This window comes from Saccopteryx bilineata, chromosome 1 (genome assembly GCF_036850765.1).
Source record: "Saccopteryx bilineata isolate mSacBil1 chromosome 1, mSacBil1_pri_phased_curated, whole genome shotgun sequence".
Classification (NCBI taxonomy): domain Eukaryota; kingdom Metazoa; phylum Chordata; class Mammalia; order Chiroptera; family Emballonuridae; genus Saccopteryx; species Saccopteryx bilineata.
The window spans coordinates 342,231,372-343,384,804 of record NC_089490.1 but is presented as its reverse complement, the minus strand read 5'-3'; the positions used below and the strand labels follow the sequence as shown (position 1 = coordinate 343,384,804).

Sequence of the window (1,153,433 nt, the reverse complement as noted above, 5' to 3'; positions counted from 1 at the left end):
TGGGTGCATCCAGTTGGGGTGCATGCAAGAGTCTGTCTATCTCCCTTCCTCTCATTTAAAAAAGGAAGAAAGAAAGAAAGAAAGAAAGAAAGAAAGAAAGAAAGAAAGAAAGAAAGAAAGAAAGAAAGAAAGAAAGGAGAAAACTTTTCAAGCTCATCTTACAGCTATGTGAACAAGGTGCAAAGATGTGACCAATGCCACATTTTTAATTTTTAAAAACTGGGTCAGTCACAGATCTAAATAACACTGAAACAGCTGCTTTCAAGTTGTGTTTTTCCCTGACAACAAGGTCTAATTCTAAGCTGCAAGAACAACTAAAAGAAACGTGTTCATTTGATTACAATATTTAGTAATTGTAATTAGTAATTTACCGGGTGGATTTTGCATTGACTGTATGATCCCAGATCAGAGTGGGGTAGTCTCCAGTTAATTGAGGATAGAAACACAGGGCCTTACATCCATAGAGTTTGCAATCTGTAACAGGTATTGTATAAAATGTGGGGTGTTTCACTTCACTCCAATGTGAAGGCAAGGTCAAACTTGTTCTGGCCAGCCTCACTTTGACAAGGGGGTAAGGGTTTCCCTTTAGAGCACCATAACCCCTCCAGGAGGCCACATCCCTTTACCCATGTTCTGGGGTTTATGAGAATTAGTGTTGCTAACATGTAAAGAGTCAGATGAGAAAGGAAAACTTACCCAGGCTTCCTGAGCAAAAGAGTTCATTCTATATCAGATGCTCAGGAGCAGTCCCATTCTGCAGGCAGTGGATGGTCCACTCCAGACAGCAGAATGAGGGACAGCTGGTCACCAAAGCAGCTCCTACTTCATGGTTCCTTTTCCCTTCAAACCACCCTCTCCCCCATTTCAGATTTCTCCACATCTTCCTCTTCTGTGGTCCGTGGTCAGTGACACCCCCACTCCCTTCTCCTCCTACCAAAGTCTGTGGTCATTCATCTGGTCTCTGAAAGCAGGAAAACCTGCAAGGTTGCATACCAAACTCTACGTCCGGAGCACGATTTCTAGCCTCCGTAGGTGGATGACTCATGTCAATCATAAAGATCGTGAGTGGGGAGGGGAGCTGCCGTTAGGGATGACACAAACAGATTTGATGATCTCAGTGGTGCTGATAGTCTATGGTGAGGAAGGAACAATGTGATCTTTTTTTTCTTTAAGATTCCCCACTTTAATCAACTTTATCAATCAATTGGCCAACTTTTAGCTCAGATGAAAGGCCTCCTACTCTACTATTATTAGTACCTGCGAGTGTCAGTACTGTCTTTGGGCTTTTCATTATTTCTTTTCCTTTCATCGTTCCTGCAAGGTGGACACTTGTATCTGTGTGTTATAAATAAAGAAATGGAGGCTTCCAGAGGGTGATTACCTCACTCAAGACAGCCCGCCAAGTTACATAATGAAGTAAGAATTGGCTCATTCATCATTTCTACTGAAAGACTAGGAAGAGACAGTGGACAGTGTGCAGGGTCAGACCAATGGGCTAGCCAGACTAGAGTCTTTGTGATGATGGCACAAAGAAAGCATTGAAGGAAGGCCTGCTTGCAATTATTCCTTAGCTCATAGGTTAGGTTAGGCACACTACATTTCTACCAACTTATATCCACCTGTTAGGAAACTAACATTTATTAGGTATTGACTGTATGTCAAATATGGTGCTGGACACCTGACACTTCATCTCATCAGTTTCTTGTTTCCCTCCTATGAAATGAGAATTATTACTCCCACCTTTCTGTTGAGAAAATTGATACCCAGCATCATTATGTAACTTCCCTGAGGTCAATGAGCCAACAGATGGTAGAACCATGATTTTGAACCCAGTCTGGAGAGATTCTGGAGTCTGCTCCATGTGGCCTCCATGAAGCGAGAACCTGCTCCTCTTGAAGCAATTCTTATGGTCTCTTTAGGCCTCAGAACAAATCATTCTGTGACAAAGTGTGAGAAAGTTGTATCTAGCAAGGCTCTGTGCTGATGCACTCCAGGTCTTCGGGATAAATTATTCAAATGCTGAGAACTTGGATGACATAATGGTGTCAGTGTCTAAAAACATCTAGAAAAGTTTTCATTTACATTTGTGAAAATCTGCTTTAGCTCACTACAAGGCAAGCAGAGCCAGAAGCAGGCAGTCATGTGCTAGTCTGCGGCTGCTTGAGGCAGTGGCTATCTCATTCATCTGTTGCCATGGCTCCCTGCTTAGGACCAAGCACACTGTAATTATTGCCATTTGTTGAATACATACTATGGGCTAGATAATCTTACAAGCATCATTGCAATCTCCACAACAATCCTGCTGAGTAGAATACTATGTCTATTTCATAGTTACAGATTCTAAGACTCAGAGATTAAGCAATTTTCCACCAGAGAAGATGTCTTAGACGAGGTCATCCTGGAGGAGACTTTTTTTTTAATAGAGACAGAGAGGGATAGAAAGACAGGAACGGAGAGATATCAGAAGCATCAATCATTAGTTTTTCATTGTGGTGCCTTAGTTGTTCATTGATTGCTTTCTCATATGTGTCTTTTTTTTTTTTTTTTTTTTTTTTTACAGAGACAGAGAGAGAGAGTCAAAGAGAAGGATAGATAGGGACAGACAGACAGGAACACAGAGAGATGAGAAGCATCAATTATCAGTTTTTCGTTGCGACACCTCAGTTGTTCATTGATTGCTTTCTCATATGTGTCTTGACTGTGGGGCTACAGCAGACCGAGTAACCCCTTGCTCGAGCCAGCAACCTTGGGTCCAAGCTGGTGAGCTTTTGCTCAAACCAGATGAACCCGCGCTCAAGCTGGTGACCTTGGGGTCTTGAACCTGGGTCCTCCGCATCCCAGTCCGACGCTCTATCTACTGTGCCACCACCTGGTCAGACTTGGAGGAGACATTTGAACAATGAAAAATATAAGAAAAGTCCTTCTACTTGGCAGCAACAGATACAGTTATAGAAACAGGGGAGAACATAGTCTTACTCAAACCTAACTCAATAGCATTATTTCTTTTTGAGAAACTCACCTTTCTCAAGTCTTCCCAAAATATTCAACTTAGTCTTCATAGAAATAATAGCTTAACTTTTTATGCTCATATTTCACAGATTTACACTTTAACTAAATTATACCACGTGGACCTGGCAAAATAATGGGTTTGTTAGCCAATATCATTGACTTCTTTGAAGCACCTAATTCAATGGGTGCTAAATTGACTTCCTTGTGTCACATTTTTCTCACTTGTAAAATGGTGTTGCTGTATGGATTTAATGAGTTCATTTATCTAAAAAGCTTTGTCAGCACTTCGTAAATGGTTAGGCGCCTTTACTGATAAGTCAACCTTCGTTGACAGGTGTGCCTTTGTTGATAAGTTTTCCAGAAGGAACGGAGAGCATTCATTAATCCTGGGAGTTGGCTACATGGAGCTACTTTAAGAGCTTCTTCTGTTTTGGAGGTGGTTTTATTAGCCAAGTATGCCTGTTATGGATCACAAAAAATCTTCCAACCCAAATACTGCCTTCTGTTGCCTGGTTTTCTGACTAAATGTGCACTTTGTCCTCAAGATACCCAGCATAAACTTTATCCAAGAGACTTTTTAAAGAAATTGATTGATTGATTTGAGAGAAAGAGAAGGGGAGAGGAAGAGAAAGAAACCTCGATTTGCCATTGCACCCATTCCTGCATTCACTGGTTGACCCCTGCATGGCACCCTGACCAGACATTGAACTCCCAACCCCTGAGCATCGGGATGATGCTCCAACCAACTGAGCCATCCAGCCAGGGCTCCAAGAGACTTCTTATTTACCAGCCTGGACTAAAAGCAGGAAGCAGAATAAAAAGCAAGTTTCTCCTTCAACATTTGAATGGCTGCCTCAAAAATAAATAAATAACAACCTTTTTATTCTCCCAAAGGGACACTTACAATGAGTTTTCTTAATCTCTCCCCCACTATGGCAGACACGTTCTCAGGAGGATCGGGTTGCCAGGTATACACAAATTCCAAGAGCACTGCTGTGAGCAGAACACACCATCCTCTCTGGTGTGAGAGGACTCCTAGAGCTGACTCCATTCCCCAGGCGCTGGCAGCCAGTCCTCAGCATCCTGGACATGCTACACTTCCAGTGGAAAGCTGGACCTTAGCATCCTCGAGGGAAATAGGACAGAAAGAACAAAGTCCTTGGAGGCAGACATGACTGGATCCAAATTCACACTCTGCCACTTGTGACCTGTGTGATCTGGGCAAGTCACTTAACCTCTCGGAGCCTCAGTTCCCTTAGCTACACAATATATAAGCTTTGCTAAATTAAAACCTTGAAAGGATTTAATGTGTTAAGGCAGAAATGCACCTGACACAGATGTGGGTGCATAGTAAGCATTCAATGAATGGTAGCCATTATTATTGATTATTCTCAGGATATCTCCAACACTGACCCTTAGGTAAAAATGAAGTTCTAGAATTTGATGGTAAAACCCAGGCTGCATGAGTTTGAATCCCATGGCTTCTAGTTCTGAACTGGGTAAACCTGGGAAATTTCCTTAATGCCTCATTTTCCCTACTTCTAAAATATAAAAAGAAACATAAACTATCTCAAATGGTTGTTGTAAGGATTAAATAACTTAGTACCATATTTCCCCATGTACAAGACTGTAAAGCCAGGAGCCACGGCCAGGGCCACCATCAGAGCAGCCCAGCCCATGCAGGTTCGCATTGGATTCGGACAGTCGGTAAAGAAACAATGGAGCCAAAAACTGATAGGCCATTTTCTTTAATTCTAGCTTGCACCCGGCGGGCAAGTAAAAACATACACTGGGCTCCAAAACCCACTCACATTCAGTGCTCACAAAGCTACTGACTTATCCGAGTTTCCTAGAATCAAAGGTTTCTAGCTCACCAGACTTATTCACCTCTGTTCCCCATCTCCTTCCTTCTCCAGCGTCAAACTGCACAAACTGGCCTCTCACTCAATACTCCGCCATCTTGGCTGCTTCTCCTGGCCACATGGCCTCTTTCTGCTTTCTGCTCTGCTCCCTCTGCTCTCTCATGCTAATCATCCCAGGAACCAAGATAGCAAGCTCCCGCTCCATCCCCATTTTATAGTGTAGAAATCCAAACTCTTAATCCAATATACAAAATAGGGAAGTCTCTAATACAAAGTCACTTCTCTGAGGCATGATTGGATTGTACCGCCCCTACATCAAAAAGGGTAGGAAAGGCTTAATCCCAAAACCAAGCCCCAGGCTACAACGATCCTGCCTGCCCACAGAGACACACGTTAATATCACCTGGGCAATGGCCTCCACGTGGGCAGCAGCGCCATCTTTAACAAAGTGAGCATAATACATTTTATCTGCCCAACAAAGACGCACACTTGTTCCAAAAAATTGGGGGTCTAAAAACTGTGTGTGTCTTATACTGTGGTTGTGGCATTTCAAATGCCATAGATGGAACTGAGGATGAAGCAATATATGAAGACAGTGATTCGTCATCAGACACAGATGAGGACAAGCTAATGGATGGGAGTTTTGACAGTGATGAGGAGTTGTATGAATTTTGTGATGAATAAAACTTGAGTTCCATAACTTTATGTAATACATTTTTTTTCAAATTTTGGGCCCCAAAATTAAGGTACATCTTATATATGGGGAAATACGGTATATATAAAATGTTTAGAATAGTGCTTGGAACATATTTAGCACTATATGTGTCATCTATTATATTATTCCTGCATCAGAACTGTCTCTTTAACTATGAACACCTTGGAAAAAGGATTGTCTTTGCTTCCTATATCTGCAGTGTGGCTAAGTGACTGCAGCAGCCTACTAAATGTTAATGGAATGAATGATGCCATGCTAATCAAGATCTTGTGTTGGAAATAACACTAACCCAATTCAAACTAAGTAAGGGAAGTGAGGGGAAACGCAATTTATTGTTGCTCACATTTAAATTATCCAATCTTGCTTCAGGCACAGCTAGAACCAAACCAATAATTTAAGAAGGGCTTAGTGCTCCATTGTCTCCCACATTTCTGTTTTGTTGGCTCTCTGCATGAAGGGCATTATAGCCACCAGCCGCCCAAGCCTCATAGCCAGACACTTTATCAACTCAATGGATACAGAGTTTTTTCTCCAAAAGATCTGGCTGAAAAAAAAATGGCGGGGGGGTGATTTAATGTGTCAACCCAGAACCAATATGCCTGCCTATGTATTCACTTCTGTAGTCAAGTAAATGGGGTAATCTGATTGGCTAGGTCTGCCCACCGAGAGAAGGGAAGGAGCAGCCCTATGCAAATATATGGGTTTCCCCAAAGGAAAGAAAGGTGTCCCCAAACTATGTGGCCCCCTGAGACCATTTATCCAGCCCCCCCGCCGCACTTCCAGAAGGGGCACCTCTTTCATTGGTGGTCAGTGAGAGGAGCACTGTATGTGGCGGCCCTCCAACGGTCTGAGGGACAGTGAACTGGCCCCCTGTGTAAAAAGTTTGGAGACCCTATAGTTGCTAACCTCATTATTCCTAGATGATTTCAGACAGTAAGAATCTGAGGCTCAGCCTCAGATATTAATAGGTCTTTTAAGAAAAATATCTTAATCTTTCTAAATAATTATTCCAGATTTCAATCCTTTCACATAAGGCTCTTCCTCAAATCCAATCTAATCTAAACACACACCCGAGCAGGCAGGGAGGAAGTGTCAGGAGACATGGGATTGATACTGTCTGCGGCAGAACAGCTGCAATTGATAAAAGTTACAGCACCTGTCTGACCAGGCGGTGGCACAGTGGATGGAGCGTTGGACTGGGATGCGGAAGGACCCAGGTTCGAGACCCCAAGGTCGCCAGCTTGAGCATGGGTTCATCCGGCTTGAGCAAAAAAAAAAGCTCGCCGGCTTGGACCCAAGGTCACTGGCTCCAGCAAGGAGTTACTGGAGGCCCCCGGTCAAGGCACATGAGAAAGCAATCAGTGAACAACTAAGGTGTCGCAACAAAAGACTGATGATTGATGCTTCTCATCTCTCTCCATTCCTGTCTGTCTGTCCCTAACTATCTAACTATCCCTCTCTCTGATGCTCTCTCTGTCCCTGTAAAAAAAAAAAAAAAAAAAGTTACAGCACCTGTAAATCTGTACATAAGAAGGAAGAAGGGCTCTGGCCCATTAGCTCAGTTTGAGCATCATGTGGAAACACCAGGTTGTGGGGTTCGATCCTGGGTCAGGACACATACAGAAGTGATCAATGAATGCAGAACTAAGTGGAACAATAAATGAATGCTTCCTTCTCACTCTCCCTTCCTCCCTCTGTCTCTATAAAATCCATCAATAAAAAAGAAGAAACACCATCCCCCACCAGATTTATGGCTTAAAACTGGCAGAGACCAGTTCATCCAACTTGGCAACTAATTTTACCTAGGGGTAACCCCTAGCCTCGTTATATGTATATGCGCATTGCTATACATCAGCAAAGCTAAATGGCACACCGCTCTCCACCGTGGTTGAAATGGACAGCCTCAATATTCCTTCCCTTTGTTAAATACCTTACCCCCCTGATTAAATGACCTTCAATAAAAGAAAAAAATTCCAGTAAAGGGAGGCTGCTCTGTCTGTTGAGTAGCCAATTCTCTGTCCCACTGCTTCACTAATAAACTCACTTTCACTTTAAACTCTATTCTGTCTCATGTTGAATTTTTTCTTGCGTGAAGCCAAGAACCCACAGTGGGTCGTAGACCCTCGGGTCCCTAGACCCCCAGAACACCTCCATCAGGAGAAGGGGTGATCTGTACAGAACAAATATGTTTTTTAAATTCTTCCAAGTTCCCTTTAAATCTTGAGATCAAGAGATCAATTTTTCCCCAGTGAATCAACAAAGACACTGAGAGTGATTAGCAGTTTTTAGATGCAAAAAAAAAAAAAGGCATTGCAAACTGTTCTGTACCCTGCTTGGGTTTGCTGAGGTGCCATCTCAGGCGTTAGCAAAAGAGAGTAGTGAGAAAGAAGTGCTACACCACCAACAACCCTTCCTTCCACCCTGATCACACCTGGGAAGGTGTGATCACTGACATCAGATGTGCCTTTACCTCACAGTGAGAGCTGGGAACTAAAGAACAGCAAGTTAGACTGTTTTGCAATAACATTTTTCACTTTTTTTATTCCATTGCTATACAAAGATCAGGCTGATTTGTCCAGAAGAACTCTATTTTGCTTGTCTCCACCATCTTTTTCACTATGAAAAATATCAAATAAACAAAATTAGAAAAAATAGCATAAAAAATACCCATCGCTCAGATTCAACAACTATCAGGATTTGGCACACTTGCTTCACTAGCCCTCTCCTTTTTCTGTGCAAGTATTTTAAAGCAACGCCCAGACCTCTTATTATGTCTTCTCTAGATCCCTCATTCTGCATCTCTAAACTATACAAATACAGACATAGCTCAGAGAGCCCGTGGGTTTGCTTCCAGGCCGCTGCAGGAAAGCGAGTATCACAGTAAAGGGAGCCATCAATTGCTTTCAATTTGTAAAAAACACAACACCTGTGAAGTACAACAAAGCAAAGTGCAGTGAAACAAAGTCTGACTATATTTCCTTACATAACCAGTAACACATCTAACAGAAATAACAATTCCCTAAAATCTGCTAAGTCTCGGACCATTTTCCTAGCTCCCTGATAGCTAAAGAAATACCTTTTTTTAAATCATTGATTCATTAGACTCAAGATCCATATGATCCAAATCCATACACACTGCATTTGATGATTATGTTTTTTGAGCCTTTAAAAATTTAGAACAATGTCTCCCCATCTTGGCCCACCAATACCATTGACTTGTTGATTAAACTAGTTCAGTTGTTCAATAGAATATTTCATATTCTGGATTTATCCGTTTATGTCCTTGTGGAATCACTTAAACTTAAGCCTCTATCACCTATATATCATGTAAACTGGAGGTTAGTTCTAGAAGCTTTATTAGATTGAGGTTCTTTTTTTTTTCCATAAGGGGCATCTCAATAACACAGTTGGCCATTTCACTCTTCGAAATGTTAAGATTGATCAGCAGATTCAGGTGGTGTCAGCTAGACTGCTCCATTGTAAAGTTCCCCATAAGCCTTCATCTAATGTATTTCCGCCTTATTGATCTTTGCCCTCATCAATTATTAGGATTGCAAAATGATTTTTCTAATTCTGTCATTCCTTCCACATTTATTAACTGGGAATCATTTGTAAAGAACTTTTCCTCATCGGGGCCCTGGCCGGTTGGCTCAGCGGTAGAGCGTCGGCCTAGCATGCGGAGGACCCGGGTTCGATTCCCGGCCAGGGCACATAGGAGAAGCGCCCATTTGCTTCTCCACCCCTCCGCCGCGCCTTCCTCTCTGTCTCTCTCTTCCCCTCCCGCAGCCAAGGCTCCATTGGAGCAAAGATGGCCCGGGCGCTGGGGATGGCTCTGTGGCCTCTGCCTCAGGCCCTAGAGCGGCTCTGGTCGCAACATGGCAACGCCCAGGATGGGCAGAGCATCGCCCCCTGGTGGGCAGAGCATCGCCCCTGGTGGGCACGCCGGGTGGATCCCGGTCGGGCGCATGCGGGAGTCTGTCTGACTGTCTCTCCCTGTTTCTAGCTTCAGAAAAATGCAAAAAAAAAAAAAAAAAGAAAGAACTTTTCCTCATTAATTAGGGTTATTTGTTCACCCTGAAATGTAGATTGAATTGGAAAGGCAGAATAATACTTACTTACTTGCCATATAGTTAGGCTCATTGTTTTTACTTTATATTAAAATCTTAGGAATTTTAAATTAAATTTAATTTTTTAATGTGTAACATACATTTATATGATTCCAATGTCAAAAATACATAATAAATGTATTCAGAGAATTCTCTTTTCCATCCTTGTTTCCTCTACCCTATGGAGGAAATTGTGTGAAATTGCCAATATTTAGCCATTTTTCCAGCAAAAATATCAATTTCTGAAGTTGAACCATACATATATACATCCCCACACTTTATTACAAAAAGTTAGGTACTATAGATATCATTCTCCACTTTGCTCTTTTCACTTATATCTATTCTAGAGTTTGTTCTTCCTCCATTTTCAAGTACACTGTCTGCCAAGAATGTATTGATGCACCATGATTTTTATTCAACCAAACCTCTATTACTGGGCATTTAGTTTCCAATCTTTTGCTATTAAAATAATGCCTCCATGAATAGTCCTGTGGGCATATCATTTCATAATTTATATTTTATGTAATCATTAGTTATAATGACACTCTATCTAAAAGAAACCACCTGCCATACACACTCATTCATTCTGGTGAACATTTGTCCTGATTTTGGCGTACCCAGTTCCTTTTGAACACCCTTCTGAGGTTAGGAGAATTTTCCCTTTCTGAGTCCCACGAAGTTAAAAGGTAGATTATACATTCCCCCCTCCCTCCTTTACAACTAGGACACAGGGATGTGACTTGCACTCTTTCAATCAGATGCATTTGAGTGAGAGTCCAGTGAAGAAGGCCATTCTGTTTAAGAGTCCACAGTTAAATAAACAGCAAATAAGGCAAGGGGAGAAAGAGGGGCACCAACTGATTAAAAGAGACATAGGAAACATCAACCCAGTACAAATGTGGACTCTGTTTACATTATGATTCAAAGAAGCCAACTTTAAAAAATGAGACAATTGGCCTGACTTGTGGTGGCGCAGTGGATAAAGCGTTGACCTGGAAATGCTGAGGTCGCCGGTTCGAAACCCTGGGCTTGCCTGGTCAAGGCACATATGGGAGTTGATGCTTCCAGCTCCTCCCCCCTTCTCTCTCTCTGTCTCTCTCCTCTCTCTTTCTCTGTCTCTGTCTCTCCCTCTCCTCTAAAAAAAAAAATGAGATAATTGGAATTTGAACACTGAGACTTGGGAACAGTAAAGAATAATTATTTTGCCTGACCAGGCAGTGGTGCAGTGGATAGAGCGTTGGACTGGGATGCAGAGGACCCAAGTTTGAAATCCCGAGGTCACCAGTTTGAGCACGGGCTCATCTGGTTTGACAGGGCTTACCAGCTTGAGCCCAAGGTCACTGGCTTAAGCAAGGGGTCACTTGCTCTGCCATAGTCCCCCGGTCAAGGCACATATGAGAAAGCAATCAATGAACAACTAAGGTGCCACAGCGAAAAATTGATGCTTCTCATCTCTCTCCCTTCCTGTCTGTCTGTCCCTTTCTCTCTCTCTCTCTCTCTCTCTCTCTCTGTTTCTGTCAAAAGAAAGAATAATTATTTTGTTAGGGGTAATATTATGAATATGTTTTTAAACAAGTTCTTATCTCTGAGAGATACAAAAAATAGCTGTCTGGGATTCACCTCAAAATAAAGTAGTGGTGGGGGAGAGTGTCAGCTATAAATGAGACAAGATTGGCTGTGAATTGTTAATTGTTGAATTTGGGTGATGGGTATTGAAAGTTTATTATACCATACTTTCTACTTTTACATACATTAATATTAGAATTTTTTCATGATAAAAAGTAAAAAAAAAAGAGAGAGAGAGAGATGTAAAAAGTATAGTGGCAATGACATGGCAGTGAGAATTGTTAAATATTCCCAGTTAGGCGGCAGAGCTCCCATTTCTCAGAGTGGCATATTTGGGCTAGATCACAGCCTCGCCTAAGGTGGCCGCACCTTGCCAGTTCCATGGAATTTCAGCAACAGCAAATCTTTTTTTTTTTTTTTTTTTTTTTTTTTGTATTTTTCTGAAGCTGGAAACGGGGAGAGACAGTCAGACAAACTCCCGCATGCGCCCTACTGGGATCCACCCGGCACGCCCACCAGGGGCAACGCTCTGCCCACCAGGGGGCGATGCTCTGCCCCTGCAGGGTGTCACTGTGCCGCAACCAGAGCCACTCTAGCGCCTGGGGCAGAGGCCAAGGAACCATCCCCAGCGCCCGGGCCATCTTTGCTCCAATGGAGCCTTGGCTGCAGGAGGGGAAGAGAGAGACAGAGAGGAAGGAGGGGGGGTGGAGAAGCAAATGGGCGCTTCTCCTATGTGCCCTGCCGGGAATCGAACCCGGGTCCCCCGCACGCCAGGCCGACGCTCTACCGCTGAGCCAACCGGCCAGGGCTCAGCAACAGCAAATCTTTACTGAGAGTCTTTTGTGTGTCAGGTGCAGTGAGACAGAAATGTTCCTCCACTGTGATGCGGAAAGGGTGAGCAATTTACTAGCTACAGAAATAGTATAATGAAATTACAGCTCCTACAAAAAGTTTCTAAAGAGTCATCTAAAATAAATATATTTCATTTGTGTAATTTTAAAAATATACTTTTATTAAGAAAAGAATAAAACATAATCTGACCATGTCTCATTGCTGTGTAAAGCGAGCCACACATTTTCTAACTGCCATCAGGACAAAGCTCCTTCCCCAGGCCTACCTCACATGCAGACCCTGCCTCCTTCCCCAGCCCCATCTCCTGCCCCTCATCCCCATACACTTTCAGCTCCAGCCACAGCAAAGGACTTGCAGTTCCCAGAACATAGCTCATGGAGTTGATGCCTCCTAGGGAAGTTTCATTCATTCATTGAATAGCATCTCTTGAACCAGACCTTATGCCAGGGGTCCCCAAACTTTTTACACAGGGGGCCAGTTCACTGTCCCTCAGACCGTTGGAGGGCCGGACTATAAAAAAACTATGAACAAATCCCTATGCACACTACACATATCTTATTTTAAAGTAAAAAAAACAAAATGAGAACGAATACAATATTTAAAATAGAGAACAAGTAAATTTAAATCAACAAACTGACTAGTATTTCAATGGGAACTATGCTCCTCTCACTGACCATCAATGAAAGAGGTGCTCCTTCCAGGTGTGCGGCGGGGGGCCGGATAAATGGCCTCAGGGGGCCGCATGCGGCCCGCGGGCCGTAGTTTGGGGACCCCTGCCTTATGCCATGCTCTGTCTCATCACTACCTGGACTGCCTTTCTCCCTCATCAGTTCATTCTTCCACCCCCACCTTTCTTGTCATCTTCTCTCAGAAACCTTCTTTGAACCACTCAAGCTGAATGTGGTGCCCTCTTTTATATTCTCTACATGGGGAACAACACGGGATGAAAAGGGACATATCTTGCTTCTCCCACTAGACCCTGAGGGCAGAGATAAAATCCTATTTAGGCACAGTGAGTGACTTAAGGCCTGAGTCATAGTAGCAGGTAAATGCTAGTTGAATAAATTGGTGAATGAATGAATGAAGTTTCCCCACTAGCACATAAATCCACAAAGGCAAGGATTTTTGTTGTTTGGTTCTGCTTTACCCTTAGCCTCTAGAACAGTATCTGGCACATTAAATATTTGTGGAAACAAAGTTACTGCCAAAGAAAATTCAAGATGTCATCTATGTTAAGACATCTACAAACTGGCCATTTGTTGTCAAGCTGTCTGTGGATTGGCAGAAGACTTTGATCCGAGGCTTAAAAAAAAAAAGACAAATAGCCTGACCAGATGGTGGCACAGTGGAGAGAGCATCGGACTGGGATGCGGAGGACCCAGGTTCGAGACCCCGAGGTCACAGCTTGAGCGCGAGCTCATCTGGTTTGAGCAAGGCTCACCAGCTTGAGCAAGGGGTCACTTTGTCTGCGGTAGTCCCCGGGTGAAGGCATATATGGGAAAGCAGTCAATGAACAACTAAGTTGCCCCAACGAAGAATTGATGCTTCTTATCTCTTTCCCTTCCTGTCTGTCTGTCCCTAACTGTCCCTCTCTCTGTCTCTCTCACACACAAAAAAAAGAAAAATACAAATAGTATTTTAAGGGTCAAATACAATGAATTTTTTCCATATTTTATTGTTAGTTACCTAGATTTTTTATAAATAAATTTTTATTAATTTTAATAGGGTGACATCAATAAATCAGGGTACATATATTCAAAGAAAACATGTCCAGGTTATCTTGTCCTTCAGTTATGTTGTATACCCATCACCCAAAGTCAGATTGTCCTCCATCACCTTCTATCTAGTTTTCTTTGTGCCCTACCCCCCTTCCTCTCTCCCTCCTTCCCTCCCCCCCCCGTAACTACCACACTCTTGTCCATTTCTCTCAGTCTCGTTTTTATGTCCCACCAATGTATGGAATCATGTAGCTCTTGGTTTTTTCTGATTTACTTAGTTCACTCCGTATAATGTTATCAAGATCCCACCCTTTTGTTGTAAATGATCCGATGTCATCATTTCCCATGGCTGAATAGTGTATCACGGTGTATATGTGCCACATCTTCTCCATCCAGTCCTCTATTTTTTTTTTTACAAAAAAAAAATTTGATTAAAGCCTTTAAGCAAACTCTTGGCCAATACAGCAACAATCCATAAAAGAGTAGTGTCCTTAACATGTTCACCAAGTCCAAGTTGGCACCAACAACATTCCAGATCCCTGCAAGTTACCTAGATTTAATTGAAACCTATCCCTAAGTCCAAGAGAAACCAGAATGTTTTTATTTAATTTTTTTACATGCATTGTTTCAGAAATCACTAAACAAAATGTTGATTTTACTTCACCTAAAAAAAAAAAAAAGTCAAGATTTTTGGAACTTCAGTAGATTCTCACTTGACCCGGGTCATTTTCTGTGAGCCATGCTGCCTATGGCTCTAAAGAAATACACACAGCCATGGGGCAGCACATGACTTCCCAGGCCTGGAAGAGCCAGGACCCAGGGAAAGCCACTCGTCATGAATGACGTCACCCTCATTGATCTAATTTCTAAAAGACAATGGGGTGATTTCTTCTTGTCCAAACCTTACTACAGTGGTTTGGACCAGCTACTCCACTACAGGACAATGGGAGGGCTGCATGGACAAAGGACAATTGTTGACCTACCCCAGCGGAAGGATGGTTTACAAAGTGATCCTTCTTAGGAGTTCTGCCTGGGGCTATTGTATACCCCATGAGAGGTGCTCTTACATAAGAAGGATGAACTGGATTCCATCTGGATTTCTTTTTTTGAAACCATCCTCCTCTGGAATTGTCCTCGTTAAAAGTCACTAGAACAGCAGGAGGGGAAAAAGAGATCTTGAGCTCCCCAGGGAATTGAAGCTGCATTTCCTTTCCCTTGTTTTACCCATGCACCTTTTCACAACTGCCATCCTCCGGGACCTCTCATTTTGAGAGGTTTTATTCCTCTGCTTCCGTTCAGGATCCTGCCTCACATAATCTTCACTGGTTTTTCACAAAGAAAACTAGGACTCCCATTTATTTTATCCAATCCACCGCTACAGGCAGCCTTGAAAACAGCGGGCAGCGCATTATCCTCTGACAGGAACAAACAGCAGAATGGAGCCTAACTATTTTCCATGAGACTGATTTTTGCTAATCAAAAACATTTATTCTCTGAAACCCTGTCAGTGCCCGTTGAGAAATAAGTGGTACCAGGAAAGTCAGTCTCTCAGCATGCAACTTAGAAATGTATAGAAAACAGATCATATTGAGTTCTGAATGTGAAAATAACTCAAAAACTGATGGAGGGACTAGTGTATATATCTTGATAGTACTAAGTATCAAGATATATACACTAGTCCTGGCTGGGTAGCTCAGTTGGTTGGAGTGTTATCCTGATACACCAAAGTTGAGGGTTTGATCCCCAGTCAGGGCATATATAAGAATGAACCAATGAATGCATAAATAAGTGGAACAACAAATTGATGTTTCTCTCTCTTCTTCCCTCTCTCTCTCTCTCTTAAAAATAAAAATGCTATATACACTACATGTACCCTTTGACCTAACAACTCTGCTGTAGGATTCTAGCTCACAGAAAGGCTCACACCTGGGAGCAAAGGCACATAAATGGCATCGTGTATTGAATTACACGTATAAAGCCACATGAACTGACAAAAAGAGAAACACTATAGAGTGTAATGTAGAAAAAGTAAGTTGCAGAACAATATGCAATATATGATCCCATTTTTGTTAAAAAAAACAACAACCCATATTGTAAGGTATTTTTCCCTGCCAAGAAGGAAGGAAGGGGCCGGAGCCACAAAATGTAGAATAGTAAAGGCTTTATTGAGTACAGCGTGCATCCCGTCCTACGAGGTTCCCTAGCCCCGGGGACAGAGGCCAGGCAAGTTGCAAGGATTAAACCGCGTGAGGGATATTTAAAGGGTCCCTAGGGTGGACGAGCTAATATGGCATAGTGAAATCTCACTGGCTGACGGACAGTTGCTCTTTTCCAAAGGGCTCCTGGGAAGTTTCTTTTGGTGCGCTTGGTTGTGGGCGGTCCTAGCCAAAGTTTCAGGGTCTGAGTTCCTCACATGACCATCCCCCATTATCTACCGACCTTACACATATAATATGTATGTGGAAGCATATATCTGTATATATTCATAGATATAAAGAAAAAGGCTGGAAAATTTTGCAACACTGTAATCAAGTTACAGCTCAAACGACTCACCACATGACAACCAGTAAGTTGTCAACCCTGAGTGACAGGGTGTTGGGACAAAGAAAGTGACTTTATTTGGAAAGCGAGTAAGCCCAGAAGACCGTGGACTAGCATCTTAAAGAACCACCTTGAGAAAGTACAGAATGCAGCCTTCCCTTATGTTAGGGGAAAGGAGGGAGAGGGAGAGGTTTGAGTCACAAGGTGAGTGATGACCTCTGACATCTGGACATCAGTAAGGCTCCAAAGGGGATGGTGAAACCTCTTTGCTTTTGGTCAACTAACTCCAGCTGCCATGATCTCAGTCACAAGGTTCCTATAAATCTTTTGATAAACATACCTTCCTTATCTCCTTGGGAGGTAGTTTCAAGTCAGGAGGCTATCTCAGTAATTCTTAGACTACAGGTTAGACTCCTTTGATGATTAGCATATCCGTGTCAGGAGCAAGGAGAATTTGCTGACCTATCTGTTATGGGAACTGGGGGAGCCAGAACGACTGATTATTGTGTTCTATTACAACACCACATGTTAACAGCGTTTCCTTCCTCTGGAGGATGAAATCAGGGTAATTTCATTTTCTTACTTCATAAACTTTGGTATTATCTAAATTTATTTTTTTAAATAAAAGAAATAAATAACTGGATTAGAATAAGGTAGTTAACTTTTATAGAGTATTTATTCTTTGCTGGGCATGTGATGGATGCTTTGTATATTATCTCACTTGTTTCTCCAAACTTCTAAAGACGGTAAATATTATTCCTGTTTACCAATGAGATAACAGATTTCAAAAAGTCAGTAACTTGCCCAAAGTAACAGGGCTGGTCAGTAGCAGATCTGGGATTCAAACTCAGGCCTTTTTGACTCCAAGGCCCAAGATCTTCCCACTGGCCCAACCATGCCATCTCCTGTGATATAGTCCTGGCTTAGAGAGGGACTTATTTAACAAAGAATGTAAAGGACCTATATAACAAAAACTACAAGGCATTGTTAAGAGAAATAGAAAAAGACACAATGAGATGGAAAAATATTCCTTGTTCTTGGATAGGAAGAATAAATATAATTAAAATGGCCATATTACCCAAAGCAATATATAAATTTAATGCAATTCCCATCAAAATTCCTATGACATTTTTCAAAGAAATGGAACAAAAAATCATCAGATTTATATGGAACTATAAAAAACCCTGAATAGCCAAAGCAATCCTAAAGAAAAAGAATGAAGCTGGGGACATTGCAATACCTGACTTTAAACTATATTATAGGGCCACGATAATCAAAACAGCATGGTATTGGCAGAAAAATAGACACTCAGACCAATGGAACAGAATAGAAAGCCCAGAAATAAAACCACATATATATGGTCAAATAATCTTTGATAAAGGGGCCAACAACACACAATGGAGAAAAGAAAGCCTCTTCAACAAATGGTGTTGGGAAAACTGGAAAGCCACATGCAAAAGAATGAAACTCGACTACAGCCTGTCCCCGTGTACTAAAATTAATTCAAAATGGATCAAAGACCTAAATATAAGACCTGAAACAATAAAGTACATAGAAGAAGACATAGGTACTAAACTCATGGACCTGGGTTTTAAAGAGCATTTTATGAATTTGACTCCAAAGGCAAGAGAAGTGAAGGCAAAGATAAATGAATGGGACTACATCAGAATAAAAAGTTTTTGCTCAGCAAGAGAAACTGATATCAAAATAAACAGACAGCCAACTAAATGGGAAATGATATTTTCAAACAACAGCTCAGATAAGGGCCTAATATCCAAAATTTACAAAGAACTCATAAAACTCAACAACAAACAATCCAATAAAAAAATGGGAAGAGGACATGAACAGACACTTCTCCCAGGAAGAAATACAAATGGCCAACAGATATATGAAAAGATGCTCAGCTTCATTAGTTATTAGAGAAATGCAAATCAAAACTACAATGAGATACCACCTCACCCCTGTTAGATTAGCTATTATCAACAAGACGGGTAATAGCAAATGTTGGAGAGGCTGCGGAGAAAAGGGAACTCTCATCCACTGTTGGTGGAACTGTAAAGTAGTACAACCATTATGGAGGAAAGTATGGTGGTTCCTCAAAAAACTGAAAATAGAACTACCTTATGACCCAGCAATCCCTCTACTGGGTATATACCCCAAAAACTCAGAAACATTGATACGTAAAGACACATGTAGCCCCATGTTCATTGCAGCACTGTTCACAGTGGCCAAGACATGGAAACAACCAAAAAGCCCTTCAATAGAAGACTGGATAAAGAAGATGTGGCACATACACACTATGGAATACTACTCAGCCATAAGAAATGATGACATCAGACCATTTACAGCAAAATGGTGGGATCTTGATAACATTATACGGAGTGAAATAAGTAAATCAGAAAAAAACAAGAACTACATGATTCCATACATTGGTGAAACATAAAAACGAGACTAAGAGACATGGACAAGAGTGTGGTGGTTACCAGGGGTGGGGGGAGGGAGGATGCAGGAGGGAGGGAGGGAGAGAGTTAGGGGGAGGGGGAGGGGCACAGAGAAAACTAGATAGAGGGTGACAGAGGACAATCTGTCTCTGGGCGAGGGGTATGCAACATAAATTAATGACAAGATAACCTGGACATGTTTTCTTTGAATATATGTACCCTGATTTATTAATGTCATCCCATTAACATTAATAAAAATTTATTTTAAAAAAAAAGAGAGAGGGACTTATTAACACTGGAACATGGCTGCTGAAAGTTAGCTTTCTTCTTTAAAACATTTTATTATGGAAGTTTTCAAACATACACAAAAGAGAAAGAAATAACGTAGTGAATCCATGTGTCCATTATCATCCAGAGTCAATTATTAGCAATATTCTGTGCTATTGTTTCATCTACCTCCAACACATACTTTTTTAAAAAGCATTTTAATGCAAATTCAAGATATATCATTTCATTATAAATATTTCAACCTCTAAAAATAAAGACTTTTAAAAAAACATAAGGGTGTGATAAATACCGTTATCATACATAATAAAGTTAACAATTTCTTAATATTATTAATATCTAATCCATGTAAATTTTTCCAGATTGTCTCAAATATATTGTTTCTTCAAATTTATATCTCTTAAATCTTTATTTCCTTCTATCTATAATTTCCACCTCTCTTTTTCTTCATATGACTTATTATTAAAGAAATTTAGGTCTTGCTGGGTGTCTCAGTGGATAAAATGTTGACTAAGGGCCAGAGGTCATGGATTAGATCCTCAGTCAGGGCACAAACAAGAAGCAATTACAGTAGAAGCAATCAATGAGTATGCAACTAAATGGAACAACTAAGTGAAACAATGAGTTGGTGCTTCTATCTATCTATCTATCTATCTATCTATCTCTCAAATCAATTTAAATTTTTTTTAACTGAGTCATGCCTGACCAGGAGGTGGAGCAGTGGCTAGAGTGTCAATCTGGGATGCTGAGGACCCAGGTTTGAAACACCAAGGTCACCAACTTGAGCATGGGCTCAACAGCACAGGGTCGCTGGCTTAAGCATGGGGTCATAGACATGACCCCATGGTTGTTAGCTTGAGCCCAGAGGTCACTGGCTTGAGCAAGAGGTCACTGGCTTGAGCATGGGGTTGCTGGCTCAGCTGCCCCCCACCCCTGTCCTCTGGTCAAGGCACAGATGAGAAAGTAATCAATGAACAACTAAGGTGCCACAACAAGTTGATGCTTCTCATCTCTCTCCCTTCTTGTTTGTCCATCTCTGTCTGTCTCTCTGTATCTCTCTCTCTCTCCCAATTAAAAAAAAATTGACTCATGCCCTGGCTGGATGCTCGGTTGGTAGAGCATTGTCCTGAAGCACAGAGGTTGCTGATTCGATCCCCAGTCAGGGCACATACAGAGACAGATCAATGTTCCTGTCTCTGCCTCTCTCTCTCTCTCTCTCTCTCTCCTTTCTCTCTCTAAAATCAATAAAATAGGGTGACGTCCGAGAAATGGCGCTGTGAGGAGCACGACCGACAAATCTCCCCAAAATTTCAACAAGTTCATCAACCAGAGACAGAAAAATCTATCCTTGGAGCATATGGGAGTTCCACACACTGAAGGCGAAAGGTAGGATAGAGCAAAAAATTGACTAAATATATAATCAACCCTGAAGGAAATAAGTTGGACAAAGAAATACTCTGCCTTCCTCACTAATCTGAGCAAAGGCTGCTTTCACTTGGAACTGAGAGTCAGGGGGAACTAAGGGTGTGGAGGTAGCTACGCTGCGGCATGGACATTCATTCAAGCCGAGGAAAGAGTGTGCTTGTGGTGAATCAGCCCACAGGAGCAAACGCCTGCATGCCGCGCCGCACCCAGCCGCCCACGTGAGCAAACCTGCCGCCCGCATGCGCGCACCAAGGGCAACCACCCGCGCCACGAGCAGCAGCTGCCAGCAGTGTGCGGGGAGTGCGCCAAAGCGAACTTCCCTATGCCTGAGCTTCTCTAGGTTGGCGGGGCGCCTCACCCAGCCATTCAAGCTAACAATCAAGCGTCCAGGGAGGGGCGCACGGGCAGCTTGCAATCCTTTCTGGATTCGGCAGATCCAATTGCTGAAATTAGCTTAAGCCACAGGCTACTCACCTCCCAACTGACCTACACAGCTCTAATTGACAAGATCTCTCTCAGTTCAGCCATCCAAGACAAGAGGCGTGATATTTTTTAGTGCCTCTTGCTAAAGGGGTGGGGGCAACTTCTGATTGGCAGAGCTTTCATACTTAGGGATATATGCTAAAAAGAGGGACATGGCAGATGTTAAGACCTCCTGTACTGCAGGTAGTGACTAGGGCATCTTCTTCCCAGCCAAAACAGATTACAAAGTGCAGAAAGCCTGGGGAGAGTGGTCCCACAGAGTGCTAGGCATGCTGAACAGGCCTGGAGGCTCAGAGAAAGTCACCTTGAGAGCAATTGGCTCCCAGCCCCACCTGATTACGTGGTGGCTCTGACCGCCAGAGCCTTACCTAGAACCCTACATTGAGTGGGGATTTGCCAGCTCTTTGAGCCTCTTACTCCCCAGGCAGAGGCAGCGGCAGCCTAATAGCTGGATCACCAGGCTGATAATTCAGGAAAGAGAGACTAGGAGAGAGGCTCCAGGAAAACAGACTCTCTCATTGTTGGAGCCTGCAAACGCTAACAAGCTTTGACTACCAACGAGACTGAAGCCAAATATATGACATTGTCATAGAATCTCATCAACTGCAAATCCCTACCTAAGCGTGCCACAGGGGCAGAGCCTGAGTTACAAAGTCACTGACCAGGAAGAGGAAGAGGAAAGAAAAAGGAAGAAGAAGTTAACCTCTCAAAATCATAAAAATCCACAGACTTTATAATTGGTTCCACAATCTTTTTGTTTCTTTCATCTTCTTGCCTTTATTATTATTATTTCTATTTCCTCCACGTTGGTCCTTTTATTCTCTGCCTGTCTTACTCTTTCCTTTTCTTGAAGTACACTACCCACAAGTGTTACATTTTATGTCTTTTCTTCTTCCTTACTCTCCATGAGGGTTACACTCCAAAATGCTTAACTCTCACTCTCTCTCTCTCTTTTTGTTTTTTTTTCCTTTTTCTTCCTGTCCTTTTCTCCTTTTTCTTATTTCTCCCTTTCTATTAGTTTCTTCTTTTCTCCTTTTACTTTTCCTCTCATTCAGTCCTCAATCACGAACAATTTATTTAATTTGGGACTCAAGGGGATTTTTTTGGTTTTTTGTGTGTATCTGTGTGGCATTTTGGGTGCTTTTTACTTCACTTTTTAACTCATTAGCATTCCTCCCAACCCAGGATCTCCATTCTATTCAGTCTTTGCTCCACTTAATAAAATAGGGTTTTTTTCCTGTTTCCCTCTTATCCGTCTCATTATATCTCTTAGTCAACCATCATTTACAAGCAAATCATTTTATACTTGACCCAAATTTTTTCCTTTTTTGCATTTTTTGGGTCCCTACTTCCTTCTTTGCCCCTTGAACACTTCCCCCCAACTCAGGCCCTCTCGTATAGGCAGTTTTTGTTCCATTTAGCATAATATAATTCACAGTTCATCACGATATTTTCCTAAGGAGGAAGGGAGAGGAGAGGAAGAGAAGAAAGAAAAGGGGAGGGAAATAATAAATTATTATTTTTTGTGTGTGTTTTATTTTTCAAAAATTTTTTTACTTTTTATTCTTTATTAATTCTCATTAGTGCTATCAACAAGACCACCCTCAGATGCCATTAAGAAAAAGGAAATCAAATATCATGGATACAAAAGATAGAGAAGTAACACAGATAGATGTGGAAAAATCTATGGAGAAAGAATTTAATATATTGGAAACCTTGGAGCTAAATGACAGAGAATTTAAAATAGAAATTCTAAAAATACTCAGAGATATACAAGAAAACACAGAAAGGCAATTTAGGGAGCTCAGAAAACAACTCAATGAACACAAAGAATATATTACCAAGGAAATTGAAACTATAAAAACAAATCAAACAGAGATGAAAAGTTCAATTCATGAACTGAAAAATGAGGTAACAAGCTTAGCTAATAGAACAGGCCAGATAGAAGGTAGGATTAGTGACATAGAAGACAAGCAACTTCAGGCACAACAGAGAGAAGAAGAGAGAGACTCAAAAATTAAATAAAATGAAAAAGCCCTACAGGAATTGTCTGACTCCATCAGAAAGAATAACATAAGAATAATAGGTATATCAGAGGAAGAAGAGGGAGAAAATGGAATGGAGAATATATTCAAACAAATAATAGACGAGAACTTCCCAAGCCTGTGGAAAGAACTAAAGCCTCCAATTCAAGAAGCAAACAGAACACCGAGTTTTCTTAACCACAACAAACCTACTCCAAGGCACATCATAATGAAAATGGCACAAACCAACAACAAAGAAAAACTTCTCAAGGCAGCCAGGGAAAAGAAGAGTACAACATATAAAGGAAGGCCTATTAGATTATCATCAGATTTTTCAGCAGAAACTCTACAAGCTAGAAGAGAGTGGACCCCAATATTTAAAGCCCTGAAAGAGAGGAACTTTCAGCCAAGAATACTATACCCATCAAAGCTATCCTTCAAGTACAAAGGAGAAATAAAAACATTCACAAATACAGAAAAAATGAGGGAATTTATCATCAGAAAACCCCCACTCCAGGAAATACTAAAGGAGGTTTTCCAACCAGATTCAAAGAACAAAACAAAACAAAACCACAAGTAAAAGCTCCACCAAGAACACAATAAAACCAAATTTAACCTGTGACAACAAAAGCAAAAAAAAAAAATGGGGAGAGGACAGAGACTAACAGTAGCAAAGGACAATGAAGTGCAGAAACACTCATAAGATAGAGTACTACAATGAATATGGTAGGTACCCTTTTCATTACTTAATGGTAACCACCCTTGAAAAAACTATCACAGAAGCACATGACTTTAAAAAGGTAGCAACAGAGGAAAGAAGTATGGAATACAAACAAACAAAAACAAATGATAGAAAACAAAAGAGAAGAATCAAACAAGACACAAAACTAACAGAAAGCAATTTATAAAATGGCAATAGGGAACTCACAAGTGTCAATAATTACACTAAATGTAAACGGATTAAACTCACCAATAAAAAGACACAGAGTAGCAGAATGGATTAAAAAAGAAAATCCAACTGTATGCTGCCTATAAGAAACACATATAAGCAACAAGGACAAAAACAAATTCAAAGTGAAAGGCTGGAAAACAATATTCCAAGCAAATAACATCCAAAAAAAAGCAGGCGTAGCAATCCTCATAACTAATAATGCTGACTACAAGACAGCAAAAGCACTCAGAGACAAAAATGGTCATTTCATAATGATTAAGGGGACACTGAATCAAGAAGACATAACAATCCTTAATATATATGCGCCAAACAAAGGAGCACCAAAATATATAAGACAGCTACTTATTGACTTAAAAACAAAAACTGACAAAAATACAATCATACTTGGAGACCTCAATACACTGCTGACAGCTCTAGATCGGTCATCCAAACAGAGAATCAATAAAGATATAGTGGCCTTAAACGAAACACTAGAGCACCTGGATATGATAGACATCTACAGGACATTTCATCCAAAAGCAACAGAGTATACATTTTTCTCTAGTGTACATGGAACATTCTCAAGAATTGACCATATGTTGGGCCACAAAAATAACATCAGTTTTTCAAAAAAATTGAAATTTTACCAAGCATATTTTCTTTTCTTTTCTTTTTTTTGTATTTTTCTGAAGCTGGAAACGGGGAGAGACAGTCAGACAGACTCCCGCATGCACCTGCCCGGGATCCACCCGGCACACCCACCAGGGGTGACGCTCTGCCCCTCCGGGGGGTCGCTCTGCCGCAACCAGAGCCACTCTAGTGCCGGGGCAGAGGCCAAGGAGCCATCCCCAGCGCCCAGGCCATCTTTGCTCCAATGGAGCCTTGGCTGCAGGAGGGGAAGAGAGAGACAGAGAGGAAGGAGGGGGGGTGGAGAAGCAAATGGGCGCTTCTCCTATGTGCCCTGGCCGGGAATCAAACCCGGGTCCCCCGCACGCCAGTCCGACGCTCTACCGCTGAGCCAACCGGCCAGGGCCTTACCAAGCATATTTTCTGATCATAAAGCCTTGAAACTAGAATTCAACTGCAAAAAAGAGGGGAAAAACCCCACAAAAATGTGGAAACTAAACAATATACTTTTTAAAAATGAATGGGTCAAAGAAGAAATAAGCACAGAGATCAAAAGATATATACAGACAAATGAAAATGACAATACGACATATCAGAATCTCTGGGATGCAGCAAAAGGAGTAATAAGAGGAAAGTTCATATCACTTTAGGCCTATATAAACAAACAAGAGAGAGCCCAAGTGAACCACTTAACTTCACACCTTAAGGAACTAGAAAAAGAAGAACAAAGACAACCCAAAACCAGCCGAAGAAAGGAAATAATAAAAATCAGAGCAGAAATAAGTGAAATAGAGAACAGAAAAACTATAGAAAAAATTAATAAAACAAGGAGCTGGTTCTTTGAAAAGATCAACAAAGTTGACAAACCCTTGGCAAGACTCACCAAGGAAAAAAGAGAAAGGACTCATATAAACAAAATCCAAAATGAAAGAGGAGAAATCACCACAGACATCATAGATATACAAAGAATTATTGTAGAATACTACAAAAAACTATATGCCACCAAATTCAACAATCTAGAAGAAATAGATAAATTCCTAGAACAATACAACCTTCCTAGACTGAGTCATGAAGAAGCAGAAAGCCTAAACAGACCAATTAAATTGCAGGGAAGAAATAGAAAAAACTATTAAAAACCTCCCCAAAAATAAAAGTCCAGGCCCAGACGGTTACACTAGTGAATTCTATCAAACATTCAAAGAAGACTTGGTTCCTATTCTACTCAAAGTCTTCCAAAAAATTGAAGAAGAAGCAATACTTCCAAACACATTTTATGAGGCCAACATAACCCTCAAACCAAAACCTGGCAAGGACAGCACAAAAAAAGAAAACTACAGACCAATATCTCTAATGAATACAGATGCTAAAATACTAAACAAAATACTGGCAAATCAAATACAACAACATATTAAAAAAATAATACATCATGATCAAGTCGGATTCATCCCAGAATCTCAAGGATGGTTCAACATACGTAAAACAATTAATGTAATATATCATTTTAACAAAACAAAGAACAAAAACCACATGATCTTATCAATAGATGCAGAAAAGGCATTCAATAAAATACAACACAACTTTATGTTTAAGACACTCAACAAAAGGGGTATAGAAGAAAAATATCTCAACATGATAAAGGCCATACATGATAAACCATCAGCCAACATCATATTAAATGGCATAAAACTGAGGACTTTCCACCTTAAATCAGGAACAAGACAGGGTTGTCCACTCTCTCCACTCTTATTTAATGTGGTGCTAGAAGTTCTGACCAGAGCAATCAGACAAGAGAAAGAAAAGGCATCCATATAGGAAAAGAAGAAGTAAAGGTATCACTTTTTGCAGATGACATGATCCTATACATTGAAAACCCCAAAGACTCCACAAAAAGATTACTAGAAACAATAAACCAATATAGTAAGGTCACAGGATACAAAATTAACATACAAAAGTCCATAGCCTTTCTATATGCCAACAATGAAATACTAGAAAACGAACTCAAAAAAATAATCCCCTTCACGATTGCAACAAAAAAATAAAATACCTAGGAATAAACATAACAAAAAATGTAAAGGACCTATATAACGAAAACTACAAAGCATTGTTAAGGGAAATCGAAAAAGATACAATGAGATGGAAGAATATTCCTTGTTTGTGGATAGGAAGAATAAATATAATTAAAATGGCCATATTACCCAAAGCAATTTTTAAATTTAATGCAATTCCCATTAAAATTCCTATGACATTTTTTAAAGAAATGGAACAAAAAATCATCAGATTTATATGGAACTATAAAAAACCTCAAATAGCCAAAGCAATCCTAAAGAAAAAGAATGAAGCTGGGGGCATTACTAATACCTGACTTCAAACTATATTATAGGGCCACGACAATCAAAACAGCATGGTATTGGCAGAAAAATAGACACTCAGACCAATGGAACAGAATAGAAAGTCCAGAAATAAAACCATATATATATGGTCAAATAATTTTTGATAAAGAGGCCAACAACACACAATGGAGAAAAGAAAGCCTCTTCAACAAATGGTGCTGGGAAAACTGGAAAGCCACGTGCAAAAGAATGAAACTCGACTACAGCTTGTCCCCTTGTACTAAAATTAATTCAAAATGGATCAAAGACCTAAATATAAGACCTGAAACAATAAAGTACATAGAAGAAGACATAGGTACTAAACTCATGGACCTGGGTTTTAAAGAGCATTTTATGAATTTGACTCCAAAGGCAAGAGAAGTGAAGGCAAAGATAAATAAATGGGACTACATCAGACTAAAAAGTTTTTGCTCAGCAAGAGAAACTGACAACAAAATAAACAGACAGCCAACTAAATGGGAAATGATATTTTCAAACAGCAGCTCAGATAAGGGCTTAATATCCAAAATTTACAAAGAACTCATAAAACTCAACAACAAACAAACAAACAATACAATTAAAAAAATGGGAGGAGGACACGAACAGACACTTCTCCCAGGAAGAAATACAAATGGCCAACAGATATATGAAAAGATCCTCATCTTCATTAGTTATTAGAGAAATGCAAATCAAAACTACAATGAGATACCAGCTCACACCTGTTAGATTAGCTATTATCAACAAGACAGGTAATAGCAAATGCTGGAGAGGCTCTGGAGAAAAAGGAACCCTCATTCACTGTTGGTGGAACTGTAAAGTAGTACAACCATTATGGAAGAAAGTATGGTGGTTCCTCAAAAAACTGAAAATAGAACTACCTTATGACCCAGCAATCCCTCTACTGAGTATATACCCCAAAAACTCAGAAACATTGATACGTAAAGACACATGTAGCCCCTTGTTTATTGCAGCATTGTGCACAGTGGCCAAGACATGCAAACAACCAAAAAGCCCTTCAATAGAAGACTGGTTAAAGAAGATGTGGCACATATACACTATGGAATACTACTCAGCCATAAGAAATGATGACATTGGATCATTTACAACAAAATGGTGGGATCTTGATAACATTATACGGAGTGAAATAAGTAAATCAGAAAAAAACAAGAACTACATGATTCCATACATTGGTGGGACATAAAAACGAGATGAAGAGACATGGACAAGAGTGTGGTGGTTACTGGGGGTGGGGGGAGGGGGGGTGTAGGAAGGAAGGAGGGAGAGGGGAAGGGGGAAGGGGAGGAGCACAAAGAAAACTAGATAGAGGGTGACGGAGGACAATCTGATTTGGGGTGATGGATATGCAACATAATTGAATGACAAGATATCCTGGATATGTTTTCTTTGAATATATGTACCCTGATTTGTTGATGTCACCCCATTAACATTAATAAAAATTTATTTTAAAAAATCAATAAAATAAACATTTTTAAAAACTGAGTCATTTCTCATATTCATCTTTAAAACTCAAGAAGTTTTCATCTTCTTGACTTGATTTCTTCTATCCTTACATTTTCATTTAACATGCTTCTCTATCCTTTGTATTACTTACAGTCTGATGATTGGGGATTTGTTAATTTTGGGTTCAATTTTTTTGGCAAGACTATTTCTTTTTTATTTTAATTTTTAAATTTATTGTTTTAACATGGATTCAAGTGTCCCATTCAGTATAATACCCTCACCCTCCAACAACATGCCTCCATTGAACCCCTTTTGTCTCCCTGTTCCTGACTTCCTTCCCCCCTTCCCTGAGATTTGCAGTCCTGTTATCTGTATCTCTGTGTTCTGTATATATAATTTCATTAATTCCTTCACTTTCTCTGATCCTATCCCCTTATCCCCCTTTCCTCTGACAGCTGTCCCTCTGCTCCCTATGACCTTGCCTCTACCTCTATTCTGTTCCTCAGTGCTCCATGTTCATTAGATTCCACATATTAAGTGAGATCATATGATATTAGTCTTTCTCTGCCTGGCTTATTTCACTTAGCATAATAATCTCCAGGTCCATCCATGCCATTGCAAAAGGTAAGATTTCCTTCTTTTCATAGCTGTGTAGTATTCCATTGTGTAAATGTACCACAGCTTTTTTATCTACTCATCCACTGATGGACTCTTGGGCTGTTTCCAGATCTTGACTATTGTAAACAATGCTGCAGTAAACATAAGGGTGCATATCTTCTTTTGAATTAGAGTTTTGGGATTCTTAGAATATATTCCTAAAAGTGGAATAGCTGGGTCAAAGGCACTTCCATTTTTAATATTTTGAGGAAACACAATACTATTTTCCACAGTGGCTGCACCAGTCTGCATTCCCACCAGCAGTGCAGGAGGGTTCCCATTTCTCCACACCCTCGTCAGCACTTGTGTGTTGATTTGTTAATGAGCGCCATTCTGACAGGTACGAGGTGGTATCTCATGTGGTTTCAATTTGCATTTCTCTGATAATTGGTGACATTGAACATTTTTTCATATACCTATTGGCCATCTGTATGCTCTGTTTGGAGATATGTCTGTTCAGGTCCTTTTGGCAAGACTGTTTCTTGACTGGTGACGTTTACTTCCTACTGCATCTTCTCAGGAAGCAGTTAATGCCTGGCTGTCCCATTTTTAATAATGCTAAGGTTGAACCTTCAGTTCGGGGTTTCTCATCAACGTTTCACCTAACAGTTTTGGCAGCCACTGATGAATTTTGCATCAATTCATTATTTCATTAGGGACTTGGATTCATTTAAAGTCCTGTAAGACAGGATTTTCACTACCTCTGTCTAGTTTCTAAAACAGTTTCTGAAAACAGGATTTCCAACACCATTTTAAGATTAAATACTATATCTTAATTTTGAAACAAGGTACCAGAAAATAACTTATTTATTACCCATCATAATTTTTTCTGCAAGAATAATTGAGGTTTTAGCCTTATTTTATTTTTATTATTAACTGAGAGGCAGGGAGGCAGAGAGACAAACTCCCACATGCACCCCAACCAGGATCCACCCAAAAAGTTCCTTATGGGGTGATGCTCTGCCTGTCTGGGGCTGCTTCTCCATTGCTTGGCAACCAAGCTATTTTAGCACCTGAGGCAGAGGCTATGGAGCCAATCTCAGTGCCTAGAGCCAATTCAAGTCATGGCTGCAGGAGGGGAAGAGAGAGAGGAAGAGAGAGAAGGGGGAGGGGTGGAGAAGTAGATGGTTGGTTCTCCTGTGTGCCCTGACTGGGAATCAAACCTGGGACTATCACACGCTGGGCTGACAGTACCACTGAGCCAATTGGTCAGAGCCAGCCATATTTTCTAAGACCATCTCTGCAACCATTTAAGTCCTATGTGGCACTATTTTGTATTTAGATGGACATTTTTATTAACCTGTTGTTTGGAATTTTTATTTTTGTTTCCATTCCTAAATAAAAGTAAGAAGAATAAAGAAAATATTGCCCATTTCTCCATGACAAATGCCATAGTAAGACAGTTGAACATCTCTGAATTATTTTTTATTTCATGCCCAGGGTAACTACCTTTTACATTAGAAAAGGTTGTTACTTTCAGTGATTCTAAGTCTATTCCTACTCATTTCACATTCATTATGTCTTCTATCCTGGACCATATGCTGAGGCTAAAGAGAGGGAAAAGGACGGCCCTGTCCTTCAGTGGTTCAAAACCACCATCCTATCCTAATAAAAGAGAGAGATAATGGTTCTTGGAGTACAGGAAGGAGGTACCCCAGACAGGGCAATCAGGAAAAGCTGCTCAAAGAGGAGCTGTTTAGCTGAGTTTTGAAAGACAAGTGGAAAGGAACTATGGGAAGGGCATTCTGGGTAAAGAAAACTCAGACAAAGGCCTGGAGGCAGGAAAGGGTAGGCCCTTTCAGAGTACTGCACATGGCTTTGTAAGGCTGGAGAGGAGGTTTACGGGGACGGGATGGGGCATCGGGGGCAGGGGCTGCGGTGGAGCAGAGGCAGGGCCAGGACAGGAACCTGGTCTGTTGGGCTAAAGAGTTAGGATGTTCCTAAAGGATTTTAAGCAGAAGAGTGAAAGAATCTAATGTTTTTTAAATACTTATTTATTTATTTATTTTTACAGACAGAGGGCTAGATAGGGACAGACAGACAGGAACAGAGAGAGATGAGAAGCATCAATCATCAGTTTTTCGTTGCCTTAGTTGTTCATTGATTACTTTCTCATATGTGCCTTGACCACAGGCCTTCAGCAGACCGAGTAACCCCTTGCTTGAGCCAGTGACCTTGGGTCCAAGCTGGTGAGCTTTGCTCAAACCAGATGAGCCCATGCTCAAGCTGGCGACCTCGGGGTCTTGAACCTGGGTCCGCATCCCTGCTCGATGCTCTATCCACTGCGCCATCGCCTGGTCAGGCACGACAGAATCTAATTTATGTTGTATATTTTTTTCCTCAGTAGACTTTTTTTTCCTTTTTAATCTGTTGAGGTGAAACACACATAACATGAAATAAATTATTTTAATGTGAACAACTCAGTGACATTTAATACATTCACAATGTTGTACAACCACTACCTCTGTCTAATTCTAAAACAGTTTCATCATCCCAAAAGGAAACCCATGCTGGTTAAGGAGCCACTTCCCATCCACCCTCCCCCAAACCCTGGCCACCAGCAATCAGCTTTCTGCCTGTGGATTACCTATTCCTGTAGTATACTTTTCTCTATTACACAAGTAATATGGATTCACTACAGAAGAATTATAATACAGAGGACCAAGAGAGGAAAATAAATATTGCTCATGAACTTAGCATCATAAATAACTTTTGGATGTTGTATATCCTTCTGAACAGTCCTGAGTTTCCCAACTCCTATCTCTTGAGTACTTTACAGGGTCCTCCAACTTTCTGGAGTCTCCCCAACTTTTGATATATACAAGAATTCTGACCTGACCAGGTAGTGGCACAATGGATAGAGTGTTGGCCTGGGATGCCGAGGACCCAGATTCAAATCCTTGAAGTAACCAGCTTGAGTGCAGGCTCATCTGGCTTAAGTGCAAGGTTGTCGGCTTGAGCATGGGACCATAGACATGACTCCATAGTCACTGGCTTGAGCTCAAAGGTCACTGGTTTGAAGCCCAACGTTGCTGACTTGAGCCCAAGGTTGCTGGCTTGAGTAAGGGATCACTGGCTTGACTTGAGCCCTCTGGTCAAGGCACATATGAAAAGCAATCAATGAACAACTAAGGTGCCACAACTATGAATTGATGATTCTCATCTCTCTTCCTTCCTGTCTGTCTGTTTTCACCACCTGCTTCTCTCCCACTCCCTGTCTCTCTTCTCTCTCTCTTCCCCTCCCACAGCTAGTGATTCAGTTGGTTCGAGCGTCACCAGGTGCTGAGGAAAGCTCGGTTGGTCTGAGCGCATCAGCCTCAGGTGCTAAAAATAGCTCAGTTTATTAGAGCATCAGCTCAAGATGGGGGTAGCCAGGTGAATCCCAGTTGGGTCGCATGCGGGAGTCTTGCTATCTCCCCTCCTCTCACTTAAAAAAAAGAAACAAAGCTGAGGGTGTTAGCTGATTATGCTGTGTATGCACATGGCCTTATTCCCCTCTACTACTCCCTTTTTTCCAAAGGCTCCACTCACCTCCTGGACAGCTGCTGCCTCTGCTGAGTTCCCTGGAGTCAGAACTGAAGCCCCAGACCAGCATGGCCTGCACATTCTCCTGTCTGCACTGCTTTGCTCCTTCGCTCTCAGACAGGATGAAATGCCATATCACAAGGCATCGCATCTTCCTTCTGGAGTAGTAGACGCTGCACAGAAGTACAGGACAATTATCTTCTTGCGGTGCAAACCCTGACAAAGGGGAACTGGGAGATGAAATGAGATAAACCTACGCATTTTCCTCATTTTCCCCTTCCACAGACTATTTCAAGGTTGGGATTCCTCCCTGCGGCCATGACAGAGGCCCCTGTGGCTCAAGGAATCTACCTGCTAAGTCACCCGCTGTTTCTCCTCATGGCTTGTTGGCAGCCGTGCCAGCATGATAGTGCATCATACTGCATGGCTTCATTTGCCTTTTTCTCCATGTTTACCTCCCTAAACATGTGCCTCCCTTTACAAAGAAAGGATCAGTACTCTAATCTTGACACCAGGCTTTAAAATCTAGAGAACTGGGGTTAAAATACAGTTACTAAATGGGTAAGTTGAATAGGAAAAAGACTATTCAATCTCCATTTGCACTATTTGAGCTAATAGGATCTCTAGAGCATCTGTTCTCTTTTTCAGAGACTGCAACACAATGAAACGAGAATAAAAAAGAGAGTACTTTAATAGCATGACTAGAGATTAGATTTGAGAAAGGTAGAACTGGACCACGTAGGGAATTGTCAAATTAGAAAATGAAAAGGATATTAACCATTAGTATTAGAGCAGCTGTTGAGCTGACATATTTTTCCAGGTCAGATTATCCAAACAACAATCTGGTTTTATTTATAAGTGACCATCAAAAATACTGGTAACATCCAGCAAAAACTACCGTCCTTAAGATAGCTATATATTTAGTTTACTAGAACAGAACCAGCCTTTAACCCAATTCAGCTCAACAAATGTCTATTGGCCCCTGTCACATAGAGGGCAATGTCCTCGGCTTTGTTCCACAAAGCTGGTAGGGAGGAGTCTTCTCAATGAAAAAGACCCAGATGCACCCTGAAGATGTTATCATTTATGAGGCAGATATACAATCACAGATCATTATCGTATTATACAAGATCATATAAAATTCAAAAAGGACAAATTCTATTTGTACCCAGAAAAGGTACAACTAAAATTCTAAAGTCAAAGCAAGGAGAAATTATGGTAGTAGAAGATAATCAGGAAAAACTATCCAGAGAAATGATACAGCTCATAAACATAATTTTAATAGTTGGCTATGGGGGAAGGAGAGGCAGATTATAAGAGTAAAACCAAAGACACAGAGGCAGGAAATAAATGAGACTAACTGTAGCATGATAAACCTTGATAGTTTTGAGAGATATGGTCAGAAACTTTGAGAACCTCGAAATAGTCATGTACCACTATATCATATATTGTCCTCATAAAGTGCAGATGTAATGCTGATAGATACAAAGCTGATGGTCCATCTTTCACACCACTTGTAAACTTAAATTTTTTAAAAAAAGAGGAAATGAGGGGTTTAGGTATGAACGCTTGAGAAGAAAACTTAAATACTATTCATTTCAGACCCATCACATGAAGGAACCATGATGTTCCTCTAGCGGTTCTAGGGATTCCCACATGAGGCCCGTAGAGTGCTGGTTTTGCATTTGGGGAGCTCTGTATCTGGACTCCAGCTCCACCACTTACTAAGTGTGGGTCTTTTTTGTTTTAAAGCTTGCTGATTTTTTTAAAATTCATCATTCTTAGAGAGAGAGGAGAGAGAGAGAGAAGGGGGGAGGAGCAGGAAGCATCAACTCCTATATGTGTCTTGACCAGGGAAGCCCGGAGTTTCGAACTGGTGACTTCAGCATTCCAGGTCGATTCTTTATCCACGGCGCCACCACAGGTCAGGCCTAAGTGTGGGTCTTAGGTTATTTAAGTTCTCTAAGCCTCAGCTCCCTCCTTTTTAAAAAGCAGATGTAGATAACCTACTTCATAAGATGGTGGTCAGGCATAAACAATTCAAGGCCTGTAAAACAAGCACCTAACACCTTGCCCGATCGACAGTTGTATCAGTAAGTACTAGTTCCCTTATCCCTCCATTCCCTACCTGGGACAGACTTATGAGGTTGTTAATAACACCATTTGCCGCTCCTTGACTGCCTACTAGGAAACTCAGTGCCTGGCATATAATGGGCACCCAGTTAAGATATGTTTAATGGGTGGATAATTGGATGGACGGATGGCTTAATCTCTGTCTTCAGATTCCTAACAGAAGAGACATTGGGTTTGTTCAACATTGTTCTAAAGAATACAACTGGTACCAGAAAGTGCAGTGGTAATCCCTCTACAGGTTTTGAGCAGAGAAGATGAGTTTGGCTAAGCAAAGAATGGATAATAAGTTATTGGAGAGGAGCCCTTGGGAAGAACAGATGTGAAAAAGAGGCTTCTTGTGTCACATGTGGTGGCACTGGGGATAGAGCATCAACCTGGGACACTGAGGTCCCAGTTTCAAAACCCCAAGGTCGCCATCTTGAGTATGGGCTAACCAGCTTGAGCATGGGGTTGCTGGCTTGAGTGTGGGATCATAGACATGACCCTATGGCTGCTGGCTTGAGCCCAAGGTCATTGGCTCAGCTGGAGCCCCCCCCCCCATCAAGGCACAAATGAAAGCAATCAATGAACAACTTAAGTGATGCAACTATGAGTTGATGCTTCTCATCTTTCTCCCTTTCTGCCTCCCCCCCCCCTTCCAAAAAAAGGAGGCGTCTCTGAGCAAGACACAGACAATCCAGGTATTTGGATTCTACTGGAGGGAATCACTCTCCCAATCCCTGGTTCTGAGAGGACAGCATTCTGCCAGAGGAATATTACTTGCTTCTTTCCTTCCCTGACGCTTTAAAGGTGGACAATGCTTAGGCCAGAAGGGAGGACAGCCCAGAGCAGTGGGCCCTCACGGGTGTCAGCAACATCCTAGAGTAACCCATCTTGTGTGGAAGGCCTTACTCAGAGGTAATAGGCCTCTTACAAGCCTAGGCCCAGATGGAGACCATGGGCTGCTTTCTTTTAATTGCCTTATAGAATAGGTGGAAGCTACAGGAGGCAGAGTAAAATAAAAAACAGCCTTCTAAAGGGATTAAGCCAGGGGTCCCCAAACTTTTTACACAGGGGGCCAGTTCACTGTCCCTCAGACCGTTGGAGGGCCGGACTATAAAAAAAAACTATAAACAAATCCCTATGCACACTGCACATATCTTATTTTAAAGTAAAAAACCAAAACGGGAACAAATACAATATTTAAAATAAAAGAACAAGTAAATTTCAATCAACAAACTGACCAATATTTCAATGGGAACTATGCTCCTCTCACTGACCACCAATGAAAGAGGTGCCCCTTCCGGAAGTGCGGCGGGGGCCGGATAAATGGCCTCAGGGAGCCACATGTGGCCCACGGGCCGTAGTTTGGGGACCCCTGGATTAAGCAAAGGGGAAAAAGAGATCACAGACAACAGTGTGGTGATTACAGAAGGGAGAGGAGGCGGGAACAAACAGAAGAGGGTAAAAGGGAGTAAATGGTAATGGAAGGAGACTGATGGGGTGGTGAGCGTGTGGTGTGGTGTGCAGACGAGGTGTGATGGAATGGCACACCTGAAACCTATGTAATGTTATTAACCAATGTCACCCCAATAAAGTCAATTTTTTTAAAAAAAAAGCATTCTAATTAAGCTATGCAAAAATAGAAGATACTGCCTAAGAAACTGCGGGCTCCTCCTGCCAGACTCTGGGCTGGGAGGAATGTTTCTATGGTTGGTGTTATGTTGGAGAGGTCATTTTAGATTTAGGTTGACAGCTAAGATGAGAAAATCTCCTTCCAGCCTGAGATTTTGATTTCATTTGAGGCCCTCACACTCTCAAAACAAGGCTTCCTACTGACACCTACAGGCTCACTTGTAAACAGTACCACACATCCCAGGCCGAAGAAAGCTCCATTCCTACCCAGCTCAAATTTTCAACTTTACTTGGGCCGATAGGTCTTCTCTTCTCCAGATATTCCCAAGAGAGAAGTCTCATCAAAGACTAAGTATAATGATCTTGCAATCTCACCATATCTTGAAAGAGCTACAGGGCCAGGACAAAAACATAGCGAGGGGAAGGTTCTCCTTCCCAGACTCATGGAGAAGGAAACAGGTCATATACAGCAGTGGTCCCTAACCTTTTTTGGGCCATGGACCAGTTTAATGTCAAAAAATATTTTCACGGTCTGGCCTTTAGGGTGGGACGAATAAATGTATCACATGACCAAGACAAGCGTCAAGAGTGAGTCTTAGATGGATGTAACAGAGAAAATCTGGTCATTTAAAAAAAAGTAACACATCGTTCAGACTTAAATAAAATGGAAATAATGTAAGTTATTTATTCTTTCTCTGCGGACCGGTACCAAATAGTCCACAGACAGGTACTGGTCCGCGGCCCTGGGGATTGGGAACCACTGATATACAGGACAAAATAAATGACCATATAAGGTAGACCCTGCCAAACCGCTAATGTGGGTGATTAGGGCCGTGAATTTTCAGTAAATAAAAAGATCCCTGTGGTATGGGATGGGGGGTGGGGAAGGAAGGGCTTTAGGGAAGGGAGTGAAACTAGAGCTAGTTTTTTTTTGTTTTTTTTTTTTTTTTTTTTTTCTGAAGCTGGAAATGGGGAGAGACAGTCAGACAGACTCCCGCATGCACCCGACCGGGATCCACCCGGCACGCCCACCAGGGGCGATGCTCTGCCCACCAGGGGGCGATGATCTGCCCCTCCGGGGCGTCGCTCTGCCACGACCAGAGCCACTCCAGCGCCTGGGGCAGAGGCCAAAGAGCCATCCCCAGCGCCCGGGCCATCTTTGCTCCAATGGAGCCTTGGCTGTGGGAGGGGAAGAGAGAGACAGAGAGGAAGGAGGGGGTGGGGGTGGAGAAGCAAATGGGCACTTCTCCTATGTGCCCTGGCCGGGAATCGAACCCGGGTCCCCCGCACGCCAGGCCGACGCTCTACCGCTGAGCCAACCGGCCAGGGCTTAGAGCTAGTTCTTTTTTTTTTTTTTTTTTTTTTTACAGAGGCAGAGATAGACAGGGACAGACAGACAGGAACGGAGAGAGATGAGAAGCATCAATCATCAGTTTCTCATTGCGCTTTCTCATTGCGCGTTGCGACTTCTTAGTTGTTCATTGATTGTGTTCTCACATGTGCCTTGACCGCGGGCCTTCAGCAGACCGAGTAACCCCCTGCTGGAGCCAGCGACCTTGGGTCCAAGCTGGTGATCTCTTTGCTCAAGCCAGATGAGCCCGCGCTCAAGCTGGCGACCTCGGGGTCTCGAACCTGGGTCCTTCCGCATCCCAGTCCGACGCTCCATCCACTGCGCCACTGCCTGGTCAGGCAGAGCTAGTTCTTGATGAAGACATAACCCCAGAAGGTAAGATGGGGTAGGATGAGATAGCAGTAAGTGTAGCAGAAGAGCTTGGGCTTTGGAGTTCAACACATCTACGTCAAATTCTAGCTTCTCCTCACTAGCTGTGACTCCAGCCATCTCTTAAAGTCTCTGAACATCAGCTTCCCCCTCTTACAGTGGAAATACTCAGGCCTTCCGTGAAAGCTTGCATGGATTAGAGACAGAGACATAATTTGGTCTGCTCGGTGTTTGGCACATGATGAGCACTCCAGTGGCAGCTTGTATTGCTGTGGATTTGATTGAATGCAGGGTGACCCTGGTGTGTTCAGGGAGTATAAGATAATTTGAGTGGAGTAGAGTGTGTGGAAGCATAGGAGTAAGCCTGAGGCAGTGTTGTGTGCTAGAGAGAACCCAGGACTAGGAGTCAGGAGACCTCGGTTTGAGTTGTTTTTTGTTGTTGTTTTTAGAGAGAGGGACAGACAGGAAGAGAGAGAGATGATAAGCATCAATTCTTCATTGTGGTACCTTAGTTGTTCATTGATTGCTTTCTCATATGTGCCTTGATGGGGGAGGGGAGACTCGAGCCGAGCCAGTGACCCCTTGCTCAAGCCAGCAACCTTGGGCTCAAGCCAGCAACTGTGGGGTCATGTCTATGATCCCACACTCAAGCCTGTGACCTCAGGGTTTTGAACCTGGGTCCTCAGCATCCCAGACCAACAACGCTCTATCCACTGCGCCACTGCCTAGTCAAGAAATAAAGTATTAAAAAAATTAAATAAAAAAAGAAGAATCAACCAATGAATACATAAATAATTGGGAAAAAAACCTAATATTTCTATCTCCCCTCTCAAAAATAAAGTAATAATAATAAGATCAGTTGACCATGCATGCATTGGTTTTCTCCTCTGTTCTCTATTCTGTTTCACTGGTCTCTATGTCTGTTTCTAGTATCATACCATTTTAATTACTATAGGTTTGTAGTATGTTTTGAAATCAGGAAATGTAATGCTTCCACCTTATAGACAGCAGATTTTTTTTTAAAGCTCCCCAGGTGATTCCGAAGTGCATCTAAGATTGAGGATCCTTCCTTAGACTAAATAATTTCTAAGGTGTCTGTCTTATAGTTCTCACATTAGGAAAATAGATGAAAACTGCAAAAAATAATTATATAATGGCTAGTATTTATTGATTTGTGACAGGCACTTCACTAAGAGATCCTTGTGTGTTACTTAATACTATAAACCTAATGAGTCGGAATTTTACAGATGAATAAATGAGTCTAGAAAGATTTTCATTTGCCCAATATCATGCAGCTGAGTTTCAGAGCTATGGGTTTTACTCTTGTTTCTCAACAAGTATTTCTTGTTAAGATCAGTCAGTTTTGCCTGACCAGACAGTGGTACAGTGGATAGAATGTTGGCCTGGGACACAGAGGACCCAGGTTTGAAACCACAAGGTTGCCGGCTTGAGTGCATCAGCTTGAGTGTAGGCTCACCAGCTTGAGTGCAGGGTCACTGGCTTGAGCATGGGATCATAGATATGACCCATGGCCACTGGCTTGAGCCTGAAGGTCACCAGCTTGAAGCCCAAGGACACCGGCATGAGTAAGGGGTCATTGGCTCTAATGCAGCCAAGGCACATATGGGAAAGCAATCAATGAACAATGAAGGTACTGCAATGAAGAATTGATGTTCATCTCTCCCTTCCTGTCTGTCCCTATCTGTCCCTCTTTCTTGCTAAAAAAAAAGATTGGTCAGTTTCTAAATATGGACTGTAATGGACACTTTTTTTATTCAATATTTTTGTACTGCAACAGTTAGCCATGGAGCATGAGTCCCCTACCTTCTCCCCAACAAATGGATGAGATGCTGCCATCTTGTGACATTTTTTTGTAAGGCCAGGTGGGTAATTCAACAGTGAGGAGAGCCCAGGATTCAAAATTTCTAACCAGCCTTCCACTTTGCTGTCCTTTTATTGTCTTCCTACCTGTAAAATCATATTGTTTTCCCATATGTAGTGTTATGAATAAATTAATACAGCAGCATAAAAAAAACAGGTAAGAACTAAAGACAAAACAATGAAGCTGCCCTCTTCTACTCGTTACTAGTAATGATCACCTGTGTCAACTTATTTTTTTATCTGTGCAATGAGGACAAGTAACACCCATCTCTTAGTATAACTTTAAAACCAAATTAAAAAATATATGTAAACATCTGGGCTAATAGTGGCCATTTAACAAACAGTTCCTCACTCCCCCTCTTCCCTGATCCTTGGCCCTTTCTAAGCTCTTCCCGCATAAACTAACCTAGATAAGCGTTCTATTTTCTGTCACTTTCCCCATTGTTTTTTCAGTTTTCTGGCTCCACCCTATCCCCACCACACACACACACACACACACACACACACACACACACACACACACATGGGTGTCCATGGTTACACATTCACCACATTACCCAATCTAGGCTAATTATCAGTCCTCTGAAGAATTTGTGCTGTGGTGGATATAACAATGCAGAACACCTTCCCCTGGGCTTCACTGGGCAGTTCCCCATTACTAACAGCATTCGATAATCCTGTCAGGGTCTGGTACCCTCAAACTCTGCTCATCCCTGACCCTGACCCTGGCAGACCTGACACACAGGCCTCACTGCCTCTTCTACCATCATTCCGCAGCTCTCTCCCACCTCACTCACTCTGCTCCGTTCACTGGCCTCCTTCCTTTTCCGCTCTCTCAGCCTAAAACGCTCCCCCAGATATCCACATGGTTTGCTTCCTTATTTCTACAGATTTTCACTCAAATACAAAAGGCTTCCCTGTCATTCTCTACAACTATATAAAATAGCACAAACAAAAGGTCCCAGTAACCTTCTACCACCTTTCCCCTACTTAATGTTTTGTTTTATTTTTTTTTTTTGTTTTTTGGGTTTTTTCTTAGTGAGAGAGGGACAGATAGGGACAGATAGACAGTAAGGGAGAGAGATGAGAAGCATCAATTCTTCATTACGGTACCTTAGTTGTTCATTGATTGCTTTCTCATATGTGCCTTGACCTGGGGGCTACAGCAGACTAAGTGACCCCTTGCTCAAGCCAGGGAACCATGCTCAAGCTAGATGAGCCCGCACTCAAGGTGGCAACCTTGGGGTTTCAAACCTGGGTCCTCCACACCCAGGCTGACCCTCTATTTACTGCACCGCCACCTGACCAGGCTTCCCTGCTTAGTTTTAATGTATAGCACCTCTTACCACACATCATATTGGCACTGCACTTGAGCAAAGGTGAATGAGTTGGTAGCTTTTTAAAGTGTTCTCCAGGGGAGGACAAAGTTCACCTGGCGGGGCACTGGGTCCTCAGTAGTGGACTATTCCTGGAAACAATTATTATGCACATTACCTGGTGATAACATATGTAAGGTAAAGAAATAGAAACTTAGTTTTTCATTCTTGCTGCTGTCACACTCAGCACTGAGTCCACCTTCCCCTCCACGTACCTTAGAATTTCTGCTTCTTCAGGTTTCCCTTAATTTTGGTGTTTACTATTTAGGGTAGGAATTCTAAAGCCACAGTTCATTGAAAGGCTTGAAATTATTTTGGGGGGGGTATTTTTTTTTCTAAGATAAGGTCCATGACATTGATCAAATTTAAGAGATCTATGAGTATCCCATTGTTGGACAGATAAAATGTATTATGCTCACTTTGTTAAAGATTACGCTGCCCACGAGGAGGCCGTAGCCCAGGTGATATTAATGTGTGTTGAGAATCGTTGTAGCCTGAGGCTTGGTTTTGGGATTGAGCCTTTCCCACCCTTTTTTGATGTGGGGCGGTTCAATCCAATCATGCCTCAGAGAAGTGACTTTGTATTAGAGACTTCCTTATTATGTATATTGGATTAGAGGTTGTGAAGCTACAATATAAAATGGGGGCAAAATGGGAGTTTGGGCTCTTGGTTCCTGAGACTATCATTAGAAAAGAGCAGAGGAGAGCAGAGAAGGAGGCCACGTGGAGGAGGCCAGGAGAAGCAGCCAAGATGGTGGAGTGCTGAGTGAGATGCCAGATTGTGTAGAGTTTGTATCTGGGATAAGGAAGGAGATGGGGAACTGAGGAGAATAAGGCTGGTGAGCTAGAAACCTTTGATTCTAGGAAACTCGGATAAATCAGTAGCTTTGTGAGCACTGAATGTGACTGGGTTTTGGAGCCCAGTGTGTGTTTTTACTTGCCCGCCGAGTGCAAACTAGGATTAAAGACTATGGCCCAACAGTTTGTGGCTCCGTTGTTTCTTTACCGACTGTCCGAATCCAATGCGAACCTGTATGGGCTGGGCTGCTCTGATGGTGGCCCTGGCCCTGGCTGCTGGATTTACAATCCCCCAAATTAAAAACTGTAGTTTTAAGGGCGACAGCACAATATTCCCTTATTTTAATATGTATAGTACACATGATCTTAGCTGAAAGGTCGAGAAGTGATTAATATGCATAATACATAATCATTGTTTAATATTATCCTGTCCTTCTCAATAGCTTAAGCACCAAGAACAAAGGGATTGGTATTTATTCACTGCTGTGTTACAGTGTCTAGTACACTGGCTGGCACTTAACTAATTTTCAGTAGATATTTGTTGAATGAATGAAGACTTGTGGTGATAAGAGCCTATTAATTAGTCATTCTGTCCATGATCTTCATTGAAAAAGCCTTGTTCTAGGGTAAGGTTGTGTCTTGACAGATTCTGTTCACTGTCTAGAGTTAAGGGAATAATTAATCCTACTAAAAAAGCAGAAATACCACTATTGGGCAGATAAAATATATTATGCTCATTTTGTTAAAGATGGCGCTGCCCACGTGGAAGGCCGTCGCCCAGGTGATTGCTTGGGATGGGCATGATTGTATTAATGTGTGTTGGGGGTGGACTGTGGGCAGGCAGGATCCTTGTAGCCTGGGGCTTGGTTTTAGGACTAAGCCTTTCCCACCCTTTTTGATGTGGGGTGGTGCATTCTCATGAGGAATCCCATCGTGCCTCAGATAAGTGACTTTGTATTAGAGACTTCCTTGTTTGTATATTGGATTAAAGGTTTTGACTTCTACACTATAAAGTGGGGGCAGACCAGGAGCTTGCTCTCTGTTGTTCCTGAGATTAGCATTAGAGGAGAGAACAGAGAGGAGAGCAGAGAGAGGCCAGGAGAAGCAGCCAAGATGGCAGAGTGTTGAAGGAGAAGCCAGTTTGTGCAGAGAGAAGGAGATGGGGAACAGAGGTGAATAAGGCTGGTGAGGTAGAAACCTTTGATTCTAGGAAACTCGGATAAGTCAGTAGTTTTGTGAGCGCTGAATGAGTGGATTTTGGAGCCCAGTGTGTGTTTTTACTTGCCTGCCGGGTGCAAGCTAGGATTAAAGATAATGGCCCACCAGTTCATGGTTCCATTGTTTCATTACCATCTGTCCGAATCTAATGTGAACCTGCATGGGCCAGGCAGCTGTGATGGTGGCCCTGGCTACTGGCTTTATATTTGGCATAGTCGGCAGGATTTAATACAGATTGGCAAAGAGCCACCACCACCTTTGAGTGGTGGAGTAGAGGACTGGCTGCTGTTATGGTTCCCCATGGCTGTCCTTTTGGGGGCCATAGGCTGGCTGACTTTTACAGCCATGCGTGAGGAAACTGAGAGTTCTGTAGAAGAGGCTGCCCGGGACCTGCAAACTGAGTAGTGGAAGGAGCTGGAGCAAACGTGGGAGAAACAGATATTGACCTGGAGCTGGAGGAAGCCCTGGAGGAGGAGGCTGGCCAGTTTTGCAAGATTTGCCTGGAAATGGAGCAGCTACTGGAGGAGGAATCACAGATTTGTGAGTTGCAGATTGCGCTGGATGTCATGGAGAGCCAGCAGCTGCGGGAGGCTGGGGCAATCAGACCAGAGCTAGGGCTGCAGAGCCAGCTGCGGCGGCCTGTGGCTCAAGCCTGGCAGTGGGAGCTGGCATTTCCAGTTCCTCTTTGGATGAGGAGAATCGGGCTGGAGTTGTGATCCGCAGTCTCCAGAAGGTGAGAGCCCAGCAGCAAGGAATACCTATGTTTCTGGTAGGTCTGCGATTTTGGAACATAGGGGTGGACGCCATCATGCTCTCCAGAGCAGAGATGGAAATGCTGACTGCCATTGTCATGTGCTCCTCTTTTGGACAGTGTAAGACCTGCCAGGACAGCAAGGATGAGGGTGGAAGTTGAAGCACCATATGCATGGACTGATTTTCTGGACTACAACCGGAGTGGGCACTGGCTCCTTTGTTGGATGGACTTACAGATTTTGAACAATGTGAAATACCCTGATGGGGGTGGGGGGTGATGTGAAGCCAGTAGCCAGGGCCACCATCACAGCTGCCTGGCCCATGCAGGTTCACATTGGATTCAGACAGATGGTAATGAAACAACAGGGCCACAAACTGGTGGGCCATTATCTTTAATCCTAGCTTGAATCTGACGGGCAAGTAAAAACACACACTGGGCTCCAAAACTCACTCTTTCAATGCTCACAAAGCTACTGACTTATCTGAGTTTCCTAGAATCAAAGGTTTCTACCTCACTAGTCTCATTCACCTTTGTTCCCCATCTTCTTCTCTCTACACAAACTCTGTAATAACTGGCTTCTCTTTCAGCACTCTGCCATCTTGGCTGCCTCTCCTCTCCTCCATGTGGCCTTACTCTGCTCTCCTCTCTAATGCTAATCTCAGGAACCAAGAGAGCAAGCTCCCGGTCTGCCCCCATTTTATAGTGCAGAAATCAAAACCTTTAAAATCCAATACACAAAATTGGGAAGTCTCTGATACAAAGTTCACCACACATCAAAAAGGGTGGGAAAGGCTTAGTCCCAAAACCAAGCCTCAGGCTACAAGGATTCTGCCTGCAACACAGCCCTCCTCCAACACACATTAATATAATCATGCCCATCCCAAGCAAGAAGGGCAACCAATACCATCACCTGGGCGACGGGCTTCCACGTGGACAGCGCCATCTTTAACAAAGTGAGCATAATATATTTTATCTGCCCGACAGGTGGCTTTGCTGGAAGCACTCCCCTGCCCCGGGAAGCTTTTCCCATGGCTGGAAAGAAGGCTGAGGACATTTTGCACTTTTGGCAAAGTGCTCAGAGACTGGGAAATGTACCTTTGTAATTGTTGAAATTTTATGATTTGTCACATATTTGTAATTTGTGTAATGTGCCTAATTTCCTTGCACAGGGATGCCGGTGGTGTAGATTGTGGGTAGTAAAGTAAGCACAGAGGCGGATTGTTGAGCAGATAAAATAGATTATGCTCAGTTTGTTAAAGATGGTGCTGCCCATGTGAAAGCCCGTTGCCTAGGTGATTGCTTGGGATGGGCGTGATTGTATTAATGTATGATGAAGGTGGGCTGTGGGCAGACAGGATCCTTGTAACCTGGGGCTTGGTTTTAGGGCTAAGCCTTTCCCACCCTTTTTTTTTTTTCTTTTATAAATTTTTTTTTTCTAAGTTAGAAGCAGGGAGGCAGTCATAGAGACTCCCGCATACCCCCTACTGGGATCCACCCAGCATGCCCACCAGGGGGCGATGCTCTGCCCCTCTGGGGTGTTGCTCCTTGCAGCTGGAGCCATTCTAGCATCTGAGGTGGAGGCCATGGAGCCATCCTCAGTGCCCGGGACAACTTTGCTCCAATGGAGCCTTGGCTGCAGGAGGGGAAGAGACAGACAGAGAGGAAGGAGAGGGGGAGGGGTGGAGAAGCAGATGGGCACTTCTCCTGAGTGTCCTGACCAGGAATCGAACCCGGGACTTCCACACGCCAGGCCGATGCTCTACCGCTGAGCCAACTGGCCAGGGCTGATTCCACCCTTTTTGATGTGGGGTGGTACACTCTCATGAGGAATCTCATCATGCCTCAGATAAGTGACTTTGTATTAGAGACTTCCCTATTTGTATATTGGATTAAAGGTTTTGATTTCTACACTATAAAGTGGGGCAGACTGGGAGCTTGCTCTCTCGGTTCCTGAGAATAGCATTAGAGGAGAGAGCAGAGAGAGGCCATGTGGAGGAGGCCAGGAGAAGCAGCTAAGATGGTGGAGTGCTGAAGGAGAAGCCAGTTTGTGCAGAGTTTGTGCAGAGAGAAGGAGATGGGGAACAGAGGTGAATAAGGCTGGTGAGGTAGAAACCTTTGATTCTAGGAAACTCGGATAAGTCAGTAGCTTGCCCACCGGTTGCAAGCTAGGATTAAAGATAATGGCACACCAGTTCGTGACTCCATTGTTTCATTACTATCTGTCCGAATCTGATGTGAACCTACATGGGCCAGGCGGCTGTGATGGTGGCCGCGGCAACTGGCTTTACAACCACTTTTAATATAGAAAAGCTAGTCATAATATACACTGTAACAGAAGCTGAGCAAAGATGAAATAGCAAGTTGAACATCAGAAAAGGAACAGTGAACAGGAAGTTAGGTGGAGTGAAATTCAGGAGGTGGTGGCTCCCCAAAATAAAATTCAAACAGTTGATAATCCTGGCAGGAATCAGGTTTGTCTAGTTAACAAAGCTTGACCTTTAGGCATATGTTCAAACCACTAGTCCCATCATTAGAGACAAAAGGAAGTTGAAAAAACAGTTGGTTGAGATTTGTATTTCTAACAGATTAAGAATAGTAAAAGGGATTTCTGGCATGTGTGTATTTTGTTTTAACCTTTACTTAAAAATAATACTCAGGTCATTAAATTGCATTGGGGGGTGTTTTACAGATTTTTATACTTTACATTTTATATATAACAGATTTTAAAGAGAGGTATAGCTATCTTAACACTAAGTCCCCTTATTTAGTAGATTCATTTTTCAGGCAGCAGCATCCTTCACAGTAAATAAAGAACTGCAACAATAGTTACAAAACAGTAATTCATTGGCTCTGCTTCCATTCCTTCTGCAGGAAAGCCAGACTTCCTTATTTTTGCCCAAATGGTTTTGTGAAACCCCAAGTGCACCTGCAGAGCAGTTATCTTCACCACTATACCCTTCCAGCCTGCTCCAGTGAGATGGGCCTGTCCTGCAGGTGCTGGTGTCCACAGGTGCCTGCTGCCCCACAGCTACTGAGGTCCTATAGTGTGGTCTTCACCATCTTGTCATTGCCAAAATCACCATTGCCAAGTTAAGTTCTGATAAAACCACAAGGTGGTCCAAACTCTACTTAAAGTTAAGAGCCATTTGCCTGACCAGGCAGTGGCACAGTGGCTGGAGCGTCGGACTGGGACGCAGAGGACCCAGGTTTGAGACCCTGAGGTCTCTGGCTTGAGTGCGGGCTTATCGGGTTTGGGCAAGGTTCACCAGCTTAAGCCCAAGGTCGCTGGCTCGAGCAGGGGGTTACTCGGTCTGCTGTAGCCTCCCAGTCAAGGCACATATAGGAAATCAATCAATGAACAACTAAGGAACCAGAGCGAAGAATTAATGTTTCTCATCTCTCTCTTTTCCTGTCTTTCTGTCCCTCTCTGGCCCTCTCTCTGACTCTCTCTGTCTCAAATTAATAAATTATATTTAAAAAAAGAGCCATTTTTATTTTGTGTGATATTACTTTAATAACCGTTTTATTTTTATTTTATTTATTCATTTTTCAAAGATTTTATTTATTGATTTTAGAGAAAGGAGACAGAAAAAGAGAGGAGTGAGAAGCATCAACTAGTAGTACAATAGTTGCTTCTCATATGTGCCTTGACTGGGCAAGCCTAGGGTTTTGAACCAAGAACCTCAACATTCCAGGTCAATGCTTTATCCACTGGGCCACTACAGGTCAGGCAACTTTTTATTTAAAATACTTGTAGACTGACCAGGTGGTGACGCAGTGAATAGGGCGTTGGACTGGGATGCGGAGGACCCAGGTTCAAGACCCCGAGGTCACCAGCTTGAGCGTGGGCTCATCTGGTTTGAGCAAGGCTCCCCAGCTTGAGCTCAAGGTCGCTGGCTTGAGCAAGGGGTTACTCAGTCTGCTGAAGGCCCACAGTCAAGGCACATATGGGAAATCAATCAATGAACAACTAAGGAGCCGCAACGAAGAATTGATGTTTACCATCTCTCTGCTGTCTGTCTATCCCTATCTATCCCTCTCTCTAACTCTGTCTCTGCCCCCCCAAAAAAAATTAAATTAAAAAAATAAAATAAAATACTCGTAGATTAAAATAAAAAGTTATAGACTTACAGAAAAATTGCAAATATAGTATAGAAAGTATTTATGTATCCTATACCCAGTTTTCCCTCATTTTTACTACCCTTATATTAACATCTTACACATTAATGAACCAATGTTAATATTACTAACTAAAGTCCATATTTTATTCAGATTTCCTTAATATTTACCTAATACTCTTTAGCTGTCCCAGGATCCCATCCAAGATTCTACATCACATGTAGTCATCATATCTCCTTAGGCTCCCCTTGGCTATGGCAAGTTCTCAGACTTCCCTTTTTTTCTGACTGTGATGATTTTGAGTACTGGTGAGACCTTTTATAAAATGTCCCTCGATTTGGATTTGTCTGATGTTTTCCTCATAATTAGATTGAAGTTGCATGTTTTGGGAAGGAAGACCACAGAAGTAAACTGCCATTTCGTTACATCATATCAAGGGTACATACCACCAACAGGCTATCGCTGTTGATCTTGCCCTAGATCACCTGGGTGATGTAATGTTCGTCAGTTTCTCCACTGCAAAGTTACTCTTTCCTGCCAACACTCCCTTTTCCATATTGCTTTCTTTGAAAGGAGTTAATATGCACAAACCACACTTAACAAGTGAAGAGCTAGCTCAGCCTCCTTGAAAACAGAGTTTTCACATAAATTATTTAAAATTCTTCTGCACGGGAGAATTTTGTATTTTCTCCCATTTATTTATTCATCCTATTGTTTTTGTGTATCAGTATGCTTCAAGGATTTTTAATTTATACTTTGAATTACTACTGCTTTATTTAGTACTACTTTATTAATTAGTACTTTATTTTGTTGCTCAAATTGTCTAGCTTTGGCCAGTTTTTTTAGTTGACTCCAGTGTCCCTTTGGCATACCTACCTCTTTTAAATTTTATTTATTTTTTTACTTTCTGGCACTAAGGATGATCCAGGTTCACCTTGTAAATTTCCTGTCCCAGTCCTAGAAGCAGCCATTTCTCCAAAAATCTCTAGCTCCTTTTATTGGAGAATGGTATTAGAAACCAAGATCTGGGCACTAGGTGAGTTCACTGTGATAGGGGCCTAGTGTTGTGTATGGGACCTCAGTATTGTGCATAGAGAGTTGGACATAAAAAGGAATTTTATACTTGCTTTTGGTAGCTTAGAGTGGAAAGTCCCCAGTAGTCTGTACAAGGAAGTTAAGCATTGACAGGAGCTTGCCTGTGGCAGTAGCTCAGAGTAGAAAATTTTTACAAGCCCAACTAGTTAGATATCTTGAGTTACATCTTGCCTACAGAAGCAGGATGTAGTTTTTTTTTATTTTAATTTTTATTTATTTATTTATTTTTTACAGAGACAGAGAGCGAGTCAGAGAGAGGGATAGACAGGGACGAAGAGATGAGAAGCATCAATCATTAGTTTTTCATTGCGCGCTGCAACACCTTAGTTGTTCATTGATTGCTTTCTCATATGTGTCTTGACCACAGGCCTTCAGCAGACTGAGTAACCCCTTGCTCAAGCCAGCGACCTTGGGTTCAAGCTGGTAGGCTTTTGCTCAAACCAGATGAGCCCACGCTCAAGCTGGTGACTTCGGGGTCTCGAACCTAGGTCCTCTGCATCCCAGTTCAACGCTCTATCCACTGCGCCACCGTCTGGTCAGGGACCTTAGCTGCTTTTAAGTGTACAGTTTAGTGGTATTAAGTACATTTGTAAGAGGGAAATGCCCTCTCTCTCTGTCAAGGACTTCAGGTTAATAACTCCTGCCTCAGCTTTGCTAATTAACTAGAGGAATTCTGCTCGAGGCTTGAGTTTTTACAAGAGCAGCCCTTTGCAGAAGGCGCTTTTCTGGAAGAGGTGGGGAAATAAGCATAAATAATGACTTTATCAGAGATTTACAGGAGTCTCCAGAACCACTCAGATTAGAGGGGGTCAAGCATAGACCAAGAACAAAGGCATTTAGAAATGTCAACGTTTCCTTGGATTTCTTTTTGGCGCCTAGCTGTCCAGCTGTCTGCGAGAGGTGGGAGAAAGGGACCCACTGCTTGCCTCGCCCCTTCTGCTTTCCCTTGCCAGGTAAAATGTATTTGAGGATTAGTTCTCCCATCTTCTTGGTTGGAGCCTTCTTGATCAATAAACCTTTCCTTACTCTAAACTCTGACATTTTGAAGCAGCGGGCACATGAACTTTGCACCGGTAACATCTGTGACACATTTACATTATTGTGCAACCATCACTGCCATATATCTCCAAAACTCTTTTCCTCTTGCAAAACTGAAAGCAGACCTGGGGGCAGTCAGACCTGCTCTTTCACCTTTAGGCTAGCACGTATCGGTCACTAACTGTGTGCCAGGCTGTGTGCTGCAAACAAATCGATCAGGTGGGTCCTAAGACCCACAACTCTGAGTTAAGTGAAGAAAACTACCTTGATGATCAAGGAGACCCAGTTGCATGCTCTTCTTCACAGGTCAAATCCTAGTTCGCTCTTCTCAGAAGTCTACTCCCCCTAAACCACATCCCCCCACCCCCACCCGCCGCCTCTCTGCACCTGTGTCACCTCCTGTTGTCCCAGCAGCTCCATTAAAAAACAGAAAACTAAGTGGTTCGCCAAGATAATCTTTAGGTGTTTTTCCAGCCTGACGGTCTTACACTTTTAGGAGCGGGTAGGAAAATCCTCAGGCTCCTTCCGCCAAAGCGCAGTGGTCCTCCACCTTCCCACTCGGCACCGGCCGACCCTGCACACAGCCTAGCCCTAAGTCCCGGGGTCCTAGATCAAGCGCCGAAAGGGCATTCGCGTCGCCACGCGCATGCGTAATAGCCACCGGGCGCGCGGGTCTCTCCGCTCCCTTCCCAACTCGCGCCTGCTTCCAGTCCCCGAGCGAGGGGCCGAAGGTGTGCGTGTGTCAATCCCGACTGACCGTCGGACCCTCCGCCAGGGCCCTCGCAGTTTCCCGCGCCGCTCCCCACTCCCCTCCACCCCGGCTCCAGTCCCGACACCTTAGCGTGGAGCCGGGGAGTGGGGGAGGAGCCCTCCAACGTGACGCCCAGGGCCCCAGCTCCTGCCCGCCCCGAGGGCCCTGAGGAGGGGGCGGGGCCGCGGACTTCGGACTCCAGCTCCGAGACCGTCTCCTGCCTAGAGGACCAGGCAGCCTAATCTGGAGCGGAGCGAGCCATGACCGCGCTGCAGGAGCTCTGGCCTGAGGTGCAGGACACCTGCACCTCGCTGGGGTTGATGCTGTCGATCGTGTTGTTCACGGCGCTGGCCCGCGTGGTCCTCCAGCGCCAGATGCACAGGCCCATGGCCCACACCTTCGTCTTGGAGTTTCTGGCCACCTTCCAGCTCTGCTGCTGCACCCATGAGCTGCAAGTGCTGAGCGAGCAGGAACCCGCGCACCCCACCTGGCCGCTGACGCTAATCTACTTCTTCTCATTGGTGCATGGCCTGACTCTGGTGGGCACCTCCAGCAACCCATGCGGTGTGATGATGCAGATGATGCTGGGGGGAATGTCCCCCGAGATAGGGGCGACGAGGCTGATGGCTCAGCTGATCGGTGCCCTGTGCAGCAGGTACTGTATAGGCGTCCTGTGGAGCCTGGGACTGACCAGGTATCACGTCAGCGACAGGAGCTTCGTTTGCAGGAATCCCATCCACGTCGACTTGCCGAAAGCCATCGTCATAGAGGCCATCTGCTCCTTTATCTTCCACAGTGCTCTGCTGCACTTCCAGGAGGTCCGAACCAAGCTTCGTATCCACCTGCTGGCAGCACTCATCACCTTTTTGGTCTATGCAGGTTTGTTATTCTCACAAAACACTTGGTACGTCCGCCCGGAGCCTCTATGACCTGAAGCTCTAAGTTCTTTACCAAGACATATTTGAAACGCCTAAACCTCTGTGATATCAGTATTAGTATCCCCGTTATTCTAACCTTTTGCATCCCATTCTTTACGGATAGGGCAGACATGTAGATCCTCCATTCAGTACTTTTTTGAACAGCCAGAAAAAGGAGCCACTTACGTGCTGAAACTGAGATGTTATGAGATATTGCCAAGGGCTCAAATGTCCTACAAAGGCATTGTTTTAATGGTAGAGAGGAAGATGTCGTATCAGCTACCTCTCTCCTCAAGCCAACCTGGTATAAATTCTGACCCTCGCTGAAAAATGATCCTGGGCTTAAAAAGTTCCTTCCAATTTAAAGCTACATAATTGGTAAGAGTGGCGAGTAGAAATTATGCAGTTCTATTTCTTAGTTCTTTTCCTGAACAACTAGAGTCATTTTTATTTCCTTAATAATTCATCTTGAGTAATAAATGAACTTTTACCTATCAATAAAGTTTTAAAATTAAAACTTGCATGAAATTAAAAATGCTTTTAAAAAACAACTCGAGAAATCTGTTGATTTCTTGTAAACTGTTTTACCTCAACAGATCTCAGATAACAAAAAATTTAATGATGTGTTATTTTTTAAAAATTACAAAACATCTTCAGTGGGGCTATATCTGAATTATAAAATAATGGTTTGGAGGCAAGGAAATTTGGGGTAAGAGTTTATCTTCTTTCTGCCCATTAAAAAAACTATGAATAGAAGCAAACCTTAAGATAAGGACTCCTACTAAACATATGCTTGCCTTCCTAGGGTAAAAATTGAAGACAGTCCAATCCATTTCCCTTTCTTTAGATCTAGTACCATCCTTTCTGTAGGCATAGATGAAAATAAATGGTATAGGCAAGAGGGCCGGATATATACATATTTGAGGGATTAGTGAATCATTGCTTATTAAAGTTTTAGGTTTGGGCTAAAGCAGAAACATCTCCCATACATGAGCAGGATCATCCCTTTGCAAGAAGTTAGGTCACAGTTGGAGCACAGTTTGAGGGCACTCAGAAGTCACCAATATGGTCACTTCAAAATAACTGATTATGTATTTTAGGATTATAGAACATAACTGTGCAACCAGACCCAGGCTCCTTGGATAGCCAGTGACCAAGTGTCTGTGTACTTATTGATTTAGCACCCTGCATGCACTTGATGTGCAAATGTCATTACCACTTATGTATCATATTTATTGGCTCCCCCCCACAAAAAAAGCGGCTGTGTGATTTATTAACATATTAGAGCTCTATAATTACTAGTGCAGATGTCAAGCACATCTTCGTTAATTTAGGTATGGAATAATTTAGCTCAATGAACAGGGTAAGAGAGAACTGCATTCATTTTTAAATTAATTTGATATTGAAAAAATTGTTATTTTACACATCTTTGTTACATCACCCTGTTTGTTTCCTTTGTAGAATTCTTATACACTTGTTTTCTGATGTAATGCCTTTCTTTTATCAGACAGTAAGCTTTCTGAGTAGAGAGACTAAAATTGTTTTATTCATTATAACATATAACAACGATTTAGTATAGTGTCACCTGGTAGAAAATAAATACTCCCTAAGGATTTTTAGAATGAGTGAATAGCAAATACTCTATTCACTTTTAAAAAACCACACAGAAATAATACATGTCTGGGCATTCTATATTTAATGTTTGAGGACTTTAAAAATAAGCATAACAAATGAATAAAGCAAATTCATTATTGCTTTATTTTTTTTTTGCATCCTAAATCATGAAAAATATAGGTAAGATTATTTGTCAAAGGAGGAGATTAAGTCCTTTATGTTTTCCTTTTTAATACAGTAACCATATGAAATAAGTGCCAATTTAAAGCTGAAAAACAGATTCAAAGGTCCAAAACATTTTTATTATGCCAGTTATAAAAGAATGGTTAAGAGCAGAGGTTTGTAGTTGTACCCACGTTCTTAGGAGAGATAACTTAATTTGGGCTTAGGTTTCCTCATCTTTAAAATGAATGCTATCTATATCTATTGTGAGGAATAGAGGAATGTGTTCAAGTTCTTAGCATAGTACCTGGCACAAATAATCTGGTCCCTGGAAAGGACTAGCTTCCACTGTAAATTAGTTACATTCTGGCTTATATATGAGTCTTATGTGATTTTAAGTCATTCTGTCAGAGAATTTGAATACCTTTAGGAATACTGAGAAACATTAGTGCCTTGAATTGCCAGATTTGAGACTTTAGTCTTTCACTTGGTGTTTCACTCAATTCCTGCTGTCCTTTAAGACTCCTCGCAGCCAGCTGGCTGGATCTCCCATTGATACCCATTTGTTAAGATGTATAAAACACTCTCCCCTTCAAATGTCAATAAATAGTAACTTATTTTTCAAAGCCATTTTCTGTTAATTCCGTGCTTGGTGCATGAGTCTCACCTTTTAAATAATTCATGTTTAATTACACAATAACACCTGAATACGTTCTTTTTGTAAAAAATCAAAACACTAGCAGTAAGACTAAAAAAGTGACTTTTGACTGCCATCCTCCATGCCTATCCCCTCTCCTTCCCTGCCCACTCTTCCTCCAGGGAGTCCTCCATGCATATGTGCATGTCTTTTCAAACTTTTATGTGCATTTATTATACAAACAGTTAAGACCCTATAGAAACCATTATGTGTGTTTATGTTAACATAAACTTTCATACCTGACTTTCTGCGGTTTGGTTTTTTTTGGTGGTGGTTCTTTAATGCTATATCTTGGAGATCTAAAGAGATTTCTCTCATTATTTCAAAAAATTGAATGGTATTTCAAATTAATAATAAACTAACTTACTTAGCTATTTTCCTATAAATGGGCATGTGGGTTTTCCCGTTCTTTGGTACTATAAACAAACAACCATGTATACAGGTATGTCTACTTGTGCACAACTGTTTCTCTAGAACAGTGGGTTTTGTTTGATTTCACTGATTTTATTGAGGGGGGACACTTGTTAACATAATTATACAGGTTTTAGGTTAGGACAGAGTGGTTTTCAATAGGGAACAGTATTGCCCCCAGGGAACACTGGCAATGTCTGGAGACATTTTGGGTTGTTACAGTGGGGGTGGCGGTTGGGAGTAGAGGGATGTGCTACTGGCATCTAGTGCGTGAAGGCCCAGGATGCTGGTAAACATTCTACAATGCATAGGACAGCCCCCACAACAAAGAATCATCCAGTCTAAAATGTCAAAGCCAATGCCAATGGCAAATGTTTGGGGCTTCATTAACATAGAAGCCACTCCTGGTAGGGATTTCCACATTGGTTAACTATTGGTATGTTAACAAACCACCCCAATCTTTATTCTTTTTTTCTATTCTGTAGATTAGATGGGAAATTCCTCTGAGATCATATAGCTGGTCAGGTGGTAGGGCTGGAAGGGCCAAGGTAGCCTCACTCATGTGTCTGGCAGTTGGTACCACCATCAGCCAATGTGCCTTAGTTGTCATTCATGTGGCCTCTCATCTTCCAGCAGCATCAGCTTACGTACATGGGTAGGGCACTGTTCCAAGAGCAAAAAGTGGAGGTTGATGGGTTTATTGAGACCTGAACCTAGATTCACACAGTGCCACTCATATTCAGAATTCACATAACATCACTTCTGATGCATTCTGTCTATGCAAGGCACAAAGCCAGTCTATATTCAAGACAAGAGTAACAGACTCTTACCTCTCGGTAGAAGGGGCAGCTTCCACCAAGTCACAGTGAGCAGAATTGGTGATGTGAGGATTACAAGATAAAGCTAGTGAAGTGGTTTAAGTTTTAGGACGACATAAGACAGGATTCTTAGACATAGTGGAAAGTCTTTGGCTTCAGAATACCATAGTAAACTAATTATGAGGGCAACAGTTCAGTCTACTGTTAAAGATAAATGCAAAAAAAAAATGTATCAGAGGTCACTTATTATATTCTCATAGCACATCTTACATTGTATTGTAAAGAGTTCTGTGAGTCCTTTTGCCTATGGTGTCTAGTACACAGGAACTCAATTTTGGGGAAGAATTGAACTGAAATGACCACCTACCAACCAAACAATTCTGTTGGCCCTTGGCAGTTGCAGATGTAACATCTAGGATTTGATTGTTTGAGGATGATTCTGAAGGTCCAAGATAATGTAATTTTTAACTGCTGAGGCATGAATATGAATCATGCTATGCAGCTAGTGTACTAAAAGGAAACTCTAAGCTAGGGAGTGGACTTGGTTCACTGCTCAATATCTCCATCTCAACACAGATTCAATGTTTTTGGCCTATCAAGTGTGAAATCTTATGAATGGGTCACTTAATTTCCAATTTTAGTTTGCTGCATTTTATGAAGACAATTAACATGCTATAATGATGTATGCCAATATAATTTCTACGAAGATCTTAGGCTCTATCTCTGTGGCTGAAGCAGCGGCAGATCTGTGTGCCCAAGCTTCCCCATGGAAGAATCACCAGAGATGTCACTGTCACAGGATAATCGTAGGGTGTTTTGAAAAGCTGAGCCTCAGCTCAGGTGAGTACTATTGGACAGGCAGCCCATCCTTTGCCTTTCCTTTCTTGCTGTGTAGCCAGACTGTTAACTCCTAGGTCCCATGTCAGAGATTACCTTGGGTGCAGAGCTAGAACATGAAGCCTGAAGAGTAGGCAACAATTAGAATTTGTGCTTCTTGTTCATGACTATTCAGGCATTTCTTTGTAAAAAAAAATTAGGAACCACTTTACTGAGGTATAATTTACATACCATTCAATTACTTCCTTGGGGCTCTCCTGTCAAAATTGGAGTCAATAATGCCTTAGTCCATTTAATTTTTTGTTTTCAACACAAAGTATGCCTAAGAGAGACCTGGTGTACTGCATCCATTTTTAAATGTATTTTCATTTTATTTTTGTTATTCATTCATTTAACTTGATCAGTGTTAAGGGCCGACAAAACTCCTGTTTTATAAAACCTTAGAAGAATAACAATAAAGCAAATTCATTCTGAATGTGCCTTTCACAATAATATATAGGAAAAGCACCGGATTAACTCCCTTAATGTCCTTTGCCTTTTTTTTTTTTTTTTTTTGCACCTGGCATATTATAATCTGTAATCTATTTTTATATTCTATGATATGCCAGGTGATTTTGCAAAGAAAGATCATATAATAAAAATACAATTGGCCCCTGTATTTGGAACCCCACAGGTTTTGAATCCATAGATTCAACCAACCATGGATCAAAAATATTATGCCCAGCGGTTGGCTCAATGGTACAGCATCAATGTGTAGAAGTCTACTGGTCAGGGTACACAGGAAAAGCAACTATCTGCTTCTCCAACCCTCTCCTTTCTCTCTCTCTCTCCACACCCCTCTCATAGCCATGGCTCAAACGGTTTGAGCAAGTTGGCCCCAGCACCAAGGATGGCTCCCTGGCCTCACCTCAGGTGCTAAAAATAGCTTGGTTGCCAAGCAATGGAGCAGCAGGCCCAGATGTGCTGTGCATCACCTGGTAGGGACTTGCCAGGTGGATCACAGTAGTGGTGCAGGCCAGAATCTATCTGCCTCCCCGCCTCTCACTTGATTAAAAATATATTCTAAAAAAAAAAAAATGTTCTGATGTTGCTGACAATGTACTATGTAGCCAGATCTATGACAGCTGTGTCTGTACTGAATATGTACATTTTTTCTTGTCATTATTCTCTAAACAATAAACAACTATTTACAAAGCATTTACATTATATTAGGTATTATAAGTAGTTTTGAGATGATTTACAGTATACAGGAGTGGCCCTGGCCATTTGGCTCAATGGTAGAGCATCAGCCTGGATGTGGAAGTCCCAGGTTTGATTCCCAGCCAGGGCACACAGGAGAAGCGCCCATCTGCTTCTCCACCCCTCCCCCTCTCCTTCCTCTCTGTCTCTCTCTTCCCCTCCTGCAGCCAAGGCTCCATTGGAGCAAAGTTGTCCCAGGTGCTGAGGATGGCTCCATGGCCTCCGCCTCAGGTGCTAGAATGGCTCTGATTGCAGCGGAGCAATGCCCCCTGGTGAGCATACCGGGTAGATCCCCATTGGGCACATGCAGGAGTCTGTCTGTCTGCCTCTCCCCCACTTCTCACTTTGGAAAAATACAAAAAAAAAGTGTACAGGAGGTTGTGCATATATATACATATATATGTTATATGTTATATGCAACTACTATGCTATTTTATATAAGTGACTTAAAGAACTGTGGATTTTGGTATCTGCAGGGGGTCCTGGAACCAATCCCCACAGATACCGAGGGATGACTACACTTAAGTACATAAAACAAAATAGTCACATTTAGTAATCCTTTATTTTCAGTTGTAAGAAAATGTAAGATGCATGGTTTGGTATCACTCTGTTTAAAATGTATTACAGGAGGAAGTCTAACAGGAGCTATATTTAATCCAGCTTTGGCACTTTCACTACATTTCAAGTGTTTTGATGAAGCATTCCTTCAATTTTTTATAGTATATTGGATTGCTCCTTCTTTAGGTAAGCATATTTTTATTTAATATGATTGAAAAGATCAGTTTATCTTAAAATATGATATGGAATGTCACTGTAACATGTCCCTTTCCAAAGCCAAAGTAGGCACAAAAAAAAAAAAATGAAAAAGAAGTTAACATGCCTGAAATAATAGCTTATCTTGTGGAGCATCCTTTAGAACTGTTTTTATCTTCAGGAAACAAAATTATCTAGTTAAGGGTAGTCAGTTTCAAGTATAATATGTGTGTGTGTGATAGAGACAAAGAGGGACAGATAGGGACAGACAGAGAGGAAGGGAAAGAGATGAGAAGCATCAACTTATGGTTGTGGCACCTTAATTATTCATTGATTGCTTTCTCATATGTGCCTTGACCAGGGGGGGCTACAGCAGAGCGAGTGACCACTTGCTCAAGCCAGGGACCTTGGGCTTCAAGCCAGCGACAATAGGGTCATGTCTATGATCCAACGTTCAAGCCAGCAACCCTGCGCTCAAGCTGATGAGCCTGCAATCTTGGGGTTTTGAACTTGGGTCCTCTACAACCCAGTCTAATACTCTATCTACTGAGCCACTGCCAGGTCAGGCTCAAGTATAATACGACTTTTAAAAACCTGAAGGCCTTGGCTGGTTGGCTCAGTGGTAGAGCGTCAGCCCAGTATATAGATGTCCTGGGTTCGATTCCTGGTCAGAGCACACAGGAGAAGTGACCATCTGCTTCTCCACGCCTCCCTCTTCTCTCTTTCTTCTCCTCCTGCAGCCATGGCTCAGTAGACTTGAGCGAGTTGGCCCTGGGCACTGAGGATGGCTCCATAGCCTCTGCCTCAGCTGCTAAAAAATGGCTCCTGTTTCAACAGAGCAATGGCCCCAGATGGGCAGAGCATTTCCCGAGTGGGTTTGCTGGGTGGATCCCAGTCCGGGCACATGCAGGAGTCTGTCTCTCTGCCTCTCCTCCTCTCACTTAAAAACAAACCAAAAACCCCCTTGAGATATGAGGGCAAAAAAATGAGTTTCAGTAAAAAATAATCTTTTTTCCTAAAAGAATTCATTTTTTCTAATTTGTGAGCTCCAGATAAAATACTCTTTTAGTCCATTTGACTAATTTTGCAGAAAATATCATCTGTAATTAGCGTAATTTTAAAATCTACAAGATTCATTCCTGTTACTACTATTTAGATCAGAAGATATATAATACTCCTCCATACAGATGGGTCAAATATTGTAACACAAAAAAGTTAAAAAAGAACTGTAGTCATAATATGCACTTCTTTATATAAATTATTAACATTTCTTGATTCTAATTAGTCATTTGTTTTATGCCTGATTATAACTCATAACTATAAATGAGTATGAGAATGCCTGGCTTTCTATTAGTTCACCCTTCTTTTTATTCAGAGGTAGCATTTTGTTTTTTGTTGCTCTTACAGCCATCACACTTTACACTGCTATTTCCCTATCATTATTTTATGTAGTATCTATTGTGCTCAATAGTAATATATGTGGGTATAACATGAAGAATATCAGAGAAAATACACATTTTAAAATGCTAATAATGGTGCCTTTTTTTTAGTTCAACAGATTGCTAGTGTTTTCCAATAATTGCTTTAAAGATAACTTTTCTCTATTTTTGATTTTTAAGAAGTTTAAAATGTCACTGAAGTTAATAAAATTAAAAAGGCCACTAAATGTGAAGGTCTAGTGACAGTTTTCATGTGGAAAATCTCTAATATGTCTTATTTGAAATCAATATATATTATTAACATTATATATATATTTGCTAATGTGTTCCAACTACAATTTTAACAAAAGGCCCATAATACTAAGGAATTATTTCACCCATTACTTGAAACAAACACTAAAAAGTAGGCCTTTTCAGAAGAATTTTATAAGAAAAGAAATCAGAAATAATGACATTCTCTGTAAAAGGACTCTGACATTTTACTTTAAACTCGTTTTCAAGCCCAAATCACTCAATAACTTCTTCTGGAAGAACACAATGGAAAAAAACCTCATGATAGATAAAAAGGAAACAATCATCTCTGCTCCTTTAGGCAGTGTACAGACCAGCGAGGAACAGGGAGTGAAAACAGACTCTGTTCTCTTCAGGTTAGTGTAGTCCAAACAAGGAGGTAATAGCATTTATGGCCATTACCAAAACATTTTAAAGAGCCCCACTTATCAAAAAAACAACCCAAACCAAAAAACAAATATACTTTTATCCATTTCTTTGCTTCCTATTAAGGAATCTTTTAAAACTGGAATTGTGACCAACTTTTTTGTTATTATGTATGGCTTTACTTAGCTTGTTGAAAATAAGCATTCAAAGATTCTTAGTTGGACTCAAGAGTTCTTATCTTTTTTTCTAAACAGACCCATCATAAAATTCCTGTTGTTGATTCTGCTTTAAAGGGCATACTCCTATATGTCTTTAGGAGATTTATGAGTGAGAAACAATACAGGAATCCTTCAATATATGTGGATAAAAGACGTGAATAAACAGTTTTTAGAATACCGAATTCCAGCTTACAATCAATTTTGTGATACATTGAAGTTACATTTCTACTGGGGAAAAATGGCCTCAAATGAAATAAGATCACAATTAAACTCTAAGAAGTATGGGAAATATAAAGAAGTTATATTTTTACAAGAGTCATTCAAAGCTCTAAGAGATGAGGGGTCAGAACAAACAAAAACCCAGTTAAAGCTACATCAGGCAATGCCACAGAGATAGACAGCAATCCCTAGACAGCTAGCTTCTTTGCCTTTTTGACCAAACAGGGAACAAACTATTTTTGGAAACCACAGACCTTGTTCTTTTTTTGTTTCTCTTCATAGCAGATATTGTAATTCCTATAATGCACCTTGCCATCTCCCAAAAATTAATTTAAAATGTTATGTGACTGTAAGACTGTATATAAAATTAATTATCTAATTTACACATTTTATAGAATGAAGATTAGCAAATTACAAGTGCTTATAAAAAATGGACATTCCATTTTAGGAAAAATTTTAGAAGTAGTATCTTATTTTCTAGCTCTGACTTTATAAAGAAAATGCAAATTTGATGGATCAGTTAACATAGGGATTGTATCTGAGATTTTTTCTTTTCATTTCAAGCCTTTGGTTGTAAAACAGACTCATCTTTTTAAAATGTTATGTTATTCAAATGCTAAACCTTGAGGTTTCTTGTTGTTACAAAGTAAGAGTAAAATAATATAAAATCTGCCTGTGACAAAAACTCATTCTTAATCCTAGTTCAACTAACCTAGAGCTTTAAAACTAAGTAGGTTAATAAGCACATTCACTACTGGGGATTTCTCTTTCAAGACAGTAATTTGAGCCCCTGGCTTAATCTGCTCCATCCGTTTCCCACTGAAAAATCAACCAGTACCACCTAATCTGGTGGTATAGCGGATAAAGCGTCAACCTGGAACACCAAGGTCACCGGTTTGAATCCCTTGGTTTGCCCAGTTCAGGCACATACAGGAAGCTACTACAAGTAGATGCTTCTATTTCTCCCCTCTTTTCCTCACTCTCTCCCCTCTCCAAAAAGCAATAAATAAAATTAAAAAAAAAAAAAAAAAAAAGAATCAACCAGTACCTATACGCTAGATTTGTCTGGTATGACCTCAAAGTGAAGTGATTCTTTTTACATATTTAAGATTTAAAATTTCAGCACTAACCAAAACTTTTAGACATTTTGCTTGATTCAGCTTTAAAAGCTATTAATGGTTAAGACTGGTGGGAAAAAAAAGGAAGAGATAAAATAATCTAACATATTGTTCTTTATTTGAGCATTCCAAATGAAAACTCAAGAGTACTTTCAGTTGTCCCAGGCCCAGTAGTTCCATAGGGCATGGGGGACAGTGTTGCCATTATATTTATTTATTTTTTATTTTTATTTATTTATTTCTTAAAAACGATTTTATTGATTTTACAGAAATAGGAGAGAGAGGGATGGGAAGTGAGAAGTATCAACTCATGGTTGCTTCATTTTAGTTGTTCATTGATTGTCGTATGTGCCTTGACCAGGTAGCCCAGGGTTTTGAACCGGTGGCCTCAGCAATTCCATGTCGATGCTTTTAAAGAAGAGCAAATGAAGACCCAAGTCCAGAGTTTCTCACTCAGCAAGTCAGTAATGGAGCCAGAACTAGAACTCCAAATATTTTAGTTTTGTTTATCCTTTAAATACATGTTTAGATCTTACTGGTTTTTACCAAGTACATACTGTTTTTAAGGATTCATGGTTAAAGAAAAATAATGTGAGAATATTAGATTTAGAAAATATCTACATTTCATGTAGGATTGATGTAACTAATTTTTTTTTAACATAGCTTTCCAAATCTCTAAGTATATAATTGTATATAATCTTAAATTATACCCACTTGGTGATTATGAACTTCTTTAGAGATGGTTTTGTTTTTATTTTATTGTATTTTATCTTCCAGGTATATTGTCAATGATTCTGATGTTCAGCTTTTTCCTTCCATGGCTGTATAACAACCATACAACTAATAAAAAGGAATAACTACTCCAAAGGACTCAGACTGAGTGGCAGGACAGTCAAGTTGGGTGTGATAAAGATTTTATCACCCCATACTCAACACACTGGCCGCACTGGATTCATCGATGTTAGCTTCCTTTGAGGAAGCTGCCTTAGTTTCATCACTGGGACTTAAAAAAAGTGCTGTGAAAATAAGGTATCCTGTGTTTCTCAGCTAAGTCTTGTTTTGCGTGCGTATTAAATGCTGCTAGGGAAGACTCATTACATTAACTATAAATCTCATGCCTGACCTGTGGTGGCGCAGTGGATAAACATTGACCTGGAAATGCTGAGGTTGCCGGTTCAAATCCCTGGGCTTGCCTGGTCAAGGTACAAACAGGAAGCAACTACCTTGTTTTCCTGAAAAAAAGACCTAGTGCAATTTTTTCATGCTTAGAAATATAAGGCCTCCCCTGAAAATAAGACCTAGTGTGTCTTTAGGAGCAAAAATTAATATAAGACACTGTCTTATTTTGGGGGAAATGGTAGATTGTTGTATGTGGAAATAGAGTCAAAAGAAATTCTTGAGGGAATTCAGAGTTTGGCTGGTTATGCTGATGTTTGTGATGACATGACTACAGTATATTAATAAATGTTGATTTTTTGTTCAACAATAAATGTGAATTCTTGTTCATGGAAAAAATAAGACATCCCCTGAAAATAAGACCTAGTGTGTATTTAGGAGCAAAAATTAATATAAGAATTATTTTTGGGGAAACATGGAACTACCTGTAGATGCTTCCTACTTCTCCCCCATCTTTCTCTCTCTCCAAAAATCAATTAATAAAATCTAAAAAAAAAGATTAAAAAAAAATATATAAATCTCGTGATAATTGTTAATTCTGATGATGAAAAAAAAGTGAGTACAGGGTGTAAGGGAAAGGAAGGTGATGGCTGATCCAAAGAAAGAGTGTGTATATCAAGTGTCTCCTGAACGAACAGGATTTTTAACCAAAGTACAACCAGTCATGCTTATAGAACTGGAGAGAGGATACCTTTCAGCCAATACCTCACACAGTGATACCCAGTGTCATCTTTCCATAGGAAAGTTGCTTTTGGAAGTAGTTTATATATCCTCTCATACTCAACGGCTTTCCTAAATTTTTTGAATATTCTAGTCTAAAATATTTTCTCTAAATAGAGTGACCCACTAGCTTTAGGCAAGTTGTTATTCCTTAACAGGATACAATAAAAGTGCCCATACAAAGTCAAGGTGTAAGCTTTTCACTCTTACTTGATCCTAATCAAAGTAGGTAGGGCATGTATTTTTAATGTTTTACAGATAAGGAAACTAAGCCTAAGGGGGTTTGCTGCCCTGCCCAAGGTCAAATACAACAAAACACCGTCTTTAGGACTTCTACTTCAACATAAAAAGAATCTTAATCATCGATATGACTAAAGGAAAACTGAGTATTTTAAAGAAATGCCTGACCAGGCTGTGGCGCAGTGCTTAGAGCACTGGCCTGGGACTCTGAAAACCCAGGTTCAAAACCCCAAGGTCGCCATGACCCCATGGTCGCTGGCTTAAGCAAGGGGTCACACTGGCTTTGCTGGAGTCCCCAGGTCAAGGCACAAATGAGAAACTAATCAATGAACTAAGGTGTCGCAAGTATGAGTTGATGCTTCTCATCTCTCTTCCTTCCTGTCTGTCCCTGTCTCTCTCTCTTTAGCTAAAAAAAAAAAATGTTTAAAGAAACATTAAATATTTTATAATATTAAAATTTGGGAATTAGGCCTGACCTGTGGTGGCGCAGTGGATAAAGCGTCCCTGGGCTTGCCTGGTCAAGGCACATATGGGAGTTCATACTTTCTGCTCCTCCCCCTGTTCTCTCTCTCTCCCCTCTCTAATGAAAATGAATAAATAAAAAAAAATCTAAAAAAAAATTGGGAATTAACTAGTTTTTTTTAAGGCTTTACCTTCAAGCTACTCTGTCTGTGAAGTAGTTACTGTGTCTAACTACTTCACAAAAAGAAAAAAGAGAACCTTTGAATCTTCCTTTATTGTATTAAGGTCTACTTTATTAAAAGTTCAGGCCATAAAAGGTTAGGCACGTTTCTCTTCAAAGGCAATTTCATTATCAGAGTTAGAACTGAAGTAAAAAAAATGTGGGGTGAGCCTGACCTTGGTGGCACAGTGGGTAAAACTATCAACCTGGAACGCTGAGGTCACCGGTTCAAAACCCCAGTCTTGCCTGGTCAAGGCACATGTGGGAGTTGGTGCTTAGTGGTCCTGCTCCCATTTCTCTGTCTCTTTCCTTTCTAAGCAATAAATAAATAAAAATCTTTAAAAAGGGTGAAACAAAATCTGTTTGAGCAATAATCAATTAAGCAAGTGATAAATGACCAGGTAATTTAAGTGCTGCTTGGTGATCAGCTTGTAGATAGTCCCTCTCTTTACACCTACAGACCAAACTGCCTGGCTGCAGGCTACCCAACAAGGCCGCCAGCCAGTCTGAGGATCATGGCACTTACATAGTAGTTTCTGTTTTAAAATCAGAGTTCATAAAATCGTGACAATGGCTAAATGCAGTCTCTGACATGTTTTACTTGGCTGGCACAAAATTTAAAAAAAATTAAAAAGTAGTATTTTAAGTCTTTTTCAAATAAAAATCCAAAAGAACTGGCAAAATATCAAAGGGTCTGGCAATACTAGGCCAGAATCCTGCCATGGAAACCACACAAAATGGCTATTCCCTTTAAAATGGTCCCTGTGCCACTCTGTCTTCCAAACATGAAGCCGAGTTTCACTTGTATCATAGCTGTTATTCTTAGACTGGTTTTTATTCATGTATCATGAGGACTCTGTGGTTTAAGGAAAATAAGTATTAATTTATGAAAACACCCAACCCTCTTCACTTGTCAGAATGTGAGTTTGTGACTTCTGATGACACTACTTCTGAATCTCTCTCAAGTGGTCGCTATTTTCTCTACCAAACCATTTCTGATACCATTGGGCATGGAGGAGGAACAGTTCCTTTCTCCTCATTGCTGCTTCCCATCTATTCTCTTCTGTTCCCTATTAAAACATGTCATCAGCCATAGCATCTACCTGGGTACTTCTTACTGCAGTTATCTACTATAGTGCCCTCAATTCCCCCTTGTTCCTTTAAGAACTGAACTGTCTTATTCTTACTCTCTACAATACAAGTTATAGTTCTTTGTGATTTCAGTATCCATACAGATGATACTTCCTTCCAGTGTCTTGGCCTCTCAGTACATTGGCTGAACTGGAAGGCTCAATAATTTTTCCTATCTCTCAGCTGCAACTTTGCTTATAACCTTGAACTTGTCATTACCAATAACTCAGGCTCTTCTATGAACTAAACACCCCACTCGCCAACACTAACCTCTCTTTCCAGGTGAAAGACCCTATCTCCAGTGATTCCGTGACCCCCACAGGAAGCTTTTGTACCACCCCCTTTTCATACCTCTCAAGTATTCCCTTCTCCTTACACACCTTAAATTACACACTTGCATACCATCTTAACTTCCTTGTTCCTCTGTCTCTTCATCATACTCACTTGGCTTAACCACAACTTGATTAAATCCAACTGTCTGCTTAGTACATGCCTGACCCGAACATGAAATACTGGAAACATCAGGTGGACAGTTTTCAAAGAGTTTTGCTGTAAAAGGAAGAAAATGTAAGCAAGTAGCTAAAGGAGAAAATTGAGTCAAGAAAGGAATTTTTTTTAAATGGGAGAGATATCAGAATGTTTACATGCTGACGGGAATGACACAGTAGAGAAAATAACTGATGAGCCTGACCTGCGGTGGTGCAGCGGATAAGGTGTCAACCTGCAACGCTGAGGTTGCCTGTTTGAAACTCCAGGCTTGCCTAGTCAAGGCACATACAAGAACCAACTACTACGAGTTAATGTTTCTTGCTCCTCCCCCCTTCTCTCTCGCTCTCTCCTCTCTCTAAAAATCAATAAAACTTAAAAAAAAAAACACCTCTTCACCTTTCTTTTTTTTTTTCCTAAAGCTGGAAACAGGGAGAGACAGACAGACTCCCGCATGCGCCCGACCGGGATCCACCCGGCACGCCCACCAGGGGCGATGCTCTGCCCACCAGGGGGCGATGCTCTGCCCATCTGGGGCGTCGCTCTGCCGCAACCAGAGCCACTCTAGCGCCTGGGGCAGAGGCCAAGGAGCCATCCCCAGCGCCCGGGCCATCTTTGCTCCAATGGAGCCTCGGCTGCGGGAGGGGAAGAGAGAGACAGAGAGGAAGCAGGGAGGGGCAGGGGGAGAAGCAAATGGGCGCTTCTCCTGTGTGCCCTGGCCAGGAATCGAACCCAGGTCCCCCGCACGCCAGGCCGACGCTCTACCACTGAGCGAACCGGCCAGGGCCCCTCTTCACCTTTCTTTTTTTTTTTTTTTTTTTTGTATTTTTCTGAAGCTGGAAACGGGGAGAGACAGTCAGACAGACTCCCACATGCGCCCGACCGGGATCCACCCAGCACGCCCACCAGGGGCGATGCTCTGCCCACCAGGAGGCGATGCTCTGCCCCTTCGGGGCGTCGCTCTGCCGCGACCAGAGCCACTCTAGCGCCTGGGGCAGAGGCCAAGGAGCCATCCCCAGCGCCCGGGCCATCTTTGCTCCAATGGAGCCTTGGCTGCGGGAGGGGAAGAGAGAGACAGAGAGGAAGGAGGGGGGGTGGAGAAGCAAATGGGCGCTTCTCCTATGTGCCCTGGCTGGGAATCGAACCCGGGTCCCCCGCACGCCAGGCCGACGCTCTACCGCTGAGCCAACAGGCCAGGGCCCCTCTTCACCTTTCTTTAAAAATAAAATAACCTGATGATATAGGTGATGGAGGGGAGATTTTCCAGGTCTGTATCTCATAGGTTAGTGAAGACAGAATCAAGTGCACAACTGAAAGCATTGGCCTTGACCAAAGGCATAGATCATTCACTGTAATAGAAGGAAAGGTAATATTCTGGCACAAGAAGTTAGGTAAGTAGATAGGGTAATGGGAAGAAGTTCTTTAATTTTTCTCTTCCAAATTTCTCTCAAACCATTCTAATAAGGCCTTCAATTCCAAAATTCCCGTGAAATTCTTGCCAAGGATTTCCATGTTGTTAAATCAAGCTCTCATCCTTCCTATCAGCAGTATTTGATATAATTGCTGGCTCCTAAAAACACTTGTTTCCAGAAAATCATTTTCTCAAGTTTCTTTAGTTATTTCTTCCTCTTTTCTCCAAACAACAAGATAGTTTCCTAGGGCTCAGTCCTCTGAGCTCTTTTCTATTTATACTTACTCCCTTGGTAATTTTATCCAGTCCTGTGGCTTTATAGCAGCAACTATATCCTATTAACTGCCAAATTTATATCTCTAGCTTATACAACAGTTCTGGCTCTAGACTTATATGTATCAAATGTCATATATCTGACATTTCTCCTTGGTTGTCTAATAATTCAAGTTGACACATGAAGTTCTACTTAATTCAAATGGCATAATTTATCCATTCTACTGATGGGTGTTCTAGTTATTTACTATTAAAGCAATGTTTCAATAAACATTCTTGTGCATGTCTCCTTGTGTACATGTGTTTCTCCAGGGAGGCAGGCTTTCATACTTTTCATTATGGCCTATTAGCATAATTTGGGCTAAGACTTCAACTACTTACTCTTACCCGGATTACTGCAATAACTTCCTGATTTACTGCCTGAGTGATCCTATTAAATCATGCCAAGGTTTCCTATTTCAGGCAGAAAGACATGTATTCTTCTAGTTATTATAAAACTGTAGGTTACTGGTGGTACAAAATGTTAATGTGTTTGGAAAGACTATATACTTATGACCAGTGGGACTTCTGGGTTATACTGCTATTACTGCCCTGTTTAGCAGCTGTTTGTGAGTTAGTTCACATTATTTAAAAGCATGCTGTAGCAAAACTACTTGAATGCTAGGGATAGAAGAATACACTAAAATCATCCTACATAATGAATAATTTTCCTTGCTTCTAAAAGCATAGAAGATCCCAAAACTTCTTGTGGAAATATTTTTCACCTCCAGCACACATTCAGATAATTATTCTGTAGCTTTACAACATAAGTCCTTTACTCTAGGCCTTTTTTTTTTTTTTTTTTTTTTTGTATTTTTCTGAAGTTGGAAACGGGGAGGCAGTCAGACAGACTCCCGCATGCACCTGACCGGGATCCACCCAGCATGCCCACCAGGGGGCGATGCTCTGCCCATCTGGGGCATCGCTCTGTTGCAACCAGAGCCATTCTAGCGCCTGAGGCAGAGGCCACAGAACCATCCTCAGCACTCGGGCCAACATTGCTCCAATGAAGCCTTGGCTGCGAGAGGGGAAGAGAGAGAGAGAGAGGAAGGAGAAGGGAAGGGGTGGAGAAGCAGATGGGCGCTTCTCCTGTGTGCCCTGGCCAGGAATCGAACCTGGGACTCCTGCACGCCAGGCCGATGCTCTACCACTGAGCCAACCGGCCAGGGCCTTAGGCTTCTTTTATTTGCTGTAGTAACCTCTAACTAGTCTCTTTGCCTTTAGTCTTTCTCCTTGACATTCTACACATTCAAGTTGACCAGACTTGTTTCAGTCCCCTACACAAGAACCTCACCACCCCTATATCCCTCAATTAGAACACTTAATACTCTAAAATTGACTGTTTCCTAGTTTGAACACTTTCAAGCAAGCACTGAATCCTTTTCATCTGTATATCCACCAGCAAGTAACAGGCACTCAAAATGTATTATATCTTCTGTTTTAAAGTTCCCTATCAATCCAAAATACTTCCCATTCCTTCACAATTTCCTCCCAACGTAGCCAATTTTCTCAATATATACTTGCTACCCCAGTCCTGGTTGTCTAAAGACCTTGTTTACTCTATAGCCTCTGAGCCATTCTTTTACCGTCAAAGGTGACAAATTGCAAAATCTTACTTCAGGAAAGAATTAAAAAAAAAGGAAATTTCAAATGCCCAAACATTAATCCCCTTACTTAAAAGAAATTAGTTAACAGAAATGTATACATATTAACAGTTCAAAAATAAGTCTCTCCTCTTGAAGCCAACTGGAATCATGAAATGATTTCTGAACAAAACAGAAAAAGACAGATTAACAAATGATTATACTATTAAACTTCATATTATTATTATTTTTTTTTTGTATTTTTCTGAAGCTGGAAACGGGGAGGCAGTCAGACAGACTCCTGCATGCGCCGACCGGGATCCACCTGGCACGCCCACCAGGGGGCGATGCTCTGCCCATCTGGGGCGTCGCTCTGTCATGGCCAGAGCCACTCTAGCGCCTGGGGCAGAGGCCAAGGAGCCATCCCCAGCGCCTGGGCCATCTTTTGCTCCAATGGAGCCTCGGCTGTGGGAGGGGAAGAGAGAGAGAGAGAGGAAGGAGAGGGGGAGGGGTGGAGAAGCAGATAGGCGCTTCTCCTGTGTGCCCTGGCCGGGAATCGAACTCAGGACTTCTGCATGCCAGGCCGACGCTCTACCACTGAGCCAACCAGCCAGGGCCTTATTAAACTTTTAATATATATATTTTTTATTTATTCATTTTAGAGGGGGGGGGTGGAGGAGCAGGAAGCATCAACTCCCATGTGTGCCTTGACCAGGCAAGTGCAGGTTTTGAACCAGTGACGTCAGCGCTCTAGGTCAACACTCCATCCACTGTGCCACCACAGGTCAGGCCCATATTATTAAACCTTTAAAAGATATCATAAACAAAATGAAGATAGTTCACAGACTAGGATATTAAAGGACAGATCAATCAGAAAAAAGATTACTAAAAAAGTCAACTGTGCCTGACCTGTGGTGGCGCAGTGGGATAAAGCATCGACCTGGAACACTGAGGTCGCCGGTTCGAAATCCCGGGCTTGCCTGGTCAAGGCACATATGGGAGTTGATGCTTCCTGCTCCTCCCCCCTTCTTTCTCTCTCTCTCTCTCTCTCTGTCTTTCTAAAAATCAATAAATAAAATATTAAAAAAAAAAGTTAAAAAAAAAAAAAAAGTCAACTGTACAAAGCAGAAAGGTGTTTAATCTCACCAGGAACATGGAAACTAATCATAATTACTCTTTATATTCATCAGATTGGCAGAAATTAAGAAGTCTGGGGCTCTGGCCGGTTGACTCAGTAGAACATAGGTCTGGCGTATGGATGTCCCAGGTTCAATTCCCAGTCATGGCACACAGAAGAGACCATCTGCTTCTCTACCACTTCCCCTCCCCCTTCCCTTTCTCTCTCTTCCCCTCCCACAGCCCTGATTCGATTGATTTGAGCCCATTGGTCCTGGGGGTTCAGGACCTAAAAACAGCACTAAAAATAGCTTGGTTGTGAGCATGGCCCCAGATGGAGGCTGCCAGGTAGATACGGGTTGGGGCACATGCAGTAGTCAGGCTCCCTCCTCTCACTTGGAAAAGATGGGGGAAAAAAAGTTTGGAAATATCTAAACTTGCTGAGGATATAGAGAAGCAGTAAATCTTACTTCCTAATAGTGGAAGTGTAAATTGCCACAATCCTTTCAGAGAACACTTGAGCAAAATTTAGCAAAGTTAAAGATTTACATAAGTTTTTTTTTGTTATTTTGTTTCTAGGATTAGCAGAAATAAATGTTTGTGGGTCCTAATGGGATACATACTATCGTGGGCATAATTAAAAGAATGTAAGCTGCTGCGATAGAGAAACACAAATGTGCACAAGAATATTCTTGCTGAATTGCTTTAATAATGAAAAACTGGCCTGACCAGGCAGTGGCACAGTGAATAGAGCGACGGACTGGGATGCAGAAGACTCAGGTTCGAAACCCCAAGGTTGCCAGCTTGAGCGCGGGCTCATCTGGTTTGAGCAAAGCTCACCAGCTTGGACCCAAGGTCGATGGCTCGAGAAAGGGGTTACTCGGTCTGCTGTAGCCCCCCCCCGGATCAAGGCACATGAGAAAACAATCAATGAACAATTAAAGTGCCACAATGAAAAACAGATGATTGATGCTTCTCATCTCTCTCCATTCCTGTCTGTCTATTCCTCTGTCTCTGTAAAAAAATAAATAAATAAAACCCTGGAACCTTAAAATGCCCATCAAGAGGATGGATGAACCCTGCTACAGCTTCCTATATCAACTTGGATAAAACTCTGATACATAGTAAAAGCAACAGAAGGAGTCAACCAGTATGTTTAAAATCATGGAACCCAATCCCATATAGTGTTTACAGGCTACACACATAGTGGCAAAAACAGTTATGATGAATACCAAATTTGGGATATGGTGATCTCAGCCAAGAGGAAGGGATACAAAGGAAGCTTCCATTGTATTTGTAAAAAATTCTTTTTAAGATTTTATTTATTTATTTTAGAGAAGAGAGATAGAGAGAAGGGGGAGGAACAGGAAGTATCAACTCCCATATGTGCCTTGATCAGGCAAGCTTGGAGTTTCAAACCGATGACCTCAGTGTTCCAGGTCAACGCTTTATCCACTGCGCCACCACAGGTCAGGCCTAAAACTTTTAAGATTTTATTTATTTGTTTATTTACTTATTTAGAGAGGAGAGAAAGAGAGACTAGGGAAAGAACAGGAAGTATCAAGTCCCGTATTATATCTTGACCAGGCAAGCCCAGGGTTTCAAACCAGAGACTTACGCATTCTAGGTCGACGCTTTATCCACTGTGCCACCACAGGTCAGGCAGTATTTGTATAATTTTATTTCCTGATTGTATGTGAATATATGGGCATGTGTTTCATTTAATATGCCAAAAATATTTCTGAATTATAAAAACAGCTAATAAATTGTACCTGATTTAGTTGCAGTTTTGCATATAAACAAGGATGTTTTTTAATTTTTTGAAACTTGAAGATATACATACAGCCCAGTTTCCTATTCCTGAAGTAAAAGAAGAAAAGAGGGGGAACAAAGTACCACAAACTAGGTGGTTTAGAATAGCAGAAATTAATATCTTCCTACAGTTGTAGAAGGCAGAAGTCCAAGATCAAGGTGTCAGTAAGCCCAGGCTCCCTCAAAGGGACTAGATCTGTTCCAGGCCTCTTTCCTAGCTTCTTGTAGCCCAGACGTTCTTTGGCTTATAGATCCATTACTACAGTCTGCCATCTTCACATGGTCTTCCCTCTGTTCATACCTGCCTGTTTCCAAATTCTCCCTTCTTATAAGGACGCCAGCCATACTGGATTACGGATCATCCTAATCATTTCATTTCATTAACTTGACTATCTCTGTAAAGACCTCATTTCCAAATAAGGTCACATTCTGAGGTGCTGGGGTTAACACTTCCAATATATCTTTTTCCTGGGGTGGGGGAAGTCAACTCATAAACAGAAAAAGAATACTCAGTCTCCCTCCTTCCCATCTCCCACTTCTCCCAGAAACAACCATAACCATTTTATGTTCTTCCAGAGATATTTTATGTATTCACAAGCACGATACAAATAATACCCACTGTAACCTCCAGCCCCCATGTCTTCTATATAAATATCTTTGCATTTGATTTTTTTTTTTTTTTTGGTTTACTATATTTTAAAGCTTATTCAGTATCAGTACATAAGTATTACCTAATTCTTTTTAAGGGACAGTTTTCCATTGTACAAACATACTGTAAACTGACCCATGCCTAATTGTAAAAATTGAGGTTTTTTCATCTTTTGCTTTTACAAATAAAATTGCAATAAATATCCTTGCATATATAACTTTTCCTAACGTACAAATTTATCTATAGGATGAAATCCTTTAAGTGGACTTTCTGGGTCAAAGAAAATGTGAATTTTAAAATATTTATTTATAGATTTTACAGAAGGGAGAGGGAGAGAGACACATCAGTCCATTGCTCCACCCTCCACCCTATGCACTCACTGCTTGATTCCTGTCTGTGTCCTGGGGATAGAAGCCACAACCCTGGCCATGCGGAGGATACTACAACCAACTGAGCCACCCAGCCAGAGGACATGTGCATTTTTAATTTTCACAAATAGTGTGTCCCCTCCGTTTTTTATAAAAATCTTCCTTAACTTTAATTATATACAATCTCAATTTTATTATTTTTTTAAGATTTGGGGTTGCAGTAGACATTTATAAATCCTTTGCAAACCGACACCCAAGCATCCTCCTATTTGGGGTAATCTTCCACTGTGAGAATGTGGGAGGGGCAGTTCCTTCTCACTACAGAAGCTGACAGGGCCAGACTCACGTCTTCTGACCCTGGCAACACACATAGTGCCAGCCAGGACTTGGTGGTGACTCAGAGACTTGGGGTCAATTAAGAAATCAGTCTAGCCTGACCTGTGGTGGCGCAGTGGATAAAGCATCAACCTGGAAATGCTGAGGTCGCCGGTTCAAAACCCTGGGCTTGCCTGGTCAAGGCACATATGGGAGTTGATGCTTCCAGCTCCTCCCCCCTTCTCTCTCTCTGTTTCTCTCTCTCCCTCTCTCTCTCCTCTCCAAAAATGAATAAATAAAATTAAAAAAAAAAAGAAAAAAAAAATCAGTCTAACAGCAACAGAGGAATCATAACGTCTTATGTAAAGCACTCCTAGTTGCCAACCTTTTTATGAGCCTAGTTTATTTCAGCTTTCCTGTCTACTTGTGAATTACCAGACAGCCAGATTTGGATATATTTACAATCAAACTCTGGGCTGATAATTTTGGTCATACTTTTATAAGCGTAAGTTGTTGCACTGTGCTCGTATTCGCCCTGTACCCCATACAGGCCTACGTTGCTGTATTTTGGGGTAATATATATTTGCTTTTCTTCATAATTCTATCAGCTATTTATTGTTGCTATTGAGATATGTGTGACACAATCATTCCTTTCTCCTTTTCTAACCTGCTGCATGCCTAGAAACTAGGTGCTCAGGCACATGGGACCTGTCTGTAGAGCAGACCTGCAGGGAAGGTTTGAAGGTCCTACAAGAAAATGCAGATTTCATTATATCTATTTTAATTGCTCCGTGGATTTTTAAATTTCAGGCTTCTCAGATATGTTCTAAGGGTGAGCTGTTACATTTGTAGCTTCTTTCTGTTATAAGAAGAATTACTACTATTGGTAATAACGAACATTTACCGAGCCATTTTCTAGACACTCTTGTTCTGAGTATATATATTAGTGACTCATATAATCTTTAAAATATTCTGCCCCCCAATAAAAGAATTAGTTAGCTTGTATACACTTTTTATTTAGCCTTCTTATCCCAAGGTTATATATTTCTATATTCTTTACCTTCTTTAAATTATGTTAAAAATAAACCAAAAAAATTTTAAGAAAGTGACTAAAACTAGGTTCACTGCTCTCTCAAAACGTTTTCTGACTTTTCATCTGAAATTATGAACATCCCCACATTGTGTACTAGTTTTATTTATGTGTATATGAGCAGAGAGATGCTGACAAAAATGTTTGTTTTAGCTTCTTTGGCAAGGGATGGTTGTATCAGTAATTGTATTAGAATTCTTGTAAGGGATTTGCTTAGAATTCAATTACTATATACAACTATATCAGCCACAGAAGATGGGTACCAGATGTGACTCATCCATTCTGGAAATACTTTTTATGTGGGATTTGCATGCGTATTAGCTATATACGAGTAATACAATCTGAAATCCTGCAGATAAACCAGATGCTATTGAAACATCTCTGAACAATGAGTAATCCCACTTGTCTTTTTCTAAAAGTAAAGCACTAGATATTATGATTATCTGTGTATAATCTCTCTTTACTATAGTGGCACTACAAAGAGTTAAACAAAAAACCCACAAAGATTTAAAGAAGCTTATTTGAAAAGTATCAATATCTGACACTGATCTGAGGGAGAAGGAAACCCACTGGGATCATATTTTAATGAATACTTTTTTTAAAAATGACAGAATCTAGAACAGATGACCACTAACTTTAGCCTTTAGAGATATTTTAGATGGATCATATTATGGGCAGAAAATGTCTATGCCTTTAAATTTTTTTGACAAGAAATAAAACAATTCTAGCAACCCTAAAATTAAGCTCAAATAGAATCAAGATATGTTGGCTTGCTGATCATTATGAATTTCACTTTTTAAAAGACCTAATCCCTTTTCCCCACCTTCTCCTATTTTCTCAGAGCTATGGGTACAACTGACTGGTATTACAGAACGTTACAGTTCAATCTTCACAAGTCATTTATTCTTAGTGCCCTTTCTTGACAGTAGCTAAGTATCTTGTCTGCCAAGCCAGAAGAAAATCCTCGGCTCTCTGCGTTTTAGTTGAGTACGTTATCCACAATGCCAGCCTGACCACAGCAGTGCCTACAGGGAACGGTGCACACAGTCTTCTCACATTTTGTTGATATGTTACCAGAGCACTTTAAGTTTCACTGAAGGTTAGGATTACAAGTCTGTAAGTATGACTTTAAAAAGGAACTCAAGTAGAATTTCTAAAATCAGCCCATGAGAATCCCTGCCTGCTAACTAGAATGGATGAGTGTCTAGGACAGAATGAGGGCTAGAGATTTATAGCAGAGTAATTTGGGAACTTACTGTGCTGTTCACTGAAATTTTAATATTGAAAATCCTGTAGTGGCATTGTTTGTTCTATTAAATACAATATAATTCACAGTTCACCACAAGATTTTCTCAAGAAAGAGGGGAGAGGAGAGGAGAGAAAAAAAGGAGGGGGGGAATAATTTCCTTTTTTAAAATTTTTACTTTATTTTATTTTTCTTTATTTCATTATTAATTTAAAAAAAACAAAACAACTTTTTTCAATTTTTTATTTTTTTAACTTTTTATTTTTTATTAAATCTCATTAATACTATCAACAAAACTACCCTCAGATGCATTAAGAAAGAGAAAATCGAATATCATGAATACAAAAGAAAGAGAGGTAACACAGATAGAAGAGGAAAAATCTATGGAGAAAAAATTTAATATATTGGAAACCTTGGAGTTAAATGACAGAGAATTCAAGATAGAAATCCTAAAAATACTCAGAGATATACAAGAAAACACAGAAAGGCAATTTAGGGAGGTCAGAAAACAACTCAATGAACACAAAGAATATATGTCCAAGGAAACTGAAACTATAAAAACAAATCAAACAGAGATGAAAAACTCAATTCACGAGCTGAAAATCGAGGTAACAAGCTTGGCTAATAGAACAGGCCAGATAGAAGAGAGGATTAGTGAAATAGAAGACAAGCAACTTGAGGCACAACAGAGAGAGGAAGAAAGAGACTCAAAAATTAAAAAAAATGAGATAGCCCTACAAGAATTATCTGACTCCATCAGAAAGAATAACATAAGAATAATAGGTATATCAGAGGGAGAAGAGAGAGAAAATGGAATGGAGAACATACTCAAACAAATAATAGATGAGAACTTCCCAAGCCTGTGGAAAGAACTAAAGCCTCAAATTTATGAAGCAAACAGAACTCTGAGTTTTCTTAACCCCAACAAACCTACTCCAAGGCACATCATAATGAAATTGGCACAAACCAATGGCAAAGAAAAAATTCTCAAGGCAGCCAGGGAAAAGAAGAATACAACATATAAAGGAAGGCCCATTAGACTATCATCAGATTTCTCAGCAGAAACCCTACAAGCTAGAAGAGAGTGGACCCCAATATTTAAAGTACTGAAAGAGAGGAACTTTCAGCCACGAATACTATACCCATCAAAGCTATCCTTCAAATATGAAGGAGAAATAAAAACATTCACAGATACAGAAAAGATGAGGGAATTTATCATCAGAAAACCCCCACTCCAGGAATTACTAAAGGGGGTTCTCCAATCAGATACAAAGAACAAAAAAAAAATAAAGCCACAAGTAAAAGCTCCAAGAAGAACACAATAAAACCAAATTTAAACTGTGACAACAACAAAAAGAAAGGGGGGAGAGGATGGAGATTAACAGTAGCAAAGGACGATGGAGTGCAAAAGTACTCACAAAATAGTGCGCTAAAATGAACAGGGTAGGAACCCTTTTCATTACCTAAAGGTAACCACCATTGAAAAAACCACCACATGGCGCAGTGGATAGAGCGTCGGACTGGGATGCGGAAGTACCCAGGTTCGAGACCCCAGAGGTCGCGCAAGGGCTCATCTGGCTTGAGCAAAGAGCTCGCCAGCTTGGACCCAAGGTCGCTGGCTCCAGCAGGGGGTTACTCGGTCTGCTGAAGGCCCGTGGTCAAGGCACGTGTGAGAAAGCAATCAATGAACAACTAAGAAGTCGCAAGGCGCAACGAGAAACTGATGACTGATGCTTCTCATCTCTCTCTGTTCCTGTCTGTCTGTCCCTGTCTATCTCTGCCTCTAAAAAAAAAAAAAAAAAAAAAAGAAAAGAAAAAACCACCACAGAAGCACGAGATAAAAAAGATAGCAACAGTAGAAAGATGTATGGAATACAACCAAATAAAAACAAAAGATAAAAAACCGAAAGAGAAGGATCAAACAAGACACAAAACTAACAGAAAGCAATCTATAAAATGGCAATAGGGAACTCACAAGTGTCAATAATTACACTAAATGTAAACGGATTAAACTCACCAATAAAAAGACACAGAGTAGCAGAATGGATTAAAAAAGAAAATCCAACTGTATGCTGCCTACAGGAAACGCATCTAAATAACAAGGATAAAAACAAACTCAAAGTGAAAGGCTGGAAAACAATACTCCAAGCAAATAACATCCAAAAAAAAGCAGGCGTAGCAATACTCATATCTGATAATGCTGACTACAAGACAACAAAAGTACTCAGAGACAAAAATGGCCATTTCATAATGGCTAAGGGGACACTGAATCAAGAAGACATAACAATTCTTAATATATATGCACCAAACCAAGGAGCACCAAAATATATTAGACAGCTACTTATTGACCTTAAAACAAAAACTGACAAAAATACAATCATACTTGGAGACCTCAATACACCGCTGACGGCTCTAGATCGGTCATCCAAACAGAGAATCAACAAAGATATAGTGGCCTTAAACAAAACACTAGAGCACCTGGATATGATAGACATCTACAGGACATTTCATTCCAAAGTGACTGAGTATACATTTTTCTCCAGTGTACATGGATCATTCTCAAGAATTGACCATATGTTGGGCCACAAAAACAACATCAGCAAATTCAGAAAAATCGAAGTTGTACCAAGCATATTTTCTGATCATAAAGCCTTGAAACTAGAATTCAACTGCAAAAAGGAGGAAAAAAATCCCACAAAAATGTGGAAACTAAACAACATACTTTTAAAAAATGAATGGGTCAAAGAGGAAATAAGTGCAGAGATCAAAAGTTATATACAGACTAATGAAAATGACAATACGACATATCAGAATCTCTGGGATGCAGCAAAAGCAGTGATAAGAGGGAAGTTCATATCACTTCAGGCATATATGAACAAACAAGAGACAGCCCAAGTGAACCACTTAACTTCACACCTTAAGGAACTAGAAAAAGAAGAACAGAAACAACCCAAAACTAGCCGAAGAAAGGAGATAATAAAAATCAGAGCAGAAATAAATGAAATAGAGAACAGTAAAACTATAGAAAAAATTAATAGAACAAAGAGCTGGTTCTTTGAAAAGATCAATAAAATTGACAAACCCTTGGCAAGACTTACCAAGGAAAAAAGAGAAAGAATTCATATAAACAAAATCCAAAATGAAAGAGGAGAAATCACCACGGACACTGTAGATATACAAAGAATTATTGTAGAATATTATGAAAAACTTTATGCCATTAAATTTAACAATCTAGAAGAAATGGATTAATTCCTAGAACAATACAACCTTCCTAGACTGAGTCAAGAAGAAGCAGAAAGCCTAAACAGACCTATCAGTAGAGAAATAGAAAAAACCATTAAAAACCTCCCCAAAAATAAAAGTCCAGGACCTGACGGCTATACCAGCGAATTTTATCAAACATTCAAAGAAGACTTGGTTCCTATTCTACTGAAAGTCTTCCAAAAAATTGAAGAAGAAGCAATACTTCCAAACACATTTTATGAGGCCAACATAACCCTCATTACCAAAACCAGGCAAGGATGGCACAAAAAAAGAAAACTACAGACCAATATCTCTAATGAATACAGATGCTAAAATACTAAACAAAATACTAGCAAATCGAATACAACAACATATTAAAAAAACAATACATCACGATCAAGTGGGATTCATCCCAGAATCTCAAGGATGGTTCAACATACGTAAAACGGTTAACATAATACATCATATCAACAAAACAAAGAACAAAAACCACATGATCTTATCAATAGACGCAGAAAAGGCTTTTGATAAAATACAACACAATTTTATGTTTAAGACTCTCAACAAAATGGGTATAGAAGGAAAATATCTCAACATGATAAAGGCCATATATGATAAACCATCAGCTAACATCATATTAAATGGCACAAAACTGAAGGCTTTCCCCCTTAAATCAGGAACAAGACAGGGTTGTCCACTCTCTCCACTCTTATTTAATGTGGTACTAGAGGTTCTAGCCAGAGCAATCAGACAAGACAAAGAAATAAAAGGCATCCATATTGGAAAAGAAGAAGTAAAGGTATCACTTTTTGCAGATGATATGATCCTATACATCGAAAAACCCAAAGAATCCACAAAAAGACTACTAGAAACAATAAGCCAATACAGTAAGGTCGCAGGATACAAAATTAACATACAGAAGTCAATAGCCTTTCTATATGCCAACAATGAAACAATTGAGAATGAACTCAAAAGAATAATCCCCTTCACAATTGCAACAAAAAAAAATAAAATACTTAGGAATAAACATAACAAAGAATGTAAAGGACTTATATAATGAAAACTATAAACCATTGTTAAGAGAAATTGAGAAAGATATAATGAGATGGAAGAATATTCCTTGTTCTTGGTTAGGAAGAATAAATATAATCAAGATGGCTATATTACCCAAAGCCATATACAAATTTAATGCAATTCCCATCAAAATTCCAATGACGTTTTTTAAAGAAATAGAGCAAAAAATCACCAGATTTATATGGAACTATAAAAAACCCCAAATAGCCAAAGCAATCCTAAAGAAAAAGAATGAAGCTGGGGGCATTACAATACCTGACTTCAAACTCTATTATAGGGCCACGACAATCAAAACAGCACACGCAGACCAATGGAACAGAATAGAAAGTCCAGAAATAAAACCACATATATATGGTCAAATAATTTTTGATAAAGGGGCCAAGAACATACAATGGAGAAAAGAAAGCCTCTTCAATAAATGGTGCTGGGAAAACTGGAAAGCCACATGCAAAAGAATGAAACTGGACTACAGTTTGTCCCCCTGTACTAAAATTAACTCAAAATGGATCAAAGATCTAAACATAAGACCTGAAACAATAAAGTACATAGAAGAAGACACAGGTACTCAACTCATGGACCTGGGTTTTAAAGAGCATTTTATGAATTTGACTCCAATGGCAAGAGAAGTGAAGGCAAAAATTAATGAATGGGACTACATCAGACTAAGAAGTTTTTGCTCAGCAAGAGAAACTGATAACAAAATAAACAGAAAGCCAACTAAATGGGAAATGATATTTTCAAACAACAGCTCAGATAAGGGCCTAATATCCAAAATTTACAAAGAACTCATAAAACTCAACAACAAACAAACAAACAATCCCATAAAAAAATGGGAAGAGGACATGAACAGACACTTCTCCCAGGAGGAAGTACAAATGGCCAACAGATATATGAAAAGATGCTCATCTTCTTTAGTTATTAGAGAAATGGAAATCAAAACTGCAATGAGATACCACCTCACACCTGTTAGATTAGCTATTATTAACAAGACAGGTAATAGCAAATGTTGGAGAGGCTGTGGAGAAAAAGGAACCCTCATACACTGTTGGTGGGAATGTAAAGTAGTACAACCATTATGGAAGAAAGTATGGTGGTTCCTCAAAAAACTGAAAATAGAACTACCTTATGACCCAGCAATCCCTCCACTGGGTATATACCCCAAAAACTCAGAAACATTGATATGTAAAGACACATGCAGCCCCATGTTCATTGCAGCATTGTTCACAGTGGCCAGGACATGGAAACAACCAAAAAGCCCGTCAATAGAAGACTGGATAAAGAAGATGTGGCACATATACACTATGGAATACTACTCAGCCATAAGAAATGATGACATCGGATCATTTACAGCAAAATGGTGGGATCTTGATAACATTATACGAAGTGAAATAAGTAAATCAGAAAAAAACAGGAACTGCATTATTCCATACGTAGGTGGGACATAAAAGTGAAACTAAGAGACATTGATAAGAGTGTGGTGGTTACCGGGGGAGGGGGGAAAGGGAGAGGGAAAGGGGGAGGGGCACAAAGAAAACTAGATAGAAGGTGACAGAGGACAATCTGACTTTGGGTGATGGGTATGCAACATAATTGAAAGACAAGATAACCTGGACTTGTTGATCTTTGAATATATGTAACCTGATTTATTGATGTCGCCCCATTAAAAAAATAAAATTATAATTAAAAAAAAAAAAGAAAAAAAAAAAAAAGAGAGAGAAAAAAAAAAGAAAATCCTGTAGTAAAGAGAATTTGCTTCCTTTCAGCTGCTAATAGATAGTAAGGCTTAAAATCACAGCTCACTATCTCTATGATATTAAGCATTACTTTACCTCTTTTTGTAACTACTTCCTCATCTCTAAAGATAGGATAATAAAAACACCTATACCGGCCCTGGCCGGTTGGCTCAGCGTTAGAGAGTCGGCCTGGCTTGCAGGGAGCCCGGGTTCAATTCCCGGCCAGGGCACACAGGAGAAGCGCCCATTTGCTTCTCCACCCACCCCCCTTCCTCTCGGTCTCTCTCTTCCCCTCCCACAGCCAAGGCTCCATTCGAGCAAAGATGGCCCGGGCTGGCCCGGGCGCTGGGGATGGCTCCTTGGCCTCTGCCCCAGGCGCTAGAGTGGCTCTGGTCGTGGCAGAGCGATGCCCCGGAGGGGCAGAGCATCGCCCCCTGGTGGGCGTGCCGGGTGGATCCCGGTCAGGCACATGTGGGAGTCTGTCTGACTGTCTCTCCCCGTTTCCAGCTTCAGAAAAATACAAAAAACAAAACAAAACAAAAAAACCACCTATACCTTGTATGTAGTTATGCATATTATATGCATAATGTATATAAAGAATCCAGGATAGTAGCTGGTACAAAGGTCTCAATAAATTTCAATGTCCATGTGAAGTGGCCCTTTTACTTGTCTATTGTAACAAATTCAGTATTTCTGAGAGGGTCAGAAAAAGAAAAATGACTTTTTCTTCAGTCTGCCATGCAGGATGAGGAAAACCAAGTGAAAGTGCTGAAAAGAACACTGGGCTCAGTGGTAACAAACTCAAGTTTAGTCACTAATTAGCCAAGTGATTCTAAAAAGCTTTTCTAACCTTATTTATTTATTTGTTTATTTATTTTACAGGGACAGATAGTGAGTCAGAGAGAGGGATAGATAGGGACAGAAAGACAGGAACGGAGAGATGAGAAGCATCAATTATCAGTTTTTCATTGGGACACCTTAGTTGTTCATTGATTGCTTTCTCATATGTGCCTTGACTGCGGGCCTTCAGCAGACCGAGTAACCCTTTGCTCAAGCCAGCAACCTTGGGTCCAAGCTGGTGAGCGTTTTGCTCAAACCAGATGAGCCTGCGCTCAAGCTGGCAACCTCGGGGTCTTGAACCTGGGTCCTCGGCATCCCAGTCCGACGCTCTATCCACTGCGCCACCATAGGTCAGGCCATACTCATTTTATGTTCATGTTTCAACAAAATTCAAACAAAAATAAGACCAACAAGATTCTCATTTTATGTCAACATTAATTTTTTAAAAAACATTTCTCATTAACAGTTTTAGTCAAGAATGAGAGTACAATAATATAGAAAACCTAGATTTATTTGTTAAGCTATTACAAAGACAAAACAATTATCTGTACTACTCTGAGGACTTGAACCCAATTTCATGTGTTCTATTACAGAAACTGAAATAAGAGGCTGGAAATTAAAGGATATAACCTAAGTGGTTATAACAGAACAGACTGGTAAAATACGGTAAAAGGAGCAAAAGCTAGTCAGAAGCATTTGTGTTAGTATGTCTGGCTGGGATGTTTCCAAAGAGGTTCCCTAGAGACGCCTGAATGAATTAGTCTGGGTCCCAAATTAGTAAAAAGATCCTTACCCCTGTGAAGAATAAGCAGAGACCAGTCTTCCCGAGGTCTTCGTCTTTCTTTTCTAAGGGTAAGGATATCCTTAGGCCCTAAAGAGTTGTATCCTTGATTCAGCCTCTCTCCCATCCAGTCTACTAACATCTTCAAGTGCTTATGTATTTTCACCACATAGCCCTGCGAAGTTCCTGAAGATGCATACACTGAAGGCAAGAATTACAGGCCTACTCAGAGGGTATCTAGACACAGAGAGTTTGGGGATAAATGATAAACTACAAATATCCTCTTGGTTAATTCACCTTTGTTAATAATAAAGGTCATAGTTTCTTCTGCTGGTGACAAGTTGTCTCAGTACAGTCTGTCTCAAGGAAGAACCGGTTCAGGTAAGTTTTGGAGAAGAAAAAATACTTTCATCATCACCCACTCCACAGAGGAAAAGGCACCAGGTTCTCTCCTAAAGTTGTGAGCTGAATCTGAAAAACAAAGGTTTACAGTGTTTGTAATAATAATAGCTATTATTTATTGAATGCCTAGTCAAGAGTGCCACGAAACTTAGATATTATTACATCTCAGTCTTCACAACAATCCTGCCAGGTAGTTATCATCATCTCCATTTTTCAGATTAGAAAAGATTAGAGAAAGTATATGCCTTGTCCAAAGATGCACAGCTGATACATGGTAGAGCTGTGATTTCACTATTAATGTGCCTTTCCCTCCACCCCATCTCATGTGTTGAGAGGTTGTAGCTCTATTATCTTGAAATTTTTATTTTAAAAAATTTACTTTTTCTTGTGGGAGAGACAGAGAGAGTCAGAGAGAGGGAAAGATAGGGGCAGACAGACAGGAAGGGAGAGAGATGAGAAACATCAATTCTTCATTGCAGTTCCTCAGTTGTTCATTGATTGATTTCTCATATGTGCTTTGACCGGGGGCTACAGCAGACCGAGTGACCCCTTGCTCAAGCCAGCAACCTTGGGATCAAGCTGGTGAGCCTTGCTCAAACCAGATGAGCTTGCGCTTAGCTGGCAACCTCGGTGTCTCAAACCTGGGTCCTCCACATCCCAGTCCGACGCTCTATCCACTACGCCACCACTTGGTCAGGCTTAAAATTTCTTATTTATTTTTAAGTGAGAAAAGGGGAGATAGTGAGAGACTCCTGCATGTACCCTGACCAGGATCCACCCAGCAACCCCCACCTGGGGCCAATGCTTGAGTCAACCATGCTATTTTTAGTGCCTGAGGCCGATACTTGGACATATCCAGCTATCCTCAGCACCTGGGGCTGACACTAGGACTGTGATGGCGAACCTTTTTACAAAAACCGCCCACTTTTGCAGTGCTGGTCAACCTGGTCCCTCCTGCCCACTAGTGGGCATTCCAGCTTTCATGGTAGGCGGGTAGTGGAGCAACGAAACAGTGCCACGATTGCCCCACCATGAAAGCTCGAACGCCCACTAGTGGGTGGGAGGGACCAGGTTGACCAGCACTGCAAAAGTGGGCGGTTTTTATAAAAAGGTTTGCCATCACGGCACTAAGACTAACCAAACTATCCTCCGTACCTACAGCCAATGCTCAAACCAATCAAGCAACTGGGTACAGAAGGGGAAGAGGAAGAAGAAGAGAAGCAGATGATCACTTCTCATATGTGTCCCAACTGGGAATCAAACCCAGGACATCTGCATGCTGGGCTGACGATCCTCACTGAGCAACCAGCCAGGGCCCATTATCTTGAAAATTTTGGGGTTTTTTTATTGTTTGTTTGTTTGTTTTTTACAGAGACAGAGAGAGAGTCAGAGTGAGGGATAGACAGGGACAGACAGACAGACAGGAATGGAGAGATGAGAAGCATCAATCATTAGATTTTCGTTGCACATTGCAACACTTTAGTTGTTCATTGATTGCTTTCTCATGTGCCTTGACCGCGGGCCTTCAGCAGACCGAGTAACCCCTTGCTTGAGCCAGCGACCTTGGGTCCAAGCTGGTGAATTTTTGCTCAAACCAGATGAGCCCACACTCAAGCTGGCGACCTCGGGGTCTCAAACCTGGGTCTTCCACATCCCAGTCCGACGCTCTATCCACTGCGCCACCGCCTGGTCAGGCTATCTTGAAATTTTTAATCGTTATATAAATGCTCTAATTATTCCTTGTCCATTCCTTAAAAGTAAATACAATTCTAAGTGATTAAAAATTTACAGACATTGTTTGGAATTCAGGTCAATTTTCCAGATGAAGAACCTGTATAAACCTTATGAATAAAATATCTGCCCCAGCTGAAACATAAAATGAATAGAAAACAAATCATCACCTCATTAGAAAGCTTGTGGCTATTTTATGGTTATTTCACCATAAAATGACATTACAAAAGAATCCTAACATTTCTCACCAGGAATCTGCAGTAATGTCCCATTTGTGTAACCATTAGTGAGAGACCAAATGAGTTTCTCATAATTGTTATTAACAGAGTGGTGGTGTTCTCTGAACAGTCTATTTTTCAAAATATATGTGAAAGCCAAAGATAAAAAAAAATCTGTTTCCCATTTTCAATAAAAGATACAAAATAAGTATTACTGAACTGAAAAACCAACATGCTATAAAGAACAGGTAAGAAAAGACTTAAGTTTGTCCCAAAAGATTTTCCATGAAATAAAATACAGAAGTATTAACATCTAAAACTATAAAATCTGAAAATTAAAGTTAACAGAGCTCCAGAGACAGAAATAGAATTTTTTAGCTAACTGCAAAGGAGATGTTGCTAATTTTAGACTGTATGGTTACCAATGACAGAAGTAAATGTGTGGAAATAAAAATTAAATACAATATTTAAAGAAAGAGATATAAATCGCAGAACCTTAAGAGATTATTTTCTGATAGCTTAACTAGCAGCATCCGAGATGAAAGCAGAGATCCATTATTAAATTAATTTACTGTTAGGATAAGAAGCAATGTTATATTCATAACAGTGATAATTTGGAAGGTAAATGAAACTTGGAAATAATGAATTTAACAACCTAATTAGAAGAGTCAAACCAAAATATATAAATCTTGCCATAATATAACCTGCTTTTAATAAATTAAAGGATCTGGATGTAAGTAGCATCTCAAAGTCTAGAACAGGGGTCCCCAAACTACGAGGCCATTTATCCGGCCCCTGCTGCACTTCTGGAAGGGGCACCTCTTTCATTGGTGGTCAGTGAGAGGAGTACATTGACCATCTCATTAGCCAAAAGCAGGCCCATAGTTCCCATTGAAATACTGGTCAGTTTGTTGATTTAAATTTACTTGTTCTTTATTTTAAATATTGTATTTGTTCCCGTTTTGTTTTTTACTTTAAAATAAGATATGTGCAGTGTGCATAGGGATTTGTTCATAGTTTTTTTTTATAGTCCGGCCCTCCAATGATCTGAGGGACAGTAAACTGGCCCCCTGTGTAAAAAGTTTGGGGACCCCTGGTCTAGAAGAAAGTTAGTATTCAAGAAAATGCCATTAGGTCAGAGGTAGGAAGACATTAGAGAGGAGAAAGAGGGATAGAAATTTATCAGTGTGCATGTACAGGAACACATCAATATTCCTGTCTCTCTCTCAAATAAATAAGTAAAACCTTATCAGTGTGAAAACCTTACAGCTTCTAAAGAAGGGCTGCTAGGATTATTAGTCTTAGTTTTGTATGATATGAACTATGGTACAAAGTTACATGACCTTTAGTTATTATCTAACACACAGTTGAGATCTCAAGCTGGCAAAAGACAATTGATTTTTCAGAACATGTTGCAAATTAAATAGGCACAAACTGCAGGCGAAACCCAGGAGAAGGTCAGAGGAGAGAAAATTGAAAATTCGCTCTTCTATCAGGAAAAGCAGGTATGAAGCAATTTGGGAAATGATAGCTTTTGGACAACTGTATACGGACTTGTTATGGTTTGGAAAATCTGCCTTGAACAGCAAGGTGCTGGGACCTTGGCTCGCCATTATTTTCAGAAGTAGAGAAGACAATAGAAGAATATGATTAAGGCTTAAACTAAGTTGGGAATTACTTCTATTAATACTTCCTCCCTACTTTGAATACCAGAGAGTTGCAGCAAATCTGTTTTCTTTTTCTTTTTCACAGAGCGAAACTTTATTCATTTGGGATTTGAAAGATTTATACATTATATTATTCTATTGCAGGAAACCATAATTTTATAATGATACCAAGAACATACAATAACTGATATTAGGTTAATAAAATGTTGCTGGTTGAAGACAGTAAATACATGTGTCTATTTGCTGCTTATGTATTTAAATTTATTATGTTGACATGGTTTCAAGTGTCCCACTCAACAGAGTACCCTCTACATTGCATTGTGCCCCCCAAGCCCGATGCAAAGTCTCTTTCCACCCCCTTCTACCCCCCTTTGTCCCCTTCCCTCTACTCCACCCTTCACTCTGGCCATTGCTCCCTTTCTGTATGTTATGTGTATGATTTTTTTTTATGTGTATGATTTTGACTAATCCCTTCACCTTCTTTGATCCTGTCTCTCTTCCCCCTTCCCTCTGACAGCTGTCCATCTGTTCCCTGTGACCCTGCCTGTTTCTATTTTGTTCCTCATTTTATTGTGCTCATTAGATTCCACATATAAGCGAGATCATATGGTGTTTGTCTTTCTCTCACTGACTTATTTTACTTTGCATAATAATCTCCAGATCCATTCATGCTGTCTTGGTAAGTATCTCCTTTCATTCATTTCATTCATTCATTCATTCATTCATTCATTTCTTTCCTTCCTTCATTCATTTCATTCATTCCAGTTGAGTAGTATTCCACTATGTAAATGTACTACAGCTTTTTTATTCACTTGTCCACTGATGGACACTTGGGCTATTTCCAGATCTTGGCTATTGTAAACAACACTGCAATGAACATGAAGGTGCATAACTTCTTTTAAATTAGTGTTTTAGGATTTTTAGGATATAGTCCTAGAAGTGGAAGCCCTGGCCTGTTGGCGCAGTGGTAGAACATTGGCCAGGCATGTGGAAGTCCTGGGTTCGATTCCTGGCTAGGACACATAGGAAAAGCGCCCATCTGCATCCCCCTTCCCCCTCTCCTTCCTCTCTAGCTCTCTCTTCCCCTCCCGCAGCCAAGGCTCCATTGGAGCAGTTGGCCCGGGTGCTGAGGATGGCTCCGTGGCCTCCACCTCAAGCACTAGGATGGCTCCGGTAGCAAAAGAGCAACGTCCCAGATGGGCAGAACATTGCCCCCTAGCAGGCTTGCTGGGTGGATCCTGGTCAGGCGCATGTGGGAATCTGCCTCTCTGCCTTCCTGCTTCTCACTTCAGAAAAATACAAAAAACAAACAACAAAAAAAAGAAGTGGGATAGCTGGGTCATAAGGTAGTTCTATTTTTAATTTATTGAGGAACCACCATACTGTATTCCACAGTTGCTGCACAAATCTGCTTTCCCACCAATAGTGTAGCAGGGTTCCCTTTTCTCCACACCCTCACTAGCACTTGTTTGATGATTTGTTAATGAGCCCACTAGTGGGCATGCCGGGTGGATCCCTGTCGGGCGAATGCGGGAGTCTGTCTGTCTCTCCCTGTTTCTAGCTTCAGAAAAAATACCAAAAAAAAAAAAAAGAAAAAAAAGAAAAAGCTTTTAAGTTGATATGGTCCCATGTTTATTTTGTCCTTCATTTCCCTCGGCTGTGGAGATATATTGGCAAAAGTATTGCTACGAGAGATGTCTGAGAGTCTACTGCCTATGTTTTTTTCTTCTAGGATTTTCATGGTTTCATGACTTACATTTAAGTCTTTTATCTATTTTGAGTTTATCTGTGAATGGTGTAAGTTGGTGGTCTAGTTTCATTTATTTGCATGTACCTGTCCAATTTTCCCAATGCCATTTATTAAAGAGACTGTCTTTACTGCATTGTATACTCTTGCCTCATTTGTCAAATATTAATTGACCATAAATGCATGGGTTTATTTCTGGGTTCTCTGCTCTGTTCCATTGATCTGTATGCCTGTTCTTATGCCAGTACCAGGCTATTTTGTCTACAATGGCCTTGCAGTATAGCTTGGCTGTATCAGAAAGTCTGGTATCTCCCACTTTGTTCTTCATTTTCAAGGTTGCTAAGGCTATTTGGGTTCTTTTGTTGGTTCCATATAAATTTTTGGAATATTAGTTCAAGATCTGTAAAGTATATGACATTGATACTCTAATAAAATTTGCTTTGAATCTCTAGATTGCTTTGGGTAGTATGGACATGTTAATTCTTCCTATCCATGAACACAGTATATGCTTCCACTTGTTTGTATCTTCCTTGATTTCTTATCTGCTCATTTTGTCTATTAGGTAACTCTGCTCTGAATCTCAAATTTGTTGTGATGTCTTTATGATGAAAGTGGGCTCAGTGTTATTAACCTCCAGGCTACCTGAGCTTTTTGCTCTAGGACTGTTTCTCTTTTTTCTTTTTTTTTTACAGAGACAGAGAGAGAGTCAGAGAGAGGGATAGACAGGGACAGACAGACAGGAACGGAGAGATGAGAAGCATCAATCATTAGTTTTTCACTGCGTATTGCAACACCTTAATTATTCATTGATTGCCTTCTCGTACATGCCTTGACCACAGGCCTTCAGCAGACCAAGTAGCCCCTAGCTTGAGCCAGCGACCTTGGGCTCAAGCTGGTGAGCTTTTGCTCAAACCAGATAAACCCTCGCTCAAGCTGGCGACCTTGAGGTTTCAAACCTGGGTCTTCCGCATCCCAGTCCAACGCTCTATCGACTGCGCCACCGCCCGGTCAGGCTAGGACTGTTTCTTGAGAGTTGTATTTACCGTCCCATTATATATGATCTTGAATGCTGTTGATCCTTTCATAGGTGGAGTTCACCTTCAGGCTCACTGGCTGGCTCTGAGGATCAACCTTGATCACATGTATTAGATGCTGTGCAGCGTTTGAACTCGGAGGCGTAGCAGCAGGGTCTGGTGCCTGCAGGACTCCTCCTTTGGGCATGTTGCTTGTGTGGCTAGTTCAGTCTAGCATTGGTGTGGTCTGTCACTCACTACTGGTTGTTTTGGTTCTGGACCCTCCTGGGCTGGTTTTAGATACAGGTTGATGACACACATTGTTTATAACCCACCATGGGCTACCTGTCTAGAGCTACCACTCTGTTTATTGTTTATGTCTGCATTTTCTGTGCCAGGGTGTGTGAGGGTGGGGCCAACCTGTATATAAGGATTGACTTTGTCCTGCTTAAAGATGACAACAACTCCATAAAAGTACCCAGTTCCTTAAGAGTTGCCTTTATTTTCCGCTGCTCCATCCCCTCTTGCAGTTGCCTGGTCTTCCCACAGTGTTCTGCAGAATGGGCTCAGACTGCCCTCACCCTACCAACCCCTGCACAGGTTGCAAGCTTGGTGGGTTAGGGCAAATGAGGTTGGGGAGACAACATTAGTGGGACCCTCCCTACTTGGGAGGTCTCTTAGTCAGGAGCTCAGTATGGGGAAGGGGGCCTCTACTCCAGAACTAGTCCCTCAGCCACTGCTGGATACTCCAATTCTATATCTCACCAGAGAGGTGAGCAGCAGGTTCAGGTTAGACAGAGCCAACTGTCACCTCCGTATTAAGTTCTTTTAGCTGAGGAGTCCCTGGTCTCAGGGAGGACGACTGCAAAAGTCTTCTACTGGGACTGATTGTGACCCTTCACCCAGTACTGGAGAATGACTCAACAGAGGGGTTCCAGTGGCTGTCCCCCACAGTGTCTTTCCCTGGGCCACCAATTTCACATTCTCCTCATGCAACTCTTGTCCTTGTAGCCCTCCCTCCACCAGAGCCCCGGGTAAGTAGCTGTGAGATTTTCTGCATTGGCCCTTTAAGACGGTGCCTATGTCTCTGAGAACTCCTGTCTCTATCTCACAGGTAGAAACCTTGCCTCTCTTCACTGTCAAATGCAATTTGGGCACCCCTTCTAGGCTCTGGTGCTCTAGGCTGGGGCACCCAGCCTGGGGGTTAGGACCGTCACTCACCTCTAAGGGCAAACCTCCCTGCAGCTGAGATGTCCCTCTGGACTCTCAGCTGCCACTCACTCCTGGAAGCAGGAACAGTCCTTTCCATGTCTCCGCCCTTCCTATCAGTCTGGATGTGGCTTCCTCTGTGAATCTGTGGTTACAGGCCAGGCTCCTCTTCATCTAGTCCGAGGTGGCTTTTCAGGATGACTGTTCTTAAATTTAGTTATAACTACAGTTTGGTCTTGGGTGAAGGAATGTGGAATATCTGTCCACCTACTCCATTGTCATCTATCTCTGTGTTTTCTGATGAACATGTTAAAGTTTCAAACATCACAAATGGCAAAAAGTGACTCAAGAGCAGAGCAGAACATAAGCCTCAGGCTCTGCAGCCCCCACCCCACCTGAGCAACCCGAGTACGCTCCAGTTCTGAGTCAAGGGATGTCATTCTCCTCAGTTCACTGAAGATGGCTGGATCTTGTTCTTCCATATACTCTCAGTGCCTGGCGTGGGTTCAAGTACTCAGTAAAAACCCACATAATTTTCAATAATTTCAGAAATGAATAACTAACATTTTTCCAAACTGTTAATTTTATAAAGTTTTCCTGAAGTATGAAAATAAAAATTATTTGACAGAATTTTCATGTTCAGTGAAAAAAGAACAAAAGAAATTACTTACCCCAAAACACCATAAAATAATTTTCAGTGATCAACATCTGCATCCTCAAACTGTCCAGCAACTGTGGGTGTAGTATCTACCTCCATCCCATCTGAAAAAAAAATTAACTGCTGAGCAACAGCCTCCCAAGCATTTCAGACAGGTAAGGGTTCAGCTTATATTTCAACCAGAAGGAAGCTAGTGCCCTCTGCTGGTAAGAGTTCCTATTTCTTTCTCTTTTGAAAATTCAAGTATCAAGGAACTAATTGAGATATAAAAATGCAACCTGTGGATTTAAGCCAACATAAAATGAGTCTAAACACTTAACATTTACTTCATACATTTTCAATCTCAACAATAAATAATGCTACGTAGGAACTTGCAAACACAGTAAGCACCAACTGCTCACTCTTGACAGAACTGTACTAAAGATTTCTGTGCAACTTTTTTTTTTAAGGTATGAAGTCCTATCCTCACAAAGCTTATGACATAATTGAGGAGAAAAGACAAAGTAAACCAAGCTTCCTGTTCATCTTACCTCATTTAAAAAAGGAGGGGGGCTGACCAGGTGGCAGTGCAATGGATAGAGTGTCAGCTTGGGGTGCTAAGGACCCAGGTTCAAAACCCTGAGGTCACCAGCTTGAGTGTGGGGTCACAGACATGACCCCACGGTCGCTGGCTCGGCTGGAGCCCTGGAGCTTCTCATCCCTTTCCTTCCTGTCCCCCCCAACTGGCCCTTGCTTAAAAAAGGGGGGAGGAAAAAAGGGGGGGAGGAAAAAGGGGGGGGGAGGAAATTAGGACAAGAAAAGGAAAGCCGTCTAGAAAGAACTGTTTATGCCTGCTTTCTCCATATCCTCAGTTCCCATTTACCCCTCAATTCCTCAGTCCACCACAGACTGGCTTCTGCCTGCAGCCCCCCTACAACGCACCAACTGGACATCCATCCAGCAGGCCCCCAAACTGTAACACGAATCTACAAGTAACTCATCATCTTCCACACAGAAAATGTTCCTACTTCCTGTCTTGCTAAAGGATACCTCTTAACCTGCCCCATCCAGAAACCCCCACCACATCTCTAACTTCTGTTGCTGCTACCTCTTAAATATCTCCCAAATCTGTTAAGTCTTTTGACATCCACCACCACTACCTAATTTAGGCCTTACTTAACAGGGCTTCTCTTCTTTCCTCCAGTATTTCCCTCTGCAATTAATTTTCCATTTCACAGCTTCAGAAACACGAATCAAACTAAAATTTTTTCATGGCTTCCCACTGACCTAAGTATAAAGTTGAAATTCTTTAACTCAGCTTCAAGTTCCTTTACGATACAGCCCAGTTCACTATCCACTTTATCTGTTGCTATAACTACTCTTCACACTCAGAGTTTCAGACATAATGAACTACTTTCAGTTCCCAAAGCTGAATGGTCTCTTGCACCTTTACACATGGCTAATCCCTTTACCTGCCTCTCTCCCCAACCTATATATCTCTTCACCAGGGTGACTTTTATTCATCTTTCAAACCTTGGCTTAGATGTCACTTACTTCATGAACCTTGATTCTCTAAGCCTGACTATCCAGGCCAGGTGAAGGGCCCCTGTATCTCAATGCTGGACTACACTATACTACCCAATAAATTAATTTATTTTTCGCTCCACTAAAACTGGTAAGATGATAGTAACCTCATCTCTCGAAAACTGCTGTATTCTCTGTATCCCGTCCAGTAGCTCAATAAACACCTCAACATAAATAAGCACATGAAGCACTGAAATGCCACTAGTGGACAGCACATGTACTTAACGGCAAAGACTGAAATTTACTAAAACAGATCTCAGGTGTTCTCTCCACACAAACACAAGGTAACTAGGTACAGAAATGGAATTTAATTAACTTGACTATAGTAGTCATTTCACTATGTATATGTATATCAAAACATCAAGTTATACACCTTAAATATACACAATTTTTATTTTAAAGTTCTAAAAATAAACCACTTTTTAAAAAAGAAAATGTACAAGTGAAATTAAATAAATAAGTGGCAAAAAGAATGAAGTGGGTACTCAGGAGTCAGAAGATGGGCAATGGTATATACCGAAGAAGCTGATATGCTAATGAGGCTTAGGAATAAAAGTCCAAAGAAAAATCTCTTTACAAAGTGTTTGCAACCTTAAAATTGTTTGTTACAAAGCATTAAATAAAGAATTTTACATTGAAAAAACAACGCTTCAATGACGATAGGCTCTTTGATGGTCAAGAGCCCTCTCCAGTCAATCACTGTAATAAAAAAAAAGATTACATCTTGCATGCTTTCAGCTAAGAGTTTGGTAGAGAACTAGAAATTATTTGAGGTATCTCCTTTTAAATATACCAATAAAAGAAAAAGACAGTAAATAAGTATTTTGTGTCACTAAATAGTAAAAGTGTTAAAATTCTGTAGCCACACAAAATATTAACATATATTAAATACAGTACATATAAGATGCAAAAAAAATGCTTATAACAGTGCCTTGTACGTTAGCTCACTTAATCCTCTCACCACTTATTAGCTATTTGGCATAAAGCAAGTATGTGACCTTTCTATGCCTTAGTTTCTTCATCTGTAAAATGGGGATAATAACATCTGCCACAGAGGGTTCTTGGAAGGATTAAATGGGTAAATATTTGTCATATGCTTAATCAGGGGCTGGTACAAAAGAGCACTACCTAAATGTCTTACTGAGGATAGTAGGAACAAGACTGAAGACATTTGGGGCAAAGACAGGGTTGTCTCTTCAGAGTGAAGACTTTGAACTTTATATGTTGAGTATCACTGGACCACTGGAGAAGAAATCCTTATAGAGGAGTGATATACAGTGTTCTCAGAAGATTAATATGGTAGGAAGGGATGATAGCGGCAAAAAGTTTACTACTCTAAATACTGTATGAGAAAAAAGAGCCTAGGTTTGGAGAATAGTAGGAATAATAACAAGGAGATCTAAAAGTCATTTCAAGGAAAATCCATGGAACTCAGTATTGGAATGAATAAGAGAATGAAAGGTAAAGGATAAATCAAAAAAATACTTTAAGAATCTAATTAAATTAGGATACTTAGAAAAGAAAACCAGTCTAATAGAGAAAATACTTACAAAGCAGCTTACAAATATAACTAAAGCATAAACATTTAAAACCACTTAAGGTCCAGATATTTGTCACAAAAAGAGAATCCAAGTTTTCTGAATGCTGCCTAGCCCTTTAAATCAACTATCCTACTTTTGCATATAACGATGTAAAAATTCATTTTAAATTCATTTTAAAAATAAAAATGGCAGCATTGCCTGACCAGGCACTGGCACAGCGGACAGAGTGTGGACTAGGACACAGAGAACCTAGGTTCGAAATCCTGAGGTTTCTGGCTTGAGCGCGGGCTCATCTGGCTTGAGCATGGGATCGTAGACATTGCCTCATGGTCGCTAGCTTGAGTCCAAAAGTTGCTGGCTTGAAGCCCACGGTCACTGGCTTGAGCAAGGGGTTACTCGCACTACTGTAGCCCCCTGGTCAAGGCACATATGAGAAAGCAATCAATGAACTATTAAGGTACCACAATGAAGAACTGATGCTTATCTCTTACCCTTCCAGTCTGTCTGTCCCTGTCTGTCCTTCTCTCTCTGTCACAAAATGTTTCTCTCCCTCTCCCTTCCTTTCTCTCTCTAAAATCAATTAAAAATATTTTTTAATTGACTGTGAACATAGACTATTTTGTAGTTAAAAGTGAGAGCAGTGGAGGAAGAGAGACAGACTCCCACATGCACCCCAACCAGGATCCACTCAGCAAGCCCCCTATGGGGTGATGCTCCTCCCATCTGGGGCGTTGCTCTGCTGCTCAGCAACTGAGGTGTTTTAGCGCCAGAGGCAGAGGCCACAGAGCCATCCTCAGTGCCTGGGTTCAACTCACTTGAGCCAATCAAGCCATGGCTATGGAACAGTGGGGAGGGAGGAAATGAGGGAGAGAGAAAGAGGGGAAGGGTGGAGAAGCAGATGGTCACTTCTGTGTGCCCTGACCAGGTTTTGAAACCAGGACATCCATATGCGGGGCCGATGTTCTACCACTGAGCCAACCAGCTGGGGCCAGGAAAAAAGTTTTAAAAAATTTATAGAAGCACTCCCATTCTGTTTTCTGTTTTTATAAACCACACTATAAAGAGTTAATTCTGAGACTTCTCTTAAGTTTCTTTCTTTTTTTTATTATGTGGAAGGCAGAAAGGCAGAGAGACTCCCACATGCACCCCAACCAGGATCCATCCAGCAAACCTTCTATGGGGCAATGCTCTGCCCATCTGGGGCTTGCTCTGTTGCTTGGCAAGTGAGCTATTTTAGCACCTGAGGCAAGGCCATAGAGCCATCCTCAGCTACCAGGGCCAACCTGCTCTAGCCATTCAAGCCATGGCTATGGGAGGGGGGAGAGAGAGAGAGAGAGGTGGGGAAGGGGTAGAGAAGCAGATGGTGGCTTCTCTGTGGTGTACCCTGACCGGGAATCAAACTGAGACTTCCACAGGCTAGGCCAACACTCTATCACTGAGCCAATTGGCCAGGGCATCTCTTAATTTCCGAAAGAACCTATACCCATTTCTTCACAGCTTCCCTTGTTGCGTAAGTGATTATCTAAATGTTCGCACCGAGGAAAAAAGATACTTACCTTCATAATCTCTTACTGAATCTTCTGTCCGGACTCCAGCCATGTTATACTGGCTGCTCACTGACTGAGAAAGCATTCCTTCTAATCTCTCCAATGTGGCCTGGCCTTCGGCTGTTAAATGGGATAATCCTTCTTCATAGGTGTAAAATGTAGGGATGTCCCCCTGCCCTTGTTCTGAACAAATAAAAAACTTTTAAGCTATTATAACACAATGAGAAAAAAAATACTTAATAACACATTTACTGAAGGTAAGGTATGGTGCAAAAAGGTGTTTCAACATCCATTTAACACATATAGGCCACTGTTGAAGAGAGAAAAAAGAATGTCCCTACCCTCTAGGATGAGAAGAGATCCCAAGAGATAGTCAATAAACAGCAATTCCCTAAGATCAAATGTCCAGGGACCAGAAGGAAAAGAGGGTGTTCCTGAGGCCAGGGAGTCTTATATTATTCTAAGATGGGAAATTTACAGATGAGTGCAAATTGATTTGTTATTGTCATTAAAGGTTTTTTCCTTATTAAAAAACATGTTCCTTTTAAAAATAAGAAATTCTGGAAAATCCAGAGGATTAAAAAAAAAAAAAGAATCATCCATAAATCTCCGCTGAGAATGTATTTAGCTATACAAAGGAGAATGCCAGAAATAAGTCTGTCTCAGGTGAAGAAGCAGATACTCATGGAGGAAAGGGCTTGGACAGCCAGACTGGTGACAGGACACCATGGGGAAGGGAAAGAGAATAGCAGGCACCTCGACCTACAAGACTCGACCAAGTCACTGACTGCATTCTGGTCTGGGGGAAGTAAGGGGAAGTACTCTTAGATAAACAAGGTCTAGTTCTAGAAAAAAGAAATAATTGGCAATGAGTTGTCTAAAGAAATATGCTAAAGATGTAGGTGACACAGACTTTAAGTGATAAAGAGAAGGCTTGTTCCCTTGTAGCAGCTGCCTCAACTTAAAAGACACTCTCCTGACCACCCACTTTCCTAACTACAATTTTCTTTCCTTCCACTTATCTCTATCCATTTTCTCCCCATCACCCCAATAATATCTATTTTTTACCATCAAACTTGGAAAACCCATAAATTTTTCCAATTTGGCTTACACATGAATTATGCTATTCACTTTCATTCATTATATTATATGGTCACTTGAGATATAAAGATCTATAATCTCATCCCCTTAGTACAAATAAATACTTAAAATGAAACACACACTTTAAAAAAATCCATTTCACTAACCATGTGCTTCCACATCATATTCTTCTCCATCGTAATCATCTGAATCTTCATCCTCAGGATCTGGATGCAAAGCCTGGCATTCACACATTGCAGTGAACATGGCCTCCACTGAACAAGGAAATTAAATTATAATTAATATTTCTTTCTGGCCAACGCGTAATAACATTTAATTAAATAACAACCAGTGCAGGCCCTGGCCGGTTGGCTCAGTGGTAGAGCGTCGGCCTGACGTGCGTTAGTCCCGGGTTCGATTCTCGGCCAGGGTACACAGGAGAAGCGCCCATCTGCTTCTTCACCCCTCCCCCTCTCCTTCCTCTCTGTCTCTCTCTCTCTTCCCCTCCAGCAGCGAGGCTCCATTGGAGCAGAGATGGCCCGGGTGCTGGGGATGGCTCCTTGGCCTCTGCCCCAGGCGCTGAAGTGGCTCTGGTTGCGACAGAGCGATGCCCCGGAGGGGCAGAGCGTCGCCCCCTGGTGGGCGTGCCGGGTGGATCCTGGTCGGGCGCATGCAGGTGTCTGTCTGACTGTCTCTCCCGGTTTCCAGCTTCAGAAAAAATACAAAAAAAAAAAAAAAAAAAAAAAATAACAACCAGTGCAAATAAATATGAGTGAACAAGAGGTACATTAGGGTCCCAATATTCACAAAAACCTGCCATGCCAAGGAGAATCAATCTTGAAAAGTACTGGATAGCAATGAAAAAGTCACAAAATAATAAGAGTTCATTTCAAGATACTGCGATCTCTTCATGCCTGGTGGGATTTTCTAAGAAAAAGAATCAGAGTCCTGATCAGACTGCTAGGATCTGAGGGAAGCCCCTCAGAGCTGAAAGGGCTCTTTCCAGTTATCTTGACATCTTCTACTTTGGAACTGCCATGACGCCTCTGCCCTCTATCTGGTGAGATTCAACCAGATAAAAACAACCAGATCCTTCCATTACAAAGCACAGCAAGGAACACAATGCCTACGATATACAGTTACAATCTTTGCTATCCATAGGCCTGGTCCCAGAAATACTACAGATGCTGAAATTAAGAAAAAGCAGAGTGGAGGTAATGAGGATAAAAGTAAAGGTCAGTGTGTCAACAGGGCAAAGACCTGGTACATAAGGGGGAATCAATTTGGTAGAACACTCACATGCTGATTTGTCACTAGGCACAAATCTAAATTCAGCAATAGGTTCAATATCATCATCACTGTCTTCCTCTTCTTCATCAGCATCAGATTCTTTTGATTCTTCTAGAAAGGGAGTAAAAATAACTTTTTAATGATATTATTTGTTTTGAAAAAGAGCCTAAATAAATTTCTTAAAGGAAGCTTATTGATGTATCTAAATAATGCAATTCAGTTTTTACTTCAAATGACAAGAATAAGGTTATTTTATTTTTTAGAGGGGGGAAGAAGGGGAGAGAAAGAGAGATAGAAAGGGAGAGATGAGAAGCTTCACTTCGGTTGAAGAACAAGGTTTTTGGAACTAAAAAAGACTCTGGATAGACTCTCTGGTCTAGTTATACTTCACTGAGCCCTAGTGGTTTCAAGCCCACTCAGGGTCATAGCGAGGATGAAGAAACCCAAACAGGCCTCTAACAAATATAGTTCCAATGTCACCGGCTTCTTTTACCTTTCACTTTGAAACAAAGGATAGAGCAGCAGCTTATAAACCATTGATGTGATTCATTACCAACAACTTACAGATGAAAGCCCTTAAAAGTTAAGTGACCCAACAGATAAATTAACAAAGTCTGTAAGCAAGAGAAAATACAAATTTTTGTATTTTTTTTCCACTGCTGGTGGAAGTGGAAATTGCTACAGCCACTCTGGAGATGTTACTATCCTGCAATTCCTCATGTAAGTACATGTTATGTACACAGTGAGTTTGTATGTAAATGTTTATTGAAGTTTATTTGTACTAATGAAAGTATAAAAAATGTTGATTAAAAAAAGGAAATAGATGAATTATAATCTGAGCATATTACGTTTTATAAATAGATATAGCAGTTAAAAATGAACAGATGTGTGAGCCCTGGCCATGTAGTTCAGTTGGTTAGCGTTGTCCTGACACACCAAGTTGCATGCAGGTTCAATCTCAGGTTAGAGCACATGCAAGAATCAACCAAATGCATAAATAAGTGTAACAACAAATTGATGTTTGTCTCTCTCCTCACCCTTCCTCTAAAATTAATTATTAAAAACAAAAAACTAAACAAATGTGATTTATATGTGGCAATATTTTAAAATATAATTGTCCAACCACTATGCTATACACCTGAAACTAATACAAAATAATGATAAATGTAAATTGTAATTGAAAAATAAAAATTTTAGGCCCTGGCCAGTTGGCTCAGCAGTAGAGCATTGACCCTGCCTGTGGAAGTCCTGGGCTCAATTCCCAGTCATGGTACACAGGAGAAACAACCATCTGCTTCCCTCCCTATCCCCTCTCATCCCCTCCCACAGCAGACGGCTTGATTGATTCAATCACCCTGGGCCCTGGCTGCTGAGGATGGTTTTGTCAAGCCTCTGCCTCAGGCGCTAAATATAGCTCAGTTGCAAATGGCCCCAGATGGGCAGAGCATTGGCCCCACACAGGGTTGCCAACTAGATCCTGATCAGAGTACATGCAGGAGTATCTCCCCTCTTCTTACTTAAAAAAAAAAAAAAAAATTTAAATAAAGAAAACATATATATAATTGAGTGAAAAAGGTAGTTAGCAGAATATATACAATATCACTTACATTAAAACTTTAAACATAAAACCAAACCATTATACAGCTTACATAGATATTGAGTACAAATCTAAAAGATAGACATGAAGGACGTATGTCATCTTTAAGATCAAGTTTAACACCAGAGACAAAGAGTATGAAATAAAATGGGAAGAAATAAAAAAAGGATTTCAACAATATTGATGTACTTTTATTTCTTTAAAAGACTAGAGTAATTATGAAAAATGTTTTATTTTATGCTGAGTATTAAATAATGAAAAATACTTATTCCTCTCTGCACTTTTCAATGTTTGAAGTACTTCACAAAGGGAAAAAAGTCAACAAAATACTTAAGATACCAAAAACTTTAAAACTAATAATCTTCTCCATGCAGATGAAGATAAGGTGAAAAGGAATTCTTATATACTATTATTCAAAGTATAAACTGATATAAACTCTTTGGAAAGCAATTTTACAATATATGTTAAAAGTTTTAAAATGTTTCTTTTAATGCAACAATTCTACTCATAGGAATCAATTATAGGAAGATACCCACACTAAATCTTTTTTACTTTTATTTTTATAAGTCTTATAAACTCACCCTAGAATGAAAAAAATAGATAATAAGCAGATAGGGACAAGTTTTATTATTTTAAAAAAATTTTATGGCTTTGGCCAGCTGGGTCAGTGGATGGAGTATAGGCCCAGCGTGCAGATGTCCAGTCAGGGAACACATGAGAAAGGACCATCTGCTTCTCTTTGACTCCCTCTCCCCTTTCTCTTTCTGTTCCGGAACCTCACAGCCAGTGGCTCAAGTGGTTCAAGCCTTGGCCCTGGGTGTTGAGGATAACTTGGCTGATTTGAGCATTGGCCCCAGATGAGGGCTGCTGGGTGGATCCCGGTCGGGTCACATACAGGAGTCTATCTCCCCTCTTCTCACTTAAAAAAAAAAAAGGTTTTATTTATTGATTTTACAAAGAGAGGAGATAGACCAGGAGGAGCGAGAAGTATCACCTCATAGTTGTTTCACTTTAGTTGTTCATTGCTTGCTTGTTGCTTGTCATGTGCCATTATGTGCCTTGACTAGGCAAGCCCAGGGTTTGGAACTGGCAACCTCAGTGTTCCAAGTAGACACTCTCTCCACTGCGCCACCACAGTGGTAAAGTTTTAAATAACTAATAGGACTTTTTCTGTCCTGTTTATGTTATGATACTATTAAATATAATATACATGTCCTCTGTAAACAAGTTAAAACAATACAAAATATTGGAGAATTTTAGATAAATCTGAATAGTGGAATATATTTAGTACTACAAAAACATTTGCAATGCATTTAAAAAACCAACTATCACACTGCATTATTCTATAATTGAATGAACACCACCTCTTATCTTATACACCTAGATGAACTCAAAGGAAAGAGTAAGTCCCTACCACTCCAGTTCTCTCCCTAGAAATAACCACTATTTACAGCTACTTTTATACAGGAATGGGCAAAAGTAGGTTTAAAGTTGTAATACAAATAAGAACAATAATTAATAAATAATAATAGAAGAATAAACTCCTCATACTCATAACGGTATATCTACACTTTCTGCCCAACCCTGTATCCTTAGGAATTTATCTTAGGGCAATAAATAGAAATAGTATTTTTACAATTAAGAAAAATGACCATAAACAACACTTAGCATCTCATTCTAGATCACAGTAGTGGCTGCCATATTCTGTCTTTTTAAACATATCTAAATTCTGAACAATGAGAATGAATTTTTAGTTATTTAAAAAATAATATAATGTCCTCAACAATAAGCTGATGCCTCATTTTAAAGAGGTTTATGGAGATAAGCCAAAAAGAAAAAAGTCTGGAGTTTGGAGAATCAGGATGAAAGGAACAAAATTTGGGAAAGTAGGATCAAAGCATGTGTAACTGCCTGACCAGGCGGTGGCGCAGTGGATGGAGTGTCGGACTGGGATGCGGAGGACTCAGGTTCGAGACCCTGAGGTCGCCAGCTTGAGTGCGGGCTCATCTGGCTTGAGCAAAAAGCTCACCAGCTTGGACCCAAGGTCGCTGGCTCGAGCAAGGGGTTACTCTGTCTGCTGAAGGCCCACGGTCAAGGCACATATGAGAAGGCAGTCAATGAACAACTAAGGTGTCACAACGAAAAACTGATGATTGATGCTTCTCATCTCTCTCTGTTCCTGTCTCTCTGTCCCTCTCTCTCTCTCTCTCTCTGACTCTCCCTCTGTCCTTGTAAAAAATTTTAAAAAAATAATAAAAAAAAAGGCATGTGTAACTTATGAGAAGAGTAGAGTTTCAGAAAAAAAGAACTGGAATTATTGAAATAAATGTAATCAAATTAAGATAGAAAAGTCCTACTTATTTTAACCCTGACCAATGGTGGCAGAGTGGACAGTGTGTCAACCTGACACAGAGGTCCCAGGTTTGAAACCTGAGGTCGCTGGCTTGAGCAAGGGGTCACTGGCCTAGTGGAGCTCCGCCCTCACCTCCAGACAAGTCATGGTGAGAAAGTAATCAATAAACAACTAAAGAGTGCCACAACTACAAGTTGATGCTTCTCATCTCTCTCCACTTCCTATCTGTATGCCTGTCTCGCAAAAAAAAAAAAAAAAAAAGTCCTACTTATTCTAGTTAGAAAGAATTAACCAATTTCAAGAAAATAATCATACATTTAAAATACGTACCCCAAATTTACTGAATCCTTGATTCCTAGTTTGAGACTCCTAGCATTTGATTTTTAACAAGTGTTCCACATGTTTCTAATGTGCAGCTAGGTTTAAGAACTAAGGACTAAAAATTAAAACAAAACAAGAAAACTAACAACTATTATAATCCCTTAATTTTTCTGGATAAAACTGGGGTGCACAGAGATGAGAATGACTTGGCTACCAAGTTAATGACAGTCTTCTTATTCAGCGTGCTTTTCTGTTTATCCAAGCTAGGTTTATTCAACCCTACCTCTCTAACCTTATTTTTTACCTTTATCCAAAGATAGCGCTCTACACATTTATAAGAACTTCACATCAGCATTTGGAATTGACTGACAAGGATGCTTCTAAGAAGGTTTTGTTTGCATTCCTATGAATGAATAAATACTTTAAAACAGTGGTATTCAACCACTAGTCAGCCAGAAATTTTGTGCCAGTCCACAAGAGTTAACCAACCTAATGTTGTATGAAGATTATAGACCCAATGCTCTTATTGAATTCGCTTATGTGCAGGGTAATTTCTGCTTTAGCGGTCCCGAAATAACTCTATTTTCACCAGTTAACAAGTGTACAAGGTTGAAAACCACCACTTTAAACTAAACATGATATATAATACTCTTAGTTATGAAAATATAGTTGCATTTACTTAGATAGAAAGTAAACTTTGTGTCCAATACCTCATCTGGAAGTTTTACTACAACCCAAGGTCAAAGATTTTTACTTTACCTTACCCTCTCAAACTTTATTAAAGTTTATCTATCTTTGGATTCTTTCCAATGGCAAGAGTTTGAAATCTTATAACAAAAATATTCAGAGAGCCAAATCAGTCATTACCACTTAATGAGACAAAACCCTAAATATTACTAAATAACTATTGTCACACTGAATATACACAGTCATCTTATATATGAAATTACATTAAAACCCCAAATTGGAGGAGCAATAACTCAACAGGAAAACTTATTGGATTGTATCTTATACACTATTTCAAAGAAAAGCAACCCACTATTTAAAAACAAGTTTACTAAATTTAACAAATGTCCTTCAATCCCAAAGTTCTGTACTTCCATAAAAGATGATCGGAGTAAATTAACACAATATAGTACATCCACTTCTCAGTTTCTGCCTTGTGCCTAAGTTGTTTCCTAGTCAGAATTCTTACAACCCAAAGTCAACAGCCTAAAAATTGGCTATCTTTTTTTTTTTTTTTTTTTTTTTAACAGAGGCAGAGATAGACAGGGACAGACAGACAGGAACGGAGAGAGATGAGAAGCATCAATCATCAGTTTCTCATTGCGCGTTGCGACTTCTTAGTTGTTCATTGATTGCTTTTTCACATGTGCCTTGACTACGGGCCTTCAGCAGACTGAGTAACCCCCTGCTGGAGCCAGCGACCTAGGGTCTAAGCTGGTGAGCTCTTTGCTCAAGCCAGATGAGCCCACACTCAAGCTGGCGACCTCGGGGTCTCGAACCTGGGTCCTTCCGCATCCCAGTCCGACGCTCTATCCACTGCGCCACCACCTGGTCAGGCTATTTTATCTTTCTGACTCCATCTTTCTTCAACCTCACTAGATTTTTATGAACTTTGGTGGTTATCTCCAACAGCAGAACCTGGGAATCTTGTATCCCAAGGTTTCTCAACCTCACCACTACTGACATTTGAACTGGAGAATTCTTTGTTGTGGAAAGCTATCCTTTGCACTCTGCAATGTTTAGGAGCATCCCTGGCCTCTAACTCCAGGATGCCCGCAGCACTCCTCCCCACTCCAGCCTTGACAAGCAAATGTGACTGGCAAGTGTAGGTGGGGGAAACATCCCTCCTTGATAACAGAACAAAACAAAACATATCAGGTTCTATCCTAAACTCCTGGAAGCACAAAATACACTGAACTAAGTTTGTAAGGGTGCCAAATAAAAATGCCTTTACAAAGAGAAAGAAACAAACTCAAGAGGAAAAATCAGAAATATAAATCCATGATAACTGAACAATTCTAAGTGCAAATATATGTTAAACAAAAGGCAGTGTCCAAATTATTTTACTGCATTAAATTTTGCTTAATTATCCAAAAATAGGTCAATGGTTTGAACATTACATTGATTCTGATCAAAGAATGCTTTTAAAAATATAATTACATGCTACCAATGGCAGCTCAAGATTAAATTACCATACATACCTCCAAATTTGGCATTCACCATAACATACAAATGCTCTTGTGGATAGGCAGTTAGGTCCCTGGACACCGCATGCAGACTAATAGTGGGGTATTCCAGAGAGAATCCCAATCCAGAGCCATCTAACCAAGACAGGCGGCTGAAAAACATGTTTGAAGTAGATTATTTCAAGCAATTAAATCCTAATGTAACTTCCTAAAGTTTATAAAGGTTCAGCCTGGATACTTTCATGCATAATTATGAATAATCTCAATCTTACTATAATATTTAGAAATATTTCCACAAAAAGAAAATTCAGCAGCAGAAATTAAATTTCTTTAAGACCAATGCTGTTATGGTCTCTTTTTCTCCAGATAAAAGTTCAAATAGATTTGAAATGTAATTTTTCTTAATTTACACGTGTGTTTCTATACCCTTTATGCTTGCTCTTATTTGGCAAGTCTTAAAGGAGCCTTCTTTGCTTTTGCAAAGCCTCATCATCTGCTTAAGTCCAAAATGATTTCTTCTTTTCTTTTAAACGGCACTTATGCTTAGTAATATTCCATATAACACTTAACTTTATGATAATGAATCTAATATGTACCCTGACAGAAAGCGAACTACCTGGCAGGAGACACTGTCATATTCTTTATTTAACATTCTTCAAAACCACTAACATAGTGCTCAGCATGTAAGTATGCAATAAATACTTGGGAATCATTCATTTCTCCACTAATCCTACATTAAATGACATACACATGAAATAGCTATAATCATACTTACCACATTATAAAATAATTATCACACTGGAAGACGACTTTATGAAGACTTTCTTTTATTATGCATTTTTAAGAGAAAGCCACAGATATACAAGGTGTAGTTTGAAGCAAGTTCAAAACTGGTCAAATGCAAATATTTTACAGTTGTAGAAAGGAAACATATCACCAAAATCAGTATATTGAGTTTTGAGTATGGCCAGCTAATTTTTTGGTAATACTTCACTCATCTGGAAATGGACCACTTTAGCAAGAAAAAGGACTAGCAAAAATGTCTTTAAGAAACAGCAAAAAAAGTTAATGCAATATAATGGCTACAGAGAGCTTGAAGGAAATAGAGACTGACTGCTAATGGGAGCTGGTTTCTTTTGAGGGCAATGAAAATATTCTAAAATTGATTGTGATAATGGTTGCCCAACTCTATAAATAGACTACAAACCGCTGAATTGTCTCCCTTCCTATCTATTTCTCTTGCTCACTAAAAAAAACCTCTAAATTTTTAAATTGTGTACACTTTAAATGAGTGACTTGTATGTTACATGAATTACATACAGTATCTCAATAGAACTGTTATTTTAAAAAGTTAATACATCCTCTATCATTTGATTTTCTATACAATCTAAAAATTTTTAAATTCAATTTCTTTACTGATTTAAGAAAGGACGGAAGGGAGGGGGGAGAGAGAGAAAGAAATCAATTTGTTGTTCCATTTATCGGTCAGGGCAGATATAATCTGTCTATGCAACTTTAACAAGTCTGATTGTCTAATTTGTAACCAAGGAGAAACAAATATAAGGCAGTGGGTAGAGCATCAGCCTGGGATGCTAACCCCAGGTTCAAAACCCTGAGGTCATTGGCACGAGCGCAGGATCATCTGGTTTGAGCATGAGATTATCAGTGGTTTTTTACTTTTTTTTTTTTTTTTTTTAACAGAGAGTCAGAGAGAGGGATAGACAGGGACAGACAGGAACGGAGAGATGAGAAGCATCAATTATTAGTTTTTTGTTGCACATTGCGACACCTTAGTTGTTCATTGATTGCTTTCTCTTATGTGCCTTGACCGCGGGCCTTCAGCAGACCAAGTAACCCCTTGCTGGAGCCAGCGCCCTTGGGTCCAAGCTAGTGAGCTTTTTGCTCAAACCAGATGAGCCCGCAATCAAGCTGGCAACCTCGGAGTCTCGAAGCTGGGTCCTCAGCATCCCAGTCCAACGCTCTCTGCACTGCGCCACTGCCTGGTCAGGAGAGCATGAGATTATCAACATGATCCCAAGGTCACTGGCTTGAGCAAGGGGTCACTGGCTCACTTGGAGCCTCCTGGTCAAGACATGTATGAGAAGCAATCAAAGAACAACTAAAGTGACGCAACTACAAGTTGATGCTTCTCATCTCTCTTCCTCTCCCTCCTACTCCCCACTTCTCTCTAAAAAAAGAAAAAGAGATTCTTACATATCAAAAACTAAGGCAGAATTAGACTGTGTGAAAATTGTACTACTCTGTAATATACTAAAATGTAATAAATAGTACACTTAAAAAAGTAAAAGCACGCCCTGGCTGAGTAGATCAGTTGGTTAGAGCGTTGTCCCAACAAACTAAAATTGCAGGTTCAATCCCTGGTCAGGACATATATAAGAATTAACCAATTGGCCTGGCGGTGGTGCAGTGGACAGAGTGTTGGACTGGGATGCAGAGGACCCAGGTTCAAGACCCTGAGGTCGCCAGCTTGAGCCAGGCTCATCTGGTTTGAGCAAAAAGCCCACCAGCTTGAACCCAAGGTCACTGGCTCCAGCAAGGGGTTACTCGATCTGCTGAAGGCCCGCGGTCAAGGCACATATGAGAAAGCAATCAATGAACAACTAAGATGTTGCAACACGCAACAAAAAACAAATGATCGATGCTTCTCATCTCTCTCCGTTCCTGTCTGTCTGTTCCTGTCTATCCCTCTCTCTGACTGTCTCTGTAAAATATAAATAAATAAAGTTAAAAAAAAATTAACCAATTGTGTATGAATGCATAAATAAATGGAACAAATAGATGTTTCTCTTTCTCTCTCCCCTCTTCCTAAAATTAATTTTTTAAAAGAGCAAAAAATCCTCTCTCAAAAAGAAACACATAAATAAATAAATACATAGCCCTGGCCGGTTGGCTCAGCGGTAGAGCGTCGGCCTAGCGTGCGGAGGACCCGGGTTCGATTCCCGGCCAGGGCACACAGGAGAAGCGCCCATTTGCTTCTCCACCCCTCCACCGCGCTTTCCTCTCTGTCTCTCTCTTCCCCTCCCGCAGCCGAGGCTCCCTTGGAGCAAAGATGGCCCGAGCGCTGGGGATGGCTCTGTGGCCTCTGCCTCAGGCGCTAGAGTGGCTCTGGTCGCAACATGGCGACGCCCAGGATGGGCAGAGCATCGCCCCCTGGTGGGCAGAGCATCGCCCCTGGTGGGCGTGCCGGGTGGATCCCGGTCGGGCGCATGCGGGAGTCTGTCTGACTGTCTCTCCCTGTTTCCAGCTTCAGAAAAATGAAAAAAATAAATAAATAAATAAGTACATAAATAAGCAAAAAACAAACATACTATCATTTGGAAAAATTTTCATTCAACATGCTTATTTAAAAAAGAAAACCTGGGAGGAGCTTAAAGTGGTAAAAGCTCTAGAAATAATTTTCCAGAATGACTCATCCCATTAATCCCAAGGAAATAGATTTTATTATTATAATTAGATTGTGCATACTTTATGTGCCTTTGCTGTCCACTGCTTCTGTCAATGTGGAGATGAAATAGTGGTCATGTGTCACGTAAGTCTAGCCAGTCTCTTACTAAAAGTATTATTTTAAGGAAATAAACTCCTTTTTCTCAACCCAAAACTCCCCTGGCATATCACAATTCAGAAAGGCATATTCCAAATTTGGGTATTCAGAATTTAAAATACCCAGGCCTGGCCAGGCGGTGGCGCAGTGGATAGAGCGTTGGACTGGGATGTGGAGGACCCAGGTTCGAGACCCTGAGGTCGCCAACTTGAGCACGAGTTTATCTGGTTTGAGCAAAGATCACCAGGTTGAGCCCAAGGTCGCTGGCTTGAGCAAAGGGTCATTCGGTCTGCTATAGCCCAACACCCCCGTCAAGGAACCTATGAGAAATCAATCAATGAACAACTAAGGATCTGCAACAAAGAATTGATGTTTCTCATCTCTCTCCCTTCCTGTCTGTCTGTCTGTCCCTATCTGTCCCTCTCTGTCTCTGCCACCAAAAAAAAAAAAAAAAAAAAAAAAAATCAAATACCCAGAGCCACAAAACATTCTTTAATAACTCAATTAGGAGATGAAACATTGAAATATAAACACAGACTCAGTGGCTATTATGAACTTTACTTTAAAAAGCATATCATAACTGCTCTGTAGTTCCCTACTGACGGCAGGACACAAATGCTGCCTCAGAACAGCATTGCCTACAAAGCTCTCATAATCTTTTTTTTTTTTTTAAGATTTTATTTATTCAATTTTCAGAGAGGGGAGGGAGAGAGAGAGAGAGAGAGAGAGAGGAGGAGCAGGAAACATCAACTCCCATATGTGCCTTGACCAGGCAAGCCCAGGGTATCGAACAGGCAACTTTAGCATTCCAAGTCGATGCTTTATCCCACTGCGCCACCACAGGTCAGGCTATAATCTTATATATGGACATGGATTATACACGCTATAGAACAGAAGCAAGTTCCACTAAAAAGCAACACATTCTTTCATTAAGTTCTGATTTTCATTTATTCTTTCTATATATATTTTCTTTCTATATATTCTAGAAGAAATGCCCTCCAAAACCAAGAAATCAAATTAGTTATACCCAGTCCCAAAGAAGCTATCAGTCACAAAAGAAAAAAAACCAAGAATTTGAAAGCCAGTAAACTTGCATCATTTTGCTGATTTCCAAGGGTTTTACACAGTATGATCAGTATCCCTTATTCCTGGCATGAAGTGAAAAACAAGACAGGAAGAGAAGAGAAACCTTGAATTTGGGTTGGTTTAATTATTTGGTTTTCAATTTATTTTAGAATAAAACATAAAAAATATTACTTCTAAGTTTAAATTACCTATTTTTAACTTAATTATCTGCTTTACCTGTTTCAAATGATCTATTATGAATAATTCAAAACTGTTTCCTTTCTTATTTGGATAAAAAGTCAACTTCTTATGCAATCTAAGCTTTGAAAATAAGTCTGAGAGTCTGACCAGGAAATGGCACAGCAGATAGAACATCAGACTGGGGCACAGAGAATCCAGGTTCGAACTGGGGTCGGCCCTGGCCGGTTGGCTCAGTGGTAGAGCATCGGCCTGGCATATGGGTTCAATTCCCGGCCAGGGCACAAAGGAGAAGCACCCATCTGCTTCTCCACCTCTGTCTCTCTCTTCCCCTCCCACAGCCAAGGCTCTATTGGAGCAAAGTTTGCCCGGGCGCTGAGGATGGCTCTGTGGCCTCTGCCTCAGGCGCTAGAATGGCTCTGATTGTGGCAGAGCATCGCAACGCCCCAGATGGGCAGAGCATCGTCCCCTGGTGGGCATGCCAGGTGGATCCCGGTCGGGCGCATGCGGGAGTCTGTCAGACTGCCTCCCTGTTTCCAGCTTCAGAAAAATACAAAAAATAAAAAGAAAAAACAGAAAAAAGAAACCTGGGGTCGCTGGCTTGAATGCGGGCTCACCTGGCTTGAGCGTAGGATCATAGACATGACTCTATGGTCCCTGGCTTGACCCCAAAGGCCTCTGGCTTGATGCCCAAGGTCGCTGGCTTGAGCATGGGGTCACTCGCTCTACTAGAGCCCCCCAGTCAAGGCACATAGGAGAAAACAATCAATGAACAAATAAGGCAGTGGTTCTCAAACTTTTTGAAGTCAGGGCGCATTTAAAATCCTACAAATAACTGTAGGCAAACTATATACAAATTTCTGAGAAATTTGTTATAATAATTAAGTCAAATATTAAAGAATAAAAAATAAAGTCCAAGCATGCTTTTATGGTAATTAAATAAAATAAATATGACAAAATTAAATTTATTCTGACATTAAAAATTTTGTTAATCATTTTTGTTAATTTTGAATTATGCTTTTTAGAATTTGTAAAAAAGGGGTTAAAAAATTAAAAAACGACAAAAAGTTATCTTTTTATATATATAGATACATTCTTAGTAAGATTTAGTAAATTCAGCAGGTCCCAGCACAAATATGTTAAGTTTTCTCATTCTTGTGTTTATGAGAAACATGAGCCTGATGTATCCTAGGGATTTCTTCAATGTCTGGGCATATATCTGAAAGGCAAACTCTCATTTCCTCCTCAATACGTTGAATAATTCCTCTCTTTTTACTTGTAATTCTGTTGAGTGCAGAAAACCCCCACCATACATATCATCTTACCTTTACACCAAACAAAGGATACAAGAAATTTGCCTCCAGTCTTTCCCGGGAACATGGGGGGGTAGAGTAAACAATCCAGCACCACAGCTTAACAGCCTTTTGCAACCTAATCAGGCAAGTGAGGTGGGGGGGTTGGGCAGATTGTCAGTTTACAGCCAATTCCCCACACCTCTGTCTCCCAAAAATCTAAACTGCAAAACCTTGTTGGTTTTTTGGTCCCCAACAGGCACATATTTCTCTGGAATACCATAGGGCGCACCAGGAAATCTTCTAGGGCACACCAGTGCACTCTGGTGCACACTTTGAGAACTACTGAACTAAGGAGCTGCAACAAAGAATCGATGCTTCTTATCTCTCTTCCTTCCTGTCTGTCTGTGCCTCTCTGTCCCCTCTCTCTGTTACAAAAAAACAAACAAACAAAAAACTCTGAGAATTGTAAATCTCTCAATATACATCTGAGAAACAATGCACCTAAAACCAAATCAGACCTTGTCTCTGTTTACCTAAAATTCTAAAACGGGCCAAAGTCCTAAAACAAGCCCTGGCTGGTTGGCTCAGTGATAGAGCATCAGTTCAGCCTATGGATAGATTTGATTTCCAGTCAGGACATAGAGGAGAAGCAACCATCTGCTTCTCTCCTCCCCCCACTCCCCTCCTCCCCCTCACTCTCCCCCTTCTTTTTCTCTTTCCCTTCCGCAGCCAGTGGCTCCACTGATTGGTTACACTGTGAGCCCCAGGTGCTGAGAATAGCTCAGTTGGCCCAGGTCAGCCTCAGGCACTAAAAATAGCTGGGTACTGGAGCATGGACCCCAGACAGGGTTTTTGAGTGGATCCCAGTTGGGATGCATGTGGCAGTATGTCTCACTATTTCCTCTCCAAGAAAAAGAAAAGGAAAAAGAAAAGCAAAGGAAGAGCTGAAATATATATATTTTTAAACAAATAAGAATTTAGGAGCTTGTACTTCCTAAGTGTGATAACTATATTATGGTTATACAGCAGAATGTCCTTGTTCTTGGGAGATAATGCTCAAGTATTCACAGGTAAAGTATTAATATGTCTGCAACTCTCAAATAGCTCAAAAACAAGAGATAAACATGGCAAAATGTTAACAGCTGATAAATCTTTGTGAAGGGTCTACAGATATTAACAACATTTATAAGTTTTCTTTAGGTTTGAAATTTTTTAAAATGAAAAACAAGTATAGAACCTTCCCCCAAAGGGGTTATATTATAGAAACAGACAGTGCAGTATACAGAGAAACCACAGGAAAACAATTGTGTAGGCAATAGGAATATATCTTGCTCCACTTTCCACCAATTAAAAGAAACTGCTCTCTCAAGATCACTAAAGATCTCCTTGTCAATACCCAACAGATGCTTTTCAGATTTAACTTTGTTCCTCTTCTCAAGGTTTCATCTTCCATGACCTACATCTTAATGTAGATGTGTCACCAAAGTTTTATCCCTGGACCTCTCTACTCTTCTGGGGTATCTGACCTAGTCCCATGAGCATACGCTAACACTTATACTAATGATTTCCAAATCTCTATCTTTAACACCACTCTCCCAAAATACACACACATCCAACCGGTCCCCACTATCTAAACCAAATTTATTACTGTCAGCTCAGCCGGAACTTGCTTTTCTTCTTCCTGTTTTCTATCTCAGCAACTGGCCAAAAGCCTAACCATTCATTTCCCTCTAAACCAGCGATTCTTCAACCCTTTTCATTTCATGGCACACACAAACTAATTTCTAAAATTTTGCAGCACACAAAAAATGTTTTATTTTGCCAATTTTTTTTTCTTTTTTTTTTTTAATTTTTTTTATTATTATTCATTTTTAGAGAGGAGAGGGAGAGACAGAGAGGAGAGACAGAGAGAGAGAAAGGGGGAGGAGCTGGAAGCATCAACTCCCATATGTGCCTTGACCAGGCAAGCCCAGGGTTTCGAACCGGCGACCTCAGCATTTCCAGGTCGACGCTTTATCCACTGTGCCACCACAGGTCAGGCAATTTTTTGCCAATTTGACTTAAGAAAAAAAAGATATAATTTTGACACATTCACTCCAGACAGCTATTGTTATGTTGGCTGTGGTCTTTTTTTTTTTTTTTTTATTTGACAATCTAAGAGAAAGAGGTCAGTGCCGCTGACTAAAACAGTCAGATATTTTTAAAATTCTTGGCAGCACACGGGTTGAAAGTCGCTGCTTTAAACCAAGGATTCTTTACATTTTTTGTGTCCTCTCTGGTAGGCAGAATTTTGGCCCCCAAGACCTTCATTCATCTCTGGCAGTCAAGACTGTGTATATGTTATCTAACAAAAAGGAGTCTGTAGATGTAATTAAGGTTACTAATCTATCTTAGATGATCTGTGTGGGTCCAATGAAATCTGGCTGTAGCCCTAAGTGATGCAGCAGGAGAGAAAGTCAGAGATTTGAAGGACAGTAAGGATTCCATGTGTCACTGTTGGCTTGAAGATGAAGCGGCAAAATTTAGGGAGTCTAATAAAAGAGAATGGAAATGAGAGTCAGAAATGGAAAATGAGTAGTCAGGTCTTTCTGGATAGGACCCCAACCTGCGCGAGGTTGAGGGTGTTCCTCTGCCCACTATACCTACAGGGAAAAATCTAACTTCCAAAACCCTCCACGACCAGCTCTAAATTTACATATCCCGCCCACGGCAACATCTCCCGCACGGTTCATCGGGAAAACAAAACAGGCAAACACGTCAACGAAACTCTGGGTCTGAAAACTCAAAACCTTTAGTCAAGGGAAACGCAGGCGCCAGACTCCCGGTAAACAGGAGGATAAAAAGCCTAACTAATGAAGAAGCATAATTAACGTCAAGAACTCCGTCTAGAGTAGAGAGGAAAGCTCCGGAGGAGAGGGCAGGAGCACAATCGAGACAATCGCGTCTCCCCCAACAGACGCATCCCCCGAGCGACACACAGCACGCGACCCCGCTCCCAGCAGCCCCCGAGGTCGCGGTCTCGCCCGACTCCTCCGCACCAGGCGGCGCCCAGGGGCAGCCCCTGAGCACAAGGACCCTACCTCTCAGCGATGTAAAGAGTGCCGGTGCCGAGGCCCTTCCCGTTCAGCACAGCCTCGGTATCTGGCTGCTGCTGCCGGAGACCCTCAGCCGACCCGGGTGGTGGGAAACTTTTGAGGAAGCTCATGCCTAGTTCACTAGACGCAGACCCAGGAGCAGAAGCACATCAAAAACCTGCTTGCCGCGTCCCACTCCGGAAGCGATAGCACTTACCCCGGAAGAGCAACTTGGTCTGCACCGGATGTGAGAGCAGTGCACCATAGAGACGAGACGTCGTAGAACTAGCTTTCGGAGGCCTGGGAAGAGCGCGCCGAGTTTGTCACGTGGCCTTCCTCCCTTTCCCTCTCGCCATTTCTAAGGCTTCGTGCCCATTGGAAGGACTGTTTCCCCACATTCTACTTTGGGGTTGTCACAGCACCTTGTGAGAGAGGAAGCAGAAGGAATAATAAATTCCTTTTTCTACAAACGGAGGCGAGACGTGGAGCCTCTTGCCTGAGAATGCACAGGTATAGAGGCCACACTGATCTAGAGGTCCAGAGCTCTCCTGAGTGCAAGGCTCTTCCCACCTGAACCCGCCTGCGCTGGACCTAGTCACATCTCAACCGCCAGGCCCCAGACATCAGTCCTGACACCACCCTCGTGCACGAGCCATGTACTGTATCCCCATGTCTCAAGCAGGCACACGAGCCCAAAGAGGTAATGAACACTGAGTGAAGAGCTGGATATGTCTGTATGGAGGTGGGGTACTGAACGGAAAGAAGCCACCACATTTGGAACTCTTACTTTACTTCTTTGTTTGGCACTGAAGAGCAAAGTAATAAAAGCAATAAGAACTTAAGTGGTCATAATAGTAACTAAAGGTAACCAAATAATATATGCTGGGCACCATCTAGGCTCTCCACTCACATTATTTCTTGAGGGCTTTTTGGACATTCTAGCAGGGGAGCGCCACTACCCGTAAACCCTTGACCGAGGTCGTTTCCTCTAGTGGGGAAGGTTGTATTCGAGGGAGGGCGCAGCTTCGGGAGGGATGCACATGGAGCAGTGAGGGAGGAAGGGGATCCCTCCTAGCCAGCCAGATCAGCCCAATCAACCCTGGCGATCAATGGGGTGACATGTCACAGCCAGATCGCCCTTACATCCATCCTTATTTTTTCACGTCCTCTTTATAACAACCATATGTGAAAGTTGTTATTTGTCCAATTTTACAGAGAGGCCTGAGGCATTAAATTCAAGAGCAAGAGTTAAGCCATGAGAGATGTAGTGGAATTCAAGTAAGTCAGCCTCTTTAGGCATCACTTTCTTACCTGTAAAATCAGTCTGATCATACCTGTGGTTGGACTGTTGTGTCTGCAGTTTTATTTCTATCTTCTGAATAGAGAAATGTTAGATTTTTGAATGGGGATTATTAGTGTGAGACTGGAAGAGGTACACTGAGCAGGAAGAGTATTAGGAAATTATTGCCGTAGTATCCAGGTGACAGAGTGGCAGCAAAGATGGAAACGGACAGATTCTAGAACTATTCCAAAAGTAAAATCCTCAGAACCTGCAGATAGATTGGGGGTGGGAGGGAATGGTGGTGAAGGTGATGTAGAAGAAAGAGAAGTCAGATTATTCCTTAATTTCCAACCTAAGTGATTCAGTAAATGCTGACTCATTTCTCCAAAATGGAGAATTCAGGGGAGGAGTAGGCTTTTAAAGTAGCCAACAAATCAAATATGGGAAATGATTAGTTTTCAGGTTCCCATAGGACATCCATATGTGCTTGGTTATTTAGTAAAACAGCCAATGTCTTGCTCATAAACGGAATCTCAATACAGAGAAAATTGGCTAAAACCTATATAACAGATAAAAGAAGCCAGTACTACAGTTTTCACTCATGTTATTGTATAAAGTCTTATTGATAATTTTGCTGTAAGGCCAATGGGATGGATTGTGCAGAAAAGAGTTACCATAGCAGGCCTTAGAATGCTTATCCTTAGGTCTGCTGGTAAAGTTGGCCCTTCACTACTGCCTGGGAACTTTGATTTTGAGAGAGTTCCCACCACCCTAACTGAGTGAATCATTGTACCTGAATTGTTTGGGCAAACAATGTGGTTTGTGCTAAACACCTGCTTTCCTTCTGGGGGTCTGGAATTTTGGTATGTCCTAGGCAAGATGGCTCCTATTTGATCAGCTCCCTGTACCATCCTGGGCACTGAGTCTGTAATGGGTTTCCAAAGTAGGTAACATTCACAGGTGTTGTCTCAACTCATTGCTGGAAGCCTGTGCCTGGTTACCTGTGGATTTTGCCCATGTGCCATAACCCTTTGCTGATTTTGCTTTAGATCCTTCACTGTAAAAAATCATCACTGTGAGTGCAACTATATGCTGAGTCTTCAGATCATCCTAATGAATCATTGATCCTGGGGGTGGCCTTGGGGATCCCTAACACAGTGACCAAGTGGGATTTATCCCTGGAATGGAAGTTTGTTCAACATGATAATCAGTCAACATAATACACCATACTAATATAATAAAGCAAGAAAACCACATGATCATCTCAGTGGATATAGAAGAAGCATGACAAAATCCAACTCCCTTGAATGATAAAAACACTCACAAACTAAAAAATTAGGAGTGGAAAGGAGTTTTCCCCAGTCTGATAAAGGACATCTATGAAATACTGTAAGCTAACATCACACTTAATCACAAGACTGCTTTCCTGTTAAGATTAGGAAAAAGACAAAATTTTTTTTTTTTAATTTAGTGAAAGGAGAAAATATTTGTTTTTCTACTTATGCATTCACTGGTTGTTTCTTGAATGTGCCCTGACCAGGGATTGAACCCGCAACCTTTGGTATAGCAAGATGATGCTCTAACCAACTAAGGTAAGCTACCTGGTTGGGACCATGTCCACTCTTGATACTTATATTAAACCTTGCATTGGAGCTTATAGCCAGGCAATTAGGCAAGAAATAAAAGGAATCCAACTATGTCTATTCACAGATGACATCATCTTGTATCTATAAAATCCTAAGTAATCCCAAGCATCTCTTTGACATTGTGCTTTCAGTTATTTTGGGTATAGAGCCAGAATTGAAGTTGCTGAATCTTATGAATCAAATGGTAATTCAATTTTTAATTTTTTGAGGAACTACCGTACTGTTCCATAGTGACTACACTGTTTTACATCCTCAACAACACTTATTATTTTGTTGTTTTTATTGATTTGAGAGAGAAGTCAACAGGAACGTCCATCTGTTCCTGTATATGTGCTGACCAGGGATCAAACCGGCAACCTCTGGACTTCTGGACAATGCTCTAACCAACTGAACTATCTGAGCAGGGCCTGTTATTGTTTTTCTATGTTTGTTTTTATAGTATTCATCTTAATGGGTGTGAAGTGATATTTGATTTTGGTTTCTCTAATGATTAGTGATATTAAGCATTTTTTCATTTGCTTATTGGACATTTGTGTATCATTTTAGAAATGTCTGTTCCAGTCTTTTGCCCATTTTTAAATTAGGTTGTTTTATTGTTCAGTTGTACAAGTTCTTTATATATTCTGGACATTAACTGCTTATTGGCTAAACAGTTTGCAAATATTTTCTCCCATCCCATGAATTGCCTTTTCACTCTGTTGATTGTGTCTTCGATGCACCTAAGTTTCTCATTTTATTTTGATGTAGTAAAATTTACCTGCTTTTTTTGTTGCCTGTGCTTTTGGTGTCACATCTAAGGAATCATTGCCAAATCTAATGTCATGCAGCCTTTTTTTTGTTTTCTAATAAAATTTTTATAGTTTTAAGTCTTTCATTAGGTCTTTGATCCATTTGTGTTAATTTTTGCATTTGGTACTAGGTAAGGGTCCAATGTCATTTTTCTTTTTGGCTTGTTGCTATCTAGTTTTCCTAGTATCATTTGTTGAAAAGACTCCTTTGCCCCACTGAATGGCCTTGGTATCCTTGTCAAAAATCAGTTGACTAGCCTGAGCAGGTGGTAGTGCAGTAGACAAGAGTGTCAGTCTGGGGCGCTAAGGACCCAGGTTCAAAACCTGAGGGTAGGCAGCTTGAGCATGGGCTCATCCAGCTTGAGCACGGGCTCTTCAGCTTGAGCATGGGATCATAGACATGAGCCCAAAGTCGCTGGCTTGAGCAAGGGGTCACTGGCTCAGCTGCAGCCCCCTGGTCAAGGCACATATGAGAAAGCAATCAATGAACTACTAAGGTGCCACAACTGAGTTGATGCCTCTCATCTCCCTTCCTGTCTCTCTGTCCCTGTCTGTCCCTTTCTCTCTCTCTCTCTCACACACAAAGAAAAAAAAATCAAATGACTATATATGCGAGGGTTTATTTTTTGGCTGTGTACTTCATCCCATTGTATGCCATGTCTTTTTACTACATTGTTTTGACTACTATAGTTTTGTAGTAAGTTTTGAAATCAGAAAGTATAAGTCCTCCAATTTTATTCGTTTTCAAGTGTGTTTTGGCTATTTCAGTTCCCTTGAGATTCCATATGAATATTAAGATTAGTTTTTCAATTTCTGAAAAACACATTTTAGTATTGACATTTTAACAATATTAAGTCTTCAGATCCATTAACATGAAATGTCTTTCCATTTTTTTTTAAATTAATTCCAGTAACACTTTGTAGTTTTCAGTGTATATGTCTTTCATGTCTTTGGTTAAGTTTTATTCCTAAGTGAAAAAATCAGTTTTATGTCTGTACACTAGCAGTGAGCAACCTAAAAATAAAATTAAGAAAAACAATCCATTTATACCATCAAACTACATAAGAATCTATTTACCAAAAGAAAACTATATAACATTCTTGAAAAAATTAAATACCTAGAATCCAAAATTCCCCCAAATGTCTACATATTAAGTGTAATACTTATCAGAATTTCAATTGCCTTGTTCATGAAATTGAGAAACTGAACCTAAATTAATATGAAAATTCAAGGTATCCAGAATAGTCCAAGTAATCTTTTTTTCTTTCTTTTTTTTTTTTATTTGAGAGAGAACCCCATTAGAGAACTCATTTCCTGATTTCAAAACTTACTACAAGGCTATAGTAATGAAGACTGTAGTGCTGGCATAAAGGTAGATATAAACTGCTGGAATCAAATTGAGTGTAGAGAAGTAAACCACTACATTTTTAGTTAATTGAGTTTTGACAAGGAGGCCAAGATAATTCAATGGGGGCAAGAATAGTCTTTTCAAGAAATTGTGCTGGAATACCTGGATAGCCACATGCAAAAGAATGAATTTGGGTCTCTACCTCACACCACATACAAAAATAACTCAGAATGGGTCAAAGACTTACATTTAAGAACTAACCCTATATAAAACATAAATTTTTGTGACTGCCCTGGCAGGGTATCTTAGTTGGTTAGAGCATCATCCAGATATACCAAATTTGTGGGTTTGATCTCTGGTTAGGACAAATATAAGAATCAACCAGTGAATACATAAATAAGGGGAACAACAATTGGTGTTTTTCTTTTTCCTTTCCTCTTTCTAAAATCAATAAATAAATTTAAAACAATTTTTGTGACAATGAATCAGGCAGTGGTTCCCTAGATATGACAGCTAAAGCATGGCAAACAGAAAAACAGAAACAGAAATTAGACATCATCAAAATTAACAACTTTGGTGTTTCAAAGAATACCATCAAGAAAGTAAAAAGACAACCTGCAGAATCAGAGAAAATATTTGCAAATTATTATTCGTTAAGGGCATGGTATCCAGAAAATATAAAGATTCTTACAACTTAACAATAAAAAGACAGATAATGCCTGACCTGTGGTGGCGCAGTGGATAAAGCATCGACCTGGAAATGCTGAGGTCGCCGGTTCATAAACCCTGGGCTTGCCTGGTCAAGGCACATATGGGAGTTGATGCTTCCAGCTCCTCCCCCCCTTCTCTCTGTCTCTCCTCTCTCTCTCTCTCTCTCCCTCTCCTCTCTAAAATGAATAAATAAAATAAATAAATAAAAAGACAGATAACACAATTTATGATGGGCAAAGGATTTTAAAGATGTTTCTTTAAAGAAGATATACAACTGGCTAAAAAGCACATGAAAAGATGGTCAACATCATTAATTATCAGGTAAAGGCAATTAAAACCAGAAAAAAAACTACTTCATAACCATTAGGATAGTTTTAATAAAAAGGACTGATAACAGTGTTATTGATGTGGAGAAATTGGAACTGTCATGGATTCCATAATTTTGCTATGGAAATGTAGAGATTTAGATGCTGTGTAAAACAGTTCAGCAGCAGTTCTTTGAAACACAGAGGTACCATATAATCTAGCAATTCCATTCCTAGGTATATACCTAAGAGAACTGAAGACATAGGGTTCACAAAAAACTTGTATATGAATGTTCATTATTCATAATAGCCCAAGAGTGGGAACAGTTCAAATATCCATCAGCTGAATGGATAAACAAGACGTTTATCCATATAGAACATGATTCATCCATGAAAATGAAGTAGATTCATTCTAAAACATGGATAAAATCATGAAAACATGCTGAATGAAAAGTCAGACACAAAAGGCTACATATTGTCTGATTCCATATATCTGAAATGTCCAGTATAGGCAAATCCTTATAGACAGAAAATATATAAGTAGTTCCGAGGGGCTGGCGGGAGTGAGGGAATGATGAATGCTAGCTAGTCAGATGGGGTTTCTTTGGGGGGTGATGACAACTTTATGAATGTACTGAAGACTACTGTACTTTTAGAATGGTATGTGAATTATATCTCAATTTTAAAAATCAAGAAAAAAGGCTTTTAAATAAAATTTACTAGTACTTTTGTTTTGAAAACCATTGCACAAGCACATCCAGATTATGAAAAGTGGCTGTGTCACAGAGGATAATCATCCGAAAGACTTTCCAGTCTCCACTCTTCTCCTCATATGCTCTTCCTGGTTGTGGGCCTTTACTTTTCATCCTTGCCTCTTTGGCACTCCACTGACTCCTTATAGCATCTCCCAGTGAAATTCCAGCCCTGCCTTCTGATCAGCTTGACTCTGAAGCTGGTCATTTCTTGCCAGCATAGATCAACTTTCATTCCATTAAGCAAAAGTCTTACTCAAAAAGTTCTTTACCTGGTTAATATATTAAGTCAGAATTGCAAATAGAGATGAATTCCACTAGTTTGTTGGTAAAAAATGACTTTGCTGTGAACTCACTGTATTCTGAGAGTAAGGAAAATCTATTAAACCAACATCTGTAGCTGAGAATCATATTCAGGTTGGTAGGGCCCTTTAGCTGGCCTGACCATTTTTTGAATGTGTTGATCAATCATACTCCTAACAAATGGCACTTCAGCCTAAACCCAAACATCCCCTATTGGTAAGAATTCACTCCTAAGTTATTATTAGAAAACTAAAAAAAGTTTTTCTAGAAAGAGAAAGCTTTTGCCTTAAGGCTTCTGCCCTCTGATCTAGTTCTGTGCTTCCACAGGGTCAACCAGAACAAACCCAAGGTCTCTTTAATGTGTCAGTTCTCCAGAGGCTAAAGATAGAAATTAGGGAGAGCTTTCTAATATCTATAATTCACCTACTTGGCAAACAGCCTTAAAAATTATTTTGGGGAAACTGATGCATTTGCACATTTTCAACCCTCATTAACTGTTATTGAAAATTTTTAGTTTTCCATATGCTACAAAGTTTAAAGTAAACTAAGTTTGCAGACACATCATGCCAAATACATCAAATTATTTAAAATTTTTATTATGACAATTGACATATATTAAGTGAAATAAATGACAGAAGTATTATAATAAAACATTTTGAAAGAAAAAGTTACACAATTAGGCCAATTGCTATAAAATAGCTTAGGCCCAGCTATAAACACCAAGAGTTCTGATCAGACTGTAGTGAGACATTGAACATTTCATTAACAAAAATATTGGCACCAGCCACAACATATTTTGGTTGTCACAAGGATTATTATATTTAAACAACTATGCACTGCAATTCTAACACACTAGGTGTTCATACACACTGCAGTTAGCCCCTGAAGCTTTAAGCTACCAGGAATTCCCATATTTCCCATGCACAAAATTTACTTTGTGCCTTATTGGAATCACATTTCCAGTTTTCAGACCTTTCCCTCCCACCCCCACACACATGCAGTACAATATGTGGTAGAGAGCACTCCAGCTTCCTCTATTTGATTAATAGCACGTTCCTGATTACTTCAACAGTTTTATGTTAATCTTGGAGCTTCTGCTTTAGCTCTCATTTCCTAGAAACAAAATAAAGCATTCTCAGAACCTATCCCAGAAATAATTTGTTTTATGCATAGGAAAATAAAGCATTTCATATAAGCGTGTCTGGAAATCCAAGAGGCATTCTGATCAAATACTCCTAGAATTCCAGCTATTAATTTAAAATAAAAATGAAAGTCTAACATATACCATTTACAAATTCTTATCTGGAATTTGTATCCTTTACCTGGAAATTCATGATTCCCAGGCTTCACAACTCTATTCAAATGAGGAGAGCTAAGAAACTGACAATCCCACATTAGCTGACAATAAAGGTAGTTTGAATAGAAATTATGACATACTTAGATGAATTTAATTCTTTACAAGAATACACTTGTGCTACAAAGGTGAGAAATTAGAATGGTAAAATCATCAGATGGTAAAAAGCACTAGAATTTAAACAAAAGTGTCTTAATGTAACTTATAGGAAAATGTGCCATTAAGACTGCTATAACTGTCAGCATTATAACACGTCAAAATATTTTTTATCAAATGAGGGAATTGAAATTTGAAGTGAATATCCCTTCCTGCCATGATTCCAGCAAGTATTCCTGTGGAATTAAGCCTAATGAATAACAAGAACCAAACAGAGCAATTCTAGTTTTTCCTTCTTGTATAAATTGAAAAGAAAGAAAACTCTGCCCCACCCATGCCCAACCCCAGCACTGGACACTCCCCTTTCAAGATGTATACAAAACTTCCAGGCAGTCTGGGCAAGCTATAATTCAGACACCATTATCAAGAAGCTGCTTTGGTAAGAGAACAAAACACCAAACCAACATTGAGAATACCCTAGTCAGGCATCACAAAAATCACACACTGTAAGAATATGCTCTTAACTGCCAAAATTTGAGCTATTATAGTTGTTCCAAAGCTGAAAAATCCATTTAACATTAACATAAAGTAAACCTCTGTTTGTCTATGTGTGTGTATAATTTTCATGCAATGATCTTAAAGCTTTGGAGACAAAGATTATTTGCCTAATTTCAAAGCTTATCCATATAGCAGTATTGATAGGCACCAACTCTGCTAAAGGGCAGGAGAATGAAAAAGACCATGGCACAAAATTTTTTTAAAACAATTTTAGGTTTAATTACATAATGCACCTGTAGATGTTCTAGCATAAACACAGTTGTAAAAATCTACATCCTATTTTAGGGTATTATTTCCACTTCTCCCCCCTTAAAAGCTGTACAGTTATAAAAAATGTGACTCTCAAGCAAAATAAACTTTTTCTTTTGCAACATACAAAATAAGTTAAACGATTCAGAAGGTCTTGAGCCATTATGTTTTCCAATGACTGTGTTCTGGCTACCCATAGCATGACATGTGGCTCCTGGTCTAGGACCAGAACTCAATAAATACAGGTCAAACAAAACCCCAAACACTTAAATTAGATTTCTTTAGAAACTGATGAAAGTTAAGAAAACATAATAGTTAGGGTTAACAATTCCATTCTTAACTTACATTATCCAGTGGCAAAATGAACAAGACAGGTCACTCAGTCCTTAGTGCATTTCCTAGCTTGTACCGGTTTGGCAAAAACAAAACAAAACATAAATGTAGTTCCTTTAAAAATGTTTTCTTATTCAGAATGTCTAAAGAGCTTAATTAAGAAATCTCTATACATCTAATAATTTGTTAAGCCCTCTCATATGACTTATGCATAGGATAGACATCTTAAAGTTATTAAAATACACTTGATCTTAGCCAAAAGGCTGAGAAGCGATTAAAGTTATTAAAATAAAAATAGCATCTTCATTAACTGAAATCACTACAATGTGCCAGAAATGGGTTTGCAGCATTTCCCAGAGCAAAATGGTATAAATATAAAATGCAAAACAAACAAACAGAGCTTACTTGACCAAAATGAGGGGGAAAATCCACTAATGGAATCTTATTCTAATCAATTTCTGAGAGGGCTTATATGAACAAAGTGTGACATGTACAATCTAAAGTGGTTATATACCAAGCACACTACAACTTGGCTTTTAACTGTTTGCTTGCTGGGGAATAACCCTGTCTTCAACATGTTACACAGTTACTTAGCAATTCTTGGCACTCAGAAAATGTCAAATGATAATTTAAGTTGGAGTGAAATATTTTGAAAACTAACTTGTACACATATAACACAATAAGCCAGTTTCAATACACTGATATCAAAAGGCTTTATCTTTCAGGATTGGTATAAATCAGTGAGGAAAATCAGCAGTCAGTTTGCCACTTCCAAGGTAGGTTTATAGGTATACACTGGGAATGGTGGATGAAATAGGAATGGATTTTATTCTAAGTTTAATAACAGGTATTAAGCAGAGGTCCTGGCAGTTTTGGCATTCTCACTTCTTGGAAGAATTAGGAATATTTAGAATGTCAAACCAAGAAGAGGACCTTCACTATATTTCTCTAGACTTTATATATCAGTTACAACTATTTATGATTTTTTTAAATTAGTGATTTCAAATAATTCATTTTTATTCCAGCATCTAAAGTATGTATACGTTTATATATATATATGTTCATTCCAATAAAAAAGAAAATAACGATCTAGCTGTGAGGCAACGTCATGAATCAAAGACCTGTTCTATTGTGTTGGTGAAGGGCAGAGTTCACAACTTTTTCTGTGGATCAAGCTTGTAGATTCATTAGGTTCCTTTCAGTTGTATGGTAGTACAAAGTGGCGAATGGTGAACATCTCTCAGCCCCACAAACTAAAAAGGCATTCCTTGTAATGAAGGAAATTCCATCAGTTGCACTTAACTACAGCTAACATTTTCCCATTTTATTTCTAAACAACAAATAATCATCTACAGTTTTCTTAATATATGCATATTATGGGATGGGTTCTATCACCTGAAAAAGGAAAACTGGAATTTATATCCTTTTAAAATTAGTAAAAATCTTTTTTCAACAACTTCCTCAGCATTTGAACTCCGTGGTTCTTTGGCAGGTCACACTTATAGAAGATGTGTCAGAGAAACCCATCCTCAGTATATCAGGTGTGTTCTTGAAAATATCTCTGCTGTCATTCTCTAGTAATGTACCAACAGTAGAAAATGTTTTACCCTGAACACTATTTCATTAGCACAAGTCTACAAAACCAAAATGCATATTTTTGATCTGAGTCTTTTCACATAATTCAGAGCTTCTGCTTTGTGATAATTTGGCTCATTTTCAGAACTTTACAGAAATTGCAAACTAAATATTCTGAGTACTAAACTATACCTCCCCTTAGTACATTTGCTGTATGCTGTGATTATATTGGGAACCCAAATTGTATTTCAAAATAGGTGATTTAAAGTATTAAGTGCTCTATTATATTATAGCAGCTACTGTGAACCAAAATCCATGGTTAGTTCTCTAGTAACAAAGAGTCAAGATGTTTTAAACTCTAGATGAATTGCTGCTTTCCTATGCACTCTATACCATTCCTAATGATTAAATTATGTCTGAATATAAAATATTTACTTTTTCCTGGTTTCTTAAAACTTCTTCAAAGTATTCTCAGAGTTATTAGTTCAGTGAACAGACTCTTTCAGGGGCTGAATCTAAACACCATGTAGCAGAGTTATTTTTGAACTGTTCAACATCTAACCACCCATAATTAATCTAGCTACATAATAATAATTTATAAGTATCAGCTGCTGGATTACAGTCATTGTAGATGAAACATAGTTAATTGATTTAATCAGAATGTAAGGATAGAAGGGATACACTCACTACTAACTTCACAAACACTTCATTCAAGTTTGGTAAATAACAGGCAGCATAAGTGGTATCGTAACCCATATCAATGGGACATTTGCTAAATGGAATACTCAGTCTTCACAATGATAAAAATTACCTTTTTCCTCTGTAGCGGAAAAGTAAAAAGAACTCTTTATTTCACATTAGGCATCCTGTAAAAGAAATAATCTACCCATTTAATAGTTCTTATCTCTTGCTTAACTGAACAGAATGGGTGGAAGCAGGAGCTGGTGTGTCTAGAGGTAGAAACAAGGTTCATGGGAGTTTCCACACAGTAGTGGCTTTACCAGCTGCAGGACTAAAATAGTAGAGGGAGACTGGGAGCAGGATAGGCTGCTGGCACTTTCTAACCACTTACCCTGCACTAGTAGGAATCCACCTATTGCCTGCCTGTTATAGTTAATCAAGGCTAACATTCTTAACAGACTTTCAAATAAATGAAAAAACCTAGCTAGAAGGAGGTCTGTAAAATGAATGTGGCTCTATACATAGCCCTCTGTTCTAATGTCTGTGAATGTAAGCCCTTCCCTCCCTTCCAGTGGAACATAGTCTCAAAATAAAAATCACAACTTACTTGGAACCACATGCTATTTGCGCACCCTATTTTTAGGCTGCTTTCATTATTTTATTTTGTATACAGATACATATACATTGCTAGAATCAAAGCAAAAATATTAACGGGCCGGTACTACAGAACTAACGTGAAACAAAACAAACAAAAGAACCAATAACTGAAAAACAACAGCTATAAACTTTCAAGGCCAAAAAGATAAGATTTAAGGGCAACACCAGTTGAGGAAGGAAAAGGAGTATAAAGTTTCTGGAGAGGTATTTATAATATGCAAGTCTAATGCCAGCTTTTTAATAATAAAAAAGAGAAGTGCTTTACTATACACTGACTAGCACACATAATGCTTAATTTGGAAAGAAAAAATAATGAAGTTCCTTGGGCCAGCAGCAGATATGCCGTGTCCATTGCCGGCAACAGACACAACACTAGAACAGAAAAACCCAAATCCCAGGGCAAAAGTATTCACAGAAGTAAGTAATGGCTGAAGGTTTCAGAATTTGACAAGCAAGGTTTAATCACAAGTGCTACACTTTGTACAATGTTATTTATGGCTCTGCCTGAAATTTTACAGCTGTAACAGAAACTAAGACAAAGTTCATCTTTTAGTGTCAATTACATGTTAAACATTTAATTATCAACCCCTTTTCTTGAAACAAAGGGCTTATCTTTTTTTAAGTGTTGAGATGTTTGAAATGGATGTCATGCCTATTAAGTATCAATATATTGTCCGTTCTCAATCAAGTCTATGTTGGTCATGTGACTATTAATGAATTTTAATAGAAGTCTAATGGCCGAAGGCCAAAACTACATTCAAAACCTGCTAATATATCCAGGCAGATAAGAAACTGCAACACACACACACACACACACACACACGCACGCACACACACACACACACACACGGTAAAACTCAAACTAAAAACCTCCCAAAGGAACTGCTTTGTTTGTAGACTTCAATTTGAAGTAGATACTAAGGGCAAGAATAGACCAGTTAAAATTCACTTGAAAATCCTTCCCCCTTCCTCTAATGTGCTAAAATACCACTGTCAGCTTAGCATCTCTTCATGTATGTTATGTATAAATGTATTTGTTCCAAAATGATATTATGAACATAAATGTGGCCAAAAGACAAGAGTTACACTATCTGCAAAGGTTACAGTCCACCTGGGCCTTAAAAAAAGACCACACTCAGTTCACTAATAAATTTCCATGACAGTATATTAGAGGCCACCTCATCACCACTGCATAAAGCTGTTTTAAAAAATTTCTTGCCAGCACAATCTGGTTGTCAAAGCTTCATTATACATTTTACTGTACAAATGCTTTTCAGATGATTTTCTTTTAAATAAGAAATTCTGCTATAACAAACTTAGGTTAGGGTTTTTTTACGATGGTACTTTCTTGGTCTCTTCTTTATTAAGTGTGGTTATCTCCAATAGTAAACAAGTTGATTTCATGAATGCTGTTACTAAAATGATTTATGTGTGATGTTGTCTACAATTCTCAAACTGCAATACAGACTTGAACTTTTAAGCAGTCTGTTATCATCATCTATGCCATGAATGTTTAAATATAATATATATTTAATATGAAAAAGCTAAAGCACAAGTGCTTTCTCCCACCCCTAATTCCGTTTGGGCCCTCGCATATTTGGAATGCATTCTTATCCACCCTTTTTCACAAAGTCAGGAGAGCTCAGGAAATATAAAGTCAAAAATATACAAATCTTTGTTGTTATTATAAGATTTTTTTTTTCATGAGTGAAATTACCAAGGACCATGAACTTGGAAAAAGAAAATCAAAAAGAATTTACAGCAATTATTTATCTTCAAAATTCAAAACTGGTCACTTCACAGAAAGAATTCAGGTTTTGTTGAAATTTTTCTTCTAAAAAGTCATTCTGTAGTGGAGTTTTCTAGGAAAAATAAAACTGCTTTTAATAACTGGCCCGCTGGTGTGAGAGCTACCGTGGAATAAATTAGCACAAAAATGGAAAAAAAGTCTTATAACTGTTCACTGTTACAGACGTAATCAACAAGGTCAGTCACTCTCAAAAGCTCATCTTCTTCCTCTTCTGGTGCCCCTGCCTCCTGCCCACCACTTGTCCCATTGGGGGCCAGGCTTGCACTGGCTGTGCTGTTGTCCTTGGGGGTCTGAGGCTTCTCAACTGGCTTGCCAATCAAGTTCTCAATGGCTTTGCCAGGACTCTGTCCATTAGTGGAAGGTAAGTCCACTAAGCTATAGTCCAGTGGGCTCCCCACCTTGCCTACATTTTCAAAGTCCTCTTCCTCATCACTGTCTATCCGATAGGGCTTTTTGGTGCTCTCTTGTTCAGAGGCCAGGACCCTGGACTGGCTGTCATGGACAGGCTGATCTGCATCTCCACGAACATTGTCACAACTCTCCTCATCTGTCTCAATCCGGTGTAGCCGTTTTCGGGATGGTTTGCCTTCTTCTTCCTGCTCATCTGCTTCTGAATACTCATCTGTGCTTCGACCCCGCTTTCGAACTGACCGCTTTGATTCTTTAGCTAGCTCCTCATCTTCAGAGTTCTTGGACATATAGCTCTCTAGAATAAACAGCACATTGAACAATAAACAAATTTAAGTAATTCTCCTTTTCCTCCCCATATTCCCCACACATCCTGCTTTCAGACTTGCTTGTACACAAATATTTCCCTTCAATAACTGGCCTGACTATTGATGCCCAATATGCTCATGGTGTGCCTCTGATTTTAGGAAAAAGCAGAATCAGATTTTGTGGAGAAATCTTGCCCAACTCTGGACATCCTAAACACTGTGCTAACTCTTATCCTATGTTATTGAATGTCCTTCTAGTCTTTAAGTCTCTTCTTTGTTGATACTTACACCTAAGTGACCACACTTAGTCTCATGGGTTGGCATAACATCTTTGTGCTGAGAATTCTCACATTTATTTTAGGCAATGTCTAAATTCCAGACACATGTATCAAAATGCTTACTCAACATTTATGCTTGGCTTTCTAAACAGACATCTCAAATCTAATGTGTTAACTGAGTTCCTAAACCCCCTCTTCAAACTTGTACTGCTCTGGTTTCCACCATCTTAGTTACTGGAAACTCTACTGATCCCCTTTACTAAGTCGTCCTTGATTCCTTTTTCTCCCATCTAACCCAACAGTAAATCTTTGAGTCCACCTTCAAAATGTTCCATATTTAACTTTTTCATCCCTTTACTACTACTGCCCTAGTCTTACCCATGATCATCTCTTACCTGGCCTTTTTCAGTGGCCTCCCACCTGGTCTCCTAGATTCTGACCTTGTCTCCTTCACTTTATGCATTAACAAAGTGACCATTAGCAAACAAAAACATAAGTCAGATCATATCACTCCTTTGCTCAAAATTCTCCAATGAGTTCTCATTTTGTATAAAATAAAATCCAAAGTTTGTACACAATGGCCTACTATACTATCCAATATAGTAGCCACTAATCACATGAAGCTATTTTAAATTTAAATTAAAATAAAATTTTCAGTTCCTGTTATATTTAGACAAATTTCAAATGCTCAACAGTGCCATAATACTAGTGGCTACCATTTTGAACAGCATAGATACTGAACATTTTTTTTCTTTTAGTGAGAGAGAGCACGTGTGTGAGAGAGAGAGAGGGAGAGGGACATACAGGATGAAACAGAAAGGAAGGGAGAGAGATAAAAAGCATCAACTCATAGTTGCAGCACCTTTGTTATTCACTGATTGCTTTCTCATATGTGCCTTGACTGGGGGAGGGGGCTCCAGCTGAGCCAGCAACTCCTTGCTTAAGACAACAACCATGGGGTCATGTCTGTGATACCATGCTCAATCCAGTGACCTCACACTCAAGCCAGATGAGCCTGTACTCAAGCCGGTGACCTTGGGGTTTTGAACCGGGGTCCTCAGCATCCCAGGCCAACGCTCTATCGACTGCACCACCACCTGGTCAGGCTGAACATTTCTATCATTGCAGGAAGTTCAACTGGATAGTGCTGTTCCTCATCAGTAGTTGGCAAAATAAATTGTGCAGTTCCTATTACAACTATTTAACTTTGTGGGAAGGCAGTATAAACTATATGTGAAAAAATGGACATGATAATGTTCCAATATAACTTGATTTACAAAATCATTACTTACACAAACAGGTGGGCTCTAGTTTGTCGACTACTGCTCTACACATGATCTGGCCCCTGTTGATCTCCTGCTTCATCTCATTCTATTCCTCCCCTCACTCATTCTCCTCTGTCTTGGCCTCCCTACTATTTTCTGAACATGCCAGGCATAAACTTGCCTCAAGACCCTCACACTGCGGTTTCATTGGCCTGTATCACTCTTCTTTTAGATAACTGCATGACATACACCCAACATTTCTTTCAGGTCTTTACTCAAATGTTTTGTTGTTGCTGAGTTATTTCAGTAGTACCCAATCTGAAACTACAATTACTCTCCCAACCTAACATTCTCCTTTACCTTTCTCTACAGTGTTTAGCTTCACCTAATTTATCATACATTCTACTTATTTATTTTATATATTGTCTTTCTCTCTCCCCAACTAAGAGGTACATGTTTTTGGCTCTTTTGTTCATTTTTCTATTCCCAGTGCCTTAGAATAGTCAATAATTCAATTAAGTATTTGTTTTTAATAGTTGAATAAAATTGTTTTTATGACACATGAAGATAACACATACTCAACTACATGTTCACCTTCCTTCTTGAGCGTCACCTATCCAAACATGGACTCATGGACTTTCTCTCCTGGCATGGACTCAAACTTAATTGACAAGGATCTGTAAAAGCAATCTTCAAGACAGATAATAAACAATGGAAAATTAAATATATAAAAATATAAAGAGGGAAAGGTAAGGATTAGAATCATTTAAATGAACTTAGGAAGAATTTTGGAACAACTGCAAAGAATAAATGGATATCACAAATTCATATTTTAGAGCTTTTCCTGAACTTTAGGTATGGGGCACAGCTATAACTATGAAGAAATAAAAGTTAGTGTCTGACTAGGCAGTGGCTCAGTGGATAAAGCATTGGCCTAGGATGCTGGGGACCCAGGTTTGAAACCCCAAGGTTGCCGGCTTGAGTGCAGCCTCACCAGCTTGAAAGCAGGATCATAAATAGGACCCTATGGTCACCGGCTTGAAACCCAAGGTTGCTGGCTTGAGCAAGGGGTCACTGGTTCAGCTGGAGCCCCCGGTCAAGACATATGAGAAAGCAATCAGTGAAAAACTAAGGTGCCATAACTATAAGTTGATACTTTTTTGTCTCTCTCTACTATCCTGTCTCTGTCTGTCCCTGTCTGTCTCTCTCGCTTAAAATAAAATAAAATAAAATAAATAAAACAAAACTATCAACTGAAGCTCATTGTCAGGGTGGAGAGAAATAATAATAACTACCTTGGTTTGAAAATATTTCAGCTATTCAGGTGATCAAATCAAAGGAGATTATTTCAAAATGAAAGCCATAAACAGAAAAAATCTTGCTCAGATCACAATTTTCTGACTCTTTTAGTTTCAATAAAGAGCTTATTATAATGGCAACCTTAAAAAGTAGTACCTTCTTTCAAGTATCATTTATTTAAACTATAAAGAGTGACCAAGGCATATAATAATGGGTTTTGTCTCAAAGATAGTATTGGTTATATAGATTTTCTTAGAAATGGTATAGAACCACAATCCTAAACTCACTTTATTTCTGCCTTGTCCAAACTTCTGTAATATAGAGATTTATTCCTTACCTTCACTCTCTGAGCTGGAAAGCCTGCGTTTGTGAACTCGTCTGATTTCTTTACCACGTCGTAAGCTCTTCTGGGAACCATCACTCTCTGAATCTTCTTTGTAGTTAATCTGTCTTTTCTGGTTCCTCCTTGACCGCCTTCGCCGAGTTTCTACATAATCATCACTAAAGTCATCGCTAAAATCACTTTCTATTTTAAAAAAATGAAGAAAAAAGTCACATACAAAATTTAAGTTCATTAACTAGAATTGTAGTTAGCTTAGGTTCAAAAAAAACCTAAGCAGAGTTAATTTATAACAATTTTTAAATAATAACTTTAAGTCACTTATTTTCCTTTTAATAATATTAGCAAATCTTTGGGGCTTTTATGCCAAACATCACAAATGTATCTTTTTTTTTTTTTTAGTGAGAGGAGGGGAGGCAGAGACAGACTTCTGCATGCATCTCAACCAGGACCCACTGGGCAAGCCCACTAGGGGGAGATGCTCTGCCCATTTGGGGGACCTTGCTCTGTTGCAACTGGAGCCATTTTTTAGCACATGAGGCAGAGGCTGTGGAGCCATCCTTAGCGCCTGGGGCCACCTTGCTCCAATCAAGCCATGGCTGCAAGAGGGGAGGAGAAAAGATAGACAAGTGAGAGGTGGAGGGGTAGGGAAGCAGATGGGAGCTTCTCCTACTTGACAAATGTATCTTATTACCAGTTAACCCTCAAGATGAAAAGGTGTTTTATAGAACCTGTATCTCATTCAACTGAGAGCTACCCAGTTAGCTGGACATCAGCCACAACTGGTCTTCTGGTGGATAGTTACCATTCTGCCTCATGATAATCTGCGGTTCCTATGTATGTAGCTGAATGGCTACAGTCGCAACTTCACAATGTGCCACAAGATTAAGTTCTCTAACCATAGAAAAGTGATAAGCGAAAATTGGCATTCTATTTTTTGCTTTTTTCCACATGGAATTAAAATCTGCTAAACATACAGGGCTACTAAAAACTCTGAAAGCACTGCTAAATAGCACTATTCTTTGTTACTTCTAATCAATAAACCAGAGTCTTACTATGACACTGGATCAACAGTGTTGGAAGAATGCTAACAAATACCACTGAACTGTGGCATCCAACCTTGTTCCCTAATGGACTTTAAGCATTTCAAAATCGCTAGTCTGAAGACAAACTGAGTGATGGTAACATGTTTTGTCTACTAACTAAAATAAGAATCCACGGCCCTGTCCGGTTGGCTCAGTGGTAGAGCATCGGCCTGGCATGCAGAAGTCCGGGGTTTGATTCCCGGCCAGGGCACACAGGAGAAGCGTCCATCTGCTTCTCCACCCCTCCCCCTCTCCTTCCTCTCTGTCTCTCTCTTCCCCTCCCGCAGCCGAGGCTCCACTAGAGCAAAGATGGCCCAGGCGCTGGGGGTGGCTCCTCGGCCTCTGCCTCAGGCGCTAGAGTGGCTCTGGTCGCAACAGAGCGACGCCCCCTGGTGGGCGTGCCGGGTGGATCCCGGTCGGGCGCATGCGGGAGTCTGTCTGACTGTCTCTCCCCGTTTCCGGCTTTAGAAAAATACAGAAAAAAAAAAAATTAAAAAAAAATAAAAATAAAATAAGAATCCACAATTACATTATGATATAAAGAAATAAACAAACAAGGGAGAAGAGAAAATGCTTCCTAACAGAACACCAAGTAATAAATATAGTAGGGATAATGAAATTAGAGAACTAGCAACAAATGTTAAAATTAGTAGGTGAAACATCTGATAAAGAACAGGGTATTTGGCCCTGGCCGGTTGGCTCAGTGGTAGAGCATCGGCCTGGCGTGCAGGAGTCCCGGGTTCGATTCCCGGCCAGGGCACACAGGAGAAGCGCCCATCTGCTTCTCCACCCCTCCCCCTCTCCTTCCTCTCTGTCTCTCTCTTCCCCTCCCGCAGCCAAGGCTCCATTGGAGCAAAGTTGGCACGGTCGCTGAGAATGGCTCTGGTTGCAGCAGAGCGACGCCTCAGATGGGCAGAGCATCGCCCCCTGGTGGGCATGCCGGGTGGATCCTGGTTGGGCGCATGCGGGAGTCTGTCTGACTGCCTCCCCGTTTCCAGCTTCAGAAAAATATACACACACACACAAAAAGAACAGGATATTTAGGCCCTAGCCCGTTTGCTGAGTGGATAGAGTGTCCGCCACACAAATGGATGTCCTGGGTTCTATTCCCAGTCAGGGCACACAGGAGAGGCAAACATCTGCTTCTCTCCCCATCCCTCTCCCCCCTTCTTTCTCTTCTTCCCCTCTAGCAGATAGTGGCTCAGTTGATTCAAATGGTGGCCCCAGTTGCTGAGGATAGCTCAGTTGATTTGAGCATTGGACCCAGATGGGGGTTACAGGGTGGATCCCAATCAGGGAGCCTATTGGAGTTTGTCTCTCTATACCCCCTCCTCTCACTTAAGAAAAAAAGAAAAATAAATAACTAGAGTTTTGTAATCTTCAAAAATGTCAAGGTCAATAAACACAAAGTTTGAAGAATATTCCAGATGAAAGAAGATTAAAGAGACATGACTACATACAATGAGTATTCCTGGATTGGATCCTGGACTAGGAAAAAATACTGACATAATGGACAATATTGGGGGTAAAGATAGTATATTCAATAAATGGTGTTGGGAATACTGGACAGAAATATGCAAAAAATTGAAACGAGATCACCTTCTTATACCATACACAAGAATAAACCCAAACTGGATTAAAGACTTAAATGTTAGACTTTAAACCATAAAACTCCTAGAAGAAAACAGGTAGTAAAATCTTGAACATTTCTCCTAATATTTTTTCTGACACACACACACACACTAGGCAAGGGAAACAAAAGAAAATGTAAACAAATGGGACTACATCAGACTAGAAAGTTTCTGCACAGCAAAGGAAACCATCAACAAAATGAAACAACAACCCACTGAATGGCAGAAAATATCCGGCAATGATACATCTGATAAAGAGTTAACATCCAAAATTGATCAAGAACTTATAAAACTAAACATAATAAAAAACAAACAGTTGGAACTAAATAGTTCTCAGTAGAGGACATACAGATGGCCAACAGACATATAAAAAAATGCTTAACTTCAATAATCATCACAGAAATGCAAATTAAAACCACAATGAGTATTACCTCACACCTGTAAGAATGCCTATCACCAATAAAACAACAAATAAGTATTGATGAGGATGTAGAGAAAAGGGAACCCTTGTGCACTGTAGGTGGGAATGCAGATTGCTGCAGCCACTGTGGAAACCAGTTTCAAAAAATTAAAAATGGAACTGCCTCACAACCCAGCGATTCCACGACTGGGGATATAGCTGAAGAAACCTGAAACACTAATTCAGAAGAATATATGCACCACTATGTTCAATGCAGCATTATTTACAATAGACAAGATCTGGAAGCAGCTCAACAGTGCATCGGTAAATGAGTGGATAAAAAAGTATTTACAGGATGGAATACTATTCAGCTGGAAAAAAGGAAACCTTACCCTTTGCGACAGCATGGGTGAACTTGGAGAGTGTTATGCTAAATGAATTTAGTCAGTCAGAGCAAGGTAAGTACCATACAATTTCACTCATATGTGGAATCTAATGAACAAAATGAACTAACAAACAAACTAGAGACAGACTCAGAGAGCAGGGTAACAGTTGTGTGTAGGGGTGGGGACATATATTGAAGGGATTGAGCAAAAACAAGAGAAAAAAGAACTGGACCCAGACAAGAGTGTGGTGACTACTCAGGGAAAGAGAGGTATGGGGAGGTGGAGGATGGTACAGGGGGATAAATGGTGATGGATGAGCACTTAACTTGGGGTAATGAACACAAAATACAGTGTACAGAGTTGTGTTATAGAACTGTGCACCTGAAACCTGTAAAATTTTGTTAACCAGTGTCACCCTAATGAATTCAATAAAAAGGAAACAAAAAAAAAATTAAATAAAAATGGATGTTTGGCTCAAAGGCAAAAAAAAAAAAGACAGTATTTATAGACACCTATGAAATTTTTTTATTTTTATTTTTTATTTTTCTGAAGTTGGAAACGGGGAGGCAATCAGACAGACTCCTGCATGTGCCCAACCGAGATCCACCTGGCACGCTCACCAGGGGGCGATGCTCTGCCCATCTGGAGCGTTGCTCTGCTGCAACCAGAGCCATTCTAGCGCCTGAGGCAGAGGCCATAGAGCCATCCTCAGCGCCTGGGCCATCTTTGCTCCAATGGATCCTTGGCTGCGGGAGGGGAAGAGAGAGAGAGAGGAAGGAGAGGGGGAGAGGTGGAGAAGCAGATGGGCGCTTCTCTTGTGTGCCCTGGCCGGGAATTGAACCCGGGACTCCTGCATGCCAGGCCAACGCTCTACTGAGCCAACCGGCCAGGGCAGACACCTATGAAATTTGAATGCATACTATTGATAGATAATATATAGCATTGTATCAACTTAAAATTTCTGATTTTAGCTCAGTTGATTTGAGCACTAGCCCCAGACGATGGTTGCCTTGTGGAAACTGGTCAGAGCACATGTGGGAGTGTGTCTCTCTATCTCCCTTCCTCTCACTTAAAAAAGTATTATATAAACAAACAAATTCTGATTTTGATCATTGTACCATGGTTATTGAAGAAAATATCCTATTCTTAAGAAATAATCACTGATAAAGAGTCATGATAGGCCCTGGCTCGTTGGCTCAGTGGTGGAGCATTGGCCAGGTATGTGGATGTCCCAGGTTCGATTCCCAGCCAGGGCACACAGCAGAAGCACTCATCTACTTCTCCACCCCTCCCACTCCCACTTCCCTCTCTCTCTTTCTTCCCTTCCTGCAGTCATGGCTCGAATGGTTGGAGCAAGTAGGCCCCAGGTGCTGTGGATGGCTCTATGGCCTCTGCCTCAGGCACTAGGAAGAAATCAGTCGATGAGCAATGGAGCAGAGGCCCCAAATGGGCAGACCATCACCCCATAAGGTCTTGCCAGGTGGATCCTGGCCAGGGTGCATGTGGGAGTCTGTCTCTCTGCCTCCCCACCTCAAACTTAATTAAAATAATAGTAATAAAAAAGAAGCTTATATTAAAATTGAATGGAGCCAGACCAGGCAATGGCACAGTGGATAGAACATCAGACCAGAATGCAGAGGACCCAGGTTTGAAACCCTGAGGTTGCCAGCTTGAGCCCGGGCTCATCTGGTTTGAGCAAGGCTCACCAGCTTGAGCAAGGCATCACTCGGTCTGCCGTAGCCCCCCCCCCCCCCGCATCAAGGCACATATGAGAAAGTAATCACTGAACAACTAAGGTGCCACAACAAAGAATTGATGCTTCTCATCTCTCTCTCTTCCAGTCTCTCCCTATCATTGTCTCTATCACCAAAAAAAAAAAAATAATAACAATTGAATAGAATTTTATTTTAAGAACTCTTAGCTCCAGAAATCACCAAAATTTATTAATACAAATTATTTTTACCAGAGTCTCTACTATTCTCTTCAGACTCTTCCTCTTCATCATCATCAGAATACTTTTTCTTTGGGGTTTTTCTCCGTAAACGCCTGCTTTGCCTCATGGGCCGAGAGGGATGTCGCCTCAGCCTTCGGCTACAGAAATCAGTGTCACTGTCATCATTAGATGGTGGGTCTTCTTCACTTTCATCTGGGTTTTCATCAGATACAACAAACTCATCTTGAGATCTGTTCAAGAGAAATCACATGAATTTTGATAGTACAGTACACTTAAAACTGTGAACCTGTTTCTGACAGTTCTTGAGTTGAAGTTCTAGCAAGTCCAATGTGAATCATTAAATAATGGTTAATATCATATCTGAATAATTGTATCAATTTCCCTATAATGAAAAAATTGCTACTTGTTCCTTTCTTAGGAGTTATGAAGCTGAACTGATGCTAATTTTTGTACATAAATTGCTTGGCTTCCCCCCTGTACCTTAAAGTCAACATGTCCAAAGGCAAACTCACTATTTCCTTACCTACTCTTCCTCTTTCTGTTTCCTAGCCTGGTATTTGATAATATCAACCATCCAGTAACTCATACCAGAAATCTGGTACTTATTCTAATTTCTCCCTTTTTATTTCTCACCTCTAATCATTTACTAATTCCTCTTCAGTCCACCTCTTAAAGATATTATCTCAAAACCAGGTGAAGACGCTACAAAGAAAGAAAACTAGAGACCAGTATCCCTGATTAACATAGATGCTAAAATCCTCAACATAATATTAGCAAACCAGATCTAGCAATGCATTAGAAAGAACATACATCATGACCAAGTGGGATTTATTCCAGGGAGGCAAGGCTGGTACAATATTCGCAAATCAATATGATTCATCACATAAACAAAAGAAGACTAAAACTCACATGATTATATCAACAGATGCAGAAAATTCATTTGATAAAATCCAGCACCCATTTATGAACAAAACTCTGAGCAAAGTAGGAATACAGGAAACATACCTCAACATGATAAAAGCCATCTATGACAAACCCACAGCCAACATAATACTCAATGAACAAAAATTAAAAGCAATTCCCCTTAAGATCAGGAACAAGTCAGGGGTACCCCTTTCACCACTCTTATTCAACACAGTTCTAGAAGTCCGAGCCACAGCAATCAGACAAGAATAAGAAATAAAAGGTATCCAAACTGGAAAAGAAGTAACACTATCACTATTTGCTGATGACATGATACTATACATAGGAATCCCTAAAGTCTCAGTCAGAAAACTACTAGACCTGATAAATGAATTCAGCAAAGATATAAAATTAATGTTCAGAAATCAGTGGCATTTTTATATATCAGCAATAAAGTGTCAGAAAGAGAAATTAAGGAAACAATCCCCTTCACTATTGCAACAAAAAAATAAAGTACTGAGGAGTAAATTTAACCAAGGAGGTAAAAGACTTGTACTCGGAAAATTATAAGGCATTAAAAAAAGAAATCAAGGGAGATACAAACAAATGGAAGCATATACCGTGTTCATGGATAGAAAGAATAAATATCATTAAAATGTCTACACTACTCAAAGCAATCTATAAATTCAATGCAATTCCAATTAAAATACCAATGGCATACTTCAAAGATATAGAACAAATACTCCAAAAATTTATATGGAACCAAAAAAGAACAGAAATAGCCTCAGCAATCTTGAAAATAAAGAATGAAGTGGGAGGTATCACACTTCCTGATATCAGGTTATACTACAAGGCCATTGTAATGAAAACAGCTTGGTACTGACATAAGAGCAGGCATACAGGGCCCTGGCCGGTTGGCTCAGTGGTAGAGCGTCGGCCTAGCATGCGGAGGACCCAGGTTCGATTCCCGACCAGGGCACACAGGAGAAGCGCCCATTTGCTTCTCCACCCCTCCGCCGCGCCTTCCTCTCTGTCTCTCTCTTCCCCTCCCGCAGCTAAGGCTCCATTGGAGCAAAGATGGCCCGGGCGCTGGGGATGGCTCTGTGGCCTCTGCCTCAGGCGCTAGAGTGGCTCTGGTCGCAACATGGCGACGCCCAGGATAGGCAGAGCATCTCCCCATGGTGGACGTGCCGGGTGGATCCCAGTCGGGCGCATGCGGTAGTCTGTCTGACTGTCTCTCCCTGTTTCCAGCTTCAGAAAAATGCAAAAAAAACAAAAAAAAAACCCAAAAAAAAAACAACAAAAAAAAAACAGGCATACAGATCAATGGAACAGAACAGAGAACTCAGAAATAAATCCACACCTTTATGGTCAACTGATACTCGACAAAGAAGAAAGAGCATACAATGGAGTAAAGACAATTTCTTTAATAAATGGTGTTAGGAAAATTGGATAGGTACATGCAAATAAATGAAACTAGACCACCAACTTACACCATTCACAAATAAACTCAAAATGGATAAAAGACTTAAATGTAAGTCGCGAAACCTTAAAAAGCCTAGAAGCAAAAAACATAGGCAGAAGACTCTCAGACATCTCTCGTAGCAATACTTTTGCCAATATATCTCCTCAGGCAAGGGAAATGAAGGACAAAATAAACACGAGGCCATATCAAACTAAAAAGCTTTTGCACAGCAAAAGACATCATTAACAAAATTAAAAGACATACCACTCAATGGGTGAACATATTTACCAATAAGTCTGATAAGGGGTTAATAACCAAAATTTATAAAGAACTTCTAAAACTCTATAACAGGAAGGTAAACAATCCAATTATAAAACAGGGAAAGGAACTGCAGAGACACTTCTCCAAAGAGGACATACAGATGGTCAACAGGCATATAAAAAAATGCTCAACATCACTAAGCATCAGAGAAATGCAAATTAAAATAACAATGAAATATCATCCCACACCTGTCAGAATGGTGCTCATTAACAAATCAACACACAATAAGTGCTGAAGAGGGTGTGGAGAAAAGGGAACCCTCCTGCACTGCTGGTGGGAATGCAGACTTGTGCACTGCAGAAAACAGTATGGCGTTTTCTCAAAAAATTAAAAATGAAACTCCCTTTGGACCCAGCTATCTTACTTTTAGGAATATATCCTAAGAATAGCAAATCACTGCTGCAAAAGAAGATATGCCTCCCCATGCTTATTGCATCGTTTACAGTAGCCAAGATCTGGAAATAGCCTAAATGTCTGTCAGTGGACGAGTAGATTAAAAAGCAGTGGTACAATGAAATACTACACAGCTATGAAAAAGGAAATCTTACCTTTTGCAATGGCATGGATAGACCTGAAGATTATTATGCTAAGTGAAATAAGCCAAGCAGAGAAAGACAAATATCATATGATCTCACTTATATGTGGAATCTAATGAACAAAGTGAACTGAAGAACAAAATAGAGGCAGAGGCGGAGTCACAGGAAGCAGAGGAGCAGCTGTCAGAGGGAAGGGGGATGAGGGGCAGGATCAGAGAAGGTAAAGGGATTAGTGAAATTATATATATATATATAATTTATATATATAACACATAAATACAGATAACAGGACAGCAAATCCTAGAGGGAAGGGAGGAGGGAGTTAGAGTGAAGGGAATAAAGGGGGTGTAATGGGGGACACATGGTTGGGGGTGAGGGTGTTATATTGAAAGGGACATTTGAATCCATGTTAACACAATAAATTAAAATTAATAAAATAATGAAGAAAGAAAAAAAAAGATACTATCTCTAATCATCTCCCTCCTAACTACTATAGCAATTCTCCAAGTAGCCTCTGTAATCTCTAGGTCATTTCCCTTCAATATATCCTCCAAATGAGTATAGTAGCAGTGTAATCCCAAATCTCTCTAAAATGTAAACCTGACATCAGTCTGGTGTTTAAACCCTTCTGTGGGGGCCTGACCTGTGGTAGTGCAATGGATAAAGCATTGACCTGGAACAGTGAGGTCACTGGTTCGAAACCCTGCGCTTGTCAGATCCAGGCACATACGGGAGTTAATGCTTCCTGCTCCTCCCACCATTCTCTCTCTGTCTCTATTTCTTCTTTCTAAAATGAATTAAGTCTTTAAAAATGTTATATTAAAAATAAATTTTAAAAAGCCACAAAGCCCTTCAATGGGATTTCATCACCTTCAGGCCAGAGTCTGTCAAACAAAACACTCCATCATGCTTCCTTTTTATCTCTTGGCGGCATCTCAGCAAGAACACTCTCTAGTTCTTTCCCATATTTTTGCTGCGCATACACAGCAGGAGATTCCTAAATAGTCCATGGCATTTTATGCCTTGGACATGTGACTTGCGTTAAGTTCCTCATCCTGCTTTTAATCCCAAAACTCATTTATTCATTCTTCAAATTTCTTTTCCTCCCTTCCTCCCTTCCTTCCCCTCTTCTCCTCTCTCTTTCCTCCCTTCCTTCCCTTTCTTTATTGGGGAGAGAGAGAGAGAGTGAGAGTAAGAGAGAGACAGAAAGGGGGAGAGGAAGGGAGATGAAAAGTATCAATGCATAATTGTGGCACTTTAGTTGTTCACTGACTGCTTCTCATATGTACTTTAACTGGGGGGCTCCAGCTAAGCCAGTGACCCCTTGGTCAAACCAGCGACCTTGGGCTCAGGCCTGAGACCTTTGGACCTCAAACAACCTTGGAATCTTATGCTGATGATTTCACGCTCAATCCAGTGACCCCACACTCAAACCAGCAACCTGGAAGGTTCTGAACCTGGGACCTTGATGCCTGAGTCTATGGTCTATCCACTGTGCCACCACTGGCCATTCTTCAAATTTCATCAACCTTAATTTCCACTTTGACCTCCCTGAATTAATCTGAGAATCCTTTGTACCCTAACTATGCCTTATCTGTATTTTAGCAGCAATCACGCAAGTGACAGTTTTTGTGGTTTATATGCTTGTTTCTTCCACTAACAATCTGAGAGGAGAACTCTGCATTACTGTTTCATTATCTACTCGACAGGGAAGACTTCCCTGATATTCCATACTGTATTGCTTACCTCAACCCAAACTTCTAAGGGTCCTTGGAGAATAGTATCTAATTACTTGTACTTGTCTATTTCTTCCTTTTTTTTTTTTTTGCATTTTTCTGAAGCTGGAAACAGGGAGAGACAGTCAGACAGACTCCCGCATGCGCCCGACCGGGATCCACCCGGCACGCCCACCAGGGGGCGACGCTCTGCCCACCAGGGGGCGATGCTCTGCCCATCCTGGGCGTCGCCATGTTGCGACCCTCCTGAGTGTCGCCATGTTGCGACCAGAGCCACTCTAGCGCCTGGGGCAGAGGCCACAGAGCCATCCCCAGCGCCGGGCCATCTTTGCTCCAATGGAGCCTTGGCTGCGGGAGGGGAAGAGAGAGACAGAGAGGAAGGCGCGGCGGAGGGGTGGAGAAGCAAATGGGCGCTTCTCCTATGTGCCCTGGCCGGGAATCGAACCCGGGTCCTCCGCACGCTAGGCCGACGCTCTACCGCTGAGCCAACCGGCCAGGGCCTGTCTATTTCTTATATTTGACTTCTTGTTGATTTGGTAGCATAAGATTTCACATAAAAAGAATGCTTGCCTGACCAGGCAGTGGTGCAGTGGATAGAGCGTCAGACTGGGATGCGGAAGACCCAGGTTTGAGACCCTGAGGTCACCAGCTTGAGCAAGAAAAAAAAAAAAAAAAAGAGCTCACCAGCTTGGACCCAAAGTTGTTGGCTCGAGCAAGGGGTCGCTCGGTCTGCTAAGGCCGGCAGTCAAGGCACAGATGAGAAAGCAATCAATGAACAACTAAGGTGTTGCAACGAGAAACTGATGATTGATGCTTCTCATCTCTCTCCATTCCTGTCTGTCTGTCCCTATCTATCCCTTTCTCGGACTCTCTCTCTCTCTGTCCCTGTAAAAAAAAAAAAAAATGCTCAATGCAGTTAATGAAATATAAATACAATTTTGAATAGTAACCAAACAACCACAAACCTACTTTGTTTTAACATAAAAAGAATCAAGATCAGCCTGACCAGGCGGTGGCGCAGTGGATGGAGCGTCGGACTGGGATGCGGAGGACCCGGCTTCGAGATCCCGAGGTTGCCAGTTTGAGCGTGGGCTCATCTGGCTTGAGCAAAAAGCTCGCTAGCTTGGACCCAGGATCGCTGGCTCGAGCAAGGGGTTATTCGGTCTGCTGAAGGCCCACGGTCAAGGCACATATGAGAAAGCAATCAATGAACAACTAAGGTGTCGCAATGCGCAACGAAAAACTAATGATTGATGCTTCTCATCTCTCCATTCCTGTCTGTCTGTCCCTGTCTATCCCTCACTCTGACTCTCTGTCTCTGTAAAAAAATAAAAAAAATAAAAAATAAAAAGAATCAAGATCAGTATTCTTAAATCTGTTTTAAATATCTTGAAAATAAAGAGATGTCTAAGTGCATGAAAAACAAAAGCCCCATCACAGCAGGACCAGCTTCTTTGCTAGTACTGTTTAAGCACGCACCCATCACTGATCTTGAATTCATCCTCACTCTCTTCTTCATCCAGGTTGCTATCACTGTCCAGGTCGTTTAATCGCCGGCGTTTCTTTCGGCGAGCAGCAGCAGCCCTCTGAGGTCGTTTATTTTCTTTTCTTTCTTCATCCAAAATGGTAGAGATGTCTTTCCCACGGTGACCCGTGATGGTAGAGATATCCTTTCCGCGGCCAACCCCTGAATTCAGAAGAGGAAGGTTGAGGAGAAGAGAGACAACTGTATGTTTGTTTTAATATCTAACGACTATCCTTATTTGTACTTAGTAGCTCTTCACTGGTTTTCTTCTATAACATGTGGTATTCTGATGACTATAGATAATAGAGCTCTTATCAAGAGTTCTGACATTCGTTTGTCCTACCAAGTACAAGTTTACTTTGCAGAGAACATCATTTTTTGTTTTACATTTTGATATAATTCATATATTATAATATTCAACCTTTTTACGTGTATAATTCGGAAGTTTTTTTAACTTAGTCATAAAGTTGTGCAACCATCACCACTAATTTGAAAACATTTTCATCACCCCAAAAAGAAACCTCATACCTATAGTTACTCAAGAATCTCTTCTTAAAAGCTGTCTTTTGAAAATGGCTTTAGAAAGAGGCCAATCCATTTTTTAAATAAAACTATGTTTACAGGACTGAAAAAGTGAGAATTCAAGCAGCAAAGATATAAGGTATACATCTTTGGAAAAGTCAGTGACTTCTTTAGTTCCACTACATACAGACTACTTATGATGAATTCTTTGCAGAGTTTTCATAGTAACTAAATGGAAACCATAGTGCTCTATACTAGAACACTGGTAATCTGCTATGTAGCTCTTAAATTACCCTCAAATTATTCTATATTACTGTCAGATATTAAAGACTATGAAATTAATAAAAGAAATCATTTAGAGTCAGATTGCCCATAATTTTTGGTATTTTATAGCAGTACTGATCTAAAAATAGACAAGAAAGTTTCACTGGGTTTTCCATTTAGAAACCAAAGTAAAATTTTAATCTATTGAGGAACATTTACATTTTATATCAGACCATAAAACAAAACTCTTTTAAAATAATTAGCAAGATCTAAGTCTACACACTGATACTGTACCCACAGATTATTTTGAATCTTAGACTGTTAACATCAATAGTGATCATGATACATACTGGGGAGGAAAAAAAAAAAGCTCACTGCTCTAATCAGGGCATTCCAGTTATTTTCCTGGCTGAAGTTACAAGAAAAAGGGAGAATGATAAACACATACCTCCTCCATCAGCCTCTTTGATGTCATCTTCTATAGCTTCATCAATTGCTTCGTCAAACTCATCAAATCTAAAATATATACAACAATCACATTATAGCTTTCCTGACACATGGGTCAGGAGAGTTGCCTTTATTTATTTATTTATTTATTTATTTATTTATTTATTTATTTATTTTTACAGAGACAGAGAGTGAGCCAGAGAGAGGGATAGACAGACAGGAACGGAGAGATGAGAAGCATCAATCATTAGTTTTTCATTGCGCATTGCAACACCTTAGTTGTTCATTGATTGCTTTCTCATATGTGCCTTGACCACGGGCCTTCAGCAGACCAAATAACCCCTTGCTGGAGCCACCGACCTTGGGTTCAAGCTGGTGGGCTTTTGCTCAAACCAGATGAGCCCGCACTCAAGCTGGCGACCTCGGGGATCTCAAACCTGGGTCCTCAGCATCCCAGTCTGATGCTCTATCCACTGCGCCATGGCCTGGTCAGGCAGGAGAGTTGCCTTTAAACTGAAAAAGGCCTGAATATGAAACTATGAAACTGCTCTCTTCTACTTTGGGACTGTGTGACTTAGACTACATACCTTAGCTCATATTAGCCCATGTCTTTTGTAAAACTGGATTTTGTTAATCAATATCTAATACATAAATTGTTGTTTTTCATTTTCAAAGATCATCTATACCAGGCATCAGTAAATATTTTTGTAAAAAGCCAGACAGTAAGTATTCTAGACTTTGTAGACCATACAGTCCCTGTTCTAACTATTCAAGTCTGCCAGTGTAGCACAAAAGCAGCCAGACAATATAAGTAAATGAATGTGACTGTGTTCCGAAATAACTTTATGGACACTGTGATTTGAATTTCATGTCATTTTCATAGAATTTTCTTCTATTGGATCTTTATTCAATCATTTATAAATGTAAAAACCACTCCTAGGTCATGGGCTATACAAAAACTGGTAGTTAGCTGGATTTGGCCCCATGGGTTTGCCAATCCCTAATTATACAAATCACATGGCAAAGTAAGGTAAACAAAATTAGTGTCCCAGAAATAATACTAAGTGTGAGAACCATATTATTATTATTATTTTTTTAAACAAGTGGCATTTGAGAATTGTTTTTTTGTTGTTTTTTTTAAATTTTATTTATTCATTTTAGAGAGGAGAGAGAGACAGAGAGAGAAGGTGGGGAGGAGCTGGAAGCATCAACTCCCATATGTGCCTTGACCAGGCAAGCCCAGGGTTTTGAACCGGCGACCTCAGCATTTCCAGGTCGACGCTTTATCCACTGTGCCACCACAGGTCAGGCCCATATTATTATTTTTATTGAAGGTTATATTATTATTACTAAAATTCATATACAGATGGTCAGAATTTTAGAACTAGGTAAATGTACTTTATCTTATAAGGGCTGTCTCCCTTGATTTCATAATACTATATACAAAACACTGACATTAGAAGTGAGTAACCACAAAGATAAAGTGACTTGCCTAAAACTATGCTAAGTATGGTAATTATTAGCCATAGGTGGCTCTTTATTTTGCCTTCTGAGTTTAAAAACTCATTATGCCTATAAATTTCCTCACTAGGAAAATTTATATACCAACACAAACACAAAATTTTATATAATTTCAGAAGATTCACAAGTTTCAGGTTAAGAACTCTTCTTCTACAACATAGTTTTTATTGGCTGTGTAGTATCTTATCTTACAGTATATCAATTTATTTCAAATGGCTTACTTCCAATTTTTTCACAATTTTGCAATACTACAGCCTGACCAGGCGGTGGCACAGTGGACAGAGAGTTGAGCTGAGACTTGGAAGACCCAGGTTCAAAATCTGAAGGTCACTGGCTTGAGTGCAGGCTCATCCAGCTTGAGCATGGGCTCACCAGCTTGAGCGCAAGGTCGTGGCTTGAGCATGGGATCATAGACATGATCTCATGGTTGCTAGCATGAGCCCAAAGGTTGCTGGCTTGAAGCCCAAGGTTGCTGGCTTGAGCCCTAGGTTACTGCCTGGAGCAAGAGGTCACTCACTCTGCTTTAGCTCCCCCAGCCAAGGCACATATGAGAAAGCAATCAGTGAACAACTAAGGTGCTGCAACAAAAAATTGATGCTTCTCGTCTCTCTCCCTTCCTGTCTGTCTGTCCCTATCTGTTCCCCTCTGTTTCTGTCAAGAAAATAATTTTTTTTGCAATGCTACAAAAAACATTCTTGTTGCTATAGCTTAGCTTTTCCTTAGGATAAACTCTGAGAGCCTTGGATCCACTCTGGCGCAGTGAATCGAGCATTGGACTGGGACGCAAAGGACCCAGGTTCGAAAATCCAAGGTCACCAGCTTGAGTGTGGGCTCATCCGGTTTGAGTGTGGTATCATAGACATGACCCCAAGGTTGCTGGCTTGAGCAAGGGGTCACTTGCTCTGCTGGAGCCCCCAGTCAAGGCACACATGAGAAAGCAATCAATGAACAAATAAGGTGCTGCAAAGAAGAATTGATGCTCCTCATCTCTCTCCCTTCCTGCCTGCCTGTCCCTATATATCCCTCTCTCTGTCACAAAAAAAAAAAGATAAATTCTGAAAAAATAAAAACCTGTGCATCTATTCATCAGGCTAGAATAACAGAAACAGATAAAGCCAGATGCAAAGTTAATATAAAACAGTATTTCTCCCAAGGACATGCTGCAGCTGTATCATGGCTTATCAACTTATTTCTTTGTTTGACTACTACATTCTTACTGAGAATATCTGTTTTCTAATATCAGAAACCATCAAAACCTTCAGATATATTGTTATATCAGTAACACTGTACATCCCACCTTTGCCCAGAGGATCTAAGTCAGGGGTTCCAAAACTGCGGCCCCCTGAGGCCATTTAACCGGCCCCCACTGCACTTCCGGAAAGGGCACCTCTTTCATTGGTGGTCAGTGCGAGGAGCATAGTTCCCATTGAAATACTGGTCAGTTTGTTGATTTAAATTTACTTGTTCTTTATTTTAAATACTGTATTTGTTCCCATTTTGTTTTTTTTATTTTAAAATAAGATATGTGCAGTGTGCATAGGGATTTGTTCATAGATTTTTTTATAGTCCGGCCCTCCAATGGTCTGAGGGACAGAGAACTGGCCCCCTGTGTAAAAAGTTTGGGGACCCCTGATCTAAGTCACTGTTAACACAAAAAAGCAGTCTTTATTTATATCCCAAATGCAGAGCTTTGGATAAGAGATTGGACACAACATCCTACACATCTACTTAACTCCATTGTTTGCAAGGACACAGGACCCTGTGTGTACTATGCAGTTCAGATGTGGTACTAACCCCTTTACCAAGCCCTCCTTAGCTTTGAGCCTTACTTATCATTTGCTTCATTTAAATTTCATCTACACTCTAAAAATTTCATCAGGATCTTATCAAAACTTTCTTTTTCTTTGTTGAGACACCTCATGGTTCCACTATGAGATTCTGTTGGTTTACTCCCGGTATTCTTGCTATGGATACAATTGTTGGCTTAAAGGGCACACCAATTGTTCTGTTCAAAGGTTATTGCAATTTATAGCACAACCATGAAGTGAACTGTTATTTGGAAAAACAAAATTATTTTCTTGTTCTTTTAATTCTAATTTGAATAAGGAGTAAGGCCAAATATTATTTTCATGTTTACTGGTTATTTTTACTTTTTCTTTTTCCAATACACGTTTTTTCCTTGGCCAATTTTACCAGCCAGTGTGTTCACCTTTTCTTATTAATTTGTAAGAGCTTTTAATTTATTACAGATTTTAACCTCTTAGATATGTTGCAATTATGTCTATACAAAGTGTATTTCCTCTTTAACCTTTGCTTTCTTTTAAATTTTACTTGGAAAATTAACTTTAACAGGGTGACACTGATCAGTAAGAGTACAAAAGTTTCAGGTAAACATTTCTCTAGCATTTGAACTATTGATTATGTTGTATACTCATCACCCAAAGTCAAATCATTTTCCGTCAGCATATATTTGTCCCTCTCTGTACCCTTCCCCCCACCCCCACCCCTTATTATTATTTTTTCTTTTATTTTTCTGAAGTGAGAAGTGGGGAGGCAGAACAGACTCCTGCATGCTCCCAACCAGGATCCACCCACATGCCCACTAGGAGGCAATGCTCTGCCCATCTGGGGCGTTGCTCTGTTGTAACCAGAGCCATTCTAGCGCCTGAGGTGGAGGCCATGGAGCCATCCTCAGCACCTGGGCCAACTTTGCCCCAATAAAGCTTTGGCTGCAGGAGGTGTAGACAGAGATAGTGAGAAGGCAGAGGGGTAGAGGTGGAGAAACAGCTGGGTGCTTCTCCTGTGTGCCCTGGCCAGGAATCGAATCCAGGACTTCCACATGCTGGGCCGACACTCTACCACTGAACTAACTGGCCAGGGCTATTTTTTTTTTTTAATTTTGAGAAAGAAAAATTGTCTCACCCTGCTACCAGCGTAATAATGAGTGCTAATCATATTTCAGGTCAGTCACCTCCCAAATAAATAAACAAAATAAACAAAAATTAGTCACCGCGTCTAGTTCTAGATTCCCAGATAAATGAAACCTTTATTTTCCTAAAAACTGACACCCTAACAAAATGGCTTTCTACTTGACTTCAGCAATATTAATGTCTAAAGATATGCAATAACCTTAACAGATACCATCTAAAAAATGACTATTTCCACGATGAAAAAAAGTATACTAATTGTTTATTTTTTTTAAAAAAAAATTCTTTTAAAGTAAGAGTAGGGGAGATACAGATAGACTCCTGCATGTGCCTTGACCGTGATCTACCCTGCAACCCTGTCTTGGGCCAATGCTCAAATCAAAGGATGGCCACCCTCAGCACCTGAGGCCAACACGGGACCAACCAAGTTACCCTAAGTACCTAGGGCCGATGCTCAACAACCAGTGGCTGAAGACACTGGTTACGAGAGGGAAAAAGAAAGAGAAGGGAAAGAGAGAGGGGAAGAGAAGCAGATGGTTGCTTCTCATGTGTGCCCTGACTGGGTATTGAACCCAGGACGTCCACACACTGGGCTGATGCTCTATCCACCAAGCTAACTGGCCAGAGCCATATATTTAAATTTTATAACCCTTTCCTTTTGAATTATAACTTGTTTACAAAATTTCTTTGCAAATCTCTTCTTTTGTAAATGCTAGCATTGAGTCTTTCCATTATTGTGTATGTGTTTAGTATTATGCTTAAAAAGTTGCTCCTTGGACTAAGATTATATGCCTTCCTTAAATCCTTTTGGAAACTAGGTAGGGTATAAATGAATGAATTGCACAATACATTTTATGCTAAAAATAAATAGTTTATCAAAGGTTCCTAATAGTATCATTATAAAATTTAGAGCTGAAGGGATCATCTAAGTTAATCTACCATCAGAGTCATGGCAACCAAGACCCACAGAAATGGACCACTCAGAGATACCTGGACAGTAAGTGGCATGATAAGAACTATAAACTTCTAGTCTTCAGATCCCCAATCTAATGCCTGCTCTAGTCAACTATGGTGTCACATTCTTGGTTATGAGCAGTAAGAATCCAATAAATAATTAGTAAATGACAGTAGTGATGAAATTCTATTTTGGGGGTCCTTTTTTTGTGCTGATACTTTATAAAGTGCTTTACATTTTATACTTGCAACAGTTCTATTGTACCCTATGTAAAAAAGTAAATTCTAGGTGTATTTAAGAGTTTAAATATACTGCTCACAAAAATTAAGGGATATTTCAAAATGAATATGAAGCTATAAAATATCCCCTAACTTTTGTGAGCACTGTATAAAGAGTGAAACAGAGAAAACATATGAAAGACTATTAACTTATCTCAGGTAAATTTCTCTAAAATGTTACTAAGATGCAGAAATAATAATAAAAATCAATGATAAGAACCTGACCAGGTGGTGGCGCAGTGGATAGAGCGTTGGACTGGAACTCAGAGGACCCAGGTTCAAAACCCCGAGGTTGCCAGCTTGGGCATAGCCTCATCTGGTTTGAGCAAAGCTCACCAGCTTGAGCCCAAAGTTGCTAGCTTGAGCAAGGGGTCACTTGGTCTGCTATATTTCCCAGTCAAGGCACATATGAGAAAGCAATCAATGAGCAGCTAAGGTGCTGCAACAAAGAATTGATGCTTCTCATCTCTCTCCCATACAAAAAAGAAAAAAAGTGACAAGAGACATTCAAATGCCCAATAAGCACATGAGAAGATGCTCAACATGACCATCAGGGAAATGCACATAAAATCCAGGATATATTTAATATCACCTTGCATCTGGTGGGATGGCCAGTATAAAAAAAAACCAAAAGCAAACAGAATTGCAAAGATGTGGAGAACCTGGACACCTGGAAACCCTGTGCACTGCTTGGTGAGAATGCAAAAAAAACGCCACAAAACAAAACAAAAAAACACCACAAAATCCTGCAAGCCCACTTTTGGATATGTATCCAAGATGAAATGTTAATAAAACAAATCTGTTTCTTTTAACAACCACAATTATATCAGCATTGACAGACAATAGGGTCTCATATAATGCTTGTTATGAAAATTTAAACTTGTTCCAATGTGATGATATGCTGTATTATAAAAAAAATTCAAGCACAATGTATATTTCATTCTTGCTTATAAGTAATTTGTGAGAGATACTAGGTTGATGTGGAAAACTGCACCTAACTGTATTGGAATAACCAAACATACAACTCAAACATCTAGCAGTTACCTCAGTTTGTAATGTGTATTATAAGCTATAGCCATCTGCATCTGTTGTTACAACTTTCTGGCTGATTTTAAATCACCGTTGATTACCACCACACAATAATTTAAAAACTGCAATTTTCCTCACTTCTGTAGACAAATTTTGGGGCTTTTTTCAACATAAATGTCACAGGTATTACAGTGTATTTTATTTCTTAATCATTTAATATGTGGCAATAATATCACTATTTTTATTAGATTCCTATCTTTTTTTTAATGTGTCACTAATGAAGTTTTTGAGTGAGGCCATACTTCCCATAATCCCCTTGGTTTTTATTGTGTGATTTTGCACAGTATGGTGATTTTTAGAAATGTCTATGTTATAGCACAACTGACTTTACACTTGCACGTTTCATCAATAATCTTATGGTACTTTTATTAATTTTTCAGTATTTTTTTCTATTTATTCATTTTAGAGAGGAGAGAGAGAGGGAGAGAGGGAGAGAGGAAAAGAGGAAGAGAGAGAAGTGGGTAGGAGCAGGAAGCATCAACTCCAACATGAGCCTTGACCAGGCAAGCCCAGGGTTTCGAACCAGAGACCTCAGGCTTTCCAGGTTGACGCTTTATCCACTGCGCCACCACAGGTCAGGCCCTCAAAGTTTTTTTTTTAAAGAATAAGATCAACCCTGTTGCCTGATCAGGAAGTGGCACAGTGAATAGGGAGTAGACCTGGGATGTTGAGGACCCAGGTTCAAAACCTCAAGGTTGCTGGCTTGAGCGTGGGCTCACCAGCTTGAGCGTAGGATCATAGACACGAGCCCATAGTCACTGGCTTGAGCAAGAGGTCACTGGCTCAGCTGAAGCCCCCCCCCCCGGTCAAGGCACATATGAGAAAGTAATCAATGAACAAAAGTGCTACAACAATAAGTTGATGTTTCCAATCTCTCCCCACTTCCTGTTTGTCCTTTTCAGTCCTGTTTCTTTCTTTCCTTTCTCTCTTGCTGAAAGAAAAAAAAAAAGATAGACTCCATTCCAGTTTATTTTAAAGATTTTCCTCTTAATGGCTCTATTGCACTTTATAAAGTTTTAACAATAAAAAGCAGCAAACTATAAACGGGGAACTCTTCCATGATCACTGATGAAGTTTATAAACAAGCAAGCTCAAAGTTCAATACGATCAACTTTGTTATTCATATCCAGTTACTCAAGTTAAAAAACTGTTTTGATGTTGTCTAAGTAGACTACAGGTCAAAAAAGAAGGTCAAATTAAAAGCAATCCCCTTAAGATCAGGAACAAGGCAGGAGTGTCCCCTTTCACCACTTTTATTCAACATAGTTCTGGAAGTCCTAGCCACAGCAATCAGACAAGAAAAAGAAATAAAAGGCATCCAAATTGGAAAAGAAGAAGTAAAACTATCATTATTTGCAGATGATATGATATTGTATGATATATAGAAAACCCTAAAGTCTCAGTCAAAAAACTACTGGACCTGATAAATGAATTCAGCAAGGTGGCAGGATATAAAATTAATATACTCAGAAATCAGAGGCATTTTTATACACGAACAATGAACTGTCAGAAAGAGAAATTAAGGAAGCAGTCCCCTTCACCATTGCAACCAGAAAGATAAAGTACCTAGGAGTAAATTTAACCAGGAAGATTAAAGACTTGTACTCGGAAAATTATAAAACATTGATAAAAAGAAATCAGGGAAGATACAAATAAGTGGAAGCATATACCGTGCTCATGGTTAGGAAGAATAAACATCATTAAAATGTCTGTATTACCCAAAGCAATTAATAAATTCAGTGCAATGCCAATTAAAATACCAATGACATACTTCAAAGATATAATAGATATATTCCAAAAATTTATATGGAATCAAAAGAGAACACGAATAGCCTCAGCAATCTTGAAAAGGAAGAATAAAGTGGAAGGTATCACACTTCCAGATATCAAGTTATACTACAAGGCCATTGTACTCAAAACAGCCTGGTACTGGCATAAGAACAGGCATATAGATCAATGGAACAGAACAGAGAACCCAGAAATAAACCCACACCTTTATGGACAACTGATATTTGACAAAGGAGGTAAGGGCATACAATGGAGTAAAGACAGCCTCTTTAACAAATGATGTTGGGAAAATTGGACAGCTACCTGCAAGAAAATGAAACTAGACCACCAACTTACACTATTCACAAAAATAAATTCAAAATGGATGGAAGACTTAAATGTAAGCTGTAAAACCATAAGCATCTTAGAAGAAAACATAGGCAGTAAGCTCTCTGACATCTCCACAGGCAAGTGAAATAAAAGACAGGATAAACAAATGGGACTATATCAAACTAAAAAGCTTTTGTGCAGCTAAAGACAATAAGAACAGAATAAAAAGACAAACTACACAATGCAAGAATATATTTGACAATACGTCTGATAAAGGGTTAATAACCAAAATTTATAAAGAACCTGTAAAACTCAACACAAGAAAGACAAACAATCCAATCAAAAAATGGGCGAAAGAAATGAATAGACACTTCTCCAAAGAGGACATACAGATGGCCAATAGGCATATGAAAAAATGGTCAACATCACAAATCATTAGAGAAATGCAAATTAAACCCACAATGAGATATCACCTCACACCAGTCAGAATGGCGCTCATCAACAAAACAACACAGAATAAGTGCTGGCGAGGATGTGGAGAAAAGGGAGCCCTCCTGTACTGCTGGTGAGAATGCAGACTGGTGCAGCCACTGTGGAAAACAATATGGAGATTCCTCAAAAAATTAAAAATCGAACTGCCTTTTGACCCAGCTATCCCACTTTTAGGAATATACCCCAAGAACACCATAGAACTGTTTCAAAAGGAGAAATGCACCCCCATGTTTATGGCAGCATTGTTCACAATAGCGAAGGATCTGGAAACAGCCCAAGTGTCCATCAGTGGACGAGTGGAATAAAAAGCTTTGGTACATATATACTATGGAATACTACTCAGCCATAAGAAATGATGACATCGGATCATTTACAATAACATGGATGGACCTTGATAACATTATACCGAGCGAAATAAGTAAATCAGAAAAAACTAAAAACTATATGATTCCATACATAGGTGAGACACAAGAATGAGACTCAGAGACATGGACAAGAGTGTGGTGGTTATGAGGTGGGGGGGAGGAGAGGGAAGGGGTTGGGGAGGGGAGGGGCACAAAGAAATCCAGTTAGAAGGTGATGGAAGACAATTGGACTTTGGGTGATGGGAATGCAGCATAACAAATGTCAAAATAACCTAGAGATGTTTTCTCTGAACATATGTATCCTGATTTATCAATGTCACTCAATAAAAATTAAAAAAAAGATAATAAAAAGGTCAAAAATAAATAAAATATAATTTATATATTATTTGACTGAGACAGGGAGTTTTAGTGGAAAGGATAATAGACTAGTAAACAATCAGATGACAAAGTTTTAGTATAGATTTAGTTACTAAAAGCATGATCATGAAAAAAAATCAATTCAAGTCTCAGTATCTCCCCTTCTCCCTTTCTGATAGTAGACCATTACCCATATTATAGTTATTGACTCCTTCAATAGGCATTCATGGAACATTTACTATTTGTAGCACAGTGCTCACTGTAAAGGACAAAGGATGCATAAAACAGACATGCCTTACCTTCGTGCTAACAGTCCAGTGGGAGAGAAATATTAACCAAATAACTAAAATCACAACCATTTCAACTATGGTAGGTGCTTTCAAGGAGAACTGGTTGCTATGAGGGCATATAATAGAGATAGTTGATGAAGAGAATGTTAACGAGGTTAAAACAGGAAGGAAATTCTGGGCAGAGTAAACTGTAAGTGTAAAGGAACTGATGCTGAGGAATAGGGAAAATGTGATAAGGGAGCTGGAAAGCTAAGCACACAGCAGACCATGCAGTGCTTCCTGGGCCTCGTTAGAGGCATCAATCATTATCCCAAGAGGTAAAGAAATCTGACAAAGTATGTTAACCAGGAAAGAACAACATGGACAAATTTATATTTGGAAAAGATCAGGCTGGTTGCTCTCAAATTCTGATTCTAAAGCTAGGAGGTGAGAAATATATATATAACTGCTAATGATCACTGGGATGGGAAAAGCTTATACTCTGGAACATGTGTGATTTAAAAGACATTTTACACTCTTTCATTTCCAATTATTTCATACCTATAACTTATACATTTCCGTGTTCTTGTGGATCTTCTTTCAAGCAAGGTTACTTTGGATTTTTTTGAATCTTTTTTCTTTTCTTCATGATCCTCAGAAAAATCTGGCTCCTGGTTTTAAAATATAATAATTACATGTTATTACTCAGGACAGAACAAAGTTCTGGAATTAATAGTTTCTAATGTTCCTCTAAGAGTACCTGTAAAAGGTTTGAAAAAGATGACCACTCCCCAAACTGAAGAAACATGGAGATACTATATACAGATTTTTAAAAATATTGATCAAAAGAAACACTTCTGTATTAAAATTTTTGCTTTTGTGTTTATAATGACCTCTATTAAAAACAATCATGATGAAGGTTTTCACATCAATAAATACTTTAACAAATAATTAAATTTAGTACATAAAATTAAGATATTCAGCCCTGGCTGGATAGCTCTGTTGGCTGGAGTGTCGTTCTGAAGTGCAGAGGTTGCTGGTTCAATCCCCAGTCATGGCACATACAGGAACAGATCGATGTTCCTGTCTCTCTAGCTCTCTCTCCCTTCCTCTCTCTCTAAAATCAATCAATTTTTTTAAAAAAGTTAAGATACTCAATACATAAGCTAAAAGAAATGAAATAATGTATTTCAAAGAAAGGGGAATGATATGGAAGAAAAATAATAATACAGGTTATTTAAGCATGTGATTTAACTAAAACTGAATGATACTGTATATGGAACTAAGAAAATTTCTTCACTTCAAATAAAAAACCTTTACTACTCATGAGCTATCCTTATTTATAAATAGGCTAATAAATGTAAAGCAGTAAAATCCCTTCAAAGAAACCAAACTGTAAAAACAGAAATGGAAGATTCTGATAACCAAAAAAGAATAGAATTTAAAATCAGATGATTCTCCCTGAACTATTCTTGAGACAATTGACATAAATAGCAGATAAAGAAGCTAAAAACAAATCACCCAATTTAGGACTTAAAAAAAGAAAACAAACAAACAAAAAATGCCATAGGGGTGACCTATAAATTTAGTTTGGATGTAATATTACATTCAGGGACTAATTTTACATAATTTTAATCATGAGAGATCTGGGTGATTTATGATCCTAAATTTTCATTTTTAATAAAATAGGTATACTATGTATTTAAAACTATTCATCACACATAAAGTGGTATAAATTTTTGAACAATTATGGCAATCTCTTCTTTAAAACTACTATAAATCAGAAACTTACTTGTGGAGGAATGATGTTTTCAATGCTGATGCCCACATACACCAAGCGCTCTTTCCTTTAAAAAGTAAAAAAGCACACAAAATAAAATTTGCTAAAAATAAAACTGTTATAAAAACATTACTGAAACACACAATACTAAAATTACGGTTTCGTGGTAGCAGAGGCTAGGTTACAAATACATTAGCTATTATCTATAAAACTTATAGTACTGGTATCGGTGGGAGGCACAAAATTTCTTAAAGGCATAAAAATTGTAGCTTTAGGAGGGGTTGGCAAGCTGGGAGGCAAGGGGAAGGGGATTAAGAAGTACAAACTTTCAGTTATCAAACAAGTCAAGGGATGTAATGTACAGCATAGGGAAAAGAGTCAGTAATGTAATAACTATGATTGGTGATTAATAATTAATTAGATTCATATTAGACATTGTGGTGATCACTTTGTAAGGGATATAAATGTTGATTCACTATCTTGTACACTCAATATTGTATGTCAACCATAGTTATAATTTTTTTTGAAAACTGACTTATACCAACGAAATAAAACCTGTAACTGAAATAGACAAGGAAACTTCATGAAGAGTAATAGTGTGACTGACTGATAAAGTGATTAGACACAAAGCCAACTTTGATTGAATAAACTAGATCTTTGTCATGCTGGAAGTTTTTAGTAATACTGTATGGGTATATACACAGCTATAATTTAATTAATAATAAATATCACTATAAAATAATTCTTTATAACAGAACCATATCAAGGTCCCAATAAATGATGCTAAGACCATTCAGTTCTTGTTCACAGAGAAGACAAAAGCAATGCAGCCACATGGCTCTGTACTCTAGGATGGTACAACGAAAATATCTTCATGTGGATGTAGAACATTAATGACATCTTCATAGTTTCAATGCTAAGAGAGAAAGTTCTGTTGATTTAAATTCAACAAATTTTACATAACACCATACAACTGGTGCTTTCCATTTCTCCCCAAGTTAATTTGATTCACCAAGGACAGCTGAGCCCCTACATACATACCAGTGTATTGTGAACTGAATAGAAATAAAAGAGGCAAGAACAGTACTAGCTGAAATTAATAAGGAAGGCTTCATGGATAAATCAGAACTAGAGCTCTGAGTTATTAAATATGTTTGACACACCTGTCCTTATACTACTATCCAAGTTTACTGTGATACCAATTTCCTCATTTATACCCCCCAAATCTCTACTTTCACATGACCATTATTTTTCTTAACTCAACTGAAAAAAATAGTCATATTCATACTGGGTCATGATTTGTGTCAGGCCAGGAAATCTAAAGATAAATAACACATGGTTCTTGCCCTCACAATTATTAACTGACTGTTGTCCATTTTGAACAAGGGAAACATGAAAAAGAGATTTTATCCGAAGAACTAAGAAATTTGGGAAGGCTTTAAATGCTTGAGTAGAATCTTGAAGGTAGGTATGATTCCTCATCAAAGCATTCTCTCAGTAATCTTATGGAAAGATACATCTACCACTCTATCTCACCACCACCTGCTCAATGTTCATATTGGGCCCAGACTCTATCATTACCTATAACTACACCCCTTCTAAAATTTCCATTCCAGGGATCCTATTCTCTGATTTCTACTGGCTCAGTTTCTAGCTCAGTCCCTCTGGTACACTGATTTCAACAATTGCCTTCAAAAAGACTCCAGTAGGATCTCTATGCACTGACCCTACCCTCTTTTCACTGTCCATCATTCCCTTCATATCCTTACTTTCCCCCTTACCTGGCTTAGACTCCACGGTCCATCATTATAAATACTCCTTTGTATACACTTTCAATTCCTTGTCTCTTTCTCTCCTTCCCTCTGATATATTACCTGGAAAATTCCAACCCTGATTAAATCCAACTCTCTGCTAGCAAAGCACTAGAAATAGTACTCTGGAAGTATTGAACTATTTGAATTCCCAAATAATTTCTGGCACCAAGTTATGAAAGGGATGTTTACGAATCAGTGGAATGGACTTCTGAAACATCAGATTTCAGAGCATCACAGCTCTATCTCTGTAGATAGTCGCTCACTAGTCACTAATTATTCATTAACACATCGTTTTTTTCACCATATTATACAGAGCCCTTTAAGGTATAGACCACATAATGTACTTCATGTTGATTACATTGCCTGGTATAAAGTAGGTGCTCAATAAATACTGATTAAGTGTTTAATAAATGCATGAATAGGTAAGATGACCTTATACAATGACACAGAGTAAGCAAGACTCTAAGTTACTAGGATGAGTGCTACAGAAATTATCTCATAGTTAAAAAAAGGTGAATAAAACTGCCCACTTTAAAAAATAGATGAAGCAACCTAGAATTTACAGTTGATATATTACTTATTTTAGAAACACATATTTTGCTATGTAGAGCTCCTAAGATTCATACATATACATGTACAGTAGGAGCTATAAATAATAAAAGTTTTGTTAACCAGATTACTGAGGAGAATTAACAAACAGGAACAATTCAGTTAACTGGCATTGTGACAGATTGGTCTCTTGTAACAATAACTTTCCTCTCTTTTCTGTGATCCAATTCATATAGGATTTAGTGTGTGATCTAAAGCCACAATTACAGAGTCCTCTTAAAAAATGACAAATAAAGGTGATTACCAAGAGTAAAAGAGAAAGCAAATGAACTAGCAAATGGGAGAACAATAGTGTAAACAAATGCTGTGGCACATTTTAACAAATTTCTAAAATACATATTTCTTAATTGCAGCTGCATGGCCTACAGTGTGTGAGGAAATAGTCCAAAAAATTATCACACTTTCTACATATAAAAAGGTATAGCACCACAGACTTCCAAAAAACAAGCAGATAACAATGAATAGACAAATTCTTAGTGTTTGACATTATCGCTTTTAGAGAGAATACATTTCCTTCCAAGCTCTTGAAGGGTAAGACTATTTGCTATCAACATTGCTGAGACAGATCAGCTTCAGAACATGAGAACACTGCTCATTTCTCAGGACAGGCAGATTTTCGAAAGACTGAAGCAAAGGGACAATCTGATTTTCAATTACGATTTAATTTGAAGCATCTTTAGGTAGATATTTTCCGGTGTCAAAAATAAAATCAGGAGCAATTCTGCACATCACAATAGCCCTAATAATTTTATACAGGACTATTTTAATTTCTAAATACAAAAGTATTTAGAAAACCAATTTTTAATTGGTTTTAACTTTGATTTCCTAGTCAACTCTAGAGATTAACTTTGCCTTTAAATTAAGTACTGTCCATTATAAACCACACAGTTCAAACTGAGTAGTAAAGAAAAAAAAACACAACAGGATTTGGAGGCTGAACCTCTTTTTAAGGTTCACCTTTGTATAGAGTCAGTGAAATTATGGAATGACCTTACTACCTCAAGGCAAGCTAAATTTGTCGGGTGGGTGAATTATGTGACAGCAGGTAAAAGTTCAAGTAGTAGCAAATGAAGGTTATAATACCAATCAGGAAACATTGCTTAGATTATCTCATACTTTGTACAAATGGGCATCAAGTGCTGATTAATCCTCCAAAAAGTCTCTTCCACATCTCTACTTTATTACGACTGCCCTAGTTCAGGCCTTACTGGCTCTCACAACTGTACTGCAACAGCCTCAACTCTAATTCCTTCTTTTTACTGTTACCAGGGTATCTTTCCCAAAATAAAAACCTGATTATGTGGATCCCTCCTTTGACGTCTATAGAAAATAACTCAAATTCCATAACCAGCTCTGCAAAGCTGTTCACAATTTGGCCTCATCTCCTTTTATAGCTTGATCCCCTAGCACTCTCCTACTGTCCGTCACTTTTATACTTTGTTTTTGCTCACATTTGTGCTCTTTGCCTAAAATGTTCTTTCTCTGCATACCCACCTTTATAACCCCAACTTATCTTCCAAGGACATCTCTGATAAGCCCAAGCCCTAGAACTAAAATCCCCTTCACAATATTCTTGTATTGCTCTGAACAGACCTCCACTTGTCACTTAAAATTAACTGTATCACTGGCTCATACATCTGTATTCTGACAGAGGATGAGTTCCATGTAAGTGGGAGCTTTGTTTCACTCACCTTTTCTCTTCAATTTGTACATAGTAGGTATAAATCTATGTTTAGCAACAGACTAAACAAATGAGGTACAAATGAATATAAACATGCTATCTTGATTCTGAGACCCGTTTTAAAGATTAGGCTTAATTCTAGTTTTATCACCTTCAAGAAGCCTTCTCAACTTCTTTAGACCATGCTGCAGAGGCACATTAAAGAGAGAGGCATCTTTTATGTCAGTGGGACACACTTCTGCATTTAAATGCTCTTTATTTCACTTGTGTGATTTCTGCCCACACACAGACATGACACGGGTAACTAAACCACACACCAGTGCTGACAGTTTTCTTGTAGTCACTACATACTTAGGTATATATCGTCCACAATACTTGGACCAGTATTTATTCAGAGAAGGTTCTGATAAATATTTTAGATCAGGGATTGGAAAACTCTTCCTGTAAAAGGACAGATAATAAATTAGGCTAGGTGGTTCATAAGGTCTCTGTAGTAACTACTAAAATCTGCTGCTATAGTACACAAGCAACCACAGACAATATTTAACAAATGGGTGTGTTCCAATAAAACTTTATTTAAGTACAATGAAACCTGAATATATAGGTTTCATGTGTCATAAAATGATTGTTGTTTTGATCTTATTTACAATCATTTAAAACCAATAAAGATATCCTTACATAGCAGGAAAAACAAGAAGCAGGCCAGATCTGGTGCACAGGTTAGTCTGCCTATCCCCGCCTAAACAGATACATCAATCTATACTGAAAGACAATTCTACCATCAAATTCTCAAATAAAAGAGTAACACACATATCACAATACCTCCGTTCAGCACGCTCCTTCTTCTTTAAGGCAACATCCAAATCTTGCAATTGTTCCTCTAATTTCTCACACAGTAGTTTCTGAAACAGCCACAGATGAATTATCATTTTAACACATTCCCACAATCGTCTGTCACTTGCATGTCTGCTCATGGATACTGTGCTATGAAAGCGGATAGGGGCCACACAGTGAGAGAACACCGAAATGCCCCTTATGTTTAAATAAAGTGGTGCCACAACATCCAATGAACTGAAGACAAACAGAGTATCTTTAAAGTAAAGCACATAGTACAGAACCTCAACCTTGCTACAATACATTCTATACTTTCTATGCCTATCTTGCTGGCAGAAATCAATGTTTAAAATAGCATTTGGTTCAATGTGTATACAAGACAGTGATTAATTTTTTTTTAAATGCCAAGACATTTTTAAGGGAGAGAGTTATATGTTCAATAAAATATAATGGTGCCAACCACTAGTTTTAAAAAAGAGAAAGAGCCTGATCAGTGGTGGTGCAGTGGATCAAGCATCGACCTGGGACGCAGAGGTCCCAGGTTTGAAACCCTGAGGCTGCCAGCTTGAGCATGGGCTCGTCGTGTTTGAGCGCAGAGTTACCAACTTGAGCATGGGGTCGCCAGCTTGAGCAAGGCTCGAGCAAGGGGTCACTGGCTTGACTTGAGTTGATGCTTTCCATTTCTCTCCCTTCCTTTTCTCTTCATTCCCTTCTCTGTCTCCCTCATTAAAAACAAACAAACAAAAACAAAAAACAAAAAAAAAGAGAGAAAGAAAAAAAGTATACAACCATGCCACATGGTTACTGAATCAAAACGAAGCTGAAGAATGTAATGGATAAAGCTATGCTAAGCCACAGAAATCCACTGAGAAATGCAATAAAGCCCATCATTTCTAACCAAAATGAGACCAGGCTTGTGAGAGAAAGGACCCCTTGGGTGTAGTGGCACAAAACTATTCCTGTTCTTCAACTCACAGAAGTAATCACCTGAATCCAGATAAGAGATAAATAGGGTCCATGTTTCTATTCATGGTACCATCCTAATGGTACATAATTCATAAAACCATCTATAAAACTACTAATAAAGGAAGATAGGCAGAAATGGAAAAAAAAGGATGATACAAAAGGATAAATACCAGGAAGTAACTATCTTTTGCTTTGTATCTTAATTTGGGGCTCTTTGTGCCTTTAATGAATGTGAGGGGGGAAAATCAGAGACTGTAATTTTACAAAAATTGAAGGTCTTCTGGGACTTGCTTTGGAAAAAAATTAAGGGAAGACCTAAGAGATAAAAATGAAGGGTAGCCTTTTCAATAGTCTCTAATTTCACAGAAATTTAAACAAGAGGTAGACCAAATTTACAAATTGCTTTGAAGATTTAAAATGTTTTGTGGCTGTCAAGAAGTATTACTACTTTGAATAGAACACCAAAGGCTAGAAAAGCAGAGGTGTGCTGGGTCGTACATGTTGGCAAGGGGGGCAGAACCACTCTCCATCGGGGATGATCATCAGAGGAGGGCGAAGGCAGGCAGTGTGGTATCCACTGTCACAAGAGTCACACAGAAGAATCTGAAATAAACCAGATATTAATATCAACCTAACTTGATGACTAAACTTCCATGATTCAAGTTAAAATAAAGCCATTTATCTTAAGATTAATTTACTAAAATCTTTGTTTGCATAAGCATAATAAAAAAAGCTCTTAATAATTAGGGATCGAACATGCCATTTTTTTAAGTTAAAAAATAAAAAATCTAAGAAAATGTTAAACTACAAAATTAAGTGAAAAATAGCCTTTCTTAACTAATTATAATCCTCTTCTAGTGTGCCACAGGGCTATTACAATAAATTTTTTATAACAGAGTTTTATAGATGAAGTATTACAAACTGCCCTTGTACACACAATTTTCCCTTTAAAAAGCATTTCAATTACCAATCTGTAGAGTCATTCATGGTTCCTTTCATCATATAAATTGAAATATGAAAGGAACTGTGGAAAGTGGGGAAGAAAACTATACTTAGGACCACCATGTTCAAATATGAAGTCTTAAATTGATATTTTTTGTTATTTGATTTAAGATGACCAAGTTTCTAAAAATTAAAATGGTACATTTATGAATGTTTGAATTAAAAAAACAAACACTTTTATTTAAAAAACTTTTTAAGTTTACAGAAGAGTTGCAACGACAGTACAGAGGTCCCATAAACTCTTTAATCAGCTGCCACTAAAGTTAACATCTTACATAACCATGGTACATTTACTAAAACTAAGAAATTAACATCAATACTATACTATTATTTAACAACAGACTTTATTTAGATTTCACCAGTTTTTCCGCTGTCTTTTTTCTGATTCCAGGATCTAGTTCATGCAGTTAATCAAGTCTCCTTTTGCTCCTCTAATCTGTAACATGTTCTTGGTCTTTGTTTTCCATGACTTTTGACTGTTTTGAAGTCAGATACTCTGTAGACTGCCCCTGAACTTGAATTTATCTGATGTCATCTCTTGATTAGACTGAAGGTTATGGATTTTGGAGAAGACTCCCACAAAGGTGAAGTGCCATGCTCACTGTGTCATATTTGGGGGGTACTTGATAGCAATATGACTTATTACTGGTGACAGTAACCTTAATCACTTGATTCTGGTAGTGTCTGGTTTTCATCACTTGAAAGTCACTAATTTTTCCTTTCTATACTCTAGAAGTGATAAATCCAGCTTACGCTCAAGGCGGGCAGGGGCAGGGAGTACACTCTACTCTCTGGAGGTAGGAGTGTCAAAGAATTTATGGATTTAAGATAAAATAGCCATAGCAATTAATACTTATGGGAAAATACTTTGAAGCTATGCAAATATTCTTAAAGTTTCACCCACTAGTTTTAGCACTTATCAGTAGTGATCACTGTAGTATTCTAATGGCGATTTTCTAGTTCCCTCATGCCTTCTATATTTGTTTTTTGGAATTCTTCTGTAAAGAAAATATGTCCCTTTCCCCATATGTATTCATTTAGTCAATTACTTATTTATATCAGGATGAACTAATGAATATATTATTCTTTGGGTTAAAATATAAAACTATTACTTGTCAAATTCAAATTGGTCTAACTATAGATATACTGGGAGGTCTTCCAGGTTTGGCTGTGTCTACAGATTTTAATTGCATCTTTTTTTAAGCATTTGCTTACTTTCTGGCACTACAGGATACTCCAGGCATATTATTTTCTCTGCCCGAGCCTAATCAGCCATTTCTCCCAGAAGCGTTGGTTCCCTTAATGGAGAATGGTATTTAGAAACCAAGATTTGAATGCTGAATGCTCTCTGCTAATGGGTATCACTGCTCCAATCTGTCACACGATAGAGCTCGGAAATATGTTTCTGTATAGCAAGCCATGTATGTGCACATATGTCTATTCTAAAGTAAGTATGAGTTCATACTAATATCTCCAGCTTTAACCCAGCACCACAGGGCTCGTTCTAGCCTTCAGCCTTGCTTATTTATAACTTTTTTCTCTGACAGTGAGAAAGCTGGCTTCTCTTATTCACACATTCACTTGATCAAACCTAATATATATGTAATTTCTAAATTCTAACACATACCATGGTGGGTGAAGGGAGGTACAGAGATTTAAAAGTGAAATGTACCCCCCCCCCTTTTCATACAATGAATCACCATTTACTGCCAAAACCCAGATTTCAATGCTTCACTTATATGACTGATTGATTGATTATATAGACATATATAGATGAACCTGGACACCTGATTTCATTTATCACATTGTTTCTATGGTAAAGCATAATCTACATTTCAATCAACAAAATTAAAAGTAAATTTTTAGGAATCAATTCATCTCTATCACAGTAATTATCTCTATTCCTCAATAAAAGTAAAAGTTCCATTAGAATAAATATTGCTATGTAGGATTTCCAAGCCTCAGGCAGTGAACCATTTATTTCAACTCTGGTTAACCCAGGAGTTCTATATTCATCTATGAATTTAGTGTTTTTCTGCTGTGAAATCAATGAGGAAATGACCATGTCTTTTTAATTTAGAACCATTTCCCTACCACTCAACACATAATAGTTGCTTGACATTTTGATTTGAAGATTATCCTTAAACACATGGCATAAGAAATCTACTATTCAGGATCTTCAGTTTCTAACGACACTTCTCTTTGGCCATTAACCAGCAATGGGATTTTTAGAGCAGTTATTAAGGTAACTAAATAAATAAAAATTCTGTTTGTGTCCCAAGAAAGGTACAATTTTTATCTCCTCAATGTCTCTTCTGCTCACCTCATTTTACTTCTCATTTTCTCACATCCCTTTGTCACTGATATCTACTGCTGCCTCAGTTAAAGAAATTTGGAAATGGCAGGGAAAGATGACAAGTGCTGATTTTTACTAGAGTTATAGGGCAGGAAAGACCGCTATCTCATATCTCCTTCTGGCCTTTCTCCATACAAAAATTTTGACCTACCCTCCACAGCCTGATGATCACAAAAATGTTTGGAAGGGTCTTCTCTTTAATTAAAAAAAAAGAAAGAAAGGGGGTCTTCTCAGCATAATTTCAGCATCTACTCAGTGCTAAATCATTACCTAGTTCCAAGTTTATCTTTTACTTGAACCTTCCGAAACTAATGAGATTTGATAAACTTCACTGATTAATTTAGTTTCCAGATAGGAGTTTAACATTAAGAATAAAGCAAGTAACCACAAAAAACTTTAACCCAGCAGATAATAGATAAGCTAGGCAACATTACATAACATTAAAAGCAACCCTCAGATGATGTATGTAGTATTATTCCCATTTTACAACGAAGATATCAAGATACAGAGAAGAGAGCACCTGATAAGTGGTGGAAGCAGGATCTGCTGCCAAGTCTGTCTGGTCCATGCTTTTCCCATCACACCACACTGCTTTCTAGGAGAAAAGAGCCTTGGAGAACCACTTCATATGAATTTTCCAAACTTTAAAGGATCTCAAACTTTTCTGATCCACATAATTCTAGCCATTTGAAAGGATATTTCTTTACATTTCTTTCTACTTAATAGTTGGAGCTTGCCTTTTAAAGTAACATGAATTCAAAAGAACAGAGTAGTTGCATAGAATTGGGCCTAACAAGAGTGTTTCTTCAATAGGCTCTTTAGAAAGCACTTAACTGCAGAAATATAGATATAGGTTAGGAATTGGTTTTCCTGATTTAGGTTACCTTTGAAGACCTTACTTCCTAAGCAAGAAAGTTCCATGTAAATCTGTCACTATTTCCAAATATATCTAGTTTTAATTTATCCTATTAAATTTTTTTTAGAACTACCCATTTCCTAAAATTTAAAGTCCTATTAGGTTAACTACTTGATTAATATGTTGTTACAGAAAGGCAAGAAGGCCGTCAGGCCTTACTTATTTAAAACTGCCACTTAAAAAATACCATTATAAAGTAACTTAAAGGGAAAGATGAAAATTTTAAAGAAAAAGAACAGAACAGAAACATTTGAATAATTTCATAGATTTGTAAGAAGAGATAAGAAGTGTATCCTTATGAAGAAGAAATATCAATACCGCGCTATAGAATGGAAGAAGGATCCTGACCTCTCTAGAAGTGGGTTATTTGAGAAATAGACATAAAGGTTATTTTTTGTATACACAAGCTCTGCAGCATTAAAAATTGCAAATTATGATCAAACCCAAAAGAGTTAGGCATCTTTGGAAAGCATAGCATGCCTTAATAGGAGCATTACATACTAGTTCAGGATGGTTTGGAAGGCCACATTTTTTGCATGGTTCGTCATCATCTGCTAGGACGGCTTCCTCACTCTCCTTTTCTTCCTCCTCTTCAGAAGCTGCAGACGATTTGTCACTGTCAGACCCTTCACTTTCATCATTGCTGGAATATTTCCACCTGCCACGTGTTCGAGAACCAGTCCATCGAACTTTGCCTTTGGTTTTTACCTTATATAAAATAAAAAATTGGGATAATCTGGTATAAAAATGTAAAAAGAAAAATTTCTATTATGTGTCTCTTATAAAATATTTAGTCACTGCATAAAGAAAAGGAAAATTATTGTAGCTTCTTCAACAGATATACCTACTCTTTAATTTTGGTATATATTTATATTTCCACTATTTTTTCTATTTTGGAGGGTATTATAATAAATACTATCTTATACATATTTTCCCTAGTAATAAAATGTTCTGCTAACATCACTGTAAATGACTATATATAATATGCTGTCACATAGTTTTATTTATCTAATCTTCTACTTGACAGACATTTAGGTAGTTTCTAATTTTTTTCACTTTCATGAACAACTGTATCCTTGTAAATATACTTTTACACACACCTCTGTGGTTAAGATAAATTCCTCAAAGAGAATTCTGGGTCAAAGAGCATGCACATTATACAGACTATAATAGACGACTGACGATGTTCTTACATTTTGTTACACAAAATTTTAAATTCCCATATTAGAGATGAATTCTTAAAAATTTAATGGGTCAGCCTGACCAGGCGGTGGCGCAGTGGATAGAGCGTCGAACTGGGATGCAAAAGGACCCAGGTTCGAGACCCCGAGATTGCCAGCTTGAGTGTGGGCTCATCTGGTTTGAGCAAAAAGCTCACCAGCTTGGACCCAAGGTCACTGGCTCGAGTGGGGGGTTACTCAGTCTGCTGAAGGTCCGCGGTCATGGCACATATGAGAAAGCAATCAATGAACAACTATGGTGTCACAACGAAAAACTGATGATTGATGCTTCTCATCTCTCTCCCTTCCTGTCTGTCTGTCCCTGTCTATCCCTCTATCTGACTCTCTCTCTGTTCCTATACAAAAAAAAAAAAAAAAAATTTAATGGGTCAGAAATGCATATAAAAATCCCGACAAACTTAAAATATATTTATTATTCAGAGTAATTTATAATGTTGTAAACTAATTTTTATTGCCTACTTGCACAATTTTTAAATTCATATTTTAATTAATTTCTGCAGCTTAAGTCCCCATCAAAGACCAAAATAATTCTAATAGAAGGGGAAATATTTTTACAGTAAAGAATTAAAAATTCAGTGTTCCAGGGAATAAAATATTAGTTACAATGAATAACAATTGGATCACTTATGTAATTAAAAACAAAAATAGCACTTTTAATTATAACAAACTCCCATAGACTAGCCAAAGATTTGCGCCAGACTTTTCTTAAAATATGAGGGTCATCAGAAAAAAATTCTGGTTTCTAAAACTCATGTTTAAAATAGAAGAATATAGGCACTGTCGTACACACAATGAGAGAGTACATAATGGCCATTTTTGGAAATCTGTCAATAGCTACCAAAATTTAAACTACACATGCTCCTTGACCCAGCAATTTCAATTCTAGGAGTCTATTCTAAAGAAATACTGACTCATGTCCAAAATGATCTCTAAAGCAGCACTGCCTGTAATAGTGAAAAATTGGAAACCTAAATGTCAATCAATAAGGGAGTAGTTAAATAAACTGAGGTACATCCACACTGGAATCCTACGAGGTCATTAGTAATCAAAAGATAGATTATATCTTACTGCAATGGAAAGATTTCAAAAACACACTCTTAAGTGGAAAACTCAATAAAAAATGAACATATTTGAATTCATTTTTTAACTTAATGGATAAATATTTATGAACATACATATGTATGTATGGAAAAAGAATTGGAAACAAACTGTTAGTAGTGTTTATGGAAAATTTTCACTTTTCAATCCTATAGGTTGAATATTATTTCAATAGTTTGCAAAGAGAATATATTCCTTCATTGCCTGTAACAGAGAAAAAGTTTAATAAAAGATGATGGGATTATACAGTCTGAAATAAAATGTCTGGGATAACTACTGAGAAAAGACAGCTCCCAAATATAGAAAGATAGTGTTGGGTTTTTTTAGTTATCTTTGAATGACTTGTTTCAGCTAAAAGCAAAAGCTACAAAACGCCTAGAGCCAAATATTTCTAATAAAAAGTAAAACTCGGAGTAGGAGAAATTTTACCTTGCTTACTTTAGAATTTGTATCTTTCTCCACTTTTTTCAAATTTTCCTTTTTGTCTGTTTTTTGCAAAGTTGTTGACTCTTCTTCCACCTCATCTTCTCCTTCCCCCCTTTTTTTATCAGCTTTCTGATCTCTGATCTCAGCCACTTTCGCTGTGGGTCTAGATATTCTTGGAGACCTCCTTAAAGTACGACCCATATTTGTTTTCTCTTCTTCTTTTTCTGACTTCTCTTGCTTCATTTCTGGTTCTAAAATTTTGGGAGGAGAATCTGGCTTCTTTTTCCGACTGGATATCCTAATTGTTAATTTGATGCCTTCTTTTTGCCTTTCAGAGGTTATCTCTGTGTTTTCTGGGACAGTGGTTTCTTCTTCAGAAATCAATTTATATTTAAATTTGCTTTTTTGCACAGAACCTTTTGTCTCAGAAGGGTCCTCTGCACTAGAGGTCTGGACACTGTCCAAGTTATCCATTTCTACCCTCATGGATTCAGAATCCTCTTTCAGAATTTCTGGGTCTGTTTTTTCCAGGGACTGACCTTCAGTGCTCTGACACTCTGCCACTTCTTTTTCTGAGGCTGGTTTCTCACAATGGCCAGCTGTGTCAGACAGCAAAGAAGTTTCAGCTGCCTCGGGAGAGCCTAGCTTTACTGATTCTAGAGTACTCTTTGGAACCTCTTCTGGTATTGGACTCAATCTTTGTGTGTCTTTATCAAAAAAAGTCTTTTTGGGCTTCTCTAACTTTTCAAGACTTTCTAGGACTGGTGAGCACTTATCCTTCTTATTTTTGGGACACTTCTCTTCAACTTTGATGGTATGGGATTCAGCAGTTGATAAAGCAGTTTTTAAAGAGAGATCTTTTGCTATCTCAGAAGCCTCGAGAGAGGCTTCCATTTCTGGAGTGCCAGTTTCCTCTATCTGCTCTTTTTGACTCTGGGTCTCTAAATCTGATATTGAACTTTCAGCATCCTTCTCTAATGGGACCACTTCTTTCTCAAGATCACCTGTTTTTATACTTGTTATGACAGAATTTAAGGACTCTGCTCCATTTCCCTCCATGATGACACTTTTATCCTTAGAGGGGCTACAGCTATCATCCTTTGTATCATAAAGCTTTGTCTCCATTTGTTCTGTCTTAAAATTTGGAGTTACCTTTTCTTCACTAACTTCTCCGTTTACCAGCTGTTTTCCATCATGGCCCAAAGCAGTGATTGTAGAGATCCTTTTACAAGTCTCTTCCTCTTGTTTTATTTCATCTTTCAAAAATTCTTTTGTTGGAGTAACTGATTTACACAGAGGTCCTTTGATTGAACTGTCAAAATCATCACTCAGTTTAATTTCTCGTTTTTTTAGTGGTATCTTGGCCTGCTGGTCATTTTTAAGTTTCTCAGTTTCTTCAGTAGACTTCTCAGTAATTTCTTGAGAAGATTTAACATTGCCACCAAACTCCAGCCTCTCGGGCTCTAGCTTCTCCACACAAGCTTTGATATCTTTAGGGTCTGCTCTACATTCCTTCACTTCAACCTTGATGGGTTTGACATTTTCCTTGAAGGAATCACTTTCTTCTTTGATAATCTTTTTGTCCTCACTTTCCAGCAAAGGTTTTTCTAGCTTTACTATGACTGGCAGTTTCACAAGCTCCTTTTCATCTTCTTTTTCTATTTTCACGGTAGTTTCTCCCAGATCATTGGGTATAGAATGCTTTTCTGAATCGATTAGCTGCTCTTCACTTTTCCTCTTTTCATTTTCCTTTTGTTCCTCTAAAAATCAGAAAAAGTTTACATGAATCTAAGTACTGAAGATACATAAATTTAAAGGCTTAACATAACATATATTTTCATTTGAAGTTTCTCTCTTAAAAGAGGTGACTTTGGTCACTGGACACTTAACAATAAAAAACAAAATATGCCAGTGAAAAAAAATTACCAGACTCTGAAGCATAACTTCTAGATATTAAAAACTATTATTTAGAAAGACTCAAGTTTCTGCTTTATACTTTTAATTTCAGTGTTCTCAATGCAATGAAAATATTTATAAACCTCAAATAATTTATTATGGCTCAAAAATATGAAACTAAAAATACTACATAAAAGATTTCCAAAGGACCATATTTGTTTGAAGAACTGACAACTGTTCTTTGTAAGTCACTGATCACTTCATTTTCCTATGGCAACATGAGTATGGTAGTGGGAAAATGTTTGCTTTACATTTTATTCAGATTATAAAAGTACCACAATTCTGTACAGATAATGAAAAATAGAAAAAAACACCCAAAACTCTAATATCCAGAAACAATCTTAATGAATATTTTAGGTTACTTCCTTCTAGTCTTGTATAATTTTGACAAAGTTGTGATCACATTGACATTTTTTTCATTAAAATATTAGGACTTTATGATATTATATACTTTCGTGAAAAAATTGACCTTAATTACACAACACTCCCCAATATGGTTATGCTACATTTTACTTTATCAAATGCTATTATTAACATTTCAGCAGTTTCTATTTTACAAATAAACTATTAGGTTTATCTGTCAATTCTTTTTACCTTATTGGCTACAAATGCCAAACTTTTAAAAAGTTCCTAAAAGTGCAAATTTAAACAAAAGCCATACTTAGTAAATGGCAATATATAAAAGGGACTGCAAAATTGCATATATGCTTGTGCTCAGATGACCAGAACAGTGTTTTCAGAATTAATTTAATTACTAATTTTACTTACATTTCCATCATCTCGCCCTATCCTGCCAACTGAAAAACCTCAATTCTAAATGAAGTTTTACCAAGATAGTAAGTTTTACAAAAAATTTGAACAGCATTTTGCTAAGCTGATAAACCAGTTATAATGTATTTCACTGAAATAAAATGAAATGGATAGAAGTGAGATGAATTAGGACATGTTTTATACAATGAGAATCCACTATTTCTTTAAAGAGTGAAATTTTTACTATAAACCACCATTTCTTTTCTTTTTTTTTAAAGTGAGAGAAGGGGAAATAGTGAGACAGACTCCTGCATGTGCCCCAACCAGATTCCACCTGGCAACCCCATCTGGGGCTGATGCTTGAACCAACCAAGCCACTGGCTGCGAGAGGGGGAGAGAGAAAGAAGGAGAGGGAGGGCAAAAAGAGTGGATGGTTGCTTCTCCTATGTGTCCTGACTTTGTATTGAACCCGGGACATCTGTATGCCAGGCCAATGCTCTATCCCTGAGCCAGCCACCATTTCTTTTCATGTTCAATCATGTTGCAAATAAAAAATTCAAAAACCAGGCCCTGGCCGGTTGGCTCAGTGATAGAGCGTCGGCCTGGCGTGCAGGAGTCCCAGGTTCGATTCCCCGCCAGGGCACACAGGAGAGGCGCCCATCTGCTCCTCTACCCCTCCCTGTCTCCTTCCTCTCTGTCTCTCTCTTCCCCTCCTGCAGCCAAGGCTCCATTGGAGCAAAGTTGGCCTAGGCGCTGAGGATGGCTCTGTGGCCTCTGCCTCAGGTGCTAGAATGGCTCTGGTTGCAACAGAGTGACGCCCCAGATAGGCAGAGCATCGTCCCCTGGTAGGTGTGCCGGGTGGATCCCGGTCGGGTGCATGTGGGAGTCTGTCTGACTGCCTCCCCGTTTCCAACTTCAGAAAAATACAAAAAAAAAAAAAAAAAAAATCAAAAACCACTGAGAACCATTCTGAACATGAGATTAGCGTTTAAGTATTGCTTTTCCATCTTTACACTGTCAGTGTGATTTAATTTATACATACAGCTAATAAAAGTAAAGACATCACAGTGATCTCATTTGTATGTCTTCCCTTTCCCACTGATAAAGTTGGTTTAGTAAATTCCTGTTCAATGAGACTGTTTAGCATATCAACAGATCTAATTAAATGAACATCATACTTAATTAAAAAATACATTACAATCTCTAAAAATAACTTCAGCCTAATACTAAGAGTTTATGGAACATAATTTAGTATTTCTTCTAGATATTTCATTTCAGAAAACAACTCAAGACTTCATTCTGACTCTGACCCAAGGTAAAATCGCACTATGACAATACTGTACTATAAATATGTAATGTGAAAAATATCTTTACAATGGCAACCATATTATTAAATGTATGTGTGTAAGTAACATTTACAGCTGAAATCTACAAACTGTTACATGTCAGATTGATAAAAAAAAAAAAAGCCCCAAAACAAAAATGACACCTATGTTTTTATTTGCAGGTGGTGAATAAGAAAGCCCTCTTCAGTTATTTGAACTGATTTTGAGTTAGAACGTATCAAAATAAAATGAGAAGTAACATTAGATTCAAGATTCCTAGGTTCACTAAACTTAATTCAGCCAGCAGTTTATCTTTGGGCATGTCACAGACTCTCTGAAACTCATTTCTTCATCCACAAGTAAAGTAGATGGACTAAGTGACCTTCACTAACTTATATTTCTGTTAATCAGTTATTTTCTATTAATTGAATTTATTGGGGTGACATTGGTTCACAAAACCATACAGGTTTCAAGTGTGTATTTCAATAAAAGACCATCTGCACCTAAACCATGTGCCTTCTGCCCCAGTCAGTCTCTTTAGGTCCCCGTTTCCCCCCACCCTTTGCCCACCTACACCTTACACCGCACCTCCCTTACCCTCTGGCTATTGCCTCACTGTTGTCTGTGTCTATGTGTTATGTATTATGTGTTTTTGGCTAATCACTTCACTTTCTTTCATCCAATCCTCTCTTCCTCTTCCCCTTGACAGCTGTAAGTCTGTTCCCTGTGCCTATGTTTCTGTTTCTATTTTGTTCATCAGTTTATCTTGTTCATCAGATTTCACAAATGAGACCACATGATATTTGTCTTTCTCTGAATGGATTATTTCACTTGGCTCAATTTTTTTTTTTGTATTTTTCTGAAGTGAAAAGCAGGGGGGGTTTTGGCAGACAGGCAGACTTTTGCATGTGCCCGACCAGGATCCACCCAGCATGCCCACCAGGGAGTGACGGTTGGCCCATCTGGGGCATTGCTCTGCTACAACTGGAGCCATTTAGCGCCTGAGGATGAGGCTATGGAGCCCTCCTCAGCGCCCGGGCCAACTTTGCTCCCATGGAGCCTTGGCTGAGGGAGGGGAAAAGAGAGATAGAGAGAGAGGGGAGGGGGAAGGATGAAGAAGCAGATGGGCCCTTCTCCTGTGTGCCCTGGCTGGAATTCGAACCTAGGACTTCCACATGCCTGGCCGTTGCTCCACCGCTGAGCAAACTAACCAGGGCCTCACTTGGATCAATTCTTTTAAGAGAAAACAAAAGCCATCCTTAGTAAATGACATAGTCTGTAAATGGGACTACAAGATTGATTACAAGAAAAACTAACAACTACTACTGTATTACTATATTTACTACATAGATGTGTCCCTAAAACTGTATAAAGAACAAAAGAACCATAACAGAAAAGGAATCTTTAAGCGCAATCACAACTGGTAAAAAGGTCATTCGGTTATACAAGCATTTCTCCAAAGTTTGTCAAAAGAAAATTATAAAAGAGGATGCAAATTAGTTTGAGACATGAAATTTTGAAATGATAAAACTAAAGGAAAAATAAACTTCAAAAAATCACAATGCAGCAATAACAGTGCTTGCCAAACCTGAGGTGATTCAAGAGAAGTGTTATCTATTACACGTTTTTAAAACCAATTCATTTATTTACTCAACAAATATTTACTGATCACCTATTATATGTACTTTCCCAACCATCACAACCAGAATCATCCTATGTAAGTTAACAGTAAAGGACAGTTACTATCCAGTTACTAAAACAGCCAGTTACTATCCAATGTCCATCCCCCCACTTCTTTCTTACTAACAGAACTCTGATTTTGTTTAGGAAAGTACCTGCTCTAAAACTTTTTATTAGGAATTACAAAATGGTGATATTCCCATTATATCATTCCTACATTAGTGATTTGCTGATTTTTTTTTTTTTTTTTTTGTATTTTTCTGAAGTTGGAAACAGGGAGGCAGTCAGACAGACTCCCATATGCACCTGACTGGGATCTACCTGGCACGCCCACCAGGGGGCGATGCTCTGACATCTGGGGCGTCACTCTGTTGCAACCAGAGCCATTCTAGCGCCTGAGGCAGAGGCCACAGAGCCATCCCCAGCGCCCGGGCCAACTTTGCTCCAATGGAGCCTTGGCTGCAGGAGGGGAAGAGAGAGACAGAGAGGAAAGAGAGGGAGAGGGGTGGAGAAGCAGATGGGCACCTCTCCTGTGTGCCCTGGCCGGGAATCGAACCTGGGACTCCTGCCCACCAGGCCGACGTTCTACCACTAAGCCAACCAGCCAGGGCCTGCTAAAATTCTATAAAAATACACTTTTACCAATTTATTATTTTGTTACACAGCAGTAGTACATTTCATATAGAAAAGGGATTAATATTTAATTGTTTTCATTAATTTAACAGTTTTCAAAATAATTAATTTAGTCCCCACTGGTATCATCCAAATGAAACCAGTTTTCTTTTAAGTACCATGGGCTTAATATACAATCAATGTGCTTTAATCCATGGTAGTTACTGTCCTAGTCAACGCTTCCTTTGTCCTATCTTTGGCAATGGAAACCTCTGTTAGTTGGCTTCTGAGTCTTTTTCATGTGACTCTGGTAGCATCCACACCCCCTGAAAGACAACATGTTCCTTGGTTCATTATGCCCCAGAAATGGAATCCGCCACTTACTTTTCTAAGAAGACTTGGTTTGGTTTAATTTAGTGGGAACTGTATTTCAAGGTCACAACCTGGGCATGAAGGATACTCACTGCTACTGAGCTGATCACGGTTTCTAAGTATTTTCAGTGGACAGAGCTAGAAAATATATGTATATATTTTTAAATAAAAGTAACTCATGCCTGACCAGGCGGTGGCGCAGTGGATAGAGCGTCAGACTAGGATGCAGAGGACCCGGGTTCAAGACCCCAAGGTCGCCAGCTTGAGTGTGGGCTCATCTGGTTTGAGCAAAAGCCTACTAGCTTGAACCCAAGGTCGCTGGCTCCAGCAAGGGGGTTACTCAGTCTGCTGAAGGCCCGTGGTCAAGGCACATATGAGAAAGCAGTCAATGAACAACTAAGGTGTTGCAACGCGCAATGAAAAACTAATGATTGATGCTTCTCATCTCTCTCCGTTCCTGTCTGTCTGTCCCTGTCTATCCCTCTCTCTGACTCACTCTGTCTCTGTAAAAAATAAATAAATAAATAAATAAATAAATTTAAAAAAAAAGGAACTCATGAGGTCAGAATACTAGTTCTGTGTTTCTTTAAGCTTTTCTGTAAGACATCTTATTTCTTTTTCTCACACTGAGAATCTTGGTTTTCAAGGGCATCATAGATGCTATAATTAGAGTATGTTATTTCCTCTCATACTATACAGAAAATATTTTCAGAATAACAATGCTGACATAATTGCTAAAGTGATTTAATAAAAAGTAAAAAAATTTGCCTGACCAGGTGTGTTGTAGTGGATAGAGTGTTGACCTGGGACACTGAGAACTCAGGTATGAAACCCCAAGGTCACTGGCTTGATCATGGGATCATTGACATGATCCCATGGTTGCTGGCTTGAGCAAGGGGTCACTGGATCAACTGGAGCCCCTAGTCAAGGTACATATGAGAAAACAATCAATGAACAACTAAAGTGCTGCAACTATGAGCTGATACTTCTCATCCCTCTCCCTTCCTGTCTGTCCCGGTCTGTCTCTCTCTCTTTAAACCATAATGTATGGTTTAAAATATATATATATATATATATATATATATATATATATATATATATATGTATTTTATGTATCCTTCCCATTCTTTCTCCATTTTAGTTTTATTAGATTTCCAGTGTCAAAGAACATAGCCATTAAAGACTCTATGTTCCCTTACATCCATCATTAGATTTAGTTTTATGTAACTTCAAGTTGAATGCTTCCCCAATATTGTTTTATAAATTTCTATTTTGAAATAATTTTAAACATACAGATAAATTACAAAAATTGTTCAAATACACCGTCACCTTGTTTTCCTAAAGTTAACTTACATAATCAGTACAAGGATCAAAACCAGGAAATTAACATTAGTAAAATATTACTACCTAAACAGATTTCATTTAAATTTCACCATTTTCACCAACGTCCACTCTGAGAATCCATGTCTCATTTTTTTTTCCTTGTTTCTTCTAATCTGTGACCATTCCTCATTCTTTCCTTGTCAGTTCTGATCCTGACAATTATTTTGTGGAATACTTCTTAATTTGGGCTTCTTTGATGCTTTCTCAAGATTAGATTTTTGACAAAAATTCCACAAAAGAGATGCTGTCAAAGGGTACATGATGTCAAAACTATGATCACTTGGTTAAGGCAGCATCAGCTGGTTACTCTGCTATAAAGATACCATTTCTCCATTTCTAACACATAATACCTTGGGGGAGATTATACTAATATCCTGTTTCTCTACAAACATTCACTCAATTTTAGCGTCTCTAAGAGATCTTGCCCACAACAACTGTTACTGTAATATTTCTCTATGGTGATTTTTTATTTCCTTCATTCCTTCTATATTATCAACTGATATTCGCCTAAACTGAAGAACTGTTGCTTCACCTTCATGTATTTACTCGGTTATGTATGTATGTAAGTAGGAACTCAGGGATGTTTACTGTATGGTTTAAAATCTATCATATAAATTTCTCACTAAAAGTTTCTGCTTTTAAGACTGGGAGCTTTTTTTGGTTGGCACTTGTGTCCTCCTAATTGCCCAAATTCTTTTTTGGGCACATTAGTAGTTTCTGGCAATCTAAGACGTTCCAGGCTCACCCTGTATTTTCCCTGCCATCCCTCTTTATTGGAGAATGATATTTTGAAATAAAAATCTAGAGGTTAAGAGTGCTTATTGCTCCTGAGATATCATCATTTTTAGATTCCTGTCATAAGTAGAGGTAGAAAATATATCTAGGCCTGACCTGTGGTGGCGCAGTGGATAAAGCGTCGACCTGGAAATGCTGAGGTTGCCGGTTCGAAACCCTGGGCTTGTCTGGTCAAGGCACATATGGGAGTTGATGCTTCCTGCTCCTCCCTCCCTCCTCTCTCTATCTCTCTCCCTCTCTCTCTCCTTTCTAAAATAAATAAATAAAATAAAATAAAAATATATCTATGTATCATATATCAAACCACACAAATACAAATTAATACAGTTGTATTTATTTCTATATCACCTACCATTGATGTTTTAAGTCACTTTGGCTCTCTGAAGTTCATTGATTAGAAGATTTCTATAGAAAAACTCATGGGAGCCTGACCTGTGGTGGCACAGTGGATAAAGTGTCGACGTGGAATGCTGAGGTCGCCAGTTCAAAGCCCTGGGCTTGCCCGGTCAAGGCACACATGGGAGTTGATGTTTCCTGCTCCTCACCACTTTCTCTCTCTCCCTCTCTCTCTCTCTCTCTGCTCCCCCATTCTCTAAAATGAATAAGTATTTTAAAAATAAATATATAAATAAATAGAAAGACTCATGGGAAAGTAGATATTGTTAACAGTTTATAGAGCCTTTATCTGAAAGTCAGTTTGGCTGGACATAAAACCTCTGTCTTACATTTTCCCCCTTACACACATTCTGGCATTTTCTTCTTGCATAGAGCATTCTTTTAAAAAATACAAATGATGGCACTCTGGTTTTCTTTCCCTTAAATCACTTGATCTCATTGTTTGGATAACTAAAGTCTTTTTTTCTTCAAAGCCCAATAATTTTACTAGAATATGTCTTGATTTTAGTTGTTCTGGGTTCATTTTCCATGGTATACAGTTCAACTGCAGTCTCACACCTTTATTTCAGGAAGTTTTGTTAAACATAGCTTTAGTATTTTTATCTGTTCCCTTGCTTTGGCTTTCTTTTTTTGTCGACTCCTGTTGCATTCTCTTTGCCTTTCTATAAATCTTTATCTCTTTCTCTCAAATCTCTCTTTCTTCATTCCTTTATGACTAAAAAAAATATATAGACCTTTCCATTTGCTATTTTTTAAAGACACTAATTCTTGTATTTGTTAATGTAGATGTTTCTTCTGCATTTTATAAAATCTTAACTCTTTACTGGGGGCTACACCCTATAAAGTTACAGTTTTCTTATGTTTTGCAAGGTCTTTAAGGTAAATTTTCATTCCCCGAACTGAGGTGATTCTGCTTCTTACTCTCTTTTGTTCTTGTAATCCCTATGGGATTTGACCTTGATACTTTTTAGCTGATTATTTTTGTCCAGTAGTTATTCTAATTTGATAGCTCTTGAGCTCCTCATCTGTTATTTTTTTTATTTATTCATTTTTAGAGAGGACAGAGAGAGGGAGAGAGAGAGAGACTGAGAGAGAGAGAAGAGGGGAGGAGCTGGAAGCATCAACTCCCATATGTGCCTTGACCAGGCAAGCCCAGGGTTTCGAACCGGCGACCTCAACATTTCCAGGTCGACGTTTTATCCACTGCGCCACCACAGGTCAGGCCTCATCTGTTATTTTTGTGCAATATTCAAAATTAAAGCGATTCACACTATGAGATCACCTAACTCTATTCTCTTACCATACTTTTATTTGAATCTTCTTTTATTCTTGTTAATATTTCCTCCATCCTACTTAATTTGGATTCTATTATCAGCAGTTTGGACCAAGGTCAGTGCGGAGTTTTGTCTTGGAAGAGAGCTTTGGAGAAGTATGAGAATTCATAAGGCCCAGAGCACCCTAGCTCTTTTAAGACCTTAGTTTCAGATACTGTCTATAATTTCGGGGTTTTTTTTGGGGGGGGGGTTTCTGAAGCTGGAAATGGGGAGGCAGTCAGACAGACTCCCACATGCGCCCAACCAGGATCCACCCAGCATGCCCACCAGGGGGCGATGCTCTGCCCATCTGGGGCGTCACTCTGTTGTGACCAGAGCCACTCTAGCGCCTGAGGCAGAGGCCACAGGGCCATCCTCAGTGCCCAGGCCATCTTTGCTCCAATGGAGCCCCAGCTGCAGGAGGGGAAGAGAGAGACAGAGAGGAAGGAGGGGGAGGGGAGGAGAAGGAGATGGGCGCTTCTGCTGTGTGCCCTGGTCGGGAATCGAACCCGGGACTTCTGCACACCAGGCCAATGCTCTACCACTGAGCCAACCGGCCAGAGCCTGGGTTTTTTTTTTAAGGTTTTATTTATTGATTTTACAGAGACAGGAAAGAGAGGGGGCCATAGAGAGAGAACTCTCAACTCATAGCTGCTTCACTTTAGTTGTTCATTACCTGCTTGTCATATGTGCCTTGACCCGGCAAGCCCAGGTATTTAAACAGACCTCAGTATTCCAGGTCGACGCTTTATCCACTGTGCAATCACAAGCCAGGCTAGTTTTAAATTTTGCCATCAGTATGTTCCTTTTATAGGGGATGTGCAGATTCAAAAGCCATGCCCTTCCACTTCTCCAAAATCATTAATGATAACTTAAATTTTCACCTTCTGATTCAAGCTACAACAAACTCAGTCAGAAAAAATAACTTAAGTTTCTCTAACCATCAAATTTCTTTTGCTTTTCTCCATCCCTCTTTCCTTTCTTCCTTTCCTTCCTCCATCCCTCCCCAATCAGCACAAATCTTTCACATAAGAAGCACTGTGGCCTGACCCGGCGGTGGTGTAGTGGATAGAGCAAAGGACTGGGATGCGGAAGACCCAGGTTTGAGACCCCGAAGTCACCAGCTTGAGCACGAGTTCATCTGGGTTGAGCAAAAAAAGCTCACCAGCTCGGACCTAGGGTCCCTGAGCAAGGGGTCACTCGGTCTGCTGAAGGCCCAAGGGCAAGGCACAATTGAGAAAGCAATCAGAACTAAGGTGTCACAACAAGAAACTGATGATTGATGCTTCTCATCTCTCTCCATTCCTGTCTATCTGTCCTTGTCTATCCCTCTCTCTGACTCTCTCTGTCCCTGTAAAAAAATTAATTAATTAATTAAAAAAAAAGAAGAAGCACTGTGGCCTGACCTATAGTGGCGCAGTGGATAAAGTGTTGACCTGGAACACTGAGGTCACTGGTTCAAAGCCCTGCACTTGCCTGGTCAAGGCACATATGGAAGTTGATGCTTCCTGCTCCTTCTCCCTTCTCTCTCTCTCTAAAAATGAATAAACAAAATCTAAGAATAAAAGTAAAATAAAAAGGAAGCACTGTGATCTGGGCCCCATTGTTAATGACATAAAAATAAAAGAAATGAAAACTTCAATGTATTTTTTGTCATTTTCCCTTGCTATGTAAGTCAGGACTGATGTAGAAAAGGAGTGATGGGAATTTTAAAAAGAGTAGATCCTCTTTTATTCCTATAAAGGAAACTATTTGAGATATCATAACAAGGTAACAATAACACCTGTATATGTATCCAGTCTCTATATTTGTTTGAAGTAAAGCACTATTTAGCATGGTAATAAAAATAGTGGATTATTTTGTACCCCTACAAGAACATTTTGAAACCTACTCATCAATCTCTAAATTATACCCCCATATCATATCAAAATATTTCTTTGTGCTTGGCATGTGGTGGTGCAGTGGATAAAGCTTCAACCTGGAATGCTGAGGTTGCAGGTTTGAAATCCTGCGTTCATCCGGCCAAGGCACATATGACAAGCAAGCCATGAACAACTAAAGTGAAGCAACTATAAGTTGGTACTTCTCTTCCACCACCCTTCTCTCTCCTCTCTCTATAAAATCAATAAATAAAATCTTTAAAACTTAACTAAATTTTATTTTTACAGAATATAATACAAATAATGTTGGTGATTATATTTCAAATTTTAAAAGCCTACCTTTTATATTGTTTCATGATAATTCATTATTCCTTTGACTTGGAATCAGAAACAGTTTGGGTTTTTTTTTAGGTCAAAATCATGATATTGGATCTAGTACTTAGCACTGCTATATACAATACAAAATTTAGCCTTGAATCATGTAATAGAAAACAATGTTTATACTATACATTTATAGTAGAGAGAGCTGTTCATGATGCAGGTAGTCTCAAACACTGATAGAATTTTGAAAAATGATTTTGTATACAGGGCATCTACTGTATACAATTGTTACGCAATTTTTATAATTGAATGTCATCATTATTTAGTTTTCAGTAGTATATTAGTAAAGTTTAATTTAGCAATTTATCCTATAGTTCTTCATTCTACTTTATCAATATTACTTTAAAAAGGCAAACTAAACAACATTAATTTTTTAGTCTTAAGTTTGAAGTCCGAGAACCTATTTCAGAATTCAGGCCATCACATCCATTTCTGGATCCCAACTGCTGTGTAGGAGGGAAGTGGGCCAAATTATTCCTTGTCTACTTTGTTTCCTATTAAACCAATTCCATAAAAACAAAAAAATCTGCTCATAATATTGCAATGTACAGTGTTTCAATTTATATTGCCAACCTAAAAAACTGAGTCCTTGGGAAAAGATTTATCGATGAGGTATGAATTTTTTCCTGAATGACATTAAAAAGCTGTAATTCACCATCCCCAAACCTCCCACCCCCCAGCTTCCTGGCACTAAACCATGACTAAGCCACCTATGGGCCATGGACTAAGAACAGTTTTTCTCCCCCTGAGAACTTGACTATTGATTATGTTTGCTCACCTGGTGAAAGAAAAAAAAAAAAAGAAATGTCAACTATGTCACTAGGAAACAGTGCTCATGACATCAGTGCAAATTATCAAGATTTATATCTTGATAATTTATAGTCAAGATATAAATTATCACTTAATTGATAATTTATATCTTGACTATAAAAAATATATAAATACATGAGGGGGTGCCATACTTTGGGGTCTCCTGAATAGAGTGATTCTTTGACCATGAGGACCTTGAATGTATGCCGATAGTTTGTTAGAAGAGATAATGGCTTATGCGGAATATAAGACTTTTAAGACAAAATTTCTGTACCTGCTCAATGAGAATCCCATACAGTTGCTCCTGAAATTGTTACCTGGGAGAAGAGTTTCCCTATATGAGATCGATTAGCCCTATGAACTACTGCATAAACTGCAACGAAGATGACTCCTGCTGGCAAGCTCTGACTCCTACCCTACACTTATAGTAGACTGACACTAATGTGGTATGCAAGTCTCGTGAGTCTGAATGTTTGGTTAAACCCAAGAAGATGCCTGATGCCTGATGTGCACTGAAGATCATCAAAACTCACAGTTCAAAAAATATTGTATTGTGCAGTTTATTCATTAGGCAAAACATTGATTCACCTATGAGTCAAGCATTGAGAGCTTATCCAGTTCAAAGGTTAATTACCATGAATATGAAATGTTTTAACTTCTAACTTTATTTATTTATTTATTTTTTTAAAGATTTTATTTATTCATTTTAGAGAGGAAAGAGAGAAGGGAGGGAGAAGCAGGAAGCATCAACTCCCATATGTGCCTTGACCAGGAAAGCCCAGGGTTTCGAACTGGTGACCTCAGCATTCCAGATTGACACTTTAGCCACTGCGCCACCACAGGTCAGGCTAACGTCTAACTTTTTTTTTCTTTTTCTGAAGCTGGAAACGGGGAGAGACAGTCAGACAGACTCCTGCATGCGCCCGACCGGGATCCACCCGGCACGCCCACCAGGGGCGAAGCTCTGCCCACCAGGGGGCGATGCTCTGCCCCTCTGGGGCGTTGCTCTGCCGCGACCAGAGCCACTCTAGCGCCTGGGGCAGTGGCCAAGGAGCCATCCCCAGCGCCCGGGCCATCTTTGCTCCAATGGAGCCTTGGCTGCGGGAGGGGAAGAGAGAGACAGAGAGGAAGGAGGAGGTGGGGGTGGAGAAGCAAATGGGCGCTTCTCCTATGTGCCTGGCCGGGAATCGAACCTGGGTCCCCCGCACGCCAGGCCGATGCTCTACCGCTGAGCCAACCGGCCAGGGCCTAACGTCTAAACTTTTTTAAACAAATAATACCTACATACTGACACAGTGAAGTAACTTAAATTCTTTTGTCTTTAAACAAGTAATCACCTCAAGTTTAAGCTTTTTATTAGATATTATGTTTACAAATAGCCAAAGGAAGATCATATGAAGGTTACTTTTGCTAAGTATGATCTACCTACATTTATATTTAAGACTTGTTCCTCAGCCCTGGCTGGAGAGTTCAGTTGCTTAAAGCATTATCCTTAAGTACAAAAGTTGTCAGTTCAATCCCCGGTCAGGGCACATACAAGAACAGATTGATGTTCCTGTCTGTCTGTCTCTCCCTCTCTTCTTCTCTCACTAAAATCAATAAATTAAAAAAAAAAAAAAAAAGACTTCTGTCTCAATATGCCAAGAAGTATTTCCTAACATTTGGCTCACGAAGAATCTATATCCAGCCTGATGAGGCAGTGGCACAGTGGATGGAGCGTTGGACTGGGAAGCAGATGACACAGCCTTGAAACCCCAAGGTCGCCAGCTTGAGTGCAGGCTCATCGGCTTGTGCATAGCTCATTCAGGTTGGGCGTGGGCTCACCAGCTTGAGCACAGGGTCACTGGTTTGAGTGTGGGATCATAGACATGACCCCATAGTCACTAGCTTGAGCCCAAAGATTGCTGGCTTGAGCAAGGGGTCACTCACTCAGCTGGAGCACCCCGGTCAAGGCACATATGAGAAAGCAATCAACGAGCAACTGAGGCGCTGTAACAAAGAACTGATGTTTTTTATCTCTCTCTCTCTCTCTCTCTCACACACACACACACACAAAGAATCTCTATCCAAATTAACTTTCACCATTAAAATATTCTCAATCTATAAATATTGTACTCACATATGCAAATGCTCATTCTAGTTTAATAAATTATTTTGCAGCACTTAGCCTCAACATCAAAGAAAAGGTTTTAATACACATGGAATATTTTTTTTCTTAAGAATATATAACTGGCCTGACCAGGCAGTGGCGCAGTGGATAGAGCATTGGACTAGGATGCGGAGGACCCAGGTTTGAGACCCCAAGGGTGCCAGCTTGAGTGCAGGCTCATCTGGTTTGAGCAAAGCTCACCATCTTGGACCCAAGGTCGCTGGCTTGAGCCAGGGGTTACTCGGTCTGCTGAAGGCCCACAGTCAAGGCACATATGAGAAATCAATCAATGAACAACTAAGGAGTCGCAATGAAGAATTGATGTTTCTCATCTCTCTCCCTTCCTGTCTGTCTGTCCCTATCTATCCCTCTCTCTGAGTCTCTCTCTGTCTCTGGAAAAAAAAAAATATATTAAACTGTTCAACATAGCATTCAGAAACAAATTTCCTTGAAATTTCAGTTTTTCCCCTGTCCCTCCCAATCTCTCCATCAGGTATCTTTTTATATTACCCATCATAGTTCTTACTATGGGCTATTTCATAATACAAGTATGGTCTGAATTATGTCCCATCCCCAAATTCCTATGTTAAAGCCTCAATTCCAAATGTGACTGTATTTGGAATATTGGGTCTTTACAGTTAAATGAGGTAAATCTAACACAGCTGGTACCCTTATAAGAAGAGGAAGAAACACCAGATTACTCTTTGCACACACACAAAAAGAGGAGGCCATGCGAGGACACAGAAAGAAGGTGATCATCTGAGAGTCAGAAATAAAGTCCTCACCAGAAACTGAGCCTACAGGCACCTCAACCTGGAAATTCTAGCCTTTAGAATTGCAAGAAAATAAATTTGTTCTCTAAGCTCCCAAATCTGGTATTTTGTTATGACAGACAGAGCAGACCAATAATATACTACATTAAGTCATATTATTTTGCCATGTTGAATTTAAGGTTTACATCAGATATCATGCTAATAACAGCCACAAGAATATCATCTGTATGTTACTTTACTTATAACTGTAGAAATATTGTTCACTTCTACAAAAATTAGCCCCCCTCCAGTTTTTGTGGTCTACTTTTGTTTTTTTAATATTTGATTAAGACATGAATATAATGAATTTTTTCCACTTTTACTATACTATGAAAACAACAAAATGTAAGTACTAAGCCAAACACTTGAGGACTAAGGTCAATTTTAGAGGACCACAGTAAACAAGAGAGTATGAGTTAACCAAAGAAGGTTAACCATTACTCAGGTACAGCCTATTGTTAACACATAGAAATGATGGTCCATAGTTACCAACTCTCCTAATTTTTTATTTAAAAATTTAAAAATACACAGGTGAAAACATATGTTCCTTTTTTTTTTCTTAAGTGAGAAGCAGGGAAGCAGAGATACAAACTCCTGCCTGGGCCCCAACCAGGATCCACCCAGCAAGCCCCCTGTGCAGCCTTTGCTCCATTGCTAAGCAACCGAGCTATTGTAGCACCTAAGGAAAGGCTATGGAGTCATCCTCAGTGCTCTGGGGCCAACTGGCTCCAACCGAGCCATGGCTGCAGGAGGAGAAGAGATATAGAGAGAAATGGGTGGAGAAGCAGATGGTTGCTTCTCCTGTGTATCCTGACCAGGAATCAAACCCAGAACATCCACAAGCTGGACAGACAACTCTACTGCTGAGCCAACTGGCCAGGGCCATATATTCTCACAAAAATTTGTGTATGAATGTTCACGAAGGCATTATTCCTAACAGCCAAAAAGTGGAAACAAATAAAATGTTTATCAATTCATAAATGGATAAACAAAATAATGGAATATTATTCAATCATAAAAATAAATGAAGTACTGATACATGCTACAATATGGCTAAACATTGAAAACATTACGCCAAGTAAAAGGAGCCAGACACAAAAGGCCACATATTGTATAATTCCATTTAGATGAAATGTTCAAAATTGGCAAATTTACAAAGAAAAAAAGCAGATTAGGGGCTTCCTGAGTTATGGGTAGGGAAATATGGCAAATGACAGCATTTCTTTGTGGGGTTATAAATATGGTATGCAATTAGATAGTGGTTATGGTTGCACCATACTGTGAATATACTGAAAAGCCCTGAATGAAAATACAAAATTTTATCGCAGTTAAAAAAAAAGAAAGGCAGTACTATACAGACCAAAATAAACATGTTTTTAGGCCAAATTAAGTTTTCAAGCTGCCAGTATATAATTTTCATTCTCTGCTAGAGATTCTAAATGATACTCTTTTCTCATTCGCATGTAGAAGTATGTGATAGTAAAAATTAACAAAAAAAAAGTCTTTTTCTAATTAGCAGGAAAAAAACCTAAAGGATAGAATTTTCCTCAACTTCATTTTCCCCCATAAAAGTTCCTCTTAAGTTAAAAGCCCCTTCAAATTGGAATACATTATCTAATGTGGAGTGAAAATATAAAGTTTCATGGTGTTCCATAATTTCCAGGTAGTACAGTATACCACTTACAATGATATACTGGGTCTTAGACAGAGAAGGGCTTACATGACATCTAACACTGCTTTGAAATCTACCATAGTTTGAGAATAACAATTCAATAAGTATTCAAGAGCTTCCAGCTTGGAAGTATAACTGGCCCTAATATAAATGGAATAAAATTAGTCTTTAATTGTTAGTGCAGCTTGGAAAAGGGATCGAGACGGTGGGTCTCCGATGGCCCTGAAGTATAACTAGAATTCCCACAGCAGAGGAACAGTACCTCAGGGACATAAGAGCTTGATAAAGACACAAAATGAATGCACAAGTCAAATGGAGTAAACAGAGGTGGCGCAGTGGACAGTGTCAACCTGGGAAACCGAGGACCTAGATTTGAAACCCTGAGGTCAATGGCTTGAGCATAGGCTCATTTGGCTTGACCACAGGCTCACTAGCTTGAACATGGGGTGGCTGGCTTGATCTCAAGGTCACTGACTTAAGCAAAGGGTCACTGGCTCAACTTCAGCTTCCTGGTCAAGGCACGTAAGAGAAGCAATCAATGAACAACTAAAGTGACGCAACTACAAGTTGATACTTCTGATCTCTCTCCCTCCTGTGTGCCTGCCTGTTTGTCTCTGTCTCTCATAGCTAAAAGAAAGGGGGGTGGGGACACTTCTAGATCTAGATAATCTGGAACCAGTGATCATTAAGGAAATAATAGGAGGTAACCCTGAACAGATAGGTTGAGGGCCAGTACACGATATTCTGATGCCAGTTTAAGAAATTCAGACGTTCCAGAAGGCAATTCTGTCTTTGAAACCAAAAGTCAATTTAATTATTCAGTTAGTGAACTTTTTAGGACATATCAGTGGTTGGCAAACCGCGGCTCGTGAGCCACATGCGGCTCAATCAGATTGAGGATGTTTTTAGCAAAGGCCAACTTACGAGTACACTAATTAAGTTAATAACAATGTACCTACCTATATAGTTTAAGTTTAAAAAATTTGGTTCTCAAAAGAAATCTCAATTGTTGTACTATTGATATTTGGCTCTGTTGACTAACTGGGTCAGATGATGCTGTTTTGGGGGGTGCCTCCTTTAGAGATAATACATTTCTCCTTGATACCAATACAAAATAAATTTTTTTTGTATTATGGGTTGAGCCCCTGTTTATATATATCTCTTAAGGTTAGATATAAAGCATGAAGATTTAACTAATCATTAAAAAAAAAATCTACTTTAGGTCCTGGCCAATTAGCTCAGTTGGTTGCAGCACCATCCTGATACACCAAGACTGCGCGGGTCTGATCCCCAGTCAGGGTACATACAAGAATCGACCAATGAATACATAAATAAGTAGAACAACAACTTGATGTCTGTCTCTCTCAAATCAATTTTTAAAAATTCATTTTAGTTTCAAGAATAACAGTGGCTATTTTATTCTTTCTCCAGTTCCCATTTATTCTTCCTTGTCTGATTTATCCAACAACATTAGATGTTCTCTAAGACTGTTTGCAGCTTTCCAGCTCCCCACCAAAGGGCAATACTTGTTTACATCCAAGAGGAATAAAAATGACAAAGAGAATCACATTTATTTGGTCTTGTTATGAAACACAACACAATAACTATACCTGAGAGTATGCAGTAAAGGATAGAGCTTTGGAGGCTAAATAAAAATGTCTATTCCTCCAAATAACATGTAAGAACAGCATCAAAAGTGCATAGACTCTAGAGACAAAGGCGAGACTGCCCAGCTTTGCATGTGCCACTTACAGGCTGTGACCCTGGAAAAGCTACTTAATCATCTCGTTTCACTTCTCTCATCCGGAAAAAAAAAGGAAACAGTAACATATTACCTGATAAAAGATTGCAAAGATTATGGGACAATGTATGTAAAGCACTGAGAACAGTTCTTGGCACATGGTAAATGGTAATGTGTATACCATTTTTAACGTGTATAGCTTTTTTAAACACTATGCTGTAGGTTTCAGAAAAGCAAGGATTTTAATCTGCCCTGTTTACAGAACTCACATGCCTAAAATTGTATTTGGCTCATAGTAGGTGCATAATAAGTATTTGTTGAATGAATGAATGAATAAGAAATATTTTGCTTTTAGAGTTAAGAGAAACAAAAGAAACACTATTTAAAGGAAAAGAGTAAAATAAAGATGATTAAATGTCTTGCTCCTCCTCCTCTACTTTTTTTAATTAATTAATTAATTTATTTATTTTTTACAGAGACAGAGAGTGAGTCAGAGAGAGGGATAGACAGGGACAGACAGACAGGAACAGAGAGAGATGAGAAGCATCAATCATTAGTTTTTCATTGTGCGTTGCAACACCTTAGTTGTTCATTGATTGCTTTCTCATATGTGCCTTGACTGTGGGCCTTCAGCAGACTGAGTAACCCCTTGCTGGAGCCAGCGACCTTGGGTTCAAGTTGGTGGGCTTTTGCTCAAACCAGATGAGCTCAAGCTGGCGACCTCGGGGTCTTGAACCTGGGTGCTCTGCATCCCAGTCCAACACTCTATCCACTGCACCACCACCTGGTCAGGATCCTCCTCTACTTTTTCAAGAGATGTCTACCCTCACAGACTTTCTCTTATTTGTGTTTATTGTAACATCAGCATTTATTGATGAATACTTTCAGGAAATGCTGTATGAAAGCCTTTGCTATATTTGTTTCCAAGCTTAGGAGAAGACGGCCTCTTAAAAACCTTGCTACCCAAAGTATGCTCCTCTGACAAGCATCATCATCATCTAGGTCAGGGGTCCCCAAACTTTTTACATAGGGGGCCAGTTCACTGTCCCTCAGACCATTGGAGGGCCGGACTATAAAAAAAACTATGAACAAATTCCTATGCACACTGCACATCTCTTATTTTAAAGTAAAAAAACAAAACGGGAACAAATACAATATTTAAAATAAAGAACAAGTAAATTTAAATCAACAAACTGACCAATATTTCAATGGGAACTATGCTCCTCTCACTGACCACCAATGAAAGAGGTACCCTTCCAGAAGTGCGGCGGGGGCCGGATAAATGGCCTCAGGGGGCCGCATGTGGCCCGCGGGCCGTAGTTTGGGGACCCCTGATCTAGGTCCTTGTTAAATTGGCAAATCAGCCCTACACATAACAAAGTGCATATTAACTCTCTGAGTAGAGAGTTTTTTTCATGCTTGCTGACCCCAAGAAGTGAGGTTTCTTTTTTTTCAAAAACTAAAATTAGCTCCAGTTTCAGTTTTATTAACTTAAAATCATGTTTCTTTGATAACCAATTTATGGAATCAAGAAGAACATATATTTGCCTTTTTAAAAAACATTTTATTTATTCATTTTAAAGAGGAAAGACAGAGAGAGAGAGAAGAGGGCAGAGGAGCAGGAAGCATCAACTCCCACATGTGCCCTGACTGGGTAAGCCCAGGGTGTTGAACCAGAGACCTCAGTATTCCAGGTCAACACTTTATCCACTGCGCCACCACAGGACAGGCTACATTTGCCTTTTTTTTTTTTTTTTTTGTATTTTTCTGAAGCTGGAAACGGGGAGAGACAGACAGACTCCAGCATGCGCCCGACCGGGATCCACCCGGCACGCCCACCAGGGGCGAAGCTCTGCCCACCAGGGGGCGATGCTCTGCCTGGGGCAGAGGCCAAGGAGCCATCCCCAGTGCCCAGGCCATCTTTGCTCCAATGGAGCCTTGGCTGCGGGAGGGGAAGAGAGAGACAGAGAGGAAGGAGGGGGGGGGGGTAGAGAAGCAAATGGGCGCTTCTCCTATGTGCCCTGGCCGGGAATCGAACCCAGGTCCCCCGCACGCCAGGCCGACGCTCTACCGCTAAGCCAACCGGCCAGGGCCCATTTGCCTTTTTTTTAATGCTGCTTTACACATTTTTAAAATAAAAATTTTTGTTATACGGTTGTACTCTGGATGGTCAGGAGGCACAAGGATGTACATGAATGTTTGTACTACTCAAAGGGTTAATATTAGAGAAGTACAGTTCTAGATCACTCAAGATAAAGAGCACAGCCTTTACAAGGATCAAGATTCAAATCTAGGCTCTCACACTTTATTATCAATAAGACTAGGTAAGCTTATAAACTTCCCAATTTCTTCATATGTAAAATTGAAATAGTAGTAGTAGTTGCCTCCAAGAGCTGCTACAAGGATTAAGTGAAAATGCACATGCAACATTGGCAGGCTTCAAAGAAACAGTATTTGCCCAATAAACATTAGCTGCTTGTATTGTTGAAATCCCCCTTCGTCTACTATAATACTCTACAGCAATTTTTTATACTTAAATACTAGGAAGAGCTTTACAGAGAAAATTTTTTATTTGCTTTTCTTTCTAATTTGAATTACACAGTGAGTCTTCCTTCAGGATCAGCATGAAATTTAAGTTCATCTAATAGGAATAACTGCCTCTTAAATTTCTATTATCTTGTCCTCTTTTTCCATTTCTCTTCTCTTTGGTCTTAATTTTAATTGTGTATGAGAATAAATAAATAAATAACCAAACTGAATGACCAAATGAACAAATATTAAGTCTGAACTGAGAACTAATTCTTAGAAAGTGCTACTTAAAAAGTCTGGAAATTCAGCCTGACCAGGTGCTGGTACAGTGGTAGAGCCCTGGACTGGGATGCAGAGGACCCAGGTTTGAAACTCCGAGGTCACTGGCTTGAGCATGGGCTCATCTGGTTTGAGCAAGGGTCACCAGCTTGAGCCCAAAGTCGCTGGCTTAAGCCCAAGGTCACTAGCTTGAGCAAGGGGTCACTCGGTTGGCTGTAGCCCCCCAGTCAAGGCACATATGAGATAGCAATCAATGAACAACTAAAATGTTGCAATGAAGAATTGATGCTTCTCATCTCTCTCCCTTTCTGCCTGTCTGTCCCTATCTGTTCCTCTCTGACTCTCTCTCTCTCTCTCTCTCTCTCTCTCTCTGACTCTTTCATGCATGCACGCGCAAGCGCACACATACACACACAGATCTGGATATTCAATAGCGAATTTAGACTACTTTAAAATTATTAAACTTTACGGAAGTAGGCTACAAATTGAATTTTAACATACAGAAAAGAATTTTTCAAATCAGAAATATAGCTTACAAATAAAACTATCAAAGATATTTGAAATCTTATAAACACTGCCCAAAGGAGAACAACAATTTGGATTTTTGGTGAAAGCAATGCTTAATATATAGAAATATTATATCCAACATTAAAGGGCACTTGTTTTCAAGTAATGCTGGTAGCTAGTGTTTCATTTTATGAAGTTTTCTTAAAGGAGCAAAGAAGGTAAGAGCATACTGATTTCAAGTTCTCACTGAAAACAGTAGGAGAAAACTAAAAGCAAAGGAAGAAACCATGATAAGGAGAGCAACAACCTCCCACTGCCATTAAAATGTATGTTAGCCACAAAAAGTGTTAATACAAGATGTTAGACAAAATTTCAGTTGGTTTTTATACTTCTGGAAAGGTAAGGACTCAGTTCTGTCCTTCAAGAAAGGTTAGGATTTGATCTGCTTGGTGCAGCAAATTTGAAAACACAGTCAGAAAACCAGGCGTAATAATTATAAGTATTGTAGACTTAAGAGTTTGCTAAGTGCAATGAAACAAACAAACAAAAATCACAAAAGAAGCCCATCTGAAAAAACCCAATACCACTTCACATCCATTAGAATGGCTATTATGAATAATAAAAAAACAAGAGATGGGTAGGAATATAAAACTGCAGAGGTGAGGGAAATGGTATGGTGGATTCTCAAAAAATTAAAACTAGAACTACCAAATGATCCAGCAATTCTACTTCTAGTTAGATAACACACAGAAGTGAAAGCAGTGATTCAAACAGGTATTTGTATACCCAGGTTCATAGCAGCATTATTCAAAAAATAGCCAAAAGGTGGAAGAAAAAAAGTGCCCACTGACAGATGAATAAACAAAATGCAGTGTGTGTGTGTGTATGTGTACACACTGGAATGTTATTCAGCCTTAAAGAGGAAGGGAATTCTGATACATGCTTCAACATGGATGAACATTGAAGAGATTATTATGCTAAGTGAAATAAGCCAGTAACAAACAGACAAATATTGTATGATTTCAGAAAGTAGAATAAGTGCTTATACGGGCTGGGGAAGAAAGGAAAATAAGTTAGTATTCAATAGGTTTCAGTTGAAAGAAATGACTTGAAACTGATGGTGATGATGGTTGCAAAACAATGCAATTTTACTTAATGCGTCAAAACTATACCCTTAAAAATGGTTAAAATTAATACATTTTTAAGATGTATAATTACTTTACACAATTAAAAAACAAGTTCGCTATCTCCATATGGGAGTCCTCTGGTTATGACATGGTTCCGTTCCTATGACAGTGACGTAACCTAAATTTTGGTATGAGTTACAACACACTCTAGCCTAAGTCACTTATCTATCCTAACAGAGTTGTAAAATCATAATCTAGAACATAAAGACACAACTAAGCCACAGAAAAAGGAAAAGAATATATCTGTATTGTAATAACAGAAGAAATTACAAAAATAAAATGAGTGTACAAAAAAGTATGACGCTAACGGCGTAAGCCAAAATACTCACACCTCAAATTTTAAAGTTTTTATGGGAGTGAGCATCATAAACTCGAACTGCTGTTGAGACTGTCATAACCTGAGGACCCCTGTATTCTTAAAACAGGAAAAGATATCGTTTTGTTGTTTTTTTTTTGTATTTTTCTGGAAAAGATATCGTTTTGATGATTTGAACATTTTCATTTAAAAATTTTAAATGTCCAATATAAAAGAGCCAAGTACTCAATTTTCTTTTTGCTTTTTTTCCCCATTCACTAAAAGAAAGATCAACTTCCTTTTAGAGGAAGCCTAACAGTTTTTCAAATTGAGAGAATTCCAATTTAAACAGTTGTTAGGCAGAGGAGTGAAAGAAGAGAGAAGAAATTACAAAACAAAGCAAAACAAAACACACAAAAAAAACCTTGTTTAGGTGTTTCTTCCTCCTTTTTAGTCTCCTCATCCTCTAAGCTGGGACTTTCCCGGGAAGAGTTGTCCTGTTGGCTAGAATTTTTCAATAGTACTGGATCAATTTGTGCTTTCAGGAGTGCAAGAGTCTCAGCCAACTCATTTCGATTTCTAAACAAGGGAAAAAATAAGACAACATAAAAATCTTTCTTCCATTCTAAAGAGCTTTCAGAATAATATGTATTAGAAATTTAAAAAAAGAAAAATACCTTAAAAATAAACAAATTACTGGTACAGCTAAATTGAAATAACCATTTAAATTTTAAAATTAAGTATCAGAAATGAAAACATTAAAATATACTGTTTTCCAAGAGGAATCTTAGTTTACTTATTCTTTGTATTGATTAGAATGGCATTGCAAATCTCTGGCAGAAAAAAATCAGTTAGGAACAAAATCAAAGTTTGATAATTTTTTTGAAGTACTGTATAATCTCTAGGTAGTACAAAATCAATGTAAACTTGCTTGAAGAAACATTTCTTTTTAACATAATGATTCAAGTTCTTGATTCATTGGAAATAAGCCTCTTTTCCACCTACAGAGAAATAACATTTGATACTGTTACAAAATTATGATCTGGGTCTTTCTAAGTAATGATGGCAAAAAGTCAACTGTAATTACACAGTTCAAAACCTGAGAATTTAGGTTACTGATGTTTGGTCAATTGTAATTTACAACTACAGAAAGGAAATTCATTTTGAATTAAAAATATAAGAAAATCCTAAATAAATAAGATCCTAATCTATATATTCTCTTTACTACCACAACCAAAGGTGTGATATGCTCAATTTAAATGCTACTTACAAACAAGAAAACTCAGTTGGATATTTTTCCTGCTCAGATAAAACAGTGTGTAACAGTGGGGGGAAAAAAAGCCTGGACCAAGAGTTGGAAAACAGAGTTCTGTTTCTGCCACTAATTAATCAACACTAGGAGCTTCCTATTTGTGTTCTCAAAGGATTCTGTATGCATCTCTAATTCTATGAAATTAGTATTAAAATAAAATTACTTAGTTTCTTATATGTCATGACATATATGCCCCTCTATCCTCCTACCCCTTTCTACCTCCATTTCAGCTGAACTCTACTGCGTGAGAACAGACAATGCCTCAAGAAGTAGGCTCTTAATATTTTTTTAAATAAATGAATAAAATCCCTGTTCCTAAACTAGATGGCTATGAGCCCACAGAGAGGTCATACATCTTCTACTGGGCCTCACCTTCCTTGTCTGTAAAATAAAAGACTAAATTCTCTTAGGTATTATTAAAGTGGCCTCCTAAGAAAAAGTAATAAAACTGCACTGATGGATATGTCCCAGAAATTAAAAAAGCAACCATTTGGTCATTGTGTATAGGAATGAATAAATATGTTTATACATAAGTATACCAAATAAAATGAAGAGTTAGAATTTTAATTCTCTAAGAGTAGAAAGTCAGAGTAGATGCTCTTCAAAGATCCTATCTGGTACTGCCTCCAATTCACAAAAAGAAAAACTAAGACCTAAAGATACTAAGTAAATTTATTTTTGGCAAAGTTCCTATCTCTTTTTTTTTTTTTAACTTTTTTTCTTTTAATTAATTAATTTATTTATTTATTCATTTTAGAAAGGAGAGAGAGGGAGAGAGAGAAAGAGAGGAGAGAAACAGAGAGAGAAGGGGGGAGGAGCAGGAAGCATCAACTCCCATATGTGCCTTGACCAGGCAAGCCCAGGGTTTTGAACCAGCGACCTCAGCATTTCCAGGTCGACGCTTTACCCACTGCGCCACCACAGGTCAGGCAAGTTCCTATCTCTTAACTTCATTACACCAACCTGCTCCTAAGGCTCTATCCATTTAATGTTACTACTTCTCATACTTCATAGAGAATTCCATATGTAATAAGTGCCTCAACTTATTTTATTTTATTTACAGAGTCAGAGAGAGGGACAGATAGGGACAGACAGACAGGAACGGAGAGAGATGAGAAGCATCAATCATCCGTTTTTCATTGCAACACCTTAATTGTTCATTGATTGCTTTCTCATATGTGCCTTGACCATGGGCCTTCAGCAGACAGAGTAACCCCTTGCTCAAGCTAGCAACCTTGGGTCCAAGCTGATGAACTTGGCTCAAACCAGATAAGTCCACGCTCAAACTGGCAACCTCAGGGTCTTGAACCTGGGTCCTAGGCATCCCAGTCCAATGCTCTATCCACTGTGCCACCACCTGGTCAGGCCTCAACCTATTATTTTTTGAGGTCATGCTGGGAACTGAAGAATATATTGAAGTTTTTCACCATACCTACTTTGAAAAGCTTCCAAACATTAGAAGAAAGTCAATATTGCTAGAAAATCTGTCAATTTAGCCTGACCAGGTGGTGGCACAGTGGATAGAGCGTCGGACTGGGATACGAAAGGACCCAGGTTCGAGACCCCGAGGTCGCCAGCTTGAGCGTGGGCTCATCTGGTTTGAGCAAAGAGCTCACCAGCTTCGACCCACGGTCGCTGGCTCCAGCAGGGGGTTACTCGGTCTGCTGAAGGCCCACGGTCAAGGCACATGTGAGAAAGCAATCAATGAACAACTAAGAAGTCGCAACACGCAACGAGAAACTGATGATTGATGCTTCTCATCTCTCTCCGTTCCTGTCTGTCTGCCCCTGTCTATCTCTGCCTCTGTAAAAAAAAAAAAAAAATCTGTCAATTTATTTCTAATACTCTAAGCAACAAAGGAATTTAGCAGAAAAATTATGGAAAAACTCTCTAAAAGGCTTATAACCTCATCACAGTGTTAAAATGAAAGCCTAATGTAATTATTATATGAAAACAAGAAAGCTACCCTTCTGGATTTTGCCTACTTTAATCTAACAATTATATTTAGTATGCAGAATAATTATTTAATTTTTAAATTTTTTCTCAGGAGAGAGTGCAAGTGCAGTCCCACACCACCACATATTATGCAGTTGAGTTACCCACATTTGGAAAATCACAGATATCAGCACTTTCGGTGTGCAATGGGTAAGTCTCACTCTGGGAAAACCACCTTCATGATCATGGTATCTCCCCTGCCAGGAAGTATGCTTGCTTGCTTGCTTGCTTGCTTGCTTGTTTATTTATTTATTTATTTATTTATTTATTTATTTATTTATTTATGACAGATAGACAGAGAGAGGGACAGATAGGGACAGACAGGCAAGATGGGAGAGAGATGAAAAGCATCAATTCTTTGTTGCAGCTCCTTAGTCTCCTTAGTTGTTCATTGATTGCTTTCTCATATGTGCCTTGATCAGAGGACTACAGCAGAGCAAGTGACCCCTTGCTCAAGCCAGTGACCTTAGGCTTCAAGCCAGGGACCTTTGGACTCCAGACCAGCAACCTTGGGCTCAAGCCAGAGACCCCGTGCTCAAGTCGACAACCTTGGGGTTTCAAACCTGGGTCCTCCACCTGCCAGTCCAATGCTCTGTCCACTGCGCCACCACCTGATCAGGCCTGAATAATTTTTTTTAAATCCTAAATTTCAAATTAGAGGGGATTTTTATAAAAACACATACAATACAGTATATTCAAATTATATTAATAATATTTTACCATTATCTATAGCAGGGGTCCCCAAACTACGGCCTGCGGGCCACATGCGGCCCCCTGAGGCCATTTATCTGGCCCCCACTGCACTTCCGGAAGGGGCACCTCTTTCATTGGTGGTCAGTGAGAGGAGCACATTGACCATCCCATTAGCCAAAAGCAGGCCCATAGTTCCCACTGAAATACTGGTCAGTTTGTTGATTTAAATTTACTTGTTCTTTTTTTTAAATATTGTATTTGTTCCCGTTTTGTTTTTTTACTTTAAAATAAGATATGTGCAGTGTGCATAGGGATTTGTTCATAGTTTTTTTTATAGTCCGGCCCTCCAACAGTCTGAGGGACAGTGAACTGGCCCCCTGTGTAAAAAGTTTGGGGACCCCTGATCTATAGGACCTTTAAGAGTAGATTATGGACTCCAAAAACAATTAAGTTGTTTTTTTCTCCCTTCTTCCAATGTGTTCTTTTCTCTAAAACATTTTTTCACTCAGGCATATTAAATCAGTTATGTCCCTCCAAAAGACCCTGCTCTCCTATAATGTCAGGTCTTTGTACTTCTGTTCTCTTAGCCTAGAATGTGATCCCCATGGCTAATGCCAATTCCTCTTTCCAAGGATAGAATGGAGAAATAAAAGTGGAATAGCCATACAAGGGACTATTATTTAGCCATACAAAGGAATGAAGTACAGATTCTTATTAAATAGATGAACCTTGAAAACACTAGGCTATCTGAAAAAAGCCAGACACAAAGACCACATGTTGAATGATTCATATATGAAATGTCTGGAATAGGCCAATTACAGAAACAGAAAGTAGACAGTGGCTGCCATGGGCTAGAAAAGGGAGAATGGTGAGCAACTGCTAGTGTATGGGGTACAGGGTTTCTTTGTGGGGTGTGAAAAACGTCCTGGAATTACAGAGGTTATGGCTGCACAACTTTGTGAATACAGTAAAAATTACGGAACTATATATATTTAAAAATATATGGTGGCTTGGACAGGAATGTAGCTGTGAAGGGGATGAGAAATGATCAAACACTACAAATATTTTGCATAGAAAGCTGACTGGATTTGCTAACAGGGTGGATATGAAGTGAAAGAAAAAGAAAGTCAAGAATGTACCTCTAAGACCATGGTTCCAAAAATTGAAAGGATGAGGTTGTTAGTAATAGAGATGGGAAAAACATGTTAAGGTGGGAAAAACAGTTTGGGGCAGATTGACTGATTTTAATTTAAATTTTTTTTAAGTGACAGGTGGGAGGCAGGGAGGCAGAGACAGACTCCCACATGTGCCCTGACCAGGATCCACCCAGCAAGCCCCCTACAGGGCGATGCTCTGCCCTTCCGGGTCCTATGCTCTGTTGCTTGGCAACCAGGCTATTTCAGCACCTGAGCCAGGCCATGGAGCCATCTTCAGCACCTGCCCAGGGCCAAATTGCTTGAACCATTTGAGACATGGCTGAAGGAGGGGAAGAGAGAGAGAGAGAGAGAGAGAGAGAGAGAAGGGGATTGGGGAAGGGTGAAAACGCAGATGGTCACTTCTCCTGTGTATCTTGACGAAGAATCAAACCCGAACCTCCACATACCGGGCCAACACTCTACTGCTGAGCCAGCCAGCCAGGGCCTGACTTAACAATTCTTAACACATTCTACATACTTTCTGTCTGTACATGGAGTTAATACAGATGTTGGTGAAATGGAACATACCACACTAATTATTATATAGTGGAATATAATTCTTCCTCAAGGTTCCTAACAAATCTAAGGGATGTTCGGAATTTAAGTTAGTGGTAGGGATTAAACCTTTCAGAGGCAACTGAATTGATAGTTCCATTCAACTAAAACATAAACAAACAAAAGCAAAACCAAGCAGAGGCATCATTTTCCTCCAAATATAGGTTAAGTATTTGGTTCTTCCATAGCATACTGAGATAATCACCATCAGAAATGACATTTATGACACTATATTATCATGTACCATTTCCCTATATCTTTCTTCTATAATATGGAGAGCTCCTGAAAGAATGGCATCATGTCTCTGCATCTCCAGAACACATACACTGTGAATACAGCAACTCTTTAGTAAATATTTGTAATATAAGCTTCCAGAGTCCACCAACAATTGTCCATCTTTTTCATATAGTTCCAAAATACTGAGTAGACATAAAAAAAAAAAGAAGATAACAACGTGGGGGCCAAGAAACTGAAGGAAGGCATTAATAAGTAACATCAAAAGCAGCAGTAGTATTAATAGAAGTTAATATTAGTGAGTGATTACTGTTTCAGGCACTACAAGAGTTTTCAAGAATTTTATATAAATTGGTTCATATAATTCCAGTGTAACCTGATTCAAAAGGTACTATTATTACCCCCATTTTATAAATGAGGAAAGTGAGGATACACAGAGAGGTACAGTATTCGCCTAAGGACACAACCGAAGTACAGTCTGACTTCAGAAACCATCTTCTTGATCACTGTGATACATTAGCAACATATGGTTTAGAATGTCTTGAAAGCATTTATAAGCATGTGAAAACTGCACATATGAATTCAGCTTTTTGAAAATGTCAATAAAAAATTTTAAAAATATTTTTGAAGTATAATTTACATACTTTGAAATGAACAGATCTTCATCAGCTTTGACAAACGCATACACCTGTGTCATCCACACCTCTATCAAAATAAGGAATATTGGCCCTGGCAGGTTGGCTCAGTGGTAGAGCATTGGCACAGTGTGTGAATGTACCAGGTTTAATTCCTGCTCGAGGCATATAGGAGAAGTACCCATCTATTTCTCCACGCTCCCCCCTTACCCTCCTGCAGCCTTTGCTCCATTGGAGCGAGATGGCCCCAGACACTGAGGATGGCTCATTTGGCCTACCTCTCAGGCACTAAGAAGAGCTTGGCTGCTGAGCAATGAAGCAATGCCCCAGATGGGCAGAGCATATCCCCCTAGTGGGCTTGCCGGGTGGATCCTGGTAGGGGCGCAGGTAAAAGTCAGTTTCTCTGCCTTCCCTCATCTCACTGAATAAAGAAAAAAAATACGGACTATCACTATCACCAGAGAAAATTCCCTCCTGCCCTGTCCTACTCAATCCCTCTCCTCTACCAAAAGGTAGAAGAAATCAGAGTTTTGATGTCCACAGGTCAATTAAGTTAATTCCAGAACTTATAATAAGTGGAATAAAACAAAATGTACTTTTTGGCTTATTTTTCATGACTCTTAACAGCTTTGAGACAAATACATACAGTTGCTGGCATCATAGGTCTTTTCTATTTATTGCTTATTAGTAATCCATGTATCAAAGCTATTATAAATAAAGAAGCTTATAGACATTATCATACAAGGCTGTTTGTAAACATGTTTCCATTTCTCGAAGAAAGGTAACTAGGAGCCCTGGCCGGTGACTCAGTAGATAGAGCACTGGCCTGCTGTATGGACATCCTGGGTTCTATTCCCAGTAAGGGCACATAGGAGAAACAACCATCTGCTTCTCTCCTTTCCCTCCCACAGCCAGTGGCTCAATTTGAGCATAGCCCCTGGTGCTGAGGATAGCTCAGGTGATTCTAGCATTAACTCCTGACAGGGGTTGCCAGGTAGATCCTGGTCAGGCCAAATGTGGGAGTCTGTCTCCCTATCACCTCTCCTCTCACTAGATAGATAGATAGATAGATAGATAGATAGATAGATAGATAGATAGATAGATAGATAGATAGACAGATAGATGATAGATAGATAAGATAGATAGATAGATAGGAATAAATATTAGATAATCCTAATAGAAAACTATACGTAATTAAGAACCAAATACTTTTCTTGTATTTTTGTCTAAAAATGGTTTTTGGGGATGCATATTAACAATGTATTATTATGGCTTCCTGAAGTACAAGATATATGTCCTGATATGGACCACATTGTTAAATATATTTACTTTTTGACAAATAATGAATTAAGTGCCTACTATGGGTACTGTACTAGATACTAGGCTATGTCCTGGAAATTCTCCAACCACACAAAGAAAGAATCACACCATCTTCAAAGATTATATTTGAGTAGAGAAGATATCAAGTAAGGAAAATACAATTAAATGTTAAAGATTCCATTAAAAAATACCTGACAATGCATTTCCATGATGAGCCATCTTGATCATCTTGCTCTTCTATGTACATTCTGACATTGTGATCTTGATCCAACTGGTACCAGTACATGAGGCCATCTTTGTCTCGACCAATTGGCTGGAGACGCATGGTATCAGCATCCTCCTCATTGATAATATTCTTGAATTTGAGATTGTCATCAAACTGACACTCGCAGAGATACTGGAAAATAGTCAGAACACAGCTTACAACACCCCACATAAATGTTTCTCCATTACAGTAATTGTAGTAAGTTCAACCACAGAACTGATTCAGGTACAGAACCAGAAAGAGCATGTTCAGCTTATTAATCCTTTACCATCCTCTCCTCTCATTTTTAAACCTGCTTAGATCAACTAAAAAAAGATAAATTTTTTTATTTTATTTTAGTATTAACATAAATTTATAGGTTTAAACAACCAATGACACAAAAAAACAAGTTACATTTCAAAAGTACTGAATCTGTTTGCCTTAAGTCATGCAAACTGTCTCATGGTATAAATTTTCAATGATTCCTTTTCCCTCAAAGCTTTTAAATGAACATTATTCTATTTATGGCTATCTGTTTTTGAAAGCCTGAGAGATATGCAGTTTTTAAGAAAGGTAGCCTCATTGATAGCTTCCTATAAAAAGATATCTACATGACTAAAAGAGGAACATTTTGTTGTATATTATTGACTGCTGACTAAATTTTTATATATGATTAGGGTATAAAGTCAGATTTTACCCCCGAGCCTCTCTGCCCAGACAGATAATTCATGAAGTTCCTATCCCCGTCTCCCCGTTTCTGCCTGTCTCATCTGCTCAGTAGTCTCTCTTCTGTGGAAAATATAAAGTCTACTGGAAAGTTCTGTCCATTTTTGGAATAAAACAAAATACAAATTTTTCTTACCTAACTTTATTAAATAATATAATTGCCATTATTATTAATGATTTCTTGCCAGCATGACGGTAATTTGTTTATCCCATTTTTGAAAAATATTTTATCTTTTGATGTGAAAAATTGAACCAGTGCTTGTTTGATATCTTCTTCATTTTTGAATTTTTTGCCCTTCAAAAAATTTTGTAAGGCCTGACCAGGCAGTGGCGCAGTGGATAGAGCGTCGGACTGGGATGCGGAAGGACCCAGGTTCGAGACCCCAGGATAGCCAGCTTGAGCGTGGGCTCATCTGGCTTGAGCAAAAAAACTCACCAGCTTGGACCCAAGGTCACTGGCTCGAGCGGGGTTTACTCAATCTGCTGAAGGCCCGTGGTCATAGCACATATGAGAAAGTAATAAATGAACAACTACGGTGTTGCAACGAAAAACTGATGATTGATGCTTCTCATCTCTCTCCGTTCCTGCCTGTCTGTCCCTATCTATCCCTCTATCTGACTCTCTCTCTGTTCCTGTAAAAAAGAAAAAATTTAAAAGTTAAAAAAAATTTTTTTGTAAGGACAAAAACAAGTGATAGTCAGAGGGTGCTAAGTCCGGGGAATATGGTGGGTGCGACAGACAAGCTTCTGTAGCATTTCTTCTTTGTTGAAATTCGTAAAAATTATAGTGGCGTAAATGAACTTTATCAGTAGCCGTGGGTACACTATCGCTTCACACATAAAACTAATGTGAATCAACTTTTAGTTAATTTGCTATGTCAGTATGTATACATTAAGTGATAAAAATAGAGAGGCACACATGTGCCAAATAAACATGTGCTTACGTGTCGAAACTTGTGATAGAAAAGGACAGAACTTTCTAGTAGACCTTACACTTTATCCCTTCATTATGCTAGCATCCTACTAATAATTAGGGCCAATACTCTGAAATGGGTTCAGAAGAGAAAGGGAAACTCAAACTTGAAAATAAATCTACTCTGAGGAGACCTATTTTAATCTAGTTGATTTGGTTATGTGGCATACCCCTAGTAATCTGAAAAACTATTAAATTACTAATTTAGTAAATCAGTAAAAGATTAACCACAGTTTACAGTATGTGTTAGCAATGATTGTGAAGGCTGAAAATAATGAATAAAATTAATCTAGGGCAACTGCTTGTCCATTCTACTATACTCCTACAAGCACAGATCATTAAACCCAGATATTACTTGTGCATTGAAACATAACCAAAAACGGTAATTTAAAGAATAGACTGTAGTAACACCAAAAAATAAATAAGAGGAGAAAAATCTATTGTCCTCTTACAATTAACAATAGAAATGTCTCTTTTCCAGTTATTTTTCCAATTCAACCAGGAGTCAAACTGAATTTTTAAATTAAAATAATTGTAACACATAGTAAACTTATTACCTTTAGGAGTGCTAGTTTGCATTCAACACTCATTTCACGATAGCCTTTCTTCTCCATCTCCCACGCCCAAGTGCTATTAAACTCTTGGCATATCTGTCAGACAAAGTTAATATCTTAATACATAAAAGTTTTATTTATATAGATGTTTTGTTGTATAATTATATTAACTGTTCTTGATAATATGTATTTATAAAAGACAAAATTGGTAACAATCTAATCCAATACTACCCTATAATGCATACTACTTAAATACACCAGAAATGTTTATTATTGACTGCTGACTAAATTTAAGGTTAAGTACAGATCTCTGCAGCTCTCTCCTCTGCTCTCAGATGTTTTATATACACTTTTGTGGCACATTTTTCCAAATGCAAGTAATTGTCTGATTCCATCTCTCCATATGGCCTGGAAGTTCCTGGAGGGCAAGCACAATAGTTTATTGATCTCTATGCCTAGAACCAAAGTAGGTTCAAAAAACATGCCAAACTGCAGGCATATTTTAAATCAAGCTACCCTCCAACTCAATGTTTTATTTAAGGGTAAAGATTCCACTACTGGGCATTTGAGACCTTCTATGATATGGCATAAACAAAAATTTGTAGACTTCTCTCCATAGTCAAGCATTCCAGGCAAACCAGAGCCACCTAACAAGCTGAGGAAAGAAGATTTGAATAACCATTCTTCTCAGTAACAGGGAGAAATGCCAGAGGTTCCATGACCTCTGTGAGCCAGTTTCTTCAGCAATAAAAGGGGAGCAAGAATAACACTGATCTTGCCTGACCAGCCGGTGGCACAGTGGATAAAGCGTTGGACTGGGACGCAGAGGACCCAGGTTTGTAAACCCCAAGGTCGCCAGCTTGAGCGCGGGCTCATCTGGTTTGAGCAAGGCTCACTAGCTTGAGCCCAAGGTCACCAGCTTTAGCAAGGGGTCACTCGCTCTGCTGTAGCCCCCCCTCACCAGTCAAGGCACATATGAGAAAGCAATCAATGAACAACTAAAGTGCCACAACAAAGAACTGATGCTTCTCATTTTTCTTCCTTCCTGCCTGTCCCTCTCTCTCTCTGTCTCTGACACACACACACACACACACACACACACACACACACACGAAGAATAACACTGATCTTAAAGGTTATGAAACAGTAATGGAAAATAATATAAAGTACCTAGCAACTTCAATAAAACCTGTCTTTATTGCCTTTAGTAGCTGGCTTTATCTTTGACATGGGGAATCCTTGGATATCATTCAGATTGAAAATTTTATTTCACACCTGTGAAACGTGAAATCGGGAGAGATTCATTTATCCAGTAAGTCCATAAATATTTACTGAGTACCTACTCTATGACAGGAACTAGTCAAGGAGCTGGGAAAGACAAACTGCCATCACGGAGGCAACATTCTGGAAGGTTGCTGAACAGGTGAAATTTTTAAAAATTCAATTAAAGACAAATGCTATATTGAAAATAAGATAATGTGATAGTTTGAATGCTACTTTGCATTAGGTGCTGAGGGAGAAACCTCATAAAAAGTTGGAATCTGACACAAAAAGTTGAGACATAACAGAGAAATGAGCCACAGCAGATCTGGAATAGTGATGTTCCAGCCAGAAGAAAGAAGCCTGCAGAGAGGCCTTAAAGTTTGGCATATCTGAAAAAAAAGAAAAGATCAGTCAGTGTAAATGAAGTAGAATAAGGGGGAAAGGAGCAGAAGATACAGTTAAAGAGGTAACCAAGGGCCAAATTATACAGGCCAGGGTAAGAAATTAAGATTTTATTTCAAAATTTGTTTCAAAAATGGCTGCTGTGTGAAAAAATGGACAGCAGAGGGGAAAGAATGGAAACTAAGAAACCAATTTTAAGAGATAATGATGACACAAACTATGGAGGCAGCAGTGAGAACAGAAAGATGTAGACAGCTGTATTTTGGAGGCAGAACCATCAGGACTTTTGATACAACAGATGTGGATGAAGGGTGACTGGAAAGAAAACCCAAAGGTGACATCTAGATTCCTTGGCTTAAACAAATGGAAAAATAAAAGTAATTTTTACTTAGATAGTAGAATACCTGAGAGAAGAAAGTTAAAAAGAGATCTTCTTTGTACCAAATAAGATTGAGGCATATATAAGATCTAAGAAGCATCTTGCTCAAAGTTACTGAGCCGAAACTTCTGGTTCATAGATCTTTCCACTGGATCTTTTCAAACCTGAATCAAGAAGAATTTTATGTCTGAGAACTTACAAGTCCTCTCATCTTCATATCCTTAATCTGTAACAATGCATGAGACATACAGAAAGCATGAAACAAATATATGATGAATAAACAGGATCTTTTCAAACCTGAATCAAGAAGAATTTTATGTCTGAGAACTTACAAGTCCTCTCATCTTCATATCCCTAATCTGTAACAATGCATGAGACATACAGAAAGCATGAAACAAATATATGATGAATAAACAAAAGACACACAAAAATAATTTTTATCTTATTTTTAAAGTCTTTTGACCCTGGCCAGTTGGCTAAGTAGTTAAGTGTGGCTCAGTGTGTGTATGTACTGGGTTCGATTCCCAGTCAGGGCACACAGGAGAAGCAACCATCTACTTCTCTACCCCTTGCCCTCTCCCCGGTCTCACTCTCTTCCTCTTCCACAACCATGGCTCAGTTGGTTTAAGTGCATCGCCCCCAGCGCTGAGGATGGTTCTGTGGAGCCTCTGCTTCAGATGCTAAAAATAGCTCGTTTGCAAGCATGGCCCAAGATGGGTAGAGCATCAGCCCCCTGATGGGGGTTGCCAGGTGGATCCTGGTCAGGACACATGCAGGAATCTGTCCTTCTATCTCCCCTCCTCTCACTTGGAAAAGGAAGAAAAAAATAAGTCTTTAAAGCTTAACCACTAATAATTTCTATAGTCAAGAAAACACACCTCAAAGTATATTAAAATTCTTACTAGAATAATAACAGTTAGCATTTATTGCAGGTTTACTATGTGCTTTAAAATATTAACCCAGTCAATTCTCACAAGCGTTAGATCGCTGCACTGCTGTCCTCAGGATAGTATGTGCTTTATCCAAAAAAATGAAATAGGGCGCTGGCCAGCTGTCTAAGTGGTGGAGCGTTGGCCCAGCATGTGGATGTCCTGGGTTCGATACCCGGTCAGGGCACACAGGAGAAGCACCAATCTGCTTCTCCACCCCTCCACTGCTTACTTCTCTCTCTCTCCTCCTCCTCTCCTGCAGCCATGGCTTGATTAGAGCGAGTTGGCCCTGGGCACTAAAGATGGCCCCATGGCCTCAGGCGCTAAAAAAAATGGCCCCAGTTGCAACAGAGCCATGGCCCCAGATAGACAGAACACCACCCCCTAATGGGCTTGACAGGTGGGGCATGTGCAGGAATCTGTCTCTGCCTCCTTCCTCTCACTAAAATTAAATTTAAAAAAAAAAGGAATTACTATCTTTAGTCATTTGCAGTGAAATCAGTATATATTTAAGATATCAAGTCAGTTGTCACCAACAGAGCTGTAGACAAAGGCTAGACTGAGAATTATAAATCATCTAGCTCCCTTTTTTTTTAATTTTTATTTTTAATCTTTAATTTTTTTTTTGCATTTTTTTTTTTTTGCCATTTTCTGAAGCTGGAAACAGGGAGAGACAGTCCGACAGACTCTCACATGCGCCCGACCGGGATCCACCCGGCACGCCCACCATGGGGCGACGCTCTGCCCACCAGGGGGCGATGCTCTGCCCATCCTGGGCGTTGCCATGTTGCGACCAGAGCCACTCTAGCGCCTGAGGCAGAGGCCACAGAGCCATCCCCAGCACCCGGGCCATCTTTGCTCCAATGGAGCCTTGGCTGCGGGAGGGGAAGAGAGAGACAGAGAGGAAGGCACGGCGGAGGGGTGGAGAAGCAAATGGGCGCTTCTCCTGTGTGCCCTCGCCGGGAATCGAACCCGGGTCCTCTGCACGCTAGGCCGATGCTCTACCGCTGAGCCAGCCGGCCAGGGCAATTTTTAAATTTTTTACAGGAACAGAGAGAGAGTCAGATAGAGGCATAGATAGGGACAGACAGACAAGAACGGAGAGAGATGAGAAGCATCAATCATCAGTTTTTCGTTGCAACACCGTAGTTGTTCATTGATTGCTTTCTCATATGTGCAATGACCGCGGGCCTTCAGCAGACTGAGTAACCCCCTGCTCGAGCCAGTGACCTTGGGTCCATACTAGTGAGCTCTCAAGTCAGATGAGCCCACGCTCAAGCTGGCAACCCTGGGGGTCTCGAACCTGGGTCCTTCCGCATCCCAGTCCGACGTTCTATCCACTGCGCCACTGCCTGGTCAGGCTAGCTCCCTTATTTATACTCATTTTACACCTCACCAAGTCTCCCTGATCTAATATTTAAATATGTCCAACTGTTTTATATATAATATTCTTTCTAGAGAACTAGAACAGAAAATTAACTAGCATATTAAGTACTGGGAGGGCAAAGATGAATCAACTAATAGTCTCAACTCTAAGAAAGTCAGAATTAAGAGACAGAGACAAAGTCATGTAAACAAGTAGTTAGTGAGTTATCTACAAACTAAGTAGCTGACATAATTATAAACTACTATGAAAATACAGAGGAGAGAAACACTAATTCAGCTTATAGCTGAGGGAAATTAAAGGAGGTTTTACTCAATTGGTGACATTTATGCCTACGACCTGAAGGATGAATGAAATTTTACCAAACAAGGAGGTAAAGAGCATTTCGGGAAGGAAGAAAACAGAATCTGCAAAGCACTGAGAATGTGAGTGATGATGTGCGTGGCAATGTGAAGGTGAATAGAGGAGCTCTGGATCTTGAGTGCTTGGTGCTGGGAGTGGGCAGAGACAAGGCTGCAAAGGAAAGCAGTGAACAAGACTATGAAAAAGTAGGTCATGGCCTATAAATATGAGGACTCAACATGCATTTGCAAGTACTGATGGAAAATAGTTTTGCTGCACTGTGCAAGACAGAGGAGGATAAATTTTGAGGCTGACACCAACTAAAGCCTGTTTTGCAACAATTCAAGAGAAAGTTGATGAAGCGTAAGCTAGCCTTGGCAGAGGATACTCAAGAAAAGGGGAGATTCTGATTGTCAGTATACTTATCTTACAAAGGCCGTAACAAGTTTTATGTTTAATATATGGTTTTACTATTTACAATAGAACAGCGGTTCTCAACCTGTGGGTCGCGACCCTGGTGGGGGTCGAACGACCAAAACACAGGGGTCGCAACCCACAGGTTGAGAACCGCTGCAATAGAACTTTCTCATATGTTATTTCATTAGAGGTGGATAGCCTATAAAACTACAAGAGTTTTTAAAGCAAAAGAAAGTTTGATTCATCTTTCCATTTTCTACAGTACCTACAGAGTACAGGGCCTTGCTGATAGTGGCTACTCACTAATATTGACTATATCTATGTTCTCTGGTATAACTACAGAAAAAATTTACTATTATGATGGGATATAGAAGAAAATATAAGAATATATTTGCCCTGGCCAGGTAGCACAAGTGGTAGAGCATCGTCCTGATATGTCCAGTTTGTGAGTTCAATCCCCAGTCAGGGTACATATAAGAATCAACCAATAAATACGTAAATAAATAGAACAAATCACTGTTTCTCTATCTCTATTCCTCTCTCTAAAACAATTTTTTAAAAAAGCCTTCCAGGCTATAGAGAAAAGATGTTTCTTTAATTCCTTAACAAATAACATACAGGAAATATTTCCATAGTAAGTTTTCTCAAGCGACATGGTTTTGAAAATCAAAAGAACACCAAAATCCCAACAACCAACCAGAACACAGGCAAGAATTAATTAATCAGTCCACTACACAAACTGTTATCAGGAACTTACTGTGCGCCAGACACTGTGCCTGATACCAGGATAAGTAAGATACTATAATTCCTGCTAAAGGAACTCAGGATTAGTGGGATAGGCAGCTGAAATCTCAGTTAACCTATAAATTGGGCACATTTATACATGTCAAAAATTTGAAAAACTATTCTCAAAAGTAGTGTGTGCTGAAGTCTTAGTCAAGGAAAAGGTTCCCTGAAAGTATCTGACCCTAAAGACCTAAGTCTAGCAAGAAAAATAAAATCTCTATCATAGCTGCTCTATATTTACAGGTACGATTAACCATATACCTAAAATACATCTAAATGGAAAGAAATGTAAGTACCTCCTTCCAAGTAATCTGCTTTACATCACTCATCTAGATATAAAGGGCAATAAAGCTTTAGTATCAAATGAGTTGAGAGTCAATTCCTGGCTCTCCCTACCATCAGTGTGATCTTAAGTTGTCAATTATCTCTCTGAATTTCAGGGTCTTCATCTGTGAAACGGAGGTTTTGTTACTAGTGAACGAGACAAGATAAAGAAGATGCCTATCAGATACTCCCTGTGCCATAGCTCCTTTATATAAATGTAAAGCTGAAAATGGTTCTAGAAAACTTACCACAAGAACTGACTGGAACATGAGGAGAGAGAGAAGAAATTAAGAGTAGCAGGAAGTAGATCACTGTTCTTGAAACATGTATATAAACATTGTTTCATGACACTTTTGTTTCAAATATATATAAATATAATAAACATGTCTAAGATTTCAATAAAATCACTCATGATTGATTTTAATAAAATCATTAGTGATTGATTTAATTCCCTACTTCCATTTTCTGGGTGATAACCATATGTTACACTAAATGGCTTGCCTTGTAATAATGCTCTGTATTCAATATTATAGTGATTATATTGAAGTTAAGATTACTGCTAGAGAAAATTCCCTGTTGTGTTTTTATAAATGTTATTGTGGAAATATATATACATGATAAAAATATAATTTGCCATTTAACCATAAAGTGTATAATTCAGTGGCATTAATGACATTCACAATTTGGATAACCGTTACCACTTATTTCCAAAACTTTTTGATCACCCAAACATAAACTCTAACCATTAAGCATTAGTAACTACTCATTGTCTTCCTACCCTGCAGCACCTGATAATCTATAATCTACTTTTCTATCTCAGTGTATTTGCCTATTTTAGATAATTCATGTAAGTGGACTAATTCTAATTGTAGTTTTGTGTCTGCCTTCCTTCACTTAATGTTTTCAAGGTTTACCCATGTTGTAGCACATATAGGAACTTCACTCTCTTTTAGGAATGAAAAGTATTGTATTTTAAGAATATACTACATTTTGTTTTGTCCACTTAACTGTCAATGGACACCTTGGTTTTTTTTCAACCTTTTGGCTATTATAAATTATGTTGCAATAAACATTTGGCATACAAATAACTGTTTTCAATTCTTTTGAATACATAGTTAGGTGTGGAACTCTGAGTTCTACAGCAATTCTATGTTTAGCTTTTTGAAAAACTGCCAAACTTTTTCAAAGTAGCTGCACCATTTTGCATTCCCATCAGGAATATATGAGGCCTTTGAATGTATCTACAACCATACCAACACTAATTATTTTCCTTTTTTTAAGATTATAGTCATCCTAGCCTGATCAGGTGGCAGCGCAGTGAATAGAGTGTTGGCCTGGGATGTTGAGGACCCAGGTTTGAAACCCCAAGGTCTCCAGCTTGAGTGCAGGCTCATCCAGCTTGAGCATGGGTTGACCAGCTTAAGCGTGGGGTCACTGGCTTGAGCATGGGATCAGAGACATAACCCCATGGTTGCTGGTTTGAAGCCCAAGGTCACTGGCTTGAGAAAGGGGTCATCACTGGCTCAGCTGGAGCATCCCCTCCCCCAGTCAAGGCATATGTGAGAAAGCAATCAATAAACTAAGGTGCTGCTGAAAGCAATCAATAAACTAATGAGTTGATGCTGATGCTTCTCATCTCTCCCCCTTCCTGTCTGTCTGTCCCTGTCTATGCACCCCACTCTCTCTCACACTATTTAAAACAAAAACAACAAAGGCTATCCTAGCCCTGGCCGGTAGCACAGTGGACAGAATGTCGTCCCAAGCACCAAGATCATGGGCTTGATTCTGGGGTCACCAGCTCACGTCCCAGTTAGGGCTTCTACGGGAAGCAACCAATGGATACACAACTCAGTGGGAAAAGCGGATGCTTTTCTTTCTCTTAAATCTCCCCATCTTCCTTCTCTCCTCTCTCCTCTCTCTCAAAATCAATGGGGAAATAAATAGCCATCCTATTAGGTATAAAGTGATATCTCACTGTAGTTTTCATTTGCATTTCCCCAATGACTAGTGATGCTAAGCATCTTTTTATGTGCTAATTTTTTTTTCTTTTTTAAAGATTTTATTTATTCATTTTACTGAGGGGAAAGAGAGAGAAAAAGAGAGAAAGAAGAGAAGCAGGAAGCATCAACTCTCATATGTGCCTGACACGCAAGCCCAGAGTTTTGAACTGGCAACCTAAGCATTCTAGGTCGACGCTTAATTCACTGCGCCACCACAGGCCAGGCATGTGCTAATTTATTAATCTTTGTATATAATTGGAGAAATGTCTACTTAAAACTTTTGCTCATTTTTAAATTGGGTTTCCTTCCTATTGTTGGCCTTTAGGAGTTCCTTATATAGTCTGGATATTATATTTTTGTTATATGACATAAATATTTTCTCCCATTCTCTAGTCTTTTCTCTTTCTTCATAATGTCCTTTGATGCACAAGTTTTTAATTTTATAAAGTCCAATTTATCATTTTTTCTCTTGTTGCTCACATGTTTGATGTCAAATCTAAAAATCTATTGCCAAATCCAAGGTCAAGAAGATTTATTCTAAGAGGTTTTAGCACTTTTACTTTGGCTGTTGATTTAATTTTTGCATATGGTATGAGGTAGAGTGCTGATTTTGCAAGTTGTTACATTTCAACAAATGTATTTTCTTTTTTTGTGTGTGATAGAAAGAGAGAGAGAGTTAGAGAGAGGGACAGATAGGGACAGACAGGAAGGGAGAGAGATGAAAAGCAGCAATTCTTTGTTACGGTTCCTTAGTTGTTCATTGATTGATTTCTCATATGCGCCTTGACCAGGGGACTACAGCAGAGCGAGTGACCCCTTGCTTGAACCAGCGACATTGGGCTTCAAGCCAGCAACCTTTGGACTCAAGCCAGTGACCATGGGGTCATGTCTATGATCACACACTCAAGCCAGCAACCCCACGCTGAAGCAGGATGAGCCCATGCTCAAGCCAGCGACTCGGGGTTTTGAACCTGGGTCCTCCAAGTCCCAGTCTGACACACTATCCACTGCACCACTGTCTGGTATTTTTACACTATAAGCAACAGTCAAAATAAGTCTTAAAAATACTACAATAAGTACTCAATAAATCATTTTCTTCCAACTAATGAATGAGGAACGGGGTGTCCTGAGCCAGAGAAAAGATGTGAGGTGGGGCTGGATTTGAGGCAACTGCAGCATGGGACTGAGATGAGACGAGGGGCCAGGATGAGTCTCCACCACACATAAGGCGAGCATTGAGGCAAATACAGAGTGAGAGGCAAGCAGCAATCGGTGGTGAGGTCGTGGGGTCTAGGGCAAGGCAAACACAAGTGGCAGGGCTGGGGGAAATTGGGTTAGTGATGGGGGGGGCATGCATGAGATGAGATGGGGGAAGGAGCAGCTACAGCCAGCCTGTGAGAAGCAGAAAAGGGTGCCAGGAATGTTCTGGGGTACATGTCTCAGGTGTCAATATAAGTGAGCAATTCCTGTGGGGTCACTTTTGGGAGCTGAACCTCCAGATGGAGCCTGGGATTTGGGAGTGCACTACTTCTGGTCCCAGTTTATTAGAGCATTGCAGGGTCCAACCTCACAGGCTCTAAGGAGGTGAACCCAAGGCTTGAGCTTAGATCTTTCAGCAATATATGTTCTAAGCTATAAAGATGAGAAATTTTATAAGTGACAAAACTAAGACCGTGAAAGATTACCAGAAAGGGGACCTGGCCCTCAGCACGTTTGCCTTGGGCTGGCCAGTAGTGTGTTCTTGACTTCATGCAGGAAAGATTTCACGACACAAATCCAAGTGAATCTGGGAGTATGCTTATTAAAGCTAGGGACAGTGAAACAAGGAAGGGCTTAGGATAGAAGCAATAGGAAAGAGCTTAGGGGGGGCTGTTTTGGCTCACTAAGAAGTCAGAGAAAAGGGGGCCTTGGAGACAGATTCAGAGAAGTAGTCCGGACAAGCTGCTGCCCATTGCTCCCCCGGTTTCAAGTCTTGCAGGGACCCTTAGAGCTTAGAAGATGCACGTCTGTGGGGTAAGAGAGGGAAAGGAAAGGCTCAGGAGTGCTCCTGGGAGAAAAAGCACATGCCTCAATATATCTTATATGCTCTGTCCTCTCATTTTTAAGTCAGACAAGAATCAAGACATGTATATACACCATCAACATAATACTTTTTAATGTGTTCCTAAAGTTTTTATTACATAGGGACTTTTAGTTATTAGGAGGTTCTATTTTTATTTCCCAGGCTTATCTGCTTAGCTCAAGCAATGAGAAATAACTTTAAATTGCTATTTTTATGTAATTTCTTTCAAAACACACTAATAACACTGGGAACAATTATTTTTAATTTTCTGTTGCATGAGGTTTTAGAACTTTTTCTATATATTTCTGCATCGCTGATTCCAAATCTGAAATCCATTTTTTGGTGCATGCTCTAGTTTTTATGGAATTTTAATTTCCTTTTGTTACAGTTAATGGCATGCACTGGTTTAAAGGGCAACGACTCTTGGATTCAACATAACCACAGGCAATTCATATTTTACAAACACCACTTTTACATAATTGTAGTTGTTTTTAAATGTAAAAAATTATTATCTGATAAAAAACACCCTCTTATTTTGTTTTCAGGTTGAATCATGGCTTCTTGGAGTAGGCGTAAATGTAAGAATAGTCCTGACACTTTCGGTTATGTATGTGGCTGTTATACACTTCAACGTCAAAGGCTCAATATTTCATCATTTGTGACACATGCATATATTGCCTATTTTCAAGTTCCCCTTGGCAATCAATACAAGAATTGGGCTCCTCATATTGTGTGTCATAATTGTGAGGAAATGCTTTGTGATTGGACAAAAGGAAAACATAAAGGAATGCCTTTTGATATTCCTATGGTTTGGCGCGAACCTAAGGACCACAGCAGTGACTGTTATTTCTGTCTGATCCATACAAAGGGCATCGGCAAGAAAAAACAGCGTATGATCACATATCCTAATATTCCTTCAGCAATACGACCTATCCCACACTCTGAGACACTCCCGGTTCCAGTTTTCAATGGTTTTATTTCTTTCTTTTTTTTTTTTTTTTTTTCCTTCATTTTTCTGAAGCTGGAAATAGGGAGAGACAGTCAGACAGACTCCCGCATGCGCCCGACCGGGATCCACCCGGCACGCCCACCAGGGGCGAGGCTCTGCCCACCAGGGGGCGATGCTCTGCCCATCCTGGGCATCACCATGTTGCGACCAGAGCCACTCCAGCGCCTGGGGCAGAGGCCACAGAGCCATCCCCAGCGCCCGGGCCATCTTTGCTCCAATGGAGCCTCGGCTGCGGGAGGGGAAGAGAGAGACAGAGAGGGAAAGCGCGGCAGAGGAGTGGAGAAGCAAATGGGCGCTTCTCCTGTGTGCCCTGGCCGGGAATCGAACCCGGGTCCTCCGCACGCTAGGCCGATGCTCTACCGCTGAGCCAACCGGCCAGGGCCGGTTTTATTTCTTCTAAGGATCAAGAAAGTGAAAATGGTGATCAAGAGTATTTTGATAAGATGCATGAGGAAATGGTTGTAGAATCTGAAGAGTCTTCTTCTGATGCCAAGTAGTCATTAACCCCTTAGCAGTTTAGTCAACCCGAAATAAATGACTTAGTAAGAGATTTGGGCCTATCAAAGAAAGCAGCTGAGTTATTAGCCTCCAGGCTTCAAGAAAAGAATGTACTTCACCAGTCAGCTAAAGTATCCCATTTCAGGAAGCGTGAAGATTTTTTTGTGGACTTTTTTCCAAAGACAAATACTTTGTTTACTGTCATGATATCAATAGTCTTCTCAGCCAGCTAGGTGTTACCACTTACAGTCCAACAGAATGGCAGCTATTTCTTGACAGCTCTAAACGGAGTCTGAAATGTGTTCTCCTACACAACAGTAATGTTTATGCAGCGGTTCCAATTGGTTATTCAACTCCTCTGTGAGAAGATTATAATGACATAAAAATTGTCCTTGACTTACTGAAGTATGAGGAGCTTAACTGGATCACTTGTGTGGATCTTAAAATGGTAAATTTCCTGCTAGGACAACAGAGAGGTTTCACGAAGTATCCTTGCTTTCTGTGTTTGTGGGACAGCCGAGTTTGGGAGAAACACTGGACACAGAAGGACTGGCCGAAACATGAAGCTCTGGAAATAGGGATGCAAAATATTGTGAATGAACCTGTATTTAATCGAGACAGGATCATTTTTCTCCCACTTCACATCAAACTTGGCTTAATGAAGCAGTTTGTTCAGGCTTTGAATAGTGAAAGTGAATGCTTTCAACATATTATTTCTGCTTTTCCTGTCTTGTCTTTCGAAAAGATAAAAGCAGGTGTATTCGATGGACCTCAATTCAAACCCATACATGATGAAGAATTTGCCAGGAAGATGAATAAGGAGGAGAAAGCAGCATGGCAGTCTTTTGTGGCAGTTACAAAGAATTTCCTTGGCAACAAAAAAGCAGAAAACTATGAACTTTGGGTTCAAAGGATGCTGTTGGCTTTCCATGACATTAGATGTAACATGAGCGTTAAGATTCACTTCCTGAACAGTCACCTTGATAAGTTTCCCAAAAATCTTGGAGCTGTTAGTGATGAGCAGGGAGAATGCTTTCATAAAGATCTGAAGACAACGGAAGAGCGTTATCAGGAGCAATGGGACAGAAATATGATGGCAGACTACTGCTAGAGCATCCAACAAGATTATACTCAACAAGTACACATATGCAAGAGCTACAAACGCAAATTTTTGCCTGAATAGAATTTAAAAAAGTTTTGTGCAAGTTTTATGATTAAAATAAGTGTTTTAATATGTTCTATCTCAAAACTATAGACAAATTCTGATGCAATCATATCTTTTAGTGTATTAGTGTATTTATTGCATTATATAAATTATTATAATTCACAAAGATGATGCCCAAGAAGACATTCTACTTCATTATGTTAAACTAAATGTTAAAAATTTTACAATAAGATGAAAACCTAATATCTTTTTTTTATTTTATTTATTTATTTTTAGAGAGGAGAGAGAGAGACAGAGAGGGAGAGAGAGGAGAGAGAGACAGAGAGAGAGAGAAGGGGGGAGGAGCTGGAAGCATCAACTCCCATATGTGCCTTGACCAGGCAAGCCCAGGGTTTTGAACCAGCGACCTCAGCATTTCCAGGTCAACGTTTTATCCACTGTGCCACCACAAGTCAGGCCCTAATATCTTGAATTACAAAAAAAACTGTAGCTTACAGAGAAAAACTAATGTCAGATTTGAGATCAGCACACTCTAATTAGGTAAGAGCAAGTGTTTTTGTGGATGCAACAAGAATTTTGTTCCCCAGTGTAACAGTTATAGATATGTTTACTAGATAACTGTAGCTATGAAGGAACAGTACTTCTGAGTATATAATTGAAAGGTCATGACCAGTGCAACTGTATACACTTGAAAAAACCTCTGGAGGGAAGAAGCAGGTTCCTGAAGTCTGCTCAAGGACACTTTTGCAACAGGTTTCCCAAACATAATTAAGGAAATTACTGCTTGTTTCTCTTTGGAAATGCCTTCAGGTGTATTATTATATATATAAAAAAATTCATTGGACCACCTGAAGTCACATAGGAATTCAACAGAAAACTAAAGACACATATGAATAATTCGGCTCATGACGCTGTCAATTTCCAAAGGAACACCAGCCAAAGAAAAAAAAAGTTCTTTAAAATTGCTCTGTACAGAGGAGGGATCAAAGGGACCAGAGGAAAAGAAGACAGAGGGAAAGGGGATGATAGGATGGGATAAACCTGAAGGGAAGGGGGCAAGGGAGATTTAGAGGGGAATACGGGGGAGGGGCAATGCAATTGGGGTGACACTAGAATCTATGTAAATACAATACAATAAATTAAATATATATATACACCACAAAAACAAGTTGCTCTGCTGTTTCTCTGATAGTTATTAATATTTAAACAACAGTTGCTGGGTTCCAACTATTTGACATACTCTGCTGAGAGTATTCAGATATACTTTTTTTTTAAGGTGCGAGGAAGGGAGATAGAGACTCCCTCAAACACCCCAACCGGGATCCACCTGGTAAACCCCGTCAAGGGCCAATGCTCGAATCAACTACGCTATTCTCTTTGCCCAAGCCCCACACTCAAACCAATAGAGCCACTGGCTGCAAGAGAGGAAGAGGGAGAAAAGGAGAAAAGGGAGGGGAAGAGAAGGAGATGGTCACTTCTCATCTGTGACCTGACTGGGGATCAGACCTGGGACTTCTGCAAACCAGGCTGATGCTCTATCTGATGAGCCAACTGGCCAGGGCTGTCTTCACATATACTTTCATGAGAAAACAGAGGGTCAAAGAACCCAAGTAACTAAATTAAACTTGAAACCTAGTAATTAGCAGATTTCAGGTTTTTCCCCATTACAAATCCAGTGCTCTTTCTATACCACCACATGCAATTTATTTATGATTGTAAATTATGGCTGCTAGCATGCTACTAAAGAGTAAATGATACTCTTTAAAGAACAGTTTACAAAGTTAAAATTATGTGAAAATGCTTTCCAACATATAAAGCGTTAGGTATTCATTCTGTGATGTTAGACAAACCTGCATTCAATCCTTGCTTCAGCATCTACTTATCGAAGATCTGTTATGCATTGAATGATAATATATGCAAAATAGCACAGAACATAGTACACAGTAAGCTCACAAATATTAGCTCTTACCATTATTATTTTTTTTTTTTTATTTTTTTTTAGGCCACAGTGCCTCTATTATTCTGGTATATTTGTGTGTCCTAGAATTTTCATTTGGCAACAAGTGGCTTTTTTTTTTTTTTTTTTTTTTCTGAAGCTGGAAACGGGGAGAGACAGTCAGACAGACTCCCGCATGCGCCCAACCGGGATCCACCCAGCATGCCCACCAGGGGCCACGCTCTGCCCACCAGGGGGCAATGCTCTGCCCCTCCGGGGCGTCGCTCTGCCACGACCAGAGCCACTCTAGCGCCTGGGGCAGAGGCCAAGGAGCCATCCCCAGCGCCTGGGCCATCTTTGCTCCAATGGAGGCTTGGCTGCGGGAGGGGAAGAGAGAGACAGAGAGGAAGGAGGGGCGGGGTGGAGAAGCAAATAGGCGCTTCTCCTATGTGCCCTGGCCGGGAATCGAACCCGGGTACCCCGCACGCCAGGCCCACGCTCTACTGCTGAGCCAACCGGCCAGAGCCAGCTCTTACCATTATTAAGGTTTGGCGAAACTGAAACCTTCATAAATTGCTAATGGGAACATAAAATGGTACAGTGTTTATGGAAAAGTCTGGAAATACCTCAAAAGGGTAAACATAAAATTATCATATGACTCAGTGATTACTTTTTAAGGTATATACAGAAGTAAAAATACATGGCCTCACAAACAATGTGTACATGAACAGTCATAGCAGCACTATTCCTAATAGCCAAAAAGTGACAAACATTCCAGTAATTATCAACTAATGAATAAATAAAATGTGGTTTAACTCATACAATGGAATAGTATTTGGCAGGAAGAAGGAATGAAATACTGATACATGTTACAGTATGGATAAACCCTGAAATCACTAGGCTAAGAAATCTGACACAAAGGCCACATATTTTATGATTCCATGTATTAAAAATGTCTAAAATAGGCAAACCCCTAGAGATAGAAAGTAGATCAGTGGTTGCCAAGGGAATCGGGAGGGGAGTTGTGATTAGCACTGATTGTTAATGGGTACTCAATTTCTTTTGGGGGTGATGAAATGTTCTGGAACTCATGGTCACAGTTGCACAACATAGTGAATATACTAAAAATCAATGAATATATGGCAAATTTAATGTTCTGTCAATTCAACAAAGCCAATAAATATTAAAGATTAAATCTTTAGTTTATTTTTGAAAAATAAATAGAGCAGGAGAAAAATATCTAATCCTGTCAATCCTTGACCAAATTAAATGATAAAAGATGGCCCTTATGACTTCCTAAGGAGTAAAAGCAATGGGTCTTTTTGAAATTGCCATTTAGTTTGAGACCATCTGTTGCCAAACATACTTACTTTCAAAAGATTTTTAAGCACGTTACTAGAGACCAAGAGACAAAGATTACTCCTATCTTTCCTTTACTTTTGAGGGGAAAATGAATAAGGTCATTTTCTATTGAGGGGCATGGAAACACCCTAGAAGAGACACATTAGGTTATGTTTTACTGAAGGTCATTATCACTCAAGTATTGAGCCCTAGAAAATACTCTTTGCTTATTTTCTTTTTTTGTATTTTTCTGAAGCTGGAAACGGGGAGAGAGAGTCAGACAGACTCCCGCATGCGCCCAACCGGGATCCACCTGGCATGCCCACCAGGGGCGATGCTCTGCCCCTCCGGGGCGTCGCTCTGCCGCGACCAGAGCCACTCCAGCGCCTGGAGCAGAGGCCAAGGAGCCATCCCCAGCGCCCGGGCCATCTTTGCTCCAATGGAGCCTTGGCTGCGGGAGGGGAAGAGAGAGACAGAGAGGAAGAAGGGGGTGGTGGAGAAGCAAATGGGCGCTTCTCCTATGTGCCCTGGCCGGGAATCGAACCCGGGTCCTCCGCACGCCAGGCCGACACTCTACCGCTGAGCCAACTGGCCAGGGCCCTCTTTGCTTATTTTAAGAAACATTTATTTTTATATTTTAACATTTCTTAAAATTAAGAGTCTTTTGAAATCAATGATTATATTCAACATGAGGGTATTTCTTTTTCTTTGAAAAACTGTCTCTTAATAATTATGTGGCCTGCAGTGAAGAAATCACACAAAGAAAAACAGCAATAATGAATTACCATCTATGTGTTAGAAATTTATTATTTATAATTTATTAAAAACTGGCTTCCCATTACTTTTCAAGGCCTTAATATGGGCAGGAGCAAGGCAGCAGAAAAGCAGGGGCACAGGTACTGAATTTGTTGAAGGCAGAAATCTGTTTATTCACAAGGGTATTCATTATCCATAGCTAAGGTATCTGAAATTGCTCATGTGGTATCTAAAATCATTAACAACCACAGGAAATAGAGGAGTTTTATGGAAATATGAGTTTATTGGCAGAGAAATTTCTTTGCGACTCACCAAGTAAAAGGGATACGAAGCTTGATTAAGGCTAGGGCCTGTCTGACTAGGCAAAGAGTTAACAGGTCCTAGCAGAACTGCTAGTTGAAATTTCCACTCACTGGGTTTTTGGTTTGTTTTTTTTAGGAGGGTAATTCTGCCTTAGAAATAAAGTCACCAGCTAGATTTTCAGGTCCCTTTACATTTTGGGTAATACTGGAAAATATATGTTGACAAATGCAGGATACAGCACAATAAATGCCCTTGGTTGAGTTGCTAGATCCCTCTTTCTTTCCCTCTCTTATCAGTTACTAAGACTTATTTGATTATAACTTTCTAATAGGTCTCATATCTACTCTCTCCTTTCCATCCCTATTACCAAAACCGTAACTCAAGTGTCTTTATTGCTCAGAGTTTATCACAGTAACCTGCTTTCAGATGACCCGAGGCCTCCACTCACTGGCACTCTCACTAGGTACTTCATATTACAGTGAAGCTAAGCTATTATTGCCTATCAAATTTCTACTCATTCCATAGGTCTTAGTTCAACTGTTTTAGGGAGACACTAACCAAAGATGACAGATGCCAACGCTAACTGATTTGTGGCAGCAGTGTAGTCTGCTAAGTCTACGCTTAGCAGGAAAAGCTTAGACTGGTAACAACTGCTATGAGCCAAGGAAAAATACTCAACAGATGCCAGCTATCTACTCTGGATTTAAACAGAATTTTATATTAAGTATTTTCCACTGACTTCAAACAAAAAGAAAAAAAAGAAACAGCTCTCTGCAACATACACACAAAGGTGCCACAAAGAGAAAGATAAAAGATCAAGAGCCATGTATCAGGAAGGTAAAAATTTCCACCAGAAAACTACCTATGTAGCTAATGAGTACAACAGAGAAATACAGAGTTAAGCTTATTAACAACCAAGTGAAAGAAAACTCAAATTGTGTAAATGATTTATTAATTTATCTGATATCAATACATTAAAGATGAAAAAAAGCATTCAAGATGCTTACAATCTATAAGAAAGGAAAACGTGAGAAGCAAATCACAAAGTCCTGGGCTTGAATGCTAGCAGCTATTTCTAGCACTGTGAGACCGACCACCGTATTTCCACATGAATAAGACGCACCTTAATTTTGGGGCCCAAAATTTAAAAAGAAATTATTACATAAAGTTATTGAACTCAAGTTTTATTCATCATAAAATTCATACTACTCCTCATCACTGTCAAAACTCCCATCCATTAGCTTGATCTTATCTGCATCTGATGACAAATCACTGTCTTCATATATTGCTTCGTCCTCAGTTCCATCTATTGCATTTGAAATGCCACACTTCTTCAATGACTTGACAATGATCTCAATCTTGATATTATCCCACAATCTTTTCACCCAAGTACAAACTTCTCCTATAGTTGGTTTCTTCACTCTTCTTGCTGATATCAAATTGCCCCCAGAAGACTTCATCCATTGGTTCCATTCATTTCTCATGGCAGCTTTGAAGAGTTTGTTAATGGTGACATCAAGTGGTTGGAGCTGGGATGTCAAGCCTCCAGATATGATAGCAAGTTTTGTTTGTTTGCTCTGCAGCAATCTTCTTTGTGTCTTTTGTTATGTGTGCCCTGAACTGATCAAGCACCAATAGGGCAGGTTTGTATAAGAGCCCACCTGGTCTCCTTCTCCAAACTTTCTCAAACCAGATCTTCATCCCATCCTGATCCATCCAACTCTTGTTCTGAACATGGACAATCACTCCTTGAGGAATGTCTTCTTTTGGCATTGTTTTGCATTTGAAAATCAGCATTGGAGGCAGCCTGGTTCCATCAACACAACAAGTTAGAACAACTGTATAATGGCTCTTTTCATGTCCACTTGTCTTCACAGTTAGTTTTTACCTCCTTCTTATCAACAGTTGTTACCTGGGACATCAAATTGAAGGGGGGCTTTGCCCATATTTGGGATCTGTCCCAACTCAAACTGATGTGTCCTCCAAAATTGAATGACAAAACGATGAGGCATCTTTTGGGCAAGTCTGGTGCCTGTATGTTCCATTTCATGAATCTGAAGCATCAATTGTGTCCTCTTTTGAATTTAGTAACTTCTTTTTCATCAACAATTCTTCTTGCCTCATGCCGAACCATCTTTGTGGACACAGGAATTCCAATTGCCCTTTGCTCCTCAATCCACATCTTCAATTCCCTCTCTAAATCAGGCCATTTGGCTGACTTGCCTTTTATGGCCTTCTTCAGTAGGATTTCTTCTTCCCCTAGCCAGTTTCAGATTGATTTCTCAGTTGGAGGAGGACCAAACATACCTTCAGCAGCACAATTTCCATTCACTTGTGCAAACTGGATCACTTTTAACTTGAATTCAGCACTGTACGAAAATATTTTCTGGGTGGAATGTGGCAAAATGTAACCTACTGTAATATACCGGTAACAAGTGTGGAAACAATGAACGCAAAGACAAGCACAGAAAATTAGGAAATTCAAGTTAAAAAAAAACTACAACCAGTGTATGAGATGCACCCAGTTTTTAGACCCACAAATTGGGGGGGGGTCTTATACATGGGGAAATATGGTAGTTTGTCAAAATCGACTTCGTTGTGCATAAAATGAGGATAAAACTATTTCAAAGAGGAGCTATATAAAGAAAGAAATACAGTGCCTGGTACATAAGTTAACATTCAATATAAAAACCGTTAACAGTTTCTTTAATGGAGTTATACATAAATCCATGAAGGAACACCTTTCTAAGAAAAGGCCTCAGTCTTCAAAGAAAGTAACCTTCAGCTGAGATCTAAAGGATAAGTTTTCCAGGAAAAACAAGTTGGTAGAAAGGCATCCAGGCAGAAGATAACACTATGTGCAAAAACTCTTGAGGAATGAAAAAGACAGCATGTTCTGTGAATGGAACAGAATATTATTAGCAGTATACACAGGAGAGAATGTCATTAGATGCGGCCTAACAGAAGTAGCTCAACTATGAAGAGCACTGAATATTATGACAGAGTTTTTGGATTTTTAAGTCTTTGTTTTTTATTTATTTATTACAGAGACAGAGAGTGAGTCAGAGCGAGGGATAGACAGGGACAGAGAGACAGGAACGGAGAGAGATGAGAAGCATCAATCATTAGTTTTTCATTGCGCTTGCAACACCTTAGTTGTTCATTGATTGCTTTCTCATATGTGCCTTGACCACAGGCCTTCAGCAGACCGAGTAACCCCTTGTTGGACCCAGCGACCTTGGGTTCAAGCTGGTAGACTTTTGCTCAAACCAGATGAGCCCATGCTCAAGCTGGCGACCTTGGGGTCTCAAACCTGGGTCCTCTGCATCCCAGTCCGACGCTCTATCCACTGCGCCACTGCCTGGTCAGGCGAGTTTTTGGATTTTTAAGTAAAAGAGAGCCACCAAGTAATTCTGAAAGTGATATGAATTACTTTAAATTTTTAAAATTGATTTTTAGAGAGAGAGGAAGGGAGAAATAAAGAGAAGGGAAGAGGAGGAGGTGGAAGGTGAAGGAGGGAGGGAGAGGGAGGGAGAAAGGGAGGGAAAGGGGGGGAGAGAGAGAGAGAGAGGGAGAGAGAGAGAGAGAGAGATGGATATTGATTTGTTGTTTCATCCACTTATGCATTCATTGTTTGAATTTTGTATGTGCCCTGACCAGGAATTGAACCTGCAACCTTGGTGTACTGGGATGGCACTAACCAACTGAGATATCTGGCCAGGACTTTTAAAACTGTGTTTTAAAAGGTCACTCCTGTAGCAGAGAGTAGTGGAAGGGTGTAACCTAAAAGCTGGAAGACCAATTAGAAGGTGAATGTTCAGACAAGAGATGATAAAGTCCTATAGTGTGGTTGCTGCTATTAAATAAATTGTATTATTAGCCTGTACAGGCAGTGATGCTGTGGATAGAGTATCAGTCTGGGATGCTGAAGACCCAATTTTGAGACCCCGAGGTCGCCGACTTGACCACAGGCTCACAAGCTTGAGTGTGGGGTCACTGGCTTAAGTGTGGGATCATAAACATGACCCCATGGTTACTGGCTTGAGCCCAAAGCCGTTGGCTTGAGCAAGGGGTCACTGGCTCAGCTGGAGCACCCCTGATCAAGGTACACATGAGAAAACAATCAATGAACAACTAAGGTGCCACAATTATGAGCTGATGATTCTCATCATTAGCCCTTTCTGTCTGTCCCTCTCTCTCAAAAAAAAAACACACCCCAATTAATTAGTTTAATAAATCATATTATTAGTATCTTTTATGTACCTTAAAAATTAGGTAATAATGTAAGCTTTAAAAGTATCTTCAAGGTCCTGGCTGGTTGTCTCAGTGGATAGAGCATTGGCCCACTGTGCGGAAGTCCCAGATTCGATCCCCAGTCAGGGCACACCTAAGAAGCAACCATTGGCTTCTCTCCCCCACAGTCAGTGAGGATCGAACCCCCTCCCACAGTCAGTGGCTCTACTGGTTTGAGCATCAACTCCAGGCGCAGAGGATAGCTCGGTTGATTTGGTTGATTTAAGCAAAGGCCCCAGACAGGAGTTACTGGGTGGATCCAGTTGGGCACATGTGGTGTCTGTCTAATTTCCCTCATCTCACTTAAAAAAATAAAAAGGGTATACTCAATATTATATATCTTCAATAATACTTTTACTCTCAAAGCCAATATGTCAAACATCATTTGGAGTGCATTTCATACATTACTTCATTAAATTCTCATAATTCTGCAAGATAAAATGTTATTTTCTCCATTTGCTATCACTGCATTTTGTCAGTTTTACAGATGAATCAACTTTGGTTCAAACAAGTGAGATAAAGTTTCCTAAGATTAACATAACAGGGCTAAGGAGTCAAGAAATGTATCCAAATTTTCTAACACCAAAACTCTAACTCATTCCAGCTTACAAACCTCATTTTGTACCAATAAGTACATCAGTGTAATGTTTAACATTAGGTTTAGAATAAATAATTAAATGCAGTAATCTTAAGTTCAATGATTCTATGTTTCTTACAAAAAAGAATATTTTTATGAGAACGGCAAGAAATTTTTGGAAACTGACAATCATTGGGAGTTGTTTCATCAAATTATAAATCCCTTATTAATTGAATAAATTTGTACTAGTTTTTTACTGCTGTGTAATAAAATACTAAAAATTTAGCATCTTAAAACAATACCCATTTATCATCCCAAAGTTTCTGTAGGTCAGAAGTCCTGTATAGCCCAGCTAGGCCGGGTTCTCTCTCTATAGTCTTGCAAAGGTGCTACCAAGGTTCTGTCAGAGCCGTGTTCCTCTCCAGAGGCTCTGGGCAAAAACCAACTTCCAAGCTCATTCAGATTGTTGGCAGAATTCATTTCTATTTCATGTTTTCTATGTGACCCTCAACTTTCAAGCAGGCAAACGTGGTGAGTACTTCTAATAGTTCAAGTATCTCTGACTTCGGCCTACCTCTTCTGCTTTTAAGGACTCATGTAATTTATACTGGGCCCATATGGACAATGCAGAATCATCTCTCTATCTGAAGGTTGACTGATTAGTAAGTTATTTACATCTATAAAGCTCCTTTTGCCATATAATATATTCATGAATGTAACAACAAGGAGCAAAGACCATAAGGGTCAAACTTTTGCCTACTCATGTAACCCATTATCAACTATTCTAAATGCCTTCCATAAAAAAATCACTGAGCCTGACCTGTGGTGGCACAGTGGATAAAGCGTCGACCTGGAAATGCTGAGGTCGCCGGTTCGAAACCCTGGGCTTGCCTGGTCAAGGCACATATGGGAGTTGATGCTTCCTGCTCCTCCCCCTTCTCTCTCTCTCTGTTTCTCTCTCTCTCTCCCTCTCTCTCTCTCCCTTCTAAAAATGAATAAATAAAAAATTAAAATAAATATTTTTAAAAAAAATCACTGAGCCTGACCTGTGGTGGCGCAGTGGGATAAAGCATCGACCTGGAACGCTGAGGTCGACGGTTTGAAACCTTGGGCTTGCCTGGTCAAGGCACATATGGGAGTTGATGCTTCCTGCTCCTCCCCCTTCTCTCTCTCTCTGTCTCTCTCTCACTCCTCTCTCTCTAAAAAAATCAATAAATAAAAAAAATCACTGAGACCATTTCTCTAAGTAAGCTTTAATGTCAAATTCTTCCTACGTTATCATTATGGTCTACTTATATCTTTCACATTCTCTTTCTAAGTATTATTCTTTAAAAGGTAAGAGATCAATGCTTATCTACTTTTTACAAGTCATATTCTTTATCACAAACACTGAAAAATGAGAAAAATTTAAAGTATATTTGCATAACCCAAAACTGCTTTATCCTGATACCACACTGCACTAAAAGCACTGACATTTTGCCTGGCATTATCTTTACTTGTATGCCTACTTTAGTCTTCTTTCTTTACTGAACTTGAGAACCATAAACATCAGTGTCTCATATATCTCCTGCAGTACCTTACCAACTCCCTTACAGAATAGGCCATCAAAAAATGTTTACCAAACAGGTGGATAAAAATCTGCTAACTTTAGCAACTATGGATTTAGTTAATCATATTTATGGTCAGAGCCTGCGTTAAATGAGTTATGTACAGCATCATCCAGCTTTTCTGCTAGATAACTCCACAATACATACTAAAATGTTTCAGGGGTTGAAGAAAAGAGCCACAAAAGAAAACCCAAAAGCAAACTAGAGGTAGATGAAACCAAGAAAAGAGATTTTAAAGATTCATCTGTAGATGTAGTTTAGTAAACAAAAAACAAAGACTGCCCACTGAATCTGACAACATGGCAAAGGCTCATTTTTTAGTGGCCCAGTGGGGGCAGAAACCAGATGGGAAAGATCACGAAGACAGTAAAAAAGCAAATACAGCACATGTTGACAATTCTTGAGAAACTTGACAATAATATAATGAAGTTATATTCTTGATTCGCTATTACTATTTTTAAATGAAATGTCATTCAAAAATTTTCAAATAGACATTTTATAAGAATTAACAAATTTCAAAGAATAGTATAGGAAGTACAATGTTATTATTACCACAACAACCAACAACCATGATGGGGTGAAATTCCACATTACGTTTGAATCTAAGTAATCCCACCAATTAGAAAGTAAGAGAAAGTTTACAGTACAGTTTCTCCCTCTAACATTTTTTATTTGGGAGCCAACCACTTACCAAATCTAGGCAATAACACGAGTAAATAGGGTCACTTTTAAGTTCCAAGGGAGGTGTAGCACACATTCAAAATAAAATACGTTGTTTATTTTGAGAAATTCAAGCAAATTACTGGTGAAACTGACAGAAATTTCCATAAATTTTATTTTCCAAGGTGTCTTTCACAACCATCGTTACTACAGGATGATTCATAAAACTCAGATTCAGGACACCCTTCTTTCTCAATATTCTTTTCTTTTTTTTTTACTTTTATTAATTTTTAGAGAGGAGAGAGAGAGAGAGAGAAGGGGGAGGGAGGAGCAGGAAGCATCAACTCCCATATGTGCCTTGACCAGGCAAGCCCAGGGTTTTGAACCGGCGACCTCAGCATTCCAGGTCGACGCTTTATCCACTGCGCCACCACAGGTCAGGCATCAATATTCTTTTATGTTCTAACTGGAAAGATGTGCCAAGTCACAGAATTACACAACTTATTTTTCAGGATCAAAATCTTATCACTTTTATTCCTTAGTCTAGAAATCACTACAATCACATTCCATAATAATTTACAGAGGCATATAATAATAAAACCAAATTTTTAATAATTCCAAAATATCCTTATGTCAATAATACCTGAGTGTTTGTATCACTTAAAATTCTATCAATCTGAGTTACTAAGAATTTAAGAAAGATCTAGAATCCCAGAAATGATAGGGTGTTTTTTTTCCTTTTTTTTTTAGCAAGGAGGGGAGATAAACCCAGAAACAGATAGATAGAAAGGGAGAGATGAGAAGCATTGCTTCTTCATTGTGACACTTTAGTTGTTCATTGATTGCTTTCTCATATGTGCCTTGACCAGAGGGCTCCAGCAGAGCGAGAGACCCCTTACTCAAGCCAGCGACCTTGGGCTTCAAGCCAGCAACCTTTGGGCTCAAGCTTATAAACCCACACTCAAGATGGATGAGCTCAAGCTCAAGCCAGGAACCTCGGGGTTTTGAAACTGGGTCCTCAACATCCCAGGTCGACACTCTATCCACTGTGCCACCACCTGGTCAGGCTAGAAATAATGGTTTATCTCTCCATTTTACTAAACAAGTGAGCTCATAAAACGCTGCATGTCAACCAATTTTAATAAATTCTTATGTTGACAACTGCAAACTTTATAAAAGTAATAGTTTTCAACCTCTCTACCCCCTTTTTATTAATTAGCAATCACTTTCCTTCAACAAATAATTTCACAGGTTGTTATAAACTGAACTGTATCTCCTCAAAATTCATATGTTTAAACCTTAATACCCAATGAATGTATCTGAAGATGGGGTCTTTAAGGAGATAAGCTTAAGTGAGGCCATATAGTAAATCCCTAATCCTAAAAGACTGGTGTCTGAGACCAGAGATCTATTTCACATACTCTAACCAGGAACTATATACGAAGAAAGAAATGACATGTGAAGGATACTACAGAATAATATGAAAACACTGAATATCAGTGACGAGATTGAGGGGGTGAGATAAGCATGCACACATACACACTACATACAATTTCTGTGAGAAAAGTGTTCATTCATTCATTCATTTCATCCATTTATTGATTCAACAAATACTTAGTGAGCACCACCTATGGGTAAGACACTGATTCAGGTGTTAAAAAGGTAATAAAGAATGACAAAAATCCTTGCCCTAACAGAGTTTTTATTCTTGTAGAAGAGCAGACTTAAAAAGCAAACCAACATAGCCTGACCAGGCGGTGGCAGTGGATAGAGCATCGAACTGGGATGTGGAAGGACCCAGGTTCGAGACCCCGAGGTTGCCAGCTTGAGCGTGGGCTCATCTGGTGTGAGCAAAAAGCTCACCAGCTTGGACCGAAGGTCGCTGACTCGAGCAAGGGGTTACTCGGTCTGCTGAAGGCCCACGGTCAAGGCACATATGAGAAAGCAATCAGTGAATAACTAAGGCGTTGCAACGAAAAACTGACGATTGATGCTTCTCATCTCTTTCCATTCCTGTCTTTCCCTGTCTATCCCTCTCTCTGACTCTCGCTCTGTCTCTGAAATAAATAAATAAATAAATAAATAAATGCAAACCAACATAGTGATTTTAGAGAATGATACATACTATGAAGAAAATAAAACAAAGTGATATATTAAAATAGTGGTGGGCCCTGGCTAGATGGCTTAGCAGATAAAGCATCCTCCTGGCACACCAAGGTCGCACACGGTTCAATCCCTGATCAGGCCACGTACTAGAAACAATCAATGAGTACACAACTAAGAGGAAGAACTAAGTAGAAGAGCCAGTTGATGCCTTTCTCTCTCTCCCCCCATGCCCTTCTTTCTCTCTCTGATCAATGGATAAATTAAACAAACAGATAAAAAAAATGAGTGAGTGAGTGAGTGAGAGTGAGTGAGTGAGTGATGGAAGACAGGAAAAGGTATACTTTAATCATATACAAAGAACCAAAGAGCCAGAAACAGCATGACCTTTCTAGAAACCAAAAATAGTTCCGTATCGTAGAATATAGTGCATATTGATGAGGCAAACAGAATAGCAAGAAAAGAATGCAGAGAAAATAAATCAGGGACCATCCAATTACCAACTTTGTTGTCCCATAAGAAATTAATTTCCCAATCAGAAGACAAGGACTAATACATTAAGAGCTTAAAGCAAAAGAAACAGACCTTTCTAATTTTCACTTTATCATTGTAACTGTTTCAAACAGACTGGGAGCAGGGAAACCCACCTAGAGGTTCCGACAATAATCCAAGTGAGAGATAATGACCACAGCTAGGAGAGAGGCAGTAAGGATTGAGTACACTGAGTTGAGAGAGATTAAGGAGGCTAAATCAATCAGGGATTGGTAATATACTAGACGTGAAGGACAAAGAGAAGTCCAGAATGACCAGCAGGTTTCTGTTTTAATGACTGAATAGATACTAGTACCATTATCAAGACAATAAACTCTAGATTACTAAAAAAAAAAACTATAAAAGTAATGATAGTTCTTTCCAAATTCTGGTTATCTTTTACTAACTTGGACACATGATCAAGAATAAGTATTTATTTCTCTTTAGATCTTAGTATCTTCATTTGTTAAATGAGAATCTCAGAGGGAAATGTAGGTCAAGATTTAGTTTGGAAAATGAAAAAGGACTCACCAGACCAGTGGTGGCTCAGTGGATAGAGCATCAACCTGGAACACTGAGGTCCCAGGATTAAACCCTGAGGCTGCCAGCTTGAGCATGGTCTCATCCAGCTTAAGCACAGGCTCACTGGCTCAGCTGGAGCCCCTCCCCCCCAGTCAAGGCACATATGAGAAGCAATCAATGAACAAGTAAAGTGACGTAACTATAGGTAATGCTTCTCATCCCTCTCCCTTCCTGTCTTTCTCACACACAAAAAAAAAGAATTAAAGAAACAAAAAAATTGAAAGAGAAAGAGAGAGACAGAAAGAAAGAAGGAAAGAAAAGGAAATGAAGAAAAGAAAGAGGAAAGAAGGAAAGAAAGGAGAAAGAAAAGAAAATGATTCAATAATTGTTTTTCTTTTTATAAATTCATTGATTTGAGAGAGAAAAAGAGAGAAGGGGGAGTAAAGAATGAGAGGCATCAATTCATAGTATTTGCTTCTGAGGGTACCTTGACAGGGCAAGCCCAGAGTTTCAAACCTGCCGAACTCAGCATTCCAGGTCAACATTTTATCCACTGCGCCACCACAGGTTAAGCTCAAGAATGATTTTTTTTCAAAGAAAACTAGATAGAAGGTGACGGAGGACCATCTGACTCTGGGCGATGGGTATGCAACATAACTGAATGACAAGATAACCTGGACATGTTTTCTTTGAATATATGTACCCTGATTTATTAATGTCACCCCATTAACATTAATAAAAATTTATTTTAAAAAAAAGAATGATTTTTTTTTTTTTTAAGAAACAGTAAGAGGAACAGATAGGAACAGACAAACAGGCACCTTAGTTGCTCATTGACTGCTTTCTCATATGTGCCTTGGGGGGACAGGGGGCTCCAGCCGAGCCAGTGACCCCTTGCTCAAGCCAATGGCCTTAGGTTCAAGTCAGCAACCTTGGGCTTCAAGCCAGCAACCATGGGGTCATGTCTATGATCCCACACTCAAGCCAGCAACCCTGCACTCAAGCCGGCAACCTAGGGGTTTTGAACCTAGGTCCTCAGCATCCCAGGCTAGTGCTCCATCCACTGTGCCACTGCTTGGTCTGGCTCAAGATTGATTTTTGACCCTGGCTAGGTAGCTCAGTTGGTTAGAGCGTCATCTCAATATCCCAAAGTTGTGGGTTCAATCCCTGGTCAGGGCACATAAAAAGTCAACCAATGAATGAATAAATAAGTGGAACAACAAATCAATATCTCTCTTGTGCACATAAGCTCTCAAATCAATTTTTAAAAAAAGAATGATATTTGAAGTTTTTGATTTGGGAAAGTAAGTTGGGGTGTTGATGCTATTTAACAAATGGTATCAGTCAGGGCACTCCAGGTTATGCTGCAGTAACGAATTCCCAAATCTCTATGGATTACAGTATTTGTTAGTAAACTATTACCCACAGACTGAATGCTTAGTTTTATAAACAAAGTTGATTGGAACACCAGAATTATTCATTCACTTAGAAATTGTCTGTAGCAGTGAGAGGCTATAAGAACCACTACCCTAAAATATTTAATATCTAACTCTCTAAGAAATAGTTTGCCAACCCCTACATTTACAGCAACAAAAGTTTATTCCTGGGCTATATTATATGTTAATGACAGTTTGGCAGTGGATCTTCTACCTAACCTTTTCCTCCCAAAATGAGTAACATTACCTAAAAACTAACAGGCATCACAGCAAAGGGAATAGAGAATATGCACTGTTCTTAAAGTTTCTGCCCGAAAGTGTTACCACATCTCTTTTCCTTGCATTTCACTGAACAAAGTTACATGGCCATGCCTGACTTCACCAACACGGGGATATATACTCTTCCCAATGGGAGGGGAGCCAAACCTTTTGCAGTTGTCCCACTCAAATCTGCAAACTTCCCCACTTTCCTGAATTTATGACCACTCAGGAAGAGTTCTTATTTTCTAACCTCTTCTACACAGTGTGATCATGGGACTGTGCTCTTCCCAACTGAACAGAAGTAATGTGTACAACTTCTGCCTCCTTTCTTAAAAGAAAGCTGCTTACTTGGATTTTTTTTTCTTTCCCTGTCCTGCAGCTGAAGTACTTTCCACAACACAGAAAAGCAAAATGCCCTAGGGTGAAACAATGAGATAGAAGAATCTGGATCCCTAAATAATCTCATGGAACACAGCTGCCCCAAGAGTCTAGAGCAGTCAGATTGTTATGACAACGATATAAATGTATTTCTCATATATATGCCATTGTATTTGGAGTAATTTTTACAATTGTTTAGTCTCTACCCTAATATCGACGCACTCTGGAGTAAAGATGTTTTAATACGTAATTGAGTAAACTGGTGTTGGAACTAAGAAGATTGAAAATAAAAATGAGTCATTAGCATATAGAGTAAGTCACAGGAATAGATAAGATCATCAGGAAGAAGATACAAAATGAGAATAGAGGAGGGTCTAGAACAAAGTTCTGCAGTACAAAACTTAGGAGCTTAGACAAGAAGATCTGGTAAAAGAGACTACTAGGGGTAGAAGGAGAATCAATATTGCAGTAAAGAAGCCAAAAGAAGAGAAAGTTTCAAGGAAAGAACAACCAGATAAACAGAAGATAGGAAATAAAAAGTATCATTTGAATTTAACAATAAGTACCTGCTCAAACCCTTGAACTATTAAAAAAAATTTTGGAATGAAATGGTGCAGAAAGAAGGGGGGAAAAAAATCAATGAACTGAGGAGTGAATGAGAAGTAAAGAAACAGAGCAGCAAATAAAATTATTTCAAGAGGTTCTGGCTCCTCCCCTACCCCTTTTCTCTCTCCTTAAAAATCAATAAATAAAATCTTTCAAAAAAAAAAAAGGCCCTGGCCAGTGGCTCAGTGGATAGAGCATCAGTCTGGTGTATGGATGTCTCAGGTTCAATCCTCCAGTCAGAGCACACAGAAAAGGCGACCATCTGCTCCTCCCCTCTTTGCGCTCCCCCTTCTCTCCCTCTTCCCCTCCTGCAGCCAGTGGGTCAGCCTCAGATGCTAAAAATAGATTGGTAATCGAGCATCAGCCCCAGATGGGGCTGACAGGTGGATCCTGGTTGGGGCACATACATACAGGAGTCTGCCTCACTATCTTCTCTCCTCTCACCTAAAAAATAAATAGACAAAAAGAAAGAATGAATGAATGAATGATGAATGAATGAATAATAAATAAATAAATAAATAACGGGCAGAGGGCCCTGGCCAGATAGCTTGGTTGGTTGGAGTGTTGTCCCCAAGCACAGAAGTTGCCAGTTCAATCCTTGTTCAGGATACATACAGGAACACACTGATGTTCCTGTCTCTCTCTCTCTCTCTTTCCCTTCCTCTCTCTCTAAAAATCAATAAAATAAACATTTAAAAGAAAAAGTGGGCAGAGGACCTGAACAGACACTTCTCCCAAGAAGACTTACAAATGGCCAATAGATATCTGAAAAGATGCTCAACTTCACTAGCAATTAAGGAAATGCAAATCAAAACCATAATGAGATTCTACCCAACAGCCGTTAAAATAGCTATTATCAACAATACAGGTAATAAGTGTTGGAGAGGTTCTAGAGAAAAAGAAAACCTCATTCACTACTGGTGAGAATGTAAAGTAGTATAGCCACTTTGGAAAACAGTATGGAGGTTCCTCAAAATATTAAGACTAGAGTTACCATATAACCCAGCATACCTCTCCTGGGCACCTGAAACAACTCCAAAACATTTATTCACAAAGATATATGGCCTGACCATGTGGTGGTGCAGTGGATAGAGCGTCGGACTGGGATGCGGACCCAAGGTCACTGGCTTGGACCCAAGGCGCTGGCTCGAGCAAGGGGTTACTCGGTCTGCTGAAGGCCCACGGTCAAGGCACATATGAGAAAGCAATCAATGAACAACTAAGGTGTTGCAACGAAAAACTGATGACTGATGCTTCTCATCTCTCTCCGTTCCTATCTGTCTGTCCCTATCTATCCCTCTCTCTGACTCTGTAAAAAAATTAAAATAAAAATAAATATATATATATATATATATATATGGATACCCATGTTCAATGCAGCATTATTCATGCTAGCCAAGACTTGAAGACACCGAAGTGTCCTTTGATAGAGGACTGCATAAAGAAGGTGTGGTACATACATACTATAGACTACTACTCAGCCATAAGAAAAGATGAAATACTGCCATTTGTGACAACATGTATGACCTTGAGATTACCATGCTAAGCAAAACGAGTCAGAAAAAGCTAAAAACCATATGATTTCACCCATATGTGGTATATGAAATTGTAAGTCATAGACAGAGACAACAGTTTGATGGTTACTAGAGGGAAGGGGATGAGGGGTAGTAAAAGATAAAGAGAGTCAAATATATGGTGTTGAAAGAAAATTTGATTTTGGGTGATGGGCACACAATGCAATATACAGGTCATGTATCATAGCACTGTAGACTTGAACCTATATAATTTTTATTAACCAATGTCACCCCAATAAATTTAATCAAAAGAAAAAAAAGAAAAGCCCAAGCCCATTTGACTTCACTGCTAAATTAATTTTTTTCTTTTTAAAAAATTATATTTAGCCTGACCAGGTGGTGGCACAGTGCATAGAGTGTCGGACTGGGACATGGAGGACCCAGGTTCGAGACCCTGAGGTTGCCGGCTTGAACAAGGGGTCACTCAGTCTACTGTAGTCCCCGGATCAAGGCACATATGAGAAAGCAATCAACGAACAACCAAAGTGCCGCAACAAAAAATTGATGCTTCTCATCTCTCTCCCTTTCTGTCTGTCCCTATCTATCCTGTTGTCTCTGCCACAAAAAAATAAATAAATAAAATTATATTTATTGATTGATTTTGTGAGACAAAGGGAGAGAAAGACAGAAACATCCATTTGTTGTTCCATATACACATTCATTTATTGGTTGATTCTTGTATGTGCCCGGACTGGGAATCGAACCTGCAACCTTGGTATATCAGGACAATGCACTAACCAACGTAGCTACCTGGCCAGTGTCCCACTGCTTAACTGTAATAAGTGGTTAATGAATTAACACTAATACCTCATAAACCCTTGCAAAAAAATAAAAGAGGAAACATTTCTCAACTCATTCTATGAGGCCAGTTTTATTACCCAGACACCAGTACCCGACAAGGACATCTCAGAAAAAGAAAACAAATATCTCATATGATATTTCTCAAAAAAAACCAACAAACCAAATCTGGCAACATATAAAAAAGATTATGGCCCATGACCAAGAAGGATTCATTGCAGGACTGCAAAGTTGCAACATATAAAAATTAATCAATGTAATATACCATAATAATAAAAAACAAAATCCACAGGGTTATCTCAATAGATGCAGATAAAAACATCTGACAAAATCCAACACCTATCATGACAAAAATACTCAATAAACTAGGAAAAGAAAATTTTGATAACGTGTATGTGTCTATGAAAACCCCTGGCTAATACCACACTAAATGCTAAAGACTAAAAAATTCCCTTCTAGGATCAGGAACACGACAGGATGTCTGCTCTCACCGTTTCTATTCAACATTATACCAAGGTGCTAGTGAGGGAAATTATGCAAGAAAAGAAATGAGGACATCCAGCTTGCAAAGTGGGAAGTAAAAATAGGTTTGCAGACGATATAATCTTGTATACACAAAGTCTTAAAAATCCACACACAAAAAAACCATTTGGACAAATAGATGAGTTTGGCAAAGTGCAAGATATAAGATCAATATACAAAATTAAGTGGCATTTCTATACGCTAGAATGATCTGAAAATGAATTAAGAAAATTCCATTAACAACAGCGCCAAAACAACAAAATATTAAGGAATTAATTGAACAAAATAAGTGTATGACTGGACTCAGAAAACTACAAACATTTCTGAAAGGTATTAAAGACCTAACTATTTTAAAAGACATCCTGTTTTCATGCATCAGAAAACTCCCTTTTGTTAAGAAGCCAATATTCCCCAACTTTATCTACTGATTATACATAATCTCTACCCCAATCCAAGCTGGAATTTCTGCCAAAATTGACAAACTGATCCTCAAATGCATAAGGAAATGCAAGTAATGCAAAATAACAAAAACAAACTTGAAAAAGACAAACAATTTCAAAATTTGCCACAAAGCTACAGTAATCAAGGTAACAGAGTACTAACATAAAGAATGACACACTGTATAAGCCAACAGAATAAAGACTTCAGAAATAATTTTTATTTTATTTATTCATTTTAGAGAGGACAGAGAGAGAGAGAGACAGAGACAGAGAGAGAAGTGAGAGACAGGGGGGAGGAGCTGGAAGCATCAACTCCCATATGTGCCTTGACCAGGCAAGCCCAGGGTTTTGAACCGGCGACCTCAGCATTTCCAGGTCGACGCTTTATCCACTGCGCCACCACAGGTCAAGACTTCAGAAATAAACCCTCATATTTATAGTCAACTGACTTTCTACAGAGATGTCAAGGCAATACAATGGGGAAGAGAGAAGAATCCTACCAACAAATGGCAATGGAACAACTGCATAACCACATGCAAAAGAATATATATATTTGGACCACAACCTCACACATAAACAAAAATTAACTTAAAATGCATCATAGATCTCAATGTAAGAGCTAAAACTGCAAAACTCTTAGAAAAAAATAGAGGATTAAATCTTCATGATCTTGGGTTGAGCAATGTTTTCTTATATATGATGCCAAAGCACTACCCACAAAAGGAAAAATAAATTGGACTTCATCAAAATTAAAACTTTCATGAATCAAAGGATATTACATAGAAAGTAAAGAGACAACTCAGAAAATGGGAAAAATTGCTTCCAAATCATATATCTGTTAAGAATCTAGTATACATTCAAGGGTCCAGAATACATTTTTTAAAAACTCTCAAAACTCAATAACCAAAAATCCCAACCAATAAATAATGAAAAAGAGAATATTTTTCCAAAGATTTACAACAGCTAAAAAGCACATGGAAAAAAATGCTCGTAAGGGAAATGCAAATCAAAACCACAATTAGATAACACTTCACACCCACCAACATGGTTAAAATAAATCAATTAGTAACCCATAATAAATGCTGATGAGGAGGGATGTGGATAAGTTGGAATTCTCATATATTCCTAATGGAAATTTAAAATGTTGCAGCTGCTTTGAAAAACAGTCTGGCAGTTTCTCAAAAAAGTTAAACAAACTCTAGCTACATGCTCAAAAGAAACGAAACCACATGCCTACCCAAACACCTGTACATAAATGTTCACAGCAATACTATTCACAATAGCTAAAAGATGGAAACAAGCCAAATATCATTAACTGTTAAGTGGATAAATAAATATGGTATTATCCATGCATACAGTGGAATATTATTCAGGCATAAAAAGAAACAAAATTCTGATACATGCTACAACACAAATAAACCCTGAAAGCGTGCTCACTGAAAGAAGCCAGACACAAGGGGCACATATTACGATTCTGTTTATATAAAACATCTGAAAGAGGCAAATCCATAGTCAAAAATAGATTAGTGGTTGCTAAGGACTCAGGGAAGGGAGAGCAATTACTAATGACTTTGGAGTTTCTTTCTGGAGTAATAAAAATATTCTGGGTTAGGTAGTGATGACTGTCCAAACTTGTGAATATATAACTGCTCACAAAATTAGGGGATATTTTATAGCTTCATATTTATTTTGAAATATCACCTAATTTTTGTGAGCACTATATTTTTTAAGAAGCAAAAGGATTGTACACAGTCAAAGAGCAAATTTTGTTATGTAATTATATCGCAATTAAAAAAAAAGAAAGAAAAGAACCAGAATGTTTGGTTACAACCATAAAACAGAAGGGATTTACAAAATCATCTCATCCATATCTCACATTTTACAAAGAAACTAAGACACAAGGGGCAAAGCAAATTATCCATGGTTCTGAGGTTCGTTAACAGTAGAGCTGGAATTTGTATACAAAATATTTTCTACCTTAGTTCTAAGAAAATGGAAGCAAACAGATCTACTTTAATAAAAAGATCTATTTACAAAGGGCTGTACGCTTTAAACATATGTTAAAATCTGTGTCCTGATATTCTACCACCACTTTTTAAGATCCGGGACCTTGATTCCTAATCATTAATAAGTATTTTGTTAAAGGCAAAACAGCAACTTCACTGGTATTTTAAAAAGCACTTTGAATAGCTAAAATCTTGCTCAACTATCATTCAAAGTTTAACATATTTCAGATATTTAAACACTAGTTAACCAGGGTTTTAGAAAATCCCATAGCACTAAACTTTAAAAATATAGATACATTGAGTTTTTCAAAAGATGCAACCATCTTTGAGAGTTTGGGGTATTTCCTCTCATTGAATCTAAGGAGAATTTTGGTTGCTTCAATCAACAGTGTAGTGAAAGTGACCTTTCCAAATTCCTGACCCAAAGAATCAGTGAGCTGACTAAAATGATTATTGTTTTATGTAACTTAATTTGGAGTGGTGTGTTATACAGCAAAGATAATTGGAACAGCACATGTGACTTTTATAATAAAAATAAGCAACCTGTTTCCTTTTTTCATAGCACTCTATAATCATATATATTCCCATATAAAAAATAAATAAAACCAGATATGAAAATAATGTGTGTGTATGCATACATACACACACAAGAAGACAAGAAGATTACATGGACTTTTAATCACCTAAAAATATAACCTAATATTCTGGTATGTTACAGAATTCAAAACACTCACAGAAGACATCATGAAAGTAGGTATATACATCAGCTTAACCTTCCAAAAACTGTGTGGTTCTTAAAAGTTTAGATGCAAGTCAAGGTAATTTTTTCTAAATGGTCTTGCCTTTAATAGGATTTTTCCTAAACACACTGTTTTCTGATTACCTAAGTTGTTCTCATTAAGGATAGAATTGGCCTTGTAGGTAACTAAGAAGTCTCTCATACTGACCTAAAGTCCTTTGGACATTTTCCCTTTTGAGGAAGCAACAAATTCTGGCTCTGACTATGCATACTGTGTTGATTTCAAGGAAATTACTTTCTTGGGTCTTATCTGTATCTTACTTGAATTGATCAGGATAATTTTAAGGATTAAATGGAAGCAGATGTGAAAGTCCTAAGCACAGTATTAGGCACAAAAGAGAGAATAATATCTCTGAAATCTAACTTTAGGACTCAAGACTATTGCTTAGTAGCAGCGAAAAAGAATCACATACTAATAGTAATCATGGGAATGTCTAAGTCAGGGGTCAGGAACCTATGGCTCACGAGCCAGATGTGGCTCTTTTGATGGCTGCATCTGGCTCGCAGACAAATCTTTAATAAAAAAATAATAATGTTAAAAATATAAAACAGTCTCATGTATTACAATCCATTCATTTCCTACCAGTCATGTTCATTGTTGCGGGTGGCTGGAGCCAATCACAGCTGTTCTCCCAGACAACACCAAATTTTTATTGGATAATGCATAACATACATGGGTCATTGTATGGCTGTCACGGAATTACATTTTAAAATATGTGGTGTTCATGGCTCTCTCAGCCAAAAAGGTTCCTGACCCCTGGTCTAAGTCATTCTTTGCAACTTCTAATAGACTATTTTAAGAGTTAAGTTTCTTATGAAACAAACTTATGCTAGGTAGATTAATATTTCAGTGAAGAGGAGGCAATTTACAAATATTTACCTTGATCAAATACTTCTCCCATCTGTCTGCTGTAACAGATTTGCCAATCTTCCTCATCAACTTCAAATGAAGCTCTACCAATTCTTTTGGTACTTAAAAGGAAGAAAAAAAATACTGTTAGCAAAATTAAAAATTTATAGACATTTAAATTACTGAAAAAGAACTTTCCCCCACACTGAATAATTTTTCAAAAGATGTTGATTTTAACTACCTTTTAGAATTTTGATTCAGAAAAGACTAAACTAGGGCAAGAAACAACCAACAGAGAAGTAGGTATACTCACATTTTCTTTAAAGAATCATCAAGCAAGAGTAAACCCTCATGTAAACTATGGACTTTGGGGTGATCCTGATGTGTCATGTAGGGTCATTAGTTTTTTTGTTTTGTTTTGTTTTTTACAGAGACAGAGAGTGAGTCAGAGAGAGGGATAGACAGGAACAGACAGGAACGGAGAGAGATGAGAAGCATCAATCATTAGTTTTTCATTGCGTGTTGCAACACCTTAGTTGTTCATTGATTGCTTTCTCATATGTGCCTTGACCATGGGCCTTCAGCAGACCGAGTAACCCCTTGCTGGAGCCAGCGGCCTTGGGTTCAAGCTGGTGGGCTTTTGCTCAAACCTGATGAGCCCACGCTCAAGTTGGCGACCTTGGGGTCTCGAACCTGGGTCCTCCACATCCCAGTCCGACGCTCTATCCACTGCGCCACCGCCTGGTCAGGCGGTTCATCAGTTTTAACAAATGTACCACTGGGGTACAGGATGGGAACAGTGGAGGGAGTTGTGGGGGGGAGAAAAGGGCATATGGGAAATCTCTGGGTTCAATTTTTCTGCACATCTAAAACTGCTCTAAAAAATAAAGTCTATTAAAAAAACCCTGCAAGTAAAAGTACTTAACTATATACACCTAAAACTTCTACCGTTTCTCATAACATGTATTTGGTTTATTCACTGAAAACTCTAAACCTACATAGATTTACACAAGCAAGGAAAATATATTTCAAGTTAGTAGATATCTCAAAAATAGTTTCATAATTTTCAAACTTTACAGAAAACTATTCTTCCAACCTATTCCTTATCTATTATGCTAACCTTATCTATAGCATCTTTATAGATGGATGCTTGACAACCTTCAGGAGTAGAAATTTTACTTACCTCCCAAAGTTCTAATTATCAGAAAGTTGGCCTCACACATAATCAACATCTGCCTTCTTCCCTGGTTCTTGCTCTTATTCTCTTATACATTTCATTCCTCTTCCATTGGAAACTTCAAATATTTGAAGATTGCTGTCTCTTCCTCAGATTCCCTCTTCTAACTGTAAACAACTGAAGTTCCTCCAAATATCCCTCGGGCATAAACTAATTATAGTTTAATTATATTAATTAGACCTAAGGGAAGTGAAGGACACACACACACACACACACACAGACACACACACACACACCAGTCAAGTTTAGCATTTCCCAAATAACATTAGTAACCTAAGAGAAATTACAAGTGTACTCTCTACAGTGGTTCCATAATCAAATATTTTAAGGAAAATGCTAGATTAAAAAAAATGTTTTCTGACCACAAGACTTCTTAAAGCTTTTACTGATTATTCCTGTGTGCAATGTGAATATCAAGACACTTGATATTCAGCACTTCCTAATGTATTTTGTTCATAGGACCTTTTTTGTGCAACACACAATATCTTGCAGGCTACAAGCTCTGAAGTACAGTTTAGGAAATGATGGACCAAATTTTTTCAGTTACCAGTACTTTTTCAGATTCTTTATTCTCCAGTAAAGCTACTTCCAACTTGAAATGACCTTTAAGTATTGTATAAAAACATTCAGCCATTCAACAAATGTTTGTGGGTCCATTATTAGTAAGCAAGAAATAGTCACTACACTTAATGAGCCTACTTAAAGTTAGTCTTCTTATGGGGGTAGGACCATGGGTGAGTTGGCAGTAAGGGGAGAAGCTGGGAAGGGTGGTTATAAACAAGTAAACAATTAAACTAAACCAAGGCCTGAAATATAAGATTTAGGGTAGAGTGAAGAAAGAGGGGGTGTGGTGGGGTGGGGAGGGAAGGACACAGCTTACAGAATTAACTGCAGATGCAAAAAAGCTGGAAAACAAAGTGATCATGAACTGGAGGTATGAGCACAGAACAAGGGCACGATCATTAACAGCCTTAAAGCCAGGCTAAGACATTTACATTTTAGTTAGAAATTTAGGCAATAGCGTGCTCTGTGATTTAGAAAGACCTTGATCGCATTTTAGGAAAACATTGCTTTTATTTGCTTGTTTGTTTTAGGAAGTGAGGTACAGGGCAGAGATTAGCTATAAATTCAGGAAAATATCAATCCAGATAAATTAAAATCACCTGAACTAAGGTAGACGTGGTTCAGAAAGAAGTGGGCAGATATGAGAAATGTTTAGGAAACAATTAGTGATTGACTGGGTTGTGCAAAGTGATAAAGAGAGGAGAAAACCTGAGGCATTGACCTAGGGAATGAAATAGATGCCAAAGATAATACATTAGAAAGAAAAAGACTTGGGGGCTCAATTCTGGCTCCACCACTTAACACAGGGGTCCCCAAACTACGGCCCCCTAAGGCCATTTATCCAGCCCTCCCCGCACTTCCAGAAGGAGCACCTCTTTCATTGGTGGTCAGTGAAAGGAGCATGGTTCCCATTAAAATACTGGTCAGTTTGTTGATTTAAATTTACTTGTTCTTTATTTTAAATATTGTATTTGTTTCTGCTTTGTTTTTTTACTTTAAAATAAGGTATGTGCAGTGTGCATAGGGATTTGTTCATAGTTTTTTTTATAGTCCAGCCCTCCAACGGTCTGAGGGACAGTGAACTGGCCCCCTGTGTAAAAAGTTTGGGGACCTCTGACTTAACACAAGGAGACTGGGATTCTAGACAAATTCTTTAAACACTCCCTAGATGAGGAATTTGAGATGAGTAATAAAGGACTTCATTGGCTATCTTACAGTTTCAAAACTGCCAAGCATTATAGACAGCTAAACACTTTTATTTTTATTTTTGTTATTGATATTTAGGGAACCAAAGTCAGTTTCAATTTTTCGGTTTCACTTTTCCCCAAACAGTTAAGTCTTAATGATTCTGCCTTCTGACATTTTAAACCTGTCCCTTATTTCCCCCAATTTCTCTAGGATATTACTGTACCTTCTCCCTTCACAAAAATAGCTACGGATAATCTCCTATAACCAAACCAATCCTCTAAAAATACTGCTTTAATGTTACTTCCCAGTCCATAAATATCTCTTATGCCCCCCTAAATACCTACATATAAACTCATCCCAATTTCTTTCCATAGCCTCAGAGTCCCAATATTCAGTGTCAACTTAACATTCCAATCCTTCTCTCTCGTTTCTACACTGAAATCGTGATTCAAATCATTCTGGCCTGTTCACTAGTCACTAAGCATACCGAATCCACTCCCTATCTGGGCCTCAGTCAAGTCCTCCAGCTTACTGTTTTCTGCCCACCTGAAATATATTAACCTTTCAATTTCTGATAAATAAAAATCCCCAAAGTCTCTGAGAATTTTCAATGATTCCAGCAACAGTTTTATCCCTGGAATGCCCACAATGTTAATACTGTCTGTTATCACTCATTTAGAAGCTGGCTGAAACCTTTGCATTGTTTATGCATGTCCTCCACATCATACAGATATATGAAGTCACAAAAAATTTTTTAATACAATTGCAACTATTTTTAAAAATACAAGGTCAAAATAATATATAAAAAAATGTTTTTCGTCTCACTTTACAAGTGTAGTCACTGTTGATTTGGCATGAAGAAATAGATAATACTCTACTTTTCTGCCTTGGTTCTTGGTGGTTGGCTCAGTGAATGAAGCATGGGTCCAGCAGGTGGAAGTCCCAGGTTTGATCCCCCGGGCAGGGCACACATGAAAATCAGTCAGGGCACACATGGGAATCGACCATCTGCTAATCTCACCCTCCCTCTCCCCCTTTTCTCTCTCTTCCCCTCCTGCTGCCAGAGGCTCAATTAGTTCAAGCGTCAGCCCTATGCGCTGTGGATAGCTCATTTGATTGATGCATCGGCCCCAGACCCCAAGACGGGTCTTGCTGAGTAGCTCCCAGTTGAGGCACATGCGGGAGTCTCTCTATCTCCTCTCCTCTCACTTAAAAAAAAGCACTGGATCCTGCAAAGCACTGTCCAATAGAAAATAAGATGAGTCACATGACTTCAAATTTTCTAGCAGTTCACTCAAAAGTAAAAGAGATCACCACCTGACAAGGCAGTGGCGCAGTGGATAGAGCATCAGCCTGGGACACTGAAGACCCAGGTTCAAAACACTAAGGGCACACCGGCCTTGAGTGTGGGATCATAGACATGGCCTTACAGTCACTGGCTTGAGCCCAAAGGTTGTTGGCTTGAAGCCCATGGTTACTGGCTTTGAGCAAGGGGTCACTGGCTCAGCTGAAGCCTCCAATCAAGGCACATATGAGAAAGCAATCAATGAACTGAAGTTCAGCAACAAGTTGATGCTTCTCATCTCTCTCCCTATCTCTGTCTCTATCTCTCCAAAAACAAAAATGTAAAAGAAGTCAAAATTAATTTTTTTTTAAGCCAGAGAGAGAGAGAAGAGACAGACAGGGACAGACAGGAAAGGAAGAGATGAGAACCATCAACTCATAGTTGTTGCACCTTAGTTGTTCATTGATTGTTTTCTCATATGTGCCTTGACCGGGGGAGACTTCAGCCGAGCCAGTAACCTCCTGTTCAAACCAGCAACCTTGGACTTCAAGCAAACAACCTTTGGGCTCAAGCCAGTGACCATGGGGTAATGTCTGTGATCCCACACTCAAGCCAGCGACCTTGGAGTTTAGAACCCTGGGTCCTCAGTGTCCTACGCTGACACTCTATCCACTGCACCATCGCCTTGGCAGGCCAAAATTAATTTTAACAATGTACTTTATTTAATATTATGTATTCCAATGTCATTTCAACATATCCATATTTAAAATCACAGATACTTTATATTTTTTACTTGATTTAAAAAAATTTTTAATTGAGGTATAACTGACCTCAATTTTAATTGAGGTATATATATAACATTATATTAGTTTCAGGTGTGCAAAATCATTATGAAATGATCACCATAGTAAGTCATAAAATAATCACTAGTTAACACATCACCTTACATAGTTACAAAATTTATTTTTCTTGTGATGAGAGCTTTTAAGCTCTATTCTCTTAGCAACTTTCAAATACGCAATATAATAATAACTATCATCACCGTTCTATGTATTTAATCACCAGGACTTATTTATAACTGTGAATTTGTACCTTTGGCCCCCTTTCACACATGCTTTTTTTATATACTAAGCTTAAAGACATTGTGTATTTTACACCTAGAGCACATCTCGGGTCACACTAGCCATATTTCAAGGAATCAAGAGTCATATATGGCTAGGTGGCTACTGTACTGGATCATACAGTTAGACTATTTAAAACTAAAATTTATAATCCACAATTTAGTAACAATTTACTTAAATATTTTTGAGGTGTAATTAATATGTAACATTATATTAGTTTCAGGTGTACACATAGTAATTCAATATTTGCATATACTGTGAAATAATTACCATAATAAATCTAGTTAAAATTCAATTTAATTATACTTGTTACAAATAGAACTGGCAAGCTGATAACCTTTATAGACACTACTAGTACTCTCAATATTCTGTCAATCAACAATGGGCAAAAATGTCAACAGAAAAATTAATCAACATTATATAGTTAAATTGAAAATATTAAAATTCCCATACTTTGTATGGTCATTCCTCGATATCCACCAGGGATTGAGTCCAGGACACCCTGGATACCAAAATCCACAGATGTTAAAAGTCCCTTATATAAAGTGGCATATTTGCATATAACCCATGCATACTCTTCCCTATACTTTAAGTCATCTTTAGATCACTTACAATACCTAATCCAATGTAAACGCTATAAGTATTGTTTACTGAATAACGACAACAAAAAGTCTGTACATGTTCAGTACAGACCCAACCACTGTAAGTCTAATTATATAGTACAGTCAGAAACAATGTAACATTTTTAAAAATATTTTTGATCAGCCTGACCAGGCTGTGGCACAGTGGATAGTGTGTCGGACTGGGATGCGGAGGATCCAGGTTTGAGACCCCGAGGCTGCCAGCTTGAGTGCAGGCTCATCTGGTTTGAGCAGAGCTCACCAGCTTGGACCCAAGGTCGCTGGCTCCAGCAAGGGGTTACTCGGTCTGCTGAAGGCCCACAGTCAAGCCACATATGAGAAAGCAATCAATGAACAACTAAGGTGTTGCAACGAAAAACTGGTGATTGATGCTTCTCATCTCTCTCCATTCCTGTCTGTCTGTCCCTATCTATCCCTCTCTCTGACTCTCTGTCTCTGTAAAAAATAAAAAAAAAAAATATTTTTGATCAGCAGTTGATTGAATCCCCAGATGCAGAACCTATGGATATGCAGGGCTGACTGTACTCTATAAAAACAATGCTGTATACCCAATAGACCATCCTATAATAATGGAAATATTCTATCCCAACACAGTAGCCATTTTAGTACTTACTACATGTGACTACTGAGCACATAACATGTAGCTAATAAAACTGAGGAACTAAACTTATTTATTTTTAATTAATATAGATTTAAATAGCCACATACAGCAAGTAGCTATGGTTTTGGACACTGTAGCTGAATTATCAATCACATTCTTAAAACACATAATCATTTCCTAAAATACAGAGAGTCTACGAATTCACTTACCACCTGAAACATTTCCTAAATGATCTCATTTCCAGAACATTAGGTAATTATTAACATCCTTCTAAAAAATTATTTACCAACTTCATGTCATTCTGAAAAACATAGGTTTTATCCCAGCTGAACCAAGATCTTCACTTTTTCACATGGTAAATTTGATATATAACCTTTAACAGACCTGTTTCCTGAGGCCTCAGCAGGTGAAAGATTCTGAAGCAGAAGAAAAAATCGGGGCTGTGTGAATTCATGAAGAGCCTGGCAAATGATGTAGGTATGAGGCAGAAGAGGTGGAATACCAGACTGAATTACTGATCTAAATCACCCAAAGATGTTCTGTATTCCGACATTTTTTAAGCATCCTTCTAGCACCAAACCTTAAGAATGCTGCTACTTCTGCAATTTTAGCCTTGTTTTTAAACAGTAGAAATTTACCACAGCTAATAAATGACTTAATTCTTCTTTTCCTTTTTTTAAATTTAATGAGAAGGGAGGCAGAGGCAGACTCTCACATGCACCAACCAAGATCAACCCGGCAAGCCCACTAGGGGGTGACACTCTGCCCACCTGGGGTCCTTAATCCCCTGGAACAGAAACCATTTTTTAGCACCTGAGGCAGAGGCCATGGAGCCATTCTCAGTGCCCGGGCCAACTCGCTGTAATCGAGCCTTGGCTGCGGGAGGGGAGGATGAGAGAGAAAAGGGGGAGGGGGGAGAAGCAGATGAGTGCTTCTCCTGTGCACCCTGACCGGGAATTGAACCCGGGACATCCACACACTGGGCCGACACTAAACCACTGAGCCACCCGGCCAGGGCTATAACCTAATCCTTCTCATTTCTCAATAAAGTCTCTTATTTAAACTTCCTCAATGTTTATAAGCGAGATATACTTCAAGTCACAAAACCAGTTGATTTTATGTAGGCCATTGATAAAAGAGCATTGATTTTAGATACAGTGATTGGAAGATAACCTTACAATAAGCTTTTACTTACTGCCTAGTTTTTACAATGTTAGGATGTAACAATGCAATGTACAGTTTACAATGTACAGTTTTAGCACTAATGAGACTGGGTCCACAAACCACTTGATTCTTAAAATAACTGTTATGTATTTATATACCTTATCTTCAAAGAGTTCATTTACTCAATCATCCTAAAGTTTTATGACAAGCAAAGAAATGGCTTAAAACTAATGCTCTGTAGGGGAGGAAAAATAATTTCCTTTCTACTCTTTTGGGTTCTTGGTTGGAACATCCTTGTAATAAAAGACACATTAACAGGAGAGAAAAAAGCACAAGTTTAATAACATGTATACCTCATGCATACATGGGAAACCCATGAAAATGGGAGTAACTTGCCAAAATGGCTAAAGCCACCACCTTTAAATACCATCTTCAGCTGACAGCAAAAGACATTGAGGGCAATGGAGTCAGTTAAGGGAGGCTACCTGGAAAAGCATGGTAAACAAGAAAAGGTTGTTATGAAGATTTAAGTTGTGATTTATGTATTGATAAGACTTTGCAGAGATAGGGTCATCCCCTCTTTCAGGTATAGTAAGGGAAATACCTCTACAAATGGAGATTTGCCTTATAAATGTAAATGTATTTTACAAAGGGTTACTTCTACTTGATTTTCAGGATGTCCCTCATGTCTATGGTCTCTTAAAATTAACCAGCCTAAATAATCCTTTTGCCAAATATACATATTTTGAACAAATTCTTTTCCTATATAGCTCCTAAGTAACACACCTATACAGCATGTTACTGTACTAAATACCATGGACAACTGTAACACAGTGATATCTGTGTAATACATTGCACTATGTCATGATAGCTATGAAATCACTGGGCAATACAAATTTTTCAGCTTCATTAAAATCTTAAGGGAACACTGTCATACCTTGAGCCCAAAGGTTGCTGGCTTAAGCAAGGGATCATTCGCTCAGCTATGAGCACCCCCACCCCCACCCCGTGAAGGCACATATGAGAAGCAATCAGTGAACAACTAAGGTGCCACAACAAAGAACTGATGTTTCTCCGCTCTCTCCCTTCCTGTTTCTCTGTTCTTATCTGTCCATCTCTGACTCTGTCAAAAAAAAAATTAAAAACCATTTAAGTTTATATTTCAGTGGCATTAATTACATTCACAACATTGTATTACCATCAGTACTATTTTCCAATCCATTCTCATAGTTAAAACTTGTGAAAAAGCCACTTCACTTCCAAATTGCTCTGGAAATTTTATAATTAGAAAAGCAAAGCCCACTATAGTATATATTCTCAGTGGGGGCAATAAAGCCCCAAGGAGGCAAAAACTGTTCCTTAGGGAAGCAAAAAAACTCAAGATAATGGTTTATGGTTTTCCAGTTTAACGCTTTCTAAATAAATCTTCTTCCTTAGTATTTAAATTCGCTTGTTACAGAGAAAATCAAAATTTTTTCTCTTTAGGGGTATGATCGAGACAAAAATGTTGAGAAATCCTGTGCTTTAGAATTCAAAAGCAAGCACCATTACAATATGAAGCACTACCTTAGACAACGGTCAGACTGCAAAAAAGGCTGTATCCCACTGAAACCCATGCCAAGTTGTAAATTGTCTAGCTGCCCCAGAGGAACTGATTTTATCCATGTTAAACAAAATAATGAAAAAATTTATCTTACAATTTTAATATTTAAATAAAGCAGAAAATCAAGCATACTAGCTGAAATACAGGTATTAAGAGAAAAAAAACTAAGTACAAGTGGGGGGGAGAAAAAAATAAGGCTATGCTCTTTGATGTCAGAAAGTTTTTGTTTTTGTTTTTTTTTCTTTTGTCAGACAAACACAGACAGGAAGGGAGGGAAATGAGAAGCATCAACTCCTAGTTGCAGCACTTTAGATGTTCACTGATTGCTTCTCATATGTGCCTTGATGGGGGAGGGGAGGCTTTAGCCAAGCCAGTGACCCCTTGCTCAAGCCATCAACCTTGGGCTTCAAGCCAGTGATCATGGGGTCATATCCGTTGATCCTGAGCTCAAGCTGGTGACCTTAGGATTTCGAACCTGGGTACTCAGCATCCCAGGTCGACACTCTATCCACTGCACCACCACCTGGTCAGACTAGTCTTAATTATCTTCATAGTCTCATTCTGTAAATATCTTTCATCTCTCTCTTCTTCCTTCTCTCTCCATGATGATTAGGGCCAGATCCATCTGTCTTTTTCATCACTGGAGTCACAGCACCAAGCACAGTTCCTGGTTCATTCAACTATTTGATGAACTAGTACAGGGACAAGAAAATAAAGGAGAAAAAAAGAAACAAGAAGAGGAAAGTAAGGAAAGTTCTGTAGGTAACTAGAAAATAGAGTTCTGGTAGCTATGAAAGGGAAATTATCTGAACTAAGAGTGCGCAGGAAAGTGGTGAGGAACATGAGATGAAAAAGATGGCAAAAGGGGCTTTGGGTTCAGCTCACTGAGAGCCATCAGGTAAAATCACAACTTATTTGCAGGTCCCCCCCCTTCCCTTCTCTTCCTTTTTAGGGTAGAGACGGAAGAGGTGAACGCTCCATGGATATCTGTATAAGCAGCAAATAATGAAGCCATATATTAACTGAAAAAATACCCATTTATTGTGACATCCTAACGCCAGAGCTCTATAAAGTGCCAGGCTTCTATTCTCTCCTCATCATGTATGATCCCTATATTCGAATAGGTTCTCCCCCACTTATCTGCAGTTTTGCTTTCTACAGTTTGTTATTCTAGGTCAACAGCAGTAAAAAAAATAATAGAGAATTCCAGAAATATATACAATGAAAAAGTTTTAAATTGTGTGTCATTCTAAGGAGCATGATGAAATCTCTCATCTCTTATTCCATCCTGCCTGGACATGCCATCCCTTTGTCCAGTGTATCTGCCTCACTTCATTTCACCACACAGCCACTGCACCACCTCACATCATCACAAGAAGAAGGGTGAGTATAACACAGTAAGATATTTTGAGAGGCTACATTCACATAACTTTTATTATAACTTTTGTTGTAATTGTTCTATTTTATTCTTAGTTATTGTTAATCGCTTACAGTGCTTAACTTACAAATTAAACTTTATCAGAGGTATGTAAGTATAGAAAAAAATATAGTACATATAGGGTGTGGTACTATCAAAAGTTTCAAGCACTCATTGGGGGTTTTGGAACATGTCCCTTATAGATAAGAGGGACACTACTGTGTTTTAAAACTTGCACGGTACATTAGAACATGCCTTTATCATTCAAAACCATGATTTAGGTGTTATATCAGTTTGGTGTTTCTTTTAAAGGCAATTCTGCAGAATTGTGAAGTTAAATTAAAAGAACTCCATTTCCTTATGAAATTTATAGTCTTTATAACCCAGTAAGAAATAATCAGTTTATTTTCTTTCAATCAACATTCATTTGACAAGTAAACAATAACTAGATGAGTAACATTATGTCACCTTATAGTTTCCCAAAATTTTGACACAAATTATAACAGAATGGGTTCATTATAATTTCTAGTTATTTCAACAAATGACAAAACATATATGAAAACTCTTTATAAACCATAAAGCAATACATAAATCGAAGTTACTATTTGTTGTTCAACACCAGGTGGTGATTGTACCTTATTTAAATCAAAATGCTGACACTTTACTTGGGGGCCAGCCAGCTGACTTCTAAAAATGAATCATAAGCAAACCAGTGTGTCTAAATAAAATGTCAGTGATTTTTAAAGTTTGTTCAATTGAAACATCAGCAAAACACAAGCAACTAAAAGGTCTGTTGAAGTCTACAGGCTAAAGACTTCAATAGATTTGTTCACATGAACATTTGCTAACTCTGGAATTTAAGGCAAAAGTCACGTGTTTCTCGCATTCTTATGTTGGTTATTTTCCTATTCATACCACCCTGAACTTCTTTAACTGCAGACAGAATGGTAATACTAAACATTTCAGAAAAAAACAAAAACAAAATACTTTATCATAAAAACATTGACGGGTTCGATTCCCGGCCAGGGCACACAGGAGAAGCGCCCATTTGCTTCTCCACCCCTCCGCCGCGCTTTCCTCTCTGTCTCTCTCTTCCCCTCCCGCAGCCAAGGCTCCACTGGAGCAAAGATGGCCCGGGCGCTGGGGATGGCTCTGTGGCCTCTGCCCCAGGCGCTAGAGTGGCTCTGGTTGCAATATGGCGACGCCCAGGATGGGCAGAGCATCGCTCCCTGGTGGACAGAGCGTCGCCCCTGGTGGGCGTGCCGGGTGGATCCCGGTCGGGCGCATGCGGGAGTCTGTCTGACTGTCTCTCCCTGTTTCCAGCTTCAGAAAAATGGAAAGGAAAAAAAAAAAAACATTGAAGAAAAAAACCCAGGCAGAGACTGGTATAATAAAACCCCCATGAACTCATCATCCCACTTCAACAATGATCAATATAGGGGGTCCTCAGGTTACGACACAATTCTGTTCCTAAGACAGTGACGTAACCCAAATTTTGATGTAAGCCGAAACACACACCTAGCCCGATACAAATGGAACACTTGTGTTTTCAACAGTCCAAAATGGTGTAAACTCCTTCATTCATACGCTGCATTACTGCATCTTCTTCCACCACGTGCAACCAGCCTAGTTCACCCACGTAGTCTGTAAGTACGATTCTAACAGCATAGGCGGAAATACGTTTAAATTTTTTTTAAGTATTTATGGAAGTATCATAAACTCAAAAGATCATATGTCGAAACTGTCATAACCCGACGACCCCCTGTATATGACCATGAGACTGTCCACTCCAGTGTTTTGGGGTTTTTTTTAGAGAGACAGGAAGGGAGAGAGATGAAAAGCACCAATTCTTCATTGTGGCACCTTAGTTTTTCATTAATTGCTTTCTGTTACAGTAATATAATACTATAGTAATTAAATATATATAGAAATAAAGAAAAATACAGACTATATATAGAAATAAGTACAGATATAATATTAAAAACCATTAAGACAAGTGAATAAGGCTATGTATGCCCTCTGGGTGGGAGCTAATCTAGTGTGTAGGGATATGATAGGTAAGATGCCCTCTGCACAGGGCTCAGTGTGTGTGTGAAATAATACATAGGTAAAGAGTTCCCTGTGAGGAACTCCCTAAAATCATAAATTCAGAATCGGCTTGATGTGACAATTCCGTACACTAACAAAAAAAAAATTTATATAGATTAACATAAAAGGGAGCTCCCTGCAAGGAACTCTCCAAAAGTGGCTTGATGTAATAATCCGTAGATTAACGCCTGTTAGAAGGCGAAGGCCAGAAAGGGTACTTAAGCCAAGGGGGCCCCAGCTGCAGTCAGTCATCCAGACTTCAACGCTGAATGTGGACCGTCTCCGCGCCACTCTGACCAAGGACAGCCAAGAAGAACACGCTGACAGGGCCCCACTAAGCTGTACCCAGGCACTCCATAGGATTGTGAGTAATTGTGATTCTTGCAACTAACTTATGTGTCAGTCGTGTCCTTCCCCTGGTGGCAACTGGTCTCGGTACCAATAAGTAGAATTCTCATAGCTGCCTCAAGAGTAGACTCAAAGAGGCCCTGGCCGGTTGGCTCAGCGGTAGAGCGTCGGCCTGGCGTGCAGGGAGACCCGGGTTCGATTCCCGGCCAGGGCACATAGGAGAAGCGCCCATTTGCTTCTCCACCCCCAACCCCTCCTTCCTCTCTGTCTCTCTCTTCCCCTCCCGCAGCCAAGGCTCCATTGGAGCAAAGATGGCCCGGGCGCTGGGGATGGCTCCTTGGCCTCTGCCCCAGGCACTAGAGTGGCTCTGGTCTCAGCAGAGCGACGCCCGGGAGGAGCAGAGCTGTCTCTCCCCATTTCCAGCTTCAGAAAAAAAAAGAAAAAAAAGAGTAGACTCAAAGAAGCCACCACCCCTGTTTTTAAGCAGGAGTGTCATACCACTGTGAGGGGAAGTCAAATCAGAAGACACTTGATCAATGTAGAGCTCAGGCTCTACTGGAACAATTTCTCATATGTGCCTTGGCGGCGGGGGGGGGGGGGGGGGGATGCCTCCCACAAAGCCAGTAACCCCTTGCTCAAGCCAATGACCTTGGGCTCAAGCCAGTGATCTTGGGCTTCAAGCCAGCGACCTTTGGGCTCAAGTCAGCAACCATGGGGTTATGTCTATGATCCCATGCTGAAGCTGGCAACCACATACTCAAGCTGGTGAACCCACGCTCAAACCAGCAACCTTGGGGTTTCAAACCTCGGTCCTCAGCATCCAGTCCGATGCTCTATCCACTGTGCTACTGCCTGGTCAGTCTACTCCAATGCTATTTTTAAAGCAAATTCAGATATCATGCTTTCATTATTGAATCTTTTACTGTGTATCTCTAAGGGATAAGGACTCTTAAAAATAACCATATTATTATCTCCTAAAAATTAATAATTCTTCAATGTCATCAAATATCTAGTGAAATTTTTAAGTTTCTTTAATTAACCAAAAAATAAAAGTTATATATTTTTTTATTTTTTTATTTATTCATTTTAGAAAGGGGAGAGAGAGAGAAGAGAGAGAGACAGAGAGAGAGAAGGGGGGAGAAGCTGGAAGCATCAACTCCCATATGTGCCTTGACCAGGTAAGCCCAGGGTTTCGAACCAGCGACCTCAGCATTCCAGGTTGACGCTTCATCCACTGCGCCACCACAGGTCAGGCTAAAAGTTATATTTTATTGTTACCTCTGTAGCAGTGTTGTAAGGTACCAAAAAGCTGAAAAATTAATATTGATATTCTGGGAAGAAAGGTCAGGCTTTCCTGTCCCGTCCCTCCTTTGGGGAGGGGAGGGAGAAGAATATAGAAGTTTCTAGCTTGCAAGAACAATGGATCATTTAGTTTTAAATCTAAAATAAAGGTTAACCGAGAAACTTCTTCTTTCAATGGGAGACATAATTTACATACCACCTTACATAGATTGTAGTTGCTCCCCTATCCTGGAATCTTGAGAGTAAAATACCCCTAGGCTAGTGAGGGAAGATGAACCCTAAAAGATTTGTAAACATATTTGATTGTGTTACCTTGAAAGTCTTAATGTTTCTGTACAGCCTCTAAACAAATGTCAGCTTGTGTCATGATGTCATGCTCTGCCCCGCCCGTGTGTGATCAAGGGTATATAAGCAGCCCCTGAAATATTTTTGGAGTGCACACGATTTGGGTCTGTGGCCCCGTGTCAGCCATATGCGGCCGGCATATTTAATAAATCTCCTCCTTTAATAAAACTCTTCAAAATTCATCTGGACTGAGTGTCTCTACGTGAACCCAATGGAGTGAGGTACGGTGCCTTTCAGAAACTGGGGTACCGTACTTTATAACAGCAGATGCTGGCAGCAGCTCACCTTGATCCCCTCAGCACTTAAGATTCCAGTGTAGGCCAACCTGCAAGTGTGTGCAAGTCTTTGTGGGAGAATTTTTTCGACTAAAGCAGCCTTCAACCAATAACTGACAAAAGCTCCTTTGCCCCTTGGCTGGGATAAATGTGAGCTGTGATCTACACTGTCTCCGAGTTCAACAGGACAATTCAGCCCTAGCTGCCTATAAAGTAACTTCCTTGATAACACATCCTTCTCTTGGCTTTTCCCCTTTACAGGTCTCACTTCCTCCTCTTTCATCACCATTTCTGGCATCACTTTTTAAGTAAATAACTTCCACTCACATTTTTGTCTCAGGGTCTGCTTCTTGGGGATTCAACCATTAGACAACCTGTTAGTCTTTAAATTAAAGCTATGGATATCCTAAGAAAAAGTCAACATAAAAATTTCTGCAAAGCCCTGGCCGGTTGGCTCAGCGGTAAAGTGTCGGCCTAGCGTGTGGAGGACCCGGGTTCGATTCCCGGCCAGGGCACACAGGAGAAGCGCCCATTTGCTTCTCCACCCCTCCGCTGCGCTTTCCTCTGTCTCTCTCTTCCCCTCCCGCAGCCAAGGCTCCATTGGAGCAAAGATGGCCCAGGCGCTGCGGATGGCTCTGTGGCCTCTGCCTCAGGCGCTAGAGTGGCTCTGGTCGCAACATGGCGATGCCCAGGATGGGCAGAGCATCGCCCCTGGTGGGCGTGCCGGGTGGATCCCGGTCAGGCAAATGCGGGAGTCTGTCTGACTGTCTCTCCCTGTTTCCAGCTTCAGGAAAAAAAAAAAAAAAAAAAAAATTTCTACAAATATTTTCAGAGTTACAGACAACCCAAAAGATATACAAACACCCCAGTTTAAAAAGTCCTTCTTCCTCCATACCAGTTCAGTATAGCTGAGATCTTAATTATTTGATTAATTGTTCAAAGTGTCGCACTGAGATTGTTCAAGTTATGTTGAAAATCTTACCCATCCCTTCCTGCTACATTTTTGGAAAAGCATCATTAATCTCACCACTTACGGCCTATGTGCATAAAATCTAATCAAACTGAAAATAAGACAACTGTTGGCTCAAGCTTCCACATGTTAAAGAAAAACAAATGTTCCTAGAAGTGGTTTGCTAAAACTGGGTCCCTAGAAAAGCCACAAATGTGAAATTTACAAGTATTTTCATTTACATATGACTTGCAATAAATTTTTTTTTTACAATGACAGAGAGAGTCAAAGAGAGGGATAGATAGGAACAGACAGACAGGAACGGAGAGAGATGAGAAGCATCAATCTTTAGTTTTTCATTGTGATATCTTAGTTCAGAGGTCGGGAACCTATGGCTTGCGAGCCAGATGTGGCTCTTTTGATGGCTGCATCTGGCTCGCAGACAGATCTTTAATAAAAAAATAACGTTAAAAATATAAAACATTCTGCTTGACCAGGTGGTGGCGCAGTAGATAGAGCATCGGAGTGGGATGCAGAGAACCCGAGTTCGAGATCCTGAGCTTGCCAGCTTGAGCGTGGGCTTATCTGGTTTGAGCAAAAGCTCACCAGCTTGAACCCAAGGTCGCTGGCTCCAGCAAGGGGTTCCTCGGTCTGCTGAGGGCCCGCGGTCAAGGCACATATGAGAAAGCAATCAATGAACAACTAAGGTGTTGCAACACACAATGAAAAACTAATGATTGATACTTCTCATCTCTCTCCATTCCTGTCTGTCCCTGTCTAGCCCTCTCTCTGACTCACTCTCTGTCTCTGTAAAACATAAATAAAAATTTAAAAAAATATATAAAACAAACTCATGTATTACAATCCATTCATTTCCTACCGCTCATGTTCATGGTTGCGGGTGGCTGGAGCCAATCACAGCTGTCCTCCGGGACAACACCAAATTTCTATTGGATAATGTGTAAGGTACACGGGTCGTTGTATGGCACTCACGGACTTACATTTTAAAATATGTGCCATTCATGGCTCTCTCAGCCAAAAAGATTCCCTACCCCTGCCTTAGTTGTTCATTGATTGCTCTCTCATATGTGCCTTGACCGTGGGGCTGCAGCAAACTGAGTAACCCCTTGCTCGAGCCAGCGACCTTGGGTCCAAGCTGGTGAGCTTTGCTCAAACCAGATGAGCCCGCACTCAAGCTGGCGACCTTGGGGTCTCAAACCTGGGTCCTCCACATCCCAGTCTGATGCTCTACCCACTGAGCCACTGCCCTGTCAGGCTTGCAATAAATTTTTTAACTGCTGCTGGCCTCAAACAACAATACAAGTAAAGGTAGGTACAAGTGGCAATTTCTTTTGAAAATCAACTTGAGGCTATCATGCTAAAAGTCCCCTCCAGCTAATACATAGTCTTTCCCTCCCCTTCTGAAAAAAGATCTATGTACTCAGACACTATTTTGTCACCTATTTGTTCCAGAAATCAGACTTCCATTAATTATATTAAATGGATGCTGTTGTCTTCGTCTTAATCTGCCAGCTTGTGACAATATCGACCACTTCTTCCTTTAAACCTAACCATTCTGTGACATGACTTTTCTGATTTCTCCTATTTCTTTGTCCCTTTTAAAATTCCTTTGCTGACCCTACACTTACGCCTTCTCTTAGAAAGATGGTTCTATTTTAGGACTTCCCTTTCTTTTTTCCTAAATTATCTCATCCATCCCTTCTCTTCAATTTAATTATGTTGTCTCATTGTGCTGGTTCTAGATATGTTCAAGTAACAGAAAACCTAACCAGAACACCTTCGCAAATACAGGGTTACTTTTTATCACATAATAAGTTCAGAGCAATGAGTTTCTTGTTTTGGTTTAATGGCTCAACAAATCCACCATACTGAACTTCTTGAAATTTCCAAACATTCTGTGATGTTTATTTATAGCCTCCAGATCTTAGTATGTGCAGTTCCCTCTATCCTCAACCCACCTCTTCTACTCCTCCTAAATAGTATTGTGTGCTGCTTCTTAGGAAACCAGTCTTTTATAACATTACGCAAACAAGTATGTTAGGCTTGCTTGCTTGTACTTTGCCTGATTGGTGCATGAGTACAGGCAGCACAACCTGTGTATAGTCCAGGGGTCGGGAACCTATGGTTCACGAGCCAGATGTGGCTTTTTTGATGGCTGTATCTGGCTCACAGACAAATCTTTAATTAAAAAAGTAATAACGTTAAAAATATAAAACATTCTCATGTATTACAATCCATTCATTTACTACCACTCATGTTCATAGTTGTGGGTGGCTGCAGCCAATCACAGCTGTTCTTCGGGACACCAAATTTTTATTGGATAATGCATAATGTACACGAGTCATTGTATGGCTCTCACGGAATTACATATTAAAATATGTGGCGTTCATGGCTCTCTCAGCCAAAAAGGTTCCCAACCCCTGGTATAGTCTATGTAAGGCTGCAGGTGCTTGCCCTCAGGGTCACAGATTGCAGATTGGGATTGCCTGCCACCATTGGGAGGAGACATTTTTTTAAATTGTTTGCAGGAAAAAGGGTTCCTCCTCCACTCCCACCCCCTACCCCTGTCCTGTTTGCTCATCAGCCCTGAGAGAAGTGGTTTTCCCCTGTCTGCTAGCTCCTCCACTTTTTCAAAACTAAAAAACAAAATAGCCCACCATTTCCTGGCTCCAGTATTCCTTTACCGTCTGCCGGAATCCAATGTGAACCTGCATGGCCACAGTCACCAACTAGCCTTACACACACATACACACACACACATATATCTTTGTACTTTTCTGAAGTTGGAAACAGGGAGGCAGTCAGACAGACTCCCGCATGCGTCCGACCGGGATCCACCCGGCACACCCACCAGGGGGCAATGCTCTGCCCATCTGGGGCGTCGCTCTGTCGCAACCAGAGCCATTCTAGCACCTGAGGCAGAGGCCACAGAGCCATCCTCAGTGTCCGGGCCAACTTTGCTCCAATGGAGCCTTGGCTGCGGGAGGGGAAGAGAGAGACAGAGGAAGGAGAGGGGGAGGGGCGGAGAAGCAGATGGGCACTTCTCCTGTGTGCCCTGGCCGGGAATCAAACCCGGGACTCCTGCACGCCAGGCCAACGCTCTACCACTAAGCCAACCGGCCAGGGCATTTTTTTAAGTGAGATAGAAAGAGGGAGACAGAAAGGGACAGACAGGAAGGGAGAGAGATGAGAAGCATCAACTTGTTCTTGTGGCACTTGAGTTGTTCATTAATTGCTTTCTTCTATATGACTTGACCAGGGAGCTCCAGCTGAAGCCAGTGACCCCTTGCTCAAGCCAGCAACTTCGTGCTTCAAGCCAGCAACCTTTGAGTTCAAGCTGGCAACCCCACTCTCAAGCCAACCCTGGGCTCAAGCCTGCAACCTCGGGGTTTCAAATCTGTGTCCTCAGCATCTCAGGTTGACACTCTATCCACTGAGCCACTGCCTGGTCAGGCTTTTATATCATTCTTTAATCTTAACAGGCTTAAGAACCTCTGCTGGGTTTCCCAGAATGATTTTACTTATGTGTCACACTATACCATATGTCTATTTGATCACCTCTATCCCACATTAAACAGGCCTGTGTCTTCAGCACCAAGGACAGTGCCTATAATGTATACATTTGAGAAAGACTTGTTCAAAAAATGATTTAGCCTTAAAAAAAAACTTTTTCATAAACACAAATTTCTCCTAACCCATAAAAAATAACACATATAGAAACACTTTGAACAAATTTCTATAACCATTAAAGGAAACATGTAAAATAGAGTATCCATTCTGGCAATGTGCATTTATACCACCAAACTAACTATACCCATGTTATCAACTTACAAGTGGCCAACCATAAACCGGCTTTTATGAGTGAGTAAGCTTCCTAACATTACAAGGGAAAAGATTAATATAAGCAAAAAAATAAGCAAAACAGAAGAAACCATGATTTGTAACTCCCTTCTCAGTCAGTCATCCCACTCCCAGCCTCAAGCAACCACTAATTGGCTTTCTGTCCCTATACTTGTTTTTTCTAGAATTCTCATATAAATGGGATCATACAATACATAGTCATTTTGTCTGTTTTTTACTCAACATGTTTTGCATTTACCAGCAGTCCACTCCTTTTTAATGTGACTAGTATTCCATTGTATAAATGTATTTGGTTCATTCATCTAATCATCTAATGAATGTTTGGGTTATTTCCAGTTAAATAAAGCTGCTATGAACATGTATGAACAAGTCTGTGTGGACATACATTTTTTGTTTCTTTTGGGTAGATAGTAGTGGGAACTGATGAGTTGTATGGTAGATGTAGGTTACTTCAGTAAGAAATTTCTAAATGTTCTGCCAAGTCAGTTGCACTATTTAATCTTCCCACCATTATTGTATCCAGTTGAATTATATCCTCACCAATATCTGAGGTATTGTCAATCATTTTTAAAAGAATGTTTTCCACTTTGTTGGGTAGAATGTTCAAGAAATGTCAACATCATGCAGTTTGTTGATAACACTGTTCGTGTCATTTATATTGTTTTTCTGTCCAGTTGTACTATCAATTGCTGAGAGGAGTGTTAGTTTCCAGTTACACCTTTAGATTGAATTTTTTTTCCCTGTTTGCTCAATTTTTACTTTACATATTTTGAAGGTCTGTCTTAAGGTAAAACCACTGTCAGAATTATTGTATCTTCCTGATAATTTAACCCCTTCACCATTATGAAATATCCCTTTCCATTTCTGCTAATATTCTTGTTCTGAAGTCTTCTTTTTCTGATATTAGTATAGCTATTACTTTTTTTTTTATTCAGGCTTTCTTATGATTAGTATTAAGAGGTTTTCATTTTTTATCTATTTATTATTTTTAACATACAGGTGTCTCAAACTCGCGGCCCGCCGAACAATTTTGTGCGGCCCGCAGACTAATCCACGAAGTTCAAAATATTTTGGATAAAATTAAGTAAGCCTGTGGATTAGTCTGCGGGCTGCACAAAATTGTTCAGTGGGCCGCGAGTTTGAGACCCCTGCCTTAGTATTTAAAGTGGATTTTTGTAGCACATGGTTGGGTCTAGCTTTTTTTCTTTAATCTACACTGACAATATCTGTTGTTTAGTTTCGGTTTTTTGTATTTTTCTGAATTAAGAAGCAGGGAGGCAGACAGACAGACACCCACATGTGCCGGACCAGGACCCATCCGGCATACCCACCAGAGGGCGATGCTCTGCCCATCTGGGTCATTGCTCCAATGCAACCGGAGCCATTCTAGCACCAGAGGCGGAGGCCATGGAGCCATCCTCAGTGCCTGGGCCAACTTTGCTCCAATGGAGCCTTGGCTGCAGAAGGGGAAGAAAGAGATAGAGAGAAAGGAGGGGGGAAGGGTGGAGAAGCAGATGGGTGCTTCTCCTGTGTGCCTGCCGGTAATCGAACCCAGGACTTCCATACATTGGGCCGACACTCTACTGCTACTCTACTGAGCCAACCGGCCAGGGTGCAATATTTGTTTTTTTACTGAATTTTAATTAATTTGAATTTAAATACAGGTGGCTAGTGGTGACCAGACCAGAGAGAGCAGGTTTAGGCAAAGAGCAAACTATGACCCACAAGGTAAATGCAGACTGTCACTTCTTTTTGTATAGCCCACTAATTAAGAATGTAAAGTGTCAGGGGGAAAGAAATCAAAAGAAAATTAGTATTTTGTAACATATTACAATTAAATGAAATTAAAACTTCAGAGTAACACAAAGTTTTATTGGCACACAGCCGTGTTTATTCACTTATATGTTTTTAGCTATTTTCATGCTACACTGGCAGAAGTGGCAGATCTGTTGAAAATTTCAACAGACATTACACAGACCAATAAGCCGATAATATTCTTTTTTTTTTTTTTTTTTTTTTTTTTGCTGGTCATAAAATATTTATTAAGGTACACTTTAGGGAGTATAGTGAATATAAAATTTAGGATCACAATATGAAGCAATTTCAGCCCTCTCAAAAGTCAGCCCAGTTCTCAGTGCTCTGCAGATGTAAGCCGATAATATTCTTTAATATCTAGCTCCTTATAGAAAAAGTTTGAGCCCTGGCCGGTTGGCTCAGCGGTAGAGCGTCGGCCTGGCGTGCGGGGGACCCAGGTTCGATTCCTGGCCAGGGCACGTAGGAGAGGCGCCCATTTGCTTCTCCACCCCGCCCCCTCCTCTGGCCTGGGCACTGGGGATGGCTCCTTGGCCTCTGCCCCAGGCGCTAGAGTGGCTCTGGTCGCGGCACAGCGATGCCCCGGAGGGGCAGAGCATCGCCCCTGGTGGGCGTGCCGGGTGGATCCCGGTCGGGCGCATGTGGGAGTCTGTCTGACTGTCTCTCACCGTTTCCAGCTTCAGAAAAATACAAAAAAAACAAAAAAAAAACTTATACTAAGATCTTTGTTTCATCAATTATCTTCTTAAAGACATAACAATAAGGAAAATGTATTTTATATGTATTCAAATATTTATCATTTCTTGTAGTCTTCATCTCTTTGTCTAGATCCAAGCCATCATCTGATCCATTTTCCTTTCATCTGAATATGTCTCTTATGGTACATGCAAGCTAGTTAGTAATACATTCTCTGGTATTATTTGTCTAAAAAGGTTTTTATTTCACCCACATTTTCAAATAATTCCCTAGATACATATGTTGACAGTTCTTTTCACTCAGTACTTTAAAAATGCTTCATTATCTCCTAGTTTGCACAGTTTCTGACAAGAAGTCTTCATTGTTTCTCTGTATGTAACATCTTTTTCTTTGATTGCCTTCAAAGTTCTCTCTTTAATGCAAGTTTTTAGAACCTGCTTACGTCTTGGTATGTGTATGTGTGTGTGTGTGTGTGTGTGTGTGTGTGTGTCCTTCTTTGGGTTTGTTGAGATTATTGAGTCTGAGTTGATCTTTTTCATCAAATTTGGAAACTTAAGTCATGGTTTTTTACATTATTTTTGGCTATATCCTCTTTCTTGGATGTCAACTACACTTTATTAAACCTACTTGGTATTGTTCCACAGACCAATGAATCATTTGGTTGTTTTCAATTCTGTTCTCTGCTTCATTTTAAGACATAGGCTACTGATATAACTTCAAGTTCACTGGTCTGTTCTTTTGCATTGTCCAATCTGTTGCTAAATCCTTTCTGTTACTTTTTAATTTTTACTTCAGACACTTATTTTTCATCTACAAAAGTTCTATTTGGTTCTTCCTTCTATCTTCCAGTTGTAAGCCCATTGGGTTTGTATACATATTTTTTAAACATTTATTAGATATAATAGTTATGTTAACATCTTTGTCTGTTAGCTCCACCACCTCTGTCATTTCTCAATCTGATTCTTTGGACTGATTTTCTTCCTGATTATGGGTTATACTGGACCTGCTTCTTGGCATGTCTAGAAATTTCTGGTTGGATGCTGAAAAATATCAATGTACACTATGGTTGTTGACTGGGAGTTGAGCTTTGTTTTGGTAGGCAGTTATACAGATCTATTTGATCCCTCTGAGGACTTTTCTGTCTTTAGTAAACAAATCCACTTGGTTCTTCACTGAATGCCTTGGGTGCTCCAAAGGACCCTTCATTCACTCTGTCTGGTCAGAGTTAAATATCTCCTATATAAACACTCAGGAAATAGTCTGCTAATAATTCCCTGATGTTCACTGCCTAGCTTTATGGAGTTTTATTTTATGCATCCATGACCTGGTATTCAGCAAATACAGTAGTACCTTGATACGAACAGACCAACATATGAATTTTTTAAGATATGACCTGCGACTCGGTCCATATATTTGTTTGAGATCCGAGCAAAATTCCAAGATATAAGTCATGCTTCAAGAAGCTGCCGCTAGTTGGCGAGTTGGCGCATGGGTCCAGTACTGGCAGCACACCACCAGCATCTCGTTCTTTCTCATGTGTTACCCGCAGAATCAAGTCGAATCTCGTGTGCTGTACTTGTTCTTGCATCATTTTTGCATTTTTTACTAACTTTTTTTATATGCTATCATGGGGCCGAAGAAAGTGAGCGTAAAGGACAGTGGTGAGAAAAAGAAGAAAATGATGTCGACAGAAGTAAAGCAAGAAATAATAGAAAAACACGAGCGTGGTGTACGAGTAAATGAACTGGCAAGGCTGTACACCCGCAATACTTCTATAATTTGTACCATCCTTAAACAAAAGGATGCCATCAAAAGCACAAATCCAGCAAAAGGAATTCTGTCCCAATTAAGGACAAATATCCATGAAGAAATGGAGAAGCTTCTGCTGGTGTGGGTGAAAGAGAAAGAGCTGGCAGGAGATACAGTGACGGAGACTGTAATATGCGAAAAGGCACATATTATTTACAACAACTTGAAGAAAAAAGAACCATCAACCTCAAAAGAGGCAGCAGAAGATACGTTTAAGGCAAGTCACAGCTGGTTTGAAAATTTCAAGATGAAATCCAGCATCCACTTGGTGGTGAGGCATGGTGAAGCTGCGAGTGCTGACGTTAAGGCAGCTGAGGTACATCGCACACTGTGCTGTGCTTATTACAAAGGAAGGCTACATTCCCCCAACAAGTAAGTGTTCAACTGTGACGAAACAGGATTGTTTTGGAAAAAAATGCCCCGGAGGACTTTCATCACAGCAGAGAAGAAGCTGCCAGACCATAAACCCATGAAAGACCGTCTGAACCTTGCATTGTGTGCAAATGCTAGCGGTGACTGTAAAATAAAGCCACTGCTAGTGTATCATTCCAAAAATCCTCAAGCTTTTAAGTCTCACAAGATTCTTAAAGAAAAACTACAGGTTATGTGGTGCACCAATGCTAGGGCATGGGTTATGCAGCAGTTTTTATTGAATGGGTAAATCCCGTCTTTGGTCCTGCAGTGAAGAAATATCTTCAAGAAAATAAACTCCCGATGAAAATATTACTAATCCTTAATAATGCTCCAGCCCACCCACCTGATCTTGAAGATGACATTCTCAATGATTTCAAATTCGTGAAAGTCCTCTACCTCCCATCCAACACAACTTCAATCTTGCAACGTACGGGTCAGCAGGTCATTTCCAACTTTAAAAAGCTTTACACAGAGCACTTGTTCCACTGCTGCTTTAAGGTAACTGAGAATACAAGTCTAACCCTTCGAGAGTTTTGGAAAGATCACTACAACACTGTGATATGTATACGCATTATTGACTTGGCATGGCAAGAGGTTAGAAGAACCTTGAACTCGGGAACTCAGCATGGGAAAAGTTATGGCCTGATGTTGTTGCAGACAGGAACTTCGAAGGATTTGAACCAGAGACCCAGACCGAGATAGAAGCGTTGGAGGAGACTGTGTCCCTCAGAAAGTCAATGGAACATGAAGAGGAACTCTCAACTGAGGAGTTGAAGGAGCTACAGATGATGCAACATATGGAGCTTCTGCAAGAGATTAGTAGTGAGGAGAAGGTAGAGTTGGAGGAAATGATTTCTACAAGTGAAATTAAAGACATGCTGGCGAGTGACGTCACGGAAATGGTGCCGTGAGCAGCGCGTCCGACAGCTCTCCCCTAAATCACAACAAATTTATCAACTAGAAACAGAAAAATTTATCCTCGGAGCATTCCGGAGTTCCACACAAAATGATAGCGAAAGGACTGTTATCACTTGAATCTGAGAGACGAGGGTGTGGAGGAATCGACCACAGGGACGTTCTTTCAAACCGCAAGGAAGTGCGCCTGTGGTGAGTCAGCCCATATACTTGGGAACCGCGAGCCATCGCGAGCGGCCGACGCGAGCTGCCACCGCGAGCCGCCACGAGCCGCCGCCGCGAGCCGAGCCGACGCAAGCAGCCGCGCGGGCCCGGTCCGGTTGAGCACCGCTGACGTTCCCAGCGGCCCACACACTGCGAGTGGGGGTCGCCGGCCACCGGTGCCCAGAGCGCCCCATTCGCACGCGTGCCTTGGGCATTCCACGCGCCCAGGGCGCCCTGCTGGCGCGCACACCCAGGGGGCTCCATTATCCTGCGCCTGGTGCTGTCCAGCCGCCAGCGGCCGGGTGAGCGGGAGAGGCTTGGGAGATTCTCTCCGTGGGCGGGGCACCTCACCCAGCCATTCAAGCTAACAATCAAGCGTTGGGGGAGGGGCGCGCGCAGGCAGCCTAAAATACCTTCGGAAGCACAGATGCGACCCAATCACTGAAATTAGCTTAACCCATAAAATCTGCGCACCCTCAGTTCTATTTGTTAAGATCTCTCTCAGTTCAGCGATCCAAGACAAGAGGCGTGATATTTTTTAGTGCCTCTCGCTAAAGGGGCGGGGGCAACTTCTGATTGATAGAGCCTCCATATTCAGGGATAAACGCTAACAAGAAGGACTTGGCAGATAATAAGGTCTATACTACACTAGTCGTAAGCAGAGACTAGTGCCTCTTCTTCCCTGCAAAAACAGGCTACAAAGTGTGGAAAGCCTGGGTTGAGAGGTCCAACTAAATGATAGGCGCTGAACAGTCACCTTGACAACAATTGACTCCCACCCCCGCCTGATTACACTGGAGACCCTGACTGTCAGAGCCTTTCCCAAAGCCTTGCACTGAGTGGGGATAGAGTGGGGATTTCCCAGCTCTTTGAGCCTCTTACTCCCCAGGCAGAAGCAGTTGCAGCCTTATAGCTGGATCACCAGGCTGCTAATTCAGAAAGGGGGGACTAGGAGAGACAATCCAGGAAAGCAAACTCTCTCATCGTTGGACCCTGCAAACGCCAACAAGCCTTTACTTCCAGCAAGACTAAAGCCAATTATATGACATTGCCATAGAATCCCATCAACTGCAAATCCCTACCTAAGAGTGACACAGGGGCAGAGCCTGGGGTACAGAGTCACCGACCAGGAAGAGGGAGAGAAAAGAAAAAGGAAGAAGTTAACCTCTTAAAATCAAGAAAAACCCACAGACTTTACAACTTGATCCACTAATTTTTTTTTGTTGTTGTTGTTGTTTGTTTCTTCTATCTTTTTGCCTTTATTTCCTTCACCTCGGTCCTTCTATTCTCTGCCCATCTTATGCTTCCCCTTTCTTGAACTACACTACCCATGAGTGTTGCATTTTATTTTTCTTCTTTATCCTCACCCTCCTTTAAGGTTATACTCCAAAACACTTAACTCTCACTCTCTCCTCTTTTGTTTTTTGTTTTTTTGTCTTGCTTTATTTTGTTTTTTTCTCTTCCTATTTTATTTCTTCCTTCGTTTTTCTCTTTTTCTTATTTTTTCCTTTCTATTCGTTTTTTCTTTTCTCATTTTACTTTCCTCCCATATAATCCTCAATCACGAAAAAATTAGTTAATTTGGGACTCAAGGCTTTTTTTGGCTTTATTTCTCTTTTTTGCTTTTGTTTTTATTTTTTTTTCTTGTTTGTTTATTTTTGTGGCATTTTGGGTCCTCCCAACCCAAGGTCTCCATTGTATTTAGTCTTCGCTCCACTTAATACAACAGATTTTTACTTATTATTTTTATTTTTTCTTCTTTATTATTCTTTTTTGGTCCTTTGTTCTGGTTCCCTCTTATCCCTCTCATTATATCTCTTAGTTGACCATCACTTACAAGCAAATCATCTTATGCTTGTCTAAGATTTTCTTCCTTTTTTTTTTTTTTGCATTTAGTAGGTCCCTATTCCCTTTTTTTTTGCCCCTTGAACTCTTCACCCCAAATCAGGCCCTCCATTATAGGCACGATATTTCCCTGAGGAGGGGAGAGGAGGGAAAGAGAAGAGAGAAAAAAAGGGGGAAATAATAAATTATTACTGGTTTTTTTTTGTGGGGTGTTATACCTTTTTTTTTTTTTTACTTTTTACTCTTTATTAATTCTAATTAGTGCTATCAATAAGACCACCCTCAGATGCCAATAAGAAAGAGGAAATCGAATATTATGGATACAAAAGAAAGAGAGGTAACACAAATAGATGTGGAAAAATCTATGGAGAAAAGACTTAACATATTGGAAGCCTTGGAGCTAAATGACAGAGAATTTAAAATAGAAATCTTAAAAATACTCAAAGATATACAAGAAAACACAGAAAGGCAATATAGGGAGATCAGAAAACAACTCAATGAACACAAAGAATATATTACCAAGGAAATTGAAACTATAAAAACAAATCAAACAGAAATGAAAAACTCAATTCACGAGCTGAAAAACAAGGTAACAAGCTTAGCTAACAGAACAGCCCAGATTGAAGATAGGATTAGTGAAATAGAAGACAAACAACTTGAGGCACAACAGAGAGAAGAAGAAAGAGACTCAAAAATAATAAAAAACGAGAAAGCCCTACAGGAATTGTCTGACTCCATCAGAAAGAATAACATAAGAATAATAGGTATATCAGAGGGAGAAGAGAAAGAAAATGGAATGGAGAATATACTCAAACAAATAATAGACGAGAACTTCCCAAGCCTGTGGAAGGAACTAAAGCCTCAAATTCAAGAAGCAAACAGAACACCAAGTTTTCTTAACCCCAACAAACCCACTCCAAGGCACATCATAATAAAGATGGCACAAACCAATGACAAAGAAAAAATTCTCAAGGCAGCCAGGGAAAAGAAGAGTACAACATATAAAGGAAGGCCTATTAGATTATCATCAGATTTCTCAGCAGAAACTCTACAAGCTAGAAGAGAGTGGACCCCAATATTTAAAGCCCTGAAAGAGAGGAACTTTCAGCCAAGAATACTATACCCATCAAAGATATCCTTCAAGTATGAAGGAGATATAAAAACATTCACAAATACAGAAAAGATGAGAGAATTTATCAACAGAAAGCCCCCACTCCAGGAAATACTAAAGGGGGTTTTCCAACCAGATTCAAAGAACAAAAGAAAACAACACCACAAGTAACAGCTCCACCAAGAACACAATAAAACCAAACTTAAACTGTGACAACAAAGGAAAAAAAGGGGGGAGAGGATGGAGATTTACAGCAGCAAAGGATGATGAAGTGCAGAAATACTTATAAGATAGGGTACTACAATGAATATGGTAGGTACCCTTTTCATTACTTAATGGTAACCACCCTTAAAAAAACCACCACAAAAACACTTGACTTAAAAAAGGTAGCAACAGAGGAAAGAAGTATGGAACACAAACAAACAAAAACAAATGATAGAAAAACAAAAGAGAAGAATCAAACTAGATACAAAACTAACAGAAAGCAATTTATAAAATGGCAGTAGGGAACCCACAAGTGTCAATAATTATACTAAATGTAAATGGATTAAACTTACCAATAAAAAGACACAGAGTAGCAGAATGGATTAAAAAAGAAAATCCAACTATATGCTGCCTACAAGAAACACATCTAAGCAACAAGGATAAAAACAAATTCAAAGTGAAAGGCTGGAAAACAATACTCCAAGCAAACAACACCCCAAAAAAAGCAGGCGTAGCAATACTCATATCTAATAATGCTGACTACAAGACAGAAAAAGTACTCAGAGACAAAAATGGTCATTTCATAATGATTAAGGGGAAGTTGAATCAAGAAGACATAACAATCCTTAATATATATGCACCAAACCAAGGAGCACCAAAATATATAAGACAGCTACTTATTGACCTTAAAACAAAAACTAACAAAAATACAATCATACTTGGAGACCTCAATACACCGCTGATGGCTCTAGATCGGTCATCCAAACAGAGAATCAATAAAGATATAGTGGCCTTAAACGAAATACAACAACACCTGGATATGATAGACATCTACAGGACACTTCATCCCAAAGCGACAGAGTATACATTTTTCTCTAGTGTACATGGAACATTCTCAAGAATTGACCATATGTTGGGCCACAAAGACAATATCAGCAAATTTAGAAAAATTGAAATTGTACCAAGCATATTTTCTGATCATAAAGCCTTGAAACTAGAATTCAACTGCAAAAAAGAAGGGGAAAAACCCACAAAAATGTGGAAACTAAACAACATACTTCTAAAAAATGAATGGGTCAAAGAAGAAATAAGCACAGAAATCAAAAGATATATACAGACAAATGAAAATGAAAATACGACATATCACAGAATCTCTGGGATGCAGCAAAAGCAGTAATAAGAGGAAAGTTCATATCACTTCAGGCCTATATGAACAAACAAGAGAGAGCCGAAGTAAACCACTTAACTTCACACCTTAAGGAACTAGAAAAAGAAGAACAAAGACAACCCAAAACCAGCCGAAGAAAGGAGATAATAAAAATCAGAGCAGAAATAAATGAAATAGAGAACAGAAAAACTATAGATAAAATCAATAAAACAAGGAGCTGGTTCTTTGAAAAGATCAACAAAATTGACAAACCCTTGGCAAGACTCACCAAGGAAAAAAGACACAGGACTCAAATAAATAAAATCCAAAATGAAAGAGGAGAGATCACCACAGACATCATAGATATACCAAGAATTATTGTAGAATACTATGAAAAATTATATGCCACCAAATACAACAATCTAGAAGAAATGGATAAATTCCTAGAACAATACAACCTTCCTAGACTGAGTCATGAAGAAGCAGAAAGCCTAAACAGACCAATCAGCAGGGAGGAAATAGAAAAAACTATTAAAAATCTCCCCAAAAATAAAAGTCCAGGCCCAGACGGTTATACTAGTGAATTCTATCAAACATTCAAAGAAGACTTGGTTCCTATTCTACTCAAAGTCTTCCAAAAAATTGAAGAAGAAGCAATACTTCCAAACACATTTTATGAGGCCAACATAACCCTCATACCAAAACCTGACAAGGATGGCACAAAGAAAGAAAACTACAGACCAATATCTCTAATGAATACAGATGCCAAAATACTAAACAAAATACTGGCAAACCGAATACAACAACATATTAAAAAAATAATACATCATGATCAAGTGGGATTCATCCCAGAATCTCAAGGATGGTTCAACATACGCAAAACGGTTAACGTAATACACCATATCAACAAAACAAAGAACAAAAACCACATGATTTTATCAATAGATGCAGAAAAGGCTTTTGATAAAATACAACACAATTTTATATTTAAGACTCTCAACAAAATGGGTATAGAAGGAAAATATCTCAACATGATAAAGGCCATATATGATAAACCATCAACCAACATCCTATTAAACGGCATAAAACTGAGGACTTTCTACCTTAAATCAGGAACAAGACAGGGGTGTCCACTCTCTCCACTCTTATTCAACGTGGTGCTAGAAGTTCTGGCCAGAGCAATCAGACAAGACAAAGAAATAAAAGGCATCCATATCGGAAAAGAAGAAGTAAAGCTATCACTTTTTGCTGATGATATGATCCTATACATCGAAAACCCGAAGGACTCCACAAAAAGATTATTAGAAACAATAAACCAATACAGTAAGGTCGCAGGATACAAAATTAACATACAAAAGTCCATAGCCTTTCTATATGCCAACAATGAAATATTAGAAAACGAACTCAAAAAAATAATCCCCTTCACGATTGCAACAAAAAAAATAAAATACCTAGGAATAAACATAACAAAGAACGTAAAGGACCTATATAATGAAAATTACAAAGCATTGTTAAGGGAAATCGAAAAAGATACAATGAGATGGAAAAATATTCCTTGTTCCTGGATAGGAAGAATAAATATAATCAAAATGGCCATATTACCCAAAGCAATATACAAATTTAATGCAATTCCCATCAAAATCCCTATGAGATTTTTTAAAGAAATGGAACAAAAAATCATCAGATTTATATGGAACTATAAAAAACCCCGAATAGCCAAAACAATCCTAAGGAAAAAGAATGAAGCTGGGGGCATTACAATACCTGACTTTAAACTATATTATAGGGCCACAATAATCAAAAAAGCATGGTATTGGCAAAAAAATAGACACTCAGACCAATGGAACAGAATAGAAAGCCCAGAAATAAAACCACATATATATGGTCAAATAATCTTTGATAAAGGGGCCAACAACACACAATGGAGAAAAGAGAGCCTCTTCAACAAATGGTGTTGGGAAAACTGGAAAGCCACATGCAAAAGAATGAAACTCGACTACAGCCTGTCCCCGTGTACTAAAATTAATTCAAAATGGATCAAAGACCTAAATATAAGACCTGAAACAATAAAGTACATAGAAGAAGACATAGGTACTAAAATCATGGACCTGGGTTTTAAAGAACATTTTATGAACTTGACTCCAATGGCAAGAGAAGTGAAGGCAAAGATAAATGAATGGGACTACATCAGAATTAAAAGTTTTTGCTCAGCAAGAGAAACTGATATCAAAATAAACAGACAGCCAACTATATGGGAACTGATATTTTCAAACGACAGCTCAGATAAGGGCCTAATATCCAAAATTTACAAAGAACTCATAAAACTCAACAACAAACAAACAAACAATCCAATAAAAAAATGGGAAGAGGACATGAACAGACACTTCTCCCAGGAAGAGATACAAATGGCCAACAGATATATGAAGAGATGCTCAGCTTCATTAGTTATTGGAGAAATGCAAATCAAAACTACAATGAGATACCACCTCACTCCTGTTAGATTAGCTATTATCAACAAGACGGGTAATATCAAATGTTGGAGAGGCTGTGGAGAAAAGGGAACCCTCATTCACTGTTGGTGGGACTGTAAAGTAGTACAACCATTATGGAGGAAAGTATGGTGGTTCCTCAAAAAACTGCAAATAGAACTACCTTATGACCCAGCAATCCCTCTACTGGGTATATACCCCGAAACCTCAGAAACATTGATACGTGAAGACACATGTAGCCCCATGTTCATTGCAGCACTGTTCACAGTGGCCAAGACATGGAAACAACCAAAAAGCCCTTCAATAGAAGACTGGATAAAGAAGATGTGGCACATATACACTATGGAATACTACTCAGCCATAAGAAATGATGACATCAGATCATTTACAGCAAAATGGTGGGATCTTGATAACACTATAAAGAGTGAAATAAGTAAATCAGAAAAAAACAAGAACTACATGATTCCATACATTGGTGCAACATAAAAATGAGACTAAGAGACATGGACAAGAGTGTGGTGGTTACCAAGGGTGGGGGGGGAGGGAGGACATGGGAGGGAGGGAGAGAGTTAGGGGGAGGGGGAGGGGCACAGAGAACTAGATAGAGGGTGACGGAGGACAATCTGACTTTGGGCGAGGGGTTTGCAACATAATTTGATGACAAAATAACCTAAACATGTTTTCTTTGAATATATGTACCCTGATTTATTAATGTCATCCCATTACCATTAATAAAAATTTATTAAAAAAAAAAAAAAAAAAGACATGCTGGCAATGTGGGAGAAGCTTTCAAGTTTCATTGAAAAGAAACATCAAGAAAAAGTTTCAACTTATCATGCTTCAGCACTTTTTAATGACACTTGTTTGTCACATTTCCGAAACATTTTAAAAGGCAGGCAAAAGCAAACCTCTTTGGATAGATTTTTATTCAGAAGTCCTGCAAGTGAAAGTGCCGAAAGCGCAGCCAAAAAGGCAAAAACAGGTGATGATTAAATGAAAAATATGTAATGTTAAGCTTAAGTTAAGTTTAAAGTTAAGAAAGTACATTTTTTACAATTGTTTTTGTGGTTTCATTTTAAGTAAAGAAAGTGCAGTTTTAGTTTAGTTTAAAGTAAAGAAAATACAATTTTAGTTTACATCAAGTGTTAAGAAAGTGCAGTTTTAGCCTGGCCAGGCGGTGGCGCAGTGCACGGAGTATCAGACTTGGATGCGGAGGACCCAGGTTCGAGACCCTGAGATCTCCGGCTTGAGCGCGGGCTCATCTGGTTTGAGCAAAGCTACCAGCTTGGACCCAAGGTCGCTGGCTTGAGCAAGGGGTTACTCGGTCTGCTGAAGGCCCACGGTCAAGGCACATGTGAGAGGGCAGTCAATGAACAAGTAAGGTGTCTCAATGAACAACTAAGGTGTCGCAATGAAAACTGATGATTGATGCTTCTCATCTCTCTCCGTTCCTGTCTGTCTGTCCCTGTCTATCCCTCTCTCTGACTCTCTGTCTCTGGGAAAAAAAAAACAAGTGCAGTTTTTAGTTTACGTGTCTACAGTGCCTGCATCCCTTCCTCCCTCCCTCCCTCCTCTGCTATTCACCTCCATTAGCCACACTCGTCTGTCTCCAAGGTAAGAATACAGTACTAAATAACATTTTTCCTTTTATTTTATATATTTTGTTATGCATTGGTAAAGTATACATGTGTGCTTCTTAATTAAAAACATGTCTTTTTCATAATTTAGGATGGTTTGGGGATGTTTCACAGGGCTGGAACGGATTAAATATATTTCAGTTATTTTAAATGGGAAAAAAATGTTTGATATGCGAGTTGACTGACTTACGAGCTCGGTTACAGAACGAATTAAACTTGATTCTCAAGGTACCACTGTACTGAAAGTGGCCCCCTATACAGATTAGTAGAGTTGTTTTGTCTACATAGGTCTTTTCTATTCAGAACCTATCCTGCAATTTCTTGCTACCTAACCTCCAAAATCCAATCTTTGCCTCCTCCAGGCTCTCATTAGGTTCTTTCCTTCCTCCCATGGTACCAAAGTTGTTTCCACAGTAGTTATGCTCATCTCCTTGATTTTTCCTCTCCAGGAGCATAATCCCTTTCCTACTCTACTTATGGTAAAATATCTAAAAAGAGACGGTTTGTATATTTTAGTCCAGTTCTCTAGCTGCTTTTATTTTTATTGATTTGAGAGAGGGAGACAGGAAAGGGGAGAGAGAGCAAGGAGAGGGATGAGAAGCCTCAATTTGTAGTTGTGTTACTTTAGTTATTCACTCACTGCTACTGCTACTCACACATGACTTGACCAGGGGGCTCAAGCCAAGTTAGTGACCCCTTGCTCAAGCCAACAACCCTGGGATCATGTCAATGATCCCATGATCAAGCCGGTAACCTCAGGGTTTTGAACCAGGTACCTCAGCATTCTGGGTCTACGCTCTATCCACTGTACCACAAATGGTCAGGTCAAGTTTACCAGCTGTTTATAACAACAGGGTAAAGACTCCTTATTACTTCACCATAACCAGAGATGAAATTACTAATTTTTTTTTTCCGTATTTTTCTGAAGCTGGAAATGGGGAGAGGCAGTCAGACAGACTCCCGCATGCGCCTGACCGGGATCCACCCGGCACGCCTACCAGGGGCCACGCTCTGCCCACCAGGGGGCGATGCTCTGCCCCTCCGGGGCGTCGCTGTGCCGCGACCAGAGCCACTCCAGCGCCTGGGGCAGAGGCCAAGGAGCCATCCCCAGTGCCCGGGCCATCTTTGCTCCAATGGAGCCTCAGCTGCGGGAGGGGAAGAGAGAGACAGAGAGGAAGGGGGGGGGGGGGATTGAGAAGCAAATGGGCACTTCTCCTGTATGCCCTGGCCGGGAATCGAACCTCGGTCCCCCGCACACCAGGCCGATGCTCTACCGCTGAGCCAACCGGCCAGGGCCGAAATTACTAATTTTTAAAACAAAATTAAAGACATGTATTTTAGCTGATCGTGTGAATTTAAAGAATAAATAAGTGCATCTACCACTTATTTATACATTAATAAATACATTAACTACCCAAAAAGAAACAATAAGCATATCATATACTGGTTTTTAACATTTCCAAAAGAGAAAAAGGGAACTAATATTAGATCCTTAAAACAACTTTAGATGAATATTATTGTCTCCATTATGATGAGGCTCAAAAGTTAATACCTTGCCCAGGTGACAAAGATATCAAGTGGAAAGTTTAATATTTTAACCCAGTTAACAATAAAAAACATTTTTAAAGATCTATTACCACACTGTATCCCATTATTTCTCACCACAGATACCACATGAGATTTAGCTTACCAAACTGAATTTATGAAAATATCATGTGTTTTACTAAAGCCAGGTTATTATTAACAATCAATCTGGTCAGCGTGGGTCAAATACTTACCACAATGAGTTGAGATTATTTCATACAAATGTAATGATACAACGTCATTATTAGCTTATATGGCATTTTGACAAATAGATGTGTATTTATTTAAATATAAAATCGGCATTTTAACATATTTTAAACAGCTTGTGGATCTCTGGTTTTAATTCTTTCAAGCCAGTGAACCCCTAAGAAAAACATATTTCCTATTTCTTGTAAGTAGACATTACATTCACCATATAATGTTGGACATCACAAGAATGTAAGTTCCATCAATGTTTTAACCATAAGCCTGACCAGGCAGTGGCATAGTAGAAGGAGTATCGGACTGGGATGCAGAGGACCCAGGTTCGAGCCTTGAGGTCACCGGTTTGAGTGCGGGCTAATCGACTTGAGTGTGGGATCATAGACATGACCTCATGGTCGCTGGCTTGAGCCCAAGGGTCTGGGTTTCTGGCCTGACTGGAGCACCCCCCCCCCCATAAAGACACATATGAGAAAGCACATGAACAACTAAGGTGCTGCAACTACAGGTTGATAATCTCATCTCTTTCCCTTCCTGTCTGTCCCTGTCTATCTGTCTCACTTAAAAAAAAAAAAAAAAAAGACAAACATCTGTCTGAGTGTCATTTAACAGGTAAATGTACCTGTTCCAACTTACATACAAATTCAATTTAAGAACAAGCCTACAGAACCTCTCTCATTCAGGGCCTGCCTGTATACTGATGTGCTGTGAGAATGATTCGTGCTGATTCCACATGGAAAGGGCATGGAAGTTCTACATTGGGATCCTCCCAGGTTTTGTCCTATATGTCTCTTTATCTGGCTGGTTCTGAATTGTAACCTTTAAAATAAAACCATAATAGTAAATATAGCACTTTCCTGAGTTCTGTGAGTCATTCTAGCAAATTATCAAACCTTGAGTAGATCATGGGAACTTGTAGCTGGCATCTGACATGGGGGCTGTCTTACTAGCGACTGTGCCCTTCAACCTGTGGAAGCTGACAATAGCTCCAGGTGGCTGGAGTCAAAATTGAATGATATTGCAGTCAGTGTCAGAATAAAAGCCAACCAAGGATTTCTGTAATTTTTTTTAAGTGAGAACAGGGGAGAGAGAAAGACAGACTAACGCATCCAGTGGACCCAACCAGTATCCACCTGGAAACCACCCCTCATCCCCCCACCCTGTCTTGGGCCAATGCTCTGCCCATCTGAACCATGCTTGCAACCAAGCTATTTTTAGTGCCTGAGGTAGAGGCTGCACAGAGCCATCCTCAGCACCTGGGGTGACATGCGCTAATCAATCGAGCCATAACTACAGGAAGAGAAGTAACAATAAGTGAGAGAAGGAGGAGGCAGAGAGGAGAGAAGCAGATGGTGGCCTCTCCTGTGTGCCCTGACCAGAAATCGAACCCAGGACTTCCACAAGCTGGGTCAACATTCTACTGCTGACCAAACCAGCCTGGGCCGATTTTTGTAAAATTTGACATGCTGGTTCTAAAATTCTAATGAGACTATAAAGGGAAGGAAATAACAAATAGCTTTTCAATAGCCTTATTACACAGGACTTACTTTAAAGCTAAAGTAAATAAAACTATGTGGTGAAGGAAACACCAGTATAACAAACAGAACCTAGAAACTGACCCACACAGACACAGAAACTGGTATATGAGAGGTGGCATTACAAATTAGTGAAGGTAAAAACACCTCATACATTACACAAAATTAAATTCCAGCAGGTTTAAGATTATAATGTGACAAACAAAACTTTTAGACAGAAATATAGGTGACTTCGAACCTCAGAATCATAAAAAGGGGTTTTTGAACAAGATATAGAAAGTGTAACTGTAAAAAAGAAATTCGACGTCTACCATATTTCCCCATGTATAAGATGCATACTTCTTTGAAAAATGTGGGGTCTAAAAACTGGGTGTGTCTTACACAGTGGTTGTAGTTTTTTACTTGCATTTCCTGGTTTTTTTCGCACTTGTTTTTGCGCTCATTGTTGAAGACAGTAATTCATCATCAGACATAGATGAGGACAAGCTAATGGATGGGAGTTTTCATAGTAATAAGGAGTTGTATGCATTTTATGAATAAAACTTGAGTTCAGCCTGACCAGGTGGTGGCGCAATGGATAAAGCATCGGATTGGGATGTGGAGGACTCAGTTCGAGACCCCAAAATCGCCAGCTTGATCATGGGCTCATTTGGTTTGAGCAAAGCTCACCAGCTTGGACCCAAGGTCGCTGGCTTGAGCAAGAGGTTACTTGGTCTGCTGTAGCCCCACGGTCAAGGCACATATGAATGAGAAAGCAATCAATGAATAACTAAGGTGTCACAACGAAAGACTAATGATTGATACTTCTCATCTCTCTCCGTTCCTGTCTGTCTGTCCCTATCTAACCCCCCCTCTCTCTGTCTCTGTAAAAAAAAACAAAAAAAAAAAACACTTGAGTTCAATAACTTTATGTAATACATTATTTTTTTCAAATTTCGGGCCCCAAAATCAAGGTGCGCCTTATACATGGGAGCATCTTATACATGGGGGAAAACAGTATACTAACACTGAAATGTGAGTTTGGATTAACAAGAGATACTCTAAAAATAGTAGGCCAGCCCTGGCCGGTTGGCTCAGTGGTAGAGCGTCGGCCTGGCGTGCAGAAGTCCCGGGTTCGATTCTTGGCCAGGGCACACAGGAGAAGCGCCCATCTGCTTCTCCACCCCTCCCCCTCTCCTTCCTCTCTGTCTCTCTCTTCCCCTCCCGCAGCGAGGCTCCATTGGAGCAAAGATGGCCCGGGCGCTGGGGATGGCTCCTTGGCCTTTGCCTCAGGCTCTGGAGTGGCTCTGGTCGCAACAGAGTGACGCCCCGGAGGGGCAGAGCATCGCCCCCTGGTGGGCAGAGCGTCACCCCCTGGTAGGCGTGCCAGGTGGATCCCGGTCAGGCGCATGCGGGAGTCTGTCTGACTGTCTCTCCCGGTTTCCAGCTTCAGAAAAATACAAAAAAAAAAAAAAAAAAAGAAAAAAAAAAAAATAGTAGGCCAGGCCAGATAGCTTAGCATTGTCCCAAAATGCAAAAGTTGCAGGTTTGATTTCCAGTCAGGGCACATATTAGAATCAACCAATGAGCCTGACCAGGTGGTGGCACAGTGAATAAAGCGTCAGACTGGGATGCAGAGGACCTAGGTTTGAAACCCCGAGGTTGCTGGCTTGAGCAAGGGGTTACTCGCTCTGGTCAATGCACATGAGAAAGCAATCAGTGAACAACTAAGGAGTTGCAATGAAGTGTTGATGCTTCTCATCTCTCTCCCTTCCTGCCTGTCTGTATCTGTCCCTCTGTCTCTTTCTCTCTCAAAAAAAAAAAAAAAAAGAATCAACCAATGAATGTAACTGGAACAACAAATTTATGTTTCTTTCTATCTCTCTGTAAAATCAATAAAAAACTAAAAATAATAAAATAAAAATAGTAAAAAAGGTAAGTGTATTATGATATTTACAATGCAAATAAAAATGACAAATTGACATTAAAATACAGAATTGCCACAAATCAGTAAAAACAGACAACCACAAAGAAAATGAGGAAGGCTATTATAGAATGACAAGTTACAGAGGGGAAAACTGAATAACTGAAAAACATGAAAAAATGTTCTACCTTATCAGACTAACAATAAAAAACTAATTCACAACCACATCAAAAACTTGAAAGTCTGACAATACCAAGTGTTGATTATCAAGGTAAATGGGAACCTGCATACAGTACTAACAGTGTATAAATTGATAAAGCCTACAGTAATCTGGCTATACCAACGCTAAAACAAAAACTTATATACCTTTCAGCCCAGCAATTCCACCTCTTAGGCAAAGCCACTAGAAAGTTCATTACAGTATTCCTTTTTTTTCTTTTTCTAGATTTTATTTATTCATTTTTAGAGCAAGAGGGGAGAGAGAGGGAGAGAGGGAGGAAGGGAGGAAGGGAAAAAGAGAGAAAGAGAGAGAGAGAGAGAGAGAGAGAGAGAGAGAGACAGGAAGCATCAACTCCCATATGTGCCTTGAGTATGCAAGCACAGGGTTTCAAATCAGCGACCTCAGTGGTCCAGGTTGACGCTTTATCCACTGTGCCACCACAGGTCAGGTCCACAAAATTACTCTTAATAGCACAAAAATAAACCTAAATATCCGTTTTTTTTAAATTACAGTATTCTCATGTAACAAGATAATATTTTTATTCTTATTTTTTTTCTTACCACTCAGACTGCATTCTCTCCCTCTTACTCTCCCAAAGGAAGAGAAGAACGATCATTAATGGCAAAAGGCTGTTGCACAAGCAACACCAAGAGCCGGCTTCACACTCAGGAGAGAACACTGCAACTCCTCCTCGTGGTTTCGGGTACTCTACACAAGCAGAGAAACTTCTCTAGTAACAAACTATAGAAATGATCCCTGAAAGTACAGTCTTGTAACAAGATAATATTGTAGCAATTAAATAACTATAGTAACATTCACCAACTGTGTTGAGGGGAGGAAGCTGTAGAAGAATGAGTGCAGTATTATACCGTTTACATATAAAGTTGTAAAGCATATAAATCATACCATATATTGTTTATGGATACATAAAATAAATACTCTTAATATAAAACTGTTTGTGGGAATAATAAAATCCAAAATTCAGGACAGTGGTTACCTGTGGGAATGGAGGAAAGAAGATCAGAACAGGAGTAACACACAGAGGGCTTTAAATAAATCTGTTAATATCTTAAAAAATAAAAGCAAAAGTAAAGATACTGAAAGAAAAAGGCACATCCTAGAAAAGTTCAGAACCCGGGAGATTTTATAAAATTCATAAAATTCTTTCAGGGAAGAAAAGAAACTCACTTACAAAGGAACAAGAATCAGATTGACAGATTTCTCATCAGCAACAGTGGATGCTAGAAGATAAAAGAGCAACATTGTCAAAGTTCTAGGGGGGAGTTGTTTGAACACTCAGAACAGGGGCAAAAATAAATATATATTTGGACATGTAAGAACTCAAAGTTCACCACTTAGAAATCCTGTTTGAAAAAGAGTACAATACAACAAAAGACTTCATCTAAGACGAAAAATACAGAAATCAAACACAGTGATGAACAAGTAAACTACTAAGACATACAGTTTAGTTTAGTTTAAATAACTGAGAAACATAAAAATAAATGGACAATATGGAACTAAAATCCCAGGTAGTTAAAACATGGAGGTTGGGTGTGGGACTGAGAGGCAGGATCAGGGAGGGAGTCCATTAAGATTCTTATAGCCCTGGCCACATAACTCAGTTAGAGCATGGACTGGATACACCAAGGTTGCGGGTTTGCTCTCTAGTTTGGGCACATTCAAGGCGCAACCAATGAGTGCACAAATGAATAAAATAATAAGATGATGTTTTTTTTGCTCTCTCTAACTAAAAAAAAACTAAAATATAACATAAATCAATAAAAAAAAGATTCTTACATTGCTTTGTATATATTATAGTTATTAAAGCAATTTATTGTGCTATAGTGTATCAACCTTAGAAAAGACAAAGAAAATGTCCCAATATTAATTTCCTTGTGTATAGTTTGCATTATTGATAATTCTAGCTTAAGAAATATGTATAATTTCTTTAAGTGCTAACTTTGTCTTTCAAGACAATGGAACTGCCCTTCATTAATTAAATGGCCTGAGACCAGACTTTAATTGTAACTCAAGTTACATTACAGGTTTCAGTTACTCACAGTGTCTAAAAGCATGTATAATGGTTAGAGAAACAATTGCTCCTAACATGGAATTCAACTCACTTATTTCTGCTACAGAATCTTTCAAATTAATCAAGAATTACTTAGCAACTATCAACCCACACAAACAACACACATTTACTCAGGTACTTCCTATCTATCTAATGCACTCAATACACACAATACACATGTTTTACATATCTGTTTCTCAATTTAGAATGGTATTTCAGTTTATTTGAAGTTCCATTTCTTTCTTTGTAGGGAGGGGGGAAACCAAAGGAAAATCCAACAATTAAATCTTTACCCAGAAGAACATAGCAATCTCTAAAATTACAACAAAACTTTTTTTGCAAATGACAATGAGAGACTACCTCAGTTAAAAAAGCTTTACAGGCCCTGGCCGGTTGGCTCAGTGATAGAGCGTCGGCCTGGCATACAGGAGTCCCGGGTTCGATTCCCGGCCAGGGCACACAGGAGAAGCGCCCATCTGCTTCTCCACCCCTCCCTCTCTCCTTCCTCTCTGTCTCTCTCTTCCCCTCCCGCAGCGAGGCTCCATTGGAGCAAAGATGGCCCGGGCGCTGGGGATGGCTCCCTGGCCTCTGCCCCAGGCGCTGGAGTGGCTCTGGTCCCAACAGAGCGCACCCCCCCCGTGGGCGTGCCGGGTGGATCCCGGTCCGGCGCACAAGGGAGTCTGTCTGACTCTCTCCCGTTTCCAGCTTCGGAAAAATACAAAAAATAAAAATAAAAAATAAAAATAAATTAAAAGGCTTTACATGTGAAAGAATACAATTGAATATCAATGCCAAGAAAGTTTAATATAAAGTTACTTTTACCATATTTCCACATATAAGATGCTCCCATGTATAAGATGTACCTTAAATTTGGGGCCTGAAATTTGAAAAAAGTATATTACATAAAGTTATTGAACTCAAGTTTTATTCATCATAAAATTCACACAACTCATCACTGTCAAAAACTCCCATCCATTCATTTGCTTGTCCTCATTTGTGTCTGATGACGAATCACTGTCTTCAACAATGAACACAAAAACAAGTGTAAAAAAGCTGGAAATGCAAGTAAAAAAAACCTTACAACCAACCGCTGTATAAGACGCACCCAATTTTTAGACCTCACATTTTTTTAAAAGGGTGTGTCTTACACATGGGGAAATATGGTAATTATCTTAACAACATAAATAAGATACTCCAAAAAACTTCCCTTAACAAAATGTTAAGTATCTATTTAACATACAACTCAAAAATTCACAAAAACCATAAAAGCTGTAAAATAAGATATATCACCATAATCTATTTATTCAGAGTAAGCTTTTAGTAAACTATACAATTAACACAGCTAGTTCTTCAAATAGAGCTTGTATATGTTTATCAGAATTCTGAATTTTAAAAAATAGGGAATCACACCCTTCCCCCATTAACCCTGGGCTTTTTTGGACAATTTTTCCACAAGAAATGGAACTGTTAACTACCCACTCTACTCCAGAAACCTGGGAATCATGTTAAACTCTTCTCACTCAAAGACCTTCTCATATTAATTCTACCTACAAAATATCAGATCTAAGGCCCTGGCCGGTTGGCTCAGCAGTAGAGCATTGGCCTGGCGTGTGGAAGTCCAGGGTTCAATTCCCTGGTCAGGGCACACAGGAGGCACCCATCTGCCTCTCCACACTCCCTCCCCCCCTTTCTCTTTATCTCTCTCTTCCTGTCCTGCAGCCAAGGCTCCACTGGAGCAAAGTTGGTCCCGTTAGGATGGCTCCATGGCCTCCGCCTCAGGCGCTAGAATGGCTCTGGTTGCAACAGAGCAACGCCCCAGAAGGGCTGCGCATCACCCCCTGGTGGGCTTGCAGGGTGGATCCCAGTTGTGCGCATGCAGGAGTCTATCTTTCTTCCTCCCCACTTCTCACTTCAGAAAAATACAAAAATAAAAAAATCAGATCTAGCCTTTCTTCTAACTCCCCACAGGGACTGCCCCAATTCATATCTCACCAATAATATTATAACAACCTCTAACTGATTTCCCTACCCTCAAGCTGCCCACTCTGCTCTTCAACAACTCAAAAAATTTTAGCTTTCAGAAATAAAAATTTCAGGTCACAGCTAGTGGAGACAATATAAAACGTCTCAGAGAAATTGAACTGGGTTTTGTTTTGTTTTGTTTTGTTTTTAAAGGTAAAATAGGGAAGTAATATTGACTTTTCCCTGAGATGTCTTGGAAAAGATAAAACATTTTAAAACTATATTTTTAGGCCTGACCAGGTGGTAGCACAGTAAGTAGACAGAGCATCAGTCTCAGATGCAGAGGACCCAGGTTTGAAACCCATGGTCACCAGCTTAAGCCCAATGGTCACTGGCTTGAGCAAGGAGTCACTGGTTGGGTTGGAGCTCCCAGGTCAAGGCACGTATGAGAAAGCAATCAATGAACAACTAAGGTGCTGCAACTAAGTTGATGCTTCTCATCTCTCTCCCTTTCTGTCTGTCTCTGTCTGTCTCTCTCAGAAAATCTGTATTTTTAGGATTCCTATAAAAAGTAAAAAACTTACTGCACATCAAAAGGTCCCCGGTTCAGAGCCCTGGCCGGTTGGCTCAGTGGTAGAGCGTCAGCCTGACATGCAGAAGTCCTGGGTTCGATTCCCGGCCAGGGCACACAGGAGAGGCACCCATTTGCTTCTCCACCCCTCCCCCTCTCCTTCCTCTCTGTCTCTCTCTTCCCCTCCCGCAGCGAGGCTCCATTGGAGCAAAGATGGCCCAGGCGCTGGGGATAGCTCCTCGGCCTCTGCCCCAGGCGCTAGAGTGGCTCTGGTCGCGACAGAGACGCCCCGGAGGGGCAGAACATCACCCCCTGGTGGGCGTGCCGGGTGGATCCCGGTTGGGCGCATGCGGGAGTCTGTCTGTCTCTCCCCGTTTCCGGCTTCAGAAAAATACAGAAAAAAAAAAAAAAAGGTCCCCGGTTCAGATCCAGGTGCCCCCTCCAAAAAAAAACTAAAAAACTTAGAAGACAGTGGTTAACACATATGATTTCGCATACAGTTAAGACATTGTATAACCATATAATTCAAGAAAGGAATTGAAAGATTGCACAAAAATATTCTGTCTTGAACTTCTAAGGTACTATTATAACACCCAAGATGGAGAGGACCTGCGAGGAAACACCTGAGGAAAAGAGGGAGGTTGGAGGAGAGGAAGGTAAGAGGGGAGAAGAGGGGAGGGGAGGGGAGGGGAGGGGGGGGAGGGGAGGGGGGAGGGGAGGGGAGAGGAGGTGCAGAAGAAGGAAGAAAAACAAGTGGAGGGAGACAAATTCAGTAGTATAATCTTTTTGTTTGTTTGTTTTTGTTTTTTTTACAGAGACAGAGAGAGTCAGAGAAAGGGATAGATAGGAACAGACAGACAGGAACGGAGAGATGAGAAGCATCAATCATTACTTTTTCATTGCAACACCTTAGTTGTTCATTGATTGCTTTCTCATATGTGCCTTGACCACGGGCCTTCAGCAGACCGAGTAACCTCTTGCTTGAGCCAGCAACCTTGGCTCCAAGCTGGTGAGCTTTTGCTCAAACCAGATGAGCCCGCACTCAAGCTGGCGACCTCGGGGTCTCGAACCTGGGTCCTCGGCATCCCAGTCTGACACTCTACCCACTGCGCAAACACCTGGTCAGGCAATAGTAGTATAATCTTTATAAGCAATATCTAAAAGGAAAAGGAGAGTTAAACCCAGACAAACTTCTAGCAAATAAAGAAAAAGAAAAAATACTGATCAGGCAGTGGCGCAGTGAATAGAGCGTTGGACTGGGATGCGGAACGATCCAGGTTCGAGACCCCATGGTCGCCAGCTTGAGCGCGGGCTCATCTGGTTTGAGCAAAAAGCTCACCGGCTTGGACCCAAGGTCTCTGGCTCCAGCAAGGGGTTACCCGGTCTGCTGAAGGCCCACGGTCAAGGCACATATGAGAAAGCAATCAATGAACAACTAAGAAGTCGCAATGCACAACGAGAAACTAATGATTGATGCTTCTCATCTCTCTCCGTTCCTGTCTGTCCCTGTCTATCTCTGCCTCTGAAAAAGAAAAAATATATCAAATATTCATTATTACTAATTTGAAATGTGACATTTATTCATTCAACTAACATTTGAGTACCTACCATATGCTAAGTAGTATACTAGAAATAATGTAAAAAAAGGCAAAATGAATTCTTTATGGAACTTACAATCGGTCACCGACATGTTGTCTTCGTTTAATTTAACATATTTATTTATTTTTAATTTTAAAGAAAATACTACAAGGCATTTATAACTCATGTGTCCCAATTTCATTTTCTCATGTGGTCTGAAGTTCCTCAGCCACAAATCTTTTAGATAAGCTAATGCCTAAAGTTAACAACTGCCTGTACACTCCAGAATGTTTCACACTTTTATGCCTTTTCCCATGCTGTTCCTTACCTAGAATGCTTTTCCATCTCCGACTCAACCATTCAAATTTACATAATGACTATAGTGATGCATGATATACCCTGGGGAAAGTTATGTACTTGCTTTTTTATATTCCCAAAGCAATTATACTTCTATATAATTGTTTGCATAACTAGATTCATGGAAACATGACCATGTAGACATAATTCAAATATAAGCTGTCTGCAAAACATACACTCTGGAATCAAAGTTACAAGGAGGTTAAAAGGATGGAAAAAGATATACCATGAAAAACAGTAACCAAAAGACAGCTGGAGTGGCTATGCTAATGCTGAAACAAATGACCTTTCGACAAAAGTGTAAGCAAAGTACCAGGACAAATAGGTGGGAACAGACATTCCTGACTACACATCATAAATGGCTGTTGCCCTTTTTCCCCCCTAGTGCTTGGCGCTGACTGGCTGCACTCTTCTATCCTCTACTGCCACTCCTCCTCCTGGAACAGCCAACACCATGGGTTTTGCAGACCTGAAAAGTCCCACCAGCCTCCAGGTACTCAAGACTATCTGGGAGACAAGAGCCACACCAAGGGGTATGTGCCATCAAAAGCAGATGTGGCAGTAGTTGAAACAGCCCACCACCTGCCAACTTGCATCATCCCTCACGTTGGTATAATCATCACATCAAGTCTTACGAAAGGAAAAGGCCAGCCTGCTAGGAATGAAAAAGCTTTGGACAAGTATGGCCCTGCTAATGTGGAAGACACCACAGGAAGTGGAGCTACAGATAGTGAAAATAATGGTGACATTGATCTCCTAGGATCTGATAAGGAGGAAGAAAGCAAAGAGGCTAAGTAAGAGAAGAACCCAAGTGAAGAACACTGGCACAGTATGAGTCAAAGAAAGCTAAAACCTGCACTTGTTACCAGTCTTCCATCTTACTAGGTGTGAAACCTTGGGCTAATGAGTTGGATATGGCAAAATTAGTGAAGTGTGTCAGGAGCATTCAAACAGATGGTTCTGTTTGGGACTCTTCTAAACTGATTCCAGTTGAGTATGGAATTTAAAAAAACTTCAAATATACACTCTGATCAGGTAGCTCAGTTGGTTAGAGCATCATCCGAATACAGCAAGGTTGCAGGTTTGATTCCTGGTCAGAGAGCACTTGCAGGAATCAACCACTGAGTGTGTAAATAAGTGGAACAACAAGTCATTTCTCTCACTTTCTCTCCCTTCCTCTCCAAAGTCAATAAAAAAACAAAAAAATCTGCCTAACCAGTGTGGCAGTGGATAGATGTTGACTTAAGGCACTGAGGACCCAGGTTTGAAACCCCGAGGTCGCCGTCTTGAGTGTGGGCTCACCAGCTTTAGCGTGGGATTGCTAGCTTGAGCAAGGGGTCACTGGCTCGGTTGGAGACCCCAGATCAAGGCATGTATGAGAAAGCAATCAACAAATAACTAAACTGCTGCAGCTACAAGCTGATGCTTCTCATCTCCCTCCCTATCTGTCTGTCTGTCTCTCTCTCACTTAAAACAAAAAAATAAAAAGAATTCCTATGGGAGATACTAATGTGTAGCAAGAAATAGGTAATTAAATCACCTGATTATAATAAAGGTTGAAAACCACTTGAAGAAAAAACAAGACCACTTCTTCACTTAGGGTAAGTGGAATTTGTAACAGTAAGGGAACAAACCCTGTGTTGTTTTTTTGTTTTTTTTTAGTCTTTTTTTAAATTTAATTTAATTTTTTATTTATTTTTAGAGAGGAGAGAGAGAGGGAGAGAGAGGAGAGAGAGACAGAGAGAGAGAAGGGGGGGAGGAGCTGGAAGCATCAACTCCCATATGTGCCTTGACCAGGCAAGCCCAGGGTTTCGAACTGGCGACCTCAGCATTTCCAGGTCAACGCTTTATCCACTGTGCCACCACAGGTCAGGCAACCCTGTGTTTTTGATGACAGTGAACAAAACATTACAACTATAGGAGATGGAGTCTTCAAAAACATTCAAAAAGAAAATTATTTCCAAGTCGGAGGAAGATTAAGGTTGTCCTAAGTAAAGATGAACAGGAAAAGATCCATGTTCAAGGCATTCAATTGTACCTATGAACTTGTATGTCTTTACTTTTAATATATACATATCTCAGTACCCCATTATAATAGTATACTGTTAACACTCACACTGAGCCTGACCAGGCGGTGGCGCAGTAGATAGAGCATCGGACTGGGATGCGGAAGGACCCAGGTTCGAGACCCCGAGGTTGCCAGCTTGAGCGAGGACTCATCTGGCTTCAGCAGCAAAAAAAAAAAAAGAAAAAAGCTCACCAGCCAAGGGGTTACTGGATCTGCTGAAGGCCCTAGGTCAAGGCACATATGAGAAAGCAATCAATGAACAACTAAGGTGTCGCAACGAAAAACTGATGATTGATGCTTCTTATCTCTCTCTGTTCCTGTCTGTCTGTCCCTATCTATCCCCCTCTCTGACTCTCTCTGTCCCTGTAAAAAAAAAAAATTTTTTTTAATTAATTAATTTTAAAAAATACTGGCCCTGGCCGGCTGGCTCAGTGGTAGAGCGTTGGCCTGGCGTGCGGGAGTCCCGGGTTAGATTCCTGGCCAGGGCACACAGGAGAGGCGCCCGTCTGTTTCTCCACCCCTCCCCCTCTCCTTCCTCTCTGTCTCTCTCTTCCCATCCCGCAGCCAGAGCTCCATTGGAGCAAAAGATGGCCCGGGCGCTGGGGATGGCTCCTTGGCCTCTGCCCCAGGCGCTAGAGTGGCTCTGGTCTCGACAGAGCAATGCCCCGGATGGACAGAGCATCGCCCCCTGCTGGGCGTGCCAGGTGGATCCCGGTCGGGCGCATGCGGGAGTCTGTCTGCCTCCCCGTTTCCAGCTTCAGAAAAATACAAAAAAAAAAAAAAAAAAAATACTCATACTGATACCATAAGAACTTTTTAAAGTAAAAAAGCATAAATGAATAGAAAGCATGACATAATGTGACTCAGAAGCCTCGATCATTGTTCAGTGTTCAGACCAAGACCATGGTACTGAAGATCACATTACAATCTTAAGTTCATAGTTGAGGGGACAGTACAGTGTTTAAGAGCTAGTCTCAAAGCCAAATTTACCCAGTTTAAAATTCCCACAGCACTATAAACTATCTTTGTACTATCAAATTTTCCTCCAATTCCTTAATGCTATGTAACTTGAGGCAAGTTACTTTACCTCTCTTAATAAATGAAAATAGTAACAGTAATAGAATGATTGTAAGGATTAAACACTCTACAGGGGTCCCCAAACTACGGCCCGCGGGCCACATGCGGCCCCCTGAGGACATTTATCCGGCAGTTTGTTGATTTAAATTTACTTGTTCTTTATTTTAAATATTATATTTCTTCCTGCTTTGTTTTTTTTACTTTAAAATAAGATATGTGCAATGTGCACAGGGATTTGTTCATAGTTTTTTTTTTATAGTCCAGCCCTCCAACAGTCTGAGGGACAGTGAACTGGCCCCCTGTGTAAAAAGTTTGGGGACCCCTGCTCTAGGTAGAAGACTTCAGTATATAGCCTGGCTCACAGTAAGCTCTAATAACTGTAACATTATCATTTATGGCATTCAACCTACAAAATTATGGTAAAGCGTGTATACTCCAAAGCCCCTCATTTTTGCATTTTTATAACTTATTTTTGTTTCTATCCAAGATGGGAATGGAGACGATAAAATTTAAAAGATAATTAAGGTAAAAAGGTCCAAAATATGGGAAAATAGGAAAGAAAAAGGATGAGACATAATTATCATGGTGAATCAAACCAGATAAGCTAGAAGAGAAATAGGCTATAAAATGAAAAGGCCATGAAGATAAAAAGTAAGACAAGGACAAACCACAAACCAGTTGATCAGTCAGAATTTACCATATAGGACAAAAATCTCTAAAATGAGGCATGTTATAGAATGCCTGGGTTCAGATGCCAGCCCACGTTAGCACTATTGGAGATCACTCCTTTACGGTTCTAATAAAGTAAAACTTTGCAAGACTTTAATGGGAATATAAATTAAGCTCCATTATATTTCTGATTAAACAAAGTTCTTTAAAATGTCCTGGTATATCCAAAACTCCAGACACCAAAAACAAGTTACAATTTGAAATAACTCATTCTATTTTTTCCCCTAAAACTGTTTTAACATTGAAACACTGAGGAAATGGCAATTACGTTTATTTGCAAAGCCAACTGTGAGGATGCTCAGGAGAAAAGAACAGAGTATCAAAGTAAATTCCCTGAAATATGCAGCATTCCAAGTCCCAAAGTTTCCTAACCAACATTATACTTTCCCTAAAAACAATGGCTGATGTTCAAAGTACATAACACTACCCATTTGTAAATAGGCTATTCTCCCCCAACCTTCTGTCCCATAACCAAAGTAAATCTTTTAAGTTCTATCTTTAATAAACACATCCTTTTCCATCTGAGTACAAGGTATCACCATTCACCCACTTATCTTCAACAAGACCTGGGACTCGATCTCCAAATCATTCATATATTTTGTGTGTGTGTGTGTGAGAGAGAGAGAGAGAGACAGAGAGACAGAGAGACAGACAGACAGACAGACAGACAGTGAGAGAGATGAGAAGCATCAACTCATAGTTGTGGCACCTTAGTTATACATTGATTGCTTTCTCATATGTGCCTTGACCCGGAAGTCTCCAGCAGAGTAAGTGACCTCTTGCTAATGCCAGCGACCTTTGACCTCAAGCCAGCAACCTTTGGCCTCAAGCCAGCAACCATGGGGTCAAGTCTATGATTCTATACTCAAGCCAGTGACCCTGTGCTCAAGGCTGATGATCCCACACTCAAACAGGTGACCTAGAGGTTTCGAACCTGGGTCTTCAGGATCCCAAGCCAATGGTCTATCCATTGTGCCACCACCTGGTCAGCCTCAAATTAGATCTTTAATCAGTACATTTGGATGAGACTTTGACACTAGTACAAGTCTTACCCTACTGCCAATTACTACCTCACTTGGCCCGCTATCTCAATCTTGCCTTACGACAATTAGGCAAAAGCCATGGGTATCCTTGAGTGAAAGAAATTATTTCAATACAAAGTCATCACCCTATTAACAGAAAAGCTTTCAGATTCACCTAAATTGAAAAAGAGGAGTAATAGTAAAAGAGTTGTGTGTAAAATTAGATAAATACTGAGGAAGCTGCAGTTCTATAATTTTCATTCACAGGATACTCTAGGCATTTAATTTGTATATTCTGGTTCTAAATGTGTTCTCAAACACAAAGACAGCCATCTGATAAATACCTCTCCACTACAAGAGGAATCAGTAAAAATATTTTCTGTAGTACAGGGCCAGAGGGTAATTACTTTAGGCTGTACAGGCTATAGTTCTTTGTCACACTCACTCAAACCTGCCTCTTTAGGGTAAAAGCAAACCATAGAAAATATGTAAACAAATGAACATGACTGTACCAATAACACTTTATTCAAAAAAAGCCAGTCAATGGGCCAGATATAGCTCACAAGCTGTAATCTGCCCACCCCTGCCTTAGACTATCACAGACTCCATTTTAACTTCCAATTACATGCATTCATTTTAATTTATTTTATTTTTATTTATTTATTTTTTACAGAGACAATGAGTCAGAGAGAGGGACAGACAGGGACGGAGAGAGATGAGAAGCATCAATTATTAGTTTTACATTGCCGTTGCAACACCTTAGTTGTTCATTGATTGCTTTCTCATATGTGCCTTGACCGCGGGCCTTCAGCAGACGGAGCAACCCCTTGCTGGAGCCAGTAACCTTGGGTTCAAGCTGGTGGGCTTTTGCTCAAACCAGATGAGCCACGCTCAAGCTGGAGACCTCGGGGTCTCGAACCTGGGTCCTCTGCATCCCAGTCCGAGGCTCTATCCATTGCGCCACCGCCTGGTCAGGCCATGCATTCATTTTAAATACAGTAATAGTTCTAATGAAATAGGACACAAAATCTGTTAATTCCAGTGCTAACATTGACTAACATGTCAATTACTTCCAATCAACAATGAAAAGTTTTGTTCTCTTACATTGGGTAAATCTTTTATATTTAAAAGTTTGTAAGATTTGCCTGACCAAGGCGGTAACGCAGTGGACAGAGCATCAGACTGGGACGCAGAAGACCCAGGTTTGAACCCCAAGATACCTGGCTTGAGTGTGGGTTCATCCAGCTTGAGTGTAGGATCATAGACATGATCCTATGGCAACTCACTTGAAGCCTAAGGTCGCTGGCTCAAGCAAGAGGTCACTCACTCTGCTGTAGCCCCCAGTCAAGGCACATATGAGAAAGCAATAAATGAACAGCTAAGGTGCCACAACGAAGAATTGATGCTTCTCATCTCTCTCCCTCTCTTTCTGGCTGTTCCTATCTGTTCCTCTCTCTATCTCTGCCACCAAAAAAAAAAAAAGGCCCTGGCCAGTTTGCTCAGTGGTGGAGCGTCCGCCTGGCATGCAGAGGTCCTGGGTTCGATTCCTGACCAGGGCACACAGGAGAAGCGCCCATCTGCTTCTCCACCCCTCCCCCTCTCCTTCCTCTCTGTCTCTCTCTTCCCCTCCCGCAGCCGAGACTCCATTGGAGCAAAGATGGCCCGGGCACTGGGGATGGCTCCTTGGCCTCTGCCCCAGGCGCTGGAGTGGCTCTGGTTGCGGCAGGGCTATGCCCCAGAGGGGCGGAGCGTCACCCCATGGTGGGCAGAGCTTCGCCCAGGGGCATGCCAGGTGGATCCCTGTCGGGCGCATGCGGGAGTCTGTCCGGCTGTCTCTCCCCGTTTCCGGCTTCGGAAAAAGACTAAATAAATAAATTAATAAATAAATAAAAAGAATACAAATCTAAATAAATTATAAAACAATACAGAGCTAAGGAAATTATAAAACAAAGTTCACTAAAATATTTACCATTAAAAAGTACACTCTATACTTGCTCATATATTAAAACAAACAAAAAAACTACCTTACTGCTTCATTGTCTATCTGTGGGGCAGCTGTGTTAGGCCTGCTCGCTGGTTTACCAGCTGCAAGCCCTTTGCTTGATTAGTATTTGAGCATGTAGCAGTACCTCGTGTGTATGGTCTTTATAAGGCTATGGGTGCTTCCCGTGGACAGGGATTCTCCCAGATCGCTCTCCCACCACCTTGAAGTGCAGTTTTCCTTGCTCCCTTGCCCTTACTGCAAATAGCATATTTTCCTTTATTAGCTCTTTCCCTTTGCGAGCTGCCAATATATGAATATGGCTCGACACTTTCCAGCTCCACAGTTTCTCTACCGCAGGGGTCCCCAAACTTTTTACACAGGGGGCCAGTTCACTGTCCCTCAGATCGTTGGAGGGCCGGACTATAAAAAAAACTATGAACAAATTCCTATGCACACTGCACATATCTTATTTTAAGGTAAAAAAAAAAAATGGGAACAAATACAATATTTAAAATAAAGAACAAGTAAATTTAAATCAACAAACTGACCAGTATTTCAATGGGAACTATGCTCCTCTCACTGACCACCAATGAAAGAGGTGCCCCTTCCGGAAGTGCGGTGGGGGCCGGATAAATGGCCTCAGGGGGCCACAGGCAGCCCGTGGGCTGTAGTTTGGGGACCCCTGCTCTACCGTCTGCCCGAATCCAATGTGAACGTGCCTGGCCTCGGCCACCAGCATTACACTATCTTTGCTGCTAAACTATAAGCTCCATAAGGACTAGGATCTTATCTTGCTCAATGAATCTGTAGAATATAAGCATGCCACATAGTAGGTAATCAATTTAACATTTCTTGAAAGAAATCTTTTTTTAAATAAAACCCCAGAAACTTCCTAAAGCCATATTTAATACTATAAAAAAAAACCTAACATAAAAAGAAAATAGGGGCCCTGGCCGGTTGGCTCGGCGGTAGAGCGTCGGCCTGGCGTGCGGGGGACCCGGGTTCGATTCCCGGCCAGGGCACATAGGAGAAGCCTCCATTTGCTTCTCCACCCCTCCCCCCTCTCCTTCCTCTCTGTCTCTCTCTTCTCCTCCTGCAGCCAAGGCTCCATTGGAGCAAAGATGGCCCGGGCGCTGGGGATGGCTCCTTGGCCTCTGCCCCAGGTACTAGAGTGGCTCTGGTCGCCGCAGAGCGACGCCCCGGAGGGGCAGAGCATCGCCCCTGGTGGGCGTGCCGGGTGGATCCCGGTCGGGCGCATGCGGGAGTCTGTCTGACTGTCTCTCCCCGTTTCCAGCTTCAGAAAAATACAAAAAAAAAAAAAAAAAAAAAAAGAAAGAAAGAAAAGAAAATAGGTAAGACCCTGGCACGCCCCCACCATTTTTTAAGATCTTATTTTTGGATTTTAGAGAGAGGAGAGAGAGAAAGGCAGGGGAGAGGGGGGGAAGAGCTGGAAGCATCAAATCATAGTTGCTTCTAATATGTGCCCTGTCCCTACAAGCCCTGGGTTTCAGTGATCTCAGCGTGCCAGGTGAACACTCTATCCACTGAGCCACCATAGGACCTGATAGCCTTTGTAAAGCGATCTACCACACAATAAAAACAAAACAGCACAGCCTGACCAGGCGGTGGTGCAGTAGATAAAGCGTTGAACTGGGATGCGGAGAACCCAGGTTCAAGACCCTAGGTCGCCCGCCAGCTTGAGCAAAGCTCACCAGCTTGAACCCAAGGTCGCTGGCTCGAGCAAGGGGTCACTCAGTCTGCTGAAGGCCCATGGTCAAGGCCCATATGAGAAATCAATCAATGAACTAAGAAGCCGCAATGAAGAATTGATGTTTCTCATCTCTCTCCCTTCCTGTCCGTCTGTCCCTATCTGTCCCTTTCTCTGACTCTCTGTCTCTGCCACAAAAAATTTAAAAAAAATTAAAAAAAGAAAAAAATCTGAACCAAATGGTGTGTTAAAATATTTAATACAATACTATAAAAAAAAAATCCAGGCTTAATATATTAACACTATATCTATCAGGCAGAGAGCCAAAGAAATTTTCTTAAATTGAGGAACACATATAAATACCTTCCTTGAATATATGATTCAGGTTAAAATGTATTTTGGTTATAAACTGCTCTTGCTGTTCCAAAATGCATGTGATTTCACTTGATAAAGTACCAGAGAAAAATATCCGTCTTTGACTGGGATAGTAACAAGTGCTCAATTTAGCTACTTCACACTAGATTAGAGAATCCTTAAAAGAAGTGCCCATGGTTTAACATTTTTCCAAAAAAAAAAATTCCCCATGTGTTAGGCTTGCTCTCGGGACTACCAGCTGCAGTCACTTTGCCTGATGGGTTCATGAGTGCATGCAGCGCTACGCAGGTGTGTATGGTTTATATAGGGCTACAGGTGCTTGCACTCAAGAGAAATGGGGGGTTTCGGATGTGCACACTGCCTGTCCACCACTGTGAGGGGACATTTTGCTGTTTGTTTGCCTGAGAGGCAGTTTCCCCTGACTGTGTGCTTGTCAGCGTTGTGAGACTATTAAACGGAATGCCCCAACCCTTTCCAGCTCTGCAGTTTTTCTACCAACTGCCCAAGTCCAATGTGGACCTGCAGGGCCTTGGCCACCGGCATTACACCTCATGATGTTTAACTTGCATACAGCAGATACTTAAGACACATATTAAGTAAATAAAACAGTTGATAAATACTCAGCTTTCTTTTTTTTTTCTTTTCTAGTGAGAGGAGGGGAGGCGGAGACAGACTCCTGCATGCACCCAACTGGGCCTACTAGGGGCAACGCTCTGCCCATCTGGGGCCCTTGCTCTGTTGCAACCGGAGCCATTTTTTTAGCACCTGAGGCAGAGGCCATGGAGCCAGTCTCAGTGCCCGGGGCCAACTTGCTCTATTTGAGCCTTGGCTGCAGGAGAGGAGGAGAGGAGATGAGAGAGAGAGAGAGAGAGAGAGAGAGAGAGAGAGAGAAGAAGAGACAAAGAGAAGTAAGAGGGGTAGGGGTGGAGAAGCAGATGGGTACTTCCATGTGTCGACTGGGAATCAAACCTGGGATATCCACACACCAGGCCGACATTCTACAGCCGAGCCAACTGGCCAGGGTCTCACCTTTCTTAACAGCTGAGAATTTAACATAAACTTCTTAGTAATTAAAAATCAAGTTAATCAATTTGCACTAACAGGCCCAATTTAGCCAGAAAAATCTTTCTTTCCCTGTTATCTCCAATTCTGAGACACTGCCAGCAATCTCTCTCCAAACCTCCATAATTCTTGGCTACTTCAATTCTATGATGTTGGGAAAACAGCTGTGTTAGACCTACTAGCTGGTGTACCGGCTGCAAGCCCTTTGTTTGTTTAGTGCATGAGCACACGGCAAAGGCACGTGTGCACAGCCTATATAAGGCTAAATGGGTGCTTGTGCTCAGAGGGATTGTGGATGGCAGATTGTGAATTGCTTGCCCACACAGTGAGGGGCCAGTTATTTGCTGTTTCTTTGCTTGAGAAGAGGTTTTCTCCTGGCTGTGCGCTCATCTGCCGTTAAGAAAATCTACTAGTAATGGCCCAAAACGCTTTTTGACTCTGCAGTTACTCTACCATCCATCTAACAAATGTTTAAAAAATATTATTTTACCAAAGGTGGGAGAGCCAAAACTGCTTTTCCACCCCCACCAAACCAGATTCTGGTTCCAGTAATGCTACCACAATGGTCTACCAGTGTAGACCCACCACACAACTTCCAGCACACGCACCTGGTGAGATCTTAAAGCAACAGATGGTGACTCCAGTTACGACAAAGTCACTTTTCTACATTATCTAATGCACCTAAAAACTATTGTCACACAATTCAATTAGCAGCAGTAAGAGGAAACAGAAATGACAGCCACAACTCCAGTTAAATATAAAAGATGTATATCTTTTATACTTGACATTTTGACTGTAAGAATTAAACCCCAAATTATTAATAAATATGAAAAAGAAATCAAACCTAAAATTGCTCTAAAAAAATAAAATCTTTTTTTTTTTAATCTTTTTCCTTTTTGTGTTTTTCTGAAGCTGGAAACAGGGAGGCAGTCAGACAGACTCCCGCATGCGCCCGACCAGGATCCACCCGGCATGCCCACCAGGGGGCGATGCTGTGCCCATCCGGGGCATTGCTCTGCTGCAACCAGAGCCATTCTAGCTCCTGAGGCAGAGGCCACAGAGCCATCCTCAGCGCTCGGGCCAACTTTGCTCCAATGGAGCCTTGGCTGTGGGAGGGGAAGAGACAGAGAGGAAGGAGAGGGGGAGGGGTGGAGAAGCAGATGGGCGCTTCTCCTGTGTGCCCTGGCCGGGAATCGAACCCAGGACTCCTGCACACCAGGCCGACGCTCTACCACTGATCCAACCGGCCAGGGCCAAAAAAATTAAAAGCTTAAAAAAAAAATGAATGGGACCTGGACAGCTGGCTCAGTGGTAGAGTGTTGGCCTGGCATGTATGGCCTGGCATGTATGTCCCAGGTTTAATTCCTGGTGAAGGCACACAGGAGAAGCAACCATCTGCTTCTCCACCCCTCCCCCTTTCTCTTTCTTTCTCTCTTTCTTCCCCTCTCATGGCTCGATTGCTTCAAGCACATCAGACCCTGGCACTGAGAATGGCTCTGTGGAGCTTCTCTCAGGTGCAAAAATAACTCAGTTGCCAACATGGACCCAGATGGGCAGAGCATCAGCCCCAGATGGGGGCTGCAGGAAGGATCCTGGTCAGGGTGCATACGGGAGTCTATCTACCTTCCTCTTACTTGGAAAAGAAAAAAAATAAATAAATGATTCAACTTCTTTAATACAATACAAATAACTCAGTCAACCACAGAATAAACAATAGGAATTATAACACATTGTACATATTTTAATAGACTGTTATTAGACACATGTAATGCCTTAATACCATAAAAAGACTATCTTTAAAAATTTTAAAGGTATTGGCCCTGGTTGGTTGGCTCAGTGGCAGAGCATCAACCTGGCGTGTGGAAGTCCCAGTTCGATTCCTGGCCAGGGCACACAAGAGAAGTGCTCATATGCTTCTCCATTCTACCCCCTCTCCTTTCTATTTCTCTCTTCTCCTCCCACAGCCAAGGCTCCACTGGAGCAAAGTTAACCCAGGCACTGAGAACGGCTCCATGGCCTCTGCCTTAGGCGCTAGAATGGCTCTGGTTGCAATGGAGCAATGCCCCTGGTGGGCAGAGCATCGCCCCTTAGTGGGCTTGTCGAGTGGATCCCGGTCAGGCACATGTGGGAGTCTGTCTCTCTGCCTCCCTGCTTCTCACTTCAGAAAAATACAAAAAAGAAAGAAGAAAGAAAGGAAAGAAAGGAAGGAAAGGAAGGAAAGGAAGGAAAGGAAGGAAAGGAAGGAAAGGAAGGAAAGGAAGGAAAGGAAGGAAAGGAAGGAAAGGAAGGAAAGGAAGGAAAGGAAGGAAAGGAAGGAAAGGAAGGAAAGGAAGGAAAGGAAGAAAGGAAGAAAGGAAGAAAGAAAGAAAGAAAGAAAGAAAGAAAGAAAGAAAGAAAGAAAGAAAGAAAAGAAAAGGTATTGTAATACCAGTGGCTGAGGACAGGCAGGTCCACATTGGATTTGGTCAGATGGTAGTAAAAAAACTGCGGAGCAGGAAAGGGTTAGGCCATTCCATTTATTTATTTATTTATTTATTTTTTGGTGAGAGACAGATAGGAACAGACAGACCGGAAGGGAGAGAGGTGAGAAGCATCAATTCTTCGTTGTGGGACCTTAGTTTCCCATTGATTGCTTTCTCATATATGCCTTGATGGGGGGGGGGGGGGCGCTACAGCCAACTGAGTGACCCCTTGCTCAAGCCAGTGACCTTGGACTCAAGCTGATGAGCCTTGCTCAAATCAGATGAGCCCACATTCAGACTGGCGACCATGGGGTTTCGAACCTGGGTCCTCTGCGTCCCCATCCGACGCTCTATCCACTGCACCACTGCCTGGTTAGGTTGGGCCATTCCATTGAATAAAGTCTTCTCAGAATGGCAGACAAGCATACAGGCAGGGGAAATTGCCTCTCAAGCAAACAAACAGCAAAATGGCCTCTCACAGTAGTGGCCAGGCAATCCGCACATCTACAATCCCCCATTACTCCTATAACAAGCACCCATATCCCCCATGTGCTCATGCACTAAGCAGGCAAAGGGCTTGCAGCCAGTAAACCAGCGAGCAAGCCTGCCCCACAGGTATATTTTCCTCTTTAAAAAGGTCTTCTACAGGCCCTGGCTGGTTGGCTCAGTGGTAGAGCATAGGCCTGGCGTGCAGGAGTCCCGGGTTCGATTCCCGGCCAGGGCACATAGGAGAAGCACCCATCTGCTTCTCCACCCCTCCCCCTCTCCTTCCTCTCTGTCTCTCTCTTCCCCTCCCACAGCCAGGGCTCCATTGGAGCAAAGTTGGCCCGGGCGCTGAGGATGGCTCTGTGGCCTCTGCCTCAGGCGCTAGAATGGCTCTGGTTGCAACACAGCAATGCCCCAGATGGGCAGAGCATCGCCCCCTGGTGGGCAGAGCATCGCCCCTGGTGGGCGTGCTGGGTGAATCCTGGTCGGGTGCATGCGGGAGTCTGTCTGACTGCCTCCCCATTTCCAACTTCAGAAAAATACAAAAAAACAAAAAACAAAAAAAATAAAAAATAAAAATAAAAAGGTCTTCAACAAAAGAAGAAAGATGCTTGGGAACCTTGAAAGTTGGTAATCCCACAAAGTTAATGTCCATTTTTACTTGTGTCCATTATCCCCTGGTCATACACGTCCAGTCAGAGGGAAGCTGGGGAAGTCCAGACAGAGAGCACAGAACTGGGAGGGCTAAAGTAGATTGTGAGGGAGGGGGGATAAAACAGCACCTTCAGATGGCAAACTATTTTCCTAGTCTAAGGAGTATCAACAAGAAAACTAAATTTTTCTTTGCTGATAATTTCAGCATATAAGTACTTTTCAAATAACAGTCTGAATAACACCAATGGTCAGCTAGCTACTGTATTTCCCCATGTATAAGACTCTCATGTGTAGAAGATGCACCTTAATTTTGGGGCCCAAAATTTGAAGAAGAAAAAAATATATATTTTATATAAAGTTATTGAACTCAAGTTTTATCCATTATAAAATTCATACAATTCCTCATCAGCACAAAAAAGCAGGAAATGCAAGTAAAAAAATCTACAACTACTGTATAAGACGCACCCAGTTTTTAAACCACTAATTTTTCAGAAAAGGATGCGTTGTATGCATGGAGAAATACGGTATATACACTTAAAACCAATCTCTGCATCTTGGTTTTCTTCCCTACAAAATAAAGGCAAAGTAGACAAGAAAATCTTTTCTTTCTAGCCCTAAAGTGCAAAGATAAAAATAGTCTCTATAGTACAGGGTTCCAAGCTTTCTAGGTTCACAATACCCTCAGTATTTCAGTAGTCTTTTCCCCCATAGCAGCTCAAGGCCAAGAAACAAGAACAGTTCCACTTATTAAGTAGTTAGTATAGCCATTTGAAAAACAAATCTAGTTCAGCTGAAGAAAACATTCATTCTTCAATAACCACAATTACTACTTATAGAATATGTATTATGGTTGGGAACTGCACAACTTCTCAAACCTTGGAATCAGATTAGATACTGCTATCCTTATTTCCTGTTCCACAACGATTTTCATGCAGTATTTTCATTTTATCATAGGAATCAAAAGAAATGTAGCACAAACTAATTTTGAAACCATGAGTTCTCTCAAGCTAGTAGTTCACCTGGCAACCAACAGATGTCAACTATTGCTCTATCTCACTTGAAAATTTAAACTACCCAGCAGCACCTCTGAGAGCTGTGGCAATATTCTGGGTTGCCCTGGTGAAGTATGGGAAACATGGCTCTATGGCAAAGTCTTATATAATTTTGTGGCTTGGACTCAGACAAGTTAGAAATCAGCTGCCTGCTAAATAGAAATAATAGCAGCAACTTCAGGTAATAGTTGCAAGAATTAATGAGATGTCTGCACATAGTAAATACTCAAAAAATGGCAGCTCTTATTATATCATTAAAACTGAACAGGCAGCCTGACCAGGCGGTGGCGCAGTGGATAGAGCATCGAACTGGGATGCTGAGGACCCAGGTTCGAGACCCCGAGGTCGCCAGCTTGAGTGCAGGCTCATCTGGTTTGAGCAAGGCTCATCAGCCTGAGCCCAAGGTTGCTGGCTCCAGCAAGGGGTCACTCGGTCTGCTGTAGCGCCCCCCCCCAGCCCCGTCAAGGCACATAAAGAAAGCAATCAGTGAACAACCAAGGTGCCACAACGAAGAATTGATGCATCTCATCTCTCTCCCTTCCTGTCTGTCCCTATCTGTCCCTCTGTCTGACTCTGTCACAAAGAGAAAAAAAAAAGAAAAAAAACTGAACAGGCAGTTTTATAACACTAAATTTAGTTACTGAATCTGTGAGGATGAAGGAAACATTCTAAACTGAAACCACAATTTCAAATTAAAACTTATACACAAATTTTTAAGAGAAAGATCATAAATTGTTTAAATAAGGGCAATACAAAGAACTGAATAGTCTCCAAAGGATATCATACTATTGATACTACATGTATCACAATAAAGGGTTGTGTAAAAAGTATTAAAATGGCAACTCAGAAGAACATATGTTAAAAAGCACCTTTTTGCCTGACCAGATGGTGGCGCTGTGGACACACTATTGGACTGGGACACAGATTGCTCCCTTTCGAAACCCCGAGGTTGCCAGCTTGAGCATGGGCTCACCAGCTTGAACGCGGGGTCACTGGCTTGAGCGTGGGATCATAGACATGAGTCCATGATTACTGGCTTGAGCCCAAAGGTCACTGGCTTGATCCCAAAGGTCGCTGGCTTGAAGCCCAAGGTTGCTGGCAAGAGCCCAACGTGCTGGCTTCAGCAAGGGGTTCCCCCCTCAAGGCCCATATGAGAAAGCAATCAATGAACTACTAGGAGCTGCAACAAAGAGGCTCAACAAAGAATTGATACTTCCCATCTCTCCCTTCCTGTCTGTCCCAATCTGTCCCTTTCTCTGTCTCTGTCACACACACAAAGCACCTTTTACACATTAGAAAAAAGCAAAAGTTTTATGAACTAGAACACTTTTAACAGCATTAAGAACTGCCTTGTCAAAACACTTAAGTTTAGCTTGACCAGGCAGTGGCGCAGTGGATAGAGCAATGGCCTAAGTTTAGCTTGACCAGGCGGTGGTGCAGTAGATAGATGGCCTGGGACACTGATGACCCAGGATCAATACCCCGAGGTCAGTGGCTTCAGTGCTGGCTCATTCAGCTTGAGCGAAGCTCACAACTTGAGCGTGGGTCCCTGGCTTAAGTGATGGGATCACAGACATGACCCCATGGTCATGGGCTTGAGACTGGACTAGAGTGCAACTACCCCCCTTCACCCCCACTGTCAAGACACATATGAGAATCAATGAACAACTAAGGTGCCACAACTATGAGTTGATGTTTCTTGTCTCTCTCCCTTCCTGTGTGTGTGTCTGTCTCGCTCCATCTCTCTCACTAAAAATATAGTAATAATAAAAAATAAAAACACTTAACTTTCGCCCTGGCCGGTTGGCTCAGTGGTAGAGCGTCGGCCTGGCGTGCAGGAGTCCCAGGTTCGATTCCCGGCCAGGGCACACAGGAGAAGCACCCATCTGCTTCTCCACCCCTCCCCCTCTCCTTCCTCTCTTTCTCTTCCCCTCCTGCAGCCCAGGCTCCATTGGAGCAAAGTTGGCCCGGGAGCTGAGGATGGCTCTGTGGCCTCTGCCTCAGGCGCTAGAGTGGCTCTGGATGCAACAGAGCGAGGCCCCAGAGGGGCAGGGCATCGCCCCCTGGTGGGCATGCCGGGTGGATCCCAGTCGGGTGCATGCAGGAGTCTGTCTGACTGCCTCCCTGTTTCCAGCTTCAGAAAAATGAAAAAAAAAAACAAAAACAAAACTTAACTTTCTATATGAGCAAACTAATTTGATCATAACTTTTCATCAAGAACATAACAGCACCTGACCAGGCGGTGGAGCAGTGGATAGAGCGTCAGACTGGGATGCCGAGGTCGCCAGCTTGAGCGCAGGCTCATCTGGTTTGAGCAAAAGTTCACCAGCTTGGACCCAAGGTCACTGGCTCGAGCAAGGGGTTACTAGGTCTGCTGAAGGCCCGCAGTCAAGGCACATATGAGAAAGCAATCAATGAAAAACTAATGGGTCGCAATGCGCAACGAAAAACTAATGATTGATGCTTCTCATCTCTCCGTTCTTGTTTGTCCCTATCTATCCCTCTCTCTGACTCTCTATCTCTGTAAAAAATAAAAATAAGTAAAATAAAAAAAAGTAAAGGGTTATTAAAAAAAAAAAACATAATAGCTCACTATATCTGCTGAAACCCCTTTCTCACAGGCTAAAATTTAATCATTTTAATTCCAAATACATTTGTGTGTCCATCTCACAAATATTTGTAATAAAATGTACTGTATAAGAATACCTTTAAAAAAAAAAAGAATATCTTTAGGTGCTGGGTTTATGAAAGGATTTTTGAAACATTTCATTTGATCCTGATATTATCTCAATTTTCTAAAGAAACTAAGGTCCATAAAAATTAAGTAATTTGCACTACAACCCATATATTACACAGTTCAACACTAAAATTCTTATCTTTTCATTCTGTTTAGTACACAACTCCTTATCAAAAGACTCAGTTCAAATATTGTTAGTTAAATCAGTACTGTTTTATCAACTATTTCAAGTACACTAACCATCATCAACGTCTGGAAAATGAAACTCTTTGCCCTGCACAGTAATGGTATTTCACCTGCAGAGACTTTTCATTTGCCAAGTATCCTGAACTGTGTAATATTAATAATTATTCTCAGGTCACCTTCCGACAAGATATATTATTATACACTAATGGTAATGCAGTGGGCGAAACCACTGGTATAATCTTTCAAGTCATTATTATTTATTTCCCCTTTTTCACTTAGCAGGTGGCCCATTGTCAAAATCCAGATAGGAAGATAACACAAAGTGTTAACCTGACTGATATTTTTACTTGTTATTAATATTAACAAAATGAAGTGGCCAAAATATATATTAAGAAGAATGGGGGGGCAAGCAGTTTTGTAATACCATCCAAAATACAATACTATCACACAAAGTCTGTGTCTTTCAATTTGATCCAAGTCAATTCCAAAAACAATTTATCAGCAATGCCTTTCCCCAAATTCCCACATTTCTTAGATAGATTACTACCATTTCCCAAGATATCCTAAAAGCAACTTAATAAAGGATTCTACTCCAAAATGACCATTTCCTTCAAAATTGAAGGTAAATACAATTTAATAATGAAATTACTATTTGGGGAAACTTCTAAAGAAATTCTGCAGGAGGTCTTTATATAATGTAACCAGTTACCCTCCTATTTTATGATATGTAAAGAATTAGCCTTTTATATGCCAGAGTTTGTTAAAGGTAGTGGAGATTTGGGCAGGTAAGAAGAGATACAGGCCTGCACCATAACTACTGTATTAATTTGAGTCTCTGGTAACCATAACATCATTTTCTCTATAGATAATATTTTAAACAACTTCACACTTGGCCCTTCCTAGCAACTTTCCATGAAGAACTGAAGAGCGAAAAAAAACCCAGCTGTCTTGTACAACACCCAATCCACTCTACCCATGGAATACAGACAAAAAAGGAAGGAGGGAAAAAAGACCTATTTGGAAAACGTTTCTTGCCCAGCCAAGGGCTATTCCCAGATAAAGGCAATGATCGAGTACAACAAAAAAACCTTTTCTAAAGAAAGAAATATGCCAGAAAGGACAGGCATGGCTCAGAAATAAATAGGGGGTGAATATACGCGCTCAGTGTGAGAGCTGGTGGCAGCAGGCGCAGCGCTGAGATGCTCTAGCGAAAAGAACCAACAGCAGCAGGAAGTTTCAATGGGGTCGGGCAGAGCATGCGCTCTGCACCCGCGCGGTGGCCTTATGTGGAAGGAGCACCACTTGCGAACACCAATAATAGACCAGCGGCACCAGAGAGAAACATGAGCAACAAGCACCTCTTCAACTGTTTCCCCCTCCGTCTGAGCCCCTCCTCCAGCCTACATACTAACCACCCCACCCCACCCTACCCTGCAAATGGGAGGGCGACTTCTTCTTCCCCTAAGCCTTGCTGCCAAGATGAAGGGGGAAGGGACTGAAAAAGTGGGGAGATGCTTTTCTATGGGGGTGGGGGTAGGTGGGGGAGAGAGAGAGGAAAACTATGGGGGAGGAGAAATTAACCCCCTACGCTCCAAAGTGTTGGTGAACCGACTTAGTCCCCCAAAGCAAGAATGGAGGAGGACCCCCTCCCACACGGGAGGAGCAAATCTCCCCACTCGGAGGAAGGAGTTTTGGGGGTTAAACTGGCCCTCGAGGAGAAGCGAAGAGGGACGAGAGCTGACTCTCTCGGGGGAGCTCCCACTAGAGGGAGGGAGGAAGGGCTAAAGTGTCCGGGGCCCCCGCCCACCCAGGTGGAGGGAGAGAAAGGGGGCGCCCCGAGAAGATGAGCCCAGCTAGCCTCCCCCGAGATGGTCGAGAGGATGGTGGGAAGAGGGGAGGGAGAGCTAGGAAAGGAGGAGAAAAGCGCAAAGCTGGCCGGAACCTGCGCTCCCCTTCCCCCGCCACCGAGAAGGAGACGGGGTGGGGAACCCGCCTCTGCCGCGGGGCAGCAGTCCCAGGGGCAGCCGATCGGCACAACGACCCCCTCCCCGCCCACACCTAGCCCGCGACGCCCCCACCTCCGTTCGGTGCCGGGGCGAGTGGCCCTAGGGGGCCTCCGCCCCGCCTCCCCACAGCCCAAGACCCCCGGGGGCTGGGCTGAGAAGACAGGCGGGGCGGAGCTGCACCCCAGGGGGAAGCCGGACCCGCGGAGACCTGGGACGTCTACGAAGAGCTGAAAGAAGAAGCGTGCCAGGGCCGCTTCCCGCCGGGCGTTCGGGCCCCTCGCCTACCTTCTCCGTTGCCGACGTCCCGCGGCGGCGCCTGCAGCACTCGCTCCAGCTCGGGGAACGGCAACTCAGGCAGATCGAGCAGCGGCCCGTAACGCTCCAAGAAGGAGCACACCACGGCAAAGTTGGGGCACGAACCCGGGCAGCCCGGAGGAGCCGCCGCCGCCGCCGCTGCCGCCGCCGCCGCCATTTTGAACTGGAGGATGGAGGAGGAGGCGATGGGGGGTGGGAGGGAGCCGGGAAACCGAGGAGTGGCAAAGCAGCTTTTTAGACGACAGGAGGCGCTAGCTACTGACTGCCCTGCAGATCCGAGCTTCTCTGGCACGGCGCCGCGATCCCACAATACAACGGCGGCGGGGAGCAGTCGAGAACCAAGTCAGACAGGGGCAAGAGAGACACTGTGCCTTTCACTTTCCTCCCAGTTCCCGCCCCCTTCTCTCCCCGTACTTCGCCCCTCCCACTTTGGGTTCGCCACAGCCTCGTGTGACAGGGAGAATGAAAACAAGGGTAGCCGGGCAGGGAGGTGGGCTGGAAACTAGAGAGGCGGGATTTTTTTTAGGAACGGTAGCCAATAGGCTCGGGGGGGCGGGGCCTCAGGAGCCCGATGGCGAAAGGCTTGTTCCGGGCGGGGCTAGTCGGAGGTACCACCTCCGCCAGAGGACTAGACCTCATCGAGGTGAGAGGTAAAGCACGGAGCGGTTTGGGATCGCAACTGTAGAGAGGGCTTTGGGTGAGTTTGGCGGGCACTCCGAGAACTGGAAGAGGGTCACGAGATGGTGAAGGCGAGTGAATCAGAAGCTGAAAAAAAGAAGGCTTGGTGGTGAGGGGTGGAAGCACTATTGTGGGAGAAGGTTGGACAGGGGAAAGGTAGAGAGATGGCCCCTAATTAGGGGTTGGGACGGGACCTCAGTTAAGGAGAAGTCGGCCGAAGATTACTGAGGGGTATTGCTGTCTACTGTACCTACAAGACTCGCAGCTTTGCTTTTGGAATACCAGGATTTGAGGGCTCTAGGGGACGAGGGCCGGAAAAAGCAAGACTGCAGAGATCAGCAGTCTGAGTCGGGGCCCTGCCAGGAGATCGGAGAAAGGACCAGCCTCAGCGGAAGGACCGAGGTGTGAGAGGCCTGGGTTCTGCGGTGGTTGCCAGGGTGTGAGGGAGAGGGACTCTGTTGAGGTACTGGGGACCAGGTTCCGCGGGGGCCAGGGTCCGAGGGTGGGCTAGGACTCAGTCATAAGAGGGCGGGCGTGACAGGAGGTGTGGTGGAAGAGCAAAAAGTTGGATAGAGGATCGAGTTCCATTTCGTTGGGGGGCAGCAGTGAGCATTCTCCGATCAAGAATCTCAGAAAACCATCAATAATGCAAAATGGAATGTACAGCTTGAGATGCAATGTGCCTTATGGTTAGGAGCCTAAACTTGAGATTCAGCTAGACTTGAATCCTAACAGAGCCACTTCATAACATTGCAGAAGACTCTTCAGGTCTTTGAACTTCAGTAAAGTGGGGGTGATAAGAGTAGCTAGATCATGGAATTTTCCTAAATAATTCACAATAAATTGATTAGTACAATATGGTGGCACTTTGTAACTTTAAAAAAAAAAGAAGTTACTAAAATTTAGATTGAATTCAGCCATAATTTATACAGTTTAAATTTCCAGTGTGCGTTTAAAACTTACATAGTACCTACTTCCTAAAAAGAATTTGAAGCAAGGTATAATATTGATATATCATGTAAACAGGAAAATTAGTGATTAAGGAAGATAAAGAAATTTATAGACAAATAATTATATTGGGAACAGAATTTTGCTTTGCATTTCTAGGTTAAAAAAACAAACATTGAATTTTGTTCTGCATTTCTAGGTTAAAAGGAAAAATAAAATGAAAACTTAAATGGTCTATATATCATTCTAATTATCTAAAGAAAGAAACAATATTCATTTATTAAGGAAGAAAAATTCTATTGTAAGAGGAGTTTATTTTCTAGGATACCAATTCCTAATACACAAACCTTTTTAAAGGAAAAAAAATGTTCTTTTGAACATATCAAGTATATTTTAAAATTCCAGTTTAAGTAATACTGATGTAAGAAATTAAAGCCAATAAATACAACAATGTAAATGTACTTCATGCCATTGACCTAGCCACTTAAAAATATTTAAAATGGTAAATCTTATGTTATGTATTTTTTACCACAATAAAAAGTTTTTTAAAAAGGGAAAGTAAAGTCTTACTTTAGGAAAATGTTTATTGTTGTGAATTTTCATTGCAGAAGAGACAATTAATGTATGGTAAAATACTGTTTTTAAGCAACACTGAAATGAAGCTCAAACTAAACTAAAAAGTATTGGTAGAACTCTCAGAACTCCCAAGGATGTATCTCTAGACCTGGGGAACTGAAGACCACAGTTTAAGAAAAAGCTGACCCAGAACACTTTTTTTTTTTTTACAGAGGCAGAGATAGACAGGGACAGACAGACAGGAACGGAGAGAGATGAGAAGCATCAATCATCAGTTTCTCGTTGCGCGTTGCGACTTCTTAGTTGTTCATTGATTGCTTTCTCACATGTGCCTTGACCGTGGGCCTTCAGCAGACCGAGTAACCCCCTGCTGGAGCCAGCGACCATGGGTCCAAGTTGGTGAGCTCTTTGCTGAAGCCAGATGAGCCCATGCTCAAGCTGGCAACCTCGAGGTCTCGAACCTGGGTCCTTTTGTATCCCAGTCCGACGCTCTATCCACTGCGCCACCACCTGGTCAGGCTTTTTTTTTTTTTTTGTATTTTTCTGAAGCTGGAAACAGGGAGAGACAGTCAGACAGACTCCCGCATGCGCCCGACCGGGATCCACCCGGCACGCCCACCAGGGGGCGATGCTCTGCCCCTCCGGGGCATCGCTCTGCTGCGACCAGAGCCACTCTAGCGCCTGGGGCAGAGACCAAGGAGACATCCCCAGCGCCCGGGCCATCTTTGCTCCAGTGGAGCTTCGGCTGCAGGAGGGGAAGAGAGAGACAGAGAGGAAGGAGAGGGGGAGGGGTGGAGAAGCAGAGGAGCGCTTCTCCTGTGTGCCCTGGCCGGGAATCGAACCCGGGACCTCTGCACACCAGGCCGACGCTCTACCACTGAGCCAACTGGCCAGGGCCCAGAACACATTTTTAACAACAATTTTTCAGCAAGATACAAAAAAACTTCATAGACTGTTACTTACTTGACTTTAAGTAAAAGGTAGGTACATCATATCTTTTGATGGAAAGAACCTTCAAACCAAAGGAAAGATTTTATTATATCATTATATGAACTTTACCCTCTACCCCCTTCCTTTCTATTTCTTTGGTTTCAGCTTCCCCAGCACCTCACCTCCTGCTCTCCCATGGTTGCAAAATAACATTCTTAAAAAAATAATAATAATAGCTTTCTACTACAGTATTCTTTTCTCTGTGCTCAGAACACTGTTATTCAAAGGGGAACTGATAAGGTTAGAGTTTCTGTTTTTGTTAATCCAGATTGGCATGGGAACAAAGTTCTTGGGCATCAAAAAGTTATATCCACTCGAAAGGTAAGAGATGTTTTACTAACAAAGCAAGGTTTAGATCAGGGGTAGTCAACCTTTTTATACCTACCGCCCATTTTTGTATCTCTGCTAGTAGTAAAATTTTCTAACCACCCACCGGTTCCACAGTAATGGTGATTTATAAAGTAGGGAAGTAACTTTACTATATAAAATTTATAAAGCAGAGTTACAGCAAGTTAAAGCATATAATAATAATTACTTACCAAGTTCTTTATGTCGGATTTTTGCTGTTTGGCAGAATAAATCTTTATAAAACAACTTACTATAGTTAAATCTATCTTTTTATTTATATTTTGGTTGCTCCGCTACCACCCACCATGAACGCTGGAACGCCCACTAGTGGGCAGTGGGGACCAGGTTGACTACCTTCACTGAGATCATACCTTCACTAAGTCTTTTCTTGAAAAGAAATTAAATGACACACACCCATATAAGATCAATTCTTCTGGCATTAAAGAAATGAAACAACTTCTATCATAAATAGCATGATCTTGTATTTAGAAAATTCTAAGGAACCCACCAAAAAACTATTGGAATTAATATACAGGTCAGCCCTTTGCAGTATACAAGATAAATACTCAAAAATCAAGTGTAGCCTGACCAGGCGGTGGCGCAGTGGATAGTGCGTCAGACTGGGATGCCGAGGAACCAGGTTCAAGACCCTGAGGTCACCAGCTTGAGCACCGGTTCATCTGGTTTGAACAAAAGCTCACCAGCTTGGACCCAAGGTTGCTGGCTCGAGCAAGGGGTTCCTCGGTCTGCTGAAGGCCCGTGGTCAAGGCACATATGTGGAAGTCCCTGGTTCTATTCCATGGCCAGAGCACACAGGAGAGGTGCTCATCTACTTCTCCACCTTTCCCCCTCTCCTTTCTCTCTATCTCTCTCTTCCCCTCCCACAGCCAAGGCTCCCATTGGAGCAAACTTGGCCTGAGTGCTGAGGACAGTTCCATAGCCTCCGCCTTAGATGCTAAAATGGCTCCAATTGCAGCAGAGCAACACCCCAGAGGGGCCGAGCATCTCCCCTGGTGGGCATGCTGGGCAGATCCCAGTCAGGCATATATGGGAGTCTGTCTCCCTGCCCCCCACTTCTCACTTCAGAAAAATTAAAAAATTTTTAAAAATGAACAAGGCCCTGGCCGGTTGGCTCAGTGGTAGAGCATTTGCCTGGCATGTGGATATCCTGGGTTTGATTCCAGTCAGGACACACAGGAGAAGCGACCATTCCCCTCCCCCTTCTCTCCCTTCCTCTCCTGCAGCCATGGCTCAATTGGTTCAAGTGCATCAGCCCCAGGCACTGATGATGACTCTGTGGAGCCTCTACTTCAGGTCCTAAAAATAGCTCGGTTGCAAGCATGGCTCCAGATGGGTGGAGCAACAGCCCCAGATGGGGGTTGCTGGGTGGATCCCAGTGGGGGCACATACAGGAGTCTATCTCCCCTTCTCTTACTTGAGAAAGAAAGAAAAAACAAAGATGAACAAATGGCCCTGGCCAGTTGGCTCAGTGGATAGACTATAGAGTATTGGCCAGGAATGTAGACCCAATTAGGGCACACATGAGGCATGACCATCTGCTTCTCTTCCCCTCCCTCTACCCTTTCTCTCTTACCCACCCACACCCAGTGGCTTGATTGGTTCGAGCATTGAACCCTGGCACTGAAGATAGCTCAGTTGGTCTGAGTGCATCAACCTTGGGTGCTAAAAATTGCTTGGTTGATCAAGCATCGACCCCAGACAGGGGTCGCCAGGTGGGCCCCAGTCTGAGTGCATGCAGGAGTCTCTCTCTCTCTCTGTCTCCCCTCTGTTCATTAAAAAGTAGTAATAATTCACACATGAATGAAAATGGAAAAATGGCCAACACCTGATTTCAGTCCCTATTTTCCACCTGCAATACTTAGGTTCATTTTGACCCCATGGGGAAAAACAAATAGTGTTTGACATGCAGAACTACCAGTAAGATGAAGAAGAGGGAAAAAAATTTTTTTTAAAGAATGAAATATTGGCCCTGGCCGGTTGGCACAGTGGTAGAGCGTCGGCCTGGTGTGCAGGAGTCCCGGGTTCGATTCTCGGCCAGGGCACACAGGAGAAGCACCCCTCTGCTTCTCCACCCCTCTCCCTCTCCTTCCTCTCTGTCTCTCTCTTCCCCTCCGCAGCCAAGGCTCCACTGGAGCAAAGTTTGCCCTGGCCCTGAGGATGGCTCCATGGCCTCTGCCTCAGGCGCTAGAATGGCTCTGATTTCGGCAGAGCATCGCCCCCTGGTGGGCATGCTGGGTGGATCCCGGTTGGGTGCATGCGGGAGTCTTTCTGACTGCCTCCCCGTTTCCAACTTTGGAAAAATACAAAAAAAAAAAAAAAAAAAAAAAAGAATGAAATATTGGGCCCTGGTCAGTTGGTTTAGTGTAGGGGTCTCAAACTAATCCACGGGCTTACTTAATTTTATCCAAAATATTTTGAACTTCGTGGATTAGTCTGCGGGCCGCACAAAATTGTTCGGCAGGCCGCGAGTTTGAGACCCCTGGTTTAGTGGTAGAGCATTGGTCTGGCATGTGTATGTTCCAGGTTCGATTCCCAGTCAGGACACAAAAAAAAGGTATCCATCTGCTTCTCTACCCCTTCCCCATCTCACTTCTATCTCTCTTTCCCCCTCCTGCAGCCATGGCTCAAAGGGAGTGAGTTGGCCCCTAGTGCTGAGGATGGCTCCATGGCCTCACCTCAGGCGCTAAAAAATGGCTCTGGTTGCAATGGAGCAGGGGCCCCAGATGGGCGGAGTATCTCCCCCTAATGTGCTTGCCTGGTGGATCCCGATCAGGGCACATGCAGGAGTCTATCTCTGTCTCCCCTCCTCTCACTGAATTAAAAAAAAAAAAAAAAAAAAAAAAAAAAAGAATGAAATGTTTCCTATCACAATGGATTCTTAAGCACATTCTTTATGTATGCAGTGTGCTAGCTGGAGGTCTTTTGTTATAATTGTTTAACATTTGGCATGGGTGGCACACATGTTGGTGTCTTCAAAACGGCTAACGAGATATGCCTCCTGCGAAGCACCATTAGCTGCACTCTGGAAGCACAGACCTGTTTTGAAATCTTGAACAATTTCTCACACCAGACTTTGGAAAGGAAGTTTGTGAATCAGAAGGTCAATGGACTTCTGATAACATCTAATTTCATGGAGTGCCTTGGTACCTGGCCTGTAATGGGGAGGTTTCTTCATTCCTCCAGTAGAGGGCAGACTCTTGTGAGCAGCTTTGGTAGCCAGTTACTGCCTCAGTGCTTTACCATCAGTCAATTGGTGGGCAGTCTGCTTAGTATGAGCCATGCTGGTATAAACCAGCAGTTTTCAACCATTTTCTCCTCATGGCATACATAAGTTGATGACTAAAATTCTGCAGCACAGCAAAAAATACATTTTTGGCAGAACTGACTTAAAAAATAGGTATAATTTTGATTCATTCATACCGGACAGCTATTGTTATCTTGGCTGGTGTCATTTTTTTTTACTTGACAGTCTAAGAGAAAAGAGATCAGTGCCCCTGACTAAATATTCAGGTATTGTATGTTTTTAAAATGCTTGTGGCACACCAGTTGAAAATCGCTGGTTTAGAGACCTCCTTACTTACCCCCTTTCCTCTCGGCTAGAACTCTGCAAGCTAGAGGCAGAACAAGCATTAGAAAGTGACAACCTATAGAATATTTTAAAACATTTTTATATAGCACATGTTTTGCATTTTGGAGCTATTTTATCCTTTATAACTGATTTGGTACTTTTTTTTTTTTCATTTCAGATTTTAGTCAAGTTCCTTATGTCTTCCCCTGAAATTGCTTCCCTCTCATGGGGGCAAATGAAAGTACAAGGCTCTACTAAAACCTATAAGGACTGCAAAGTGTGGCCAGGGGGAAGTCGGGCTTGGGATTGGAGAGAAACAGGAACTGAGGTAAGCTATTAGTGTTTGATTGACACTGAATAAGATTGACCAAGTGATTTTCAATCTCCTAAGCTATAATGACCAGTAGAAAGTAACTCACTTTCTCTCGTTCCCTCACTCCCTTCCTCTCCTTGAGATATAATTGAAGTGTGCAATTCAGTGGAGTCTTTCTTTTTTTTTTTTCCTTTTTATATTTTTCTGAAGCTGGAAACGGGGAGGCAGTCAGACAGACTCCCGCATGCGCCTGACCAGGATCCACCCGGCATGCCCACCAGGGGGCGATGCTCTGCCCATCTGGGGTGTCACTCTGCTGCAACCAGAGCCATTCTAGCACCTGAGGCAGAGGCCATGGAGCCATCCTCAGCGCCCGGGCCAACTTTGCTCCAATGGAGCCTCGGCTGCAGGAGAGGAAGAGAGAGACAGAGAGAAAGGAAAGGGGGAGGGATGGAGAAGCAGATGGGCGCTTCTTCTGTGTGCCCTGGCCGGGAATCGAAACCAGGACTCCTGCACGCCAGGCCGACGCTCTACCATTGAGCCAACCGGCCAGAGCCCTTCAGTGGAGTCTTTATTATCATAAACTTGTGTGACAGTTACCACTTCTAACTCCAGAATATACTATCACCCCAAAAGGAATCCCCATAACCATTAGCAGTAACTGCCTATTCTTCCCCTCTCCCAACTACTAATCTACTTTCTATTGCTGTAGCTGTAGCTGTGTCTATTCTAGACATTCTATATAAATGGAATTATTCAATTCTCTCAATATACCTAGGATTAGAAAGCCTGTTTCATATGATAACTCTATGTTTAACCTTTTGAGGAATTGCCAGACTGCTTTCCACAGCAACTCCACCATTTTATATCTTAGATCTTAGGAATGTTTACCATTTTCAATTTTTCTAAATCTCTCCACACCAACACTTATTATTGTTTGTTTTGTTTTTATTATACCCATCTAGTGGGTGTGAAGTCTCACTGTGGTTTGAATTTGCATTTCCCTTGTACTGCTCTTCCTCCAGTATTCTCAGTGTGGAATGTCCAAGGTAGAGTGTCTGTTCCATGAGGGGAGTTTGGGAGAAACAAGGGAGCCCCTACCTCTCAACCACACTCAGTTGGGACTTAGCCCCACAAAAGACAGCTGGGGGCAGGACATGGAAGAATAAAGTCCTGTTCCTCCCAGGAAGAAATCTTCTCAGCTGGGAGATGAGAAGAGAAATAGCCCTATGTTCTTGGCTATAACAGTCTGGAGGGAAGTCTTCACCTCATTGATCTGGGAGTGGGGAGTGAGGCAGCAGGCTTTCCTTATTTTTTTTTATTTAGAAATTAAATTTAATGGAGTGACATTGATCAATAAGAGTATATAGGTTTCAGGTAAACATTTCTATAACATTTGAACTGTTGATTGTGTTGTGTGCCCATCACCCAAAGTCAAATCATTTTCTATCACTATTTTTGTCCCTCTTTACTCCCTCCCTCCTGTCCCCCGCCCCCAGTAACCACTTCACTTTTATCTATGTCCATGAGTCTGTTTTACAACCTACCCATGTGTGAAATCATATAGTTCTTAGCTTTTTCCGATTTACTTATTTCACTTAGTATAATGTTCTCAAGGTTCATACATATTGTTGTAAATGGCAAGAAAACATCATTTCTTACGGCTGAGTAGTATTCCATTGTATATATGTACTATATCTTCTTTATCCAGTCCCCTTTATCAAGGGACTTTCATTGTTTTCAGTGCCTTGAATACTGCAACGAACATGGGGGTGCATGTGTCTTTGCATACCAATGTTTTCAAGTTTTTAGGTAGATACCTAGTAGATGGGTTGCTGAGTCATATGGTAATTCTGTTATTAATTTTTTGAGGAACCACCATACTTTCTTCCATAATGGCTATACCAGTTTACATTCCCACTGACAATGAATGAGGGTTTCTTTTTCTCCACAGTCTCTCCAACACTTGTTATTTCCTGTCTTGTTGATTAATAGCCAATCTAACAGATGTGAAGTGGTATCTCATTGTAGTTTTGATTTTCATTTCTCTAATAGCTAGTGAAGATGAGTGTCTTTTCATATATCTATTTGTTGTAGTCTTTCTTTAAATAACACTATCTCATCTTTTCTATCAAATATTTATAGATTTTTTTTTGTGAGTGAGAGAGACAGAGAGAGGGACAGACAGACAGGAAGAAGAGATGAGAAGCATCAAAATTTTGTTGCAGCACCTTAGTTGTTCATTGATTGCTTTCTCATTTGTGCCTTGATGGGGGGGGGTTATAGCCAAGACAGTGACCCCTTACTCAAGCCAGCGACCTTGGGCTCAAGCCAGCGACTTTGGGCTTGAAGCCAGTGACCTTTGGGCTCAAGCCAGTAATATGAGGTCGTGTCTATGATCCCATGCTCAATCCAGCAAACACCCACCCCACCCCCACCCCCTGCTCAAGCTGGTGAGCCCACGCTGAAGCCAGTGAACTTGAGGTTTCGAACTTGGATCCTCTGCATCCCAGTCCCACACTCTTTCCACTGTGCCACCTCCTGGTCAGGGTATAGATATTCTTTATTAGATGTTTCCTCAGTTGCTGTTTGCTCTTATGATCATATCCAAAGCCTTTGAATGATGTTCTTTTTTTTTTTCTTCTTTTTATTGTTGTTAACAATTGGTTCGTTTTGGTTTCTTTTAATAATTTTTACCTAAGAGCATCTTCATACTCTAATGACAAAAAGTTGATTCTATCTGGGTCAGGTGTCTCAGTTTGTCAGAGCATTGTCCCAATACACCAAGGTTGCAGGTTCAATCCCCAATCAGGGCACATTCAAGGATCAACCAATAGGTCTGTGGGTGAGTGGATGAGTGGGTCAGGTTTTTTCTCTCTCTCTCTAATCAATAAATAATTTTTTTAAGTGAATCCTTCAGGATTTTTTTATTTTATAGCTATTTTTAAATTTTTTATTCATTAACTTCTAGATAGAGAGGAAGGAAGAGAGAAAGAGAGAGACAGAAACATCAATCTGTTTCTGTATGTACCCTGACCAGGGATTGAACTTGAAACCCTTACATATCAATACAACACTCTAACTAACTGAGCAACCGGCCAGGATGATCCTTCAGTTTTGAAGGCTAGTGTTTATGGATATAGAATTCCTGTTACAGTTATTTTCTTCTTTTCTTTTTTTACAGATTTTTTTTTTTTTTTTTTTTTGTATTTTTCTGAAGCTGGAAACAGGGATAGACAGACAGACTCCCACATGCGCCCGACCGGGATCCACCCGGCACGCCCACCAGGGGGCTATGCTCTGCCCACCAGGGGGTGATGCTCTGCCCCTCCGGGGCGTCGCTCTGTCCCGACCAGAGCCACTCTAACGCCTGGGGCAGAGGCCAAGGAGCCATCCCCAGCGCCCGGGCCATCTTTGCTCCAATGGAGCCTCGCTGTGGGAGGGGAAGAGAGAGACAGAGAGGAAGGAGAGGGGGAGGGGTGGAGAAGCAGATGGGCGCTTCTCCTGTGTGCCCTGGCCGGGAATCGAATCCGGGACTTCTGCACACCAGGCCGACGCTCTACCACTGAGCCAACCGGCCAGGGCTACAGATTTTTATTTATTGATTTTTAGAGAGGAGGGAGAAGGAGAAGGCAAGAAGCATCAACTCATGGTTGCTTCACTTTAGTTGTGCATTGATTGTTTCTGATATGTGCCTTGACTGGGCAGCATTCTAGGTCCATGCCCTATCCGCTGCACCACCACAGGTCAGGTGACTGATTTTTTTATTTTTATTTATTTTTTAGCATGTTGAATATGTTATTCCACTGTTCTTTGGCCTCATTGTTTACGGATTAGACTGATTAGAAATCTAATGTCATTCTCATAAAGGTCCCTTGGAATTAACAAATTGCTTCTCTCTTGCAGATTTCGAAACTCTCTCTTTGTCTTTTACTTTGGACAGTTTGACTGTGATATGTCTATGTGTGGCTTTTTTTGGTTCATCCTATTTGGAATACGTGCATTGAGCTTCATGGATGTGCACATTATTGTTTTGTCATTAAATTTAGGAAGTTTCCAGCCAATATTTCTTCAAATATTTTTCTGCCCCTTTTCTCTCTCTCCTCTCTTTAATTTCCATTATGAGTATAATGATGGGTTTTATGCTGTTCCACAGGTCTCTGAGACTCTGTTAATCATCTTCGTTCTTATTTCTTTCCTTTTTCTCAGGTTAGATCATCTCAATTGACCTATTTTTCAGATTTGCTGGTTATTACTTGCTGTTGAGCCCCTTTAGTAAAATTTTTATTTTAGTTACTGTACTTTTCGACTCCACTTCTATTTGTTTTTTTAAAATAATTTCTATCTCTTCATTGATATTCTTTATTTGGTAAGATACTGCTCTCAGGCCCTGGCCGGTTGGCTCGGCGGTAGAGCGTCGGCCTGGCGTGCGGGGGACCCGGGTTCGATTCCCGGCCAGGGCACATAGGAGAAGCGCCCATTTGCTTCTCCACCCCCCCCCCCTCCTTCCTCTCTGTCTCTCTCTTCCCCTCCCGCAGCCGAGGCTCCATTGGAGCAAAGATGGCCTGGGCACTGGGGATGGCTCCTTGGCCTCTGCCCCAGGCGCTGGAGTGGCTCTGGTCGCGGCAGAGCGGCGCCCCAAAGGGGCAGAGCATCGCCCCCTGGTGGGCAGAGCGTCGCCTCTGGTGGGCGTGCCGGGTGGATCCTGGTCGGGCGCATGCGGGAGTCTGTCTGACTGTCTCTCCCCGTTTCCGGCTTCAGAGAAATACAAAAAAAAAAAAAAAAAAAAAGATACTGCTCTCATATCTTCCTTTAGTTCTTTGGGTATGGTTTTTTAAACAATAATTGGACAGAGGTTTTCTTACCTTCCTGAAATTAATAGGTGGTTTTTGTTTAGGGGTTTTATTTATTTTATTTTTTATTTTTATTTTATTTTTTTACAGAGACAGAGCAACAGTCAGAGAGAGGGATAGATAGGGACAGACAGGAACGCAGAGAGATGAGAAGCATCAATCATCAGATTTTCGTTGTGGCACTTTAGTTGTTCATTGATTGCTTTCTCATATGTGCCTTGACCATGGGGCTACAGTAGACAGAGTGACCCCTTGCTCAAGCCAGCAACCCTGGGTCCAAGCTGGTGAGCTTTGCTCAAACCAGATGAGCCCGCGCTCAAGCTGATGACCTCGGGGTCTTGAACCTGGGTCCTCCACATCCCAGTCTGACGCTCTATCCACTGCGCCACCGCCTGGTCAGGCTTTTTTTTATTTTTTTACAGTGTGGAGTACACAGTCAACACTCAGCCAGGCAGTTTAAAACTGCTGCTTCTTGCTTATGCAAAGCCTCAAGTTTAGCCCGAGTTATGATTTTATGGCTTCCTTATATCATTCCTGAGCTTGTGTACAACCCTAGAGATGCATATAGTACATATGGCTTTTTCAATATCAAGATTCGTAAAAGATCTTTTCAAAGCCCCTATGGTCATATCATTTTCCAGTTTTTCCTTTTAAATTTGTTGTCTAACCCCTGTATGCCTATTTTCCACTATTATCTACTGCTTCAGGCAGCTGTACTGTTAAACAGTTTTCTCTGACTTTTTTCAAACTTCTCTGTGGGTAGAGAGGAGGCAGTTTGCAATGGCAAGCTCCAGGTCAGATAAAATAAAAACAGATTGAGTAGGGTCTTCCAGGTCAAATAATGACAGTTCTCTGGGAATGTGGATTTGAAGGAATTTTAATCCATTATTTACTGTGATTGCAGGTTATTGTTTTTCAAGGCTACCACAGAACTGAGAATGGTGTGGATTGGAATAGGGCAAGTAAAAACTGCATGTAGCCCACATTTTAGTCATTTTTCTTTAATAAACACACCATGAATTTCTGGGAAACTTGGTTAATTTCCATATGCAGAAAAAGTTGATTCTATTTTTGCCAGTATTCTCATTGCTTTTCTGGAGGAGATGATTTACAGATAGTCTTAATAAACATTTTTATTGACATCACTCAGATTCATACTTTTTGAGTGGTGTGCTAGATGTGGCTTTCACTGGCTCATGAGAACTGATCCTTAATTTTTCAGGAATTTTTTTTTCATTGAGAGTAGGGGAGGTAGACAGACTCCCACATATGCTTTAATCGGGATCCACCCAGCAACCCCCGTCTGGGGCCAGTGCTCAAATCAACCGAACTGTCCACTCGGACCAACCGAGTTATCCTCAGCACCCAGGGCTGATAATCAAACCAATCAAGCCACTGGCTGTGAGAGGAGAAGAGAGAGAGAAGGGGAGAGGAAGGGGAAGAGAAGCAAATGGTATGATCACTTCTCATGTATGCCCAGGAATTGAACCCAGGATTTCTGCACGGCTGGTAGACACTCTATCCATTCAGCCAACTGGCCAGGGCCCATCCTCATATAATCTTTTTTTTTCTTACATTATATATTTTTTTCATTATTATTAATTTTAATGGGGTGACATTGATAAATCAGGGTACATATGTTCAGAGAAAACATCTCCAGGTTATTTTGACATTTGATTATGTTGCATACCTCTCACCCAAAGTCAAATTGTCTTCCGTCACCATCACCTTCTATCTGGTTTTCTTTGTGCCCCTCCCCACCCCCAGATCCTCATATAATCTTAACAGAGTCTAAAGTTCTTGTCCTCACCTCAAAAGACTTTTCTCTCATCACTTCCCTTCCATCTTACATGTTATTGTTATCCAATAACTTAGTTTCTTCAAAACTAGATTTTTTTTTTTTTTGTATTTTTCCGAAGCTGGAAACGGGGAGGCAGTCAGACAGACTCCTGCATGCACCCAACCGGGATTCACCCAGTATGCCCACCAGGGGGCGATGCTCTGCCCATCTGGGGCATCACTCTGTTGCAACCAGAGCCATTCTAGTGCCTGAGGCAGAGACCATAGAGCTATCCTCAGTGCCCGGGCCAACTCTGCTCCAATGGAGCCTTGGATGCGGGAGGGGAAGAGAAAGACAGGGAGGAAGGAGAGGGGGAGGGGTGGAGAAGCAGATGGGCACTTCTCTTGTGTGCCCTGGCCGGGAATCAAACCTGGGACTCCTGCACGCCAGGCTGACGCTCTACCACTGAGCCAACCGGCCAGGGCCTAAAACATTTTTTTCTTTTTTTTTTTTTTAGAGAGAAAGAGAAGCATTAGTTCTATTTAGTTATGTCATTTATTGCTTCTTATATGTGCCCTGACCTGGAATCAAACTGGCAACCTTGGGGTCAAACTGGTGCCCTCTGGTCAAGCCAGCGACCCCAGGCTCAAGCCTGTGACCCTGGGATTGAATCAGGGTGGTACTCGAGCCACTATACCAATGGCCAGGGCAGGAACTATTACATTTTAGCTGAGTAACCTTAACTTATTTAGCTTCACTATGCTTCAGTTTAATCATGTATGAAAGGAGAATACTAATGTCTGTTTGTCATGAGTTGATGAAAAACTAACACATGGGTTGGGAAGAATCAATTTTAAAAATGTATGCAACTTGCCTTGCTCATACAAAAATTTATTCTTTTCTTTCTGTCAGTTAGTATTTCTCCGTGTGATTCATGGATCTCTTGCATTGGAATCACCTAAAGTGCTTGTTTAAAATGCAGGTTCTGTGTCTCCCTCACTTTCCCCACCTACTGAATAGACTCCATGGGGTGGGGTTTGGAGAATGATGTACTTCATGAGGTTGCTTTGAATGCCAAATGTGTCCATCTACCACAGTGCCTGTCACATAGTAGATACTTGATTAATTTTCTTCTCTTCCTGAGTTCCCTAGCACAATGCCTAGGACATAATAATGCTCAAGACTGTTAGTCCCCCCCCCCAATATTACTATAGAAATCACAAAATTGCTTCTTTGCTTACTATGAAAAGGACTAAAATTTTTTTTTAATTTTTTATTTAAAATTTTAATTTATTGTTAACATGGATTCAAGTGTCCCACTAAATATAATACCCAAACAGTGTACCCCTCACCAGCGTACAGAGTCCAGTCCCACTGACTTCCTCCCCTGCTTCCTTCTGGGATTTGCTGTCAAAAGGACTGAATCACTTCTTTAAAAAGAGTCTTAGACAAGCTGCGGGCTTCAGTGTAGACATGGCCATGTCCAAAAACCACACCATGCACAATCAGTCCCAAAAATGGTGCAGCAAAATCGCAAGATACAAATCTCTCAAGGAGGTAGACCCCAAGTTCCTGAAGAACATGTACTTTTCCAAAAAACACAACAAGAAGGGCCTGAAGAAGATGCAGACCAACAACGCCAAGGCCATGAGTGCACATGCCAAGGTTATCAAGGCTCGCATAAAGCCTAAGAAGGTCAAGCCCAAGATCACAAAGGGTGACAGCTGCAAGCTCAATCAGTATGCCTACATTGCTCACCCCAAGCTTGGGAAATGTGCTTATTCCTACATCACAAAGGGTCTCGGGCTCTGCTGGCTAAAGTGCAAGGCCAAGGCTCAAACCACACTGTGGTTGCAGCTCAGGCTTAGATTTCCAAAGGTGCCCAGGCCCCCACAAAGGCTCCAGTGTAGAGATCTCTATCTGCCAGGGTGAGGAAAGGACTGGGCTGCAGTCTGCTAAGGGCTGGTGTCCTCCTGTGCTGTTTGTATAAATAAATCTTAGGTAGGAACTGTCAGTCAAAAAAAAAAAAAGCCTTAGAAATTAAACACTCTTTGTAGATCAGTGCTGCTTAATACTCAATCCTTGAAATAAGTGCCTGAGAGTGTTTAGGGAGTTATTTCTTGGGAGTACTTGCCACGAACCAGGGCAGCTAGTAATTTCAGGTCCTGAGTGGGAATGGCGTGGAATTAAGAAAATAGACTTAAAGAGAAATAGGATGGGATCAGGAGGCCTCTGCAAGCTGCTGGCAAGAACAGAGCACATCTCCACGCCTAACCCTACTTTATTTATAGAGCAGAGAGAGTCATTAGCAAATCAATGATACTGAGCATATTTCCAAGGCAACCCAAGAATTCTACCAAGTGCAGAAAACCCCCACCATACATAACATCTTAACTTCACAAAACAAAAAATTGCCTCCAGTCTTTCTAAGGAACAGTGGGGATAGGACGAGTATAAACAATCCAGCACCACAGCTAACATGAAGGTGTGGGGAAAAAAACAGCCTTTAGCAACTTCACTAAGCAAGCTTACTGCCAATTCCCCACACCTCTGTCCGCCAAAAAATATAAGCTGTAAAGGCCCTGTTGGCTTTCGATCCTAACAAGTACTATATTTGTTTATGCCATCAACTAATGGAGATTTTATCTCATTATTCTTTATGCTCTAAATATATAGTAGTATAGTTCAGCTTTTTTTTTTTTTTTTTTTTAGCAACAATTTTTTCATCACGCTCTCAGAGGAAATTCTCAGTGGTCTTAGTGATGTAAACTAATCAGCATTTATTATCAGGCTTGTAGATCCAACTGGAGCAGCTCTACTTCAAGCTGCAGTCGGCAGCTTGGCTGGGTGGGCTCTGCTCTCTCTGCTTCTAATCCTCCTTGGACCACCAAGCTAGCCAGGATCTGTTCTTCTTATGGTGATGTGTGAAGTTCACAAGCATAAGCCTCACTGAACAAGTACATTTCAAGGCTTTGCTCATCCCAGGTTCACCAGCATTAATGGGGCATAGAAGTATATTCTGCCCACAGTAAAATAGCAGGAGGAGTGAATATTTGCTGAACAATCATCCAAACTATCAAAATGGTCAGTTGCATGTTGGACATCTGCATGGAGATGTTCTGTGGGCAACTTAAACTCAACATATCCAAAGCTGACTTTATTTCCTTTCCCTACCTCCCCACCTCCCAGATATCCAGGTACTCTCTTGTGTTCCTTGTCTCCATTAATGGTATCACTATCCACAGTCACAGTCAAGTGAAAGAGAAACCGAAGAGACAATTTTTATTTCTCCATTTTTCTCCCCTGCCACTTCTAATAAAGTACATTTGTTGATTCCTCCTGAGCAAAGCCTTTCAAATTTACTTACTCCTGCTCCTCAGCTCTCTCACCTGGACAATGGCATTGATCTCCTACCTGGTTCTGCTGCCTCTTATTCTACTTGTTTCATATATGTCTTCTGTTATCATTTTTAAAAGATAAAGTGGGTCATGTCTGCTCTGCATAGAAAAACTCAACAGCATTTCATAGACTTCAAAATTAAATGGGGCCCTGGCTGGTTGGTTCTGTGGTAGAGCGTCAGCCTGACTTGTGGAAGTCCTGGGTTCAATTCCCAGCCAGGGCACACAGGAGAAGCGTCCATCTGCTTCTCCACCCTTCCCCCTCTCCTTTCTCTTTATCTCTTTTCCCCTCCCTCAGCCAAGGCTTCATTGGAGCAAAGTTGACCTGGGTGCTGAGGATGGCTCCATGGCCTCCACCTCAGATGCTAGAATGGCTCCAGTTGCAATGGAGCAATGGCCCAGATAGGCAGAGCATCGCTCCCTAGTGGGCATGCCAGCTGGATCCCATTTGGGTGCATGCAGGAGTCTGTCTCTATGCCTCCCTGCTTCTCACTTCATAAAACTACAAAAAAAGCCCCCCAAAATTAAATGGGATGTGCACGTTCTTTTTTTTTTTTTTAATTCATTTTAGAGAGGCGAGGGAGAGACAGAGAGAGAGAGAGAGAGAGAGAGGAGAGACAGAGAGAGAGAAGGGGGAGAGGAGCTGGAAGCATCAACTCCCATATGTGCCTTGACCAGGCAAGCCCAGGGTTTTGAACCGGCGACCTCAGCATTTCCAGGTCGACGCTTTATCCACTGCGCCACCACAGGTCAGGCGCACGTTCTTTTTTTTTATGATACAGTTCCAAATTATCCTTTTATTCTCAGCTCCTATATTTCATAACGTGCATCTGAAGACCTAGCTATTCCATACCAAATAACCAAATACTCACTGCCTTCCAGACTTAGCATGGTCTTTCCTTCAGTACCCTGTCGTTCCTTTGCTAAAACATTTCCTTTACTTGCAATGATATGTTTCCCTTTATACCTATTGAAATCTTATATATCCTTCAGTTCCTAGCTTTTGTATTATCTCCTCTATGAAGCACTTCCTCATAATCCTTGTGAGAATTAGCTGCTTATTCCTTTCTCAGTATTTCTATAATACTTGCTACCTCTATTATAGCACTTAGCACAGATCAACTGTATTATAATGAATGTTTATTGATCTGCTTTCCTCACTAAGTGGTGAACTTCTCAAGGGCAAGGACTTTGCATTTTTTCCAGTGCCTATAAAGTAGGAAGGAGTTCAATGTATTTTTGGTGCATTGAATTTTTCATTGTAAATGTCATTAAACAAACTTTTAAAAGATCTTTTGTGCCCTGGCCGGCTGGCTCAGCGGTAGAGTATCGGCCTGGCGTGTGGAAATCCTGGGTTCGATTCTTGGTTAGGGCACACAGGAAAAGCACCCATCTGCTTCTTTCTTTTTTTTTATTGATTGATTTTTAGATAGAGGGGAGAGAGAGAGAGAAAAAGGAGGGGAAGCAGGAAGCATCAACTTATAGTAGTTGCTTCCCGATGTGCCAGGCAAGCCCAGGGCCCCAAACCGGCAACCTCAGCGTTCCCAGGTGAAGCTTCATCCACTGCGCCACCACAGGTCAGGTCCATCTGCTTCTTTACCCTTCCTCCCTCCTTCCTCTCTGTCTCTCTCTTCCCCTCCAGCTATCAAGGCTCTATTGGAGCAAAGTTGGCCCCAGGCGCTGAGGACCGCACCACGGCCTCCTCCGCCTCAGGTGCTAGAATGGTTTGGGCAGCAATGGAGCAACACCCTAGATGGGCAGAGCACCCCCCTGGGGGGCATGTCGGGTGGATCCCAGTCGGGTGCATGCGGGAGTCTGTCTGGCTGCCTCCCTGCTTTTAACTTTGGAAAAAGATAAAGAAATAAAAAAGAAAAAAAAATCTTTTGTGACAACATTTCTTCTGAGGTAGGTTAATGTTGTGATTTTTTTTTATTAGTTTAAAAGGAGAAAGGGCAGGCTTTATAGTGATTACAGAATGAAAATATCAAGAAAATTTATTGTTGCCTGACCTGTGGTGGCTCAGTAGAAAAAGCGCTGACCTGGAACTCTGAGGTTGCCAGTTTGAGACCCTAGGCTTGCCCAGTCAAGGCACATATGGGAGCTGATGCTTCCTGCCACTCCCGCTTCTCTCTCTCTCTCTCTCTCTCCCTCTCCCCCCCTAAAGTGAATAAAATCTTAAAAAAATAAAAGAAAATTTATTGTCTTTCAATGTCCTTGAAATAATAATTACTACTACCGCCCAAATTTTTACCCATTAATAAACAACTACTCAAAATAGCTGTTCCAGGTCACATAATATTTTTTGGAACCAAGTTTTGAACCTGAGTCTTACTCTAAAACCCATACTTTTCTACTGTTTCATACTGTCTTCACTCATTTCTATCCTAAAGCAATAACTGTCTTATTGGAGAAGGGTCTTCTATGTGGAAACATACATACATCATTCATTTATATATCCTTTTGTTAGGCTGAAAGGGGTCAATATGGAAAATATAAGACGTGTAAAATTAAAAGAAAGTCATACTAGCCCTGGCTGATTAGCTCAGTCGGTTAGAGCATCCTCAAGAAACACCAAGTTTGCAGGTTCAATCCCAGGTTAGAGCACATACAGGAAGTGACCAATGAATGCACAACTAAGTGGAACAACAGATGAATGTTTCTCTCTCTCTCTCTCTTTTGGTCTCTCCTTCTCTGTGTCTCTAAGATCAATCAATAAAACAACAACAAGAAGCCAAACCAATAAGCAACCACCAAAGAGAACTAAAAGGCATGTGAAAACTTTATCCAACTTTTAATTTTGAAAAAAGGTTAAAGTTAAAACACAACTATATGAGTAGTATGGTAAATATCCATATACCCTTTATCTACTTCCTCAAGTTGTTCACATTTTATTATATTTGTTTTCTCTCTCTAGAAAACACACACTCATACTCACACACACATTCACACACTTCTGCCGCAATTGAATAAGAGTAAATGGCAGCCTGACCTGTGGTGGCACAGTGGATAAAGCGTCGACCTGGAATGCTGAGGTCGCCAGTTCAAAACCCTGGGCTTGCCTGGACAAAGTACATATGGGAGTTGATGCTTCCTGCTCCTCCCTCCCCCTTCTCTCTCTCTCTCTCCTCTCTAAAAAAATTAATAAAAGTAAAAAAAAAAAAAAAAAGGAGTAAATGGCAGATCAGATTCCAGCCTTTCTTTCCTAAAGACATAGCCATTCTTATACATACACAGCTACATTATCATTGATACAAAAATATTATCTTATTAATATACAGTCTATCTTCAAATTTCCCCGAAGTTCCAAAACTATCCTAACTTATAACTACTGTTGGTTTTGTGGTTTTATTTTTACATATAACATAGGCAATAGGTTTAAAGAACAGTTCTCACGGAGTTGTACTGTCAATCAGACTAGAGGTTCTTGGGCCCAGACAGTGCTACTTAAGGAAAGATGGATGAGCTGTTTCTAACCCTTTCTGCTTTTGTATTTGTTTGCTTTTGCTTTTGTTTATATTCATTTTCTAAACGTGGTTGATGTGGACAGCCTATATTGAACTCTTCTGTGTTGAACCTCTCACTCTTTTTTTTTTTACTTTTGAAAAATTTTGAACTTATTTAACAGATTGGGGCAAAAACAGAAGAAAATTTTCAGGTGATTGAGTAAGGAAATATATATATGTATACTAACCTCTATCTATTTATCTATCTATTCAATACTTGTGTTCTGTCACCTTTGTTTGTCTCTCTGTGACACTTTCTCTTTCAATAATTATTTTGAGTGAGTCATTTGAAAGTAAATTCTAGACTTATCTACCATGACACTTGAACCGTAAATACTTCAGCATGTATCTACTAAAACAAAGGCATTCTGCTATATATAATCACAATTTTCCACACATGTTGACATGTTAAATAACATTGTAAGAAAGTTGAGATTGAGCCTGACCTGTGGTGACACAGTAGATAAAGCACTGTCCTGGAATGCTGAGGTTGCCGGTTCATTACCCTAGGCTTGCCCAGTCAAGGCACAAATGAGAAGCAACTATGAAGCAACTAGGAGTTGATTCTTTCTGTTCCTCTCTCTCTCTCTTCTCTAAAATAAATAAATAAAATCTTTTTTTTTAAGTCAACATTGAAATAACATTATATAACATCTACTCCATAGTCAAATTACCATTGTTCCATTAAAATAATGTGTTATAGCTGGCTTACCTTTCCGATCCAAGATTCAATCAAGATATATGCATTTTGTTGTCTTTTTTTCCTTTTTTTTTTTTTTCACTTTTCTGAAGCTGGAAACAGGGAGAGACAGTCAGACAGACTCCCGCATGCGCCCGACCGGGATCCACCCGGCACGCCCACCAGGGGGCGACGCTCTGCCCACCAGGGGGCGATGCTCTGCCCATCCTGGGCGTCGCCATGTTGCGACCCTCCTGGGTGTCGCCATGTTGCGACCAGAGCCACTCTAGCGCCTGGGGCAGAGGCCACAGAGCCATCCCCAGCGCCCAGGCCATCTTTGCTCCAATGGAGCCTTGGCTGCGGGAGGGGAAGAGAGAGACAGAGAGGAAGGCGCGTCGGAGGGGTGGAGAAGCAAATGGGCGCTTCTCCTATGTGCCCTGGCCGGGAATTGAACCCGGGTCCTCCGCACGCTAGGCCGACGCTCTACCGCTGAGCCAACCGGCCAGGGCTTTTTCCCTTTTTTTTAATGTTCTATTTATTGATCATAGAGAGAGAAAAGGGAAGGAATGGGAAGTATCAACTCGCAGTAGTTGCTTCTGTTATGTGCCTTGACTGGGCAAGCTGGGGGTTTCAAACTGGCGACCTCAGCAGTCCAGGTCAACTACTGCACCACCACAGGTCAGGCATGTTTCTTTTTCCTTTTCCTTTTTACCTTTTTTTTTTAAGTGAGAGAGAGACAGACCGGCATGGAGAGAGATGAGAAGTGTCAACTTGTAGTTGCAGCACTTTTAATTGTTCATTGATTGCTTCTTATATGTGCCTTGACGGGGGGCGGAGGAGCTCCAGCCGAGTCAGTGACCCCTTGCTCAAGCCAGTGATCTTGGGTTCAAGCCAGCAATCTTTGGGCTCAAGCCAGCAACTGTGGGATCATGCTGATGACCCCACACTCAAGCCAGCGAGCCCGAACTCAAGCTGCTGGGCCTATGCTCAAGCCGGCGACCTCGTGGTTCTGAAACTGGGTCCTCTGTATCCTAGGTCTATACTCTACCTACTGCACCATCACCAGTGAGGCTGTTGTCATGTTTTTTATTTCTTAACCTAAAACTAGTTCTCCCCATTTTTTTCTCTTTTATGACACAGATAATTTTGAAGTGTCTGAACCAATTGTTTTGTCAAATATTCACAATTCAGATTTATTTGATTTTCTTCTATCATGATTAGATTCAAATTCATCTTTTTTGGCAAGAATACGTTTGCCATTGCCAAGACAGGCGATTATGTCTTCAGTGCACTATATGTGGAGGCACATAAAGTCAGTAAGTTTCATCACTTGGTTAAGGTGGTATCCACCAGATTTCTCCATTATGAAGGTACATGTTCCCATTTGTAATCAGTAAGTAATCTCTAGAGTAATAATTTGAAATTTTGTGATTATCTTGTTCCCCAGCAAGCTTTTCATCCAGTGGTTTTAGCATTAACTATTTTGCTTGAATTTATTATTACATTAGTGGTTGCAAAAAGGTGATTTTTATAATTCTATCATTTCTTTTACATTCGTTAGCTAAATTCTTTTTTTTTATTTTCTTTTTTACAGAGACAGAGAGAGAGAATCAGAGAGAGGGATAGACAAGGACAGACAGGAACAGAGAAAGATGAGAAGCATCAATCATCAGTTTTTCGTTGTGACACCTTAATTGTTCATTGATTGCTTTCTCATATGTGTCTTAACCGTGGGCCTTCAGCAGACTAAGTAACCCCTTGCTCGAGCCAGCGACCTTGGGTCCAAGCTGGTGAGCTTTTGCTCAAACCAGATGAGCCCGCGCTCAAACTGGTGACCTCAGGGTCTCGGACTCCGACGCTCTATCCACTGTACCACCGCCTGGTCAAGCCATTAGCTAGATTCTTCTGTGAAGAAGAGCTTTCCTTCTGACACCATTTTTATTATCACTATGGGCCCATGTTTTATTTTGTTATTGTTGTTGTTTATTTTATTGATGAGAGAGAGAGAGAGAGAGAGAGAGAGAGAGAGAGAGAAACATCCATCTGTTCCTGTATGTGCCCCGACTGGGGATTGAACTGGCAACCTTTGTGTTTTGGGAGAAAGCTTTAACCAAGCAAGCTATTCAGCCAGGGCTCATGTTTTCTTTTTTAATTTAATATGTGCTATGTCTGAATGTGTGTGTCTTCCCTCAAAATTCATATGTTGAAATTCTAACACCTAAAGACGATGGTATGAGGAGGCGGGGCCTCTGAGAGGTGCTTAAGGCATGAGGGTGGAGCCCTCATTATGAGCTTAGTGCATTAGAGAAGAGACTTAAAATTTAAGATCCCTTCTACCCTGTGAGGGAACAGTTAAAAGGTGCACGCTATTAACCAGGAAGAGGGCCCTCACCAGACTCGGCCTTCTGGTACCTTGATCTTGGACTTCCAGCCTCTAGAGCTGTGAGAAATAAATTTTTGTTGTTTTATAAGCTACCCAGTTTATGGTAGTTTGTTATAGCAGCCTAAAGAGAATAAGAAAATGTTTTACTCTGTTAACATTATTAATACTTTTTTAGGTTTAAATTGTCCCAAATTTAGCCAGTGTCCTTGTGACATGTTCCCATCAGGTTTTTACCACTGCATTGCTTTATAGCATAGCAAGATATATTTTTCCTGGGTTCAGCCATTTCTTCAAGGAATCCTGGTTCCTTTCAGTGGGAAATGGTATCTAGAAACCAAGAACTGGGTATTAGACGGGCTCGTTACTACTGAGAAGTTACTACATCTAAGCCCTTTCAGTATACAGAGCCAGAAAATGTGTGTGTATAATGAGTTCATAATAATACCTCCACAGCACCAGACTTCTTCCTCTGCTATTCCACCATAAGCATTTGAATGGTGGGAATGGGTTGTAGCCATGCAATAATTCTAACTTGATGGAAGGGAAAAGAAAAGAAAACCTCATGCCCAATTTTCAAGATTCTAACCTAGATGTGGCATCATTTTTTGTGCTGATATTCCATTGAGTTTTTATTGGCGTTGGCATAGTCACATGTTCCACGCTTAGCTGCACGGGAGAATAGAAAATGTAGTCTAGCTGAGTAACCAGAAAAGGGGCAGAATGGATTTTAAAAGAATTAGAAATCTGCCTGACCTATGGTGGCACAGTGGATAAAGTGTCAACCTGGAAACACTGAGGTTGCCAGTTCAAAACCCTAGCTTGTCTGGTCAAGGCACATATGAGAGTTGATGCTTCCTGCTCCTCCCCCTTCTCTCTCTCTCTCTCTCTTTCTCTCTCTCTCCCCCCTAAAATGAATAAATAAATAAATAAAAATTAAAAAAATAAATAAAGTTATAAAAGAATTAAAAATCTGCTAATGGACTTTTGGAAAGGATTTCTACTCTTTTAAACTAATAAAGCAGCACATTACTAGACCACACATCTATTTTTAATAATTTGATAATTTTATTGTATAAAATCTGTTTCCTTTATAATCTTATACATTTTCTTTTAAGCTTTTAAAAACTTTATTTTGAAAAGGGGGTCATAAGCTTCACCAGGCTGATTGCCATAGTGGCCTGTGGCACAGAAAAGAACACCCACCAGATTTCTGCACTGGTAAAGGCGGGAAGATCTTTGAGAGGCTGTTAACTCCGGCAAGGGATAAAGAGAATGTGACTTGGGCAGTGCCCACAAGGGACAGATTCCAGAGGTCCTTTAACCTTCACTCACAATCTGCTTTTATCAGCAACACATCCAGATAACAGTATTGCTGCTAACCATTTATGCTCACTTCTTTTTGGCAGAAGGAAATGCTTCCTTGAAAGTGTAATTTAGGCCTGACCTGTGGTGGTGCAGTGGATAAAGCGTCAACCTGGAAATGCTGTGGTCGCCGGTTCAAAACCCTGGTCAAGCCTGACCTGTGGTGGCGCAGTGGATAAAGCGTCGACCTGGAAATGCTGAGGTCGCCGGTTCAAAACCCTGGGCTTGCCTGGTCAAGGCACATATGGGAGTTGATGCTTCCAGCTTCTCCCCACCTTCTCTCTCTGTCTCTCTCTCTCTCCTCTCTAAAATGAATAAATAAAATTAAAAAAAAAAAAAAGAAAAAGAAAACCCTGGTCAAGGCACATATGGGAGTTGATGCTTCCAGCTCCTCTCTCTCTCTATCTCTCTCCCCCCCCAAAATGAATAAATAAAATAAAATAAAAATTTTTAAAAAAGTGTAATTTAGGAACATTTTCTTTTCAAATTTGATATAAAAGAGTGGGAAATGTTCAAATCATATAAGATGCCACCCTGTTGTTTAGCCGGCATAATAGGTAATAGGTGGACATTTCCCCACAATTAATAACTTTCCCCAAAGCCTGACCTGTGGTGGCGCAGTGGATAAAGCATCCACCTGGAATGCTGAGGTCACCGGTCCGCGCCCTGGTCTTGCCTGGTCAAGGCACATGTGGGAGTTGATGCTTCCTGCTCCTCCCCACTTTCTCTCTTGCTCTTTCTCTCTCTCTCTCCTCTCTAAAATGAGTAAGTAAAAATATTAAAAAAAAAAACTTTCCCCCAAAAAACACAATAAGCTTTTAAAACCTTACATCATGTGATATAAAGCCACTCTCTGTCTCTAAAATCAATAAAAAAAAAAAAAGAGGAATAGAATCAGACCGTAAGAGAAGAGAGTCTTAGTGGTTTGTCCTGAGGGGCTAGAGGAAGCAGAGGAGGAGCTGGTGGCAGGTTGAGGACGCCTCCGTACCAGTCCTCTGCACGGGACTGTGAGTCATCCTCCACTAATGCCGGATCCACAAGCTGAGCAGGTAGTTCATTGCTCTGTGACACCCCAGGCCTACAGCATAGCACACAGCAACCAAATCCATCATCTGAATTCCACTGATCAGTAACTCTGATGGGCTGCTGCTGTCTCCAGTCTCTGCATCTCCAGATGATTATGGTTTTGAACTCTTTTATGACCTTTCACACCCCCCACCCCCCGCTGTGGCCTGCTTCCTTACACTAGAATGTGAACTGTTAGAGTGTGGGCGTCATGGTGCGTCTCAAAGTAGGTGCTGTACTTTGTTAAATCAAGGAATCGTTCAGTAATGGAGGTAAATGCATTTACTTATGGAAGGTGAAGCTCTCTGATCCTAATTTGTAATTCTGTTAACTATTTACCTTAGTCTTACCTCCAGAAAAAAAATTTCAGGTTCTTCATTCATATCCTCACTGTTCAGCACAGGATGGTTCTGGGATTGATCACAGAGCAATAGAAAAAGGATATTTAATCATTATGTAAATTCTTTAAGGACCAATTATTGTTTTGCTTTTAAAAAATTTATGAACCTAAATAACTATATATGGAACAAGTATCCAGCGTCTCCTAATCTCTTCTGATCTTTGCGGAGAGCTGGGAAAGCTGGAGGCAGAGATGCTGTTCAGAGACACCTGGGAGCTGGCTCTGCAGCTCTCACAGGATGAGGCTGTACCCTTGCTGCGCACAGTTTGGTTCACTCTTTGACATACAGGTGTTCTAACTTAGAGCACTCTTTGATATTCCCTAAATCATAAGCTCATCCAATCTTAGTGTAAATTCCTTAGGAAGGTGCTGATGAGGTAGGTCTGAATGTAAGAGTGTAAGTGAGAGCGACTGGCTTTGTTATCCAGCTCCGGAGCACTCACCGTCTCAGTGAGGAATGTCAGCAGCATTGCACACCCTACAGGGAACCGAGGGAACAGAGAGAGCCGCAAAGATGCTGCACCTGCACCTGCTTTGTGCAGGCACCTGCCTTCTGCTAAGTTCTGCTTCCTTGCCTAAATAAATCAGGAAGTATGTGGCTTTATGTGCTCTCTTCCGGCTTCATTTTTTTATTCATTTACTTTAAAAAAAATTTTTTTTGTGTGTATTTTTCTGAAGCTGGAAACGGGGAGGCAGTCAGACAGACTCCCGCATGTGCCCAACCGGGATCAAACCGACATGCCCACCAGGGGGCGATGCTCTGCCAATCTGGGGCGCCGCTCTGTTGCAATCAGAGCCATTCTAGTGCCTGAGGCAGAGGCCATAGAGCCATCCTCAGGGCCAGGGCCAACTTTGCTCCAATGGAGCCTTGGCTGAGGGAGGGGAAGAGAGAGACAGAGAGGAAGGAGAAGGGGAGGGGTAGAGAAGCAGATGGGCACTTCTCCTGTGTGCCCTGGCTGGGAATTGAACCTGGGACTCCTGCACGCCAGGCTGATGCCCTACCACTGAGCCAACTGGCCAGGGCCTATTATTAATTTTAATGGGGTGACATAGATCAATCAGGGTACATAGGTTCAGAGAAAACGTCTTCAGGTTATTTTGACATTTGATTATGTTGCATACCCATCACTCAAAGTCAAATTGTCTTCTGTCACCTTCTATCTGATTTTCTTTGTGCCCCTCCCCTCCCCTTCTTGTCTTTCCTTCCTTCTGCTCTCCGGTAACCACCACACTCTTGTCCATGTCTCTGAGTCTCATTTTTATGTCCCACCTATGTATGGAATCATATAGTTCTTAGTTTTTTCTTTTTTTTTTTTTAAGATTTTATTTATTCATTATAGAGAGGAGAGAGAGAGAGAGAGAGAGAGAGAGAGAAGGGGGGAAGGAGCAGGAAGCATCAACTCCCATATGTGCCTTGACCAGACAAGCCCAGGGTTTTGAACTGGCAACCTCAGCGTTTCCAGGTTGACGCTTTATCCACTGCGCCACCACAGGTCAGGCCAGTTTTTTCTGATTTATTTATTTCACTCCGTATAATGTTATCAAGTTCCATTCATGTTATTGTAAATGATCCGATGTCATCATTTCTAATGGCTCATCACAGCATTGTTCAGTGGCCAAGACAAGGAAACAATCAAAAAGCCCTTCAATAGATGATTGGATAAAGATGTGGTATATATATATATATATTCTATGGAATACTACTCAGCCATTTACTTTTTAATTTACAGCTTTTTAAAAAAATTTACAGCTTATTTTGAAATAACTTCAGACTTACAGAAAAGTCACAAGAATAGTACAAATAATTTTCATTTTTACCCAGATCCAAATGTTAGCACTTTATATTTTCTATATCAATATATATTATTTTTTGAACTATTGCAGATATTATACCCCTTTACTCCTAATACCTGTGTGTATTTTCAACAGACATTCTTTTACATAACCCAATACAATAATCAAAACCAAGAAATTAACATTGATACAATACTATTATCTAATATACAGATTTTTTTTAGTATTTAGCCAAATGACCTAATACAAATGTCACATTTACTTGTCATATTAATGGAATCATGTAGTTTTATTGTTATTATTATTTAGAGACTGTTTCTGTGGGATCATATAGTTTTTTCAACTTAGCATAAAACATTAGAGTCGCCTGACCAGGCAGTGGCACAGTAGATATAGCATCAGCCTGAGACTCAGAGGACAGAGTTTCGAAATGCCAATGTCACCAGCTTGGACATGGGCTCGTCTAGCTTGAGCACGGGCTCACCAACTTGAGCATGGGATCATAGACATGACCCCTCCATGGTCGCTGGCTTGAGCCCAGGGTTGCTAGCTTCAGCAAGGTGTCACTTGCTCTGCTATAGCACCCCCAGTCAAGGCACATATGAGAACACAATCAATGATCAACTAAGGTGTCACAACCACAAGTTGATGCTTCTCATCTCTCTCCCTTCCTGTCTGTCTGTCTCTATCTGTCCCTCTCTCTGTCTCTCTCACACACACAAAAAAAAATTGGAGCCATCCATATTGTCCTGTGTGTCAATAATTTTTTCTTTTTTATTGCTGAGTAGTATTTCATTGTTTGGATTATAACATGATCTATTTATTCATTCATCAGTTAAACTTTTAAATTGCTTCCAGCGTGAGACTGTTACAAATAAAGCTGTTATGAACATTCATGAACAGGTTTTTGTGTGAATGTGAGTTTTCATTTCTCTAGGATACATATCCAGGAGTGTGACTGCTGAGTCACAGTGTTCAACTTTATGAGAAAACGCCAGACTGCTTTCCAACAATAGCTCTACATTTTACACTCCCACCAGCTCTGGATGGGAGATCCAGCTTGTTTCCTCACCAGCATCTCATAGCTCACTGGAATTTTAATACGCATTTTCATAGTGACTTACAATATACAGTGTCTTTGCATGCTCTTCATGACCACCCTTGTATCTTCTTTGGGAAAGGGTCTTTTCAAACACTGTACCCATTTAAAAAAATCATATTATTTTCTTATTGTTGTACTTTTAGAATTCTTTATATATTCTGGATACAAGTCAGGAGGTATATGACATGCAAATATATATTTTTTTACCAACCTGTGGGTTTTCTTTTCTTTAAAGATTTTATTTATTGATTTTTGAGAAGGGGGGGAGGAGCAGGAAGCATCAACTCGCAGTAGTTGCTTCTTGTATGTGCCTTGACAGGGCAAGCCTGGGGTTTCGAATCAGTGACCTTAGCATTCCAGGTCACTGTGGACGCCTTATTCACTGTGCCACCACAGGACAACCTGAATGTTTTCTTTTCTTCTTTCTTCACCGTGGTGAGAGAGAACATGCTATGGTTGAAGAGATGAGAGAAGGCCTTTATTCTCTTCTTCTTTTTTTTTACAGAGACACAGTCAGAGAAAGAGATAGATAGGGACAGACAGGAATGGAGAGAGATGGGAAGCATCAATCATTAGTTTTTTGTTGCAACAACTTAGTTGTTAATTGATTGCTTTCTCATATGTGCTTTGACCGTGGGCCTTCAGCAGACCGAGTAACCCCTTGCTTGAACCAGCGATCGTTGGGTCCAAGCTGGTGAGCTTTGCTCAAACCAGATGAGCCCGCGCTCAAGCTGGTGACCTCAGGGTCTCGAACCTGGGTCCTCCGCATCCCAGTCCAACACTATCCACTGTGCCACCGCCTGGTCAGGCAGAGAGAAGGCCTTTATGACCAGAGTATAGAACATGAAGAAGGTGGTATGCAGTGAGACTGGACAGGCAGCAGGAACCTTACAGACTGTTCAAGAGTTTGGCATCTGTTCTGAAGGCAGTGAGAAGCCACTGAGTACTATTAAGCAGAGTGTGACATGAGTGGATTTGTGTTTTTAAAAGATCCCTCAGCTGCAGATGAAGAACAACTGGAGAGGGCTGAAGCGGTTTTATGGGGACCAGTCCGAAAGTTACTGCAATAGTCCAAGCAAGAAGCCATGGCAGCTTAAAGCAGGTAGCAGCATGCACATGGGGAGGAATGGCCTTGCCCAGGAAATAATAAGGAAGTCAATGTCTAGTTCATACCATATGTCCTGTCCTTGAAGGAAAGTATTTAATATTTCAACATATATTTGATGTTTAGTTGTAGGTTTTTCTTAGCTCTCTTCCATCTAAAGAAGTTTCCCTTCTGGTTTAGCTTGCTTTTTAAAAATCATAACACATGGTGAACTTTGTTAAATGCTTTTTCTGCATCAGTTGAGATGATTACATGCTTTTTCTTCTTTACTCTGGGAAAATACACTGATTTCTTTAATGTTGAATCAGCTTTGGATTTGCTAACATTCTGTTGAAGATTTTCATTAAATGTTCAAAAAAGAATTCATGGCCCTGGCTGGTTGGCTAAGTGGTAGAGCGTCGGCCTGGAGTGCAGGAGTCCCGGGTTCGATTCCCGGCCAGGGCACACAGGAGAAGCGCCCATCTGCTTCTCCACTCCTCCCCCTCTCCTTCCTCTCTGTCTCTCTCTTCCCCTCCCACAGCCGAGGCTCCATTGGAGCATTGTTGGCCCGGGTACTGGGGATGGCTCTGTGGCCTCTGCCTCAGGCGCTTGAATGGCTCTGGTTGCAGCAGAGTGATGCCCCAGATGGGCAGAGCATCGCCCCCTGGTGGGCATGCTGGATGAATCCCAGTCGGGCGCATGCGGGAGTCTGTCTGACTGCCTCCCCGTTTCCAGCTTCGGAAAAATACAAAAAAAAAAAAAAGAATTCACCATGAAGTCATATGTTCTCTTCTCAGCAGCTTTTTCCCTAGACCATGCCTAACTATCATTAGAATGTACCCCTTCCACAACCACTGCAGTAAGGCATACTCTACTCATACTTCAAGACCCAGTTAAAACAGCAAGTCTTGCCCTGGGCCAGTAGCTCAGTTGGTTAGGACATTATCCTGACACACTAAGGTTGCGGGTTCGATCCCTAGTCAGGGCACCATACAATAATCACCCAATGAATGCATGAATAACAACAAATCAATGTTTCTCTCTCTCAAATCAATAAATCAAATTTATTTTTTAAAAACTACCATGTCTTTCATGACAATTTCTCACTCATACTGACTCTAGTTTCTGAGATCCCAACTCCATTTTATCTCATCCTTTTATACCTATCTTGAAACTATTTCCATATGTTCATTAACCTTACCTGACTAACATTCCTCCAAGGACTGTTTAGTTCATCTCAGTTCTTCCCAGCATGCTTGGAACAGGGCCCGTGTAGAGTAAGTGCTCAGTGAATGCTTGCTGTCCGAGTAAAAGAGAGAGACAAATCAGGGAAGGCTGTCTCTCCAAGCTTCAGTGCCGAGTGTCACCCTTGTGTGGACAGGTGGACCCGGTAGTGGGGTTGGCAGGCTCCAAACTCGCAGCCCCCATGTCCCCTTTGCTGAGTGGAAGCAGCTCAGGAGCCACCGCCCTTTAACATTGGACTACTCTTTGTTGGACACCGTACCTTAAATATCCTGGGAGAATCTTGGAAGGCTTTACCGAGTGATAAGTAGGTTTTAAAGTGCCAACAAAATTTTTTCCTGGAGCTAAGTGGTAAGGGGGTTCAGAAAAAGGAAATGGTGTGGGACTCTCCTCTGTCCAAATGTTGGCATAGTGTCCAAGTGCTTTCTTCTCCCAATTCCTATCTTTTTGCTCCCTCACCTGTCAGTTACACTCCAACATTACTCCACCGCCTGAAGTCCACTAGTTTTTTTAAAATTATTTTTTAATTTATTGTGTTAACATGGATTCAAGTGTCCCACTCAGTATAACACCCTCACCCCCAACAACGCACCCCCCATTATAGCCCCTTTGCTTCTCTCCTTGACTCCCTCCCCCTTCCCTCTGGGATTTGCTGTCCTGTTATCTGTATCTCTGTGTTATGTATATGTAATTTCACTAATCCCTTCATCCTCTCTCATCCCATCCCCTCATCCTCCCCTCTGACAGCTGTCCCTCTGCTCCCTGTGACCCCCACCTCTGCCTCTATTCCATTCCTCAGTTCACTGTTGAGTCCACTAGATTTTTCTTTCCTCTGAGCCTTTGTACATGCTATTCCTTGAACTTGGAATGCCTTGTTCCCTGAATTCCTTTGACTTGGCTAATTCCTGTTTGTCCTTTAGGTCTCAGCTTAAATGTTACCTCCGCTAGGGTGCCTTCCCTGACCACCTGCCCAAACCTCCATTAGTACACACAGACCCAGGAAAAAGCCCCGAGACTAAAAATGTACCTCCATAAGCGGAGGGCAGAGAGAGACTGAAGAAAGAGCCTGGCCGTTCAAGTCTGGTAATGAATATAGAGTTTATTAAGGGAAACTTACATACAAGGCATGTCATGGGCAGCTGCAAGATGAAAATGGATCCATGTGCCGCTTGTCAGAGCCAGAGAATTTTCTAGGATATGGGGAGACGGGGGGATAGTCACGGGTAATATATATGAATGCTACCAGGTACCGGAAATTACTTCATATGCTTGACCAGGTCAGGACAACCACCTCTTCCAGGAATCAGCACATAGCAGGAGGCAAGAGAAGGGTGCTGATTTATGTCAGAATATCAGTTATGACCAGTCTCTAAGGGGGGTTGCAGAAAGCAAACTTGGCCTGGGTCCAAATTACAGAACAGAACAGTCTCTCCTCCACACACCCCAGGTCTGAAGTTGGTGCTCTTTCACTATATTCTACAATACCATGAACTTACTTGTAGCACTTGTAAAACTATTTTCATTACAATCTTCTCTATATTTTTCACTAGACTTAGAGCTCCTTATGAGCAGCACTGTATCATCTGTGATTCCCAGTCCTCAGAACAAATATTTCTTCAATGAAATAATGCACAAATGAATGAGTCCCATATACATGCCGATTTCAAAGAAAGACTAAAAGAGCATGTAGCACCTGACCAGGTGGTGGCTCAGTGGATAATCAGCCTGGGATGCTGAGGACCCAGATTTGAAACCTCGAGGGTGCCGACTTGAGCGTGGAATCAGTCATGATCCCATAGGTGCTGGCTTGAGCCAAAAGGTCACTGGCTTGAAGCCCAAGATCTCTCGCTTGAACCCAAGGTCACTGGCTTGAGCAAGGGGTCACTTGCTCTGCTGCAGCCCTTCACCCCCTCCCCCCCGTCAAGGCACATATGAGAAAGCAATCAATGAACAACTAAGGTGTCACACGAAAAACTGATGATTGATGCTTCTCATCTCTCTCCGTTCCTGTCTGTCCCTCTCTCTCTCTCCTGTACGCACTAAAAAAACGAAAAAGAGCGTGTAGCTGGTATACTTTTTCTTTCCATACCCAGCATTCTCCTGGTGTGCAGCCTGCAGATGTGGAAGAAGTAGTCAAGAAAGGTGTACAGACCCTTGTGATTGGCCGAGGGATGAGTGAGGCCTTGAAGGTAGGTACTGCTGAACAGCATCCTGAGGACAGTGGCTGATCTCTTGGACTTTACCTTCAAGATATGTCCTTGTTGGGAGTTCATCTTTATGTATCATGCACCCTCATTTTGCTGATGATCCAATAATGGCTGTGTACCACTCTCCTCATCAGGGTTGCATTGTCTAGTCTCCATCTAACCCTGGGCTTGTATTGTTTCAAGTATTTTTTTTTTATTTTTTTTTATTTTTATTTTTTTATATTTCTGAAGCTGGAAACAGGGAGAGACAGTCAGACAGACTCCCGCATGCGCCCGACCGGGATCCACCCGGCACGCCCACCATGGGGCGACGCTCTGCCCACCAGGGGGCGATGCTCTGCCCATCCTGGGCGTCGCCATGTTGTGACCAGAGCCACTCTAGTGCCTGGGGCGGAGGCCACAGAGCCATCCCCAGCGCCCGGGCCATCTTTGCTCCAATGGAGCCTTGGCTGCGGGAGGGGAAGAGAGAGACAGAGAGGGAAAGCGCGGCGGAGGGGTGGAGAAGCAAATGGGCGCTTCTCCTGTGTGCCCTGGCCGGGAATCGAACCCGGGTCCTCCGCACACTAGGTCAAGTATTTTTTAGAAAGTCCTCAATCCTGGAATTGTTAAAACTCTACAACTATCTACAATTGGTTCTATAGATTCTTTTATATATATATATATATATTTATTTTTTTATTTATTTTAGAGAGGAGAGAGAGAGAAGGGGGAAGGAGCAGGAAGCATCAACTCCCATATGTGCCTTAACCAGGCAGCTCCAGGGTTTCGAACCAGCAACCTCAGTGTTTCCAGGTTGACGCTTTATCCACTGTGCCACCACAGGTCAGGCCTGGTTCTATAGATTCTTACAGTACTTTATATTTTTATAGATTTTAGAATACTTTTTTTCTTAGATGCATTCAAGTTATTTTCCCCTCTTATGAAAAAAGTATTTTAATTTTACTTATAGAAAAGATTCAATGCAAAAATATAGAAAAAGGTGAAAGATTTGTCCTCCCCAGTCTCCCACACTTGTGTACACTGCTCCAGTTCTGCGTCTGAAAATATATACACACCTACACACAAGGTATACATGACTACATTTACAACCATTTTCACATAAATAAAATCACACTATACAAATTGTTCTGCAACTTATTATTCATTTACATTTTTACATTATGAACAGCCTTTCACATATGTGTTAGAGATCTACCTCATCCCTCTCTTTATATAGATGTTCTAAAATCCAGGCCCTGGCCGGTTGGCTCAGTGGTAGAGCATCGGCCTGGTGTGCAGAAGTCCCAGTTCGATTCCCGGCCAGGGCACACAGGAGAAGCGCCCATCTGCTTCTCCTCCCCTCCCCCTCTCCTTCCTCTCTGTCTCTCTTTTCCCCTCCCGCAGCCAAGGCTCCATTGGAGCAAAGATGGCCCGGGCGCTGGGGATGGCTCCTTGGCCTCTGCCCCAGGCGCTAGAGTGGCTCTGGTCGCAACAGAGCGATGCCCCGGAGGGGCAGAGCATCGCCCCCTGGTGGGCAGAGCTTCACCCCTAGTGGGCGTGCCGGGTGGATCCCGGTCGGGCACATGCGGGAGTCTGTCTGTCTCTCCCTGTTTCCAGCTTCAGAAAAATACAAAAAAAAAAAAAAAAAAAGAAATTAAAATCCAGCTCCTTACTGATGAAGGTGCTCTTTATTTACCTATACTTTTTAGTTTAACCTAGATTTTTTCCCCATTAAAATAAATCCTGTCTCCCTGACCAGTCAGTGGCACAGGGGATAGAGCATCAGCCTGGGATGCTGAAGATCCAGGTTCAAAATCCTGAGGTTGCAGGCTTGAGCATGGACTCACCAGCATGAGTATGGGATTGCTGGTTTGAGCATGGGATCATAGACATGATGCCATAGTTGCTGGCTTGAGCCCAAAGGTTGCTGCTGGCTTGAATACCAAGGTCGCTGGCTTGAGCAAGGGGTCAGTGGCTCGGCTGGAGCCCCCCAGTCAAGGCACATATGAGAAAGTAATCAATGAATAACTAAGGTGCCACAACTAGAGTTGATGCTTCTCATCTCTCTCCCTTCCTGTCCCTCCCTCCCTCTCTCTCTAAAAAAAAAAAATCCTATCTATAAAGGTACTGTTGTTATAAAATTGTCCAAACATACAGAAAAGTAATATAGGGCATTAAAAAATATTTCAGAGCCTGACCTGTGGTGGCACAGTGGGTAAAGCAATGACCTGGAACGGTGAGGTCACCAGTTCCGAAACCCCAGGTTTGCCCAGTGAAGGCACACATGAGAGCAACTTCTATGAGTTGATGCTTCCCACTCCTCCCCTTGCCCTTTCTCTCTATATATACTCTCTCAAAAATCAATAAAATCTGCCTAGCCTGCAGTGGCACAGTGGATAAACCATCAACTTGGAATGCTGAGGTCACCGTTCAAAACCCTGGGCTTGCCCAGTCAGGGCACATACACCAAGCAAGCAATAAACAACTAAAGTAAAGCAACTATAAGTTCATACCTCTCTCTCCTCCCACCCTCTTTAAAATCAATAAAAATAAATCTAAATATATATATATACTGTATACAAAATATTTTTAAAAAATATTTCAGAGCTTTTCTGAGCAGGAAAGTCTACTTTTGGGGGGGACACGAGAGAGAAAGAGAGGGACAGACAGACAGGAAGGGAGAGAGATGAGAAGCATCAATTCTTTATTGCGACACCTTAGTTCATTGTTTGCTTTCTCATATGTACCTTGAATGGGAGGCTTCAGCCAAGCCAGTGAACCCTTGCTCAAGCCAACACCTTGGGCTTCAAGCCAATGACATTTGGGTCACATCTACAACCCCACATTCAAGCTGGCGACCCCCTGCCTGCACTCGAGCCAATGAACCATGAGCCCATTCTCAAACCTGAGACCTTAGTGTTTCAAACCTGGGTCCTCAGCATCTCAGGCCAAAGCTCTATCCACTGGGCCACTGCCTAGTCAGGAACAAAGTCTAATTAAAATGTATTTGAAATGGCCCTGGCCGGTTTGCTCAGTGGTAGAGCGTCCGCCTGGCGTGCAGAAGTCCCGGGTTCAATTCCCGGCCAGGGCACACAGGAGAAGCGCCCATCTGCTTCTCCACCCCTCCCCCTCTCCTTCCTCTCTGTCTCTCTCTTCCCCTTCCGCAGCCGAGGCTCCATTGGAGCAAAGATGGCCCGGGTGCTGGGGATGGCTCCTTGGCTTCTGCCCCAGGCACTAGAGTGGCTCAGGTTGCAACACAGTGACGCCCCAGAGGGGCAGAGCATCGCCCCCTGGTGGGCAGAGCATCACCCCTAGTGGGCGTGCCGGGTGGATCCTGGTCAGGTGCATGCGGGAGTCTGTCTGACTGTCTCTCCCCATTTCCAGCTTCAGAAAAATACAAAAAAAAAAAATGTATTTGAAATAACATTCATGACAAGCCAGAGTTGAAAATACCTAGTAACAGCTGCCACTGTTGAGATACTTTTATATACATTTATTTACAAATATTTATGCAGCACCTTCTATAAGCAAGATACTATTTTAGGCACTAGAGATAAGATAAATAAAATTCATGACCCTCATGGATAATAAAAAAGTGGACAATTTCTGATCATAAATTCTGTGAAGATAAAGGTGACTGATGAGGGGCTCCTCTAAATCGGGTGGTCAAGACAGGCCTTTTTGAGAAGACATTAGAGCCGCAGTATACATGCATTGTGTTAATGTCACCCTCATATCAACCCTGTGATGTAAGTATTATTATATCCCATCTTACAGGAGAGGAAATTGGGGTTGAGAGACTTTAGTAGTCTTAAGGTCTCTTGGTTAGTGCATGGCAAAGTTAGAATTTACACTCAGCTTGGACTGATTAAACATTTAACATTTACATGTTTTGGGGCCTGTCCCATGCTACACATTTCACATACCTTAGATAAGTTAGTTCTCATACCAACCCTGTGAGCTAGATATTATTATTCCTATTTCCAGACATGGAAACAAATGCTTAGGAGAACTTACCCTAGGTCACACCATTAGCAAGGACTTAAATCCACGGCTAGCTCCAAAATCCATGCTCTTTCCATTTCTTTTTTTTTTTTCTTTTCTGAAGCTGAAAACGGGGAGGCAGTCAGACAGACTCCCGCATGCACCCGACCGGGATCCACCCGGCACGCCCACCAGGGGGTGATGCTCTGCCCATCCGGGGTGTCGCTCTGTCACGACCAGAGCCACTCTAGTGCCTGGGGCAGAGGCCAAGGAGCCATCCCCAGCACCCGGGCCATCTTTTGCTCCAATGGAGCCTCGGCTGCGGGAGGGGAAGAGAGAGACAGACAGGAAGGAGAGGGGGAGGGGTGGAGAAGCAGATGGGCGCTTCTCCTGTGTGCCCTGGCCGGGAATCGAACCCGGGACTTCCGCACGCCAGGCCGACGCGCTCTTTCCATTTCATCTGAGCTTTATGCATACCTATGATACTTCTGTTAACTTCTTAGGAGCCTTTTTGACTCCTTGTGGCTCACTGCCAAATTTTGGGCTGGTGACACTTTGGGTGATTAAGGAGTGACATTTGTCCCTGTCTAGTTCTGTAGAGTATACTTGCCCCATGACAGAAAGGAAACCCTGGGGGCTTTCCACTCCCTCACTTACCCATCTTTTCCTTCTTGCCAGGTGCCCGCATCAACTCTGGAGTACCTCAAGAAACAAGGCATTGATGTGCGGGTCCTCCAGACGGAGCAGGCAGTGAAGGAATACAACGCCTTGGTTGCCCAAGGTGTCAGGGTGGGAGGGGTCTTCCATTCCACCTGCTGATGGAGCCTCAAGAAAATAAATCACCAAGCAATAATGCCTGTGACTGTCACTCTTACCACTCTCCACACCAGTCTCCCTAAGCATTTTTGAGCAGCTGCTCGTGCCAGGTCCTGAGCTAGGTGGGCTTTGGGATGTATGGATACCAAGGCAAGGTCCCTGAGAGGGGGAGAGGGGCATGCTGAAAATCAAGAGAGGGGATGGACAGTTATCAAAGTTTAATAAAGTAGTGTTTGGCCAGTATGATAAAATAAGGGCAAAAATAAAAATGTTTTCATTTTTGTGTGTGTGACAGAGACAGAGAGACAGAGAGAGGGACAAACAGACAAGAAAGGTGAGAAATGAGAAGCATCAATTTGTTGCAGCACCTTCGTTGTTCATTGATTGCTTTCTCATATGTACCTTGACCGGGGGGCTCCAGCAGAGCGAGTGACCCCTTGCTTGAGCCAGCGACCTTGGGCTTCAAGCCAGCAAACTTTGGGCTCAAGACAGCGATCATGGGGTCATGTCCATGATCCCACACTCAAGCCAGTGACCCCACACACACAAGCTGGTGAGCCAACACTCAAGCCGGCAACCTCAGGGTTTAGAACTTGGGTCCTCTGCATCCCAGTCCAACACTTTTATCCACTGTGCCACTGTCTGGTCAATTTTTTTCTTCAGGACAAAAGCTTCAGTGCATTAAAAATCATATTGTAATTGATTGATGCTTTGGAATGTTTCGCTATCAGGTCAACCAGTATTCATGAAGCATCTTATATACAGGCACTGCTATGGACTCTGGAGAAACATCATTAAAAGTCTTGTCCTTGTGTGGCTTCTATTCTAGGGGGGAAATAAACAAGTAAATGGATAGATACATAATGTAAGTAAACTCTTATGAAGAAAACGCTGAGTACGAAGACAAAGGAGTGACGGGGATAGTTCAGATGTGTGGTCAGGGAGTCTTTCTGTGCTATGCCCTGACACTTGGTTTTAGGCAGCTGTTCTACTAACTAAACCTGAGCTTCTGCGGCCAGTTCTCCCTGGGCCTTAAGTCCTTATTAAATGATGGGGCTGGCTCTGGTCAATGGTTCCACTGATTACAGCATTGTCCCAAAGCACAGAGGTTGACGGTTTGACCCCTGGTCAAGGCACATACATGAACAGGCCCATGTTCCTCTCTCTCTCTTCCTTCCTCTTTCACTAAAATCAATTTTAAAAATTAAAAAAAAAAAATGATGGGGCTGGCATAGATGCCCTTTAATAGTCCCTACTAGCATGAATAGTCTTTATTCCATCAAACGCCAGGTGGTCTTTGTGAAGCCTTAGAATGGACTGATTGAACTAGAGAATCACCTTAATTTTCACTTGTCCTCCCCCCTTTGAGGAGCTAATGAGTATGGGCTTTGGTATCAAATAGACCTGACTCTGAACTGTGGCTTTCTGCCACTCAGTGGTTGGGCACTTATTTAATCCTCAGAATTTCACTGTTCTCATCTGTCAGACAGGGATAATATTATATTAGTACCTGGGGTTACTGTATGTATTAAATGGGGTAATTCATGGACAGTTTTAGCACACTGCTTGGCATGTGGTATGGACTCAATAAATTGAAGCCATTGTTCTCATTATCTTTCTATTAATGGGGCTGCTATGTAAAGCCAGTTAGTTTCCTTTTATGGAACCCAAAGGAACTATCTACTGTCTTTCTTTCATACCCATTTACTGAGAGTCTCTTAAAAGATTTTTTTTGCTTTTTTTCTTTTTTAAAGATTTTATTCATTTTAGAGAGGGGAGAAAGAGAAAGAGAGGGGGTTAAGGGGGAAGGAGCAAGAAGCATCCATCACCTCTCATTTGTGCCTTGACCAGGCAAGCCCAGGGTTTTGAACCAGCAACCCCAGCATTCCAGGTTGATGCTTTATCCACTGCACCACCACAGGTCAGACACAAGTTTTCTTATGACCAATTATTGCTGGGCCCTGGGGGTACAGAAATTACCAAGTTGGTTATAGTTCCTACCCTCAGTAGTAATGTGGAAGATATAGACAACAAAGATACAGTGTGTTAACATAATACAGTGTAGTTACAAGGCCCAGACGTTGCACAAAGGAAAATTAGGGAAGACATCAGTTAAGGACACAATATAAGCTGAGTCTTAAAGATGTTCACTTATTCACCAAAAAAATATTTGGCAACTCATCAACTACTAGACAATTACCAAGCATGATATTTGTCACATCCATAACCAAACAAAATTGCTCCACCCAGCCTTGTTGATTTTAGCTTTCTAGGATCCTATCACTTGATTGGCCCTGTTGCGCTGGACCTAAGGGGAGCCAATCAATAGAGCAGCAACTTTGGCAAGAAAAGATGAGCTGAGGCCCTCAGAATGGAAAGCAAAGGGATTTTTCCAAGCTCACCCAGCAAGTAAGTGGCAGACCCAGTTAGAGAATACTGTCACATATGTATATAAAACTTCTGGCCCTGGCTGGCTGGCTTAGTGGTAGAGCGTTGGCCCAGCGTGTGGAAGTCCTGGGTTCGATTCCTGGCCAAGGCACACAGAAGCACCCATCTGCTTTTCCACCCTTCCCCCTCTCTTCTCTCTAGCTCTGTCTTCCTCTTCCACAGCTGGGGCTCCACTGGAGCAAACTTGGCCCCAGCACTGAGAATGGCTCTGTGGCCTCCACCTCAGGCACTAGAATAACTCCGGTTGCAATGGAGTGATGCCCCAGATGGGCAGAGCATCACCCCTAGTGGGCATGCAGGGTGGATCTCGGTTGGGTGCATATGGGAGTCTGTCTCTCTGCCTCCCAGCTTCTCACTTCAGAAAAATAAAAAAATAAAAAAACCCAAAAAAACAAACAATACAACTTCTTATTGAGGTATAACTCAATTACATTACATTCGTTTCAGGTGTATATCACAATTTAATATTGGTATATACTGCAAAATGATTACCACAAAAAGTCTAGTTAACTTTGTACAGTTAACTAGTCTAGTATTTACCAAGACCATCTGCCAACATTTAAATGAGACAATGTATGTAAAACCCCAGCTCTAAGGTTTGACATTCAGTTCCTTCTTTACATCTTTATTTATTTATTTATTTATTCATTCATTCATTTCTAGAGAGGTGAGAGAGACAGACAGAAGGGGGGAGGAGCTGGAAGCATCAACTCCCATATGTGCCTTGACCAGGCAAGCCCAGGGTTTCGAACCGGCGACCTCAGCATTTCCAGGTCGACACTTTATCCACTGCGCCACCACAGGTCAGGCTCCTTCTTTACATCCTATATCTTTGGAATTAAATAGAATCATTAGCTGAAGACTCAGGAGGAAATACACAGCAAAGGATCACAGGGCAACCCACATCCACAAAGCAGGGGATGAGGGCACAGGGCAAAAACTGGGATTTGTTGAATTTCAAGTCCCACAGCTGGAGCATTACATATGCTATGTTGGCCTAATGGTCCAATAAATTTGTTACTGCCTGCATTGATACTATAATTAACATTTTACCTGTAAAGGAGACTGTTCCCTAAACCTTCTTCATCCTCAGTTTGCTCTGGTTAGTTTCTCTTCATTAAAATACACTTCAGGTATTCTTACCTAAAATTCCATTATTAAAGCTACCCTTTTAGTTTAAGTATATATTCTGCCAAAGTGAGCACACCCTTTTAGTCCGACACTGTCTCTGCAAAAAGTATTCTACTGTACTACTGAAGTGCACATACCCAGGTCAGATGAAACACTAAGACCCAATGCCGTGTGTTAATTTCTACCATACACCTCAGGAGGACTGTGGGAGTAACACCCTCAAAATCCTACTGCCCAGCCTGGAGTGAGGGAGGCCCTGCTCAGTCTTTCTGAAGCCAGGCATTTATAAGATAACAGGAATTTTCTAGAGCTGTTCCCTCAGTCCATAAAGCCAGGCACATATAATGCTAGAAAGTTTGATAAAATTCAGACTTTTTTTTTTTTTTTTTAATTTTAGAGAGAGAGACACACAGAGAGAGACAAGAAGGGAAATGAGAAGCACCAATTTTTTACTGGAGTTACCTTAGTTGCTCATTGATTGCTTTCTCAACTGTACCTTGATGGGGGAGGGCACCAGCCAAGCCAGTGACCTTGGGCTCAAGCCAGCGACCATGGGGTCATGTTTATGAACCCGTGCTCAAACCAGTAACACCATGCTCAAACTAGTGAGCCCACGCTTAAGCCGGCGACCTCAGGGTTTCAAACCTGGGTCCTCTGTGTCCCAGTCTGACACTTTATCCACTGCAGCACTGCCTGGTCAGGCCAGACTGTTTTCCTTTTGATGCAAATATTTCTTTTTTCTTTTTTGTCAAATGTAGGGTGAGACAGTTCCGGTGGGTGTTGAATTAGATGTGGGTGTAATCAGTGTTCCCAAGTGAGTTGTCTCCACATCAGAGAGAACTTAGTACAAATTATTAAGAGACAGAAGTACCTGGAAATGAGGTCATTAAGCCCTTTGTAAACCTGCTAATAAGTAGCTCTTGCTTCTGAATCTGGTCTACATGGTCGCTGGAAATGTGCAGAACCTGGAGAAAAGCTTTTTCCACAAGACACTATCCTCATCTTTATCGTTAAATCCTTCTATTCAATTTGTAGGGTGCACAACCCTTACTTCTCACACTTCCTGTCTTCTTGCTTGAGGAGAAGTCTGCCAACTGCTAGGGCTATCTTTCTTCCCCATAATTCTGTTTGCTGAAGTCAATCATATCAAAGCCAAATATAAAACCCGTTCCTAAATTTGAATCTCAAGGCTGGCTTTTGCAGGCATGCCATGGTACTAAGTTTGCTCTGGATTCTTACACTCATTCATGGTTTCCTTGCCTGGTATGAACCAGGAGCTGTGCTGGGGATACAATGGAGACATCCTTACTGTCCAGGTCCTCACGTGTTCCTTGGAAGAAACAGATATGTAAATATACAATGATGACACAGAAGTTGCCATCTGGCATAAATAAACCTACCTGGAGGTGTGTTTTTGCCTCAGAGTAATTTTAACATTTACTTTAGTAACCAAGATTTTTTAAAATTGTTTTTATTTTACATAAAAATGCAGATTTGACTTTTCTGGAAGAACTGGAAGATTTATCCACCAGGCCCACACTTAACCTTTTGAGTAGACCAATGTTCGTGGACATCCTCGTGCCTCCTGACCGATTTTTTTTTAAAATGTGTAAGGCAACATTATAAAAAGGCAAGTGTATGTTCTTGTTTCCATAAATTGGTTATCAAATAAACATAATTTTAAGTTAATAAAACTGGAACTAATTTCATTAAAAAACAAACAAACAACTCACTCCTGGGGGTCAGTGGATATGAAAAAAACCTCACTACTCAAAGCGTTAATGAACCACCAAGCGGGCTGAATGGCATCTGCCTTCTCACAGAAAACAAGCTCTCAGACTCTTCAGTCTCTATTATCTTCCTCCAAGGCTCTTGACTCTTTTTCCTTACCCCCATCTCCTTCTTTGGGGGTTTGGGTTTGTGAGCCTACAATAAAAATTGTGCCTGAAGAATGTGTAGGTGGGAAGAAAGAAGCAATGCACCCAAACCCACAGGAGACATGACAGGTTCCAGAACGAGGCCCAGTCCTGAGGAATGAGAAGAAAGGAACCACAGGAGACAATCAGCAGAGCACATCCAGGGCTCAGCAGGTCCAAAGGCCTGAGGTGACAGAGCACATGGTGAGTGCTGGGAACAGCGCAGGTGATCCTCTACTGCTGGAGAAGTAGAGAGAAATGTCGGGACAGGGAGTAGGCAGCAGAGATGACAGCAAGCACATAAAGATCCTTCAAGGATAGTAGACTTTATCCTGGGACCAGAAGTGATCCACTTAAAGAGGTTTAAGCAGAGGGATGCTGTGATGAGAGGTGGGTTTTAGAGAGATAGCTCTGACAGCTGTGTGAAGAGTGGACTGAAGGGGGCAAGATTTGAGACAAGAAGTCCTGGCCGGGAAGCTTAGTCTAGAGTTTCGTCCTGATACACCAGGGTAGTCAACCTTTTTATACCTACCGTCCACTTTTGTATCTCTGTTAGTAGTAAAATTTTCTAACCGCCCACTGGTTCCACAGTAATGGTGATTTATAAAGTAGGGAAATAACTTTACTTTATAAAATTTATAAAGCAGAGTTACAGCAAGTTAAAGCATGTAATAATAATTACTTACCAAGTACTTTATGTTGGATTTTTGCTAAGTTTGGCATAATAAATCTTTATAAAACAACTTACTATAGTTAAATCTATCTTTTTATTTATACTTTGGTTGCTCTTCTACCACCCACCATGAAAGCTGGAACGCCCACCAGTGGGCTATAGGGACCAGGTTGACTACCACTGCGATACACCAAAGTTGAAGGTTCAATCCCCGATCAGGGCACATACAAGAATCAACCAATGAATGCACAACTAAGGGAACAACACATCAATGTTTCTCCATCTCTCTAAAATCAATCAATAACATTTCAGAAGATTTGAGACACAGATAGATTAGGAAGCCAATGCCATACTTTAGGATGCTGGTGGCCTGCATCAGAAGGGAACTGACTCAAGAAACATGTCAGGAAGCAGAATCCTAAAGGACTTGACAGTTGTTTCTCTATGAGAGGTGAAGGAGTCCAAAGTGACAGACAGGTGTCCGGCTCTGATGCCGAGTGTATGGCAGACTGCTCGTAAAGACAGATCAAGATTCCTGGCATGAAAACCTTAACGGAGGCCCTGGCCGGTTGGCTCAGCGGTAGAGCGTCGGCCTGGCGTGCGGGGGACCTGGGTTTGACTCCCAGCCAGGGAACACGGGGGAAGTGCCCATTTGCTTCTCCACCCCCCCCTTCCTCTCTCTCTCTTCCCCTCCCGCAGCCAAGGCTCCATTGGAGCGGGGATGGCCCAGGCGCTGGGGATGGCTCTGGTCGCGGCAGAGCGACGCCCTGGAGGGGCAGAGCGTCGCCCCCTGGTGGGCAGAGCGCCGCCCTGGTGGGCGTGCGGGGTGGATCCCGGTCGGGCGCATGCGGGAGTCTGTCTGACTGTCTCTCCCCGTTTCCAGCTTCAAAAAAACAAAACAAAAAACAAAACAGAAAAAAAACCCTTAATGGACAAAAATCAGGGGGTCTGGTTTTCAGCCGTGGCTTCTTCACTTGTAACATGAAGGTGCCGGGCCAGTGATCTTCACGCACCCTTCCCGTCTCTGCAGTACGTCATTCTTTTTTATTTTTAATTTTATTTTTTGTAACAGAGACAGAGAGAGTCACAAATAGGGACAGACAGACAGGGAGAGAGATGAGAAACATCAATTCTTCGTTGTGGTACCTTAGTTGTTCATTGATTGCTTTCTCATATGTGCCTTGACTATGGGGCTACAGCAGACCAAGTGACCCCTTGCTCGAGCCAGCAACCTTGGGCTCAAGCCGGTGAGCCTTGCTCAAACCAGATGAGCCCACGCTCAAACTGGCGACCTTGGGGTCTTGAACCTGGGTCCTCCATGTCCCAGTCCGATGCTCTATCCACTGCGCCACTTCAGTGAGAAAATGTGGAACCAGATGCAAAAATATCAAGATTCTCATATTTCACAGAACCTGAGAATTCAGGGTAAAAGGAATTTAAAAGGTTGGGCCCAACCCTTCATATACTTGAATTCCTTTGCAACAAACTTGTCAGGAGCTTGTTCAACCTCTGCTTGAACACATTCAGTATGGAGAATTCCTTATCTCCTAGTGCAGCCCATTCAATTCTTTATTTTTTAAAATATTTTTCAAGATATAATTTAAATATTTTTATTATTGGTTGATTTGGGGAGGCAGGGCAGCATTCATTTGTTGTTCCACTGAGTTGTGCACTCATTGGTTGCTTTCCGTGTGCGTCCTGACCAGGGATTGAACTGACAACCTTAGTGTTTTGAGATGATGCTCTGAGCTAACAAGCCGGGGCCCACTCAATTCTTTGTGTGTGTGTGTGTGTGTGTGTAGGGGGGTACAGTCTGTGCAGAAGTGTCTGGCCTGCAACCCAGTTCAGGCTGGGCTTTTCCCCATTCAATTATTATACAGTTTTAAAATATCTATCATGATACTAAGCCAAAATCTGCCCCTTTAGGATAGCTTCACCTTTGGTGTAAAAAGGACTATATTCTGTGTTTTAGGACCTAAAATCAAGTCCTGGCTTTGCCCCTTAGGAGAACTACATTACCTCAAAGCCTCATTTTCCCCACCTGTAAAAGGATTTTTATATAACCTTTTCTATAAGGTTACATAAAGGATGTTTTTAAAAGGAGTACTACTGGCCTGACCTGTGGTGGCACAGTAAATAAGTGTCGACCTGGAATGCTGAGGTCACCGGTTTGAAACAGGGGGCTTCCCTGGTCAAAGCACACAAGAGAGTTGATGCTTCCTGCTCCTCTCTCCTTCTCTTTCTCTCTCCCCCCTCCTCTCTAAAATGAATTTAAAAGATCAATAAATAGCCTGACTTGTGGTGGCGCAGTGGATAAAGCGTTGACCTGGAACGCTGAGGTCGCCGGTTTGAAACCCTGGGCTTGCCCAGTCAAGGCACATATGGGAGTTGATGCTTCCTGCTCCTCTCCCTCCTCTCTCTCCCCTCTTCTCTAAAATGAATAAATAAAATCTTTTAATAAAAAAAATCAATAAATAAAAAGGCATAGTATAGCCCTGGCCAGGCGACTCAGTAGAAAGAGGTTGTCCTGGCATGCTGAGGTCAGGCCTTCAATCCCCAGTCAGAGCAGATATGAGAAGCAATCAATGAATGCACAACTAAAGGAAACTACTAAGTGGAACAATGAGTTGATGCTTCTCTCTCCCTGTCCCTCCCCAAATCAATGAAAAAATAAAAGTACTATATCTGAAAAGGATCCAACATATTCTTCCCTTAGAAGGCTGTCTAGCCTGACCAGGGAGCAGTGGTGCAGTGGATAGAGCACCGGCCTGAGATGCTGAGGACCCAGGTTTGAAACCCCGAGGTCGCTGGCTTGAGTGAGGACTCATCTGGCTTAAGTGCAGGGTCACCAGCTTGAGCGTGGGATCATAGACGTGACCCCATGGTCGCTGGCTTAAAGCCTAAAGTTGCTGGCTTGAGCAAGGGGTCATTGGCTCAGTTAGAGCCCCCCCACCCCAGTCAAGGCACATATGGGAAAGCAATCAATGAAGAACTAAGGTGTCGCAACTATGAATTGATGCTTCTCATCTCTCTCCCTTCCTGTCTGTCCCCGTCTGTGTCTCACTAAAAAAAGAAAAAGAAAAAAAAGAATGCCTTCTACAGCTGTGGCACAAGGGGATCAGTCAGCAGCCATATTGCTGTCCATGCTCCAGTCCAGCAATCATCATTGGAGGCTTGTGTCCAGGCCATGGTATTGCTAAGCCGGGCTTCAAGCTTCATGTGATCTCCAAGGAAGGCACTCTTTTCAGTGCCTCTATTGTTGTCCTACAAGAGCCTACTGATGGTACACCGTTGTGACATTCAAAATAGGCAAGCACACTAGAAAGTAAGCTTTCTAGAGATGATCATTCTTCCCTTAGAGCATCTATAATGATGACCTCTTGGAGCCTGGGTTCAAATCCCAGCTCTGTCATTTACTAGTTGTATGACCTGGGCCAAGTTACTTAATTTTCTGAACTTTAACTGTCATTATCAAATGAAGTTAACAGTACCTACTTCACAGGGTGGGTGTTAATTCATGTAACGAGTTAACTCATGTAAAGGGCTTACAACATCGCCAGACAAACATTAAAGTACAATAAACCAAAAGTCAAATGTCTGAATTCAAATTCCACCTCCACCTCTTAGTAACTATGATCTTGCCATTAATTTAATAAGATTTCCAAGTACCAATTATGATTAAGACTGGTTACATATTCAGATTCTACCAAGCATTATTTAATTAAACCTATGCAATAACCCTTAAGATATAATTATCTCTATTTCACAGATTAGAAAACTGAGGCACAGAGGGCTGAAGATTTGAAGGCTCTTTTCAAAATCCTTTGATTCTGGGACAAAATCAAAAGCTCAGACTTTTAGAATCAACCTGGATTTGAATGAATACAAGCCTTACTGGACACTATACAGTTTCCTGCCAGTGACTCAACCTCTAAGTCTCACCTGGCTGTTGTGAGGATTCTATGGACAAAGAACATAGCGCAGGCCCTCACCAGTTTACATCTCTGAAGGATCTTCTTACATCCCAACAGCACCTTTACCTCACATGCGACTCCTACACGGAGTCACAGAGATGTAGTGGGAAGTGGCTTTCTTACATTGGGTCCCTCTTTCCCATAATCCTGGTTTCTATTATGAAACACAGCCATTGTCTTTTGAGTCTAAGGATAATGGCAGGCAAGATCAAGAATCTCCCTCGAATGAAAATGACCCATTGTTCAGCTATTCATCTAGTCCTTGGCCCAGATATTGCCCGAGTTATGGAAGGCGCCTCTCAGCAAGAACATGATGTCTAAGGCCATTCAGGAACTGTCTGGGGGGAGGCACAGCTGTGAAAGCTGCTTTGGGGCTGTCCCTGGCAAACAACTACTTATTGCTTTAGGAATAAAGATTATGACTCGAATAGCTGGTTCTTTAGAAAATTGGATCTTTTGTTTCACACCTGAGGAACAGGAAGGAGTGTGTGGAATAAATGCTGAACCTACAGCCACATAAGTATCTTGAAGGATCAGCTTGGTGTTTTCTCAACTTTATTACAGGGAGGGATGGGGGGAAAGGGATAGACGTTAAGGTTTTTGTAGTCTCAACACAAAATAATTTATCTTGTGTTTGATATCAGACAAACTGTAGAAGTCGCTTGTTTCTCCTCATGCCTCCACGCCATTTCCAGGGGAAGTGCTCCCAGCGTCTGGCTCACTCTGACACCACGAAGGGCCTTCATGGCCACGGCCATAAAGGCTGCCTGTGACTCAGCGCCTCCCGGGTTTGGGCATTATGTAAACCTTCACAGACTTGCTGAAGGGGATGGTGCCCTCGATGCCGGTTTCCACCTGGGGCAATAGCTCGCCCCCCTCGATCCAGGGGCATTTGGGAATGCGTGAATTGGAGTTGTAGGCCAGCAGTAGCCTCACTTCCACCTGGCATGGTTCTGGAAAAAAAAAGACAAAAGAAATCTTCTATGATTGGACATGGCTAAGAACTGGAATGAATGAAATATCACATAAAAGCAACATCCAAGATGAAAGCAGTAGGTTTTTTTTTTTTAAAGTTATACTTTATTTTTATTTATTTATTTTTTTCTTTTTACAGAGACAGAGAGAGAGGGATAGATAGGGACACACAGGAACGAAGAGAGATGAGAAACATCAATCATCAGTTTTTCGTTGCGACACCTTAGTTGTTCATTGATTGCTTTATCATATGTGTCTTGACCGCGGGCCTTCAGCAGATCGAGTAACCCCTTGCTCAAGCCAGCGACCCTGGGTCCAAGCTGGTGAGTTTTGCTCAAACCAGATGAGCCCACGCTCAAGCTGGCAACCTCGGGGTCTTGAACCTGGGTCCTCCGCATCCCAGTCTGATGCTCTATCCACTGTGTCACCGCCTGGTCAGGCTTTTTTTTTTTTTTTTTTTTTTCACAGAGACAGAGAGAGGGGTAGACAGGGACAGACAGACAGGAACGGAGAGAGATGAGAAGCATCAATCACCAGTTTTTCGTTGTGACACCTTTGATTGCTTTCTCATATGTGCCTTGACCATGGGGCTACAGCAGACCGAGTAACCCCTTGCTTGAGCCAGCGACCTTTGGTCCAAGCTGGTGAGCTTTGCTCAAACCAGATGAGCCCGCACTCAAGCTGGCAACCTCGAGGTTTCAAACCTGGGTCCTCAGCATCACAGTCTGATGCTCTATCCACTGCACCACCGCCTGGTCAGGCAGAAGCAGTAGGATTTCAAAAACATTTCTTGATCTGTCTGCATCCCCTCCTCCCCTCCTCCAAAGAAAATCACCTTCCCAGCCTGTATCTGTGAGGCTGACCCAAAGCCTGCTTCTCTGCCACATTCTCCTCAGGTCTGTGTGGACTCCCTGCAGCGCAGAGCCACGGAGCTGAGGGTCAGAGAGCAAGCTAAAAATCTTCCATTGAGGCCTTCCAGCCTCCAGACAGAAGCCCAACAGGTACATGCATGTGGCCGAGCCTTGTGCCCAGATAATGGTGCTGTTCCTGTGTGGCTGATCTTGGGCTGCAAGGCCTACTGTCTTAATGGAGAAGAGCCTTTCCTTCGGAAATAATTGTGACAAAAAGTTCTCCCCAGTGCCTAACCAGGAGGTGGTGCAGTGGATTTGAGCATTGGACTATGACGTAGAGGACCTAGGTTTGAAACCTCGAGGTCACCAGCTTGAGCATGGGACCACAGACATGACCCCGTAGTTGCTGCCTTGAGCCCAAGGTCGCTGGCTTAAGCAGGGCTGTAGCCCCCCAGTCAAGGCACATATGAGAAGGCAGTCAATAAGCAACTAAGGTGCCACTATGAAGAGCTAAGGCTTCTCATCTATCTCTTCCTGTCTGTCTGTCCCTATCTATCCCTCTCTCTGTCTCTATGTCTCTGTCACACACACACAAAAAATCTCCTCAGTGAACAGGTACATATTTCAGGGACCTAAAATTATGTCATTTAATCTTTTGTTCTTTTATGACATGACATTCTGATACTGATCTAGTGTCTGCAGGTGGCAGGCCCCCTGAAAGTAAGACCGCCCTGAAGTCGCTGACCGTTTGGTTGAAGATACAGAGACAGCTGCACGGAGCACAGCACATATTCTGATAGACCCACAGGTTGAGAACCGCTGCTCTAAGGAGTGAAGAGGGAGTCCAGGAAGGCTTTGGAATAGACCATCCGCTCTGTGCTAAGCACGTAATCTTAAGAATTCTTATGCTGCACACCATGAACGAAAGACAATCCCAAAGAGTTCCAAGGCTCTGAGAGGTTCTTAGTGACTGCCCAAATCTAAACCAGTGACAGAATCTGGGCTCAGTCTACAAACGGAAGCAATTACTGTTCTATTAACCATGTTAATAAGATAAATAAGAAGAGGAAGAGGATTTCAGGAAAACCTAAGAGCACATGCAAAGGCCGAGAACAGCATGAGCTTGGAATGTCCTCTTTAATTTTGTGTCTAGAGTAAAAGGTGCAAGTGTAAAGACGAGCCCAAGGCTAAGGCATTCAGTTGGCAGGAATGAGGGCTGGATGGATCTAAATGAACAAGGGCAAGACCTCTCGATGCCTCCCAGACCTCTCCCAACTTCTCCCTAGAGATGAAAGCAGGCTGTCCTCCAGGAAGGGAAAGGCTGGCAGGCAGCCAGGGCAGCCTCACCAACCCCACGTGCAGCCCGAGCTTGACCACTTAACAGGGTCCATGTGGTGCGGACACGCCCACATGGTATGGGGCATCTACCAGCCCTCAGTGCTTCTATGAACCCAGCACTGCTCTCTGCGCCAGACTCAGCACTGGCAATCCCACTGCCTTCCTCTTTGTGCCATGCGGCTGTTGCCGAGCCCTGACCAGATCCAGCCTCAGCTCACAGCACCTTCAGGAGCCAAACCCTGGCAAGGTCAGAGGGTACAATCCTAGCTGGTTGTCATCCCTGCTCACCAGTTGTGGTCACAATGGTGATTAAGTCACTGCCTTCAGAAGAAGGGAGATAGGAGAGAGAAGAAGGAGGAGGAGACTGGGAGAAAGAGACAAAAGATCATCGGGGACAAATATATTGTGGGAGAATATCTCTTATGAGGTAGAATTCTCACTCCCATCTTACAGACAAAGAAAGTAAGAGAGAGGTAAAATAACTTTCTCAGGATCACAGAGCAAGGGAGGCAGAATCTGGAACCTGCAAGACCTGGCGGCACTCTACCTCCTGCTGAGAGGCCGCCAGCCGGAGAGGCCGCCAGCTGGAGAGGCCGCCCGCCAGGGCTGCTGAGGGACTGGTGCAGGCGCACGCTACAACACTGGCGCCATCCCCTGGATCAGAAGAAAGGGCGTGGGCACATTCAGAATGTTTCACTTTAGTGTCCCAGGTCAGGAGCGTGGTGTAATGAAAAATTAATGAGTTTGGGAGTTAGGAAATCTGTCAGTCTCAGCACCACCACAGCTAAATAGGCCTCCGTTTATACATCCATAAAATGAAGAAGAGATGGCCCTGACTGGTTGTTCAGTGGACAGAGTGTCAGCTGGCATGCAGACATCCCAAGTTCAATCCCCAGTCAGGGCACACAGGAGAAGCGACCATCTGCTTCTCCCTCCCCCCACTTTCTCTCCCTCTTCTCCTCTTGCAGCCAGTGGCTCGGCTGGGACGAACATTGGCCCTGGGCACTGAAGATAGCTCAGTTGATTTAAGCATTGGCCCCAGAGGGGGTTGCCAGGTAGATCCCAGTCAGGGTGCAGGGTCTCTCTATCTCCCCTGTTCTCACTTAAAAACAAACAAAACCATTTAAAAACATTTAAAAAATGAAGGATAAAATACTAATCCCTCTCCCAGAAGTTGGCCTAAGGATTAAATGACTTTTAATTAAACATTTAAAATCCTATTCAATTTTCATTATTTGTTGAGCACCTACTACATATCAGGTATCAGGGACACAGGATATAGAGTATTGGTGATACAGAGGTAAAAATGAGAAGTTCTCTGTTCTAAAGGAACCTACATCCTAATCGAAAAGGCAGTAAACAAATGTGAAAACATCTGACGTTAGTTGAGTGCTATGCAGAGAATTATAAAAGAGATTTATAATAGTGATTGGGTAGCAGCCCCTCAGAGGAGGCAGGTGATCTAGATGAATTATAATTCTTCAGGCTCAGGACAGCTTGGATTATGGCCCTAGCTCAGGCAATGACATGCTCTGTGAGCAGGGACAGGTCAGTAGCCCGCCAGGACTTTGAAGCTCTTTTGAGCTCTCTCATGCTGTGATGTAAGACCTGAGCCTTGGCCTTTCCACAACAATGCTGCCCCATCGCTAGAATCTGTTCATCAGAAGAGATGAGAATAAGGACTTCTACCTTCCTGTGGGGATAGGTTTGGCAGATGGTACAGGAACGCAGCCAGCAAGGCTATGGGATGAGGGATCCTTAGGAGGCAGAGCCTGGGTAAAAGCATTGCTGGGTGTGCCCTCAGGCCCAGTGCCAGGCCCAGGGTTACTCGTCCCCTGAGGGGGCTGCCCTAATATTCAACAGCACTTCTTTGTTGAAAACGTTGTAAAGTCATCTATAACTAATACCCATAGCCTAATACCTCTGACAGAGGGAAACCATTAATAATGGCATCCAACAGTTACCCATGTGTTTTAAAACACAGTGAAAAGAAAATTCCAGAAAGCATTTACCTATTTTTAAATAAACCAAATTTGGCTGTTTCTAAACCCTTTCTACAGTAACAGTCACGCTTCTGAATTATCTCGAATGTTCTAGGAAATACCAGAGAGGCCACCTGTCCCCCTACATTTTAGGTTCTGCCATTCAAGTGTCCTTTTAAAGTTTCCAAAGCCATCTTAGGCTTGAAATGTAATGTCTTTGCACTTGTGTTCTCCCATTTTATTCTTTTTTTTTGAGAGGAGAGGAGATAGTGAGACAGTTTTCCTCCCACATGCTCCCTGACTGAGATCCAACCAGCAACCAGTCTAGGGCCCATGCTCAAATCAACTGTGCTATTTTTAGCACCTAAGACTGACTGACACACTTGGACCAACTGAGCTATCCTCAGCACCTGGGGCCAATGCTCAAACTAATCGAACCACTGCATATGGAAGAGGAAGAGGGAGAGAAGGGGGAGAGGGATGGGAAAGGCAGATGGTCATTTCTCATGTGTGCCCTGACTGGGAGTTAAACCTGGGATGCCTGCATGCCAGGCGGACACTATCCACTGAGCCAACTGGCCTGAGCCTGGTCCTTTAAAAAAATTTTTTTTTCTTAAGCAAGAGAGAGAGGGACAGGAATAGACAAACAAGAAGGAAGGGAGATGAAAAGCATCAATTCTTCGTTGAGGCCCTTTAGTTTGTTCATTGATTGCTTTCTCATATGTACCTTGATCGGGGGGCTCCAGCCAAACCAGTGACCCCTTGCTCAAGCCAGTGACTTTTGGGCTCAAGCTCACAACCATGGGGTCATATCTATGATCCCATGCTCAAGCTGGCGACCCTGCACTCAAGCTGGCAATCCCGTGATCAAGCTGGTGACTGTGCTCAAGCTAATGAGCCCATGCTCAAGCTGGTGACTTCGGGGTTTCAAACCTAGGTCCCCAGCGTCCCTGGCCAATGCTCAATCCACTGCACCACCGCCTGGTCTTTTTTTTTTTTAATATCTGGCTCTATACTTGTAGTAGCTTTTTTTTTTTTTACAGAGAGAGAGAGAGTCAGATAGGAACGGAGAGATGAGAAGCATCAATCATTAGTTTTTCGTTGCGTGTTGCAACACGTTAGTTGTACATTGATTGCTTTCTCATATGTGCCTTGACCACGGGCCTTCAGCAGACTGAGTAACCCCTTGTTCGAGCCAGTGACCTTGGGTCCAAGCTGGTGAGCTTTTGCTCAAACCAGATGAGCCCACGCTTAAGCTGGCAAACTCGGGGTCTTGAACCTGGGTCCTCTGCATCCCAGTCTGATGCTTTATCCACTGCACCACCACCTGGTCAGGCTTTTTTTTTTTTTTTAATGTTTATTTTTTATTGACTTAGCGAGAGGAAGGGAGAGAGCAAGAGACACAGGAACATCAACCTGTTCTTCTATGTGCCCTGACCGGGGATCAAACTGGCAACCTCTGCTCTTCAGGATGATGCTCTAAGTCTAACCAACCAAGCTACCCAGCCATGGCCCAGTTTATTCTTATGAATTAAAAGAGAAACTTCAGCAACTTTCCTGTCTTTTCACAACTGTCAAGGCTCTACTCAGCCGCTGTATGGAGGGCAAAGTCAACGAGATCAGATCATCTTGCTTTGTGGTTACCCCACAAACCAGCCCGTGTGGGAGGGGAGGACAGTAACTGTTGTCATTTTACTTGTTTGGGGAAAATGAACTAAGTTGTTCACACACTAAAAGAGAATGATTTAAAATTTTTTGGTAAGAAATACAACTGTTTAATTATTAGAGTTGCCCTGGCCAGTTGGCTCAGTGGTAGAGCATTGGCCTGGCGTGCAGGAGTCCCGGGTTCGATTCCTGGCCAGGGCACACAGGAGAAGCGCCCATCTGCTTCTCCACCCCTCCCCCTCTCCTTCCTCTCTGTCTCTCTCTTCCCCTCCTGCAGCCAAGGCTCCATTGGAGCAAAGTTGGCCCGGGCGCTGAGGATGGCTCCATGGCCTCTGCCTCAGGCGCTAGAGTGGCTCTGGTTGTGACAGAGCAACGCCCCAGATGGGCAGAGCATCGCCCCCTGGTGGGCATGCCGGGTGGATCCCGGTCGGGCACATGCGGGAGTCTGTCTGATTGCCTCCCCGTTTCCAACTTCAGGGAAAAAAGAAAAAAAAAAGAAGGTAATTATCAGAGTAATTCTCAGAACTAACTAGTAGACTGAGAATTATCATCTTCATTTGAAAGGTGAAGAAACAGATTCAGAGGGGAAGGTGGCTTGTCCAAAGTAATGCAGTAAGTCATTGGCAGAGCTAGGACAGAAAAATGAGTCTCCTGGCATCCAGCCCCAGAGTCCTTTCCATGAGTCTCCACACTACTGTAATCCGTGACAAAATCTACTGTAAATCTTCTGACAAAATCTTGTGCCTCTTGCAATCAAAGCAATGCAGCAAATTAGTCTAAATGTACCCAGTCTGAGATTTTAAGCTCCCTAAGAAATCAAGCACAATCCTCAGAAGTCTGATTCAGCCATGCAAAGCACCAAATGCCTAAGGGTGGGTGTGATCCCCAGGACAGATCTTCCTGCCCGCCCTGGGACTGACCCCTTACCTGTCCAGGCAGTGTGGGATAGATACACCTGAGTGATGAGCCGGTGCCGCCCTGGGCCAGGATTCCGGAAGTCTGAAGGCTTGGGGTGGATCATCTGAGCCTGGCCATCTGGATATAAGACCTAAGAAGTGACAGAAATAAGAAAAAGAGGGAGAAAAAGCCATGACCTTTTAACAAATGTGCTGGTAACATCTGTTGTGAATCCCATAACAAAAGAAAAAGAGCCTGACCAGGCAGAGGCGCAGTGGATAGTGTCAGACTGGGATGCAGAGGACCTAGGTTCGAAACCCCGAGGTTGCCGGGTTGAGTGCAAAGTCGCTAGCTTGAGCAAGGGGTCACTCACTCTGCTGTAACCCCCCTGCGTCAAGGCACATATGAGAAAGCAATCAATGAACAACTAAGGTGCTGCAACGAAGAACTGATACTTCTCATCTCTCTCCCTTCCTGTCTGTCTGTCCCTATCTGTCCCTCTCTGTCTCTGTCACCAAAAAAAAAAAAAAAAAGAGAGAGAGAAAAAGAAAGATAACAAGAGCTTTTGCAACAGACTGCTACTTCAGGGGAGGGCCACAGTACTGACATCATTAGAGCCCCCCACTCCAGCACAAAGTAGTGTTTGGCAAATGTTTCCCAAATCCATGGTGAGCAAGGAAGAGGAATAAATTGTCTCTATAGAGTACAAGGAGAGGTAAAAATATTAATCCTGACATGAAAAGCTCCCCAGGCACCCCCATCTGGATGACTCCCTCCCTCCCTGGCTGAACCATATCATGGCCCAGCATCCACCACCATCCATCAAGAACTAAAACTTGTTTCATCATCATTTCTTATGGCTGAGTAGTATTCCATAGTGTATATGTGCCACATCTTCTTTATACAGTCATCTATTGAAGGGCTTTTTGGTTGTTTCCATGTCTTGGCCACTGTGAACAATGCTGCAATGAACATAGAGCTACATGTGTCTTTGCGTGTCAATGTCTCTGAGTTTTGGGGGTACACATCGGATCATTTACAACAAAATGGTTGAATCTTGATAACATTATATGGAGTAAAATAAGTAAATCAGAAAAAACTAAGAACTGCATGATTCCATACATAGGTGAGACATAAAAACAAGACTAAGAGACATGGACAAGAGTGTGGGGGTTACAGGAGGGGGAGGAGGAAGGGGAGGGGGAGGGGCACAAAGAAAACCAGATAGAAGGTGATGGAGGACAATCTGACTTTGGGTGATGGGTATGCAACATAATTGAATGACAAGATAACCTGGAGATGTTTTCTTTGAACATATGTACCCTGATTTATTGATGTCACCCCATTAAAATTAATAAAAATTTATAAAAAAAACACCTTGTTTTGTAACTGCATTCTCTCCTCTAGACTGCAAGCAGTTGGGAATCTGTTTATTTGTCTCTCTACAGAGACAATGCTCAATGAAGGATCTGCTCAAATTGCTGGCCAGTTCTTCAAATCTCACAAACTGCCACAGAGTTCTTTCCTCAGCATGTCAGGGACCTTCACAGCTGTTTCTAGAGAGAGCCTATTACACTGCACAGTGTACAAAGGAACTAAGTGAACAAATGAAGCTTATCTTCAAATCATATAGGACCAGTGCTATTCAAATACAGTGTGTCCGTAAAGTCATGGTGCACTTTTGGTCACAGGAAAGCAACAAAAGATGATAGAAATGTGAAATCTGCATCAAATAAAAGGAAAACCCTCCCAGTTTCTGTAGGATGATGTGGCAGCATGTGCGCATGCGCAGATGATGACATAACACCATGTATACGCGGAGCCCGCGGCCATGCCAGTCAAGATGTGGACGGTACAGAGGAAAGTTCAGTGTGTTCTGTGGCTCGCTAAATTCAAATCCGTGACCAAAGTGCAACGTGAATATTGGCACATTTATAACGAAACGCCACCACATAGGAATAACATTACTCGGTGGGATAAGCAGTTGAAGGAAACCGGCAGTTTGGTGGAGAAACCCCATTCTGGTAGGCCATCAGTCAGTGACGAGTCTGTAGAGGCTATACAGGATAGCTACCTAAGAAGCCGTAAAAAATCTGTGCGTGAGCCCACATCGAACTGCACTGAATAGGTATAAAACTGGGAGAGTTTTCCTTTTATTTGGTGCAGATTTCACATTTCTATCGTCTTTTGCTGCTTTCCTGTGACCGGTCAAAAGTGCACCATGACTTTACAGACACACTGTATACTGACAAGGGCAAAGCAGAGAACTGAACGGGTCTTTCAGTTTGAAATTCTGGCCTTGACCTGTGGTGGCACAGTGGATGAAGCGTCGACCTGGAACACTGAGGCTGAAGGTTCAAAACCCTGGGCTTCCCTGGTCAAGGCACATGTGGGCATTGATGCTTCCTGTTCCTCAGCCCTTCTCTTTCTCTTTCTTTCTCTCCTCCCCCCACCTCTCTAAAATGAATAAATAAAGTCCAAAAAGAAACTCTGGGAGGCATGTCTCAGCCTGCCCATAATCTCACTTCAACTCTCCTGCTCTTAGCCACCTCCTCTTCTACCTCTTTTTTTAAAGCTGCTACTCACTGGCCCTGGCCGGTTGGCTTAGTGGTAGAGCGTTGGCCTGGCGTGCAGAAGTCCCGGGTTCGATTCCCGGCCAGAGCACACAGGAGAAGCACCCATCTACTTCTCCACCCCTTCCCCTCTCCTTCCTCTCTGTCTCTCTCTTCCCCTCCCGCAGCCAAGGCTCCATTGGAGCAAAGATTGCCCGGGCGCTGGGGATGGCTCTGTGGCCTCTGCCTCAGGCGCTACAGTGGCTCTGGTCGCAACATAGCGACGCCCAGGATGGGCAGAGCGTCGCCCCCTGGTGGGCGTGCTGGGTGGGTCCCGGTCGGGCGCATGCGGGAGTCTGTCTGACTGCTCTCCCCGTTTCCAGCTTCAGAAAAAAAAAAAAAAAAAAAAAAAAAAAAAAGCTGCTACTCACTACTCTATCTCCAGGCCCGAAATCTACTACAGCAGGAAGATGCAGGTATCCCAGCTTCCTGATCCTTGTTACATTTAAAGAAAATGCTTGGGCTTCATCAAGAAGGAGGGACGGGATTACTGAAACAGTAATGAGCTCGGAAAAGAAAATGGGTAAGGCAGCAGAATGTCCCAGCGTTCTCAGCACAAGTGCCCACGGTGAAAGGCCCTGCCCCCCTCTGTGAAATGGACACTGGAAGCCTTCCCTCATTCCTACCAAGTGCAACTTAGAAATCTGTGGCCCAAGTAAGTCACAGGAAGAAAATGGCCATTATGAATTATATTCTGAATTTCAGAAATTTTTTAAAAAAATAATCACACTTCTATCATCAGCTAAAATCTAGTAGGACTGCACTGGGACTGAAGTGTACCTGAATTGAGTTCCTGTACATTCTACTTTAACTAGCTGACATACATTATTTTAACAGAGATTATAAGCTTGATGTGACCTCAGCTGGGTTCACTGCTAAATCCCTAGCACCCAAAGGACTGTCTAGAAGAGGGGAGTTGTCCAGGCCTGGTGTCTGGACTAGACAGCACTTTCCAGCCAGCAGAGCTGCCTCAGGACCAGGCAACGAGTTTCTTGCCTCCCTGACTGCACAGGCACCGAACAGTTTGGCCATGTGTGCAGTGGAGCCACTCTGGAGGGGAGTTCTGTCGAGTCCAGCAGATGAACCTTATACAATCATTCTACAATCCCACTGATGCTCAGTTGGTCAGTGAACATTTTTTCAGGAACAGTATGAAACAGCGGTTCTCAGCCATGCTGTATACGAGCTGAACACAAACAAACAATAAAACCTAGCCCTGGCCGGTTGGCTCAGTGGTAGAGCGTCGGCCTGGCGTGCAGAGGTCCCAGGTTCGATTCCCGGCCAGGGCACACAGGAGAAGCGCCCATCTGCTTCTCCACCCCTCCCCCTCTCATTCCTCTCTGTCTCTTTCTTCCCCTCCCGCAGCCGAGGCTCCATTGGAGCAAAGATGGCCCAGGCGCTGGGGATGGCTCCTTGGCCTCTGCCCCAGGCGCTAGAGTGGCTCTGGTCTCAACAGAGCGACACCCCGGAGGGGCAGAGCATCGTCCCCTGGTGGGCAGAGCATCACCCCCTGGTGGGCGTGCCGGGTGGATCCCGGTTGGGCGCATGCGGGAGTCTGTCTGACTGTCTCTCCCCGTTTCCAGCTTCAGAAAAATACGAAAAAAAAAGAAAGAAAACCTAGTACCCATGGCCCTACTCAAGATTTTGGTTTAACTGGTATAAATTCCTGAAGCCTGTACATCAGCACTTTTTAATGCTTTCTGAGTAATTCTAAAGTGTAGTGAGGGTGAAAAACTACTAACGTGTGTTGGGGTGGGAGGTTAGCCATAAGACATAAAACCAACCGCACACAGCACAACTCCACAGCCAGCTCAGGACTAGTTCTCTGCAGGTCTCATGATTATAGTAATTCCTGCGGGGAAGCCAGGAGGCTTTTTCCTCTGCTGTCAGGAAAGGAAACTATTACCATCTTTAAGGCCTGATTCACCCTTACCTCTTCACGGAAGCCTTCCCTGCCGGCGCCAGCCTGCTTTCTGTCCTGATGACAGCGGCTGCCAGTGCTCACGCCCCTATGTCCAGCCGCATCCCTTCTGCCCTTACCCTTTGCTCTGACTCCTCTTTCCAGACCTCCCCCGCACCGGCATCTCCACAGTGCCTTCCTTCCTCAGCCGCCACCACACTCTCCAAATTAAGTGTCCCTCCAGAGTATTTTCAAAAATATTTTTTAAAATTATATTGCAAATTTTTTATACATGTGATAAATTGGAAGCAACTCTGCAGTAATTCTCTCTACACGTCTAGGGTCTCGGCTAGAACCATCTGTCTGTCTCTCCTTGAAACTGAGCATCCCAAGGGCGGGAATTCTGACCTAAGTGCTTCTGCAACACTAGCACTTAGCATGTACAAGAGCAACCATTCCTGCACGGGCAGCAGGAAGGGATGGATGGATAAAGAGCAGTGCTCTCCGTAGGGCTTCACTGCAGACTGTCTAAACGGTTTAGTGTCCCTACTACATCTCTCACGTCTCTGATATCTAACTTGGAAAAAATTCTCCCTAGTGATTGCTTTTCCCCCAACTAGAGATTTTGTTTGCCAAGCTGACTGACCCACAGCCTGAAAAAGACTTGCTTGTTGTAGCCTGCTTGAAGCTCTGAAAAGACCAAGCCTTAACCTCACATAGTAAGAAGAGAAAGGGTGCTGGCACCCAGTGAACCCTTACTGGGTGCACTCATCGCCTCGTTTCAATGGCACCTATTCCTGTTTGTCAGCATCGAGTCTGAGGTTCAGAGCTGAGGTAGCCTGCTCTGGCCCACGTTCAGAAGCTGGGACTCAAGCCCAGGCTCACTTCCAGAAAGAGCCCTCTTTTCTCCCTCCCCAGTTCCACCCCTCAGTAGAGGTGAAAGGAGTGCTGTCGGTAAAGGTGTCACCACGACGTCAGTGTCTGTGGGGCCACTCTGACAGACCTGGACCTTCACAGTGCTCTGAGGGTCCTGCACGTGCTCCAGAGTCGCATCCACGTCCAGGGCCACCACCAACCCAGATGTAAACCGCAAAGGGCTGTCTGACTCGCCCGCCGGCTCAAGGATGGTGGCTGAAGCTTTGTGGATCTGCAAACAAGAAGAAAATAAGATGATTCTAAAGCCAGGGAATCCCTGGGGAGCAAAACAGGACCCTTGTCTTCCTGTCTCATCTAATGGGTTATGTGGGAGCCAATCAGAAGAAAGGCCCTGGCCCAGCTGCTCCAAAACTGAAAGATCATCCAGGTGAACCGCGCGGACTGGCTGGCGGGCTTGGGCTGAAGGGGACGGCGCAGACCCTGACCTGCTCCGGAAGCGGGAGGTGCAGGAAGGCACTCTGCCGCAGCATGGTCTGTAGAATTTTGACCACTTCTGCAGGTTTGGATGTCATAAGTCGGGGCATAAGGTCAAGAAGTTTGTCCACAAAGCTGTCCTGCAGGTGGGGCAAATCAGCAATGAAACACCTGGAGGAACAGAAACAAATTATGCATTCATTTGCCACAGAATGAGCCCCAAACATCTGCCAAACGTCAAGGAAGAAAAAGTACTGACTAGTAGGAGCTCATGGTTCCCGACTGGGACAATTATTCCTTAGTGACACCATCATCATAATAATTGAATACCCATTATGTGCCAGGTATATTCCCAAGTATTTTACATTATCTTATTTAATCTTCCCAGAAATTCTGTGAACTGTTAGGATTATTTTTTTATATTACAGACTCATTAATTAATTTAACAAGGATTTACCGAGTGTCAAGTACTAGTCTAGATACTGGGGACATAACAATGAGCAAAAGAGAAGAAAATGTAGGGTTTTTTTGTATTTTCCTGAAGTTAGAAGCAGGGAGGCAGTCAGACAGACTCCCGCATGTGCCCAACCGGGATCCACCCGGCATGCCCACCAGGGGGCGTTGTTCCGTTGTGGCTGGAGCCATTCTAGCGCCTGAGGCAGAGGCCATGGAGCCGTCCTCAATGCCTGGGCCAACTTTGCTTCAATGGAGCCTTGGCTGTGGGAGGAGAAGAGATAGATAGAGAGAAAGGAGAGGTGGAAGGGTGGAGAAGCAGATGGGCACTTCTCCTGTGTGCCCTGGCCGGGAATCAAATCCAAAACTTCCACACGCCAGGCTGACACTCTACTGCTGAGCCATCCAGCCAGTTTCTTGTTTTGTTTTCATTTTTTGAGAGATAAGAAGTATCAGCTCATAGTTTGGTACTTTAGTTGTTCATTGATTGCTTCTAACACGTGCCTTGACCAGGAAGCTCAAGCCAAGCCAGTGACATTATGCTCAAGCCAGGGATCCTGTGATCACGTCAATGAGCTGATGCTCAAGCCCATGACCTCAGTGCCCCAAGTCAACGCTCTATCCACTGCACTACCACCAGGCAAAAATGCCTCTCTTAATAAAGTTTATATTCAAGTGATAGGAATACTGAGACTCTAAGAGGATGATAGTTCATTCAGGCTTAAAAAAGTAACGTATACCAAGCTCTGACTGACTGAACAGTACTTGTGCCATGTGGAAGGGTTAGTCAAAAAATACTTCATTTAGGACGTGACATCAGTGCAGGGACTCATAGCCTAAATTAAGAAAAACTGTGCAGATTGAGGCCCTGGACGGTTGGCTCAGTGGGCAGAGTGTTGGCCTAGCATATGCTCCAGGTTCGATTTCTGGTCAGATCACACATGAGAAGCGACCATATGCCTTTCTTCCCCTCCGTCGTCCCCTTCTCTCTCTTATCTCCTCACAGCTAGTGGCTCAATTGGGTCAAGCATCAGCACGGGCACTGAGGATAGTTACGTTGGTCTCAGGACATCAGCCTTAGGAGCTAAAAATAGCTCAGTTGATTCAAGCATCGGCCCCATAAGGGGGTTGTTGGATGGATCTTGGTTGGGGCATAAGCGGAAGTCTATCTTCCTATCTCCCCTTTTTTCATTTAAAAAAAAAGAAAGAAAAAATGTGCAGATTGAAAAAGATGAGGAACTTTGGCAATTCAGAGTTATCACCTTTCCAAAAATCTCTTCAATCCAACAGTGCAAAAACAGACTACCTTTAACAATCTAAAACCCAAAGGCATGAACTTTGTTCACGTTTGAAGGTAGTCTTAGAGCCAAGCTAGACTATTTAATTCAGGGGTCCCCAAACTTTTTACACAGGGGGCCAGTTCACTGTCCCTCAGACTGTTGGAGGGCCAGACTATAAAAAAAACTATGAACAAATCCCTATGCACACTGCACATCTTATTTTAAAGTAAAAAAAAAAAAAAAGGGAACAAATACGATATTTAAAATAAAGAACATGTAAATTTAAATCAACAAACTGACCAATATTTCAATGGGAACTATGCTCCTCTCACTGACCACCAATGAAAGAGGTGCCCCTTCCGGAAGTGTGGCGGGGGCGGGATAAATGGCCTCAGGGGGCAGCATGAGCCTGTCGTAGTTTGGGGACTCCTGATTTAATTGCTAGAGAACAGCACCTAGTGGTGAAGGCTGGTATTGCAACCCAGCCCTATAGGAAGCTATTACCACTTAAATGAAAAAGAACTGAGAAGTGCCTGAGCAGTTGTGGCACAGTAGATAGAGCGTCAACCTGACCCAAAGGTCGCCAGCTTGGCTTGAGTGCAGCTCACTAGCTTGAGCGTGGGATCACTGATCCCATGTTTGCTGGCTTGAACAAGGGGTCACTGGTTTCACCTGTGCCCCCTGGTCAAGGCACACAGGAGAAGCAATCAATGAACAACTAAAATGAAACAACTAGGCCTGACCTGTGGTGGCGCAGTGGATAAAGCATCGACCTGGAAATGCTGAGGTCGCCAGTTTGAAACCCTGGGCTTGCCTGGTCAAGGCACATATGGGAGTTGATGCTTCCAGCTCCTCCCTCCCTTTTCTCTTTCTGTCTCTCCTCTCTCTCTCTCTCTCTGTCTCTCCCTCTCCTCTCTAAAATAATAAAAAATAAATAAAAATTAAAAATAAATAAAACGATACAACTATGAGTTGATGTTTCTCATCTCTCTCCTTTCCCACACCCCCCACACTCTCATTCTCTCTCTCTGAAAAATAAAAATAAAAAAATTACTAAGAAGCGTAGTCCTATAACCTCAGGTTTGGTTAAAGTTCATGGTGGTAGGGACAAGGATGGCAGAATGAAATCTCAGATTTAATGGGGTGCTTTAAAATCCTATAAACGCCCCCTCCTGGTATTCTACTGCCAGTACACCACGGGTCTGGTCACTGCCTGGACTCCCACTTCTTCACCAACCCTTCTCGAATCTGTATCATACAGAACTCTGAGAAGACAATTTTTTGTAGATTAGAGAAATATGCAAGTTTAAAATCAGTGATTTAAGAACAGACAAGTTGTGACTTTTCAACAAGAGTTTATGAGGATTCCCACATAATACCTGTCTTTTTATGGTCCAACTGAGTCCATATGATTCCTGATATTTTTATTATCCTGTTGTTGTATGTTTAGGTTCGAAGCTAAGGTTGAAGAGGTTTATACACCATTAAAAAAAATACCCAAATTAGGGCACCCTGCCACAGATAATAGCTTGGCTGAATGGGCTAAACCAAGAATTCTGGCTTATGATGGCTCTTGTCACTCTATGATAGTCTCTGCATAATCAAGATTTAATAAACTAGAAAAATGATCAAATACTTACCTCTGAAAAAAGTCCACTTCATGTAAAAATTTTTCACACATCCCAAATAAGGGGTCAACTCTATAGAAAAAAAAAAAATTATTTGCTTATGAAATCTGTGAACTGAGGAGTGAGGACCAATGTCCCAGAATCCTGAGCTTATATGAAAGGTGAATGAGCATATTACACCATAAAAATAATCTTTAAGAGAAATATAGGACTGCTAATAAACCTTGGGAGATATATTTGCCAGGATCCCAAGATCTGATTAAAACACTACAGTGCCCATCAGGCTCAATGACATTCAAAACCAAAGACAGGCCACACTTGGCACTCGTCACTAAGAATCAGGACAGGAGCACAGCTTGCAGGCAGCGTAATATCACAGTCCTCTGGGGGAGTCCTTGTAGCATAGCAGTCCACTCAGCAGCCCACAGAGCTCCCTACAAGGAATATTCTCAGTTATAAGAATTACTGGCCCTGGCCGGTTGGCTCAGCGGTAGAGCGTCGGCCTAGCGTGCAGAGGACCCGGGTTCGATTCCCGGCCAGGGCACATAGGAGAAGCGCCCATTTGCTTCTCCACCCCTCCGCCGCGCTTTCCTCTCTGTCTCTCTCTTCCCCTCCCGCAGCCAAGGCTCCATTGGAGCAAAGATGGCCTGGGCGCTGGGCATGGCTCTGTGGCCTCTGCCTCAGGCACTAGAGTGGCTCTGGTCGCAATATGGTGACGCCCAGGATGGGCAGAGCACCGCCCCTGGTGGGCGTGCCGGGTGGATCCCGGTCGGGCGCATGCGGGAGTCTGTCTGACTGTCTCTCCCTGTTTCCAGCTTCAGAAAAATGAAAAAATAAATAAATAAATAAATAAATAAATAAATAAAAAGAATTACTGTACTCGGCCCTGGCCGGTTGGCTCAGCGGTAGAGCATCGACCTGGCGTGCGGGGGACCCGGGTTCGATTCCCGGCCAGGGCACATAGAAGAAGCGCCCATTTGCTTCTCCACCCCCTACCCCCCCCCCCTTCCTCTCTGTCTCTCTCTTCCCCTCCCGCAGCCAAGGCTCCATTGGAGCAAAAGATAGCCCGGGCGCTGGGGATGGTTCCTTGGCCTCTGCCCCAGGTGCTAGAGTGGCTCTGGTCACGGCAGAGCGACCCCCCCGGAGGGGCAGAGCATCGCCCCCTGGTGGGCAGAGCGTAGCCCCTGGTAGGCGTGCCGGGTGGATCCCGGTCGGGCGCATGCAGAAGTCTGTCTGACTGTCTCTCCCCGTTTCCAGCTTCAGAAAATAAATAAATAAATAAATAAATAAAATAAAATAAAATAAAATAAAAGAATTGCTGTACTCAATGAAGCCCAAACCTATAAGGTCTGCTAAAGATAATTCGAGTTCCTTGTAGTCTACACATGATTTTCTCAGAGATCATTTTACCATAGCTGTGTTACTTAGTAGTATAGATGACAATACCAGGTTTCCAGAGAACAGACCCAGAAAGTTAGTCAGTCTGCTCTTCCTCTCTGGAGCAAGCTCCTCCCCGCCCATGCATGTTATCTTTGCCCTTCCCTCTCCTAAACTCCAAGGGCCCTTCTTTTGCTTCTGTAACTTGTTTCCTGAGCTTACGCAGCCCAGCTGGCTCCTTTTGACTATCTTTGTAACTTTCTAAATAAACTTTCTCCCATAATTTGAAAAAAAAAAAAAAATTAATCAAAGGCCAAATTCTCATGTGGTAGGGGAAAAGATTTTGTTACTAATTTGCCCACAGACACAGACTATACTCTTTCCTCTTTATCTCTACTGTTTAGGCCTCACAGTACTTAGGGTGTTTCATTTACAGTAAAAACTTACTGGCCCTGGCAGGCTGGCTCAGTGGTAGAGCATCGGCCCGACGTGTGGAAGTCCCAGGTTTGTTTCCCGGTCAGGGCACACAGGAGAAGCGACCATCGGCTTCTCTACCCCTCCCCCTCCCTCTTTTCTCTCTTTTCCCCTTCCACAGCCAGTGTATCAGCCCTGGGCACTGAGGATGGCTCCCAGGAGCCTCTGCCTCAGGTATTAAAAACAGCTCAGATGGCCCTGGCTGGTTGGCTCAGTGGTAGAGCGTCGGCCTGGTGTGCAGAAGTCCCGGGTTTGATTCCTGGCCAGGGCACACAGGAGAAGTGCCCATCTGCTTCTCCACCCTTCCCCCTCTCCTTCCTCTCTGTCTCTCTCTTCCCCTCCCGCAGCGAGGCTCCATTGGAGCAAGGATGGCCCAGGCGCTGGGGATGGCTCCTTGGCCTCTGCCCCAGGGGCTAGAGTGGCTCTGGTCGCAACAGAGCGACGCCCCGGAGGGGCAGAGCGTCGCCCCCTGGTGGGTGTGCCGGGTGGATCCCGGTCGGGCACATGCGGGAGTCTGTCTGACTGTCTCTCCCCGTTTCCAGCTTCAGAAAAATACAAAAAAACAAAACAAACAAACAAAACAGCTCAGTTGCAAGCATGGCTCCAGATGGGGGTTGCCAGGTGGATCCTAGTCAGGGTGCATGCGGGAATCTGTCTATCTCCCTTCCTCTCACTTGGAAAAGAAGGAAAATAAAAAAACAAACAACAAATATCTTACTGCATACATAAATAATCCAGGCAACATGTTAGGCCACTGTAAATTACTAATCACACAGATTTTTCCTTTGGGTTTTTGTGAGGGTTTTTTGTTTTTGTTTTTAGAGAGAAAGACAGGGCGAGAGGAATGTTGATCTGCTCCTGTATGTGCCCTGACTGGAGACCAAACCGGCAGCCTCCGCACTGCAGGATGATGCTCCAACCAACAGAGCTACTGGGCCAGGGCTAGCTTTTGTTTTTTTAAATTATTTATTTATTTATTTATTTAATAATTTTATTTTTTAATGGGGTGACATCAATAAATCAGGATACATATATTCAAAGATAACATGTCCAGGTTATCTTGTCATTCAATTATGTTGCATATCCATCACCCAAAGTCAGATTGTCCTCTGTCACCTTCTATCTAGTTTTCTTTGTGCCCTTCCCCCAGCTTTTGTTTTTTTATTTCTTGTAATTTCTGCATGAAACTTCACATTTATTTTCATCTTATTACATGATATCAATACATTATTCATTGGAGGAGAAAAATTCCAGAGAAGAACAACAAATACTCTTTCCTTTATATAAAACCATGTAAGAGAATGATGTCAAGGTTCCCAAAAACCTACGATTGCTACTAAAATATAAGTTCCGAGAGGGCAGGTAGCCTCTCCTACATGTTATATAAAGCGGGCATCTTCCTCTAAGAACTCCCGTTTTCCAGAAGGAAAGCAGTGGAAGATGAGGCCCATTAGGGGAAATCAAGCATTGACCTACAAGTACTGGGAAAGCCTATACCAATTACCAATGTAAACTAGTCTAAATTTTCATGTGTAAGTATGCAAAGACAAAAGAAAATTACTGGGTGTTATGAGGATAATCGGGAGCTGTAAATGAGATCAAGCAGACCTCAATGAGATAAAGTCAAGGCAAGAAAGCACAGAAATCTTTTTTAAAAATTCAAGTAAGTAACCACCATGAGATTTAAGAGGAGATTTGAAAGAGGAGAGACTGCCTTGATAAAGCAAGAGAAACTGCTACAAAAAAGGCAGAGAATAAGCACACTTGGAAATAACCAGCACAGCAGCCCCTCTTTAACCGTGGTTTCACTTTCTGCAGTTTCAGTTGCCTGCAGTCAACAGCCGGAAAATATTAAATGAAAAATTCCAGAAATAAACAATTCATAAGTGTCAAAATGCACACCATTCTGAGTTGCATGATAAAATCTCACATCATGCCACCAGGGACACGAACCATCCCTTTGTCCAGTGTACTCATGCTGTAGATCAGGGGTCTCAAACTCAACTCAGCATGTGGGCCGCAGAGCAAGATCACAGCTGTCTGGCAGCCGCACTAGGTCTACAAAAGGCAACTGTTACGCAACACTTTTCTCACTGCAGTTGAAAACAAAAAAAAATCAGTACAACAAGCACAATCGTACATGCAGTTTACTCAGTGTCACAAAACGACCAGAAACTGTAGTTCGCATCACAACTGCTGTTGACTAAGCTAATATCTAGCTAGGATGCTAGAGAAATGAAAAATACAAGTAGGCTTAATTTTATCCAAAATATTTTGAACTTCGTGGATTAGTCTGCGGGCCGCACAAAATTGTTTGGCAGGCCGCATGCGGCCCGCGGGTCGCGAGTTTGAGACCCCTGCTGTGGATGCTACGCACCCATCTGTCACTGAAGGGCCATCTCCATTATCAGCTTGTGTTCAGATAATTTCTATTTTACTTAATAGTGGTTCCAAAGCACCAGAGCAGTAATGCTGTTAATCCAAATATGTTAAAAAAAATGCTTCTTCTACGTGAAAAGGAATGTTTGTATAGGAGAACACACAGTACATACAGGGCTCAATACTCTGTGGTTTCAGGCATCCCGAAGGGGTCTTGGAATGTATCCCCTGCAGAAAAGGAGGACTATCATAATAATAAAATCAACAGTCAAAGAATAATAGGAGGAAAAATGATGAAAGCGGAAATGTAAATTAAAAGAGCATATTGAGAAATTTACTCAGAATATAGAGTAGAAAAGCAAAATAAACAACAAACAAACAAAACTATGAAAGAAAGGATACAGAGAAAATAGATCCAGAAGATATAACATCCAGTATGAGAGACTGGACTGGATGGAAGAAGTAGCGATTAAAAAAATAATGGAGAGGGAAAAACAAACAAAACCCTGATAAAAACAGAGTTGAGACTTCAATGTCCCAATCAAGTTCAGGTCAATAAGAATACTGAAAGGAAACACATACCTAGACATATCCTGGTGAAATTTCTGAATTCTAAAAAGAAAAAGAAAAGTTTATAGCTTTGAGCCAGGAAAAACAAGCTGCCTACAAAGGAAAGAGAACCAGAATGACATTAGACCTTCTAACTGTAAAATTAAATACTAAGAGGCAACAAGCAATATTTACCGAGTTCTGAAAGAATTCCATTTATGTATGAGAGCAAAAGAAAGGCAGTTTCAGACATGCAAGGTCTCAGTGCGTGCGCTACATACACACTTAGTCTGAAAACCGTTACTGCAGAATGGGCTCCAGTCAAATAAACAGTGAATGAGAAGAGGAAACTTTAAGTCAAATGTGGTACAAAAAGAACAATGGAAAGCAAAGTGGCGCTAAATAATTTTGATTATGCATAAAAATTAATGCATATTTTAAGAAAGAATCCTTAAAATAAGAAAGGATTCCTAAAACAAGAGCTATATTATGAAAACATAATAAGCTGAAACTAAATTCCAAGTTAAATAGTATGAGATAATTAAATAAAAGCACATTAAGCTTTCATTTATTTTCAGATAGACAGGAGAGAGATGAGAAGCATCAACTCAAAGCTGCAACAGCTTAGTTGTAAATTAATTGCTTTCTCATATGTGCCTTGACCAGGGGACTTCAGCAGGGCCAGTGACCTTGCTCAAGCCAGTGACCTTGGGCTCATGCCAGTGACCTTGGGTTTCAAGCCAGCAACCTTCGGGCTCAAGCGAGCGACCACGGGGCCATGTCTATGATCCTATACTCAAGCCAGTGACCCCACTCAAGCTGGCAACTGCAGGGTTCCTCAGCGAGCCTCTCAGGCCACTGTGTCACCACCTGGTCAGGCTAAAACTTTCATTTTAGGTGACCTTAATAGAGGTGGCCATAAATTCTATTTAATTTTTTTATGCCGAGAAGTATAAATTCAAAATGTTTATTAAAAATATATAAGTGAAAATACTATTTATACAACTAATATGAACTAACTTTTATCAAGTGTTCACTTTGAATGTGCCAGATGGTATTTTAAGGGCTTTAAATATAAAATTCATTAATCCTTACAATAACCCAATAAGGGAGAAGCAGGTACTATTATTATTCCAGTTTAACTTATAAGGAACAAACAGAGACACAGAAGGTTTACATAATTTATCCAAGGTTACTAAATTTGCAAAGGTGGAGTCAATATCTGAACCCATTCAATGAGGCACCATAGCCCTCTGACAACTACGTTCTGCCTCTCACTTGAATGGTTAGAATTGGGGTACAGAACTCTTAAATCCCTGGAAGAAGAAAAAGACAAAAAAAATAATCGATCAACCAAAAATCAAGAAAGAAAAATAGAAGCAGAAATGTATACAAATGGAAAAATATAAAGTATTGAATAATACAGCATGAGTAATAACCAGATACATTAGAATCTTTATATAATGACATAGAAACATGACATATCTTTTTGAATGAAAAGAAAAAAAGGCAGGGCAGCAGGGTATATTATAATTTGATTTATGTTAATACACACACATTAATAACCTACACTTTATCTGGCTTGGAAAAAATCTGTTGACAATTGTTCTAAAAGAGGTAGATTACTAGAGAACCTTCACTTAATCTGCAATATTTAAATTTTTATAATAATCATATATAAACTGAAAAATACATCTGCTTTCTTTTTTTATTTTTACATCTCCTTTCTTTAAATAAAAAGCATAGTTGCTATCACAAGCACCTATCTTTTCTCAACTGTGACTGAGTAGTAGGGATTAAACATCTGATAAATGAATATATGGATAGCTCTATGATAAAATTACCATCTGATTATATCAGAGCACTATCAAGATAAGTGAAGAAATAAAACAATTGTAGGAATATTCCTTCTGCCCTTGTATTTTTCAGTGCTTGCTTAAACACCCATGTTTATTTCTCTATACCACCTTTATAGATTGAAACAATGGCTGAACTAAGCATCAGATGTGCCTTCAATCTGGCAACAAGTTACATAAATACTGTACTGTATCACATATATGCCATCATTTTAAAGATGTATCTTTATTTTATGAAACAAACAAAATAAAACACTTTCAATCAAACAATGGCAGAACATCACAGTATCTGATTTCAGAGAAGTTAAAATATGTGGATTTTTGAGTTGAAGAATATGGCAATTCTCATTATCAGAAAGTCTAATAGCTTGCTATACTGAGGTCTTACTATGTACCAAGTACTATGCTAAGTGCTTTTACATGTATTATCCAGTTCATTCTTCATGAAATCCTGTAAGATAGATGCTCCTTTTACAGAAAGGGAAACAACACAACTGAAAGGTTTAAAAACCTGTCCGTAATCTAACAACTAATAAGTGGAGAGGTCAGGATTTGAACAAGGCAGTCTTACTGTACAGTGTATTCTCTTAATTTGCCTTGGAGGGAGTTTACTAGTCCATTCAGAAAAGAGAAAGTAGTTCCTGGTACTAATTCTTTAAAAAAATCTATCAAGGACCATACAGAATGTCCATGGTCCCAGATGAAGTCCTATGTTGTGCTCTAGGCAATAAAGAACCACAGAGTTTTTCCAGTGATCTAATCTAATCCAAGAACAGAACCTGGAATATCTGAAAGAGTGAATACTAATACGTCTTAGCTAATATTTCCTTAATATCATTTCACTTATCAGTAGCCTTGGTGAGCTCTCTGAATGTCTATAAAAGGACCATGCCACCACTTTGGGCTGCTTGCAGATCTTACCCCCGAGTGGTTCGTGCCGTTACTATAAGTTGCAAGGCTTTGGCCTGCAGCCTCATGTGATGTATAATCACCACCTGCTTATTCTCCACACCACTGTACATGAACTCCATTTTGTACGTCTCTTCCATGATCTACAAAGAAAAGGTAATAATTAACGAGCAATAAAAATATCAAATCTGCCTGACCTGTGGTGGCGCAGTGGATAAAGCGTCGACCTGGAAATGCTGAGGTCGCCGGTTCAAAACCCTGGGCTTGCCTGGTCAAGGCACATATGGGAGTTGATGCCTCCAGCTCCTTCCCCCTGTCTCTCTCTCCTCTCTGCCTCTCTCTGTCTCTCTCTCTCTCTCCTCTCTAAAATGAATAAATAAAAAGAAAAAAAATTTAAAAAATAATCAAATCTATCTAGAAAGCAGCATAGAATTGTAGGTGAAATTCTGAGCTGAGTTTCTTTTTATGCCTATATTTAATTATGAACTGAGACTTTTTGCCCCATTGATTTGATCTGAGGAGAGGGGGGAGAAAGAGAGAGAAAAGCATCAACTCGTTTCACTTAGTTGTGGGCCCACTGATTGCTTCTCAAACATGCACTGACTGGGGCTCAAACCAGCAACCCCGGGAATTGCGTCAATGACCTCAGGATCGGGCCAGTGACCTTGGCACTCTGGGACGATGCTCTATCCGCTGTGCCACTTGCCAGGGCTATGAACTGAGACTTTTAAGTGCCTATGTTGAGAGAAACTAATGTTAAGTGTTGAGGGAAATGTATAGAACTTTTGGTAATGTCTTGCAAAAAATAAAATAGATTACTTTGTCAATTGAAAAAAAAAAGACTTTCTTCTGGTAATAAAATCATCTTCACTGATGTTGTGAAGATATGAAAATTTATATAGAAATGTTTACCTGAAACCTATGTACTCTTATTGATTAATGTCACCCCATTTAATTTCTACATAAAATTATTAAAAGGAAGTTTAATCACCAATAAAACTGTAAAGCACTGCTTGTTACCCTAAAGCAAAGTCACTGTGCTGTGGGAACAAATGAATATATGCTGTATATGGAAACCCAATTCCCAAGAAAAGTCCTCAAGAATGTAGCATCGGGAACCACGAACTGCTCATTCAGACAAACTGTTCTAAGGGGCTGGAGTTTGGAATAAGTGCAGAGAACAATGTCTATGACCTCAGCTCAAGCCCAGTGTATCTTAAACTCTTGCTGTATTCTAGCCAAATCAGCTAATCCTATCCAAAGGATGCTCCCCTTCCGCTTCTGTGCTTGCCTGCCTTTAAAGGCTTTGGGGTCAGAGGAATGACTCCAGGCTCTCCTTACAACTAACTAAGATAAGATACTTAATCACATGGCACTTCAGTTTCCCTATCTGTACATAGGGAGGAAACGGTATCAACATCATAAAATTTAAAGGATTAAATGGGACATGGAAAGAGCTTAACACCATACCAGGCACGCAGCAACTGTCATTTCTTTCCTCTTTTTCTTCCAGACTACTGCTCTCTGGTCCCCTCCCTCCCATTCTGGGACTCCAGTCATTAAGTTCTACTCCCTTACAGTAAGCCCGTAACAAGTCTGAGAAGCAGACTAGACCAAATGAGATACCAAGTAGAGTAGTAGAAAGAAAACAGACTCTGGGAATCAGAGGATCTGGGCTCAAATCGCTGACTCTACTACCTATAGATCTATGAACTTAACCTTGCTGAGCTTTAATTAGTTCACCTCTAAAATGGACTTAATACTTATTTCTACCTAATTGGATTATGGTGAGGGTTAATTAAAATAAACTTGAAATCATTTAGTGAATTCTAATATAGCAATCACAGTTATCATCATTAGCTTCCAACTATCCAAATCCCATTACACGGGTCCTCGGGTTACAACAGTCCTGACATACAACATTTTGAGTTTATGATGCTCATTGCCATAAAAACTTTAAAAGATCGAGACGTGAGTGTTTTGGCTTATGCCATCGGACCTAGTGTGGTTGTGCGCAGCAGAATATACGCAGTGACGCGGCATATGAGTGAGGGGGCTGGCGTCCCCCAGGACGCTGACCTACACCATTCTGGACTGTTAAAAGCACAAGTGTTCCGTTTGTGCTAGGCTAGGGTGGGTTTCAACTTACACCAAAATTTGGGTTACGTCACTGTCGTAGGAGTGGAACTGTGTCGTAACCCGAGGACCCCTGTAAGTAAGAATGAAGGGAAATTGCTCAAAGCTAGAAAGAAAGAAACTCAAAATAAATAAAATGGAATGATAACTGAGAAGAAACAAAAGAACCTTTTAAAATTCAAGAAATGTAGACAAAAATATAAACAATGTGAAAATTAGTTCAGCTACATTTTCAGATAAAAGATTTATGATAGTATTTATTAGATTATAGTATATCTGAAATACAAGCTGATATTTTAGAGCAAAAAGAATCTTAGGAATTGAAATGCCATATTTTACAGAAGAGAAAAAAATCCACGGAGTTTAAGTAGACTGCTCAATATCACCCAGCAAATTAGAGGCATACCTGGGACTAGAACCCAGGTCCCTTGACTCTACAGCCAGCGCTGTGACCCCTAGTTATGCTGTGCCTCATATCACTTACTTCTGTTACCATAGGCTGAAACTGGGCAGGCCAAAGAAGAGCTGTGGAGCCATGTGAATGCCTACGGCTCTGACGCGAATGAGACAATTCCTGGGCAAAGATCTACTGAAGAGAAGGTCTCAGCTAGCTTACCTGTTTTGCTGCTGCTGAGGCTAAATCACTCTGCTTCAAATACAAAGGGGCGGCCACGTTCCACAGCTTTTCCTGTAATGCCTACAGACAAATCAAGAGAGGACAGAACACAGAGGTCACAAAGACCAGCACATGATTTGAGACTTACATGTTTACTTTGCTTTGAAAATCTATGGTGATCAGGACTTTCTTGTCTTATTCTTTTTTTTAATTATTATTACTAATTTTAGCCAGAGAGGAAGGGAGCGAAGGGGAGGGGGGAGGGGAAGGGGGAGAGGGAGAGAGACAGGAACACCAATCCATTCCTGTATGTGCCCTGACTGGGATTTGAACTGGCAACCTCTGTACTTCAAGCCGATGCTCTAACCAACTAGGCAATCTGACCAGGGCTATTCTTTTAAGCCAGTAAGTCCTACTTATTATGAAGAGGGAGAAGACCAATGGTTCGGCCAAACTGAACTCCTCCCCATTCAATCCAATTCCTAGCCCAAAGGCCCTATGTCTGGGACTAGTGTATGCAAGCAGAATACAGGAGCCATGAAGGTGTCACCAGAATGTCTAGGCAAGCCAGCTTCCAAGACTCCGAGCTCTCCTTGTTCCCAGAGCCACTGGACTACCCTGCCTAGACCATCCTTGCTTGATTGTAGTTCTTTCTTCTTTGCCACATGCTCACTATTCTTTGAACAGTCCCATCACCTTACTGGCATAAGCTTTCCTAGATTCCACTCTCTCTTAGGCTTTCCACAGTCAAAACTATCATTTAAAGCCACAGATTTAACCTATCTCTCTTCTATTATCTATATGGCCCCATATCTCACTCTTGTCTAAACTTCTGCTTATAGTTCCTAATTTCCACAGTCTTTCTTTTTCTTCTTCTTCTTTAATAGTGAGAGAGAGAAAGAGATAAAGAGAGAGGGAAAGAGACAGATAGGAAGGAACAGAGATGAAAAGCATCAACTCATAATTGCATCACTTTAGTTGTTCACTGATTGCTTCTCTTATGTGCCTTGACTGGGAGGCTCAGGCTGACCCAATGACCCCTTGCTCAAGCCAACAACCTTGGACTCAAGTCAGCGACCTTGGGCTTCATGCCAGCAACCATGGTATCATTTCAATGATCTCACAATCAAGCTGGTAACCCAATGCTCAAGCTGGTGAGCCTGCACTCAAGCTAGATGAGCCCATGTTCAAGCCAGCAACACTGGGGTTTCGAACCTAGGACCTCAGTGTCCCAGGTCAATGCTCTATTCACTGCACTACCATCAGTCAGGCCACAGTCCTTCTTAATTATAGACATAATCCAATGACATTACAAAAAAACCTAGATAAACACTGTCCAATAGAAACAAAATAAGCCTTGTATGTAATTTTACATTCTCTAGCAGTCACATTTTTAAAAGTAAAAATATGATATTAATTTTAACAATAGTTGCCTGACCAGGTGGTGGCGCAGTGGATAGAGCCTTGGACTGGGATGTGGAAGGACCCAGGTTTGAGACCCTGAGGTTGCCAGCCTGAGTGCGGGTTCATCTGGCTTGAGCAAAATAAAAAATGCTCACCAGCTTAGACCCAAGGTCGCTGGCTCAAGCAAGGGGTTACTCGGTCTGCTGAAGGTCCGCGGTCAAGGCACATATGAGAAAGCAATCAATGAATAACTAAGGTGTCACAATGAAAAACTGATGATTGATGCTTCTCATCTCTCTCCGTTCCTGTCTGTCCCTATCTATCCCTCTTTCTGACTCTCTCTCTCTGTCCCTGTAAAGAAAAAAATAAAATAAAATAAAATTTTAACAATAGTTTATTTAACCCAGTATATCCAAGAGAATACCATTTCACTATGTCATCAATATTTTTAAAATTACTGATGCAGAAAAGGCATTTAATAAGCTAAAACATCCTTTTATGTTTAAAACATGCAATAAAATCAGAATAAAAGTACCACAACATAATAAAGGCCATATATGACAAACCATCAGCTTATATCATACTAAATGGTGAAATAACGAAGGCTTTTCCACTAAAATCAGGAACAAGACAAGGCTGCCCATTTTCTCCACTCTTATTCAACATAGTTCTGGAAGTTTTAGCCAGAGCAATCAGGCAAGGGAAAGAAATAAAAGGCATCCATATGAGGAAAGAAGTAAAGATATCGCTTTTTGCGGATAACACAATCCTATATACAGGAAACTCCAAAGACTCCACCAAAAAACTATTAGAAACAATAAACCAATACAGTAAAGTTGTAGGATACACAATCAGTATACAAAAGCCTATTGCTTTCCCAAATATCAACAACAAAACTTCAGAAAAAGAACTCCAAAGAACAATTCCTTTTACAATTGCAAAAAACCAAAACAAGACCCAAAAAACACCTAGGAATAAACTTAACAAAGGATGTGAAGAAGCTATATATTGGAAACTACAAAACATTATTGAAAAAAATTGAAAAAGACACAATGAAATGGGAAAAGATTCCATGTTCTTGGGTTGCAAAAATCAACATAGTTAAAATGGCCATATTACCCAAAGCAATATACAAATTTAATGCAATCCCCATCAAAATCCCAATTTCAATTTTTAAAGAAATAGAACAAAAAAAATCATCAGGTTGGTATGGAACCATAAAATTCCCCAAATAGCCAAAGCAACCCTGAGGAAAAAGAATGAAACTGGAGGTATCACATTACCTGACTTCAAATTATACTAGAGAACCACGATAATAAAAACAGCATGGTACTGGCAGAAAAACAGACATACAAAACCAATGGTATTCCACTGAGAGCCCACAAATAAAGTCACATATACATGGACAAATCATCTTTGACAAAGGAGCCAAAAACACACAATGGAGAAAAGAAAGCTCTTCATAAATGGTGCTGGGAAAATTGGAAAGCCACATGCAAAAGAATGCAACTTGACTGCAGTTTGTTCCCCTTGCACAAAAATTCAAAATGGATCCAAGACCTAAATATAAGATCTGAAACAATAAATTACATAGAAGAAAACAGGTACTAAACTCATAGACCTTGGCTGAAGAGAACAATTTATAAATTTGACCCCAAAGGCAAGGGAAGTAAAGGCAAAAATAAATGAATGGGATTATATCAAACTAAAAGGCTTCTGCACAGCAAAAGAAATGGACAAAAACATCCAGCCAACTAAATGGGAGATATTTGCAAACAACAGCTCTGATAAGGGATTAATATCCAAAATATATAAAGAACTCACAAAGCTCAGCAACAAACAATACAATTACAAAATGGGAAGAGGGCCTGACCTGTGATGGTGCAGGAATAAAGCGTCAACTTGGAATGTTGAGGTCGCCAGTTCAAAGCCCTGGGCTTGCCTGGTCAAGGCACATATGGGAATTGATGCTTCCTGCTCCTCTCCCTTCTCTCTCTCTCTCTCTCTCTCTCTCTCTAGCTCTCTCTCTTTCTCTCTAAAAATGAATAAATAAAATCTAAAATAAAAGTGAAAAGAGCGAATTAAAAAAAAATCAGTAACATTTAAAAAATAAAAATATGGGAAGAGGACCTGAACAGACACTTCTCCCAAGAGGACATACAAATGGCCAACAAATATATGAAAAGATGCTCATCTCCACTAGCTATCAGAGAAATGCAAATCAAAACTACCAGATACCACCTCACACCTGTTAGATTGGCTATTGTCAACAAGACAGGTAACAACAAGTGTTGGAGAGGCTGTGGAGAAAAAAGAACCCTCATTCACTGCTGGTGGGAATGTAAACTAGTACAGCCATTATGGAAGAAAGTATAGTGATTCCTCAAAAAACTAAGACTAGAACTACCACATGACCCAGCAATTACTCTACTTTGGATGTACCCCCAAGCCCCCAAAACATTAGTACTTAAAGACACATGCACCCCCATGTTCATCACAGCATTATTCAGAGTAGCCAAGACATAGAAAGAAACAATCAAAGTGTCCCTCAACAGAGGATTGGATAAAGAAGATGTGGTGCAGATATACAATGAAATTCTATTCAGCCATAAGAAATGATGACATATTGCCATTTATGACAACATGGATGGACACTGACAACATTATACTGAATGAAATAAGTAAATTAGAAAAAGTACTGTATGATTTCACAAACAGGTGGGATATAAAACTGAGACTCATGGACATAGATAAAAGTGAAGCGGTTACTGGGGGAGGGGAACATGGGGGAAGGGGATATAGAGGAGGGGGTTTTGGGGCAGGGAGTAAAAAGAGACAAATACAAGGTGATGGAGTATGATTTGACTTTGGGTGATGAGTATACAACATAATCAACAGTTCAAATGCTATAGAAATGTTTACCTGAAATCTATGTACTTTTCTTTTTTAAATTTTTTTTTTAACAGAGACAGCGAGAGTCAGAGAGAGGGACAGATAGGGACAGACAGACAGAAACGGAGAGAGATGAGAAGCATCAATCATCAGTTTTTCATTGCGACACCTTTGTTGTTCATTGATTGCTTTCGCATATGCGTCTTGAACATGGGCTTTCAGCAGACTGAGTAACCCCTTGCTGGAGCCAGCGACCTTGGGTCCAAGCTGGTGAGCTTTGCTCAAACCAGATGAGCCCGTGCTCAAGCTGGCGACCTCGGGGTCTTGAACCTGGGCCCTCCGCATCCCAGTCCGACGCTCTATTCTCTGCACCACCACCTGGTCAGGTTCTATGTACTCTTCCTATTGATCAATGTCACCCTGTTAAATTTAATTTTTTAAATAAAATTTAAAAATAAAAAAAAATACTTAAGAAAAAAAATTACTGATGGTTTACATGCTTTTTAAATATGAAGTCTAAGAAATCCAGTGTGTTTTGCACTGACAGCATATCTCAATTTGAACTAACAGCATTCAAGTGCTCAACAGTCACATGTACCTCGTAACTATTATAATAGTTGCAGGTCTGGACTATAGCTATAGAAATCTTTAAATGACCCAAACATAGTATCTTATCAGATGTATTAGAAATTTGCTTCCAATCATTTCTCAACTGCATATTTTTACATAGTTGTAGTCAGAAAACTGAAGTAATTCTGTATGCTTTTTTGGTACATAACATCACATTGTATTTTGAGGCGTTGCAATAGAGTTCTTCCTAAAGACCACCAGTGGTTACAGAGTACACTGAGAGTAGATGTGCCACAACTGACTTCGCTCCGCTCCCACTACCAAACACCTGCTGCCTTAGGTTCTAAGTCTGGGCTCCTTACCTCCCCTGCCAATCCACGACGTTGAGAAAACAACATAGTTCTTTTTAGGAGTAAGCTTTTCTCATTTCCTACTGTGGAAAAGCAGATTCTGTTCAAAGGCACTGTTGTATTCCCATGGAGAAGAGCAAGCCATAGAAGATGGAAAAAGACTGACAGTGGCATGGTGCTCACTACGTATCAGACACTAGGCCAGGGCCATTCACACACACTGCTTGTTATCAATCCTCACCCGGGTAGAGTTATTACTAGTCCTGTTTCACAGAAGCTTGCAAAAGCCAACCAAGTTTGCAAAGGGAAATAGAGGAACTTTAGGGAGTAATAGAAATGTACTATATCTTGACTGTGGGGGTGCATAGGCAAGTATATACATTTGAAAAAAATCTATCTTGCTGAACAAGGGCTCTTTAAATCCCAACCCACTTCAGAGTATACACCCACCTTTATATGAATATACACACTTACAAAATCTTAAGATTGTACCATATGATTCCACTCCTATGTGGAATCTATTGAACAAAATGAACTAACAAGCAAAACAGAGACAGACTCATACATAGAAAGCAGGCTGACAGATGTCAGGGTAGGGGGCAGTGTGTGAGGGAGGTGGAATTTGAGGAAAAAAGGAACTCATGGACAAGGACCACAGTGTGGTGATTGCTGGGGGGTGGAGGAGGGTATGAGGATACATGGTGATGGCTGCAGACTTGACTTGGGGGAGTGAACGCACAATACAGTGTACAGATGTGTTACAGAACTGGGGACTTGAAACCTGTATAGTTATGTTAACTAATGTCACTCCAATAAATTCAATTAAGGAAAAAAGACAAACTGAAAAAGAATTTGCTCACCCCCCCAAAAACCAAAACAAATACCCTAAGCTCATACATCTTATAGTGAGAATATTTTGACTTTGAAGAAATATCATTAATTACTTTGAAAACTAATATTTGGAACTACAGCCAAAATAAAGGCTTATCAAGTAAGAAGGGCTCTCCTAAATCCTAAGCCTATATTCATAGCAGAATTCTGCACTCTGCTGCAGAAGCTGAAAGCCACTGACCTAGATGCATGCACGAGAGAGAGAGACAGAGAGAGACAGAGAGAGACAGGCTGGAAGGAGGAAGAGAGATGAGAACCATCAATTCTTCATTGCAGCATCTTAGTTGTTCATTGACTGCTTTCTCATATGTGCCTTGAGGAGGGGGAGCGGGCTCCAGCAGAACAAGTGACCTCTTGCTCAAGTCAACAACCTTGGGCTTCAAGCCAGCAACCATAGGGTCATGTCTATGATCCCATACTCTAGCTGGCAACCCCGTGCTCAAGCTGATGAGACCATGCTTAAGTCGGATGACCCGTGCTCAAGCTGGCGACCTTGGGGTTTAAAACCTGGGTCCTCAACATCACAGGCTGATGCTCTATCCACTGTGTCACCGGCTAGTCAAGCTAAAACAGCTTTTTTTTTTATTTTTTTTAAAGCTTAGGTTTTTTTTTTGTTTGTTTTTTGTTTTTATTCATTTTAGAGAGGAGAGGGAGAGACAGAGAGAGAGAGAGGAGAGACATAGAGAAGGGGGGAGGAGCTGGAAGCATCAACTCCCATATGTGCCTTGACCAGGCAAGCCCAGGGTTTTGAACCGGCAACCTCAGCATTTCTAGGTCGACGCTTTATCCACTGCGCCACCACAGGTCAGGACTAAAACAGTTTCTTGAGTACCAATTTTATGTGTGTATATATATAAAATGTGAATACCACATATGACATGCCAGCAAGTTGGCCCTTTAAAATGAAATCAACTTCTCACTAACTTTACTTTGACAAAGTGAAATTAGCATTTAAATAAAATAAAAGTTCATATAAGCCTTGGGAGTCTAAAGAAAATAGTTACATATCTGATCTGTTTTAATTATATAATTATGAAAGAAATCTACCAAATTTAAAAAACTCAAATTCCTATATGAGTTAACAATTCTTTTTTTTTTCCTTGTATTTTTCTGAAGTGAGAAGCCAGGAAGCAGAGAGACAGACTCCCGCCTGTGCCTCACCAGGATTCACCCAGCACGCCCCCACTGGGAATGATGCTCTGCCCATCTTGGGCATTGCTCCACTGCAACTGGAGCCATTCTAGTGCCTGGGCCAACTTTGCTCCAATGGAGCCTTGGCTGCAGAAGGGGAAGAGAGAGACAGAGAGAAATGAGAAGGGGAAGAGTAGAGAAGCAGATGGGAGCTTCTCCTGTGTGCTCTGGAGGGGAATAGAACTGGGGACTTCAACACGCCCAGCCGACACTCTACCACTGAGCCAACCGGCCAGGGCCTTTAACAATTCTTTAATTAGAGCCAAATATAATTAAACCATAGAGTACATATTTCTCCATTGCTAAGTGGCTGCAAAAGATCATGTATTTTTTTAATTATGGCCTCAAACACTGCCAGATCTGTTAAAGTGCATTCTTAGCATCACAATCACTAGTATGATGGGTCCAAACCAACCTTGATGAGAAGAAGTTGACACCGAAGATAGGCAGCAGAGAAGTCAGCTACTCCTGCCAATTCAGACTGAAGTTCTCCAAGTCTTTGCAGATCCCTGTAGTAAACAAAACCCCCAGCCCAACACAGGATAAGGATAATGACAGTAATATGAAAATCATGTCAAAGCATTTTACCACTTTACACCTAGTAAACTGATCACACTTTTTGAAACAGTACTCAGTGCTGGAGTGGTTCTAATGAAAGTGACTCACTCACACTTTGATAGCAGTTTAAGCTGGAACAATCCTTCTGGAAAGTAAACCTGCACTATGTTATAAAAGTCACACATATGATCAAATATTTTGATCAGTAGCTTTATGTTGAGAAGTAATTCTAAGGAAAATCTTCAACAGAAATGAAATGCTTGATGCCTCATAATACTCACAGTGTGGACTATTATAGTAAAACCCAGTAAACTACGTAAGTATTCAATGGTAGGGAAATTTAAAACATTAAAACACATCCAGTTAATGGAATATTCTACAGCCATTAAAATATAAAATAGTAGGCCCTGGCCAGTTGGCTCAGCGGTAGAGCGTCGGCCTAGCGTGCGGAGGACCCGGGTTGGATTCCCGGCCAGGGCACACAGGAGAAGCGCCCATTTGCTTCTCCACCCCTCCAGTGCGCCTTCCTCTCTGTCTCTCTCTTCCCCTCCCGCAGCCAAGGCTCCATTGGAGCAAAGATGGCCCGGGCACTGGGGATGGCTCTGTGGCCTCTGCCTCAGGCGCTAGAGTGGCTCTGGTCGCAACATGGCTACGCCCAGGATGGGCAGAGCATCGCCCCCTGGTGGGCAGAGCGTCGCCCCATGGTGGGCTTGCCGGGTGAATCCCGGTCGGGCGCATGCGGGAGTCTGTCTGACTGTCTCTCCCTGTTTCCAGCTTCAGAAAAATGCAAAAAAAAAAAATATATATATATATATGTGTGTGTGTGTATATATATATATATATATAATAGTAATAAGGAATATGATCTTAACCAGGTAAAAACTGTATATAACCCCCCCCCCCCAAAAAAAAACTGTATATAGGAGAAAAAGTGACAAAGTGGTTTTCTGGACTGAGGTGTTCAGGGGCTTTTCAGTGTGTTCTCCCAGTTGTGCTTTATTTTCAAAGTGTTCTATACCATGGACAAGTGTTTTTTGTTTTTGGACAAATGTGTTTTGTATAAATAAAAAATATGCCTGTGAACAAGAAAATAGTGACACACAGATAAAAATAATTGTATTGGGGGCTGAGTTTACTAATTTTTAAAATGATTAATTTTTGAATAGATAATACATGATTATACTTATGATAATATATAGAATTCAAAAGATACTGAAGGATATAATTAAATTAGTTGGCTTTCCTACACCTGTGCACTGCTAACTAGTACACCCTTTCCAGAGGAACCACCATTACCAGTTTCTTTAGAATTCTTCTAGAAATATGCTATATATCTACAAAAAGCATTGTTTTTCTCTTCTTTCTTCTCTTTTGGGGAGGAGTGCATGTGTGTGTGTGTCTGTGTGTGTGTGTGAAAGAGAGAAAGAGAAACTCCTAACAATCCATCTCAGGAAGAATTCAAATATATAGAGCTGCCTTATTTTTTAATGGCAATATCAAAATTTCATATAAGAACGGTAACTGATAGAAATGAAGATCTGGGTCATGAGAGAAGTTAACTGTTTCAGAGCTGGCACTATATGTTAGGTTTCATAGTAGTCTGTACAAAACTCTGTATTGGACTAAGCCTGTCCCTATAATCTCAGGCATCTTTTAGATAGCTAATGCTGTCTCTTAAGAACTTTATAACAGGGAGAAGATACTGTGGAAAAAAGCAAAAGTAAATTATTTCTAAAGTAACTTATCTATAGCTTATATATCAGCACTTGTGAGTGTTGATGGCTTGAGCTGGTCCAAGAGAGCCTGCTTATGTGTGGGAATCCAGAACAATAACAGGCAAGACCCTGTACTAGCTAATCATACCGGTAAAGTGCTATTTTGGTGATCAGCTGCTTTCTCCCTTCCCCATCTCAAATGTCTTACAAAGACAGCCCTGAATCATTCCACTTCTGAACCATTTCCTCTCCACAAAGATTCCGCCTTCTGTTAAAATTACACTGAACACTGACCAGCTGACTGTACATTAGCTGACTGCCACTATTGTTAAGTTATTCTACCACCCTTGCACAGTACCAATTGTTATGAATTGCACAGAACAAGATGCAACCAAACTAGCCATGGGAAACAAATATGGAAACTTGCTAGACCTGGGCAAAATCCTCTATGTCCCAGGGTCTCCTGTCTGGAGCTCTTTAAGCCCACAATCCTCAAGAACCAGTTTTGGTGCTGACCAGCTGGCTCAGTGGTAAAGCGTCAGCCTGGTGTGTGGATGACCCAGGTTTGATTCCTGCAGAAGAAGCAACCATCTGATTCTCCCTCCCTCCCCTTCCTTTCCCTCTCCCTGTCTCTCTCTCTGTCTCTCTATCTCTCCTCCTTCCGCAGTCATGGCTCAATTGGAGGGAGCACATCCCTGGGGGCGCTGAGAAATGGCTCGGAGGAGCCTCAGCCTCAGGCACTAAACTTCTGAGGTATGAGCATGGCCCCAGATGGCCAGAGCATTGGTCTCAGATGGGGGTTGCCAGGTGGATCCTGGCTGGGGCGCATGCGGGAGTCTGTTTGTCTCTCTGTCTCCCCTATCCTCACTTGCAAAAAAACAACAACCAGTTTAGACATTCATCAGGAGACTGTGGACTCCTTACAACGAGCACCTTCTATATTATGTACTGTACTAGTTGTTTCCTTACTTGAGCTCGTGTAATCCTTACAGTGTAAACTGCTATTAATATCATTTAACCAAGGAGGAAACTGAAGATCAGAGTTTAAATGGTTTTCCCCAGGTCACAGAATTAATAAGTGGCAAAAACAGGCCATGAACTCAGGTCTAAGTCTAAAAGTCCTTTTCCAACTGTATCATACTGCATTTCATTTATTTATTTTCTATTAGAAATATTTTCATATACTTATGAACTATATCAAATACAAATGAGATTAAAACTGAATGAAAATCAAATTAATATAAAGCCACATTTCTAAAAATGCAATGTGGTAGAGCAAAAGAGCCCTCCCAAGAACAGACACTTTAGCAATCCTTAGTCCACATGATAGCAAGTAGCATTTTAAAAATATTAAAGAAGTTTACATATATTGCAATTAAAAAAAAGTTTATAAAACAAGCAGAATTAATTCATTTTAAAATAATCGCTTAAAGACAGTCAAGAAGAGCCCTGGCCAGGTAGCTCGGTTGGTTAGAGCATTGCCCCTAATATGTCAAGGCTGTGGGTTTGATCCCTGGTTAGGGCACATGAAGAATCAACCAATGAATGTATAAATAAATAGAACAACAAATTAATGTTTCTTCAACCAAAAAGCCCGTCAATAGATGACTGGATAAAGAAGATGTGGCACATATACACTATGGAATACTACTCAGCCATAAGAAATGATGACATCGGATCATTTACAGCAAAATGGTGGGATCTTGATAACATTATACAAAGTGAAATAAGTAAATCAGAAAAAACCAGGAACTGCATTATTCCATACGTAGGTGGGACATAAAAGTGAAACTAAGAGACATTGATAAGAGTGTGGTGGTTACGGGGGGAGGGGGGAGAGGGAGAAGGAAAAGGGGAGGGGGAGGGGCACAAAGAAAACTAGATAGAAGGTGACAGAGGACAATCTGACTTTGGGTGATGGGTATGCAACATAAGTGAACGACAAGATAACCTGGAGTTGTTATCTTTGAATATATGTATCCTGATTTATTGATGTCGCCCAATTAAAAATAAAATTAAAAAAAAATTAATGTTTCTTTTTCTCCCCACCATCTCTAAAAAATAAAATAAAATAATTTTTTTATTATTATAAACCCTAGATCAGTATAAACTCTGGATGTGTAAATCAAATGTTTATGACTAAACACTTCTTTCAATCTCTTACAATTTCTAATCAAATTTACAATATCTTGGCCCTGGCTGGTTGGCTCAGTGGTAGAGCATCAGCCTGATATATAGATATCCCGGGTTTGATTCCAGGTCAGGGCTCACAGAAGAAGCACCCATCTGCTTCTCCACCTCTCTCCCTCTCGCTTCTCTCTCTCTGTCTCTACCCCTCCTGCAGCCATGGCTCTATTGGAACAAGTTGGTTCTGGGTGCTGAGGATGGCTCAGTTGGAGCAACAGAGCAATGGTCCCAGATGGGCAGAGCATTGCCACCTAGTGGGCTTGCCAGATGGATCTGGTTGGGGCGCATGCAGGAATCTGACTGCCTCCCCTCCTCTCACTGAATTAAAAAAAGAAAAAAATTTACACTATCTCTTACTAGTTTGGCAGGAATGTTAAAAAACGCAAAATCAGTACAAAATCCTAATGACTTTTCAAAAGCTATCTTCATCCTTGTACTCATATGATTACAAATTGCAAACATTTTACTATATTTCCACTTCTAGTTACTGGACTAGTTTCCAAGCTACAAAACAGGCACTACTACTTGGAGACATGAAACAATGCATAGCAAAAAGAGAACTTTTAAAAACCAAGAAATTCCATGTCCTTTAGGGTGTTTTTTAAAATTCCCCTAAAAAGTGTATTTTTCTTTAAAAAAGATAATTTAAAATAATTTGGTACACATACTCTCCTCCCTTCTTCACTTGCCTAATTTCTATTCATTCTTGAGGTCATTAATTAGACCACCCAAGGAAGGATTAGGTACCCACTTCCATTCTCCTAGAAGTGTAAGTTCTGAACCTACTATACCAGGCATGGCCAACATACAGCCCGCCCTGCGTAATGACTTTATGCAGTGTATGATTAAATTTTTTTTAATTCATTTTTAGAGAGGAGAGGGAGAGACAGAGAGAGAGAGAGAGAGAGAGAGAGAAGGGGGGAAGAGCTGGAAGCATCAACTCCCATATGTGCCTTGACCAGGCAAGCCCAGGGTTTCGAACCGGCGACCTCAGCATTTCCAGGTTGACGCTTTACCCACTGCGCCACCACAGGTCAGGCCTATGATTAAATTTTTAACATTGTCTGCTACTTTAAAATCTCAGCTACTCAGAAGTGGAAGCGTCTTTGATTATTGGAAATCGAGATATTTAAGAAGATAGTGATACGCAGAAAAGAATTCTACGTGTGACTGATCTAGGGTTAACTTCCAATAAGTGGTCAAATGAATTCGTGATACTTTTTTTTTTTTTACAGAGACAGGGATAGACAGGGACAGGCAGACAGACAGGAACGAAGAGAAATGAGAAGCATCAATCATCAGTTTTTCGTTGCGACACCTTAGTTGTTCATTGACTGCTCTCTCATGTATGCCTTGACCGTGGGCCTTCAGCAGACCAAGTAACCTCTTGCTTGAGCCAGCGATCTTGGGTCCAAGCTGGTGAGCTTTGCTCAAACCAGATGAGCCGGCGCTCAAGCTGGTGACCTTGGGGGTCTCGAATCTGGGTCCTCCGCATCCCAGACTGATGCTCTATCCACTTCGCCACCGCCTGGTCAGGCGATACTTATTTTTTAAAAAAATTCCATTATAAAGATTTACAACTTTTGTACTCGTCTGTACTCCATATGAACTGTTTGACGTTTAGCGGCGATGTGAAACCCACATTCTTTTAGGCGAAGTTTGCCAGTGTGCACCCAAGGTCAAACAATTTGCTATTTTTGTGGTCAAGTGTGCTGAATCAAGTGGCATTGTAGCATAGACAATAGCTGCAGTTGATAACTGAAAATGTGTCCAGGCTGTTTGTAAAACGAAATAATTGTTTTATCTGCGATATAACTCCTTCAAGCTCATTCTATTAATTAAATATTGTTTGGATCGACTGTGATAGTTTGGATATTTATACGATATGAAATTATATTTTTATTAAAATAATATTGTATATTAATAAATTTTTTTACTCACATTTATTCATAAACAAATTACATAATAAAATTTTGTTTACTTAAACAAATAATTTTTGTATTTAACATTTTTATATTTTAATATTTCATCCAGCCCGTGAAAAAAGTTTTCTTTCTAATCTGGCCTGGGGGCAAAAACTGTTGGCCACGCCTGGACTACACTGCTGCACGGAAAGGACAGCATTACGTTCTTGTTTACCAAGCTAATTCCCCAACCAGCTGTAAACTCCTTGCAGCGGAGATTATGCCTTATTCACTGTCCTGTTCCTTCTGCCTACCACAACACGATGGATACTCAAATATCATAACAAATGAATAAACCTAGCTTCGTCACCCCTTGTAAATATGAGGAAATTCTCATGGGACTATTTTTAAATTAAATGACAATGCACATGAAGCATATAAAAGAGTGGGCACACAGTGGGCATTTAACAGACAGTGACTTTTGTTATGATCAAGCCATCAAATATTAAAATTGTACATCTGGAGGTGAGGTATGGCCAGAAAAAAAAAAATCTACAAAAATCTTAAAAGACTTCACTCCTGGTTAAGCTATCATAACTAGAGTTTTCAGCAAATATTTACTGAGCACCTACAAGGCACCCAAGGGGCAGTGGTGAAGACAAAGTACAATGTCAAGTTCTAGTAACACAAGCAAACAATCACTGCCCTGGGCCCTCACGGAACCACAGGAGACTTTCTGTGGGTGAGATGTTGGTTCAGTAAAAGACTGCTTGGAATATAACAAAGCGCAATGTATACAATGATGAAGTTTGTTCTAAACTAGTATGAACAAGTGAATGACCAGAGTCCTAATAAGAGAAACTTCTGTATGAAACCCTAACATTTTACCTTTCAACAAGTACAGAAAATATAGGGATGGGCAAAGGTTTATAGTTGTTTGTGTGGGAAATAATAAGAATAAATAATATTACAAGAATAAACTCTGTGTTTTGTGTACTCACAATTGTAAACCTTCTTTGGCCACCCTTCTAAGTCCCACTATTGCATGCCACAGACTGATCAAGAGATTTCCACAGGTGCAAAAGAGATAATGGGTTTCTAATACTGATGTTGACACTGAGTTCTGAAAGATCCAGGGTGTGCTAACACTTCCCTAAATGATGTACATGACTAAGACCATTTACTGTTGGCTTGTTTGTTTTTACAGATAAGGTAAATTACACCCCTCAGTGCTTAGACATGCTTGTCATATACAGGAGTGGGCAAAAGTAGGTTTATAGTTGCGAGTACATGAAGTACAGAGCAGCTTCTTCTATAATTATTTATTAGTTACTGTATTATTTATTTGTATTATAACTGTAAACCTACTTTTGCCCATGCCTGTAATTTCTAAAGAACACCTCTAACTGCCATAATGTCTATAAAACATCATAGGTCATCAATAACTATGGCATCTGGCCATCCTCCTCAGAATACACTCAAGTCAGAAACGTAGTTCCCAGGAGTGACCACAGCACTAGAACAGTGGTCTGACCAGCCAGAAGCCTAGCAGGACCTCATAAACCCAGATCATGAGGATCACACAAATCGAAGGCTGTTTCCTGAGCATGTACTTATTGCCAACTGATAACCTAACTGGCTCACTTTTCTGCATTTTGTACTGGCTTTAGAGCTAATAGGATAAAAACAAACAAACAAAAAACTTTCAAGAACAAAAGCTAAATGCTTATTTAGGTGGGGTTGAGTCAAGAAGTAGAGTTTATTTTCCTGGGCTAATGGCCAATAATTTCAGATAGTGGCCTCTAAATCTAATAGTCTATTGAGGGAGAAGAGCAAAACACTATAACCAAGGCATTACTTCAAAGTCAGCAAACTTTTTCTGTAAAGGGTCAGACAGTAAATATTTTGGGCTTTTCAGGTCAGGCAGACTCTGTGACAATTACTCAACTCTGCCATTACAGCATGAGAGCAGCTGTAGTTAGTACCTAAAAGTGTGGTTGTATTTCAATCAAGTCTTATAAATATTGCCTTTATACATAAAGGCATATCGGTTTCAATTCTTTTCATATCATTCAGGACATTCTAATACAATCTGGCAGAGACTGCTAGTTGTTCCAGTACCTTTTCTTTCCTCCTGAGTAAGTCACCAAATATTAACTAAGCACTGGTCACCCAGAAAAAAGACTACATTTCCTGGCTCCCTGCAGCTAGATATGGCCAGGCATCTCAAATTCTAGTCAATGGGATGCACATAAAATAAAAAAATGCAACTCTGGATGTCTTCAAAAAGGGGTGGGCTGAAAATGATGCTGTTCTGCTCTTTCCTTTCTTCCTGCAGGGACACAGAGGAGACGGTTTGGATCTTTAGGTCTAGGCCCCTGATGACTGTATCTCAATTCTTTCCTGCCTATAATAATTAACCTTTTCTCTTGTTTAAACCACTGTTATTTTGCATTTTCTATCACTCATTTTAACTAATATACAAAGGAAGAAAAGTTAAAAACAGCTTCTTTGTAATTCTTTCTAGTTCTGTACTAGTCATCAATCTGGTAATAAACAGGAAGAGTTTTTCTTTGTATATAATATGCTCAAACCACAATCTAATCCAAACATAAACAGATCATAAAACCATGTATGAGTGTAGGCTACAGAGCCAGAAAAACAAGCCCATAACCAAACTGGGAACCAAAACGGTCAAGCTGAGCATAAAACCGTTAACTGTCAAAGGAAAGGGATGATCACCTCACCTGATGGTGAACTCCAGCAGCTCCTGGGTTCCCTGAGGGTCCAGGTGCTGAAGACTGTACACCCTTTCAAGGCTCTGCTGCAGGAACTGATGGGAAGGATCCTCATGAGGCATGATATTGGGGGAAACAGCTGATGACACTAATTTTCTACCTGGTAACTAAGCAAACATAGCGGGGTTATAGTGTCATCAAATTCTGTGGCACAACTTTTTGCAACACAGAGAAACCAGAAAGAAAAATGTGAGCCAAACAAAGTAAAGGGGATAAAAGGTAGGTGATTCTGTAAAGAACCTTTCTCTCCTTCCCCAGCTTCAGTGGGAGAAAGGGAAAGAGAGAGAAAATGAACATGGTCCACCCAACATAGTCACAAGCTACAAGGAGAAAAGGAAGAGTATACTATTATTTTCTATTGCCAAATGAAATAAATGGTCTAACCACAAAAATGGAACTAAACATTAACCTGTTATCACATTTATTTTTAAACTTGACCTTTTACTTCATAGAATGATTCTTTATTCCCAAATTAGTTTACACAGCATATTATATAAAATGTTTTACATGATGATAGTTATAATTCATTTTTATTTAAATATGTTTTTATTATTATTACTTTTTAAGCAAGTGAGAGACAGACAGGGATAGACAGGTAGGGAGATGAGAAGCATCAACTTATTATGGCATTTTATGTAGTTGTTCATTGATTGCTTTTTCCTATGTGCCTTGACCTGGGGGCTCCAGCCAAGCCAGCAGAGCAAGTGACCCCTTACTCAAGCCAGTGACTTTGTGCTTCAAGTCAGAGAACTCTGGGCTCAAGTCGGCGACCTCGGGGTTTTAAACCTGGGTCTTCAGCATCCCAGGCCAATTCTCTAACCACTGCACCACCTCTTGGTCAGGCAAGAGAATTTCACTTTTATTTATTTACTTATTTATTTATTTTGTATTTTTCTGAAGTTGGAAACAGGGAGGCAGTCAGACAGACTCCCGCATGCACCTGACCAGGATCCACCCGGCACGCCCACCAGGGGGCGATGCTCTGCCCATCTGGGACGTTGCTCTGTTGCAACCAGAGCCATTCTAGCGCCTGAGGCAGAGGCCACAGAGCCAACCTCAGCGCCCGGGCCAACTTTGCTCCAATGGAGCCTTGGCTGCGGGAGGGGAAGAGAGAGACAGAGAGGAAGGAGAGGGGGAGGGGTGGAGAAGCAGATGGGCGTGTCTCCTGTGTGCCCTGGCCGGGAATCGAACCCGGGACTCCTGCACGCCAGGCCAATGCTATACCACTGAGCCAACCGGCCAGGGCAAGAGAATTTCACTTTTAATGCTGTATTTTCTATACAGTTTAAGTTTTCTAATGTACATATATAACTCTAGTTTTTTAGAGCAGTGGTTTTCAACCTTTTTATAATTGGGGACTGGTGAAAACAGGAGAATTATTTTGGAAACTGCTAAGGCATAAATCAACCTGAGCATAAGTGAACTAAACTTATTGATCATTGGGTCTATAATTAAGATCATTGGGTCTTAAGATCATTGGGTCTATAATTTTCATACAACATCAGGGTGGTTAAATTTCTGGCAGACTGGTACTGGTCTGTGGACCAGCAGTTGAAAACCACTGATTTAGAGTAACCTAAGCAGAGATGAATTAATACAAATAAAGGGGTTTAAAAAGGTGCCTGCACACAGTTAGCCTTTCTGGGAAAAACGGCTGTGTTATTAGGCTTGCTCGCTGGTTTACCAGCAACAAGCACTCTGTGCAATTAGTGCAGGAGTACAGGACAGCACTGCGGTAAGGATATAAGTGCTTGCCATCAGGGAGATGAGAGCAGATGGGTTCCCACCACCACCAGGTGCAGTTTGTTTCCTGACCCCTTGCCCTCCACTGTGAAAAGCAGGTTTTCCTTTGGTTTTTCTCCTTTCTTCTTCTGCTTTGCCTGTCTTTGCGAGCCTCCAATAAATTGGTATGGCTCAGTTTTCCGGTCCCACAGTTCCTTTACTGTCAGCTTGAATTCAATGCGAATCTGCATGGTCATGGTACCTGGCCTTACAGAATTCAATAAATGTTTACTTTTATTATCATTACAGTTCATTAAAATTTTTTTTCTTTCTATATCTCTAGGTTTTAAAAATAACAAAGGGGCATGAACTGTGGTGGTACAGTGGATAAATTGTTGACCTGGAACACTGAGGTCACCAATTGAAAACCCTGGGCTTGCCCAGTCAAGGTACATATGAGAATTGATGCTTTTTGTTCACACCCCCTTCTCTTTCTCTCTCCTTTCTAAAAATGAAATAAAGTCTTAAAAAAACCCAAAAAACAATCATTTTATTATTAAAAAATAAACTCGTTGAGAATGATGGCTTTATGTAATTGTTAAAATATATCAGAATCTAGCCTGACCAGTGGTGATGCAGTGGATACAGCGTCAACCTAGAATGCTGAGGTCTTAGGTTCCAAACCCAGAGGTCACCGGCTTGAGCACAAGCTCACCAGTTTGAGCACAGGGGCGCTGGCTTGAGCGTGGGATCATCCACATGACTTCATGGTTGCTGGCTTGAGCAAAGGGTCACTGGCTGAGCTTGAGCACCCCTCAACCCTGTCAAGCCACGTATTAGAAGCAATCAATGAACAACTAAAGTGAAGCAACCACAAGTTGATGCTTCCTGTCTCTCTCCTCCCTGTCTCTCCCTTCCTGTTTTTCTCTCTCAAAAAAATAGAAATAAATATATGTCACAATCTAATCTTTGGTCTAAAATAAGTTGTTTTGTTCTGGCCTGACCAGGCAGTGGTGCAATAGACAGAGCATTAACCTTGGATGCTGAGGTCCCAGGATTGAAACCCCTAGGTCAACGGCTTGAACATGAAATCATAAACTTGACCCCATGGTCACTGGCTTGAGGCCAAGGTCGCTGGCTTGAGCAAGGGGTCACTGGCTCAGCTGGAGGCCCTCCACTGTGGTCAACGCACTTTTGAGAAAGCAATGAACAACTAAAGTGCCACAACCACAAGTTGATGCTTCTCATCTCTTTCATTTCCTATCTATCCCTCTCTCTCTAAAAATAATAATAATAAAAATAATAAAATAAAAGATTGTTCTCGATTGCTTTTTCTTGCCTTATGTAACATAATCAAAAATGAATTTTCTTAAAAGGTATGAAGCAAAAGTACAAAACAATGGAAGAGAGCCCAAGAGAGGAAGAGAATGCGTTAATGCATTTTCAGAGTACAGTCTACTTTCTGCTATTTAACAACCACAAAAGACCTAACTCAAAATACAATGACAAAAGAATTTTTTGACATACCCTCAAGGCAGGAACAAGATGAGAAAGACTGTCCCTGAGGTAGGCATAGTGCCTAAAGGTATGATCTGAGAACAATGCCGGCATTGTTGGACAGGATTTAGCAGCATTGAAGATGAGAACCAAAACTGCAATGTCTGATGGATGAGTGAGTTAAGTCAACTTAGAGGTATAAAATATTCCGTTTGGCCAGTCTGGTTTCCCCACTTCCTGTCCCCCAAAGTCCCATAAAATGACTACAGTTTTCTAACAAAGAAATGCAAATTCAGACAGAGACAAATTACCGACTCCAAATTATCCCAATTACCAAGTTTTTAAAATAACGCCTGATGCAGTTGAGAATACTAGTACTGTAAATGGAAACTTTTAGTACATTGGCTACTAAAGTATACACTGGCACAATCCCTTTGGATAATAATTTGGTACTAGATAATAACAGTCTTATGAATGTGGAGAAATCCCACATCTCAAAATCTATTGTAAGTAAATAATCAAATAGCACATAATCATTTATAACAGCAAATAATTATAAACAACCTAAATATCCAAAACCAGGAGAAAAACCATATAACTTGTGCTTCATCTACTTGATGAAGCATTATACAATCATTAAAAATTAAGCATCACAAGCATTTTGTCACATGAAAAAAGCAGGCTCCAAAATACAGAGGGGCCCTGGCCAGTTGGCTCAGTAAACATAGCATCAGCCTGGTGTACGGACATCCCGAGTTCGATCCCCAGTCAGGGCACACATGAAAAGAGACCACCTGCTTTTCCTCCCCCTTCTCTCTCTCTTTGCCAGTGGCTCAATTGGTCTGAGCATAGGCCTCAGGCACCGAGGACAGCTCAGTTGATTTGAGTGTCAGTCCCAGACAGGGGTAACTAGGTGGATCCTGGTTGGGGTGAATGTGGGAGTCTGCTATCTCCCTTCCTTTTACTTAAAAAAAATATATCTATATCTATATATCTATATATCTATATATAAGTGGAGAGAGAGAAAGAGAGGATATGATAGTAGCTATTATCAAATATGTGTTGATAAAATCTGTGTTTAAAAAATAATAAGGCCTGACCAGGTGGTGGCACAGTGGATAGAGCGTCGGACTGGGATGCGGAAGGACCCAGGTTCGAGACCCTGAGGTCGCCAGCTTGAGCGCGGGCTCATCTGGCTTGAGCAAAGAGCTCACCAGCTTAGACCCAAGGTCGCTGGCTCCAGCAGGGGGTTACTCGGTCTGCTGAAGGCCCACGGTCAAGGCACATGTGAGAAAGCAATCAATGAACAACTAAGAAGTCGCAACGTGCAACAAGAAACTGATGATTGATGCTTCTCATCTCTCTCCGTTCCTGTCTGTCTGTCCCTGTCTATCTCTGCCTCTGTAAAAAAAACAAACAAACAAACAAAAAAAACCAAAAAAAAAAAAAAATAGGCCCAAGCTGTGGTGGCTCAGTGGGTAAAGCATTGACCTGGAATGCTGAGGTCACCGGTTAAAAACCCCAAGCTTGCCTGGCCAAGGCACATATGGGACTTGAAGCTTCCTGCTCCTCCCTCCTTCTCTCTAAAAATGAATAAAATAAATAAATAAATAACAGAAAAATCACAACCCCAAGCTTTCTAAAAAGTGAGAAGGAAAAACACCAAAATGTTAAGTTGATGACTTTTGCTAGTAGAACTTTGGGTGCTAAATACAAAGTTTCTTCATCCTATTCCTTTTAGATTTCCTATGTATATTAATTTTATAACAGAGAAAATCAGAAATTTAAAAGTAAAATATAAACATAACCTCTTACCTCCTGTATGTATCTTCTCTATGGCAAAGCCTGCTATTTGCCTACACAATACCCATTTTCCCTTTCTCCTTACCAATATTAATACTGATTTTATTCCCCGTATCCTCTAACTTCCTACCTAGGACCTAAACCTGATGACTGGAGCTCTAGCAAAACAAATAAAAACGACACAACAGAAAAAGAGGAGCCTGGATCACCAAGAATGATGTGGACCCCCTACACCAGTGCCAGACTGCTCATCTCCAACTTCTTTTACATTGCAAACACATAAAAACTGTCATTCTTTCAAGCTACATTAAGGGTAATCACTGTTATGGCCAAACATATTTCCTAAATAACACAATCCTCCCACTATCCAGAAAAGTAACATAAGAGGCTTCAAAAATGTTTTGGCCCTGGCCAGCTGGCTCAGTGGTAGAGCCTCGGCCCGATGTGTGGAAGTCCCAGGTTCAATTCCGGGTCAGGGCACACAGGAGAGGTGCCCATCTCCTTCTCCACCCCTCTCCCTCTCACCTCTCTATCTCTCTTCTCCTCCCCTCCTACAGCCATGGCTCGATTAGAGCGAGTTGGCCCCAGGCACTGAGGATGGCTCCATGGCCTTACCTCAGGTGCTAAAAAATGGCTCCTGTTGCAACAGAGCAAGGGTCCCAGATGGGTAGAGCATCGCCCCCTAGTGGGCTTGCTGGGTGAATCCTGGTAGGGGCATATGAGGGAGTCTGTTTCTGCCTCCCCTCTTCCTCTCACTAAAATTAAAATAAAATTTAAAAAAAGCTTTTTTTTTTTAATGTGAAAGAGCTTTCAGATTTCAGACACTTTCAATATGTCATGTGAAACTGTAGTGACACCTAGCCAAAATCCCTTTCTGATAAGCTGAATTTTAAACTATAGGTATCGTACCTGTGGAGGTAAGGTCTCAGATATGCCTTTCTCAGAAGTAAACAGAGTTGGGCATTGGTTAATACATCAATTACACTAATCATTAAAAAATAATACTCCAAGGCACTGTAAAAATGAAAAGAAATAAGAGAGACTACAATGGTCATCAAACAATGACCAGATATTCAGCTGATGCCTAAGTCTCAATAAATACCCCTAAACTTCACCAAAGATCTTCCACAGAGCGAAAAAACCCATGGGAGAGCATGGATGCACCCATATAAATGTATTCCCACGACTGCAAAACAATCCACTTGCACGGCATGCCATCCACGGCTATCAAAATCCCACTGAACTTATATCACAGGCAGAGTAGCTCAGCGCCCTCCACTCAGTCAGGTTGCAGATCAACTTAAATATGGAATAAGACAAAGGGAAAAGTTGACAAGCTTTAAAACCAAAGATGTCTGGCTATGAATCCCAGATTTGTTGCTTGGAGAGTTATTTAGCCTCTTTGAGCCTCAGTTTTCTCATCTGTAAGGTGGACTAATACCTCCTTCCAGGGTTGTTTGGAAGATCAGTGATAAAATGCATAAAGCACTTAAACAATATACAGAATACAGTAGGTGCTCAATAAATGGTGTAAAAAATTATTAGTATTAAACGGCAAAGATGAATTACTGTGAAAACAAGATAGAAATTGGTGACTAACTACAAAGCTCCCTCAGGATATGGAGATAGATTAAAAAAAAAAAAAAAAAAAAAAAAAAAAAATATATATATATATATATATATATATATATATATGGTCTACCGGAAAGTTCTGTCCATTTTTGGAATAAAACAAAATACAAATTTTTCTTACTGTCAATAAACTTTATTAAATAATATAATTGCCATTATTATTAATGATTTCTTGCCAGCATGAGGGCAATTTGTATATCCCGTTTTTGAAAAATGTTTTATCTTTTGATGTGAAAAATTGAACTAGTGCTTGTTTGATATCTTCTTCATTTTTGAATTTTTTGCCCTTCAAAAAATTTTGTAAGGACAAAAACAAGTGATAGTCGGAGGGTGTTAAGTCCGGGGAATATGGTGGATGCGACAGACATGCTTCTGTAGCATTTCTTCCTTGTTGAAATTCGTAAAAATTACAGTGGTGTAAATGAACTTTATCAGTAGCCATGGGTACACTATCGCTTCACACATAAGACTAACGTGAATCAATTTGTTTTAGTTAATTTGTTACATCAGTATGTATACATTAAGTGATAAAAATAGAGAGGCACACATGCGCCAAATAAACATGTGCTTACATGTTGAAACTTGTTGTGATAGAAACGAACAGAACTTTCCAGTAGACCTTATGTATTTTTCCGAAGTGAGAAGCAGGGGGGAGGAAGACAGACAGACTCCTGCATGCACCCAACCGGGATCCACCCAGCATGCCCACCAGGAGGCGATGCTTGGCCCCTCTGGGACATTGGTCTGTTGCAACCAGAGCCATTCTAGCACCTGAGGCAGAGGCCATGGAGCCATCCTCAGCGCCGGGGTCAACTTTGCTCCAATGGAGCCTTGGCTGTGAGAGGGGAAGAGAGAGATAGAGAGACAGGAGGGGGGAAGTGGAGAAGCAGATGGGGGCTTCTCCTGTGTGCCCTGATCGGGAATCGAACCCAGGACTTTCACATGCCGGGCCGACACTCTACGGCTGAGCCAACCGACCAGGGCCTCCTTCAGGATATATTGTTACCTAAAAGAAATGGAGGAAAAAAAATTATACCACCTAAGCTACCCTACAGAAAAAGATGCCAGAAGTCCCTGCCAAGTCAGCAGGGTCTGTCCTAAGCACAGAGGATACATGCTGGATCGTCCATGTCAGGTTCAGCTGTGTCAAAAAACGGGTGGGTGCTCAGGAGCTCTGGCACCAAGGGAAGCACCAGGGTTGGATGTCGACTCCCCAGAAACTTCAGGCATCTGAAATAAACAAAAGGAGAGTCCATTTTAGTAACTTAATAAATGCTTTTAAAAGTACTAGGATTTCTGATTTAGAATCAGAAATCCCAATTCAGAACCACAAATTCTCAATCATCTATTTCTGTTATCTCTATGACTTCAGATACGTCATCAATTATTTTGAAATTCAATTATAATTCATCTGAAAAGTGGGTTATTATGAAGATAAAAGTGATGGTATGGCAGATATTACTACTGGTTATTTACCCAACAGCCATTTCCCCCATCTTCCTTGCCAAGAGAACCCTGATATTACTCAGGTAACAGGTAGGTAGCAAAGTGCTCAGAAGAAGCTTACCCACAACTGGCCTAGCCCTCATTCCCATTTTCCAGGAACTGGTATACCAGTCATCCAGGAACCCAGTTCTGATCAAGGGAGCAGGGGGGAGTCAGCTGAAGTGCTTCCTACGTATCTGTGGTATAGTTAAAAACTCATTTGGCTACCAGCTATTAATTGGCTATAAGTGAACTATTTTGACTATATTAAGGTCCTTTATAAGCTTTCAAGAATTACATGTGATGGTAGTTATGCATTTTCATTATTTTATTATTTGTTGAGTTCTGATTTAGCAGGTGTACTGAATTAAAAAGAAATATTATATAAATCGTCATTTCTGTTATCAATGAGTTTATAATCCAGCTGAGGTAAAGATGACTAGCACTAGGTAATGAACTATTAAATGAATGCTACTCTGCTTTCTACCTGTCAAAGGTAGAAAGATTACTATGATTAGAGAAAGTTTCACAAAGGATGGACTTCACTAGGGACTAGGGAACAGGCAGATTTGCCAGAGAGAAAACAAATACCATGAACAAATTCATGGATATGTGGGTATGAAAGGCATCACATTTAAAACACTTGTTGTTATTAGGAAATATTCCTCCCAGTCACATTTTTCCTTTTATGAGGAAACAACTTAATTCACTAATTTTCTGACCTTTTACTCAGCGCCTCAGGGGACATTATAAAGGCTGTAGTTTGGCCTCCAGCTGCCACTCCTGTATTTTCTCTCATTCTATCCAGATCTCAGGTGAAGAATACAAGAGCTATTAGTTGGGTCCCCTCAGGCACCCCTAACAATTTGGGCCTCTCTAAAGCTAGACTTCAATTCTATTTTTTACTATCTCATCCACCTCCTAATTTATACATTTCCTTTTTCTCTCCCTTCCAGCTATTGGAGGGCTAGGTCTCTGAGTTGAATCCATTTTTTTAAGTCTCCACAAACACCCAACACAGTGACTAGGTTATAACAAGCCTTCAATAAGCATCTGAATGAACTAAAAGCATATAAACATGACAAACTACTTCCTTCAACACTTTCACTTATGTATCTATCTTAAGCAGTGTAATAAAAACATGCCACCAGGACTATTCGTTCACTCTTTCATCATATTCTTTTTTGATATTTCTAAATAAAGCCATCATTCATGAGAATAGATGAAAAAGTCATATGATAATTAGGTCCTTTCAAAATCTTTTGGGCCTGACCTGTGGTGGTGCAGTGGATAAAGTGTCAACCTGGAATGCTGAGGTCGCCTGTTTAAAACTCCGGGCTTGCCTGGTCAAGATACTTAGGGGAAGTAAGGTGATGCTTCCTGTCCCCCCTATACTTTCTCTCTCTCCTTCCTCTCTCTCTAAAATCATTAAATGATATCTTTAAAAAAAGTCTTTTGGAGTACTATAAGGTGAAGGAGTTTCTGTCTGCAATCGTCCAATAAAGACAGTTGTAATATAAATATTCTTCTGGGTGAACCAAATAACGACAAATCTTATTTTAAGGCAAGAAGAATGTTCTGCTAAACACTAAAACAATCCCTTCCGTCAAGCAGAATTGATTCTTTCTGCATCCCCAAATAAGTACAGATATTGATATATAGGTGTTTCTCCCCAATCCAATTCCCACACACCAATGACTGAGTGATCCTTGAAGATAATCAATAAATATATATATTGATTTGAGCTGACCTGGACTGAAAACACATGAAGAAATAGCAAAAAGAGAACCAGATATCAAAAATGTTACCGAGAGCAAGACTTCCCTGGTATTTTTAGTTTTTAATATATCTTCCAAGTACCTGATTTGACCAAGTTTTTCTACTTTTAGTAACAAATTTTTCTGAAAATCAAGAAACTATACATTGGTGTGCTCTCATCATATAATCTCATTTAAATATGTGGAGGACACGTGTTTTTACACTAAATGTAAGCAAGAAGTTTTTCAAACAGCAATTCACTAACAATGTTAACAGTCTGACTCTAATCAATAAAGCTAGAGATAATTGGGGTGGGGAGAAGTGATTAAGATTTTTAATCTGCAGACCAAATGTTGGCCCTGCCCCTAACCTCTACAACGATGGCTGTGATCCTGTAGAAACTGCAAAGTAGACAAAGCAGTGATTAACACTATATAGGAGAAAAAGGAAATCTAATCAGCTCATCTCTGCACCACCAACACTTACCACAGGGAATGACTCATGGTACAACACAGAGCAGGCACATATTTGCTAGGTGGACGAATGGACAAATTAATAAATAATCTAAAATGCAATATTCCATTTAGGAATCAGACTCCCCAGAGTGTAATTAAGTTGAATAAGGTTTCTAAATTTAAGGCAAAGTGGAGGGCTATATCATCAATCTGTGAAGATCCTGTGAATAATGTCAACACTGTACATTTACCACATTACTTGTTCCAGTGTGCAAATGAGAAAAAAAAAGTTCTTACTTCCATATGGAGTCCCTATCAGTAGGGTACTTGGTTAAATTTTTCAGCAGCTCCACCAGTGCAAGATGAATCCCTTCTTTGGTTGAAACATTAGTGCAGCATAAGAGTTCATGAAGAGCCTCTCTAATATCTCTAGACGAATCCTTTTAAAAAACATAATAACAGTAATAGCAGTCACTATGGATTAGCTATGCCACTATGGAGGAGTGCAGTTACAATGACAATACAGGATAAAATGTCTCAGTTTTCTGGGAGGGGAGGGGCTGGTAGTTGAGAAGATAGAGATAACATATGAACTGAGATTTGAAGAATTCACTCATTTGTACACTGCTGTACACCAGGGGTCCCCAAACTACAGCCCGCGGGCCGCATGCAGCCCCCTGAGGCCATTTATCCGGCCCCCGCTGCACTTCTGGAAGGGGCACCTCCTTCATCGGTGGTCAGTGAGAGGAGCATAGTTCTCATTGAAATACTGGTCAGTTTGTTGATTTAAATTTACTTGTTCTTTATTTTAAATATTGTATTTGTTCCTGTTTTGTTTTTTTACTATAAAATAAGATATGTGCAGTGTGCATAGGGATTTGTTCATAGTTTTTTTATAGTCCGGCCCTCCAACAGTCTGAGGGACAGTGAACTGGCCCCCTGTGTAAAAAGTTTGGGGACCCCTGCTGTACACATTCCATATTTACTGAGCACTTAGTAAACAAACATTTATCAAGCTAAATACCAAGTGCTAGAGATCAAAGCAGTAATTAAAGTAAAATCCCTGTTCTCAGAAACTTTATTCTAGTGCAAAGACAAAAATAAATGACTAAATAAATACATAGGTCAGATAGTGTGAAGTATTAACTAAGAAAGTAGAAAGCAGGGTAAGTAAAATAGTGCTGGGGTAGGTGGGGACACACTACAGACAATGAAAGCAAGTCTGAAACATAGCAAGGAAACCAGTGCAGCTAGAGCAGAGTCAACAGCAGAAACAGGACGTGGTGATGTCAGGGACGTGGCCTCTTCCCTACCCAACATCTCCTACTCAACCGCACTTAAAATGATTAGAAAAGGTCACCAACAACTTCTTACTCCTAAAGAAAATGCACATATCAGCTCTAGTACTTTTATTTGGTATCTCCGTAACACTTTTGCTAGCTCTTTAAAACTTTTAAATATGGACCATTTGAAATATATAAAAACAGGCCTGACCTGTGGTGGCGCTGTGGATAAAGCGTCGACCTGGAAATGCTGAGGTCGCCGGTTCGAAACCCTGGGCTTGCCTGGTCAAGGCACATATGGGAGTTGATGCTTCCAGCTCCTCCCCCTCTTCTCTCTCTCTGTCTCTCCTCTCTCTCTCTCTCCCTCTGTCTCTCCCTCTCCTCTCTAAAATAAATAATAATAAAAAAGAAATATATAAAAACAGAGATAAGAAACCCCCTAGTTTCAACAATTAACTCTAGCCAATTTTGTTTTATTTACACCTTTACCCACTCCACCCAATCAGATTATTTTGAAGCCAGAGAAATCATAGCATTTCATTGGTAAATATTTTCATAAATATGTCTTAAATAATTCTTTAACCCCATAAAACCAGTATCATGCCTAAAATTTATTTATTCTTTTTTTTTTTTTTTTTTTTTACAGGGACAGAGAGAAGGATAGATAGGGACAGACAGACAGGAACGAAGAGAGATGAGAAGCATCAATCATCAGTTTTTCTTTGCGACACCTTAGTTGTTCATTGATTGCTTTCTTCTATGTGCCTTGACTGCGGGCCTTCAGCAGACCAAGTAACTCCTTGCTCAAGCCAGTGACCTTGGGACCAAGCTGGTGAGCTCTTTTTTTTTTTTTTTTTTGCTCAAGCCAGATGAGCCTGCACTCAAGCCGGCACACCTCAGGGTCTCAAACCTGGGTCCTCCGCATCCCAGTCTGACTCTCTATCCACTGCGCCAGGGTAATAATTCCTTAATGTCAAATATCTAGTCAGTACTCAAATCTTTCCAACTGACTTGAAAAGTGTTCTCATCAGGCTCCAACTAAGGTACACACATTAAAATTGGGTAATATGTCCCTTAAGTGTCTTTAAATATGTAAAATCCCTTTTCGTCTTATTTTCTTTCCCCTTGCAATTTCTCCCCTGTAGTTAGGTTTAGAGGCTTGCTCAGATTCAGGTTCAATTTTTTTTTCTTCAATAACATTACTTCATAGATGATATTATGTATTTCCCTTAGGAACTATATGATATCTATTTCTTCTTTGTGATGTTAGTAACCACTGATGATCACTGACTGCCTAAATTTAGTTATTCATTAAAGTTATAAGACAATGAGATAATAACAGAGAACTTCAAAATCAAAATACCCAGTTTTCTAAAGTAGGTAACAAAAATCTGTAACAATTGCTAATGACTAAATATCAAATTGCTATCTCCCTTTTATAATTTCTAAAAAACAGGGGGAAAAAAAGGATAAGAAACCAGAGGCCAAATCTTATTTACTAGCATAAAAAACTTCAGTACTCACAAATAAAATCCAGACATTTTAGAACAGTAATTCAAGAACCACATAGAGTTGTACAGCCTCAGAGGCAAATATATGTTTATATCCTGACACAGGTACTTACTAGCTGAGTATTGTCAAACAAATTTTTTTTTTTCTGTAAAACTCCAGATTGAATTAACTGACCACTAAGATCCCTTTGGCTGTAACATCCTCTGATTTACTAGAATTAAATCAAGGGCTGAAAAGAATTCTTCATTATTTAGCCCCTGACTTATCTACAGCTCTCCTCTCTTCCAGTTCTTCAACTACATGTAATTTCTACTACAATTACATGAATTCCTTTTAATTCCTTGAATATATCACACGCACCCTTACGTCTGGATCCTTAGACATCATTCCTTCTGTTAGGTATTCTTGCACTCTACCATGAGGGCTACTCTTTCCTAAGAAAATGCCTCAGTAAGTTCTACTCCTCCTTCAAGTGCCCACCTACATTCCTTTCTTCCTTATCTCCCCAACCTTACCTTAGACAATACAAGTTACATACTCGTTGTATTCTCAGAGCACCCTGTCCTTTCCTGATCACAGCAACACTAAGCTTTACTTGAATTCCTGTCTAACAGTCAGTCTCCTCCATCTTGGCAAAGCTGTATGACTGGAAGGCAGAACTGCTGCCTATATACTACTATATCACCAAAGCTTAGCACAATGCCCGTTAAAAAAAAAAAGGTGGCCCTGGCCAGTTGGCCAGGCTGCAGTAGAGCGGCAGCCTGGCATGTGGAGGTCTCGGGTTCAATTCCTGGCCAGGGCACATAGGAGAAGCGCTCATCTGCTTCTCCACCCTTCCCCCTCTCCTTTCTCTCTATCTTCTCTCTTCCTCTCTCGCAGCCAAGGCTCCATTGGAGCAAAGTTGGCCCAGGCGCTGAGGACGGCTCCATGGGCTCCACCTCAGGTGCTAGAATGGCTCCGGCTGCAACGGAGCAAAACCCCAGATGGGCAGAGCATTGCCCCCTGGTGGGCATGCCAGGCGGATCCTAGTCGGGCACATGCAGGAGTCTGTCTGACTGCCTTCCCACTTCTAATTTCAGAAAAATACCAAAAAAAAAAAAAAAAAAAAAAAAAAGTGGTGTCCAGGAGGCTTGATGAACGGAGTGAAAAACTGTGAACACTCACCTCTAACACAGCCAGGACAGTGTCTAGCTGATCTTCTCGGAGGGTGATATTGTTAGAGATTTTTCTCATGGTATGTATGGATTGCAGACGTACTTCCTCAATTTCATCATTAAACATATCAACCAGGAAATCAAGGCACTTCTCAGCAAAAGAGGGTGAAGACTGGGCCAGCATGCAGAGAGCCTCCACAGCAGCAATGCGGACCTCTACACAGAAAGACACAAAACTGTGCATCAAGTTAACAACCATGGGAAAAAGTCAAAGCAGGATTCCTTCTCATTCAGGTTTGTCTTTGCTCTCTACTCTTTTCACTTCTACACAGTCTGTCTAGGAGATGCCCTCCATACCCCCAGGTTCAGCTTCCACCATCACTTCAACCTAAGAACAAGAACTATGGTATCCTAAGGACTAAGGTTTAGATCTTGACTCTGCAGACCTGTGAGTCACACATCTGTGTCCATTAACTGAATCTCTTGAAAGCTAAGTTTTTATTTATTTCAGTATTGCAACCACAGTACTTTTTCTTTAAGTGAGAAGAGGGATACAGAGACAGACTCCCACATGTACCCCAATTGGGATCCACCCAGCAACCCCGATCTGGGGCTGATGCTCATAACCAAGCTATTTTTAGCACCTGAGGTGGAGGCTTAATGGAGCCATCCTCAGCAGCCAGGGCCAATGTGATTGAATCAATTGAGCCAGTGGGAGGGAAAAAGAGAAAGAGAGAGAGAAGGCAGGGAGGAGATGGTTGCCTCTCCTGCATGTCCTGCCTGACCAGGTATTGAACCTGGGACTTCCACAAGCTGGGTCGATGCTCTATCACTAAGCCAACCAGCCAGGGCAGCTACAGACACCTTAAAAGCAGAGTTACTACATTAAAGGGAGATGACTCAGATTTTTCTTGCTAGTTATAAATCCTCCTTTTAATCAGAAGGGAAGAAATTGCTTTACTTCACAAAAATGTAATTAAAAAATGAAACTGCTAAATACAAAGCAAGCTAGAAATGAACCCAAATGTGTTAAATGATTCATGTGTAACTCTTGCAACTCTATCAAAGGAATCACAGAGAAACTCCTAACTGTATGACCTTTAGCTGATAAAATGCCAGGTAGAAACAAATAAACTTTGTGTTTTACTTTGCATATTCTGCCTGGCTACCAGCAGGTAAATTAACAATTTCCACTGGACTTTTTGAAATGTTGAAAGTATATTACAGCCTGACCTGTTGTGGCACAATGGATAAAGTATCGACCTGGAACACTGAGGTCACCGGTTTGAAACCCTGCACTTGTCTGGTCAAGGCACATATGGGAGTTGATGTTTCCTGCTTCTCTCTCTCTCTCTCTCTCAAAAAAAAAATAAATAAATAAATAAATAAAAAGAAAGTAAATTACTATCGCCTTGAGGGTCCAGGGAAGAGAAAAGGAATTTGGTATGTTGGGGGGGGGGGGGGCTGTTACTAAGTAAGACACTGTGACTCTGGTGTTTTAACATATGTAATTAGATATTGGCTCTGCTACTTATACCTCTGCATTTACAAAGACCAACAAGAACAAGACTATCTCCCAGAGCCTACAGGAAAGAATAGTTACTGTATTTCCCCATGTATAAGACTTTTTTTTTTTTAATTTTGGGATATAAAAACTGGGTGCATCTTATACAGTGGTTGCAGTTGTGTGTTTTTACTTGCATTTCCCACTTTTTCACATTTGTTTTTGTGTTCATTGCTGAAGACTGTGATTCGTCATCAGACAAAGATGAGAAAAAGATAATGAATGGGAGTTTTGACAGTGATGAGTTTTATGATGAATAAAACTTGAGTTCAGTAGCTTTATGTAATACATTTTATTCAAATTTTGGGCCCCAAAATTAAGGTGCATCTTATATGTGGGAGCGTCTTATACATGGGGATATACGGTAATTGTGCTACAGCATGACGAATAGTAAAATGGAAAAGCACAGGGAGTGCTGAGAAAATGCAGAAGAGGCACAAAGCCCTCTTCATAGGAGCAGAGGCAGTTTTTGAAATAAGTGACTCCTGAAACAATGCCTGAAGGAGTTGCTAGGCCAAAAGGGGGGGAAAAAAAGACCTTTCTAGGCAGAGGAACCAGATGTACAAAACCCCAGAAAGGCGAGAGAAAATGTAACAACTAGGGGTGATATTAGAGACTATAGCCAATGAAATGATCTACTTGCTTTCCAAAGTGAAGTTCCTTTAATTAAACCTTAGTGACAAACTGAAAACTGTAGAAGTAAACCACATAAACATTGATAGTGATGAAGTTCAACTGCAGAAATGAAACAAAACAAAAATGCTAATAGAAACAAAATAGATTCTAGTTACTTGTCTAAGGATCAAACAGGTTTTAATCACTGGACTTCATATTATCTAATACTATTTCAACTATAATTCATTTAACAAGATCATAGAGAACAAAAGAGAAGTAGCTTTAACTAATTTCTACATAAACATAAAACCTTACAGTAAATTGTATAGGGCAACCCAATTCTTATATCTACTAATAGAATATTGTTTTCCAAAAGTAATTTTCTCGCCCTTCCAAGAAGTTCTATTGTGAGGTAATTTTTATAGGCATTTTAAAGACCTAAGTTCTTTTTTTTAATTTTTATTCATTTTAGAGAGGAGAGAGAAAGGGGGAGAGAGAGAGAGAGAGAGAGAGAGAGAGAGGAGAGAGAGACAGAGAGAGAAGGTGAGGAGGAGCTGGAAGCATCAACTCCCATATGTGCTTTGACCAGGCAAGCCCAGGGTTTCGAACCGGCGACCTCAGCATTTCCAGGTCGACGCTTTATCCACTGCGCCACCACAGGTCAGGCAAAGACCTAAGTTCTAATTCTCTAATAAAATTTACTATAAAATTTAGATAATCAACAGTATCTCTCCAGGTCTGTTACCCTCACTGAAAATGAGGAGATTGGAGTAAATCATCTCAAGGCACTGACATTCTGTAATCTATATAAAATAGAGATCAACATATTATAGAAATCACAAGAGCTTTGCAGGACTTCTATTACTGGCTAAGATATAACAAGGGCCAGAATTATCTTTCTAAATGAAACAACTAAAAACAGAGATAAAATATCTGAACAATAGTATTCAACACATTGGACATCAGGCAAAAAAGGGTTGTGATCACTGAGATGGGAAATAAATGAGATGAGTTCTATGATTATATCAGCTTACTGTCTAGAAACAGTTTCCAGGTTGCAGGTTTCCTGAGTTAAGGAGAAAGAGCTGAGAGTCTAGAAAGGCCAATGTTGCTAGAGTTCATAGGGAAAAGCACCACAAAGGAAAGAACTGCACAGAAAGAATGGCTTGAGAGATCTGTAGAGGGTCCTACTCAAGTTGAAAGCTGAGTTCTGATCTGTGAAGAAACTATCCAAGATCTGATGAAGAACCACTAAACAGGAATAGAGGGAATAAACTCCAAAGCTCACACATGATCTACAAGTGTTATTTTTCAAAAGAGTTTGTTTCAATGGTGGAAAAAAATAACTCCTAACTGAATGTTGCTTAGGTCTCATCTAACAAAACTTAAAAATAAGACCTGAAAAAACTGGATCTCAGAACAAAGCTCAAGAATATATATAGGAATATAGTAATGTTCAGCATTGAAAAATTCACACTGGCTAGCATCCTACTGAAAATTAACAGGCATGCACAGAAGCAGTAAAATATATCCACAATCAAGAAAACAAAACCAACCCAGAAATAATAGACGTAGTAGACAAAAATAGGACCCTGGTTGGCAAACTGCGGCTCGTGAGCCACATGTGGCTCCTTGGCCCCTTGAGTGTGGCTCTTCTACACAATACCATGTGAGGGCATTACCTCGATAAGGAATGTACCTACCTGTATAGTTTAAGTTTTAAAAGTTTGGCTCTCAAAAGAAATTTCAATCATTGTACTGTTGATATTTGGCTCTGCAGACTAATGAGTTTGCCAACCACTGTACTAGGACAATTATTGTAAAAGCATTCTCTGTTGACAAAGCTAGAGAAAAGATTAAGCATATTATATACATAGATATGTGGAAGATATTAAACAAATCTAAATTCTAATAGAATTTCTAGGGATGAAAACTACAACATTGGAGATGAAAAACAAATTGAATGGGATTAACAGCAGATTAGACAATGCAGAAAAAAAATTAGTGAACTCCAAGACAAAGCAATAAATGTTAATGAAACAAAGAGAATAAAGAATAGGGATAAAAAAGAAATATTGCACCAGTCAACTACAGGAGTCCCCAAAGGAGCATAGGGGCAGAAAACTATTTAAAGAAATAATGGCTAAAGATTTTCCATAGTTCCAAGAAGCTCAACAAATCTGAAGAATAAGAAAAATAGAGAAGATTACACCAACATACATCAGAATTAAATAATCTGAAACCAGCAATAAAGAGAAAAGAGTATAGAAGAACAAAGATTTTATTTTTAAATGACAGCAGACTTCTCAGCAGAAACAATGCAATCAGAAAACTATGGAACACCTTTAAAAGACTAAAAAAAATCTGTTAATCTAGAATTCAGTTACCAGTAAAAATATACTTCAAAACTGAAAGTGTAGCCCTGGCCAGGTAACTCAACTGGTTAGAGCATCATTCAGATATGCCAAGGTTGCAGATTTTACTCCCAGTTAGGGTGTATACTAGAATCAACCAATGAATGTATAAATAAGTGGAACAACAAATTGATGTTTATCTTTCTCTTTCTCTCCCTCTAAATCAATAATTTTTTTAAAATGGTGTAACAGTCTTTATTAGTAATACTTTGAGGTCAGACCTATCTGAGTTTAAATCTTGCTTCTATCTCTTACTATCAGTATTTGTTATCAGTATCAATAATAACTATTTTTACTACTACTACATTAAGTGGTTATTATAAATAGGTCAAGTATTATGCCAAGTCTTTTATGTATATATAATCTCATTTAATTCTCATTATTCAGAAACACTTAATATTAAACTTTTAAAATAAAAATGTTAAAATTTGGCCCTGGCCGGTTGGCTCAGTGGTAGAGTGTCGGCCTGGCGTGTGGGGGATCCGGGTTCGATTCCCGGCCAGGGCACATGGGAGAAGTGCCCATTTGCTTCTCCACCCCCACCCCCTCCTTCCTCTCTGTCTCTCTCTTCCCCTCCCACAGCCAAGGCTCCATTGGAGCAGAGATGGCCCAGGCGCTGGGGATGGCTCCTTGGCCTCTGCCCCGGGCGCTAGAGTGGCTCTGGTCGCGTCAGAGCGACACCCCGGAGGGGCAGAGCATCGCCCCCTGGTGGGCAGAGTGTGGCCCCTGGTGGGCGTGCCGGGTGGATCCCGGTTGGGCGCATGCGGGAGTCTGTCTGACTGTCTCTCCCTGTTTCCAGCTTCAGAAAAATACAAAAAGGAAAGAAAAAAAAAAAGTTAAAATTTAAACCTAGGCTGACTGAACCCAAAGTCCATGCTCTTAACCACTTTGTCATACCACCTGGACCTCAAACTCATCTGTCTGTAAAATTAAAATAATAGTAGGTACACTTGTGACTGTGAAGACTAAATGAGACACTGTGTATTATCAACCAGTTCGATGCCTTACACATAGCAGTCACTCAGTAAATGAGCTCTGTTACGATGCAGTCATACTTACCATACATCTCATCTTCCAATCCATGGACAAAGGCTCCACAAGCTCCTGACTCGATCAAGTTCACAGCCCCTGTGTCTATTTCTTCCTTGGGAGCATCGTCTCCCCACTTCCTGCCGCTGGAAAACTCCCCTGAACTATAAAGTTCCTTGGCACGCTCATGTGCAGTGCGTTTCCTCTGTAGAGGACAACAACAATTACCACTTTCAACAGGTTCATGATGGAACAATAATATGCACCCTGAGAACATGCAAATGCAAGAAATAAGACTGCTCTTTCACACTTACTGTTGTAAAAATATACTCAGTAGATCAGAACAGAGAAATGCAAATTTAACTTAAAGGCTTGTAGGTTTATCACTGCTGGTAGTAACCTTATTAAAGATAGTAACCATATTAAAGTTAGTGAAAGAGATGTTGATCAGACAGGTATTCATGTTTGCAATGACAGCATAGGAAAGAGAACCAGAAAGGTAAATAACGGCAGTGTCCCTCCAAACACCATCCAGGGTAGATAATAATACACTGGCCCTAAAAAGAATTTTTTTCAGAGCCAGAAGAAGTTAAGTCTATTTGACAACACTGTGCTCCATTTCAGCAACACTGTACTCCCAAGCAACTTTCTAATCAATTCACTTTCTGCACAGAATGCCTAATGAGGAATAAAGTAGTTTGCTAAAGTAAATATCTAGTCCACTTGAGAGTTATGACACATCATAAATGAATACATCATACATCCACCTATTATGATTGTTCTAGGTGTGAATCCACATCCCTATGACTGATCACCTTAAAGGCACTGATGAAATATTGCACCTGAGCCCAAAACAGTGTGGGTCAGACTCAGTAATAAAGCTTGTTATCCCAGGTCAATGCTCCTTTTACTGCACCAACACCTGGTCAGGCTAAAGATAATATTCTTTTTTTGTGTGTGTGTGTGACAGAGAGAGAGAGAGAGAGAGAGAGAGAGAGAGAGAGAGAAGACAGGGACAGACAGACAAGAGAGGGAGATGAGAAGCATCAATTTTTCATTGTGGCACCTTAGTTGTTCATTGATTGCCTTCTAATATGTGCCCTGAAATAGGGGGGAGGGCTCTTGCCGAACTAGTGAACCCTTGTTCAAGCCAGGGTCCTTTGGGCTCAAGCCAGTGACCATGAGGTCAAGTCTAGGAATCCACACTCAAGCCAGTGACCCTGTGCTCAAACTGGTCAGCCCACGCTCAAGCCAGCGACCTCAAGGTTTCAAACCTGGGTCTGCTGCATCACAGTCTGATGCTCTATCCACTGTACTACCACCTGGTCAGGCATGAAGATAATATTCTTTATGTAACTTATTAGAATAGAAAAATCAGGATACTCTACATGTATAATAAAGGGTTAAAAATTATGGTATATCTACTTAACAGAATATTACACAATTGGTAAAAATGTTAAGTATAAAGTTGATAATATGAAAAAAGCAAATGTAAAAGTTTGCTAACCAGGGTCCTATTTTTGTCTACTACGTCTATTATTTCTGGGTTGGTTTTGTTTTCTTGATTGTGGATATATTTTACTGCTTCTGTGCATGCCTGTTAATTTTCAGTTGGATGCTAGTGGCAAATGTAAAAAGTAAACTACAAAACTATTTGCATGCAATATTTAAAACATGTGTAAGGCCCTGGCCGGTTGGCTCAGCGGTAGAGTGTTGGCCTGGCGTGCGGGGGACCCGGGTTCGATTCTGGGCCAGGGCACATAGGAGAAGCGCCCATTTGCTTCTCCACCCCCCCCTTCCTCTCTGTCTCTTCCCCTCCCGCAGCCAAGGCTCCATTGGAGCAAAGATGGCCCGGGCACTGGGGATGGCTCCTTGGCCTCTGTCCCAGGTGCTAGAGTGGCTCTGGTTGCGGCAGAGCAACGCCCCGGAGGGGCAGAGCATCGCCCCCTGGTGGGCAGAGCGTGGCCCCTGGTGGGCGTGCCGGGTGGATCCCGGTTGGGCGCATGTGGGAGTCTGTCTGACTGTCTCTCCCCGCTTCCAGCTTCAGAAAAATACAAAAAAAAAAAAAAATTAAAACATGTGTAAGAGCCTGACCAGATGGTGGAACAGTGGACAGAGTGTCAGTCTGGAATGCTAAGGTCATGGGTTCGAAACACTGTGCCAGGTCAAGGAACATACAACAAACAAGAAGCAAGGAATAAACAACTAAAGTGAAGCAAGTATGAGCTGATACTTCTCATTCACCCAACCCCCATAAAATCAATAAATAAATCTTAAAAAAAAAAAAAAAGAGCTGGGGAGAAATACACCAAAATGACAAGTGTCATTTTGTTATAGTAGTAAAAAAAATGGGTAATTTTTCCCCTTTTCTTTCTATTTATCAAACATACTATAATTCTTTATTTTTTTATAATTTAATAAACAAGATATTGACAATGAATGCACATATCATATCCTCAAACTCATATTTGGCCCTGGCAACTATATCAGAGAACTATCACAGTAAAAGTTTAAAGGCATTTCATAAGAGGCATTTTGTTACATTTCAGAAAAAGAATTTACTCATTCCTCCATGGAAACTGCTGTTGAAAAGGAGTCCTAAGATGTCACAATCTCAAAAATAAGACCAGACCTTTGTAGTTTCTACCAAATAGAAAATTAATACTGGCTCCTCTTTGTGAAACACAACTTGTGCAAAGTATTTTCATTATAATAATTTAAAATTTAATGAAGTAACTTGTAATTTGGTTCAAGTTATTAAGATTTTATTTTAAGTTATTAAGATTTTAAATTAAAATATAATTTAATCACTCTACATTAATTTAACAATGCATGGGCTGCAAAATTAAATCAACATCAACTTGGCATATATTGTTACACTGATGTGGTTACAGAAATCCAGTTTCAACAACAAAGATTTTAAGTTACCCTCAGATCTGACATCAGCTTCTTGTCAAGGGTCTGCTCCAAGAAATGAGAACTGACTTGCTCCATAGAGCCCTATTAAAAAAAAGAAACCAGAACAAATTGAACATCTTTTAAGACCTGAACATTATCTAAATAGTAAAAGTTTGCAGTCAACTCAAATGTGTAAAGATAACATTATTCTGTGTGTGTGTGTGTGTGTGTGTGTGTGTGTGTGTGTGTGTGTATTTTTCCCAAGTTAGAAGCGGGGAGGCAGTTGGACAGACTTCTGCATGCACCCGACCGGGATCCATCTGGCATGCCCACCAGGGGGCGATGCTCTGCCCACCTGGGGTATTGCTTCATTACCACCAGAGCCATTCTAGCATGTGAGCCATCCTCAGCACCCGGGCCAACTTTGCTCCAGTGGAGCCTTGGCTGCGGGAGGGGAAGAGAGAGAGAGAGAGCGAGAGAGAGAGAGAGAGAGAAGGAGAGGGCTAGGGTGGAGACACAGATGGATGCTTCTCCTATGTGCCCTGACTGGGAATTGAACCTGGGACTTCCACATGCCGGGCCAACACTCTACCTCTGAACCAACCGGCCAGAGCCTAAGGTAACATTAATCTTGATACTAAAGATGTCTATGGGTTCTGAATCATGAGGAAAATAATAAAAACATTAGCAGCAGCAGCAGCAGCAGCAGCAGCTAGCACCTAAATACTTACAGCATCATGCACTGCTCTAAGTGCTTTATACATACATTAGCCCATTTACTCTCCTTCTGAAGTAAATACTATTATTAGTCTCGTTTCAATATAGGGGAAAGAAGGCAAAAAAAAGAGATTAAGTAATTCATTCAAGGACATAAACAGTATAAATTACAGGAGTGAGCTATAAACCCAGGTCTAGAATACTTTTCCTTAATCACTACTCTTCACTCCTTCGTTCCTTTTCATTCCATTCTTTCCATTCATCTGTTCATTTATTCACTTTCAATAAAATAAATATTTACCAACAATTCAATTTATGCCTACAGTTACCAGGAATAGGAATACAAAAATAAGAAATCAATTTTACATTTAATGATCTTTGTCTAGTGAGGGAAACTGCCAAGAGATTATTCTATTAAGGTATGAATTGCTATTATACACATTTACAAAGGGCACTATAGGAACGCAGAGAACAAGCAGTAAAGGGAGAAGGCAGGGAGAGATTTATTTGGGGAAACAGAAATCACAAGTGCAAATTCATGAAGTGAGAATGTCATGTGGGAGACATCAAGTGGTTCTAGGAAAGGAGCACAAGAGAAGGTGATGAAAATGAGGCCGGCAGATAGGGATAAGATCATAAGGAGTTTTTTTATTTTAAAGAGAGAGAGACACAAAGAGACAGACAGGAAGGGAGAAAGATGGGATGCATCAACTTGCAGTTGAAGTACTTTAGTTGTTCACTGATTGCCTTCTCATAGGTGCCTTGATGGGGGAAGGGAGCCTCAGCTGAACCAGCAACCTTGGGCTTCAAGCCAGTGACCTCTGAGCTCAAGCCAGTGACCATGGGGTCATGTCTACGATCCCATGCTGAAGCCGGTGACCCCACGCTCAAGCTGGTGAACCCGTGCTCAAGCCAGATGAGCCCATGCTCGAGCTGGCAACCTCAGGGTTTTGAACCTGGGCCCTCAGCATCCCAAGCCGACGCTCGGATCAAATAAAATCACAGAGAGTCTTGTTTGCCACAGTGAGGCATTTGCCTTATGAATAAAAACTTGATAATCTGTTAAATATTTAATGAGCTCGACAATGTACAAAATATTTGCTTATATTTTAAAAATTTATTACCTCCATCATATCCTGAAGAATGTACATGGTCCTCATTTTTTAGATGAGAAATTGAGGCTAAGAGATTTGGTAACTTGGCCCTGGCCGGTTGGCTCAGCGGTAGAGTGTCGGCCTGGCGTGCAGGGGACCCGGGTTCGATTCCCGGCCAGGACACATAGGAGAAGCACCCATTTGCTTCTCCACCCCCCCCCCCCCCCCCCCCCCCCCCCCCCCGTCTCTCTCTTCCGCTCCCGCAGCCGAGGCTCCATTGGAGCAAAGATGGCCCGGGCGCTGGGGATGGCTCCTTGGCCTCTGCCCCAGGCGCTAGAGTAGCTCTGGTCGTGGCAGAGCGACGCCCCGGAGGGGCAGAGCATCGCCCCCTGGTGGGCAGAGCGTCGCCCCTGGCGGGCGTGCCGGGTGGATCCCGGTCGGGCGCATGTGGGAGTCTGTCTGTCTCTCCCCGTTTCCAGCTTCAGAAAAATACAAAAAAAAAAAAAAAAAAGAATAGTGGAGATTTGGTAACTTGCTAATTTCAAATAAGGAAGAAACACAGGTTTATGGGTCATAAACACCACCTTGGCAGCAATGTGGCTAATAGACAAGAAGGAATCAAAATGAAGCAGATAGACCAATTAGGGGGCTATTAAAGCAAGTCCTAGACTTAATTACTTCCCTCCCTCCCTCCCTCCCTCCCTCCCTCCCTCCCTCCCTCCCTCTCTCCCTCCCTCCCTCCCTCCCTCTCTCCTTCCTTTCTTCCTTCCTTTCTTCCTTCATTAAAGCAAGTCTTAGACTGACTGACTGACTTCCTTCCTTCTTTCTTTTTTATAAACTTATCTCTAATCATCTGGGTATTTTATTTATTTCAGTGAGGAGAGAGAGAGAGAATGTGTGTAAGGGGGGGGAGAGAGAGAGAGAGAGAGAGAGAGAGAGAAAGGGGGAGGAGCAGGAAGCATCAACTCCCACATGTGCCTTGACCAGGCAAGCCCAGGGTTTCGAACTGGCAACCTCAGCGTTCCAAGTCGACACTATACACTGCGCCACCACAGGTCAGGCTGAAGTTCTAGACATTCTTAAGGAGTATATTAGAGATCTTTTCTAATTCTCAGGTTAGAAATGTTTACACAGACTCCAGCTTTCTCTGGCACATTTTCCATACACAGTTACATAGTCTTCTGGAATATCCTTACCCAAATTAACACCTTTCCAACAACTCTAGGAGAGCAACTATTGTACTGTTTTGACTTAGGTAGTTTCAAAACCACTGTTTCTTATATCTACACAGTACAGTTAGTGGCCTTGTTTGTTACATGGATCTGAGTCAATACCAAATCCACCATTCATTTTTTAATCAAAAACATCAGTTTTATGAATCAAGAACTATAAATCTTTAGGAGCTTCTACCTTTCTCTAGTTTTACCACCAGCATTAACAGTTGGCTTTTTAAGGGGCACTTCTTTTCCTATAAAAAACGTTTTAATGACTTCACACTAAATTAACCTATAGTCTCAAGGCCCTCCTTTAATGCCTTCAACTAAACTCTCTCCCAACACAGTAGCAAAGAAAGGGTACTATTCAAAGTCTGGCTTTACAAATTACATAACATTATTTTTAACAAATTTCCAGTGTTATCTAAGAATAGAGGAAGCTTTCCATTTTAAATCCACAAATACACCAACAGCCTCACAGAATAGTAACCTACTTGAAAAACGGTCAGACCTGAACTAGCACAGGTACAGCAGAAACAGAGAAGAGATAGACAGATTCAAGGTATGTCAAGAAGGTAGAACTAATAAGAGTTGATAACTCAGAAAATATGAGACACAGAAAAAGAATTCCAAAAGCCTCTGGATTCATGACTGGTAAGATCATTAATCATTCATGATCTCACCAACCATAAAAACAACTAGGGCTCCATCCACCACCTCTGTGGCCAAGCCAGAGCCCACCCCCATGGCCCCCATGCCCACAGTCCCCAACGCCACCTCTGCAGCTGCACTACAGCAATGGCAGAGGGCAGTGAGTATTCAGCCGGCAGCAGAGCCTAAAGCTGGACAACCAGGACACGTACGGGACAGATGAGAGCAAGAGGACAGAGAACATGCCAAAGTCTCAGAGGGGACTTGGGTGACAAAAAAAAAAGAAGAAACAGAAGACTAACTAGGAGAAACCAATTTTATAGGCCCCAAGTCAACTTTGCAGTTAATTTACAGGAAATTAAGAGTTAGCAGCCTTTAAAAAAAAAATCCCACCATTCCAATGAAGGAGTTGCAGGACATCCAGAAAGCAATGGAACTAAATTCCATTTCTCATTAAAATTAGTGGATTCTGACCTGTGGTGGCGCAGTGGATAAAGCGTCGACCTGGAAATGTTGAAGTCACCGGTTCGAAACCCTGGGCTTGCCTGGTCAAGGCACATATGGGAGTTGATGCTTCCAGCTCCTCCCCCCTTCTCTCTCTCTCTCCTCTCTCTCTCCCTCTATCTCTCCCTTTCTCTTTCCTCTCTAAAATGAATAAAAAAAATAAAAAAAAAGAAATCTTAGGAAAAAAAAAATTAGGGGATCACAGAATGTGCAGATAGTCCAGTACTTTCAGCCTTTTGTAAGTGCATTTTCACCAATGAAATAAAAGTTGGTTTTGCATCTCATTTGCATAATCAAACAACCTTCTATGATTTGTTCAATTTTCTGATGTTCTTGTTTAATAAATAAAAACATCAAATGCTTCTTTATTTTATCGCTTGATGTTCATTTTGAAATATCCCCTAATTTTTGTGAGCTGTATATTAACAGCATGCGAGGGCCCTGCCAGGAACATGGACGAGGCTGCCAAACACACAAACCAGTTTTGGGAGACTCAGCCTGCACCCAAACTGAATTAAGTAATAACATCTCATGGTGTAACAGAAGCAGATAAAGACAACATGTGCCAAGAGCCATATTCCTTTCCACAGAGTTCCCCCCCCCTTTTTTTGTATTTTTTTCTGAAGCTGGAAACGGGGAGAGACAGTCAGACAGACTCTCGCATGCGCCCGACCAGGATCCACCCAGCACGCCCACCAGGGGGCGATGCTCTGCCCCTCCGGGGGGTAGCTCTGTTGCAACCAGAGCCACTCTAGCGCCTGGGGCAGAGGCCAAGGAGCCATCCCCAGCGCCTGGGCCATCTTTGCTCCAATGGAGCCTTGGCTGCAGGAGGGGAAGAGAGAGACAGAGAGGAAGGAGAGGGGGAGGGGTGGAGCAGATGGGCGCTTCTCCTGTGTGCCCTGGCAGGAAATCGAACCCGGGACTTCTGCACGCCAGGCCGACGCTCTACCACTGAGCCAACTGGCCAGGGCCTCTACAGAGTTTTATGTGGGACACTTTAGATTTGGGTAATGCTGTATGCTCAAGGAGTTATACACCTTGTTAAATGGGAATTATGTGGAGGATGATGATACGTTCCAGTTTGACTATTTGTCTTGAGTTCCTGCTGAGGGCTCTGCACCTCCCAGGCTGGCTTCTTCAGTGGCACTGCATGGTCAGTGTCTTCAAACAAAAAACCGGTACGCTTCTTAAGAACCATCCCAGAAACCATTTGGATTTACAACAGGATAAATGTGTTGCATTTTTGCTCTGGGTCTGCAGTCTAGAAAGTCAAAGATCCACCTGTAAAAGTCAAAGATCTACGTGTATTAATGTGAAGAAGATGGCCGAGCCCTGGCCGGTTGGCTCAGTAGTAGAGCATGTTGGCCCAGCGTGTGGAAGTCCCGGGTTCGATTCCTGCTCAGGGCACACAGGAGAAGCACTAAATCCCTGAGTAGTAAGAGTGAAATTTTTCTCACTTAAATAGAGACCTGACTTTATAAAAACAATAAGGATATATAGACTTCTGGATGCCACAAAGACTCTGGGCTTGAGATAGATGGAACCAAAAGATATCAAAGCAGTTTGAGAATTAACCAAGTTACCTGAATAAGTTTCGCCCGGCCCCAGTGATGGATGAAGAGAAAGTAGCCCACTGGTTCCTCTCCCATTAGTACATTATTGACATGTTCATAGTGGAGAACTCCAGTGGTAAACTGACCCCAGCTTCTACACACCCCCTCCACAGTCATGCATCCCCCTGCTCCCAAGAGCCTCAAAGTTGCCTATTCCTTCCACAACAGTCCTGCCCGACTTCATGATGCACTCATTATAGATCAACTGAAAGGATTTAATATATCCAATGCATTAGATTTAATGGAAGAACAGATTCTGAAAATGTTGAGTTTGTATTACAATAGATGGATATTTCCATTTCTAGAACGCTAACACCATCATTTATTAATATTCTACTCAAAGATTTCTGGAACTGTCATTCCAAAGAAGGTAAGAGTACAACTTAAGTGAAATCAATGCAATTAGCAACAATCAGAAAAGAAAAAAAAAAATCCACATGAGCAATACTACAAATTTCTAGCTAGAACATTAATATTCTTCTCCAGTTTGTACTCCACAGGATCTGAAACTGACTTATATAAAATAATATAAACATTGAATCACTATGGTAAATTTAAAGAGTTTCTACTTAGATGACTCTTAACTTGAGTCAAGCGCTTTCTGTTATAATTTTAGTAATTTCAAATCTGAACAGCTCCAAATTATGTAAGTAATTCTGTTTGTATTTCAAAAGTAATTAATAAGCTAATCTTGCTAATAATTATTATTACTTTTATAGAATTTCTAGCCAACTAAACTAGGCACTTTTTTCTTTTATTTATTTATTTAAGAGAGGGGGAGGGGGAGGGAGAGGAGGCAAGAGAGAGAGAAAGAAAGAGAGAGAGAGAGAGAGAGAGGGAAGGAGAAAAAGAAGGTGGGATAAGCAGGAAGCATCAACTCCCATATGTGCCTTGACCAGGCAAGCCCAGAGTTTCAAACCACTGACCTCGGCATTCCAGGTTGAAGCCTTATCCACTGCACCACCACAGGTCAGGCTAAGCTAAGCATTTTTTTAATACACACATACACAGAAGACTTCTTGTGGGAAGTGATTTCTGAGCTAAGTGTTAAAGGCTGGGTATGAATTAGCTAGGTAAAGAAATAGGGAAGGACAACACAGGATCAGAGATATAGAACAATATAATATAATCCTAAACTATAATAGCATACTTAATTACTTCTGAAGTACAAACAGAATTACTTACATAATTTGGAATTGTTCAGATTTGAAATTAACATACTAAAATTATTATTTCAGATCTTATGGAGTACAAACTGAAAAATCTGAATGACCCTGCTTTAAGGATTACTTTTCTGAGATATTATAACCCCTTAACAGACAAGGAAACCAAAACTAAGATCAAGTGACATCTCAAAGATAACACAGACATAAAATTAAGCTATTATTAGGTCAACACTCCTTCTATAAGACAGTCCTATCTCTGAAAAGTTGATTTTTTTTTTTTACAAATGTACTATAAGTCCCCAAAGTCAAACAGTAAGAAAATACCATGCTAAAAGTTAGATTAGTATTTGAATCCCATTCCACAACTCTCTATTTGTCTAAGTTGGGTAATTTACTTAATTTTTCAGAGCTTGCTGGGTTACTGTGAAGTATAAATAATATAATGTAAATGGCATCACAGCAAAGTATTTAGGTCATAACAGATGCTTAGTAAATGGCAGCAACTATTTTTATTATTATTTTTCTTTTTCTCCAGGCCTTGGCCATCTCATATGCTAACAGGTGTCAATAGAATTGTTTTTAAATTTCTTTCTAGTTCTAACAGACTACTCCATTGAGAAGTGAGCCATTTCTTTCTATTTTAAGAAATACTAAGATTTTTTTTTAAATTCAGATTTCTTTTTCCACGTGGGAATTAAAAAAATTTTTTTAAGACTTTATTCATTTTCAGAGAGGAGGGAGAGAAAAGGGGGGAGGAGCAGGAAGCATCAACTCCCATACGTGCCTTGACCAGGCAAGCCCAGAATTTTGAACCGGTGACCTCAGCATTCCAGGCTGATGCTTTATCCACTGCACCACCACAGGTCAGACCCTAGGATTATTATTTTCTTTTAAGTGAGAGGCAAAAAGACAGGGACAGACAGACAGGAAGGGAGAGAGATGAGAAGCATCATAGTTTTAGCACCTTAGTTTCATTGATTGCTTTCTCATACGTGCCTTGACAGGGGGGTTCCAGCTGAGCCAGCGACCCCTTGCTCAAGCTAGCGACCTTGAGCTCAAGCAAGGAACCTTGGACTTTAAGCCAGTGACCTCTGGGCTCAAGCCAGCGATTATAGGGTCATGTCTATGATCCTACACTCAAGCTGGTAACCCTGCACTCAAGTTGGTGACCTTGGGGTTTTGAATCTGGGTCCCCAGCCCCCCAGGCTGATGCTTTATCCACTGTGCCACCACCTGGTCAGGCAAGAAATACTAGGATTTCTAATAGTGGGTTACAACTGCCCTTATTGTAATTTGTCAAAAAGGTTGTATACCTGTGACAGGCAACATGTTCATTAAAGAAAGTGTAACTTACCAATAGCTTTGCAGCTTGAACTCGTACTACCCAGGAGCCATCACTGACCATGTGGCAAATTTTTCCAAAAGCATCATCAACTAAGCGAATTTCTTCATTAGAAGAAGGGATTGGGACAATGCTAAATGAAAAGAAAAGGAACCACAAATGACAACATATAAGCCTAAAGCTTCAGGTTCAATAAACTAGGAACAATCTATGAAAACAGGCACAAGTAGAAATGATAACTGAATCATTAAAATCATAGAATGATGAAATACATTTCAGAGTAAACAAATGACTCTAGAAATACAAACTAACCCTTTTAGTTACAGTACAAATTTTTTTTTTTTTGCATTTTTCTGAAGCTGGAAATGGGGAGAGACAGATAGACTCCTGCATGCGCCCAGCCGGGATCCACCTGGCACGCTCACCAGGGGCTGACGCTCTGCCCACCAGGGGGCGATGCTCTGCCCCTCTGGGGCATCGCTCTCCCTCGACCAGAGCCACTCTAGCGCCTGGGGCAGAGGCCAAGGAGCCATCCCCAGCGCCCGGGCCATCCTTGCTCCAATGGAGCCTCGCTGTGGGAGGGGAAGAGAGAGACAGAGAGGAAGGAGAGGGGGAGGAGTGGAGAAGCAGATGGGCGCTTCTCCTGTATGCCCTGGCCGGGAATCGAACCCGGGACCCCTGAACGCCAGGCCGACGCTCTACCACTGAGCCAACCGGCCAGGGCCTACACTACAAATTATTGCTGCCTTGAATAAAAGTGTTTAATTCACCAGAGATACAAAGATTTACAAAGATACCAAAAACTAGCTACCATAGAGTATTTTATATCTGTATGTTTATTCTATATTTGCATTGCTGTCAATATAGTAACTCAGAATAAATCAATATAAAACATTATATTTGCATATCTGGTCCTAAAAGAAGAAACAAATTCTAATTAGTCTTTTTCTTTTATAATATTTGTCTCTCCACCTCAAAGAATTACTGTAAAAATAAGTGATTTAATTACTGAAAAAAAATTTTAACCAGGAAAGCACTACACAAGGGATTATTCTCAAACCATATGGTATCCTTATCTGACATCTGTATTCACTAAAATGGACCCCAAACAATTTTAAAGATTTAAAAAGGGTAGTAGGGGGAGCTGCAAAGCACTAGAAGGACAATCTCATCCCTCTATTTATTCTTCATTTACAGAAGAGGAGCTTAGGACTCAGAGAGTGGAGGTATCTCTTCCAAGTTACACAGAAAGTTCATGGATGGCAGAGCTGAAGAGCAAAGACCAAGGCATCCTGATTTTCAGGGTCTCTGCTTTTCTGCTATTTCACACTGCCTTCCAAAAATCTAACCAACATTCCTTTTCTCGCAGTAGGCTTTTTGCATGGTGAGAGGAGAGAAAGATGGCTTAGCAACGAACAAAAGCTGGCTTACACCCACACTGACCTTTCAGGATAGAGCTGACTGACAACCCAGATAAGCTGGACTGCAGCACTGCGCACTTGTTCGTAGTCATCTGAGAGCAATTTACAGGCCTGCAAACAAGGATTCCAAAAGTCTGTTAGCTTAATGTGCCCCCAGGTGATGTTCAAACTATTTTCACAATGAAGACAGAGTGGCTGGATACGGATGCCAATCAAAATACTTGTGGGTGGTTTTAACTACTTGAGCCTCTGCCCAACAAAGAATTCTTGGCTTCTGTCAGCTGCTCTCAATTCTGACTGTGAACCCTACCACAGCCTGTGCAAGGAGAACCACAGACTGATAGCACAAAAGCCATTAGAACAGCACAATTCTGGCAAATCTGCTGGGAGGTAACACTGCTGCTCTCCCAGGCTCAAACACCGAAGATCGATTTTTTCCCTATCTGTAAAATCAAAGCATAAATTTCTGATTTACAATCTGTCTAGAATATACAATCTTAATGCTAAACTGCCAAGCCAGATTTTTCTGTTTTACTTTGGTCTGAAATGGCATATCCCTACTCCACCTATTGTAATAGCAATACCCTAGATTTTAACAATACCCAGAACTACTCCATGTCTGAGATTTTAAAATCCTACATTCTATGCTCTGACCAGAACATGCTACTCCAACAGATCTTCCATTTCCATGACTTACTCCATCACACCTGCTCTTAATCCCATTTAGCCTACCTATCCATTTAACCAGGGTTTCTCAATCTTGGCACTACTGACATTTTGGACTGAATAATTCTTTGTGAGGGGCTGTCCCGTGCATTCAGATGCTTAGCAGCATCCCTGGCTAAGCAGCATCTACCCACTTGTAACACCACCCCTTCTCCCTCTCCCCATGGGTTGCAACAGTTAAAAATACCTCCTTTCCTGCCTGACCAGGTGGTGGCACAGTGGATAGAGCATTGGACTGGGATGTGGAAGGACCCAGGTTCGAGACTCCGAGGTCGCCAGCTTGAGCGCGGACTCATCTGGCTTGAGCAAAAACTCACCAGCTTGGACCCAGGATCACTGGCTCCAGCAAGGGGTTACTCAGTCTTTTTAAGGCCCGTGGTCAAGGCACATATGAGAAAGCAATCAATGAACAACTAAGAAGTCGCAACGCACAACGAAAAACTAAAGATTGATGCTTCTCATCTCTCTCCGTTCCTGTCTGTCTGTCCCTGTCTATCCCTCTCTCTGACTCTCTGTCTCTGTAAAACAAAACAAAACAAAACAAAACAAAACAAAAAAACCCTCCTTTCCTAACCGACCTTTCACCAGCATCTGACATGATTGACTATGAGAACTCTGTCCTATCTTTTCTGGAATATATTTTTCTTTTTCCTCTATTTTGCTACGCCTCAGTTCCACTCCAGGGCTGCTCTCTTTTTCTTTTTCTTCTTCTTCTTTTTTTTTTTTTTTTTTTTGACAGAGACAGAGAAACAGTCAACAGATGGGGACAGACAGGAAGGGAGAGAGATGAGAAACATCTATTCTTCGTTTCAGCTCCTCAGTTGTTCATTGATTGCTTTCTCATATGTGCCTTGACTGGGGGCTACAGCAGAGCAAGTGAGCCCTTGCTCAAGCCAGCAACCTTTGGCTCAAGGCAGAGACCTTGGGCTTCAAGCCAGTGACCTTTGGGCTCAAGCCAGCGACCACGGGGTCATGTCTATGATCCCACGCTCAAGCCGGTGACCTTGGGATTTCAGATCTGGGCCCTCTGTATCCCAGTCCGATGCTATATCCACTGCACCACCATCTGGTCAGGCAGGGCTGTTCTCTTATGTCTACCTCTTAAATGTTAGACTTTGCCCATAGCTCCATCCTAGGTCTCCTTCCTACTCTCCCAGAGTACCCTCATGCCCTCCCAGATATTGATGGCTCCAAATATCCACCTCCAGCTCTGATCTCTCCCGAGCTCCAGACCTTCACAAATATTTATGGCCTGGAATTCTCATCATGCTTGTTGTCCCATCAACCATTCAAACTCATTAAAGCTGAAACAATTCATTAGGTACCCAATTCTATCTTATATCTCAAATTCTCCACAATCAGTCCATTCTCACTCCTATAAGGCTCTCATCATTGCTTGCCTAGTGTTAAAAAAAACAACAGGCCCAAACTGGAGTCATCTGTGCTGAGCCCCACCAAAACTTAATACCTAACTACAGTGTCAGCTTCTTCCTAAAATGAAATTTTAAACCAATCAGCTGGAATTTCCTGGTTAGTACTATAAGGTAATCTGCCCATAAGACCCCCTATCTTCAGCTAAGGCAGTGGTTCTCAACCTTTCTAATGCCGTGACCCCGCAATACAGTTCCTCATGTTGCGGTGACCCCAAACCAAAAAATAATTTTGGTGGCTACTTCATAACTGTAATTTTGCTACAGTTATGATTTGGAATGTAAATACCTGATATGCATTATGTATTTTCCGATGGCTTTAGGTGACCCCGCTGGGATTGCGACCCACAGGTTGAGAACCGCTGAGCTAAGAGAAAGTAACCTTGCCCAAAATAATCCACTCTTTTCATTTCCTTGCCCCACCTTTTTCTGCCTACAAAAACCTTCCATTTGTATAGCCCCTCAAAACACCTTTCTATTTGCTGTATGGGAAGTTGCCTGATTCATGAATCATTCCATGAAGCCAATTAGATCTTTAAATTTACTTGGTTGAATTTTGTTTTTAAACACTACTTAACTGACATAGTCTTATACCACTTAATATGTGAATCATCTGGTTAACCTTTCTTCCTCTGAGTCCTCAAGTTTCCTTTAATTATTTGGCTTCCCACAGTTTTCCAATAGGAAGAGAGGGGGCTGGTCCCATCAACACAACCATTCTGAATTCATTCTACTTAAATTTCTAAAAGAATAAACTTGGTACACATCAGTCATAGGGGCTTGGCTAATTATCATCTTCCTCTGCAAGATAAAGCCACTTTGACAGGCTAACACAATCTGGTCTCTGTTCATGGACTTAGATTGCCTGACTCCCAGAGCCCAGCAATTACTCTACAAGAGAAATACCACTTTGTAAGGCTTTTTGGTGAGGCAGTCATCGGCTTCTCCTAGTGATACTATATGTTCACTGTGCCTTTTACTACCAATACTACAACAATCATGTGGAAACTTTTCATCTGATCCCAGGGTCTTGCTCATCCAGGTTGTCAAGTGTGGTGCCCAAAACTGACGTCACTGACTTCATGTTTGGCCCAAGCACCAGAGATCAGCAAGACTACCACTCTCCATATTCTGAACACTACACTTATCTCTGTATATTGATATTTATACTGAGCTACCTAAATCCTCCTAAAAGACTTTTCACATATACTAATCTTACTCAATTACATACCCCTCATTCTCTTCTTAGAATGTATTGTTTGAATACAACCTCACATTCATCTCAATTAACAGTTACCACTATAAGCTAGCTGACAATCAATGTGTCACCCTCCAAGTTTCATGATACCTCCCTTCCCCTTGCAAACAGTCATTTAAGGTACCTGATTATAAATTGTTTGGTGCAATTTCAGTCCTCTTTCATGGAGCTGCAACTATAAAATCAAGATATAGTTTAAGCATTTGGAAAAGTATCCATATTTCCAATGTCTCCTCACAATCTTACATACTTTCCCCATTATATCAGATTTACATAGTTCCTGTAGCCAAAATCAGTCCTATATAAATAAGAAACCTGGTCAAAGACTTCTTAGTAGACATATTCACTTAATAAATCTAACCCAAAGGCTCTCCCAAAGGGATATCAGAAGGGTATGAAACAATGATAAGAAGGCTGAGGAACAAATGATTAACACCATTGCCTCCTAAAAAGCACCCCTCCTACCCTGGTAAATTTCCCCTATATTTCTGAAACATGGGAGGTACAACCTGAACTGATTGTAATATAATAATATAATACACAGGGGGCTTCCATATTTCAGAAATACTAGTGAAAGCTACCAGAGAAGCCCCCCAAAAGCACACCTGTTATACAGAAATGTATGCCATTGAGTTCTGTGATGCCACCAACACGTTTCTGAAAAGTATGTATAAGGCGTATCTTGGGGGCATTCAGAATGTATACAAGGCAGCATTAGCCATGTACAAATAAAAACCAAACAAATCAAACTGTCCCCATTCAGTCTCCACGATCACGTTTACCATAGCTTTTATAGCTGCTGTTCTGACACGGGGGTCTTGGTCATTGAAGTAATCCCCTATCATCTTTTGAACATCTCTGACAACTAGGCCTTCTGCATCCTTTGTGACACTTTTCTCCAAAGAGCCAAGATTGCCAAGTAATTGCAGACACTTATTTCTTACACTGTGGGAAGTATCTGTCAGGTGCTATAAAAAGAGAAGAAAAAAGGACATGATTAAGATACCTTAAAATTAAAAAAAAAACACCAAAAAACAAAAAAACCAAACCAGAAACAATAGCACTCTATCAGCTTTAGGAATGACTTTGAACACTACATTCTCACTAAAGCCTGTCTGGTATCATGTTACTTGAGTATGTGTCTTCCAAAAAGAATCATAAGTCCTTAGAAAATATAAAGTAGACTCATTTGTTCACCACTGCAGTACCATCAGCTGACATTTTGCCTTGTAAAGGCAGGAGTGAGTACTTTGAAAATGGACTCTAGATTATATTTTATTTGCTATCAAATATAAAAACAAAATAGAAATTTATATATTAAAAAAATTTAATATCCATATAGTAATATATAAAAATCTTAAGTGTGCTACTCAATTAACTTTCACAAGATGAAAGCACACATATAACAAGCACTCAGATAAAGAAACAGAACAGCACCAACACCCAGAAAAGCCCCTTGTGCCACTTTCCAGGAATTATTCCCCCACCATCAAAAGTAGCCAGCATCTTTTTTTATTTTTTATAGGGACAGAGAGAGAGTCAGAGAGAGGGATAGATAGGGACAGACAGACAGGAACGCAGAGAGATGAGAAGCATCAATCATCAGTTTTTCGTTGAGACAGTTTAGTTGTTCATTAATTGCTTTCTCATATGTGCCTTGACCGCGGGCCTTCAGCAAACCAAGTAACCCCTTGTTCGAGCCAGCGACCTTGGGTCCAAGCTGGTGAGCTTTGCTCAAACCAGATAAACCTGTGCTCAAGCTGGAAACCTCAGGGTCTCAAACCTGGGTCCTCCACATCCCAGTCCGACGCTCTATCCACTGCGCCACCACCTGCTCAGGCAAAAGCTGCCAGCATCTTAACTTTTTTAAGATTTTATTTTATTGGTTTTTAGAGAGAGGAGACAGATAAACATATATATAAGGTCTACCGGAAAGTTCTGTCCATTTTTGGAATAAAATAAAATACAAATTTTTCTTACCGTCAATAAACTTTATTTAATATAATTGCCATTATTATTAATGATTTCTTGCCAGTGTAAGGGCAATTTGTATATCCCATTTTTGAAAAATGTTTTATCTTTTGATGTGAAAAATTGAACCAGTACTTGTTTGACATCTTCTTCATTTTTGAATTTTTGCCCTTCAAAAAATTTTGTAAGTACAAAAACAAGTGATAGTTGGAGGGTGCTAAGTCAGGGGAATATGGTGGATGCGACAGACATGCTTCTGTAGCATTTCTTCCTTGTTGGAATTCGTAAAAATTATAGTGGTGTAAATGAACTTTATCAGTAGCCATAGGTACACTATCGCTTCACACATAAGACTAACGTGAATCAACTTTGTTTTAGTTAATTTGCTACGTCAGTATGTATACATTAAGTGATAAAAATAGAGAGGCACACATGCGCCAAATAAACATGTGCTTACGTGTCGAAACTTGTGATAGAAACGGACAGAACTTTCCGGTAGACCATATATATATATATATGAGAGAGAGAGAAAGGAAGAGAAGGGGTGGGGGAGCGGGAAGCATCAACTGTAGTAGTTGCTTCCTGTACGTGTCTTGACCAGGCAAGTCTGGGACTTCAAATCAGCAACCTCAGGATTTCAGGTCAACACTTTATCCACTGCACCACCACAGGTCAAACTTAACTTCTAACAGGGGTCAGGAAACTTTTTGGCTGAGAGAGCCATGAACACCACATATTTTAAAATGTAATTATGTGAGAGCCATACAACAACCCGTGTACATTATGTATTATCCAATAAAAATTTGGTGTTGTCCCGGAGGACAGCTGTGATTGGCTCCAGCCACCCACAACCATGAACATGAGCAGTAGAAAAATGAATGGATTGTAATACATGAGAATGTTTTATATTTTTAACGTTATTATTTTTATTAAAGATCTGTCTGCAAGCCAGATGCAGCCATCAAAAGAGCCACATCTGGCTTGCGAGCCATAGGTTCCCGACCCCTGTTCTAACATATAGATTTATTTTGCCTATTTTTGTATTTTAAAAATCAAATAGTGTCTGGCTCTTTTTGCTTAATATTATCTTTGTGAGATTAGAGATTACAGCATGGCATATAGATATGGTTCATTCATTCTCATTACTGTATAGCATTCCATTGTGAATATAGTATACAACAATCCATTTATCCTTTCTACTGTTGATAGAATCTGAATTATTTCCAGTTTTTGGCTATTCTGCATAATGGTACTATGATTACTCTATTTTCTTTTTTTTTTTAGAGAGAGAAAAAGGAAGAGAGAGAGGGAAGCATCAACTCTTGCTCCACTTAGTTGTGCAATGATTGCTTCTCAAATGTACCCTGACCAGGGATTGAACCAGCGACCTTGGGCTTGAGCCAGCAACCTCGGGCTCAAGCAGGCAAACCTGGGCTCAAGCAGGCAGCCGTAGGATCATGTTGGTGACTCCAGGGGTCATGCTGGCGACCTTGGGTTTTAAATCTGTGACCTCAGTGTTTCAGGTTGATGCTCTATCCTCTGCACCACCACCATCAGTCAGGCCTATGATTATTCTTGTAAAGGCAGGCCTATGATTATTCTTGTGGCTATTAGTATACATGTTCACATTTCTGTTGAATATATATTTAGGAATAGAATTACTTGGTCATAGGGGATACTTACACTCAGTTTAAGAAGACATTGTCAAATAGTTTTCCAAAGCAATTGTATTAATTTAACAAATTTACACTTCCACAAGTAATCTGTAAGTGTTCCAGTTTTGCCAAATCCTTGTCAATACTTAGTACTGTCAATCTTTTTTTCATTTTATCTCTTCTCACCATCATTTTAAACAAATATCAGTCAACTTTCTCATATTTAGTCCAAAGTAACAAAAATAAGCTGTTTGCATAATACAGTAACAGGAACTAAAAATACCTTAATGAAATGAGGTTGTGCAGTAGGTCATAATATGGTGTGAAAATCTGACTTTTAGCCCTGGCCAGTGACTCAGTGGATAAAGTGTCGGCTGGGGGTATGGAATCTTGGGTTCTCTTGCCAGTCAGGGCACACAGGAGAAGCAACCATTTGGTTCTACTTCCCCTCCCCCTTCTCTCCCTCTTTCTCTCCCTCAGCAAGTGGTTCCATTGGTTCAAGTGTGGCCCTGGTGCTGAGGATAGCTCCTTTGGAGCGCATCAGCCTCAGGTGCTAAAAATATCTCAGTAGGCAAGTGGTAGCCTCTGATGGGGTTGCTGGGTAAATCCCGGTCTGGGTGCACACGGGAATCTGCCTCACTATCTCCCCTCCTCTCACCTGAAAAAAAAAGAATCTGCCTTTTACACTTTTTAGACTGAGGCCAACAGTAAGAAATAATATTATATTGCACCCTAGTACTCACACAAAAATATATAGACAGAAGGTTTAACAAAACAATATTACCATTACATCTTGTGATACACTGTGATATTTGAATTTTATCTTGTTTTTTCAAAAAATACTGGTCAGCCTGACCTGTGGTGGCGCAGTGAATAAAGCATCGACCTGGAATGCTGAGGTTGCTGGTTCAAAACCCTGGGCTTGCCTGGTCAAGGCACATATGGAAGTTGAAGCTTCCTGCTCCTCCCCTCCTTCTCTCTCTCTCTCTCTCTCTCTCTCTCTCTCTCTCTCTCCCCCTCCTCTAAAAAAATGAATAAATAAATAAAAATAATTAAAAAAAATACTAGTCATTACTCATGAAACTGACTACATTATCCACCAACAGATCATGATATTCAGTTTAAAACACACTGGTACACAGAAAAGTAAATGGAACTTGAAATGGAAAAACCAGGGTTCTCTCCTTAGAAAAATGGCTAGTTTCAGGACTGGGTCAAGAAATATGTAAGGAGAGTCTGAGACATCTTGGGTCAGAAAGCAAGGAAGATGTCAAGAACTAACACAGTCCAGCTCAAAAGGACACAGAAACCAATCTATAGTAGGTTCCCATTGTCAACAGTTATTATGACACCAAAAGAAAGCAATCAAACAAATCCAGAATGTTGGATATCCCATAAGACCAATTACCCAGTTCCTTCAATTAATCTATGGAATTTAAAGAAAAAACAAAAGGGGGCCCTATTACCAATTAAAAGAAATTTGAAAGACTATCCAAATGCAATAGATGGGTCTTTTTAGATCCTACTATAAAACATTTTATAAATATACCAAAACAAATCAATTATAAAAATATATTTTTAAAACAATTAAGGAGATTTTAATATGAACTGGTATGAGATAAGGATTAACTGTTAATTGCATCATGATTATATTAAAAAATATTACTAGTTACAGGTACATAGAGAAGTATTTATGACTGAAATAATATGATGCCAGGAATTTACTTTAAAATACTAGAGCTAAAAAAGTAAATAAATAAAATACTAGAGCTGACAGCAAGAAAAAGAAATAATAAAAAAGATTTCAAAGCATAAAAAATTGTCAAATTTAAAATACTTAGGAATAAACATAACAAAGAATGTAAAGGACTTATATAATGAAAACTATAAAACATTTTTATAGTTTTAGGGAAACTATAGGGAAATTGAAAAAGATATAATGAGATGGAAGAATATACCTTGTTCTTGGCTAGGAAGAATAAATATAATCAAGATGGCTATATTACCCAAAGCAATATACAAATTTAATGCAATTCCCATCAAACTTCCAATGACATTTTTTAAAGAAATAGAGCAAAAAATCATCAGATTTATATGGAACTATAAAAAATCCCGAATAGCCAAAGCAATCCTAAAGAAAAAGAATGAAGCTGGGGGCATTACAATACCTGACTTCAAACTATATTATAGGGCCACGACAATCAAAACAGCATGGTATTGGCAGAAAAATAGACACTCAGACCAATGGAACAGAATAGAAAGTCCAGAAATAAAACCACATATATATAGTCAAATAATTTTTGATAAAGGGGCCAACAACACACAATGGAGAAAAGAAAGCCTCTTCAATAAATGGTGCTGGGAAAACTGGAAAGCCACATGCAAAAGAATGAAACTGGACTACAGTTTGTCCCCCTGTACAAAAATTAACTCAAAATGGATCAAAGATCTAAACATAAGACCTGAAACAATTAAGTACATAGAAGAAGACATAGGTACTCAACTCATGGACCTGGGTTATAAAGAGCATTTTATGAATTTGACTCCAATGGCAAGAGAAGTGAAGGCAAAAATTAATGAATGGGACTACATCAGACTAAGAAGTTTTTGCTCAGCAAGAGAAACTGATAACAAAATAAACAGAAAGCCAACTAAATGGGAAATGATATTTTCAAACAACAGCTCAGATAAGGGCCTAATATCCAAAATATACAAAGAACTCATAAAACAACAACAAACAAACAAACAATCCAATAAAAAAATAGGAAGAGGATATGAACAGACACTTCTCCCAGGAAGAAATACAAATGGCCAACAGATATATGAAAAGATGCTAATCTTCTTTAGCTATTAGAGAAATGCAAATCAAAACTGCAATGAGATACCACCTCACACCTGTTCGATTAGCTATTATTAGCAAGACAGGTAATAGCAAATGTTGGAGAGGCTGTGGAGAAAAAGGAACCCTCATACACTGTTGGTGGGAATGTAAAGTAGTACAACCATTATGGAAGAAAGTATGGTGGTTCCTCAAAAAACTGAAAATAGAACTACCTTATGACCCAGCAATCCCTCTACTGGGTATATACCACAAAAACTCAGAAACATTGATATGTAAAGACACATGCAGCCCCATGTTTATTGCAGCATTGTTCACAGTGGCCAGGACATGGAAACAACCAAAAAGCCCATCAATAGATGACTGGATAAAGAAGATGTGGCACATATACAATATGGAATACTACTCAGCCATAAGAAATGATGACATCGGAACATTTACAGCAAAATGGTGGGATCTTGATAACATGATACGAAGCGAAATAAGTAAATCAGAAAAAACCAGGAACTGCATTATTCCATACGTAGGTGGGACATAAAAGTGAAACGTGAAACTAAGAGACATTGATAAGAGTGTGGTGGTTAGGGGGGGGGGAGGAAAGGGAGAGGGAAAGGGGGAGGGGGAGGGGCACAAAGAAAACAAGATAGAAGGTGACAGAGGACAATCTGACTTTGGGTGATGGGTATGCAACATAATTGAACGACAAGATAACCTGGACTTGTTATCTTTGAATATATGTATCCTGATTTATTGATGTCACCCCATTAAAAAAATAAAATTATTTTTTAAAAAAATTGTCAAATTTACCCTCAAAACTAGAAAGAACAGCAAATTTCAAACTTTGCATAATAAAGGTATATAGGGGTAGGCAAAAGTAGGTTTATAGTTATTCCTATGGAAAAGACATGCAGACATGCAGCTTATGATTATAAAACAGCCATAGTCACTCAAAAAAATGTCACAATGACAGTGCACTTAGGTACTATCTCATAAGTACTCAAATTCTGGCCTTCATTTTTCACACATTCTAGTAGCCTACTTTCTATACTCAAGTGCACTTTGGCAGAGTTTTTACAAACCTATTTTTGCCCACCCCTGTATATATAAGAGACCTAGCTTCGCCCTGGCCGATTGGCTCAGTGGTAGAGCATTGGCCTGGTGTGCAGGAGTCCCGGGTTCGATTCCCAGCCAGGGCACACAGAAGAAGCACCATCTGCTTCTCCACCCCTCCCCCTCTCCTTCCTCTCTGTCTCTCTCTTCCCCTCCCACAGCCAAGGCTCCATTAGAGCAAAGTTGGCCCGGGCGCCGAGGATGGCTCCATGGCCTCTGCCTCAGGCACTAGAATGGCTCTGGTTGCAACAAAGCAACGCCCCAGATGAGCAGAGCATCGCCCCCTGGTGGGCATGCCAGGTGGATCCCGGTCGGGCACATGCGGGAGTCTTTCTGATTGCCTCCCCATTTCCAACTTCAGAAAAATACAAAAAAAAAAAAAATCTAAAAATGGTTTAATCAAATAATTTAGTTAATTCTTGCCTCCAAGTTACTTAAGCTACAGAAATGTGAAACACACACTGTATGTCCTCACAATGCATTAAATATAGTAAGGGCTCAAAATTATCTACCGCCTGACCTGTGGTGGCACAGTGGATAAATCATCGACCTGGAATGCTGTGGATGCTGGTTCAAAACCCTGGGTTTGTCCAGTCAAGGTACATACAAGAAGAGAAGCAACAACTACGAGTTGATGCTTCCTATTCCTCCCCCCCTTCTCTCCTCTAAAAAATAATCAATAAACAAAATCTTCAAAGAAAATTATCCACCACAATAAGACACTGAAATTTAAAAGTTAAGAGAAACTTCTAGATGCAAAGCTGGCAATAACTCTCAGTTAATAGATCAAGTTTGTTTTTTTTTAATAAACTATATTTAGTGTGGAAGCATCATTTCTCATAATTAAATTGCTGACAAAATCACTAGCCCCTGGAAGGTTGCCACCATTGTGACAACTACTATGATTTTTTAAGAAACTAAAATCTGGCCCTGGCCGGTTGGCTCAATGGTAGAGTGTTGGCCTGGTGTGTGCATATCTTGGGTTCAATTCCTGGTCAGGGCACACAGGAGAAGTAACCATCTGCTTTGCCACCCGTCCCCTTCCCCCTTCCACTCTCCCTTCTCCTCCCGCAGCCATGGCTCTATTGATAGGAGCACATCAGCCCCAGGCACTGAGGATGGCTCTGGTGAGCCTCTGTCCCAGGCACTAAAAATAGCTCGGTTATAAACATGGCCCCAGCAAGTCAGAGTATCAGCCCAGACGGGAGCTGTGGGTCAGGGTGCATGCAGGAGTCTATCTCCCCTCCTCTCACTTGGAAAAGATGGACAAAAATAATCTCCTAACTTCTATTAAGGTAATTGGGAACACTGATATATACATAACCTGTTTATTACTGAATATTATCTCAAAAGAGAGAATAAGTCTAAAAATCACACCATTGGCCAACAATTAGAGTTTTATGATGTCCTTCCCCTACAGGCCACTTCTTGCATAATGGTCATCATCACTAACAGCTATCTAGTCTCTGCTTTGTAGATGATGCTATTTCAGTGTTATACCCAGGCTATTCACTAAAGTACCATCATTTTTATACTAATGGAGTAAGTAGACCACATCTCCAATAAGAGCAATCCATGTTAAAAATGAAATAAGCTAAACCAACCACTTTAGAACTATTGCTTTAGGAAAAAACAAATCAATGGTTAAGGTGAACCAAGAAAATCTGAGACTGATGTTAAATAAGACAAAAATATGTAACTTACTGACTCATTCAGTTTCAATGTTAATTGTTTTTAAGCACAGATAAAAATTCAGTGTACTTTGCTGCAAATGATTCCAACAGAAAACCTCTCCTAACAAACCACATGTTATATGTGTTTGGATAGTATCTTATGTTAAAAAGCTGTATGGTTCTACCTGTTGCCTTAAGAGCTTAATGTGCTTTTGCCATAAAATTAAAGGAACAGAAAAGAAACAGGCTGGAAGAGAAGGCAAGATGGAAAGAGGCAAAGAAGAATTAAAGTAGGCTCTAAGGAAGACTCATAAGCAAAAATGACATTTGCTCTTCCAGAAAGTTCTTCACATATAGGAAAGGAAGCAGAAAACATCCTATTTCAGTTGTGCTGATGCTACAACAAGAAAAGAATATTAACTTCCTGGCCAAATCTGTGAACCAAATCTCTTCATCTCTCAAATAAGAATTAGCTATACAATGTACCTCAGGGAATTATTGATAGAATAAAATGATACAAACTGAAAAGTTAAGAATACCCAAAAGCATGACTTTCTTCCTGCTGTGAACAAAGAATATAGCAGACTGGCATCCTGTATTTTTTTTTTTAAGATTTTACTTATTCATTTTAGAGAGGAGAGAGAGAAAGAGAGAGAAGGAAGAGAAAAGTGGGGGGAGGAGCAGGAAGCATCAACTCCCCTATGTGCCTTGACCAGGCAAGCCCAGGGTTTCAAACTAGCGACCTCAGCATTCTAGGTCAACACTCCATCCACTACACCACCACAGGCTATGCCTTGTATTTTTTAAAATTTTATTTCTTGATTGATTTTAGAGAAGTGGGGGTCGAGAGGAGAGAAAGAGAAAAACATGGATTTGTTGTTCCACTTATTTATGCATTCACTGGTTGATCTTTGTATGTGCCCTGACCAGAGATCAAACCCACAACCTTGGCATACAGGATGACACTCTAACCAACCAAGCTAACCAGCCAATGCCTCACCTTGTATTTAAAAGACATATAAAAGAACAATTTGAACTTAAAAGAATAAAAATGATAGGAATAGACCATAATATATTGAATAACGTAACAGACAGATAGGAAGGAAGGGAGGAGGGAAGGAAAGCTCTCTTTCTAATAGAATGCCAACTTGTTACAGGTACAAGGTTCGTGTGCCCAAATGCCTCAAGAGAAAAGCCAATATTCAATAGATTAGAATTTTAGAGTAAGGAAAGGTTTACTGATTGAGAAGGCCTAGCTCAAGAAGACAGGAGAACTAATTCTCAAATTCATCTTAAAAGAGCTCAAAATTCAGGCATCTATTTATCAGAGCAATGGGTGAGGCAAGAGGTGGGTGGAGACTGTATATAGCCAAGCACAAGAAAGAGAACTAAGGAAAAGTGCCCTATTTCTAATCCCTTTGTTCCTGGTCCATCTGTTGAAACACCTTCCCACCCCATCTGGAGACTCCTATACTTTGTGCTTATTACCCACCTCTTCCTGGCAAAGGTGCTTCACAAGCTCCAAGCAGAAATCCACTGATTAGCCTATCTATCACAGAAGGTCTTAGCCTGAAGGCCATCAGAGAGGAAGCATTTCACTGTTACAAATAAATATAAACATAATAACAGAAAATCATTTTGCAATGATCAGAGTAATAACTGACTCAAGATTTATTAATAGTTGCTAAAATACTGAGTAACAGTTTGACGGGGAAGAGGATACTTACATCCTCAAAGTACCTCCCCCAAATTACTCATTAATCACAACGGAAAACAATACAGTAAGTCCTCAATGTCAATAGGTTCAATGAATAAGGAAATCAATTTTATGACAGGCTAACTGATAGAAATAAAAGTTCCTACATGGTCTCATCAACACCGTAACAAAATGACACTGAAAGAAACAATGTTACTCAAGGACCCCCTGTGACTCTAAATATAAAACCCTAACAGCAGCCACATTCACCAAGTATCAAAGTTAAGCAACATCAATAACGAGTCAAACCTCATCTGTGCCTCCGGAGATGATGCATTGAGAAAGACGTAAGTCAACAACCATACCACACTGAACGCGCTGATCTCGTTAGATCTCGTAAGCTAAGCAGAGTCGGGCCAGGTTAGTACTTGGATGGGAGAAAGACATACAGGAGAGTGACATAAGAGGAATGGTGGAGTGAGAGATCCCCTTGATTTCTCCCCTTGAAATTTCAACAATTTAAACAGCTATAACTCAGCAAGGAACCCCAGCTTGGTGCACAGACAAGCCTGAAAGATTCACACATTCAAGCAACTACAGGTGGGCAAGGAGCAGCTACAGCTAGAGAGGGAGTATTAGAAGGGGGGGATAAGGATGCAGCCAAGAGCTCTCGGCAGGGTTCTGGAGAGGGAAGAAATCCAGGTGTGTCTGTGTTTCCTCTTGCCAGGAGAAGTGGAGAGATTTGAGGGCACTCCCAGGAGTGAACAACTAAAGCAGCAGCTGAGTGCAGGGAAGGGGGCAGGTGACTGGGCTGTAAGGCACTGCTGCTTCTTCTGCAGTCTTCCGAAAGCATGCACTTGAGAGAGAGTAATGGAGACGCAAAGTGCCACAATCCCCCAGCCTCCCAGAACTCTCCTCCCTTCACATTTGGTGTGGGGGTACAGGGTACATCAGTGGCATACCCAGGAACTAACAGTGCAGACCTACTGTTATCCCTAAGCAAAGGCAGTATTCCATGTCTGTTACCAATTGGGTCAGGACAAAAGGGAAACATGCTGAGGTCCGATGACCCTCAGCACTCCCCCTCCCAAATATCTTAGCTACACTCACAAGCAGCCAACATGGCGGTGGGAGTCAGCATGGGAATTCCACACAGTTAAAGCTTGTGATTCAGTGCCACCTACTGGAAAATAATAGAAAAGCCTTTTGGAAGTAAATTACTAAGAAAGAGCCACTTACAAATGCTTAGATAGAGAAGGAATCCATTGAATACCACAAATAACCAAGAAAAAAATGCAGTTCAGAAAAACAAAACAAAAAATCTTCAGAAAGCAATCTTAAACACATAGAAACTTGGGATATAAATGACAAAAAATTTTAAATTGAAGTTCTGAAAATAATGAGATGAGAGAAAACACTGATAGGCAATTTAATGTATTCAGAAAACAAATTAACAAACAAAATAAATACTTTAGCAAAGAAACTGAAACTTTAATGAAGAACCAAACAAATTCTGACAGTGACCAACTCAATACACAAGATAAAGAATGAACTAGTGAGTACAGCTAATGGAGCTGGCCAGACAGAGGAAAGAATATGTGATATGGAAGACAGGCTTCTAGAGATGATTCAAAGGCAAGAGAGAGACTCAAAAAAAAAAAATAAATAAATAAAAACGATAGAGCTCTAGGAGAATTATCTGACTCCATCAGAAAGATCAATATAGAATACTCAAGGCAGCACTCAAGGAAAAGAAGAAAGTAACATATAAAGGAAAGCCCATTAGGTTATCATCAAATTTCTCAGAACTCTACAAGCCAGAAAAGAGTGGACCCAAACATTCAAAGTACTGAAAGGAATTACCAGCCAAGAATAATGTATTCATCAACATCATCCTTTAAATATGAAGAAAAAATGAAGACTTTCTCAGACATACTGAAGATGAGGGACTTTATCGCCAGAAACACTCCACTTCAGGAAGTACTCAAGGGTGTTATTCTACCTGATAAAAAATATATAATGTCACTAAACTACAGATAAAGTCTCCAACAAACTTACAACATAAATAGAGATAACTTGTGGCCCTGGCCGGTTGGCTCAGTGGAAGAGTGTCAGCCTGGCATGTGGAAGTCCTGGGTTCGATTCCCGGTCAGGGCACACAGAAGTGCCCATCTGCTTCTCCACCCTTCCCCACTTTCCTTCCTCTCTATCTCTCTCTTCCTCTCTCACAGCCAAGGCTCCATTGGAGCAGAGTTGGCCCAGGCACTGAGGACGGCTCCATGGCCTCTGCCTCAGGTGCTAGAATGGCTCCAGTTGCAATGGAGCAACGCCCCAGATGGGCAAAGCATCATCCCTGGTAGGCATGCGGGGTGGATCCCAGTCAGGCACATGCAGGAGTCTGTCTGACTGTCTCCCCACTTCTAAATTCAGAAAAATACAAAAAAATAACCCACAAAAAAACAGAGATAACTTGTGACAACAAAAACATTAAAGAGTGGGGCAAAGGAGGATGGAGGGCAGAAGCATTCATAAGACAAAGGACTGTAGTATAAATGAAACTTTCTTTTTCAATAACCTAATAGTAACTACCCACAAAAGAGCCAACACTGAAATACATAGCTTAAAAAATGAGGAAAACAGCCTGACCAGGTGGTGGTGCAGTGGATAGAGCGTCAGACTGGGATGCAGAGGACCCAGGTTTGAGACCTCGAGGTCGCCAGCTTGAGCGTGGGGTCATCTGGTTTGAGTAAAAAGCCCACCAGCTTGAACCCAAGGTCGCTGGCTCCAGCAAGGGGTTATACTCAGTCTGCTGAAGGCCCGTGGTCAAGGCACATATGAGAAAGCAATCAATGAACAGCTAAGGTGTTGCAACACGCAATGAAAAACTAATGATTGATGCTTCTCATCTCTCTCCATTCCTGTCTGTCTGTCCCTGTCTATCCCTCTCTCTGACTCATTCTCTGTCTCTGTAAAAAAATTAAAAATAAAAATAAATAAAAATAAAAATGAGGAAACAGGGGAAAGAAGAATAAAATACCACCAACCAAAAACAACTGACAGAAACACAAAGGAAAAGAACCAACAGTTGGCACAGAGCTATCAGGAAACAAAAGATAAAATGGGTAGAGTAAATTCTCATGCATAAATAATTACCCTAAATATAAATGTACTGAACTTACCACCAGAGGCACAGAGTACTACAATGGATCAAAAAACAAAACCCGCCGGTTCGAAACCCTGGGCTTGCCTGGTCAAGGCACATATGGGAGTTGATGCTTCCAGCTCCTCCCTCCCCTTCTCTCTCTCTCTCTCTCTCTCTCTCTCTCTCTCTCTCCCTCTCCTCTCTAAAAAATGAATAAATTAAAAAAACAAAAAAACAAACAAACAAAAAAAAACCCAAATCAGATAATCCTGTATGGGTAGACCAACGGCCCCTTTCTCAGGAGAAACTTAGGGCAGCTGCTCAATTGGTACAAGAGCAGCTACAGCTTGGGCACATTGAACCATCTAATAGCCCATGGAATACACTTCCATATTTTGATCTTGTTGCCTCCTGGATTATCAAGGGGCACAGGCAACCCTTACAGCTTATAGGTTTTGAGCCTCAAAATTATTGTTGTTTCTTTTTACAAAGGATCAACAACAATGGCTCTGGGAAACTTCCACTAAATGGCAAATCGCTCTTGCAAATCAATGGACAACTTTATGTTTTGTTTTGTTTTTTGGGGTTTTTTTTGTATTTTTCTGACGCTGGAAACAGGGACAGACAGTCAGACAGACTCCCGCATGTGCCCGACCGGGATCCACCTGGCACGCCCACCAGGGGCGACGCTCTGCCCACCAGGGGGCAATGCTCTGCCCCTCCGGGGCGTCACTCTGCCGAGACCAGAGCCACTCCAGCGCCTGGAGCAGCGGCCAAGGAGCCATCCCCAGCGCCCGGGCCATGTTTGCTCCAATGGAGCCTTGGCTGCGGGAGGGGAAGAGAGAGACAGAGAGGAAGGAGGGGGGGGGGTGGAGAAGCAAATGGGCGCCTCTCCTATGTGCCCTGGCCGGGAATCGAACCCGGGTCCCCCGCACGCCAGGCCGACGCTCTACCGCTGAGCCAACCGGCCAGGGCCTCAATGGACAAGTTTATACTGAAACAGTCACCCTAATATCAGCTCAAAGAGTAGAATTACATGCCATTATCATGGTTTTTCAGCATTTGCCATATTCCCCCTTTAATCTATATACAGACAGCAAATATTTATTTATGGTGTTTCCACTATAAAGACTGCGGTCTTAGGGACAAATGCTGATGAACTATTTCAGCACTTCCTCCTTCTTCAAAGACTTGTATGTCAACATAGAGCTCCATGTTTTATAGGGCATACTTGAGCTCACTCCATGCTCCCTGGAGCTTTATTTAGCACAAGTGAATGCCCTTGTTGATCAAGCTACCCAAAAGAAAATTATTTGGAGCAACCATGACAGATCGAGCAATTCAGTCTCATACTATTCATCACCAGAATGCTGCAGCCCTGTGTAAACAGTTTCAACTTTCTCGGGAAGCAGCACGGCAGATTGGGAAATCCTGTCCAAGGAGTCCTATACTACAATCTGTCCCTTAATTTGGAGTTAACCCTGAAGGACCCCTACCAGGACAACTTTGGCAAATGGATGTTACTCATATACCTTCATTTGGCAAACAGTCCTATGTCCACGTTACAGTGGATACATATTCTGGATTTATACTAACCTCTGTCAGAACAGGAGAGGCTGCTAAGCATGTTATAGCTCATTGTCTGTATGCATTGTTCTATTATTAGATTTCCTAAACTGGTTAAACTGACAATGCTCCTGCATATGGAGCAAAAGCATTTACTGTATTTTGTCAAACCTTTTGAACTATCTGTATTTCTTACAATCTTTAAAGTCAAGGTATTATTAAAGTGTACCCAGCAAATATATTAAGGTCACTTTAAAAAAATTTAAAAGGGGGGAGTCATATCCTGGAACTCCTACGGGTCTACCATACCATGCTTTTTACTTAAAAATTTTTAAATTTCTTTTGAATGCTGATGAACAGGAGAGGCTAAATCTTTTTCGCCTGCAAACTACTACCTTCTTTATTTGATCCAGCTAATAACACTGTTTTGTCTTTTTCCAAATACCCAGATATAAGGAAAAGATTTATATAGGCGGATGGGGATCCTCAAACCCCTCAGTGAGATCTTCTGAGCATGGCTTTTAAGATACCAAGAGGCAGAAAAAGCCCAATAGAGATCAGGGGAACTACCAGCTTTTAGGATATGCCCTTAAAGGCTCCAACACCCCAAAGGGGTCTCATAGGATGCCATCTGGGTCCTGCTTCAATAGTGGAAAGGAAGGTCATTGAGCTAAAGCCTGCCAGACTTACATGCCTTTGCTATGAGCAAACAGGGACACTGGAAGGTAGGCTTCCCCCTCACTCCTCTAAGGGAGGGTTCAGTCTCTGCCAGCCCTGCTCCAGCCACCTATGACCTAACCTTGCCCAGAATGCTGGGGTTTGCCACTGAAGGCTGAAGGTGCCCAGGGCCATCGACCCCATCTACAACACTGTGGACGAGCCTAGGGTATTTATTCCAAGAAACAGGTAAACTGATCTCATTTGCACAAGGGCCACTTAACTATATCTTGCCTGAATAGTCAGGTTTTTTATTCTTCCCTTGAAAATTTCTGTTGTGGGTGTTGATAGTCCTATTTTCTGCTGCTTTGTTTAATATATAGTGTTTCCTTTATTCCTCCTACCTCAATGCCCCACTCATATTTCAGGCTGGGACCTACTCCTAATTTAGAGCTCTCTTTCCCCCTTTTGCCAACTTCTATTATGAATCTACCTTTGCCACCCAGCTTAGTGTATCCCAAGGTTCTCTTTACCAAGCCACAGTCGCAGAGCTCCAGAGAAAAGTAACCTGGTCTCATCTCTCCAGGCAGAGGAGAACAGAAGCTCCATCTCCACACATGCTGCAGATGGCTTTTTCAGTCTACCTGAATCATTACCAGCTAGAAGCAGCGGTCATTGGGACTTGGACGTGAGCTGCAAAGTATAGAATTGTGACAACAATTCCAGTGCTATGCGGACTTTTCCTGGACTCCTGATCCTTGGGACAGCTCCTAACAGACTGAACTGGGGTGGGGTTGCATTTATCAGGGACTTAGCATGGTGTTGGGGCCAACTTGGACTTGGTGAACCCGTTAAGGACACTACTCTATTATGGATTCTTGCTGTATTGGCCAAGAGTTTGCTTAAAGGCTTTAATCACTGTAAAAAACAAACAAACATAGAAGACTGGATAAAGAAGATGTGGCACATATACACCATGGTATACTATTCAGCCATAAGTGATCTGATGACATCGGATCACTTACAACAAAATGGTAGGATCTTGATAACATTATATGGAGTGAATAAGTAAATCAGAAAAAAAGAAGACCTGCAGAATTCCACACATTGGTGGGACATAAAAACAAGACTAAGAGACATGGACAAGAGTGTGGTGGTTATGAGGGACAGGGGGAAGGAAGGAGGGAGAGGGGGAGGTGGAGGGGCACAAAGAAAACTAGATAGAAGGTGACGGAGGACGATCTGACTTTGGGTGATGGGTATGCAACATAATTGAATGACAAGATAACCTGGACATGTTTTCTTTAATATATGTACCCTGATTTATTGATGTCACCCCATTAAAATTAATAAAAATTTATTTATTAAAAACAAAACAAAAAAACCCAAGCATATGTTGCCTACAGGAGACACGTCTAAGGTGCAAGGACAAACGTAGATTCAAAGTGAAAGATTGCAAAATGATTCTCCAAGCAAAGAATATCCAAAGAAAAGCAGGTGAAGCCATACTTATATCTGACAATGCTGATTTCAAGACAACAAAGGTTAACAAGAGACAACAATGGACATTTCATAATTATAAAGGGGACAGTGCAGCAAGAAGACATAACATTCTTAATATATATGCACCAAATCATGTAGCACTGAAATATACAAAACAACTACTAATAGAACTAAAAGGAGAAAAGGACAAAAACACAATCATAGTTGGGGACTGTAATATTCCACTGACAGTTATAGATAGGTCATCCAAATAGAAAAATCAATAAAGAAATATCAGCTTAAATTACACTAATGTATAATCAAATAGACATAATTGACATTTACAGAATCTTTCATCCCAGAACATCAATTTATACATTCTTTGCCATGCACATGGAACATTCTCAAGGATAGACCATATGTTGGGTCACAAAACTAGCCTCAACAAATCCAAAAAGATGGAAAGTATACCATAATGCTCTGCAGTTAGACTTCAACTGCAAAAAGGAAGTAAAGAAACCCACAAAAAAGTGAAAATAAAACAATATATTACTAAGAAATGACTGGGTCAAAGAAGAAATAAAAGCAAAGGTCAAAAGGTATATAGAGACAAATGAGAATGACAACACAACATATCAAACATTCTGGGATGTAGCAAAAGCAACAGTAAGAGGGAAGTTTATATCATTATAGGTTTAAATCAAAAAACAAGAGAGATTCCAAGTAAACAACTTAATATTACATCTTAAAGAACCAGGAAAAAGGAAAAGAACAAAAGCAGACCAAAGTCAGCAAAAGAATAAATAAAAATTAAAGCAGAACTGAATGAATTAGAGGAAAAAAACTATACAAACATTAATATCACAATGAAGAGCTGATTCTTTGAAAAGATTAATAAAATTGACAAAGTCCTGGCTAGATTCACTAAGGAAGAAAGAGAAATGACTCATCTAAAAAATCAAAAATGAAAAAAAGAGAAGTTACCACAGATATATAAAGGACCATCCTTGAATCCTATGAAAGACTATATGCCACCAAATTAAATAACCTAGAAGAAATAGATAACTTCCTAGAACTATATAATATTGCTAGCCTGAATCATGAAGAAGTGGAAAACCTAAATAGCCCAATAAACAGTAAGGAAATGAAAACAATCGTCAAAACCATCTCAGAAAATAACAGTCCAGAACCAGATGGCTTTACTAGTGAATTCTACTAAACATTCAAAGAAGATTTGGTACCTACCCTTCTCAAAGTCTTCCAAAAAACTGAAGAAGTGGTAATACTTCCTAATCTATTTTATGAAATCAACATAAATCTGGCAGAGAAAACACACACACTAAAAAAATACACACCAATATCAATGACAAATACAGATGTAATAATCCTAAGCAAAATACTAGGAAACTGAATACAACAATATATTAAAAAATAATAATCATGGTTTTGGTTCCATCCCATATCAGGGAACACAGAGGAACAGCTTGATGTTCCTGTCTCTCTCTTCCCCCTTCCTCTCTTGCTGAAATCAATAAATTAAAAAAAAAAAAGCCCTGGCCAGTTGGCTCCGTGGATATGACCCTGCATGCAGACATCCCAGGTTTGACCCCTGGTCAGGGCACACATGAGAAGCAACCATCTGCTTATCTTCTACTCCCTCTCTCTCTTCTCTCTCTCTTCCCCTCTCACAGCCAGTGGCTGGGTTGGTTCAAGTGTTGGCCCAGTTGATTTCAGCATTGGCCCCAGAAGGGGGAAGCTGGGTGAATTCTGATTGGAGCGCATACGGAAGGGAGTCTGTCTCTCTATCTTCCCTCCTCTCACTTTAATAGTCAATAAAAATAAAAATAATTATCACAATCAAGTAGGGTTTATTCCAGAAACACAAGGATAATTAGGATAATTTAACATATGCAAATTGATCAATGTAATACACCACATTAACAAAACAAAGGACAAAAATCTTAGGATCCTATCAATAGGTACAGAAAAGGCATTTGATAAGATACAACATCCATTTATGATTAAAAGTCAATAAAGTAGATATAAAAAGAAAGTAGCTCAACATAATAAAGATAATATATAGCAATATAGACACTCCTCAGCCAATATCATAGTCAATGGTGGAAAATTGAAAGCTTTTCCGCTAACATCAGGAAAAAGACAATGATGCCCACTCTCACCACTATTATTCAACATAGTTCTGGAAGTCCTAGCTAGAGCAATTAGGCAAGAGAAAGAATACCCAAAGATTTGACCAAAAAACCTATTAGAAACAATAAACAAACACAGTAGTAAAGTCACAGGATAAAAAATGAATATACAAAAATTTACTGCTTTCCTATACGCCAACAACAAAACCTCAAAAAAATTGAAATGAAAAAACAATTTCTTTTACAATTGCCAACAAAAAAAATAATAATATACCTAGGAATAAATTTTTCTTTCTTATCGTTTTTCTTTTTTTTTTTTTTTTTTGTATTTTTCTGAAGTGAGAAGCAGGGAGGCAGAGAGACAGACTCCCACATGCAGCTGACCAGGATCCATCCAGCAAGCCCACCAGGGAGCAATGCTCTGCCCATCTGGGGCACTGCTCCACTGAAACTGGAGCCATTCTAGCACCTGAGGCAGAGGCCATGGAGCTGTCCTCAGCACCCAGGCCAACTTTGCTCCAATGGAGCCTTGGCTAAGGGAGGGAAAGAGAGATAGAGAGAAAGGAGAAGGGGAGGGGTGGAGAAGCAGATGGGCGCTTCTCCCGTATGCCCTGACCAGGAATCAAACCAGGGACTTCCACACACCAGGCTGATACTCTACCACTGAGCCAGCAAGCCAGGGCTCTAGGAATAAACTTAACAAATGATGTGAAGGTCCTCTATACTGAAAACTACAAGATTGAAAAAGACACATTGAAATAAAAAGATATAATGAGGAGATGACGTCAGAGTAATGGCGGAGTAGGAAGCGATACCGATAAATCTCCCCCAAAACTCAACAAGATCTTCAACCAGAAACAGAAAAACCTATACTTGGAGCTTCCAGATTCTTCGCAATACACCCAAAGGTATGATTGAGTGAAAAATTGGCTAAATATATAACCAAACCCCGAAGGAAATAGGGAGTAAGAAATGCTCCGCCTTCCTCACTAACCTAAACAGGGCGGCTTTTTCTGGTAACTGTGAATATAGAAACTGAGGCGGGCAAAGGGGGTGAATAGATCCAGGCCGCCGCAGCAAAAACGGCCGAACCAGGCTGTGGCTCAGAGATCCAAGCCGAGGAAAATCTGATCCTGTGGCAACCCGGGCAATACAAGCTGACACTCGCGCCAAACCCAAACAAAGAAAGACAAGCGGAGCGGCCATTTTACCCGGTCTCCTGGTCGGTGCGCAGTTAGTGGAAGAGAGATTTCTTCCTAAGCCGCGGAAGTGGGTACCCGTGTTGCCCCACGGAGAGGCAGGGTCAGAGGCCTTTCTGTGGGCTGAGGGCAGAGTCTCTGGGCAGCCCCAGCGCCCTGGGAAAGCCACGCACGGGAGGGAGTGAGAACTAATCCCAACGGTGGAGATTTTCCGTGCTGGAGGCTGTTTCACTCAGAGCGAAACGCGGCCGGCCTCATATCCTGGTTTGCGCGCGCAGATAAGGAGTGAGCGATTCCTCCGAGTGCCTCGGCAGTGCGCGCCCGTGTTATCGCACAGAGGGGCACAGTCAGGGGCCTTTGTGTGGGCCAAAGCGGAATCTCGGGCCGCCCCAGCGCCTTGCAAAAGCCGCACACGGGGACGGAGCGAGACTCAATTCCAACGCTGCAACTTTTCCCTGCGGTTGGGGGTTTCACTCAGAGCGTGAGACTGCTGGCCGGATATTCTGGTTGCAGACAGTGAGTGAGAGTTTCCTCCAAGCGCCCCGGAAGTGGGCGCCCGCTTGTGGTACCGGATAGAGTGGCAGAGCCAGAGGTCTTCGAGTGGGCGGAAAGCCCGCCTGATTATGCTAGCAGCTCTGACTGACTGAGCCTTACCCAGAGCCCTGTGCTGAGTGGAAATAGAGTGGGGAGTTGCCAGCAATTTGAGCCTCTTACTATCCAGGCAGAGGCAGCAGCAACCCCATACCTGGACTATCAGGCTACTAATTGAGGAAGGAAAGACTAGGAGAAAGGCTCCAGGAACACGGACTCTCTCACTGTCGGAGCCTATAAATGCTAATGAGCCTCGACTCCCAACGAGAATAAAGCACAATACATGACATTGCCATAGAGACTTATCAACTGCACACCTCTACCTGAGCGTGCCAAAGGGGCAGAACCCGGGGTACAGAGTCACCGACCAGGAAGAGGGAGAGAAAAGAAAAAGCAAGAAGATAACCTCTCAAAATCAAGAATAATCTGCAGACTTTATAACCTATCCCATTTTATTATATTTGTTCGTTTGTTTCTCTTATCTTCATTCTTGAGACTTTTTTTTCCTCCTCCAATTTGGCCGATTAACTCTCTACCGGTCTTACTCTCTCCTCTCCCTGAACTACACTACCCATAAGTGTTACATCTCCCATTATCATTTCTCTTCTCTTCCTTTCTCTCTATGAGGGTTGCACTCCAAAACCCTTAACTCTCTCTCTCTCTCTCCTTTCTTTTTTCTTCTTTTAGTGGTTCCCTCTTTTTTTCTCTCTCTCTCTTTCTTTTCTCCCTCTATATTAGTTTCTTCCTTTCTCCTTTACATCTCCTCTCATTCAAACCTCAATAACAAACAAATTATCTTATCTGGGACTCAAACCTATGTTTGTGGCATTTTGGGGGGTTTTTACTTCACCTTTTTAACTCACTAGCAGTGCTCCCATCCCTGGCTCTCCATATTATCTAGTTCTTGTTCCACTAAATACAATAGTAAGTTTTTAATTTGTCCCCCCATTTTTCCATTTTCCTCTTATTCCTCTCATCATAACTCTTAGAAAACCAACACCTAAAAGCAAATCATTTTATTCTTGACCCAAATTTTTTCCTTATTTGCTTTTTGTGGGTCCATACGCTCTTTTTTTTTTTTTCCTTTTTTTTTTTTTTTTTTTTTTTCTTTCTCTCTTTTTTGCCCCTTTATTACTTTTCCCCAATTCAGGCCCTCCATCACAGGCATTGTTTGTTATAACTCACAGTCCACCACAAGATTTTCTCAAGAAAGAGGGGAGAGGAGAGGAGAGGAAAAAAAGAGGGGGGGAATAATTTCCTTTTTTAAAAAATTTTTATTTTATTTTATTTTTCTTTATTTCATTATTAATTTTTTTTTAAAAAAAACAACTCTTTTCGATTTGTTATTTTTTTATTTTTTTTAACTTTTTATTCTTTATTAAATCTCATTAATACTATCAACAAAACCACCCTCAGATGCCATTAAGGAAGAGAAAATCGAATATCATGGATACAAAAGAAAGAGAGGTAACACAGCTAGATGAGGAAAAATCTATGGAGAAAAAATTTAATATATTGGAAACCTTGGAGCTAAATGACAGAGAATTCAAGATAGAAATCCTAAAAATCCTCCGAGATATACAAGAAAACACAGAAAGGCAATATAGGGAGCTCAGAAAACAACTCCATGAACACAAAGAATATATGTCCAAGGAAATTGAAACTATAAAAACAAATCAAACAGAGATGAAAAACTCAATTCACGAGCTGAAAAACGAAGTAACAAGCTTAGCTAATAGAACAGGTCAGATAGAAGAGAGGATTAGTGAAATAGAAGACAAGCAACTTGAGGCACAACAGAGAGAAGAAGAAAGAGACTCAAAAATTAAAAAAAATGAGATAGCCCTACAAGAATTATCTGACTCCATCAAAAAGAATAACATAAGAATAATAGGTATATCAGAGGGAGAAGAGAGAGAAAATGGAATGGAGAACATACTTAAACAAATAATTGATGAGAACTTCCCAAGCCTGTGGAAAGAACTAAAGCCTCAAGTTCAAGAAGGAAACAGAACTCCAAGTTTTCTTAACCCCAACAAACCTACTCCAAGGCATATCATAATGAAATTGACACAAACCAACAGCAAAGAAAAAATTCTCAAGGCAGCCAGGGAAAAGAAGAATACAACATATAAAGGAAGGCCCATTAGATTATCATCAGATTTCTCAGCAGAAACTCTACAAGCTAGAAGAGAGTGGACCCCAATATTTAAAGTCCTGAAAGAGAGGAACTTTCAGCCACGAATACTATACCCATCAAAGCTATCCTTCAAATACGAAGGAGAAATAAAAACATTCACAGATACAGAAAAGATGAGGGAATTTATCATCAGAAAACCCCCACTCCAGGAATTACTAAAGGGGGTTCTCCAATCAGATACAAAGAACAAAAAAAAACAGAGCCACAAGTAAAAGCTCCAAGAAGAACACAATAAAACCAAATTTAAACTGTGACAACAACAAAAAGAAAGAGGGGGAGAAGACGGAGATTAACAGTAGCAAAGGACGATGGAGTGCAAAAGTACTCACAAAATAGTTCGCTACAATGAACAGGGTAGGGACCCTTTTCATTACTCAAAGGTAACCACCATTGAAAAAACCACCACAGAAGCACATGAGATAAAAAAGATAGCAACAGAGGAAAGATGTATGGAATACAACCAAATAAAAACAAAAGATAGAAAAATGAAAGAGAAGGATCAAACAAGACACAAAACTAACAGAAAGCAAGATATAAAATGGCAATAGGGAACTCACAAGTATCAATAATTACACTAAATGTAAATGGATTAAACTCACCAATAAAAAGGCACAGAGTAGCAGAATGGATTAAAAAAGAAAATCCAACTGTATGCTGCCTACAGGAAACTCATCTAAGTAACAAGGATAAAAACAAATTCAAAGTAAAAGGCTGGAAAACAATACTCCAAGCAAATAACATCCAAAAAAAAGCAGGTGTAGCAATACTCATATCGGATAATGCTGACTACAAGACAGGAAAAGTACTTAGAGATAAAAATGGCCATTTCATAATGGCTAAGGGGACACTGAATCAAGAAGACATAACAATTCTTAATATATATGCACCAAACCAAGGAGCACCAAAATATATACGACAGCTACTTATTGATCTTAAAACAAAAACTGACAAAAATACAATCATACTTGGAGACCTCAATACACCGTTGACGGCTCTAGATCGGTCATCCAAACAGAGAATCAACAAAGACATAGTGGCCTTAAACAAAACACTAGAGCACCTGGATATGATAGACATCTACAGGACATTTCATCCCAAAGTGACTGAGTATACATTTTTCTCCAGTGTACATGGATCATTCTCAAGAATTGACCATATGTTGGGCCACAAAAACAATATCAGCAAATTCAGAAAAATTGAAGTTGTACCAAGCATATTTTCTGATCATAAAGCCTTGAAACTAGAATTCAACTGCAAAAAAGAGGAAAAAAATCCCACAAAAATGTGGAAACTAAACAACATACTTTTAAAAAATCAATGGGTCAAAGAAGAAATAAGTGCAGAGATCAAAAGATATATACAGACTAATGAAAATGACAATACGACATATCAGAATCTATGGGATGCAGCAAAAGCAGTGATAAGAGGGAAGTTCATATCGCTTCAGGCATATATGAACAAACAAGAGAGAGCCCAAGTGAACCACTTAACTTCCCACCTTAAGGAACTAGAAAAAGAAGAACAAAGACAACCCAAAACCAGCCGAAGAAAGGAGATAATAAAAATCAGAGCAGAAATAAATGAATTAGAGAACAGAAAAACTATAGAAAAAATTAATAGAACAAGGAGCTGGTTCTTTGAAAAGATCAACAAAATTGACAAACCCTTGGCAAGACTTACCAAGGAAAAAAGAGAAAGAACTCATATAAACAAAATCCAAAATGAAAGAGGAGAAATCACCACGGACACCGTAGATATACAAAGAATTATTGTAGAATACTATGAAAAACTTTATGCCACTAAATTCAACAACCTAGAAGAAATGGATAAATTTCTAGAAAAATACAACCTTCCTAGACTGAGTCAAGAAGAAGCAGAAAGCCTAAACAGACCTATCAGTAGAGAAGAAATAGAAAAAACCATTAAAAACCTCCCCAAAAATAAAAGTCCAGGCCCTGACGGCTATACCAGCGAATTTTATCAAACATTCAAAGAAGACTTGGTTCCTATTCTACTCAAAGTCTTCCAAAAAATTGAAGAAGAAGCAATACTTCCAAACACATTTTATGAGGCCAACATAACCCTCATACCAAAACCAGGCAAGGATGGCACAAAAAAAGAAAACTACAGACCAATATCTCTAATGAATACAGATGCTAAAATACTAAACAAAATACTAGCAAATCGAATACAACAACATATTAAAAAAATAATACATCATGATCAAGTAGGATTCATCCCAGAATCTCAAGGATGGTTCAACATACGTAAAACGGTTAATGTAATACACCATATCAACAAAACAAAGAACAAAAACCACATGATCTTATCAATAGACGCAGAAAAGGCTTTCGATAAAATACAACACAATTTTATGTTTAAGACTCTCAACAAAATGGGTATAGAAGGAAAATATCTCAACATGATAAAGGCCATATATGATAAACCATCAGCTAACATCATATTAAATGGCACTAAACTGAAGGCTTTCCCCCTTAAATCAGGAACAAGACAGGGTTGTCCACTCTCTCCACTCTTATTTAATGTGGTACTAGAGGTTCTAGCCAGAGCAATCAGACAAGACAAAGAAATAAAAGGCATCCATATCGGAAAAGAAGAAGTAAAGGTATCACTTTTTGCAGATGATATGATCCTATACATCGAAAACCCCAAAGAATCCACAAAAAGACTACTAGAAACAATAAGCCAATACAGTAAGGTCGCAGGATACAAAATTAACATACAGAAGTCAATAGCCTTTCTATATGCCAACAATGAAACAACTGAGAAGGAACTCAAAAGAATAATCCCCTTCACGATTGCAACAAAAAAAATAAAATACTTAGGAATAAACATAACAAAGAATGTAAAGGACTTATATAATGAAAACTATAAACCATTGTTAAGGGAAATCGAAAAAGATATAATGAGATGGAAGAATATACCTTGTTCTTGGCTAGGAAGAATAAATATAATCAAGATGGCTATATTACCCAAAGCAATATACAAATTTAATGCAATTCCCATCAAAATTCCAATGACATTTTTTAAAGAAATAGAGCAAAAAATCATCAGATTTATATGGAACTATAAAAAACCCCGAATAGCCAAAGCAATCCTAAAGAAAAAGAATGAAGCTGGGGGCATAACAATACCTGACTTCAAACTCTATTATAGGGCCACGACAATCAAAACAGCATGGTATTGGCAGAAAAATAGACACTCAGACCAATGGAACAGAATAGAAAGTCCAGAAATAAAACCACATATATATAGTCAAATAATTTTTGATAAAGGGGCCAACAACACACAATGGAGAAAAGAAAGCCTCTTCAATAAATGGTGCTGGGAAAACTGGAAAGCCACATGCAAAAGAATGAAACTGGACTACAGTTTGTCCCCCTGTACTAAAATTAACTCAAAATGGATCAAAGATCTAAACATAAGACCTGAAACAATTAAGTACATAGAAGAAGACATAGGTACTCAACTCATGGACCTGGGTTTTAAAGAGCATTTTATGAATTTGACTCCAATGGCAAGAAAAGTGAAGGCAAAAATTAATGAATGGGACTACATCAGACTAAGAAGTTTTTGCTCAGCAAGGGAAACTGATAACAAAATAAACAGAAAGCCAACTAAATGGGAAATGATATTTTCAAACAACAGCTCAGATAAGGGCCTAATATCCAAAATATACAAAGAACTCATAAAACTCAACAACAAACAAACAAACAATCCAATAAAAAAATAGGAAGAGGATATGAATAGACACTTCTCCCAGGAAGAAATACAAATGGCCAACAGATATATGAAAAGATGCTCATCTTCTTTAGCTATTAGAGAAATGCAAATCAAAACGGCAATGAGATACCACCTCACACCTGTTCGATTAGCTGTTATTAGCAAGTCAGGTAATAGCAAATGTTGGAGAGGCTGTGGAGAAAAAGGAACCCTCATACACTGTTGGTGGGAATGTAAAGTAGTACAACCATTATGGAAGAAAGTATGGTGGTTCCTCAAAAAACTGAAAATAGAACTACCTTATGACCCAGCAATCCCTCTACTGGGTATATATCCCCAAAACTCAGAAACATTGATACGTAAAGACACATGCAGCCCCATGTTTATTGCAGCATTGTTCACAGTGGCCAGGACATGGAAACAACCAAAAAGCCCATCAATAGATGACTGGATAAAGAAGATGTGGCACATATACACTATGGAATACTACTCAGCCATAAGAAATGATGACATCGGAACATTTACAGCAAAATGGTGGGATCTTGATAACATGATACGAAGCGAAATAAGTAAATCAGAAAAAAACAGGAACTGTATTATTCCATACGTAGGTGGGACATAATAGTGAAACTAAGAGACATTGATAAGAGTGTGGTGGTTACGGGGGGGAGGGGGGAATGGGAGAGGGATAGGGGGTGGGAGGGGCACAAAGGAAACAAGATAGAAGGTGACAGAGGACAATCTGACTTTGGGTGGTGGGTATGCAACATAATTGAACGACAAGATAACCTGGACTTGTTATCTTTGAATATATGTATCCTGATTTATTGATGTCACCCCATTAAAAAAATAAAATTATAAAATAAAAATAAAAAAAAAAAGAAATAAAAAGATATTCCATGTTCATGGATTGAAAGAATCAACATAGTTAAAATGGCCACACGACCCAAAGCAATATACAGATTTAATGCAATCCCCATTAAAATCCCAATGGCATTTTTAAAGAAATAGAGCAAAACAATCATCAGATTTGTATGTAACCACAGACCTGAATTATCAAAACAATCCTGAGAAAAAAGAACAAAGTCGGGGGTATCATACTACCTGACTTCAAATTATACTATAGAGCCACAATTATCAAAATAGCATGGTGGCCCTGGCCGGTGGCTCAGCAGATAGAGTGTTAGCCTGGTATATGGACATCCCAGGTTCAATTCCCCGTCAGGGCACAAAGAAGAGGCAACCATCTGCTTCTCTGCCCCTCCCTATCCCCCTGTTCTCCCTCTTCCCCTCCTGCAGCCAGTGGCTCAATTGGTTCAAGCATGGCCCTGGGAACTGAGGATGGCTCAGTTGGTTGGAGCATGTCAGTCTCAGGCACCAAAAATAGCTCAGTAGTCAAGCATCAGTCCCAGACAGGGTTGTTGGGTGGATCCTGGTTGGGGCACATGTGGGAATCTACCTCACTATCTCCCCTCCTCTCCTAAAAAACAAACAAAGAAAGAAACATGGTATTGTATGAGAAACAGATATGCAGGCAATGGAACAGAATTGAGAGTCCAGAAAATCACATGTATGTGAGCAAAAAATTTTTTGATAAAGGAACCAAAACACAATGAAGAAAAGAAAGCCTCTTCAGTAAATGGTGCTGGGAAAATTGAAAAGCCACATGCTAAAGAATAAAACTTGACTACAGTTCGTCCCCATGTACAAAAGTTAATTCAAAATAAATCAAAGAGCCTGACCAGATGGTGGCGCAGTGGATAGAGCGTCGGACTGGGATGTGGAAGGACCCAGGTTCGAGACCCCGAGGTCGCCAGCTTGAGCGCGGGCTCATCTGGCTTGAGCAAAGAGCTCACCAGCTTAGACCCAAGGTCGCTGGCTCCAGCAGGGGGTTACTCGGTCTGCTGAAGGCCCACGGTCAAGGCACATGTGAGAAAGCAATCAATGAACAACTAAGAAGTCGCAACGCGCAACGAGAAACTGATGATTGATGCTTCTCATCTCTCTCCGTTCCTGTCTGTCTGTCCCTATCTCTGCCTCTGTAAAAAAATAAAATAAAATAAATAAATAAATAAATAAATCAAAGACCTTAATAAATGGTCTAAAACAATAAATTACATAGAAAAGAACATAGGGCCCTGGCCAAATAGCTCAGTTGGTTAGAGTATTGTCCTAAAGCACAGATGTTGCTGGTTCGATCCCCAGTCAGGGCACATACAGGAACAGATTGATGTTCTTGTCTCTCTCTCTAAAATCAATTAAAAAGAAAAAAAAGAAAGAAAAAGAAGAGAAAACATAGGTTCTAAACTTATGGATCTTGACCATAGAGAATATTTTATGAATTTGCCAAGGCACAAAGGCAAGGGAAGTAAAGGCAAAAATAAATGAATGGGACTGTATCAAACTAAAAAGCTCTGCACAGCAAAAGAAACCAACAACAAAACAAAGTAACAACCAACCAAATGGGAGATGATATTTACAAACAACTCTGATATGGGTTTAATATGTAAAATAAATAAAGAACTCATAAAACTCAACACCAAAAATCAATTAAAAAATAGGCAGAGGCTGCCAGATCAGGCAGTGGCGCAGCAGATAGAGTGTCGAACTGGGATGCTAAGGACCTAGGTTCAAAACGCTGAAGTCACTGGGTTGAGCATAGGCTCATCTGGCTTGAGCACAGGGTGGCTGCCTTGTGCATGGGATCACAGACATGACCCCATGGTCACTGGCTTCAGCCCAAACAAAAGTCACTGACTTGAGTCCAAGGTCGCTGGCTTGAGCAAGGGGTCAGTCGCTCTGCTGGAGGCACCGGTGAAGGCATATATGAGAAAACAATCAATGAACAACTAAGATACCTCAATGAAGAACTGATGTGTCCATCTCTCTCCCTTCCAGCCTGTCTGTCTCTGTCTCCCTCTCTCTCCCTCACTTAAAAAAAAAAAAAAAAAGCAGAGGACTTGGACAGACAGCTTTCCCATAAAGACGAACAGCAGAAAGATATATGAAAAATGCTCATCTTCACTAGCTATTAGAGAAATGCAAATCAAAACTATGAGATATCACGCCTGACCAGGCGTTGGCGCAGTGGATAGAGCATTGGACTGGGATGTGGAAGGATCCGGGTTTGAGACCCCGAGGTCGCCAGCTTGAGCGCAGGCTCATCTGGCTTGAGCAAAAAGCTCACCAGCTTGGACCCAGGGTCGCTGGCTTGAGCAAGGGGTTACTCAGTCTGCTGAAGGCCCACAGTCAAGGCACATATGAGAAAGCAATCAATGAACAACTAAGAAGTCGCAACGCGCAATGAAAAACTAATGATTGATGCTTCTCATCTCTCCGTTCCTGTCTGTCTGTCCCTGTCTATCCCTCTTTCTGACTCTCTGTTTCTGTAAAAAAAAACCAAAAAAAAACGCAAAGAAACAACAACAACAAAAAACTATGAGATACCACCTTACAGCTGTTAGACTGGCTATTATCAACAAGACAGGAAATAACAAGTGTTAGAAAGGTTATAGAGGCCCTGGCCAGTTGGCTCAGCAGTAGAGTGTCGGCCTGGCGTGCGGGGTACCCGGGTTCGATTCCTGGCCAGGGCACATAGGAGAAGCGCCCATTTGCTTCTCCACCCCTCTCCCCCTCCTTCCTCTCTCTCTCTTCCCCTCCCGCAGCCAAGCCTCCATTGGAGCAAAGATGGCCCGGGCGCTGGGGATGGCTCCTTGGCCTCTGCCCCAGGCGCTAGAGTGGCTCTGGTTGCGGCAGAGCGACGCCCCGGAGGGGCAGAGTATCGCCCCCTGGTGGGCAGAGCGTAGCCCCTGGTGGGCGTGCCGGGTGGATCCCGGTCGGGCGCATCAGGAGTCTGTCTGACTGTCTCTCCCCGTTTCCAGCTTCAGAAAAATACAGGGAAAAAAAAAAAAAGGTTATAGAGAAAAGGGACCTTCATTCACTGTGGTGGGAATGTAAACTGGTACAGCCACCATGGAAAACAGTATGGCAGTTCCTCAGAAAATTAAGAATACAGTTACCATATGATCCAGCAATCCCTCTACTGGGTATCTACCTGAAAAACTTAAAAACATTTGTTCACAAAGACATATGCACCCCATATTCACAGTGACCAAGACATGGAAACAACCAAAGTGTCTTTCAACAGAAGATTGGATAAAGAAGATGTGGTCCATATATAAAATGAAGTATTACTCAGTCATAGAAAGATGAAATACTGCCATTTGCGACAACATGGATGGACTTTGATAAGAATATTATGCTAAGCGAAATAAGCCAGTCAGAAAAAACTGAGAACTAGATAACTTCACTCATATGTGGGATATAAAACTAAGACTCATGGACATAGACAAAAGTATGGTGGTTACCACAGAGAAGGGGGCGGGGGGAGGGATAGTGGAGGGTAAAGGGAACCAAACACATACTGATGGAAGGTAGTTTAACTCTGGGTGATGCACACACAACGCAATGGACAGGTCATGTGCCGTGGCTATTTACACCTGAAACCTGTGTGATCTTATGGACCAATGTTAATCTATTAAATTTTATTTTTAGACATGGCTACTTGGCTCAGTGGATAGAGCATCAGCCCGGTATGTGGACATCGTGGGTTTGATCCCCAGTCAGAGCACCCATGAGAAGTGACCATCTGCTTCTTCCCACCCCGCCTTCTCTCTCTCTTCCCCTCTCTCAGCCAGTGGCTTCATTGGTTTGAACATCAGCCCCAGGCACTGAGGATAGCTCAGTTGGTCCAAGCATTGGCCTCATGTACTGAGGATAGCTCAGTTGATTCAAGCATCGGCCCCAGACGAGGGTTTGCCAGGTGGACCCTATTTGGGGCACATTCAGCAGTCTATCTCCCCTCCTCTCACTTAAAAAAAAGAAAAAGAAAAAATAGCAGGACATGAAGTAGAATTTGAATGAAGTCTACAAATTAGTGTTATTATAATATTGTATCAAAGTTATATTTCCTGACTTTGAAAACTATATTGTGGTTATAAAAATATTATCCTTCTTTTTAAGAAATACACATATAAATATTATTTACTAAAAAGACATGATATCCGCAATTTTTTTTTTAATTTTTGGTGACAGAGACAGAGAGAGAGTCAGAGAGAGGGACAGATAGAGACAGACAGATCAGAAGGGAGATGAGACGCATCAATTCTATGTTGTGGCACCTTAGTTGTTCATTGATTGCTTTCTCAAATATGCCTTGTGCTTTGACGGGGGGGGGGTCTACAGCAGACCGAGTGACCCCTTGCTTGAGCCAGTGACCTCGGGCTCAAGGTGGTGAGCCTTGCTCAAACCAGGTGAGCCCGCACTCAAGCTGGCAACTTCAGGGTCTCGAACCTGGGTCCTCTGCATCCCAGTCTGACGCTCTATCAGTGGATAGAGCCTGATCAAGCTGCAATTTACTCTTAAATGGCTCAAGAAAAGATAATGTGTATATATAGATAATGATAAAGCAAATGCAACAAAATGTTAACTACTTGTGATCGAGGGAGAAAAATATATTGACATTCTTTTTTTTATTATTTATTCATTATAGAGAGGGAGGAGAGAGAGAGAGAGAGAGAGAGAGAGAGAGAGAGAAGGGGGGAGGAGCAGAAAGCATCAACTCCCATATGTGCCTTGACCAGGCAAGCCCAGGGTTTTGAACCAGCAACCTCAGCGTTTCTAGGTTGACACTTTATCCACTGTGCCACCACAGGTCAGGCTATATTGACATTCTTTATACTATTTTTGTAATTTTTTCTTAAGTTTGAAATTGTTGGGTTGTTTGCATTTAATTCTGAACCCAACCCAGTGCCTTCCCAGAATTCTCTTTCTCAACAAAAGGCACCACCATCTAATCTAGCACATAAACCAGGAACCTAGGAATCATCCTCAACAATTTCTTCACCCGGCTCAATCCCTTACTATGCCCTAAATATTTCTCAAATCTATCCACATTTTTCTAACAATTTAATCCAAACTATTGATATTATAATCTCTCGCTAACATCTTAACTGGTCTCTTCACAACTATATTCACCTCTTCTCCAGTCACTTCTCCATAACTCAAGAATAACCCTCATGACATGCAAATCTGATGTCACTTCCCTACTTGCTATCTCCCCAAAATACTTCAGTGGCTTCTCAGTAAGACCCTGCATGTAGCCTAATGGTTCTTAAATGGTTTCTAGCCTCAGGACGCCTTCACATTCTTAAAAATTAACAACTCCTCCAAAATTTTCATTCATATAGATTTTGTCTATCACTATTAATTGTATTAGAAAGTAAAACAGAAAAAATTTTAAATGTTTTCTTATTAATGTTTTTTACAATTACCCATCTCTGCTTCCACTGCCAATCTGTAACAAACTGTATATTGTTTTATCTGAAATATATGAAGAAAATCCAGTTGAAATACGTAGTTGAAAAGAGGACTACACAGACCCTTATGAAAGAGTCCCTAAAAACTCCAGGGGTGCCTGACCAGGCAGTGGTGCAGTGGATAGAGCATTGGACTGGGGTGCAGAGGACCCAGGTTCGAGACCCCGAGGTCGCCAGCTTGAGCGCGGGCTCATCTGGTTTGAGCAAGGCTCACCAGCTTGGATCCAAGATCGCTAGTTCGAGGAAGGGGTTACTCAGTCTGCTGAAGGCCTGCGGTCAAGGCACAGATGAGAAAGCAATCAATGAACAACTAAGGTGTCGCAACGAGAAACTGATGATTGATGCTTCTCATCTCTCTCCATTCCTGTCTGTCTGTCCCTATCTATCCCTCTCTGACTCTCCCTCTGTCCCTGTTAAAAAAAAAAAAGTCTAAGCTCAATTTCCATTTCCTCTAGAAAACATTCTCTGAATTCCCTAATTAGTTTAAGCACCACTCATCACACCATATCCCTAATTTTGGAGCAATTAAAACAATATTAGTTAAGCCTGACCAGGTGGTCGTGCAGTGGATAGAGCATTGGCCTGGGAAGCAGAGAACCCAGGTTCAAAACTCCAAGGTTGCTGGCTTGAGCATTGGCTCATCGGCTTCAATGCGGGCTCACTAACTTGAATGCAGGGTCCCTGGCTTGACCGTGGGATCATAAACATGACGCCATGGTCACTGGCTTGAGCTCAAAAGTCGCTGGCTGGAAGCCCAAGGTCTCTGGCTTGAGTCCAAGGTCACTGGCTTGAGCAAGGGGTCACTCACTCTGCTGTAGCCCCTGAACTGATGCTTCTCATCTCTCTCCCTTCCTGCCTGCCTGTCCCTCTCTCTGTCTCTGTCTCACTAAAAAAAAATAAAAATATTAGTTAAGGGCCCTGGCCAGTTGGCTCAGCGGTGGAGCGTTGGCCTGGCGTGCAGGAGTTCCAGGTTCGATTCCCAGCCAAAGCACACAGAAGAGGCACCCATCTGCTTCTCCACCCCTCCCCCTCTCCTTCCTCTCCCGCAGCCGAGGCTCCATTGGAGCAAAAATGGCCCGGGCGCTGAGGATGGCTCTGTGGCCTCTGCCTCAGGTGCTAGAATGGCTCTGGATGCAACAGAGTGACGCCCCAGAGGGGCAGAACATCGCCCCCTGGTGGGCATGCTGGGTGGATCCCGGTAGGGCGCATGCGGGAGTCTGTCTGACTGCCTCCCCGTTTCCAGCTTCGGAAAAATGAAAAAATATATATATATATTAGTTTAAAAACCCTGCCCTATTCTTATCTACCTAACAATTTGTCTTTCAAAACCCAAGTGAGATAACATCTATTCCGGAATGCTCTTAATATTTCTCTTGCCCCAAACACTTTATACTCCTTCCTCAGTAAATTTCATACCTTGTAGTTACCTCTGTTATTGTAAGAAAGGTGCTATATTATATATATATCTGTGATAAGGCTGATTGTTGGCTCATGAGTTCTTTAAAAGAAGGGATCTCATTTGGCCAATAAGCACATGAAAATATGCTTACCATCACTAATCACTAATCATTACAGGAAAACAAATCAAAACCATGAGATACCACCTTAACCAATTACGATGGCTAGTGACAAAATAAAAAGGAAAAAAAATGTTGGCTAGGATGTGGAGAAATTGGAACCCTGTGCATTGCTTGTGATAATGTAAAATGGTACAACCACTGTGGAAGTGTGGCAGTTCCTCAAATAATTAAAAATAGAATTACCATATGATCCAGCAAATTCCACATTTGAGTGTACACATGTATTAGTCTGCACTGCCACAAGCTAGGTAGCTTAACCAAGTTATTGTCCCACAGTTGTGAAGGCCAGAAATCCAAGAGAAAGTGCCAGCAAATTAGGTTCCTAGTGAGGGCCCTGTTACCAGCTAGCGGACAGCCACTTTCTGGCTGTGTCCTCACATGGCTTTTCCTAAATGCACACACAGAGAGAGACAACTCTGGTCTCTCTTCCTCTTCTCATAAGGACACCAGTTCTATCTCATTAGGACAGGCTTTCTTTAACCTGACCTACATCCTTAAAGGCCCCTATCTCCAAACACAATCACATTGGGGGCTAAGGCTTCAACATATAAATCTAGAAGGTCACAATTCAGTCCATAACAATACCCAAAAGAATTGAAAGAAGGGCCTTAAAGAGATATTTGTATACCATGTTCACAGCAGCATTATTTGAAATAGCCAAGAGGTGGACGCAACTCAAGTGCTCATCAATAGACAAATGGATAAACAAAATGTGTTATACACATATAATGGAATATTATTAGAAAGAAATGGAGTTCTCACATATTATGACATGGGTAAACTTTTGAGAACATTCTATAGACCATTGCTTTTCAACTGCCAGTCTTCATTTTCATTTATCTAGAAGTATTTTCTAATTTCCTTTTTTATTTCTTCTTTGAGCCACTGGTTATATAGAAATACGTTGTTTTAATTTGCACATATTTGTGGGTTTTCCAAATTTTGGTTACTGATTTCTAATGTCATTCTATTGTGGTTAGAGAACATACTTTGCATTATTACTAACAAAGAGTGAATGTTATTGTATGCAAATCATACCTCAACTTCAAGGCACGTTGTATGACAAAAATCACAGATAAAATGACATTAGGCATTAGAAATAGTAACTGTGGCTATGAATCATAGTCTTTATTTAATTGAGTCTGCAAAAGCTTATGGCAGATTTGTTATTTCCAATTGTTGTTTGCCCTGCTATGTGCATCTACAAATAGTGAAGAAACACAATGCTAGAATGATACAGTGAAATTAGGCATCCTCATATACTTCTGGCGGACATATAAACTGGAACACTTTGGAAAACAACTTGACAAAATGTATGAAAAGACTTAAAAAAACCTCTAAAGCCTTTTAACTAGTAATTCTATTTGTAACAACCTATGTTAGAAAATAACTCTAAATACAGAAAATATTTTAGACTAATAATATTCATTTAAGAATGGTTACAATATAAATTTCCAATAGGAGAAAGTTTGGTAAATTATAGTTTAATTATTGGACAAAATATCACGCATCCATTAAAAAGGTCTACAAAACACTTAAAATATAAGGAAAATACTTATGCTTTAATGTAAAAAAGCAAAAGCAAAATTGTATATAAAATTTAATTATAGCTATGTATTTAAAAAATAGCAAACAGAGGTAGCGGCGGCAACGACCATGGAGGCCACGTCCCGGGAGGTGGCGCCAGCGAAGAGCTCGGCCTTGGGCCCCAGCGCTGCCCCCGCGCTGCCCCAGCGCTCCCCCCCGCCCTGTTCGAGCTGTGCGGGCGGGAGGTGAGCGCCCATATGGGGGTTCTGGAGAGCAGAGTGTGGGCCCTCCCAGGCCCAATACTTCAAAGCATCTTACCTCTGCTCAATATATATTACTTGGAGAGGATTGAGGAAACTGCCCTCAAGAAAGGCCTCTCCACTCAGGCCATCTGGCGCTGACTATGGGATGAGCTGATGAAGACAAGGCCTTCCAGTCTGGAAGTAAGTTAAGGCACCGGATAGAAACTCTAGCCTGACTTTGCACAGTGAAAACAGGAATAGCACACAAACATAAGTTGGGTCCGGGTAAAGTGCAGGGGTAGGGATGGAGTGACTTTGGAAGGAGGGCTCTGATGGCTTATCATAAGGTGCTTTAGCATTTGTCATTTGTCACTGACTTGGTTGCTCACCCTATTTGCAGGGGACACAAAACAGGGAAAGGTAGTAAAACACAATGGATGGCAAAACCCAGATTCATAAAGGTCTTAACCGGGCTGGAACAATGGTCAACTTAAGATGTAATTTGGCAGAATTATTCAACTCTTCACTTGAGTCTAAAACATTCCAATTGTATGACCTTGTAGTAGGGGGTGGAGGAGGTCTGGCTTAGCAGCAGCTTGTATTAGAAAATTAAGGAGTTTTAGTCAATAATGTGCTAAAACCACTCATATAAAGACTAAAAAAAATAGCAAACAATTTGTATACAGAAAAAAATCAGAGCGCAACACATCGAAAGGCTAATAATGGTCACCTTTAGTTAGTGAATTAAAGAGTGTAGTTATTTTTTCTAATCTATTTTTTAATTTTTTTTATTCACTTTTAGAGAGAAAGGAGAGAGAACAAGAGAGAGAGAGAGAAAAAGGGGTGAGGAGCAGGAAGCATCAATTCTCATATGTGCCTTGACTGGGCAAACCCGGGGTTTCAAACCGGCGACCTCAGCATTCCAGGTTGACGCTTTATCCACTGCGCCACCACAGGTCAGGCTAGTTCTTTCTTTATACGTTTTTGTTGTTGTTATTTTATTTTAGTGAGAGACACAGAGAGGGACAGACAGAGACAGAGAGACAGGAAGGGAGAGAGACAAGAAGCGTCAATTCTTTGTTGCAGCATCTTAGTTGTTCATTGGTTGCTTTCACATATGAGCCTTGATCAGGGAACTCCAGCAAACTGAGTGATCCCTTGCTCAAGCCAGCATCCTTGGACTTTAAGCCAGCGACGTTGGGCTTCAAGCCAGTGACCTTGGGCTTCAAACCAGCAAACTTTGGGCTCAAGCCAGTGACCATGGGGTCATGCCCATGATCCCATGCTCAAGCCAGTGACCCCCTGCTCAGGCTGGTGAGCCCGCACTCAAGCCGGCAATCTCAGGGTTTTGAACCTGGGTGCTCAGCATCCCAGGCTGACGCTCTATCCACTGCGTCACAGCCTGATCAGGCTTTTCTTTATACTTTTAATTTTCTTTCCAAAGTTTCTATGAACATAAATTTTTATAATAAAAAGTTTATTCAAATCAAATTTAAGAAACTGTCACTTCAAGCATAACAAACCATTTATTTCACCTTTCTCACAAGCACAACCTCCCATATATACATATTCTCTCACATGGAGCTAAACTTCCTCTCCCAAGCATACAAACCCTAGTTTTTTTCACGTAGGCTCTTAGTGTTACACTTATCAAAGTGTTTTGTGTTCAATTGTTGTTGCTTTTTAAGAAAACTGGAATACTCTTTTCCTGGAGCTCAGAAATAGTGTTCTAATTATATGAATATAATATCCTTCTGCAACTCAAACATATTTGTCTTCTTATAACTTCAAATCAATTTACCACAAAGATTAAGAGTAAAACCAATTCTATAAGATGTATGAGCTGTCACATACATGACAGTTAATTAAATGCTCCAAATTAAATCAAAAGGCACAACTAATGTGTATACAATTCTTTTATAATCAGAAAAAACAAAACAACAACAACAGAAAAAACCTTTCCTAAACCCTTATTTCGGTCTAGTTCGTCTGTTTATTGAGGCAACAAAGCATAATTAAAAGAACATGGGCTTTGGAATCAGAAAACCAGAGTTTATATCCTGGTTCTGCAACCTCCTACCAATGAAAACTTAAACAACTTAAACTCCCTAAACCTTAATTCCCACCTTTGTAAACAGGGATAACAGTGCTTACAGGACTGTGAGAAACAAACAAAAAACTGGATATGAGGCACTCTAATAAGAGAGTGTTTCTATTTGGCACAGTATACCACAGTAGCTACTTTAATTATTTTCATTTCTTTTGGGAAAATGAGGAAGTTCATTTTAAAACAAGTTACTCAACTTTATTTCTAATTCAACATCAAGAAACAACAAAATGAAGTAGTTCATAAAACTAGTGAGTCCTTGGCAATTCCCGGTTACAAATTTACATTGTAGATCTGAGCCAGTGGTTCTCAAATGCCCGTCGGCAGACTGGTGCCAGTCCACCAGAAGTTTCATGCCATTGCGCAAATAATCTTCATGCAACATCAGGGTAGTTAACTATCCTTTCGTGGACCGGCGGTTGAAAACCACTGATTTAAAACAGTTCTTACAGCCACCAACAGATAATCCAAAACTGTTCAAGAAACAAGCAATCCTGTGTCTAATCATTATTCTCTTACCTTGCAGGCTACATCAACTAATCGCATCTGGATAGCTTGATTCTCTGGGAGTTTCGTGCCAATTGCAAGTAAAGCTTCCAACAGCTGAGCTAGGACTTGATGAGACTCTAGAAAGGAAGATGAAAAGTTGTGTTGTAGAATTTCAAAAGGAGAACACTAAAGAAACTAAGTTTACTTGGGTAAAAAAACGTAGGTTTCTCTGTCAGCTAAGTTTTACTATTTGATCCTTGATTCCCCTCAGCTGAAAGCTAAGTTTCTAAAGGCAGCACTTTTAAATATAATATTTGAGTCTTCCAAAGGTTGGCCAAAAATGTTAGTGCTGCCTGACCTGTGGTGGCGCAGTGGATAAAGTGTCAACCTGGAAACGCTGAGGTTGCTGGTTCAAAACCCTGGGCTTGCCTGGTCAAGGCACATATGGGAGTTGATGCTTTCTGCTCCTCCCCCCTTCTCTCTCTCTCTCTCTCTCTCTCTCTCTCTCTCTCTTCCCCTCCCTCAGCCAAGGTTCCACTGGAGTAAAGTTGGCCCGGGCACTGAGGATGGCTCCATGGCCTCCACCTCAGGTGCTAGAATGACTCTGATTGCAGTGGAGCAACACCCCAGAGGGGCCGAGTATCACCCCCTTGGTGGGCATGCCAGGTGGATCCCAGTTGGGCACATGTAGGAGTCTGTCTGTCTGCCTCCCCTACCCACCCCACCCCCTGCTTCTCACTGCGGGAAAAAAAAAATCAGTAACAACCATCTTAGCCAGATTCTCTTCTTTGTCTAAATTTTTTGCTTTGTTCTAAAATATAGTTCTTGCCCTGGCTGGGTAGCTCAGTTGGTTAGAGCATCATCCCAATACAGCAAGGTTTCAAGTTCGATCCCCAGTCAGGGCATATACAAAAATGCATAAATAAGTGAAATAACAAATTGCAATTTCTCTCTCTCCCTCTTCTTCTCTTTCTCTAAAATCAAGAACTAAAATTAAATTATATACTATCTGGTTATTTTTTTTAATTTTTTATTAATTTTAATTTTTCTTGTGTTAACATGGATTCAAGTCTCGACCAGTGGTGGCGCTATGGATAAAGAGTCACCCTGGAATACTGAGGTCACTGGTTCGAAGCCACAAGGTTGCTGGCTCTGAGCACAGGCTGACAGTGTGGGGTTGCTGGTTTGAGCTCAAAGGTTGCTGGTAGGAAAAGCCTAAGGTCACTAGCTTGAGCAAGGAGACACTAGCACAGCCCTGAGCAAGGCACACAGGACAAGCTCAATGTACAACTAAAGTGAAAGCAACTACGAAGCCAATGCTTCTTACCCTTTCTCCTCTCTTGTCTCTCTCTCCCTCTTTCTCAAAAGGAAAAAATATATACATATGGTTCTTATAATGCTAGCAGAATGTATGCCAGAGGTGTTTAGGTGGCATTCAGATAATCATTTTTATATTAACAACCATGTATATATTTTAATATATAATAAAAACTGCAGTTATTATCTACTGATGTCACAAGTCATTAATTCCCTTTTAACATTGCTAATACAAAGAGTACAAAGAGCCTCTTTAATTTTATTTAACTAAAAAAAAATTGTCCACTTAGAAAAACAGCATTAAGTAAACTAAAGTATTGATATGAAGTAAGATGTCAAAAATGGTGTAGTACATGACTTATAAATAACTAAAGCTAAGAAAAATTAGTTAAATCACCTCTTAATAAGACTTCTAGTTAAACATAGTAGATTGATCACAAGTTTATCATTATTCTTTCCTAAAACTTCATTAATATAAGAGTAACAAAATTTAAGTTATAAATCTACAAATACAGAGAAAATAGGAGAATAAAGGTAGGCAGATGAGAAAAGCAAAAAAAAAAATTATTTATTTATTTATTGAGAGGCAAGGAGGCAGAGAGACAGGCTCCACATGTACCCTGACCAGATCCAGCTGGAAACACCCTACAGGGCAATGCTCTGCCCATCTAGGGCTGCTGCTCTGTTGCTTGGTAACCAAGCCATTTCAGTACCTGAGGCGAGGCCATGGAGCCATCCTCAGTGCCCAGGGCCAACTTGCTCGAACCATTCGAGCCATGGCTGTGGGAGAGGAGGAGAGAGACAGAGAGAGAGAGAGACAGAGAAAGAGGGAGAAAGGGGGAGGGGGAGGGGTGGAGAAGCAGATGGTCACTTTTCCTGTGTGCCCTGACTGGGAATCAAACCCGGAACATCCACAAGCTAGGCCGACACTCTACCACTGAAACAACTGGCCAGGGCCTCAATAAATCTTTTGAAGGTAGAAAGCAGATGATTTGTGACATAGACCTAGGTACTGTGCTAAGTGAAATAAGTCATTCAAAGAAAGACAAATACCATATGATTTATTTCACTTATATGTAAAATCTAAAGAATATAAATGAACAAAACAGAAACAAACTAATAGATATACAGAATAGACTGATTGTTGCTAGAGGGGAGGTTAGGTGGGGGTCTAGGTGAAAAAACTGAAGGGCTTAAAAATACAGATTAGGACCTAGCTCGTTGGCTCAGTGGTAGAGTGTTGGCCCAGCATATGGACATCCTGGGTTCGATTCCCGGTCAGGGTATACAATACAACAGAAGCGACCATCTGCTTCTCTCCCCTCCCTCCTCATTCTCTCTCTCTTCTCTTCCCACAACCAGTAGCTCAAATGGTTCAAGTGTCATGCCAGGCACTGAGGATAGCTCAGTTGGTCCAACTGTATCTGCCTCAGGCGCTAAAAACAGCTCAAATGAGTCAAGCATTGACTCTAGACAGACAGGGGTTGCCAGGTGGATCCCAATTGGGGTGAATGTGGAAATCTATCTCCCCTCCTCTCACCTAAAAAAAAAAAAAAAAAAAAAAGGAAACTTCAAACTAATTACTGAGGATGTTCAGGGCAAAAACTGCCTGACCAATTTCCATGGCATGGATCTTACCCGTAAAAGACCATGGTCAAAAAATAGCAAACTGTGCCTGACCAGGCGGTGGTGCAGTGGATAGAACAGCAGCCTAGGATGCTGAGGACCCAGGTTCAAAACCCCCAGGTCACTGATTTGAGCATGGACTCATGTGGCTTGAGCATGGGCTCATCTGGCTTGAGCACAGGGTCGCTGGCTTGAGTGTGGGATCAAAGATATGATCCTAGCCCTGGCTGGTTGGCTCAGTGGTAGAGCATCGGCCTGGCGTGCAGGAGTCTCGGGTTCGATTCCCGGCCAGGGCACACAGGAGAAGCGCCCATCTGCTTCTCCACCCCTCCTCCTCTCCTTCCTCTCTGTCTCTCTCTTCCCCTCCCGCAGCCAAAGCTCCACTGGAGCAAAGTTGGCCCGGGCGCTGAGGATGGTTCTATGGCCTCTGCCTCAGGCGCTAGAATGGCTCTGGTTACGGCAGAGCAATGCCCCAGATGGGCAGAGCATCATCCCCTGGTGGGCATGCTGGGTGGATCCCAGTTGGGCACATGCGGGAGTCTGTCTCACTGCCTCCCCGTTTCCAACTTCACAAAAATACAAAAAAAAAAAAAGAAAAAAAAAAAGATATGATCCTATGGTCACTGGATTCAGCCCAAAGGTCACTGGCTTGAGCCCAAGTTCAATGGCTTGAGCAAGGGGTCACTTGCTCTGCTGTAGCCCCCTGGTCAAGGCACATATGAGAAAGTGATCAATGAACAACTAAGATGCCGCAACGAAGAATTGATTCTCATCTCTTTCCCTTCCTGTCTGTCCCTCTCTTTCTCTCTCTATCTCTTAAAAGAAAAATGGCAGACCATGATTGAAGCTCATGTTGATATCAAGACACCAGTATTCATTTGCTCCATATATTCTGTGTTGATTTTATTAAAAAATGTAACAATCTGCCCTGGCCGGTTGGCTCAGTGGTAGAGCATCGGCCTGGTGTGCAGAAGTCCTGGGTTCGATTCCCGGCCAGGGCACACAGGAGAAGCGCCCATCTGCTTCTCCACCCCTCCCCCTCTCCTTCCTCTTTGTCTCTCTCTTCCCCTCCCGCAGCGAGGCTCCATTGGAGCAAAGATGGTCCGGGCACTGGGGATGGCTCCTTGGCCTCTGCCCCAGGCGCTAGAGTGGCTCTGGTCGCGGCAGAGTGACGCCCCAGAGGGGCAAAGCATCGCCCCCTGTGGGTGTGAGGGGTGGATCCTGGCCGGGCGCATGCGGGAGTCTGTCTGGCTGTCTCTCCCCATTTCTAGCTTCGAAAAAATAAAAGAGCGATAAATAAATAAATAAATAAATAAGTAAATAAATAAATAAATAAATAAATAGAAAATGTAACAATCAGCCTGACCAGGCGGTGGCGCAGTGGATAGAGTGTTGGACTGGGATGCGGAAGGACCCAGGTTCGAGACCCCAGGGTTGCCAGCTTGAGCGCGGGCTCATCTGGCTTGAGCAAAGCTCACCAGCTTGGACCCAAGGTCACTGGCTCGAGCAAGGTGTTACTTGGTCTGCTGAAGGCCCGCGGTCATGGCACATATGAGAAGGCAGTCAATGAACTAGGGTGTTGCAACAAAAGGCTGATGATTGATGCTTCTCATCTCTCTCCCTTCCTGTCTGTCTGCCCCTATCTATCCCTCTATCTGACTCTCTCTCTGTCCCTGTAAAAAAAATAAAATAAAATAAAAAATTAAAAAAAAAATGTAACAATCAGATTCAAAAAACCTCTTATGCTCAGCATCAACAGGTCCACTGAATCCAGAAGATTATGATAGTTATCAGAAATATGCCAATAAATGACTTGAAAGAAGTGGTCAATAAACTGATTTCACAGAGCATTGTAAAAGACATAGGAAAGTCTTGCCAATCTATTCATCCCCTCCATGATGTCTTTCTTAGGAAAGTCAAAATTCTAAAGAAACCCAAGTTTAAACTCGGAAAACTCATCTAGCTTTATGGTGAAGGTAGCAGTTTTAGAGCAACCGGGGAGAGACAGGTGCTAAAGCTGGCCAAGCTGGTGGATATAAGCCCCCAATCCAACGATCTCTTTAAAATTCAGACGTTTATTGCTGACAAGTAAAAAATCCTATTTATGATTTAAAATGAAAGGCATTGAGAGAAAATAGAAGAGAGGTGAAAAAAACCTCCAACACCACCCTATTTCTGTCTTCAAAAAAATAATTCTGCATAATACCCAAGAAAAGCTTTTTAAGTTAAGCTTTTTAAGCTTAACTCTTGCCTCTGCCTCTGTTAAATACAAATCTTATCTAAATCTTTTTTTTTTTTTTTTAAGTGAGAAGCAGGGATGCAGAGCAACAGACTCCCACATGTGCCCTGACCAGGATCTACCTGGCTAGCCCCCTACCAGGTGATGCACTGCCCATCTGGTGCATAGTTCTGTTGCTCAGTAACTGAGCTGTTTTAGCGCCTCAGGCAAGGCCATGGAGCCATCCTCAGAGCCCGGGGCCAACTTGCTCCAACGGAGCTATGGCTGCAGGAGAAGAAGAGAGAGATAGAGAGAGAGAAGGGAGAGAGGAAAGGGTAAGGAAGCAGATGGTAGCTTCTCCTGTGTGCCCTGACAGAATCAAACCAAGGATATACACATGCCAGGCCGACACTCTACTGCTGAGCCAACTGGCCAGGGTCTAATCTAAATCTTAAGCCCTAGTTTCTCTTCTGAGTTCTGGACCTACATTAAAACAAGAGGCTGGGTGGACATCTCCACATGGATAAAAAAATGAATCTTTAACCTCTCTTCTCTAAGCCATCTAGTTCATAAAACCAAATTCCTGAGAGCTACCAAATTCCTACCCTCCCTCCTTCTTTCTTTTTTCTTTCTTTCTTTTTCTTTTTAGCAAGGGAGAGAGACAGACAGGAAGGGAGAGAGATGAGAAGCATCAACACGTAGTTGCGGCATTTCAATTGTTCATTGATTGTTTTCTCATATGTGCCTTGACCAGAGGCTCCAGCTAAGCCAGTAACCTCTTGCTCAAGCCAGTGACCTTCAAGGCAGCAACCTTTGGGCTCAAGTCAGAAACCCTGGGGTCATGTCTATGATCCCATGGTCAAGCTGGTGACCGGCACTCAAGCTGGTGAGCCTACGCTCAGACTGATGAACCTGCACTCAAGCCAGTGACCTAGGGGTTTCAAACCTGGATCATCAGCATCCCAGGCTGATGATCTATCCACTGCACCACTGCCTGGTCAGGCCAAATTATCTTTCTAAAATTAGACTTGATCAGCCCAGCCTGCTGTAGCGCAGTAGACAGAGCACCAACCTATTGTAGAATGCTGAGGTTGCTGGTTTGAAACACAGGACTTGCTTGGTCAAGGTACACAAGACAAGTGACCAGTGAACAGCTAGAGTGAAGCAACTATTTCTCATCTACTGCCAATCCCTGGAAAATCAATAAATTAAAATATTTTAAATAAATAAAACTAGACTTGATAATTTCATGCCCTTGCTCAAAAAAACTTTACATGGTTCCCACTGTCTACAAAAGACATTCAGCCTAACCAGGCAGTGGCGCAGTGGATAGAGTGTCGGACTGGGATGCAGAGGACCCAGGTTCGAGACCCCGAGGTCGCCAGCTTGAGCGTGGGGTCATCTGGTTTGAGCAAAGCTCACCAGCTTGAACCCAAGGTCGCTGGCTCAAGCAACGGGTTACTCGGTCTGCTGTAGCCCCACGGTCAAGGCACATATGAGAAAGCAATCAATGAACAACTGAAGTGCTACAACGAAAAACTGATGCTTCTCATCTCTCTCCCTTCCTGTCTGTCTGTCCCTCTCTCTCTGTCACCAAAAAATTTTTTAAAAAAAATTTTTTTTTAAAGGAAACAAAAACAGCCTGACCTATGGTGGCACAGTGGATAGAGAGTCAATCTGGAATGCTGAGATTAGATTACTTGTCAAAACCCTGGGTTTGCCCAGTCAAGGCCATGCCATACAAGAAGCAACTACTGAGTTGATACTTCCTGCTCCTCCCCCGCGCACTGCCCCGTTCCTCTTTCTCCTCTCCCTAAAATGAATAAAATCTTTTTAAAAAACTACATTTTAACTTTAATACACTGTTTTATTGAATTATCTTCAACTCCTTTTTAATTCCAACACAATATTTTGTTTTAAATTCTATACAAAAGGAACTAATAATTTCTGCTCTAACTGTACAGCTTTTAAACTGCAACTTACTTTCATTCTGCACGATATTAATGGCATCATCCATAATACAGTCTGGTGAAAATCCTGCAGTCTTTGATAATAATCCCAATAATGATGCAATTTTCAGTCTCACAGACGGATCATTTTCCTGGAACAAAACAAGCTATTGTTACCTTAATGTTCTGTTCTCAGCTAACCAACGAACAGAATACAGGAAACTAACATTTCAAGAGACTCAATGATCCAACTATTCTAAGGCTTTAACTTTATATACTTCAGAGGAAGTAGAATCAGTATGTTACACACAAATACTACAAAGTAAGTGAGAATTTTTTTTTATGTTTTCGTCATGTCATTAACTTCTAACCAGAAATTAAAAGTACCTTTGGGATTAAAAGCACCTTTCCTCTCTTGTGCAGTTAGACATGAGCGGCACCAGTTTGCAGTACCAACATTGCCAGCACCACTGCTTGTTAATATATCAATAATTATACAGGTTTCAGGTGCTCAATTCCACAACACATCTCTGTACATTGTATTCTGTGTTCACCCGCAGAATATTTTGAGTGAATGAAAAAAATAAACAAATGAGTAACTTTAGCACTACTATCTGATAGATACGTGAATTCCAAACTGCCCTCTTGATGGTCCGCTTATCTGTCAGACCTCACCCTTACTGGACTATTGCCCCTGAGACAGAGGAATTCCAAGAAGCTGGCAAGCCCCCCAAGGAGGAGCATTCTGGACATACCAGGACTTTTGCCTCAGTATCCCCTCAGGCTCTCCCAAACACTATATAATTCGCCCCTAGTCTGTAACCAGTGCTCTTCTCCCTGGGAGAAGTGCCAGGCAGGGTTCCTTTCTGCCTGTTACTCTGGTCTTTCAGACTCCCATGGATTCCAACATTTGGTGCCGAAACCCGGGACAGGGTACTAATTGCCTGGACAATCCCTCTTTGCCGTCCAAACTTACAACCAGGGAAGCAATGGACAGCAGCAGCTCGTCCCGGGCTTACTCCCTGATTCTGTTTGGACGTGTAATTGTAGGTTGATTGGCCAGCAGTCTAACCCTGTCCTGAACCCCTGCTGGACCAGAAAGTAAGGAGTTTCTCCCTCCCCCTTCCCCAGTCGGCCCCAAATTTCTCTCCAAAACACCCCTTCCTGGTCGGATGGTTTTGACTTTGGACCCCATATCTACGGGTGGTCTGCCTCTACTCCTCTACTGGATGGACTTCTACGAAAGTCTAGGCGCACCTAGCCAGGCCACTCTCCTACGTCCCGGGATCTCAGCCTCGGGGTGATGACCTCTTGTATGAAACTCTCTTTCTATGGAGATTTTCTCCTCTCGGAACTGTGACTGCAGGCGAGGATGCCCCCTTCTCTCACCAGTCTCCTCTATTGTGGGCTCCTCTCAGTCCAAACCCTCCAACCAGACTCCCTTTGGAACATGGGCTCCTCCCAATCTCAGGCCTCAGAGACTCGACTCTCTGAGGTTCACAGTTTGGGAGGTTTCTACTCTGAGTGGCCTGCTTCTACAATATCCTATCTTGACAACTTTTGACACTGGACGGGAGGGCATCAGAGATTCCTTACGTGCAGGCTTTTCTTCTCTCTTCACTTCTGTCCTTAATTTCTGTGCCTTCCGTTCTACACGCAGGCCGTTTTGGCCAGAGAAACCCCACCTAAAACCTCCACTCCTAATCTTTCCTTCTCCGCGGACTCCCAACTCTCTCCCTCCTGCCTGACCCCCAAGTACACCCCTCTCTGGTTCTTCTGCAAACTTTTTCCACTAGAGTCTCTTCCCTCCAAGAGCCCCCTCCCTTCTCCACTGTGTTCTTAGTCCCCTTCCCCCTCTTTAGAAGCTGTGGCTCTGGCTGCAGTGTCTGTCTCTTCTCTGATCCCTTCTCACTCCTTACAAACTACAGTTCTGTCTCTTCTCAGACCCCTCCTCCCTCCTCACAAACTGTGACTGTGCCTCTTTCCTCCTCGCCCCCTCTCCTCTCTTCAGAGCTCTAAATCTTTTTTGACTCCTCTGACCACGTGGCGCCACACCAGTACTTTACCCTCCTCCTCCTCCTGCAGATTCTAACCCTCCTTCTTTCCATCCAGCTGCTCACACTGTCCATCCATCTGCTTTCTCTCTTCCTCTCTATTAAGCTGTATGAGTTAATAATCTGTTTTGTCTCTTTGTTTGTCAGAAAACACCTCTAGTATAATTTTAATTGAAACAAGTAAAGCACACTCATTTAAATTCCTTAATTCATATGTGTATCTGAAGTCTTTAATATGTAACTGTGTCTGTTTCTAAGGCCTTAAACCAATAATTACCCACCTCTTAAACCAGGCTTATTTTTTTTTTGGGGGGGGGGTTTTAAGGAGAGTCAGAGAGAGGGATAGATAGGGACAGACAGACAGAAATGGAGAGAGATGAGAAGCCTCAATCATCAGTTTTTCGTTGCAACACCTTAGTTGTTCATTGATTGCCCTCTCACATGTGCCTTGACCATGGGGCTACAGCAGACCGAGTAACCCCTTGCTTGAGCCAGCGACCTGGGTCCAAGCTGGTGAGTTTTGCTCAAACCAGATGAGCCTGCGCTCAAGCTGGCAACCTCAGGGTCTCGAACCTGGGTCCTCCGCATCCCAGTTCAACGCTCTATCCACTGTGCCACCACCTGGTCAGGCTTACTCATCCCCACGGACTCTCCCTGCAACCCCCACCCTTCCTGTTCCAAAACCTTCAGGGGCTTATCCCTCGAACAAGCCTTACACCTAATCAATGAGGCAGTAATTCCTCTCCATCTAGTAGTCCCTAATCTCTACAGGTCCTAGACCTAAAGAATGCCTTCTTTACCATTCTTCTACCCCCGGACTCTTACTTTCTGTTTGCCTTTATGTGGACTGTCTTACCCCAGGGGTTCAGAAACAGCCCACACCTGTTTGGGCAGGCACGAACTCAGGATTTAGCAGCATGCAATCTCAAAACTAGTACTCTCTTACAATATGTAAATAACCTACTCCTCTGCAGCCCCTCCCTGCCTGCCTCAAGGAGACACATCACCACCTTTCTTAACTTCTTCGCTGTGAAGGGATATCGTGTCTTCTCTGCTAAGACTCAACTTCACTCTTAGTTAGTCCATAGTCTATCTGGGCATCACCTTAACCCCCACCACCTGAGGTCTCACCCTAGATCTAACTCAGAGCCTCTGCAGTCTCCAACCACCCACCACCGCAAATCAAATCCTTTCTTTCCTCAGTCTAATAGCACTGAATTCCCAATTTTGCTCTCTTAGTCAAGCCCCTCAGTGAGATCTTCTGAGCATGGCTTTTAAGGTCTATAATGGCCTTAAAAGGAAGTAACAGAAAAGGCAAATAAGGCCCAAAAGAGGTCAGGAAATACCAGCTTTGGCATACACTCCAAATCAGGGGTACCCAAACTTTTTACACAGGGGGCCAGTTCACTGTCCCTCAGACCGTTGGAGGGCTGCCACATACAGTGCTCCTCTCACTGACCACCGATGAAAGAGGTGCCCCTTCCGGAAGTGCAGCGAGGGCCAGATAAATGGCCTCAAGGGAGCCGCATGCAGCCCGTGGGCCGTAGTTTGGGGATGCCTGCTCTAAAGGTTCCAGAGCCCTAAAGGGCTTCAGAGAATTCCATCAGGGCCCTACTTCAAGAGTGGAAAAAAGGTCATTGAACTGAAGCCTGCCAGGCTTCCTGGCCCCATCAAGGGACACATCATTGCTGTGGAAAGAGGGACACAAGAACGTAAGCTGCCCCCTTGCTCCATGGAGGGAGGGTTCACTCTCTTCTAGCCTTGCTCCAGCCACCTGTGACCTGACCTTGCCCAGCATGCTGGGAATTGCCACTGAAGGCCCAAGGACATCGTTCACGAGCCTAAGGTATTTCTTCTAAGTAGCAGATAAACTGATCTCGTTTCTTGTAAACACAAGGGCCATCTACTATGCCTTACTTGAATATCTGAGTTTTATTTATCCCTCAAAGATCTCTACTGTGGGTATTGACAGTCTGATTTTGTTACTTTATTTAATGTATAACATCTCCTTTATTCCTCTTGTCTCAATGCCCCATGCCTATTGTAGGCTGGGACCTGCTGCTAATTCCAGCTAGAAGCAGTGGTCACTAGGACTTAAACTCTAACTGCAAAGTGTAGAAATGTAACCACCCTTTCCCTAAGTACTTGCAGGATTTATAGGTTACTCAGCAAACTGTTCAAAGACTGTCCAAAAGGCATTTCCAGCATTATATCACCCAAGGACTGACTTTCACATGGACAAGTCCTCACACTGTGATCCTGACCACTCCCACTGCTGCTAAGGTAGAAAAATGGCATAACACCTATATAAGTCTCCCTAATAATTGGACAGAAACCTGTAACCTAATCTATCTCACCCCAAATATCAACCTAATCCCACCCCATGAGCCTCTTCCAGTTCCTAGTACACTACCCGTCAATCTAAGGACCAAACGAGATATACAGGTAAATAAATCATCTCCTTGTTGCTTTAAAAATTTCTATAAAAGTAGGTCTAGGCCCTGGCCGGTTGACTCAGCGGTAGAGCGTCGGCCTGGCGTGCGGGGGACCCGGGTTCGATTCCCGGCCAGGGCACATAGGAGAGGCGCTCATTTGCTTCTCCACCCCCCCCCTTCCTCTCTGTCTCTCTCTTCCCCTCCCGCAGCCAGGGCTCCATTGGAGCAAAGATGGCCCGGGCGCTGGGGATGGCTCCTTGGCCTCTGCCCCAGGCGCTGGAGTGGCTCTGGTCGCGGCAGAGCGACGCCCTGGAGGGGCAGAGAATCGCCCCCTGGTGGGCAGAGCGTCACCCCTGGTGGGCGTGCTGGGTGGATCCCGGTCGGGCGCATGCGGGAGTCTGACTGTCTCTCCCCGTTTCCAGCTTCGGAAAAATACCAAAAAAAAAAAAAAAAAAAAAAAAAAAAAGTAGGTCTAGCCTGACTAGGCGGTGGTGCAGTGGATAGAGCGTCAGACTGGGATGCAGAGGACCCAGGTTCGAGACACCGAGGTCGCCAGCTTGAGCACGGGCTCATCTGGTTTGAGCAAAAGTCCACCAGCTTGAACCCAAGGTTGATGGCTCCAGCAAGAGGCTACTCGGTCTGAAGAAGACCGGCGGTCAAGGCACATATGAGAAAGCAATCAATGAACAACTAAGGTGTTACAACACACAATGAAAAACTAATGATTAATGCTTCTCATCTCTCTCCATTCCTGTCTGTCTGTCCCTGTCTATCCCTCTCTCTGACTCACTCTCTGTCTCTGTAAAAAATAAAAAAATAAATGAAAAAAAAAAAGTAGGTCTAGGGGCAGGGGGACTGGCCACTTCCCTGTCTTATTCCTACTCTCTCTCTCTCTCTCTGAAGCCCAGCGAATTCGTAAACATGGAATCAGTGGTTTCACACAAACTGGGCATCTTGACTATTGCCTTTCATTAGTCCACTCACTCTCCTATTTATTTTTCCAACTTTTTTTTGTGTGTATTTTTCTGAAGCTGGAAATGGGGAGGCAGTCAGACAGACTCCCGCATGCACCCAACCAGGATCCACCCAGCATGCCCACCAGAGGGCGATGTTCTGCCCAATGGGGCATTGCTGTGTTGCGACCAGAGCCACTCTAGCGCCTGAGGCAGAGGCCATGGAGCCATCCCCAGCGCCCCGGCCATCTTTGCTCCAATGGAGCCCTGGCTGCGGGAGGGGAAGAGAGAGACAGAGAGGAAGGAGAGGGGGAGGAGTGGAGAAGCAGATGGGCGCTTCTCCTGTGTGCCCTGGCCAGGAATTGAACCTGGGACTGCCACATGCCAGGCCGACGCTCTACCACTAAGCCAACCGGCCAGGGCTTTTTTTCCAACTTTTGAACCCTGCCTCTTATGTTTGTTCACTAGTTTCTTACAGAACCACATGCAGACCTTTGCCAATCAGAAAACTGGAAAAATCTACCTAACCCTACATACCAACCCTCACTGAAACCTGCCCTCGCGAAACAGAAAAATCTGAAACCCTGTATCAGCAAACCTCCTAAATCCTATCTTTCAACCCCTACAGATCCCCTAACCCTAAAGCTCTCCTATATCCCTGAAGAACTAGGAGAATGAATAACATTCACCTCTTAACGCTTCTCAGTCTTTTACCCTTCACATAGTAAGGGGACAAGATCGTTGGGTCTTCTTGGCTGAAGAAGAGCCTACAAACGGACATGAAACATTTCTTTTAGCTCAAGCTAACTGCTCTCTCCAAGGCTGCCGGGAAAGAATATCTCTAACTTTACCATGGAAGAACTTTCACCCTTGCTATATAACCTTCTTTATCTCTGCATTCCTGATCTCCCAATACTTGCCCCTTTCTTTATCAAGTTCCTACAGGCCTGGATGAGAGAAATCTCTAGGATTACCTACAATCAAATGCTCCTACACTCCTATTCCCCAATATCCCAAGGAGAACTTCACAAGGGAAATATCAGATAGGTAGGGATGACAGCAGGAAGAAGCCGCCCCTCAACCCGAGAAATTCCCTCCTAAATGTTCTCCAAACCTCCTTCCTTTTAAACCACACATATTCAGTCCTTCTAAAAACTTACATCAACAGGTTCCCTGTCTCTAAAAATCTCCACATGTCCTCCCATTCAAGAGGAACCAGACCAGCATGTCTCATGAGGCTCATCTAGGAGACCATGTATCACCATGTCACTCTGTCCAGTTGGCACTCGCAGCAAGCAACTAACAACTATTACCTCGCAAAATTTTTTTACTTCTTCACTCAGGTGTTTGAAGACATTGCCTGGTTCAGACCTTACAGCATGGAAATTGACGACCTCCTTAACTGGATGAGGTACTTGATTCAGCAAGGTTCTCTTTTCTTGAGTTCTCTCCCGAAGAAGCAGTAATTTTCCAATTTTTTCTCCTCTTTCTCCTCATCACCCTTCACCGTATATTATAAAATGAATAACTGCCTTTCTTTTATATGTAACCACAGAGTTGAGAAATGATAGATACATGAATTCCAAACCGCCCTCTTGATGTTCCGCTTATCTGTCAGACCTCACCCTTATTGGACTATCGCCCCCGAGACAGAGGAATTCCAAGAAGCTGGCAAGCCCCCTGTAAAGCCAGAAGCCAGGTCCAGGGCCACCATCAGAGCAGCCGCCCAGCCCATGCAGGTTCGCATTGGATTCGGACAGTCGGTAAAGAAACAACGGAGCCACAAACTGGTGGGCCATATTCTTTAATTCTAGCTTGCACCCGGCAGGCAAGTAAAAATACACACTGGGCTCCAAAAGCCACTGACATTCAGTGCTCACAAAGCCACTGACTTATCCGAGTTTCCTAGAATCAAAGGTTTCTAGCTCACCAGCCTTATTCTCCTCAGTTCCCCATCTCCTTCCTTATCTCAGATACAAACTCTACACAAACTGGCATCTCACTCAGCACTCCGCCATCTTGGCTGCTTCTCCTGGCCTCCTCCACATGGCCTCCTTCTGCTCTCTGCTCTGCTCTCTCCTCTAATGATAATCTCAGGAACCAAGAGCCCAAACTCTCGTTCTGCCCCCACTTTATATTGTAGCTTCACAACCTCTAATCCAATATACAAAACAGGGAAGTCTCTAACACAAAGTCACTTCTCTGAGGCATGATTGGATTGTACCACCCCACATCAAAAAGGGTGGGAAAGGCTTAATCCCAAAACCAAGCCCTAGGCTACAAGGATTCTGCCTGCCTTTAGCCCACCCCAACACACATTAATATCACCTGGGCGAGGGCCTCCTCGTGTTATCTTTAACAAAGTGAGCATAATACATTCCATCTGCCCAACACCCCCCAAGGAGGAGCATTCTGGACATACCAGGACTTTTGCCTCAGTATCCCCTCAGGCTCTCCCAAACACTATATAACTTGCCCCTAGTCTGTAACCAGCGCTCTTCTCCCCCTGAGAAGTGCCCAGCAGGGTTCCTTTCTTCCTTTCAATAAAGCCTGTTACTCTGGTCTTTTGGACTCCCATGGATTCCAACACTATCTATATGCTCATATATTATTTCTTCTATAAACTATACTTCTAGCCCCTAAGGGACAAGGAACATGTCTCACAGTTCTTCTCCATCCGCCATAGTCACTAGCACAGTAGTATAAATTAAGAACTGAAGAACCCCTTATCGTTTAGATACTGCCACCTGACCACAGAAAAACTTGGAGGAAAAAAAGCAGAAGCTGAAGTAATTTATCTACTAAAATACCAGATCCCACATTTGTGATCAAAACAGAACAAAGGGTAAAGAACACTATGGTTATCAGTCTAGAACTGGACCCATTTGGCATCCCTCCTTCATTTCTTTTGTGGCCAGAATCAGCTACTAATGCAAGCAGCCTGACCTGGTTAAAGCAGCTTGACCAGTGTTGGCACAGTGGATAGACAAAGCATTGACCTGGGACGCTGAGGACCGAGGTCTGAAACCCCGAGGTTGCTGGCTGGTGTGGGGTCATTGACATGATCCCATGGTCGCTGGCTTGAGCATAAAGGCCACTAACTTGAAGCCCAAGTTCGCTGGAGTCAACCCAAGGTTGATGGCTTAAGCAAAGGGTCACTGGCTTGGCTGGAGTCCCCCAGTCAAAGCACATATGAGAAGCAATCAATGAACAACTAAGGTGATGCAACTACGAGTTGATGCTTCTCCTCTCTCTCCCTTCCTCCATCTCTGTCTCTATCTCAAAAAAAAAAAAATAGTAAGAGTGGGGTCTGACATCAGAACATGTGAGTTCAATTTTTTTATGACATGATAATGATACTGCAATTGTTTTAAGAGTACTATTCAAAGATATATACTGAAATTTATTAATAAAATTATAAAAATGTCAAGGATTTGTTTTCAAAAGAATCTGGTGCAGAGGGTCAGAGTAGAGTGATTGGAAGTGGACAATGGGGAGGAGTGGAAACGAAACAAGTTATGAAATGTTCTGTCAAAAAGTTAGGGGCTGCCTGACCAGGTTGGTGCAATGGATAGAGCATCAGCCTGGGATGCAGAGGATCCAGGTTCAAAACCCCAAGGTTGCCAGCTTGAGCATGGGCTCAGCTGTAGCCCCCAGGCCAAGGAACATATGAGAAAGCAATCAATAAACAACTAATGTGCTGCAACAAAGAACTGGTGCTTCTCATCTCTCTCCTTGACTGTCATTATCTGTCTGTCTCTGTATGTGTGTGTGCACGCACGCATGTGTGTCTCTCTCACTTAAAAAAAAAAAGTTGGGAATGAAGAGGAACCCAACCCACATTCAAATCCAGACCTGCCTGACCTGTGGTGGCACAGTGGATAAAGCGTCAACCTGGAACGCTGAGTTCAAAACCCTGTTCAAAGCCCTAGCCTTGCCTGGACAAGGCACATATGAGAAAGCAATCAATGAACAGCAAAGGAGCCGCAACAAAAAACTGATGCTTCTCATCTCTCTCCCTTCCTGCCTATCTGTTCCTCTGTCCCTCTGTCTTTGTCATTAAAAAAAAAAAAATCCAGGCCCTCCATTTACTTGTCTGTGTGACCTTGGACACTAAACTGCTCTAAGCTTAGTTCCTTATCTGTAATAGAGATAACAACAGTGTTGTCATCAGGATTAAATAAAAGATTATATGTGCAAAAAGTTTTATAAACTCCAAAAATCTATATAAATGTTTAATTTTTTTTTTTTTTACTGAGACAGAAAGAGAGTCAGAAGGAGAAAGAGATAGGGACAGACAGACAGGAATGGAGAGAGATGAGAAGCATCAATCATCAGTTTTTCATTGCGACACCTTAGCTGTTCATTGATTGCTTTCTCATATGTGCCTTGACCGTGGGGCTACAACAGACCGAGAAACCCCTTGCTCAAGCCAGCGACCTTGGGTCCAAGCTGGTGAGCCTTGCTCAAACCAGATGAGCGTGCACTTAAGCTGGCGACCTCGGGGTCTCGAACCTGGGTTCTCCACATCCCAGTCCAACGTTCTATCCACTGTGCCATCGCCACCGCCTGGTCAGGCCAATCTATATATATGTTAACTGCTCGTAGAAGTATTATTACAGATGATTACTGTTAATAGATTTATATTATTATATAGTAACAATAATAGGTAGGTAGATATTGCTTTTTTTTTTTAAGTAAGTGAGAGGTGGGAGGCAGAGCCAGGCTCCTGCATGTCTCTCACCGGGATCCACCTGGCAATGCTCTACCACTGAGCAAACTGGCCAAGGCTGATATTGCTTTAAATGGGGGGAGAATAACTAAAAATAGATCACCAAGAGACTGAAAATTTCTTGAGAACAAAATCCTAATTTCATTCATGTAAAACACAAGGGAAACATTTATTAGGCCTGTACAATGTTCCTCTACCTTGTCAGGCACTGAGACAGTAATTAACAGACTTGTAGTCTCTGAATTTAGGGCCCAAAGTCTGAATACAAGACGAACAATGGCAATAACAAGAGCTCATAAATGTGCTAACAGGACATTATCCAGAACAATGCCTGATATATAATAAGCATTTTTTTAAACTGAATAACAAGTGCCGATTGACCGGTGATGGCTGAGTTGCTAGAGAGTCAACCTGGGACACTGAGGACCCACATTTGGAACCCCAAGGTCACTGGCTTGAGCACAAGCTAATCCAATTTGAATGCAGGCTCACCAGCTTGAACATGGGGTTGCTGGCTTGAGGTCAAAGGTCACTGGCTCAGCTTGTGCCACTGCCCCCTACCTCCCTGTCAAGTCACATATGAGAAGCAATCAGTGAACAACTGAAGTGTCACAACGAAAAATTGATGCTTCTCATCTCTCTCCTTTCATATCTCTCTCTCCCTCTCTCTCGCATGCAAGCACACATGACAAAAAGAATGTCACAAAAGTATTCATTCAACAAGTATTTATTTTACCACACACTGTTTAAAGCAGGGGTAGTCAACCTTCTTATATCTACTGCCCACTTTTGTATCTGTTAGTAGTAAAATTTTCTAACCGCCCACCAATTCCACAGTAATGGTGATTTATAAAGTAGGGAAGTAACTTTACTTTATAAAATTTATAAAGCAGAGTTACAGCAAGTTAAAGCATATAATAATAATTACCAATTACTTTATGTCGTATTTTCACTAAGTTTGGCAGAATAAATCTTTATAAAACAACTTACTATAGTTAAATTTATCTTTTAATTTATACTTTGGTTGCTCCACTACCGCCCACCATGAAAGCTGGAACACCCACTAGTGGGCGGTAAGGACCAGGTTGACTACCACTGGTTTAAAGAAACAAATGCTGCTCAGCCCTAGCCAGCTAGCTCAGCAGTAGAGCGTTGGCCTGGAGTGTGGAAGTCCCAGGTTCGATTCCCAGTCAGGGCACACAGGAGAAGTGCCCATCTGCTTCTCCACCCTTCCCCCTCTACTTTCTCTCATCTCTCTCTTCCCCTCCCACAGCCAAGGCTCCATTGGAGCAAAGTTGGCCCCGGGCACTGAGGATGACTCCATGGCCTCTGCCTCAGGCACTAGAATGGCTTCTTGGGTTGCAATAGAGCAGGGGTCCCCAAACATTTTACACAGGGGGCCAGTTCACTGTCCCTCAGACCGTTGGAGGGCCGGACTATAAAAAAAACTATGAACACTGCACATATCTTATTTTAAAGTAAAAAAACAAAACAGGAACAAATACAATATTTAAAATAAAGAACAAGTAAATTTAAATCAACAAACTGACCAGTATTGCAATGGGAACTATGCTCCTCTCACTGACCACCTATGAAAGAGGTGCCCCTCTGGAAGTGCGGTGGGGGTTGCATAAATGGCTTCAGGGGGCCAGAGTTTGGGGACCCTGCAATAGAGCAATGCCCCAGATGGGCAGAACATCGCTCCCTGGTCGGCATGCCAGGTGGATGCCAGTTGGGCGCATATAGGAGTGTCTCTGCCTCCCTGCTTCTCACTGCAGAAAAATACAAAAAACAATAACAAAAAAAAAAATGCTGCTCTGCCTGACCAGGCGGTGGCGCAGTGGATAGAGCGTCGGACTGGGATGCAGAGGACCCAGGTTTGAGACCCCGAGGTCGCCAGCTTGAGCGCGGGCTCATCTGGTTTGAGCAAAGCTCACCAGCTTGGACCCAAGGTTTCTGGCTCCAGCAAGTGGTTACTTGATCTGCTGAAGGCCCGCGGTCAAGGCACATATGAGAAGGCAATCAATAAACAACTAAGGTGTTGCAACGCGCAATGAAAAACTAATGATTGATGCTTCTCATCACTCTCCGTCCCTGTCTATCCCTATCTCTCTCTGAAAAAAAAAAAAAATGCTGCTCAAGAGCAGCTTACATTCTAGTATGGGGAAATGGACAAGAAAAAAATAAATGAAAAAATTATATAAAATATTAGAAGATGGTAAGTGCTATGGAGGAAAAACAAACAAGGAAGGGAGCTAGGAAGTGCTGGGGTGAGTTAGGCACTTTCGATTTCAAATTAAGGGATAAAGGAAGGCTTTAGTGAACAAATAGTGTTAAGCAAAGATTTGAATGAACTGTGGGAAGCGGACATAATGAACATCTAAGGGAAGTATTGCAGGCAGAAGAGAACATAAATGAAAAGACTCTGAAAGAGGAATATACTGAGCAGAGAAGATGGCAGACCAGCTTAGACGGCCATGGCAGGAAGAGGGGTTGTAAGCTGAGGGAACAGCATGTCAAAAGACAACTAATTTCTGAAAACACAGTCTTTTGAAACTTGCAAGTATTTTGACTGAGATAGAATATTACATATGTAAATAAAAGGATCTTTGTATGTCAGACATAAGAGATTAAATAAGTATTGTTTGGAGCCTAACTAGGTGGTGGCGCAGTGGATAGAGCATCGGACTGGGATGCGGAGGACCCAGGTTTGAGACCCCGAGGTCACCAGCTTGAGCGTGGGCTCATCTGGTTTGAGCAAAGCTCACCAGCTCCAGCCCAAGCTCGCTGGCTTGAGCAAGGGGTTACTCAGTCTCCTGTAGCCCCACGGTCAAGACACATATGAGAAAGCAATCAATGAACAACTAAGGTGCCTCAACAAAGAATTGATGCTTCTCATCTCTCTCCCTTCCTGTCTGTCTCTCTCTCTGTCTCTGTCACACACACACAAAAAAAGACAGTTTGGAAAGGAGAGAGACTGAGGGAAACAGATAGGAAGCTTTTGGAAGGTAGGACTTTAAGACATTATATGCATCCTGATAGATAAAATATGAAGTACAAATCATCTATAAAGTATTCTTAAAATTCTCAAAAACAGGCTTAGCCTGAATCTAACAAATAGTTCTCACTTCAAGTTCATAGTAAATACAGGGGATAAGGGGGCAAGTTAACCCCCAAGGAAGGTAACAGATCCAGAAAATAAGATATTTTACAAAGCAATTAACTGAGTTTCTTCAACAAGTCAACATAATCAAAATTTAAAAATTCTTCTACATTAAAAAAAGAGCAAATGCCATGTATCAACATTGCCTACATTTTGATTTGAACAAATAAACTATAAAAACATATTTTGGGAACAATTAAAGAAATATGAATATGAACTAGTTGATGATATTGAATTACTTCGTTTTACCTGATGTGGTTAGGTGGTTGTATTCCTTTTTAAGTCCCTTTTTTAATTTACTGAATTATTTAGGGAAAAATATTGTGATACTTCTAAAAACTTCGGGAAAATAAATAGAGGAAGCAATTTTGGCAAAACCGTTACAACCGTTTAGCCCCAGACGTGGGTACGTGGCGCTGTGTGTGGGACGGCTGAGGGGAACCCTGCAGGCAGCAGATCAGTGCGGTGCTGACCCAGTGGCCACCCAGGGCGCTGAGTCCTCAACCAGGGACTCTGAATACTGGAAGCTTCAGAGGAAAGGATTTGCATCATTTTATCTCCATCCAAAGTGCCTAGTACATGGAAGACAGTAAAAGATTGTCTTCCTTTTTATTTTGCAAAATTAACCTATTCTGCAGATGTGATACAACTCTTCAGCACACTCCCAGCAGGTCCTCAAGACCATCTTACCTTGTAATAATGTTCCAGGAGAATCCTGACTACTCCCTCCACACTTTCTGCCTCTACAGGCTTCCTGGCAAACTGAAGTAGGTACTGCAAAGCATCTGCTGGAGAGGTAGCTTTACATAGATCTATGTGGAGTGTAGCAGATTTACTTGGTTTTGTTAGTCGTAGTTTCTTAGTAGCAATTTCCTCCTGTTGTTGCTGCAAAGCAATAAGAAAATTAAGACATGAAAACCTAACTGAAAACAGAGTTGACAATTTTTATTAATTTATTGTGTTTACATAGATTCTAGTGTGCCCCCAAATTCATCCTCTCCTCCCCCGTGTTCCCCAGTACATCCCTTCGTCCTCCTCCCTGTAACACCCTCCTCCCATCCCTCCAGGATTTGCTTTTCTGCTCTCATCCCATCCTATCAGCCTATCATCCCCTTTCCCTCTGTCCGCTTTCCTTCTGGATCCTTTGATCCCGCCTCTGTCTCTATTCCGCTCCTCAGTTCATATTGTTCATATTTTACCTCACCTCATTTGACGGAAATAATTTTCTTTTATACCAAATAATATACTTAGATAATAGATCTAGCCTTAGGACAAAGCTGTGTTATGACCTGGAAAAGGGCACTGGATTGGAGACAAAATTATCAAGTCTTAATTTTGCTTTTCATTAGCTCCGACAACTTTGGGCAGATCAGTTAATTTTTCCAAGTCTCCCTTTATTGCTCTGTAAAGTGGGTCCACTAACATCTTGTTCTGCCTCTCATGGCATGATTAAAAAACTAGGGTCTTTGAAATCAGAATAATCTGGGTTCAATAACCACTTACCCATTCCTTCCCTATTCCATACAAATTCAGTCTTCAGTGTTATCTGGGCTACTGTTAGGTCAAAAGCTAGGAAAGATCCCTCCTCCCCCTCCCCCCAGAGAGTATATGAAGGGAGGACCAACCAGTATCTACAATCAACCATCAATAACAGTTTAGCCCTGGCCGGTTGGCTCAGTGTTAAAGTGTCAGCCGGGTGTGTGGAAATCCCAGGTTGGATTCCTGGTCAGGGTACACAGGAAAAGCGCCCATCTGCTTCTCCACCCTTGTCCCTCTCCTTCCTCTCTATCTCTCTCTTCCCCTCCCACAGCCAAGGCTCCATTGGAGCAAAGTTGGCCCAGGCGCTGAGGATGGCTCCATGGCCTCCACCTCCGGCACTAGAATGGCTCCCACCACAATGGAGCAATGCCCCAGATGGGCAGAGCATCGCCCCCTGGTGGGCATGCCGGGTGGATCCTAGTTGGGCACATGCGGGAGTCTGACTGCCTCCCCACTTCTAACGTTGGAAAAATACAAAAATAAAAACCAAAAAACAAACAAAAAATGTTTAGTGAGCCAGATTATCTCTGCCTTCAAAGAGCCCAGACTGCTGGAAAGATATGAACACTGGTACTTAGAGTACCACTGAGTGATACCGTACAAACCAGTGACTGTAACAGAGTGCAAGAAGCAGGGGAGGAAAAGATTATAAACCAGGCGTCCCCAAACTACAGCCCGCGGGCCGCAATGCGGCCCCGAGGCAATTTATCCAGCCCCCACTGCACTTCTGGAAGGGGCACCTCTTTCATTGGTGGTCAGTGAGAGGAGCACTGTATTTGGCAGCCCTCCAATGGTCTGAGGGACAGTGAACTGGCCCCCTGTGTAAAAAGTTTGGAGACCCCTGCTATAAACTCTTGCTGAGGTTTGAATTGGGTCTTAAGAGAAAAATATCTAAGTCCATTGGGTGGAGAAGAAAAAGAAAAGAATGGCATCCATTCTATGTAAATGAGACAATAAGTAAAAAAGTTAGGAGAGGTACAAACACGTGGCATGCTGGAGAAGGGGTGAGTAGTCTTGAGAAGTAGGAACAACAGAATGTTGGAAATAAAGTGACACTGCAGTGCCCTGACTGGGTGGTAGCTCAGCTGGTTAGAGCATCATCCCAATATGCCAAGGCTGTAGGTGTGATCCCTGGTCAAGGCACATATAAAAAACAACCAATGAATGCATCAATAAGTTGGACAACAAATCAATGTTTCTCTCCCCCCCCCCCTTCTACTCTCTCTAAAAATAAAATAAAATTGGGTTGGTATGATCAGATCCAGGTAAGATAGTACAACTCAGTAAATACAGTGTAGGGCAAAAGTAGGCTTACAGTTGTTCATATGGAAAATATTACAATTAATAAATAACAAGCCCTGGCTGGTTGGCTCAGTGGTAGAGCGTCGGCCTGGCATGCAGGAGTCCCGGGTTCGATTCCCGACCAGGGCACACAGGAGAAGCGCCCATCTGCTTCTCCACTCCTCCTCCTCTCCGTCTCTCTCTTCCCCTCCCACAGCCAAGGCTCCAATGGAGCAAAGTTGGCCCGGGCGCTGAGGATGGCTCTGTGGCCTCTGCCTCAGGCACTAGAATGGCTCTGGTTGCAACAGAGCAACGCCCCAGATGGGCAGAGCATCGCCTCCTGGTGGGTGTGCCGGCTGGATTCTGGTCAGTCGCATGTGGGAGTCTGTCTGACTACTTCCCCGTTTCCAACTTCAGAAAAAATACAAAAAAAAACACAACAATACAAGATTAAAGCCTGTGTTTTGAATACTCACAACTGTAAACCTACTTTTGTCCCACCCTGTATTGGCAACTAATGATTATATAAAAAACTGTAAAGCCTTAAGAATAAAATACAATTCATTAAAGGAAAAAAACACAACCCTATGAATGTACTTAATGCCACTGAACTGGTTAAAAATGGTTAAAACGGTAAATTTTGTTATGTGTATTTTTCCACAACTTTTTTAAAAAGTGAGCAAAGGAAACAGCCAGAAAATCCAGAAAGCAAGCCATAGAAAAGAGACTGTGAAGTTAGAAAAGCTTTTCTTAATCTTGACTCACTCTAAAAGGTCAGGAAAACTAATTTCACATAAAAAGGAGCAAAAAAAAAAAAAAAAGCCAAGGTTAAATCCCAAAGTTATTTTAAGAACAAGAGTAAGGAGCAAACTAACTTGCCTACAGACAGCAAAAATATGCTACAAAAAAATGTGTCCACAAAACAAAATTGAAAGGAAGTGATGATACAGCTGTAATGAATACTGTCAAATCATGGACAGCTAGGGAGTTTGACTAGGGAATTTGTGTGTGTGTGTGACAGAGACAGAGAGAGGTACAGACAGACAGGAAGGGTGAGAGATGAGAAGCATCAATTCTTCGTTGCAGCTCCTTAGTCTCCTTAGTTGTTCACTGACCGCTTTCTCCTATGTGCCTTGATCAGGGGGTTGCAGCAGAGTGAGTGACCCCTTGCTCAAGCCAGTGACATTTGGTCTCAAGACAGAAACCATGGGGTCATGTCCATGATCCCACACTCATGGCTAGGGGATTTTTATGAAAAGAAAGAGCCACAAGAGAGGAAGACTAGATTTATCAGTGCAATTACCTCTTTGTAGTATAAATCACATATATGCTGTTTTCTCTCCCACTTGCCTGTCAGCTCTTCAAGGACAGGGACCTAACATGTATTGGACATGATAGCTCAACTTTCATATACCTGTTGCATAGTAACCACTCATTCACTCGATAAACTCTTGTTGAAGGAATGAATGAAATAATTAAGGATCAGTTTCCTGATGGGTGGCCTAAATCTTGCTATTCTACACGTAAAAGGATCTAAGAAGAGTGGTCTATGGCTCTGAGGATGCTACTGATCCATCGGCATCAAATGGGGGCTTGCCAGAAATACAGATTATTGCGACTTACTGACTAGAACCTACATTTTAATCAGATCTTCAGGTGATTAGTTTACACAGAAAGTCTGTGAAGCACGACACAAGAGATGACTTTGGATCAATCTCTACTTTAGCAGTGACATCTACGAGGAAACACATGAGGAATCACTGACTACTCTGCCACAGGCTGGGCTCAGCAGTTAAACAACTCTAAAGGAGGAAGCTGCCTTCCTTCCCAGGTGAGCTGTTCCACCAAAGCAGTTCCAGCCAGAGGAAGCCTGTGACCCTCGCTTGTTTTGACTGGGCCTCGAGGATTGGCAGACGTTATCTTCAAACCCCTTAGAGCTCTGCATAGCCAATTAGTCCCTGGGCACTTTTTTTGGTAACGGAGCTGGGAGCAGGGTAAGGGCGTTGGGGGGCTCCGCCACTAATTGGTTCTGTGTCCCTTGTACAGCTCCAGAAGTTTCGAAGTCCACATCTGTAAAGGGGGACGCTAATGTAACCTGAATAAAATAGGATAACGGATATATGTTCGTAAGTTATAAAGTGGTTTTTGTTTCTGCTAATATGTATATTTTAAGTGCCAGACTGCACATATTAGTTGATAATTATGACAACAGTAGCGGCCAACGAACACGCCCACTAAAGTGTAGACTCCAAGAGCCCTATCAAAGGAGTCGGCGCTCAATTCAAGCTCGTGGCGCCTGTTCTGAAAAAGTGCCTGGATCGTGGGTAACCTTCCCCTAACCGCGACCGGTCCCGGGACCTTTCCTTCCGGAGCTTACCTGAACCACCTTGGTGAATTCCTCGTACACCCGCTTCTTAAGATGCGCCGCCATGGCTGCCCGTGGACTCTCTCAGCTTCCGTACTTGATGGTGGGGTGGGGGGGGGGTGGGGGGGAGAAATAAAGGAATCCGGAAAACCAGCTTGAGGAACCCGCCACCGTCCCACAAGACAGTGGGATTCCAGGAAAGAGAGGCCGCTTCCGGCTACTCGACTGCCCTACTGCAGTACGGCTGGATAAGGCTGCCTACGCCTCGTGCGCTGGGGAAACGGAAACGAGAGCGTAGCGTGGGGAGGAAGGAAGCGCAAGGTAAAGGGCGGAGGCGCGGCGAAGCAGAGGTAGAAGCAAAACGTGGAGCTTCGTACCGATTTTGAGTACCGGGAGAACGACGGAGAGGGGCCGAGGTGACGTTCGCAACATCCTTTGCTGTTCACATTCTGTGTGCTGCTTGTAACTTCCCTGTATCTTCCAAAAGCTTTCCTTTTGGACAGTCTGCGCCTCGCCTGCCCTGGCCTGGGGTGCTTTATTCTGTTTCTTCACTGCAGTTGTTCAAAAGCTACCCATCTTTTCAGGAATCAACACGTCCTCAGATAGCCATAATGTAGTGGAAAGAATCCTCAGGTCAAGTATCAAGCAACAATGCTTCAAACTACAACTGGCACTTAATAAAAAGTAGCTTCAACTACAAATGGGCTGGTAACACCTGACAAATGTAATGACAGTGGGATGAGATAGTGCAAAACAGTTTACAGACTGTGACATGTAGTTCACGTGTTAGTGTTAATAAATCCAAGGTCAGTTTTACGTTGTACAGTAAACTTAACCTGTTCATTGTTACGACTTTTGAGAGCGTTAATGTTGGATGCTTAGAAAAAGCAGGCATGAAACTAATACAAAGTAATTCATTTAATGTAACTAATTAAGAAAGAAAAAGCATCAGATTGATGGGTACAGAGACCCAAAAATGCATTTACCTTTCAAGGTAAATGTCTTTACCCTCAAGGTTCTACAGTCTAACTGGGGAGAGTAACACCCAAGCTGATAAGTAGTGGGTAACCGAATTGTGCTGGATAACAGAGGAATGTGGTTCAAATAGACCTAACTTCAGGATGTCTCAGGCAAGTTTTAACAGTTTTAATACACCTTGAAAATATAGTCATATCCCGGAGCTGTTGCAGGTTTTCGGTTCCAGGGCACTGCAATAAAGCAAATATTGCAATAAAGTGAGTCACATGAAGTTTTGGTTTCCCAGTGCATACAAAAGTGTGTTTATACTTTAATATATAAATATGCAATAGCATTATGTCTTAAACCAGGGGTCCCCAAACTTTTTACACAGGGGGCCAGTTCACTGTCCCTCAGACCATTGGAGGGCCGGACTATAAAAAAAACTATGAACAAATCCCTATGCACACTGCATATACCTTATTTTAAAGTAAAAAAACAAAACAGGAACAAATATAACATTTAAAATAAAGAACAAGTAAATTTAAATCAACAAACTGACCAGTATTTCAATGAGAACTATGCTCCTCTCACTGACCACCAATGAAAGAGGTGCCCTTTCCGGAAGTGCGGTGGGGGCCGGATAAATGGTCCCAGGGGGCCGCATGTGGCCCGCGGGCCATAGTTTGGGGACCCCTGTCTTAAACAATGTACTGCCTTAATTTTAAAATACTTTATTGCTTAAAAAATGCCATCATTTGAGCCTTCAGGCAAGTCATAATCTTTCTGCTGGTGGAGAGTTTTCAATTTGTAAGAGATGTAATAAAGTGAAAGATGACAAAAGGAGGTATGCCTATGCTAAGTTTTTCAGAAAGGAAGGCATCCCAGACCACAAAGACTTCTGCATATACAAATACATCGAGTTTGGCCCTGGCAGTTTGGCTCTGTGGCATGTCTACCTGGCATGTGGCAGTCTTGGGTTTGATTCCCAGTTAGGGCACAGAAGAAGCTACCATCTGCTTCTCTTCCCCTCCCCGTTCTATCTCTCTTCCCCTCCCACAGCCATGGCTCAATTGATTTGATGGCCTAGATGTTGAGTATGACTCCATGGAGTTCCTCCTCAAGCACTAAAAATAGCTCAGTTGCAAGCATTGGCCCCAGGCGGGGGTCTCTGGATGGATCCCAGTTGGGACACATGCGGGAGTCTATTTCTCTATCTCCCCTACTCACTAAAAAAGAAATAATATATATATACATGTATATATATATTGAATAAGATGTAAAGCACTTAGCAAATAGTATCTTTAATAACTATTAGCAATTAGCCTGACCAGGAGGTGTCACAGTGGATAGAGTGTTGGATTGGGAGGCGGAGGACCCAGGTTCGAGACCCCGAGATCGCCAGCTTGAGCACGGGCTTATCTGGTTTGAGCAAAAGCTCACCAGCTTGGACCCAAGGTCACTGGCTTGAGCAAAGGGTTACTCGGTCTGCTGTAGCCCCATGGTCAAGGCACATATCAGAAAGCAATCAATGAACAACTAAGGTGTCAATGAAAAACTAATGATTGATGCTTCTCATCTCTCTCCGTTCCTGTCTGTCTGTCCCTATCTATCCTTCTCTCTGACTCTTTCTGTCTCTGTGAAAAATAAATAAATATTAGCAACTATTATTATCATTACCATATTCTATCAAATCTAAGCTGCCAGGAATTGTTAAAAAAAAAACACATTATTTTATATAACACATTAAGAAAACAGTGCTGAAATTAAAAAGTTTTTTTCTTCTCTTTTTCCTTTTTTTTAGAGAAAGACAGACAGGAAGGAAACATCAACTCGTAGTTGCAGCACTTCAGTTCTTAACTGATTGCTTCCCATACATGCCTTGACCAGGGGCTCTAGCTGAGCCAGTGACTCCTTGCTCAAATGAGCCAGCAACTTCAGGGTTTCAAATTTGTGTCCTCAGCTTTCCAAGCCAACGCTTTATCCACTGTGCCATGGCCTAGTCAGGCGATGACTGTATTTTTTTAGTGAAAGTGTTCCTCCCATGTGGACTAAGTACTTGTAATTCTCTGAACCCAAGAATTCATAAGTGAGTTACTAGGTATAAAAGTGACAAGAAACCCTGGCCGGTTGGCTCAGCGGTAGAGCGTGGGCCTAGCGTGCGGAGGACCCGGGTTCAATTCCCGGCCAGGGCACACAGGAGAAGCGCCCATTTGCTTCTCCACCCCTCCGCCTCACTTTCCTCTCTGTCTCTCTCTTCCCCTCCCGCAGCCAAGGCTCCATTGGAGCAAAGATGGCCCGGGCGCTGGGGATGGCTCTGTGGCCTCTGCCTCAGGCACTAGAGTGGCTCTGGTCGCAACATGGCGACGCCCCGGAGGGGCAGAGCATCGCCCCCTGGTGGGCAGAGCATCGCCCCTGGTGGGCGTGCCGGGTGGATCCCAGTTGGGCGCATGCGGGAGTCTGTCTGTCTCTCCCTGTTTCCAGCTTCAGAAAAATGAAAAAAATAAAAATTAAAAAAAAAAAAGTGACAAGAGCCACTCCTAATGCAACCCCTTCATTCTCAAACTGGTGTATTCTGTGGGAGAAACTATACTATATTTTAGTTGTTGGTTTAAGTCAGCGATTCTCAGCCTTTTTCATCTCATGGCACATTAATTACTAAAATTTTGTGACACCAAAAAAAATTTTTTTTGCTAATCTGACTAAAAAATAGGTATAATTTATATTCACTCAAACCAGATGGCTATTGTGTAGTCTGTTATTTTTTATTTTACAATTTAAAAGAAATAAGGTCAGTGCCCCTAACTAAGTAACGCAGGTATTGAATGTTTTAAAAATTCTTGTGGGGCCCTGGCCAGTTGGCTCAGCAGTAGAGCGTCGGCCTGGCATGCGGGGGACCCGGGTTCGATTCCCGGCCAGGGCACATAGGAGAAGCGCCCATTTGCTTCTCCACCCCCATCCCCCTCCTTCCTCTCTGTCTCTCTCTTCCCCTCCCGCAGCAAAGGCTCCATTGGAGCAAAGATGGCCCGGGCGCTGGGGATGGCTCCTTGGCCTCTGCCCCAGGCACTAGAATGGCTCTGGTCGTGGCAGAACGACACCCCTGGTGGGCAGAGCATCGCCTTCTGGTGGGCAGAGCATCCCCCCTGGTGGGCGTGCCAGGTGGATCCCGGTGGGGCGCATGCGGGAGTCTGTCTGACTGTCTCTCCCCGTTTCCAGCTTCAGAAAAATACAAAAAAATAAAATACAAAAATACAAAAAAATAAAAAAAATTCTTGTGGAACACAGGTTGAAAGTCGTTGGTATAAGGCATATACCACAAGCCTGTAAGATAGCACCCCAAATTCCCAATATGTTGTCTCTCAACTGGCACCATAACTGAATCTGCCAAAGGTCATCACATTGTTTTTATAATAGCAACTACATCTGAGTGATGGGGTACCTGGAAAGACCAATGAGTTTCTTTGCCAAAATTCTTTCACCATACAGTAAGCTCCTTAATCAGAAACAATGTGTGAAATACCATATTTCTCTATGTATAAGCCGCACCCTTTTTTTAAAATTTGGGGTCGAAAAACTGGGTGCATCTTATACAGTGATTGTAAATTTTTTATTTGCCATTCTTGCTTTTTCACGCGGATGAGTTTTATGAATTTATGATGAATAAAAATTGAAGTTCATTTATATAATTTTTTTCCTTCAAATTTCAGGCCCCCAAATTAAGTGCGTCTTATACATGAGGAAATACAGTAACATGAAAATGATTAGGGAACCACAAATGGTAGGGCTGGCAGAAACACTGCAGTTAGGTGTAATAGTTAGGGTTCCACGAGAAAATAGAACCAACAGGATGGATGGATGGATGATGATAGATAGATAGATAGATAGATAGATGGTATTAGGCTAATATATATATATAGGCTAGTATAACAATTCAAAGACTGAGTAGCTTATAGACAACAGAAATTTATTTCTCAGTCCTGGAGGCTGGGAAGCCCAAGGTCAAGGTGCAGACAGATTTAGTCTTGAGAGCTCACTTCCTGGTTCATAGCTGTCTTCTCATGTCCACACATGGAAAAAGAGTTGAGGGAGCTCTCAGGGATTCTTTTATAAAGGCACTAATCCCATTCATGAGGGCTCTACTCTTATGACTTAATCATTTCCCAATTTCCCTACCTCCTAATACCATCACATTGGGGGTTATGATTTAAACATATAAATGGCCAGGAGTAGGGGGAGGAAGACATTTAGTGTATAGCAATAGGAAAGTCAAATTTGATTCTGGAATATATATTTCTGTGAGAATAAATCATTCCTCCCTCCCTAATGGAAAGGGTCAGCATGTAGTAGAATGATTGCAAAATTATCCCCAATTCTTCCCATCTATGTTTGTAAACCCCTTGAAATGTAGCTTTGAAGCCACTTCCATTAAGAGATGAAATCTGGGCCTGACCTGTGGTGACGCAGTGGATAAAGCGTCAACCTGGAACACTGAGGTCACCGGTTCAAAACCCTGGGCTCGCCCAGTCAAGGCACATATGAGAGTTGATGCTTCCTGCTCCTCCCCCCTTCTCTCTCTGTCTCTTTCTCTCCTCTCTCTAAAATGAATAAATAAATAAAAAAAGAGATGAAATCTGGCCTGACCAGGCGGTGGTGCAGTGGATAGAGCGTCGGACTGGGATGTGAAGGACCCGGGTTCGAGACCCCGAGGTTGCCAGCTGGAGCGCGGGTTCATCTGGTTTGAGCAAAAGCTCACCAGCTTGGACCCAAGGTTGCTGGCTTGAGCAAGGGGTTACTCGGTCTGCTGAAGGCCCACAGTCAAGGCACATAGGAGAAAGCAATCAATGAACAACTAAGGTGTCACAATGAAAAACTTAATGATTGTTGCTTCTCATCTCTCTCCGTTTCTGTCTGTCCCTATCTATCCCTCTCTCTGACTCTCTATAAAAAAAAAAAGAGAGAGAGAGAGAGAGAGATGAAATCTGGCCCTGGGTGTGTGTGAAAGTCCCAAGTTCAATTCCCAGTCAGGGCACACAGGAGAAGCAACCATCTGCTTCTCTATCCTTCCCCCTCCCAGTTCTCTCTCTCTCTCTCTCTCTCCCTCCTTCTCCCACAGCCATGGCTCAAATGGCTTACCTCAAGCAAATTGGCCCCAGATGCTGAGGATGGCTCCATGGCCTGTTTCAGGCACCAAAATAGCTCGGTTGCCAAGCAATGGAGCAAGCTGCAGATGGGCAGAGTATTGCCCCATAGGGGGCTGGCCAGGTGGGTCTTGGTCAGGGCGCTACTGGGAGTCTGTCTTTCTGCCTTCCCGTCTCCCACTTAAATTAAGAAAAAAAAAAGAGATGAAATCTGTATCCTCACCTTTTGAATTGGACTAGCCTTATGCCTGGCCAGTAAAATGTGGCAGAGGTGACAGTGTTAGTTTTGAGCCTAAGCCTCAAGGTCAATCCACATACCAATTTTCCAGGCTTTTTTTTTTTTCTTCAAACCTTAAAATTGTCATAAGTCCAACCTAGCCTGTTTTTTGTTGTTGTTGTTCCATGTGGAATAAAGCTAAGTTGACCCAACTGAGGCCATTTAGACCAGCCCTAGCCCAGCTGATCCACCATCTGACTAAAGATGTGTAAGTGAGCCCAACTAGGACCAGAAGAACTGCCCAGTCTGTAGGCTTATGGGAAATGGTTGTAGTCTTCGTGTGTGTGTGTGTGTGTGTGTGTGTGTGTGTGTGTGTATGTCAGACAGAGACAGAGACAGGGACAGGTAGGAAGAGAGAGAGAGGAGAAGCATCAATTCTTCATTGCAGCACTTTAGTTGTTCATTGAACGCTTTCTCATATGCTTTGACCAGGGGGCTACAGCAGAGCAAGTGACCCCTTGCTCAAGCCAGCAACATTTGGGCTCAAGCCAGCAACCCTGCACTCAAGCCAGCAACCTTGGGGTTTTGAACCTGGGTCCTCTGTATCCCAGTCTGACTCTAGCCACTGCGCCACTGCCTGGTCAGGTAATGTTTATAGTCTTAAGTTAAGTTTAGGGGCCAGGATGTTGTCATGTGGTCAGTCAGTCCCTTAATTGCTAAGTCTACTTGCTACAACAGAAAGGGGAAGAGAATGGATGGGGAGAAAGGCAGAAAATGATGAGGAAAATAAATAGAGAATTTTTTTTAAAGAGGTACTGTAGCCTGACCAGGCGGTGGTGCAGTGGATAGAGCATCAAACTGAAATGTGGAGGACCCAGGTTCGAGACCCCGAGGTCACCAGCTTGAGTGCGGGCTCATCTCATTTGAGCAGGGCTCACCAGCTTGAGCCCAAGGTCGTTGGTTTGAGCAAGGGGTTACTCAGTCTGCTGTAGCCCCCCAGTCAAGGCACATATGAGAAATCAATCAATGAACAACTAAGGAACTGCAACGAAGAATTGATGTTTCTCATCTCTCTCTGTTCCTGTCTGTCTGTTCCTATCTGTCCCTTTCTCTGACTCTTGAAAAAAAAAATAAATTCAATTGGTTTATATATATATATAAAAAAAAAGTCTGCCAGCTGGGAAGAGAGGACACTACCGCTGGAGTCTCAATTCCCTCCTCTGCGGGTAGCACAGGATTTGGGTCAGCTCTAGGACCTGTAAGTCAGCTACCTCTTCTCCCGAGCCTCCATTTCTTTCCTCCATCTCTGAAATACAGGCAGTTTGTTCCTCATGGAGCTGTTGAGAGGACATGCCCACTCAGTGTCTGGCTTAAAGGAAAGATTTGCCTGCCTCCCTCCCTCCCTCCCTCCCTCCCAGTTTTGATTCCCAGTCAGGGCACACAGGAGAGGCGACCATCGGCTCCTCCATCCCTCCTCTTCCTCTTTCATTCTCTCTCCTCTATTCCCATCCTGCAGCCCTGGCTCAGTTGATTCAAGTACTGTACATAGGCCCCAGGCACTGAGGATGGCTCCATTGAGCCTCCTCCTCCAGCGCTAAAAATAGCTCGGTTGCCAGCGGCCCCACATAGGCCGAGCATTGGCCCCAAATGGGGATTACTGAGTGGATTCCAGTCAGGGCACATGGGGAGTCTTTCTACTCTCAGTTAAAAAAAAAAAAAGGTACTTGAGCAGAACAACGTAGACCTGACGACCTGGCACAGTGCTATGGACTTGGGTGTCTTCAGGAGGGAAATCGCAAAGGTTTTACTCTGAGTTTTCCCTTTGGGTTACAGTGACAGCTATATTTAGCATTCAGTTTTATGTTTTCCTCCTCTGAATCTTTAATTTTCTTAATCTCAACAGATCTGAAAAGTCTTATATACCCCTGCAAATGAACACAGATGGTATTTTATCTTTACATTTTTACTTTGGTTTATACTTTTTTTTTTTTTTTTTTTTGTATTTTTCTGAAGCTGGAAATGGGGAGAGACAGTCAGACTCCCGCATGCGCCCAACCGGGATCCACCCGGCACGCCCACCAGGGGCAACGCTCTGCCCACCAGGGGGCGATGCTCTGCCGCTACCAAAGCCACTCTAGCGCCTGGGGCAGAGGCCAAGGAGCCATCCCCAGCGCCCGGGCCATCTTTGCTCCAGTGGAGCCTTGGCTGCAGGAGGGGAAGAGAGAGACAGAGAGGAAGGAGGGGAGGGGGGTGGATAAGCAAATGGGCGCTTCTCCTATGTGCCCTGGCCGGGAATCGAACCCGGGTCCCCCGCACGCCAGGCCGACGCTCTACCACTGAGCCAACCGGCCAGGGCCTTGGTTTATACTTTTTAAAATTGATTTTAAAAAGAAAGGAAGGGTGGAGGACATCAATTTGTTGTTCCACTTATTGTTGTACTTATGGATGGTTGATTCTTACATGTGCCCTGACTGGGGATCAAACCACAATCTTGATATATTGAGATGATGTTCTAGCTAACTGAGCTACATGGCCAGGGTCCACAGATAGTATTTTAAACTATTAATGTGCCTTACTATTTTGCTTTTTTTGTTATGGAAAAGGAAGGGAACAAATGGCATTATTGGGTATGCAAATTTAATTTCTGTACTTCTAGTTTATACCTTTTGGGATAATTTTTTTATAGTCCTATAAACCCCACCACCTCAAATTCTTTCTGGAGCAAAGATTTAATTAAATTGTATTGCCTTTCTGTGGCGCAGTGGCTAGAGCATCGATCTGGGATGCTGAGGACCCAGGTTTGAAACCCCAAGGTCGCTAGCTTGAGCACGGGCTCATAGACATGACCCCATGGTCGCTGGCTTGATCCCAAAGGCCACTAGCTTGAACCCCAGATCGCTGACTTGAGCAAGGGGTCACTGGCTCGGCTGGAGCCCACCTCCCCCATCATTGCACATATGAGAAAGTAATCAATGAACAGCTAAAGTGCCACAATAAGTTGATGCTTCTCATCTGTCTCCCTTCCTATCTGTCTGTCCCTATCTCTCACTTTAAAAAAAAAAAAAAAGGTATTTGTCTTTTTTTTTTAAGGTATTGTCTTTAATGAGCACTCCTTCCTGGTAATTTTAAGCTATCTATAATTTTTTATTGAATTTATTGGGGTAACATTGGTTAACAAAATTATATAGGTTTCAGGTGTGCAATTTTTTTTTCTTTTACAGAGACAGAGAGAGAGAGGGATAGATTGGGACAGACAGACAGGAACAGAGAGAGATGAGAAGCATCAATCATTAGTTTTTATTTATTTATTTATTTATTTATTCATCTTACAGAGGAGAGGGAGAGACAGAGAAGAGACAGAGAGAGAGAAAAGGGAGGAGCTGGAAGCATCAACTCCCATATGTGCCTTGACCAGGCAAGCCCAGGGTTTCGAACTGGCGACCTCAGCATTTCCAGGTCGACGCTTTATCCACTGCGCCATCACAGGTCAGGCAATCATTAGTTTTTCATTGCAACACCTTAGTTGTTCATTGATTGCTTTCTCATATGTGCCTTGACCGCGGGCCTTCAGCAGACGGAGTAGCCCCTTGCTGGAGCCAGCGACCTTGGGTCCAAGCTGGTGAGCTTTGCTCAAACCAGATGAGCCTGTGCGCAAGCTGGCAACCTCAGGGTCTTGAACCTGGGTCCTCCACATCCCAGTCGGACGCTCTATCCACTGCGCCACCGCCTGGTCAGGCTCAGGTGTACAATTCTATAATAAGTCTATATATTGTATTCTGTGTCACCCAAAGTCATCTCCTTCCGTCACCATTTATTTATCTGCTCTTTACCCTCTTCTACCTTCCCATATCCCCCTTCCCCTCTGGTAATCACCATACTGTTGTCAGTGTCTGTGAGGTTTGTTTGTTTTTGTTTTGTTTTTCTTAATTCCTTTACCCAGCCCCCCAAAGTCCCTCCCCTCTGACAATTGTCTGTTCTCTGTATCTATGAGTCTGTTTCTGTTTTGTTTGTTTTGTTCATTAGATTCCACATAAAAGTGAAATCATACAGTATGAAATCATACATATTTATATTTTTATAAATATAACTTTAATTTCTTCATAATATGGCATTATACAGATGGAATGTAACTAACTTATTTCCAATTATAAGTTAAGTGGGGTAAAATAGTATGTTATCTTAATTGTATTATGGATTGGGAGCTGGAGGAGGATATTGGAATTGCCTTTGTTTAATAAAATAGTTTGGTAAATTGCTTAGGAAGAGAGTCAGATCCGAGCGGATGCAGGCTAAAGCCAAAGCAATAAAAAAAGGTAGCTAAACTGGAACATGGTCTTCTGTTGGTAAATAATAGGGCTGGTGGAAACTTGGCATGCCTTTAAAGCCTTTTCAGAACTGGCACTCTGTCATTTCCACTCGTACCCCATTGACCAGATTAAATCATCAGACCATGCAGTAAGTCAGTGGGGTGGGGAAAATTACTCCCACCTTTTGAGAAGCATGTCAAAAACAGGATGGGAAGAAACAAAAAGAAATAAATAAATCTTAGTGGAAAGCCTTTAGTGATGTGGGTGACTAACACACTTTTAAGAATAGATATATCCAGGCCTGACCTGTGGTGGCGCAGTGGATAAAGCGTCGACCTGGAAATGCTGAGGTCGCCGGTTCGAAACCCTGGGCTTGCCTGGTCAGGGCACATATGGGAGTTGATGCTTCCTGCTCCTCCCCCTTCTCTCTCTCTCTCTGTCTCTCTCTCTGTCTCTCTCTCCTCTCCCTCTCTCTCTCCTTTCTAAAATGAATAAATTAAAAATTAAAATTAAAAAAAAAAAGTTTAAAAAAAAAAAAAAAAAAGAATAGATATATCCAATATTCAATTTGGAATTTTTTTCATTTGCGTTGTAAACTCTCTCCCCTTTATTTGTCTGTATTTTCCACAATCTGCTATATGCACAAATAGCTTATAGGAGTGAATTTGTAAAAATGAAGAAAAAGATGTGTTAAATATGGGTGAGCATTGCGCAGAACAACAACAACAGGTTCAAGAAATCTTAAGTGATCCCTATGCTGAATGAATCCAGCAGGCACAGAGAACCAGAGCGGACCATAAGAAGACAAGCTCTCTGGGAATGTGCAAAAATCATGGGGAAGTCAATGACCTTCCCATAATTAACGAAATTGAGATTTTAAGAAATTCTGTCGGCCTTTTGGCTAAGATTAAGTGTAGAAATTCTGTTTACATCTTAAGAAGCAGAGGGGTCTCCTTGAAATCCTATCATTCATAAGTACTGATCAAAGGGCATGAACTTTTTTTCAGGCTCTTGATAATGTTGAACTACTTCAGGATAAAAAGTTCAAACAGATATTCAGGATTTTTCCACTTTACATTGTCAGCCATATTAAATACCAAAAAAGGAAAACATAAAACAAACTTTGAAAATAAGAAAAAATACAAGCAGATGCATTACTAAATTGTTACGCTTGTGGAAAATGACTTTGTTATGAGCAATTTTATGTTTAAATTTGAAACTCCCTGACTCAGTATCGATTTCTTAAACCTTGACAGTTAAATTTGCCCTTCAGTCATGGGGAACTTAGGATAGCTGAGTCACTCTTCTAGGCAGGGAAGGGGCCATCTATTCCAGACCTGAACTTGGAGCAGGATGAATGTTTAGATTTACAAGCAGAACCTGAAACAGTCTCTTATGCAAGTGTGATGTACACAGGAAGGGAAGTGCGGGAAGCAGGGTAGAATAGAGGAGAAACACTAAGCAAGAATGTGGTGGCAGGTGAAAATTGACTTCAGCCTGACCAGGTGAATGCACAGTGGATAGAGCGTCAATCTGGAATGCTGAGCACCGAGGTTTGAAACCCCAAGGTTGCCGGCTTGAGCGTGGGATCATAGACATGACTCTATGGTCACTGGCTTGAGTCCAAAGGTCACTGGCTTGAAACCCAAGGTCTCTGGCTTGAGCAAGGGGTCACTCATTCTTCTGTGCTCCCCCTCTCCCCCCCCCCTTGTCAAGGCACATAGAGAAAGCAATCAATGAACAACTAAGGAGACTAAGGAACTGCAATGAAGAATTGATGCTTCTCATCTCCCTGTCTATCTGTTCCTCTCTCTGTCTCTGTGACAAAAAAAGAAAAAAGAAAATTGACTTCAATATGATCCCACAAAGAGCTCCAAACAGGAACTGTAGTAGAGTTGGTTCCTCCCTGAGGTGAGGGGAGACACACAAACAAAAGGGCAATTCTTTTCTAGGTCAGATCTTTTTTATTTATTTATTTATTTATTTTTATTTTGAGTGTTCATTCATTTATTTACACCTATTTTAATCCTAGATTATTTAATAATAACCCTTCTTAAAACACGCCTTTGTATTTTTTTTTATAAATAAATTTTTATTTAAATGGGGTGACATCAATAAATCAGAGTACATATATTCAAAGAAAACATTTCCAGGTTATTTTGTCATTTAGTTCTGTTGCATACCCATCTGTTTGCATACCCAAAGAGAGATTGTCCTCCGTCACCCTCTATCCAGTTTTCTTTGTACTCCTCCTCCTCCCCCCTCCCTCCTTCCCTCCCCCCACCCCCCGTAACCACCACACTCCTGTCCATGTCTCTTAGTCTCACTTTTATGTCCCACCAATGTATGGAATCCTGCAGTTCTTGTTTTTTTCTGATTCGCTTATTTCGCTCTGCATAATGTTATCAAGATTCCACCAATCTGCTGTAAGTGATCCGATGTCATCATTTCTTCTAGCTGACTAGTATACCATGGTGTATATGTGCCCCATCTTCTTTATCCAGCCTTCTTTTTTTTTTTTACAGTGATTAAAAGCCTTTAAGCAAACTCTTGGCCAATACAGCAAGAATCCCTAAAAGAGTAGTGTCCTTAACATGTTCACCAAGTCCAAGTTGGCCCCATCACCATGTCAAATCCCTGAAAAATGCAACCCAACCACAGTTCAGTCTGTAGGATCTGTCACAGGGAGCAGGAGTCGAGGAAAAGTCCACATCCAGGAAAAGTCCACATGGCACTGGAATTGTTGTCACCATTCTATACTTTGCAGCTCATGTCCAAGTCCCAGTGACCGCTGCTTCTAGCTGGTAATGATTCAGGTAGACTGGAGAAGCCATTTGCAGCATGTGTGGAGATGGAGCTTCTGTTTTCCTCTGCCTGGAGAGATGAGACCAGGTAGCTTTTCCCTGGAGCTCTGCGACTGTGGCATGGTAAAGAGAACCTTGGGATACCCTAAGCAGTCTCGGTGTGGCTTCTTCAGTGTTCTTTGGTTGAAGAGTCCTCTTAGTTTAGTCCAATGTTGGTTTTTCCAGATGATAGTTCCAAAAATTAGTTTGTATTCCACTTTGGTTCTGGGAGGTAGATGTTGGTACGTCCGCCTACTCCAGCGCCATCTTGTCTCTCTCTAGGTCAGATCTTAATTACAGCACATCAGAATCACCTGGAGGCCTTGTTAAAACAGATTGCTGGGCCAACACTCAATTTCTGCTTCAGTAGGTCTGAGGTGGGGAACAAGTATTTATTTCTAAGAAGTTCCCGGGTGTTGGCTGATGCTGCTGGTCCAGAGACCACACTTTGAGAACCACTGTTCTAAAGACAGGATGGCTGGGAGGCTTTAGCAGCCAACACAGCATCTGGGAAAGACCTGAGGGGCATATACTATGGGTACTAGCTTGGCATTTTCCTCACAAAGGCACACACCTGGGCCAGAGGATTGGCTGAGGCTGGGTGAACTGCATTTTTAGATCAGACTATCTCAATTCATAGTGTCCTATTATATTCCTGTTGACACCCTGCATCTCCAGCCAAAGCATTTTTGAAACAGTCCAACTCATCTCAGCCTTGCCATTGGTCTTCAAGGGAAGCATCTGGCAGGTACAGGAGGCTGTAACAAGGAAGCGGTTGCTAGTGGTCGGCAAACTCAGTCAACAGAGCCAAATATCAACAGTAGAATGATTGAAATTTCTTTTGAGAGCCAAATTTTTTAAACTTAAACTATATAGGTAGGTACATTCCTTATCGAGGTAGTGCCTGCATGTGGTATTTTGTGGAAGAGCCACACTCAAGGGACTAAAGAGCCGCATGTGGCTCGCGAGCTGAGTTTGCAGACCAAGTACAGAGAAGTCCACTGCAATGAGTGGAAAGCCCTTAAGGAAAGATAAATATTGGGGGGCAAGCTTTACAGACTGCCTTGGAAGTTTGATGTTTATTTTTGAAATTAAGGTATATTTTGAAGGCAACTTTGAATTTCATAAGCCTCACAGAGCCCACAACAAACAACCCCGGCCTGTGAGAATCACCACCAGTTGAACAGGAACGAATAGAAGTATTCGTAGGCCCCTGGTTTAGGCTGGAATGTCTTCTTGGAGCAGTAGTCATAGGCTACCTGGTACCCTCGAGCTTCAATGTCCATCCTCACGGAGTCCAGGAGGTCCCTGATGACTGGGGCCGCCTTCCAAGGCCCGAATTTGACGACCAACCTCTTGTCCGCCTCCAGGACGCGCAGGGATTCAGCGCAGTTCGCGGCATCCTCTTCCGTGCGCACTACGCACACCAGCACGCTGGAGCAGCGCGCTGCCACGGCCTCTGCGCGAGCCAAGCGCACCATGAGCTCCAGGTTCTCGCTGTAACCTGGCACCCGCAGCAAGAACTGCTTGCGAGCCATCTGCTCACCAAAAATCTGCGGCATGTCCTCCAGGAGCTTGACTAAAGGCTTGATTTCGTAAAATTGAGCCTCACGGTACACCTCGGGGATGTGCTGTGTGGGCACCTGCCCGCTGCGCAGGTAGTCCAGGATGGGTCCGAAATAGGTGCCAGGGCGATCGATGAAGAAGCGGCCCTCCACATCCGTGCAGGCCTTAGCTAGGCTGGAGAACATATCTGCCAGTTTTGAGCCCGGGAATTTTCTCAGGGTGATCACGGTGGTGGTGTAGAACTGGCCTCCCACGTTCAGCTCCACGACAGGAGATATCTGGGGGCACAAGAGGCAGTGAGCCAATAGCACCACCTCCAGGGAGCTCATGACTTATTTTCATCTAAAGAATAACCTCTATGAGAGAATTTAGGAAAGCCATGATTGGCTTCAGCTTTGAAAGGCCCATCTTAACTGAAGGGTGTTATATTTATGCTATGTAGCTCCAGAGAATGGGCAACTTAAGACAAAGATTTCAGTTTGATATAAGAATACCCACCTGACCAGGCGGTGGCGCAGTGGATAGAGCATCGGACTAGGATGCGAAGGACCCAGGTTCGAGACCCCGAGATCGCCAGCTTGAGTGCAGGCTCATCTGGTTTGAGCAAAGTTCACCAGCTTGGACCAAAGGTCGCTGGCTCGAGCAAGGGGTTACTCTGTCTGCTGAAGGCTCACGGTCAAGGCACATATGAGAAAGCAATTAATGAACAACAAAGGTGTCGCAACAAAAAACTGATGATTGATGCGTCTCAACTCTCTCCGTTCCTGTCTGTCTATCCCTCTCTCTGACTCTCTGTTTCTGTTAAAAAGAAAAAATACCCATTCAAGCATTTTTTTTTTTTTTTTGTATTTTTCTGAAGCTGGAAACGGGGAGAGACAGTCAGACAGACTCCCGCATGTGCCCGACCAGGATCCACCCGGCACGCCCACCAGGGGCGACGCTCTGACCACCAGGGGGCGATGCTCTGCCCCTCCGGGGCATCGCTCTGTTGCGACCAGAGCCACTCTAGCGCCTGGAGCAGAGGCCAAGGAGCCATCCCCAGCGCCCGGGCCATCTTTGCTCCAATGGAGCCTTGGCTGCGGGAGGGGAAGAGAGAGACAGAGAGGAAGGAGGGGGGGTGGAGAAGCAAATGGGCGCTTCTATGTGCCCTGGCCGGGAATCAAACCCGGGTCCCCCGCACGCCAGGCCGATGCTCTACCGCTGAGCCAACCAGCCAGGACCCCATTCAAGCATTTTAATTTTCTCATTTAGGTCAGAGTGTTAGTATAGTGGGCTGCTGTGGAAGCCAGTCCCAGCAGCAATACTTCCAAAGTCTGGCTTTTGGCAAGGCTTTTCCCCTTCCTGGGCCTCAGTGTCCTCATTTGTAAAATGGTGATATAGAGCTGTTGTGGAGTCAGGAGTTCCCAAGGTGGATGCTTAGGTCTAAGGGAGCAGGGGGAGCAAACCATTTTCAACTTCAGAAAGGCTAAGAAACCATACATGTATTGATTCAGGAAGCATTTCTTTTCATTTATTTTTTCTTGTGAGAGAAACAGAGGGACAGACAGGAAGGGAGAGAGATGAGAATCATCAATTCTTTGTTGCAGCACCTTAGTTCATTGTTTGCTTTCTCATATGTGCCTTGACCCGAGGGCTACAGCAGAGTGAGTGACCCTTGCTCAAGCCAGCGACCTTGGGCTCAAGCTGATGAACCCATGCTCTTAAGTGATGATCTCGGGTTTGGAACCTGGGTCCTCTGCATCCCAGGCGGACACTGTATCCACCGGGCTACCTCCTGGTCAGGCTCAGGAAGCATTTCTTGAGTACTTCAGTGTGTATACATCCTGTGCTGGGAGTTGGGGTTAAAAATTCTTATTTCATATAAATCAGATGTTCTGATTAGCAGTGGCACAATTTTGATTAATAAATGGAATTTGATGGATATTTTTTCAAAATATGGGCCCATGGATATTAAATAACAGGAATAACCTGGGTGATGAAAAGGCCAATAACAACAGCTATAATGGATATACAACTGCTTCATAAACTGTAAGGTTGGTACAAATATAAGTTAGGTTTAGCTGCTCAACAGAATTTTTAGAGGCCTCTTCTCTATGCAAGACCTTGGGCTGAGCCCTACAGATGTGAGTGAGACGCCACAGTGCGGCCTGGAGATGCTCACAGCCCAGTGCAGAGAGGGACATAGAAACTGACAGGTTGTGTCTGGGGAATACTAAGTGCCACCACACAGACCTAGCAAAAGTAGCAGAATACCGTATAACAGTTATTACATGTGAGGTGAGATATCAGTTGTTATCCTTACAAACCAGCTTCTGGAACAACTTCCATTATTTAAAACCCTCTCACTCATTCAACAAAATATCTATGTGCCTATTTTGTGCCCGGTTCCTGGGACAGTGAGGAATAAGCAGAACACAGTCCTTCTCCTCAGAGTGTAGTTACTGCAAAGTTGCAGATTTTAACCCTTGAATGGCACTTTGCACACAGTCTCTAACTCAATTCTCACAGCTACCCTAAGAGGAATGTATTAAATCCTCATTTTACAGATAAAGAAACTAAGGCTTTAGGAGGTGAAGCAAGTTGCCTGAGATCAACTAGCTCTTAAGTGATGATATCAGCATTTGAACTCAGGTCTGATTTACCCTGAAGCTTGTGCTCTTAGTCATTGTATAAATTCGTTTTCAAATACCTCTACCTTTCTTTTCCTTAGTTACTCAGTCATTCTAAAAATGTAGAGAGGACCTATTCCATGTAAGCCTCCTCCAAAGCAAATGAATACATTATAGTCCCTGCCCTCAAGGAGCTCACAGGAGAGAGAAGAAACAAGTGGCTTAGATGTGTAGGAACAAAGAAAGAAGACTCAAAGGTAGGAGGGGTCGGCTTTCTGTGGGTGTGTGTTGGAGGTTGTCAGGAAAGGTTTCCTAGGGAATATGATGGCTGCTGCTGCAGGGAAGATCGGTGCAGTGTTGGAAGGCTGAATCACCCACCCGAGAACTCTAAACACAGGCATGGCAGAGTCAGAGCTCAGGTATATCTTTCCGTCTGATGTAGGTGTGACCTCATTCTCAACTTGTCTGTGAACTTTATCTCTAAGATTAAAGTACTGAGATTAAGAGAGCCAAAAACAGCTAAACCGCTGGGGAAGAATTGAGTTGCCATGGCAACAGCTTCTACCAGGAGACAGTTCTGCTGGATGAAGGGGAGAAGGGATAAGAGAGAATGAATGCACTCTGACAGCAGCTAAGCAATACAGCCGTGAGAAAAATAAGCCCAGAATCCGAGACTCCCTCCTTCTCCCATCAATCTCAAGGTCCCCTGGCAAGGCTCTTTGATTAACCCTATGATCCCTCTGTAGTTAAATGCAAAGTTGCAGATTTTAACCCTTGAATGGATTGATGTGCTCTCATCACTCCTGCACCTGAAAGCTCACAGGTGCTCTTAATGTCCCCACATTTCAGGTAAGGAAAGCTCAGGAAGAAGGGTCACACAGCTAGGAAGTGATGAAGTTGGGACTGACCTATGTCAATCTCACTCCCTACCTCCACCCCTCCCAGCATCCAGTCCCACTGCGCCAATAATTAGCTATGTGCCTGGGGCAGCTCGCTTCCTCTTCTGGGCCAGAGCTTAGTCATCTATGAAATGAGGAGGCAAAATGGATAAAGAGAACTCTGAGTCTTTCCAGCTCTAAAGTCTAAAGAATCCTCTTACTTCAAATGTCATTTCTGAAGTTCATTTCCAGATGGTTCACAAAATAACTTCCTGCAACATCCTCAGCTCCATTTCTTTATCAAATAACACCATGGCCTTGTTCCCAACCTTCTTAATTCTGTCTCTTTTCTCCTTTAAACTCTCAGTCTCTTGGAAATCCCGACCTCCAACTTCATCCATAAGTACAGTGTGTGTTTCCAGCAGCTAAAGACTTCTTTTCCACCCTTCCTCCAGACCACCTACCCTTCCTCGTGGCAGCTCTTCCCCTCCTTTTCTACAGTCACCCTGCCGAAGCATTCCTGGGTGAGAGAGCTTGTACCAAGCCCATGTGCATGGGTTCAGGACAGTCTTTAGGAGCCCCTGCTGGATGCCAGGCCAATGCTGGCCATGAGGACTCAGGGATGAATGAGGCCCTGCTCTCACCCAGTTGTAGTCAAAAGGGTTCCTACATATCTGCAACCTCCACCAAACATACATTTCCTTAGGTCACCCTCAGTGGAGTCAAGAGAGGGATATCTCCATTCATTTGTACCCCAAGCCCATCAAGATCTCTCCCCAACCCACAACCTTGACCTTTTCCATTGTCTCCTGTCTGAGCCAAAAACTGAGACTGTAACCATCCATCCTGCTCCCAACTGCAACCACACACACCCACCCACAATTCTAAATGATTAGTCAGTTCCATGGCACCCTGACCCGGTCAAGTACCCTCCCCCAAGCCAATCTCTACTCTGAAAAGAGTAGTCTGTCTGTCTGTCTGTCTGTCTTTCTTTCTTTCTTTCTTTTTGTATTTTTCTGAAGCTGGAAACGGAGAGAGGCAGTCAGACAGACTCCCGCATGCGCCCGACCGGGATCCACCCGGCACACCCACCAGGGGCGACGCTCTGCCCATCCGGGGCGTCGCTCTGTTGTGACCAGAGCCACTCTAGCGTCTGGGGCAGAGGTCAAGGAGCCATCCCCAGAGCCTGGGCTATCTTTGCTCCAATGGAGCCTCAGCTTCGGGAGGGGAAGAGAGAGACAGAGAGGAAGGAGAGGGGGAAGGGTGGAGAAGCAGATGGGCGCTTCTCCTGTGTGTCCTGGCCGGGAAAACCGGGACTTCTGCACGCCAGGCCGACGCTCTACCACTGAGCAAACCGGCCAGGGCTCTTTCTTTCTCTTTCTTTCTTTCTTTCTTTCTTTCTTTCTTTCTTTCTTTCTTTCTTTCTTTCTTTCTTCTTTTTTGACAGAGACAGTGAGAGAGCCAGAGAGAGAGACAGACAGGAAGGGAGAGAGATGAGAAGCATCAATTCTTCACTGCAGCTCCTTAGTTGTTCATTGATTGCTTTCTCTTATGTGCCTTGACCCAGGGTCTACAGCAGAGTGAGTGACTCCTTGCTCAAACCAGCAACCTTGGGCTTCAAGCCAATGACCTTAGGCTCAAACCAACGACCATGGGGTCATGTCTATGAGCCTACACTCAAGCCAGCAACCTTGAGGTTTTGAACCTGAGTCCTCTGTGTCCCAGTCCGATGCTCTATCCACTATGCTCCTGCCTATTCAGGTGTAATTTTTCTTTCAAAAAGTTTGTTTTCTAAGTGAGAGGAGGGGAGATAGTGAGACTCCCGCATGCATTCCAACTGGGATCCAACTGGCAACCCCTGTCATGGGCCAATGCTCAAATCAACTGAACTATTTTTAGCACCTGAGGCTGACACGTTGGGACCAACCAAGCTATCCTCAGCACCAGGGCCAACGCTGGAACCAGTCAAGCCACTGGTTGCAGGAGGGGGAAAGGAAGAGAAGGGGAGGGTGAGAGAAGTAGATGGTCGCTTCTCTTGTGTGCCCTGACTGAGAATTGAACCTAGGACATCCATATACAGGACAACATGCTATCCACTGAGCCAACCAGCTATAGGGCCACCAGAGTAGTTTTCTTAAGTGCAAGTCTGATATCCTTCTGCATTAAACTCTTCAGTGACCCTACTTTCCCTTCCAAATAAATTCTAGACTCCTTAATAAGGTTTACTAACCCCCTGCAAGACTGGCAATCAGCTACCAGAACTGTTTGCTGCCTCTCCCCACCAACCAGAGCAGGCTGGGCCCCCTTGCCTCCAGGACTTCACTCAATGCCCACACTCCCTTTATTTAGCTCATTCATCCAAGTTAATTCCTCCAGAAATCTTTCAAGATGGATTGTCTCCTTGTGATCCCCAAAGGTCCTCTACTTCCACAGTCTGGTAATTAATTACCTATCTTGTAATTCCCTTTGTCATCTGTATTCACCATTAGATTGTGATGTTCCTAAGAGAAGACTATCTCTGATTCATCTTTATGACACCAGTACCTACTACAGGGCTCAGCTTACTGGGATGCTCAATAAATGTCTGTTGAATTGAATGGAGCTTATCTGCAGCAATGATTTACAGGAGCACCTGGTTTTCTGACGAAAGCCAGTTGTGCCCTACCTGGCATCAAGCACCATGCTGGCTCTCTCCCTTGCTCTATAATTCATTCAGACATTTATTTAGCACCTAGGGAGGGAGCCCTGCCACTAAGCAGGTGACTTTGTCAATAGCCAACAACAGTGACGTTAACATCACCCTATGGGAAAGAGCCAGTCTCCCCACTCCTGGATCTGCTTTCTCTTCCCACAAGTCTTCAGGGCAGCACCCAGCCCAGGACAGATTAAAATGGTATGCTCCTAGAGTGCATTGGGCCTTTCCTGATCCTCCCCCAAACCCTGAGAGTGAGTGGGCTGCGGACTCAGGACCCAGCCAGAGGGTGGGGAAAGGCTGGAGAAGGTGGGAGTCTGGGGTATGAGGAGACGATACGCTGGCAGCCTTTGGTTGGCTCTGTTTCTCCCACCGCAGGAGGGATGGGAGCAGGAGAGAGGGAGAGACCGCAAGAGCAGTGAACTAGGACCAAGCAGGGGGCAGAGAGAGGACACACCCAGAGTAGCTAAAACAAAAACAAAAGAAAAAGGAGACAAACCAAGGCAGCCAAGCAGGAAAGGAGGTAAAGAGGAGAGGTTGGACTGAGTCAGAATAAAAACAGAGACCGTTGCACCGAAGGAGAGAGAAAAGTGATTGGAATAGCCGGGAAAAAGAGCGCCCAGCCAGAGGTGGAGAGGGCGCACCAGAAGCAGGGGGAACTCAGACTCCCGGGGGTAGGGACGGGCGAGGGACCCGAGAAGGATTGAAAGAAGGGAGAGGCAGCGGGACAGGTGAGGAAAAGGACGTGGCACCCGCCCGCCTGGGGCTGCGCACTCACGATTGGCGGGCCCGCGGGGGATGCGGCTCGGCCCAGCGGCTGAGAGCGGCCGGTGGTCAGGCTCATCACCCTGGCCTTGCAAGCAGCTGGCACTGCGCAGCCCGATCACGGCTCCTGCAACCCGCCCAATCTTCCGCGTGCCAGGTACTTGTAGCTGGCGGAAGTGCACCTGCTCCTCGCCCTGGGGTGGGAGAAGCTGTACCCAGGGTGTGGTTAGAACCCCAGATTGGCCTGGATTGGGCCTGGCTTCCCGTGAGACCCTAAGCTAGTCACTGCCGGGTCTCTCATCAGAGTGTTCCTGGACAGCCAAATAGGAGAGGCAGAGGGTACCGACATTGAAAGTAGGAGACTACTCACTACAGTTCTGGGGGAGTCAAGGACAATCAACACCCATTTCACAGATGAGAAAAGCAAGGTTTCAGGAGATAGGGGGGCCAGTGTGGACTATTTATCCATCTCAGATAAACTGCTAAAAGTGCAAAATAGGACCTGGGAAGAAAAGAGTTAAGATATCTGTTGAGTGGGTTATTTTACTGGTTAAAACTATAAAAATTACTCAAGAAAATCTCAACTAAAATTGGAGTCCTTACTGCCTGTAGGGGGAGCTCTCAGGCTTTACTACTCATGATCAATGACTTCACAAACAGGGAGAAAGGAATACCTTGCATCTCCAACATGAAGATGTTTTCTATTTTATTACCCCAGTAAGAGGAAGGAAGGTTTGCTCTTGCCCGGCAATAGCTAAGCCAATGAGACTCTGGCACAGCTTAGCCAATGAAAAAGTACTACATTTTGAATTCTCAGTTTCGTCCAATGGACTCTTTGTTTGTAACAGCCCCTTCTGAATACCCCCTTTCTTCTATTAAAGAAGGGTCCTCTCTGCTTTCCCAGTTTGTCTGTGGTTTTGCCATATTTTGCATGTCCCAAATCGCAATTCTTTGCTGTTCTCTAATAAACACATTTTCCCCCTGGTGAACTGACTTTTATTTTTTTTAATATAATTTAAAATTTTTAATTTATTTGAGAGAGAGAGAGAGAGAAAGGGAGGAGAGTGAGGAGAGTGAGAAACATAAACTCATAGCTGCTTCACTTTAGTTGTTCATTGATTGCTCCTTATATGTGCCTGGACTGGCGACTCAAGACCAGCCAGTGAAGCCTTGCTCAAGCCAGCAACTTTGGGCTTCAAGCCAGCGACCTTTCTGCTCAAGCCAATGACTTTGGAATCATGTCAGTGGTCCTATATTCAAGCTGATGAGCCCACACTCAAGCTAGCAACCTCGGGTTTTGAACCTGGGACCACAGCGTTCTGGGTGGATGCTCTATCCATTGCACCACCATGGTCAGGTCTAAATATTTTATTGTATTTTATTTTATTTGTGACAAAAACAGAGAAAGACAGAGAGAAGGACAGATAGAGACAGACAGGAAGGGAGAGAGATGATAAGCATCAATTCTTAGTGTGGCACCTTAGTTGTTCATTGACTGCCTTCTCATATGTGCCTTGACCCGGGGCTACAGCAGACCGAGTGACCCCTTGCCCAAGCCAGCAACCTCGAGGTTTCAAACCTGGCTTCTCTGAATCCCACTCTGACGCTCTATCCACTGTGCCACCACCTGGTCAGGTTGTTTTATTTTTTTATGTTGACAAAACATAAATGTAAAGAAGGGAGAGCATAACGTCCCATTCCTAAAGCATGAGCTGTACACAGTGACTTTTTCCAAAGAGGACAGTATGAAAAGAAGGAGAAATAAGAGTAACTTTACAGTGGAGAAATTGACAAATATTACTTCAGCCAGGTGTTAAGGTCAACATCAAGTCATAAATCGTGAGGGTAATAATAAGTACCTCTTGCTATGATGAGATGAAAATAGCACTTTACCTTTTTTATCTTTCTCCCCAAACCCTATAACCTGAGTCTAATCATGAGAAAAACATCAAACATATTCCAATAGAGGGGCATCCTACAATATACCCAACCAGTGATCAAGGTCATCAAAAATAAGGATAATTGGCCTAACCAGGCAGTGGCGCAGTGGATAGAGCATCGGACTGGGATGTGGAAGACCCAGGTTCAAGACCCCGAGGTCACCAGCTTGAGTACGGGCTCATCTGGTCAAAAGCTCACCAGCTTGAGCCCAAGGTCGCTGGCTCAAGCAAGGGATCACTCAGTCTGCTGAAGGCCCGCGGTCAAGGCGCATATGAGAAAGCAATCGATGAACAACTATGGTGTTGCAACGCGCAACGGAAAATTAATGATTGATGCTTCTCATCTCTCCATTCCTGTCTATCCCTCTCTCTGACTCTCTCTGTGTGCCTCTATAAAAAAATAAAATAAAAATAAGGAAAATTGCCTGACCTGTGGTAGCGCAGTGGATGGAGTGTCGACCTGGAAATGCTGAGGTCGCCGGTTCAAAACTCTGGGCTTGCCTGGTCAAGGCACATATGGGAGTTGATGCTTTCTGCTCCTCCCCCCTTCTCTCTCTCTCTCCCCTCTCTATAATGAATAAATAAAAAATCTTAAAAAAAAATAAGGAAAATTTCCTGACCTGTGGTGGCACAGTGGGATAAAGCATCGACCTGGAACACTGAGGTTGCTGGTTCGAAACCTTGGGCTTGCCTGGTCAAGGCACGTATGGGAGTTGATGCTTCCTGCTTCTCCCCCCTTCTCTCTCTCTCTCTCTCACACACACTCCTCTCTCTCTAAAAATCAATAAATAAAAATAAATAAGGAAAAATTTTCCTGGCAGGGTAACTCAGTTGCTTGAGCATCACTCACAATACACCTAGATTGTGGGTTCAACCCCAGGTCAAGGCACATATAAGACTCAACTAATGAATGCATGAATAAATGCAACAACAAACTGATGTTTCTCTGTCTTTCTCTGTATCTTCCTTGCTCTCTCCTCCTCTCTCTAATAATAATAATGATGATGATGATGATGATTAAAATCTGAGAACCTGTCACAGCTAAGAGTGGCCTAAGGGGACATAATAACTAAGTGTATATTTAATGTGGTATCCTGAAACAGATAATAGACATTAGGTAAGAACTAAAAAACTATGAATAAGCTGTTGGTTTTTGTTAATAATAATGTATCAATATTAGTTCATGAATTATAACAAATATACCATAATAATGTGATATTTTAAGAATAGGGACAACTGGGCCCTGGCCGGTTGGCTCAGCGGTGGAGCGTCGGCCTGGCATGCGGGGGACCCGGGTTCGATTCCCGGCCGGGGCACATAGGAGAAGCGCCCATTTGCTTCTCCACTCCCCCCTTCCTTTCTGTCTCTCTCTTCCCCTTCCGCAGCCGGGGCTCCATTGGGGCAGGGATGGCCCGGGCGCTGGGGATGGCTCCTTGGCCTCTGCCCCAGGCGCTGGAGTGGCTCTGGTCGCGGTGGCGCGATGCCCCACTGGGGGGGGGGGGGGGCTGGGGGGGCGGAGCGTCGCCCCTGGTGGGCGGAGCGCTGCCCCTGGTGGGTGTGCCGGGTGGCTCCTGGTCGGGCGCATGTGGGAGTCTGTCTGATTGTCTCTCCCCGTTTCCAGCTTCAGAAAAAAAAAAAAAAAGAATAGGGACAACTGAACATAGGGTATAGGAACTCTCTGTACTGTTTTCTTAATTTCTCTGTAAATCTACAACTGTTCTTTAAAAATAGTTTTGGTTTTCTTTCTAATTTTATTTCTTGATTTTTAGATGGGGCGGGCGGGGGGAGAAATGGGAAGCATCAACTTATAGTAGTTGCTTCCCATATGTGCCTTGTCCCAGCAAGCCCAGGGTTTTGAACTGGCAACCTCAGCATTTCAGGTTGATGCCTTATCCACTGCGCTACCACAGGTCAGGCCAAAAATAGTTTAAAATTTTTGACTCAATAAGAATACAACCTCTAAGGAAAATAATATGGAATTTCCTCAAAAAAGTAAAAATAGAACTATCATGTGATCCAACAAGTCTACTTGGTATATACTATATGGGCATATATCCAAAAGAATTGAAAGCAGGATCTCAAAGACATATCTGCACACCGCTTTTCATAGTAGCATTATTCACAGCAACCAAGAGATGGAAGCAACCCAAATAGCCATCAGTGGATGAATGGGTAAACAAAATGTGGTCTATACGTACAATGGAGTGTTATTCAGCCTTAAAAAGGAAGGGAATCCTGTCACATGCTCTAGCATGGATGAAACTTGAGGACATTACGTTAAGCAATAACAATACAACAAACACTGTATGATTCCACTTATATGAGTTATCTAAAGTTATCAAATTAATAGAAACAGAAAATGAAGTGGTGATTACTAGGGGCTGGAGGACGGGGAGAAAGGAGAATTTTTCAATGGGTATAGAGTTTCAGTTTTGCAAAATAAAAAAAATTCTGGAGATCTGTTTCACAACAATGTAAATATACTTAACACTACTGAGCTGTACATGTAAGAATGGTGTACATATAGCACTGAATTTACAACTTATATTCAGTGCTAAATGTTTATTAAATTTCTTTAAATTTTTTAAAATTGATTTGAGAGAGAGGAAAACATTGATTTTGTTGTTCCACTTATTTATGTATTCATTGGTTGAATTTTGTATGTGCCCTGACCGGGGATTGAACCCTCAACCTTGGTCTATGGAGATGATGCTCTAACCAACTAAGTAAGCTTCCTGGTCAGGGCAATCTTATGTGTTTTTTTGCCACAGTATAAAAAGAAAAAAAAGGATAACTTTTGGTCATAAACTAATGAGTTAATGTTGCAGAAACTTGGAAAAATATAACACTAATAACCAATTGGTATCTGCTGAAATAAAGACAAAGTTTTGGAGTGAGATAACTTGGGATGGAACTTTGGACCTGCCATCTATCAGCTGTGCAACCACCTCTAATTTTCCCTTCCTAAGTCTAAATTGCCTCTTTTGTAAAATACATACAAGTACTTACTTTGCTGAGCTGTGGTGAGAATTATATTAAGTAAACTAATCTATCATGTTTCCCTAACTTCGCTGAGTCTAAGACTGCGTACTTGTTAGACATCATTCTGGAGCCCCATCTCCAGAGTACTGAAACCAAGGAAGGGCTTTGGAACCTGTATGTTTAACAAGCATCTTATCATTTTGGAAATACTAGAATGATGCATTTACTAGTCTTTCCTAGAATGGGGCTCAGTAAATGTCAGTGCCCATTCCCCCAAACTCCATGGCACCACCCATCCAACCATGAACACCTTTCCATTTCCTTCTTCTCCCTCCTCCCCATGTGGGTTGTCACTTCATGTATTCAACCAAGAATTACTGATACTGACCTTGGCTAGGAGTTAGGGGCTAGCCATGCCTGAGACATGACTCTGTCCTAAAGATATAAACACACAGAACTTTAATGAAAGAGTAAATGAGCATATGAAAATATGCTAGGCCTCTGTTTCCAATGATATGGAAGGTTAGATATTCTAAAAGCCTCTTTTTACAAAGCATCTAAAAAAATTGAAATATCTCTATGTCTGAGCTGGCAAAGAAGTCAGGGAAATGCCCTGAGGTGGTCTGAGATAATTGAGCACGGACTCCATGGGCTTCCCTGAGGTTATGTCCAACCCTGAGTTACCTAGAACTTTTATTTTAAGGGCAGAAAAAGTAGGAGACAAACTCTAGGTCACTCACAGGATAGGATGTCAGATCAGAGACTATACCATGGTAAATTATTTTAAAATATGCCACTCAAAGGTAAATGCTGTGGAAACTTAGCTGTTTTATTCCATGGTTCTGGATGGAGAAAAATGTTCCCTGAAAATGTTTGGCTATAGGCTAGAGCTCAAATAGATCTGGGGCCAAAAATTCACTTTTTTCACGGCCAAAGCCAGCAGCAACAATCAGAAATTTATTTATTTATTTATTTTTGGCATCCCTGGGTGGGCACAACAATCAGAAATTTAATTTAAAATGGACCTGGGGCCTGACCAGGTGGTGGCGCAGTAGATAGAGTGTTGAACTGGGATGCAGAGGACCTAGGTTTGAGACCCTGAGGTCAAGGTCGCCAGCTTGAGCGTGAGCTCATCTGGCTTGAGCAAAAAGTTCACCAGCTGGGACCCAAGGTTGCTGGCTCCAGCAAGGGGTTGCACGGTCTGCTGAAGGCCCACAGTCAAGGCACATATGAGAAAGCAATCAATGAACAACTAAGGGTGTCGCAACGAAAAACTAATGATTGATGCTTCTCGTCTCTCTCCATTCCTGTCTGTCTGTCCCTCTCTCTGACTTTCTGTCCCTGTAAAAAAAATAAAAAAATTAAAATAAATAAAATGGACCTGGGTTGGTAGTGCCTTCAGATCCTTGACAAAGAAAATAAAAATCCTTCCTGGAGGAAAGCACAGTCAGACCAAGCCTCAGAAACTCTACACAGATAGAGTCCAACAAATGCAAGTTCACAATCTAAAGTCACAAACCACCAGTGGAAACAAGGTACCATGAACAAGAGTCAACAGATCCAAAACCACCTCAGATAGTAAGATTACTAGATATCGAATATGTGTTTCATGTGCTTAAATAAATATGAGAGTGTATTTCAAATATGAGTGAGCAGCAAAATACAATCAGAATTGACCGGGCAGATTTGAAAGAAGCCAAATAGAACTTCTAGAAATGAAAAATAAAATAACTGAAATGAAAAGTTACGAGAACTCAGTAGGGGTTGAGGACATGCAATCAAAGGAGCAAAGTGGTACTAATTTTTTCATTGTTTTGGCAAATATTGCTTATAATAATAATATATGAGAGGTGGGAAGGCTGCAGGAAAACAGTTCCTCAAACTTAGCTGAGTGGAATGTGAACTGCTTTGATTTTTTTTTTTTTAAGTAATATGGCAGTTTTTACTAAGATGACACTTTAGGCCCTGGCCAGTGGCTCAGTGGATAGAGCGTGGGCCCAGTGTATGAACATCCCAGGTTCAATTCCCAATCAGGGCACACAGGAGAAGTGACCATCTGCTTTTCCCCCTTTCTCTCCCCCTTCTTTCCCTCTTTCCCTTCTGCAGCCAGGGCCTCAGTTGGTTTGAGCTTGGCCCGAAGTGCAGAGGATAGCTTGGTTGGTCTGAACATGTCAGCCTCAGGAGCTAAACCCCCTTGGTACTCAAACATTGGCTCTGGATGGGATTGCCAGGTGGATCCCAGTCAGGGTGCATGCAGGAGTCTGCCTCACTATCTCCCTTTCTATCACCTAAAAAACAAAACAAAACAAAAAACTTTAAAAAACAATGGACATTATTTGACCCAATATTCTTACTTTTGAGAATCTATCTAATAGAAATAAAAGCACTACTATGAAAGGATAGATGACCAAATATATTTGTCATTGTTTTGTTTGCGGTGGCAAAAATTAGAAACATAGAGGTATAGACGAATAAACCATGATTTGTTCATGGCTTGGACTGCTGTGCAACTATTTAAAAGAATGAAGTGGATTCTACATCTATTCATTCATTCATGATTTACTAAGCAATAAAAACAAATGTCGCCTGACCAGGCGGTGGCGCAGTGAATAAAGCGTCAGACTGGGATGCTAGAGGACCCAGGTTCGAGACCCCGAGGTCACCAGCTGGAGCGCGGGCTCATCTGGTTTGAGCAAAAAGCTCACCAGCTTGGACCCAAGGTCGCTGGCTTGAGCAAGGGGTTACTCGGTCTGCTGAAGGCCCACAGTCAAGCCACATATGAGAAAGCAGTCAATGAACAACTAAGGTGTTGCAAGGAAAAACTGATGATTGATGCCTCTCATCTCTCTCTGTTCCTGTCTGTCTGTCCATATCTATCCCTCTCTCTGACTCTCTCTGTCTCTGTAAAAAAAAGAAAAGCCTGACCAGGCGGTGGCGCAGTGGATAGAGCGTTGGACTGGGATGTGGAAGGACCCAGGTTCGAGACCCCGAGGTCGCCAGCTTGAGCGTGGGCTCATCTGGTTTGAGCAAAAAAGCTCACCAGCTTGGACCCAGGGTCACTGGCTCCAGCAAGGGGTTACTCAATCTGCTGAAGGCCCGCGGTCAAGGCACATATGAGAAAGCAATCAATGGACAACTAAGGAGTCGCAACGCACAACGAAAAACTAATGACTGATGCTTCTCATCTCTCTCTGTTCCTGTCTGTCTGTCCCTCTCTCTGACTCTCTGTCTCTGTAAAAAAAAAAAAAAAAAGAAAAGAAAAAACAAAACAAAAAAAACAAATGTCAGCGCTCTCTGGGTTCTGACCTAGTTGGCGGGGATATGGCTAAACGCACCAAGGTTGGAATCATTTGAAATACAGGAGTTATGGTGCCTCCCTCAGGAAAATGGTGAAGAGAATTGAAATCAGCCAGCACATCAAGCACATTTGCTCCTTCTCTGGAAAAACTAAGATGAAGAGATGAGCTGTGGGGATCTGGCACTGTGGTTCCTGCAGGAAAACAGTCGTTGGTGGTGCCTGGACCTATCACACTACTTCTGCCCTCATGGTAAAGTCCACCATCAGAAGACTGAAGGAATTCAAAGACCAGTAGAAGCTCCAGGATTTGTAATATTGCTAGCCTATCATAAGTACATTAATTTATGTAAAAATAAGTGAATAAATAAATAGATATCACGGCAGTGTACACAGTAGGAATCCATTTGTGTCAAAACACAAACAAAACAAACCTCTTCTATAAATTCATATCTATTTATGTGAGCAAATAATCAGAAAGGTGTAGAATGATACACTGTTACCATTGTTTATTCAGTAGGGTGGGGGTTGAAATGGAAAGAGGTGATTATTGATTTTTTTTCATAATATATCTTTGTATTATGTCACTAGTTTCAGTGAATAGATGAAGAAACTGAGGCCACACGACTGTTAACTGGCAGAACCAAGCTCAGACTCCATCTCTTTCTCACTCCAAAATTCTCTTTCTGTAACTACGAATAATTGTTTTGTATTTAGTGCTATAGTGTGAACCTTTGTTTCCCTCCAAAATTCATATGTTGAAACCTAATGCCAAATGTGTTGGTATTAGGAGGTGGGGCCTTTGGGAGGTTATGAGGGTGCAGCCGTCATGAATAGGGTCAGTGCTCTCATAAAAGAGACCGTGGAGAGTTCCCTAGCTCCTTCCTTCCACTGTATGAAAGCACAGCAAGAAGATGGCCACCTATGAACCACGAAGTAGATTCTCACTAGAACCCAAGTTTATCAGCCCCATTTACCTTGGACTTTGAGCCTCCAGAATTGTGAAAAGGAAATAGTTGTTGTTTAGAAACCACCCATTTGTGGTATTTTTCTTATAGCAGCCCAAAGTGACAAAAAATGCTGGACAAAGTTTGTACCTTATACATGACTCTGCAAATGGGACTGAGTGATGGGAAGGCAGCTGTGACTCCTCGAGGCAGGCCTCCCTACCTGCCATGTTGGGTTAGGTAGCCTCCCACAGGCTCCTCCCAGACCACCTGCCCACTTCCCCTTAGGTATAGTCCCAGTCTCCCCAGACTGATCACTTGGATGGGTCAAGATGATTTCACAGGGAGGCTGAGTCTTGAAGGGTCATCACCCCAGAGAAGAAACTTGGACACTCAGAGGGACAGTGGGCACTTCTGACAGTACTAAGCAGCCTGGGCTTTTAGTGTTATTTTCTGAACAGGTTTTTTTTTGTTTTGTTTTGTTTTGTTTTTTGTTTTTACAGAGGCAGAGATAGACAGGGACAGACAGACAGGAACGGAGAGAGATGAGAAGCATCAATCATCAGTTTCTCGTTGCGCATTGCGACTTCTTAGTTGTTCATTGATTGCTTTCTCACATGTGCTTTGACCGCGGGCCTTCAGCAGACCGAGCAACCCCCTGCTGGAGCCAGCGACCCTGGGTCCAAGCTGGTGAGCTCTTTGCTCAAGCCAGATGAGCCCGCGCTCAAGCTGGCAACCTCGGGGTCTTGAACCTGGGTCCTTCTGCATCCCAGTCCGACGCTCTATTCACTGCGCCACCACCTGGTCAGGCCCATTTTTATTTTCTTAAGTGAGAAGCGGGAAGGCAGAGAGACAGACTCCCACATGTGCCCTGACCAGGATCTACTCAGCAAACCCCTTCCTGGGCAATGCTCCGTTGTTCAGCAACTGAGTTATTTTAGCCCCTGAGGCAAAGCCATGAAGCCATCCTTAGCACCCAGGGCCAACTTGCTCCAACTGAGCCATGGCTGTAGGACGAGAAGAAAGAGATAGAAAAGGAAGAGAGGGAGGGGTGGAGAAACAGATGGTCGCTTATCCTATATGCCCTGACCAGGAATTGAACCCGGACATCCACATGCCGAGCTGACACTCTACCGCTGAGCCAACCAGCCAGGGCCAGGACATTTATTTGACCCTCACCATTCAAAGTAGGAATTAGCACCTTCACTTTATGTATGAGGACCCTGGGGCTCCCAGAGATGAAGTGGTTCTTCCAGAGTCCTTCAGTGCTGTAATACAAAACACCAGGGCTCTAGTTCTGGCTCTGCCATTGGTGTGTCACCTTTGTCAAGTCTCTGCCCCTCTCTGGGCCTCGGTCCTCCACTTATCACATGACAGAGATTGGGCTGTTGTCTGAGATGGTCTCTGCAATCCTATCTTGCTTGATGCTATGGCAACAAAAGAATTCAAACAGCTTCTTGGTTTTGCCTGTGACTTGATCTTGTTTCCCTTTGGCCTGATTCCAAGAACAAGCACTGCTTCCCTCTGCCCTCCTCCCACTCACCCCACTCTTTGTTCCTCTTCCTGAGACAAAGCCACCAGCCCCTCTCCTCTCCAGGCAGCTGGGCTTTGGGCCAGCAAGCCAAGCGGCAGCTGGCATTCAGATGAAAGGGCCCTCAGAGGGCTGCCTGTGGCTGAGTGCCCAGCCCCACTCAGTCCAGGCCTGGCAGCCCTGGACCCAGCTGCCCCACAAGGCATCCTGCTGCCACTCCCACACAAGGATCCCATTGTGAGTCCCACAGCAAGGGAGACCTCTGCCAACCCACAAAGACCCCCTTCCTTTCCCTCTGCTCCATGCCCGCTTGAGAAATACCCATGTCTTTACAGAATGGTCCAGGGCTGGACCAGGCTGGCCTGACTTTGGGCCCACACTTTGGAGAGCTTTGTTCCATTTATTCTTCAGAATAACATTGGTAGCAGGTAGTGCTATTCTCCTTTAGAGAGAAAGGACACAGATATCTGAGGGCCTATATGTGTAGATCACGGTGCCAGGCCCTGGAAAAGAGCTGGCCTTATGAGATCATCATGATCAGTGGAAACACAAACTAACTGAATAGACACACAAATAAAAATCTGGTTACACAGCATGATCAGTGCTCAGATAGGAAAGAGCAAGGAACTCTGGTAGTCAAATAAGATTGTATATATGATATATATGTTTGCTCGCTTATAGTTTGAATGGGGTGTGGGAGACAGGCTGTAAACTGGCAAAGTCATTAGTTTTAAGATTAAGCCTTTCTCACCCTTTTAATACTAAGACCTTCTCAACACTAAGCTTTTCCCCACACACTTGACTGTTGCATGATGTGGGGTGGGGCGCTCTTATGAGGAATCCCATTTATACCTCAGATAAGTAACTTTGTATCAGAGACTTCCTTATTTGTATATTGGATTAAAGGTTTTGATTTCTACACTATAAAATGGGGTAGACCAGGAGCTTTCTCTCTCTCTCTCTTTCTCTCTTTCTCTCTCTCTCTCTCTCTCTCTCTCTCTCTCTCTCTCTCTCCCTCTCTCTCTCTCTCTCTCCCAATTCCTGAAATTAGCATTGCAGCAGAGAGGCAGCCAAGATGGCGGAGTGCTGAAGGAGAAGCCAGTTTATGCAGAGTTTGTGCAGAGAGAAGGAGATGGGGAACAGAGGTGAATAAAGCTGATGAGGTAGAAAACTTTGATTCTAGGAAACTCGGATAAGGCAGTGGCTTTGGGAGCCCTGAATGGAAAGGAAAGTGTTTTCCCATTGTGTGTATTTCTCACCCACCGGGTGCAAACTAGTATTAAATGTAATGGCCCACCAATTCTTGGCTCTGCTGTTTCATTACCGTCTGTTCGAATCAAATGCGAGCCTGCACGGGCCTGGCGGCTGTGATGGTGGCCGTGGCTACTGGCTTTACATTTGTATATTAGCTTACAGGCTTTACATTCTACATTATAAGACAAGGCAGACCGGGGGCTCTCTCACTCAGACCCTGCCATCAGCATTGCAGAGGAGAGGCAGCCAAGATGGCGGAGTGATGAAAGAGAAGCCAGTTTGTGCAGAGAGGAGATGGGGAACAGAGGTGAATAAGACTGGTGGGGCCTTTGATTCTAGGAATACTCAGATGAGTCAGTGGCTTTGGTAGCCCTGCAAGGAAAGGGAAGTGTTTTCCCACTGTATATATTTCTCACCTGTTAGGTGCAAGCTAGGATTAAAGGTAATGGCCCACCAGTTCTTGGCTCCACTGTCTCATTACCATCTATCGCAGGCATGGCCAACAGTTTTTGCCCCCAGGCCAGATTAGAAAGAAAACTTTTTTTACAGGCCGGACAAAATATTAAAATTTAAAAATGTTAAATATAAAAATGATTCATTTAAGTAAACAAAATTTTATTATGTAATTTGTTTATGAATAAATGTGAGTGAAAAAAATTTTAATATACAATATTATTTTAATAAAAATATAAGTACATACTGTATAAATATCCAAACTGTATTGCAATCAATCAAAACAATATTTAATTAATAGAATGAGCTTGAAGGGGTTATATCACAAATGAAACAATTATTTCATTTTACAAACAGCCTAGACACATATTCAGTTATCAACTGCAGCTATTGTCTATGCTATGATGCCACTTGATTCAACACACTTGACCACAAAAATAACAAATTGTTTGACCTTGGGTGCGGACTGACCTAAAAGAATGTGGGTTTCACATTGCCGCTAATGTCAAACAGTTCATATGGAGTACAGATGAGTACAAAAGTTGTAAATCTTTATAATGGAATTTTTTTAAAAAAAATAAAGAAGCCTGACCTGTGGTGGCACAGTGGATAAAGCATCGACCTGGAAATGCTGAGGTCGCCGGTTCGAAACCCTGAGCTTACCTGGTCAAGGCATATATGGGAGTTGATGCTTCCAGCTCCTCCCCCCTGTCTCTCTCTCTCCTCTCTCTCTTCTCTCTAAAAATGAATAAACTAAAAAAAAAAAAATTAAATTAAAAAATAAAGAAGTACTGTGAATCCATTTGACCAATTATTGGAAGTTAACCTTACATTAGTCACATGCGAAATTCTCTTCCGCATATCACACTATCTTCTTAAATATCTTGATTTCCAATAATCAAAGACACTTCTACTTCTGAGTAGCTGAGATTTTTTTTTTTTTTTTTTTTTTGAGTAGCTGAGATTTTAAAGTAGCGGAGAATATTAAAAATTTAATCGCAGTCTGCATAAACTCATTACGTGGGCTGGATCCAGCCCGTGGGCCATATTTTGGCCATGCCTGGTCTATCCAAATCAAATGCGAACCTCCCCAGGCCAGGTGGCTGTGATGGTAGCTGTTTGTGTGGCCACTGGCCTTACAAACTCTGAGAGCATACAGATAATGATGGGCTCATTAGCGGGGAGCCAGGTCCGGGAAGCTTTCCCAGGGTTGAGGCAGGAGAAGGGTGCTGAGTTAGAGGAGGTACTGGAAGGAATAGGTCTGGGGCAAGGGAATAATGAAGGGTGTCCTCTTTTGATTATCTTTGGCTGAGGCAGCCTCTGGATGAAAGGACCGCATTATAAGTTTCAAAGACTGCAAATGCCTGAATGCATCAACTTGATAATCCACTGATACGTGCTCCTTTCCCTTGGGGAGTCCCCAACTCTGCTCAGGAAAGCCTTATTTATAAGCAAGTCTCTTTAACTCTGAGAGCCTCACATTCTTTACCTCAAAAATGGGAGTTGTGGCCCTGGCCGGTTGGCTCAGCGGTAGAGCGTCGGCCTGGCGTGCGGGGGACCTGGGTTCGATTCCTGTCCAGGGCACACAGGAGAAGCGCCCATTTGCTTCCCCACCCCTCCCCCTCTCCTTCCTCTCTGTCTCTCTCTTCCCCTCCTGCAGCCAAGGCTCCATTGGAGCAAAGATGGCCCGGGCGCTGGGGATGGCTCCTTGGCCTCTGCCCCAGGCGTTAGAGTGGCTCTGGTCGCGGCAGAGCGTCGCCCCGGAGGGGCAGAGCATCGCCCCCTGGTGGGCAGAGCATCGCCCCCTGGTGGGCGTGCCGGGTGGATCCCGGTCGGGCACATGCGGGAGTCTGTCTGACTGTCTCTCCCCGTTTCCAGCTTCAGAAACACACACACACACACACACACACACACACACACACACACACACACACAAAGGGAGTTGTAATGCCCCTATGAACTTTCCAGGAGGAATCTAGGCAGTAGTATAGTCAGTGCCAGGCACAGGGCAGGCACAGGCACCCATTCCTGGAGACCCTTACAGGGAGAAGGCGTGGCTGGGCTTCCCTTTGGCGCCCTCCCCTTGAACTGCCCCAAACCTAGCAAGCTCCTCTTTGGAAAAAAGAGGCAGTCAGAGCTTCTGGGTAGAGGTTAGAACTTGCTCAATTGGGCCTTGACTGCAAGGACACAGACCATGGCAGGGGGCCAGGTGTGCTCTGACTTGATCAGCTCATGAGCCTTTTAGCCCCAAGGATGCCCAGAGTGGGGAATGGTAATAGATAACCTCTGTTTCATAAGGATTATCTCATTTATCTTCACTGCAACTCTATAAGGAAGATAAAAGGAAGATTAAAGTCATCCCTGTTTTCCAGGTGAAAAAATTGAAGTTTAGAAAGGCTATTTTTCTAAACCATGATTCAAATCCAGGCAGTCTGGCTCCAGAGCTTGTTGTGTTGACCACTCCTTGCACTGCCAGGCAGGGCAAAAAGCCAGCACTGACCACATTGTGACCCCACATCCTTTTCTTCTCTTCTAGTTCAATTCTATTACTAGCATATTGTCAGACGTCAGGCCTCAGTTTCTTCAACTACAAAATGGGGAGGAAACAGCTAGGCTTGACCATGATTAAGAGCCTTTTCAGCATCATCAGTCTTGGTTTCTTCTAGTGAAAGTGATGTCAGGATGAGCCCTTTAAAGCTATAAAGTTTCATTTCCACTTGCAAGATTGGCTCCTAGAGCAGTGGTTCTCAGTGTTTGTGCCAGGGCACACTGGTGCATTGTAAAGCCAGTAGCCAGGGCCACCATCACAGCCGCCTGGCCCATGAAAGTTCGCACTGGATTCCGACAGACAGTAATAAAATAACGGAGCCACAAACTGGTGGGCCATCATCTTTAATCCTAGCTTGCACCTGGCGGGCAAGTAAAAACACACACTGGGCTCCAAAACCCACTCATTCAGTGCTCACAAAGCTACTGACTTATCTGAATTTTCCTAGAATCAAAGGTTTCTAGCTCACCAGCCTTATCCACTTCTGTTCCCCATCTCCTTCCTTCTCCCTGCACAAACTCTGCACAAACTGGCATTTCCTTCAGCACTCCGCCATCTTGGCTGCTTCACCTGGCCTCCTCCACGTGGCCTCTCTCTGCTCTCCAACCTGCTCTCTGCTCCAATGCTAATCTCAGGAACCGAGCAAACAAGTTCCCAGTCTGCCTCACTATGTAGTGCAGAAATCAAAACCCCTTCAATCCAATATACGAAATAGGGAAGTCTCTGATACAAAGTCCACCCCACATCAAAAAGGGTGGGAAAGACTTAGTCCTAAAACCAAGCCCCAGGCTTCAAGGATCCTGCCTGCCCACAGCCTGCCCCCAATACATATTAATATAATTACGCCCATTCCAAGCGTAAGGGCAACTAATATCATCACCTGGGAGATGGGCTTCCACATGGGCAGCGCCATCTTTAACATAATATATTTTATCTGCCCAACAACCTCTGTTCCCCATCTCCTTCTCCCTGCACAAACTCTGCACAAACTGGCTTCTCCTTCAGCACTCCGCCATTTTGGCTGCCTCTCCTTTTCGCCACATGGCCTTTCTCTGCTCTCTTCCCTCATGGGCTCCTCTGCCCCATTTTAGAGTGTAGAAATCAAAACCTTTAATCCAATGTACAAACAGGGAAGTCTCTAATACAAAGTCAATTATCTGAGGTATAATTCTTCATGAGACTGCACCACCCCACATCATGCAATAGTCAAGGGTGTGGGAAAAAGCTTAGTCCTAAAACTAAGCCTTAGGTTATGACCCTGCCTGCTTACAGCCTGTCCCCCACACCCAATGCAAACTATAAGTGAAAAAACATATGTATCATATTTAAAAACCTATTTGACCAACAAGCATAAATCTGGAATGCTGAAGACCCAGGTTTGAAACACTGAGGTCCCCGGCTTGAGTGTGATCTTACCAGCTTAAGCACAAGGTTGCCTGCTTGATAATAGGATCATAGACATGACCTCATGGTCACTGGCTTGAGCCTAAAGTTTGCTGGCTTGAAGCCTGTTGGTCAACGAGTTTGTAAATTGATATATATGTTTGCTTGCTTATGGGTTGGATTGTGTGTGGGTGACAGGCTGTGGGCAGGCCGGGTTGTTGTAGCCTGAGCCTTCCCCACCCTTTTTTTTTTTTTTTTTTACAGATACAGAACGACAGTCAAAGAGAGGGATAGATAGGGACAGACAGACAGAAATGCAGAGAGATGAGAAGCATCAATCATTAGTTTTTTTGTTGTGGCACTTTAGTTGTTCATTGATTGCTTTCTCATATGTGCCTTGACTGTGGGGCTACAGTAGACTGAGTAACCCCTTGCTCAAGCCAGCAACCTTAGGTCCAAGCTGGTGAGCTTTTGCTCAAACCGGATGAGCCCACTCTCAGGCCAGTGACCTCGGGGTCTCGAACCTGGGTCCTCCACATCCCAGTCTGACGCTCTATCTACTGCACCACCGCCTGGTCAGGCTTCCCCACCCTTTTTAATGTGGGGTGGTGCACTCTCATGGGGGTTTCATTATGCCTCAGATGGATAACTTTGTATCGGAGACTTCCTTGTTTGTATGTTGGATTGGGGATTTTGGTTACTACACTATAATGTGGGGCAGACTGGGAGCTTGCTCTCTCTCGGTTCCCGAGATTAGCATTAGAGCAGAGAGCAGAAAAAGGAGAGCATAGAACAGCCACATGCAGGAGGCCAGGAGAAGCAGCCAAGATGGCAGGGTGCTGAAGGAGTAGCCAGTTTGTGCAGAGAGATGAGGAGTAGATATGAATAAAACTGGTAAGCTTTGATTCTAGGAAACATGGATAAGTCAGTGGCTTTGGGAGTGCTGAATGAGTGGTTTTGGAGCCCAGAGTGTGTTTTTACTTGCACATCGGGTGCAAGATAGGATTAAAGCTAATGGCCTACCAGTTCTTGGCTCCATTGTTTCATTACTGTCTGTCTGAATCTAATGCAAACCGGCATGGGCCAGGTGGCTGTGATGGTAACCATGGCAATTGGCCTTAGAAAAGCCCAAGGTTATTGGCTTGAGCAAGGGATCACTGGCTTGGCTGGAGACCTCCAGTCAAAGCACATATGAGAAAGCAATCAATGGACAACTAAAGTGTCACGACTATGAGTTGATGCTTCTCATCTCTCTCCCTTCCTGTCTGTCTTTCTCTGTCTCTCTCACTAAAAATAAAATAAAATAGTCATGTGCTTATCAAAATGATCATTTGTAAGTTAAATAAATCATGACATTATATACCTGAAACTAATATAATATCACTAGAAAGCCCGGCGGTCATACGAAATGACCGCTGTTCTAGATATTATAAATTGTAATTAAAATGATTTGTGCAAAGGTGTCTGCTAATTCAAACTGAATTACCCAGGGCAGGCGGCGAGGACACCCCTTTGCTTAGTGCCCCACGGGGTTTCCCCCTTCTACTTGCTTAATTGCTTAAAGTAGAGTGCAATGAAGGAAACCACTGGCGGTACATTTCTTAAGAGCCACCACTAGCTCAATAAATAAAGGTGATTTAAATAATAAAATGTTAATTCACATGTCAAAGATCTCTTTGTACACAACATTTCTTTCTTTTTTTTATTTTTTTTATTTATTCTTTTTTTTTTTTTTTTTTTAGAGAGGAGAGGGAGAGACAGAGAGAGAGAGAGAGAGAGAGGAGAGACAGAAAGAGAGAAGAGGGGAGGAGCTGGAAGCAACAACTCCCATATGTGCCTTGACCAGGCAAGCCCAGGGTTTCGAACTGGCGACCTCAGCATTTCCAGGTCGACGCTTTATCCACTGCGCCACCACAGGTCAGGCCCACAACATTTCTTGTGTAGATCTTTCCATTGTTTTTAAGCTCGCCTTGCAGAGGACCATCAATTAATTTTACGTCTCTTCTTTCACGAACTCTTGAACAAGCAACATAAAGTTGACCGTGCCTAAATGTAGGCTCAGGTAAAAAAATGCCAACACACTTAAGCGTTTGGCCCTGAGACTTATTGATGGTCATAGCAAAGTCAAGTTTTACAGGAAATTGTCTACGTCTCAATTGAAACGGCAACCCTGTTTGAGATGGAGCCAAATCAATTCTTGGAATGACATGTATTTCACCTTTAGAGGAGCCAGTCAAAGACTTAGCTATTATGACATTATTTTTCAATTGGAGAACCTCTAGTCTTGTACCATTGCAAAGACCCCTTCTGGTGTTAAGATTTCTTAACAGCATAATAATTGCTCCAATCTTTAACCTCAATTTGTGAGGTGGCATGCCAGAAGGCGGGACTATTTAAATGCCGTGGCAACTTCACCCCATTGGCTAGTACAGTTATGCAAGCAACCAATAAGCTATCGGCGACAAATAGACACTTAAGCCACATATAATAAAGATATGTTGTAAAGCCAGTAGGCCAGTAGTCAAGCCATCATCTTTAATCCTAGCTTGCACCCAGTGGGCAAGTAAAAACACACACTGGGTGCCAAAACCTACTCATTCAGTGCTCACTTTTTTTTTTTTTACAGAGACAGAGAGGGAGTCAGAGAGAGGGATAGATAGGGACAGACAGACAGGAACAGAGAGAGATGAGAAGCATCAATCATTAGTTTTTTGTTTCGCATTGCGACACCTTAGTTGTTCATTGATTGCTTTCTCATATGTGCCTTGACCACAGGCCTTCAGCAGACCGAGTAACACCTTGCTCGAGCCAGCGACCTTGGGTCCAAGCTGGTGAGCTTTTGCTCAAACCAGATGAGCCCATGCTCAAGCTTGGCGACCTCGAGGTCTCAAACCTGGGTCCTCGGCATCCCAGTCTGACGCTCTATCCACTGCACCACCACCTGGGCAGACTCAGTGCTCACTTTTATCTATCTGCCCAACATATGTCTACTGTAATTAAAATTCTTTGATTAAAAAAAAAGTCATGTGGAAGACAGATTGTATAACCTAAGTTCTGAAAGGCAGAAACTGCAGGTCAAACCAAAAACACAAGGCTAGTGTATTCCATAAGGAAAATCTATTTTAAAAGTGCAGGCAGGCTGAGACCAGCAAAGGGTGTCAGCTCCCAGGAAGTGATTGGGCTGGGGTTATATAGATTCGTCAAAGGGCCTTGAGCAAAGGCAGCTGCAAGATTGCTTTTTCTGTTTGTGGTTGGGAGTGGCACCACAGTTCCTCAAAGTTGACTGTACTCTGATCCAGTTGTCCCTTATCAGCATCCAGCAGCAAGGGAGGTCTGTGCCAGATTACTGAGTAAGCAAGTCCTTCTAACTCCTTCAGTCCTGCATTGTTCTTAAGAAAGAAGGTGGGCCTTGGCCAGTTGGTTCAGCGGTAGAGCCTTGGCCCGATGTGTGGAAATCCTGGGTTCAACTCCTGGCCAGGGCACACAGGAGAAGCGCCCATCTGCTTCTCCACCCTTCCCCCTCACCTTCCTCTCTGTCTCTCTCTTCCCCTCCCACAGCCAAGGCTCCATTGGAGCAAAGTTGGCCCGGGTGCTGAGAATGGCTCCATGGCCTCTGCCTCAGGCACTAGAATGGCTTCGGCCACAACAGAGCAACACCCTAGATGGGCAGAGCATTGCCCCCTGGTGGGCTTGCCAGGTGGATCCTGGTCTGGCACATGTGGGAGTCTGTCTGACTGCCTCCCCGCTTCTAACTTCAGAAAAATACAAAAAGAAAGAAAGGAAAGAAAGGAAAGAAAGGAAAGAAGGAAGGAAGGAAGGAAGGAAGGAAGGAAGGAAGGAAGGAAGGAAGGAAGGAAGGAGGGAAGGAGGGAGGGAGGGAGGGAGGGAGGGAAGGAAGGAAGGAAGGAAGGAAGGAAGGAAGGAAGGAAGGAAGAGAGAGACAGGCTGAGGCCGTGGCCGGTTGGCTCAGTGGTAGAGCGTCGGCCTGGCGTGCAGGAGTCCCAGGTTCGATTCCCGGCCAGGGCACACAGGAGAAGCGCCCATCTGCTTCTCCACTCCCCCCTCCTTCCTCTCTGTCTCTCTCTTCCCCTCCCGCAGCCAAGGCTCCATTGGAGCAAAGATGGCCCAGGCACTGGGGATGGCTCCTTGGCCTCTGCCCCAGGCACTAGAGTGGCTCTGGTCACAACAGAGCGACACCCTGGATGGGCAGAGCATTGCCCCCTGCTGGGCGTGCCGGGTGGATCCCAGTTGGGCGCAGGCGGGAGTCTGTCTGACTGCCTCCCCGTTTCCAGCTTCGGAAAAGAAAAAAAAAAAAGAGAGAGAGAGAGAGAGAGAGAGGCTGAGTAGCCATCTTATCTATCAAGATCAAGTCCTGGTCTTGACATCAATTGCATGGTCTTTTTTTATTTTTAAAGGCTTTTTTTTTTTTTTAATTTTTTATTTATTTATTTATTTTTACAGAGGCAGAGATAGACAGGGACAGACAGACAGGAACGGAGAGAGATGAGAAGCATCAATCATCAGTTTCTCGTTGCGCGTTGCGACTTCTTAGTTGTTCATTGATTGCTTTCTCACATGTGCCTTGACCGCGGGCCTTCAGCAGACCGAGTAACCCCCTGCTGGAGCCAGCGACCTTGGGTCCAAGCTGGTGAGCTCTTTGCTCAAGCCATATGAGCCCGCGCTCAAGCTGGCCACCTCGGGGTCTCGAACCTGGGTCCTTCCGCATCCCAGTCCGACGCTCTATCCACTGCGCCACCACCTGGTCAGGCGACATCAATTGCATGGTCTTGAACAAAGCCCTTCTCACTGGGCCAGTTTTGCTATCTGTCTAATAGGGCACTGGCAGAGGTAATCAGTCCCTTCAGTACAGAGATGGGAATGGATAGCTGTTCACCTGGTCACAGAAGTACCAGTCTCTGCCATCTGAGTTTATAGACCATGAGAACTGAGTGAACAGCTTCTACTGTCCCTTCTTTGCAAAGAAAGAGTTTCCCTCTGGGGATCACCCCCTCCTTTTCTCTATACTGCCACCATCTTGCCACTGCATGCAGCTTCAGAGTTAAGTTGACATGAAGGAAGATAGAATTGAGAGATGATGAGAAATTGGTTCCTGGCTATCATTTGAGCACTGATTCAGCTATGTATGCCTCAGGCCCTAACCCTGGAGTTTCCAGTTAGGTCACCTGAGGTATTTCCTTTTGATTTATCTGTGACTTGCATTCTTTCTTTCTTTCTTTTTTTAAGAGACAGAGGGAAAGACAGACAGGAAGGAGAGAGATGAGAAGCATCAACTCAGTTGTGGTGCCTTTCATTGTTCATTGATTACTTTCTCATATGGGCCTTGATGGGAGAGAGGGTGCTCCAGCTGAGCCAGTGACCCCTTGCTCAAACCTGTGACCTTGAGCTCAAGCCAGTGACCAGGGGTCATATCTGTGATACCATGCTCAAGCCGGCAACCCTGAGCTCAAGCCAGATGAGCCTGTGCTTAGGTCAGCAACCTTAGGGTTTTGAACCTGGGTCCTCAGTGTCCCAGGCCTATGCTCTATTCACTGCACCGCCACCTGGTTAGGAGTCACTTGCATTCTAAAGAGGCCCAATGAGTATGGATCCTGTGCTGTATTTGTACCATTTGTCCCTCCAGATCTACTCTACTGTTCTCCCCCTGCTCTCCACCCTGGGTGGTTGGTCCTTCTGGGTTACATCCACAGGCTCCCATGCCTTCTGGCTTCCACCTGAGTCAATGGGAGGCTTTGGCTAATGGGACACCTAGCAAGAGAGCTGAGGGCAAGGGGAATTGAGGTCAGACTGTTTGTTTCCTCAGCTCTCTCCCTATCTGGCCCCTGCAAGTCAGCTGGGTCCCTCAGGCACCCATGCTTTCCACACAGCTATTCTCTCAGGCTCTGATAATTGCTCTTTCTCACTTCCTTCAGGACCCCATTGTTCCTAGTCCTAGGGACTGCTTTGGTCCTTGTTGCTAGCCAAAAACCCTGCCATACCTTTATAGAGTCCTGTCAGTAACCTCTCCTTGAATACCCAGCTTGCAGAGCGGCCTGTGTTCTGCCTGCATATGTTTCTTGAGTGTGTTTATGCACATGTGCATGCCTTGTCTCTGTGCCAGTCACTTGACAATTAATCATGAGCTGGGACAGGAAGGGAACTGGTTTTACTGAGTACTCACCATATGCCAGACTCCATGCAGGGCACTTGATATGCACGATTTGGTTTCATCCTCCTCACTTCTATGAAGAAGGTATTTCTAGCCACATTTTACAGAAGATAAAACTAAGACCCAGACTGGTAAAGGGACTCACCTGAAGTCCCATGGCTGAGTAAGTGGAACCAGGACTGGAAACTCATACATACTAGCTCTAAAACCTGTGCCTTCTAGACCCTCAGGGTCCTGCTTTCCTAAATGCCTAGTTCATTACTCATCCTTAGGTCTCAGCTTAAATGTCACCTTCCTTAGGAGGCCTTCCTAATAGAGACCACACTATCTGAAGGAAGTCACCACTGATATTCATTTTCCTAACACATTATTGTAAAGCCAGAAGCCAAGGCTACCATCAGAGCAGCCTGGTTCATGCAGGTTCGCATTGGATTCGGACAGTCGGTAAAGAAACGACGGAGCCACAAACTGGTGGGCCATAGTCTTTAATCCTAGCTTGCACCCGGCAGGCAAGTAAAAACACACACTGGGCTCCAAAAGCCACTCACATTCAGTGCTCACAAAGCCACTGACTTATCCGAGTTTCCTAGAATCAAAGATTTCTAGCTCACCAGCCTTATTCTCCTCAGTTCCCCATCTCCTTCCTTATCCCAGATACAAACTCTACACAAACTGGCATCTCACTCAGCACTCCGCCATCTTGGCTGCTTTTCCTGGCCTCCTCCACGTGGCCTCCTCCTGCTGCTGGCTCTACTCTCGCTCTTCTAATGATAATCTCAGGAACCAAGAGTGCAAACTCTCATTCCGCCCCCATTTTATATTGTAGCTTCACAACCTCTAATCCAATATACAAAATAGGGAAGTCTCCAATACAAAGTCACTTCTCTGAGGCATGATTGGATTGTACCACCCCACATCAAAAAGGGTAGGAAAGGCTTAATCCCAAAAGCAAGCCCCAGGCTACAAGGATTCTGCCTGCCTTTAGCCCACCCCAACACACATTAATATCACCTGGGCAACGGCCTCCTCGTGTTATCTTTAACAAAGTGAGCATAATCCATTCCATCTGCCCAACAATTATTCTTTTCCTTCTTAACATTAATTGGTTTAATGTCTATCCCACTGTTACCAGAACAAACTGCGTTCGGGGCAGCCTGTTGCATTCAGCCAATCAAAAGAGATAAACCAGACTAAGTGTATGATTGTCTTGAACTCAGAAATACCAGTACCCTGGAAGGCAGAGGAATCCTGTCCACAAAGCTGCCTTAACACTCTCCTGATACTGGCAGTTTTTACAGGGTTCAGGGAAAAAGAAAAAAAGAAAAAAGCCCATGCAGTTAATCACGTAATAATGTACAGGAGGCGGGGGTTCAGCTGCAGAAACATCTCCTCCGCAAGTTCTTCTGATGTAGCACAGGCCTTATCAGCATGGCCCTATCTGGTGTCCTTGGTAAATCTTCAAGACAGCAGGGGTCAGATGTCTCCTAGGAACAGCCAGGACCTGGTGCCTCTGGGACCATCTGCCTCTGGGAATTATCTGTGAAAAGAGACTCTCTGTTCCTTAGGATACAAAGTAAAGATTTAAGATTGGTGAACTAAGTTTTAATTAATTAATAGGTCTTAACTTTTCACAGTTGTTGGGCAGATAAAATGTATTATGCTCACTTTGTTAAAGATGGCTCCGCTGCCCACGTGAGGCCGTCGCCCAGGTGATATTAATGTGTGTTAAGAATCCTTGTAGGCCCTGGCCGGTTGGCTCAGCGGTAGAGCGTCGGCCTAGCGTGCGGAGGACCCGGGTTCGATTCCCGGCCAGGGCACACAGGAGAAGCGCCCATTTGCTTCTCCACCCCTCCGCCGCGCTTTCCTCTCTGTCTCTCTCTTCCCCTCCCGCAGCCGAGGCTCCATTGGAGCAGGGATGGCCCGGGCGCTGGGGATGGCTCTGTGGCCTCTGCCTCAGGCGCTAGAGTGGCTCTGGTCGCAACATGGCGACGCCCAGGATGGGCAGAGCATCGCCCCCTGGTGGGCAGAGCGTCGCCCCTGGTGGGCGTGCCGGGTGGAGCCCGGTCGGGCGCATGCGGGAGTCTGTCTGACTGTCTCTCCCTGTTTCCAGCTTCAGAAAAAAAATGAAAAAAAAAAAAATGTAAAAAAAAAAAAAAAAAAGAATCCTTGTAGCCTGGGGCTTAGTTTTGGGATTAAGCTTTTCCCACCCTTTTTGATGTGGGGTGGTACAATCCAATCATGCCTCAGAGAAGTGACTTTGTAGTAGAGACTTCCCTATTTTGTATATTGGATTAAAGGTTGTGAAGCTACACTATAAAATAGGGGTAGAACAGGAGCTTGCCGTCTTGGTTCCTGGGATGATTAGAGGAGAGAGTAGAGCCAGCAGCAGAAGGAGGCCACGTGAAGTAGGCCAGGAGAAGCAGCCAAGATGGTGGAGTGCTGAGTGAGATGCCAGTTTGTGTAGTGTTTGTATCTGGGATAAGGAAGGAGATGGGGAACTGAGGAGAATAAGGCTGGTGAGCTAGAAACCTTTGATTCTAGGAAACTCGGATAAGTCAGTGGCTTTGTGAGCACTGAGTGTGACTGGGTTTTGGAGCCCAGTGTGTATTTTTACTTGCCCGCCGGGTGCAAGCTAGGATTAAAGGCTATGGCCCACCAGTTTTTGGCTCCATGGTTTCTTTACCGACTGTCGGAATCCAATGTGAACCTGCATTGGCCGGGCTGCTGTGATGGTGGTCCTGGCCCTGCCTGCTGGCTTTACAACAGTGAATCCTGTGGCTAGGCTTTTACAAACAGCTATTGTGATTTAAACTCCCCTAACTGTTAGGTCCCTCCCCAATGTAAGCTTTCCCTGATGTTGCTGCAAAGGTCAACTTTTTGCTACATTTCAAAGCAAAGGCCAGGAACCATTAAGAGAAACTAGCAAGCAGATTAACTATTTCTTAACCCTTACATATCTCTTTTTTTATTACAATTAAAAGGCTACTTATTACGGAAGCCAGATTTCTCACTTTTGGGCTCCCCATCACCACTTGTCAGATTCTGAGCTCTGTGAAGGCAGCCAGTCCCCAAGTCCTTTCTGCTCACCACGCCCTTCCCAGTGCCCAACACAATTGCCTGCTACGTGTGATGCCCCAGATAAACACAGTAGCCCCCTTATCTGCCATTTCACTTTCTACAGTTTCATTTGCCCACAGTCAACTGTGGTCCAGAAATATTAAATGAAAAATTCCAGAAATAAAACATTCATATGTTTGAAATTGGGTGCCATTCTGAGTCGTATGAGAAAATCTCACATATTTTCTCTCCATCCCACTGGGGACGTGAATCCTTGAATCCTCCCTTTGTCCAACATCTCCATGCTGTACACAGGAATAACTGTCCAGGTATCAGACTGACTGTCTAGGGAGCACAGAGCTTGTGTTCAATGTTGCTGGCTTGAGGCCAAGGTCAATGGCTTGAGTAAGGGGTCACTGGCTTGGTTGGAGCCCTCCAGTCAAGGCACATATAAGAAGCAATGAACAACTAACATGTCGCAACTACGAGTTGATGCTTCTCATAGCTCTCCCTTCCTGTCTCTGTCTCTATCTGTTAGTCTCGCAATAATAATAATAATAGTAATAATAATAATAAATCTTCTATCCATGAAATTACAAAATTTGCTTATTTTGCTGTCGCACCTCAAACTGCTAAAGTTACAACCACAATGCATGATAAGTGCTTAGTTAAGATAGAAAAGTCATTAAACTTTGTCATTGGTATGTACATATAAGAAAAACATTGAGTGTTTAGGGTTTCGTACTATCTCTGGTTTCTGGTATCTGCCGGGGGTTTTGCAATGTATCTCCTGTGGATAGAGGGGACTACCATATTTGCTAAATATAAAAAGTCAAAGAATGAGAACAAACATTTATTAAGTGCCTGCCCAATGTCAAGCACTTTGCATAGACTATTTCACAACAGTCTTTTTTTCTTTCTTTCTTTCTTTTTCACAACAGTCTTATGACTGTTGTGCTGCTGAGGACACCAAGGTAGAAGAGAGAATGTGACCTTCCCAAAACAACACAGCCTGGAGCTGGGGTTCAAACACAGGTCTCTCTGATGAGACAGTTGTACTTGTTCTGTGGCACTCCTGTCTCCCCCACACAGTAGCTCACAGTGCGGGGAGAGGGGGAGGGGCTGTTCAGTGGAACTCAGGTGAATCATTCCTGGACAAACAGAAACTTCACGAAGCAAATAGTGTTTGCTGTGGCTACTCCCCTGGGACTGACCACTCCCAGGCCCTTGTGGACACACACTCTCCCAGCCCAGCCAGGGAGCGGCCTCTTCCCTGTTTGCCCTAGGGCTCTTAGCTCAGTCCTATCTGGTCTGTTAACCTCTGCAAAAACCTTGCTTCTTCTCTTGTTTTGTAGGGCTGCTTCTGGCTAATAACCTGCCCACCAAGTTCTCAATGGTAGGCCCTGAATACTGGGTGTGTGGCGTGTGCTGAGTCCTGCATGCAGGCTAGTTCATCTGCTGGTGCTAATAAAGAAGAGGCCTCCTGCTAAGTCTCCAGGACCACACACACATAAAGCCAAGCTGGTAACTGGGAGAATCTTTTCCTTCCTCCCTTCTTTGCTCTCACACCCTACCCACTTCACTCTTTAAAATCATTGCCTTGTCTATGGCCATATGTTGGGCAGATAAAAAATATAATGCTCACTTTGTTAAAGATGGCGCTGCCCAGGTGGAGGCCATCGCCCAGGTGATATTAATGTGTGTTGGGGGTGGGCTAAAGGCAGGCAGGATCGTTGTAGCCTGGGGCTTGGTTTTGGGATTAAGCCTTTCCCACCCTTTTTGATGTGGGGTGGTACAATCCCATCATGCCCCAGATAAGTGACTTTGTATTAGAAACTTCCCTATTTTGTATATTGGATTAAAGGTTATGAATCTACACTATAAAATGAGGGCAGAACAGGAGCTTGCTCTCTCAGTTCCTGAGATTATCATTAGAGGAGAGAGCAGAAAGGAGAGCAGAGAAAGGCCACGTGGAGGAGGCCAGGAGAAGCAGCCAAGATGGCGGAGTGTTGAGTGAGAAGCTAGTTTGTGCAGTTTGTGCAGGGAGAAGGAAGGAGATGGGGAACAGAGGAGAATAAATCTGGTAAGCTAGAAACCTTTGATTCTAGGAAACTCGGATAAGTCAGTAGCTTTGTGAGCACTGAATGTGAGTGGGTTTTGGAGCCCAGTGTGTTTTTACTTGCCCACTGGGTGCAAGCTAGGATTAAAGATGTTGGCCCATCAGTTTTTGGCTTCGTTGTTTCTTTACTGACTGTCCGAATCCAATGCAAACCTGCATGGGCCAGGCTGCTGTGATGGTGGCCTTGTATACTGGCTTTACACCATATCACCCTGAATGCACCAGATCTTATCTAAAATCATTGCCACACAGCTTTGGCCAGATGGCTTGGTTGGTTAGAACAATATCTTGAAGCACAGAGGTTGCTGGTTTGATTCGTGGTCAGGGCACATACAGGAACAGATCAATGTTCTTGTTGAGGAAGGAGGGGCAGGCCCCCTCTTCCCTGAGAATGAAGAAACAAAAAGAATACAAGGGAAAGGAGCCAGCAGGGGTAACCAAGTCAGCCAGTGATAAATTAACTATATCCCATAGTTACAATACAAAGCAAGAATAGCAGGATCTGTATGTAACTATGGCCAATGATCTGGAAACTCCTTCCCCCTTGCTGACACCACGAAAACTTTCCCTCCTCTCTCCTTGAGCCCTGGGAAACCTTAAACAAAGAAATCACATGCCCATTGCTTAGATACTGTAAAAGTATATAACCTGTGGGGGGCGACGAGGAGGGGCTGAGAGGAGCGGTTAGAGGTGGGGGGGGGGGGCTGCCAAGCTGCGATGCCGACGGGACTGCGTCCGTGACCGGAGCTGCCGCCCAACATGAACTCGCTGGAGCAGGCGGAAGATCTCAAGGCTTTCGAGAGGAGACTTGCTGAATATATTCATTGTTTGCAACCCGCCACTGGACGTTGGAGAATGCTTCTTATAGTGGTATCTGTCTGCACAGCTATTGGTGCCTGGAACTGGTTAATAGATCCCGAGACACAAAAGATGTCCTTCTTCACGTCCTTATGGAATCACCCATTTTTCACCATTAGCTGTATCACTCTAATAGGCCTGTTTTTTGCTGGCATACACAAGAGAGTTGTTGCTCCATCGATTATAGCTGCTCGATGTCGAACTCTATTAGCAGAGTACAATATGTCTTGTGATGATACAGGAAAACTAATTTTGATACCTAGGCCTCACGTTCAGTGACAATCTGCAGTCATTGTTACGGGACCTAAAACAGCCTTTCTTCAGATGAGTGGTACAGCAGAAAGCCATAAGGATTCCTTTTACAGTTGGGTATGTGACAGTCATAGCAACAACTGACAAGAAGTGTGCAATACTTACCCGGACGTCTTGATGATGACTCACAGTATCAATGCTTCGGTACCTTTGATTATCTGTGTATCAGTATTAGTGTCACTTTAATACTTCAGCTTCTGCAGAGATTGCTGCACATGAAGTATGTATGTATGTATGTTACTAAGTTAAACTTAGAACCTCATCCAGTTTTTATAATGTATTTTTGCAAACTACTGTAAATAGCAAATCAATGCCAACAACGTCAGAGGAAAGCGTCATGTGGACTTGGTTCTCCTGCACCAGGGTTTCAGGAACACTGCCCCCTCCACGGCTCATTAAAACCAGCTGGTAGTATGGCTGTGCCTTCGTTCTGACACTCTTTCTAAATCTCTTTCTAAATCGTAATGCAGGAAAACCAGCAACTGAGCTTGGACTGCGGAAAACTCATCTCCATTATGTTGTAGGAAATTAGAGCTGTTCTGAGAAACAATTTTTGTTAAACCAGATAGTGAACTTCAGCCACTGTTGTGATGTTTTCCTGTTGATTGTTTTCATTTAATGCTAAATTGACTTTATATTTTTAAAATAATTTTAAGAACACTCCAAAGGCTTCTGGATATATCCATTTGGTTATAAATTATGTATTGTCTGAGAATTCGGTAATTATTGTTTTAGATAATTGGATTTTACACTGTGGTCGACGTGCTGTTACACTAGTATTGTGTACATGCTCATCCACTCCGTCACAAGGAGGACCGGGCCGTGCACCAACTAGGGTCTGCAATTCTCATTGTTTAGAGAGTGTTATTGACATACTGTGTATGAATATTAGCCACGTGTACTAGAATAACCCTTAAAATTAAACTTGAGATTGCTGTAAATATTTTAAAGAACTGGAGGTGCCTTTTACCTGTTTATTAGAAGATTTTGAAAGGGTTTAAATTATTTCAAGAGCAATCTTTTAAATTTCATTTGACATAAAGCTGAAAATTCAATAACAAAAACTTTTTAACCAGGCTACTATTTAACAGAAATGTTCATCTTAGCTTTCACATGTACAAAATTTTATTCTTTGATCTCTAGCAATAAAACCCTCTGCTCCTAAGAAGTCTTAAGAGGGGTATTCTATATATTCTGCGTTGTTTTGTTTTCTGTACATTTTTTAGGTAAATATGTGCATAAAAATAAATACTTAAAAAAAAAAGTATATAACCTGTAAGAAAATCAACTTTGAGGAGCCCGTGATTTGAAGCTACAAACCCCACGTGTTCTGCCGGCTTTAATAAATTCTCCTTCTTTCATTGATTAAGTTATCCTTCATTGGGTTGCTTCCTGCTACATTTTCTCTCTCTCTCTCTCTCTCTCTCTCTCTCTCTCTCTCTCTCCTTTCCTTTCTCTCACTAAATCAATAACCAGTGGTGGCGCAGTGGACATTGAGGTCCCAGGTTCAAAACTCTGAGGTCGCTGGCTTGAGCACAGGCTTGCCAGCTTGAGTGTGGTGTCACCAGCTTGAGTGCAGGATCATCAACAAGATCCCAAGGTTGCTGGCTTGAAGCCCAAGGTCACTGGCTTGAGCCCAAGTTCACTGGCTTGAGCAAGAAAGTCACTGGCTCGGCTTCAAAACCCTGAGTCGGCCCTGGCCGGTTGGCTCAGTGGTAGAGCGTCGGCCTGGCGTGTAGAAGTCCCGGGTTCGATTCCCAGCCAGGGCACACAGGAGAAGCACCCATTTGTTTCTCCACCCCTCCCCCTCTCCTTCCTCTCTGTCTCTGTCTCTTCCCCTCCCGCAGCCGAGGCTCCATTGGAGCAAAGATGGCCCGGGCGCTGGGGATGGCTCCTTGGCCTCTGCCCCAGGCGCTAGAGCGGCTCTGGTCGCGGCAGAGCGACGCCCCAGAGGGGCAGAGCATCGCCCCCTGGTGGGCAGAGTGTCGTCCCCTGGTGGGCGTGCCGGGTGGATCCCGGTCGGGCGCATGCGGGAGTCTGTCTGACTGTCTCTCCCGGTTTCTAGCTTAGAAAAATACAAAAAAAAAACAACAAAAACAAACAAACAAACAAACAAAAAAAAACACCCCTGAGTCAAGGCACTCATGAGAAGCAATCAACAGACAACTGAAGTGATACAACTATGAGCTGATGCTTCTCATCTCTCCTTCTCTCCCTCTCTCTCTCTAAAGAAAAAAGGAAAAAATATCATTGCTATCTAGATGGGGGGTTTCTGGGATGCTGTAACGTTCTTTGCCTTGGGCTGGGTCATTGTTATCTTATCAGACCAAACCAGGTCCAAATGCAACCATGATCAAATACTCAGCAGTTGCCAGCCAAAAGACAGCTCTGTGATGATTTTATAAGAAGGAACTTTATTGCCTGACCAGGCGGTGGCGCAGCGGATAGAGCATCGAACTGGGATGCCGAGGACCCAGGTTCGAGACCCCAAGGTCGCCAGCTTGAGCGTGGGCTCATCTGGTTTGAGCAAAAGCTCACCAGCTTGGACCCAAGGTCTCTGGGTTACTCGGTCTGCTGAAGGCCCACAGTCAAGGCACATATGAGAAAGCAATCAATGAACAACTAAAGTGTTCCAATGCGCAATGAAAAACTAATAATTGATGCTTCTCATCTCTCTCTGTTCCTGTCTGTCTGTCCCTGTCTATCCCTTTCTCTGACTCTCTCTCTGTCTCTGTAAAAAAAAAAAAAAAAAGGAAGGAACTTTATTGGTTCTGGCTGGTTTGCTCAATGGATAGAGTGTCAGCCCTGCATATGGACATCCTGGGTTTGATTCCTGGTCAGGGCACACAGGAGAAGCAGAAGCAACTATCTACTTCTCTCCCCACCTTCCCTCTCCTCCTTCACTTCCTCTTTTCTCTCTCCCTCCCTCCCTTCCACAGCCAGTGGCTGGATTGAGGGTTGTTTAGCTTTGAATGCATCAGCCTCAGGCACTAAACAAATAGCTTGGTTGATTCCAGCGAGGCCCCAGAAGTGGGGGGTGGGGGTTGCCAGGTGGTTCCAGGTTGGGGTGCATACAGGAGTCTATCTCCCCTTCTCACTTGAAAAAAAAAAAGAGAATGAACTTTACTGCAAGCCTGCAAGCAAGGATACACCAGGGATCATTCCCAGAACACTGCATCCCTGAACCAAGCATCCAATTCCTCTTTATTAGGCAAAATCATGCATAAACATAAAGGTAGACTTTGTCGTTGCATGTATAGGTGGTGACATTCCAGGGCACTCAAAGTCAAGAAACATGGTTATACAAACATCATATGTTCAAGTATTATATTAAGGGTATATAATGAGGAAAGTTCATGAGGAGGTCAATGGAGGGTCCTTCAAGCTGCTCCAGCTGGTCTCAGGGGTTTAGTGGTTTTACCTCCTGGTCCTGCCAAACATCCTGGGTTTGTTGCTGAAAAACAGTTCTGGCAATCAACGTCAGGAATGGCCTAGTTATAGATAAACATCTGACTAAGTGTTGGTCTTTCTGCGAGAGTTTCAGCAAATTGTAAGATAGCATTACACAAACCTCATAAATTTTAGACTGATCTAAGTGGTTAATCGAAGTTAATCAAGGTGGGGCTATCAACTCTAAACAAAGGTTACTTTATGCTAGGCTACATGTGTAGGTTAGGTTACAATTACACAGATGTGTTTAATTTTTGTGACAATTACTTGGGTGCATCCCTCTGTATATACTTCAATAAAACATTTACCAAAACAACAGCAACAAAACATGCTACCTGATGAGACCATCTCATGCAATGAGTGTGCAGGAAAGGAAGGTGCTGCAGGACTTAAGAAAAAACACACAAGACACAACGTAGAGAAAAGATGGGTACAGGGGACGCCCAGCCTCTAGGACTGAGAAGCCAAGATCTCTGCAGCCTCATCATATTTATTTGTTTCTTTGCTCATCAAGCGAATCAGCAGAGTCTGGGTCAAATTAGCCTAAAATGGATTCAGGTGCAGAGAAGGATGATTAGCTAATGCCTTTCAGGTATGTAGGGAAAGGGCCATAGGGATCCACTGCTTCCTTTAACAATCTTATCAGTGCTTGCCAGGGCAGCGTTCTGTCCCTGCAGGACTTGGCGTTCCAAAGTCCGCACCAAAGACTTGTTTCAGGGCAGCATCTGATCTCCAGCCATTTTCCTACACTACCCACTCCTGGCCCAGGGTTCCCCTACCAGACCAGCTATAAGTGAGGCACCTTTTTCTAGCTGTACTCCCTCAAAACTTCCTAAAATATACCCAAAGACTCTTTTTATCTAAGAGTTTCTGGCTGAATCCTGCTCAGCAAAGACAGAGTACGAGCCCTGGCCGGTTGGCTCAGCGGTAGAGCGTTGGCCTAGCGTGCGGAGGACCCGGGTTCGATTCCCGGCCAGGGCACACAGGAGAAGCGCCCATTTGCTTCTCCACCCCTCCGCTGCGCTTTCCTCTCTGTCTCTCTCTTCCCCTCCCGCAGCCAAGGCTCCATTGGAGCAAAGATGGCCCGGGCGCTGGAGTGGCTCTGGTCGCAATATGGCGACGCCCAGGATGGGCAGAGCATCGCCCCCTGGTGGGCAGAGCGTCGCCCCATGGTGGGCGTGCCGGGTGGATCCCGCTCGGGCACATGCGGGAGTCTGTCTGACTGTCTCTCCCTGTTTCCAACTTCAGAAAAATGAAAAAAAAAAAAAAAAAAAAAGACAGTACGACAAAGTAACCAACATGGGTGATACCCCCAATCCTGGGACCTCCCGTGTCCGGAGGGCCTGCTCCTGGTGGGCAGCTTGTCCTTCCTTCTCTGAGATATCTCTGGTCCAGTCTGAGTGAAAGATTGGATATCCCCTCCCTATTTGCACCAGACCACCTTCTTCAAGGCATGCTGTCAGCCTGTGACTCAGGCATTGTATGGGGGCTAGTTATTGCTTATACACTGTCTCTAAGAAGAGTACCGCCTATGGCAGGGGTCTCCAAACTACAGCCCGGGGGTCACATGCGGCCCCCTGAGGCCATTTATTCGGCCTGCTGCACTTCCAGAAGGGCCACCTCTTTCATTGGTGGTCAGTGAGAGGAGCACTATATGTGGTGGCACCGCAAAGTGCGGAGTCGCTCACGTATAGTACTACTTCCGGTGACGCGGGACGCACGCATCATGGCTCCTGAAGCACGTCGTATCACTTGTTATGGCTAGCAGTGACAAATATGGAACCGGACATTGACCATCTCATTAGCCAAAAGCAGGCCCATAGTTCCCATTGAAATACTGGTCAGTTTGTTGATTTAAATTTACTTGTTCTTTATTTTAAATACTGTATTTGTTCCCGTTTTTTTTTTTTTTTACTTTAAAATAAGATATGTGCAGTGTGCATAGGGATTTGTTCATAGATTTTTTTTTTATTTTTTTATTTTTTTTCATTTTTAGAGAGGACAGATAGAGGAAGAGAGAGACAGACAGACAGACAGAAGGGGGGAGGAGCTGGAAGCATGAACTCCCATATGTGCCTTGACCAGGCAAGCCCAGGGTTTTGAACCGGCAACCTCAGCATTTCCAGGTCAACGCTTTATCCACTGCGCCACCACAGGTCAGGCCATAGATTTTTTTATAGTCCGGCCCTCCAGTAGTCTGAGGGACAGTGAACTGGCCCCCTGTGTAAAAAGTTTGGGGACCCCAGCCTGACCTGTGGTAGCACAGTGGATAAAGCATCGACCTGGAAATGCTGAGGTCGCTGGTTCGAAACCCTGGGCTTGCCTAGTCAAGGCACATATGGGAGTTGATGCTTCCAGCTCCTCTCTCCTCTCTCTCTGTCTCTCTCTGTCCCTCTCTGTCTCCTCTCTAAAATGAATAAATAAAAAAAAAAAAAATGAAAAAAAAAAAAAAAAAAAGTTTGGGGACCCCTGGCCTATGACCTGTGCTGGGGACCTCTGCCAGCTCATCCTCCTCAGGTTCCGGGAGAGAAATTAACTGCAGTCGATCCAGCTCCTATTCTCTGGCTGCCCAGGCTCAGGGCAGAGGCCCTAGGCCTAGGTGGTTACCCTGCTAGATACCTTTTCACACAGCCCCAGGACCCGGGAACCCAAGAGAAGGGAGGGACTCTGCACACTTGGTGGTGGGAGTAGCAGGACTCCCTGATGCTGAACACTGCCGGAGTGTCAGACCCACCCAGCTCCTGGTGGTGAGACCCATTCCAGCTCCTCAAACGAAAAGGGAATTTCTTAGAAGACTATCAGTGTGGACAGAAGATAGTAATCAGGAGCTCACTGGGCCCAGTGGCAGGAGCCAGACTGGGATCCCACTGCAGAACTGGCTGGATTCTGCTGGTCACAGGCAGGCCCCTGGCTATACCAGGGGCAGGTAGAAGAATGCAATTACTTGGGCTTCTGTAGTTGGAGCAGAGTCTAGGACTAACCTTTGGTAAGGCTTTAATGAGACTTTCCCCAAAAGGAAGAGCATGGAGCTAGTAGGGGAGCATTAGAGTCTGAACTTTAGATTGTCAAAAACCAACGTCTCAGCGCAGGGTTGAACTGAACTGAACTTCAGTCAAATTTTGAGCCAGGGTGAAGGTTGCACCACCCCCATTATACCCTTATTCACTTATTATTCGAACAAGAGTTGAATCATTCCATTTTAAAGATTAATTTAAACATCTATGTACTTACAATTTTATCTAGAATCACTAGGATTTCCCTATATCACTAAGGATTCTTCTGTACCATTATTATTTTTTTATTTATTTTTTATTATTATTAATTTTACTGGGGTGACATCAATAAATCAGGGTACATATGTTCAAAGAAAACATGTCCAGGTTATCTTTTTTTTTTTTTTTTTTTTTTTTTTTTAGATTTTTATTTATTTATTAATTTTAGAGAGGAGAGGAAGAGACAGAGGGAGAGAGAGAGGAGAGACAGAGAGAGAGAAGGGGGGAGGAGCTGGAAGCATCAACTCCCATATGTGCCTTGACCAGGCAAGTCCAGGGTTTTGAACCGGTGACCTCAGCATTTCCAGGTCAACGCTTTATCCACTGCGCCACCACAGGTCAGGCTGTCCAGGTTATCTTGTCAATCAATTATGTTGCATACCCATCACCCAAAGTCAGATTGTCCTCTGTCACCTTCTATCTAGTTTTCTTTATGCCCCTCCCCCTCCCCCTTCCTCTCCCTCTCCCCCCCTTTGTAACCACCACACTCTTGTCAATTGTACCATTATTTTTAATGGCTGTATAACGTTATATGTGTGAATATATCATAAATGTATTAAGCCCCATTTGATTTATTTCTTTTTTGTCTTTTTTTCCTCTTTTACTATAAATAGTACTTAACAAGCATCCTTTATAGCTAAGGAATTGTACAAGAAGTATGCATCCTTTCTGAGGATCTTATTCCTTGTTGCTAACTGACTAGAAAGGCCATGTCTGCCACTGGGCACACAGAATGTGGCTGCCCTGAGTATGTTTTGGCCTCATGTTCTGAGAATTACCTGCCAGCTGGGCTGCCAAGCCTGGAGGCAAGGGCTGAACATGTGAGCTAGCTTATAGCCAAGGCCTGAGAGCCGAGCCAGACCCCCTCCACCACCTGTCTTGCTAGGATCTGAAGCACAAGCAGTGTTTTCTGGACTGATCCAAAATGCCAGCTAAGGCATTTCTTTCTCTTTTTCTTCTCGCTATGCCCTCCCTTTTCTCTTTCTGTTTTCTTTTTCTTTTTTTTTCTTTTTTCTTTTTTGTATTTTTCTGAAGCTGGAAACAGGGAGAGACAGACAGACTCCCGCATGCGCCCGACCGGGATCCACCCGGCACGCCCACCAGGAGGCGATGCTGTGCCCTTCCGAGGCGTCGCTCTGCCGCGACCAGAGCCCCTCTAGCACCTGGGGCAGAGGCCAAGGAGCCATCCCCAGCGCCCGGGCCATCTTTGCTCCAATGGAGCCTTGGCTGCGGGAGGGGAAGAGAGAGACAGAGAGGAAGGAGGGGGGGGGTGGAGAAGCAAATGGGCGCTTCTCCTATGTGCCCTGGCCAGGAATCGAACCCGGGTCCCCTGCATGCCAGGCCGATGCTCTACCGCTGAGCCAACTGGCCAGGGCCTCTCTTTCTGTTTTCTTCTTTCTTCTGCACTTCTCCTTTTTGTCTCTCTTGTCTAACTCTGGTCTTCTTTCTCTCTGCTTCTTTTCTCTCTTTGGCTATCTCTTTGCTTTCTCTTCCTCTTTACTCTTTCTCCTTCACCTTTCAGCACCACCACCCCCCCCCATCAGCTTTGTTTCTGTCTCTTTCCTCTTTTTCCTGGCGGCTCTCTGTACTCCACCCACCCACTGCTTAGTGTGAGTCATAATTTCCCAGGCTGGATAGATAAGGCAGCATTTTCCCTGGTAGGCCTAGATTTGGATGAGCAGCGAGTTTTCCTCCCATAAAGGGCAACGTTAACAGATCACAGAATTGGGAGCTGCCTGGTAAACCATGATGACTCAGGGCTTCCAAGTTGGGAGGCAAACAGTCCATCAAACTTCCCTTGAGGCTCTGTCACCCCAGAGGCCAGCCCACAGTGCCTGATGACTCATCAGGGCAGCCATAATGGCAGCTGAGTGTGAGTAGGAGCCCAGACTTTATGATGTCCCTCCAATGGGCAGGCTCAAGGCTGGATGCTAGGGACCCAAGAATGCAGCAAATCCAGGCCCCACAGCTGTGGTCCTCAGTGTGTGGTCTCACTTCACAGAGATCAAGTATGTTGTTTTAAAAATCTAAATTCCGGCCCTGGCCGGTTTGCTCAGTGGTAGAGCATCGGCCTGGTGTGCGGGAGACCCGGGTTCGATTCCCGGCCAGGGCACACAGGAGAAGCGCCCACCTGCTTCTCCACCCCTCCCCCTCTCCTTCCTCTCTGTCTCTCTCTTCCCCTCCTGCAGCTGAGGCTCCGTTGGAGCAAAGGATGGCCCGGGCGCTGGGGATGGCTCCTTGGTCTCTGCCCCAGGCGCTAGAGTGGCTCTGGTCGCGGCAGAGCAACACCCTGAATGGGCAGAGTATCGCCCCCTGGTGGGTATGCTGGGCGGATCCCGGTCGGGCGCATGTGGGAGTCTGTCTGACTGCCTCCCCGTTTCCAGTTTCAGAAAAATACAAAAAAAAAAAAAAAAAATCTAAATTTCGCCTGACCAGGCGGTGGCGCAGGGGATAGGGTGGTGGCGCAGGGGATAGAGCATCGGACTGGGATACGAAAGACCCAGGTTCGAGACCCCGAGGTTGCCAGCTTGAGCACGGGCTCATCTGGTTTGAGCAAAAGCTCACCAGCTTAAACCCAAGGTTGCTGGCTCGAGCAAGGGGTTACTCAGTCTGCTGAAGGCCCACGGTCAAGGCACATATGAAAAAGCAATCAATGAACAACTAAGGTCTCGCAACGAAAAACTGATGATTGATGCTTCTCATCTCTCTCTGTTTATGTCTGTCTGTCCCTATCTGTCCCTCTTTCTGTCTTTGTTAAACAAACAAACAAACAAACAAAAATCTAAATTCCTGCGCTGGCCAGATAGCTCAATTAGTTAGAGCATCATCCTGATACACAAAGGTTGCCAGTTAGATCCCTGGTCAGGGCACATGCAGAAACAGTTTAATGTTTCTGTCTGACTCTCTCTTTTCCTCTCTCTAAAATCAATAAAATTAAAATAAAATAAAAATATAAATTCCTGGGCCCCATTTATCTATATTAAATCAGAATATCTGGGGATGGGGGTCAAGAATCTTCATTTTAAAGGTAATTGTGATGCACAGGTATTTGCAGCAGCACTAGTTTCATTATAAAAAAAACTAGGGGTCCTGGCCGGTAGTTCTATTGGTTGGATATTGTAAAGCCAGTAGCTGCAGCCACCATCACAGCCACAGGGCCTATGCAGGTTCACATTTGATTCAAACAGACGGAAATAAAACAATAGAGCCAAGAACTGGTGGGCCATTACCTTTAATGCTAGCTCATACATGGCAGGAGAGAAATACACACAGTGGGAAAACACTTCCCTTTCCATTCAGGGCTCCCAAAGCCACTGACTCATCCGAGTATTCCTAGACTCAAAGGTTTCTACCTCACCAGCCTTACTCACTTCTGTTCCCCATCTCCTTCTCTCTGTACAAACTGGCTTCTTCTTCAGCACTCCGCCATCTTGGCTGCTTCTCCTCTGCAATGCTAATTTAAGGAACCGAGAGAGAGCACCCCTGCTCTCCCTTATTTTATAGTGTAGAAATTAAAGCATTTAAGCCAGTATACAAATAAGAAAGTCTCTGATACAAAGCCACTTATCTGAGGCATAAATGGGATTCCTCATAAGAGTGCACCACCCCACATCATGCAACAGTCAAGGGTGTGGGGAAAAGCTTAGTGTTGAGAAGATCTTAGTATTGAAAGGGTGGAAATGTCTTAGTCTTAAAACTAAGCCTTAGGTTATAAGGACCCTGCCTGCTTACAGCCTGCCCCCCACACCCAATGCAAACTATAAGCGAGCAAACATATACATCATATTTGCAAACTTATTTGACCCACATATATGCCATGGTTGTGGGTTCCATCCCTGGTCAGAGCACATACAAGAATCATCCAGTAAATAAGTGAAACAACAAATCAGTGTTTCTTTCTCTCCCCCCCCTTTTTCTCTCTCTAATCAATAAAAAAATTAAAAATAAATTTAAAAAATTGGGAAGATCTTGAATGTCCACTAGTAGAGAATGGTTAAATAAACTATGTCCACTGCTGTAGAATAATATTCAGCACTAAAAGAAGATGAAGCACTCATAAAAACAGAAAGTAGATTTGTGCCAGGGATTGTGTTTGTGTGTAAAGGGGTGGGGAGTTATTGCTTAATGGGTACAGAGTTTCTGTTTGAGATGACAAAATGTGATAAAAGATAGTGGTGACGTTTGTACAACATTGTACATGTAATTAATACCTCAAATTGTATACTTAAAATGGTCAAAATGGCAAATTTTATGTTGTAGATAAATACACATACACACAATTTTAAAAAACCATATATATGCATTAACATGAAAAGATGCCCAAGTTAGCCCATTAAGTGAAAATGAAAATTACAGACCAAAACGTAAAATAAGAAATATAAAATTGTGTATGTGTGCCACAGGAAAACCAACGATCCTCCCGTGGTCAAAAAACGGGGCCACATGCCTAATCTGACAAGGCCGGATGAGGTCTGCTTGGTGGCCTGGCAAACTCAGGGACCTACAGTAACCACACAGGATGGTCTGAAGGTAAAACTTTCTAACTTAAAGCAGTTCATGGTGGGTAGTCATGTCCTAGGGAGGTATTTTTCTCTAGCAAGGGTCCATGCTTGCCTTAATTGAGCCTGTTGTCTTTTTGCATCTGTGAGAGCGTAGCTGATAGTTATCTTTTTTTTTTTTTTTTTCCTGAAGCTGGAAATGGGGATATACAGTCAGACAGACTCCCGCATGCGCCCGACCGGGATCCACCCAGCACGCCCACCAGGGGGCGACGCTCTGCCCCTCCGGGGCGTCGCTCTGTCGCGACCAGAGCCACTCTAGCGCCTGAGGCAGAGGCCACAGAGCCATCCCCAGTGCCCGGGCCATCTTTGTTCCAATGGAGCCTCGGTTGCGGGAGGGGAAGAGAGAGACAGAGAGGAAGGAGAGGGGAGGGGTGGAGAAGCAGATGGGCGCTTTTCCTGTGTGCCCTGGCCGGGAATCGAACCCGGGACTTCTGCACGCCAGGCCGACGCTCTACCACTGAGCCAACCGGCCAGGGCTGATAGTTATCTTTAAAAATATAACAGTGATCTTCTCCTGTCTCTTCAGGGCGTAGCCAACCCACCAGAACAGAAACCATAAATCCTCTTAGTGTTATTGTTGTCATGTTAATTGTTAATTGCTAACTACCTTATTCCTGCCTATGTAAAAGAAGTCTTAGTGTATACATTTTACTTTTAATCCAATCCCAGAGATTCCCCACTCTTTGCTTTCTCCCGCCTCCATAATCTATCACCAGGCCCTGGCCCATTGGCTCAGTGGTAGAGCGTCGGCCTGGCGTGTGGGGGACCCGGGTTCGATTCCCGGCCAGGGCACACAGGAGAAGCGCCCATTTGCTTCTCCACTCCCAACCCCTCCTTCCTCTCTGTCTCTCTCTTCCCCTCCCGCAGCCAAGGCTCCATTGGAGCAAAGATGGCCCGGGCACTGGGGATGGCTCCTTGGCCTCTGCCCCAGGCACTAGAGTGGCTCTGGTCGCGGCAGAGCGACGCCCTGGAGGGGCAGAGCACCGCCCCCTGGTGGGCAGAGCGTTGCCCCTGGTGGGCGTGCCGGGTGGATCCCGGTCGGGCGCATGCCGGAGTCTGTCTGACTGTCTCTCCCCGTTTCCAGCTTCAGAAAAATACAAAAAAACAAACAAACAAACAAAAAAAACATAGACATAATCTATCACCAATCAAATTCATTAACCCATTTACATCTTTCCCTTTGATTCTGATGTATAAAATAAGTGGTGCAGTGAATATAGTGTTGGCCTGGGATGTTAAGGACCCAGGTTTGAAACCCCAAGTCGCCTTGAGCGCGGGCTCACCAGCTTGAGCGTGGGGTCACTGGCTTGAGCCCAAAGGTCACTGGCTTGAGCAAGGGGTCACTGGCTGAGCTGGAACTCTCCAGTCAAGGCACATATGAGAAAGCAATCAATGAACAACTAAGGTGCCACAACTATGAGTTAACACTTCTTATCTCTTTCCCTTCCTGTCTTCTTTCTCTCTCTCACTAAAAAAAGAAAAAAAAAGAAAAATAGTAATAATAATAAGTGGTGAAACTGCCATTTTCTGGAGCACTTTATCTGTTGAGACTGTGTTGGGCAGATAAAATATATTATGCTCACTTTGTTAAAGATGGCACTGCCCACGTGGAAGCCTGTTGCCCAAGTGATGGTATTGGTTGTCCTTCTTGCTTGGGATGTGTGTGATTATATTAATGTGTGTTGGTGTGTTGGGGGCGGGCTGTGGGTAGGCAGGATCCTTGTAGCCCGGGCTTGGTTTTGGGATTAAGCCTTTCCCACCTTTTTTTTTTTTTTTTTTTTTTTTTAAATTTTTCTGAAGTTGAAAACGGGTAGGCAGTCAGACAGACTCCCGCATGTGCCTGACCGGGACCCACCCGACATGCCCACCAGGGAGTGATGCTCTGCCCATCTGGGGCATTGCTCTGTTGTAACCAGGGCCATTCTAGCGCCTGAGGCAGAGGCCACAGAGCCATCCTCGGCGCCCGGGCCAACCCTGTTCTATTGGAGCCTTGGCTGCGGGAGGGGAAGAGAGAGACAGAGAGAAAGGAGAGGGGGAGGGGTGGAGAAGTAGATGGGCACTTCTCCTGTGTGCCCTGGACGGGAATCGAACCTGGGACTCCTGCACGCCTGGCTGACGCTCTACCACTGATACAACCGGCCAAGGCCGCCTTTCCCACCCTTTTTGATGTGGGGTGGTGTACTCTCATGAGGAACCTCATCGTGCCTCAGATAAGTGACTTTGTATCAGAGACTTCCTTGTTTGTATATTGGATTAAAGGTTTTGGTTTCTACACTATAAAGTGGGGCAGACCAGGAGCTTGCTCTCTCGGTTCCTGAGATTAGCATTAGAGGAGAGAACAGAGAAAGAAGAGCAGAGAAAGGCCATGTGGAGGAGAAAAGAGGCAGCCAATATGGCAGAGTGCTGAGGGAGAAGCCAGTTTGTGCAGAGAGAAGGAGATGGGGAACTGAGGTGAATAAGGCTGGTGAGCTAGAAACCTTTGATAAGTCAGTGGCTTTGGGAGCCCTGAATGGAAAGGGAAGTGTTTTCCCACTGTGTGTTTTTACCTGCCCACCGGGTGCAAGCTAGGATTAAAGATGATGGCCCAGGCCCTGGCCAGTTGGCTCAGTGGTAGAGCGTCGGCCTGGCGTGCAGAAGTCCCGGGTTCGATTCCCGGCCAGGGCACACAGGAAAAGCACCCATCTGCTTCTCCACCCCTCCCCCTCTCCTTCCTCTCTGTCTCTCTCTTCCCCTCCCGCAGCCGAGGCTCCATTGGAGCAAAGATGGCCTGGGCACTGGGGATGGCTCCTTGGCCTCTGCCCCAGGCGCTAGAGTGGCTCTGGTCGTAACAGAGCGACCCCCCGGAGGGGCAGAGCATCGTCCCCTGGTGGGCAGAGCGTCACCCCCTGGTGGGCGTGCCGGGATCCCGGTTGGGCGCATGCGGGAGTCTGTCTGTCTCTCCCCGTTTCCGGCTTCAGAAAAATACAGAAAAAAAAAAAAAAAAAAGATGATGGCCCACCAGTTCTTGGCTCCGTTGTTTCATTACCATTTGTCCAGATCTAATGCGAACCTGCATAGACCAGGCAGCTGTGATGGTGGCTGTGGATACTGGCTTGACAAACTGTTTCCTGGCAATTGTTGACAGTTTGGCTCAAATAAACTCATTAAAAATTCTCATAGGTTTGCCTGACCAGGTGTTGGCGCAATGGATAGAGCGTCGGACTGGGATGCGGAGGACCCAGGTTCGAGACCCTGAGGTTGCCAGCTTGAGTGTGGGCTCATCTGGTTTGAGCAAAGCTCACCAGCTTGGACCCAAGGTCGCTGGCTCCAGCAAGGGGTCATTCGGTAGGCTGAAGGCCCACGGTCAAGGCACATATGAGAAAGCAATCAATGAACAACTAAGGTGTCATAATGAAAAACTGATGATTGATGCTTCTCATCTCTCTCCGTTCCTGTCTGTCTGTCCCTATCTATCCCTCTCTCGGACTCTCTCTCTGTCTCTGGAAAAAGAAAAACAAAACAAAACAAAAAAACAGAGAAGAATTCTCAGAGGTTTGGAAGATTTTTTACGTTGACCCTCCTAAAAATGATTGCCACTGGAGGTCAGATTGACAGGACAGGCAGGAGAAGGAAGAGTCTTTTTCCTTCTCATGATATAAAAAAATAATGGGATTATAGGTGATTTTTTTTTTTCACATACAAAATTTAAACACATTCAACAAAAATACTTTTTCCTTAAGGAGCTCAGAATCAAGTGAGGAGATAGGTACAGATCGAGGTGATTACAACAGAACACTATTTGTGACTGTTAGGTTTAGGTTCAGGGCTCCTTTAAATCCAGAACCCCTTTAAAACTCGAATTCCCCTCACCCAACCTCCCAGTAGTGCTACTTCTACAATAAGCATCTCCCTTGGCCAACCTCCCCCTCCCCTTAAGCAACTCCTCCCACCCTGGGAAGGATCTGAGTAATGTTCTTGAGACAAGGCCATCGTGAAGGAAGGACCTGAGGGTTGGGAAAGGGAGACAGTCTGTAAACAAGGTCACAAACCAGGATATGCTAACCTGGGCATATCCAGCTGCAAGCAACTCCATGCCAGCAAATGCCTACAGTAACCCCTATATCTAATGCTCCCTCCTGCAGCTCAGTGCTGACACCCTTTGATGGCCTCAGCCTGCTTGCATCCAGGCACTTTTAAAATAAACTTTCCTTTTGAAACACACTAGATTAGTGTTTTAAATTTAGCCTGCGGTTTCTGCCTTTCAGTTGTAAGGCCTGTGGAAGCACAGTGGAAGGGGTGTCAGGATAGGCTTCCTGGAGGAGGTGACATTCTGACTCTGGTCTTCAAAGTCCATAAGGAGTTAGCTAAGTGGTAAAGAAAAGCTAGAATTCTCTTGGTGGGAGGGAAAAGAAAAGAGTGGCAGAAAGCATGGGGCTCTGAAGTGTCTATAAAGCCCCAGTTGAAATGCAGAATGTCTACCAGAGAGGCTGAAAAATGTTTTACACAGGGGAATGATGTCAAATTTGTGTTTTGGGTAGATCTTCTGGCAAGGTCTTTTCTGGGTTGAGGTTAGAGACTTTACTAGTGACCTCAGAATTTTAGCTAAGGCCCCACAAGGAGAAACAAATACCAGTGTCGCTGACCCTAAGTGAGAGGCTGGATCACCTTTGCAGAACCACCTCCGAGGGAGAGCAGAGCTAAAACCTACCTCCTGCCTGACCTGTGGTTGCGCAGTGGAGAAAGCGTCAACCTGGAATGCTGACTTCGCCACTTCAAAACCCTGGGCTTCCCTGGTCAAGGCACATATGGGAGTTGATGCTTCCTGCTCCTACCTCTTCTCTCTCTCTCTCTCCTCTCTAAAATGAATAAATAAAATCTTATTAAAAAAATAAAAATAAAACCTACCTCCTGCCTGCCACAGAGAAAGCCAAAATCCCCTGGGAACTTGGGAGGACAATCACTTTGGAGAAAGTTGTCAGTGCACTCACTTTTCCTGTCTTCCAACCTACACCCCACCAGGGAGTGGAAGGAGCTGCTTCCTTGTCACCTCAAACAAGAGGAGAGAGACTTTAGGAGAACAATTTGGGGTGTGTTGGAGTAGGAGGAAGCTCTATGGTCTGGAATCTAGTGAGAGCTGGAACCCTAGGCTGGGGCTGCACTTACAGAGGTGAGTGAGTGAGTGTGTGTGTGTGTGTGTGTGTGTCCTGCTGTAGGGCACATGTAGACCCCACAGAAAGAAACAGAATGGAGGCCTTCTTGAAAAAGAATAGCTGGAAGAGGGTTTACATTTCGGTGTGAGGAGACTCCAGCAGAATGAGGCTGGAACTGAGAGGAGGATTGCAGAAGCTATGGGGCTATAAGCAGCCTGAAAGAGGAGGCAACTAGCCCTGTTTTAGGGGTACTGCAGGTGAACAATGTGGCGGGGTCTCTAAGGAGCCCACTAAAGCGCTCCTGATAAAAACTGTCAGCATTTGAAACGTGCCATGCCCAGAGGGCTCTGGTGTAGTTAAAACTTCTCTACCTAGCCATGGAGAGCCAGGGGAAATCCGGGGAGGGTCAGGAGGAGCGGAAGAGTGATTGGATTGAGACTGCGCAGTCCCTCCAACCTTTCCCCAGCCAAGAGGTGTTTCTGCCAAAGACGGCAGGAACTGGGGGAAGGGGTAGAGATGGGGTGGAGTTTTTTGCCTGAATTTAGCTTATTCACCAGTTGAAATTACCTGACAATAAATGGGAGACTCTCAGAAAAGCTAGTGTTAGAAATGAAATTAAGCAAAGACTCGTGGAGACAAAATACCCTGGCAAGGCAACTCTAATAACTTCGGCAGAAGGGCGTGCTGCCGCTATGGAAAACCAGCCACCAAGAGCATGGGCAGAGGGCAAATTCTGGTTTTTATCCCTATCGCAGGCCCTAGGATGCTGGGTCTTGCTCCATTGGCTGGAGTGTTGACCGTGCAATCTTGTTTTTTTCCCGAATGGGACACAGGGAGCTAGGGGAATTGGTAAACGAGTTAGCTGTTTTCATTCTGTTCCCCCATCAGAGGAATCCGAATGCAGGGGGTTGGGAAATCAGTTGCAGAAAAGAACCTGATTTAAACATTTCCTTCACTAGGGAGCTCCCATCCAGGTACACTATGTAGTAAGTCCCAGAATCCGTTGGAAAGGGCCGTGGCAGGAAGGAAAGAAATCGGTTTCGTGCTTTCACCCACAGAGTCAAGCCCCTTTAAGAAGCTACAAAACATTCATGACACTTATCTGGGGAGTTGGGGATTTGGAGACTTGGAAGGAAGGGAGGGTTTTTCTCCCACTCTCCTCCCCACCCGCCAACCCTTCTCTATTAAAACGAGGCGGACAATTATCGCTTGGAAACGCGTGTGTTCGCAAGCGACGTGCCTCGGCGCGCTGGGGGATCAGGAATCGAGTTACTCCGAGCTGCGCAGCCGAGCAGCGCCGCGACAGTGCGGCCGGAGCCCGGGTCCTGGCCTGCCCGGCAGCGCCCCCTGTTGGCCGGACCCCTGCCCGTCTGCAGTCTTTGAGGCGAGGCATGTATGCATTCGTGAATTGAACCAGCCAAGGAGAGATGGACATTTGCAAGCAGGACGAGAGCCTACCCGGCAAAGGAGAGGTTGATCGTGTCAAAATAGTTACCAAGGGGGATGAGACTGGGTGTGAGGGAGGTGAAGCACAAAGATTGGATAGAAGATTGGAGAAGTTACTGTGGAGTTTGGCATAGTGCAGGCATGTTCAGGAGTCATTCTTGTTATTTCGTGTTTCGGTTTTTGCTCAAGCGAATACTTCTGCCTGGAAAACATATCCCGCCTTCCTTTTAAAAAAGTACGTAATGTATTCAAATATATTAGAGAATGAATATATAAATATTCATATATCCATCACTGAGCTTGAGAAATAAGAACTAACACATATAAAGTGTACTCCTCCCCTTTTCACTACTCCCTCCCCAGAGATGGCTCCTTAAGTTCATGTTTTCATTCCCATGTAAGTTTTTGTTTACCGTATATGTATGTATTCATAAATAATATATAGATGCATGAAATCAGAAAAATTGCAATAGCTATATTTTTTATATACTATAAAGAATATAGGTGCTATATATCTTTATATAATATATACCAGGGGTCCCCAAACTACGGCCCGCGGGCCGCATGTGGCCCTCTGAGGCCATTTATCCGGCCCCGCCGCACTTCCAGAAGGGGCACCTCTTTCATTGGTGGGTCAGTGAGAGGAGCACAGGATGCCGATGCTGGAGTACCGTATGTGGCGGCGCCGCTCACGTACAGTACTACTTCCAGTGACACTGGAAGCATGCCTCACCGCTCCGGAAGTGCATCATATCACTTGTTACGGCTAGCAGTGACAAATATGGAACCGGACATTGACCATCTCATTAGCCAAAAGCAGACCCATAGTTCCCATTGAAATACTGGTCAGTTTGTTGATTTAAATTTACTTGTTCTTGCCTGACCTGTGGTGGCGCAGTGGATAAAGCGTTGACCTGGAAATGCTGAGGTCACCGGTTCGAAACCCTGGGCTTGCCTGGTCAAGGCACATATGGGAGTTGATGCTTCCAGCTCCTCCCCCTTTCTCTCTCTCTCTGTCTCTCCTTTCTCTCTCTCTCTGTCTCTCCCTCTCCTCTCTAAAATGAATAAATAAAAAAAGAAATTTACTTGTTCTTTATTTTATTTTATTTTTTTTTAATTTTATTTATTTATTTATTCATTTTAGAGAGGAGAGGGAGAGACAGAGGAGAGACAGAGAGAGAGAACGGGGGGAGGAGCTGGAAGCATCAACTCCCATATGTGCCTTGACCAGGCAAGCCCAGGGTTTTGAACTGGCAACCTCAGCATTTCCAGGTCGACGCTTTATCCACTGCGCCACCATAGGTCAGGCACTACTTGTTCTTTATTTTAAATATTGTATTTGTTCCCGTTTTGTTTTTTTTACTTTAAAATAAGATATGTGCAGTATGCATAGGGATTTATTCATAGTGTTTTTTTTATAGTCCGGCCCTCCAACGGTCTGAGGAACAGTGAACTGGCCCCCTGTGTAAAAAGTTTGGGGACCCCTGATATATACCATAGTATACACATATATAGTGAATGTACTGTGTATATAGTAAATTAATATACAGAAAGAGAGAGAAACATTTTTCCCCTTACTATCCCGCATTTAAGATTATGCCTACCATAAAGCCAGAAGCACCATCGTGGCCATTCACATGCAGGTTCGCATTAGATTCGGACAGACGGTAATGAAACAATGGAGTCATTAGCTTTAAGAACTGGTGGGCCATTAGCTTTAATCCTAGCTTGCACCCAGTGGGCAAGTAAAAACACACACTGGGCTCCAAAACTCCCTCATTCAGTGCTCACAAAACTACTGACTTATCCAAGTTTCCTAGAATCAAAGGTTTCTATCTCACCAGCCTTATTCACCTCTGTTTCCCGTCTCCTTCTCTTTGCACAAGCTTATACTGGCTTATACTGTTTTATTCTGCCATCTTGGCTACCTCTTCTCTCCTCCACATGGCCTTTCTCTGCTCTCCTTTCTCTGCTCTCTCCTCTAATGCTAATCTCAGGAATCGAGAGAGCACAAGCTCCCGGTCTGCCCCACTTTATAGTGTAAAAATCCAAACCTTTAATCCAATATACAAATAGGAAAGTCTCTAATACAAAGTCACTTATCTGAGGCATGATGAAATTCCTCATGAGAGTGTACCGCCCTTCATCAAAAAGGGTGGGAGCCTGACCAGGCGGTGGCACAGTGGATAGAGCATTGGACTGGGATGCAGAGGACCCAGGTTCGAGACCCTGAGGTCGCCAGCTTGAGCGCAGGCTCATCTGGTTTGAGCAAGAGCCCACCAGCTTGAACCCAAGGTCGCTGGCTCCAGCAAGGGGTTACTCAGTCTGCTGAAGGCCCACAGTTAAGGCATGTATGAGAAAGCAATCAATGAACAACTAAGGTGTTGCAAGGCGCAATGAAAAACTAATGATTGATGCTTCTCATCTCTCTCAGTTCCTGTCTGTCTGTCCTTGTCTATCCCTCTCTCTGACTCACTCTCTGTAAAAAATAAATAAAAAAAATTAAAAAAAAAAAAGGGTGGGAAAGGCTTAGTCCTAAAACCAAGCCCCAGGCTATAAGGATCCTGCCTGTCCACAGCCCACCCCCAACACACATTAATATCACCTGGGGCCTGACCAGGCGGTGGCGCAGTGGATAGAGCTCAGTGGATAGAGCGTTGGACTGGGATGCAGAGGACCCAGGTTCAAGACCCTGAGGTCGCCAGCTTGAGTGCGGGCTCAACTGGTTTGAGCAAAAGCCTACCAGCTTGAACCCAAGGTTGCTGGGTCCAACAAGGGGTTACTCAATCTGCTGAAGGCCCGAGGTCAAGGCACATATGAGAAAGCAATCAATGAACAACTAAGGTGTCACAACGCGCAATGAAAAACTAATGATTGATGCTTCTCATCTCTCTCCGTTTCTGTCTGTCTGTCCCTGTCTATCCCTCTCTCTGACTCACTCTCTGTCTCTGTAAAAAATAAATAAATAAATAAATAAATAAATAAATAAATAAATAAGTAAACAAAAATATCACCGGGGCAATGGGCTTCCATGTGGACAGCGCCATCTTTAACAAAGTGAGCATAATATATTTTATCTGCCCAACACCTACCTTGAAGCACTTTTTGGTAGCTCAGTTGCTTAGAGCATTGATTGGATACACCAAAGTCGAAGGTTCGATCCCTGGTCAGGGCACATACAAGTATCAACCAATGAAATGAATAAGTAAGTGGAACAACATATCAATGCTCTCTCTTTCTCTCCATCCCTTCCTCTCTTTCTCTCAAATCAATGAAAGTAAATTAAAAAAATATTTTTTTTAAACCTATGCCCACCTCTCTCTGCCTTGCTAATTCCACAAAGTTACTCTTTCAGGAAGCTTCCCCAAGCACCTCTCCTCTCTCTGCTCCCTGTGTTCCTGACATATTCACCCAGCTAGGTGGAAAGGGCCTGCTTAGTTATCTGTCCTTCTCCTTAGTGAGATTCTGAGCTTCCTGGAGGCAGGGACTGTGAATCTGGGTGTCCCTCCTGCTCAGCTCAGGCCTGGCTCAGAGGTAGCACTCAGGTTTGTTGTCCTGCTGGCAGAAAAGAAAGCCAGAAAGGCTAGTTGAAGCCTTGCATGCCAGAATACGGCTTTGGACTTTACTGCGGCTGGTGGTTTTTCTGCTGTGTTCTGTGGAGTATCCTGGGTCCTCTGGAGGTAACTCAAAGGCTAATGAGAGATGGTTAGCTATAGCTGCCCTCATCCTACTTCAGCCGAATCAATTTATTTTATTCCTTAGGCTTCTGTGCAAAATTTTATTTAAAGAAATGTCATGGTATGTGTAACACCAATAGCCACGGCCACCATCACAGCCGCCTGGCCCATGCAGGTTTGCATTTGATTCGGACAGATGGTAATGAAACAACGGAGCCAAGAACTGGTGGGCCATTAGCTTTAATCCTAGCTTGCACCCAGCGGGCAAGAAACACACACAGTGGGAAAACACTTCCCTTTCCATTCAGGGCTCCCAAAGCCACTGGCTTATCCAAGTTTCCTAGGATCAAAGGTTTGTACCTCACCAGCCTTATTCACTTCTGTTCCCCATCTCCCTCTCTCTGCACAAACTCTGTACAAACTGGCTTCTTCTTCAGCACTCCGCCATCTTGGCTGCTTCTCCTCTCCTCCACATGGCCTTTCTCTGCTCTCTTCCCGCATGAGCTCCTCTGCCCCATATTATAGTGTAGAAATCAAAATCTTGAATTCAATATACAAACAAGGAAGTCTCTGATACAAAGTCACTTATCTGAGGCATAATGGGATTCCTCATGAGAGTGCACCACCCCACATCATGCAATCAGTCAAGGGTGTGGGGAAAAGCTTAGCTTTAAAACAAAGCCTTAGTCTATAAGGACCCTGCCTGCTTACAGCCTGTCCCCCACACCCAATGCAAACTATAAGCGAGCAAACATATACATCATATTTGCAAACTTATTTGACCCACAACATGTAAAACCAAAATGAAAGAGATGAGGAGTGTGATGGGTACAATAATGTGTCGCAAAGATATCAGTGCCCAAATCCCTGGTAACTGTGACCATGTTAGTGAAAGGCAGAAACCTTGGGATGAACTGAAAACAGGAGACTGGTGTGTTCCAAAAGGAAATTAGATTTTAAAATCACTTGGGGGCAAGTGGACTGAGATCAAAGGGTGTCAGTCTGAGCTGTGAGAGAGGACATCAGATATAGGGAATTTGCTGGCATGGGAATTTGCACCTGGGCAAGCTTAGATTAGCATATCAGGGTACTTGTGGCCTTGGTTACTGACTTAAGGAGAGGAATTCTGCTGCAGAGACACAAGCTCTTTGATGTAGCACAGACTCGGTGTCCTTGGTAAATCCTGAATAAATCCAAAGACAGCCTAGAGGTCAGTTTCCCAGTAACAGCTGGGGCCTGATTTTCTGAGCCTGCTTCTACAAACAACTTATTGTGATTTAAAGCTCCCCTAATAGTCAGGTTCCTCCCCAAAGCAAGCTTTTTCAGACATTTTTGTGAAGGTAAACTTTTGCTACATTTCAAAGTGAAGGCCAGGCAGCTGTTTGGAGAGAGAATAGCAAGCAAATTAACTCTAACCTTATAGAATGTTTGGGTGAGGGGAATATGAGTTTTACAGGGGCTATTTAACCCTAACAGGTTACATGGCGAAGGGGAATTAAGGCTGCATATGGAATGAAGATTGCTAATCAGATGAATTCGAGATGGGAAGATTATCCTGGATTATCCAGTTGGGCCTAATGTAATGACGAAAGTCCTTATAACTGGAAGGAGAACCAGAGCGATGGCAGTATGAGAAGGTGTTACTTCAAAGATGGAGGAAGGGGCCTGACCAGATGGTGGCACAGTGGATAGAGCATCAATCAGTCTAGGACGCTAAGAACCCAGATTTGAAACCCCAAGGTTGCCAGCTTGAACAAGGGGTCACTGGCTCTGCTGGATCCCCCTGGTCAAAGCACATATGAGAAAGCAATCAATGAACAACAAAAAAAAAAGATGGAAGAAGGATCTTGAAACCAAGGAATGCCGGCAATGGATAAAGCAAGGAAATGGATTCTTCCACAGCCCCCAGAAAGGAACACAGCCCTCCTAACACCTTGATTTTAGGCCAGGAAGACCCATTTTGGACTTCTGAGTTCAGTGATAGTGTATCTGTGTTGGACTGAGATAGTGTATCTGTGTTGCTTTAAGCCATTAAATTTGTGGTAATTTTGTGATAAGTGCCAAGGAATTGAAAAAATTGTTTGTAAGAATGAGATGGCACTCGAACACCAGGTGTGCAGGTTTTATTGGAGGAGAAAGACCTGCTGGAGCACTTCTCCGGGAGAAGGGCACCGGTACAGACTAGGGCGGATTTTTATAGGGTTTGGGAGAGCCTGAGGAGGTACTGAGTCAGAAGTTCTGGTATGTCCCCTCCTGCGGATTTACGGTTTCGGCTTTCTGGAGCACTCCTCCTTAGGGTGGTTGACCAGCTTCTTGGAATTCTTCTGCCTCAGGGGCGATTATCCAGTAAGTAAGGGTGAGGTCAGGCAGTCAGGCGGAACAACCAAAGGGCAGTTGGAATTTCTGGTAAATTCATATATCTATCATTGTTAACATTAGTATTTTAAAAGGAAGAGACAGGCCCTGTTGGGCAGATAAAAATGTATTATGCTCACTTTGTTAGAGATGACACGAGGAGGCCTTCGCCCAGGTAATATTAATGTGTGTTGGGGGTGGGCTAAAGGCAGGCAGAATCCTTGTAGCCTGGGGCTTGGTTTTGGGATTAAGCCTTTCCTACCCTTTTTGATGTAGGGTGATACAATCCAATCATGCCTCAGAGAAGTGACTTTGTATTAGAGACTTCCCTATTTTGTATATTGGATTAAGGGTTTTGAATCTACACTATAAAATAGGGGTAGAACGGGAGCTTGGGCTCTTGGTTCCTGAGATTATCATTAGAGGAGACAGCAGAGAGCAGAGAAAGGCCACGTGGAGGAGGCCAGGAGAAGCAGCCAAGATGGCAGAGTGCTGAGTGAGATGCCAGTTTGTGCAGTTTGACACAGGATAAGGAAGGAGATGGGGAACAGAGGTGAATAAGTCTGGTGAGCTAGAAACCTTTGATTCTAGGAAACTCGGATAAGTCAGTGGCTTTGTGAGCACTGAATGTGAGTGGCTTTTGGAGCCCAGTGTGTATTTTTACTTGCCTGCCGGGTGCAAGCTAGAATTAAAGACTATGGCCCACCAGTTTGTGGCTCCGTTGTTTCTTTACCGACTGTCCGAATCCAATGTGAACCTGCATGAGCCGGGCTGCTGTGATGGTGGCCCTTGCCTTGGCTTCTGGCTTTACAGGCCCCTTAACCCTTTCTGAAAAAAAAAAAAAAAACCAAGAGAAAGAGATTAAAGGGGCAAAAGTTAGTAGTTAATTATAATTTATTTTAGTTCACAAGAAAGATTGAGGCCACTTGCTAGACAGCAAAGAAGGTAAAACTTATCTGAAAACTTCCTCTCTTTCTTTAAGAGCCTTTAGGAGACAATGTTTACATATCTTAATTAAAAATTCCTACACTGATTCTAACTCTTCCTCCCCTCCTGGAGTCCTGAGAGTGACGTGTACCTCTAGACAGAGAAATCACGAGCCCACTCCCCTTGCTTGAAAAACCTGCATTCTGTAACATTTTATATGATTTCTAATAATTATCCCTTTTGAAATTCTTTATATGTGTAAAACCTAGCCCCAACACTTTTAGCAAAGGTAATTTCATTTAGCTTCTCTCCTTATCCTAAGCTAAACATTTTGTGGTGACAGGGATGGGGGGTAGACACTAGAAGATTTGGGAATGTCTTTGCCGGGTACGTAAAACAATGATCACTACTGTGTTATCTTGTAGTCTTGATGTGTAAGAAAGCTTTTTCCTTTTAATAGATTGTAAAGCCAGGAGGCATGGCCAGGGCCACCATCAAAGCAGCCTGGCCCATGCAGGTTCGCATTGGATTCGGACAGTCGGTGAAGAAACAACAGAGCCACAAACTGGTGGGCCATAGTCTTTAATTCTAGCTTGCACCCGGCGGGCAAGTAAAAATACACACTGGGCTCCAAACCCAATCACATTCAGTGCTCACAAAGCTACTGACTTATCCGAGTTTCCTAGAATCAAAGGTTTCTAGCTCACCAGACTTATTCACCTCTGTTTCCCATCTCCTTCCTTATCCCAGATACAAACTCTACACAAACTGGCATCTCACTCAGCACTCCGCCATCTTGGCTGCTTCTCCTGGCCTCCTCCACGTGGCCTTTCTCTGCTCTCTCTTGCTAATCTCAGGAACCAAGAGCCTAAGCTCTCGTTCTACCCTCATTTTATAGTGTAGCTTCACAACCTTTAATCCAATATACAAACTAGAGAAGTCTCTAATACAGAGTCACTTCTCTGAGGCATGATTGGATTGTACCACCCCACATCAAAAAAGGGTAGGAAAGGCTTAATCCCAAAACCAAGCCCCAGGCTACAAGGATTCTCAACACACATTAATATCACCTGGGCGACGGCCTCCATCTTTAACAAAATGAGCATAATACATTTTATCTGCCCAACATAGATCCTATAGATAAATGTTGTAAGCTTGTTAGTAATTGACTATTGTACCATGCTCCCTCCTTACCCACCCCAACCAGTACCTGATTTTGTATAAAAGAAGGTTCAGAACTGTAAAGAGGGCCTACATGATTTGGGACCGTGCTCCATGTAGCTAGCTAGCCGGCTAATTAATAAACCCCTCAAATTACTTCTGTAACCTGCCTGCTGTCTCTATGTAACCCACAGATTACAGTATTTTATAACAATTTGTTATAGAACCATAGGAAGCTACCTGGCCTGTGGTGGTGCAGTGGATTAAGTGACAACCTGGAACACTGAGGTTGCTAGTTTGAAACCCCGGGCTTTCCAGGTCAAGGCACATAAGGGAGTTCATGCTTCCTGCTCCCCACCCCCCTTTTTTTTCTCTCTCTCTCTCTTCTCTCTCAAACGAAGAAATAAAATCTTAAAAAAGGAAAGAACTAGGCCTGGCCGATTGGCTCAGTGGTAGAGCATCGGCCTAGCGTGCAGGAGTCCCGGGTTCGATTCCCGGCCAGGGCACACAGGAGAAGGGCCTATCTGCTCTCCACCCCTCCCCCTTTCCTTCCTCTCTGTCTCTCTCTTTCCCTCCCACAGCCAAGGCTCCACTGGAGCAGAGTTTGCCCGGGCGCTAAAGATGGCTCTGTGGCCTCTGCCTCAGGTGCTAGAATGGCTCTGATTGCGACAGAGCGACGCCCCAGATGGGCAGAGTGTCGCCCCCTGGTGGGCCTGCTGGGTGGATCCCGGTTGAGCGCATGCTGGAGTCTGTCTGACTGCCTCTCCGTTTCCAACTTCAGAGAAATACAAAAAAGAAAAAAAAAAAAGGAAAGAACTATACAAAGCTAATATAAGGAACTATTAAAGGTATTTGAGCTAGGGAGGGGTGGCTCCTTCTTGTACCAAAGGAAGATTGATTATATATGAAGGAATCAATGGAGAAGCCAGAGCAGGAGTCACTGTGAACCCCAGGCTGAAAAGGGAAGGAAGTCCCAAAAGATGACCGGTGGTGGCTTGAGGGCTGGGAGGCCTGAGAAGGTCTGGAAGAAAGGTGTTCATGAACTGACTTTTGTGTATAAGCTCATGGCTCTTGATCAATGTGTTCTCCTTCCCCAACCAAGACCCCTCCCAGAACCTGTTCAGAGGAGAGAGGGGGCCCTCAATCTCTTCCTGTACTCTGGCCTGAGGGTCAGCCCTGTGGGCAGAGAAAATGCTCCCCTTCCCCAGGGTGACTCATAGAGCTCCTCAGAAGGAAGTGGTTGAGCCAAGGGCCCATCACAGTTGAGCTCTCTGGAGTCCTGGGCCTGGCTTTGGCAACCTTCCCCTGAGCACCCTCTGTGGCCAGGTTTTTTCTGTAAGGAGCCCAGTGAAAGAATATGGAAAAAATAAAATAAAGGAGGGAGTGAAGAAATTTCTGAGGAGCCGTTGGGCAAATAAGTTTGTAAAATTTGTGTTATTTGAGTTTGCTCACTTTTATTGTTAAAAATGGCCACTTCCAAAGTGAAACGGCTAATTACCTTCCTGCTTGGGAAGGGGCTTTGTTATGCTAATGTGTGCTAGAGGAGGGGTTTTCACTCCAAAACGTTTTAAGAAGGACCCCTTTTATTTTTTTAAGACTTTATTCATTTTAGAGAGGAGAGAAGGAGGAGAGAGAGAGAGAGGGAGAGAGGGAGAGAGGGAGAGAGAGAGAAGAGGGGAGGAGCAGGAAGCATCAACTCGTATATGTGCCTTGACCAGGTAATCCCAGGGTTTTAATTTTTTTTTTTATTTATTCATTTTAGAGAGGAGAGGGAGAGACAGAGAGAGAGAGAGAGAGAGGAGAGACAGAGAGAGAGAAGGGGGGAGGAGCTGGAAGCATCAACTTCCATATGTGCCTTGACCAGGCAAGCCCAGGGTTTCGAACCGGCGACCTCAGCATTTCCAGGTTGATGCTTTATCCACTGCGCCACCACAGGTCAGGCAATCCCAGGGTTTTGAACCGGCGGCAAAACGTTTTAAGAAGTAGGAGACCATGTTTTTTGCAGAGTGAGAGCAGGGAGGAAGGGTGCTGAAGAGAAGCAGCCAAGATGGCAGGGTGCTGAAGGAGAAGCCAGTTTGTGCAGACATAAGGAGATGGGGAACCAGAGGGGACTGAGCTGGTGGGGGGCCTTTGATTCTAGGAAAACCTGAATGTGTCAGTAGCTTTGTGAGCACTGAATGAGTGGGTTTTGGTGCCCTATGTGTTTTTACTCGCCTGCCGGGTGTGGGGCTAGAATAAACAAACGGCCCACGAGTTTTCGGCTCCACTGTTTCTCTATCATTGTCTAAATCTAATGTGAACCTGCATGTGCCTGGCAGCGCCAATGGCTGTGTGGCCGGACTACTGGCCTTACAGGAGCACATTAAAGGTAGAGAAATCCTCACAGTTTTCATTTATTCATCCTTTCAATCAACCAACTCTGGAAAGTTTCCTGAGCTCCTGGGGTTCTAGGGGTTGTAGGGAAGAGTTTGTCCTGTTTATTGCCTTCAGGGGCTCCCAGGTAGAAGAGAGACAGACGTATTATCTGTATGTTTGACTAGTCCTATCACAGAATTTTAAATTATCATAGACTTGTAATTATATATATAGCAATTGAAGTCCTTCCAGGGGAGTAGACAAAACATGCTTGGAGATATAAGTTGGGCCTGACCAGGCAGTAATGCAGTGGATGGAGTGTCGGACTGGAATGCAGAGGACCCGGGTTTGAAACCCCGAGGTCACCGGCTTGAGCATGGGCTCATCCAGCTTGAACATAGGCTCACCAGCTTGAGTACAGGGTCGCTGCCTTGAGCGTAGGATCATAAACATGACCCCATGGCACTGGGTTGAGCCCAAGGTCGCTGGCTTGAGCAAGGGGTCACTTGCTCTGCTGTAACGCCCCCCCCCCCAAGGCACATATGAGAAAGCAATCAATGAACAACTAAGGTGCCACAACAAAGAATTGATGCTTCTCATCGCTCTCCCTTCCTGTCTGTCCCTATCTGTCTCTCTCTCTGTCTCTCTCTACCTCTGTTAAAAAAAAAAGAAAAAGAAAAAGAAAGAAGACTTGCCAGCTTCCTGGGTCTACTCCGGTCATCACAAAGAGCCTTTATGTCAACAGAATTTGCAGTGAATTCTCAGAACACCAAAGATACCCATCTTCCCAAGTAACAGAAGGCCTGGGCCTCCTGGGGTGAGCTTGTCACAAGAGAAGACCTGAGTCCCTGGGGCTTCTGCCTCTTCAGTTCTTGCCACGCTGGGGAGAAAGAATTTGGGTGAGATACTGGGTGCAGCATTCAAGCAAAGTAAGCAGTTTATTAAACAAAGCTACACATTTGGCACAAGGCACAAGCAGGCAAACCCAGCTAGTCTGGGCACCCCGCCTGTTGGGGTCTTAGGAGTTACATACTCTTAGTTTCAAGTCTTTGTCTCCCTGTTATCAGGGCTAACAGACAGGGTTTCAAGGTTCTCTTTTGTAGTTTTTTCTTGTAATGTTTGGGACACCTGGTTATCTTGTTTTGTCTGGTCTCAGGACTGCTGACTCCCTCATTCAATGGGTGAGATAAACCCTCTTGTTTCTCTTCCCCTTTACTGCCCTGATAACTGTCTAGCCTGCCTAATAACCTGAAGACTCCATGGAGAGGGCCCTACCACTCCCTCAAATAGGTCTTTCTTAACTAGTCATTTGATTTTTTTTTTTTCTTTTTTTTTGTATTTTTCTGAAGTGAGAAGCAGGAAGGCAGAGAGACAGATTCCTGCATGCGACCAACTGGGATCCACCCAGCATGCCCACCAGGGGGCGATGCTCTGCCCATCTGGGGCGTTGCTCCATTGCAACCAGAGCCATTCTAGAGCCTGAGGTGGAGGCCATGGAGCCATCCTCAGTGCCCGGGCTGACTTTGCTCCAATGGAGCCTTGGCTGTGGGAGGCGAAGAGAGAGATGGAGAGAAAGGAGAGGGAGAAGGGTGGAGAAGCAGATGGGTGCTTCTCCTGTGTGCCCTGGCTGGGAATTAAACCTGGGACATCCACATGCTAGGCCGATGCTCTACCGCTGAGCCAACCAGCCAGTGTCTGGCCATTTGATTTCTTTTTTTCTTTTTTTTATAGAGACAGAGAGAGAGAGTCAGAGAGAGGGATAGATAGGGACAGACAGACAGGATCAGAGAGAGATGAGAAGCATCAATCATCAGTTTTTCGTTGTGACACCTTAGTTGTTCATTAATTGCTTTCTCATATGTGCCTTCAGTAAACTGAGTAACCCCTTGCTCGAGCCAGCGACCTTGAGTCCAAGCTGATGAGCCTTGCTCAAACCAGATGAGCCTGCGCTCAAGCTAGCAACCTCAGGGTCTCGAAACTGGGTTCTCCATATCCCAGTCTGACGCTCTATCTACTGTGCCACCACCTGGTCAGGCCATTTGATTTCTTAATGCCCAAAATTCCTCATTCAGATGACTGGGACTTTTTTGTTTTTGTTTTTGTTTTGTTTTACCTTAAAAGAGCCTCTAGTCCAACGCCTCAATTTTCCAGGTGGGAAACTGAGGCTTAGAGAAACGGAGTGACTTGCTAAGGTTGCTCAGTGAGTTAAGTGTGCCTTTAAGGAGAATATTTAATGTTCGCTATCACTGGCTCTTGTCTCTTCCCAGAGGAGAGGTCTTCCAGAACTGAGAACATTCATGTTTTCTCTTTCTTGTAATAATATTCGCTGGTTTGGAGTGAATTTCTGGCCTCCTGGCCACAGGCATTCCCTGGGGATGTTGTTGAAATGTAGTTTCTGATTTGTAAGTCCTGAGCAGGGTCTGAGCATCTGTATTTCTGATGAGCTCCCTAGTGATTAGATGCTGCCAGTCTGCAGACCACACTTGCAGTAAGTAGCAAGCCTCTAACTCATTATTTGTTTTCTTTTCTTTCTAGTACATTTCACAATGGGATATTATTATATTCATCTGTACAAATGTTTATTGTGACTTTCTTCCCACTAGAAATCAATTGCCTGAGTGGGGTGCCTTGTCTGCTACATGCCCTGTTACAGCCCCAGGCTCGGCACAGTGCAGACACACAGTAGGCTCATAGTTTATGAGGTCTCCTGGGTCACTGAGGGAGTCTGCTTTTGGAGGGCAGGACCTTGCCCTGTTTTCTCCAGCCTCCTTGTCGCCCAGCAGGGGTTAGGGCACAGAGCAGGGGCTCAGTGACTGGGGAGAGGGGGTAGAGCAGCTTCTGACCACTTGAGTCCATGTATTCCCCACTGGGTCAGGACTAGAGTGACAGTGGGAGGAAAAACAGCCTGAGGTCCATAAATATCAAACGATGTCTGTATGTAAAATTCACTTTTAAAACTAGAAAACTTGTGCAACTTTTGTCTGAGTGCCTTCTGTAGCTGCCTGGGTTCCATCCAGCCCAGCCAGGGTTACATGGGTTTGGGCAGCTCTGGGGCAGCACTTGATCCTCCTACCCCTTGCACCGCATTCAGATGGTGTTCCAGGCCTGGCCCTTGAGAGCCTTGATCCCAGGCCAGCTGGACTCAGTTCAGTTTGCCCAACTTGGGCCACGCAGAAACCCTGAGCACGAGGCCACAGGCAGCTCTTTGGAGGCCATTCCAGTAACATGCCTCATTCAGCCTCAGTTTCCCCCACCTGAGGGCAGGAAAGAAGACTGAGGAAACTGAATGACCACTGAGGTCTGCTCCAGCTTCTGCTAATTCCCTCCCTTCCATTGCCAGGACCCCCCACCTGCAGTGCCTAGTTGGACCAGATAACCTCCCAACCCTGGGACGGGGCGTCTGGAGAGCAGGGGACACCTGAGTCCATTTGGTCCTGCTGCATAGCACCCCGTCTGAGAAGACTGACCCTCCATCCCTTCTTTCCTGCCTTCCTCCTCCTCTCCCCACCCAGACTATCTATCCTTTAGATCCCTGTTCTCTGTCTTCTAATCAGAGGTGGCTGACAGCTGCTGATTTAGCAACAGTTTTTTTTCTGGAACCTTCCATCTGCCAGGTAGACCTGGGGGCCAGTCTCTGTCTGTAGGCTGCTGACTGGATGACCCTGGCCATGTGGATCCTGCTCCTGCTCCTCCCCAGGGCTCCTCATCGATCTGTACTCATTCACTCACACAACTCACTTACTCCTCAATTATCAGTTTGTTCATGCTCTCCCTTTTTCAGTAACTCGTCGGTTTACACACTCAGTCCTTCTGGGCCAGGTCCAGCAGCAAGTCTGGGAACAGACTGGCTTTAGTATGCAAACACAGAGGCAGAATGACACAGTGGGGTGCAGCGGCCAAGTGCTCAGGTGGAGTTCCCTGAAGTCTGAGCAGCCCCCTTGTTGAATAGATGAGGTGGGGTGGCCCACAGAGGCCCCAGGTGGCTCCAGGCCACTGGGTAAAAGAGGAAGGAGGCGGCCACTGGTGGAGCACCCCTGACCTATCCATCGTGCCAGAGTCAACTCTGCCAGGCCTGTGCATAGAACTGGGACATCATCATGTTTCCCAGTTCTCAGCTGGTGACGCTGGAGTTGGGTTAAAAACACGAGAACTAAGGCAGGGTAATAATGCTCTTAGGGACGTGCACATGGATCAGAAGCAGTTACCAACCAGCGCTGGAAGGGCCCTCCCTTCAGAGATCTCCAAACCCCTTACTTTATAGCGTGGACATTGGCACTCAGGGAACCTGCTCATAAGCCACCCCAAACCCAAACCACAATGTCCACCCTCATGGTCTTCAGCTATACCCACTTCTCAGCCATCCTGCGCATTCAAATACAAGGGACGCCCCGGAAAGGTCAAAAGCAAAAAAACAAACAAAATAAATGCTTTAGGGCTAGAAGTGAAATAATTAAATGTTTACTTAAGTAATCTTTTGGTTTTTTAAAAGATTTTGTTTATTCATTTTAGAGAGGAGAGAGAGAGAGAAGGCGGGAGGAGCAGGAAGCATCAACTCCCATATGTGCCTTGACCAGGCAAGCCCAGGGTTTTGAACCAGCAACCTCAGCGTTCCAGGTTGATGCTTTATTCACTATGTCACCAAAGGTCAGGCTTAAATAATCTGTTAAAGTAAAATTCTTTCACTTAATCTATTAATTTAGAAAACTTGCTCTTTCCATGTACAGTTCAGTAAACAATCATGCAAGTTCTTCACCTTGCTCACCGGTGGACGTAATATTGGACTAATGTGTCTTAACACTTTTGTTTGCAGTAAGAACGGGCAAAGCACCCTGTAGAATGAAGACTGTCAGGACAGGAGAATGGCACACTCTCGTTCCCTGAGGATTCAGTCCAGAAAAGGGCCTCACTCCAGAGTCGGGCCGTGAGGCGGTCACGCGGTGTTGCGCAGCTCCTGGTGGCCGAGCGTGGCTGCACCGCGTAGGCTGCTCCACCTGCCACCCACAGGCCTCACCGTTGCTTCCTACCAAGCCGGGGGCCCTGTTTTTCAAGGTGAACCTACACCCTATTGTATCAAGAAGTGAATCTAATGGTCATCATTTAGCCAGTATCTACTGAGCAGTTGCAGTTCTGGGCCCAGGACAGATAGAAAATGAACCAAAATGTGTGTAGTGAGTCCTAGGATGAAGAATTGAGGAGCATAGAGTATGAAACAAGAGACAAGAGGCAGTGCATATTTATCGAGGTCTTGCAATATACCAGATATTTCACACATACCATCTCTAAATCTCACAACAATCCGTGGGTAGGAGTTACTACCGATGCCAACTCCTCCTTGCCTTAAACTAATAGCGTGTTGTTAGGCCAATTTACCTTCTTAGGCCTCAATTTCCTCCTCTGAAAACGGAAAACACCTATTGCATGTGATTGTTGGGAGGACTGAGTTCTGTTCTAAGCACTTTGCTTAGAACAGTAAGCCGTCCAGCAGTGTTTGCTCTGACCATCAGTAGAACATAGGAGAAGTGAGGCCCCGAGAGAAGCAGTGACTAGCCCAGGGCTACACAGCCAGAGGCAGGAAGAGCTGGCCTCTCTCACTCCATAATCTGCCGTGCAGAAGGGTTAAAATAGAAGTTTTGTCCTTCACAGCAGGACTTGGCTGCACTCTATGTTCTAAAGAAGCAAGGCCAACTGTCCAGTGCAGGTTGACCACAGCTCGCCTGCAGCTAAGTACACAGCCAGCTCACAACCACAGAGGACACTTGGAGAGGTGGACAACTGCTGCTTTCCTCTGAGGCCTGCACAGTGTCTGAGACCTCGGGCCAGTTAGCTCCTCCTTTCTGAGTCTCTGTTTCCTCACCTGAAAAGGGGGATACTAGTGCCTCACGTTGTGGGCATTGAGTGAGTTAGAGGCTGAGAAAAGGTTTTTCACACTACTCTATTGTACTAATATGATCATAGGTAAGACCAGTGATTTGGGGATAGGCTGAATATTATAACTTCATGGGGAGGAGCTGAAGGGAGATAGAATTTTCAGTTCAATGTAAAGATGAACTTTCTCAGCGCTCTGGCCATAGTAATGGAAAGAAGTGGGGGAGTGGGTGACTGTCAAGCCTGGGGATGGATGCAGAGGGGGTTCCTGCCAGGGGCTGGGGGTGGGAAAGAGTTGCTTAAGTGAGACAAGTTTCCCTCCCTGTGCCCTCTTCTCTCCTCCCATGCTGGGCAGACGGTACCTGACAGAGACTCCGTTGTGAGCAGGTGGCTGAACCAGAACTCAGATGGTCTTGTTTGCCACTTGACTCTGACACTAACTTGCTGTGCAACTTTGAGCGTCCCTCTGGGCCTCATTTTCCTAGTCATATCATAAATAAATGTAACAGATGCAGTTTGTCAATTATGATAATGTGGCTGTGGAAAGGATTATTACCTTCCAAGACTTTGGCTAAAGGACTAGGCCAATGGTACAGAGGAAGCATTGTAACTTGTGCAACTATAGGTTAGTTGGGAGGGACTCCAGCATGACTCTAGAATTGGCACAGATAATACATCTGGGGACTGTGCTTTGTGGCTTATAAAGCATTTTTTTTAGCTTTGTCTTATTCAATCCTCACAACAATATCCCAAATTTACAAATAAAGATATGGACCCAGTGAATTTGTGTAACTCATTCGACCTCACTCATGGGTCTCTAAGCACTGACTGGAGGCGGGAGAGAGGTCGTCCTGGGCTGGAATCCCAGCTCCAGTCAGACCATGAGCAGGTTCCTTAGCTATCCACACCCCAGTTTTCTTATTGTTAAACAGGAAGATTAAATATTCATTGTACGGTTGTGGTGAAGATTAAACGAGATAGCTTATGAATGAGCTTAGTGCAGAAATGGATGTAAAGTAGGTACTGAATAAGTGTGCTGAATAAGGAAAAACCAAAAAAACACTAGGAAGCTGCAGGACTGGGCTGCTGGATCCTACTTCCCTGTTCTTTGCCCTCCACCAAGCAGTTTCTTTTCATGATCCTCCTCGTTCATGTCACAGCTGGAGAATGAGCTGCTCATTAGGAGGCTTCTCTAATTAGGCAGCCAGAGACAGTTTAGTTTCAGGTGACCTTAAAGAGTTCATTATTGCCCTGGGGTGAAGTGCAGGGGTTGCCAAAAGGGAAAAGTTTCTCAGTAACTGGCCCTGTGAGCTGCTGGAGGAGGAGCCAGGCTCTGACGCAGGCTGTCAGGAGTGCTGAAATGACGGGCAAGACGGCTAGCAGGTCTGTCCCTGAGCAGACAGATCACCTATATAGCCTAACTGCCTTTGGGTCCAGACCTGACAAATAACAGCGTGGAAACAGTGCTGGGGTAGTGTGCCAGACTCTGTGCCGGAGGAAGCAACCATGCAGGTGCTAGCCAAGCGCTACCCCAGGAACTGCCTGCTGGCCGCCATGGACAGGTACTCCGCCGTGGTGCACAACATGGAGCAGGAGGTGCTGCTCCCCAGCCTGCTGCGGGACGTGCAACTGAGTGAGCATGGGCACCAGGCCCAGGCTGGAGCTCCCGATCTCTACAACTACTTCACCATGCTCAAGGCCATCTGTGTGGATGTGGACCACGGGCTGCTGCCCCGGGAGGAGTGGCAGGTCAAGATGGCAGGTGCTAAAGCTAATAAGGCTGAGAATGAAGCTGCAGAAACTGAAGAGGGAGAGGAAGAGGTCTTGGGGCAGCTGAACCTAGAAGCCCAGTTCCATCTGCACTTGTCCGGCCTTCATCACATCCTCACCCACCTCACCTTGAAAGCCGAGGAGGTGACACGGATATACAAGGAGATAACGGGACATGTAGGCCTCAGACTCAAGGAAGGTAATGGTAGCCATGCTAGTGGGTGTCAGAGTCCACTGAGGGGTTTCCCAGGGGAGCAGGGGGAGCAGTGGTGCAACCCAGTACGAAAGGAAGAACCCAAATCTCAGACAGAGCCACCCTCGCTCATAGGGTTCTGGGACCACAACCCAGGAAGGCGCAGGCCAGGCCTCCCTGACTCTCCTTCTGACCCAGAATTGGTAACAGCCATGACCGTTATGGAGCTAGAGGGAAAAGTGGACTGTGAGTGCTTACTTTATGAACATACATATGTGTTTATGCATATATGCATTTGTCAGTAAGTATGGGTATTTATTCAGGTAAACTGTGAATTCTATGTATGTGTATGGCATTGCTTCCTAACATTTTTTCAAGTCACAGAAGATGAAAAATTCTACGCCCCATGCTGGTCCATAGGTGAGGCTTATTCCTGCAGCTGGCAGGGGTACTCTGGCCAGCCCAGGTTGCATCCAGCCGAGTGGAAAGCTACAGGACTCTGATTGGTCCTGGCGCACCAGTGTGGAGCATGCCTGCTGGGAAGCCCTGCTGTGAGGACATGAACGGGCTGAAGCCTGAGCCCATACGTCTGTACAAAGGAGGGCTGGGGTTGTGAGGTGTGAGTGGCAGCAAGCGAGACAAGCAGGGAGTGGCACCGAGTAGGTGATGGGAAGTGGACCCGGGACAGTTGTGCGTGGGTCACTCCTAGGTTCAGATTGGGAGAAATTTGGCCACACTAGCTGCCAGCTTTGATCTTGTCCCACCTGCCAGCCCTGCTCCTACCTACTGGCTTCTTCATTGATAAACCTTGTCCATGTCCGTGAACAAAACCACCGATGTAGGTATGTGGAGCAGGACTTCATGCCCATTTTACAAGGCAGGAGATTGAAGCCACAAAGCAAGACTGGCCCCAACTTTGAGCTGGGTGTTCTTTTCATCACTCCCCATCTTGGCCATATTAATTAGCTTCATAATCTGCTTGAAGGACACTCAGTAATGAGGGGATTAAACAGGGACCTGAACACACAGCCTATGGAGAACTCCACTGAGTTATTATATCTTTAGCCATTTTTCCTTCTGCTGCCTCAAGCCCAAAGCCAAATTTCAGCCTTATTTCACCCTCCCCTCAAGGCTACCTGGGTTGCCTGTCAGAGGTTCTTGAATATAATTGAGTTGGGTCAATAGCTCCAGGGGCAAGTTCTGGTTCTACTACTAATGAGCTCTGAAGCCTTGGTTTATTTATTTATTTTTTTCCGAAGCTGGAAACAGGGAGGCAGTCAGACAGACTCCCGCATGTGCCTGACCGGGATCCACCCGGCATGCCCACCAGGGGGCGATGCTTTGCCCCTCTGGGGCGTCGCTCTGTTGCGTCCAGAGCCATTCTAGCACCTGAGGCAGAGGCCACAGAGCCATCCCCAGCGCCCGGGCCATCTTTGCTCCAATGGAGCCTCACTGCAGGAGGGGAAGAGAGAGACAGAGAGGAAGGAGAGGGGGAGGGGTGGAGAAGCAAATGGGCGCCTCTCCTGTGTGCCCTGGCCGGGAATCAAACCCGGGACTCCTGCACGCCAGGCCGACGCTCTACCGCTGAGCCAACCGGCCAGGTCCTGAAGCCTTGGTTTAGCCACACTTCTCTGGGTTTGTTTCTTCTCTGAATAATAACAGTACAGTAGTAGCAAAAATAATAACAGGCATTTAAATAGTTTCATAGCTGAAAACCACTTGCATATCAACTATCTAATGGAATTATCATCCCTCCCTTTTTTTCTTCTTTTTCAAGTGAGAGGAGGGGAGATCGACACCTGCATGCGCCCCATTCGGGATTCACCTGACAACTCCTGTCTGGGCTGATGCTCTGCCCATCTGGGACCATGCTCCCAACAGAGCTATTTTTAGCAACTGAAGTAGAAGCTTCACACAGCCATCCTCAACACCCAGGGTCAATGAGCTTGAGCCGATTGAGCCATGGCTGAGGGAGGGGAAGGGAGAGAAAGAGAGAGAGAAAAAGAAGTGGGGGAGAAGCAGATGGTCACTTCTCCTATGTGCCCTGACCAGGAACCAAACCTGGGACATCCACATGTCAGGCTGATGCGCTACTACTTAGCCAACCAGCCAGGGCTATCATTCTCTATTTTTTTTCTTAAGTGAGAAGTGGGGAGGCAAAGAGACAGAGTCCCTCATGCACCCTGACAGGGATCCACCAGGCAAGCCACCTACTGGGCGATGCTCTGCCTATCTGGAGTCATTGCTCTGTTGCTTGGCAACCAAGCTATTTTTAACACCTGAGGCTGAGGCCATGGAGCCATCCTCAGTGCTCAGGGCCAACTTGCTCCAATCGAGCCATGGCTGCAGGAGGAGAGAGAGAGAGAGAGAGAGAGAGAGAGAGAGAGAAGCAAGAGGGGGAGAGGTGAAGAAGCAGATGGTCACTTTTCCTGTGTGCCCTGATCAGGAATCAAACCCGGGACATCCACACACCAGGCCAATGCTCTACCACTGAGCCAATCAGCCAGGGCTGCTATCATCCCCTTTTACAGACACAAAAAAACTGGAGGCCTGAAAAGTAAAATGAGTCCAAGGTTACTCAGCAAATGGCAGAGCTGAGATGCAAATGAACCCTGGCCTAACTGGCATCTAATTCCTTTCCTCTACACTAGTGAATTTCCTTAGCACCTTAGAATTCTGCAGCCTGGGCTGGAGGTGGGAATTGGGGATGGCTAAGTGAATAGAACATTTACTCCTCGACCAAACTGCTTGCAGACAAGATTTTCATGGTATAGCAGAAGTTAAAAAACCTGGCTCTTCTTCTGGCTCTGCCACTGACCTGTGTGTGACCCTGTTTCTGCATTGCAGTTTCCCTGCTAGTAAAATGTAGAGGTGAAGGTAGAAGTTATTGAGCTATAACCTGATTCTTTTTACAGCGCTGACACTGCCAGACTCCTACAGCAGCACCATTGAGCCTTTTCATTCTTTTTCCTATTTCAGTAGGAATATGAGAGTACCTTAGTGGTGTGGGTTTATACTGACTTGGTTTTTTAACATTTCTGCACTCCACAGATCCCTTTATGTGATAGAAGGCAGACTCTGTGATGAGAATATGGAACAGTCCACTAGCCCTGACGATACCAGAAAGGCTAGACCGACAGCTGGAAGTGAGGCGACATCGTCTTCTGTGATGCTTCTCTACCTCCCTTTGAGCACCAATTCGTAGACTTGTCATTGGGTCACCTTCAGGATACTTGCTGCTGTTCACAACTCCTCTCACTCCTCCTCCCAGTTTGGGATAGTGGTCAGTAGTTCATGAGGGACTAGACATACCCAACCAATGTGGTACGGTAGGCATAGGTTTTAGCATCTGATTCTTGGTAGTCATTCACTATGTGATCTTGGGTAAATTATTTAAGTGGTTGAAACCTAAATTTCATCTATAAAATGGAGATAGTATTGGCTACCTATAAAGGTTATTCTAGAAATTAAACAAGATAGAATCAAAAGCACCTGGCATTCTGACCTGTGGTGGCACAGTGGACAGGGTGTTGACCTGGAACAGAGGTCGCCAGTTTGAAACGCTGGGCTTGCCTGGTCAAAGTGCATACAGCCAGCAAGCAATGAACAGGTGAAGTAACTATGAGTTGATACTTCTCACTCCCTCAACCCTCTGTAAAATCAATAAAATAGCTTTTAAAAATTCATAAGCACCTGGTATGTAAGTGCTATTATTATCGGCTCATCTCCCCCCACCTTGTATTCAATATTTGCTCTAGGCCTTGTTTTTCCCACTGCAGAACTAAGAGGCAGCAGTCCTGGGGGACGAGTGGTTCACTCTTGTACCTGCCAAGCACTATAAACATACTGAGTGCAGTAGCAACAGAAAAATAATCCCTGGTGGTTGTACATATCTTTATTAACTTCTAAAGTACGTTCTCAGACATGATTTCATATTTAACAAGTGGGACTCGAGAACAGAGACGGAACTTATCTAATTCTGCCCAGTAACCATGTTTATATTCATACTGCCACCTAATTTGAAATCACATGTAAACAATTTCGTTAATCTCCAAAATCTAATCTGATTATAAAATTTGAGCTTGAAAACAAAAAGTTTATGGACAAGCATTTGGATTTGATAAGCAATAAAGACACCTCATTCCAGTTAGGTGAGATCTTTTACTGCTAATTGCACCAGGCTCTGACGTAGATAGTGTTAGCACCGAGCCCCCTTTCTCCAGGATGATCCATTGAAGGGCAAAGACCTCCCTTTGCACTATCAGTCTTCTGTTCTCCTGGTCTTGAGTCTCCTGCTGCTAAATCATCTGCTATATTGTTCAGAGAGCTCAGAAATACAAACCTGACCATGTCATTCCCATTTAAAACCTGCCTGACCAGGCGGTGGCACAGTGGATAGAGCGTTGGACTGGGATGTGGAGGACCCAGGTTCGAGACCCTGAGGTCACCAGCTTGAGCGCGGGCTCATCTGGTTTAAGCAAGGCTCACCAGCTTAGACCCAAGGTCACTGGCTCGAGCAAGGGGTTACTCGGTCTGCTGAAGGCCTGCGGTCAAGGCACATATGAGAAAGCAATCAATGAACAACTAAGGTGTTGCAATGCGCAACAAAAAACTAATGATTATGCTTCTCATCTCTCTTCGTTCCTGTCTGTCCCTGTCTATCCCTCTCTCTGACTCTGTCTCTGTAAAATAAAATAAAATAAAATAAAATAAAATAAAATAAAATAAAATAAAATAAAATAAAATAAAACAAAACCCTTTAGTGATTTTCTACTACCTAGAAGATCAAGTCAGAATCATTCTATGTGATTTACAAGCACTCCATAATCTGGCTTGCTTTGGTTTGCTTTGCAGTAGAATGAGGGCAGGCAAACCTTTTCTGTACAGGGCCACATATTAAATGTCTTAGGCTTTGCAGCTCACACAGCCTGTCAGAACCACAGGACTCTACTGTTGCAGCACGGAAACAAATGGAAACAAACGAGCCCGGCTGTGTTCTGAAAGAACTGCACTGGCAGTGGACCACAGCTGGCGCACGGGCTAAGGTTTGCCAACACTGAACTAGAACTAAACTCCACTTTAAAATCTGTTCGACGTCTTCTTAAAATTGAGTAAATGGGAACTAACCATTCTGTAATGAACCGTTTTTCTTATGACAAAAAGGAGTCAGAGTGTTCATGATTACCATTTTAATCATAAGGTATTAACATACATGTTCCACAAAATTCAGAAATAACTGTTATCATTGAAATCGAAGCAACGATTTTGGAGACTTTAACGCACTGGATGGAATTCTTCGAGAATTTCTGCATAAGTTTTCTTATCTATAAAAGGAAAGATCACAAAAGATTTATATTTAAATTATGCTTTAAATTGTATTTCCTAAATAATAAAATTAAAACTTAATATTCTTATTGACAAAACCCCCTAAAATTTCCTCCCCCCCCCAATCATGGCTTGGTGATCACTGAGACATCTTGCTTCACTGTGAATACGCTGAAAGACTCTTTGGAGACATCCGGATGGCTGCCTGGAGGGACAAAGTGCTGCCATGGGGGGGGGAGCTGATGGGGTGAAGGAAGGAATGGACAAGGAGGAGCACAGGTCACCTAGGAGGGGCCCAGAGCTGAAGTGGTCAAGCTCTCCCTGTCTGCGTCTTCTGTGCATGAGGCTCTTGGCACACTGGCCAGTAATCTGCCGCTCAGACAGAATGAGCCCATGAGGCTAGACATGGTCTGCTGACAGGTGGAGCTAGTGGAAGCATGGCGACCAAGAGCCAGAGGTCTGGGACTGAGGACAGTGCTGCCAGTGGATCTCACACTTAAAATCAATATTCCCAAGATTCTTTCCAGCTCTAAGTATCCAGCAGTTCTGAGTATTCCCCATCCCTGATACAATCACTATTTATGGCTTTCTACAAGTCTCTGAGCTCTTCATTGGTTAAAAAAAAACAAAACAGCCCTGGCCAGTTGGCTCAGTGGTACAGCGTCGGCTTGGCGTGCAGGAGTCCCGGGTTCGATTCCTGGCTAGGGCACACAGGATAAGCACCCATCTGCTTCTCCACCCCTCCCCCTCTCCTTCCTCTCTGTCTGTCTCTTCCCCTCCCGCAGCCAAGGCTCCACTGGAGCAAAGTTGGCCCGGGCGCTGAGGATGGCTCTGTGGCCTCTGCCTCAGGCACTAGAATGGCTCTGGTTGCAACAGAGCAACGCCCCAGATGGGCAGAGCATCGCCCCCTGCTGGGCATGCCGGATGGATCCCAGTAGGGCACATGCGGGAGTCTGACTGCCTCCCCGTTTCCAACTTCAGAAAAAATACAAAAACAAAACAAAACAAAAACCACTGTATCTTTCTGATCTACCATAAACATTATATATGTGACTAAAGGCAATGGGAATATTAAATAGAGTAATTTTAGAGCTAAATAGGACCTTAGACATCATCATTCAGTTTAATAAAATTTCTTCTTTCTTTTGAGAGAGGGAGAGAGATGAGAAGCATCAACTCATAGTTGTGTCACTTTAGTTGTTCCTTGATTGCTTCTCATATGTTCCTTGACCAGAGAATTCAAGCTGAGCCAGTGACCCCTTGCTCAAGCCAGCAACCTTGGGCTCAAGCCAGCGATCATGGGGTCCTATCTATGATCCTATGCTCAAGCTCAGGGGTCCCCAAACTTTTTACAAAGGGGCCAGTTCACTGTCCCTCAGACCGTTGGAGGGATGGACTATAAAAAAAACTATGAACAAATCCCTATGCACACTGCACATATCTTATTTTAAAGTAAAAAAACAAAACGGGAACAAATACAATATTTAAAATAAAGAACAAGTAAATTTAAATCAACAAACTGACCAGTATTTCAATGGGAACTATGCTCCTCTCACTGACCACCAATGAAAGAGGTGCCCCTTCCGGAAGTGTGGCGGGGGCTGGATAAATGGCCTCAGGGGGCCTCATGCGGCCTGTGGGCCGTAGTTTGGGGACCCCTGCTCAAGCTGGTAAACATGCACTCAAGCTGGATAATCCCATGCTCAAGTCAGTGACCTTGGGGTTTTGAATCGGGGTCCTCAGTGTCCCAGGTTGATGCCCTATTCACTGAGCCATCACGGGTCAGGCTTAAAGCTCATTTTAAAATTAATTTTTTTAAGTGAAAGGAAGGGAGATCGAGAAACAGATTCCACATGCTGCCTGACCAGGATCCACCTGACAACTCCCATCTGGGGCTGATGCTCAAATCAAATCAATCTAGCAATCTTCAGCATCTGAGGCCAACACTCAAACCAATAGAGCCACTGGCTGCAGAAAGAAAAAAGGGAGAGAAGGAGAAGGAGAAGGAGGAGGAGAAGGAGGGGAGGAAAAAAAGGGGAGGAGAAGCAAATGGTCATTTCTCCTGTGTGCCCTGACTGGGAATCGAACCTGGGATTTCCACACAACAGGCTGATGCTCTATCCACTGAACCAACTGGCCAGGGCCTAATTTTATTTTAAAACAATCAAAACCTGAACACAATTAGGGGGTCTCTTTCAGAGTATTTTTATATCTTTAATACTTTTATTTGAAGAGAAGTGGCACATATTCAAGTACTCTTATATATATTATTACTTTTTTATTTTTTTTTTATTTTTTTAAATTTTTCTGAAGTTGGAAAAGGGAAGGCAGACAGACTCCCACATGCGCCTGACCAGGATCTACCCGGCACGTCCACCAGGGGGGGATGCTCTGCCCCTCTGGGGCATCGCTCTGCCGCAATCACGGCCATTCTAGTGCCTGAGGCAGAGGCCACAGAGCCATCCTCAACACCCGGGCTATCTTTGCTCAAATGAAGCCTTGGCTGCGGGAGGGGAAGAGAGAGACAGAGAGGAAGGAGAGGGGGAGGGGTGGAGAAGCAGATGGGTGCTTCTCCTGTGTGCCCTGGCTGGGAATTGAACCCGGGACTCCTGCATGCCAGGCTGACGCTCTACCACTGAGCCAACTGGCCAGGGCCATATATTATTACTTTTTAAAGACAACTTATTCCGACAAGGATGAGGATGAGCTTAAGGGTCAGAATGTGGGGCCGTAAATAAAAAGATAAATTGAACACATGTATAACAGGATACTTACAAGTATGGGTAAGACGGGACTTTGGGTTTCCAGTCAAAATATTAGAAAAAAGAAACTATTTTTTCTCTCTATTCAACAAATTCCAAGCCAATAGTCTATAGTGTCATCAAAAGTCTAACTCCCCATCTTCCCAGAGGACAAGAAAGTTGCTTGCTATTTGGTCTTCTTCATATAATGGCACACATTGACAATATTTTCAGATAATTGTACTTATGGAATACATGGACAAATGATTGAAAACAGATATATTATATATATGTAATATATATAATATATATGTACTATATATACTATATACAGTGTGTCCATAAAGTCATGGTGCACTTTTGACCGGTCACAGGAAAGCAACAAAAGACGATAGAAATGTGAAATCTGCACCAAATAAAAGGAAAACCCTCCCAGTTTCTGTAGGATGATGTGGCAGCATGTGCGCATGTGCAGATGATGACATAATATCATGTATACAGCGGAGCAGCCCACGGCCATGCCAGTCGAGATGTGGACGGTACAGAGGAAAGTTCAGTGTATTCTGTGGCTCACTAAATTAGAATCCGTGACCAAAGTGCAACGTGAATATCGGCGTGTTTATAACGAAGTGCCACCACATAGGAATAACATTACTCGGTGGGATAAGCAGTTGAAGGAAATCGGAAGTTTGGTGGAGAAACCCCATTCTGGGAGGCCATCAGTCAGTGACAATCTGTAGAGGCTATATGGGATAGCTACCTAAGGAGCCCTAAAAAATCTGCATGAGCCCACATCGAACTGCACTGAATAGGTATGAAACTGGGAAAGTTTTCCTTTTATTTGGGGCAGATTTCACATTCCTATCGTCTTTTTTTTTTTTCTTTCATTTTTCCAAAGCTGGAAACAGGGAGGCAGTCAGACAGACTCCTGCATGCGCCCGACCGGGATCCACCTGGCATGCCCACCAGGGGGCGATGTTCTGCCCCTCTGGGGCGTCGCTCTGTTGCGTCCAGAGCCATTCTAGCACCTGAGGCAGAGGCCACAGAGCCATCCCCAGCATCCGGGCCATCTTTGCTCCAATGGAGCCTTGGCTGCGGGAGGGGAAGAGAGAGACAGAGAGGAAGGAGAGGGGGAGGGGTGGAGAAACAAATGGGCGCCTCTCCTGTGTGCCCTGGCCGGGAATCGAACCCGGGACTCCTACATGCCAGGCCGACTCTACCGCTGAGCCAACTGGCCAGGGCCTCCTATCGTTTTTTTGTTGTTTTTTTTTTAATTTTAGAGAGGAGAGAGAGACAGAGAGGGAGAAAGAGAGGAGAGACAGAGAGAGAAGGTGGGAAGGAACTGGACGCATCAACTCCCATATGTGCCTTGACCAGGCAAGCCCAGGGTTTCGAACCGGTGACCTCAGCATTTCCAGGTCGAAGCTTTATCCACTGCGCCACCACAGGTCAGGCTCCTATAGTCTTTTGTTGCTTTCCTGTGACCGGTCAAAAGTGCACCATGACTTTACAGACACACTGTATATAAACATATATTCAGTCTAATAAAATTTCAATGCTTAATATTACACATTTAGAAAAATATATTTACAAGTTCAAAAATTTCCTCCCTTTTTTTCTTCCTTCTTTCATGTATGTACACATATGTATTGTGTGTGTGTAAAATAAAAACAAGAAGGCAGTTATATCATGATTACAGTTGAACAGAGATGAGTCGAGTGTGCTGAAGAAATAGCAGCCTATAACCAGGTAACAGCTTCACTGAGATGATGAAGCTTGAGCAGGAATTTGCAAGATGGACAAGGGGCAATGGGGCAAGAGGAGGATGAAAAAGAAGGTAAAACATGTACAAAGTGATATAGGGCAGGTTCAGGACACTGCATGTCATGAGGAGACGAGTTATGGGTAATGAGACAGGGTTCTGGTTGTTCAGGTCAGCTATTATTTATTAAGTGTCTGCTATGTGATGTGTAGGCTGTGTGCTGGAGGCTGGGGAAACAAAGATGAAGCTACAGTCTAATGAGGGACACAGCTATGTATATGTAATAAGGTGGATGAAAGATATGGGCAGCCTGACCAGGCGGTGGCACAGTGGATAGAGCGTTGGACTGGGATGCAGAAAACCCAGGTTTGAAACCCCAAGGTCACAGGCTTGAGTGCAGGTTCATCCAGTTTGAGTGTGGGCTCATCAGCTTGAGCATGGGGTCACTGGCTTAAGCAAGGGGTCACTTACTCTGCTGTAGCCCCCCGGTCAAGGCACATATAAGAAAGCAATCAATGAGCAACCAAGGAGACTAAGGAGCCATAATGAAGAACTGATGCTTCTCATCTCTCTCCCTTCCTATCTGTCTGTTCCTATCTGTCCCTCTCTGTGTCTTGCTCTGTCACACACACACACACAAAAAGTATAGACAAAGTGTTTCCACCAGGCAATTGACCTGGGATGTGAACTTCAGTGAGATCCAAAACAGAGGTGAGTTGGAGGCAAGTGCAGCAATCCAAGCAAGATTTCAGGGCCTGAACCAGGTAGTAGCAGTGGAAGAGAGAAACAGTTAAGAAACAGGGACCCTGGCCGGTTTGCTCAGTGGATAGAGCATTGGCCCAGCATGTGAATGGTCCTGCATTTGATCCCCGTCAGGGCACACATGAGGAGCGACCATCTGCTTCTCTTCCCCTCCCTCTCCCCCTTCTCTCTCTTCCCCTCTCACAGCCAGTGGCTCGATTGGTTCGAGCACTAGTCCAGGGTACTGAGAATAAATTGGGAGGTCCAATCGAGTCAGCCTCAGGCGACCGGTGGATCGCAGTTGGGGCACATGCGGGAGTCTGTCTCACTGTCTCCCCTCCTCTCACTTAAAAAACAGACAAACACACAAACGAAACAGGAAGTAGAACAGTAAGATTTGATGACTAATCAAAAGTAAAAGAAAAGATCTGAAGATGCTTCCTGGGCTTCTGGCTGGAGTACCCAGGTGGACAGTGGTGCCATCCCTGAAGCAGGACACAGAACAAGAGGCCAGGGCAGGTGGAGGGGACTTCAGGGTCTATTTGTTGTCTGAGGTACTTAGAGACTGGATATATGCATTCAGACAATTCTAGTCTACAGACAATGAAGTGGGCGTCAACAGACTAGAAAAGGTACCTGAAGCCATATGCATGGAAAAATTAACCAGGGAAAATGATGCAGAATGAGAAAGAGGTTTTTTACAATTAATTTGAAATACCTTTATCAGGAAAATCCTCTGGATGTGCTTTCATGTATGCAAACATATCATGGTCCCTCAGAGAATACATATAGTCTTGACGTTTTAAAAGATAATATCCAACAAAAACAAAGGAAGTAACATATAGAAGCTGGCGATGCAAACCTGAAATTCAAACAAATCCCAAAGAAAGGAAAAATTAGTCAGGCAGTGTGCATTAAAGATTATATTCTTACATTTCATATATATAATTTATTATTTCTTACAAATTTGTTTAAAAAAGGCTTTTATTGATATATAGGCTAAACAAACAGCCTTGATCCTAAGATATCTTCTTAAAGCAATGTGGAGATTATGAAAAGCAACATTAAGTCTATAAACACTATAGAACCCGAGATTTTTAAAATAAGATTTTATAAATTTCTTCATGGAAAAAGGTAGATAAATGCCAAATCCTAAATGCTAGATTGAGAATAGAAAACAATATTTTTTTCTACTTCCTTAAGTAAACAATATCTAAACTAATTTGTATTCTAGGACCTGTTCAGAATATGATGAGCTGAGGTAAAGTCCTCTGCAAATGGTCTAAAAGCAATTTGGTTGGTCTTCATATACTGATTATATTTGCATATTTAGCAGTTACTAAAACAGCAGGTTACACTACAAATATGTCTTTTTTTTTTTAAGCGAGAGTGAGAGAGAGAGAGAGAGAGAAACAGAAGACAGATGGGAAGGGGGAGAGATGAGAAGCATCAACTCATAGTTGTGGCATCTTAGTTATTCATTGATTGCTTTCTCATATGTCCTTTGACCAGGGAGCTCCAGCTGAGCCAGTGACCCCTTGTTCAAGCCAGCAGCCATGGGGTCATATCTAGGATCTCACACTCAAGCTGGTGACTTCGAGATTTCAAACCTGGTCCTCAAGTGTCCTAGGCCAATGCTCCACCCACTGCCATCACTGCCTGGTGTGGCTTGTTTATTTTTTTGTTTTTTATTGGCTTGTTTATTATTTATTTATTTATTTTGTATATTTCTGAAGTTGGAAACGAGGAGGCAGTCAGACAGACTCCCGCATGCGCCCGACCAGGATCCACCCGGCATGCCCACCAGGGGGCGTTGCTCTGTAGCAACCAGAGCCATTCTAGCGCCTGAGGCAGAGGCCACAGAGCCATCCTCAACGCCCGGGCCAACTTTGCTCCAATGGAGCCCTGGCTGCGGGAAGGGAAGAGAGAGACAGAGGGAAGGAGAGGGGGAGGGGTGAAGCAGATGGGCACTTCTCCTGTGTGCCCTGGCCAGGAATCGAACCCGGGGCTCCTGCACGCCAGGCCAATGCTCTACCACTGAGCCAACCGGCCAGGGCCGGCTTGTTTATTTTTTAAAAATATTTTCTTAAGTGTGAATGGGGGATGCAGAGCGACAGACTCCCACATATACCCAACCGGGATCCACCTGGCAAGCCCCCTACCCAGGGGATGCTCTGCCCATCTGGGGCTGTTGTTCCATTGCTAGGCAACTGAGCTATTTTAGTGCTTGAGGCAAGGGCATGGAACCATTTTTAGCACCTGGGGCCAACTTGCCCCAATCAAACCAGGGCTGTGGGAGGAGAAGAGAGGGCGAGGGTGGGGGGGTGGAGAAGCAGATGGTTTCTTCTCCTGTGTGCCCTGACTGGTAATCGAACCCGGACTTCCACATCCAGGGCCAACATTCTACTGCTGAGCCAACCAGCCAGGGCAAAGATGAACTTTTAAGATACAGGTCTGATCATTGCTTCTCTGCCAAGCCCACCAGCAATCTAACAGTAAAAAGCTTTTTCTCTGCCTGGAGAATTGCCACGATCCTTTGTAGCCTTATTGCTCTACCCTGCACACTCACTCAATCATCAAACTACTCTACTCCCTATCCAGAGGCCCTTGCCTTTATTTATTTCCACTAGCTCCACAGGCGTGGAAGGCTATCTCCCAGTGTCTGCCTGGCAAGTCAAAGTTAAGTTCAAAATCTTTCAGTTTCGCCTGACCTATGGTGGCGCAGTGGGATAAAGCGTCGACCTGGAAATGCTGAGGTCGCCGGTTCGAAACCCTGGGCTTGCCTGGTCAAGGCACATATGGGAGTTGATGCTTCCAGCTCCTCCCCCCCTTCTCTCTCTCTGTCTCTCCTCTCTCTCTCTCCCTCTCCTCTCTAAAAAAACAACAACAAAAAAAGAAATTAAAAAAAAAAAATCAGTTTCCCTCCACTTTTCCCTTTGTAGGTCCACAGCCCTAAGCACAGCTACTGTCAGCTACTATCAGCTCTGACAGGAGGCCACTGACATGCTACCAGAAAATACAGCTCAGTGGTTTAGAGCCGGCTACTCAAAGTGGGGTCTCCATACTAGCAGTATCGGCAGTGTCTGGTAGTTTGTCAACATCCGGCCTCTCACCAGACCCTAATGAATAAGAATGCACACTTTAACAAGACCCCGGGTTATCAGTAGTATGTACATGAAGTCTGAGGGCACTGTTTTCAAATATATATAGACTCTGAGGTTAAAAACAGGCTCTGCTACTTAAGAGCCATATGATCTTGGGCAAACTGCTTTAACCTCTCTAAGGCTCTGTTTTCTCATTGTGGGTATCTCCCCATAAGGTGTTTTGAGGTTCAAATGCTACAATGTATGGAGCAGCAACAGTACATGGCATGGAGTGAATACCCCACACCGCGAACTGAAAGAGGCGCAGGCAGTCCATTCATGGCCCGGTCCTTCGCAGACTCACTGCGGGGTCACGGGTTTCAGTGTAACTCAGTTTCCTAAAGAGCCAAATGACACTATGGCCCTGCCGATTTCTGAAGCGCTCAGGGACCCGGGTGCCCCAGGAAGGCGAAGCGGGGTCTGCTAGCTAGGTCGAAGGGCCGGTTCAAGCGAAGGCACTTCTGGCAGTCTGTGGTGGGGCCAGCCCCAGCCCTGCGACCCTCTCTCCTCCCACCGGACCCCAGCCGCGCAGCCCTCACCGGTCAACATCACCGGCCTTTGCCGGATCGCGTTATCAAGCAGCCCCGAGCAATAGCCCAGGAAGCCGATGTAGGCGAGCCGCGGGTCAGTCAGCTTGGGCGGGGGCAGGCTCCGGGCCTCATCCGGCAGGAACTGCAAGGGCACTCGGCCCGGCCGTCCGCTCATCATGGTGATGCCGATCTTACTTGAGGCCTAGCCTCGGATCGCCAACTACAAAGAAGACCGCCACAACAGCTACCAATGCCCATGTACTATGGAGGTCTCTCCTCCAAGCACCGGGCTGAAGGGCACTGCGCGGAACGGTGCGGTGCTCAAACGTTTCCCCCGACGCACTCTGCACGAACGTGTTCCGGAGGTTCCGGGCTACTAAATGACCCACCTGCTAGCTCGCCTGCTAGCGCTAAGTCAGCTGCTAGGATATCGGGATCTTGGTACCACCGGGTCGAGGAATACGCGAAACGTGCCAAAATTGGGAGACGATTAGAATACATTGCTGTTTTTCACCTAACATCCCCCACCCAGAAGTGTCTCTCCCTCTCCCGCCCCAGAATTGCCCTTCAGCAAGAATTAATCTTTGCATCCAACACCGACAAGCGAACTTGATGGATAGTTTTAAGAATGTAATTAAGTGATTTTCATAAAAGCTGTTTTCATATTCTGGGTTTCCAGTCGTTGGTTCGCACCAGCACACCCCCTAACGCCTAAAATTAAGGTCCAGCCATTAGCAAAGAATTCAGAGAAACCAGGACTGGATCATTTAGTTAAACTCTCTTGAAATTCAATCCGGCAGCAGCACTCTAAAATTTTCACCTCTAGGTTTTCAGGTCCTTGAACGTGGCTGAGGTAAGAGGTGTTTTCTAAACGTTTGAAGAATGAATGAAGGAATCTATAATGTGATCTCAAGTAACTGTCCAGTCTCTGCTCACCAATATTTTATACAATATTGGGGAGCGTCTAACAATTCTCTCTTTAAAAATGCCTCCCTGATATTGAGCGAAAATGTCTTCTTTTTGTGTCTATTCATTAGTAGGATCAACATTTTTTTCTTTTTCTTTTTTTTAGGATCAACATTTTATCTAGACAAATATTAACCCAGAGGTTAAGGCAAAAGTATATGTATCAATCAAAGTGAAAGGACTAGCCCTGGCCGTTTGGCTCCGTGGTAGAGCGTCGGCCTGGCGTGCAGAAGTCCCGGGTTCGATTCCCGGCCAGGGCACACAGGAGAAGCGCCCATCTGCTTCTCCACCCCTCCCCCTCTCCTTCCTCTCTGTCTCTCTCTTCCCCTCCCGCAGCGACGCTCCATTGGAGCAGAGATGGCCAGGGCGCTGGGGATGGCTCCTTGGCCTCTGCCCCAGGCGCTAGAGTGGCTCTGGTCGCGGCAGAGCGACGGCCCGGAGGGGCAGAGCATCGCCCCCTGGTGGGCAGAGCATCGCCCCTGGTGGGCGTGCCAGGTGGATCCCGGTCTGGCGCATGCGGGAGTCTGTCTGACTGTCTCTCCCCGTTTCTAGCTTCAGAAAAATACCAAAAAAAAAATAAAAAAAAATTAAAGGACTAAATATCAGTTAAGAGTGATGAAATAAAGGATGGACCCTTCGTGCCTATAAAAAGTGATAGATATGTGTATTCCAAACTGCTTATCTTGATGTTCCGCTTCTGTCAGACCTCACCCTTACTGGACTATCGCCCCTGAGACAGAGAAATTCCAAAAAGCTGACAAGCTGCCCCAAGAAAGGGCTCCGGAAATACCAGGACTTTTGATTCAACACCCACATGCTCGAAGCCCCCCAAGGAGGAGCATTCCGGACACACCAGGACTTTTGCCTCAGTATCCCCTCAGGCTCTCCCAAACACTATAATTCGCCCCTAGTCTGTAACCGGTGCCCCCCCCCCCAGAAGTGCCCGGGTTCCTTTCTTCCTTTCAATAAAGCCTGTTACTCTGGTCTTTCGGACTCCCATGGATTCCTACAAAAAGCACTCCCCGATCTACGCTATTTCAAGTTAGGACTTTCCAAAGGAACGTGTACTGGAATACTTTCCTGGAACTCAGCAAATGTTTCAAATGCTTACACTTTTAGACCCAGTAATTGCATGTCTGGGAATCCGTCCTATGGAAACAGTACATTTTGCACATACCACACAAAAATTTTTTAACCATGCCTGACCTGTGGTGGCGCAGTGGGTAAAGCGTCGACCTGGAATGCTGAGGTCGCCGGTTCAAAACCCTGGGCTTGCTTGGTCAAGGCACATATGGGAGTTGATGCTTCCTGCTCCTCCCCCTGTTCTCTTTCTATCTCTCCCTCTCTCTCTCTAATAAAAATGAATAAATAAAATCTAAAAAAGTAAAAAAATTTTTTTAACCAGAATGTTTCTTTGAAAATTATATCAAACGAATGCAAACCACACACACAAAAATCTTCCACAGTAGGATTATGTAAATTTTGAATGCTAGATAACCTATTAGTCAAACACTTAAATATTTAAATAATGCTTATACATCCTTCTCCCCTACATTCTTCTGGGTCCAATCTATAACTATTTAAAAAAAGAAACTGAAGGCTTAACAGGCAGTTGCACAGTAGATAGAGCAACAGCCTGGGATGCTGAGGACCCAGGTTCAAGGCCTTGAGGTCCCCAGCTTGAGCATGAGTTCACCAGATTGAGGGTGGGGTTGCCAGCTTGAGCATGGGATCATAGACATGACCCCATGGTTGCTGGCTTGAGCCTAAGGCCCCTGGCTTGAGCAAGGAGTCACTGGCTAGGCTAGAGCCTCCAGGTCAAGGCACATATGAGAAGACAATCACTGAACAATGAAGGAGATGCAACAAAGAACTGATGCTTCTCATCTCTTTCCCTTCCTGTCTTTCTGTCCCTATCTCTCTCTGTCAAAAAAAAAAAAAGAAAGAAAGAGAAAGAAAGAAAGAAAGAAAAGAAAGACTCCCGCATGCGCCCAGATCTGGATCCATTTAGCAACCCACCCCTGTCTGGGGCCGATGCTCAAATCAACAGAACTATCCTTAGTGCCTGAGATTCATGCTTGGATCTGCTGAGCATCCTCAGCGACTGGGGCTGACGCTTAAGTTGAACTACAGACTGCGAGAAGGGAAGAGAGAGAAGAAGAGGGAGGGGAAGAGAAGCAGATGGTCGCTTCTCATGTGTGCCCTGACTGGGGATTGAACCCAGGACATCCACATGCCAGGCTGATGCTCTATCCACTGAGCCAATTGGTCAGGGCAGACTTTGCTTAATTCCATATTTCACAATTTTGAAACAACACTTTATTTGGTAATTGCTGAAACCTAGCAATTTGTTATTGAAAACTGCCCACCTCTCTGCAACTTATATTATGACTACAAAGTATATATATTGCTCGGGAGAGTCCTAAGCTGCAGGCTGAAGTCTGAGTCCTTTTTGTGCTGGTACCAACAAGCTATTCCTCAGTCTCTGGAGCCATTTCACTCTTGGTAATAGAAGGGGTTGAACTGCTTTAAGGATTCTTTGAACTTGGAACTCTTTTGTGTGTGTGTGTGTGTGTGTGTGTGTGTGTGTGTGTGTGTGTGATAGAGACACAGACAGAGAGGGATAGGCAGGGACAGACAGGCAGGAAGGGAGAGAGATGAGAATAATCAATTCTTCATTACGGCTCCTTAGTTGTTCATCGATTGCTTTCTCATATGTGCCTTGACTGGGGGGGGGAGGGGCTACAGCAGAGCGAGTGACCGCTTGCTCAATACAGTGACCTTGGACTCAAGCCAGCGATCTTGGCCTTTAAGCCAGCGACCTTTGGGTTCAAGCCAGTGATAATATGCTGAGGTCAGTAACAAAGGGATAAAAGAGTAAGTCAGCTTCCAAGAGGTGAAAGGGAATACAAATTCACAGAAGACTTCCAGAGGCCCCAGGCCAAGGAGGTAGAAAGTTTCCATCCAATTAAAAAGAGGTTTTTCTGCCTGACTTGTGGTGGTACAGTGGATAAAGTGTTGACCTGGAACGCTGAGGTTGCCGGTTTGAAACCCTGGGCTTGCCCAATAAAGGCACATATGGGAGTTGATGCTTCTTGCTCCTCCCTCTCCTCTCTCTCCCTCCTACTCTAAAATGAATAAATAAAATCTTTTTCTTTTTTCCTTTGAGAGTATGTTTATTTTATTTTTTTTTGTTTTTTTTTTTCATTTTTCCGAAGTTGGAAATGGGGAGGCAGTCAGACAGACTCCCGCATGCACCCGACCAGGATCTACCCGGCATGCCCACCAGGGGGCGATGCTCTGCCCATCTGGGGTGTCGCTCTGTTGCAACCAGAGCCATTCTAGTGCCTGAGGCAGAGGCCACAGAGCCATCCTCAGCACCAGGGCCATCTTTTGCTCCAATGGAGCCTTGGCTGCGGGAGGGGAAGAGAGAGACAGAGAGAAAGGAGAGGGGGAGGGGTAGAGAAGCAGATGGGCGCTTCTCCTGTGTGCCCTGTCTGGGAATCGAACCCGGGACTCCTGCACGCCAGGCTGATGCTCTACCACTGAGCCAACCGGTCAGGGCCTTATTTTTTTGTATTTTTCTGAAGTGAGAAGCGGGGAGGTGGACAGACAGACTCCTGTATGTGCTCGACTGCGATCCACCCGGCATGCCCACCAGGAGTCCATGTTCTGCCCATCTGGGGTGTTGCTATGTTGCAACCGGAGCCATTCTAGTGCCTGAGGCGGAGGCCACAGAGCCATCCTCAGCACCCGGGCCATCTTTTGCTCCAATGGAGCCTTGGCTGCGGGAGGGGAAGAGAGAGACAGAGAGGAAGGAGAGGGGGAGGGGTGGAGAAGCAGATGGGAGCTTCTCCTGTGTGCCCTGGTTGGGAATCGAACCCGGGACTCCTGTACACCAGGCCGACACTCTACCACTGAGCCAACCGGCCAGGGCGTTGTTTTTTTTTTTAAAGAGGTTTTTCTTTCCTGAAGAAAAAAGGAGAGGAAGGTCTGATTTTATTTATTTATTTATTTATTTATTTATTTATGTATTTTTTACAGAGACAGAGAGTGAGTCAGAGAGAGAGATAGACAGGGACAGACAGACAGGAACGGAGAACGATGAGAAGCATCAATCATTAGTTTTTCATTGCGCATTGCAACACCTTAGTTGTTCATTGATTGCCTTCTCATATGTGCCTTGACCATGGGCCTTCAGCAGACCGAGTAACCCCTTGTTGGACCCAGCGACCTTGGGTTCAAGCTGGTAGGCCCCTGCTCAAACCAGATGAGCCCACGCTCAAGCTGGCGACCTCGGGGTCTCGAGCCTGGGTCCTCTGCATCCCAGTCCGATGCTCTATCCACTGCGCCACCGCCTGGTCAGGCTGAGGCAGGTCTGATTTAGATGAGTTATTCTGGTGCTTAAGCTGGTGAGCCTGCACTCAAGCTGGCAACCTAGGGTTTTGAACCTGGGTCCTCCGCATCCCAGTCCAACGCTCCATCCACTGCGCCACCGCCTGCTCAGGTTGAACTTTGAATTCTTAAGTCAAACAAAAACTTATATAAAGCCTAACACATGAAATAGATCAAAGCATACTTGCTTTAGAGGAGGATAACACAGGACCCAGGGACTCTGAGGCAACTCTTGACAACCTCCAGGGCTCTGAAGAACATTCTGGAAAGCTTTGCACCAGGTAAGCTCTTCTAGTTCTGACATTACATCATGTTCACAGTAACAACTTACAAAACTTAAATTAAATTTGGCCTTATTGAGATGCATCTAAATTCATTTCCTAATTTTCTTTTTTTGGCTTGTATACCAGTTGGCAAAGTTGAGAGGAACTACACTGGGCCCTTTGTGTTAAGGCTGGTACTAATAAACATTTAGATTTTTTTATTCAGTGAGAGGAGGGGAGGCTGAGAGACAGACTTCTACATGCACCACTACTGGGATCCATCCTGCAAACTCACTAGGGGATGATGCTCTGGCCATCTGGGGCGCTGCTCAGGAACTAAACTCTTCTTAGCACTTGAGGCAGAGGCCATGAAGCCATCCTCAGTGCCCAAGGCCACCTTGCTCCAATCAAGCCATGGCTGTAGGAGGGGGGAGGGAGAGGAGAGAAGCAAGAGGAAGAGGGGTGCAGATGAGATGGTCACTTCTCCTGTGTGCCCTGACTGGGAATTGAACCTGGGACATCCATACACCGGGCTGATGCTCTACCACTGAACCATTTGGCCAAGGCCAACATTTAAATTTTAATCATAGCCTGTGTGGTGTTTCATTTATTCAACTGTACCAAAAACTGGGGCTATCAAAATGAGTGTTGGTCTCCTGAGGAAAACAGATAACAATCAAGTCTTACAGCCATTAATGGAGCTAGACCTCTGGCATGGGAGCCCATGGTTGGGGTACTCAACTCTGGGGGAGAGGGAGAGAAGGTAGAGGAAAGGAAGTCTCATAAAAATATAAAGATATTTATTGAACACTTAAAATGTGTCAGGCACAGTTCTAAATTTTTTGTGATAGTTTTAAAGACAAGGACATTGAGGCAAAGGATGGCTAAATAAGTTGGCCACAGATTTTTAAAATATCATGGAGGTAGGATTTAAAATCAGGCTGTTTGACTCCAGCGCCCCTATTCTTTTTTTATTATTTATTTATTTATTGAGAGGTGGGGAGGCAGAGAGACAAACTCCCAAATACCCCTGACCAGGATCCATCCAGCATGCCCCCTACCAGGTGATGGTCTGCCCATCTGGAGCCGCTACTCCGTTGCTCGGAAACTGAGCTCATTTTAGCGCCTGAGGCTAGGCCATAGTGCCATCCTCAGGCACTGGGGTCCTGAATAAAAAATGTGTATGAAGTATGCTTGAGGGTGGGCAAGGATAAGACCAGGCTGCTAAAACCACTTTCTTTTAGTAACATGAGGAAAGTTTGAGAAATGACAAAACCGGCCTTATCAAAACCGCAGTGCTGCTGTTAGAATAAATGAACTGTACAAGTATCCTTAACTAGTATCCTTAACTCAGTGTAAGAGGAGATGTGGTTTATTATCTCTGCTAACAGGCCAAACCATTCATTAAATATTTCCCCTAGCTTTGTAAGTGCACTTATTGTATCATTTCACTGAAAAACAACCTCCTGGAACAAGGTATACAGAACAGGGACAGTACATGCCAATAGGAAGACGTAGGAGCTGGTAATGATCCAAAACACTTTTGTGCAGAAATACAAAATGGTACTTTATTTATATTTCCCTTAGCACATGATTCTACTTGTGCTTTACCGCCTGACAATGATTGTCACAGGCTACAAATAATCAGTTTATCAGACTCCCTCCTTTCCTGGAGCAAGCACAGCAGACTGAATGGTCTGACAATTTTAACAGGGGGAGGCAAGATTTGTTTCAGAAGTTTCACTGCTTACAGAGGACAAGTGGTTTCTCACCATGGTGACAATCAGGTTGCTAGGCTGGGCAAGGCCAAGTCTGAAAGAATGGTTCTCAAGCAGATCTACTGAATGGTTCATGCCACCAGCAACCTTTTTCCAAGTTCTGATTAATTTCCCATGAAATAATTGCTTGGAATACACCCAAGCAGTTCCTTTATTCATTGCTTCTTTGTCTTGCTGACAGTAAGGTCAGTCAATACTGAAACATACAGTCTGAACCAAGCATATGTGATGCCCACTGCACAATACGCTGAGGTCAGTAACAAAGGGATAAAGGAGTATGTCAGCTTCCAGGAGGTGAAAGGGAATACAAATTCACAGAAGACTTCCAGAGGCCCCAGGCCAAGGAGGTAGAAAGTTTCCATCCAATTAAAAAGAGGTTTTTCTTTCCTGAAAAAAAAAAAAAGGAGCGGAAGGTCTCATTTAGATGAGTCATTCTGGTTTTACAAACATTTCTCAGCTGAAACTTCCCACCTGCACTGTTTTGATGTGAAGTATAGCCAAAGCCAGAGTCAAAAGAGTACATTAAATTTCACATTTAGAAAAACTGTCGCCCTGGCCGGTTGGCTCAGCGGTAGAGCGTCGGCCTAGCGTGCGGAGGACCCGGGTTCGATTCCCGGCCAGGGCACACAGGAGAAGCGCCCATTTGCTTCTCCACCCCTCCGCCGCGCTTTCCTCTCTGTCTCTCTCTTCCCCTCCCGCAGCCAAGGCTCCATTGGAGCAAAGATGGCCCGGGCGCTGGGGATGGCTCTGTGGCCTCTGCCTCAGGCGCTAGAGTGGCTCTGGTCGCAACATGGCGACACCCAGGATGGGCAGAGCATCACCCCCTGGTGGGCAGAGCGTGGCCCCTGGTGGGCGTGCCGGGTGGATCCCGGTCGGGCGCATGCGGGAGTCTGTCTGACTGTCTCTCCCTATTTCCAGCTTCAGAAAAATGAAAAAAAAAAAAAAAAAGAAAAACTGTCAATGATATACCATTATGTTATCTCAACAATCCAAATGTACCCAATCTTCACCTACCTATGCTGTCACTTAGCTGAAGCTCTGATAGAACTAGTTATGCATTTGCAAGAGGAAAGAGGGCTGAATGCTGTGATATTAAAGTAAGACGATGGCAAATAATACATAATTTTTATTTTGGTAAAATAACATCAAATCTATTATATTATTTTATTTTTACCATTTTAAAGTATACACTTCAGTAGCATTGAGAATATTGACAAAGCTGGGTACAATCATTACCACTAACCACTTTCAAAATATTTTCACCACTAAAGAAAATAAAAACAAGACAAAAAATAACACAAAGCAACACTTCAGAACCTTTTCATCACTCCAAACACAATCTCTGGAAACATTAGGCAGTAACTCCCCATTCTCTCTCACCCCCTGTTCCTATAACCACTAATCTATTTTTGGTCTCTATTTGCCTATTCTTTTTTTCTTCTTCTTTTTTGTTAACAGAGACAGAGAGAGAGTCAGAGAGAGGGATAGACAGGGACAGACAGGAACAGAGAGATGAGAAGCATCAATCATCAGTTTTTCGTTGCGCGTTGCAACTTCTTAGTTGTTCATTGATTGCTTTCTCATATGTGCCTTGACTGCGGGCCTTCAGCAGACTGAGTAACACCTTGCTGGAGCACTCAAGCTGGCGACCTCGGGGTCTTGAACCTAGGCCCTTCCACATCCCAGTCCAACGCTCTATCCACTGCGCCACCGCCTGGTCAGGCTATTTGCCTATTCTTGATATTTCATGTAAGTGGAATTGTACAGATATTTGTCCTTCTATGTCTCACTTATTTCACTTAGCCTAAGTTTTCAAGGTTCATCCATATTGTAGCACATATCAGAACTTCATTCCTCTTTCTGGTTGAATATTCATACAACATACACCACTTTGTTTACCCATTCATTTGTTGCACACTTGGGTTGTTTCCACCTTTTGGCTACTGTGAATATAACTGCAATGAACACTGGCATACTAGTATCTATTTGAGCTCCTGTTTTCAATTCTTTTTGGTATATACCTAAGAGTGGAATTACTGGGTCATATGGTTGTAAATGAGTTTTAACATTACTAAATAACAGGAAGTTTTATGAACACAATCAGATACAAACCATAAGTAAGCTTTAAAAAATTATACAGATTGCCTTACTAGCAATTATACAGACCATCGACCTGGGATGCTGAGGTCCCAGAGGTTTGAAATTCCAAAGTCATTGGCTTGAGTGCGACTCATGCAACTTGAGCACAGGCTCTCCCGCTTGAACACAGGATCATGGACATGATTCCATGGTCACTGGCCTGAACCCAGAGGTCGCTGGCTTGAGCAAGGGGGTCAATGGTTTGACTGAAGCCCTCCAATCAAGGCAGGTATGAAAAGCAATCAATGAACAACTAAAGTTAAGCAAATATCAGCTGATGCTTCTCATCTCCCTTCCTGTCTATCTTTTATTCCCACTTAAAAAAAGAAGTTATACAGATAACATTACATAAAGTTTACTAAATAAAAACATTCCATCCATGATTCTATTCCATCTATAATTCTAAGATATGTAAGAATTTTTACATTTTTTAGTTTTATGCATCTGTATTTATATGGTTTTACTCATAATGTGTATTTTACATTCCATTTTTCAGTCTTCATATAAGGTTTTAATTTAAGCTAGGTAGTGCCTCCTTAAATATTCCCCCAAACTAAAGATATGACCTACGCTGTCATGTTAGAGTGACAGGATTATGGGTAATTTCTTCCTCTATTTGCTGATTTTTTATAATGTTGTATTACTGTTACTAAAAATTATTTTTCAAAGGCTATTGCACATTTAGGAGCAAACATTTCACAAGAGTAAAGATAATTTTAAATGTACTTTTTTGGATTACCTGAATAGAGTCTTCAGTGAGGAAATACTATAGATGGTAAATAGTAACATGAGTAAGATTTTAATGGGAAGTTCTGTAAAAAGAAGAAAAATACAGATGATAATTGAGTTGGTAAGAGAAAGGTCTATGAGCCTAACGGCAATATAAGCACACTGACACAGCTCTATAGTGTAGGTGATGCTTTCTGAGCTTAATTGCACATTTCTGTGATATCTAAAGACACTGAGAATTAGGGACAGAGTGCAAGTTTTACTTAAGAGAATGGATGCACTCTCTCCTTCTCAGAGGTTTTAAGGTTGTTTAAATCGATAGTATTGATCTCTGGGCCCTGATGAAAAGAACACTGTAACCAAATCTATTGCTCTAAAAAGAAGCTGCTTACCTGGGGCAGTGAAGAGCAGAGGGAAGAGGGAGTAATGTCCTGCTGTGGTCAGAATCAGGAAAATCGAAGCATCGCCTGCTTTCCCCATGGACAGAAGGCTAAAAATAAAAATTCTCATAATAATTCCTTAAAACAACAAATGAAACTTACACATGCAAATAGCTGGAATAAATTGCATCTATTATCATTTCTAGAACTGGTTTAAGCATAATAAAATATATTTTTATGATTTTTATTTATTGATTTTATATTTTTCTTATTTATTCATTTTTAGAGAGAGAGAAAGAAGGGGGGAAGGAGCAGGAAGCATCAACTCCCATATGTGCCTTGACTGGGCAAGCCCAGGGTTTCAAACTGGCAACCTGAGCATCCCAGGTCGACGCTTTATCCACTGTGCCACCACGAGTCCTGGCTTAAACATAATATAACACACTAATCTTTGCTACAAGTCCAATTCAATTAAGGGTATTAATTCTTTAGTGGAAAACTTCAGCAACTGATAGAGGAGTGTGCCACGCTGGATCGGGGAATATTCAAAAAACAATCTTGCTTCCTTGGATAATTGCCTTTTCCAAAGAAAGGGAGATTGTGGGATTGAGAGCTGCCCAGTGGTGGGTAGCCAGGAAACAGAACTTGGGGTTTGATTTCCATCCCTATAGTTCTTCTCTTGGACAATGTCCTGCACCTGCTGGTATTCAATGATAATTCTAACTAAAGATATTAGAAATTTTGCTCTATTTTTTAACTTGGAAACTCCAAGTTGTTAAATGAACCCTGACAAGCCATATACTGGCCTGGCAAATTTACTTAATGTTCTTTTACAGCATAAATGATTTCTCCCAGGATTTTAAAATCTCAAGAAAAATGCTAATTCTATTACCATCTATCTATAGGGTTTCAATTATATGTATATATTTAAAATATTTTTTTGTATTTTTCTGAAGCTGGAAATGGGGAGAGACAGTCAGACAGACTCCCGCATGCGCCTGACCGGGATCCACCCGGCATGCCCACCAGGGGTGCCGCTCTGCCCACCAGGGGGCGATGCTCTGCCCCTCCGGGGCGTTGCTGTGCCGCGACCAGAGCCACTCTAGCGCCTGGGGCAGAGGCCAAGGAGCCATCCCCAGCGCCCGGGCCATCTTTGCTCCAATGGAGCCTCGGCTGCGGGAGGGGAAGAGAGAGACAGAGAGAAAGGAGGGGGGGGTGGAGGGTGGAGAAGCAAATGGGCGCTTCTCCTATGTGCCCTGGCCGGGAATCGAACCCGGGTCCCCGCACGCCAGGCCGACGTTCTACCGCTGAGCCAACCGGCCAGGGCCTAAAATACTCTTTTATCATGGTACACTGAAAGAGCATAAGGTTCAGGTGTAAGTTCTACTCTTCCACTTGCTAGCCGTGTGACTTTTAATAAGTCACTTAAACTCTCTGAGCCCTAGTTTCTGAAGGTATTAAGACAGGAAGATACTCAGTTATCCTAATTATCTTAAAGGTTGTTATGAGGCTCAAGAGGAATAAAATAAGAAAATGAAAACCCCCAAAATAACAGTTCTGAAAAATCTCAATGCTGTACCTATGTTAGGTATTACTGCTTAACGGACTTAATCCTTACCTTAGCTAACACCACTTAACAAGGAACAGTGAACCTCATTTTCACAGATGTTATGACCCCATGTGTGGTTTTTCTTTTTTTTTTTTTTTTTTTTATTCATTTTAGAGAGGAGAGGGAGAGACAGAGGGAGAGAGAGAGAGAGAGAGAGAGAGACAGAGAAGGAGAAGGGGGGAGGAGCAGGAAGCATCAACTCCCATATGTGCCTTGACCAGGCAAGCCCAGGGTTTCTAACTGGCGACCTCAGCATTTCCAGGTCGACACTTTACCCACTGCGCCACTATAGGTCAGGCGTTTTTTTTGTTTTTGTTTTTTTTTTTTGGTGAGAGAGACAGAGAGTCAGGAGGGACAGATAAGGACAGACAGACAGGAAGGGAGAGAGATGAGAAGCATCGATTCTTTGTTGTGGCACCTTAGTTGTTCATTGATTGCTTTCTCATATGTGCCTTGACCTGGGGGCTATAGCAGAGCGAGTGACCCCTTGCTTGAGCCAGCGACCTTGGGCTCAAGCTGGTGAGCCTTGCTCGAACCAGATGAACCCGCGTTCAAGCTGGCGACCTCAGGGTCTCGAACCTGGGTCCTCTGCATCCCAGTCTGACGCTCTATCCACGGTGCCACTGCCTGGTCAGGCCCCATGTGTTTTGTTTTTTTTGTTTGTTTGTTTTTTTTTGCAAGGGCAGAAAAAAAAAGAATAACTTAAAAAAACACAATTGCAACTATTTAGCCCAATTCCTAGTTTTTCTTCATTAAAAAACTTAATACCTCCTCAGAAGTCAGTAAGGAAGGCTTTTCCTTTATAGAAATATAAAGATTTTTTTGAGCAACAAAGAAATTCCTTATTAAATATATATCAAAACTATAAAGGCTCTGAATGACAGTCTGATGTATTTTTTATTTATTTTTTTATTTCTGAAGCTGGAAACGGGGAGAGACAGTCAGACAGACTCCCGCATGCGCCCGACCGGGATCCACCAGGCACACCCACCAGGGGCGACGCTCTGCCCACCAGGGGGCGATGCTCTGCCCCTCCAGGGCGTCGCTCTGCCATGACCAGAGCCACTCTAGCGCCTGGGGCAGAGGCCAAGGAGCCATCCCCAGCGCCCGGGCCATCTTTGCTCCAATGGAGCCTTGGCTGAGGAGGGGAAGAGAGAGACAGAGAGGAAGGAGGGGGGGGTAGAGAAGCAAATGGGCGCTTCTCCTATGTGCCCTGGCCGGGAATCGAACCCAGGTCCCCCGCACGCCAGGCCGATGCTCTACCGCTGAGCCAACCGGCCAGGGCCGACAGTCTGATGTATTTTATAAAGAAGTTTACAGAAGCCAGCCCTGGCCGGTTGGCTCAGCGGTACAGAGCGTCGGCCCGGCATGTGTAAGTCCTGGGTTTGATTACCGGCCAGGGCACACCCTGGTGGTAAAAGCGCCTGACCTATGGTGGCGCAGTGGGTAAAGCGTCGACCTGGAAATGCTGAGGTCGCCAGTTCGAAACCCTGGGCTTGCCTGGTCAAGGCACATATGGGAGTGTGCCCTGGTGGGCATGCTGGGTGGATCCTGGTCGGGCGCATGCGGGAGTCTGTCTGCCGCCCCCCACTTCTCACTTTGGGAAAAAAAAGTTTACAGAGGCCAATATGCATTTTAAAAATGCCATTACAGCCTGATCAGGTGGTAGTACAGTGGGTAGAGTGTTAGACTGGGATGCAGAGGACACAGGTTTGAAAACCTGAGGTCACTGGCTTGAGTATAGGCTCACCAGCTTGAGCGCAGGGTTGCTGGCTTGAGTGTTGGATCATAGACATGACCCCATGGTCGCCAGCTTGAGCCCAAAGGTTGCTGGCTTGAGCAAGGGGTCATTTGCTCTGCTGTAGCGCCCCTTGTCAAGGCACATATGAGAAAGCAATCAATAACAACTAAGAGGTCGCAACAAAAATTGATGGTTCTCATCTCTCTCCCTTCCTGTCTGTTCCTTTCTGTCTCTGTCACAAAAAAACAAAAAGCCATTATAATGAACAAACTATTAATGTGTTTTTTTTTGAGGAAAAAGTATACGTGTATATATATATTTAGAATATTTAAAATCAAAACATGAAATATTATAGACTATAAAGAGGAATTAAAACTAAATACTCAAAGAAGGAAAGAGCAAACCAGGAGGAAACAGGGAGAAAGGACGCTGTGTCTGCTCCCACACTAGAACTAAGCAGCCAAACTGAGTGCTTAGCACACTCTCAGGGAAGCACAGTTCTGCCTTGCTCCAGTGCCTGATGCTACCAGAACAGTGGCGGAGGCCACTGGAGGAGAAGGACAGCACATTCCTCTCCCAGCAGTGTAACACCATCACAGCAACGGTCCTGTCTGGACGGCTGACTACTGCTGGAGCCCATGTGTTTTTTGTACTATGCTGCCACTTAATATCCAGACCTAACAGCCTGGTGTCATGGTTCTTACTCATTACAGTACTCTTTACACCAAAATATGCAGGATTTTGCATAACTTAGAATCTTCACAGGTTGTGAGTATCCCAAGTTAAGCACCCCTGTCCTGTCCTAGTATAAAACTGTTCCTGTACATCTTTGCTTTTGCCTACCCAACTGAACATGTCAAGAAGGGATAGGAAAAATAGAAAACAATAGTAGGGACAGATCATATAGAAAACAGCAGTATCACTGTGATATATCCAGAGATGCTGACTTACTGAGCTATCTGCTTACCTCATTGGAAGGATTGCTAGGAGTACGGCTTTCTCATGGACGTGCCACCCAAACATGAAGGAGCTCAAGGCACAAAGGACCAGACATCGGAGAAAGCCTCTGGGCCCTTGGGGTTTAAACCAAAGACAGAAAATAGAGGGCTAGAAACAACAGGTAAAGATAAAACTTCAGTATCATTAAAACAGGCATTACAGAAATACTGTTCACAATCTGTATCATCTCTGAGGTACAGATCTCAAGACTATTCTCCATTAATTTGGAATAATTCATCACTTTGAGAACAGTCCCCCCCAAATTAACATAAAAACAACTACTCAAAAAAAGGCATTCAGATATATATAATTCACCAAAATCAGTAAGAAGTGATAACTAAGTTCTAAGATATCCAGTATAACTCCTTATCACATCTTTGTAATCAGTTAATTCATTGTCATTGAACCTATAGGTCAAACTACCAAAACTCAAAAGATATTTTGGGTCTAAAAATATATTAAGGCCCTACCCGGTTAGCTCAGTGGTAGAGCATTGGCCTGGCATGTGGAAGTCCCAGGTTCGATTCCCAGTTAGGGCACACAGGAGAAGCGCCCATCTGCTTCTCCACCTTTCCCTCTCTCCTTCCTCTCTATCTCTCTCTTCCCCTCCCGCAGTCAAGGCTCTATTGGAGCAAAGTTGGCCCAGGCGCTGAGGATGGCTCCATGGCCTCCGCCTCAGGTACTAGAATGGCTCTGGTTGCATCAAAGCAACGGCCCAGATGGGCAGAGCATCGCCCCCTGTTGGACATGCAAGGTGGATCCTGGTCGGGCGCATGTGGGAGTCTGTCTTGACTGCCTCCCTGCTTCTAACTCCAAAAAAAATACAAAAAAAAACCCCACCCTAAACAAACCAAAAAAAACACACGAATAGTCTTCAAAAGCATCTGACTCATACTTGATTCTTTTTTTTTTTTTTAATGTGAGAGGAGGGGAAGCAGACAGACAAAACTCCTGCATGTGCCCAGACCAGGATCCACCTGACAAGCTCACTAGGGGGCGATGCTCTGCCCATCTGGGCCATTGGTTAGCAACTGAGTTCTTCTTAGCACCAGAGGCGGAGGCCATGGAGACATTCTCAGTGCCCAGGGCCAATTCACTCCAATCAAGCCATGGCTGCAGGAGCGGAGGAGAGGGGGAGGAAGAGAGAAAGAAAGAGAAAGAGAGAGAAAGAGAGAGAAAGAGAGAGAGAGAGAGAGAGAGAGAGAAAAGAGGAGGAGAGGTGGAGAAGCAGATGGTCACGTCTCCTGTGTGCCCTGACTGGGAATCAAACCCAGGACATTGACATGCTGGGCCAACATTCTACCTCTGAACCAATTGGCCAGGGCCTCATACTGATTCTTATCTGATGCTCAAAAAGCCATTGTTAACTCTCTCCTCATCTTGACAAAGTATCCATGCAGTCCAGACAACCTTGGAGTTTTGGTCAGTTAACCGTGGATAAAAACACAAACTTGGAACGTCCCTACTACAAACGTCTTCCTCTTTCTCCACATCGTGGCCCATCATCCTTCTCTGTGGGCTTTTCCTTTTCCTCATCCCAGGATGAAGACATGGTCTGAGAATCTCTCTTACAGGGGCTTTACTTGTAATCTTTCTTTATGGTGTTCAAAGTTACTCTAAGAATTGCTAGGAAATGCCTCAATCTACAGCAGTGTTACAGCTATGGAATTTTTGCTGCAGCTCAAAACACATGAAAGTTGAAATTTCACCAGCCACACAAAAGCAAAGCAGAGTAAACTCAAGAAATGAGTACCATGTGTGAATTCTTACCAATATGGCGATCAGAGTGCAGATGAGGGTGGCCAAGGGAGTCACTGAGGGAAGGACTGTGTGTTGGAATTGCTGGACCAAACCACTTGTCATTGAGGCCTTAGGAATCTTGTTGGGATCAAGAAGTTTCAATTTTAAACCTAGACAGTAAGTAGACATTTTATTTGGTTTTGTTTTGAACAACACACCATATATAATGGTATAATCGTAATTATACCAAATATATATATATATATATATATATATATATATACACACACACACACACACACACATATATATATATATTTTTTTTTTAGGTGAGAAGAGGGGAGGTAGTGAGGCAGACTCCTGCATGTGCCCTGACTGGGATCCACCCAGCAACCCTGTCTGAGGTGATGCTTGAATCCACTGAGGTATTTTTAGCACTTGAGGCTGACGCTTGGATCAACTGAGCTATCCTCAGCACCTGGGGCCACACTCGAGGTTGCAGGAGGGGAAGAGGGAGAGAAGGGGGGAAACGAGAGGCAGATGGTTGCTTCTCCTGTGGGCCCTAACCAGGAATTGAACCCAGGATGTCCATATGCTGGGCTGATGCTCTATCCACTTAGCCACTGGCCAGGGCCTGACAAACCATATTTTATCAGTAAGTTCCTTGAGAAAAAAATAAGCTAGAAATCTTGTAACTAGTTCAAAGTTTAGATTTCATTAACTTAATTCTAAACTATTTTTTCTAAAATACTGCTATTTTTTCTAAAATACTGCTGGTCTTAAGATTATACCATGAAAGCAGCTGCCTATATTGGAACAGGACGTCTGTGCAGCTTAGCAGGAACCTTGCTGGCAGGCAACATGAACAGCAGCCTCCTCTCACCTCTGAAATGAAAGAAGCTTTCTGAAATACAGGTCTGACCATGTCACACCCCAGCCTTGAACCCTTCATTGCGTCCAGGATAAAGTCCTAAGCGTGGCATACAGTGTCTTCCATGATCTAGCCCCTTCCTGCCTCTCAAGACTTATCACCTCCATTTTGTTAAATATGTCCTGGCCACAGTGAACTGACACCATTCTCAACACTTCTGTCCCTTTTATAGGCTATATACCCTTTGCTTAGAGTGGCTTACTCACTTTGTAAAGTTAACTCCTAATTTACTTACTCATCTGAGAAAGCCCCTCAATCAAGAAATAAAGCTGAGCCTGACCAGGTGGTGGTGCAGTGGATAGAGCGTCGGACTGGGATGCGGAAGGACCCAGGTTCGAGACCCCGAGGTCGCCAGCTTGAGCGCGGGCTCATCTGACTTGAGCGAAGAGCTCACCAGCTTGGACCCAAGGTCGCTGGCTCCAGCAGGGGGTTACTCGGTCTGCTGAAGGCCCGCGGTCAAGGCACATGTGAGAAAGCAATCAATGAACAACTAAGAAGTCCCAACGCGCATCAAGAAACTGATGATTGATGCTTCTCATCTCTCTCCGTTCCTGTCTGTCTGTCCCTGTCTATCTCTGCCTCTGTAAAAAAAAAAAAGAAAAAGAAAAAGAAATAAAGCTGATTTTCTTGTGGACCAGTTGTACCTTGTACATGTCCCTATCTAGTGTTCACCACACTGCACTGTATCTTTTACATACTCATTTCTTCAACTGTACTGGGGTTTCTAAAGGCAGTAAGGATGAGTAATTTATTCCTATCCCCAGCACATCAAAGTTCAAGAAATACCTATTAACCCTTTGAGTAGTATAAACGTTCATGTACGTCCTCGTGCCTCCTGACCATCCAGAGTATGATCGTAACTTTAAAAATGTGTAAGGCAACATTAAAAGAGGCAAATGTATGTTCTTGTTTCTATAAATTGGTTATCAAATAAACATGATTTTAAGTTAATAAAACTGTAACTAGAATTAATTTTTTTTTTAAACTCACTTCCAGGGGTGAGCATGAAAAAAATTCACTACTCGAAGGGTTAAATGAACCAAATCTGAGTATGATGCTGCAAGCTCCACCCCAAACAAGGTAACAGGACAGTCAGACAGTCTGAGGACCTAAAAAGATAGCCTGCCCGATGCCACTGAAAGTAAAACGTGGGAAAGGTGTACAGTACCAAAATATTTTCTAGTCATTTACCTCTTCCCTTTTCCTTCAGCCTGTTGATTCTCAAAGCTAATAACTGTCTCCCTGAAACACAGTTGCCTAATCTGCCACAGACTTCCCATGTTAGACATCTTTAAGGAAGACAAACATACAAAGCAAGTCAGAACATTTGCCTGACTCAGACAAGGCAAGTGGCCTTTATTATCTCATCCCACATTGGTTGTTTCAAACTTTTAAAAAATATGTTAAGAAATTACTTTTTAAGAAATTACTTAAAAAGAATGAAATTACTTTTTAAGAATACTTTTCAATACTACATTTACAGTGAGTGAAGGATAGTACCAAATTATGATATCCTACAAGTACGTATCAAAAATAGTAGTAGCCCCCTGCATTAAGTATCTACCATGTGCCAAGGGATTTGCTGCCATTTCTTTTAGGCCCCTGAGGCACTCAGAAATGGAGTTACTTGTCCAAAGCCACCAAATAGGTGGTAGAATTGATCCCAGTTCTGTCTGGTTCCAAAGCCCTTGCTACTGACAAACTAGCATTTCTTTATTGCTGCATTTGTTTCATAATAGGAGATAACAGTACTGTACTATTATCTCTTATTATAGTGAGGAAAGCAGGATCAAAGGAACCAAATGACTTGTCCAGTACCACCAGCCAGCAATTTATGCAGGTGAGCCTCCAACCAAGTCATCAGATTCTAGTTTAGGAGCTGGTAGACTCTAACCTGAGGGCCAAATCCAGCCTGTGACCTGTTCAAGCATGGCCCTGAAGCTATGAATGTTTTTTACATTTTACAGGTTGTAAACAAATAAACAAAACATCTATGTGATCTGCAAAGCCTAAAATATTTACTATCTGGCTCATTACAGAAAAAGTCTGTGGGCCCTGGCTGGTTGACTCAGTGGCAGAACACTGGCCCAGTGTGTGGAAGTCCCGGGTTAAATTCCTGGTCAGGGCACACAGGAGAAGTCACCATCTGCTTCTCCACCTCTCCCTCCCCTCTTCCCCTCCAGCAGCCATGGCTCAATGGTTTGAGCAATTTGGCCCCAGGTGCTGAGGATGGTTCCACAGCCTCACCTTAGGCGCTGAAATAGCTGATTCAAGCAACGGAGCAGTGGCCCCAGGTAGGTAGACCATCACCCCCTAGTGGGCTTGCCTGGTGGGTCCCAGTCAGTAGGGGCATGTGGGAGTTTGTCTCTGCCTCCTACCTTATTTAATAAAAATTAAATAAATAAATAAAGTCTGTGTACCCTCCTCTTGATCCTGCTACTCCCCATCAAACCAGGCCGTATTCACAGATGAAGACTGAGTTATTCCAAAATGAGCTGTTTTCAACAGAACATTCTCAACGTATAAATTATTTTCCATCACAATCCAAACTTAAAAACATAGCTTCGTTTTCCATTTCTTCTCATCTGATGCTAAAATGCATGGCTATCATTTTCCTTATTGGTTTAAAACGTAGAATCACAACCTACACATTCTTCTGTCCTGCTTCTTCCCATATTTAAGTTTAGAAGTAGGGTTAACTACTGGATAATGTTTTACTCAAGGCAAATACTACCTTTAAAATGTCTAAATAGTTTGGGTTTTTTTCCCCCCCCCGCAAGGAAATGAACAACACCACTGCCACAAAGAGCTTTTATAATACATGCGGTTTGTTTACTGCACTGAAGCCTCAGTCCCTAGAACAGGGGTCTCAAACTCAACTCAGCATGTGGGCCGCAGAGCAAGATCACAGCTGTTCGGCGGGCCGCACTAGGTCTACAAAAGGCAACTGTTATGCAACACTTTTCTCACTGCAGTTGAAAACAAAAAAAAAATCAGTACAACAAGCACAATCGTACATGCAGTTTACTCAGTGTCACAAAACGACCAGAAACTGTAGTTCGCATCACAACTGCTGTTAACTAAGCTAATATCTAGCTAGGATGCTAGAGAAATGAAAAATACAAGTAAGCCCCTAGGCTTACTTAATTTTATCCAAAATATTTTGAACTTCGTGGATTAGTCTGTGGGCCGCACAAAATTGTTCAGCGGGACGCGAGTTTGAGACCCCTGCCCTAGAACCACCCCCTTCACTCTGAAAGCTAAAATGCAGGACAGGAGAACAAACAGTTCAACCTCATTCAAAACACAAAGCAGGTTTTTTCATTTCTCATTGTGAACAGTCCTTTCAATATTCAGAGTCCAAGTAAGAGAGCTTGTTACTGTACCGATGATAGACAGTACTTTGTCCAAAGTGTTATACAAAGCCCAGAAGTTCGGAGCCCAATATGCATGGCAGAGGCCCCGCTTGAAAGGGAAGAGTCGGGAAAAGACTTGAGGCAGTTGGTTCTGTTGAAAAGAGATTAAACAGTGATCAATCTTTTCCAAATTCAAAAAGAAAACTATGTCTATGGCATAGTGTGTAGAAAGTTACGAGATCTGAGCTCCAGTCTTTGTTCCTTCAAGTAACTAGCATGATCCTGAGCAGTTCACAGAATGTCTTTTGTCTAACCTTCTCATTTCTCCAGCAGGACAAGATACACACAAGTACTTTGGATACCAGCCCAACACTATTATATATATATAAGCACGAAAATGAAGAATTTGTGAGGTGCAAACGAGAAATACTGCAGCTTATCTAAGTCTGCTGAAGAGAAGACAGCAGGGAAGACTTTACAGAAATGCAATGCTTCCAGTTTTAGCAGGAATCAAAATTAATTAGTTGCATTCATGATGAGGGAATAAGGGGAAAAATAAATATTTGTTTAACATTTCTAATATTCAGAATGCTGTCAGTGAATGACTGTAAAAGTGCTTCAAGTACTGATTTTTGGGGTTACAAATAAATTTTAGCATATAGGCAAGCTAGCAAATATGAAATCTGAGAATAATGATGATCGACTGTGTGTGTGACATACAGTTAAACATACAAATGTATACACATTTAAATATGCACAAAAATGACTCAAGGAATACCATCTCTATGTTTAGAGTCATACTAATGAGGAGTAAGAAAGGACCAGTTTTGCTTATTTTATATTCTTAAATTTATTTTTTTTCTAAACAACAACAAACATATTACTTTATAAAAAAGAAAAGGCTTACCAAGGCTAGGAAAGGACCCAACGAAAGAGCAGAAACTAGAAAAACAATCAGTCCCAGGGAAATAAGCCGGACCGAGCTGAAACTCTTCCACTGGATGGACCCATCTACAGAAAAGAACACTGTCATAAACCAATGGCATGGAAAACCATAACTTATACCATGTGCTGAAACTAGAAGGTTCCCCTGATAGTCCACCAATCATTATAACGTGGCAAGAGCAGAGGAAAGTCAGAATGGCAAAGGGGTTGAAGGATCAATAACTGAGAAATATCTATTATATTTCATAAGACCCTTGCACCAAGCAAGCCACCAAGTCAAGAAAAAATAAAGTATAGGAGGTTTTGCTAGACTCACTAAAACTTGCCTGGTTTATTTGCAGTGAAGCAGTAAGATCGTAGCAGGTATATACCATAGGCTGGTGCTACGTAGAGGTAAATGTGCTTGAAATGTAGGAGAACAGCAAAGAGAAATGCTCCTTCCAGATGCCTTTTCTAGGAGATTTAAAAGGGAAATGTCACTTTAAAATTCAGGGTAAATTAAATGCAGTAATATAATATCCTGGATTGGATCCTAAAACAGAAAAAGGGTATTAGTGGAAAACTGGTGAAATCTGAATGTACTAAAATTGGTTTCTTAGTCTTATTAACCATACCATAGTTATCTAAGATGGTAAAATCAGGGGAAATGGGCAAGGGGTATGGGAACTCTATTATCTTTGCAACTTTTCTATAAATCTAAAATTATTTTAATAAATAGAATGAATTAAACAATAAAAAGCACCAAATACGGTTGCAAAACAATGTAAATATACTTAACATTACTGAACTGTCTTAAAAATAATTAAGGTAATAAATTTTATGTTGTATATTTTACTGCAGTTTTAAAAAATGCATATATATATATAAAGATGTTAAAATTAAATCCTTTTAATTGTTCTTGTGCACTAACATAATACAGAAAATTAAGAGTACATGATTTTTATAATTTCCTCATCTCAGACAACTAGGCATTGCATATCATATCATAAGGCAGTGTGAAGGAAATAAAGTGTAAATTTATTAAAAAATACATATTTTAAAACATACGATTCAAAATATTCAACAAATGAAATATGATGTCTGAGATGTGTTTCAAAAAAATCCTTTGTGTTTGTGTCTGTAGATCACTATGTTATTTTCTCTACTTTTGTATATGACTTAAATTTTATAAAATAAAAATAATTTTTAAATTAAGGCAAATGTTCTACATGCAACACAAAGTGAATGAATACAGGCAAGTAATTCCAGCTAGCTTTTATACTGAGTCTAGTTGGTTCATAAATTCCTTATTTCAACAAATATCTGTTAAGTTCTAAGTTTGATGCTGTGGTACAGAACACATCATCCTAATGATACATTATAAATTCTCCCTAAGGAACTAAAGCCCAGAGAACTAAATTACCCTCACCCCCTTATAAAGTTTTACAATAGCCAGAGTTGATTTCTGGAGAAGAGCTAGGAAAGAGAGTATTAATGAATATATATAATGCAATGCTACCAAAAAATTATTTAAATCATACAGATAGGCCCTGGCTGGTTGGCTCAGTGGTAGAGCATCCACTGGTAAGTGGAAGTCCTGGGTTCAATTTACAGTCAGGACACAAAGGAGAAGTGATCATCCACTCCTCTCCCATCTCTCTCTCTCTCTCTCTCCTGCAGCCATGCCTCGAATGGTTCAAGATAATTGGTCCCAGGTGTTAAGGATGACTCCATGGCCTCATCTCAGGAGCTAGCATAGCTCAGTTGCTGAGCAACAGAGCACTGCCCTAATGGGCAGAGCATCCCCTGGTCAGGGGCTTGCTGGGTGGATCCCAGTCAGGGTGCATGCGGGAGTCTGTCTCTCTGCCTCCTGCCTCTCACTTTAAAAATAAATAAATAAATAAATAAATAAATAAATAAATCATATAGATCAGGTAACATATAGCAGTGGTCCCCAACCCCCGGGCCATGGACCGCTACCAGCCCGTGGGCCATTTGGTACCGGTCTGCAGAGAAGGAATAAATAGCTTACATTATTTCCATTTTATTTATATTTAAGTCTGAACAATGTTTGATGTTTTATTTTTAAAAAATGACCAAAAAAAAAAAAATGACCAGATTCCCTCTGCTACATCCACCTAAGACTCACTCTTGATGCTTATCTCGGTCATGTGATACATTTATCCGTCCCACCCTAAAGGCAGGTCCACGAAAATATTTTCTGATATTAAACCGGTCCGTGGCCCAGAAAAGGTTGGGGACCACTGACATATAGTGTTATTAGGCTGAAGGCATCAAGAAGGATAGTACTTGATCCTATCAAACTGCCTAGGAGAATTAAAGGTATTTTGACTAAAACAAACAAACAAACAAACCCAGTTGACTATAACTAAAGAAGTGTGAATGCTACCTACCTCACATGAATTTTGGAAGGATCAAGTGAGATAATGTCCTGGGGTTCAGAGAAGGAATCTGTCAAAGGGACCGTGACAGGTCGAGTTCCTTCTTTCACTGTCTCAGCAGGTGTCGTCTAGAGTGAGTTGGGAATGATAAGGAGAAAGAATCAGATGCTTTCAGATCTCTCTTCACCAATTTTGTAATTTATTTGAGATTCAGAGGAGGTCTAGCTGGTTCTATAGCTAAACTTTAGTTTATTTGTTCAACAACCATTCAATAATCATTCATTGAACAGCAATTATACTCTATGTACTATGTGACTTTTTATGGTTAAGAAAAATTATCCAGACATTTATAGCTGACAAATAACTTTAGAACAGATTATCAAACGTGATCTTTCCAAAGTCCCTGTGAGGTAACCGCATTTTACAAATAAACATGTAACAAGGGGTAAATTTCATTTTATGGATGAGAAAACTAAAGCTGAAAGGATAAAAGGACTGGCATTGGGTTGGAATTCCAACCCTGTTTATCAAAATTCTCTGGAGATTCTTAAACCACAGAGATTCTGATTCAAAAACCTGAATTTATGATTTCTTCTATAAAAAGGAGACTAATAATTATAACAACCTCATAGACCAGTTTCAAGGTGTGTTCAATAAGATATCATATATAATGCACTCAATCTGAAGCAGCCAATGCATTTGGGTAACCCCTGTCTGAGTGAGGGTTGGTATATCAGGGTCAGTCAAGATTTCAACCCAGACCTCTGATTGTAAATCCTATCCCTTCCGTTACACTATAGTACATGCTTCTGACGGCCAAGCCCCACCACACCATAATAGTTATTACATTATAAAAACTGCAGAAGATTGCATTCCTAGATAAACGATCCCAACCAAATGCAGAAGCTCAAGTTCACTTCAGGACTGCCATACTCTAACAAGTTTTTAGAATACAAGTTTCTCATCTGTAAAATGAAAAAAACTGTCAAAAGAGAAGATGGAATTTGTTAAAAATACTCAAAAAAAAGTTGTTATTGCACTTGGTAACTCAAAACAGTTGGTGAAATAAATTTACCCAACACAGCCCTGCTCAGTGGATAAAGCATCAACCTGGTGCACCAAGATCGTGGGTTTGACCACACATACCAGAAGCAACCAATGAGTGTACAACTAAATGGAACAATAAAGTGGAACACTGAGATGATGTCCCCCACCTCTGTCAAATTAATAGTAAAATTAAAAAAAATTTACCCATCATTCACTATACTGTTGCCTTTATAAGCAAGAAACAAACAAGGGGGAAAAAATCAAATTAGCCTATTTTGTATTTACCTGAAATAATCTTGCAATGGAGAGTAGCATTAATCCAAATAAAAACCCATTGTACTGGAAATGAATATCTGAAATTAGGTCAAGGAAAGACAACAAAGGAAACCAAATTCATAATGAACTGTGCCAACAGATTTGAGTTTAAAAATTGCAAATGTCTTCTTATAAGGTAAATTAAAGACAAAAACATTACACTTCTCGTAAATGTGTTTTCTATTAAAGTTAAATCCTGGACAAACTTTTAAATTAAGATTTATGTTCAAGAAGAAAACCATGTTATTTTCTACCTTAAAGACTCAGTAGCCAAAGTGCCAAAAGGTTTTTTATTTTGTTTTGTTTTTTAGAATTAGGGATGAGAAAGGAAGTTACCTAACAGCTAATGAAGACCATTAGTATGCAGCATTCCACTGTTTATTAGTACATATATATTCTTAATAAGTTTCACAATAAACTGTAAGGTAGTTTGAGCTCAGAGACATTAATCTACACATGGCCTAAAGCTTCTGTGATAACATAACTAGGAATTTGAGTACAGGTCAAACTGAAACTAAAGTCTGGGTATTTTCTTCCATGCTAGGCTACTTCGATGAGAACTGTAAAAATTAGGCTTCTATGAGTAGGAATTTAGAACTTTGCCTATTAATATATGGTAAGCCAAGATGGCGGAAAAGTCCTGTTTCCATTTGTAACACTATAATATGCCATTTCCTATGAAAAGTATCAGAATAATGTGTTATAAAACTGTATATTAGATTAATCTTTAAGACGGTTAACAAGTCCTAGTATATTGCTTTACTTTTGGTTTAACTGGTTCTCGTATATCACCATTAAATTTTCAGGGACAGGGTCTGGCTAGTCGGCTCAGTGGTAGAGCATCGTCCTGGTGTGTGAATGTCCTGGGTTCAATTCCCAGTTGGGGCACACAGGAGAGGCAACCATCTGCTCTACACCTGTCCCTTTCCCCCTTCTTTCTCTCTTTTGCTCTATCTTCCCCTCTCACAGCCATGGCCCAGCTGGTTTCAGCACATTGTCCTGAGTGCTGAGGATGGCTCCATAGAGCCTCCACCACAGGCCCTAAAAATAGCTCGGTTGTGAGCATGGCCCCAGATGGGTGGAGCATTGGCCATCCTGGTCAGGGCACATGTGGGAGTCTGTCTCTCTATCTCCACTCTTCTCACTTGAAAAAGAGGGGAAAAAATTTTTTTTAGGGATAAAGTGCTCTAATAAACTCCAGTCAAGTTGGGCACAGACTACAGTTTTTAGAACCCACTAACCTACCCCACACCCATTTCCAAAAGCAGTTCATGTTTCAGAAACACCATTATATAAAGAATTAATCTTATATTTAATAAGATAACAGAATAAGTGAATAATACATAAAATGTCAAGGATACGGTCCACAATTAACAACCCAAAGTTCCATAGCAGCAATACTGACAGAATAAACTTGGGCTTCTCTGTAAGTTCTTTACCTGCTTTTTTCCCATCAACGCATTTACAGCACCTATATTGAAACATCAGTAAAGAATCAGAAACAACTTAGATCTTCATTAGAACATCACAATACAACTACAGAGAACACTGTGATACACTCTGGTACATTTATTAGCCATTCCTAATAAAACTGTCTATGCCATTTTTGACTGCTTTAAAAGGTGACAGTAGAAACAAAGACCTCAGTGGTGGCTCCATGTCTCTTTATCAGCTAAACTGATTTAAAACAAAGGCTTTACATTAAAAAAGAAGAAAAGAAAAGAAGCTGCCAAAACCCCAAATGTAAGGATTTTGAAAATTGGGACGACACACACTATTTTAGTACTTAAGAGTAAAAACCGCAGACCAAGACGATGCAGCACTCTACAATAATACATCATCACACCAGCCAGACGAAGAACAGAGCTTAGAGAATTTGAGAGGGCGTGGCAGAGGCCAAAACCAACGGAGCCAAGGAACTGGCAGCTCCTGATTTCCAAGTAACAATTTTAAAAATTGTTACATAAAAATGTCTATCATTTAAAAGTAGCAATATAAATATTAAATTAAGTGACAATATCAGCTGATCCCATTCATATTTTATAAAAATATATTTAAATACAGAAAAGAAGCTGAAATAATATGCACTGAATTGGTGCTAGTGAAAGCTATCAGTGGAGGAATACAGGTCATTTTTACTTTGTGTGCATATGTACTTTTCTGTTTTCTAAAATTTCAACAATGAAGATGTATTATTCTACTAAAAAATTTTAAATGTGTTTCATTTGAATATTGGCATTTTCTAAAAACAAAGAAACATAAAACAAAAAGATAGATACAATAAAGATGCAATTAAAGAGTAGCAAATGAGCCTGACCAGGCAGTGGCACAGTGGATAGAGCCTCGGACTGGGACATGGAGGACCCAGGTTCAAGACCGCGGGGTCGCCAGCTTGAGCGTGGGCTCACCCGGTTTGAGTGCGGGGTCCCTGGCCCTGCTGTAGCCACCCCCCCTGTCAAGGCACGTATGAGAAAGCAATCAATGAACAAGAGATGCTTCTCATCTCTCTCCCTTCCTGTCTGTCTGTCTCTTTCAATATGTCACCAAAAAAAAAAAAAAAAAGAGTAACAAATAATATCTGCTTTCCCGCCAAGGAGCCTCCGGTTCCTCATAGATATATACTGTATTTCCCCATGTATGAGATGCTCCAATGTAGAAGATATACTCTAATTTTGGGGTCCAAAATTTGAAAAAAAAATGTATTACATAAAGTTATTGAACTTAAACTCAAGTTTATATTGTGTGTCTGTGTGTGTGTATGGGTGTGTGTGACAGAGACAGAGAGAGAGACAGAGAGAGGAACAGACAGGAAGGGAGAGAGACGAGAAGCATCAACTCTTCGTTGCAGCTCCTTAGTCTTCTTTGTCCATTGATTGCTTTCTCATATGTGCCTTGACTAGGGGGCTGCAGCAGAGCCAGTGACCCCCTGCTCAAGTCAGCGACCCTGGACTCAAGCCAGTGACCACAGGTCATGTCTATGATCCTACACTCAAGCTGGTGAGCCTGCACTCAAGCCGGATGAGCCCAAGCTCAAGCTGGAAACCTCAGGGTTTCGAATCTGGGTCCTCTGCCTCCCAGTCTGATGCTCTATCCACTGCGCCACTGCCTGGTCAGGCAAACCCAAGTTTTATTCATCATAAAATTCATACAACTCTTCATCACTGTGAAAATTCCCATCCATTAGCTTGACCTCATCTGTATCTGATGATGAATCACTGTCTTTAACAATGATTGATAAAACAAGCGCAAAAAAGCGCTTGTAATGCAAGTAAAAAAACTACAACCACTGTATAAGACACACCCAGTTTTTTGTTTTTACAGAGACAGAGAGAGTCAGAGAGAGGGGCAGATAGACAAGAACAGAGAGAGATAAGAAGCATCAATCATCAGTTTTTCGTTGTGACACCTTAGTTGTTCATTGATTGCTTTCTCATATGTGCCTTGACCATGGGCCCTCAGCAGACCGAGTAACCCCTTGCTCAAGCCAGCGACCTTGGGTCCAAGCTGGTGAGCTTTTGCTCAAACTAGATGAGCCCACGCTCAAGCTGGCGACCTCAGGGTCTCGAACCTGGGTCCTCGGCATCCCAGTCCAACGCTCTATCCACTGTGCCACTGCCTGGTCAGGCAACACACCCAGTTTTTAGATGCCAAACTTTTTGGGAAATGGTATGTCTTATACATGAGGAAATACAGTAGTAACCTTATAGAGCAATTGAGAAAATTTGGAAAATTACTAATCTATACATAGTGCCTGGTTCTGGGAACTGGCACATAGATTTCAACAATTTTATCTTACTTAACTCCTCTCTCTACATTGCAGATAGACTTGAATTCTACTCGCTCGCTCTGTCTGTACACGTTCCCTGGGGGCTTAAATGAAAACATTTTGAATTAAAAGAAGGGCATTAAAAATCACCTTTCCTTCCAACTCTTTCAAGTTCATGAACAGACTGAAAATTAGGGTGTCAAAAGGAGTTGCTCCATGAAAATAAGCAACGGTTAAAACATTCCCAAGGGACCTTTTCCGAAGGCCTCACGCACAGAAATGACCTATTTATGACAAGGGTCACTGAATGGACACCAGCTACTGCTCTGTTACAATCACACCAGCAGACCTAAGTATTATGACAGAATAGAAACTAACATTAACTAAAAACTTACTACTTGGAAGTCACTGGGCAAAACAGTATATATAAGTGTATTTAAGTACTTAAAAGTAATTTATAGTTAAAAGATACAAAACAAAAATATAAACATAACTTAAAATTGGCAAAGAGTCTTCAAGAAAGAATTTAGGTGGGAACTAAAAGCATTCCATAAGATTTGAGTTTAGTAGGGTGAAAACTCCACTGGTGGTTAGCACAATGCATAAGTGTGCATGAGTGTCCGTGTGCTGTATGTATGTGTGTGTGTATGTATCCCAAAGAATATAGTAGGTAACAGAAGCCTCGGGGGGCCTGCTACAAGGAAGGAAAGAAAAGCATACGGAGCCACTTGGGCAGGAGAAATGGTGCTGGAACTCTTCTTGGGAGTACCTTTCACAACACTCACAGTCACTTGTTCTACCTATGCCTGTAACCCCCCTTCTTCACCATTTTCTTCCACAAGATTAAGGTAGGTTGCTTACTATAATGACTCACTGTACAGTTTAAAATACAACAACACAGTTTCGTACTGTTCTAAAATTTGCTATTGTATAAACTTTGTTTCCCCCAAATGAGTACAAATTCACACTATACTTATTTCCTCAACACCTTCCACACAAAATGACATTCTCAGACTTACTCATGCACAGCATACACAAAGAGTGCATCCGTAAAGATGACAGAAAATCTCTGGAAAAATAAGGTCTTTGAGCTGGTATAATTCAGATTATGGATATTTAGCATCTCTCGATCAAAATATTTGGCCACATGTGACAGGGTATACTCAAACCATGCAAAAAACGGGGGGTAATCCAAGGTCCACTCTGAAGTTGCCTGTGGTAAAAAGTGAAGATGGAACATATCCTAAGTGACTGAATAAACAAAGAGGGTGCAAAGATTCTCTGGTTTTTAAAAAAGCACACGAAATGAAACAGCATTTAAAATATGCCACACATAGCCCTGCCTGGGTAGCTCAGTTGGTTATAGCGTCATCCTGATATGCCAAGGTTGTGGGTCTGAACCCTAGTCGAGGCACATACAAGAATCAACCAATGAATGCATAAATAAGTGGAACAAATCAATGTTTTTTTCTCTCTCTCTAAAATCAATAAATTAAAAATAAATAAAATATGCCACAAATAGAACAATTTCTATGTTAATACTGAGCAGAACATCAAAATCTATATCCTAAGTAAGAACTTCCGGTTTCCTTAGCATCAACTATAGTTCAAAGGAAATTGATCTAAAACCTTGTTATAATAAGCTTGATTATGACACAGTGTTATTCATCCAAATACAAAAAGGGAGTTAGGACATAACCAATGACCTACCAGCTTGGACTCAAGTTCTTAGAGAATCAATTTTCCCGTTTGGAAAGTAAGTATCATGTGCAGTTTAGTAATTCATACCAGCAATAAAAATACATGCAGGGTTCTTTTTTTTTTTTAATTTTTTTATTTTACTGACAGAGATAGAGAGAGACAGAGTAAGGGACAGATAGGAACAGAAAGGAAGGGAGAGATATGAGAAGCATAAATTCTTTGTTGTGGCACCTTAGTTGTTCATTGATTGCTTTCTCATATGTGCCTTGACCAAGGGGCTATAGCAGACCGAGAGACTCCTTGCTCAAGCCAGCGACCTTGGGCTCAAGCTGGTGAGCCTTGCTCAAACCAGATGAGCCTGCACTCAAGCTGGTGACCTCAGGGTTTCGAACCTGGATCCTCTGCATCCCAGTCCGATGCTCTATCCACTGAGCCACCGCCTGGTCAGGTACGCAGAGATTTTTTATAAATAATAATATAAGAGAATGGTTTGTATGTTATCAGATGCCTACACATCATATTTAAAAAATATTTTAAACTGATTTTGTGAGAGATAGGGAGACAGAGAGAGAGAGAAACATCAATTTTTGTTGTTCCAGTCATTCATGCCATCATTGGCTGATCCTTGTTATGTGCCCTGTCCAGGGATTGAATCCACAACCTTGGTATGTCAGAAGGACACTCTAACCAACTGAGCTACCTGGCCAGGGCCTACACATATTTGATTATTCCTTTCCTCATAAATTGCAAAACAGCAGAAAAAGACAGGCTCTTAGAAATACTCCATTCCAAATCCTCATTTGCCAGATGAGAAACTAAGGCTCAGAGAAATGAAGTATATACATTTTAGGCCAGTGGTTCTCAAACTTTTTGAAGTCAGGGTGCATTTAAAATCCTACAAATAATTGTAGGCACACTAAATACAAATTTCTGAGAAATATGTTATAATAATTAAGTCAAATGTTAAAGAAAAAAATATAAAGTCCAGGCCCTGGCTGGTTGGCTCAGCGGTAGAGCGTCGGCCTGGTGTGCGGGGGACCCGGGTTCAATTCCCTGCCAGGGCACATAGAAGAAGCGCCCATTTGCTTCTCCACCCCCCCCTCCTTCCTCTCTGTCTCTCTCTTCCCCTCCCGCAGCCGAGGCTCCATTGGAGCAAAGATGGCCGGGCGCTGGGGATGGCTCCTTGGCCTCTGCCCCAGGCGCTAGAGTGGCTCTGGTCTTGGCAGAGCGACGCCCCAGAGGGGCAGAGCATAGCCCCCTAGTGGGCAGAGCGTCGCCCCCTGGTGGGCGTGCCGGGTGGATCCCGGTCAGGCGCATGCGGGAGTCTGTCTGACTCTCTCCCCGTTTCCAGCTTCAGAAAAATACAAAAAAAAAAAAAAAAAAAAAAAAAAAAAAAGTCCAAGCGTGCTTTTATGGTAATTAAATGAAATAAATATGACAAAATTAAATTTATTCTGACATTAAAAAACATTATTCCCGGGTCCGATTCCCGGCCGGGGCACATAGGAGAAGCGCCCATCTGCTTCTCCACCCCTCCTCCTCTCCTTCCTCTCTGTCTCTCTCTTCCCCTCCCACAGCCGAGGCTCCATTGGAGCAAAGATGGCCCGGGCGCTGGGGATGGCTCCTTGGCCTCTGTCCCAGGCGCTAGAGTGGCTCTGGTCTTGGCAGAGCGACGCCCCAGAGGGGCAGAGCATAGCCCCCTAGTGGGCAGAGCGTCGCCCCCTGGTGGGCGTGCCGGGTGGATCCCGGTCAGGCGCATGCGGGAGTCTGTCTGACTGTGTCTCCCCGTTTCTAGCTTCGGAAAAATACAAACAAACAAACAAACAAAAAAACATTATGTTACATTTTTTGAGTTATGCTTTTTAGAATGCGTAAAAAAGAGGAGTTAAAAAATTAAAAAATGACAAAAAAGTTATCTTTTTATATATATAAATACATTCTTAGTAAGATTTAGTAAATTCAGCAGGTCCCACGCAAATGTGTTAAGTTTTTTCATTCTTGTGTTTATGAGAAACATGAGCCTGATGTGTCCTAGCGATTTCTTCAATGTTTGGGCATATATTTGAAGGGCAAACTCTCATTTCCTCCTCAATACACTGAAGAGTTCCTCTCTTTTTACTCTTAATTGTGTTGAGTGCAGAAAATCCCCACAAGCCCTGGCCGGTTGGCTCAGCGGTAGAGCGTCGGCCTAGCGTGCGGAGGACCCGGGTTCGATTCCCGGCCAGGGCACATAGGAGAAGCGCCCATTTGCTTCTCCACTCCTCCGCTGCGCTTTCCTCTCTGTCTCTCTCTTCCCCTCCCGCAGCCAAGGCTCCATTGGAGCAAAGATGGCCCGGGCGCTGGGGATGGCTCTGTGGCCTCTGCCTCAGGCGCTAGAGTGGCTCTGGTCGCAATATGGCGACGCCCAGGATGGGCAGAGCATCGCCCCCTGGTGGGCAGAGCGTCGCCCCTGGTGGGCATGCCAGGTGGATCCCGGTCGGGCGCATGCGGGAGTCTGTCTGACTGTCTCTCCCTGTTTCCAGCTTCAGAAAAATGAAAAAAAAAAAAAAGAAAATCCCCACCACACATATCATCTTAACTTTGCACCAAACAAAGGATAGAAGAAACTTGCCTCCAGGTTTTCTGGGGAACATGGGGGTTAATGTAAACAATCCAGCACCACAGTTTAACAGCCTTTTGCAACCTAATCAGGCAAGTGAGGTGGAGGGTTTGGCAGACTGTCAGCTTACAGCCAATTCCCCACACCTCTATTCCCCAAAAATCTAAACTCCAAAAATCCTGTTGGATTTTTGGTCCCCAACAGGCACATATTTCTCTGGAACATGATAGTGTGCACCTGGAAATTTTCTAGGGCACACAGTGCGCCTTGGTGCACACTTTGAGAACCGCTGTTCTAGGCTGTGGCACAGCCAGGCCTAACACCGAAGTTTTCCTTTTTCACAATCCAATGTGCTTTCAAAAAGGGTGTAGCGCCCTGGCCGGTTGGCTCAGCGGTAGAGCGTCGGCCTGGCGTGCGGGGGACCCGGGTTCGATTCCCGGCCAGGGCACATAGGAGAACCGCCCATTTGCTTCTCCACTCCCCCTCCTTCCTCTCTGTCTCTCTCTTCCCCTCCCGCAGCCAAGGCTCCATTGGAGCAAAGATGGCCCGGGAGCTGGGGATGGCTCCTTGGCCTCTGCCCCAGGCGCTAGAGTGGCTCTGGTCGCGGCAGAGCGACACCCCGGAGGGGCAGAGCATCGCCCCTGGTGGGCGTGCCGGGTGGATCCCGGTCGGGCGCATGCGGGAGTCTGTCTGTCTCTCCCCATTTCCAGCTTCAGAAAAATACAAAAAAAAAAAAAAAGGGTGTAGCAAATATTATAATTATCAATTTGTAGTTTGGGAAACTCATTTTGAAGTAACAGGATTCCCTAATAGTATTAGAAGGCAGAACCGAGGAAGAAACACACTTTGGAAAACTTTTAACATCAATGATACTTTATGATTTCACATATTACCATGAAAGAAACCCCCCAAAAAGTAAAAATTAAAACTTACCTCATAATACCACTGTGATATTGGCAAACTGTGAGTGATAGCAAGCCAATTTCGGTGTACTTCAAAATCTGTGGAATGGCTATTGGAAATAATCAGATGAATAAAATGAAATTTTGTAACATTTATCAATTTCACATTTCTAACACTATGCTTTTAAATGGATCAACACCTCTATATAGTTACAGCTCTCTATCCTTTACAGACACAAAGAGGCATTACATAACCCTGAAACACCTCACTTAGCTGGAGGCCAGACCTCCTTTTGGAAAATATGGGGAAACTGTAAGTGAAAAGAGTCTCAGAGTGATCTAAAGCAGTGGTCCCCAACCTTTTTTGGGCCACAGACCGGTTTAATGTCAGAAAATATTTTCAAGGACCGGCCTTTAGGGTGGGATGGATAAATGTATCATGTGACCGAGACAAGCGTCAAGAGTGAGTCTTAGACGGATGTAACAGAGGGAATCTGGTCATTTTTTTTTATAAGATCCTTAAGGGCAGAATCTATAATTTTTATTTTTTTATTTTTATTTTATTTATTCATTTTAGAAAGGAGAAAGAGAGAGAGAGAGAGAGGAGAGAGAGAGAAGGGAGGGAGGAGCAGGAAGCATCAACTCCCATATGTGCCTTGACCAGGCAAGCCCAGAGTTTCGAACCAGCGACCTCAGCATTTCCAGGTCGACACTTTATCCACTGCGCCACCACAGGTCAGGCCGGAATCTGGTCATTTTTAAAAAAGAAAACAACGTTCAGACTTACATATAAATAAAATGGAAATAATGTAAGTTATTTATTCTTTCTCTGCAGACCTGTACCAAATGGCCCATGGACCAGTACCGGTCCGTGGCCCGGGAGTTGGTGACCACTGATCTAAAGGGCTGACCAAAAGTCCATACATTTTCTTAAGGGAGGCCCTCAGGTTGCTGTTCAAAGGTGACTTACTCTTGTTCAGAAAGAATCCTAACAAGATTCGTTAACTGGAAAAGGTCTCACATACAAGTTGGATGGATTTTCAGCTTAGAGTAGTTCATCAGATAGTGAAAGTGGAAAATGATTCCTGCCTTGCCTTTCCCAGTCTTCAAATTCTTTGTTTACGGTTTTCCCCCTCACTATATATAAATATAGTCAGGCATCTCCCCTACAGGGGAGGAAAAATTTCCTCTTATCATCTAGGTTTTGTGACTGGTCGAAGAATTAAATTGACATAAAACATTACCAAAAGAAAAATAAAGCCAGTTTTAATTAGTGATGTATATACAAAAGCCTCAAAGCCAGAGATTTGGGGGTTTCAAACCTGGGTCCTCAATGTCCCAGACTGATGCTCTATCCACTATGCCACCACCAGTCAGGTAGGCTCTAATGTAATCTCTCTTATAAAAGGGTAACTTCTCTGTTTTTAGAGTTTCTCTTATGTCTGCAGTTTCTTAAAATAATCATATAATAAAGAGGCATATTTTGGAGTGGCATGTTCTGCTACCCTTCTCTCCTCTTGAGTACAACTTTTGTTTGTCCATTGCTGTACTTGCTGTCCATATCTAGAAGCACTTCATGGATGGGCTCAATACATTAAAAAACCTTTTTAAAAAATTAATTTTTGGCCCTGGCTGGTTGACTCAGTGGTAGAGCATCAGCCTGGCATGTGGAAGTCCCAGGTTCGATTCCCCATCAGGGCACACATGAGAAGCAACCATGTGCTTCTACACCCCTCCCCTTCCTTCTTCTTTCTCTCTCCCTCTCTCCCAGAGCTATGGCTCAACTGATTCAAGAAAGTTGGCCTTGGGTGCTGAGGATAGCTCCATGGCCTCATCTCAGTCAATAAAATAGCTCAGTTGCTGAACAACAGAGCAACAGTCCAAGATGGGACAGAGCATTGCCCTATAGGGGGCTTGCTGGGTGGATCCTGGTTGGGTCACATATGGGAGTCTGTCTTTGCCTTCCCGCCTTTCACTTAGTAAAAAACAAACCAAAACAAAACAAACAAAAATCAAACACTCAACAGTCTAATTATGTAATTACATATTTGCATTGATTTGTTTCTGGAACTTGTTACCCTTACTAAACTATATCCTTTTCATGGTCAGGGGCCATATCCATTTTGTCTTTCCCTACAGTCCCCAACCACAGTGACTGTTACATAATAAAGCAGTACACAATTTGTTGAATATATTTGCATTTATTCTAAATCTCCCATCTCATTTCCCAGGAGTTCCCAGTTTGAAAAGTAGAGTAGCAAGTATATGTTCTTAATCCTGGGTCAGTAAATGAAGAATATTCAAAATAACGACCTTGAAAACACAGTTCTAGGTTGAAATAATAAAAGCAAGAAAGATCACTTTATATGCACAAACAGAAAGTTTAATAAATAAAATCTTTCACTCTTATTTGAAAGGAATTCCCTATATTTTAGTATTCCAATTTGCTTTAAAATGTAAAGATGCTTCTGTACTTTCAGTTATGCAGAAGGTCCAAGTGATCAATCAATGCCTTCTTTTCCCAAGTTCCTCTTAAGTAATTTTGCTGAACCTACATATACATTTAATTACTTATATAATTACACATATGCATCAGTATAGATGTACATTCTTCATATACAACTCTTTCATTCTCAAATCAACAAGAGGTTATCAAGAGCTTGAACCAAAGGATAGCAATAAACAAAACCCTAAACGTGAAAGGGAAAAAAGAAATGAGGTGAAAAAGCAAGGGAGAAAAGTTAGAAAAGATGACCAGAAGCTGGAAGCTAATATTAATAAAATCTGAGTACCCATCGTACACACTTCACCACTTAGTGGTTGCTTCCTGACTGGTTTACACACTCTTAGTCTTGGCCCTGCATCTCTCTTTTACACTGCAGTCTAACCCTGTTAAGCGACCATTGCTTACCTCCTCCAGTGCCACTCACCTCCTCCCTTACTGCTCTTGAGCCACAATGGCTAGTTTCTGTTTCTAATATGCTGAGTTCTTGCCTACCACAGGGCCTTTGCACTTGCTCTTTTTCCTATGCCTGAACTGCTTTTCACATTCCTTATTATTTTTCACCCTTTGGATTTTAACTCAAACATCACTCCCTAAAAAGATAAGTAGTCTTGCCCCATAGTCACAACCTGAAACTTTCGTGTTTGCCAATCTGTCCCCACCAACTCGACCAACACAAGGGCAAGAAATATCTTCCTCTCCCTGCATCTCCAGGACTTAGAACACTTGCCTAGCACGGCAGGCAGCTGATGAACACTAGCTAACGAGTGCAGGTGGGTGTTGTTAATCTGCCTATTAAGGATGAGGACCCTGGGGCTCAGAAACGGCAAAGAACGGCTGACCTGAAACCAGACATCCGCCCGAAGATCTAGTTCTAAGATAACACTAACTAACACTCAGTGGTTGGAATGGGAAGCTTAGCAAAAGCAAAGCGGCGACTACATAACTTCCAAGTTAGCTTTCCTTGTCATACCCGGACTCAACCACGCTCCTCTCTCCCGCCCTGACCGCCCAGCCCCTAGCCGTGCGGATCCCTTACTAGGTGGGGAGGAGAAGGCATTTGAGAAGAGTTACTCCGAGTGCCAAAGCCGAAAACCAACTGTCACCACTAGTCGCAACACGGAAGACCGCCATTGCTGCTGAATCGCGCGTTTTCCACCAACTCGCTCTGTATCCGGCCTCCCGCGCATGCGGACAAGGGCCTTTGAGACGGCGCCGCGGGCTGCACGCATGCGCTGAGCCGCCTCGCGTTTATACTTTCCGCCCACCGTCCTTTCACCGACACGCCTCTTTTGCCACTCGAGAGCGTTTAGTTCGCCTGAGGCGACAAGTTTCATTGATTACTTTATTCTCAAATTGAAATAGTTGCTGGGCGTCTGCTCCGGGTCTTGATTTTGCCCGGTGTTGGGATACTGGTGCGACAGAGAACTGCAACTCCTAGAGACCTTCATGTGCTAGCGGAGGAGACAAAATTGTAATGAGAGTTACAACAGGAGTATCAGCTCCAGGTAGAGAATGATATGAGCAAGGATACAGAAATGAACAGAAGTGAAGACCATTCTGTGCTTCTATAAGGTGACCAACTTTTTTAAAATAAAAAGGACAAAAATAAATCAAAGAAAACAATATCATAAATAAAAGAAACATTTTATTCATTGCAACCAGAATACACTATAATATGATAAATGCATAATAAAAACATTTGTAATATTTTATATTGTAATTATGCTTACATGCCTATTTTTAATAATAATTGTACGAAAAAGTACTCATTTAGGTACAAATACATCACATCACACACAATGGATCAACTCTGCATGGATCAAATACGGACATTTACAGATTAGTCTTCCAAAATCAAAAGGGAGGACATGTAGGAAGATACTTTTCAAGGGAGGACGGAACTTACAAAAGAAGGACTGTCCTCCCTAAAGGAGGATGATTGGTCACCTTAGCTTCCAGAACTCTGAGCTAGCACTCTAAGGGTCTCCGTGCGGCACCTGCATGAGTGATGGAGGCCATTCAGGAGGCAGGCCAGAGCCTAGTGCTTCTCCCACTTGCGCCGATTCGTTGGGGGGTCTGGTTGAAGGTCCAATTCTGACTCAGCGGGACTACACCCTCCTAGATTGTGTCAGTGCTGCCGGTACCTGGGCTCTAAGGGCCGCACCACAAGGAATGGAGTTAAGTCTTGTTTCCCTCCTGGCTGTCTGATATTGGACAAATGACTAATCTTCTTTCTTAACTTATTTTCCTTTTTTTTTTGTAAATAGGAGATAAAATTGGTGTGTTCCTCATAAAGTGTTTGTGAGGATTAAATGAGGATGCATGTAAATTGCTTGATAGGATGTTCAGTAAGTAATGTTTCAAAGAAGTTAAGTAGCTTGCTGAAAGAGGCACAGCAGGTAGATGACGGCGGCACTCCTCGTGTGAGCTAATGCCCTCCCACGACCTCAAATGCCAACCACGTGACTACTGCACTCAAATTTCTATCTCCAGCCCAGTCTTCTTCCCTCACCTCTAGGCCCTTTGTCCAACTGCAAACCTGACATTGCTTAGGTGTTTTAAAGGCACCTGACATTAGTTTCCTACTGCTGTTTTAATAAATTACCACATACTTAAAGCACAATCTTAAAACAACACAAGTTTATTCTCTTACAGGTCTGGAGATCAGAAGTCTAAAAGCAACCTCACTAGGCTAAAGTCAAGGTGCCTTTAGGATTGTTTTTTACTGGAGACTGGGGGGGGGGAGGACTCTTATTTTTTAGCTTTTAGAAGTAGATTGCCTTTTGTGGCCTCTAACCTCCTGCTTCTATTGTCATGTCTTTTACTTTTCTGGACTCAAATCTCCCTGTGCTTCCCCCTTATAAGGACACTTGTGATTGCATCTAGCAGTCACACGGATAATTCAAGATGATCTCCCCATCCCATAATATTTAACTTCATCACACCTGCAAAAGTTCTTTTTTTTTTTTTTTTTTTTTAACAGAGTCAGAGAGAGGAATAGATAGGGACAGACAGTCAGGAATGGAGAGAGATGAGAAGCATCAGTCATCAGTTTTTCGTTGCGATACCTTAGTTGTTCATTGATTGCTTTCTCATATGTGCCTTGACCGTGGGCCTTCAGCAGACCAAGTAACCCCTTGCTCAAGCCAGCGAGCGACCTTGGGTCTAAGCTGGTGAGCTCCGCTCACACCAGATGAGCCCACGCCTAAGCTGGCAACCTCTGGGTCTCAAACCTGGGTCCCCCACATCCCAGTCCGACGCTCTATCCTCTGTGCCACCGCCTGGTCAGATGCGAAAGTTCCTTTTGCCATATAAGGTGATATTCACAGGTTCCAGGGATTAGGACACAGGTTTTTTGTTTATTTTAGCAAGATAGACAGACAGACAGGAAGGGAGAGAGATGAGAAACATCAACTCTTTGTTGTGTCACCTTGGTTGTTCATTGATTGCTTTCTCATACGTGCCTTGATGGAGGATCCAGCTGAGCCAGCAACCTCGGACTTCTAAGCCAGCAACCTTTGGGCTCAAGACAGCAATCATGGAGTCATGTCTATGATCCCATGCACAAGCCTGTGACCTTGGGTTTGGAACCTGGATCCTCAGTGTCCCAGGTTGATGCTCTATCTACTGTGCTACCTCCTGGTCAGGCACCCAATTCTTATTAAAACTTTAAAACATTTGTCTTAGTCCTGAGTCTCCTGAAAGCAGAGCCTGAGGCAAAGGCTTATATGCTTTAATTTGATATGGTGGTCCCAGGAAGTACATGGATAAGATAATGAGTTGTTTATCATTTAGGGAAACTGGTTGTTCAAATATGAGAGACCTTCTAAGGAACTGTATGCAATGAATTTAAGGACTCTCTTGCCCAGTAGAAGAAAGGGAGAAATGTTTATCCATCCTCCATTGGTCAAGAGTGGCTCTAGGGAAGATTTAGATTGCATGTTAATGAGTGTTAAGTGAACTCCCACAGTCATCCCTTGTGGAAGCACAAAGGGGTTGGGAGGCTGCACATAAGAGGCATGTGGCAGGTCTGAGGTCAGGTACTGTGAGGCTGCATCTGCATGAAGGTTGGCATTGTGCACAATGGCTAGAATAAGAAATGAGACTAACAGGACTTGAAGTGGAACACAGAAGATGTTTGACCTAGTTTCTCTTTCCAACAGTGAGGCAAAGGTGTAATGGCCACTATAATGAGAAGGTATCTCGCCTGACCTCTGGTGGTGCAGTGAATAAAGCTTCAACCTGGAATGCTGAGATCACTGGTTCTGAACCGCGGGCTTGCTAGTCCCAGTATATATGGGAGTTGAGGCTTTTTGCTCCTCCCCCCTTCTCTCTTTGTCTTTTTCTCCTCTCTTTCTAAAAATAAATAAATAAAAGAGAAAAAGAAGAAGGTATTTTAAGATTAACAAATGAAGCAGGTAACTCCGTAGAATATAACATAATTTAATATAGGGTAATTTAATTATAGGAAGATTGGGTTGGAGTGGAACAGACAATCCAACAATTTTGTGCAAATAATTCTCCACTTCAGATTCATGACTATATATATATATATATATATATATATATATATATAGAGAGAGAGAGAGAGAGAGAGAGAGAGAGATGAATTGAAATCCAGGACAGAGATGGATTTTGTTTCCTTCTGCATCCATACGTTCCCCTTGCACTATTCAGGTCCACTCCTATGCCCTCCTCTAAGTCCTTTTGGCCATAAAGTCACACTGAAGAGTCAGTGTGACTGCTGGCTACAATCTCTAAAAATATTATACTTAATAATTGATGAAAGTTAGTGAAACATATTATGATTCCTGCTCTTGCAGGAATATGTTCTTGCTGTAATTGATATTCATCATCACTTTCCTGTACGTTCCAATCTAGATTTTCCTTGCCTCTTAGCCAGCACTTTGGATGGTCTGGGTTTCTTGCTTGATTGGGGAGAAGGACTATGACCTTTTAGCCTTACCCTTGACAGATCATAGTTACTATGAATGCCTGTTCATCATTACACTGGGTTTGTTCTTGGGCTGGCACTCAATTGAGCTTTACAAAAACATTTCACCATTCTGGTAATAATCCTTTATACACTATGGTATATTTGTATTATATAGTATTTCAGCACCTCCTTGAAAGTAAGTCTCTTGTTCTGAATCAATGTTGTGTGGGCTTGGGCACCTTGAAACTTCTCAGATATAGGCACTGAGGGCAGGGAAGGCAAAATCATATCCATAATAGGCATCATTTCACTGTTCCCTCCAGGACTCTAGGGGTCCTCTGTAATCAAGCCACCAAGAGGCTGACCGGTTTCCTTGAGGATTGGTGTTATGCTGAGAGCTCAGCATTAGAACTCTGCTACTGGCTTTTTAGGCATTTAGCAAAGATAATTACTAGATTAGCTTTAATAGGAAAGAGCCCATCTGTGGAGCCCATGCATAGCTTTCCTCTTTGCCATCATAGCCACTCAACTCACGGGCCCATTGTGCTAGCACTGGGGTAGCTGAGGAGAAATGCTGACTGACATCCACAGGATGAATCAGCCTCTTTCTTGGTGGTTGAGCACCTTTTCTATGGTGTATACTCTCCTGTGGGCATTAACTTGGGATACAGATACCTACAGACCAACTCCCACAGGTTTATCCACACCCCTCTTGCCCAGATTTCCTTAGTCCAATCTTCCAATATTATTTCTTTCAACCCTCTGACCACCCACTTCAAACGATTCACTATTACTCAGGATACCACATAGAACTGTATCTCAAGCCACTTTTCTTTCTTCACAGAGTGAACAACCAAGAGTAGCTCTTCCCATTGGGAGGATTTCCCTTAATCACTACCCTTTACAGCCACCTATCAATCATAAAGTAGCTGTCCAATTTTGGCTTGCATCAGCAAATTGCACCAACCCATCTCTGAAGTAGATTAGAGTTTTTTCTTCTCTGTCAGTTGGTTACAGGGGTTGATCCCTCTCCTCCTGATGGTCATAGACATGAGTTGAGGAAGAGGTGTCAGTGCAACAGAAATAGGTGACATGGGAACTTGGTCCTATTGTAATTGTGCTTTCTGGACCTATTTGGGCCTAATACCATTTCTGTCCTGTGATGGATTGCTGATGTGATCCTTATGGCTTGGTAGATCTGATAATACTCAAGCATGATGGGTAGCTGTAGTTGCATAGTAACTTGGTGTATTAGTTTCCTGTTGCTGCTATAACAAATTACCACAAACTGAAAACTGTGGCTTAAAACAATGGAAATGTATTGTCTCCCAGTTCTGGAGGCCAGAAGTTAAAAATAAGTATCACTGGGCTGAAATCAAGGTGTCAACCAGGGTTATACTCCCTCTGGAGGCTCAAGGGGAGAGTCTGGTCCTTGTCTCTTCCAACTTCTGATGCCTGTCAGCATTCTTTGGCTTTTGGGTGCATTACTTCAGTATCTGTCCAATATACTTGCGATGAAGTAAAAAACACCATTGAAAACTGTTATTTCCCATGATGTTTGTTTCAGACCATTCTTCGATATATTGAAAACCTGTCTGGTAAAAATTCTGCACTTCTTTGATAAAATTTTTTGTTATGCCCAGATTTGATTCCTCTAACTCTGACAATTTTCTTTTTATAATTAAAGGAAGAAATTTTTCTTCAAAATGAGATTTATATTGAAGGACAAAGTCATTCAAAATAAAACCAACTTTTATAGCTGAAATGTATTCACCTTCAATCTTTTGAATCGTTTTGTGAAAAATAGATGCTTGATTATGTACAAAATACATTAATATCTCAGATATTTTATTATTGAAAAATGATTCCAGGATTTTAGGACATTTGTCTAAACTTAAAAAATATGAACGGAGGGGCTCAAATAATTGAGAACACCCTCGATAGCAGGTGTTAGAGCAAGCCAACTAACTTTTGAATATCCTAAAAGTTTTTTGTATTCAACATTTGCTTCTTCACACAAAATTGTTTTAAAGTAGCAACACAAACGGTAAAATGACCAAAATGCAAATAAATTGTAGTTATTATTACTTCTATGTCAATTGGCATGGCACATGATGCTGTGTTGATTATATTTGACAAAATATGTGCCTTACAACCTATTCCTAGTATTTTCTTTTGGAGTAACTCTTGTAATTTATTTATTTATTTGGTATTTTTCTGAAGTTGGAAACGGGGAGTCAGTCAGACAGACTCCCGCATGCGCCCGACCGGGATCCACCCGGCATGCCCACCAGGGGGTGATGATCTGCCCCTCTGGGGCATTGCTCTGTTGCAACCAGAGCCATTTCTAGCGCCTGAGGCAGAGGCCATAGAGCCATCCTCAGCACTCGGGGCCAATTTTGCTCCAATGGAGCCTTGGCTGCGGGAGGGGAAGAGAGAGACAGAGAGGAAGGAGAGGGGGAGAGGTGGAGAAGCAGATGGGCACTTCTCCTGTGTGCCCTGGCCAGGAATCAAACCCGAGACTTCTGCACACCAGACCAACGCTCTACCACTGAGCCAACTGGCCAGGGCCAACTCTTGTAATTTTACAAACACATTATTCACCCCTATGCGTCTTTGCCCACCAAAATCTGTATTTGTATTATCAGCCGTTAGTGCAACAACTTTGGATTTCAAATTATTTTCATTTATTACTCTGTATAGATGGTTTGACAAAATTTTAGAAGTTTCACCCTCAATGGATTCTAAATTGAAAATTTTTCTTGAATGCCCTTGGTAACATTAAAATATCTTACTATTATTGGATACAATTTAATTTCATTATGATTTGATGCATCAGATAAAAATCATTACAAATGCTGCAGTTTCCAAGTCCTCTGTAAATATTTTGTTACAGTTATTTTTAAATACTGATTTCAAAATAGCCTTGCATTTTGTCCTGGCATATGAAAATTTCACATTGTGAAACTTTTTCAATAATTTAGCTGTGCAATCCATACTACAAAAACTTTGTGAATTATGGTATGAAATGCAAATGTTCCCTCCATTGAAGCCAACTGTTTTTTCATCTTCAGAATAATTTGAAGTTTTAAAAAAACTTGTTACTTTACAACTAGAAGCTGATGCATCTAATGATTGCTTATGTTTGTTGGTGGTCAAGTGTTTTGTTATCACTGCTCTACCCCCAACTGAAATATAAAATTCTCCGCAGCAACTATTGCAGACAACAATAGTATCTTTCTTTGATATGAGGAATGAAAATTTCTTTTTCAATTTATCATTGAAATGGTATTTTCTCTTTTTTTTAAATTTATTTTTATATATTTATTTATTTTTCACAGGGACAGAGTGAGAGTCAGAGAGAGGGATAGATAGGGACAGACAGACAGGAACAGAGAGATGAGAAGCATCAATCATCAGTTTTTCCTTGCGACACCTTAGTTGTTCGTTGATTGCTTTCTCATATGTGCCTTGACTGCAGGCCTTCAGCAGACCAAGTGACCCCTTGCTCAAGCCAGCGACCTTGGATCCAGGCTGGTGAGCTGTGCTCAAACCAGATGAGCACGCGCTCAAGCTGGTGACCTCAGTGTCTCGAACCTGGGTCCTCCGCATCCCAGTCCGACGCTCTATCCACTGCGCCACCTCCTGGTCAGGTGGTATTTTCTCTTTTATGATTTTTCCATCCCTTAAATGAAATTGAAAATTAATAATAAAATGTAGAGCTACATGAACGATGCAAGCACATTAGGAACTGAAAATGTTACATCATGGTAGGTGAATTTTCTGGAAGTTAAATTAACAAAACTAAATATCAAACAAAACCACTAATTTGGAGTGATATTTGGGTGTATTCATCACCTTCTAATTTTAAAAGTCTGTTTTATGCAACTATTTAATCAAAATGCGTTAATAGATATGGTTTGAGGTTAGATTTCCATTTTAAAACTCATATTTCAGGAAAATACTTGTAAATAAAATTATACATATTTGGAGATTATTAAATAGATAATGAATAAAACGTGAATTGTGCTTACCTGTCTATGATTGAATATTCACTGAGAAAGAAATAATCGTGAGTCTACAACATCATATGTGCCATGTCATGTTTCAGTAAGAAGTACACAAAGTTATTTGCATGCTCGGTATATCACGATCTCTCTCAAGATCTCCTGTGTGGAGCACATGTGTCTCATAATCGCATCTCGCCGCATTGTCATGTCAAATACAAATATGTCACATCATATGCAATGGATTGACTCTGCATCTATTGAATACAGACATTTACAGATTAGTCTTCCAATATCAAAAAGGAAGACATGTAGGAGGACACTTTTCGAGGCAGGACGGAATTTACAAAAGAAGAACTGTCTTCCCTAAAGGAGGACAATTGGTCACATTATTTGCCCTGTGATTTTAGAAAGTCAGTGTACTATAGAGAAACAGAATCTACAGAGAAACAGAACCTGTAGGAGGATGTGGAAAGCAGAGGAGAAAGGGAGAGGGAAGGGAGGAGGGAAAGGCTGATTGATTGCAAGAAATTGGCTTTTGGGATTATGGGGACTGGAATCCATAGGGCAGGTCAGCAGGCTGGAAAGTGTGTGGTAGGAACTGAAGCAGCAGCCTATAGGTGAATTTCTTCCTCCTCCAGGAAACCTCAGTTTTTCTTAAGGCCTTTGTAACTGATTGGAAGAAGCCTATCCAGGTTATTGAGGGTAATCTTTATTTAAAAGCCAACTGATTGTAGATATTAGACATATCTGCAAAATTCCTTGGCAGCAACACTTAGATTTGATTTAGTGTTTAGTTAAATAACTGGATGCTTGCTGTAGTCTAGTCAACTTGGCATATAAAACTAATCATCATGGGAAGTTACTTAATTTTCTTGTATTTGTTTCTTCAGCAATGAAACTGAGATACTGATTCTTACTTACCTTATACATGAAAATATATGTAAAGCAGAACTTTGCAAAGCAAAGTGCTTGACACAGTAGCAGTTCAGTTTATGGAAATCAATGAAGAGGCCTTTGCAACAGTTTAGAAGGGCACGGTTTGGGTTGAATAAGAATATTTTTCCGCCTGACCTGTGGTGGCGCAGTGGATAAAACGTCGACCTGGAAATGCTGAGGTCGCCGGTTCAAAACCCTGGGCTTGCCTGGTCAAGGCACATATGGGAGTTGATGCTTCCAGCTCCTCCCCCCTTCTCTCTCTCTCTGTCTCTCTCTCTCCCTCTCTCTGTCCTCTCTAAAAATGAATAAAAAAAAAAAAAAAGAATATTTTTCCAAGCTATAAACCTTTAAAATGAAATATTGTATAAATATATGGGAGAAAACAGTCAAGCCAGTTCAACCTGATAGTCAAGTTTGAAAAGTTGGTCTGCCTCCTAATCTAGAATCTCAGACCTTTCATTTTAAATCTTCTTTTTCAGAATCTCAGACCTTTTACTTAGAAGTAATTATTGTTGATACTTTCCTACTGTCTTTTCAGAATTTTGTTCTATATGTATGTGTGCAAACACACCTTTTTTTTCTCACATTGCTCCCCCCTAGTCTGAATCTTGCTGTTTTAATTTAACATTACATCTTGGAGAATGTTCTATCTCAGCATATACAAATCTACTTCATTTAAAAAGTGGCTGCAGAATGTTTCATTGTGTAGTTAAAGAATTATTTACTTAATAACTCCCCAACTGATGTTCATTAAGATAACTTACATTTTTTGCTATTATAAATAATACAAGAATAAACATATTAGTACAGATAGCTTTGCATAATATACAAGGATATCTGTGAGATAAATTTTTAGAACTGGAAGTGCTGCATTAAAGGGTTTGCTCATTTGTAATGTCAATAAATAGTACCAACTTGTCCTTCAGAGAGATTGCATTTGTGGACACTCCACCAATAGCATAGACGGTTCTCGTTTCCCTGCTCCCTTATCAACCTGCCATCTTGGATTTACACCAACTTTTTCCCCTTTAAAGTATCAAAATCTACTTTAAGAAAACAGGCATCACAATAATTTCTTGTCGGAGCAAGAACTACAGTTTTATTTGGACTTTATCTTTCTGAAAGCAGAGCTAGGGCCCTTTTCCTCTCTCGTAGGTTCTCCATTCTGAAGGGTTGGGGCAGCTGACCTGACCACAGAATAGCTCTGGGTTACCAGGCAAAAGGGTAGTCCAGACTCTGGGCCTGTGCTCTGCCTGATGATGGAACTGCAAACAAGCCCAGTTCTATAATAGAACAGAGAGCCATTGTCGGGAAGCCACAAATTGCTGACTTGCTCTTGCAAACAATCGATATTGAGAAGCTGAGTCCAGGAATTCTAAAACTGCACCCTGAATAAAGAGCTGAGTTGGGGGAGGACGCTCTTTTAGAAAAGTACTCAACAACAGAGTCCTTGGCGGTGCTTCCTAGAGTGCCAAGAAGGCCCTGTGTCCCCTACACTACTCCCTTTGCTGCTCTCAGAACCCTAGGCTGCTAGAGCTGATGTGGGTTAGGAAATCATACCACCCTAAGAGACTCCAGGTAAAGAGCCAGGGCAGTTACAGGAAGTAAGTGCTCCCTTTCTGTGGATAGTACAGGGCAGTGGTTACTAGCAACAGCTGGGCTTAAATTCTAACTCAGTCACTGACCAGCTCTCTCTGACTTTGGGCAAAGCACCCCACCTCTCTCAGCCTCAGTTTCCTCAACTATAGAGATAATACTTATTTCAGAAGGTCATTGTGAGGATTAAATTGAATGATTATGTTTATAAGTAATAGCATGGTACCTGGCTCTTTGTAAGAACTTATTGAATTTATTGTTATTATTATTATTATTTAGAGAGAGAGAGAGAGAGAGAGTCTGGGATGGGGAGTGGGAAGTATCAACTCATAGTAGTTGCTTGTCAAATGTGCCTTGACTAGGCAAGCCCAGGGTTTTGAACCGGTGACCTCAACATTCCAGATTGACAGTTTTTTGTGTGTGACAGAGAAAGAGAGAGAGAGAGACAGAGAGAGGGACAGATAGGAACAGACAGGAAGGTAGAGAGATGAGAAGCATCAATTCTTTGTTGTGGCAGCTTAGTTGTTCGTTGATTGCTTTCTCTCATATGTTCCTTGACTGGGGTGCTACAGCAGAGCGAGTGACCCCTTGCTCAAGCCAGCGACCTTGGACTCAAGCCAGCGACCTTTGGGCTCAAGCCAGTGACCATGGAGTCAGGTCTAAGATCCCACATGTAAGCCAGCAACACTACACTCAAGCTGGTGAGCCTGTACTCAAGCCGGCGACCTCGGGGTTTCGAACCTGGGTCCTCCATGTCCCAGTTCGACGCTCTATCCACTGCACCTCCATAGGTCAGGCTTGATTACTATTATTATTATTTTTATTAATAATAACAATAAGAGCTGGTGGGAAAAACTAAAAGAAAGCTTTCTGGAGGAGAGGCCATTTGAGCTAGGTCTTAAAGAACACAGAAGATCTGGCACATTGGATTGAATGAAGAGAAAGAATGAAGTCCATGTGTAAAGCTCTCTTATAGCTTCTCGGGCCTAACCAGGAGACACGCACAGGAAGATGGATACAAATGGGGAGGTTCTGCTGTGGAACCTGCCCGGTAATCCTGGCTTGAATGGGACCTATAGTAACATTGGCCAAACTGGAGCATGGGGCTGGTCACAGCCTCAGGAATCTCTGCAGTAGAGATGTTTTCTCTCATTAAAAGCCCCTTTTGAGAAGACTCGACCCCTTGGGGTCTTGAGGATAATATGAAAAAGTACCATATATAGGACTCATGATGCTTAATGACATCATAGGAGCAAGCTCTGGACATCTCTCCCTGAGCTCAATGTGGTATATATACATATATATTCTTTTTATTTTTTTAAATTTTTTTAGAGAGACAGAGGGATAGATAGGGACAGACAGACAGGAACAGAGAGATGAGAAGCATCAATCATCAGTTTTTCGTTGCGCATTGCAACAGCTTAGTTGTTTATTGATTGCTTTCTCATATGTGCCTTGACCGCGGGCTTTCAGCAGACCAAGTAACCCCTTGCTTGAGCCAGTGACCTTGGGTCCAAGCTGGTGAGCCTTGCTCAAACCAGATGAGCCCATGCTCAAGCTGGCGACCTGGGTGTCTTGAACCTGGGTCCTTTCGCATCCCAGTCCGACGCTCTATCCACTGCACCACCGCCTGGTCAGGCTATACATATATATTCTGATCAAACTGTCCATGTCTCAAATACCCCATCTTCCATTGCAACATGGCACAATTTTCTCCCAGTGCCCAACTCCCAGCCCTTCATTGCCATGATAACCCACACCTCACGAGGAGCACAGAGGCCGGCCCCTTTGTTACTGCACCTTCTCCTATGAGCCTTTGGCGTTCTATGCCCCTTCCTATGAAGTTCATGAACACTGGAAGTTCCCACATGGATCCAGGCTGCAACAGACATCATAGAAGAGTGGTCTTCCTCTATCAGATGAACATAATAATTATGTAAATCCTGAATGTAAGCTGGAGGGCAGATTAATTACCTACCTATTAGTAAATACACGGGAAAATGCAGGTAACGGGCTATAACTACCTAAAGCTGAATTTGCTAGAAGAGCTTGGACTCCTTTGGTACCACTTCAGCGAGGCATAGCAAGGGGCTTCCCCAGTTCCTACTGAAAATGCCTCACTTGCCAGGCCTGTACCTTAGAGGGGGCAAGAGGTATTTTTGTTATAGGGAAGTTGTCCTTATGAAGCAGAGCCTCAATCTACAACTGGGGAAATGGGTCCAGGGCCCAGGGTGTATGATGAGGGCAGACAGAGCTGGACGGTTTTCTGTACTCAGGCAAGGGAGGTGGGTTAAGGACCAGCTTGTGGCCCCTAGCTGGGGAACAGCCCACCGAGGGGGAAGGGGAAGGCTGGAGCATCAGAGCTTCTTCTACCCGCACCAGAACGCAGCTCAGGGCAGCAAGCCAGCTTTAGAAAGGTGCTCTTGACACTATAACTTGCCTTGGTGTAATGAAACGACCCCCCTTCTCTTATATGAGTTTCCCTTGCATGAATAAGGTGGAATATTTGTTTGTTTGTTTGTTTTTGTATTTTTCTGAAGTTGGAAACGGGGAGGCAGTCAGACAGACTCCCACATGCGCCCAACCGGGATCCACCCGGCACGCCCACCAGGGGGTGATGCTCTGCCCATCTGGGGCGTCGCTCTGTTGCAACTAGAGCCATTTAGAGCCTGAGGCAGAGGCTACAGAGCCATCCTCAGCACCAGGGCCAACTTTGCTCCAATGGAGCCTTGGCTGTGGGAGGAGAAGAGAGAGACAGAGAGGAAGGAGAGGGGGAGGGATAGAGAAGCAGATGGGCGCCTTTCTTGTGTGCCCTGGCCGGGAATCGAACCCGGGACTCCTGCACACCAGGCCAATGCTCTACCACTGAGCCAACCAGCCAGGGCTGGAATATTTGTTTTGATGAGGCTTGGCTACAGGTGAAAATAAACAGTGGCTTCAGTAAGGTTGACATGTTTTCTCTCTCGTCGAAGTGTAGAGGCAGGCAGCCCAGGGCTGGGCCAGCACTCCATGGTGTCAGAACCTGGGTTCCTCTCTACTGTGGCTCCATCATCCTCAGCCTGTGGCCTTCACAGCATGACCCATGATGGCTGCTCCTGCGACAGGTCTGCCATCCCAGCCACAAGAAAGCAGAAAGGGACAAAGAAGGGCACACTCCCTCACCTTAGGGATATGTCCCAGAAGTTACCCCTAACATTCCTCACATCTTGTTGGTCAGATTTTAGTGACATGGCCACACCACACCTAGCTGTAAAGGAGACTGGGAAATATAGTCTTTCTTCTGGGTGGCCAAGTGCTTGACTAAAATTCATGAGTTTTGTTACAGAAGGAAGTAGGGGCAAATGGATATTGAGGGACAACCAGCAGCCTCTGCTACAATCACTTTAATATTAATCTTCCTAAAGGACTGGATATTCAGAGACCAGAGGTTAAGGTCATGCCCTTGTGGGAGGACAAGTCTCTCTCTCTTTTTTTTTTTTTACAGAGACAAAGAGAGAGTCAGAGAGAGGGATAGACAGGAATGGAGAGAGATGAGAAGCATCAATCACTAGTTTTTTGCTGCGACACCTTAGTTGTTCATTGATTGCTTTCTCTACAGCAGACCAAGTAACCCTTGCTCAAGCTAGCAACCTTGGCTCCAAGCTGGTGAGCTTTTGCTTAAACCAGATGAACCTGCACCTAAGCTGGTGACCTCTGGGTCTCGAACCTGGGTCCTCCGCATCCCAGTCCGAGGCTCTATCCACTGCGCCACCGCCTGGTCAGGCTATGGACAAGTCTCTTTTAAGGGGTGATGATTCTTTGTGACAGTCGTGAGAGAATAGTTAAGTACACGAGAGAAAACCAATGTGAAAGTTAAGCCTGAGGCAGGCAAGTGGAAGACCAGCTGTGTCTCTGGATCTTTTTCTGGGGGTTGGTCCTGGAGAAGTCTACATAGGCTGATTAGGACCTTTCAGTGGGATTGGAAAATGACCTCTGGTACACAGTGTGAGGCCTCCTATGAGGTGTTCCCCAAGAAGAGGAGTAGTCCTGACCTACTGAAGACAATCTAGCTCTAGCTCGTGTTGTTCTCAGTGTTCAGTTCTAGTTGCCCTCCCCCGAGCCCTAGGGAAAGTCTTGTTAACTCCCGAGTCTGGTCATAGCTGCGCCTCGTGGAATTATGGGAAGAGGAGTCTCTGTCCACTTTTGAGTGCAGGCTCTGTCAGTTCAGGCCTCTTTTCTGTTATGCAGTTGCTGCAGGAGGATGAAAGGCACATAGCTGCATGGATTGCTTCCACTACATTTGACTTCCCTGCTTCTCTCTCTCTCAGAACTGCTGGTCTCCGTGCTGATGCCTTTGAGGCAGGGTGTGCCTCTGGTTTAGCACTGTATCCCCAGTGCCAGGTAAACAGGAAATATTTTGTGATTGAATTAAATGAATTTAACACAGAAAAAACTTTCATAATCTGGTTCTGGGGGACAGTTTAGCCTGTTGCCTTAAGTCTAGACTCTAGCTCATCTCTACCTTCGACTAAGTACCTAGGATAATAGCAACATTAATAATTATCACTCATTGGTGTGTAGGTGCCAGGCATTGATCAAAGTGTTTTACATGCATGAACTCATCTGAGCCTTACAGAACCTTATCAGGTGAATACAATTATCATCCCCATTTGTCTGATGAGGAAATGAGACTGAGAAGGGTAAAGTATCTTCCTGAAGGTCACATAGCCAGGATTTGAAGCCAAGCTGCCTGCCCAGACCTCAACATTTCCTAGCTCGCTCCCCCCCGCCCCCCCCAGTGCCTCTATTTCAGAGGTGGCCTTGCTCTTTCCAGCCACCTGGGTTCTGCTGGAATACATTTTTCCAGTGTCTGGCTCTAGCAAACTACTCGCCCTTTCAAGTCCAGCTCCAGATGTCGTTTTTCTGACCAAACTTGCCTTTCCAACCAGAGAAGGAGGCTGCCACGGCTCTCCTCTTTGCTCCTGTTATCAGTTGCTCCCAACCCTGGACTGAGAGCTCGCCTGAAACAGGAATCATGGCTTGTGTCTTGGTATTCCCAGGCCTTAGCACAGTGACTGTATGTGGGAGGGCCTTCATTCATTCACGTTGGTTGAATGAGTAACTGACCCCACTGTTCGACGCACATGGAAATGCATTCAGAGAGGTGGAAGGACCTGTCAAAATCACAAAGCGAACGAGTGAAAGAGCCAAAGCCAAACCCTAGGATTCCTGACTCTCTGCTCGGCTCTCTCATGGACTCACTACCCTGTCTGTGCATGGAACGTTGGGAAAAGCCACATGTATCTTCAAGCTGTTCTTAATTGTGTCTTATGTCTTACCCCAAAGAGGAACTTCTTTCAGAGCCCTGGTGGGAACGTGAGTTTTGGCAAGTCTTATGTGGAGGTCATGAGGCAACAGGGAAGAATAGATAATTCTGGGATGTATTTTGCTGACCCAGTCATCAAAAACTGTAGGACAAAACACTCTGAACTCAACTGGTTCCTCCAGCCAGCAGGGCACCACCAAGTCAGCTTGACTGAATGAACTATGGATCTTCCTTCCTTTTCCTTAAAATGGAGGAAGTATTTTCTGGTTTGTCTGGATTCTCTTAAAGGCAAAGCAAAAAATATGGAAAACTTTACAAGGCCCTAGAAGCTTCCAAATGTAAACAAGCTCTAGACACATCTCTTGCCTCATCTCACTGCTAAACAAATCCACTGTGTCGCAGGATGTGAAACCCTTCTTACCCTCTGGTCAGAAAAGGGTGGAGAAAGAGCTGATCACAGCTGGAAAAAAAATCAGAAATTATTAAGGAAATATTAAAATTGTTTTATTGATTCTGAACTCCAGGCTTCTGAACAACAAAGTTAATATTGTAGTGGTGAGAGCACAGGCTTTTGAGACAACAGATCAGGGTTGGTAGCCTGGTTCTACCACTTACCAAGTGTGTATTGAGTTACTCACCTTCTCTGAGCCTCAGTTTTTCATCTGTAAAATTGGTTATAGGCTGTGGAGAGGACTGAGATGAGGCAAGTACAGTGCCCAGCATCATGTCTGATATATAATGAGTGCTGCATTGATCTTAGCTGTTACTATTATTTGTACATGATGTCCTTCATGGCCAGAGTCCCTCTCCTTTCTTGCTTTGTCTGCCTAGGAAGCTTCTACTTATCCTTCAGTAGCCACCGTCAGGGTATCCTTCTTTGTCGCATTTCCTCTCCATGGTCCCTGGTTCTCTTAGCTCTCCCTCACCTCTCTCTGCCCTTCTAACAGAGCAGTGATCTTACTGTGTAAAAAATCCTGTTTACTTGCTTGTCTTTCCCAATGGGTAATGACAGCCAAGAGGACAGCTCAGGTCTGGGCCCTCAGGCCTAATAGCACCTGCCTCACAAGAGGCTTAGGAAATGGCTTCTCTATCTTTAGATTAGAAACACTAGGAGGTTGGGAAAAGGGGGGCTTTATAAGACCATGCGCTGCACAACTCCAAGGAGTAGCAGTCATGTTGTATTCTATTAATTGCAAGAATAGAGTCCCCTGGAGTTGTGTAACTTGGTGACCCTGAGCTTCTGCATCAGACAGGCTTGGTCTCAAATTTTAGTTCTGATACGTTCTGCCTTCAACCCCTTGGGCCAATTAATCTATGCCCTAACTTGAAAGTGAAGTGTTAAGATAGTGACTTCTCAGATTGTTAAGATTAAATGAGAGCATATAGGTAATGCTCCTGATGGTGCCTGGCCCGTGGTAACTGTTCTTGGCCCTGGATTTTTTTTTTATTTTTTTTTTGAGACAGAGAATAAGTCAGAGAGAGGGATAGACAGGGACAGACAGGAACGGAGAGAGATGAGAAGCATCAATCATCAGTTTTTCGTTGCCACACCTTAGTTGTTCATTGATTGCTTTCTCATATGTGCCTTGACCGCGGGCCTTCAGCAGACCGAGAAACCCCTTGCTGGAGCCAGCGACCTTGGGTTCAAGCTGGTGGGCTTTTTCTCAAACCAGATGAGCCCACACTCAAACTGGCGACCTCGGGGTCTCGAACCTGGGTCCTCCGCATCCCAGTCCGACGCTCTATCCACTGCGCCACTGCCTAGTCAGGCAGCCCTGGATTTTTATTGACAGGATTTGTACCTTATTTTTATAAGGTGGGGGATATAGAAGCGTGAGAGAGATGGAAAGCGAGGAGTAACAGAGAGCAAAGAGGAGGGTGCCAGACAGTCTCCACGCATTTTCTCACTTAATCCTTAAATCACCATATGAAGTAAGTGATGCAGTTATTTTTATCCCCACTTCATAGATGAAATCATCGAAAAAGGCCATGGTGCTTGCCAAGGTCACCTGGCAGAGCCAGGATTTGGACCTGGTCTATTTGATTTAAAGCCAATTCTCTTTCCTTTTCACCTTCAATGGTCAGTGACAAGTCTACTTCTAGCACAACATTCTCAGATTCTACGTCAATGTATCCAATGAGCCTGACCTGTGGGGGTGCAGTGGATAAATCGTCGACCTGGAATGCTGAGGTCGCTGGTTCGAAACCCTGGGCTTGCCTGGTCAAAGCACATATGGGAGGTGATGCTTCCTGCTCTTTCTCCTTCTCTCTCTCTCTCTCTCAAGAAATATTTTTTAAAAAGCTAATTCTAACAGTTCTCTCTCTTAGCATCCCAGTAAGGGAGTCCCTGTCTCCACTCAGGAATGATGTCAGGGAGTGGGCAGCGCTCAGTTTGTTTAATCTGTCTCTTTTAAGGAGGTGGGAGGTACCACGTTTCAGTGGAGTGAGCCTCATCCTCACAAAAGTTTTCTGATTTCACTTGGAAGCATCAGTAGTGTGACATGATCTGAGTGATTCCACTTTGGTCATTTTAGACCCAGCAGCACTTAATAGAGCCCAGTGTTTCACATTGGAAAATAAAAAAAATCCCAGGACCATGCCATCACTGAATTATGTTCATAGGATAAAAGGTTGGAAGACTCCTGGGGCCATTCCTGTGCCTGAAGCCCCCATGACAGCCCATCAGGGGATTTTTCTCATCTCTGCTTGTACATTTCCAGGCCTAGGAAGCTCATTTTTCCTTTCAGCTCTGGCTAGAAGAGAATCTAGCAGGTAGAGTGAGTTCTACCTGGCTACAATTTACCAAGGAAGGTTTTAGGCCCAGGGCAGTAAAATGATTTGCCTGAGGTCACCTGGAACATCGCTGGAAAAGCCTGGAGCAGAGGTCTGGCACTTGGAAATCTGGTTTTACCCTCACAGTGGAGTGGAAGTACTCCTGAAGGATTCACACTGGGTTCTTGCCTCAACCTGGCCACTTAAATAATGACATTTAATTAAATTTCATAAATATATATTTTTAAATTTTTATTTATTTATTTATTTATTTATTTATTTATTTATTTATTTATTACAGAGACAGAGAGTGAGTCGGAGAGAGGGATAGACAGGGACAGACAGACAGGAACGAAGAGAGATGAGAAGCATCAATTATTAGTTTTTCATTGCGCGTTGCAACACCTTAGTTGTTCATTGATTGCTTTCTCACATGTGCCTTGACCGCGGGCCTTCAGCAGACCGAGTAACCACTTGCTGGAGCCAGCGACCTTGGGTTCAAGCTGGTGGGCTTTTTCTCAAACCAGATGAACCTGCACACAAGCTGGCAACCTCGGGGTCTCGAACCTGGGTCCTCTGCATCCCAGTCTGACGCTCCATCCACTGCGCCACCGCATGGTCAAGCAAATTTCATAAATATTAACCAAAGGCCTAGTATGTGCCAGGCATTGTGCTCACAGGCAAACAATTTCTCTTCTCTGAACCTCAGTGTCTTCATTTGTTAAAAAAAAACCAAAACCATGTGTTGCTTGTTGTGTGGATTAAGAGAGAAAAAAGGAATCAAAGCGCTTTGCAAACTGTAAAGTGGATGTACAGTGAGAGGTCATTGCTAAAGCTGACTATCCCATCTTTGTGACCCCCTCCATGCGGCCACTGCTTGGAATCTATCATTGCTAAAGCTGACTATCCCATCTTTGTGACCCCCTCCATGCGGCCATCTTAGCACCGCCCACCGCTTGGAATCTGTTTCCCGTCGCTTTCTCCCACCACACTCCCTGAAGGAGGAATGTATGAGGTTTGTCTTCGATTACCCAGAACCCAGTCCTGGGGCTGGCACATGGCAGGTGCTTAACAGAGTATGTGAATACACAGAACATGTGATGAAAACTGATTCTGAGACCCATGGAGATGCCAACCAGATGGGCACTGGAAGACCTTAGTGAGGGGGTGGTGGAGGGTGAGAAGGGTGTCCACTGTGGATGGACAGGGTTTGGATCATTGGGGAGGAGGAGGTGGGACATTCCAAGCAGCGTGAATGGCTTGGGAAAAGGTCAGGAGATAAAAATCCATATGGATTACGTAGGGGACACTGAGGGAGTGGGCAAGTAAGACAGCGATGAAAAAAAATACATGTACCACTTACTGCACTCCAGGCACTGTTCAAAAGGCTCATCAAACCCTGCAATAACCATACAAGGTGGAACTATTATCTCCACTTTTACTTTTTATTAAAAGATTTTAGTTATGATTTTACAGAAGGGGGACTGAGAAGCAAGAAGTATCAACTCATAATTGCTTCACTTTAGTTGTTCATTGATTGCTTGTCGTATGTGCCTTGACTGGGCAAGCCCAGGGTTTTGAACCAGCAACCTCAGCATTCTAGGCCAACGCTTTATCCACTGTGCCACCACAGGTCAGGCAGTTTATTATCTCCACTTAAAAATATATATATATTGTGCCTGACCAGGCGGTGGCGCAGTAGATAGAGCATTGGACTGGGAGGCAGAGGACTCAGGTTCGAAACCACGAGGTCACTGGCTTGAGCACGGTCTCACCAGCTTGAGCACAGGGTTGCTGGCTTAAGTATGAGATCATAGACCCCACAGTTGCTGGCTTGAGCAAGGGGTCACTTGCTCTGCTGTAGCTGCATATGAGAAAGCAATCAATGAACAAATAAGGTGCTGCAATGAAGAATTGATGCCCCTCATCTCTCTCTCTTCCTGTTTGTCTGTCCATATCTGTCAAAAAAAAAGGTATTGATCTTAGAGAGAGAGAGAAACATTAATTTGTTGTTCCACTTATTTATTCATTCACGGTTGATTCTTTTATGTACCCTGACTGGGGATTGAATCCACAATGTTGGTGTATTGGGAAGATGATCTAACCAACTAAGCAACCTGGCCAAGACCTACTAGTTCCACTTTCAAGGCAAGGAAACAGGTTAAACAATTTGCCCAAGGTCAGATAGCTATAAAGTGGCAAAGCTGGGATTTGATTCCAGGCAGTCTGACTCTAGAATCTGTGCTCTTAAAGTAGGTTGAAGCCTGTCCCTAAAGAGCTAGGAACTTTGGACTCTTGTACTGCAGGAAAAGTTTTGAGCAAATCGTTTATTTTTTGTTTGTTTGTTTGTTTGTTTTTTGGTATTTTTTTGAAGTGAGAAGCAGGGAGGCAGAGACAGACTTCAGCATGCACCTGACCAGGATCTACCGGGCACGCCCACTAGGGGGTGATGCTCTGCCCATTTGGGGCATTGCTCCGTTGCAAATGGAGCTATTCTAGTGCCTGAAGCAGAGGCCATGGAGCCATCCTCAGCACCTGGGCCAACTTTGCTCCAGTGGAGCCTTGGCTGCCAGAGGGGAAGAGAGATAGAGAGAAAGGAGAGGGGGAAGGGTGGAGAAACAGATGTGCACTTCTCCTGTGTGCCCTGGCCAGAAATCGAACCTGGGACTTCCACACTCTGGGCTGACACTCTACCACTGAGCAAACCAGCCAGGGCTGAGCAAAACTTTTGAGAAGGAGTTTGAGGAGACATCATGGGAGGTAAAAAGTCTTCACAGGTGGCACAGGTCCTGCAAACATATTGAGTACCGTCTGTGTGGTGGGCACTGGCGATAAAAAGCAAGACAGAGCTCTTGCCCTCGCAAGCATGCAGTTCGGTGAGAGGCATGGATGTGGCTGGGGCTGGTCCACTCTGGCTCTCTGGAGCCCATTGTGTGCTTCTCTTTCCAGATTATCAGTGCATCACACTGGTAGCTTGGAATCGACCATGGTGAGCATTTATACCATGGGAAATTGGCCAGTGCTACAAATTGGGGCTTTCCCCCTAGGGAGATGGGTGTTAAATATTCACCATCACCACACTGCTTATGAAAAACTGCATTATGATAAATGACTTCCCCAGGTACAGGGTAGCACAAAGGTGTCTGGGACTAACTGCTTGGTGAGCTATGGAGACAAGGCCCGTGGGGCAGCCCACCCCAGATGTGGAATGACACGGCTTCCTCTCTGGTTTCATGAAAGGACACTGGATGTGAAGGAGCTTGACACCTTATGAGGTGCCAGATAAAAGGTGTTTATTTAGCAAATCCAATATTGGATTTATAAGGTGAACTAATTTGGGTTGGGGAGGAAATTCCCATGTCACAACACATTAACCTTTGTCTTCAGCTGGCTGTATCCTTAGAGGATTTCAAATGTGACTGAAATAGGCCTCTACCCAGGACCCCAGTAAAAGGGAACGTAGGCTCTGGGCAGAAACCTGGCATAAGAATAGAACACTCTAGGGCTGCCAGCTAACTGGGAAACGTTGACAGAAGCTTTGCAATGCTCTGTACTTTGGGACAGGAGGGCCAGGGGAGTTGGCAGGAATTAGGACCAGGAAACGGGGCAGTGAGGGTCAGGTGCACCTCGCTAGGCTGCACTTTCTGCCCGGAAATCAGAGCCAGACAGTAGTGCCTCAGAGCTTGTTTTGTGTCCTTTGTCTAGTGGGGTCCTGGGTGTAACGGGTTGCTCGGTAGTCCTCTGGCTTACACAGACCAACTTTTCTCCTCAGGGCCTCTTTCGTTCCTGTGACCCAGACTGGGGTAAGCATGTCACCAGACTGTCTCCACAGCTCTGCCTGGTGCCACACTGTCCTGAAGGTTCTGAAGGAGACTGAGGTCACTGGGCTGTCTGGGCAGACAGAATGGCCAGAGCTAGGACCCCATGGGGACTGGAAAAGAGACGGGGCCCTCCCTTGGGTGGGCCTGTTATCGAGGCTGTTTTGCTCTGCAGATGGTCACGGGGCCTCATTTCCCTGCCAGCTGCCCCCATCAGCCCTGAGCCCTCTGGGACGTAGGCAGCCACAGGCAGTCAGCGTGACCAGACTGCAGCTCAGGAAAGGGATGGGCTGGTGCTCTTGCCACATGAGCCAAGAAATTGGTCTAAGGTGGACGCTGGCCAAGCCCCTACTCACAGTAGCCTCTTTTAGGAATAATTTGTAAAAGAAAGCTGCAAGTTTGTGGTAATCAAAGGGGCAGTTACACAAGTGCTATGTTAGGTCACAGAGTCATTTACAAATCAGAGTGACCCCATCCTGGCCCTCAGGGTTGCGTTGGGCATTGAGGTGTAGGCAAGGATGGGGACCATGGCCACCTCTGCATAGGGAACTCTGGCTCAGAGGCAGAACAGAGGGTGACAAGGCTTGCCCTTCATAAAAGGGAGCAGGGCTTTAGGTGGTCCTGAGGGTGTGAGGTTACAGGGAGCAGTGCCTGAGCTGTGGCCCCTGCTGGCCTCTGGCGGCAGCTCTCACAAAGCAGTCACAGCAAGGTGCCTTAGGGTTCCCTCGAGCGCCCTTTCTGTCTGCATACCTGGGACCACGCCTAGGGCGGGAACAGAGAGCGGACACACTCACGTGTGCCCGGAATTGCCCTTCACTTGGGACATAGCACTTGGCTGTGCTAAAGGCTGAATCCGGCTGTGATCACTGATCACATCGGCCTCGCTGAGGGCAGTGAGGGCTAGCGAGCACTCAGTCTGCGCTCACGCTGAGTCACCGTCCCCTGGGAGGCTGCCGCCGCACTGCCCGTGCTCTTTCCCAGTTTTGCTAAGCACATGGCTGCACACGCACGTGAGACGCGTGCGTGGTGGATGTGCCGTGGCTCTGCATGAAGGCTCAGCCTTCCTCCGTCACCTGCCCTGCCTGCTGCTGGGCCTCTGCCCATGCTTTTTCCTGTACCTACTGTGTCCTCTTTAGCGTATTCTGTCACATTCCAACCTGCCCTCAAAGGCCCAGCTGCAGCATCCATTCAGCCTTCTGAGAATCAAGCTCTTTCCCCAAGTTCCCGCATGCAGCACATTGTGTGAACCTCTAGGCTTTTCACTTGAGGCCGTTTCCACCCCCAGGGCCATACACCAAGTGCTCCAGAAGAGCTTATTAAAGTGGTGTCCCCTGCACAACAGTCCATCATTACTTCCTCCGGAAAGAGCAGACGTATTGAGCTCCTGCGTGCCAGGCCGAGTTAGGAATTTTCACATGCGCTTGACTTAAGTTGTGTAACCTTGGGAGGTGGGATTGTTAACCGATGACAAAACAAATCAGAGGCCCAGTGACTTTTCCACGGTTACACAGCAAGTAATTCAAACCCAGGTTAGTCTGACTTCGAGGCTAAGGTTTTCCCCGTGTAAGCGGACACAAAACAACAACTGTTTATCATTTATGTGGTATTTTCACATACATTATTTCATCTGATCCTCACAACAGCCCTGTGAGGTAGGTAGGGTTATGTATTACTGTTATGCCCATTTCACAGATGAAGAAACAAGGTGGCTCAGAGAGGTGAGTGACTTGCATAAAGTCACACAGCACATTAGTGACTTCATAGGTCCTATACTTTCTCTAAAGTCAAGTTGCTTGAATTAAGAAGCACCAAAAGGATGGAGAAAAAACAATTTTTATGGACAGGACAAAAGGGCAGTGGTAATTTATGAGATTTCTTCTTAATCTGTTTTGTTGTGGTCATAGCTTCCATTTGAGTACCACTGGCCTGGTGGCCTGGGACAGTTGTTATAGACTCTTGGGTCCCACTGTAGGGGGTAAAGACCTGCATGATCTAAGGGATGTGGCCTTGCCCACAGCCCAGTGTACGAGCTACCTACACACAAAGCACAACCATGGGAAGACCCTTCCTCAGCACATCTCCCACGAGTGCCTGTGCGCCCGGCCCTCCTGGCTTTGTCTGAGGGCCCTACCCCGTGGGAGCGCTCAGAGACTCCCAAGGCGGGACTCACTCTAGGGATGAATCATAACGTGCAGCTTTGAAGCCTGCACTGCTCATCACCCCTTGGGAAGTAGTGACTTGGGGTATCCTGCTCTGGCTCTCACCCCAAGGAGGTCCCTGGTCTAATTATGACCAGAAACAGTACTGCCGGGGAAGGCCACCTCCTCAGAGCAGGGTCTCAGGGCCTGGATGCCTGGTCCAGGGGCAGTGGTACGGTGCACACTGCTCCTCGTCGCTCACTGCTTTCCGAGACCCTGGTCTGCTTCCTCGGGCAGCACTTCCTCGGGCAGCACACTGTCCAAGAAGATGGGCAGAGGGAATCTGAAATTGTGGTTGTGAGGAAGGTGGGTGAAATGGGGGTCACAAAGGAGGCAAAGCCGTAGTAAAATGGGGCTGACTTACCGAGGATGGAAGAGGGCCAACCCTGGTTCTGAAAACAGATCCCAAGGGGAAATTCGAATAAGAGTATTTTCATAATGTGTGTCTGATCTCTCAAGGTGACTGTTTTGAAAGAGAAAATACATCTTTGGATGAGAAGAACCAGACCAGAAAATAGAACCAAGACCAGAAAATGGGAGTGAAAGGACAGATTTTGGCTCAATATAAGAACTTTCTAACAGCTGTATCCGCATGTGGCCAACCACAGCAGGGGCTGCCTTAGGGATGACGAACTTCCCATCTGGCGAGGTGCGTAAGAGGGATAGGCGACCACTTGGGGTACAGGGGAGAGGAATTCATCCCCAAATGTGCTGGGATATGTTGGGGTGAGGGAGGACTAAGCGATTCTTGAATTATTTTCCAACCCTGAGAGTATACAATATATTTGTTTAAAATGACTTGTTTCAATAATACTTCAAATTCTTGGGGAAAGGATTATAAAAGCCAGGTAACAGGCCACATTACGAGGTGCCTTTCATTGTACTGGCTCCAGATTCTCAAGCCTTTACAGAGACAGCAGCCCATTTCTGAAGCCAGAAATCCCCAAATGCTTATTAGAGCTGACCCACTCAAAAGGGGTATCCCCCATCTCCTGAACTCTGCTCGGATGCTCACTCCTCTGGGCCATGCCACAGCTCAAATCTCTCCCCCAGTGGTGGCCAATACAGCTTTGCGAACATACTGCTTTTCCAACCCAGTCAAACATGGTTGCCCTCGGGCAAACAAGTCTACGGTCCTGGCTGCATCCTTGGGACAGAGGAGGAGGGGTGATGGGGATCTCTGGGTACTTCCCATCCTGGGAAACTGAAGGGAGCATCTTGTTCTCACCTCATCCCCTCCACCAGGGGCTCTTATTCAGAAGGGTAAGTGAGGCACTGCCTAGTGGTAGAGAGAGATGGAGTCCATGACAGAAATGCTGTTCCTCTGTCTAGCCAGAAAGTCCTCTGGTCTCTTTTAGGACACATGGACAGATTCTTCACTTGTCCTGATAGACTGCCCATCTCTAGCTTAAAATGACAAGAAAAAGGATGGCTCTATTGAGAGGACACATGAATTCCTACCAGCGGACTGCCTCATGGGGGGAATCAAGTCCTGCTACACGATTAATACAGATTAGTAGCGTGCCCTGCCTCACACCACTGGTGAGATGCTCTTTAAGATCTTGGTTGACCTGGAGCTGGTTGAGGGTCCCCCTCCAACATGTTTAGGGTCCTTTATCTGTACCGTATTAATCGAATAATCTTATTGTTCATAAAATCCAGAGCGTGTGGGTGAGAGGAATCAATGCAGAAGCCATCACTTAGAGCAATTTTCAGCACCTCTTCCACGAAGACCTGGAAGCTGTTGATCTGCTTGTTGGCTGGCACCACCCAGAGCCTCTTGAGGTTCTGCTTGGTGTACTCCTCCTCTGGGAGACCCTCGACATTGGCCACCCAGTCCAGAGTCAGGTGGTTGGGGTCCTGCAAGTGGCTGGTGATGGAAGAGAGATTGCCATTAGAGCAGTAGAAGAGCTTGGAGCCCAGGAGCTTGAGGAAGAGGCAGGAGGTGCTGAAGATGTTGGCATTGAAGACCTCCATGCTGGAGGAGGAGAGGCTGTAGATCTGGGGTGCCTCGCGCACAGTGAAGTGCACTGTTTGCACACGCTGGTTCAGCGTGATGTTGAGCATGGCGTTCTTCTCCGCCTTGGAGAGCTCCACCTCCTTCTCCTGCAGTGCCTCAATCAGGGGCTGCACCTGGTAGAAGTCAGCCTCCCTGCGGAGCAGACCCATCTCCTGGAAGTCCTCGGGTAAGTCCAGGTGGGAGGTCCGCAGGAAGTTGAGGATGTAGCGGAACACCTTGCCGTCACGGTCAATGAAGCAGTTGCCCTGGCTGTCCCTCTTGGTGGGCATCTTCCCACTGAACATGGCACCTAGCATGGAGTCAGGGAAGCTGGTCAAGGTTGCCAGTGAGGTTGTATAGAGCTTTCCCCCGACATTAAGTGTGATGGGGTCGGACATGGCAGGAGGCTGGGGTGCTGGGAAGTAGTCCTAGAGGGAGAAAAGTGAGAAATGACCATCACTCAAACATAGCTGGTCTTAGTCTTCTGGAGCTGGTAAAGCAGAATACCACAGACTGGATGGCTTAGTAACGTGTTTCTCATAGCTCTGGAGGCTGGAAGTTCAAGATCACAGTGTGGGCAGATCTGGTGTCTGGTAGAGGCCGTGTCCCTGCTGTATCCGCATGTGGCAGAAGGGCAAGAGAACTCTCTGGAGTCTCTTTTATAAGGAAACTGATCCTGTTCTCTACCATCATGACCTAATCACCTCCCAAAGGTCCCACCTCCTTACACCACCATATTGGAGGTCAGGATTTCGACATGAATTGCTGGGGACACAAACATTCAGCCCATAACATCTAAGTAGTCATAGTTCTCAACACCTTATTATAGATTGAGCCTATAGTCCTTGAGGTCAAAATGAATTAATACTTGATGAACAAAATGATGGGTGATCATTGTCACACTGTCTAAAGCATATTAGGTTTACTAGGAAGTTAAGAAAAAAAGAGAAGAAAAAAACAAAGCCTGAGTCCCACCTTCCAGAGATTTTTTTTTTAGATTTTATTCATTCATTTTTATTATTTATTTATTTATTTATTTATTATTATTATTTTTTTTTTCATTTTTCTGAAGCTGGAAACAGGGAGAGACAGTCAGACAGACTCCCGCATGCGCCCGACTGGGATCCACCCGGCACGCCCACCAGGGGCGATGCTCTGCCCACCAGGGGGCGATGCTCTGCCCATCCTGGGCGTCGCCATGTTGCGACCAGAGCCACTCTAGCGCCTGGGGCAGAGGCCACAGAGTCATCCTCAGCGCCCGGGCCATCTTTTGCTCCAATGGAGCCTTGGCTGCAGGAGGGGAAGAGAGAGACAGAGAGGAAAGCGTGGCAGAGGGGTGGAGAAGCAAATGGGCACTTCTCCTGTGTGCCCTGGCTGGGAATCGAACCCGGGTCCTCTGCACGCTAGGCCGATGCTCTACCGCTGAGCCAACCGGCCAGGGCCCATTCATTTTTAGAGAGAGAGAGAAAGAAAGGGAGAGAGAAGGGGGGAAGAGCAGGAAGCATCAACTCCCATATGTGCCTTGACCAGGCAAGCCAAAGGTTTCGAACCGGCAACCTCAGCGTTCCAGGTTGACGCTTTATCCACTGCGCCACCACAGGTCAGACCAGAGATTTTTTTAATTGGTCAGGAATGTGACCCCAGCATCGATATGATTTAAAAGTGGCCTCTGAGTCTAAATGTTTGGTTAGGACAGAGAACCACTGGTCTAGGGAAAGAGGAAATGTGCCTGGACTGCATGCTATGTTACTGGCTCTTACATTTGCTTACATGATGGGCACTTATGTGATACAAAATATCACCTGACACCGATAATACCACTGTCCATATATCTTGTGCAAATGAGGAAAACTGTGCCTGGATTCATTCCCCATGCTCAGAGGCGAAGGGCCACACAGGATTCGAACCCTGGTCCCTTTATAAGCGAGAGATAACTGTGCAAATGCTCACTAGTCAAAGATGGGTACACTTCACAAGTACTTAAATGCTTTGAGATTTACACTCCAAGCCTAGTGCTCCTTCTGTATCAGTGTTACCTTCCTGTTTAATTATTTTCCTGTCTCAAAATATTTAAAAATATTTCAAAATATTCACAACAACTGGCTGTGATTAGTGCCATTTCCAACTATCTACCGCCCCACAATGGTTCACTCAGCCCTTTAGACTCGAAATGACACCCTTTACTGGACTCTCATCCTCTTGTAACAACTTGCGTTGCCATGAAGATGCTCTTGGCTCCTGGTGGCCTGCTGTTTCCTGTCATGCTGGCACCCCAGCCTCCTCTGACACTTTCTCGGAGGTCAGTGCAAATGTGGAGTCTGCCACCGAGCCGCCTTTCCGAAGGCTCTTGTCCTGCTTTTGACAGAGCCTCTAGCAACCTCCTCCATCAACATGAAGTCTTACATTTAAACCTTCTCTTTAAGGTTTTAAAAAGCAGGGATGTACCATTTCTGCTTCCAACATGATACTTTCCCAAGAGCCAACCTATGGGACAGTCTTTTCCCTGATGCTGGGTAGGGGTGGCACAGAATAACTGACCCCAGTGCTGACCTTGAGAAGAGTCCAGGCTGGTGGTGGGGACGGAGACAAGAGGGAGTGAGGGGTCAGTGACAGGGGACATGTACCAGGCTCTGTGGGAGAAGGTCAGGAATGAATTGTTGGTACAGAGGTCTGAGGGGGTCTTCCCGAAGGTCACCCGGCAAGGGTGGTGAGTAGGCCAGAGTACTACACGTATCACCACGTCTGCTTTCTGAGGAGGCTGGCCTCACTGAGACCCCCTTATTCCTGAGGACATAGACCTGCCACCCTGAATATGGAGGAGATGCTTGGCTGCCCTACTCAACTGGCTGGGGGGTCCCCTTGTGACTGCGTCCCTCTCTAATGGGTCACTTTAATACAGCAGAGAGGCATTAACCATCTGGAGCGTCTGGAGAGAAACAAGCTGATGATGAAGTTATAAAATTGTCAGCAGCAGCCTGAAGCAGATGGGCTGCGAGACAGTGGGGAGATCCCACGAGGGGGTGGGGTGAGGAAGGAGCGGCTGCTGGGTGGAGACCTGCGCTGGGGAGTGGCTCGGTCTTGGGGCTGAGTCTGGCCAGTTCTCTCTAGAAGGCCCAGGCAGCAGCCCAGGAATAGGCCGCCCCCTTCCTCGGTCCAGAACCTCCTCTTTTGTCTAGATAGTAATTTGCATATTTTAATTTCCAGTCTCTCTGTCTCCTGGATTTAGGACCCAGGCTCTGTGAAGTGACTCAGCCCCTCGGAAAGAACAGGCTCGGGCGCCAGGAGGCTGAGCTGCCTTTCCTGACAGTTCTGTGAGCTACAGCCCCCGTATCTCTGTGCATTAATGCTGAAAGCTCAGAGCCCTGGGGTGGAGGGGACAGTTAAGAGCTACAAGACATACCTGTTGGCCCTTGCGTGGGTACCCAAACTACTATTTCTCTCGCAAAAGCAGCAGAACACCTGCCTTCCTGCCCCGCCCCCCGCATTTGTGTGGGAGAGCAGCCGAGGCAGCTGCACAGTCAGTAGGAAGGGGCAGAGGCTGGTGGGAAGGCAGGTCTCCTAGGGTGTGCTCTGTGGTCTTCTCTCCATACCCACGAGTCACAGAGCCCATTCCTCCAAACCCCTACGTTCTAGTGGCAGTGCCATGGTGTCCACCAGCATAAATGCTCAGGCCCCACTGTGAAAGGCACAATGACACAAGGGGGCAGGAACTGGCACCTTTGGGGGGCTGAGGAGCTCTATGAGTATGGCAGAGGGTTTGTGGCCAGGTGGGGATCAACTAATATCACTGAGCTACAGCTCCAGTCTGTACCCAGCTGGACATCTCTAACTGGACAGCCTGTAGGTACCAGAATTCCTCTTTCCTCAAACCTTTCCTCTTCTCAGCCATCTGTCTGAGCCCAAGACCCGGGAGGGAGTCCTGACTTCTCGTCCCTAAAATCTTTCTCAACTCTTGTCTCCGTGAACCTATTCCTATAGCTACTCCTGGAGCTCAGGCCTCATCCCCACAGCCCCTACACCCTCACGTGGCTCCCTGCCATCTTTCTGTCTACCTTCCATCTTAGTGTGTAGGCCGCTCTTCCTGCAGCCCCGCTGCCTGGCCTGCTCTCCGCTCTCACCTCTAACCCGGCCCCACCCCACTCCATGCTCTGTCGCTGCAGGCACCACAGCACACACCCTCTTAACTGTCCCCTGCCTCGCTCTGCTCTCCTTACACCACCTTTCCCCACTTTCTCTGCTGTCAACCTTTAAGGCCCTGGCTAGGAGTCGCCGCCTCTCTGTAAGGCTGTCCCCAAATCTCCAGTAGGTCAACAGCTTTCTTCTTGGGGCCTCCAGGTCCCTACAACAGCTCTCTCCAGCACTGTCCACCAGCCTGTCCATCTGCTCTGCACATAAAAGCCTCCTTCCTGGCTTTTACAGGATGCAGATTGCTGGATAGCCATATGTAAAAAAAAGAACCCTTCCCGGCCAGGGCACATAGGAGAAGCGCCCATTTGCTTCTCCACCCCTCCGCCGCGCTTTCCTCTCTGTCTCTCTCTTCCCCTCCCGCAGCCAAGGCTCCATTGGAGCAAAGATGGCCTGGGCGCTGGGCATGGCTCTGTGGCCTCTGCCTCAGGCGCTAGAGTGGCTCTGGTCGCAATATGGCGACGCCCAGGATGGGCAGAGCATCGCCCCCTGGGGGGCAGAGCACCGCCCCTGGTGGGCGTGCCGGGTGGATCCCGGTCGGGCGCATGCGGGAGTCTGTCTGACTGTCTCTCCCTGTTTCCAGCTTCAGAAAAAAAAAAAAAAAAAAAAAAAAAAAAAAAAAAAAAAAAGAACCTTAACCCGTATCTCACATCATATACAAACAACAAAATATGTTTGTATATGGACCTAAATGTAAAATATTTTTAAAACTATGAAACTGGAGGAGAAAAATCTTTGAGATTTTGGGTTAGACAGAGATTTCTTGGATAGAACCCAAAAGGCACAAACCATAAAAATATTGACAGACTGAACTTCATCCAAATGAAAATCTCTTCGAAAGACACTGTTAAGAAAATGAATATAAGACAAAGACTTGGAGGAAATATTTACCAAACACATATCTGATAAAGGGTCGTTAACCAGAATATATAAAGACCTCTCAAAACTCAGTAAGAAGAAAACAGATAACCCAATTTTAAAAAATGGGTAAAAGATCTGAACACTTTACCAAAGAAGCCATATAGATAAGTACATGAAAAGAGGCTCAACACCATTAGTCATTTGGGACATGAAAACTAAAACCACAATTTGATACTACTATATACCTATTAAAATGGCTCAAATAAAAAAATCTGACAATACCAAATGCCAGTGAGTACACAGAGCGACAGAAACCCTTAGACACTGCTGGTGAGAATGCAAAATGGTACAACCATTATGAGGAAAAGAGTTTGGCCTAGAGCTTTCACATGACCCAGCAATCCCTGGAATAAATAACTCCTGGTTATTTATTCCAAAGAAAACATATGTCCATGCAAAAACCTGTATGTGTATGACATAGCAACTTTATTCATAATTACCCAACCTGGGAACAACTAAGATGTAAATGCATAAACAAACTGTGGTATAATATGATGGATGGAATATGACTCAGAAATATTAAGGAACTAGCAATTGACACACACTACAATGTAGAAAAATCTCAAAAGAATTATGTTAAGTGAAAAGAAAGCCAGCCTCAAAAGGTTACATGGTGTGCAATTCTATTTATACAACATCCTGGAAAAGGCAAAACTATAGAGATAGAAGCCAGACCAGTGCTTTCTCAGGGCCGGGTTGGGGAAAACACTGGCTAACGTAAAGGCATTGTTACCAAACTCAAGGGGTTCATCGCTTGGGATGTTCCATTTGAGAAGTAGATGTGGTTGTCAGGTTGTTTTATTTACTTGGGACAAGTAAAGTAGTGGAGAGGATTCACATCCAAAGCTCTGTCTCCTTAGTCATTGCCTATATACATGATTTGGTTAATTACATGGTGATTTCTTCTTTGCAGTTAGCTAAACTTATCCTGTTGGGTTAGGGTCAAGCTCCTCTGGTTACAACTGCATCTGCAAAATACTGTGCTACATTTTAACATTGAGTAAGAACTGCTCAGACCTTGATATCCTTTTCCTACCAAACAGCATTAGAGATCATTTTGGAGTAATGGAAATAGTCTGTATCTTGATGAATTGGTGACCAAATGACTGCATAAAGATGATAAAAATTCATATAACTGCATGTCTAAAAAACGAATTTTACTATTTATAAATTATATGCCTTAATAAACTTGAAAAAAATCAAGATTGTGATTGTGCCATGAAATCCAGACAGTGGGTTATAACCAGTTTATATACATATATTGTTGTGAAACTTTTGTTTCACAAACCTTCTATTGCAAAGACAACTCATGACTTCAATGACAAAACAGTAAAACTCAAAAAGCCAGTTTTGTAAAAGCCAGATTAGAAAAGATGCATGGAAATGCCAACTGAACCAAGAAGGAGATACAGAAGTCCCACCACTGTGACTGAATGAACAATTCTCTTAAGCAGACTTTTCAAATCTGCCTCTTAACTTGGAAAGAACCAGGAAAATGATAAGGCCTATCTCCCTCTCTGAGAAAACCACTGCTGTCAAACCAGGACATCGTGCCATGTTGATCTCAGACCATCTGACCTGGCAGAAAAGGCCGGGGGCCCTGGGAACTTGGGGTTGAAGCTAGAATTCTCCCCTCCCTGAGAGGGTTTATGGTCCAAACGAGAGTGGAATCTAAGGCCCAGCGTGGAACCACATGAGGGCACTTCCAGTCTACGGCCTGAATATCACCTGGTTGCAACCTCTAATTGTGACATAGAAAACAGAGTTCTTTAAGAGGAGATACCCTATAAGGAAGGACAGCAAGACATCAGTCTAGAGAGTCCCTGTAGACCTCACGCAGGACATAGATTATGTGTGAGGGTTACTTACATGTGCCATAACTGCATTAGATGCATTATTGATTCATTTAAGCCCCATACAAGGAGAATATTATCTCTGTTTTACAAATGGGAACCTGAGGCTCAGAGAAGTTAAGTAACTTGCCCAGAGCTGGGCAGAGCCTGGATTCCAGCCTAGGCCCGACAGCAAAGTCTGTGCTCTCCGAGTGACAACACTGATCTTGGGGCATTCAGCGGTCAAGGCCCTTGGAGAAGTCTCCTCGTCCGTCCTCTTACCAGGTGCTCTCACACTTTCCATCTCAGTTTGATTTTGACCTATATCAAGAGTAAGGCACAGAGAATTTCCTGAGCACCTAGGACATGGCCCCAAGCTAGGTGAGACATTTTCCTGTAGGCTATTTCATTAAAATACCACACCAAAAACCAAAGCAGAGTAGTGAACCAGCTGCTTCAGATCACACAGCTAGAGGAAGCAGAGCTAGCATCCTGTGTGAGGTCTTGCTCCAAAGCCTGTGCTGCCTCAAGTAACACAGGCTATGACATCTTACTAGGAAGCATAAGCTGGATTTGAATAGAGATCCTGTAATGCTTAGGAGAGTTGTTCTTAAAGTTGTTCTTCTAAAATGAATTATAGTTGATAAGAGATCCTAATTCAAATCCCCACAGTATTTTTAAAAAAGGTTTAAAAAAGCCCTGGCCGGTTGGCTCAGCGGTAGAGCGTTGGCCTAGCGTGCGGAGGACCCGGGTTCGATTCCCGGCCAGGGCACACAGGAGAAGCGCCCATTTGCTTCTCCACCCCTCCGCCGCGCTTTCCTCTCTGTCTCTCTCTTCCCCTCCCGCAGCCAAGGCTCCATCGGAGCAAAGATGGCCCGGGCGCTGGGATTGGCTCTGTGGCCTCTGCCCCAGGCGCTAGAGTGGCTCTAGTCGCAACATGGTGACGCCCAGGATGGGCAGAGCATCGCCCCCTGGTGGGCAGAGCGCTGCCCCATGGTGGGCGTGCCGGGTGGATCCCTGTCGGGCGCATGCGGGAGTCTGTCTGACTGTCTTTCCCTGTTTCCAGCTTCAGAAAAATGAAAAAAAAAAAAAAAAAAAAAAAGGTTTAAAAAAGATTAAAATCTCAGTTTGTAAAAGTTGATGAGTGATAACCTGAAAATATCTGAAAAATAGATAATATATTAAATTGGATTATAAAGCAAACAATGAAAAAGAAGGAATTTTGTAGCACGTGTTGAAAGACTGGTTAGCAATTAAAAAATACATATCTTTTTTTTTTTTTTTTTGTATTTTTTTCTGAAGCCAGAAACAGGGAGGCAGTCAGACAGACTCCCGCATGCGCCCGACCGGGATCCACCCGGCATGCCCACCAGGGGTGATGCTCTGCCCATCTGGGACGTTGCTCTGCCACAATCAGAGCCATTCTAGTGCCTGAGGCAGAGGCCACAGAGCCATCCTCAGTGCCCGGGCAAACTTTGCTCCAATGGAGCCTTGGCTGTGGGAGGGGAAGAGAGAGACAGAGAGGAAGGAGAGGGGGAGGGGTGGAGAAGCAGATGGGCGCTTCTCCTGTGTGCCCTGGCTGGGAATCGAACCAGGGACTCCTGCACGCCAGGCCGACGCTCTACCACCGAGCCAAACGGCCAGGGCCTAAAAAATACATATCTTGCCCTGGCCGGTTGGCTCAGCGGTAGAGCGTCGGCCTAGCGTGCGGAGGACCCGGGTTCGATTCCCGGCCAGGGCACACAGGAGAAGCGCCCATTCGCTTCTCCACCCCTCCGCCGCGCTTTCCTCTCTGTCTCTCTCTTCCCCTCCCGCAGCCAAGGCTGCATTGGAGCAAAGATGGCCCGGGCGCTGGGGATGGCTCTGTGGCCTCTGCCTCAGGTGCTAGAGTGGCTCTGGTCGCAACATGGTGACACCCAGGATGGGCAGAGCATCGCCCCCTGGTGGGCAGAGCGTCGCCTCTGGTGGGCAGAGCGTCGCCCCATGGTGGGCGTGCCACGTGGATCCCGGTCGGGCGCATGCGGGAGTCTGTCTGACTGTCTCTCCCTGTTTCCAGCTTCAGAAAAAATGAAGAAAAAAAAAATACATATCTTTACAACAACTCTGGGGCCCTGTCCTGCCAGGGTCACATTATCTTTATTTTACAGATTCAGAGGAGGAATCCCTGGTACAGAGCATGCCTGACCTCTGAGTCGTGCCTTCTGGGAGGATCTGGGTTTGGACATTGCTCAGAGAACCAGTCTTTGGAAAGCAACCTGAGGTGTCTTCCCTAATTTGTTTAATATTTTATTATTTTTATTAATTTTAATTTACTGTGTTAACATGGTCTAATTTGGGTTTTGAGCAAGGGACTGAACCGAGCCACAGGGGTGCTAGCTGGAAGTCTGTCCTCTCATGGAGCCCTGGCAAAGGTCTGAGCTCTTTTCTACATCACTGCCCACTGAACTTCCACAATGAAACTATTTTCTGTGCAGTCTACTCCTTTTATACAGTGAGGACCAGCTGTTGTGAGTACAATGAATCCATCCATCCATTTCTTTTCTTTTTCTTTTACTTTTTAAAATTTATTCATTTTAAAGAGCAGAGCGGGGGGGGGGGGCAGGAACCACCAACGCCCATATGTGCCTTGACCAGGCTTCAAACAGCATCCATCCATTTCTTAACTGTGCTCAAAGAGCCTAGAAATATATACCACAGTAATAATGAGCACGTGTGACCCTGGATCTTGGTTTCTAAATATTATCTTCTACAAAAACAAACAAACAAACCAAGGGCTCCCTGGAAAAACTGATGATTCCACAACTTTGACAGGAAAAGTTCAAAGCGAGCCTGGAACATCTCTTGCCAGATAGCAAAGAAGCAATTAAAGATTAATGAGGTCCTCTCAAAAGAACACAAGAGATCTGAAAAGTTCTTAACAAAAGGAAAAAGTTTGGTAACTATGTGTTGATGGAGGTTAACTAAATGTGGTAATAATTTCTCAAAATACATCAAATTATTATATTGTGCACCTAAAACTAATACAATATTATATGTCAATTATATTTCAATAAAAAACAAAAGAACATAGGAGCTAGCATGAAGAGATTCTCATTGGCCAAATTTGGGATAGTTTGAGTACAAAAAAAGGTTAACGATGATAATGGGTTATAATACAATGAATTCTTTAAAAATCATGAGTCTATGTCATTGCAAAAAGAAGTAGAGGGAGCGAGAAACACATACATACACTTATACTGTAGCAAAGATACCAGCTAATAAATTTAGTAAGAATGGCTTAATTAAAAAATTACCATTTTGCAACCTTCAGTGTTGCAATTCAGGCAAGGATTGGAGTGAAAGGTTATCATGAACATAAAATTCCAAGTCTCAAAGAATCACTTCTCAGACTACTTATTAACTACAGGGGGTAGAGGGTGGCAGTTGGGTGGCTGAATGGATAAAGCATTGTCCTGGTGCACTGAGGTCATAGGTTTGATCCCTGATCAGGGCACATATAAGAAGTAATCAATGAGTACAAAACCAAATGGAACAAACCAGTGGAACAACGAATTGATGCTTCTCTCTCTCTCTCCCTCACTCCCTCCAAATCAATGGAAAAACATTTTTAAAAATTATAAGTGGGGGGGGGGCCTGATCAGGTGGTGGTGCAGTGGATAGAGCGTTGGACTAGGATGCAGAGGACCCGGGTTCAAAACCCCGAGGTCATGGGCTTGAGCACGGGCTCACCAACCTGAGTGTGGGGTCAATGGTTTGAGTGTAGGATCATAGGCATGACCCCATGGTCACTGGCTTGAAGCCCAAGTTCACTGGCTTGAGCTCAAGGTTGCTGGCTTGAGCAAGGAAGGGATCACTTACTCTGCTGGAACCCCCGGGTCAAGTCACATATGAGAAAGCAATCAATGAACAACTAAGGTGCTGCAATGAAGAACTGATGCTTCTCATCTCTTTGCCTCCCTTCCTGTTTGTCCCTCTATCAAAAAAAAAAAAAAATTAAGAAAAAAATTACAAGGGGGAAAACTTACCCTTATGTAGAGAGATCAGGCTGTCATGACCTTAACCAATAATCAAATTTAGCATGCGTGGATAGTAGGACCTGGATATCATATGCCTCCCAATGTGATGCAATAAAAAGTATTGTACACAACATTACCAGAAAAGAATCTAATCTCTGATAAAATAATGAAGCAGTTAAATAGGTGGAAAGGCTCTATCTAGAGCAAATGAGTTGCTTAAAGATATAACTAAATGCAATGCACGACTCTTGAATGCACCTGGTATTTAAAAAGCTACGTATTTTTTTGGCATTTGGAGAAATCTGAATATCAACTGTTATTAGAGAATATTGATTTGTTGCTAATTTTCTTAGGTGTGATCATGGTATTGTGGTTATGTTGGAGAATATTATAATTAGAAGATACATGCTGAAGAATTTAGGGGTCAAGTGTCAAGATGTCTGTAACTTAAAATAGTTTAGCAAAAAAGGTGTAGGTGTCTGTGTAAAAGTAAAATCAGCCTGACCAGGCGGTGGCGCAGTGGGTAGAGTGTTGGACTGGGATGCAGAGGACCCAGGTTTGAAGCCCGAGGTTGCTAGCGTGAGCCCCAGATCATCTGGCTTGAGCCCGGGCTCACCAGCTTGAGCGTGTGGTCTCTGGCTTGAGTGTGGGATCACAGACATGACCCCATGTTTGCTGGCTTGAGCCCAAAGGTCGCTGGCTTGAGCCCAAGGTTGCTGGCTTGAGCAAGGGGTCACTCGCTCTGCTGTAGCACCTGGTCGAGGCACATATGAGAAAGCAATCAATGAGCAACTAAGGAGCCACAGCAAAGAATTGAGGCTTTTCATCTCTCTCCCTTCCTGTCTGCATCTCCCTATCTGTCCCTCTCTCTGTCTCTCTGTTACAAAAAAGAAGTAAAATCAGCAAAGTGAGTTGGTACACCTAGGTGAAAGGGTACTTTTTAATTTTTTGTAGGTCTGAATATTCTAAAAATACCTTTATTTTGAAAGAAGGGAGAAGAAAAGAACACTTCTTCCTTCACAGGACTGTAGATGTAAAGTTACAGTCAGAGTGTCTGGCCCCAGTGAATAGATTTATTACTATTACTATTAAGCAGCATTGAAAATCTCCATGTGCTATGCTTCCAAGCATGTGGAAACCAACCAGGGCTAAGATAAAATAGCCCACAGAAGGGAGAAGTCACTCTACAGAGGTCCCCTGCCCACAGAAACACTAGGCCTGCCTGCTTCGCTGCAGGGATCCAAACTAGGAGAAGGCGATTGTTCAGGCCATGTTTCCCCTGCCTCTTGAACCCAGAGCCTCTGCTACTATAGAAGAAAACTCCTGTCATGGCTCACAGAGAATATTCGCAAATGGGGCCACTTTTGGGCCCTATGAAAGGGTGGGCAGGATAGTGCATGGACTTTGACATCACCTGGGCCTGCACTGGAATCAGGGACTGCCACTTAACTAGCTGGGTGGGCCTAGGCCAATTCCTGGATAGATGATGTCACCACCATCATAACAGCACCAGCAATGACGACTGACGTTTACTGAGCAGTTACTACTGTGCTAGGCACTTTACGCATGTCAGTCGCAGATGAAGCAGATGCAGGTGCTCCTCATTTTCTTGAGCTTCACAGGTGTTTGTGTTTTTTACAAATGGAAGGCAAGATCCTCCACCTGCAAAAAGATTATGACTTGATTTCTATCGCAATACTAGTTTTATTACAGTGGTCTGAAACCAAACCTGCAACATCTCCAAGATATGCCAGTACTATTATTATACCCACTTTCATGACAGGTCCTCTCCTACCTCCACAGTTTGGTACCTGCCATCCCCTCTGCCTGCTGCGAAGGCAAATCCCATTCATCTGCCAGGCCCCTCAGCTGGGTCATTCCTTCCTACTCTCATCTCCAGGGAGTCTTATTCTCTCATCCCTTACCAAAGCTCACTTAAGTAGATAGGTGCCTGACCACCCTGCTGGGGCGTCTCCCCTATCTGTACCCCAGAAGCAGGGAGAGCAGGGGAAGGAAAAGAAAGTCTTTTGTTTAGTCAGATTCATTTTCCTTATTCCAGACTAAATTTACCTACCAGTAAGGAGGTTTGTCACATCCTGGAATTTTTAAAACTTTTTTTATTTTGGAAACACTCTCTTGAATTTTCAATTTGGAATCTAAGGCACAGGGCAAAGCCTAGGTGACCACCTAGAAGTAAATGCAAGAACTCCCACTGTGTAGGTGACGGAGAGAACTTGGTTGGGTAAATTTCAAGGATGAAAATGCTCAGTGAGTATATGTTTCCCAGTAGACCAGATGAGACTTCCCCTCCTTACTCTGCTCACCAGGATAAAGACTCTGGCCCACAGTCCTGGGGGCTGCTCTTCACCTTCTCTTCTTAGCCTCCCTATGCCAACAGCTGTAGTTTTAGCTCTCTTTTGCCCAGTTCATCTCTAAGAGGCCCACAGGCTGCTCTATTATCCCCAAAACCCACACTGTATTCCCCCATGTATAAGATGTTCCCGAGTATAAGACACGCCTTAATTTCTGGGCCCGAAATTTGAAAAAAAAATGTATTACATAAAGTTATTGAACTCGCCTGACCTGTGGTGGCGCAGTGGATAAAGTGTTGACCTGGAAATGCTGAGGTCGCCGGTTCGAAACCCTGGGCTTCCCTGGTCAAGGCACATATGGGAGTTGATGCTTCCTGCTCCCCTCCCTTCTCTCTCTCTGTTTCTCTCTCTCTCTCCCTCTCTCTCTCCTTTCTAAAATGAATAAATAAAATTAAAAAAATAAAAAAGTTAAAAAAAAAAAGTTATTGAACTCAAGTTTTATTCATCATAAAATTCATACAACTTCTCAAGCGGGAAATGCAAGTAAAAAAGTCCACAACCACTGTATAAAACACACCAAGTTTTTAGACCCCAAATTTTTCGGAAAAGGGTGCGTCTTATACATGGGGAAATACGGTATTACCTAGACTAAGGTGACACAGGTGGACCTTGGAGGGAGCTATCCAATAGCCCATGGCATAGGTGGGCTATGCCTGACATCCTCATTTGCAGTCTGTTACAGGCTCCCAAGTACCATCACCGCCCCCATCCTGTTCCAGAATTTTCCTTCATCCTTTCAGCACACTCTCAGGATTCATCTTGTGATTTTCTTCAGGCACAAACACCTCATTGCAACCACTCTTTCTTATGACTTATAAACAAAGGGCTTTTAAATCCATCTCATTTCACCCTTTCAATAACTACAGGAGAGTTGCCTCTCAGGTTGGCATTCAAAAGGGCTGAGAACACTGGTCCTGTCACACAATCTGCAAAAGGCAGGTTATCAAAACTTTTTTTTCTCTCCCCTACTACCTACTCCAGACTAATCCTCTGCCTCCCTAGAGTGCGGGGGAAAAAGCAGGGTCTTTGGAGTAAGGAATCCTGAGTGGTTTTGGGCAAATCACTTCACTCCTCTGAGCCTCACGTTACTCGTCTGTAAACAGATATGGTGACGCCTTTACAGTGTGAGAGTTGAATGAGATCAAGTGACGCGCTGCATTCACGGGTTGGGCTTTTTATTTCTAGACACAAGGAAGGGAAGGTGTGCTGTGCATCCACAGGTATTTTGCCCACTCGGGTACCCCCTTTCCCAAACTGTATCAGCGCTGCTGACACCGGCCTTTCCAGGGCTGGGAGGCATCCTTCACATCTTGTGTTTGCGTCCCTTCTTCCCCAGTGCTTTTCGGCCCATTCCACCCAATCCAACCCAGGCTTGCTTCATCGGCATTCTCAGCACCCACTCCCCAGCCCCGGATTCGCCCTCTCCGACCTCACGCGTGCTCCCCTTCTCACCTAGAGACTCCGCCCCTCCTTGCCCCACTCACCAGAGACTCCTCCCAACAGTCTCGACCCTCAAGGTCCGGGCTTTTCCTACCGTCGCCATCCATCCTGGCTCCTTCCACCAGCTCCGCCCCCTCTCCTCGATAAGTGCTCCCTCCTCTACAGACACAAGCGCTACCATGCCCATCGCACAGATGAGAATGGCGAGGCCGTGGTAGGCTAGAATCTAGCCGCTAGATGACCTCTCAAGGTAGGGCAGGTGCCCGGGTAGGCCCGCACCCCTCAAGGGCTATCCCTGAGCCCCGCGTCCCCGGCCGCACCGCACCCACCTCCTGCCCTCGCTCTGCAGCCTCCCCTTCGCGGGCGGCCAGCGCAGCTTTGCAAGAGGGGCGGAGGCCTGGAGCCCAGCCCCGGGGTGGCAGCCCGGGACCGCGCGCTGCGCTCCCGGACTTGTAGTTCTCTCTAGGCTCTTTGTGGTTGCGTGCGCCGAGCGAAAACTACATCGCCCAAGAGGCATTGCGGCGAGCCGTCCAGTTCTCCGCTCCACCCCACCTCACCCCGCCCCCGCCAGCACGCAGGCCGGCTGGCCTTAAAGGAGACGCGGTCTGAGTGGCGGTTCGCGGGGTGGCCACCGCTTGGGCTCCACCCTGTTATCCGCACCTTCCCCCTTCTCCTCCCTCTGCTTCGCTCCGCAGCCCGGCCGCCCCGCAGCCTGGCAGCTGTGCCTCTGAGTCGGGCTTCCTGGATACAGACTCGTGCAAAGAGGTGTGGGGAGGTTGGACTTGGCAGTGGAAGCAGCATCCCTGCCATCTGGGACCTGGCGGAGGGCATCCTCATTCCGGGAGGGGAGGAGTAGAAGACCCAACCTGACCTAGCCTGGCCCAGCCTAGTCCTGCCCCGCTTGAGCGCCCCGCACAGGAGCTGGGTCTGAGGCAGGGTCCGCTGGAGTCCCAGAGGTATGGGGGCTGGGGGCGTGTGTGCGGGGTGGAGGGAGTGTCAGCACCCTGGAGGTTCAAGAGCCCTGTACACAAGTGTAGGGCTCTGAGGGGCGGAGGTTGGGAGGCTGGAGATCTGGATTCATCCTGGGACTCGCTGTGTGACCTTGGGCTAGTAGCTGCCCCTCTCTGGGCCTCAACCTCCTTCATCAATTGTGTATGGAGATGATGCCGCCTTCGCCGCCCCTCAGGGCCAAGGGCACCAGCGTTCAGTACAGGAAGTTCGCTGGCCTTTCGTGAGGTCCGCAGCCCCAGCCTGGGCTGAGAGCAGTTGCCCTGGTATAATTGGAGAGAGGGCTGAGGCCCAGCTGGGACACAAATGGGATGGGGGCCAAGAGTCCAACTCTGCTTGGAATGGTTTCTGCTATCCTCAGCATCCACCCAGTGTACCCCTCTATGAGAGCCCAGTGAACAGAATACCCTGATCTGTCAGTCTGGTGCCTGGGTGTGGGGACGTGGCCATCAGAGGTATGTGAGGGGTGGCTCCCAGCAGGGATGGGTAGTGTGGTGAGCTCCTGAAAAGGGAATATATGCTCTCATCCTTTTCTCTTCTCTCCCGGCTCCCTGTTCCGTGCCCTTTCAGTAAAAGAACATTAGCTTTTTACTAGTAAAACCTCTTTTTACCTTTTTTCCCAGGAGATAGTTGGTGGCCCAGATGAGGGTTTCCCAGTAATAGGGCGAGAGTCTCCTTCCCAGGGCTTTCTTGGTTAGAAGTTGTTAAAAAAAATACAGAGATGCTGCTACCCACAGATGGAGGGGTGGGAGACAGGGTTGGAAAGACTTTTGTTTGGGAGGGACAGCCTGGTGCCCCAGGGAGTCAAAGGAGGGAAACTGGGTATGAGTGTCAGAGAGAGGAAATGGGCTGCTCTCAACTCCTGGGTGCTGAGTTGGGGCTTGGAGGGGCTGCTGTGCTTTGGGGTAGGGGTAGAGTGAGACCTTTCTGAAGCCCCTCTCTTCTATCTCATGAGATTCTGTAAGCTTTTGACCTGAGGGTTAACTGTGAATAGTTTTTCTGTTTTTTTTGTTTGTTTGTTTGTTTGTTTTTACAGGGACAGAGAGAGAGAGTCAGAGAGAGGGATAGACAGACAGGAATGGAGAGAGATGAGAAGCATCAATCATCAGTTTTTTGTTGCGACACCTTAATTGTTCATTGATTGCTTTCTCATATGTGCCTTGACTGCAGGCCTTCAGCAGACCGAGTAACCCCTTGCTCAAGCCAGCGACCTTGGGTCCAAGCTGGTGAGCTTTTTGCTTAAGCCAGATGAGCCCATGCTCAAGCTGGTGACCTCGGGGTCTCGAACCTGGGTCCTCCGCATCCCAGTCTGACACTCTATCCACTGCGCCACCGCCTGGTCAGGCAGTTTTTCTGTTTTTTGTTTCCTTCAGCTTTGGTTGTTTGAGTCATTTCTAGAATGGTTAAAGCCTCACTCAGACCCTTCCAGTGACTTCTGTAGGGGAGTTCTTGGCTGATATTTAAGATTCTCAGTCAGGATATGCGAGACCAGACCTGAACAGATGTGGGGCAGTGACTGGACCAAGGGGTAAGCCAGTCCCTGGAAGGTGCTTTTCTGGTCATATCTTTAGTTTCCTCTCATCTTGCTGTCACATGTCTGTTGTTGGTCACTTGGCACTCTTTCACTTCTGTGCCTGGTCCTGTGCTGGGCACTGGGCACAGACAGGGGGGATTGGACCTACTTCCTACCAAAGGAGAGTCCAGCCTGGTGGGGGAGAGAGACGTGGAACCCAGTGACACGGCTGAGGGATGAGAGAGGTGAAGTGGGCTTTAGGAAGCCAGAGCTAAGACACTTGGACTTCAGGGGGACTAGGAAAGGCTTCCCAGAAGAGGGGATGTGACCTGGACATTGAAGGATGAGTTGAAATTTGCCAGGAGAGAAGAGGGGAAGCCCCTTTTTTCAACAGAGAGGGCATCCCCAGAATGTGGCCAGCAGGAAAGGCCCTGCTCAAATCCCTGTAGACTCTCTACTAAACAGCCTTTGTCAGGTCCATCTCTACCCCGCCCCACGTCAGCTAAGTGTCACAGAAAGGGCTTGAGGGGCAACTCAGGAGTTTGGACCTTTTCTTGAAGGTGCTGGGAGCCTGGAGAATTCTGAGCAGGAGCATGGAAGGAATGGAGCTAACCATCTAATGAGATTAACCTGAGGATGTTTGCAGGGAGGGTCAGAAAGATCGGGGAGGGATGAGGAAGCCGGAGGTGGGGCCCAGGGCGTGGGGACACTGTAGACATACACATATGGTGACTTGGGGGTGATGGGGATGAGTGAAGCCCCACCATGCAGGAACAGACACTAGTCAGTCTTTAGGAGGGATGCAGGGGGCCATCTGAGAGGGACAGATAAAGGAATCTGGGCCTTCCAGGGGAGGTGTTGTGATTTTCCTATGTGCTCACTGTGTGTCCTGGAGTGGGCTGGATGCTGCTGGGACTCTCAGGGAGTCATGCTTGGGGAGGAGCAGCAGCTTGGCTGGGAAAGGATAAGTGGTCGGCAGGCGGTCATCTCCCATTTTGGGACTCAGAGGCCGAGAGAGGTGAAACAGCACCAGCCATAGTGGCTATGTGGAGGGTAGTGGCTGGGCTAGATTCGAAGCCTGGGCTCTTTCCCTGCAGGACACATGCCCCTATTAAAGGACAGGTTGAGGGAGGAAATGAAGAGATTGATGGGGAGGAGACTGCATCAGTCCAGGAAGAAGGAGGAGAGAGGAGCTGATCTTGGATGGGGCTGGGGCTTAGGAGGAGACTGGAAACAAAAACTGCCAGTGAACACTAAGGGGTGAAATTCCTTGTAGGATCAATGAGATTAGGAGTGTGTCTCCTTGTCTTCTTCCCTGACAGTGTCTGCTTCACCCATCGGTGCCAGATGGCCTGGGAGTAGACTCGTGCTGCTCCAGCCTTCATTTCTTTTATACCGTGTTCCAGCCCCATCAGTGGCAGGTGGAATAGTCCCCATTTTCTACGTGAGAAGGCTGAGGAGCCTAGGAGGGACTCACTCAAGGTCACCTGGTGATTCTGAAGCAAGGAACCCAATGGGTCTCCTGCTTTTAATACAGGCTCTTCTGAGGGAGGTCACGGCTGCCGTTTGCTGCCGTGTTTGGTGTGGAGCTGCTGTCTCTTGGGTTAGAGCCAGCGTCCAGAGGCCGTCTCTTCCTGGTCCTGCATCTAGAGGGGTAACTCACCCTCCTCTGAGGAACGCTGGCCACCGGTTCCTCCCCTGGGAGGCTGAGTACTGGTTCTAATCTCACACTGCTGAGGCTGTGTTCCTCTCCCTTGGTGATCCTTAGCTTCAGCATTCGTGCCACTGGGACAACAGACCTGTCCTGCCTCCTTTCTGTAGCCATGATGGGGTCTGGTGAGTTTCAAGCCTCTAAAACCATTTTGCATGAATGCATCAAAGATAGTAAGTAGTAAGCAGGTTTGTTGGAGACCATGGCAACAGCTGAGCACAGACTGCCTGCGTGGGAGTGGGGGCAGGCAGGCAGGGCTTGCCTGGAGTGGCCAGACCGTGGACTGTGCAGAGGCTGCAGGGCTGGCTGTGGAGGTCAGAGCCCTCACGGAATTGCTCCACTGACTGAGCTCCCAGCTGCCAGGCGCAAACCACTGTACGTGGTAGGTACCAGGTAGAGTGACATGACATTGCCAATGTCTGACCCTTCACTTTTATGTGGTTCAACCTAATATAATTTATCCCTATTTTACAGAAGACAAAAGACTCTCATGATGAGATTTGTTCAAGGTCACACAATGAGTTGCAGGACCAGAGTAAGATTTGCTCAATGTCACACTGAAATGCAGAACTTGGCATTCCTAGTCTGACTTCCTGCTTCCAGAGCCTTCCCTAGCCCCAGAACTCCATTTCTGCCAGCCCCATGTCCCCTTTCTCCACACTTGATGTCAATATCTGATCGATTAGGGTTTCTCCTTGGCTGCCTGAGTAAAGATGTCCCTCAGAGATACTGCAGGTTCTATTGCAGACCATTGCAATAAAGCCAGTAACACAATAAAGCAAGTTGTAGTATTTTTGCTGGTGGAGGGTCTTGCCTTCGATTTGTAAAATACACATCTGTGAAGTGCAGTAAAACAAAGTGCAGTAAAACGGGTATGCCTGTACCTGGATTACTTGGCATCCTGGGTTGAAAGCATATTACAACCTAAATCCACTAGCCTGGAGGGTGGGAGCAGGGGGTTTTGTTGGATGATCTTCAAAGGAAGTTGGCCATAGCCACTGGTTAGGATAGGGAGGACCGAGGCAAAGAGACCAGTTTTGAAAGACACCTTCAAAGACCTTGCCTTGGTACTGTTTGCCAACACCTCTGCCTCTATCAGACTGGAAGCTCCTAAAGGCAAGGACTTTGCTTCTGAAGAGAAGGGGACTGACATTTTCTGAGCACGTCCTTGTGCCCAGCAGCATGGTAATGACTTTATAGTTAGTTGTCTTCACAACTACCTGCAGGGTGGAAACAGGCTCAGAGAGCATAAGTCACCTGGACGGTAAGCAGAAAGCACCCTAGATGAATCTGAGGCAGCGAGGCCAGTGTTGGGGAACCACTGATCTGTGCCTTGGCTACACCCACAATAACCTCTTTATAGGTACTCAAACTGCAGTGACAGGCCTGGAAGATGCCAGCCACTGAGAAGTAAGCCCCAGTTGCTTCCCTGTGGAGCTCATAGTCTGCTGAGAGAGACAGAGATTTAAATAAATAGGCCCACCGCATTGTAATACATGCAGTAATGGATGTTTAGTCTTGGCCAAGAGTTAGCACAGAGAAGAGAGTGTCTCCACAGGCTTGGCATGTAGTCAGGGTCCCACAGAATCTGTGGCTCTGAATAAAAGTTTTCGGCCCCTCTAGGAAATTTCTGCCTTGTCTTCCCACCAACTCCAGATCTCAAGAATAGAGTAGCTTTGCCTGACCAGGCTCAGTAGCGCAGTGGATAGAGCATCACACTCGGATGCTGAGGACCCAGGTTCAAAACCCTGAGGTTGCTGGCTTGAGAGCGGGCTCACCAGCTTGTGCGTGGGGTCATAGGCATGACCCCATGGTCGCTAGCTTGAGCCTAAATGTCACTGGCTTGAGTTCAAGGTTGCTGGCTTGAGCAAGGGGTTACTCGCTCTGCTGTAGCCCCCTGGTCAAGGCACATATGAGAAAGCAATCAATGAACAACTAAGGAGCCGCAATGAAGAATTGATGCTTCTCATCTCTCTCCCTTCCTGTCTGTCTGTTCCTATCTGTTCCTCTCTTGGACTCTCTCTCTGTCTCAAAAAAAAAAAAAAAAAAAAAAAGTTTTTACTGAGCCCATAAGATTAGTGAAACAACTACTGTGTGTTTAGCCTTAGATCAGGTGCTGCCTAGATTGGGATTATACAAAGAAGTAAAGAAATGACCCTGTCTTCTCGGAGCTGAAAGTTGGGTATTACAAGAGCAAACTGTACCTATGTGAACCAGCATGAGAATAAGGAGTCAAAGTGAGACAAATGCTTCTTGGAAACAGCCTACATGGAAGAGAAGGGCAAAGGGAAGTCTGTTATGTCTCAGGAATAAGGTAATCAGTAACCCATGCTGTATTCTGTGTTTGCTCACCCTAATGCTGGTGGCCGAGGCCAGGCAGGTCCACATCGGATTCAGGCAGATGGTAGAGAAACTGCTGAGCCAGAAAGCACTGGGCCATTCCCATTTAATAGATTCTCGCAACAGATGAGCAAAGAGGAGGGAAAACCGCTTCTCATGGCAGCAAGTGAACAAGTAAAAGGGCCCCTCACGGCTGCAATCCCCCAATTGCCCTGACGGCAAACACCTATAGCCTTACATAGACTACACACGTAGCATTCCCATGTGCTCACACACTAATCAGGCAAAGTATAAGCGAGCTAGCCTAACATAGCTGTTTTCTCCACACTCACTAAAAAAATGCCTACTGTGTGCCAGGCACTGGGCTAGGTGCTGGGGATACCATGGTGAACAAAACCTGACATGGTTCCTGCCCTCAGGGACCTGCAGACATACCTCAGAGATATTGTGGGTTTGGTTCCAAACCACTGGAATAAAGCGAGTCATAATCTTTGCTGGTGGAGGGTCTTGCCTTCAATTTGTGAGAAACACAACTGTGAAGTGCAATGGAGCAAAGCACAATAATATGAGGCATGGCCACACATAGTATAGTGGAGGAGGTTGACTTCAATCAAGCAATCAGGGTAAATGCTATAAAGGAGGACAGGATACTCTGAAATTAACAATGGCGTTTGACCCAGGCAGGGAGGTCAGGCAAGTCTTTCTCCAGGAAGTGAGTTTGAGCTGATGTCTGCAGGGTGAGCCAAGCAAGGAGGGGAGAGAAGGCCCAGTGACTCAAGAGTGAGGGACTAGTGTGGACTAAGGCTGGGAAGGCAGGAGAGGCAGGCAGGGCCCTGAGTGTGCAGTCCTGGAGCACAGAGACGAGATGCTGCTTCAGTGGATGGGAGTTGGATCCATACACCCCAGCACTGTGTGATCCCAGGTATAATGGAGGAAGAGGCCACAGGTGGAATGGAGGATGAGGGATAAATTCAAGCCCACAGGTACAGGGCTATTTTCATTGAAGAGAGGGTGTTCGAAGTTTTGAAGGAATATAGGAGTTTGCCTGGTTGTGTGACTGCGTGGTGCTGATAGAGGTCTTGGGAGATGGGATGTTTCAGGCAAATGCACAGAGAAGTGGAATTTAACAAAGATCATCTGAGAAAGCAAGAAGTTGATTGGGACAGGGTAAAGTGTGCAGGGGATCTCAGGAAGTCCTTTTGGCCCTTCCTTGGGGCCCTAAGTGGTTCCTCCCTCCCTGGAGGTGTAGTGTGTGTGTGTGTGTGTGGGGGGGGTGTTTGGGCACGCCCCATTTCATCTTTCCCACGGGACATGACTGGCCAGGACTCTGGGAGCCAGCTTCTAGATCCAGCTCCTACTTGTCCCAATAGTGGATGAGGTCACCAGGGAGGCCTGGGGATAGAAAGGCAAAAGGGTGGGAGTAGGGGGAAGGCTCAGGTGTTACCTTTGTGAGTTTAAAGCAATAACTACAACTACCGGGGCTTATCATATGCCGGGCATTGTACTTTTACTTCAGTACACCTTCCAGAGAGGTAGGTATCCTCGCCCTACTTCACAGATAAGAAACTGCGGTCCAGAGAGGTTGAGTTGCTTGCCCCAAGTCTCAGCACGCTGGGAACCTGTCGGGCAGAGTGTGACTTGCACCCTGTTCCCTACAGTGCGGCCGCCATGGACAAGATCCTCGAGGCGGTGGTGACATCGTCGTACCCGGCAAGCGTGAAGCAAGGGCTGGTGCGGCGTGTACTGGAAGCGGCGCGGCAGCCCTTGGATCGAGAGCAGTGCCTGGCGCTGCTGGCGCTGGGCGCACGCCTCTACGTGAGTGGTGCCGACGAGCTGCCGCGCCGCGTGGGCTGCCAGCTGCTGCATGTAGCCGGCCGCCACCACCCCGACGTCTTCGCCGAGTTCTTCAGCGCGCGCCGCGTGCTGCGCCTGCTGCAGGGTGGCACCGGCCCGCCCGGCCCTCGCGCCCTAGCCTGCGTGCAGCTCGGACTGCAGCTGTTGCCTGAGGGGCCCGCGGCCGAGGAGGTGTTTGCGCTGCTGAGGCGCGAGGTGTTGCGCGCTGTGTGCGAGCGCCCGGGACCCGCGGCTTGCGCGCAGGTGGCCCGGCTGCTGGTTCGGCACCCGCGCTGCGTCCCCGACGGCCCGCACCGCCTGCTCTTCTGCCAGCAGCTGGTGCGCTGCCTCGGTCGCTTCCGCTGCCCGGCGGAGGTCGAGGAGGGCGCCGTGGAGTTCCTGGAGCAGGCTCAGCAGGTGAGCGGGCTCCTGGCGCAGCTGTGGCGCGTGCAGCCCGCCGCCATCCTGCCCTGCCTCAAGGAGTTGTTCGCCGTCATCTCCTGCACAGGTGCGTGTGTGCTTAGGCTGGGGTTGGGGCGGGAGGGAGTCGTGTGTGCCAAGGTCTTGGGTGTGCGCCAGGGCAGGTGGCTGTTCGTGCACATTCTTCCGCTTGGCGTGCCCATGTGCTGTGTGGCGCGCGTGTCTGCGTGTGCGTGTGCCACGGGCGAATGCACAGGTGGGAGAAACGATGTTCCATTATTTAGTTAGCAAACCTATCCGGAGCACCTGCTGTGAGTCCTATCCTGAAGTGGGTGCTGGCGCACAGGGAGGCGCAGACTGCCTCGTGTGGGGAAAGGATGAACCCAGATTAATCTGGCCAGAAGGAAGACCTGGGGGCTGAATGAGACAACGTCATGCCCTTTGGGTCAGGTGAGTTTCCTAAAAGTGGAAAAATCTTGAGCCAGATCTTAGAGAGGTGGGCAGCACCAGGCGGCAGGGGTAAGCTGCTCTGGGAAGGTGGAGGGAAGTCTGGAGACACAATGGAGCCTGTAGGTGTCAACTCTGAAATGTAAAATCTTGGCTCTCCATTGAGAACGGGAACTTGGATTATAGTATAAATGATTAAAATAAGATCTCTACCTCCCCTGATTATGGATGGGGCTGTTTAGGGCAAAGGAAGGTAATAGTTCTGGCAGCAGGAAGAACCAGGCTGAGTGTGTAAGGACCGGGGTACTTATAAAATAGGATAACAGATTTTAGTTACTGAATATTCTTTCTCACCTAAAGCAGTAGCAGTGAAGGTCTGATGAGTGAATGAGTTAAGATTGAGTCAGGCTGTGATGCTGAGGAGGTGAGCAGGTGCTCTTTGCAAAGCCCAGCCTGGTTCCTTGGCAGCATGAGAGCACAGGGTGATGGGGGTGGTGAGAGGCACACCTGCCTTGCTAAGCTCAGCCCAGCCCTCTGTTCCAGAGGAGGAGCCGCCGTCCAGTGCCTTGGCCAGCATGGTCCAGCACCTCCCATTGGAGCTCATGGATGGCGTCGTCCGGAACCTCAGCAACGATGACAGTGTAACGGACTCTCAGATGCTGACTGCCATCAGCAGGTGGGCTGAGGGCCCAGTGTTGGTCAGGTCTCGCTCCCTTCCAGAAGCCCCTTCATCTGGGTGGGGTTGCTGGGCTAGATTTAGTGCTTAAGTGCTCAGGCTCTCCTGCTTGATGATTCACCCATCTTTTCTTGAGCCCTGCTTTGTGCCTGGTCCAGGGCTGGATGTGGGAGACACAGAAGACCCTGCCCTAGTGATGCTCCCAGTCTGGGGACTAGTTCTGAAGCCCTGGACAAGTTAATGGCCTGAGTCTCAGTTTACTTTTCTATAATAGCAGATTTGAGTGGTGGTATAAGAATTTGGTAGGCTTCTGTGGGGTCATATGGAAGATGAAAGTACTTTTACAAAGGGTTTTCTGAGTTTGGCAAGTCTCAAATGGAGTTTGGGTGCTTTTCAGGTCACACAGTTGCACATTCCTCACCTCATTTGAACATCATCACACCTGTGATCTAGCCACACCTGCTCATCCAGTGATCTCAGAAAATGCCGCCTACCCTCCTGCCTGCAGGCCTTTGGCTCTGCAGACCCCATTCACCTGGCATGCCTTCCCCTGCCATTCTTTTCATACCTGTGTACACATCCATTGTCTTTATGGGACCTTCTTGGATTCTTTATTTTTAGTGGGTAAGAATGTGAATGCAAGAGATAAGCTGACCAAGTTCAAACCCTGGCTCCACCACTTTTTGCCCGTGTGACTTTGGGCAAATTGCTCAACTTCTCTATGCTCCAGTTTCCTCATCTATAAAATATAGCATAATTTAACCCATCTTATACAGTTGTCTTGAGTATTAAATTAGATCAAATCAGATAATACATGTAAAGTGCCTAGAAGCTGTTATTGTTGTAGTTACTGTTACTGTGTTTTCACATTGTTTTACTTCTTTAATAGAACATTCTGCTCAGTATTTAAAAATATATATTTTCCTGGACACCTAGTAGGTGGCAGCTTCACGCTCAGTGCACGTAGATACTGTGTTGTGGGAGTCAGACAGCTTGATACGTGTAAGGCAGATAGAGCAGTGCCTGGTGCAGAGTGAATACTCCGTAAGCAGTCATTATTATCTCTTTTAATCCATACAACCCTGTTGTTGGTAGGCATTGTCCCCATTTTACAAAGGAAGAAACTGAGGCTGAGAGAGTACATGACTTTCTTCAGTTTACACACAAGCCATGGTTTGCTGGAGCTGGAGCTTCGGGCCCCCAGGGCCAGTGCTCCTCCTGTCATTGGGCTCAACAGTCCAGGCAGAGGCAGCTGAAAACCCTGTTTTTCCACTCTAGCCCAGCGTGTGTGCGGGGGTGAGACTTGGGGTACTGAGAGGGCCAGGCTCCCCTCCTGCTAGGCTGGGAGCCTCAGTCTCTGCCAGCTGCCTGTGCTGGGCTCATTTGCTTCTTCACCCCATGTACTCTAGGGCTATCCTGTGTAGGGTGAATCACTGTGGGGCCTCAGGACATTACGGCTAGTTCCTGAGCTCCCACCACCTGGGCCTTTGGGCCTTCCTGGTCCTTGTGTCACTGTCATCCCCCTCACCAGGATGATCGACTGGGTGTCCTGGCCCCTGGGGAAGAACATTGACAAGTGGATCATTGCACTGCTGAAGGGCTTGGCTGCTGTTAAGAAGTTCAGCATCTTGATTGAGGTTTCACTCGCCAAAATTGAGAAGGTTGGTGGGCCCCTCTCCTGGCCCCTGCTTAGGTTCCTTCTGGCCAGTCTCTTGCCAGGGACATTGTAGATCTGAGAGGCAGAGCACCGGGGCTCCCACCCAAACTCTCTGTGACTTGGGACAATTCACTGCCCCTCTCTGAGCCTCAGGTTTGCCCATTCTTCCCTCTGACTGCTCATTCAAGCGTGTCTGTGTAACTTTTCGGTGTCTGTCCATCCATGCAACTATCCATCCAATATCTAATATCTTGTCCACTTCACCGTTTGTCTGTTTGTCCAGGTGTGTGAGCGTCTTGGGGTTCTTGCTCTGGCATGGGTCTGCTGCTTCAGCTCCAGTGTGTCTGACCCCCCTCAGGCCTGTGGCTGCACTCAGCCTGGGGCGGTCCAGGCCTGGGGACTCCTGACGCGGGATTCTATTCCAGGTTTTCTCCAAGCTTCTGTACCCCATTGTCCGGGGAGCTGCCTTGTCTGTCCTCAAGTACATGCTCCTGACCTTTCAGCACTCCCATGAGGCCTTCCACCTGGTAAGGGCCCGTCCCTGTTGCATGTCCCACTGGTCTGGCTGCAGGCCAGACTAGCTGTTTTGGTTGGGGGTTCAGGGGTCAGGGCTTGAAACCCTTGATCTTAGGACTGGAGGACACTTGAAACCCTAATTTAGAGATAGGAAACTGAGGCCAGAGAATTTGTACGGCTTCTCCATGGGCCCATAGTGGAGTGACAAGTTAGAATGATAACAGCTAATGGTCCCTGGGTAACATCTATGTGCCAGTCATAGTGTTAAAGGCATTACTTATGTGCACGCACTTAACTGCCAAGAACAACTGCAAGAAGGAGGTCCTGCCATTTTCTCCACTTTTCAGCTGAGGAAATGAGTTTAGGGAGATTAAGTCCTTAGACACACAGCTAGTGAGCAGCATGGAAGGATTCTGGCCAAGTTGGGATGACTCCTGACCCAGTGCTCTTCCTGTACCCTGCTGCCTGCCAACAGCTGGGTGGCCTGCCTCCAGCTCAGGGCCCTTACTGCTGGCTTCGGGCCCTCCCTTGGGAAGGACAGCCTATGGTCTGGGGGCCGGCTTCCCCCTGCCAGCCTGCTGTGGACCTGCAGATGGGGCCGTGGATTCGAAGGCCCCGGTCAGAGCCGGAACTTCCTGCTTCCCGATTTGCTGCAGTGGGGGAAGCACAGAACCAGGGATTGGGGTGCTCAGGGTTGAGTCCCAGCTCTGCTCTTTGCCAGATGTGGTGGCCTTGGGCTAGGCACTTACCTCTCACAGGCTGAGCACAAGGTAAACTTCTCCCATAGTGGGACAGGGTTAAATGAGATGATATTTATCAAGAGCTTCCTCATACCAGGGACTTGACAGATGTTGGCTTCTTTCCATACTTGCCTGGGCTCCCCTGCTCCCAGGTCCTGGGGCCTGACTCTGTCCATCCTTGGGCCATGCTGCTGTGGCACTGCCATGGGTATAAAAGGTAGTGCTCCGTAGCACAGAGGTTTTGGATCCAGGCAGACCTGGTTCAGACTCCAGCTTCTCCCGTAAGCCACAGTGAAGTCCTCGCTGGAAGTCTTACTTAACTTCTCTATCTAGGAAATGGGGAGAACAGTCACGGCCACATCCAGTTATTGTGAAGGGGAAGCGCTTGACATGGATGCTTGGTGACAGAATGAGAGTTTTTGTCCACAGGTGGCTGGCCGCTCAGGCTCTGTCAGGGCTGACCACCCCCTGGCTCTGCTGCAGCCCCAGCATCATTGCGGGGTGGGCAAAGAGGCGCCGGTCACTCAGGCTTTCCGGCCGGCCAGTTGGCTAAGGCTTACTTGCTAGGGCTTGGATGTAGGCTTCCCCTCAACTGTGAGGAGAGAATGATTGGCCCCATTTTATGGGTGAAGAAATTGAGGCGGGGTGTCCTAGGTCACAGATCTAGTAAGGGGGGTCCCCTGCCTGCAGAGCTCAGAGCCCTGTGAGGGTCAGAGGGACGGAGGTCAGGTGGGCATAGCTCCCGCCTCGGAGCTCCGGGTGTGTGCGGCAGGGGCCAGCAGCCCCTGTCTCCGGGAACCGGTGCTGAGCCTGACCCCACTGTGCTCTCACAGCTCCTCCCTCACATCCCCCCCATGGTGGCCTCTCTGCTCAAGGAGGACTCCAACTCGGGGACCAGCTGCCTGGAGCAGCTGGCGGAGCTGGTCCACTGCATGGTGTTCCGGTTCCCGGGCTTCCCGGACCTGTATGAGCCCGTCATGGAGGCCATCAAGGTGAGTGGCAGCCCTCCACATCGACACAAGAGTTATTTTGGGCCTTGTTCGAGGCCAAATGACAGGTTGGCAGCTGCCCCCATTGCTGGGTCCCTGGCCGTCTCCCATCACTTCCTTGGCCCATCCTGTGCTTCAGGCATGCTGAGCTACCTGCCGTTCCCAGAGGGGTCATTCTCTTGTGATTGCTCTGGGCCTTTTTTTTTTTTTTTTAATTTATTCATTTTAGAGAGGAGAGGGAGAGACAGAGAGGAGGAGGGGGGGAGGAGCTGGAAGCATCAACTCCCATATGTGCCTTGACCGGGCAAGCCCAGGGTTTCAAACCGGTGAACTCAGCATTTCCAGGTCAACGCTTTATCCACTGCGCCACCACAGGTCAGGCGCTCTGGGCCTTTTCATTCGCCATTCTCTCTAACTGGAAACTCTTCCTTGTCTGCCTGGACCATTCCCCCATGTCCATGAGGGCTCTGCTTACGTATTTTCGTCCCTTAGGAAGCTTCCCTGATAACTCTCAGTACCTTCCCGAGGCTGGCCCAGGCTGGGTCAGGGTATCTCTGGGCTCCCACAGCCCCAGGATATCCCTCTGCACACATTGTCACTGTCTGTGTGTCTGTCTCCCGCTCCAGACCATGAGCACTCCAGAGCAGGTATTGTTTACAGTTGTTCACAGGACTTTACTAATCCCCTGTTCTGTGCCAGGCACAGACTGGGAACTGGGGACACAGCCATGAGTCACCTCCACTGAGGAGCTTTCAGCCTGGAAGCAGGTGACAAACTTCTATAAAAGGAGCTCTGATGTAAGCAGCTTATGAAATGCCTGTGAGGGTCAGCCAGGAGCAGTGAGAAGCCCGAGGTAGGAACGACCTCCAGTAGAGCAAGAGGGCTTCTGAACTGGGCTGGCTTGGCTGCTAGGCAGCCATCTGTAGATAGTACCACATTTGACAGTGTTTTCCCATATGTTTTCTAATGCTCTCAAGAGACCTCCCAAGCAGATGCTGCTGTTATTTGTTTTATAGATGGGGAAAATGAAGTTTGGAGAGGTCTGGTGACTTGTGCAAAGTCACGGAGATAGTGAGAGACACAGCCAGGCCTAGGTTGCGTCACAGAGAGGGCAGGTCCAAGCATGGGTGAAAGATAGCTAGGTAGGTGGCAGCCTTTTCAAAACCTCTGATCTGATTTCCAAGTCTGTAGCATGGCAGATAGATAACCTGAAAAGTGTCCCACTACAAAAGACCTAGGAATGCTTGTTAAAATATAACAGATATCTTTTCAAGTATGTAGCTGAACTTGCAAGAAAGTAAGGGGGAATCCCCAGGAGTCAAAAAAGGAAAACTGAGTTCCAGAATGGGAAGTGAGAGATGACGCTCTTTTGCTCTGGGTGGGGAGGGAGTGTGGTTAAGGTGGCCGCCTTAGGCAGCCAGGGCTGGAGCTGATGCGGACAGGAGGTGAGGCTTAGGGCCTGCCCCTGGTAGGGAGTTAGCTCTAATAGGCCCACAGAAACCAGGACCTAAGAAAGGCTTTACTGTTAGCAAGAGTTGATCTAGAAAATATATACATATGGTCCCAAATAAATGTTAAGGAAACTTTTCTGGCTTGGTCTGGGCCCTGCATTGGAAAACAAGAAATTTGCAATTAGTGGCCTGCCATCATGTCAGTTTAAGGGTTCAAATTCACACCATCTTAGGGTTTTGGAACCCCTAAGCTATACACTAACATTAAAAGTAGTCATAAACTGGCCCTGGCCAGTTGGCTCAGTGGTAGAGCGTTGGCCTGGCGTGCAAGAGTCCCAGGTTTGATTCCTGGCTAGGGCACACAGAAGCGCCCATCTGCTTCTCCACCCCTCCTCCTCTCCTTCCTCTCTGTCTCTCTCTTCCCCTCCTGCAGCCGAGGCTCCATTGGAGCAAAGTTGGCCCGGGTGCTGAGGATGGCTCTGTGGCCTCTGCCCCAGGCGCTAGAATGGCCCTGGTTGCAACAGAGCAATGCCCCAGATGGGCAGAGCATCGCCCCCTGGTGGGCATGCTGGGTGGATCCCGGTTGGGCGCATGTAGGAGTCTGTCTGACTGCCTCCCCCTTTCTAGCTTCAGAAAAATACAAAAAAAAAAAAAAATTAGTCATAAATTTAGGACAGAGGGAAAGGGAATGATAGAATGGGATAATCCTGAAGGGAAAGGGGGGAGGGCGCTGATGGGAGGGGGACAAGGGAGATGTTGAGGGGAATATGGGGGAGGGGGGATGCATTCGGGGCAACACTAGAATCTATGTAAACACAATAAATTAAATTTTTAAAAAAAGTCAAACTTGCAATACTCAGGTTTGCCTAGTTGAAACAAAAGAAACTGCTTTTAAACCACTAAGATAAGATTCTCCTGAAGATTTGAGTTTATAATTCAAAAATTACAAAACATCCAAGGGAACAATCTACTGTGAGTGCGAGTTGGTAGATACAACAAACAAAATCTTTGACAGTTACTGGGATCTTTTCAGTTTTTTCAACTTAACATAAGGAGTTTAAGGCCATGGTCAGGTAGCTCAGTTGGTTAGAGCATCGTCCGGATATGCAAAGGTTGTGGGTTTGATCCCAGGTCAGGGCAGATACAAGAATAACCAATGAAGGCATAAATAAGTTGAACAACAAATCAATGTATCTCTCCCCTTCCTTCTTTCCCTTCCCCCTCCCCCTTTCCCCTCCCCTCCTCCCCCTCCCCCTCCTCCCCTCTCTCCCTCCTTATCCCCTCCTCTCCACCTCCCCTCCCCTCTTTCCCACCTTCCTCTCTTCCTCCCCCTCCCCCTCTCCCTCTCTCCCCTCCCCTCCTCCCCTCTCTCCCTCCTTTCCCCCTCCTCTCCACCTCCCCTCTCCTCTTTCCCACCTCCCTCTCTTCCACCCCCTCCCCCTCTCTCCCTCTCCCTCTTCTCTCTCCTCCCTCCTCCTCCCCTCCCCTCTCTCTCACCCCTCTCTCCCTCCTCCCACCCCCTTCTCCCTCCCCCATCTCCCCTCTCTCTCTCCCCCATCCTGTCCTCTCTCCACCCCCTTCCCTCTCTTCCCCTTCCAGTTTCTTCTCTTGCTCCCCTCCACCCTCCTCTTGCTGCTTCTCTCTCTCTCTTTTTTTTTTTTAATAAATTTTTATTAATGGTAATGGGATGACATTAATAAATCAGGGTACATATATTCAAAGAAAACATGTCTAGGTTATTTTGTCATCAAATTATGTTGCAAACCCCTCGCCCAAAGTCAGATTGTCCTCCGTCACCCTCTATCTAGTTCTCTGTGCCCCTCCCCCTCCCTCTAACTCTCTCCCTCCCTCCCTCCCATGTCCTCCCTCCCCCCCCACCCTTGGTAACCACCACACTCTTGTCCATGTCTCTTAGTCTCATTTTTATGTTCCACCAATGTATGGAATCATGTAGTTCTTGTTTTTTTCTGATTTACTTATTTCACTCCTTATAATGTTATCAAGATCCCACCATTTTGCTGTAAATGATCTGATGTCATCATTTCTTATGGCTGAGTAGTATTCCATAGTGTATATGTGCCACATCTTCTTTATCCAGTCTTCTATTGAAGGGCTTTTTGGTTGTTTCCATGTCTTGGCCACTGTGAACAGTGCTGCAATGAACATGGGGCTACATGTGTCTTCACGTATCGATGTTTCTGAGGTTTTGGGGTATATACCCAGTAGAGGGATTGCTGGGTCATAAGGTAGTTCTATTTTCAGTTTTTTGAGGAACCACCATACTTTCCTCCATAATGGTTGTACTACTTTACAGTCCTACCAACAGTGAATGAGGGTTCCTTTTTCTCCACAGCCTCTCCAACATTTGCTAATACCCGTCTTGTTGATAATAGCTAATCTAACAGGAGTGAGGTGGTATCTCATTGTAGTTTTGATTTGCATTTCTCTAATAACTAATGAAGCTGAGCATCTTTTCATATATCTGTTGGCCATTTGTATCTCTTCCTGGGAGAAGTGTCTGTTCATGTCCTCTTCCCATTTTTTATTGGATTGTTTGTTTGTTTGTTGTTGAGTTTTATGAGTTCTTTGTAAATTTTGGATATTAGGCCCTTATCTGAGCTGTCGTTTGAAAATATCAGTTCCCATATAGTTGGCTGTCTGTTTATTTTGATATCAGTTTCTCTTGCTGAGCAAAAACTTTTAATTCTGATGTAGTCCCATTCATTTATCTTTGCCTTCACTTCTCTTGCCATTGGAGTCAAGTTCATAAAATGTTCTTTAAAACCCAGGTCCATGATTTTAGTACCTATGTCTTCTTCTATGTACTTTATTGTTTCAGGTCTTATATTTAGGTCTTTGATCCATTTTGAATTAATTTTAGTACACGGGGACAGGCTGTAGTCGAGTTTCATTCTTTTGCATGTGGCTTTCCAGTTTTCCCAACACCATTTGTTGAAGAGGCTTTCTTTTCTCCATTGTGTGTTGTTGGCCCCTTTATCAAAGATTATTTGACCATATATATGTGGTTTTATTTCTGGGCTTTCTATTCTGTTCCATTGGTCTGAGTGTCTATTTTTTTGCCAATACCATGCTGTTTTGATTATCGTGGCCCTATAATATAGTTTAAAGTCAGGTATTGTAATGCCCCCAGCTTCATTCTTTTTCCTTAGGATTGTTTTGGCTATTCGGGGTTTTTTATAGTTCCATATAAATCTGATGATTTTTTGTTCCATTTCTTTAAAAAATCTCATAGGGATTTTGATGGGAATTGCATTAAATTTGTATATTGCTTTGGGTAATATGGCCATTTTGATTATATTTATTCTTCCTATCCAAGAACAAGGAATATTTTTCCATCTCATTGTATCTTTTTCGATTTCCCTTAACAATGCTTTGTAATTTTCATTATATAGGTCCTTTACGTTCTTTGTTATGTTTATTCCTAGGTATTTTATTTTTTTTGTTGCAATCGTGAAGGGGATTATTTTTTTGAGTTCGTTTTCTAATATTTCATTGTTGGCATATAGAAAGGCTATGGACTTTTGTATGTTAATTTTGTATCCTGCGACCTTACTGTATTGGTTTATTGTTTCTAATAATCTTTTTGTGGAGTCCTTCGGGTTTTCGATGTATAGGATCATATCATCAGCAAAAAGTGATAGCTTTACTTCTTCTTTTCCGATATGGATGCCTTTTATTTCTTTGTCTTGTCTGATTGCTCTGGCCAGAACTTCTAGCACCACGTTGAATAAGAGTGGAGAGAGTGGACAACCCTGTCTTGTTCCTGATTTAAGGTAGAAAGTCCTCAGTTTTATGCCGTTTAATAGGATGTTGGCTGATGGTTTATCATATATGGCCTTTATCATGTTGAGATATTTTCCTTCTATACCCATTTTGTTGAGAGTCTTAAACATAAAATTGTGTTGTATTTTATCAAAAGCCTTTTCTGCATCTATTGATAAGATCATGTGGTTTTTGTTCTTTGTTTTGTTGATATGGTGTATTACGTTAACCGTTTTGCGTATGTTGAACCATCCTTGAGATTCTGGGATGAATCCCACTTGATCATGATGTATTATTTTTTTAATATGTTGTTGTATTCGGTTTGCCAGTATTTTGTTTAGTATTTTAGCATCTGTATTCATTAGAGATATTGGTCTGTAGTTTTCTTTCTTTGTGCCATCCTTGCCAGGTTTTGGTATGAGGGTTATGTTGGCCTCATAAAATGTGTTTGGAAGTATTGCTTCTTCTTCAATTTTTTGGAAGACTTTGAGTAGAATAGGAACCAAGTCTTCTTTGAATGTTTGATAGAATTCGCTAGTATAACCGTCTGGGCCTGGACTTTTATTTTTGGGGAGATTTTTAATAGTTTTTTCTATTTCCTCCCTGCTGATTGGTCTGTTTAGGCTTTCTGCTTCTTCATGACTCAGTCTAGGAAGGTTGTATTGTTCTAGGAATTTATCCATTTCTTCTAGATTGTTGTATTTGGTGGCATATAATTTTTCATAGTATTCTACAATAATTCTTTGTATATCTATGATGTCTGTGGTGATCTCTCCTCTTTCATTTTGGATTTTATTTATTTGAGTCCTGTGTCTTTTTTCCTTGGTGAGTCTTGCCAAGGGTTTGTCAATTTTGTTGATCTTTTCAAAGAACCAGCTCCTTGTTTTATTGATTTTATCTATAGTTTTTCTGTTCTCTATTTCATTTATTTCTGCTCTGATTTTTATTATCTCCTTTCTTCGGCTGGTTTTGGGTTGTCTTTGTTCTTCTTTTTCTAGTTCCTTAAGGTGTGAAGTTAAGTGGTTTACTTCGGCTCTCTCTTGTTTGTTCATATAGGCCTGAAGTGATATGAACTTTCCTCTTATTACTGCTTTTGCTGCATCCCAGAGATTCTGATATGTCGTATTTTCATTTTCATTTGTCTGTATATATCTTTTGATTTCTGCGCTTATTTCTTCTTTGACCCATTCATTTTTTAGAAGTATGTTGTTTAGTTTCCACATTTTTGTGGGTTTTTCCCCCTCTTTTTTGCAGTTGAATTCTAGTTTCAAGGCTTTATGATCAGAAAATATGCTTGGTACAATTTCAATTTTTCTAAATTTGCTGATATTGTCTTTGTGGCCCAACATATGGTCAATTCTTGAGAATGTTCCATGTACACTAGAGAAAAATGTATACTCTGTCGCTTTGGGATGAAGTGTCCTGTAGATGTCTATCATATCCAGGTGTTCTAGTATTTCGTTTAAGGCCACTATATCTTTATTGATTCTCTGTTTGGATGACCGATCTAGAGCCGTCAGCGGTGTATTGAGGTCTCCAAGTATGATTGTATTTTTGTTAGTTTTTGTTTTAAGGTCAATAAGTAGCTGTCTTATATATTTTGGTGCTCCTTGGTTTGGTGCATATATATTAAGGATTGTTATGTCTTCTTGATTCAACTTCCCCTTAATCATTATGAAATGACCATTTTTGTCTCAGTACTTTTTCTGTCTTGTAGTCAGCATTATTAGATATGAGTATTGCTACGCCTGCTTTTTTTTGGGTGTTGTTTGCTTGGAGTATTGTTTTCCAGCCTTTCACTTTGAATTTGTTTTTATCCTTGTTGCTTAGATGTGTTTCTTGTAGGCAGCATATAGTTGGATTTTCTTTTTTAATCCATTCTGCTACTCTGTGTCTTTTTATTGGTAAGTTTAATCCATTTACAGTTAGTGTAATTATTGACACTTGTGTGTTCCCTACTGCCATTTTATAAATTGCTTTCTGTTAGTTTTGTATCTAGTTTGATTCTTCTCTTTTGTTTTTCTATCATTTGTTTTTGTTTGTTTGTGTTCCATACTTCTTTCCTCTGTTGCTACCTTTTTTTTTTTTTTAATTTTATTTATTCATTTTTTTTTAGAGAGGAGAGAGATAGGGAGAGAGAGAGACAGAGAGGCGGGGGGAGAGAGACAGGGGGGAGGAGCTGGAAGGATCAACTCCCATATGTGCCTTGACCAGGCAAGCCCAGGGTTTCGAACCGGCGACCTCAGCATTTCCAGGTCGACGCTTTATCCACTGTGCCACCACAGGTCAGGCTGTTGCTACCTTTTTTAAGTCAAGTGTTTTTGTGGTGGTTTTTTTAAGGGTGGTTACCATTAAGTAATGAAAAGGGTACCTACCATATTCATTGTAGTACCCTATCTTATAAGTATTTCTGCACTTCATCATCCTTTGCTACTGTTAATCTCCATCCTCTCCCCCCTTTTTTTCCTTTGTTGTCACAGTTTAAGTTTGGTTTTATTGTGTTCTTGGTGGAGCTGTTACTTGTGGTGTTGTTTTCTTTTGATCTTTGAATCTGGTTGGAAAACCCCCTTTAGTATTTCCTGGAGTGGGGGCTTTCTGTTGATAAATTCTCTCATCTTTTCTGTATTTGTGAATGTTTTTATATCTCCTTCATACTTGAAGGATAGCTTTGATGGGTATAGTATTCTTGGCTGAAAGTTCCTCTCTTTCAGGGCTTTAAATATTGGGGTCCACTCTCTTCTAGCTTGTAGAGTTTCTGCTGAGAAATCTGATGATAATCTAATAGGCCTTCCTTTATATGTTGTACTCTTCTTTTCCCTGGCTGCCTTGAGAATTTTTTCTTTGTCATTGGTTTGTGTCATCTTTATTATGATATGCCTTGGAGTGGGTTTGTTGGGGTTAAGAAAACTTGGTGTTCTGTTTGCTTCTTGAATTTGAGGCTTTAGTTCCTTCCACAGGCTTGGGAAGTTCTCGTCTATTATTTGTTTGAGTATATTCTCCATTCCATTTTCTTTCTCTTCTCCCTCTGATATACCTATTATTCTTATGTTATTCTTTCTGATGGAGTCAGACAATTCCTGTAGGGCTTTCTCGTTTTTTATTATTTTTGAGTCTCTTTCTTCTTCTCTCTGTTGTGCCTCAAGTTGTTTGTCTTCTATTTCACTAATCCTATCTTCAATCTGGGCTGTTCTGTTAGCTAAGCTTGTTACCCTCGTTTTTCAGCTCGTGAATTGAGTTTTTCATTTCTGTTTGATTTGTTTTTATAGTTTCAATTTCCTTGGTAATATATTCTTTGTGTTCATTGAGTTGTTTTCTGATCTCCCTATATTGCCTTTCTGTGTTTTCTTGTATATCTCTGAGTATTTTTAAGATTTCTATTTTAAATTCTCTGTCATTTGGCTCCAAGGCTTCCAATATGTTAAGTCTTTTCTCCATAGATTTTTCCACATCTATTTGTGTTACCTCTCTTTCTTTTGTATCCATAATATTCGATTTCCTCTTTCTTATCGGCATCTGAGGGTGGTCTTATTGATAGCACTAATTAGAATTAATAAAGAGTAAAAAGTAAAAAAAAAAAAAAAAAAAAAAAGGTAAAACACCCCACAAAAAAAAACAGTAATAATTTATTATTTCCCCCTTTTTTTCTCTCTTCTCTTTCCCTCCTCTCCCCTCCTCAGGGAAATATCGTGCCTATAATGGAGGGCCTGATTTGGGGTGAAGAGTTCAAAGGGCAAAAAAAGGGAGTAGGGACCTACTAAATGCAAAAAAAAAAAAAAGGAAGAAAATCTTAGACAAGCATAAGATGATTTGCTTGTAAGTGATGGTCAACTAAGAGATATAATGAGAGGGATAAGAGGGAACCAGAAAAAAGGACCAAAAAAGAATAATAAAGAAGAAAAAATAAAAATAATAAGTAAAAATCTGTTGTATTAAGTGGAGCAAAGACTAAATACAATGGAGACCTTGGGTTGCGAGGACCCAAAATGCCACAAAAATAAACAAACAAGAAAAAAAAAATAAAAACAAAAGCAAAAAAGAGAAATAAAGCCAAAAAAAAGCCTTGAGTCCCAAATTAACTAATTTGTTTGTGATTGAGGATTATATGGGAGGAAAGTAAAATGAGAAAAGAAAAAACGAATAGAAAGGAAAAAATAAGAAAAAGAGAAAAACGAAGGAAGGAATAAAATAGGAAGAGAAAAAAACAAAATAAAGCAAGACAAAAAAAACCAAAAAACAAAAGAGGAGAGAGTGAGAGTTAAGTGTTTTGGAGTATAACCTTAAAGGAGGGTGAGGATGAAGAAGAAAAATAAAATGCAACACTCATGGGTAGTGTAGTTCAAGAAAGGGGAAGCATAAGATGGGCAGAGAATAGAAGGACCGAGGTGGAGGAAATAAAGGCAAAAAGATAGAAGAAACAAACAACAACAACAACAAAAAATTAGTGGATCAAGTTGTAAAGTCTGTGGGTTTTTCTTGATTTTGAGAGGTTAACTTCTTCCTTTTTCTTTTCTCTCCCTCTTCCTGGTCGGTGACTCTGTACCCCAGGCTCTGCCCCTGTGTCACTCTTAGGTAGGGATTTGCAGTTGATGGGATTCTATGGCAATGTCATATAATTGGCTTTAGTCTTGCTGGAAGTAAAGGCTTGTTGGCGTTTGCAGGGTCCAACGATGAGAGAGTTTGCTTTCCTGGATTGTCTCTCCTAGTCCCCCCTTTCTGAATTAGCAGCCTGGTGATCCAGCTATAAGGCTGCAACTGCTTCTGCCTGGGGAGTAAGAGGCTCAAAGAGCTGGGAAATCCCCACTCTATCCCCACTCAGTGCAAGGCTTTGGGAAAGGCTCTGACAGTCAGGGTCTCCAGTGTAATCAGGCGGGGGTGGGAGTCAATTGTTGTCAAGGTGACTGTTCAGCGCCTATCACTTAGTTGGACCTCTCAACCAGGCTTTCCACACTTTGTAGCCTGTTTTTGCAGGGAAGAAGAGGCACTAGTCTCTGCTTACAACTAGTGTAGTATAGACCTTATTATCTGCCAAGTCCTTCTTGTTAGCGTTTATCCCTGAATATGGAGGCTCTATCAATCAGAAGTTGCCCCCGCCCCTTTAGCGAGAGGCACTAAAAAATATCACGCCTCTTGTCTTGGATCGCTGAACTGAGAGAGATCTTATCAATTAGAACCGAGGGTGCGCAGATTTCATGGGTTAAGCTAATTTCAGTGATTGGGACGCAGCTGTGTTTCCGAAGGTATTTTAGGCTGCCTGCGCGCGCCCCTCCCCCAACGCTTGATTGTTAGCTTGAATGGCTGGGTGAGGTGCCCCGCCCACGGAGAGAATCTCCCAAGCCTCTCCCGCTCGCCCCGCCGCTGGCGGCTGGACCGCACCAGGCGCAGGATAATGGAGCCCCCTGGGTGTGCGGGCCAGCAGGGCGCCCTGGGCGCGTGGAATGCCCAAGGCACGCGCGCGAATGGGGCGCTCCGGGCACCGGTGGCCGGCGACCCCCACTCGCAGTGTGCGTGCCGCTGGGAACGTCAGCGGTGCTCAACCGGACCGGGCGCGCGCACGGCTGCTCGCGGCGGCTCGCGGCGGCTGCTCGCGGCGGCTCGCGGCTCCCGAGTGTGGGCTGACTCACCACAGGCGCACTTCCTTGCGGTTTGAAAGAACGTCCCTGTGGTAAATTTCTCCACACCCTCCTCTCTCAGATTCAAGTGATAACAGTCCTTTCGCTATCAGTTTGTGTGGAACTCCGGAATGCTCCAAGGATAAATTTTTCTGTTTCTAGTTGATAAATTTGTTGTGATTTAGGGGAGAGCTGTCGGACGCGCTGCTCACGGCGCCATTTCCGTGACGTCACTCCTGCTTCTCTTTCTCAAAAAAACTACTTAAACAAGAGAAAGAGTTTAATAGAGCTCACATACAAAAAGGGTTGGCGTGCTAGGTTGTGAGTCCCTGTCACTGGGGGTAGGTAAGCAGAGGAGAGAGGACTTCCACTCATTAGAAATGACTTACTTGCTTCTGCTAGATTATGAACTTCTGGGCAGGGATACATGTTATTTTCATCTCTGGGCCCAATAAATGTCTGTGAGTGAATGCGTGTATCTGTAATGTGAAGAACTCTGTCACAGAGATGTGAACCGGGAGACAGAGCATGGTCCTGCACTGGGGATGGAGGGAAACCCGTCCTGGGTGAGACCTGGGCTGGGCTGCTCAGGGCTATGATCTGAGCCCAGGGCCAGTACCTGCACCGCGAGGTGCAGAGAGGTGGGCTTCATAAGACAGGCGCAGATAGTGTGGGGACCCCATTTGAGAAGATCCTGAAAACTCTTATAAAGAGAGGTTAGGGGCTAGACCTTGAGGGGTGGGGACCAGCAAGGGGAAAGGTGAGGAGGCGGGAATGTGCAAGTCCAGTTTGGTGGTAATGTGTGGTACGGTGAGACCAGTGAGGGCAGCAGATCAGAGCCTGGCAAACCAGGCTGGGTGACTGCTTCATCCAGCAGACCTGGGCTTTTCAAATGTTTCCACTGAGCAACTTGAGTCGGAGGAGGAGACTTACCCCAAGCAGCCTGACAGGAGCTCAGAGTTTCTCTAAACTCTCATTGTTCTTCAAAGGTTCAACTATAGATTCCATAATTACACTTGTTTTAATATAAACATGTTTCTCACTTGAATATTAGAGAACCTAGCCCCAGGAAGATGTGCTACTTTTGTCCTGTGGCTGTGGATACCCCTCGGTACAAGCCAGTGTGCACCGCTAAAGCCTGCAGGGGTTACTGTGTTGGAGAATCTTTCACATGTGTCCCACGAGGACATCCTTCTTGTACCGAGGCTCCTTTATAAACAAAGTCTGGAAATTTCTCTGACATAGACAGTTGTATTGGTTATGGCAGTTTCTTCGGGAGCTGTGGTCCTTGCTAAGGGAGCCATTGAATGTGAAATTCCAGTAACATTTGGAACTTGAGAGTTAGTATATTTGGAAGTTCTTGTTTTATTTCCCTAAGAGGACAAAGTGACCTTCTTTGGGAAAATGGCATTTGAGGGTTTTTTCTCTTGTGGATAATTTTACATCTTCTATGTGTGTGTGTGTATGTGTGTGTGTGGGGGTTCTGCCTGCCTTTTTGTGCCTATTTGTTCGTGTTGTGTGGACTGGGGATTGGAGAGGGTAAGAAGAAGAGAAGGGAAGGGACTGGACTGAGAGAGACCGTGCTGAGCCCACAACTCCTGTTTCACCTTTGGCAGCGCCTGCATTTCTGATTGTCTGTGAGAGATGACTCGCTAATCTGATACATGATCGAGGCGGCCCTGACGAATGACTGAGCAGAAGTGTTGAAGCACTGCTTGAGCCTGACCTCCACAGTGGGAGACCAGTGCTCTCGGCCGGGCTGGTTTGAGCTCTGGAGCCCTGAGCAAATCTAGGGACTGTGCTCAGGATCTGGAAGTCAGAGCAGGGCAGGAGGAACTATTCTGAATGTCACTTAATCTACTAAGGAACTCTACACGATGCTTAGGTGCTTTTCTTTACAATACGCCGCTATTAGAGCTACTGCTCGGTAATATTCTTGAAGGTGCAGCTGTCTAATTTGAACAGGGTAATGAGTAGGAAAGCTTGTTGATTCCTGAGCCTGTGACCAAGGACCCATACCTCAGACCCGTGGGATTCTCCCACCGTCCTGACGTCCTCACGGTAGGATCAAGTTCCAGGGGGGTAACTAATTCAAAAGAGCCGACTCTGCAGACTTAAACATATTGATGGAGAAGCAGGAGCCTTGCTGTGTGCAAGCACTCCGAAAGCCCAGAGTGCCAGGCTGACAGCAGGTGGAGGATCCTCACTTGACAAAGGAGGAAACTGAGGCCCAGGGAGGTTAACGGTCTCAGGCTCACCGACCATGGCCAGACAGGTAGTGAGGACAAGAGTCGGGACTAGGATTGAGATTTTGACAACACTGGATCTGACCTTTGGGCCCGTGCTGTCATTGCTCAGAATCTGTCATGCCCTGGGCTCTTCTAGGAATGTACAGATTCTTCACTTACTACCTGTATGTTCCTGGAAAAGTCTTTGTCTGAGTCTTAGTTTTTTCATCTGTTGAATGGGGATTTCACTACCTTCTTCAGGCAGTTGGGTCATGGAAGATCATGTAGGAAGTGAGAAGCTAGAATAAGTTTGGAAACAGGAGCCTATTCATACACATCTATAGAACATTTGTGGGGCAGTGTGCTTGGGTGACTGTGGTGTAGGCTGTAGTCCAAGAAGGCTTCCCAGAGGAGGTGATATTTTTAGAGCTGACCCTGGTACCCACTTTCCTGCCGGCTTGTTCCCTCCTAGGACCTCCACATTCCCAACGAGGACCGCATCAAGCAGCTGCTTGGGCAGGATGCCTGGACCTCACAGAAGAGCGAGCTGGCTGGCTTCTACCCTCGGCTCATGGCCAAGTCAGACACGGGCAAGATTGGTTTAATCAATCTGGGCAACACATGCTACGTGAACAGCATCCTTCAGGCCTTGTTCATGGCTACTGAGTACGTGCTGCTTTTGAATTCCCTGTCTGTCCCTGCTTCTTTCACTTGGGTTCCCTGGTGTGTGAGGATGAGGATGGGGGCTGGAGGAGGTGAGTCCTGCTTTGCATTGTTGGCATAATTCCCTGCCTACTGTGGGTACGTGAAGGACAGGCGAGGCACCCAGAGGTCTCCAGGCCCTGCCGAGGCGGTTGGTGGAGACTGGATGGGCACTGGAGATGGGGCTCCAGGCGTGAGCTGCAGTGGGGAGGGGTTGGTGAGCAGAACTGACTTTTCTCCTAGAGTCCATGGAGTGGATTGTCTTCAAGAGTAGAGCTCCCCCTCATCCTGATATTAGATGTCCCCTCTAACCCCCACTCCCCGAACTCCCCATTTACTAAAACAAAACCTTTATTGTCGGTGGCTACCTTTCCAGCTTATGGCTTACTTAAAAATCGCTCAGGGTTTCAGCCACAGAAGTAGACTGACTGCTTTTTCTTCCTTCAATTTTCTTTTTTTGTTGTTGTTGTGTGTTAAAATGCACATAATATAAAATTTACCTTCTTAAACATTTTTAAGTTCAGTGGTATAAATATATTAAAGTTGTTGTGCCACCACCACCATTCATTACCATAACTCTTTTCATTTTATAAATCTGAAACTGTATCTATTATTAAACAATAACTTCCCATATTTTCATTCTCCCCTCCCCCCAGCCACTATTAAATTTTGTCACTGATTTTGTCTCTATTCTAAGTACCTCATATAAGTGGAACCATACAGTATTTGTCTTCAAGATTTATCCATATCGTGGCGTATTTCAGAATTTCTTTCCATTTATTTATTTATTTATTTATTTATTTATTTATTTATTTATTTGCAGAGACGGAGAGAGAGTCAGAGAGAGGGATAGATAGGGACAGACAGGAACGGAGAGAGATGAGAAGCATCAATCATCAGTTTTTTGTTGTGACACCTTAGTTGTTCATTGATTGCTTTCTCCTATGTGCCCTGACCACAGGCCCTCAGCAGACCGAGTAATCCCTTGCTCGAGCCAGTGACCTTGGGCTCAAGCTGGTGAGCCCTGCTCAAACCCGATGAGCCCGCACTCAAGCTGGTGACCTTGGGGGTCTCGAATCTGGGTCCTCCATGTCCCAGTCCGATGCTCTATCCACTGCGTCACTGCCTGGTCGGGCAGAATTTCTTTCCTTTTTTTTTTTTTCTTTTTTCATTTTTCTGAAGCTGGAAACAGGGAGAGACAGTCAGACAGACTCCCGCATGCGCCCGACCGGGATCCACCCGGCACGCCCACCAGGGGCGACGCTCTGCCCACCAGGGGGCGATGCTCTGCCCATCCTGGGCGTCGCCATGTTGCGACCAGAGCCACTCTAGCGCCTGGGGCAGAGGCCACAGAGCCATTCCCAGCTCCCGGGCCATCTTTTGCTCCAATGGAGCCTTGGCTGCGGGAGGGGAAGAGAGAGACAGAGAGGAAAGCGCGGCGGAGGGGTGGAGAAGCAAATGGGCGCTTCTCCTGTGTGCCCTGGCCGGGAATCGAACCCGGGTCCTCCGCACACTAGGCCGACGCTCTACCGCTGAGCCAACCGGCCAGGACCAGAATTTCTTTCCTTTTAAAGGTTGACTATTCTACTGTCTGTATAAACCACATTTTGGTAATCTGTTCATTGGTCCTTGTACACTGGAGTTGCTTCCATGTTGAGCTATTGTGAATAATGGTGCTGTGAACATGGGTGTACAACTGTTTCTTCAAGACCCTCCTTTCACTTCTTTTGAGTATGTACCCAGAAGTGGAATTATATTTTTAACTGTGACAGAGACAGAGAGAGGGACACACAGACAGGAAGGGAGAGAGATGAGGAGCATCAAGTCTTTGTTGCAGCACCTTAGTTGTTCATTGAATGCTTTCTTATTTGTGCCTTGACGGGGGGCTATAGCAGAGCAAGTGATCCCTTGCTCAAGCCAGCAACCTTGGGCTCATGCCAGTGACCTTGGGATTCAATCCAGCGACCTTTGGGCTCAAGCCAGTGACCATGGGGTCATATCTATGTTCCCTTGCTCAAGCCAGTGACCCTGCTCTCAAGCCCGTGCTCAAGCCAGATGAGCCTGTGCTCAAACTGGTGACCTTGCGGTTTCGAACCTGGGTCCTTAGTGTCCCAATCCAACACTCTATCCACTGTGCCACCGCCTGGTCAGGCTATATTTTTAATTTTTTGATGAACCACCCTACCGTTTTCCATACTGGATGCACCATTTTACATTTCCATCAACAGTGCACAGGGTTCTGGTTTCTCCACATTCTGACCATCACTTACTTTTTTGTTGTTTGTTTTTTGATTTTTTGGTAGTTGCCATCCTAATGGTGAGGTGGTATCGTTGTGGTTTTGATTTACATAATACCTGTTTGATTTGATAATACCCTAATGATTCATGATGTTGAGCATGTTTACATTTGCTTATTAACTGTTTGTATATTTTCTTTAGAGAAATGTCTGTTGAAGTCCATTGCCTGTTTTTGAATTGGGTTTTTTTGTTGAGTTTTGGAGTTCTCTATATATTATGGATATTAATCCCTTATCAGTTATGTTATTTGCAATTTTTTTTCCCAGTCTGCGAGTTGCCTTTTTACTCTATGGACAGGTTTTTTTCTTTTTGTTATTGAAAAAGGTTGCTTTTGGCCCTGGCCAGTTGGCTCAGTGGTAGAGTGTTGGCCTGGTGTATGGATGTCCCTGGTTTGATTCCCGGTCAGAGCACACAGGAGAATCACCCATCTGCTTCTTCATCCCTCCCCTTCTCGTTTCTTTCTCTCTCTTTCTCCCTCTTCTCTCTCTCTCCCTCTCCTGCAGCCATGGCTCAATTGGAGTGAATTAGCCCCAGGCTCTGAGGATGGCTTCATAGCCTCTGCCTCTAGGCGCTAAGTAGAGCTAGGTTGCTGAGCAATGGAGCAACGCCCAGATGGGCTTGCTGGGTCAATCCCAGTTGGGACACATGTGGGAGTCTGTCTGCTTCCCCTCTTCTCACTGAATTTAAAAAAGGTTGCTTTTTAGTTACTTATTATTGCTTATTGAGATATAATTGACATTAACATATTAAGTTCAGATATACAACATGATTTGACTTATGTATGTTTTACTAAATGATACTATAAGTCTGGTTAACATATATCACTACTACACATAACTACACATCTTTTCTTGTGATAGAAACTTTTAAGATTTACTCTTAGCAACTTTCAAATATGCAATAAAATATCTATTAACTGTAGTCATCATGCTGTACCTTACATTCCCCATGACTTATTTAGAACTGGAAGTTTGTACCTTTTGACCCCTTCACCTGTTTATTCCACTCACCACTGCTCACCCCTGGCAACCAACGGTTTGTTTTCTGAACCTATGAGTTTATTTTTTTGAGCTTCCACATATAAATTTGCTCATAAAATATTTGTCCTTTTCTGTCTTACTTATTTTACTTAACATAATGCTCTCTAGGTTTATTTAGTTGTCACAATGACAGGATTTCCCTTTTTGTCATGGCTGAATAATAATCCATATATATTGTATATAGTTTTTCTTTATCCATTCATCTCTCAGTGGACGCTTTAAATTGTTCCCATATATTGGGTGTTATAAATACTGCTTACAGTGAACATGGGGGCATATATGTCTTTTCAAAGTAGTGTTTTTGTTTTCTTTGGATAAATACATAGGAGTGGAATTGCTGGAACATATGGTAGTTTCATTTTTAATTATTATTATTTTTATTTATGACAGAGACAGAGCCAGAGAGAGGGACAGACAGACAGGAAGGGAGAGAGCCAAGAAGCATCAATTCCTCATTGCAGCACCTTAGTTGTTCATTGATTGATTTCTTATATGTGCCTTGACCGAAGGGCCAGAGCAGACAGAATGACCCCTTGCTCGAGCCAGCAACCTTGGGCTCAAGCTGGTGAGCCTTGCTCAAATCAGATGAGCCCGTGCTCAAGCTGATGACCTTGGGGTTTTGAACCTGGATCCTCCACGTCCCAGTCCAATGCTCTATTCACTGTGCCACCGCCTGGTAAGGCTAATTTTTAATTTTTTGAGGAACCTTTATACTGTTTTTCATAGTGGCTGCACCAACTTACATTCCTACTGACAGCGCACAAGTGTTCCTTTTCCTCATCCTCGCCAGCACTTGTTTCTTGTCTTTTTGATAATAGCCATTCTAACGGGTATGAGGTGGTATCTCAGTGTGGTTTTGATTTGCATTTCCCTGGTGATATTGAGACCTTTTGCATGTCTTCTTTGAAAAAATGTCTGTCAGATGCCCTGCCTATTTTTTAATCAGATTATTTTTTTGCTATGGGTTGTATGGGTTCTTTATATATTTTGGATATTAACCCTTTATCAGATATATGATTTGGCAAATGCTTTCTCTCATTCATGGGTTGCTTTTCATTTTTTTGATGGTTTCCTTGGCTATGCGGAAGCTTTTTAGTTTAATGTAGTTCTACTTGTTTTTATTGCCTTTGCTTTTGGTGTCAGATCCAAAACCATCATCATCAGGACCAATGTCAAGGAGCTTATAGCCTGTGTTTTCTTATAGGAGTTAGATGTCTTCAGGTCTTACACTCAATTCGTTAATAAAAGAGAGAGAGAGAGAGAGAGAGAGAGAGAGGAGGAGAGATAAAGAGGGAGAGGGGAGAGACAAGAAGCATCAACTCTTAGGTGCTTCATCTTAGTTGTTTTTTTATTGCTTCTCATACATGCCTTGACTGGGGGGCTCCAGCTGAGGCAGTGACCCCTTGTTCAAGTGGTGATCTTTGGGTTCTAGCCTGTGACCTTGGGGTTTTGAACCAGGACCCTCAGCATCCTAGGCCAACACTCAATCCACTGTGCCACCATCGGTCAAACTATATTTAATTCTTAATTAATTTTGAATTGATATTTGTGTATGGTGTAAGATAGTAGTCCAGTTTCTTTTGCATACAGTTGTTCAGTTTTTCCAACACCATTTATTGAAGTAAATATCCTTTCCCCATTGAACATTCTTTTTTCTTTTTTATTTCTTTGAAGCTGGAAACGGGGAGAGACAGTAAGACAGACTCCCGCATGCGCCCGACTGGGATCCATCCGGCACGCCCACCAGGGGACGACGCTCTGCCCCTCTGGGGCGTCGCTCTGTCGTGATCAGAGCCACTCCAGCGCCTGGGGCAGAGGCCAAGGAGCCATCCCTAGTGCCCGGGCCATCTTTGCTCCAATGGAGCCTCGCTGCGGGAGGGAAAGAGAGAGACAGAGAGGAAGCCATTGAACATTCTTGGTTCTTTTGTTGTGCGTTAATTGACCATATATGAATGGACTTATTTTGGGGCACTGTATTCTGTTTCATTGGTATGTATGTATGTTTTTATGCAAAACACCATACTGTTTTGATTACGATAGCTCTGTAATATAATATAGTTTGAAATCAGGAAGCATAATACCTCCAGCTCTGTTCTTTCTCAAGATTGCTGTGACTATTCAGAGTCTCTTGTGGTTCCATACAAATTTTAGGATTTTTTTTTCTATTTCTGTGAGAAATGCCATTGGAATTTTGATAGGGATGTCATTGAAATCTATCTATAAATTGCTTTGTGTTATGTGGACATTTTAACAATGTAATTCTTTTTATTCATGAGCACAGTATATCCTTCCATTTATTTGTATTTTCTTCAATTTCTTTCTTCAATGTCTCATAGTTTTCCAAGTACTGGTCTTGTATCTCCTTGGTGAAATTTATTCCTAGGTATTTTATTCTTGATGCAATTATAAATGGGATTATTTCTTTACTTCTGATAGTTTGTCAATGGCATATAAAAATGCACCAGGCCCTGGCTGGCTGGCTCAGTGGTAGAGCGTTGGCCTGGCGTGTGGAAGTCCTACGTTCAGTTCCCGGCCAGGGCACACTGGGGAAGCGCCCATCTGCTTCTCCACCCTTCTCCCTCTCCTTTCTCTCTATCTCTCTCTTCCCCTCCTGCAGCCAAGACTCCATTGGAGCAAAATTGGCCCTGGGCGCTGAGGATGGCTCCATAGCCTCTGCCTCAGGCACTAGAATGGTTTGATTGCAGCAGAACAAGGCCCCAGAGGGGCGGAGCATCGCTCCCCGTTGGGCATGCCAGGTGGGAGTCTGTCTCTCTGCCTCCTTCCACCCCATCCTGCTTCTCACTTCGGAAAAATACAAAAAAAAATGCACTAAGTTTCTGAATATTAATTTTGTATCCTGCTACTTTACTGAATTCATGTGTCAGTTCTAATAGTTTTTTAATTTTTTTGGTGGAGTCTTTAGAGTTTTTTATATAGCATGTCATCTCATAATAATGACACCTTTACTACTTTCTTTCTAATCTGGATGCCTTTATTTCTTTCCTTGTCTGACTGCTGTGGCTAGGACTGTCAGTACTGTGTTGAATAAAAGTGGTGAAAGTGGGCATCCTTCTCTTGTTCCTGATCTTAAGGAAAATGCTTTTAGTTTTTCCCTGTTGAGTATGATGTTGGCTATGGGTTTGTCATTTATGGCTGTTATTATTGTTGAGATATATTTCCTCTGTTCCCACTTCGCTGAGAATTTTTATCATAAATGGGTGCTGGATTTTCTCAAATGCTTTTTCTGCACCTAATGATATGATCATATGGTTTTATCCTTCATTTGGTTTATGTGGTTTATCACATTAATTTATTTGAGGATACTGAACCAGCCATTCATCCCAGGAATAAATCCCACGGCATAGGATCTTTTCAACATATTGCTTTATATACTTGGGTGTTCCTATGTTGGGTACATAAATATTTACAAGGATTATATCCTCTTGTTGGATTGATCCCTTTATGACTATGAAATGTTCTTTTTTGTATTTGTTAAAGCTCTATCCACTGCACCGTCGCCTGGTCAGGCCAAATTTACATTCTAAAGGAATGGGATCCTACTCCTACAGTGAAAAGATGGTTAAGGATAAATCACACAGCCTGACCAGGGGGTGGTGCAGTGGATAGAGTGTCAGACTAGAACGCGGAGGACCCAGGTATGAAACTCCGAGGTCACCAGCTTGAGTTTAGGCTTATCTGGCTTGAGTGCGGGCTTGCTAGCTTGAGTGTGGGATCATAGACATGACCCCATGGTTGCTGGCTTGAGCCCAAGGCTTGAGCAAGGGGTCACTCAATCTCCTGTAGCCCCCCAGTTAAGGCACATATGAGAAAGCAATCAATGAACAACTAAGGAGCTGCAACAAAGAATTGATGCTTCTCATCTGTCTTCCTGCCTATATATCCCTATCTGTCCCTCTCTCTGTCTCTGTAACCAAGAAAAAGAAAAAAAAGAAATCACACAGCTGATGATGCTTAGATAAAAGGAAGAAAATTACAAGTGAGGACACCAATTAAGAAGCAATATGGAATTATCTTAAATAAGAGTTTTACTGGTTTTTGCCAGGTATTATTTAATATTTTTATTAATACTTTAAAACTCTTATAATCTAGTTTTGTGTACATCTTTTATTGTTTTTATTTAAGTATTAAATGCATGAAATAAACTGCCTTTCAGTATATCATTTTTTTATACTTAAAATAGTCATGCCTGACCAGGCAGTGGCGCAGTGGATAGAGCATCGGACTGGGATGCGGAGGACCAGGTTTGAGACCCCAAGGTCGCCAGCTTGAGCGTGTGCTCATCTGGTTTGAGCAAAGCTCACCAGCTTGGACCCAAGGTCGCTGGTTCGAGCAAGGGGTTATTCGGTCTGCTGAAGGCCCACGGTCAAGGCACATATGAGAAAGCAATCAATGAACAACTAAGGTGTCACAACAAAAAACTGATGATTGATGCTTCTCATCTCTCTCTGTTCCTGTCTGTCTGTCCCTCTCTATCCCTCTTTCTGACTCTCTCTCTCTGTCTCTGTAAAAAAAAAAAGTCATTAGGGCAGAGAACTGGTTGTTAAATTATTTGAATCTCACCACTGCCTCCATCCTTCCTGTGTTTTGTATTTTAATCTATTCAGCCACCCTGTGTCTTTTGATGGGTGCATTTAGTCCGTGTGTGTGTGTGTGTGTGTGTGTGTGTGTGTATGTTTTCAGTGAGAGGAGGGGAAGGAGAGACAGATTCCCACATGTGCCCCAACTAGGACCCACCTGGAAGCCCACTAGGAGGTGATGCTCTGCCCATCTGGGGTGTTGCTCCATTGCTCAGCAACCAAGCTCTTCTTAGTGCCTAAGGTGGAGGCCATGTAGCCATCCTTAGTTCCCTGGGCCAGCTTGCTCCAATCGAGCCATGGCTATAGGAGGGGGTGAGAGAGAAAGAAGCAAGAAGAGGAGGCATAGAGAAGCAGATGGATGCTTCTTTTGTGTTCCCTGATCAGGAATTGAACCTGGGACATCCACACACCTGACTGATGCTCTTACCACTGAGCCAACTGGCCAGGGCCCCATTTACATTTAAAGTAATATTGGTAGATATAGTTATTGTCGTTTTATTATTCATACTTTTGATCTTTTCATTTTTCCCTCTTAAAGAAATTCCTTTAACATTTTTTGTAATATTGATTTGGTGGTGATTAACAACTCCTTTATCTTTTACTTGTCTGGGGAGCTCTTTATTTTGCCTTCAATTTTGAATGGTAGCCTTGCTGGGTAGAGTAATTTTGGTTGTAGGCCCTTTTCATTTAAAATATTTTGTGTCAGTCTCTCTCTGGTCTGCAAAGTTTCTTTTGAGAAATCAGCTTGTGGTCTTATGGTTGCTCCTGTGTAGGTAACTAACAGCTTTTCTTTTGCTGCTTTTAAGGTTCTCTCTTTGTAACTTTTGGCATTTTAATTATGATGTGTCTTGGTGGGGGCCTTTTTGGGTTCTTCTTCTTCTTCTTCTTCTTTTTTTTTTTTGTATTTTTCTGAAGTGAGAAGCAGGGAGGCAGAGAGACAGACTCCCGTATGCACCCAATCATGATCCACCAGGTATGCCCACCAGGGGGTGATGCTTTGCCCATCTGGGGTGTTACTCCATTGCTACCGGAGCCATTCTAGTGCCTGAGGCGAAGACCATGGAGCTGTCCTCAGCTCCCGGACCAACTTTGCTCTAGTGGAGCCTTGGCTGTGGGAGGGGAAGAGAGAGAAAGGAGAGAGGAAGGGTGGAGAAGCAGATGGGCACTTCTCCTGTGTGCCCTGGCTGGGACTTGCACTTGCCAGGCCGATGCTCTACCACCGGGCCAACTTGCCAAGGCCTCTTTGGGTTCTTTTTGTTTGAAACTATGCTTCCTGGACTTGTGTTCAGGTTTTTAACCCTTTGGTTTCTCTTCTTGTGCTGCCACTTTTATAATGTTATGTTTATTAAGTTCCCAGAGGCCCCTTAAACTACCCTCATTTATTTTTTGATTCTTTTTTATTTTTCCTGTCCTGACTGGGTGTTTTCTGCTCCCATGTCTTCCAAATCGCTGATTTTATCCTCCGCTTCAACTACTCTACTGTTGATTCCCTCTAATGTATTCTTCATTTCAGTTATTCTTCCTTTCTGACTGATTCTTTTTAATGTTTTCTATCTTCATTTTTGTTTGCTATCTCTTTTTTAAAGTTCTCAATGAGTTCATCCCCTAAGTTCATTGAACATCTTACAACCAGCGTTTGAATTTTGCATCTGGTAAGATTGCTTGTCTCCATTTTTGTTTAGTTCTTCTTTTGGAGTTGATCTGTTTTTTCTTTGGGACATGTTTCTTTGTCTCTTCATTTTGGCTGCTTACCTGTGCTTGGGTAGATGTATACATCTCTTGGTCTTGGCAGAATGGCCTCATGTAGTAGATGTCCTATGGAACCCTGTGGCACAGTTTCCCTGGTCACCTGTGCTGGGTGCTCCAGGGGTGTCCCTGGTGTGGGTTGTATGTGCCCTTTTGTTGGAATTCAATATTGATTGCTATTGGCTGGTCAGTGGGGTGGGGGTGGGATTACCGTCAGGCTGATTGACTGTGAGGAACAGCCACGACTACAGCAGATGAGCTGTTGTGCAGAGGCTGAGCCCAAGGAGCGGGGTTCACTTTAGTGGGGCTCTGGTGCCTGCCAAGTCTGCCCACTGGGTGTGTTGCTTGTGGAGCTGGTTAGGTGGGGCTCTGGTGTGGTCTGAAGGTGGTTACTGGGAATGTTGGTTTTGGAACCTCTTGAGAAAGGCTCTGGTGCTGCACACCCAGTCCAGCCATTGCCTGTGCCTGGTCTGGAGCCACCGGGTAGGAGCTACAGAGTGATCTGCAGAGCATTGCTGCCTGTGCCTGGTCTGGAGCCACCGGGTAGGAGCTACAGAGTGATCTGCAGAGCATTGCTGCCTGTGCCTGGTCTGGAGCCACCGGGTAGGAGCTACAGAGTGATCTGCAGAGCATTGCTGCCTGTGCCGGACGTGGGGGTGCCTCAGAGGAGCTAGGCTGTGAACTGAGGCTGGCTGCCACTGCTTTTGATCTGGGGCCATTTAGCAAGAGGTATGTGGCATGCTGAGGTCAGATGCTGCTTGATAAATGTGGACCTTGCAGACGTTTTTGGAAAGTTTGCAGCATAAGCAAACACAGGCCATTTCTGTGAGAAGCTGCTAGAAGAGGTTCCACTGGAGCGTTCGAGTTGGGTAAGGCAGGGTTTCAGGGAATCACCAGGGCAGGCCAAATGGTGTCAGCCAGATTAATGGAAAGCTCAGATTTGGTGCCTGCCAGCTGTGCGTGGGGGGCTTAGCGAAGGAACAATGGCATCTGTTGGCACTTCTGACCCCAGTGAGCTCTCTGACCCCTGCCCCTCCAGCCCTTTCCCGGAAGCTAGTCTGTTACTCTTCTCCCCATCTGTCCCTGGCACTTTTTAAATTTTTTTTTTTTAATTCATTTTAGAGAGGGGGGGAGAGAGAGAGAGAGAGAGAGAAGGGGGAGGAGCAGGAAGCATCAACTCCCATATGTGCCTTGACCAGGCAAGCCAGGGTTTTGAACCGGCAACCTCAGTGTTTCCAGGTTGATGCTTTATCCACTGCGCCACCACAGGTCAGGCACCCTGGCACTTTTTAAGCTGTTGTCCCAGTACTGGAGCTCAGAGTGAGTGAGTCCATGAGTGAGTCTGTGACTAAGTTTGTGCGCAGGCCCTTTAAAAGGGTGCCTGGGACTCCAGCAGCCCTACCTCTGCTGGTTTCCACAGCCAGAAGTTATGGGGACTTCTCTTCCTGGTCTGGAACCCTGAGCTGTGCATCTCGGTGTGGTTCCCCCCTCACTCCTCAGGGGACCCTACAGAACTGAGATATCTCTCCCATTTCTTTTTTTTTTACAGAGAAAGAGTGAGAGTCAGAGAGAGGGATAGAGACAGACAGACAGGAAGGGAGAGAGATGAGAAGCATCAATCATCAGTTTTTTGTTGTGGCACTTTAGTTGTTCATTGATTGCTTTCTCATATGTGCCTTGACCGTGGGGCTACAGCAGACCGAGAAATCCCTTGCTCAAGCCAGTGACCTTGGGTCCAAGCTGTTGAGCTTTGCTCAAACCAGATGAGCCCGTGTTCAAGCTGGCGACCTCGGAGTCTCAAACCTGGATCCTCCGCATCCCAGTCCGACGCTCTATCCACTGCGCCACCGCCCGGTCTCTCTCCCATTTCTTAACCACCACATGTGGGTGTGAAACCAGCCCATTCTTCATCTCTGCCCTTCCCACCAGTCTCGACATGACTCCTTCATTCTGTAGGAGAACTCCTTAGCTGTAGTTCTGCTCAGCTAGTCTTTGGGTGGTGCTCCAGAGTATGTTTACTTTTGTGAGAAACTGCTGAAGTGACTTCCAAAGTGGCTGCACCATTTTGCATTCCCAACCGGACGAATGAGAGTTCCTGTTGCTCCACATCTTTCCCAGCTTTGTTGTCATCTGCTGGATTTTTGTTTTTCTAACAGGTGTATCTCATTGTTTTAGTTTGATTCCCCTGATGACATACAGTGATAGCATTCCTTTTCATGTACGTAGTTCTTTGCCATCTGTGTATCTTCTTTGGTCAGATGTCTGTGAAGATGTTTAGCCCTTTTTTTTTTTTTGTATTTTTTCGAAGTTGGAAACGGAGACAGACAGACTACTGCATGTGCCTGACTGGGATCCACCTGGCATGCCCACCAGGGGGCGATGCTCTGCCCATCTGGGGTGTTGCTCTGTTGCAACCAGAGCCATTCTAGTGCCTGAGGCAGAGGTCATGGAGCCATCCCCAGCGCCCGGGCCATCTTTGCTCCAATGGAGCCTTGGCTGCGGGAGGGGAAGAGACAGGCAGAGAGGAAGGAGAGGGGGAGGGGTGGAGAAGCAGATGGGCGCTTCTCCTGTGTGCCCTGGCTGGGAATCGAACCCGGGACTCCTGCACGCCAGGCCGACGCTCTACCACTGAGCCAACCGGCCAGGGCCTAGCCCATTTTTTTAATCAAGGTTTTTTTCCCCCTTACTGAGTTCTAAGAGTTCTTTGTATATTTTGGATAATAGTCCTGTATCAGATGAATCTTTGGCAAGTATTTTATTCTGTCTCTGGCTTGTCTTCTGATTCTCTTGACAGTGCCTTTTGCAGAGCAGAAGATTTTAATGAAATTCAACTTATCAGTTATTTCTGTCCTGCATCGTGTTTGTTGTATCTAAAAAGGCCTCAGCATATCCAAGGTCAGCTTAGTTTTTGCCTAAGTTTTATTTTAGGATTGTGTGTGTGTGTGTGTGTGTGTGTGTGTGTGTGTGTGTGTCAGAGACAGAGAGAGAGACAGAGAGAGGGACACACAGAGACAGACCAGAAGGGAGATGAGAAGCATCAATTTTTTGTTGTGGCACCTTAGTTGTTCATTGATTGTTTTCTCATATGCGCCTTGACCAAGGGGCTACAGCAGAGTGAGTGACCCCTTGCTCAAGCCAGTGACCTTAGTCTTCAAGCCAGAAACCATGGGGTCATGTCTGTGATCCTGCGCTTAAGCCGGTGACCCTGCGCTCAAGCTGGTGAGCCTGCAGTCAAGTCGGATGAGCCAGTGCTCAAGTCGGGGACTTTGGGGTTTCGAACCTGGGTCCTCTGCATCCCAGTCTGATGCTCTACTGCGCCACTGCCTGGTCAGGCTCTTCTAAGATTTGTATAGCTTTGTTTTATATGTAGCTCTGATCCATTTTGAGTTTATAGTATTTTTGTGATGGGTATAGGTATTGTGTCTAGAATCATTTTATTGCATGTGGATGTCCAGTTGTTCCAGCACCGTTGTTTGATGAGACTGTCTTTGCTTTATTGTATTACTGCCTTTACTCCTTTGTCAAGGATCAGTTGACTAGATTTATGTGAGTCCCTTTCTGGGGTCTCTATTCTGTTTCATTGATTTATTCACATATTCTTTTGCCAACACCTCACATCTTGAATGTCTAAGTGTCTGAAAACTCACAGGGTAAGTAATCTTTGCTTTGGGCTCATGGTGTGGCCTCAAGCCAGCTTGTTCTCTCTGAGCTTTGGGTCCAGTTGGGGGAGGTTGGAGCTCTAGGACTTGCTAATGGACTGCTGCTGTGCTCCTCAAACTCCCTGCTGAAAAACGAGTTTTATTATTTTTTTAAATTTCCAGTCTCTGCAGACCATTACTTTTGCAAAATATAATAAAATCACATCAGAAAAATGATCCTGTGCTTATAGGGTCATAGCAATGTCAAATCAAAATTTTTTAGATGTTCAGTTTCTTTTTTTTAAGATTTTATTTATTGATTTTAGAGAGGGGAGAGCGAGAAGAGGGGGACTGAAGAGGGAAGCATCAACTTGCAGTAGTTGCTTCTCATATGTGCCCTGAGGCGGCAAGCCCGGGTTTCGAACTGGTGACCTCAGCATTCCAGGTCAACACTCTTATCTATGTGTCAGCACAGGTCAGGCCCAGCTGCCCGGTTCCTGAATGGACCCTGTCGCAGACTGCTAAGTGGAGCTCACTTTGGTAACTCTGCTCTGCACAGTGGGCTTAGGTAGGAAAGATGCCTGACCTGTCTGCCCAGAGCTGCTGGTGAGAGCAGGAGCTAAGCTGGGCTCCAGGAATCTGACTGTTGCAGGGAATGTGGCTGTCAGGAGGGGCTCCTTCTCATCTCCCACGGGGTCACCTGGAGCCAGTGTACCCTGTGGAGTCCTCTGCTCTCAGCATATTCCTCACATGGACCCTGCCTTCCTCATTCAAAGGCAGGGGAACAACTTGGGGTGGTCTAAGGGGCAGTGGCAGCGGCCCTGAGAAGGGGCTTTCAGAGTGGACTTTGAGGGCTGAGGTCAGAGGAAGTTCTGCTGCTCTCGGTGTGTGTGAGCAGCACTTTCCGGGGAAGCAGGAGGCAAAGGGTGTGAGTGGCTGGGGATGATATTGGCATGGGCTCCGGAGCATGCCATAGGGTTCCAGCTTTAGAACCTTGGGACCATAGGATCTAGGACATTCGAATCTTTGAATCTTAGATCAAGTGCTGTCAGAAGTGGAAGGGACGTCAGGGATCACCTCATGGTCCGAGCTGTTGTCACCTCCTCCTTCTCCCTTGGCCCAGACTTGAGCTTCAAGTATCTTTGCTGCCTTAAACCTTGAGGCTCTGTGTTGCCTGCAGTATAGGCAAATACAGGCCCCTTAGGTGCTGTTGGCTCACCCTGGTGCTCCTGCCTTGTTTCGAAGCTTTAGACACTGTGTGCTTCGTTTGACTGAGAATAACTCACAGCCCCTGATGACCAAGCTGCAGTGGCTCTTCGCCTTCCTGGAGCACAGCCAGGTGAGTGCAGGGGCAGCGGGGGCGTGGTGGGAGGCGGCTCCGGTCTGACACCCCGCCCTTCACTAGGACCTGCCTGCATGGGCTATAAGCCCCCACTTCTGGTGTAAGTCTGGGTTGGCCTGGGTTTATGGCCAAAGCCCATGGAATGGACTTGGCGCCCTTACCTGACAGGAAGAAGGGGTGCCTCCTTGAGCCGTTTTCTGTGCTGTGTTGCCACCATCATCAGTCCCTTGCATTTCGTGTTACTTTGTTCACCTGCTGTCATTTTGAGCACTCACATGGTCTTATTTGTTACTATCTCTGCCCCCTTGGGACCTAAAGCCCTTGTGGAGATGAGTCGGCAGCAGTCCCTCCCGGGGATGGACCTGCAGATAACCCAGTAGCGCTTGAGCAGTGCGCCGTGCACTTGCAAGGGAGGGAGAGGTTGGTTATGATGGGGCCGGGCCGGTGGAAAGACATCACGGAACAGGTGATACCATGGAACAGGCGCATCTGAGACTTGGACTCTGAGCTTTGGATGGGGAGAAGGGTGTGTTAGGCAGAGGGAATGGGAATGAGCAGGGGCCTGGAGAGAAGGGATGAGGTGTGTCAGGGCAAGCGAATGCCTAGAGGACTGTTCATCTCTGAACCCGATGCCCCGCTCATAGGCTGCACGGGCGCAGTGGGGTGGGCTGGGTCGGGGATGACTAGGAGGGGGAGGACTTCAGTGAGGAGGCCAGGTATTGGGGCACAGGGTCCCCAGGTAGACAGACCCTCAGGCCTGGCCTGCCACAGAGCTGGCTGGTGAGCAGCCTGCTCCTGACGCTGCCTCTCCTCCACCTTGGTCCTAGCGGCCTGCCATTTCTCCAGAGAACTTCCTCTCTGCATCCTGGACACCCTGGTTCAGCCCCGGCACCCAGCAGGACTGCTCAGAGTACCTGAAGTACCTGCTGGATCGGTGAGGGAGACCGGGCCTGGGGCCAGCCCCAGCCCCAGCCCCCCACCGTTTGCATGGAAACGGGGGTGCTGCCTTGCACTGTGCAAGGTGTGGAGAAGGGTGCCGTGAGTGTGGGGGCTGGGGTTGCGTGTGTGGGAAATGTGGGAGCTGCTGACCTGAACCATGACCTGGGAGTGGTAGGTGTTGGGTGTGTAACCCTATGCTGTGCTTGCCTGAGTATGCACGTGTGTATTCTTGTCACAGGTTTGGGGGCAGGCACACACAGATATGTATGTAGCAGGTTTGTGTGCCTGTATGCGGTAAGCATGTAGCGTGTGTGCCTGGCTTGTGAGTCCATGGATGCCATTTTGCAGATGCATCTGTGTTCCCTGTGCAGACTCCTACATGGGTATGTGTCTAAATATGTGCCCGCTGAGTGAGGTAGCTGGAGGAAGCAGGCCGGGGCAGTGGGAGCGGATCCGTGTGTACGTACGCAGACTCTGCTCCCTGCACCAGGCTGCACGAAGAGGAGAAAACGGGGACGAGGATCTGCCAGAAGCTGAAGCAGTCCAGCTCGCCATCCCCGCCTGACGAGCCCCCTGGCCCAAGTCCAACCTCTGTGGAGAAGATGTTCGGAGGCAAGATAGTGACTCAGATCCGCTGTCTCTGCTGCCTCAATGTGTCTTCCAGGGAGGAGGCCTTCACCGACCTCTCTCTTGCCTTTCCCCCACCCGAGCGCTGTCGCCGCCGCCGCCTGGGCTCCGCGATGCTCCCTGCAGCGGGTGTGGGAGCCCCAGAGCCCCTGCCACCATCCCCAGCCCACACCCCAAGCAGCACGGGTCGTGGGAGGCAGCGGAAACACTGCATCACAGGGGACGTGCCCCCAACTGTCCTGGACATGGAAGGCCTGGGCCCCCAGGGACCTGAGGGGCAGAGCTGTCAGATGAAGGTGGAGAAAGAGGAGGAAGTGAAGGAGAGAGGCGGGAAGGAAGAAGTGCGAAAGGAGGAGGAGGAAGAGAGGACCGAGGAGGAGGAGGAGGAGGAGGAGAAAGAGGAGGAGAAGGTGGTCCAGGAGGAGAAGGAAGTGGAGAAGGAGGAGAATGAGGACGACAGCCTGGGCCCAGGGACGCACAGGGCTGCCTCCTCTGGGGAGGGCTCCCGCTCGGTCCTGGACCTGGTCAACTACTTCCTGTGCCCCGAGAGGCTGACGGCAGAGAACCGCTACTACTGCACGGCGTGCGCCTCGCTGCAGGAGGCCGAGAGGGCGGTGGCGCTGAGCCAGGGCCCGCGCTACCTCATCCTCACGCTGCTGCGCTTCTCCTTCGACCCGCGCACCATGCGCCGCCGCAAGATCCTGGACGACGTTGCGGTCCCGCTGCTGCTCCGCCTGCCGCTGGCCGGGGGCCGGGCCCAGGCCTACGACCTGTGCAGCGTCGTGGTGCACTCGGGGCTGTCCTCGGAAAGCGGCCACTACTACTGCTATGCCCGCGAGGGTGCCCGCCCGGCCCCTTCCCTGGGAACCGCGGACAGACCTGAGCCCGAGCACCAGTGGTACCTGTTCAACGACACCCGGGTGTCCTTCTCTTCCTTCGAGTCCGTCAGCAACGTCACCTCCTTCTTTCCCAAGGACACGGCCTATGTGCTCTTCTACCGGCAGCGGCCCGGGGAGGGATCCGCGGCCGAGCCCGGCTACCCCCGAGTTCGGACGGAGCCCACCCTCCACAAAGACTTGATGGAAGCCATCTCCAAAGACAACATCCTTTTCCTGCAGGTGAGCCGACCGATGGGGACCTCTGCTCTGAGCTCCTGGGACAGGGGCTTCCCAGCACCGCCCGGCTCAGAGAGGTCACTGCTCCTCTCTGCGTCTCTCCCTTTTTCCCCTTGTCCATTTCGTCGGTCACTTGGCGCTGGGATATATTGGTGGACCAGACAAGTGTAACCCCGTACTGCAGACAGACGCTGAGTAATCATTTATTCAGTTTCTGTAAGTGTGCTGAAGGAGCCGAGTGGGGTTTACAAGGGGAGTCCTGTGAGTGGTTATAGAGTACCTCTGAGGCACCCAGGGGACCTCCCCACCCAGCAAGCCTGCTCTGTCACTGTGCTTTTAACTCCATTCTTCAGTGTCAAGGGTGATGTCAAAATACTTGGTAACTGGAACAGCAAGCCTCTGCTCAATGACAGGGGTGGTGGCTACAAACGCCTGTAGCAGCCTCACTGGGGCCTATGGACAGTAGCACCTGGAGTCGGTGTTTATATGGGGAAGGTGGCACCTGGGGTGGGGACACCAGAGGCTAGCCTCAGTTTAGCAGGAGGAAGAGCTTGTGTACAGGCGAGTCCATGCCTAGTGCCTTGAGAGGCAGCAAGCTGGACAGTGGCCTCTTGGAGAGGTCCCTGTGTGGTGTGACATGACCCTTGAAGACCCTGGACCTGCTGCCTCCTGGTGGCACATCAGGTCCTTATTTGCTGTCAGTCGAGTATCAGTTGAGTGCATTTGCTCCAAGGGGCTGTGTTTTTATTGAGGAGGAGGAATGATTTTGAAGCCTAGATCTAGGATGGAAGGATGGATTCGTCCTGTCATCCCGCTGAGCTGGACCACCGTGGGGGCAGCTGTGACTCCTCTGCGCCTGGCCCTGGGATCTGAGGAGACACTCAGAAGTGCTGTGTGGTGCTGGATGGCGTTAGAGGAGGGAGTGGAGGGAGGACTCTGCTTCACAACCTGAATTGTAAGCTTCCTTCCCACCTTCATCTCTGTTCCCAGGAGCAGGAGAAGGAGGCACGGAGCAGGGCGGCCTATATCTCTGCGCTCCCCGCATCTCCGCACTGGGGAAGGGGCTTTGACGAAGATGAGGATGAGGATGAAGGCTCTCCTGGGGGTTGCAACCCTGCAGGTGGCAATGGTGGTGACTTCCACAGACTGGTCTTCTAATGTGAACCCTTGCCTGTTCCTACCTATGGGGGTGCCACAGCCAGCCTCAGGGGTGGTTTTGACCACTGTCTTCTGGAGCCAGGTGGGGGCCCAGGTCCCTGGCGAGGTGCTCTGCCAGGTGGGGTTTGAGGGGGGCTGTAGAGGCAGGTCCAGTCCTAAAGCAAGCTCTTCCAAGGGCAAGAAAGGTGGAGAGGGAGCTTCTGGGACGCAGGTCCTCAGCCTGAGGGATACACAGACACTCAGATGTGGAGGTGAGACCCAAACTCCTTAAACATGGCCTCAGGCCCTGACTCTGGGACCAACCACATTAGGATTTTACCAAGTGTCCTGTCAACTTGAAACACCTTAGATGGACACTCTAGCCTTGTCCCTTTGCAGACTACTGACAGGGCTGAACTTCCCAGCCCTAGTGGGTTGCCATCAAGTAGCATTGCCCTTCTAGCTCCTTTCCAGGCGTCCCCAAACTACAGCCCGTGGGCCACATGTGGCCCCTTGAGGCCATTTATCCAGCCCCCGCCGCACTTCCAGAAGGGGCATCTCTTTCGTTGGTGGTCAGTGAGAGGAACACTGTATGTGGTGGCCCTCCAACGGTCTGAGGGACAGTGAACTGGCCCCCTGTGTAAAAAGTTTGGGGACCCCTACTTTAGACAGTCCAGTCTCTCTCCAGTACGAAGAGCAGAGCAGGAGACAAGCCCTTGCCCAGGGAGGACTGTGCCCTGCCCCGGCTGCCTTCTCGGCGGCGGCTTCATGGAACAGTGGGCGCTGCACTGTGTATGCTGAGAGGAGCATCGAAGGGAAGCAGCCCGGCCCGGGATCAGAGACTGTGCCCCCTGGCCAGGCAGCAATGCAGAGGTGAAGACCACCCCTCACAGTGGGGGACCCGTCTTCCCCCTCTCCCCTAGCCTGTCTCAGTGCCTGAAGTGCCACTGTTGGCATCCCCCATCTGGTTAAGATGAAGGATCCGTGTTTTGCTGCAGCCGTGTCTGTTTCTCACGAAGCTGTTGTCCCGAGGAAGGCGGCTGGCTCAGTGCCTCAGCAGCTGGCCCGCAGAGCAGCAGCATGGGGCTGGTGGGAGGGGCTGGTGTGGACTAGACACTGACCTCGTGTGTCCTGACCCTGCTGTACCTCTTCTAAATGGAAAGAGACCTGGGTCTCAAATGGAAATAAAGATAGATTCTCTGAAGGCTTTAAAGGTGTCATTCTTCCCACCTAGTAACTGTGCTGTCTGCCGTACCGTTGGTTTCTTGGTGGTCTAGGCAGTAAGGAGGGTCCAGCCCTGTTCCGTTGACTTGGGCAATGCCCCACACAAGATGCACTCTACACTGACGTACTCTGTAAGTTAAAGGTGAGGACTGGGAGGACCCAGAGGGCAGAGGCAGGACCAGGGCTGGGGACATGACCCAGAAGCAGGTGCTGGCAGAGGAAAGAAAGAATGCTCTCATTATCCTGAGAAGCAGGGAGTCCTTTGCCCTTGGAGGGTGGGTGGGCACACAGGCTCAGGGCTGCAGGGTGGGATGTTGTCAGGGGACTCTCCCCTCAGGTGCAGCTGGAGCCCAGTATCTGGGGATTTTTCAGACCCCAGGAACTCTGGCCTGTCCACAAGTAGCCACTGCTGCTACCACATTCCTCCTTCCTGCCCTCTGAGAACTGAGGATGTGTGGCCTCACCTGGCTGGACACGTGCACAGGTCAGGAGGAAAGCTGGGAGGCAGGCCCCCCCCCCACTTTGGGAGCTGGAGAGGCACACATTGCCCTCACATGGGGGTCCCTTTCCACAAACCCTGCCCGTCCCCTTTGGAAGGGCAAACGAGGTGGGAGGGCAGGGACAGAGGCAGTGGCCAGTGCTTGGCCTCGAGGCCTGCCTGCCTATGCTGTAGGTGGAGGAGTTGTTTTGGCCCAAATGTTATAGACCCTTAGCTGTCAGAACCCCGGGCCCAGTGAGTGGGGGGTCCATAGACTGTCAGTGACCAAGTCACACGGATTCATTTTTCAGTCTGTTCAGGGCACCTTCTAAGAACGATGCATCGGCAGCTTTACCACACTTTCCATTTTACACATCAGGAGTGCCGATTCTGAGGTAAAGAGGGTTCGTTCTTCTTTCCAGCCAAGGAAAGTACCCAGTTATTTTCTACTAAAATGAAAGTGGAACACAGTGGCCGCGAGCCTTCCCAGGACCCTGGGAGAAACAACTTCTCCAGCACGTGTTTCAGCGGACACGCGGGCTGGACCCCGCCCCTCAGACAGCAGTCGGCGGCCCACTCTGGTTGCTTCTAATGGACTTTATTGTTGTCCTGCTCCAACACCACAGTAAAAAGGGGCCTGCAAGCGTCAGGCCTGGGCCGTGTGTCACCACGGCAAAAACTGGGCCCACACGGACACCTTCCCGCCCCAGACCTGCTCAGAGGATCAATATGTGTTACACATTTTTTAAAAAAGAACACAGAATAAATTAATAACTTAAGTGATTAGGCACCAACAAAGATTTGAAAAATTAAATGTCAATTTTAAATGGTAGCAGGGCAAAAACCCAAGGCTGGGCTTCTAGCCCATTTTCTGTTCCCAACAAACAGCAATAATTCTGTGTGAATGATTCTAAAATTCAAGACACATGTAACCCACACACACACACACACATGAACACACACCACCAAATATTACATGACAGCCTGAATCTCCAGTGGGGACCCCCTCAGCAGGTGGCTGACCTGGCCCCAGGCTCCAAAGAGCTTGGGGAGTTCCAGGACGATGGCCCCAGAGGGGGGCGTTGCGCTCCCAGGGTCAGCCTCCTTTCCCCACATTCAGCCGAAGGCCGAGAGGGAGGAGGCCGTGCTCATTTCTGTCCTGTGCTGCTCTCTGCTTGCAGAGTTCTGTCAAGGGGTCGGGGTGGGGGAGGGATGGCTGGCCACAGCGTGGGGCGGAGGCCTTAGGCCCGTGGCAGGTAAAGGGTCAAAGGGCAGACTGGAGTTGAGCCTGTGCTCCAGTCACTTCAGAATGGCTGTGCTTCTGTCCTACGAATGGTGCATATTTGAATGGTTTCAAATGTTAGAGGGTCCCCAAATCCAGGAGGGGACTGAGTTAACTGGCTTGTGTTCTGGGTGCTGCCCATCCTGGTGAGCCAGACCCTGGAGAGACGTCACAGAGAAGGAAGTCTCCCTTGAAACAGCTGAGCATCAGCCATTTCCGGGGCCTCCGAGACTGCCTAATCCAACCACCCATTTCACAGATGGGCACACCGAGGTCCGAAGGAGACCTCTCCCTGGAGCGCTCGTCCTCTTCTCAGTGTTCCTGCTCTGCTCTCTTGAACCTTGCAGCAGTGGAGCCGGAAGTGGTGAGGACAGCTCCTTTGGTGGGGAGTCTCAGGCAGGATGAGTCCTGTGTCAACTATGCTGGGAAAACGCGCCTGGTCTTGCCAGGCCACTAGGAGAGGTGGACTCTGGCCCACTGATAGGCCAAAGGACCAGATTCTTACTGAGCTGACAGGTATGTACTGAACACCTGGTAGTTTGGGGCCTGTGAGCCAGTTTCCCCTTCTACTTCCCTCCATCTCTACCTCAGCCTCCACCCTGCGAGTGTGGGAGTTACAGGAGCCAAGAACTGAAGGGGGTCTCCTTGCAGATTAGACCTGAACACAGGCTCTGAAGACTCCAACCAGTTTAATTCACATCATGGCACATTCAGGAAATGCTGACATCAGGGCACCCAGTGGTCGACAGGGGAGGCTGTTTGGGGCTGGGAACTGAGGGCATCAACACCTGGGCCTGCCTGTAGCCTGCTGGGGCACAGGGTGGCACCATTTAAAGCTCTGACATTGGGGACCCATCAGAGGGACCCTCAAAGGGACGCAGTCAGGGCTGAACACAGTGAACCCGCAAACCCTGCCCACTATAAACCAGTTCACCTGTGGGGACGTGGGCATGGACCCACACTCCCAAAGCATGAGGCTTTCCACTCTCCGCCCTTCCTCTGCTGGAGCCCGTGCTGCTCTCCTTCCCTTAAAGGTCTGATCCAACTTCTCAGGCCCATCTCAGGCCCCTCCTTTCCCCGGGAGCCACCTCCTCTGCCCTCCGCCCTCTCCACGGCCCCAGCCTGTGGAGAAGCGGCCTCACGTCCTCTGCTCATGCGGTCTCAGAACAGCTGTGCTCTGTCCCAGCAGTGGACATAAGCAGTTTCACTCTCCGTCATGGCCATTACCAATACCTTGTGTCCTTGTCTGGTTTTTTTTTTTTTACTCATTGTGACCTTCTCAAGTGCAAGCGTACAGTCTAATTCCTGTGTCCTCGGTGCCCAGCCCAGAGCCTGGGCACAGCAGCCATTAATAAATGCTGGCTGAGTTCATTTGAACTAATAGGAGGAGAGGGCTACTATTTAGAAAACCACTTCTCCCAGGACGGGTCTCCGTAGGGACCAGTCAGGCCAGGGCCGGTGGGGCTGTGCGCGCACTCACAGGAGCGAGAAGAGCAGCAGCAGCCAGCTCCGTCTTTTCAGGAGGACAGTCTACGCCCCAGGGTAGGACAAAATATCTGGTCTTCCCAGTTGCCTCTGAAACTCGAGAAAATGTGGCCAAGAACTTTCAGCATAAATGATTTGGATCCCCATCCCCAGGCTCAGGACAAAGAGCCAGGGTGAAGCCCACCGCCCGTCCTTGGCAGGGATGGGTAGAGACTGATAACGGCTCTGCTGGCCTCTCAAGCCTGGCCTCCCCTGTCCCCAAAGCAGGTCTGAGTCCAGTGTGGCAGCCGGGGACGAGGGTTCAACAGGTGAGATGAGCTGAGGACCGGGCCACCACTGGAGCCGGGCACCAGGCCACACTTGCCGCTGCCCGGGACACAGAACACAGCCGCCACCCCCCATGTCCTTCAGGCTCTGTGCTCTCTCACACTGCTTTCCCTGTCATCCACCGCCTTGGGCACTGCCCTGGAGTCGTGTCACCAGCACATGGCTCTCCTGCGGCAACTCGTCACTCCTTCACTTCCTGCTTCCCCTGCAACCCCACAGCGCTGCCCAGCACCCACCTGCCCCTCTGGTGTGTCTCCCCACTTGCTATGCTGTCCCCCCCCTCCCCCCCGTGGCCTTTGTCCTGACTCTTGTCCCATCAGTTGCCTGCGCCTCCCCGGCTGCTCTGCTCATCTTGCAGAAACTTGCTGCACCGCGCCCACAGCTGTCCCTGGGGGGCCCCTCCGGCACCTCCCCCCCTTTACCAAGCTGGCCCTCCCACACTGCCTGCCAATCCGAGCCTCCTCCGCGCCCTCGGCCAGGGGGCGGGAAGTCTTGTCCTAGAGTGGCAGGCAGAGTGTCCTTGTCTCCCCATTTCCTGGCTCCGAGCCCTCTCCCTAATGTTCTTGATGACCCACCGTCCTGCTTCCCTTCCTTTTGTCCTCCTCCTGCGTCTCCCACCCGTGACAGCTGCCCTGCCATGGGGCTGAACGTGGGAGACGGACTGCCCTCTGCCTCTGGGACCTCACTTCCTTTGTCCCTCAAGACCTCCTCTGACCTTCTCGGTTCCTCCACCTTTGGGTGGCCCTGCCTCTCTCCTGCCGACACAGAGAGGGATGCAGGTGAGTCCATGTCCACTTTGGTCTGCTGGTTCGTCTTCCTGGTCAGTGAGACAGACAGTGGGCTTCTCCCGGGACAGATGACGGTAACCCAGGGGCTGTGACTGAGTGTGCGCTGTGGGGTCCGGCTCCGAGCCCGAGCCCTTTCCTCCACACACCTGGTGCTCAGGTCTACAGGGCGGGGAGAGGCTGAAGGGTGCTTTTTGGCAATAGCTCTAACTAAGGTGAACAGAGGCATGACCATTACTATAAAAATCAAAGGTGGGCCCCAATGGGCAGAGGAAATGCCTCGATCAGGCCCTCACCTCCCAGGGGAAGGGGTCAGGGTCCCTGATGTCAAGTGCTTTGAAGGCCAGAGTGGCGGAGTGGAGAGGGGTGGCGAGAGGGGCCAGCGGGAGAGGAGAGGGAGACGGGAGGAGCCAGCCTCGGTGCCTCCGGGCCCCCTCCGGCTCGGTGGCCCCCGCATCACAGTTTGGCGCCCTTGGACGGCTCCGAGGACTGCCGCACGTCTGTCCACTCCTGCATGGTGCTCTGCAGGGCCTGGGTCTTCTCCTTGTCCACTTGGACATAGTCCACCTTCTCGTCAGAAGTGACGGAGGACGTGGATGGCTGGGGGGCGGAGGAGGGAAGCAGGGGTGGCTGTGAGTGACCGTGCACTGTCTCCTGGCGAGAGGAGGCGTCTTTTTCCCCAAGTGGCCCTGAGAGCCTGAACTCCAAACTGCACCATCCTCCTGTGTGATACCAGCTCCTCCAGCCCTGGTTCCCAGCTGCTCGGAGGACCCAGGCCCATGTACCTGTCTCTACCATCTCTCTGTGACCACTCATCCAGGGGAAGGAACATTCTGGGTGCCAACAAGCAGCCGTCGGGCTCTGTGTGTGTCCCCTGGTGAGCACTCACAGACCCCGCGAGAGGGAGCTGAGCTGAGGCGAAGGGCTCCCTGCTGTGTGGACGAGGCAGCTAAGTGTACTTTCTGGGGAGAGCTCTCCTAGGCCCAGAAGTTCCTTGGGAGGGCCACTGTGTCGGCAGCAGGGCTCCGGGACCCACCCAGACACAGTGCTCCTCAGAGAGCACTTGGGACTAGGACACAGGAGTCCCTTGTCTTATCTGCTGATTCACTCTGTAACCTTCAGCAGCTTGTCCCTCAGTGTGCTTTCGTTTGCTCATCTGTACAGCAAGAGGGATGGACCGGCTGGTGAGGACCCTGGACCTGGGATACCTGTGTGCTGAATGGGGGGCTGTGAGTCCTACAGCACCCAGGTCAAAGCACAACCAAGAAGCCAGAGGTGGAGTGCTGCTGCTGCTGGAGCCTCCGAGCTCTGAGCCACCCCTTTCCCTGCTGCGGGAGCCCCGTGAGCTCTGACCCCTCCCCCACCGCTGGAGCCTCTCAAGCTCTGACTGGCAGCGCCGCCCCCCGCCCCTCCCCCCCTCCACCTCTGGGGTCCCTCAAGCTCTGACTGGTGGCGCCGCCCCCCGCCCCTCCCCCCCCTCCACCACCACTGGAGCCCCTCGAGCTCTAACCACCCTCACCACCTCTGTACCCCAGGTACCTTGCGGTGGGGGCTTGGGGAGCTTGGTTGGAAGTCCAGGGCCAGGTAATCAACGCTGCCAGTGCTCTTCTTAGGGGCCGGGCTGTTGGTGCCACTGGGAATGGGTGATGCAGACACTGGGTTTTGCTATCACGTAGAGGAAAGGAACTGTTAGCAACTTTAGGTGTTGGGGAACGAAAAATAACAGGGTGTTTAGCGGTCTGGATATCTAGGGGACAGAGGTGTTGGGCCCAACCCCCCACCTCACCTGCCTGATTGAGTTGCAGGAGGCTGTGCTTGATTCTAGCTCCTCCGCCCATGTTCCCCGGAAGGGCTGGAAGCTAGTGTCTTATTGGTGTAAAGTTAGATTGAACAGTATGGTGGGGGTTGTCTTTGAGTTGCCTTGGAAACTTAACTGAATTGCTAACGGACCATGTTTTCCATGAATAAAGACGGATGTCCTTTCCGGGGGGAGCCAGGTTGCGGCTCAGGAACAGTAGTGACTGTTGGCAAGCCATGCATCCTCCTGAACCCATCCAGTATGTATATATCTTTAAGTCTCTATCTTTAATTTCATACCTTTTCTCACTCGGGACCCTGAAATAGACTCGTCGTGGCTGGTTCGCGACATCTAGGAACTAGACTAACCCACCACCCAAAGAGCACACCTGTAGGAGTAAGCGCTGCTCGCCTACTTGGAGTCATGTACTGTGCCAGGACTCTGCCGCTTCTCATTTAAACCCTTACAACGATCCTGTGATGTAGGTAATATTACTGTTATGTTTTAAAACAAAGGTAAAGCTGATTTGGGAGAAGTAAAGTGACTTTGCCTGCAGTGGTACAGCTGGTGGGCACCGGGCCAAACTGCATCTGGTCTCCCCAGCAGACCCGGCCTTCGCTGCTGGCCCCTGAAGAAGCGGGGTCCCTTTATGCACTGAATGTTGAGAAACCTTTTTGTTGCACCAATCTGCTCTCTGAAACTCCCAGCCGAGGCCTAGGGCGGGGTGTTTGCACTGAAGCAGCTAGCCCCTCCAGCCCAGCTCCTCAGAGACCTGAACCAAACGGCCTCACCCCCGGGCCGCCCCCGCCCCAGCTCCTGCAGCAGCTCCCCAGAGGCATGCGCTCGGGTCCTGTCTCCATCCAGGCTCCCGGATGAACCTGTTCAGGATGTTCCTGAAGCCCCAGTCTAATAAGAAAGGCAGTAGTCCTGCGTCTGTTTCTGGCTGCTTTAGTGGTTGGTCTGTTCCTTCAGCCGCAGCGACCACCATGTGCTGGGCAGCTCTTCTCTTTTCAGTGAGACTCTCAGGAGAGTGGCCAGCACGGCCTGGGCTCTGTCTCCAGTATGGCCTTCACCCCTGCGAGTCACTGCGTGTGTCCCCCCTGTTGAGCACTCAGCAAACGCTCACCCTCACATACTTGCTCATGGCGTGAGTACGACACGCTAAGGAAATGAAGGGCAGGTCTTTCACTTTTAAAATATTTTTAACAGAATAGGACAGGAATGAATTTTGAAAGGTACGCTTGTGACCAATGACTATTCTGAAACACCTGCCTAATCACATGGCCTGCCCTGCTAACCTTTCTGGACCTCCCCCTTGCCCACAGGGAAAGTCCAGACTTCCCCAGACATTTGGGGTCCTTCACAATCTGGCTCCAGTCCACCCCCCCCTTCAGCCACAGTTAATAACTTTTGTTCTCCACGTCCCCCTCCCCGCCCCCCAGGCTCCACCTCAGTGCCTCCTCTTTCCCCGGCCTGGAATGATGACCTGTCCTGCAGGTGTGTCCCCCCAGGGTCCTCTCAGGGGCACTGACCATGCCTCCTGTGTCACAAGAAAGGCAGGCTTTCTTTCTCTGCCCCTCATGACTGTGGCCTTATTGAGGGTAAGGATCATGTCTTCATTACCTCTAATGATGACCCCACAGTGCTCATCACACAGGAGGCTCAAGAAAGACTGGCAGAAGACAAAATAACAAATATTGTGGGGACCCCTGGGCCGAGGTGAGGGAGCTGAGCTGGGAAGTGGGGGTATGAGAGTTAGGTCCTGGGGACTCACCATGGGGACGTAGTTCTCCTCACTGTCTCCCGAGTCCGTGCTGGTGATGCTCTGTGTGGAGATGGGGCGGCAGTACTGGGAGGAGCTGGGGTTGAAGGTGTGGCTGTTGGGGGGGGAGAGACAAATAATAAGCCCCGGGGGAATTTCTGGCCTCCACCTGGGCCTCCGACCACTGCCCTCACAGTTCCCACTTCATTATCTGCTGACGAGCTGATACAGAGTGTGCTACACTTCGTCCCCCCGTCGGATGCGGTAACCCAGCCCCACGAGATCTCGAGACTGCTCAGCCACTCAGCATTACCCTGGGGACGCAGCCCTCCTGCTTCAGCCTGGCTACTGGCCCCTCACCACCCCAAGGCTCTGTTCCAGCTCCCTCTTCCAGAAAGACACTCACATGGCCCTAGACCAGGACTTGGTGACGGGGGACTTGAAGGGGAGCTCATCGATGACGGTGTTGTTCCTCAGGTCGAGTGGGACTGGCTTGGCTGGAGCAGGGACAGAGAGTGGAGTTATCAGCCAGGGATAACAATGTCACACGTACATATAACACACAGGTGTACTTTTATTTAGCACATGCAAGAGAGGGACAGACAAGAAGAGAGAGAGGTGAGAAGCATCAACTCATAGTTGTGGCACCTTACTTGTTCACTGACTGCTTTTCATACGTGTCTTGACGGGGGTGTGGGGGTGGGCTGCAGCAGAGCCAGTGACCCCTGGCTCAAGCCAGTGACCTTTGGGCTCAAGCCGGTGACCTTAGGTTTTTGAACCTGGGTCCTCAGCATCCTAGGCTGATGCTCTATCCACTGCATCACCTCCTGGTCAGGTCACATGGGTATATTTATAAATGCCTTCGTATTGATCCTAGTTTTACGTAGGGACATTGAGGCTTAGTACGGTTACATAATATTTGCCCATGTTAACAGGCCTTGAAGTTGTGTCTTCAAGTTCTAAGTTACTTATTCTTTGCATTGTATTTATGGTACAGGAAGTCCCTGAGTTACAAACATCCAACTTATGTCCAACTCATACTTATGAATAGAGCACCATAAGGGCTATTGGTAATCAACTGCAGTTGGCCATCAGTGAAAATGATATCATTGTTACTCAACTCCCATGGCAAAGAACTAACCAATGAAGACCTTATGGAACTAGAGCAGCAGATGACAGCATTTAGGGTCTTCCCAGGGACCTAGAAACTCCAGAGCTGAAAAGTTTTCTACAAAAGTTAGCTGATGTTTTTTATCTCATTGAAGCAGGAATGGCAAAGTTAGAGGAGCAAGATCCTGATACTGAGAGGTTCACCAAAGTTCACTGTTCAGTTACGGAAGGCCTAACCTGCTACATTTTATGATAAGAAAAAGAAAAGCTCTGTACAAACCTCCCTTTATGCTGACTTCAAGAAACTAACTCCAGCAGCAGAATCAAACCCTGACTCTAACACCAGTCCCATCCTTTCCAACAAGCCCATCATCTTCTGCATCATCCAAGACTGTCTAAGGTTGTATTTGAAAATGTTTAAGTATTTATATGCACAGAAAGGTAAAAAACAATACTACATTAAGACAAATGTCTAAGTTATATTTAATAGGTAAATGTACCTGTTCCAACTTACATACAAATTCAACTTGAAAACAAACCTACAGAACATAGCTCGTTCGTAACCAGGGACTGCCTGTAATCATATTTTCAGAATCCAAAATAGGGACATGGAGTCTGACATCAGACTGTCCTCTCCAGATCTGTGACTCTATAGGGAGATGATGCTTGAATTGGAGAATGCCACCATGACTACTCTTTGCTGCTCCTGGACCAGACCGGTGGAACCTAACGTGGAGGAAGGGGAACTCCACGAATCCTACAGACTTCCATTCAAATGCTAAGATCTGAAGTCCCTGTTGACCAGACCAAATGGGCTCATCTCCGCCAAAGGTTACTCTACTCTCCCTCTGATTCCATGCCACTGACCCAAGGCCAGCAGCGTGAGGTACAGGCAGGCCCGGGACTTGAACTCCAGCACTTCTTCCTGGTCTAGATGCCAGGGACACAGATCTAACTTGACTGAACACCTGCTGTGAACCAGAGTCAATGTCCTAGACGCCTTCCTTCTAAACAAACCTGGGAGGCAGGGATTACTGTTCCCATTTTCACAGGTAAGAAAACTGAAGCTCAGAGAACTTAAGTGATTTGCCCAAAGACACACCTAGGAAATCCTAGATAAGGATTCCAATCCACATTTACATGGTTTGAATGCTCAAGCCTTTGTATTACATCAGAATATATCTCTTAATAGACTACTGTGCCCCAAATCTAATACCCTTTACCCGTGAACAGCATTTTTCACACTATGAAGTACTTTCAGATGTATTATCTATGTCCCTCTATTCCTTTAGAGGTTACAGATTATATTTCTCATTTCACAAGTGAAGAAACAGGGCTCAGAGATGCAGGATGAGTTGTCTATAATCACATGTTAGCAGGTGGCAGAGCTGAACCCCAAACCTGTCCTGTCTGGAATCCTGCACCCCTCTGCCCACCACACTTCCCCAGCTGCCTGTCCCTACACTGCCGGACCGCTGGGACGAAAGGGGGGCGTGTGTATGTGTGTGTGACTCTAGGGTGGTTTAGGCCCCAAAGGTGTCCACTTCCTTGCAAGTAAAGTTTAGGATGCACTGAATCGCTAAGTGAATGCAAACTGTCCCTGGCCACTGTCCAGAGATGGGCCAGGGACAGCGTGGCCTTACCTTTCCTGTCAGGTTTGAGGTTGCGGTTGACAGGGGGTGGCTGGATCTCACTCCCTCGGCTGGGGCCTCGGTGCATAGGAAGGGCTGTCGTCAGGTAGCCAAGGGGGTCAAAGTGATGGGGCCCTGGGCTCATGGGGATGTAGACACTCTGGGAATTGTCACCTGCTCGCTCCATGGCCAGCAAGGTGGAGGAACCTGGATTCATGGGCACGTAGTTGTCTTCAGAATTGGTGCTATCCGATCGGCCAATAAGCATTTTCCCTGGCTAGGAAAGAGAGGGAAGGAAATATAGCCATCACCAGCAAAAAGAAACAAGAGGGGGTGAGGATTTATACAGGAGGGAAGAAAGGTCCTGAGTGAGTGAGTTGCACTGGGAAGCTTTAAGGTAAACCCCGGGAAAACACATCAGAAAGCAGAATGGGAGACAGGAAGAAATGAGGTCTGTGGGTCCCTTCCAGCTCCCATGATCCCTAGGGACTCACTTGTAATTTTGGATAAATCTTTAGTATGAAATATCCTTGGAGGCTGGGTCCCCAAGGCTTTCCGCTGCCCGAGGCAGAGGGCACAGCACAGGCCACGGGCTGTGCAGGTCTGGTTCAGGACTCGCCCCCCACCTCAAGCGTGGCCTCCCCTGGAGGGGTCAGGATTAGGCCCTGCACTGGGCGAGGAGCATATTAGAAGCCTTGGCCCTGGCAGGTGAGGGCTAGGTCGGCTGTGCTTCCCCAGTTCAGCTCCCAGGGTGACCTGATCACCAGGCTGCAGTGGGAGCTGCCGTCGTGTTGACGCAGCAACCCCCCAGAGCCTGCCTTCACCGCCTGCCCTGTGTGTCCAGACTAAGCTGCTTCTGCTTTGCTTACCAAATGTCTCGTCACTTCCATGAGCTTTTAGTCAGGCCCAGTCTGCTTAGACGTGGCCTGACACCTTGTAGGACTGTGGTCAGCCCCCTCCAGATGGCAGCCTGGGATCCTGCACTCAGTCCATGGTTCTGCCACCAAGTCTGACTCAGCCACCCTGCCTCCTGTCTCTCACCACCGCCCCCTCCTCCAGGTGAGACCTCGTGGGCAAGCACGCTGCCTTAGACCCTCCATCCCAGAGCCTGCGTTCTCTGCATTCTAGATGCCCCCTGCTTCCCCGCAGGGCTGAAGCCCCGTAGACCAGTGTACACACACTTCCTCCACAGCAGGATCCCTGCATCGTACTTTCTTTTCTATTTTTTCCTTTTCATTGAATTTATCTGGGTGACACTGGCTTCAGGTGCGCAGTTCCACGGCACAGCATCTGTACACTGTCTTTGTGGTCACCGCCCCACGTCAAGCCTCTGTCCTTCACCATTTGTCCCCCTCATACTTCCTCTTCCCCTCCCCACCCCCGACAGCCGCCACACTGCTGTCCGTATCCACGAGGTTTTTCTTTTTCTTTTTGCTCAAGCCCTACACCTCTCCCCCAGCCACACCCTGTTTTACATTCTAAGAGCTCAACCCAGGGTTCTGAACTGAGGTAAGAACCAGGCAGGGCCCTAAGAGGGAGATGCCGTTACTCTTTGGGTGACCTGTAACCCACCTGAGATGAGTAGGCCTGCGGACCCCTGCCTGAAGCCCACTCACCAGAAAAGAACCGACTCCATCACTCAGGGACTCGGCAGGCCGGCCCGCACTCTCTCCACCACGCTGAGGGTACTCGTAGGACTCACAGGAAGAAGCTACGACAGAAGGAGGAGGGTCCAGATGTACTTAGTCGATCTGTGTGCTGATGCTCCCTCAAAGGCTCACCAGTGCTGCTCAGGGTCTCGGTGAAACTCCAGAAGATACTACTTTCAACCCCCAATGACAAGGCATTACTTCTGCCACGTCACTCCTCACTTCTAGCCCGTGTTGGCATCTACACTGAACCGCCTCGACCACCTCCGCCCCCATATATGCACCTCTTCTCTAACTCCTACATCACCTGCCACCTGTCCACTCATCCTGGCCGTCACTGATTACACTATATATAGTAACACTGGTACTGGCAATTTATACATGTCGATTTTATTTCCCTAACTACATGTGAGTTCTCTGAAGAGCAGGAACATAGTTTCTGTGTCTCTATCATCTCCATTCCCAAGCACAGGGTGATTGATCAGACAGTGGATGGACTGAAAGACTGCAGAAAGTACTGAGCCAGGCGTCAGGACCCTGGGGGCAAGGCCGATCTCTGCCCCTGGCTGACTCTGCAACCCTGAACTAGTGTCTGAACTCCCACGGGCCTGGCGGGAAATGGAGGCAATGAAGCTTTGTCTGACCAAATCCTCAGGGTCACTGCATGGCTTAGACAACAGAACAGGTATAACAACAGGCTTTGCAAGCTATAAAGCAAATGTGAAATGAAAGGAAACACGCTTTCATCAATCAGAGGAGATTGTGGGCAGAGTTGGAATACTCTAAAGTGGAAACAAGTGACAAAAGTTCAGGCATGAAACAGATTCAAGGGTGGCTTAGAAAATATTCTGAAGGTCTAATTATGTTTTAATAGTCTGCTAATCCACATAGGTTTGGCTCCAGTTTGGACTCGTCCTCGAAACTGACTTTTGCAATTCTTGGTTTGACTTATAAATGAATAAAACACTATGATTTAGACTTCCAAACCCATCATATTTTGTACTGTGGTTAACCAAGAAATGTTCTGTTTCCCTTAGTAGAATATCAGTTTCTCTGAGGCAGGGCCTGCTCTGCTCTCGCCATTGTGGGTGTCCACTAATAGCCTCCAGTGCTGGAGGGCCCACTAGAAAGCGGTGTGAGTAGATGTCTGAACAGTATCAGTGACCTGGGTGTCCTTACGTCTCCTCAGCAGGGCTGACCACGAACTAGCAAACTGCTGAGAACCCTGTGCTACCTCCCTCTGCCCGTGGGCCTCAGCCGGGGCTTGTACTGACCTCGGTGAAGCCGGCTGTTGTCCATCGCAGGGAGGGTATTGCGCCTGGGGATGGTGGCAGCGGTGGAGACTGACCTGCTGGTTTCCCCGACTAGAGGTCTCTGTTGAGGGCTGCCCCATCGCGGTGTTTCTGCCTGACTTGGCTTGGGGGGTCTGGGTGGGGGCGCTATGGCTGAGTCCCCAGGAGCAGCCACTGCCATGGCGTTGTGGTTCTTGTCCAGAGTGAATGTCCTAGGGATCTGGTAGGCTGAGAGGGGGGTGGCCGGAACATCCATATTGTCCACCAGGAGGTCCCCAAACTCCCGGCACAGGGTGTTGCTGGGCATCTTGAAGGTGTACACATCCTCATTATCGGTCTCAGAGCCTGTGAGGCTGCCCTTGGTGTGGCCGTGGGAGGCCAGGCTCCGGGGGAGGTCGTAGGTACTGTCTCTGAATTCTGTATTGTGCCGGCTTGGCTTTGGGAGGCTATAGAAGCCATGGACTTGGCCACTGACCCCGTTGACGCAGTGTCCATTGCCCTGGGCAAGCTTCTGTACAGCTGTGTCACTCCTCATGAGGAATGAGGCCCTGGTGCCCTGAGAGAAGCTGGCACTCCTAGGAGAGAGGAAGAAGGGAAGGGGCAGGGAGGTTAGAGGAGGCCAGGACTGCCCGCCCGGGGAGGGAGCTGGTGAGTGCAGGGCCCCACGCAGCATCTTGGTGTGGGGAAGACACAGGCTGAGGAGGCAGGGGCTGAGGTTTGTCTCAGTGTACAAGCTGTGTGGCCTTGGGCGAGGCACTTTCCCTTTTTGTGCTTCAGTTTGTCCATCTGCAGAAACGGTGATTCAAAAGTTTGAAGGTTATTCAGAAATTAATTCTAGTGTACAGCTGTTCAATCAACGTTAGCCTTTACTCCTCTCCTTACCCCCAGCTGGCTGTGATCAGCAGGGGCTGGTCTTCCCTTACCCCCCCCCCCTCCCCCAACAGACACCAACAAGCCAGTTATACTGCTAAGTTGTTCACTGTTTTAAGTCGGAATATATATATTCGAAGACAAAGGCTGAGAATAGGAAGAACTCTGACGTCGGTGTGAGAAAACAGCAAGCAAAATCATCACCTCCAAATCTCAGGCTTCCCACTATAAAAGCAGCCAGCCAGGGCTGATGGTGCTCTAAGTTTAAAGAACTACTCTAAGGTCGCCGTAGGTTCATTTCCTACCATGTATTACGGTTTATTGAGAGGCATTTAGAAGGAGAACTATCTCTTTCCAGAAGCCTCAGTATTTACAGGAAAAATGGTTTCCTGCTTGGGAACTATACTGCTCACAAAAGTTAGGGGATATTTTATAGCTTCATATTCATTTTGAAATATCCCCTAACTTTTGTGAGCAGTATATATTCAGGATAGTAAAAGTTTTACTGTTTTCAAATGTAGGCTTTTGGGAAATAAGGCAACACTGAACAGTTTAAAGACCTAGGAGTAGAGAGATTAGTGTTAGGTTCCAGCTCCGCCACAGATATGTTCCGGAGGCTTAACCAAGCCCTCTCCGAGGGGTGACCTAGTGGGTCTCAAAGGCCCTTACGGGTCCATCTGGCACTGAAGCAGCAGAAGCCTTTGGCTTTATAAGCACGGTTTTCAAACTGGACTCTGAGGGCTCGTTTGGCGGGGCTAGCAGGGGGCACAGCTGCTCGTATACCCTTGACCAAAGAACGGTCGTCTCCTCTATCGGGGAAGGTACTCTTCGACCAAGCACACAGCTGCAGGAAGACGCCTGCAGAACAGTGAGGGAGGAAGGGGGCACCGCCTAGCCAGCCAGGTCAGGCGAATCCATCCTGGCGATCAAGGAGGTGACAGATGTTGCAGCCATGTTGCCCTCACATCCTCCAACTGGACTTTGTGCTCAGTATCGGCGTCTTGGGAAATTGGAGAGTGAGGTTCTAAGCAAGCAGGGATTTTCTGATTTTCTCTCTCTTTATGTTATGATTCTTCATAGGACTTCATTTGGAGGAGAAAAAATAATATCTATTCTAGAACAATTCTTTTTTTTTTTTTTTAGTCATTACATTTTAGTTTTATTTTTTCGCTTCTTCATTTCTTTTTGAAAATCCTAACCTTCACTATGATGATGACAGCTTGAATCAGCAAGAAGTCCTTGAACCGGCTAATCTTTTTTTTTTTTAATAATTTTATTTTTTTAATGGGGCGACATCAATAAATCAGGATACATATATTCAAAGATAACAAGTCCAGGTTATCTTGTCGTAGAACAATTCTTTATAGCAGCGATTCTCAGTCTTTTGGGGACTATAAACCTTTAAGAACCTGATTAAAAAGAAAGCTCTTGGAATTTCTCACCAGAATAAGGCCCATTTTGTGTATATACAGATTTGCATGCTAAATCCAGGGGGTGCGGGTGTCATGACCTGAGGCCAATCCGTGGAATTTCTGCCTTGTACAAGCTTTCAGTTTATGAGAAGCTTGTTATTTATGGAGATGGCCACCAGATGGTGGTAGAAATTAGGGCCCAGAGGCCTAGAATGAGGAAGGGAAACAGGTGTCTAGGCCAGGCTCTCTCTTCTGTCAACTCGCATTCATTTCAGTCCCCAAACCTTCAGGGGCCCTCCTTTCTAGGCCTCTGTATGCTTTTTCCCTTTCTATTCCGCTCCCTACATGTAACCAAGCCACCAGCCATGGGCCTAGCTCATTGGACATGGAGCCTTAGATAATGGAGCGCCTGGAGCAGAGGACGGGTGAGCCAATGGAAGACAAAAGGTATTCACATGGTTTGTATTTGTCTTTGGTGCCTTTCATGTTTTGTTTTGGAATTTCCAGTTCTCTGTTGGATGCCCCCATCTGGTTTAGTATATTTAACAAACATGTGCTGATGTCCTACCTTCAGTGTAGGCAGGCATCATGTATACAGAGATGCCTCTTGCCCTGGCTGCCGGGGAAGGAGGGCAGTGGTGGAGGAGGTGACGCACATGCAAATCATTACAATCAAGTGGGTGAGCACAGATATTTACTAACCCTCCCCGGGGTGGGGGGTGGGGTACAGAATGTCAAAGATCCTTCTCCAAAGACATCACCTTTGAGTGAGTCTGGCAGTTGGCCAGGCAAAAGGCAGGAGAAGGGAAAGGTGTTCCAGTTAGAGGCACAAAGAAGTAGAACCCAGCCTGGCAAGTTCAAGGAACTGCAAGCTGCTCAGGCTGGAGAGTGAGTCAGCAGACGGGCTGAGAGGACAGTGGAGGGCCAGGCCAGGCTGACGGGAATGGGCTCTGGAAGGATTTTACGGTGGAGGTGGGCCAGGAGTGGGGAGAGCATTACAGGTGTCCGGAAGTTGCCTTAAACGTATTCAAGAATGAATTCATCATTTTCCCCTGACCGTCCTGTCTTGGAAATGACATCTGTCATTCAAGCCTGAGAGTTACCCATATTATGAATTTTCATTCAGAAATGTCACAGTTCCTACTGAATCCACCCCAATTCAGTTCCTCCTATTTTTCTGATCATAAAAGGGCCAGTCTCCCTACCATCTATCTGCCCAGGACCTCTCTACATCCCACTGATATTTACTTTCCTAACTCCCCAGTGTAAACATGTTTAAACTGTTTTAATGCCTTTAGGAGTAAGCAGCATTCCAACTCCAACGCATCTCTCCAATCTTTTCTCCTTAGGTCCCCTTCCTGCTCCAGGGTCCACTCAAGCCAACTTCCCAGTGTTCCCAGTATGCTCTACACAGTCAAGCCTCTGTGCTGTGCTGTGTTGTTTGCTGTGTCTGAAGAATTCTTACATCATCTGGCAAGGTCCAACACCTTTATCCTTCAAACTCAGCTCAAATGGCTTATCTTTTAAAGCTGTTTCTTACCATCCTCTACCTCCAAGCATAACCAGTCACTTGCTTAACTCTGTTCTTGGAGCAGGTAGCAGCTATAACCTTGATGCATAGTCTCTTCCACCCAACTGTGATTTCCTTTTTATTTTTTGTGACAGAGAGAGTTAGACAGACAGGAAGGGAGAGAGATGAAACGCATCTATTCTTCATTGTTCATTGATTGCTTTCTAATATGTGCCTTGACGGGGGGCTACAGCAGACCGAGTGACCCCTTGCTCAAGCCAGCGACCTTGGGTCCAAGCTAGTGAGCTTTACTCAAACCAGATGAGCCCGTGCTCAAGCTGGCAACCTTGGGGGTCTCGGACCTGGGTCCTCCGCATCCCAGTCTGACATTCTATCCACTGTGCCACCACCTGGTCAGGCCCAACTGTGATTTCCTTGAGGAAAGAAAACCTCTTTTTCATTTCTCTCCCCTCCACCCCCCAGCTCTGGATGAATGCTTATCACATAGTAAAGAATGAATAAATGTTTGTTGAGTGAACCAACAATTGAATGTATAAACAAACCAATGAAGAAAGGAAAGTGTTGGTCCTGCCATCCCCTTTCTGGAGCTTAGTCTAGATCCTCTGGATCAGCAGATCAACTCCCCTTTCAGAACCCACTGGCTATGGTCCCACTGCCTGTGGCTGAGGCATTCTCCTCTCTAACACACAGACCTACGTACTCATCCGTAAACATGTCCCCAGGGGTCTAAGCTCCAGATCTGGGCTTGTGTTATTAACCTTTCTCTGGATTGCTTCCTTGATGCATCAAAACTTGCAAAACAGCCCTGGCCAGATGGCTCAGTGGTAGAGCGTCGGCCTGGCGTGCAGGAGTCCCAGGTTCGATTCCCGGCCAGGGCACACAGGAAAGGCGCCCGTCTGCTTCTCCACCCCTCCCCCTCTCCTTCCTCTCTGTCTCTCTCTTCCCCTCCTGCAGCCAAGGCTTCATTGGAGCAAAGTTGGCCCGGGCGCTGGGGATGGCTCTATGTCCTCTGCCTCAGGCGCTAGAATGGCTCTGGTTGCAACAGAGCAATGCCCCAGATGGGCAGAGCATCGCCCCCTAGTGGGCATGCCGGGTGGATCCCGGTTGGGCACATGTGGGAGTCTGACTGCCTCCCTGTTTCCAACTTCAGAAAAATACAAAAAAAAAAAAAATACAAAACAAGCCTTTCTGGTCCACAAAGGTGTTACAGACCCTGTAAGCCCCTCTCCCACTTAATCACGCCTTCCTGTCTGCTCTTGCAGCAATCACGCTTCCAGCACAGCACTCCCTCTGCCTGGTGCTAAGGCTGCCTGGGTCTGTGTCTGCCCATGTCTGCCAGACCTGGCACTCCTAGAAGGCAGGGGACCTGTCCTGTGCTCTGGTGTGGTGCCTGGCATGTAGCAGATAATACCGAGGCCTGTTGAGGGGGACTGAGCGTTACCTGGAGAATCAGGTGGAGGGGCTGAACAAGGGAAACAAACTGGCCCAAACTTCCATGTTCAGATGGCAACGGAACTGGTTCTAGCACCCAGGTGTCTGGATACCCTGCTCAAAGCCCATCCTGACTTGGGCAAGAATCAGGAGGGGAATGCTGATCACTCAGAAATCCAGTAGTCTTCACTACTCCCATGCAAACCTTTACCAAGGCCCCTGTCACTATGATGTGCTGAGTTGTTTCCCTGGGAAGGACACCTGGAAGTAAGGGATTTGAAGACAGGCTTCTCTTCTGGGGCTGCGAGCTGACAGTCTCATAAAATGAGTGCGGCTCTGTGCCGACACATCACATGTGATATAACTTTTAAACCTAACAGTTCTGAGAGACGGGGACCACTCTCACACACCAGATGGGAAAAACAGTAATGGTAGAGTTGGTACAGGAAGATATTTGAATGCAAGTGTATAGGGGAGTTCCCCAGGGGCCAGAGAGAAGTTCGAGAGCAGACACCCCTGAAGCCAGCAGCCTAGTGCCCTTCCCTGCAGGTCCTGGCTGCGGGCGGCCCCAGATGCTCTGAGTGGGTGGGCTGATCGCACCACCTTCTGCATGTGCTTTGGTCCTAATATCAACCCCATACTTCTCTCTCCCTTGGCTTTTAGGAACAGTTTCCTAGATTTCCCAGTCCCTTCATTTTGCATTTGGTTTTGCACATTCACATGTGATTGTATGTACCACACTACGCCACGATTTCACTTTATCCCTCCTTGCTAGACTACAAGTACTTGAATAATCAGGGGCCTGATTTGATTTTTAATAAGTATGTTGTTCCCATTAAAGAAAACCTAATATATAAATGCTTGAAGGTAAATTTAGAACTCTAGTTGTCACTGTGATCTTTTCTTTTTCAATTAAAAATATTTTCAAACACTTGACATTCAATATTATATTAGTTTCAGGTGTACAGCATAGTGGTTACAGCATAGTGGTGTAACTTATGAAGTGATCCCCTTGATAAACCCAGTACACATTTGATACATGTTATTACAATATAACTGACTATATTCCCTATGCTCTACTTTACATCCCTGTGTAAAGCCAGTAGCCACAGCCACCATCACAGCTGCCTGGCCCATGCAGGTTCACATTAGATTCGGACAGATGGTAATGAAACAACGAAGCCAAGAATTGGTGGGCCATTACCTTTAATCCTAGCTTATACCTGGTGGGCAAGTAAACACACACTCTAGGCTCCAAAACCCACTCATTCAGTGCTCACAAAGCTACTGATTTATCCGAGTTTCCTAGAAATTAAAGGTTTCTAGCTCACCAGACTTATTCACCTCTGTTCCCCATCTCCTTCTCCCTGCATAAACTGGCTTCTCCCTCAGCACTCCGCCATCTTGGCTGCCTCTCCTCTCCTCCACATGACCTTTCTCTGCTCTCTCCTCTAATGCTAATCTCAGGAACTGAGAGAGCGAGTTCCTGGTCTGCCCCACTTTATAGTGTAGAAATCCAAACCTTTAATCCAATATACAAACAAGGAAGTCTCTGATACAAAGTCACTTATCTGAGGCATAATGGGATTCCTCATGAGAGTGCACCACCTCAAATCAAAAAAGGTGGGAAAGGCTTAGTCCCAAAACCAAGCCCCAGGCTACAAGGATCCTGCCTGCTCACAGCCCGCCCCCAACACACATTAATATAATCAAGCCCATCCCAAGCAAGAAGGGCAACCAATACCATCACCTGGGCGATGGGCTTCCACGTGGGCAGCGCCATCTTTAACAAAGTGAGCATAATATATTTTATCTGCCCCACACCCTGTAACTATTTTCAAACTTCCAATGTGTACTTTATAATCACCTCACCTTTTTCATCCAGTCTTCCGAACCCCTCCTACCTGGTAACCATCAGTTTGTTCTCTGTATGAGTCTGCTTCTGTTTTTTGTGTTTGTTTTTTAAATTGTACATATAACTGAAATCATATAATATTTGTCTTTATCTGTCTGACTTATTTCATTTAGCATAATACTGTCTAGGTCTATCCATATGGTTGCAAATGGTAAAATTTCATTCTTTTTTACAGCCAATAATCCATTGTATATATGTACCACAACTTCTTTATCCAACTGTCTATCTACGGACACCTAGGTTGCTTTCATATCTTGGCTATTGTAAGTAATGTCGCAATGAACACAGGGGTGGGTGCATATTATCTTTTTAAATTAGTGTTTTGGATTTCTTTGGATAAATGCCCAGAGGTGGAATTGCTGAGTCCTATGTTGTTCTATTTTTAATCTGTTTGAGGACTCTCCATACTGTTTTCCATAGTGGCTATACCAATTTGCATTCCCACCAACAGTGCAGAGGGTTCCCTTTTCTCCACACCCTCCCCAACACTTATTGTTTGTTGATTTTTTGATGACAGACCTTCTGAGAGGTGTGAGGTGATATCTTCTTGTGGTTTTAATTTGCATCTCTGACAATTAGTGTCACTGACAATCTTAAGAAGTCATGTGGACTATCCTCCAGCATCTGACCTATCCCAAATGGCTCTCTCCTGTGAGGAGAGAAAACTCACAAGTTCTTTCTTACAATCTCTAAGAGATGAGAAGATCTTTGCATCTCAAATCCTTCTGGCTGGAATTCTGAGCTCACCTCCCATCTGTGGTTACACAGCAAAACTGTATATATAAAACTGAAAGTTGTATATTCTGCCTTTGATCAATCCAAGTCACTGGGTGAATGAGTCAGAGAAACCTTCTAAATGACTAACCATTTAGTTAAGTTTTCTGCTGATGTTTCTGACTCGACGTTTTACTCACACGTTTCTGCAGAACACGCTGCAGGGTCAGTGCTGCTTTCACTCCGGCATCTCATCCTTTGGAACTTCACTGCCCCTAACCCTCACCAGAATCACGGCTTTCCAGGGCGTGTGACTCACCACAATGTGTCACCTGTTACAGGTTTAACAGTCTCCTTCAAATAAGAAGACAAAGACTGGCTCAAGTCTGGAATGAGACCCTAAGGTTGCAGGGCAAAATAAATCCAGGGGGACTAATTTGTCTTCAACGACAAAAAGGACTCTGCTTGTCTTGATGGTGTCAGTTCAAAACTCCTTCCGTTGGCAATAGTTACTATTCTGAATACTTATTTTAGCTTAGTGGAAGAGCTGGACTTGGGAAACTGGAGTTAGTTTAACTAAACTTCATATTACTCAGTACTTGAAGGAAAAATAGGGGCTAGTACTGTAAAAGTAGTGATGAATAAGTCATGGTTTTCCCTCTAATGTGCTTAATTAATTGTAACTGTACATCAGGTTCCCCCAGAAATGTAAAAAGGAATAGACAGAAGGCCGGTATTATTAACCTAACAAATATGATTTGACTATAGTAGGCCAACCAGGCATATTTATGTCTATGCTTGACATCAAAGAACAAACTGGCTCTCTCTTTAAAGTCTCTACTCAGCAGGAACACTGTAAGATTATTCTGGAGATCAAATGAGGTAACAAATGTAAAAGTGCTTTGTCAACTGTAAAGCATATTCCTTTTTTCCAGAGCACCTAGTATGTAATGTGAATGTCAGAAGCAGTGTGGGATTAAAGCCACCCACATTCTTGCTAACACTTGGCATTACCAGTCTTTTTCATTTAGTCATTCCAGGAGAGATGAGGCAAAACTTGAGGATTTCATTTGCATTTTCTTGATGATTCAGCATTGTCATGTGTTTATTGCCCATTTTTGTATCTTTTTTGTGAAATGTCTGTTCAAATCTTTTGCCTACTTAACAAATTGAGTTATCTCCAATTGAGTCGTAATAGTTCTTTATATAGTCTAGAAATAAATCCTCTGTCAGATATACATGCTCTGAATATCTTATCACATTTTATGACTTGACATTTTGTATTTTTTTGACATTTTGTTTTCTTATGGGGTTCTTTTGAAGAGCAAAATTTTTAATTTTTATAAAAACTACTTTATTAAAGTTTTACTATTCTTGCTTTTTGTATCCTATATAAACATCTTTGCTCACCCAAAGATCACAGAGACATTTTATTCTAGAAGTTTGTTAGCATTAGATTTTACATTTAGGTGTCTCACACATTTGGAGTTAACTTTTGAGGAGTGTTATACAAAAGGTCCTATTTTTTATTCCTATACAGATATCCAGCTGATCCAGCATCATTTGTTGAAAAGACTTTCATTTCCCTATTAGCATCTTTTTCATAAATATTACACATAGGAAAATGAAAATAAAAATAGCAAAAAAAAAAAATAGCAGCTGGTTTCTCATCAGAAACAATGAAGGTCAGAAGATGATAACACGGCATCCTTTAAAATGATTAACGAAAATAAAACCATCATTTCCCAATTTTATACCTAGCAAAATATCTCTCAAAAATGATGGTGAAATTAAGATATTTCCAGATAAATATAACTGGGAAAACATGTCATGAGGGGACTAACATGGCAGAACATGGTGAAGGAAGCGCTTCAGGCTGAAGAGAACTAACACTAAGTGAGAATCCACTAGACAATGTTTAACGCTTGCTTTCAATACTCATACATAATAAAGAACTTTGGAGGGAAAAATAGTCTTGTATAATTATGCAAATATTTTCTATTTTTGCTATTATTCCTTCATTCCTAAAGATCTTGGGGGTTTTTTGGTACTGTCTTACTTCAGCCTGAACTTCCTTATCATTTTTTAAAAATCAGATCCCCTGGCAATTCTTATTTGTCTTTTTGGATTATTAAAAACATTATAAACAAATTACTTTTCCCATATTAAAAAGAACACATGACTGGAAACATTGAGAGACTGGAAACGGGGTTAAACCAATTCCCAAGTCCTTATCAAATACAGTATCAATCAAGGAAAAGATGTTTTGGAATTTAAAAAGAGGTCTATTTAAATAGGGAAAAAGAGGAAAAAACCCCAAACTAACCAATATAAAGTCATAATAACTATTTACATTTTACAGTCTTTTTTTTTTTTTTTTAATTTTATTTATTCATTTTTGGAGAGGAGAGAGAGAGAGGGAGAGAGAGAAACAGAGAGAGAGAAGGGGGGAGGAGCTGGAAGCATCAACTCCCATATGTGCCTTGACCAGGCAAGCCCAGGGTTTTGAACCGGCGACCTCAGCATTTCCAGGTTGATGCTTTATCCACTGCGCCACCACAGGTCAGGCCATTTTACAGTCTTTAAGCACATAAAACTATACTATTTAATATATTTCTCCATGAATTTTTTGTGAAATTCAGATTGTACAGTATCACTGACGAATCTTTTGTCTTTTTTCTGATAATATACACCTGTGCATAGTTCTTGAAAACATCATCATTCCACCTTCTTTTAACTTTGAAGTTGGCCTGAGGCTGGGCCAGGGAGATTAAGGAGGAGGTTCCTGCCCAGACTGTTTTCCATACAGATCCTTTCTTCTTGTTCCCGCCTGGCTTGCTCTTCAGCTGTTTCTTTTTAAATTTTTTTCTAGTTCTGCAAGAAGAGCTGCACTATCGACATTCTCCTCTTCAAAATCTTCACCTTCCTCACCTGTTAGAGGATCATCTGCATCAAGATTGGAAGCAGGAATCTGGTCTAACTAAGCCTTTGACGCTGAAGAGGAGGTCGTATGTTCTCAAGTTGTTGAACGATCTCTATTTTTTTCTCTTGTAGCAGCTCTCTTTCTCTCTTCCAACTGTCTTCTGAAGTTACAGTTCTGAACCTCTTCAAAGGCATCCTGAGTAGTCTGTCTACATTTTATCTTTGTATGAGAGGGTAGGACTCTACTTGAATACTGCTTTGAGAGTTGGCTCAAATCACCTTCTCCTTTTCTTCTCCTACCTCTTGCAGGTTCAAAAGTTGGCTAAGCTGCTGTTGTCATCTTTTATGTTTGGCTGAGGTCCAATTCAGCAACCTCTGGAGACCATACTGACACCATAATGACCCTTGGCTCCCAGGAAATTCTCTTTATTTTTCTTTCAACTGAAAATGTCTTAATTTTGTTTTCATTTCTGAAGGATATATAGACTTCTGGGTTGATAGTCCCCTGTCCTTCTATTAATTTCAAGTGTGTTTTCCTTTGTCACATAGAATATTGTTATAATACAGGCTTTTAAATCTGTGTCTAATAATTTCAACATCTGGGGTTATGTTGGGGTTGACATCTGTACTTTCCCTTGAGGCTGGTTACATTTTTTTTTTTTTTTTTTGTATTTTTCTGAAGCTGGAGATGGGGATAGACAGTCAGACAGACTCCCGCATGTGCCCGACCGGGATCCACCCGGCACGCCCACCAGGGGGCGACACTCTGCCCACCAGGGGGCGATGCTCTGCCCCTCCGGGGCATCGCTCTGTCATGACCAGAGCCACTCTAGCGCCTGGGAGCCATCCCCAGCGCCCAGGCCATCTTTGCTCCAATGGAGCCTCGCTGCAGGAGGGGAAGAGAGAGACAGAGAGGAAGGAGAGGGGGAGGGGTGGAGAAGCAGATGGGTGCTTCTCCTGTGTGCCCTGGCCGGGAATCAAACCCGGGACTTCTGCACGCCAGGCCGACGCTCTACCACTGAGCCAACTGGCAGGGCCCTGGTTACATTTTGATGATTCTCTATCTATATGCTGAGAAATTCTGGATTATATCCTGAATGTTGTGATTTTATCTTGTCTTGACTCTGGGTTCTGTTATAATCTTCTGAAGAATGTTGATCATTTTGTTTTTGCAGGCAATCAACGTGGTTAGGTTCAGATCGCAAGTTTTGATTCTCCTTCTGGGTATGGTAGTACAAATCTCAACTTAATTTTTTTTTTTTAATTTTAATGGGGTGACATTAATCAATCTCAACTTAGTTTTTAAAACCTTTGCTATGCTAGTTTGGGACTGTCCCACACTTCAAACTGGAAGTCCTAAGTTCTTTTTCAGAGTCTTCATTTCTTTCCTAAATTTACAATCTCTTCACTCATTATCAACACTCCCTCCCTCCACACAAAGATTAAAGCAATAAACACAATCATTTAAAGTCTTTGTATGCTAGCTCAAAAATCTAGATTTACTTTGGTTTGTATGAACTGAGTTCTCTCAACTATGGGTCGACTTTGATAGTTTCTTCATGTGTCTAGCAGTTTCTCATTGTATACTAAGTATCTTGGGTGATAACGTTTATAGGAATTTCCTTCACGGGAAAGCCATGAAAACTGGACCCACTCAGCGTGGGCCCTTTCTTTTTTTTTTTTTTTTGCATTTTTCTGAAGCTGGAAACAGGGAGAGACAGTCAGACAGACTCCCGCATGCGCCCGACCGGGATCCACCCGGCACGCCCACCATGGGGCGACGCTCTGCCCACCAGGGGGCGATGCTCTGCCCATCCTGGGCGTCGCCATGTTGCGACCAGAGCCACTCTAGCGCCTGGGGCAGAGGCCAAGGAGCCATCCCCAGCGCCCGGGCCATCTTTTGCTCCAATGGAGCCTTGGCTGCGGGAGGGGAAGAGAGAGACAGAGAGGAAGGTGCGGCGGAGGGGTGGAGAAGCAAATGGGCGCTTCTCCTGTGTGCCCTGGCCGGGAATCGAACCCGGGTCCTCCGCACGCTAGGCCGACGCTCTACCAGCCCTTTCTTTTAAGAGCCATTACTTTTACAGCTTCTGCCTGCTTTTTGACTGCTCTTAAGTGCCTTCAAACAGTGTTTGTGTGTCTGTGTGTTCTGTCCAGAGCTTATAATTATTACAGTATGTTTAGTATTACGAAGCAAGTCCACTAGCACCAGGAACTATATCGTCTTTCTGTACTGAAGAAGACTTCCTTTCCATCCTCCATCGCCCCTTGGAATTCTTCTGCAAAAAACATTTTAACTTTATTTCTTCCAAAAGTCCCCCTGAGATCCTGCTCATCAGCCTCTGGCTCCAACACCCACACAAGTGAAAACAAAGCCAAGGAGAAAAGCACGGTGTGGCCAAGGCCCTACAATAAAGGGGCTTCCCCAGCTGTAGAGAAGTTCTATCACCTTTACTTTGTTTTCCTCACAACATGTATTTGTTCCAATATTTATTATGTGTCTCCTAGGTGCCCTGGGTCTTCAAAGAACAGTAACACATTAATATAAAAATCTGTAATATGAAGCAGAAAGTTCCAAGTGCTGTGAGAGAGATAATAAAAAAGTGCTACGGGAACGCAGAGGAGAAATGCATTCGAGCTCATAAGATTAAGAGAGGTTTTACAGAGGAGGTGGGGGTGCACAGAGTGGGCCCTAAGTGCTAATTCAAGCAGAGACATTTATATATTTGTTCTCTGTTGCTTTAGCAATATCATGGGACTGGAAGCGGTGGCAACTGTTGATATTATATAAGGCTTTCTACTTAAAGTGCGAACTGCAGACAATTTAAATGACATCTGTAAAGCCAGAAGCCAGGGCCAGGGCCACCATCAGAGCCGTCTGGCCCATGCAGGTACGCATTGGATTCGGACAGTCGGTAAAGAAACAACGGAGCCACAAACTGGTGGGCCATAGTCTTTAATTCTAGCTTGCACCCGGCGGGCAAGTAAAAATATACACTGGGCTCCAAAACCCAATCACATTCAGTGCTCACAAAGCCACTGACTTATCCGAGTTTCCTAGAATCAAAGGTTTCTAGCTCACCAGCCTTATTCTCCTCAGTTCCCCATCTCCTTCCTTATCCCAGATACAAACTCTACACAAACTGGCATCTCACTCAGCACTCCGCCATCTTGGCTGCTTCTCCTGGCCTCCTCCACGTGGCCTTTCTCTGCTCTCCTCTGCTCTCTCTTCTAATGATAATCTCAGGACCAAGAGCGTAACTCTCGTTCTACCCTCATTTTATAGTGTAGCTTCACAACCTCTAATCCAATATATAAAATAGGGAAGTCTCTAATACAAAGTTACTTCTCTGAGGCATGATTGGATTGTACCACCCCACATCAAAAAGGGTGGGAAAGGCTTAATCCCAAAACCAAGCCCCAGGCTACAAGGACTCTCAACACACATTAATATCACCTGGGCGACAGCCTCCATCTTTAACAAAGTGAGCATAATACATTTTATCTGCCCAACAACATCATACGCTGTTTGGCAGAAAGGCAGGATCCCGGGACCTAACCCAGGCCTACTCAGTCAGAATCAGCATTTCGACAAGATCCTTGAGTATTTCATACGCACACTGAATTCTGAGAGGTGTTCATACACAGCACATTGACCTTCACTAGAACTGTGGCTGTAAGAACTCTTGCACCTTCTCTATTTCCGGGGAATCATCTGTGTAGCAGGAGGGAGTGGGACACAGGAAAACAACAGCTTACATGTACTGAGCATCTACTGCTGGGTACTCGATATATGTTATGTTGTTTTATGCCCATTAGTAATAAGCCTTTGAATTAATTATTTCTATTTAGCATACAAGGAAATTGAAGGTTAACAAGGTTAACTGAGTGGCCCAAGATCACAAGGATAGTGGCAGAACCTGAATTTGAACTCCTATCTGTCTGATTCCAAAGCCTGTAATCTGTGTTTCATTATCACACACTGCCTGCCTCTGGCCTGTGACTCAGGAGGGATGAGGGGCTGCTTATGGTTCTGCCACTAACTAATTCAGTGACCTTGGTTAATTCCTTCTACCTTTTTAGAACTCACCTCTCCATCTATAAGTTGATGGAGGCTGAACTAGTGAAAATTCACAAACAAATAAATCAAATGGGTATTTAAGGTATCATTCATTAAGTCTGAGTGCTGGGAGCCTCTGTTGGGTGATGGTAAATGACTCAAAAAACCAGCACCAACGTAGCACAGGGCAGATAGAGGAAAGGTTACAGGACCAGAAATGAGGAGACCTGGGTTCTAGTCCTATCTCTGTCACGTATCAGTTGTGAGTCTCTGTTCTGTCACCTATGAAAGGGAGGTAAAAACTTTAATGGCTATCTCTCATCAGTGTGTTCTAATGGTTCAGGTGAGCTTATGCATAAAAATATTCTGTGTAGTGATATATTAACACAACCAGTCCTCTAATTGCCTTAATTTTCATAACACACATTAGCTATATATAAATAAATTAATGAAAGAGCATGATTTGCTGGCCATGGTAGCAACTGGAAACTAGCTTTGGCAAATCCCAGCAGCTCCGTGCTTTTGTTTATCCTAACAGTGGGGGAAAAGGTAATAAAACTATGCGCGGGCTCTGCACCTGTGGGTGAGCTGGCAATGTTAGCTCAACAGAGGCCATTATTCTCCAGCAGGGAGTCCTTGCTCTGGGCTCTGCTGTGAGGATGGAGTTTCCTACCTGTGTTATCATCCAGTATGCCAGCCACTAGCCACACGCGGCTTCCTGAGCACTTGAAATGTTACTAGTGCAATTGAAAAACTTAATTTTAAACTTCATTCAATTTTGATTAATTTCAATTTAATTAGCCACATGTGGACAGTGGCACCATATAGAACAGTGCAGCTCGACAGAAAAGCTGAAATACGGTCTTGTTCAATAATGTTAAGGTTCTATAGCTACCGTCTTAAGGCTAAGTAAACTGACGTATCCTTTTCAGTTCTGAAACTCTAGCCCAATGTGACATTTTCCCCCCAAATTAAATAAAAAATTCTTATAGCATGATTTTTGATAAGAGGAGGTTTCTCTGGAATCTAATACAGATGATAGCAACAAAATGTGACGGTTCCCCACACAAAAACATGTTTCCTTTTATGAGTATATACTTTATCCCCTGGAAAGATAGAATAATGTACTCCCTTGTCTTTAAAATGAAAGAACAGAGGCTGAAAAGCACTAGGCCCTGTTAGTGGTCACGCCACCCACCACAGTCCTTGCAGTCTCACCTGGCATTTTCTGCTCTCCGGCTTATGCACTGGTGCAAGTAGAGATACTCTTGAGGTGCACTGGTGGACAAGGGGGGCTGCGCATGGCTGGCCAAAGGGGGCTCGAATGTGAACAAGGTGGGCTGGCTGGAGTGTGACGGGGCTGAGGATTTTCGTTCTCGGAGGAGGTGCTGAGTGGCGCTGCTGAGCTCGGCTGGAGAGGAGCGGGGACCGTGACTGGCGGAGGCGATGTTTCTCAGGGAGTCTGTGGAAAGGAGAGAGGGCTCTGTGAATGAACAAGGGAAGACAGATGTCTCTCTTCCACAGTGGGCTATCAGAAGAAGAACTTCCAAGAGCAGTGGCAATGGCCCAGGGCAGCTTTCCCTCCCTTTCACCTACCGGTTCCCCGTCCCCTCCAGAGAGGAGGGCTGGGGTGTGCTGGCCCTCTGGTTGGGGCGGAGGTGCTCTAGACCTCTGCACTGCCCCTGCAGTTGCCTGGCAGCCATTCTCTATCACACTGGGGCAGCATCTGCCCCATTTCCAGGAGGTATGGCTCCCTGTGGTCTGGGAACAGGACTGACACTCAACCAAGGCCAGCCTCAGGAGCAGTACCCCTGCCTTCCTTCTCTTTGGTGGCTCTGCTGTCCTCACCTCCCTCAAAACTAAGGCTGAGGCTGTTCTGTTAAATGAAGTCTTGTTGAAGACTCACTAATCAAGACCCTGGACTGTGCCTTACTATATTAATGATAAAAGCACAAACGTATTTCGAGCTGTTCCTTAAGACTAGTCCCAGCTCCTTCTGCCTGACCTTCCGACTCCTCTGAGGATGGCGATGTCCCCCACACCCCAACTCTTGTACCTACCACTCTCTATCCATTGGCCTTTTTTCCCCCTCAATTCTTATCCTAAGCTCTCATCTGTTGTGTTAGACAGGAAGTGAAGAATTAAAGACAGATAATAGCTTGGAGTGCTACACCACCCCTAGCCAAAGGCATTATTTATTTGGCTGGCTCTCTGAGCTTGGTTTGAATTCTTAGCATAACACACAAGGCCTTTCACAGTCTGACCTACTTCCTGCTTTTCTCCTCCCGTACAGAAGGCATATGGAAGCTTCATCAGCCCCTGAACACACCAGCCTCTTTTAGGAGTCTTTGTTTTGGCTTATGCTGTTCCTTCCACCTGGATTTCACTTCTACTCTTCTGGCTCTCACAGGCAGACTCTGAGACCCGGCATGGATATCGTGTCCTCTCTGAGACCTTCCTGGACCTCATCCTTGTTCTGGGTGCCAAGAGCACTTGGCCCGTGCTTCATTATATCCGCTGTCACTCTGCTTCCTTGCCTGGCCCAGGGGTTTCTAAGAACAGTGACTGATGTCGTTTACAGCCTCAGCATTTACCTAAGAGGCCAGGTACAAAGGAAGTTCTCAGTCTCTGTTTGCAGAATAGGCAAACGTATTCATTCAGCAATAATAATTCTAACTGTGAAACTTCTTGCAAAAAATAAATAAAGGTTTAAAGATGTAATTTCTGGTGGCATGACAGCTAGTAGGGGACCGACCATGTTTTAGTGGTGATGGTGGCTTTCTAGGGTTAGTCAAATCATTTCAGCAGTGACCTAGTTCTGTTTCCACTGCCTGTCCTCTGACCTCTCTCAGTCTGTACCCTTCTCAAGGCCCTAGGCAGGACTGCCACTCCTTAAAGCTCCACAGCCTTAATTATTCTCCAGTCGTTTCTGCTACTAGACAGGACGACTCAGCCAGCGTACAACAGAAAAAGCCAAGGGCCTCTGGGGAAAACTGTTCCACTGACAGCTGTATTGACCTCCAAAATGAATTCCCATTACAGGTCTCGTAGTGAACTGGACATGTGTTAACAGAATCAATGGCTTCATCAGTCCATTAGAGTTGCAAGATGAAATCTCTAATGGCTGGGGAGAGAGGGCACACGCTAGGGGACAGAGCAGCCATGGCGCCAGCGATGAAAACAAGCTGCTTCCTGACAAGACACAAGTAGGTGCAGAGGGGAGACCCTGGGTGTAACTCGGCCTCCACGGTGATCCTTTTGGCCTCCTCTCCCTCTGCCCGCCTCTTCGATGAACACTTCCCTCTTCAGAACTCTGCCCCAGACCCTGCTCTAGCTTCCCTCTCATTCAGGGGAATCTCTGTCCACTTTCATAGCTTCGGGGACCACCTATGTGATGACAACTCTCAAGTCCTAACCTCTAGTTCAGAAGTGAAATCCAGGTGGAAGGAACAGCATAAGCCAAAACAAAGACTCCTAAAAGAGGCTGGTGTGTTCAGGGGCTGATGAAGCTTCCATATCATCTGGCTCCCTGTCATCCGTCCCTCCATCTGCTGGGTCTCTCCTCTCAGATGACCCACAAGCAGGTCAAGGTCCACAGTCCCACTGTGGTTGAATCCACAATCTCAACCTTAGTGAAGTTTGTCTCCATCACCGTCCAACCGCTTCTCCAAGCCAGACTCCCAGACGTTATCTGTGACTCTCTCCCGTTTTTCAATAACTGCCTCTTGTCATGACGTCTCTGCCCTGCTTCAAATTCTTCAGCAGATTCCTGTTATCCTCAAGATGACTTACAAAGCTCTCTCTCTTTTTAAAACCACTTTCCTGTTTATTTCTTCCACATTCTTACCAGTACTTCCTTGCATTTCAAAGAGCATTTCAGGAAAAGACTAACCTCTCTCTCTCATCACTCCATACTGAGTGATTCAGCAGAGAGTCTGTGTCTTCCATAACACTTGAAGCCAGCATCAATCCCAGTGCGTGACACAACTCCACAGATGTGTGCTGATTAAATAAATGGAGTATACAGGATAGTAAGTCATACTCCCACAGACACTCATTAATTCCTCAGTGTCCAGGTTCCCGAGCATGTTGAAGGGCCGTTTTGTCACAATGTGCCACCTGCCTCGTCATCCGATACAGCCTTCCTGCTCCCCAGGCTGAGTGCTGGGCTGTGGGCCTGTGTACAAAAGGAATGCTATGTCCTCCCCTCTAGGGCCCTCTGCCCCCAGCTCAGGCTAAGGAATCAAATTTGTGACCCAGCCTATTTACCTGTAGACACAGAGAAGTCACTTCACCTCTCCTACTCTTGGTTTCCTTATTTACAAACTGACCTAGGGTCATTGTAAGGATGAAAAGCATTCAGAGTCTAGAAAACTCTGCATGTTGTAAATACTCAAAACATGTTCCGGTCACTCCTGTATCCCTTGTGCTGAATACTCAGCGCATGGTCGGTGTTCAATACATATCTCTGAATAAACAAAAAAACTTTCCCTGGCACAAAAATCCAAATATACTTGTTTCTGATGGTCAAAATCAGAGAAGTTTCTTAAGGTCTGCTAATAAGATGACCCTAGTTGGATAAGTTGGGCCCAGAGACACACAGAGAGAACATCACATAATGACAGAGGCAGAGCCTGGATAAACAAAATACAATAGATCCATACCCTGGAATATTACTCAGCCGCAGAAATGAACGGAATACCGACACCTGCTGCAACATGGATGTCGTCAAAACACTACGCTAAGTGAAAGAAGCCAGCGATAAAACACTACAGACTGTATGGTTTTATTTATGTGAAATGTTTAGAATAGGCAAATCCTTAAAGAGAGAAGAAAGTAGATTGGTTGGTTGCCTGAGGGCTGGGAATGGAGAGTGACTGCTAATGAGTATAATGTTTTCTTTTTGGGGTGATGAGAATTTTCTAAAATTAGACTGTAGTGATGGTTGCACAACTGTGTGTGAATATACTGACCCACTTTAAATGGGTGAATTCTGTGGTATGGGAAAAAGATTTTAGTAAATTTATAAACACACACACACACACACACACACGCAGTTTGACAGATCCTCAAAAAGTTAAACATAGTTACTATATGATCCAGCAATTCTACACACACACACACACACACACACACACACACACACACACACCCAGGAGAAAGAACACATATGTCCACACAAAAACTTGTACATGAATGTTCACAATAGCATTACTTGTAATAGCCAGAAATAGAAACAACCCAAATGCCCATAAACTGATCGATCAATAACTAAAATGTGGGATATCTACAATGGAATATTATTCAGCAATAAAAAGAACAAAGTATGAATACATGTTATAACATGTACAAACCTTGGAAATATTATGCGAGGTAAAGAGAAACTAGATTTCGTTTATATGAATTGTCCAGTATTGGTAAATATATCAAATCACAGATCAGTGCTTGCCGAGGGCTAGGGTGAGAATGGGGAATGGGAAGTGATTGTTAATGAGTATGAGATTTCTTTTTGGGTTGATAAAAATGTTCCAAAACTAGATTGTGGGAGTGACTGCATAACCCTGTGATTATAAAAATCATGGGCTTGCATACCTTTTTTTCTTTTTAAAATTTATAAAATGAAATTTAACGGGGTGATATTGATCAATAAGAGTACACAGATTTCAGGTAAACATTTCTATAGCATTTGAACTATTGATTATGTTGTGTACTCATCACCGAAACTCAAATAATTTTCCATCACCTTATACAGTATTTGTCCCTCTTTACCTTCCCTCACTCACTCCCCCTGGTAACCACTCCACTTTTATCTATGTCCATGGGCCTCAGTTTTATATCCCACCTAGGCGTGAAATCATACAGTTCTTAGCTTTTTCTGATTTACTTATTTCACTCGGTATAATGTTCTCATTAATTGGGTATTATATTGTATGTGAATTTAGAAAACACATACACATACACATGCATAAATCCTTTGCAAAATACGAAGTGTTAAGTGTATGCAGGAGATTAACAGTAGTCTAATCCACTTTTATTTCCTTGTCGAAGAGAAAACGGAACACGGTAAATAAATGCTAAGTCCTTACTAAAGTAGATTAAGAGGCATTTTCCCTTTCCTACCGTCAGTTCTCTGTATGTCTTCCGACCCCACTGTTCAGGGCTTCACCCCATAATCATAGCAAGGCAGTGGGAACTCAGCAAAACAAAATAGCAAGAACGCATGGTTTGCGGCAAAAAGACCCAAGTTGTTTGAAACTCCACCTCTCAGTGACTGGTCCTCACGTACCTGACAGGAGCCAGGAGACCAGGCACCCAGCCCTAGCTCTGCCGCTCCCTGGCTGCGACCCTGTGGACAGGGCTCTCTCCCAGCTGTGGTGTGCTCTCCAGTCGGGAGGACGAGCCCTGGCGGGCCTGCTGGCCTGTCTCACTAGCCTGTCCTCAAAGACGAATGGGATAAGAGTGCAGACAGATACCAATCCCTTGGAGAAAGCACTCAGAGGGTTTGTTTTTCTTGTGTGGGTACCTCCTGAGGAAAGGAAAGAAGGTTAACAGTGGAGGAAAACAGTGAGCGATGTGTAGCTGAGGCAGGTCAGTTACCAGGAGTGAAGTAAATGGATGCTTCCAGACTTCTGGCCTTGGTTTCTATCTCCAAGTCTAGACTAAAGATAATGCCAGAAAATGCCTGAGTCAATTTGTTTTCTTTTAAACAGGGCTTTGTTTTTCCTCTTCTTCCTGGCTTCTTTTTAGGGCCCTACGGAATCACTCCCCTTCCTTTCCACAATCACCCCTGGGAAGCCTGCCCAGCACACTAACACTCCTCCCACCTTCTTGCAAAACTCTAGAACAGGAAAGCGCTGAAGGATTTCAGTCCAGGAGCCCAGCCCAGCTATCAACTGGCTAGTGATAACAGGAGCAGGAAAGGGGCGGGTGGCGGGACTTTCTGGAAAAGATGACTGGCCAAATAATGACTGGTTCCCTTATCTCAATGTCTTTTTTATCCCCCTCTCCCCTGCCCCAGTTCCCCTTGCCCCAAGCCTCCGTGGGTCTCAGAACCTATAAAGTGGTGGGCAAAAATGCATGCCAGACCCAGGGTGGGCTCCAAGCTGGGCTCTGTGAACTCCCAGCTCTGTGGCCTTGGGACAGGTTACACACACCTCCATGACCTTCCCTTGCTCAGCAGAAAGAACACACACTTTGCAGGGCTGCTGCGAGGACTGGGCATCATTTATGTAAAGCAGTAAGTGTAGTGACCCACCATTCTTACTGCTCCTATTCCTGGAGCATACATGAAACTATCAAGACCTTGTAACTGGCCAAGAGGAATAGAGTTTCTTTCTAAACTAGAAAGGACACTGGAAAGGTAATTGTTGTCACTGTTTTAGTCACAGCTATGCCCTGTGTAGGTGGTACATGAAGAACGAGTGGGACCAAAAAGGACAAACTGACTATAGTAATCACAGCTGTCATACTAAGCATCCACCACGGATCTCCCGTCTAGTTACCCCATGAGCTAGATATTTATTTATTTATCTTTGGATGAAGAAACTGCAGCACAACAAAAGGGAAATTGAAGCTCAGAGAAGTCATAATGAGCTCTGAAGTCACACAGCTAGAAGATAGCAGAGCTTAGGTCTGAAATCAGATCTCACTATCTTCAAAGCCAAATCTTTCCACCTGTGTAGAGAAAGAGTTCCCACAAGATCCCTACGAGGGCTGGTACTGACGTCTGGAAGGCAGAGTCAAATGACAGAATGAGGGTCTAGGCAGAGCTCTGTTGCCAGCTGGCTGAGTGACCCGAGGCATGCCATTTCACCTTCGTGAGCCTCTATTATCTCTTTATAAAAAGAAGAACTTGCAGCCCTGGCTGGTTGGCTCAGTGGTAGAGCATCGGCCTGGCGTGCAGAAGTCCCGGGTTCGATTCCCGGCCAGGGCACACAGGAGAGGCGCCCATCTGCTTCTCCACCCCTCCCCCTCTCCTTCTACTCTGTCTCTCTCTTCCCCTCCGGCAGCGAGGCTCCATTGGAGCAAAGATGGCCCGGGCACTGGGGATGGCTCCTTGGCCTCTGCCCCAGGCGCTAGAGTGGCTCTGGTGGCAACAGAGCAATGCCCCGGAGGGGCAGAGCATCGCCCCCTGGTGGGCGTGCTGGGTGGATCCCGGTCGGGCGCATGCGGGAGTCTGTCTGACTGTCTCTCCCCGTTTCCAGCTTCAGAAAAATACAAAAAAAAAAAAGAACTTGCATTAGATCATGGGTATACATCAAAGCCATCTTTGGGAAACTTAAGAGAGCTGCTCCTCGTAAGACCTCACGAGTCATGTTTACACAGAGATTGAGACTAAGATCCACTGGTTTGATTTTTAACAACCACTGGTTTTTAGCTCCAAGGTAGAGGTAAAAGGGTTAGGGTCAACTAAAATATCAAGGGCAAAGCGAGCTCAGAAAGCCAAATGAAAGAACAAATTCTTCCAAAAACCTTTCTCTGTATCATCAGAATTTTAAACTGGAAACCATCCATGTTCTTGCTGGCCCTTCATATCATCTGACTGCAGCCAACTCTCAGGGAACAATATGTAACAGAAAGAGCCCTGGCATGGGTTTGGAAAAATGGGAATCCAGGTCCTAAAACTGTTTTACCACAGGGCCTTGGGAATGACCTTTAATTTCTTTGCACCTCATTTCCATGCTGTCAAATGACAAAGCGAACACCCACTTCCAAGGTTCTTTGAGGAGCCTACTCGATGCAAGATGGGTAACCATGACTATGAAATGCTCGAGAAATAGTTGTTGGCTTGACTCTTGTTCATTCCATGCTCTATGTCTAGTAAGGGAATGGTGTAAAGTTCTAAGGGTGGGTTCTAATGGGGAGAAGATGATTGATGAAATAATACTTAAAACACTGTACAGGTATAGTATTCTGTGGGGGGAGCAGTCCCTGTAGAAGCTAATTGAAAAACAAGGATCACACACTTGCAGTTAATATTGTGCTTGGCCAATAGTAAATATTTAATGCATGTTAGCATTTGTCATAAATTTTATCCATCTCTTCTATTAGGACCACATTGGAAATTTAACCTCTGGTTACTACAAATGCCTCTTTTTTACGTATGTGTATATGGTACTTTTTTTTGTTATGTATTTGTTAGAACAGTTCTACCATTTGTTTGTCTTTCATTTGTTTTTGTCCTATACTGTCTGTATCTCCCATTAAAAGTTAAAAACTTAATAAAAACAAACAAAAAAACCCCACAAAAATAAAACAACCAAGGATCAGATGGGTGAATTTTAAAAACAAGAGCATGCTGACAGGTGCTGAAAGGAAAACTGCATCAACAGAACCAGGTCGTTTTAACTCACAGTCACAAGCCTGCAATTATTTAAGAAGGAAAAATACCTCTAAATCCTCTGGCACACATCATCATTATAGGAGTTATTCATCCAGTTAAGGCCAAACAACAAAATGGCTTCACTTTACAAAATAGATCACACAATATGGCAAGGGGAAGAGACGCCAGAGTCCAGCTGCTCATTGATCACTGCTGTCTTCCCCAGTCCCCAGATCTTTCCTTTACAGCTGGAGACACTGTGGCCCAGAAACGAGGCTACTTGTCCAAGGCCACAGAGTGCAGTGGGTCAGACGTGAACCTTGGGATTTGAATTGAGATTTCCTAGTCTGGGGCTTCTTCTGTTGTACCAAAAGAAGAGAGATGCATCAATGGGAATGAAGATGTATTCTCCAAAATGCATGGGGTGGGAGGGGGGTGGTGATCAAGTCAGGAGATCGGGCTGGCAGGCCTGTTATTTTGTTAGGAGTTTATAATGTCACGCACATTTGCATGCTAAATAAACAGTTGCTGGATCAAACTACTAAAGACTAGCATAAATAATTCCCTAAGTTCAAAAATGTAAGTCTCCCAGTGTTTATAAAAACTATAAAGCACAGAAATAAAAAAAGGGGAGGCGGAGTCAGGCAGTAACATGAGATCCCATGAGACCTTTTAGAGACTATGCTTCCCCACCCCCACTCCAAGAAAGGATCTGAGAAAGAACACCAGCCCAGAGCTCTGAGAGCCGGGTCAGAATATCCTGACCTTGACGCATACGATCTCTCAGTATACTTTAGCAGAAATCAATTTTGCGAAGGGCATAGGGGAAAGAGAGTGAGAGGCTGTCGCTTAGAGGCATGTCATGGTCCTGGTCACACATCCTTACATAACCTCTTTTGCCCTGGGACATCTCATTTTAGAGATGGGAATCTAAGGCCCAGAGCCAATTCCATGCGCTCAGTAAGGTCTCTAGATAGAATGGATCATGCCTTCCTCTAAATCTTTTCTAGTACTTCATTTTACTGTTTATTTCATGTTGGGAATTCACAGATCTGTCATGCAAAACTAGCTTGTGTGCTGTTAGAAGTCAGGATCTAGACCAACTCTGTTCTCTGTGCCTTGTAAATTTCTAGATTAAAACAAGAAGGTATTCGAGCCCTGGCCAGTTGGCTCAGCGGTAGAGCGTCGGCCTAGCGTGCGGAGGACCCGGGTTCGATTCCCGGCCAGGGCACACAGGAGAAGCGCCCATTTGCTTCTCCACCCCTCCGCTGCGCTTTCCTCTCTGTCTCTCTCTTCCCCTCCCGCAGCCAAAGCTCCATTGGAGCAAGGATGGCCCGGGCGCTGGGCATGGCTCTGTGGCCTCTGCCTCAGGCGCTAGAGTGGCTCTGGTCGCAACATGGCGACGCCCAGGAGGGGCAGAACATCGCCCCCTGGTAGGCAGAGCATCGCCCCTGGTGGGCGTGCCGGGTGGATCCCGGTCGGGCGCACGCGGGAGTCTGTCTGACTGTCTCTCCTTGTTTCCAGCTTCAGAAAAATGAAAAAATAAATAAATAAAATAAATAAAGTAAAAAAAAACAAACAAGAAGGTATTCTATAAACACAGCATGGCAGTAAATGTTGTCAGAATCCTTACATCCTTAGGTCGGGAGACTGAATGAATAGCTCCAGGATCCAAATATAAACTGTTCTTTAGGGTGAAAGGAACTGTTGTCAGTTGTAAGGTTTTCTGGGCCATATATATTTGTTTGGGACAGCCAGTCTATAGTTAGCCACGCATGGTCCTGCTCATTTTAGAGAGAGAATGTTACAAGCTCTGATCTCACCCTACCTACCACACCTACAGCATACTTCACGTGTGACAGACCTTCCTCTTGGGGGGTTGGGGTGCTTCCCTTTGAGTTAATTTATATTTAGAATGAAGCACTCTAGTTATTTTCTTAGTCATGAGCTCTGATTATGGACACTAGACTAGGAGCTGCAGGCCCATCACAACGGGTAGAACTTGACTTTGCTCTGTGAGCTTATATTGCAGCTGGAAAGAGCAAATTTATATTCAGGCCCTGACCGGTTGGCTCAGTGGTAGAGCGTCGGCCCAGCATGTGGAAGTCCCAGGTTCAATTCCTGGTCAGGGCCCACAGGAAAAGCGCCCACCTGCTTCTCTACCCCTTCCCCCCAGCTCTCTCTCTAGTCTCCTCCCTCAGCCATGGCTCAAATGGTTCAAGCAAAGGTGGCCCTGGGTACTGAGGATGGTTCCATGGCCTCACCTCAGGTGCTAAAATAGCTCAGTTGGTGAGCAACAGAACAGTGGCCCAGATGGGCAGAGCACTGCCTGGTATAGGGGCTTGCTAGGTGGATCCAGCTGGGGTGCATGCAAGAGTCTGTCTCTGCCTTCCCACCTCTCATTTAATTAAAAAAAAAATTATATTCAGGGCAGCACTTCTCCCTTTTCCCAAGAAACCTAGGGACCCATTAGTATTCCCATAAGAATCAGTCCATCTAGTGGGCTCCATAAGCTCACGTGTAAATGATGCATTTGACCCTTGTGACCTTTCCACAGCAATATACCACTGCATTTTTAAGCTAACCACTTTTAATGAGGTGAGCTCCTCCCTACTATTACAGTAAGTTTCACTAAGAGGTAACTGATGATCAGTGTGAAACACAGTATCAGACATTACAATGGTGGGAGCTTATCAAGAGTCATTAGCAGAGGCAATAATCACAGGAACAATACCTGAAACCGCTCTAGCCTGGACAGTGAGGCGGGGATTCGAAAAGCTCCAGCCCACCTTGGCATTACAAGGTCTGCAGCATTATCTGAAGCGGAACTCTGGCTTCAGGACAGGCAGTGTGTTATTGGGGAAAGGAACACAGATTTGGAAATCTGAATCTCAGCTTACTAGCTGTGGGACCTAGAGATGGCATTTGAATCTAAGAGTAATAATTTGTAAAATTTGTAAAATAGCTACCTGTGGGTTGTCCCTAGGGAGTAAAGAAATGCCCCGGGCCCTGCATGTCAGTGCTCCATCACGGAAGGTTACCTGGCATGAGAGATCTTAAACTCCATGTTCACAAACTTTCAGGGTTCGATCAGAGCCAGGATAGGTCCTGGAGGATGCAATGGACTCCACAGGTCTTTGCAGGGCAGAGAGCCCCTCAGTTTGCTTTCTAGTTTGCTTTGGTACCAATAAATACAAAAAATGTCTGCTAGATTATGACAGAGAGTGGACTGAATCTATGGATCAATCTGGGAAGAACTGACATATTAACAATCTTGAATGTTCCACTTTACAACATAATACATCGCTCTATTTGCTGGGTCATCTTTAATTTCTTCCAGCAATATTTGTCACTTTCTGCTTAGTGATTTTGTGTGTTTTCTTAAATTGATTTCATAGTATTTTATTTTTTGATGCTATTGTATAAGAAATTAAAAAAACATTTTCTGATCGTAGGCTGCTCTCAACACCTTGGACATTTATAATAGCCTAAAGGTTGTCAAGGCAGTGATCTTTACAAATTCATTTAATACATGAAAAGACTAAGACTCAAAAATAAAATGATTTACTCAATGTTCCAGAGCTCTTAGGAAATGCCCAAACCAGGATTTAAACTCAAGTTTTTTTCACACAGTATTGAGAGCTCATTCTATTAGGCAGTCAGTCACGTGTGAGGTAGATGAGAAGCATATACTTGTAAGATACAAGAACTACACAAATATCCAGTGGAATTAAAAAACGAAACCAGGCCCTGGCCGGTTGGCTCAGTGGTAGAGCGTCGGCCTGGCGTGCAAGGGGTCCCGGGTTTGATTCCCGGCCAGGGCACACAGGAGAGGTGCCCATCTGCTTCTCCACCCCTCCCCCTCTCCTTCCTCTCTGTCTCTCTCTTCCCCTCCCGCAGCCGAGGCTCCATTGGAGCAAAGATGGCCCGCGCGCTGGGGATGGCTCTGTGGCCTCTGCCCCAGGCGCTAGAGTGGCTCTGGTCTTGGCAGAGCGACGCCCCGGAGGGGCAGAGCATTGCCCCCTGGTGGGCAGAGCGTCGCCCCTGGTGGGTGTGCCGGGTGGATCCCGGTTGGGCGCATGCAGGAGTCTGTCTGACTGTCTCTCCCCGTTTCCAGCTTCGGAAAAATACAAAAAACCAAAAAACAAAACGAAACCATTTAAGTATGACTAATAAAGAAGCCAAGATCTGGCCTTGGCTGGGTAGCTCAGTTGGTTAGAGCACTGTCCCATTACACCAAGGTTGTGGGTTCGATCCTTGGTCAGGACATATGCAAGGATCAACCAGTAAGAGAATAAACAAGTGGAACAACAACAACAAAAAAATCAATGTTTCATTCTCTCTCTCTCTCTCAAATCAATAAAAAGAAAACCAAGACCCAGGATGATCTTTCTTGATCACCCAACCTGAATGGTTTTCTAGTCACTCATCGCATTACCTTGTCTTATTTTCATCAAAGTACTTATTGTTACCATTTAAACATTTTTATTTTTGATCCACTTTTTCCCTCTAAATTATAAGCTTCTTTCAGAGTTTGAACCTTACATCTCCCATTCATCACTGATGCTTTAGTGTGGTGGCTGTAAAACTGTGCCACTCAGACTTCCTGCTATGGAGAGCATGATGGACGACCACTACCGGCCGCTGGCCCTCTGCACCCCCTAACTTCCCATGGGCTGTTTCCATCCAGTGACAAAGAATGGCAGGAATACTAATACAGGCCTGTTCCTACGAGACACAGGACTCCTTTAATGGGAGCCCTGGGGCCCGAGAACTTCCACTGACCTGGCTGAAACTGTCTCACCATGCATCGCAGTCCTTCCTCCCTCCTCCCCTCCTTCACGGTTGTCAGACCTGCATTCCACGAAGGCTTTCTGCCTTCAATTATTTCTCACAGGTGTTTCATCCAATAAATCTCTAGCACGTGTAAACTCATCTTGACAGCTGCTTCTCACAGAACCTGAACCAGTTTAGTTCTAAAATAGTTCCTGATGAACAAATGGTTGACAGGTGAACCACAGACCCAGAATCAGAACCCAGGTCTCTGTTCCCTCCAGGCGTCCCCAAACTATGGCCAGCGGGCCAAGGCCATTTATCCGGCCCCCCACTGCACTTCCGGAAGGGGCACCTCTTTCACTGGTGGTCAGTGAGAGGAGCACTGTATGTGGCGGCCCTCCAACGGTCTGAGGGACAGTGAACTGGCCCCCTGTGTAAAAGGTTTGGGGACCCCTGCCTCAGTCCAAAGCCTTTCCCACTCAAATTACCCATCATTTGAGAAATATATTCTTGGTGCCTTTGTCCAAAGAGCCACTGCTCTCATGAATCTGAGAGGAAAATCTGTCCACCAGTGGCCAGGCCCCACAGCTGACCTCCCAGCCCTGTTTATAACCATGTGGACTCTGGTGGGTATGAAAACATCTGTCCTAGATTTAGAGAAAACTGAAGCTATGTCTTAGGTCAACAGAGGAAAGCTGGCTTAGGCTGCAATTAAAGGCAGCAAGAACTCTGTGTGATGCCCTCTTAAAGGGATGGAGGGAGAGCAGCCACACAGAGGAGGTTATCACAAAGGAGCAGAGACGGCACTGAGTCTTTCTCAGGTCTTTGTGCATGAACTAATAAAGTTCCTGTACAGGTACTGTGACTGCTTGAGGCAAGGAACTATGTCTGGAGTTTCAGGGTATAGCTTAATAGTTACAAGCATAAATTAAAAAAAAATAGATTTTAGCGAGAAGACAGTGAAAGAGAGAGAAGGGGGAGGGAGGAGTCGGAAGCATAAACTCATAGTAGTTGCTTCTCATGTGTGCCTTGACTGGGCAAGCCCAGAATTTTGAACCAGTGACCTCAGCATTCCAGGTCAATGAGAAACATGGATTCTGGAGCTAGACTTTCTAGATTTAAATCCCAGCTCCTTTACATTTAGTTGTAGGAAAGTTATTGAAATGTTTGTGCTTCAGTTTTCTCATCTGTAAAATGGAAATGATAACAGGTATTTATCTCTTTGGATTATTTCAGTCAAGATCTGAAAAATACTTAGGATACTGCCTCACTCACAGTTAGCTTTATGTATATGTTAGCTTTTATTACCAGTAACACATTTAAAAAGTCAACTTTGTTTTTGAGCACCTCAACAATTTATGTGTAACGCATCTCAAATCAGGAAAGTCAGCAATATTTATTTGATAAAATATTATTCACACAGTAAAATCGTTTTTGAGTTTGGGCAAAATAGAGATGGGGTGTTTAAAATGCTCCGTTTTGGGGAGATAAGAACAGGATGGTATAGACACTCAAAGGGCTGTGGTGAAGGTCAGAGAGGAGGCAGTGGCAACCTACTAGCCATACATTTAACAGATATTTAATGTGTGCTTATCATGTACCGAACACTCTACTATTATATGTACCGTAAGTAAATTCTTATGTAGTCTTCATAATCATCTTGTGAAAAACGTGCTGTTTCTATTTTACTGATGCAGAAACTGAGAGGCTCAGCAAAGTAAACTAACTTAGCCAAGACCATTTTAGATCGAACTCATCAGTGTTGTGGGTTCATGTATTTACAGGATTCCAAGACCTGTGCTCTTTGTGCTAAATTAGCCTTTAAACCAGTATATATATATACTGGTTTAAAGGCTAATTTATATAAAAGCACTTTATAAATATATATAAAAGCACTTTATAAATCATATGGCCTTATTATACAAATGCCAGAAGGTACCATCATCGATGTCACCTGAACACTAGCTAAAAGTAAAAAAACCTGGGTTTCATTTCTATCCTTGCCAGTTAGCTATATGATCTTGAGCAAAATTAGCTCTCCTTTCTTCACCTCCGGATACTCTGTCATTTGAGGAGTTTGGAACTAAACACTCTCTAAGGGGCCTTCCAGATCTAATATCCTAGAATTTTCTCATGCTATGAAATCTACTCCTTTCTCTGTCCTAGTTGTTTGGTTAATATGATTCATCAGCCTGACCAGGTGGTGGCGCAGTGGATAGAGCATTGGATGGGGATGTGGAAGGACCCAGGTTCGAGACCCCCGAGGTCGCCAGCTTGAGTGTGGGCTCATCTGGCTTGAGCAAAAGGCTCACCAGCTTGGACTCAGGGTCGCTGGCTCCAGCAAGTTACTCAGTCTGCTGAAGGCCCGTGGTCAAGACACATATGAGAAAGCAATCAATGAACAACTAGGAAGTCGCAACGCACAAAGAAAAACTAATGATTGATGCTTCTCATCTCTCCGTTCCTGTCTGTCTGTCCCTGTCTATCTCTCTCTCCGACTCTCTGTCTCTGTAAAAAAAAAAAAAAAAAAAAAAAAAAAAAAAAGATTCATCAGCCATGAAGAGTTTGTTCATTGATCTCATCCACAAAAGGGTGAGAATGTGGGGGGAAAAAGTGAGCAACAAATGTTAGCTATGTAAAATCAAGTGAGGTCATTGTCATACCCTATCTCTTCAGCCTACTTAGTCCATCATCCATTTTTGGGGGTGTTTTTTTTTTTTTTGTATTTTTCCGAAGTTGGAAACAAGGAGGCAGTCAGACAGACTCCCGCATGCGCCCGACCGGGATCCACTCTGCATGCCCACCAGGGGGCAATGCTCTGCCCATCTTGGGGCATCGCTCTGCCACAGTCAGAGCCATTCTAGTGCCTGAGGCAGAGGCCACAGAGCCATCCCCAGCGCCCGGGCCATCTTTGCTTCAATGGAGCCTTGGCTGCGGGAGGGGAAGAGAGAGACAGAGAGGAAGGAGAGGGGGAGGGGTGGAGAAGCAGATGGGCGCCTCTCCTGTGTGCCCTGGCTGGGAATCGAACTCGGGACTCCTGCACACCAGGCCGACGCTCTACCACAGAGCCAACCGGCCAGGGCCATCATCCATTTTTGAGGGTTTTTTTCTTTTTTGTTTTTTTTTTTTTCATTGTACTTTATACCATTGTTTCAATATACAAGAATTTTAGACCCTATGTCCTATGAATAAGGTTAGAATATTTTTTGAAGCTTCTTTTTTCCCCTTCAACAGTGACTATCTTAAACCAACAATATTTGGAAAAAAAGTTGGAATTCTTTAAATTATAATTTTGTATAACTAGTTCCAAAGTTACAACCAAACACTGTAGTTATGTCATTCACTTGAATATTCATTGGGCAGGCTATGGTGTGCCTCTGCTAGTGGGGTGATAGAATGGTGAGTCACACTCACCCTCAGTCTCTCCCACATCTCCTCCCCTCCACAGCCTCTGCACTCTCGCCCCCATGAGTCATTTCCAGTTCCCTGTGCCTCTGGGAACTTCATTAGCAGCCCACAGAGAAAGCAAGAGAAACCTGAATTTTGAGATGAAGAATGTATTAATAACGTGCTTGTGGTAACCACTTCACAATGTATAAGTATATCAAACCATCACATGTACACTTTAAATACATACAGTTTTGTCAATTACACCTTGATAAAATTGGGGGGAAATATCTGGTGTATCTATATTTCCATTTATGTAAAAAAAAAAAGGCGGGGGACCTAAATTCACTGACAGAATCTTGTATTGACCAAATCATCCCAAGTTGATCAAAACTTCAATGTCTATCGCTGGCCAGAGGACCTTGATATTGAAGTTAAATTCAGAAATTAAAAAGAAAAAGTTTCCTTTTTATGTGATAGACATATTCTGGTGCAGAGCCAGGCAGGATCAGTTAAAAGCAGGTAAATCTTGGTGAAAACTGAGGCGGCTAGGGCTTACAACTAGACACAGGGGAGGTAGACGGTCACTAAGCAGAATTCCAAGGGTCAGGTGGTGGACAGAGCATAAACTAGAGAACATGGCGAGTCTCCGAGTTCACTGAGAGCCGGGCCCATCTTTCCTGCTCTTGTCTGGCACTTGTCCCCAGAACAGGGCCTAGCTAAAACAGGTGCTCGCTGTGCTGACCGAGAACACAAAGGCAGAAACTGGCACCACCTAGAAATGTGGGCAGGAGAGCCCAGGAGGAGGGGGAAGCATGGTTAGGGAAAGCAGAAGCAGATTTTCTCCAGAAATACAGGCAGACAGGCTACCCACAACCCAGAAGTCACCGCTGGGCGGTGGGGCTCCAGCCACTGGCTTAAGAGTTGTTTGGGTAACACTGTGGCCTCTAAGAGGGGCCAAATAAAAGCAGGACAAGGTCCAGCCCTAGGTGGTATTTGAGACCATAGCTAGGCTAATAGGGAGATGACTCAAGAACAAGAAAAAAGTAGGCAAAATCCCAGGGCTGAGCCTAGCTCACATATAAGCTTAGGGCCAAAATTGAGCAAAAAAGACAAAGGATCCCAGAGCACTGACTTTATCCAGGTGCAGGTGGGTCTGAACCTGAAGGAAGAGTTTAAAGGCCTCTGGTCCTGAGTACAGAAGCAGAGGCTTTGGACTAGGTGCTCCTGACACCAACATAACCCCCTTTTACACTTAATGATCGGTGACCTAGCCGGCCAGAAATGGAAACACGCAACGGATAAAGCTTATCTTACTGCACATAACAGTGCAACATGATACAAGCTGGTGCTTGGTTTTCAAACTCCACATGTATGATGCACTGAATACTACTTAAGTTTGTCCAAATGCTTTTTGTCTCTTGTACATGATTTATAAATGCCCTGCATAGCGTAAAAGGTTGTTTGAATGAGCCTACAAGTTCCAAAGATGTCTAAGACACCCTCAACAGCATTTTCATAGGTAATACAGGCTACTAAGTGGCAATCACCCTGAGCATCGCGAATCTGACTACAATCACTGGATCTATCATCTTCACACACATCAGGGCAGTTAATTCTTTCGTGGACTGGCACAAAATTTCTGGTGAACCGGTATAGACCAGTGGTTGAAAAACAATGCTCCAGATCATTGTTTCCCAGATTTTTCCATTTTATGGACGCGTTAAAACACTGCCTCTTTATTTGTTTATGCAATTTTTAAAAATGTTACCCAGAGCTAACAATTTCAATTATGTACATATGGAAAGTCTATTATTACTATGACTCATTTCACACACACTCGAACACTTCAACATGCGCACTGATACAAAGAGAAACTAAATAAAGGGAAGTTTTTAAATCTGACTACATTTAACTTTATGAAAACTGGACTATTTCTTCTTCTTCTTCTTCTTCATGTTTTCCACTTTTTGTTGTGGTCTGAGGAAGACTTTCGTAGCTCAGCACTGGTCTGCGGGTCCCTGTTTTGAAATGTCTATAGCCCATCAGCACTTTGATTCACACTGTGTTCCAGCCCTCCCCAGGCTATGCTGGGAGAGGGGGCGTGGCCGGCCCGTGGGGTCCGCACTCTCCCCTGCAACACTCAGAGCAGCTCACTCCTACCTGTTTCATACATTGAATCCAGTGTAAAATTTGGTTAACAAACAAAGCAAAAAAAAAAAAAAAAAGATTGAAAATCACTGTTTTGGTACCTAAGTTCCTAGTTTACTGTTGAAGAAAACTGGGATCTACAAAATGAATCAGTGGCAAAACCGAAATTAAAGACCAGAACTTAGAGCCACAGTTCAAATCCTAGAGAGAGAGAGATGACCATACCTCCTGATTTTGTAGAGTTCAGAGTCTTATGTAGGGCTGTACGTGCCTGGATGTGTAATGATGGTCAAGATCGCCAGAGGTCCAAAATGACCCTACCACTTAATTCAAAGACCTAATTTTGCCATTAGCCCAAAATTAGGAGCTGGGCTTTGGAATCTGGTCTGGGACCAGTGCAACAATGTTTTGTATTTATTTTTCTTTTTTTAAAATTTTTCTTCACTGGAGATAATCAGAAGCAGTCAAAAAACAAAAGTTGGGGGGGGGATGTTTGGGAGCTATCCAAAGCTGCTGGTGTTAAGGAGTTGGAATGAGACACTTACATCTCCAATAGTCTGTGGATTTGGCAGGTAACACTAGACTCAGTCTGTGCTGGCTGGCTGGGGTAGTGACGGGGAGTGTCTGGTACAGAGGGAAAGCAGGAAGAGGATCAAGGCTTAGGACAAAGGGAAGACGGTTAGGTTTCTTCTCTGTTTCCTTTTCCTCCTCCAGAGAGTCTGTACTTCCCTGAAGATCAGGACTGTAGCCTGTTCCAGGACAATGCAGAAGTGTCTGTAGGAATTTTACGGAGTTCACATCCCTACTCAAAGCCTAGTATCAGGGTGACCAGACCCAGCTGAAGACAAAAAACAACATCAACAAAACAAAACAAAAGAAAAACAAAACAACAAAAACCCAACAACAGAAGATTGAGGAGGAAGACCTGATATTTCAGGGTTATTTAGAATAACATTTTTATTTTTCTAAAATGGCATGAGGATTCCAGATCTGGCTGGAGACTGGTCTGGATGTTTATTTTCCTCATTGTCTCGGTGGAAAAAAGGGTGGGTGATTCAGACAGCAGCCTCCGCCTCTGGGCTGGGGCCTGCGTCTGTCTCCACTCTGCTCTTTGCTCCTCCAGGGACCGGTGTCAGCTTGGGGAGACGCTGCACATTACCTCCCACATTTGCTCTTAGCTTCCAACAAGGGTCCCCCAAGGAGCTGAGAGCTCTCAGATCAGTTTTTAAAAAGCAAAAGGTAGGGGAGGAAAAAAGAAAGGAGAAGGTCCTCCCAGGGATGAGAGGAGAGAAAGGACAAGGTCTCCAAGAAAGGCCCCTTTCCTCCCCACCCTCCTCCACTCCCAGCTTCTCCCCTGGCTCTCCCGCTCACTGCGTCAGGGAAGGGCCAGGTCACCAGAAGGCATCCGAGTGGACTGCCTGGCTCCATCACAGCCCTGCCTGCTGTCAGAAATCCAGCTGGAATAAGGGGGTTCTGACCTTTAAGCACCAATCATTCTCTGGGGAGGAAGTAGCTGTTTGAAGACCTCTAATAACATTCTTCTACTGGAGGCTGAAGATTTCCTCCAAAGCATTCCTATGGATATTGCTTGATCCCAGATGGGACCCAGGAATTAAAATAACTCTGCAGTGGAGTTACTCAGGAGACTCGTGGATTTCTAGAAGTTTAAATATTTACACAATGTTTAAGAGGAGGAGAACAGCCTCACCAAAAATTTTAGGACAGAAGAGGTGAGGAAGAGATAAAGGCTGGAACTCTGAGAAGTCAGACATGGGACTGCTGTGAAACTCGTGCTGGGGCGTTCGAGAAGGGGAAGGGCTAGAATAATAGGACATGGAGGAGGCTCTGGCCTTCCTTCAAAATCTTCAAGAGTTATAACCAGGGCTCTGGTGACCAAAAGTCCCTGAGCTCTAGTTCCTAGTTTGTGGCTGCCCTAAGGTGGGTCATGTTATCCTGCTAATTTAGTCTTCAGAGATTAATGCTAATGTATAGACAGCACTTAAACTCCCACATGGTCAGTCCTCCATGATTTATAAAGCTCTTGCTTCTCCTTGCAGGCTATTCTGTGACTTACGAGCAGCCTCGGCCTGTGGAAAGGGGTCAGGATGCATGAGAAAGAGCGCACAGCCCAAGGACGGGGTTAAAGGCTTGGGTGCCGGTTTGGCAACACTGCTTGCTGGCACTGGCACTTCACCTCTGAACTTCAGCTCCCTGCCTTGGGCCCCAGGAATCCTGCTAGCAGCCCTGCCTCCCTTATTCCGTTTCTTTATACTCAAAGGACACTTGCCTAAGTGTTTTCTAGGCTGTCAGGTTCTCTAAACACACCCGATACTCAAAATCATATCCTGTTCCTCTTGACTTACTGAAGTGAAAACCATCACCACCACCACAACGCAAAGAGCGCAGCGCGCGGCTGCTGCTCACACGTGCACCTGTTCGTGTCCCTAGCTTTCTCCCGACGACTCTGTGAGGAAGCATCATCTCCACCTTGCAGATGATAAAGCCCCAAAGATCACTCGATAATCATAGAGCAAATAAAAGGCAGGGCTGAGACTCAAGTGCAGCTAGCCTGCCTTTCAGAGTCAGATGCGAGCGGCTGCGCAGCCCTGGAGCCGCTGCTGAAAGCCTGGGGGCGGGGAAGGGAAGGAGTCTTCAGCTGAGAGGATTCAAAGGGGTGATGCCTTTCCCAACAGTGGATGACTCCGAGCCTATGAATAATTCATCAAAGCTCTGTGCTGAGAGCTGGTTCTTTTTGTGTGTGGTATATCTGGTCAGGGACAGCTGCCCACGTCTGGGCCACAAATGTGAGGACCTGGACTGGCCTGCTCATAAACACAGCTCCCAGCAGTTTTCTGCACCCTTACCCTGGGGGATGAAGGCTATTTTGATTCCCAGAGGAAGGGGGGGGGGTGTTCTTATTTTTGCTTACACATATGTGTGCATAAATGCACACATGTACTTATACACACATGTACACACACACACACACACACCAAACAAAACAAAACCCAAACTCCACATGTGTGATATGAAATCTTAATATTCATCCTTGGAAGTGCTTTTCCTCCTTGACCATAAGACCATAATCCCTGGTTTCCTTTTGGAAAGGGCTCTTTCTATTAGAAGGTTGCTTTTCTACACCTTTATGTTGATATTCAGATTCAGTTTTACTGCTGGTCTGGTCTTGATCCTAGACAGGTTTTATTCTAGGCATTTCTGGCTTGAATATGTGAGAAATTGGAGGGTGGCAGCAGAAAGAAGAAGCTGAGAGTAGCAAGAAGGATTTTTAAAAGACTCCATCTGCCACAGGACCTCTTCCAGCTAAAAGTGAAAAGCAGAAGTATTTTTAAGGGTCCCATTGCAATCCTTAGAGAAAGAAAGAAAACAAAGAAAAAGGGAGTATTTGCTTGAAGGAGGGTCCCTGTAGGGATAAATCTGTACAGGACCAAGCAGCAAGCACAGCTACTGCACTGCACAACTGCAGGGACATCTTTACGGAGAACATTATGTGAACAACCCTTAGGGAAATATGAAACTTGAGGTGCTCAGCCAGTGGGCTGTGGTCTGTCCCGAGGAATCCACAGAGAAGCAGAAGCATTGAGTGAGAAGAGAATTTCATCTCTGTTCAGAAAAAGGGATCCTAGACTTCAAGTGACTTGTTCCCATAATCCCAGCGTTGTGATTTAAACTCAGACATCCTTGCCCCAGCCTACAGACTCACAGACAGATGACTGGATTCAAGCCCTAGACATTACTAAATTCTTGGAATATTCCAGCCCTACAATTTGAGCAATAGGGGCTGGTGCGGAGAAAAACCTAAGCCAGCTCTAGGACCCCTGGTGGAAGGGGTCAGGGAGTGCTTCCCGTCTAAGTGTCCAAAGAGGCAAAAATATCTGGGCTTGGTTCTGGCAGATGTTCTTATTTTAGGAGGTCAGGGTGAAAGAGACAACATATTCTAATGGAAAGTCAGACCTGGGTGAGATCAGAGTCATGGCTCAGTCATTTCTAGCTGTGTGACCTTGGGTCAAAATCATTGCTACCTCAAAGTTTACTATAAATCTTGAGTGGGAATTCATGTCAAGTCCCTACTTTACATAGGATAGATGCTTGATACGTAGTTGCTATTACATCTTTTTGTGGCCACTGAGAATTCGGTATCAGTACAGGCCGGGGCTGACAGTAACACCCTGATGCCGGGACTGTTTTCAACAAGCCCCAGCAGAAGGAGAGCGGTGTCCTATGAAGTCTCAGGAGCAGATGAGTGTTGGAGAGCCCGTCTGAACCCAGCGAAAGGGGTGTGGACAGAGAAGGGCTTTACTCCCGGAGCCCTAGGCAGGGAAGAAAAAGCTACAGTTTCCTTATTTGAAAACAAAGGAAGAACAGCCGATTAAAATGATTAAATGAAATAAAGTATTTAAGAGAAAGTAGGGAGTCAAATGTTAACTTTCTTCCTGCTTTTCCTTAGATCCTGACCCTCAGCTAAAACAGACAGCCAGCCAGACAGACCCACTGACTCGGGTGATTAAGCTCTAATTCCTTACCTGAGGATTTTATAGATAAAATTCACTGTTATGAAAACCTCTAAATTAAAACATTACCCATCACATGGCTGAATGTTCTAATATACCAGACTCTCTTAAGAGAGGGAAGCAGAGCCTACGGTCTTCACTGGAAAGCTCTCACAAAGAGCCCTCAACCTCACAGGTAACGAATATCCTTGCTTTGGTAATTAAACCGCTGGATAGCTAATAAAATAAGCCACTTAAAAACGTTAAAGGTGTAAAGGAGTACATCTTTTCATAGACAAAGCTGTTGAGAAAATACTGAGTCGATTATTTGTCACCCCTTACTACTTCCTCTCCTCCTTTCCTCACTGAGCTGGGGGTACACGGGCTCGTGTCGCCATCCTTGGTGATGCCTCTCTTCCGGCGCTCCCCTGCGACTGCCTGGTTATCTGTCATCCACTCCCCCCCACTAGCTAGGTATCTGAGGACTGGCACGCTGGTGGTCACCTCTGCGAGCCTCAGCGGTTGTGACAAGGACGCAGAGTAAATGCTCTGTGAAGGTAACTGAATGCGTGAGCGAATGAACAATGAGTGAGTGAACAATGAGTGAATGAACAAGTGAATCTTCCTAACAGAGAAGGCAAGCCCAGATAGTGCGGTTCTGCATATCTGTATCCACACTGTACTTAAACCCCATATAGTAGATGGAAGGATTCAGACAATCACCTTTTTAAAGTGATTAAAAAAGATATTTGCATCAAGAGTTGTTTTTGCTATATCCCAAGGATATGTATTATTCTTGGTAGGAACACTTCTAATTCCACAGGAAATGAATTCAATTAAAAGCAACTTTACCCCCACACACACACACACCTATTTTTTTAAAAAGCTGAGGTATTCCTTAGACCTATTTCTCACAATTATGAAAGCTGTGACACTGGCAGGTCTATGGGGCTTTCCCCTGCTTTTTATTATTGCATTTCTACCCACATACCCCAGAATAAAATAAAGGGAAAAGCAAACACAAAATCCATTAAACATATAAACGACAAAGATTTTGGGAAAACAGAAAATTTCACACAAAAAGCAAAGATTATACCAAAGAATTTTTTTTTTAATACAGAGAGAGAGAGAGAGAGAGAGAGAAACAGATAAGGACAGACAGAAAGGGACAGAGATGAGAAGCTCAATTCTTTGTTGTGGCATCTTACTTGTTCATTGATTGCTTTCTCATATGTGCCTTGAGTGGAGGGCTATAGCAGAGTGAGTGACCCCTTGCTCAAGCCAGTGACCATGGGCTCAAGCCAGCAACCATGGGGTCACGTCTATGATCCCACACTCAAGCCAGTGATCCCACACTCAAGCTGGTGAGCCAGTGCTCAAGCTAGTGACCTCAGGGTTTTGTACCTGGGTCCTCCGTGTCCCAGTCTGATGCTCTATCCACTGCGCCACCACCTGGTCAGGATATACCAAAGAATTTAAGAGTAAAATGGGGGCTCATAACCTTCTCTAGTAAAGATTAAAATCAGAGTTTCCAGGGCAGGACATCTAGTCCAGACCAAACTGACTACATAATTTGCAGAGCCTGGTGCACAGTGAAAACACCAGGCCCCTTATTTAAAAATTAAAAAACTTCAACAAAAATAAATGGAACAATATCTTGCGCTCACAGATCAGAAGAATTATCATTATTAAAATGTCTATATTACCCAAATTCATCTATAGATCCTGTACAATTCCTATATCAAGATTCTAATGGCATTTTTTACAGAAATAGAAAAAACAATCCTAAAATTCATACAGAATAAAAAGACCCCAAATAGCCAAAGCAATCCTGAGAAGGAGAAACAAAGTCGGAGGTATCATACCTCCTGGTTTCAAATTCTATTACAAAGCTATAGTAATCAAAAGAGTATGGTACTGGCATAAAAAGATATATAGACCAATGGACCAGAACAGAGAGCCCTGACAGATGGTAAGCTAATATTTGACAAGAGATCCAATAATACTCAAAAGACAGCCTCTTCAATAAATGGTGCTGGGAAAACCAGATATTCACATATAAAAGAATAAAACTGGGCCCCTATCTTATCCCACTCACAAAAACTAACTCAAAATGAATTAAAGCCTTATATGAAAGACCCCCCCACCCTTCCCCAAACAATAAAACTCCTAAAAGAAAACATAGAGAAAAGTCCCTTGACCTTGGTCTTGGCAATTATAATTACTTTATTTTTGGATATGACATCAAAAGCACAAGCAATAACAGAAAAAATCAACAAGTGCAACTACATTAAAAAGCTTCTACACAGCAAAGGAAACAATCAACAAAATGAAAAAGCAGACTACAGAATGGGAGAAAATATTTGCAAACTACATATCTCATAGGGGTTAGTATCCAAAGTAAAGAAGAAATTCATACAACTTAATAGCAAATAAAACAAAACAAAAAACCAGATTTAAAAATGGGCAAAAAAATGTGAATAGATACTATATTTTCCCAAACACAATATTCAGATGGCCATAGGGTACCTGAAATGGATATTCAATATCGGTAAGCATCAGGGAACTACAAATCAAATCAAAACCACAATGAGGTATCACTTGGGACCTATAAATGACTATTATCAAAACCATATGGCTCTAGCCAGTGGCTCAGTGGATAGAGCGTCACCCAGCATATGGATGTCCCAGGTTTGATTCCTGGTCAGGGAACACAGGAGAGGCAATCATTTGCTTCTTTCTTCTTCTCTCTCCCCCTCTTCTCTCCCTCTTTCTCTTCCCACAGCCAGTGGCTCAACTGGTTCAAGCATGGCCCCGAGTGCTGAGGATAGTTCGGTTGGTATGAGCGTGTCAGCCTCAGGTGCTAAAAATAGCTTAGTACTTGAGCATTGGCTTCAGACGGGAATTGTCGGGTGGATCCTGGTCAAGATACATGCGGGAGCCTGCCTCACTATCTCCCTTCCTCTCACCTTAAACAAAACAAAACAAAACAAAACCATAGTAAGAGCTAAGTGTTAGCAAGGATGTGGAGAAAAGGAAACCAACCCTTGTGTACTTTCGGTGGGAATATAAATTGATGCAACTGCTATGGAAAACAGTATGAATGTTCCTCAAAAAATTAAAAATAGAACTATCATGTGATCTAGCAATTCTACTTCTGGATATATACCCAAAGGTTCTTGAACTCACTATCTCGAATAGATATCTGCACCCCTATGTTCACTGTAGCATTATTTACAATAGCCAAGTCAGGGAAAAAAACCTGTGCCCACTGACGAATGAATGGATAAAGAAAATGTGACACATACATATACATACACACATACATACATATATATATACACACACATACATACATACATACATACACATATATAACAGAAAATATATATAAAAAAGGAAATCCTGACATTTGCAGTAACAGATGAATCCTAAGGTTACTATGCTAAATGAAATAAGTCATAGAAAAACAAATGTGGCCCTGGCCGTTTGGCTCAGTGGTAGAGCGTCGGCCTGGCGTGCAGAAGTCCCGGGTTCGATTCCCAGCCAGGGCACACAGGAGAAGCGCCCATCTGCTTCTCCACCCCTCCCCCTCTCCTTCCTCTCTGTCTCTCTCTTCCCCTCCTGCAGCCGCAGCCCAGGCTCCATTGGAGCAAAGATGGCCTGGGCTAAAGATGGCCGGGGCGCTGGGGATGGCTCGGGCGCTGGGGACGGCTCCTTGGCCTCTGCCCCAGGTGCTAGAGTGGCTCTGGTTGCAACAGAGTGACGCCCCGGAGGGGCAGAGCATCGCCCCTGGTGGGCATGCCGGGTGGATCCCGGTCGGGTGCATGTGGGAGTCTGTCTGACTGTCTCTCCCCGTTTCCAGCTTCAGAAAAAAAAAAGAAAAAGAAAAACAAATGTATATAATTTGTTTGTAACAAAGTGTATAATTTCACTTATATGTGGAATCTAAAAAAATTAAATTTATAGAAACAGAGAGTAGATTAGTGGTTGCCAGGGGTGAGAGTGAGGGAAAGTGTAAAGGTCAAAGGATAAAAACTTCCAGTTATAAGATGAATAAATCCTGGGGATGTCATGAACAGCACAGTGACAACAGTACTGTATATTTGAAAGATGCTGCCTGACCAGTGATGGTGCAGTGCGTAGTGTCGACCTGGGATGCTGAGAACCCAGGTTCAAAACTCTGAGGTAACCAACTGGCTTGAGCGTGGGATCGTTAACATGATCCCATGATCGCCAGCCCGAAGCCCAAGGTCACTGGCTCAGCTGGAGCAATTCCCCCCATCAAAGCATGTATGAGAAGCAACAATGAACAACTAAAGTGACACAACTACAAGTTGATGCTTCTCACTCATCTCTCTCCCTTCCTGTCTGTCTTTCTTTCTCTGTATCTCTATCGCAAAAAAAAAAGATGCTAAAAGAGTAGACTAAATGTTCTCACCACACACACACACACACACACACATCATAACTATGTAAGGTAATAGATGTTAACTGACATTATTATGACAATCATTTTGCAATATAAACATACGACAAATCATCACACTCTATACCTTAAACTTACACAACTAAAAAAAATTAAGAGCTTCAAGATGGCGATAGAGTACTAAACCAAGTGCAGGGTTAAGTGTGAGGCCTGGGAGACTGCACAGGTCACATGCCAAAAAGGTCGGCCTGTTGGTCAAATAAGGTTGTAAATATGATGGATATGTTTGCTCGCTTATAGTTTGCACTGGGGGCTGGGCAACACCAGATTCAGTTGGTCTGTGAGTTGCAGGTTCCCTTCCTGATTGGGAGAGGCCATTGTCTTGCTAATGTTTACTGGAGGAGAGATTCTGCCCCACCACCGAGAGGTGCAGGAGGATCCCCCCCCCCTATCCCTTGCCCTCCATGGGAAAGGCAAGTTTTCTGCTTTCCCCCTGACTTTTCTTGTGGCTTGCCTGACTTGATGAGACATCAATAAACAGAATGGCCCACCATCCTCCCATTCTGCCGTCTTTACCCTTTACCGTCTGCCCTAATCTCATGAGAACCTGCATGTGAATGGCCACAATGGTGGCTGCGGCTGCCCCTGGCCTTACACGGCCCTAACTCTAGGGGGCCCCAAATTTGGCTGGTTATCAGAATCACCTGAGGAACTTGAAATTTAAAAAAAGCAGATATAATTCACATACCGTAAATTTTACCATTTTAAAATGCAAAATTCAGTAGTGTCAGTCAAATAAGTTTGTAAATATGATATATATGTTTGCTCACTTATAGTTTGTATTAGGTGTGGGGGACAGGCTGTAAGCAGGCCGGGTCATTATAGCCTTAGGCTTAGTTTTTAGACTAAGCTTTTCCCCACAACCTTGACTGTTGCATGATGTGGGGTGGTGCACTCACATGAGGAATCCCATTATGCCTCAGATAAGTGACTTTGTATCAGAGACTTACTTGTTTGTATATGGGATTAAAGGTTTTGATTTCTGCACTATAAAGTGGGGCAGACCGGGAGCTTGCTCTCTCTCGGTTCCTGAGGTTAGCATTAGAGGAACCCATGCTAGAGGAGAAAGCAGAGAAAGGAGAGTAGATAAAGGCCACGTGAAGGAGAGGAGAAGCAGCCAAGATGGCAAAATGGTGAAAAAGAAGCCAGTTTGTGCAGAGAGAAGGAGATGGGGAACAGAGGTGAATAAGGCTAATAAGCTAGAAACATTTGATTCTAGGAAACTCAGGTAAGTCAGTAGCTTTGTAAGCACTGAATGAGCGGGTTTTGGAGCCCAGTGTGTGTTTTTACTTGCCCGCTGGGTGCAAGCTAGGATTAAAGATGATGACCCACCAGTTCTTGGCTCTGTTGTTTCATTACCGTCTGTCCGAATCTAATGCGAACCTGCATGGGCCAGGCAGTTATGATGGTGGCCGTGGCTACTGGCTTTACAAGTAGTTTTTAGTATATTCACAAAGTTTACAACCATCACCACTATCTAATTCCAGAACACATTATCACTCAAAAAAGAAACCCCATACTCATTAACAGTCACTCCCCATTCCCCCATTCTCAATCACCAATCTACCTCCTGTCTCTATGGATTTGCCTATTATTCTGGGTATTTCACAATCGTCCCCTGATGTACACAGGAGATTGGTTCTAGGACCTCCAGCCAATACCAAAATCCACTCAAGGCTCTTGTATAAAATGGCATAATATTTGCATATGATCTATGCACATCCTCTCATATAATTTAAATCATCTCTAGATTACTTATAATACCTAAAACAAGGCTAAGTGCTATGTAAATAGTTGTTACACTGTATTGTTTAGGGAATAATGACAAAAGAAAAAGTCTGTACATGTTCAGTACAGATGCAACCATTAACCACTGTAGGCTTAACTACATAGTCCTCATCAGCAATAATGTAACTTTTTTCTTTTTCTTTTTTTTATTTAGTGAGGGGAAGGGAGGCCGAGAGACAGACTCTCACATGTGCCCCGCCTGGGATCCATGCGGCAAGCCCATTAGAGAGGGGCGATGCTCTCTCTGCCCATCTGGGGCATTGCCAGAGCTCTTATTATATATTAGCACCTGAGGCAGAGGCCATGGAGCCATCCTCAGTGCCTGAGTACAACTCACTCCAATTGAGCCTTGGCTGCAGGAAAGGAAGAGAGATAAGGGAAGAGAGACAGGGAAAGTGAGAGAGTGGAGAAAAGTGAGAGGGCGAGAGGAAGAGAGAGAGAAGGAGAGAGAGAGAGAGTAAGAAACAAGAGGAGTAGGAGTGGAGAAACAGGCCCTTCTCCTGTGTGCCCTGACCGGGAATCGAACCTGGGACATCCACACACCAGGCCGATGCTCCACCACTGAGTCATGGTCGGTTAAATCTGTTGAGGCATAACTTGTAGATTCAGAAGACTGACTAAATAAAATCATAAACTATGTGATTCTTTGTGTCTTCTTTCATTTAACATAAAGTTTTAAAGGTTCATCCATATTGTAGAAATGCATCAGCATTTCATTACTTTTTGTGGCTCAATAATACACACACACACACACACACACACACGCATGCACACACATACCACATTGTATTTAGTGATGGACATTTGGGTTTCTACTTTTTGGTTATGATGAATAGTGCTACTATGAATATTTGTGCACAAGTTGTATGAACTTATGTTTCTCTTGAATATATGCTGAGGAGTGGAATTGCTGGGTCATAGGTTAAACTTTTTGAAAAACTGCAATAAGTGTACCATCTTAAATCCCCACCAGCAACATATGAGGTAGGATGTATGAGCAATGTCTGTCTTGCCACATGCTTGACAATACTTGTCATTATCTACATTTATGATTATATTCATCCTAGAGAGTACGAAGTGGTATCTCATCGTGGTTTGGATTTGCATTTCCCCAACGGGTAATGATGTTCAGCATTTTTTCAGGTGCTCATTGGCTATCTGTTTATCTTTTCTGCAGAAATGTCTATTTAGATTCTTTGCCCATTTTTAAATGGGACTATGTGTTGTTGAATTGTAAGAGTCCTTTATATATTCTAGATACTAGATCCTTTTCAGTTATGTGATTTGGAAATATTTCCTCCCATTCTGTAGGAAAGACTTTAAAAAGTGATTGATCCCTGAACCCCAAATCAAATCCACTGAATCAGACCTATAGGGTAAAAAAAAAAAGTTTTTGATGGCCCACCAGGTCTGGGAATGAATAATCCAGACCAGTGCTTCTCAAACTTTAAAGTGCATACAAATCACCTGGAAACCTTAATAAAATGTGCATTGTGAGGGAAACAGAAAATCACTCTTAGAATACTACAATAATAACTGTTACACACGTGATCCAGTGCTGGATGATTAAACTAGTGGGCAAAACTTAAGGAGAAATAGGATATTTGCACATCATTAAAGTATTTCTTCTAAAGTATTAATTATTAAAGATAGTGGATTTACAATGGAGAAATCTGGCAGATAGCACCTTAACCAAGTGATCAAGGCTAACATGACCAGTAAGGAGACATACGGACACCATGTGCCCTGATATAACATGCTTGGAAAGACACATCACCTCTGTGTTAACACTATCTCCCCAGAATTGATAACTTCAATCTAATCATGACAAAACACCAGACAAACTCACATTGAGGGACATTCTACAAAACATCTAACTAGCACTGTATAATAAAGTGTCAAGGTCAAAAAAAGACAAGAAAGATTGGGAACTGTTACAGATTGGAGGAGACTCAAAGATATGACCCCTAAATCTAAATGCAGTATCCTGGATTAAATCCTGAACAGAAGAAAGACACTGGTGAAAAACAGGTGAAACCCAAATAAACTGTAGTGTGGTTAACAGTACTGTATCAATCAAAGTTAACTGCTTAGCTCTAATAATTGTGCCATGATTAAGTGAGATGTTAGTTAACTTTATGGAAAGCTGACAGAAACAGATATGGTAATTTCCTGTACAATTTTGCAATTCTTCTGTGAGTCTAAATTTATTTCAAAATAAGAAGTTTGAAAAATATGCAGATTCTGATTCTGTAAGTCTAAATTTATTTCAAAATAAGAAGTTTGAAAAATATGCAGATTCTGATTCTGTAAGTCTAAGCAGAAGTCCTCTGCCTTTCTAATAACAAGCTCCCAGGGTCCACAGACCCCACCTGACTAGCAAGACTCTGACCAGTGGGTCTCAACCTCACCTGGTGAAGTTTTGAGAACAGGGATTGCTGGGTCTCACCCCCAGAGTTTCCGATTGATTCAGTAAATTCGGGGTGGGGTCCAAGAATTTGCATTTCAACAGGTTTCCAGATGCTGCTGCTATTGCTGATAAGCTAAGAATGGTTTTAATGTTTTTAAAGGGTTGTAAAAAAATTGACAAATAGGTATATGGAACAGAGACTATATGTGGCCTTCATTATCTACAAAAAAGAAAAAAAAATGGTTCCTAAGCCTCAGATCCCTGCTACTCAGAATGAAGCTTTTAAAAGACACTAATGTTGTGTACACTCCCTCCAGAGAGCACGCCTACACCTTTCTTCCCTCTCAGGATAACAGTCCCCATGAGGTTTGCAACCAGGGGAGCAGTGGGCAGCAGCAGCTCGTCCTGAGCTGACCCCTGAGCCTGCCTCCCAGGCCCCTTCCTTCAGATTCCCCAGTGAGCCAAAGCAGCGCTGCGGGCCTCTTCTACTGCAGGCCCTTCCTCGTTTCACTGTCCCAGCCTTAATAAGTGTACCCTCAAAATCATAAAAAACACTACTGCCTCAGAGGGTCTTAGCTAGCTGATTTGGCAAGGGTCCTTAGCATCAATATATCTCAAACACCTCTCTTTAATTGATGTGCAACCGGGTTTAAGAACTACTGATTTAAGCTCTCCACCTGACTCAAAAACCCCTGCTCTTCAATCACCCCAGAATTGGGGATGAGTCCAAATAAATGCCAAAGAAAATTTCAGTGATTTAAAACTCATTTCAGAAAGCTGATCTGTTCTTTTGGGAAGGTTAACAAAGCCCAAACATAAATCAGCATTCCCTCTTCTCACCTTTCCCCATCCAAGCGCATATAAATGAACACTGACTCCAAACCAAAACCAAAACCAAGCAAAAACAAACAAAGAAAAACCCTGTGCAGGGTGGTGTGAAATAGCTAGAGAGACAGAGCTGGAACAGGAAAAGAACCAAGGTGAAAGCTGCCCTAGGCAGTAGCTGCCAGGTGCCAGGGCACAGAAAGCTAAAGGAAGAGGAGAAAGGGGCAGGGCTGAGAAACGCATCTGAAGATGATAGTACCTTTAGCACAAAGGACCTTTCGCTTCATCACAACTCCAACATATCTTAGCTTCCCATTTGAGTATCATTAGGGCTAGGGGTCCCTCTAATATTGGGCCAACCCCTTCATACTCTTACCCTTTGCCTTGCCTAAAGAGGAACGCTTAGAGCCTGTTCTCCCTGTTCAAGGGATCTTGACGCCCTCAGCATAGCTGCAGCCACCTAGCCTCCTCCAGGAGGCACCTTGCCCCTTCTGAACAAGGTCCGGGTGTGTTTGCGTACCTGTGCTCTCCTCAGCCTGATTGAAGCCGCAGATCTGACAGATGCTCTGGACCCACTTATTCATGTCCTCCTCTGTCTCAGCCACCAGGTAGAAGGTGCGCTCGCTGGTCTTGATATCAAACACAAAACTATCCTGCAGCTCCTTCTTGTTGAAGGTCAGGCCTGCGTCCACCTGCTCACAGAAGTTGAGGTTGATAATCCGCAGGGGCTTCTTGGAGTGATCATTCTTATAGTACTCCAGAACATCTGGGTCACCGCTCATCCGGCCACTGCGCAGGATAAACCAGCGTTTCTTCCAGGCCTGAACAGGGAGAAGTAAGCAAGGGGGAAAAGGTCATTAGTTATCATATTTCAAAGCCTTTTACAGGTTCTCAGATTATCATTAGGTTAAGAATGGGGGCTGTTGCACCTGGAGGAAACATGACCACTACCTTTTATATTGCCCCAAAGTTTCAGAAATGAAGGATGTCTTTAGAATGCATGTTTAGTGCAGCATTTCGCTATGGAAACAGGGTTTTATCACTATAAAATGAATTGTACCATTCCTACTTTTTAGATCAGGAAGTTGGATGAGGGGTAAAATACTTTAGAGCAATTATTCCATTAGGTTAGAACTCAGACTCAAACTCACAGTGCTTGTTAGTCAGGGTTGAGCTTGACAAATCATAACATCTAAGATTATGGATGGGGACCCCCACTGAGACACAGTCAGTTGAAGCAACAATGTCATATATAGCAAAGAGCAGAAAAAACAGTTTCCTGATTTTTAGTACATTGTGGTTTTTACCAAATCATGACGCCTTGAAATAATCACAGAGAAACCCTGCTGAAACTTCTCTGAAGCACATAATTAAAAACATTTTCACCCTGTCTCATTCACTGCTATATCCCCAGTACTTATAATAGAGCCTTACACACACCAAGCACTCAATATCTATTACTGAATGGATAAACTCCTTATATCATCCCATACTGTAGTCTTTAACACTAGGTTATGTATTACCTATGTTGTCTTCTACAGTCCATTTCTTCAACAAGATTGAGTGATCTGTGAGCAGACACCACAAAAAATGGTGAAAAGACGTTACATAAACCAGAAAGCCTTGGGTTGAGTCTAAGTTTTATCATCCACTTGCTGTCTGATTTTAAATTAAGTCATTCACCTCTTTGGACCTTGTGTCATTTATATAATGACAAGCACCACCTACCAACCTACCATATAGGGTTTTTATTATGTAAACCAACCCAAAGCATTTAGTTTACAACCCCAAAGCCTGTGAATCCAGCAGCCTTCTGGCTCACTCAGCCACAGTTCCCACTGGTTTTTACAGCCAGAAGTTAGGGAGACTTCTCTGCCTGGCACCGGAACCCTGGGCTGGGGGGCCTGCTGTGAGGCTGGGACCCTTCAGTCCTCAGGCGGAACCTCCACGTCTCCACCCCTTCTACCAGACTTGATGCGGCTTCTTTAGGACTTGTATTCAGCTAGATTTCAGGCGGTTCTGAATGGGGTGGTTCTGAATGGTGGTGGTCCTGTAGTTTAGTTGTAATTTTGATGTGGTTGTAGGATGATTCGAGTACCACATTTACCCATGCTGCCATCTTAACCAGCTGTTCTCCAGTTTTTCTATTTTTTACAGTAAAACCTCAAAGAGTTTTCTATACTACTAATCTTAGTCTCCTCCCATTTTTTTCTGTTTGTTTGAAAGCCATCTAATCAGGCTGCTCCTCCCCCATTACCAGCGCCACCGAACTAACTCAAAACGAAGATCTCAAAGACTTCAGTGCTGCTCAGTCAACTCTTGGGCCTTATTTGATCTCTCAGCAACATCTGACAACAGTTAATTATTCCACCCCTTTTGAAGCACTTTCTTCATTAGGCTTCAGCATTCATTCTGCTCTCCTATTTCCGTGGCCTCTGTCTTTCTTTCTCCAGTGCAGGTTCCTTCTTATCTCCTTGACCTCTAAATACTGAAATGCCCCAATGCTCAGTTCTCAGACTTCTCTCTCCCTCCCACTCCTTTGGTTATTTTACTCAGTTTCACAGCTTTCAAAGCCATCTCACTGCTGCAGTTCCCAAGTTTATATTTCTAGACCAGACCCATCTATTGAACTCCAGAGTCTTATACACAAACTCTTCACTAATAGGCATCTCAAACTTAATGTGTTCAAAACTGAGTTCTTGATATCCTCCAATCAGGTCCTTCTGCAACCTGTCCCACCTCAGCCTGGAGCAACTCCAGCCTGCTAGGTGCTCAGACCAAAAATCTTGATGTCATCCCCAACTCCTTTCTTTCACACTCCACATCATGTCCAACAGCAAATCCTGTTGGTTCAAACAGTTCAAAATCTACCTACAATGTGGTTCCTCTTTGTATCTTCATTGTTATTTATTTGATCTAGTCCACTCTTTCGTAGTCTTCCTGCTTCCATCATTTCATCCTGCAATCTATTCTCAACACAGAGGCTGATGTAAGTCAGAACATGCCACACTGGCCTGAACATGGGCCGCATGCTCCAGCCGCAGGGTGTTTGCTCTGCGTGCTCCCTTTAGCTGTAATAATCCTCCCTCAGAAATTCCCATTGCTCATTCTTTCCTTCAAGTCTCTATTCAAATGTCACATTATTGAAGAGGCCATTTCTGACCACCCAACTCTCACACTCTCTTCCCCCCTTACTCTGCTATACTGGTGTTTTAGCACTTACACCACCTAAATTACTATATTTTTGTTGGTTGCCTGCAACCACCTCCCAGAATGTAAACTTCACAAGGGCACGAGTTGGTTCTTTTTTACCTCATGCAGCATTCTACATGTTTAGAATAGTATCTGGCACATAACTGGTTATGGTTATTGATAGACATGTATGAATTAATTGATGAGTCATTTTCTTACACGAATTCCTTACTGCATACAGTAGGTCATGGGGTTAGAATTCATGCCTAATAAGCCTTAGACAGAAATGTAGATTAAGGTATAGCCAGAAAGAGAAAAGCTAAGGAAAATAAAAAATAAGTACCACTTATTTATAGTCACCTGAAGTCTTACCCAGGCCATGGCTTACAGAACTCCACATGTGCTGCATGTGTGTGTGCATGCTTCAGGTGCACGCATTTACATGCAAATGAGTGGGTTAGGTACATTTTTATTTATTTATTTTTTTTAACAGAGACAGAGAGAGAGTCAGAGAGAGGGATAGATAGGGACAGACAGACAGGAACAGAGAGAGATGAGAAGCATCAATCATCAGTTTTTTGTTGCGACACCTTAGTTGTTCATTAATTGCTTTCTCATATGTGCCTTGACCATGGGCCTTCAGCAGACCAAGTAACCCCTTGCTCGAGCCAGCGACCTTGGGTCCAAGCTGGTGAGCTTTGCTTAAACCAGATGAGCCCATGCTCAAGCTGGCGAGCTCAGGGTCTTGAACCTGGGTCCTCCGCATCCTAATCTGATGCTCTATCCACTGCGCCACCGCCTGGTCAGGCGGTTAGGTGCATTTTTAAAAGATATTGTTAATAGTTAGGTTGTGTTCAGTTGATATTTCCCCTTTAGTACTAGCCCCTGTAGAGAGAGCTGTCTCCAAATCTCCAGAGGGCAGATGTAAGCCTAAGCACACACACAGAGACACCCTCATAAGTAAGAAAAAGGTGTTCTCCACAGGTAGTATCGGAGTCTGTCAGGTTCAACTTCAAAATAAGTGGTACAGGCTGATAAATGGCTGCCTATAAAATGCTGAAAGATTTATGACAGAATAGGCAAGGCTGTCTAGTCCAGTTCCAAATTCCCATCCATAGCATCTCTTCAACCCCACGCAGTTTTTTGAAACCAAACAATTCAGAACAAAGCAACTTCAAAGAGTGTAGCTCCAATGACAACTTCTCTGACCCACTTAGGAGAAATGGACCTCTACTTCCTCTGAACCTTAATAACACTTTTTATGTACTTTTCATGGCATGGCACTTTTTACATCACATTCAGATATTTTTTATTTGTTGTTTCTTCATAAGTAGACTATGAACAACATCTCCTCCTAATCCCTTATGAATTTCATGGGAAGAATTTACTAAGTGTTACTAAGCAAGGCTCTTCTCTTGATCACTGAACCTTTCTAATCTCTCTGGCCTCATTTATGCTTCTCCCTTCCTCCCTTCCCTCCCTTCTTACCTTCCTTCCTTCCTTCCTCTCTTCCTAACTAATAAATGCAACTGAAAAATATAAGTAAGCTTTCACATGAGGAAGCAGGAGAAAAGGACAGCAAGGGGATCACAGCGAAGGCAGAGGTATGCTGTGATGCTCTCTGATGGGAGTTCTTTAGCATCCAGTTCCCTTCACTCTGGCAAGTGCAGTGACCATATAATAAATATTTATAAGGGAATCTTGGAGCTTTGACTTGAAAGTTTCCCATGATGCAGAAATGAAAAATTGCTGTTGGACTACTGACACATAATGCAAAAATAATATGGGAATATGAGTCCGGAATATGTTATTAAGGAGAACGCTTTTTCAGAACTGCTTTTATATGTATATAATATTTATTACAAAAATTAACTCAAAATGGATCATGGACCTGAATGTGAAATACAAATAGAATTAAGCAAGGTATAAAATGAATTACATACCATGGCCTAGTGGAGTTTATATCATGTATGTAAAACTGATTCAGTATTCAAAAATCAGAGTATTCAATCATAATAAGGCTAAAGAGAAAAAAACTATAGGTTCATATCAATGAATGAGGAAAGATATTTGAAAAAATTCAATGCCCAATAATGATTAAAAAAACAAAACAAAATAAAACAAATCAGGAAGAGGGTTGGAGCTTCCTCAATTTGATAACAAAAGAACACCACCAGCATTATACTTAGTATTGAAAGACTGAATGCTTTCCCCTTAAGATCAGGAATAAAGCAGGATGTCTGCTCTCATCACTCTTATTTAACATAGTAATGAAAATTTTACTCAGGGCAATAAAGCAATAAATGGATATAAAAGGAATACAGAATAGAAGGGGAAAAAAATGTCCCTGTTTATAGATGACATGATTATTCATTTAGAAAATCCCAAGGAATTTTCTTCTGGGACTAACAAGTGAATGCAGCATGTCATAGCATACAAAATGAACATAAAAAAATCAATTTGCTTCAATATTCTAGCAAATAAATATAAGGGCATAGAAAATAAAAATATTAATTCCACTTATAATCTTTTTAATAACAAAACATGTAAATCTAACAAAATATGTATAGACCATGTATGCTGAAAACTAGACTGTGCTGATAAGAGAAATGAAAAAACAAACAAAGACCCTAAACTCTAAATGGAGAGATATACCATGTTCATGGACTGGAAGACTCAATATAGTACATCTCCTCAAATTGATGTCCAAGTTCAACACAATTTTTATCAAAATCCTAGCAAGTATTTTTATAGATATAAAAAAATTATTTTAAGATACATATAAAAATGCAATGAAAGTACAACAGCTAAAATAATTTTGAAAAGAAGACAAAATGGGAAATTAGTCTATCAGATTTCAATAATTATTATATAGCTACAATAATCAAGATTACTGGCAAAAGACACACACGTAGAACAATGGAATAGAACAGAAAACTTGGAAATAGAATCAAACAAAAATGCATAACAGATTTCTGACAAAGATGAAAAAACAATTCAGTAGAGGAAAGATGGCCTTTTCAAGAAATGATGCTAAAGCAAATGGGCATTCAGGGGGAAAATAAAATAAACCTTAATCTAAGTCTCACATATTGTACAAAAACTAATTCAAAAAAACCCCCATGAACTTAAATGTAAAGTTATAAAAATTAAGAAAACAGTGGAAGAAATCTTTGGTGTCTAAGACTAGGTAAAGAGTTCTGAGACTTGACCAAAAGCATAATCTGTAAAAGGAAAAACTTATAAATTAGACTTGACTAAAATTTAAAATTTTTGCTCTGCAAAAGACTTTGCTAAGGAGATTAGAAGCTACAGAGCGGGAAGAAATATTTGCAAACAAAATATTCAACAAAGGATAGTATCTAGACTATATAGAGAATTCTCAACAGTTTAAAAATGGAAAAAATCCAATTAGGACACTGGCAAAAACCATGAAAAGACATTTCAGTGAAGAGGATATATATTATACATGGCAAATAAATGTATACAAAGATATGCAATGTCATTAGCCACTTGGGAAACACAAATAAGATCAAATAAAATACTCTCAGGGACCCATCAAAATGGTAATAATAAAAAAATTTTAACAAGACAAAACGCTGGCAATGCAGCAGAGAAAATGGCTCATTCAAACATTTCTGGTGAGAATCTGAAATTATATAATCACACTGGCAGTTTCTTAAAAAATACTAAACATGCAACAAGGACTAAACATGTTGCGCTCCTGGACATTTATTCCAGAGAAATGAAGATTAATAGTCATGAAAACATGTACATGAAGGCTTATGTATGTTTTATTTCCAACAGCCCCCAAATGAAACAATCTACATGTTTTTCAATGGGCAAATGGTGAAATAAATTTAGTACATCTATGCTACAGAATACTTCTCAGCAGTCAAAAAGAAAGAAAATTATGACAAGCAAAATCCTGAATGAATCTCCAGAGAATTATGCTGAGTGAACAAAGTCAATCTCAAAAGGTTACAGGATTCCACTTATATAACATTCTTGAAATGACAAAATTTAGGAATGAACAGCAGATTAGTGGTTGTCAATGGCTAAGGAGGGTTGGAGTAGGACAAAAGTGGGTGTGGCTATAAAAGGGTAGTAGGAGAGATCCTTGCAGTAATGGAAATGTTTGGATCTTGACTGTATCAATATCCACATCTTTGCTGTGATATTGTTGTAGTACATTTCTGGTAGATGTTACCATTAGGGAAAACTGGTAGAGGGTACATAGATCTCTGTATTATTTTTACAATTACATGTGAATCTCGAGTGATCTCAAAATTAAAAAAAAGTTTAATTAAAAAGATAAATTGCTCTACAGGAGAATTATAATGGTCATAGATAGAAAATGTGTTTCGAGAAACTCAAAAAGAAGAAATGACCATTTCTCTGAGAAAAAATATATCATGGAGAGAAAGGTTGTTAACAGTTTATTATAACCAAAGACATATCTTTTTCCCACTCATGGATGGATCTGGGTTCTTAAGGAATCACATTGTGAAAATATGAATAAACATTAGAGTTCAGGCTTCTGAGCAGGAAGGAAGTGAATGAAATGAACTAATAGGCACCAGTATTTCTGAACCTAATGGATTATATATCAGCTCTAGGAAATCTTGGTTGTAGATGCAGGCATGAATCTCTGACTTGGGGAACAAAAGAAAAAATATATAAATAAGGTGCCAACTATCTTCTATTTTTCTGTATAGTAACTAGCCTCCAAGATAGCCCCCAATGAGTCTCACTTCCTAATACAGTAGAGCCTTCTATAGTCCCACTGAATAAGTATGACCAGCGGGATACTGCATAAAGGACAGTCTGTGAACTCCAAGGCTAAGTCACAAAAACACAGTGCAACTTTTTTCTTGCTCATTTTTGGATCAACTGCCATGTTGTAAGGACACACAAGCAGTGCAAAGGAAGAATGTTCATGGGAGGAACCAGGCCTCCTGTGAACCATGGCTATGAAAACAAGCCATTCTCAGAAGGCTGGTCCTTCAGCTGCAGTCCAGCCTCCAGGTGACTGCAGCTATTGACAACTATTTGACTGCAGTTTTGTGAGAGAGCCTGAGCCAAGTCCACACACCTCAACTGACCCTGAATTCCTGACTCACAGAAACCAGGTAAAATAAGAAATATTTATTGTGGTTTGTAGCCAGTAAGTTTTGGGTTTATTTGTTTGTGCTGCAATAAATAAGACATTCTGCTTTCCACTTCGAGGGGTAGCAGTTGTATCTGATAGGATGAAATCCTCATCTATTTAGAAGACTAAAAAGCAGACCCTGATAGACTAATAGAACAGAGGAATCTAGAAACAGACCCATGCAGTCATAGTCACTGTATATATGGAAAAGGTGATACTGCAGTGCTGTGGAAAAAGAGAACTGTCTTTTCAATAAGTGGCAATAGGTCAATTGATAACCAAAAAAAGATTCTTAATCCTTATTTCATGCCAGATGTGGAAATTAACTTCAAATCATTATAAACCCAAATGTGAAAAATAAAATTATAACACTTTTAGAAGTGTTGGGCAAATGACTTTGTAAAATTTGTATTTTTTTGAGTTTGCTCACTTTTATTGTTAAAAAGTGGCACTGGGCAGCCACGTGTGTGATGCCCTTGGAGCAGGGCAGTTGATTGCAAATCACGGATTGCATTCCTGCTTGAGAGGAGTCACTGTTTTGCTAATGTAGCTGGAGGAGGGGTCTTTGTGGGCCCCAGCCAGTTTTGCAGAAGAGAAGGTGTGCAGATGGGGAACTGGAGCTGAGGGGCTTTGCGAACTTCGCTGAGACTGGTGAGGCCTTTGATTCTAGGAGGAACCGGAGAAGATTCTCCTGGTGGTGGAACCGAAGAAAGCGTCAGGGCTTTGGGAACCCTGAACGAAAGGGAAGTGTATTCCCTTCCTGTTTGTCAGCCGGTGAGAGACTTTAATAAAGAAATAGCCCACCATTTTTTGGCTCCAGTTTCTTACTGCCTGTCAGAATTCAACAAGAACCGGCATGGCCATGATAGCAGCGGCCACAGTCCATACAGAAGAAAATAAAGAAAAATATCTTCATGACTTTGGGGTAGGCAAAGATTTCTTGAATACACACAAGGTATTAATACAAGAGAAGAGTAATCAGCTGTACTACATTAAATGTAATCTCTGGTTATCAAAAGGCACCATTAAGAGAAGGAAAAGCCCAGAGAAGACAGTGAGAAGAGATACTTGCAATGCATATAGCCAGTGAAGGACTCCTATTCAGAACATATTAAAAACTCCTACAAATTAGCAAGGAAAAGGCAGACCACTCAATAGGAAAATGGGCAAAAGATTTCTTTGGGCTCTACACAAAAGAACAGCAATAAGCATATAAAAAGATTTATCTACATTAGTCACCAGAGAAGTACAAATTAACACCATTGCACAACCACAAGAATGGTTACAGTGCAAACAACTGGCAGTAAGTACTGGGAAGGATATGGAGAAACTGAAACACGCTCTGTTGGTAGCTGTGTAAGTTGGTATAATGACTTTGAAAAACTTTAGGCAGTATCTAGTAAAGCTGAACATACATGCCAAGGCCTCACAATTCTACTCCTAGGTACATCCCAAATAACTGTCTACATATATTCACCAAAATACGTGTACAGATATGTTCATCACACACTAGTCATAATAGCCCATATGCTGCCTGCCTTTCTATACTCTCTACTTCAAGTGTTTGTTACTTATAGCCTGGACTACTGTCATAGCTTCCTAACTAGTGATCCTAATTTAATACTTATAAATGCTTCTAGTTTAATTAGAGCAAAGAAAGCTCGGATCATGTCACTCTCAACTATTTAAAAATGTAATGGCTCCCCATCATCTGTATAGCAAAGTCTAGATTCTATGGTTTAGTTTTTTTTTAATTAAAATTTATTTTCAATGTGGTAAAACCAACATAACATAAAATACCATTGTAAGTGTGTAGTTCTGTGGCATTAAGTACATTTACACTGTTGTACAGCCATCAACACCATCCTCCTCCAGAACTTTTTCGTCCTCCCCAACTGAAATTCTCTGTTAAACACGACCTCCCTCTTTACCCCCATGACCAGGCCCTGGAAGCCACCATTCTACTTCCTGTCTATATGAACATCTTCACTAATCATATATGTGAAACAATATGATATTTGTGCTTTTGTGACTGGTTTATTTCATTTCTCAGTGTCTGTACTATAGCATATGTCATAATTTTGTGCCCTTTGAAAGCTGAATAATATTCCACTGTGTGTCTATATCACACTTTGTTTATCCATCCCATCTGCTGATGGACTCTTGGGTTCTATGGCTCAGATTTAAGGCCTTCACTATATTGTTTAAACCTACCTTTCCACCTCAACTCTACTCATATTATTCAAACCAAGTTGTTGCTAGTTAAACCAAGTAGTATTTTCACTATTTCTGAAACACGTCTGGTGCTTTTTTACCTCAACACACTTAATTTCCCTGTCTGAGAAGCCTCCTTCTTTTCTAAATTCTCTAAGGTTTTGCTTATACCCAGATGCTATCCTGCCATGTCATCATTTATTTTATTTTTTATTTTTTTGTGGCAGAGACAGAGAGAGTCAGAGAGAGGGGCAGATAGGGACAGACAGACAGGAAGGGAGAGAGATGAGAAACATCAATTCTTCGTTGCGGCTCCTTAGTTGTTCATTGATTGATTTCTCATATGTGCCTTGACCGGGAGGCTACAGCAGAGCGAGTGACCTTGCTTGAGCCAGCGACCTTGGGCTAAAGCTGGTGAGCCTTGCTCAAACCAGATGAGCCCGCACTCAAGCTGGCAACCTCGGAGTCTTGAACCTGGGTCCTCCACATCTCAGTCTGATGCTCTATCCACTGTGCCACTGCCTGGTCAGGCTGCCACGTCATCCTTCACTCAATGTTCCACCATCTTGAGCTCTCTCAGAACATAGCTCTTCCCCTTCCCCAGAACATTCCACATGGCTTTCCTTCTGTTCTAAGTACTCTTATTTATTGAAATAAGTAAATTAGCCAAATATCTATTAAAGCACAGATATATTAATACTTATACTTAAATATCTCATCTTGAGACCATTTTTTTTTCTAGTTTCAATAATGGACTATACAGAGTCATTTTTAAATGTCAGGTAGATAATATGAAGATGGAAAAAAGGTTATCAGTTTTTGCCTAATCCCTGGTATGACCCAGCCAGGCAGAAGAAACACTATTAATTCATATCAACAAAGACTCAAACTATGGGGAACAATTGCAGAATGTTGGTCAAATAAGTTTGTAAATATGATATATATGTTTGCTTGCTTATAGTTTGCATTGAGTGTGATGAGAAAAGCTAGAGACCAAATTATATTTCCAATTCTTGCTCTATAAACTTGGACAGACTTCATAACTTCTCTAAGCCTCAATAACCAAATATATATAAGAGGAAAGATACTAAACTAATAATGTTGCTTTGATAATTAAGTAAAACCAATCAATGTAAAAGCACCTAGGATTAAACTGCACAGTAAGTGCCAAGTACACAGCTACTGAATCTAAAGCTGCCTGAAGGCATTCTGAAATCATGTGATCGGCAGGAGAGTTACTGTGATAAAAGATTCTCATATTCAAAGTCAGTGTTCTTTCTACTATTATACATCATCACTAAGAGGCTTTTTTTGGGGGGGGGGGGGGATTTTTCTTGCCCCAAACCACACATTAGCACTCCTCTGAGTCCCGCTTCTTGGTTAAAGACATCACTATTCTTTCAGGCTCTCAGATTCAAAATCATCTCTCCATTCACCTCTTCCTGCTACTGCATTGCCCATGCCGAATCAATGAGCTCAGTAAAACAAGCGCAAACTCTGCTAAATTCTTTGAGGGATCAAGAAAAGAGGCAAGACCCAAACATTTCTTTTGAGTCATTTGCAATGTTTATGACATTGTATATACCCCTAAAATAAAAGGCAGCTTTTCAGAAGTATAAAAAGAGACACAATGTGTTATTAGGAAACACAATATGCTAATATACCCTTGATAAAGGGATTCAAACTTGGGGGGGGGGGGCTAAAGGGGAGGGATAAAGAGAAATACGAATATAAACATAAATGAAGAAGATAGGGTTTAATATATGGTTTTGGAAAGGAAAGGGGAAAGGACCTTTTGTGTAGAGTACGCATTATATTTGAGGACTGGGTATGGAAAAATGCAAGGCCTTTTCAAAACAACAGTATGGTGCTTACCAGAGGGAAACAGGGGTGTGGGGATAGAAGAGGTAAAAAGGGTCAAATACATGGTGACATCAGGGGACTTGACAATGCAATATACAGATGATGTATTATAGAATTGTACACTTAAAACCTACCTAATTTTATTAACTAATGTCACCCCTAAAATTAATTAAAAAACAAAACAAAACTGGTTCTGAGAATGTTTCTTTGGAGTGTGGATGTAAAGCCAGTATCTGCAGCCACCATCAGAGCCGCCTGGCCCATGCAGGTTCGCATTTGATTCGGACAGACGGTAATGAAACAACGGAGCCAAGAACTGATGGGTCATTAGTTTTAATCCCAGCTTGCACCCAGAGGGCAACAAATACACACAGTGGGAAAACACTTCCCTTTCCACTCAGGGCTCCCAAAGCCACTGACTTATCTGAGTTTCCTAGAATCAAAGGTTTCTAACCTCACCAGCCTTATTCACCTCTGTAAAGCCAGAAGCCAGGGCCACTATCACAGCTGCCCGGCCCATGCAGGTTTGCATTGGATTCGGGCAGTCGGTAAAGAAACAACGGAGCCAAAAACTGATGGGCTGTCATCTTTAATTCTAGCTTGCACCCGGCGGGCAAGTAAAAACACACACTGGGCTCCAAAACCCACTCACATTCAGTGCTCACAAAGCTACTGACTTATCCGAGTTTCCTAGAATCAAAGGTTTCTAGCTCACCAGCCTTATTCTCCTTAGTTCCCCATCTCCTTCCTTATCCCAGATACAAACACTACACAAACTGGCATCTCACTCAGCACTCCGCCATCTTGGCTGCTTCTCCTGGCCACATGGCCTCTTTCCGCTCTCTGCTCTGCTCCCTCTGCTCTCTCATGCTAATCATCCTAGGAACCAAGAGAGCAAGCTCCTGTTCTGCCCCTATTTTATAGTGTAGATAGAAATCCAAACCTTTAATCCAATATACAAAATAGGGAAGTCTCTAATACATAAAGTCACTTCTCTGAGGCATGATTGGATTGTACCACCCCACATCAAAAAGGGTGGGAAAGGCTTAATCCCAAAACCAAGCCCCAGGCTACAAGGATTCTCAACACACATTAATATCACCTGGACGACGGCCTCCACGTGGGCAGCACCATCTTTAACAAAGTGAGCATAATACATTTTTTATCTGCCCAACAACCTCTGTTCCCCATCTCCTTCTCTCTGCACAAACTGGCTTCTCCTTCAGCACTCCACCATCTTGGCTGCCTCTCCTCTCCTCCACATGGCCTTTCTCTGCTCTTCTCCAGCATGGGCTCTTCTGCCCCATTTTATAGTGTAGAAATCAAAACCTTTAATTCAATATACAAACAAGGAAGTCTCTGATACAAAGTCACTTATCTGAGGCATAATGGGATTCCTCATGAGAGTGCACCACCGCACATCATGCAACAGTCAAGGGTGTGGGGAAAAGCTTAGTTTTGAAAAGATCTTAGTATTAAAAGGGTGGGAAAAGCTTAGTCTTAAAGCTGAGCCTTAGGCTATAATGACCCTACCTGCTTACAGCCTGTATCCCACACCCAATGCAAACTATAAGCGAGCAAACATATATATAATATTTACAAACTTATTTGACCAACTGTAGACAAGGAGGAATAGAAGAGTTTGATGGTCCTAGAAAGCCTAGGTGCCGTCCTAAGAAGTTTTATCTTTCCTTTATTGGTAGTGGGGAGCCACTGAAGAGTACAGACCAACAGAGAAATGACAAGGTTTGCTGTGCTCTTAATTGAAGAATGAGGAAGACCAACCAGGGAAAGGAAAATTAAGAGGCAGGAAAACTATTTAATAAGCTGTTACAATAGCCTGTAACAGTGAAAGAACAGGGCAAAGACACTACTCAACAATGGGGCTTACAGAAGTACACTGCATAGGGATTTAGAGTTAGAACCTTCTATTTGTGTCTAGATTAAAAGAACGCAACCACCTTCTCTGATGAAACAGAAGTGACTGTTTTCCTTTTGTATCCAAAGCCAGTCAAAAACAAACCATTTCACAAGCACCCAGACCACAGACATGCACCATGGGTACATACGCCCCGGAAGCTGCATCACTTCCAGCTGATGAGTAGACAGTACATGTCCCACATGAACCTGTCTCTGTTGTCTGGATTAGATTACAAGGTCCCAAGCATGTAGAATGAGGTCATGATTCTACCTGTTGCTCTTGGCACCTAGAAAACTCAGGTGTACCCCAATTTAACTTTACATTGGAGTGTTGATCACATGGCAGTGTTACGTTACGTTCAGGTGGTGATGAAAGCATGTGAAATCTTATGGCACCAGAACTCAGTGAGCTTCTGCCTGGAGTCATGTTGTGTCCTAAGATAGAAGGAACTGACAAAAGGAAGAGCAATTTGATTTATATTGATAGAATCCACATACTAAAGTTGAACTTGTGCCAACATGGGCATGCTATAGACTAGCAGATTTTGGCTCAGTATAAGAAAAATCTTCTAAGCCCTGGCTGGTTGGCTCAGTAGCTGGAGTGTCAGCCTGGTGTATGGATGTCTTGGGTTTGATTCCTAGTCAGGGCACACAAAAGAAGTGACCATCTGCTTCTCCACCCATCCCTCTCACCCTTCTCTCCCTCTTCCCCTCCCATAGCCAGTGGCTTGTTTGGTTTGAGCACTGGCCCAGGCACTGAGGATAGCTCTATTGGAGTGCACTGGCCTCAGGTGCTGAGGATAACTCGGTTGATTCAAGCATCGGCCTCAGACAGGGGTTGCCATAGGGATCCCGGTTAGGGGAGCGTTCAGGAGTCTGTTTCATTATCTCCCCTCCTCTCACTAAAAAATAAATAAATAAATAAAAATCTGAAAGAGTGGTCTAAAGTCAGTGCCTTGGAAACTGAAAAACTCTTCATCACTGGAGGTACTAAAGAGGAGAAAGCCTAGGCCAGGGGTCAGCAAACTTTCTCTGTAGAGGATGAAGAGTAGATATTTCAGGTTTCGTTGGCCACAGAATCTGTCACAACTACCCAAATCTATAGTGGCATGGAAGAAGCCTCAGACAGTTTGTAAGCAAACGGCAGTGGCTGTGTTCCAATAAAACTATTTATTAAAAGAGGTGATGGGCCCTGGCCTGTTGGCTCAGTGGTAGAGCGTCGGCCTGGCATGCAGAAGTCCCGGGTTCAATTCCCGGCCAGGGCACACAGGAGAAGCGCCCATCTGCTTCTCCACCCCTCCCCCTCTCCTTCCTCTCTGTCTCTCTCTTCCCCTCCCGCAGCGAGGCTCCATTGGAGCAAAGATGGCCCGGGCGCTGGGGATGGCTCCTTGGCCTCTGCCCCAGGCGCTAGAGTGGCTCTGGTTGCAACAGAGCGACGCCATGGAGGGGCAGAGCATCGCCCCCTGGTGGGCAGAGCGTCGCCCCCTGGTGGGCGTGCCGGGTGGATCCCGGTCGGGCCCATGCGGGAGTCTGTTGTCTGACTCTCTCTCCCTTTTGTATTTTCAGAAAAATACAAAAAAAAAAAAAAAGAGGTGATGATGGGTAAGATTTGCCTGCTGACCCTTGGCGTAGGCTAGGGGTGGGGAAGGAGACTGAAGAAAGGGCTTAAATAATAGATCAGCAGACAGACAAGGGACTAAGGTCTCTTCCAACCTTGACAGCCTAATGTATTTTTAACCAAGAAAATCGAATATGGTAATACTTCATTTAATCAGATTTCTCAGATTATTGGAACAGAGGAATGTGTTTTACTAAATAACCAAATATTAACCAGAACTCCCTTTTAGTTTCAGCCTTGACAGTTGAAAATATTTCTAAAACTCCAGAATCTTCTGTCCTGCCTTAGGTATTATATCAAAGATAACAGAACTTTGATGACTAAGCACTTTTCAGAGCCTCAAACCATCTTTCCAGATAACAAATGTCCCATGCCTTGTGGCTCAAGTTGTAGAAAGGTCAAGACATTTCTTGGAAGAGAGTTTTGTGTAACTCCTAGAAATGGGCGTGTCCTTTTAACTTCCCTCTTTCTGATGAGGGTAGAGCTAAAAACTGCCAACAAACTAGGAGAATTAATTCTGTCAAGTGAGGATTATAGTTAGCTAATCAGAATCTAACTGAGCTCACAAGTTATCAGTAAACTGAACTGATTAGTCAGGGATATTTAAAACGTTATTACTTGTATCTTCAAAAGCTCTCTGCTTTATATAAAAAGAATTCACCAAGAAAACACACACATGTACACACTCACTCACACTAACCTTTCTCTTAGTGAAAATTCCAGGTGGTGATGTGGTTCGAGTTCCAGCTCAAACAATCACAAAAACAGAGAATTTGATCTGATTTTTGAATGTATGATGTATACAACAATATCCCAATACACTGCAGCATGAAGTATGCTAGGCCAGTCTGATGTCCCATAGCACTTAAAAATAAACAGTAAGGGAGTCCAGTGGGTCATGTAACAGTCATACATTTCTGGAAAAACACTTCCTGAGTGAGGAAGGGCTTCCTGCTATCCTTCCTCTAGGAATCCTGTAACTACTGTGGACCATAGTGATTTTATACTGAGGGAGGCAAGAATGGCACCTGCTGAGCTCCCACTACATGTCATGTGCTTTTTATCCATTAACACATTTAATCCTCACACCAATGCTGCAAGGCAAATATCCCCTTTTTATAAATGAGAAAAATGAGGTTCGTTGAGGTTAAACAATTTGCAGAGATCAAAGCCCCAGATCTTCTGGTCCAGTGGGTCAGAGATAGGGTCCAGAAAGAACTTGAGGACAAGTTAATGTAGATCACTACTGACTACACTTTGAGAAACACTGAACACAGAGTTTATAAAAGGTCAAGTTCACCATTATTTGGTGACGGCAATAGACCGCTTAAAATCTAGGCCTCAGCTCCTAGTCCAAAATTATTTCCACTTAAATCCAAATCCCCTAAGAGAGGGCAGCATAATTATATATATGCTCCTGACTCATTCATCTGAGTAATAAAGTTTCTCTCGGACTCTAGTGAACCTTATTTGTTCCTAGGGCACAGAATGAACTTTATTTTACCACAAGACTGCTACATTCTGCGGTCAGGGGCATTTTTATCTCCAGACTTTAGCACAGTGCTTGGTACATGTTCTATTTGCTCCCTTTTTTGTTAAAAACAAATGAAACCACCCAATCAGATGATCTGCTAATGTGACACTTCCAGGATTCTTAACCATCTCTATCCTGGATGAGATGGTACACAGATACTATAAACACAAGATCACTTGGAAAACCTTGTGTATTTTATGTGACAAAGCCAATTCTAGGCTTTGCCAGGAATGTGTGTGTAAAATCATGGGAGCCTAGATTAAGCCAATTAATGCATTTCATCCAGTGATTGGTTCAACAAATGAACAGGTGATCCAAGCTAGCTCAACCATTAAGATTCAACTCTAGGACTTTTGTTTGTGTTCCTCAAAGGGGCTCTTGCACTCACTGGACAGAAGGCTGTGGTAATAAGAGCCTGAAGTTGCAAGGACCAACATTTGGAGTCTGAGACCAGCCAACCCAGAAGGAGCAAAGTTAAAAAGATGGCTCCTGATAAAATGTGAGTTCTAAAACAAGTTGATCCTGAAGCTAGGGTCTCCCCTGTTGTCTTAGGTGACTAAACTCTTCTCTAAGTTAGGTAATTTAGGCCATTATCTAATCAACACAGGTTTTAAGCATGTGTCCTATAGTAAGATTCAGAACCAGTTTGTTACCACAAGAGTAACTCAAGGGTCCTTTCCACATGCTCTTGTCACATTCATTAGTCAATCCACATTCTGTTACCTTCATGTTCAATTTCATTTTCATTAGTATTTACTCCACCCTCTCCATATCCCCACTGCATTTCCTCCCTCCCACCTTCTAATCATTCACTCAACATTTAACAACCTATTAGTGCTGGGTTCTTTAGGACCTCAAGATCTATGGAAAGGACAGTCACGTCCAGAACACAGGTAACTCAGTACACTGAGGTCATTGCTCTAACAGTGGTATGAAGAGAGACCACCCTGCTTGGGAGCAGTCAGGGAAAACTGAATAGTACAGGTGACACGTGGACTGGGTTTGGAAGGATGAGAGGAGCTTTGATGGTTGAAGAAATAATGCTGGAAGGGAAATTTTTAGGGACACAAGAATAATATGAGTACAGCTGACTCATTGTTCTTTTTTTTTTTTTTAAATTTTTTTTTTTCTTCATTTTTCTGAAGCTGGAAACAGGGAGAGACAGTCAGACAGATTCCTGCATGCGCCCGACCGGGATCCACCCGGCACGCCCACCAGGGGCGATGCTCTGCCCATCCTGGGCGTTGCCATGTTGCGACCAGAGCCACTCTAGCGCCTGGGGCAGAGGCCACAGAGCCATCCCCAGCGCCTGGGCCATCTTTGCTCCAATGGAGCCTTGGCTGCCGGAGGGGAAGAGAGAGACAGAGAGGGAAAGCGCGGCGGAGGGGTGGAGAAGCAAATGGGCGCTTCTCCTGTGTGCCCTGGCCGGGAATCGAACCCGGGTCCTCCGCACACTAGGCCCACACTCTACTGCTGAGCCAACCGGCCAGGGCTCATTGTTCTTTTAAAAAAAATTTGTTTAGGCCTGACCAGGTGGTGATGCAGTGGATAGAGAATAGGACTGGGACGTGGATGACCCAGTTTCGGAACCCCGAGGACACTGGCTTGAGCGTGGGTTCAACAGCTTGAGTGCAGGGTTGCTAGTTTGAGCGTGTGATCATAGGCATCACCCCATGATCACTGGCTTGAGACCAAAGGTCGCTGGCTTGAAGCTCAAGGTCGCTGGCTTCAGTCCAAGGTCACTGGCTTGAGCAAGGGGTCATTTGGTCAGCTGAAGGCCCACGGTCAAGGCACATATGAGAAAGCAATCAATGAACAACTAAGGTGTTGCAATGAAAAACTGATGATTGATGCTTCTCATCTCTCTCCGTTCCTGTCTGTCTGTCCCTATCTATCCCTCTCTCTGACTCTCTCTCTCTCTCTGTCTCTGTAAAAAAAAAAATGTCATTGGGGTTTTGATAGGGATTGCATTAAATTTGTATATTGCTTTGGGTAATAAGGCCATTTTAACTATGTTCATTCTTCTAATCCATGAACATGGAATATTTTTCCATTTCATTTTGTCTTTTTCAATTTCTTTCAATGTTTTATAGTTTTCAGTATACAGATCCTTCACATCCTTTGTTAAGTTTATTCCTAGATATTTTATATTTTTTTTGTTGCAATTGTAAAAGAATTTTTTTTTTTTAGTTCATTTTCTGAAGTTTTGTTGTTGGCGTATAGGAAAGCAATAGACTTTTGTATATTGATTTTGTATCCTGCAACTTTATTGGTCTATTGTTTCTAAGTTTTTTGGAGGAGTCTTTGGGGTTTTCTATATACAGGATCATGTTATCTGAAAAATGTGATACCTTTACTTCTTCTTTCCCAATATGGATGCTTTTCTTTCTTTTGCCTGATTGCTTCGGCTAAAACTCACAGAACTATGTTGAATAAGAGTGGAGAAAGTGGGCAATCTCGTCTTGTGCCTGATTTTAGTGGAAAAGCTTTCATTGTTTCACCATTTAGTATGATATTAGCTGATAGTTAGTCACACATGGCCTTTATAATGTTGAGGTACTTTCCTTCTATTCCGATTTTATTGAGTGTTTTAAACATAATGGGATGTTGTATCTTATCAAATGCCTTTTCTGCATCTATTGATAGGATCATGATTTTGTTCCTTGTTTTGTTGATGTGGTATATAACACTGATCAATTTCCATATGTTGAACCATCCTTGTGCTCCTGGAATCATGATGTATTATTTTTTAATGTGTTGTACTGGAATGCTAGTATTTTGTTTCAGATTTTTACATCTGTATTCATTAGAGATATTGTCTGTAGTTTTCTTTTCTTTTCTTTTCTTTTTTAAATATGGAACGCTTCACGAATTTGGGTGTCATCCTTGCACAGGGGCCATGCTAATCCTCTCTGCATCGTTCCAATTTTAGTATATGTGCTGCCGAAGTGAGCACTGTAGTTTTCTTTTTTTGTGTTGTCCTTGCCAGGTTTTGGTATCAGGGTTAAACTGGCCTCATAAAATGTGTTCGACTCTCATTGTTTACAAAAGTTATGGTTATAAAGTTACCATGGACACTGAGTTACTAGAAGAAATACAGGGTTAGATTCCTGCAAGCATCTGGTCACAATATTTTTTGTCAACCAATCAATACATAATCTTGTATTATGTCTATTTCTGTGTAAACACACCTTATTTAGTATATACTTAACATACATTGTTGACTCATTAACAATGAACTTGGGGCATTATAACTCAGGTCTGAATGTAGCTTCTCTAATACATGTATTTTCTCCAGAAGGCACAGTACAATCTTCTTACATTTAGAATACCAGACAGAACTTCAACACTGCACTTGGGGGCATTTTAAATAGAAAAATCACCATAAAAACACATGGCATTAAATAGAAGGATGAAGCTCACTGGTTTACAGTGTGAGAGCTGAAACAGGAAGGGAGAGTGTGCCTTTGTTCTGCCACAGCTGGGAACTTGTGTGTGTGGGTTACTCCAATTTTCAGTGCTCTGCACATGTGCATGTTTGACTGACCATGAAAACACTGCGAATACTGATTTTGGAATTACAAATAAATTTTTTTCCCCTGAAGTGAGAAGCGGGGGAGACTGACTGGGATTCACCTGGCATGCCCACTAGGGGGCAATGCTCAGCCCCTCTGGGGTGTTGCTCCACTGCAATCGGAGCCATTCTAGCACCTGAGCCATTCTAGCATCCTCAATGCCTGGGCCAACTTTGCTTCAGTGGAGCCTTGGCTGCAGGAGGGGAAGAGAGAGACAGAGAGGAAGGAGAGGGGCAAGCGTAGAGAAGCAGAGAGAGAGAAAGGAGAGGAGAGGAGGAAGGGTGGAGAAGCAGATGGGCGTTTCTCCTGTGTGCCCTGGCCAGGAATCGAACCCAGGATTTCCACACACCGGTCCAACACTCTACCGCTGAGCCAACAGGCCAGGGCTGGTATTACAAATAAATTTTCACAAGTAGGTGAATTAAAAAAACCCAACCTGAATCTGTGAATAGAAGCATCAACTATATAAGAAAAAGCTTGGTGTGTTAAAATAATAAAACTAAGTTTGGTGAAGCTGAAGAGAGGAAAAAAACTGGGAAGAAAATCAGGGAAAGAAAGGCTGGAAGAGTGCTCTGGGGTCTTCTTAGAAGGGCTTTACACAGACTTCCAGTCAAGATGGCGGTGAAGGTAAATGTAGTCCTCGCCTCCTCCCACAACTACATCAGAATTACAACGAAACTACAGAACAATCATTCAGAACCACTTGAAATCTGGTTGAATGGAAGTTCTACAACTAGGGAATTAAAGAAGAAGCCATGTAGAGACTGACAGGAGGGGTAGCGATGTGGAAAGGGCTTGTCCCATGTATCGCGGCTTAAAATTGGGAGAGATACCTAGGCTGTGGAGGTCACCCTGAGGAGCGAGAGGTACCAGCCCCACTCTAGCTGCCCCCTTCTGCCCTGGATTCCAGTGCCAGGAAGAGAAGTCCCCATTACTGGCTGTAAAAACCAGTGGGAACTGAGGCTGCTGGAATCTTAGACAATTCCTCTTAAAGGGCCCGTGCATAGCCTGCCCAGGAAGTGGTGCAGTGGATAGAGTGTCAGACCAGGACACAGAGGACCCAGGTTTGAAACCCTGAGGTCACTGCTTGAGCCCAAAGGTTGCTGGCTTGAAGCCCAAGGTCGCTGACTTGAGCAAGGGGTCACTCGGTCTGCTGTAGCTCTCTGGTCAAGGCCCATATGAGAAAGCAATCAATGAACTATTAAAGTGCCGCAACGAAGAATTGATGTTTCTCATTTCTCCCCCTTCCTGTCTGTCTGTCCCCATCTGTCCTTCTCTCTGTCTCTGTCACAAAAAAGGGGGGGCATGCATGAACTTACTTGGACTCACCATCTCTGAGTTCCAGCACTTGGGCAGCAGCTGGAAAGGCACCAGGGAATCTAGGGAAGAACTGAATTGTCTGGCATGAAGATGAAAGCTGGGGGCGGGCAGCTTTTTGTCAGAGAGGGTGCTGGCAGAGGCCACTGTTCCTTTGATGAGCCCTCACCTTCAATGCCCACAAGCAGTCACCAAATCAGAGACTCTAGCAGCCTGGCTCCTGCCTTGGTGATTCCCTGAGGCCCCACCCCACCCAACTGTTAGGCTCACACAAGCTAAGTCTCCAGTGGCTTTTCCATATGAATGGCCTGTCAAAGTTCATGCTTCAGATTTTCCAAAAATCTCTCAAAGCAGCAGCATGCAGCCTCACTGTGCCCAGTACTTCTCGCTAAGTGGCCCTTGGCCCAGAACTAGCGGTAGCCGGCTTTGGTTCACAGCTTGGCCTTATCTTGGCACTTTAAGCCCAGCAAAAGTAGAAGCCATCTGCAAATCGCTGTGTAGCTCATGCCGATGGCCCTGGGCAGAACACAGGTGGTGGCTGACCTTGGCCTGCACCTTCTTGGAGGCTCCAGAGACAGCACACTCAGTGGACAGCTTCAGACTACATCAAAGCATCACTACCTAATTATTTCCAGAAGCAACAAACTCAAGGGGCAGATTCACTCAAGTAAGTCCTGCTCTGCGGAGTGGGCCCCTGCACAGCTGATCCTCCACAGGGCTGGAGGTTGGTGATCTCAGCCAATCCTTGCACCTGATCACTCTAGGGGTAAATGCCCCTCACTGACATGCCAACAGCAATCAAGGCTCAAGTATAAGAGGCGGACATACACAGCCCACATGGGTGGGCTGTACCTTGAGTGCCCAGCTTGGGGTTTGGGGAGAATTTGCCTCTGGACCCTATAGAACACCTACTACATTAGGCCACACTACCAAGCCCAGGAGATATAGCAGCTCTACCTAATAAACAGAAACAAACACAGGGAAGCTGCCAAAATGAGGCGTCAAAGAACATGTCCCAAATCAAAGAACAGAACAAAACTCCAGAAAAAGAACAAAATGGAGACAATCTGTAAGATACAGAGTTCAAAACAATAGTTACAAGGATGCTCAATGAATTTAGTGAGAACATCAACGACATAAAAAAAGACCAGTCAGAAATGAAGGATACATTAACTGAAATGAAGAATAATTTATAGGGGTCAACAGAATAGATGAAGCTGAGAAATCAGTGATTTGTAATATAAGGAAGCAAAAAACACCCAATCAGAGCAGAAAAAAAAAAAAAAAAAGAATCAAAAAGAAAGAGAATAGACCCTGGCCTGGAAGGTCAGTTAGAGCGTAGTTCTGCTACACAAAGGTTAAAAGTTCAATCCCAGGTTAGGGCACATATAAGAATCAACCAATGGCCTGAGCACTGGTGGCGCAGTGGATATAGTGTTGACCCAGAATGCTGAGGTCACTGGTTAGAAACCCAGAGGTTACTGGCTCTGAGCAGGGGGATCATTCACATGATCCCAAAGGTCACTAGCTTAGAGTCAAAAGGTTGCTCTCATGAAAAACCAGGGTTGTCGGCTTGAGCAATGGGACACTGGCAGGGCTCCAGTCAAGGCACGTATGAGAAGCTCAATATACAACTAAAGAGAAAGCAAGTATGAATTGATGCTTCTCTCTCTCAAAATAAAAATAAAAAATAAATAAAAGTTAAAGAATAAACCAATGAATGCATAAATAAGTAGAGCAAATTGATGCTCCTCTCTCTCTCCCTTCCTTTCTCTCTAAAAATCAATTTAAAAATTTTTTTTAAATGAGGATAGTGTAAGCAGCCTCTGAGAAAACTTCCAAGTTTACCAACATTTGCATCATGGCGATGCCAGAAGGAGAAGAGAGAGAGCAAGAATTGGAAAACCTATTTAAAAAAATAATGACAGAAAAATTCACTAACGTGAAGAAAAGAGACTTACAAGTTCAAGAAGCACAGAGTGTCCCAAACAGGATGAACCTAAAAGGCCCACCCAAGACACATTATAATTAAAATATAAAAGGTTAAAAACAAAGACAGAGTCTTAAAAGCAGTAAGGGAAAAACAATTAGTTCTCTACCAGGGAGCTCCTATAAGCCTGTCAGCTGATTTTGCAACAGAAACTTTTCAGCCCAGAAATATTTAAAATGATGAAAAGCAAGGACCTACAACCAAGATTACTCTACCTGGAAAAGCTGTCATTTAGAATTAAAGGACAGATAAAGAGCTTCCCAGACAAGAAAAAGCTAAAGGAGTTCATCAACACTAAACCAGTGTTACATGAAATGTTAAAGGGTCTTCTTTAAGAAGAAGAATAAAAAGAGATTAAGAAATGAACAATAATATGTCAATAAATATGTATCTACCAGAATTGAAATCTAAAAAACAAAATAAAGAAGCAGAAGAGAAACAGACTCATAGACACAAAGAACATTTTGGTGGCTGCCAGATGGGAGGAGGCTTGGGGGAACTGGGTGAAAAAGGTGAAGGGATTAAGAGGGACAAGCTGGTGGTTACAGAACAGTCATGGGGATGTAAAGTACAGCATAGGTAACATAGTCAATAATAGTCTAATAACTATGGATGGTGTCAAATGGGTGTGAGATTTATTAGGTGATCACTTAGTAAGTTATATAATTTCTAATCACTAGGCTGTATACCTGAAACTAACATATAATAATGTATGTCAACTGCAATTAAAAAATAAAAATTATTTAAAAATTAAAAAAAGGGAAAGGGTCTCATATCCTGGGTTTTACACATTTTCTGTAGATCAAGTGTTCTTACTATCAATTATTAATGTAAAAATTAAAATTGTAGAATTCCCCCATAAAACAAGAGTGTATATTTTATTTATTTATTTATTTGTATTTTTCTGAAGCTGGAAACGGGGAGAGACAGTCAGACAGACTCCCGCATGCGCCCGACCAGGATCCACCCGGCACGCCCACCAGGGGCGATGCTCTGCCCACCAGGGGGCGATGCTCTGCCCCTCCGGGGCGTCGCTCTGCTGCGACCAGAGCCACTCTAGCGCCTGGGGCAGAGGCCAAGGAGCCATCCCCAGCGCCCAGGCCATCTTTGCTCCAATGGAGCTTTGGCTGCGGGAGGGGAAGAGAGAGACAGAGAGGAAGGAGGGGGTGGGGAGTGGAGAAGCAAATGGGCGCTTCTCCTATGTGCCCTGGCTGGGAATCGAACCCAGATCCCCCGCACGCCAGGCCGACGCTGAGCCAACCGGCCATGGCCAGAGTGTATATTTTAGTGTTTATTAACTAATAAGTAAAAGTTACTATGAATTAACTCAATTATTTTATTATTTACAATATCTACGTTTTTTTAAAGTATGCATACATGCAAACCACTTATTCAGTGTATAAGTAATGCTTGGGTGTGTTTTTCAAGGACCTAGTCCACCATGTGGGAACCTATGTGAGCAGCCCAGGCCAAGGGAAGAGCAATGTGCAAAGACCCAGAGGAGGAAGAAGCCTTGGCTCAAGGGAGGGCCTGACAGGATGCCAATGGCTGGGTACAGTGAGCAAAGTGGAAAGCAGCACAAGGGAAAGGCAGGGACAGATCGTCTGGAGCCCTGAAGGCCATTTCATGAAGTTTAGATTTTATCTTAAATAGAACAAGATCCCTCAATAGAAGCATAATAAAATAAGTTGATGTACCAGCAATGGAAGAAACAAGCTTAAAGACAACATAGTATGATACTATTTATATTAAAAACCTTGCATATTTATGTACACATATTCAGCTGACCCTTGAACAACACCGGTTTAAAGTGTGCAGGTTCACCTATTTGCAGATTTTTTTTTTTTCAATAAATGCACAGTCGGCCTTCCATACCCCCAGATTTCACATCTGCAGATGTAACCAACCAAAACAGTATTTTCAATCCATGGTTGGGAGTCCAAAGATGTGGAGGGCTGACTATATGTACTGTTCTATGCCACTTTATATAAGGGGCTTAAGCATCCTTGGATTTTGGTTTCCATGGGGTCCTGGAACCCTCGGTGGATACTGAGGGATCACTGAAATTTTGTGGAAGTTACACGTGGATGTTCTATTGTGTAAGGAGGGGGGTGGGTGATGTGGGAGGACTGGTGCCCCTAACCCCAGTTGTATAAGAGTCAACTGTATATGCACACCACCACATAGATATGTGTGTGTGTGTGTGTGTGTGTAGGTGTGTGTGTGTGTGTGTGTGTGTGTGTGTATATATATATATATATATATATATATATATATATGTTTACAAATGCTTAGAAAAGCATTTCAAACTATTACCAATGGCTTCCTGAGAGAGGAGTGGGTAAACAGAGAAATGAAATATGGAGTCTTTTCACACTTTAACCCATTACTTCTGTATTTTTAAATCAATAGAAAATGAGACCACTAAATGGTTTTACATTTTTTTCATATTAACAGATCACTGGCTTGTGGCAAATGAAGAACATGGATAGGAAGCCCAGATAGACAGTTGCCCAAGAAATAATGGCGATTTGGATCAGGAGAGTGGGAAAAGACATATATATCCAAGATATATTTCAGGGCCTGATCTGTGGTGGTGCAGCAGATCAAGTGTCGACCAGGAATGCTGAGGTTGCCGGTTCAAAACACCAGACTTGCCTGGTCAAGGCACATATAGGAGTTGATGCTTCCTGCTCCTCCTCCCTTCTCTCTCTTTCTAAAAATGAATAAATAAAATCTAAAAAAAAAAAAAGATACATTTCAGAGACTGTAATGACTGACCTTGGGAATGGACTGAATATGGGGAATATGGGAGAAGAAAGAAGAAAGGCTCCCAGGATTTCCCACTTGAGCCAACAGGTGTGCTGTTATGACTTACGGTGAGGAAGTGAACCACAGCCACATCTCTCTGACAAGCCTGTCATGTCACAGTGCACTCTACCCATTCTTTGCCTTGACTGCATCAAAAACAAAGGGGTAAAATGAACTTGGCATGTGTGAGGAGAGGGTCACATCTGGGAAACCAAAAAGCCTTGTGTCAGTGATTACACTGACTAAATTCTATAAGATCCATTCCTCAAAGACCAGGCCAATCTTTCTGCAGAGGACTCAGGCAATCAATTAGTAAAATTACTTCTCCCATTGACAAAAAAACAATTGAGCTGTTGCCAACTCTTTGCATTTTGGAGAAATAAAGGTCATTCCATTGAGGGACCTCCCTTTCTTGTCCTTGAATGCTCTAAGTTGCATTTAAAGCACTAAATTAAGCAAAGGTTACCCAAGAAAACCAGGACAAAGTTAGGGGAAGGGCACACATATAATGCCTATGAATATAGTCAGGCTGTTTCCTCTAGGCCAGGGGTTGGGAACCGTTTTGGCTGAGAGAGCCATGAACGCCACATATTTTAAAGTGTAATTCTGTGAGAGCCATACAACAACCCGTGTACATTAAGCATTATCCAAGAAAAATTTGGCATTGTCCTGGAGGACAGCTGTGATTGGCTCCAGCCACTCGCAACCATGAACATGAGCGGTAGGAAATGAATGGATTGTAATACATGAGAATGTTTTATATTTTTAACATTATTTTTTTATTAAAGATTTGTCTGCGAGCCAGATGCAGCCATCAAAAGAGCCACATCTGGCTCATGAGCCATAAGTTTCCAACCCCTGCTCTAGGCAGTGATTTCAATTCACAGCACACATAAATTAATTATTAAATTCTGAGGTACACCAACAAAAATATTTTTTGCCAATCTGACAAAAATAATAGGGATAGTTTGGGTTTATTTACTCTAGATGGCTACTGTTGTGTTAGCTGTTGTCACTTTAATTTGACAATCTAAAGGAAAAGAGGTCAGTGCCCCTGACTAAATAGTCAGGTATTACATATTTAAAAATTTTTGGCAGCACGTCAGTGTGCTGGCTGCAATATCCTGGTCAAAAATCACTGCTCTAGGACAAAGGAGGCTTCTCTCAGCAGCTGCTCCGCCCCAAGTCACGGGAAGGGAGAAGTTTCATGGGCTTTGGCATCCCTAGAGATTTGATTTGACTTTCTTAAACACACATTTGATGTGTGACTTTCTGGTTTCAACAGAGGTATTTAAAACTTTAGTGTGCATCAGACTTACTGAGACACCTGTTCTGACACAGATACTCCCAGGTGGAAGGGAACCCCAACAGGGATTCAGACTCAGTAGGTCTGGAGTAAGGTTCAGGGATACAAATCCCATGTGACTTGATTACAGAACACCAAGAGTCATATTTTGAGAAATGCTGTGCTCCCCAAGTGCAGCGTCACTGATAGTTGATAAATGTGGTTACAATTTAGGGAGCTGCATGGGAGTTGGCTGGGCGTGTGAACCCGGCAAAGGGGCTGGCAGGGAGAACACTTCTCCTCTGGGCATGGTTTCCTCGTTTATAAAGTGCAAGTGTTGAATTCGTGGATTTCCAACTTCCCTTCAATTTCTGACACTTGAAGACACAGGAAAAGACGGGGTTGGAAGCGTCAGGTCGGGCTTCTTGCCCCAATATGTAAGACTGACTCTTTCCAAGGTACTCAGCTTGTGGCTATCCATGAACAAGAGCACAACATATAGTGCTTTCTGGAATCTGCCGGTCAGGAGAAAATAACTGTAAAAAGCTACTTCTAAGGCACGGGGCTCTTTCTGAACCTGGCTTCTCTTTCCTAATCACACCACTCAAAAATCCATGGAAGTAATGAAAAGGATGGAAGGTTCTGAAGATTACCTTAGGTGCTCAAATAAATGCCCTGCCTACCTCTTGGGTAGGCATCAGTCCAGCTGCCTGTAGTATATATATCTGAAAATACTCCTACATACAGACAATTCCATCGCCTATATATGATCCATTAAAAGGGTTTTATTTTATAGTAAGTTGTATACAGCATTAGAAGAATGGCCTTTTGGCCTCTGATTTATCCCCGTTTTGTACTAAGATTTTATTTACTAATTTTACAGAGAGAGGAAAGAGAGGGTGGGGGGAGCGAAAAGTATCAACTCATAGTTGCTTCACTTTAGTTGTTCATTGACTGCTTGTTGTATGTGCCTTGACCGAGTGACCTCAGCATTCTAGGTCGAACTGGCGATCTCAGCATTCCAGGTTGACACTTTATCCACTGTGCCACCACAGGCCAGGCTACCCTGGTTTTTAAGAGTCAACCTTATAGAGGTATAATTTATATACAATTAAATTCACCCTCTTTAAGATTTTTAGGTTAATGAGTTTTGACAAATGTATATATACCATATAACCACACCACAATCAAGATAGAACAAACAACCTAAAGTGTTCCCTTGTACCATGTTCAGGCCGATTTCCATTCCTCACCTTGCCCTCAGGCAACCACTGACCTGCCTTCTATCACTATAAATTAGATCTGTCTTTTCTGTTACAGAAATGATCATCATATAGGACATTACGTTTTTTTATGGTTGGCTCCTTATGCATAACAAAGTTTTATGATTCATCCATATTATTGAAAGAATCATTTTTTTTTTTAGGTGAGAGGAGAGATAGTGAGGTAGATTCCTGCACGTGCCCAGACTGGGATCTACCTGTCAGCCCCTCTGGGACTGATGCTCAAGTACTGTTAGCGCCTGAGGCTGTTGCGCTTAAAGGAGCCATCCTCAGTGTGTGTGTGTGTGTGTGTGTGTGTGTGTGTACACACACTCAAACCACTCGAGCCATTGGCTGCAGGAAGGGAAGAGGGAGTGGTGGAGAAGCAGATGGTCACTGCTCTTGTGTGCCCTGACCAATAATCGAACCCGGGATGTCCATATGCCAGGCTGACACTTATCCACTGAGCCACCAGCCAGGGCCAGCAATTTTTAAAAATTGCTGATAGGATACCATTTTATAAAGGTATACATAATTTGGTTATCCAGTCACCTATAGATGACAATTAGGGTGTTTCCAGTTTGGAGTTATTATGAATAAGGCAGCCATGAACATTTCTGTACACGTTATTTTGTGAACATGTTTTCATTTCTCTTAGGTGTACACTTAAAAGTGGAATGGCTGGGTGACATGTATGCTTAATTTTACTGGAAAATTGAAAAACTGTTTTTGAAAGTGGTTGTCCATTTTTGCATTTCTACTAACAATATATGAGAACTAGTCTCCAAAACACTTAGCCATCATAACCAATTTAGTGGATAGGTAGTGGTATTGTTACCAAACTTAAGAGGTTTGCTGCTTCGAATCTTCCATTCAAGAATAAGATGTGGTTGTCCTTAGGTAATGTTTTTTCATTTCATTTCATTTTATTTTATTTTTATTAATTTTAATGGGGTGACATCAATAAATCAGGGTACATATATTCAAAGAAAACATCTCCAAGTTATCTTGTCATTCGATTATGTTGCATACCCATCACCCAAAGTCAGATTGTCCTCCGTCACCTTCTATCTGGTTTTCTTTGTGGCCCTTCCCTCCCCCTCTCCCTCCCTCTCCCCTCCATAACCACCACACTCTTGTCCATGTCTCTTAGTCTCGTTTTTATGTCCCACCTACATATGGAATCATGCAGTTCTTAGTTTTTTCTGATTTACTTATTTCACTCTGTATAATGTTATCAAGATCCATCCATTTTGTTGTAAATGATCCGATGTCATCATTTCTTATGGCTGAGTAGTATTCCATAGTGTATATGTACCACATCTTCTTTATCCAGCTTAGATAAGGGCCTAATGTCCAAAATATACAAAGAACTCATAAAACTCAACAACAAATAAACAATCCCATAAAAAAATGGGAAGAGGACATGAACAGACACTTCTCCCAGGAAGAAATACAAACGGCCAACAGATACATGAAAAGATGCTCATCTTCATTAGCTATTAGAGAAATGCAAATCAAAACTACAATGAGATACCACTTCACATCTGTTAGATTAGCTATTATCAACAAGACAGGTAATAGCAAGTGTTGGAGAGGCTGTGAAGAAAAAGAACCCCTCATTCACTGTTGGTGGGACTGTAAAGTAATACAACCATTATGGAAGAAAGTACGGTTGTTCCTCAAAAAACTAAAAATAGAACTACCATATAACCCAGCAATCCTTCTACTGGGTAAATACCCCAAAACTCAAAAACATTGGTATGTAAAGACACATGCAGCCCCATGTTCATTGCAGCATTGTTCACAGTGGCCAAGACATGGAAACAACCAAAAAGCCCTTCAATAGATGACTGGATAAAGAAGATGTGGTCCTTAGGTAGTTTTATTTACTAGCAGCAAGGAAAGGAAACAAGGGATTCCCATCCAAAACTCCTGTCTCCAGGCAAGGAGGCTTAGCTATTGCTTATATACATTATTTGGCTAATAACACGTTGATTTTTTCTTTGCAGTTGACTACTTACCCAGTTGGGTTCCTGCATCTACAAAATACTGTGCTACATTTTAACATTTAGCAAGAATAGCATTTAGTGAGAATCACCTAGACCTTGAGACCCTTATCCTATCTAACAGTATCTCACTATATTTTTAATTTGTATTTCCTTGATAACTAATGGTGTTGAGCAACTTTCCATATGCTTATTGGACATTTATTTTGTTTTGTGATGTGTTTATTCAAATCTTTTGACTTTTTTTTTTTTTGTGGCAGAGACACAGAAAGTCAGAGAGAGGAACAGACAGGAAGGGAGAGAGGTGAGAAATATATATCAATTCTTTGTTGCGGTTCCTTAGTTGTGCCTTGACCAGGGGGCTACAGCAGACCGAGTGACCCCTTGCTTGAGCCAGTGATCCTGGGCTCAAACTGGATGAGCCTGTGCTCAAGCTGGCGACCTTGGGGTCTCGAACCCGGGTCCTCTGCATCCCAGTCTGAGGCTCTATCCACTGCGCCACCACCTGGTCAGGCTCTTTTGACTATTTTTATTTTTTTATTTTTTTATTTTTTATTTTTTTAGAGAGGAGAGAGAGAGACAGAGAGAGAGAAGGGGGGAGGAGCAGAAGCATCAACTCCCATATGTGCCTTGACCAGGCAAGCCCAGGGTTTCGAACTGGCAACCTCAGCATTTCCAGGTCAACACTTTATCCACTGTGCCACCACAGGTTAGGCCTTGACTATTTTTAATTGAGGATTTTATTTGTTTCATTATTGAGTAGTAAGAGCTATATTCTAAACACAGTCCTTGGTCAGATATAAGTATTTAGAATATTTTCTCCCAGACTGTGGCTTATTCTTTCATTTAAAAAAATTTTCTCTTAAAGAACAAATGTCTTTAAATTTGATGAAGTCCAATTTATCATTTTTAAAATAGTGCCAGCTTTTTTGGGGGGTGCCTTTTATTTCTTTTCTAGGAAATTCCTGCATATTCCAAGGTCAAAAGACTTTGTGTTTTGTTTCCTTCTAGAAGTTTTACAAGTTGAGTTTTTATGTTTAAGTCTATGATCCATTTTGGTATACACTGAGGTAAGGATCATGGTCCACATTTTCCATATAGATATCTAGCTGTTCCAGCAGTGTTTGTTGAAAAGAAATACCCTTTCCTTATCAAATTACCTTGGACGTTTGTTGAAAAATCAATGACCGAATATATGTAGGTCTCTTTCTGTACTTTCTATAACGTTCAGCTGATCTCTCTACATATACTTATGCCAATACCACACTGTCTTCATTATTGCAGTTTTACAGTGAGTCTTGAAATCATATAATGTGAGTGTTTCAACTTTGCTTTGCTTTTCCAAGATTGCTTTGGGTAGTCTAGTTCCTTTGCATTTTCATAAAAATTTTAGATTCAGCTTGTCAATTTCTACCAAAAAAAAAAGTGCTGGGATGTTGATTGGGACTGTATTGAAACTAGGGATCAATCTGGAGACAAAGGACATGGTATCGTTTCTTCTTTAAACGTTTGCTAGCACTCACCAGAGAAGCCATCTGGCCTGAAATTTTCTTTGTGGGCGGGTTTAAGTTAAAATTTAATTTATTTAGGCTATTTGGATTTTTACTTTCCTTCTGTGTCAGCTTTGATAATGTGTCTTTCACAAGATTTGTCCTTTGCTTATAAGTTACCAAATGATTCAGGCACAGCTGTCCATAATATTCTATTACCCTTTTTGACAAAATTGAGATATAAATTACATAATAAATCCATCCTTTTAAAGTGGGCTTTCGCAGAGGCGGATTAAGGTCGGTTGAGGCCCCAGACACGAAGAAAAAAAACATTAGGCCCCTTACATTAGAAAAAAGTGTAAAGTTGGGGTTTTGCAGGGCCCTTCAGAAGTTGAGGCCCAGAGCGTGCACCCGGTGCGCCCGCCATTAAATTTGCCTCTGTGCTTTCACTAATTTTTAGTATATTCATAAGATTGTAGAACCATCACTACTATCTAATTCCTGAATATTTTCATCACCCCAAAAGGAAATCCTGTACTCATTAGCAGTCACCATCCTTTCCCCCTTGTTCCCAGACCCTGGCCACCACGAATCTATTTTCTTTTAATGTATGTAGGATCTGTAGTGATGGATGGATCCATTTTTGGTGTACTCTGTTTCCACAGACATCCAGTTCTAATGCAGGAAGCCAAAGAGTTGAAGTAACATTACTGTCTGGGACTCTGGAGAGATAGAAGAGAGTCTTCCTGAAGTCTGGAAAACCATCATTGCCTAGCAGCACTTTTCAATCAGTGAGTGTGTGCAGAGTTACTGAAAGCTTTTGTTTATTCAGCCCTAATGAAAGCTGAAGTCCTTGGGCCAGTCACCTCTGGCCATAAGCTTCCTGTAGTCTGACATTTAAAATGCATTTAAAAATTTTTTTAATTTATTGTGTTGACACAGTTTCAAGTGTCCCACTCAATATAACACCCGGAATCCCCTGCATCGTGCCGCCCACATCCCGTGCAAACTTTCTTTCCATTCTCATTTTATCCCCTTTGCTCCCCTCCCCTACCTCCATTCTCCACTTTACCTCTGCGAGTTGCTACCCTGTTGTCTGTATCTATGTGTTACGTATATATGATTTGGCTAATTCCTTCACCTTTAAAAATAATTTTATTTATTGATTGATTTTAGTGAGAGGGGAAGGAAAGGAGAGAGGGAGAGGGAGGAAGAGGGGGAGGGAGAGAGGAGATCAAGGGAGGGAGAGAGCAAGAGATAGAGAAAGAGATGAACATCAATCTGTTCCTGTATGTGCCCTGACCAGGGATTGAACTGGCAACCTCTCTACTTCAGGATGATGCTCCAACCAACCAAGCTATCTGGCCAGGGCTCCTTCCACCCTCCCTGATTCTGCCTTCTTTCCTCCCTTCCCTCTAACAGCTGTCTATCTGTTCCCTCTAACCCTGCCTCTGTTTCTATTTTTTCCCTCAGTTTCTTGTGTTCATTAGATTCCACATACAAATGAGATCATCCGGTATTTGTCTTTCTCTGCCTGGCTTCTTTCACTTAGTCAGCATAACAATCTCCAGATCCATCCATGTTGTCACAAAAGGTAAGATTTCCTTCTTTTTCATGGCCACATACTATTCCATTGTGTATATGCACTACAGCTTCTTTATCCACTCGTCAACTGACAAGACCCTTGGGTTATTTCTAGATCTTGACTATTGTAAACAATGCTGCAATGAACATGGGGATGCATATATCTTTACAAATAAATGTTTTCAATTTTTTTGGGTAGGCATCCAGAAGAGGTTGCTGGGTCATATAGTAAATATATATATATATTTATATATTTTTATATATAAATATATATATTAAAATATATATATATATATATTTTTTACAAACTTCATACTGCTTTCCATAGTGGCTGTACCAGTTTACATTCCTACAAGCAGTGAATAAGGGTTCTTTTTTTCCTCTACAACCTCTTCAACCCTTGTTACTTTTCTTGTTGATAATAGCCATTCTAACTGGTGTGAGGTGGTATATCATCGTAGTTTTAATTTGAATTTCTCTAATAGCTACTGAAGTTAGCATCTTTTCATATATCTGTTGACCATTGTATGTTTTCTTTTGTTTTGTTTTTTTGTGGGAAGAAGTGTCTGTTTAAGTCTTCTTCCTATTTTTTTTTTTTTTTGTATTTTTCTGAAGCTGGAAACGGGGAGAGACAGTCAGACAGACTCCCGCATGTGCCCGACCGGGATCCACCCGGCACACCCACCAGGGGCGACGCTCTGCCCCTCTGGGGCGTCGCTCTGCCGCAACCAGAGCCACTCTAGCGCCTGGGGCAGAGGCCAAGGAGCCATCCCCAGCGCCCGGGCCATCTTTGCTCCAATGGAGCCTTGGCTGCGGGAGGGGAAGAGAGAGACAGAGAAGAAGGGGGGGGGGTGGAGAAGCAAATGGGCGCTTCTCCTGTGTGCCCTGGCCGGGAATTGAACCCCGGTCCCCCGCACGCCAGGCCGACGCTCTACCGCTGAGCCAACAGGCCAGGGCCTCTTCCTATTTTTTAATTAGACTGTTTGTTTGAATTGTATGAGTTCTTTTTATATTTTGGATATTTTAATTAATGTTTTTTTTATTTATTTTTATTTTTATTTTTTTTACAGAGGTAGAGATAGACAGGGACAGACAGACAGGAACAGAGAGAGATGAGAAGCATCAATCATCAGCTTCTCGTTGCGCGTTGCGACTTCTTAGTTGTTCATTGATTGCTTTCTCACATGTGCCTTGACCGTGGGCCTTCAGTAGACCGAGTAACCCCCTGCTGGAGCCAGCGACCTTGGGTCTAAGCTGGCGAGCTCTTTGCTCAAGCCAGATGAGCCTGCACTCAAGCTGGCGACCTCGGGGTCTCGAACCTGGGTCCTTCCGCATCCCAGTCCGACGCTCTATCCACTGCGCCACCACCTGGTCAGGCTATATTTTGGATATTAAACCCTTGTCAGAACTGTTGTTTGCAAATATCTCCTCCTTGGGTGGTTGCTTGTTTTGCTGTCTGTTCCTTTTGCTGTGCAAAAGCTTTTTAGTTAGATAAAGTCCCATTCACTTATTTTTGCCTTTACTTTCCTCCTTGCTTTGGGAGTCAAATTCATGAAATTCTCTGTAAGACCAAGGTCCATAACTTCAGTACCTATGTTTTCTTCTGTGTAATTTACTGTTTCAAGTGTTATAAAATTCACTATTAAAGTATACAATTCAGTGGCTTTTAGTATCCGGTATTTTTCGCTCCATAAGACACACCTTTTCCCCCCAAAAGTGGAGGGGAAGTGCCCATGCGTCTTATGGAGCAAAAAATACAATATTTTATTAAATATTTTAACACAACATTTGGTTCAATTTGGTTCAGAATTTTTTTTTCTTATTTCCCCCTTAAAACTCTAGGTGTGTCTTATGGTCAGGTTCGTCTTATGGAGCGAAAAATATGGTACTTACCAGGTTGTGAAAACATCATCACTATCTAATTCCAGGGTATTTTCACCACCCGAAAAGGAACCTTACACTCATTAATAGTCACTTTTCATTCCCTGCCCCTCCCCTAGCCCTCATGAAATTTTATGAGAATAAAATCTGTGCTTAAAATCTGTCTCAACAGAGTAACAGTGGCATTCAGTTGGTCTCAGCAACCCAATCCCCAAAGAGATCCTATTTTTAAAGCCTTAATTTGTCTCCCCACAAATATAGGGAGCTCCAGAGAAGCTGAAGGCCTTCTTTTCTCAAGAGATAGAGAGGAACATCCCCATTCCTAGTTCCAACTTGAATAGGAACTCAAGTCAATAGGGACCAAGGTGGCAGAGAGAGACATCAGGTGATAGTGGCTTTAACCACTGGCAGTACTGCCCACCCTCTTGGGGCTTAGAAATGTGTATGTGTGTTTGGGGGGTAAGTTGTGACAATGACTGGGAGTCACTACAGGTGTTAGAGGGCCGGGGCCAGAAATAGTAACCTTAAACAATGCATGGACAATTCTACATAACAAAGACTTGTGCTACCCAAAATTCCAATAGAGCCTCTCTTTTCTGAGAATCAATAAGGGCAGAATTCCTTTTATTTTTGCAAGTACAACAACCAATATGGAGAGTTATGATCTGTAATTGGGAACCAGGCCAAGGCCCAAGACTGTGTGGTTAAGAATAGCTTAGAGAACAGAAGATTTAAATTAGCTCACAGTGAAAAGAGAGGATTAATGGAAATCTAGATGTTAATAGTGGTGAGTCTCAGCCCAGGAGGACCTCGGTCCAGAACGTGTAGTGTCCGATCATCACTGTCCTCTTGAGTCTATGCTGTGAGTCAAGAGCTGCGGCTTCAGGAACGGGACATCATAAAGGCTATACTCAGTGGTAGAAACCTCCACGAGTGGACCTGCGCAGCCACATTCCACAGTCCCACAGTTAAGAAGGCCCAATAGGGAGCTCTATACAGGGGGAAAAGTTTAGTTTGTTTTCGCCCAAAACTACACCGTTCACAAAAATTAGGGGATATTTTATCGCTTCATATTCATTTTGAAATATCCCCTAATTTTTGTGAGCAGTATATTTCTCTATATACTGATTTTATATGAAATTCTGCCACTGGCCACCCCCTTGATCCCAGCATCAAAGAACCCTGTATAAATTGGCATTTTACTTTCGAACATTTACGATGTGTGAAGTGCTGGGAGACATAAGTAGCAGTATATGCCAGTCCTCAGATTAAAAGAGCTTCTGTTCTAGTGGTGAAGTTAAAACATAAACACAACTAAGTAAAAGACACATTCACCTGTATAACATGTCACAATAGAAGTAATTTCATAGCTGAAACTAAGTATTGGGGTCAGGTTAGCTACTTAAGAACTGCATGAACTTGGCATCTTTCATATTTCCTAAGCTTCAGTCTCTTCAACTATAAAATGAATATGATAATCCAGACAGGGTTGTTGTGAGACTCAGAAGTGAAAGATTGGTTTTTTCTTTACCTAGATAAATATAAACTTTTTGTATATATGCTTTCACACAAAGGTGTGAAAAATCTGGCCGGTTGGCTCAGCAGTAGAGTGTCAGCCTCGTGTGTAGAAGTCCTAGGTTCTATTCCCGGTCAGGGCACACAGGAGAAATGACCATCTGTTTCTCCAGCCCCTCCCCCCCAATCTCTCTCTCTCTCTTCTCCTCCCAGAGCCATGGCTCAAATGGTTCAAGCAAAGTTGGCCCTGGGCACTGAGAGGATGGCTCCATGGCCTCAGCCTTAGGCGCTAAAATAGCTTGATTGCAGAGCAACAGAATTGCAGCCAGATGGGCAGAGCATTGCCTGGTAGGGGGGCTTGCTGGGTGGATTCTAGTCCAGGTGCATGTGGGAGTCTGTCTCTGCCTCCCTGCCTCTCACTTAACTAAAGAAAAAAAAAGAAGTGGGAGAGTTTATATTTGATTTGAGAACAGTTTAACAAAGGAGAAAGCATTTGAACTAAGCTTCAAACACATAGTTAGGATGCTAAATGTGTCACATCAAACATAGTAATTTATTGATATTAACAAATCTTCATCTAGGCACTGCTTGGTGCCAGGCCCTGGGCCAGGCAGTGGGTGTTAATGACTCAGTATAATCAGCAGATTATATTGCTTTTATATTACCTCAATACATTTGTTTATTCACTAATTCTTTTCACAAACACCTAAAATGCAGTGTACCAGAGTAGCCGGACACATAGAAAGCCTAAGGCAACAGGATTCAGGGAGAGGTGGCAGTCTGACAGGGAACCATGGGTCCTGAGAGAGGTACCTACTGGCAGCTCAGCTGGCTGAGGTCCTGTGGAGATCAGACACCTGAGACCCTGAGAAGGGGAGAAAAACACAAGGAAAGAGGAACAGGAGAGTTCTACTGACACAATTCTGTCTAATGAATAATGCTGTCCAGTGCTAGATCCACTGGTAGACATCAGCTTCATGCCTTGCTGCCAATGACCAAGAATACCAACCTCCCTTCCAATTCCAGTCTTGGGAACAATTCTTTTTCCATATCTATGTCACAAGGCAGATCATCATATAAGATGCCCTGAACTAAATGAATGCTATCAACTGAATGCCCCTAGTGTTTAATGTAAGCTCTGAGCCAGGCTGTCCTGTGGAGGAGGGGCAGGGGGATTTGGAGAGGAAGAGGGATGTGGAAGGGCTGGGGGATACGAAGAAGGAGGAAGAGGAAGAGGAGAGGAGGAGGAAGAGGAGGAGAAAGCATAGATTATTTCCCCACAAGTCTTCAAAAGGAAAGTATGAGGAAAGCAAGAGGGAGATTATCATGAAGTTTCTCCATGTGGTGTGGTGTTCCCTGCAAGAATAATAACTAAATACGTTCACGCCCTACCAGGTATTGAAGAAGGCAGTTTACATGTATTAATTCTGTCCATCTTTACAACCATCCTATAAGTAGTTACTATTATTACCCCTTTTTAAAGATGAAGAAAGTGAGGCATGCAACTAAGTAACTTAACGAAAGCTATGAAATGGCAAAGCGAGAACTTCTGTCTTCTGCCTCCAGCTAACCAAGGCTTCCTCTCTTAAGCTCGGACCTGCCTTACCTCTCTCAGCTAGGAATTTGTGCAACTTTCCAGCTCTGAAATATTAGGACTATCAACAAGGGTGGTAGAAGCAGGACCTGCAAATAGGACATTATGCAATATACTACTTCTTGTTGCATCCTTAGAATTAGAACATCTCTGAGGGGGGATCTATCAGAAAACGTGGGTTCCATGCTCAGTCTACTATTATTATGTGATCTCAGGAAAGTTCCATGACCTCTCTTTGAGACTCATGAAGAAAGTATCACCTGCTCTATTTATCTGATAAGGTTGTCACATGAGATGCATATGTGTATAGCTTTAGTGTGTTGGCTTCAGGTCCCATCTGAAGTTTTCCTTTTTTAGTTCTTCAAATGGTTTGGGTCATTGCAGCTGCCTGATAAAGTGTCACCTATTATAATAAAGCAGACAGTTCTGAGATTGGATCAGAGCCCTAGACTGTTGGGCATATTAATAGCCACTCCTGCTTTACATGTGAGTCCTATTAAAGCACCTCACGTGATTCTTATCTGACTCAGGCACTCAGTGAATGGTCCCTTTACTGTCCTCCCCTGACTTTGTGCTTTTATGGGTGATTTACATGGGACTTGCTACACCATCGGCTAAGGAATAATCCAGTTAGGAACAGAACAAGAAGTTTCTGGTATTCCCCATCCCAGGATCCTTGTGGATCATGAGCAAGACTCACAGCCTCCCTATGATTCAGTTTCCCCACCACCCAAATAGGCTGAGTCATTTGTTCAGGGTACACTATGGAGTCCTGCCAAATGCAAACAAACTGGCGATGGGGCATGTGCCAAACTATACTGGGAGCAGGCTCATTACTGCCACCGTCACTACAACAAATAACAACAAAAGCCTCTAGGTGCAAATTACCACACATAATAAACTTAATTCAAAAAACACTGATGAGACCGTTAGTTGCATTTTAATTTACATGGCACTATTTATCACACGAGTGCCCTGGGCCTCTACAAATGGAAAATAAGGCATCAGTACAGATTAGCTTCTAGTATGCCTAAGTGATCTCACCAACTTAAATCCACCTATCACAAAAAAAAAAAAAAAAAAAGAAGCAAATACTGGGAAGACTGCAGAGAGAGTAATTGAAAACAACACATAGTCTGGAAAATATGACAGCATTCTCTGTTTTATTCCTAAATGGACTATTCCTTAGCCTCTGGACTTAGAAGTATCAAGTGCTATGTAACTTATCCGTAAAAGCACAAAGGCAGGAGGAGAAGTATAGGAACCATTCATTGAGTGCCTGAGTCAGACAGGAATCACATGAGGTACTTTACATAGGACTTAACATGTACAGCAGAAGTAGCTATTAATATTCCCAACCATCTAAGATAAAAACCATGTGATGGTACTTGCAGGCCTCTTTTCCAAAGTAATACACAGTGTTACAAGAGGGACAAAACAGCTATAGAGAAAATTAATAATAGCCAGCATTTGCTCACCTATACAGTGTGCCAGTACTGTGTTAAAATTCTTGACTCATGTATACTATCTGATTTTCAACACTCACAGTGCCCTGGGAAGCAGATGCTATTATCTTCATTTTGTAGATGAACAAAATGAGTTGCTTAAAATGGTAAAGCAGCTTGGCTGAAGTCAATTACATACCTATGTACCAGTCCTCCCTCAATCTTCCAGCCATGCGGCTTGAGTCAAATCTCAACTCTGCCATGTAAAGTGGAGACAAAACCAGTCCTCCCTACTATTCATGAATCTTGCAAGGACCACATGTAACAGAAGAGTGTGGCGTAAAGAACGCGTACAAGTATCCTGTCTTTTTCCAGCTAGACTGTAATCACTGGGAGGCAGAGACCACGTCACATGATCTTTTTTAATCCCTGAAAGCAAGACTATACTGCATATGCTGGATGACTGTGCTTTTATAATCATTACTAATCTATACTAATATGAATACAAATAATAATGATTAGGCATCCATTATTACAGATGAACAGAAACTATTTACTCATCTTTTTGACACAAGTACTGAGCAGCCACCTGTATGGCTGGCATTGTGCCATGTGCCACCACCCTCAAGAGGCCTTCAAGAGAGAGCAGTGCACTAGGGGCAGAGTGAACAAAACGACGACGGTGGATAAAGACGGCTTGTTCCCGGAGCAGGGAGAACTAACACAGCTCAAGTATGGGTTTATAACTGGGAGGAGGGAGTGACAGAGAGGAGGCTGAGAAAACAGGCTGAGGACAGACCGTGGAAAAGCTTCAAATGACCCTCTTCAAGGAATTTCAAAAGAGACAGCAAACTCGAGGAGCTAACTTGAGAGAGTCAGAAAAGCAGTCAGAAGATGAGGAGGGGAAGAAAAGGGCAGAAGGATAAGAGCTCTCCAGGAAACTCTAAACACACTTCAGAGTTCTGCTGGGGCAGGCTGCACATGCAACTGTTGTTTCCCTTCTTTCCCCGCCCCTCTCTGCTTCTCACCTTCCGTGAAGAGCTCTAGAGATGGATGGTGTCAATGGCTGCACACCGTGTGACTGCTGAACTGTGCGCTTACATGGGTCAAGACGGTGAATTTTGTTCTGTGTATTTTACTACAATTTTAGAAAAGAAGTGAGTTTCCAAAAATAAAGACAAGGTAACATATATAAAGCATCTAGCAAAAAAAAATTGGCAATGAACCTAGTTTCTTCTTCTCCCCCGACACAATCCTGTATTTCCAGGTTCTTGTCAAGTTCCTGAAGGAGCACAGCCCCAGCCAGGTTCCCCAGCTCTGCCATCAGGTCTGGCCATGCATGGCCGGGTGAACTCCTGCCCTCACTGGGCTCTGGTGTTGGTAACCATTTTTTAAAAAGGAAAAAAAAAAAAGGATTAAACTACATTCCCTTTAGCTCTAAAAATAAGAGCATATTGAAGACAAAATGGATTAAGAAGAGGCTAGCAGAAAGGAAGGAAAGGAAACATTTTTGAGCCAAGTATTGTGGCAGGGGCTGGGGAGTCACAAATATAAATATGCAAAAGGAACGCGATGAGTCCTGACCTGAGGGAAGCAAACAGAAATCACAATTTATTAGTGACTAACTGTGAGGGAAAATCCAGGAAAAACCCACCAAAGAAGGGACCTTTGAGGGGTCCTGATTTTTACAGGCAGCTGTGCAGGATTGGAAGGAGTTAACCGGGTAGAACAGAGGCAGAAGGGCCGACAGGAGCACCTTACAGGGAAAGAGCACACCAGGCGAGGCCCCGGCCAGAGGAGAGGTGGAGGCCTGTCTGGAAAAGTCATTTGGGATCTAACTGCTAAATGACCAAAAAGCTGGGAAAAGGAGCTTGGATTTTATTCACTGACAGTTGAAACTGGAAAGCAACAAGATCCGACATGCATGGTAGAAAGATCACTTTGGCAACAGCATACAAGAGAATAGATGGAGGGAAACAGGAAGCTATTGCCACAACCCAGACAAAACAGGATGAGGGCCTGCAGAAGGCAGTGGCCGTGGGGAAGCAGAGGAAAGGAAGCTCTATTTGCCTCGTGCAAGTCCCAGAGATAAAGGCAGGAATGGCATGCAGACTCCTCCAGAGGTTGGCTCTTGCATACTGTGGACCCTGAACCATGTCCTTCTTTCTAAACAATTTCTGACAAATTCTGAATGTCCCCAGTTCCAGGGCAATCACTCAAAGGGAGGAAACTGGCATAAAAATTAATCTGTTTCAGCTGCTAGCTGCACCCCCACCCCTGCTCACCAGAAATAATGGGAGGCAGCACTGGGAAAGCAGCATCTGGCTGCAGAGGGGACCCATCCCTTCCCGCGCTGGAGCCCTTGGCTCATCCTTGGGAATCACAACAATGGAGAATGGAGAATCGTTCTTTTCATCCTTCTCGCAGCATTATCCCGGCGACCTCATCCCTTAACAATGGTGTGGTCTGTGTTATGTTTTCCCATCCTCCATGCCCCTCTCACCCCCTGCCACCATGGCACAAGGCAGAGGCTGTGTCTGCCTCAGAGGCCGCTGAGGTTGTGAGCTCTACCGCCTCTGAACAAGTCTTTGAGATGTAGGCTAGCTACCCCTTCAAAAGGAGATGCATCGAGAAGCAATTGGAAAACACTAAACATAACTAAGAGGAATGGGAAAGACCATTTCCCATCCTCCATTAAACTAGCAAAAAAAGAAAAGATTTTAATTGACATGTCCCACGGGGTGGTAAGAGTGTGATTAAACAGGCACCCCTGTCCATAGCTCAAAGTTATTTGTTGGTACGATGCCCTTGGGAGACAATCTGGCAGCATTCAAGAGCCTTAAAAATGTTCATCCCCTTTTATCTAACAATTCTCATTTTTGGCAACTGACTAAAGGAATAATTCAAAGGAAAGAAAACGATATAAGCATGAAGATACATATCATAGCACTAGAAGAAAAACGCAGCAGTGAAGCTGCAGTTCTTTAGATTTGCTTCTTTCTGTCTTCCCCTCTAGGCTTTGTAAAGTTGATCTCTACGGCTCTGGACGGCGCCAGATGTAACAACAGACACTGCACTCTCACACCTGTGTACACAAGAGCTGTTGTAAGAATATTTACTACACGACTAACCAGACTTACCATTGTTGGCTTACTTCTTGTCTGGGGTTGTAAGTTCCTTGCAGGTAGGAACCATGGCTCACTTCTTTTCACTCCCAGTGCACAGCAGGGTCTGGGGTGCAGTATTTGGGAAACTGATGCTGCCATTCGAAGACACAGCACACTTTATATTGCATTTTCTCCAACATCTCGTCTTATAAACAATATATGGAGGAAGGAGAAGACTCTTTGTATGTTTTAATCAAATTTTTGCTTTTGGACAACTTTTCAAAAGTACTCCACTTACAGAAAGTAATGATATGTTCTTAAATGATGACATTATTTCCACCTGTTGTCAGGTCTTTGGTCATGAGCATGTACCAGGTGTCTGCCACTGAGCTCTGGTACTTACGTAAGAGAAGCTCCTTCTGGCAACAGATCTGATATAAGTTTGATCCCAAGGGTGGTGACTTATTAGCACTTATTCGCTCATAATGTGATGGAAGATGTTCCAAGAGGCTTGCAAGTGTGCCTATAACCTCTGACAGCACAGACTACCAACAGAGAACTGGATAGAGGGTAAATACAGATAAAACATTGGGAATAGGTAGGACTAAATGTTTATATTCCATTCAGACAGAAGATTAAGTACAATAGAGCAGAGGAGAGACACAAAAGAAAAAGAAACACATAATGGTTAGAAAAAGAGAAGGGCTGGAGAGAAAGCAATGACTAGCCTTTGTGAGCCTGGAAAAGACACAGAAACACGGACAGAACAGCCTCCCACAGTGGTAAGGGAAGGGGAATATTCGAGAGGTCAAATGATGAGTTAGGCACTGTGTAAAGTGATGTAGCTGTAGTCTCTCATTACTGACTATAATCCTGTGAAGCAGGAACTGTTAGTCCCATTTTACAGATAGTGTAGCTGAGGCTCAGGGAAGTAGAATAAGTTTACCAAAATCTTATGACACTCGAGTATTTGTCAAGTCCAAAAGAATGTAAGTTAAGAATTATGCCTATTGATAAAATTCCCTGGGGAAGATGGTCATTTTCACTTATGGCTGTGGCCAGTTAATTCAAAGTCATTGATTTCACAGTGATGTGCTGAAGTCAGCTTCTATCAGCTCATAAAATAAGATTATTAAATTTTCAGGAATTTTGCGATTCAGTTGACCTCATTTTAGTGATATGAAATCAGCTATAGTGGGAGTAGTTACATCATGGAAGGTGGCAAAGGCTGCAAATCAGGGCATCTTCTTTTTGTGTGTGTGACAGAGAGGGACAGATAGGGACAGACAGACAGGAAGAGAGAAAGAGATAAGAAGCATCAATTCTTCGTTGCAGCACCTTAGTTGTTCATTGATTGATTTCTCATATGTGCCTTGATTGGGGGGGGGGGGCCTACAGCAGAACGAGTAATCCCTTGCTCAAGCCAGCATCCTTGGGTTTAAGCTAGCAACCTTGGAGCTTCAAGCCAGCGAACTTTGGGCTCAAGTCAGCGACCTTTGGGCTCAAGCCAGCGACCATGTAGTCATGTCTATGATCCCACGCTCAAGCCAGCGACCCTGCACTCAAGCTGGTGAGCTCATACTCAAGCTGGATGAGCCTGCACTCAAGCCGGTGACCTCAGGGTCTCGAACCTGGGTCCTCTGCGTCCCAGTCTGCTGCTCTATCCACTGTGCCACTGCCTGGTTAGGCCTTCTTCTTTTTTATGAGAACCTGTTGTTAAACATTGGCTAGCACAATGCCACTTGAGAACCTTACAACTTATTAAATGGAATGACTTTCATCTCACTGCCAAGTGCCACCCACCTATTGGTCCTAGTTGCCTGAAAGATTGTACTGAGACGGGTTCTGAGACTTTGTAGGTGGTATCTATCACAAAAACCTGTCTGTCATGGGAAGGGAGGGAGAATGGCAGCAGGCATGCCACATACCTGCCTTCCCTGGCCTAGTCTAATGCTCTAATTTTGGAGATGAAGAAAGAGACCCAGAGACGTTAGGTGATTTACTTGGAGCCACGCAGTGAATTAGTGACAGAGCTGAGGCTAGGAGTCAAATAATCTGGTGTCTAGTCCAGTGGTATTTCCAGGGCAGCACAGAGACCAAGGGAATGGAGGACCTCTTGACTTAGCCTGCATCTTCGTTAGTAATACTGAGCAACACCACAGTGACAACGATCACAAGCAGGAATGTTGCAGAGGGCATACAAACATATAATGAAGTATAGACTAGGCTAAATATTTTTTCGAAAAAATTTATTATTTATTTATTTTAGAGAGAGAAACACCGATTTGTTGTTCTACTTAAATTATGCACTCCTTTGTAGATTCTTATGTGTGCCCTGACTGGGGATTGAACTCACAACCTTGATGTACTGGGGTGAAGTTCTAACCAACTGTGATACCCAGCCAGGGCTAGACTAGACTTCAGGTTCTTTCTGCCCTAAAAGTTTATATGCTAGGTTTCCCAGAACTCTATCTATGCTCAGATGTGTCTTCTTCCTGACCACAGAAACTACTACCAGCCTAAACTGTGCAATTTCTAAGAATTTTACGTGATTTAGCAACACCCTGACAGCTACTACACTGTCAGTAGTCAAGAGACATAGAGATTATCTTAGAGGATGATGTGACCAGAAACATGCAATAAATACTATAATACTGTGAATAAAAAAGAAAATTCACAACAGCCTAATCCTATGAACTTGAGTGGCAAATTATCCTTTCACCATTTTTGTTCATTTTTTAAAACTCTGTATTTTTGAAGAAGTAATATGGCTCAAGAATCAAGAGGTATAAAATAGCAAGCAGTAAACAGTTTCCTTCCACCCTAATCCCAGCCATCCTCTTCTGCTGTGTAGATATAATCATTGTTACGAGGTTCTTGTGTTTCAATTCAGAGATAATTTTATGTGCGCAAAAGAAAAGATATATAATGTTTTCCTCTTTTTATATACAAATAGCTGTATAGTATGATCTAGCATCATTACAGACAGTGTAATCGAGGCTCACTTTTTCCCTTAAAAATTATACCTTGGAGCTTATTCTATATCAGTATCTAAAGAAATTCATTGTTTTTGACCAAAAATACTTCCAACCTTGTGAGACCATTAGAACAGGCATTATTTTCAGATAAATATGTTATATAAAATCATCACAGGCTGTGCCAAGGGAGGGCTTATGCTGATAAAATTTAGGGGATTTTGTTTTTGTATTTATCTGGTTTTCCTTATAAAATGAAATGAGATACAGTGGCCACAGGTCAACAAGAGTAGTAAACACTGTTGAATCAAATTTGTACTAATTTTTTCCTGTAGGTTCAAAAAATAAAAATGAGGCTGTATGAAGAGCAAATAACAAATTATGGTCAGAAAAGCACTCTGAAAGGGCTTTCCTATAGGAAAAAATTTGTTTACTTTAAATTAGTTATGTCTCACCTTATTCCAAAAAAGATTCCTGTTATTTATTTTTTTTTTTTTCTAAGCTGGAAACAGGGAGAGACAGTCAGACAGACTCCCGCATGTGCCTGACCGGGATCCACCCGGCACGCCCACCATGGAGCGACGCTCTGCCCACCAGGGGGCGATGCTCTGCCCATCCTGGGCGTCGCCATGTTGCGACCAGAGCCACTCTAGCGCCTGGGGCAAAGGCCAAGGAGCCATCCCCAGCGCCCGGGCCATCCTTGCTCCAATAGAGCCCCGGCTGCGGGAGGGGAAGAGAGAGACAGAGAGGAAAGTGCGGCGGAGGGGTGGAGAAGCAAATGGGTGCTTCTCCTGTGTGCCCTGGCCAGGAATCGAACCCGGGTCCTCCGCACACTAGGCCGACGCTCTACCGCTGAGCCAACTGTTATTTATTATTAATTGTCTGTGAAGGTGTCTACATTCTGCGATGAGCTTCCTGAGGATAACAATGTGTTCATATTCTCAGACACAGACAAAAAGATACTGATATAGACTAGGACCTCAGTGACTTGCAGAATTGATGAAATGCTATTATAGAGAATGTTTAAATCACCTGAGAACTCAGTTTTCAGTTTGCTACCCTCAAAAGATGTCCAAATAATATATTCAGTGGGAAGAGGAGTAAGAATGACTGGATAGAAATTTGTTTGGGCAGAGACTGCTTTTATGCTCTTTAACCACAGCAGGTAAGCCTCATTTTTGCTTATGCTGAAGATCATTACTACTCAGCCCAGATGTATCATGTCTACTATTCAGTACTATTCTACAAATATTTACTGAGTATCTGTGCTGGGTACACAGTGGGAACTCAATAAATCTATATCTGGGTCAATTTTTAATCCCTATGTTATATTACCATCTCTTCTGTACATGTCTAATTCTACTAATAGACTATAAACAACTTTAATGGATCATGTTTTAATTATCTTTGTATCTGAATATGGAATGGGTATGCTGGGCACTCAACGTCTAATATATCAACAGAATAAAGAGCCACATACCTCATTCTGGGAATCACTGGGGGAGAGAAGTGGTGTGGGGAGAGGAACGGTGTGGGAAAGGAATGGTGGGGGGAGGTAAGTGATCAAGAAATGCTTCAGAGCTGCAAAGTATAGAATTGTGACAACAATTCCAGTGCCATGCGGACTTTTCCTGGATGTGGACTTTTCCTGGACTCCTGCTCCTTGTGACAACTCCTAACAGACTGAACGGGGGTTGGGTTGCATTTTTCAGGGATTTGGCAAGGTGTTGGGGCCAACTTGGACTTGGCGAACATGTTAAAGACACTACTCTTTTATGGATTCTTGCTGTATTGGCCAAGAATTTGCTTAAAGGCTTTAATCACTATATAAAAAAAAAAAGAAGACTAGATAAAGAAGAATGGCACATATACACCATGGTATACTATTCAGCCATAAGAAGTGATGACATCAGATCACTTGTGACAAAATGGTATGACTTTGATAACGTTATACGGAGTGAAATAAGTAAATCAGAAAAAAACAAGAACTGCAGAACTCCATACATTGGTGGGACATAAAAACGAGACTAAGAGACATGGACAAGAGTGTGGTGGTTGCGGGGGGGGGGGGTGGGGGGAGGGAAGAAGGGAGAGGAGGAAGGGGAGGGGGAGGGGCACAGAGAAAACTAGATAGAAGGTGACGAGGACAATCTGACTTTGGGTGATGGGTATGCAACAGAATTGAATGACAAGATAGCCTGGACATGTTTTCTTTGAATATATGTACCCTGATTTATTGATGTCACCCCATTAAAATTAATAAAAATTTATTTATTATAAAAAATATTTATCTCAAAAAAAAAAAAAGAAATGCTTCATATGAAAGTAATAATAAATAAGATGAGTCTTAAAGGATGAAAAATATTCCCAGAAGCAAATTCTGGGAACAAGAGATGCAAGATGGAGGAAAGAAAAAATATTCTGAATGTAGAGGGAAGATATCATTATCAAAATGTATGCAGGCTGCAACACTCACAAAGCATTCAGAAAACAATGTGCAAATCAGTGTTTCTGGAGCCCAGAGGGGCCTAGGAAAAGATGAAAATGAAAAAGTAGGTTGAGCCTGATCTGCGGTGATGCAGTGGATAAAGTGTCGACCTGGAAATGCTGAGGTACCTAGTTTGAAACCCTGGGCTTGCCCGGTCAAAGCACATATGGGAGTTGATGCTTTCTGCTTCTCACCCTTCTTCTCTCTCTCTCTCCTCTAAAATGAATAAATGAAGTCTTAAAAAATAATTTAAAAAAAGAAAAAGTAGGCTGACAAATGATTTCACTCATATATGCATTATAAAACAGAAAGCAACAAATGAACAAAAAACTCAAACACAGACAACACAGGAAGTATGGCAGTTACCAGAGGGAAAGGGAGGTGGGGTGGTACAGGAGGCTAACGGGGTCAAATACATGGTGACAGAGGAGACTGGACTTCGGGTGGTGAACACACAATGCAATATACAGATGATGAGTTATAGAATTATATACTTGAAACATTTATAATCTTACTAACTGCTGTCACTCCAATAAATTGACATTTAAAGACTAAAAAGAAAAAAAAAGAAAAAGTAGGTTGAGTCCCAATCACAGAGGGTATTAAATGATCCACTAGTGGTTTGAGCTTTGCCTTGAAAAAGAATAGTAAGGCCCAAAACTTGAGAGAAAAGAATATGATATAAAGAAAACATCAGGGTTTAAGAGCAAGACAGAGCTGGGTTTACGCCCTGAACTCTTAATCACCAGTAGTGTGACTTTGGAGAACTAATTTAATCTCTTTAAGCTTTAGTATAAGATAAGAATAATATATACCTTACTAGGTTGAAATGAAAAAGAAATGGATGTTACAGGGTTTTATAAACCAGCAAGTGCAACATAAGTATTAATTGTTGTTATAATCATAGGCTGCCCTTTGAGGAGAGTCTTACAGCCTTACTGGGAATCTACTGGAGGTGACAGGAAAGCCTAGAAGTGAAAAAGACAGAAGTGTTGGTGGTGGAGTGATCATTTGCTGGTGCAGATGAAGACATAAGCCCTATCACCCTCACCTGCAGGTCCAAGGATCTGACCTTGAAGCCTTCCTTAACCAAGACTCTCAAAAATGGATACAGGTCAATCACTAGGCATTCGTGATTCCAACTCATTTGACAAAATAAACTGTGGGTCAATAATCTCAATGGAATAAGAAAAATGATTTCCTGTTACAGGGTATTTGCTGGTAGCACTGTATTTGCAATCTTCCCCAACAGCCATCCAGTAAGCAGTCAGCCAAAACACCATGCCAAAGGGGGCCTTAAAGGATATTAAGTGTAAGATGTTAATAACGGGAAACTGGGTGTTGGGTATATGAAAACTCTCACTAGCTTCTCAGTTTTTCTGTAAATCTAAAACTGTTTAAAGAAATAGAAGTTTTTAAAAAAGTAAAATTTGGGTCCATAGTAGATTTATTCCTAAGAGCCCCAAATTGGAAACAATCCAGGTATCTATCTCTCCACAGAAGAATGGATAAACAACCTGCACATTCATGCAACGGCACACTACTCAGCTGTACCAAGGAATGGGCTGGAAACACAATCAACAACATGGAGGGATCTCGGAAGTATTACACTGGGTGAATGAAACCTTATGCAAAAGAGAACACAGTACAATATTTCAGTTGCATGAAACTGTAAAACAGACAAAAATAACTGTAGTGAAAAGAAATCAGAATGGCGATTGCTGCTGAAGGGTGGGGTGGGAACTGTCTAGGAAGGGGCGTGAGGAAACTTTCTGGAACATTGGTAATGTTTTATAGCTTTTAGGTGCTTGAGTTACACAGTATATGCATTTGTCAAATCTCAGAGAAAGCTCACTTAAGATCTGGGCATTTCATTCCATGTACTTTCGACCTTAAAGAAAAATATTAAACAAATACTTAACTGTAGTTAATGAGTTAATGATATAAATGCTGACGTATTTACAGAGAAACATACTGATCTGCAATTTACTTTAAATGTGTTAAAAAGTAAGATGGATAATGGATGGCCAATGGGATGGATAGATGGATACATATGTGATACAGCAAGTATCATAAAATATTAATGGCAGAATCTAGATGGTGCATATATAGGTATACACTGTAAAATTCTTTCAATTTTGCTGTATATTTGAAAATGTTCATTTAAAACAGGGGTAGTCATCCTTTTTATACCTACCGTCCACTTTTGTATCTCTGTTAGTAGTAAAATTTTCTAACCGCCCACTGGTTCCACAGTAATGGTGATTTATAAAGTAGGGAAGTAACTTTACTTTATAAAATTTATAAAGCAGTTACTGGAAGTTAAAGCATATAATAATAATTACTTACCAAGTACTTTATGCCAGATTTTCGCTGTTTGGCAGAATAAATCTTTATAAAACAACTTACTATAGTTAAATCTATTTTTTAATTTATACTTTGGTTGCTCTGCTACCACCCACTATGAAAGCTGGAATGCCCACTAGTGGGCAGTAGGGACCAGGTTGACTAACATTGGAAAATGTTGGGGGGCAAAATATTCTTGGACTATATGTTCAGGTTGGGTGATTAGGAGAAAGATTATATTTAACCTTATAAAGCTAGGCTTGTAGGCTCCTTAATATTAAATAAGATGTCTTATATTTAACTCTTTACATGAATACAGACAGCTGTTCATATTTTTCTTCATTCCATCCTCCAATCTGATTTATGTACCCCTCCTCTGTGTTCTTGAGACAACCTCCTTTTAGCATTTATAGTATCATTTTTTGTTTTTGTTTTTTGTTTTTTGTATTTTTCTGAAGCTGGAAATGGGGAGAGACAATCAGACAGACTCCCGCATGCGCCCGACCGGGATCCACCTGGCACACCCACCAGGGGCTACGCTCTGCCCACCAGGGGCCGATGCTCTGCCCCTCCGGGGTGTCGCTCTGCCGCAACCAGAGCCACTCTAGCGCCTGGGGCAGTGGCCAAGGAGCCATCCCCAGCGCCCGGGCCATCTTTGCTCCAATGGAGCCTCGGCTGCGGGAGGGGAAGAGAGAGACAGAGAGGAAGGGGCGTGGGTGGAGAAGCAAATGGGAGCTTCTCCTGTGTGCCCTGGCCGGGAATCGAACCCGGGTCCCCTGCACGCCAGGCCGACGCTCTACCACTGAGCCAACCAGCCAGGGCCTATAGTATCATTTTATAACGACTTTTACCTTTATATCACCCTTTCAGACTACCAAGAACTCTTTGAGGGCTGCCTTGTCTTTTTTTTGCGACTCAGTGTTCTCTGCCCAGCACAGTACCTGACATGTGCAGAGGGCACTCATTCAAACAGTTGCTGAGGACATCCCATGGGTTACAAGGCAAAAAGTTTGGGGCAATCAGACTCTTTTCAAGGCAATGGGGAGATGTGGAAGATTTCTCAGAGATGTGATCCAAAACACATCCTATGGACATGATTCTGTACTTGGAAGATAACTGGATGGAGACGAACCTGCTTGTGTTTCCTCATCCAGTCTTTATCCTATCCTATTCCAACCCGAGGTACTTTCTTGAAGCTGGTGCGATATACACGGTGGGATGGTTCACTCAAACTCCACCCTCTCCCCTTTAGTTGTTAAACTAAAAAATCACCGTTACCAGATTTGTTTGTAGTTAATCTGCCAATTATTTGCATTCATATAAGACTGGTAAATTAGAAGTGAGGCAAAGGCCACTTTCCTGCTCTCTGGGCTGTTTCTTGTTTCTTCTGGCAAGCAAGGGTGCAGACATGAGAGGGTGTATGCAGCTGAGGCATTCTCCAGGAGCAGCTTCTGAAGGCTGACCTCGCCACTGCTCCATCACAGGTACCGGGTGGGGGTGGGGAGTGAGACTGATCGCTCCAGGAGTGTGCTGAGCGCATGGGGAGTGTCACTTGTGGAGAACACCTAGCTTTAGTTCTTCCTACCATTTGGTAAGCATCTAATTCCTTGTATTGAATTATTCTATTGAAAGCATATGGAGTGGTTTCTGTTTCTTACACTAACCCCTGGGAATACAAATCAAGAAACAAGCCTGAGTGATGAGGGGCAGGCCCGCGGGGATACGAAAGGGGTGGCATTTTGGAATTTCTCACAAAGAGTACCTATTCAATTAATTGTTGAACCTTACTTTGTGCCAAGCACTGGGCTGGGAGCTGGCCTCAGGAGACAGCAGTCTGCTTTCGGAGAGGCGAACCACACTAACATGTGAAAGAAGAGCACATGGTGATGGACGTCTGACACAAGGACAGAATGGTCAGGATGAGAGCCGGGTCAAGGGGCAGCTTCACAGTGAGAGAAGATGCTTTACTCTCAGACTGCACACCAAACAGTAACTAAAACATTTAGCATTTTATGCACTGCCTATTCACCTAAATTATCTCATGTAACACCCCTTCCTGACTCCCCTTTTATTTGGGTTACCATCGGAGTGCTTCTTATGTGTCAGGCGCTTTACCGTATTTTTTGCTCCATAAGATGCTCTGATTATAAGACACACCTAGGGTTTTAAGGAGGAAAATAAGAAAAAAAATATTCTGAACCAAATGGTGTGTTAAAATATTTAATAAAATACCATATTTTTCACTCCATAAGACACACAGACATTTTCCCCTCCACTTTTTTTGGGGGAAAATGTGCGTCTTATGGAGCAAAAAATATGGTATATATTTTTTCTTATTTAAACTTTGGACCATCCAACAAAGCAGAAACTGTTATTAGAACCATAACTTGCTTGAGGTCTTACAGTTATTAAAGAGCAGGGACAGCACTCAAACTCATACCTTTGGATCCAAAGCCTAAATGCAAAGTCAGAATTTCAGTTCCTCCAAAGGTATGTTTATTTTGCTATTTTTAATTTTTTTTCTGAAGTTGGAAACAGGGAGGCGGTCAGACAGACTCCCGCATGCATCCGACCGGGATCCACCCGGCATGCCCACCAGGGGGCGATGCTCCACCCACCTGGGCCCTTGCTCTGTTGCAACCAGAGCCATTCTAGCGCCTGAGGCAGAGGCCACAGAGCCATCCTCAGCGCCCGGGCCAACTTTGCTCCAATGGAGCCTTGGCTGCAGGAGGGGAAGAGAGAGACAGAGAGGAAGGAGAGGGGAAGGGGTGGAGAAGCAGATGGGCGCTTCTCCTGTGTGTCCTGGCCGGGAATCGAACCCAGGACTCCTGCACGCCAGGCCGACGCTCTACCATTGAGCCAACCGGCCAGGGCCCAAAGGTATGTTTAAAATCTACCATTGCATACACATGACAAATTGTTATCCTTGTCATGGAAAACCTCTTTTTCCAAGTGTGAAGTCTTCAAGCTTAGGCAACAGAGTCCATGCTGCTCGGGCTCTAGTAAGGGATGACAGAGGTCCTAGGCTGGCTCAGAGCAAACCAAACTCACAATGGACAAAGGGGGTGGGGGCAGTGGCGGAGAAGGAAAACCAGCTGCTGCCACCACAGCCTCCTCACTAAGGCAGCTCTTTATCTCCCACTCCATTGTTTACAGCTCGGAGGACACCATCCGGACCTAATAAATGAAAGTGTCCATTGGGAAGGGGCAAAACACACACATGCCCCCTCTACATCTACAAAAGGACATTTGTGTCAGACTGCCTAAGAGGCTGACACACACCAAGGACTTGCCCCTCCTCCCTTTACCCCTCAAAACGGACAAGAAAGGCAGCTTTCTGGTATGCCACAAAGGGGGGAGGAGGTGGCAGAGAAGAGGACACCCTCTAAATCTGCTGACTTGACTCATCCCCAAACTGACACAATGCCGAGAGGAAGACTTCAGGAAATGGGCAGATGATGTCCAAGAAAAGATTTCCTGCAAGTGGTTAACGGGAAACTTACATGAAAAGCAATGACTAAAAGTGGCCAGGCTCCTAGTTCTCCAAGAACTGTCTGAGAAAGCTAGCTGCTGGGCTGGGAACTCTCCCCACACACCAACCAGTGAGCTCAGTTCAGGGAGCGTCTTCTCCGGGCAGGGAGACCAGCTCATCAGGCACCTGGTGTGATTTAAATTTCAATTTAACCTCAATCAAGTCCTCACTGAGTTCCAGGCTTTCTATTCACATTAAGTCATTACAGCACAGAAGGTATGCGCCCTAGTGCCTGACACACATGGCTTGATTCAGATCAAGGGAGAAGTGAATAGGTGGCACAAATTATATCCCATGTTTAAGTGAATACTGATTATCAAGGACTAAACCTCACAATTTAACAGTTAGGAAAAATTTAAAGGGTTAGTAAACCTGGATAGAGGTGACAATGGAATACAGGAAATTTATTTGCATTTGAAGGAATTTGGAATGACAAAATCAAAGCTTGGTTTCAAAAGCAGGGAAATTAAACTACATTAGGAGACCAAAATGTATCTTTTTAGGGAGCATTATTTGTTTAATTTTGAGAAAGAATCTTGAGGTGCTTAGAGGCAGAAGCCGCCCAGGCTGTTCCCTCTTGAGCAGAAATTTGAAGAAGGTGGGAGTTTGTTTGCAGAGTCTTCTCCTTCCCTTTCTCTTATATACTGCTCACAAAAATTAGGGGATATTTTATCACTTCATGTTCAGATGAAATATCCCCTAATTTTTGTGAGCAGTATACTTCCAGAAGCCTAATTCTGCCAAGCACTGAAAGAGCCCCAACATCAGCGTACCTCCTCCTACAGCACTGAACAACGGATCAAGAGCCTCCCATAGCAAAGACATGTCCCACAAATAACAAAAGGCAGGAGGGCGGTCTGGGCTGCCCGGGACCCTGGCATGACTTCTGAAGGGCTCATCACCCTCCCGCCCCCTCAACACCTCCTCTTAATCCAGCAATTTACAGTCCTCACACCCAGAAATTTTGGGCCCCGATTACAAAGAAAAATCTTATCACCAATCATCCTTCAAACACACAGACACATACCATAAGTCCTTCCTCAAGGTTTTTTTAATAAACAATTTGAGGCCAAGGCTCTTTCAGTGTCATTTTTTTATATCAAATGGGAGCCAGATGTGAAGGTACAATGGAAAACAAAACGAAGACGATCCTATGTGATTGGAGGGAAGCTGGGGAGCAAGGACTGTGTTGTTTTTTTTAAAAAGATTTCTTTTGTTGTAAAATCCCACTGGACACATTTGCTGCTGCTGCTCATACCTTTACTGATTTCTGAGCATCCTCTGAGGCAGGCGAGCACTCCTTTCCTAAATGCTGCTCTTAAATCCTTGGGATTATCTGATACCACAGCTTCCTGCAACTCTGTGCTCCTCTTCAGTCTTCATGAGGATCCTTTCAAGGTCGACAATCCTCAGGATCTTACCCTTAGCTTCCTCTTTTCTTCCTCTATCCGGTCCTAGTGATTCAGACCTCTCTCCACGCACGGAGTGCTCCTAGGCTTACATCTCTAGGCTTGAGGAGGTACTGGGCAGTCATGAATAGAGCTGAGACCTTCACCTCCATTGGGCTCCTTCTTCCTATTGTCTAGGTCAGAAGGAAGGATGGATAATTAACCCAAATCTCCCAAGCCTTGGTGAACTAACTGCTCTATATTGTAAATAGTTAACAGTAAATTAACTATTAACTATACTACACTATTACTATAAAATAGTAAAAACTATATTGTAAATAGTTAGGATTTTGTGGTAGTTTTTTTTTTTTTTTTTTTGTCTACAAATGTCTGCATATTAAGTCTATTTTAGAACTTGCAAATACAGGTACAGTACCACATTTGCTATATCTAAACAACCACCATCATCAAACAGTGAAAACTGGACAAAAACAAAAAGTACAAGAAAACTAAGTGGCCAAAGGGTATGAGAAACATGATGTTAGAAAATTCTTGGGTTTTGTGAAGTATAAACAAAACCAACTGGATTAGTCACATGAGAAGGGATATAAATACTACTAAAATATGTTAGCAACTATTCTCACCTCTATCTCTAAAGTGACAGAGTCACAGAGAAGAGACTGCTCAGAAATCTGGCTGTGATCACCTTGACATCTGCATTCCGCCGTGGACTTCTGGAGATGGCAGCACCAGCAGAGAATGGTGGTGAGCCAACCTGGGACTGGGCAATAGGACTCTCCAGCTGGCTTTGCCGCTCAAGGCTCCTTGTTAAATGTTTGTCTAATGTCTTCAAGTTCCGAAATCCCTACGCATCTTTAGCATCTGGTCTCAGCAAAATATCAGATCATCATTTGTACCTCATTGTAGAGTTTAGTCAATGAGATTGATGTCCTTACCCAAAACTACTGGCCTAAGTCAACCCTCCAAAAAGACATAAAGGAGAGTGACAGAGTGTCCGAAAGTCACAGAAGAAGCTACACTGTAAGGGTTTCCTGTTTTCCTGTTGACTGAAGTCCTATAGATGTCAGTGAGGGGGCAGGGACTTTTGTCCTGCTAGAAAAATATGGCAAAATTCCTCATAGCTAAGGCGGAGTTAGGACTTAGTTAAGAAAAGGCTGGATAGTAATAAAAAAGGAATGATATACTTCACCTCTTGATATCCTACTCTCTTGGGGGGGGGGGCGGATTACCAAAAGGAGGATGTTGGGAAAAAATGGTGAAGGTGAAAACAAAATTCTTTCCCCATAAAAGAGCATTGTTGTAATCACTCCCCATACCTACACTATCTCAAATTCAGCTAATGATGGGAAACAGAAGATATTCTGTTAAGAAGTGATTAACTGAGCTCTTCTCTACATTCAGAGGGCATATTCTATGGAGACCCTGAAATTAAGGAGCTCAAAACCTAGCTAAGAAGCCATAAATATTTTTGAAACATAAAGTAGCAAATAAACATTATAAGTCATAAGTGATATTAGGAGTTTAGAGCAGTGAGCAATTGCTGTGGTTCTGGGTGGTCTAAGAAGGTTTCGTAAGCAACAGACCTGGAGCTGGGCCAGTTCAATGTGAAGGCTTGAACTGCGCTATCCTTCCAGGGATTGATCATCAAGGAACTTTTACTTTTTTTGGAAGGGAAGGGAGGGAAGAAGAGAGGGTGGGAGAGAGAAGCAGGACCCTGGGCTTGAGCCAGTGCCCTTGGATCTTGGGATTGGTGACCTCAGGATCAAGCGAGTGTGCCTGGGATTGAGCTGGTGCCCTTGGGATGTGGCCGGTGAGTCTCGGCTCGAGCCGGCAACCCTGAGATCATGTCAGTGATTTTGGTGCTCCAGGCCAATGCTGTATCTACTGAGCCACTGGCCAGGGCCATCAAGGAATTTCTAAATCTGCAAGAACAACAATAACCACCAAAGAATTTCTTACACAGGCAAGTAAAAGTACTTCGTAAAGTATCACATGTTAAATATCATATTACTTGACTTTACAGAAGAGCACAAGGTGGGTCGTCACCATCATCATCATAACAGCATTTAACATGAACTGAATGTTGTGCCAATTTGCCTTCTATGGAGTCTAGAAAACCAGAACATGTACTTTCCTAGCCTTCCCTCATACTGGAAGTATCCAGCCATGTGTCAAAGTTCTGGACCATAGATATCAGCAGAAATCTTCTGGGGGCTCCTGGGAAAGTTTTTTATTTTCTTGTTACCATGACGTTGAAAGCCAACATATGGATGTTATAGATGACTGAATGGGAAGACATACAGAGTAAGCATCCTTGATTGCAATACTGAGTCTCTAAACCAAAGCAGCAACTGCTTATTCTGGACTTCTTGTAATGTATTTAAACCACTGTCAGTTTAGTAAACTGAAAATATACTTGATATAGCTACTTATCATGTTCTTGGCCAACGTTATAAAGTAGGCAGGTTACAGAAACAGAATTCAAACCCATGTCTGACAGATCCAAAGCTCTGACTCTTAACCACTCTCCCAACAAGGGTGCCTTCAGTGCTATGAAAATTTGAGTTTCTTAATGAACAGTCCTCTGCTTGTTTTGGTTGTAGGACCAGACATCCTATGATGACCACAGCTGTTCTTATCATAAAACTTTATATTTTGAGTACATCTTAATAATATGTTCTAAAAAACAATGACACCAATTTCACTGGCTCTCAGTCTAGGGGCAAAGAGATTCAATGTTTTGCACTGACATATCCGTTTTCTTCTCCTGATTCCCTTTTTGACAAGTCTATGAGCTTCTTCTTTCATTTTAAATTTCTTTCACATTTAAAATCCAGGAAAAAACAAAACAAAAAACATTTGCCTACAGAAACTTTCAATTCCCCCCACCATTGTTTTTTTTGCACCTATTTGAACTTTTAAGATGGCCACAAATGAGTCCTGCTCTTGTTCGTTATACAATAGACAAGTATCATTTCAACAAACTAAGCATTGAATAACACTTAAAAATAAACAGAAGACTGTTCCTGGAGGGTCACTTATCCCCTTAAAAGAGAGCAAATTGGAAGATCATTCAGAAATATTTCATTCAAAGTCTAAAACAACACTGAGCTAATGGTGACAGTGATCAGCTGCTGGCAGCTGTTAGGGTTTTCATAGCTTTACTCTCAAGTGAAATGTACTCCTCATCTCTGGTTAGGACTGGACGTTACATAGGAGGATTAACGGGGCTGCTTTTGACTGCCACAGAAAGCTAAAGATATGATCTTTTTGTGGATCCCTAAGAGCAGACATCCTCTCTGCAAAGCTGATAGGTCACCTCCCTCCACCAATTAGCTAATTGTCTGAAATCGCTCCTCATAGATCAAGAAAAACTGTCTTGTGAATGAACTCTGTTCATGCAGAAAGCAAGAGCCTTTTGTTTCCTTTTGAAGACCCTATTCAGCTCTAAGGCCCTTTCCATCTCAAAATTCTAAATTCTACAAATGGGAACAATCAGCTCCCATGAATGAATATGAATCCTTTGGGTTTTACAGTGAATGAGTGTTTTGATTACTTTTTTTTTTTTGAGAAAATTGTTTTTTAAGTGTAACTTCCTGACTGTACCAGGTGTGAAATGGTACATAAAAGCAGCAGCAGTTGTGTGGGCTATCTTTGGTTGTTTCCTTTAAAGCTTGCCAGACTGATGTCATTCTGGATGTGTTCTCTTCTGCTGACCAAGCTAGGTCTTCCTAAAAAAAATCTACAGATTAACTGTCCAATTCTAATCAAAACATAGTATCAAATTCTGAATATTCGAAGTTATCTGGAAGGTGGTACCTGGATCTCACTGACTAAAGAGGAGTGAGTGCTCCCATTTTTCCCCTTCTTTTTCCCAGTGAGAGGAGGGGAGATAGAGGGACAGACTTCCACATGTGCCTCGACCGGGATTCACCCAGCAACCCCTGTTGGGGCCGATGCTCTGCCCATCTGGGGCCATGCTCGCAACTGAGCTATTTTTGTCACCTGAGGCTGTGGCTCCATGGAGCCATCCTCAGCGCCCAAGTCCAATGCACTCGAACCACCAAGCCACAGCTGCAGGAGAGGTGGAGGAGAGGAGAGGAGAGGAAATGAGAGGAAGAGAAGGAGGAAGAGGGGGAGGGGAGGAGGGGGAAGGGGGGGAGCGAGAGAGGAGGAGGAGGGGTGGAGAAGCAGATGGTTGCTTCTTCCGTGTGCCTTGACTGGAAATCGAACCTGGTACATCCACACGCCAGGCCAACACTCTACCACTGAGCCAACCAGTCAGGGCCTGAGTGTCCCATTCTTATGGCTAACCAGGAGTTGGAGACAGCCTTCATATTTGGCCTATGGGAATAAGATGGGCTGAGAATCAATCATCTTACCATTGAATGACAAGACACTCTTATTTACACTATGTGCATTCTGCACACTGTCTCTGAGTGACCCTTATTTTTCTGCCCCCAAATACAGGGCTATTTTGTTCGGATTTCTACACTTTCCTGTGCCATTCACCCTACCACTTAAACTTCTTTCTTCAGAAGTCTAACATTCCACAAATGAAGCATACACAAAAGGGAACACCCACATCTCTGGCATCTGGGAACACTGGGAAAGCTTCACTGTTGATGATATAAAAGCCAAATAAGGATAGACAGATTTTAATACATAGAAGTGGGGGAGGGATTAAAAGGAAACTCTCCAGGAAATGGAAGAAGGAAAGAGTACTTCCCATGTGACAGTTACCATGCTGAGAACTTTGGCATAAATTCTCATCTATACCTAATAACAAACCACGCTAGGAAATGCAGGTATTATTATTCTCGCAAAACCTTTAACCAGCCTAAGAAGTTCGTCCATGGTGACAGACCAACAAGAGATGAATCTGGGTCTCAAACCCAGATGTAGCTCCAAGTCATCTCTGCCCCCATCACAGAGGCAGTAAAGGACAGGCTCACTTAGGGAACTGAGCCAGTATGGTAGGAAGTGTGTAGCAGATTCTGAGTGCTTTTTTTTTGGAGCCACCATTTAAAGAAAAGGTCCCCAAAAGACAGACTCCAATAGTGCTATGAGATATAACCAGAGTGAAACATTGACTGTTTGACACAATGAAGCAAAATAGGCATAAGTCCTATCTTTTAAGAAACCATCAGCAGCCCTGGAGCTGATGATTCTAGTTCAGAACCATGTGTTGCTTCTTCCATCATCTCCGTTTGGCAACATATTTGAACCTAAATAATACCTGAGTCTTGATCTCAGTGTCTACTAGTTATCTAGCCAAGCATATACAAATGGCAATGATGATTTGAGGGGATTACATACACAGGTACTTCCTGTCACATCTAATTTAGTATGCTCCATGATTTCTCCAAATATATCTCATGGTCTTTTCCCATTTACCAACATTATCTCCTTTCCAATTACTCTATTCACAGGCTCTAAAATAAAGCCTAAAACATATCGCTTGTTTAACAAAAGTTCACTGAAGAGAGCCTGACCTGTGGTGGCCCAGTGGATGGAGCGTCAACCTGGAAATGCTGAGGTCGCCGGATCGAAGCCCTGGGCTTGCCTGGTCAAGGCACGTATGGGAGTTGATGCTTCCAGCTCCTCCCCCCTGTCTCTCTCTCCTCTCTCTCTCTCTCTGTCTCTCTCTCTCCCTCTCTCTTCTCTCTAAAAAAAAAATGAATAAAAATTAAAAAAAAAAAGTTCACTGAAGAAATGATATAAAGTAGGCATTCAATAAATGTTTGTTGAGTGAATAAGATAAATGAATGAGATGCTCCTGCTGGAAGAAGTGGAAGAGAGATACTAAGCTGCAGACTCAGGGTTAGAGTACTGAGGTACCATGTCCTGTAAGAGGGTAAATACAGGCTATGGCTGGTAGATGGACTGGGAGCACCCTGAATGCCAGGCATCGGGATTTGATTTCATTTCATAGGCAACAACATAGAGAATCCTGAATGTTGCTGAGGATGAAAAAATCTTGGATACGGTGTGGTTGGGAGGGAGGTGGATGACGACCAGAATGGTTGTAGATTGTCAGAGAACAGCCTGAAGATATCAAATGACTGTTCAGAAGATAGTGAACCCCAGAAGACGAGGGCCAGAAAGATGGATAGAAAGTAGACTCCCTGTTTCACAAAATTCCTCATCTTTTCCTGATGACACCAAAGGTCTAATTCTCTCACTTTTCTATCTCTATTGGCAGCCTATCCTTTGTCTAAGTTAAAGTTCTTCTTCAGGAATCTTTTTCCTCTGACTCCTCAATATTTCTGATGTAAGTTATCATTTTATGGAATAAGTGTAATGTGTCACAGCCTCCAAACTGTTTAAAAATGCCTCAGAATTTCCATCCTCTGTGGGAGAAAAAAGCCAGTGTAAATATATTATGTTCTTGTCCCTATGGACAAGACAAATTTCGCCTACTCAATTCTGGCCAGAGCCAAAACCAAGGAAGATAATTTCTCTCTGCCTTCCCTACTTAAGCACAGAAGAAATAAACACAGGAAGTACCTCAGTCTGTAGCACATGAAAATACATTCACTCTGAGAAACAACATTTTTACCTACACTCTATCAACTGATCTGTCTAGACCTCACTCCTGTGTCTTTGCTCAAATTCATCCTCATATCTCATGTACCCTCCAACCTACTGCCCACCTATGTTGAAATTATACTTTTCTCTTAAGACCTAAATGCCACCTCCTCCAGGCTGTCTTCTTTGATCTTTTAAATGGAATGCAAAACCTTCCCCATCTAAACTCCTTTAACACCTTGTCTGCCCCTCTCGTTACAAATCACAAAAAAGACAGTTTCTTATGAATGTGTCTTATCTCCCACTCTAGTCTCTTTATTAGAAACTAGTTTTGAGGCCAGGGTCATTTGGACATCCTCCATAGTCCCTAGTGTAGCAGATATACAAGTAAGGAGGCTCTTAAACATTGCCAAAATGAATATTACCTTCAGTAAGCTTTCATGTAATCTTCAGGGCATGCATATTGCTATTTTACAAATAAGAAAGTGACAGCTCATAAAAGTTAAGTGATTCAGAAAAGAGGACATGCTTTCCACAGAAGCTGAGATAAAAGGCCCACATAAGACAGCTCAGTTTGAATCTGGCGCCTTTTCAATAACTGTTCCTGTTACCCACTGAGTAACCCATTGAGAACATAAATTGACACCATTTTTTGAAATAAATTTGTTGACACATATATCAAGAGCCATGAAGAAATTCCTATAATCTGAACCAGTGTGTCTACTTTCAAAAATCCATCTTTTTTTTTTTTAATCAAGTGAGAGGCAGGGAGGCAGACAGACAGACTCCTGCATCTTCTCAGACCAGGATCCACCCAGCAACCTTGTCTGGGGCTGATGTTCTGCCCATCTGGGGCCATTGCTCAGTAATTGAGCTATTTTAGTGCTGAGGTGATGCCATGGAGCTATCCTCAGCACCCAGAGCCAACTTGCTCATTTGAGCCATGGCTGTGGGAGAGTGGAGAAACAGATGGTCGCTTCTCCTGTCTGCCCTGACCATGATTCAAACCCAGGTCTTCCACATGCCAGGACAACACTCTGCCACTGGCCAGGGCACCAGAAATCCATCTTAAGAAAATATCTAGAGACAGAGACAGACTTATGCATAAAGATGACCCCCATCTTTATGCATACTATTGTTGGGGATTAGAGCAGCATTGTCTAGTAGAAATATAATACAAGGCACATATGTACTTTAAAATTTTCTTTTTACAGTAAAAAAAGAGAAACGGGTGAAGTTAATTTTAATATATCCAAAATATTCATTTCAACATATAATCTTTTTTTTTAAATCTGGTATGTGTCTTACACTTACAGCACATCTCAATTCAGATGAGACAGATTTCAAGAGTTCAATACCACACATGTGGTTAGTGGCTACTGTCATCGATAGCACAGGAACTACAGGAGAAGGAAAGCAAGGTCAGAAAGAGGAGAAGAAATTGAGGTGCTGATTGAAGGACTATCTAAAAAACAGCTAGGCTAAACATTTTAGATATGCAAGGACTTAGTTTAATTTCTATGCAAGGACTTAGTTTAATTTCTATGCATTCTTTTTGAAAAAATTACCAAGGATGAGTTACAGCAAAATTAAAAAGGATTTTAAGAAAAAGGACAAAATGGGGTACAAGGAAGGAGGTTTCACCTAGGACTCCAATGACATGGTAGCTAGACTATAAATGAGAACAGGAACTCTGTGGACTTTGAGAAGAATCTGTCAAGATGAAAGTCATTTCCCTACAATAAACATTATGACTAAGAAGCTAAATGAAGTCAGTCATAAGGTAAAAGCAATGTTTTGTTTTTTTTTTTTAATCAGGGAAGAAAAGGCAATTATTAATGCCAAGGAAAACAGAAAGCAGAGACAGGATAGAAATATGAAACAAAGAAAATGTGGCAAGTATATAGAAAAAGAATTTCCTATTTGATCTTGATGTTTGAAACATTCTTTTTAAATGTCACAGGTTTAGTATCATAGAACTTTGTTTTATTCTCCTGGGTCAAATTATGCAAATCAACTTTGCTGTGAATATTTATATATCGTATTTTTCCCCCCATAAGATGCATTTTTCCCCCAAAAGTGGAGGGGAAAATGCCCGTGCATCTTATGGAGCAAATGCTCACTTTTTTTCAGCTGCTGCGGGTTCCCGGACAACTAGAAAAGTATTTGAACATTAAAGTCTCTCCTCATTTGTTAATAACAGTGCTAATGGTTGTTAATACTGCTATTGAGTTTACATTGTTGAAATATTATTGTGGTATGTTTTTATTTATTTATTTTTTTCCTGTATTTTTCTGAAGCCGGAAACGGGGAGAGACAGTCAGACAGACTCCCGCATGTGCCCGACCGGGATCCACCTGGCACGCCCACCAGGGGGCAACGCTCTGCCCCTCCGGGGCATTGCTCTATTGCGACCAGAGCCACTCTAGCGCCTGGGGCAGAGGCCGAGGAGCCATCCCCAGCGCCCGGGCCATCTTTGCTCCAATGGAGCCTCAGCTGCGGGAGGGGAGGAGAGAGACAGAGAGGAAGGAGAGGGGGAGGGGTGGAGAAGCAGATGGGCGCTTCTGTGTGCCCTGGCCGGGAATCGAACCCAGGACTTCTGCACACCAGGCCGACGCTCTACCACTGAGCCAACCAGCCAGGGCCTATTGTGGTATGTTTTATTAAATATTTTAACACACCATTTGGTTCAGAATCTTTTTTTACTTACTTTCCTTCTTAAAACCCTAGATGCATTTTATGGTCAGGTGCGTCTTAAGTGAAAAATACGGTAATTGCAATATTGCAAAAGACACTGACTAGTTTTTTTGTTCTTAGAATCAATCCACAGGTAAAACTTAAGACTTACTTATTTTATAGATATGAATGTAAATGTTATTCAGCCATACAACACATACTTTAAGATAGAAGGGCCTAATCTTCTCATCTTATTTGTTGAAGGGTCAAAATAGTCTGTACACAGTTAAAGAGGGAACATCAATTTTAGGCCTAAGTGGTAAGCTGACTAGGGGTTTTAGTGATTCTGTGATTCCCATTTCCTTATCTAGGAACACTAAGATTCCATGTTCTGGTGGTACAAAGTATTTCAGTGAGTGAGTCACACTGCAGCCATTAAATTTTCCTCAAAGTTCATAATAAGCATTTTAAAATTTGCAACATTAAGTAAAATAAACTTCATCCAAAATTGTTGAGACAGTATGATGCCTGGGAAAAATGAAATAAAATCTAAACTACATTTATTTATTAGGAGAGATTTAGGTTAGAGTTAAGTAACCACTAGACTTTTGAGGCAATCCTGAAGAGTTCTGGGAATCTAGTTGAGGAGAGAAAAGTGGTACAAGGAACAGTCAAGTCTAAGTGCTTAGTCACTGGGACTACCTCGGATCAGTCATGTAAATTATTGGAGCTGGGCCTGACCAGGCGGTGGCACAGTGGATAGAGCGTTGGCCTGGGCTCAGAGGACCCAGGTTCGAAACTCCGAGGTAGCCAGCTTGAGTCAGGCTCATCCAGCTTGAGCGCAGGCACATCTGGCTTGAGCGTGGCCTCGCTGGCTTGAGTGCAGAGTTTGCTGGCTTGAGTATGGGATCACAGACATGACCCCATGGTCGTTGGCCCAAAGGTCACTAGCTTAAGCAAGGGGTCACTCGCTCTGCTGTAGTGCCCTCCAGCCCCCCATCAAGGCACATATGAGAAAATAATCAGTGAATAACTAAGATGCTACAACGAAGAACTGATACTTCTCATCTCTCTCCCTTCCTCTCTGACTGTCCCTATCTGTCCCTCTCTCTGTCTCTCTCACATAAAAAAAAAATATTGGAGCTGGGATTTAAACCTGAGAACTTCTCACTCCAAAGCCCCAGGCTATCCCCCCACAAGCACGCTGCCTCACAAAGAGAGGAGGAAAACAGAGTGAACTTGCCACAGCTACACTGTTGAAAAGCAAGAACAGAGAGGTCCAGCTGTTAGCTTCATATTCCTTCCCACATTTTTTTAAAAAAGAAAACAGTCCTGGCTAAGTAAGACTCCGAGACTCTTCCAAGATGAGAAAAGTGAATAGCCTTAACTACATCTTTTAAAGGGCGAGGCATATTAAGCATTAGAGGGCAGAGGACTTCCCTCACAGTATGCTGTCACGGTTCAAAGGAAGTTTTAGGGAATAGACTATTTACCTAGAGTGACCACAGCATCCAAGAGAATCTAGAAGGGATAGGAAGGAAGAGAGAGGGAGAGCTGGGAGACTGACTCATTTTTGGTTTTCCAAAAACAAAAACTCAAACCAAACAGTGGGACTCAGCCATCCAGCTGGGTGCTGTAAGGATTAACTGTCTGTATGGACAGGCACTAAACTACGTATTTCTGATGGACCATCTACAAAATGGAAAAAGAAATCAGAACAAGGTTCCTTGTCAAGAGAGCACAAAAAGAGTTGTACTCATAGCTTCTGAAATACAGTACAGATCTGAGCATATGGGCTGGCATGGAACCCTTGCCCTAGTTCTAAGCATCTCTGTGGTTAATATCATAAGGTTGTGTTTGATACATGAATGTCTTCAGAATAGCAGTATCATCTCATAGTTTTATATCCTCTTCATAGGTTACATCTGGTCATTTTTTAAATACAGATTCTAATTCAGTGTTTAAAACCCAGTGCCAGCATAATAGGGTAGAAAGAATATAGGCTTTGACATTGGGAATTCATGGGCTTGAATCTTGATTGTATGATTTGAACAAATTATTTAATCTTTCTGATATTTCTTTTTCTCATTATTAAAATGGAAATAATTACATATCTTGGAACATTTATTTATTGAGAATTAAAGTTCCTGATATATAAGACACTCAAAATAATGTCCTTACTTCACTCAATGTACAAAAATTAACTTGAAACAGATCACAGGTCTAAGTAGAAAAGCTAAAACTAACAGGCAAACAATCTCATTAAAAAATGGAGAGAGGACCTGAACAGATACTTCTCCCAAGAGGACATACAAATGGCCAACAGATATATGAAAAGATGCTCATCTTCACTAGCTATTTGAGAAATGCAAATCAAAACTACAAGATACCACCTCACACCTCTTAGATTGGCTATTATCAAAAAGTCAGGTAACAACAAGTGTTGGAGAGGCTGTGGAGAAAAAGGAACCCTCATTTACTGCTGGTGGGAATGCAAATTAGTACAACCATATGGAAGAAAGTATGGTGGTTCTACAAAAAGTTAAGGATAAAATTACTGCCTGACCAGGTGGCGGCGCAGTGGATAGAGCATTGGACTGGGATGTGGAGGACTCAGGTTCGAGACCCCGAGGTTGCCAGCTTGAGCACGGGCTCATCTGGTTTGAGCAAAGCTTATCAGCTTGGACTCAAGGTCGCTGGCTCGAGCAAGGGGTTGCTCGGTCTGCTGAAAGCCCAAAGTCAAAGCACATATGAGAAAGCAATCAATGAACAACTAAGGTGTTGCAACGAAAAACTAATGATTGATGCTTCTCATCTCTCTGTTCCTGTCTGTCTGTCCCTGTCTATCCCTCTCTCTGACTCTTTCTCTGTCTCAGAAAAAAAAAAAGAAAAAGAATAGAATTACTATAATACGACCCAGCAATCCCTCTACTGGGTATCTACCTCAAAAACTCAAAAACATTGGTACCTAAAGACACATGCACCCCCATATTCATTGCAGCATTATTCACAGTAGCCAAGACATAGAAAAAACCAAAGTGTTCTTTGACAGAGGACTGGATAAAGAAGATGCGGTACATATATATCAATATAATGGAATACTACTCAGCCATAAGAAATGATGACCCACTGCGATTTACGACAACCTGGATGGACCTTGAGAACATTATACTGAGTGAAATAAGTAAATCAGAAAAAGCTAAGAACTGTATGATTTCACACATAGGTGGGATATGAAACTGAGACTCATGGACATAGATAAAAGTGAAGTGGTTACCAGGGCAAGAGGGATGAGGGTTGGGGGAAGGGTATAAAGAGGGATAAATATAAGGTGATGTAAATGATTTGACTTTGGGTGTACAACATAATGAACTGTTCCAATGCTATAGAAATGTTTACCTGAAACCTATATACTTTTTTTTTTTTAAGTATTTTTTAAATTCATTTTAGAGAGGAGAGGGAGAGTCAGAGAGAAGAGACAGAAAGAAGGGGGGAGGAGCTGGAAGCATCAACTCCCATATGTGCCCTGACCAGGCAAGCCCAGGGTTTCAAACCAGCGACCTCAGCATCTCCAGGTCGACACTTTATCCACTGCGCCACCACAGGTCAGGCCATGAAACCTATGTACTCTTATTGGTCAATGTCACCCTGTTAAAGTTAATTTTCTAAATAAAAATTTTAAAAAAAGAAAATGATAAAACTAAAAGCTCACAGCCTAGACAAGAAAAATCTTTAGAACCCGGAGACAGGTAAACAAAATGCATAAATCATAAAAGAAAAATAGAAAAAAATAGATATAATCAAAATTAAAAGTGTTTGCTCCTCAAATGGCCCTATTAAGAAAATAAAAAGGCAAGCCAGACTGGGAGAAAATAGTCACACGTTTTCACAATCTGAAAGAAAATTTCATATACCTCCATCTTACCAAGGCCTGTTTGCCTATGCCATGGCTGGGTAGCTGGGTTAGTTAGAGCATTGTCCTGAAGCGCAGAGGTTGCTGGTTCAATCTCTAGTCAGGGTACATACAGGAACAGATCAACGTTCCTGTTTCTCTCCCTTTCTCTTTTCCTTTCTCTCTAAAGTCAATCAATAAATAAAAATTTAAAAAATAAAAAACTAATGAACATTCATCACCTCACATATAGTCACAAAGTTAAAACAAACAAAAAACCGAAGAGCTGTTACCTAGACCTTGTAAAGAATTCTTACAACTCAATAACAGGAAGATAAATTATACAATTTTTAAGATACGCAAAAGATTTTAACAGAGACTACACAAAAGATATACAAAGGACCATGATAAGATGTTCAGCGTCATTAGACATCAAGGAAACATAAATTAAAACCACAATGAAATACCTGTAAACTCATCAGAATTACTAAAATTGGAGAGACTGTACTAAGTGTTGGTGAGGATATGGAGCAACTGAAAACTGCGTACACTACTGGTGGAAATGTAAAAGGGTATAGCCAGTTTTGAAAATAGTTTGGCAGCTTCTTAAAAAGCTTAACAAACAACTACCATATGACCCAGCCATTCAACTGCTGGATAATTTACCAGGAGTAACAAAAACATATGTCCATACAGAGACACACAAATGAATGTTCCAATCAGCTTCATTCAAAATAGCCAGAAACTGGTAACAACCCAAATGTTCATCAGTGGATAGTAAGTATAGCCACTTATTGGAACACTACTCAACAATAACAGGAATATATGCAACATGAACACATTTAAAAATCAGTAGGCTGAGTGAAAGAAGATCAAAATGTACATACTGTATGATTCTATTAATATAAAATGCAAATTAACTTGTAGTGACAACAGATGAGTGCTTGCGTGGGGATCAGGGTCAAGAGGACTCTTCCGGGGCTGACAGAAATACTCTTTATGTTTCACAGAATACAGACAACTGTCAAAGCCATTCCATTTAAAAAGATGAAGTTTATTATATTTTCTTTAAAGTTGACAAGTAAAAAAAATTCACTTTGCCACTTCTGCTGTCACTAGAGTTGAGTTAGAAAGCTACTATTCTTCATCCCATGGTCACAGGAAAAAGAGAAGGCTGTATTTAAGTTGCACAGAAAAGGGTGGTATTGAAAAAACCTTTTAATCAGGTGTTTGGCCAAATGCCTGGTACTTGATATACATTGTTATTTAATTCTAACAAATTTGATGAGATAGGCACTACTTCCTCTATCACAGATGAGGAAACAGGTTCAGAAAGCTTAAGGAAGTCATCTAGAGCTACCCAGATGGTAAACGGTTGATGGAGTCTATGATAGATCTAGAATCAAACCAGGTGAGCCTGACTTCAGAGACAATGTTATGACTTCCTATAGTGCGTGGGGCGCCCTCAGAAAGGCAAAGCCCTGAACAGTTCCTGGAGATTTCCTTCACCAACACTGGGAAATGTTCTCAAGGAGGACAGTTCAGCAGTCTTCCTCCAAGGAGCCCGGGTGGAAGCGGAGGCTCGGGAGGTTGTGGGGAAGCTTTTCACTGGGCTCCAGCCTCTGCTGCTATTTTGTTAACTCTTGGCTCCTCTGTACTCACCCACCCACTAGTTTCCCAGAGAAAAATATGCCAAAATATCTTGGCTGAACAGGCGAATGGGTTGCAGATGACAGAGGTAAAAAACAAAACAAAACAAAACAAAAAAACCACTCAAGAAGTTCTGTAATAAGCTTCTTTTTAAAAGTAAAAACAAATTGCACACTTCCTTGTTCTGGGTTTTCCTTATTCTTTTTGCATTGTCTGTCGTGTGAACATTCTGTTGTCCACATTTTCATTCATTACAGTGGAAGAAGTAAGGCGAGTGGGTCATTCTGAAAGTCTACAGGAACTTACCGTCTTTCTGTTTCAGCCCGGCTGTCGCCCATCTCCCCGGAAGACAGGCCAACAGATCAAGAAAGTGGCTTGGGCGGCCGACAGTGGGCTGCAGGGAAACCACAGGGAACTGGGACCTGGAGGGGTAGTTCAGGACAGGGCCTACTCTGTGGGCAGAGAGGAAAGCGACCCGGGCTCTGGGGTTAACGCTAATCGTCTGTGACACCTTGGCAAGTCACTTTTCCTCTCTGAGCCTCAGAAGATTGGCTTGATCATGTTTTTCAACTTTGTTAACAAAGGCCCTCCATTTATAACCAAAAATAATCTCCCCCTAAACCCTCAAGATGCTTGCGTGCTTCCTCTCTGAGAGCGGCTCTGCGGCCTGTTCACTCCCCAGCAGCCAGGCCTCACTGTCTGAAATCTGTACTATAGAAACGGGCAGCTTTTCATTGTATCAATATAAATTACAATAACAAATTAAAAACATTTAGAAAGTATATACAAACACACTGAAATTCTGTCCAAGTCCTGAGCGTGTGTTATTCCAAGCCAGGGATGAAACGCCCTAATGCATGCTGTAGTGTTTCTGGTTGTTCCTCATTTCCACTCCTGATTCGGCCTGAACTGCGAGTTTACTGTGGGGCTCCTCTGCTCCGGCCCTCTTCAAGGACGTTAAGGATTCACCACTGAGATGTGTGCTTTTGTGCTCCTTTAACTAGAGCCTCCTCCCCCAAACTGTGCGCTGCCAAACTGTTTCTGGTAAGCCTCTTTGGAAAGGAAAAATTCCCTAGATGTTCTGAACAAGAGTGTGAGGGGAAGACACAACCCTGCAGGGGAACCGAAACGTTTCCCCTTGTGTCCACTTCTGTCCCGGGAGGATGGGGGAGGGAAGCTGCGGAAGAAGCTTTCAGAGGAAACAGACTCACAGGACTTTTGCTGCAAACAACTGAGTACTGTATCCAGCTGTTAGCTGAAGCAACTCTCAGCTCAAACCCACGGAACAACAGGGTCAGCGTTCTAGCTCCTAAACAGGAAGGTACTATGTTTCTGATTCACGTTACAGCAGAGTACTTGATTCTGGCTTCCAGCCCTTGAGCTCAATGAGAGTGTTAGAGGGCACCTTCGACAATCATTTAGCCAGTGCCCTCCCCCACCCTTTTTAATAAGAAGGGAACCCTTTATTTCCGCACACAAAATTTTATCCATGATATCCAAAAACAAAGAAAAGCAGAACTGCTCTGGGGGACAGGGACACAGGGGGAGACCTCAGGCTCCATCACCCCTTCCATCAGGCATCTCATGGATTCCCAGGGCTGCCAGGAACACTGCTGGGTCTACTGATGAGTGTTGATGTGTGTGTGATTTGTAGGTCTATTGATTTGTGGAGTTTACCGATACAAATGCAGATGACCAGGCCTTTAATTCAAATCCATAGGCGGGATGGGTGCTCTCAGCTTTTTTTTTCTTACATCATCTCCTCAATGATCTCATTACTCCCAGTGCTTCACTTACCATTTCTAATGGGAGGACTCCAACTGCACAGTTTTAGACGTGATCTCTGTACTTAGCCAAGCACAGCACCTGAATCATACTAATGCGAGGAGATAAGCAGGGATCCAGGCAGATAGGAACCAGGAAGTCTGGCAGCAGAATCCAAGTATTTGTTCTCAAAATTCAGGACCAGGGTTCTAGTTCTAAGAGGACTAATGAAAGAAAAGGAATAACGTGAATCCTAAACACACACAGGGACCTGGCCAAAGGAACAGGCAAGAGCCCTTTTTTTTTTTAGAACAGGAGCCAAAGTCAGAGAGGGTCTAACTTTCAGGGCATCTTGATGCCGACTGCAGAAACCTGGATCAGATGCCCAAGTCCCCCCTCCCCCTACTCTCATTAAGAGCAGAACTGCTTCACAGACTGCCATAAAGGTACGAGAGGATGAAACTGAGTAAAGCTTCACAGCTGAGCTTGTCCAGGCCCTACTGTCTAGCAATTTGAAAGCATGTGATGATCCAAAAAGATGCAAACCAGATGTTCCTCTTTTTTTAGGTTACTCACTGAGACAGATGAAGATCCCTATCAACCTAATAGTCATTTCTCCCCTTATCCCTGTTACAGAACTAATATTTTGTTCAGAGGCTGAATCACAATTGGTGTAAAGCAATTAATTATTCAAATTCCCTTCCCTAACGTCAAGACTGGCCTAGAGGTGGGCACGTCAGGAGTCCTGACCAAAGGCACTCCAGGGGTTTTCGGGGAGATAAGAGTGCCTGATTTTCTTAGTGATGTGCTTGAGCCACCGAAAGAACCCTGAAACTTCCTGCCTCTTCCTTTGCCAAATTAACATCCAATATCCTTGTGATTTAAGTCGCTATTCGTCAGATTTTCTTTTAACTGCTGCTGAAAGGTCTCCTAACTGACTGATTTGCTGACCCATTTGAGAATCAGATTAAAAATACAGGCCCTACATCCTGTAACCTTTATTATATGGAGATGTACAATATTTCACTTTCAATTTTAGGAGGTTTATAGATTTCAGTTAAAAATCCTTACTCTAGACCAGTGGATTTCAACCTTTTTACACTTTGGGACTGGTGAAAATAGGAGAATTACTTCAGGGACTCCTAAGGCAGAAATCACCCTGAGCATAAGCAAATTCAACTAAGATCGTTGGGTCTATGATCTTCATACAACATCAGGGTGGTTAACTCTTCCACGGACTGGCATGAAATTTCTGGTGGACCAGCCCCCGGACCAGCAGTCGAAAAAGTTTTTTCCCTGGACCAGCAGCACCACCACCACCTAGAAACTAGTTATAACTGTAATTTCTCCAGCCCATCCCAGACTTCCTGAGTCAGAAACTCTTGATGATGGAGTTTCATAAGTCACATTTCACCAAGTCCCCCAGGAGACCGACTGCTGCTGAAGTTTGAGGACCAATGCTGTGAGCCCGCATTATTCGATTTCTATGATGGCAGAAATGTTTACATTGGCACTGTCTAGTGTGGTAGCCACGTGTGTCAGCTAAGCACATGTAATGTGGCTGGTACCACTGGGAAACTAAATTCTCTATTTTACTTAGTTTTAATTTATTTAAATTTAAATAGCCACTCATGATTAGCGGCTACTATACCAGAGATTGCAGCTCTACATAAACATAAGGGATTTTATATTATCAAATGGCTCCTAGTACTAAATAATAAAGTAAGCCAGTGGTCCTCAAACTCCAGTATGGATCAGAATCACTAGAGAGAAAAAAAAAAATCATCACTGGAGGGCTTGATATGATAAACACATATTTTAGCCCCCGCCTTTAGAATTTATGATTCGACAGGACTGGCTTAGGGCCTGAGAACCTGCACGTCTAATAGTTACTGTGTGATATTGATGTTACTGATCTAGGGGTAGCACTTTGAGAACCACTGTGCCTTGCTATAACCTGTGTCAAAGTCACTTTTCTGGCCCTGGCCGGTTGGCTCAGCGGTAGAGCGTCGGCCTAGCGTGCGGAGGACCCGGGTTCGATTCCCGGCCAGGGCACATAGGAGAAGCGCCCATTTGCTTCTCCACCCCTCCGCCGCGCCTTCCTCTCTGTCTCTCTCTTCCCCTCCCGCAGCCAAGGCTCCATTGGAGCAAAAGATGGCCCGGGCGCTGGGGATGGCTCTGTGGCCTCTGCCCCAGGTGCTAGAGTGGCTCTGGTCGCAACATGGCGACGCCCAGGATGGGCAGAGCATTGCCCCCTGGTGGGCATAGCGTCGCCCCATGGTGGGCGTGCCGGGTGGATCCCGGTCGGGCGCATGCGGGAGTCTGTCTGACTGTCTCTCCCTGTTTCCAGCTTCAGAAAAAAAAAAAAAAAAAAAAAGTCACTTTTCTACAATTCTAACCAATGTTTTTCTTTGTGTACAGTTGTCCTCGCCATATCACGGCTCACTTTTCACAGTCTCACTGTATTGTGGATTTTTAAATTGCATATAGTATATCTAATTTTGTATTGCAGATTTTTCACTATATCATGGGATTTTCCAGTATATAGGTATTTTTATATATTATTTTAATTACTTTTGCAGTAAAATAAGCATTTTCTAGCCTAAAAATTAAAAACAATATAAAAAATTAAAACATTAAAATATTAAGTTGAAATAAAGCCTTAAAATATATAGAAATAATAAAGTAAATATAAGGTCACTATTTCACGGATGTTCGCCTAGTGCAGGGAGTTCTGGATCCTGACCCCATGATAAACTCCCACTGTACATCAAATTACCAAACAGGTCAAGTCCCCAGCAGTAGGAGCTGACATCTGATTCTGTATGGTGTCCCACAGTACACACTTGGGTCCAACAGGTGCTTAATATTACAAAAGGAACAATGCCCTGGCTGGGTAGCTCAGTTGGTTAGAGTGTCATCCCAATACTCTAAGAATGTGAGTTTGATCCCTGGTCAGGGCTCATACAAGAATCAACCAACGAACGCATAAATAAGTGGAATGACAAATTGATGTTTTTCCCTCTCTCATCAATACAAACAAATTTTAATAATGGTTATCCCCACAAAGAAGATGATTTTGGGAAGGGTCTACCACATTTCAGAACCTATGATTACCTCTCCCTAATCATCAGGTGGCAAGCTATATATTTATATTTTGGAAGCAGTTAAGTGATTTGCCCAAGACACTAGGTCCTATTCCTTATTTTTCTGTATTTAAAGTATTTTCTCGTAAGTTGTTTATGTTTAAGCATATTTATAGAAGAATATATATGTATGTGTATATGTATGTAATAGAGAGCAGGAAAGGGAGGGAGAGAGAAGGAGAAGGAGCATGAGGGAGAGGGAGAGGTAAGGAGGGGGAAGGGGACAGAGAGAAAGGGGGAGGGAGAGGGAAACCGATTTGTTATTCCACTTATTTATGCATTCATTAGTTGATTCTTATACGGGGGTCCTTGGGTTATGACAACCTCAACATACAACATTTCGAGTTTACGATGCTTACTCCCATAAAAACTGGAAAAAAAAAAGATGTGAGTGTTTTGTCTTATGTTATTAGCGTTGTATTTACGGACTACGTGGGTGAACTAGTTTGGTTGTGTGCAGTGTAAAAATATGCAATAACACGGCTTGTGTTTTTATGTTCTAGATTATAATTTTACAACTGTGTTAGGATAGGTGAGTGATGTAGGCTGGATGTGTTTCGAATTACACCAAAATTCAGGTTATGTCACTGTTGTAGGAATGGTACTGTGTTGTAACCTGGGGAACCCCTCCCGGTATGCTCCCTGACAGGGGATCTAACCTGATACCTTGGTGCAGGGGTCAGGAACCTTTCTGGCTGAGAGAGCCATGAACACCACATATTTTAAAATGTAATTCCGTGAGAGCCATACAATGAACTGTGTACATTACACATTATCCAATAAAAATTTGGTGTTCTCCCAGAGAACAGCTGTGATTGGCTCCAGCCACCCGCAACCATGAACATGAGTGGTAGGAAATGAATGGATTGTAATACATGAGAATGTTTTATATATTTTTTTTCTTTTTTTTTTTTTCTTTTCTTTTCATTTTTCTGAAGCTGGAAACAGGGAGAGACAGTCAGACAGACTCCCACATGCGCCCGACCGGGATCCACCCGGCACGCCCACCAGGGGCGACGCTCTGCCCACCAGGGGGCGATGCTCTGCCCATCCTGGGCGTCGCCATGTTGCGACCAGAGCCACTCTAGCGCCTGAGGCAGAGGCCACAGAGCCATCCCCAGCGCCCGGGCCATCTTTGCTCCAATGGAGCCTTGGCTGCGGGAGGGGAAGAGAGAGACAGAGAGGAAAGCGCGGAGGAGGGGTGGAGAAGCAAATGGGCGCTTCTCCTGTGTGCCCTGGCCGGGAATCGAACCCGGGTCCTCCGCACGCTAGGCCGACGCTCTACCGCTGAGCCAACCGGCCAGGGCCGAGAATGTTTTATATTTTTAACGTTATTATTTTTTTATTAAAGATTTGTCTGCGAGCCAGATGCAGCCATCAAAAGAGCCACACCTGGCTCGCAAGCCATAGGTTCCTGACCCCTGCCTTGGTGGATTAGGACGATGCTCTAACCAACAGAGCTACCTGGCTAGGGCCCAGCAAAACTTTTGACCCTATATTGGTGGTATGAAAGATAATAGGATTGGTAATCCGGACAGAGGGCTGTGCTTTCTCAAGTGACACCACACTGGAAACCACCTGTGCTAGAGACCTGGCCTGGCCAGCAGTACAGCTTTGAAGCGTTAATGGGGAAGGCAAAAATCTAGGACAAACACACAGGGGACTTTTCTGAAGGTCAAAAAAGCAACAATAAATACCATGCCCAGAAAAGCTTTTAAATCTGACCTTTTCCTCTGCTGAAGCCATTCGCCTTCCAGCATCTTCAATCTAATAGACTGAAGTGGGCTGAAATGGCTCTTAGGAGAGAACTGGGGCTAGCCTTTTCCTTAATGCTGCCTCTTCAACACTACTCTAGCAGCAGCAGCATTACTGGTAATTACATCATTATACCATAATGGAACACCTGCGGTGCGAGTGAAGCAGCCCAGCAGCTCCCCAGCAAAGGAGAGGAGAAAAGGGCTCCCACTTCACTGTTCAATTTCCATTAACTCTTCAGGTTCTGGTTTATTCTCAAAGGCAAACCACCTTAGGACATTTTACAATCTTAACACACAGATCACGGAGGTAGAGCTTAGTTGAAGACCAGGAGCAAAGTTAATGCAAGTGGTATGGTGGAAAGTCTCCCTACAGTAAGAATCAGGAGACTAGGCACTGCTCTGATTTTGCTGTGAATACCTTATATGACCTTGGTGAAATCATCTGCCTCTTTTAAGTTTCAGTTTCTTCATCCATAAAGTACAGGAAAGCTGCAGGTGGAGGTTCCCAAAATGTTCCTGAGGGCAGTTTGGGATTGGGCGAGGGATCACAAGTGTATCCCAAGCTCTAACATTCTATTACCTAAAAAGACTTCACGAACAGGGGAGGTGGGAGTGGAGTAAAATATGGAAAATCAATTCTATTTGGCCTTCATCAGTTAATTAGATGAGGATTTCTGCCTCTACTCTGATCTGTGTATCAGTGTCTAATCATCTTCATCGACACCCATGGGAACTTTTCAAAAGACCAAGCTCAGAACTCATTACTGAATCACAGAAAGTCACCCCAAAGGGAAAAAGAACATGGCAGTACAAGGTGTACTGGGACAGAAGTGAGGCAATCGAAGTTCTGGCCATCAGACTCCTTCTGTGACCATGTGTCTGTCATTTAACCTTGGCCAACTCATCTTTAAGACAGTGGCGAAGGGAAGAGGGGTTAGAATTAGATCCTTTCAGCTCAAGCAGTCCACGATTTTGCTCTTTATCCAAGTTTCAAATGCTACTACTGAAACTGGGGCATGTGGGGTTGAGTGGAGGTTGGCATAAACAACATGCTAAGAGTGCCAAATCCTGCAAGACAGAGATGAGTTTTCTTATGACATTTGAAAGGTTTTCTCATTAGATATAATTATCTAACAGGCCTCAAGGCAAGAACGAAAATATAAAATATTGCATATTAATTATTATATACCTTAGAATCTTCCTTTTCTAGTGCCCCAAAAGGAAGAATGTAAAAATGTGTTTTCTGCAGTTGTCTTTTGGTCTTCATATAGAAGGTATGAGACTTTGGTTTCCAGCAATAATGTGGTTTAGATCCATCCCCCCAAAAAACAAAAAAGCTAAATAAATTATTCATAAAAATTAATTTTTTCCTGTCTTTTTCAAGTGACAGGAGGGGAGATAGTGAGACAGACTCCCACATGTGCCCCTGCCAGGATCCACCCTGCAACCCCCATCTGGGGCCATGGTTGCAACCGAGCTATTTTTAGCACCTGAGGTGGAGGCTCCATGGAGCATCCTCACGGCTCCGGGCCAATGTGATCGAACCAATCTAGCCATGGCTGTAGGAGAGGAAGAGGGAGAGAAGGAGGGAAGGGGAGGGGTGGTGAAGCAGATGGTTGCTTCTCCTGTGTGCTCTGACTAGGAATTGAACCTGGGACATCTACATGATGGGCTGATGCTCTACCACTGAGCTAACCAGCCAGGGCCCAAAATTAATTTTTAAAACATATCACGCTGAACTGTCAGGAAAGTAAGAAACTGCCTGACCAGGCAGTAGCTCAGTGGATAGAATGTTGGGCTGGGGTGCAGAGGACCCAGGTTCGAAACCCCGAGGTCACCAGCTTGAGCACAGGCTTACCAGCTTGAGCATGGGGTTGCTGGCTTGATCATGGGGTCACTCGCTCTGCTATAGACCCCCCCCCCCGTCAAGGCACATATGAGAAGCAATCAAAGAACTAAAGTGCCGCAACTACACATTGATGCTTCTCATCTGCCTTCCTGTCTGTCTGTCCCTATTTGTCCCTCTCTGTCACCAAAAACAACAAAAAACAAAACAACAACAATAAAGTAAGGAAGAAATCTGCATAGAACAAAAGTTAAATAAAATGAAAATCAGGTGGAAACAACCCGAATGTCCATCCACCATGGAAGGATAAACAAAATGTGGTTTATACATACGAAATATTATTCCGCCTTAAAAAGGAAATTCTGAAACATTCTACAACATGGATGAACTTGGAAGACATTATACTAAGTGAAATAAGCCAGACATAAAATGGTAATTCTCTATGATTCCACTTATATGAGAGGTATCTAGAGTTGTCAAAATCATAGACCAAAAGTAGAATGGTGACTGCCAGGGCCTGGGGTAGAGGGCCATGAAGGTGACTGTTAAGAAGTACAGCATTTCAGTTTGGGAGACTGAAGAGTTCTGCAGATGTATGGTGGTGACAGCTACACAACAATGTAAAATGTACCTAATGCCATTAAATTGTATACTTAAAGATGGTTTAAATGGTGAATTTTGTGTTATATATTTTTTTCCACAATAAAAAAAAGTTGCTATGGATGTTGATGAAGATGACCTTTTTCCCTGTGGCTATGTAACAAACACTAGTGACCAGTCGGGGTATGGGTAACAAAAGAAAAAGCCCAGGGCCCGTCTTTAGTAGACAGCTTATATGAAACCCTTTTATGAACTTGGAATACCAATGGACTATACCCCTCAGTGAAGAGATGAATCATAAATAAATCTTTAGTGGCAAAAGGAGTCATAAAGAAAAGGTCCTATCTTACCTAAAACTAATGTAAACTATAATTGAAAAAAAAAAAGAAAATGTCTGCCTAGCCTATGGTGGCACAGTGGATAGAGCATTGACGTGGAATGCTGGTTGCTGGTTCAAAACCCTAGGCTCGCCTGGTCAAGGTACATGAAGCAAGCAAGCAATGAACAACTAAAGTGAAACAACTATACTCCTTGCTCCCTGCCCCTCCTCTCTCTGTAAAGTCAATCAATCAATATTATTTATTTACTTACTTTTATTTTTTTAGGTGAGAGGAGGGCAGATAGTGAGGCAGAATCCTGCATGCGCCCTGGTCAGGATCCACCCAGTAACCCCTGGGTGATCTGTGACCAGTGCTCGAGTACTGAGCTATTTTTAGCACCTGAGGTTGATGCCCTCCAACGGAGCTATCCTTAGTACCCGGCACCATGCTCAAACCTATTGAATCACTATTTTCTCTTGTGTGCCCTACCCGGGGATCAAATCTGGGATGTCCATATGCAAGGCCAATGTTCTATCCACTGAACCAACTGGCCAGGTCCAATAAATAAACTTTTTTAAAAATCTAAAAAAGAGCCCTGGCTAGTTGGCTCAGTGATAGAGCATTGGCCTGGCATGTGGAAGTCCCAAGTTCGATTCCCAGCCAGGGCACACAGGAGAAGCACCCATCTGCTTCTCCATCCTTCCCCCTCTCCTTTCTCTCTATCTCTCTCTTCCCCTCCCACAGCCAAGGCTCCATGGGAGCAAAGTTGGCCTGGGTGCTAAAGATGGCTCCATGGCCTCCATCTCAGGTGCTAGAATGGCTCCGGTTGCAGCGGAGCAATGCCCCAGATGGGCCAAGCATCACCCCCTCGTGGGCATGCCAGTTGGATCCCGGTCGGGTGCATAAGGGAGTCTGTCTGTCTGCTGCCCCCCTCCACTTCTCACTTCAGAAAAATACCAAAAAAAAAAAAAATCTCAAAATAGAAAAGAAAATGTTCTATTTTAGCCAGTAGAAAAGAAAAAATATCTTTTCTAAAAGCTGGCTCTAATGCAGGTTTTTACAAAATCTGTGCACCCTCAGAAGAACATCTAAAAGTAGTTCAATTTGTAATATTTTCAGGCAATTGGCACTAGTAACTCTTTATTATCCTTTCTGGTGGAATAAAAGTTTAACCTAGGTCTCAAACAATTTTCACAGATAAAATCTTAAGGGGCCCTTGCCAGGTAGTTCCATTGGTTACAGCATCATCCCGACATGCCAAGGCTGTGGGTTTGATCTCCTCAGTCAGGGCACATACAGGAATCAACCAATGCCAGCATGAGTAAGTGGAACAACAAATCAATGTTTCTCTCTCTCTCTCCCGCCTATATCTTTATCTGAAAATCAATTTAAAAAAAAAGTCCTGAGGAATATTTGATCTTAAAACAAACAACAAAACAAAACACACAAACCCAGAAATAAGTCACATGAGTGACAGTCATAAAATAATCAGGCAGTAAAATCAGATTCTCAAAAATGTCAGATAGTGGAATTCAAGACAGACTAAAAAATATTTATCATTATATTTTAAGATTTAAGAGAGGCCTGAAAAAATTAATAAGGAACAAGAGAGTATATAAAATGAACCAAGATATGTAAAAACAAACAAAACAGAGCTTTCAGAAATGAAAATTATAAATGAAATAAAAAAATCAGTAAGGTTAAACAGCCCTTTAGAGAAACACAGAGAAACATCGATGTGTTATTTCACTTATTCATGCCATCATTGGTTGATTCTTATAAATGCCCTGACTGGGGATCAAACCCACAATCTCGGCATGTTGGACAACAGTCTAACCAACTGAGCTACTTCATCTGGGGCCTACAAATTCCTTTTAAAAAATACTTATTTATTCCAACATTTATGAAGCCCCTACTATGTACCAGGCACTCAATTTAGTGCTGGGAATACACAGATGAATCAAGTGTCTGTTCTCCAGTAGAATGAGAAATACATTTTTTATTTTTATTTATTTATTTATTATTTATTTATTATTATATTTTTTAATTTAATTTTTCCGAAGCCGGAAACGGGGAGAGATAGTCAGACAGACTCCCGCATGCGCCCGACCGGGATCCACCCGGCACACCCACCAGGGGCGACGCTCTGCCCACCAGGGGACAATGCTCTGCCCCTCTGGGGCGTCGCTCTGCCGCAACCAGAGCCACTCTAGGTCCTGGGGCAGAGGCCAAGGAGCCATCCCCAGCGCCCGGGCCATCCTCGCTCCAATGGAGCCCTGGCTGCGGGAGAGGAAGAGAGAGACAGAGAGGAAGGAGGGGGTGGGGGTGGAGAAGCAAATGGGCGCCTCTCCTATGTGCCCTGGCCGGGAATCGAACCCGGGTCCCCCGCACACCAGGCCGACGCTCTACCGCTGAGCCAACCGACCAGGGCCGAGAAATACATTTTTTAAAAAAGCTATAAACAGAGGTTTGAGTGGTGTGGTAGGTGTAAGAGCCCAGAGAAAGTACCTGGAGATCTGAGGGAAAACTCTCAAACATTTAACATGGATTTATAAGTACCCGCTGTATTCCAGAATCAGGAGATGCTTGGGCAGAGACATTTGAGTTAAGTCTTACTAAGCAGATGTGAGGGTGAAGTCAGGCCAAGGATATTCAGAGCAATGAGAAAGAAGAAGAATACGAAGTTCAGCAGAAAATGTGATTTGCTCAAAGTCAAAAAGCTTGGGTAAAGACTAGAATGTACATTCTTAGTGTCTTTTCCAAATTGCTTCTTGGCATTCCTTCCCCTCGGACCCTATTTACTCCCATACAGATCCCTGTCTAGATCAATGGCTTTTGACCACAGGCCAACAAGAAATTCTTTTAAAATTGCAGTACAGTACCCACAAATTTAACTTAAAAGTTTCATGAGATACCCTTACTGGATGCAATGCATGCTACTCTATTCTATTTCATTTTTAAAGATGCTTCTTGCAATTCACTACCACTGACTTCACCACTCACTAATAGCTCTCAATCCCATTTTGTAAAATGCTTATTGCTTGTAATGGTTTATAATGTACTTCTCTCTGTGAAAATTAATAAACAGAAACCTCACTTAAAATGGAGTCAGAAGGCTAGAAGAGAACTGTCATGCATGTGTCACTCAAGGCACACTATGACCCCAACAGAAAGAGAAGTATCTTGCATCTCCACAGGAATTGATACTACATTACTACCCCAGCAGGAGGAAGAAAAGATTCCTCCTTATCCAGTAACAGCTCAGCCCATGAGAGATGGCCATCACCCAGCCAATGAAAAGTGACAGCACTTCGGACTTTCAGTTTCCTCCATGAAAGAGTGTCCCTCTCCTTTGTTTTTCTGGACTTGTATACGGTCCACCATTCGAGAGCAGGTCCTGAGAATTCCAAAGAATTACAATTCTTTGTTATCTAGAAGAAAACTACTTTGCTGGACAAAAATCTGGCTATTTGTTTAAAGTCAACATTATCTGGTGGCTGGTAAGGAGATTCAGAAAAGACCTTGAACAACTCAGAGGCTGGTGAGTCAACAGGTGCAGTTCCCACAGAGCCCAAGCCCACTGAACTCACTGCTGTCTCGCTGACCCTGGAGTTGGAGAGTGTTTTTCTCCTGGATCTGTGCTTCAGCTTCTGCTTTTGCTGTCATTGCATTTTGAAGCTGCCTATGCTTTATTTGGGATATCGTTGAAAACTTCATCCTTTTCTGGTTAAGGTCTTGTTTTGCTCCCGAGAACCCAACTGACCCTTTTCACATCAGGTTGCTCCAATGGAACTGTGCTGGCCTTAGGTCTCACTGCTTTTGAAAGTGGAACTATGCTGGTATTTGGCCTGTGGGTGGGTTAGACTTTTGCTCTAGAGAAAAAGCCTCTGAAAAATGGGATCTCAAATATCTCAGCGCTTTAAGGGTGCCTCCTTCTGAGACTCTGACTGATTTTATGATTAGAAATCATGGCTCCCCCTGATGCACATTTCTAAGTAAACAGAACCATGTGACCAAAAGCAATTCAGAATACCAATGGTCACTGTGGGTAACTTTTTAACCCCCCAGACATATTTGCCTTAAAACCAAATTAGCCTGACCTGTAGTGGCCCAGTGGATAAAGCGTCGACCTGGAAATGCTGAGGTCGCCAGTTCGAAACCCTGGGCTTGCCTGGTCAAGGCACATATGGGAGTTGATGCTTCCAGCTCCTCCCCCCCTTCTCTCTCTCTGTCTCTCCCCTCTCTCTCTCTTCTCTCTCTCTCACTCTCTCTCTCTCTCTCCCTCTCCTCTCTAAAAAATTGAATAAATAAAAAATAAATAAAAATTAAAAAACAAAAAAACAAAACAAAAAAAACCAAATTAGACAACCATAGCTCTGAAGTTGTCAAAACTGAACGGAATGTCTATTTTGATTGGCGTTTTAAAGCTTCCAAAAATTACCAGGAGTCCAAAAGTGCCTCTCGGCAAAATAAAAATTTAAGATGAACTGAGGTAAACAAATGATTAAAGAAAAAAATGGCTCTTGACACCTCAAGCTCCTTTCCCCCAGCTCCTTGGTCTTGGGCTCCCCCCCCTCTGACATCACTTCCTTCTTCTCTGAACCTCTGTCCACTTCCTTCTTCTCTGAACCTATCAGAGCCTGTCCCTTTCCAATTAAGCCGCCTGAAGATTCAAAAGACTAAACTCCTAATTTCTTGTAGTCCCTGGACTAAGACTGAACTGCAAACCATAGTCAAAGATTTCCCCAGTGCTCGCTTCGGCAGCACATATACTAAAATTGGAACGATACAGAGAAGATTAGCATGGCCCCTGCGCAAAGATTTCCCCAAAGAAACTAAGGTTCCCTACAGATTTGTTGAGGAATTTAATACAGTCATTCAAACTCACCAACCTGGTTTCTCTGACTCCTATCAGCTAGCTCAGGGATAGTAAACCTTTTTATACCTACCGCCCACTTTTGTTATCTCTGTTAGTAGTCAAATTTTCTAACCGCCCATCAGTTCCACAGTAATGGTGATTTATAAAGTAGGGAAGTAACTTTACTTTATAAAATTTATAAAGCAGAGTTATAGCAAGTTAAAGCATATAATAATAACTACCAAGTACTTTATGTCGGATTTTTGCTAAGTTTGGCAGAATAAATCTTTATAAAACAACTTATAGTTAAATCTATCTTTTTATTTATACTTTGGTTGCTCCGCTACCACCCACCATGAAAGCTGGAACGCCCACTAGTGGGCAGTAGGGACCAGACTGACTACCACCGAGCTAGCTCATGTGCTTGTTGGTGAAGGCCGGGCTCACGACTGGATGGAAACTGCTGACTGGGGAAATCCTGAAAGGTCTCTAAAATTACAAGTGGGAGGTCAATCAATCTGCTTACCTGTGATATGATCAGGCTCATGCAATCACTAAGCAACTTCATGTAGCAACTCCAAGGGCTTTCCCAAAGCCTTCTGTTTGGGAAAAAAAATTTTCAGGCTTGCTCATAAAAATATGACAAACCTGTTCATGACTATCATATTCATTTCAGACTGTTTTCAAAGAAAACTCTAGTCTTCCTTCAGATGTTGATTCCACTTGGGCAGCTCTTAACATAATTATTATTTTTTTAACATAATTATTGATGGGCTGAACTAAGTCCTTTCTCTTTTAGTTAAAAAGACCAGGATGGAATGGGAGACCATGTCCACTATAGATCTGGTCAATTTAGCAAATCCCTTTTTGTTTAGGCCTTTGAGAGGGAGAGTCACCCCTTTCTCCTTAGTTGTTCCATCCCCTACTCATTGATGAGGTCAAGATTTCTTAGAAAAGGATCATGCTGGAATTTCTTTCTTCCAAAAGGGGAAAATAATTCTAGAATCTGACACTATCCATAAAAATAGCCAATCAGGTGAAATGAATGATCCGTCGACACTTAGTCCGTTTCTAATGACATTATAGCTAAATCCCAGAGCCCTGATCATTTATTCCTACTGGAAAAGCTACCCTCCTGTTTATGGGCAAAATCTCCAGATAATACTGGCAGAATCCACAGTGCATGTCCTATCATATTCAAATCCCTCAAAACTCCTTCCCAGAATCAATCAATACCACATAAGAAGCCCTTCAAAGTGGAAAGTCTGTATACTTCAAAATACAAAGCCTGAAGACTACAAGACTCAGAGCCTCATTATCCCATGCACTAGTCCCTGTTGTACTATTTTACTAGGAGAAAACCCAAGAGCCGGGGGAGGTTTGTTTGTCCAGGGCCTCCGAGCAATAAGCAGTACTGGTATCTTCTGACACCCTGTTGTTCCTAACCCTCATACCCTACTAGAATCTATCCCAACTGAAAGCGAATTCTTTACTAGAATTGATTTCTGTAGTGCATCCTCTGGCATTTCAGTTTTGTTTTGTTTTGTGCCTTCACTTGGGAAGGAAAAAAATTCATGTGAAGAGTAATGCCTCAGGGTTTTACTGAGAGTCCTTATTTTTCACAAATCCTGAAGGCTAATAATACAGGTGATACAAAGTTCCTTAGGGGGTTCTACTTTGTTTCAATATGTGGGTGACATGCTACTTTGCTCTTCTTCCCAGGTCTCCTCACAGGAAGACAGAATCCACTTGAAGCTTTCAGCCTTTAAGAGACATAAAGTTGCCAAGGAAAAATGCAGTTTGCCCAAATCCAAGTTCTATATTTAGGGAATCTGGTATCAGAAAAAGGACTGCACCTAGATTCACATAGACTTTATGGTTTCCTAAGTTTCCCCAAACCCAAAACTCTGAGATTTTCCCAGGGTAGTTTGTTATTGCTGAAATAGGATCCTAAATCTCTCCCTTATGGCCAAACCTCTGAAGGTTTTATAACAATCCCCCCCCACACACACACACACACACTGGATTTTATGGAAACAACAAGATGATATAACCTTCAAAGAGAATTTAATGAACCTATATGCTCTTGGGCATCTCAATCACCAAATCCTCTTTTCTATTTAAATATGAACAGGAAGAGCATGTTCTTGGGGTACTCACCCAGAACAGGGGGGCATCATCCACCATAATGTTAATACCTATAGCCGGCAACTGAACCTCATGGCATGGTGATATCCCTTGTCTTAAAGCCATTGATTAAAGCCACTGAGGAGAATGCTGTGGGATCCTTTTAATCATCTTTGTATTCCAAGTAGAAGCCCTCCTGAATTCTCCTCAGGATGAACATTTTTCAGAGTTGCTTTACCTCCTATGAAGTACTTTTTCTTTAAATGGAAATTTAGTTTTTTGCATAACCAGTGCACATGTAGGGCTCATTAAAAATAACAGCTCTTGCCTGACCAGACACTGGTGCAGTGGATAGAGTGTCAGACTGGGATGCAGAGGACCCAGGTTCAAAACCTCAAGGTCATCGGCTTGAGCGCAGGCTCACCAGCTTGAGTGTGGGGGTCTCTGGCTTGAACCCCAAGGTCGCTGGCTTGAGCCCCAACACTGCTGGCTTGCAGCCCAAGGTCGCTGGCTTGAGCAAGGGGGCCACTCACTCTGCTGTAGCCCTCCGGTCAAGGTACATATGAGAAAGTAATCAATGAACAACTAAGGTGCCACAACGAAGAATTGATGCTTCTCATCTCTCTCCCTTCTTGTCTGTCCCTATCTGTTCCTCTCTCTGTCTCTCTCTCTCTCTATTACAAAATAAAATAAAAACAGATTTCTATTTAACTCTTTTTTGTTATTTTTATTATTTGCCTTTTTCTTTTTAATTGAATTTATGGGGTGACTGGTTATTAAAATTATATAGGTTTCAGGTGTACAATTCTATAATACATCATCTACATATTGTGTTGTGTGTTCCCCACCCCAAGTCAAGTCTACTTCCATTTTGATTTATCCCCTCTTTACTCTCTTCTACTTCCCCTCACTCCCCTTTCCCCCTGGTAAACACCAGTCAGTGTTTCGGGTTTCTTTGGATATATTCCCAGAAATGGAATCGCTGGATCAAAAGCCAGTTCCATTTTCAGTTTTTTAAGGAAACTCCATACTGTTTTCCACAGTGGCTGCACCAGTCTGCATTCCCACCGACAGTGTATGAAGGTTTCCTTTTCTCCACATCCTCCCCAATTGTTTTTTGTTTGTTTGTTTTTACAGAGACACAGAGAGAGAGAGTCAGAGAGAGGGATAGATAGGGATAGACAGACAGGAACGGAGAGATGAGAAGCATCCACATTAGTTTTTCGTTGCGACTTCTTAGTTGTTCATTGATTGCTTTCTCATATGTGCCTTGACCGTGGGCCTTCAGCAGACTGAGTAACCCCTTGCTGGAGCCAGCGACCTTGGGTCCAAGCTGGTGAGCTTTTTGCTCAAGCCAGATGAACCCACACTCAAGCTGGCGACCTTGGGGTCTCGAACCTGGGTCCTTCCACATCCCAGTCCAAAGCTCTATCCACTGCGCCACCGCCTGGTCAGGCTGTTGTTTGTTGATTTAATGACAGCCATTCTGACAGGTGTGAGGTGACATCTCACTGTGTCTATTGGCCATCTGTATGTCCTCTTTGAAATCCTTTTGTTAACTGCTCCTCACATAACTTGTTCACACTGTAGTAACTTTAACCCTGATACTCTTCTCTCCTCAGTTACTGATGAAGCCCCTCATGACTACTTAACACTGATGGTTCACCTCCTGACCCTCACCATCTATCTCTGCAGGAAACTCCTTGAGTAACAATGGTTGTTACTTCAAAGGTAACAATGGCAAATACTGTGTAGGATATGTAACACCAATACCCTTTGATGTACCTGATGCAGCACCTTTGCCTTTAGCTACTATGGCCCAACAAGCCAAACTATATGCACTCACACAGGCCTGCACCCTAGCCAAGGGCAAAACTGCCAACGTTTATATAGATAGTAGATATGCTATCCAAGTAGCTCATGTTTTTGGAATGTTGTGGAAGCAAAGTGACTTCCTTACTTCTAGCAGAAATAAAATGAAAAATGGCCAGTATGCTAAGGAATTGCTGGATGCTGGACTTTCACCTGCTGCTCCAGCTCTTACTAAGATCCCAGGGCATTCTAAAGTTGATTTTCTTGAAGCTAAAGGAAATCACCTGCTGACACTGTTGGGCAAATGAGTTCGTAAAGTATGATTTTTGAGTTCGCTCACTTTTATTGTTAAAAATGGCACTGGGCAGTGCCAAGTATATGGTCTGTGAAATTGCAAATTACCTTCCTGCTTGGGAAGGGCCATTGTTTTGCTAATGAGTGCTGAAGGAGAAGGCAGTTTGTGCAGAGGAGAAGGAGAAGGGAAGAGAGAAGCCAAAATGGCAGGGAAGGAGAGAGAAGCCAGTTTTGCTGAGTAAGAAGCCATGTTGGCAGATGGGGAACCAGAGGTGAGGGGCTTTGGGACTGGTGAGGCCTTTGATTTTAGGAGGAACCAGAGAAGATTCTCCGGGTTGTGGAATTGGATGTGTCAGTGGCTGTGTGCGCCCTGTGTGTGTTTCTTGTCGGCCAGTACGAGACCTGTATAAAGGAATGGCCCACCATCCTCTGGCTCCACTGTTTCTTTACCATCTGCCTGAATTCAACGGGAACCTGCATGTGAATGGCCACAGTGGTGGCGGCCCCTGGCCTTACACACTCCCACAAGAAATGGTGCCTTTAAAGGACCAACCTTCAGCCTGGTTCAAAGATATTTCCCCAAATAATAACTTTAAAGAACTGGCTAGAGGAGCCCAACAATGTTGGCTTCATAAAAGGAAAAACAAGATTGGAAATCCAACAATTGTTGGTTTGATAAAAAGAGAAAGCTCTGGTTGGCCCAAATAACAACTCAGTCCTCTGGTTGTATAATAATTTCCACTCCAGACTACTGTATATGCATTCAATTATTGGTCCCCTGAAAAATGATAGCATCCATGAATCAATATTGGTGGGGATAAAAGTACCTTCCGAAAGGCCGTCCCCACTACTCCCAGACACTTTAAATTCCCTAATGGGCTACTTTAGGTTTGGGAAATGGATTTCACACAGTTTCCCCTGCCTCATGGATATAAGTATGTTCTAGTCATGATCTACATGTTTTTTCACTGGAGTTCCGCTTTCCCTTTGGAAAAGCCTGTAGACAGGCTACTGCCTCTTCAATGGCTAAACATTTCTTTAGAAAACAGTATCTTTACCAAGGGAACCCTGTTGGAAACTCCAAGCTGACAGGGTCCTTGCGGTTTAGATTTTTGGGGGACAGAGGTGTGGGGGACCGGCAGTAAGCTGACAAGATCCTTGCTGCCCATCCCCCCACCTCACTTGCTTAAGTTGCTGAAGGCTAAGTTTTCCCCACACCTCTATGTTAGCTGTGATGCTGGACTGTTTCTACTGTCCTATCCCCCATGTCCCTTGGATAGACTGGAGGCAGTTTTCTTTTTATTTTTTGTTTTGTGAAGTTAAGCTGTTATGTCCGGTGGAGGGTTTTCTGCACTTGGGAAAATTCTTGGGTTGCCTTGGAAATGTGACTTTGTTTTAAAGATCTCTTTAATTTGCCAATGACTTTACTCTGCCCTATAAATAAAGTGATTTGGGGGTGGAGACTCTTTCTTGCAAGCTAAAGGCATTGCAACCAGACCCCATCCTTTTTCTGAGTTTATTTCTCCATTCTGCACCATTCTCACTCAGGATCTGGACAATTACTAGCCCCGCTGGTTTGTGGCAGAACCTCTCAAACTCCACAGTGACTGGAGAACCCATTTTACTGGTCAGGTACTTTGACAAGTCTATGCTGTTTGACTGGTTTTATAACATTTAAACTGTACTTGCCACCCTTAATTCTTAGGTTTAGTTGAACACACTAATGGCATTATTAAGATGCAACTGGCAAAATCTGCAGACCCTTCAAATATCACAGCCATAAGCAGTGCTGTTGGTTCTTCTAAATCTGAACTCTACTCCCTTTGATACCCTAAACTCTCATTCTTTGAAATAGTCACAGAGTGTCCTGGGCACATGGACCCTGTCTCTTATAATCTGCAGCTTATAAAAGTAGTTATACCTCAATATTGTCAAAGATGAAGACTTTAAGCAACACACTTTGCAATCTGAAAATTTTGTCTAGTAAGAAAGACACTTCCAGAAAGACAGTCTTTAAATTCACTGGTAAAGCCCCCTATCAATCCTGCTAACTAACCTTTGAGCTGCCAAACTCCAGGGAATGAACTTCTGGAGTCATGGGACACATCTAAAGAAAGCAACCAATCCTGACTGGTCCTTTACTCTGTCTGGTGACCCAAAGGTGAAGACTTTCTGAAATTGAAGCAGACACCACTTGATGAGACAGTTTTCTCAAGATGTCCGAACCAGGCCAATTAGAAGGTTTATACTGCACAGAAGTCTCTCTTTCATCCAGATTATTAGCTGACACTGGATTTTTATCCAAATTCATTGTCTCTGAATTTTTAGCCTATAGGTCGTATTACCGATAAGACATTTTTGTACCAGTTTTTTAAATAATTATACTATTTAATTCCTTCATGTTTATTTCTGCATTGTATCTTCCCAAAACACTTGTTTAAATATTTAAGTTCTGAGTGTATCTTTGTCCTAATCACTATTCTAAGATACACATAAGCAATGCCCAAGACATCTCCCTTCTTACCTGTCCTTGTTACTCACATGTGACCACAATAGGTTTCCAATCTGTGCAGCATTTTCCCTCCAATATGGGCCATGACAACCTGGAGAGGTTCTTCCCAGTGAGGCAGGAGAGCAAGAAGATAGGAAAATTCCTTGGCAAACAGAATGAAAAACTGAGAAAAACAGCTGACCAGACTGGCCCAGCAGCCAGATGCAGAATGTCACCTCCCTAGAGATAAGATCAAGGCCTCAGTTGTATTTTATCTCTGTACACCAGGTGGCATGCCAACACCAGCTACAATGACTAATGACCCCCCTTCCCTGGGGCTAAGTAATGTAAACACTAAATCCTCCCCTAAACTCCCAGTCTTTAAAACCCTGCAACACAAAAGATCCAATGCTCACCCTTCTGGGGAGTGTGCCATGCCCTTCTCTTCCCCGTTTCCCTCTACTACTCCCCATCAGGCATGTATTTCCTAAACACTAAGGATCCCTATGAGACTTACAAGACTTTCAACCAGGGGAGCAATGGGCAGCAGCAGCTAACCCCCTGAACCTGTGTTAAGGCCCCCTTTCCTCTGACTTCTCAGTGAGCCAAAGCAGCCCCACCTAGGCTCTCCTATTGTTTTTTCTATTCTGAACCCTTCCTTGTTTCACTGTCACCAGCTTTAATAATCGGTACACTCAAAATTAGCTGGACTCCTGCTGTGAAATTTTTCCTATACAAAGTCAAGAACCTCATATTACAGGCCGACCCTAGGCAGACCCAAAGGGCCGGCCAGGTCTCCTGTCCAGTAACAGCATCCAGGGAGAAAAGACCACTGAAGCCAGAAAAACCAAACTCTTGCTTTCAAAGATTTTGATCAAAAGGGGGAAATGTGAAAATTAGTAGGAAGCCAGAAGAGAGAACTCTCATGCGTGTGTCAATCAGCACATACTACTAACCCCAACAGGAAGTGTACCTTGCACCTCTGACATGAAGTGATACTACGTTACTACCCCAGCAGGAGGAAGAAAAGATTTCTCCTTGCCCAGTGTAAAGCCAGTAGCCATGGCCACCGTCACAGCTGCTTGGCCCATGCAGGTTCGCATTGGATTCAGACAATCGGTAAAGAAACAACGGAGCCAAAAACTGATGGGCCAACATCTTTAATCCTAGCTTGCACCCGGGGGGCAAGTAAAAACATACACTGGGCTCCAAAACCCACTCTTTCAGTGCTCACAAAGCTACTGACTTATCCGAGTTTCCTAGAATTAAAGGTTTCTAGCTCACCAGACTTATTCACCTCTGTTCCCCATCTCCTTCCTTCTCCCTGAACAAACTCTGCACAAACTGGCTTTTCCTTCAGCATTCTGTCATCTTGGCTGCTTCTCCTGGCCTCCTCCATGTGGCCTTTCTCTGCTCTCTGCTCTCTAATGCTAATCTCAAGAACTAAGAGAGCAAGCTTCCATTCTGCCTCCATTTTATAGTGTAGAAATCAAAATCTTTAATCCAATATACAAAATAGGGAAGTCTCTGATACAAAGTCACTTATCTGAGACATAATGGGATTGTACCACCCCACATCAAAAAGGGTGGGGAAGGCTTAGTCCTAAAACCAAGCCCAAGGCTACAAGGATCCTGCCTGCCCACAGCCTGCCCCCAACACACATTAATATCACCTGGGTGACGGCTTCCACGTGGGCAGCGCCATCTTTAACAAAGTGAGCACAATATATTTTATCTGCCCAACACCCAGTAACAGCTCAGCCAGTGGGAGACTGCCATGACTCAACCAAAAGTCACTATACTTCACACTTTGTTCCTTTCAATGGACTCTTCATTTCCATCAGCCCTTCCCAGGTCCATAAGAAAGCATTCCTCCTCTTTGTTTCTTTGGACTTGCATATGGTTAACCATTAGACCACATGTCCTAACCTGCAATTCTTTGTTCTTCCCAAATAAACACATTTAGCTGCGGAAATAGCTGGCTGGCTATTTATTCAAGGTCAGTATCTCCATTGCTTTTCCCAACTGGAATTCCACTTCTAGCTTCTTGTCAGTCCAGGAAAAGTCCCCTTCAGACATACTACCGAGCAACTGCTGTGTCCAAAGGAAACACTGTGCTAGGCCTCCAGTTTGCGGTATGTGGCTAAGTTCTCCCAAACACAAAAGAACATGAACCAAGGCTATTGCCAAACTTTCCTGGATAACTTTCCCCAAACTAACATTTTTACTACAAATCTACTGACTACTTAGATAGCTAGATACAGGTGAGATTTGGATATGTGAATGCTGGGAAAACCTTCCTAGGTGATAGTGACTTGATGATTGGAGGTCTCTTCCACTCTTACAAAATGCGCACCTGCTCAGGAAAGGAAGTTCAGCAAAGGAGTAGACACAGACAAGAGAAGTGCAACCTCAGAAAAGTAAAGGGACTTGCCAGCTATTCTTGCAAGGATTAGAATCCAACTCATCTTTAGAAATGTTCACCTGAAACCTATGTACTCTTATTGATCAATGTCACCCTGCTAAAGTTAATTTTCTAAATTAAAAAAAAAAAAAAAAAAAAAAAGGAATCCAACTCATTTGATTCCCAGTCTATTTCAGAAAGCTGCCACCAGGAAAAGAAAGTGACCCTTCTCCTTTTTCATTGACCTTTTCCTTATCAGAAATTCCCCAGGGGCCTTGGCTTACTAAATGCTAATTAGATTTCCTCCACCTGCTCTGGGATTTAGAGGGCAGTGCTAATGCAGTGCCCTCCTCAGCTAACAAAGCCACTGGCATTCCTGGTATGCAGGGGCTGACCTCCTGTTCTTCAGTCAACAGCAATTAAACAGCTCCTATCCGAAGCCCTAAGGAGGAAGGCTGAGAAGGGAGGGGTGCTCCTTTATCCAAAAAGTAAAGTACAGCCAGTGATGGGGATTGTTACTGAAGAGCTGGGCGGAAACAGGGAAAACTCTGGGAGGGAGGAATGGAATCTGGGTGAGGCAAGCAAACTCATGACTACTCTAAGGAATGCTACTGTCACCCAACAGACGGGGTAAGGCCTTCGATGGCAAAGAGCCCTCATCCAACAGTAAGTTATCAAGAAACAAGCCCCTTTCTCTTCTTGTTTCAAGACATGAGACTAAACTCTCAGTCAAGAAGGACAAGCCCACAATTTTATCCCTCCCTATCGAGACATTATAATTTAGTAAATATTCAGCCACCACCATTCGGTCACTAACTGCCCTGTAACTCCACACTAGGCACGGTTTCTCGGGCTTTATTTTCTCATTTGCAGCTCTCAGAGTTGATTTTCAAGATCAAATGAGACAATAAATATAAAAATGTTTTATAAACTCTAAATTGGTGTAAAAGCTGTAGTACAACTGATAATATGAATTCAAATTCAAACATTTACCTGCTCTGAGTTCCTAGAACAATGGTCACACAGTTAGTGCATGAATGTTGGAGCCTAAGTGCCAGTGGTTAGATACACAAAACAAACAGTGTGCTTCACTCTGGAAATCACAGACCCCTAAGAAGATAAGGTCTTACATTAGCGTATGCACAATATGTGGAATGGGGAGTAATTTATCCTGCTACTAAGAATAGGTATGAGGTATTCTCCCCACCCCCCAGGAAGAAAGAAGGGCATAGCCACGAAGTGTGGAATAGCAAAAGCTTTATTTAGTAGAGTGCTTCTCGGACCAGGTTCTGGGCCAGAGAAGTTGCGTGGATTCTCCCGCGTGGGGGGTAATTTATAGGGTCGGTAGGTGATGGTGAGTTATGATGTGGTGAAATTTCATTGGCTGACAGTCATTCTTTTTTCAAAGGGCTCCTGGGAAGTTTCTTTTGTCGCACATGGGTGTGGGCAGTTCCAGCCAAAGTTCCCAGGTCTGGTTCCTCACATGACCTTCCCTCATTGCCAACCGACCTCACATTCTGACCTTTTATGTTAGATAGGAGTGCCGCTATTCGTCTGGCTACCTCCTGCTGGTTAGGGGCGTCATGGGGAGTGGAGGTCAGGTGGTGGCTCTGTGGGGAGTTGTGTATATGGGTGTAGGAGCATCTGTTTGACCGTGACTCAAGAAACCTTGTGGATGCGGCCCGTATGGGGTCCCGTCCACCTGGGCTGTAGGGAGCCGGGCTGGAGCTCCCTCAGAAGAACCCTGTCTCCTGGCTGGAGGGGGACCATTGGGTGTGCTTCATCTGGACCCCCTATGGGAGGAAGGGTCCGGTCCACATGTTTCCTGAGAAGATGGCGGAGTAAAGACAGAAAGGGGAGGTAGATGGCAAGAAGAGGGGGGTTTGGCTAAGAGAGCAAAATTGGGAATTCAGTGTTGAAAGAAGCCTATTAGATCAAGGAAAGAAAGAATCTAAAGGGGTGTGAAAAAGGAGATTCTGTCCAAATTGCATGTCAGGAGTGGTGTGCGAAGGAGAAAAGAAGGGGTCCCATCCCCTCCCATAACCGAGACCTGTGAGGGAACTAGAGGTCCAGAGTGTGATGGCAAAACAGAGAAGGTAGTCCCCGTGTCCACAGAAGTGAGATGGACATACCCGCTACCTGCAGTATTACCCAGGGCTTGGTGTGGGTGATGGGAGTCTCTGAGTCCGGGCCCTGTCAGTCATCCATGAGGTTGAGGAGTTCTAACGATGGGCCCATCTGGCTGGCTTGGCCTCCCATTTGGGTGGCTTGTCCTCTGCGTAGAGGTGCTGAGGATGAGCCTGTTGCCCAAAAGGGGCAATCGCTCCACCAGTGACCAGGCTGCTTGCAGTTAGGGCAGGGCTTAGTGGGCAGCCGTGGGCAGGGACACTGTCGGGACCAGTGACCCTCCTTGCCACATTTAAAGCAAGCTCCTGGTGGGGTTCCTCTTTGCGACCCAGACTTGGGTTGGGCACCTCCTACGCCTTGTCCCTGTTGCTCTGCTGGCCTCAGGGCTGCCACAAGAGCCTGGGTTTGGAGTGTTACCTTCTGCTGCATGTGGGCCTGGTGAATAGCCTCAGCCTTTCTCTACTAGCCGCGACCATTAAAAACTTTAAATGCCATATTCACAGGTCTCAGATAGGGGCTTGGGGGTTGAAAATAAGAGGGCGGTGGTTCCTGGGGAGCCTGGCACCCAGATGCAGCTGGAAACACTGGAGCCAGAGGCAGGACAGGGCCAGGCCTTCCTGCAAGAAGACCGGGGCTGGGCTGTGGAGTCAGGAGCTCTGCAAACCCGCGTGAGGGTCAGTGGCTGGTGGAGGATGGCCTGATAGGGGAGGGGCTTAAGAACACAGCGGAGAAGGGAGGGGCTCCTGGCTGGCAGGGGAGAGGACTTCCTGGAGGGAAGAGACCCGAGTGGAAGAGGTCCGCAGAGGGACCAGAGAGGGATCCCCAGGGAGGGGCGCCCCCTGGGGGTCGGGCAGGAGAGTTAGGGGTCGGCGAAGGAGGAAAGATCAGGAGGGTTTAGCTTAGGTTTCTCTGGCCAGAAAGGGCCTGAGCTGTAGAACAGGTGGTATAGAGATTAGGACGAGTGCAAATACTAGAAGCCCTGAATGTAAGGGATCTCCAACCGTTTCCCAGTTCTTTTGGCGATAAATTGGTGAGGGTGTTAAAATTGAAAGTCCCTTCAGGAGGCCACCTGGTTCAATTATCCAGTGGGTATAGTGGCCTGGCCACATTGGAGGAGATCAGTTTCTTCTTTAGGGAGGGAGAGATTCCGGATAAGGCACCCCAGGAGTGTTTTTAAGTCAGGTTTAGATTCCTGTGCCTCTAATGCCACCCTCAGGCCTTGGAGTGATCAGAGATGAAAATTGGCATCCTGCAACTCAAGCTCTGGTCACCGGACGGTTAGGTAGAGTAGGTGTATCTGGGATGTCTCCACGGGCACACACGCACACGGAATGGATACGAGGTCCCTGACATAGCTGCAATTACAGACAGAGAGTATGGGTGGAAAGAAGTAAGGGGAAGCTTGAGGCAGGGGACTTACCGCACTGTGTGCCAAAGTGGGTGGGAGATCGGAGTTCCTGCTTCTTTCTCGGAAGGGAAGGGGAGAGAAGCAGCCCCAGTGGGCTTCAAGCTCCTCCTGGGTTTTGGCACCAAATGTAAGGTATTTTCCCCACCAAGGAAGAAAGAAGGGCGTAGCCACCAAATGTGGAATAGCAAAAGCACTATACTATATTTAGTATAGTGCTTCCCGGACGAGGTTCTCTGGTCTGCGAGATGGGAGCCAGAGAAGTCGCATGGATTCTCCTGTGTGGGGGTAATTTATAGGGTCAGTAGGATGAAGGCGAGTTGATATGACGTGGTGAAATTTCATTGGCTGACAGACTGTCGTTCCTTTTCAAAGGGCTCCTGGGAAGTTTCTTTTGGTGTGCATGGGTGTGGGCGGTTCCAGCCAAAGTTCCTGGGCCTGGATCCTCACATGACCTTCCCCCATTGCCAACCAATCTCACAATAGGAGTGATGATTGTCAAAAACCTTCTACCGTCTTGATGGTAAAGAGAATATAATTGGATGTGAGGGTATGCAGGAAAAAGATGTAAAGGAAACTTAAATGGGCTATTTCATGATCTCCCCACGACAACATATTCATTAACATCTCTCTGCCTTTATTCACAAAGTTATTTTTCATGAGAAATTAAAAATTCTGCCAAACGTTCAAGGAATATTTAAGCATCTGTATGTGCAAGGTATTATTATTATTATTTTGTGACAGAGACAGAGAGAGGGACAGATAGGGACAGACAGGAAGGGAGAGAGATGAGAAGCATCAATTCTTTGTTGCAACACCTTAGTTGTTCATTGATTGCTTTCTCATAATTGCCTCGACCAGTGGGGGTGGGGGGAGTTATAGCAGACCGAGTAACCCCTTACTTAAGTCAGTGACCTTGGGCTTAAGCTGGTGAGCCTTGCTCAAACCAAATGAGACCGTGTTCAAGCTGACAACCTCGGGCTTTCGAACCTGGGTCCTCTGCATCCCAGTCTGATGCTCTATCCACTTTACCACTGCCTGGTCAGGCTGTGCAACATATTATTAATGATACAAAATATTGCAAAGCAGGTCTCTGACCCCAATGAGTTTACCATCTAACAAGGGAGGTAAGTCATAAAAAAAATTATAGGCCCTGGCCAGCTGGCTCAGTGGTAGAGCGCTGGCCCAACGTGTAGATGTCCTGGGTTTGATTCCCGGTCAGGGCACATAAGAGAAGCACCCATCGGCTTCTCCACCCCTACCCCTCCTCTTTCCCTCCTGCAGCCATGTCACCATTGGAGTGACTTGGCCCCAGGTACTGAGGATAGCTCCATGGCCTCCGCTTCAGATGCTAAGATGAGGTTGGTTGTTGAGCAACAGAACCACACCCTAGATGGGCAAAGCATTGCCCCCTAGTGGGCTTGCCAGGTGGATCCTCGTTGGGACACATGTGAGAGTTTGTCTCTGCCTCCCCTACTCTCACTGAATAAAAAAAGGCAAAAGAAATTATAATGCTAGGCTATATACAATGCCTCAAGGGCAAAGGGACACATTATCTCATTTCTGGAAGAGTCTGAAGTTGAAAAACTCTAACTAATTGCTCTCCATAAAGTCAAACAGAAAGTCACAAATTCATTCTTATCATCAAACAAAATTCTTTAACCTACTATGTGCCAGACAACATTCTGGTCAAGAGAAAAAAAAAAGCAACAAGCAAAAGAAGGAAATGGTATCTTCAAAGGCATATGTGCTATAAGCATAAAGGTTCAAGCAGGTACATGTTTGTGTGATCCCCAGTGGGGACACGGGGGAATAGAGAGATTTGAGAAGTGTATCCTCTGGCTAAAGTGGCCAGCTGCCACCCAGTTCCCACTAATTGCTGCTAAGCAGAAATTTGGGACCAGTGTTCCCAGATCTGGAAGCTGGAAATTTTATGTAAAACTCTCAGCTTTTAATAATCTACAACTAATTAAAATCATTTAAAATTCTGCAGGCAGAGCAAAACACTCTGGATGGAATTCAGGCTGAAGGTACAAGTATATGATCTGTCTTAGAACATGTATCATCATTTTCCAGTTAGAGACATAGTCACTACCTGTAATGTTACTAAGGGCCACTGGGCTGGAGGAGGAGGTACCAGTTCCCGCTAAGAGGTCTGGGCAAGCATCAAAGAGGTGAAGATATTTAGCTTGAATCTTGAGGTTTCACCTCTTTCAGAAAATATCCCAGAATATTGTATAGTTCTTAATTCCCTTGTTAGTTTTCCATTTCTCACAGCACTTACTGGCTACACCGATGTGTTGACACTTGCTTAGGTACTTCCTTGCTAAGAAAGACCTTTCTCCAAACAGAAAGTCTGTAAATAGTAACACTATTCCCATCTACTCCATAGTAGGCCTGCCACCTGGAAAGACACCCAGGAAAGTTCTGGCACGTCCAATTCCCACAGCAAGGACTTTATGTATATTACTCAAGGCCAAAAAAATTGCCTTAAAAATATATGGGGAAAAAAAGAGCCTAGTCCATCCTTCTTTCTCTTTTCACTTCTTTCATAAGCAATTTGACAATGTCAAAATTTAAAACGCACATACACTTTGATCTAGAAATTATACTAGAAAAAGGATCTTATATTCTTTGTTGCGGCACCTTAATTGTTCACTGATTGCTTTCTGATAATTGCCTCGACCAGTGTGTGGTGGGTACAGCAGACTGAGTAATCCCTTGCTTAAGCCAGTGACCATGGGCTTAAGCTGGTAAGCCTTGCTCAAACCAGATGAGCCTGTGCTCAAGCTGACAATTGTACTAGAAAAAGGATCTTATACCTACTATGTGCCAGACAACATTCTGGTCAAGAGAAAAAAAAAGCAACAAGCAAAAGAAGGAAATGGTATCTTCAAAGGCATATGTGCTATAAGCATAAAGGTTCAAGCAGGTATATGTATGTGTGATCCCCAGTGGGGACACGAGGGAATAGAGAGATTTGAGAAGCTAAATCATGTTTGTCCAGAAGTCATTAAAAAATGATTCTGGTGATTCAAAAGCACATTACAATCTAAAATAAATATACAGCAACTGCTATACAGGTTGTCACAATACAAATACTTCAATAAAAACTGGAATAAGCATACTATAAAAGGCAAGAATTTCACTATTTGTACAAAATTAAAATAAGAGAAGAAACAATGAACTCTCAAAGAAGCGGGTATTTCAGGCCCTAGCCGGTTGGCTTAGTGGTAGAGTGTTGGCCCAGCATGTGGAAGTCTCAGGTTCGATTTCCAGCCAGGGCACACAGGAACCATCTACTTCTCCACCCTTCCCACCTCTCCTTCCTCTCTATCTCTCTCTTCCACTCCTGCAGCCAAGGCTCCATTGGAGGCAAGTTGGCCTGGGCACTGAGGATGGCTCCATGGCCTCCGCCTCAGGCGTTAGAATGGCTCCAGCTGCAAAACAGCAAAGCCCCCGATGGGCAGAGCATCGCCCCTGGTGGTGTGCCTGGTGGATCCTGGTCGGGCACATGTGGGAGTCTTATCTCTCTGCCTCCGTGCTTTTCACTTCAGAAAAATACCAAAAAAAAAACAAAAAAAACTGGTATTTCAACAAATACAATTATATATCTATATAAGTAACTATATAGCATGATAGCAAAGAGATGAAAAGAAAAGAAGAAAAAATAAATTGTGTAAGTTTTAATCTTTATTCTTAGACCCTGAAAAATCATGTTCAAAGTCAGGTAAATCATTCCCAAAACCAGAAAATTTATCACCCCTGCTGGTCTCCAGTTGATTCTATTTCTCTCTCTTTTTTTTAAGTAAGAGGAAGGGAGATAGAGAGACTCCCGCATGTGCCGCAAATGGGATGCACCCAGCAACCCATGTCTGGGGCCAATGCTTGAATCAACAGAGCTATATCCTCAGTGCCTGAGGACGACACTCAAAGCAACCTATCCTCAGCACTGGGGCTGAAGCTTGAACCAATCAAGCCACTGGCTGCAAAATGGGAAGAGAGAGAGAAGGAGGGGAAGAGAAGCAGATGGTCACTTCTCATGTGTGCCCTGACTGGGAACTGAACCCTAGATGTCTGCACACCAGACTGATGCTCTATCCACTGCACTAACTGGCCTGGGCCTCCAGTTGATTTTCTTACTCACTGGTACTCACTGCAATAGAAACTTAGTCACCACTGACTTCAAAATAGAGCTGTTGCTCATTATCTGGGTTGGTTTGTAGTAAAAAGTTGACCCTTGAACAATGCAGGGGGTTTGACTACAGAATCAAGTATCTACATGTAACTTTTGACTCTACAGTCAGCCCTTTGCATCCAGATTCAAACAAATACTACTTTTGATCCACGGTTGGGAGTGCAAAAATTCTGTCTTTTATCCACAGTTGATTGAAGCCACAGATTCAAAACCCATGGATACAAAGGGCTGACTGTGTTGAAAAAATATGTGTATAACCTGTTATTCAAGGGTCAACTTTACATGAATTTAAGGATTAAAAAAAAAAGACTTAGTGACAAATTACTGCCTCTGCCTCTTCTGAGCCACGACTCAGTGCAGCAAAATTAAAAACTAAATGGTAATGGAATAATCCAACGTGCACCTTTTACAGGCTGTGTGCATATGGCCTCTTTTGGTTGCTAAAACTCTAGGGTGTGAAACCTGTACCTCTGTCACATTTTTGTGCTCCTATTCTCCCTCAGGAGAGGAGTCGCATCAGGGCAGATCACCTCGCTGTTAAATACCTTCTGCTTTGGCCCAGACTTTCACATGCCAAGTAGGTGCATTTGGCACAAGAGAATATCTGGATAAAATTTGGGGGTTGGGGGGAGAAACATATCTTGTATGTCAGCACATTATCGAAGTAACAAAGGCATGTATCTTGACACAATGCTATACAGTTGTGAAAATTCGCAGTTTGTGAGAACTGCAAGGAATATTTTTTTGCCTAATGATTCTTCGCACAATTCTCCATGGTTTATTATATCTCAAAGGGTTGTGGTGTACATTAATCATTAGGATTTAGAACAGTGCCATTACCCACTGGTATACTGTTAGGTGAGCTATAATAAGGTGCAGGACTAGGTAAACTAAATAAACAAGGGTATGGGGTGGGAAAGTTACTATCACTCTGCCCTGCCTCTCCAAAAAAACAGAGCCTGGGGCTACTGCAGGAATCAAAGAGGACAAAAAATGCCCAACAACTTGATGAAGGAAGTAGGGTTTATTTAGCTGGCAGAGCAGCATGACCCCCAAGGCAACCAAACACGTGCTCCCCAAGTTAGATTTCTTACATCTTATATACCTTTTACAGAATACAGGTTTTCATGCTAGGGTCTCGTGATCCCTTTGTCTAGATCAGGGGTCCCGAAACTTTTTACACAGGGGGCCAGTTCACAGTCCCTCAGACCGTTGGAGGGCCGGACTATAAAGAAAACTATGAACAAATCCCTATGCACACTGAACATATCTTATTTTAAAGTAAAAAAAAGAAACGGGAACAAATACAATATTTAAAATAAAGAACAAGTAAATTTAAATCAACAAACTGACCAGTATGTCAATGGGAATTATGGGCCTGCTTTTGGCTAATGAGATGGTCAATGTCCGGTTCCATATTTGTCACTGCTAGCCATAACAAGTGATATGATGCGCTTCCGGAGCTGTGAGACCTGCTCCTCTCACTGACCACCAATGAAAGACCTGCCCCTTCTGGAAGTGCGGCTGGGCCGGATAAATGGCCTCAGGGGGTCGCATGTGGGCCCGCGGGCTCTAGTTTGGGGACCCCTGGTCTAGAGGTATAGGTCACTCACATGACTCTAGGATGGAGGGTAAGTTTAGGTGAGGTCAGAGAATAAGCGTTGGAATTTGTATATTAAGGTGTTAAAAACTTTTAAGACAAGAGGAGGAAGGAGTTTTCGGGTAAATTCTATCTTCCTCTCTCTGTGGCAAGTCGCCCCATGCACCTTTTCAGAGAACCATCAGAAGCAGTTTACCCCTACAGGCTCCCTCCCCCTGCATTCTTCCTTACTGCTTCCTCCTCCTCTGAGTGGAGGAGGGGTGGGGGGTCTGACTTCTCCTTCCATAGGGCAAAGCTTACCTGCTTTTATTTCCTCTCCTTTTTTTTTTTATTATTTTTCTTTTTTTTTTTCTATCAAGCATAGAAGTCTCAGAGCAGAGAAGGGAAAAAGATTAGTGAGGCAGTAGGAAAAAAAGCAAACACAGGGCTGAGCATTAACAAACTGGCTACAGCTTAACAAGAAAACACAGCCACTTGCCCTGTCACTCAGAACATTTCAGACAATCTGCATAGAACTGCTATACCTAAGAATAGCGTAAGTGAGGAATGGGAGTGGGGCTGGGGATGGGATGGGTGGGGGGACTGACAGCAAGTCATGTATCTGCTAGCTCCTCCCTTCCCCGCACCCTCCCCCCATCCACCTCCCACCTCCCACATCCAGGCTGTGTTACCCAGTCCCTCAGGACAGTCACTGAGGAGAAACACAGCCTATATTTGAATCTGAAAGTGGGAGGCAGAGCCAGAGCCTTCTTGGCTCTGTTCCCACGGAGCTTAGGCCTCTGAACTGCTGTGGCTCTCTCCACTGAGACCACAGCAGAGACCAAACAGAGTCCAGCCCGGGAAGTGGGTGGGAGGCTGAGATGGCTACTAGCAGTGTTAAGAAATAAGGCAAAATCAGCAGCATCTGAGACTTGCTACTGAGCAAGCTGCCTAGGGCCTGGGGTGGGGGTGGGGGTAGAACCAAGGGAATCTCAGGAGACATATTAACTGAGTCCCATACAACACATACACTTGTGTATAGAGGGAACCTTTCACCACGATGTGTGTATTATTTTTTCAAACAGAAGAAACTGCACTTAGGCTACACTCGGTGGCCTGATGGAAAGGGCGAGGTCTCAGAGCCAGGCAGTTCTGAGTTTGAGAATTCTATTCACTTAGGACTTACCTGGAAACTTTGGGTGGGCTGCCCATCCCCACAACCAGGATACTACCGGGTCACTGTGAAGATTAAGTGAGCTCAGGTGGCTAAAAATGATGTTAGGCTCTGGCAGACAGGGCTCTGCCTCCCCATTAGAGAGGATGATTCTTTTCCTTCCGTCCGTCAATCCCTCCTCCATGCTCCTCCAGGAGACCTCAGATCACACTACTTGCATCATTCCACTTAGCACTGTTTGTATTTCTGACCACTTGCTACACTAGAAGCTCTTTGAGGAGAAGGTTATTATTTGACTCTTTGGTGTCCCCTTTTTGGTGCCTAGTATACAGCTATGCTCATATTGGGGGCTGAGCACATGTTTGCTGAATGAACTGGAACTCCAAATGCCAACCCTCAGGGGAGATAACTTTTCAGTTGACTATTGGTAAAGTCACTTGAAGGACCCACAAGACCTCCTAAACACAGCCTGACATCTGTTCCGGCTAGAAAGGGGAGAAAAAGGCTTTGAAGCTAGACTGATTTGCATTCCAGTCTCAGTTCCATCTCTTAATACAAGGATGACATTTGGGCAAGTGACACAGACCCTCTAAAATGTTAGTTCTCTTAAACATAAAACGGGGACCCAACTGTATTTTATAGGGCTACTGTAAGGTCAAAAGCTAAATAATATAAAATATGATTGGCATGGTGTTAATCTATGCTGCAGGGCACTCTCAGTCCCCTCCGCACTCTTACCCTGACCAAGGCTGCTCAGCCCTTCAGCTCCTGTGATTCGAAAGCTCTCTGTACCCTAATCTCTGAGGGTACTTTTCGGCAAGAGGGAGACCCTGAGAACCCAGGTATGGCAGTGGTTTACATAGCAGTGTAAATGACATAGTTAAGTGGTTCTCAAAGTGTGTGCCAGGGCACCCTAGAAGATTCCAGAGAAATATGTGTCTGTTGGGGACCAAAAAACCAATAGGGGTTTGGAGTTTAGATTTTTGGGGAACAGAGGTGTGGGGAATTGGCTGTAAGCTGACAGTCTGCCCAACTCCCCTCCCCCCCCCCCCACTTCACTTGCCTGATTAGGTTGCAAAAGGCTGTTAAGCTGTGGTGCTGGATTGTTTACACTACCCCCCATGTTCCCGGAAAGACTGGAGGCAAGTTTCTTCTATCCTTTGTTTGGTGTAAAGTTAAGATGATATGTATGGTGGGGGTTTTGGATTGATGATTAAACATAAGGAATTGTCTCTTGAAGCCTTTTGGATTTCTATAAAAGAATATGTGGCAATATCTAAAAAAGCTTTGAACATTTTACTACAGTTTTCAACATCTCATTTATGTGAATTAGGATTTTCTACCCCTCAACACAATTAAGAGTAAAGAGAAAGGAATTCTTCAATGTATTGATGAGGAAATGATTGTTTGCCTTTCAAATAGATGCCCAAACATTGAAGAAATCGCTAGGACACATCAGGCTCATGTTTCTCATAAACACAAGAATGAAAAAACTTAACACATTCGTGCCAGGACCTGCTGAATTTACTAAATCTTACTAAGAATGTATCTATATATATAAAAAGATAACTTTTTTTGTCGTTTTTTAAATTTTTTTAATTTTTTATTTATTTATTCATTTTAGAGAGGAGAGGGAGAGACAGAGAGAGAGAGAGGAGAGACAGAGAGAGAGAAGGGGGAGGAGCTGGAAGCATCAACTCCCATATGTGCCTTGACCAGGTAAGCCCAGGGTTTTGAACCGGCGACCTCAGCATTTCCAGGTCGACGTTTTATCCACTGCGCCACCACAGGTCAGGCTCGTTTTTTAAATTTTTTAACCCATTTTTTAAGAATTCTAAAAAACATAACTCAAAAAATGTAACATAAAAATTTTTTTAATGTCAGAATAAATTTAATTTTGTCATATTTATTTCATTTAATTACCATAAAAGCACGCTTGGACTTTATATTTTTTTCTTTAATACTTGACTTAATTTATTATAACATATTTCTCAGAAATTTGTATATAGTGCGCCTACAATTATTTGTAGGATTTTAAATGTGTCCTGACTTCAAAAAGTTTGAGAACCACTGGCACAGCTTCTCTCTACAGCACAGAAGACACTCTTACTCCTTTGATGGACACACCCCCTGGCTCCAGGCGGAGGAGACAAACCCTGTGAGCACTGACCTCTGACTGTTTTCTTCTTTTCTGAAAATTGACAGCCAGAGAGGAAAAAAAATTGCCTAATTTTCTTTCTAGGAGGAATAAACTTCTTTGCAACACCACTGGATCTTCCAGATTTTCTCCATTGTTAGCATTGCTGTTCACGATGACGCAGACAGCAGAAACAGGGCAGAGGGCAACTGTTGGCTCTGTGGTTTGGAGCTTCAGTACAAGCTCACTTTCGGAGCACCGTGGTTATGTCTACATCCCAGGCAGCAGCAGGGGGTGGGGGGAGAGCTTTTCCAGATGACCAAGGATGAAAATCACCAGCAGTAGAGACAGAAGGAGCTTACGTCCCTGACTCCATGCATCCAAATCTTGGAACTCCATTTTCTGTTAGAAAACAATCCCTGTATATGTATTTCAGCAACCATAGCTCCTTTCTATTACTAGCAACCAAGCACAATTCCTAACTCACTAAATGGTGGTCCAGAACTTGGGCAATATACACATAGGAAAACCACCAGTTATGAGTAAAAAGTATCTGCTCTTCCCCCTTTTCTTTTCATTCAACACACTCTTACTGAATGTCAGCTCTGTGCCAGGTTTTGTACAAAATACCATCCTTTGCAGGTTGACCAAATGCTTTGGCATTAGCCTCCCCCTTTCAGCTCTTACCCTGCGGCCCTGCAGAGGTGCTGAGAGATTAGGAGCTCCCATGACCCCTGGCTTGTAACTACGACCACGAAGCAATTAATACTGAAGATGTACACATCTTTGTTGACCATATGGTAAAGAAAAAAATAACAGTATTTCAAATAAATTTGACCAGCCCCTCAAGGATCAGTGGTGCTTACTCAAGGCTTGTACTATTCCCTAGATCCACTCTACCTCTCCAAAAAGGTTCTTTTCAGGAAAAACACTTACAAGAATTTCTCATTCATCAGTTACTTGCCTAAAGAGAAAAACTATTAAGCAAGGAAAGGGAAGAAAAGCTACCAAAAGTGGAGAACATGATATGTATGACTTGAATAAACCCCAGCAATCTAAGTGCCCGAAAATGGCATTTCTAAGTGTGCAGAATGGCATTTAAAGACATTGGGGGGAGGGGAGTGCGTGGTTATTCCAGCCTTTACTTGAATTTCTCAATGACTATCAAAATGAATCAAAGTTATTATCCACACTTTTTATCTTCTCCTCAACAATTACTACAGTTGTTCAAGGGTCTCTCACTGGATCAGCCTACCCAGCCCCTAACCTTCAAAGTTCACTTTTACATTTGTATTCTCCTCTTTCCCTCTTAGCTTTCAATTCTTTATTATGGAAATTCAGTGTGTCTTTCTGATTTACATTTTCACTCCATTCAGCCTGTTAGAACAAAGTTGAGTCCTGGGAGAGGACCCAGAAAGCAAGAATCTGTTCACTTCAGTCCAGGAAGAACATAGGAGGGAAACAATAAATACTGATATGAATACTTCTTCTGTCATATATACTATATAAAGAGCCAGCTCTAAAGCTGCAGGTGTTGTAACGACTCCTTCTAATCAAATAAGGGAGCCCAAGCCATAAAACAAAAAAGGTCAAAGGTTCTAAATGTAGAGTTAAAAACCTTTTAATATATTGAAGGGGTCCAAGACAATGAAAACTTCCAGAAACATAAACAAATAACACATGTAAATTGCTTAGAATAGGATTGGTAGTCCATTACTGTAGCTATTTATTATTATAACTATTATTAACCAGACCTTCTCCCTCCCCAGCTCTTTTGTTGTTAGATTATCTATACTTACTTCTATAGCAGAATTTACAGACCAGCAATCACTCAATAGCTTAATAAGCACAGGATGGTACAGCTAGCTCCCAATGTGGTCACTGACATAGAGACAAAAATCTTGAGATTTTATCAATTACAGACGAGTTACAGATGTAATCCTAGAATCAAATGCTAATCTGAACTGAGCTAGAGAGAGGCAGAGAAAGGGCCCCAGAACTGGGCCACCCTCAAACTTGTCGAGTTTATGTAGTCAATGAGAGTGATATGTCCCCCTTCATTTCCCGTTCTGACTCGGTGACTAATGCGTCTCACAAACACCGCTCTTCAGATTCTTTCTGGGGGCTTTGCAACCCTGAAATTCTGCCATGCTGTCCAGCTCTTCACTGAGGAAACTGCACTGCCTCTCATTCAGAAGCCACACACACAGACTCTCCCCGGCACTCGTCCCTGCCACCTGTGCTCAGACCCTCCCACTCCTCACATCCCCCTCCTGCCAAGTCTCCTCCCGTCTACTGAAGGCAGTAACTGTGCATTCCAGACTCATCTGTTCCCCACAGTCTGACAGATTGGACAGAGAGAAGTTTATTTAAACTTGTATGTTTAAAAGATCAGTACAGAGGTATGATAAGGGGACATATGGGGAAAATGTTAACAGGACCAGAGAGATTGGGAGACTGTTTCCCCTTAGAACTTGTGTTTCTTGGATCATAAATAGTTTATTTCTGCCTTAGATTACAGTAAAATGGATTTGCTTATTTGAGAGGTAAGTGCATACACCCCAGACATGAACTCAAGTAGCAAAATAAAGATTGCTTGAGCAAAGAGTCTGCCCCAGAAAAGTCCATGAATGATGAGTAACAAATTCTAATAAAGAGAGCTAACACTGACACAGTGCTTGCTGTGTGCCAACCTCTGTTCTAAGCACTTTCTGTATTACCTCATTTAATCCTCACAACAAACACTATGATCTAGGTTCTCTCATTAGCCTCACCTTATAGATGAATAAATTGAAGCACACAATATGCTGCCTAGTTGGTGGGTAGTAGATTCAAATACAGGCCATCTAGCTCTTGCTAAAACTTTTCACTACTTTCAGTAAAAGACTGTGTTCAATAATGTGCTCTCCAGTTTCAGGTCAGCGCCCAAGCACTTCTGTTGATAAAATGGAAAACACATCCTTGTCTACTACAGGATGAGTTCTTATAGGTCTGAGAAAACGTAGGTTTTCAAGTTCTGATGCAGGCTCAAGACAGGGGAGTGGCAAGGGGCGAAAGGAGGAACGGCATGTTGACCAGGCGTGTGGTTTAGTTCATTCTGAGGAGCATGGATGCTTTTGGAGACAAGTGGAGCCAGGTTCAGCTCTTGGGCCTATCACTTGTATATTTTGTGGTCCTGGGCTAGTTTCTTACTTTCTCTATTTCTACTCATTGTATTGTGTAAAGATTAAATAAGATGAAATAGGCTAACACATGCAAAAGTTACAACAGAGTAAGTGAACAATAAAATTCACACTTAATTCTGCCCCCTACTTTCCCATTACCCCTTCCCTGCTTCCACTGGAGAGAGAAAGAAAACAAACATGCTTAGGAAGAATTGTATTAATAACTATGGACACTTGTTTTACCGTTCAGCACCATTTGGGGGAAACTGCTCTCCATGCAACGCAAGCATGAAGCTGTGTGGAGCTGCCGTTCCCACTCCTCCACACCTACCGAGGGGGTATGGGCGGGGAGCACGTGGGGTCCTAGTCTGACTTTCAGTTTGGAGTTCCAGAAGCAGGGATCTTGCCTTTTGGGTCACAGAGATGGAAGGACTGGGGCTGCTGGTATCTTCTTTCCTATCACCGAGAGAGAAAAAAATTCAACCAAAAATAAGCAGTGATGAGACTTGAGGAGAGTCCTGGTGGCACTGAATAGGATTCTAGTGTCCAAAGTCCTGAGAGTCCTGAGAGTAACCCAGGTATCTAGAACCTTCCATTCAATCACCTGAGCTTCCTTAGTATCATTCCAGTATATTTCTATTTTTTGCTTAAGTTTATCTGAGGTAGTTTCTGTCATCAGTAATTAAAAAAAATCTTTAAAACATGAATTTACAATTTATGCCAGACTTTCCACAAGGTGTTTTACAGACAAAATCCCATTCAATCCTCACAGCAGCCCTGACAGGAAGGCACTGGTTCCCTTCACTTCTACTGCATAGCTACAATGGTGTGAACCCCTCTGTAAGCCTACGATCAAAGTACAGAATCAACAGTCACTTCTTTTACTAACCAAATCACATCCACCCACCACACCAACTCGAGTTTACTCAGTGTACCAATCCAAAATGCTCATGGTGGTCAGGGGGATGGAACAGAGCCAGCTGTCCAAACCTTCAGGGCAGATGGAGCCAGCTGCCCCAGAACCACACAGGTGTCTTAACAGAAATGAAGGCACTTCTAGGAAGGGGAAAAAGGGAAATGAATTCGGGGGAAGCGATCCACAAGTGCTTACTACACACTCCAAAGGAAAACTGGAGTAAATAGTTTTTGAGATTATCTAGATTTCTAAGTCATCTGATGGGTAAGCCCTTCCACCCACATTGCTGTCTATCACGCTCTCACACTTCTTCACTCTAAATGAAGGTGGTCCCTGACCAGGCGGTGGCGCAGTGGATAAATGAAGGTGGTCCTCTAGGCTTCAGCTGTTTTCCACAGGGGAGCTAGTTAGTTTACCAATGACTCTCTCATCACCAAACTGAAATGTCAATTTGGCAAGATTATTAAGAGATGTCAAGGCACTTCTCAGAAGATGTGACACTCAAGTCCTGATAAAACCATGTCCCACTTGACTCAATTAAAATGTCCTTGGCTGTCTCCTCACCTTGGCTTCCTCCTTCATGAGCATAAACTCAAAATAATGAGAAATGAAGAAAGTTTAGGGCTTTCCTTTAAAAAAGGGTTTTATCACCCAACTGACCAACAAAACAGATTTCTCATTGGTTGAACTGACAACAGTGAATAAAAAAAATAAAAAATTTTAACAGAAATTTTTGTTAGAATGTAATGAGAAGATGATACAGATCACTAGCTCTAGATTCAAGAGACTGGCTTTCTAAGTCCGATGCTCCAACTTACTCATGCTGAGCTTTTTTTTTTTTTTTTTTTTTTTTATTTTTGCATTTTTCTAAAGCTGGAAACAGGGAGAGACAGTCAGACAGACTCCCGCATGCGCCCAACCGGGATCCACCCGGCACACCCACCAGGGGCGACGCTCTGCCCACCAGGGGGCGATGCTCTGCCCATCCTGGGCATCGCCATGTTGCGACCAGAGCCACTCTAGCACCTGGGGCAGAGGCCACAGAGCCATCCCCAGCGCCCGGGCCATCTTTGCTCCAATGGAGCCTTGGCTGCGGGAGGGGAAGAGAGAGACAGAGAGGAAGGCGCGGCGGAGGGGTGGAGAAGCAAATGGGCGCTTCTCCTGTGTGCCCTGGCCGGGAATCGAACCCGGGTCCTCCGCACGCTAGGCCGACACTCTACCGCTGAGCCAACCGGCCAGGGCCCATGCTGAGCTTTTGACAGAAAGAACTCAGGTTTTATAGTTGAACAGATGTTCACTGTTTACCTTCATGGTGAGAGATGTCCCATATCTCATCACTATTGCCATCTTGACCAAGACCAATCTTCCTCTAAGCCTCATTTCCTGACTTATAAAAATGAGGGTACCACATTCTATCTCATGAGACTGCTAAGATGATTAAATAAGAGTTTAGCTATGATTGAAATGTATTTCCTGAAAATACATCACTTTACTATTTGAAAAGAAGATGGAGTCTGCAGTTCCAGGATCCAGTACTCACTGGGGTGTTTCCAGGTTTGGCTATACACCTTACACAAGCCTTCCTCTCTCTCTCTTGAATTGAGGAATACAACTACAGTTGAGGCTGGCAGTGTTATCCCAATGTGATCATCTCTGTCATTGAATTAGAGCTTAGTTCGTTTATAGTCAATATATTTATTGATAGAGTTGGGTTTAAGTAGACTTTATTTCTGTTTGTTTCTCCTTTCTGTGTCCTTTTAGCTAATCAAGGTCTTTTCTCTCACCTTCCTCCCTCCCTCCCTTTCTCCCTCCTTCCTTCCCTTTCTCGTCTTTATTTCTTTAGTGCTTCTTTTGGGGAATTATATAATATACATCCTGAATTCATCACTGTATACCATGAGTTAATATATTACTTTATTTTTAAAATTTTTAATTTATTGATTTTAGAGAGAGTGGAAGGGAGAGACTGAGAGAAAGAGGACGACAGAATCTGTTCCTGTCTGTGCCTGAGTGGGGATCAAACCCGTGACCTCTGCGCTTTGGGCTGATGCTCTAACCAACCAAGCCATCTGGCCAGGGCACATTACTTTAAACCAGGGGTCCCCAAACTTTTTACACAGGGGGCCAGTTCACTGTCCCTCAGACCACTGGAGGGCCAGACTATAAAAAAAACTATGAACAAATCCCTATGCACACTGCACATATCTTATTTTAAAGTAAAAAAACAAAATGGGAACAAATACAATATTTAAAATGAAGAACAAGTAAATTTAAATCAACAAACTGACCAGTATTTCAATGGGAACTATGGGCCTGCTTTTGGCTAATGAGATGGTCAATGTGCTCCTCTCACTGACCACCAATGAAAGAGGTGCCCCTTCCGGAAGTGCGGCGGGGGCCAGATAAATGGCCTCAGGGGGCTGCATGTGGCCCACAGGCCGTAGTTTGGGGACCCCTGCTTTAAATTGTAATGCAAGAATCTTCAAATGCCATTAAACCCATTCCATCCTTTCTGTTGTATATATAACATTTTAAAATTAATTAATTAATTAATGTGAAAAGTGGGGTAGCAGAGAGACAGACTCCCACATGCACCCCAACTGACCAGGATCCACCTGGCAAGCCCCCTACCAAGCAATGCTCTGCTCATCTGAGGCTGTTGCTCAGCAACCAGGCTATTTTAGCTCCTGAGGCAAGGCCATGGATCCATCTTTAGTGCCCAGGGCCAACTTGCTCCAACTGAGCCATGGCTGTGGGAAAGGAAGGGGGAGGGAGAGTGGAGAGGGGGACAGGAGAAGAAGTAGATGGTTGCTTCTCCTGTGTGCCCTGACTGAGAATCAATCCTGGATGTCCATACGCCAGGCCAATGCTCTACCACTGAGCAAACTGGCCAGGGCCATATATTTTTTACTCTTGTACATTTTACTTCTATATATGTTATAAACCCAATAATACATTGCTATTTTTGGTTAAAAAACTCAACTCACTTTTTAAAAACAGAAAGAAAAGTAATTTTTTAGATTTAGCCATATATTTATGATTTCCCATGCCTATTCTTCTTCCCTTCCTATATAATTAACTTTCCATCTGGTACTAATTTCCTATAGCCTGAATTACTCCTTATCACTGGATATTGTGTCTCGGAGGATACCATATTCTCTCAGGACTATAAGAAGTCATTACATTATCTTCTGGCTTCCATCATTTTTCTGTTAAAAGTTGGCTGTCATTCTGGTAATGAGTATGTATCTGTTTCCCCCCCTTTGGCTGCTTTTAAGATTTTTAAAATTTATCTTTTTTTTTTTCTTTAGCAATTTGACCATGATGTGCTTAAGTATGTTTTTCTTTGTGTTTCTCCTTCTTGGAATTACCTAGCTTCCAGGATCTGTGAGTTTTCTGTTTGTGGTCAAATTTGGCAAAACTTTAGCTAATATTCCTTCAAATATTTTTCTGCTCTAGTCTCCCCGCCCCGCCCACTTCCTCCTCCTCCTTCTGGACCTCCAATTATACGTAATGTTAGATTCCATGCTACTATCCTACAAGTTACTGAGTTTCTAGTTATCTTCTTTTTAATCTTTTTTCTGTGCTTTGGTTTGAATCTCTTGACCTTATGTTCCCTATTCCTCTCTTTTATTCATTGATCTGTTAATCCCACCAATTTTTTATTTCATATTGTTTTAGTTCCAGAATTTCCATTTGTCCCCTACCACCACCAATTTCTATATCTATACTGAAATTTCCCATCTGTTTACTTATTATATTCATTTTTACTGTAGACACTAACATATTTATCATTTTTTAAAGCTCTTGTGTACTATTTACAATATCTGGGATCTGCTTATAGATCTCAAAATTAATTTTTTTCAAGTATGGGCATATTTTCTGGATTAAGTTGTATAATCATTTATTGTGGATGATACATTAAGGAGATTCTGTTATCTTTCTACAAAGTAATTTTTATTCTAGCAGCTATAAAATTACTGAAGGATAACCTTGAATTTGTGGAGGCTTTATTTTATGCTTTGTTGAAACAGGTCTATTTTGGTACTGCTCTTAGTCCTAGGATGATTCCCTTTGTCTGGAGATATAATCTTTCATTCTAAGTTGCAGCCCTTCTAGGGTTTCAATAAAAAGCTTGAGGGGTTTACCAAGCTTCTCCAACCTGGCAGAGCTCTAACTATAAAATCCCTCCTCCCCTGTATTGGAAGCAGCTGAAATCTCACATCAGCAGTTTCAGCCTTCCCAGATACTACTTCCTGCTTGGGTTCTGAAAGTCTCATTCACCCAAGTATAATTCAGAGATTAAGCAAATATCTGAAGGATGCTTATATATACTCTGTTGCTCCTCTTCCAGAATATCCCCTCAGTTTTGGCCCTGGACGGTTGGCTCAGTGGTAGAGCGTCGGCCTGTTATGTGGATGTCTTGGGTTCAATTTCAGGTCAGGACACATAGAAGGGACCATTTGCTTCTCTACCTCTCTCCCTTCTTTCTCTTTCTCTCTTCCCCTCCCACAGCCAGGGCTCAATTGATTTGAGTGCATAGGCCCCAGATGCTGAGGATGGCCCTGTGGAGCCTCCACCTCAGTAAAAAAACAACAACAAAATAGCCTGGTTGTGAGCATGGCTCCAGATGGGGGTTGCCAGGAGGATCCTAGTCGGGGCAGCATGTGGGAGTCTGTCTCTCTATATCCCCTCCTCTCACTTGGAAAAGAAAAAAAATTTTTTTAATTTCTAGTTTTGTTAATTCCAAACCCTTAAGGACAACAGTACAGCTTTCTATTTGAATTCTAGCCACTCTGCCTTGTGCATATTAGGGAATAATGCCCTCAGAAAAAAGTCATAACTGTGGCTCTCACCCAATGTCTTTCACATATTTTAAGAGTCAAATCCTCTCTAGTTCTTGCCTACTCTGGTCACTCTTTGGTGTCTTCAAACAAGTTTTAGATTTTATTTATTCATTTTAGAAAGATCAGACAGAGAGAGACACACAGAGAAAGAGAGACAGAAGGGGGGAGGAACAGGAAGCATCAACTCCCATGTGTGCCTTGACCAGGCAAGCCCGGGGTTTTGAACCAACGACCTCAGCGTTCCAGGTTGACTTTATACACTGCGCCACCACTGTGATTTATATATTTTGTTTAGAACTTATTTTTCTCTTCAGATTTATCTAATGATACAAGCTACTTCACCATTACCAGAACTGGAACTTCTCCAATCTCAAAATTTAAGGATGGAAAACTTCAAAATCATAAAGATAAACCATCTTCAACCTACACAAACATAAAAACATCATGAAGAAAAAGTGTCCGAGGCATTCAAACCATATTTTATTCAATCATCTACTGCTTACTTCCTTCATGATGCTCATTTAAGTCTGACCTCACTCGGCTAATGTGCCACTCCTCACAATGGTCCATGTTTTCTGTCCCCCCCCCCCCCCATTACCTCTTTGACTTGATCTCCTGCCACACATCCCCCTTCCCAGGGCTCTCGAAATGCTTTTTGACTCAGAGCCTTTGTCCATGCAGTTCTTTCTTCCTGAAATTCCTGTTCCAGACAACTGCACAATTCCTTCCCTTGCCTCCTTTCAGTTTTTGTTCAAATGTCAATTTCTCAGTCAGAGGCCTTCTCTATCTTACTTAAAATTGTATCTCCCACATACATACTTCCTACTCACCTTCTGTGATTTATTTTTTCCACTGCATCTTTTTTCTTTTTCTTTTCTTTCTCTATTTTTTTGGGGGAGAGAGGCAGAGTACAGAAGAGGACAGGAAGGGAGAGAGAGAGGAGAGAGGGTAGAGAGAGAAGAGAAGCTTCAATTTGTAGTTGCGTCACCTTACTCACTGATTGCTTCTCATACATGCCTTGACCAGGGGGCTCAAGCTGTGCCGGTAACGCCTTGCTCAAGCCAGTGATCTTTGGGTTCAAGCTAGTGACCTCTGGGTTCAAGCCAGCCACCCCAAAATTATGTTGATGATCCCACGTTCAAGCTGGTGAGCCTTCACTGGAGTCCGATGAGCCTGTGCTCAAGCCGGCGACATCAGGGTTTCAAGCCTGGGAACTCAGCGTTCCAGTTGATGCTGTATCCACTGTGCCACTGCCTTGTCAGGCCGCATCTTTTCTTTTCTTATTATCAGTCTTTTCCCCACTGGACTATAAACTCCATGAAGGAAGGGGTTTTATTTCCATCCTCTGGTACAGTCCTAGATCCAGAGTAGTAACTCATACTTGGCAGGAGAGCAGTCAATAGTTTTGAATGAATTTTGTTCGTTGATTTAGCTTCTGCCTTCCCTCAACCCTCTCCTTGCCTTCACTGCCCCTCCCCCTCCCCCGACCGTGTACTACTGTTAGGCATCAGTTTCTCATGTTTAGTTTCACATTCAGTGTCCAAGATATGGCTTCCTATGTAGTAGGTGCTTACTAGATAATTTTTAACAACTAAATGCTAGTTTTTATTTTCAGGTATAAAGTTCAGGCTTCTTCAAAGGCATGGACTTTCTTTTACCCTGCTACATTATTAGTACACCCTATCGAGGCTTTAAGTACAATGGGGCATAGCTGTCTACTGAATTAATGTAATATGATCAGATAGAAGATAGCACTTAACTACCAAATGACAGCCAGATATGTTTTATGATGCTTCGGTCTACATTAGTGGCATTTATTATAGATTTTTTGCTAAGATATACTTCATTCCTGGTTTGTACTCTTACCTTCCACTACTATGGTCATCTATCCTTCCAACCAACATGTGTATCTAATGCAGCAAAAGAACTTGGTGAATGTATCTAAGGCACTGACAGTGTAAAACACTAATGACAACTAATTTAAGTAGAAAAATAAGTTGGAATAAAAAGACTAGATAACAACAAAGATGAAAATAAAGAGAGCAAGCAGAATTAAAGCAGAAATTCCTAAGGGTCTTGAATTTGAACGGCAAGAGAGATGATTTACTTTAGACTTCAAGTAAGGAATTTGTATTAAAAAATTCAAGGAAGCCTGACCAGGCAGTGGTGCAGTGAATAGAACACTGGACTGGGATGCAGAGGACCCAGGTTCAAGACCCCAAGGTCACTGGCTTGAGCAAGGGTTCATCTGGCTTGAGTGTGGGCTCACCAGCTTTAGTGTGGGGTCCCTGGCTTGAGCATGGGATCATAGATATGACCCCATGGTCACTGGTTTGATCCCAAAGGTTGCTGGCTTGAAGCCTAAGGTCACTGGCTCACTCTGCTGTAGCCTCCCTCCCACCCCGCCCCATCAAGGCACATATGAGAAAGCTATCAATGACAACTAAGGAGTTGCAATGAAGAATTGATACTTCTCATCTCTCTCCCTTCCTGTCTGCCTGCCCCTATCTGTCCCTCTCTCTGTCAAAAAATTTTTTTCAAAGAAAAATTATTAAAATAATAGAAATAGGATGTGTAAATTCCAAATCATGGAAGGAAGAAAAAGAGAAACAAAGGAAACCAAATAAATACAATGGAAGGGAGAGGAATAAAAATCAAGAAAGGTCCTGGCTGGTTGACTCAGTCAATAGAGCATTGGCATAGTGTGTGGATGTCCCTGGTTCAATTCCTGGTCAGGGCACACATGAAAAGTGACCATCTGCTTCTCTGCCCCTCCCTCATCCCCTCTCTCTTTCTTCTCCTCTTGCAGCCAGTGGTTTGATTGGTTCAACTGTTGGCCCCAGGTGTTCAGGATAGCTCAGCTGATTTGAGCATCGGCCCTAGATGGGGGTTGTTGGGTGGATCCAGGTCAGGGTGCATGCAGGATCTGTCTCTCTATCCCCTCCTCACTTAAAAAACATCAAGATATTCAGCATAAAATAATGTGGCATAAATATACCCAAATATGGCAGTAATCACAATAAATAACTACAGTGGTCTGGGGAAAACTCTAGAAAAATTAGTAAAGGAAGGTCTCTCTGAGGTAATAACATTTTATTATAATAGCAATTACTTCAACAGAGCTCCACTACATGCCAAGTACTATTTTAAGTGCTTCATATATAGTTCTAATTTAATTCTCACAACAACCTAATAAAATAAATATTATCCCATTTTACAGTGGAAGAAATTGGGATGCAGAGCAGTAACATAGCCAAGACCACAGAGTCAGTAAGTGCATTTGAATTCGGAGTCTAAGCCCTTAACTATCTTGCTATGCTTCTTGAAGATACTAGCTAACACCAGAAGGATGAGAAGGAACTGACATTTGAAGGGGGGTGGGCAGGGGGTGATACTCCAGGTAGAGGAAAAAGCAAGTGCAAAGGCCCTGGGGTCAGGAAGAACTCGGTTCTTTCAAAGAAAAGAAAGGAGGCCACTGTAGCTGAATAGTAATGAACAATAAGGCAGTGTAGCATGAGACTGGTTCTGAGGGGCCGTACAGGCCCTACCAAGTAGTTTCTCTGATTATTATATGTCATAGACTAAGTTAAATGCCTTGTATTGATATTACATTATATCATTTCTTAATACAACAGTTCTTCTCTGATCATTCCCAGTCAATTAGCTGTACCTCCTCTGTGCTCTCATGGCACTTTGCTTCTGTCTGTATTGCAGCATTTTTCTCAGTGGATCTCCGTTAGCTATTGATGGATTAATCAATCTACTTAAGGCCAAGGATTGTATCATTTACATCCCCAATAAGAGGCATCCTTTGGCACTCAGTGAAAGTCTACAGTTCCTTAATCCCGTCTGCTGGGGCCACCATATTACAAAACAAAGGTTTCCTGAATCCACAACTGGGAACACTCAAGTTATGCTTTTTCAAACACAATTAGTAACAGGGATACTTATATTTTTATACCTAACAGGCCTTCCAAGAAGAGCAATCATGCACGTCTCTGTGTATTGCATGGTTCCCTACACAGAGCTGAATCACCATGCATGGAAATCAACTCCTTCCTACTCTTTCACAGTCATTTGTAACCATGAAGCGCTTTTAGATTTAGCCATAATAAAGCCTATTTTTCTAACAGCTTAAAGCACTGGAAAACACTGTTTTCCCAATATTAATGAAGTCCCTGTAGATCTGGGAGAAAGAAACATTTATTTGTGTCTACTCATAACAAGGAATTCCAATAGGAGTAGTATTTTGAGATCAAAACGAGTGGCTATGAGCCACGATTCTTCCACTCATAGTGAAAATTTCATGCCTCTCACATTTTCTAGACTAATGCTTCTCAAAAAACATATTTAATATAACTTTGGTCTGACCTAAGAAACAGCCTTCCAGAAAAGGCAGTAAGCCATGTAGAGAATACTATTATTTTTGCATGGGAAGCAGGAGTAGGATATTTCTAGAAGAAAATAAAATAAATCTACTTTCCTCCCACCAAAAGGGCTCTGAGGCTCCTACTACTCCCTTCTGACATGGTTCCTACATGATCCCCTAGTCGTCTTCTCTAGATGTACTAGCACTGGTCAAGCTTTTAAGATACACATTTTCTGAAACATGCCTTCCTAAAGTCTGGGGCACAATCTTCTCTCTCTCTACTGGTAGCAAACTAAATGGACTACCACATTCCCAAACTCTCATCAAGTTCATTTTGCCATGAGAGCACAGTTCATCAAGATATTTCCCACTGGGTCAGAATTAAGTCCATAGTTACAACGGCCTCTCAGTGAACTGACAAAGCAAAGTTGTCGATACGGCCAGAAAAGGAAATGTTGACTTGCTTACTTGTTACACCACTGAACTCCAAAAAAACTTCAGTTGAAATCTGCCATCATTTCATATCCTGTCAATGTCAGGTTGTGTAATGTTAGCAGAGACATAGCCACAAAGAAGGGGCAGAGGGAATTAAAATGTAATGAGGAACTTGAAGCACAATCTGTCAACTACCCCATGTAGGAAGGAGGTTCAGAGAGCTTTAGATAACTTGTACAACCCATAGTTTTATTAAATAGTAGAACTAGATTTCAAACTGAGATTTGTTTGACAAAAACATAAGCTTATTCTATATAGAGAGGCCGGCCAGGCACTGGGGAAAGATTGCTTGGATTCAAAATCTATTTCCTTTCTTTTCTAATGGAGAAATCTTAGCAAATTTCTTAATTTCCTTGATCCTCAGTTCCTTGTCAATAAAACAGAGAAAATAAAAGTGCCTATCATTTAGGGCTGTTGTGGAGATTAAATATGAGATAATACACAAGAAGTGCTCTGAACAGTATCCCACATATGTGAATAGACAAATCAATTTATCAATAGGCAAGTCCAATGTATAGGCACACCTCAGAGATACTGCAGGTTTGGCTCCAGACCACTGCAATAAAGCAAATATTGCAATAAAATCTCACAAAATAAATCACACAAATTTTTTGCTTTCCCAGTGCATACAGAAGTTATGTTCACACTATCCTGTAGTCTACTGAATGTGCAACAGCATTATGTATAGAAAAACAATGTAAAAACCTTAATTAAAAATAATTTATTGCTAAAAACTGCTATCATCTGAGCCTCTTAGAAAAATGGTGCCTATAGATTTGCTCAACACAGGGTTACCAAAGACTGAGAATTTGTAAAAAATGCAATATTTGTAAAGAGCAATGAAATAAAGCACAATAAAATGAGGCATGCCCATATACTACAGATATAGATATAGATATAGATATAGATATGTATCCGTGGGGATGTGTAATATATATGGCTCACAATATAGTCTCAGAAAATAATCGTTATCTTCATGCAAATGCTGTCTACCAACCGCTGCCCTCAGAGCTAGAAAACATGGCTTCATAATAAGAAATGCAATGATCTTACTTGCACAACCAGTTCTGCTTACTTTTGTTTTGTTAAAAAAAAAAAGAGAAAGAAAACTCTTACCTTGCCTTAAATCAGTGATTTTCAACCTTTTTCATCTCATGACACATATAAACTAATATTCTATGGTACATCAAACATATATTTTTTGCCAACCTGACAAAAATAAAAGGTATAATTTTGATTCATTCATACCAGATGGCTATTGTTGTGCTGGCTGTTGTCATTTTTTTTTTTTTTTTTACAATCTAAGGGATAAGGGAAAAGAGGTCAGTGCCCCTGACTACCTGAGTCAGGTAGTGCATGTTTTAAAAACTCTTGCAGCACAACAGTTGAAAATTGCTGTCTTAGGCCCTGGCCGGTTGGCTCAGCGGTAGAGCGTCGGCCTGGCATGCGGGGAACCCGGGTTCGATTCCCGGCCAGGGCACATAGGAGAAGCACCCATTTGCTTCTCCACCCCCACCCCCTCCTTCCTCTCTGTCTCTCTTCCCCTCCCGCAACCAAGGCTCCATTGGAGCAAAGATGGCCCGGGCACTGGGGATGGCTCCTTGGCCTCTGCCCCAGGCGCTAGAGTGGCTCTGGTCGCAGCAGAGCAACGCCCCGGAGTGGGCAGAGCATTGCCCCCCGGTGGGCAGAGCGTGGCCCCTGGTGGGCGTGCCGGGTGGATCCTGGTCGGGTGCATGTGGGAGTCTGTCTGACTGTCTCTCCCCGTTTCCAGCTTCAGAAAAGTAAAAAAAAAAAAAAAAATTGCTGTCTTAAACCATACTTCCTTGGGTGGAAACTGAAGAATAAGAAGTCCCATTTAATAGAGAAGTAAACTAGGGGTCTCTTGGTAAGAAAAAAATTTTCTTCTCAATATTAACTTGAAAAGTCTTAGGATGTAAATGAAATTCAAATAAAATACTTAATGGGTATATATTAAGCATATGCTCCACAGGTTGTACAAATATGACCACAAGCTAGGTCCTTGCTGTCAAGGTCCTCATAATCTAGCAGGGGAGAGGTATACACACTACTAGCTCCTTGGCAGAATGTGTTGTGTCAGAACACAATGTCAATCAACATGCTCTGAGATCAGAACAGGGAATATCACGTTTTATTGTGGGGGAAACATCTGATTTTTTTTTCTTTTATGTATATATATATATATATATATATATATATATATATATATATATATTTTTTTTTTTTTTTTTTTTTTTTTTTTTTTTTTTTACAGAGACAGTGAGAGAGTCAGATAGAGGGATAGATAGGGACAGACAGACAGGAACAGAGAGAGATGAAAAGCATCAATCATCAGTTTTTCATTGCAACACCTTAATTGTTCATTGATGGCTTTCTCATATGTGCCTTGACTGGGGACCGAGTAACCCCTTGCTCAAGCCAGCGACCTTGGGGTCTCGAACCTGGGTCCTCCGCATCCCAGTCCGACGCTCTGTCCACTGCGCCACCACCTGGTCAGACGGAAACGTGATGAACAAGTCCATGTTTTTCTCCATCTTTTTTTTTTTAAGTGAGAAGAGGGGAAATAGTGAGACAGACTCCAGCATGCACCCCAACCAGGATCCACCAGGCAGTCCCTTTCTGAGGCCAATGCTGGAATCAACCAAGCTATTTTTAGCACCTGAGGCTGATACTCTAACAAGCTATCCTTAGCCCCCAGGGCCAATGCTTGAACCAAACAAGCCACTGGCTGCGGGAGGGATGAAGGAGAGAAGGAAGAGTGTGAGGGTGAGAGAAGCAGATGTTTGCTTCTCATGTGTGCCCTGACTGGGAATTGAACCTGGGATGTCCATATGCTAGGCCGACACTCTATTCACTGAGCCAGCTGGCTATTGCCTACATCTTTTCTTTTAGAGACTCTCATAGAAGGAAAGTAGCTCTTCTACTGTTTTGATTCTTTGACTTTATTGAAAATTAAGAGGCAACAGAACTTGGTAAATTCCAGAGAATAGGCCCTGGCTGGGTAGCTCAGCTGGTCAGAGCATCGTCCCGACATGCCGAGGTTGTGGGTTCTATCCCTGGTCAGGACACATACAACAGTCAACCAATGGAAGCATAATAAGTGGAACAATTTGATGTCTCTCTCTCTCTCTCCCTCCCCTTCCTCTCTTTAAAAATCAATTTAAAAAATTCCAGAGAGTATAATCAGAATTGGATATATCACTCTTCTTAGCATCCCTTGTAATACTTTCTGTTCTATTCTAAATGTAATTTAAAAATTGATTCATAAGTACAAAAATAGTGCATGAATATATTATTATTTAAAAAACTGAGACAGTTTGGCAGCTCCTTAAAAAATTAAACACAGGGCCCTGGCCGGTTGGCTCAGCGGTAGAGCGTCGGCCTAGCGTGCGGAGGACCTGGGTTCGATTCCCGGCCAGGGCACACAGGAGAAGCGCCCATTTGCTTCTCCACCCCTCCGCCGCACTTTCCTCTCTGTCTCTCTCTTCCCCTCCCGCAGCCAAGGCTCCATTGGAGCAAAGATGGCCCGGGCGCTGGGGATGGCTCTGTGGCCTCTGCCCCAGGCGCTAGAGTGGCTCTGGTCGCAACATGGCGATGCCCAGGATGGGCAGAGCATCGCCCCCTGGTGGGCAGAGCATCGCCCCTGGTGGGTGTGCCGGGTGGATCCCGGTCGGGCGCATGCGGGAGTCTGTCTGACTGTCTCTCCCTGTTTCCAGCTTCAGAAAAATGAAAAAAAAAAAAAAAAAATTAAACACAGAATTACCACATGACCTAGCAATTCCACCGGGTCTTTTAGGAAGAATGGGATGAGAAGCTGGTTTCCATGCAACTCATCCTTGCATTCACTTAACAATCATGTTAAACTTGTTAAAACAGGATGTGATATTTCACACAACAGAATATTATTCAGACATAAAAAGGAGTGAAGTGCCTAAGTACTACAATACAGATGAACCTGGCAAATGTTATGCTAAGAGAATGAAGCCAGTCATAAAAGGCCACATATTATATGCTTCCATTTATATGAAATATCCACAATAGGCAAATCAGTACAGACAGAAAGTAGAAGACTAGTTGCAACATGCTTTGGAGAAGAGGGAATGGAGAGTAACCGCTTAATGGATATGGAGTTTCCTTGTGGAGTGAGAATGCTCTGAAATTAGTGGTGACAGTCGTACAACTTTGTGAATATACTGAAACTACTGTACTGTATACTTTAAAATGAATTTTATAGTATGTGAATTATATTTCAATAAAGCTGTTATTTAAGAAAGGAATTGAGCCTGACCAGGTGGTGGCGCAGTGGACAGAGCTTTGGACTGGGACGCGAAGGACCCCGGCTCGAGACCCTGAGGTCGCCAGCTTGAGCCCAGGCTCATCTGGTGAGCCCAAGGTCGCTGGCTCGAGCAAGGGGTCACTCAGTCTGCTATAGCCCCCTGGTCAAGGCACATATGAGAAAGCAATCAATGAACAACTAAGGTGTCCACAATGAAGAATTGATGTTTCTCATCTCTCTCCGTTCCTGTCTGTCTGTCCCTATCTGTCCCTCTCTCTGACTCTCTCTGTCTCTGTCACACACACACACACACAAAGGAATTGAAACACCATCCTTTTGACCATCCTTCCTACTCAAATCCCCATGTTACCAACGTAAGCAGTTAAATACGACTCCTTGTTATATATATGATAATCCCTCACAAAGCCTAGCAGAGGTTCTCGCACACAGCAAGAATTTTAGGCATTTGTTGTACCGTAACTTTGTACAAGGATGAAATAATACTGTTTTGTTCTCTTCAGGATAATATAGATCGTTTTGTACCCACCACCACACAAATCAATTCATTCAGGATCAGGTTGCTTTAGAGGTACAGTTTACATCAACACCACACACACTACATTAAGTGCAGGAACAAAAGAACACAGCAGTTACTGGCTCAAAGCTATGACCACAAATCTAGTTAGTAGAAAATTCTGATATCAGCGTTCATGCAAATAAGGAGGCACTTTGCATCTGTCCCCTTGGTTTATAGTATAATTAGTTTAGGTAATTTTACTTCAGCCTCAATATAATGGAGAATAATTGTTGACAATATTTTTGAAATGCTTCCTAACTTGTGTCCCCTTGCGGACAGAGCCATTTCTCTTCACGTACTCCATATATAAAGTGCCTCCTTATTTGCAGCTAAGCTTGAAAGAAGGATGGGCTAGAGAAGAAGCCCCAGCTGTGGACGGGGAAGTAAAAGAGAAGCTTGCTCCTTCTGGCCCAACCAGGAAGATAAGGGTAGGACAGGTGAACAAAGACACGGTTCAGGTCTTCATTCACAGACCCCCACCTCCACATAAACACCCCTTCTTGTCATCCAGCTGGTTCAGCTCAGTGACAAATGGAGCTTCAGAAATACGGAGACGCCATTTTTGCAGACATAACAGGAGGGTGCGCTTCAGGCTACCAAAGTGCATTCTTCAGCTATGGGAGCAGGTGCTTAGATAGAACAGCAGGAGGAGGCCAGAAAGATGAGCCTGGGGCAGCGCTGCTCACTCTCTCAAACCTGAGCCTGCCAAGCAGGTTATCTAGAAGTTGCTAAGAGACTAATGAACTAGCAGAAGTCTGTGGTTGGAGCAAAGATTCTCAGTGTACAGGCGGATGTCTAGCACCACAGCCTCCACAATGGGTCCTACACATCTCTCCCAAAGGACAGACAGAATTATACAACTCAACAGACAACTCCAGGTTACATTCCCAACTAGAAAATGATACAGAGGACTTCACAAAGATAACCTCTTCTCTCTAAGTCACATGAAGACATATAGTCTTCTCATTAAGCAGTCAGTAAAAGTTAGTAAGCATCAACTATTTGCCAGACACTGTGCTAGGCTGAGGAGGATGTGAAGGTAAATGATGCAGACAAAATCCCTGCACTGATCAAACAAGATTTTGGGGTGGAGAAAAGGAAATGGGAGAAACTTTGAAAGAGGAAGTATTTACTCAAAGATCTCCAATTAGAAAGTTGAACCTTGAACAGATTCAAAAGAGACTGTTTATACTTAAAAAGTATTATGGCAGTTTTTAGAAATGGCCAAAAATTCTTTGATGATCCATCTATCAAAAGGTTGGAAGTCTATGTGCCCTTTCCTTGAATCTGGGTGGGCCTTGATTCCTTCGACCACTAGAGTATGGCAAAAGTAACATCGTGTAACTTCAAAGGCTAGACCATTAAAAAAAGTCCATGAAATTTCCATCTTGGCCACTAAGATATTCATTTTTGGAGTCCCTGAACCACCCACCATGCAAGAAGTCTGATCACTTAGAGGCTACCATGTCGGGAGGGCGCCAGGGCTGCATGCCAAGGCCACTTGCAGGTGCCCTGGTCAACAGCCCCTGCTGAGTGCAACCTCTAAGGCACCTCAGCCCTGGTCAGTTACCTGTGTGAAGTCACTTTCAGATGATTCCATTTCCCAGCAGTTAAGGCATCCCTTGCCATTTACGTCTTCCCAGCTACGCCCCAGACACTGGGGAACAGAAATTGTTCACTGAGTTGAACCAGCCATGCCCTGTCTGTAAGCACTCTGGAAGCAAAACACAATGGTTGTCTTATGCCACTAAGATTGGGCATGCTTTATCATGTCCAAAAATTTATCATGAAGCAAAAGTAATGGGAACAACAGATGGGAACTGCCAGAAAAGAAGCAGATCAGTTATAGAAAAAAAACCCACAAAACACACAGGAAGCTATATTTTCTTTGTTTAACCCTGGTTTGAAGAACGCTGTTATCCTATCACAGGGGGCTAAATAAATTGTAATACTCTTTTGATTGTTAATATCTATTTTATCTACAGCTGCTATAATAGAATATGACTCAGTTATGTGAAAGAATCTGGGCAGTCCAAAAATAATTTGGGCAAGATACCACTCTCTCTTGTCCAGATTTTCAATATGGGACTAACAGGATCCTATGATAACATTCAGAGTTGTCCATGAACCCATTTCTGCCTTTTTCCCTTGGTGCATGGTACATAGTAGGAATTCAGCAGCTTTGCAAAATGATTTATAGGGTCTGAGGAGGTAGGGGGGAGAATTGATATTCCAAACAAAGTGAAGGGATCCTGGTGATGGGGTCTTAGGAAGAGCAGAGGGGGTCACTTGAACTTCATCCTTTCCCATATATACACTTTCCCCCAGCATTCATGTGTCCGTATCTTTAGGGCTTCGGTTGTTCTCATTACTTGAAATGTTCTTTTTCCATCTGCTTAATGAGCTTCTACTCCTTCTTCAAGGCCTAACCCCACTGCCAATTTCTCCATAGCATTCTCTGATAACTGCCCCACTCCAAGTAGAACTAATCACTCCATTCTACTCCCCTGCAACACTTTCCACAGCCTCTTGTATAGCAGAACACGGCGTTATATTTAATTAGTAGGTTCAGATGTCTGTATTCCTTGATAAACTGTGATCCACCAAAGAGCGAGGATGATTTCCATTCATCACTTTATCTCCTGCTTGAGAATCTCTGAGCCAAACGTTAGGTCAAAAAAGAAAAACTGCTTCCTCTGAGGAGCCCACAAAAGTAAGGGGAGAGATCTAAAAACACAGTCACACTGCAAGGTCATGAGAGCCGTACAGAGGTGTGGCAGGATCATGTGCAGGGTTCTCCTTCAGGAGGAAATAGGGAAGTGTCACAAAGTAGCTGATATTTGAGGTCAGCTTTGAAACCGAATCAAAACCAAAACGCTGCCAGGGGGAAATCTATGGAACCAAAACTAAAAGGTCTCAGGAGAGAACTGCTAAATAGGAAGACCATCTGGTCAAGTCTGGTCAATCTTTTCTCTCCCTGACTGCTGGAGATTCCCTGCTCAAGTTATTCCGAGTTCTCTTTTTACATTGCCCAAAGCCACTCAACCTTCTCCAACTACATCAATTATTATTATTATTTTTTTTATCTTTTAGACTTTTATTTATTAATTTTAAGAGAGAGGAGAGAGAAAGAGAGAGAGAGAGAGAGAGAGAGAGAGAGAGAGAAAGGGGGGAGGAGCAGGAAGCATCAACTCCCGTATGTGCTTTGACTAGGCAAGCCCAAGGTTTCAAACTGGCAACCTCAGTGTTCCAGGTTGATGCTTTATCCACTGCACCATCACAGGTCAGGCTACATCAATTATTTATATCAAAAAGCACCTATCATTTGAACAAGCAACTCATTTAAAAACATAAGTCAATAATACACAAAAATGTATTCAAATCAGTAGCAATCATAGAAATCCAAATTAAAACACAGAACTACTGTTGTGCCTGTTAAACTGTCAAGGTATTTTTTAAAATTAGAGTATCTGGTATCAAAGGAGAATCAGGAAAACCAGAATGAGCCTTTCTGCAAGGTAATTTGGTAGACATACAAAAGCTTTGCAAATAACTGAACCCTTTAAGAATTAGAAATTCCATTTATAGGAATTTGTCCTAAGGATAGAAGTCTTTGCTATAAAGATCATAGTGTCATTTAAAATAGTGGAAAACAGCAAACCACATAAATGTCTGACAACATAAGGGTCAAATAAGTTTGGCACTACAATAATTGTAACAGTGACCATTTATAGAGTGCTTGCAAAGTGTCTGACATTATCATATTTAACACCAAAGCAATTTATAAAGTAGCTATAAGTAAATGGTGAGTGGGACTTTTCCGGTTGTACCAGAATTAAGCGGACGTACGTTCCCCATAAGGTAAAGAGAGCAGTCAATAATGAGAGCTGAGGCCTAGCCTGTGGTGGTGCAGTGGATAAAGCATCGACCTGGAATGATGAGGTCGCTGGTTTGAAACCCTGGGCTTGCCTGGTCAAGGCACATATGGGAGTTGATGCTTCCTGCTCCCCCCCTACCTTCTCTCCCTCTCTCTCTCTCTCTCTCTCCCCCTCACTCTCCGCCCTCACCTCTCTAAAATAAATAATTTTTTTAAAAAAGGAATGAACTATTGATACACATATATAAACCTCAAAATAATTATAAAAAAATAATGAGAGCTGAGCTAATTCAAGAATTTGTTAAGAAGCTAAACTGTGAGACCTTCTAGCCCACTGGTGCCCCTGCACTGCCCCTCCCCCTTCACAGTCCACACAAGAAGGGCAGAGGTGGGGAGGGGAAACCCTAAATCTGTGCCCTCATGGCCAGGGCTGTATCTTGGGTTGGGATGGTTTTCTCTCTGCCCCTACAGTAGGCTCCTCTAAACGAGTTGGTTACAGAGATCAGGGGTGCCACAAAGAAAAAAAAAGACTGGGACAAGAATTTTTAAATATTGCGATGCCTGGTGAAAATCTGCTTAGGCCGTTGACTTACAGAGCCACCCTGTACCATTCTGGAAAAGGGGAGGGGCAACAGAGCGAGAAGGGGCGGCGATGCTGTTCCCCTACTGCTCGGCATAGATACAAGTCCCTTGGATCAAGCAGTTCCATGGAATTGCTGCCATAATCTCTCTTGCCAGGCCCTCACCCATCAGGGCTGTCCAGGAAGCAAGTGGACACCAGCTGTGAGTACCTAGAGAGAGGGAAGGGCTGACCTGAAAGAACTTTATGGCAGCTTCCCCTCCAGGTCTGGAGACCATGCAGTGGGGAAGCCTGCGCTCCGGAGCGCACAAGCGTAGGGTGTGCACACACGGGCAGTGTGGTCAAACAGTTGGCAAACGCCATCAGGGAAAACCCAACAGCAGCCATTTAAGAGACACTGGTCCCTGTCCCTGTCCCTCTAGACACCAGAACAACAAACAGGAGCAAAGAAGAGAGCAGGGAAGATGTAGTCCAGAGAGACTTATGTCCTCCCACCTCCACACCCTCCAAATAAATCAAAGCTACCTTTCCCCACTTTGCATCCCCAGAGCCACAAGTCTGGTCAGCAAGAGGAGTCAGAAAAGCTTTCGATTAGATATACTGAAATTTTAAAACAGTGGACTTCCAATAACCCAGAGCGACCAGAAGGTTTTTGACTGCCCACAGTATCATCAAAGGATTTATCCTCTGGAGGAGGAAGGAGACTTTGGCAAAACACACTGGGAAGTTCTGACTGGAGAAAAATTAGAGCATTTGTGTTTGCACCCCTCTGGGTTAAAACTGTTCAATTAACGGTTAAAGTTACCATTATCTCCACTTCACAGATTGGAATGAAAGCTCTGAAAGATTAAGAAACTTGCTCAAGTTCACAAACCACGTGGGAGGCTTAGTGTGGATTCCAACCTAGAGCTAACCTCAGCGCCCATGCCTTTCACAGTGAAACTAGAATTTCTCCACATAGGGTCCAAAGACACATCCCATGGGTCTCCAAATCCACTTCAAAACACTTGATCAACATTGAGTTTTCATCTCCAAGGTAATGGTGTTCTTAAAATACACAAGCCTCATCACAATCATCTGAATGATCATCTTACAAGTGAAAATTGCTCCCTTGATTATCAGCATTTGCATTCATAATCTTATTGATATCAAGTATTAAGTGCTTTCATATCATACACTAATGACTAATGAGAAAAGACAGGGGTGACTGCATATAGCAATAAGGCAGTCATACCTATTAACAGTCAAATGGCTTGCTATACAAACGAAAGTTTCACTACAGCTCAAACACAGTAACAGATGGGACACAGGACAGACTTCATAGAAAAAAGGGCCACATTCACATTTTAATCAGCATTTAGTTTATTAAAATATCCACCACTGTTAATATGAGTAATAATGTTTCTGAAGTTTTATATTTAATTTCTAAATGTTTTGGTTTTTATAATTGTAGAAGAGCTATAAGTGTACATTTATACCTCATAGTTCCTGTTTATAGACATTTTGGTTACATAATAATGAAGATAATTTAATTCAACATTAAAGACCTGTAAAAAGGTTTGTTTAAAGTGTCTTTACATTACACATGCTCTGCCTTACGTCATTCTGGCTAAGTAATCTTTAAAAGTCATATCTTAGAAGACTATTTGTGACACAAAGAAATATTTTCAATACATTAACTTAAACCATACAAAATGTAGGACCATCTTACTCTGATTTTGTAAAATTACAAAGCATATATCAACACAGGAAAGGAGACTAGAAAATACACTACAATGTTAATGATATTTATGCCCATGGTAAGAGTATTACAGGTACTCTTTATTAATATTGCTATTTATTTTTCTAATAGTCTGTTTACAATAACTTTATTATAAGAGTTAAATTTAATTACTACCAAAAATTCAATTTTTAACAATCTAGCTCACAAAAGTTCCAAAAGCCTGTTGCTAAAAAAAAGAAAAAAAAATGCCCTGGCTGGTTGGCTCAGTGGTAAAGTGTCAGCCCAGCGTGAGGACATCTGAGGTTCGATTCCCAGTCAGGGCACACAGAAGAAGTGACCATCTGCTTCTCCCTTCCTCTCTCTCTTCCTCTCCCACAGCTATGGCTCAATTGGTTTGAGTGTATCAGTCCTGGGTGCTGAGGATGGCTGCATGGAGCCTCTGCCTCAGGTACTAAAACAACAGTTCAGTTGCAAGCATGGCCCTAGATGGGCAGAGCATCCACTCCAGATGGGGGTTGCCAGGTGGATCCCAGTTGGGGTGCATGAGTCTATTTCCTCTACTCTCACTTGGAAAAGAAGAAAAAAAAATACCACATTTTCAATCGAATTTCAGTTCAAGCTTTTCTCCAAAGAAAGGTAAACAGTCCTAAAGTAATATCTGTTCAAAACTTAAAGCATAGAAAGTCCTAGTCAATCAATAACATATTACGCTTTAGGTATCAGGGCTATGAGAATGAACAAAGTACATGGTACACTCTAGAAGCTGCCAGTTTGGAAGCACAGTGTAAACAACAGTTAGCCAGTGGCACTAAGGCATAAGACACAAGAGTGTGAGGAAGGGACTCCATAACTTATTCCGGCAGGGAGGGTGGGGCAGCAACAGGCAGCCACAAAACAACCCGTCAGCTGAGTCCTAATAATGTTTGAGGAAATGGGTGCAGAAAGGTGAGATGGCAAATTACCCAGAGGTAAAATCTCAACATAGGCCTTGAGACACTGAACTTACTGACAACACTAGCCCAACCTCTCCTAGACTCCTCCAGCACTGGTCTTTGCCATGGGTACGGCCTGCCATTATAATCCAAGCTGCTTTCCTGACAAGTCTGTAAATTCAGAGGGGGATACTATGCATACTGTAGACTCTTACAATTTGGTAATGATAGTACTGTATGTTCAGATAAGACTTCTAATGGGCATTAAACTCAAAACACTATATATTTGGATATAATGATATCCAAAAAAAGTATATATACATCTAGTAGCCTCTACTCATTTTTTTCCTCTAGAAAATTGTATCAAAAGATCAAAGCGACAGACTCATTCCTATAATCCTTATAAGAAAATCCACTGTATATAAAAAGCTCTTGCAATCCTAGAGAGCTCCAACTGGCACGTTCTTCCAAAGCAGGCTAAGGAATAATACACTGATTGCTCATTCAAGAAAATCTCCTAAGTAAACTGCAGAAATAGATAATGATACCTAAATGCTGTGGCTCATCAGCTGGAGTGACACTCTCAGATGTCCCACCTGTATTGTATAAAACAATGAAAAATTGGAAGTAACATAAATGTTTAATCAGGGGAAATGTGTACTTAAGGTGTGTTATATTCACTGAAATAGTATAAGACTTATGTATATGTCTAGAATTTGCTTTAAAATATTCCAGAAAAAAACAGTAAAAGGGTTACATGAAATGAAAATAGTGAAATCTTGATAATATTTGAAGCTATGTGAATTGGTATGCATTAGACCATTTTTTCTACTTGCATGGATGATTAAAATTTTTCACAATTAAAAACTGGAAAAAATATTACTTAGAAATAAATAAAAAAATTCACAGTGATGGTTTGTGGGGGGAAAAGCAGACTACAAAGTGATAGTTTATGTTAATTATAACCATGTAAAAAAAAATAAGCATGTTACCAACCCAATAGCAATAAACACCCCTTAATGTCCCTGTGGGTTTCTAGATACCATTTTTACTAAAAAAGAATTCTTTGAGGATATAGCTAATTCTATGTTTGGATAAAGAAAGATAAGCCTGGAAAATCTTGTCATACCAAACAATAAAGAAACTATCAAATACTGCTGAGATCATGTCACAAGAAATCGGAAGACAATTGAAACAAGGTTCCCATGGGCTCACGCGCAGTCTGGACGTGTATGCGGCTCACACCCAGAACAGATCCAACACATCACCTGTGGATAAATGGGAGTTCATAATGATACTAAAAATACCCTACTTGATCATTTTGAAAAATAACAAGGAATCCACTCACTATTCTGATAAACGGTAGATTAAAAAAAAAAGCATGAGGCTGGGGTTAGGGGTCATTGCAAAGAATAAATGATAATGACTTTGAAAGTGCCTTGCTTGTAGCTGGTGCCTGACAAAGTGGCACCAACCTGCAACAAGTCCCAAGAGAGATGTTCCTGCTATACTGCAGAGTGCTCACAACCCAGCAAAGGGAGACGGGTGCAAGCCCAACGTCACACCAGAAGTGAAAACAGGACCCTGTGAACAAGCCAAGAAACCGGCTCACTTTGGAGGGGATGGAAGGGAGGGAGACACCAGCTCTTTGGCTGCCACTTATTGAGAAGATTTTGCATTTTAAACCATTCTCAAATGTGGGCTCTAGAATCTCACACGTTCTTTACATCCCCTAGCCTAGCCCACGCATATTTTCCAGGGACTGGTCACAGTTATAGCTCCAGACAAATCCCCATGTGGTTTCATCTTCTTGCCCAGAAATCAGGAGACCTTTGAGATGTTCCTTTCAGGAAAAATTAACTCCCTAGAACTCACTATAATAGCTAGCTTGGGAATCCCACTTACGTTGTGACCTTGTAAACCTCAGTCTGGGCCCAGATTTGAAAGGGATGTGAAGACGTCCATGCTCATGTTCAGAGTTCCTAGAGTTAATGAACCCTGCCACATCCCCAATATAAACACCTACTCTGGGCTAGACACTGTGCTAAGGTTTTTTTCACTTGTTATATCCTAGTAAATTCTCAAACTCTATGAAGTAAGAGGTATCACTCCAATTTTATGGACAAGGAAGTAGCTTCAGCAAATCAAGTCATTTGCTCAAGGACCCCTGAAACACAAAGACAGGTCTTCTGAAGATAAACAATGTCTACATGTATACTGAATGTAAACTGCAATTGAAAACTAAAATTTTTAAAAAGTAAAGCAAAAAACCCCAATATCCACACACCACTGACATTTCACATTGAAGAGTGGCTACCTGAGAGGCAAGGACTTACTGAGTTAGAGTGATGCACTTTATTAAGCAATGTCATCCTACCATAAGGCCTTTTATGGACTATCCCCCTCAAATCTCCACCTACTTCTCAAACTTCTTTTTGATTTCTACTATAGACTCCTGCACTCTGGCTAGATTGTCACTGCCCACCCCAATTCCATGTGCACTGCCCCTTTCCCATCTGAATTGCCTTGTTCCTGTCTGGGCCTTCATCTTTTGAGTCCAACTCACAACCCCACCTCTTACTCCAGGAAGCCCTTCCATTTCTGCCCCATGCTCAGAGCTCTTGCCTTCATGAAGCTTGCTGCCTGGACCATATCATTCCATATAAAGGCACTGCTATTTTACATGTATACTTCTGATCTCCCTAGTTTGCAAATTCCTCAAAGTTCAGGGTTGAGTATTGTTGTATTCCGTTCAAAAGGGAAAGGATACAAAATAAATGCTTGTCGACATTAATCTGGATGCAGGCAATAGCCGGCTCAGAAACCTATGTGTCTCAGCATAGCTCATAAACTTGAAGTTACTACATTCCACTATTCCCTTCCAGCTAGAGATAGAAAGCAACATCAAAGTCATTTCATTAAGCAAAGCAGCAGGCATGTGTTCCCACTCTGTACAACTTCACTGCCTCTGGTCCTTAGACATCCCTGAGAGAACATTCAATTATCATTAAGGCTGTGAACATTCCATTCTGTCTTTTCCCCTGGGTTGGAAGTATTAGCAGGGCTAAGTACCAACCTTTAGCAAATAAGGAGTTTGATATTTTTAAAACTGTGGTAAAATGCATACAACATAAAATGTACCATCTTAACCATTTTTAAAGTGTAAATGGCATTAAGTATTCACATTTTTGTGGTACCATCACTAACAGCTGTGTCAAGAACTCTTTTCATCTAGCACAATTCTGTACCCATTAAAACTATAACTCTCCATTTTCCCCTCCTCCCAGGCCCCGGCAATAGCCATTTTACTTTCTGTCTTCTCTAGGTACCTCATCAAGTGGAATCCTTGTGTTATTGGCTTATTTTACCTAGCTAAATGTCATTAAGGTTAATCCATGTTGTAGCATGTCCATGTGTCAAAATTTCCTTCCTTTTAAAGGTTGAATAATGTTTCATTGTATATATATACATTTTGTTTATTCATTCATGTGGTGATAGGCACGTGGGTTGCTTCCAAATGTGAAATTCTGACTCAATGCTTGTGATGAGAAGCTCCGAAGACTGGTCCTGGGTTACAGCAGTCTCTTTGATGTTGTGAACACAATCAAAGAACCAATCCAGTGATTAGGACCACAGAGCAGAAAGCTGCTGAAAGGAATTTCCATCTGGTCATCTGTCCCAGGAACTGGAACCAGATAGAACATTTATTTAAATACCGAAATAGTCTGTTGGAATAAAGCCTGGCTGCCTAAGATGGTCTAGAAACAAATCCTGAATTCATTTTTGCATCTAAAGACCTGCCTCTCCCTCTTTTTTTCCTCCCTCAGTGTTATTAAGATATAATCGACATAAAACATGTTTAAGGTGTAAGACACGTTGACTTGATACACTTACATACTGCAATATGATTAGTTCCATCACATTACATAATTACCATTTCTTTTTTGTGGTAAGAATATTTAAGAGCTACTTTCAGCAATTTTCAAGTATACAATACAGTAATGTAAACTATAATCACAATGCTGTATATCTGATCTATAGAACTGATTTATCTCCTAACCGGAAGTTTGTACCCTTGACCAACAACTGCTTAATTTCCCACCCCCAGCCTCTGGTAACCATCATACTACTCTGTATGCCTATAAGTTTGGCTTCTTTAGATTCCACATACAAGTGATATCATGCAGTATTTGTCTTTCCCTATCTGACTTATTTCACTTAACATAATGTCTTCAAGGTCTTTTCATGTTGTCGCAAATGGCAGGATCTCCTTTTTTGTGACTGAATAATATTCCATTGTGCGTATTAAAATTCACATTTTAATACATATAACACACATACCTTTCTTGCTCCATTCAGCCAGTGTCTGTCAATGACAATATGACCCAGTGGTTGCCAATCCAGTCCACCAATATAATCTTAGCTATTGTCAATAATGCTGCAATAAACATTGGGGTGCACACATCTCTTGGGCAGCCTCTTCTCACTTCCCTTGGATCTATAACCAGAAGTGGAATTGCTGGATCCTATGATAGTTCTATTTTTAAAAATTTTTTGAGGAACCTCTCTACTGTTAAGTGAATTAAAAGACAAGCTACAGACTAACGGAAAATCTTTGCAAACTATATATTTTACAAGGACTGGTATCTTAAGCATATAAAGAACTCTCAAAACCCAAAAGTTAAAAAACACAATCCACATAGAAAATGGACAAAAGACTTGGAGATATTGACCAAAGAGGATATACAGATGGCAAAAGTCACACAATAAGATGTCCAATATCATTATTCATAAAGGGAATGTAAACTAAAACCAGGGAGTGAATGGTTTAACAAATGAACTGTGCTGCATCTGTTCCCTGGAATACCGCTCAGCTATAAAAGAGAAATACATGCAACAACTTGGATGAATCTCCAGATTATGCTGAATGGAAAAAAAAAAAAAAGCCAATCCCTAAAGGTCACATGCTGTATGAACCCATTTGTGTAATACTCTTGAAATGACAAAATTATAAAAGTGGAGAACAGATTAGCGGTTGCCATGGGTTAAGGATGTGGTGGGAGCGAGATCGTCACTATAAAATGGCAGCAGGAGGGATCCTGTGGTGATGGGAATGTTATATCTGTACAAATACTGTCAATATCCTACTGTGATACTACAGTCTAGTTTTTCAAGATGTTAGCATTTGGAGAAACTGGAAAAGAGTACATGAGATTACTCTTTATTATTTAACACTAGATACTCTCTACAATTATCTTAAAATAAAATGTTTAATTATTGAAAAAAGCTAAGGCTTCGGGACAAAGCTAGGTGTTGTTGGACAAGTCATTTCCCTTCTCATAGGGCTAAAAGGATTACATTATGAGATCAACTGTCTAAGCACAGTGTGCCTAGCATAGGGTAAGGGCTTGACCGACAGTTATTCAAATGATAATCTAAAGAGTCATGGCATGTATCCCCATGTTTACTGCAGCATTGTTTAAAATAGTCAAGATCTAGAAACAGCCCAAGCATCTATCAGTGGACGAGTGGATAAAAAATAAGCTGTGGTACATATTATATAAAGAATGGAATGCTATGTGGCCATAAAAAAGAAGGAAATCTTACCTTTTGCAATGGTATGAATGGACCTGGAAATTATTATGCTAAGTCAAATAAGTCAGGCAGAGAAAGACAAATATCATATGATCTCACTTATATGTGGAATCTAATGAACAAAGTGAACTGAGGAATGGAATAGAGGCAGAGGCGGGTCACAGGGACCAGAGGGACAGCTGTCAGAAGGAAGGGGCATGAGGGGATGGGATCAGAGAAGGTGAAGGGATTAGTGAAATTATATACACATAACACAGAGATACAGATAACAGGACAGCAAATCCAGAGGGAAGGGGAGGAGAGAGTTAGAGGGAGGGGGACAAAGGGGGTGTAATGAGGGGCACATTGTTGGGGGTGAGGGTGTTATATTTAATGGGACACTTGAATCCATGTTAACAAAATAAAATTTAATAAAAATATAAAAAATAAGAAATATGGTAGTGGAGATGGAGAAGGGTATAGAAAAAGATATTTGGATAATAGTACTAATGGGTCTTGGTGAAAGATTAGGTATGGGTTGGTGGGTGACAGGGAATCAAGGGTGATTCCAAAGTTTCTCACTTGAGCACTGGCTGGCACCATTTACTGGCAGACACAGGGTAAAGAAGAAAAGAACAAAGAAGAGTTTAGTTTTGGGCCTGGTTAGTCTGTTGACTGGGATACATTTAGGTAACAAATGTATATGCAAGTCTGTAGTTCGGAACAAAACACTAAGATGGAAATCTAACTTGATAATTACCAGCATGCAAATAATAATTAAAGCCAATTTCTGAGGAGAAAAGAGCCTAGACCATAGCCACTCTGACTCTAAACTTTCACCTTTAAGGTTTGGGTAAAAAAGGGTCAACCTAAGCCCTGGCCGGTTGGCTCAGTGGTAGAGCATCGGCCTGGCGTGCAGGAGTCTCGGGTTCGATTCTCGGCCAGGGCACACAGGAGAAGCGCCCATCTGCTTCTCCACCCCTCCCCCTCTCCGTCTCTCTCTTCCCCTCCCACAGCCAAGGCTCCACTGGAGCAAAGATGGCCCAGGCACTGAGGATGGCTCTGTGGCCTCTGCCTCAGGTGCTAGAATGGCTCTGGATGCAACAGAGCGACGCCCTAGAGGGGCAGAGCATCGCCCCCTGGTGGGCATGCTGGGTGGATCCCGGTCGGGCGAATGTGGGAGTCTGACTGCCTCCCCATTTCCAGCTTCGGAAAAATGAAAAAAAAAAAAGGGGGGGTCAACCTAGCACAGAAGACTTTGACCAGAATCAGAGAAAAACCAGGTATATATGGTATCACTCAAGACAAGAGAAAGGTGTTTCAAGCAAGAGTGGTCCACTATGACCAAGCAATGGAGAAAGAAATTAAAATGAATAACAAATAAAACCTCTGATTTAGTGGCCTGCATGTCACTGGTACCCCTCTGAGACTAGCTTTGGTGAAATTACAAAATAGGTTTTAGATTGGAGCTAATGGAGACATAATATAACAACCATTAACAAGTTTACCCCTAAAGAAGAAAAGAACCCTGGCCAGGTAGATCAGTTGGTTAGAGCATTGTCCCAATACACCAAGGTTGTGGATTCAATCCCCAGTCAGGGCACATTCAAGAATCAACCAAGAAATGCACAATTAAGTGGAACAACAAAGTGGAACCCTCTCATTCTCTCTCTCACTCCTCGGCTCTTCCTCTCTAAAATCAATCAATAAATAAACATTTTTAAAAAAGAAAAGAAAAAAGAGAGCACAGTGGGAAGGAAGGGGTGTGATATGAGTGAGGATTTTGTTAAAAGCAAGTACATTTAAATATTAATGAAAAGGAATAGGTAGAAGGGAAGAAGTTGAAGACTCCTGACAGAAAGGGTCAGGAATGATCTGAATAGGTGGGAGAGGATACAACCCAGAGCACAAGTATCAGGACTCCCTCAGTAGAAGGGGCACCTCATCTACTCTAAAAAGGAAGAAGGAGAGAAACCGTGTAGGTGCACATACATTTGGAAATCTGGTCAGTGTTGTTGGTCAAATAAGTTTGTAAATATGATATATACGTTTGCTCACTTATAGTTTGCATTGGTTGTGGGAGACAGGCTGTAAACTAGCAAAATAATTATAGCCTAATTTCCTGCCCTTTTAAACTAAGATATTTTCAAAACTAAGCTTTCCCCCACATCCTTGACTGTTGCATGATGTGGGGTGGTGCACTCTTATGAGGAATCCCATATATGCCTCAGATAAGTGACTTTGTATCAGAGACTTCCTTATTTGTATATTGGCTTAAAGGTTTTGATTTCTACACTATAAAATAGGGCTGACCGGCCTGACCTGGTGGTGGAGCAGTGGATAGAGCGTTGGACTGGGATGTGGAGGACCCTGGTTTGAGACCCCGAGGTCGCCAGCTTGAGTGCAGGCTCATCTGGTTTGAGCAAAGCTTACCAGCTTGGACTCAAGGTCGCTGGCTCAAATAAGGGGTTACTCAGTCTGCTGCAGCCCCATGGTCAAGGCACATATGAGAAAGCAATCAATGAACAATTAAAGTGTTACAATGAAAAACTAATGATTGATGCTTCTCATCTCTCTCTATTCCTGTCTGTTTGTCCCTATCTATCCCTCTCTCTCTCTCTGTCACTGTAAAAAAGTGGGGGGAGCAGACTAGGGGCTCTCTCTTGCCCGGTTCCTGAAATTAGCATTGCATAGGAGAGGCAGACAAGACGGTGGAGTGCTGAAGGAGAAGCCAGTTTGTGCAGAGAGAAGGAGATGGGGAACAGAGGTGAATAAGGCTGGTAAGGTACAAACCTTTGATTCTAGGAATACTGGGATAAGTCAGTGGCTTTGGGAGCCCTGATCGGAAAGGGAAGTGTTTTCCCACTGTGTGTATTTCTTGCCCACTGGGTGCGAGCTAGGATTAAATGTAACAGCTTAAATGTAATGGCCCACCAGTTCTTGACTCCATTGTTTCATTACCGTCTGTCTGAATCAAATGTGAACCTACACGGGCCAGGTGGCTGCATTGGTGGCCGTGGCTACTGGCTTTAAATGTGTGCAGACAACTGCTCCCTGGTTGCTCCCTGGTAGCTTCAATTCTCTTTGTGAATGAGAAGGCAAGGTCATCCGCTGAGACTGAAAGGCTGGCCTAAATTTTATTCCCAGCATGTAATCCAATGCCTTTGGACACAGATATATAATAAATAAATGTATTTAATAAATAAAATAAAAGCACAGTTTCCTTAATTCTGTTGTTCATTAGAATCAATATTCAACTTTCTCCAAATTGGCCACTAGGGGGCATGACTGCTGCCAATCTTTTCCCCTACATCTTTTAACACCCATGAAACAGAAAATTACAGAGCAGTTTCTTTTTACCATGTTTCTTTTTTAGAGTGTAAAATTTTTAGAGTGTAGAATTAGCTGGACTCAGTTTAGATGATCCCAATTCTGTTGGTAATATCCAGAGCATGACAGTCGGGAGCCAGTCAAACCTATGCCTTCTTCTCTCCATCAGGCCTTATTAGGGTGTTGACCTTGGCCACTTCAATGTCACAGAGCGTCTTCACAGCCTGTTTGATCTTGTGCTTGCTGGCCTTGACATCCACAATGAACACTGTGTCGGGGAATTTGATGATGGCGCAGTGGTCCAGCTTGTTTCTCCCATGGAAGCTCTTCCTTTGGGGCCACAGTGTCTTGGACATAGGAAGATGGATTACAGAAAGGATCTTTTTGTGTGTGTGTATGACTGTGGACGCTTTTCAGAATTGCATCCTTTGCCTTCAAAACCTTTGCTTTGGCTTCAGTTTTGGCGGGGGCAGGGGCTTCCTTCTTCACTTCCGCTGCCATCTTCATAAAAAGGCCATGTATGTTTTTCCTCAAGAAAACCTGGTGCCAGCTTTATACACATGTATATATGTGTGTGTTCACTTGTGTACATACACACACTGCAGCAGGATGAGAGGCTGTTTTTCCACCAGCCTCCCACAGCAATCAAATCATTATGCCCCAGAGGCAATACGCACCACTCTGCAGAGGTCACTTTTTGTAATTCCTCCAGGGCACACAGCAAATACGGAACAGACCTTTTACACTTTCTTATGAATAACAAATTACAAAAGGCGCACGAATGAAATCCCTAAAGTTATTCCTTGGTAACTTGTACCATAACTTCTTGCAAGTTGTTTTTCCTCTCTACATCTACTACCTCCCTCAATTATATAAGAAGTAGATTTGTCAGATTAATTTTAAATAGTTGTGATCTGTTTTATAAACTGCCTTTTCCATTATTTCAGATGCCTGATATATTCTTAGAATGAGAATTTATCAATCTATAACATCACATGGCTATTATATGTACCGGAATAAGTGGTTATTTTGGGGGCTGTGTTTAGCAATGGGACTGGAAAACACTTTTTTGCTAGTTTGGTTCTAACAAACTTGGGCATCTAATGGACAGAGGCAGAAGTCTAGCTTAAAACAGGGTCCAGAAATTTTCAATACCCAAAAAGAAAAGGAGACAGTTCCTCAAGAGTTTGGAGTTACACACATCAGCTCACTTTCAAAGAAGGGAATTAAACTTCCACAGTAGGGGAGACTTCCAGTCATACCAATGGAACACATCACACCCTAGCCTACGAAAAGCGTTAGTCTGGTCAGATGCCTTATGCGCTGGGGTGGAGGGAAAATGGGAAAGAGGCTGAGATCATCTTATGACGTAGAATGTCAAGTATGTGCAGGCATACCTCAGAGATACGGCAATAAAGCAATTATCACAATAAAGTGAGTTCCACCATAAAGGGAGATGTATGCTTTCCCTGGTGGAGGATCTCACCTTCCATTTATAAAAGATGGAACATCTGTGTAGTGCAATATAGTGAGGCACAATCAAACGAGGTATGCCTGTACTTCAAATGGGTGAAAAGGTGCTTAACCCCAAAGCCTCTAAACTTAGAGATATTTGAACTAAAGTTTTTTGGGAACAAATACCCAATAAGTGGGTCTAAGGAGAGTATGGGTGACAGAGTTGAAGTCATCAGTCAAATGTAGATACAGTATTAAATTGTTTGCAAAATGTTTCAAAAACAAAGTTTCAAGGTTCTTTAGGTTAGTGTTCTAATTTGACAATTAAGAGTCACATTTTTTTACTGGACACTCTATTCCACTAACTGGTATGGTATTTCATTTTTATTGAGCGTTTTCAGAAGCTCTTTGGGGCTAAACACTTTTGTTTTTCATATTATAAAAACATTAACAGCAAATTATTCTTCCTTAGCCTAATATAAAAATTAACCTTTCCTAATGAACTGATACCACCTCAAAGACAAAAAAAAGTTTCTTTCTTAATAATTATAATTCTTTGGCTACACGGGCATCCCTGCAAATGAGCTTTAAAACTGAGATGAACACTTCATTGCCACATCCCTACTGTATTTGAAATCTTGCAAAATATCCTCTTTCAAGAGTCCTGTGATAAATCCTCAGATTTCCCCCCCAGCAAATGATCTAAGTAAGAGCCCGATTTCATTTACATACACACACACACTTGCACTCCCCAACAACACTTCCTTTACAAAACAGAATGTCACTTCCTCAATCCAGAGGCCAGAGTCCCTTGGTTCTGATCTGGGGAGCCAAGACAGGAAACTCTGGTAAGCTTCTGCCTCTCCCCCCATGGACAGCACTGGTGCAGCTGACAGAGGGCAGGGTCTATTCAGAGCTCCCTTGATGCACTGCAGCTGTAAGGTAACAGCACTTCCACGCTTCGGGAACGATTCCAGAGTCCCGCACCAGGAGTCAGTTTAACAAGGGCATTTTATAGGAATGAAGAGGGAAAGGATGGAAGACCTTGATAGCTATTAGCGACCTTCGATTTCCAAACTCCTGTGAATACTCCAGGGCTGATTTCAGCCAAATTTCAGCAACTGGCACCAGCCTGTACTTTGACCCTACCAGGCAAGGCATCTTATACTACAGGTTTTTTTTTTTGGGGGGGGGGGGCAGATGTTCTCACCACTCCACACCAGACTGGACCACTTTTCCCTTGATGTTGCCAGTTTCTCACCTAGAAGGGATAAGTTGTCCCAGCAATTTCAGTAAACACTGTCAGTTAGCACCACCTGGCAACTGAGAACCTTGAGCTCTCCCGACCCCAGGACTGCACAACACAAAACCCGGTTAGTTATAGCAAACCAAACTGCAATGTCACCATCGATGGCCTGAGGGGGGTGGTGTGTGTGAGAGACATACAGAATAAAGGGGAAGAAGGGGGACAAACAAATGAGTCACTTAATATAAGGACTGCACATGCCGCTGACGCTGCCTGTGATGCAGAGGCTGTGGACTGGAAGGAAGCAGGCGGCCACCCGGAGGGGCGGGCAGAAAGGGAAGGGGGAAAGGGTGTGAGGCGCCTCGCCCTTTGTGGGGCCCCTGCGCAGCCCCACAGCCTATGCCCCCTTTCCCGCCCACTCCCCCAATCCTGTAGGCAGAAGCCGCTCAGGGTTATTTATTATGGTCCCCCAGCCCCGGGAACCAACTCTGTCGCTCTCTAAAAACAATCAATACAAACTTCAATACTGGATGTAGTTTACAGGGACGCTGGCTGGTGAGGCGCGGGCCGCCGCGCCGGCTCGGCGGAGAACAAACCGCAGCCTCCACCTGCCGGCCGCCCCGCCCCTCGGCGGCGCACCTGTGACAGGTGTGCAGGTGCCCTACACAGACAAGAGCCGCGGGGCGCGCCAGCCGCTCCTCGCCCCCAGGAGGCCCGGGGCCCGCCCTCCCTGTCCGCGCGGTCCCTCCCGGAGCCCCTAGCCCCTCGGCAGGCCGCGGTGCGCCCCTAGCCCGCGCCCTCCGCGGCCGCGCCCGCTGACCGCCCGCACTCACGTAGCGTCTCAACTTCTTCTCGGGGGGCGATTTTCTCAGCCATCCGGTGCACACCACGTCGCCGCCGCCGCTCATTCTGGCGGCCACCTGGAGCCCGCCGCCGGGTCGAACGGACAAGGGCGCGGGCGCGAGCCGCTGGGTCAACCGGCCGGCGGTGCGCAGCTCGCGGGGGAGGGGAGGGGCCGGAGCCGCCGGCGGCCGCGGGGCGAGGAGGAGGCGGCGCGGACCTGGCTGGCGCGCGCGCGGCGCGCGCGCGCATTCGCAGCCCCGCAGCAGTGGGGGCGCCACAGCAGGAAGGGCGGTGCGCGCTCGCCACGCCCACAGCCCGCCGCGCCCCCCGGCCGGCCGCCTTCAAAGACGCAAACAGTACCTCGCGTCTTTGGACCCAGAAGGCCGGAGGTTCGCGAGGACTCCGAAGCCTCCCGCCTGCCGCGCCCCCCTCTCCGTTTTGCTTTATTCCCGAAGCCTCCAGCAGCACGCGGGGGTGGCGGCCGCGCCCTGGGTGGGAGTGGGGGTGGGGTGAAGGGAGGGGGCTGCGCGCCCTTGATCGTGAATCGATTTTGCACAGAGGGTCGTCAGGAAGGTACCCGAGAGCTGCTCGAGTTTCCTGTCCATTCCCAGAGTTTCAGGTTTCAGTGGGTCAGATTCTGGCTGAAATTAGTGATCCACTTACCTCAGCAAGAGTTTAACTCTCGCACCCCCTTGGCGGGAGTAGGAAAGAAGGAAACAGACTACTATGTACTGGGCGCTATTGCATTCCTTGTTTACATGATTGTCTTGACGAGTATACAAATTGGGCGGGCAGAATTATTCCCATTTTACAAATAGCTTAACGTCTCAAAGCCTGTGCGATGCAGAACTAAGTTTTTAATTTTGGGGGTGGCGGTGGGCGTGGGTGTGGTCCTGCTCATCTGCTTTTTAAAGTGCTGTGATTGCTTTAATGTGTGCGGATCAACTTGGGGGCCTCCTATTATCTGGAAATAAAGTACAGCTGGCCCCTTCACTGCCTCTGGGAAATAGCATTCAGTAAAAGAAAATTCATTAAAACTTATATGATTTGCAGAATCAAGGAGGCAAATATGAGTCAATGTATTTCACAGTAAGTTGGAAGGCAAGGTGGTGTAGAATAAGAAATTGGGGTCAAAGTTCCCCAGTGTTCCAACTCATTGACTCAGATTATGAGACCTCTCTGGCTTCATATGAAAATTTCAGTATAATGGTCCTCTCACTGCAGGGTGGTGAGGTTTAACTGAGATGAAGCCCACAGAAGCACACACTACACAACTCCACATTTTGGAGGGGGGGGGTAAACTTTTGGTGGGGGCTCTTGTCCACTCATCAAGCACCTTTACAAGCAATATTAAAAGGTTGTTCCTCCCCCAACTTCTTTGAGAATTGGAGAGTAAACCATTATATTAATAAGGAAATGTGCTGCCAGCAGGTGAGTGGGAGAAGCAGCATCTTGCACTCCCCATACAACTGTGGACTAAGGCTACTTTGTTCATTTCCCTGTCTTTTTGCAGCAAAGCTAGTTTCAAGCAGTTGGACATCCTTCTGATTTTACAGATCTTGATTGGGTTGTAAAAGTTCAGTCTCAATCACTTTGTAAAAGCTAATTATTTATTATACATGTAGCTCTTCTAAACACGGGGAGGTTTAGATCAGCTCTGCTGGACTCAACATTTCACCAACTTTCTTCACTATTCAGTGTGCTGCTGGATTGAATGTAAAGCCAGAACTAGCAGGCTGTAGCTGGGACCAGAGCTCCCCTAGCCATCCAATTTAAGGATCCTTAAGCCACATACAAGGGCCACCACCAAAATCATGTCATTTTAACCTCTGGCTTTAAGTACCATAAAAGCCTGTGCGACAAATTTCAAAATACTCAAGTCTGCCAAATCAATCAGGGGGCGGTGACTCTCAACCAAAATAAAGCAACTTCTGACTTCATTCACATCTGAGTCATCATGCCAGGTACCGGGGATTGCAGACTCTGAGAAATCTGCATGGGTTTGTTTGCAAGTACCCTAACTTTATGCCTGGACTGCCAGCACCCAGCTCAGAGTGCACACAGTGGGCAAGACTGCTGCTGAGGTCCCTGACTGTATTCTGGTGTGGCTCCAGTCCTCTGAGCCTGAGGTGCGTGCCAGGCCTGGAAACGGCCCTCGGACAGAATGTTCCTGTCTGGGCCTCTCCACTCCCTACTATTTTTTTTTCTTTTCTTTTTTTTAATGCTCCCTGCCTTTGGCTGGGGAGAAATGAAAAACAAATTGATTTATTTACATGAAACTAAGCGCCATCTATCGGAATCAGTTGGGATACCCCCTCTGCCCCACCCTCTTAGGACATGCATCACTAGTCTATAATTTAGGCAATTTTGATTAAAGACCACGGATATTTCCTAGAGGAATTGATGGATGGCTGCAAAGGAGGGCTTTGGGTCATTAATTCTATACTCGTTAAATCCTCAGGAAATGACCATCCTATGGGGACCGTTGCTTTGGAGGGAGCATTGCAGAGCTTAGAGAAATGAACACCTGGAAGGAAAGCATGGGCACGTTTTACTGCCCCCTCCAAAGCCTGGGTTCTGAAGGGTGCACTGCGGCTTTGAGTCTCATCAGCGACAGCCTGCATCTGTGCCTATCTGGGAGTTGAGGGTTTGTGGCCAGCGGCAGGTGCATGGCTGGTGGAAGGCTCCCAGGAACAGGTTGGAAGGGCTGGAAGAAGAGCTGTCCTCAAAAGTACAGCAGGCTGGTGTGATTAATACTACTCACGCCAGGCTTGACGTCAGTGATTGGACTGGGGTTGGGGATGGATGTTTGTGTCCTAGCCCTTCTGCCTTTTCTCCCCTTCAATTTAGTTGACAGGTTAATTTCAGAGCTGAGTGCTGCTTACCAAAGTCAGTGTGGCCAGTTGAGCCACCTTGGCTTGGTGACTTTTATGACACTTGTCTCTCAGGCACATTGAAGTTTGCTCTTCTTTCACTCTGGGGTGCTCTGAGCCATCTCCATTCCCTCCACCAAATTACTGACCTACTCAAATTGACTTTTGGCATCTGGTTGGCACAGAGATCTGGAAGTGGGCTTGGGGTGCAGTTAAAGACCTAATTGGGTTCCCTCCCTATCTGTAGCTGCTAACAGTCTGTTCCTTGACATTACACCCAGAGGGAGACCTTTTGGAAATAAACTCATAAAGAGAAAAGGTTGAGCAAGTCCAACTTCCCAATTTTCCTTTGTAAAGAACCAGAACCTGTGCTAATTGCTTTGGGGGAGTTAGTGCTCCAAACCATATTTTGCATGATGGCCCCCTCCTTCACAGAAGAAGTCCTGCATTGATTAGATCTTGAAAATATGTCAAGACCCCATTTCCTGAAACTCACCTTCCCCACTCCTCAGCAAAGCTGCTCATCCTTTTCTTAGATGCACACTGCACCCTTATAAACTGGGCTGTCAGCCTGTACTGCAAATATTTGTTTCCCTGGAGCCTCCCAACATGGTGCCAGGCACACATAGATGCTCATTAAATGTCTGTTGGGAGAATAAAGGAACCACTTCTTAAAGGATAACAAATGAGAGCTGTGGACCCCTGGAGCATCCAGAACTCTGAGCCATCCACCCTCAAGAAGAGTATCTGTGAAAGTCCTTATTAAGGAGCTGGAGTGTTTAAACCCCAGGAACTGGCCTGAAAGGAAGGACAGAGCATGTGGAGGTAATCCTATGCAGTTTCCCTTTAAAAAACTATGGAAACCCTTGGATAGTAACAAAAACAATGATGCCTGAGACCTCTGACTTCCACCCCCAGGCTCTAAAGAGCTAACGATGTTAGCCCTTAGTTTCCAAACCGTGACACTGTGGTACAGATTCGCCAGATACCCTTTTCTCTGGGACTAAGATTTAAATCATTTACAGTTTATCTCAGGGGCCAGGAACCTATGGCTTGCAAGCCAGATGTGGCTTTTTTGATCTGGCTCGCAGACAAATCTTTAATAAAAAATAATAATAAAAATATAAAACATTCTCACGTATTACAATCCATTCATTTCCTACCGCTCATGATCATGGTTGCGGGTGGCTGGAGCCAATCACAGCTGTCCTCCAGGACAACACCAAATTTTTATTGGATAATGCATAACATTCACGGGTCTTTGTATAGTTCTCACGGAATTACATTTTAAAGTATGTGGTGTTCATGGCTCTCTCAGCCAAAAAGGTTCCCAATCCCTGGTTTATCTGATACTTGGTTTCACTGTGAAGTCCTAGAGGAGCTCTTAATAGCCCCTTGCACCCACATACAATACTAACAAAGCGAAAGAAATCAAGTCCCCTGACTCAAAGTGAGTTTCACCAACAGCTGACCAGAAATACCATTTTCTTTTGCACGGAATGCATGCATAGTGGTTGTGCACATTTACTAGTCTTTGTTTTGGTGGGGTTCTGAGGGCTACCAGAGATCATCTCATCTAACTCTCTAATTTTACCAGAATTACCCAGGATGTCTGTTTGACTCATACAGCCAATAATGTACTGGCAAATGTTTAAAAACTGGCTCTCTCGTGGTAGTAGCCTTTATTTGTAGTATGTGACAATTCTTGTCATAGAACTACTACACCCCATGCTCCCAACCAATTTTAAGCTATCGACTTTGACTTTGAAAATAGTTAAGAGACACACAGTTATTATTATTTTTTTTGTATTCTCTTTTTTTTTTTTTTTTGCATTTTTCTGAAGCTGGAAACAGGGAGAGACAGTCAGACAGACTCCCGCATGCGCCCGACCGGGATCCAACCGGCACGCCCACCAGGGGGCGACGCTCTGCCCACCAGGGGGCGATGCTCTGCCCATCCTGGGCGTCACCATGTTGCGACCCTCCTGGGTGTCGCCATGTTGCGACCAGAGCCACTCTAGCGCCTGGGGCAGAGGCCACAGAGCCATCCCCAGCGCCCGGGCCATCTTTGCTCCAATGGAGCCTTGGCTGCGGGAGGGGAAGAGAGAGACAGAGAGGAAGGCGCGGCGGAGGGGTGGAGAAGCAAATGGGCGCTTCTCCTATGTGCCCTGGCCGGGAATCGAACCCGGGTCCTCCGCACGCTAGGCCGACGCTCTACCGCTGAGCCAACCGGCCAGGGCGAGACACACAGTTATTTAGTATATCCAAAATAAAGATAAAATAGACATAAAGGACACCAAGAGCAGAGATAATAGCAAAATGTATTAAAATAACTAGTAACTGATGAGTGTTGGTTTATTACCTTTGTTTTTAAATATAACAAAGTCAGCATTTTAAAGTGTATAATTCAGTGTTTTGTAGTATGTTCAGCAAATTGTGCAACCATCATTATTAATTTCAGAACATTTTCATTACCTCAAAAAGAAACTCCATATCTATTAGTAATCACTCCTCATTCCTCCACCCCTAATCTCTGGTAACTGCTAGTCTATTTTCTGTTTCTATGGACTTGCCAATTCTGGACACTTCATATAATCAGAAGCATTCAATATGTGGCCACCTGTGTTTGTCTTTTTCACTGTGTATCATGTTTTCAAAGTTCATCCATGTTGTAGCATATAGCAGTTTTTCATTTCTTTCTATGGATGAATAATACTTCACTGTATGGATAAAATTACCCATTCATCAGTTGATGGACATTTCAGTTGTTTCCACTTTGTGGCTATTATGAATAATACTGATGTGAACATTCATGTACAAGCTTTAGTGTGAACCTACATTTTCAATACTTTTGGGTATATACTTAGGAGTCAAATTGCTGGATCATACTGTGACTCCGTATTTTTCTTTTTACAGAATTGTTTCACACAGTGGTTACTACACCATTTACATTCCTACCAGCAATGTATAAGGGCTCCAATCTGTCCACATCTTCTCCAATACTTATTTATCTTTTAAATACGTGTGTGTGTGTGTAACTTACTCCTAATAATGTTACTTTTCAACAACCAGCTTGCAAAATTTTCCACAATTTACCAATGTACTCTGGTAGGCTCGTAGGAGCCAGCCCTCACACACCACTGCTTCACAGCCTACCACAGAAAACCCTATTATCTTTCTCTGCAGTCAGTTCCACTTCTTTCTGCTGACCAGAGCAATACTCAACAGATTTGAATTTCCTTCTTCTTACATGTCTTCTCGTAGAAACCAAAACAAAAGCTCTCAGGTTTTCTTCTCTTTTGGAATTAAGAGGATTTTTGATTCTGGAGAAGCACAAAATTTCAGCTTCCATCAAGCACTCTGGGCAGAACACAATGTTTCCCTCCTACATTTGTGTTGAGAAACAAAAATAAAAACCAAAATGTATCCTCCTGACACCCAGATGTATCTTCTGGAAGAGCTCTCAAGCAGTTGCTTCAACAGGGCAAACAGCTGTGGTCTGTTTCAACATAATTTGATGTAATCAGGGTTAATTCTGATGATGCAGTAACTCTGAAGACTGTTTAACTGGATTACTGTTGGGTCAACAATCATGTGGCATTACATTTAGTGGCTGAAACAAAAGCCAGAATTAAAACAGCTTCCCTCCAACCCCCTTCTAAATGACAGCCCCATTGGGATTAGAAGTTATGAGGCACATTTAACACAATTAACTAAAAAAGGAAAGTAGTGCAGTCAAATTACATGCAAGCTTCTTCAAGGTCCAGAGTGTCAACTACGAAAGAGCTGGAAATTTATTTGTTGTTTTCTTTTCCTAGATTAGAAATAGGTTGGCAGCAACCATTATAACTTAATATTTTCATAATATTCTAGGAAAAGCCTTAAGATTAGTCTCTGGAATTTTCCTGAACCTAATGATGGTTTTAGCAGTCCACAGTTCCCTCTGTTTTCTATGTATGTTTTTGAAATGATTAGGTTAAGTGGGGACTAAATTCAGGGTGTGGCATGCCAGGGTTGAATGAATGTGTTACACAAAGCTCTAGATACATTTGCGACCATTTCTGATGCACCAAGTCTTTTATTTTACATTGATAGATTTGGCTATCATTGTTTATGGCCAGCTCAGCTGCAGGGCCTGGGCTGCTCTAGGCACACACACTTCAGACTCGTCCAGTTTTCAGTCTTGGCCATCTGAAACACAGCTAAGGCCCATGACAAAAGCCACTCTTACACAGCTCTGGAAAGCAGTCTTCAAAAATAGATGTCTTGGGAAGCTTCCAAATGTGTTGGTTCTTCAAAACCTCTCTAATCCAGTTTTGTCTTTCAAAAAAGGTTTGATATGTGTCCAATCCCCTCCGTAAATAAGCCTTCACTTACTTGTTTTCTGTTTTATTTTATTGTCTTAGGGGATCAAGAAACTTGAAAGGCAAAGATGTCATTTACCCTATTGCATCTTAATCACGGATTCCTTATCTACATCATTTCCTGGAAAACATATTCTAGGATAATATGTGGATGCAACTAAAGGTAATATGACATAAAAAAATAATGGGAGGCCCTGGTCATTTGGCACAGTGGTAGAGCGTCGGCCTGGCGTGCAGGACTCCCGGGTTCAATTCCCGGCCAGGGCACACAGGAGAAGCACCCATTTGCTTCTCCACCCTTCCCCCTCTCCTTCCTCTCTGTCTCTCTCTTCCCCTCCTGCAGCCAGGGCTCCATTGGAGCAAAGTTGGCCTGGGCGCTGAGGATGGCTCTGTGGCCTCTGCCTCAGGCGCTAGAATGGCTCTGGTCACAACAGAGTGACGCCCCAGATGGGCAGAGCATCGCCCTGGTGGGTGTGCTGGGTAGATCCTGGTCAGGCACATGCGGGAGTCTGTCTGACTGCCTCCCCGTTTCCAGCTTCAGGAAAAAAAAAAAAGTAATGGGAATTCCTTCCATAATTCATAGTGTAATAATATATTTTTAGTTGCAAAAGAAGATATCCATTTTAAATGTGGGAATTCATAGCCCAAATAGGGAATTCATAGACAAGAAAATGAGGTATAGCCTGACCAAGCAGTGGCACAGTGGATAGAGCATCAGACTGGGATGCACAGGACCCAGGTTCGAGACCCCGAGGTCACCAGCTTGAGCGAGGGCTCATCTGGTTTGAGCAAAGCTCACCAGCTTGGACCCACGGTCGCTGGCTCAAGCAAGGGGTTACTCACACTGCTGTAAGCCCCTGGTCAAGGCACATACGAGAAAGCAATCAATGAACAACTAAGATCTCGCAATGAAAAACTGATGATTGATGCTTCTCATCTCTCTCCATTCCTGTCTGTCTGTCCCTACCTATCCCTCTCTCTGACTCTCTCTCTGTCCCTGTAAAAAAAAAAAAAAAAAAAGAAGAAGAAGAAGAAAATGAGGTATGTCCCATGGAACCCAAGAAAAAGTTGAATAATCTGACCTCAGGAAGGGTACCAAGGACAAAATACAGCAGAAAGCAGGCAGCCAGTTTGTATGTGTCTCCCGGTCCATATGGTTTTTCATGTCTGAGCATTTTCCCTCCCTTTCTTTTCCTCTGCAGACCTTCTCTGTCTCTCCAGGTACATAGTTGCCCTGCAGTTACCAGGTTCACATGTTTCCTGTTCAAACAAGTCATCTCCAGTGTTCTCAATCCCAACTTTCCCAGAGAATATGAGACTGGTCCATTTTGGGTCAGGTGTCCACCCCTAGCTGTCAGCAAGGGCAGCTCATGTCCCTGGTATGTCTGCTGAGGATGCACTGGCTGGGACAGGGGTGGAGGAATTCTTAGAGGAGGGATGGGCTCGATAACTTAGTAGACGCCTTGAAAAGTGTTTAATAGAAACAGAAAAATCAGTTTTGTTTCTTTTAGGACATAGAGTATCATTTAACAATTTGAAAACACATAGAAAGGCATATATTTCTGTTCAAATACAAAACATATACTTACATTCAAATACATGTTACTTCAAAAAATTACTTATGTACCTGTCATTCAATTCTCAATAAGGATTTTCTCAGAACCTACTACCCCAAGTTTAGCATACAAATACAAATATAAATCAATCCAGGGTCTTAAACAGTTCAGAGTCTTCCCAGGCCCTAGGGAGAGGAGGCAGATGTCTGCAGCAGTGTGTGGACAATGAATGTTATGATAGAGGTATTTCAAAGGGGCGTGGGAACACAGAGAAATTAGCAACCAACCGTATGTGGAGTGAAATCGAAAGGGCTCACATTTTACTTGTTTGGGTCGCCCCATGAAGATAGGCACAGAGAAAGCATCAATCAAAATGTGCTGAATTAGATGAAGTAAGCAGTAGCCACTTCAATTCAGAGGCAAGAAACTTATTTAGAGAGTAGGGTGATGAAAACAACTAGCTGTAAAAATCCGAGCAACTCTAAGGTCATCTGGGACTTGCTTCTGAATTTCTTACGTCAAGCAAATACATTCATTCAATGAATATTTACTGAGCACCTGCTGTGCACAAGGCACACGTCTATGTGCTGGTCATACGATGATGAGCAGTATGGCGAGGTTCCTGAAAATCAGTCTACAGAAACAATGCTGGGAGAGATGCCCTAGAAACTGACCTTCAGTAACAGATCATAAAGGCAATTCACTAGCTGAACTCATAATACTTTTGATTCCTGACTCTGTTCTATGTGAGCAATGGCTCCAGTCTTGGATTCATTCTGAAAAGGGCTGGTTAAAAAAACTTATGAAACTTTTTGGACACCTGAAGAGGAAAAAGCCAGAATGAGAATTTCTTTTAAGGAATGAATGTTTCACTTTTGACTGATGGACCCCATTACTGCTCCCCCCATTTTTTGACACCTCAATGATACCTAACTCATTCCAGAATCATTTAACGAGTACCTACTATGTGCCAGATACTCCAAGGCACTGCAGATACAAAGATGAAGGCAATCTTCTCTCAGTTCTCACGAAGCCCACGTTCTGGCAAAGACAAATGAGGGTAGAAGAGGACCAGAACTCACATATGGTTTTGAGGGAGCAGAATGAAAGGAGGGAGTCTGGAAGTCACTGTTCAACCCTTGGAATCTTGAAGTACAAGTAATATAAATACTAACACTAGTTATATAAACACATGAAAATGGGAGAAATCCTGGCTGCATTTTGGAGTGTTACCACTCTTAATATTAAGCCACACAGCCTCAGACAGTGTGATTAGTTGTAATATTTTGATTCTGGGTGACTAAGAGGCGACAGGTGTGTAGCCCGAGGAAGCCACAAAGCCCATGCACAGGCATGTGGAAACAAGCAGTGTTGAGTCACGGTTCAGGGCATATTTGTACTTGATGGGCAGGACAGGAATCTACTGAGGGCTGCTAACCACTGGGAAAAAGTTGACCAAGAGCTAAATGACAGTCAGACATAAATACACAAGTTTCTACATGATATTTCTGTGGTTGTTGAATGGCCCACTCCTAAGTATTTTGAGAAACATTAACCACATACAAGAGCCTTCCAGCAAAAGTTAGTAAACTAGCTTTAAGTTGGTTTGCTTTTTATTTAAATAAAATGGACATATCTGGTTGGGGAGGATGGAGAAAGGAAGGGGAAGCATCTGGATGTTGACATATTACTAGGTATAGGAGGAATCAGTGGGAGAGAAACACATTGCAGAGAAAAACCACGGGAGAGGCAGTAGAAGAGAAAGGGGTGAGGAAAAGAGATGAGGCTGAGAGGTGTGGCAGGGTCTACGCTGCATGGTCTCCAGCGCTCCATTACGCTGCAGGCTGGCGTTCCCACTCTTGATAGAGAAGCAGATGAGCCTGACCAGGCGGTGGCGCAGTGGATAGAGCGTTGGACTGGGATGCGGAAGGACCTAGGTTCGAGACTCCGAGGTTGCCAGCTTGAGCGCGGGCTCATCTGGTTTGAGCAAAAAGCTCACCAGCTTGGGCCTAAGGTCTCTGGCTCAAGCAAGGGGTTACTCTTGGTTTGCTGAAGGCCCGTGGTCAAGGCACATATGAGAAAGCAATCAATGAACAACTAAGGTGTCGCAATGCGCAACGAAAAACTGATGATTGATGCTTCTCATCTCTCTGTTCCTGTCTGTCTGTCCCTGTCTATCCCTCTCTCTGGCTCTGTAAAAAAAAAAAAAAAAAGATACTCTTGAACCAAAAACCACAAATTAATCAGAGGATAAGATGAATGGAAAAAGTGCTAAGGAGAAGCAGATGAATCAGCTCAAAGGTGCAGACAGATCAATCAACACAGAGCATCTTCTTCAATGAGCAGATTGGTATAATTATTATTATTATTTTTTTACAGAGAGAGAGAGAGTCAGAGAGAGGGATAGACAGAGAGGGATAGACAGGGACAGACAGACAGGAACGGAGAGATGAGAAGCATCAATTAGTTTTTTCGTTGCGCGTTGCGACACCTTAGTTGTTCATTGATTGCTTTCTCATATGTGCCTTGACAGCGGGCCTTCAGGAGACTGAGTAACCCCTTGCTGGAGCCAGCAACCCTGGGTCCAAGCTGGTGAGCTTTTGCTCAAGCCAGATGAGCCGCGCTCAAGCTGGCGACCTTGGGGTCTCGAACCTGGGTCCTTCCACATCCCAGTCCAATGCTCTATCCACTGCGCCACCGCCTGGTCAGGCCAGATTGGTATAATTATTGCTTGTCTTTTAACTGTAAAATATTGAAACCTCACTGCAGGTTTCTCACAGTGTGGAATTAAACTACCTACATTAGAATCCTTAGAATCAATTAGGGTAACTGTTTAAGAAATACAAATTGTGGGCTGTTCCATCCCAGACCTACAGAATCAAGACTTTCTAGAGTGGGATCAGGGTAATCTGAATTAATCAGGTGACTCTTATATACAATAAACTTTGCAAAGACTACAAAATAGGGGGTCCCTGAGACAAGGAAGCATGTCCTATTTCTCTCTGTATCCACAGAGTCTGCACTGGACCCGGCACAGTGAGTGCTTAATAAGTTATTGAGCTGAACTGAATGCACTAAAGAGATTTGTAAATAAAAACTGAGTCAATTACACTGTCCAACCACAGCTATTTCATTTCCCCCTTATGCTCCCAGCCCATGTACATTGCTTGTATACTGTTGTAATTACAAACTACAGTTAAAAATTGTAAACACATTTTCTCTTATAATTTTTAATGGCTGTAAAATATTTCATTCGACATGTAATTATAGTTTGGTTTTTTCTTTTGAGTTTTGAAAGGTTTCCCTTAGAAGACCTTACATTTGTGTAGTGCTTTTTGTAACATCCACCGGGTACAAGAACAAACGTCAGAGACTTTCAGGAGTATAGATGTAACTTTATTGGCCAGTTTTACCTGTGCAGGGGCAAATTCCTGAGGTGTCCAGAGACACTGTGCTCACAAGGAGCTGCAGATGGGAATCGTACCTAGTGCTCACAGCTAAATCTTTTTATAAGCTAGGCAAGCAAGCCTAATACAGAAGCAGATGTGGTGGTAACCTATTTGCTAAGGGGGCTGCACATAGCATAGCAACAGGGGCTGGGGTCTAGCTCATTGGCAAATTCCAAACCTAAACTTCTGATAAGGGTCTTTTAACCAATAGAATGTAAACGTTTGTCTCTTTTTCTTTTTTTTTTTCTTCTCTCTCAGCCTCCCAGAGTCCCTATCTGTCTCTGCTTCTTGAACAACCTTGGGCATGTTATTCCTAACAGAACAGGAGCAGGACCTGCCTGTAACCCTTAAGTTCCCTATTTCATTAGTGCCCTGCTTATTTTCTGATCTTCTCTTGGTCCTTACACTTTTCAGTTTATAAAATCCTTTCACACAGACTTCAGTTTTTCACCATACTTGTTATTATCCTTGTTTTCCAGGTGCCTATACAAACTTAGAGATAAATAACTTGCTCAAGGGTCCACAGCTTATAAGTAGAGTATGAGACGTAACCCAGAGTCTCCTCCCTCTGTCTAATACTCTTTCCAAGACACCAAACTTCCTGCACATTTTCTGGCAGGAATCTGACCCAACAGTTTCCTGATGCAAAAACCTGTCAGGCAGAATGTGGAAGATGGAAATCACATTTAAAGAGACCATTGTCCAGCTATATATATCCCAACTGTACAGAATCAGTTCCTGCCTTTTGGAGCATTGCAAAGAAAATGTGAATATTAGGGGAAATCTTCAGTGAAATAACTTACTGTCGTTCAACCCAAGACCATTTCTGCAATCCCAAAATGAAAGGGGGTGGGACTGCCCTGAACAGTCTAAAACTGCAGTTAAGATTCTTCAATATGATTACAGGTATGGGAAGAAGAACAATTACCATAAGCCAGCGGTTCTCAACCTATGGGTCGCGACCCTGGTGGGGTCGCGACCCATAGGTTGAGAACCGCTGCCATAAGCTGTTAAGACAGATAGGAAGAAGGCACCGCTGCCATAAGCTGTTAAGACAGATAGGAAGAAGGCACCAGAGACTTTCAAGCTTTTCTAAAACCAAGAGTTGTATCACAGGATGCTTGGGGAGCAGGGAGTCGACAGTGGACAGAAGCATTCCTCTAACAAGAGAAAGGCCCATTTAAAGGATATACTGCCTGGTGACTAACCTGGTGAGAGTGCAGCCCCTTCAGGGAAGGACAGATTGTTCAACTGAGCAGTTAAAGACCTTTTATTCTGGAGAAGAGAAGGTTGGGGTGAAGAAGGACTGCTGCTGTGTTTCTAGCTTGTTGCGTGTGCATGCTATGGAGAGAAGCAGGTTTTGTTACTGCAGTTCAGTCACAATCAAAGTTCTCCAAGAATAGATAGTTACCGCTTCAGGTTAAGAGAGTTCCGCTTCACTGAAGGGACAGTGGGTAGATTACTAGGAACTGGGGAAAAGACAGAGGAGGGCAGATGGTACATCACAGATAGGGGGAGGAATATGATCCCTTAGAGATTTTTCAAATCTAGGATCCTAGGAAAACAACAAACCAGAATTTCTTGTTGAGTCAGTGTGCAGAAAAGGTTATGAGTCAGATCACAACTGTAAATGGCTCAGGGTCTAAACAATACAGTTCTAGCTGTGTTTGTTCACGTGCACTATGAAAACAAACAAACAAACAAACGTTTGCTGGAGGGCCCACCAAATTTCTGTTCTCAAAGCATTATCTTAAAATACCAAAGGTCCATCGCTTGGGGGAGGGTATTAGTAATTCCAACCAATGTTCTTTCATCTATATTTCTAGTCTAGGATAATCCTAAGAGGAAGGTAGGGCAAATAGAGGAGTATAAACCCATAAAAAAAATTGAGGCATAGTAAGCTTAAGTACATTGCTGGGTCCAGAGCACTTTATTCCATTTTCAATGTTTCTCTTTACTAGAATGTATTTGAGCTCAATAATCATATTTCTTCACATTCTTAAATCTCTTCTTTTGCCTGGCCAGGCTGTAGCGTGGTGGATAGAGCATTAAACTGGGACGCAGAGGACCGAGCTTCAAAACCCCAAGGTCACCAGCTTGAGCTCAGGGTCACTGGCTTAAGCAAGGGGTCACTTGCTCTGCTGTCTGTCCCTATCTTCTGTCCCTCTCTGGGGCTAAGATGCAAGATTCTTTGATTACTATAAAAAGTTGTGCTTTCGGATTCTCTGGAGGCTGAGAGCAGTGAATTTTATTTGTAGTATTACTCTCCCTCAATATTAGGAATTCTGAACAATCAATCTTTATAATAAATAATCTTTCATTAAATCAGATAAATTTGAGGCACAATAAACCACAAAGGAACAAGTTCCACAATATATGGTAAAATGTCAAAATATTTTGTAGACTGCAAAGCAATGTCCAAAGGATAGTCATATTATTAATAGCAATTATGAATGGTAAAGATGTAGCTGAAAGTTATTAAAGAGTCATGAGCTATGTTAATTCAATAGCTGCCTGAGTGACAGCTTAAGGACCACCTAAGCTCCTGAGTTCTTTATAAAGGTCCCCTAGAAGCTCCCATGCACTGAGCTAATAGTGGCTGCAAATTAACTGGACAAGAGCTAACTGGAGTCTTAGCTGATCAGCAGAGCAATCTAGGGCTGCTGGCAATGGCAAGAGAATGCCTCGCTTTCTGGAGGGGTGCTGACAATCTGTCTTATGGAAGTCTTATTAATCATTTTGGAGTAGGGTGATTAAGATCACTTTTTTGCTCTTTTCTTAATGCTCTATCTTTTAATTTGAAATATAAACTGAGAAGAAACTACAATCTGATATTACTCCCACCTGTTTTCTTTTTATTATACATACTTTAGATTGCATACTGAATACAAATATTGATCAGAAGCCAAAAAGCCCCACATATTGTTATCAATTCAATCCAGGCCAATCTGTCTTTCAACTCTGCATTTTTATGTTCTTGCCTCACCACTTACTAAAATAAATATATGAAATAAATAGCAATCTGATCCAAATAAGCATCTTTCATCTATAATTATCTGAAACAAGAGATTTAAAGAAGAGTAGAGTTAATCCATCTCACCAATTGTATCTTCAATGCCTGCCAGTCAGGCTTGGACGTCTAGATTCAATTTATAGAGAATATGAATGTGTAACATTGTAGAGGGACGCTTCTGGCAGATCCCGTCTGAGAGGGACAGAAGGTCAAACAGTTTCTTTGCTGTTCTGTGACAGAGTCTGGGCTGGGTCAGAGGGTGGGGGAGTTATGTCTAGGTCTGGAATGGATCACTCACACAATTAAGTTCTTGTCAGAACAACAACAACAAAAAAGACAGCACAACTTCCCCCAGGCAAGAAGACAGCCAGATGGAAAGAAACTATTTTTCTTCACCTACTTCAAAACTTGAAATGAGAATGAGAATTAATGATGAAAAAAAAATTCTAAGTTTTAGAATATACTCTTTCTTGGGTGGCTGGAGTTACTATTTTGGAAATCTTAGGAAAACAGAATCTGATTTTTTCCTGGTTGGAAACAGTTTACTCAAGTAAAAATGGGAACACCCTCAGATCACCTTTTAATTCACAAATTAAGCTTTATAAGACTAGTATTATAGTAGAGGTGGTCCACAACTATTAAATATATACTTTCACCACTGATTATATATAGAATTATACAATCCTGTTTGTATGTAGAATTTGGATATTCATGGATCAGCTGGCAAGTGGGCATTTTAAAATGTCTTCTCACTGATGCTGCCTATAAGCAACACTTTGTTCTGGCATTGTCATCTTTGACACCAATGTGTGTTTTTGTCCAATTATTGGTAACAAAAAATACCATATACCCCCATGTATAAGACACACCCTTTTTTGAAAAATTTGGGGTCTAAAAACTGGGTGCGTCTTTTTTTTTTTTTTAATTTTTAAATTTTATTTTATTTATTCATTTTTAGAGAGGAGAGAGAGAGGGAGAGAGGGGGGGGGAGAGAGGAGAGAGAGACAGAGAGAGAAGGGGGAGGAGCTGGAAGCATCAACTCCCATATGTGCCTTGACCAGGCAAGCCCAGAGTTTTGAACTGGCAACCTCAGCATTTCCAGGTCGATGCTTTATCCACTGCGCCACCACAGGTCAGGCTGGGTGCGTCTTATATAGTGGTTGTAGATTTTTTTACTTGCATTTCCTGATTTTTTTTGCGTGGATGAGGAGTTGTACAAATTTTATGATGAATGAAACTTGAGTTCAATAACTTTATGCACTGTAATACATTTTTTTCAAATTTTGGGCCCCCAAATTAAGGTGCGTCTTATACATGGGAGCGTCTTAATAATGGGGAAATGAGCTGAAGGAGGAAATGATTAGGCTTGTCCTAAGTGGCAAGTGTTTGGCTTCAGCCAGCTACTCACTGTGTGATGAACTGTGAAGGAAAAGAATAAAAAAGTAAGTGTGCAAGTTTAAAAATCACTGCTGAAGACTACTAAAAAGGAAAGAAAAGCACACGTGTGACTCCTTGAGTAGGACCGACTCCCACCTCACACACCCATACATTTAAGTCTGTTGTCACAACTTCAGTGACTTTGACTTCCCCACACATTTTGGAGATCTAGTATGTACTAACATAACATCTAAAGGTTAGACTCGAAATCAGTTATTGGTGACTGTGCCCAGCAGAGGTTCATGGAAAATTGATAGAAGAATCTCTTAATAGATAGAGTTCATCTATTGTATTATTATTATTTTTAAAATTTTAAAAATTCACTTTAGAGAAGAGAGAGAGAGAGAGAGAGAGAGAGAGAGAAAGAGAGAAAGACATAAGGAGGAAGGAGCAGGAAGCATCAGCTCCCACATGTGCCTTGACCAGGCAAGCCCAGGGCTTCCAACCGGCAACCTCAGCATTTCAGGTTGACACTTTATCCACTGCGCCACCACAGGTCAGGCTACTTTATTATTTTTTTTTATTTTTAGTGAGAGAAGGGGAGGCAGAGACAGACTCCTGCATGTGCCCCAGCTGGGATCTACCCAGCAAGCCCACTAGGGGGCGATGTTCTGCCCACCTGTGGCCCTTGCTCCATTGTAACCGGCGCCATTTTTTTAGCGCCTGAGGTGGAGGCCCTGGAGCCACCCCCAGCACCTGGGGCCAGCTCGCTCTATTCGAGCCATGGCTGCAGGAGGGGAGGAGAAGAGAGTGAGAGAGACAAGTGAGAGGGGGAGGGATGAAGAAACAGATGGACACTTCTCCTGTGTGCCCTGACTGGGAATTGAACCCAGGACATCCACATGCTGGGCCAATGCTCTACCACTGAGCCAAATGGCTAGGGCCCTAGAGTTCATCTACTTTCAAATGACAGTTCTGCAGATGAAGCAACTGGAGGCCACAAAGATGACCTTACTTGCTTAAAGCTCCATGGCTAAATTAATGGTGGTGCTGGGACCAGAACCTGAGGTTTCTCGAATCCAGTTTTCTTTCCATCACTTATTTTTGATGTCCTGCCAACATGTTAATAATTCTAGCTGGTTCCTTGAAAATCAGTGGAGGCATGATTCCTGATACCCCTGAAAACTATTAGTGCATCTGGTTTGGGGCCTGTAAATGTCTGTTGATTCTTGCTCCACAAATTCAATACAGGATCAAGGCTTGAATGCCAAATCATTATTGGCCGATGTTGCAAATGCTGTAACGTAGTTTTTGCATTTTATCTTCCAAGCCTAAGGTTAAATATAACTTTTTCAGAGATACCTTCTCTAGCAAGTTTATGCTTATCCTGTTCTTTGTAATATGTTATAGTACATGTCCTATTTTTAAATAATATATTGTTTACTTGTGTTATCCTTCCATGAAGGCAGGGGTCATTTCTGTTTTGTTCATTACTGTTTATTTAGCACTCAACACAGTTGTTGGCATATAGAATAAGCTCAGATAATATTAGTTGAATTAACAAATTGCATTTATCTCTCTAACCCATGGTTGAAGTAAACCTTATGGAAATCCCAATTCTCTAAACGTGGTATCTTAGCCCAAGTGATTAAATTTCCAGGAAAGTAAATTTTAGCTCAGCAAAAGCTACCAATTAGAGAGATTCAAAAATGAAATGAGCTATACTGAATGCCAAGAGATGCTGCCCACGTACACGGACCTGTTTGCATTAGTCAGAAGTTTCACCATGACAATCTCTCAGTGACTTCCATAATTTCCAACTCTTATGATTTTGTAGTTCATTTTGGCTGTCTGATTTGGAATTGGGCTAAAATAAAGTACATATACAAACCCATTAATAAATAATCTAAGATAAGTCATATAGTGAGATTTAGAAAGTTGATTATTCAGGTATGCATGTGCTCTTATAATTATTTGATACAAATTCTACTGAATATACAATCTGCTGTAAGTCTACGTATATGTAACTCAATGAAGACTAAAAGTAAAGAGTTAAAAAACTGTGGCATTTCACTTTTACACACACTTTCATTAATTATTATTTCAACTCTGAGGAAAATGATATATGAGCTTGTTACACAGTAAGTGCCTGGCCAAAATCATCCACCTAAGGTGCTGAAATGCCAGGGCTTAAGCTCCTAAATCAGCTATCTCTTCACTCTAATACATATTACTTTTGACTTCCAAGTTACCCATACTTTAGGTTTAGCTCTATTTGCATGTTCCTCTGAATTGAAAATACCTTCTTCCAAATTTTCCTGGGAAAAGGACAAATGGAATTTTAAAAGAACTATTTTTTTCTTTCATACATATCAAAAACTTATTTTACTGATTTCAGAAATTGTAAACAATATAAACTAATCATAATAGATTAGTTTAAATAATTAATACATCTTATTAGCTTTTATAATTATTTATTGGGGTAACACTGTTAAGCAAGTTTCAAGTACACAATTTTCCGACACCTCATCGGTACTATATTGCATTGTGCTCTCCCCACCCGAAGTCTAGTCTTGTCACCATGCATTTGACCCCCTTTCCCTCTGGTAACCACCAAACTGTTGTCTGTGTCTATGAGTTTGTTTGGTTCGTTTGTTGGTTTCTGTTTTATATCCCACATATGAGTGAAATTCATATAGTTCTTGTCCATTTCCATCTGTCTTGTTTCACTTAGCATGATATTCTCAAGGGTCATCCATGTTGTCACAGATGGCAGTATTTCATCTTTTCTTATGGCTGAGTAGTATTATATTGTGTGTGCACATATTATATACATATATCACTTCCTTTTTGTCCAATCATCCATCAGTGAATACTTAGGTTGTTTCCATGTTTTGGCTACCATGAATAATATTCTGTAATGAATATAGGGTTACATACTCTGAGCTAAAATGTACTTTCCTGGGGTCTTATGGTAGCTCTAGTTTTAATTTTTTGAGGAACCTCCATCCCATTTTCCATAAAAGCTGCACCAAGTTACATTCTGATCAGCAGTGTATGAGGGTTCCCTTTTATCCACATTCTCCCCAACATTTGTTATTTCCTATCTCACTGATAATAGTCATTCTAACTATTGTAAGGTGGTAATTCATTGTGGTTTTGATTTGCCATTTCCCTTATAGCTACTGAAGTTGATTGAGCATCTTTTAATATATCTGTTGGCCATCTGTTTGTGTCTTCTTGGGAAACTGTCTGTTCAGGCCTGTTGCCCATATTTAATCAGACTGTTTTTTATTGTTGTTGAGCTATCAGAGTTTTTACAGTATAGTTTGAATATTAGCACCTTATCAGATTACACATAACTTCTCCCACTGGGTTGGCTGCCTTTTTGTTTTGTTGATGGTTCCATTTGTTGTGCAGAAGCTTTTCAGTTTGATGTGGTCCTATTCACTGATTTTTGCTGTTACTTCCCTCGCCTTTGGGATCAAGTACACAAAAATCCCTGAGACCAAGGTCCATAAGGTTAGTAACTATGTTTCCTTTTTTGTATTTTATTGTTTTAGGTCTTATATTCTCCCCCTCCCCAAAGCTTTACAGTTTATTTGTGTTAGAATAGTTAAGTACCTGAGTTTTTTCCCCTGTTGATGGGGGGGAGAGTGGGAGGGGGGAAGAGAGAGAGGGGGAAAGAGGGGGGTGGGGAGAGACAGAGAGAGAGAGAGGGGGGGGGAGCATCGACCTGTTCCACTTAGTTGTTCCATTTAGTTGTGCACTCATTGGTTACTTCTCATATGTGCCCTGAATGGGGACTGAATCTGTGACCTTGGTGCACTGGAATGATGTTAAATCCACTGAGCCACCTGGACAGGGCTATTTAAGTCTTTATTCCATTTTGAATTAATTTTTGTGTAGGGTCAGACAGCAGTTTAGTTTCATTCTTTGCATGCAGCTTTCCAATTTTTTCAACACCATTTATTGAAGAGGTGTTCCTTTTTCTAGTGAGTTTTTTACTCCTATGTTGAAAATTAGTTGCCCATATATGTATGGGTTTATTTCTGGTCTCTCAATTCTATTCTGTTGGGTTGTGTGTCTATTTTTCTGCCAATACTATACTGTTTTGATTATTTTAGCTTTGTAGTATAATTTAAAGTAAGGGATGTCATACCTCTGGCTTTGTTCTTTTTTTCTCTCTTAGGATTGCTTTGACTAACTGGAGCCTTTTGTGGTTCCATAATAATCTGAGGATTTTTTGTTCTATTTATTCAAAAAATGCAATTGGAATTTTTATGGGGATTACACTAAATGTGTATACTGCTTTAGGTACTGTGGCCATTTTAACTATGCTAATTTTTCCAATCCATGAACATAGACTGTATTTCCATTTCTTTGTGTCCTCTTCAATTTCTTTCAACAATGTCTTATCGTTTTTAGTGTATAGGTCCTTCAATTCCTTTAAGTTTATTCTTAGGTATTTTATCTTTTTTGTTGTAATTGCAAATGTGTTTTATTTCTTTTTCTGTTATTTCATTGTTAGTATATAGGAAAGCAATGGATGTTTGTACATTGAATTTGTATACTGCAATTTTAATGTAGTATTTTTTTACTATTTCTAATCTTTTGGTGGAATCTTTAGAGTTTTCAATATATAGAGTCATGTCATCTGCAAATAGTGAGATTTACTTCTTCATTTGCTACTGGGATGCTTTTTATTTCTTCTGCCTGATTGCTATGGCTTGAACTTCCAGAACTGTGTTGAGTAATAGTAGTGAGAGTGGGCATCCTTGTCTTTTTGTTCATCTTACAGGGAAAGATTTCAGGTTTTCACTTTTTTTTTGGCAGAAACAGAGAGATTCAGAGAGAGGGACAGATAGAGACAGACAGACAGGAAGGGAGAGAGATGACAAACATCAATTCTTCGTTGCGGTTCCTTAGTTGTTCATTGATTGATTTCTCATATGTGCCTTAACGGGGAGGGAGAGTACAGCAGACCAAGTGACCCCTGGCTCAAGCTAGTGAGCCTTGTTCAAACCCAATAAGCCTGCACTCAAGCTGGCGACCTCAGGGTCTTGAACCTGGTTCCTCTGTGTCCAGTCTGATGCTCTATCCACTGCGCCACCGCCTGGTCAGGCCAGTTTTTCACTACTAAGAATGATATTAGCTGAGGGTTTGTCATATATGGCCTTTATTATGTTAAGGTACTTTCTTTCTATATCCATTTTATTGAGGAACAACAGTAAATGATATTTTTCACTCAGTCTGATGAAAGAGAATTTCAATTCAGAACAGCAAGTTTATTAACTCAAGACTCAAAGAAGGAATGTTTTCTTCTGTAATGTTTAGTAAAGCACTGAGAATAAGATGGGCATTAATCATAGGTTAAATGGCAAGAAAGAAAAGATACAACAATATTTTATTTTTAGTTACTAATTGTTTTTCAAAGGTCACACAGGCAGTGATACAATCATTAAAGACAAAGTAAAATATACTATCTCATCCTCTCAGAGTTTGAAAGGGCCTTTGAAACTAGTTCAATTTATTCACTTCTTAATTGACATACTAGATTTGAGATTCTACTTACTATAAGCACCTCTTCTTGAGAGAGCTCATTTTTCCATTAAATGCCCTCAGCTTTATAAGAAAATCATGATCACTTTTATTTTTCATATGTTATATGTTATGGTATAATAAGTACATTTTGAAAACTTCTGCATTTCTAAAATCCAAACGTGTTCTTCTGTCTACACGTTCACATGCAGCACCTCTGGCTCAGGTGCTTTTCCTTATCCAGTTTTCAGCTATAAAAGACATGAATGAGTAAATCTTGGAAAAGGGATAACATCTTTGATATTGTCAATTCCCAAGATGCACTGCAGATAGCGTTCAAATCCCATCCCAAAACCTCCATGTGGTACAGATCCAAATCGACGGAGGTCCAGATACCTGATTTTGAAAAACAGAGAATCATCACCCATAAATGCTGTATCAGTTCAGATTTTATAATAGAATTTATGTTTCAAAGTATTGCTTAATCATTTGTTATTATTAACATCATTGTGGTAGACCAGTCTTTTCCTTCCAAAGACAGATGAAGGACGCAGAGAAGGTAAAGCGATCTGTTCAGTGTTATCCAGACAAACAATAGCAAAACCTGTCATTCATTCATGGACTTTAGTTACTTGGTCCTTTGTCTTTTCTTTTTTTTTTTTTTTTTTTTTTTTTTGCATTTTTCTGAAGCTGGAAACAGGGAGAGACAGTCAGACAGACTCCCGCATGCGCCCGACCGGGATCCACCCGGCACGCCCACCAGGGGCGATGCTCTGCCCATCCTGGGCGTCGCCATGTTGCGACCAGAGCCACTCTAGCGCCTGAGGCAGAGGCCACAGAGCCATCCCCAGTGCCCGGGCCATCTTTGCTCCAATGGAGCCTTGGCTGCAGGAGGGGAAGAGAGAGACAGAGAGGAAGGCACGGCGGAGGGATGGAGAAGCAAATGGGCGCTTCTCCTGTGTGCCCTGGCCGGGAATCGAACCCGGGTCCTCCGCACGCTAGGCCGACGCTCTACCGCTGAGCCAACCGGCCAGGGCTGTCTTTTCTTTTTTTAATGTGAGAAGAGGGAGGATAGTGAGAGAGACTCCTGCATGCAGCCTGACTAGGATGCACGCGGCAACCCCTCTGGAGCCACGCTTGTATACGAAGCTATTTTTAGTGCCTGAGGCTGATGTTGGGACCAACTAAGATATCCACAATGCCCAGGGTCATGGTTGAACCAATGGAGCCACTGGCTGTGGGAGGGGAAGAGAAGAGAGAAAGGGGAGAGGGCTGAGGAGAGAAGCAGATGGTTGCTTCTCCTGTGGGCCCTGACCAAGAATCGAACCCTGGATGTTCATTTGCCAGGCCAACACTCTATCCACTGAGACACCGGCCAGGACCAGTCCTTTATCTTTTAAGTTATTTATTCAATTATATAAAGAAAAACGGCCTCATCAGGCTACAAAAAAATTTCTAATAAGTTTACTAATTTTCTTCAAAATATATTCCTTTCATATTTCTTAGTATGTTAATAATACTCTCCGTTTTCTTACTGAAATCATATTGTTCAATACACAGAGGAGAGTGAAGAGTTTTGCCTGATAAATGACAAGAAGATAGGCCATCCTAGATTAGACTGTATGCTACATCAAGGGCAGGAACTGCATTTTATTCAACCTTTTATCCCCAGTGTCTACTCTGGAGTAAATGCTTATTATACAAAAAGATCTATTGTTTAAAGGTACTAAAATATACTCTTAGGTTCTAGAATGAGGAGAAACTTCCAGTTCTCTGCTTTAAGCACAGTGGAAGATGTCTGGAGTCATTTTTTGGAGCCTCTGCAGCCCACCCATAAACATTCTAGTCCCACTTAAGACAGCTAGAAATGGCTAGAAAACAAAACAGCCATGATTCAAATTCAGATTCCAATATACCAGCTTTTTTAGGAAAAAAGAGGAGAAGAAAGAGTCTGTAAATATTTTTATGTCATTTGGAGAATTCTTGAGTTATATAATATTGACTAAAACAAGTTTATAGCTCTTGAATGGTTTGTAAAATCCGTTCCAGAATAGAACTTCAGTGCCGCAGTCAGCAGTCATTTGGCTCCTCAAGGACAAGGACTATCACCTGTTTTCCCACTGTTAACGATGGCTACATATATTTGTCGTATTTTATGTGGTTAAGATTAAGTACTTACCCTTCTAAAATAAAGGATGAATTGCAAGTAGGTGGGTTAGAACCAAGTGAGAGAGCTATAAACAGGAGTATCTAGAGTAAAACTCCAGATTAGTAAGAACCATCAGGAAAAATGAGTGGTACACAGTCTTAAGTAACTGAAATTTTGGTAACTGACTTAACTTTAAGTTTATAAGGCATGGGGGCAGGGTATACTTTGAGTTAGTGAGAAAATAAGATCAAGGGCAAATCAAACCACCTGCCACAAACACCTGCAGGATCTGAGCTGGCAGCCAGAAGTCCAGCAACAGTTTTAGGTAGCTCTAAATTTCTCGTATATCAATGTCAAAACACTGGTATAAATGTCTGGCAATTACAGTCAGCATTTTTCATGCCTTTGCTTTAGTAGATGGAAAAATCCACTTCTAAGAAACAGGTCTTCTAATGAATTATGTATTGGGTGGATAGTTGTTAATTGATTCTGGGGTAGCCAGATTATAGAAGAGATGGTACAAAATTTGTGGAACTAGTTACAGATTTTATTTGCATATGGCATGTAGAAATAGGAAGTGAGTAAATTCTTAGACACCTGGAGTGGCCACTAATAGTGGATGGAACACTAGCAGAGACACAGACTTGAAGATTTTTAAAACGCCTCTTACCTTTCAAATACTATGATAACCATTTAAAAGAAAGGAGATTTTAATAATATTTATATTCAGAGGTCTTAACAGTTTGAAAACTTTATTTATTTGGGAAAAGAATAGTGTTAAAATGATTAGTAAAGACCAGAAAAGGCCTAAACTTACTTAACCAATAATTAAAATTTGAATTTAGCCAGTTTTTCTTTTTTTTTTTTTTTTTAAACAACTTCTTTATTTATTTATTTTATTCATTTTAGAGAGGAGAGGGAGAGACAGAGGGAGAGAGAGAGAGGAGAGACAGAGAGAGAGAAGGGGGGGAGGAGCTGGAAGCATCAACTCCCATATGTGCCTTGACCAGGCAAGCCCAGGGTTTCAAACCGGCGACCTCAGCATTTCCAGGTCGACGCTTTATCCACTGCGCCACCACAGGTCAGGCTGAATTTAGCCAGTTTTTACACACTATGGATATTATCTGGTAGACAGAAACTGAGGTAAAATTGTGTAAGTTTGATCAATCAGTTTGATGATAATTGTTCAAGGTTGCTACCTACTGGCAAAGCTCAGAATAAAGGAAAGAAAGGGACAGGCGGGGGGAGGAAACTAGTATTTATAAGCTTCTACTCTACATACTTACACTATACTGTTTCATTTCACCTTACAATAACCCTATGAAGTAGATAGTACATTCCACTTTTTAGCCAAGAAAACTCAGATTCAGAGATTAAATCTGCCTAAAGTCATTACTGGTAAAAAAAAAAAACCCAAAGGCATTCAAGGCCCATTACTTGAACCCAATTTTAGGCTTTCTGCATTTTTGAAATCTAGCTCCTTCATTACCAAAAGGCAAGTGTGTAATTTGACTCTTCCTTCTCCTGAGGACTGGTGAAGAATTAATAATATTGTTGATATTATTATACAAAGATCCTAAAGGAGTGCTATTACAGAAAATTTGCAGACATTGAAAAGTACCTGAAGAAAGGGTAGAAGGGAAGAAAATCAGAATAACTTTGGAGAAGGAACTGTATGAATGCAGACAGGTGACCTTCCACTGGCAGCTTAGACTTCTACAGTTGGCGAGGATCACTTACAGGGGTCACTTAGTCCAAGCCCCTGATTTCACACATAGGGAAACTGAAGCATAATGGTTAGGAACAGAGTCCCAGCTCTGTGCTTCTAGCTGTGTGCTCTTAGTTAAGTTAGTTAACATCTCCAGGCCTCAGCTCTGCAGGGGCAGTGAAAAAGGGATAAGAACAGTACCTAACTCACAGTGTGGTAAGCTGATAAGATAATATACACAAAATTTTAACAGTTATCTGACATGCAGTAAGTAATAAATAAATGGCAGCCATTATTATTACTCTTTTCAAGGACTCAAAAGGAGTAAGTAATCTTCTGAGAGCCTGTTCATTGTTTTTAATACTTTTTCATAGTACCTTAGGATTACAAGTAAAAACTATGTAATGCTCAGATCAACAGCTAGAGTAAGACTCACTAGGGAGCTCATTCTTACCATTGGTAGGCTTCTGTCAGTCCTGACCTGTAAAAGGAATACAACAAAATTCTTTCAGAAAATGTCAGGAAGGAAAATACTCTAACCACCAAACATTTGTTCTGGGTTGTGTGTTTTTTTGCAAAAAAGTACACACCAAAACTTGTGGTCTCAAGTAACATGCAATCTAGTCAAGGAGCATGCAATCTACCTTTACTATATGGTAAGAAAGGTGAGTTAAACAATGGTCCAAGGTATTATCAAATAAGTAGTATGGTTAGTAAATGCCATAGAAAGAAAGTATGGTCCAGGGCCCAAAAGAAGGGATTCATTTGAGATGAATGAATTGTCCTGTGACATAAGAAGAGCACTATTACTGTTACTGGAGGTTGTTGGGAGGTGCACACAAATAAGGGAAAAACAGATACAACCTTTCATTCTGTAATGTTAAAATGATAATACAGACTCTGAGGCTACCTTCATAATATGACTGCTAATTGTTTTTACCAATTAAGTGTAAAAATTTTAAGCTCTTAGTACTCATTAAAATTAATTTCTGTCCTTTAAAAAAGTGTTTGGGACCACAGTGTAACTGAAGTGATCAGATGATTAAAAACTCAAATACAGAAAAATCAGAGCACATAAACAGAAGTCACAGACCCGTGAAAGAGAGAAACACATCCATTTCATTAGGAGAGATAAATTTGGATATTATCAGATATTAGGTAAACATTTAATGTTATGAGAAAAGGTTTCCTGAAGGAAGGAAGCAGGCAAAGAAAACAGACCAATTAATCTTTCAACAGATGAGGTTTCTTGCCATATGTGATTTTTATTGTGCTTAAAAAAAAATCCAGAGAAACTTTAAATTCTTTCCATCTAAGGACTTTGACCTTTACTTCAGTTTCATGATTTTCCCAGGACTTTCTAACATTATGGTTGTAGTAAGGAGTTAGTACTCTTAACTGATAAAGGAGAGTCCTCCCAGAACATAGTTATCTCCTTTCTTCTGGACTCTAGCCAAATAGAGCAGTTCAAGTAATTAGGATTATAAAACAAAGTTATCCAACAGATTTATAGGTTGGGACTTGGAAACATCAACTTTTAAAGCATTTCTCCATTAGGAAAAGAAGGCCTTACAAATGGCTAATTTAGCAGGATATTTTCAAACAATTATGGCTTTTCCAGGTTACTAGGAAAACCGGCATTATCTGGAGAGAAGGATTATGCCTTTAACATGGAAAAACCTTTTTTAAAAAGACTGCCACGGCAAAAGTGGAAACCATGGCAAACAGAGGTTTACAGCCTTGGTTAGTGTAGGAAGTCTCTGTGCTGTGCTGGCAGATCATGCATATAAAGGAGTGGTAGTTCAATTAGAAACACGATTCCCTGCTTCTCTTCTCCAAAACATTTTCTGTGTGTTTACAGATTCATTTCCCAGGTCTCAAATAAGTTAAAATAAGGTTATTCAAATAGCTAAATCAAGACCCTTACACAATGTAGAAAACCTGAGGAAAAATGCTTATCCCAAATGCCAGCTTAACAGATATTTTTAGTCTCTTTGTTTTTCCACCTTTATTCTTTCCCTGGTTCAAGTCTGTCTTTATGTCCCTATAGGTGTCATAATTTAGAGTAAAAAGAAAAGAACATAGAGAACAGAAAAATAAAAATGAAGAACAAGCTTTAAGGGGAAAAGCTCCCTCTCCTTTTTTGCACTGTTTAAAAATCCATATCCATAGGAAGAGACACATACAATAGCGGACAACTTCTATTGTGGCCTTGTTTCATGTAACAATTTCAGTTTTAAAATGAATTTATTTTTAGAGACAGAGGACGGGAGAGAGGAACACTGATTTGTTACCCCACTGTTTATGCATTCACTGGCTGACTCTTGTGTGCCCTGACCTGGGATAGAATGCGCAAGTTTGGCGCATGAGACGGCGATCCAACCAACTGAGCCACCCAGCCAGGTCAGTTTCATTCTTTAAGAAAGGCAAACTGAGAAAGGTCAAGTAACAACTTGTCAAGGTCACTTTGAATCTGAGCTTCACTTCTGTTATACTGTCATGACTGCCTTTAAGAGTCTCATCCCCAAATTTCTGATTTTTGTTTCTTTTAGGTCTGACCAATACCTGGCCAGTCGCTGCTCTAAGAAATGGTACCGTTCCTCTCTCAGGCTTCCTCCAAAGAGCTCTCCAACTCCAGGGACCAGAAGGTCAACAGCAGCAACCTACAAAGGAAAAAACAAAACAAAACGATAAACATTGTATTTTCAGGGGATTCAACTACTGTCAGCCCTCAAGTATGTGAAACTTTTTAAAATTTTGACAACTGGATGATTAACTGCTTACCAGAATCTTATTTATGTTTTCTATACACTTCCCTGTTTCAATATCAAATGTTTACTGTTATCTTTAGAATGTATGCTATACAAATTCCAGGTGGATAGTTTCCTCTCCTCTCCTGTACCCTTTTATGCAGTATACTTAACAAAAATGTGTTTTCTTCACAAATGTGATAAAAATGTTAACTGTAAAAATGTGGAAAATACTAAAAATCACCTATTGCCACACAGAAGCAATTACATTTGGCATATTTTTCCTTTTAGGTTTTTCCCCCCTTGTAAATGTAAAGAGCATTATAGAGATAAGATTAAACATAAAATTTACTATTCTAAGATCTTAGTAATATTATAGAATACATATTTTTTCTATGTCAGTTAAAGCTGTGGTTTTCAACCTTTTTACACTTTGGGACCGGTGAAAACAGGAGAATTACTTCGGGAACCACTAAGGCAGAAATCACTCTGAGCAGAAGTGAATTTGACTAAAATCATCAGGTCTATAATCTTCATACATCAGGGTTGTTAACTCTTTTGCAGACAGACCAGCACAAAATTTCTGGCAGCTGGTCCTTGGACAGGTGATTGAAAAACACCGAGTTAAAATATTTGGCATACTTAATGTTTTCAAAGCTGCAATTTATTGTTTAGGAGTATCATAGTTTTTATTTAACTGCTTACCTTTTGTGAACATTTAGGGGTATGTGTATGTTTGTTTTATCTTATAAATAACAATAAAGATTTTTCTTTAATTTATGGTATTTTGTTGAGACATATAAAATGCGTTCCATTAGTCAAAGAAGTACAAATTAAAACAATAAGATATCATTTTGGAGTTACCACAATGGTAAAGATAAGAAAACAACATAATGGCCCTGGCTGGTTGGCTCAGTGGTAAGAGTATTGGCCCAGAGTGTAGAAGTCCCAGGTTCAATTCACGGTCAGAGCACAAAGAAGAAGTGACCATCTGCTTCTCCCTCCTCACCCCCCCCTTCTCCTCCTGCAGCCATGGCTCAATTGATTTGAGCACATTGGCCCTTGGTGCTGAGGATGGCTCTGTGGAGCCTCTGCCTTAGGCATTAAAAATAGCTTGTTGCGAGCATGGCCCCAGCCAGGTATTGCCAGGTGGATCCTAGTTGGGATATATGCAGAAGTCTGTCTATCACCCCTACTCTCACTTAAATTAAAAAAAAAGAAAAAGAAAAAAGAAAACAATATAAACAATGTGTTTTGAGAATGCAAAAACCAATACTGTCATACATTTTCTATATTCAATCTCTGGTCAGCAATTTGGCAAAAGATCATCAAAAGCCTTAAAAATGCAATATGCTTTGACTCAGCAATAGCTGTTCTAGGAACTAATCCTAATAAAATAATCAGAGATGCAAAAATAAGATTAATATGCAGGATGTTTATTGTGGCATTACTTATAATGACAAGAAATTAAAGTGTACATTAATAGGAGATTCTTAAGTTTTAGACACGAACAGGAAAAAGAATGACATCTATATCACAAGATGTTAATTTGTGTTGTCACTGTGACATCTTTTCTCTTATTCAAGTTTCTTTTTTTAAAAAAATTTATTTTTTTCCCTTTCCTGAGAGACAGAAACATCCAGCTGCTCCTGTATATGATGTGCCCTGACCAGGGAGGAACTCGAACCAGCAGCCTCCACATTCCAGGACAATGCTCCAACCCACCAAGCTATTAGCCAGGGCTTAATTTTTATTGATTTTTTTTTTTAGAGACAGAGAGAAGAAGGGAGAGACAGGAAGGGAGAGAGAGGGGAGGGGGGAAGGAAGCATTTGTTGTTCCACTCAGTCATGCATTCTTTGGTTGCTTCCCGTGTGTGCCCTGATTGAGTACTGAACCCACAACCTTCTTGTTTTGGGATGACGCTCTTAACCTACTGAGCTAACAGGCAGGGCCTTATTTGTATTTCTTTATTTTCTATAATAAAGATGTTATACTTTTGAAATAAAAAAAACACTCTTAACAGGAAAAATGGTCACTTGGTATTTAATTTTAATTTAATTTCTGGTAATATTTCATTTTGGGGGGTGACGAGAGGAGGGGAGATAGTGAGGAGGGGAAATAGTGCATGCACTGCAGGATCCACTTGGCAACCCCATCTGGGACTGATGCTTAAGTACTAAGTTATTTTCAGCCTGCCTGAGGCTGATGGGCTCCAACAGAGCTATCCTCAGCACCTGGGGCCATGTTCAAACCAATGGAGCCACTGGCTGCAGGAGGAGAAAAGGGAGAGTAGAGGGAGAGGAAGGGGTGGAGAAGCAGAGAGTCGCTTCTCCTGTGTGCCCTGACAGGGAATCAAACCTGAGCTGTCTACAGCCGGGCCAACGCTCTATCCATTGAGCCACCAACCAGGGCTAATACTTCATTTTGAAGACTTTATTTTCTATTTCCTATCTATTATTTTGTAACTTGACAATTATTTTTTGGGGGGGCAGTTAGACATTTTTAAGACCAAGAATATGAAGGCAGAAAACTAAGAAAGATTTAGTCCAACAAATGAAAAATTAGGAATCTGTAAAACACATTTTAATCAGAGGTGGATTAAGGCGGATTTTGGCCCCTTGTAATTAGGAAAAAAGTGTAAAGTTGGGGAATTGTGGGGCCCTTCAGAAGTTGGGGCCCAGGGTATGCACCTGGTGTGCCTGCCATTAAATCTGTCTGATTTTAATTTATTTTAAATGCCACATTAGGCGTTTGACTCCCACTCTCATAGCCATTGTAGTACATTGAGCTCCATAGAGACAGTGCCGGGGAAGTGCGAGCTGGACGGGCACTGGGCAACTCTGTGCTCGCTGAGGAAAAGTAATCAAACATGGGCAAAGGAGATTCTAAGAAGCTGAGAGGCAAAATGTCATCATATGCTTTCTTTGTGCAAACTTGCAGAAGGAGCACAAGAAGCAGCACCCAGATGTTTCAGTCAACTTCTCAGAGTTTTCTAAGAAGTGCTCAGAGAGGTGGAAGACCATGTCTGCTAAAAAGAAAGGAAAATTTGAAGACATGGCAAAGGCGGACAAGGCCTGTTATGAAAGAGAAATGAAAACTTATATCCCCCCTAAAGGGGAAACAAAAAAGAAGTTCAAGGATCCCAATGCACCCAAAAGGCCTCCTTCGGCCTTTTTCTTGTTTTGTTCTGAGTATCGCCCAGAAGTCAAAGGAGAGCACCCTGGCCTGTCCATTGGTGATGCTGCAAAGAAGCCAGGAGAGATGTGGAATAACACTGCTGCAGACAACAAGCAGCCTTATGAGAAGGCTGCTAGGCTGAAGGAGAAATACGAAAAGGATATTGCTGCATACCGAGCTAAAGGAAAGCCTGATGCGGCCAAAAAAGGGAGTTGTCGGCCCTGGCTGGTTGGCTTAGTGGTAGAGCATTGGCCTGGCGTGCAGGAGTCCCGGGTTCGATTCCCGGCCAGGGCACACAGGAGAGGTGTGCCTATCTGCTTCTCCACCCCTCCCCCTCTCCCTCCTCTCTGTCTCTCTCTTCCCCTCCCGCAGCCAAGGCTCCATTGGAGCAAACTTGGCCCTGGTGCTGAGGATGGCTCTGTGGCCTCTGCCTCAGGCACTAGAATGGCTCTGGTTGCAACAGAGCAACACCCCAGATGGGCAGAGCGTCGCCCCCTGGTGGGCATGACGGGTGGATCTCGGTCGGGCGCATGCAGGAGTCTGTCTGACTGCCTCCCCATTTCCAACTTCAGAAAAATACAAAAAAAAAAAAAGGGGGGAGTTGTCAAGGCTGAAAAAAGAAAAAGAAGGAAGAGGAGGGGAAGACAAGGAAGATGAAGAGGATGAGGAAGAGGAGAAAGATTAAGAAGAAGATGATGATGAATAAGTTGGTTCTAGCACAGTTTTTTTTCTTGTCTATAAAGTATTTAACCCCCTTGTACACAACTCCTTTCAAAGAAAAAAATTGAAATGTAAGGCTGTGTAAGACTTGTTTTTAAACTGTACAGTGTCTTTTTTTGTCTAGTTAACACACTACCGAATGTGTCTTTAGATAGCCCTGTCCTGGTGGTATTTTCAATAGCCACTAACCTTGCCTGATACAGTACAGGGGTTGTAAATTGGCATGGAAATTTAAAGCAGGTTCTTCTTGGTGCACAGCACAAATTAGTTATATATGGTGATGGTAGTATTTTCATTTTCAGTTGTCTCTGATGCAGCTTATAGGAAATAACTGTTGTTCTGTTAACCGAATACCACTCTATAATTGCAAAAAAAAAAAGTTGCAGCTGTTCTGTTGACATTCTGAATGCTTCTAAGTAAATACAATTAGAATAAAAAGCCACATTATATTATAAACTCTTTTCTTAATCTTTGTCTCATTTTACTATTAAGTGAACCCTTTGTTTTGGTTTCAGAACTTTTGCTTGACATATACTTCATAAATAGTTGAGATTAAAGAATATTATAATTCAAGAAAGTGCTCCAAATCTATATTACTCATCCTCATTACTATCATTAAAAGAGAAAATATTTGTCATGATATTCATTATTCAGCTGAATTAGAGACAGAGGGAACAGAAATTTACTAATGGTTCCTATTTTTACTAAATCTCCTACCACTCAAAGTTGGTGGGGAAAAGTGTAAAACAGGTCATTGTCGTGCTACCACGACTTGCTGACCACATCTTAGTAATTCTATGAACTTAGGAGGCCTACAATGAACAGGCAGGTACTTAAGAATATGGATTTGCTGATTCAGGATGAGAGCAGTCATAAAGCAAACAGCTCTGGATAGCGGACAAGAGAGGCTGACTAATGTGATGAGGATACTCTCCTGGGCTATACAATGAATAGAACTGGACTCCAGTCGGACCCTCCAGCTACCCTTTCTAGTCTCAGAGAAAGGGCAAGGTTCAAGGGAGTTTTTATGGCTACAGGACTGGCTTCTTTATTTCCTAATATCTTGCATTTAGACATGGCAAAAATATGCTAGGAATTGAGACACATGATGAAATATTTGTTCTTAATTTCAATCCAGAGTTTTAAATTTAGAATTACAGGCAATCAGGGTTGGAGAACACATAGACAACCAAGTGGCTCTCTGGCCTTCGCTTGAAAATATTTAAAGACTGGGAACCACTGCTTCCGAAATATAGCATTCCACCCTTGTATAGCTCTGAATATGAAGAAAGAATAGGTATGTCTAAAATCTATAATTTATTTCCAAGGTTTCAAAGCTGGGGTGATTCCAACTCACAGAGAATTGCAGTAATTGCTTCCGATACTGCGAGTACACACAGAGCTTTAAAAAGGAAGAGCTATAAAGGTCCACTCCTCAAAAAAAGATGCTGGAGAATCAGCTTTCATGGAAGAACAGGAAGTAAGTAGTCCAGCTGAGGTTGGTGGCCAGTAATGATGGAATGAGGCCATCTTCAGCTGTTCTGCTTTCTCTATTAGTTCATAAGCATCAAACAAGAAATCCATTTCTTGCTTGGTTTTGCTTCTAATACAACTAAAACAAGCAAAAAATAAAAATAAATAAATAGACCCTCTTGGGATCTTAGCACTTTTTCAGGTCTAAATTATGTTACATTTGGCACATTTTAATGCTATTTTTACAGAAATGTAAACAACTCATATTTACTTTTGATTACAAACCTTCTTTATTTTACTATTTGAGTTCACTGGAGAATTCAGTATGAAACCATCTTGGTTTCCGACCTTTCTGTCTAGCTTTTGTTCATCTGGAATATTTGCAACTGCACAGTAATAGATGTAGAACTGGAAGCTTCCAAACTTTTGGAGTCACCTTCACAACCTTCCACCATAGTATGGTATTTACATTTATTTCCGCTGGACTTCCTTCAACTCTGTCTTCCTAATAACCAAGCCATCTAACTGGTTAACTATTTCCACATTGGCTATTATGAAATTAATGTGGTAGCTGCTATATTAGTCAGGATAGCTTAGGTTATGCTGTACTAATAAATGACCCCAGAAGCTTACAATAAGTCTTCTTAATCTTAGCATTAGTGACATTTTTGGCCAGATAATTCTTTGTTGTGAGGTTCTGTTCTATGTTAGCAGCACACCCGGCTTCTACCCACCAGATGTGAGGTGCACTTCCCTACTTGTGACAACCAAAACTGTCTTCCAGGTGGGGGTAAGAGGTGGTGGGACAAAGAACCCCTAACTGGGAACCACTGCTTTACAACAATAAATTGGCTTTTCAAAACTTATGCTACATGTCCTGAGTAAAAAGTCGATTTCTGGGGTATTGTTGACTTTGTGTGAGATGGAAAAAACAAAGAGCATAGATGACTGTGTACTAAAAACATTTGTCTAGAAGTAAAGTATGTAGGTCATGTTTGCTCAAAAGCCTTTGGTCAATGCAAGTCACATGTGAGTTGCTAAGCTCATGTCAATGGGTCAGAGTAGTATACTTCCCTGAGGGAGGAGCGAGCAGCAACTAACTATTCATGTATCACAGTGATTTTCAACAGGAGTACTGCAAGAGGTACACTGGTGTGCCCCAAGAATTTTTAAAAGATGTAATACCTGACTTTAGTCAGGGGAACTGACCTCTTTTCTCTTAGATTGTGAAATTAAAAAATGACAACAGCTAACACAACAGCTGTCTGGTGTGAATGAATCAAAAGTGTACCTATTAAAAATTTTATTTATTTATTTATTTTGGAGGAGGAGAGAGACAGAGACAGAGAGAGAGACAGAGAGAGGAAAACATCAATTTGTTGTCCCACTTATCTATGTATTCATTGGTTGACTCTTGTTTGTGCCCTGAACGGAAATTGAACCTACAACTTTGGTATGTCGGGACGACACTCTAATCAACTGAGCTACCTGGTTAGGGCCTATACCTATTTTTTTTTTAGATTGGCAAAAAATATATTTTATAGTTGAATAAAATATAAATATATTAAAAACATTAATAAAATAAAATATATATTATATAGTTGAATAAAAACTTTAGAAGATATCTAGATAAAGTTCCATATCACTACTAATTCTATAATATGAAGAAATTATAGAGTGCATCAGCCTCAGGTACTGAGGACAGCTCAGTTGATTTGAGCACTGGCTCCAAGATGGGGTTGCCCGGTGGATCATATGTGGAAATCTGTCTTACTATCTCCCCTGCTCTTACTTAAATAAAAAAAAAAAAGAATACACACATCATCTATGTCCTTTGTCTAAATGATTTGAAAATTCATATTCTCAGGCAGCTGAATTTTTTGTTTTCTTGACCTACAGAGTAAGTCAAGTTGCTTCCTTTATTAAGAGATGTTTCTTTTGAATGAGGCATTACTTTCCAATGCCTCATAAATATTCCAAGGGTACCATCTTTTTATTTTTTTTATGAAGGGCAGATTTATCTCTGTATGAAGCAAGGCCCACAAAGGCTTCATTCTCTTTTATTCCCCAACATAATCTTTTTCTACTTTAGGTATAGTTTCTCTTCAACCACGTCAGATTCTTATACTTCCTGCTTTTCTTTATATTATCTCCCAACCTATCTAGTGATTCTGTACACTTTCTGAGAAGCTAGGATATAGTAAAGTATTCCTCAACTAGAAAGATATCTATACTCAGTATACATAGACCTGTACTTTCTTTTGATATAAGAATTATTCTTATTCATATATCATTATTCTATAATATCTAGAGATTATTAAAACAATCCCCTCATTTTCCATTCCAGTAGGATTCTCTTATCTTGTCTCCCCCTGGTAAATACTGGGCTAATTGCTACAGAAACTACTTGTTTCTCCAGGGTTCTAGTGAAGGTAAAAGAAACATCCAGATAAAAAAACTATGACATAGGGTGCACAAAATGTAAATGTAGAGGGAATCACACAAGTTTGTTAAAGAGAATGAGAAAAACTTGGTCGGGTGTTCGCCAAGTGATGGGTAGTGAGGGGTTGGAATGCAAACGGGGAAATGAGCATGTTGTCTATAACGTTAGCTGTGATTACATCGTGCCTTTCTGTGTGGCAGGCTGTGGGTTACGGGAGTCTGAGGCTGAGGAAAAAGACTGAGCCATCCTGCCCTGGATTAGGGAAAGTGAGAATTCCCTGGTTGTACACTGGTTGAACCCTTCTGTAACTAAAATCCCCATTGTGTTCCTATGGACCAAGGGTCCTTATGACTTTGATTAAAATTTAATTTTAAATCCTAGCTCTAGAAATCATCTCTGTCTCCCTCTTCCCCCTCCTCTCTCACTCTCTTTCTCCCCACCCCTCAGGGACCTGGCCTCCCCTCCCTGCCCCAAGGTAATCAGCAACCTCTGGGGCAGCAGAAGACAGTAGCCTGAACCTGATAAATGGTCATATACATGGTCTGGACCTTGGGCAGGCTACAGATAACATTTTCTTAGTGAGAGAAAGAAACATCAATTTATTGTTTCACCCATTTATGCATTCACTGGTTGCTTTCTGTACGTGCCCTGACTGGCAGTCAAACCTGCAACCCTGGTGTATGGGACAATGTTCCAACCAACTGAGCCACCTGGCTCCAGATAACATCTCAACCTCAGTGTTTCAGTTCCCAAACCCTAAGGTGGAACAATCCCTGGTTACTTTCCCATGAGACAGGACAGAGGGACACCAGAACTGTCCTCAAGACTGGAAGAAGTGATTCATTACCCTCACCTTACTTCTGACCAATCATCTCCCAGCACGGCTCCATATTCCTAACCCACTGTGTCTTGTGATTTTGCCTTATATAATCCGTAACCTATGTGCCATCAGGAAGTTTGGGCTTTTGAGCACTAACTTCCCATTCTTTTGGATGGTGCCATTCACAATCAAATAGGCAATATGTCTTCACTGCAATTCTTGGTGTCTAGTGTTTGGCTCTGCCAGTGCTGGTGGACAACCCTTTCTGTTCTGTAACAGAAGGACTTTAGTTCTGCTGTCTGTTCACTCTCTTACACAAATCACAATGAAGGCTAAAAATAATTTTACTACACTCTGTTCATTTCCCTAGTCTTAAACAAAACTTATTCCACTTTGGGCCCATCTTCTAGGCTCGAATGCTGCCCAGCACACCCTCCTCCACTGTGTATAAGTTCTGATTTTGCTCTTGTCACACAGCTGCAGTGACATGCTGTCTAGAAATAGTCTGTGTTGGTATTCAAGCTGAACAAGCCCTGCTCTCTATTTATGACACTCCCTTTTGACTCTCTTATTCCAATCAATGTACTGAAAATAAAACTCAGATCTTGAATTAAAAAACAAGTGGACTAGATAAGAACAAGGCCTTCAATACATTACCTTTTTCCACACTAAGTTCAAAGAGGTGGTGGTGGGGGGGGGATTTTAATGCCCCTTACTCTGATAACTCTGTTCCTACCTATCTTAGTATTTTTACATACTGATGAAAAACAAATTGAACACCTCCTTATTCTTACAGACTGCTACCAACAATGGAGCAATATTACATACTGTTAGCAAAAGAAGAGAAATGTTCCACAAACCAAAGGAAACATGTTTGTGGTTTCAGCCTCCATGAGCTTTTCTCTAACTGCTGACACAGACTGTATTTTGCCTCCAAACGCAATAGGGCACAGCCAAGAAAGAGAAGCTTCCACATGTGACTGTGTGAAGATGCAGGTGGGCTGCAGGTAGCAGTGACTGCACGCGGAAAGTGGCCAGGAAAGTGGCTAGCCTGGGAGCACTTAGAGGGACTGAAGTACACACTTTCAACTCTGACATCGTGTCCCAGGGCAGTCATTAGTCCTAGATAAGGGAAAACTGGCAGTTCCCTTCATCATCATTTCTGTTGATTTGAGGTTCAAGCTATTTTGATGCATGCTGATTAATCAGCTCCAGGCCAGAGAGATTTATTAGATACTTCCCCACTCCCCGGGTGCATATTCTTCCAAGTTCACTTTACAATATGCTCTTGATTGAATGCTCACTAATGCTTAAATCTTCATGATCTGCTAAGTAGTGCTAATACAATTTAAAAATGAGAACGTTGGACAAAGACAAGTGTCATGACAGCTGGGGTGGGGGCAGAGCGAGGAGGATATAGGGGATAAATAAATGGTGATGAATAAAGACTTGACCTGGAGGGGGGCGGTGAACACACAAGACATGTACAGGGGTGTAGAATGGGGCAGCTGGAACCTGCATAATTTTGTTAACTAGAGTCACCCCAGTAAGTTCAATTAAAAAATGAGAACTTTATCTGGTGATGTTGGCATCTCATCCAAACTGCCAGGCAGTCACATTTTCCTAATCACACACGGCTGGAATGAGTGGCTATTCTTCCCTGTGAAGCCACTTCCCTAAATATTTGCGGCCTGCTTTTGGGGACTTACCCAGGGACCCAGACTCAGGGGCATATGGCATTTAGTATGTTTGCTTGGATTCATTTTATTTAGACACATGATTTGTTCCCTTCAAATTAGCAAGTACATTTGGTAATTTACAAGTTGTTTTTATATATCCAAATGAGGAAAAACTTAGGCTACCTAAAATGAGAGAATTTTATAGCTGGTTAGTACTTTGGAGCTAATCTAATCCCATTCTGCAGTTTTATGGAGGGAGAAACTGAGGCTCTGAAATTGGACAGACTTGCCTAAGGTCATATATACAGCTAACTAGCAAGAGAGCTGCATTTCACACCCAGCACTATTAACTTCTTAGCAGTGTACTTTTCATTATATCACAGTTCATACCTTCTTGTGTGTGTGTGTGTGTGTGTGTGTGTGTGTGTGTGTGTGTGTGTGTTTTGGAGAGGTGGGGAGAGAAAGAAAGAAAAGAAACTATAAAAAGATACCATTTTACTATTTATTACCTTTGGCCAAATGTTACCAGTGGAGGTTAAACATTTCCCTACCCTTCTCTTTTCATTCCCTAGAGAAGGCAACTGAGAAACACACCTGCTGTGACTTTAAGACTGCATCAGATCCACTGCAGAAACTCTTGCAACCCTACCCACAACGTGTTATTATAGCCCTACAAAAGAAACACAGAATTTAGTTATCTGGCCCAAAGCCTGTTCATTCACTACTAAAAAGAGAAGTAAAGTTGGGGTGGAAGTAGGCACTTATACAAATGGGTTGAAAAGAAATCAAGGTAGCTAATGAATCAATGTTATAATCTATGTTTACTGTATATAGTTTAAATAAATAATGTTTTAATAATTTTGCTTTGAGAAGCTATATGCTATAGTACTACATAAATTATAAAGTATATTAAGTCCCATTATGACGCCTTCAGGTTTTAAGCTGTGAGACATCACTAGAGAGACCTGTCACAATGAAAGCTCCTGGTACTTCTAAGGTAGGAAATGCTGTGACTGCAGTTTATCAGAGAAGTGGCTCTTAAGGAATTTTATGTAAGAGTACATTATAATGTGGCAACACACACACAAATACTTTAACTTTATTGTGCTTTGTGACAGTAAAGATTTTATCAAAATTTAGGAGGAAAGGAGAGAGGGCTTCATATTTATTGACGACCTCCCAACCCAAACACGTGCTCTGTAGTTTTCATCTATTACTTAATTTAATCCTCACAACCCCAGAAAATATTATCATCTTGTTCCTATAGATTGTGAACTAAGACTCAAGGAAGTTAGGTGGTTTATCTAAGGTCACAGAGTTTATAAGACATAGAAACCTGGGACTTGAACTCACTAATGTCTAATTTTAAAACCATAGGACTTTCCTTTATAGCAGGTTGCTATCAATCAAAAAATTTAGACTAAAAGCTGCTTTTGGTTTCCTAGAAATTTCCTTAGCAAACCAACTCATCCACTCACTACTTGTCCACTGTGTGTCTAAAACTGTATTGGGCTTGATCCATCCACCCATCCAATCACCTATGTATCACCAAACAGATATGAGGTGCCTGCTATGTTCCAGGCTAGGCACTAGGGATACAATGAGTGAAAAGATATCCTTAAGTCCTTTGGCAGAGAGGAAAGAGTCAGTAATTCAACTGTCATATGTAAAATTAAAACTATGTTAAGGATCATGATGGAGTAAGAGCTAGTAGTTCTGGGTCTGAAATTTAGTATGTTACCACTGTAGTATCTAATGGGAGTGTTTGACTCAGAAGGGTCAAGGAAGGTTTCTCTGGGGAAATAATGACTGTGTAGAGATCTGGAGAATAAATAAAATTACTTAGGTGAAGAAGACTGTTGTAGATTGAGGGAACATCCCATGGAAAGATGCATGGTGAGAAAGCACTGCGTGTGTGAGGAACAGGAGAGGGTGGTGTGAAGGTAGCAGAGAGAGCCAAGGGGAGCACCTGGGCATCGGGCAAGCGAGGCGGGAGCAGCCAGACAGTGCTGGCTTGCCGGCCAGGTAAAGGATTTTGACCTTCATATTAAGAGCACTGTGAGGTCACTGAATGGTTTTAAAGAAGGGAGATAACATGATCAGAGTTACATTTTCTAAAAGCTGATGCTGAAATGGGGAGAACTGACCCAGAGAAGGAAAGGATAGCTATAGGAAGACCAGTCAGGAGGCTACTGAAGTAGTTCAGGCAAGAGATGATGCTGTCTTAATCTAAAAAGGTAAAAGTGGAAATGAAGAGAAGTGAATGGGTTTGAGATAAACTTAGAATTATACAAATATCAGAACTTAGAAATAACTTGAATATAGAAAGCAAGCAAGAGAAATATTTCATATAATGACTCAGTTACTTAGCTTGTAGAATTACCATTATTTCCTCATGTATAAGATGCTCCCATGTATAGGATGCACCTTGATTTTGGAGCCCGAAATTTGAAAAAAAGTATTACATAAAGTTATTGAACTCAAGTTTTTGTTCATCATGAAATTCATACAACTCCTTATCACTGTCAAAACTCCCACATCCATTAGCTTGTCCTCATCTGTGTCTGATGATGAATCACTGTCTTCAACAATGAGCACAAATACAAGTGTGAAAAAGCAGGAAATGCAAGTGAAAAAATCTACAACCACTGTATAAAATGAACCTAGTTTTTAGACCCCAGATTTTTCGAAAAAAGGTGCGTCTTATCCATGGGGAAATGCGGTCAATGAACAGAGAATGCTGGACGGGAGAGGACGAGCAGTCCTGGGGGCAGTTTTGGATGTTAAGTGTAGGATGCTTCTGCCAATGGCAATGTGATTCCAGAGCTCAGAGGGAGAAATTTGTGAGTTATCTGAAAAGAAATAGTAAATTGTGGATCCACTGAAATCACCTGTGGACAGAAAAGACCCAGGATGGAGCCTTGAAGAATTCCAGCATCTAATGGATTAGTAGAAAAAGAACCTGTACAGGACACTAAGAATAACCCACCGAGAAAAAAGGAAAGCTGGGAAAATGTGATGTCACAGAAGTCAAGGCAAGAGAAAGTTTTTTTTAAAAAAAATACTTTATTCACTTTTTAGAAAGGAGAGGGAGAGAGAGAGAGAGAAAGAGAGATAGAGAGAGAGAGAGATAGGGGAGGAGCAGGAAGCATCAACTCCCATATATGCCTATACCGGGCAAGCCCAGGGTTTTGAACCAGCGACCTCAGTATTCCAGGTCGATGCTCTATCCACTGCGCCACCACAGGTCAGGCAAGTGAAAGTTTTAAGAATAAGAAAGTCAAGAATAGTGCTGAATAATAAATGCTGAGAGATGAAATAAGATAGACTTTTAAAAGTCTGTTAAGAGCCTTGGTTGGGTAGCTCACTTGGTTAGAGTGTCACCCTGATATGCCAAGGTTGCAGGTTTGATCCCCAGTTAGGGCACATAAAATAATCAAATAAAGAATGCATAAATAAGTGGAACAATAAATTGATGTTTCTCTCTCTAAAATCAATCAATCAATCAATCAATAAACAGACCCTGGCTGGTTTGCTCAGTGGATAGAGCATCAGCTTGGTGTATGAATGTCCTGGGTTCGATTCCTGGTCAAGGCACACAGGAGAAGTGTCCATCGGCTTCTCTCCCCCTCCCTCTTCCCCTTCTCTCCCTCTTCTTCTCTCATGGCCAGTGGCTCAAATGGTTCGAGCATCAGCCTCAGATGCTAAAGATAGTTTGGTTGATCTGAGCATTGGCCCTAGACACAGTTGTTGGGTGGATCCCGGTAGGGGCGCATGCAAGAGTCTGCCCCTCCTCTCACTTAAAAACAAATAAATAAATAAGTACTTGTTGGATATAGTAACATAATTATTACTGACTGTAGAAAGTGCCGCTTCAGTGGCATGACAGGGGTGGGGAGGAGGGGAGTCACATTACAAGGATGGTGTAATGAGCTATAGATGGCATGCTGGTTTTCAAAAACTGTCATCCTGAAGAAGAATTTCATTTGAGACAGCAAAATTTATATAGAGGCTACAAAAAACAAACATAATGCTACCACTTTTACTAATTCTTTACATGCTATAGAAATCCAGAAAAGAAAGGCCCAAGGTGACTGAGTAACTCAGGAAAGTCTTTACAGAGAAAGAGAGCCTGAAGTGGGTTATTTAAGAACAAAACCAAATCAATGAAAAGTGCTCAACTGAGGGGAATTATATGAGAAGAGTGCATGGTGTCTGTGTATGGGGGGTGGAGGGGAAGGGGAAGTGGAAGTGGGATGGGGGTGGGGTGATAAAAAAGCCAAGAGATTCATAGTCCTCTGTTTTGTGGTGTAGGTTTAATGTCTAATAGTCTATGCCCTAGTCCAACGGTTCTCAACCTGTGGGTCGTGACCCACAGGTTGAGAACCGCTGCCCTAGTCTCTCTTATTTTTTGCTGCCAACCTGTTGGCCAATTCATTTCTCAAAATCAATTATACCAGGGGATTGATAGGGAAAAGAAAAACTAAGAATCACAAATTAATTGTGTGGCTCATTGGATGTGAAGACTGCTGCTTGAAAGGCAGGGACAAGTAGAGTCAATGGCTAAACTATAATTGGTATTTGCAGTGCTAAGGCAATGAGACAGGGAGTGAGAGAACACAGACTTCAGAGTGGAGGCCCTCAGGACTGACTACTCACTATCACTTACTACCTCAAAGCCTTGGGAAGCATTATGTTTCCCCTGCACCCAGTTTTTCATCTCTAAAAAGAAAGAAAGAACAACCTTCTTGGCAAGGCTGTTCCGGAACTTGTGGTCATGCTGGCCTCACAGGGTCTATTGACTGGTAGCTACTATTGTTTTCATAATATGGTAAGAGTAAACAGGAAATACATTCTAAGAGATAACCTAAAATGGGGACATTTTGTTTACTAGTAGGCCCTCACCTACATTTTTCAACTTGTATTTAACTAAAGACAAATGAAAAGTGGCAAATAGTACAGTTTAGTTTTTGGGCCTTTTCTGAGATAAACATAATATATTTGTATGATAGACTTTTATCGTTAATGGTATTAAGTATAAAACTATTCAATAAATATTTAAAGAGTCAAATATATATATTCTTATTTCACATAGTGCTACTGTATAAAGGAGCAAAGAGACCAAAAAAAAAAGTAAACGAGAACAATAAAAAAGCAATAAAGGGTGAAAAAAGAACGGAGGGTAAGAAAGGCTAAAGAGGAACAGCAAGAGAAGAGATAGAAGAGAATGGACAGGAGACTCTGCCCGGACATCTGCAGTCCTGAGCCCGCCCCTCACTGTTTCTGTTGAGAGCCCCACCAGTGAGGTGGCCCTCCTCTGCCACTGCAGCCCTTTCTTGTCCAGCACCCCCTGGCCCCCAGTCTCCTATCTGGTACTCTGTAGTACTCCGCCACTGCTACCCTCTCGGTTATTTAAAAAACAAAACAATTTGCATCTGCTAAACAAAGGACATGTTTGCCATAGAAATGAGAAAGTATGTTTATAGAAAATTGAGACCTTCTTTGGGAACACTTTTAGAGATAGATGCCTTTGAAAAACTTTTATCATTTGGAGAGATGTAGAGTGATGGATTTGATTTAAGAAAATATATTAAAGGATAATTTAAAATTAAGTCAAGGGAAAAACCTGGACTCTGAGATAAACTAACCCTGCTTTATTTAGTGTCTTTCCTTACTGTGTTCTGAGGCCCGTCTTCATTATCCCTCATGTAGAAAGGCTTGAGTGCTAACGGATAATTAATGACAAAGACTGGTATGTTGCCACAGTACTTCACCAGGTACTTTTCATGTTCAGTCTGTAGATCAGCACCCCACTGCAATGAGAGAAAAAAAATCACCAAAGGAGAAGACGGAGCTGAAATGCAGAATGCAGGATCTGATGCTCTCCCTGAGGATCAGTGATGCGTGGATCTGTCCGCTGAGGTTATACAGATAACTGAACTAGAGAGAGATATGTGTTAGCAAGAACATCCAAAGGCCTGGAAAGAAGAAAGCTCCTGCCAGTAGATAAACACTGTGCTCTTTGCCTGTCTCAGGGAGCAGCAGTTCACAGAGGAATGGCATCTGCAGGAAAACAAAGTACACTTTCCAAAGAGTATAAAAACTGACCTCAGAATCATTGCTTTTATTAATATTGCCTAGAGCTTTGTCTACAGTTACTGTTCCTAAGTCTCAGGAAATTAAATGACGAAAGATAATATTTCTAATATTGAGTCTGTCTTCGGATAGATGGCTGTTCTCAGTGAATTTTTTTAAATAAAAGAGTCAACTGATATATCAGATGCTCTTTGATCAATATTTAAAATGCCACTCATTTATTTATTCAGCAAATACTAATGTGCCTGTTAAATCTCAGGAACCATGCTAGGTATTGGATACTTGACTTCATGAAGCTTCCAGAACAGGAAACATTACATACAAAATTATTCTAAGTAATTAGTTGATTGCAAGTAAAATAAGCACAGGGTACTATTATAAGAGAATCTGACATTGTTGGGGTTGGGACTGGTATAAGGAATAGTTTAAAGAGAAAGGCATTACATTCTTCATATTATCTTAATACTCCCACTTGTTTGGCAATATCTTAATTACAGGAAAGAATTACTGGCATAGGAATGAGACTTGCCTCTAACACGTGCATGCTCACTGATGAATCATGTGGCCTCTTCAGACCTATATCCTCGCCAATAAAATAAAGGAGTTCTTAAGAAAAAAAGAGGCCCAAAACAATTCAGTGTTTTCTAAAGTGGATAAAAAATTAGAAGACTCTATAAAGTTCAACAGAAAAAGAAACTTATTTAATGTTTACTTGATCATTTAATGTCTTTTGTTTGTCACCTGTTAACATCATTCAGGATATACTCCGGGGAACACTGAACTAGTTGCTTCTACTCTAATAGTCTATGATTATCATTCTTTTTAAATCATCTTCTTAAACTTGGGAAACTTCTTTATAATCCTTTGAGTCACTGCTATTCCAAATCATATAATTTGACTTCAAAATTATTTTTCAGTCTAAATATTTCAACAAGGTTGAGCAAACATTAAAAAAAAGCCAATGCAAATAAATAAATAAAAGCCAATGCACAGATGAGCAAATCCTGCACACTGTTAATAATAGTATGCTAAATAATGATGAGGAAAACATATTTACACACATACATACACACACACCCTACCTCTGGGGTGAAGGTGAAGTTCTGGGACGCATGCTGTAAGATTTCCACGGCCTCAGTATAAGAGATACTGGAGAAAAATGGTAAAAGCAGAGGAAGGTCAATGCAATGGGCTGTTATTAATCTAGTTCACTTGAAAACTAAAGAAGGCCTATTTCCATACATTCTTTGAGATAATAAATGCATATCACATGATTACTAAGTAATAAGAAAATAAGGTTGATCTGATCCTATGAGAGTCCTATCAGCATGAAGAGAAGTAGCCATTCAGTAACCCCAGTCCTGATCTACTTGCAATGTTCACAGAGGAGCTAGTCACACAAGTCAAGATTTCTCTAAACTCATGCTATGCCAATGCCATAGTAAAAGGTGCAAAATACAGAGGCTGGAAGAGCAAAAATCTTTCTGTAAAGCCATTGTTCATTCATTTACTATTCACCCAACAAACATATGTTGAACACTACTATTGATATGTGCTAGGCATTATTCTAGGCACTGAAGATACAGTAAATAAAACTAAAGATCCTGCCTTTATGGTGCTAGTATTCATGTGTGTGTGTGTGTGTGTGTGTGTAATGGGGTGGGAAGTGGGGAGAAAGATAAATAAACAGAAATAATATGATGCCAGGGGGTTATTGATGCTATGAAGAAAAATGAAGCAAGGTAAGAAGACAGAGGATGACTGAGGGTGCTATTTCAGAAAAGATGGTCAAGACAGGCCTCAGAGTTGGCAACATCTGAACAGAAAACTGCATGAAGAAAATGAGCCGTATAAATTTTTATACTATTACAAATGATTCTAATACTTATTTTGCAAATAAAAAATGAAACCATTGAATAAAAGGGTATCTGCATTTGCAGTTTTATATTTTGAAAGATATTGTACCCTTTTTACAGGATACCAATTTTTGTCCAACAATAACATGAAAATGTCAGTTTCCCCAGGTCTTCTGCAACAGTACTTTGGATGATTAAAAACAAAATTCTACAAAGTTTCTTTTTTTAAAAAAATTTATAATTTTATTTAGACAATTTTAATGGGGTGACATTGATCAACTAGAGTACATAGATTTAGAGAAAACATATTCACATCATTTTGACATTTGATTATGTTGTACACCCATCACCCAAAGTCAAATTGTCCTCCATCACCTTTTATTTGGTTTTCTTTATGTCCCACCCCTCCTCCACCCCTTCCTTTTCCTCCCTCCCCCTCCCCCTGGTAACCACTGCACTCTTTTCTTTGTCCATGAGTCTCAATTTTGTGTCCCACCAAAGTATGGAATCATACAGTTCTTAGTTTATTTCAATTTACCTATTTCACTCAGTATAATGTTATCAAAGTCCATCCATGTTGTTGTCAGTGATCCGATGTCATCATTTCTTATGGTTGAGTAGTATTCCATAGTATATATGTACCACATCTTCTTTATCCAATCTTCTATTGAAGGACTTTTTGGTTGTTTCCATGTCTTGGCCACTGTGAACAATGCTGCAATGAACATGGGGCTGCATGTGTCTTTACATACCAATGTTTTTGAGTTGTGGGGGTATATTCCCAGTAGAGGGATTGCTGGGTCATATGGTAGTTCTATTCTTAATTTTTTGAGGAACCAGTATACTTTCTTCCATAATGGTTGTACTACTTTACATTCCCACCAACAGTGAATGAGGGTTCCTTTTTCTCTACGGCCTCTCCAACACTTGTTATTACCTGTCTTATTGATACAAGCTAATCTAACAGGTGTGAGGTGGTATCTCATTGTAATTTTGATTTGCATTCTCTAATAGCTAATGAAGATGAGCATCTTTTCATATATCTATTGGCCATTTGTATTTCTTCTTAAAAGAAGTGTCTGTTCAGCCCTGGCCAGTTGGCTCAGCGGTAGAGCGTCGGCCTAGCGTGCGGAGGACCCGGGTTCGATTCCCGGCCAGGGCACAAAGGAGAAGCGCCCATTTGCTTCTCCACCCCTCCGCCGCGCCTTCCTCTCTGTCTCTCTCTTCCCCTCCCGCAGCCAAGGCTCCATTGGAGCAAAGATGGCCCGGGCGCTAGGGAGGGCTCTGTGGCCTCTGCCCCAGGCGCTAGAGTGGCTCTGGTCGCAACATGGTGACGCCCAGGATGGGCAGAGCATCGCCCCCTGGTGGGCGTGCCGGGTGGATCCCGGTCGGGTGCATGCGGGAGTCTGTCTGACTGTCTCTCCCTGTTTCCAGCTTCAGAGAAATGCAAAAAAAAAAAAAAAAAAAAAAAAAAGGTCTGTTCATGTCCTCTTCCCATTTTTTTTATTGGATTGTTTGTTTGTTGTTGAGTTTTGTGAGTTCTTGTATATTTTGTATATTAGACCATTATCTGAGCTGTTGTTTGAAAATATCACCTCCCATTTAGTTGGCTATTTGTTTTGTTGTCAGTTTCTTTTGCTTTGCAAAAGCTTCTTAGTCTGATGTGGTCCCATTCATTTATCTTTGCCTTCACTTCCCTTGCCTTGGGAGTCAAATTCATAAAGTGCTCTTTATGGCCAAGGTCCATGAGTTTAGTTTTCTTCTATATAATTTATTGTTTTAGATCTTATATTTAGGTCTTTGATCCATTTTGAATTAATTTTAGTATAAGGGGACAAGCTGTAGTTGAGTTTCATTCTTTTGCACGTGGCCCTCCAGTTTTCCCAGCACCATTTATTAAAGAGGCTTTCTTTTCTCCACTGTGTTTTTGGCTCATTTATCGAAGATGATTTGACCATATATATAATATGTGGATTTATTTCTGGGTTCTCTATTCTGTTCCATTGGTCTGAGTGTCTATTTTTCTGCCAATACCATGCTATTTTGATTATTGTGGCTCTGTAGTATAATTTGAAGTCAGGTATTGTAATGCTCATAGCTTCGTTTTTCCCCCCTCAGGATTACTTTGGCTATTCGGGGTTTTTTATAGTTCCATATAACCCTGATGATTTTTTGCTCCATTTCTTTAAAAAAATGACATTGGAATTTTGATGGTAATTGCAGTAAATCTGTATATTGCTTTGAGTAATATGGTCATTTTGACTATATTTATTCTTCTTATCCAAGAACAAGAAATATTTTTCCATTTCATTGTGTCTCTTTTTCGATTTCCTTTAACAATGCTTTGTAGTTTTCATTATATAGGTCCTTTACATTCTTTGTTATGTTTATTCCTAGGTATTTTATTTTTTTTGTTGCAACTGTAAAAGAGATTATTTTTTTGAGTTCATTTTCTAAAGTTTAATTGTTGGCATATTAAAAAGCAACAGACTTCTGTATATTAATTTTGTATCCTGAAACCTTACTGTATTGGTTTATTGTTTCTAATAGTATTTCTGTGTAGTCTTTGGGGTTTTCTATGTACAGGATCATATCATCTGCAAAAAGTGAAACCTATACTTTTTCTTTTCCAATATGAATACCTTTTATTTCTTATTGAATAAGAGTGGAGAGAGTGGGCAGCCTTGTCTTGTTACTGATTTTAGAGGAAAAGTTTTCAGTCTTTTGCCATTTAATATGTTAGCTGATGGTTTGTCATAAATGGCCTTTATTATGTTGAGATATTTTCCTTCTATACCAATTTTGTTGAGTGTTTTAAACATAAAATGTTGTACTTTATTGAATGCCTTTTCTGCATCTATCAATAGGATCATGTGGTTTTTGTTTTGTTGATATGGTGTATTATGTTAATTGTTTTACGTATGTTGAACTATCCTTGTGATTCAGGAATGAATCCCAATTGATCATGGTGAATTTTTTTTTAAGGTGGTGTTGTATTCTATTTGCTAGTATTTTGTTTAGAATTTTTGCATTTGTATTCATTAGAGATACTGGTCTGTAGTTTTCTTTTTTTGTGTTGTCCTTGCCAGGTTTTGGTATGAGGGTTATGTTGGCCTCATAAAATGTGTTTGGAAGTATTGTTTCTTCTTCAATATTTTGGAAGACTTTGAGTAGACTAGGAACCAAATCTTTGAATGTTGATAGAATTCACTAGTATAGCCATCTGGCCCTAGACTTTTATTTTTTGGGAGGTTTTTGATAGTTATTTCTATTTCTTCCCTGCTTATGGGTCTGTTTAGGCTATCTACTTCCTCATGACTCAGTCTAGGAAGATTGTATTGTTCTAGGAATTTATCCATTTCTTCTAGATTGTTAAATTTCGTGGCATATAGTTTATCATAGTATTCTGTGATAATTCTTTGTATATCTATGATATCTGTGGTAATTCTCCTCTTTCATTTTGGATTTTGTTTATATGAGTCTTTTCTCTTTTTTCTCTAGTGAGTCTTGCCAACGGTTTGTCAATTTTGCTGATCTTTTCAAAGAACCAGTTCCTTGTTTCATGGATTTTTTTCTATAGTTTTTCTGTTCTCTATTTATTTATGCTCTGATTTTTATTATTTCCTTTCTTCTGCTGGTTTTTGGTTGCCTTTGTTCTTCTTTTTCTAGTTCGTTAAGATGTGATGTTAAGTTGTTCACTTGGGCTCTCTCATTTGTTCATATAAGTGATATGAACTTCCCTCTTATTACTGCTTTTGCTGCATCCCAGAGATTCTGATGTCCTTGTCATTTTTGTTTGTATATATCTTTTGATCTCTGCTTTTATTTCTTCTTTGACCCACTCATTTTTTAGAAGTATGTTGTTTAATTTCCACATATTTGTGGGTTTGTTTACTTCTTTTTTGCAGTTGAATTCTAGTTTCAAAGCTTTATGGTCAGAGAATATGCTTGGTATAATTTCAATCTTTCTGAATTTGTTGATGTTAGTTTTGTGACCCAATATATGGTCAATTCTTGAGAATGTTCTGTGTACACTGGAGAAAAATGTATACTCTGATGTTTTGGGATAAAATGTCCTGTAGATGCCTATCATATCCAATTGTTCTAGTGTTTTGTTTAAGGCCATTATTTCTTTATTGATTTTCTGTTTGGAAGAATGATCTAGAGCTGTCAATGGTGTATTGAGGTCTCCAAGTATGATTGTATTTTTGTCAGTTTTTATGTTTAGATCAGGTAGTAGATGTCTTATATACTTTGGTGCTCCCTGATTTGGTGCATATATATGAAGACGTATTATGTCTTCTTGATTCAATATCCCCTTTATCATTATGAAATGACCATTTTTGTCTCTGATTACCTTTTCTTTCCTGTAGTCAGTGTTGTCAGATATGAGTATAGCTACACCTGCTTTTCCTTGGATATTATTTGCTTGGAGAATCGTTTTCCAACCTTTTACTTTGAATCTGTTTTTGTTCTTGTAGCTTATTAGATGGTGAGTTTTATCCATTTACATTTAATGTAATTATTGACACTTGAAGGTTTCCTATTGCCATTTTATATATTGCTTTCTGATAGCTCTGTTTCTTGTTTGGTTCTTCTCTTTTGTTTTTCTGTCATTTGTTTGGTTGTATTCCATACTTCTTTCCTCCATTTCTTCTTTTTTAAGCCATGTGTTTCTGTAGTGTTTTTTTCAGGGGTGGTTACCATTAGGTAATTAAAAGAATATATATCATATTCATTGTAGTACATTATCTCATGAGTGCTTCTGTACTCCATCCTTTGCTACTGCTAATCTTTGTCTTCCCCCCTTTTTTGTTTTTGTTATCACAGATTATTCGGGCTTTTATTGTGATCTTGTTGAAGCTTTTACTTGTGATTTTGTTTTGTTTTGTTCTTTGTATTTGGCCAGATAATCCCCTTTAGTATTTCCTGAAGTGGGGGTTTTCTGGTAGTAAATTCCCTCATCTTCTCTATTTTTATGAATGTTTTTATTTCCCCTTCATATTTGAAGGATAGCTTTGATGGATATACTATTCTTGGCTGGAAGTTCCTCTCTTTCAGTACAGTACTTTAAATATTGGGGTCCACTTTTTCTGGCTTGTAAAGTTTCTGCTGAGAAATCTGATAATAGCTTAATGGGCCTTCCACTATATGTTGTATTTTTCTTTTCCCTGGCTGCCTTGAGGATTTTTTCTTTGTCATTGGTTTGTGATAATTTCATTAAGATGTGCCTTGGAGTAGATCTGTTTGAGTTAAGGTAACTTGGTGTTCTGTTTGCTTCTTAGATTCGAGGCTCTAATTCTTTCCACAGGATTGGGAAATTCTCATTGATTATTTGTTTGAATATGTTTTCCATTCCTTTTTCTCTCTGTTCTCCTGATATACCCATTATTCTTATGTTGCTCTTTCTGATGGAATCAGACAATTCCTGTAGGGCTTTTTCATTTTTTAAAATTTGTGAGTCTCTCTTCTCTTCTCTTTGTAGTATCTCTAGTTGCCTGTCTTCTAATTGCATGTCTTCTATGTCACTAATTCTCTATCTAGCCTGTTCTATTAGCTAAGCTCGTTACCTCATTTTTCAGTTTATGTATTGAGTTTTTCATCTGTATGGTTCCTTTTTATGGTTTCAATTTCCTTGGTGAAGTATTCTTTTTGTTCATTAAATTGTTTTTTGAGTTATCTAAATAGCCTTTCTGAGCTTTCTTGTATTTCACTGAATATTTTTAGGACTTCAATTTTGAATTCTCTGTCATTTAACTTCAAGGTTTCCAAGTAATTGAATTTTTTTCTAGAGATTTTTCATCATCTATCTAAGTACATCTCTATCTTTTGTATCCATGATATTTGATTTCTTTTTCCTTAATGGAATTTGAGAGTGGTATTGTTAATAACACTAATAAGAGATAATTAAAATAAAATAAAAATTGAAAAAATACAGTGTAAAAATGAAAATTTTATAATGATAAGTGGAAGAAAAACAACAGAGAACATGGAGCAGGGACTGAGGAAAATGATAAAAGAGATAAAAAGTGGAGTAAAAAACAAGCAAAATGCCACAAAGAAAAATATGAGTCCAAAATATAATAATTTGATGATAAATGATTGAATGAGAGAAAAAGAAAAGAAAAAACAAGGAAGGAAATAAATAGGGAGAAGAGTGAGGGGGAAAAGGAACAAAAACAACAACAACAACAAAAGAAGTAAAGGTTTCTGAAATGAAACTCTCACAAAAAACAAGAATGAAAAATGTAGCCCTGGCCGGTTGGCTCAGCGGTAGAGCGTCGGCCTAGCGTGCGGAGCACCCGGGTTCGATTCCGGCCAGGGCACACAGGAGAAGCGCCCATTTGCTTCTCCACCCCTCCGCCGCACTTTCCTCTCTGTCTCTCTCTTCCCCTTCCGCAGCCAAGGCTCCATTGGAGCAAAGATGGCCCGGGTGCTGGGGATGGCTCTGTGGCCTCTGCCCCAGGCGCTAGAGTGGCTCTGGTCGCAACATGGCGACGCCCAGGATGGGCAGAGCATCGCCCCCTGGTGGGCAGAGCGTCGCCCCTGGTGGGCGTGCTGGGTGGATCCCGGTCGGGTGCATGCGGGAGTCTGTCTGTCTCTCTCTGTTTCCAGCTTCAGAAAAATTAAAAAAAAAAAAAAAAAAAGAAAAATGTAATAACTATGGATAATGAAGTTCAAAAGGAAAAGGATAAAAGAAGATAAAATGACCAAAATTTTAAAAGAAGTTATATAAATATAGTTTTTTTCTGGTTTTGAGAGGTAACTTCTTCCTTTTTTTTCCCATAAGGTGGCACTATATTAAAAGTTTTGCCCCTGTGGGGACCTTGGGCAGAGGTCTGCTGGTGTGTCGCTATGGCAATGACATAGGCTGGGCCTCAGTACCGTTGGTAGGTGGTGCTTGTTAGGGCTTTAAGGCTCTGACAATGGGAGTCTCAGTTTTCTAGGTGCCTCTCCCCACGTCCCTCCCACCTGAGGTAGCCTCCTGAGGACTTAGCTGTAAGGTTCACCCTAGCCACTGTCTGCAGAGCAAGAGGCTCTAAGAGCAGCCAGGTCCTTCCTTCAGTACCATTCAAAGCACAGTTCTGGGTAAGGCAGTGGCAACCTGAGCTGCCAGCGGGAGCAGGCAGGGCTGGGAATTGACTGCAGATCAAGTGCCTTTCTATGGGCCCGCAGGCAGGTTGAGCATACCTCAGTGTGATGCAGGTCTAATCTCCACAGCTTCTCCCTTGTGCATTGCTTGGTAGCCTGTAGTAAGCCATGTATGTGTCCCACCACTCCAGCAATGCAGAGGCCTACACCTGCCCACTCAGGCACCCAGCGCCTATGATCTCAGTCAGTGCCAGGAATGCACTCAGAAGTCCGCATTGGCCAATGAAGGCACCCAGCCTCAGCAGTCTCAGGCCAAGGATTTTGGCCCATGTGCGTGCCCCACGATGGTGATTGTGGAGGCGGGAATGCACAAAGATGCTGGCAACAGCCCATGCAAGTGCCTACCAGTGATAATCTCAAGCTAAGAACTCTGGCCCACGTGTGCGTGCCCATGCTGGTGATGCTAGGTGGAGCCGGGAGTGCACAAAGATGCTGGCACCGGCTCACGTGGATACCCTGCACTGGTAATTTTAGGTGGAGCCCGCTGCCTGTGTGCGTGCCCTGCATCCGTGATCTCAGGCAGAGCTGGTGTATTCTCTCTTCTGCTTGAGTATCCACCCTAAGTCAGCTCCTTCCCTCTGCCTCAGACCCTCCACCTTGCTAAGCTCCAAACAAAAGAGCCCCTCCCTCATATCAGTGAGGAAAGTGAAATACCCTGTTCTCCATCTTATTTCCTTCAGAGTGGATTATATATTCAGCCACCTTTTCACCCACTCATACCTTTGTCTGTGGTGTGTACATTTCAGGTGCTCCTGAAATTTTTTTCTCTGTGTTTAGTTGTTGAATTTGTTGAAATTTCAAGGGGAGAGATCAGAAGTGTCCCTCACGGTGCCATTTCTCTGACCACAAAGTTTCTAACAACTTTGAGCTGAAAAAATAACTTACCCAACACAAACTTATTCTCTGATGCAAAAATAAATTTCATACTATAATTCATCAGAAAGAGTTGTGTGTTACAGTACAAATAAAGCCCACAAAGTTATGTTTTGGGTGGTAAATTTTTTATAAGATGAAAATTCTATTCAAATTAAAAATCTAGTACTGAATAACAGTTCATGTCTAAGCTAAGAATGGTGTTGGTTTTGGCGGTAGTAATAATTTTTAAACAAGCATCTTACAGAAGGGAAACTGCTGCTTAGACTTAGAGGATCAATAACTTGCCAAGAATGACTCGTGTAAGTAACTAGTAAACCCTGATGTGTTGACTCCAGAGTCTAAGCTTCTAACTGCTATGATAATGCCTAAACCACGTGGAGTTTCATATGTTCAATGAAAACAAAAGATCTGGGTTTTCCCTCACACTCTATCACCATTTACTAGATCTGTAATCACTTCACCTTAATGGAGGCATTTTGTAAACTTTTTATAATGTGCTATACAAACACTAAAAAATTAAGCATTTTCACCTGTAAAAAAGGAGATTGGATTATACTACCTAAAGTTCTTTTCTGCTTAGATATCCTCTTGTTCTTTTCCATCATTACTTGAAATGATGTACTCATTATATTGAGAAATATAAGAGCAATCAAAAAGGTTCTTTTTGCGTGTGACCAGGCAGTGGCGCGGTCTGATAGAGCGTCGAACTGGATGTGAAGGACCCAGACTTGAAATCCCGAGGTCACCAGCTTGAGCACAGGCTCATCTGGTTTGAGCAAGGCTCACCAGCTTGAGCCCAAGGCTGCTTGCTTGAGTGAGGGGTCACTCGGTCTGCTGTAGTCCCCTGGTCAAGGCACATATGAGAATGCAATCAATGAACAGCTAAGGTGCTGCAACGAAGAATTGATGCTTCTCATCTCTCTCCCTTTCTGTCTGTCCCTCTCTCTGTCTCTGTCTGTCTGTCTCTCTCTCTCTCTCTGTCTCTCTCTCACACACACACACACATAAAGGTTTTTTTTTTTGCCATTGATGTTATGTTACATTTTTAAGAAAAATCACTCTCACGTCCAAATGTCTCCTGTCATTCTGGATCTTCTGCCCTACTCCCTCCACACCTTAAGCTGAGCAGAGCTTTCAGTTAGTTACAGTTCTGATACTGAATCTCCCTAATGGCCTTCAACAACTCTCTCTACTAATTTTTCTTGATATGTATGGAGAACATTTCTTCTGCTTCCCTGAAACTATTTCCAAAGTGCTTTGAGGAAAGGAGAAGATATTGTGAAACTACATGATACAGTATCAAAACACCTTCATGTTTCAAATTTTTTTATTGCTGAATGAAGAAAATTATTATGAAGCTATTGGGGTAAAACTGTTATGCTGAAGAGATAGATCATTATTAGCATTCTTTGCCTCAAATTCACACAGCTCAATGAAGACCAAGTAAAAACTTAAGGACTCAACATTTTAAAAACCTTCATACTATAAAGTAAATGTAAAATAACTGAATTCTATTTCTGCTTGACAAAGGCTAAATTAAATCACTACACAAACCTTTAAAATAATATGTTTTTACGTGAAACAATTATACTAAGTAGTCAAGAATACACTGAAATCTAAGAATACAGTCATATGGTCTCTTGTCTGTGTGTGTGGGTGTGTATATCTCAAGCAGCATTTCAGTTCAAATTCATCGTGCCTGTGGCTCCTGTCCTGATGCCCTCTCATGCTGTTAAAATCTCTGGTTTCAAAGACTAGCAAACCCCTCTCCCTCTGCACACTACATTATTTATGTATATCCCTCTGATGTTCGCTTCCCTCTTCATGTCTAGCTCCCGAATGTCCCTTACTTTCTAGTGAACTCAACAATGCATTTAAAAGGATTTTATAACATTTTAACTACCAGCTTTACATGGTTTGCAGCAGGAGTGTTTTCAAGTTACCTAGTTGGACGTACTGCTTCAGCAGTAGTCATTTGGTCCTTTCAACAATATAAGACAGACATGGGACGAGAGAACTGAAGTTCAGAAAGGTTAAAAATGTACTATTAATCAGGTTCACAGTTGTAATTAAATAGTTATTCAGGCAAATATTGAACAATTCATCTTTTTTTTTATTCATTTTTTTAGAGAGGACAGGGAGAGACAGAGAGAGAAGGGGAGTTGGAGCTGGAAGCATCAACTCCTATATGTACCTTGACCAGGCAAGCCCAGGGTTCGAACAGGCGACCTCAGCATTTCCAGGTCAACGCTTTATCCACTGCACCACCACAGGTCAGGCCATCTTTTTTTTTTAAATAGATTTTAAATGTCATAACAGGACAAATCCATGCCCATTTTCACTACCAAGTCTGCAAAGACTAGCACAGTCATAGTAGGTAGCTGATCAATATTTGCTGAAAAATTCAATAATGGCTAATAAATGGCAGAGGCAGGATTAGAATGCAGGTCCTCACATTGTTCACTATACTCTATGTCTAAAGTAAACAGTGATGGGAATGAATAGAAAACCTCATAGAGAGGACTTAGACTAAAGGAGAATACCCTCACCCCCATGGTTACTAAAATGTTATTTATTAATTCACTCAGTTATTCAACAGACATTTATTGAATTCCTGTTAGAGGCACTGGGTTAAGCACTGGGGTTATAACAGTAGCAAAACAAACACCCCCCACCCCACCCCCCGACCACATGGAGGTGATAGATACTAAACAAATAATCACACATATAAATTTAAACCTTAACTATGACTTGTGCTGTGTGGAATGATGGTAATGGCACAGCCAATGAGATCGTCTCTCAATTTTAGTATTTTACAGACATGGACTCCAAAGCACACCAGCTGAGTGATACATAAGGGTCTTAAGGACACTGGGGAGCTACAACTACTTTAGCATTAATCTCAGTGCCCTTTCACATATGGGATGTATAGCGGTTGAAAGCTCTAAAATCAGATGAATGTGAGTTTGGATCTCTATTTCATCTTTTACTTGCTTATCTCTTTCAGTTGATTCTTTATCTGTAGAAGGGCAATAGTAACTACTCACAGAGTTGTTGTGAAGATAAAATGAACCACTAATATATGTAAAGTTTATTAATGGCCCATGGCAAATATTCAATAAATGGTAGATATAATTTTTCCCTATCTAAGATCTAATTGATTAGATAGGAACCACATTACTTCTCTTAAGATCTTCTCTCTCATTTTCTGTCACCAGCACAGATTTATTGGGATGCCCAAATAATTTCTTTCCATACCTACTTAATTACTACTTTGATCAATATGCTTATGTCCAGAACCCTCCTATAAACTCCAGACCTATGAACTCGATCTGCCTACCCAGCAACTGCAATGGGATGTCTGAAAAGCTTCTCAATCTGATACCTGATGATGATCCTGATACCATCCCTCTTCCCCACAACCCCCTGCTACTCTCACACTTTCCCAATTTTAGTTAAATGGCAACTCCATTCTCACAGCTGTATAAGACAAATGTACTGAAGTCATCTGTGTTCTCCTCTTTCTCATGCTCAGCAAGTTCTGTTTGCTCTATCTTTAAAATATATTCAGAATAGGACTTGGCCAGTTGGCTCAGTGGTAGAGGCGCCCATCTGCTCCTCCACCCCTCCCCCTCTCCTTCCTCTCTGTCCCTCTCTTCCCTTCCTGCAGCCAAGGCTCCATTGGAGCAAAGTTGGCCTGGGCGCTGAGGATGGCTCTGTGGCCTCTGCCTCAGGCGCTGGGATGGCTCTGGTTGCAACAGAGCGATGCCCCGGATGGGCAGAGCATCACCTCCTGGTGGGTGTGCCGGGTGGATCCTGGTCGGGAGCATGTAGGAGTCTGTCTGACTGCCTCCCTGTTTCCAACTTCAGAAAAATACAAAAAAATACAAAAGTACACACACACACACACACAGAATAGAACAATTTCTCTCTACCTCCATTGCCACTATTCTGGTCTGTGATGGTTAATTTTATGTGTCAATTTTGCTGGGCTATGGTACTCAGATATTTAATCAAACATTATTTAGGATGTTTCTGTAAAGGTTTTTTTTTTTTTTAATGAGATTAACATTTAACTCTGTTTACCCTGAGTAAAGCAGTTAGAGGTCTTAATAGAATACTGGCCTCCCCCAAGAAGGAATTCTGCTGCAAATTGCCGTTGGATTCCTTTGTGTGTGTGTGTGTGTGTGTGTGTGTGTGTGTGTGTGTGTGTGTGACAGAGACAGAGAGAGACTGAGAAGGACAGACAGGGACAGATAGGCAGGAAGGGAGAGAAATGAGAAACACCAATTCTTCATTGTGGCACCTTAGGAGTTCATTGATTGCTTTCTCTTATGTGCCTTGACAGGGGGGCTACAGCAGAGTGACCCCTTGCTCAAGTCGGCAACCTTGGGCTCAAGCCAGAGATCCCGCGCTCAAGCCGGGTGAGCCCGCCCTCAAGCTGGATGAGCCGGTGCTCAAGCTGGTGACCTTGGGGTTATGAACCTGGGTCCTCTGTGTCCCAGTTTGATGCTCTATTCACTGTACCACCATCTGGCCAGGCGGCCTTTGGATTTTTTTTTTTTTTTTTGTATTTTTCCGAAGCTGGAAACAGGGAGCAGTCAGACAGACTCCCGCATGCGCCTGACCGGGATCCACCCAGCAGGCCCACCAGGGGGCGATGTTCTGCCCATCCGGGGCATCGCTCTGTTGTATCCACAGCCATCCCAGCGCCTGAGGCAGAGGCCACAGAGCCATCCTCAGCACCTGGGCAAACTTTGCTCCAATGGAGCCTTGGCTGCGGGAGGGGAAGAGAGAGAGAAGAAGGAGAAGGGGAGGGGTGAAGAAGCAGATGGACACTTCTCCTGTGTGCCCTGGCCAGGAATTGAACCTGGGACTCCTGCACGCCAGGCCGACGCTCTACCACTGAGCCAACCGGCCAGGGCGGCCTTTGGATTCTAACTGCAACCCCCTTCCCTGTGCCTCCAGCCTGCTGGACTGCTCTATCATATTTGGAATTTGTCAAACCTCCACAAGTGGGTAAGCTGATTCCTTAAATAAATCTTTCTCTATATGCATGTTGGTCTCATTTCTCTGGAGAACTCTAATACATAATCCAAACCATTTCCTCTCACCTAGGTGACTATAATAATCTAGTTGGCTTTCTGCTCTCACTTTTGTCCTACTACAGCTTATTCTTAACAAGCAGCAAGAGTGATCCTGTTAAGTTCAATTCAGATCTTGTCAGCCCTCTGCAGAGAACCTTTCAGTGGCTTCCCCACCTCATCCAAGTACAAACCCAAACTCCTAAAAGGTGACCTAAAAGGCTGTAAGTGCTTTTCCCACCTCCTTCGTTTCCTACCTTATTTTCTACTATCCTTGTCCTTACTCACTCTTCACTAGTACTTGAACACATCAGGATGCTCCAATCTCAGGGCCTTTGTACTTCCTATTCCCTCTGCCTGGAATATTCTTTTCTCACATATCCATACAGCTAGTTCTTTCACTTTACTCAGATATCAGCTCAGTGAGATCTTCCCTGTTATAATATCTAAAAAAAATCTATCTCATTCTTTTGTCTTCTCTGCCTACTTTTTCTTCTCTGGGCTTTTTCTCCTTAATATTATTCTTTCTTACAAAATGCATGTTTTACTTACTTATCTTGTTCCTTCGCTATTATTACCTCCACCAGAAATGTGAGCTCAGTGAAGGCAGAGAATTTAATCTGCTTTGTTTACAGCTTTAACACAGTTTTTATGGCCCTGGCTCTGCTCTAGGGCAAGCAGATTGTGGTGCTGGCAGGTTCGAGGCCAGTGGTAGTCATCCTGGTCCCCACCGCCCACTAGTGGATGTTCCAGCTTTCATGGGGGATGGTAGTGGAGCAAACAAAGTATAAATAAAAAGATAGACTTAACTAGAGTAAGTTGTTTTATAAAGATTTATTCTGCCAAACTTAGCGAAAATCCAACATAAAGTACTTTGTAAGTAATTATTATATGCTTTAACTTGCTGTAACTCTGCTTTATAAATTTTATAAAGTAAAGTTACTTCTCTACTTTATAAATCACCATTACTGTGGAACTGGTGGGCAGTTAGAAAATTTTACTACTAACAGAGATACAAAAGTGGGTGGTAGGAAAAAAAAAAGTGGGCGGTAGGTATAAAAAGGTTCTCATCACTTAGAACCCCTGTTCTAAGCGATTCAAGCTCCAGACAGGATGATTGAGGCTGTATGCTACAGTGGTCAGGGGAAGGTCCGTAAGAAGTAAACACTGGTGACGCCATCCAGGACCTAAGAAGTTGATCACAGCCTAAACTGGTACTGTTGGAAGAAGATCGTACTAAAAAAGTGGCACAGGGTTTTTAAGGAGCATGTTTCTCTGTGGGACTACAGAATTCATGATGGGAAGAACCTGGGGTTTATTACCAAGAGCAGAATTCCTTCCCCCTGCCCTTCCGTCCCCTCCCTTCCCTCTCTTTTTCCATTCTCTCCTTCCACTGTGGTATGGATGCATGTTTTTAAAAAGTCATGTTAATAAAACCTCAGAAGCAGAAAAAAAAAAGATAGTTTTTAGATACTAGAACAATGCCTGACACATATTAAGTACTCAATATAAATTTAAGCCTGACCAGTGGTGGCGCAGTGGATAAAGTGTCAACCTGGAAACACTGAGGTTGCCGGTTCAAAACCCTGGCTTGCCTGGTCAAGGCATGTATGGGAGTTGATGCTTCTTGTTCCTCCCCCTTCTTTCTCTCTCTCTCTCTCCCCCCTCCTCTCTAAAAAAACAAACAAACAAAAAACCAATATAAATTTAAGTGAAAGAAAAAACCTCAAAAGCCTTCACTTATACTTTACTGCCTTTCGATTCTCTATCACAGGGCTGCTGATTGTTGCCTCCTTCTCTGATCCCACCTCTGTGGCCTTGCTATGCATTCAGGCTCAGCAACTCATCACTTTTAACTTGTAGCCTGATGGTCTAGGGCTAGGCTGACACCTGAAATTCTGAACTTGGTCAATCTGCCAAGTTTTTTATTCCCCTCCTCTAGGACAGGTTGAAATCTTTGTTAGAACAAAAACTTCCTAAATCTAAAAACTGCAAGTGAATAATGATCTCAACTTATTTTCAGAAACATTTTTCTACTCTTCTAGTATCAAACTTGCTTCCTATCTATACACACTGCAATACATTAAATACTAAGTCTTATATGCCTATCTGATTAACATGGTTAAAATAAACAACCAGTCCAATTATCAAGTACCATTCGAATAGAATTATAGTGGAAATGAAGCAATATATGTGTAATGCTTTAAAAAGAAGTGGCAAAAATATTGATAATATATTATCAGATTTCAGCAAGGAAGGTAAAGAAAAAAAAGAAACAAAAAAACTGAGAAGCAGACATTACAGGTATGTGTTTTAAGTTTGTTTTTTAATAAGCTAAATTTTGATTACTAAAGTTATTATTTGAATTGTATCAATATAGTTAATAATTACTATGTTTATTTGTTTTGCTATAGTTTATTTATTTATTCATGAAACATTCATTATCAACTATGAACCAGATATAAGAGCTATAAAAATAATTAAAACATGGGCCTTCCTTGAGTTTAGGTAGTGTGATAAGCAGATATATAAACAAAAAATGTAATATAGTGTGATAAATATGATATAAAGTATGAATAAAGTTCAGAGAAAGTATAACATCTACTTACATTAAAAAGTTGTTTTTTAGTATATGCTCTAATCTGTCCTTGGTGAAAAAAGAGAAAAAAATTATTATTAAATGTACTTATATTCATTATATGTAATTAACATACAAATATTGATCGACTTAATGACCTATACAACTTATGACCATTTGACTTTACGACCACAATCACTAGCCACGACTGCTCCACGTCTGGCAGCAACAAACATTGCCCAGCTGGGCGTACAGCAGTGCGGACCAGCTTCCGGCAGCCCTACCATCTCTGCATGCACCATTTCAACTGTTATCCCAGCCTCGGTACAGCAATTTGTGTTTTGTGTCTTGGATATTTTTCATCAAACCCCTCCCAAGATGTCTACCAAGAGGAAATTGTCTTTGCAAATATTAAACCAGTTGTACTGGTAATGTAGTGTTGTACTTAAACCTGACGAATGTAAAAATAAGAAACAAAATGGTGTAGAGATGATACAAATGGCATAAAATGAACAAAGAAAATTATGACATATAAAATAATGAAAGAAAATTATGATAAAATATTACTTAAAGATTTTTATAACATCATTTCACAGTACTGTACATATGGCCTACTCAACTTACGACCAAATCGTGTTACGACCGGACTGTCAGAACCAATCGTGGTCGTAAGTCAAGCACTAGCTGTATTTAAAGAGTAGATGTATTGGGCTTTATCCACAAAACTAATTACCTTTTGGCCAGGAGCTATGAATTTATGACAGAGTTCAACATCTTCAGGACAATTTGAGAGGACCATCCTTGTTGCAGACTTGAAGAGCTCCTCCATAACCTACGAGAAACGACACAGAATTGCCTGACATGTAAGCTCCTTTATATGAGAAACCGGTTCGGGCTCTTGTAAGGTTTGCTTTCCAGGTTTGAGCGACTGTAATCCATCAGGCCTCTTAATCCTGATGTATTTACTACAGCAGGCTCAGTTTTCCAGAATGATTAGAGGAGGCATTGCACCTTCTCAAAGGGGGTAAGGAGAGAAAGAAAAACATTTAAATCTTTTGTTAACAGTTTCAATACTGATATAGAAGTAGGATGTCAAATAAACAGCTAAAATTGGTACCTCTCTAAATTTCTATATACTCAATTGTGGAATCATAACAATAACAATACCTAGCTTATAGGATTGTTGTGAGAATTATATGAAATAATTCATGTAGAAGATGGCTTAGTACCTGGCTCACAGAAGCACACAACAGATATTGTGAAGAGTGAGACACTTTGAAAAGTGTTTCCTTCAGTCAGTGGTAAATGAATGTAAACTTTAAACTTAGAGAGGCAACAAGATATATCTACATCTAAATAGATATATTTTTTGCTTTGCTAAAAGCATAAAGTAATAAATCATTATATAATACAATGAGAATGGGGTAGGCAAAAGTAGACTTACAGTTGTGAGTACATGAAACAAGAGTGTAATTTTGTATTATCATTTATTATTATATTATCTTCCATACAAACAACAGTGAAACTACTTTTACCTACCCCATAAAAGAATTCATTTTACTAGACACGTCCACAGAAATCTCATGAGACAGATTTGTTCATTGAAGAAAAAGGTGATTGAAATAGAAACTATTTCTATAATATTTTTAACCAAAACTGAAAATTTTTATTTGAAGTGATTAAAATCATATCACAGTTTCCAAATGCTGACTCGTAAAAATACATGCATTTATCCAGTACAGGCTGGTCCTCCTGCACTGGTCCTATCACGCCTGCAAACACAGTGGGGGCACAGGCGACTACTGAAGTCATTTAACATGACTGGATACGAAGTACTTAGTTACCAAGTGACAACCAGATGTATTTATACATTATATTTTTATATTTATATATATATATTGCATTTTTATTTTTGGATATATATATATATATATATATGGTGTATAGAAGTAAGAAATAAGTGAATAATCAGATGAAAGAAAGCAAAAGGAGGCTAAAGATCTTTTACCTTGAGACTGTATCACTTCAATCTAGCAGTGAGATAAAGAAATCACTGAGTAACTAAATGATTTATGAAGACCCATATCTACAATCACTAAGAAAAGCCAATGCATACTGGGCAGAAATAGGAACAGGTAGGTGGGACGTTGTGCTGGAACTGCTGAGGAAACAATACACTTATTTGTGAGATGGAGACTTTGACCACTGGAGCTGTTAAGTCGGTGTCTTTCATGAGTAGTAAATTTCCATTTGAAGAAGTAAATCACTAGCTTCTCTAACCTTGACTTTCAGACTATGCTCTATAAATATATCTGAAGAAAAAGAAACTTAACTGAAAGGTTAGCATAATTCTCAGATGTTTTAAAAAGTATATTACTCCCTGGTCAGCTGACTGTGGTAGAGCATCAGCCCGACGTGTGGATGTCCTGGGTTCGATTCCCAGTTGAGGCACACAGGAGAAGTGCCCATCTGCTTCTTCATCACACTCCCTCACTTCTCTCTCTCTTCTCCCCTCCTGCAGCCAAGGTTCAATTAGAGCAAGTTGGCCTGGCTGTTGAGGATGGCTCCATGGCTTCCACCTCAGGTGCTAAAAAATGGCTCCAGTTGTAATGGAGCAAGGGTCCCAATTGGGCAGAGCATCATCCCCCTGTGGGCTTGCAGGGTAGATTCCCATCAAAGCACAGGCAGGAGTCTATCTCTGCCTCCCCTCCTTTCACTAAAAACAAACAAACAAATAAATAAATAAATAAATAAAGTATATTACTCAATGGCACTAAAATAGTAATATTTAATTGCTATACTTCATGAGGGGAAAAATCTTTTGTTACAATACTCTAATTTTTTTAAATAATTTTTTTTGGTATTTTTCTGAAGTGAGAAGCAGGGAGGCAGAGAGACAGACTTCTGCATGTGCCTGACCAGGATCCACCAGGCATGCCCACCAGGGGGCAATGTTCAGTCCATCTGGGCTGTTGCTCCATTGCAACCAGAGTAATTCTAGTGCCTGAGGCAGACAATGCTCTAACCAACCGTGCCTGGGCCAACTTTTGCTCCAATGGAGCCTTGGCTACGGGAGGGGAAGAGAGAGATAGAAAGAAAGAAAAGAGGGAAGGGTGGAGAAGCAGATGGGCGCTTCTCCAGTGTGCCCTGGCAGGGATCGAACTCGGGACTTCCACATGCAGGCCAATGCTCTACCGCTGAACCAACCAGCCAGGGCCTACAATATTCTAATTTAATATTTAAGAGACTACTCTTTATCAAGATACTAATTCCCACATAACGTAATGAATAAAGAAAGGAAGTTTAAGAGAAGAATTAATTTCTCAGGGGAGCAGACTGTTTTCATCTATCCTTAGGAGGAAAGTTTATCTTTTAATTAATTAAATCTTTTCAACAGTGCATGCCCTAAGTCCCACTTAGTGGAATACCAAATATATAAGCATTAATTATAGAATATATAATTATAAAATAAAAATGACAATGGTTAATAACTTCTAATGATTTTTTTCCCCATTTTTCTGAAGCTGGAAATGGGGAGGCAGTCAGACAGACTCTCGCATGCGCCCGACCGGGATCCACCCGGCATGCCCACCAGGGGACGATGTTCTGCCCCTCTGGGGCATCGCTCTGTTGCATCCAGAGCCATTCTAGTGCCTGAGGCAGAGGCCACAGAGCCATCCCCAGCGCCCGGGCCATCTTTGCTCCAATGGAGCCTCGGCTGCGGGAGGGGAAGAGAGAGACAGAGAGGAAGGAGAGGGGGAGGGGTGGAGAAGCAGATGAGTGCTTCTCCTGTGTGCCCTGGCCGGGAATCGAACCCGGGACTCCTGCACGCCAGGCCGACGCTCTACCGCTGAGCAAACCAGCCAGGGCCACTTCTAATGATTTTTAAGTATTTGGTACTGCAAGACTGTAAGGAATTATTTATGTCATCTGATCCAGTTACCCAAATGCCACTTTTTTTTAACCCTTTGAGTAGTACAAACGTTCATGTATATCCTCATGCCTCCTGATCATCCAGAGTATGACTGTATAAAAATCTTTATTTTAAAAATGTGTAAGGCAACATTAAAAAAAGGCAAATGTATGTTCTTATTTCTATAAATTGGTTATCAACCAAACATGATTTTAAGTTAATAAAACCGTAACTGGAACTAATTTTATTATTATTTTTTTTTCTGAAGTTGGAAACAGGGAGGCAATCAGACAGACTCCCCGCATGCGCCCGACCGGGATCCACCTGGCACGCCCACCAGGAGGAGATGCTCTGCCCATCTGGGGCGTTGCTCTGTTGCAACCAGAGCCATTCTAGCACCTGAGGCAGAGGCCTCAGAGCCATCCTCAGTGCCTGGGCCAACCTTGCTCCAATGGAGCCTTGGCTGCGGGAGGGGAAGAGAGAGACAGAGAGGAAGGAGAGGGGGAGGGGTGGAGAAGCAGATGGCGCTTCTCCTGTGTGCCCTGGCCGGGAATTGAATCCGGGACTCCTGCACGCCAGGCCGACGCTCTACCACTGAACCAACTGGCCAGGGCCTAATTTCATTTTTAGAAAAAAAAACTCACTCCCAGGGATCAGCGAGCATAAAAAACCTCACTACTCAAAGGGTTAATGCTTATTTTACTGATTTTAGAGAAAGAGGAAGTGAGAGAGAGAGAGAGAGGAGAACACTGATCTGTTCCTGTATGTGCCCTGACTGGCAACTCTGTGCTTTGGGACAATGCTCTAACCAACCGAGCTATCTGGCCAGGGCTAAATTCTAACATAATTTATGTATTGTTCTTGTAACCTTTGCCTCTGGAATATATGTTGAGGTAGTAGAGACAGAGTCAAAAAAGAAGAAATAGGGAGGTCATATAGTATTTGTAAATTTTTTGAAAAACCACGATACTTTCTTCCATAATGGTTGTACTAATCTGCATTCCCACCAGCAGGGAATGAGGGTTCCTTTTTCTCCACAGTTTCTTCAACACTTGTTACTACCTGTCTTGTTGATATTATCCAATCTAACAGGTGTGAGGTGGCATCTCATGGTAGTTTTGATTTGCATTTCTCGAACAGTTAGTGAAGATGAGCATCGTTTCATATATTTGTTGGCCATTTGTATGTCCTCTTGGGGAACGTGTTCAGATCCTATCCCCATTTTTTAAATTTATTATTATTATTTTGTATTTTTCTGCAGTGAGAAGCAGGGAGGCAGTCAGACTCTCACATGTGCCTGACCGGGATACACCCGGCATGCCCACTAGGGGGTGATGCTCTGCCCATCTGGGGCATTGCTCCATTGCAATTGAAGCCATTCTAGCACCTGAGGTGGATGCCATGGAGCCATCCTCAGTACCTGGACCAACTTTGCTCCAATGGAGCCTTGGCTGTGGGAGGGGAAGAGGGAGACAGAGAGAAAGGAGAGGGGGAGAGGGGGAGAAGCAGATGGTGCTTCTCCTGTGTGCCCTGGTGGGAATCAAACTTGGGACTTCCACACACCTGGCTGACACTCTACCACTGAGCCAACTGGCCAGGGCCCTATCTCCATTTTTTAATTGGATTGTTTGCTTGTTTGTTGCTGAACTTTGTGAGTTTTTTTATATTTTGGATATTAACCCCTTATCAGAGCTGTTGTTTGTAAATATCATCTCCCATTTGGTTGGCTGTTTGTCTGTTTTGTTGTCAGTTTCTTTTGCTGTGCAGAAGCTTTTTAGTTTGATATAGTCTCATTCATTTATTTTTGTCTTTATTTCCCTTGCCTTTGGAGTCAAATTCATAAAATGTTCTCTATGGTCAAGATCTATAAGTTTAGTACCTATGTTTTTTCCTATGTAATTTATTGTTTCAGATCTTATATTTAGAGCATTGATACATTTTGAACTAATTTTTGTTCAAGGCGACAAGGTGTAATCAAGTGTCATTCTTTTGCATGTGGTCTTCCAATTTTCACAGCACCACTTATTGAAGAGGCTTTCTTTTCTCTATTGTGTGTTTTTGGCTCTTTTGTCAAAGATTATTTGTCTATATATATGTGGTTTTATTTCTGGGCTCGTGATTCTGTTCCACTAGTCTGTATGTCTGTTTTTCTGTCAATATTGTGCTGTTTTGATTGACTTCCTCTCCAGCCTTATCCCTTGTCTCTCAAACAAAACTCTAACAGCTCCTGTGGATGCTTTCTGACATAAATATATAGAAGTTTCTCTAACCATGAAGTTGTTTTATTTATTTGCCTAGAAAATAACAGGAGCTACAATTTACTAAGCCTGCTATGTGCCAGATCTTGTATTAGGTGCTTTACATTATATACATTGTTTCTTTTAATCCTCATGATAACCTTACAAAATAGGTACTATTCTCATTTTACAGCTGAGGAAGGTAAAGATCATCAAGGGCAGGTAACATCAAAACAAAGTTAATGGCAGATCTGGGATAGGAACCTAAATCTTTCTGGTTATGGTACTAAAGACATTCAATAGATGGTTATTAAGTAGTTGTTCTCCATCCTCTTCACTCTATGAACAACTGTAATGCACAGAAGTAAAAATATATGCAGAAGCATTTTAATGTCACAGTTGCTTGACATTTAGAAACTATTTTAAAACTTGTGTACCTACCTGCATGAGATCTTGAAGGCTCTCAACAAAAGAAATCTCTGCTTCTACCATATAAAACTCTGCCAGGTGTCTCCGGCTCTGAGAATTTTCTGCTCGAAATGTTGGACCAAAGGTAAACACTTGAGTAAAAGCTCTGCAATTGAAGATTGAGAGTACAAAAATAGGATTCATATGATTAATTTTAAGAATTTAAAATACTCCTTGAGCTCTTAAGGAAAAAAACAAGTTTTGTGCCTCTGTCTTGTCCACAAATTCACACATATTAGCTGCTGTATTTCTCTAATGGGTGATAATAATAGTTTCATTAAAAACATTTATAGAAACTATTTTATCCTGAAAGAATTTGCAAATGCTTTACAAACCCTATGGTTTACTAAATATAGTTATAACCACTCTGGTGCAACAGCAGGCAACTACACTTCTCAGCAATCGGGAACAAAGTCAAGGAAAAATACCACAGCCCAGCAAGCCACACAGAGACTCTAGACTGCAGGGGTCCCCAAACTTTTTTTTTTTTTATATAAATAAATTTTTATTTTAATGGGGTGACATCAATAAATCAGGGTACATACATTCAAAGAAAACACCTCCAGGTTATCTTGTCATCCAGTTATGCTGCATACCCATCACCCAAAGAGAGATCGTCCTCTGCCACCCTCCATCCAGTTCTCTCTGTACCCCTCCTCCTCCCCTCCCCCTCTCCCTCCTTCCCTCCCCCCACCCCCCATAGCCACCACACTCCTGTTCATGCCTCTCAGTCTCGCTTTTATGTCCCACCAATGTATGGAATCCTGCAGTTCCTGTTTTTTTCTGATTCGCTTATTTCACTCCGCACAATGCTACCAAGACTCCACCACTCCGCTATAAGTGATCCAATGTCACCATTTCTCCTAGCTGAATAATATACCACGGTGTATATGTGCCCCATCTTCTTCATCTAGTCCTCTATTTTTTTTTACAGTGATTAAAAGCCTTTAAGCAAACTCTTGGCCAATACAGCAAGAATCCATAAATGAGTAGTGTCCTTAACATGTTCCCCAAGTCCAAGTTGGCCCCCTCACCATGCCAAATCCCTGAAAAATGCAACCCAACCACAGTTCAGTCCGTCAGGAGCTGTCACAGGGAGCAGGAGTCCAGGAAAGTTCCCCACAGGAAAAGTCCGTATGGCACTGGAATTGTTGTCACCATTCTATACTTTGCAGCTCATGTCCAAGTCCCAATGACCGCTGCTTCTAGCTGGCAATGATTCAGGTAGACTGGAAAAAGCCATCTGCAGCATGCATGGACATGGAGCTTCTGTTCTCCTCTGCCTGGAGAGTTGAGACCAGGTTGCTTTTCCCTGGAGCTCTGTGACTGTGGCCTGGTAAAGAGAACCTTGGGATACACCAAGCTGGGTGGCAAAGGTAAATTCATAATACAAGTTGGCAAAAGGAGGAAAGAGAGCTCTAAATTAAGAGTAGGTCCCAGCCTGAAATATGAGTGGGGCATTGAGGCAGGAGGAACAAAGGAAACACTATATATTAAGCAAAGCAGCAGAAAATAGGACCATCAACACCCACAACAGAGATCTTTGAGGGAAGAATAAAGAACCTGACTATTCAGGCAAAACATAGTCAAGTGGCCCTTGTGCAAATGAGATCAGTTTACCTGCTTCTTGGAAGAAATACCCTAGGCTCGTCCACAGTGTCGTAGATGGGGTCGACGGCCCTGGGCACCTTCAGCCTTCAGTGGCAAACCCCAGCATTCTGGGCAAGGTTAGGTCATAGGTGGCTGGAGCAGGCCTGGAAGAGACTGAACCCTCCCTTAGAGGAGCGAGGGGGAAGCCCACCCTCCAGTGTCCCTGTTTCCTCACAGCAGAGGTGTGTAAGCCTGGCAGGCTTTAGCTCAATGACCTTCCTTTCCACTATTGAAGCAGGACCCAGATGGCATCCTATGAGACCCCTTTGGGGTGCTGGAGCCTTTAAGGGTGTATCCTAAAAGCTGGTAGTTCCCCCTGATCTCTATTGGGCTTTTTCTGCCTCTAGGTATCTTAAAAGCCATTCTCAGAAGATCTCGCTGAGGGGTTTGAGGATCCCCATCCGCCTATATAAATCTTTTCCATATATCTGGAGCTATTTGGAAAAAAGACAGAACAGTGTTATTAGCTAGATCTAATAAAGAAGGTAGATTTGGTGTCTCCTGTTCATCAGCTTTCAAAAGAAATGTAAATTTTTTTTTTTTAAGTAAAAAGCATGATATGGTAGACCCGTCGGAGTCATTGGCCTGGTGTGCAGGATTCCCGGGTTCGATTCCCGGCCAGACCACACAGGAGAAGCGCCCATCTACCTCTCCACCCTTCCCCCTCTCCCCCCTCCCGGTCCCTCTCCTCCCGCCCACAGCCAAGGCTCCACCGGAGCAAATCCACCCTGGGCACTAAGGATGGTCCCATGGCCTCCGCCCTAGTTGCTAGAATGACTCCGGTTGCAACAGAGCAACATCCCAGATGGGCAGAGCATTCCCCCCGGTAGGCATGCCAGGTGGATCCCAGTCAGGCGCATGCAGGAGTCTGTCTGCTTGCCTCCCCATCCCCATCCTCAGAAATATACAAAAAATAAATAAATAAAAGAAAAAATACAAACAAAAAAAAAAAGGGGGGGGGCATTCCTTGTGCTAAAGCACCAGGAAGCCTGGAGTGAGCTTGAGTATGTCCTATGAAACATGGAGCTCTATGTTTACATATAAGTCTTTGAAGAAGGAGGAACTGCTGAAATAGTTTGTCAGCATTTGTCCCTAAGACAGCAGTCTTTTTAGTGGGAACACCATACGTAAATATTTGCTGTCTATAGATTAAGGGGGGAATATGGCGACTGCTGAAAAGCCATGATCTTTGTGCCCCTCCCCTCCCCCAACCCCCTCCCTCTCCTCCCCCCACCCTGTAACCCCAACACTGTTGTTCATGTCTCTGAGTCTCATCTTTATGTCCCACCTATGTGTGGAAACATATAGTTCTTAGTTTTTTCTGATTTACTTCTTTCACTCAGTATAATGTTATCAAGGCCCATCCATGTTGTTGTAAAAGATCCTATGTCATCATTTCTTATGGCTGAGTAGTATTCTATAGTATATATATACCAAAGCTTTTTAATCCACTCATCCTCTGATGGACACTTGGGCTGTTTCCAAATCTTTGCTATTGTGAACAATGCTGCCATAAACATGGGGGTGCATTTCTTCTTTTCAAACAGTGCTATGGTGTTCTTGGGGTATATTCCTAACAGTGGTATAGCTGGGTCAAAAGGCAGTTCGATTTTTAATTTCTTGAGGTATCTCCATACTGTTTTCCACAGTGGCTGCACCAGTCTGCATTCCCACCAGCAGTGCAGGAGGATTCCCTTTTCTCCACATCCTCACCAGCACTTATTCTGTGTTGTTTTATTGATGAGCGCCATTCTGACTGGTGTGAGGTGATATCTCATTGTGGTTTTAATTTGCATTTCTCTAATCATTAATGATGTTGAACATTTTTTCATATGCCTATTGGCCATCTGTGTGTCCTCTTTGGAGAAATGTCTATTTATTTCTTTTGCCCATTTTTGGATTGGATTGTTTGTCTTCCTGGTATTAAGTTTTACAAGTTCTTTATAAATTTTGGTTATTAACCCCTTATCAGACGCTATGTCAAATATATTCTCCCATTGTGTAGTTTGTCTTTTTATTCTGTTCTTATTGTCTTTAGCTGTGCAGAAGCTTTTTAGTTTGATAAAGTCCCATTTGTTTATCCTGTCTTTTATTTCACTTGCCTGTGGAGACAAATCAGCAAATATATTGCTGCGAGAGATGTCAGAGAGCTTACTGCCTATGTTTTCTTCTAAAATGCTTATGGTTTCATGGCTTACATTCAAGTCTTTTATCCATTTTGAGTTTATTTTTGTGAGTGGTGTAAGTTGGTGGTCTAGTTTCATTTTTTTGCAGGTAGCTGTCCAGTTTTCCCAACACCATTTGTTGAAGAGGCTGTCTTTACTCCATTGTATTGTCTTACCTCCTTTGTCAGATATCAGTTGTCCATAGAGCTGTGGGTTTATTTCTGAGTTCTCTGTTCTGTTCCATTGATCTATGTGCCTGTTCTTATGCCAGTACCATGCTGTTTTGAGTACAATGGCCTTATAATATAACTTGATATCTGGAAGTGTGATACCTCCCGCTTTTTTCTTCCTTTTCAGGATTGCTGAGGCTATTCGTGTTCTTTTTTGGTTCCATATAAATTTTTGGAATATGTGTTCTATGTCTTTGAAGTAAGTCATTGGTATTTTCATTGGTATTGCATTGAATTTCTAAATTGCTTTGGGTAATATAGACATTTTAATGATGTTTATTCTTCCTAACCATGAGCACGGTATATGCCTCCACTTATTCGTATCTTCCCTGATTTCTTTTATCAATGTTTTATAATTTTCTGAGTACAAGTCTTTAATCTCCTTGGTTAGATTTATTCCTAGGTACTTTATTTTTTGGTTGCAATGGTAAAGGGGATTGATTCCCTGATTTCTCTTTCTGACAGTTCATTATTAGTGTATAAAAATGCCTCTGATTTCTGAGTACTGATTTTATATCCTGCCACCTTGCCAAATTCTTTTATCAGGTCTAGTAGTTTTTTGACTGAAACTTTAGGGTTTTCTATATACAATATCATCTCATCTGCAAATAATGATAGTTTTACTTCTTTTCCAATTTGGATGCCTTTTATTTCTTTTTCTTGTCTGATTGCTGTGGCGAGGACTTCCAGAACTATGTTGAATAAGAGTGGTGAAAGGGGGCAACCCTGCCTTGTTCCTGATCTTAAGGGGATAGCTTTTAATTTTTGCCCATTGAGTATTATGTTGGCTGTGGGTTTGTCATAGATGGCCTTTATCATGTTGAGGTATGTTCCCTGTATTCCCACTTTGCTGAGAGTTTTGATCATGAATGGGTGCTGGACTTTATCAAATGCTTTTTCTGCATCTATTGAAATTATCATGTGATTTTTCTCCTTTCTTTTGTTTATGTGATGAATCACATTGATTGATTTGCGAATATTGTACCAGCCTTGCCTCCCAAGAATAAATCCTACTTGATCATGGTGTATGATTTTTTCCATATATTGCTGGATCTGGTTTGCTAATATTTTATTGAGGATTTTTGCATCTAAGTTCATCAGGGATATTGGCCTATAATTTTCTTTTTTTGTGTTGTCTTTGCCTGGTTTTGGAATCAGAATTATGCTCGCCTCATAAAAGGAGTTTGGAAGTCTTCCTTCCTCTTGAATTTTTTGAAATAGCTTGAGAAAGATAGGAGTTAGTTCTTCTTTGAATATTTGGTAGAATTCACTTGTGAAGCCATCAGGCCCAGGACTTTTCTTTTTTGGGAGTTTTTTGATAGCTGTTTCAATCTCATTTGTTGTAATTGGTCTGTTTAGGTTTTCTGATTCTTCCAGATTGATTTTTGGAAGATTATATGATTCAAGGAATTTGTCCATTTCATCTAGGTTGTCTAGTTTTTTGGCGTACAGTTCTTCATAGTACTTTCTTACAATATTTTGTATTTCTGTTGTGTCAGTTGTTATTTCTCCACTCTCGTTTCTAATTTTATTTATTTGAGTCCTCTCTTTTTTTCTTGGTGAGTCTTGTTAAAGGTTCATCGATCTTGTTTACCTTTTCAAAGAACCAGCTCCTGGTTTCATTGATCCTCTGTATTGTTTCTTTAGCCTCTATGTCACTTATTTCTGCTCTGATCTTTATTATTTCCTTCCTTCTACTAGCTCTGGGCTTTACTTGCTGTACTTTTTCTAGTTCTTTTAGATGCAGGGTTAAGTTGTTAATTTGAGCTTTTTCTAGCTTCTTGAGGTATGCCTGTAATGCTATAAACTTCCCTCTCAGGACTGCTTTTGCTGTGTCCCATAAATTTTGAGTTGATGTATGCTCATTATCGTTTGTTTCTAGGAATTTTTTAATTTCTTCTTTGATCTCAACGTTAACCCATTCATTGTTTAATAATGTGCTATTTAGTTTCCAAGTGTTTGAATGTTTTTCAATTTTTCTATTGTGGTTGATTTCTAGTTTAATGCCATTGTGATCAGAGAAAGTGTTCGATATGATTTCAATCTTCTTAAATTTGTTGAGACCGCTTTTGTGCCCTAACATGTGGTCTATTCTAGAGAATGTCCCATGGGCGCTTGAAAAGAATGTATATTCTGCTCTTTTAGGGTGAAAGGTTCTGAAGATATCTATTAAATCGAGTTCATCTAATATGTCCTTTAAGTCTGCTGTTTCTTTGTTAATTTTCTTTCTTGAGGACCTATCTAATGATGTTAATGGGGTATTGAAATCTCCTACTATTATAGTATTGCTGTTGATCTCGCCCTTTAAGTCTATCAAAGTCTGCTTTATATATTTAGGTGCTCCTATATTAGGTGCGTAGATATTTATAATGGTTATATCTTCCTTTTGTATTGCTCCCTTTATCATTATGTAGTGGCCTTCTTTATCTCTAACTATGGTCTTTGTTCTAAAGTCCATTTTGTCTGATATAAGTATTGCTACCCCAGCTTTTTTTTTCATTTCCATTTGCGTGAAATATTTTTTTCCATCCTTTTATCTTCAGTCTGTGTGCATCTTTTGATTTAAGGTGTGTCTCTTGTAGACAGCATATGTATGGGTCCTGTTTTCTTATCCACGCAGCTACCCTATGTCTCTTGATCGGATCATTTAATCCATTAACATTTAAGGTTATTACTGATATGTAATTGTTTATTGCCATTTTTTTTCTTTAAAACTGTTTTTCTCTTTTGCTATATTCTTTTTTTCCTTTGATATGTTTACAACAGGTCCCTTAGCATTTCTTGCAGCCTTGGTTTGGTTGTAGTGAAATCCTTTAGTTTTTTTTTGTCTGTAAAGCTTTTTATTTCTCCTTCAATTTTAAATGATAGCCTTGCTGGATAAAGTAGTCTTGGTTGTAGGTTCTTGTTCTGCATTACTTTGAATATTTCTTGCCATTCCCTTCTGGCCTCAAGTGTTTCTGTTGAGAAGTCAGAAGTCATCCTTATGGGGGCTCCTTTGTAGGTGATTGTCTTTTTTTCTCTAGCAGCTTTTAATATTTTCTCTTTATCTTTTAGCTTTGGTAATTTAATTATGATGTGTCTTGGTGTTGGTTTCTTTGGATTTCTCCTTAATGGAGTTCTCTGTGCTTCCTGAACATGTGAAATGTTTTCCTGCCTTAATTGGGGGAAGTTTTCCGCTATAATATGTTTGAACAAAGTCTCTATCCCTTGTTCTTTCTCTTCTTCTTCAGGAACCCCTATGATGCGGATGTTATTTCTCTTCATGTTGTCACAGAGCTCTCTTAGAGTTTCCTCAGACTTTTTGAGTCTCTTTTCTTTTTTCTGCTCTGCTTCCATGCCTTTATTTATTGTGTCCTCTAACTCACTGATTCGATTCTCTGCTTCATCCATCCTGCTTTTAATTCCTTCCATTGTATTCTTTATTTCAGATATTGTATTTGTCATTTCTGTCTGATTCTTTTTTATTATTTCAATGTCCTTTTTTATATTTGTTATCTCTTTATTTAGGTTTTCGTAATGGCCATCTATGGTGGTTCTAATATCTTTGAGCATCCTAACAATCGTTATTTTAAACTCTGCATCTGGTAATTTGGTTATATCTGATTCACTTAGGTCCTTTTCTGGGGATTTCTCTTGGTTTATTTGTGTTGTATTTCTTTGCCTCCGCATTTTTTCTTCACGAGAGTGGCTGTGATCACGTGCTCGGGTGCACAAGGGTTGGTGGCCTTGGCCTTTGCCCCGCCCCCGTGTGTGATGTTATGCTCGGTCCTGAGGGCACTGGCGAGCACCTTTGCTCAGCTGCGGGTCTCCGCCTGTTTCCGAGCTTTCGCCCTGCCTTTGCAGGATGATCCCACTCAAGGAACAGCTGCTAGCCTTGGCTCTACCACCAGGAAAGGCTGCGTGCCCAAGCTCAGCTTCGTAGCGGAACTCCGCCTCTTCTGGGCTTTTGGCTCCACCCCCGCGGGAGGAGCCTGCTACCAAGTCAGACCGCAAGCCTGGGTTGCACAGGCGGGGCAGGGATGTGCTCCTCTGCCCTTGCTCCGGGGCTGGTTTCTACCCTTTCTGGGTTTCCCGCCCTTCTCCCGGAGGCTGGATTACAGGCTGCCGGCAGCTGAGCTTAGCCGCTTTTGCACACCCCCTTCTCCCTAGCCGGGCAAGATTGAGCTCACACCTGAGCCCACTGGTGGCCAGCCGGCTTCCGCCCCTGCCAGCAGAACCGTGCTTTTGTCTCCCGCTGCTGCCCGCTCTCCGGTGCGCCCTCAGCCGTGTGGGTGGGGGCGTTGCAGCTCGGATCCTAAGACTCACTACCGTAGACCCGAAAGCTCCCTCCTTCTATGCGACTCTGCTCTGAATGCCGCAGGGGAGCTTGTTTGGCTGCTCTCCTGCTTCCCTTTGCTGGTATTGCTGTTTCCGGGGGAAATATTCACTTCAGCTTTGGGGAGTGACTCGTCCCAGGGGTTAGAGTGGCTATCTCACAAAAATGTTTCTCCCTATGCCTCCTAGATTGCACTCTCTTCCTGTTACTGTGGTTCTCTCCCCTCTCCGTCTCCAGGAGTCCCGGGTGAGTGTTTGTGAGAGAGATGTTCTGCGTGGTCCCTTTAAGAAGGATCCTGGGTCTGAGAAATCAGACTCTCTCACAAACAGTATCCTGACTTGTTTCCAGCTAAATACTGTCCTTATGCTTCTTCTGGGCTCTGGGGCTGCAGGCTGGGGCTTTGTTCCTGGGGCTCAGGGCCCTTTCCCCTCTGCTAAACTCACTTCCCGCCACGCGAGTCTCTCCCTGCTGCCGTTCGCTCCGAGAAGCTGGGCAGCCCTCTCCGCGTTTCCGCTTTTCCTACCAGTCTCTGGGTGGCTTCTTCAGCGTTCCTGGGTTGAAGAGTCCTTTTAGTTTAGTCCAAAGTTGGTTTTTCCAGTTGATAGTTCATAAAATTAGTTTGTAATCCACATTGGTTCTGGGAGGTAGATGCTGGTACGTTCGCCTACTCCAGCGCCATCTTGTCTCTCGGTCCCCAAACTTTTTAACACAGGGAGCCAGTTCACTGTCCCTCAGGCCGTTGGAGGGCCGCCACATACAGTGCTCCTCTCACTGACCACCAATGAAAGAGGTGCCCTTTCTGGAAGTGCAGCGGGGGGCTGGATAAATGGCCTCAGGGGGCCGCATGCAGCCCCACGGGCCGTAGTTTGGGAACACCGGCTCTAGAGTGTAATAGAACTAGAATTTCATGTGGGTCAAGTATTCTAATTATTTTTTAAATATGTGAAAAAAGAACATCAGCTATGTATGGTGATTATCCTTGTCCCAAGTCTTTCACCATCACCCAAGTGTTTCAATTAATGCTGAATGACCACTAAAATTGAAGAAGGGGTAAGGGTGGATTTTGAAGTACTATTTTACTCTTTGATTTTCAAAAAGAACGACAGCTCCACAATTCAAACATGAAAAAAAAATTTAATTCCCACAGAAGTGGATGATGTATCTTTTTTTTGGGGGGGGGTATTTTTCTGAAGTGAGAAGCAGGGAGGCAGAGAGACAGACTCCTGCATATGCCCAACCAGGATCCACCTGGCATGCCCACTACGGGGCGATGCTCTGCCCTTCTGGTGTGTTGCTCCATTGCAACCAGAGCCACTCTAGTGCTTGAGGAGGAGCCATCCTCAACTCCCAGGTCAACTTTGCTCCAAAGGAGCCTTGGCTGCAGGAGGGGAAGAGAGAGATAGAAAGAAAGAAGAGGGGGAAGGGTGGAGAAGCAGATGGGCACTTCTCCTGTGTGCCCTGGCCGGGAATCGAACCCAGGACTTCCACTGGGCTGACGCTCTACTGATGAGCCAACCAGCCAGGGCACACTCTATCTTCATTAACACAGTCCCCTCAGGGTAATAACTAAGTTTAGATCAAACATATATGAAGTAATGAGTATTTCTTGAGGATTACCTAATCTTTGAATTTTAAGGTTTCCTAGAATAAAAGAAGAGATCTGAGGTTCATCAGTTAGTTGCATTCTTCACTTGTCTGTCATCAGTCAAATACCATTAAGATAAGAAAAAATACTGCAAAAAAAAAAAAAGACTGAATATACATATAAGTGTTTGGGTGTTTTTTTTTTGTTTTTTGTTTTTTATAAGTAATGATGCTCTGGGAAATAAACTGGTAAAACAATTACAGAGAAAATCAAGATTCATTTTTTCTTTCAGAGGCCCATTTTACTCAGGGCCTCATTGGTGTGAAGCTCAGGAATTTATGTTTTGGTTCTACAGCCACCTTCTTGAGACCATGATCAGTTGACCTCTGAGAACCTTAGTTTCTAATGGAAAAATAAACAGTAAGAACTCAAAAATATCACTATGGTAACAACTCTCTCAAGATTCAAATCCAGACTTGCCTATTAAAATATCCCTGAAAACACTGAACCTACCTTGCCTGCCTCCCCCAAATAAACACAAAACAAAAATAAAGAACAATTCTGTTTCTCTTGTTACATTTCCCCCAATTCTGCTAATCTCAGTTAATCCATCTAATGGCCCAAACCACATCCCCTCCACCACCTCTTTCCCACTGCCCCATTTCCTGTTTCATTTTGAGCACAAAATTATAATGTTTACAACTAGGAAAGCTGTCTGAAATCAAGAGACATCTCTGTATCACCTCAGATACTGTCTTAGTGTAAACCAACTTTTGTGTTTTGCTTAGAAAATGACAACAGCTTTTTATGTCGTGTCAGAGCCACTTGTCTTTCTTCTTCCATCAAATCTGATTATATCAGCCCTAATTTAAAAATCTTTAATGATTTCCCAACTGTTCAAAGGATAAAATTTAAACTGCTAACTTTGACTCAACTTTCTTTCCCGAAGACTTCTCCAGGAGCAATGAAGACATCCTTCTTACACAGCACACCCCTGCATGATGTTGCGCCTTTGCATAGGCTGTTCCCTATTCTCTAATGCCCATCCTTGCTTCTCTCTCCAAATGACAAGTTCTACCGCATGATGTAGTATACAGATAATGTTTGCTGAGTTGTACAGTTGAAACCTGTATGGTTTTGTTAACCATGTCACCCCAACATATTTAATAAGAAAATAATAAAAATGTACGTAATGAGAGCCCAACCAGGCAGTGGTGAAGTGGATAGAGCATCGGCCTGGGATGCTGAGGACCCAGGTTCAAAACCCTCAGGTCGCCAGCTTGAGCATGGGGTCACTGGCTTGAGTGTGGAATCATAGACATGACCCCATGGTCATGGGTTTGAGCCCAAGATTGCTGGCTTGAGCAAGGGGGCACTGGCTTGACTGGAGCCCCCAGTCAAGGCACATATTAGAAAGCAATCATTGAAAAATAAGGTGCTCCAATGAAGAATTGATACTTCTCATCTCTCTTCCTTTCTGTCTGTTCCTGTGTCTCCTTCCCTCTCGCTAATATATATATATGTATATATATATATATATATGTATGTACATATGTGTAATGAGAAAAACAAACAAAAATGGCAAATTCCCATCTATTCTTCAAGACTTGGTTCAAATGTCACTTTCTTTTTGTAACCTTGCCATATAACCCCAAATTTATTATTCCTTTTTTTTAATCAAGTGAGAGTCAGAGAGGCAGAGAGACAGACTCCTGCATGCGTCTGGGGCTGATGCTCTGCCCATCTGGGACCACTGTTCTGATGCTTGGCAACCAAGCTATTTATTTTAGTGCCTGAGGCGAGGCCAGGCAGCCATCTTCAGAGCCCAGGGCCATCTTGCTCATTTGAGCCATGGCTGCAGGAGGGGATGAGGATGAGAAAGAGAGAGAGAGAGAGAGAGAGAGAGGTGGAGAAGCAGATGGTCATTTCTCCTGTGTACCCTGCCTGGAAATCAAACCTGGGTCTTCTACACTCCAGGCTGATGCTCTACCACTAAGCCAACTGGTCAGGGCCTATTCCTCCCTTTATATGACTATAACACTTTGTTCATATATTTATTATACAGAACATATCACTTTGAAATGTAATTACGTATTTCAGTATCTTTCTCTCCCAATAAATGATAAATTTTTCCAGAGGATGACTCATGTTTTATGCATATTTGCATCTCCAGTGTCTAAGATAAAACAGGTGCTCAAGTTGAATGAATGAGTGCTAATGATGATGACAGGCTTCCTCAGTTGTAAACTGGAAAAGCACAACATCCTCGCAAACAGCAGCATTGCAAATAGGTACAGAAAAATGCTCAGATATACAGGGTCGGGCAAAAGTAGGTTTACAGTTGTGAGTATGTGAAACAGTTTATTCTTGTATTATTCTTTATTAATGTCTTATTGTCCAGATGAACAACTATAAACCTGCTTTTGCCATACCCTGTATTTTACTGTGGCTGTTACATAGTACCTAAAATGGGTTAGACTCGGTGAAAAAAGTAAAGGGATTAAGAAGTACAAGTTGGTTGTTATAAAACAGTCACAGGGATGTAGAATGCAGCATAGGAAATATAGTTAATAACACTGTAATAACTAAAACAAAAAACAATATCTCCCCTCCCAAAACTATAAGGCCTGGACTTTCCAACCTATGACTATTTTTTTCTAGTACTGCCTCACAGAAAGTATATATACAGATGTTCACTAATAACAAAAGGATAGTTTATTGAGATTTTCCAGGGTATAAATAGAAGTGAGGTGACCTCAGTAAAATTTACTTCGGGGGCTCTGAGGGATATTTATAAGAAATGGGCAGTGATCTTCCTGAAATACAAGGGAGGCCAAGGGACTACTATCCAAAAGAGATATGTTATTTGTATTCTATCGGGTACAGAGAAAAATAGTGGTTTCTACAAGAATTACAAATGCAAGTCACCAGGGTGTCTGCTTCTCACATGGTAATTCTATGTAGGGTGCTACGAAATAGTAGGGATGTTTCATTTAACAATGGTTGACAATTTACCCTAGCAATGCAGGGTAAGCTCTTGAGTATAAAATATAGAAGATCAGGAATTTAATTTTAATTATAGTAAAGACCAGGTTCTAACCAAGGTACCCAAGAGTGAAGTATTATTTTACTAGGACAAATCAAAACTGATGGCCATGGTGCTTCCTCTGAATTAACAGGAAGATAAAATAAGCTGGAAGGTATGTTGAAAAACTGCCTAACTCAGTATCCAGTCTTTAAGCAGCTGAATGTTTTAAATCATTCGATAATAATCACTATGTCAATGCCCTGTGTTCTATTAGCCACGTAGTGATAACAGCGGTAGTAGCAGTGACAGAGGCTGCCATTGGCTAGTGTGAATGATTTAACAACCCTACGGTAACTCCTTCATAGTAAACTCAACAATGTGTGTACTGTTACTTCTTCAGCTAAGACTGACATCCAGAGAGATTAAGAAGTTTTCCCAAAGTCATAAAATCATAGCCTAAAAAGTGGTAAAATGAAATCCAGATTTAACTCTAATGGTCACATACTTAACTGCAATATCACAATAATGCTGCTGCTCCCTGAACACTGGCAGCAGCCCCCTCTCCAAGATAACTAAGGTAAGTAGTTTGGTATATTCCCTTTCTTAGGAATAGCTTACTTGGTTTATGTGTTAGAGGTATTGCTCTCTAGGATATGTTGTTGCCTTCTGTAAATAATAAAAATAATAAATTTTCATCAATATTTTGTAACCTTTACTCTGGTCTTCAAATTCTTCCATGGGAGCAGCTTAGCATTAATTTTTAGTATCTTTGCAATGATTTTTGTTACTAGGTCCATGTGAAAATTCTCTTATTTTAATTTAGGCTGATTAAAAAACTTTTCTCTGTCTTCCACAGACATAAAAGCCATTTGCAGCAAGGCTTGAACTGACCAACATTTAAAATAAAATCTGAGAACAAGGCCATTTCTAAAATAAGATATAAAACCAGATGAAAAGCCAATACTGCTGTGAGAAGAAACCATTAGAAAAAGAAAACATTCAGCACTAGAAAGCATTCTTGTGCCAAATTATGGAGAGAGGAAAGCTATATAAGGAAAGTCCATGAGCTCGGGGTTGATGCTTAAGATAACAAAAGTACACTCAATACACACCAACCAAGACAGTTACAAAAATGGCTTTTTAAAAATAAAAAGTAGTTACCAAAAAAGGTTCTTCAAAGGTCACTTTCTCCCCTGTGCAGAGTTTTAGGAAGCCCAAAACTGGCAAGTGAAATACTATCATATAAAACCATCCTAGATTGCCTGGCCATTTATGCTTTCTGGCTCTGTAATTTAAGAACTGGTATTTATATTTTGAAAGAAGAGTGGTGGAGTTATTTGTCTTTAGCTGGGGAAGAACTTGACCAGCACACGGTGGATCAGCAGCTCTCCCTCAGGCCCCAGCTCCCAACCTCCCATCACTTCTCTGCTGTCAGTTCAGGAAACGTTTGCTGAACTGAAGTGAACTCACAGACAGCTTTAAACTGGCTTTACAACATCTTCATCAAGTGGTATCCCATCATTCAGAAAATAATCATCTAGGTTACTATCGCTGTGTACCCAGTGGATTACCAGTTCCGTGACATACCTGTCGTTCACTATTTCTACATACTAACCGAGGGGGCCGCACACTCCTTTTCCGCTTTCCCTACTCCTCCGGCGCGCAATCCATGTGGTGGGAGGCTATAAAAGAGACGGAGCTCTCACCACTGAATCAGTTCATGTCAAGATGCCTTAAGGAAATGCACTCTAAAATCTGAAAATTCTTCTTTACCATTGTTGGTAAACATTTCTGTAAAATTAATTCTCTTTAACATGTCCTACATATTTGATATGGAATTGAGCTTGAGGCCCAAACAAAATTTAATCTTAATTATATAATGAAATTCAAAGCTTGATAGAGTCTGACAACAACCCTACAAATGGGAGTGCAGGGTTGGCTGTTCTTCTCTGAGATGACATCTGAACTGGGGGAAGAACATCCCAGCAAAAAGAACACCAAGCACATAGGTTCTGAGGTAGGAAAGAGCCTGACACGTTTAAAGAATGAAAGCAGGCCAGCAGAAGATGATGAGAGATGACGTCAAAGAGGGGGAAGGGATCAGAACACACAGGGCCTTCCTTCTAAGCCATGATAAAGGGTCTGAATTTTATTTGCTATGCTTTAAAACCTTCTTTCCTCTTGACATATTTAACCCTGTATTCTACTGGTTTTCCTTTTATTTATCTGACCTCCATCTGTCTCTGCTCCTCGACATCCTACTCTAGCAGTTTACTAAACACTAGCATTTCTCAAAACTTGATCCTGGACCTCTTCTTTCTTTAGTGTGTAACACTCTCCCTAAATCATCTTCATGCAGCCAACAATTTCAATTAACTACCTACTGGTACACAATTCACAAATTTTATCTTCTGCCCAGACTTCTCTAGGCTCCGGAAGCACACAGTATCCACCTACTCAAACGATCCTTTCACTTGTCACAAGCAGAACTCTGTTCCCCCTACTCACCACTTTGGCTTCAGTCTTCTTCCAACCTTCCTGTCAATCCTCCTATTAGGCTCTTTAATAATACCATGTACTACTGTTGATAGCACCTTTCAAAATAAAAAAACTGACACCTATGGATGTGATTATTTGTTTAATATCCATCTTCTTTGTTAGACTATAAATTTCATAAGTGATCTTATCTATTTTTGGTTCATTATAGTATCCTCAGTCTTAACCTAGTGCCTGACACACACATAAGCAAATAAGTCATTTTTCTATAAAATATGCTGATCCCCAAACTGAACTTCTGAACCAACACTGGGATAGGGGTGAGGACAGAGGAAGATGGTAAACAGAGTATCAATTACTAAGCAAAAAATTCTGTTATTCTCTGAAATCATTTTTCACAGAAGGCACTAGGACAGTGGTCAGCAAACCACATGTGGCTCTTTGGCCCCTTGAGTGCGGCTCTTCCACAAAATACCACGTGTGGGTGCAAAGGCCAGCTTAGGAGTACCCTAATTAAGTTAATAACAATGTACCTACCTATATAGTTTAAGTTTAAAAAATTTGCCTCTCAAAAGAAATTTCAATCGTTGTACTGTTGATATTTGGCTCTGTTGACTAATGAGTTTGCCGATTACTGTGCTAGGAGATAAAACAATCAGTGTTTTGAAAAGTGATGCTCACACACTAGTTTTTTATCTGTAGGAAACAAGTAAATCTTTGAAAAGGACTAGATCAAGTAAATTTCTCTAATTAGCCAAGATTTTATTTTTTGGGAACCTATAATATTACCACATGAAAAAATTCCCCTAACACTCATTCTACATACACAGAGCAGCACCCGATTCTCCGGCTTCTCCATGGTGGACACCGTCAAGTTAAAACAATCACTGCCACAATGGTCCCTTCACAGGACTCACTGACCCAATATGAGGTCTGAGAAAACAATATTTTTCTAAAGGGTCACAATTTAATCATTGTTTCTGAATATTTGTCCTCATGTTTCAATATGACATGAAAATCACCTTTCCAAAACAGATATATATTGTATCAATTGCATCTACTCCTGCCTACGCTATCCTGCTTGTTTCTCATCTTTAGCAGTCCTCGCACTGAGGACCACTGAGAGAACAGCACAGGAACACTTTCATTTAGGTAAGTGCACCACATGGTATTTACATGTATTTAAGTCTACAAAGATTTTGAAGGTTACCTTTTGAAGGTCTGATATTGTAGAGGTAGATGAGTCATGGCTCTCAACTATCAACGATATCCTGGGCGCAAGTTGTACACAGATCACCCTTACTTTTTTTTTTTTTTTGTATTTTTCTGAAGCTGGAAACGGGGAGAGACAGTCAGACAGACTCCTGCATGCGCCCGACCGGGATCCACCCGGCACGCCCACCAGGGGCGATGCTCTGCCCCTCCAGGGCGTCGCTCTGCCGCGACCAGAGCCACTCTAGTGTCTGGGGCAGAGGCCAAAGAGCCATCCCCAGCGCTCGGGCCATCTTTGCTCCAATGGAGCCTTGGCTGCGGGAGGGGAAGAGAGAGACAGAGAGGAAGGAGTGGAGGGGGGGTGGAGAAGCAAATGGGCGCTTCTCCTATGTGCCCTGGCCGGGAATCGAACCCGGGTCCCCTGCACGCCAGGCCGATGCTCTACCGCTGAGCCAACTGGCCAGGGCCACCTTTACTTTTTTAAGGTTATGGTAGTGATTAAGTACTCTACAGACCTAAATAGAAACCCTGGCTCCTCCATCTAGTTAACTTATTTGAAACTAAAATCACCCCTGTGAAAATGGGGTTAAGTATGCCTCTGTTACAGGTTTATTATAAAGATAAAATAAAAAAATATGTGAAAAACTCAATCTAATATTAACTATATGGTAAGTATTCAATAAATGGGTAATAGTTATATATTTTTGCTCATTCTTCTCCAAAGTTCTACCGTTCTCACTTGTCACAAGCTGGTCTCAAATGGCTTTCTACTTTCAATTATTGCAGATCTCAATAAGATTTTCTTTTCCAATATTTACCACTAAAATTGAGAAATTTAAAAATTTTTTGTTAATTCATTTAAAAACAGTAACAAACCCATCATATATCATAAAGAACATTTTAAAAATAAAAATTCCTAAGAAGAGTGGCACTGTTTTACATTTTGTAAATCTCTTTCGTATCTAGCTTAATAGAAGACAGCTGGATTCTCATAGCTGCTTATGCATTCAATCATGTGCTATCTCACATGTCATGAAGACTTTGGGAAACTTCGCTGTACATTCATGAGAGAATAAAAATAGAAGAGGTAAACACTGTCTTAATATTATTATAAAAATTTTAATCTCAAAAGATTTTAATCTCAAAATATTTTAATCTTAAAAATATTTTAATCTCTAAATCTGTACTACTCAATATAACACCCTGAAAGGATCTCAGGAAGCCTCAGGGAATCCCAGACCAAACTTAGAGAATCAATATTGTAGGTGATGGCTCTTACTGAGGAATATTAATTCCAGGCTTTACCTTTGGAGACTTCTGTAATCTAGAAAGGGTTCTGGTCATTAGCATATTTAAAAGTTCCACAAGTAATTATTATGTAAATCCCTGATTAAGAATCAGGACCCTAAAAAAAGTTTAGATGCCCAATCAATATACTTTTAAGGTTTTTTATTCCCCCCCCACCCCCGGCACATCAACACATTTAAAAATTTTAAAATTTATGTCAACTATGAGAACCTTAATGAAAAAATGAAAACTGAGAATACTATACCCTCTATACTAAAATATCTCCATTCTTCTCAGAATCACTTCTTGAGTTGTCTTGTTGTTAAGATTAGGGATAGTAGTTTCTGACTCAGGCAGCGCCAAATGCTTCTGTCCTTAAATGAGTTCAAAGTTGGAGACATATCTCATACAGGAAATACTAATTTTAAGGTTGCCCAAAAGGTAATGTGAGCATCCAAAAGAAAAGATGTTTTCTTTTGGTGGTCAGGGAAAGTTTGATATAGTTCTGATTGAGGCTTAGGTCTAACTTTATGTATGTATGTATGTATACATTCATGTTTTAAATGCCTTACCAGTTTTCCAGTATCATTTATTATATAACCTGTTTATTGTATAAGAAGTTTCTTGATGGCTATAATTTTAAAAATAACAACAATGTGTGTTGATGAGGTTGTGGAGAAACCCCTTGCACAATGCTGGTGGGAATGTAAAATTGTGTAGCTGCTGTGGAAAAGTTTGGTGAGCCCTCAGAAAGTTATTAAACACAGAATTATCACATGACACAGTAATTCCATTCTTGAGTATACATCCCAAAGAAATTAAAACAAGTGTTCAAGTAAAACCTTGCATGTAAGTATTCACAGCAGCATTATTTATAATAGCCAAAAAGTAGAAACAATCCAAATGTTCATCAATGCATTAATAAATAAAATGTGGTATCCATAAAATGGAATACTATTCAGCCACACAGAGGAATGAAGTACTAATATATTCTACAGTATGGATGGAGCTCGAAGACATTATGCTAAATGAAAGAAGGCAGACACAAAAGGCTGCATACTGTATGACTTCACTTCGATGAAACTTCCAGAATAGGTCACTATAGAGACAGAAAGCAGAAAGCAGAAGAGTGACTGCCAAGGGCTGGGGAAAGGGAGGAACAGAAAGTGACTGCTGCATGGGTATGGTCTTCTGTCTGGGTGATAAAAATGTTTTAAAACTAGAGAGTGGTACTGAGCACAATGTCACCAATAGTAAATTTCATGTTATAAGTATCACAATAAAAAATCTTAAGTTTATAGAAACGAATGGCCTACCAGGCACTTTACACATACTTTATTTCATTCTTGCTATCTTCTAAGGCTGGTGATTTCACTTCATTTTAGAACTGAAGAAACTGAAGCTTAGACAAGTTAAGAAACTAGTCCTGAGTAGCAGAGCAAAGCTGAGCAAGCTAATGGTACACAATAGAAACGTTAGGTGACAATATTATACTAAAAGTAAAGGGCAGGCATTGGCACCAGAGCCCAAAACATCTATCAAGGTACCCATCAGTTCTTCAAGCTTCCTACCTATCCCTTCTCTCTGACAGACTGTTCAATTTAATTCAGCAAATATTAACACATAATGAGTATCTACATTTGCCCAGCATTATTACAGTGCTAAGGGCAACAGACACCTCCAAATAGAGATGTCCATTTGACATGCATGATTTCAGTGCTTTACAATCTGGGCAGAGGCCAACTAAATCTGCACTACTCAATATAACAGCTACTCGCTACGTGTGGCTAAATGTCTGCTAATTAAAATGAAACAAAATTAATAAAAATTCAGTCCCCAGTCACATTAGTCCCATTCCAAGTGTTCAGCAGCCACTTGCAACTAATGGCTACCACACTGGACAGCAGGGACACAGAGCACTGCCATCACTGCCGTGAGTGCTACAGCACAGCACCAAAGTAGGCTGTCAAAATCTAAATAAGTGCAGAAGATAACCAACTGAGAAAAATCTGTGTTCAGACAATGGTACACGAGGAAAGGGAACAATGGAGGACAGAGTTGGGTACATTTTCTGAATTTGTTCCAGTACCCAGTCATACATATTCTATTTTCCCCACAGCTACTGCTCTACATGTGAGGCCTCTGGGTCTCCTCCTTTCTTGTATCTGCTGCTTTATTAAACAAATGCCCTACTTCTTCATGTTTGCAGGCATAGCTTCCCTCTTCTGACAAAATAAGCTCTCTTTCTGAAAGGCACTGACGTACAACCTAAGAATTTTTCAGTAAACCATGTTTCCAGCTTTTGTTAACTTTCCATCAATATGCATGCATAACTCTCAGAATCAGGCTTTTCTAGGCTCTTAACTTATCCCTGGGCAAACTGTAAGCCATCTTATTCATCAGGTGCTAAAGATGAGGATGAACCAACTATTCTCAAATGATGCTGGCTCTCTGAGAAGAAACTCAAAGCACGTACATGATGAAATGGACAGTGCCTCCATCTTTTGATATGCCTTCACTTATAAATATGTCTCTAGGGGCCAGAAAAAATAATGCTATATGGATACTAAAAACAAACATTCTTTTTTAAAATATTTTTTATTAATTTTAATTTATTGTGTTAACATGGATTCAAGTGTCCCACTCAATATACACAACACCCCCATCCCCTAACCACATGCCCCTCATTACACCCCTTTTGTCTCTCTCCCCCTGACTCCCTCTCCCCCTTCCCTCTGGGATTTGCTGTCCTGTTATCTATATCTCTGTGTTAATGTATATATAATCTCACTAATCCCTTTACCCTCTCTGATCCCACCCCTCATCCCCCTTCCCTCTGACAGCTGTCCCTCTGCTCCCTGTGACCCGCCTCTGCCTCTATTCCATTCCTCAGTTCACCTTGTTCATTAGATTCCACATATAAGTGAGATCATATGATATTTGTCTTTCTCTGCCTGGTTTATTTCACTTAGCATAATAATTTTCAGGTCCATCTATGACATTGCAAAAGGTAAGATTTCCTTCTTTTTCATGGTTGTATAGTATTCTATTGTGTATATGTTTCACAGCTTCTTAATCCACTTGTCCACTGATGGACACTTGGGCTGTTTCCAGATCTTGGTTGTTGTAAACAATGCTGCAATAAACATGGGGGTGCATATTTTATTTTGAATAAGTGTAAAAACAAACATTCTTGATGGCATGGATCATGATATGGTAGATACAAAAGATAAAGAGATTCTGGATTGAACTCTTTGAGCAGTTACCTTAAATTTTCCAAGTTGTATCGAAACCTCAACAGTTCTCCATAAAATACTACTATTCATGAATCAAACATATTTTGGCTATAAGGAACATATACGAAAAATGTTGAGATAACCCTTTGTCTGTAAAGTGCTGTCTAAGACGCCTAAAGTTCAAACTTGAACCTCACAGTACACTGTACTGAAGCAGAATTAGAAGAAAGCACAGAATAATTACGCAGTTAAAGAAACTAAGTAAAAGTCACTAAATAATGTTCCAGATACAAAACCCTTTAGGTGTTTATCTTTATCTCTCAGTCTTTATCATAGGTCACACACTAACTCTGCCTCTTAAATATGAAATAAAGCTGGCTCAGGTTTTGCATATTCTCTATAGAGAGTTATGTGATAAATGTGTATTTGTCTGTTTTAGGCACCTGTTTCAAGTGCCAAAACATGGGGTTTATTTTTTTCAGTGTAGAGGAATACAGTAAGGGTTGCTATCAAAAGAAACAAAAAATAATATAAATATCAACCAATATATGTGACTAAGCTTATCTTTTACCAATTTCTACTGGTGAGAAAGAAACAAAAACCATGGCTGAGTTTCTTTATTAGCAATTTCTTTTAGAGGAGCAAAGATAATATTTCCTTTTATTTTGTATAAAAGGAAGCAGATCTATTTTAGTAAAGTAAAATACACAGCAGTGTTTCAGTGGCTTCTACAACACACGCACATAGTTTACAGGTGAATATTATGTTTTGATTTTTTAAAGACACAAACTTTTCTGAATTAATGTAAGGAAGAATTCATACCAACAACATGGGAATGTAAAGTTAAATTTTACTTTTGTATATAAGGGTGCTTTAAAATATCTAAATAGATGCAATATAATATTATTCCAAGTTTGTTAATGCATTTTCTCATGGAGATTTTTCTCCCAACTAGAACAGATTGATGAAATAAGTCAAAAGCACAGAATTCAAGTCCATCCATCATAGCAGCCAAGAAGAGACAACAGCCTACAGCCTATCTGTCCTTATCTTATCATCATCATTGACTACCATGGAGTTGTATTCATTTATTTCTTCATTCAACAAATATTTATTAAACTAACCACCATGGGAAATAGATAGACATAAATTAGACATGGCTTTACCTTTAAGGAGCTTATAAACTAGCAAGGAGGTACATGTACAAGCTATAATTATAAACTTTCTAGGAGAAAAGTTTTGCAACCTTTTGAATAGGATACAAAAAAATCATAAATCACATAAGAAAAAAAACGAATACAGTGTATGTTAACAAAATAAAAAAAAACCCTGTTGTTCAAAAAATACCTCTGAAAAGATAGAAAAGGCAAGCTACGAAAAAATATTTATAATACATATATATTTGATAAAGGGTTGCTATATAAGAAATAAAAAGAACTCTTATAACTTAATAATAATAAGCCAAACAATCTAATAGAAATAGGTAAAAGAACTGAAAAGGGCCCTGGCTGGTGGCTCAGTGGACAGAGTGTCAGCCTGGAGTATGGATATTGGAGGTTCAATTCCTGGTCAGGGCAGACAAGAGAAGTGACCATCTACTTCCCACCTCCTCCTCCCCTCCACCGTCCTCTCCCACAGCCAGTGGTTCGACTGGTCTGAGCATTGGTCATGGGCACTGAGGATGGCTCAGCTGGTCCAAGTATGTCAGTTTCAGGCGCTAAAAATAGCTTGGTGCTGGAGCATTGGCCCCAGATGGGGGTTGCCAGGTGGATACTAGTAGAGGTGCATGCAAGAGTCTGCTTCATTATCTCCCCTCCTCTCACCTGACTTACCAGATACTTATCAGAATGACAACACTAATTTTGGTTATAGACGTGGAGCAAATAGAATTCCCATCCATTGCTAGTGGGCAATTAAATAGCATAAGTACTTCACTGCCAACATAATTTACCACAGCTCTTTGGGCTGATTATGACCTAATTTGCCCTCATAGTTTATTTCTGATTTAGTCTTCAAATTCTGACAGGTATCTTATTCCTGTGTTTCAATTTCTTCCTTTGTTCCAAGCACTGATTTAATTTAACCTTCTCACCTGTCTTGTGAGTCCTGAATCCTGGCAGACTCACTATTTGTCCCAATCCTCTACTTTACTATGTAAACTGCAGTTCTGTTGCTATTGTAAAATAACTTTAACTGTCAGCTATTCTTGGTCACACCACTTTGGCTTCTTTCTTTAGCTAGTCCTTTATAATTACCTTGGGTTCTTCAGGTCCTGGTTGTCATCAATACCATACTATAGCACCTGCCATTTCAGCATCAAACTGATAAACACTAGGCCTTCTATAGTATCTAATTCTCACAAAAGCTCTGTGAAGTGGCCATTATAACTTATTTTTATAGTTAGGAAGTAGAGGCTCAGGCATAAACTTATGCAACTAGTATGTAAAGAAGCTAGGATTCCAATTTAAGTCTCTCTGACCTTATTTCCTTCAATTAACAGAACCATTCACTTGAAAAAATTCAGCACTTGTGGCAGAGATAACTTTATCTCAGTAGCTACTTAATTCTGTCACAGCACTGGTGACCCTCTATACAGTATGTCAATCAATAGGGCTTTCCTATATTTTTATTAATCTCCTTGGCGTCTAACACAGTAACATACCATAGGGATGAAAACTAAAATTATTGCTGAATAAATAAGTACTCATAGTTATTTTTTATGAATAAAACAAGCTAGGAGGGGAAAGAGTGAAAATTATATAAATTGTCTTTGTTCCCAACATAACCAAAATTCTGCAAATATGTAACACATACAGAATTTTTTTCACCCTTCTTCCATAATGTAGTTAAAACTACCAGAGGAAAATAGATTTGGGTAAGATTAGACAGAAACTGAAAGAAATAACAACACCAGTTTTACTTTTTGTAGCTCCAATTACTGTCTATATTGGTCAAATTATTAAGGATTAATTTCAAGTTTCACTAGAATAACCTGCATTTGCTTTTAGAAAATGCCAGTAGGCATTGCATTTCATGCAAAATGAGTTCTATTTTTATCACTACTCAAAGAATTAACTGAGAATTAAAAAAAACACATCCAACTTACTTAATGTCAAAGACATTCAGATCTTCAATAATACTGTCTGCTTAGCCAGACCTCAGCAAGCTAGGTAACAGAAGGATGAGGCTATTCTCCCATATACTTAAAGTGAAAAAAGAAAAAAAAGAGTAAGTTTGTCATCTCCCTCACCAAGGAATGCAATACTAGAAATGGGTAGAAAATCCAATGCTTAGAATTTCAAGGTAGTATGTATTATACTGCAGCGTTAGAAAGACATTAGACATTACATTAGACAGAGTTAACATTAAACAGAGTAACATTAGACAGGATACTAAATCATAAAAATAATGCATAACCTAACTAGAAATTAAAGAAAAGCAAATTATTATCACTCAATCTAGTAAAAATGAAGTTCAAGTAGTAAATTAAGCACAGATATTTACATTCGCTCCTTCCTGGGCCAACCTTAATAATAAAAAAATTAAAAGGAAGAAACAGGAAAGGGGCCTTGAGTGGACAAGTGATCTCAACAAATCTTTGGAGGACAGAAAACAAACAGATGGCTGAGAGATGACCAATGTGTCGAAGCATGGAAAGCATTATCTGAAATAGAGTGAGTAGGCTGCAGCAGAAAGGAGATGACCTGCACACAGAATCTTGGTGAGATTGGGGATGGGGGAAATGGAAATGCATCGAGAGTGCACATGGAATTGTCAACTCTCTCCTCACTCCTGCCAGAATGGCTGGAAGTTGGGTGTCCCCACCAACTTGGGAACAGGGGGTCTTTCTCTAAAGCAGTGGTCCTCAGCAAGCAGCATCACCTGGTAGGTTTGTTATGACACAGACTGCTAGGCCTCACTCCCACTGTTTCTGACTTCAGCAGTGTTTGCTGGAGCTTGAGGGAGAGGGGAATGGTAAGTGACTGCTACTGGGTAAGGGATTTCTTTTTGGAGTGATAAAATATAAAATTATATAGTGGTGATGCTGCACAACTTTGTTAGTAAATACCACTGAACTGTACATTTGTAAAGGGTGAATTTTATGGTTTGTGAGTTACAGCTCAGTAAAATTGTTCTTAAAAAATCGCTTACTCATCTGCATACAGGGCTGTCACAGAAGCCTACCAAATAGATTTGAACAACTATCAAATCATGTCTCTCCTTTGTCTTCCCTATGCTAAACATATGCAGTTTCCTTACCATTTCTTAAGGCCATGATGTCCAAATGCCTCTTATTCTGGCTGCTGTTCTAACGTCAGATAGGATTCAAACTCATGACTGTTTCATATAAAGCCTAATAAAAGATTCTAAGTATTTGGAAGTGGATAAAGGAACAGGACAGAGAAACTAGAGTTTTCTAGTTTTTGATAATTTGGCTAAACAGAATTCATTCAAGGATAACGTATTAAACATAACACAAAAGTACCAAAAGACATTTCATGGCCAAATATAGATAACACATACATACTGGGGTAACTAAAAGATTATACACCATGAAATGCTCTATAATAATAGGGATAAAAAGTACTAACTAGGTTTCTGTTGTTCCAAGAATAGAAAAGCAATAGAATCCAAACCACATATAACAGCCAGTGGTCATTAAATATGAATGACATTTTAAAATGCAATCTCGTGCAATCATTCTACTGATAAGGTTACCCCTAAATGCAGTTTAACCAGGACAAGGTGAAATTCCCTTGCCTTTTGCTCTTTTTGCCTTCAGGCCAATTTTTTTTATAACAGCTAACACATTTCTAATTTCGTATTTAATGCCTATTTTGCTCATTAGAATAACGAAGGCTGGGATCGTATCTGTCTTGTTCATCTCTGTACCCTAGCACCTAACCTAGTGTTTGGTACACAGTTGGCTCTCAACTAATACCCAATTGAATGGAGACTGATTTTTGAGCCCTGAATCAGGCATTTGGCAATAACTGAAACTAAGAAGACAAAGAAGACGAGGATACAGTTTGAGAAATTTACAGGCAAATGGGAAGATAAGCATAACTCCAAAAATTTTAATATTTTTTTATAAATAGAATGGACAGAAACTGCTTTCTAAGAGGTATTAAGTAAAAGAGTTACAAAATTAAACAAAACACAGTGTATAAATTCAAGAGCAGAGAATCTAAGGTATACAGAAAAAAAAATCAATGAGTCCAGAGTTACAAAATAGGTAAGAATAAAGCAACCTGGACATACAAAGAAGGACATTTAATGAGAAAGATGTGTTAGTGGTGGTGGAGATTCTGAGTGAGATCCTTTTGAAACTGAGTTTAGATCAACGGGCAGGGGTTAACTAGACAAAGACATGGGGAAAGACATTCTAGGCAGAAAAACAACATACGCAGAGGAATACAAATATGTGAAACAGGATGATGTGATTAGAATATTCTAAGCAGTTTTGGATAGCTGAAGCAAAGAGAAATGGAAGCAAATGAAGGAATGCAAAGGGTGTATAAAAAGAATTTGGAAAGATATCTACATGGCTGCTTTGACAAAAAGATGATAGTGCATTTCCTAGATAGGGAATTCAGAAGAAAAACAAGACAGATTTAGGGAATAAGATGATGAATTTCATTTTGAACGAGTTGAGACGGTTATGCAACAGTCAACTAGGAAAGACAACTGGCACTTTAGTTGACATGTGGGAGCTGAGCAGATGTCCCATATCAGAGACATAACTTTCACAACAGCATTCTTTGACCATCACCTTGTATTCGTCTAGGTTTTTTACTCTAGTACTTCCACACCAACAATTTAATTCTTCATTAAAATCTCTAATTCTTCAACCTCACCACTTTTTCCATTATCGCCCTCTACTCCTATTTCCTCACTTTTCTCCTTACCCAAGAATAGAGTACTTGATTTATCATTATAACCCCTGTACCTACTTCCATCTAATTCACTTGGCAGTACCTAACCCTTGGTTAACCCAAATATTCACATTCTCTGTACTGTATATCCAAGTGAGCTAAATATTCCTACTAAAAAGCCTATGTACTAGCTGCTCAATTTGCCTGAAACATTTGTCTCCTGGCTACCTCATATAAATAATGAAATTGGTAAGGTAATAATGAATAAAGTTCCTGAGTCATTTTTTTTTACCAGTAATCTGTTAATTAATATTACTATCTAAATAGAGCTAAATTTTAATATAAGTAATACACTAAAAGAAGAAACTTCTGTGTTTTAAGGTCCTACCTTCAAAAGAACAGCATAAAGAACCATCATTATTCATACACATTCAGGAAACATACAGAAGAAGGTCATGAAAGATCTCAAAGTTTCTTGGTGGTATCATTTCTATGAAATAGAGTAAAAGGAGTGATTAACATATACTTAGTCCTGGCTCGATGGCTCACTTGGCTGAAGCATTATCAGAGGTGGTTGGTTCGGTCCTTGGCTGGGGTACATACAGAAACAGAGTGATGCTTCCCTCTCCCCCTACCACTCTTCCTCTCTCTGGATTCAATAAAAATAAAATAAAATAGATAAAAGACATATACTTAACTCCTGCTGTGGGCTCAACTTTATAGTAAAAAACAGTAGAGGAAAATTTTAGAAGAATAACATTGGGGAACAAATTTTTTTTCATTTTCTGTTGCATGAGGTTTTAGAACTGTTTCTATATATTTCTGCATCGCTGATTCCAAATCTGAAATCAGTTTTTTGGTGCATGCTCCAGTTTTTATACAATTTTAATTTCTTTTTGTTACAGTTAATGGCATGCATTGGTTTTTAAATTGGAGTTAAAGGGTAACGACTCTTGGATTGAACATAACCACAAGGCTATTAATGTTTTACAAACATCACTTTTACATAATTGTAGTTGTTATTAAGTATAAAAAATTATTATCTGATAAAAACACCCTCTTATTTTGTTTTAAGATTGAATCATGGCTTCTTCGAGTAGGCATAAATGTAAGAATAGTCCTGACACCTTCTGTTATATATGTGGCTGTTACATGCTTCAACATCAAAGGTGCAATATTTCATCTTTTGGGACATGTGCATATATTGCCTATTTTCAAGTTCCCCTTGGTGATCAAGACAAGAATTGGGCTCCTCATATTGTGTGTCATAATTGTGAGGAAATGCTTCATGACTGGACAAAAGGAAAACGCAAAGAAATGCCTTTTGGTATTCCCATGGTTTGGTGTGAACCTAAGGACCACAGCAGTGACTGTTATTTCTGTCTGATCCATACAAAGGGCATCGGCAAGAAAAAATGGCATATGATTGCATATCCTAATATTCCTTCAGCAATACGACCTATCCCACACTCTGAGACACTCCCGGTTGCAGTTTTCAATGGTTTTATTCTTTCTAAGGAAGAATAAAGTGAACATGGTGATCAAATGTATTTTGATAGATGCATGAGGAAATGGTTGTAGAATCTTGAAGGGTCTTCTTCTGATGCCAAGCAGTCATTAACCCTTCAGCAGTTTAGCCAACCCGAATTGCATGACTTAGTAAGAGATTTGGGCCTATCAAAGAAAGCAGCTGAGTTATTAGCCTCCAGGCTTCAAGAAAAGAATGTATTAATATCATACTTCACCGGTCAGCTAAAGTATCCCATTTCAGGAAGTGTGAACAGATTTTTGTGGACTTTTTTTTCCGAAGACAAACACTTTGTTCACTGTCATGATATCAATAGTCTTCTCAGTTAGCTAGGCGTTACCACTTACAGTCCAACAGAATGGCGGCTATTTCTTGACAGTTCTAAACTGAGTCTGAAATGTGTTCTTCTACACAACAGTAATGTTTATGCAGAAGTTCCAATTGGTTATTCAACTCATCTGTGTGAAGATTATAATGACATAAAAGTTGTCCTCGACTTTCTGAGGTATGAGGAGCATAACTGGATCATTTGTGTGGATCTTAAAATGGTAAATTCCCTGCTAGGACAACAGAGAGGTTTCATGAAGTATCCTTGCTTTCTGTGTTTGTGGGACAGCCAAGTTTGGGAGAAACACTGGACACAGAAGGACTGGCCGAAACATGAAGCTCTGGAAGTAGGGATGCAAAATATTGTGAATGAACCTGTAGTTAATCAAGACAGGATCATTTTTTCCCACTTGACATCAAACTTGGCTTAATGAAGCAGTTTGTTCAGGCTTTGAATGGAAAAAGTGAATGCTTTCAACATATTATTTCTGCTTTTCCTGCCTTGTCTTTCGAGAAGATAAAAGCAGGTGTTTTCGATGGACCTCAAATTTGAACCCTCATACATGATGAAGAATTTGCCAAGAAGATGAATAAGGGGGAGAAAGCAGCATGGCAGTCTTTTGTGGCAGTTACAAACAACTTCCTTGGCAATAAAAAAGCAGAAAACTATGAACTTCTGGTTCAAAGGATGCTGTTGGCTTTCTGCAACATTGGATGTAACATGAGCGTTAAGATTCACTTCTTGAACAGTCACCTTGATAAGTTTCCTGAAAATTTTGGAGCTGTTAGCAATGAGCAGACTACTGCTGGAGCATCAGGCAAGATTGTCCTCAATAAGTACACAAACGCAAGAGCTACAAACGCAAATTTTTGCCTGAACAGAATTTAAATAAGTTTTGCACAAATTTTATGATTAAAATAAGTGTTTTAATATGTTCTATTTCAAAATTGTAGACAAATTCTGGTGCAATCATAACTTTTAGTGTATTAGTGTATTTATTGCATTGTATAAATTATTATATTTTCACAAAAATGATGCCCAAGAAGACATTCTACTTCATTATGTTAAACTAAATGTTGAAAATTTTACAATAAGATGAAAACCTAAAATCTTGAATTGAAAAAAAAATGTAGCTTACAGAGAAAAACCAATGTCAGATTTGAGATCAGCATACTCAAATTAGGTAAGAACAAGTGTTTTTGTGGATATAACAAAAATTTTGTTCCCCAGTGTAATTTGTGCTTTGACAAAAGGATGATAGTCATTGAATAGATATTCAATGTATCTATTTTTAGTAGATACAGCAATTTAGAATATTTTGAACCTATAAGTAGACAATATGAAAAGAATTACAAACTGTCTGACTGTAAAAACCTAAGAGAAACTCTTTTTCCTTTAGGGTATAAAATAGATTAGTATAAGAGAAAAGAAAAAGAGAAAAATAATTTCTATTGAGGAAAAAAAGGAAGGGGTCAAGAAGTAAGTAATATTTCAGTTGAGCCTTGGGGAATGAGTTTTGGAAAAAGGAGTCTAATGCTATAGAGAGGAACGTTAGAAACACAGAGGTACATGAAAGTGCATGGCATGAATAAAATAGCCACAAAAAGATCTTGAAAACCAACGATTGACTTTCAATCGATTACCTCTGCAAAGATCTTATTTCAAAATAAGGTTGCATTCACAGGACTTGTATTTTGGGGGGACAAATTCAAGCCAATACAGAAATCAGTAAAAACAAAATTTTTAATAGAATAAAACCCACTGAATCCTTTCATGAATCTAAGATACATATAGAATTTTAGTGATCTTATTTTTTCCATATATTGAAACATTTTGCTATTTCAACATCCTAGAAATTATTTTATCATCAATTACTCTTCATCAGGTTAAAGAAAAAAATACTATGAAGAAAGAATGATGGATGCCAAAACATGGTGGATAAGAGGAAGATGTATAATGAGATAAATCATTACTATTATATCAACTTCAGTTTTTTTGTTGCAATACACAAAGTATTGTGTCATTTTCCAAGAAGGTATGAGAAAATCCTACAGACACCATTATTGTAGTCTTTTTTGTAGTTTTCAGAGAACGCAGTTGAGAATTGGGACCTTCTATTGATACTTTTCACTCATAATGACAAAGAGAAGAAAAATGCTAAAGCTGTTTCATAGAAAAATGAGGAAATTATTGCAAAGAGATAGTAACAATCTGTAATGATGATGGTAAAATTGGTTATACAGGGGGTCCTTGGGTTACAACAGTCTTGACATGTGACGATTAGAGTTTACAAGGTTCACTCCCACAAAAACTTAAAAAAATTGAGACGTGAGTGTTTTAGTTTATGCTGTTATGGACTACGTGGGGGAACTAGTTTGGTAGCACACAGCAAAAGAATAGACAGTAATGCAGCATATGAGTGAGGGAGTTGGCATCTCCCAATACACATACCTACGCCATTTTGGACTGTCAAAAGTGAAAGTGTTCTGTTTATGTTGCTTTGGCAACTTTTTGGCTCTTATCATGGCTCATAAGAGAAAGTCAGTCTTCAAATGGTAGAGCTTTGAAGAAGAAGAAAGCCATCACAATGAATGTCACAGTGCTACTGACATCATATGGAGAGGAGCTGTCCGCTGAGGACCTCATTCAGTTGGATAAGCAGCTGACTGAAGCGGAAGAGATAGAAACCCCAGAACCCAAGAGATTTTCTACTAAGGGTTTTCAGAAGGTTTTCTATGGTAGAGGATGGCTTGGCAAAATTTCAGGCTGAGGACTTCAGTAATAACAGACTCAATAAGGTCTACAGAGCTATTTTGGATGCCTTGCAATGCTATAGACAGATTTTGGAAGAGAAGAGGTCATCAACTTTCCAGACTATCCTGGAACAATTCTTTAAGAAGGTAGAGAGGTCTGCAACAGATCCTGTACCCTCTACATCAGCTGCTTCTCAGGATGCAACACCTGTAGTACAGGTAGGATCATCTCCAGCATCTCCTGCATGTTCCTTAACAGTCCCGATTCACCTGACCCAGTATCTCCAGCACCTTCTGCAGGTTCTCCTGCCTCTCCAGCTTCCTCTCTCCCACTTTGCAATGCCCCTCCAGTGTGCAAGCCAACCACAAGAATAAAGGTAAGGAATTTTTTTACACTCATTTTTTCCCTTTCTTCTGTTAATACAGAAGTGTACAGCACAGTATATTTATGTCCTTTTCCTTTTCCTGTGGATTAGTTGTGTTTTTATGTTCTAGATTATGATTTTACAACTGTGTTAGGGTAGGTAAGTGACTTAGGCTAGAGTGTGTTTCAACTTACACCAAAATTCAGGTTACATCACTGTTGAAGGGACGGAACTGTGTTGTAACCCGAGAACTCCCTGTATAAAGTAAAATCTCAGGCTATGTATCTTTATATAACAATATCCTAAAATAATTGTTCTCCAAGTCAAGAACTGGTACATGAATAACGTGTTCTGATTTTATTTTATTCATTTTATTTTTTTTTTAGAGAGAGGGGCAGACAGGGACAGATAGACAGGAAGGGAAAGAGATGAGAAGCATCAACTCATAGTTGGGGCACCTTAGTCATTCATTGATTGCTTTTTCATATGTGCCTTGATGGGGGGGTGGGAGAGGCTCCAGCTGAGCCAGTGACCCCTTGCCCAAGTCAGCAACCTTGGGCTCAAGCCAGTGACCTTGGGGTAATGTTTATGATCCCATGCTCAAGTTGGCGACCCTGCACTCAAGCTGCATGAGCTGGTGCTCAAGCCGTTGACCTTGAGGTTTCTAACCTGGGTCCTTAGCATTCCAGGCTGAAACTCTATCCACTGCGCTACCACCTGGTGAGGCCAATAATGCATTTTTAATGGCGAAAAGGAAATAAAGTATTTTCATCCGATCAGTCATTCCACAGTAAAGACTTCATTATACATTAATCTGGAACAAGAACTTGGATCACCATTTAGGATATTTATGCATTAAAGTTTATGTAATACACTTAACAAGTCTACAGATGCTGAAGACAAGGGTGTATTGAAGGTATTTGAAAGGAAATATATCATGTAGAAATGAAAAAATTCATTGATCATTCTAATTGGTCTTTATGAATCTAAAAATAAAAACATCTTGTAATTATGGAACAAAAAAATGGTCACCTTCTCTTTAACAAAATTATGAGCTGACAGAGTTCTCAAAAGTATTACTTTTTGATGATGTGAGTAGAAGAACAGGAAGTAATAATAAACTAGAACCTGTTAAAGATGTCTTTGAAATCCCAGAAGCTTATTTAAAGAACTGTTATAGTCCAGATTTGTACATGGCAGTTGATAAACAGCTACATTCAAAGGGCTCTGTCTTTTGGTGTATTTCCAAAATGCAGAAAAATAAGAATTCTACCATCACAAAGAAAATGAAAAGATAACCCACAGAATGGGAAAAAATATTTGCATATCTGATAAGGAACTTACAACAGAATATATAAAAACTCTCACAATGAAATAATAGAAGGAAAAAAAGCTTAATTAAAAAAGACTGACTAAGGACATAAATAAACATTTCTCCAAAGAAGATATCCAAATGGCCAACAGGCACTTGAAAAGTACCAAGTGACCCATCAATTCCATTCTAAGTACCTACCCAAGAGAAATGAAAACATGTTCATACAAATACTTGTACTGAGATGTACACAGTAACATTACTACTCATAGTAGAAACAACCCAAATATTCATTACCTGCTAAATGGATAAATAAAAGTGGTATACTCATAATGGAATGCTATTTGGCTATAAAAAGGAATGAAATATTGATACGTGCTACAACATAGACAGACATGGAAAGTATTATGCAAAGTGAAATAAACCAGCCACAAAATATAATACAGGGGTGGGCAAAAGTAGGTTCATTATTGTAATACAAATAAGTAACACAATAATAAATAATAATACAGAATAAACTGTTTCACATACTCACAACTATAAGCCTACTTTTGCCCCTCCCTCCCTATACATTGTGTGATTCAATTTACATGAACTACCCAGAATGGGCAAATTCTTGGAGACATAAAGTAGATAATCAATAGTTGCCTAGAATGGGAGGGATAATGGGTAGTAACTGCTAATGTGAAAAAGCTTCTTTTGGGGTGATAAAGATATATATATTTATTTATTTATTTATTTTATTTTTTATTTTTGTATTTTTCTGAAGTGAGAAGTGGAGGGGCAGAGAGACAGACTTCCACATGTGCCCAATCGAGATCAACCAGGCATGCCCACTAAGGACGTTGCTCTGTTGTAACCGGAGCCATTCTAGCAGCTGAGGCGGAGGCCATGGTTGGTGCCATTCTCAGCACCTGAGCCAACTTTGCTCCAATGGAGCCTTGACTGCTGGAGAGAAAGAGAGAGAGAGAGAGAGAGAGAGAGAGAGAAGAGAGGAGAGGAGAGGAGAGGAGAGGAGAGGAGAGGAGAGGAGAGGAGAGGAGAGGAGAGGAGAGGAGAGGGAAAAGGATAGAGAAGCAAATGGGTGCTTCTCCTGTGTGCCCTGGCTGGGAATCAAACCTGGGACTTCCACATGCCAGGCCAATGCTCTACCACTGAGCAAACTGGCCAGGGCTGATAAAGATATTCTTAAATTAGATTATAGTGATATTTAAACAATTCTGAAAATCTACTAAAACCCACTGAATTGTTCACTTTATATTGGTGAATTTTATGGTAAGTATATTATCTCTCCATAAAGTAGTTTGTAAAAATTTGAGTTTGCTATGTCTATATTCTTATTAATATTTGAATAAAGTGGGTTTTCACTATCCCCTTATTTTACTTCTTTAAATTATTCATTAGATGGCTTACAAATATTTATTAAGAATAAGGTCCATCAGTAAATCCCAGAGAGAAGGGGGGAGGGAGTTAGAAGGAGGGGAGTAAAGGGGGTATAAATAGGGACACAGAGGTGGGAGTGAGGGTGTTATAGTCAGTGGGACACTTGAATCCATGTAAACACAATAAATTAAATTTAATAAAAAAAATAAGGTCCATTACTACAGATGTAAATGGTGATGTCTATTTTCTAGGTATACTGAGGGTTTTAACCAATCTTCTTAAACAGACATTTAGGTTGTTAGCAATTTTTCAGTAATATAAAGTAGCTTTCAACATTTTTGTTTATATATCTTTATAGAGTTGTCAGAACATTTCCTTAAGAAATATTTGTAGATAGAAAACTCTTGGTGAAAAGGTATTTCTCCAGGGAGGCCATGCCTACTTATATTTCCAACAGCAATGTCGAAGAGGAAAGCACTAACTTTATCCTGAAAGAAAGCTTCAGAGCTTAGTAAAAAATAATCCCTAATAAGGAAAGAAGCACCTGTCACAAATGCCAAAATACATAAAACAAAAGCATCACCAAAAAAAGATGATAATAATAAAAGCCTTTCAAATAAATTAGGCTAAGCTTTCCTCTAAATCTGGGTTTAACTGACAAGAAATGGAAAATTTTATTACATGACATTTCTTAATTGTAGGTTTTAAAATGTAGGACATTTTGAATTTTCTCATAATAAACATTCACTTACAAATTACACTTATAGGCAGAATATAATAAAAATACTTATAAAAAACATATTATAGCTTTTTGGCACTCTGTGGCCATCATGGCAGTCCAGAAGAAAGGCGGCAAAAGGGGAGCCGAGAAGAAAGTGGCTGATTCGCTTTCCGAGAAAGACTGATGTGATGTGAAAGCACCAGCTACGCTCAGGATAAGGAATACTGGAAAACAGTAGCCATGAGAACTCAAGGAACCAAATCAAGTCTGATGGTTTCAAGGGTCATGTTTTAGAAGTGAGCCTCGCTGATCCACAGAATGATGAAGTCACATTTAGAAAATTCAAGCTAATTACTGATGATGCCAGGGCAAAAACTGCCTGGCTAATTTCCATGGCATGGATTTTACCAGTGACAAAATGTGCTCCATGGTCAAAAAATGTCAGACCATGACTGAAACTCATGTTGATGTCAAGACTACCAATGGTTATTTGCTTCATATATTCTGTGTCGGTTTAACTAAAAAATGCAACAATCTGATTAGGAAGATCTCTTATGCTCAGCATCAACAGGTCCACCAGAAGAAGATGATGGAAATCATGTCCCAAGAGGTACAAACGACTTGAAAGAAGTGGTCAATAAACTGATCTCCAGATAACATTGGAAAAGACAATAAAGGGTTTGCCAATCTGTTGACCCATTCCAAAATGTCTTTTTTTAAAACTTTTTTTATTTAAATTTTTAATTTATTGTGTTGACATTGTTTCATGTCCCACTCATATAACACATTCTACATACAGCACTGTGCCCCCTCATGCCCCATGCAAAGTTTCTTTCCATACTTATTTCCCTCCCTTTAGAAAAGTCAAAATGCTGAAAAAGTCCAAATTTGAACTGGGAAAACTCATGCGGCTTCATGGTGAAGGCAGCAGTTCTAGAGTGACTGGGGGTAAGACAGGTGCTCAAGTTGAATGAGCTGATGGATATGAGCCTTCAGTCCAAGAATCTGTTTAAAATTCAGACTTTTACTGGTGATAAGAAATCCTACTTGTGATAAAAATAAAAAAAATATTACAGCTCTGTGTGCTGAGGAGGCTTGGAAACAATAATCTCCCCAGTAGCAGCAAGATACCCAGGAAATAAATCTTGGTTTCTAAATACCACTTCCTCATAAAAGAAACCAGTGCTCTTTGGAGAAATGGCTGATTCTAGCACCATTTTAATATTTACAAATAAGCCTGGATATTGCCATAACTTGGAAGCAACCAAGATGTCTTTCAGTAGGTGAATGGATAAACTGTGGTATATCTATATAATGAAATATTCAATGCTAAAAAGAAATGAGATATCAAGCCATAAAAGATATGGAATAAACTTAAATGCATATTACTAAATGAAAGAAGCCAATCAGCAAAGCTTAAATATGTGCAATTCCAACTACACAACATTCTGGAAAAGGCAAAATGTTGGAGACAGTAAAAAGATCAGTGGTTGCTAGGGGTTAGCAGGGAAGGAGGGATGAACAAGAAGAGCACAGAATATTTTTAGAACAGTAAAACTATTCTATATGATACTATAATGATAGATACGTGTCATTATACACGTGTCCAAAAGGATATACAATACCAAGAGTGAACCCTGAAATAAACTACAGACTTTGAGTGATGCTAATGTGTCAGTGTATGTTCAACAATAAAAAAATTAACAGATAAATAAATAAATCTGGGTTATCCTACAGTACTGGAGAATAAAGAAGTACTCAAAAAACAAAAAGGCAGGGGTATGTTATAGGAATACAGGACTCAACTGAAAGAGTTCCCAACACTAAAACTAAAACAGTTTGAGGGGAAAATAGTAACACAGAATTGAAGTATAACCCAAACTAGAAAATAAATATATCTGAATCCATCCTGATATAAATGATTACATACATAAATAAATATACAAGAGTAAAGAGACAATAGATCTTCCTTTTATACAGAAGAATTCTGAACACTCCTACCTCTACAAGGTAGTGTTTAATTCCATCTCCCGCTTCCCAGTCCTCATTCCCACGAGTGAGGATGGGCTAGACATAGTGACTCACTTCCAAAGAACACAGTAGAGAAAGAAACAAACAGTACATTTTCAGTGGAGAAATCTGGCAAACACTACCTTATCCAAATAATGAAAATTAATATCACCATATGGATATCACATATCCTGATATCATGTGACGAGAAGAGCACTTCGCCTCTGTAATCTTCCCCCAAATCTTCGTAACTCCAGTATAATCATGAAAAAAACATCAGACAAATCCAGATTGCGATGGGATATATTTTGCAAGTCATGAACACAAGAAAAGACCGAGAAACTGTTACAGACTAGAAGAGAGGGGGAAACATACAATTGTAACATGGTACCCTCCTCAACTGGATCCTGGAAACTAAAAAAGGCATGTGGGAAATGGGTAAAATCCAAGTTGGTTAACAGTAATGTAACACTAGGTCCTTGGTTGGACAAATGTGCCATGGTAATGTGTAAGACATCACCAATGGGGTAAACTGGGGAAGAGGAATAAAAAAAGTCGACACTATTTTCGTAACTTTTCTGTATTTTAAAAATATTCAAAAATAGAAAGTCTATTAAAAAACAACAACAAAATTAACCTTTAAAATAGAGCCATAAACCCACTAAACCGACACAAATATCCTTTTGGAAAATGTTAAACTTCTAAATTTAACTACCATTTACTTCATTTTAAAAGTCTGTTACATAAAATTTAAGAAAAACAAAGCTGAAGGAAAGAAAACTAACAATTTCTTTTTAGAAATTAAATTATGCATTAATCTGAGACATGACATACTGTATATTAATAGTCCTAGAACTATGCATATTAAACTAGGAGCATTTGACTGACATTATTAGAAATACTCCATAATGCATTAAAATATGCAAGACCTCATATTCTGCCAATTTAATCTTCTCTCAAGTTTCACTGTACACTGTGTTCTGTGGTTCACTGCACTTTACTGGGGAAGAGGAAACATATTTAATCCACTACTGGTATTATAAAAAAGAAACCAACGTTTCATAAATTTACACTTCTCATGTATCATGACACTTCTGAGGGGAAGATACTTTGCCTTTCACTTTATAGATAAAATAAATGAATGCTGAAAGGCTGTTAAAAAAGATATAAGGCCAAAAGGTAGACAACATCTCCTTTCAATGTAATGTGGGACACAGACCCACTTAGAGGTTATTTAATTACTTAGGGGAAGGGACTTTGCTCAATTATTCTATTTACTATTGAATTAAATATCCCAGATTAACTCAAGTTATATGTTAACTTGTAGATTATGTCCAATAGAACTGTAAATCACTTCTGTCAGGTAGAAGGCAAAATTTCAAAGTTTAGGGTTTACTGGTGTGTGGGACATTAACCAGTTTGTAACTAACCTAGCAATCTTCTTATAAAATTCCTTTATTAAGTTGCCTATGAATACACAGCTCCTCAAATGCTCTTTGAATCAGACTTACTATTTTATTTGTTCCCTCAATAATTAATGAATTGAAAAAATATTTGATACATGTTAACTTTACATTTGTGTAAATCATATTTTATTTTTTAAAATTACACTTTGACCGGAAAAAAAACTAGTCAATTACTGGAGGCAAGGATATATAACGGGGTAAAGACAGTCGACAGTCTCTTCAATAAGTGGTGTTGGGAAAACTGGACAGTTACATGAGAAAAATGAAACTGGGTCATTTTCTTAGACCATATACAAAAATAAACTCAAAATGAATTAAAGGCTTAAATGTGAGACCTGAAACCACAAAACTCTTAGAAGAAAACATAGGCAGTAAACTCTTTGATACCACTCTTGGCAGTAATTTTTTGGATATGTCTCTTTGAGCAGGGAAAACAAAAGAAAAAATAAGCAAATGGAAGTACAACAAACTAAAAAGTTTCGGCACAGTGAAGAAAACTATAAACAAAACAAAAAGACATCCTATGGAATGGAAGAAGATATTCAGCAATGATACAATACACTGAAGGATTACTATCCAAAATATATTAAGAACACCAAAACAAACAAATAGACAAAAAACAAAACCCTCTAATAATGCAATTAAAAAATGGGCAAAAGACCTGAATAGACATTTCTCCAGAGAGAACATACAGATGGCTAAGAGACATATGAAAGAATGCTCAACATCACTAGTGATCAGGAAATGCAAATTAAAACCACATGAGATATCATCTCATACCAGTCAGAATGGTGCTCATCAATAAATCCACAAACAACAAGTGTTGGTGAGGGTGTGGAGAATGGAAACCCTCATGCACTGTTGGTGGAATTGTAAATTAGTGCAGCCACTATGGAAAAAATTATAGTATGGAGATTCCTCAAAAAGTAAAAACAGAACTTCCATGTAAATTAGCAATTCTATTTACAGGTATTTATCCAAAGAAAACAAAGGCATTAATATAAAAATATATTTGTGCCCCTATATTCACTGCAGCATTGCTAGTAACGGCCAAGACACGGAAGCAACATAACTGTCCATGAACAGATGAATGGATAAACAAGAGGTGATATATATATAGGGGTGGGAAAAAGCATGTCTACAGTAATTAATAAATTTGATTTACAATAATTAATAAATAACAGAAGAATAAACTGTGTTCTGCCTACTCACAACTTGAAACTTACTTTTGCCCACCCCTGTAAAATACACACGATGAAACAGCAGTAAAAAAAAATGAAATCTTGCCATTTATAACAACATGGACAGACTCAGAGGGTATTAAGCTAAGTGAAATAAGTCAAACAAAGAAAGACAAAAAAAAAGACAAAATATGATTTCACTTAAATAGAGATTATAAAAAAACAAGAATAAACAGAAACAGACCCATATATACACAGAACAACCTGACTGTTGCCGGTGTGTGTGTGTGTGTGTGTGTGTGTGTGTGTGTGTGTGTGTGTGTGTGTGTGTAAAGGGATAAATAACATTTTACAAAGTTAACATACTCTCCATGACATGCCTGACAAGGCCTTTTCCACACACAGCTCTGCAGATCCTACAATCTCACAGATCATTATGATTATAGTTTTTCTATATAGTATTCTAATGATATTGTCAATTATTTGGTTATTGGAATTGTCAAATAACATGCTTCTGTCTTAAAAGATAAATCAGAAAAGAATCTAAGTAAAGTATATGTTATTTGCAAAACCATCTTTATTTTACCATTGACTTTTCATCCTAACAATAAAGTATGTAAAAAATTAACATGAACAATTTTCTATTATGCTTCCCCTGAATTTTCCAACTTGTACATTTTAACAATAGGAAACACATAATGAGTCCCTTTTTTTGCTGTAGCTTTTCTTCAAAAGATTTTTAAGTCTCAACCTCTACATGAGAAAAAATAGATATAAAAGAGACTTAGTACTTGTTGAGTCAGCATGAAGAAATTACCTATAGAATCACAGAATATAAGATTTAGACAGGACTTTAAAATCCTGCTTAATCACCTGTTTTAAAGAAAAGCAAAGTTGGGCCAAAAGAAGCATAATGCCTTTCTAAGAATTTTAGAGTTGCTAAAATTAATGCCACCCAACTTTTTAATTTGTCACTTGTCTCTCATGGTTCCTTTAAGGTCAATTTTCTTTATGGAAACCAATTATTTAAAATATTTTTCTTTTTCAGTGGGAGAAGGGGACATAGTGAGACAGATTCCAGCATGTGCCTGGACTGGGATCCCCCTGGCAACACCTGTCTGTGGCCAATGCTTGAATCAAGTGAACTCTTTTTAGCACCTAAGGCTGATGCTCAGGCCAACAAGCTATCCTCAGTGCCTGGGATCGCTCAAATCAATCAAGGGAGAAGAGGAGAAGAGGAAGAGAATGGGGAGAGGGAGGGAAAGAGAATTATGGGAGGGGCAGAAAATGAAGGGAGGGGGAGTGAGTGGGGAGCAGGGAGAGAGAGTGGTAGGGAGGGGGAGAGAAGCAGATGGTTGCTTCTCTTGTGTGCCCTGACTGGGAATCAAACCTGGCCGATGCTCTATCTACTGAGAAAACCAGCCAGGGTAATATTTTTCTTCTACTTGTTTCAAGTACCTTTCTTTCTTTAATGAAATGGGCTATATTTCATTATAGCTGTGAACTATAACCTTATTTTCATAATATGATTAATTATATTTAAATTTTCATTATAAAAATAGGTTAGTAAAGTTTTTAAAAAATCACAACTTCACCCTGCCTAGGTAGCTCAGTTAATTATAGTGTGGTCCCAATACACCAAGGTTGCGGGTTTGATCCCTAATCAAGGTAAATACAAGAATCAACCCATGAATACATAAATGAGTGGAACAACAACAGGTTGATGTTCTTTTCTCTCTCAAATAATAAAAAAATTACAACTTCATATTTCCAGTGTTACATTTTTCACTAAAAACAAAAGTCAACATTAATATGATTTTTTTTTAAGTAAGAAACTTGGATGTTGTCACATCAATCTAAATATACTTTTGCTAAATCCAAGTGGACTAATCATAAACACTAATTTTACTTTTTAGGTTTTAGCACTGGGAAAGGAAGCATCATTTCACTCTCACCCAGTTAAAAAGCAGTAGTCCATTAAAGCAAAAGAGAAGAGAAAGTGACATACCCTGACATCACTTCCAGGTGCAGCTGTCCCGAGACAGTCAGGAAAGCAGGAACATTGAAGAAACTCTCTTCAGGTACCTTTATTTTGCTTGAAGGCTGCAGATGAAAAACACAAGCCACAAAAAGCAATTACATACTTTGCTTTGCCTTTCACATTCGTATACATGCCACAACTAAAAATCAAAATCCAATTAAACAATGTGATGCCAGGCCGTTCTCATAAAAATACAGTTCTTGGCCCTGGCCAGTTGGCTCAGTGGTAGAGCGTCGGCCTGGCGTGCAGGAGTCCCGGGTTCGATTACCGGCCAGGGCACACAGGAGAAGCGCCCATCTGCTTCTCCACCCCTCCCCCTCTCCTTCCTCTCTATCTCTCTCTTCCCCTCCTGCAGCCGAGGCTCCACTGGAGCAAAAGATGGCCCGGGCGCTGAGGATGGCTCTGTGGCCTCTGCCTCAGGCACTAGAATGGCTCTGGATGCGACAGAGCGACACCCCAGAGGGGCAGAGCATCGCCCCCTGGTGGGCATGCCAGGTGGATCCCGGTCGGGTGCATGCGGGAATCTGTCTGACTGCCTCCCCGTTTCCAGCTTCGGAAAAATGAAAAAAAAAAAAAAAATACAGTTCTCAGTACATACCTAAAAGAGAAAATGCCTGCTTGGGAAGTGCTTAGGTCAAGGGACTTTGTTCCATATTTTCAAAACATACAACAAACAAAGGACAAAGTACTTTTGTCACAAAATAAACTCCCTAAAAACGGATTGTGATTGAGGGGCAAATCAAGGCAAGAGATTATGAATCAAAATTTTAAATGTGAATTATAGAATCTCTTAAAATTTTGATCCATGATTAAGATTTAGTTTTCTTAAGGGACTGACCTCTAAAACTGTAATTACTAAATTAGACTGCTCACAAAAATTAAGGGATATTTTAAAAATGAATATGAAGTGATAAAATATCCCCTAATTTTTGTGAGCAGTATATTAATAATAATGTTATTAATACCGATTTTTAGAAACAGGAAAACTAACTAGATTTAAGATCTTTATGAACTTACAATATAGATATGGAGATTATTCCATTTGAAATGGGTAGCAAATAAACTAGCTAACATTTATAACAGTTAAGCTATAACATTATTTGTAGATCAAACAATTTAAATAGTATAATTAGGAAAGTTTCTGGATCAAGTTATGGCTATCTTTTTATTAAGTTTTTTTTTATTATTGTGTTAACATGGATTCAAGTGTCCCACTCAATATAACACCCTCATCCCCCCAATAACATGCCCCCCGTTACACCCCATTGTCCCCTCCCTCGGGCCCTTCCCCATGCTCTCTCAAGTTATGACTATTACACCTATGTTTTTTCTGGAAAGTAGCTAGCTAATTTACCAACTATTATATTTCAAATTGTATATTTATTTGAAAATGTTTTAGAGTAATAGTGCAGTTACTGTAAAAACAAAAAAGTCAATTTTAAATACGCACTGGAACAGCATTTTTGAACTGCCAGTCCATAGACTGGTCTGCCAGAATTTTGTGCCAGTCCGCAAAATAGTTAACCACCCTGATGTTGTATGATGATTACAGAACCAATGATTTAGTTGTATTTGCTTATGCTCAGAGTGATTTCTGTCTTAGCAGTCTCAGAAAGAATTCTCCTATTTTCACCACTCCCCAAGTGTAAAAAGATTGAATTCACTGCAACAGAGGATATAAGACTCCTTCTAAGAGACTTAGTACCAAATCCTGAATTACAGAAACACATGAAATGAAATGAAGGTATCTTATTTAATTCCATTGGTTGTTCTAAAAATATTGGATATCATGTATAGGTATATAGGAGTATTAATGAGAAATCTAGTATAAAAATTACCAATTTAAATCATTCACTCATATTGTAATTGCCTATAATTTTTCAAACCTACTTTGATATTGGTTCTAAATGTCCTATCATTGCTTTTTTTATAATGATAATATAATTATATTAAGTGCACCAAATTTTAGATTTTCTTCAAATATATATCAATTTATTTTTTAATTAAGTTTTTTTTGGTGACATTGGTTAATAAAATAATACAGATTTCAAGTATACTATTATTGCTTTTTAAAAATCCATCTTTCACCTGACCTGTGGTGGCACAGTGGATAGAGCATCGACCTGGAATGCTGAGGTTGCTGGTTCTAAACCCTGGGCTTACCCAGTCAAGGTACATATGGGAGTTGATGCTTCCTGCTCCTCCCCCCTTTCTTTTTCCCTCTCTCCTCTAAAATGAATAACTAAATAAAAATAATTAAAAATCCATCTTTAAATCCTATAATCACTTACAGAATATTGTTTTCAAGGACTTAAGTACTAAAGACTAAACTATTTTACCTGACATGTGTTAGGATTTAAAAATATATGTTCTCTGATATTTCTTCACTATTTATTAAATAACTATTTTTCAAATAAGGTACTGTACATATAAGAATACTATACTTTCTCCTTTCCTTAACCTCTTTAGTCTATGATATGTATTGGAGTGTCTTGACTTCTCTTTTCCTGTATATATAAAAAAGTCTAGTTTCTATGACTAGATTATAGTCTTTCAATATTAGCATTTGTACGAAATGATCTCTGATCATTTTAGATCCCTTAAATCTAAATTATACAAAATAAGTATAAACACAGCACTATTTCACTATGTCTTCCAGTGTCATATGTAGTATGTATTTACATACTGACATTCATACTACTTCTTTATGAATTACTTACTTTATTTCTCCTTTATATTAAATTGTTTTATATTAAGATTTCTGTGTATATTAAGTTATAGTACCTATTAGTTTCATTTCAGGATATTTAAAGGGCATTATCAAATATTTGTTTTGGCCCTGGCCGGTTGGCTCAGTGGTGGAGCGTTGGCATGGCGGGCGGGAGTCCCGGGTTCGATTCCCGGCCAGGGCACACAAGAGAAGCGCCCATCTGCTTCTCCATCCCTCCCCCTCTCCTTCCTCTCTGTCTCTCTCTTCCCTTCCTGCAGCCAAGGCTCCATTGGAGCAAAGTTTGCCCGGGCGCTGAGGATGGCTCTGTGGCCTCTGCCTCAGGCGCTAGGATGGCTCTGGATGCAACAGAGCGATGCCCCAGATGGGCAGAGCATCGCCCCCTGGTGGGTATGCCGGGTGGATCCTGGTCGGGCGCATGCAGGAGTCTGTCTGACTGCCTCCCCATTTCCAGCTTCGGAAAAATGCAAGGGAAAAGGGGGGAAAATATTTGTTTTGAAATATAATTGCTGGCCCTGGTCGGTTGGCTCAGTGGACAGAGCATTGGCCCAGTGTGTAGTCCTGGGTTTGATCCCAGTCAGGGCACACAAGAGAGGCGACCATCTGCTTCTCTTCCACTCCCTCCCCTCGTTCTCTCTCTCTTCCCCTCCCACAGCCAGTCACTTGACTGGTTTGAGCATCTGCCCCAGGACCTGAGGATGGCTCAGCTGACTGGAGCATTGGCCTCAGATGGGGGTTACAGGTGGATCCTGGTCAGGGCACATGTGGGAGTCTGTCTATCTCTTCTCCTCTCAGTTAAAAAAAAAAGTAATTGCTGAGAGCTATGTCAGCAATAATGGTGGGGAATAAGTAGTTCCAAAAGTCTGTCCCTCCACAGAAAAACTTGAAATAATGATTAAACCCATCAAAATCAACTATAGGAACTCTGGAAAATAGTCAAAGGTTTATAGTAACCAAACAAATGCTGAATTAAGAGGAAATTTTCAAATGGTAGATAGACTTCATCCAACAACAGCAGATTGCATATTCTCAAGTACACATGGTACATTGTCCAGGACAGACCATATACTAGGACATAAAACAAGTCTAAGTAAATTTAAAAAGATTGAAGTGATACAAATTATCTTTTTTGACTAAGATGAAATGAAATTAGAAATGTGAAATGGTGCAGTAATTGGTATAACAATTTTGGTGGTTCCTTAAAAAGATAAAAAATAACTGTAATGACCTACCAATTCTACTAGGTATAATCCCTAAAAGAATTAAACTTAGGTATTCAAAGAAATACTTGTACATTAATGCTCATAACAGCATTAATCATAATAGCCATTAATCACATGTTCCTCAATAGATAAATGATAAACAAAATGTAATATATCCAAACAATGGAATAATATTCAGTCATAAAATGGAATGAAGTACTTATGCTAAAACATGGATGAACCTTGAAAATATTATACGAAGTAAAAAAAAGATATAAAAGGCCACATATAGCCCTGGCTGGTTGGCTCAGTGGTAGAGTGCTGGCCCAAAGTGTGGAAGTCCCGGGTTCAATTCCCAGCCAGGATGAGCATCTATCTGCTTCTCCACCCTTCCACCTCTCCTTTCTCTCTATCTCTATTGCTACCCCCATCCTCCTGCAGCCGAGGCTCTATTGAAGCAAATTTGGCCCAGGTGCTGAGGATGACTCCATGGCCTTCGCCCCAGGTGCTAGAATAGCAAGGGAGCAATGGCCCAGATGGGCAAAGCATTGCCCCCTTGTGGGCATGCTGGGTGGATCCTGGCCGGGCACATGTAGGAGTCTGTCTCTCAGCCTCCCCTCTTCTCACTTCAGAAAAATAACCGCCCCTCCCAAAAGGCCACATATTGTAAGAACCTATTTATATGAAATATCTGGAATAGATAAATCCATAGAGACTGATTAGTGAGAACAATGGTTTGGGGGAAGGGGAAATGGGAAGTGATTATTACTTAACGCGCATGGGGTTTTCTTTTGGAGTAATAAAAATGTGAAACTTCATAGAGGTAGTAGTCATATAACATTGTAAACATATTAAATGCCACTGAACTGTATACTGTAAAATGGTTAATTTTATGTTACAGGAGTTTCACTTCAATTTTTAAAAAAGCATATATAAACAAGTAATTATAGGATCTGACAGGTTCAAAAACTACTAACATAGGATTGTTAATTTAACATTTGTAATCTTAGATACTTGTTAGTAGTAAAGAAAGTATAAAATACATGAATTAATCATCCAACTTTGTGACTTTGCCAGTGGTTAAGAATTTTTTTAAGAAGATCCTCAAACTGCAAATGGTAAATTGAAAAACTGACAAATCTGACTACATTAAAATTAAGAATTTCTATTTCATAAGGAAAATAAAGGCAAAATTAACAGAATGACAGATTTACAATAAACTATTTTTAACATCTAAAATTGACAAGTAGTCAATAGACAGAATAAACAAAGTACCTTCTGCCAAGGAAATAATAATGAAAAAATTAGGTGCTCCCCAACTGGGCAAGAGATACAATTCACAGAAAAAGCAGATTCACAGAAAGAAAGATCCAAATGGCTAAGATATATAAGGAAATACTCTAACTCACTATGAATAAGACAAATGCAAAGTACAACAAGCATTTAAAAAATTCATTACATATGTCAAATTGACAAAGATTTCCATGATGTGCCTCAAGATTCTGTTACTGGTTTACTCAATAAACCACTAGGCTAGATGCGGATGTGAAGAGATTTAGCAAATTTAATTAAAGTTCCAAATCAGGTGGCTTCAAGATTTGGAGGTTTTTGGGTATTCTTGACATAATTATCTGAGTCCTTTAAAAGAAGAAAGTTTTCTACAGCTGGTTGCAGAAGAGGAACTAAGAGGTTAGAAGCAGGAGAAGGATCTAACTTGCTGTTGCAGGCTTGAAGATCAAGAAGGACACACAGAAAGGTCCTCAGAGCAGTTCTAGGAACTGAAAGCAATCTGGCCAGCAGCCAGCAACAAAATGAGAACTTCAGTCCTACAGCTACAAAGTACTAAATTCTGCATATAGCAATAATGATTTTGTAAGAGAACCTCAAGCTCCAGATAAGAATGCTGACATGTTTTTTCAGCCTTATAAAACCCTGAGTAGAACCCAGCCACAGCATCCTGACTATTGACTAATAGAACTGTGACAGTTGTTTTTAGTCACTAAGTTTTGTTACAAATCAATCAAAAACTAATTCACAGGGAAACAGAAACTCTCAGTTAATGCCAGTAGAGTGTAAATAGGTACCACTATTCTGGAGACCACAGTGAAATTAAGAGTGTAAATGCAATATGACCTAGGAATTCCACTCTTCGATATATATTCTAGAGAAACTTTCATACAAATCTTTCAGAGAATATATAAAACTATTTTTTACAGTATTTTTTTTCTGGTTTAACAGAATTGAAAACCTAAGGGCTTATTACTAGAAGACTAAGTAAAATGTAGCAAACAAATATGATTCAATATTTTGTAGACATGAGAAACAACAAATAGATGGACCTATAGCAACGTAGATGGAATTTCAAAACAAAGAGTTCAATGAAAAAAGTAAGAAACAGGCCCTGGCCGGTTGGCTCAGTGGTAGAGTGTCAGCCTGGCATGAAGGAGTCCCAGGTTCGATGCCTGGCCAGGGCACACAGGAGAAGCACCCATCTGCTTCTCCACCCCTCCCCCTCTCCCTCCCTTCTCTCTGTCTCTCTCTTCCCCTCCCGCAGCCAAGGTTCCATTGGAGCAAAGTTGGCCCGGGTGCTGAGGATGGCTCTGTGGCCTCTGACTCAGGCGCTAGAATGGCTCTGGTTGCAACAGAGCGACACCCTAGATGGGCAGAGCATTGCCCCCTGGTGGGCGTGCTGGGTGGATACCGGTTGGGCGCATGCGGGAGTCTGTCTGACCGCCTCCCCATTTCCAACTTCGGAAAAATACAAAAAAAAACCAAAAAACAAAAAATGAAAATAAGAAAAAAAAAGTAAGAAACAAAACAAGATACATATCATTAATGTAAAATAAAAATGTAGATTTCCTGGGATGACATCAGAGTAATGGCAGCGTGAGAGATACTCCTGATTTCTCCCCTTGAAATTTCAACAAATTGAACAACTATAACGCAGCCAAGAAACTCCAGCTGGACTTGCAGGTGTGCCTGAAATATCCACACACCCAGTGGACTAAAGGTGGGATGGGATGAAAAGGGGGGCAGAAGATAAAACATATTTGTGGTAGGCTTTGGAGAGGAGAGGAGATAAACTTGGAGTGACTGGTTTTTTTTTCTTTGCTGGATTATGAGGAGGAGGGAAGCTCCAGGCTCTCTGGATTTTGTCTGATGGGTATGGAGAAGGAAATTTAGGAGAGACTGGGTCTTCTTCTCCTGGAAGGAGCAGTGAGACAGAGAGGCAGAGGGGGAGATAAATCAAAGCAGCCAGAGCACGGAGTCACAGCCAGTGTTCTCATTTTCTGCCTGTAGCCTGCAATCAGTAGAGACAGAAAAAGCTAAAGTGAAGCCCTCCCTCACCTGGGAGGCCCTCCCTCCCAGGTCCCGCCTCCCTTACCTCACAGTACTTAGAGAGGCAGAGACAAAGAACACAGCTAGCTCTCCAGAGCCACTCTCTTCCCTGAAGAACAGAGGTGCTCCATGTTCAGTCCCCAGGTCTGTTCAGACATGGGTAGGAGAACCTGGAAGCCAGAGATTGCCATTGCTAGAGGCATAAAGCTAGAAAACCGGAACAGTAAAGCTGAAGTGTAAGGCCGAAGTTGTAAGCCCTCACAACACATGCCTCACCCACCAATGTGACTGCAGGCCCCACTTACATCATTGCCACAGCAACATCTCAGCAGAGGACAGCCCAGGAACTTTATAGAGCTAAGAGTTGTAATACAGTGACATCTACTGGAAAAAAACCTCTCAAAACTGAAATTTATTTTTCCTTTTATCCCTTTTTTATATTTTTTTCTCTTTTGAATTTCATTTTCTTTAATTTTTATATTTCTTATTCTTATAGAATGTGGGTGTTTTGTTTTTTACTTTTTTTTAGCCTTTTTCCCTGTCATAATTTAAAAAATTTTTAATTATACTTTATTTTAATTTTTCATTTTTTAGTTGTTTTATTTGTTAGAGTTCTTAACAATGCCACTCTCAAATGCCATCAAGAAAGAAGAAATTGAATACCATGGCTACACAAGACAGAGATGTAGTTCAGAAAGAAAATGAAAAATATCCAGAAAAAAATCTCAATCACATGGAAACCTTGGAGTAAATTATAAGGAATTCAAAATTGAAGTTCTGAAAATATTCAATGAGATGCAAGAAGACAACAGGCAACTTAATGAGCTCAAACAAATTAATGAACAAAATGAACACCTCACCAAGGAGACTGAAACTTTAAAAACAGAGATGAAGAACTCAATACACAAATTGAAGACTGAGTAGCAAGGTTAGCTAATAGAACAAGCCAGATAGAAGAAAGAATCAGTGACATCAAAGACAGGCAACCAGAGATGCTACAGAGAGAAGTGGATAGAGACTCACAAACTAAAAAAACCAAGAGAGTTCTACAAGAATTGTCTGATCCACCAGAAAGAGCAATATAAGAATAATGAGTATATGAGAAAAAGAAGAGAGGAAAAGGGAATGGAGAGCCTATTTAAACAAATAATTGATGAGAATTTCCCAAGCCTATGGAAAGAGAGCCTCGAATCCAAGAAGCAAAAAGAATGGCAAGTTACCTCAACCCAAACATACCTACTCCAAGGCACATCATAACAAAATTGTCAAAAATCAATGACAAAGAAAGAATCCTCAAGGCAACTAGGGAAAAGAAGAACATAACATAAAGGAAAACCTATTAGGTTATCATCAGACTTCTTAGCAGAAACTCTACAAGCCAGAAGAGAGTGGACCTAAACATTTAAAGTACTGAAAGAGAGGAATTGCCAGCCAATAATACTATATCCATCAAAGTTATCCTTCAAATATGAAGGAGAAATAAAAACTTTTGTGGACATACAGAAGCTGAGGGAATTGACTACCAGAAGCAGGAAGTACTCAAGGGGGTTATTCAACAAGATACAAAGAACAAAACAAATCAAAACTATAAGTAAAAGCTCCAACAAGGTCACAATAAAAACAAGGATAACCTGTGACAACAATAACATAAAAGAGAAGATAAAGATCTGCAGTAGCAAAGGAGGATATAGTGCAGAAGCTCTCATAAGACAAAGGACTCCTGTATATACAAACATTTTTCTCTTAATAACCTAATGGTAACCAGCCCGAAAAAGCCACCACTGAAACACAAAGCTTAAAAAAAGAAGAAACAGGAAAGAAGCATGGAATACCACCAAACAAACAAACAAACAAAAAACCTGACAGAAGCACAAAAGAAAAGAACCAAACAAGACACACAGCTACCAGAAAACAAAACATAAAATGGCTATAGGAAATCTTCAAGTGTCAATAATTACCCTAAATGTAAATTGACTGAACTCACCAATAAAGAGGCACAGAGTATCAGATTTGATCAAAAAGCAAAATCCAACCATATGCTGACTTCAAGAAATACATCTGGTCATAGAAATGGCACCATGAGGACACGGACCGAAAAATCTCCCCCAAATTTCAACAAGTTCAACAACCAGAGACAGAAAAATCTATCCTTGGAGCATCCGAGAGTTTCACACCCTGAAGGCGAAATAGGATCGAGTGAAAAATTGGCTAAATATATGACCAATCCTGAGGGAAATAAGTCAGACAAAGAAACTCTCTGCCTTCCTCACTAACCTGAGCAAAGGCTGCTTTCACTTGGAACTGAGAGTCGGGAGGAGCTAGGGGTGTGGAGGTAGCTAGGCTGATCAACAAGACCACTCTCAAATGCCATTAAGAAAAAGGAAATCAAATATCATGGCTCAAGGCAGCCAGGGAAAAGAAGAATACAACATATAAAGGAAGTCCTATTAGATTATCATCAGATTTTTCAGCAGAAACTCTACAAACTAGAAGAGATTGGACCCCAATATTTAAAGTCCTGAAAGAGAGGAACTTTCAGCCAAGAATACTATACCAATCAAAGTTATCCTTTAAGTACAAAGGAGAAATAAAAACATTCACAAATACAGAAAAGATGAGGGAATTTATCATCAGAAAACCCCCACTCCAGGAAATACTAAAGGGGGTTTTCCAACCAGATCCAAAGAACAAAACAAAACAAAAACACAAGTAAAAGCTCCACCAAGAACACAATAAAACCAAATTTAAACTTGACAAGCAAAAAAAAAAAAAAAAAAAAAAAAGGGGGGGAGAGGACAGAGATTAACAGTAGCAAAAGATGATGAAGTGCAGAAACACTCGCAAGATAGGGTACTACAATGAATATGGTAGGTACCCTTTTCATTACTTAATGGTAGCCACCCTTGAAAAAACCACCACAAAAGCACATGACTTAAAAAAGGTAGCAACAGAGGAAAGAAGTATAGAATACAAACAAACAAAAACAAATGATAGAAAAACAAAAGAGAAGAATCAAACAAGATACAAAACTAACAGAAAGCAATTTATAAAATGGCAATAGGGAATCCACAAGTGTCAATAATTACACTAAACGTAAATGGATTAAACTCACCAATAAAAAGACACAGAGTAGCAGAATGGATTAAAAAAGAAAATCCAACTGTATGCTGCCTATAAGAAACACATCTAAGCAACAAGGATAAAAACAAATTCAAAGTGAAAGGCTGGAAAACAATAGTCCAAGCAAATAACATCCAAAAAAAGCAGGCATAGCAATCCTCATATCTAATAATGCTGACTACAAGACAGCAAAAGTACTCAAGAGTCAAAAATGGTCATTTCATAATGATTAAGGGGATGCTGAATCAAGAAGACATGCCAATCCTTAATATATATGCACCAAACCAAAGAGCACCAAAATAGATAAGACAGCTACTTATTGACCTAAAAACAAAAACTGACAAAAATACAATCATACTTGGAGACCTCAATACACCGCTGATGGCTCTAGATCGGTCATCCAAATAGAAAATCAATAAAGATATACTGGCCTTAAACGAAACACTAGAGAATCTGGATATGATAGACATCTATAGAACACTTCATCCCAAAGTGACAGAGTATACATTTTTCTCTACTGTACATGGAACATTCTCAAGAATTGAACATATGTTGGGCCAAAAATATAACATCAGCAAATTCAGAAAAATTGAAATTATACCAAGCATATTTTCTGATCATAAAGCCTTGAAACTAGAATTCAACTGCAAAAAAGGGAAAAAACTCCACAAAAATGTGGAAACTAAACAATATACTTTTAAAAAATGAATGGGTCAAAGAAGAAATAAATGCAGAGATCAAAAGATATATACAGACAAATGAAAATGACAATACGACATGTCAGAATCTCTGGGATGCAGCAAAAGCAGTGATAAGAGGGAAGTTCATATCACTTCAGGCTTATATGAACAAGCAAGAGAGAGTCCAAGTGAACTACTTAACTTCATACTTTAAGGAACTGGAAAAAGAAGAACAAAAACAACCCAAAACCAGCTGAAGAAAGGAGATAATAAAAATCAGACCAGAAATAAATGAAATAGAAAACAGAAAAACTATAGAAAAAAATTAATAGAACAAGGAGCTGGTTCTTTGAAAAGATCAACAAAATTACAAACCCCTGGCAAGACTTACCAAGGAAAAAAGAGAAAGAACTCATATAAACAAAATCTAAAATGAAAGAGGAGAAATCACCACGGACATCGTAGATATACAAAGAATTATTGTAGATTACTATGAAAAACTTTATGCCACTAAATTCAACAACCTAGAAGAAATGGATAAATTCCTAGAACAATACAACCTTCCTAGACTGAGTCATGAAGAAGCAGAAAGCCTAAACAGACCTATTAGTAGAGAAGAAATAGAAAAAAACATTAAAAACCTCCCCAAAAATAAAAGTCGAGGCCCAGACGGCTATACTAGTGAATTCTATCAAACATTCAAAGAAGACTTGGTTCCTATTCTACTCAAAGTCTTCCAAAAAAGTGAAGAAGAAGCAATACTTCCAAACACATTTTATGAGGCCAACATAACCCTCAAACCGAAACCTGGCAAGGATGGCACAAAAAAAGAAAATTACAGACCAATATCTCTAATGAATACAGATGCTAAAATATTAAACAAAATACTGGCAAATCGAATACAACAACATATTAAAAAAATAATACATCATGATCAAGTGGGATTCATCCCAGAATCTCAAGGATGGTTCAACATACGTAAAACGGTTAACGCAATACACCATATCAACAAAACAAAGAACAAAAACCGCATGATCTTATCAATAGATGCAGAAAAGGTTTTTGATAAAATACAACACAACTTTATGTTTAAGACACTCAACAAAATGGGTATAGAAGGAAAATATCACAACATGATAAAGGCCATATATGATAAACCATCAGCCAACATCATATTAAATGGCATAAAACTGAGGACTTTCCACCTTAAATCAGGAACAAGACAGGGTTGTCCACTCTCTCCACTCTTATTTAACGTGGTGCTAGAAGTTCTGGCCAGAGCAATCAGACAAGACAAAGAAATAAAAGGCATCTATATCAGAAAAGAAGAAGTAAAGGTATCACTTTTTGCAGATGATATGATCCTATACATCAAAAACCCCAAAGCCTCCACAAAAAGATTACTAGAAACAATAAGCCAATACAGTAAGGTCGCAGGATACAAAATTAACATACAAAAGTCCATAGCCTTTCTATATGCCAACAATGAAATATTATAAAACAAACTAAAAAAAATAATCCCCTTCACGATTGCAACAAAAAAAATAAAATGCCTAGGAATAAACATAACAAAGAATGTAAAGGACTTATATAATGAAAACTACAAAGCATTGTTAAGGGAAATCGAAAAAGATACAATGAGATGGAAAAATATTCCTTGTTCATGGATAGGAAGAATAAATATAATCAAAACGGCCATATTATCCAAAGCAATATATAAATTTAATGCAATTCCCATCAAAATTCCTATGACATTCTTTAAAGAAATGGAACAAAAAATCATCAGATTTATATGGAACTATAAAAAACCCCGATTAGCCAAAGCAATCCTAAGGAAAAAGAATGAAGCTGGGGGCATTACAATACCTGACTTCAAACTAATATATAATAGGGCCACGACAATCAAAACAGCATGGTATTGGCAGAAAAGTAGACACTCAGACCAATGGAACAGAATAGAAAGTCCAGAAATAAAACCACATATATATGGTCAAATAATCTTTGATAAAGGGGCCAACAACACACAATGGAGAAAAGAAAGCCTCTTCAACAAATGGTACTGGGAAAACTGGAAAGCCACATGCAAAAGAATGAAACTCGACTACAGCTTGTCCCCTTGTACGAAAATTAATTCAAAATGTATCAAAGACCTAAATATAAGACCTTAAACAATAAAGTACATAGAAGAAGATATAGGTACTAAACTCATGAACCTGGATTTTAAAGAGCATTTTTTGAATTTGACTCCAAAGGCAAGAGAAGTGAAGGCAAAGATAAATGAATGGGACTACATCAGACTAAAAAGTTTTTGCTTAGCAAGAGAACTGACAACAAAATAAACAAACAGCCAACTAAATGGAAAATTATATTTTCAAACAACAGCTCAGATAAGGGCCTAATATCCAAAATATACAAAGAACTTATAAAACTCAACAACAAACAAACAACCCAATAAAAAAATGGGAAGAGGACATGAACAGACACTTCTCCCAGGAAGAAATACAAATGGCCAACAGATATATGAAGAAATGCTCATCCTCATTAGTTATTAGAGAAATGCAAATCAAAACTACAATGCGATACCTCCTCACACCTGTTAGATTAGCTATTATCAATAAGACAGGTAATAGCAAATGCTGGAGAAGCTGTGGAGAAAAAGGAACCCTCATTCACTGTTGGTGGGACTGTTAAGTAGTGCAGCCATTATGGAAGAAAGTATGGTGGTTCCTCAAAAAACTGCAAATAGAACTACCTTATGACCCAGCAATCCCTCTACTGGGTATATACCCCCAAAACTCAGAAACATTGATACGTAAAGACACATGTAGCCCCATGTTCACTGCAGCATTGTTCACAGTGGCCAAGACATGGAAACAACCAAAAACCCTTCAATAGAAGACTGGATAAAGAAGATGTGGCACATATACACTATGGAATACTACTCAGCCATAAGAAATGATGACATCGGATCATTTACAACAAAATAGTGGGATCTTGATAACATTATATGGAGCGAAATCAGAAAAAACCAAGAACTACATGATTCCATACATTGGTGGGACATAAAAACGAGACTAAGAGACATGGACAAGAGTGTGGTGGTTACCGGGGGTGGGGGTGGGGCGCAGGAGGAAAGGAGGAGAGGGGGAGGGGCACAAAGAAAACTAGATAAAAGGTGACGGAGGACAATCTGACTTTGGGTGATGGGTATGCAACATAAGTGAATGACAAGATAATCTGGACATGTTTTCTTTGAATATATGTACCCTGATTTATTGATGTCACCCCATTAACATTAATAAAAATTCATAGCCCTGGCCAGTTGGCTCAGCGGTAGAGCGTCGGCCTAGCGTGCGGAGGACCCGGGTTCGATTCCCGGCCAGGGCACATAGGAGAAGCGCCCATTTGCTTCTCCACCCCTCCGCCGCGCCTTCCTCTCTGTCTCTCTCTTCCCCTCCCGCAGCCAAGGCTCCATTGGAGCAAAGATGGCCCGGGCGCTGGGGATGGCTCTGTGGCCTCTGCCCCAGGCGCTAGAGTGGCTCTGGTCGCAACATGGCGACGCCCAGGAGGGTCGCAACATGGCGACGCCCAGGATGGGCAGAGCATCGCCTCCTGGTGGGCAGAGCGTCGCCCCCTGGTGGGCGTGCCGGGTGGATCCCGGTCGGGCGCATGCGGGAGTCTGTCTGACTGTCTCTCCCCGTTTCCAGCTTCAGAAAAATGCAAAAAAAAAAAAAAAAATTCATAAAAAAAAAAAGAAATACATCTAAGCTGCCAGAACAAAAGTAGATTCAAAATGAAAGGTTGGAAAATGATTCTCCAAGCAAATAATATTTTAAAAAAAAGCAGGTGTAGTCATACTCATATATGACAATGTGTACTTCAAGACAACAAAGGTAATCAGAAACAAAGATGGACATTTCATAATGATAAAGGAGACATTATATCAAGACATAACACTTCTCAATATATAGGCTCCAAACCAGGGAGCAACAAAATATATTGCTCACAAAAATTGGGAGTATTTCAAAATGAATATGAAGTGATAAAATATTCCCTAATTTTTGTGAGCAGTATATATAATACATCTACTAACTGATCTAAAAATAGAAGCAGACAAGAACACAGTAATATTTGGAGATTTCAACACCAATGATGAAACATTAGAAAATGAACTAAAAAAATATTCCTTTTACAATTGCAACAACAAAAAAATAAAACACCTAGGAATAAATTTAACAAAGGATGTGAAGGACCTATATACTGAAAACTACAAAACATTATTGAAAGAAACTGAAAAAGAGACAATAAAATGGAAAAATATTCCATGTTCATGGGTTAGAAGAATCAACATAGTTAAAATGGCCATATTACCCAAAGCAATATACAAATTTAATGCAATCTTCATCAAAATCTCAATGCCATTTCTTTAAAAAATAGAACAAAAAATCATCAGGTTTGCATGGAACCATAAAAAAAAACCCCACGAGCCCTGGCCGTTTGGCTCAGCGGTAGAGCATAGGTCTGGCGTGTGGGGGACCTGGGCTCGATTCCCGGCCAGGGCACATAGGAGAAGAGCCCATTTGCTTCTCCACCCCCCCCCCCTCCTTCCTCTCTGTCTCTCTCTTCCCCTCCTGCAGTGAGGCTCCATTGGAGCAAAGATGGCCCGGGCGCTGGGGATGGCTCCTTGGCCTCTGCCCCAGGCGCTAGAGTGGCTCTGGTCACGGCACAGCGAGCCCCGGAGGGGCAGAGCATCGCCCCTGGTGGGCAGAGCGTCGCCCCGGTGGGTGTGCCGGGTGGATCCTGGTCGGGCGCATGCGGGAGTCTGTCTGACTGTCTCTCCCCGTTTCCAGCTTCAGAAAAAAACAAGAAAACAAAAAACAAACAAAAAAAAACATGAATAGCCAAAGCAATCCTGAGGAAAAAGAATGAAGCCAGAAGTATCACACTACCTGACTTCAAATTATACTACAGAGCCACAATAATGAAAACAGCATGGTATTGGCAGAAAAATAGACATATAGATCAATGGAACAGAACTGACAGCCCAGAAATAAAACCACATATATATATGGACAAATCTTCAACAAAGGAGCCCAAAACACACAATGGAGGAAAAAAAGCCTCTTTAATAAATGGTGATGGGAAAATTTGAAAGTCACATGCAAAAGAATGAAACTTGACTACAGTTTGTCCCCCTGCACATAAATTAATTCAAAATGGATCAAAGACCGATATAGAAGACCTGAAACAATAAATTACATAGAAGGAAACATAGGTACTAAGCTCATGGACCTTGGCCATAGAGAACAATTTAGGAATTTGACCCCAAAGGCAAAGGAAGTAAAGAAAAAATAAATGAATGGTACTCTATCAAACTAAAAAGCTTCTGAACAGAAAAAGAAACTGTCAACAAAATAAATAGGCAGATAAATGGGAGATATTTGCAAACAACAGCTCTGATAAGGAGTTAATATCCAAAATATATAAAGAACTCACAAAGCTCAGCAACAAAAAAGCAAACAATTTAATTAAAAAATGGGGATAGGAGCCCTGGCTGTTTGGCTCAGCGGTAGAGCGTCGGACCGGCATGTGGAAGTCCCAGGTTCAATTCTGGCCAAGGCACACAGGAGAAGCGTCCATCTGCTTCTCCACCCTTCCCCCTCTCTTTCCTCTCTATCTCTCTCTTCCCTTCCTGCAGCCAAGGCTCCATTGGAGCAAAGTTGGCCTGGGCTCTTAGGACGGCTCCATGGCCTCTGCCTCAGGTGCTAGAATGGCTCCAGCCACAACAAAGCAATGCCCCAAATGGGTAGAGCATCACCCCCTGGAGGGCATGTCGGGTGGATCCTGGTCAGGTGCATGTGGGAGTCTGTCTGACTGCCTCCCCACTTCTGACTCTGGGAAAAAAAATGGGGAGAGAACCTAAACAGACACTTCTCCGAAGAGGACATACAAATGGCCAACAGATATATGAAAAGATGCTCATCTTTGCTATTTGAGAAATGCAAATCAAAACTACCATGAGATACCACCTCACACCTGTTAGATTGGCTATTATCAACAAGACAGGTAATAACAAGTGTTGAAGAGCCTATGGAGGAAAAGGAATCCTCATTCACTGCTGGTGCAAATGCAAATCAGTACAACCATTATTGAAGAAAGTATGGTGGCTTCTCAAAAAATTAAGAATAGAAGGTCCTGGATGGTTGGCTCAGTGGTAGTGTCAGCCCAGCATGTAGATGCCCTGAATTCGATTACCAGTCAGGGTACACAGGAGAAGTGACCAGCTACTTCACCACCCTGCCCCCTCTCCCTTCTATCTCTCTTTTCTCCTCCCGCAGCCATGGCTCAGTTGAAGCAAGTTGGCCCTGGGGATCTGAGGATGATTTCATGACCTTGCCTCAGGCGCCAATCAAAAGAGTAAGGGCCCCAGATGGGCAGAGCATTGCCCCTTAGGGGACTTGCTGGGTGGATTCTGGTTGGGGTTCATGTGGGAGTCGGTCTCTCTGCCTCCCTGCTTCTCACTTACGAAAAAAAAAAGAAGAAAAAATTAAGAATAGAATTACTGGTACCATATAACCCAGCAATCCCTCTACTGGGTATCTACCCCCAAAACTCAAAAACATTGGTATGTAAAGACCCATGTACCCCTATGTTCATTGCAGCATTATTCACAGTGGCCAAGACATGGAAGCAACCAAAGTGTCCCTTGATAGAAATTGGATAAAGAAGATGTTGTACATATATACAATGGAATACTACTCAGCTATTAGAAGTGATGACATAATGACATTTACAAAAACATAGATGGACCTTGACAACATTATACTGAGTGAAATAAGAAAATCAGAAAAAGCTAAGAACTATATAATTTCACACACAGGTGGGATATAAAACTGAGACTCATGGACGTAGATAAAAATGAAGTGGTTACCAGGGGAAGGGTATGGGGGGAGGGGAAGGGAGAAGGAAGGGATGGGGGAAGGGTTAAAGAGGGACAAATATAAGGTGATGTAAAATAATTTGACTTTGGGAGATGGGTATACAACATAATCAACAGTTCAAATGCTATAGAAATGTTTACCTGAAACCTATGTACTCTTATTGATCAATGTCACCCTGTTAAAAGTTAACTTTCTAAATAAAATTTAAAAATTAAAAAATAAAAATGTATACACACAAAAAAGATCACTCATATTTTATGAGGCTATATACATATAATAAAAGATAATCCCAATAAATTCAATTAAAGAAAAGATAAAGCTATTAAAGCAAGCAGCTCCAAGAAGAATAAGGAATGAAGAGAGGAGATTGGGAAGAAGAGGAAAAAAATAAAACAAGACCGTGTTTGATTGTATTTTGTCAGCTTTGCATTACAGCTCCCACCCATCTAAACTGAGAACTGTATTTTTAGAATCACTTTTCCTGCATGGTTCCAGATTACTGTTGGCAATCTATTGTTAGAGAGGAACATGCACAAAATTTGAGAGGAGAAAATGAAGTCATTACTCTCAGAAGACTGTAGCAGTCTGACATAGTGTCTCTCTCTCTCTCTCTCTCTCTCTCTCTCTCTCTCACACACACACACACACACACACCAAGGTGCTTGGGGAGCTCCAGTTTCTAGCGTGCCTTCCCTACTACAGAACCAATAGGAGCTCTAAGGCATCCATCAAGTACTGGACTACAATTACTAGAGAATGGACTATGTTAGCTTAATTGCATTAATGGCTCCGATTTTCCACAAAATACAAAAGGTAGAGAATATATTTTGAACATGTGGTGTTAAGTTTAAAGTCATTTTCTTCAGAGAAGCAAATTGTGTGACTACTATGATTCTATCTTTCTCCTATCCATTCCAATAAATACATAATTTATAGATATTCAATATAGTTTTTGACTAAATATAAAAGATATAATATATTCTTTCCTTTGTCCAACTTCCCAACACCACTTACTAATTCTTTCATCCATCAACCAGAAGTATTTAGAAAAGATGATAAGAAGTATCATGTCAATATCATCTTCTGATCACTAACAAAATATATATCTTCAATTTCATCTTTTTCTGCTTTCTCAAGTATGAGGTTCACTCAGTTTCAAAGGTGTGTACCTCCTGATATGTTCTCTGACAATCCTTCTGCTCTCTAACAAGCCGCCCTAGTTACCTCTGGTACAGTTTTTTTATTTCCTTCTCTTTATTGCTCACAAGTCTCAAAATGACCTAAATCTACATCAAGCACTATGAGAGTATAAGTTTTAATGTAAAAATCAAACGTAAGCCTAAAAATGTCATGGTTCCATTAATTTTTAAAAGTTTCTGAAGCAAAATAGTGAGCTGGGTGATGGCATTTGGTTGTTTACTGTATTATTATCTGTACTTTTCTATATTTTTAAAATTAACCCCCCCACAGATCAATATTTACAGGTCTTAAAAATGCAAAGCACTAGCGTGCGGAGGACCCAGGTTCGATTCCCGGCCAGGGCACATAGGAGAAGCGCCCATTTGCTTCTCCACCCCTCCGCCGCACCTTCCTCTCTGTCTCTCTCTTCCCCTCCCGCAGCCAAGGCTCCATTGGAGCAAAGATGGCCCGGGTGCTGGGGATGGCTCTGTGGCCTCTGCCTCAGGCGCTAGAGTGGCTCTGGTCGCAACATGGCGACGCCCAGGATGGGCAGAGCATCGCCCCCTGGTGGGCAGAGCATCGCCCCTGGTGGGCGTGCCGAGTGGATCCCGGTCGGGCGCATGCGGGAGTCTGTCTGACTGTCTCTCCCTGTTTCTAGCTTCAGAAAAATGCAAAAAAAAAAAAATGCAAAGCATATTATATGATCCCCATAAGTGTCAATACTTTTCATTCTCCTATTTTTTCAAGCATAAAATAAACTGTTTCTTATTCAATTTCACTATTCTTGTCTTCTTTAATTATGAGTGTTCTGTAAATTTTCACTGATAGCTGCTGTATTTTATCACCCTGATGCATTATGGCTGCCCTGTGAATATATTACATATTTTTGTTAAGAAAAATGAGTTCTAAGATCTAAAATAACCCACTTAAAAATGAACTTTCCAAATGAATTGATTTTTACTATATTATAAAAAAGAAAGCAAGATTACTAAACATAATAAAAAAATAAAAATTAAAGTATTTTATGCACTTTCAAAACACTGTAATGACAAAAATCAGTAAGTAAGGTGCAAGTAATGAGATAACAAGCATTGATAGTTTATGTTCAGAACAAAAGCCGTGATTACAAATATTTATTTCAGTGTACAGTATTTTGAGAAATGTCTTTATATTCTATCATATTCTACTATTTCTCCCAAATAAGAGAAAATACTCGGGGGTTAAAAGACACATGTTTAAGATGGGATAAGAGTAGATAAATTATGTACCATAACTGTAAGAATCACAGAAATGACTACTAATGTGCTAGAAATAGCAGAAATTACCACAGCACCATTATTCTTCAAGTTTCTCAGGAAAAAACATATATTCACATCACTCTATCTGCCACAATATAAATAAAAATTTAACTTATTCCTGGTTGATACAATTATATGGCACCATACTGACCTATACCACTTACCTTAGTGATTTGAGATACTATGTCTTTATATATTTCCATACAAACTTAGATCTATTTCTGAGGGTTTAATTCTATACCTTGGGTTTATTTATGCTCCAATATCACACCATTTTAATTTAGAGACTTTACAGTATATTTTAATTTCTGGTTATTCAAGCATTTTTTTTTAATCTTTTTTTTTTTCATTTTTCTTAAGCTGGAAACAGGGAGAGACAGTCAGACAGACTCCCGCATGCGCCCGACCGGGATCCACCCGGCACGCCCACCATGGGGCGATGCTCTGCCCACCAGGGGGCGATGCTCTGCCCATCCTGGGCGTCGCCATGTTGCGACTGGAGCCACTCTAGCGCCTGGGGCAGAGGCCACAGAGCCATCCCCAGCGCTCGGGCCATCTTTGCTCCAATGGAGCCTTGGCTGCGGGAGGGGAAGAGAGAGACAGAGAGGAAAGCGCGGCGGAGGGGTGGGGAAGCAAATGGGCGCTTCTCCTGTGTGCCCTGGCCGGGAATCGAACCTGAGTCCTCCACACGCTAGGCCGACGCTCTACCGCTGAGCCAACCGGCCAGGGCTTATTCAAGCATTTTTTAATCACCGTATTCCTTAGCATTAATTAACATGAATGGAGATGTTTCCAAACTCTCACCATTGAGAAATAACTTTGTGTTGCATCTAAAATATAGATATCTCCCATATTTATAGGCCTTACTTCAATTCATTTTTCAATTGAACAAATATTCACAGTGATTACTATGTGCCAGGTACTAGGCTAAAAGCAGGGTTACAGTAATCAACGAGACAATATCCCTGAAGAACTACAATATTTTTAAATTTCATTGATTAACACTATGAAACAAAGATATTTAATGTGAAGCATTCATCTAAAGAATTTTTGAAAGTTGTGAATATGTCTGGAGGAGGTTACATAGACAAAATCCTAATTTATTCACTCATTAATCAATTTGGTTTGTTAACAGCCCGAAGGAACTTAAAAAACTTCCCCCAACTTTCTGACTCCTTTAGGTGTACTAACATTCCAAAAATAAGTGGCTCACAGGTTGCTGAGAGAACTGCTGCACTTTTAATGGCTGAGGGTGGAGAGGGAATAAGAACTACGTAATCCACAGAAAATGACTCACAAGCAGTGTTCTGGCCAAGCACACTGAAAAGCCAGTCCATACTAATACATACCTATTAGAATGCTTAAACTCCTGAACACTGACAATACCGAATACTGTCAAGGATGCGGAGCAACAGGAACTCTCATTCATTTCTGGTAGGAATGCAAAATGGTACAACAATATGGAAGACAGTTTGAAGGTTTCTTATAAAACTGAACATACTCTTGCCGTAAGATCCATTTACCCCAAAAGCTGAAAATTCACATTCACATAAAAACCTGCACACAAATGTTTATAGAAGCTTTACTCATAACTGCCAAAACTTGGAAGCAACCAAGATGTCCTTCAGTGGGTGAATGGATAAAATATGGTATATCCAGATAATGAAATATTCAATACTAAATTCAAAAATAAATAAATAGATAGGTAGGTAGGTAGACAGATAGATGGATAGGCTATCAAACCATAAAAAACATGGAAGAAACAAGTGCCCTTTATTAAATGAAAGAAGCCAATTAGAAAAGGCTACATAATACATGATTCTAACTACAACTGACCCTTGAACTATGCAGATCCACTTATACATGGAACCCCCCTAACTGTGTTGTTCAAGGGTCAACTGTATTTTCAATCCACGATTGGGAATCTGCCCACATATGGGGAGGGTGGACTTAAGTTATACGCAGACTTTCAAGTGCACAGTGTGGCTTGGCACCACTAACCCCACAGTGTTCAAGGGTCAACTGTATTAACATACTCTGGAAACGGCAAAACTAGAGATAATAAAGAGATCAGTGGTTGCCAGGGCCTGGGGGCAGAGGGATGAACAGGTAGAACACGGAGGGATTTTAGAGCAGTGAGGCTATTCTGTATGACATAATGATAGTGGATACCTACCATTAAACATTTGTCCAAACATGTAGAATGTACAAGACAGAGAGTGAACCCTAATGTAAACTATATAAACTTTGGGTGCTAATGTTGTGTCGATGGAGGGTACTCAACTGTAGTATCTGTACCACTCTGGTGTGGGATGTTGATAACAGGGGAGTCGATGTATGTGTAGGGCAAGGGTATGTGGGAAATATATCTTTACTCAATTTTTCTGTCATCCTAAAACTGCTCTAAAAAGTAAAGTCTGTTTTAAAAAGCTAGTCAACGTATGGATCTTGATGTTCAATATGCTATATCATTCATTTGCCAAGAGAAATTATCTCATTTCTATCAGTCTCAGAGAATGCAAATGAGAGAGATAAAGAACTCAGGCAGAACCCAGGTAACACTAGCAAGCTGAGGAACTTGTTTATATTCGTACAGGGTACAACTTGATCTTCAATTTGAGACTGAGAAATAGGAATGCAAGGTGTGTTTTTTTTTTTAACACTTTGTAAATGAGCCCAGAGGCTTCAAAATTAGATGATAAAACCAATAATTAAATAAACACTGAATAACAGGGCTTACTTAATTATTACCACATTATCTAAAATGTTCGTTATTAGGAACTTTGAAGCATATTCCACTAGCAATAAGGAATATAATCTTACTGGATATAAACAAAAAATTCAATTTCTAGACACGTAAAAACTCTTAAAAAAGCAGTTATTGGTGCAGGGCTTATCAAGATTTAAGACATTATAAAATTGACAGTTTACTACTTATGAAACACACAGAGTATATTTATATTCAAAGTGTTTGCTAAAATACTACTAAAAGCCTGTTAATATTCTCTTTTTCTTTGATTTTTCTATTGCAATATACAACACACATGAATAAAAGTACAGAAAACATACAGCTTAATAATCTAATACAAAATAAATGCCTATGTGACTACTACCCATATCACAAGATAGAACAGCAACAACATCTGAGAAGACTCTAGTGACCTTCCTCTCAATAATTCCTCTTTCCTCCCCAAAGGTAACTGTTACGAGCACCAAAACATCATATTACTTTTCTAAAAAGAACAAGCTAAGCTCAAAGTTAGCAAAAGGAAGGAAGTAAATAGCCAAGTGAGAATAAATGAAATAGAAACTAAAAAGACAAGAGAAAAGATAAACAAAACTAAAAGCTGGTTTTCTGAAAAGATAAGCAAAACAGACAAACCATTAGCTAGACTTAACAAGAAAAGAGGACTCAAAAAGTAAAATTATAAATGAAAGAGAAGACATTACAACTGACACTGTATAAATACAAAGGATCATAAAAAACTATTATGAATGATTATATGCCCCCAAATTGGACGATCTAGAAGAAACGGGAAAATTCCTAGAAACATACAACATACCCACATTGAATCAAGATGAAAAGAAAAAACTTGAACAATGGTCTGCTGATGGCCAGACTCTCTTTGCTGGCTACACAGACAACCTGGTGCGAGTGTGGCAGGTGACCATCGGTACCCGCTAGAAATATATGGCAGAGCTTTAGAAATAAATTGGTTTCCTGGCTTGTAAAAAAAAAAAACACCAAAAACCAAAAAACAAAAAACTTGAACAAACCAAGTACTGTATTTCCCCATGTATAAAATGCTTCTATGTATAAGACACACCTTCATTTTGGGGCTTGAAATTTGAAAAAAAAATGTATTACATAAAGTTATTGAACTCAAATTTTATTCATCACAAAATTCATACAACTCCTCATCACTGTCAAAACTCCCATCCATTAGTTTGTCCCCATCTGTGTCCAATGACGAATCACTTGTCTTCATACACTGCCTTGTCCTCAGTTCCATCTCGGGCATTTGAAATGCCACACTTCTAAATGACTTGACAATGATCTCAATCTTGATATTATCCCAGGATCTTTTCACCCAAGTACAAACTTCTCCTACAGTTGGTTTCTTCACTCTTCCTGGTGTCAAATTGTCCCCAGAATACTTCATCCATTGGGTCCATTTGTCTCTCACGGCAGCTTTAAAGGGTTTGTTAATGCTGACATCAAGTGGTTGGAGCTGGGATGTCAAGCCTCCAGGTATGATGGCAAGTTTTGTTTTTTGCTCTGTAGCAATCTTCTTTGTGTTTTTTTGTTATGTGTGCCCTGAACTGATCAAGCACTAACAGGGCAGGTTTATGTAAGAGCTCACCGGGTCTCCTCCAAACTTTCTCAAACCAGATCTTCATCTCATCCTGATCCATCCAACCCTTGTCATGAACGTGGACAATCACTCCTCCAGGAATGTCTTCTTTTGGCATTGTTTTGCATCTAAAAATCAGCATAGGAGGCCACTTGGTTCTGCTGGCACAACTGCTAGAACAACTGTATAATGGCTCTTTTCATGTCCACTTGTCTTCACAGTGTTCACCCCCTTCTTATCAACAGTTGTTACTGGGGACATCAAATTGAAGGGGGACTTCACCCATATTTGCAATGTGTCCCAACTCAAACTGATGTGTCTTCCAACATTTGAATGACAAAACGATGAAATGCAAGGACCTTCTGCTCATAGCTTTCAGGCATCTTTTAGGCAAGTCTGGTATATGTATGCTCCTTTGAAATCAGTAACTTCTTTTTCATCAGCAATTCTGGCCTCATGCTGAACCATCTTTGTGGACACAGGAATTCCAGTTGCCCTTTGCTCTTCAAACCACATCTCCAATTCCCTCTCTAAATCATGCCATTTTGCTGACTTGCCTCTCATGGCCTTCTTCTGCTGTGGTGTTTTCAGTAGGGTTTTTTCTTCCCGTAGCCAGTCTTAGATTGATTTCTCAGTTGGAGGAGGACCAAACTTATGTTCAGCAGCATGATTTCCACTCACTTTTGCAAACTGGATCAAAATCCTTAACAAATATTAGCAAGTCAACTTAAATAATAAATTCAAAGGATCATATACCATGGTCAAGTGGGATTATTTGAGGGATGTAAAGATGGTTCGATATCCTCAATCAATCATTGTGATAAAACACATTAACAAAACAAAGGCTTAAAATCATGATCATCTCAATAGGTGCAGAAAAAGAATTTGTCAAAACTCAACATCTTTTCATAATAAAAAGTCTGAACAAATTGGGTTTAGAGGGAATGAACCTCAACATAATAAAGGCCATATACAACATGCCTAACATCATACTCAATGGTGAAATGCTAAAAGCCTTTCCTCTAAAATCAGAAATAAGACAAGGATTCCTACTTCCCTATTTTAATTCAACATAGTACTGGAAATTCTAGCCAGAGCAATTAGGCAAGAAAAAGAAAAAAAGTCATCTGAATCAGAGAGGGAAAAGTAAAACCGTCACTATTTGTAGATGACATAATATGTATAGAAAGCCCTAAAGACTCTACCCAAAGACTGTTAGAACTAATAAATTCAATAAAATTATATGACACAAAGTCAATATATAAAAACCAGCTATGTTTCTACACACTAACAAACTATCACAAAGAGAAATAAAGAAAACAGTGTCTTTGTAATACTTGGCGTGACAAAACAGGAAGTGCACATGAAGCCCTTGTGCTCACACTGAAGGACAATTGTCTCAAGGAAAAGCACTGGTGTGATTGTTTTGAGTTGAGAGTTGAACAAGCTGCTTTTGTCTCATGGAACACCAATTTTACTTGAGAAAGTGATGGATGTGATTATTCAGTCTGGATATCTGACTGACTTTTTCTTGAAACTGAATGAAGGGAACCTATCATGGCAAGGAAAACAAATGAAAGCATTTTTAATCAATGACAAAATTTGAGCTTTGAAGAAAAAATTGTGATTTTGGAAAATGTGAACCTACTACTGGAAGTTTGATAGCTTCCCAGTCTTTAAAGGCTTCTTCTTTTTTTTTTTTTTTTTTGATGAAATTGATAGTAATATTAATGCATGTGATTTTTTGATACTGTGTAATGAAATGTGTCAACAATGAAAAGGTCATCAGTGACTCAGATAGACCGATATTATCCAATTAAATGTATGAGGCTACAAAATTATTCATGGGTAAAAGATCCACTGAAATTGTAAGCTAGACCAAAGGATTTCAGTGTAACTAAGTTCGAAATATATCTGTTATAATAAGAACTGGGAAGAATATTCCAGGCACAAGCCAGCAGAGAGATCATTACATTATGATATAAGTATAGATTTGTAATTAATCTTTAAGAAACTACCATTTGTTGAGTTGTGGTATTGTATCAAAGAAGAATAGCCACAATAATCTCAAAAGGCTATTAGAAAATATCTCCTTTTTCCAACTACATATCTTTATGAGGCTAGATTTTCTTAGTATACTTCACCCAAGAAAACAGGCTACAACAGATTGAATGCAGAGAGAAGAGAATCTGAATGTCTTATATTAGACAGACATTAATGAGATGTGCAAATATGTAAAATATCACTTCTCTAATTTTTGTTTTAAAAAGTACATCTATGATAGAAATAGTTTATACTAAAATATAATGAGTTTATTATAACTAATTTTAAATAAGTAATGAGGATTTAAAATGTTCTCTCACATTGATAAGAGTGTGGTGGTTACGGGGGGAGGGGGGAGAGGGAGAGGGAAAGGGGGAGGGGGAGGGCACAAAGAAAACTAGATAGAAGGTGATGGAGGACAATCTGACTTTGGGTGATGGGTATGCAACATAATTGAACAACAAGATAACCTGACATGTTATCTTTGAATATATGTATCCTGATTTTTTTTTTTTCATTTTTCCAAAGCTGGAAACGGGGAGGCAGTCAGACAGACTCCCGCATGTGCCCGACCGGGATCCACCCGGCATGCCCACCAGGGGGCGATGCTCTGCCCCTCTGGGGCGTTGCTCTGTTGCATCCAGAGCCAGTCCAGCACCTGAGGCAGAGGCCACAGAGCCATCCCCAGCGCCCGGGCCATCTTTGCTCCAATGGAGCCTCGCTGCGGGAGGGGAAGAGAGAGACAGAGAGGAAGGAGAGGGGGAGGGGAGGAGAAGCAAATGAGCACCTCTCCTGTGTGCCCTGGCCGGGAATCGAACCTGGGACTTCTGCACGCCAGGCCGACGCTCTACCACTGAGCCAACCGGCCAGAGCCTGTATCCTGATTTATTGATGTCGCCCCATTAAAAAAATAAAATTATTAAAAAAAAAGATTGTAAAATGTTCTCTCAGCTTTGATTTCTAATATGGAAAATATCAATAGAATAAAGCTCACAAAAACAAAAGCCCTTCAGGGTCCTCCATAGCTTTTTAGTGTGAAGGGGTCTAGGGAACTTGTACCAAAACACTTTGTCTCCCTCAACAGGAAGCAAAATCAGTTTCTTAACATAGGGACTAAACAAAGCCTTAATAAACAGAAGGTGTCCAACAGAAGAAATTATAGGCAGAAGTCTTATGGTCTCCAATACTTTTAAAAACCTCCAATCAAACCTCAAGCCTACTGCCAGAGTGATCTTTATAAAACTGAAATTTTGATTCCTCTGAAAATAGCATAACAATTCTTTGATGGTTCCCCATAATCACCCATGAACTAGTATAAACCTCCCCCCAAAAAAACTTCGTTTTCTGGCATTTACCTTTCTAAAGCTTTCTCGCTCTAATTCATACTCACATTGTATACCCTAGTCATGTTTTAGTATAAAATGTTCTCAGTAACCTCTGGGTCTTTATATACAGTATACTGCTTCCTCTCCCCAGGGGTCCTCCCATTCTGTGCCTAGACTAGGAGAGATGATCTTCCTATGTATTTCCATACTAACCTGTATATACATGTCACTAATTCATCCAGGCACTGTACTAGACTGTGGAGACAGAGCAACAAATAATAACTTGCTTTGAGAGCTTATACTGTCTAATGGAGAACAAAGAAAGTGATATGTAAAGAAAAAGATTTTGGGATAAGTGAGTCAGGGATGGGGGAGTAGGGAGGGGCAGTTCTCTGAAACACCAACATGCACGCTGAAACCTGAAAAGATGAGAATGCATTTGCTATCCTCTGTAGTGGAAAGAGTACAAAGAACAGCCATGAGATCAGGAGGTGGGAATGGGGCTTCATATATTTGAATAGAAGGTAGGTTACTGTAGGTTGAGAAGGTCAAGCATTAGAGAGAATGTTAAAAGATTCTGTTGGAGGAGTAGGCAGGAGTGAGATCATTGTAGTGTGTTTATAAATCATGATAAGGAGTTTCGATCATAAGAACACAGAGTAACCACTGAAATGTTTTAAGCAAGGTTGCGGCATGATATGTATTAAGATTACACTGGTGTCTGAGTGGAGAACAGATAATAGGAGAAAAGATAGTGACTTGAATAAGACAGTTAACACTAGAAATAGAAATGGAGGAATTGAGGATTTATGTTTAATTGAGTCAATAAAATTTATTGACAAATTAGATGTGGGGTCAGAAAAGACAGGCAAGAAAAGTATGAATTAAGTTTCACTAATAGGTTTTTAAATTAAGCAACTGAGTAGGTAGCAGTAATTTTTACTGATATGAGAAAGACAAGAAGCAGAGCAGCTTTGGACAAAGGCATCAAGAGTTATAGTTAAGCCCTGGCCGGTTGGCTCAGCGGTAGAGCGTCGGCCTAGCGTGCGGAGGACCCGGGTTTGATTCCCGGCCAGGGCACACAGGAGAAGCGCCCATTTGCTTCTCCACCCCTCCGCCGCGCTTTCCTCTCTGTCTCTCTCGTCCCCTCCCGCAGCCAAGGCTCCATTGGAGCAAAGATGGCCCGGGCGCTGGGGATGGCTCTGTGGCCTCTGCCCCAGGCGCTAGAGTGGCTCTGGTCGCAACATGGCGACGCCCAGGATGGGCAGAGCATCGCCCCCTGGTGGGCAGAGCGTCGCCCCTGGTGGGTGTGCCGGGTGGATCCCGGTTGGGCGCATGCGGGAGTCTGTCTGACTGTCTCTCCCTGTTTCCAGCTTCAGAAAAATGAAAAAAAAAAAAAAAAAGAGTTATAGTTAAGACATACTATGTTTGAATGTATATTGGATATCACAAAAAAAATATCAAGTAGGCAGTCATTTCTACAAATCTGCAGCTCAGACTGAGAGGCTAAACTAGCAATAAAACTTCGTAATTATCCATATTTAGATGGCACACAAAGGCTTGGAACTGGGTAAGATTACTGGGGTAAAGATTATAGACGAATGTTTCTCAATGGTGATAATGTTCCCTAGTAAATATATTGGAAATTCGTAGGGGCATTCAGTGGGCGGGGGTCAAGACTGTCCCACAATATGTACAAAGTTCTATATAACTAAGACTTTTCCTGCAATCTCCCAAATTTCTAATGTTCTTCCAGACATTCATATAGGCAATGAGTATAAAATTATCAACCAAATAATACAGATTGGAGCTGCTTAATAAATATACTCATTACTTTTATCTAGTTTATATGTTGGGTCTTGTTATATTTTGTTTAAAAAGACTTATGAGCAAACACATTGGAAAACCACAAAGGATGATTTTAAAGTCCCTCCTACTCTTAATATTCTGATTCAATTAACCTTCCCCAGATCATATACAGTATTTTAGTGCAACACCGTTTAACCCAGCCTTTCTCATCCTGTACAACAGAAAATTTTTTTGCTACGTTATTCTGCCATTGGAAGACAGAAAATGCAGAGCCAAGAACAGGGAAGCCAAGAACTACCAAAACATTTTGAATGTGTGTATCCTGGTAAGTTTTATTATCATGGGGGTCTAAAATTCTCCCTGTTTCCTTGAGCATTAAATAAATAAATAAATAAATAAATAAATAAATAAATAAATAAATAAATTGAAGAACTATTCTGAATTGTCCTTCAGATATCTGTTCTCACAGCAGAACACAGCTGAGTAGTGGCAAAGTCTCAAGGAAATGAAATAGAAAAGCACACACAAGTCTGACTCTGTCTTCCAGTAAGACACACAGTGAGGAGAGGGAAAAAAGCAGTTAACTGAGGGGTGGAAAGGAATATAATCAACAATGGAAAACTCTTCTGCCTTCCATAGTTACTGAAGCACTCACATCCTATTTTATCTCCTTTTACTCTTTTTTCCATCTTCTACTTTGTCCCTTCATCCCCACACTTCCCTTTATTCTCTATTTACTCTTAATCCCAGAGAGAAAAAGCCGAGAGCAGAATGCATAAAGTTGAAGCATGGCACAGAAACCTGAATGGTCTAAAATCAAAACAGCACCCCAACGCCCTGTTTACCCTACTCTGCAATTTCCTTAAAGAGCATGAAGGAAAGGAAGAGTACTCACCATATGCAAACTCCATAACCAGTGAATACCTTGTTTTCTTCCTTTACTCCAATTAAGGGGTTTAGAGAGGCATTTAAACCTTTCATGATACAGATGATAAAGAATCAGAGAACATTTAAGGGAGATGAGAACTCAATACTATATATATATACCCTAAAGCTTTAAAACATTAAACATTATGTCAAAGGTCATGCAACACCAGTTTATGGCAAGACTGGTCAAAGAATTCAGATTTCTCAGCATCTAGACAATCATTTTTCTAATATACCAGGTCGTTCCCCTATATTTTTCCCCTGTGCAGAAGAAATAATGTTATAGGATTCAAAATGCTCTTATAGGAAGATGGCACTGGAGTATGCAGACATACCAACTTCCTCCCAGAACCAAAGTGGATTACAAACCAATTTTAAGAACCATCATCTGGAAAAACCAACTTTGGACTAAACTAAGAGGACTCTTCAACCAAGGAACATTGAAGAAGGCACACTGAGACTGGTAGGAAAAGTGGAAATGTGGAGAGGGCTGCCCAGCTCCCCGGAGCGAACGGCAGCCAGGAGAGACTTGCGTGGTGGGAAGTGAGTTTAGCAGAAAGGGGAGGGTCCTGAGTCCCAGGAACAAAGCCCTAGCCTGCAGCCCCAGAGCCCAGAAGAGGTGTATGGACAGTATTTAGCTGGAAACAAGACAGGATACTGTTTGTGAGAAAGAGACTGATTTCTCAGACCCAGGATTCTTCTTAAAGGGACTGCACAGAAAACCTCTCTCACAACCACTCACCTGGGGCTCCAGGGGACGAGGAGAGAGGAGAGGACCAGAGTAGCAAGAAGAGACTGTAATCTAGGAGGCACAGGGAGAAAAATTTTGAGAGACAGCCACCCGAACCCCTGGGACGAGTCACTTCCCAAATGTGAAGTGAATATTTCCCCTGGAAACAGCAATACCAGCAAAGGGAAGCAGGAGAGCAGCCAAACAAGCTCTCCTGTGGCACTCAGAGCAGAGTACCTGTAAAGCCAGTAGCCAGGGCCACTACTATCAAAGCAGCCTGGCCCATGCAGGTTCGCGTTGGATTCGGACAGTCGGTAAAGAAACAACGGAGCCAAAAACTGATGGGCTGTCATCTTTAATTCTAGCTTGCACCCGGCAGGCAAGTAAAAACACACACTGGGCTCTAAAACCCACTCACATTCAGTGCTCACAAAGCTACTGACTTATCCGAGTTTCCTAGAATCAAAGGTTTCTAGCTCACCAGACTTATTCACCTCTGTTCCCCATCTCCTTCCTTCTCCCAGCACAAACTCTGCACTAACTGGCCTCTCACTCAACACTCCGCCGCCATCTTGGCTGCTTCTCCTGGCCTCCTCCACGTGGCCTTTCTCTGCTCTCCTCTCTGCTCTCTCCTCTAATCTCAGGAACCAAGAGTGCAAGCTTCCGTTCTGCCCCTATTTTATAGTGTAGCTTCACAACCTTTAATCCAATATACAAAATAGGGAAGTCTCTAATACAAAGTCACTTCTCTGAGGTATGACTGGATTGCACCACCCCACATCAAAAAGGGTGGGAAAGGCTTAATCCCAAAACCAAGCACCAGGCTACAAGGATTCTGCCTGCCCACAGAGACACACATTACTATCACCTGGGCAATGGCCTCCACATGGGCAGTGCCATCTTTAACAAAGTGAGCATAATATATTTTATCTGCCCAACAGTCCTTTAGAAGGAGGGAGCTTTCGGGACTACAGTAGTGAGTGTTAGGGTTTGAGCTGCAGTGCCCCCACCCACACAGCTAAGGGCGGGTGGCGGAGGGACATGAAAGGGCGGTTCTGTTGGCAAGGGCGAAAGCCGGAAGCTTGTTTTCTGGCCACCACTGAGGCCCAGGTGTGAGCTCAGTCTTGCCCGGCTGGGGAGGAGGGGATGTGCAAAAGTGGTCAAGCCCAGCTGCAAACCGCCTGCAATCTAGCCTGCAGGGGGAAGGGCAGGAGCCCTGGAAAGGGTGGAGTCCCTCCCTTGAGCAAGGGCGCAGGAGCACAGCCTTGCCCTGCCTGAGGAATTGAGGCTTGTGGCCTGACTTGGGAGCCAGATCCTCCCGCAGGGATGGAGCCAAAAACCCAGAACAGGCGGAGTCCCGCTACTGAGCATGGGCATGCAGTCCCACCTGGCCTGTGGAGCCAAGGCTTACAGCCGTCCCACAAGTGGGCTCCTCCTGCAAGGGCAGGGCGAAAACACGGAATCAGGCAGAGACCTGCAGCTGAGCAAGGGTGCTCACCCCTGCCATTAGGGCCAAACATAATGCCACCTGTGGAGGCAGGGCAAAGGCCAAGGCCACCGAGGCTTGTACACCCGAGCACATGATCACAGCCACTCTCGTGAAGGAGAGGTGGAAACCACAGCAACAGCCACAATGGGTAGTTACCGGCAACGCCCATACCCGAACGCCCCAGGCAGCAACAGCAGAGGGGGTGGTGGGCCTGCAGACAGAGCACACCTAGGGAACACAGAGGCCACACCCAGTGGACTCTAGTGGCCAAAACCTTCTTTTACACAGACAAAATGAGAAAGCAGAGAAATGCAACACAAATGAATCAAGAGAAATCCCCAGAAAAGGACCTGAATGAGTCAGATATAACCAAATTACCAGATGCAGAGTTGAAAATAACAATTGTTAGGATGCTCAAAGATATTAGAACAACAATAGATGGTCATTATGAACACCTAAATAAAGAGATAGCAAATATAAAAAAGGAGATTGAAATAATAAAAAATCAGTCAGAAATGACAAATACAATACCAGAAATGAAGAACACAATGGAAGGAATTAAAAGCAGGATGGATGAAGCTGAGAATCGAATCAGTGAGTTAGAGTATAAGATAAATAAAAGCATGGAAGCAGAGCAGAAAAAAAAGAGACTCAAAAAGTCCGAGGAAACTCTAAGAGAGATCTGTGACAACATGAAGAGAAATTACATCCGCATCATAGGGGTTCCTGAAGAAGAAGAGAAAGAACAAGGGATAGAGACTTTGTTCAAACATATCATAGCTGAAAACTTCCCTCAATTAAGGCAGGAAAAGATCTCACAAGTTCAAGGAGCACAGAGAACTCCATTAAAGAGAAACCCAAAGAATTCTACACTAAGACACATCATAATTAAAATACCAAAGCTAAGTGATAAAGAGAAAATATTAAAAGCTGTTAGAGAATAAAAGACTATCACCTACAAAGGAGCCCCCATAAGGATGACTTCCAACTTCTCAACAGAAACACTTGAGGCCAGAAGGGAATGGCAAGAAATATTCAAAGTGATGCAGAACAAGAGCCTACAACCAAGACTACCTTATCCAGCAAGGCTATCGTTTAAAATTGAAGGAGAAATAAAAAGCTTCCCAGACAAAAAAAACTCAAGGAATTCACTACAACCAAACCAAGGCTGCAAGAAATGCTAAGGGGCCTGTTCTAAACAGATCAAAGGAGAAAAAGAATATAGCAAAAGAGGAATACAACTTTAAAGAATAAAATGGCAATAAACAACTATATATCAATAATAACCTTAAATGTAAATGGATTAAATGATCCTATCAAAAGACATAGGGTAGCTGCGTGGATAAGAAAACAGGACCCGTACATATGCTGTCTACAGGAGACACACCTTAAAACAAAAGATGCACATAGACTGAAGATAAAAGGATGGAAAAAAATATTTCACACAAATGGAAATGAAAAATAAGCTGAGGTAGCAATACTTATATCCGACAAAATGGACTTTAAAACAAAGACTATAGTAAAAGATAAAGAAGGTCACTACATAATGATAAAGGGAACAATCCAACAGGAAGATATAACCATTACAAATATCTACGCACCTAATATAGGAGCACCTAAATATATAAAGCAGACTTTGATGGACTTAAAGGGCGAGATCAACAGCAATACTATAATAGTAGGGGATTTCAATACCCCACTAACATCACTAGATAGATCCTCAAGAAAGAAAATTAACAAAGAAGCAGCAGACTTAAAGGACATACTAGATCAACTTGATTTAGTAGATATCTTCAAAACCTTTCACTCTAAAGCAGTAGAATATACATTCTTTTCAAGTGCTCATGGTACATTCTCTAGAATAGACCACATGTTAGGGCACAAAAGCGGTCTCAACAAATTTAAGAAGATTGAAATCATATCAAGCACTTTCTCTGATCACAATGGCATGAAACTAGAAATCAACCACAACAGAAAAACTGAAAAATACTCAAACACTTGGAAACTAAAGAGCATGTTATTAAATAACAAATGAGTTAACAATGAGACCAAAGAAGAAATAAAAAAATTCCTAGAAACAAATGATAATGAGCATATATCAACTCAAAATTTATGGGACACAGCAAAAGCAGTCCTGAGAGGGAAGTTCATAGCAGTACAGGCATACCTTAAGAAGCTAGAAAAAGCTCAAATAAACAACTTGACCCTGCATCTAAAAGAACTAGAAAAAGAACAGCAAGTAAAGCACAGAGCTAGTAGAAGGAAGGAAATAATAAAGATCAGAGCAGAAATAAATGACATAGAGGCTAAAGAGACAATATAGAGGATCAATGAAACCAGGAGCTGGTTCTTTGAAAAGGTAAACAAGATCGACGAACCTTTAACCAGACTCACCAAGAAAAAAGAGGACTCAAATAAATAAAATTAGAAATGAGAGTGGAGAAATAACAACTGACACACAGAAATACAAAATACTGTAAGAAAATACTATGAAGAACTGTATGCCAAAAAACTAGACAACCTAGGTGAAATGGACAAATTCCTTGAAACATTTAATCTTCTAAAAATCAATCTGGAAGAATCAGAAAACCTAAACAGACCAATTACAACAAATGAGATTTAAACAGTTATCAAAAAACTCCCAAAAAAGAAAAGTCCTGGGCCTGATGGCTTCACAAGTAAATTCTTCCAAATGTTCAAAGAAGAACTAATTCCTACCCTTCTCGAGCTATTTCAAAAAATTCAAGAGGAAGAAAGACTTCCAAGTTCCCTTTTGAGGCGAGTATAATTCTGATTCCAAAACCAGGCAAAGACAACACAAAGAAAGAAAATTATAGGCCAATATCCCTGATGAATTTAGATGCTAAAATCCTCAACAAAATATTAGCAAACCAGATCCAGCAATATATGAAAAAAATCATATACCATGATCAAGTGGGATTTATTTTTTGGAGGCAAGGCTGGTACAATATTTGCAAATCAATCAATGTGATTCATCATAAACAAAGGAAGGAGAAAAACCACATGATAATTTCAATAGATACATAAAAAGCATTTGATAAAGTCCAGCACCCATTCATGATCAAAACTCTCAGCAAAGTGGGAATACAGGGAACATACCTCAACATGATAAAGGCCATCTATGACAAACTCACAGCTAACATCATACTCAATGGGCAAAAATAAAAAGCAATCCCCGTAAGATCAGGAACAAGGCAGGGGTGCCCCCTTTCACCACTCTTATTCAACATAGTTCTGGAAGTCCTAGCCACAACAATCAGACAAGAAAAAGAAATAAAAGGCATCCAAATTGGAAAAGAAGAAGTAAAACTATCATTATTTGCAGATAATATGATATTGTATACAGAAAACCCTAAAGTCTCAGTCAAAAATCTACTGGACCTGATAAATGAATTCAGCAAGATGGCAGGATATAAAATTAATACTCACAAATCAGAGGCATTTTTATACACTAACAATGAACTGTCAGAAAGAGAAATTAAGGAAGCAATCCCCTTCACCATTGCAACCAAAAAAATAAAGTACCTAGGAATAAATTTAACCAGGGAGATTAAAGACTTGTACTCAAAAATTATAAAACTGTTAAAAGAAATCAGGGAAGATACAAACAAGTGGAAGCATCTACCGTGCTCATGGTTAGGAAGAATAAACATCATTAAAATGTCTATATTACCCAAAGCAATTTAGAAATTCAATGCAGTACCGATTAAAATACCAATGACTTATTTCAAAGATATAGAACACATATTCCAAAAATTTATACGGAACCTAAAGAGAACACGAATAGCCTCAGAAATCTTGAAAAGGAAGAATAAAGTGGCAGGTATCACTCTTCAGGATATCAAGTTATACTACAAGGCCATTGTACTCAAAACAGCCTGGTACTGGCATAAGAACAGCAGGCATATAGATCAATGGAACAGAACTGAGAACCTAGAAATAAACCCACACTTGTATGGACAACTGATATTTGACAAAGGAGGTAAGAGCATACATTGGAGTAAAGACAGCCTCTTCAACAAATGGTGTTGGGAAAATTGGACAGCTACCTGCAAAAAAATGAAACTAGACCACCAACTTACACCATTCACAAAAATAAACTCAAAATGGATAAAAGACTTAAATGTAAGCCAAAAACCATAAGCATCTTAGAAGAAAACATAGGCAGTAAGCTCTCTGACAACTCTCGCAGCAATATTTTTGCCAATTTATCTCCATGGGCAAGTAAAATAAAAGACAGGATAAAGAAATGGGAATATATCAAACTAAAAAGCTTTTGCACAGCTAAAGACAATAAGAACAGAATAAAAAGACAAACTACACAATGGGAGAATATATTCGACAATACGTCTGATAAGGGGTTAATAACCAAAATTTATAAAGAACTTATAAAACTCAATACCAGGAAGACAAAAAATCCAATAAAAAAACGGGCGAAAAAAAATGAATAGACACTTCTCCAAAGAGGACATACAGATGGCCAATAGGCATATGAAAAATGCTCAACATCACTACTCATTAGAGAAATGCAAATTAAAACCACAATGAGATATCACCTCACACCAGTCAGAATGGCGCTCATTAACAAAACAACACAGAATAAGTGCTTGCGAGGAAGTGGAGAAAAGGGAACCCTCCTGCACTGCTGGTGGGAATGCAGACTGGTGCAGCCACTGTGGAAAACAGTATGGAGAGTCCTCAAAAAATTAAAAAGCCTTTTGACCCAGCTATACCACTTTTAAGAATATACCCCAAGAACACCATAGCACTGTTTGAAAAGAAGAAATGCACCCCTATGTTTATGGCAGCATTGTTCACAATAGTGAATATCTGGAAACAGCCCTAGTGTCCGTCAGTGGACGAGTGGATTAAAATGGACCTTGATAACATTATACTGAGCGAAATAAGTAAATCAGAAAAAACTAAGAACTATATGATTTCATACATAGGTGGGACATAAAAACGAGACTCAAAGACATGGACAAGAGTGGTTAAGTGGTGGAAGGGAGGAGAGGGAGGGGTTTGGGGGAGGGGAGGGGCACAAAGAAAACCAGTTAGAAGGTGACAGAAGACAATTGGACTTTGGGTGATGGGAATGCAGCATAATCAAATGTTAAAATAACCTAGAGATGTTTTCTCTGAACATATGTACCCTGATTTATCAATGTCATCCCATTAAAATTAATTTTAAAAAAACCTAAAAAAATAAAAAGAAAGATTTAACTATAAAAAAAAAGTATATCAGTCTCTCTTAAGAAGGGAATTCTGTTCATATGGAACAAAACACAAGAACTAAATGTCATACAGTTCCCAAAAATCTGTGGTTTGTGAGGTTTATGTTGCCTATCCAATTGTGTTTCAAAGAGGGCTGCTATCATGCTACAGAAATTGCCCCGGCATGCTGTCAGACTGTATCGACTGTATCTCACACATAAAAACTAAAGCCAAGGTAAACAGGCTCAGTAAACTGTTCTACATCGCTGGTTATGTTAGTTTTGAGATTCTCCTATTATTAACAAGCTATCTAAGTAGGCCTTTAACTGATCTAATAATTCCTAATTAAGTCCAGTTTATGTTACCAAACTTTCTAAATTGCTACAAATGTGTGTGTATCTTGGTGTGCGTACACTGAAAGTCTAGTATAAAAATGATCCTTCTTAAAATAAGGGTCCATTTGCATTCCAGAACACCCACTAACTAGAACACCCACTCTCAGCCCTGAGGTTTCATTTGGGCAACTATTTGATCAGCAGGAAAGGAAGTTGTTAGTTCAGACTGTTTGTAAACAGTCTGCTTTCCTGCTGAGTAGTCTGAGAAAGTGCAAATGAACAAGGCAAGGGAAAAAAATCAAGAAAAGGGGTCTGCAGTATGTAAGATCAGAGCGTGAGGCTGAGGCAAAACAAAAGGTGAATTATTTCTTTCTTTCAGGAGAGAAACAATACAAATTGCTAAAAGTCAGATTTGCTGACAAATGAGAAGAGGTCAGGAAAATGTACCAAATATTTTCTTCACTATCATTTATAAAACAGTAATTTTGGCTTATTAGATGTCAGACTGGGATATAAAGATGAACACGATATGATCCCAGACCATTAACTATCTTCTCACTCCATTTTCTAGCCTGTTCTGTGAGAAGGGAAATCTACTGTCCAGAGTGTTAAGTCCTGTGAAAATAAAGGACATCTCATTTAAAATGGAGTTGGAAAGCCATAAAGAGAGAATTCATCACATCTTACATAACCAGGAGGAAGAAGGCTATTTCTGCCTTTGTTGCCTCAGCAATAGCATCCACCCACTCTCTGCACACTGCCAGTAAGAAACTGCCAAGACTTCAAACTCTTGTTCTCCACCAATGGACAACTGTTCTAGACAACCCTCCCCAATTTCCTCCTGGACTCAATAAAAGCTGATCTCCCTTTTGTCTCTTCAGACTTGCCTATTGTTCATCTATAGTTTGCATGTCCCAAACTGTAATTCCTCTGTCATTCCCAAATAAACTCATTTGCTGCTCGATAACCTTTGCTGTTTATTTTTTAAGGATGACAGAGAGCCCCTAACCACTTGTACATATCAACTAAAAGAATTTTTTTGACACTGAGAAGAAAGAAAATGTGAGACTCTTGGGAAGAGGATGTAAGAGGGAAATATTCAAGTAGTTGTGGCAAATTTGGAATAATGCTTACCTGAAAATTTTCTTTGGCCCTTTCTCATTATGAAGCAGTGGTTCCAAACCTTCTCTTCACCTTTAACACCTAATAACTTTTATTTTGTACTCTCCTTTCTATTTTTACAATTGCTACCAAGACCTAGTGCATATCACTAACATGTAGATTTCATGCCAATGGCCTATAACCTCCTCTCCTACCTCCTCCTCTGCTAACCTGTTCTTGCTGCTTTCATCAAGCCTTTCCCATGCTTACAAATCCTCACTGTTTCTCTAGTATGTCCTCTACTCTGTCCGAACCCACCTTACCTTTCAGGGCTCTTTCCCACTATTCTCCATTAAAAACACTCAAAATAGAAAAGCATATTGTTTTCCAATTTTGCATGAATCCTTCTTATTTATGCTGTATTGTTTGCTTATGCTGTATATCCCCCCTAGAATGCACCTGCCCCACTGAGAAATAGAACTTTACTAATCTTCGATCACTTAATCATACACTGCTTTCTAATGTTATTCAACTTTGTATGTACCCATCTCCTCAACTGGAATATAAACTCTTTCTTGGCAAGAACTATTTTATACATGCACACACACACATATTTTTTGTCAGTGAGAGGAGGGGAGATAGAGAGACAGACTCCTGAATGCACCTCAACAGGAATCCACCAGGCCAGCCTGCTACTGACAATACTCTGCCCAATTATGGCCCTTGCTTGGCAATCAAGCTATTTTTAGTGCTTGAGGTAGAGGCTCCACTGAGCCATTCTCAGCACCTGGGGCTAACTCACTGAAACCAGCTGAGCCATGGCTGCGAGAGAGAAAGAACAAGAGAGAAAGAGAGAGAGAGAGAGAGAATGGGGAAGAAGAGGGGTGGAGAAGTAGATGGTTGCTTCTCCTGTGTGCCCTGACCAGGAATCGAACCTGGGACATGCACATGCTGGGCCAATGTTCTACCACTGAGCCAACTGGCCAGGGCTGTTTTGTATTTCCTTTAACCCCCCTAAAGAACTTGGCTATCACTAAACACAGAAGGTACTCAATAAATATTTATAAAACAAAACTGTACTAAGCATCTTGAATCCTTATCAAATGTCCTTCGATGAAATCTAGTTCCCTATTTCCCACACCTCCTCCCAATGTAAAAATTGAATCCAACCAACAATTTCAAAGATAACATTGTCTTGCAGTTGCTGTACGGAACAAAGCAAGTTACTGACACTTAGAACAGAAGGGCTTGGCTGTTCTTCACCTCTGACTGTGGTGCTTAAGGAAAAATTATTAGAAGGCATACTGACATAAATCTAATTGCTTTGATGCCATTCAAAAATTATCCGAAAAAGAGTTATATCATTTTGGGGGATCAAAGAGTCTCCTGAAGTCAATAATGTCATGGAATGCTTACTTCAACTTCAAGGATGGCATCCATAAAATAAATGTCCAATTTCCAACAAAAATCCATTCCCTAAAACAATGAAACAACAATGGCCCTAAAGAGTATAAGCTCAAAAGGCTATCCAGTATTTATGAAGCTGACATTTTATTTTCATTTGAGTACTTAAGTGAATTCTAGTATCTGCACTAGTATCATGAAAGTTTATGGTAAGTTAAAAAAAAAGGAAAATCTACTTTATGTTTAATTAGCAATGGAAACAACCATTTGTAGAAAAAATAATCTCTGCCATATTAAAAGTTCAAAGGTCTCCAACAGAGGTGAAGCAGCCAACATTACTTCTGGGGAAACACAGATAAGGAGCAGGAGTGAAGATAATTAAAAAAATATATACTTTGAGACCAGCAGTGAAGATCATTTTTAAACAATATACCCTGGGTCCTAGCTGGTTGGCTCAGTGGTAGAGTGCCGGCCTGGCATGTGGAAGTCCCAGGTTCAATTCCTGGCCAGGGCACACAGGAGAAGCACCCATCTGCTCCTCCATCCTTCCCACTCTCTTTCCTCTCTGTCTCTCTCTTCCCCTCCCACAGCCAAGGCTCCATTGGAGCAAAGTTGGCCCAGGTGCTGAGGATGGCTCCTTTGCTTCTGCCTCAGGCACTAGAATGGCTCCGGTTGCAATGGAGCAACAGCCCCAGATGGGCAGAGCATCCGCCCCCTAGAGGGCTTGCCAGGTGGATCCCAGTCAGGCACATGCGGGAGTCTCTCTCACTTCCCGCTTCTTGCTTCAGAAAAAATACAAAAATAGCCTGACCTGTGGTGGCGCAGTGGATAAAATGTTGATCTGGAAATGCTGAGGTCGCTGGTTTGAAACTCTGGGCTTGCCTGGTCAAGGCACATATGGGAGTTGATGCTTCCAGCTCCCCCCCCCTGTCTCTCTCTCCTCTATTTCTCTCTCCTCTATCTCTCTCTCCTCTCTAAAATGAATAAATAAATTAAAAAAATACACACAAAAAAACCTGGTATTGACATGCATAAACAACCTTCTAATTATATCCAGAATCCAACCACATTTTAGGACTTACCACTTCAACTCTGATCTAACTCCCTATCATCTATCCACCTAGATTATAGCATTAATTTTTAACTTTTTTTCTCATCTTCTCTACTAACCTACCCACCATTTACTCTCCATATAGCAGCCAGAATGATTTCATTAAAACCTGTGATTTATGTTATTCATTTGCTTAGAACTTTCTGACTTTCCATCTCTCTCAGAGTTAATTTCTTACAATGGCCTGCAAAGTCCTATATGGGAGGTTCTCAGGAGGAATGTTTTCGATTATAACAATGCCTAGAGAGGTACTGGAGTTTAGTAGGTACTGTCAGCATTTCAAATATCCTGTGGAATATCGGTGTTAGTGAATTACATGGATTTTGTTCATTCAGTGTACTCTGAATTTTCCAGATTGCATCTTCCATGTAAATTAAGAGAAAGCTGTACTTTGTTTGGTATAGAACTTTATCAATACTTTTTCACCATTTCACAAAATCCCATGATATTTAAGTCACCATGTATAATGTAAGATACCTGTACACACTGGAAATATTGGGGGAAACGCTTTGTAAAGCATATGACTGTCTAACCACTATACTGTATACCTGAAACTAATACAAAATAATACTGAATGTAGACTCCAATTAAAAAGAAAGATACTTACATAAATCCTAATTTATGGCTCTCAAAGTCAACAACTCATATAAAGGCTACTCGTATTCTAAAGTTGTCATACCATGGCATTTATATAATGAAATTATACTACCTTTAGCTTATTTCTTCTTTAAATTACATTCAGAATATTCTATTATTTTCTTTTTTAAACTGAGTGGTATAAAAAGCTTATATTATCTATATTTCATTTCTGGAAAGAAAAGAGATTATTATAACATTTGTTACAAAAAGAGCGTTGCACCTCATCATGTTGAACATTGTGGACCCATATAATCTTTACCTATCCATTGGCCCTCAACACCCAGCATTCTTCTCCTCATTCACTATGCTCCACCCACACTGGCCTGAGTGGTTATTTCTTGAAAACTTCAGGCGCTTCAGCCACAGGGCTCTGTACTTGCTGAGCCTTCTGACTAGAACGGTCTTCTCCCAGGTATCAACATTGCTTAACTCAGTGGCTTAAAACAACAATCTATTGCTATCTTTCATGATTCTGTGGGCCGTGTGGGTTCAGCTGGGTAGTTTTTGCTTGGGGTCTCTTATATGATTACAGCCAAATGACCTCTGGGACTGAAGTAATCTGTAGGCTCAACGGAGCTAGAATTCCAAGATGACTTCCTCAACCACAAGTCTGGTGCCTTAGCTGTGATGGCTAAAGCAGCTGGAGGCTGGCCAGGAATCTGCGCATCACTACTTAGCCTTCCCACATAACTAGTTTGGGCTAAACTCAAAGCATGGTGGTCTATGTTAGTCAGACTTCCAATACAGACACAGGCTTCCTCCAGAATTCAGGTTCCAAAAGACCACGGTCAGAAACTGTGTGGTTTATGACCTAGCCAAGGAAGTTTCATTTCTACCTTGCTTGTTGGAATCAGCCCAAATGAAGTAAGGAGGAGACAACAGAAGGGTATAAATAGTGGGAAGCAGAGCACACGAGTGAGGTATCTTTTAACTGTTACCACAATACCTAAAATACTACAGATTTTACTTTTGTATTTCATTTTAAATATTTTATTTATTGTGCCTCCTTTTCTACAAGGATATACGTTCTCGAGGAAAGGATTTCTGGTTACTTTTTCATGACTATATTCTCAGCACATGTTCTGTACTCTATATTAATTGGAAAAATAATTATTGCATTAGGTAAGTGATACGCATCAATAATTCACCTATAGGCTTACTTCTCGCCATGGGCCTCTCCCTTCACCAAACTCCTACCAATTTAACTTTCTGGAAAGGGACTTGGGATGAATCTGGGTTATTTTGGAAGCAGAAAGTGAAAGACAGTTGGAGGCAAAAATCAAAGACAAAAATATTAAAAAGGATCATAAACTGCTGACTCTGCCGTGCGGACATCTCTGATCACTGCAGCTCTGACTTTTTCCTTGTCAGAAAACTCTCCTAGCACACTTATAAAATATGAGCCACATTTGACATTTAATAATTCTATATAAATTATTCTGTATAATTATAACCCAATTAAATAGTTACGCTGTCCACAATTTCATGTGTCAGCTTTGTCTTCTGGATAAGAAACAATTTCTTGAGAAACAGCTCATTTTAATTTAAAAAAACTTTTAATTCAAAATTCTTAACATATGACACAATATGAATCTGTGTATACTAGCCTAACAGAAAATAATTGAACTAGCTAGTGAATTCTTCTAGTTGGTAGAGACAAAGCAGCTAAAATATGGGGTGAAAAACGTGTTGATTACAATCACCTAGCTTTCTAAGCCTGTGTCTACACTTGATGTTACACATTTACGAGTTTCTCCAGGGGCAGTATCTTTCAATATTGACTGTATATTAGAAGCACCTGGTAAGCTTTAAAAATCCCATGCCGAGATTGCATCTCAGACCAATTAATGTGAATTTTGGGGGGCAGAGCCCAGGCATTTATACACTGTAATGTTCCTTGGTGAATTCAATATGCAGTTGAAACTCAGAACTGTTGCCTTAAACTCTCCCTTCTCCTTTACCCTACCAGTCTCTTCTAAATTAGCAGTGGAGAAAAAAAGTGAAGTGAGAAAAAATTTATAATTTATTAAAAAGGAGGCAAAAATGGGAGGGAATATTTTAAAAGAAACCAAAAGGCACGAAATAAGCCAGTTGAAAAAAATAAAAATGCTTAAGCAATCACAACAAACATCAGTGGTCTAGAGTCAATAATAAAATGGTTAAATACTAAGTGATTAAATTTATTTTAAAATCTGAGCTATATGTTGCTTCCAAGATATACACTTGAAACACAAACAAAATAATGTTGATAGTAAAAGGATGGATGATAGTTAAAAAAACAAAACAAAACAAAATGGTCAAACATAGTGATCAAAACCAAGTTGGTATGGTTAAATTAATATCAAACAAAATAGACCATAAGACAAAAAGCTGTGCTTGAAAAAAAGACCATGTATAAAATTAAAGGTTGATTTGATCAAGAAGTGTTTCTAAAACTGTATACATCCAATAGCATAGCCTGAAAAATATATAAAACAAAAACTATGAGAAAAAATTGAAAAATATACCAGAGAATTTTCATAACCAGTAAATGGCAGATAGAGGATTAAATATCAGTAAGCATACTACAGATCTGTATATACATTAATAATCTTGTTCTAATATTCAATATATGTATATTAAACACTGTACCCAATAACTGAAATATATATTTTTCCAAAGATACATTTATAATACCACAAAAAATATCCAGTATCTAGGAATAAATATAACAAAGGTATTCATGATCTTTTTTTTTCAGTCAAGTGAGAGCAGGGAAGGCAGAGAGACGTGTGCCCCCACTGGGACCCACCAGCAACCTCCTATGGGGCAGTACTCTGCCCAGCTGGGGCATTGCTTCATTGCTCTGCAACCGGAGCTATTTTTAGCTCCAGAGGTGGAAAACACAGAGCCATCCTCAGCACCGGGGGCCAACTTGCTGGAGCCATGGCTTAAGAGGGGTGAGAGAAAGAAAAGGGGTTGGAAGGGGTGGAGAAGCAGATAGGCGCTTCTCCTGTGTGTCCTGACTGGGAGTCGAATCCAGGACGTCCACATGCCAGCGGAAGCCCCACCACTAAGCCAACCAGCCAGGGCTGTACTCATGATCTTAATGAAGAAAATTATTAAACTCCATTGAAAAAACATTAAAGACTTCCTAAATATATGAAATGATGTACCATGTCCAATAGGAACACCCAATATCATAAAGATAACAGTTTTTCCAAATTAATCTACAGAATCAGTGTTATTTCAATGGAAGACCAAATAGGTTTCTTTTCAAAGCTTGTCAAGATAATACATAAGTTTACATAAGAAAAGGATAAAAAATAGCCACTAAACTCTTAAAATTAAGTCAAAAGATGTACCTTACTACGTATAATACTTACCAAAGAGCTATAGTAATTGAGAAAGTGAGGTGCTGGCACAGGGATATTCTGATAAACAAATGGAACAGAATAGAGCACACAGAAATAGACACCCACATATATGTTAACTTGATTTATGACAGACCAGCAATTGTGATTACAAGAAGAGAAATAAACTATTCAATAAACTGTACTGAAATAATGAGTTATATATTTTGGGAAAAAAATGAACTTTTACATTATATACAAAACAGAACTTCAGGTTAATAAAGGACATATAAGTTTAATGAATAAACTATAAAACTTTTAGGAGATAATATAGGAAGGATTTCTTAAAGAAGATAGAAAAGCATAAACCATAATGAAAAAAGACTAAAACTTGACTACACTAAAATTAAGAACTCTGTTTACCAAAAGATAGTAGACAGAAAGAGAAAAGACAAGCCACAAACTGGAAGAAAACATCAGCAACAATACACTCACAAAGGATTAATTTTATCCAGAATATAAACACACTGATATCTAAAGACAACACAATAGAAAATAGAGAAGAAAAAATGAGTGGCCAATAACTATAAGAAAAGATTCCCAATATCAATAGCTATCCAAGAAAAGCAAATTAAAATGACATCAAGATCCCATTTTTATATCCCTGAGATCAGCACAAATTTAAGACTGAAATTATCAGGTGTCGGCAAGGATGTACAAACAGTACACCCTGCTGGCAGGAGTTTAAATTCACTTTCCTCGCTGTAAAAATTTGGATTTACCTAGCAAAGCTGAGGCTATGAAAATGCACTTCCAGTCTTCTGTGTATATACCCTTGAAGACACATTTGTATCACCTGGAGACTCTTAAATATACTGATGCTAACTCAGTCCTGTTTCCCAGAGATTTTGATTTAATTGGAACATAACACTGAGAGAGAGAGAGAGAGAAAGCTCAGCACAGAAGAACAGTATGATTCCATTTCTATAAGTTGAAAACTATACAAACAATATTTTTTCCCAGGAGTTCATTCATGTGGTAAAACTATTTTTTAAACATGGGAACGATAGCCTGACCTGTGGTGGCGCAGTGGATAAAGCATCGACTTGGAAATGCTGAGGTCGCCGGTTCAGAACCCTGGGCTTGCCTGGTCAGGGCACATGTGGGAGTTGATGCTTCCAGCTCCTCCCCCCTTCTCTCTCTCTGTCTCTCCCTCTCCTCTCTAAAATGAATAAATTAAACATGGGAATGATAAACACAAAATCAGCATACATAGGGAAGGCACAAAGTGAGGAATCAAAGGTACTAATAATGTTCATTTTCAGGTTAGTAGTGGATACAGGTATTTGCTTTATACTGTCCATATAGCTTATACTATTTGATATCTATACAATATTTTTGAAATAAGTTGAGTGTTACTAATAGTTTATATATAAAAAAGAAGAGTACTCATAGTTCTTGCTAACAGCAGGTTATTAGTAAATGTTGCTATTCTACTTCCCCACAGGAGTAAAAAGATTGTCTTAGAAGAGTGGCTAAAAGAAATGGGAAGGATGCTGTACTTCAGTGTGCTGTTCGTTTTTTAACAGTTCTCTCTGGCCTAATAAAAAGAGGCTTCTTTAACCTGAGAACTTCAGTCAAAGTTTTGTATCTTCTCTCAAAAGTCAACTTACAGTGCATACAAACAGCATTTACTGTACGGTCAAATAGATCTCATTTAAATTACAACTCTGTCTTCTGTGCAGCTTTTGATAAGTTTTCTACCTGATTCTAGTTTCCTCATTTTATTCAACAAATATTTATGGAGCTCCTACATGTGCCAAAGAATGTGCCAGGTAATTATACAATTTACAAAAAAGAACCGTTTCTGCCCTTCTGAAGACAAACTAATTTCTACTTCAAAGGGTTGCTGAAAAGATTATGTAATATATATGTAATGGAACTTAATTTAACATGGTGTCTGACATGTATGTACTTGGTACTCAATAAATATTAAGTATTGCTATTTCTTTCTCTCTCTCTCTCTTTGCTTGAATTATTTAAAGCTAATAAGAAGGATTATTCCTTTTACAAACTCTAATGGTCAAACACATAAACAACATCAGTGAAATAACATAAATGACAGTAAAGTAATATATAAATATTAGTAGATTTAACATGCTTTGCAAATGTTCAGATGTTAGTCTGATTATCCTCAGGTTAACTAAATCAAATTAAAACTATTTTAAAATCATGAACCCAAACATAAATGGGTTGATATTCTTAATGATTTGACTTAAAATGTACCCATGTGGTATATCTACAATGTGCTTCTAATATGGCCAGCCTTTCAAATTCACATTTTTAAGTGTATGATCCTATTTACATAACATTTTTATTGTTTTTTATTAAATTTATAGGGTTGACATTGGTTAATAAGATCACAACATGTATATTTCTATGATATATGATCTGTATAGTGCATTGTGTGCCCACCACCCAAATCAAATCATCTTCTGTAAACATATATTTGGCCCCCTTTCCCTTCTACTACCCTCCCACCCACTTCCTTCTGATAACCACCATACTGTTGTCTGTGTCTATGGGTTTCAGTTTGATATCCCAATATGAGTAAAATCACATGGCTCTTAGCTTTTACTGACTGATTTATTTTGCTTAGTACAGTATTCTCAAGGTCTATCCGTGTTGTCACAAAAGGCATATTTCATCTTTTCTTACAGCTGAGTAATATTCCATCGTATATATGTACCACATCTTTTTTACCCAACTCTTGATTGAAGGACCCTTTGCTTGTCTCCATGTCTTGGCCACCGTGAAGTCCTGAATGGACACCTCTCCCAAGAAGACGAGCAAATGGCCAACAGATACATGAGTAGATGTTCAACTTCACTAGCTATTAAGGAAGTGCAAATCAAATTCACATTATTTTGGTGGCACTTATTATTGTAAAATTTTTGTTTTTCCCATTTAAAAATATCTTGCAAATTAATGTTGCTAAGAGGCAAAGCAGAAATAACTTTGTAAGTCAAATAGCACTAGCACAGTACTTTCGACAAAAAAGGAGTCTTAACAAATATTTACAGGATGAAGCAAATACTGCAATTTTAGTCCAGCGAGTGTCTGATGGGGATTAGATCATTTCAAGAATGTACTCCACTTGGTGGATACCAGAGGATGGAAGAAATAGCTCAGTCTTTTATAGAAGAAGCAGCAGCATGTTGTGTCAGTTCAGAATCTGAGGGAGGCTTTTACTCTTTTGTTTTCTTTATATGGTGTTAATTCACAAGATCCTCACTTCACAGTGGAAGTGGCAAAAACACAATATGAGTGTGAGGTCACCAGCTTCCAAGTCAGTTCTCTTCTCAGTGCCCCTGAAAACAGATTTGGTTCTCTTAATCTAGTGTGGCACTTTTTTTTATTAGTGGAGGGAGGGGGAGGAGAGAAAAGGATAAGGGGCCGAGCAGGAAGCATCAATTCCCATACAAGCCTTGACCAGGCAAGCCCGGAGTTTCGAACAGCAACCTTAGCGTTCCAGGCTGACACTTTATCCACCGCACCATCACAGGTCAGGCATCACTTTCCTTTTTAATTAAAAAAATAAGACATCAAATGAAAATTGGGGGGGGGAAAGGTTTAAAATTTTGGTAACATACTCTGACAGCTAATTCATAAGAATTAGCTCTTACATGTCCTGCTGACAGAAATAAAAGTTGGTACAAACTCTCTAGAGAGAAACAGGTAACAATGGTTGCCTATGGGAAAGAAAAAGGTAGCTGAGAGTCAGGAGTGGAAGAGAAACTGACTTTTGTAACTTCTGAATTGTGTCCATTTTTTTTTATTTAATTTTATTTATTCATTTTAGAGAGGAGAGAGAGAGGGAGAGAGAGAGACAGAGAGAGAGGAGAGAGAGAGACAGGGGGGAGGAGCTGGAAGCATCAACTCCCATATGTGCCTTGACCAGGCAAGCGCAGGGTTTCGAACCGGCGACCTCAGCATTTCCAGGTTGAAGCTTTATCCACTGCGCCACCACAGGTCAGGCGAATTGTGTCCATTTTTAAAATATTACCTTTTTTAAAGAAAGTAACACATGCATATGATAAAAAATTCACAAACTGGCTCTGACTGGTTGGTTCAGTAGCAGAGTGTTGGCCTAGCATGTGGATGTCTGGGTTCGATTCCTGGTCAGGGCACACAGGAGAAGTGACTACCTGCTTCTCTACCCCTTCCACCTTTTCTCTTTCTCTCTCTCTTCCCCTCCTGCAGGCATGCCTCAATTGATTCAAGTGCATTGTGTAGGGCACTGAGTATGGCTCTGCCTCAGGTGCTAAAAATAGCTCTGTTGCAAGCATGGCCACAGATGGGGGTTGCCAGGTGGATCCTGGTTGGGGCACATGTGGGAGTCTGTCTCTCTATCTCCTCTCCTCTCACTTGGAAAAGAAGAAGAAAAAAATTCAAAAACTATAGAACAGTAGGCCCTATGCACAGGGGCAAACATTAATGTGAGTCTCTTATCTATCTTCCTAGACATGCCCTAGGCATTTTTCACATGCAGAAACTGGACCTTAACAACAGTAAACATTCTTACAGGACATAAAATGACTAGTCTTTTTTTTTTTTTTGTATTTTTCTGAAGCTAGAAGCGGGGAGAGACAGACAGACAGACTCCCACATGCACCCGACCAGGATCCACCCGGCACGCCCACCAGGGGGCGACACTCTGCCCACCAGGGGGCGATGCTCTACCCCTCCAAGGCATCGCTCTGTTGCAACCAGAGCCACTCTAGCGCCTGGGGCAGAGGCCAAGGAGCCATCCCCAGCGCCCGGGCCATCTTTGCTCCAATGGAGCCTTGGTTGCAGGAGGGGAAGAGAGAGACAGAGAGGAAGGAGAGGGGGAGGGGTGGAGAAGCAAATGGGCGCTTCTCCTGTGTGCCCTGGCTGGGAATCAAACCCGGGACTTCGACACGCTAGGCCGACGCTCTACCACTGAGCCAACCGGCCAGGGCCTAAAATGACTAGTCTTAAGGTTGAAAGTTCTGCAGACTAAAAGAGGCCACAGAAAATAATAATCAACAGGCACCCAAAGGGTCTCTACCTGTGTCAGACAGAATGGAGGACCCAGTTCTTTCCAGTAAGGAACTTACATTCTAGATGAGAAAACAAAATTGATGTAAAAAAAAAAAAAGATAAACTGAGTATTGAAACAGGCTACAGCAACTGAACATAAGTACAACAGGAGCTGGAAGAAGGAAAATACTGTATTAACATTAGCTGAAAAAGAATTGTTTTGAAAAGGTCTGACCTCATACCATCTATAAAGTTTGTAAGAAACAGGTAAGATTATCCCGCCTCTTTGGTGGGACACTTGAATCTATGTAAACACAATAAATTAAAAACAAAAACAAAAACAGGTAAGATTATTAAAAAGTGAAAATACCAGGCAGAATCAAAATGATGGGTGCCATAAATAACTTAGCAATACAAGTTTATAAGCATCAAAATTCTAGGTCCAATAACTTCTTATTGTCATTCCTATAATGCACAACAGTTTCTAAAGGAGAAACTTTTGGTGCTTATATTAGTCTGCTCCTGTATATTAAAGTTTCCTTATTTTTGAATAGCATTTTAAATTTTCATGTTATTTCAATTAATTTTTGCAACATATAAGCAATGTTAATCACATTTTGTGAGTCAGGAAATTGAAAATCACAGAGGTAAAAGTGATAAGCTTTGCTCTTTTCTTTCTTTTTCTTTCTTTTTTTTTTTACTCTCACTTCTAGCATGAAAGTGTGGGAGTTCTGCAGACCCACTTCTCAGAGAAATTGGTGAAAATTTATAAAATAAAAACAACAAAAAACCCATCCCCACTGAAAGTCTCTGGAGGCCCTGGCCGGTTGCCTCAGTGGTAGAGTGTTGGTACAGAGTGTGGATGCCCCAGGTTCAATTCCCAGTCAGGGCACACAGGGAAAGCACCCATCTGTTCCACCTCTCCCCCACCCCTTCTCTCTCTCTCTCTCTCTCTTTCTTTCTCTCTCTCTCTCTGGTTACCTCAGTGGTAGAGTGTTGGTACAGAGTGTGGAAGCCCCAGGTTCAATTCCCAGTCAGGGCACACAGGGAAAGCACCCATCTGTTCCACCTCTCCCCCACCCCTTCTCTCTCTCTCTCTCTCTCTCTCTCTCTCTCTCTCTCTCCCCCCCCCCTCCCTCTCCTCTCCCTCTCCCTCTTCTTCTCCTGCAGCCATGGCTTGATTGGAGCGAGCTGGCCCCAGGCTCTGAGGATGGCTCCATGGCTTTGCCTCAGGCCCTAAGAAGAGCTTGTCTGTTAATGCCCCAGATGGGCAGAGCATCACACCCTAGTGGGCTTGCCAGGTGGATCCCAGTAGGGGTTCATCCAGGAACCTGTCTCTGCCTCCCCTCCTGTCACTGAATAAAATAAAAAAGAAAAGGAAGTCTGGAAATGGTCCTAAGGGCATAGAGAACGCATGAGAAACATCTATTCAAGAAAATCTACTAAAACTTGGTAAGGACAAGAAACATTGGTGGTGTCTGAATGACACCTCATTCACTCCCTTCCCTAACACAGCTCAGACCAGTTCCCAGAAGTCTATCTTAGCAGAAAGGGCAACATGCCAGCATTTCTCATGTGGCCCTCAGCTACTCATTGCTAAAGCTAAGTTCTGGCCAGTGCAGAAAAGAGGTGGGGGTTTCACGGCCCATAGGCTCTGTCCTGGGAGAGGCACTGCTGAGAATAATAGGCTCTATTTCTCGTGTTCTGGCTCATAGGTTGGGTGGTCCACGCTGGAAGAGACAAGCTGAGGAATCTGGGGCTGTGCCTTGCTAAATTGAGCATCAACTCCCAAATTGGGATGTCACTTACAGAAAAGCATTCATTGTCCCTGCCTCCAGCACTAGAGCCCTCACTGAGAGAATCTACCTGGAGGTAGAAGAGGCCATAAAACAGACATCCAAATCCCTCCCCAAAAGAACTGACTTCATGTGCAACAGTGTGCAAAAGTTCAAAACTAAGGGTGCTTTTGAAAATGGTGGTTGTAGTGAAAAGTGATTCGGAGGAAACTGACACATTCATTGGAGATAAAAGCTAAATTAAACTATAGACCTGCTGGTTTGCAGGGGAGAAACTAGCTAAGAGACATCTGGGAAGAGACCTTCTGGGGTCAGAATAAATTTCAAACACTGACCTTGGGAAGCATACTTTTAAAGGAGCTTGAATTTAATTGTATCAGTCTGTGAAGTCATTATGTGCTAGAAGAGCTACCTGTAACTAAAGAAAGCCAAGTTATGGATACGTGCAGTAGACAGGTGGAGACGCCCTTCTTCTGCCCAGTCCCTGCTCATCAAAGGAATCAGCCTGCAGTTAGTGAAGTGTATGAGCTGGGTGTGGTCTGGGAAGGAGACAGCCGAAGAGCACCCTGCCAGAATCATTGCCATCTCTGGGTGATAGTGGACATACCTAAGGTTGTGCCCCCGAGGGGCAACATCAGAAGCTTCACACTTCTGGGGGCGGGGAGAATAAGTTTGTACCTAGAATAAAGAAATTTTAGTTTTTTGTGTGTTTCTTTTTTGTATTTTTCTGAAGCTGGAATTGGGGAGAGACAGTCAGACAGACTCCCACATGTGCCCGACCAGGATCCACCCGGCATGCCCACCAGGGGGCGACGCTCTGCCCACCAGGGGGCGATGCTCTGCCCCTCCGGGGCGTTGCTCTGTTGCGACCAGAGCCACTATAGTGCCTGGGGCAAAGGCCAAGGAGCTATCCCCAGCGCCCGGGCCATCTTTGCTCCAATGGAGCCTCGGCTGCGGGAGGGGAAGAGAGAGACAGAGAGGAAGGAGAGGGGGAGGGGTGGAGAAGCAAATGGGCGCTTCTCCTGTGTGCTCTGGCCGGGAATCGAACCCGGGACTCCCGCATGCCAGGCCGACGCTCTACCACTGAGCCAACCGGCCAGGGCCTAGAATAAAGAAATTTTAACACTCAACAAAAAAAAGACAAAAATAAAAAACTAATTTAAAAATGGGCAAAGGACATTTCTCCAAAGAAGATATATAAATGGCAATAGTCACACAAAAAGAGTCATCAGGGAAGTGCAAATCAAAACAATTCTAAGATACCACTTCATATCCACTAAGATGTGAGGATAGCAAGCACTGAAAGAAACCAAAAATAACAAGCTTTGGAGAAGATGTGCTGAGAGTGGAACCCTCATGTCTGCTGGTGGTAAAATAACGTGGTTCAGCCACTGGAAAATAATTTGGCAGTACTTCAATAAGTTAAGCATAGACTAATCATATGACCCAGCAATTCCTCTCCCAGGTATCTACTCAAAAGAAATAAAAACAGGTGTTCAAACAAAAACCTGCACACAAAATGTTGACAGCAGCATTATTTACAATGGTCAAAGGTGGATAAAACCCAATGTCCATCAATAAATGAATGATTAAACAAACTGTGGTAAATCCATACAATGGAATACTGTTCAGTAATAAAAAGAAATGAAATTCTGATACATGCTGCAACAGAAGCCAGACACAAAAGGCCACATATTATATGATTCCATTTGTATGAAATTTCTAGATGGAGAAATCCTGACACAATAAGTAGATTAGAGGTTATAGGGGGCTGGGGTGAGGGGAATGGCGAGTTTCTGCTAGGGTGATAGAAGATTTCGGAACTAGTTGTGATGGTTACAGAACATTGTAAATATAATTAATGGTACTGAATTGTACACTTAAAAGTGATTAAAATGGTACATTTTATGATATATACAATACATACATATAATAATAATAATAATAGTAATAACAATAAAAGCAAACCAACCTAACGCCAACCCTCAGTATACAGAATGAGATTCATCTCCAGTCTCTCAGTATGAGTGTCCACAGTATGAGGTTCTGATATAAAATTACATGTCTTCTTGGGTTCCATTTAATAGGTTTAGAATTTCAGTCCCTTCTTCACTTTAAAAAAAGTACTTCCATGTATAAATCTATACTTTAGTGTTCCTATTATATGAAGTATTACTCTTTTCTCAGTATAATTTAATTTCATACTGTGTAATCATTTATCACACTCTGGCATAGCAAAATTGTAATTAACAGTTTAAATGTGAATTACACATTTACATATAAATTGTAAATGTTCAAAAGCAAAAGACAAAAAGAATACCCACAACTTAGAATCCATTTCACACAATGTGGTATGGCTATAATATAAAAAGAAAAGCAATGATAAGTGTCGGCAGTGATGTGGAGAAACTGGAAGCCTCATTCATGGCTGATGGGAATGCAAAATGGTGCAGCCACTTTGGAAAATAGTTTGGCAGTTTCTCAAAACAGTTACCATATGACCTGGCAATCCAACTATGAGAAATAAAATCATATGCTCATCCAAATGTTTTCATGAATGTTTATAGTAGCATTATTCATGATAGCCAAAAGGTGGAAACAATCCAAATATCCATCAACTGCTAAATGGATAAACAAATGTATCTCTATACAACAGAATACTAGTCAAATATAAAAAGTAATAAAGTACTGATATATGCTACAACATGGATAAACCTCAAAAAACTTTGTGCTAAGTGAAAGAAGCCAGACACAAAAGGCCATATGTTATATGATTCCATTTATATAAAATGCCCCAGAAGAGATGAATCTATAAAAGCAGCTTTAGGTTACCTACGGCTGGGGGTGGGAAGGAAGGGACTGCTAATGCGCACCAGGTTTTCACTTGGGGGATGATGAAAATGCTCTAAAATTAGATTGTGATGATAGCTGAACAAATCTAAAGATACTAAAAACCATGGAACTGTACATTTTTTTTTGTCTTTTTCTGAAGCTGGAAACAGAGAGGCAGTCAGACAGACTCCCGCATGCGCCCGACCGGGATCCACCGCCACACCCACCAGGGGTTGATGCTCTGTTGTGACTGGAGCCACTCCAGCGCCTGAGGCAGAGGCCACAGAACCATCCCCAGCACCCGGACCATCTTTGCTCCAATGGAGCCTTGGCTACTTGAGGGGAAGAAGAGACAGCGAGGAAGGAGAGGGGGAGGGGTGGAGAAGTAGATAGGCGCTTCTCCTGTGTGCCCTGGCTGGGAATCAAACCCGGGACTTCTGCATGCCAGGCTGACGCTCTACCACTGAGCCAAACTGGTCAGGGCCTGTACATTTAATTGAGTGACTTTTATGGTATATAAACTATATCTCTATAAAGTTATTTTTTAAAAACCTGTTCCAACTCCTCATTCCTATAGCCATTCACCAATATAAACCTTCTAACCTGTCCATCCAGATTCCAATGAAAACCCCATGCTACTTCAAACGCTTGACTCCGCTCACACTGTTCCCTACCTGGAACACTCTCCCTAGGATCCAGTCAAGTCACGTACTCATTTTGAAGATTCTTCTAACCAAGTCAATCCTCACTGACCTAATTTTCCTCTACATTCCATACCATTTACAACTATGTAGTAACACTGTAACCACAAATACATACATAAGGTGGTTTCACCTATTTCCTATCAATGTCTAGTTCTTGCCACATTCTGTAATTCTTCCTTTAATCTTTTCAAAGATAAACTAGTTATTCCAGCATTACAGAGACCAAACATAATTGTGGGGACTCAGCTAGGGCCTTAAGACAAAGAGAAAAAGTGTACAATAATGGAATATTGTAAGATTAAGTAACATTAAGGGGGAATGAAAAGCATGTTCCCGCCTCTAGCAAACCCTGCCAACTCACTAGCTTTACTGGCCAGAACCTCAATTACATTTTTACTTCTCTCATAATATTCAGCACAGCATTTTGAACACAGATGATACCAAATGTCTGCTGAATAACAAATGAATGCCTTGAGTGCAACTTTCTACACATGTATTCAGTAGTCTCCAAACCTTAACAAATCTCCAAAGTCTTAAAGCAGGAAATGTAAATGAGGAAAAAGAAAACTAAAACAACGAGACATGCATTCAATTCTCAAAATGTTTCAGAAGGATGTGTTCTTACTGTGCATACTGTGGTTTCTTACTGCTGCTGTCAAGCCACTGCTGTCAGAGCAAAATAGAGCACTATTAAGAGAAGCAAAAATTTAAATATGAAACTGCTTCCTCCTAACAGTGGGATGCCAATATTCAAACCCCTTTGACTCTACATGCAGTGAGGAGGAAATTAACACCATGAAGCTTGGAAGGACAGAGGGGTGTGAGGGGGAATGAGGCAGCAGCACTGCTTTCAAAGGATAGAGGATTGGCAGGGGCAGAAGACAAGTTTTAGAGCTGAACTTCTGAAAGCAATAAAGACAGTGGATGATAGCAAAAAGCTACACATTGCTGAAACCTGATATAGACCTTGACTGCAGGAGTCTAGGATCAACAAATTCAAGAGCATCTCTTCAGGTAGTACTCTGAATAGGCAACTCCACTATGAAATACATAACCTAGCCCTGAAATACTATGAACACAGAACAATTTGTTTAGCTTCAGAAATATACATATTTTCTCCTTCCTATTCATTTATATGTACCTGGTAACTTGCCTTTTGTTCACAGGACAAATATACCTACTGTGATCATTCAATCTGCTTATGGGAGTTCCCTTTTAGCAAAGCAATTATCAATATTTTAAAATTTATCATTTTTTTAAGTTACAGAATTTTTTTACACTTGCTTAACTTGAGTCTCTTTAATAATTCCCTTCTTATTTATAAATATACTTTTAAATTATCCTTTCCTTCCCTGTCATTTACTTTTCAATATTTAGTGGTTTAGGGATTATAAAAGATATTTAAGGTAGAGAATTCTTCACTTCAATATTCAGAAGATTACTAAAGTACAAACAAAAAATAAACAACATAAGCACTTAGAAAAAATGTACTTTTATAATTTATACACACTTGTCCCTCAGTATCTGCAAGGGACTGGTTTCAGAACGCCCAGCAGATACCAAAATCTGCAAATGCTCAAGTTCTTCATATAAAGTCATGTAGTATTTGCATATAACCTATGCATATCTCCTATATACTTTAAATCACCTCTAGATTACATATAGTATCTAACACAATGTAAATGCTATGTAAATAGTTGCCATGCTATATTGTTTAGAAAATAATGACAAGAAAAAAGTCTGTACATATTCAGTAAAAATGCAACCACCATCTGCTGAGGCCTAACTACATAGTACACATTAGCAACAATGTAACTTTTTCTGAATATTTTCAATCTGTTGTTGGTGACTCTGAGGATGTAGATCCTGTGGATACAAAGGGCATTGATTGTACCATGACTTTATAATTTGCTACCTTCTTTGAACTCACAAATACAGATACTAACACTCTCACTTTAAATGTTAAAAAAGCATTTTTATTCTGCTTTTTGAAGAAAGCTATCATCAAGACTTCTTCAAGCTACGAATAAAAAAACCCAGCATTTGATATTTCATTAACAATTTCAACATATGAAGATATCTCCCAGTGAATACTTTGTCCAAAAATATAAAGAGGAAGAAGCATCAAGAGTCAACAGTGGAAACTTCAGGTCAAGATGGTGGTATAGGTAAATGCTGTGCTTACCTCCTCCCATGAACACATCAAAATTACAACTAAATTATAAAACAACCATCACTGCCTGACCAGGCGGTGGTGCAGTGGATAGAGCATTGGACTGGGATGCGGAAGACCCAGGTTCGAGACTCCAAGGTTGCCAGCTTGAGTGTAGGCTCATCTGGTTTGAGCAAAGCTCACCAGCTTGGACCCAAGGTTGCTGGCTTGAGCAAGGGGTTACTTGGTCTGCTGTAGCCCCTCGGTCAAGGCACATATGAGAAAGCAATCAATGAACAGCTAAGGTGTCACAACAAAAAACTAATGATTGATGCTTCTCATCTCTCTCCATTCCTGTCTGTCTGTCCCTATCTATCCCTCTCTCTGACTCTCTCTCTGTCTCTGTAAAAATAATAATAAATAAAAAAAATAAAATAACCATCACTGAAAACCACGGGAACACTACCTTAACTAAATTCTTAAAATAAGGATATAAAGAAGCAGCCACAACAAGACAGAGAGGAGAAACAGGATTCAGAACCTGCAAGTCTTACACCCATGGTGTGGCATTATTTAAGCACTGGAAAGGATATCACTTCAGTGGTGGGTGTTCCCCCCCTGAAGAGGGAGGGGACCTAGCCCCATAACTGGCTCCCCAACCCCATAACTGGCTCCCCAGCCCAGGCCACCGATGCCAAGAAGATGAGTCCTGATAACATCTAGCTATGAAAACCAGTGGGGATTGCACCTGGATGAGACACAGGGCTGCTGAAGTCCCAAGTGTAACTCTTGAGGGGCCCACTCATGACCTACTCACTCCCTCAGTCACTCACTCGCTCTGGGCTACAGTGCAGCAGGAGCAGCAGCTGGAATAGAGCCAGGGACTTAGGGAGAGAAACTAAATTGACTAACTTCAGGTGAGGGCTTGAGGGGCAGAGGTCAGGGCAGCTCCCTCTGGGGACACAAGGACTGACAGTCACCAATGATCCTTTACTGAGGACTCTCCGCAACCCAGCTGTCAGGTGAAGGCAGGTGCCAAATCTGAGCCCTCCATTATCCTGGCTAGTACCTTCTGCCCTGCCCTGGTGATTCCCTGAGTTGCTGTCTAGCCTATCTGAAGAAATAATGGCTGAAAACTTCCTTAACCTAGAAAAAGAAAATAGACATACAAGTCTAGGAAGTGCAGAGATTCCCAAACAAGATGAGCCCAAAGAGGTCCACACCAACCAAGATACATCATAATTAAAATGCCAAAGGTTAAAGACAAAGAGCAAGGTTAAAGACAAGCAGCAAGAGAAAAGCAATTAGTTACATAAAAGGGAGCTCCCATAATACTATCAGTGGATTTTGTAACAGAACCTTTGCAGATCAGAAGGAATTAACATAAAATATTCAAAATGATGAAGAGCAAAGACCTACAACCTATATTACCCTACTTAGCAGGACTATCAGTTGGAATTGAAGGAGAGAAAAAGAATTTCCCAGACAAGAAAAAGCTAAGAGTTCATCATTACTAAACCAGTATCACAGAAATATTAAAGGGATTCATTTAAGTAGAAAAGATAAAAAAATATGAATAAGAAATTACAGAAAAAAATCAAAATCTCACTGACAAAGGCAAACATAGAAAAAGCAATGGGTCAACCAACTACAACACTGGAACAAAGGTTAAAAGACAAGTAGAAAGAGCATATTTAATTACAACAGAAATTAATATTTTGTTAATAATTAATACAGAAGTAAAAAGTAATTAAAAAAACCCCATAAACGTGGACTGGGTGAGTAAAAATTGTAGTAATTTTAGGGTATGTTCAAACTTAAGTGACCGTCAACTTAACATAGACTACTTAAAATATCAAGCAAATGGTAACCACAAATCAAAAACTTTCAAGAGATACACAAGAAATAAAGAGAAAGGAATCTAAATACACTATAGATATATCAACATAAAAGAAAGCAAGAGAATTAGAAAGGATCAGAGGATAACTACAAAAACAATAAAAAAGCTATTAATAAAATGGCAGTAACTATATACCTATCAATAATTACTTTAGGCTCTGGCCGGTTGGCTCAGTGGTAGAGCGGCGGCCTGGTATGCGGGAGTCCCGGTTCAATTCCCAGCCAGGGCACACAGGAGAAGCGCCCATCTGCTTCTCCACCTCTCCCCCTCTCCTTCCTCTCTGTCTGTCTCTTCCCCTCCCACAGCCAAGGCTCCATTGGAGCAAAGTTGGCCCGGGCGCTGGGGATGGCTCTATGGCCTCTGCTTCAGGCGCTAGAATGGCTCTGGTCGCAACAGAGCAACGCCCCAGATGGTCAGAGCATCACCCCCTGGTGGGCATGCCGGGTGGACCTCGGTTGGGCGCATACGGGAGTCTGTCTGACTGCCTCCTGTTTCCAACTTCAGAAAAATACAAAAAAAAAAATTACTTTAAATGGAAATGGACTAAATGCTCCAAGCAAAAGACATAGGGTGACTAAATGGATAAAAATACAACACCGGTACAAAAAGGCAAGAGATACAAGAGATACATTTTAGATAAAGAAACACACAAACTGAAACTATGGAGATAGAAAAGGTATTTCATGCAAATATAAAATTTTAAAAAGCTGAGGCAGCAATACTTACATCAGACAAAATAGACTTTAAAACAAGAAATGAGGAGATGACGTCAGAGTAATGGTGGGGTAGGAAGCGATACCGATGAATCTCCCCCAAAACTCAACAAGATCTTCAACCAGAAACAGAAAAACCTATCATTGGAGCCTCCAGATGTTTTGCAATACACCCGAAGGTATGGTCGAGCGAAAAATTGGCTAAATATATAACCAAACCCCGAAGGAAATAGGGAGTAAGAAATGCTCCGCCTTCCTCACTAACCTAAGCAGGGCGGCTTTCACTGGGAACTGAGAATATAGAAACTAAGGCGGGTAAAGGGGGTGAATAGATCCAGGCCGCGGCACAAACGGCCGAAACAGGCTGTGGCACGGAGATCCAAGCCGAGGAAAAACTGTTCCTGTGGCAACCCGGGCAATACAAGCTAACACTCGCGCCAAACCTAGACAAAGAAAGACAAGTGCGGCAGCCATTTTCCCCGATCTCCGGGTTGGCGCGTGCAAATAGTGGGCGAGAGATTCCTTTCAAAGCCCCGGAGTGGGCGCCCGTGTTATCCCACAGAGAGGCAGAGTCGGAGGCCTTTGCGTGGGCCTGGGGCGGAATCTCCAGGCTGCCCCAGCGCCCTGGGAGAGCTGCGCACGGGGAGGGAGCGAGAACTAATTCCAATGCTGGAACTTCTTCGTGCAGGTGGGGTTTTCGCTCGGAGGGTGAGTCTGCTGGCCTGATATCCTGGTCTGCGCGTGCAGATAGTGAGCAAAAGTTTCCTCCAAGCACCCCAGGAGTGGGCGCCCGCCCGTGTTACCGGACAGAGTGGCAGAGCCAGAGGTCTTTGAGTGGGCGGAAACCCCGCCTGATTATGCTAGCAGCTCTGACTGACTGAGCCTTACCCAGAGCCCTGTGCTGAGTGGGAATAGAGTGGGGAGTTGCCAGCTCTTTGAGCCACTCACTATCCAGGCAGAGGCAGCAGCAACCCCATAGCTGGATTATCAGGCTACTAATTGAGGAAGGAAAGACTAGGAGAAAGGCTCCAGGAACACGGACTGTCTCACTGGCGGAGCCTATAAATGCTAATGAGCCTCGACTGCCAACGAGACTAAAGCACAATACATGACATTGCCATAGAGACTTATCAACTGCAAACCTCTACCTGAGCGTGCCAAAGGGGCAGAACCCGGGGTATGGAGTCACCAACCAGGAAGAGGGAGAGAAAAGAAAAAGCAAGAAGATAACCTCTCAAAATCAAGAATAATCCGCAGACTTTATAACCTATCACATTTTATTATATTTGTTCATTTGTTTCTCTTATCTTCATTCTTGATATTTTTTTTCCTCCTCCAATTTGGTCATTTAACTCTCTGCCGGTCTTACTCTCTCCTCTCCTTGAACTACACTACCCATAAGTGTTACATCTCCCATTATCTTTTCTTTCCTCTTCCTTTCTCTCTATGAGGGTTGCACTCCAAAACCCTTAACTCACTCTCTCTCTCTCTCTTTTTTCTTTTTTCTTCCTTTAGTGGTTCCCTCTTTTTTTTCTCTCTCTCTCTCTCTTTCTTTTCTCCCTCTATATTAGTTTCTTCCTTTCTCCTTTACGTCTCCTCTCATTCAAACCTCAATAACGAACAAATTATCTTATCTGGGACTCAAACTTATGTTTGTGGCATTTTGGAGGATTTTTACATCTCCTTATTAACTCACTAGTAGTGCTCCCATCCCTGGCTCTCCATTTTATCTAGTTCTTGTTCCACTAAATACAATAGTAATTTTTTAATTTGTCCCCCCATTTTCCTGTTTCCCTCTTATTCCTCTCATCATAACTCTTAGTCAACCAACACCTAAGAGCAAATCATTTTATTCTTGACCCAAATTTTTTCCTTATTTGCTTTTTGTGGGTCCATACCCCCTTTTTTTTGCCTCTTTATTACTTTTCCCCAATTCAGGCCCTCCATTACAGGCATTGTTTGTTCTATTTAATACAATATAATTCACAGTTCACCACAAGATTTTCCCAAGAAAGAAGGGAGAGGAGAGGAGAGGAAAAAAGGAGGGGGGGGGAATAATTTCCTTTTTTAAAAATTTTTATTTTATTTTATTTTTATTTATTTCATTATTAATTTTTTTTAAAAAAAACAACTTTTTCTGATTTTTATTTTTTTAACTTTTTATTCATTATTAAATCTCATTAATACTATCAAGAAAACCACCCTCAGATGCCATTAAGGAAGAGAAAATCAAATATCATGGATACAAAAGAAAGAGAGGTAACACAGATAGATGAGGAAAAATATATGGAGAAAAAATTTAATATATTGGAAACCTTGGAGCTAAATGACAGAGAATTCAAGATACAAATCCTAAAATTCCTCCGAGATATACAAGAAAACAGAAAGGCAATTTAGGGAGCTCAGAAAACAACTCAATGAACACAAAGAATATATTTCCAAGGAAACTGAAACTATAACAACAAATCAAACAGAGATGAAAAACTCAATTCACGAGCTGAAAAACGAGGTAACAAGCTTAGCTAATAGAACAGGCCAGATAGAAGAGAGGATTAGTGAAATAGAAGACAAGCAACTTGAGGCACAACAAAGAGAAGAAGAGAGAGACTCAAAAATAAAAAAAAAATGAGATAGCCCTACAAGAATTATCTGACTCCATCAAAAAGAATAACATAACAATAATAGGTATATCAGAGGGAGAAGAGAGAGAAAATGGAATGGAGAACATACATAAACAAATAATAGATGAGAACTTCCCAAGCCTGTGGAAAGAACTATAGCCTCAAATTCAAGAAGCAAACAGAACTCCAAGTTTTCTTAACTCCAACAAACCTACTCCAAGGGACATCATAATGAAATTGGCACAAACCAACAGCAAAGAAAAAGCCAGGGAAAAGAAGAATACAACATATAAAGGAAGGCCCATTAGATTATCATCAGATTTCTCAGCAGAAACTCTACAAGCTAGAAGACAGTGGACCCCAATATTTAAAGTCCTGAAAGAGAGGAACTTTCAGCCACAAATACTATACCAATCAAAGCTATCCTTCAAATATGAAGGAGAAATAAAAACATTCACAGATACAGAAAAGATGAGGGAATTTATCATCAGAAAAACCCCACTCCAGGAATTACTAAATGTGGTCCTCCAATCAGATACAAAGAAAAAACAACAACAACAACAACAAAAAACAAAGCCACAAGTAAAAACTCCAAGAAGAACACAATAAAACCAAATTTAAACTGTGACAACAACAAAAAAAAGGGGGGGAGAGGATGGAGATTAACAGTAGCAAAGGACGATGGAGTGCAAAAGTACAAACAAAATAGTGAGCTACAACGAACAGGGTAGGAACCCTTTTCATTACTTAAAGGTAACCACCATTGAAAAAGCCACCACAGAAGCACTTGAGATAAAAAAGATAGCAACAGAGGAAAGATGTATGGAATACAACCAAATAAAAGCAAAAGATAAAAAAAAGAAAGAGAAGGATCAAACAGGACACAAAACTAACAAAAAGCAATATATAAAATGGCAATAGGGAACTCACAAGTGTCAATAATTACACTAAATATAAACGGACTAAACTCACCAATAAAAAGGCACAGAGTAGCAGAATGGATTAAAAAAGAAAATCCAACTGTATGCTGCCTACAGGAAACTCATTTAAGTAACAAGGATAAAAACAAATTCAAAGTGAAAGGCTGGAAAACAATACTCCAAGCAAATAACATCCAAAAAAAAGCAGGTGTAGCAATATCTGATAATGCTGACTACAAGACAGCAAAAGTACTCAGAGACAAAAATGGTCATTTCATAATGGCTAAGGGGACACTGAATCAAGAAGACATAACAATTCTTAATATATATGCACCAAACCAAGGAGCACCAAAATATATAAGACAGCTACTTATTGACCTAAAAACAAAAACTGACAAAAATACAATCATACTTGGAGACCTCAATACACTGCTGACGGCTCTAGATCGGTCATCCAAACAGAGAATCAACAAAGATATAGTGGCCTTAAACAAAACACTAGAGCACCTGGATATGATAGACATCTACAGGACATTTCATCCCAAAGTGACTGAGTATACATTTTTTCTCCAGTGTACATGGATCATTCTCAAGAACTGACCATATGTTAGGCCACAAAAACAACATCAGCAAATTCAGAAAAATCGAAGTTGTACCAAGCATATTTTCTGATCATAAAGCCTTGAAACTAGAATTCAACTGTAAAAAAGAGAAAAAAAATCCCACAAAAATGTGGAAACTAAACAACATACTTTTAAAAAATGAATGGGTCAAAGAAGAAATAAGTGCAGAGATCAAAAGATATATACAGACTAATGAAAATGACAATATGACATATCAGAATCTATGGAATGCAGCAAAAGCAGTGATAAGAGGGAAGTTCATATCACTTCAGGCATATATGAACAAACAAGAGAGAGCCCAAGTAAACCACTTAACTTCACACCTAACGAACTAGAAATAGAAGAACAAAGACAACCCAAAACCAGCCGAAGAAATGAAATAATAAAAATCAGAGCAGAAATAAATGAAATAGAGAACAGAAAAACTATAGAAAAAATTAATAGAACAAGGAGCTGGTTCTTTGAAAAGATCAACAAAATTGACAAACCCTTGGCAAGACTTACCAAGGAAAAAGAGAAAGAACTCATATAAACAAAATCCAAAATGAAAGAGTAGAAATCACCACGGACACCATAGATATACAAAGAATTATTGTAGAATACTATGAAAAACTTTATGCCACTAAATTCAACAACCTAGAAGAAATGGATAAATTCCTAGAACAATACAACCTTCCTAGACTGAGTCATGAAGAAGCAGAAAGCCTAAACAGACCTATTAGTAGAGAAGAAATAGAAAAAACCATTAAAAACCTCCCCAAAAATAAAAGTCCAGGCCCTGACGGCTATACCAGCAAATTTTATCAAACATTCAAAGAAGACTTGGTTCCTATTCTACTCAAAGTCTTCCAAAAAAGTGAAGAAGAAGCAATACTTCCAAACACATTTTATGAGGCCAACATAACCCTCATACCAAAACCAGGCAAGGATGGCACAAAAAAAGAAAACTACAGACCAATCTCTCTAATGAATACAGATGTTAAAATACTAAACAAAATACTAGCAAATCGAATACAACAACATATTAAAAAAATAATACATCTTGATCAAGTGGGATTCATCCCAGAATCTCAAGGATGGTTCAACATACGTAAAACGGTTAACGTAATACACCATATCAACAAAACAAAGAACAAAAACCACATGATCTTATCAATAGGCGCAGAAAAGGCTTTCGATAAAATATAACACAATTTTATGTTTAAGACTCTCAACAAAATGGGTATAGAAGGAAAATATCTCAACATGATAAAGGCCATATATGATAAACCATCAGCTAACATCATATTAAATGGCACTAAACTGAAGGCTTTCCACCTTAAATCAGGAACAAGACAGGTTTGTCCACTCTCTCCACTCTTATTTAATGTGGTACTAGAGGTTCTAGCCAGAGCAATCAGACAAGACAAAGAAATAAAAGGTATCCATATCGGAAAAGAAGAAGTAAAGGTATCACTTTTTGCAGATGATATGATCCTATACATCGAAAACCCCAGAGAATCCACAAAAAGACTACTAGAAACAATAAGCCAATATAGTAAGGCCGGAGGATACAAAATTAACATACAGAAGTCAATAGCCTTTCTATATGCCAACAATGAAACAATTGAGAACGAATTCAAAAGAATAATCCCCTTCACGATTGCAACAAAAATATAAAAACTTAGGAATAAACATAACAAAGAATGTAAAGGACCTATATAATGAAAACTATAAACCATTGTTAAGGGAAATCGAAAAAGATATCATGAGATGGAAGAATATACCTTGTTCTTGGTTAGAAAGAATAAATATAATCAAGATGGCCATATTACCCAAAGCAATATACAAATTTAATGCAATTCCCATCAAAATTCCAATGACATTTTTTAAAGAAATAGAGCAAAAAATCATCAGATTTATATGGAACTATAAAAAACCCCAAATAGCCAAAGCAATCCTAAAGAAAAAGAATGAAGCTGGGGACATTACAATACCTGACTTCAAACTCTATCATAGGACCACGACAATCAAAACAGCATGGTATTGGCAGAAAAATAGACACTCAGACCAATGGAACAGAATAGAAAGTTCAGAAATAAAACCACATATATATATAGTCAAATAACTTTTGATAAAAGGGCCAACAACACACAATGGAGAAAAGAAAGCCTCTTCAATAAATGGTGCTGGGAAAACTGGAAAGCCACATGCAAAAGAATGAAACTGGACTACAGTTTGTCCCCCTGTACTAAAATTAACTCAAAATGGATCAAAGATCTAAACATAAGACCTGAAACAATTAAGTACATAGAAGAAGACATAGGTACTCAACTCATGGACCTAGGTTTTAAAGAGCATTTTATGAATTTGACTCCAAAGGCAAGAGAAGTGAAGCAAAAAATTAATGAATGGGACTACATCAGACTAAGAAGTTTTTTCTCAGCAAGAGAAACTGATAACAAAATAAAAAGAAAGCCAACTATATGGGAAATGATATTTTCAAACAACAGCTCAGATAAGGGCCTAATATCCAAAATATACAAAAAACTCATAAAACTCAACAACAAACAAACAATCCAATAAAAAAATGGGAAGAGGACATGAACAGACACTTCTCCCAGGAAGAAATACAAATGGCCAACAGATATATGAAAAGATGCTCATCTTAATTAGTTATTAGAGGAATGCAAATCAAAATTATAATGAGATACCACCTCACACCTGTTAGATTAGCTATTATCAACAAGACAGGTAATAGCAAATGTTGGAGAGGCTGTGGAGAAAAAGGAACCCTCATACACTGTTGGTGGGAATGTAAAGTAGTACAACCATTATGGAAGAAAGTATGGTGGTTCCTCAAAAAACTGAAAATAAAACTACCTTATGACCCAGCAATCCCTCTACTGGGTATATACCCCCAAAACTCAGAAACATTGATACGTAAAAACACATGCAGCCCCATGTTCATTGCAGCATTGTTCACAGTGACCAGGACATGGAAACAACCAAAAAGTCCGTCAATAGATGACTGGATAAAGAAGATGTGGCATATATACACTATGGAATACTACTCAGCCATAAGAAATGATGACATCGGATCATTTATAGCAGGGGTCCCCAAAATTTTTACACAGGGGGCCAGTTCACTTTCCCTCAGACTGTTGGAGGGCTGGACTATAAAAAAAACTATGAACAAATCCCTATGCACACTGCACATATCTTATTTTAATGTAAAAAAACAAAATGGGAAGAAATATTGTACAATATTTAAAATAAGGAACAAGTAAATTTAAATCAACAAACTGACCAGTATTTCAGTGGGAACTATGCTCCTTTCACTGACCACCAATGAAAGAGGTGCCCCTTCTGGAGGTGCGGCGGGGGCCGGATAAATGTCCTCAGGGGGCCGCATGTGGCCCATGGGTCGTAGCTTGGGGACCCCTGATTTACAGCAAAATGGTGGGATCTTGATAACATGATATGAAGTGAAATAAGTAAATCAGAAAAAACCAGGAACTGCATTATTCCATACGTAGGTGGGACATAAAAGCGAAACTAAGAGACATTGATAAGAGTGTGGTGGTTACGGGGGGGAGGGGAGAAAGGGAGAGGGAAAGGGGGAGGGGGAGGAGCACAAAGAAAACTAAATAGAAGGTGACAGAGGACAATCTGACTTTGGGTGATGGGTATGCAACATAATTGAACGACAAGATAACCTGGACTTGTTATCTTTGAATATATGTATCCTGATTTATTGATGTCCCATTAAAAAAATAAAATTATTTAAAAAAAAATGAAACGAAACAAGAGACAAAGAAGTACATTTCATTGATAAAGGAATCAATCCAATCAGAGGATATAACAACGTAAACATCTACACATCCAATGCAGGAGCACCTAAGTCTATAAAGCAAATGTTGATATAATAAAGGGATACATCAATAGTAATACACTATAGCAGTGGTTCTCAAACTTTTTGAAGTTGGGGCACATTTAAAATCCTACAAAAAGCCCTGGCCGGTTGGCTCAGCGGTAGAGCGTCAGCCTAGCATGCGGATGACCCGGGTTCGATTCCCAGCCAGGGCACACAGGAGAAGCGCCCATTTGCTTCTCCACCCCTCCGCCGCGCTTTCCTCTCTGTCTCTCTCTTCCCCTCCCGCAGCCAAGGCTCCATTGGAGCAAAGATGGCCCGGGCGCTGGGGATGGCTCCTTGGCCTCTGCCCCAGGCGCTAGAGTGGCTCTGGTCACAATATGGCGACGCCCAGGATGGGCAGAGCATCGCCCCCTGGTGGGCAGAGCGTCGCCCCTGGTTGGCGTGCTGGGTGGATCCCGGTCGGGCGCATGCGGGAGTCTGTCTGACTGTCTCTCCCTGTTTCCAGCTTCAGAAAAATGAAAAGAAAAAAATAAATAAATAAATAAAATAAAATAAAATCCTACAAATAATTGTAGATGCACTTCATATACATTTCTGAGAAATATGTTATAATAATTAAGTCAAATATTAAAGCAAAAAATATAAAGTCCAAGCTTGCTTTTATGGTAATTAAATGAAATAAATACAACAAAATTAAGTTTATTCTGACATTAAAAAACATTTTTATGTTACATTGAGTTATGCTTTTTAGAATTCATGGAAAAAAAGGGTTAAAAAATTAAAAAATGACAAAAAAGTTATCTTTTTATATATTATATATAGATACATTCTTAGTAAGATTTAGTAAATTTGGCTGGTCCCAGCACAAATGTGTTTTTTCATTCTTGTGTTTATTAGAAACATGAGTCTTATGGGTCCTAGCGATTTCTTCAATGTTTGGACGTATATTTGAAAGGCAAACTCTCACTTCTTCTTCAACACATTGAAGAACTCCTTTCTTTTTACTCTTAATTGTATTGAGTGCAGAAAACCTCCACCATACATATCATCTTAACTTTACACCAAACAAAGGATAGAAGAAACTTGCCTCTAGTCTTTAGGAGAACATGGGGGGTAGTGTAAACAATCCAGCACCGCAGCTTAACAGCCTTTTGCAACCTAATCAGGCAAGTGAGGTGGGGGTTGGGCAGACTGTCAGCTTATAGCCAATTCCCCACACCTCTGTCCCCCAAAAATCTAAACTCCAAGAATTCTGTTGGTCTTTTGGTCCCCAACAGGCACATATTTCTCTGGAATACCGTAGGGCGCACCTGGCAATCTTCTAGGGCACACCACTGAGCCTTGGCACACACTTTGAGAACCATTGCACTACAGTATGGGACTTCAACACCCCATTGACATCAATTCATAGATGATCAAGACAGAAATATGACAAAGAAGCAGAGGACTTAAAGGATACATTAAGCCAGATGGACTTAATATTTTTAGAAAATTTCACCAAAAGCAGCAGAACAAACTTTCTTTTCAAGTGAACATATAATTTCCCAGGATAGATCACATTAGGCCATAAAACAAGTCTCAATAAATTTAAGAAGACTGAAATCATAGCACCAATTCACAGTTATATAAGAAAAGCAAATGGAATACTAAATTAAATCTACTCCTTTTAGTCACAATGTAAATAATACAGCTGGCAGGACAATAGTCAGAGAGGTTTAAATGGTCTATCCACACAACTCTTATTATATTTAAAACAAACCCTCAGATGACAAATATGAGAGAAATACAACCCCCAAGATGGAAAGCACATCTTACTTCAACTTGAAAAAGTTCTCCAGCCCCCTCACAGTCATTGGATGTGATTATTGGAGTATGAATATGCACAAAGCCATTGTCCTGGAAGAAAAAGAAAAGCCACTTTTTTTCAGTACATTTGTTTATAAAACAATTCTAAGAACATATACCTTATTATACTACTAAAATAGCATTAAGAGAATGTCATATCAAATCTCTCACTAATCCCCCAAATAAAACTACTGAAATATCAAGCTGAGAGTTTTTCTTCGCATAGATTTTAGTTTTTTTGTTTTTGTTTTTTTGTATTTTTCTGAAGCTAGAAACGGGGAGAGACAGTCAGACAGACTCCCGCATGCGCCCGACCGGGATCCACCCGGCATGCCCACCAGGGGGCGACGCTTTGCCCACCAGGGGGCGATGCTCTGCCCCTCTGGGGCATTGCTCTGTTGCGACCAGAGCCACTCTAGCGCCTGGGGCAGAGGCCAAGGAGCCATCCCCAGCGCCCGGGCCATCTTTGCTCCAATGGAGCCTCAGCTGCGGGAGGGGAAGAGAGAGACGGAGAGGAAGGAGAGGGGGAGGGGTGGAGAAGCAGATGGGTGCTTCTCCTGTGTGCCCTGGCCGGGAATCGAACCCGGGACTCCTGCACACCAGGCCAACGCTCTACCACTGAGCAAACCAGCCAGGGCCTCTACGCATAGATTTTAAATCGGGAAATGAGTTAGACATTATCTAGTCCAATTTCCTCATTTTGAAGGTAAGGAATTTGAGGCCCAGGAAAGTTTAATGAATTGTCAAGTCACACAATCAGTGAGTGGCAGCCCAGGACTGGAACTTACCTTCAGTGTCTCTCTGTGGTATTATTTCTTTTTCCATTTTTCTAAATTACTGGTAGTGATATCTCTCTCTCTCTCTCTCTCTCTCTCTCTCTCTCTCACACACACACACATACACACATACACACACACACTCAAGGTTAAGGTATAATAATGTTGCCTGCATTGCTAAGGGAACACAAAGTTTATCAATGTTAAAAGTTCGGTTATTTTGCAATGGGACCCTCAAGAAACCACTGAAAAGGAGAAAAATTAGAAGTGACAATAAGGACTAAAGAAAAAAACAGCAAACAAGGCAGAAATGATTTTCAGAAAGTCTGTCATTAAATTGATGGCACAGAGCACTACATAGGGCACAGTCTACTTCCTTTGCCTCAGGGAAGATTCTGAGCAGCAAATCCATCCATTACCGAGGCGCCCAATTGCAATTTTTCCACTCCAAAGTCTGAGACTATTTCCATTAGTGAACCACAAAAGCTGTCGCTAGCAGGACTGAAATAACCAACAACTTCAAGGTTATGCTTCTTTCATTCTGACTATAGATATAGGCAAAAGGTTACATTCAGCATAAATGTTGCAGGGTTGGGGTGGAGGTTGATAAAAGGGACTTAGGCTGCAGAGGCAGAATAGTATGTGTTTAGTGCAAAAACTGTGGTCTTGAAATCAATACAATAAATTCATATATACACTTCTAATCTCTGCTAAATTCTGCCTGTCACTGGTAGAATGCAAAATGTATCAATGTGTAACCAGGGACCTCCCAAATTTGCTTCCTCCTTCACAAAAAGGTTAAATTGAAGTATTCTAGCTAAGATACAAAGTATCCAGTTAAAACTTGCCTTATGATATAGACTGATTAAATATTCAAACTCTAAATTAGGACTCAAAATATTCAAATATGCACTTAATCTGGGAGCAACAAGCCTAGAGGTGCCGCACAGAGCACAGTATAGAGAATGAATTAAATGCAATCAATAACAACATTACTGCATAAAATTTTTCTCTCTCAGGAGCCAAGAATTATGAACATGAATCATTTATTCCACACAAATGCAGGCAACTATGAGCATGAGTGCAGTAAACAAAAAAAGGAAATGAAAAATCCAAAGGAAGTGAGGGTGGGGAGGAGGAGGGGAGAAAATGTTGCAACTAAATATAATTGCCAAAGTTAGAGCTGGTCACCGGCCACCAGAAACAGCACTGTACATCTTATGAAAATAACTGTGAGATTTTTAAAAAATCACTCAAGAAGTAAGAATTATTCTTAATACTCAACTGATAGCCTTTCAAAAGGTGTCACCAACTTTTTAAGGCTTAATGCAGCTGGCAAGGCTTATAGCAAAGTCTGTAACACTGCCACCAAAAGCTACAAAGGGGACAAAGGAAAAATAATCAAGTATTGAGAATCAAGTCCCAAAAAGATAAATTGTTTTATTGAGTTGCATGCTTGAAACTTGCACTCCAATGAATTCAACTAGAATAAAAAGAGAGAGTGGATAGGGAAGGAGAACAATAAAAGGGAAAAGAAATAGCAAGGAGTGGAGGAGCGCGGTCAGGATTGTCCTACCCCAGAGCAAAGTGGTTCCTAATTACATGTATGAAGGCCAGAGAAGGAACCCAAAATAAAAGCAGACACTTTCATCCAATTTTTCAGATTTTACCCACTACCTCTAAATATCTAAATATTTTGATAGATACACATTCTACTTTATAAGGCACTGGGTATCTGAAAATTTAAAAATTCACATATTAAGGCCTGTAAACATTCAACAACTAATGGACTATATTTTTCTTTCACATATACCCAAAAGCAGCAACCTTATTTATTAGAATCAACAACAACCACCAAAAACATAGTAGCAATCGCCAGGCACAGGCACACCACTGGCAACAAAAAGTGAAAACTAAAGAAGAACAGCAACAAATCCACAGAAAGCAGTCAGAGGGATTCAAAGACACAGCAGTCCAGGGTCATTCCACACGGAAAAGGAATACTCGGCCCCATGACAGGCTTTGAAAGCACAGCCACACAGAAGAGGGAAAAATCTGACACTCAAAGAAAGAACCCTGACTCATCAAGAAAGGGCAAGCTTTTTCTTCTGGCTCAATTTAGGAAGCCATGGAATTATGCAACACATTGTAGGATCATTTCTACTGGAATTTGAAAAAATTGGTGCCTGCAGAGATAATCCTGTTATCTGATTCCTTAAATAACTCATTGCTTGATGATTCCAGATAGCCAAGTTTAGTACATAGCAGATGTGTCAACTGTATAAGCAAACCAAATTATTCACATAATATTTTTGATACTTAAACAAACAAAAAAACTAGATGCTTCAAGTATCCCAATTAAAAGATACCGCTCAATTTCATTTTTTCCTTGTATTTCTAGATGTGAAAATTATGAAGATTTTACATTTTGAGTCTTAACATCTTTTAGGGAGCCTAAAGTAACAACTCATAGAAACAGTACCAAATACTAGATAATGTTATAATGATTATTTTGTATGTCCTATAGGGTTCCTAAGATTTCTTTAAACAATTCAATCCTAGTTGTCATAGACTCAAGTAGATAACATTACAGAAGTTGGTATCAGAATTATATTTTCCAGGTTTTTACAATTAAAAAGTGAATTGACAGCGCTCATAAAAGTACCTACTTTATAAGTACAGTATTACCAAGAGTGCTAAAATTTACTTTTAACCAATTAAAATGTCTTTTGTAAAATTTAATTTTTCTTATTTTCTGACTTTGGATTTTTCTAGTTTCTTTTCTTATTTTTTAATTATTTAAATATTTGCAAAAGCTTCATGCAATAAAGAAATGAGCCAAGTAGGTAAAACCCACTTGTCATTAGATTGCCAATACTACCACCTGGTGGCCAAAAGATCTATAAAACGTCCAGAATTAAAGCAGGTCCACTTTATCAACTGTTAAAGTCAAATGGGGGGAAAAGATTTTTAGATCTGAATAAATTTTCTGTTTATGTGGTTCAAGTACTACTGAAAAGCAATATATAAGCTGTGTAAGAAAGTTTGTGACAGGATATGTAAATATTCCCTTTCAAACTAGAATGGAATGATGTGATTTTCCTGTTTATTCAAAAATACAGTATGCTTTAAAACTATGATGTCCTTTAGCTGTTTTAGTAGAAATCAACTCTTTGCTTTTCAAAGAGCAAGAACTGTCCTGTATGCCACCACGGTCTGGGCCTAGATGAATTTGGATCCAGGGAACGGTATGCTATTAAACAATCTCTGCAAATTAGCTGGATCTGGGGAAGTGTCATAGGAAGAGTTCCAAAACCACACAGAATAACAGTGAACTTGATCTTCTGGCTCAGTCCTTGCCTTTTGGGGTTCCCCATCCATATTGGGGGAAGTTCTCATTACTTCATCAACTTAACTACATCCCACTGTGGCTTTCCTGGGTGGGAGGAAATGGTGGAAAAGCAAAACTAAGTAAGACAAAATACCTTTAGTCATTAGATCCATCTACTTTATCAACATCAGTAACTCTTTTAAAATGTGTGCTTACTATATATATATATAAAATGTTTATAACCAAGATGGAGAAACAATGACCAGACTTACTCTACTATCTGAAACAATCAAAAAGAAAAAAACCCATGAAAGAATGGTTTGCAAGACAACAGCAGACAACAAAGGACAGTGATACCTGAGAGACCCTACCAGCTACCCTACCCACCTTACCACCTGGAGATTTTCCAGCCCGTAGCAGAGAGAGAGGATAAACAAGTGGAAGTGGAGCCCAGCAGACTTTCTGAGTCAAGGAGATAGCTGAGAATCTGAGGCAGCTGAAGTGGCTAAACTTCTAGATAGAGTATCTGAGAGAAGAGTTGTGCAGAGAACTTCAGAGATATATAGTCACCTGGAGTACTAGGGAGTGGAATGATCAAGCAAATGCTTACAATGAAACCATCCAAAGCCAGGGAAAGAACCACCCAGAGATTAGAGGAAGTTGTGCCTGGTGCTCAAGTGGCTGGAAACTGTGTCTGTAACCACAAGACACATTGGAAAAGCTCATAATTCACAAGGCACTAGGTAGAGTCCTCAGGAAGGCTTTGCCTCAGTAGTGGGGAATAATTAGTCCTAAACTGAGTACTTCTCCAGACCTACTTAAAATCAAGATCCAAAGGAACAAATGGTTTTCAAAAAACTGCATACCAGAACAAAGCTTAAGAAGCTTAAAATTCACAATGTCTGGCATCTAATCAAAGATTTACAGGTATGCAGAGGCAGGAAAAAAGTCCACAATGAGATTAATAAATCAAAACTGACTTATAACGGACACATATGGTAAAATTAGAGGAAAAGGATATAAAAATGGTACCTTTATATGTTCAAAACTGTATTGTATGCGTTCAGAAGTAGAGAAGTGGAAGATATTTTTTAAAAGGGTACAAATCAAACATTTAGATATGAAACCTGCAATGTCTGAGATGAAAAACAAACTTGATAGAAATAACAAATTAAGTGTTGTAGGAGAAAAGATAAATAAGCTTGAAGACATAGCAACAGAAATTATCCAAAAGAAACATACAAAGAAAAAAAAGTATTTTAAGAAAGAAAAGAACATCAGTCAGCTCTGGAGATATCATCAAGTGGTCTAATATTTGGGTAGTTGAGTCCCCCAAAGAGAGAAGAAACATAAAAAATATTTGAAAAATATAATGGCTGAAAAAGTGGATGAAAATGAAAACTAGATCCAAGAAACTCAACAAACTCCAAACATGGGAAACAAAGAAAACTGTGCCAAGGCACCTCATAATCAAACTAGCTTGATTGCTCAGAACTAGTGATAAAGAGAAAATTTAAAATCAACCAAATGAAAATAGTACCATATAAATAAAGGGTGCTTGGAATATATAACAGAAACTTCAGGATAATATTCCAGTGTTACAATTCAATTTCTTTACAAGACAGACCACCAATAAGCAAAACACCTTACCTTAAAGAAGGAATGAACAGCAGCTGTGGCTTCACTGCGAACCCTCAGGATAGACCCCAGGACATTAGTCCTACACCTTAGGTGAGGAAATTGTCTTAGATACTCCAGAGGAGGCCTCTCTTTATATTTAAAAGGGAATTCCTGTCAATAAATTGAAAAAATAGATTAGAAGCTAAAAAGATCACTTCCAGGATAATTTTTAAAATAGTGGTGCTTTAGGACAAAAATAAGATGCTTTCTTTCTTTATTTCTTAATATAAGCGAATACAATCCACATTAATTCCAACAAATTAGTAGAATGGTGGTGAGGTGGAATCAGAGAGATGTGGATTTGAATCCTTCTCTACTGCTCATTAGCTGTGGGACTGTGGGCGAATACACTTTATAACACTAAGGCTAATCTGTTATTTACCTAATTTCTATCTGTTAGCTATCAACCACTACTTACAAATAGAGAGATTAGAATATAATTATGCAAAACAGTCCACTGTTTGGAACACAGGAGTTCAGAACATTGTAGATATTAAAGATTATTTTCTACAGCTGTATATATGCAGCTGGTATTTAATTTGAAAATCATTCAAATGTCTTGAAAGTTCACAATCATTCAGTCAATTGAAACTGTTTAATCACTGTTTACCGACATGCATTGCTATCTTAATATTAGGAAGGGTCAACAGCTTTCTGTCATCAAGCAAAGTAATATATATTTACAAATATTTTAAAGAAAATTATGACTCAACCTACAAGTATTTCCACCCTACCCACACTCATAAGATTAAGTAAAGACAGACACAACCTTTCAGACCAAAACCAAAGTTTCAATAAAATGATAAAGCAGCTGAGTAACAGAGCTACAGTGGCATCCTTTTAGACCTGTCTGTTCCTTTTAGGCCTCATGCACATATTAATTTACGCTGTACAGAAGTAGCATCACACTTACTAAAGCAAAAATATAACCCCATTAACAGGAATCTGGAGACTGCTAGGGGTTCAGAATTATGTAAGGTCTAAATACTTAAAAATGACACTGAAATAAAGGGAAAGAGGTGAAGGTATCAACCCCCACAGTAGCCAAGGGAGAATAATTTAAAAAGTAAACACATGGTAAAATTGTGATAATCATATCTCCCTTTTTGTGTGTGTGTGTGACAGAGAGAGGGACAAATAGGGACAGAAAGACAGGAAGGGAGATGAGAAGCATCAATTCTTCATTGTGGCACCTTAGTTGTTCAATGATTGCTTTCTCACATGTGCCTTGACCGGGGGGGGGGGGGGGGGGGGGGGGGTTGCAGCAGAGTGAGTGACTCTTTGCTCAGGCCAGAGGCCTTGGGCTCAAGCCAGCGATCATGGGGTCATGTCCATGATCCCAAGCTCAAGCCAGCAACCATAGGGTCATGTCTATGATCCCATGCTCAAGCCAGTGATCCTGCACTCAAGCTGGTTAGCCTGTGCTCAAGCCAGATGAGCTGATGCTAAAGCTGGCAACCTTGGGGTTTTGAACCTGGGTCCTCTGTGTCCCAGTCTGACGCTCTATCCACTGCGCCACCTCCTGGTCAGGCAATCATATCTCCCTTTAAAAAGGAAAAACAGGCCCTGGCCGGTTGGTTCAGTGGTAGAGCGTCAGCCTGGCGTGGAGTCCTGGGGTCAATTCCCGGCCAGGGCACACAGGAGAGGTGCCCATCTGCTTCTCCACCCCTCCCCCTCTCCTTCTCTCTGTCTCTCTCTTCCCCTCCCGCAGCCAAGGCTCCATTGGAGCAAAGTTTGCCCGGGCACTGAGGATGGCTCTGTGGTCTCTGCCTCAGGCGCTAGAATGGCTCTGGTTACAACGGAGCAATGCCCTAGATGGGCAGAGCATCGCCCCCTGGTGGGCATGCCAGGTGGATCCCAGTGGGGCGCATGCGGGAGTCTATCTGACTGCCTCCCTGTTTCCAACTTCAGAAAAAAATAAATAAATAAAGGAAAAACAAAAATGGTTACCCTCTCCATTCCTCTTTGAGTTCTAAATTATTTTCACATTTTTTCCAGAAATTTTAGAGCCTGATACTTTTTTTTTTAACTTTTTTTTTAAATTATATTTATTTATTTTTTACAGAGACAGAGAGTGAGTCAGAGAGAGGGATAGACAGGGACAGACAGACAGGAACGGAGAGAGATGAGAAGCATCAATTATTAGTTTTTCATTGCACGTTGCAACACCTTAGTTGTTCATTAATTGATTTCTCGTAGGTGCCTTGACCGTGGGCCTTCAGCAGACCAAGTAGCCTCTTGTTGGAGCCAGCGACCTTGGGTTCAAGCTGGTGGGCTTTTGCTCAAACCAGATGAGCCTGCGCTCAAGCTGGCGACCTTGGGGTCTCGAACCTGGGTCCTCTGCATCCCAGTCTGATGCTCTATCCACTGCACCACCGCCTGGTCAGACTAGAGCCTGATTCTTGATTTTACATGTCAGTTAGAATATCTTAGAAAATTATTCAGAATGACATTTTTAAGAAATTGACCATTTTCTTTCTTATTGCCTATATTTAATTTCTTCCAGTTATCCCAAAGAACTAAAAATGAATTAAAATGATGCAATTTCCCTATATTTTCTAATGTTTTGTCCATTAAACATTTGAAGACAAGTATCGCAAAACTAAAGGGAGTTAGATGGCTAGTGCATTCATTTCAGCTGTGCTACCAGTCAGCTCTCTCACCTTGGGCAAGTCTTCCACCTGGCTGGGTCTCATTTTCTTCAATTTAAGAAATTAGATTGATAATCTATGGTTTTATTCCTGCTAACCTCTTTATGGGGCTACAAAGAAAAAGCTACTAACAGAAGAGTCTTGAAAAAACAGGTATAGACATGGCTTAATGTAGAATTTCTTCATTCAGCCCAAGCATTAAAACACTCTAGTACTGTCCAATAGAATTTTCTATGATACATGGAAATGTTCTGTACCTGTGCTCTCCAGTATGGTAACCACTAGTTGCGTGTTACTACTGAGCACTTGAAATGTGGCTTGTAACCCTGAGGAATGGGATTTTTAATTTAATTTTAATTGATTTAATATTAAATAGCCATAGGTGGCTAATGGCAACTATATTGACATAATAGTTCTAGCTCATGCAAGTCACTTCTAGACAGAGCTTTTTTCAGAACGTGGTCTATCCTAGAATGTCTCTGTCATTGGGCATGTTTGTAAAAGCAGCAAGTTTCAACTGCGACAGGAACCACAGAGATGCAGAGACTAATACTTAGCTGTCAGTCATAAAACCCAGCCATCTACCTACAGGGGGTCCTTGGATTATGACACAGTTCTGTTCCTAAAACAGTGACATAACCTGAATTTTGGTGTGAGTCAAAACACACCCTAACCTAAGTCACTTAACTATCCTAACACAGTTGTAAAATCCTAACCGAGAACATAAAAACACAGCTAAGACACAGAAAAAGGTAAAGGACATAAATATACTGTGCTGTGTATTCTTCTGCCATGCGCAACCAAACTAGTTCGACCACATAGTCCATAGTACAACCCAAACAGAATATGCTGAAACACTCACATCTCAATTTTTTAAAGTTTTTATGGGAGTGAGTGTTGTACACTTGACACATCATATGTCGAGACTGTTGTAACCTGAGGACCCCCTGTATATAGTTGTTGCTACTTGCTCTACATTCCTTAGGCTCTATTGCTCGCTTTAATTACCTGGAAAGTCACAATCAAAACACATTTTAAGTGCCATTTTCCCAATAATCACAGTTAAAACTGATTGCTAATGTTTTATTCTAGCCTAAACAACCTCCATAAAAGTGTCAGAAAACATACCTTGGGATCACAATTTCCAACAACTTCTATTTTTTCTGCCTTCAGTTCCACATTTTGCCTTTTGGATGGACTTTTAACCAGCTGCCCTTGAACTTCCACAGAACTCCCAAAAGCCAGTTCTCTACAGTAACAAAAACACAGCATAAATATGGTATCATTATATGCAACCCTCATTTTAATACAAACATTGCGATAAGAACATTAAAATATTTAACAATAGATGTTTTTACCCTTAATTAGGTTAAAAGCAGCAGGTAGTTAAGAGAGATGGAAGCAAAGAAAGCAAAGGACAGGTGGGGGATATTGTCACATGTAGACAGATGTTGGAGGAGGAAAGGCTGGAGCTTGAAGGATCCCGAGCCTCAAAGCTATGAAAAGCAGATTTGTTTAGAAAGATCACTCAGGGGGCCATGTGAACACTGGATTAGGAAAATGAGGAAGAGAGATTAAAAAATTATCAAAAGAATTCATTTTTTTCTTTCTTTTCAATTCACCTAGTGTCCAAGTTTGAGTCTGCTACGACTTGAAGGCTTTCCAAAGATGACCCATCATTTATATGCAGGAACAAGACTTCCTTCTGGGATCGGACTGAACGAATCCATCCCTAATGAACAGAAATATTTCTAAATATGAGTTTAAAACACGTAAAGATGTTACATTTTCATTACACATACATAGAGAAAAGAAAATGGGGGGGGTGGCTTCATAATTCTGCCTTAATAAATCGCTTTTAGTTCACTTATATGCATATACTGTATAATTGTATATGGTTTTTATCACAGTGAAATATAGCTATGGCATTCCATCTTTTGTTTTGTTTTAAAGCTCATCATTCTAAATAGATGCCTGACATTCCATTAGGTTGATGAACCTAATTCACATAACCAACCCCGCTTTATCAGCTGTTTCACATATTTTCTCCTATCCCTGAGCTCCTTAATTGGGTTACAAATAACAGGGCATATATTTTGTTCTTTCTTCTTTTATATCAAATTCCAAGAAGGAGATTATGTAGTTATAGATGAGAAACATCTTTATAGTCTGTCTTTTTTTTTCTTTTTACAAAATACCACACATAAAGAGTTCTCAAGAAACTTCTCATTATGAACACATTAAGTAGTACATAAACTTTCAAAGACACTGAATTTAAACAACAGCTAGGTTTGAGTACAAACGAGATTATCTTCAGGTAGACCAATTAACATTAAGAATGTCTCTCTGAAAAATACACACACACAAAAAAAGCCTGGGCGTGTGGAAGTCCTGGGTTTGATTCCCAGTCAGGGCACACAGAAGCACCCATCTGCTTCTCCACCCTTCCCCCTCTCCTTCTTCTCTGTCTCTCTCTTTCCCTCCTGCAGCCAAGGCTCCATTGGAGCAAAGTTGTCCAGGGTGCTGACGATGGCTCCATGGCCTCCATCTCAGGTGCTACAATGGCTTCAGTTGAAATGGAGCAATGCCCCAGAGGGGCCGAGCATCTCCCCCCAGTGGGCATGCCGGGTGGATCCTGGTTGGGTGGATGCAGGAGTCTGTCTTGACTGCCTCCAGCTTCTAACTTCGGAAAATACAAAAACAACAACAAAAACCAAAAAAAAGTCTCTGGCTGATCCTATCTAGCTTAAATTTAACTAGCAGAGAAGTTAAGGGACAGTATTCCTCTAGGTGACACTGAACAATTGTGAAACAGTTAATGGTGTTTGATTAACCATCAAACATAACAAGGAAAAGCAAGATAATCCTTTTTAGGAAAACTATAAAGCCGTGCACTACTTAATAACAGACATATTCTGAGAACTGTGTTGTCAGGCAACTTTGTGTGCACACAAATTTAGATGGTATAGTTACTACACAACTACATGCTTTTGTAAGAAACAACGTGATATTAAAACAAGCACAAGAGAAAATGATGCAATAAGATAGCACACACAAGATGTGCAAGACTGCTGCAGGTGTAACATGACATATTTACAGCAAATATTTTGTAAGTAGAAAGAGAAGACTCTAAAATGATAATAGTACAGTAAATACACAAACCAGTAACACACCATCCTTAGAAGTATTATGTACGTAATTGTGTATGCTATACTTGTATACAACTGGCAATGCAGATTTGTTTACACCAGCATCACCACAGACACGTAACGCACTGCACTATGTTAGGTTATCAAGGTTACCATGTCACTGGATGATAAGAATTTTTCACCTCCATTATAATCTTAGGAGACCATGTCTTTTATATGGTCTGCCATTGACTAAAACATTGTTATGTGGTGACGACTGGACTGACCGTACTTCCTTTTTGTCCTCACCATATCCCATTGACAAGGACTTTTCCTTGACCTCACACAGTTAAAAACTTCTTTGTTTTCAGCAAGTTCTTTCTTTACACCACTAATACTGATCATATTGCTGTAATAAGTTGGTTTAGCCATTAGACCACGGCTGTCCAACAAAAATATAACGTGATCCACATAAATAATTTAATATTTTTTAGTGGTCACATTAAAAGTAAAAAGAAACAGGTGAAATTAATTTTAATATTTTATTACACTCACAATATTAACAACATATAATCAATACAGAAAGTTTGCATCCTTTTTTTCCTTCAAAATTGGTGTTTTATTTACAGCACCTCTCAATTCAGACTACACACATTTGAAGTGCCCACTGCCACAAATGTTAGGTAGCTACTCTATTAGACTGCACAGCACTGAAGTGAAAGCCTACAGCTTAGGCACTGGGTTGTTCATCTTTTGGTCCTCTTTAGACTAGCACATAAAAGGTATTAATGTATGTCAAATTAGTAGGTGAATTCAAGATAGATTTTGATTTGAATCATGGAAAGAATACAAAGCCCAAAGAAATGCAGAGGGATAGGTACAGTAGTAGGATTAGGCCCGTTTGCACTGGTTAGGCAGAACCAATACCTAATTTTTGGTTGAGTTCAGTGAACCGGTTGTTAAAATGGCACTTGTAATCAGGATTCTAAGGTGGGCACCTGGGTAGCTGCCCAATGTGGAAATCACTAATTTACATTCCTTACTCTTTGTTAACATTCATCTGTGCAACAGTGTATTCTAAGCGCCTGCAGTAATGTTCATTCCATTCACAGATGAAAAAAATTTGAGGGAACTATGCTTGTAATATTTATTTATTCATTTCATAAAACTCGTTATACTTTTGATGAAATACATTTTAATTCCCTTGCATTTGTTACTTCAGTAAACAAACATAATGGAAAGAGAAAAAGCGCCAAACGAGGGGGTGACAAGCCATCACTGGAAATATCTAAAATAACAGTTTTACTGTTTTTGTCAGGTATTATTTAATATTTTTCATTAATATTTTAAAACTCATAAATAATCTAGTTTTGTGTACCTCTTATTGTTATTTAAGTATTAAAAGCATGAAATAATAAACTACATTTCAGTATATCTTTTTTTATACTTAAAACGGTCATGAGGGCAAAGAACCAGTTGTAAAATTATTTGAATCCCACCACTGGTAGCTCAGTCATATTGCTAACAAGCAAGGATACGTAAGGACAACAAAAATAATTGTGTCAGTGTGTTTAAGCAATCTTGCTTGGCCTGCTCCTTTAAGATGAAATCTATGTGGAGCTGCTGCAAACATTATTAGCAAGAGAGATAATAGCTAATATTTATTGACTTTGGACCACTGCTCTATGTCTTATACCTATTAGCTCATTTACTCTTCAAGTAAAGAACTATTATTACCCTTCATTTTTATAAGAGGAAACTGAGAGTTAGGACACATTAAGTGACATGCCGTAATTACTAGATTTAAGCCTAGGCAGCTTGATTCCAGAGCTCTCAAGGTGCTACATTTCACTCTTTTGGCTAATTGATTAAACATGTTACATGCAAAGCTTCATTTTAGACCCTGAGGTGCCTACACGTCGAATGAGAGGCATAGTTTAGTTGAACAAATATTTACGGTCAACCATGTGTGAACACAAAGATAGGTAAGGCGTTTTCTGCTCTGGAGCTGGCTCAAGACGACTAGCATTTAACTGTGGATATTCCTTATAAGGACTAAAGGGCTTAAGAGGTTCCTTCGTTCATTTCGCTGTATGGTTAACAAGTTTACAGGTAAAGCCCTGGTACAGTGAAAGCCAAGTTCCAGCGCTTTACAGGCATCGCAAGTTTTGCGAAAAGGGTAGCCAATGAAAGAAAAGTGTGACCGCACACGTATGCCTACGTTTTCTAACTTGTCCCTGACAGTCGTTCTGACCCGACTGTACAAGTGAATGTGCATGTAAGTCACTAAAAAGGGAAAAAAACCATCCCCTTCCCAGACACCAACCTGAACCTTAACGCGCTCCCCATTCGTGTTCTGCGCCCTGAGAGCGTCCCGCACGCTCACTCTGGCTGAAGGCTTGTGTCGCGGGCAGGGAGCCGAGGAACAGGAGCGCAGGGCTCGGAGCAGGCACCGGGCCCCAAACATCGCGGGGGCCGCAGGCCGTCCCTCCGCACCAGCCCTGATCCTAGCGGGCTCGGACCCTGCCTACGGAGACCTTCCCCTCTCTGCCGCTCCCCAATACCGTGCCGCAGCCCTGCCGTTAAGTACTTCGATGACCCCGTTTGCTCCCTTCCCTTTTAGGGTTCCAGTTGTCCCCAAAGAGCCTCTACTGTTTCCCTCTCCCCGCGGGGGAGGGACGGCGACAACACATTCAGCGGCCTAAGCCGAAAGAAAATCACGTCCCGCATACGAGCCCGAGCCCCACAGTTCCGCGAGGTTCTTCTAAACCTACACCCCTCCTCCCGCCCCAGCCAGAAGGCAAGCGGCCGCCACTGACGTCACCACGCCAACGCTAACGTCATCCCGCTGCGAGGAGGCTAAGAGAGCATGCGTACTCGTGACTTCAGTTTAAAGAGGCGGGGCGGAGAAGGGGGCGGGACCAGCAGCAAAGGCGGGGCCGATCTAAGGCATTAGGTCGTAGGGATTTACCGGTAAATGGAATGCGGGGTCCACGTGGAGCGGGGTCTGAGAATCTTAATTCCTAATCTTACAGATGATGCTGAGGAACATGGAAAGGCAAGGAGTGACTGATGAAGAGGGAAAGCGTGCAGAAGGAGGCTTAGTTGCTGAGAAAATTAGCCTGAGGATATCAGTCGCGCCTAGTTCCGAGCACAGAGGTAGACAGGACATAACCCCTACTTAGTCTTAGTTGTGTGGTATCGGACCTCAGACAGTGGCATAAAAGCGGGGTTGGTTTTCTGGCAGAGCCTGAGCGTGGAATGCCAGGCCTAGCTGGGAAGGTTGCCCTTCCACAAGTAAGTGTAACTGAAGACCTTGAATGCCGTGGGACTCAGAAAAGGCACATAGTGTGAGGATGTTGTGGAGACAGACTAGTGGGATGTCTGGTATTCCCTGCCAGAATCTTCAAGTCTCTTTTTTACAGCACAATTACATTTGTTTGACCTGAAAACATTCACCCCTTTAGGTATTATTTTTTAGGCTACCTTTAAAATGTATCCAAAAATATTTTTTCCCCCTGTAACTCAGTGACAATCATGAAAAGGTTTCTAATTAAAAGAAATAAGGGTTACTTCAATTTTGCTGCCATTATTATGCCATTTTACAGATAAGAGAACTTAGGCACAGAAGAGTTCAACAACTTGCTCAAAGGTATACATCCTGTAATTGTGAGATTTAAACCCCCAAAGCCTGGCTTCATGCACTAAACTATTATGTTATACAGTATATCAAGGTGGGAAATAAAATCGTGGTCCTTCCATAAAGAAGCTCATGGTCTAGAGATGGAGACAGCCAAGAAAACAGATCATTGCAATATAAAGCAATAAGGACACATAAATGGACACAGGTGGAGAGGTAGTCTAGAGAAGGAAATAATTAAGCTGAGTTTTTGAGGAGAATCAGAATTTAGCCAGTTTGGGATGGAAAAAAGAGTATTTCATACTAGAAGGTGAGTAGGAAAGGTTGCCAGGAGGGTAAACAGCTTGGAAGAACTGTAAAATTGTTCTCAAGACAGACTAGAAAATATTTCCCATGAAAATACCATAGATCTTGGGCACTCTTTGAACCTTGAGAAAAGAAATATGGAAACTTCCAGCCAAATGCCTTCAGAATTATGTACATGGTTATGGGCTTTTAAAAAAATACCTTCAATGTATTGTTTACAAAATCTAAGGAATGAGACAATCTGGGGTACACAGCAATGTCATGCTTCCCAGTTCAAATCTCTTTGAATATGCCTACCTTGTCCAAGGGACCAAAAAGTAGTGACCAGTTGGCTACTTCCTACCCAGGACACATGTCTTCATTTAAATCACATCATTTTTGTTTTCAATGTTGGCAGGACACTTCCCCTTTTATATTCATCACCTTTCAGACAATAGCCAGAGTGATCTTTCCAAAAGAAATATATTACCGGTCAATAATAATGAGGGCTGGTGCTATAGATGGCTTGCTATGTGTCAAAAATTCTTCACATATTAACTAATTTAATCTTCACAATAGCCCTCTGAAGTAAGGTTAGCATCACCATCCCCAGTTTCTAAGGGAGAAACAAACTCAGAGCAGTTTCCAGCTTGTATTATTATACTGGAAGTCTGGCACCAGAGTCCATTTTCTTATCCACTTGTTACTCCAGTGATTAAACAACCCTTCAGATGCTCTCTCTACAACATGAAGAGGGCTTGCCTTCTTTAGCACACCTACCAGGCTCCCTGTGATCCAGGAAGTTCCCCGAAGTGTCCGTGGTGTGTGGTACAGAAGTGAAATGTCCTTATTGTTACCTTTTGATACTGCATGTCTATGGAATGAATACTCTGCATAACTTGTCAGCTTTGGGGAAGGTTTTAATCAGGTTTGGCATGACAGGTTTCAGCTTAACTTGCCAAGCTCAGGGATTCTAAAAGGCAGGCATTACTCTGAATGCCCCATGTGATCATAGAGTTTTCATTGTTCAGGGTTTTCATTATGCTTGAATTTACTCATGAAATGGTCAACACCCAAAACTTGATTTCAAGATCATGACCTCCAAGCCTAGAGAAACATAGCACTTGATGCAGAAATTACAGTGGCGTTAGGTGTAGAAATGAATGAATCTTGGGTTTCTCTGAAGGAGAAATTCAATAGTGAATGCAATTTAACTTAAAAAATGAAAAGGCATGTGCTCACAGCAGGTAAAAAGTCACGTTTGTAGTTTTGGATCTTTCAGAAAAGTAGTTTATAATCTAGAAAGAGAAACTGACAAGTAAATGGTCAGTTAAAAGAAGGAGCAAAGCAGAGTAGTAATAACCAAGTTTGGGGAAAGCAAGGCAGTTTTCCCAGAAAAAGTGATATTTAAGCTGAGACCAGAGGATGAGTATTAGTCTGCAAAATGGGAACTGTGTGTGGTAAAGAGAGTTGCAAGCATTCTATATCGTGAACTGGGTGGGGTTACCTAGATCACATATCTAAACATTTCTTAAGCTGTGCATTTTACTTACATATACCTCAATAAAAATAGAAATTAAATGTTGAAAATAGAGGAATCAGGTCTTTTGCAACAATAAAACATCCTCTTTGCCTCGTTAGTACAAATGACGCTCTTTCTTTGTAACACCTATGGACTATTTCCTGCCTATAGAAGAGTTTAGAGCATTATGCACTAAAACTTGGTAGCTACTACCTAGGTTTGTCAAATCAAATCTTAATATTTTGTTACATCTCCTTCAGATCTTCCTCTTTTATTTCAAATAAAAATAAAATCCAGATAAAATGAATCTCTCTTGTACCCCTTTGCATTTTTCTCCTTCCTGGATAGAGGTAACCACTGTCTATAACTCAGAGTTTATAATTTTCTTCCATATTGTAATTCTACACATATGAACATATCAATACATATACATAGATGTACATACATGTATAAATAATACATATCTATAAACAATCTCTTGTATTGTTTTACATATTTTAAATTTTATATAAATGATATATTACTATATATTGTTTTACAACTCCAACTTATTTTTTGAGATCTATCCATGTAGCTCTAGTTTATTCCTTTTAACTCACTGTTGACCAGTCATGAGTTAACTCGTGTTTTCATGTGAGACCGCAAAATTGAAGGTATAGTAAACAAAAACAATCACAGTGTTTAGCCGTCTAAACTTGGACTATCTTCTAACCGCTTATAGTTTGAACATACATATCATGGATATTGTAAAATCTTTCTTTGTCGTGTTAAATTGTGTTCAGTTTATTATATTAAAAAAGTGACTTTTCTTGATATTTAGGTTTTTATTGCAATTATAATATTACAAAAGTTACAACTATGATGGATCGTGAAGGTGAAGAACTTTTCAATGAATTATATGCAGACACTATATCTGATTGTCCGAGTGCTTTTGAAATATATTGTAGTGATGTAGAAATTGATAGTTTATCAGAAGACAGCAATGAGTCGGATATTAGACCACCAAAATAACAAAAAATAACTGTAATAAGATCTGATAGAGTGATTTTGAAGAAGAGTGGATTAAAAATGATATTATACCAACTTTGGAGGATTATTCAAATATTTCAGGTGTAACCGCTGACCTTAGTGATCCAGGGAGCATCAGGGAAATGACGAAATTACTTTTTAGTGACGATTTTTTTGATTTAGTTGTTTCTCAAACCAATTTACACCACCACCAAATGGAATAATTTTACGAAAAAGCTACTAAAACTGTACCATGGACAAATGTTACCAATACCAATTTAAAGAAGTTTCTTGGTTTGTTGATATTGATGGGACAAACGAAAAAAATCACATTAGAGGGATTACTGGTCAACGGACCCTTTGGTTGAAGCTCCAATATTTCCTAAAACTATGAGCAGAATGAGGTTCGAGCAGATTCTTACATTTTTCCATCTTAGTGGTAATTCACAAAATACATCTAATGAAGACAGACTGTATAAAATTAGGCCTCTTTTGGATTAATTTCTTCCATAATTTCAGTCTTTGTATGTACCTAAGCAGGAGTTATCCCTAGATGAAGCAATGATACCTTATAGGGACGTATCAGCTTCAGAACATATAACCTGGCAAAAATCTTTATTATATGCGGCTTAAGTGCCTGTTTGTCGCCGATAGCTTATTGGTTGCTTGTGTAACTGTACTAGCCAATGGGGTGAAGTTGCCACGGCATTCAAATAGTCCCACCTTCTGGCATGCCACCTCACAAATTGAGGTTAAAGATGGGAGCAATTATTATGCTGTTAAGAAATCTTAACACCAGAAGGGGTCTCTGCAATGGTACAAGACTAGAGGTTCTCCAATTGAAAAATAATGTCATAATAGCTAAGTTTTTGACTGTCTCCTCTAAAGGTGAAATACATGTCATTCCAAGAATTGATTTGGCTCCATCTCAAACAGGGTTGCCGTTTCAATTGAGACGTAGACAATTTCCTGTAAAACTTGCCTTTGCTATAATCATCAATAAGTCTCAGGGCCAAACGCTTAAGCGTGTTGGCATTTTTTTACCTGAGCCTGCATTTGGACACGGTCAACTTTATGTTGCCTGTTCAAGAGTTTGTGAAAGAACGGACGTAAAATTAAAAATAATTGATAGTCCTCTGCAAGGCGAGCTTAACAATGATGGAAAGATCTACACAAGAAATGTTGTGTACAAAGAGATCTTTGACATGTGAATTAACTTATTTTTTTCTATTTTATTTTATTTTTTTATTTTATTTTTTATTAAATAATTTTATTTTTTTATGGGGTGACATCAATAAATCAGGATACATATATTCAAAGATAACAAGACCAGGGTATCTTGTCATTCAATTATGATGCATACCCGTCACCCAAAGTCAGATTGTCCTCTGTCACCTTCTATCTTGTTTTCTTTGTGCCCCTCCCCCTCCCCCTTTCCCTCTCCCATTCCCCCCTCCCCCCTGTAACCACCACACTCTTATCAATGTCTCTTAGTTTCACTTTTATGTCCCACCTACGTATGGAATAATGCAGTTCCTGGTTTTTTCTGATTTACTTATTTCGCTTCGTATCATGTTATCTAGATCCCACCATTTTGCTGTAAATGTTCCGATGTCATCATTTCTTATGGCTGAGTAGTATTCCATAGTGTATATGTGCCACATCTTCTTTATCCAGTCATCTATTGACGGGCTTTTTGGTTGTTTCCATGTCCTGGCCACTGTGAACAATGCTGCAATAAACATGGGGCTGCATGTGTTTTTACGTATCAATGTTTCTGAGTTTTGGGGGTATATACCCAGTAGAGGGATTGCTGGGTCATAAGGTAGTTCTATTTTCAGTTTTTTGAGGAACCACCATACTTTCTTCCATAATGGTTGTACTACTTTACATTCCCACCAACAGTGGATGAGGGTTCCTTTTTCTCCACAGCCTCTCCAACATTTGCTATTACCTGTCTTGCTAATAATAGCTAATCGAACAGGTGTGAGGTGGTATCTCATTGCTGTTTTGATTTGCATTTCTCTAATAGCTAAAGAAGATGAGCATCTTTTCATATATCTGTTGGCCATTTGTATTTCTTCCTGGGAGAAGTGTCTGTTCATGTCCTCTTCCCATTTTTTTATTGGATTGTTTGTTTGTTGTTGAGTTTTATGAGTTCTTTGTATATTTTGGATATTAGGCCCTTATCTGAGCTGTTGTTTGAAAATATCATTTCCCATTTAGTTGGCTTTCTGTTTATTTTGTTATCAGTTTCTCTTGCTGAGCAAAAACTTCTTAGTCTGATGTAGTCCCATTCATTAATTTTTTGCTTCACTTCTCTTGCCATTGGAGTCAAATTCATAAAATGCTCTTTATAACCCAGGTCCATGAGTTGAGTACCTATGTCTTCTTCTATGTACTTAATTGTTTCAGGTCTTATGTTTAGATCTTTGATCCATTTTGAGTTAATTTTAGTACAGGGGGACAAACTGTAGTCCAGTTTCATTCTTTATATGTGGCTTTCCAGTTTTCCCAGCACCATTTATTGAAGAGGCTTTCTTTTCTCCATTGTGTGTTGTTGGCCCCTTTATCAAAAATTATTTGACTATATATATGTGGTTTTATTTCTGGACTTTCTATTCTGTTCCATTGGTCTGAGTGTCTATTTTTCTGCCAATACCATGCTGTTTTGATTGTCGTGGCCCTATGATAGAGTTTGAAGTCAGGTATTGTAATGCCCCCAGCTTCATTCTTTTTCTTTAGGATTGCTTTGGCTATTCAGGGTTTTTTATAGTTCCATATAAATCTGATGATTTTTTGCTCTATTTCTTTAAAAAACGTCATTGGAAGTTTGATGGGAATTGCATTGAATTTGTATATTGCTTTGGGTAATATAGCCATCTTGATTATATTTATTCTTCCTAGCCAAGAACAAGGTATATTCTTCCATCTCATTATATCTTTTTCGATTTCCCTTAACAATGGTTTATAGTTTTCATTATATAAGTCCTTTACATTCTTTGTTATGTTTATTCCTAAGTATTTTATTTTTTTTGTTGCAATCGTGAAGGGGATTATTCTTTTGAATTCGTTCTCAGTTGTTTCATTGTTGGCATATAGAAAGGCTATTGACTTCTGAATGTTAATTTTGTATCCTGCGACCTTACTGTATTGGCTTATTGTTTCTAGTAGTCTTTTTGTGGATTCTTTGGGGTTTTCGATGTATAGGATCATATCATCTGCAAAAAGTGATACCTTTACTTCTTCTTTTCCGATATGGATGCCTTTTATTTCTTTGTCTTGTCTGATTGCTGTGGCGAGAACCTCTAGTACCACATTAAATAAGAGTGGAGAGAGAGGACAACCCTGTCTTGTTCCTGATTTAAGGGGGAAAGCCTTCAGTTTAGTGCCATTTAATATGATGTTAGCTGATGGTTTATCATATATGGCCTTTATCATGTTGAGATATTTTCCTTCTATACCCATTTTGTTGAGAGTCTTAAACATAAAATTGTGTTGTATTTTATCGAAAGCCTTTTCTGCATCTATTGATAAGATCATGTGGTTTTTGTTCTTTGTTTTGTTGATATGGTGTATTACATTAACCGTTTTACGTATGTTGAACCATCCTTGAGATTCTGGGATGAATCCCACTTGATCAAGATGTATTATTTTTTTAATATGTTGTTGTATTCGATTTGCTATTTTGTTTAATATTTTAGCATCTGTATTCATTAGAGATATTGGTCTGTAGTTTTCTTTTTTTGTGCCATCCTTGCCTGGTTTTGGTATGAGGGTTATGTTGGCCTCATAAAATGTGTTTGGAAGTATTGCTTCTTCTTCAATTTTTTGGAAGACTTTGAGTAGAATAGGAACCAAGTCTTCTTTGAATGTTTGATAAAATTCGCTGGTATAGCCGTCAGGGCCTGGACTTTTATTTTTGGGGAGGTTTTTAATGGTTTTTTCTATTTCTTCTCTACTGATAGGTCTGTTTAGGCTTTCTGCTTCTTCTTGACTCAGTCTAGGAAGGTTGTATTGTTCTAGAAATTTATCCATTTCTTCTAGGTTGTTGAATTTAGTGGCATAAAGTTTTTCATAGTATTCTACAATAATTCTACGGTGTCCGTGGTGATTTCTCCTCTTTCATTTTGGATTTTGTTTATATGAGTTCTTTCTCTTTTTTCCTTGGTAAGTCTTGCCAAGGGTTTGTCAATTTTATTGATCTTTTCAAAGAACCAGCTCCTTGTTCTATTAATTTTTTCTATAGTTTTTCTGTTCTCTAATTCATTTATTTCTGCTCTGATTTTTATTATCTCCTTTCTTCGGCTGCTTTTGGGTTGTCTTTGTTCTTCTTTTTCTAGTTCCTTAAGGTGGGAAGTTAAGTGGTTCACTTGGGCTCTCTCTTGTTTGTTCATATATGCCTGAAGTGATATGAACTTCCCTCTTATCACTGCTTTTGCTGCATCCCATAGATTCTGATATGTTGTATTGTCATTTTCATTAGTCTGTATAAATCTTTTGATCTCTGCACTTATTTCTTCTTTGACCCATTCATTTTTTAAAAGTATGTTGTTTAGTTTCCACATTTTTGTGGGATTTTTTTCCTCTTTTTTGCAGTTGAATTCTAGTTTCAAGGCTTTATGATCAGAAAATATGCTTGGTACAACTTCAATTTTTCTGAATTTGCTGATGTTGTTTTTGTGGCCCAACATATGGTCAATTCTTGAGAATGATCCATGTACACTGGAGAAAAATGTATACTCAGTCACTTTGGGATGAAATGTCCTGTAGATGTCTATCATATCCAGGTGCTCTAGTGTTTTGTTTAAGGCCACTATGTCTTTGTTGATTCTCTATTTGGATGACCGATCTAGAGCCGTCAGCGGTGTATTGAGGTCTCCAAGTATGATTGTATTTTTGTCAGTTTTTGTTTTAAGGTCAATAAGTAGCTGTCTTATATATTTTGGTGCTCCTTGGTTTGGTGCATATATATTAAGAATTGTTATGTCTTCTTGATTCAGTGTCCCCTTAGCCATTATGAAATGGCCATTTTTATCTCTGAGTACTTTTGCTGTCTTGTAGTCAGCATTATCCGATATGAGTATTGCTACTCCTGCTTTTTTTTGGATGTTATTTTCTTGGAGTATTGTTTTCCAGCCTTTCACTTTGAATTTGTTTTTATCCTTGTTACTTAGATGAGTTTCCTGTAGGCAGCATATAGTTGGATTTTCTTTTTTAATCCATTCTGCTACTCTGTGCCTTTTTATTGGTGAGTTTAATCCGTTTACATTTAGTGTAATTATTGATACTTGTGAGTTCCCTATTGCCATTTTATATCTTGCTTTCTGTTAGTTTTGTGTCTTGTTTGATCCTTCTCTTTCGTTTTTCTATCTTTTGTTTTTATTTGGTTGTATTCCATACATCTTTCCTCTGTTGCTATCTTTTTTATCTCATGTGCTTCTGTGGTGGTTTTTTCAATGGTGGTTACCTTTGAGTAATGAAAAGGGTCCCTACCCTGTTCATTGTAGCAAACTATTTTGTGAGTACTTTTGCACTCCATCGTCCTTTGCTACTGTTAATCTCCATCTTCTCCCCCTCTTTCTTTTTGTTGTTGTCACAGTTTAAATTTGGTTTTATTGTGTCCTTCTTGGAGCTTTTACTTGTGGCTCTGTTTTTTTTTTTGTTCTTTGTATCTGATTGGAGAACCCCCTTTAGTAATTCCTGGAGTGGGGGTTTTCTGATGATAAATTCCCTCATCTTTTCTGTATCTGTGAATGTTTTTATTTCTCCTTCATATTTGAAGGATAGCTTTGATGGGTATAGTATTCGTGGCTGAAAGTTTCTCTCTTTCAGGACTTTAAATATTGGGGTCCACTCTCTTCTAGCTTGTAGAGTTTCTGCTGAGAAATCTGATGATAATCTAATGGGCCTTCCTTTATATGTTGTATTCTTCTTTTCCCTGGCTGCCTTGAGAATTTTTTCTTTGCTGTTGGTTTGTGTCAATTTCATTATGATATGCCTTGGAGTAGGTTTGTTGGGGTTAAGAAAACTCGGTGTTCTGTTTGCTTCTTGAATTTGAGGCTTTAGTTCTTTCCACAGGCTTGGGAAGTTCTCATCTATTATTTGTTTGAGTATGTTCTCCATTCCATTTTCTCTCTCTTCTCCCTCTGATATACCTATTATTGTTATGTTATTCTTTTTGATGGAGTCAGATAATTCTTGTAGGGCTATCTCATTTTTTTTAATTTTTGAGTCTCTTTCTTCTTCTCTCTGTTGTGCCTCAAGTTGCTTGTCTTCTATTTCATTAATCCTCTCTTCTATCTGACCTGTTCTATTAGCTAAGCTTGTTACTTCGTTTTTCAGCTCGTGAATTGAGTTTTTCATCTCTGTTTGATTTGTTTTTATAGTTTCAATTTCTTTGGACATATATTCTTTGTGTTCATTGAGTTGTTTTCTGAGCTCCCTAAATTGCCTTTCTGTGTTTTCTTGTATATCTCGGAGTATTTTTAGGATTTCTATCTTGAATTCTCTGTCATTTAGCTCCAAGGTTTCCAATATATTAAATTTTTTCTCCATAGATTTTTCCTCATCTAGCTGTGCTCTCTTTCTTTTGTATCCATGATATTCGATTTTCTCTTCCTTAATGGCATCTGAGGGTGGTTTTGTTGATAGTATTAATGAGATTTAATAAAGAATAAAAAGTTAAAAAAAATAAAAAATCAAAAAGAGTTGTTTTTTTTTTAAAAAAATTAATAATGAAATAAAGAAAAATAAAATAATAATTTTTAAAAAAAGGAAATTATTCCCCCCTCCTTTTTTCCTCTCCTCTCCCCTTTTTCTTGAGAAAATCTTGTGGTGAACTGTGAATTATAACAAACAATGCCTGTGATGGAGGTCCTGAATTGGGGAAAAGTAATAAAGGGGCAAAAAAAAAAAAAAAAAAAGAAAAAAAAAAGGAAAAAAAAAAAAAGGGGGGGGCGGTATGGACCCACAAAAAGCAAATAAGGAAAAAATTTGGGTCAAGAATAAAATGATTTGCTTTTAGGTGTTGGTGTTGTCTAAGAGTTATGATGAGAGGAATAAGAGAACAGAAAATTGGGGGGACAAATTAAAAAAATACTATTGTATTTAGTGGAACAAGAACTAGATAAAATGGAGAGCCAGGGATGGGAGCACTGCTAGTGAGTTAAAAAGGTGAAGTAAAAACCCCCCAAAATGCCACAAACATAAGTTTGAGTCCCAGATAAGATAATTTGTTTGTTATTGAGGTTTGAATGAGAGGAGATGTAAAGGAGAAAGGAAGAAACTAATATAGAGGGAGAAAAGAAAGAGAGAGAGAGAGAAAAAAGAGGGAACCAGTAAAAGAAGAAAAAAGAAAGGAGAGAGAGAGAGTTAAGGGTTTTGGAGTGCAACCCTCATAGAGAGAAAGGAAGAGGAGAAAAAAGATAATGGGAGATGTAACACTTATGGGTAGTGTAGTTCAAGGAGAGGAGAGAGTAAGACCGGCAGAGAGTTAATCGGCCAAATTGGAGGAGGAAAAAAAGTATCAAGAATGAAGATAAGAGAAACAAACGAACAAATATAATAAAATGGGATAGGTTATAAAGTCTGCAGATTATTCTTGATTTTGAGAGGTTATCTTCTTGTTTTTTCTTTTCTCTCCCTCTTCCTGGTCGGTGACTCTGTACCCCAGGTTCTGCCCCTTTGGCACGCTCAGGTAGAGGTTTGCAGTTGATAAGTCTCTATGGCAATGTCATGTATTGTGCTTTAGTCTCGTTGGGAGTCAAGGCTCATTAGCTTTCATAGGCTCCGACAGTGAGAGAGTCCGTGTTCCTGGAGCCTTTCTCCTAGTCTTTCCTTCCTCAATTAGTAGCCTGATAATCCAGCTATGGGGTTGTTGCTGCCTCTGCCTGGATAGTAAGAGGTTCAAAGAGCTGGAAACTCCCCACTCTATTTCCACTCAGCACAGGGCTCTGGGTAAGGCTCAGTCAGTCAGAGCTGCTAGCATAATCAGGCGGGGTTTCCGCCCACTCAAAGACCTCTGGCTCTGCCACTCTGTCCGGTAACACAGGCGGGCACCCACTTCCGGGGTGCTTGGAGGAAACTCTCATTCACTATCTGCGCGCGCAGACCAGGATATCCGGCCAGCAGTCTCACGCTCTGAGTGAAACCCCCAACCGCATGGAAATTTGCAGCGCTGGAATTCGCTCTCGCTCCGTCCCCGTGCGCGGCTTTTGCAAGGCGCTGGGGCGGCCCGAGATTCCGCTTTTGCCCACACAAAGGCCCCTGACTCTGCCCCTCTGTGCGATAACACGGGCGCGCCCTGCCGAGGCACTCGGAGGAATCACTCACTACCTATCTGCGCGCGCACACCAGGATATGAGGCCGGCCGTGTTTCCCTGAGTGAAACCCTCACCAGCACGGAAAATCTCCACCGTTGGAATTAGTTCTCGCTCCCTCCCGTGTGCGGCTTTCCCAGGGCACTGGGGCTGCCCAGAGATTCTGCTTTCGGCCCACAGAAAGGCCTCTGACCCTGCCTGTCTGTGGGGCAACACGGACACCCACTTCTGGGGCTTAGGAAGAGATCTCTCGCCCACTAACTGCGCACCAACCAGGAGAACAGGTAAAATGGCTGCCCCGCTTGTCTTTCTTTGTTTGGGTTTGGCGCGAGTGTTAGCTTGTATTGCCCGGCTTGCCACAGGAACAGTTTTTCCTCCGCTAGGACCTCCGTGCCACAGCCTGGTTCGGCCTTTTGTGCGCGGCCTGGATGTATTCACCCCCTTTGCCCGCCTCAGTTTCTATATTCATAGTTACCAGAGAAAGCCGCCCTGTTTAGGTTAGTGAGGAAGGCGGAGCATTTCTTACTCCCTATTTCCTTCAGGATTTGGTTATATATTTAGCCAATTTTTCACTCGACCATACCTTCGGGTGTATTGTGAAGCATCTGGAGGCTCCAAGTATAGGTTTTTCTGTTTCTGGTTGAAGATCTTGTTGAGTTTTGGGGGAGATTTATCGGTATCGCTTCCTACTCCGCCATTACTCTGACATCATCTCCCCTGAATTAACATTTTATTATTTAAATCACCTTTATTTATTGAGCTAGCGTTGGCTCTTAAGAAATGTACCGCCAGTGGTTTCCTTCATTGCACTCTACTTTAAGCAATTAAGCAAGTAGAAGGGGGAAACCCCATGGGGCAGTAAGCAAAGGGGCGTCCTCGCCGCCTGCCCTGGGTAATTCAGTTTGAATTAGCAGACACCTTTGCACAAATCATTTTAATTATAATTTATAATATCTAGAACAGCAGTCATTTCGTATGACCACCGGGCTTTCTAGTAATAAAATAAGGGATTTTAGTGAGAATGCTTTGTGAAAGCGAGAGTAAATACATTTGCAACTTCAAGGTTTATTTAGGTGAAGGTAAAAGGCTGCAAGAAACTATAGTATCTGCCTTAGAGCCATATCTTGATTCTTGGCATCATGTATACCAAGATAATTACTACAACAGCGTTTCTACAGCTGAAATATTATTAGAAAATAAAACGTTAATTTGTGGTACCTTAAGAGAAAACCATGGCTTGCCAAAAGTACTAAAAGAAAAGTCAGAGAATCTTCAGAGAGGGGAAATGACATTTTTACAGAAAGGACCCATTGCCCTTATATCATGGAAAGATAAAAGACTAGTGAATAGGATATCAAATATCCACGCTGCCTCTATGAAAACAACTGGAAAGCAAAAAAGGGATTCTACAGAAGATATAGTTAAACCTGCGTGCATATTAGACTACAACAAATACATGAAAGGAGTCCATCGAGCAGACCAATATTTAGCGAACAGCAGTATCTTTTGAAAAAGTATAAAGTGGTCTAAAAAAGTAGCATTCTTTCTGATCAATTGCACTTTATTCAATGCATTCAAAGTTTACTGTAATTATAATAGATAAAATAAAATAAGATACAAAAAATTTCTATTTGAAGTAGCTAGGGAATGGATATCTGCTGGTTCAAATGAGTGCAGCTCAGAACCTAACACTTCTACTTTGAAGAGAGCTCCTTACATTGATTCACTTTTTAGGCTTTCAGGGCAACTAAAAGACCATGTTTTAGAAAAAATAGTCACTGGTATAAAAAGAAATCCAACTAGAACATGTAAAGTGTATGTTATGTTTCAAAAGGAAAGTGCAGTGAAACCAGATATATTTGCAAAATACAGTGTGTCCTTAAAGTCATGGTGCACTTTTGACCGGTCACAGGAAAGCAACAAAAGACGATAGAAATGTGAAATCTGCACCAAATAAAAGGAAAACTCTCTCAGTTTCATACCTATTCAGTGCAGTTCGATGTGGGCTCATGCACAGATATTTTAGGGCTCCTTAGGTAGCTATCCTGTATAGCCTCTACAGACTCATCACTGACTGATGGCCTACCAGAACGGGGATTCTCCACCAAACTGCTGGTTTCCTTCAACTGCTTATCCCACCGAGTAATGTTATTCCTATGTGGTGGCGCTTCGTTATAAACGCGCTGATATTCACGTTGCACTTTGGTCACGGATTCAAATTTAGCAAGCCACAGAACACACTGAACTTTCCTCTGTACCATCCACATCTCAACTGGCATGGCCGTGGGCTGCTCTGCTGTATGCACAGTGTTACATCATCATCTGCGCATGCGCACATGCTGCCACATCATCCTACAGAAACTAGGAGGGTTTTCCTTTTATTTGGTGCAGATTTCACATTTCTATCATCTTTTGTTGCTTTCCTGTGACCGGTCAAAAGTGCACCATGACTTTACGGACACACTGTATGTTGCATACCATTACACATAAGTGATTGCTATACAATATTCCACACCAAAAATATTATTAAAATATATGGTATGTATAAAATATATCAATAATATGTAGCAGATATGTACAAAGTTTCATTTAAATTCATTA

General features: G+C 42.2%; 13 protein-coding genes, 6 non-coding genes and 7 pseudogenes across 38 annotated transcripts; 12 read left to right on the top strand and 14 right to left on the bottom strand.

Annotated features, from left to right (window-relative positions):
- Positions 1–51,265: 51,265 nt before the first annotated feature.
- Positions 51,266–64,502, top strand: AQP11 (aquaporin 11). 2 transcript variants are annotated; one of them, XM_066249548.1, is made up of 3 exons: positions 51,266–51,973; positions 58,417–58,533; positions 62,971–64,496. In XM_066249548.1, the coding sequence occupies exons 1-3, from the start codon at positions 51,355–51,357 to the stop codon at positions 63,048–63,050; spliced, it is 816 nt and encodes a 271-aa protein (XP_066105645.1). In that variant the 5' UTR covers positions 51,266–51,354; the 3' UTR covers positions 63,051–64,496. The 2 variants fall into 2 exon arrangements, with proteins under 2 accessions (XP_066105645.1, XP_066105654.1); XM_066249557.1 differs by lacking the exon at positions 58,417–58,533 and having other exon boundaries at positions 62,971–64,502.
- A 19,411-nt stretch (positions 64,503–83,913) lies between these two features.
- CLNS1A (chloride nucleotide-sensitive channel 1A) lies at positions 83,914–115,729 on the bottom strand. 3 transcript variants are annotated; one of them, XM_066249515.1, is made up of 7 exons: positions 115,531–115,729; positions 106,346–106,482; positions 99,877–99,978; positions 98,745–98,852; positions 97,507–97,680; positions 92,860–92,950; positions 83,914–84,672 (listed from the first exon to the last, which is right to left on the bottom strand). In XM_066249515.1, the coding sequence occupies exons 1-6, from the start codon at positions 115,653–115,655 to the stop codon at positions 92,883–92,885; spliced, it is 714 nt and encodes a 237-aa protein (XP_066105612.1). In that variant the 5' UTR covers positions 115,656–115,729; the 3' UTR covers positions 83,914–84,672; positions 92,860–92,882. The 3 variants fall into 3 exon arrangements, with proteins under 3 accessions (XP_066105612.1, XP_066105621.1, XP_066105631.1); XM_066249524.1 differs by having other exon boundaries at positions 97,507–97,617; XM_066249534.1 differs by lacking the exon at positions 97,507–97,680.
- A 7,505-nt stretch (positions 115,730–123,234) lies between these two features.
- RSF1 (remodeling and spacing factor 1) lies at positions 123,235–311,179 on the bottom strand. 3 transcript variants are annotated; one of them, XM_066249494.1, is made up of 17 exons: positions 310,807–311,179; positions 244,669–244,760; positions 207,383–207,475; positions 205,074–205,279; positions 197,367–197,521; positions 172,131–173,878; positions 169,855–170,061; positions 168,958–169,032; positions 165,578–165,682; positions 164,102–164,181; positions 159,188–159,242; positions 157,957–158,066; positions 147,047–147,114; positions 145,767–145,974; positions 139,336–139,556; positions 133,868–134,056; positions 123,235–130,678 (listed from the first exon to the last, which is right to left on the bottom strand). In XM_066249494.1, the coding sequence occupies exons 1-17, from the start codon at positions 310,991–310,993 to the stop codon at positions 130,113–130,115; spliced, it is 4,365 nt and encodes a 1,454-aa protein (XP_066105591.1). In that variant the 5' UTR covers positions 310,994–311,179; the 3' UTR covers positions 123,235–130,112. The 3 variants fall into 3 exon arrangements, with proteins under 3 accessions (XP_066105591.1, XP_066105580.1, XP_066105597.1); XM_066249483.1 differs by having other exon boundaries at positions 172,122–173,878; positions 310,807–311,178; XM_066249500.1 differs by lacking the exon at positions 168,958–169,032 and having other exon boundaries at positions 172,122–173,878; positions 310,807–311,177.
- On the bottom strand, positions 200,301–200,460 carry LOC136321398 (U1 spliceosomal RNA). The gene has a single exon (XR_010728653.1). It is a non-coding gene; the product is annotated as a U1 spliceosomal RNA (small nuclear RNA).
- LOC136321495 (small nucleolar RNA U3) lies at positions 284,933–285,146 on the bottom strand. The gene has a single exon (XR_010728690.1). It is a non-coding gene; the product is annotated as a small nucleolar RNA U3 (small nucleolar RNA).
- TRNAV-GAC (transfer RNA valine (anticodon GAC)) lies at positions 289,019–289,094 on the top strand. The gene has a single exon. It is a non-coding gene; the product is annotated as a tRNA-Val (tRNA).
- Positions 291,368–291,952, top strand: LOC136321668 (elongation factor 1-beta pseudogene; annotated as a pseudogene).
- A 233-nt stretch (positions 311,180–311,412) lies between the features above and the next one.
- AAMDC (adipogenesis associated Mth938 domain containing) lies at positions 311,413–349,946 on the top strand. 7 transcript variants are annotated; one of them, XM_066249452.1, is made up of 5 exons: positions 311,413–311,486; positions 318,144–318,293; positions 345,017–345,112; positions 345,819–345,952; positions 349,772–349,946. In XM_066249452.1, the coding sequence occupies exons 2-5, from the start codon at positions 318,162–318,164 to the stop codon at positions 349,845–349,847; spliced, it is 438 nt and encodes a 145-aa protein (XP_066105549.1). In that variant the 5' UTR covers positions 311,413–311,486; positions 318,144–318,161; the 3' UTR covers positions 349,848–349,946. The 7 variants fall into 7 exon arrangements, with proteins under 7 accessions (XP_066105549.1, XP_066105528.1, XP_066105543.1 ...); XM_066249431.1 differs by having other exon boundaries at positions 311,423–311,533; XM_066249446.1 differs by having other exon boundaries at positions 311,440–311,623.
- Positions 349,947–360,593: 10,647 nt separating this feature from the next.
- Positions 360,594–527,447, bottom strand: INTS4 (integrator complex subunit 4). Its single transcript, XM_066249569.1, has 25 exons — positions 527,310–527,447; positions 505,702–506,532; positions 505,337–505,420; positions 500,830–501,024; positions 486,837–486,954; positions 479,723–479,829; positions 440,478–440,663; positions 439,820–439,870; positions 436,304–436,392; positions 434,873–434,993; positions 426,590–426,661; positions 423,692–423,866; positions 418,050–418,255; positions 414,388–414,530; positions 411,507–411,622; positions 406,988–407,121; positions 403,688–403,845; positions 394,992–395,085; positions 387,279–387,359; positions 384,539–384,669; positions 376,995–377,054; positions 373,633–373,792; positions 373,275–373,418; positions 367,790–367,910; positions 360,594–361,004 (listed from the first exon to the last, which is right to left on the bottom strand). Exons 3-25 carry the CDS (start codon positions 505,388–505,390, stop codon positions 360,826–360,828), a joined length of 2,895 nt encoding a protein of 964 aa, XP_066105666.1. The 5' UTR covers positions 505,391–505,420; positions 505,702–506,532; positions 527,310–527,447; the 3' UTR covers positions 360,594–360,825.
- Positions 430,383–432,004, top strand: LOC136321453 (glycylpeptide N-tetradecanoyltransferase 2 pseudogene; annotated as a pseudogene).
- On the top strand, positions 505,445–557,374 carry LOC136317099 (nuclear envelope phosphatase-regulatory subunit 1 pseudogene; annotated as a pseudogene).
- On the bottom strand, positions 518,218–527,449 carry KCTD14 (potassium channel tetramerization domain containing 14). The gene is made up of 2 exons (XM_066249614.1): positions 527,310–527,449; positions 518,218–520,630 (listed from the first exon to the last, which is right to left on the bottom strand). The coding sequence occupies exons 1-2, from the start codon at positions 527,373–527,375 to the stop codon at positions 519,956–519,958; spliced, it is 741 nt and encodes a 246-aa protein (XP_066105711.1). The 5' UTR covers positions 527,376–527,449; the 3' UTR covers positions 518,218–519,955.
- On the top strand, positions 535,540–535,811 carry LOC136320547 (large ribosomal subunit protein eL43-like; annotated as a pseudogene).
- A 34,317-nt stretch (positions 557,375–591,691) lies between the features above and the next one.
- On the top strand, positions 591,692–595,492 carry THRSP (thyroid hormone responsive). Its single transcript, XM_066253713.1, has 2 exons — positions 591,692–592,309; positions 595,355–595,492. Exons 1-2 carry the CDS (start codon positions 591,847–591,849, stop codon positions 595,366–595,368), a joined length of 477 nt encoding a protein of 158 aa, XP_066109810.1. The 5' UTR covers positions 591,692–591,846; the 3' UTR covers positions 595,369–595,492.
- Positions 595,493–597,477: 1,985 nt separating this feature from the next.
- NDUFC2 (NADH:ubiquinone oxidoreductase subunit C2) lies at positions 597,478–606,858 on the bottom strand. The gene is made up of 3 exons (XM_066253711.1): positions 606,555–606,858; positions 603,591–603,734; positions 597,478–597,627 (listed from the first exon to the last, which is right to left on the bottom strand). Exons 1-3 carry the CDS (start codon positions 606,721–606,723, stop codon positions 597,578–597,580), a joined length of 363 nt encoding a protein of 120 aa, XP_066109808.1. The 5' UTR covers positions 606,724–606,858; the 3' UTR covers positions 597,478–597,577.
- A 6,858-nt stretch (positions 606,859–613,716) lies between these two features.
- ALG8 (ALG8 alpha-1,3-glucosyltransferase) lies at positions 613,717–644,908 on the bottom strand. Of its 4 annotated transcripts, none has more exons than XM_066253707.1 (13): positions 644,770–644,908; positions 641,259–641,337; positions 637,045–637,238; positions 633,621–633,730; positions 632,230–632,297; positions 628,843–628,969; positions 628,479–628,582; positions 627,602–627,722; positions 623,315–623,454; positions 621,513–621,652; positions 617,208–617,305; positions 616,826–616,898; positions 613,717–614,334 (listed from the first exon to the last, which is right to left on the bottom strand). In XM_066253707.1, the coding sequence occupies exons 1-13, from the start codon at positions 644,862–644,864 to the stop codon at positions 614,103–614,105; spliced, it is 1,581 nt and encodes a 526-aa protein (XP_066109804.1). In that variant the 5' UTR covers positions 644,865–644,908; the 3' UTR covers positions 613,717–614,102. The 4 variants fall into 4 exon arrangements, with proteins under 4 accessions (XP_066109804.1, XP_066109806.1, XP_066109805.1 ...); XM_066253709.1 differs by having other exon boundaries at positions 621,513–621,618; positions 623,315–623,413; XM_066253708.1 differs by lacking the exon at positions 637,045–637,238 and having other exon boundaries at positions 644,770–644,788.
- On the bottom strand, positions 620,976–621,179 carry LOC136321139 (small nucleolar RNA SNORA74). The gene has a single exon (XR_010728432.1). It is a non-coding gene; the product is annotated as a small nucleolar RNA SNORA74 (small nucleolar RNA).
- A 23,806-nt stretch (positions 644,909–668,714) lies between the features above and the next one.
- On the bottom strand, positions 668,715–686,477 carry KCTD21 (potassium channel tetramerization domain containing 21). Of its 4 annotated transcripts, none has more exons than XM_066249405.1 (3): positions 686,399–686,440; positions 683,672–683,919; positions 668,715–671,731 (listed from the first exon to the last, which is right to left on the bottom strand). In XM_066249405.1, the coding sequence occupies exon 3, from the start codon at positions 671,699–671,701 to the stop codon at positions 670,919–670,921; it is 783 nt and encodes a 260-aa protein (XP_066105502.1). In that variant the 5' UTR covers positions 671,702–671,731; positions 683,672–683,919; positions 686,399–686,440; the 3' UTR covers positions 668,715–670,918. The 4 variants fall into 4 exon arrangements, with proteins under 4 accessions (XP_066105502.1, XP_066105494.1, XP_066105510.1 ...); XM_066249397.1 differs by lacking the exon at positions 686,399–686,440 and adding an exon at positions 686,114–686,392; XM_066249413.1 differs by lacking the exon at positions 683,672–683,919 and having other exon boundaries at positions 686,399–686,477.
- A 240-nt stretch (positions 686,478–686,717) lies between these two features.
- Positions 686,718–733,360, top strand: USP35 (ubiquitin specific peptidase 35). 2 transcript variants are annotated; one of them, XR_010727830.1, is made up of 12 exons: positions 686,718–687,025; positions 694,300–694,982; positions 695,885–696,017; positions 697,549–697,678; positions 698,100–698,201; positions 699,764–699,922; positions 713,463–713,656; positions 728,258–728,351; positions 729,182–729,288; positions 729,784–731,038; positions 732,026–732,648; positions 732,845–733,360. XR_010727830.1 is itself a non-coding variant. In XM_066249372.1 (11 exons), the coding sequence occupies exons 2-11, from the start codon at positions 694,310–694,312 to the stop codon at positions 732,191–732,193; spliced, it is 3,015 nt and encodes a 1,004-aa protein (XP_066105469.1). In that variant the 5' UTR covers positions 686,718–687,025; positions 694,300–694,309; the 3' UTR covers positions 732,194–732,838. The 2 variants fall into 2 exon arrangements, 1 of the variants encoding a protein (XP_066105469.1); XM_066249372.1 differs by lacking the exon at positions 732,845–733,360 and having other exon boundaries at positions 732,026–732,838.
- A 1,093-nt stretch (positions 733,361–734,453) lies between these two features.
- GAB2 (GRB2 associated binding protein 2) lies at positions 734,454–941,909 on the bottom strand. The gene is made up of 10 exons (XM_066249361.1): positions 941,612–941,909; positions 796,024–796,324; positions 763,066–763,309; positions 746,978–747,570; positions 745,671–745,765; positions 744,067–744,331; positions 741,720–741,810; positions 741,326–741,428; positions 739,293–739,418; positions 734,454–738,353 (listed from the first exon to the last, which is right to left on the bottom strand). The coding sequence occupies exons 1-10, from the start codon at positions 941,684–941,686 to the stop codon at positions 738,210–738,212; spliced, it is 2,037 nt and encodes a 678-aa protein (XP_066105458.1). The 5' UTR covers positions 941,687–941,909; the 3' UTR covers positions 734,454–738,209.
- On the bottom strand, positions 757,470–758,130 carry LOC136320542 (spliceosome-associated protein CWC15 homolog pseudogene; annotated as a pseudogene).
- Positions 815,846–815,952, bottom strand: LOC136321609 (U6 spliceosomal RNA). Its single transcript, XR_010728756.1, has one exon. It is a non-coding gene; the product is annotated as a U6 spliceosomal RNA (small nuclear RNA).
- LOC136321643 (U6 spliceosomal RNA) lies at positions 881,542–881,648 on the top strand. The gene has a single exon (XR_010728788.1). It is a non-coding gene; the product is annotated as a U6 spliceosomal RNA (small nuclear RNA).
- A 21,786-nt stretch (positions 941,910–963,695) lies between the features above and the next one.
- NARS2 (asparaginyl-tRNA synthetase 2, mitochondrial) lies at positions 963,696–1,138,869 on the bottom strand. Of its 2 annotated transcripts, XM_066249340.1 has the most exons (14): positions 1,138,383–1,138,869; positions 1,134,551–1,134,660; positions 1,134,057–1,134,177; positions 1,130,248–1,130,388; positions 1,124,461–1,124,541; positions 1,053,110–1,053,204; positions 1,010,948–1,011,080; positions 1,005,090–1,005,188; positions 1,004,388–1,004,425; positions 987,893–987,959; positions 986,390–986,527; positions 970,217–970,314; positions 968,106–968,132; positions 963,696–964,190 (listed from the first exon to the last, which is right to left on the bottom strand). In XM_066249340.1, the coding sequence occupies exons 1-14, from the start codon at positions 1,138,521–1,138,523 to the stop codon at positions 964,046–964,048; spliced, it is 1,434 nt and encodes a 477-aa protein (XP_066105437.1). In that variant the 5' UTR covers positions 1,138,524–1,138,869; the 3' UTR covers positions 963,696–964,045. The 2 variants fall into 2 exon arrangements, with proteins under 2 accessions (XP_066105437.1, XP_066105445.1); XM_066249348.1 differs by lacking the exon at positions 1,124,461–1,124,541.
- LOC136320541 (high mobility group protein B1-like) lies at positions 973,272–974,285 on the top strand (annotated as a pseudogene).
- On the top strand, positions 1,042,646–1,047,457 carry LOC136321245 (small ribosomal subunit protein eS1 pseudogene; annotated as a pseudogene).
- Positions 1,138,870–1,153,433: the final 14,564 nt, after the last annotated feature.

Bases quoted from the DNA above. Each gene is read 5' to 3' on its own strand.
- AQP11 (XM_066249548.1), top strand. From the start codon at position 51,355: ATGACCGCGCTGCAGGAGCTCTGGCCTGAGGTGCAGGACACCTGCACC. The intron at 51,974-58,416 runs GTTTGTTATTCT...AATGTATTACAG, and splicing joins CACCTTTTTGGTCTATGCAG to GAGGAAGTCTAACAGGAGCT. The intron at 58,534-62,970 runs GTAAGCATATTT...TTTATCTTCCAG, and splicing joins TTGGATTGCTCCTTCTTTAG to GTATATTGTCAATGATTCTG.
- CLNS1A (XM_066249515.1), bottom strand. From the start codon at position 115,655: ATGAGCTTCCTCAAAAGTTTCCCACCACCCGGGTCGGCTGAGGGTCTC. The intron at 99,979-106,345 runs GTATGTATGGTA...CTCCCTTTCTAG, and splicing joins GGTGAATGCCAAATTTGGAG to AAGAATCAAAAGAATCTGAT. The intron at 98,853-99,876 runs GTGAGTGTTCTA...TTCCTTGTTCAG, and splicing joins GCCTAGTGACAAATCAGCAT to TGGAGGCCATGTTCACTGCA.
- RSF1 (XM_066249483.1), bottom strand. From the start codon at position 310,993: ATGGCGGCGGCGGCGGCAGCGGCGGCGGCGGCGGCTCCTCCGGGCTGC. The intron at 158,067-159,187 runs GTAAGTTTCTGA...TTTTAAAACCAG, and splicing joins AAAACATCATTCCTCCACAA to GAGCCAGATTTTTCTGAGGA. The intron at 134,057-139,335 runs GTAAAAATAATT...TTTTTAAAATAG, and splicing joins AGAGAATAGTAGAGACTCTG to AAAGTGATTTTAGCGATGAC.
- AAMDC (XM_066249422.1), top strand. The intron at 318,294-345,016 runs GTAAGCTATTAG...TTCCATACCCAG, and splicing joins GGAGAGAAACAGGAACTGAG to CATTCTCCTGGTGTGCAGCC. The intron at 345,113-345,818 runs GTAGGTACTGCT...TATTTATTTTAG, and splicing joins GGATGAGTGAGGCCTTGAAG to AGAGGAGAGAGAGAGAAGGG.
- INTS4 (XM_066249569.1), bottom strand. From the start codon at position 505,390: ATGGCGGCGCATCTTAAGAAGCGGGTGTACGAGGAATTCACCAAGGTG. The intron at 486,955-500,829 runs GTAAGATGGTCT...GTTTTGTTCCAG, and splicing joins TCCTGGAACATTATTACAAG to GAAAATGATCCGTCTGTGAG. The intron at 414,531-418,049 runs GTGAGTGTTCAC...GTTTTTTAAAAG, and splicing joins CTGTCCTGGCTGTGTTAGAG to GATTCGTCTAGAGATATTAG.
- KCTD14 (XM_066249614.1), bottom strand. From the start codon at position 527,375: ATGAGCCTGACCACCGGCCGCTCTCAGCCGCTGGGCCGAGCCGCATCC. The intron at 520,631-527,309 runs GTGAGTGCGCAG...TTGTGCCCCCAG, and splicing joins CCCCCGCGGGCCCGCCAATC to ATATCTCCTGTCGTGGAGCT.
- THRSP (XM_066253713.1), top strand. From the start codon at position 591,847: ATGCAGGTGCTAGCCAAGCGCTACCCCAGGAACTGCCTGCTGGCCGCC.
- NDUFC2 (XM_066253711.1), bottom strand. From the start codon at position 606,723: ATGATGAGCGGACGGCCGGGCCGAGTGCCCTTGCAGTTCCTGCCGGAT. The intron at 603,735-606,554 runs GTGAGGGCTGCG...TTTGAATTTCAG, and splicing joins AAGGCCGGTGATGTTGACCG to GTTTGCATCGCCAGCTTCTA. The intron at 597,628-603,590 runs GTATTTCAAATT...TTCCTTTTATAG, and splicing joins AGAGGATTTTCCTGATAAAG to ATAAGAAAACTTATGCAGAA.
- ALG8 (XM_066253707.1), bottom strand. From the start codon at position 644,864: ATGGCGGTCTTCCGTGTTGCGACTAGTGGTGACAGTTGGTTTTCGGCT. The intron at 627,723-628,478 runs GTAAGCCTTTTC...TCTTTTCAACAG, and splicing joins TGGGTCCTTTCCTAGCCTTG to AACCAACTGCCTCAAGTCTT. The intron at 617,306-621,512 runs GTAAGCAGATAG...TTTTATTTTTAG, and splicing joins CTAGCAATCCTTCCAATGAG to CCTTCTGTCCATGGGGAAAG.
- KCTD21 (XM_066249388.1), bottom strand. From the start codon at position 686,176: ATGGATGGCGACGGTAGGAAAAGCCCGGACCTTGAGGGTCGAGACTGT. The intron at 671,732-686,113 runs GTGAGTGGGGCA...TTCTCCCTCTAG, and splicing joins ACTGTTGGGAGGAGTCTCTG to GACTACTTCCCAGCACCCCA.
- USP35 (XM_066249372.1), top strand. From the start codon at position 694,310: ATGGACAAGATCCTCGAGGCGGTGGTGACATCGTCGTACCCGGCAAGC. The intron at 698,202-699,763 runs GTAAGGGCCCGT...GTGCTCTCACAG, and splicing joins CCCATGAGGCCTTCCACCTG to CTCCTCCCTCACATCCCCCC. The intron at 713,657-728,257 runs GTACGTGCTGCT...CTTGTTTCGAAG, and splicing joins GCCTTGTTCATGGCTACTGA to CTTTAGACACTGTGTGCTTC.
- GAB2 (XM_066249361.1), bottom strand. From the start codon at position 941,686: ATGAGCGGCGGCGGCGACGTGGTGTGCACCGGATGGCTGAGAAAATCG. The intron at 747,571-763,065 runs GTGAGACTGCAA...CCTCTCTCCTAG, and splicing joins CGGAGAGCAGAAAATGCCAG to GAGTGCCAGCTTCTCTCAGG. The intron at 744,332-745,670 runs GTGAGTGGGCTT...TCTCTTTCCTAG, and splicing joins ATGGAGTCGGTTCTTTTCTG to CCAGGGAAAATGCTTATTGG.
- NARS2 (XM_066249340.1), bottom strand. From the start codon at position 1,138,523: ATGTTTGGGGCCCGGTGCCTGCTCCGAGCCCTGCGCTCCTGTTCCTCG. The intron at 1,124,542-1,130,247 runs GTAAGGTGTTTT...TTTTTCTTCCAG, and splicing joins CTGTTCATTCCTTCTTTAAG to GACAATGGCTTTGTGCATAT. The intron at 970,315-986,389 runs GTAAGGAAAGAC...TTTCCTTTGTAG, and splicing joins AAGACGGGCCTCAGAACACA to GTTGCTGCTGTTGACCTTCT.